The following is a 1,153,433-nucleotide window of genomic DNA, read 5'->3' on the forward strand; positions in this document are numbered from 1 at the left end:
TAATTCATCAACACCACCTGCCCCTCCACTTATCTTTGTATTATCTGTAAACTTGGCCACAAATTCCATCATCCAAATCATTGACCTATAACTTGAAAAGAAGTAATCCAACATGGAGACTTGCTGACAACTCTAGTCACTGGCAGCCAACCAGAAACGATCCCCTTTATTCCTACTCTTTGCCTTCTGCTAGTCAGCCAATCTATCCATGTTAGTATCTTTCCTGTTACACCATGGGCTCTTTTTTCATTAAACAGCCTGTAATCTTGGTTAGCACCTTGTCAGAGTCCTTCTGAAAACACGTAAACAACAGCCACTGATTCTGCTTTGCCTACATGCCTGTTATTTCCTCGAAGAATTCCAACAGATTGTCAGATGAGATTTCCCATTAAGGAAACCGTGCTGATTTTGGCTGAATTTATCACGTGCCTCCAAGTACTCCAAAACCTCATCCTTAATAATAGACTCCAACATCTTGCCTCCCTCCCTTCTTAAAGAATGGAACGATGTTTAGAAATTTCCAGTCCTCTGGAACCATTCCAAGATCTGGTGATTCTTAAAAGATGACTACAAACGCCTTCACAATCTCTTCATCTACTTCTTTTAGAACTTTGAGGTGTAGTCCATCTGGTCCAGGTGACTTACCTAACTTGACACCTTCAGCTACCCAAGCACTTCCTCTTTCATAATAGCAACTACACTCACATCTGCCCCCTGACACTCACAAATTTTTGGTTATTTGTGGATCACCTGGTTGTTACTTGAGAATAATTTTCCTGCTCACCCCTATGTTATGGCAAGAAACAGGAGAGCGGGGCAAATGCGAAAAATCGATTTTGTCCCGCAGGGGTTAGCAATGATGCTTCATGGCTCTGGAGATATAAATACCCCCCACAAGCTCCAATTTCTTCCCATGTGCCTAAAATGAACTTGGGTGGGTTAATTGGTGGCAGTAAAATAGCCATGGATGTTGATAGGTGGCAGGGAGATGATGAAGATGTGAGACAAAATATGGGAATTGTGTAGATGTGTTCACAGTGCAGGTATAAATGCAAAGGGCCGAAGGGCTTGTGTCGGTAGAGTGGTAATCCATAACAGTGGGTCCTTTAGTTCCTGTGTAGTCAAAATGCCTCTTACTGGGACTGACCGGATACAGGATGAAGGACCAGTTGTACTGGTTTACCTGCTTTTACACCATAAAACACAGGAGCAGAATTAGGCCATTTGGCCCATTGAGTCTACCTTGCCATTCAAGCATGGCTGATTTATTTTCCCTCTCAACACCACTCTCATGCTTTCTCCCCATAACCTTTGACGCCATTACTAACACGGAATAAATATGCTTACGTCGCTCTCTGCACCAAGTGAGCAGTCTGTATACATTTCACCACTAATCTCATGAACACAGCCTCAATCCCTTATCTTTTCAGATTCCTCTGAAGTGCAAGTTATCGGGAGATTAAATACAGCATATTTACAAAATCTATGTGTCATTGTTGATTAATTCATTGTATATTGGGAATATTGGCTGGTGGGGTGAGGTTATGTCTCTACCAAAGGAGGTGTAAACTGCTCCTTACTAGCCTGTAAGGCTTCACACCTGCTTAGCACCCCTGTCCCCCGATCAGGGCTATATGAACCCATGGGAGCAGGTCATGTGAGCAGCTGGTGCTGGTTATGTGACCACTGGTGCCAGGCAGACGACCCCTGAAGAGAATTAATAATGGCTGGGGTTACCCGTCTTGTAAAGGCACTGCCCAGGAGAAGGCAATGGCAAACCACTTCTGTAGAAAAGTTTGCCAAGAACAATTATGGCCATAGACCAAAATCGCCCGAGTCAGACGACACTGCGCATAATGATGGTGATGATTTGGAACAATTTTTGGAGTGAATATTCACAAGATAAATCCCTCCTGTGCCCCTCATTTATTGAAAGTTCTTCAGTTATCAATGATGTCCTGTTGCAGTGGTCCTGGGCGTACAGACTAATGCCTTACACGTTGCACTCAGTAATTTTTGAGCTTAAAGCTGAGTATGGTATTCGACAAGGTCCCTCAGGGCAGGCTAATCCAGAAGAGTAAGATGCACAGGATCCACCTTAGCAAGACAATTTTTATAATTAGACAACTTAAGCAACATAGCTCCATGTAAATATTTGGATGTCCTACCTTCAATTGTTCTTTCTAGAAAGATTTTATCTGTTTTCTTAAGCCAACTACACCCAACAAGTTGCATGGAGAACAAATAAAACACACTGCTTTTGATTGTCTTGATGCTGCTTTGGAACATCTCAGTACTACGTAAACATTTGAAAAAATGATGGTTGGCACAGGTGTCATTTGCTTATTTTTTCATATGTTTTATTAATGAAGTTTCCACAGTAACTCAAAATGTCTCGCCTTTTTTAACTTTGGAAAGTGTACTCTTTCTGCCATGAATTACAAGAAACGCTTAAGTATAAAGAAATTCAATTTCTTTCTATTTAAGCATACTAGTGAATTGAGGTTAAAACATTCCTTAAAGCCCAAATCTATCACAATTAATATTAAAAATGTTGTAAAGTTTATGAAAAGCAAAATGAAAACCAGCATTCAAGTTTCATAAATCTTAGTTTGGAAATATTCTATCTATATCATAAAAGAACTGGAGCAGAGTACATAAGGTAGAGCGTTAGAAAGTTTTTGACAAGACTGGACATTCGGCCCGACCGAGCTTGTCAAATTCCTATTCACATAGTGTGTTGAAATAACTATCGAATTCCGATTTGAAAGTCTAAGAGGCCCTACGCTCACTAAACAACTAGGTAGTTTGTTCCAAGTGTCCACACCTCACTGTGTAAATGTTAGTCTGAAATCCCCACTTAACCGGTCTCCACCTATGGTCCCATGTCCTTGATGATGGATTAATTTTGAAGTAGCAGCTAGCATCTACTTTATTCTTAATGTTCTTCAACAGTTCTATCATGTCTCCTCTCATTCAACGTCTACTTAGGCTAAAAAGATTAATTCTTTCAATCTTTTTTTATGGCTTATACCCTGCCAACCTGGAATGAATACAGTAGTCCTTCTCTGGACTCTTTCCAGTGCCTTCACATCCCTCACACAATATGCAGACCAAAATTGTTCACAGTGCTCACGGTGTGGCTCATAAGCGCATGATACAGCTTAAGGAGAATGTCTCTTGACTTGAACTCCATTGAATGCATTATAGAGCCCAATATCACTTCCTCATCACTTCTGTGCATTGGCTAGATGTTGATAGTAATGAGCCGACCAGGTCACCCAAATCTTTCTCATACAGTGCACTTTCTAACTCCAGACCCTTCCCCCATTGTATATTAACATCTAATATCTCTAATTACTGTATGTAATACTTTACCTTCACTTACATTAAATTTCATCTGCCATTTATCTGCCCACATCTAAATTTTGTTCAGATTTAGCTGCATTGATTCTGCTGCCTGCATGTTATCAGCCCGTCCCTCTAATTTTGTGTCAATGGCAAACTTTACTGGTTTATCTATTACGTGCTTATCTAAATTATTAATGTAAATCAAAAACAGCAGAGGCTCCAAAACTGATCCTTGCAGAACCCCACTCCTAACATGTTCTGGGTGTGAAAATAATCCTCTCACCATAATTCATTGTTTTTTTGTTTTTCAGCCAACTCTGCACCCATTCACACATCTTACCCTGAATCCCTACCTCCTGTGATTTGATTATTAACCTCTTGTGGGGTACCCTGTCAAAAGTCCTCTAAAAGTCCAAGTAAATTATATCAACTGATCTATTGTTATCATAATTTTATTTGCCTCTTCATAGAACAGCATATTAGTAAAACATGATTTCCCCTTTCTGAACCCATGCTGGCTTTCTGCTAACATGCCTATTCTTATCAGCTGCTTTTCCAGCTCGTTCTTTATTATTCTTTCCATTTTCTCGTGCGCGATACATGTTAAGCTTATTGGTCTATAGTTACCAGGGTCAGTGCAATCACCCTTCTTATATTTTGGGACAATGTTAGTCCATTACCAGTCCTTAGGGATTTCACTAGTCTTCAATATCTTTTGAAAAATACATGTTAGGGGTTTGTATATATAATCACAGACCTCTTTAAGTCCCACTGGATTTATATTGTTTGGCCCTGGAGATGAATAAACTTTCAGCCTTTTCAGCTGAAATAGGACCTCGCTTTCTAAGACCTCCAAGTCACTTAAAACAACCTTATTTTTCTCCACACTTATTAGTATATTGCTAACACCTTTGCAGGTGAATACTTCATCAAAATATGAGTTAAGAGTATCCGCTACGTCCTTCTCTGCATAATTTAATGCACCACTATTATTCCTAACACACTTAACTTCCTCCTTGACTTTTCTTTTAGTACTGAAGTTTTGAAGAAATCTCTTAGGGTCAATCTTAGCATTATCAGCAATGTTTTTCTCAACCTGCTATTTGGCAATCTGAATTTCCCTTATTTCTCTTATTTTCATATGTCTTACAGTTAACATCATTGCTATTTTTTCTGAATTCCTTATATATCTGTCTTTTCTTCAATAATTGTGTGTCTATCTTTATTCATCCATGTAGTTGATCTATTGTTTTTATTGCTTCTCTTGACCTTGGGTATGAACATTTCCTGCACTGCATGTATTACCTCTTTAAATCAACCCCATGTTTCCCAGCTGACTCTACGTCAAGCTGTTCTTTTCTGTTTACCTTCCGAAGTCTTTGCCATATTTGCACAAACTTTGACTTTCTGAAATTCAATTTAACAGCTTTGGCTTTTACTGATTTACTCTTCCAAAAGAAACCTTCAAGAAAAACAATGTTACGATCACTTGTTCCTAAAGGCTCAACAGCTCCCGTAATGAAAGTTCTACCCTGATTGTTGCAGAACATCAAATCTAGACAGGCCACCCCTCTTGTTGATGCATTAACAAACTGGGTCAAAAAACAATCATTCACTAACTCAATGAATTCACTTTCCTGTAATATGTTCTCCCACTTAATATTTGGGAAATTAAAATCACCCATAACTATAACATCAGCCTCTGAACTTGCTTTTTAAATATTTGGATAGAGTTGTTCATTAAAATCACTATCATCACTAGGGGGTTTATAACATACACCCAATGTTATTCTTTTATCCTGATTGCTTTCAATTCTCATCCAGATATCTTCACTAAGTCTTGATTCATCTTCTATCATAAGCCACACATTTAAATTCTCTCTTATGTATATGGCTACTCCTCCACCTTTACAATCTTGCCTATCTTTCTCAAGTAAAGTACATTGTTTAATATAATATTCATAACCATCCTTTGAGGTCTTGCCAGACTTTAGTTATTGCTATTATATCATATTTATATGAACTTGTGTATTTTATTCTTGTTTATTTGATTCTTAATATTTCTTGCATTTATACAGGCCATCCATAGTCTATTACTGCTGTTTTTCATCCTTTTCCAACCCACCTTTATATTTTTGAAGCCTGTAATCAGTTTATACCTGAATATGTTCTTCTCCACTGAGGTGTTTAAACAGTTGAACCTGGCCTGTTCTAAGTTTCCTACCCCCCATCCCCAAGTTTAAACAGTCCTCAAGTCACTGAAGCATATGCCTGCCCAGTACATTAGGGTCCCTCCAGTTCAAATGCAACCTGTCCTGGCAGTACAGTCTCCATTAGCCCCATAAGGTGTCCCAATGTCCCATGAACCTATGTCCCTCTAAACTACACCATGATGTGAGCCACACATTAAATCTTCTGATCTCCTCCATCTTACCTGGACTGGCACGTGGCACATGGCAGAACTGAGAAGAGCACCTGGGCAGTTCTGTCCCTAAGCTTCCCACCTTTAGATCTGTCTCGCAGAGCTGACAACCTAACTTGCTGATGTCATTTGTTCCTGTATGGACAATGACTACTGGATCTACCCCAGATCTGGCCAGGAGCTTATCTACTCATCCATGGGGGTCTCCTATTTGTCCTCCTAGTAGGCTACACACCAAAAAAAAAAGGAATAGATAATTTCACATCTTTGAATGAGCGTAACTCAATTTGGAGAATGCCTCGCCAAAAAGTTGGCATAACTTTGTGTCATAGCTAATATTATTTGATACCACATTATGAACTGTAGCATGTGCGATGATGGGCACAATACAATGAAATGCCACTTTGGACTATGTAAGTTCTTTCATGAGAAAATTAACTCTGTTAATTCAAATAACTGGTTATCCCCTGGTATCTTAGTAAATGAAACAAGAAGAAACTGCCATACAACATTCAATACTTCCTAAAGAGCTGCTGCTCGCACTTTAAATGCAGCTGCCATTGGTGATGTGAGATGTTTGGAAAAGGAAAGGACAGGAGCAGATTGTTCCTTCTTAAGAGGTGCATCTCTAAGACATATTGCAAAGACATTGACTTTGACTCTGTGATATTCTCCTGATCTGCAACAGACTGAATCCTGCCTACAGGGTGCATTTTAAAGCACATAGGTCAAGTAAGTTTCCCACGTTCTTACATCACGTTATATGAAAGAACAAACGGAAGTGGCATTTTACGACAACAATAAAATGAACAAGACCGGGCAATAGAGAAGGACGTAGAGCATAGAATATAGAAGTCTACAGCCCATTACAGGCCCTTTGGCCAAAATGTTGTGCCGACCATGTAACCTACTCTAGAAACTGCCCAGAATTTCCCTAGCGCATAGCCTTCTATTTTTCTAAACACCATGTACTGTACCTAAATAATAGGCTCTTAAAAGAGCCTATTTTGTCTGCCTCCACCACTGCTGCCAGCAGTACATTCCATGTACCCACCACTCTCTGTGTGAAAAGCTTATCCCTGACATGCCCTTGGTACCTATTTCCAAGCACCTTAGAACTATGCCCCCTTGTGTTAGCCATTTCAGCCCTGGGAAAAAGCCTCTGACTATCTACATGATCAATACCCCTCATCATCTTATACACCTCTATCAGGTCACCTCTCATCCTCTGTCGCTCCAGGAGAAAAGGCCAAGTTCACTCAACCTATTCTCATAAGATATGTCCTCCAATCCAGGCAACATCCTTGTAAATCTCTCAGAAGAATGGCTGAGTTTTCTCAGAAACTTCTTTGGACCTGCCACGTAAATGCAATGATCATGTGAGGGAATATTCTCCATTTGACTGCAGGATTACACCCACAATATTACTTAAACTACTCATCACCATTCAATTCAAAGTACTCTCTGTGACTAGATCTTCATGCATCAGCCCTCAATGACAATTTTCTTATCACTAGTACATCCTGGTACAGACTGCAATACTGGAAAGGTGCATGGCGGAAACTTGTCAAAGCTGTTTTAGTAGCACTTCCCAAACCAGAGATCCCCATCACCAGTTGCTGAGAGTCAGAAGATCCAATAGAATGGGATGTTTCCTCAAGCATTCCTTCAAATCACAGAGTTTCCTCACTTTGATACGTGCTGCTCTTCCTCTACCGTGGCAGTTCAAAACACTAGGGGCTTGCGACATGATAAAACAATCGGACTACCTTCACCAGAGCTACTGCAGCAGTCCATAACTTCCACGGGGGAAGACAACCCACTGTGTTTTAGATACTTTCACTTCTTTGGATGAGCGTAACCTAATTTGGAGAACAAATTACAAAGGCCTCCCCAAAATTTTGCATACATCATAGAGGTCTTGCTCTGTGTGGATACAATGTCTATGGCGGTTGTTAAGATGTAAAGGTTTAGAGGGAACCTGTGGTGAAAAGTTTTAGCCAGTGGGTGGCTGGAATCTGGAATCTGAATGGGCGTGGATGCAGATACGATATTTAAAAAGTAGCTAGATGTTGAATCGAATTGTCGTGGCACACAGGGCCATGGACTACGTGCTAATAAAGGAGAATTATACAGCTGGGGCTTCAAAGTTGGCCCGGGTATGATGAGAAAAAGTGCTTGTTTCTGTGCTGTATGACTCTTCAATAGATTTGAATATGTATCACCTTCATCCCATCAGATTTGCCCTAGTATATTTTAACTAAGAAGTTTCATTATAATTTAGTTAAACTTTCTAATATACACCCAAAGTTAGTTTAAAAGTTATATGTACAGATATAGATTTTTGTTCTGAATTAAGACATATAACTTAAATGAGAGCTTACCCGAGCCATTCAGTATATGTTTTCTATTTTCATTGTTTGACTTGGATTGCAAAGAATATCCTTTCTGTAAAAAAAGTAAAAAAAAATGATGGAATTTAAATTTTTTCCTCTGACTGCTGATTTTAGGAAATAAATTAATTTATTGTTTCACAAGAAATGTTTTGCACCTGAACCACTATTTCATCTGTGCTGTCAACTGACAAATCTGTGGCACCGTCAGCACTTTCTGTTTTGTAAAAAGAATCTGTCAACATGCGTGAAAACCACCCCAAAGTTTAGTAGTGATGAAATTTGCTTGTGATTTTCCAATGCACAATGGCTGTGGGCCAGATCACTTGCTGGAAATGTGAACTTGGGAGATGACTCCATGCATGGTATGACTGTAACAAGGAACATCTTTGGGGCTGTTTTCATCACAGTTAACATTGTAATGGAGTTGGTAATGTTTCCACTTTATTGGTGCTTTGCGATCGTCAGTAATAGAAGATGTAGGAGTGAACAGCTGCAGCGTTTCCTCATGATCTGTCCTAATTATTAGAGTAGGTTTTGATGTGATGAAGAGCACTTATGTAAATCAGCACTAATGGTTTGCCTTGAAAGAAGTATTTCAGCCAAATATGCTGTGTTAAAAAAGAAAGCAAAAAATGCTATTTGGCAGATGTAAAGAATTCAAAGTTCAAAGCAAACTTAATATATGTACTTTGATAATAAATTTACTTGAAACTTTGAACTTTAAGTGAAGATCGAGGTCCTCTGCCACTGATTAATGGTCTTAAATAAGATTTGCAAAGAAGGCACCTGGGAATTACCAAAGAAAAATTCAGCTTTCATTCAGGAGCTTCAGTTAAGATCAAAACTCACACTGTGAATTATCAAATGAAAAGAAAAAGCTATAATAAAAATCAAAAAAACATCATTAGTAATTAATTTGCTTAGAGTTAATCACAACTTGAATGCATGAAAAGCAATTTCACATGCTCTGAAGAAAAAAGGTTCAGTATCATTACTTCCTTAGTCCTGTCATCAGATACACTCTGAGAATATGGGCTCAGTTCAGAAAATATAATGGCCTTCACGGTTTCTCTCTCTAGTCCTATTCTTTTTCAGCCTTCTATACAGGATTTCACATTTCAAGACTGGCACAGAAATGGCATTAGGTGCTTTGAAGACCTTTTCAGAGAAAATCGCTTCACAACTTTTGAATAACTGTCTGTAAAGTTCAACCTACCCAACACTTACTTCTTCAGATTAGACATCTTATCAACCCTTTAATACCAAACTTTCCTGAGGCACCTGATAAAAATGTTGTGGACTTGTTTCTTCGTATGAACCCATTGGGTAAAGGTTTAATAACTACTATTCAAGATATGTTAGCGATTTTGAGTTGAGCCCCCTTTGACAAAATTAAAACTCCCTGGGAGCATGATTTGGATTTTCCTCTGTTCGTCGAGGTTTGGGGTTCAATTCTCAAGTCAGTTAATTCAACTTCTCTATGTGCTATCCACTGCCTTTTACAGTTCAATGTTGTACACAGGGCTCATATGCCTAAAACTAAATTATCGCGGTTCTATCCTGATATTAGTCCCTGTTGCGACAATTGTAAAGGGGGTAAGGCTTCCCTTATTCATATGTATTGGGCTTGTCCTAGCTTGGAGAAATTCTGGACAGATGTCTTTTTAAGTTCATCCAATATACTTAATTACCACTTGGAACCTAACCCTCTGTTTACTCTATTCGGCACCTCGGGAGAAGTTGACACGCATCTGAGTCTGACTAAACGTCGTACATTGTCTTTTGTCTCTCTTTTGGCCAGATGAGCAGTCCTTCTTAGGTGGAGAGATGCTGCCCCACCCACTCGTGCTCAGGTAGTTGGCAATATACTTCCTTTTTACAAATACAGCTCTGTGGTGATAAAAGTTCTGATTAACTTTTCTATATATCATAAGGGTTGCTTGGAGTTGGGTAGTGGGAGGGTAACTAACTTTATACAATTCTAGTATGGCTGCTTTTCCTTAACTGTAATGAACTGTATATTTGATACGTTTATTTTGCACTGTATAAACCTCTTACTATTTTTTGTTGTTGTTGCATTGTAGAAACTTATTAAAAATTTTTTTAAAAAGTCAGTACTTCCATATTATAAGGACTCCCCTGATGTGAAGTCTCTCTCTGCCCTGGTAGGCCTGGGAACCTTATTCATGTTCAGATTACTACGTTAAAAGACAAAAGTCAGTTTCAGAAACTGAACCACAGGGAGGAACTAACAACCAGGACCAATGACGGCTGGGTGCCAATGACCGCAGGAGAGAAGAGCCATTTGAAGAAGACTGTAAGACTATAAGACATAGGACTGTTTCTGTGGGAGCTTCAGGCAAACCAAACCCAGGAGTGGCATAATCTTAAGACTTGAAGGTAGAAAGTAAGGATGAGGATTTATTTGAAGAACATAACTGAGGAATAACAAATGACTCACAGCGTACTTACTCGAGCGTTAGTTCGGTCAGAACCCAAATTCAGAACTCAGCAAGGAATGCTAGTCATGTCAAACTTTAAATAGCATGTAGCATGGGAACCCCGTGCATATCAAAATCAAAACTCAACAAACTAAAAGCAGGATGCATGAGGAACCTGTATTCAAACAAACAAGTGGCACAAAAGAGACTAGGAAAACTTACTGACTTAACCAGTCACTTAACAAATTCTAGTTAAATCAGATCAATGACGTTCCGGTGCTTCGGAGCACTGAGGCCTCATGCTCTCTGGCGCCTCATGCTGGTTCGAAGAGTTCATGACAGGACCCCTCCCCACCAACTCCCGGCTTCCTATGATCGGCACCTGTCAGCCCAGGGTGGTCTGGGTACTTGCTATGATAGCCCGTAATTAACTGAAGATTCAAAATGTTATGGGAGGGTACCCAGTATCTCTCCTAAATGAGAGTCTAGCAGTCTCCAGACGGTGCATACTGTGTGATCATTAGCAAAACAAAAAAGAATAGGAAACTTAGAAATATGGCCCAGGGGAAGAGAAACATGAAAGGCAGGATGAATACGCAGAGTTTGCGGTAATTGTAGATGGTATGACATCAAAATGATTCTCTGCAGAAGTTTAAAAGGACCGATGTATTTAGGAGCCAGTTTCTGAGATTCCACCCACATAGGAAGCTGTTGAGTGGAAAGCCAAACCTGCTGGCTCGGACAGAACAAAGGACCTGGTCACTTTCAGTGATTAGCCTGATGCTGCTGTTGGGAGTTGGCCATTAATATTGATCTGGCCATTGGCCATGTCTGCCTGCACCTCTTAACCAACTTATCGGCTGCAGGTTTACCCATCTTGAACTCTTGCTCCGGGAATAGAGGAAGCCTGTAGCTGAACTGACAATCAAAGGATAACATCACAAAAGAAGAATGTAAAACATTATGTGTGAACACTGCCTAAATAAAATGGTCGCTCCATGCAGTTGGGTTTCCTGAAATAAAAGAAAAACAACTTAGGGATCTTTCCCAATCCTGGATTACTTCGCTCTGTTATCCCATTGATCTGCAGATGGAACCCAGAGGATAAACTAACAGTAGCCCCAATGAGTTGGCAAAAGGCCTTCCAATTTAGATGTGATTGTGATTGTGGACCACGGTTCAAGATGATATCCTGGGGAAAGCCACTCTTCCGGAAGATAATTCGCGGCATAAGATTGGCCACCTCATAAGATTGGGAAGCGGGACTAAGTGGCAGGCCTTCAAGAATCAGTCCACCACACAATAGAAATAATCTCCCATCTAACGGGAGCCACCAGCCTTCAACCGGGGACAACGGTCTCTGGTACTTCTTGGTGTATCAGCCTGTCTAGAGAGAGCATCTGGTTTCTGATTCTGAGAACCTGGTCTGTAAGTTCCAATAAAATTATATTGAAAACCACGGAATTCAGTCTCTTTGCATCCTGGATACAAGCCCAAGTTTTTATAATCAGTCCAAAACTCAAAGGATGTTTCATTCCCTCCAATGGCATCTGGACAACAAGCCAATGTCATGCTAATGTGGCTGATGTCATAGTTCAGCTCGGCAGGAGATGAAGGCACATTGCTGTAACTTATGGTCCGAGATGGTTCATTGATGTCTAAGAGATCAGCCTCCACTACAAAAGGTAAGTTTGGATCGGGGGATCAAGTGCAGGTGCTGTGTTAAATCTGATCTTAAGGTTGCAGAAATTGGCTTCTGCCTCTGAGTCCAATGGAAAGGCTCTGCAGACCTTTTAGTGAGGTTGGTCACTGGAGCTGCAATAGAACTGAAGTTGCAAATACAGTGATGATAGGAATTGGCAAACACTAAAATGCATTGGAGCTGACGGCAGAATTCACAGCAAGTCTCTTGGAAACTCGGGCTGGCCTCTTGGAAATATAGGCTGGCCTGTTGGAAGTATGGGCTGACAACTCAGAAACACAGGCTCGGGCTGGCCTCTTGAGACCTCCGGCCAACCACTCAGAACCTTTGTCTGGTTTCTTGAAACTTTTAGAAAGATAATTATTCTGCCAAAAGTTTGACTAACCTAAACAGTGCTCGAAGACCAAATAATACACATATTATGGAAAAGTAAATGCATGTAATCAAGGATTAGTGGGAATATCTGGTGAATGAATAAGGTGCATTGAATTGTCTCCCCATGCATACCAATCAGTAACTTGAGAGGAATAGAAGGATAAGAAATTTGTCCAGGTCCCAACAGTCTCTCACCCAGGGCTGGAGCAGTAAGTCCTGGTCAAGACATAACTTAGGAATTTGAATCTTTTTGGCCAATTCAAGAACTAATAAGTTCCCCGCTGAACTAGAGTCTATCAATGCCCCAAGGGATTGTTGATGTTCCCCCTCCCCAAGACAATAGGGAAGGTAACACCACCCTGGAATTCTTCAAACCAGAAGGCAGACTAGGGATCGTCACAGTTCTCCTCTCTCTGGATGGTCCTGGGAGCTTCCCGACAACTTGGGACAAATGACTGGAAAATGGCCAGCTTCACCTCAACATAAGCAGCTCCTCTTCTTGACAATTCTCTCTTGCTCAGCTGGTGAAAGCCAGGTTCTTCCCAGTTGCACGGGCTCTTCCAGGAAGACTGTGAGGAGTCTCTGACTGTGGAACTGGAGAAGCCATGGGGCAATTTCGAGAGCTAACTCTCTGGGAGAACTTACCACACCTCTTCCTCTTTCTCTTGGACATGTGATTATCAATTCTAATTGCCATATCCATAAGCTGCACCAAAACCTCTACCAGGTCATTGGTCACTAGAACATCCTTGAGTTGGTCACTTAATTCCCATTTAAACAGGGCAACCAAAACCTCCATGTTCCACCTGCTCTCTGCCACCAAGTTCCAGAACTCAGTTCATCAGCAACAGATTGAGCCCCCGACGCAAATGGAGGAGTCTACTGGCTGCCTCTGGACCCCTAGCGGGGTGGAAGAATACCTTCCTCATAGCTCTTAAAATTATACTGATATCAAAGTACACGGCAGAGTTCTTCTCCAATAGGACTATAGCCCATGAAAGGGCTATGCCCGAAAGGAGGGAAATTACCTAAGCCACCTTACCCCTGCCCAAGGGGAGCTTAGCGGGTTGTAACGCCAACGCCAGAAAACACTCAATTTAAGAAACCAGGGCAAGACTTGGGGTCTCCATTGTACTGCTCCAGGGCTGGCAGGTTGATTGACCCCTTGTGGTCGTTCTGGGCAAACGCAGCAGGATGCACAGGCACAGGCACACACTCAGAGCCAGAGTCCATCCCTGAAGAATGCCGTCCAACTGCCCCTCCTTGGCAGGTCAACACCCTACATAATTGATCAAACTCCACTGGGACAATAATGGCTGAGTCCTGCAGTAAAGAGATCTTCAGGCAAACGGGCCCAGGCTCAAAGGGAGAAAGCATCAACGAGGATTTATTTGAAGAACCTAACAGGAATAACAAATAACTCAGAGCATACTTACTTGAGAAGGCTAGAATACACAGCAGGTTAGTTCACTTGGAACCCAACTTGAGGACTCAGTGATGAACGCTAGTCGTGACGAACTTACATAGTGCTTATAGACGGGAGCCTGTGCATATCAAAATCAAAACTCAATAAACTGATAACAGAATGCAAGAGGAACCAGCATTCAAATAACAGGTGGCATGGAGAACACAAGGAAAACTTAACGACTAAACCAGTCACTTAACAAGTTCTAGTTAAAGCAAATCAATGGTGCTTGGGCCCGTCAGAGCGCTGAGGCCTAACATTCCCCAGCGCCCCATGCTGGCCTGAAGAGTTCATGACAGATTCTGAAGGCAGCAGAACAGTGCTTGATCAGTGGTCTGTGCCTTTGCCAGTGGTATTAAATTTACAACTGTTGGGTCATGGGCTCTTTATGTGGTAGGATGCTGCAGTCATCAATCATCAATGCTCAATCATCAGTGGACATAAGATGAGTCCTGATGAAGGGTCTCGGCCTGAAACACTGACTGTTTATTCCCGTCCATAGATGCCGTTTGACCTGCTGAGCTCCTCCGGCACATTGTGTGTATTGTTCTAGATTTCCAGCATCTGCAGTACCTCATGTCTATGAGTCATTTGTGTCTTTCAATGCCAACATAATATCTGCAGTGTGAGATTTATTGCTTAAGCAAGGATGAAATTACATTCAAAAACTAATGCTTAACTGATGAAAAACTTATGCACTTCACATCAATGAAATGTTCCACTGAATTTTTACCTACATTTCACAAAATAACAAAGAACAAAATCATATTCCCTTAAACTCTCAGCACCATCTGCTCCTGAGAGAAGGTGTTTGTGTGTGATGGTCTTTTGCTTGCTGCTCCCAGGGAAAGGCCCTTGCGTCTGAATGGTCTCTCTCTCTCTCCATCAATGCTGTTGGAGGATGATCTGTGATTTATGGATTAGACTGTCGACTCTTTTAGTTTTGTTTTATATTCGCTGTTTTTGCTGTTCTTTCTTGTTGCTAATTGTGTTTTTCTGTGTGAGGGGGAGTTTGGGGTTTTGGGTTTGATACTCTTGTTGCTGTTTGAGCGATTTTTTTTGCGGGTGAGGGGGTTGATGTTCTTGTTGCCATTTGCCCGATTGTTTTCATGAAGGGAGGGGTTGATGTTCTTGTTGCTGTTTGTGTGATTTGTTTTTTTTTTGGCATGGGGAGGTTGATGTCTTTTTTTGAATGGCTTCCCTGGTTTTCTTTGTTTCGTGGCTGCCTGGTGAAGATGGATCTCAGAGGTGCAGACTGCATACACACTTTGATAATAAATATACTTTGGAGCCTTGAACCAATATTCCCTTTAATAATACGTATACAGCTTTGGAGACTGTTGCGGAGACAACCCAGCAGAGGAAAGCCACAGCAGTCAGTTCTCTCACTCTGTGTCTGGTCCTGTGGATCATCTTCCATTGATGACTCAGACTTGCACATTAAAGCAATGGCAATTTTTCGTTCAAAGTTCACTTATCATCGAAGTATGCATATATTATTCAGCCTTGATGTTCATCTTCTCACAGGGACCAACAAAACAACGAAACCCACTGTGGTGAACTACATATACCTGTCTGGACACGCCCCCCCCCCCCCCCCCCGCTGACTGCTCCTGTGGCCCCTCCCACTGACCGTGGCTCCTCCCACGGACCCTGGTATAAAGGCAATTGGAGACACAGCCCAGGCCTCAGTCTCCAGGAAGTAGTGTGGTGGTCAATTGCTGCGTGTTCTTTCTTCCACCCAATAAAAGCCTACATCTTGCCTCACGTCTCTGAGAGTTATTGATGGTGCATCAATTTTATTGGCTGGAAGTTTTAAAACATGGAAAGTATTTTACATCCAGAAAAATTAGACTTGGAACCCCAAGCTCCAGAAGCAGCTCTTGCCTTTGAACTCTGGCTTGCATGCTTCCAATCATACTTGGAAGCGATTCCAGTGACTGAGCCTGCCACAATGTACCAAATCCTCCTATCCAGAGTAAGCCCGAAAGTATTCTCCCTGATCAGAGACCTGCCGACCTACCAAGGGGCACTGGACACCCTCAAAAGACAGTACCTGCAGCTGGTGAACACCGTCTACGCAAGATATCACTTAGTGACGCAGCGACAGCAACCCGGCAAGTCGAGCAGGGAGTTCCTCCGAGCCCTACAGACACTTGTGCGGGCTTGCAACTGCAAAGGACTGATGGCAGAACAACATGCGGAGCTGCTAGTACGAGACGCCTTCGTTACTGGGATTAGGTCAGTGTACGTGTGCCAGCGGCTGCTGGAAAATGCCGATCTTACCTAACGCTCAGCGATCGAGACGGCCGAGACGCTGGAGGCTGCTCTGCACAACGCTGACGCTGTCCAGCCGTGCGATCCCCTGCTGGTTCTATGGACACTGCAGACCCTGCCACCCGCGAGCGAATTCACCACCGCCGCTGCCAGTCGCGAGTTCACGAACTCCCTGAAACTGACCACAGCTGCTGCCTGTCGCAAGTCCGCGCAGTGTTATTTCTGCAGACTCGAAAAATACCCCCGAAAATGCTGCCCGGCTTGAGAAGCGACCTGCTCCAGCTGCGGGAAGAAGGGCCATTTCGCCAAGGTCTGTAAGTCGGAACCACGAGTGGGGTCAGCCAGTGCTGCGTGTGAGGCATGGGGGCCACCATCTTGCCTGCCCGCCTCGTGTGAGACATGGGGGTGGTCATCTTTGTCGGCGCCACCTCGCCCCGCCCCTGACCCACTGGTGCTTACCGGGCACCAAGACGGCGATTCAACTCTGGCCTCCGTAACCCTCGACCAAAGCGCCCCACACCAGCTTGCAAGGTCAATGATGGACATCCTGGTGGAGGGGCACAGGACTAGCTGCCTGTTTGACACGGACAGCACTGAGAGTTTTATTGACCCGGACACGGTGCAACGCTGTGGACTCATGACATAGCTGGTAAGCCAGAGGGTCACCATGGCTTCTGGGTCGCATTCCACAGACATCCGGAGGGGTTGTGTAGTGACATTGGTGGTGCAGGGCACAGAACATCGGGACTTTGCGCTACTGGTCATGCCTCAACTGTGCGCGCCTGTGCTATTGGGGCTGGACTTCCAGAGCCACCTCAAAAGTGTGACTATGGCATATGACAGGCCCCTCCCACCAATCACTGTCAGGAATCCTCAGTTTTGTGGGACTTCATCATATACCCCGCTACTGACCACAGACACACACCGACCCACACATCCCACCCAGCACCATGCCGACAGCTGCGCTACTGACTCCACTTGCAGCCTCTCCACCCTCAAGATCCCTCCCCCACTGCTGTTCACCAACCTGACCCCCGACTGTAAACCTGTGGCAACTAAAAGCAGGAGGTACAGCGCGGGGGATAGGGCCTTCATTCAGTCGGAGGTGCAGCAGCTGCTCGGGGAGGGGATCATTGAGCCAAGCACAAGCCCTTGGAGGTCCCAGGTGGTTGTTGTTCGGACCGGGCAGAAAAATAGGATGGTCGTGGACTATAGCCAGACCATCAATCGGTTCACACAGCTTGACGCGTACCCCCTACATCACAGATATGGTCAACCAGATAGCTCAGTACAAGGTGTACTTGACAATAGATCTGAAATCCACTTATCACCAGCTCCCCATCCGCCCAGAGGACCGCCCCTACACCGCCTTCGAGGCGGGCGGAAGGCTCTATCACTTCCTGCGTGTCCCCTTTGGTGTCACAAATGGTGTCTCTGTCTTCCAGAGGGAAATGGACCGGATGGTAGACCAGTGCCAACTGAAGGCCACTTTTCCCTATCTGGATAACATCACCATCTGTGGTCACGACAACCAACAATTTTTCCAAGTGGCCAAAGCCCTAAACCTTACTTATAACAGGGACAAGTGTGTGTTTGGAACCACCCGATTCGCTATCCTTGGGTATGTCGTGGAGAACGGGGTCATTGGCCCTGATCCCGACCGTATGCGCCCCCTGTTAGAACTTCCTCTTCCCACCACTCTCAAAGCCCTCAGACGGTGCCTGGGCTTCTTTTCCTATTACGCCCAATGGGTCCCCCATTACGCAGACAAGGCCCGCCCCCTGGTCAAGTCTACCACTTTTCCCCTCTCCGTCGAGGCCCGCGCAGCCTTCAGCTGCATTAAAGGGGACATTGCCAAAGCAACGATGCATGCGGTGGACGAGACCGTTCCCTTCCAAGTAGAGAGTGACACCTCCGATTTTGCTCTGGCTGCTACCCTCAATCAGGCAGGCAGGCCAGTAGCATTCTTCTCTCGTACCCTCCAAGGCTCTGAAATTTGGCACTCCGCGGTGGAGAAAGAAGCCCAGGCCATAGTGGAAGCTATTAGGCACTGGAGGCACTATCTTGCTGGCAAAAGGTTCACCTTGCTGACCGACCAGCACTCAGTTGCGTTCATGTTCGGCAACCAACAGTGGGGCAAAATCAAAAATGATAAAATTTTGCGGTGGAGAATAGAACTCTCCACCTACAACTATGATATCCTGTACCGGCCTGGAAGGCTCAATGAGCCCCCTGATGCCCTATCCCGGGGGAGCGTGTGCCAGCGCACAGCTCGACCAGCTATACGCCCTCCATGCACATCTTTGCCATCCGGGGGTCACCATTTTGTGAAAGCCCGGAACCTACCTTACTCCCTTGAGAACATCAGGATGATGACCAGGGACTGCCAAGTCTGCGCTGAGTGCAAACCGCACTTCTACCGTCCTGAAAAGGCGCAACTTTTCAAGGCCACCCGCCCCTTTGAGCGACTGAGTGTTGACTTTAAGGGCTCCCTTCCCTTCACCGACCACAATGTCTACTTTCTCAACATTATCGACGAGTATTCGCGGTTCCCCTTTGCCATTCCCTGCCCCGACACCACTGCCATGTCCGTCATAAAAGCCCTGCGCCAGTTCTTCACTCTGTTCGGATATCCCTGCTATATCCACAGTGATAGAGGGTCCTCCTTTATGAGTGACGAGCTGCGCCAGTACCTGCTGGCTAGGGGCATTGCTACTAGTAGGACCACGAGTTATAATCCCCGGGGAAATGGACAGGTGGAGAGGGAGAATGCCACAGTGTGGAAGGCCACACTTTTAGCCCTTATATCAAAGGGGTTGCCGGTCTCTCGATGGCAGGAGGTCCTCCCTGAGGCACTCCACTCTATCCGCTCCCTGTTATGTACATCCACCAATGAGTGCCTCTTTTCTTTTCCCAGGAAGTCTTCCACTGGGACCACCCTACCAGCTTGACTGATGTCCCCAGGGCCAGTGCTGCTCTGGAAACATGCGAGGAGCAATAAATACTCCCCGCTGGTCGAGAGGGTTCACCTACTACATGCAAACCCCCAGTATGCCTACGTGGTCTTACCTGATGGGCAGGAGGACATGGTCTCCATCTGCGACCTGGCGCCCGCAGGAGCAGCAGACCACTACCCCGAACACTCCACGGTAACTATGAACCCTGTACCTGAGGTGTCACTGTGCACACCAAGCCCTACACAGACTCCTCACAACACTCCTGTACCGGGCGTCTCGCACGCGCGTGAGGGATCACTGACACCTAGCGGGCTGACACCTCCAGTCAGGCCGGAACCAGCACAACCACCATCTCCGGTGCAATCACCAACGGCACCTGTGCAATCACCACCGGCACCTGTGCAATCACCACCGCCAGCACCTGTGCAATCACAGCCGGTGCTACGTAGATCGCAGTGACAGATTCGACCACCTGATAGACTTAACCTGTAAATATACTTGTAAGAAACTTCGCCCCATGGGGACTCTCTTTTAAAACAAAGGGGGGGTGAATGTGGTGAACTACATATACCTGTCTGGACACCCCCCCCCCCCCCCACCGCTGACTGCTCATGTGGCTCCTCCCATGGACCCCGGTATAAAGGTGATTGGAGACCTAGCCCCAGCCTTAGTCTCCAGGATGCAGTGTGGTGGTCAATTGCTGCTTGTTCTTTCTTCCAGCCAATAAAACCCTATATCTTGCCTGACGTCTCTGAGAGTTATTGATGGTGCATCACCCACAAGAACCCACCAAAAGAAGAAGACCGACAAACACCCAATGTGCAGAGAGAAAACAAACCGTGCAGATGATAAGAGTAAACAAATGGCATATAGAATGAAAGTGAGTTCTCAGACACGAAGCCCGGAGCAGCTGAAGCAGGCCACAGCCTCAGGCTCAGTTCAGCGCATAGTGGAGCCCGGAGGCACAAGGCCTGGTGCAGCCAGAGCAGACTATAACCTCAGCCTCAGAGCATAACAGAGCAGGGTAAACGTTACGGAGAAGCAAGCAGAACTGGCCCAACCCTCGCCTCTGGTCCTGACACCCTGCCCTTTTAAATCATCCATTCTTAACTGGAAACGCATTCGTCACTATCTTTGAGATAGCACTGTTACTGCAATGGAACTGGATGAGTATAGCGGAAATATAAAATTACAGAGACATGGGACTAGTAGAGGTGAGTCCTGTTTGAAGTCCTGAAGAACATTAGTAACTGAATATTATCTTACTATTTGTATTTGTAATTTTTATAATTTGTCCACTTTTCATATAGTTTGCACCACTTTGAGCTTGTCATATGCCTTTAATTAATATGTATTTCTAGATTTCAAACTAAGGAGCATAAAAGAGGCAAGAGTTTTAGGGCAGCGGTCACGCTGCAGAGTTCGTCAAAAAGTTGGCTGTCTACTCGGGTTGTCATTTTAGGATTATCATAAGACCATAAGATATAGGAGCAGAATTAGGCCATTTGGCCCATCATATCTGCTCTGCTATTTCAACATGGCTGATCCAATTTTCCTGTCAGCCCCAATCTCCTTACCTTTCCCCCGTATCCCTTCATGCTCTGGCCAATCAAGAAGCTATCAATCTCTGCCTTAAATATATGTAAAGGCTTGGCCTCCACAGCTGCCTGTGGCAAAGAATTCCACAGATTCACTGTCCTCTGGCTAACACACTCCCTGTGCCACATGCTCATGATGGCAGGAATGGAAGGGTAGGGCAAATGGATGTATGGCTGAACAAATTGGTGAACGCTGGATGATTTCAGCTATTTGGATCACTGTTGGGACCTCTTCTTTGAAACAGGTTAGCTCAAGCTACTTAGAAAGGTTTAGACTATTCTGGCGATTGTTGTGGTGGAGGGGTAGGTGGGGCTGTTGAGACCCAAACTGGTAATGTATTACATTCAAATATGAAGCAACTACAGAGGTTAAAACAAGTGGAACAGCCTGGGTAAGGACAGGAACCTGGAAGATCTGTTAAGCTAGATGGCATTTACTCTAATGTAAGAAGACTCACAGGTAAGGCAGATAAACAGAGCATGGATCAGCACATGTTTGAAGGATGGGGAAGACTGGCAGCTCAGTGTCTTGAGTTACCATTGCTACTGGCTCGACAGAGGTAGAAGTAAGGATTTGCGCTATTGATTAGGGAGATTATCATTCTAATATTTAGAGAAGATACCCTTGAGGGAGCATCCAGCAAGGTCACATGTGTAATAAAATAGTGAGATTATAGCCTCCCTCATAGTCAGTGGGAATCAGTGAGGAATATCTACATAGAGATCACATGTACGTGTAGGAATAATAGGGCTGTATTAGTAAACACGAGGAAATGTGCAGATGCTGGAAATTCAAGCAGCACACACAAAATGCTGGTGGAACGCAGCAGGCCAAGCAGCATTGAAGGGTCTCGGCCCGAGACGTCAACTGTACTTCTTCCTGTAGATGTTGCCTGGACTGCTGCATTTCACCAGCATTTTGTGTGTGTTGCCTGAATTAGTAAGCCATTTTAGTTTTTATAATCTGCTATATATTAATGATTTAGATGGGGACTGTCACATACTAATGGATGGATGTGTGCTTAGAAAAGTTTTCTGAAGCAATATATAGATGGCCCTACCAGAGAAGGGGCTACACTTGAACTCCTCTTAGGAAATGAGGCTGTGACATCGGGGGGGGGGGGGGCGGAGGGGTGGACGTTGAGGGCATTGACCATAATTCTAATGGTTTCAAGATAGCTATGGAAAAAGACAGGATAATGTGATAAATGTGATAAATTGGGAGAAGGCTGATTTTAATGGCATCAACCAGAAATCTCAGAAGTTTTGGAGAGGCTGTTTGCAGGTAAGGAAATGCTGGTAACCTCAAGCATTGAGGAGCGTTGTTCTTTCACATTGAAGGCCTGAGACTTGTAGTGTGCTATAGGATCAGAGCTGGGTCTACTATTGTTTGTCTATTATATTAATGATTTGAATGAGAATGTAAGTGGCATGAGGAATGTTTGCAGTTGGCACTAAAATTTCTAGTGTTGGATTAAAGTGTAAAATTGTTGGTTTTCTCGTAGTTTAACTCGAGGTTGTTTATATTTTCATATAATCACCCATGTGTATGTAATTGTGGTATACTTTTCAGTGAAATTTTAGTAAATGCAGAGTCAACATTTTTCTATTAGTTTCTCAGCAGTCTGTGTCATGTCACTGAACTTTATTTTATAGGTTATAATTTTTATGGAATTCTTGTTACCCGGCAGGTTTGCAGAAAACAACCATGACTTCTTTGGAACCATGGAACAAAGGAACCATGACTTCCTTTGTTTTTTGTTTGTTCATCGTCTCCCTTCCTTACAGTAAGTTGGTTACTGTTATTTTCTTTATTATGAACACCTGATAAAAAGGCCACAACCACTAAGTTTTATGCCTAATTCTTGACATCCAAAGAACCTCTGTATCAAGACACCTTCAGATCCACCAGTGGTGGCGTGAAACACACACAAAATGCTGGAGGACAACAGTAGGTCTGGTGAACGTTGAAGACGGCTGACCAAAGATGTTGGTCAACTGTGAAAATGGGCAAGATATTTAATGGGTGGAATTTAACTCAGAAACATGTGGTGTGATGCATTTTTGGAAGTTTAAACAAGGCAGAATGTTCACAGTTTGTGAAAGGGAACTGGGGAATATTGTCAACAGAAAGAGCAGAAGAATCAAATACATAGCTCCTTAAAAATATCAAACCATCTACAATCTCTTCAGCCAGCACTTTAAGAAACCTGGGATATAGTCCATCAGGTCCAGGTGACTATCTACCTTCAGAACTTTCAGTTTCCCAAGCAACGTATCCCCAGTAATAGTAACAGCACTCACTTCTGCCTCTTGACATTCTTGAACTTCCAGCATACCACTAGTGTCTTCCGCAGTGAAGACTGATGTAAAATACTTATTTCTGTTTGTCCGTCATTTCCTTGTTCCCTAATTGCTACCTCTCCAGTGTCATTTTCCAGCAATCCGATATCTATTCTCACCTTTCTTTTCCTCTTTATATCTCTGAATAAACTGTTGATATAATTTTTGATATTATTGCCTAGCTTACCATCATATTTCATCTTTTCCTCCCTTATGGTGTTCTAAGTGACTTCTGTTAGTTTTTAAAAGTTTTCCAATCCTCTAACTTCCTACTAACTTTTAATCTATTATGTGTCCTCTCTTTTGCTTTTATTTCACTTGTGTCATCCTGCCTTTACAGTAGAATACGACTTTTTTTTGTGATGCACCTTCCCAATTCAGTCTTCCCAATTCCCAATTCTGTCCTGCACCTTCCCAATTGCTCCCAGAAACATTGCTGCTCTGTCGTCATCCCTGTTAGTGTTCCCTTCCAATCAACTTTGGCCAGCTTCACTCTGATGCCTCTGTAATTCCTTTTACTCTGCTGTAAAAGACTGGCACATTTGACTTCAGCTTCTCCCTCTCAAATTGAGGGTTAATTCTATCATGTTATGATCTCTGCCTCCTAAAGGTTCCCTTACCTTAAGTTCCCTAATCAAATCCAATTCATTACATAACACCCAATCCCGAATAATTGAACCTCTAGTGGGCTCAACCATAAGCTGTCCTAAAAAGTCATCCCATAGGCATTCTACAAATTTCCTCTCTTGGAATCCAAAATCAGCATCAAGTTGATTTTCCCAACCTGCCTACATATTGAAATCACCTGTGACTATCATAGCATTGCCCTTTTGACAAGCATTTTCGATCTCCTATTGTAATTTGCAGCCCACCTCTTGGCTACTGTTTGGAGGCCAGTATATAACTCTCATCAGGGTCTTGCAGTTCTTTAACCCTATCCTTAACGGTTTTAGATCTTCCAATCCTATGTCTAAGGATTTGATTTCATTTTTTTACCAGCAGAGCCATGGCACCCCTTCTGCCTACATGCCTGTCCTTTTGATACAATATGCATCCTTGGATGTTAAGCTCCCAGCTATAGTCGCCTTTCTGTCACAACTCAGTGATGCCTACAAAGTCATACTTGCCGATCTGTAACTGTGCTACAAGATCATCTACCTTATTCAGTTTACTGCATGCATTCAAATGTAACACCTTTGGTACTGTAAATGTCACCCTTTTTTGGTTTTGTCGCTCTGTTACACTGCAACTCATCCCACTGTCTGCAATTTTGTCTGTCCTTCCTGATAGTCTCAATACACATTACCTCTGCTTGTAAACCCACTGCTCCATTCTCTGCTCTATTACTCAGTTTTCCACCCCCTTGCCAGATTAGTTTAAACCCTCCCCAACAGTTCCAGCAAATCTGCCCACAAGGATATTGGTTCCCCTTGGGTTCAAGTCTAACCCATCTCTTTTGTACAGGTCATACCTTCGCAAAAGAGATCCCAATGATCCAGAAATCTGAAAGCCTTCCCCATGCTCAGGTTCCTCAGTCACGCATCCTGTTTCTGCCCTCACTGGTGCACGTCACAGGCAGCAGACTGGAGATTACTACCCGGGAGGTCCTGCTTTTCAGCTCTCAACCCAGCTTTCTAAATTCTCTCTTCAGGACCCCCTCACTTTCCCTATTTATGTCATTGGAGCCAATATGTACCAAGACTGCTTGCTGCTCACCCTTCCCCTATTAATTTGGATATCAGTTAAAGTACAACCTTTCACACACCGATGCAATCATGACAATTATCTTTCGTACAATTAACAATGTTTCTTGATACATTTTTGTGGTAACCATCTGCACTTCTATTACGACAGCTAAAAATGGATGCAATTAACTATAAGACCATAAGACATAGGAGCAGAATTAGGCCATTTGGCCCATCACGTCTGCTCCACCGTTCTATCATGGCTGATCCTTTTTAACCACCTGCAAGCAACCTGATTATGAATTACAAATAATAAATGCTGGAAATGTTCACCAGGGCAAGCAGCATCCATGAGAGAGACACAGAGAAAGCACTTCAGGTTGATAATACTTGAGATATTCACTAATTAATTTGGCTTTAAAAGTACTATATGGGAAAGATTGATGTAGTCAGTAATAGGTATTTACTTATTAATCTTATGAGAAGATTTTCTTTCTGCTAAATAAAAAGAAAGTAATTTTACCAGGCTCCATTAAGGGCTGAGAACAGAAGAAGTTAGCAGAAGCAAACCTTGCTGATCTGGGATGTAGTCAGTTTTATGAGTAAAGCAGCTTTCCAACCAAAAAAATCACTACATACAGCTTTTATTAGAAGCAATCTGTACTTGGTATCTCAATCAAATGCATAGTTTGGCTGACGTTAAGTGAATTATGCTGGAAAATCCAGAAGAAGCTTTATTTTCTGGCTCAGATTCAGAAGCTGGTGTGCTTTTAGTAAACACACTGTAAAAGAAAATACAGAGGTAATGACTGCAGAGAGGGGGATATGACAGTGAATTATTGTGATCCCTGTGTTTTGCAACTGATGAAACAAAATACTTATCTGTAATCTAAAGTGCTGAATTTACTGAATAAAATTATTTAATTAAGTTGTCCCACGAGTCCACATTCACCACTTCGAACTGTCACAAATATTTTTGTGCCACTTAAGTTAGTCTCAGGAAAACTTATCTATTCCTGGAAACATGAAAACAATAAGTTAGCCAGTACAAATGCAGAGTTGAGAAAGACGTTCCCTTAGCTTTAAAGAATTGCTATGTAATTCATAGTGACTGTACAAAACAAAGTAAATGAACAAAAGGGTTCTTGATTCGTTTAATTTTTGCTATGGGAGGTTATTGTGTCAACTCCAAGGTTGCTAGGCAATACTTACTCAGACATGGTTTCCTTTCAGATGGCATTTCCCTGTCTCCTGCTCTCTTAAAATTATTGGCTGCAATGCCTGTTTTTCATCTAACAGATACTATGATAAGTCTGAAATTACTCTTCCAACATATTCAACAATCGAATTAGACTTTCAAGCTGTACCACAGTGGAAAATGCCATAATAAAGGGCAGACAGAAACCGGCAAATAAGGAATATTTTTCAGGATCATGCTGCTGATTCTCCATTGGTAGAGTGTACTAGGAATCTGAACCAAACGAACAAAATGCACCAGCTTATTTATGAAGCTTCAAAGTGAAAGGACAGGTTAGCACTTCAAGTGTAATCTTCAAAACGGAGTGATCTCTTACACGAGATTAATATAGTAATGGGCCTATTTGTGGTAAACTATGTGTATACCTGTCTGTACACGCCCCTCTGCTGACTGCTCCTGTGGCTCCTCCCACAGACCCCTGTATAAAGGTGATTGGAGGCACTGCTCCTCCCTCAGTCTCCAAGATGTCGTGGTCATGTTTGCAGCTAATAAAAGCCTATCTTTTGCCTCCCATCTCCGAGAGTTATTGATGGTGCATCACTATTATTGCTTGCATTTAACTGAGCAAGTGTACATTTATGTTTTTCTTCCAAGTAAAAGCAAGTCTGTGAGCTCACAGGATGGTAACTCTGTACTGTAATTTCCCTCTCTTTCGTGGCACAGGATCCATTGATCAAACATGTCACGAGCATCAGTGAAGTTTGTCTCAGAAGTCAAAGTTCTATCAAAGTTCATACCAATGACTGTGGTAGATTTTGGACTTTCAAATTAATCCAGTTCTTCCTGTAAACAGACCTATAGTGATGAGCTTCCCAGCAATATTTATTAAATACAATGAACTATGCAAAAATGTCATTCTTCCAGGTACATAATCAACACAGCACAAGGTTGCCAACCTAGAAATTTCCGAAGAACAAGAAAGAAACACCATCTTTTGAGAAGCAAAATCCAAGATCTAAGAATCAACAATGTGTGAGGTGTGTGCTGGATCATTACATGGATCATTCTGTGATATAAATAAATCACTCAAAATCCTGTGGAGAAATGCTCCACAGTCTTATCTTGTCCTTAGATCAATGCTGCTGTGATTGAACATTACTGTAATTTCTTCCTTCTTGCACTGTATGTTCTGCTTGGAGGGAGTTCAGAAGAGGTGAGGGTAAGGGGTAAGAGGATTTCCTTATGTAGTTCACCATCTGAGGCAAGGTATCCAAAATGGCGTAGATGGAGCTAGGTGCCCAACTTGCAGGCCTTGCAGTCTATCTCCTTAAAAATCATTCACTCTTTGCTGCAACCCATGCACATCTGCTCTTCTAAGAGGTGCCTACGGACTGTAAGCTGTGATATTCTGCTGATTTCAGTGTCCCTAAACGGGCCTGCAGCCAAGGACTTCGTTTAATGGGCCCCAACACAAGTTAAATGGTACCTGAGAACATGTAAAGAGATGAGTGTTGCAAGTGGCCCGCCTCTTGTCTGCCCATTTTGGGCTGATTGAATTACCAGTCCATTAATGTCCCTCAATAGATTCTCAGATGATCTGCATGTACTAATTATATTAAGCCCAGGATAAGTGTATCAAAATACAAATTTCACTTCTGGCATAAATCACCAGATTGAAACCTTCAAAAGAATGATCACAGAAGACAGTATAGCTACTGTAGATTAGCTGCTAAGGTTATGTTTTCATCCAAATAATGTCATGTTAGAATTTTAAAGGCTATAATTGCTCTGAATTGATCTCAGATAATGGAGGAAATACAAAAGGATATCTAATACTACAGATTTAATATCCTAGCTACAAATACATTTACTTATTATAGGAAAAAAAAGTGATTAATTATTAACACACATGAAATGAAACAGTGCACAGAAATACCTGCCTGTTTTGACCCATTGTACACATGACACAGGCAAAATTAAACTCATTCATATTAGGAGCAGGGCATGGTTTACAATGAGCTATCAAATGCAATTTACAATCATGGGAAGTCCAATAATGGTTCACTTGCTCACGTATGTGACAATTCGAAACATAAATTAATTTCTATTGAATCCCTTCGACATAAAGTGCTCATTTACTTTTATGCATCTTCCTCCCCAGTGTATGTGTGACCAGCCGCTGGTGCTGCTTGTTGATGACTTGATTCAGCTTATGCCAGTAAGTTTGTCCACGTGAGTTGTTAATTCTAACAAGTTCATCCCAAACTATGTATTTTCCTGTAATTCTTTTCTTACACCTCTGTCCTCAAGTTACTGACCCTCTTGCAAGTGAAACCAAGTTTCCTGTTAAAAGCTTTCCATCACCTGAGATGTATCTGATAAAATGTAGGAAAGCTACATTCTTAAAAGCTACATCCTGCATCATAAATAAGCTGTTGTATTATGTCACAGCAGGATTCTGAGTGTCACTTTTTTTGGAGTAATTGGAATTGAAATGTATGACTGTAGGGTTTATGTGATTCTTTATCCACACCCTCAATAATTTCTGTTTATTGTTCTTTCTACATGAGTAATCCCACCTGTTGGATATAACCTTCACTTAATTTATCTTTGCAATGAACTCTTTTCATCTTCTTTCCACGCTTTTGAACACCAGACTCTCGGGCACCTTGCCCATTTAGGTGCATTCCTTTCCCATTTCTTCACATTATTGAGTTTGGGCTGTTACCTTAGGTCAATGGAATCACACTGACTAAGCCTAACACTATCAATGGCCATGTGAACACATAGCTGTGGGGCTATAATTCTATGGTCATTTCAGGATTAGTGTAATGTGCACATATGCTTCAGGGCTTTGAGTCAATAACACTGACTCCTAGTAATGCCAAAAGGAGACTCGGGGCTCTACTAAAGATTTGGTTAATGCTTCCAGTTTGAGGAGCCCATTTGCAGCATTAATCATGGCAACTAGTAACTTGTTTAGAGTACTGGGGCTTGAGCTGTTGCTGAAGACTGCGAATGCATAAAGAAATTGATTGGTTACTTAAATCCTCATTAATTTCTTAATAGTCATCAAAGGGGTCATGTACGTAAACCTGCCACAATGTTAAGCATGCAAATAAAACTCGCTGTGTGATGGCAGGAAGGTTACAAAGTCAATTGCAGCAATCTAAAACAACCCTGAGGCTACAAAGTTGAGAAACTGTGCCCTTCCAGTTTCCTAAAGATACATGCCTAAGATTCCTGCAAAAAAGAGTCCTTTGGAGACGCCGAAGAGTGATGAAATGGATGCTTATTGTTCTAATTATAATTTTTATTACAAAAATTGCTATAGTTTATGTTAAGTTTATTTTTTGTTGTGAATGCTACTTTTTGAATTGAATTGAATTGACTTTATTACTTACATCCTTCACATAAGGAGTAAAAACCTTTACGTTATGTTTCCATCTAAATGTACAACGTGCAATTTGTAGTAATTTGTAATAAATAGTATGTACAATAGGGCAATTGATGCAAAGTGCCTGTGATGCAGCTGTAAGTAAGCTATTAATTGTACCAATGCATACATGTACATATGACAATAAACTCAACTTTGACCTTGAGTAGAAGGTTTCAAGGTTTCAAAATTTTCAATTTTTGTAATGACTGAAGTATTTCTTAAATTACACTAGAAATTGTGTTTTATCTTTTGATTGTTGTGAGTCATTTTAACACTGCTTGTGAAAGTTAAATAAAGAGGAAAAATGTCATTTGTGCGATTTACAGATAGGGCTGTTGGGTTTCACAGCAGTGAATTCTGAAGGTACAATCTTTATCACTATCTCTTACAAGCAACACCCTTCTAGCTGCATGGGACTACCACTACCAAATAAATGGATGCTCCATTGAGGGTAGGAACCTAGAGCAATGGTGAAGCATAGGATCTGCAGGAGAAAGGTTCTTTATCGTGGGTTACAGAGATCTCTGAGGGCTAAAGTTAGGTAGTCCGAGAGGGAGGTAGCCAAGGATGTGAGTGAAATCAGAGAATGATTGCATTTTTGTGGGGCCAAATCCCCGTGTCTGCTCTGCTTATTCCCTTATTCCCATGGACTGAAGGAAAAGTAGACAGTCTTCTCCCCCCCCCCCCAAATGGGATGGAGCTTGGGCGACTTCCCTAAAGTCATTGTGGCCACAACCCACTGCTAAAATGAGCAGCGACATTCCCAGACAGTCAGATATGTTGGAACATTCTGGTTGTAACTTGAAGCAGTTTTACACCATAAAAATGTGTTGGAGTGAACAGAAGTACAGGGGCCAGTTGCAAGCAAACCTGTATTTCTAGTGTTTCTAAGTTTCAATTTTATGGTTTTAATTGCATGTGTAACTTTTTTTTAGTTTTGAATATTCGAGGATGACAGAAGATGTGGTTTAACCTTTCATCAAAACTGTGAAATTGTTGATGGGAAAGTTCTGTTCCATCTTCCAATCAGGTCAGAGCTTGCTCCAGAGCCACATTGCTGCTGGAAGATGCTCACAGGTAATGGTTGTATGAATTAGGATATGGATAACAGGTCTCGCACAAGATCAGTTAACAGTTGACGTCAGAGTATTTTTAGCTGTATTGTGGCTTATTCTTAATGTTTCAGTGTGGTTTCAATTGATTTAAGAGATTATTTTAGGTGTCAGTTACAACTCATACTCTCCTTCATGTTACTTCTCAGCTTTAGTGCAACTCACACCTCGACAGTACGACTTGCCATTCCAACATCTGAAACCCAATCAGACATGCAGAATTATTGGGACTGAATGTGCTTGGAACAAACAATGCAAGCCTTATATTATGGATAACTTCACCGGATATTGTTCAAGCCACCTCATACTCCCTTTGATAAGAAGTCAAACACTCCATCTCAGACACTGAACACATATAAGGTTTAATAAGGAAAGTCACCTGTCAGTCCAGCATGCACAACAGAATATTTGTCATGCATTAAGCATGAGTTACTGGACAAGTACATTGATGCAAAGCAAAAAGCTGCGGAAGTTTTGGCCCTCATAGCTTTGCAAAATGTGTCTGGAGTTGCTTTACATTAGGAGATAGAACTATACAGCAGAGAAACAAGCCCTTTGGGACTTGATGTTGCGCTGAACTAATTTAAACTGGAAATTAAGTGCATAATTAATTGCTTCTACCTACACACTGTCCACATCCCTCCGTTCCCTGCATGTTCTTGTTGCACATTAGTGCCACTCAAACAAGAAGATGGCATTGAGGAGATTGGCTGGTTGAGTGGTGTCACAGTACCAAGCTCACCCTCAAGGTCAGCAAGACCAAAGAATTGATTGTGGTGTGTTACGAAACCACGTAACTGGGTCACTTAACAGCAAAGATAGAGAGGTCCGTTGAAGTCTGATGGTACTATTTTTAACAGTATTTATTGATAAAGGGGCACAAAATAAGATAAATGCAAACATACAGATAATATACATCGTCAATATTAAATCTAAAAGCGTGGGTATAATAATAATCAATAAGAAATAGCTCTATCGTTGTCTAGGGGATAATGTATTGTCCAATGGAAATATAAAAGTCACTGTTAATTCGTTCCGGCTGCAGCGTTTTGGGTTTGAGAGAGAGAGAGACAGGTTAAACTTGCCCAGTTCTTTTATGATGCCAATCCTTCGAGTCGTGGGGAGTTGGTTTCCCCGTTATTAGCTAAAAGCCATTTTTCCATGGTAAAAGCCACCGGTTCCGGGCAAATGGAACCGAACGCACGTGGCCTCCTCCCAATGGCTTCCGCTATTACGGGATCGCTAGCATTTCTTCTGGTGCGTCTGAGGGGCTGTTCCCACAGACCCTCTTTTATCCTGACTCACAGGGTCTCAGATGTCAATCAGGTTGGGGGTGATGCAATCCCTCCCTCAACCAGCCCACTTTGCCTGAGGGCTTCCACGTAGCACAGTATTGCAATACACGAGTTCGTCTTCAAGAGACAATGGCCGTTTCCCGTTGCTTTATATCGCTGGGGAACGAGACATTCCGCACGTCTCTCTCTCATTTCCTGGGTCTCCTGACTTAATCAATAGTGATCTTGCGATTCTCACAAAGGAGGGGGCTACAGGTGTAACACCCCCTTTCTTCAACGCGTTTTCACCAGTGGTTAAAACGAAGTAGTACAGAGTCTTACAGGATTGTAGAATCTAACACAATACAAAAGCTTTTCCTTTTCATTACAGAGTAATACAGTTATATATTCAATTCAGCATCTAAACAGTTTACGATCAGAGTGTCACTTCCTTTAATATCTTAACATCTTGTACCTTATTAAAGTCTTGTAGCATCAGACTTCAATTTAATAACCACCTATTTTTATTTCTTTCCTTCCACAAACAAAAACTAAGGAGTTGTGATCTTAGCTTACGTGTATCTAAAAAAGTTCATGCAAATACAAATCTTTCTGTTGCTTTCAAACTTAACAGGCAGGCTTCCATGGGGTTGTCTTTATTATTCACATGCTTTGTCAAAATCCCGTAAAACCTGCTTTTGCTATTTAACAAATGGCGTCCCCATTAACTGTCCCCTCTTTTCCGGTTAGTTCCCACGTGGGGAGCTTGGGGACCCTGGCGAAATAAGCTCTCGCCGGCTTCTTTCATAGGAGTTATTTTATCAACACCGTGTCCCATACTTAGACCATCTTCTGAATTTCCACCCAACTCTTTAATTTTACACAGGTTGCTAGCCCTCTCGTCAGGACCCTTCAGGCTATTTGTTTTCAGTTTGAACTCTTTGTTCAAGCAGCAATTCAAATTCTGCCTTTTCACACCACACTCTGGAATAACAATAGCACAGCCCGCCCCCCCCCCCCCGTCATTTTCCAACTCAATCTGTAAGCGATCCGCAAGTTTTAAATTTTCTTCATTCGATTTGGGAATGACATATTTCCTGTTTCCTTCAATAATAATATTTATCTCCCCACTTTTGGTCTCCGCATTAACTTTTACCCCACCATCGAGCACAAACACCTGGGAACTCTCACTTCCCACTATTACCAAGGTTAACCCTTTCTTCACTGAACCACGTCTATCTGATCCACGAGGACGGCCTTCCCTGTCAATGGAATCAAATACCTCAGACTTTTTCTGAGCTCCATTACTAGGTTCAGTACCACGTGCATCCATATCTTGGACACACTCAAACTGGACATTTGCCTTTTCCACGCTTTCAATACCCGTACCCTTTTCAAATTCTAAGTTCCCCTGATCCTCCCAGGTACTCTCTGGGCAACTCCCTTCCGGAGTAAACTCAACCCCGCGGGCTGAAACAACCTCATCTGCCAACCCAGCAGACTTCTTCAAGGCAAGGGCACCCTTTTCATCTAGGACTGCCCTCATCTCATTATCGGGAACACCTTCAGAATTTTCAACTTCTTCAAACAGTTCCGCCAAACCAGACAGATCATCCAGGTCCAACCCTGGACCTTTTAACAGCTATAGCTGTTTCTCATCTCTATCTTCTGCTTCTAAAACTTTTCTCCTCGCTAAGGGCAGGTCTACCTCCTCTCCCTTACCCTCTTTTACTTTAGTACTCTTCGTTTTACCACCCTGTAAACCCTCGTGGTACAGGGTTGGTAAAAACGTCTCGGCCAAATCAAAACTGGCTGGATTTAAACTGCTCCCTTTCTCAGCTGCCTCTCTCGACATGCAGCAAGTGATCGCGCATGCGGGATAGATCTTGGAATCTAGGGGCGGGGCCGCAACACTCACCAGCCGGCTTGTCAGCGTCATTGCTGACCAAACCTTCCCACCGGCTAAATCGTTACTGAGAAGGACGTCCGCGTCAGTTCTCGGGAAGTCTGATCGCACCCCTATTTCAGCTGCTCCAGACACCAGCTCACAATCCATAATGACCTTATGTAAGGGAACCATTTCTGTCCCTTTACTTATTCCTTTCACAGCTACCATTCTCGTCTTGTGACCAAACTCTAGTACCTTACTGCTGATCAACGACAGCTCAGCCCCCGTATCTCTCCAGATCCGTACGAGAACTGCTGTGTCTCCCTCCCTCACAGACACGGTTCCATGTGACAGACAAGTCTCAGATCCTTCTCGTACTCTGTCTACCTGGGGCTCTCTTGTCGATTTACTGATTACCACGGCACATCCAATAGGGACTGCTGCTTTCCCTTTTCCTGTCTCTTTCCTTGGAGCAAAGCACCTAGATGCAATATGCCCCTCCTTTCCACAATTAAAACAGGTCAAGCCCGGAAATCTCTGGCCGTCTGGCCTTTCCCCCTCAACCTTACCACTAGCTCCCGACGGGACCTCTGCCTCAGCCGGCGGGCTTTCTTGATCGTTCCCACGGTCTCTCTGGGAACTCTTATTCGAGGAAATCTTTGTCTTGTGGGTTAGGGCATATTCATCTGCGAACCTAGCAAATTCTGAGATGGACTTATTCGGCTTCTCATTCAAATACATCTGGATATCCTCCGAAACACAACCTTTAAATTCCTCAATCAGAATTAACTCCCTGAGATGCCAATAATCCTCCTCCACTATCTCTGCTGTGCACCAACGGTCCAAGAGCACATCCTTCTCATAGGCAAACTCGGTATATGTCTGATTCCACCCTTTCTTTAAAGTTCTGAACTTTTGTCTATACGCTTCAGGTACTAGCTCATAACTCTGGAGAATGGCCGCCTTTACTTTGTCATAACTCTCCGCCTCTTCCTCCTCCATGGACATCGCCGTATATGCCCGCTGTGCCTTCCCTTTTAACACACTTTGTAACAGCGCCACCCACTGATCTCTGGGCTACTTCTGATTCACTGCCACCTTTTCAAAAAGCAAGAAATAACTATCAACATCCATCTCCTCGAACGGAGGTACTAACCTCAACTCTCGACTAACATTGAACCGCTCCTCTCAGTCTGACCCCAGAACTCGAGGCTCCGGCTGTAACTTCTCCATCTCCAAGTCATGTTTCCTCTGTTTCTCTGCCTCCCTCTCCTTCTCAGCTCTTTCTTTCTCTTTCTCAGCTGCTTCCAGCTGTTTTAACTGAATTTCATGCTCTCTTTGTTTCTCAGCTCTTTCCTGCTCCCATTTCACCTCTAACTCCTTTAGCTGGAGCGCATACTCCCTCTCTCTCTCGGCCCTTTCCCTCTCTTTCTCTCTCTCGGCCCTTTCCCTCTCTTTCTCTTTCTCGGCTCTTTCATTCTCTTTCTCAGCTGCCTCCAGCTGCTTTAACTTAATTGCATGTTCCAACCTTAATTTCTCCAACTCGAACTGAGCCGTCCCACTAGCTGGTACCTTTCCAGAGATATTTTCCAATACCTCAGCTGCAAACACATTCTTCCCAATATAATACTGAGTTATTGCCCTTCGCACTTCCCGCTTTTTCATGGACAACCTCACCTCTGCGAGGTTTAACCCCTTCGCCAAATTTATCAAGTCTGATTTGGTGGCCGCCTCTAGCACCTCCAGAGACGGGTTTTCTATAAATTCATCCACGTCCATCTTTGCTGGTTCCCCATCTGGCTCCCTGCGTAACCAGATCCAAGTTTGGACTTACAATCCCGATTCACTGGCCTCCCAATTTGGTGTCAAATCTCGAGACGAGAACCCCAATTGTTACGTACCCCATAACTGGGTCACTTACCAGCAAAGATAGAGAGGTCTGTTGAAGTCTGATGGTACTATTTTTAACAGTATTTATTGATAAAGGGGCACAAAATAAGATCAATGCAAACATACAGATAATATACGTTGTCAATATTAAATCTAAAAGCGCAGGTATAATAATAATCAATAAGAAATAGCTCTATCGTTGTCTAGGGGATAACGTATTGTCCAATGGAAATATAAAAGTCACTGTTAGTTCGTTCCGGCTGCAGCGTTTTGGGGTTGAGAGAGAGAGACGGGTTAAACTTGCCCAGTTCTTTTATGATGCCAATCCTTTGAGTCGTGGGGAGTTGGTTTCCCCATTGTTAGCTAAAAGCCATTTTTCCGTGGTAAAAGCCACCGGTTCCGGGCAATTGGAACCGAACGCACGTGGCCTCCTCCCAATGGCTTCCGCTATTACGGGATCGCTAGCGTTTCTTCTGGTGCGTCTGAGGGGCTGTTCCCACAGACCCTCTTTTATCCTGACTCACAGGGTCTCAGATGTCAATCAGGTTGGGGGTGATGCAATCCCTCCCTCAACCAGCCCACTTTGCCTGAGGGCTTCCACATAGCACAGTATTGCAATACACGAGTTCGTCTTCAAGAGACAATGGCCGTATCCCGTAGCTTTATATCGCTGGGGAACGAGACATTCCGCACGTCTCTCTCTCATTTCCTGGGTCTCCTGACCCAAATCAATAGTGATCTTGCGATTCTCACAAAGGAGGGGGCTACAGGCGTAACAGGTGGAATTCAGGAAAGCAAAGTTGGGAGAACACACACCAGTCCTGATTGAGGGATCAGTGGTGGAAATGTTAAACAACTTCCGGTTCTTAAGTGTCAACATCTCAGAGGATCTACCCCGAGCCCGACATATTTATGCAATTACAAAGAAGGGATTGTAACTGAAATTTGAATTGTTGCTTTATTGGGTGTTTGATCATCATTTGTTAGTGCATCACTGTTTTGTCAAAGCCTTTTTATTAATTTTCATTGTAATTTCAACATCAGTGATAAGGTCAACATTTACTGGGCACCCATTATTACCCTTGGCAAGGTATATTCTTTAAACGCTTCAGTCCCCCTGCTGTAGATACACTGGTCATACCACTGGGGAGAGAGCTACAAAATTTATACACAATATATTTCCAAGTCAGGATTCTGTGTGACTGGGAGTGAAAAACTGCATGTCATGATGTTCCAGTTTACCTGTGGCCTTTGTTCTGCCTGGTGATTAAGTCTGAGGGTTTGGGTATGAGCATTTAGGGTATCTGATAAAGTATCAGTCAAACAGTTTGCTGCCTTGGATTGTGTGGAGTTTTGTTAGTATTATTGAGGCTGCCCTCATCGAGGTGAAGAAGAAGAAGAAAGCCTTTAACTCTGAGTGGAGTCATCGGGACACCGTCGTGACAGGGTTTTTTTTTAGCAGGCTTTCTTGTTTTTACGAGACCGAGTTGCAAGCTGGACGCTCAACCCAGCACGGGTGGGAAGCATGAAGGGAGCCGGCTGGATTCGAACTCAGGAGCCTTCACTCCGATGTCAGGTGCTGACGCCACTACTCCACCAGCCAGCCCTAATCAATGTGAGTCCACAACATTCTAAAGGGGAGGGTGAGGAGCCAGACACCTTGGTACATGGACATAGGAAGGAAAAGAAAGGAGGCTCTAAAGAGAGAATTTAGAGAGCTAGGTAGAAAGATGAAAAGCCGGACCTCCAGGGGAGTATTCTCAGGATTGCTGCCTGTGTTTCGTGCCAGTGAGGGTAAGAAGAGGATGATATGGCAGATGAATACGTGGCTGAGGAAGTGGTGCAGGGGGCAGGGTTTCAGATTTCAGGATCATTGGGATCTCATTTGGGGGAGAAATGACCTGTACAAAAGGGATGGGTTATACCTGAACCCAAGGGGGACCAACATCCTTGTGGTGAGGTTTGCTACAGCTGCTGGGGAGGATTTAAACTAATTTGGCAGGGGGTTGGGAACTGGAGTAATGATGATGCTGAGGCCTCTGTTGCTCAGAGTTGATCATGGATATGGTGTCCTAGCTGTCTAGATATGCAGGCCAGGGCTGTACAACATGGAGAGCAAGCTCCCCCTCTCCTTCCATCTGATGAACCCAAAGGAATGGCAGAGATCTGTATCGAAGTTTGGCACCAGCAGGGCTGCAGGAGTTACCAGTCGGCACTGAACTCAACAAGGGACTGGCTTGGGGCTTCAGCTTGGAGTTTACTTGCAAAGCCTTCCCCATAAGCGGAGGCAGTGGGAGTTTGAGATCAGAGTTTTCCTTCCCCTAGATGAGCTGCCAACTACAGCTGATGAGCTCTGTGTATCAAACGGAAAGGCAGGTAGGCAGAAAAAGGAGGAGTGGCTCTGCTGGTAAAAAATGACATCAAATCTTTAGAAAGAGGTGACATAGGATTGGAGGATGTAGAATCCTTGTGGGTAGAGTTAAGAAACTGCTAGGGTAGGAAGCCCTGAAGGGATTTACTTACAGGCCTTCAAAAAGTAGCCAGAATGTGGTCTACAAATTACAGCAGGAGATAGAAAAAAACATTTCAAAAAGGCAATGGTATGTTAGTCATGGGTGATTTCAATATGCAGATAGGTTGGGAAAATCAAGTCAATGCTGGATCCCAAGAGAGAGAATTTGGGGAATTCCTCCGAGATTACTTTTTGGAACAGCTTGTGTTTGAGCTCACTTGGGAATCGTATTTGATTAGGGAGCTTAAAGTAAAGGAACCCTTAGGTAACGGTGATCATAATATGATAAAATTCACCCTGCAATTTGAAAGGGAATAGATATCAGACTGCTGGAAAATAACATTGGATAGGTAGGTAGTGATGGCAGACAAGGAAATGACAGTAAGTATTTTACATCAGTTTTCAGTGTGGAAGACTAAAGCAGTATGCCGGATGTTCAAGAGAGTCAAGGGGCAACGATCCGATATCCATTCTCACCTTTCTTTTCCTCTTTATATATCTGAATAAATTTTTGATATAATTTTTGATATTATTGCCTAGTTTACCATCATATTTCATCTACTTCCCCTCTTATGGTTTTTTTAGTTGCCTTCTGTTGGTATTTAAAAGCTTTCCAATCCTCTAACTTCCTACTGATTTTTAAATCTATTATATGCCCTTTTTTCCACTTTTATGTTGGCTTTGACTTCCTTGTCAGCCATGTTTGTATCATCCTGCACTTTTTAATTGCTCCCAGAAACTCCATTGACTATCTGGGCAGTGTCTTTACAAGACGGATGATCCTAGTCTTTGCCAATACTCTTCAGAGTTTGTCTGCCTGGCATCACTGGTCGCATAACCAGGACATGTGAGATGTACCAGCTGCTCACACAACCATCCACCACTAGATCTTGCTGTATGGCAGGCTTGGACATTTTCCCTTTGCTGAATGGTTAAATAGTGAGCAATCTTTAACAAATACTTCTGACTGCATGATAAAAGGTGCTGTAGTCCTTCTCAGACTACCATATTAACCTGCTCTCACCCTGTCACAGATATTCCTTTCATCATAACCATTCCTCCTGCTGCTTCCTCTGCATCCGAACTGTCTAACATAGACCTGAAAGGCAAAATCTTTCCATGGATGTTGTCTGACCAGCAGAGCATTTCCAGCATTTTCTGCCTTTCTGATTTCCAAACCATCCAAAGGTGTTAAAGGTTAGCTTTATTTGTCACATGTACTCAAAACCTGAAGTGAAATGCACTGTTTGCATCAAATCAAACCAGACAGGATTGCATAGGGCAGCCCTCAATTGTTGCCATGCATCCAGTGCCAACGTAGCATGTCCACAACTCACTAAACATACGTCTTTGGACAGAGGGAGGAGACAGCAGCACCTAGCAGAAACCCATGTGGACATTGGGAGAATGTACAAATTCCTTACAGACATGGGTGGGAATCGAACCCTGACCATACAGCGGGGGCTGTAAAGCTGGGCGGAACTGGTTACACTAATGTGCTGCCCCTCAGGCACTGCTTGGCAGCCTCAATAGTGTAAATTACTAAACAAATTTGAGACCTTTTACCAGAGAAGCGTTCAGCTTTTAGCCTGGTGTATCATTCCCCCTGCTGGTAAAGCAGGAGATCGAGACTGGCTTGGTCAGGTGATGCTAAAGAACAATTGCAGAGAGGAGAGTTCAATTGAAATCAATTACAATAGGCAATACCTTATCTATAACCAGATTAGTAAAGAAAGTAACTAAATGAACAATAACTGATTACGCATGGACATTTATTTTTATTTGGTAATTCAGATATTGGAAGTCAAGTTTGTCTCGTGTGGCCAAGTTGTCTTAATGCCTCAGAGTTGAAAGAATACCCGAATGCAAGCTCATCTGTTTACGTCGGATTTGGACAAAGTGTAATACTCTTAACATTCCTTCATGGTATTTTTTTTATTGTATTTCACATGGACTTTGAGGACAGAAAAATCATATTCACCATTTTTTAAAGCTGTTCTTCTATGTTAGGTGCTTGGCACCTTTTCCAGACGGCAGGGTGAAGATACATCTCTACCAACAGAGGGTTAAGGCACCCCTTCCCCCTGCTCGCCTGCAAGGTGTAGCTCTTGCTTAGCTCCCCAGTCAGGGTCACATGAAGCCATGGAAGCAGATGGCGGATGGTTGTGGGTGCACCTGGTACATATCACATGTCCTGGTTATGCAGCCAGTGATGCCAGGCAGACAATCTCTGAAGAGTACTGGCATTGATTAGGGTCATCCATCTTGTAAAGACACTGCCCAGAAGAAGTCTGAGTATAGGAGTTGGGATGTAATGTTAAAATTGTACAAGGCATTGGTAAGGCCGAATTTGGAGTATTATGTACAGTTCTGGTCACCGAATTATAGGAAAGATGTCAACAAATTAGAGAGAGTACAGAGGAGATTTACTAGAATGTTACCTGGGTTTCAGCACCTAAGTTACAGAGTAAGGTTGAACAAGTTAGTTCTTTATTCTTTGGAGCGTAGAAGGTTGAGGGGGGACTTGATAGAGGTATTTAAAATTATGAGGGGGATAGATAGAGTTGACGTGGATAGGCTTTTTCCATTGAGAGTAGGGGAGATTCAAACAAGAGGACATGAGTTGAGAGTTAAGGGACAAAAGTTCAGGGGTAACACGAGGGGGAACTTCTTTACTCAGAGAGTTGTAGCTGTGTGGAATGAGCTTCCAGTAGAAGTGGTAGAGGCAGGTTCGATTTTGTCATTAAAAAAAATTTGGATAGGTATGGAAAGGAATGGAGGGTTATGGGCTGAGTGCAGGTAGGTGGGACTAGGTAAGAGTAAGCATTCAGCATGGACTAGAAGGGCCGAGATGGCCTGTTTCTGTGCTGTAATTGTTATATGGTTGTAAGTCAATGGCAAACTACTTTGGTAGAAAATTTTTACCAAGAACTATCATTGTCATTGGACCATAATCACCCAGATCATATGTCATGGCACATAATGATGATGATGGCATTTTTTCCTAAAACTGAAATATGGTTTATCCTCAATCCTTGTGCGCAGATAACTTCAAATCTAGTTCTGTGTGGAAGCCAAGTGATAATGGACATGCTTAACAAGTTAGAGGAGATCAGACATCATTCCTCAGTCAAAAATCAAACTAGAAATTCTACGCATGTAGCAACATGGACAGTTAATTATATCCTTTACTATTTCATACATTTTGAAGATCCTTAAATTTTAAATCAAGAAAATTTCACACCTAGTACATTTTGCCAGAGAAGCTTTGCTTTAATTTGAACTGACAATTGTCGATGAACAGGTTTTAATTGTTCAAAGCTGTTCACATTCTCTCTTAACATAAGGCAGCCTGTGGATATAAATGGATGTTCTTTATATTGTTTCCAATGTTTACAGCTACAGATAAAATAAACAAATATAAAACTTTTTATCAAATTGCATAATTTTGGGGGAGTTTTATCCAGCAAAATAGTTGAATTTGTGGAGGGTGGGATGTAAAAAACTTTCAACTTGAATGCAACCCACCTCAAATTCATTAATTTCTATTTTTATCAGTAAATCTGAAATGATATAGCTTCCGCATTTCTGAGAAAAGGCACCAACCTGAAACATTAAGTTTGTATTTACATAGAAACATAGAAAATAGGTGCAGGAGTAGGCCATTTGGCCCTTTGAGCCTGCACCGCCATTCAGTATGATCATGGCTGATCATCCAACTCAGAACCCTGTATCTGCTTTCTCTCCATACCCCCAATCCCTTTAGCCACAAGGGCCATATCTAATTTCCTCTTAAATATAGCCAATGAACCGGCCTCAACTGTTTCCTGTGGCAGAGAATTCCACAGATTGACCACTCTCTGTGTGAAGAAGTTTTTCCTCATCTCGGTCCTAAAAGGCTTCCCCTTTATCCTTAAACTGTGAACCCTCGTTCTGGACTTCCCCAACATCGGAAACAACCTTCCTGCATCTAGCCTGTCCATTCCCTTTAGAATTTTATATGTTTCAATAGGATCCCCCTTCAATCTTCTAAATTCCAGTGAGCATAAGCCTAGTCGATCCAGTCTTCTCCAGCGATTCTGCCTGACACTTTCTAGCATTTTTGTCTTTTGAATTCCAAATGCTGTCAGTGTGCGGTAACCATTCTCCTCGCAGGAGGTGAGTTACTGATTTGTAACAAGCCTACATTTTGTTGTTTCCAGTTTTTCAATCTGAATGCTAACTAACTGGTTTTTTGCACCTTGGACAAGCTGGCAGCTACAGGAAGGTAAGGATGGATGCCTGGAAAAGGGAAGAGGTTTTCTAGCACCACTTCTGAGCCACAACAAACATGGATGTTTCTACCTCAAGGACTCACAGAAGCTACTTTACTACATGATCAGAACCCCTCTCCAGTTCCTTCTGCTCCACAAATAGCCCCCTCCCACAGATATTGGTTCACACTCCCTTGTGATTGGTCTGGATTGTGATGTGATTGGACATTCCCATTTCTTATCATATCATTTTCTCCTCCAATAATTTCCAAGCCTCCATCCCCAACTGTACTTTTCCCTCCTCCCACCTGGCTCCATCTCCCCATCAGCTCTGTCTTTGCTTCTGAGCTCCTGCCTCGCCCCTCCCTCTCACCTCTGTCTACTGACTCTCTCCCCTGTATACACTCAGTCCTAATGCAGGATCTCGATCCAAGAGACCGGCCATCCCTTTTCCTCCACAGATGCTATCCGAATGAGTAACTTTTTTTTTCACTTCCTTATGTGCTGTTGTCATTCTATGACTTGCTAATTATACTGATAATCAGCTCAGTGGTCAGGTCTTTTATCTATTTTAAAAGCTCTCTCTGACAGTAAGATCACAATTAACAAATGTTAACTTCTATTTTTCTGAAAACAATGCATCCAGATGTCCTGCTGATGATTTTGCATTGTTGGGTGTAGGAGTCATGCATCTGTATCCTGGGTTGTCTGTTTGTTATGTTTACCATGACAACTGGTCACATGAGTGGGGGTGTGGTAAAGGCGAAGGGAATAAGTTAAGTATTCTTGCTTATCTTGTGAAAGTTTGCACCTTGGGACCGGTGGAGGTCATATCTTTGCTGACTACTTAACAGTGCTGAGATAAAACTTAGTATCGTTTCAAGATTGTATGTTTGCCGATTGCTAATAAAGGATTCGACTCTTTGGAGCAATCATTTCCTCGGAGCTAAGGGCGCGTCACACAGACCTAACAACATCATGGTGGCTGCAGGCTTGCGACAATTGTTTTGTTTTGATTTTGGGTTAGTTTTGCTGCTGCAGTCAGCGATTCAGTGGAAAAACGGGGTTATGTAGACAACCATAACACTCTGCAGAATGATGTTTAGTTTAAAAGATCCAACTCATGTAAAGAGACTTGTATATTAAATTGCAGAACTGAAACGTCCTTTTGTGAAGATGAAATTTTGAATTTGGCTTAATATCTTTGTAGGTATGGACTATTATTGCAGAGTGTTGTGCTTTAATCTTAATTTACATAATACATATTTCCAGTATATGTCTCTTGGGTATTGTGCTGTCATTACAAATATTGCTTTCAGGGAAATTGGGAAGTACTTATTCTGTAGATTCAGCCTATTCAAAATCAATGAGAAAGCAGACATTAACTACGTGGTCTGGATCGAGGCCAAGTCCAGGGCCCAGAAATAAGATGCTTGTGAGATAATCCACTGCACTGACTACCTACATCTTCTAAAATTCCAAATCTTCTGACAAATCAAAAATAAACGATTAAAATCCTAAATTAAGACATGTAAAATATTCATAGATGGACAATTATTTAAAATGGAGAAAAATTTGCAGATGGTAGATGATCAATCACTGATTTTTCAAAACTTAATGTGGACTGACTCAGCTTCCATCTTCCGTGGCTCCTCTTGCCCATTCCTTTCTGAATGATTGATCAGGTATGCATTTTTGTTTGGGAATTCTGGAAATCAGGGGTTTTCTCAGACTGTTTGTCAAGAAAATAATTAGAAAGTGGATATTCATTATTTTGAGACAAGAGTCCAAGAAAGCAGTATTCATTCACAGTCCAACAGGATCCTACTGTTCGATCTTGCTAGCAATGTTCCACATTTCAGAGAAAACTGATCGATTTAAATGTACTTTTAATTAGTTTCATTGTTTAAGAACATTCATTAAGATGAAAATAGTACAGCCTGTTCTGTTTTCCTGGCAATTTAAATCGTGCAGCATTTGTGACTTCCTGTATGCAAAACATGCAACTGGAAAAATGCATCTGACCACCAAGATGCTGGTTTAAAAAAACCCAAGTCACCTAACTATTTCCTCAGGCTCTTGGGGCAAATGAACAGCAGGATATGCACTCTTAAAAAACTCTTTCATGTTTGATTTAGGGAGCTATTTTAATCTGATTAGTAAAAATTTGTTGAGGTTTTGGTGGATTTCAATTTCTATTTTTGTATCTCCTGTTACCATTTCATTCTAGGATAAATTAAAATCGTTGACTGCAGGTGAAACGTTTACACTTACCAAATTTTAACTTGTTCCCAAACTTTGAATGCACAGTGCAATCATAATACTTGAAATCTGGGAATACATGGCTCCGTCTGTAGACAGAGTGAAGTGCACTAAGTTCCTGGGAGCTCACATCATGGATGACCTCACCTGGTCCCTTAATACTACTTCCCAGAACAAGAAGGCCGTACCTCCAATTCCAAAGAAGATAGAAGCAAGTAAGGCACCACCCCATCCCCCATCTTAACTGCATTTTACAGGAGCACCATTGAGAGTGTCCTGACAAGTTGTATCTCCATCTGGTATGGGAGCAGTTGAACATTGGACCAGAAGTCCCTACAAAGGACTGTGAGAACACCTTTGAGGATCATAGAAGATACCATCCATCGGGGACATTTATCAGGAGTGTCGCATACACAGGGCCCTCAGTATTATTAAGGATCGCACCCATTCACCCAGCATCCTCTTTGACTTTCTACCATCAGGCAGGAGACTACGATGCAACAATTGTCAGAATGAGAAACAGTTTCTTCCTCCAGGCCGTTAGGCTTCTGAACTCCCAGCTGCATTGTATTTGAAGTGTCACTGGTTAATCTGTCCCGTACTTTTCAATATTTAATATTAAAGCACTTTAGTTTGATATTTATGTGTGATTCATCTGTACTTTACATCCTGGTTCAAAGAAACATTGTCTCATTTCTATATACATTATATATGGTTATATATGTTATATACATGTATATAGTTAAATGACTATAAACTTGACTTGAACACCCATAAATCTTTAAATGCACTAATCTTATTAAATTATCAAACTCTTATCAAGTAGATAAGTTCACAACCAGAACTCTTTTATTTCTGAACTTATACCTTATACCTTGCATTGCCCAGGAGTTCCACACCTTTATCAAGAAGAGCAAAAGTATGCATCTCATTCAGCCTGATAGTGACATGTCAGTCAATAAACTACAAATGTTGGAAATCTAAAATAAAAACAGAAGATGTTGTAAGCACTCAGCAAGTCAGGTAGTATCTGAGAAATGAGGAACAGCCAACATTTCGTGTCTGGGATCTTTGGTCTATTTATAATTTCCTTGATAACCTGCACCTGGTTTTGTTCAGTATAATCTGTGCTGTTGTTATTTCATTGATGTATTTTAAATAATCCTGGGGTTAGATTTTGCATTGAGTCAAGACTGGAATACGTACACAGATTCCAGCAGTAGTGTACCAGACTCTTGCAATTCCTCAGCACGTGGAATGTGGAATCTGCCCTTTGAACTTATACTAAATTAGCCTTGGAACAGAATTGTGCCTCTGTTCATTTCATTGAAGATGGATAGCTGCAAGGGAGAAAGACAATATTTTTAAGCTAATTGACTTTACTTTAAAGTTTTGTATTATTTTATGTATTTGTTAGCATTTTAAACTCACTTCAATTTTTAGTTTTTTATAGCTTTAATATTTTTTATTCATTAAGCTGAAGTTTTTAATTGGTGTGAATATCAGAAAAAATTCATATTCACAGAGTTGTTGGCAGCTTTAGCAGCTGCCTAAACTGGGACAAGGGATTTGCCTGTGGCCGAAGTTCTCTTTCTTTTCCAGCATTCCTATTGACAGGGCATGTTCTGGTCATGCCATGTGAAGCCACTTATATAGTCCCAAGCTGGATTCTTAAAGGACTTTATTACCTGATGATCTGCCAAAGGCAATTACTGATTTAGTAACTGAATGAACATTGTGTGGAGGGTGTAAGTAGAATAGGATTGGGGGAGTGGGGGAAATGTAGCCTTTGTTAATATCAAGAGGTTCGGACTGACTACATCTGTGAAAATCTCCATTTTGAAGCTTATGCACAGGTTAGTACTGTTAAATTGAACCTATTCTTGAAACTTTATTTATGTCCACAGAGATGTTATGTTTTCATTATTATATATTTTTCAGCATCTCTTTAGCAATTGCACCAACTGAAGCCATTGCATATTACTTTGAAATTTGATAAGCCTTTTTCCATTATTACATTAAACCAATCTTATAACCTTTTCTATTTTTCTTGCATGTGGCATTCAAGAGTTTTGAGCAAACTAGAAGAAATAGAGTTAAATTGCTTTGTATCCTTTGAGTTCTTTGATTGTGGAAGAACTTAAAGCCTCAAGATTTCAGAAGACAAAGACGTTGACACTTGTTTGTACAGTTTATGATTTGTAACTACTGACAACTTTCACTGCTCTATTCTGCTGCCTAGACAATTACTATTTGAAAACATTTATCTTGTTTTCTTTAGGTTCCAACATAGATTTTTCTGGAAAATTACTACTGAAAATTCAACACTGGGGAGTGTTGACATACTTTCTAACTTCTGAATATTACAGAAAATTAAAGGTAAAAAAAAAGCAATCCATGGAATCTATTATTCAAGATATTTAAAAGAGCACAGTGCTTGTGAAATGCAAAGCTGCTAAGATTGCTTATCATAAATAATTTAGCACAGCTTTGTTCACTGTATAGATACCGTGACTTCAAAGGAAATGGAAATTTAGCGAGGAATATCTGTATATGACCAAAATGTGTTCGCTATAATTGAACCAGCTGATATTTTGCATGTAACTTGGTTTCGGGGCATCAATCCCAAGTTGGCCAGCTTCAAGTCATTTAGTTTGCTATGCAGTCTGTTGACATCAGTGGATCGACTACTAGGTAGGGCTAGTTACCTAGTTACTGGGTTACCAGTTAATACCTAATTACTCAGGATGAATTGCTACAACATCGGCTGCTGGTGTGCATGAAACAAAATGTTGCTTTCTTAATAGTTAGGAACTAGGAAATATTTTGGAATTGAGTAATGTCTTGTTACATAGATATTACATGGTGGACCCATGAGCATGTTTTCTCAAGGCTCTAAAACTCTCTTTCTTACAATAGTCAAGGCCTTGTATGCAACAGAACTTGCTTATCGAAGACCTTGTCTTGAATTATGTCATTTGGGCGTATACAGGCAGGTGGTATGCCTAGTTTGTGGAATGAAGAATGGATTTTGGTTAGTGTTGGGTGAGGAAAGCTCCACAGGTCAGCTGCTACATCAAATAGGGATGTGAAACAGGTTAAAAACAGGCTGAGGGAGGTCGTTGAAATGGTGAGTGGGAATTGGGATTGAATGGGGTTGGACTGCAACCAATCACTAAACGGGAGCACAAGAAGAGTGCTACTGTTTCCCTTAAGTTCACACTCAAGATTAAAAAGGCTGCGCTTCGTGACAGCTTTTTGGAGTTGGACTGTGACCAATCACTGAGCAGGATTCATTAGAAAGGGTGAATAAAAATAAGTGCAGCGGCCATTGCTGTGAGTGGTCATGTTGGAGTGTCTTTGGTTCATTGGGTTTAGGCAAGATCAGGCATGGGCGAGGTAAGTATCTGGTAATTTTCATTTTATTCTTCTTTATTCTTCATTCCTCATCTGCTGGGGTGCAGTGTGAATGGCTTCAGTGTTTTGCTATGGGTGTGAGATGTGAGAATTCTGGGAGACCTCTAGCCTTCCAGTTAACCACATTTGCACTGGGTGCATCGAGCTGCAGCTCCTCAGAGAACGAGTTGAAGAACCAGAGCTGCAGCTCATCGACCTTTGGCTCCTATGGGAGAATGAGGAGGTGATAGATAGGAGCTACAGGGAGGTAGCAGGAGGCATATACCTGGGTGACTGTCAGGGGAAGGAATAGGAAATGAGCAGCAAGAGCAAAGTACCCCTGTGGCCGATCCCCTCAGTAACAAATACACCAATTTGGATACTATTGAGGGGATGGCCTGCTGGGGAAGCCACAGCGACTGGGTCTGTGGCACCGAGTCTGGTGCTGTGGCTCAGAAGAGCAGAGAGGTGAAGAGGACAGTAGCGTTGATAGGAGATTCCATAGTCAGAGGAACAGAGGTGAGATTCTGTGGGCACAAAAGAAACACCCAGTTGGTATGTTGCCTCTCAGGTGCCAGGGTCAGCGATGTTTTGGATCAGATCCTTGGAATTCTAAAGGGGGAGGGGGAGCAGACAGAAGTCTTGGCACACATTTGCACCAATGACATAGGAAAGATGAGGAGATCTTGAAGAGAGATTTTAGGAAATTAGATAGTAAGCTGAAAAACGGGATCTCCAAGGTAGTAATCATTGGATTGCAGTCTATGCCATGTGCCAATGAGGGCAAGAATAGGATGATTTGGTGGATGAATGCATGGCTGAGGAATTGGTGCAGGGACAGAGGTTCAGATTTATGGATCATTGGGATCTCTTCAGGGGAGGAATCGACCTGTATAAAAGGGATAGGTTACAAGGGAACCTGAGGGGAAACCAATATCCTTGTGGGCAGATTTGCTAGAACTGATGGGAACTGGAGTGATAGTGCTAAGGATGAGCACAAAGGGAGGCAGTGTGTAGTGAGTCTGCTAGCAAGGAGACTGCTAGCAGTCAACAGAATGAGTTGCATTGTAAAAGGTAGACAAAAGGTAGACATTTACAATCTGGCATGTATGGCATTGTGGGCATCACTGAATCATGGCTGAAAGAAGATTATAGCAAGGCACTTAATATCGAAAGGGCAACATGTAGACAGAGGGGTGGTGTGGCTCTTAGTAAAAAATGAAATCAAATCATTAGAATGAGGTGACATAAAATTGGAAGGTGTTGAGTTATTGTGGGTAGAACTAAGAAACTGTAAGGATAAAAAGACCCAAATGAGAGTTGTATGCAGACCCCAAACAGTAGTAAAGATGTGGTCTACAAATCACAACAGAAGATAGAACATGCATGTCAGAAGGGCATGTTAGGATAGTCCTGGGAGATTTCAGTATGCAGGTAGATTGGTAAATCAGGTTGGTGTTAAATCCCAAGAGGAGGAATTTCTAGAATGCCTACAAGATGGCTTTTGAGAGCAGCTCATGATCAAACCTACTAGGGGTCAGATATTCTGGATTGGGTATTGTGCAATGAACCGGGATTGATTAGAGAGCTTAAGGCAAAGGAACCCTTGGGGGCACAGTGATCACGATATGACTGAGTTCACTTTGAAATTGAGAAGGAGAAACTAAATTCCGATGTGTTGGTATTTCAGTGGAATGAAGGAAATTACAATGGCATGAGAGAGGAACTGGCCAAAGTTGACTAGAAAGGGATATTTTCGGGAAGGACAGCAGCGCGGAAATGGCTGGAGTTTCTGCAAAAAATGAGGGGAGTGCAAGACAGATATATTCCAAATAAAAAGACATATTGAAATGGAAGAAGGACACTACTGTGGCTGACAAATGAAGTCAGAGCCAAAGCTGGTGGGAAGATAAAGGATTGGGGAGCTTTTAAAAACTTGCAGCAGGAAACTAAGAGGGTCATTAGGAAGGAAAAGATGAATTATGAAAGGAAGCTGGTGATTAATATCAAAGAAATACTGAAAGCTTTTTAATGTATATAAAGGGTTAAAGAGAATTGAGGGTAGGCATAGGACGAATAGAAAATGACGCTGGAAATATTGTAATGAGAGACGCAGAGATGGCAAGGGAATTGAATGCATATTTTGCATCATTCTTCACAGTGGAAGACATTTGCAGTATACCAGACATTGAAGAGTATCAGGGAAGTGAAAGATGTGCAGTGAAAATTACGACTGAGAAGGTGGTCAGGAAGCTTAATGGTCTGAGGGTGGATAAATCTCCTGGACCTGATGGAATGCACCCTTGGGTTCTGAAGGAAGCAGCTGGAGAGATTGTGGAGGCATTAGCAATGATCTTTCAAGAGTCAATAGATTCTGCCATTGAACCGGATGCTTAGAAAGTTGCAAATGTTACTCCGCTATTTAAGAAGGGCGGGAGGCAGCAGAAAGGAAACCATAGACCTGTTAGCCTGACATCAGTGGTTGGGAAGTTGTTAGAATCGATTGTTAGGGATGAGATTACGGAGTAGCTGGAGGCACATGGCAAGATAGGCCAGAGTCAACATGGCTTCCTGAAAGGAAAATCCAGCCTAACTAACCTACTGCAATTTTTTTGAGGAAATTACAAGCAGGGTAGACAAAGGAGATGCAGTAGATGTGGTGTACTTGGATTTTCAGAAGGCCTTTGACAATGTGCCACACATGAGGCTGCTTAGCAAGATAGGAACCCATGGAATTACAGGGGAGTTACTAGTGTGGTTGGAGCATTGGCTAATCGACAGAAAACAGAGAGTGGGAATAAAGCAATCCTATTCTGCCTGGCTGCTGGTTGCCAGTGGAGTTCCACAGGGGTTGCTGTTGGGACTGATGCTTTTTGTCCATGATTTGGACTATGGGATTAATGGATTTGTGGCTAAATTTGCCAATGACACAAAGATAGGTGGAGGAGCAGGTAGTGTTGAGAAAACAGAAAGCCTGCAGAGAGACTTAGATAGTTTAGGTGAATGGGCAAAGAAGAGGCAAATTAAATACTATGTTCAAAAGTGTATGGTCATGCACTTTGGTGGAAGAAATAAATGGACAGATTATTATTTAGATGGGGAGAGAATTCTAAATGCAAAGATTCAAAGGGACTTGGGAGTCCTTGCGCAGTATACCCTAAAGGTTAACCTCCAGGTTGAGTTGGTGGTGAAGAAGGCAAATGCAATCTTGACATTAATTTCTAGAGGTATAGAATATAAGAGCAGGGATATGATGTTAAGGCTCTATAAGGCACTCGTGAGACTACACGAAGTACCGTGTGCAGTTTTGGGCTCCTTATTTTAAAAAAGGATGTGCTGACATTGGAGAGGGATCAGAGAAGATTCACGAGAATGATTCCAGGAATGAAAGGGTTACTGTATGAGGAACATCTGGCAGCTCTTGGGCTGTATTCCCTGGGGTTCAGGAAATGAGAGGGTATCTCATAGAAACATTCTGAATATTAAAAAGTCTGGACAGATTAGATATGGCAAAGTTATTTCCCATGGTAGGGGAGTCTAGGACAAGAGGGCACGACTTCAGGATTGAAGGACTCCATTTAGAACTGAGATGCGGAAAAATTACTTTAGTCAGAGGGTGGTAAATCTATGGAACATATTGCCAAGAGCAGCTGTGGAGGCCAAGTCATTGGGTGCATTAAAGGCAGAGATGGATAGGTTCTTGATTAGCCAGGCATTAAAGCGAATGTAGAGAAGGCAGGGGAGTCGGGCTGACTGGAAGAATCGAATGATGGAGCAGACTTGATGGGCCAAATGGCCTACTTCTGCTCCTATATCTTCTGGTCTTAAGGTAGATAAGTCACCTGGACCAGATGGTGTACACCCCAGAGTTCTGAAGGAGGTAGCTGAAGAGTTTGTGGAGGTATTAGTAATGATCTTTCAAGAATCAATTGATTTTGGAGGACTGGAAAATTGCAAATATCATTCCACTCTTAAAGAACGGTGAGGGGCAGATGATTGGAAACTATAGGCTGGTTAGTCTGACCTCAGTGATTGGGAAGATGTTGGAGTTGATTGTTAAGGATGTTGTTTTGGGGTACTTGGAGGCATGTCATAAAACAGGATGTAGTCAGAATGGCTTTCTTAAGGGAAAATCTTGCTTGACAAATCTATTGGAATTCTCAGAAGAAATAACAAGCAGGACAGACAAAGGAGAATCAGTGGATGGTGTATAATTAAATTTTCAGAAGGCATTGACAACATACAACATATGAGGCTGCTTAACAAGTTAAGAGTCCATGGTATTCCAGGAAAGATGATAGCATGGATATATTATTGGCCAATTGGCAGAAGGCTAAGCGTGGGAATAAAGGGAGCCTTTTGTGGTTGGCTGCCGGTGACTAGTGGTGTTCCACAGCAGTCTGTGTTGGGAACAATTCATTTTATGTTATATGTCAATGATTTGGTGATGGAATTGATAACTTTGTGGCCAGATTTGTGGATGATACGAAGATAGGAGGAGGGGCAGGTAGTTTTGAGGAAGAAGAGATGCTACAGAAGGGCTTAGACAGAATAGGAGCAGGGAAGTGCAGACGGAGTATGGTGTTGGGAAGCATATGGTCATGCACGTTGGTAGAAAAAATAAAAGAGTAGACTATTTTCTAAATGGAAGGAAATTAAAAAATCTGCGAAGCAGAGGGATTTGGGAGTCATCGTGCAAGATTCCCTAAAGATTAAGCAGCTTGGGTCAGTGGTGAGGAAGGGTGTTATCATTCATTTTGAGGGGACTAGAATACAAACGTAAGGATGTAATGTTCAGGCTCTATGAACATTCACTCTATCTCAGTGAAACCTATTGAATGTTGAAAGGCCTCGATAGTGTGGATGTGGAGAGGATGTTTCCTATAGTGGGGGAGTCTAATACCAGAGGATACAGCCTCAGAATAAAGGAGCATCCTTTTAGAATGGAGATGAGGAGGAATTTCTTTAGCCAGAGCATGGTGAATCTGTGGAATTCATTGCCTCTGGTGGCTGTGGAGGCCAAGTCATTGGGTATATTTAAGGCAGAGGTTTATAGATTCTTGATTTGCCAGGTCGTGAAGGGATATAGGGAGAAGGCAGGAGATTGGGGCTGAGAGGGAAAACGCATCAACCATAATGAAATGGCAGAGCAGTCTCAATGGGCCAAAATGGCCCAATTCTGCTGCTATATTTTATGGTCTTATAAGTTTGTTATTTGTGGGGGGTGTTTGGCCTGAAGGAGAGTTTCTGTTCTATACACACTTTTTCCAAAACCTCCTTATGGGAAATTATTGAAAAATTGTTGAAATTTGACAGATATTGGTCAGTGGCCCAGAGACAGACTTAGTGAACAACATGTTTGCTTCAAAGAACAAGAATTGAATAATTTAATTGCATTTGGACTGGCCTGAGGTACTACGTGATATTGTTGGAAACAATCAGCCTTTCCCTCTGCTGACAATTATTCATCTAATTCTATTTATACTACTTTGATTCAATTCTTACAGTTCACCAAGAATACTAATGCCAAGTACTAACATCTTTTTCTACCATTTTTGTTTTTCATCTATTCTGTTTGAGAGCTCTCTAGCCAAGCTTTGACCTCAGTACATGGGCTCTGCAGATTATTGAGGATCACAAAGCAAGGTAACGCAATCATCTTGATCTCTCTATACAATGCTAAAAGAAAGACCAGTCAGTAAAATGAGAAACCATTCCAGGAAGATTTCTCTCAGCTGCACCACTTTTGGTAACCACCTCCTCTTTTTCGCCCGCTTCCCCCATTTTCCCGGATCACTATGGCACCATAACCACTTTTCTTTTCCCTTCTCTGCCCTCATGACCTGATCAGTACCTCCGCATTCCTCGTTCTTGTTCTCCACTTCTTCTCTGTATTCCATAGGCTACTGTCCCTTCCTATCAGATTCCTCCTTCTTCAGCTGCTTGCCTTCCCCATCTATCACCTTCCAGTTTCTCCTATTATTCCCTCCTCTCACTTGGATTCACCCATCACCTGCCAGTTCCTGCTCCTCCCACTCCCCCTTATTCTTTTATTCCAGCTTTTGCCTCTTCTTTTCAAGTTCCAATGAAGAGATTCGGTCCAAATGTTGACTCTTCTTTTTCCTCCAATAGATACTGCCTGACCCATTGACTTCCTCCGGCATTTTAAGACTGTGCTGTTTCCAATTCCCAGCATCATCAGTCTCTGTTATTCCTCCATTATTTCAATAGCATAGTCTTACAAGCCTGCTGGTTTGTTGCACATTACTGAACTTTGTTGCATCACCACTTGTAATGACTACTAGAAAATTAAACAGACTAAAAGTCACTGAGATCCATCAACTGTTTCTTAGATGCTGTCTGACCTCCCGAGTTCCTCCAACAGTTTGTGTGAGGTGCTTTGAATTTCCAGCGTCTGCAGACTTACTCATGTTTCTTCTTGTAGTTACCTTTTCTCAAGATTCTTTGCATCCCTCTCAAGAACTCCTCCATTTATTTTTCCTCCTTAAAGACACCCTTTAAGGCAACTTTTTGATCAAAAGATCACAGTTGCAGAACAAGAGGTGTCCATTAAAGGTCTGAGTTAGGATGATTTTTTTTTCCCTCAGAGGCCTGTGATTCTTTAAAATTCTCCACCCTAGGGTGTTCTGCCTTTTGTTTCATGGAATATATTCAGATTTGAGGTAAATGGAATTTTACTCTTCAGTAAAACTCTCCAGAGGAGGAAAGTGTTAAGGCCGAGGTCAGATCAGCCATGACCTTACTGAATGACAGCAAAAAATCAAGGAGCCACACAGTCAATTCCTGCTAATTTTTGTTCTTTGGCAATGTTAACTCAGACTGCTGCCAACATGACTCCACGGTTCAGTTTCAACTCCTTACTGTTTACATTCTCCTGACTCATGCCATTTGTAAATTAGTTATCTCTTAAATGAGGTGATTGTACAGAGGACTATTGCTCTTTTAAGTAAATGAAACAGAGCTTCCAAATCCACATGACAATTACTTATCTACTGAAATAGTTATCATCGTCTAATCGTTTATGTTATTTGAACTAGTACTTGGAGATCGGCCACACTCATTTCGTTCAAAGAAAATTGAGTGAAAGAGGCAAAATCATAAAAAATGAGATATTAAGATTTTAAAAGATAACTTTCTAAATACCTTGGCTCCATGCAAAACAAAATGAGGATATATTCATGGAAAATTACACTGGACAACAAAGAGTTTGCTTCCTGAATACTTTTGGATGTATCTCATGGATTTTTGGGCTGATGATCATGAAAATCACTATGAACCTTCCTCAACATGCACCTTTTTAATTGAAATAACAAATATATATGATTTTTTTTTAAATGTTGCCCACGATGTAAGCTAAAAAGTTTCTGTCTTCTCCAGGCATGCTAAGGCAGGACAGATGCTGTATGGCAGGACAGGTTTTATTAAGGCTATAAAAGCATCACATACACACGCACAGTTCTTTGCATTGCATTATAAATGTATATTGGTTTGTGATCAAGTAGAGTGCATAGCATATTGTGTGTACTTATTAGAATAAGTCATCATATTTTTTGAAAAATTTGTGATAGGAAAGTATTTTACCAATGCTTCAACAGCTGTGATACTTTCTGTTACATTTGTGGCAAGTATGTGCTTAAATCTCATAGACACAGCATGACTTCTCTTATTAAGAAAGCCTATGTGCTCTACTCTGGGTTTAAAATTGGCGACCAAGACAAAGCCTGGGCTCCTCAGATTTGTTGTGCAACATGCGCCGTCGATCTTAAAGCTTGGCTCAGAGGTGCTTGGAAGTCTATGCTGTTTGTTGTCCTAATGATATGGCGAGAACAGAAGGATCATGTGATAGACTGATACTTCTGACTGACCAGTGTTTTTGGTTTCTCTGCTAAAAACAAGAAATTCATTGAATACCCCAATCTCCTGTCAGCCTTGAGACCTGTGCCACATGACGATCATCTTCCAGTACCAAAGTCACCAGAGACATGGAGTCTCGAGGAGGCAGGCGAAAATGCCACGATACACGAGCCAGGAGTGGAAAACAACACTGATACTGACACAGATTTAGAACCCGAGATGTCAATTGAGCCTCATCTGATAACTCAGTCTGAGTGAAATGATCTGGTCAGGGACTGGTTTGTCAGAGGCATAAGCAGAATTACTGGGTTCAAGACTGCAGGATGGAATTTGCCGTCACCAGGCACAAAGGTTTCCACAAAGGATTTTGATATTTGAGACAGATGGTTTCCAGAATAACCTGCCAAAATTAAGGAAAGCTTTTTTGTTGGTCCAAAAATCAAACAGGTCATGAATGGCAGGAGACGGGTGAAAATCATATGGAAGGCATTCAAGGATCTTGTTGAAAATATGCTTGGGAACTATAGAGCAGCAAACTATTGACAACATGCTTCAAGCATACAAAGCCATGAAGTGCAACATGTCACTAAATATTCATTTTCTGCATTCTCATTTAGACTTTGTCACTGCAAATCTTGGTGTTGTCTGTGATAAGCATGGTGATGTTTAGCCAGACGACTGGAGTCTATCAGTGCTGGCTGATTATTGTTGGACAGGTAGCTGAGAAACTTCAGAAACTGAATACAAATGAAAATCATCAACAACACATTTGCAGTTTGGTTGAACTATTACAAAGCATCAGCACTGTCATACAATTAAATGGATTGTATTCAATAAAGGTTAATTTCTTGTTTCTCCAAACTGAAAGTAGTCTGAAATTATATGTGTTTAGCTTCAAGCAGTCAATCATAACCAAAAATAAATTACTGAGGAAGCAACACTAATGAAAAAAATTGCTGTCCAGTGTAACTTTAACATTACAAATGTAATTATACATTACTCAAGACAGCAGAAATTGGGATCACACAACTCTACAGCAAGATTGGTAAAAGATCCCTTGACTTTCAGTTAGTGTCTGATATTTGCACTCCTACATTGTGTCTGTCCTATTCATTTCAGTGCCAAGCCTCTTAAAAAGTTCTTCTGTCCAGTTGCCTAGATCTTTCTTCAGATTTCAGTTCATTGAAGAATGCAAATAGAGCAATAGAACATTAATTGGAAACAACACAAAACTTCGGGAATTGTTATTCTGTTTCTCTAAGCAGCCTGAAAACTCGCCTTTCATTTGAAGGCTGTAGACTATTGTGCTATATGTTGTATCATTTCAGTCAGTAAAGAAGGCAGCTTTCTTTAGTAAATGTTACCTTTTTAAGCCTTAGAGCAAAGTGATCTAGATGGTGGGAATTTGAAATAAAAGAAAACATGCTGGAATTTCTCTGTAGGTTTAGCCAGAATCTATGGACAGACAGACTGGCTTTTAAATGTATTTCACATCAAATCACAGTCTTCTGAAGTAATTCATCGCCAATTAAATGGCTTTGAAATAGGATTTTATACAATATGAAATCCAGCAGCCAATTTGCAGCCATATAATCTGCTATTAGCAATGTTAAGTAAAGGATCGATATAGGCCAGGACATGGACAGAGGATAACTCCTTGCCCTGGTCAGTACTAATCCTTTAGTTCTTCAAAATGAAATCTTGGGAAATGTTGCAATCATGAGATAACGAACTCAGCTACTCTGCTGAAGGATGAAACCTATGGAAAACATGAGATTTGTTACAGGGGAGGGATTCCTAAAAAGGAAATGAGAAATGATCACAAAGAAACCAAGTAGTGATTTTCCTTGACCTGCAGAATGTTTCCAGAATTTTCTGTTCGTAGTGTTTTGCTTCCCTTTAATTGTGGAGCCCACATTCTCCCATACTCAGTGTGGTGAACTACATATACCTGTCTGGACACGCCCCCTGCTGATTGCTCCTGTGGCTCCTCCCACAGACCCCGGTATAAAGGCGATTGAGGCCTGAGCCCGGCCCTCAGTCTCCAGGATGTAGTATGGTGATCAACCACTGCTTGTTCCTTCTTCCAGTCAATAAAAGCCGATATCTCGCCTTTACGTCTCAGAGAGAGTTATTGATGGTGCATCACTCAGATGAAAAAGAATCAGATTTTGCAGTAGTGAGTCGCACTGTGGAGAGACATTGGCTAACTTCTGCTGAGAGCACATGGAACATCTCTCTTTAATTTATTTTCTCAGACAGATTTTGTCTTTGGATGTGAATCCATCAAACAGCATTATTCTTTTAATTTCCTGTGCAAAGCATTACCAGTATCCTAGATAAGTTATCCATACCTCTGCTGTTTCCTTAGGGCTCTGTGATGTTTATCTGCTTCAAGTAATTATCTAATTTCCTTTCTGAAGTTGTGTATGAAAAGGTTTAGAAAGCTAAAATGTCAGGTTTTAGAGAAGAGGCCACAGATTATCTTCTTTATTCCCTTTCATGATATTTTCTTTATCATTTGCTGGTTATCATTCACAATATTGATATTTGAAAATTTCTGTATCTGTCATGATCATTTTCCATAGATATTATTAGTACCTCACGAATATCTATAAAGTAGATGATTATTATTTTTCATAAAGTATATTTTTATATTAAAATTTATATTTTATCATTATAAACATCATCTTTATATTTCATTACTTAAATTTTTCAGTGGATGAATTTTCAACATCAGCATACACATTCAGTATCTTAACACAACTAAAGGCTTTATTTTTAATTTTACATACATTTATAAAATTATAGAGTAAATATTGAGGCGGTTACCTGAAAGATTTTTTTGGGCAGGTTACCAGGAGAGTTGATGAAGGCAAGGCAGTGAATGCTGTCCAGATGGACTTCAGCAAGGACTTTGACCAAGTCCCACATGGGAGAATGGTCTAGAAGGTTCCGTTGCTTGGCATTCAAGATAAAAGAGTAAATTGGATTCAACATTGGTTTAGTAGGAGAAGACAGAGTGTTAGTATATGATTGCATCTCTGAGTGGAGCACTGTGACTAGTGGTGTGCTGCACGGTTCGGTGCTGGGTCCATTGTTGTTTGTCGTCTATATTTAATGATTTTGGTAAGAATGTGGGAAACTGGATCAGCAAACTTGAGGCTGACAACAAGACTGGGGGCGTAGTGGACGGCAAGGAAGACTATCAAAGTTTGCAGTGGGATCTGGACCAACTGGAAAACTGGGCTGAAAATGGCAGATGGAATTTAATGCAGACAACTTGAGGTGTTGCACTTTGGGAGGACAAACCAGGGTAGGACCTAAACAGTAAATGTTCAGGCACTGAAGAACATGGTAGAACAATGGGATCTTGGAATACAGATCCAAAATTCCTTCAAAGTAGTGTCACAGGTAGATAGGGTGGTAAAAGAGCTTTTGGCACATTGGCCTTCATAAACCAAAGTATTGAGTACAGCAGCTGGATGCTATGTTGAAGTTGTATAAGCTGTTAATGCAGCCAATATTGAGTATTGTGCACAGTTCTGGTCACCTCCCTACAGGATAGATATGAATGAAATTGAAAGAGTACAGAAAAAAATTATATGGTATTGCCAGGACTTGAAGACCTGAGTTGCATGGAAAGGCTAAGCAGGTTAGGACTTGATACCCTGGAGCGTTGGAGAATGAGGGGAGATTTGACAGAGATGTACAAAGCTAAGAGGGTCAATGCAAGCCACTGAGGTTTTTCCACTGAGGTTGGGTGAGACTGGAGGGTCATAGGTTAAGGGTGAAAGATAAAATAATTAAAGGGGGGAACTTCGTCGCTCAGGGGCAGAGTGGAATGAGCTCCCAGTGGAAATTGTGGATGTGGGCATGATTGCAACAGTTAAAAGAAGTCTGGTTAAGTACATGGATGGGAGAAGTATGGAAGGCAATGGTTCAGGTGTAGATTGATGGGACTAGGCAGAACAACAGTGTGACACAGAATAGATGGGCCAAAGGGCTCGTTTCTGTTCTGTAGTGCTCTATGACTCTTATCTCAGAAAATTCAATTCACTTACATATGTTGAACAAGCCTTTCCTGGAGTGTGCTATTTTTAGATCTGCATCTGTAGTTGTTAAAAAGGGATAACTGCAGCATGTTATGACACCAGGATTTGGTTGATGTTTAATTGTCCCTGTGGGGAATGATACACACTAAATATACAGACATAATTAGCTTCTAATATTACCAAATCAAATGAACAAAATGGCAATTTTTTTCTGTTATTTCTTTCCACTTGCTGAATTCATTGTAAGCCTGTCTGGATCTGAAATGATTATTTATCCTTCAAAAGTTTCAGGTACAAAGTTTTGGGTAGAGGAGGAGAGGAGCATGAAGAGAAAAGATATTGGTCTTCTTTTTCTGTATCAGTGCCTACTTTCAATGTTTAGCAGAAGCATCTTAATGGGATGAATGGCCTATCGTACACCATCTTCCTAAACCAAATTTACTCAACAGAATTGTTGGCAGTGGAAGGCAGCAGAGAACCGCCAAACGTGGTGAGTTCTTTCTACTTGCATGGGTTCTTTTTTTCTTATCTTTTAATCCATAAAAGGGAGATAGGATCTCGTGGAGTGGCCATCGTCGGAGTGAGGGCTAGAGTCAGAGTCGGAACTTAGAGTCTTTGCTGAGAAGATGCTGAGGCCAAAGAAACAGATTAGAAGGGCAATTTTTCCTTTTGTTATTGCTGATTTGGTCTTGGTTGCCCATTGTAAGGTGCAGGCAGTATGGCAGATATGACAGTGGAATGCTCCTCTTGTACGATGTGGGAATTCATGGAACCTGGTGGTCTCCCTGATGACTACACCTGTGGGAAGTGCAGCCAACTCCAGCTCACAGAAGACCGCATTAAGGAGCTGGAGCTGGATGAACTAAGGTTCGGCCGGGAGGCAGAGCAATTGACAGATAAGATGCTTGAGCAGGTGATTACACCCAGTGCAGAATTCAGGGAGTAGATGGGTGAACACCAAGAGAGGTAAAGGGAGAAAGAAGTCAGTGTAGGGTCCCCCTGTGGCCATTCCCCTCCACAACAGGTATACCCCTTTGGAAACTGGTGAGGGGGGTGACCTGTCTGGGCAAGGGAGCAGCAGCCAGCCCATAGCACTTTGGCTGGCTCTGAGCCTCGGAAGGGTAGAGTGAAGTCAGGCGGAGCAGTAGTCGGTGGAGACAGACAGGAGATTCTGTGGCATCAAAAAAGATGCCAGGTTAGTGTGTTGTGTCCCAGCTGCTAGGGTCTAGGTTGTCTCTGAGCTGTTGCAGAATATCCTTGAAGGGGAGGGTGAGCAGTCGGAGGTCGTAGTACATATTGGTATCAATGACATAGGCAGGAGAGGGGTAGAGGTCCTGCACAGTAAGTTTAGGGAGTTAGGAAGGAAACTATAGAGTAGGACCTCCAAGGTCGTAATCGCCAGATTACTCCTGGTGCCACGAGCTAGGGAGGGTAAGACAGGAAGATAGCACAGATGAATAAGTGGCTGAGGTGGTGCAGGGGGCAGGGTTTCAAGTTCTTGGATCATTGGAACCTCTTCTGGGGAAGGGGTGATTTGTACAAGTGGAACGGGTTGCACCTGAACTGGAGGGGAGTCAATATCCTGGGAGGGAGGATTGCTAATGCTGTTGGAGAGGGTTTAAACTAGATTTTCAGGGGAGTGAGAACCAAAGTGAAGAGGCAGAGGATGGGGAGGTTGGTGCACAAGTGGAGACAGATTGTAGGGAGTTTGTGAGGAAGGATAGGCAAAGGTGCACTCAGCCTGGTGGTTTGAGATGTGTCTATTTTAATACGAGCAGCGTCATAAACAAAGCAAGTGAGCTCAGAGCATAGATCAATATATGGAACTATGACATTGTGGCCATTCCAGAGACTTGGATGTCCCAGGGGCAGGAATGGCTGCTGAGTTTGCTGGGCTTTAGATGTTTCAAAAAGGACAGGAGGGGAGGTAAAAGAAGTGGGGGTGAGGCAATGCTAATCGTGGACGGTGTCACAACTGCAGGAAAGGAGGAAGTCTTGGAGGAATTGTCTACTGAGTCAGTGTGGGTGGAAGTCAGAAACAGAAAGGGGACAATTAATCTACTGGCAGTTTTTAAAAAATAAACCTCCCCAATAGTAACAGACATCGAGGAGCAGATAGGGAGGCAGATTCTGGAAATGTGCAATGATAATAAATTTATTGTGAAGGCGATTTTAACTTTCCTAATATTGACTGGCATCTCCTTAGTGCAAGGTGTTTAGATGGATGGAGTTTGTTAGGTGTGTTCAGGAAGGTTTCCTGACACAATATGTAGATAAGCCAACTGGAGGAGAGGCTGTACTTGATCTGGTATTTGGAAATGAACCTGGTCCGTTGTCAGATCTCTGGGTGGGAGAGCATTTTGGAGGTAGTGATCACAACTCTATCTCCTTCACCATAGTGCTGGAGAAGGTTAGGAGCAGACAATTTGAGAAAACATTTAATTGGGGTAGGGGAGAAATATGATGCTAGGTAGAAACTTGGGAACAGATATTCTCAGGGAAATGCATGGCAGAAATGCAGCAAATATTCAGGGAACATTTGCATGGCATTCTGCATAGGTATGTTCCATTGAGATGGGAAGGATAGTAGGGTAAAAGAACCCTGGTGTATAAAGAATGTAGAAAATCTAGTTAAGAAGAAAAGAAAAGCTTATGGAAGGTTCAAGAAACTCAATACTGTTAGAGCTCTAGAAAATTACAAGGTTGCCAAGAAGGAGCTTAAGAATAAAATTAGGACAGCTAGAATGGGCCATGAGAAGGCCTTGGTGAGCAGGATTAAGGAAAACCCCAAGGCATTCTACAAGTATGTGAAGAGCAAGAGGTTGAGCCATGGGAGAATAGGACCAATCAGCTGTGATAGTGGAAACATGTGCATGGAGTTGGAGGAGGTAATAGAGGAACTTAATCAATACTTTGCTTGAGTATTCACCAAGAAAAAGGACCTTGGCAATTGTGGGGATGACTTACAGCAGAGTGAAACACTTGAGCGTGTAGACATTAAGAAAGAGGATGTGCTGGAGCTTTTGAATAGCATGAAGTTAGATAAGTCACCGAGTCTGGATGAGATATATCCCAGGCTACTGTGGGAAGCGAGGGAGGAGATTACTGATCCTCTGGCAATGAATTTTGCATAATCAATGGGGACGGGAGAAGTACCCGAGGATTGGAGAGTTGCAAATGTTGTTCCCCTGTTCAAGAAAGGGAGTAGAGATAACCCAAGAAATTATAGACCAGTGAGTCTGAATTCAGTGGTGGGCATGTTGTTTGAGAAGATCCTGAGAGGCAGGATTTATGAGCATTTGGAGAGACATAATCTGTTTAGGGATAGTCAGCATGGCTTTGTCAAGGGCAGGCCGTGCCTTACGAGCCTGTTTGAATTCTTTGAGGATGTAACAAAACACATTGATGAAGGTAGAGAAGTGGAGGTAGTGCACATGGATTTCAGTAAGGTATTTGATAAGGTTCCCCATGCAAGACTCCTTCAGAAAGTAAGTAGGCATGGGATGTAAAGAGACTTTGCTTTGTTGGTCCAGAATTAGCTTGCCCACAGAAGTTAAAGGCTGGTTGTAGGTGGTTCGTATTCTGCATGGAGGTTGGTAACCAGTGCTGTTCTGTAGTGATCTGTTCTGGGACCCCTCCTCTTTGTAATTTTTATATATGACCTGGATGAGGAGGTAGAAGGGTAGGTTAGTAAGTTTGCTGATGACACAAAAGTTGGGGGTGTTGTGGATAGTCTGGAGGGTTGTCAGAGATTACAGCGGGACATTGATAGTATGCAGAACTGGGCTGAGAAGTGGCAGATGGAGTTCAACCCAGATAAGTGTGAGGTGGTTCATTTTGGTAGGTCAAATTTGAAGACAGAATATAATATTAATGGTAAGACTCTTGGTGGTGTGGAGGATCAGAGGTATCTTGGGGTGAGAGTCCATAGGGCACTCAAAGCTTCTGCACAGGTTGACAGTATTGTTCAGAAGGCGTATGGTGTCTTGGTCATCATCAGCTGTGGGATTGAGTTCAAGAGCCATGAGGTGATATTGCAGCTATATAATACTTTACTTAGACCCCACTTGGAGTACTGTGTTCAGTTCTGGTCACCCCCCCCCCCCCCACAGAAAGGACATGGAAACCATAGAGAGGGTGCAGAGGAGATTTACAAGGACGCTGCCTGGATTGGGGAGCATGCCTTATGAGAATAGATTGAGTAAACTTGGCCTTTTCTTCTTGGAGCGACAAAGAATGAGAGGTGACTTGACAGGGGTGCATAAGATGATTAGAGGCATTGATCGTGTGGATAGCCAGAGGGTTTTTCCCAGTGCTGAAATGGCTAACATGAGGAGACATAGTTTTGAGGTGCTTGGAAGTAGGTATGGGGGGCTGTCAGAAGTAATGGTGGGTTCATGGACTGTACTGCCAGTGACGGTGGTAAAAGTGGATACAATAGTGTAATTCAAGAGACTCTTAGATAGGTAGATGGAGCTTAGAAAAATAGAGGGCTATGTGGTAGGGTAATTCTAGTTATTTTCCAGAGTAGGTTACGCGGTCAGCACAACATTGTGGGCTAAAGGGCCTGTAATGTGCTGTAGATTTCAATGTTTTATGTTTTGTGTTCTACAGCGCCTAATTGATATTCCTTCCTCTAGTGAACATATGGCGTTTTATTTAACAGGCACAGCAGCAGAGAGAAGGTAACTCAAAACAGACTTCCACCCACTGGTCTCCGAGGTACCACTTATAGCAATATAAAATTGATCATAGGGGAAGGCCTTGATCTATGATTGCAATAGGAGAAGGATAATTTCTTGCATGAAAAAATTAAAAATAATGCCTTTGAGCAATATAAACTCAAAAGGCAAAAACTGTTAAACTTTTCATCTTATGTTCTTTATTTATTGTATATCTATTTATTATTATTTCTTTTTTTTCTCTTTCTTTTTGTATTTGCACAGTTTGTTCTTGTTTCCCCCACATTGGTTGTAATCTGTCCTATTGGGTGCAATTTTTCATTGATTCTATTGTGTTTCTTGAATTTGCCCACAAGAAAATGTAGCTTAGATTTGTGTATAGTGACATATATGTACTTTGATGATAAATTTACTTTCTAACTTTATTTCTTTATTACTGTACAACTTTGAAAGGGTGTTGTTATCACAAGCTCAAGGCTAGGTAGTCACTGACAAGGCAGAGCACCAGGACTCTCAAAGCAGCAGAACATTACAGATAGGAAAGAATGGGTCACACTAATTGCTGAGCCTGGGCACGTAAGTGATGCAAAACAGGCATTTTACCTGTTACATCATTGTAACAAAGATATATTGGATTAGTTTCAAATATATATTGTGTCATAGGGAGAGGAAGAGGAGGAAAAAGGAAACGCGAAGAAGCCAGTGAAGGTGTAACAGGTGCCAACAGCTGTTTGACACAAGGACCATGGTTCATCCTCTGACCTCATGATGGTGGTGGTGGTGATAACGATGATGACAATGATATTGGGTGGTGACACATTTCCATCTTGGCTTTGGATGTGCACCAGCTCCTTCAAAGTTGTTCTGAATTCGTACAGACTGACCAACAACTCAATGTGCCAAGCAGCATAAAGCTGAGGAACAGAGGCCAAGCACGCACCGTGTTTGCCTGTGCCCCAGGCTCTGGTGTTGGAGTGGCCAGATTCCACTCTAAACACTGGCATTAGAGTTGCAGCGTGTGCAGATTCGTTTCCAGGGCTTTACACAATGGTTTCTTCAATAAATCAAGTGTCTACGAATCAGACAGAATTGCGGCAACACCGATGGTGCTTGGTCTTAGTAACCTGCCACCAGGCATTGGCTGGACTTGTACATGAATGGTGACTTTAGAAGAGATGACAGTAGATCTACTAGGTTATTGATGATAGCACGAAAAGAAGGGAGAAAACTAAAATTGAAAAGTAATACTCATCCAGTTCTACAAGGCTGAAAAAGGCAGCAGTGGTTGTGCTAATATTGAGGGTGCACTTTTTATGCCCATTTGAAGAAAACTGCCCAATGACAGTTAAAGCCATGATGGTGCTTGTTTGCCAGCACTTAAAATGAAATATCATCCAAATGCATACTGGAATCTTCTTTGACATAATCCACACTAATGTTATGTGGCTGAATAGAACTGTTTACTCTGAGCACGTTATTAATCAATTAAAGCATTCAGTAAACAGTGGGAAATTCAGATGCTGTATTAAAAATGCTGGCAGGAAACTTATGCTGGCTGTTTTTGGCAGCCACCAAAGGATTTTTTGGAGCTCACATTGTGCACAAATAATAAACAAGTTTTCTTTTAAAATTGTTTATCTCAATTGTGGCAAAACCTTCAATTAAGACAAAATCATACAGCAGAGTTTGCATTTGAAAAGGCCATTAGAACTGTAAACACATCATCACAGAACTGCCAATAAATTCATTGTGAAGTTAGCATTGTAATAACTAGGAGTTGACACAATCATGACTGCTCTAAATAAGATGGAATTAAAAAATCAGATTCCAAAAAGGAAAATGAAGCTCCAGATTTTGACTACTAATCTCTTAATTAGAATATTGCAAACAGTAATGCCATTATAATATTTAAAGAAGATTATAAATAATAAATTAAGCCAATGTATCTTAAGTTTTAATAAATCCTGTTCAGTACCAAAGCTTTTGCTGAAGAAATATTAGTTGTGTTGGACCATACCACCTCTTTCTCTAAAGATGGTTGGGCTGTGTTATGCTTAGAAATTAAATCAGAGCATGCAGATTTTAAAATCAATGCAATGCAATCAGAATTAAATTAACATCTGTATATTGCTTTTGTGACTAGTTTTAAGTCAATCAAACAGCCATGTGGTTTGACCAGACATTTCCTGTTGTGAATCACCATTGTGAACCTGACGTGATTCAAATTTATAAAAAACTGAATTACGAAATTGTCATAAAACTTTATGGATTACAGGCTCAAACAATCTTAAAATGGAATAGGGACACCAAGATTAACGGAGGACGCTGCATTGTGATACAGTAACTACACATGCCTGAAGCATGTTCACTATGGCCTGCTAACCAGCAAGGAGTGCATCCAGCTGCAGCTTCTAACACTGCACATTAAGGAGCTGGAGCTGGAACTGGATGAACTCTGGATCATTCAGGAGGCTGGGGAGTGACAAATAGGACATATAGAGATGTAGTTACACCCAAGGTGCAGGACACAGGAAACTGGGTGACAGTCAGGAAAGAGGAAGGGGTTAAACAGCCAGTGCAGAGTACCCCTGTGGCCATCCCCCTCAACAACAGGATTACCACTTTGGATACCTTTGGGTTTGACTTGGCCAAGGAAAGTCACAGCAGTCTGGTCTCTGACACCGAGTCTGGCTCTGTGACTTAGAAGGGAAGGGGGAAAGGGGTGAATTGTGGTGTATGGGGATTTTTAAGCTAGGGGAATGTGCGGGAGGTTCTCTGGGTGAGAACAATATTCCTGGATGATACGTTACCTCCTGGGTACCAGGGTCCAGGATATCCTGGATCGAGTCCTCAGAATTCTTAAGTTGGAGGGTGAACAGCCAGAGGTCATGATCTATGTAGGTTCCAATGACATGGGTAGGAAGAATGATGAGGTTTTGGAAAGTTAGGTGTTAAGTTAAAGGACGGGACCTCCAGGGTTGTGATCTCAGGATTGTTACCCATGGCACATACTGGTGAGGCCAAAAAATAGGAAGATTATACAGTTTAACATGTGGATAAGGAGTTGGTGTAGGAGGGAGGCCATAAGATTTTTGGATCATTGGGCTCTCTTCCAGGGAAGGTAGGACCTGTGCAAAAGAGACAGCTTGCAAATGAACTGGAAGGAGACTAATATCCTAGAGGGAAGGTTTGCTAATGCTGCATGGGGGAGGGAGAGGGTTTAAACTAGAGTTGCAGGGGACTAGGAACCAGAGTTCCAGAACAGAAAGTGGAGAGGTTGTGGAGACAGATGTTGCTAAGACTTCAGACAAAGTCAGGAATAAGAAGGTTGAGTGTGGTGCTACCAGTGTCCTGAGCTGTGTATATTCCAATTCAAGAATTATGATAATATAGCAATCAGCGAAAATATCATGGCAGTATTCTAGTCAGAACAGACTGCAGAACTCGTTTAGTGAGAACTGAGGAATAAGAACAGTATGACCACGTTAATAGGGCTACATTACAGACCACCCAACAGTCTGAGGAATTTGGAGGAACAAATTTGTAGAAAGATTGCAGATTGTTGCAAGAAACATGAAGTTGTTTAAGTAGGTGATCTTAACTATCCACATATTGGCTGGGACTCTCAAACTGTAAAAGGAGTAGATGAGATAGAGCTTGTGAAACATGTTCAGGAGAGTTTCTTTAATCAGTAGATATAAGTCCCAATGAGAGAGTGTGTGATACTTGATCTGCTTTTAGGGAATGAGGGCAAGTGACAGAAGTTTGTGTAGGGGAACACTTTGCATCTAGTGATCACAATGCCATTAGTTTCAAAGTGATTATGTAAAAAGATAGGTCTAGTCTGTGGGTTGAGATTCTAAATTGGGGAAAGGCCTATTTTGATGGAAAGAAAGGATCTGGCAAGTGTGGATTGGGACAGGATGTTTTATAGACAATAGGTGCAGAAGTAGACCATTCGGCCCTTCGAACCTGCACCGCCATTTTGAGATCATGGCTGATCATCTACTATCAATACCCAGTTCCTGCCTTGTCCCCATATCCCTTGATTCCCCTATCCATAAGATACCTATCTAGCTCCTTCTTGAAAACATCCAGAGAATTGGCCTCCACTGCCTTCCGAGGCAGTGCATTCCAGACCCCCACAACTCTCTGGGAGAAGAAGTTTTTCCTTAACTCTGTCCTAAATGACCTACCCCTTATTCTCAAACCATGCCCTCTGGTACTGGACTCTCCTAGCATCTGGAACATATTTCCTGCCTCTATCTTGTCCAATCCCTTAATAATCTTATATGTTGCAATCGGATCCCCTCTCAATCTCCTTAATTCCAGTGTGTACAAGCCCAGTCTCTCTAACCTCTCTGCGTAAGACAGTCCGGACATCCCAGGAATTAACCTTGTGAATCTACGCTGCACTTCCTCTATAGCCAGGATGTCCTTCCTTAACCCTGGAGACCAAAACTGTACACAATTTTCTGGCAAAAGTGTACTCGGTAAGTGGGAGGCCTTCAAAAATGATATTCTGAAAGTACATAGCTTATATATGCCTGTTAGAATAAAAGGTAAAGATAACAGGTGTAGGGAACCTTGGTTTCTAACACATATTGAGGCAGGTAGGAACAAATGAGGTACTTATGGAGTACAAGAAATCAGGAGGATTAAAGGAAGGCAAGAGGTTGCCTTAGCATACAAGGTAAAGGAGAATCCTAAGGGATTCTATGGATATGTTAAGAGCAAGAGGATTACGAGGGACAAAATTGGTCCTCTGGAAGATTAGTATGCGTGGATCCAAAAGAGATGGGGGAGATCTTAGCTGATTTTTTTTTTTGCATCTGTATTTACTCAGGAGATGGACACAGAGTCTACAGAAGTGAGAGAAAATGAAACAAACTTCATGGACCTTATACAGATTACAAAGGAGGAGGTGTTTGCTGTCTTGAGGCAAATTAGGGTGGTTAAATCCCCAGGGCTTGATTAGGTGTTCCCTTGGATGCTGCAGGAGGCAAGTGCAGAAACTGTTGGGGCCCGAGCAGAGCTATTTAAGTCATCCTTAGAGACAAGTGAGCTACCAGAGGATTGGAGGATAGCCAATGTTGTTCTGCTGTTTAAAAAAAAAGCTCTAAAAATAAACCAGGAATTTATAGGCTAGTAGTGGGAAAGTATTTGGACAGACATGGACTGATTAAGGATAGTCAGCATGGATTTTTGTGTGGTAGGTTGTGTCTAACCAATCTTATAGAGTTTTTTTTTTGAGGTAGTTACCAGGAAAGTTGATGAATTCAAGGCAGTCAATGTTGTCTAGATGGACTTTAGCAAGGCCATTGACAAGGTCCCTCGAAGGAGGTTGGCCAAGAAACGTCAGTCACTTGGCAATCAAGATGAGGTAGTAAGTTACATTAGACATTGGCTTTTAGTGTGAGAAGCCAGAGAGTGGTAGTAGATGGTTGCCTCTCTGACTAGAGGCCTGTGACTAGTAGAGTCCCACAAGGATTGGTGCTGGGTCCGTTGTTGCTTGTCACCTACAGCAACAATCTGGATGATAATGTGGTTAACCGGCTCAGCAAATTTGTAGATGACAACAAGATTGGGGGTGTAAGTAGATAGCAAGAAAGATTATCATGGTGGCAGTGGGACCTGGACCATATGGAAAAATGGGCTGAAAAATGGCAGATGGAATTTAATGCAGACAAATTTGAGATGTTGCACTTCAGTAGGACCAACCAGGCTGGTCTTACACAGCAAGTGGTATGTCACTGAGGAGTACAATAGAGCAAAGGGATCTGGGAAGGTCCATAATTCATTGAAGGTGGCATCACAGCGAGATAGGGACATAAAGAAAACTTTTAGCAAATGTGCCTTCACAAATGAAAGTACGAGGGGTGATCAACTTATCAATCACCCCTCATATTGAGTCCAGGAGATGGGATGTTATGTCATAGTTGTATAAGATGTTGGTAAGGCCTAATTTGGAGTGTTGTGTGCAATTTTTGTCACCAACCTACAGGAGAGATATAAACAAGGTTGTACAAGTACAGAGAAAGTTTACAGGGATGTTGCTGGGTCTGGAGAACCTGAGATACATGGAAAGATGGAATAGGTTAGAAATTCATTCCTCGGATTGTAGGAAATTGAGAGGAGATTTGATAGAGGTATACAAAATTATGTGGGATATAGATAGGATAAAAGCAAGCAGACTTTTTGCAGTGAGGTTGAGTGGGACTACAATTCACGGTCATGGGTTAAGGGTGAAAAGTGAAAAGTTTAAGGGGAACATGAGGGAAGCTTCTTCACTCAGAGAGTTGTGAGAGCGTGGAATGAGCTGCCAGCACAAGTGGTGCATGCAAGCTCGAGTTCGATGTTTAAGAGAAGTTTGGATAGGTACATGGATGGTAGGAGTATGGAGGGCTATGGCCCTGGTGCAGGTCAGTGGGAGTAGGAAGTGTAAATGACTTGGCATGGACTAGATGGGCCAAAGGGCCAGTTTCTGTGCTGTACTTCTCTGTGATTCCTTGACTCTAAATGATGAACATTATGATACTGAAACCGTATACATTTCCTATTGCTTCAGCAATACTACAATAAAAATCATCGAGAAAAATCAATGTACCATGAAGAGTTACTGGTTTAGAGATTCAAACTATCCTAACACATAAACAGTTTATATTTATTCACAAATTGTGATGATAGCAGAATAATTTTTGCATTAGAAATCAGATGACTATCTTTAGATGACGCCTATAATTGTACATTTCATCCTTGCAAGTTGATTACTATTTTTCTCATTACACAGCGTTGACAACATATTTCAAAAAATAACTGACTTGTTGCAAAGTTCTGTAATACACAGCAGTACCCTGAAAGATACAAGGTAAATGCAAGTTCTTTGTTCACTCTCTGTATGGGTTCTACTCAAACTGTTAAATACTTTATTCAAAATTTTTTGAAATTCAAACTGAGATTTTTTAGTCCATAAACTGTAAAGTACAGGAGCAGAATTAGACCATTTGGCCCATGGAGTCTGCTCCATCATTTCATCATTGCTGATCCATTTTCCCTCTCAAGCCCAATCTCCTGCCATTTCCCTGTATCCCTTCATGCTTTGACTAATCAAGAATCTATCAAACTCTGCTTAAATATACCAAATGACTTGACCTCCACAGATTCTCCACTCGCTGGATAAAGAAATTCCTCCTTAAGAACCTCGTTCTATTCTGAGCCTGTGCCTTCTGGTCTAAGGCTCCCCACCACAGGAAACGATCTCTTCACATCCACTCTATCAAGGCCATTCAACATTTGATAGGTTTCAATGAGGTCACTCCTCATTCGTCTAAATTCCAGTGAGCAGAGCTCCTCATGTGACAAGGCGTTCAATCCTAGAATCACTTCTGTAGATTCATTTGAATCCTCTCCAAAATCAGCACATACTTTCTTAGATCAGGAGCGGCTTGACAAAAACCAGTTAGACATGTGACGAGGTAATCTCCTGCTGAATGAAACAACAATACATCCATGACTCTTGCTTCTGTGTGACTCCAAGGGGACTTTGCTGAAGAATATCCAGGCTGGCAAGTATCTGGGAACTCAGTACAGGTAGATTGCCTTTAAGTAAATAATTACCTGCATTTCATTTAGGCCCATCCCTTCCACAGCATCAACTCCCAACACCCATGGCTATTTGACCCCCTTCTGATATTCCCCTTGAGCTAATTTACTGATTTCAAATTCTGGACCCTATCTCACCTGGGATCTTAAGCAATGATACACTCCCTCCCTCGAGCTACTGCCTCCTCTAAACCACTGACCCCACTCCTGACTGATGAATGTGGTTCCCTGCACAACCTTCTACCAGTACCTGACAGTTGACTCCCAACCTGATTTGTCACCCATACAAACAATGTTGACCCAAATGTATACTTGCTTGTTTCCCTCAGGTGATCTGTATTGGCAAAGTGCTTAAAGGAAAGGCCCTAGCACATTTAAGGCTTGTTCAGTACAATTAAATTTCACAGCAGCCTGCCCATGAATACAATGTTGGTTTTAACTGTGAATATCCAATATACATTTGCAGACACAGACAGAACCAGATTGGTAATGCAATACTATATCTTCCAAAAACTGCCACCAGTTTTATAAGTGTTTGGAATTGAATCAACCATACTTCCCTCTAAATAAAATTGATGGTATGGAGATCATGACAGGGTGCTAAATAAAAACATTTGGCTCGCCTTTCCTTCATTGAAATACCAACTTTAGGAAAGGCAATCCAGATTTCAAGCAAATTTCTTATCATTCTCAAACAACTTAGTCCTCTAAATATAGCACATCATCGAACTTCAACGCCAACATAAAATTCTGAGTAAACCTTGTTGAAAATTATAACCTGGATTCTAACTTAGTCAATTGATCCAAGATCAAAGCCAAAGTAATTTTCCCTTTTCAAAATGTGCACAGAAGGCTTCCGAATTGAAATTAGGTTAATTATCACTGACATATTTCATGGAGCATGCAGTTTGATGCAAGACATAAAAAATTACTACGTTACAATAAAAAATAAATAAATCATGGAAAAGAGGAATAATGAGGCAGTATTCAAGGACTCATGGACCATTTGCAAATTCAATGGCAGAGCTTTTCCTCAAACATTGGATGTGTCGTCAGGTTCCTGACGGGAGTAATGAGAAGACACCATGTCCTGAGTAGTGAGGGTCCTTAATGATGGATGCTGACTTCTTGAGGTGCTGCCTTTTGAAGATGTCCTTGACTGTGGAGAGGCTTGTGCCCATTGTTTTGGTAGCAATAGTGAATTGAAGGCTCTATAATAAACTGGAAGATGGCTATGTTCAATTTTATGTTGTATATTAGCGGGTGATCCTCAATTTCCTATCCGTGGTAAGCTATTATAAGGCAAATTATAAAGCTGAATTCTAATGGTGAGGTTATTGGTCATTAGTTAAATCCTATGGTTATACCTCTACTGAACTTAAATAACATTTTTAAATGTTCTATATATTCCTCCTTTTCTGGCTTTCTTCATCTTTTGTTTTCTCCAATAATCTGGCATCACACTTGGGCAAGAGTTAAATGATGGGTACTATGGTTTTGTTCCTTCTAATTCTTCTGTCTTGGTGGCATCTGTTATGCGAATAGTGTCAGCAGTGTTGCGGAATGCTTAAAGCAGATATTAAGGAGATACTGTTCTAGAAATAAACAGGAAACATATCATCATCAAAACATCCCTGCATTACATGAGATTCTGATCAGCAATGTGTTACTGCGTGAGGTCACTTGGTATCATGTGGAACAGAAGCATAGAAATCTGTTGCTCACTACTGAGCATCTCCCTCTGCTGATCAGCAACACCTTGAAAAAGATGCAAGGACACAGAATGTGAATGACTTCAGTAGCAAGCACCACCTTTGGGGAATTGTCTTAATGTGTTTACATTGACCGCAGTCAGCAGAAGTGCCCCTAGGTCCAGATCTATATTGCAGTCACGGCCTTCCAGTCCTCTATGGATGCACACAACAACACACACAAAATGCTGGTAGAACACAGCAGGCCAGGCAGCATCTATAGGGAGAAGCGCTGTCGACGTTTCGGGCCGAGACCCTTCGTCAGGACTATGGATACATACTGTTCACACCCCTCCCTCACCTGCCTGTTGATGTGTCTGTCTAATTGCATCTCAGATGTTTCTATATCTGTTTCAAACACCTCCCCTGCTATTGTGTTCTAGCCACTTATTATTCTGTGTAAAAATACTTGCCTCACAAATCTCCTTTAAACTCTTTTCCCTGTCACACTAAATCTATGCCACACAAACATTTGACATTCCACCTAGGGATAAAAAACTCCGTTTACCCTATGCCTTTCATGATTTTATAAGCTTCCATCAGCTTATAATGCTCAATGCTCCGGAGAAAATAATTCAGGTTTGCCCATCTTCTCCTTTTACCGAATACTCTTATCCTGGCAACACTGGTGAACACCTCACGCACCCTCTCCAAGGTCTCCACATCCTTGTAATGTGGCAATCAAAAGCACATAATACTGCAAATGTGGCCCAACCAAATTTTGATACAACTGCAAGATGACTTCCCAACTTAAGATAAGTATAGATTATGCCTTCTTTACTATCCTATCTACTGGTGTTGCCACTTTTGGTGAGCTATGGACTTGGACCTGAAGGTCCTTCTGTACATCAATGCTCCTAATGGTTCTGCCATTTACTGTATACTTGTCTCTCACATTTGGCCTTCCAAACTGCAACACCTCACACTTGTCTGGATTAAACTCCACCTGTCTTTTCTCTGCCATTTTTACAACTGATGTATATCCTGTTGAATCCTGTGAAATCTTCCTCACCATCTTCTTCTCCACCAAATTTCATGTTGTTTCTCCACCAAGTTAATTAATCAGCTCATCTGTATTTACATCCAAATCATATCACAAACAACAGGAGTCACAGCACTGATCCCTGTGGAATACTACGGATCGTAGACCTCCACTCAGACCGATACCCTTCACCACTACACTCTGTCTTTTATGGCTAATCTACCAAGTCTCCATGGATCCAATGTGCCCTAACCTTCTGGATCAGCCTGCCATGAGGGACTTAGTTGAAAGCTTTAATGAAATCCATGTGGTCAACATCCACTGCTGTATCCACATCAATCATCTTCAAAAAACTCAATTTCCTCCTCAAAACATTCAATCCAGTTTGTAGGACATGGCCTCCCTGGCATAAGGCCACACTGACGATCCCTAATAAGTCCAAACTATTCCACATGTGAAAAGATCCTATCCTGGAGGATCTTCTCGAGTAATTTCCCTAATGTACGGCTCACTGACCCTTTTTAAACAAAGAAGCAACTCTATTTACAGAGATTTTTAGTTCAGAGTCCTGCTGGATCAGTATTTTCCCAGCTCAGGATGTCTTCCATCTGATTCGTAGTGAGGCTTACGGTCAGAAACAAAATCTCAATGCAATTATCAATTGAACAGGTTTTGCATCCTGTAGTCAACAGGTGGTGGGGTGGAGCTACGTCTCTACCAAAGTAGGTGCAAGGTGCTCCTTCCCTCCGCTAGCCTGCGGGTCACCCTTGGGCAAGATGTAGCACCTGCTAAGCCCTCCAATCAAGGTCACACAAAGCCATGGGAGCAGGTAGTGAATGGTCGTATGAGCAGCTGGTGCACATGACAAGTTCTGGTTATGTGACCACTAACGCCAGGCAATCTCTGAAGAGTCCTGACAATGGCTGGGGTCATCTGTCTTGTAAAGGCACTTCCCAGAGGAGGCAATAGTAAACCACTTCTGGAGAAAAATTGACCATGAACAGTCATGGTCAAAAGACCATGATCGCCCACGTCAGACACAGCACATAACAATGATAATGGTCAACAATCACAACTGGTTGCTCATTATATTTATCCACAGACTTGATCTGGATATTTCCAAACAATTCAGGTGTGAAACTATATGAAATCTTGTCATTATCTAGTTACTAAGCTGTCTGAGCATAGAGGCATGTCAGTTATCATATTGTTAAAATTTAAGAATCACATCCTTCCATCATGTTCATCTCTATTCTGTCCTTTATGCATGACATGAATTGAAATGTTCTGAACCTTCCATGTAAAATCTTTTTTTAATATATCCATGTCCCTTCAAACTAATTAGTCAGATGGGATAATGATCTCAATTCCATTGCAGTACTTGAAACAGAAGGAAAACAACATTGAAGCCAATGTGAAATTGACTGCAAATTCTCTTTGGGAAACTGTTCAATGCCTTCAGGGAAGGCTGAGCATGTAAGTCACTCTCTGTTCAGCATGTTATATTTAATAATTCCTTCAAGTAATGAAGTAATATTCTCTAGCAATACACTTAGTAATGGTCTAGCTACTCTCTCTATTTTCTTTCAAATTTATCTATTAGTCATGCCAAGACAAATGCCTATATGCTGTTGATTATAGAACAAGTACTATATCCACATGAAGGGAAATTTACAGATAATATATAGTTAGTTCTTGTATAAGCATACTGACAATTGGGCCTTGACAATTTTAAATTCAAGTGCATTTGATAAAGGATCTAGTACTTTCCTGGTGTATATGATGAATAAACTCTTCTTGGGCTTCCAGCCGGGTACAGGTATTGATTTTAAATGACATGTCAATGACAGACTCTGTCATCTTCACCAGGGATGATGCCTAGGCATATCTAGTCCGGTGGTATTTATACCCCTGTCACCCGTCCCTCCCAATTGGTTAGTCCTCATCCAATCAGCTTTCCGCTGCCTCACCTTGTTTACAATCAAATTCCAATTCTTACTTAGAGCGAGATCTTCACCTTTGTTAAAATTCTTTTCCTCTAGCAGCAAAGAAGTTTTGTGCAATGGCCGTAGGATTGACTTTGATATCACAGAACTACTGTGCCGTGCCAGTGGCTTTTGAGTCAACCTGGTGAAGGAAGCCAAGATTGTCATTGAAGCGTTGGTTAAAATCGATGCCTGTACCCGGCTGGAAGCTCGGGGAGAGTTCATTTGTAATATACACTGGGAAAACCACTAGATCCAATTTAAAATTGTTAAGGCCCAATTGGAAGCCAGAGAATAGTTTATTCATCAAGTACATTTCTTAAACTCTTGACTAAATTGCTTTCAAATTATTTTATTTTGTACTATAACATTGTTAATCCCTATGAAATAATAAATGTGAAAGAGGCTGTGTGTCCCTAAAGGGGAAATGGAAATGGACAAAAACAATGTTTTCTTCCTATTCATTTATAAGACCTTATTTTCTATTCAGCATTGAGTAATATCTGATTTACTTCAGGATATGAAAGTGGGTGTTGCTTCGTTAGTTATTAATGTTGATGTTTTTGGCTTAATTACAAATTCAGATTTAGAATAAAAAGAGGTGATAAATTGGCACATGATACATCCTAAAATTAGCTTACTATTACAGCAACCAGTAAACACCATCTGCAACATATGATCAAGATACTGAAAATAAATTTGTCAGCAAAGCTTGTGAAGCTTAAAATGTTCTGAAAGATCTATGCACTGTATAGAACTGAGAGAGAGGGATGCTGAAGTGGGAGGGAAGGACAAAGGCAATCTGCAGGTGAGTTGAAGAGACAGGGTCAATCTGCTAGATCTGTTGATGAGGCAGAGAGAATAGGAGTGAGAGATGTAGATGTTGCAAGTGGGCGGTGTGGAAGTGGGAGAGATGACCTGCGGATGAAGCGGGGAGAGTAAGGCGGAAGGGCTGGTGAGGTGGAGATGGTAGGTTTGATCAGGGGGAAATTTGGAAGAGGTTACAGGTGGCCTAGTGGTGGGGTAGAGGGGCAAGGGTGATTGGATGGGCAGATGGTGGGTGTTGAAGTGACTTTGTGCTCTAGTGGCGTCAAGTGCCTGCGTAACAATCAAAGGTTAATGATGTTCCCTCATTTTCACCCCATTATGCTGAAGAAGTGCACGAATGCCCACACCAAAAGTTGGAAAATGTAAATTACTTCACAAAACAGTGGAGTAAGCGTGGGTGATCTGGTGGGATAGGCAACAGGGGTAACACGTTATGAAGATGGAAGGGCTAAGATGATGTGTGGGTGGAAGGTAATCAGGTGAAGCTGAGGGATCGTGGATGAGCTGCTGATGCACAGGAAGGGGTGGGGGAGGTTGAGTCTGCAGGTGTAAACAGTGCATTGAAAGGAACAGCCATCATCTGGTGAGACAGTGGTAAAGGAAATGATCTAGGTGAAGAGAGCATGATAATCTATGGGGGGGGGGTGGAGGAGAGGAGTGAACTGGTGAAGGGAATATGGTAGCTACACTGTGGTAAAGACAGGGGCTGAGGTGAATTGGTGAGGAGAGGTGCTGGGTTATTTGGTGGGGGGTTCCCTGTTGAGCTTCTATGCTTGTGATCCTCTACCATGTTAGACGGAAACTGCTTCCTCTTTTTCTTCATAAAGGGAACTGAAGTTGTGTCATTAATTAAAACATTTGTAAGATTAATCTGCGGCACTGATTTAGTTAGGAAGAAGTGAGTCAGTAGTATTACTGTACTGGTGGCTGGGGGATAAGTGGGCCCACGTACTTCCCCAAATGATTCATTCTGCATGAGAGAAAATAAAACAAAATGAACTAGAGAGAAAAAAATATGTTCGAAAGGCAAGCTAACTTCTGGAACACGGACCAGAAATGTAAGCAAATGTGTAATATTTCTTGAAGTTCCTTGAAGTCTTATTTCAAGTTGCAATGCTTTCATCTCTGTTTAATTTACATTTTGCCCTTCTGTATCATGCAGCTCACAGCCTTGCTGGGTTTGTACCTTTCAATAAAATCATGGTTAAGTGGTGGGTAGCTAAAACCTGGTGCCTGGATTACCTCAAATCATGGAACAAAGCTTGAGTAATGTACTGGCATCACCTGACCTTTGAATCCAGTTCTTCCTTTAAATTCTTTCTGAGCTATCCAATTAATTTTAATTCCACTAAAAGAAACAAATCCCATTATACTCCCGAGTTTAAAGGTTCTGATGGTTGTTCCAACATTTTTTCATGCCTGTGTGTCCCACTTTTTTTCCTCTATCTAGGCAGGAGTCCAAGTGATGTCAATACCAAGAACCACCAGTCTGTGACCTGTCAACTTCACTAAGGCAACCAAGGAAAAATCTGGCATTGCTTGACCATGGGTGATATGTGACTCAGCAAACATAATGCAGTAGTGGAGGAAACATCTCGAATTTTATGAGTGATGTATTTTACAAATAATTGTGCATTGAATACAGATCACCTTTCGAACACAAATGATGCAATAAAACATGCAGTCATACAAAGCACCCATTTTGGCTAAATCAGTTTTTGATTGAGTACGCTCCCCTGCTCTTTGTCCATGGTCCTACAATTTTCCTCCTTATATTTATACATAACACAATAAAGATTCTAAAAATGATTACCTTGCAGCAGATAACTACTATTTGAATCTTGGGTCCCAATTTTCACTTCTTCCCAAAATCCTCATCGCATTACCACCTATTTTTTGAAGCAACTCAACTTGCTCCAGGTAACATCAAGAAATAACTGAGTACTCGATACATCAAAGAGTTGGGGTTTAGGTCATATCCTAATTGTAATACTGAGTTCTTCAGCTCCAGAATTAGCTGTGTCTCTAACTGAGCTTACAGTATAGTTTACAACATTGGTGATTACTCATAAATGTGGAGATTCATCCTGTTATTCCCTGTTCACAAAAACACAGGGCAAATTCAATTCAGCTGATTACCGCCCAGTCATTCTGTTCTTGATCATCATAGATTGATGGAAATCATTGTCAGCAAGACTTCAAGTATCATTTATTTACCGATAACCTGATTGCTGATGGTCAGATTGGGTTTCCTAGGACCAGTCATTTCCAGGCTCCAAGCCATCTATTGAGCCGCTCCAGTATTGACAATACACTGGCACCCATCCAACAACTGGAAAGTTAACAATGATTTCCTGGCCAGATAAAAGCTGGGCAAATCCAGCCCAGCTAATTACAACCCAGTCAATTCTTGATAATGATGGAAACTGGGGTTGAGAATGCTATCAAATGGCACCAGCTCAGCTAAACTCCATGTCCAGCATGGGGTATTGCACACTGTTCTGATGCCGCACTGCAGGAAGGATATGGCAGAAGTGAGGACTGATTGAATAAGGAGAGAATAGTTGGCTGGGATTATTCCCACTGGAACATAGAAGGCTGAAGGGTGACCTTTTGGATGTTTATAAAATGATGAGGGTCAGAAGTTGAGTAGATAGTCAGAGTCCTTTTCCCAGGATAGGGGAGTCCAGAACAAATTTGGACCATAGAGTTGAATTTCAGAGAGAGTTGAGACAGTGTTTAACTGGATGTGTCATCAAACCAACCTGACAAAAGCAAAGTCAATGAATAGCTGAGTCACACCTCACACAGAGGATCATGATTGTAATTGTTGGAGGTTAATAATCCTAGTCCCACAATACCTCTCTGGGAGCTTTTCTGGGCAGAGTCTTAAAACCACTCACTTTCAGCTGCTTCAGCAACGTTCTTTCTTCCATTCTATGGTCTGAACGGGGATTCTTGCTGATGACAGCAGCATGTTCAATTCTATTTGCAATTTCTCCGCAAACGGAGCAGTCCAGCCAGCCTGTGGAAAACTTAGGCAATATCACTGCACCCTTCTGTCAGCCCTGCACAGAGGGGCACCTCCCAGTCTCTACCCAGCTAACAGGAGTCACCTGCCACTTGTTTCCAACTCATCACCTGCAGCCTGTTTTAACCGACTCCCATCCATAGTCCCTTGTTCACTCATCGATCTACCAGCCTCAACCAGATGCTCCAGCCTTCAGTTACCTTGTTTTGTTGTGTTAAGTATATTTTCTCTCTTGTTTGGTGACCCCTCCTGGTTTGTTATTTTGCAGTTTATCATTGAATTGATTGCTCTCTGCTAAATTGGTTTCTGTGTAGCTCTGCATTTGGATCAAGCCTCCTCTACATTACCTGACTGGAGCTGCTCTGAATACACTAAATGTGATCTGACTAGTGATTATAAAGCTTTTCTTGTTTTTATATTCTAGACTTCTGGAAATAAATGTTAACATTACATTTGCCTTCCTTACTACTGGCTCTGGTGGTGGGGTGAAGATATGTCTCTACCAAAGGAGGTGCAAGGCACTCATTCCCTCTGCTAGCCTGCAGGTCACCTTGGGCGAGGTGTAGCACCTGCATAGCCCCCCAATCAGGGTCATGTAAAGCGATGGGAGAAGGTGGTGGATGATAATACGAGCAGCTGGTGTCTATCACAAGTCCTGGTTATGTGACCACTGATGCCAGGCAGACAATCTCTGAAGAGAATTGACAATGGCTGTGGTCATCCATCTTGTAAAGGCACTGCCCAGAAGAAGGCAATGGCAAACGACTTCTGTAGAAAATTTTGCCACAAACAATGATGGTCATGGAAAGATGACGATCACCCACATCATACGACAAGGAACAGAATGATGATGAATATTGATGACTGATTCAACCTGCAAGTTAACCTTACACTGTTCAAAAGTACATGTATTTTGACAGAGCTTCTCAAACAATACCACCTGTTCGAGAAATGATGACTTTTTCATAAATTATATTTCCAAAAGCACACGAAGTTCGTGATGGAAAGTAAATATGGGTTTTTTGAGGGTCTGTTCTGAGGTGAAATCTGGGTTAACCTTATAAAACTACCAGGTAAAACATTCCAAACCAAATGCAGGTGATGCCAAGGACATTATGGAAACTAGTTAAAATATTAAACAATTTATTTGCAAATAATTGTGCCATAAGGTCTTCACGATTGTGTTATAGAGTTTTCAGAGATTTTCATACACCAAGCCTGTTCCTAAATTTTCTACAGTCAAAAAAGGGAAAAGGGTTACTGAGCCAGTGCAGAGTACCCTTGTGGTCATCTCCCTCAACAACACTTTGGATACTGTTGGGGTGGTTGACATAACAGCGGGAAGTCACAGTGGTCGGGTTTCTGGCACTGAACCTGTCTCTGTGAATCGGAAGGGAAGGGGGAGAAAAGGCATGTTGTTATGATAGGGGATTTGTGAGTTAGAGGAACAGACAGGAGGTTCTGTGGGTGAGAATGAGATTCCCGGATGGAATGTTGCCTCCCGGGTGCCAGGACCTGGGACATCAAGGATCAAGTCCTTAGCATTCTTAAGTGGGAGAGTGAACAGCCAGAGGTCGTTGTCCATGTAGGTACCAATGACACGGGTAGGATAAGTGACAAGGTTCTGCATAAGGAGTTAAGTGTTAAGTTAAAAGGCAGGACCCCCAGGGTTGTGATCTCAGGATTGCTATCTGTGCCATCTGCTAGTGAGTCCAGAACTAGGAAGGTTATACAGTTTAATACGTGGCTAAGGAGTTGGTGTAAGAGAAAGGGCATAAGATTTTTGGATCAATGGGCTCCTTTCCAGGGAAGGTGGGACCTGTATAGAGGGGATGATTTGAACGTGAACTGGAGGAGGACTAATATCCAGTGGGAAGGTTTGTTAATGCTTGCAAGTTGTATGGGGATGGGAACCAGAGTGCCAGAACAGTTAGTGGAAATGTTATGGAGGCAGATGTTGTTAAGACCTCAGACAAAGTTAGGATCGAAAGGTTGAGCATGGTGTGACTAGTGTCCTGAGCTGCCGAAATTTCAATGCAAGAAGTATCGTAGGGAAGGCAGATAAGCATACTGAAGATGAGGTTGCTGTTTAAATGCAGAGGCAATGTGCAGTGAGGAGAGACTGTTGCTAGGGCAAAATTTCAGTCAACAGGATGAGTGCAATGTAAAAAGTGGACAAAATCGAAAAGGGTGAATACAGGACTAAAGGCGTTGTATTTGAATGTGCGCAGTATATGGAATAATGTAGATGAATTTGTAGCACAGATGCAGATTGGCCTGTAGCATGTTGTAGTCATCACTGAATCATGGCTGAAAAAGGATTATAGCTGGAGTTTAATGTCCAAGGAAAGGACAGACAGGAAGGCAAAGGAGGTGGTGTTGCTGTTGGTAAAAATTGAAATCAAATCAATAGAAAGAGATGACATAGGATTGGAAGGTGCCAAATCATTGTGGATAGAGCTAAGGAACTGTAAGGGTAAAAAGGCCCTGATGGGAGTTGAATACAGACCCACAAACATTAGAGAAGATGTGGCCTACAAATTACAACAGGAGATTGAAATGCATGCCAAAAGGGCAATGTTACAATAGTCATAGGGATTTCAATATGCAGGTAGTTTGATAAAATCTGGTTGGTGCTGGAATCCATGAGTGGGAATTTCTAGAATACCCACGAGACGGCTTTTTAGAGCAGCTTGTGGTTGAGCCCACTGGGCTTTGGATTGGGTGTTGTGCAATGGAGCAGAATTGAGTTGAGATCTTAAGATAAAAGAATACTTAGGGGCACCTGAAATTTGAGAAGGAGAAGCTGAAGTCAGATTTATCATTCTTACAGTGGACTAAAGGGAAGTAGAGGCATGAGAGAGGGATTGGCCAGAATTGATTGGAGAAGAACACTGGCAGGGGTGATGGCAGTGCAGCCATTATCGGAATTTCTGTAAGCAACTGCAAGGTACAGGATATATATATTCCAAAGAGGAAGAAGCATTCTGAAAGAAAGATGGCACAACTGTGGTTAACAAGAGAAGTCAAAGCCAACATTAAAGCCAAAGAGAGGGCATACAATAGAGCAAATATTAGTGGGAAGTTAGAGGATTGGGAAGCTTTTAAAAACCAACAGAAGGCAACTAATAAGGTTATTAAGATAGCAAAGATGGAATACAAAAGTAAGCTAGCCAATAATATTAGAGTATACCAAAAGTTTCTTCAGATACATAAAGTGTAAAAGAGAGGCAAGAATGGATATCAGACCACTAGAAAATGATGCTGTACAGGTAGTAATGGGGGACAAGGAAATAGCAGATGAACTGAGTAAGTATTTTGCAGCAGTCTTTACTGTGAAATACACTAGCAGTATGGTTGAAATTCCAGGTGTCAGGGGTCATGAAGTGTGTGAAACTACCATTGCCAGAAGGTTCTTGAGAAACTGAAAGGCCTGAAGGTCACCTGGATAAGATGGTGAACACCCCAGGGTCCTGAAAGAGGTGGCTGAAGTGATTGTGGAGGCATTAGCAATGATCTTTCAAGAATCGCTAGATTCTGGAATGGTTCTGGAAGACTGAAAAATTGCAAATGTCACACCACTCCAAGAAGGGAGGAAGGCAGAAGAAAGAAAATTGTAGGCCACTTAGTCTGACCTCAGGATACTGGGAGGCACATGATAAAAGGCTGTAGTCAGCATGGTTTCCTCAAGGAAAAATCTTGCCTGACAAATCTGTTGGAATTCTTTGGAGAAATAACAAGCAGGATAGACAAAGGAGAATTGGTTAATGTTGTGTACTTGGAATTTCAGAAGGCCTTTGACAAGGTATCATACATGAGGCTGCTTAACAAGCTACGAGCCCATGGTATTACAGGGAAGATTCTAGCATTGATAAAATAGTGCGTAATTGGCAGGAGGATGACAGGAGGAATAAAGCGAACCTTTTCTGGTTGGCTGCCAGTGACTAGTGATGCTTCATAGGGGTATGTGTTGGATCCAATTCTTTCTACATTATATGTTAATGATTTTGATAATGGATAATGGATAATGGCTTTGCTGTCAAATTTGCAGATGATATGAAGATAGGTGGAGGGGCAGATAGTTTTGAGGAAGTAGAGATGCTATAGAAGGACAGACAGATTATGAGAATAGACAAAGAAGTGGCAGATGGAATACAGTGTTGGGACGTGTACGGTCATGCACTTTGGTAGAAAAAATGAAAGGGTTGGCTATTTTCACAATGGAGACAAAGTACAAAAAACGGAGGCACAAAGAGACTTGGGAGTGCTTGTGCAGGATTCCCTAAAGGATAATTTACAGGTTGAGGCTGCAGTGAGGAAGGCAAATGTGATGTTAGCATTCATTTCAGGAGGACTAGAATAGCAAGGATGTAATGTAGAGACTTGTAATGCATTGGTAAGGCCCCACTTGGAGAATTGCGGGCAATGTTAGACTGCTTATCATTAAAAAGGATGTGCTGAGACCGGATAGGGGTTAAAGGAGGCTCATGAAAATGATTCCAGGATTGAACAGTTTATCATATGAAGAGTTTTTTTTGGCTCTGGGCATGTATTCACTAGAATTCAGAAGAATGAGAGGTGACTTCATTGAAACCTATCGAATGGTGAGAGGCCCTGATGTTTCCTGTGGTGGGAGAGTCTAAGACCAGAGGACACAACCTCAGAATAGAGGGGCATCTTTTAAGAACAGAGATGAGGAGGAATTTCTTTAGCCAGAGAGTGGTGAACCAATGTAAATTTTTGTCACAAACAGCAATGGAGACAAATCTTTATGTATACTTAAGGCAGAGGTTGATAAATTCTTGATTGGTCAATGTATGAAAGGATATGGGGAGAAGTCAGGACATTGGGGTGAGAGGAAAATTGGATCAGCCATGATGAAATGGCGGAGCAGACTCGATGGGCCAAATAGCCTAATTCTGCTCCTATATCTTATAGTCTTATGATATCATGCCATCAATTAAACCTAATCTAAATCTGGAAGATTTTAAAATGTACTTCCTGAGGAATGACAAGTGCCATGATACTGCTTTAAATCAGAAACTGCTGTGAGGTCACAGAGTTAAGGTCTGTCTGGTTTAATCATACAAAGTGGTGCAGGATCTTTTCATTTCATTACAAGATTACAGCTAATTAGAAGACAACCTCTTAAAGTAGTGGAATTTATGTAATGAGATATAACATATCTGGATTATTTGGACAGATTACAAGTTAACCAAGAAGGCAATGTCCAATCACGAGTTTTTGATTCAGCTGAAACAGAGATCGGCTCTCAGCTCATCATTCCTTCCTCACAGATCCTTTACCTGGAATCTTGAAAACTGGATCCCCTACAGGATGAGCCTACTCTGGCTAACACACCTGACAACCACATGCACATGCTGGGGGCCGTGTGCTCTGAAGCACTCCTGTGGGCCCACTCCTCACCCATTTCTGGCCATCCAGGCACACAACAGACTCCACATTTTCTGTGATGCTGTTTCTGGCGGCCCACCATGATCACAGATGTACGTCAGTTCGTTGCTGCTTGCTCTCAATGGGTCCAATCCCGTTCCTCCAACCTGTGGCCCTCTGGGATCCTATGGCCCCTACCGGTCCCCCGACGCCCGTGGTCCCACATTGCCATGGATTTCATTACGGGTCTGCCACCTTCTGATGGGACTAAGGTGATCATAACGGGGCTGTGGTATTGCTATTGGCCAGATGATCCAAGGCCGAGTGGAGAGCCAGTGAGACTGTATCCACTGTAGTCCTATTGTGGCGATAGACAGATTGCAGTGGGTCCAGGCCTTTACTTAGGCAGGAGTTGATTCTAGCTCTAACCAACCTGTCAAAGCACTTCATCACAGTAGATGTGAGTGCCTCTGGGCAATAATTGCCAAGGCAGCTCATCCTGCACTTCTTGGGCACTGGGATGACTGACGCCCTTTTGAAGCAGGTGGGAAAGTGAGGCTGCAACAGTGAGAGATTGAAGATATCCTTGAGCATTCCTGCCAGTTGGTTGGCCCAGGTTTTCGGTGCACTACCAGGTACACCATCAGGGTCTGACGCCTCGCAAGGGTTCTGAAAGATACTCTGACGTTGGTCTCGGAGATAGAGATCATAGGGTCACCAGATGCCACAGAGATTCTTACAGCTGTAGTTCTATTCTCCTTTTCAGAGCATGCATAAAATACATTGAGCTCGAAAGGGAATGAAGCATCATAGCCATTAAAGATGTTAGGTTTCACTTTGTAGGTAGTAATAACCTCCAAACCTTGCCAGAGCTGACGTGCATCCAATTCCATCTCTAACCTCAGTTGGAATTGTTCTTTCTCTCTTAAAATAGCTTTCTGTAGGTCATCCTTGGACTTCTTGTACAGTTCTGGATCACCAGTCTCGAATGGCACAGATCTAGCCATTGCCTCCATGCCTGTGTTGAACTGGCAGCTGACGTTTGGGCAGATTGTGGATCCTGAATTGTGTTGGCAGTGGGAGGTAGCCGGAGTGGGACTCTGAATTGCAGGTGAGATAGACCTAAAGAGAAGGCCAAACCTTCATTGAGGAGAGATCAGGATTTCAAGAATCAATTCAGGCAATTCAGGGAGAGGGGTGATTGAGATCATGATCCAGATGGGGTCTGGGACTGGGTGGCTTGAAAGAAAGGTTGTGGTGCAGAGGGATTGGTAGATAGTAGCTGAAAGTGAGGATGAGTGGAACTCTCCAATAGGATGTTCAGTAGAGAGGACCACACACTTGGTCCCCTGGCCACATACTGGTTCATGTCCAATAAGCTGATCAGAAGCAGACTGACCTTGTGAAAGGCCTGATTGGCCGGCACGGACAACGGACCTCTGAAACACAAACGAGTTTTGTGCAGTTAATGCCAAAACAGCTGTTGCAAGTGATTTGATGCCCCTCTGCACAAATGGATGTTCCATGCAATGATGCCATGAATGTCACGTACCTGACCAGGTCTGACACTCCACAGGAGCCCTGCAATAAAAATAATTCTGTATTTTATTAAATCCCATGCAGCGGTTTGCAGAAAGGTTCCACAATAGAGATGATTTTCTGGATCCTTGATCGTTGGGAAGGAAATAACAGTGCACAATCTAGTTTATTTTCAGTGCTTGCAGGCATTAAAATGAGATATTGGAACACTAGTGACAATATCAAGCATTTGTTTATCAGGCATGGAAGGTACAAGTGCGAAGCTAACCTTCTATACAACAGTTTTTTTGAATTTCTAGCCTCAGATAATGATGCCTGAATTAATCACATCCACCATCCTGGAGGCCTCTCTGAATTAGATTACCAATTTGGCAAACATTATCGGTTGTACTTTGTGAATTTATGTCCACTAGAGGATGGAGTAATTTGACCCAAACTGATGTTATTTAGGATGTGCTGCAGCTGGCTGAGGAAGGAAAGTTTCACATCTAGCTTCAGGCTTGATGCAGACCGGAATCCCAAATAGATTCTGCTCTAACTATTGTGACATCAACTTGCTTTGGCCTCTTCCAGAAAGTCATATCTATATTCTAGATATAAGGCGATGCAGGAAATCAGCACAAAATTAACTACAGCTGGTCACTTCTGGTCACAGTATAAACTGAATTCATAACTTCAGGAGTGTTTAATCCTGCATATAGAAATTGTTACCAACAAGACTGACTTTGCTGTTGTGATTCTTTGACTCAGCGGTGGGAAGAAATGTAACAGAAGGCGGGCAATGTTTACAGGAAATGTATGCTTTTTGTCAGTCTTTGAAGACAAATGGAGTTACTGAATCTGATGTGGAATATTCAGCAGCTGATGTTCATTGGGTGCACAATTACTGCAACCTGCGATTTCCAAATGTTGAGTCTGAGGGTCTCCAAAGGCAAACACCACCAAAAAGTAATTACAATTGTTAGGTTAATCTCAGAATTTTCATCTGCAACAAACATACTTTTGGTTTGCACAACAAGCATGAAATAAATATGTCTAAACCAATGCATAACAGAAAGTCAGGACAATGCAGATTCATCTTTAATTCTTTCCTCAAGGCACTTCATGATCACTGATAGCTAGATCAGTGAAGATCATCTGCAATGCAGAACTGAACCATTCCAATGTTTTTATATTTAAAGTTCATTAAATAACTACAATATCACAACAAAACCCATGTACAGTCTTCACAACTACACAAAACACTATTTACTGTTTCAGATTAATATTACTACCTACTACACACTTGAGCCCTGAAGGGCAAACCAGTGCCCCATGTGAGGCTTCATCTCGTGACCTTCAGATTATGAGACTGAGACACTGCCTCCTGCAGTAATAACAAACAAATAAACATCGATTATAATTCCTTCCACAAAGCTAAATAATGTAAATTTTGGCCAGGCATTGAAAGGAGATCTTAGTATAGACAAACAGAAGCTTGATGATAGAACTAGATTTTAGGGAACATCTTTGAACAATGAGAGGTTGAGATGCTTTTAGGATCTTATTGTCAAGGAGTGTGAAACCCGGCTGTCAATGATGGGTAATTACGATGACAGGTGTACAAGAGTTTAGGATGAGCAGAAGTTTACGTGGTGTGGAAGTCAGCCAGTAAAGCTTCAGCAAAGTCTTGGAGACACTAAACTATTGCATGACAGATTCAACAGCAGATGAGTTGAAGTCAATGTCCAAATTCAAAGACAATGAAATGCATTGTTTAGAAGCAGGACATTCAATTTACTCTGACAAGCTTCCTGACGTTCCCCTTCAAAGTTCAAAGGTCAAAGTAAAATTTATTATCAGAGTATATACATGTTACCACATACAACCTGGAGATTCTTTTTCTGCGGGCATATTTAGCAAATCTATAGAACAGTGACTGTAAATTGTAAACATCAGGAACTGTAAACTCTAAACAAACTGTGCAAACAGATATAAATAAATAGCAATGACTAACAATATAACATTCATCAATGTAATCTATTACAGAGCCCTTATATGAGTGTAGCTATTCCCTTTTGTTCCAAGAGCCTGATGGTTGAGGGGTAGTAACTGTTCTTGGACCTAGTGGTGTGAGTCCTGGGGCACCTGTACCTTCCATCTGATGGCAGCAGTGGGAAAAGAGCATGGCCTGGGTGGTGAGGATCTTTGATGATGGATGCTGCTTTTCTATGACAATGTTTCATTTTGATGTGCTCAATAATTGTGAGAGTTTTACCCATGATGTAATGGGCCGAATCCACTACCTTTTGTAGGAGTTTCCTTTCAAAGGCATTGGTGTTCCCATACCAGGCCGTAATGCAGCCAGTCAGCACACCTTCCACCACAAATCTATTGAAGTTTGCTGAGGTTTTCAGACTCCTGAGGAAGCAGAGGCACTGCCGTGCTTTCTTTGCAATAATATTTATATGATGGGTCTGGGACAGGCACTCTGAGATAGTGACTCCCAGGAATTTAAAGTTACTGATCCTCTCCACCTCTGATCCTCCGAAGATTAGTGACTTATGGACCTCTGGTTTCCCTCTCCTGTTGTCTACAATCAGTCCCTTGGTCTTACTGATACTGACCTATGGACACCCATTCCTGTCAGATTAATGTTATGATCCTTACCTTTTCATGAGTTCTTGACTGGTCAGGGCATGAATGGGTTCAGGGGTGGGGGGTGGGGGGTGGTGGGAGAAGGCAAAAGCATGGGGCTGAGAGGAAAATTATATGGCAGAGCAGACTTGATGGGCCAAATGGCTTAAGTCTGCTCCTATATCTTATGGTCCAACTGATTAAATTTCCTTTAAATGCATGAATGTCTTCATGGTAGTATCTTCCACACTCTCTACAGTAGCTGGGCAATCAGTGTTACCTGAGTTTTCAACTAGAATAATGAGTGACCCCTCTATAGTTACAGCCTGAAGGTTGTGTTTCTGATACAAATAGAAACAACATCTTTGACTATCTAAAAGATGTTTCTTAAGATTAAAATCTTCAGACACTTTTCTAGAAGAAGGCACCCAAACCAGTTCAATTTTCCTAATAGAGTCAAAGAGTCGTAGAAAAATACAGTACAGAACTAGGCCCTTCGACCCATCTAGTCCATGCAAAAACCATTTAAACTGCCTACTCCCATCAACCTGCACTGGGACCACAGCTCTTTATATCCCTACTGTCCATGTACCTATCTAAACTTTGCTTAAACGTCAAAATTGATCTTGCATGCACCACTAGCGCTGGCAGCTCATTCCACACTCTCATGACCATCCGAGTAAAGAAGTTTCCCCTCATGTTTCCCTTAAACTTTTCACCTTTGACCCATGACCTCTGGTTGTAGATCCTCAGTGGGAAAAACCTATTTGATTTACCCTGGCTATACCACTCATAATTTTGTATACCTCTATCAAATCACTCAATCTTCTATATTCCAAGGAATAAAGTTCTAACCTAGTCAATCTTTCCTTATAACTCTGGACCTTCATACCTGGCAACATCCTTGTAAACTTTCTCTGTACTCTTTCCACCTGATTTACCTCTTTCCAGTAGGTAGGTGACCAAAACTGCACACAATACTCCAAACTAGATCTCACCAATATCATATACAACTTCGACAGAACGTCCCACCTCCTGTGCTCAGTACTTTGACTTATGAAGGCCAAAGTGCCAAAAGCTTTCTTTATGACCTGTTTACCTGTGTCACCACTTTCAATGGATTATGGACTTGTATTTACAGATCCCTTTGTTCTACTGCACTTCTCCTACCTTTCAACCTACCCTGGTTGGTCCTACCAAATTGCACCAGCTAACACTTGTCTGCATTAAGTTCCATCTGCTATTTTTCAGCCCATTCTTCCAGCTGCTCCAGATCCCGCTGCAACCTATGATAGCTTTCCTCACTGTCTACTACACCCCAAATCTTGGTGTCATCTGCAAATTTGCTGATTCAATTCACCATATTATCATCCAGATCATTGATACAGATGACAAATAACAATAGACCAAGCACCCCACTAGTCACAGGCCTCCAGTCAGAAAGGCAACCATCTACTACCACTCTCTGGCTCCTCCAACAAAGCCATTGTCTAATCCAATTTACTAGCTTATCTTGAGTGCAAAGTGACTGAACCTTCTTGACCAGCCTCCCATGTGGGACATGTTACAGGGTTATCTTCTCCCCACATTCTCAAATATCTTATTAAGAGAGTCTGCTTATCTCTGCTGGGATGTTGATTGTGTAATTGGCATAGGCCTCAGGGCCTTGAGCAAGGTGAAGTGAAGACAGGACAGCTTCAAATGTTGCTGCATATTCCAAGTACTTGAAAGGCTCACTGTCCACAATTACACACAAACAACAGTTTAGGAAAAAAACTCATCCCAAATCCTTTACCTTAAATGAAAACAGAAGAGATTCTTCAGATGCTGGAAATCTTGAGCAACACCAACAAAATGTTGGAGGAACTCAGTAAGTCAGTCAGTATCTATGGGACGAAATGAACAGCCGACGTTTTGGGCTGAGAACCTTCATCAGAGCAGTAAAGGAAGAGGAAAGAAGCCAGAATGAAAAGGTAGAGGAGGGGGAGGAGAACCAGTTGACAGATAATAGGTGAGTCTAGGTGAGGGGGGGGGGATGAAATGGAATGATGTGAGAAATAAGGGGGAAATGATGGGCAGGCCATGAGGGTGTGAGGAATTAAATGCCTTGTATGGCAATACTGTAAAGAGAGAAACAAGATAAAAGAAGATATTTTTTAAAGGATTTTCACTCCTTTCCCAATGAAAGCATTAACTCTGGAGCAGAGTTTCTTAGCCTCAAGCTATTCTCTAGTAACCTGTCACACCTATTACACTGGAGCTGAATTGCAATCATAAGCAGAAGTTTCAGTCAGGTTTTTGTACTCCATTGTGAATGATGACAGAGGGTCTTTATCACTGACCCACTGGGCCGGAGGAGAACATATCCCTTGCAAAGACCTTCCTGACCTATTGCTCCATTTTTCCCTGCCTTAAACAGCCACACTGTTGAGGGAGCTCTACCGTAATAAGACCAGTGAGATTAGACTTGCACGTATGGACCTGATGTTACAATATTAATATTCTAGCCAAAACGTTCCTTTATTCCTGGCCTTGACCACTTCACATAACCACACAGTGCATTATGCCAAGCCTGACTCATTGGACAAATCTAGACTGCCATTAGGGCAATGAAAGTACAAAAAATAGGTCAGGAAGAAAGAAAGAACAGTCGGAATTGTAAACATAATAACGTCTGTACTTCATGATCCCATTTAGCATTTAGCAACATTCACTTGAAATACTCTTTGAAGCAACTTAGAGACATCAATGCTGTATGTGCTAGTTCTTCTTTGCAGGTAACATTTAAACTTTAGAAGAGGTAATTATTCCCACACAGCATATAAAACATGCAATTAAGTTATTAATGTTTTCTAAGCTGCCAGTAGTTCTGGCCCCTTCTTCTTATAATGCACAGTATATCATTACATTCAGAACAAAGCACTACCTTTTTGCCATGTGTTGCTCCCATGCTGTTGGTTTGCCTCACTCCTCTTCAGGATCTGCTGCAGTTCCTGCTGAACAATACCCCTTTCAGCTTGGGCACTCTGTGCTGTTCTCTTTCTGCAAGAGGAGCTGCCTGCACAGTCTGCAAAGAAGCAGACTGCAGCAGGCAGGCAGGGGATGTGAAAGCACGCAGCTCTGGCACCTTGACAACTCTGGTTTCTTCCACACAATCGTGACTTCACTGAATCAGTAAAATGGCAAGACCTGGGAAGGGTAATCCAAAAAGAAAGTATTTTACAAGGTCAAAATAAAAAGGACGAAAAATAGAATCACTGCAACTGATCAACAGAAGTATCTCTGTCCGAAGTGAACAGCTTGTAAGCAAGCTGTAAGTGTGTGCCCTGTGAAGCTTTAGTACAGAATGGAGATTATGTTAATTGCTCATGACATAGTGCGATGATGCACTCAGCAAATGGTTAGCTTTACATAGAATATGTCAGCTTTGAACTGTCTGCCTTTTACCCCCATGAGGGGAATTCTGGCTGCATTTGAGGGCAGGGGGCTGCCCACCTGACCTGGTAAGGTTAGCCAGTTTGCTCCTTCATAGGGATTCATGTACCCTGGTAGATTCCATTGAACAATTGCTCGTGTGGCCGTGCCCGGTCATGGTGTCAGAGCCGGACCGCCCTTGAACTTTAGCATAGCATCCTCTCAGTCTCCTTTGACGCTGCTCAACAATTGTCACTTGACTAAGCAGCTAAGTTCTCAGTGCCTTCAAGCAGGAGTTTTGATAAGTATCGGAGGTGGCAAAATTTAAGGTAGTTAGCTGTCAGGTGACATAACCACATATAGTTGCTGTATATGCAACTGTATGTATCAACCCATTGACTTAGATAATCAAGCTCCCTATAATATTTTAGAATAATCTCAACCTTGAATTTCTTCAAGCTGAGAACTCATATCTTACCTCAGATTGTCTCTCTTTCTTCTTTTTTGATGATTGATGGAATTAACTCAACTGATTTTTCCATCTGCATTTGTAATTGCTGCCTTGTAAGGAAACGGCTTTGTAATTGAACTAATTTAAATTTGCTGTGATTGCGATTTCTTCCCACATGCTTGTTTTAGTTTTTAGGCCAGAAGATGATCATTTCTGGCTGTTCAGAATCTTCGGAAGATGGGTATAATTTTGAGAAGCAGATACATGTCTTACATTAAATCTCCTTGGTTAGTCTGATAATCTCAGCAACCACTGAAGCAGCCTACAATCATTTTGAAAAATATTACTCCCTCTGTCATTCATTTGGCAATGGTTTCAATGTCATGCTACATATTTAGTTGTTGCTGCAACATGAAAATAATTGATTTTTGTATCAACATCCTGAACTCCATGATTTTGCTAAGATTGCCACATATGTGGCTCATCTAACTGAGCCTGTTGGTGATGCATGGTTACTAAATTGGAGGCTGTTTGCGATTCATTGGAATCTACTTGTTGAAATTATTAGGATGGAATTCTTTGGGTTTTTACAGATTTCTCCAGCAGAGCTGTTCACCTACCTATAGGTTGTAGCTGGGTCCTGAGGATCTGACTTGCAGGGAAAGATTGAATAGGTTAGGATTTTATTCACTGGAGTGCAGGGAATGAGGGGAAATCTTATAAAGATTTACCAGATTATGAGGAGTATGTAGATAAGGTGAATGTATGCAGGTTTTCCCCCTCATGTTGGGTGAGTCCAGAACTAGAGGTCATAGGTTAAGGGTGAAAGGTGAAATAATTAAAGGGAACCTGAGAGGGGATTACTTCTCAGTGCGAATGTGGAGTAAGATGCCGGTGGAAGTGGCAGATGCAGGTTCAATTGTAACATTTGAGTTTGGATAGGTACACAAATGGGAGAGTTATGGAGGGCTATGGTTTCAGTGCATGTAGATGGAACCAGGCTGGTACAGACGAAATGTGTCAAAGGGCCTCCTTCTGTGCTGTAGTGTTCTATGATGTTATGGTTCCTTAACAGCAGAATTAAAACTATAACAAAGTAAGCCACTGGTCCTAGAGTCTTCAGGTACTTTAAGAGGAGCCGTGCTTGACTATAGCTGGTCTGTGGCTTGAATTGGACCGACCCCGCTTGACGTTCTGCTCCAATCACTGTTTACTTCAATTACCACTCCAACAGGAACACAGGACCACTTAATATACCAATTATTCTACAGAATAAAAAGACTTTTAATTTAAAAAATCAGTATTCTTTCCTGCATAGAGAGTATGATGTCACAAGACTTTTCTCGTCATGGATTTGAACATGACGATAACTATATACACCTGATAAAACCTGTCAAAGTTAACTAGTCAAAGCGTTGATGTGCTCAGATTCATCTTCAGTTCTAGCAAGTTTAAGGTCTTCTCACTCAAACAGCCGGCAAGATGTACTTCATGAAGTCCTTCAGTCAGTCACGAGAGTTGCAAATCAGGGAGGCCAGGTTAAATTTCCATGGGTTCCAGCTCATATAGGGGTGAAGGGCAATGAAAGGGTGGATGAGTTGGCAAAGAGGGCAATAAAGAAAGAAAATATAGAAATGCACATTAGTATCGGTAAAGCAGAGGTTAAGTGTGTAATCTGGGAAAAAATTAACCAAATGTGGCAAGAAAGATGGGACAGGGAGGGGAAAGGGAGGCATTTATATCAAGTACAAAAAAGTGTTGCAGGTACTAGAGTAGGAAGTAGATACAGAAGAGAGGAAATTGTGTGGACTCGGTCAAGACTGGGGCACTGTGCACTAAACCAAACATTGAAATTGATAGGGAAACACCAGACAGGATTGTGTGAGGAATGTCAGGAAGAGGAGTCAGTAGAGCATGTAGTTCTCAGTTGAAGGAAGTATGGGATACAGAGAGAGATGATGAGAGTTAATCTAAGGGAATTGGGGGTACAGGAATTCACATTAAAAGGGTTGCCGGGCATGGGTGAGAGAGCACAGGTCAGGGTATTTTTAGCTTTCTTAAGGGGTACAGGGGTTTTTTATAGGATATGATGGATAAATAGAAATAGGGTACTAAGACGGGGAGGATAAAGTGTAGGTTAGGGTATGTGTGTGTGTGCGATTGGGTGAAGGGATTTAGAATGTGAGTCCATCGCATACTCCGGAGCAGAAGGTGGCGGTAATGCACCATTAAGCTGGGTGCCAACCACTGTAAAACAAGATGGAGAGAGAGAGAGAGAGAGAGAGAGAGAGAGAGAGGTAATGCAAGTGAAAATCCAAAATGGTTTCCTTTCTGGAAGCTAGCGCAGATTAGCAGAAGTACTAAAAGAAAAGCCTTTGGATGGTTTCTGTTCAATCCTTTGCTCAATGGCGGTCTAATCATGGACTTGGATGCATGCCAAGAACAATAATTACAATTAAGCCAGCTTTCGGAATTCTGTTTAATTTATTAGCAAGATCAGTTACTTACGGATACCATGGTATAGGGAGAAAATAAAGGTAACAATAACATTCACAAAGAATTTGCACATGTACATCTATTGACTATGGCAATAACAGATGTCTGAAAAATAATGGAATCATGGAAGTTCATGTCACCTGAGAACAAAGAACTTGCATATTCTGACCGTGCTTTGGAGTAGCAATGATACAAATTAATGTTGCTGTGTAGCCCAGATGTTTGTCAGAGCAACAGCTAATTGTGGTGTCTTTGGTCTGGCTGCCCTTTTACTGGTGAGTGGGCAGTAAGAGTCACCTGTGTTTCTACTCCACACAGTTTTTGAATGATGCTTTCTACAGTTGAATAGCCACTGTGTAAATTGTGAAAATGCTTGTTCTAACAAAACTGCAAATGACAGTAGTGGCACACATTTTTTTGGAAGCATTTTAAGGCAATAAGTAAATTTGAATTTCACGTTAATGGGCACCCTCAAATTGGTGCAAATCACAGTTCTTTAAAAAATTTATGATGAACCTAATCATTAATAGATTCCCCACGCATTTTGGTGCATCAATATTTTCTATTATATGCATTACTGGCTACCAGGTAAACAAGTCTAAATAAAGAAATGAATTGCTCTTACACATCCAGAGTACTCTTACACAACCATCCTTCAAAATGTGTTAGAAGCGTCATCAGAACACAAGTTTCTTGTACTTTAACCTGAAGAGGAGGATTCCAATTTATTATTCTGTACTAACAGTGTAGTGCTAGGTAACAAAGGTGTGGGAGTTAAAGGCACTGATGACTCAACAGAATGAGTCTGAACTGTAGAGTGATTGAACAGGACTGCACAGAATATTTATGGATGTAATATTATTCCCAGACAAAAGGAAATAAAACAATGATAGAAATAGAAGCCAAAAGCAAAAGGCAAATAGTGTTGTCCAATTTATTAATAAAGCATGGTTGAGATTTAAGATGCAGTGGCCAGTAACTTTCATGATACAGGGATTCAGCTAGGATCAGCTGTGAGAATTATAACTTTAAAAACTCTTTTCAGAAGGAGTAAAAGAGATTGCAGGAAGAATTCATCAATATTTCAGGAGAAAGCAAATACACTATCTTCCAAGGAGAAGTTGAGAATGTGATATTGGACAACTAAGACAAATTCAGAGAACTCAGGTAAAATAAATATGGGCCAAATCAACACAGAGGGATCTGTTAAGTGAAATAACTATAACAAATCCTGAGGAAAAACAGAAATTCCCTGTACTGGATAGCATCCTAACTTGGAAATCCATTGCCATCCCTCACCACTGCTGATTCTAAATCCCAGTAGCACTATGGCAGCTCCTTCGACTCAAGAAGATGACTCACCTCCACCTTTCAATGTCACGTAGAGGTGGGCAATATCATTGGCTTGGACAGTGACAGCTACATCCCACAAAATGAAGTACTGGCTGTTGCAGAAATACAACAAAGGATTGAAGAATGGTCCTTTAGGCACAAAATGATAGCAAAGCAAAATATTTGTTTTCATTCTTACAGTAGAGAGATGAGACAGAAGAGTCAGAACATGCACATGCACCGCACTTGTATCACCGACTTTGCTCCTTCTCGATTAGGTAGCTTTTTAGATTATTGCAGGCAAGTTTACTTTCACTAAGAAGCCACCATCAGTGTCACACAGCTGGCTGATCATAACAAATCTGGAGACTTGAGATGGAACCATCAGAAAAAGAACAGGGCTTTTAAAAAAAAATCTGCAATCATGGAAAAACAACAGAACAAGGCACTCTAGGACAGAAACGCAATAGTAAGTGACAAATATTCATCTCCTGACCTTGCTGCAGACACTTTAAAAACTCTTTTCAGTCTGAACTGAAAAATTTTGAAAGGTTTTGCTGCCTGATTGATGTCCAGCTCCAGGTCTTCCCTTCCTCAACTTCTCCAACTCCACAATAACTTACATTTAATACCTTCCTTTCACCTCATTTCTCAGTTCCTCCGTTGCATTGGTTCTGATTCCTAGCTTCCAAATTACTGCTGCCATCTCTTCCCTTTCCCTCCTCAGTATAAGAGCTTGTGGTTGGGTGAATCCATTCCCCAGAGTTGTGCTCTCCCTCTTTCCCTTGGGAATCCTGACAAAATTTCCCAAACTCTCTCCCTGGGCACTCCAGTATTCCATGGATTCCTTTCTCATTTTTAACATCTGCTGTATAATATGTCCTCAAAAGACATTATTCCTCCCTGTTATGATCCCAGCCCCCTCCTTTGTGAGAATCGCAAGAGCACCCGTCGAGGGGGGGGGGGGGGTCAGTAGGCCCAGTAGGAGAGAGAGAGAGAGAAACGTGCCGAATTGCACGTCCCACCCGGGATGCAGAATAAGACGACTGCGACTATTGTCTCATGGAGACCACGTGAAAAGCCCTCGGGCAAGGTGGGCTGGTTGAGACAGAGATTGCATCATCTCAACCTGATTGACACCTGCGACCCCGTGAGGAAGTATAAAGCAGAGTCTCAGGGGGACAGCCCCTTCAGACGCACCAAGAAGACACGAGAGAGTGTTCCCGCAGCAGCGGGAAGCCATTCTGAAGGAAGCCACATGCGTTAGATTCCGGGATCGGAATTTGTGGCTGGAATCATGGAAAACTGCTTTTAACTAACATCGGGGAGAGGGAACCAACGCTCCCCCGATTTCACAAAAGCTTCATCAAGACTCGGCAAGTTCTTTCTCTTCTCCCCAATCTCTCTCTCTCTCTCTCGGTCGCCCCACGTGAAACCCAGTGATTCTCAAAAGGCTGAGGCCTGCAGACTTCTGAGTGACTTTTATATTTCCAACGGACAATATATTATCCCCTAGACAACAGTAGAGCTCACTTCTTAGTGATGATTATTACTATACCCGCACTTTAGATTGAGTATTGACGATGTGCATTATCTGAATGTTTGTATTAACCTTACTTTTGTATCCCTTTATAAATAAAAACATTTGAAAATAGTGACATCAGACTTCAACGGACTTCTCCATCTTTGCTGGTAAGTTATCCAGTTACGGGATACGTAACATCCCCAACACCAGAAAATTTGCAGATGTTGGAAATCCAAAGCAATACACTCACAATGTTGGAGGAAATTCAGCAGATCAGGTAGGATCTATGGAAAAGAGTAAACGGTTGACGTTTCAGGCCGAGACCTTTCATCCTCCTCTCTTAGGTCAACATTTCGTGCCTCAACACCGCAGTTGACTCACAGTCATTATGAACATCCCTCTCCTTCCAAGGCAACTTTATGTGCAAATACAGCAGATTTAACACATGATCCTATACCTTCTCACCATTCAGGAATGTGTAGCTGTGGTTTGCTCGTACTTCTGTGTTCATTACTCATGATATATTCTCTTCCCACAGGGGAGATCTGAAGAGATTGGGTAACTACTTAGTGAAATATCTCTTGCTTAAACCACAATTACTACTGGACTCACTGTCACATGTGCTTTTAATTCTGATCTCCTCTGATTCTCTCTCTTTAATCTCCTGCACTCGACTGCATGAAACTCAATATTAACTTGAGGAACAATATCTGGCCCTGTGGTTCAGAAGGGTAGGGAAAGGAAGAAGGCAGCAGTGATAGGGGACTCTGTGGTTAGGGGGTTACACAGGTGATTCTGTGGACGCAGGAAAGAAACGCGAATAGTTGTTTGATTCCCAGGTGCCAGGGTCCGGGATGATTCTGATCACATCCATGATATCTTGAAGTGGGAAGGAGAACAACCAGAGGTCATGGTACATATTGGTACCAATGACATAGGTAGGAAAAGAGAGGAGGTCCTGAAAACAGACTACCGGGAGTTAGGAAGGAAGTTGAAAAGCAGGACCTCAAAGATAGTAATCTCAGGATTACCTCCTGTGCCATGTGATAGTGAGAATAGGAATAGAATGAAGTGGAGGATAAATGCGTGGTTGAGGGATTGGTGCAGGGGCAGGGATTCAGATTTCTGGATCATTGGGACCTCTTCTAGGGCAGGTGTCACCTATACAAAAAGGACGGGTTGCACTTGAATCTGAGGGGGACCAATAACCTGGCAGGGAGGTTTGCCAAGGCTATTGAGGAGAGTTTAAACCAGAATCGCTGTGGGATGGGAACCGAACTGAAGAGATGGAGGAAGGGGTGGTTGGCTCACAAATAGAGAAAGTTTGGAGACAGTGTGAGAGGGAGGATAGGCAGGTGATAGAGAAGGGATACACTCAGACCAATGGTTTGAGATGTGTCTATTTTAACGCAAGAAGCATCATGAACAAAGCGGATGAGCTTAGAGCGTACGTCAGTACTTAGAGCTATGATGTTGTGATCATTACAGAGACTTGGATGGCTCAGGGGCAGGAATGGTTACTTAGAGTGCCAGGCTTTAGATGTTTCAGAAAGGACAGGGAGGGGGGCAAAAGAGGTGGGGGCATGGCACTGCTGATCAGAGATCAGCAGCCATGACACTAAGGAGGAAGTTATGGAGGGATTGTCTACTGACCCTCTGTGGGTAGAAGTTAGAAACAGGAAAGGATCAATAACTTTACTGGGTGTTTTTTTTATAGACCACCCAATAGTAACAGGGACATCGAGGAGCAGATAGGGAGACAGATTCTGGAAAGTTGTAATAATAACAGGGTTGTCTTGGTGGGAGATTTTAATTTCCCAAATATTGATTGGCATCTCCCTAGAGCAAGGAGTTTAGATGGGTGGAGTTATTTTTAGGTGTGTTCAGAAGGTTTTCTGACAGAATGTGTAGATAAGCCTACAAGAGGAGAGGCTGTACTTGATCTGGTATTGGGAATTGAACCTGGTCAGGTGTCAGGTCTCTCAGTGGGAGAGCATTTTGAAGATAGTGATCACAATTCTATCTCCTTCACCACAGGTTTGGAGGGGGATAGGAACAGACAAGTTAGGAAGGTGTTTAATTAGAGTAAGGAGGAATATGAAGCTATCAGGCAGGAAATTGGAAGCATAAATTGGGAACAGATGTTCTCAGGGAAATGTACAGCAGAAATGTGGCAAATGTTCAGGGGATATTTGCATAGCGTTCTGCATAGGTATGTTCCAATGAGATAGGGAAAGGATGTTAGGGTACAGGAACTATGGTGTATGAAGGCTGTTGAAAATCTAGTCAAGGAGAAAAGAAAAGCTTATGAAAGGTTCAAATAACTAGGTAATGGTAGAGATCTGGAAGATTATAAGGCTAGCAGGAAGGAGTTTAAGAATGAAATTAGGAGAGCCGGAATGGGCCGTGAGAAGGCCTTGGCAAGCAGGATTAAGGAAACCCCCAAGGCATTTTACAAGTATGTGAAGAGCAAGAGGATAAGATGTGAGAGAATAGGACCAATCAAGTGTGACAGTGGAAAAGTGTGTATGGAACGAGATGAGATAGCAGAGGTACTTAATGAATGCTTTGCTTCAGTATTCACTATGGAAAAGGATCTTGGCACTTGTAGGGATGATTTACAGTAGATTGAAAAGCTTGAACATATAGGCATTAAGAAAGAGGATGTGCTGGAGCTTTTGGAAAGCATCAAGTTGGATAAATCTCCGGGTCCGGATGAGATGTACCCCAGGCTACTGTGGGAGGCAAGGGAGGAGATGGCTGAGCCTCTGGCAATGATCTTTGCATTATCAATGGAGATGGGAGAGGTTCTGGAGGATTGGAAGGTTGCAGATATTGTTCCCTTGTTCAAGAAAGGGAGTAAAGATAGCGCAGGAAATGATAGACCAGTGAGTCTTACTTCAGTGGTTGGTAAGTTGATGGAGAAGATCCTGAGAGGCAGGATTTATGACATTTGGAGAATCATAATATGATTAGGAATAGTCAGCATGGCTTTGTGAAAGGCAGGTCGTGCCTTACGAGCCTGATTGAATTTTTGAGGATGTGACTAAAAATGTTGATGAAGGTAGAGCAGTTGATGTAGTGTATATGGATTTCAGCAAGGCATTTGACAAGGCACCCCATGCTAGGCTTATTGAGGAAGTAAGGAGGCAAGGGATCCAAGGGGACATTGCTTTGTGGATCCAAAATTGGCTTGCCCATAGAAGGCAAAGAGTGGTTGTAGACGGGTCATATTCTGCATGGAGGTCAGTGACCAGTGGTGTGCCTCAGGGATCTGTTCTGCGTCCCCTACTCTTCATGATTTTTATAAATGCTGTGGATGAGGAAGTGGAGGGATGGGTTAGTAAATTTGCTGATGACACAAATATTGGGGGTGTTGTGGATAGTGCGAGGGCTGTCAGAGGTTGCAGTGGGACATCGATAGGATGCAAAACTGGACTGATAAGTGGTGGATTGAGTTCAACCCAGATAAGTGTGAGATGGTTCATTTTGGTAGGTCAAATATGATGGCAGAATATAGTATTAATGGTAAGACTGTTGGCAGTGTGGAGGACCAGAGGGATCTTGGGGTCCGAGTTCATAGGACACTCAAGACTGCTGCATAGGTTGACTCTGTGGTTAAGGAGGCAAAATATGGAATGTAATCCAACATTTTTATTTTCTTAGGAGGTTAAGGAGGTTCAGCTTGATGTCAAACACTCTAACAAGCTTATAGATGAACTGCTGAATGTATCCCTGACTGGTTGCATCACAGTAATTTGAATGTACAGGAATGCAAGAAGCTGCAGAGAGCAGTGGACTCTGCCCAATACATTATGAGCCCATCCGTACCCCCCCCCCCCCATTGGTCGATCTATCTTCAGGAGGTGCTGCCTCAAGGAGGCAATATTTATCTTCAAGGACCCCCACCACCTCGTCCGTGCCATCTTCTCACAGCTATCAATGGGCATGAGATAGACAAGTCCGAAGTTCCACATCACCAGGTTCAAGACCAGTTACTTTCCTTCCGCTCCTGCGCCAACTGGCACAACCCTGCTCAGTATAATCTAGCAACACTCTGACCATCTTGCACTGCAATGGACTTTGTTTTTTTGTGGTAATTGTGCATTTTGTAAAAAATGTGCCTAAGTGTTTTTCTGGAGAATGTTGCCTATGTGATGCCATGAGTCTGTGATGCTACTGCAAGTTTTTCATTTCACCTGGGCATACCTGCACGTGGGCATATGACAGTACATTTGACTTTATTATGACTTCTATTGGGGAAGCTTGTGTGTAGTAAGGTCCTTTGTCAATCCATTTATCCTTGTGGGGTCACATTGATGACATTTCCTCTCCTTAAAGATGGAATTTGGGTGACTTCTTCAATGCAGTGGTGATGTCAAAGTGTGTCAGAGACCAGCAGGTGCCTGGAATGAATGCGATTAGAAAGATGAGACCATAGGTGAACAGCACAGCCAAGCACACCAAATTGTCTTTGAGGTCAAGTGAGAATAAAGTGTCATTTAAAAAAAAATACTTATTATCATTTCAGGAAAGATGAGGTAAGGGACACTTAGCTCTTTAGTCAGTAAATAAGAAATGACATGTTTCAGACCAGTGAGACTAAGTTTCAGCATTGACAAATCCTATAGTACTGCTAATGACACCTGACAAAGTTTTACGCCAGAAAAAAGGTTGCTGGGTGACCACAATTCTAATAGTTTCAAAATAGTTATGTAAAATTTATAGAACAGATTCACAGGTTAAAGTCTTGAAATGAAACAGGACCAACTTTGAGGACATCAGGGAGAATCCAGCCGGCATTGTCTGTGCAACTCTATTTAAAGGCAAAAATACATTCGACCAATTGAGTTTTTAGAAAGGGTCACATCAAAAGTCCAGAGGCAGCATGTTCCAGCTAGGGTGAAGGATAGACATCCCGGGTTCACAGAACCATGAATCTGAGAGCTAACAAAGTTCAAAGTAAGTTTACTATCAAAATACATTAATGTCAGCCTATACAACCCTGAGATTCATTTTCCTGTGGGCATATGCAGCAGATCTGTAGAATAATAACTGTAACAGGATCACAGAAAGATCAACCAGAGTGCAGAAGACAGCAAACTGTGCAAATGCAAATATAAATAAGCGCCAATTAGTAACGAGAACATGAGATAATGAGATAAAGAGTCCTTAAAGTGAGATCACTGGGTGTGGCGGATATCTCAACAAATGGCAAGTGTAGTTATCCTCTTTTGATGGTTGCCCTGATGATTGAAGGGTAGTAACTGTTCCCGAGCTTGGTGGTGCGAGTCCTGAGGCTCTCGTGTCTTTTAGCGGATGGCAGCAGTGGGAAGAGAACGTGGCCTGGGAGGTGGTGTTGATACTTACTTTGTTTTTAGAAATTGATGAAGCTCCAGGAGACCAGATGTTGGTCCTTTGTTCAAGAAAGGTAGCAATGATAGGCCACTTAACTACAAGCTGATGAGCCTGACTTCACTTGTAAGGAGGCTACTGGGGGGAACTTTGAGGGACAGAATCTACCATTGCTTGGATAGTCAATGCCTAATCAGGAATAGTCAGCAAGGTTCAGTGCATGGGAGGTCATGTCTGACAAGTATTTTGGAGTTTTTGAAAGAGATAACCAAGGGATTAAAGAAGGCAGTTGTTTATATGCATCTTCAAGAAGGTCCCACAAGGCAGACTATCTAGGAAGACTGGCTGTCCCCGATACCCATGTGACCTAGAGAGATGTATTCAGAATTGGCTCAGTGATAGGAAGCAGAGGGTGATTATTGAAGATTGATTCTATGACTGGAGGCCTGTGACCAGGTGGGGACCCCCAAGGTTCAGCATTGGAATCTTTATTATTCATTATTTATATAAATGATTTGCACATGAATATACACAACATTGAGCAGACTAGCTGATGATGCTAAATTAGGGGGTCTTGATGATAGTGAAGCAGGTTGCAATAGATTACAAACAGAGTTTGATCAGTTAATGAGGTGGGCTGAGGAACGGATATCTACTTAAATAAGCGTGTGTCATAAGGTGGGCGTTGAGAGCGGACCCCAAAGCAAGACACAGACACTGAAGTACTAGGAACAGGACTAGGTGTGTCAAGAAAGCAAGAGATGAGGGGAAGAAATGATGCTGGACAAGACACAGGCCCTGGACAAGACTAGGATACAGAGCCTGGGCTAGGACTAGACTAGGAAAGCGGGACCCGGACGAGGAACTTGGAACTAGGAACTTGGAATCTGGACAAGGACTCCGAGCCAGAGACTGGACAGGAATTTGGAAGCTGGGTCTTGACTCGGGCTCGGTCTCTGGATCCAGGCGAGGTTAAGACGTGGCAGGGCAACAGGACTGGACGTTGGGGCAGGACGCGGGACTCCTGGGCTGGATGAGGACATGAAGCTTAAACTCGGACTGGGAGACTGGAACACAGAGCTTTGATCTTGAGAGACAGGAACACAGAACGCAGAGCCAGGACCCCTCCTTGGGAACAGGATGTAGGGCCGGGACTCATACACAGAAAGCTGAACACAACGAGACAGTTCCAACTCAAGGTAGCGGCAAGCACCAGACCTGCCTGGCTAAGCCGAGGACACAAAGAGACACTTCCCAACAATGAAAGACGGTTCCTTATCTGGACACAGCAAGGCTCCAGTCTTGCTCCAACAGTAGAACTTGACAGTGAGAATAGGCAAGGACGCAGGCAAGGCTTGAACCAAGAGCTACAGAAAGAAGGGGAAGGGAAGGGAACAGTCCAGCCTCAGGGTAACGGCAAAGATGGCCTGGCTGACCCCAAAGAGGCAAGGACAGGAAGGGCCAGATCCAACTGCAGGATAACAGCAAAGTCAGCCTGACTTACCCCACGGAGGCGAGGACAAGATACTGACGAGACAAACCAGCACCTGCACTCGATCCCAGGGCCACTTACATTCCCAGTCCCAAGACGAGCATCAGGTGCCTGTGATTAAGCCCAGCTGAAACAAGGGACAGCCAGACAACCTGGAGTCCGGAGTCCACGGACCTGACCATGAACCGGAAGCCGGACTTCACGGACTGGACCACGACAGCATGAGCAGATGCATTTTGGACATTCAAACCAGGGCAGGACCTAGGCAGTGAGTGACAGGGCATTGATGAGTGTTGTGCATCCGATGGACCTGAGGTACAAGTGCACAGTTTGCTGACAGCAGCTGATAAGATGGTGAAGAAGATGTTTAGCATGATGGTCTTCATCAGTCAGGACACTGAGTTTACGAGTAGGGACATTACACTGAGTGGCCACTTTATTAGGCCACCTAACAATGTGACCACTGGGTGTGCTTGTGGTCTTCTACTGCTGTAGTCCATCCACTTCAAGATTCAACATGTAGTGCATTCAGAGATGCTCATCTGCATACCACCATTGTAAGGTCTGGTTATTCCAGCTATAGTATCTTCCTATTAGCTTGAACCAGCCTGGCCATTTACCTCTAACCTCCCTCATTAATAAGGCGTTAATGATGGAGGTGGAGGCTAAAGCATTAGGGGTATTTAAGAGCCTCTTGGACAGGCACATGGATGAAAGAAAAATAGAGGGTTATGAGGTAGTGTGGGTTTAGTGCTTTTTTTAAGGATTATATGGGTCAGCACAACATGGAGGGATGAAGGGCCTGTACTATGCTGTAATGTTCTATGGTTCTATGACGTTTTCACCCACAGTGCTGACATTTACTGTATTTTTTTTTTGTTTTTCACACTATTCTCTGTAAACTCTAGAGACCATTATGCATGAAAATTCCAGGAAACACTCAAACCATCCTGTCTGCCATGAATAATCATGCTACGATCAAAGTCACTGAAGGTACATCCACACTAGACCGGATAATTTTGAAAATGCCTGTTTCGGATAAAAACGATAGGCGTCCACACCAAGCTCTTTTGAAAATACCTCCGTCCACATTAAAACGGGTACTTGGGCGATCTCCTCCTATTGGGCATGTGCAGGACACATCTACAGAAAACAAGCAACATGTTTGGTGTCGAATCTCGCTGTGAAGGTGCATGCTTGTGCAGTTACAGACTAGAAAATCTTAAAAGGAAATTGCAAACAATGGACAGCTGTTGGCTCTTGCGCAGGAGGACTTAAAATAAAAAAAAACAAATACTGGAGTGTATAGAGGCAACCGACAGGGAGTTCACAGACAGTATGACCCAGCTGACAACGAACATTGAAAAACTGTCTAACTCTGTTGTATTAATAAAGCACCTTGTTAAATGTATAAAACATGTCTGCATCAGTGTTATCTTGTATTTCCATACAATGTTACATTAGGCTGTAACACATCTATTGTCAGAGAAGTACTTGCATAAATAGGTAAACCACCTTCATACAAGCAAGGACAGAAAACAGGGCAAACTGAGTATACTTACTTATTCAGTAAGTTATGGGTCAAAGTATTTGGTGAGTACATTTCCAACTCTTCTGGCTTCAGTCTCGTTGCCGTCTGTTCTGAAATTGTTAGGTTGTGTGGGGGGTTGCGTTCAGGAAAAAAATGAAATGCTGCCATCTGTTCCAGCACGTTATGACAGCGTTTCTAGAAATCTCTGTTTACCCTGTCCATACTACTCCTGCCCAAGCGGCGTTTTCAAATTTACACACTCTGGAGGGTGTTTTAGAAATGCCCCGTTCTCGGGGGAGGAAAATGCTGTTTCAGTGTGGATGGAGGGTCAAAACGAAGAGAAAGAGTTTCAGTTACGGATTTATCCGGTCTAGTGTGGACGGAGCCTTAGATCACATTTCTTCCTCATTCCAATGTTTGGCCCGAACAACAACTGAACCTCTTCACCATATCTGTATGCATTGAGTTGCTGCCACATAAGTGGCTGATTATCTATTTGTATTAATGAGCAAGTGTACCTAATAAAGAGGCTTCTGAATGCATGATGCAATTATGTCAGTCACTGGTGAGAAAGCACTTGGTGCATTGTGTGTAGTTTTGGTCAACCAGTACAGGAAAGACATTGCCAAGATGGGGAAGGTACAGGAGAAATTTGCAAGGATGCTGCCTTAACTAGAGGTCTGGAATGGTTTGCTATGCTGGATCTTTATTCCTTGAAGCATTGGAGAAGATAGGTCAGTATACAGACCTTATAGAAGTTTATAAAATATCATGGGGTATGGATCAGTTGGGCCATCATGGTCCTTTCACTAGGCTTGGAGAGTCCAAAATTAGATGGCACTGATACAAGATAAAAGGAGAGATTTAGAAGAGCAGTAAATTCTTTCCACAGAGTACCTGGGATGAGCTGCAAGAGAAAGTGATCAAGCTGGGTCCAATTGCAACTTTTAAGAGGCATTTGGATAGATACATGGAGGAAAGTCTTGGATGGTTATAAGCCGAACGTAGTAAATGGGACTGTCTGAGAGGATGCTGTGGTCAGCATGGACTGGTTCAGCCAATGGCCTGTTCCCCTTCTCAATGACTTTATGACTCCGATGAGGAATGAGACTCCATGAGATGTGAGAATTTCTTTCCTCTGGATTGATGCTATTTTCAAGAGCAAAGCATCATTATTTGGGAGGGTTTTGAAGGACTTTCTTGTTCCTCATTTGATGAGGTACGGTAGTCTTCTGGACTCAACATCAAGTTCAACATTTTCTGACAACATCTTAGAAATTAATAGTGACCGATCTGGTCTAAAAAAAAGTATCAACCACTTTTTGAATCTTTTCTATTGATTCCATTCCATGAACATTAGGAAAAGGAGAGCCACTGAAGACCCTTCTGCCATTCAATAAGGCCATATCTAATCTAATTATAAGCTCAGCTCCATGTCCCCACTCACCCACCTTAGCCTTACACCCTTGCTTATCCAGAATTTATTAAGCTCTGTTTTAAACATCTTCTTAGTTAATAGGGAAAATGGTACCCCTCCAGGGCACAGTCAGGCGCACCTAGCAGAACTGCAGTTCAAAGCCAAGGGGGAGAAAAAAGCCTCACCTCTGAGTTAATGGGAAATCATTTCCTCTTATACTGTGGCCATTAGTTCTAGATTGTCCCTCTGAGAAAACATTCTCTCTACATCAGGACCTACCTTCCCCACCAGTGCCAATACATTTCAACCTAGTTTCCTCTCATTCTTCTCAACTCAGGCCAAGTCTGTCTAATCTTTTCTCATAGAACAACCGTGCCCCCAATTTAGGTGTAAATTTTCTGTGAGCACTTCTAAAATTTTAAATCCTTCCTCAAAGGTTGAGGATAGAACTGTAGAGCACAGAAACAGGTCCTTCAGCCCACAGTGTCTGTGCCAGAGACAATTCCAGTCTTAACTAATCCCACCAGCCTCCCTTCTATGGATTCTGTCCATTCTTCTCACGACCCCAGTAAAGCAGCTAGAATCATTTAAGACCCACCCACCTCGGACATTCTCCATTCTTCCCTCTCCCAGAAAGATACAACAGCCAGAAGGTATGTACCACCAGGCTCAAGCACATCTTCTAACAGACTCTTGAAAAGACCCCTTGTATGATAGGATAGATGCTTGACCTCACAATCTACCTTGTTATGAACTTGCACTTTATTGTTTATCTGCATTTCACTTTTTGGGTATCTTTTACACTTTGTTCTGTACTGTCATTGTTTTACCTTGTTCTAACTCACTATACTGCGTAATGATTTATCTCTGTGAACAGTATCAAGCCAAACATTTCACTGCATTGTGGTACATGCATGTGACAATAGTTAACCAAAACCAGAAGCTCCACATCTCTCTATTGCCTGTCTGTTCAGGGTCTGTCTAAATGCTTCTTAAGTATTGCTGTTTTAGCTGCCACCATCCCCTCGCCTGGCAGTCTGACATACCTTCTTTATCGCCATATCAGGGAGTTCTTCCACTATCAGCAAGAACAATATTGTACTCAGTACTTCAGATGTGGCCTCACAATGTCAGGTGCAACTGAAGCATTAAGTCTTCATTCTCATTTACCTTGCAATAAATGATAATGCTCTGTTAGCTTTCCGAATTATTTGCTGTCTTTGCAGATTACGCCCCTGAAGTTAAACCAGAAGGTATACCCCTCTGCATTTTATCAGTGAGATCATGAGTTAATGGGAGCACTTTGAAAGTGAGAACATGCTCAGAAGCATGTAGACGAAAGGAATGTGGGGTTGCAAAATGAAGAGCAGGAGGACATGCCCTGTCCTGCTCTTTGCAGCTCCCACTTTCTTTGTGGGATTCTTTGATCAGGCTGGGCACATTGTTTACTTTCAGAGGGAAACAGGGCAAATAAACAAATTGAGCTAACATTAGAGATGGGTGAACAATACAGAATCCAGGTGTGACTTCCTGTTCTGCACTCTGCAATTTTCACATTCCTTATGTTGATTCTCTCTCTTTGTCACTGTTCCCACTCACCCATGGAACAATACATCACAGGAACAGGCGCTCCAGCCTGAACCAGCTGAATTAGTAATTAAATGCTGAACTAAACTAATCCCTTCAGTATGTACAACATCCACATCTGTCCATTCACTGCACACTCGTGAGCTTCTTGAATATCATATTTGCCTCCACCAACCCACCAGGCAGTGCGTTCTGGGCACTGCCAATCTGTGTAAACCAGATACCTGCATAAACAAAACTCATTCATCAACCAGATATCTCGTTTACAGCTAATCCCCATCGTCATCGTTCCACTCCATGCCATCAAGGACTCCCTGGAGCCCTGACTTTCCCTGTAGTGTGATGAACTTCTTTTACCTCTTTCTCAGTCCTGAAGTGTCTCCAATCTGGAACATTGCCTCTACTTGATGCAGCCTGACCTGCCGAGTATTTCCAGCATCTTCCCTTTTTGTTTTAGATATCCAGAATCTGCAGTTTAAAAACAAAATTATTAGTTAAGTCCCTTTGCCCCCTTCCTAAGTCGCCTTTGAAATTTACCTCTCTGTCTAGCTATGTGGCATCGCCAAATTTGGCATAGCAACACCAGAAAGTAGTTGCAGGAGCATGGAGCCTGCACTTCAAGCCTGCATATGATTGTGGCTGATTTGTGCTGTCCTTACCTGCTCTACTCTGCTGCTTTCCCAAAGCCCTCAAATCCTCAGTCTTACAAAGATTTACCTGCTTTAACTTGCACAGGAAAGGTAGGCAAAGGAGAGTCAGTAGATGTTGCTTACTTGGATTTTCAGAAGGCCTCTGACAAGATGCTACACATGAGGCTGCTAAACAAAAGGGGAACCTATGGTGTACAGGAAAGTTGCTAGCATTGAAAGAGGATTGGTTAGGGATACCAGGGCATCTGATCTTAGCTTCTCCCTCTCAAACTGCAGAGCGAATTCAATCATAAGGTGATCACTGCCTCTTAAGGGTTCCTTTACCATAAGCTCCCTAATCAAATATGGTTCATACACAGCACATACCAGAATTGTCTTTTCCATAGTGGGCTTAACGGCAAACTGCTGTAAATGGCCATCTTGTAGCATTCCATGCATTCCTTCTCTTGGGATCCAGCACCAACCTTATTTTCCCAATCTATCTGCATATGGAAATCCCCCATGATCATTGTATCATTGCCCATTTTACATGCTGTTTCTACCTCCCACTGTAATTTGTACCCATCTACCTGGCTATTGCTCAGATATATATAACTCCTATAGTTTTTTTCACCTTTGCAGTTTCTCAATTTTACCCACAAGGATTTTGCATCTTCTGTCCGATGTCACTTCTTCCTAAGGACTTGATTTTTTTTAACCACAAATCTAACTTACCACCCCCTGCCCATCTGCCTGTCTTCTCAACACAATATTGAGCTCCCAGAAGTGATCTTCTTTAAACCAGAACTCAAAGATGCTTATGTCATACCTGCCAATTTCTAGCTGTGCTATGAACTCATCTACCTTATTTCATATTCTGCATGCATTCAATTATAATGCCTTCAGTCTTGTATTCATCACCCTTCTTTTCAGTTTTGACTTCATGTTGCCTAAAGTTAAATTTTTACCTCTATTTAAACTTTCTGTATTATTCCTTAGTCTGGAGACTCATCAACCTCTCTTACACACTCTTTCCCTTTTATTTAATCCATACCTTTCCATGCTGTTGAACACAACCTCCTCCCCCACATTATTTAGATTTAATACTATCCACAGTTCTTCTTGATTAAGTATCTATCAAAACATTTTCTATCTGTTTTCACATTTGAAACTGGCTGGTTTTCCTACTCTAATTTTCTGTTCCTTTTAACCTTTTGTTAATCATTCTTTCCTATTCACATACAGTATTCTGTCCAATTTTGCCCTGTTATATGCTTTTTCTTAAAGTGTGATTTCTTTCAGTTAACAATGATGAGTGAGCTCTCCCCCTTCTCTCCTGTTAGAGATTATACCAAATCAATTGAGCGTGTCTTATGAGAATAGGTTGAGTGAACTCGGCCTTTTCTTCCTGGAGCGAAGGAGGATGAGAGGTGACCCGTTTGGCAAGTTTGGCACAACTTTGTGGGCCGAAAAGCCTGTATTGTGCTGTAGGTTTTCTATGTTTATTATTTCTCATCTCCATCCTGTTTTACATGAGGAATTTATTTAGTCAGGGGGTGGTGCATCTGTGGAGTTCATTGTTACAGATGGCTGTGGAGTCCAAGTCATTGGGTATACTTATAGTGGAGGCTAATAGTTTCTTGATTTATAAGGGCATCTAAAGGTTATGGAGAGAAGTCAAGAAAATGGGGCTGAAAGGGATAACAAATCTGCCTTGATTGGCGATGTATATTCAATAGTCCGGATAGCCTAATTTTGCTCCTATGTCCAATGGTTTTCCAGAGCACTTGTCTATTGTAGTATGTATTAAAAGAGACACTCATACGTCTTTTCCTAACTTCTTGTCCTTCTAACATATCCTGTACCCCTTACTGCTCAGGCCCCAGTCAACATCATCTTACTGGTATGGCCCTGTAATGACTGTCAGATTATATTTATTTATATAATCACCTACATTTGGATACAAAACATTTAGTTATGTTCTAATATTTTTGAAAGCTCCACTCTTACCTGCTGATTTAGTCTAATATTTGAAATCAGATCAGGTTTTATAATAGATTTCCAGCATCTGGATTATTTTGGCATTAAGTGATTCTGACGTCCTACCATGCATCTTGTCCAGACCCCCCTGCTCTTCCAGTGCCATTGTCATTTTCCTTAGAACAACATCCCTGTTGTCATTTATAACTTCTCCTGTCTTCACTGGACAACCGATTTCATTTGTCCTTTTTTAACCTCTTATCTTTTCACAGTATTACAGCTGAACAAAGGGAACTATGGAGCTATGAGGGAGGAGCTGGCCAAAGTTCAATGGAACAATACCCTAGCAGGGAAGACAGTGGAACAACAATGGCAGGTATTTCTGGGAATAATGCAGACAGTCAGGATTGGTTCATTCCAAAGAGGAAGAAAGATCCTAAGGGGAGTAAGGGGCGGCCGTGGCTGATGAGGGAAGTAAAGGGCAGTATAAAAATAAAACAGAAGTATAACATAGCAAAGATGAGCGGGAAACCGGAGGACTGGGAAGCTTTTAAAGAGCAACAGAAGATAACAAAAAAGGCAATACACCAAGAAAAAATGAGGTACGAAGGTAAACTAGCCGAGAATATAAAGGAGGATAGTAAAAGCTTCTTTAGGTATGTGAATAGCAAAAAAAAGTTAAGACCAAAATTGGTCCATTGAAGACAGAAACGGGTGAACTTATTATGGAGAACAAGGAAATGGCAGATGAATTGAACAGGTACTTTGGATCTGTCTTCACTAGGGAAGACACAAACAATCTCCCAGATGTAATAGTGGCCAAAGGAACTAGGGTAAAGGATGAACTGTAGGAAATTTATATTAGGCAAGAAACAGTGTTGGATAGATTGTTGAGTCTGAAGGCTGATAGGTCCCCGGGACCTGATGGTCTGCATCCCAGGGTACTTAAAGAGGTGGCTCTAGAAATCGTGGGCGCATTGGTAATCATTTTCCAATGTTCTATAGATTCAGGAACAGTTCCTGCTGATTGGAGGGTGGCTAATGTTGTCCCGCTTTTCAAGAAAGGAGGGAGAGAGAAAACAGAGAATTATAGACTGGTTAGCCTGACGTCAGTGGTGGGAAAGATGCTGGATTCAATTATAAAAGAGGAAATTACGACACATTTGGATAGCAGTGGAAGGATTAGTCTGAGTCAGCATGGATTTATGAAGGGAAAATCAGGCTTGACTAATCTTCTGGAGTTTTTTGAGGATGTAACTATGAAAATGGACAAGGGAGAGCCAGTGGATGTAGTGTACCTGGACTTTCTGAAAGCTTTTGATAAAGTCCCACATAGGAGATTAGTGGGCAAAATTAGGGCACATTGTATTGGGGGCAGACTACTGACATGGATTGAAAATTGGCTGGCTGACAGGAAACAAAGAGTAGTGATTAACGGGTCCCTTTCGGAATGGCAGGCTGTGACCAGTGGGGTACTGCAAGGTTCAGTGCTGGGACCGCAGCTGTTTACAATATACATTAATGATTTAGATGAAGGGATTAAAAGTAACATTAGCAAATTTGCTGATGACGCAAAGCTGGGTGGCAGTGTGAAATGTCAGGAGCATGTTATGAGAATGCAGGGTGACTTGGACAGGTTGGGTGAGTGGGCAAATGTATGGCAGATGCAGTTTAATGTGGATAAATGTAAGGTTATCCACTTTGGTGGCAAGAACAGGAAGGCAGATTACTATCTAAATGTTGTCAAGTTAGGAAAAGGGGAAGTACAACAAGATCTAGGTGTTCTTGTACATCAATCAATGAAAGCAAGCATGCAGGTATAGCAGGCACTGAAGAAAGCTAACGGCATGCTGGCTTTTATAACAAGAGGAATTGAGTATAGGAGTAAAGAGGTCCTTCTGCAGCTGTACAGGGCCCTGGTGAGACCCCACCTGGAGGACTGTGTACAGTTTTGGTCTCCAAATTTGAGGAAGGACATTCTTGCTATTGAGGGAGTGCAGCATAGGTTCACAAGGTTAATTCCTGGAATGGCAGGACTGTCATATGTTGAAAGATTGGAGCGACTGGGCTTGTATACACTGGAATTTAGAAGGATGAGAGGGGATCTGATTGAAACATATAAGATTATTAAGGGATTGGACACACTGGAGGCAGGAAGCATGTTCCCGCTGATGGGTGAGTCCAGAACTAAAGGCCACAGTTTAAGAATAAGGGGTAGGCCATTTAGAACAGAGATGCGGAAAAACTTTTTCACCCAGAGAGTGGTGGATATGTGGAATGCTCTGCCCAAGAAGGCAGTGGAGGCCAAGTCTCTGGATGCATTCAAGAGAGAGTTAGATAGAGCTCTTATAGATAGCGGGGTCAAGGGATATGGGGAGAGGGCAGGAACGGGGTACTGATTGTGTATGATCAGCCATGATCACAGTGAATGGCGGTGCTAGCTAGAAGGGACGAATGGCCTACTCCTGCACCTACTGTCTATTGTCTATTCACAGTTTCTTAAAAGCCCATTTTGCCCCTAATCTGTTCCAGTTCTGATGAAGTTACTATCCTGAAAGGCTAAGTCTGATTTCTTTCTACAGGTGTGGCCTGACTGCTCAGTACTGTTGAAATGGTTTTTTGTAGATAAGCTTGGAACTGCTCAGTGTCATGATGTACGTTCCATCAGCTCCCCGTGCAGATTTGCCAAAAACTCACACGTTGCGTACTCTTTAAAAGTACTCTGTGAAAACTTGTACTTAATACAGTATATTGCCTTAGTCATACGAACTTTGCATTTCATATTGCCAATGACTTGTTTGAAAATTTTATCTATCTTCGGGTATTAATGCTATACAAACAAATGCAAGTCTTTTTGTGCCACACTTAATCATCATACTATAATAGGGTAGAAGGAAGCCATTCAGCCCATCAGGTCAACACAAGCCTGGAGTTGAACAATCCTGTTCTCTCATTCCTTATTTCCTTGTATCCCTATAACATGTTCTCTCTTGCACTGCCCACTAATTGCCCCTTGACTCTTTTTGTTATCTGTTTAAGCTAACTGATAATTTACAGCAGCAACCAGCACTCTTTGGGATGTTGGAGGGATCTAGAACATTGAGAAGAAACTGACGAATAGAGAATATGCAAGCTCCATACTGAAACATCAGTGACCCTGGAGTTGTGAAGCATTACCATCCAAACCTTAATCCATTTGCTGGCCAATATATGTCCATTCTGTTCTTCAACACACAAAAGAGAATTTTTTTGTTTGTTTGTTATTTTAGTAGCCAACATTGAACTTCTCTTAAGATCATAATGACAAGCAATAACTCCCCTCCAAATACCTCAGAATTCGTTGCTCCCTCAACTAACTCTGTGATACGGTAATGGCTCTGAAATGTTGTTGTCCATCTGATAACGCAGAGAGTACAACTATGACTTTGGGGTAAAATAATTCACTCTACAAGCAAAACTGAAGACTATTCACAGTAGCAAGAATAGTTAAAAAATTACATTGTGATATTAAAGATTGGTGGAATTTAGAAATTAAGTGTTTCTTTCACAGAATGCATTGGCAAATCCTTCACATTTTAAACTCTTGTAAGTGGAAAGTCTAGCCATGCAATTTACAGTGTGTATTTGATTTTTAAAGAAAGCAAACATCATCACGTTATCAGTCTACTGGAAGCAAATTTTTCACTTTTAAAGAAATGCTGTCTTGAAGCCAAAAGCAAACAACTAGCCCTTTACAAATCTGATTTGTTGAATACACGCCTACAGTCTGTAGCCCATCCTGCATTTTTTCCCTTTTAATCTACAGCTTATGACATGCCTGAAGATTGGACAATTGGAACCTTTCCAGCAATCTCTCTTACTGTGTTTCCTCCTGTAGTACATTCTTTAATCAAACGCTAGCCAAGCATTCATTGTCTTTATAGTTCCTATGTGGAAGGGAGTCAATTTCACTTTGATAAAATTATGCGAAGCACATTATGATGTTTGACTATGTTGTAGGATGCTGCTGTTGTTGGGGTTTATCTCACTTTTCCAGCAACTGGATCTTTGGCTTCCTGACCAACAGACCACAATCAGTAAGGATAGGCAGCAAGACCTCCACCATGATCGTTCTGAACACAGGTGCTCCAAAAATTAGCATCCTCAGCCCCCTACTCTACTCCCTGTACACTCATGACTGCGTGACTAGATTCTACCCTAGCTCCATCTACAAGTTTGTAGATTATATAACTGTAGCTGACCGTATCTCTAATGATGAGTCAGAGTACAGGAAGCTTAGTGACGTGGTGTCATGACAATAAACTCTCCCTCAATGCCAACAAAATCAATAAGCTGGTCATTAACTTCAGAGTGGGGAGCACCTGCACATGCATAGGTTCCAGTCTACATCTACAGTGTTGTTGAGAGAGTTGAGAGCTTCAAGTTCCTAGGTGTTAACTTCACTATTAGCCTGCCCTGGTCCAACAACATTGATCTCTTCAATAAGGAAGTTCATCAGTGCCTCTTCTTTCTCAGGGGTCTAAAGGTATTTGCGATGTCCTGTTGACCTTTACCAATTTTTATCGATGCTTTCTATCTGGATGGATAACTATTCTGCGTGCAACCGCAAGAAACTGCAGAGAGTTGTGGACACAGCGCAGCACGTCATGGGAAACAGACCCCCGCCCTCCCCATACCCACTGCCTATACTTCAGTAAAGTGGTCAGCATAATCAAATGTCCCACCCACCTCAGGCATTCTCTCTCCTCTCTCCTATTGAACAGAAGATCAAAAGTCTGAAAACTTCTACCCTGCTGTTATCTGACTCATGAATGGACCTCTGCATGAGAAGCTGGGCTCTTGACCTCAAGGTCTTCCTCTTGCACTTTTTTGCCCCTTCTCTTCTGCTTTCATACTTTATTTTACACTGTTATTATTTTCCCTTGTTCTACCATAACGATTTGATCTGTATGAACAGTAGGCAAGATGAGTTTTTCACCGTATCTTGGCACAGGAGAGAATAATAAACCAGCCTGGTACATGCTTCACTATGTTAGCTGATGAATCAAAAAATTGATAGTCATATTTACTTACACATAAGTGTCACGGTAGTGCAGGGGCAGCAATGGTAACGTAGTGGTTAGCGCAACATACAGGCGACTTGAGTTCAATTCCCGCCTCTGCCTGTAAGGAGTTTCTGCATTCTCCCTGTGACCACACGGGTGCTCTGGTTTCCTCCCACATTTCAAAGACATACCGGTCGTTAGGTAAGTTGTCCTGTGATTAGGCTTGGATTAAATCGGGCGACTGCTGGGCAGTGTATCTCAAAGGTCCGGAAAGGACTTTTCCGCACTGTATGCCAATAAGTAAATAAATTTTAATGCATCCCTACACAAGCGTGGCATTTTTGACATATATATTTCCCTTTCTTCCACAGAACTCTTTTGTGTTAGATCTATTGCTAGGTGATAGAGTATACAAAAGATAATAGGCTAGAGATTTCTCCTCGCAACACTGGGAAACAATGCTGTGCATTTTAAAACAACCTAATCCAGAATAAAACAACATTTTTCCCGCTTCCAGGACTGGTAATGCATGAAATTGTGGTCATAATCTTTCTGGTGTTATTTATGTTTAGCTCTGGATATAATTCCCAGGTTCCAGGGACAACAATCATGGTGCATCAGCTAGTATTCATCTCCAATGTGACCTGCAGCCTTTGAATAATCAAATCAAAAATGAAATGTAATCAAGTTTAATTGTTGCTCAAGCCATACATGGATACAGTCGAACGAGACAGTGTTTCTCTAAGGCCAAGGTGCAAAAGCATACTCATGCGTTCAAAATAGTGAGAAAGGTTAAAAAAAATGAGCATAAGGAAACACATTTGTAGTCCAAGATCCTAAGAGACCAGTCCTACAAACTGATTGTTCCTGACAGTCCAGCCTGTAATTCCACTGACCCAACACCGGAGGGCAGCACCAACAGGAGAGGTGACCCACCGCACTTCCCCCAACCCCAGCTGAGCATGGACCATCCTACTTCACAAGCCCACAGCTTGCTGCAACTGAGGGAACACTGCTACCTCTCCACCAAACAAGGGAAGCAGGCCTGCAGCAATCAATGTCCAACAGAGTTTTGCGATTGCAAAAGTTTACATTGCCTTCACACCAACTTGAAGGCACCAACTGGTGCAGGCAGCTGCATGGTCCGCACCCTGGTCAACCCTTCCAAATCCAATCCTGCTCCTCCCTCGTCCCGACGGACCAACTCGCCTCACCCGGCCTGACGGTCGAACTCACCTCCTTCGGCCCGATCGTTCAACTCACCTCCCTCGGCCTGTTTGTCCAACTCACCTCCCTCGTCCCGACGGACCAACTCGCCTCACCCGGCCTGACGGTCGAACTCACCTCCTTCGACCCGACGGACCAACTCGCCTCACCCGGCCTGATGGTCGAACTCACCTCACCCGGCCTGATGGTCGAACTCACCTCCCTCGGCCTGTTTGTCCAACTCACCTCCCTCGACCCGACGGACCAACTTGCCTCACCCGGCCTGACGGTCGAACTCGCCTCACCCGGCCTGACGGTCGAACTCACCTCCCTCGGCCTGTTTGTCCAACTCACCTCCCTCGGCCTGTTTGTCCAACTCACCTCCCTCAGCCTGACGGTCCAACTTGCCTCCCTCAGCCCAACTTGCCTCCCTCGGCCCAACTCGCCTCCCTCGGTCTGACGGTACAACTCACCTCCCTCGGCCCGACGGACCAACTCGCCTCACCCGGCCTGACGGTCGAACTCACCTCCTTCGGCCCGATCGTTCAACTCACCTCCCTCAGCCTGTTTGTCCAACTCACCTCCCTTGGCCTGACGGTCCAACTTGCCTCCCTCAGCCCAACTTGCCTCCCTCGGCCCAACTCGCCTCCCTCGGTCTGACGGCCCAACTCGCCTCCCTCGGTCTGACGGTACAACTCACCTCCCTCAGCCAGATGGACCTTCTCTGAACTGCTGGCCGGCTCTCGCCACCCATATGGAGTAGGTCTTCTGTACATGTAGTTACTGGAGGCAAGATTAACCTTACTATGTATAAAAACACATTTAGCAAAGGAAGAAGCCCTGAGAGGCCACTATATGTATACACGCCGCCATCTGTTTATTTAGAGAACATTTGCCTTTCAGTAGCCCTGGTTTTCTGAAACTGCAGAGATAAGATTCAGCCGATGCTGGAATCTGCAGTAACAAATAATCTGCTGGAGGAACTCAGCCGTTCGACAATCGATTGTCAGTATTTTGGGTTAAACCATGCAGTGATTTGACCTGAAGCATCATAATCATTCCCCTTTCTTTCCCTCAAGGACACTGCTCAACCTGCTGAATTCCTCCAGCAGGAGAAATATTGGTTGTTCCCTGAAACTGTTAGTTAAAGGGTCAACATTCAGAACATTTTTTTTTGTCAAGCTATTCCATATCACTCTGCAGCCTCCCAATCAAACTTGACTTTCAATTATGAATCGCCTCTTCTTGACACCTCGCTTAGTGGTTTGGAGCTGAGCCATGGAAGCCTTGTGAAAGAGGCTTAGTGATCATCATATCCAGCCAGAATCTTCACCCCTCTATGCTCAGAGATGGATTTCACAGAGGAACAAAGCCTATATGGGCTTGGCTCTACTTTCTGAGATCTTCTTTGGCCACACATTACACATGTGCCTGGACAGGGTCACAATTAGCCTTCGCTCCCTAGTCTCCGAGTCCTTCAAGGCTGCCACTGCTGATTTCTACAGCTTCTCACGATCTTCTACTCACTGTCACATTAAGAAAGTCACCCCAAGCTCCATAAGTAAGGAAGGGAAGCTTTGCCTATATCTCCACCAACCAGCAGGGGTGGGCAGACCCATTGAAGTGTAGGCCTTTACAGATGGCGCTCATGCAATGAACTTTGAACTCTGAACACTCCTCCATTGGGATGTTACCCTTTGACCTTCAGTTCAGCTACAGTCTTCCTGCATTCCCAGAGCAAGAGTTCGAGGTGGGTGAACCTACAGCCGATAATTTGATAAAGAGGTGCAGGCAGACATGGTCAATGGCCAGATCAATATTAATGGCCAACTCCCAACAGCAGCAGAAATTGAACAATCGTTGAAAGCGACCAGGTCCTTTGATCTGTTTGAGCCTGCGGGTTTGGCTTTCCACTCAACACCTTCCTATGTGGGTGAAATCTTGGAAATTGGCTCCTAAATACATCAATCCTTTTAAACTTCTACAGAGAATCAACATGGTGTTATACAGTCTACAATTACAATGAACTCTGTGCACTTATCCTACCTTTCATAATTCCTGCCTTTAATCTGTATTTTCCAGTCCCTTGGGCCTTGTTTACAAGCTTCCTCCACCTCCTTGTTTAGTTGCTGGTCAACAAGTCAAGTACAGGCCAAATTGTGGTAACGGGCTCCAGGCCCCAGGGCCTATCAGAAAGACCAAAGCCGATTCGTGGACAAAGATTTAGGCAGCGGGCCAAATTGCACAGGTCAGGGTATCGGAGCCTGAGGTGAGGGATGAGTTGGTTCAGCACACAGCTCTGTGATGTTTAGTCAGTTCTGCGCTGGACTGAGGGTCTGGGGACTTCAGTACAGAACACTATTTGCTTGCATGATTTGTTTTTTTTCTACGCATAGGGTATCCAATGGTCTTAATGGGTTCTTTTGTGTTTCTTCGTTTTGTGGCTGCCTGTTAGGAGACAAATCTCAAAGTTGTATAACTTATACATATTTTGATAATAAATGTACTTTAAATTTTGAAGTGATATACAAGAACTGAAATTACCTGGGAGCACCAGCCTTGGACCAGTTCTGTGGACCCCATGATCCAGTTGATACTGCTTTCCATTTACCTGAGCTTTTTGGAGTACTCTCCCTTTTTTCCTCTCCTACTTGTGAGTTAGCAGTCCTCACCAGTTGTTGGAAGATCACTGCATATTCCTCTGAGCCTGACATAAAAACATTGAATTGAATTGAATTTCGATTTATTGTCATTTATAAAACACAAATGCAATGCAGTTAAAAAATGAAACAACGTTCCTCCAGAATGATACCACGAAAGCACACGACAAAACAGACTACACCAGAAAAATCCACATAACTTTTGGCAATCCCCAAATCCAGAGTCCGGAGACGTTGCTGCGTATTAATATAATAGAATGTAAAAAATAGGAGCAGGAGTAGGCCTTCTGGCCCATTGAGCCTGCCCCGCCATTCTATAAGATCATGGCTGATCTGTCTGTAAACTCATCTCCATCTACCTGCAAGACACCAAAACCATCATAATGCAGCCTTAGACAGGGAAACCTGACAGCACAATTCAAAGCCTGCTCCAGAAGATTTGATCTTCACAAGACTTACAAAAATAGCTTTTGGCTGTCACACAGCATAATTTTAAAGCCATTAAAACGTAGGAGAATGCCTTAGTTGATACGCTGCAGTTGAATGTGCATAACTATTCATGTTACTTATCTTGTAAACTCCCACTTATTGCTCTTTGTTTAGATCAAGTTGTCACAATCCATTTCCCCAAGATGCGTCATTTTCTCGTCTGCCAGAGACCCTGTTTCCTGTTATCTGAACTGTAATGTCCAATTATAACATGTCCAAGCCATTTAGAGGTGGCTTGCTATGTTTAATGGATTAGTAAGCTCCAGCAGATGTCTGATAATAATAATAAAGGATAGGTTGCTGTTTGAAGGCTGTGAATTTAAAACTTCAACTTCAATTAATATTTGAATATTGATCTAATCGTTTCTTGTTGGTAATACAATCTTCATTTTTAATCCAATGTCACAGCTTTAGTAACTCTTTTGGAACACGCAAGCCAAATTGTTGAAATCCCAAGACAAGGTACAAGGCTGGCAATCTGCGGTATGTCAAAATAATAAGAGTTCCTGTTACTTTGTTCTAATCAATTAATGAAGCTGGTTTATCATTATGAATGAGAGGCTTAAATTTAAGTGGGTTGGGTTCCTTAAAACATGAACTGCAGCTTTATTAGAGTAACTTCAATAGCTATAATGAGCAGAACAAATCACCATGACAACCACCTACAGCAGTTCTAGATACTGACATCACCACAAACCTCTACCCACCAATGGAACACGAGGTATCAGATTCTCTCTCACACACAGACACAAACATTGATGTGACATAAATTCTTGCAATATCTCTTTTAGCAAGGGGTCTTCTGTTTTAAATAACCTAATACTAGTTTATACTTGGACGGTACAAGGTTTGGTTCCTTTATTCCTCATTAATCCCAATAATGAACCTGTTTTGATATTAACCCATGGTTGCTTGTCTGTTTCTGGCATTTGGACAATTTTGGTAAATAAATAGGAACCTTAGTTACCATTTTGAGTCTGAAGCAGTCAGAACAGGCACAATGTTGGTATCTCAGAAAACCATCCCTGTACCTCACTTCTGAAGTTTAGTCAGTCTGGTGTAATGCATCAGGAGAACTGATTGGCGCTCCACAGCCTACCTAGACTATATTTCTAAAGTTTCAGCACGAAGCCATTCTCATTCCATTGCTCCAAACGTGGCAACCGGCCAATGTTCAAAATCAACGCCATTACTTCAGTGTCCAGGTTTGGTCTGGAGTCTCAGCAACTTACAATAGTTACCGAGTCTCTGGGGGTGATTTTCAGGCAAACTTCACGTTGTAGAAAATAAACCAGGTTGCAAGATACTAAGTTCTGAACCATGCTGAGGACAGTCTGTTCCTATGGATGCTGATCAACTGGGAGTGTGGTGATTGTGAACAGGGTGGGGGAGAGGGTGAGGAAATACTTTATGAAAGCTTGTACCTTAGTTTTTATTCATTTTATTCAGTAGTTTTCTTAATTTATGCTTTCTTGTTTACAGCATGGGAATATTGTTGCCAAAGACATCAGATAGTGTTCTATTCTCAAAGACTCCTAGTTTGAAGAGGCAGTTGAGGGTCACCTGTATTGGTCTTCTTGGGGTCAAACCAGGTCAGGATTACACATTTCCTTCCTCGGTGGATGCTGGATTTTACAACAACTCGATTTTTATTCTGGGTCTATGATTTTAAATTGAATTCTTCAGCTGCTGTGCTTGGATTCCTTATCGTGTCAGTGACATATAACAGTGACTTAAACGTTAGTTTGGCAAAAACACTAAAATATAATTTTAAAAAACTGCAGATCTGAAACTGGGAAGAAAATTCTGGAAGTCTGTGGGAACAGGACGGAAGTAACTTTGCATGCCGAAGAACTCTTGTCAAATGGGTAGCCGTCTAGTATTTGAGAATGTGAGACAGATGTTTCATTTTAAACCATATCTCAAACTAGATGATCAACGTTTTGGGTGTGCCTTGTTCTATGAAAGAACAGGCTGAAAAAACTCAGCACATCGGTTTTACATTTCACAGATGCTGCCTCACCTGCTGACTGTTTCCAGTATTTTCTATTTTTGTTTCAGATTTCCAGCATACACAATTTTTCTAAAAGATATATTCTTCAGAAGTACTTCTTCCATGGTGGGTTACAATTTTGGAAAATTTACTTGTATTCCTCTCCCCCTTACTTACTCACAACCCTTTTTCACAAACAGTGCCCACGTGGTAGGCCTTACAAGCTGACTGCGTACATATCTAGAGCACTTGGAAAGGAGGAGGATGGATTTATGAATGGATGAACGGAGGCAACATGAAAATGTATCAAAATAGACATGTATTCCTTCACACATTATTGGCTCTGCAAGGCAGAGAGGATTAGTATTTTTCCTGGCTTTGGGACACAGCTTGTGCGTTTTCAGCTCTTGGTTTACCGAACAGCCAAAATGTAAGGCTAGGCAAAAGGAAATAAACTGCTGGCCAAACTCAGATAGACGAAAACGGACAGTCAACATTTTGTGTCGAGACCAGTCATCTGGTGTGAAAGACAGAGGGGAGATAAGGGGGTGAGGGGAATGGGTGGAGCAAGAGCCGGCGAGCAACAAGTGGATGGAGGTGGGAAGAGGTGACAGGCCGATGGAAAAAAGTGGAGTGAAAATGGGATGAAAGGTGATAGTAGGAGGTAACAACAGTTATTAGATTGAACCCGATATGAAAGGAAGGTGGGGCATGAAACCTATCAAGGGTGGTGTGAGGTGGGCGGGAACACCAGAGGAAGGAGGAGTGTGGGGTGATGGGCAGATAGAGTGGGTGGAGGAGGGGAAGAAGCAGGGGCTCTGAGGGTGGGGAATGGGGTGGGTGTAGGAGCAATGGGGCAGATTGGGGGATAGGAGGGGAGATGCTGGAGAAAGTGTCCGTGGAAGGGAAGGGAGCCATATAGAGAGGGGTCCCAGCTGAAAGCATGAAGTGGCAAAATGTGGCTGCTGCTGAAATGTCATTTTAGCTGACAGAACTGTCTGAGAAAAGCTAGATGTTGTGTATTTAATACATCAATAATATCTGAGTAATATTGTGAATATATTGTTTGATTAAGCATTCTTTGCTGTTTAAATAATTCAATATGGTTGTATGTATGAAGTACGTGAATGTCATATGTTATCATGCCACTGTGTCAGGCATGTGTGCCTAGCTAAAAGTAAAATTAAGAACGTACATCAGTTATCTCCTGACTCCGTGTTTTCCTTTCTTTGAGTTTTTATGTGTTGGTGTTACAAAACATAACACTAGAGGATGAACAGTATTCATTCCCTGCTAATGGAGAGAGAGTACAAAAAACCAGGTTGCAAGCTATGGCCCCTAGCATCTTGGCTGGATGTGGAAAGCTAAATGCTCATTTGTACTGTTTTCTGAAAGTGGAAGTAACATTTTGAACTTCTTGATTAGAGAAGCTCAGAGACTTCATTTACTAGAACCTTTACATCTGTTAGATACTCTTTTCATTAAACACCAACAAGGCTGTATTGACTTTGGCACTCCAAAGGAATGTTTGGAATTATGTTAGGGGTTTTTCTCCTTCTCTTAGACAGTCACTAGGGATTGAAGAGTTTTGGCTTTTTACTTCAGTGTCATGGATTATGAAGTGGCTGATAGGACCTGCAGACTTTACTGGAAGTGGGCCAAGAAATGTTTAACGGGGCGGTTGGGTGGGTGGTCTGGAAGGAAGTGTATTTGCTGCGCCTCTGTGTGCTCACTGTGAATGGATATATCTGTTCATTCGCAAATGAGGAACTGGCTTGAAGTACCTAATTCTCACTCATGGCTCCCTTGTTAGGGTGAAGGAAGTGCTTCATGACGACTGATTGAGCAATTGTCTCTGGCGCAGTGACCTCCTCCTTCCTTTCCGTGAGTCTCTGGTTTTGGTACATGTCAGAAACAGACATCTGTTCATTTTGTGCCTTCCATGTCATCAGGGCAAGTATTCATCATCATAAAGCAGGAAGCAATGCAGTGAACTTGTGGACAACAAATGCCAATGCGATAATGTGACCTGATATTTTAATGATATCCACCTTTCAGACAGATTCTACTTCTTTGAATAATACCACTGGATTTTATTTTCTTCTGCATCAGTTTTGAAATCACTCCCAAAGATCAACTGCATTCCCTTGGCATGGCATTGAAGTATTAGCATGGGTTTATGCTCAATTCTCTGGAACCCCCAAACTCCTCAGAACTTTGCCAAATTAGTGGTGGCTGATTAAAATCCTGTCAGCTGAGTTTGAAAGTCTGAAATTTAGTGCGCGTTTACTGTTACCACCAACTTATACCCACATACCACACTGTTATACTGTCTCACCTACACAGTATACTTCACTAGTTAAGCACCTACTGTTAGAAACTTCAGAGTGGAGGTTGTGTGGACTCTAGCCATTGACAAAAGGCAAGCTACAGCAAAATCCTTCGTTTTATTTGCTTTTTCTTCCCTCTTGCATATGGCTTTTACATTTGGTTTTGATTCATTAAAGCTAGAAATGAGGGTTGTCCATGTAACCTTTGAAAGCTGCTCAGCCACTCGAAAAGATCAAGTCTCATCCTCAGAACACTACTCCGAGACTCTACATCCACAGATTTTCACTGATCTTCACAAATAAATCAGCCTCTGAGGATATTCAGTCATATTCAAGACTATTATGTCTTCTGTGGATGTGAATTCTAAATATACTGTATATACTGAAGTACTCTCATTTGGATTTTTCACAACCTCAGTACTAAATGGCTGATATCTTGAAACTTTGTTGTCCGGTTTTGGCCCCTTCAGCCTGAGCACCTCAGCTTTTCTCATGTAGGACTCCTCAAAATCTTATATGCTTCAATGAGATCAACTTCATTCTTCAAAACTACTGCGAACTTGCATTCTTCAAACTCTCTCTATTATCAATCTGATCATCCTCTAAGAATCTAGTGAATGTACAGTACACCAGGCTAAGCCCAATTAAATACATCCTTCTTTGAGTATGGAGATTTAAAACTGCAAGTGGTGTGACAAGTGCGCCCTCAACAAAAGCCCTACACAAACTCAACAACTTATGTTTCTTGTTTGGTACTTGCCTTTCAGTAGAATTTCTTTCCTAATTGCTTGTACCATCGAGCTTTCCTTCTGCATTTCATGAACCGGCACACAGATTTCTCTGTACATCAACAGTGAATTGCTTCTCCCCTTTAAAATGTACTCCTTGTTCCCATTATTGTAATGCATTGAATGTATTGACAGATGTGAGAGCCAGCTGTACAAACTTTCTTCAACTCTGTCACGGAAGGCATTTGTCCTTCCCCAAATTGCGGCATCACTTTACATAAGGTCCCACAGCAGCACTTGTCTTCACCACTGAGGATGTCTACCTCTTAGCAAACAAATTGACAATGATGAATACAAAAGATTATAGCCTACATACCATTTTTGTCAGCAGATAGTAAGTAGAACTGCAAGATTTGGCCCTAAAAGATTACTGATTATTCCTGTCTTCACAACTCAAGACCTAAGATAAATTGACTGTTTTCCAACAACTGTCATGAATGTTTTTGAAGAATATATCCTCAAATAGCTTTGCCAAATTGATTTGCCCAGCTCCTCAAGATTAAAATGCTCTGTGGTTATTATTATTTAACAATAATTTCTAATTTTATTAATTCTTTTCAGTTTACCACTTTAACGAGATCATAAGCAGTTGCAGACAATTTTTTCCACTGTAATTAGCTCGAATTTAAATGATTCTTCTTTCTGGGACAAGATGACTTTGTCATTCTTCATTTTCCTTTTCCCATCTGCACAATCACTCCTTTAACATTTTGATTGTTTTTTACTATATTGAATATGTATACTGCTTAAGTCCTAACATGGAAACATGTGCCTGCTTTTGGAGATGGTATGGAGGTTCTTAATGCATACTTTGCTTCAGTATTCACCAGTGAGAGGGAGTTTGACAAATGTGAGAACAGCATAAAACAAGCTGATATGCTGGAATAGGCTGATGTTAAAAAAAGGGATGTGCTGGAATTTTTGAAAAACATTAAGATTGATAAGTCCCCAGGGCCGGATGAGATGCACCCCATGTTACTACAGGAAGTAAGAGGAGCAATTGCTGATCCTTTGGCAATGATTTTGCATTGTTAATGCCCATAGGAGTAGTACCAGATGATTGGAGGGTAGCAAATGTTATTCCTTCATTCAAAAAAAGCATCGGGGATAATCCTACTGGAGAGGATTCTTAAAGACAGGATTTAAGAGCATTTGGAGAAGTGTAGTCAAACTAGGGACAGTGAGCATGGGTTTCTAAAGGCAGATCACACCTTGTGAGCCTGTTTGAATTCTTTGAGGAAATGGCGAAACAAATGGATGAAGGTAGGGCAGTGGATGTGGTGTATATGGACTTTAGTAAGGCTTTTGACAAGATAGACTTATACATCTCACCCTTTCACTTTAAATCTACAACCTTCTTTATTGCCTCTTTTTTGTTACTTTCTTAGTGGCAATGAGTTACCCAATGTGCCAGGAGGCCGATCCAATCTAATTTAAATTGGCTCCAGCCCTGTCTCTTCCCCACTGGTGGTGTCAGGGTTCCCTGAATCAAACCTGATAATAGTGGCCAGGATCATGCATTTAAATCTCTAATCAGTTCAAACGCCTGAATCAGGGAGGTATTTGTAGAGTTTGGGTGGCACGTTTATGCAGAGATTAGCATAACGTTTTATTGCTGCAGCAACATGGGAGAGAGAAAGAGAGAGAGAGAGAGAGGAGAGAGAGAGGAGAGAGAGAGAGAGAGAGGAGAGACCTGTCTATCCAAGTACTTATATATTTGGTCCCTATTACTTTTCCACCACTGATATCAGTGTCACTAGCCCATAATCTCTTGGGTTATTCTTAGAGCTTTTCTTAAACAATGGAGCAACATTAGCTATCCTCCAACCTTTGGGCAGCTCACCCATGGATAAGGATGTTTTAAATATCTCTGCAATTTCTACACTGGCCTCCCATAGGGTCTGAGGAAACACCTTGTCAGGCCCTGGAGCTTTGTCCACCTTAGTTTGCCCCAAGAGAGCAAACATCTCCTCCTCTGTAATCTGTATACAGTCCATGACCTCACTGTGGCTTTGCCTCACTTCTATAGACTTGGTGTCCATCTCTCGAGTGAATACAAATGCAAAAATTCCAGTTAAAGCCTCCCACATCTCCCATGTAGATTACCACTTTGGTCTTCCAGAAGACCAATTTTGTCCCTTGCTATCCTTTTGCTCTTAACGTATCTGTGGAAGCCCTTAGGATCTCCTTCACTTTGTCTGGTAGAGAAACCTCATTCCTCTGTTGTCTCTCCTTAAGTATTGTCTTGCATTTCTTATACTCCTCAAGTACCACATTTGTTCCTACCTGCTTATACCTGCTGTGTGCCTCTTTCTTTTTCTTAACCAGGGCCTCCATATCTCTCGAAAATGAAAATTTCCTCAACATGCTATCCTCGCCTTTTATGACAGGAACAAGATCTTTACTCTGAAAATTGAATGGCAGTACTCAGGACTCAGAGGAGAACTCATCCAGTGGGGCTTACCAAGTACACCTTTGCCAGAAAACAACCTGTCCTGATCCACACTTGCAGATTCTTTCTGATACTATCAACATTGGCCTTTCTCCAATTTAAAATCTCAACCTGCAGACCAGATCTACCCTCCTCCATAATTACCTTGAAACTAATGGTATTGTGATCAAAGTGTTCCCCTACTGAAACTTCTGTCACCTACCCTGGCTCATTCCCTAAATGGAAATCTAGTTGGGACTTCTATGCACTAATTGAGGAAACTTTCTTGAACACATTTGACAAACTCATTCCCATCCAGCCTTTTTGAAGTTTGGGAGTCCCAGTCAATATGAGAGAAGTTAAAATTATCTACTCTCACAACCTTACAGTCTGCGACCTGTACAAATTTCTCCTCTAAATCCTGCAGACTATTGAGTGGTCTATAATATAATCCCATTAATCTGGTTTTATCTATCTTATTCTTCTGTTCTACCCTTAAAGCCCCACTAGATGTGTGTCCTGTCTGAGTGCTGCCATGATATTTTCCCTAACTTGTGATGCCACCCCTCTCTCTTTAATCCCTTCCGCCTCATCACGTCTAAAACGACACTGAGCTGCCAGTCCTGCCCCTCCTGCAACCAAGTCTCACTAATGACATAATTCCACTTGCTGACCCATGCCCAAACCTCACCCACCTTTCCTACAATAATCCTTGCACTGAAATATATATACTGTATTTTAGAACATTAGTCCTACCATGCTGAACCTTTTGATTCCTGACTTTGTATGTAGGCTGAACAACACCTTTCTCAAGTCAAGTCACTTTTTATTGTCATTTCGACCATAACTGCTGGTACAGTACATAGTAAAAACGAGACTTTTTTCGGGACCATGGTGTTACATGAAACAGTACAAAAACTAGACTGAGCTATGTAAACAACAACACAGAAAAAAAAACTACACTAGACTGCAGACCTACCTAGGACTGCATAAAGTGCACAAAACAATGCAGGCAGTACAACAAATAATAAACAAGACAATAGGGCAGTAAGGTGTCAGTCCAGGCTCTGGGTATTGAGGAGTCTGATAGCTTGGGGGAAGAAACTGTTACATAGTCTGGTCGTGAGAACCCGAATTCTTCAGTGCCTTTTTCCTGAGGAGGGAGAAGAGTTTGTACGAGGGGTGTGTGGGGTCCTTCATAATGCTATTTGCTTTGTAGATGCAGCGTGTGGTGTAAATGTCTGTAATGGCTCCACAACCACTCCACTATTTGTTCTGGAACTCTGGGTTTCATCCTCCTGCAATTCCAGTTGAAATTCACCCCTCCCCCCACTCCCCCCACCCCATGCAGCACTAGCAAACCTTCCCACTAGGATGTTAATCCCCCTCCATTTCCTGTTGCTTCTGGAGTTGCTAACGCGTGTCAGAGGTAGCAGCCCTGAGACTGCAACCCAAGAGCTTCTGTCTTTTAACTCAGCACGCTAACTCCCTGAACTCACTTTGCAGGACATCATCAGCACTTCTACATGTGTTCGGTACCAGTGCGCACCACAACCCCTAGTTGCTCACCCTCCCACTAATGAAAGCTGTCTCACAGAGTTATAGAGAAGTACAGCTCAGAAACAGGCCCTTCAGCCCATCTGGTCCATGTTGAAAACATTTAAGCTGGCCACTTCCTTCGATCTGCACTGGGACCACAGCACTACATATCTCTACTATTTATGTACCCTATCCAAACTGCTCTTAAACATTGAAAGAGAGCTCACATGTATCACTTGTGCTGGCAGCTCCTTCCACACTCTCACAACCCTCTGAGTGAAGAAGTTTCCCCTCATGTCCCCCTTCGACCTCTCATCTTTCACCCTTAAACCATGCCTTCTGGTTGTATTATCACCCAACCTCAATGGAAAAAGCCTGCTTGCATTTACCCTATCTACACCCCTCATAATTTGTATACCTCTACCAAATCTCCTCTCAATCTTCTACATTCTAAAGAACATAGTTCTAATCTATTCATTCTTTCCTTATAACTCAGGTCCTCCAGAGCCAGTAACAGCCTTGTAAATTTTCTCTGCACTCTTTCAGCCTTTTTTACATCTTTCCTGTAGGTACATGACCAAAACTGCAACTCCTGAGGAGGGATATTAGTCCCCCTCCAGTTCAGGTGCAAACCATCCCTACTGTACAGATCTCTCCTTCTTTGGAAGAGGGCCCAATGACCCAAAAACCTTATGCCCTCTCTCCTACACCAACTCTGTAGCCACGTATTAAACAGTATAACCTCCCTAATTCCTGCCTCACTATCACGTGGCATGGGTGGCAGCCCTGAGATCACAACCCTGGGGATCCTGCCCTTTAACTTAGCATCTGACTCCCTGAACTCCCTATGCAGGACCTCATCACTCCTCCTACCCATGTCATTGGTATCTACCTGAACCATGACCTCTGGCTGCTCACCCTCCCACTTAAGAATGCTGAGGACTCGATCCAAGATGTCCTGGATCCTGGCACCCGGGAGGTAACCTACCATGTGGGAATCTCGTTCTTGCCCCAGAACCTTCTGTCCGTTCCCCTTACTATCTGCCTTTAACTTGCTCTTGCTAATCAATCCCAAACGCTGGCTGGTGGCCGGTCAAATATTCATTATGTTGCCACTCACTCAGAGGACCTGAGGGAAATCCCCTCCTCTCAAACTTTTGAGGTCCGGATTAGTCGCTGGTCAGAACCTCCCAATGCCGATCGGTCACTGGTCAGAGCTCAACATAAACTGCCACATCCCTCTGATGCCTTTTCCTACTCGGTCAGTGGACCTGAGCGGAGTCGCCTCTGCTCAACCTTCTGATGACTGGATTGGTCGTTGGCCTGAAGCCGTGGGTTCGATCTGAGCTGTTGTTGACCCCAGCACTCAGGAGGCAACGTACAATCCAGCATCCACAGAACCTCCTTCTGTTCCCCTGTCAAAGGAATCCCCTATCTCAACAGCTCACCTCTTACCCCCCCCTTCTGAGCCACAGAGACAGACTCAGTACCGGAGACCTGAATACTGTGGCTTTCCTCTGCCAGGCCAATCCCCCCATCAGCATCCAAAGCAGTATCCCTGTTGTTGAGGGGAATGGCCAAGGGGGTACTTTGCACTGGCTGCCTGTCTCTCTTCCCCCTCCTGACAGACACCCAGTTACCTGTGTCCTACACTGTGGGTGTAACTACCTCCCTGTATCTCTTATCTATCAACCCCTCATCCTCCCAAATGATCCGGAGTTCATCCAGTTCCAGCTCCAGCTCCTTAATACGGTTTATTAGAAGCTGCAGCTGGAGCACTTCTTGCAGGTGTAGTTGTCAGGGACACTCTGCCTTCCCACATCCCACTATCCTGTCTGGCATCCCCACTGCTCTAAATGTGCAATAAGAAAGAAATAAAGAATAAATTAGTAAAAAACAAACTACCCACAGCCTGAAAAATGTGTCGACTGCCCCTGTTTGCTTCTTTTAAACTCACTCTCCCTCTACCCAATCAAAATGTTTGTTTTAAGTTTCAGGAAAGGGGGAGGTGTGGAGACACAGTAGATATGCTGTGTGGTGGAGACCCGGAGAAAATGAATCAAACAAATCAATGCTGATAGAGAGAAGCTTGTTAGTGGGTGATCTGGGGGCCAGGATTTGGAATTAAAGATTCCAAAGCACTTGCCTTTTATAAAGGGCAACCAAAATAGTAAAGGAGAGATTGAGGGGGTTTGCGAAGGAGGTAATTTAGGAACTTTGTAAAAATGTTTTTTTAGGATTGTTATAGCTGGGGATGATAGTGGTAATAACTCCCACTATCTTTTAGATACTCTCAATGGCCTGCGCCTCAAATAGCCTCTGACACCCAAGTCCAGCTCCTGGAAATGTGTGGCCTAACTGCTAAGCCCAGCAGAACCATTTCCACTGACAGAAGGGGCAAAGGTGGATTACTGGTTCAAACCAGTTGTTTCAGGCAGATGGGGCTCACCAACCATGGTTGGCTGTTCATGTAGGTGAAAAAATTCTCTGATCTCAAACCTCTGCTACCTTGGGGCTATCCTCACTCATGGGGGGGGGAGCTTCAGGAGTAAACCCTGAGGAAAATTCTGGAGCTGGAGTCCCTAAGGCTGTCCAGCTGCTGAGACACTGCTTGTGCCAAAGTGTATCGGTCTCTGCCGATCCCTTGGACTCGTCAAATGCATGGAGAGTGAGAGCTTGCTACCTGGGCTTTCTCTTCATATCGTACTGCCCAGGCTTCCATATCATGTAGGAAGCTGGGCCACAACATCCATGCCCAACCCCAACCAACAGAGAGCTTCGATTTAGAAAATAGAGGATGACATCAAGTGTGAAGACCTTGGGTCAGAAGAACAAGTAGCAGATTCAGTCAGAGTTCAGTTGAGAGATAATTCATACATGCTACAAAAAGAACTTGATTTATGCAATGGAATGAAGAATACATTGAACAAATTAATAACATATTTAAAAAGATTTAATTATGAAAAAAACATGTAATTACTTACTGAGGAATAGAAGAAACCAAGCCAACTAGAAATTAAACGGAATCACCTGTGCCCAGTTTCTGTGCTTTGATTACAAGTAGGGCCTGAGATTTATAAACATTCTTCCATTGGGAAGTAGGCCCATTGTCTTCCTGGTAAAGTGGTGGTAGACCAGTGGAGCATTGAGACAACAATGCAGATCGGTGTACTTACTCTCATCCTGCTTTGCTGTGTTTGATGAGGCACACTGTACAGATGATGGTGAAACCGCATGTAGATCCAGTTGCCTAGCTATAGGAAGGATGTTATTAAGCTAGAAAAGCTGCATAAAACAAAAAATAAGAGTCACAAAGGTGTTACCAGAACTTGAAGACTGAGTTATTAGGAGTGTCTGTACAGACTGGTGATTTTTTTTGTAACCCCTTGTAAGCATGAGTTTGAGGGGTGAAATTATGAGGAGCATAGATAAGGTGAATGATCAGGGTCTTTTACACAGGGTGAGAGGAGATTAAAACTAGAGAGACTCCCTCTAATGCAGGGGTTCCCAACCTGGGGACTATGGACCCCTTGGTTAATGGTAGGGGTCCATGGCATAAAAAAGGCTGGGAACCCCTGCTCTGATGTGAGAGGGATGAGATTTAAAAGGGGATCTAGGGGGTAAGTTTTCACACAGTAATGGGCATGTGGAACAAAATTCACAAGAAGTGCAAAGGTGGATACAAAGTTTGAAAGACTTCAGACGGGTAAATGGATAGGAAAGATTACAAGGGATATGGGCCAAATGCAGGGAAATGGGAGTGGCTCGGGTGGGCAATTTGATTGCACAGAGGAGCTGGGCTTATTTCTGTACTGTTTGACTTCATTTCTCCAAAATCACCTCCTATTCAAAGAACTGTTTTTTAAAAGAATCACGAAATATTATCCGCTGGATTTTTTTGGGCTGTCTCCTATGCTTAATTGAAGTTTAAATACTTTTGGCAGAAAGTCATCTGACAAGTGTTGATATTTTGGTCATGTCATAGCTTGCATTAGAATGGATTACTCCAGAGATGGACAGACTGATAGTGATTCCTCGGTGAGTCAAAGATGACGGGGTGAGCAAGGGGGAGGGGCTAAATTGGGAAGAAGGGATCCCAACAGAATGGCATGTTCCTGAAAGATTTTTTTGAGAACACTTCTGTCCACAAAAACGATGAATCCCCAGCACTTTATGTCTTTGGTTGATAAGAGTTATTTTTGAAATCTACCAACTCCTGCAACCTCAAAACAAAGCAAGGATGATGTCATCTGCAGCTATCGAGATTCTTGACGTTTCTGAGTGTAGCTCCTTCTGGACCACTATTGGAAATTTAACAAGTCTGGAACATGACTGAGCAACTCTGTACAAAGAGTGAAACCAGATTGTACCTCCTTTTAGGCAAGATGTTGGTGGGCTGATCGTAAGTTTTTGTAGGGACTATAACCTTCCCCATGGTGCAGGCCAGGATGAGGGAGGTGGGGAGGGAAACCAGTAGGAGAGGTGAATGGGTGATGTCCAGTCAAGAGGGTGGGGAAAGCGGAAAGAAATAAGTTGATGCAAGTTGATCAGGAGGAGTGAGAAAAGAGAACAGGGACGAAGGGGGAGCATTTACCATAAATCTGAAATTCTGCGTTCATGATGTCACGTTGGAGGCAAACACAAGGGGCAGTCTCCATCTTTCCACTACCCACACACTCCTCCTACGGGTCCATTCCTGACCTTTTAGTCTATGCTCCATATTTCTCTCCGATCAGATTCCATCATCTTCAGCCCTTTGGAACTTCCACCTACTACCTCCCAGCTTCTATTTTGATAACTCTTTTATAAAGTAAAGGGCCTTTAATAGTGGTTTCCTAAAATTAAAATTATCCATTCACAAGATACACTGACTGTCTCTCACCCATCTAGAGCACCTACAGCACCTCAGTCAGCCTTTTTATTGGTAGTTGGCTCCTGACACAGTTTCAGACAAAAGGGATTTGCTGATACTGGAATCCAGATCAACAAAGAAAAGACAGGAAGAGGTCAACAGGTCAGGAGATGTAACTCAATGAGACCCTGCGTCAGGACTACAGTTTCGTGTTGGCTAGTCCCCATGTGATTGATGTGGTGAACTGTGTGCCTGTCGGGACATGCCCCTGCTGACTGCTCCTGTGGCTCCTCCCACAGGCACCTGTATAAAGGAGACCTGCGGCCTGAAGCTCGGCCTCAGTCTCCAAGACCTTGTATGATAGACACTCACTCCTGGTTCCTTCTTCCAGTCAATAAAAGCCGATATCTCGCCTACGTCTCAGTGTGAGTTATTGATGGTGCATCAATTGAATTATTATTCCTTCGGTTAGGCTGCTACTTTTCTGGACCGAAAATAGGCCCCAATGAATTTCCATGTGAACACTTCATTGAAGGAAGTATAAGCAATTAGTGACCTGCTAGAAATATCACAATGAAGTTCACATCACCTGATCTAGGCATTGTGATTTTCATTCTTCACACTTGAATATTTTTTTGTTATACCATGTTCAAAATCTCAAACTTTTAAAATAATATACACTTTTCTAACAAAGTGCAATGAAAGTTACTCTAAAAATGTTAGCATTGAATTGTACAGAACAGCACAGAACAGATCCTTCAGCCCATGATGTTGTGCCGATCTTTTAAACTCCTCCTTCATCAGGCAGTCCCAAAAGCCATTGGTGTGGCACAATAGTTTTGAGCCGCTGAAGTCAATCCTATGGCCGTTACATATGCAATGTGCTACCACCGGTTTCTCAGGGTAACCCAAACAGATATACCTCCTAAGCTCCTTGACGTAGGTTTCCACTGTGCGTCCTGTCTGGCCGATATACAGTACTGTCCTCCATAGCATTCAGGACATTTTCAGGGAGTGATGCCTCCAAAAGGCAGCATCTATCATTAAGGACCCCCACCACCCAGGGCATGCCATGTTGTCATTGTTACCATCAGGAAGGAGGTACAGAAGCCTGAAGGCACACACTCAGCAATTCAGGAACAGCTTCTCCCCCTCTCATTCGATTTCTGAGTGGACATTGAACCCATGAACACTACCTCATGACTTTTTTATTTCTATTTTTCTACTACTTATTTAATTTAGCTATTTTTCATATATAAGATTTACAGGATTCTCTGTGAATGCAAAGAAGTGTACATTGGCCAGATGGGATGCATGATGGATTAATAAATTCTAATCATTATTCTGTAGATTTATTGAGTATTCCCACGAGAAAATGAATTGTCAGGTTTTATATGGTAATATATATGCTCTTTGATAATAAAATTTACTTTGAAACTTTAATGGAAAGCATATATTGATGGTCAATTAAATACTATTTCTCTGCATTCTCTTACTGTGAATTACAGTAAATGTACATACACTGTAATTCACAGTTTTTTCTGTTATTATGCATTGCCTTGTATGGCTGCTGCAAAGACAACAAATTTCACGACATATGCCGGTGATATTAAACCTGATCCCGATTTGTTCATAGTGGCGATGTTTGATCCACTTTGAATTACACTGGCCAACTTTTTGAATGACACACACAAAATGTTGGATGCTACCTAAACTGATGTTTCCTCCAGCATTTTGTGTGTGTTACTCTGGACTTCCAGCATGTGCAGAAACTTTTGTGTTTATGACGGGACAATTTTTGTCTATTTTATGGGCGCACAGTGCCATCTAGTGGTCAAAAAGGAAGCTGCCTTTACATACAGGATACGCCACCATGTTCATCTTACATTGCACATACAAACCTATGCAGAAAACTCTATAATTTGCTGACTGTTCATTGTAAACCTTTTCCCAACTGTGATGTGTTATAGTACTCCTCATGGAATCCAGTGGCTAGGCATGAACTTCTGGCAGCTTTGCCATGGAATCGCTCTGACAATTCCACATCTTTGTCCTTGTAAAGGAGAGGAATCAACATTAAGCTCAATGTCATCTACATTTTTTGACTTTAAATAAATATCCTTAATTATTCTAATCCTTTATTTATTTATTTAGAGATACAGTGTGGAACCCTTCCGGCTCAATGAGCTGTATTGCCCAGCAACCCACCTGTATCATTGGCCAATCAATCAGAATCAGGTTTATTATCACCAGCACGTGATGTGAAATTTGTTAACTTAGCAGCAGCAGTTCAATGCAGTACATAATCTAGCAGACAGAGAAAAAAACATAATTCTTAATAAACAAGTAAATCAATTATATATATTTTGAATAGATTATTAAAAATGTGCAAAAACAGAAATACTGTATATTAAAAAAAATGAGGTAGTATCCAAAGCTTCAAAGTCCATTCAGGAATCAGATGGCAGAGGGGAAGAAGCTGTTTCTGAATCGCTGAGTGTGTGTCTTCAGGCTTCTGTACCTCCTCCCTGATGGTAACAGTGAGAAAAGGGCATGTCCTGGGTGCTGGAGGTCCTTAATAATGGACACTGCCTTTCTGAGACACCGCTCCCTAAAGATGTCCTGGGTACTTTGTAGGCTAGTGCCCAAGATGGACCTGACTAGGTTTACAACCTTCTGCAGCTTCTTCAAACTACTAATCAGCATTGGAGCGTAGAAGGTTGCGGGGGGACTTGATCGAGGTATTTAAAATTTTGAGAGGGATAGATAGAGTTGACGTGAATAGGCTGTTTCCATTGAGAGTAGGGGAGATTCAAACTAGAGGACATGATTTGAGAGTTAGGGGGCAAACGTTTAAGGGAAACACGAGGGGGTATTTCAGAGAGTGATAGCTGTGTGGAATGAGCTTCCTGTAGAAGTAGTAGAGGCCAGTTCAGTTGTGTCATTTAAGGTAAAATTGGATAGGTATATGGACAGGAAAGGGGTGGAGGGTTATGGGCTGAGTGTGGGTAGGTGGGACTAGGTGAGATTAAGAGTTCGGCACGGTCTAGGAGGGCTCAGATGGCCTGTTTCCGTGCTGTGATTGTTATATGGTTATATGGTATGCCTTTGGATTGCGGGAGGAAATTGGAGCACCTGGAGGAAACCCACTCCAAATTAGGTAATCATTTAGATTTTTTAAAAAGTTTGACTTTTAATTACTTTTAGATGTCTGAATATCAGAGGCATCAAGAAACATTCTCTATTAAGCTTTACCAATCAGCTAAGCAGAGGAAAAGACTTGGTTGGCTGTCAAAGTTTTTCAATAATTTTTAAGACCGTAAGACATAGGAGCAGATTTCTTCCATTCTGCCCATTGAGTTTGCTCTGCCATTCCATCAGGACTGATTTACTATCCCTCTTAATCCCATTCTCCTGCTTTCTCCCCATAACTTTTGCCGCCCTTACTAATCAAGAACTTATCAACCTCTGCTTTAAAAACCCAATGACTTGGTCTCCCCAGGCATCCATGGCAATGAATTCCACCAATTCACTACCATCTGGCTAAAGAAGCTCCTTTTTAACTCTGTCCCTCTGTTCTAAAGGACACCCTTCTATCCTGATGCTGTGCCATATGTTCTTAGGTGCCCCCCCCCACTATTAGGAAACACATCCACTCTATCTAGGCCTTGCAGTATTTGATAGGTTTCAGTGAGATCCCCCCCCATTCTTCCAAACTCAAGTGATTACAGGCGCAGAGCCATCAAATGTTCCTTATAATCCTGGGATCATTTTCGTGAACTTCCTCTCAACTCTCTACAATGCCAGCAATCCCAACACCGACTCCTGCTCAAAGTTCAGTAGCTCTGCAGTGCCTTGCACGTTCCAGGGAATTACAATGAGCAGACCTGCAAGAGGCAAGTTCAGAATTAATGCAAAGGTTGTAGCAGATCACCATAGCAAGAAGTTCTGAACCATAATTTTAAATATCACAATAGACGAGCCTAGTGTACCTACCTAATCGAAGCATAAATATTTTTAAATGTGTATTGAAATTATTACCCAATATTACTAGTTATTATGAAATGCCTATTTCATGATATAAATATCCAAAATGGCACTGGAGTTTTATAACTAATTTCCCAAGGTAGTCCGCATTATAATTTGACCAAGCTCTTTCACAACCACAATCCAAGTGACTTTTTCAATAAATTCAGACGGTTGGATACCTTGTCATTGATCTGAATAAAAAAAGTCATTACTCAATATTTGAGCAATAAATGAAGCCCTCAGGGCTACTGCAGTTTCTAGAAAGAAACGTGAAAGCAAAACAAAGTTCTCAATCTCATTATGTCAGAGCCAATTAAGTACTTTTGAAATCTATTTTGTCTGTGTGCGAGTGGGGGAGGGGATGAAGGGGGGTTGTTTTGTTGTTGCGTTCTGTGGGTGGATTAGTGCTGGAATGTGTGGTGACATCCATGTGCCGACCCAGTACGCCCTTAGATTATGCTGTTTGTTAATGCAAATGATGAACTTCAGTGTACACGTGATATATAGATGACTCTGAATCTGATTGTTTACATTTATATTATGGAGCAAATTTATATGTCCCTGACAACTCTTTCCCACCCATACAGAAGAAATTACTACTTTCTTGATTGATGTGACATCTTGTCAACTTCTTGTGTTAAACTAATAGTAAAATCCACCCCAGGTTCAGATCATCAGAACTTCCCATTGAACAAATTGTGCCGTACGTTGTGCGTTTGTTTAGGGCAGCTCTGTACCATGACGGTTAGTGAAAACACTGTTAACACGGCAGTGACCCCAGAGCCATAGGGTTGTGTTTTCAAGCTGATCTCCACAAATGTAACCATGTTGTGTCAGCTAGCATTCGAAACAGTGGATGTGAGATTGTCACGCCAGTGTGAAGAATAGGGACGTTCCCTAAACTGACATTTATTGATAATCAAATCCCCAAACATAAATTACCAGCTCTTTTGTAGTTTTGCTGAATAAAAGATACACATGAATTGAACATTTGTAATTGTTTGGTAGCTTTGCTTGCTCCTTGCATTTATTGTATTAAAAAGGAAGAATTGACCAGGAAAATGGAAATTAGTCTATCAAAATTCTGCCTGACCTGTTGAGGGTTTCCAGCATTTTCTGTGTCAGTTTTAAATGTCAGATTTACAGCATCTGCAATATTTGCCTTCTTTTTACTGTCACTTGGAACTTTCTCTACCACTGGGGAGGCACGGTAACATCGTGGTTTGCATAACACTTTTACAGTGCCAAGGACCCAGATTCAATCCCCACTGCTGTCTGTAAGGAGTTTGCACGTTCCCTCTGGGACCATGTGGCTGCCCTCCAGTTTCCTCCCAAAGTGTCAGTAGGTGTAATGGGTAACACAGGTTCCCGGGGCCAAAGGGGCCTGTTACTGAGCTGTATCTCCAAGAAAGAAAAACATTCAACAAATAAAAATTGCAAGGGAAGTAACCCCATTTCCATTCCATATTTCTGTACCTCTGTTGGTGAACACACTGCTCCTTCCACTAGTCACTAGTGTGGCATCCTGCACAAAGAACAGTCCCAAAAGAGGTTGGATTACTGCTTTGCTTATTTTGTTGGTTTTCGCTGCCAATAGCGCCCCACCCTCTTAGTTTACCATTCTAACCTATGACTCATTATCTAAATGACTGTGGCCTTATGAATCCTTAAAGGGAACCTTGCATTTTACTTGGTCGTTCTTTGGTTCGATGACATTAACACTGATTTCAGTGTCTTTGATACCTGAAACCAGGTTAGAGATTAACCTTACCACGGGTGAAGTGCAGCACCTCGGTAGTCAAAGGCACAGAGACAGTACACGGTTAAAGGCAAGATCCTTAACAGTGTTGATGAGCAGAGGGATTTTAGGCCCCAAGTTCACAGCTCCCTGAAAGTGGTGACACAGGTTGATAGGATGGTTAAGGCGGCATATGGCATGCTTGCCTTTAATAGTTGAAGCACTGAGTTCAAAAGTCAGGAAGCTACGTAGCAGCTTTATATATCTCTAGTTAGGCTGCTTCCGGAATATCACATATAGTTCTTGTTGCCCCATTATAGCAAGGATGTTGAGGGTGCAGGAGAGGTTTACCAAGATGTTGCCTGGGTTAGAGGGCACGTGCTAGAATGAGAGGCTGGAAAAACTTGAGTTGTTTTTTCTGGAGGTTGAGGGGAGATCTAATAGATTATGAGAGTCATAGATCTAGACAGACAGCACCTTTTTCCAAAGGTTGAGATGTCTACTACCAGAGGAATGCATTTAAGGTGAGAGGGAGTAATTTCAAAGGAGATGTGAAGGGCACGTTTTCTTACCCGAAGAATGGTGGGTGCCTGGGGGTTTCCTCTATGGGCACTGGGGGTTGGTCGTATTTCGCTTAATTGGGTTCTTTCAGGTTCCTTGCTTTGAGACTGCCAGTAAGCAAACAAATCTCAAGCTTGTATAATTTACACATTCATTGATAATACATCCACTTTGAATATTTGGGCATCTGGGATGTGAGCATGGAAGCTGACCTTTGGTGCAGTAGGCTTCAAGAAACCAAAAGTGGAGCAAGGTGGTTGAGTACAATGCTCTCTTCATTAGGCAGATTTGGATTTTCATTTAATGTGGAATACTCTCCCAGCTTTATGGCATAGTTTGCTTGTGAAATTCAACTTTGTTTTCACTGCCACATTTACAGGCTTACTTCCAGTTTTCAAGTAGCTTGAAATGCACTTTTTTAGTGCACCTTGGACTGCTGGGCAAATTGGAGAGCGAAGTGGTGGCAAAGAGCACACACCACACTCTCAGAGCCGGTTTCATTCCTGTACTGCCAAGTGTTAAGTATCAAGCGTGCTCCATCCCCTGACGGAGGGGTTCAGGTGTGTGACAAGAACTGGCTGGAGTGAATTATGAAGGTCAAAGGATTTGTCAAGGTCAAAGGTTCCAAGTGCAATTGCGGCTGCTGCTTTTGGCACAGGTGTGACTCCTCTGCCTTGGTAGTCACCTGGGATATTTTCCAGTTTACTGGGGCAGTGGGTGGGGGGGGGGGAACGAAGATGGAGAAAGTCCGATTGTTCACGAAGCGAATTGTGCCCGCTGTTGCCCACGTCCTCATGCCCACCCTCATGCGTGACAGCATCAGCTGGTGTGTGAACCCAACTAATCATAGAGTCACTGAGCACTACAGCACCAACACAGGCCCTTCAGCCCATCAAATCCAGCTGAACTGTTATTCTGCCTAGTATCATCGATCCACACCTGGACCAGAGCCCTCCATATTCCTCCCATCCATCACCGGCTAGAAGCTTGTTCCACACTCGTACCACCCACTGAGGAAAGAAGACCACCCCCCCCTCAGGTTCTGCTTCAGTATTTCATCTTTCATTCTTAACCTCTGATCTCCAGTTCTAGACATGATCTGCTCCTGCCGTGAGGAACGTAGCACGACAGGAGTCTGAGGTCCCAGGACAAATTCGATTCACTAACAGAAAGATGGAAGTAAAAGTGTGTGCTAAAATACCTTTGCAAAAGTTAAAATGGTAGACACCTTGAGTAAAATGTTGCAAAACACTTTTAAATAGTCTTCCAATCTTAATGTTCACAAAGGGACAAATAAAATTATCTTCAAAGTACATGCCCTACTATCCAGTACAATTAATGATTGAGAAAATCAATTTTTTTCCCCTTTGAAAATATGAATCATTATACAGTAAATTACATTAATAGAAAAATACACATTCTCATATTGATTGTTTAAACTTTTCAGAAAGCGTTTTAAGGTACAGTTTGACAAGCTGAACTCTGTAAAGAATGGTGATTAAATGCAGGATGTTGGTGCTGGGTAAGTTGAATATATTCTTTTTTAAAAATCTATTATCAATATCCAGCATTCCCAGCTGTAGGGGAATCTGCCAAGTCAAGTTGGTTCCAGTTGGTATCAGCAATTTGACTCAGACCTGAATGCAGAAAAGCAGCCTTTACAGCTCTTTTATCTCCCAGAAGCAGCTGTTCCTGTCCCCTCTTTCAATGAGAATGACAATTAAAATCAATCTTTGGACAGCTTATTGAAGCTGGTCTGTCCCCATTGAGAATTAGAATCAAATTGCACTAACTCTTTGCACATATGTTGCTTAACAGCCACCAAAGGGACAGGACTTTGCTTCCATCATTCTGGACTAATAGGCGAACAAGTTAATGGCAGATAACAGGTGCAGACTTATGAAAGCTATGGACCAGAAACTCAAAATAAACTTGTTATTCTCCAGATGACAAGTTCTTTTTGCAAGTAATTTTGATGCTTCCACTTCTGATTTAATTCTGTGAAATCCATACAGTTTGCAGAAAATATAATTACTAAATAAAATCATTTGGGTTTGAAGTATCCAGTGGCATTTGTAGTGTATTTAATATTTCAGTAATATTTGAGTAATATTGTAGTTGTTGTTTGATTAAGCATTCTTTCTTTGTTCATATGATTCATTATGGATTGCATGCAAGAAGTACGTAAATGGCATACGTCATTATGCCACCATGTCATATGTGAGTGTCTCACTAAAGAAAAACTAAGTGCACAAGTATTTTTGGCTCCCGCATTTTACTTTTGCTTAGGTTATGGACTTACTAAACATAACAGTGATGACGAGGAAGTTTTATACTTAACTCCAGACAACTACCTACCTGTTGAAGTGCAGCAAGGTTTTCCTTCATAAGTGGAGGGGAGGGAAATGCATTAGTTAAATAAAAAGTCAGAAAACAAATGAAATTTATGGATTCATAAGCAGTGAGTACTGGGTGATACTAACAATAAATTTTAAAAAGCAGAATTGGCAGGCTTCATCGGAAAGATAGATGCACAACATATTACTGGCTGATGTACACCAAATAATTGAGTAGTATTTTGAAGCAAATGAAATAGGCAATGAAAAGTGAGTGATAGTGTTACTGAGTGCAACAGGTGGAAGAGCATACAGTTTGCTTAGAAGTTTAATCTGCTCCAACTAAACCAGCAGAAATGAGCTTTGCTAATATCATGAACATAATGCAGGAATATTTAGAACTGAAACCATTGTTCATTGTAGAAGACTTTAGCTTTCATAAGCCGAATCAAAATGAAGAGGTGTCCATAATAGCTCACCTGGCAGAATTGAAGAAATTGTCTGAGCATTGTCAGTCAACGGGTTGGAAAAACCACACCCAGGGTGCATGAAAAATGCACTTTTTAATCAGGGCAGCGATCAAGATTTCAAAAGCAATGTTTTGCGGCAGTTTTTCTGATTCAAGGGGCAACCAATCAGCAAGACAGATTCATTAGAAAGGACCAATAAGAATAGTTCGAGTTCAAGCCGAGCGGTCATTCTTTGAGTGGCCGTTCATTTGGAGTATACACCAATCTTTAGAGTGGATTTGACAAGATCAGGTTTCGGTGAGGTACATTGTCTTCTCATTGTTGCCATCAGGAAGGAGATACAGGAGCTTGAAGGCACACACTCAGTAATTCAGGAACAGCTTCTTCCCCTCCACCATACAATCCCTAAATGGACATTGGGCCAATGATCACTACCTCACTTTTTTAAAATATATGTTATTTCTATTTATGCACTATTTTAATCTATTATATGTATTAGATAACAAATTTCATGACACATGGGGGTGATAATAAACCTGATTCTGATTCCGTAAGTTACTCTCTCTGTGTTCTTATTTGTTCATTCCTCATCATAGTATAGTGAATGGCTGTAGGGATAGTATTTTGTACTGCACGTGGGAAGTCTAGGAGATCTCCAGTCTCCCAGATGAACACATCTGCACCAGGTGTACTGAGCTACAGGTCCAGAGAGAATGTATTAAGTAACTGGAGAAGCAGTTTGATGACCTTCGATCCATGCAGAATGATGAGGAGGTGATAGACAGGAGCTACAGGGAGGTTGCAGGAGACGGGTAACTGGAGATGGAGGGGAACTGCAAAGTGCACCTATAGCCATTCCCCTTAATAATAACTTCAGATACTACTGAGGGGGATGACCTATCACGGGGAGCCACAGTGACGGGGTCTTTGGCACTGAGTCTAGTGTTGTGGCTCAGAAGAGCTGAGAGATGAAGAATACTGCAGTATTGATAGGAGATTCTTTAGTCAGAGCAAAGAGGGATGCGTTTTTGTGGACACAAAAGAGATACCCGGATGGTATGTTGCCTCCCTGGTGCCAGAATGAGGGATGCTTTGGATCATGTTCATGGCATTCTCAAGGGGGAGGGTGAGCAGCCACAAGTCTTGGGACATATTGCCACCAACAGCACAGGTAGACAAGATGAGGAGGCCCTGAGGAGAGATTTTAGTGAGCTGGATAGAAAGCTGAGAAACAAAATCTCCAGGGTGATAATCTCTGGACTATTGCCTGTGCCACATGCCAGTGAGGGTAAGAATATGATGATTTGGCAGGTGGAATGCGTGGCAGAGGAATTGGTCCAAGGGGCAGGGTTTCAGATTTATGGATCATTGGAATCTCTTCTGTGGAAGGTATGACCTGTACAAAAAGGGTTACACCCAAATCCGAGAGAGTCCAATATCCTTGCAGACAGGTTGACTAGAGTTGTTTATGTAGGTTTAAACTAGTTTGGTGGAGGGATGGGATCTGGAGTTGTAGGGCTGAGGATGAGGTAGTTGGGCTACAAACAGAAGCAATATTCAGTGAGACTCCTAGTAAGGTGAGACTGATGTTAAAGCAAAATTACATTCAACAGGATGAGTTGCAATGTAAAAGGTGGACAAAATCAAAAAGGGTGAATACAGGACTAGAAGTGTTATATTTGAATTCACACAGTGTACAGAATAAGGTCAATGAGCTTGAAGCACAGTTACAGATTGGCAAGTATGATGCTGTAGATATCACTGAATCATGGCTGAAAGGAGATTATAGCTGGACCTAAACGTTCAAGGATACACATTGTATTGAAAGGATAGGTAGGAAGACAGAGAAGGTGGTGTGACTCTGGATAAAAAATGAATTTAATTCATTAGAAAGAGGTGACATAGGGTCAGAAGGTGGTGAATCATTGTGGATAGAACTAAAGAACTGCAAGGGGGTAAGAAGACCCTGATGGGAGTGGTATACAGACCCCCAAACAGTAGTAAGGATGTGGTCTACAATGGGAGATAGAAAGTTACAATGGGAGATAGAAAATGCATGGCAAAGGGGCAATATCACAATTTTCATGGGGGACTTCAATATGCAGGTAGATTGGAAGATTCAGGTTGGTGCAGAATTCCAAAAAAGGAGATTTCTAGAGTGCCTATGAGATGGCTTATTAGAGCATCTCATGGTTGAACCCACTAGATGATCAGCTATTCTGGATTGGGTGATGGGAAATGAACCAGAATTGATTAGAGAGCTTAAGGTAAAAGAACCCATAGGGACAAGTGATTATAATATGATCAAATTCACTGTGAAATTTGAGAAGGAGGAGCTAAGGTCAGATGTATCAGTACTGCAGTGGAGTAAAGGGAATTACAGAGGTATGAGAGAGGAGTAGGTCAGAGTTAATCAGAAAAGAACACTGGCAGGGATGACAGCAGAGCTGCAATGGTTGGAATTTCTGGGAGCAATTTGGAAGTCAAAGGATATATACATCCCAAAGAGGAAGACGTATTCTAAAGGCAAGATGACACAAGGCTAACAAGGAAACATGGCTAACAAGGAAAGTCAAAGCCAACATAAAAGCCAAAAATAGATCAAAAATTAGTAGAAAGTTAGAGGATTAAGAAGCTTTTAAAAACCAACCGAAGGCAACAAAAAAGTTGTTAAGAAGGTAAAGATAGAATATGAATGTAAGTTGTCTAATAATATTAAAGAGGATACCAGATATTTCTTCAGATACATAATGTGTAGAAGAGAGGTAGGAGTGGATATCATACAGTTGTAAAAAGATGTTGGAAAGGTAGTAATGGTGAACAAGGAAATGGTGGATGAACTGAGTAAGTATTTTGCATCAGGTGACCTAATTGAAAGCTATCAAATGGTGAAAGGCCTTGATAGAGTGATGTTTCCTATGGTGGGAGAGTCCGAGACCAGAGGCCACAGCCTCAAAATGGAGGGCCGTCCTTTTAGATTGTAGATGAGGAGGAATTTCTTTAGCCAGAGAGTAGTGGGTCTGTGGATTTGTTGCTACAGGCAGCTGTAGAGGCCAAGTCTTTGTGTATATTTAAGGCAGAGATGATAGTTTCTTGATTGGTCAGAGCATGAAGGGATACAGGGGAAAGGCAGGAGATTGGGGCTAAGAGGAAAATGGCTCAGCCATAAGGAAATTACAGAGCAGATTCAATGGGCCAATTGGCCTAATTCTGCTCCTATTTCTTATATATTGGACAGTGGGAGGAAACTGGAGTACCCAGAGGAAACCCACACGGGCACAGGGAGAACATACAATCTCCTAACAGGCAGTGGTGGGAATTGATTCCAGGTTGCCTGCACTGTACCACCCAGTTACAAATGGCTTGATGGAAAGAGTCTAAAGAATGCATTGCAAGGGAAGTCAGTAGAACACACCACACTAACATTGAATCAGGAGCTCACCCATTTTCTCTTCCATAATGCAATCCAACACACTCCTCACCAGCTATGCTGTTCCTGGGCCGTCCTTTGCACTGCCATTTGGATCTCCTCAAACCCAATCTCAGGAAGAGTATGCAGGACTAAGAGCTGAGACAATTCGAAGGTTTCTCAAATGAGGAGATTTGCTGTATTTCTCCTGGATAAACAGTCCTAGTGAGGGACTACCAAGGTGATCAAAAGTGGGTACTTGGAAAGATTAAGGACAGACTTGGATCACTCTGCTACCCTGAAGGGATTGCGTCTGATTTCACCTGGAGATGACACATCGGTCATTTGAGGAGAGCAGAGTGAATTGTTGGAGAAGAAAGGAGTCCAGAGCTGTCAGAACCACCTCCTGCAGTCTCAGAGTGAACTCCTACAACCACCACGCATTAGGCTGCAGAATCTGAGATTATTTCACAGCCACAAGTCTCACCTGCTAAGCAGAGTGACCACACCCCCATCTCCCACCATTCCCTCTCCCCCGTGCCTTGTCAGGAAAGAAAACCCTCCACAGCAATTGAACTCCTAGGCCTGAATGGGACACTTTAAAATTTACTAAGCTATAGCTGAATTATATAGTATTTATATAAGCTAACTAGAGAGAACTACGTTACATATTTGAGTTGAGATGCTTTCCATATTGAGTTTGAGTTTTTACAGTAGCTAAGCAGGGAGGAGTTTAGTGTATTTAATATTTCAGTAATACTTGAGTAATATTGGAAATATATTGTTTGCTTAAGCATTCTTTGTTCACTTAATTCATTATAGATTATATGTAAGTAATTAGCATGTGTTATTACGGCACCACATCATATGTCAGCACCTCACAAAAGAAAAAAATAAGTACACAACTATTCTGGGCTCCCATGTTTTTCTTTTTCTTTTGAATAGTTTCTGGAGTTACAAAGGGTAACAGTTTTACCAGTACAATTGACCAGTCCAGCATAAAGGTCTAGGGAAATACAGGTGGCACCAATCGTAAATTGAATTTCTATTATACATAATACATATTTAAATATAGTTTTGCTCAACCCAGACCTGCTCAAAAAACTTGGCAAAGCCCTTCAGTTAAGAAAAATAAGAATAACTTGTTTCTCTGACTGTAATCCATTAGTTATATTTCTAACTTCTTACATCAGTTTTGAATCCTGATATCCAGCCTATAAAAGTTATTCCTCTAAATTAAATATTATTTAATTAAGATCCAACAAACGAAGAAGACAATAATATTCTGTGTGTTAAGACTAATTTGTATAAAAGATGGTAAAAACTTGTCAAGAGAGCTTCTGGGAATGGTGTAGCAATACTGAAACCCCCAAACAGATAAAGAATGGAGAAAGCCATCAGAAAATAACTAATCTTTCTTCCTTGGTACACAACCATTAATTTCCAATGCTTCAGGCCAGTTGTCATATTTGTTCTTTTTCTTGTCATTCTCAAGGATCTGTAACAAAGACAAACCCTTAAAATTAATGCATTAATACTATGAAATATTTTTGTTCTTTAAGGAATGCAACATTGATTCTGAAACTTTCATGTTGTATAATTTTCTTTGCCTAGAATTGAACAATCTTCTACTTTCTTTTATTTATGGGATATTTGCTTTTACAAGCAAGTAAAGAAATTGAAAATGTTCCCAATTATCAATACCATCAAATTGATTCTACCAATAGACACATCCTTGCTTCCTCTCACCTTTTGAGTTTCACTTTTCCACCCTCCCTAGCACTTTTCCAGGCAATTCTAAGATGACCCCTTTACCTCTTCCTTTCCATTCATTTAGGGAAGCAAAATGTCTTCTGGGTGAAGTTGTGATTCACTTGCACTGTTTCTGATAGAGTGTATGCGTTTTGGTGCTCATGTGATCTTTCTTCTACACTGGAGAGGACAAACACTGATGGGGTGACTGCTCTGTTGAACGTTTCTCTGCAGTTCACTTTTCTGACCTTGAGCTTCAGTTGCACGTCTTTTTAATCCTATGTTGCACTGACTCCCACATACATATACATAAAGAACAAAACCAAATTGAGAAAACTCCCTTAGTTTATTTGGCACAGTACGCTCGTTAATTGGGACAGAAGACCGTTGCTGAAGTTTCTAAGTAGTGCCATTCACTTGCATGTCATGTGGCCACTAGACACTGCACCGCCAGAGTGAACAATTTTTAAATAGCATCTCTTGTGTGTGTTTGTGTTCAAAAAGCAGTGACTTTTTTTTAATCACTGACAGTTGGCAAATAACAAGCAGTAAGACAATTCAGGACTGATTTGCTCACTGCAGTTTCAAGCAGTCTGACTTGGAAATGCCAGAAACGGGCTGGAGTGAAAAAGAAATGATTTTACTACTTCAGCAAGTTAGCAACTATGAAGAATTTGAAGGTACCAACAATTGTCTTGATTGTTACAATGAAAATGAAGGCATGGAGGATGTAATCATCGAAAATATTGTATGAAGGCAGTTCATTATCTGCATTAGTCGCCTGTGCTAATTTTGTTCATTTACAGTCAATCAAAAGAACATGGCAGTATTACACTGCAGTGATAACTATTAGGAACAAATACACAGTTTTATACTTTGTAGTAGCCTTGGCAGTGTTCTAATTTGTTACTCAGTTGAACAGCAGTTGGTCTTTTTATACCTTTATAACTCTTTCCATATTCCCAGCATCCACAGATATGGATGCAACTTCCTGTTTTAATTTGTTTATAGCTTTTCTGTTTTGGTTCTATGCTTTAGTTTTTTATCTGATTTCTGGTTTCTATTCTATAACAGATATTCCTTTTATTCTCGCTAGCCCTTCCTCTTTGTGACTTAAAATGTATTTATTTTCTCAGTCTTCTAGTTCTGATAGGTCCTTTCCCTGAAACCCTATCTCTGTCTCCCCCTCACAAAATGCTGTTTGGTATGCTAAGGCATCTTCTACTTTTGTTAGGATGACGGGTCCCGGCTTGAAACGTTGACTGTTTACACTTTTCCATGGATGCTGCCTGGCCTGCTGAGTTCCTCCAGCATTTTGCTTTCGATTTGCAGCATCTCCAGATTTTCTGGTGTTCTGCTTTTGTTTTTGTTTATGTAGGCAACAACTGCCCCTCGAATAGGAAGTTTGGAGTAGAGAATTTGTAAAATGCCTCATTTTCAAATTGTAGCTGTGGTTATGTAAGTCAGAGAGGCCCAAGCTACACACTATTGTGCACACCAGGGAGCTTCCCTTCTGTTCTCTGAAGAGAAGCCAGACAATCCTTTTCCTGTTTCAAGTGCAACCAGACTTAGCAGTTTTTATGCTCTTTGACCCAGCCAATAAGGGCAAGTATGCTGCATGCCTTCTTTGCTGCCTTATCAACTTGTGCTGACACTTTTAACGAGCTATGGACTTGCACCGTGGGATTCTTCTACAGATCAATTCTCCGAACGGTTCATCCAATTACTGCACACTTAGATTTCACCTCCCAAATTGTCAGATAGCACACTCATCCAGATAAAACTCCATTTGCCATCTCTCTGCCCATGTAGCTAGATGAATCCTTTGACTCAGTCCTCACTATCCACAGCTCCTGCATGTTCAGCCAAAACACTTAAGTCATTATCAGAAACAACAGAGGTTGCAGTACTGATCCCTGCAGAACACCACTTCTCACAGACTGCAGACCAGACTAACACCCCTCCACCAAGATCTTCTGACTGCTTTGGGGAAGCTAACTCTCAAACTCCCTGGTAACATGTACTTTACTTCTCCAGATTGGCCTACTGTGATGGACCTTGTCAAATTCTTTACTAAAGACCATATAGACAACAACCACTGCACTGCCTTATCACCTTCTGAGAAAACTCAATCAAAGCTGAATTTCCCTGCAAAAGCGATGCTATTTCTCTTTAATAATTCCATGTTTTCCAGATATGAGTGAATACTATCATCAAGAATCTTTTCCATAAATTTCTTTACCACTGATGTAAATTTGAAATGTACTGTAAATATGAATAGTTTACATATACGTAAAGCTTTTCTAAGTAACTTAGATGTTCCTCATCATTATGTGATGCGGGTGAAAACGGTCTTGGCAAATTCTACACAGGTGGTTTGCTATTCCCTTCTTTTGGGCAGTGATTTTACAAGACAGGTGACCCCAGCCATTATCAGCACTCCTCAGAGATTGTCTGCCTGGCGTCATTGGTTGCCTAAGCAGGACTAGTGAAATGCACCAGCTGCTCATACCACCACCCACCATCTGCCCCCTCTGCCTACACATGACCCTGATCAGTGGCCTAGGCAGGCACTCCACCTTGCCCAAGGGTGACCTGCAGGCTAGTGGAGGGGAGGAGCATCTTACACCTCCTTTGGATGAGATGTATCGCTACCCCACCATCCATAGATATTGTAAAACTTTTAAAGTCATTTAAATAAATTAAAATTACTTTAAAATACTTCCCAAATGTTAAAGATGTTCAAGGATATCTTTGGTTAGGTTTGGTTTTACCAGCTGTCAGCACCCTCTGGAATACTAAAAGAACCTGGTACTGATCAGCACTTTGCTGGATTATACCAATAAAACTGGGGATAGGCTTGCTAGTGCTCGGCTCTATCTGGTGTCAAAGGGCGGCAATTGTGGGATTGATTTAAAGTTTTCTTTTTGTAAATTTACTTAAGCTGGACTTCACTTAACCAAGTCTAACTTCCAATCTTTGAAGCAAAACTTTCTTCAAATGCAAAATAAATGTATTAGTAGAATGTGTTCCAGTGGGTGCCACATAGTTGGGGGTGTAGGCACAATTTCTGTACAATAACAGTAGGCACAGAAGGCAGACTATGGCATTAATCAGCATACAATGCTGATTTGCAGCCAACACTAATTCTTCAAATTTCAGTTGAGGAGCACAGAGGAAAGCCCCCACATGCATCCTCAAAAAAGGGTAATCAAATAGCTTCAAATAGCTCTGAAGGCTACAACTTCAAATATGTAATGACTATAATTTGTAGAGTTCTTTTAAGTTGGAAAAGTTTGATAGTTTGTGAATATCTTAGTTCTGATATTAAATCATCTGCACAATCATACCTGGGTATGATATACCAAGACACTCTCCTACCTAATACCTGTGACTGGAACAGTTAGCAGATGTAAAATAGAACAGGACAAACCGCTGAAACAGGAAGGAGAAATGTAGGAAGAGTTCAGCCACCACAGGCTCGAGGAATTGCTCCTGTATCCCCTTGTCTAAATGAAAGTGATGCTGAATTTCCAGCCTACAAAGCAGATGCATCTCAATGGCTCTTCACTCTACCCTGGACATTTGGACAGTGAAGATGCATACATCTGGATGCCCTTCATTAACTAAAACTTGGAATTCAGTATTATCCTAATCTCAGAATTAATCAATAAGGTTCAAAACTTTGACCTCAATATCTCCTTGTGCAATTGGGTCCTTGATTTGCTCTCTTGCAGGCTCCATCAGCTCGGATTGACAACACCATCTGTTCCACAATTTCCATCAGCATAATTCACTACAGAGATGTGTGCTTAGCCCCCTCCTCGACTTGCTTTACACTTATGACTGGGTGGCTATGCACAGCTCCAGTACCATATTTAAGGTTGCTGATGACACTGCAGTTGTAGGCCAAATGAAACGTGGAGATGAATTAACATATAGGAAGGAGGCTGAAAATATGGACGAGTGGTCTAACAACAACAACCTCTTTCTGAAAGTCAGCAAGGCCAAGGAGCTGATTATTGAACAGGAGGAGGGAACCAAAGGTTCACAGCATAATAATAAAGGTCCAGCACATAATTCTCTGAATTCCTCCACCATCAACACTGCCCTCAACTGCATCTCTTGCATTTCACACACATCTGCCCTCACCCCATCCTCCCACAACCCTACCAGGGATAGGGTTCCTCTTGTCCTCACCTATTACCCCACCAGTCTCCACGTCCAGCACGTTATGATCCGTAACTTCTGCCATCTCACCATCAAGCACATCTTTCCCTCCCACTCACTTTCTGCTTTCCACAGGGATCACTCCCCACACGACTCCCTTGTCCATTCGTCCCTCCTGACTGATCTCCCTCCTGGCACTCAGCCTTGCAAGCAGAACAAATGCTACACAAGCCCCCACACCTCCACCCTGCAACTCAGGGCTCCAAACAGTCCTTCCAGGTGAGACGACACTTCACCTGTCAGTCTGCTGGGGTCATTTATTGTTTCCGGTGCTCCTGGCGTGGCCTCTTGTATATCGGTGAGACCCCACATAGATAAGGAGACCGCTTCACTGAGCACCTACTCCTCCATCCGCCAGAAAAAGTGGGCTCTCCCAGTGAGCACCCACTTTAATTCCACTTCCCACTCCCATTCCAACATGTCAGTCCATGGCCTCTTCTACTGTCCTGATGAGGCCACACTCAGGTTGGAGGAGCAACATCTTATATTCCATCTAGATAGCCTCCAACCGAATGGCATGAATACCGATTTCCTGAGCTTTCATTAATGCCCCCCCCCCACTTTCTCTACTCCCCAACCCCCTTTCCCTCTCTCACCTTATCTCCTCGCCTGCCCATCGCCTCCCTCTGGTGTTCCTCTCCACTTACTGCCTTCATGGCATTCTGTCCTGTCCTATTAGATCTCCCCCTTCTCCAGCCCTGTATCTCTTTCAGCAATTAACTTCATCTCTCCTGCCCCTCCTACTTTCATCTATCACCTTGTGTTTCTTCCTCCCCTCCCTTCTAACTATGACTCCTCATCTTTCTTTCTCCTAGTCCTCCTGAAGGGTCTCGGCCCGAAACATTGACTATACCTCTTTTCCATAGATGCTGCCTGGCCTGCTGAGTTCCTCCAGCATCTTGTGTGTGTTGCAAAAGTCCATGATTCAGTCCTCATCAGGGGAATCAGAGGTGGAGGGAGTTAGCAACTTTAAATTCCTTGGTGTTATCATTTCAGAGGACCTGTTTTGGGCCCAGCACACAAGTACAATTACAAAGAAAGGATGAGAGCTTCTCTACTTCCTTAGGAGTTTGCAGAGATTTGGCATGATATCTAAAACTTTGACAAACTTCTATAGATGTGTGATGCAGAGTATATTGGCAGCATGGAATGGAAACATCAATGCCCTTGAATGGAAAATCCTACAAAAAAGTAATGGATACAGCTCAGTAGATCACAGGTAAAGCTCTCCCCACCAATGAGCTCATCTAAATGGAGCATTGTCGCAGGAAAGCAGCACCCATCATCAGGGATGGCCATCACCCAGGTCATGCTCTCTCCTCACTGCTGCCATCAGGAAGAAGGTGCAGGAGCCTCAGGACTCACACCACCAGGTTCAGGAACAGTTATTACCCCTCAACCATCAGGCTCTTGATCCAGTGGGGATAACTTCACTTGCCCCATCACTGAACAGTTCCGATAACCTATGGACTCACTTTCAAGAACTCTTCATCTCATTATCATTATCTGTCTATCTATTTATTCATTTATTTATTTTTTCTCTTTCTTCTTTCATTTTATATTTGCACAGTTTGTTGTCTTTTGCACACTCTTTGTCCATCTTCTGGGGTACGGTCCTCCATTGATTCTATTATGGCTATTGGATTTATTGAGTATGCCCACAAGAAAATGAATCTCAGGATTGCATACGGTGACATATATATACTTACTTACGAATTATCAAACTTTTTTTGAACTTTTTTGAATGCAAGCATCACCACTTGTACTGTGAACACATCACCTGTTTGTACACAGCACAACAATTCAAAATCTCAGAATATAACTCAGCTGAATATACCCTGCCAATGCTCAAACATTTAACCAGTTTGATACGTTTAAAACTGAATATTTTTTACATCATATAAACAGAAAATGCTGGAAATACTCCACAGTCAGACAGAATCTATGGAATGAGAAAAGGAGTTAACATTTCAAGTTGAAAACTCTTCAACAGAATGCAAGAAGTTATTTTAAGTTGTAGACAGGGCGGAGTATAGATGGATTTGACAAAGAAAGTATCTCTTATATAGTGATTTCATGGATGCTGTTGGAATAAGCTGTGACATCATTTGGTTGATGGGCTTGACAAAGATAACAAGAACAAAGGAATATAAAAGATACAAAATAAAGATGGTTAGAGAGGGTGGAGAAAGGGGAGAGAGGGGATAGGAGAAGGGTATGGGGAGGGGGCAAGGGGAGAGGAAGGGAGGGGGTTGGGGGAGACGAATGGGGAAGGAGAAGGGAGGGTAAAGAGGGAGGGGAAGAGGGCAGTAGGCAAAGAAAATGGGCAATGTCTGTGGCATTGAATTCCACAGATTCATCACTCTCTGGCTAAAGAAACTCCTTCTCTCCCTTGTTCTAAAGGGACATCCTTCTATCCCTAGAAAATCACTGCAAAAGTGAATGTAACTACTTCAGAAGTTAATGAAGCAATCTGCAATCGATTTCTCCACTGCAAGGAAGACCATATTGTGACTGAATGCAATATATTAGACTGAGAGAAATGCAAGATATTTGCTGCTTCATATGGTAGCATCTTCCCACAGATCCTGGCTGACCTGTGAGGTATTTCCAGCAGCTTCTCTTCTCTTCCAGCATCCACAGCTTTTTGATTTCTAATATTTATCCATACCTGTTCGAATGGACTTTTTTCCTTAATTGGTTTTGCTCCAAGAAAAACCCAATTGTCTCGAAAATGCAGTTTAAAGATTAAAGAGCTTCCCAGTTGAGAAAATAATCCTCTGGCTTCGTCATTCATCCTATTAAATGAAATGGAAATTGCTTCAAGAGATCATTCAGATTTCTAAAAGTGTCCTGAATTATAAAAAGTATTAGAAGAACCTTGAGATATCAAAGGAGCTTTGACGTTGCTTTGAATTGGCACATTGAGTTCTAGAAACTCTGTTTTCAATTCAACGTAACTAAAGGGGGAGAAACAACTCCCTGCTTTGGCTCCGAGATATTTATCTTTTATGGAAGATATTAAGTGTGGTAAGCATGAAGTATAAAGTTTTTGTTTTGCAACAATATCAACTTGTGTCTATATTTCACAATTAGAGTAAAAAAAAACCTAATCACACTCTAGAGGTATAAAGAAAATGGGCTCCAAAACAAAGACTACATTGATCATGGGGATAAGACAATTAATAGATGTTACAGAGTTAGGGAAATTGAGGATTTAAATTAATTTAAATGTGTCTGAAAACAACGTAGGTGAGGGAGTTCAAAGCAAATTATAACCGGGAGACAACTGGATAAGCAGTTTTGGATAAGATGAACGACAGAAGGGAGAGAATGGATTGTCTGCCAGGAAAGGATTGTAATTATTCAATCTTAAGCATGAATGAAGGCTTTAGCACCAAAATGGATTGAAGTAATGTTGAAAGTGAACAAAGCACTACAGATGAAAAAGTACTGTTTTTGTGCCAGAATAGTTCTAAGATTGAAACTCCAGCTTAAATTTAAACAAGCCACTGTAGACCAGCATCTATTGGATTCAGATAACATGACCAGGTCAGATGGAGTCAGTGATCTGGGGCAAGTTTGTAAAGAAGTGTGAAGATATGGATTTAACTTTTATGTTTTACTTTTGCTTTTTTCCTTATTAGGGAGAGAGAGAGTCAGTGGTATGTCAAATTACCGGGTGAACAAGTAGTCTTTGGGGTATTGCAAGTGTGTGTCTTTATTGTGTTACAAAGGTGAAGCAACTCTGAGGGGCCGAAGGGTACAAAGTCGTCCCCTCCTTTTTGAGAATCGCAAGATCGCTATTAATTCGGGTCTGGGACCCAGGAAATGAGAGAGAGAGACACTCAGAATACACAACCAGGTGGAATGTCTCCTGACATAAGCGGAACGGAACCACTGATTACTGCCATTGTCTCTTGGAGAAGGAATTGTGTACTGTACTACACAATACTGTACTGTAGTATTCATTGGAGTACTGAATAGTGAATATATGGAGTACTGTACTATTCATTGAAACCCCTCAGGGGACAACCAGAGTGGTCTGGTTGAGGGATTGCATCATCTCAACCTGATTGACATCTGAGACCCCGTGAGTGAGGATAAAAGACGGGTTTCGGGAACACCCCTTTAGACGCACCAGGAGAAACGCTAGAGATCCAGGGACAGCGTTTTATAGCAAAAGCCGGTGAGAGCTCGTGTGCGTCCTCCCTTGCCTGGGTGGTGGGCTCATCATAGAAGAATGGTTTAGCTAAAGGAGAGGTCACACTTGAATGGCCACGACAACGAGACACCTGACAGATCGAAATCATAAAGGAAGGTTGGAAAAACCCGTAGCGGTAGCTGTTCCCATTCTCCTATTTCTCTCTCTCTCCAACAATTGCAACACAGTGACAAACAAATGGCGGCAGCCTGTGTGAACTGCAGCGAACTTCATATTTCCATCGGACAATTCATTATCCCCTAGACAACGATAGAGCTTATTTCTTATTGATTATTATGATACCCGCACTTTTAGGTTTAGTATTGACGATGTATATTATCTGTATATTTGCATTGATATTATTTTTGTGTATTTTTACTAATAAATACTGTTAAAAATAGTATCACCAGACTCCAACGGACGTCTCTATCTTTGCTGGTAAGTGACCCAGTTACGGGGTACGTAACAATTGATGCTTTGCTGCACACTTGAGTGCTCGGTGAGCTGTGGGGGGGGGGTGAGGTGATGCTTTCTCTTGCTGGCGGGGGGCAGTCGTTGCTTTGCTGCTGCTTATGCATGGGTGGGGGGAGCTGGGGGAGCTTTGGGGTTCTAACATTTAACTGTCATTCATTCCTTGGGTACTCCTCTGTCTTCGTGGATGTTTGCTAAGAAGAAGAATTTTAGGATGGATATTGTATATATTTCTCTGGCATTAAATGTACCTTTGAAACTTTTGTCTATGGAGAAGAGGTGTCATCTCACCCAGAAATATAACACTGGCCCCATACTAAGTGGGAACTTCATTAGGTACACTTGTAAACCTGCTTGTTAATACAATTTTATTGAACCTCGAAGTGGATGGGCCACAGCAGCAGAAGATCATGAACGTACACTCAGTGGGCATTTTATTAGATACAGGAGGTACCTATTAAGGTGGCCACTGTGTATGTACATAATCTATATGATCATTATTTCCTTTAATACCAAAATGTTCAGGATATTCAGAAGTTATTTATCTTAAAGTGGTCTTCCAAATTCAATTAAAATGGTCTTCAACCTTTACTGTAAGATGTATGAGGTTATAACATGCTGTTTCCAAATTATTAGAAGGCACCAGAGTTAAAACAGTGATAATTCCAATTGTTCTTTTATTATTGTGGATGTTTGGCTTTAATAAAGGGTTCTGGAAACCAAGTCTGCAAAGTTTCATTTTCCTACAGACAATGCTGTTCTAGTTGACATTGTGGGTACATATTTTGGCAATTAGTGCAGAGCTTCATCTGCACTTAAAACATTTGCAATCTACCCACTGTATATTACTGACAAAGAAATCATTCCCCCCTTCTTGTTTAGCACTGATAGTAAAATGGTAGAACATGAATTAAGCTCCAAATAAAAAATAATTTTACCCAAAGTCATTAGTGGTTCTCATCAAATGAGGTTTTTATTAGTTTGATGGTTAACTGCTGTGTGTATCTCTCTCTCTCATCTGAAGATGCTTATTCTTTCTATCTCTTCTCTTTATGTGCCAGTGTTCTGGTTTCTATTACCAGCTGGTATAATAATCAGCTGATGAACATTATGCATAGATGCTGATCAACTGCACTCTAAATACAGAATCGCATGTGTTCAGTTCAGAGTGGCTGCTTCCTGTCCCAGCTTATACCTGCTGGTAAAGATTCCAGGAAAATTGAGGTAGATGGTGAGGCAGGAGCCTTGGATAGCTGGGTTAGACTATGAAATCCATTTAGAATGGAATTAGCATCTAGCAAATCCACACATCGTGAAAAGTTTTCTTTCATGATTGAAAGAAAAGAAGATTGAAGGTGCCAAAATAACTTCTATATAATAAATAGTTAAACTGTATATCTCAAAACCATCATTCTTAACATCCAAAGAGTTGTTTTACTCACTTTGTTGCTGCGTCATCAAAAGAAGCAAGTAGCACAACAGTGCCAGGCTGTATCGATTTTAAAAATTTCACAAGCAGTTCAACTTCTGAAGAAAAACAGAAGAGTATTCTTTAGCTTTCTATTTCTTAGTAGGGTTTTCATTTTGATGTATAGAAGTTAATTGCTATTCAAACCATGATACACCCAGAGCATCGTGCACTGCAGGGCTGGCCTTCCAACATGTGGCTCACCGAGAAATCTTCATAATGAGAGGAGGCAGAAGAGAAAAAGGATAAGCTGTGGGTTTGGGGGAGGGAATGGCACAGTTTGGTAAGAGCGTTAATGGGGAATAAAGGTCTGGAGAGGTGCAGAGTGAATTGGAAGCTACTGGGTTTGGGGGTGGTGGGCGTGGGGAAGAGTAGGGACTGTTTGTACTAATGGCAGTGGTTAGGGCCGCAATAATTATGGGGCATCATGGTAAATGAAGAGGGAATCTTGGTGAGCTGTAGGCACGGCAAGGCTTGGCTCAGAGAATGGGAACTGATGGACAACAGATGGGCCTACCAGTTGGAGGATGAGCAAAAGGTTGAATGTGTATTTGATAAAGGTCATCTTAGGAACTAGTAACAATTTGGAGTGCATTACTCTCTATTAGGATGGAGACAAACGGCAAGGGGCCACAGTCTCTATTGTAGCTGTGGGGAGGAGGCGGGTGGTCATCACCCACATGGGAAGATGTAAAATGGCCCAGAACAGAAGCACCAAATGAGGTAAGCATTTCATTTAAAAAGGACCTTCCTGAGGCTGATTCCTGGCACTTAACTACAAGGCCTGGCATTTTCACAGGTAGGTCCCTTATAAACGACAACAAGACAGGCCTCACATGTGCTTTGTGAATGAAGCCCATGTCTGTAGGCATCACATTATGGAGCAAAATGGCAGAAATGGTGTCTGAGCCATTGGATTCCACTGCATATGTGTCAGATACATGGAAGAACCAAAAGGAGGAGGTAAAGAATCAATAGATCTTAATTTTCAAGGGAATATTCAGTCTCCTTTTATTTCTTAAAATTTGAATTTGAATTATGCACAAACAATACAATTCCTGAGCTGTCAGCCAAGCAAAATCAAAACAAACTTAGATGTCTTTTTAAATGTCTTACTTCCAGACCACATATCAAAAAAGTCAGTCTTTAATAGTTGACCAGTTGTAGCTGTAAAACAAAGAACCAAACACATTACATATCAAAAAATATAACTTGGCAATATAAAGTTTACATATTTTTCATTCTATGATCTTGTATTATTCACTCACCATTTACTAAAGCAATGTTTATACCTTTTCCAATATTATTTTTTACAGAGCTCATGAGTCTGTGGGAGGGAGAAAGAGAAAGATATCTCAAATAATAGTTTGAATTTGAACGAGGTTTAGAGTAAACAGTTTGAGTTTCTGACGTGCAATGTTTTAATAAATAATGAAATTTTGAAGCACTGCTCAGGCTGCAGATCTGCCCTCACAGTCACGTTCAACGGTGGTTCAGCCTTCTACTGTAATCATACTCAGGAAGAAACAAGATGACTTTATCTCCAATTTGACTTACTAGCTTGTTGCAGTTGCTTGTTGACTTCTCACAGTGGCCATCCACTGAAGCATGAAAGTTAGCACTTAGAGAAGCTGCTCTTCATAATGCTGGTAGATTATCAATACACCTGCTTCTGAATTCACTTTGAAGTAAGCAAGTACTAGTTTTAAAAAATCTGCTACCAACAAGTTCTGAATCTTTTCCCAATTAATAGCTTTTTAAAAACTTGTCAGAAAGAGCAGGGTTTAATTGAAAAGATTGTATTCTAGATATCATATAGCAGGGAGGGAGATAAAAAGAAAATTAAAAAACTAAATATATAGTGGATTTTGGTTAACTGGGACACACTGGGACCAGTACATTTTGCTCCAATTAGGCAGCTGCCCAAATTAGCCAAAGATTCATGGAAATAGTTAAAAAGCTATAAAAAAACAATTATGATTTAACTAAGTATCAAATGATGTATTTAAATGAAATACAGAACAAATTAGAACACTAAAAGTACTACAGCAGTACTTAAAAACTGTGTATTAGTTCCTAATAGATATCAATGGAGGAATTCATCCAGCGTATGCTGACATGCTCTTTTGATTGACTGTAAATGATTAAAATTACTGCAGACTCCTAGTGCAGGTAATGGACTTATTTATACAATACTTCCATATCTTCATTATGATTGTAGCATTCAAGTGGTTGCTGATATCTTCAAATTCATCGTAGTTCCTCACTTTTGAAGTAGTGAAATCATTTTCATTTTCACTCAGGGCTGTTTCTGGCATCTCCATGCCTCAATGCTTGAAATCACAGTGAGAAAAACAATTTTGAATTGTTTTACTACTTATTTGCTGTCAACTCTGTGCCAAAAAAAAAAAATCACTGCTTTTTGAACACAAACACATGCAAATTGCACTGTTCAAAAACTGTTCACTGTAAGCAAGGTGTAGGATCCAACGGTCACATAAGTGCACATGACTGACGCTAGTTAGAAACTGTCAGCAGCAGTGTCCTGTCCCAAATAAGAGGCATAGTCCTAAATAAATGAAGGGAATCCAGGCTATTTTCTCAATTAGTTTTTGTTTGTTAAGAGTTGTCCCAAATTAGCAGTTGCTGCAATTAACCAATGGCCCAATTAACTGGAATCCATTGTATATTTAATGCCATCTGTCTCTTAGAAGTAAATGAAGAACCTACTCCATGATCTTAGGAACTTAATTGGATCTCTGTAGGCACAGAAATAAATAACAGAAATATTTATAATAGTCATAGAGCAATACAGCATAGATATAGGCCCTTCAGCCCAGCGAGTTAATGTCAACCATGGTGCCCAGTTTCCTGCATTCAACCCATCTCCCTCTAAACCCCGCCCCTCCATGCACTTATAGAAGTGCTTCTGAAATGATACTATTGTACTTGCCTCAGTCACTTCATCTGGCCTTTCATATCCTTTTAAAGCTTTCCCCTTTCAAAAACCTATGCCCTGTAGTTTTTGATTCTCCTTCCTGAGGAAAAGAAAACTGTGTGTTTCACCTTATGTATGCCTCTCATTATTTTAAACATTTGCATAACGTCACCGCTCATTCTCCTCTGTTCCAAGGAATAAAGACCCAGCCTGGACAAACCCTCCTTACAATTCAGGCCCTTTAGTCCTCGTAACATTTTTGTAAATCTTTCCTACACTCATTCCAATTTCACCATGTATTTCCTATAAAAGGGTGACTAAAACTGTACAGAATACTCCAGCCGCAGCCTCCCCAAGGATTTATATACCTGCAACATAATGGCCAACTCCTGTACTTAATGCCCAGAATGATGAAAACCAGCTTGCTAAATGTTTTTACCACCATCCTGTCTACAGGCCTCCAATGAAACTTGCCCGACTGCTCCTCGCTCCCTCTGTTCTATGACCTGCTAAACCTAATGTATGCTTCATTTTTTTTCTTTACTAGAGACTAAAGCCCCAATATCTCTCATCAAATTGACCTTTCACCCTGACAGGAACATGTTGCCGCCGGACACTTGGTATCACTCTCTTAAAAGCCTCCCACATGCCAATTGTTCCTTTCCCTTCAAACAGGCTCTTCCAAATGATAGTTGCTAGATCCTACTTAATTTCCCCAAAATTAACCCTGCTCCAATTTAGCACCCTAACCAGTGTCCTTTTGGTCTTTACAATAAACTGTATCTTATGGAAGGGTCATGTTTATAATTGGTTAGCAGCACAATTCAAAAGTTGTATGATCCAAGGCTTACATTTTACCATTGAAACAAATATTGGGTCCAACAACACTTGCTGCTCCGCTTGTAATACTAAATGGAAAATGGTCTTCAGGACAACTTGTTTCCATATTGCAGCTAAACTTCTTAGTTTTTGGCTCTGTAACAGTTAAAATAAAATATTTATAAAATGTTTCTTATAACTGAAAGGTGTAACTTAAAACTTACTTGTTTACTAACTAAATAAGACCAATGAAAGATCACGAACCTGTTGTGTTCACTCTTAACACGGTTTCCACGGATGTTGCCTAATTACTATTTCCAGCATCTGTTTTTTTTTTAATTTCAGATTTACAGGATCATGCTTTCTTTTCTCTTTCTTCTTACATCCTGGAAACAGTTTTGTTTTGCAGATGCACAAAAGATACCAGAACAAATGTATTGCAGCCTCTAAGCTTGACAAATTTAACATATGGAAGTGTTTGCTTGGCAATATCAGGGAAAATAAACATTCCACTCTTTTGCCAGAATTGGGCAATTGACCCTTTCAACAAACCAATGACCAGTTTAACCACTGTTTGTTTTAATGAAAGATCATCAACCTGAACCAGCATCTCTGGTACACATACAAAATGCTGGAGGAACTCAGCAGGTCAGGCAGCATCTATTGAATACAGTAAGCAGTCAATGTTTCAGGCCAAGACCCTTCATTAGGACTGGAAAGGAAAGGGAAAAGTCAGGGTAAGAAGGTGGAGGAGGGGAGGAGGAAGTACAAAGTGATAGGTGATCGGGGAAACGGAGAGGAGCAGGGATTGATGTAAAGAGCTGGGAAGTTAATAGGTGAAAGAGGCAAAGGGCTGGATAAGGGAGAATCCATTAGGAGAAGACCATGGAAGAAAGGGAAGTGGTAGGGGGCATCTGAGGGAGGAGATGGTCACGTTAGGAGATAACGTGAGAGAGGGAAATGGGAATGGGGAAAGGTGAAGGGGAGAGAATGCAATTACCAGAACTTTGAGAAATCTATGTTCGTGCCATCAGGTTGGAGGCTACCCAGATGGAATATAAAGTGTTGCTCTTCCAACCTGAGTGTGGCCCCATCATGGCAGTAGAGGAGGTCATGGACTGACATGTCAGTATGGATTATCTCTGTTCCTTTTTGACAGATGCTGCTGAATTTTCCAGCATGATCTATTTCTGACTTTGTATTTCTGGCATCTGTGATATTTGGCTTTAGAACACACTTAATGCCTGCTTCTAAAATTGTATATCTTGAATCCAGAGGCAATTTTTCAGGAAACCTTTACCACACGGTGAAGGTATGGTAATGAAAGCTTGGAGGTCCCCCAGTGGGAAGCTGGGAATGGTGAGAGAGTTAGACATAGTGAGATAACATATGGTTCAGTGATTTTAGGTTTGAAAATTTGTTCCTGTAACTACAAAGATGTAGGTGCTTTTCTTTGAAAAATTTGTTAACATACAGGAAAGCGTTTTTGTGAACATTTCTGATGTCTGTCACCTGTCATGACATGTTCCCTTCACTGTTTTGATACATTTTCATTCTTACTGCACCGTTTCCATGTGTTGAACTCCCCCAACTGAAGTGTAACACATAAAATTCATTTGCAGTGAGAGATTTTCAATTTCAATTTCACTGGTCAAGAAAATGACAGATCTTATTTACTGACAGAGCGATCAGATTTTTGTAACTTCTTTTCCACAGAAGCTTTTCTACTTAAAAGGCCAATATTTAAACTGCATTCTTTGTCCTCACTGGAGATCTTTGAGCCCCTTTTAATCACCTCAAATGTTAGCCATTCACGACGCTTGACAATTTTGCCAACAGGAAGCAGAGACGTGGTCACTCTCAGCTTCCTGGTTTCATGACCATCATGGCTGCTGCTGCTGCTAGATTCTGCTTCATTTTACACTTTCTTACTGCTGAATCTGTAGCAGCTTTATTGTGTTCATCCCCTTGAGCCTGCTCACCATTCAATGAGGCCATAGCTGATCTGATTGTGACCTCAGCTCTTTCAAATCAACTCTGCATTTTTGATAGCCATTATAAACTTGATAACCTCTTACCCATCAGATATCTATCTGACTCTGCCTTAAAAATATTCAAAGACCCTGTATCCATAGTAGTTTTGATGAAAGTTGATCTGATAGCCCTAGAGAAAACTATGCATTTTACCTGAGACTTAAATGGTTGATTTTAAATTTGTTTTAAATGGTCATTTTAAACAATGACCTTTAGTACTGGATTGTCTCCAAGAGGCAACATCTTCTTTCAGCAAACCGAGACTGACTTATGCTTCTTTGTGGAAACAACCTGTCCTTCTCATGTATTAGTCTAGTATGGACATTATTTACTTGGATTTCCAGAAGGTGCTTGTTAAGGTGCCACATAAAAGATTTATCCATAAGGATGCATAGAGTTGGGGGTGATACATTTACGATGTACATTAACGATCTGGAAGGGGGAACCGAGTGATACTAAGCTGAGTAGAAAAGCAAATTGTGCAGTAGATACAGAGAGTCTGCAGAGAGATATAGATAGGTTAAGTAAGTGGGCAAGCATCTGGCAGATGGAGTACAGTGTTGGTAAATGTGAGGTCATCCACTTTGGAAAGAAAAATGAAAGAGCATATTATTATTTAAATGGTAAAAAATAGCAGCATTCTGCCGTGCAGGTGGGAATTGGGAGTGCTTGTGCATGAATCACAAAAGGTTGGTTTGCAGGTGCAGCAGGCTATCAAGAAGGCAAATGGAATGTTGGCCTTCATTGCTAGAGAGACTGAATTTAAGAGCAGGGAGGCTATGCTGCAACTGTACAGTGTACTGGTGAGGCTGCGCTTGGTATATTGTGTACAGTTCTGGTCTCTTTGCTTGAGGAGGGGTATACTGGCTTTGGAGGGGGTTCAGAGGAGGTTCACCAGGTTGATAAAGTATGTCTGTCTGTCTGTCTTGATTCCAGAGATGAGAGGGTTAGACTATGAGGACAGATTGTGTCGCCTGGGACTGTACTCATTGGAATTCAGAAGAATGAGAGGAGATCTTATAGAAACATATAAAATTATGAAAGGGATAGATAGATAGAGGCTAGAAAGTTTATCCACTGGTAGATGAGACTAGAACTCGGGGACATAGACTCAAGATTCGGGGGAGTAGATTTAGGATGGAGATGAGGAGGAACTGCTTTTCCCAGAGAGTGGTGAATCTGTGGGATTTTCTGCCCAATGAAGCAGTGGAGGACACCTCAGTAAATAAATTTAAGACAAAGTTGGATAGATTTTTGGATAGTATGGGGAATTAAGAGTTATGGGGAAAAAGGCAGGTAGGTGGAGATGAGTCAATGGTCAGATCAGCCATGATCTTATTGAATGGCGGAGCAGGCTCGACAGGTCAGATGGCCCACTCCTGCTCCTGTTTCTTATCTTCTTATGTTTTTAAATCTTCTTCGTACTGCTTCTAATCCAATTATGTCTTTGCTTAAATAAGGAAGTCAACACTGTACCCGTTCTTCCTTATATGATCTCACTGAAACCCTTTGCATTAATTTTAGTCCAGCATTTGCAGAGAAACTCAAAAACACTGTTCTGAGATGCCCAGCTTCCTTTCTCTTTGTAGCCCACATACTTCAAACATACTTAGGATGACTTACTATGCTGCTTTAATACCAGAAAATGGTGTGGCATACTTCTTAGGATGTGGTGTGTAAAAAATATTTCTAGAAAAGCTCCCATTTGTTTGAATAATTGAAGTGACTAAGGGGTTCATTCAATACCATGTTAACTGCACATGTTAACGGTGATTAGTTGATTTATCCTTTAATTTCTCTCAAGCTCAACAGATATGCTGGATTATGCCGGTGGTTACCAGTAGAGTTGTTGCTATATGTGAGAGTGTTTATATGCAAGTATACCCCAGACCTCCATGTCTGCACACTGCAACAAAGTGGAGGACAGGTAGCAATGGTTCAGATTGTAATGTGAACTGAACGGACCATATCTGGCTCTTTAGCATTATGCCACTGACAATTGGGCATCTCACACAGTTTCAATCACCTGGATGCCTTGTTTAACTCTTTTTTGAAGTTTTTCCAAAATCCTCAAATTATCAGGACTAAGTTCTTTGAGGTTCGTGACTGTTCCTTCATCCAATCTTCAATTTTATTTCTTTCCACATGATTAGCATGAAACGACTCCAGAGAGTATTTCCCCCCCACTTCTGATGACAGCTGTTGATTTGAAAGGGGTGAAGGAAGCTTTAAGGGAGATGTTAGCCCTCAGAGGCTGCCCTCTTGTTCAAATGGCTGACTATGCTTGAATTCAGTTTACATGCAGGCTTCCTTAACTTGACATCGTTGGAGTCAAATTTTGCTGGTGATTCAAAGAAACTAATTAAACATCAACAAAGCTGGATCCGTCCTTGGCTACAACCCGGGCTCTTTTGAGTTAGTGGTGGAAAGGAGATCACTAAACAAACTGTTATCATTGTGGACAATCTGGTACATCCTCTCCATGACCAACTGAATAAGCAGAAGCGTACCCTTTCAAACAAGCTCATTCAGCTCCTCTGTCACAAGGAACGTTATAGAAAATCTTTCCAACAAAAAGCAATGAGTATATACAACAGTTCATCTCTGTGTAACAGGAGAACACACAGTCTCTGTTTTATTATTTCATTCATTATTATTGCACATTATTGCAAATTATTGCACACTTGTAAATTATTATTGTGTATATTATTATTCTGTACTTTATTATTAGTTAAGCCTACACTTTGCTGTGTGTTTTTAAATATCGCTGCTGTAACAAAAGCATTTCCCACGTGAGATCAATATTTATTATTATTACTATTAACTAAAAGGCAGTCTGATAAAGTTGTGAAATATAAGCACATCTTTCACCTTCAGCAACTGACAGAGCCCAGAGCCCAAGTGTAGCTGTGAAGCATGTTTTAGATTCAGCAATAGATTTTCTTCAAAAGTCATTGCTGCCATTTATGCCTCAATATTCAGCTACTGTCAAGAGTCTGAGAGAATACAGCTAACATTGATACTACCGACTGCTTATGTTTACAAACTGACCTTTATTTCTAACATTATTTAATGGGAAATTTAAAATACCTTGGAGAGATATCCTTTTGTTGACTTTCACTTCATCGGTCATGAGTTTAGACACAATGTAATATGTTACGAAGCTCACAAGCAGCAACACTACACCACGTAGTACAACTGGAAGAAAGTATTGAAAAAAAAATCATTCTTCAAAACATTACAATATAACATTAAATGATGTTCATAAGTACCCAGATCCCAACAGAAGTTAGCTTTCAATATGTATTGATTAATAGGTGCTGCAGTTCATGTTGTTTCATTCCTTGACTCTATATTAATAAACATCATTCATAATAAAAATATTAAACCCATCAGTGCCTTTCATTCTTTACATTCATAGTCCATGCTTTCTGAACTGCTCTACAACATTCATACACATCAATAACTCTGCTGTCACTCATGGGGCACTGTGTTCTGATATACTAATGAATACAATGACGGAGGGGCTTATTCACTCAACCTGGCTCCTTCCTCTTCAGTAGAACCCCCCTACACTGTGGTCTTTCCCCACGGAACCCTGATAAGAACAGATTATTTTTATATCAAAATAAAATTTATTCTTGATTTAAAAAAATGACAATAAACAGTCCCTGCAATGTTCTCAGGGAAACGTACGGAAGAAAGGTGGCAAATTTTGAGGGATATTTGCATGGGGTTCTGAGTAGGTACATTCCAATGAGACATAGAAAGGATGGTAGAGTACAAGATCCATGATGTACAAAGGCTGTTGTAAATCTAGTCAAGAAGAAGAGAAGAGCTTACAAGAGGTTCAAAAAACTAGTTAATAATATGAATCTAGAAGATTATAAGGCTAGCAGGAAGGAGCTTAAGAATGAAATTAGGAGAGCCAGAAGGGGTCATGAGAAGGTATTGGCGGACAGATTAAGGAAAACCCCAAAGCATTCTACAAGTATGTGAAGAGCAAGAGGATAAAGCGTGAGAGAATAGGACCAATCAAGTGTGACAGTGGTAAAGTGTGTATGGAACTGGAGGAAATAGCGGAGGTACTTAATGAATATTCTGCTTCAGTATTCACTATGGAAAAGGACCTTGACTATTGTAGGGATGACTTGCAGTGGACCGAAAAGCTTGAGAATGTAGATATTAAGGAAGAGGATGAGCTGGAGCTTTTGGAAAGCATCAATTCGGATAAGTCACCAGGACTGGTTGGGATGTACCCCAGGCTATTGTGGGAGGCAAGGAAGGAGATTGCTGAGCCTCTGGTGATGATCTTTGCATCATCAATGGGGACGGGAGAAGTTCCGGAGGATTGGAGGGTTGCAGATGTTGTTCCCTTATTCAAGAAAGGGTGTAGGGATAGCCCAGGAAATTATAGGCCAATGAGTCTTACTTCAGTGGTTGGTAAGCTGATGGAGAAGATCCTGAGAGGCAGGATTTATGAACATTTGGAGAGTCATGATATGATTAGGAATAGTCAGCCTGGCTTTGTCAAAGGCAGGTTGTGCCTTATGAGCCTGACTGAATTTTTTAAGGATGTGACTAAACACATTGATGAAGGTAGAGCCGTAGATGTAGTGTAAATGGATTTTAGCAAGGCAATTGATAAGGTACCCCATGCAAGGCTTATTGAGAAAGTAAGGAGGCATGGGACCCAAGGGGACCTTGCTTCGTGGATCCAGAACTGGCTTGCCCACAAAAGGCAAAGAGTGGTTGTAGACAGGTCATATTTTGCACGGAGGCTGGTGACCAGTGGTGTGCCTCAGGGATCTGTTCTAGGACCCTTAATCGATGATTTTTATAAAATGACCACCTGGATAAGGAAGTGGAGGGATGGGTTAGTAAATTTGCTGATGACACAAAGGTTGGAGGTGTTGTGGATAGTGTGGAGGGCTGTCAGAGATTACAGTGGGACATTGATAGGATGCAAAACAGGGCTGAGAAGTGGCAGATGGAGTTCAACCCAGATAAGTGTGAAGTGGTTCATTTTGGTAGGTCAGATATGATGGCAGAAAATAGCATTAAAGGTAGGACTCATGGCAGTGTGGAGGATCAGAGGGATCTTGGGGTCCAAGTCCATAGGACACTCAAAGCTGCTACGCAGGTTGACTCTGTGGTTAAGAAGGCATACGGCACATTGGCCTTCATCAATCGTGTGACTGAGTTTAAGATCCAAGAGGTAGTGTTGCAGCTATATAGGACCCTGGTCAGACCCCACTTGGAGTACTGTGCTCAGTTCTGGTCGCCTCACTACAGGAAGAACGTGGAAACCATGGAAAGGGTGCAGAGGAGATTTACAAGGATTGTTGCCTGGATTGGGGAGCATGCCTTATGAGAATAGGTTGAGTGAACTCGGCCTTTTCTCCTTGGAGTGACGGAGGATGAGAGGTGACCTGATAGAGGTGTACAAGATAATGAGAGGATTTGATTGTGTGGATAGTCAGAGGCTTTTTCCCAGGGCAGAAATGGTTAGCATGAAAGGGTAAAGTTTTAAGGTGTTTAGAAGTAGGTACAGAGGAGGTGTCGGGGGTAAGCTTTTTAAGTAGAGAGTGGGAGTGCGTGGAATGGGCTGCTGGCGGCGATGGTGGAGGCAGATACGATAGGGTCTTTTAAGAGACCCCTGGATGGCTATATGGAGCTTAGGAAAATTGAGGGCTATGGGTAAATTCTAGGTAGTTCTAAGGTAGGGACTACCTAGAACTTTGTTTGGCACAGCTTTGTGGGCCAAAGGGCTTGTATTGTGCAATATGTTTTCTATGTTTCTACGTTTTCCTTTCTTACATTCAAAGTCAATGCTTTCAGTGCTGTTCTATTGCATTCCTACATATCAATCAGTAGCAGTGCTGCCATTCAAGTGGTCCACGAGATACAGACAGACATAATTTATTGATCCCGAGGGAAACTGGGTTTCCTTACAGTCGCACCAACCAAGAATAGTGTAGAAATACAGCAATATAAAACCATAAATAATTAAATAATAATAGATAAGTTATGCCAAGTGGAAATAAGTCCAGGACCAGCCTATTGGCTCAGGGTGTCTGACCCTCCGAGGGAGTTGTAAAGTTTGATGGCCACAGGTAGGAATGACTTCCTATGACGCTCAGTGTTACATCTCAATGGAATGAGTCTCTGGCTGAATGTACTCCTGTGCCTAACCAGTACATTATGGACTGGATGGGAGACATTGTCAAAGATGGCATGCAACTTGGACAGCATCCTCTTTTCAGACACCACCATCAGAGAGTTCAGTTCCACCCCCACAACATCACTGGCCTTATGATTGAGTTTGTTGATTCTGTTGGTGTCTGCTACCCTCAGCCTGCTGCCCCAGCACACTACAGCAAACATGATAGCACTGGCCACCACAGACTCGTAGAACATCCTCAACATCGTCCGGCAGATGTTAAAGGACCTCAGCCTCCTCAGGAAATAGAGAAAGCTCTGACTCTTCTTGTAGACAGCCTCAGTGTTCTTTGACCAGTCCAGTTTATTATCAATTCGTATCCCCAGGTGCTTGTAATCCTCCACCATGTCCACACTGACCCGTTGGATGGAAACAGGGGTCACCGGTGCCTTAGCCCTCCTCAGGTCCACCACCAGCTCCTTAGTCTTTTTCACATTAAGTTGCAGATGATTCTGCTCACAGCATGTGACGAAGTTTCCCACCGTAGCCCTGTACTCAGCCTCATCTCCCTTGCTGATGCATCCAACTATGATGGTATCCTATTACAATGAATGAAGGGCTTCCTCCCCAACATGGCCCTCCATTCCAGGAGCATAAGAGCCTTCCATCATGGTCCTTCCCCACCAAGCTGTTGTGGTGGCTGCACCAAGCTTCAGTGCCTCCCTCAGCAATCGAACTCGAGCACATACTCCTGCGGTCTTGGAAGAGTCAGTCGGCAGCATTCTCCCACAGACCTCTCGACATGCTGACAGCCCAAAGGGCGTCTTTCACCGAGGTAATGTTCTGCCAGCAGCGTTTGATGCTCGTCTCCGTGTGCGACACTGGGAACAGCCCGTACAGCAGACAGTCATCTGTCCCACAGCTGCTCAGGATGAACTGCGACACAGGCCCTTGCATCCTTCTCCACTCGCTCATTGCAAGCCCCCAGTCCGCAAAGAGATGAGCTACCCCACTACAATCGTCCCACTGGTAGTACTCAGTAGCAGTGATGCTTTGGGCATGCAGGAAGGATCTGACAGTGAGGGCCCCTCTCACCACTAGCCAGGCAAGGTCTTGGTGCCTGTCAGTGAGGTCTGGCGATGAGGCATTTTGCCTGATGGTCTGGAGAGTCTGCTCAGGGAATCACCCAATTGTGTCTATGGAGTCTTGTCCTGCAATGTCTGCAGGACGTTCTGTATTCTGATAGACTTGTGGTCAAAGGTGTTGGTCCAGAAGAACTTTTCTATGAAGGACAGGCACTGTGGCATTGTCCAGCTGACTGGAACATTGCAAGACAGTGGCACCAGACTCTTCCTTCGCAACATCGCGGGCAAAAGGATTCTTGGCACGTATTGGAATTTGGTGCCCAGGTATTTAGGTTCCACACACAGCCTGACGCAGCCACACATGAAGGTGGTGACATTGCCTCCGTTGTCCAGGGACTGGTGCCTTGCGGCCCATCTGACCCACTCCGTCTTGAAACCCCAGATGAACCTAAAGTCAGCTTGGGTGATTCCAGGGAAGAAAGTTCTGTGTTATCTGTGGCCTATCTGTCATACAGACTGGCAGATCCTTAATATGTCCAGCTGACTTCCTTAAAGCTATGGAACACAGAGCCTCCCCCATGGACCTTTTGGAAGAAGAGATCTGGTCACACCCCGATCTCAATATACAATAATGAAAAGCTTTGTGAAGGTAGATACTCAAAAGAGTGTTTTCCCAACAGTCGATGTACTAAGTATGTTAGTACACACCTTTAATGTGACCGGAGGTGGGGTGGGAGGGGGGAATTTAAAGAAGACTTGCAAGGCAGGTTTTGCTTCTTATACAAAGTTAAGATTGGTGCCTTGAGCATGTTGTGCAGGGTGGTGATGGAAGAACATTGAAATTAACATCTGAGAGGCGTTTCGACAGGCACACAAACAGGCAAGGAATTGTTTGTTAAGAACCTGGCCAGGTGGATGGGATTATTAAAACTGGCATAGTCAGCACAGACATTGTGGGCTGAAGGGCCTGTTCCTTTGCCATACTGTTGTATGTTCTAGGAGTTCAATAATTTAGGAAAATGAGCATTTTCAGCATATACTGTTTTCAATCCAGACTTTCTTCATCAGCAGTATTTTCTTTGTATAAACATATCGCTCACCCACACCAATCTCCAGTTTCATTTCACAACATATGCAAAATGCTGGAGGAACTCAGCAGTCAGGCAGCATTTTGGGCAAGACCATTCATCAGCACTCCTGTCTCCAATCTCCTGCTGCAGGTTTCCTTCCCTCTCACGGATATTGCTCAACTTGCTAGTTCTGGCTCCATCTGCCATTCAGCTGTACCCTAATTTTTCTCATTATCACCTCCTTTACTTATCAGATCCCACCACTGGTAGACCTTTGCATTCCTGCTCATCTCCAGCAGTTTTTTCTCCCCTACCCTCACCTCACTCCATCTACCTCTCATTCTTCCCCCCACTTTGCCTTTAATCATCATCCATCCCCTCCACTCCCCTATCAGGAGCAACTTGCCTGTCATCTTTCAACACTCCCCTCTCATCCACAATGACCTCAGCCATCCCCTCTCCATTTTATAACGTTGGCTATCCCCTGTCTCCCATCTCCTGCTGCAGAGATTGGACCTGAGATGTCCTTCCCTCTCACTCATACTGCTTGCTGAGTCTCTCCAGCAGATCGTCCTTGCCCTTTTCATTCCCTTTAGTCATTTAAACTTTTTCACCCACCATACTATCCCTTTTTATCTTCCTCCTCCCTCAATGTTTTCTGCATCATAAAAATAACTTTTTTTCAAATATGGTGACATATTTCAGTTGCACAGTCTGGTTTAAGTTGGTGAATCTCAGCAACTTCTGGCTGGTGGTCAATGAAACAAAGAAAACAACTAAATACTTTGTTAATCGCGTTTTCCAATGGGGATTGGCAGGATGGATGCTGAGAGAATGTTTCCACTAATGGATTGGTTTTGGAATAATGGATTGTGTATTTGAGATGGAGAAACCTATTCTCTCAAACGGATGTAAACTTTTGAAATTCACTGTCCTGTGAAGTTAGGCAGATTCAAATATGCATTTGAACAGTGATTAAGTTAAGAAATACATGATGGAGCTAAGAAAGTGGTGCTGAGGCCACATTTTAATCTGTCATGATCTTCTGGGATGGAAGAGATGACTGGAGGGGACCACTGTGGAGAGGTGTAAAATTAGCCAGCACCATCATGGGCATTAGCCTCCATAGTATCCAGGACTTCAAGGACTGGTGCCTCAGAAAGATGGTGGCCATCATTGTGTACCTCCATGGTCCAGGACACGCCCTCTTCTCATTGCTACCATCAAGAAGAAGGTACAGAACCCTAAAGGCACACACTCAACGATTCAGGAACAGCTTCTTCCCCTATACCATCCAATTTCTTAATGGACATTGAACCCATGAACAATACCTCACTATATTTTTGCACTTCTTATTTAAGTTAACTATATATATATATATATATATATATATACACTTATCATAATTCACAGTTTTCCCCCTATTATTATGTATTGTATTGTACTGCTGCCGCAAAGTCAATAGATTTCATGACATATTGTAGTGATATTAAATCTGATTCTGGCAAACTCCTCCCACTGCTGTTCATGTTTTTATTTTGTGTTTTGTATGTTATAACAGTGAAGGCACTTGAAAGAGATTGCAAAGTGCTTCATAAATGCAACCTCTTAATTTAATGCAACATTACTTCAAATTCAAGCTTAGTGTTTGCTTTGAAGCTCAATATTTGGAGAACAACCAGGTGTTCTAATGCACTAGAAATTCCCACTGCTTAGAATTTTTCCCTGTCTTTTCTAATCCATGCTAAATGAAACTTATTACAATTTTTTGATTTAAGTGTTTAGTAGTAAAATCAACAAAATCTGGAAATAATCAGCAATATTTGGGACTAACCTCTGCTGATACACACCTAATTCAACACAAATCAGCCCAAAATGTCAACTGTGCTTTTTTTTCCCATAGAAGCTGCCTGATTTGCAAAGTTCCTCCAGCATTTTGTGTTTTGCTCAGATTTCCAGAACCTGCAGATTTTCTCTTGTTTGCGACACACCTAGTACATTTATGGCTTCTGCAATCTATGGCTTTTGTATCTATGGCTTTTGCAATCAGTGTTGTGAGTGTCAGCAGTGGCTTTCCTAGAAAAGAATTAATTCCTGAATCACTGAAATCCATGTGAAAATCACAATATTAAGACCAACTCATTGAAAGCTATAAAAAGTAAAATTCCCACCTACTGGCCTCATTTCTGGGTCATAAGATTTATCTGTATTTTTAAAGCAGTTGCACTTCTTCCTTCGATATGATCTCCCCTGCAGCACTCCCTGAAATGGCAAGTCATCAGTCACTGAAGTAATTAAGCCGTTCAATTATTTTTAATTCACTGAGCACTCAATTAACCTATCATATCTTTAATTCACCAAACATTAAGCCCAATTTCAGAAGCTGATGGTAAAAGTGCATGGTTAAAAGGCACTGAATTTTTTAACAGAGGAATCTTTCTATAACATTATTATGTTCTCATAAAATTTATTTTCTAATTAGCACAGCTTTAGATCTGCAAATAGATCTTGAGGACCTCAAAAAACGACAATTTTTAATAGGAGTGACTCAACTTCTTTTAAAGTAGCAAAAAATAGGCTCTTCAGAAAAATAGCTGAATTTGCATATTTCGAGGTATATTGCACATTAGCTAACCTGGGTATAATCCAAGCATGCTTTTTTTTGAAAAAAGAAAACTTCGTCATAGAAGTTTCTAAACTACACCACTGAAAGCACCTTACTTGCAGATGTATATCAGAAAAAAATGACATTAATGCATTGACAAGAGGAAGATAGAAGATTGAAATATCTAGTGTAGGTAAGGTTACACATCCACAGGACTTCTGAAAATACTGTCTTTAATAAATTGGATAAGCAAAGGGACCTCTGTTCAACTAAAACAATAGTTTTATCATTGGCTTAATAATGTATTTTGAACAGCTAGTGCTGTGGCTTAATTGGTTCAAGCACCGACCTTGTAAACAGGAGATCCTGAGTTCAAATCTCAGCAGTGCCTACTACAGGCAGACAACTAGCTGGCACAGTAGCAGAGCAGTTAGAATAATGCTCATTACCGTGCCAGCAATCAGGTTTTGAAGTATTTTGCACCAATATTTTTGTTCAGTCCTTCTGTTTGGTAGATCTTGTTAAATATTTCTCTGAGTGAAGATTTTCCTAATTTGTGCTTTAGCTTTACACTCTTCAGTCAGGAGGTAAGGAAATCTAAGGCATTCATTCAAAAATAATGAAGCAACAGTAATATTTTGTCTAAATCTCAAAACTGTCTGATGTAAAGGGCAACCTAAATAGTTAAAAAAAACAGAAACATTCAGCAACAATACTGTACTTACCTTTAGAAGCAGAGATTCAATTTGTCTTCCAAGTGGTGTTAGTGCCTGGAATCCTGTTGAAATTAATTGAGGAATTGTTCAAAGAAAACTGACCACAAATGTCTCACTGTCACAGTGAGTACAAGCCAATTCTGGTTCAGAATCCCAATCACATTATTGCCAGTACATAAAACATCCCAGAATTGATTCTGGTTCAGTGCCAAGCATAAAACAATACCATAACAGGCAACACAACTGCAACCAACTACTTACAAGACAATAGTACACTTACAAGACAATCGACACTTAGTAGAATGGCCACATGCACAGAGGTCAATAAATGGAAATAAATGTGAACATATGAACGGACTCAATAATTATCAACAATTCAGAAGAAAATTTGTCAAACCATGTGGTGTTGATCCTAAACCGAGATTTTACATTTACAGGTACTTGAAGGATTGAGTAGCTAAGTAACATTACTTTATTCTCTAGTCATCTTGCTGAGAACACGATTTTCGTATTTACGAAGTCATCACAAGAGAATGCTTGTACTTATGTGTGGAATCTCTCACTGTGGACAGGAGTGATTGATTATACATACACTTCCCACATCTCTGTAAGAAGTTTGCTATGTTGCTGCAAATAGTGTTGTAAATCAATGAACCCAACTCAAAGTAAACGCTGCAGTGCACAACAACAACAAATTGCAGAAGCCCATGCCAAGTAATTAATGTTAGAAGCTGGGGGAGGATATACATACTGTCTGTTAGCAGGTAAAGATCAAAGAATTATAGATGCTAGAAATCTGAAATAAAAACAGAAAAATCAGAATCTGTGGGAAAAAAAATCGATTTTTTTTAGATCAGAGACCCCTCATCTGCATTTTTGGCTTTTGTTTCAGCTTCACATCTGTAAATATTAATATTTCACTTACTTGTTGAATTCACTGCCACCTCTCTTCCAGGAATGCTTAATTCGAAGATGTTCTACATTGATCCATGAGTGTCTCTCTTGCCTTGTTCATTTTCTCAGGCACCTCATTCCCATGTTGTCTGCGATAACCTGTTCACCAAAACCCACTTCTACAGTACATCTCTCTCCTAGGCACATTTATCCTGCTCCAACTTATCACTTGACAATTCCAACTGATATTTCATTTTTCACAATTTGGACTCACCCATGATCAAAGGTTTGTTGAAACTTTAAAAAGTTGCTTGAAGATCTGGTGTTGTAATATTTCTGTTGCATAACACACAAGCTAATAACTAATCTTAATGTGTTAGAATTGTTTAATATAGTATTCACATTGATTGTTAAAACTCTAGTTACTGAGGGAACTGCACTATATTGAAAGTCAAACCAGGGTAGGACATACACAGGAATGGCAGTGGTCTGGGTAGTTTCGTAGAACAGAGGGACCTGGGCGTACAAGCATATATTTCCTCAAAAATAGTAACACAACTACACATGGTGATGAAGGTAATCGGCATGCTGGCCTTCAGCATAGGGTCATAGAACACCACAGCACAGAAACAGACCCTTCGGCCCAACTAAGTGCATGAACCATTAATTTTCCTAGTCCTATCAACCTTCTTCTGGACCATAGCCATCCATATCTCTCACATCCATACCTATCTATATCCCTCATAATTGCGTATACCTCTATCAAATCTCGCCTCAGTCTTCTAGAGAGTAAAGTCCTAGCCTATTGAAGCTTTCTCTTTAATTCAGGACCTCAAGTCCTGGCAACATCCTTGGAAATGTTCTCTGTATTCTTTCAATCTCATTGACACCATTCCTGTAGGTAAGTGACCAAAATTTCACACAATGCTCCACATTAGGCCTCAGCAATGTCTTATAAAATGTCCACTAAACATGCCAGCTCCTGTACTCAGGATTTATGAAGGCCAATGTGCCAAAAGCTTTCTTTACAACCCTACGTACCCATGCACCACTTTCAAGGAATTATGGATCTGTACTCCCAGATCCCTCTGTTCCGTTCTACTGCAATCCTCAGTCCCCTACCGCATGCTATGTAAGACCTACTCTGGTTGGTCCTCCTAAAGTGTAGCACCTCACAGTTGTCTAAATTAAATTCCATCTGCCATTTTCCAGTCCATTTTTACAGATCCAGATCCGCTGCAAGCTTTAAGAGTTTTCCTCACTATCCAGTACACTCCCAATCTTGGTGTCATTCGCAAATTTACCGACATAGCTTACCATATTATCATTCAGATTGTTGATATAGATGACGAACAACAACGGACCCAGCACTGATCCCTGCAGCACACCACTAGTCACAAGCCTCCAGTTGGAGGGGGGTAACGATCTATAACCACACCCAACTTCTTCTGCGAAGTCAATGTTTAATGTAATTTACTATCTTATCTTGAATGCCAGGCATCTGAACCCTCCTGATGAACCTCCCATACGAGACCTTGTCAAATGCCTTGCTAAAGCTCACGTAGACATCCACTGCCTTGCCTTCATCAGCTTTCCTGGTAGCTTCCTTGAAAATCTCTGTAAGATTGGTTCGACACAACCTACCACACACAGTCATGAAGACAATCTTTCTGAGGAGACAGATCTCAAAGTTGAATACTGTATTTGTACTTTGATAATAAATGTAATTTCAACTTTGAACTTAATCAGTCCCTGTCTATACAAACACTTATATGTCTGTTCCCTTAGACTGCCTTCCAACAACTTTCCCCTTATTGACTGCAGGCACACCGGCCTATAATTTCCTGGATTATTCTCAGAGGCTTTCTTAAACTATGGAACAACATTAGCTATCTCCAATTCTCCGGCACCTCACCCGTGACTAAGGATGTTTTAACTATCTTGTCTAGGGCCCCTGCAATTTCTGCACTAGCTGCACACAGGTTCTGAGGGAACACATTGTCTGGCACTGGGTACTTATCCATCCCAATATACCTAAAGATAGCAAACACCTCCTCTTCAAGCATCTCATTTATCCTTGTTTGCCTACGCTTACCATGCGCCTCCTTTGTCTTAACCAGGCCCTCAATATCTCTCAAAAACCAAGGTTCTCTAAACCTGTTATCTTCACCTTTTATTCTTACAGGAACATACAAGCTCTTTACCTCAAAATTTCACTTTTGAGGGCTTTATACTTACCAAGTACACCTTTGCCAGGAAACAGCCTGCCCCAATCCACACTTGCCAGATCCTTTCTGATACCACCAAAATTGGCCTTTCTCCAATTTATAATCTCTACCTGAGGACCAGAACTAATCTTTTCTATAATTACCTTGAAACTAATGGCATTATGATCACTAGGTGCAAATTGTCCTCCTTCACGAAGTTCTATCACCTGCCCTGTCTCATTCCATAATAGAAGATCTAATAACACCCACAGAATGGTGGAGGAACTCAGCAGGCCAGGCAGCATCAATGGAAAAAATCTGTTGACATTTTGGGCTGAGACCCTTCAGCTGGATTGGAGAAAAAGAGTTGAGTTAAAAGGTGGTAGGGGAGGGAGAAACACAATGTGATAGGTGAAATTGGGAGGGAGAAGGGTAATGTAAAGAGCTGGAAAGTTGACTGGGGAAAGACATACAGGGCTGGAGAAGGGGGAGTCTGATAGGAGAGGATAGAAGGCCTTAGAAGAAAGCAAAGGAGGGGAGGAGCACCAGAAAGAGGCAATGAGCAGGCAAGGAGAAAAAGTGAGAGAGGGAAAAGTGGATGGGGAAAGGTGAAGGAAAGGGGGGAGGTCCATAACTGGAAGTTCGAGAAATCGATGATCATGCCATCAGGTTGGAGGCTACCCAGATGGAATATAAGGCGTTGTTCCTCCAACCTGAGTGTGGCCTCATCATGACAGTGGATAGACATATCGGAATGGGAATGGGTGGCCATTTGGAGATCCCACTTATTCTGACAGGTCTGATAGGTCGCTCAGTGAAGTGGTCTCCCAATCTATATCAAGTTTCACCAATAAACTAGAGGTCACACTAGGAGCACTGGACACAGTGCTTGATCCCGACAGACTCAGAGGTGAAGTGTTGCCTCATCTGGAAGGACAGTTTGGGGCCCTGAATGGTAGTGAGGGAGGAGGTGTAGCAACTGTTCCGCTTGCAAGGATAAGTGCCAGGAGGGAAAACCAGCTGAGCTCCCGAGGTATTTTGTGTACGCTGCTTGGGTCTCCAGCATCTGCAGATCTTTTCTTGTTTGTGATTAGTCCCAAACATATTCGACCTTTTGATTCCTGACTTGTACGTAAGCTTAACAACATCTTTCTCCAAAACCTATTCTAGAGTTCTGGTTCTATCTGGTCTAGAGTTCTGGTTTCTATCCTGCTGTAACACCCCCCACCCCTGTATAGCAGTAGCAAACCTTTCTGCTACAATGTTAATCCCCCTCCAGTTCAGGTGCAAACCATCCCTCTCAAATACTTGCACTAATGACACTTTGTGCATTACTGTGACATTCTGGTACTGCTGTGTTAAACCCTATGATCTTCCTACTTCAGTCCTCACCAGGATCTCTTTCACAGAATTTCCTGCCTGTTCCCATAACTATTGAATCCCTTTTCACCACCTCTCTCCACTTCTCCTTTCTTCTCTTCTGAGCCACAGAGCCAGACTCATTGCCGAAGATCTTCAGCTTTCCCTCGGTAAGTCATCCCTCCCAAGTACCAGCATCCATGATACTTGTCATTGAGGGGAATGGCTACAGGGGTACTCTGCACTGTCTGCCTATTCCCTATCCCTCTCCTGACCGTTACACAGTCACCTGCCTTCTTTAACTTAGGTGTGACTCCCTGAAGCTCCAAAATATCAACATTCTCAAAAATGGACAACAAGCTTCAGCTCCGGTTACTTCTCATAGGCGTAGCCATCAGAGACACTGGAATAATCAGGGGTATAGCATTCCAAATTCTATACCAGTACCTGACTTTTGCACACCATGGTCCTGAGAAACAAAGGTAAATGGGTGACCATCAGGAAGGAGAAAAGGGATAGACCACTAGCACATCAGAACAACAGGTATACTGCTTTGGATACTGTTGGGGGGGTGGGGGTGGAGAATGACATAGCAGAGGAAAGCCACAGCGGTCAGGCCTCTGGTAAGGTTGGTTATACACAACCTACCATGCACGAAGCCATGTTGACTATTCCTAATCAGTCCATGTCTATCCAATACTTACACACAGTCCCTTAGAATACCCTTCAATAACCTTCCCACTCCTGATGTGAGGTTGACCAGCCTATAATTTCCTGGTTTATTCTTACAGCCTTTCTTTAACAGTGGAACAACATTGGCTATCCTCCAGTCCTCCGGTACCTCTCCTGTCACTAAGGATGACTTACATATCTCTGCTAGAGCCCCTGTGATTTCTGCCCTTGCCTCCCACAGGGCCTGAGGGTACACCTTGTCAGGCCCTGGGCATTTATCCACCCGGATTTGCCTCGAAACAGCAAACACCTCCTCCTTTATAATCTGTACAGGGCCCATGAAGTTGATGCTGCTTTGCCTCACTTCTATAGAATCAGTGTCGGTCTCCTGGGTGAATACAGATGCAAGAAATCTAATCAAGATCTCCTCTGTTTTTTGGCTCCAAGCATGGATTACCATTCTGATCTTCCAGAGGACTAATTTATCCCTTGCAAACCTTTGGCACTATATTTGTGCATGTCGGAAAGAAATCTCCAGGATGTAGGAAAATATGTTGGATGATGTCCAACCCAAGTAATATCACATTGGAAGCAGTGACACAAGTCAGAATTATACCATCCTTTTCTGATAACTTGCATAGAATACAAATGTAATCTTGCAGCATTGTCAACATTCCAACTATGAATGGAAATCTAACATATCATCACAGATTTTCTGAGAATTCTTTTACACTAACATAAACAGGAACAGAAGTAACTGTTGTTTTGTATTGAATTGCTCTTTTCATCCCATAAAATTCAATTTAGACAACTCATCTTTTTCTGATCTAGTTATCAGTTTAGGCGAGAAGCAAAAATTTTATTATGGGGTTTAACTCATTTCATCGGTTGTAGAAATATTCTGCAAAATTATCTAGATCTAAAGCCAAAGTAATAAAACAGCATGGACTATTTATCTAACCTCAATATGAATATGTCAACCAGCGTCCATAGAAACAAATATAAACTGGAGAACATTAAATCATTCTTCCCTTTACTCCATAATAAAGCTGAATTCTATTTTTGACAGCATCTTGAAGAGGTTGCTATATAATTATGAATTTAAATGGCATATTCCACATATTTGTGGCTCCTGGATATACAGTATCATCTTAACTTGTCTGTCTCTTGCTACTCAGATCTTGCAATATCATTTTCTTTTACTCAGCTTTGTCACAGAAAAAATGTCCTGAATTACATCATTATGATACAGATTTTAAAAAATAGACACTGAACAAAAAATACTGAAGGGTAGTACTGTCCAAAAGATTCACCAAAATGGTGGGTTTTACAGTAAGCTGTTAAAGGGAGAATGAGCTTAAAGAAAGAAAAACAATGTGTGGGGTAGAGGCAGCTGAAAACTAGTCGCTTAGGAGGAGAGGGGAGCAAAATGTTCTCGGGCAGTGAGTTCCAGCCCCCTAATATCCTGAGTTAAAAGCTGTTTTCTTCATGACCCCTCTAATCCTTCTACTAATAAACCTCCTGCTGGTTGCTACATATCTAATAAAGGTTCCCACGAGTAAATAAATTTTTCAGTCAGTCAGACTGGAAAAGAAGGAAGTGATTCTTCTGAAACTTTGTTGGCAGCATGTGTCACCTAACTGGAAAAACTGGTGTAATAAGTTTCTTTTATTACAGCCAAACCCAATGAAAATCACATAAAACATTTTTCACCTGCATTATTCTTTATCCTCACTAAATGCTCCCACTACAGGACTTGTAATTTTAACTTCTGAACACTTTTTTCATGTAAAACAATCTAGATTCCAAGAACAGTCGATTATCCGAACAAAGGCAGAACTGTACTCCAAGCCACGCCTTTCCTCACTGTAGCTCCATGTTATTGTTAACCACTGTGCAGGAGAATGTGCACAGACCATGTTACTGGTATGCAGGCTGAAATCTGCAGGTGCGGGTTGGGTACAAATCAAGGGGAATAAAGTAGGAGCAATTCTATAATACAAAAGTGGTTTGAAACAATTCAATCAGGGACTTAGTTTTGAACATACTTGATTTTGGAACAAACAGTGTTTAATCAGGAAATACAGACATTTATTAATTATGTGTTATATATGAAATAGCATTTTAAATACATTGGTAATCTATTATAAAAATCAGGCACTGCGTTACCAATTTTTTTTTTGTTCATACAGGCCCATGTTGTAATTCTACAGTTGCACCTCAGAGTCTAACCAACTGGGGCTCTATTCAATGAAGACTGAAGCAAAGAGAAATTTGTTTGCATCTAGCCACAAACAATGAGCATACAGCCTTTTGGTCAAAGTATTACTGAGGGAGGCTTGCATCAGTTAGAACTCTACAAGTAGCCTGGGCCTGTTCATCTCATTTTTGTGAGGTACTTGGTTGGCGTTCATTTGTGCATTCATTTTCCCCTACCTGTGCGTTAAACGCATATAATTTAATGAGTGTCGGGACTTAAGAAGTTCAGTATTAACAGATGCCCTGACTTCACTCCCAAAAGGGACTTGCTCTTTATTACAAGCACAGATGGAAATCAATGCACAGGTTCTCAGTCACTGTCTGGAGAACCCTTTGAACCAATGTGTAGAAAATCCTACTGGTAAAATATGTTGTTTTTATTATAGGCAGCAATGATGAAAATCATGTGAAAGATTTTCAAACATTTTCCCACAGCAAAACTCAACTCTTTGGGCCAAAAACGAAATATCTGCAATCCAAAACTTCAGGTTTAATCAGTAAAATGATTTGAGGCACTAAATAAAATAACAGTACAACAGCTTGTCTTTGCAAATAAAAGGTATTCATTTGAATTACTGATGAGAAACTTAATTGCTGCAATAGGGGCTGAGTTCCTGTAGAACTGCGTTTCTCAATCCCAAAAGCTCTTCTGCTTTTTAAGGCCCAAGTCAAAAGTGTTACAGAATATTCTCCACTTGCCTGCACATTCCCCCCTTTACAGTGGCATACCAAAACTGCAGAGCATATTAGCTGGAAGATGCTTTGCAAGGGAAGGCTTCGCTGATGACATAACATGACGGACAAAGGTGGCTTATGCCGAGTAAAACTGGAGCCCAGGAACATCCCTCAACCATCATCCTCACTGTAGCTTTTAAAAGAACTGGAGCCCAAAGGTGCAGAGAGCTGTAAACAGAAGCTGGCTTTGCAGTCCACATCCAGAGAATTTAAAATAGTTGCCTATCTTCAACCCATAGGACTTAGTCAACATCTGTAAGTGGCTTTTACTTTAAAATACTTTTTGATTTATTGATGATGGGAAGTTCATTTTCATTTTTATGTTCTAAATACTGTGAAAGGAAATAGTGAAGATGAAAAATGCTCAGGAGCTAAAAAATGGATGAAAAATGTGTTTTCTTGTGCGACCATGTTCTCTTTCTCTTTCTCGCTATTTTGAATGTGTGTGTGTGTGTGTGTTTCTGTGCCTTGACCCCAAAAGAACACTGTCTTGTTCGGCTGTATCCAAGCATGGTTGAAGGATAATTAAACTTGATTTGATTTGACTTTGCACATAATGGACTATCAAAGACTCACATAATCTAGAAAACTTCTAGGTCACTCCCAGCCTTCTTTGTGTCATGGGAAAGAAATTTAGCCAATCCATTTTCCCCATAACTAAAATCCTCTAATCCACACACCATTCTTTATAAAACTCCGGTTAGGCCACATCTAGAGTATTGCACACAGTTCTGGTCGCCCCAACATTGGAAGGACGTCAGGTCTTTGGAGAGGGTGCGGAAGAGGCTTATCTGGGTGTTGTCTGGTTTAAAGGGCACGTGCTATCATGAGAGACTGAATAAGCAAAGGTTGTTTTCTCTGGAGTGGCAGAGGGTGAGGGAGATCTGATAGAGATTCATAAGATTATGATAGAGTAGACAGGGAGTATCTGTTTCCCAGGGTTGAAATATCTGGCACCAGAGGGCATGCATTGAAGGCGAGGGGTTTAGATTCAAGGGGGATGTGAGGGGTAAATTTTTTACTCAGAGTTGCAGATGTCTGGAATGCACTGCCTGGTATGGTGGAGGAGGCTTTTGAGACACATTTGGTTAGGCACATGGATGTAAATAAGACGGAGGGCTATAGATATTGGGTAGGTCGGAAGGATTAGTGCTTGCATGCTTGAATTGTTCTGCACTGAGTGTCCTGTTCCTGTGCTGTACTGTTCTATGTTCTATGAATCTCCTCTACACCTTTGCCAGCACAAAATGCTGCCACTTCCTTCTGACAATGCGGTGACCAAAATTCCACACAGGACCCCAGTGTTTTGTGAAGTTACAACACAATGCCACAAACTTTTATATATTCTCTGTCCTGATTCACTCTCTGCATGCAATCTTCAAGCAGAGAGAACTCAAGGTCTGAATGGAACTGAGGTTGCAGGAGCTGATGGCAGGAGTTCCAAGTGCTCCATGCAGGCTGCACTGCGGCCATTGATTACAGTGATTCTTTTTCTTTTATCTTCCACGTACTTTGTACAAATATAGTCCAACAATCGTAAGAAGCTGCAGAGAGTCATGGGCTCTGTCCGGTTCATCACAGCTCCATCCCTCTTCAGCATCAATTGTATGTACTTGAGATGCTGCTGCAAGAAAGCAACATCTATCATCAAAGATCCTCACCATCCAGGCCATGATATCTTCTGGGCTGGAGGTACAGAATCTTGAAGTCCAACAACACCATGTTCAAGACAGCTACTTCCCTTCAACCATTCGGCCCTTGAAACAACTTGTCCAACTCTGATCCTCAACTTAGCAACAAATGCTGGGAAAACTTCGGTCACTTTGCGTTACAATGGACTTAATTTTTTCATTCTAATTGTGTTTTTTTTTCATGTAAAAATTGTGTATAATTTATGTTTAAATCATGTTTTTCCTATAAATAGTGCTTACAAACCTTTGGCGCTTCATTGCATCTGTGCATATACGTACTTGTACATGTGACAATAAACTCAATGTTGACATTGAAGATCAGTAACACTCAAATGGAGTTGCTGATCTGTATGTAGTACAAGGAAACTTTTCAATTCAGTCTACTTCCTTCCAAATGAAACTAATTTATAAAATTGACTGGAGTAAATGTGAAAAAAAATTCCCATAAAATGCTACTTAGCTGAACTCCATACTATGAAAATTTATTTCAATGGTGTAATAATTTGTTCTTCCAATCTAAGTTTTCCACATGCTCGATTACCTTAATGATTATCTTTCAATTACATCCCGTTTATAATGTAATCTGCAGATAAATTCCAGAAAATATTCTCATGTAATATAATGCTTTCATTTTCAAAAATGAATTAACTATTTCAGAAGGATACAAAATAATGTTTCAATTCAAGTGGGTTATGACATTTCCTTTCGAGAAACAAGGAAGTAGAAGTAAATATGAAAGATTCTTCAACAATGCCAAACAACTGCCAGATTGAACCATATATTGACTGTAGTAAAATATCCGAACTCACCTGTGGTTCAGCAATCAAATCGTCAGTCTCACAGTATGAACAAGGTTTTTGTTTCTTCTGTCTTTCTGCTGTTTTTGAAGCTACGAAATTGAACTTTAGGTTCTGCTAAAGGGGGAGGAGACAGAGGTAACAAGGTACTTGCAAACAAAAAGCCACACCTTTTTAACATGTTGTGTATGCATGAAAGAAACTTCCGCAGCTCGTATCCCCATTGCAACAGTTGTAAACGGGAGTTGCCAAAACATCACTGGCCAAAACTGTGGCAAACTGATAGAGGCAAAGTTGTTGAATGTAGTTTTAACATTAAGAAATGGACAACTATAAAGTTAATTAACTGTCAAATTAAGGGTATGGAATTTGATTTGCATCTACGAAGCATAGTTCAGTGGAACTGGAGCAAACAGCCAGTGAGCAATAAATGGTATAGTTTGTGAGTTTTAAATGTATTGCTTATTTATTTTATTTATATGGAATAAGAATTAGCAGAAATTGAAGTTACATTGTTTTGCCCTTCTACTGAAAATGATTTTTTAAAATAGTTTTCTAAGTCATTGAGAAAGCGTGTTTGCACATTTAAATTTGTCTTGTCTCTAGAATGATTAATTTTTAAAAAATTTTAATTTTTGCACTTTGTAAAATGATGTTTGTAAGTAAATCATATCATTTCATAAAAATAATTTCACAATTGAAGTTTCTGCGTAAAGTTCTAACACTTTTACTTTTGATGCTAACCTTATGATGACTAATTTTTTGACCGTTCCATTTAACTTATTATTTCCCAATGCAGCTCTTGGGAACAGATTTTGCAGATTATTGAGGCGTTAAGCATGCTTGGTAAATTAGTTATTTCCTTCAAGCAGTTATATATTAAAAAATTGGAATGCCAATTTTACCAGCATAAATACAGGAAAATGGCTTCAGCTTGATAAAGTTACATCGGAATTAATTAAACCTTATTTTAAGGTTTAAGGTAGTGTAGCCGATTAGGCACTTAGCTTTAGAGATGGAAATGAAATCCCAATCTGTTTGACGAGATTAAGGTCACCATTTTTCTGTATTCTCCAAATGTAGTGACACATTTAGAGTCATAGAGCACTACAGCTCAGAAACAGGCCTTCGACCCATCTATTCAGTGTCATAACTCGACACAGTTCCACCTGCACCATGGCCCTTGGAATCAGAATCAGGCTTAATATCATCAGCATATTTTGTGACATTCATTAACTTTACAGCAACAACACATTGAAAAAAATGATAAATAGATATAGAGAAATAAAACTGAATTATAGTAAGTATACTGTATATTTGTCTAAATTAAATAGCTATAAAATACATTGTGTTCAGGTTAAGTCCTCAGAGATCTCGACACCCAGGAACTTGAAATTGCTCACTCTCTCCATTCCTGATCCCTCTATGAGGATTGGTTCGTGTTCCCTCGTCTTACCCTTTCTGAAGTTCATAATCATCTCTTTGGTCTTACTGACGTTGAGTGCAAGGTTGTTGCTGCGGCACCACTCCACTAGTTGGTATATCTCACTCCTGTATGCCCATTCACCACTATTTGAAATTCTGCCCACAGTGGTTGTTTCATCAGCAAATTTATGGATGGCATTTGAGCTGTGCCCAGCCACACAGTCATGGGTGTAGGGAGAGTAGAGCAGTGGGCTAAGCACACATTCCTGTGGAGTGCCTGTGTTGATTGTAAGTGAGGTGGAGATGTTATTTCCAATCTGCAGAGACTGTGGTCTTCCGGTTAGGAAGTCAACAATCCAGTTGTAGAAGGAGGAACAGGGGATTAGGTTCTGTACCTTTTTGATCAGGACTGTTGGAATGATGGAGTTAAATGCTGACAGCACCCTGACATAGGTATTTGCATTATCCAGGGCAGGAGTCACCAACCTTTTTTGCATTGCAGACTAGTTTAATATTGACAAGATTCTTGCAGACTGGCCAATGGGGGTGGGGGGAGCGGGATCAATCATGACCGGAATATAGGTGGTAAGTCCACTATAGGACACTTATAAGTGGTTAATATACTCAATTTTGTTTCTAAAAGGGTTTATCTAACAAATTTAATATTAAACACATAGTGCATATTTTCACATGAATGTAGTGATAAGTCAATTATAAGTTACTTATAAGTCAATAGCATTATAACATTTTAAGTAACATTTGGATATTAAACACACAGCTCATATTTTCCTCATATGAACACATAAAATCAATGCAACGCACCAATATTGCTGAATCAGTGGGAGCCCTGGGCTTGTTTCCCTGCAACAAGACGGTCCCATCGAGGGGTGATGGGAGATAGCGATACTCGAAGTGGGTTCCTTATGTCCAGTTTATTCTGCAATTTAGTTTTCATTGCATTCATATCTTTGCTTTGCAAAGATGTGATGTTGGAAATGGAAGTTGGAGATTCAGCCTTGACTTTGATCCAGAATGCCGGCAGAGATGTTATGTCAAACATATTTTTCAGCCCACCGTCATTTGCAAGCTCGAGGAGTTGATCTTCTTCCCGCGCTGACATGGATGTTTCACCGGGGACATTCACAAGTGGGTCACGGATCGACTCCTTTGCACGTCTTGTGTCATCTGCAGTTGGGAAGTAAATTCTGTCGACAGCAAAGATAGGTGATCGCACACCAGCTGTGAGAAGGACGGTGCAGCCTCAGTCTCTCCCAAAGTCCCAGCTAAAGGTGGGAACATGTCAAATATGCCCTGTCCACTCACTGTCCCCACAGTTCCAGCTTGGCTTTGAAAGCAGACATTTTGTCTGCCAACTTGAAGACGGTTGTCATTCTCCCCTGAAGTGACAAATTGAGTTAATTGAGCAGGTTGAAGATGTCACACAGATAAGCGAGTTTTGCTATCCACTCCTCGTCACTGAAGTGTGCTGCCAGTGGTGACTTTTTTCCTGAAAGAAATCTCTGTAGCAGCTCTCTTAACTCAAAAACCCTGGCCAGGGCTCTCCCCCTTGATAGCCACCTGACTTGAGTGTGAAAGAGAAGGCGTTTGTGCTCTGCATCCATTTCCTCACAAAGCTGCTCAAACAGACGTGAGGGCTTTTTCTTTGATGTGATTGATAACATCACTCAATATGCTGTTAAGACCAGGTGACATTTTTTGGCTAGCCAGCATTTCCCTGTGTATGACACAGTGTGTAGACTGGCATTCAGGAGCAACCTCTTTGACTCGGGTAGTGAAACCAGACAGCCGTCCAGTCATAGCTGCACCCCCGTCTATACAGATTCCAACACAGAATGACCAGTCCAGTTTGCCTGACATGTAGATTCAAAGACTTGAATTGGTCTGCCCCAGTTGCGTTAGTTGGCAGCGGCAGTGCACACAATATATCCTCGTGCACATCGTCTTGAAATATATATTGCACATAAACCAGCAGTATTGTCTTGTCGACGTCAGTAGACTCATCAACCTGGATAGCATACCACGGTGACTCGTTAAGCCGTTCTAACAGCTGTGCTTCAATGTCCTTCGCTATGTCATCGATTCTCCTTGAAACTGTGTTAGCCGAAAGAGAAACCTGTGCCATCTTTTTAGCTGCAGCTTCTCCCAACAGTTCACGGCACATGTCCCTGGCAGCAGGCAGAATCAATTCTTCACCACGGTGAAAGGCTTCTTCGCCTTAGCAATGCGGCTAGCAACTAAGTACGACACTCTCAGAGCAGCAACATTTGTGGAGGTGGTGGCTCTTAGCACTTGCTTCTGTCCTGCTTGCTCATGTTTTCTCCGCTCAAAAAACTCAATGGGTTTGTCTTTAAGTGCAGGGTGCTTGGACTCAAGGTGCCGAAACAGTTTTGAGGGCTTCATTGCCTCATTAGACAGCTTGTCTCCACATATCACACACAGGGGGCTTGGAGCATGTGAGTCACCGGACGCATTAAAGCCATATTTTATGTACGACTCATTGTATTGTTGAAGGAAGCTTTCTTTTTTTTTGCAGTCTTGGTCTCAGCTGAATCTGTGTTATCATCATCGTTAGGCCTTTTATGTCCCTTATCACCTCTTCCAAAGAAACTCTCAAGCAACATTTGTTTTTTACTCATCGAGTTGTTGTAGGTTAATGACCGACTGATGACCTTGTGTGGGTAATGACCTTGCGTGCGTTCAAGTTCAACAGTGAGCGTGACAGGGAATGAGAAAAGGTACAGCTGACTCATATCATTTCATATTGACAAATCATATCGTTTCCTCTCGGCTCAGTAGCACATGCGTTGCGTCCCAGTGGTTGGGGACCACTGATCCAGGGGATCCAAGGTCACATGGAGAGCCATTGAGCTTGTATCTGCTGTAGACTCATTGTGAGAAGGGCAAATTGCAGTGGGTCCAGGTCCTTCCTATGGCAGGTGTTGATTCGAACCATGACCAACCTCTCAAAGCATTTCTTCATCGCAGATAAACGTGCCACTGGATGATAGTCATAAAGGCAGCTCACACTGCTCTTCTTGGGCACGTATAATTGTTGGCCTTTTGAAGAAGGTGGGAGCTTCCTTACAGAGCAATGAGAGATTGAAAATGTCTTTGAATACTCCTGACAGTTAGTTGGTACTGATTTTCAGAGCATTACCAGATGCTCCATTGAGCCCCACTGCTTTGCAAGCGTACACTGCTTGACAGACAGCTTGACATCATCCTCCGAGACAGAGATGACAGGGTCATCGGATGCTGCAGGGATCCTGTGGTTTTACTCTCCCTTTAAAGTGAGCATAAAAAGGTGCTGAGCTTGTCTGGTAGTGAAGAATCGCTGCCATTCATGGTGTTGGGTTTCACTTTATAGGAAGTAATGTCCTGCAAGCCCTGCCAGAGTCGACATGTTTCCAATGTCACCTCCAACCTCACTCAGAGTTATTTCTTGGATCTTGAAATAGCTTCCGCAAGTCACACCTAGTTTTCCTGTACACACCTGGGTCACCTGACTTGAATGCCACAGGTCTAGCTCTCAGCAAGCAACAAACCTCCTGGTGCATCCATGGTTTGGAAACGTACAGTAAGTTTTCATGGGCACACACTCCTCCACACCAGATTTAATGAAGTTGGTAACAACTGTGGCATAATCATCCAGACTCGAAGATGACTCCCTGAACACAGTCCAGGCCACTAATTCAAAGCAGTCCTGTAAGCATTTCTGAGCTTCTCTACTGGTCCTCACTGCTGGTGCTGCAGTCTTCAGTCTCTGCCTATTCTCAGGGAGTAGAAGTACAGCCAGGTGATCAGACTTACCAAAGTGTGGGCGTGGGATAGCACGGTAGGCACTCTTAAACTTAGTGTGACAATGATCCAGTGTGTTTTTTCCCCTGGTACCATAGGTGATTTGTTGTGTTACGTCCATAGCCCCCTACTGTGTGAGAATCGCCAGATCACTGTTGGGTTGAGTCAAACGGGGGGCCCAAGACATGAGGGGGAGACGTGCAGGATGTCACGTTTCTCCCCCCCCCATAGTGATGTAAAGCTACGGGACATGGCCATCGTCTCTTGGAGACAGACTTGTGGATTGCGATGCTCTGCTACGTGAATGCCCTTGGGCAAAGTGGGCTGGTTGAGGAAGAGATTGCATCACCCCCAACCTGATTGACATCTATGACCCTGCGAGTCAGAATAAAAGAGGGGCTGTAGGAACAACCCCTCAGACGCACCAGAAGAAACGTTAAGCGACCACGTAACAGCAGACGGTCATCGGAAACCAAGCCGCGTGCGTTCAATTCCATGGCTGGAATTGGTGGCTAAAACCACGGAAAACAGCTTTTTAGCTAACAACGGGGAAACCTGCTCCCCTGACTCAACGGATTGACATCATAAAAGACTTGGGCAAGTTTAAACCGCATCACTTTTAAACCCAACAACGCTGCAGCTTGAACGAACTGATAGTGACTTATCTTTCCATCGGACAATACAGTAACCCCTAGACAACGATTATTATGATACCCGTGCTTAGATTTAGTATTGACGACGTATATTATCTGTATGTTTGCATTAATCTTCTTTTTGTGCCCTTTATCAATAAATACTTTTAAAAATAGTACCATCAGACTTCAACGGACCTCTCTATCTTTGCTGGTAAGTGATCCAGTTAACGGGAATTTCGTAACAGTTGATAATAATTATTTAGTGACTTTATCAAGCTGGCCTGGTTAAAATCCCCCATAGTGAAGGGGTAGCCATCAGGATGTGCTGTTTCATGCCTGTTGACTACGTCACTCAGTTCATCTAGAGCCTGTTTGACATTAGCCTGAGGTGGAATGTACAAAGTGCCCAAAATACCTGCTGAATTCTCCCGTGGCAGCTAAAATGGCCGGTACTTAATTGCGAGGTATTCTAGGCCAGGTGAGTAATATTGGGACATCAGCGACACATTAGTACACCTTGAGGAGATGATCAGAGCTCTCCCATCTAAGTACCTAACCAAACTTTTCTGAAATGTTGCAATCAAACACACATCCACCACTTCTGCCGGCAGCATGGTTCTCTGAGTGAAGATGTTTTCCTTCAGCTTCCGCTGAACATTTCCCCTTTCATCCTTATCCCAAGACCTCTAGTTCTAGTCTCGTCCAACATCAATGGGGAAAAATACACTTACCCTTCTATAGACCTCATAATGTTGTATATCTCTATTAAATCTCCTCTTAGATTCCTAACCTATTCAACCTTTCCCTATAACTCAGGTACGTGTTGCTGCATGGCCAAGTGTTTAAGGCATTCATCTAGTGATCTGAAAGTTGCTAGTTCGAGCCTTGGCTGAGGCTGCGTGTGTGTCCTTGAGCAAGGCACTTAACCACACATTGCTTTGCGATGACACTAGGGCCAAGCTGTATGGGTCAATGCCCTTCCCTTGGACAACATCGGTGGCGTGGAGAGGGGAGACTTGCAGCTTGGGCAACTACTGGTCTTTCATAAAAAATACCTTGCCCAGGCTTACGCCCTGGAAACTTTCCAAGGTGCAAATCCATGGTCTATCGAGACTAACAGAGGCCTACTCTGGTCCTCCAGTCCCAACAACACCCTTGTCAATTTTCTCTGTACTCTTTAAATCTTATTGATATCTTTCCTGTAGATAGGTGACCAGAACTGCACACAGTACTCCCAATTTAGTCTCATCAACAACTTACAAAACTTCAAGATACCATCTCAGCTCCTTACTCAACATCCAATGTGTCAAAAGCTCTCTTTACAACTGTCTACCTGTGAACCATTTTCAAGGAATTATGGATCCCTCTGTTCTACCACACTCCTCACTGCCCTCCTGCTCACCGTTTAAGTCCTGTCCTGGTCTGTCCTCCCACTTTTGGCTCCATCTGTCATTTTTCAGCCCATTTTATCAACTGGGCAAAGCTTCAGGCTTTGATTACATTCCTCACTGTCCACCATGCCCCTAAACTTGGTGTAATCTGCAAAATGACTGATCGAATTTACTGCATTGTCATCCGAATCATTAATATAGATGATAAATATCAACAGACCCAGTACTGATTCCTGCAGCACAACGCGAGTTTCAGGCCCTTAGTCAGAAGGGCAACAATCTACCACCACTCTCTGTCTCCTCATGCTAATCTGACATTGAATCCAAATGCCAAGTAACAGGACCGCTGGACTATCCTCCCATGCAGGGCTTTGACTCTGCAATGGACCACATATCACTGTGGTTGCTCATCTTCTTTATTTCCATCTCATCAACATCTAAACTCATATCTGTTGTGGAATCCCAAATACAGGCCTCTTGAATTGATTATTCCCAAGTCACATTCTTCATGATCCCTCCTCAAACCTGCAGTCATCCAAAATTCTGCAGTCCATTTCCTAACTTTCACCAAGTCCCATTCACCCATCGTCCCTATACTTCCTAACCTACAGCCATTCCCATGTTAAGGACTTTTAGATTCACACACTTGTTTTCAAATTCCTGCATTTTACTGCTCCTTATTTCTGTGTTTTCCTCCAGCACTGTATCCCTTTAAGATACTTCAGTGTCTCAAAAATTGGTCTTCCTATATTACCCACGAATTTCTCATATGCAGTGTTTTGTGTGTTTTATGTGTTAAGTGATATGTAATTGAATGGTGTTGATGTTCTTTGTAAGAGATGAGATGGAAAAGTCTGGACCCTAGTGGCTAACTTTTTATGTTCAGGCTTCAGCTAACAGGAAGTGGAAAATTGACACATTGGTTTTAGAGGTTAAGTTATATTATTGACAGCTTAAGGGTCAGTTTCATATCTGATGTGGGAAAATTGTGTAAATTCTCCTAAAATGATTTTGCTCTGAAAGCAATTTTAATCCCCAAACTTTGACTTGAATAATTATATTCACGTTGCAGGTCTCAAGTACAATGAAAACTCATGAAAACAAAGTTTCCATGAAATAACTGTGAACGGTTTTAATTAGAAGCAGTGATACTCAAGTTGAAACTGGTGGACTTCCGGTGAGGCACGAGGCAAGATGGCAGCACGGCACTGAGCGCTGACATATAACCCTCCTTTTACAAGTTCTTTAGGGCTTATAGATGGTCTTAATACAAGGTTGAGTTGGAGAAAGATCTAACTAAAGACATGGCCACAAAAAAAGATTCAGACTCAACCAGGAAACAAGATACCAGCAGACAACACCAAGCTAGCAATTCATCCGAGGAAATATCTATGCTAATTAAGCAAACAATGGCAATGGAGATGGAATTGCTGCAAGAAACGGTAGCCCACATGTTAAAGGAGTCGCTGGAAAAGGGTCTCAACCCCATATAGAAGCATATGGCAGAGAATGGTAACATACTCTGGTCGTTAAAGGAGCAGGCGGACATTCATGCTAAAAAATTTAGCATGGTCTTCAACAAAATAGACAACATTCAGGTTTGCTTACACAAGAATGAGCAAGTTACTAATTCCTGTCTTGCGGAGGTGACTAAGATATGGAAGAAGTTAAACAACTTGGAGGACAGATTCAGGAGAAACAATGTACAGCTGATCAACCTACCAACAGGCGCTGAGGGCGACGATCCGAGAGGCTACCTCCAGAAGATGCTGCCTAATTGGATTCCAGCACTCAAGAATTCCCACAAGATGAAACTGGTAAACAGGTTCTGCAATTCTAACCCAAAAGAAAGGAGATTTCATCAACAAACACAAGCAAATCTGCAGGTACTAGAAATCCAAAGCAATATACAAGACATTTCTGATTCACAGAGTTTTTTTTAAACATAGAAGGACGTGACAGAGAGGTTCACAGACTGGTAGTTTAAATGAAGCAGCATACAAATCATTAACGCATTGATCAATGACCCAAAGCCTTCACATAAACCCTGGCGTTCAGATTGTCTACGAAGTATTACTAGCTGTTAAAAAGTTTGTAACTTGTTAAGTATTACATCCATATTTATAGCAAACCTATCTATTATCCTCTCTTCTGTTAGGAGCACTTTTATCTCTCAGTCAAAGTTTCTAAGTGCATTTATTATCAAAGAATATATGAGTTATACAACCTTGTAATTTGTTCGCTTACTGGCAGTCGTAAAGCAAGAAACCCAAAATAACCAAATGAACAGAACAAGACCAACCCCCCAGTGCCCACAGAGAAAGAGAAAAATACACAGAACAAATCATACACCTTTGCTTTCGAACTACCAGTAAGCTGTCACATGTCATTGGTAGCACCATCTTAAACCAGAAGTCATAAATTTCTGGATTAATGCTCCACCAAAAAGGCCATTAATGTGGAGGTTGCACATTCTCGTTCTGGCCATTCTGGTCTGGAGCCAATGATCTAACTTGGTGTTTAATTGCTACAGGAGATGGTCCTATAGATGGTGATGCTGTCACATCTCCATTTGAATTTCGTAGGAAGTGACGTATCCCAAGTCTGGCTGAACAAAGTTTTGTTTGCATCATGCGAAAACACATCTGCACTTCCCAACTTACATGTTGTTGTAGAAGTATAAATGCCAACAAAGTCAAAAGATTATACTGGTTGTAGAAATGCAGGCAGTGCATATCTCATTATCACACTGTTCACCAACAACGAAGGCCCATAATGAAAATCTTTCTCTTCCTTTTCACAGGAGCTACCTTTAGGAAAAGTCAGACATTGATGACAAACTTCCCCACCTCAGATGTATTTTCAGGCTGCTGCAATCACCGTGAGCAGTTGCTCATTGCTGAGGCAGAGCTCGGTCCTTTCAGAACCTCTCAGTGTGCTGCAATCTCTTAGACACATGGCAGGAGCCAATAAAAAGAAATGAGGTGTAAGTGGAGCAGCCACTGTTAGAGTGGCTCAGATTTAGCTCAACAGGCGTAGGCCAGAATAGGTGCAGGCTAGAACTTAAGCTGGAGCATTTAGAAGTATAACATGTGCCAACAGATGGTATCTAAGGCAGTGGAATGCTCTTCCTGTGAGAGTGGGACCTCAGGATACCTAATGGTTTCTCAATAACTACTGCCGCAGTAAGTGCACTTGACTTCATTTCCTGACTGAAAAGATCAAAGAACTGGAGCTGGTACTGATTGTACTCAGGATCATCCAGGACACTGAAAACCTCACTAATGAGATTTCTGCTGAGGTGGTCACAGCCAGAATGCAGGCGTCAGACAGTAGACGTGTGACTACCAGGAGAAGTAAGGGGAGTAAGCAGTCAGTGCAGGGTTCCCATGGCCATTCCCCTTAGTTACTAGTATACCCCTTTGGATACCGCCGAACGGGATGACCTATCAGGGTACAGCAGTAGCAGCCAGGCCAGTGGCAACATGGCCACCTCTTAGGCTCAGCAGGGAAGAGCAGAGGCAGGCAGAGTGATAGTGATAGGAGACGCAATAGTTAGGCAGATGGTCAGGAAATCCTGTGGCCGTGAACGAGATGCCAGGGTGGCGTATTGCCACCCAGGTGCTAGGGTCCAGGATGCCTCAGAGTGGCTCCAGAAGATTCTCAAGAGTGAGGATGAGGCTGGAGGTCATGGTGCACATTGGCACCAATGACACACACACGTAGAAAGGGAGAAGAAGATCTGCATAATGAGTATAGGGAGTTAGGGAAGATGCTAAAGAGCAGAACTTCCAAGGTAGTAATCTCTGGATTACTCCCAGTATCATGTACAAGTTAGGGTAGGAATAGAATGAGTTGGCAGATGAATGCATGGTTGAGTGCTTGGACCAGGAGGCAGGGTTCAGATTTCTGGATCATTGGGACCTCTTCTGGGGAAGGAGTGACCTGTACACCTGAACCAGAGGGGGACTAATATTCTTTTGGGCATGTTTGCTAGAGCTGTTAGAGAGGGTTAAAACTAATTTATCAGAGGGATAGGGCTGAGGATGGGGGCAATTGATATACAAGTTACTGCATTGTGTAGTGAGACTGTCAGGAAGGACAGGCAGACAACAGGGCAAAATTGCAGTCTGCAGGACGAGTTGAAGTGTAACATGGGAGCAAAATCAAAAAGAGTGATGAAAACAGGACATATTTGTTATACCTGAATGCATCCAGTATATGGAATAAGGTAGATGACCTTGCAGCACTGTTAGAACTGGAAGGTATGGCATTGTGGGCATCACTGTGTTTCAGCTGAAAGTAGATTATAGTTGGAAGCTTAGCATGCAAAAATACACCTCACATTGGAAGGACAGGCAGGTAGGCAGAGGGGCTAGGAAAGCTCTTCTGGTAAAAAAAATCAAATCCTAATAAAGAGGTGACATAACGTGTTCTGAATGTGTAGAATCCTTGTGGGTAGAGTTAAGAAACTGCAAGGGTAAAAAGATACTGATAGGGGTTATATACAGGGCTTCCGAACAGTATCCAAGATGTGGGCTGCAAATTCCAACATCAACCTATTTTTTCCAATCTACCAGCACATTGAAATCCCCCAAGACTATTATAACATTGCCCTTTTGACATGTATTTTCTACAACTGTCATGCGGGATTTCAATATGCAGGTAGATTGGGAAAATTAGGTTGCTGCTGGATCCCAAGAGAGAGAGAGAATTTGTAGATTGCCTACAAGATTCCTTTTTAGAGCAGTGGCTGGTTGAGCCCACTAGATTCTAGATTGGGTGTTGTGTAAAGAACTGAATTTGATTAGGAACTTAAGGTAAAGTAATCCTTCAGTGACAGTGATCATGATATGATAGAATTCAGCCTGAAATTTGAGGAGAAGAAGCTAAAGCCAGATGCATGAGTATTACAGTGGAGAAAAGGGAACTACAGATGCATGAGAGAGAGGAGTTGGTCAAAGTTGATTGGAATGGGACCCCTAGCAGGGATGATGGTAGATCAACAATGCCCAGAATTTCTGGGAGCAATTTGGAAGGCACAGGCTAGGTACATCCTAAAGAAGAAGAAGTACTCTAAAGGGAGGATGATGCAACTGTGGCTGACAAGCCAGGGTTGAAGCCAACAATAAAGCAAAAGAGAGGGCATATGATGGGGCCAAAATTAATGAGCAGGTAAAGGATAGGGGAAACTTTAAAAACTAACAGAAGGCAACTAAAAAAAGCCATGGGGGGAGGGGCTGGAGATGAAATATGAAGGTAAGCGTGTCAATAATATCAAAGAAAGTACCAAATGTTTTTGTTTCAGATATATAAAGAGTAAAAGAGAAGAAGAGCGGATATTGGATTGCTGAAAAATTATGCTTAAGAGGTAGCAATGGGGGAAAAGGAAATGATGGATGAACTGAATAAATATTTTGCATCAGTCTTCATTGTTGAAAACACTAGTAGTATGCCGGATGCTTGAGAATGTCAGGAGGCAGAAGGGAGTGCAGTTGCTGTTACTAGGGAGAAGGTGCTTGGGAAACTGAAAGGTCTGAAGGTAGGTGAGTCACCTGGATCGGATGGACTACACTGCAGGGATCTGAAAGAGGTAACTGAGGTGATTGTTGAGGCATTAGTAATGGTCTTTCAAAAGATTCTGGCATGGTTCTGGAGGACTGGAAAATTGCAAATGTCACTTTAGTCTTCAAGAATGGAGGAAGGCAGAAGAAAGGAAATTATAGGCTAGTTAATTTGAGCTCAGTGGTTGAGAAGATGTCGATGATTAAGTATGTGGTTATGGGTACTTGGAATCTCATGATAAAAAAGAGCAAAAGTCATCATTAGGGAAAATCTTGCTTGTCAAATCTGTTGGTAGTCTTTGTGAAAATAACAAAGAAAGATTGGTGGATGTTATATTCTTGAATTTTCAGGTGGCCTTTGACAAAATGCTGCACATGATACTGCTGAATAAAAGTCTGTGGTATTACAGGAGAGATGTTAGCTTGGACAGGAGATCGACTGACTAGCAGGAGGCAAAGTGTGGGAATGTAAGGGGCTCATTCTGGTTGGCTGCCTATGATTAGTGTTCTGCAGTGATCAGCAATGGCACCACTTTTTTCACATTATAAATTAATGATTTGGACTGATGGGTTTGTGGTTAAGTTTGTAGACAATACAAACTGCTTCTAGAGGATTGGAAAATGAAAGAAATATGTAAGAAAGAAAGGAGACAGAACAGGAAAATGAGGGTAGTTAGGTTAATCGCTGCCATTGGAAAAATTTTGAAATCCATTGGAAGATAAAATACAGCACAGTATAGGCCCTTTGGCCCACAATGTTGAGGCAAACATTTAACTTAGTTTAATATCATTCTAACCTTTCCCACATAGCTCTCCATTTTTCTTCCATCTATTTGCCTAAGAGTTTTTTTAAATACCCCTAATGTATTTGCCTCTGCTACCATCCGCAGCAATGTGTTTCAGACTCCCATCACTCTCTGTAAAAATAGCTACCTTTGACATCCCCCCCCCCCCCAATCTTTGTTCCAGCCACCTTAAAATTATGCTCCCTCGTATTAGCAATTTCCACTCTGGGAAAAAAAAGGTCTCTGGCTATCCATTCCATCTATGCCAAGGACCTGGTCGCTGTGCAGAGACCTGTTAGGTCATCCATCTACAGCTTCAGTTCCCTCCAGCTTGGTGAGTAAGGAGCTTCACCCAAATGCACTTCTCACATATGAGGCAATCAGGGATGCTTTCATATCTTGCATGAGGAGCACACCACTGATCTAAGATCCAACCTGGAGAAGGCCTCCCTTCCCATGATCCTTTCCCTGCTCTGTATCCCTTTTGCCAATCACCTTTCCAGCTCTTGGCTCCACACCACCCCCTCCTGTCTTCTCCTATCATTTTGGATTTCCCCCTCTCCCTCCTACTTTCAAATCTCTTACTATCTTTTCTTTTCTTTCAGTTAGTCCTGATGAAGGGTCTCAGCCCGAAATGTCGTCTGGTCCTTTAACATCTGCTGGATGATGCTGAGGATGTTCTACAGTGCTATCATGTTTGCTGTTGTGTGCTGGGGCAGCAGGCTGAGGGTAGCAGACACCAACAGAATCAACAAACTCATTCGTAAGGCCAGTGATGTTGTGGGGATGGAATTGAACTCTCTGATGGTGGTGTCTGAAAAGAGGATGCTGTCCAAGTTCCAAGCCATCTTGGACAATGTCTCCCATCCACCCCATAATGTATTGGTTAGGCACAGGAGTTCATTCAGCCACAGACTCATTCCACCGAGATGCAACACTGAGCGTCATAGGAAGTAATTCTTGCCTGTGGCCATCAAACTTTACAACTCCTCCCTCGGAGTATCAGACACCCTGAGCCAATAGGCTGGTCCTGGACTTATTTCCACTTGGCATAATTTACTTATTATTATTTATTTATGGTTTTATATTGCTATATTTCTGTACTATTCTTGGTTGGTGCAACTGTAATGAAACCCAATTTCCCTTGGGATCAATAAAGTATGTCTGTCTGTCTGTACTTCTTCCTATAGATGCTGCCTGGCCTGCTGCATTCCACCAGCATTTTACCTGTGAGATGAGATCAGGAAAGTGGTGTTAAGGCCAAAACTGGGTGAACCAGTATCTTACTGAATGGCAAGAAACCTTGAGGGTGCTCTTGGCTTCTTGCTTCTTCTGTTTCATACACTCTTAGCTGGTCTTACTCACTCTTGAGTCTACAAACATGAAGCCATTTTAAGATTGTTGGTTGTGTTCTAATTCATTCATGGCTGACTTACAATGTCTCCCAATGAAGCAATGTTTATTTAAGATTCTCATTCCTTCTTCAAGCCTTCACACAGATTTATTCCTGTTTTGTTTTAAATCTACCAAAAATTCTCTGAAATTTTCTTCCAACATTGATCTATCATACATTGTCTATTTAAACATTTCACTATCAGCAGCCATACCTTGAGCAACTGTACAATTCCATTTGTGAATCTCTCCATCTCTTCTTCTCTTTGTTCCATCCTTTTAGAGCAAGCTCTTGGTTGTCTGTCCTAATAACTGCTCACAGAATTTATGGACATTTCTTCATTGACATTTCTGCAACACCACCTGGCAATAACTTTTGGCATACTAAATGAAATTGAAAAAGTTGTAGTTACTCTGAACAACACCATGTCCAGCATAATAATTAAAATCTGCAATGTAACAAATGAGCTTAATTCTTATAGAGATGTGACAACAATTTCAATTGTCCATTAATTATTTTGATAGTTTTATCAAATATTCATTAAGTCGCAAATAAGTGGTGCATCTTCTGATTAAATACAAATACAAATTCAATATCTGGCATAGGCTGCATTTTCACCCTGAATTAACCATAGTTCTCTCAGACTATGATATAGCAGACAGCAGACTTAATAAAACTGCAAATTGCATTTATGTATTATTAATAAAAATGTGAATGTAAATAGTATTCTTCTCTTCTTTCACCTTCCTCTATGTTGCACTGTTGCAAAACTGTGAGAAAAGGTGAGGATAATCTTCAAGAACTAATGTATGGCCTCAAATCTATGGAGAAAGCGGGGTGGGTGAAGAGAATGATATACGGATGACAGTACCAGTGTCTTCCAGACAACATGGTGAAATTAACTTGAGAGCTCCTTTTACATTTTTGTCTGCTGGTTTCCTGTCAGTGTTCTGACAGTGAAATTCAGTGGCAGTGAGAAACTTCCTGCTGTAGAAACAGCGAGCTCATTTACTTCAATGGAGAACGTTAGCGAGAAATCTGGGTAAATTTAGTATAGATGTATTATTTGAATTTACTTTCATATTTTAAGAGCTTTATCTTTTAGTATTTCAATTGGCTGATCTGTACTTAACAGATTTTAACATTTACAAGCAACCAAAAGTTCTGGAAGTTCTGACAATTAGCTAAGTCGAAGGCATAGTTTTGTCAGCTATTAAGCTGTTTCAGTAAATCTGGGGCTTTTTCTGACCCAGAAAAGTAATGTACATATGTTCCAATATGAATCAGGTCATTTCTTCAAAACAGAAAGAAGCAATCCTGATTGTATTTCCATGTAGTTAGGCCTAGAAGAATGCGGAGTGATCTTAATAAAATAAAGATTCTCTGGATGTATGGATGGGCAGATGTTGAGATGTTTCTTTGGGGGATCATAGTTACATAGGGATGAATATTTAATACTGAGACATGTAGGATTTTCTTTTCAGTCTTTGGTGAACTTCTGGATTTCGCTACCACAATAGGGTGTGGGGCTTAAGATTACTGATGGCATTTAAAAGAGGCAGATAACTTTTGAAAGATTAAAGTTTTGTGAGCACACTGGAACTGGCAAAAAAAGAAGAGTTGAGACCGAGTCAGATCAGTCATGATCAGATTGCCTGGTGGGCCAGCCTGAGGTACCAGATAACCTCCTTGTGCTCATATTTTCTTGCACTCTTAGCATGTAGATGAATGGTGAAACTGCTACCAGGAAATTCTAGGATATTGGGTCCTCATGATAGCAAAATGTTAAGCATATTGACTTTCCATCATGCAAATTCAAAACACATACTAGTCCCTCTGTTTTTTATTGACATAATGGAAGAACTTTGATATTTTAATGAATACAATTTAAGCCTGTATTGACACGATGTAATATGGCTGTGTTTGGTGAAAATTTCTGTTCATCTCACATTTAATTATTTCACCACAGCTAGCTAACATATTGCTGTCAAAGGTTTTACCTCAGTAAGTTTCTTCCTGCATTTTTTCCCTTTGTTGCTATCCTTTTTTTCAAGGCTTTGGAAGGTGTTATCAAAGAACCATGAGCATGTATGCATTAGCATACCATTAGACCAGTGTTTCCCAACCCTTTCCAGTCCAATGCCCCCTTAAAGCACTTTCACACTTGCCAACACCCCCTAAAGCACCTTCATATCTGCCAATGCCCCTCTTACGCACAATATAGCTTCCAGTGCCCACATAGTGTACAAACATGTCTGGCATATGCTAACGTGAGAAAAATGATACTGCTTTACAGACAGACATACTTTATTGATCCCAAGGGAAATTTGGTTTCATTAAATTTTTATTTGTCTTTAAACTTAGCCTACACAGTACCTGTGCACTGTACAGCAGCTTCAATATCAAAGTGTTTTTTTTTAGCAAGAGTTCAAATATCCGGTTCAAGCTGCGGCAACAAAAGCATAAAGTTCCCACGCCTAACAGTGTCCAAGCAGCTTCTGCTTTTTGAGAATATGTGGTTCACTCCACTGAAGCCTCTTTCAACAAGGTAGGAGGATGGAAATGCAACAAAGAGCAGTTTGGCTCTTCTCCAAAGACCAGGAAAACTTGTATGATAGTGCAGCTACATATCGCAAAAGCCAACAAAAGCATGTTTGCTTCTTCATCATTCTGTATTTCAATATTTTTTTCTTGCAAGCTCTCTTCCTGTTCTTCTACCCTACAAAGAAATGGGTTAATTACCAGGTCCAGAATTTTCAGATCATTCAAATCCTTGAAATGATTCTGAAATCCTTCTTCAGAGACTGCAGGTGTAAACAGTACTTTTGCAAGTCACCAGCTATAAAAGAGAGTGCCATACTTTCCATGCATGAAAATTGTGAGAACATTCTTCTCCAAATGTTTTTCTTATATATTTCCAATTTACCAATAAAAGTGGACACTGCACTTTTTGCCTGAATTAAACTGAAATTCTCACCCAGCAGCTTCATACTTAGAATGTTCATTTTGATGAACAGATTGGCTAGCTATGCTACATCTCCACATTGAAGTTAAATTTTGCTTCCCAAGCTCTTGTTGACTTTGAGCAAAGATTCAACCCAAATGTCAAAAAGGTCAAAGAAACATTTTAAGCAGCAGCTTTTTCACAGCCAACACTCTTCAGTGTGAAGAAGCAAATGTTCAAACTCCATTATTATTTTGGCATAACTGGTGAAATATTCTGCTAGTTAATGGATGAGTTTTAATTTTATTGATAGCAGATATTACAAGAGTCACACTTGAAAAATGGCATTGGCTGAGGTTTCTGGCTGTGAGATGTTGACGATGAATTAGGAGACTTAGAATTTCTTTTTTCATAAATGCCACTAAACTAGCATGGTGACCTCTCATATATGGTGCTCTATATGTTGCACACAAAATTATGTTCCTAATTGAAATGCTTTTATCCTGAATATACATTTTGAGCTCATCATAAATTGCTTCTACGTTGATAATTGTTTTAAATTTTTTACAAAAGAGAATCTCTTCATAAGCTTTTCCATCTCTGATGAACTGTATACATACCATCAGCAATGCCTCATGGTCTCGCACAGTTGACTCATCCAGAGGTATCCCAAATTCTGTTTCTTTGTAGCTCTGTGCATAGTTGATACTCAATGCCTTCACTCATTTTGTCAATATGATGACAATATTATAAGAAGCAACGAGATCTGACGGGAGCAGAATTAAACCACACTCCAGTATGTAGTATTGTATTGACACACTCCCTGTAGTTTCTGTTTCTTAGTATGATGAGAATTCAAGGCTTCACCACCTTCAGGTGCATAGAGATCACGCTGCATGTATTTATCTATCATTAACGGGGCTAAATTAAAATAAAGCAATTAACACAAACTGGGAATGCTTATCAGATATCGACGATGGCAGTGAGTTGACACAAATGGAATGATGGTCGCAGCAAACAAAGGAACAGCAAGGTGAAGATGAAGATGACAACAGTGAAAATTATGCTGACAAGGATTCAGATTGGAATCTGAATGTTATTCAGAAAAGAGCTGGTGTTTGGCAAGCTGTCTTTACACTATTCCAGCTGGCATGACTGACCAATCACTTAAGGTCTCATAATCCACAAAGTTAGTTCTTAACCACACATTTGAAACTGAGGTCACTTTGAACACCTCAAAAGGAATCCTCAGGATGTGCAGGTTCACTGATTAGCTCTACTTCACTGCTTGGTTCCAGCTAGCACGGTATTGTTTTGCGATCTGTTTTCTGTAGATCAGTAGAGGAAGTTGAAAGGATGTACTTTACCTACCAACTGTTAAATTTCATAAGCTTGTTCCGTGTTGCGAGCCAAGGGGAACTGTTGTGCACCCTGGATGCTAATTTATGCCTCCCCACTAATATCTGTTTGGTTGGTAAGGTTGGATGAGATTGCCGAGTTTCAGACATGTTGTGACGATGAGTGCTCACCACCTACAGAGCCGTGGTTCTTCCTGTGTTCCAGAGCCTCATCCTACTTTTTGGAAGTGCCTACTCTACTAACAGTCGGTCAGCTCCTGTGCCTTAAGTTAGGGTGCAGCTTACTGCCCCTCTCCAAGAATCTTTAATTCCCTCCCCCCATGACTTCTATTTCCCCTAATGCCCCCTTAGGACACATAACCACCCACAATGGGAATCACTGGGTTAGACTATCTTCTGATGAGGACGAACAATGCAAAGTAATTTTATGGAATGAATGTAATTTCCTTTTATCAGATCATGCCTGAATTTTGACTGCTTCCTTTTCAGAGAACTTATGAATAAAATTGAACATAGGGCTATCTCCAAACCACCACTTCGAGCTTTATGCTGGAAAGAATGTCATTGACAAAGTAGTTAGATGATGATGGTTGGGCCGAAGGTATGATCTTAAAGAACTCCACCTATGATTCTTGACAGCTGAAATCAACGTTCCCTTTTATTTGTGCAAATCAACCATCACTCAGAGTGGGAAGATTTTACACACCCTGAAAACTACGCAGCACTTACAATGATTTTTTTTTGTTTGAAATAGGCATACTATATCTCTCCAACATACAGGAGGCCACACAGGAAGCATCAGATACAGTAGATGACCCTGACAGACAAGTGGAACAAATGCTACTCCTGCCCCTACACTTCCTCCCGCACTACCATTCAGTACCGTAAACACTCCTTGCCAGTGAGGCAACATTTCACCTGCGAGTCTGTTGGGGTCATCTACTGTATCCAGTACTCCTGATAACATCTACCACCCTGTCCTCCTCTTCTTCACCTCTTCAAAAGCTCATTTAAGTTTGTGAGATCAGATGCACAAATTCACACTAATCATACCACACCTTGCCAAATGCTGTGTAAATCCCCTCCTTCAGAATTCTCTCCAGTAATTTTGCTTACCAGAAATTTTAGGTTCACTGGCCTGTAATTCCCTGTTAGTGCTTGTTCTTGAAGCCTTTTATAAATAAAGACACAACATTAGCCACCTCCAGTCTTCTGGTATCTTATCCATGGCAAAAAATGAAGCAACTATCTCTGCCAGGGCTCTTGCAATTTCCTCCATAGCTTCCTGGTGTCCAAGGATACACTCGATCAGGCTCCATGGATTTATCTACCTGAATATGCCTTCACACCATCAACACTAGTTATTTCTGTAATGAGAACATGTTCCAATATGTACATTGCTATTCACTTCTTTTAATTCATTAGCTTCTATGACCTTCTCTGTGGTAAGATTTATTCCGGGTAAAATTCATTTAAGATTTTGCCTACCATCCTGGCTCCACACATGGACAACCTTATGGTCAGTGTCCCTCATCAATCATGGTTCCCAGAACTTGCCAGCTTTGTCTTTCACTCAAGGAGGAACTTACTGTCTTTGAACACTCCTTACCTCAATTTGAAAAGCCTCCTACTTGCCAGGCATCTCTTTACCTGCAAAAAGCTCCTCCCAATCCTCCTGTAGATGGCATCTACTCTCTTCAAAATCTGCCTTGCCTCCAAATTCAGGCCTTTAAAAATGTGTGGTGCAGTCCCATCTTCTTCCATAACTATTTAAAACTAATAGAATTAAGGTCACTGGTTCTAAAGTACACAGCAGAAACAAAGTGATTACTTTGCGAAGGGCCTGCATTTAGTTTGCAGGGGTGACCCAGAGTTTTCCTTTGCCTCCATTTTACTTCTCTATGCCACTGCCATTGTGACTGATGTATGGCCTCCAGCCTGTTGTAACAAAGCTTAAGGAACAACACCTCAATCTACGTCTGGGCACGCTGCAGCTATCAGGATTCAGACTCAAATTCTACAACAAATAGTTCGGTGTTTGACTCTGCAACACATTTCAAATGCAACTCTCCATCTGTGATATTCACTCGATTTTACACTCTCCATTAATCAGATTTGTTGGACATATCCCACAGCTCTGTAGTTTGCAATAGTTAAGTTGCAATTTGTAGTCTTACTCTCCTCACTACATTGTTTATGCAAATTTTTTTTCTCTTTCTAACTAGCTCTATTAAACATTAACTGGATGACCTTTACAACTTATCCCCATTGCAGGCCTGACCTCACCTCAGACTTCTTATCCTATTTATCTCCTTACTTTCTCTAAAAACTCCAAACCAGCTTTTGTTAGCAACAGAAATGTGATACCTGCCCATTCACCTCCTCCTTTACCTCCAGGTGAGGCAATATTTCACTCATGAGTCTGCTGGGGCTGTCTATTGTATCTGGTGGCTTCCTCTACATTACTGAGACCTGTTGTAAACTGGGGGAACCGCTCTGTTGAGCACCCCTGATCCATCTGCCAAAAGTGGAATTTCTCAGTGGCCAACCATTTTAGTTCCTACCACCATTCCTATTCCGATGTGTTGGTCCATGGCCTCTTTTGTCACATGAGGCCACGGTCGGGATGGAAAAGCAACTCCTCGTATTCTGTCTAGTTAGCTTCCAACCTGATGGCTTGAACATTGATTTCTCTTTCTGGTATTTTGCCCTACTCTTTCTCTCTCCTTCTTCCCCTTTCTCCCATGGTCCAGTCTCCTCTCCTATCAGATTCTTCCTTCTCCAGCCTTTTACCTTTCCCACCCACCTGGCTTCATCTGTCACCTTCTAGCTAGTCCCCCATCCTCTCTCCCCATCTTTTTATTCTGGCATCTTTCCCCTTCGATTCCAGCATTGAAGAAGGGTTTTGGTACAAAATGTCAACTGTTTATTCATTTCTATAGAACCAGCTTGACCTGCTGAATTCCCGTCCAGCATTTTGTGTGCGTAGCTCACTCAATTCCCCATGTTCAACACGAAATACGGCACAGATGCTGTTTGACTTGCTAAGTGCTTTCCAAAAAAGTGTAAAATTTCAATCTAAAGTTCAAGTGAAATTAGTTTGGTAGAAATTTGTTAGAGTATTAGTAGTGCAAGTAACTGCAAACAAACAAGCCACTTTAATTTCAATATAACACCGGCTTCACAAAATAAAACTGCTGTGCTTACTTTATGCAATTCCCTCTTATTCTTCTAAAATATGAAAACACCTATTTACAGCTTCATTGCAAGGTGCACTGTCATCAAGCACCAATTTTTCTACCTAATCATCTTATAACAACACAATACAGTTATTACTTGGAATACATCTTTTTGATGACATAAATATCTATTTGTTAAGATTAATTTGGTAAGGGCAATGTAATTATTGCTAGAATTTAACTTCAATTATATGTTGAAAATTATTGGTCTCATCAATGAATCACAATGCTGAATTACTGCTGAAGTTCACCAAGATTGAACACTGAAATCCACCAGTACCAATTTCTAATAAGTGAACAGACCACATTAATAACCAGTGGAATTTTTCCAAATATGATTGAGGGTATGTTTGGTATACCAATGAATGCTACATTTCTTGTTCAGGCATTTCCCATTTATGTGCAAATGAGACCAAGGTAGATTTGGCTCACATCAGTGTACATAACTTGTAGGGAATAAGATACTGTTCTGTTCAATTTCAACCAGTGTACACAGAATCCACAAAAGCACACACAAAATAGTAATACTAAATTCAAAATTCATTTAGTTGAATGCCAAGACTGTGGTTCACTGAGAGAGTGAGGATCAACACATCCTTCTTTTTTTTTTCATTCCCGGAGATCCTATAAAGAGAAAAAAAAAATCAGAAGAATATAATAATGCACTTACCTGATTTAATAAAAATTAATCTAAATGCAAGGCTGCACACATTAACCCAGAGAAGGCAAGAAGTGTTGAATACTTGCTGGCAGTTAGTAGGGTTTCTTCCATTTATGTAAGATCAGAGCTTCCACAAAGAGATAGGCACTGAAAAATTTTAATTTTTTTTTAAAAGAGGACCTGGGCTGTTCACTACAAAAATAGATCTTCTTGGTAATGCATGTCTCCAACATTTCAGTACTTTCTCATCTGCTAGTGCTAAATGTTGAAGCATTTACCCAGTCTCTGTAGTTAATAAGTGAATGCCCTGATATTAACCCTGAGGATCCCTGAAATATGAACCTTCAATGCTATTATTTAATTGTAAAGAGAACCCTGACAACCATTTCTAAAAATTTAATGTTGCAACCCTTTTGTTGAGCCAATACCAAATCTAATGCCAATTTTGAGGGACCTAACTACCAACAATGGCTGATGAGTATTTAAGAGAAAATACTACATCACCTGGGTTACTCGCTGCCAGTAAATGATAGTGTCAAAATACTTTAAAAATCAGAAAATTTGGCAGTAATTTGGGAAGGTAGTTAACAGAACACAGGGACTTTTCTGTTCAACATGGTATAAGTAGTCTGCTGTATGTAAACAGCAGTGCCACCCAGAGCTTCTGCCGATAGCTCACACTCCTACCAGGGCAGCTCAGGGAACTGCCATATTGGCTCTGACAAAGTGTTGACAAAAGCTTTCAAGCATCACATTGCTGCCAACCCTGCAGAACTGTAAAGGTGTTCTGGCACAGTCTAGGAGTTGGCTTGGCTCCATCATGCCCACTTCCCCACCACCTACTTAGTTCCCTTGGAAGTTCAGCCAGTTGGCCCCAATACATCCTGACCATGGCCAACTATTCCAGTCAGGCCCTGGGCTCTCAGGGCTCAGACCAGCTGGAAATCACTAACTCCAACACTGCAAAGGGCTGTCACTGGGAACTCGAGAATGTTCCCAAGCTCTAGCTCCTGCGAATACACTTTACAGGTGCAATGGACTGATAAACAAGCACAGAAAACTGGCTTAAAGGAACAAAAAAAAAACCCCACTTCTTAATTAATCATTACAAGACTTGTAACGATGAACTAAATGATAAAATTGGATACTACTACAGAGAAGGAAGTTGAAGGATGGGGGGTGGGAGTAGGTGCAGAGCCATGCTGGTTGGTTGGGATGCACTCCAGATGGGAGACTGGGATCACTTGTGGTGCTTTTGGATGGAGGTTTGCCAGCAAATAGAGGTTTTTTCCATTTCTCTTTTTCTCTCCCCTCCTCCTGAACAAAGACGTACAGCATGCCACAGATGACCATAATCCTGGACAATGAATAATGGTTTTACAGTTGTGGTCCTGCTGAACAACCCTGAGAGTGTCAGTCCTGCTTCAACTTGCCACACATTTCTCCGTATCATTCCCACCAACCAGAGGGCTGGGACTGGCCTGATTGGAATAAGGGTGGCATATACAAACAATAGGCAATAGGTGCAGAAGTAGACCATTCAGCCCTTCGAGCCTGAAATCATGATTGCTGCCAGGAAAGTTAATTATGAGGTGCAATACTCATAATTATTCAGGAAGATCCACGAAACAGTAGTTAATTACTTATTACTTACAAAACCAGGCTAAATCACAAAAATATGTCAAACCTTAACCAAAAAGCACTGAAACCAAAATATTTTCCTATCCGGAAAGAAAAAGTCCTAAACCTACTGAAGAAAGAGAATCGAATTGGATTTATAAAAGAAAGATGTTTATAGAGGGAGATAAATGGTGCTGGCTTTCACAAAATGTGAATGGTTTGAACATAGATAATTATCTTGTTCGAACCTTAATTTGGAAACAATTGTTTTATTAATTTAGACAATTGTTGTAAGGAGATGCTGTCATAGAAAGGGAATGACACATTAACTTTGCAATGTAGTACAAACCCTGGAATAATATTCTGCAACTGACTAGGACTGAGGATGCAATCAGCATCTGTCACTTCCAAGAAACCTGGCAGAGGTAACCCCATTTTTTTGATACATTTCCAAGAAATACATCACAGTTTTTGATCTCATTGTGCAACCTGTTAAAATACAGTGACAAAATTAATAGGAGATCGGGTAAGGCAGAAAAGTTGTGCTTTCCACTCCTGCTCCCCCTTAGCTTCTAGTACTGATGCTCTCTACTAGTCTCCTCATTTTTTGGCAATTTCAGTCATATTACCTTTCTTACATAATTAGAAATAAATAGACAATTAGAAAGGAAAAAAAGAACAAAAAAAAGTAGCTACCAGAAATCCAGAATAAAAACAGAAAAAAACTAGGTAATCAACAGTTCTGGCAGCATCTGGAGCAGTTACCCCAAACATTTTCATGCCATGGACCAATGCCATTAAGCAAAGGGTCCATTGGGAACACCAACTGAGAGAGAGAAGCAATGCTGATGTTTCAGATTAATGAACTTTCTTCAGAACTAGAAACAGTGAGAAAAACAAGGTTATTTGTAAAAAGTCATGGAGTTGGGGGAAGAGCTCTGAGAGAATCTTCTGTAAAGGCTATACAAGGCATTTTAGCCTTCCATAGCTTTTACAGCAAGTTTTAGCCATTCATTTTAGCCTTAAATATCTTAGACATGAAAAGCAATTACATTTGATAGAAATAACTGTCTCAAGGTCCTCATTTGTTCGGGTTGACCATGGATGTTGCATTCCAGCTGTTTTACATGACATGCAAGCCAGGGGAGTGCAACATGGAGAGCAAGCTGTTACCCATGTAGCAGGCTCCCTCTTTCTACACAGCTGAAAAATCCAGAAACCAATCAGAGACCAATGCAGCTCGGCACTGGTGACATCGCGGGAGTTGCGCATCAGCATTGAACTCAATGGAGTACTTAGGGACTTGAGCTCCGGAATTTTCCTTGGAGTTTACTCCAGAAAGCTTCCCTATGAGTGAATATAACTGCAAAGCAGTGGTGGTTTGAGATCAGATTTCCTTCTCCGAGGTGAGCTGCTAAACACAGCCAGAGCCCCATTTGCCCAAAGCCAGTAACCTATCTTTGTCCCTTCTCCTGTCAGTAGAGATGGTTCTGCCAGGCTTAGTAGCTAAGCCACATGTGAAGGCCCGGAGCTGGAGACTATTTGAGAAGCATTCCATTGGGAACATTTAATTGCTAGTGGGAGCTTAACCCCACTACCAACCCCTGGCTATAACAACCTTAAGGAATAACTAATATTTGATTTAAATAATTACAGACCATTTAATACTTGATTAGATAAAGTATACTTAAAAGCATTAAAATAAGAAAAGCTTTTTCTTGTGTTTCTCCATAGAGTTGACAAGGCCCTTAAAGTGCTTTTTGTTCACCAGTCCTTGTTGTAGAGCTGAGGGCTGGATGGGAAATGCACCCAGATCTTCTCTTTCGCTCATTGTTCCTGGACTGCATGGTGGATAGCACTGAAGCAGGCAGTTAGATCAATTCCTTCACCTTCACATCTGGTCTTACTTCAACTTCTATCTGAGACTTCTTGAGGCGCAAAGGCTGAATAGCCAGTGACTCCATTCAGAACTGGCTTTTAGAGATATATTAGGTCCCAGTATTCCTACACGATGCTTCTAAATTATTGATAACAAAGTAATTTTTCAAGTTCTAATAGGAATTTCTTTCTTGATTAGCAATAATAGTGTTTCATTAGTTCACCTGATCTGACACACTGCTGTCTAGCTGTTGCCTGCTTTGGGTATTCTCATCAGGAAGGTTCAGCTCTTCATACCTCCTCAATGTTGAATATACATATGTTTGGTTTCTACAAATGGTGAAAACATTAATTATGAACATTCAAATAAAAAATAGTAACTCAACAAGTTTAACATAGCATGCAGAAATATTATAAGATGCTCAATGATGCACGGGTTTAATTTTGCACTAAAATTCATTTGAGGCAGGCCATCAGAAATATAGAAAATTAATTTTCCATAAATTAGAGGAGATATAACCTGGTACAGTTTTAATAGTCAAAAACTTTATTAATTAAATTGGGAATTTTTAACAAGGTTTCTGACATCCTATAAATAACTCAATATAAAATTTTTGAATATTACTTAAAAACTACTGAACAGTTTGCTATTGCATTTTGATTCACTAGTATATGCAACAAGTTTTCTGTTATACTAACCAATATACTCTAATTAAAACAAGATTGATTGGTGTGGCAGCAGGAGGATGGGGTGAGGGAAGGCGTGCATGAAATGGAAGGGATGTGGCTAAGGGCAGTGTTGGTGGAGAAAGGGAAGCCCTTTTCTTTGGAGAAAAAGAACATCTCATTAGTTCTAGAATGAAAAGTCTCATTCTGAGAGCAGGGATAGGGTTCCTCGTCCTCACCTACCACCCCACCAGCCTCCACGTCCAGTACATAATTTTTTGTAACTTCTGCTATCTCCAACAGGATCCTACTACCAAGCACATACTTCTCTCCCCCCCCCACATTCTGCAGGGATCACTCCCTACGCAATCTCCCTCCTGGCACTTACCCTTGCAAGTGGAACAAGTACTACACCTGCCCTTACACCTCCTCCCTCACTACCAATCAGGGCCCCAAACAATACTTCCAGGTGACATTTCACCTCTGAGTCTATTGGGCCCATGTACTTTATCTAGTGCTTCCAGTATGGCCTCCTGTATAATGGTGAGACCTAATATAGACTGGGAGACCATTTCTCCGAGCTCCTACTCTCTGTCCACCAGAAAAAGTGGGATCTTCCAGAGGCCACACATTTTAACTCTACTGCCCATTTAGACATATTTTTCCATGGTCTCCTCTACTGCCGTGATGAGGCCACACTCAGGTTGGAGGAGCAACACCTTATATTCCATCTGGGTAACCTGCAACCTGATGGCATGAACACTGATTTTTCAAACTTCTGGTGATATCCCCCCACCCTCCTTCAGCATTCCCCATTCCCATTTCCCTCCCTCACCTGCCCATCACCTCCCTCTGGTGCAACTCCCCCTTCCCTTTCTTGCATGGCCTTCTGTTCTCTCCTATCAGATTCCCCTTTCTCTAGCCCTTTAATTCTTTCACCAATCTCCTCCCCTGCTCTCTACTTCACCCCTCCCCCCTCCCAGTTCTACCTATCATCTACTTGGTCTCCAGGGTTAAGGAAGGACATCCTGGCTGTAGAGGAAGTGCAGCGTAGATTCACAAGGTTAATTCCTGGGATGTCCGGACTGTCTTACGCAGAGAGGTTAGAGAGACTGGGCTTGTACACGCTGGAATTAAGGAGATTGAGAGGGGATCTGATTGCAACATATAAGATTATTAAGGGATTGGAAAAGATAGAGGCAGGAAATATGTTCCAGATGCTGGGAGAGTCCAGTACCAGAGGGCATCTCAGAATGGCAGTGCAGGCTCGAGGGGCTGAATGGTCTATTTCTGCACCTATTGTCCATTGTCTATTACCTTGCACTTTTTCCTCCCCCTCCCCCCACCTTCTTACAATGACTTCTCATCTTTTCTCTCCAGTGCTGATGAAGGGCCTCGGCCCGAAATGTCAACTGTTTACTCTTTTCCATAGATGCTACCTGGCCTGCTGAGTTCCTCCAGCACTTTGTGTGCCTTGCTGGGATTTCCAGCATCTGCAGATTTTCTCTTGTTTTTACTTGAATAAAACTAGCCCAACCAGATGAAATCTTCTGAAATAACACAACGGTGGAGATGTGCAGTGTTGTTCTGGTTTGCAGCAAGGTTGATGGCTTGAATCCGATTTAAAAATCTACCTTGAACCAGCGTAAAAGCCTGCGGAAAGCAACACTATGAAGGGTTTTATCTTACCTATCACTTAAAGTGTATCTTTTCATCGTGCTGATATAATCAATTTGAAATAGCATGCTGCCATTCCATTGATTCTGTGCTATAGATGAGGGCTTTTTCTAATGATCTCAATAACAATAAGATTCATGAAATAAACATCTTTAAGCAATGGCCACTGGTTCCAGCAGTCTCATTGTGGTCTAAGTGAAATTGTATAACACTTGAACATCTGTAAGCTTCTCGTAGGGCTTGGGAAAATATCTTTCGATGCACTGCCAAGAAGTTATTTTTATATCGTGTCACTGTTTTGCTATCCTCTGTACCACTCACAGTATAAAGGATGAAAAATGGGGTGGCTGGACGTCCTGTTTATGGCATTCTAAAGTTATTTGCCATGAGTTTAATCACCCAGAAAACCAGTGCCCTGCGGGTCTGCATTCTCAGCCCCTTACTATACTCATTATACTCATGACTGTGTGGCTAAATTCCACTCTAACTCCACTTACAAGTTTGTAGATAGTGGGTTGGATCATAAAACATCAACGGGATGGAATACAGAAAGGAGATAGAGAGTCTCCTGGAACGTTGTCAAGGTAACACCCTCTCCTTCAATGTTAACAAAAGAAAAAGAGCTGGTCATCAACTTCAGGAAGTAGAATGGAGTATACTTTCCTGTCTGAATCAATGCTACTGAGGTAGAGATGGTTTTAAAAACTCCAAATTCCTAACTGCAATTATCAGCAACAATTTACCCTGGATGGTGCAGCCAAGAAAGCCCAGCACCTGCTTCCTCAGAAGGCGAGGGGAATTTACCATCTCTCTTACCAAATTTTACAGAAAGTACCCTATTCAGTTGTGATAACATTTGGTTCGATAATTACTCCGACCGAGATGGGAAGAAATTAGAGATGTGTGGAAGCAGCCCATCGCACAAGCCAACTTTCCCTTCATTGGCTCAGCCAACACCTCCTGCTGCCTCAGGACAGCAGCTAACATAATCAGACCCTCCTACCTTGGTCATTCTCTCTTCACCCCTCTCCAGATGAGCAAAGATACAAAGGCTGAAGAGCATGAGCCATCAGACTCAAGAGCAGCTTCTATCCCTCTGTTAGCGGGCTCTTAAATGAACCCCTCATGCACTAGTAGATGAACTCTTGAATTCCTGATGTCCAGTCCCCCTCGGCAAGGTCCACATGCACTGTCTACCTGTACTGCTCTTACTCTATATTTTTTTATTTTGTTTTTTTTTAATACTTCAGTGTAATTATACATACATCTCATGATCTGTCTGGATAGCACTCAGAACAAAAGTCTTTCACTGTATCGAGATACGTGTAGCAAAAAGGGATCAATATCAACTTTACTGAGTTTTTTTCATGAGATGACAAGGGTGATTGATTAAGGTAGAACTGTGGATGTTGGCTGCATGGATCTTGGTAAAGTATTTGACAAGGTCCCTCATAGGAGGCTCATGCAGAAGATGAAGATGCATGGGATCCACGGTGAATTGGATGCTTGCCCACAGAAGACAGTGGGTAGTGGGCGAAGGGACTCATTCCAGGTGAAGGTCTATTATTAGTGGTGTTCCACAGGGATCTATAATGGAACCTTTGCTGGTGGTGATGTATATGAATGTCTGGATGAAAACGTAGATGAGTGGGTAAGTCTGCAGATGATACAAACATTGCTGGTATTGTGGATAGTGCAGAAAGCTGGATAGGTCAATTGCGGAAATGGGTGGAGAAAGAGTAGATCGAACTAATCAAAGTATTGAATTCAAAAGTCAGGATGTTATGTTGCAGATTGAAAGGCCTCGGCTGGAGTACTGCATACAGTTCAGGTTGTCTCATTATAGGAAGGATGTTGCAGCTTTGGAGAGAGTTCTGAAGAGGTTTGCCAAGATGCTGCCTGGATTAGAGGGCATGTACTATAGTGAGAGGTTGGACAAACTTGAGTTACAGAGTCTTAGAACACTACAGCACAGAAACAGGCCCTTTGGCCCATCTAATCTGTACCAAATCATTAATCTGCCTAGTCCCATCAACCTGCTTCCAGACCACAAACCTCTATACTACTCCCATCTGTGTACTTTTCCAAATTTCTAAGTGTCAAAATCAACCCCACATCCACCACTTGTGCTAGAAGCTTGTTCCAACCGCTCATCACCCTCTGATCCTTAAACATTTCACCTTTCATCCTTAACCCATGACCTCTAGTTGTAGTCTCACCCAATTTCAGTGAGTAAAAATCTGCTTGTATTTACCTTAGGGGCTTTTAAGAGATGTTTTGACAGGCACATGAACGTGAGGAAAATGGAAGGTATGGTCACTGTGTAAGCAGAAGAGATTAGTTTAGTTGGCTGTTTGATTGCTAATTTAATTGGTTCACCATAACATTGTGAGCTGAAGGGCCTGTACCTGTGCTGTACTGATCAATGTTCTTTAAACTTCTGTCAAATCCACATACAATAGATAATACACTAATTCTGGAGCATTCCCAATATCAAGATTTCAACCCTGCCACATCATTCTTCAAAATATTTAATATTCTTAAGTATCATGGTACAATCCCTAAGCAGTTAGTTATGAATTGTGTATATATATATATATATATATCAGAAAACTTTAGATGGTGTCACAATTCAATTCAGATAGTTTGTGATTTTTTTTAAGAAATGAAAGAAAATTTAAGGAAGAAGTAAATTTCGAAATGGCTGCCAATCAAATACATATATTAGAGTCCATTCCACAGGATGTCGGCACTAGAACAATTTGGTCTTTTCCGGTTAAGTCTGGCTCAAATAAACTTGCAAGGGGACTGTTGCTTCACAAGCATGCCTAGTAAACAAATTAAACGCCATTGCACCTTGTAATATCGGAATGATTTCTAGTCATATTCAAATACTTCACTAAATGTGCCCAGTGAGTTCCAATCAATTTGAAGAAGAAACCAGCAAAGCAGTACTGGGAAAGGAATGGATTCAGTAGAGCTCATTTAAATGGAGAAATCTGAATGACCATGTGACACCTTCTGCCCTGAAGCAAAATCCAGTCACATACCAGTAGAGTTCATAAACTAAACCTCAGCTGGGACAATTCCCTTGTCTGCAAATAGGAATAGTAGTTATTTTCATGTGTATAATGAAGACGTTTACAATTTCAGTTGACTGCACCGATTCTGCACTGCCACACAGGGGCATGATATGATCACAGTAAACAATTTTCAATGCACTCTTCCCTTTCCTTTTGTGTTTTGCAAGAAATATTACACTTTGTGAAAATATATTCTGAGATACATTTCAGCATCTGTCTGCTTCTCCTGCAGTGTGTTTTGATGTAGCCACTCTACAATGAAATCTGTACCATCACCCACCAGAGTTTGTCCAGGAAAGAACATTGCATCACACTACACACAAATACTTTTCTCACCACAAAAATCTGGACGAAAATTAAAGTACAATAAATTTGCAAGCTTTTCATTAATACGTTTTCAAATGCAAGGGACAAGAAACGGTATAAGAAATATTTAGCTAGATCATGCAGATTTCTAGCTGACAGTTCAGCAGCTTCAGCGTGAACATCAGTGCTCTTTAAACTTGTGCTCAGAATTACAGAGCACTCTTGAGATCAGACATCACTGAGGCTGATCTTCAGCTACACCCACCTTACATCTGGTCCCTCAGCTTTATGCCAACCACGGTCAATACATCTAACACAGTCACACACATCCCAACTGCTTGACTTGATTTTTCATTCTTTCATTAGTAATCACACTTTTAATTTATTTATACTTGATAGGCATGTGTTTTACCGTTTAGACTTTTTAAAAAGTAGCTTGCATTTTGACAAGAGCTGCCAAAGGACATTGGGGTATTTTGAATGGGATCTCAAATTCAGCTGCTGAGCCTCGTTATAATTTATGGTCCATTCTGTGTTGAGGTAGTTGGGGACTGCAGAGGCAAGTGTAATAATAGAAATAGCATGGGAGTGCACAAGCAATGTGTGTTACATCACAACAGTTGTCTTTGAGACTCCAATGAACGTTAAGTATTATGCAAAGAAGAATGGGAGTTGCTAGTGGTGTTTAACCTCCAATTGATATTACTGAAACAGGTCGTGAGGCATCTGGCTCATAGCCATTTGTATTAGCTTGTTAGTTGTTATTCAGAAGCAAATTGAGACACTTGAATGCTGTAAGTTCATGAGAGGTAACTTCAAAAAAAATGCCACTTCTGCTTCTACCCCTCTACAACAATGGGAATGGAAGCAGCGGGGGTCATTTGGCCCCTTGAACCAATGTATTCACTGATTTTTCCCCCACCTCTTTTAGATCACTAAGATGAGATTCACCAGTCCATTAGATGGCCCTGTATCTTTTTTTCAGTTGGGTTTTCTAAATAATCCCCGAGTCAAACAAAGAGGGAAAAGGAGTCAATATTCTGATCAAAGAAATGTACAGTATCTTAGAGTTTAGGAAAGAATGGAGAAAGAAGCAAGTTTGCTTTGGGGAAAGAACTTCAGACTGGAAGGTTTAGATAGCTGTTTTCAGAGCAAACAGGGATGGAAAATTGCAAATGTAAGGACATTATTAATTTATTTGTGTATTTTGATGGTGTGGCAGTGCAGTAGATGGTGCTGAAATCTCACAGCTTTAGTGACCCAAATTTGGATGCTGTTGTATGGAGTTTGCATATTCTCCCTGAGACCTTGTGGGTTTCTGGGATCTCCCGCATTACAAAAAAAAAACCCTTTTTTGATCTGAAGAATACATCTCAGAATGGTCTGAACATCTCATCAGTGATGTAACCCGGGGTCATCGGGTTGTTCCAGCATCAGACGCCCTCACCCAGATCAAGCCACGACCTGTGTTCAGTGAAGCCCTGGTGGCCCACTTCAGCAGGCCTCACTTTGCCTTCCATCCCTGGCTCCGACAGTCATTGATCAGCTCCTCGTATCTGGCAAGCTGCCTCTTACGGGCCTCCTCCAGGCGCTGTCAGCTCCAGCAGGGTGATGTATTTTGCTGCCTCTGAGACCAGGAGGATGTCTGGTCTCACGGTGGTCTTGACGACGTGCTGTGGAAACTTCAGTTGTTTCTCCATGTCAGTCATAAGCTGCCAGTCGTAAGCGGGTGCCAGAATCCCTGTAGGTGGCTTTACTCTTGCTTCTGGTTGCTCTCCAGCTCTCACAAAGGCGATGTGACGATTGCAGCGTTGATGAGCTTACTTGCTGTTATAAATTCTTAAGAAGATTGCTTCCGTGACAGTCTTCGATACCTGATCAGTGTACATACTGTAGGTAGCTAAACAATCAAACACAAGTGGATGGGCATACTAGAGAAAGAATAGTTTGCAGTGTACAAGGAAATACAGAGAGTAGGAATGGAACTGGGAGCTGACATTAATACCAAAATGCAAAAGGCCTCCTTCTATATTGTAATAAATAAATTAAAAAGGCTCTTACCCTTGGGGAAAACAATATCTTTTGGCAATACAGATGGCAGATAAGAATGCAAGCAGGGCAAAAACCAACACAGTTAAAATGATCCCTGGGTGTGTCTGGCCCTGCAAATTCAATAACAGGAAAAAGTATATTAACAATCAAAGTGTGTCAAAGGTTGCCCATTCCTAAGTAGGATAGATTACTTATTCTCTTGTCTACCACTCACAATTAAAGCAATCTTTATTACTCCTTTAGATCAGCAAATTCATCCACAAGTGCTAAATTTTAACAATACTTTGGAATAAAGTTTCATACAGTGGAAACCCAATTCTAAAGTACCCAGTAGCGCAAGGGTGGTGCTTATTAACCTGTTCTTGAGAAGACAGTATATTGTTTACATATCTTAGCTGGACAAATATTGCACACCAGCAAGCAATAACTTCACACAGCCCTAGTCACGGGATGGTAGCACAGTAGTCAGTGTAATGCCTTCCAGCACCAGTGATCCAGGTTCGATTCCTGCCACAGGCTGTAAAGAGTTTGCATGTTCTCCTGTGGGCTTCACCCAGGTGCTTTGCTTTCCTAAGACATACAAAGGATGTGCAGGCTAGGGTTATTAAGCTGCTAGCATGCTGGAGCACCAGATACAGTAAGTGACCCTGACAGGATTGTAGAAGGGTCACCTCCTCTGGAAGGACTGTTTGGGGCCTGGATTGGAAGTGTACCACTTGTCACATTTGCAGGGATGAGCACCAGGATGGAGATCCAATGGTAAGGGACTGTTGCCAGGACGAGGATGAGGACAAACCCGACTGCAGGACACAGGTGCGGAGGCAGAGTTGTGGGGCGTTAGCACCACCACAAATGGGGAGGCGATATCCAGGAGAGTCTTTACACGGTTTATGTAGAGTATCCAGGAAATGATGCGGAGCTGAGAACTGACAGTGCTAAGGAAGCAGGAAATGAGGTTTACTCACACTAGAGTCAACCAACGAACTGGCAAAGCTGGGCTGTGACACCAGAGTTTTATCCCATGATCACTAATGGGAACCAGGTGTGCTGTGATTAGCTGAACTGAGAATGATTGAAAATCAGGCAAGAGGATTAAGGCCCAATTAAAGAGCTAATAGCAAGATGGAGAATTGCCAGAAGGGACCATGACAGTATTTCCACCCCCCCCCCCCCCCACCAAACAGGAGCCTCCATGCGATTCCCCAGGATTGTCTGGATGGTCCCGATGGAAGTCCTGGATGAGGGAGGGGTCTAGGATGACGGAATGGGGAACCCAGGAACACTCCTCTGGGCTGTACCCTTCCTAGTCAACCAGGTATTGGAGGCCCCTGCCCTGACAGTGCACATCCAGTAGCTGCCAGACGGTGTACACCGGATGGTCATCGATGATCCAGGCAGGCGGAGGGGTTTCGGTCAGAGGACACAAGGGGCTCATGGAAACTGGTTTTACTAGAGAGACGTGCAATGAAGGGTGGATGTTCATAGACTTCGGGAGTTTAAACCGGATCGCTGTGGGGTTAATGATACTTTCGACCTCGAAAGGTCTCAGGAAGTGAGGGGCAAGTTTCTTACGCTTGTTTTTGAGGGGAATGTCTTTGGACGAGAGCCACACCTTCTGCCCAGGTTGATAATCAGGCACAGGAGTCTGATAGCGATCGGCAATCCTCCTTTTGCGATTGGCTGATCGGAGCAGGGCTATGCGCGTCTCCTCCCAAGTCTTGCAGCACTGATCGATATGGGCCTGAGCAGACAGCACCGCAATCTCCTCTTCTTGCACGGGGAATAGCGGGGGTTTGTACCCAAGGGAGCACTCAAAGGGAGACCTTCTGATGGCAGTACTAACCAGAGAGTTGTGGGCATACTCAGCTCACGAGAAGTGGTCACTCCAGGTAGACAGGTTGTTGGCTGTTATACAACATATCATTGCCTCCAAATCCTGGTTGACCTGTTCCGTTTGCCTGTTCATCCGTGGGTGGAAGCTGGATGACAGGCTGACCGAGGCACCTAAGGCTTGACGGAAGGCCTTCCACACCTGCGAGATGAATTGGGGACCTTGATCGGAGACGATGTCCGTGGGGATTCTGTGGAGGCAGAAGATGTGGCAGACAAGAAGATCTGCGGTTTCCTGAGCAGAAGGGAGTTTAGGGAGGGCTACAAAGTTTACTGTCTTGGAGAACCGGTCTACCAAGGTGAGTACAGTGGTGTTTCCATGTGAAGGGGAAAGACCAGTGACAAAATTTAGGGCGATATGCGACCAAGGACGACCAGGGATAGGTAGGGACGAAGTCATCCCGTAGGTGGCCGGTGGGAGGCTTTTCCACGGCACAGATGGAGCAGGCAGAGACATAGGAACGGATATCTGCCTCCACAGAAGGCCACCAGAAGTGTCTTTTCAGGAGAGCCAGTGTCCGCTCACTCCCGGGGTGGCAAGCGAACCGAGATGTGCCCCCACAGGAGAACCTGAGATCTGACGGAATCAGGCACAAAAAGGCGACATTGCCGGGGTCAGGGTCATCCCGTTGGGCCTCCTTTACTTTGGACTCGATCTCCCAAGTGAGGATGCTGGGAGGATAGTCTCTGGGCTGGAAGCGTCCTCCTTGGAGTTGTATTGGCGGGACAGTGTGTCCAGCTTCCCATTCTTGGATCCTGGACAGTATGTGAGGGAGAACTTGAACCGTCCAAAAAAATGCCCAGCGCACCTGGCGGGTCTTCAAACGTTTGGCAGTCTAAATACATCCCAGGTTCTTATGATCAGTCCAAACAATAAACAGGTGTTCTGCCCCCTCCAGCCAGTGCCTCCACTCCTCCAATGTTAGCTTGACCGCCAGTAGTTCCTGATTCCCCATGTCGTAACTCCGCTTGGCGGGGGACAGTCTGCGCGAAAAGAAGGCACAGGGCTGAAGCTTGTCGTCCGGACTTATCGTTGGGACAGGACTGCTCCTACCCCGGAGTTGGAGGCGTCTACCTCAACAATAAACTGATAGGAGGGGTTCGGTTGGACTAGGATGGGAGCGGTGTTGAAACGCTTCTTCAGGTCAATGAATACCAGGAGTCCCAACAAAAAGGTGTTGTAGGCGAGGCAAGTCGGGTAAGGGGAGCCGCCACCCGACTGTAATCCCCGATAAATCAGCGATAAAAGTTTGCAAACCCCAAAAATCGCTGAAGTTGCTTGTGGGTTGTGGGTCTGGGCCACTCTTCCACCGCCCAGATCTTCTCAGGAACTGCCCTCACCTGCCCGAAGGGACGTGGAACTCACATTTCTCCGCCTTCACAAATAACTTGTTCTCTCACAGTCTCTGGAGGACTGGACGGACATGGAGAATGTGTTCCTGGGGGCTGCTAGAAAATATTAAGGTATCATTTAGGTAGACAAACAAAGCGATTAATGAAGTCCCTCAGCACATCATTGATTAGGCCTTGAAAAACGGCAGGGGCATTGGTGAGGTAATCAATACAGGGATGAAGTGACCCATCCTTCTTCTCTACAAAGAAGAAACCGGCGCCCACCGAGGAGGATAAAGGTCGAATAATGCCTGCTGTGAGGGACTCACTAATGTATTTCTCCATGGCCTCTCTCTCCGGTCGGGATAAGTTATAAAGAAGACTGGTGGGTAACGAGGCCCCGGGGAGAAGGTTGATAGCGCAATCATATGAGTGATGCAGAGGCAGGGAAAGGGCCCGTTGGTTGCTGAAAGCCTGTCCCAGGTCATGATATTCTGCGGGAACTCCCAAGTCGAGGGGTTCCAAGACAGGAGGGGTCGCAGTAGCCTCCCTAGGGGACAGAGCCGACAGCAGACAGGTGGCGTGGCAAAACAGGCTCCAACTGGCTATCCTCCCAGTAGACCAGTCGTTGGAGGGGTTGTGGTGGAGCAGCCAGGGATATCCTAGAACTACAGGGGCTTGAAGACAATGGATGAGATTAAATCGTACCTCCTCTCGATGGTTTCTGGACAGAATCAAGGTCAGGGGCGGCGTACAGTGGGTAACCCAAGCCAGCAGTTTTTCGTCTGGCGCCTGGGCCTCCGGAGGGGTATTTAATGGCTCCCGAGGTATTCCAGCCCAGGAGGCTATGTCCTCGTCCAGCAGATTTCCCTTGGCACTGGAATCCACCATGGCAGATAGGGACAGGGACCGTTGTCAATAGTTCACGGTATCCAGGATCTGCACCTGGGTCTGGGGGACTGAAGGGAGTGTCATCCAGCTCACCAGGGTACCCTTTCTACTGGTGAGCCCTCCCTTTTGGCCGCAGAGGACAGGTATCCTGGAAATGTCCTGGCTGGCCGCAGCAGTAACAGTCCCCAGCTCTCCGCCTCCAAAGTCGTTTGGCAGGGGAGAGACAGTTCTGTTCCAGCTGCATCAGTTCCTCCCCCAGGGTACTGGGGTCAGTCACAGCAGGAGCTATACTTGGAGCAGCTGCGGAAGGGAGCTGGCTGAAGATGGTAAGGTGGCCCATGGGATGACCCGAGGTCTTTTCTCTCAGATGCTCTTGGAGTCAATTAACTAGCCTGGAGGCTAGAGAGATCAGAGAGTCCAAGCTGTCCACGCCATCCCTCGCTGACAATTCATCTTTTATCTTATCTGAGAGGCCCTATCGGAACACTTCCCATAGTGCCTCTTCATTCCACCCAGAGTCGGCCGCTGATGTTCAGAACTCCTTGGAGTATTTTGCTACGCTTTGCGAACCCTGACAGAGAGTTAGCCAGCACTTAGCGGCATCCTTACTGCGAATAGGCTGTTCGAAGACCTTCCTCATTTCAGAGACGAACGAGGGGAAAGAGGAACAGACCTCTGGTCGGTTGTGCCAGATCGTGGTTGCCCATGCCAAGGCTGTCCTCGTAACAGTCCCACGATGTACGCAATCTTCGGTCTGTCCGAGGTGTACGTACGTGGCTGTTGCTCAAAGACCAAAGAGCACTATAATCAGAAGGCCCGGTACTTCCCTAGGTCCCCAGCGTAGGGTCCCAGTTCGGGTACATACAGCTCTCGAGGGGATTGTGTTGCCAATCCAAGGGGCATAGCCATCCCAGGCTGTGCAGTTTAGTCAGTCAGGGTTCTTGGAAGGGACGGAGTAAGGGAAGCGGATACCCGGTCAACCTGCTCACTGACCTTCCTCACATTCGTGGACAGCACACGAAGGTTTTCTGTGACCTCTCTGAGCAGCTGGTCATGGGCACCCAGTAGGTAACCCTGGCTGGCGAGGGCTTGTTGCATGGGGTGTGCCCGCTGGGTTCATTCTTGGCCAGTTCATTCTGTTGCAAGGACGAGGCTGAGGACGAACACAGGCACAGAGGCAGAGTCGTGAGGCGTTAGCATCGTCATGACCAGGGAACCGATATCCACGAGAGTCTTTACATGGAGACAAGGTTTACATAGAGTATCCAGGAAATGATGCAGAGCTTAGAACTGACAGTCCAAAGGAATCAGGAAACAAGGTTTACTCACACTAGAGTCAACCAACGAACTGGCAAGGCAGGGTTGTGACACCAGAGTTTTATCCCATGTTTGCTAATGGGAACCAGGTGTGCTGTAATTAGCTGAACTGGGAACAATTGGAAATCAGGCAAGGGGATTAAGGCCCAATTACAGAGCTAATAGCAAGATGGAGAATTGCCAGACAGGCCCATGACTGGAACAAGTGGACAAGGAAGCATCAGTGGGAGGGGACACAGGATGTTATCTTTCTACCAGCTGGAAAAGTGGTAGCAGCATAGCGACATGCATGCAGAGTATGCGGTATCAGGTCAAACATGAGTAACGTTTTGTCCTCCCTAACGAATCAGTACTCATTCAGTGACAGCAGACCCCAACATATACCAAACTGATGATTCAGCATGCATTGTTCCCAAGGTCTTTACCATTAAAGAAACCATTTTGATTAATCCTTCCCATCAGGAGATTAAAAACGAGAGCATAAAGTTAAACAACCAAACAACATCCTGCACTGAAGACCCATACTCCAGAATTCTATGTGCCCTGTGCAAGCTGGTCCAGTAAAATCACAACACTGGCATCCATCCAACAATATGAAAAATTGCCCAGGCATGCTCTGTTCTCTAAAGGAAGGGCAGTTTCAATCATAGCAATTATTGTCCAGTCAACTCCAAGGTGATAGAAGATATTACTAGCAGTGTTATAAAGTTTCCCAGCCTGGTCCAAATGGAATTAAAAGCAGAATTCTGGTCTAAGATGAGTGTGACTTCAAATCAGCACAGGATCCAGTATTACTTAACCCTGGTTAAACTGAAGTCAATCGACATCAATGTGTCACCTTTGTTGTATATCTATCATTCAGGACATCCTGGAGGAATTTCTCAAGATAGTTTACTGGACCCATCTATCCGCGGATGTGCTATTAACTATATTTCTTCCCAACATGTGTACATAAGTGGGAAAGTTTCATTTACAATTCCTTAGTAAATAAAGCAGTCCATGCTTGCAGGGGCCAGAACATAGACAATATTCAGGGATGAAAAGTGACAAGTAGCATTTGTACCACAAAAGTGCCAGGCAATTATCATTTCAAAACATTTAACCAATATTATTCCTTATTATGAACATTCCAAGCGTCACTATTAACCTGAAACTTAATTGGACCAACCATATAAATACTGTGGCCACAGCAGTAGGTCAGAGACTGGCTATGCTATGACAATTTTCTCAATATCTAAACATCCACAGTTTTTCCAGCATACACTGGGCGCAACTAGATGTGATGATATATTCTTGGTTTGTCTGGATCAATGCAGTCCAGACAATTCACAAGAAGTTAAGCGCTATCCAGCTATCCCATCAATTGCCTATGATGTGTATTCCTTCCATTAATTAATACTGTGTAGAAATCACTGTCCATGCAAGCTAACAGAGTAGTTATTTGCCTTGACTACACTGACACAGTCTTCAAAATGCATGATAGTCACCTACTAGGATGATGACGGAAGGAGCACAGAGACACCACACACCTTTCAGGTTCTCATCCAAGACCCATTCCATGTCACATTCGATTCTTCCATCATTCCTAAATTCCTAGAGCTACTAGAAAATCTCCATCAAAGTAACTGGTAGTTCAAGAAGGCAGCTGACCAACACTTTATAAAAGACCATTTAGCACAGACAATAAATTACACACATAATGCATTTGAAGAAATTACTCAAAGGACATCCATCCTAGCTCTTGAGCAATACATAGCAAAACTGGATTTTAGATGTACGAGAATTAAATCGCAAATTAAAATTATGTACTCCTGAATTTGTCCTTTTTATTCCTAATCAATTTATTGTGGTTAATATTTACCATGTTCTAGACAAGATAGGCTAAGGTGTGATTTTGTTTGTGGGCAGTTTATACATTGACTATGTGCTTCCTCTTTCATGGTTATCACCTTAAGTAGTGTATACAATATAAATCTCAATCTGGGAGCTTCACAAAGTATTTTCCCTATATTGATTTTGATGAGAATACATGGAACAAACAGCAATGACTAAAAGCTCTGGCAATCACAAACTACCAATTTATGGATGATACTTCATGGATACAAGGGATCACCATCTCCTGAATGAACAGGAAAACTTGATTTACTGAGGTTCAATGAAAACAAACCCAAAAGTGTGACTATTAAGAAGTTAAGGCTATTATTAAGTTACATAATTTAATAGTCATAACTTTTGCTGTTTTAGGAAACTGAAGGTAATTTCAATGTCTTGAAAATAATAAAGATCAGTATAATTAAAGTCATTTCTGCCAACCAAATATTTAGAAAACAACTCTTCAAAATTAATGGGTTGTGGTAACTAAAATTAAAACACTTGAATTCTACTTTGCTTTGCCAATATTTATTGCATCTTGATAAGCTTTTTCACCTAGCTTAAGGGTGCACTTACAAAGCAAGTCTCCAACATTACTGAGTTCTCTGAAAAAATTATACACTAAATTAATTCATTAAACAGCAGCTAGCTTGGTGTCGAATCCATTTAAAACCACCATCATATAGCCTAAAAGGCTTGAAAATACTGTTGAGCATGGACACTGTCATCATTCACATGCATAAAGCTAAAAATATCACAAGGATTTAATCATCTACTGGTCAATTAGAAGCCTCCCAATGTATTTGCATCATATAACTGGCAGCTTCAGATGTTGATTCATTGCAGGTTATTTGATAATACAGTGATATTTTCATTATCAGTAAACTATTTTGCTGCAAATAAATTACATTCTATTTGGGTTTTTTTCTTGAGATACTTTAATGAATGGATTTGCATAGAAGCTTCCAGTAATGCACTTGTGAGAGAATTAAGCTTGGGGATATTTAAAGTAAAAACACAAACTGTTCAAATATTCAATAGATCAGGTTGCGTCTGTGGGAAGAGGAACAGTTGATATTTTCAGTCATAGATCCTTTGTCAGACAAAGAGAGATGATTGGAGAAACAGCTACGAACACAAAATATGTAATCAAGTTCAAAACCATGTTCTTACTAATCTAGTCCCTCATGCTATTTAATGAAGGGCTAGGCCAGGGGTCAGCAACCTTTACCACTGAAAGAGCCACTTGGACCCGTTTCCCACAGAAAAGAAAACACTGGGAGCCGCAAAACCCGCTTGACATTTAAAATGAAATAACACTGCATACAACGTTTTGTTTTGCCTTTATGCTATGTATAAACAAACTATAATGTGTTGCATTTATGAAATTGATGAACTCCTGCAGAGAAAATTAAATTACATTTCTGCATGCAACAAAAACATTTTGAACTCTGAAAAAAAGACGTTGGGTTGAAGGTTACTTTTAAGTAAAATACTCAATGTCTATTTGAGTCCTTCTTGTATTTATGAAAAACGCCAAACTTAAATTTGCCACCAGCAGCAAACCAAAAATAACGTCAGCCAGCTGTCAACCTGAAAAATAAAAGGACTATTTCACTGAACAATGAAAACATATGAATATACGTAAAATAATAGGCAATTAAAATATTTATCATACTTGTTCAGGTTGACTCACACCTGACAATGCAGTCGTATTTAGTAGGGATGGATCGATGCTTAGGGGAGTGACCGGGAAGGATAATGTGTTTTTTTCCTCTCTGAACTCACAGAAGCGTTTCCCAAACGATGTTTGCATTGCGATGATTGCAGAATGTAAATACTCCGAATTTATCATGTCGTGACCTTGTTTGAACTCTCTCAAATTGGGGAAGTGAGACAATGTGCCTTTCTGTAAATCTCTGGCAAGCAACGTCAACTTGCGCTCGAATGCCAAAACATCCTCCAACATGTGCAGGGCTGTACGTCCTTACCCCGTTGAAGAGCTGTGTTCAGCGTGTTCAGGTGTGCTGTCATGTCTACCATGAAGTGTAGCTTTTCCAGCCACTCTGGCTGTTCCAGCTCAGGAAAGTTGAGCCCTTTGCTGCCCAGGAAAGTTTTCACTTCTTCCAGACACGCGACAAAGCGTTTCAGCACCTCCCCTTTGGACAGCCACTGGACTTTGTTGTGCAGCAGGTGCCCCATCAGTAGCTACTGACACCAGATGGGTGGTCTTTATTCCTTTGGCTCTTAAACAATTCAAGACAGCCTCACAGATGTCCTCCCCCCGTGTTTGGTCTTTTAGAGGTATCAACTCAATCAGTTCTTCCTGTGGCCAGGCAGAGTTTACATACCGGCAGAACAACGCTATTTGTTCAATATCACCTTTGTCTTTAGACTTGTCACAGGCAATCGAGTAGGCCACAGCTGAATTGATGTCTTTAATTTGCTGTCTTGTGATGTCTTCTGCCATTTTTATGGTTCTGTCTTTGACAGTCTTTGCAGAGAGGGGCATATCCCTGATTTTCTGCACAATTTCACTCTTGTTTTTAAAGTCCGTGAATAGATGTTCTGAAATCTTAATGAAAGATTCTTTTATATATTCACCATCTGTAAACTGCTTCCCGTGCCTGACTATTTCCTGAGCGTCAATATAACTGGCGTATGTCGTTGATTTTCCAGACTTCATCCATTTCTGGAAATGATTTTTGCTCAGATCAACCTTCCGCATCAGTTCCGAAACGGCTTTTTTTCTCTCATCTCCATCCGGATATTTTTGAGCAAAGGCTGCGTGTTTATTCTGGAAATGCCTTGCGACATTTGACTTTTTGTTGTTTGCTAGTTTCTCATTGCATATTAAGCATACCGGTAAACCAGTCTCGTCAACAGTGAAAGCAAATGAATCTGTCCACGTATCATTAAACGTTCTGTTTTCTTCAGTCACTTTTCTTTTTTTAGAATTCTCCATAGTTGGCTTACCTTGGATCGAAAAATTAAAGAAATCGCGCACTGGCGGGTGTCAGGTATTGGCAGTGGTGACGTATATTAATAGCGATAAAAACACGTTGTAGCGGTGTGCTCACGCAGTCAGTAAACTGCAGTCGAATAACTTTATTCGAACTAAACAGCCTTGCTTTTAAGCCTCCCTCAACCCAGCCCCCATGGACGCAGATGCTGCAAAAGACGCGTACTCACAAACCCCCGTAGGCTATCTCCCTTAGCCGGAATGCTGGCTAATTGTGAGCCGTTTCGGATGTGCCAGGAAATGTGTCGCCACACTTAGATTGTACAAGATCACCATAATCTTCAAATTTAGAATTACATTTCAAAAGCTAACAAACTAACATAAAATACATTTTAATTAAATACTGACCAATTATTTCCCAAAGCCACAGGGAGCCGCAGCACAGAGGTGAAAGAGCCACAAATGGCTCGGGAGCCGCAGGTTGCCGACCCCCGGGCTAGGCTATCAAAGGTCAATAGTCACCAACTTGTGGACATCCACTTCCTCTTTAAACCACAGCCTTCATCGTGATTTCTGATACACATTCAACCTTTATAATTCTAAAATGTGTGTTGTGCATAACTTTTAAAAAGAAATTACCAAAAAATACACCATCCAAAGTCAATATAATCAGTCAAATGAATTGATGTTTCCTTGAATTACTTAAATAGGACTCAGAATCAGGTTTAATTAGGATCTAAATCATGTTTAATATCACCAACATATGTCGTGAAATTTGTTGACTTTGTGGCAGCAATACAAAATAATTTTTAAAAACTGAATTATGGTAAGTATATTTGTATATTAAATAGTTAAACTAAATAAGTAGTGCCAAAATAGAAATAAAAAAGTAATGAGGTAGTGTGTATGGGTTCAATGTCCATTCAGTAATTGGACAGCAGAGGAGAAGAAGCTGTTCCTGAATGTGTGCCTTCAGGCTTCTGTACCTCCTTCCTGATGGTAGCAATGAGAACAAGGCAGGACTTGGGTGAAGAGGGTCCTTAATGATGGATGCTACCCTGTCACTCCTTGACGGTATCCTGGATAGGGAAGCTAGTGCCCATGATGGAGCAGACCAAGTTTGCAACTCTCTGCAGCTTGCTTCGATTCTGTACAGTAGCCTTCCATATACCAGACTTTGATGCAGCCTGTTAGAATGCTCTCCAGAGTACACCTGTAGAAATTCGTGGGTGTCTTTGGTGACATACCAAATCACCTCAGACTCCTAATGAAATACAGCCGCTGTCATACCTTCTTTGGGGCTGCATCGCTGTGTTGAGTCCAGGTCAAATCCTCAGAGACATTGATGCCCAGGAACTTGAAATTGCTCACTCTCTCCACTTCTGATCCTTTAATGAGGATCATGACCCTTGGTGCTTCTTGGTCCAGATTTTCTGGTGTACAATGGATGAATGGCTGCTGTTTTGACCTTTAAGAACTTTGTTTGCAAAGATTGGCATGCATTTCCCCTTTTCCGAGGTGACATATTGTCTGGCACATTCTGTATCGGATCTGTGGCATTCATCCCAGTGATGAATGCAAGCAAGCAGTTTTACACAGCTTAGAATCAAGTACTTTTCCTTGACAACTTTTATATCAGTTCACAGATGGAGAAATAAAAACTGAGTACACATCAGGAAAGGTGCTAATAAACCATAACTTAGAATATCATTATTTCAGAATTATGGAATCTTACATGTAATATTGATGGAATAACAATTGCCATTAAAGAGAATTATAATTTCAAGTTCAAGATGTCATTATTAGTTACATTATATAGTACATCACTACAGAATTGGTTTCATGGTATATAAAGCAGAGCATTTTCAATGGTTTTTACAGTGAAAATAGTGTAAAATTTATTTACATTCGTTACAAGTCACTCACTAAATAACAAACAAATTACATCCATCAGACCCACTGCAGTATTCAATGAAATCATGGCTATGCCTGTACCACAGGTCTATTCTGCCACTCCATACCCTGATCTTTTGGCTTTGAGGAAAGTAAATAACTATACATCTGCATCTTTCTGGAATGGTGAATTCCAAAGGTTTCCTAGATGTTTGATGCTTTCTGAGGCTCTGTGCCCAGTTCTCAGATGCTGAAATATCCCTGTGGCTCTCAATCCCTCTGGATCAACAAAATATTCACAACAGTGCAGCTTATGGAGGAGCAGGGTGATAACTTTGGAAAATACAAACTCTAAGACTGACAGCAGATACACAGAGGTGGCGGCATGCGCTGACACTTGGACAGTATTACAAGTGCAGTATCGCCACAGCAAATTTCCCAGAGAAAATAGTGAGAATTTGTAAATTTTAGCTCTACCCCAATTGGAACTTGGAACTGTGACACCTTTCATGTGCCTGGACTGAAAAATGCTTAACAAGTAGCTTGGCATGTGAGCAATTTGTTTTTCCATATTTAGACTCAAATTTGCCTCCGTTAAAAATGCTGCAAAGATTAAACAACCAGAAAATGTCATAAGTACAAGAGATGCTGCAGATGCTGGAAATCCAGAACACCATGCACAAAATGATGGAGGAACTCAGCAGGGCAGGGGCATCTATGAGAAGGAATAAACAGTCCATGTTTTGGCCAAAACCCTTTATCAGGACTGGAAAGGCTTCTTACCCCTTCCTTTCCAATACTGATGAAGAGTCTTGGCCTGAAACACTAGATGTTTATTCCTTCCCATAGGTGCAGTCTGACCTATTGAGTTCTTCCAGAAAATGACATTACTCTATCAGCATCACAGATTTAACTCTGAAATTCCAATTTATTAATCCATCTATCAAATTCAAAACATTCCTTTCTTAAGGAGTCATAGAGAAGTACAGCACAGAAACAGGCCCTTCAGCCCATCTAGTTCATGCTGAAACCATTTGAACTGCCTACTCCTATTGACCTGAACCAGGACCATAGTGCACCATACCCTACCATCCACATACCTATTCAAACTTTGCTTAAACATTGAAATCAAATTCACACGCACCACTTATGCAGGCAGCTCATTCCACACTCTCATGATCCTCTGAGTGAAGAAGCTTCCCCTCATGTTCCCTTTAAACCTCCCATAATTTTGTATACCTCTATCAAATCTCCTCTCAACTTAACTCAGATCCTCCAGACCCAACAAAATCCTTGTGAATCTTGTCTGTACTCTCTCAACCTTGTTTACATCTTTCCTGTAGGCAGGTGACCAAAACTACACACAATACTCCAAGTTAGGCCTCACCAATGTCTTATACAACTTCAACATAACATCCCATCTCCTAAACTCAATATTTTGCTTTATGAAGGCCAACGTGTCAAAAACCTTCTTTACGACCCTATCTACCTGTGATGCCACTATCATGACTTTTATCTTACAGCATTTTACTTATTAATCATTGTTATTTCTGTTAAGAATGAACACAAAGATCATAAGACCATAAGATATAGGAACAGAAGTAGGCCATTCGGCCCATTGAGACTGCTCCACCATTCAATCATGGCTGATCCAATTTTTCTAGTCATCCCCACTCCCCTGCTTTCTTCCCATACCCTTTAATGCCCTGGCTAATCAACAACCTAACTACCTCTGCCTTAAATGCAGCTATGACTTGGCCTCCACATCCGTTCATGGCAACAAATTCCACAGATCTACCACCCTCTGACTAAAGTAGTTTCTCCGCATCTCTGTCCTAAATGGACATCCTTCAATCCTGAAATTGTGACCCTTTGTCCTAGACTTCACTACAATGGGAAATAACTTTGCCATATCCTTGCAGGTCCATCTGCATGGGAAGTCTTGAAATTATCAGACTTATTCAAACCAAGAACTTAACAAATGTCCAAAATTCAGGGTTAATTTATTGTTTTCCTTCATTTATTTCCACATGCTCTATGAAAATACAAGTAAAAAATTCATTCCTAAATTATGAATAGCATAATTTTGAATCTTAATTGTTGATATGATCAATAAATGGGACATAGGCAAAGGCTTCAGAAAGGAATGGCATACTTAATGAGAAGTTAATGTTGATTGAATTGCATTTATAATTTAAAACTATATCACCAAACTAACTCTTTTGTTTTACTAAGTGAGTCTGGTGATCCATGAGCTGATTTTATTAAACTTTTATCTGGAACCTTCAGAGATCCAGAGCCACAGTTCAGCAAATGGAAGGATTGAAGGAAGGCACAGGTTTGGGCAAACAAGGCTGAAAGGAAGAGCGGGCAATGCCAGGTTAATGAACACGGTGGGGTTGATGGGTTGAACTGAACATGTTTCAAAGCAAGCAGGGAAGAAACATTAACTTATAGCCAGGATTACCACATGGAGTTAAGATACAAGTAACATTACAGCAGGCACTTGGTTGAGAGAAGGGCAGGACTAGCAGCTGTGTGATATAGCATTCAGGTGCTACGGATGCGACAGAGGGGGATGTAAAAGAGGTGATGCTGTTACACTATTGATAGGAGAAATGTAATGCATTGGTGGTGACTGGACATGACACCTGGAGGGGTTATCCAGAGCAGTAACTGGGTAGAGCCCAGGAACAACAAAGGTGTAATCACTATGAAGAGGTTATCACAATATGGGAGGGAGAAGAACACACTTTATATACCATCATATTATGGAAAGATGTAAAAGCAATTGGATAGTTTGAAGAGTGATTTTTAAAATGCAGTAAAGACTGACACTCTCTAACTGTCAAAGGCTTAGAGGAGGCAGAATTTGTTAGGTACATCAGTAAGGTTTCTTGATACAGCAGTATTTTGTTCAACCAGGGAATGGTCCATAGTAAACTTTATATTAGGAATTGAGTCTAGCTGGGTCTCACTGAAACCAGTCTGCTCTTGGTTTCAGTGGGAAAGCATTTTGGGAACAATAATCACAACCAGCTTTCAGTTAGTTATGGATATGATTTACCAAAGAAAAGTGCTAAATTGGGGAAAGGCTAATTACAAAATATTAGGCAGGAGTTTGAGACCATAACACCATAAGATATAGGAGCAGAATTAGGCCATTTGGCCCTTTGAGTTTCCTCCACCATGTCATCATCAAAATTGTTGATCTAATTTTCCACAGCTCCAGTCTCCTGCTTTCTCCCCTTACCCATTCATGTCCTAACCAATCAAGAATGCTGACTGGGAACAGTTGTTACTGGACAAAGGCACATTTGTCATGTACAGAGATATTTAAAGTACGACTGATCAAAATTCAGGACCAACATGTTTCCATGAGGAGGAACAAAGATGGCAAGGCTCAGGAATCTTGTAGGTCAAGAGATGTTGCAAATTTAGGCAGAACAAGAAAGGAAGCAAGATAGATGAAACTGGACAGAGCTTTAGGAATATAAAGGAAACAAAAGAGAACTTAAATAGTGAATATGTAGGGCTAAAATGAGCTATGAAATGTCCTTGGTAAGTATGATTAAGGAGAATCCCAAGACATTTGATACATAAATTAAACACAAGAGGGTAAATAGAGTATAGGGCTACTCAAGGTCAAAAGAAGGAATTTATGCCTGGTACCTGTGGAATTGGGCAAGATGCTAAAGGAGAACCTTGAATCAGTATTCACGAAGGAGAAGGACATGGAGAATATCACACTTTTGTAGGGATTTGTTGAGTCCAGTGGAAGTGTTGGGCTTTTGAAGAACATAAAAGTGGATTTCCCCAGGACCTGATGGAATCTATCCCAGGTCATTAATAATATGAGGGAGGAGATTGCTGGGATCTTGATGGACCTCTTTATATCCTCTCTAGTCACAATCAGTGTTCCAGAGGACTGAAACCAACGTTGTCACTTTGTTTAAGAATGGCAATAGAGAGAAACCAGGAAATCATAGGTCAGTGAGTGTTACATTCCCGGTAGAGTAATTATTTGAGAAGATTCTTAGTGATGGGACTCACATTTTGAAAAGGACAGATATTAGGGATCGTCAGCATGGCTTTGTGAAGGGGAGGTCATGTCTTAAAACCTTGACTGAGCTTTTTGAGAGAGTGGCAAGGATGATTCCTGAGGAACACACTCAAAATCCTGGAGGAACTCAGCAGGCCAGGCAGCATCTATGGAAAAGAGCAAACAGTCAATGTTTCAGGCCAAGAGCCTTCACCAGGACTGGAGAAAAAAAGATGAGGTCAGAGTAGGAAGGATCCATGGAGACTTGATACATTGGATTCAAATTTGGCTTGGCCACAAAAGATAGAGGGGTAGTGAAAGAAGTGTGTTATCTTGACTGGAGTATGTGACCTGTGGCATTCCATAAGTATTTTTAGGGAGGCTGATAAGTTTACATCATTTACCAGTTTGTGACACGAAATAAAATGTCCAAGTGGTAAATAATGAGGAAGATTGTCAAAGGGTAGGGACTTGTTAGAAATGTGAGCAGGGAAATATCAGATGGAGTTTAAACCAGACAAGCGTGAGGTGTTACCTTGGGAAATCAATGTATGAGGAAAGTACAGAGTAAATGACAGGACCTTCAGGAGTATTGATGTAAGAGTGTAAGTCCATACCTTCCTGAAAGTGACAACACGAGCGGATAGGGTGTAAAGAAGGCAGATGGTAAACTGATAGACCCAGCCAGGTGGTGGGTATGGAAGTCAGGAAAGTTATTTTGGAGCTGAATTAAACTTTGGTCAGGCCACATTTGGAGTTTGCATGCAGTGCTCATTTCCTCATTACAGGAGGGGAGCTGAGGCTTTGGAGAGGCTGTAGAGAAGCTCCACCAGAACGCTGCCTCAAATGAGAGTTTTAGCTCTAAGCGATTGGACAAGCCTGGATGGTTTTCTCTGGAGCATCGGAGGCTGAGAAATGACTTCATTATGAGAGACAAAGACAGTCAGATTTTTTTTTACCAAGGGTCGAAATGTCAAATACTAGACACAAAACCTTTAAGGTGGGGTGTGGGGAAGTTTAAAAATTGATGGGGCAATTTTTTCTAAAATCAGGTAAATTTGTTTATTGCTGTGACATGTCACAGTGACAGGGTCCTGAAGGCAGACTGCACTGGGAAGTAAGGCAGTACTGCTTCTCCTCCATCCAGGAACCACTGCAGCTGATTAGACTGAAGTCTGCAATTCTTGCCATGTGCTTCAGAAGCACAGTTCTGAGCCCAAAGTTACAGCCCTTGAAGCAGCGTCTGCTGCCCAACCCAATGCCCATCCCAAAGAGACCTTGCAGCCAGATGGAAGCCTGCTTCTGTTTAGTTGACAGGCGGTGAGTACATCAAGCATCAACAAAGAGATGCAGTGGAGCAGAGCGGCCAACCCCATGACCTGTTGATCGACTCACACAATTTACCACAGTGGGTCTGTCTTCTGGTTGCAGAAATATTGGAAAGGATTCATGAAAATGATTTGGTTTTGCTTCATTCCGGCCCATAGGTTCAAAGAGGGTCAGTATGTAAATAGGCCATATATAAATACTCTTTTTGACTATGAGGACAATTTAAGTTATTGGAACAGGACAGAGATATCAAGGAGCCAGCACAAAACTTTAACTGTATGGAGGAGGAGGCAAAAGCCGTTCCAGAATGAGGAGATTTGTCATGAAGGAAATAGAACTTAATGTTAAGGTAGCCTCAAGTGAGTACAGTAAAGATACAGGAGTGTGTAACATCATGTTAAGCATTTGGGAAAAACTTCTAATGGGGCAAACAGAAATCCTTTATGCCATCAAAAGAGAGCTCATAACTTAATATAACTTTTAAGGAAACTGGAAAACTAAACTCTATCAGCAGTTTGGACAAGGAAAGTTACCGTGCCTTATCTGTATGAATCACTGAACCAATGAAAGCATTGACCTTCCTTTCCAGTGTAAAGGTAAACTTAGTATTTGTAGTCCCTCAGAGATACAGATTCAAGGAGGTGAGAACATAATTGTTGAAAAGACCAGGCTACCAGTAAACATTGCATTTTCATCAGTTTCACCAGGAAGCCCCTACAATCAACACCCCAATCAGAAAGATCATTGTTTTAAGTTTGCTAATATTTAAATGGAAATTGCAATTGTGTGCTGCGTACTTCAGAACAACAAAATGATTTCAAAGCACTTTCTACTTCATTTAATTTTGCCAAAATTCACCTTGTCCGAAGGTTTCCTTAAGGGAGTAATGCGGTAGAGGAGTACAGTTCAGTATCCATTCAGCATTCGTCAAGAACAGGTTGACATTGAAGAATATTCACGAGCGGTTCAGGACACGAAGATTGATTAGAGTGGAGATTAAAAAGGTCTATGAAACGACTACGTCAACTCTTCATTAGCATGACTAAGGATGTCGCTTAGTCAATCTTGCTAAGAACTGATGCAGTCATTCCATCGACCTTGAATATGTGTTTAAGGAAACAATTTCACAGAAATAGTTAAGTTAATTTGCAGGTTGCAGAGATCCTAGCAATGAGTGACTGTTTTTCCTGAAACCCTGCTATCACAAGATTCTGGAGAAAATAACAGTGACTACCTGCTGCCTGAAGTGAAAACCGAATCTGGAATCCAGTCGAGCTCCGAACTTCCTTCTGAAAAGTTCTAATCAGAACAGGGATCAGGGAAACAATGTGGGCAAGATTCTTCTATCCACTCCAAAAGCCCAGTTTCTTCAGCCCCTTCTTCTCCACGTACTTTATCTACATCGGATTTAGCAAGGCCCTTGACAAGGTCCCTTTTGCCAGATGGAAAATTAGATTTCATGGGATACAGTGGGATATTGCAGTTTGGCTCAGTATGGTTGGCAGGGTGGAGATAAGTCCCTACCAAAGAAGGTGTAAGGCACTCCTTCCCTCTGCTAGCCTGCAGGTCACCTTGGGCAAGGTGCTAACCTTGCTTAGCACCTCCAATCTAGGGCCACGTGAAGCCATGGGAACAGGTTGTGGATGGTTATATGAGCAGCTGGTGCATATCATGTCCTGATCATTCCACCACTGATGTGAGACAATCCATGAAAACTATTGATGATGCTGGGGTCACCTGTCTTGTAAAGACACTGCCCAGAAGGTGGCCATGGCAAACCACGTCTCTAGAAAAATTTGCCAAACAATCATGGTCATGGACAAAATGAAGACCATGATCGGCCATGTCATAAGACAAGGCATATAATGATGATGAGGATGATGAAGAGCATTAGGAAGCAGAGGATGATGATTCGAAGTTGTTTCTCAGACTAAAGGCCTGCCCCTAGTGGCTTGCCACAGGGTTGGTGCTGGGACCTTTGCTGTTCTTATTTTATATGAGAATTTGGGTGTTAAGGTACAAGGTTAAGTTTGAACATGATACTAAGGTACAAAGTTTGCACATGATATTAAGTTGTGTTGTGGATAGTATCGAAGACAATGAAAAAGCGGGGGGTTATCATGTGAACATGTAGACTGAGGACTGGTAAATGAGTTTCAATCCAGATAAATGTGAAACATTGCATTTTGGAAGTTCTAGCCAGGGTAGGATTGGTACAGTGAATGGTAGGACCCTGAGGAGTGCTATGGAACAGAATGGGCTAGGAGGGCAAATATAGTTCGCTGAAAGCAGTGTTGCAGGATGAAAGAGCGATGAAGGTGTTTGACATGCTAGCCTCCATCAGTCAGAGCTCTTGAGTGTAGGGGTTGGGAAGTAATGTTGCTGTTATACATTGGTGAGGACACACTTGTACCGTGTACAGTTTTTGTCACTCTGTTACAGGAAAATGCTATTAACCTAGAAAGAGTGCAGCAAAGATTTATCAGGTTGTTGCGTGGACTTGGGGGCCTGAGCTACAAGGAGAGGTTGTGTATACTGTACTAGAACTTTATTTCCTGGAACGTAGGAGATTGTAGAGTAACCTGACAGAGGTATATAGTAAGATCATGAGAGGCATTGAAAGGGTGAACATACATTTTTTTCCCTAGGTAGGGATTGCAAAGATAACATAGAAACAAAGGGTCTTGGCCCAAAACGTCAACAGTACTTCTCCTTATAGATGCTGCCTGGCCTGCTGTGTTCCACCAGCATTTTGTGTGTGTTGCTTGAATTTCCAGCATCTGCAGATTTCCTCGTGTTTGCTGTTTTCATAAGGCATGCTCCCCAATCCAGGCAACGTCCTTGTAAATCTCCTCTGGACCCTTTTTTATGGCTTCCACATCCTTCCTGTAGTGAGGCGACCAGTACTGAGCACAGTACTCCAAGTGGGGTTTGACCAGGGTCCTATATAGCTGCAATATTACCTCTCGGCTCTTCCCACGATTGATGAAGGCTAATACACCATAAGCCTTCTTAACCACAGAGTCAACCTGCGCAGCTGCTTTGAGCGTCCTATGGACTCGGACCCTGAGATCCCTCTGATCCTCCACACTGCCAAGAGTCTTACCATTGATACCATATTCTGCCATCATATTTGACCTAACAAAATGAACCACTTCATATTTATCTGGGTTCAACTTCATCTGTCACTTCTCAGTCCAGTTTTGTATCCTATCAATGCCCCACTGTAACCTCTGACAGCCCTCCACACTATCCACAACACCTCCAACCTTTGTGTCATCAGCAAACTTACTAACCCATCCCTCCACTTCCTCATCCAGGTCATTTATAAAAATCACGAAGAGTAGGGGTCCCAGAACAGATCCCTGACGCACTCCACTGGTGACTGACCTCCATGCAGAGTATGACCGGTCTACAACCACTCTTTGCCTTCTGTGGGGAAGCCAGTTCTGGATCCACAAAGCAATGTTCCCTTGGATACTATGCCTCCTTACTTTCTCAAAAAGTGAATAGGTTTAAGATTAGAGGCATGAGATTTAAAAGGTACAACAGGGAAAACTTCTTCATCCAAAGGGTGGTGAACATTGGGAGTTAGCTATCAGAAACTGAGCTTGAGGATTGCATATTAAGAATTAAAAAATTTTTTAATCACTTAGATAAACCTTGGATAGGAGAGGTATAGAGGGCTATTGACCAAATCTGGGCAGATGGGATGAGCTCTGAGTAGAACAATTGGCAAGGTCAAGTCGGCTGAAGGGCTTGATTCTATGCTGTATAACACAGAGGTATAGTGGAAGAACATTGCTTTGCATGCCAACTATCCAGTTTATTTCATCACATCAGGTAGTATAAGGGAAAAATAATAACAATGCAGAGTGAAGTGTTACAGTTATGGCAGACAGACTGATGCACTATCAATAACTCTAGGAAACTGGAAGTGAACGATAGGCTTTTATTAACAGCGAAAACGGAGCACGACCACGTTGAAGACTGTGGGATGAGCAGTGCCCCAATCACCTTTATACAGGGGTCTGTGGGAGGAGCCACAGGAGCAGTCAGCAGAGGGGTGTGTCCAGACAGGTATACATGGTTATACAGATGATAAGGTGCAAGGCCATAAAGAGATACATTGTGAGGTCAAGAGTCTGTGTGAGGGATACCAACCTTGCACAGGCAGATGTGATTAATTAGACTGGCATGATTGGCACAGGCATTGCGGATGAAAGGGCCTGTTCATAGTCTATGTTAAATTCCCTTACCCTGTAATGTGACAGAATGGCATGTTGATGAAAAAAGGCGTGGCAAGGTCAACGATGCATCTGGGATCTAGGTTAAAGTTAACAGTGGATCCCTGTAAGTAATAAGGTTTAAGGTTTGAAGGAAAACAGAGTAATCAAAAAGACAAATTGCAGTTTACAATTAGAACTAAAGAGAGACAGAAAGACATGAAGAATGGAAAACAAAAAGGCATTAGAAAATAGTCACTTATGATATGCTTCTTTAAAACCTCAAAGGATAATTTATCCCATCTGAAGGAATGACATGCCATTATCTAACAGTACAATATTTCAGCCAAAGACGTTGACTGGCATGACATTAATTATTACATTGCTAAATACTCATGTTTTAATTAGCAGGTTCAACTTTCTGTGGCCTGTTTAATAGCAATTCATGTCCAGATCTAACAAATTTTTAAAAAGCAAGGCGAAAGGTGAAATGATGCCTAAGCTGCATAAATCAGCAAGTTTCTTTTTTTGGAGATTTGCAACTCATCATATCTCCCTGAAGCTCTTGATCTTGCTGATCGATCTGTACTTTAATAAAGACGTATATCGTTGTGATCCAATTATTTATACAGCAAGTTCCAGGCTTTTATATCAGTTCTTAAATAGCCGTCGTGTATCCAATTCGCTACTTTGCTTGCCACAGCATATTCTTATTAGTAAACCAGCAAAGTTTGGAGCAAGTTAATGCAGCAGGTTTAGTGCCTAGTATTTACTACAGCAGAGAAATATATACTTAAGTCAAATGTTCAGAGGTAACCTATTTTATGACTGTAATAACTGCAAATTTTTATTTTAATATTTTATATGCCTCCCTAAGTTATAAAAATATTCAAACTGCAATGATAGTTGAAATGTTCACAGCCAAGACAGATAAATTGGAAACTACCAAAGGGATTTCTTGAATTATTCATTCAACGTGTGAGATTATTAAATTCTCCAAATACATGCTTTAGATGGTTAGGAGTCAAATAGATCAGGAAAGATATGAGCAGCTGGGCAAAGCATTTCCTGGCAAGGTTAGATGAAAAGAATTCCCAAGGATTGCAAGTGAAATAATGCCTGAAATGTCACATTTATTTAGCCAGGAAAAAGCTTAGAATTTGACATATCAGCAAAGCGTCATTTATTCTTCTGTGTGGAAGATTGGCCACTTTTCAGACACTGGTTGTAAGTTACAATACTGTTGCTCTGCTATTTATTTCCTTTAGTCTGTCTTCAATGCCTTGGTGTTCAGAATAATATCTCTGGCAGTAAATCAATAGAGACATTGTGAATGTACAATATTTCTTTGTAACGCAATACATTCTCTTTGTTGTAGTTCAGCATTAAAATGCAAGCGAATGCAAGAATCACAGCAAATCACAGCCCAGAGACTGAAATTGGAGTGACCTTGGTTGTAGTGTGGAAGTGACATGGGTTGAACAGTTTTCTCATTTGTCTTGTAGATTATCACCAAACTAGCAGGAGGCTTGCTGGAGGCAAAGTGCAGAAGGCAGTGAGAAATAATAAGTGTCTGTTATACATAAACTCTGTTGAAGTTTAGAATGCATTGTCTGTGAGTGTGGTGAAGGTAGCAATTCAGGACCTTTTAATAAGTACCTGGACAGACACTTGGATTGCAGACACAGAAGGCTATGGACCAAGTGCAGGGAAATGGCACAGTGTTGTGCATTTAATACTTCAGAAATATTTGAGTAGTATTGTGAATGTACTATATCTTTGATTCAGCATTCTTCGTTGATATAATGCATTGCAAGCTATACATAAAAGTACATAAATGGCACACATCATCAAGCCACCACGTTATACGTGCATGCCTCAATTAAAGTAAAGCACAAACTAAGGTTTGCATCTTTTGTCTCTAGTCTTCCTTTCAGTTAGTTTTTATGCTTTGGAGTTACAAAACATAATAGTGGTGATGAAGTATATTTAGAATATTTTAGTATAATTTAGTATATTCACAGGACCGAATAGCCCTGAGATTTACAATGTGGAAACTGACAAATGCCAAGTAATATGGCTTACACCAGAAGTGAACGGCAAAATAATTAAAAATGTAATTAGACACTGGTTCAGCTGTTTCAGACATTCCACAAAATGAGTTTGAACCACATTTCAAAAAATACCCAATGAAGAACTTACAACTTATAACTATCTTGTTATTGAATGCTCTCTTTATTTATTGGTACTTGTTTGCATTTGCACAGTTTGGTGCTCATTGATATTGTTTACAATTATTGTTCTATAGATTTGCTGAGTACGCCCACAGGAAAAAGAATCTCAGTGTTGTATTTGGTGACATGTATGTACTCTGCTAGTAAATTCTATTAAGTTTGAGAATTTTTGTGGGGGTGACATTCCTAACAGTGAAATACAACAAAAGACAAGCCCCATTGAGCTTGTATGTGGTAAAAACAGAAAGGGCAGCATTGAGGGGGCATAATTGGCTGAGAACATTACGATCTGATTTGCATGCCACATCCCCTGCAATAGAGTCAACTGCAAGTAAATTAAGAAAGTTACTGGATGATGCCACAGCAGAGTTCAAGGATGGGATTCGAAAACTCAAACACATCAAGGGTAAAATAGTGTTAAGTGAATTTTGTCAGCACACTTGTATAATTCTTGTGCGTCAATGGCACAAGAGTAAGTGGTCACAAAGTTTTGCAAATACCATCCGTGATAAAGTGAGCTACTTTGCATAGGGCTGAAGGAATTTGTTCCAAGGTTGAGTGGAGCCCATGGGCAATGGCAGTGGTCCCAGCAGCCAAGAAAAATGAGTCTGTCAGAATCTGTGGTGATTTTAAGGTCACTATCTACCCTATCCTGATCACTACTCTGTCTAGAATAGAGAATATCTTTGAAAACTTCTCTTATGGAAAACACCTCAGCAAAGCAGAGTTAGCTGAGGCCTACCTACAGATGGAGATGACAGGAGAGTCTAAAGTATTTCTCACCATGAACACTTATAAGGAGCCTTATCACTATAACAGACTTCGTTTTGGAGTAGCATCTGCTCCTGCACTCTGGCACAGAGTCATGACCAGCTGCTGCAAGGCAAGTCTGCCCAGGCACTCAGTGTTACCTGGATGATATCATTGTTACCAGTGAGAAGGACAAGGGACATCTTTAAAGTCTCAAGACAGTTTTAAAACGATTAGAAGAGCATGACACAAGTGTGAATTTTTAAAACCAAGTAGTACCTATGGTGGTCACACCACTGACACACAAGAATTACACGAGCGTGCTGAGAAAATTCAAGCTGCGGTGGAGCCCCAAGGCCAAATGATGTATCACAGTTGCAATCCTTTTTAAGATTTGCCAATTACTACAACAGGCTCCTGCCAAACCTGGCTACTGTGGTCCACCCCTTGAACTCATTGCTACAGATTGAGAAGAAATGGCAATGGGCAAAGCAGTGTGAGGTGGCTTTCAAGCTTTCAAAAAGGGGAAGGACATGGTGACATCAGACACTGTACTCGCACACCAACACGTCCAGAGGAAAGGTGTCTACAGCCAAGTCCAGAGCTGTCAGAACCACTTCCTGCAGTCGCAGAGTCAACTCCTACAACCTCCAGAGGAGGCCCCAGAACCTGAGATTGTTTCTCAGCCACCAGTTTCCCGTCAAGCAAAGTAAACCCCACCCCCCCCCCACCTGTCGGAGAGGAACGACATTATCCTGCAAGAGTAAGAAATCCTCCACAGCAAATATAGCATTGACGTAGGAGGCCAAACAGTCATGGTATTAATGAACGGACACCAAGGGCCTACACCTGCTCACATTTCTTAAGTAATTACCTATTAGATTTCCTGATTGTCCTCATCAAACCACTCTTGGTGCTTTCTAACAAAGAAACTTGTGTCTCTACAAGTGCCAATTATGATGACTTCATACTCTTCCAAACACTGTTGTATTTACTTTTGGTTGCGAATCGTCAGATTAGACATTGCATGAGAAGATAGAAACATAGAAAACCTACAGCATAATACAGGCCCTTAAGCCCACAAAGCTGTGCTGAACATGTCCTTACTTTAGAACTATGTAGGATTACCCATAGCCCTCTATTTTTTGAAGCTCCATGTAACTGTCCAGGAGTCTCTTAAAAGACCCTATCGTTTCCACCTTCACTGCTGCTGCTGGCAGCCCATTCCAGGCACTCATCACTCTCTGCTTAAAAATCTTACCCCTGACATCTCCTCTGTACCTACTTCTAAGCACCTTAAAACTATGCCGTCTCATGCTAGCCATCTCAGCCCTGGGAAAAAGCCTTTGACTATCCACACGATCAATACTTCTCATTATCTTGTACACCTCTATCAGGTCACTTCTCACCCTCAGTTTGCTCCAAGGAGAAAAGGCCGAGTTCCCTCAACCTATTCTCATAAGGCATGCTCCCCAATCCAGGCAACATCCTTGTAAATCTCCTCTGCACCCTTTCTATGGCTTCCATGTCCTTCCTGCAGTGAGGCAACCAGAACTGAGCACAGTACTCCAAGTGGGGTCTGACCAGGGTCCTATATAACTGCAACATAGCCTCTTGGCTCTTAAACTCAATCACACGACTGATGAAGGTCAGTGCACTGTATGCCTTCTTAACCACAGAGTCAGCCTGCGTAAGCAGCTTTGAGAGTCCTCAAGATCCCTCTGACCCTCCACACTGCCAAGAGTCTTACCATTAATGCTATACTCTGGCATTATATTTGACCTACCAAAATGAACCACCTCACATTTATCTGGGCTGAACTCCATCTGCCACTTCTCAGTCCAGTTTTGCATCCTATCAATGCCCCGTTGTAACCTCTGACAGCCCTCCACACTATCCACAACACCCCCAACCTTTGTGTCATCATCAAATTTACTAACCCATCCCTCCACTTCCTTATCCAGGTTATTTATAAAAATCATGAAGAGTAGGGTCCCTGAGAACAGATCCCTGAGGCACACCACCGGTCACCAGCCTCCATGTAGAATATGACCCGTCTATAACCACTCTTTGCCTTCTGTCAGCAAGCCAGTTCTGGATCCACAAAGCAAGGTCCCCTTGGATCCCATGCCTCCTTACTTTCTCAATAAGCCTTGCATGGGTACCTTATCAAATGCCTTGTTAAAATCCATAAACACTATATCTACGGTTCTACCTTCATCAATGTGTTTAGTCACATCCTCAAAAAATTCAATCAGGCTCGTAAGGCACGACCCACCCTTGACAAAGCCATGCTGACTATTCCTAATCATATTATGCCTCTCAAAATATTCATAAATCCTGCCTCTCAGAATCTTCTCCATCAACTTACCAACCACTGAAGTAAGACTCACTGGTCTATAATTTCCTGGGCTATCTCTACTCCTTTTCTTGAATAAGAGAACAACATCTGCAACCCTCCAATCCTCTGGAACCTCTCCCGTCCCCATTGATGATGCAAAGATCATCACCGGAGGCCCAGCAATCGCCTTCCTTGCTTCCCACAGTAACCTGGGGTACATCCCGTCTGGTCCCGGTGACTTATCCAACTTGATGCTTTCCAAAAGCTCCTACACATCATCTACATGCTCAAGCTTTTCAGTCCGCTGCAAGTCATCCCTACAATCGCCAAGATCCTTTTCCATAGTGAATACTGAAGGAAAGTATTCATTAAGTATCTCTGCTATCTCCTCCGGTTCCACACTTTTCCACTGTCACACTTGATTGGTCCCATTCTCTAATGTCTTATCCTCTTGCTCTTCACATACTTGTAGAATGCCTTGGGGTTTTCCTTAATGCTGTCTGCCAAGGCCTTCTAAGATCTATATGTTTGTGGCCTTTGTAAATTTCAAATGATTTTTTTAATCTTTCTGCTGAATTTTGAGACCAAGCTGATAGAGACTAGGCAGATTAGGCAGTGGGCGGTTGAATTGCCATTGGTACCAGTCATGGCATAGGTGATGCAACATATGTGCATACTCACTTTGCTAACAGTACAAGTTAATTGGCTATGTGCTCTTGCCATGAAGTCTTATATTTCTGCCAAGACAGGGCATTACTTGATGGACTGTGCGCTGATCATTTTATGAGATTCCGATCCAACAGAAGTTAACTATCCTAATTCCATCATTGGTAGTTGTGCCTTTTAGGAAGTTGGGCTGTTTTTCAGTTCCTATTACTGATGTTCTGCACTGTCCTTCCTCTGCCAGACAATGAAGGAGATGGTGATGAAACTCACCATCTCCTTCAATGCATCTAGTGCAGACACTTACTGTCAAGGCAAGTAGTTATTTGAAGATTAGGTCCTCAAACCTCGGACTATGCTCATTGTCCAGTAGTTAACAGTGCTCCTGTTGTTCAAGACACTCTGTCACAAGCAATGTGAAGCATTTAACTGGAGAGATACCACCTTTGTAAAATTCCCAAAATCCAACTGCAGTCAGCTCCTACAGCAAGCTAAATCATTCACATGCTCAGAACACATACTCTGCACCAAAATCTTTACCTGCAAGAGATTAAAAGATGACAGAGAAAATAATTTAAGGATGCTCTTAAAGTCTAGGTGTTGGTGCTGTGAAAGATCAGGTGTATTTTCCACATGACTGGATACATGCAGCACAGACACACTCATGAAGTGAAACAACATTCATAATAAAGCGTGATTGGCAACTCATCCACTAACCCAAGTGTGTATTCATCCCACCACTGTTGCACAACAGTTGCACTGTGCACCATACAAAACGTAGTGTTACTCACCTAGCACCTCCTAGACCTGCTGGCTTTACCAGCAACAAGGCAAAGGTCAGCAAGCCTGTGTGTACACTACCACATATAGCCTCCCATCCAAGCTACAAACTAGGCCGCCACAGAAATGTCCTACCATGTGTGGGATCTACAGTGGCATGCAAAAGTTTGGGCCAGCCTGGTCAAAATTTCTGTAACTGTGAATAGTTCAGTCAGTAGAAGATGAATTGATCTCCAAAAGTCATGAAGTTAAAGATGAAACATTCTTTTCAACATTTTAAGCAAGATTAGTGTATTTTTTTGGTACAATTTTAGAGTGGAAAAAAAGAAAGGAGCACCATGAAAGAGTGTGGTCACCCCAAGAGATTTGAGCTCTCAGATGACTTTTACCAAGGTCTCAGACCTTAATTAGCTTGTTAGGGCTATGGCTTGTTCACAGTCATCATTATGAAAGGCCAGGTGATGCAAATTTCAAAGCTTTATAAATACCCTGACTCCTCAAACCTTGTCTCAACAAACAGCAGCTGCCTATTACTCTAAAAATTAAAATAAATGATACCCACAAAGCAGGAGAAGGCTATAAGAAGATAGCAAAGTGTTTTCAGGTAGCCATTTCCTCAGTTCATAATGTAATTAAGAAATGGCAGTTAACAGGAACGGTGGAGGTCTAGTTGAGGTCTGGAAGGCCAAGAAAACTTTCTGTGAGAACTGCTTGTAGGATTGCTAGAAAGGCAAATCAAAACCCCCGTTTGACTGTAAAAGACCTTCAGGAAGATTTAGCAGACTCTGGAGTGGTGGTGCACTGTTCCACTGTGCAGTGACACCTACACAAATATGACCTTCATGGAAGAGTCATCAGAAGAAAACTTTTCCTGTGTCCTCACCACAAAATTCAGCGTCAGAAGTTTGCAAAGGAACATCTAAACAAGCCTGATACATTTTGGAAACAAGTCCTGTGGACTGATCAAGTTAAAATAGAACTTTTTGGCTGCAATGAGCAAAGGTATGTTTGGAGAAAAAGGGTGCAGAATTTCATGAAAAAACAACCTCTCCAACTGTTAAACATGGGGGTGGATCAATCATGCTTTGAGCCAGTGGTACTGCCGAACATTTCACTGGTAGAGGGAAGAATGAATTCAATTAATTTCAATTAAGTACCAGCAAATTCTGTAAAATCTGTTCTTATAAAAAAAAAGCTGAAGATGAAAACAGGATGGCTTCTACAACAGGATAATGATCCAAAACACACCTCAAACTCCACAATGGACTACATCAAGAGGCACAAGCTGAAGGTTTTGCCATGGCCCTCACAGTTCCCTGACCTAAACATCATCAAAAATCTGTGGATATACCTCAAAATAGCAGTGCATGCAAGACTGCCGAAGAATCTCACAGAACTAGATACTTTTTGCAAGGAAGAATGAGTGAAAATTCCCCAAACAAGAATTTAAAGACTCCTAGCTAGCTACAGAAAGCACTTACAAGCTGTGATACTTGCCAAAGGGGTGTTACTAAGTACTGACCATGCAGGGTGCCCAAACTTTTGCTTTGGGCCCTTTTCCTTTTTTTGTTATTTTGAATGTAAAAGATGGAAATAAAAAAAGTAATCATGCTTAAAATATATAAAAAATGTGTCATCTTTAACTTTATGCCTTTTGGAAATCAGGTTATCTTTTACTCACTTAGCTATTCACAATAACAAAAATTTTGACCAGGGTGCCCAAACTTTTGCATGCCACTGTAGTAACTGGACCTTCCTCTCTGACAATTTTGAGCTGGATAACTTTGTAAGGGTATTACCATCACTTGTTCTCTTAGGGATTTCACCCAAAACTGTGGAATAATATTTTAAAAAAAAGGGGCAGGTAATAGAATTTGTAATATAGCCTATGATGCAGCTGTAGACAGCAAAATGAAAACTGCTTTCAAAACATAATTTTGGTGATGACAAATACATAAATGAGAATTTCAGCAGCAACAAGAATGAGCTATAGATGAGAGGGGGAAACAACACATTTCAAATATGAAAGAAGAGCTTTTAGGTTGATGTTTTGGTATGAATGTCAAACACCATGGAGTTGAGTACTCATTCAGAGAGACCTATGGTTCACCAGGGACGAAAAGGTGATTACTTTTGTTAGACCAATACAGAATTGCTTTAGTTCTTGCAGAACAGTTGAAATGTATTTTGGTCCAATGAGTTGCACAGTTGGCTCAAAAGTTCTGAGTGGAGTAGAGAGAAGTTTCAGCAGGGCCGAGAAGTTTGAGCAGGGCCAATTTTTAAAAATCAAGACACTTTCATACATACATTTAACTACTGAAGTTCAGCTTCGATTTTGCAAAGTCTACACTGCAGCCCACAAAGAATAGGATGCAAGTTAAACAGTGCTTCCATACTTTTACAAAAATATTTCTACTAACTTGGGGCAGCATATCACAGTGTAGCAAGTAATACTAGTACAGATTATCGCTGCACTCATCTTTATGACACCGACATAACTTCAAACTGGAATAAGTATCGGCATAACCAAGTAGTTTTGCATAACGCTCCCACTAGTGCTTCACCCATCAACATATCTGTTCGGCAGTCGAGCCCTTGCCATTGGTGCTTTCCTCATCCTCTTGCACAATCCTAATTCGCTCCAATTCTGGTCAGGATTGGTAACCCGCAGCTGTAATACAGATAGTGCAGTGACGGCGCCGACACGACCCTGGCCCGCTCGAGCACGCACCCACCGCTGCCTAAACCATTCACCTGAGGCGCTGATCCAGCGCCGTTCCTGGAACCTTCCCCTGCCCTGCGGCCAACTCTTCCTCCCACCTCGGGAACTCTGTCTGAAGAAGCATCTGCCTCCATCACAGTGGTGCCTGTTATGAAGAACCAGGCTGCCGAGCAGACCAAATGGAGCGCCGCCGCTCCACAAGCTCCCAGAGACACCATCTCCCTACTTCTTCCTCCAGATCTGCAGCAACTCAACAACAGCTTTCCTTCTGATTGGCCGATGTCTCCGGACTCTATGACGTCCCACCATAACCGATGACACTTGTGTTCATCAACTAAGCAGTGAGCGACCCGACAGGTTACGTTGTTAGCACAGGCTCACTCTTTGCCGTTTGCAATGTTTCTGCTTAAATCCGAAACCGCTAGTTACAACCCCTCCAGTTTTCCGTACCCAGTTCTGATAGTGGTCACAAATCTGAAGTCTTAACTCTACAGAAACTGACTGATTTGCTGGACCTCAAATTTAATAGTATTTTACTTTTAGAAGATTTGTTTCTGTCCGTTCATGTCAGTCCGGGTAACCAATTTATATTTGTGGATTATGCTTTGTGGATACAGAACTGGCTTGCAGAAGGCAAAGAGTGGTTGTAGACGGGTCGTATTCTGCCTGGAGGTCGGTGACCAGTGGTGTGCTTCAGGGATTTGTGCTGGGAGCCTTACTATTCATGATTTTTATAAATGACCTGGATGAGGAAGTGGAGGGACAGGTTAGTAAATTTGCTGATGACACAAAGGTTGGGGGTGTCGTGGATAGTGTGGAGGACTGTCAGAGGTTACAACGGGACATTGATAGGATGCAAAACTGAGCAGAGAAGTGACAGACGGAGTTTAATCCCGATAAGTGTGAGGTGGTTCATTTTGGTAGGTCAAATATGATGGCAGAATATAGCATTAATAGTAAAACTCTTGGCAGTGTGGAGGATCAGAGGGTTCTTGGGGTCCGAGTCCATAGGACTCTCAAAGCTGCTGCGTGGGTTGACTCTGTGATTAAGAAGGCATATGGTGCATTGGTCTTCATCAATCGTGGGACTGAGTTTAAGAGCCAAGAGGTAATGTTGCAGCTATACAGGACCCTGGTCAGACCGCACTTGGAGTACTGTGCTCAATTCTGGTCATCTCACTATAGGAAAGACATGTAAACCATAGAAAGGGTGCAGAGGAAATTTACAAGGATGTTGCCTGGATTGGGGAGCATGCCTTATGAGAATAGGTTGAGTGATCTCGGCCTTTTCTCCTTGGAGCAACAGAGGATGAGAGGTGACCTGATAGAGGTGTACAAGATAATGAGAAGCATTGATCGTGTGGATAGTCAGAGACTTTTCCCCAGGGCTGAAATGGCTAGCACGAGAGGGCATAGTTTTAAGGTGCTTGGAAGCAGGTACAGAGGAGTTGTCAGGGGTAAGTTTTTACGCAGAGAGTGGTGAGTGCGTGGAATGGGCTGCCGGTGGTGGTGGAGGCAAAAACGATAGGGTCTTTTACGAGACTCCTGGATGGCTGCATGGGGCTTAGAAAAATAGAGGGCTATGGGCAACCCCAGGTAATTTCTAAAGTAAGGACATGTTCGGCACAGCTTTGTGGGCCGAAGGACCTGTATTGTGCTGTAGGTTTTTGATGTTTTTTCTAAATGTCAGAGAAGGTGGAGACATTGCAAAAGAAGACAAGGTAGACAAAGGGTGTTCAGTGTAAAAAAGGCAAACATTTAATCAACTCTACTGTAACAGCTCCATCTATGCATGACAAATGCAACACAAAATAAAAGCAAATAATCTTCATCAGGCCACAGTGAATCTGCAGAAAATTGATGGTGAGTTCCCTGATCTTTCAACATTACAGGTCATTGTGGGAAAAATATATATTAGGTCAGCCGCACTAAAGCAAAATCCTATCATGAGAATCATTTTGTTTTTATCAACCTGTATCTTTCATGAATAGTGCCTGATGAGATTTTGCTTTTGCGAAAAATAAAATCCAAGCCAGATCTTCAGCACAATAATTCATGCAGAGACTACCCTCAAAATCATGGGGTTGTGGTACCTTAAACTACAGAGCTCAATAAAGGAAGACCACAGAATTACCTTGAGTTTGAGCAGAGCCACAAAGCTAATACATTATCTCACCTGCCTGAGACATCACAACATTTTCTGTTGGCAGGTCAGCTATGTCCTACAAGAATTCAAGTTGCATGGCTAATTTAGATATGGCAATATGATGGGTTTCACTTGTAGATTTGGTATTGCCATGTCATTTAAGTCCCTATTCAATCAATCAATTTGCACCCTTCAAGCAGAATCTAAACATAAGGAATAAAGAGTTATCCAAACACATGGTGTTGCACATTTTATTTTACCACACAAAATTCTCCAGTCCTGCTGAAGGGTCTTTGCCCAAAATGTCAACTGTACTCTTTTCCTGGCCTGCTGAGTTCCTCCAGCATTTTGTGTGTGTTGTTTGGATTTCCAGCATCTGCAGAATCTCTCCTGTTCGTGATATTCGTGATATTTTTGTACTATATCACATTTAATACAAATTTCTACAAATCCCAGTGCATCTCAATATTTTTTGGATCTAAAACCAAATCTCAGATGGTGACAAGAAGGCATACAGGAGTGAGATATGCCAACTAGTTGACTAGTGTCACAGCAACAACTTTGTCAGTAATACTAAAGAGCTGATTGTGGACTTCAGAAAGATTAAGATGAGAGAACACATACCAATCCTCTTAGAGGGATCAGAGGTAGAGAGTGAACAATTTCAAGCTCCTGAGTGTTGATATCTCTGCTCCCAATATATTGATGCAGCTATAAAATGGACAAGAGAGTGGCTATATCTCCTTAGGAGTCTGAGGAAATTCAGTTTGTCACCTAAAACACTCAAAAACTTCTGCAGATTTACCACGAAGACGACATTCTTGGTGTTCACATGGCGGAGAATCTCACCTGGTCCCTCAACATCAGCTCCATAACAAAGAAAGCCCAGCAGCGTCTCTACTTTCTGCGAAGGCTGAGGAAAGTCCATCTCCTACCCCTCATCCTCATCACATTCTACAGGGGTTGTATTGAGAGTAATCTGAGCAGCTGTATCACTGCCTGGTTTGGAAATTGCACCATCTTGGATCGCAAGACCCTACAGCGGATAGTGAGGGCAGCTGAGAAGATCATTGGGATCTCTTTTCCTGCCATTACTGACATTTACACTACACGCTGCATCCACAAAGCAAACAGCAGTATGAAGAACCCCACACACCCCTCATACAAACTCTTCTCCCTCCTGCTGTCTGGGAAAAGGCACTGAAGCATTCGGGCTCTCATGACCAGACTATGTAAAAGTTTCTTCCCTCAAGCTATCAGACTCCTCAATACCCAGAGCCTGGACTGACACCTTATTGCCCTATTGTCTTGTTTATTATTTATTGTAATGCCTGCACTGTTTTGTGCACTTTATGCTGTCCTGGGTAGGTCTGTAGTCTAGTGTAGTATTTTTTTTCTGTGCTGTTTTTTACGTAGTTCAGTCTAGTTTTTGTACTGTGTCATGTAACACCATTGTCCCGAAAAACATTGTCTCATTTTTACTATGTATTATACTAGCAGTTATGGTTGAAATGACAATTAAAAAGTGACTTGACTTGACTGGCTGCATCACTGACTGGTATGGGGGGAGCTACTGCACAGGGTTGAAGTAAGAAGCAGAGAGTTATAAAATTAGTCAGCTCCATTGTGGGTACTAGCCTCCATAATATCCCAGACATCTTCAAGGAGTGGTGCCTCAGAAAGGCAGCGCCCATCAACAAGGACTCCCACCACCCATGAAATGCCCTCTTCTCATTTTTAGTCGGGAAGGAGGTTCAGAGGCCTGAAGGCACACACTCAGTGATTCAGAAACAGCTTCGTCACCTCTGCCATCTGATTTCTGAATGGACATTGAACCCATGAACACTGCTTTACTATTTTTGTTTAAATTTCTGCTTTTGCACTTCTTGTCTGAATTTAACTATTTAATATAAATATATACTTAGAGTAATAGAGTAATTCTGTATTTTTTCTATATTTATCATATATTCCATTGTATTGCTGCCATTTCACAATACATGCCAGTGATATTAAACACGATTCTGATATAGTTCAACTCAAGTACTCACAGCCTCTGTCAATTCTAAGTGAACAAAAAGCAAAAGTGTATCTTAATCTTAATGCAGTTTATATATGAAGGTACATATGATGCATATAGGGGTCACTTTCTCCGGCTATCAGACATGAAACACAGGTTACATATCAGGTCTGCTTTATTTCCTTGCTCATAGTCACTGAAACTGAAGCCCTTTGGGGAAAAATATTGTGATATTTAAAATATTGGGAACTCCATTGTAAAGTTAGCTTAAGATGAAATAAATCAATAAATACATATTGAGATTCTGCCCAAAATGGATCATTGAGAAGCTTGGGAAACACGTGTTAAATGATCTGCAAAGTTCTCTGGAATGCCGATATTCTTGAAAATTAATTATGCTGAGCATGTATTTGCATAACAATTCTCTGCAATGATATTCCAGTAGGTTTAATTCTTGCTGGAAACTATCTGAACTGTGCAGCTGATCCAGTAGGCAATAGTATTAAAGATGGTTTTTCAACTTGAGGTTAACAGTCCACACATCAAGGACCTCGTATGAAAGCGCTTTCTCCACCTAGCCTGTCTTTGCCGAGATAGTAGAGGAAGGCAGGCTGGCTACAGAATCTGTGTGGTGGGGTGGATGTGGCCAGGACAAAAACAAGAGGAGAAGAAGAAAAGGGATCAAATAAGTTCTTCTGCAATATGTAGTTTCATCCCATGTCAAGCATTGTAAGGCTATTCCTCAAGTGGGACTAACACATAACAGGATTTATCTAAAGGGGAAAGACTTGAAGTTTTCTCATCCCACTTACAAGTGTTGAAGCCATTTAGGTGCAGAATGAACAAGTGTGCTATCACCTAGTACAAGTACTACCACTGAGTCATAGAAAACATGAATAGTATTTGTACCAAGTGCCCTAAATTATAGAGAAATTAATTCAATTAAAAGTGTGAATTTTAAACTGAGCACCATGTGAGATTAAAATATTTTAATCATTGTCACATTCTAACAAAGGATTTCAAAACTGCCCATTCCATTATTAGATACAATGAATATTCCAATGTGTTTTATGCTTGAAAATGAACTCTTGAGGTGAGTAAAGCATTTAGCTACAACTTGCTTTTAATCATTTCCCTATGTCTTTTTCCTGCATAAAATATGCTTCAACATTCATTATAAAATGATTCCCACTTAGCAATCCATTTTTACTCTGCACTTCACCATAATTTGCATCTAAATCTTCAAAATCAATTAATTTTCACAGGCATTATGCTTTTGAAGGTACGTAACCTACTTACATAAATCACCATTTTGCATTCCAGTTTCCATAAGTATAAATTCTCCAAGTCATAGAGAATGATTACAATTCATTTGCTTCTGAGATACATGGCAAACACCATTGGAAAACAACAGAGGGCATTTCAAATTGTTCCGAATTCTTGTCAATTCATGAAACCTTGATCTGGTTAATCAAAACCCAGGGCTAATTACATTAATCTTTCATTTTCCATACTGCAGTATTATGTTGGCCTTTTGAATACATAATTATGTAACAAATCTCATTTAATTAACTATCTGATAAATGAATATGAACGTAAATGAATGAAAGCATAGTTTTGAAATCTATATGCCTAGTTTTCCCAGAGACAGAAGTTAACTTTGGTGCAGTTGAAAACTGAGTGGAAGGTGGTTGCTTGTCTGTTATCCAATCTGACTGCACTTGTGCTAGGCCAAGAGTGATCAAATATGGATTCACGGACATGTGCTATAACAAGAGACTGGACCAACTTGGGTGGTTTTCTCTGGAGCGCAGAGGCTGAGGGGAGACTTGGTAGAAGTTTATAAAATTATGAGAGTCATAGATAGAGCAGATAGACAGTATCTTTTCCCATGGTTTGAAATGTCAAATACCAATGGCCATGCATTTAAAGCTGAGAGGGGGTAATTTCAAAGGAGATGTGAGGGTCAAGTTTTATTACTTGGGTAGTGGTGGAGGCAGATACATTAGGTACTTTTAAGAGACTTTTAGCTAGGTACATGAATGTGTGGGAAATGGACAGATTTTGGCATTTTATAGGCAGAAGGATTAGTTTGTTTGGCTATTTGATTAGTAACTTGATTGGTTTGGCCCAACATTAGGGGCCAAAGGGCCTGTTCCTTTGTGGTGCTGTTCTATGTTCTAAATAAGTCATCAGGGGAAGGCAAGAATGAGGTACTTCTCTGAAGCTGTTGAGGAATGCTTTGACAGAGAACAAAGCCCCTCAGCTTTGCTGCATCAAAGATGTGTCAAACTTTCCAAATGCTTCTGAATGCTCCAGACATTCAAAAACGATTAGAAATGTAAATAATTGGATTTTAAAAATGTTTTAACACCTATAAGTAATGAAATCAATTAAAGCACATGTAACTCTCATAAGTAATCAAGAGACATTTCTAGCCCAATTGAAAAGAAAATATAACCTGCTGTTTTCTTGCATTTCTTCCTTTCATTTGTACAAGGAAAGGGGAGGAGAAAGTGTAGAGAAGAGAAGGGGTGAGAGGGTAACCAGAATAATTTCTTCCATAAGCCATTGTCCTCTTATAGAATTTTTTGAAGATGTAACTAGTAGGGTGGATAGGAGAGAGCCAGTGGATGTGGTATATTTAGATTTTCAAAAGGCTTTTGACAAGGTCGCACACAGGAGATTAGTGTGCAAACTTAAAGCACATGGTATTGGGGGTATGGTATTGATGTGGATAGAGAATTGGCTGGCAGATAGGAAGCAAAGAGTGGGAGTAAACGGGACCTTTTCAGAATGGCAGGCAGTGAATAGTGGGGTACCGCAAGGCTCAGTGCTGGGACCCCAGTTGTTTACAATATATATTAATGATTTAGACGAGGGAATTAAATGCAGCGTCTCCAAGTTTGCGGATGACACAAAGCTGGGCGGCGGTGTTAGCTGTGTGGAAGATGCTAAGAGGATGCAGGGTGACTTGGATAGGTTAGGTGAGTGGGCAAATTCGTGGCAGATGCAATTTGATGTGGATAAATGTGAGGTTATCCACTTTGCTTGCAAGAACAGGAAAACAGATTATTATCTGAACGGTGGCCAATTAGGAAAAGGGGAGATGCAATGAAACCTTGGTGTCATTGTACACCAGTCATTGAAGGTGGGCGTGCAGGTACAGCAGGCGGTGAAAAAGGCAAACGGTATGTTGGCATTCATAGCAAAAGGATTTGAGTACAGGAGTAGGGAGGTTCTACTGCAGTTGTCCAAGGCCTTGGTGAGACCGCACCTAGAATATTGTGTGCAGTTTTGGTCCCCTAATCAGAGGAAAGACATTCTTGCCATAGAGGGAGTACAGAGAAGGTTCACCAGATTGATTCCTGGGATGGCAGGACTTTCATATGAAGAAAGACTGGATCGACTAGGCTTATACTCACTGGAATTTAGAAGATTGAGGGGGGATCTTATTGAAACGTATAAAATTCTAAAGGGATTGGACAGGCTAGATGCAGGAAGATTGTTTCCGATGTTGGGGAAGTCCAGAACGAGGGGTCACAGTTTAAGGATAAAGGGGAAGCCTTTTAGGACCAAGATGAGGAAAAACTTCTTCACACAGAGAGTGGTGAATCTGTGGAATTCTCTGCCACAGGAAACAGTTGAGGCCAGTTCATTGGCTATATTTAAGAGGAAGTCAGATATGGCCCTTGTGGCTAAAGGGATCGGGGGTATGGAGAGAAAGCACGTACAGGGTTCTGAGTTGGATGATCAGCCATGATCATACTGAATGGCGGTGCAGGCTCAAAGGGCCGAATGACCTACTCCTGCACCTCTTTTCTATGTTTCTATAACATTCTTTCCTCTTCAGCCCTTTACCTTTCCCACCTCCCAGTTTCTTACTCTATTCCCATTCCTCCACCATGCCACTTTTCCTCTCACTTGGTCTCACCTATAAACTTCTGGCTAGCCCTCTTTCCCCTCTTCCCACCTTTTTATTCTGGCGCCTTCCCATTTGCTTTCCAGTCTGGATGAAGGGCCTTGGCCCAAAACATTGACTCTTCTGTCCACTGCATAAAGGCACGGTAACTTGTTGAATTCCTCAAGCAGTTTGTGTGCTTACTTAAAACAGCAACTTGATGTGTTAGGCCCAAAGAAATTTGTAAAAAGGTCTTCAGTGCAATTAACTAAAAAATGGGGAATTTTGACAAAGCATCCTCAAGAAACTTGACACCATTCTATGCTACTTAATGCAAGGAGCAGTGATAACCGAGAGAAGGACCAATGTGGAGTGGTGTGTCTTTTCCATGAAGACATATTGAATGTATGTTCCGGTTCCAAAAGCAGATTGTAGTATTTAGAAATGGTGAGTTTATTTAATATGATACTGTGAAACATCTTAAAATGTATTAAACGTATGTTGGTGTCTTCATGGGAGCAACATCTGATAATACTCATTACAGTAAAATGCTGATAATCAAGCACATTCAGGAATTTGGTGGAGCTGGGTTATCAGCATTTCACTGTAATGAGACAGTTCAGACCATGTCCCAGGCTAGAATCTGGATACACTGGCACTGATTTTCCACAAGGACGATTTCTGGCTATTCAAAATTGAAATAAATGTAAAGGGGATTTCTTCTTTTTCTTTGTTACTGTGTATGTAATCAAAATGGTTTCTCTGTTAAAAGTAGGAATGCTTCTTTGTTGCAAGAGAGTGCTGGAAGCTTGTTTGGGTTAAAATTTACTGATAACGTGAATTGTATTCCTTTGTCGACCAATTGGGATTAATGTTGTTCTTTCTTCTGAGTCTGTAAGCTATTGTTGGCGGGCTTTTGGGGAGATTGGCGCGAGGGGGTGAGAGAGAGAGGACGCGGTGCTGTAAACGGGGCGAGGAACGGACCCCAAGGGGGGGTCTGAGGCCAGGAGGTACCCTGAGGAGAGGAGACAAAGATAGATGTGTTTGGTTGACCACTTCGGGTGGTCCTGAGCTGCAAGTTGAGAAGTTCGGAGGCGATCAAATGGTGGCCAGAAGACTCCAGGAATTGAGCTCCAATGGTTGTGCACGAAGTGGTTTGGACTTTGATAAGTTTGGCGCCTTTTCTTTATTTTCTTTTCCTCCATATATACTGTATCGTTATTAATCACTTAGTTATAGTAATCTTTATAAATTGTACTCATTTAATTGCATACGGTGTACTGTCTGTTTTTGTGCGAGTTGAGGACATCACACAGCATCCACACCAGCTGATTACCCAGTTTGGCGGGGCCGAAGGCTGCTCCCCCTAGACGAGAACGAGCTGAGCGAGCCTGAGGCGACCCAGTGGGTTACATTGTGGGGTGCTCGTCCAGGATTGATTTCTGTGGAAGCTGTGTGATCACCCTCTTTAAATTATGTCTGCGGCGAAGAACTGCTGTGCCTTTGTTGGGTGGGGTGGCTGCTGTTGGTAGCCCAGAGGTCATCGTTCGAGTTCCGACTGACGCTGACAAAATGGTGGTGGGGTCATGGGTTGTCCGTACTGTTAGGAGAGTGAGGAGTGACAGGTTGGGATGTTTCAGCAGTGGTGGGTTCCGCCCAGTTGTTGGCATAATGTCCAGCCCTAAAGGGGCGGAGGTGTGGGCGGAGCGGACCTCTCAGTTGTTGGGTGAGTGGCAGTGCTTGGCTGAGGGAGAGCGACAGGAATTGGTTGGAAGTTTGAGTAGGCGGGCTGATGGCGTTGTTAGAATTGTTGGGTACAATTACCTCAGGGTGACAGCTGTCAGTTATGTGAAAGTGTGGGAAAATGCGTGTGGTTCGACTGGAAGTCAAATGCCGCAGCTGGGGGGCTTATCATATCCGTGGCAAGAGATTGTGGAAAGTTTTTAGGGTATCCCTTTTGGTTAGGAGGGCAGATAAATTGCTTGCGGTGCCAGGGGGATTTGTCAAGGAGATCAGCTCCTCCCTCAGTTGTTCAGCCGATCCGAGAGGTGTCAGGAAACTTAGAGGAGGCCCAGTGGGGGAACGGCTTAGGGTCTCTGGGGCTGCACATTCCCAGCAATGGACCAAGGAACTCCCGAAAGGAACAGACCCTATTCCTGAAGGCTTAGAGGGACCAAGCGCACAGGTGTTGTTACGGATGGATGGAAGTCAAGTTAAAGCCGTCCTCAGCACCGGGGCACCGGTTAAGTTGCTGTACAGTTTGTTTGATAACCGTTATTGGAAGCATTTACCCTTGACGACATTGAGGACACTGGCGATTTGGGGTACCAGTGCCGGTGATTATCCAGACGACGGTTGTTGGTCAGTGAAAATGGAGTTCTTAGAGGCACATGTGGAGGTGACTGAGGTTCGTGAATCGTTAATGCTGATGTGTCCGGACACTGTTGAGACGGGCAGCATTTCGGTTCTGGAGAGAACCAATATCCAGCTGGTGCGCTTGGGGGCCTACCCGGAGGAGGCGGGTGAGTGCTGTTTGGAGGCATTGTCGATGCACTCAGAGTTTCGAGCTGCTTGTGCGGACATGTGTAGCAGCATTGGGCCGATACCGAATTCAAACAAGAGCTGGAGGTGATACGGTCTGGGGGAAGTATCTGAGGGTGAGACCCTCTTAGTGGACGCTGCGAAATACCATGAGGGAGGGGAGTTGACCGCTGAAGACACCTCGGCTAGAGAGAGGTTGCGGTGACTGGCCCCTGAAGCCGTGGAAGATGTAGGCAGCGTGCGTGTGGATTATGTTGCGCTGAAGAGGCGCACTGTCAGTGACCAGAATATGGCCCTGAGGGCCGAAGAGGCGATGGCCTGTCTGAGTGGTGCGAAATGGTTTAAGGTGCTGGATCTGAGGAGTGGATGTTGCCAGATCCCGATGAGTGAGGCCGACAAGGAGAAGACGGCCGTTCTCAGTTCCCTAGGAGCCTTCCGGTCCGAAAAGATGCCACAGGGCATATCCGGAGCCCTTGCAACCTTCCCGCGGGGCATGTGGAAGACCATGGGGGAGGTGGAGGCATTTGGAGTTTTGGCGTATGTGGATGATCTCTTGGTATTTGGATTTGCCTCAGGAGAATATGAAGTGAGGTCATTGCAGGAGCGGCTGAGAACTGCAGAGTTAAAGTGTTTTCTGGACACGTGCTAGGGCTGGCGAAGGTTGCAGCTCGTGAGTGACTGTCTCTACAGAATCAAGTTTGAAATGAAGATGGAGAGACTGGAGAAAGTTGATCTGGAAGAAGTCATGAGGAAGAAAAAGCTGGAGAGAAGTGCAGTGAATACTGAACAGGAGGCTGAAGAGACTGCAGGAGCAGTGCATGTCACATGTTTCCTTTTGGAGAAGATCAAACAGCAGCTATCGATCGCAGAAATGAGAAAGAATACAGATTCGATGGATAATGTGCTGGATGTGTGGTACATGCTGCCTTTTGTTGACTTTCCCTCTATTGAGGAAGAGACCTTTGGCCCTTCTCCCACTGAGTCAGGTGTAGTGGGGAGGGTTAGCTGTGTGTAGTGGGGGGCATGAGTGAGAGTTTGAGAGAGGAGTTGGTAGCGGGCCCGAGGTATCCCCAGTTGTGCACGAGTCTGAAGGGTTTAGGTGAGGGGGTATGGAGGTCTCAGAAGGGTTAGGGAACTCCCAGATAGTTGGCCTAAGTAGCTCCTGAGGAACAGGGTGTGAGGTTTACTGTGGAGAGGGAGGTACCCTGAGGAGAGGAGACGAAGATAGATGTGTTTGGTTGACCACTTCGGGCGGTCCTGAGCTGCGAGTCGAGGAGTTCGGAGGTGATCGAATGGTGGCCAGAAGACTCCAGGAATTGAGCTCAAACGGTTATGCACAAAGTGGTTTGGACTTTGATAAGTTTGGCGCCTTTTCTTTATTTTCTTTTCCTCCATATATACTGTATCGTTATTAATCACTTAGTTATAGTAATCTTTATAAATTGTACTCATTTAATCGCATATGCTGTCTGTTTTTGGGCGAGGCGGAGACATCACACAGCATCCGCACCAGCTGATTACCCAGTTTGGCGGGGCTGAAGGCTGCTCCCCCTAGACGAGAACGAGCTGAGCGAGCCTGAGGCGACCCAGGGGGTTACATAAATATTTGCTATACCACTGGCATCCAACACTTACCTGAAGCAATATTCAGAGAGGCTTGTAAATAGGCAAGCAACATCTCACTTGTTTCTGAAAGGAGCCTGCAAAATCAGTGGCCAAATTGTTTGCAGGAAATGACTGCAGTTTTTAGATACTTACCACAACCGCATCATGCACATCATCCATTTGCACTATGTTGTGAGTGGCCCGTAATGAAACTTGGGTGGCAGGGTGGGGATATGACTCTACCAAAGGAGATTCTTCCCCCCGCTAGCCTACAGGTCACTTTTAGGCAAGGTGTAGCACCTGATTAGTCTCCCAATCAGGGTCTCATGAAGCCATGGGAAAAGATAGCATGAGCAGCTGGTGCACATCAAAGTCCCGCTTTTGCAACTAATGACACCAGGCAGACAATCTCTGAAGAGTACTGATAACGGCTGGGGTCAACCGTCTTGGAAAGACACTGCCCAGAAGGCAGCAATGGCAAACAATTGCTGTAGAAAAATTTGCCGAGAACAATCATGATCATGGAAAGACCATGTCATACCCATGTCACCCATGTCATACAATATGGCACATAACAAATGAATGAATGATGACGAAATTAGAGAAAACGCTCAGAAACCTAGTTTGTATTTCTAGATGGTATAGTCAGTCCCTTAGAAAATCCCTGCAATTCAGTGACCACAGCTGAAGCTTTGTGTATTGACAATCCACCAAGGCCTAATCTGCTGGATGAGTTAAGCATTGGAGTCACCCAATTATTCCACCTTTCCCAGATTCCTGGCTGCAGTGGTCCTCGCAGTTACTATCTAAGGCTCACTTTGCTTTTATTTACTTCATCACCATTTGGGGCATAGGCTGCCGACAGCAGCTGCTAGAGTTCTTTTATCCTGGCGAGGATCCTTCTTCTTCCAAGGATGTGGCCTTTGGTGCTTCTGTAGTGCTGTGTTTTTACAGGATGGGGTTGCTAGCCCCATGCCCAACCCTCCCTTCACAGCCAGGCTTGGGGTCATGCACGGTGGAATTCACTTTGCTCTTGGTTAGTATTAAATAATTCAGATGGGCAGAAAACACCAAGCCAAATAATAAGTGTGCTTATCAAATAAATTCTAAAAAAATAGGTTTCACTTTCTTCTTGAACAGTGGAAATTAGAGCTATAAGCCCGGAATCTATTTATTCGACAAACACTTCAGCCAAGGTCATCTCTCTGCTGGAAAGCTGAATTTACTATTATTTCAGAGAAGATTATATTCTTTCAATTCTTATTTCATTTATCTTGCTGTGATTTAGTCATACTGAATAAAAAGGAAAGGAATGGTATAATTTTGGGTTTGTTAATTATGCATTAAATAGGATCATGATCAGCATCTTACTTGTCTTATTTTATTGCAATGCCGAGTAAAAAGATAGAGATCATGTCTCCTGATATTTCCTGGAAGTTTATTCTAGTCCTTTTCAACTATTTCAACATGGTCATATTGTCCAATATGTCTGATGACTTAAACTTCATTTGAGTATGACAGTTTTTACATCTAATCTGATACATAAATAGTTCAGAACCAATGCTTGATTTTTAGACACACTAGCTGACCTTGACCACTTCACCAAGTTTTTTAATAAACTGGATTGAGAGTAAGTGGCCTATTAGCTCTGCAGGAAGCAATCAAAGTGTTGCTGGAGGTTAGAACAGTAAAGGTCTGTAAGAGGAGCCCCACACTGGAATATGTCAACTTAACCTTCAGCTCATACCTAATTTACATTTTAGTGGTTTCCTATAACAGGCAATCAAAATGAAATATCATCTTTAAGTTACTATATAAAACATACACTATTTTTCAGCTTCTCCCCTATGCAATGTGAAATGTACAACATTTATATCTGATCCATTGCTACTGATTGCATTGACATTCTGAAAATTCAAAGCATGAGAATAATTTAATTGTATGTCAATCTGAAACAATAAATCTGGTTTTTGCTTTAACAGATTCATGTGAGATAACCAAAATGCAGAACAAATGAATGTATGTAAATTATCTGATCCTTCAAAAACTTAATTTCAAATAACAACTCAGCTATAAATTGATTAAGCAAGAATGTAATTAGATGGATTTGCTTCAATATAGTTTGCTTCATATTGAATTTGAAAATACTGTACTCTCCAAATTAATATCAACTAATTTTCTTCGACAGTCAAAGGAATAATGAGTAATGGGATCAAAGCAGACTGAGTTGTAAATAAAAACAGAAAATGCTGCAAATGCTTAGCAGGTCAGACAATCTGTAGAAAGAAAATCAGAAACGACCAGTTGTGCTGAAAAGAATAACTCATTTTACTTCCATCAATGGATGCAGTTTAATCAATAGAATATTCTCAACATTTTCAAATTTCTATTATTTTCCTGCATTTGCCCCTTTATATTTTGTGTTCTCAGCCTGGAGATGTTCTATTAAATTGCTTCTTGTTGCCTCAGATAATATCTGAAAAGGGAGGTGGCTGAAATCATTCAACCACACTCAAAGACTGTCATCTACCTGTGATTTTTCTAGGGTTCCTTCCAAAAACTGGGATTGGCAAGAATTTCAACAGTGTTTCCATTTATCTGAGGAAATGCATCATCTCAGTGGGAGAGTGGGGTTCATTATCACGTGGTGTCCCCCATATTATTGGTGGTATGTTAGCTATTCAACAACTGAAGAAACTTGAGTTCTTTAATGGTGTCAATTAAATTATTCAACCATCACTGAAAGTTATTACTTAACTAGCATTTAGTAGAGGATTTTCAATTTTGCTGCCAGTGTTATTGCAAGTGGAGTAATTTCCTCATGGAAGTATTTTCAAATACTTCTGGAAACACTAAAAATTAATTTTTAAAATCCTGAAGAATTACAAATCCAAATTGCTGGACACTGAGCTACAGGTACAACTAAAAATCGACCTTGGGATTCATTGCCATTGAACTGGAAAACAGGCATCAGTAGGCAGCTCTACATCTGATAGGGCAACAGATTGGTATAATTGGTATTGAAATCTGTTTATTGGGCACAAAAAATGGGAACGATGCTACTGTATTTCTAAACTAGAGTTTTTATAGTTAGCAGTTAATTACAGAGGAATGTAGACAAAACAAAAAAAAATCTGGTGATAAACATTTTCAAAGCACAGCAAGTAAGGCAAAGGAGAAACTAGACCATCATTTTAATAAAGATCTGTTGGTTTAAGCCGAATGATCTTCCAGCAACATTATGCTGACCATTGTTCCTGTTACACAGCGCAGGTGTGAGACCGCACAGTAATGGAACTGCTCCTCTGCACATAGCCTTTGTTGCCATGCAGCTGGGATTTTCCTTTCTATACTGTTTTATTAAAGTGCTGTGCAGTTTTCAGGCGTGTAAAAATTTTCTGCTCAAAGTAACGGTTGGTGCACCACAGGTGTAAAAAAATGTTGATGCTGACACTGCTGTGCTTTACATATATATATATATATATCTGTAGAGTGAATATTTTATGCTAATTATCAAACTCTTTAATATTCTAGATTAAAAACAAAAGAAAATTTAGCCAACTCCACAAGGCTAGAACTGAAAGAAATTCTGTGAGAAATTTAAAAACTCAAAAACATTGCCTTAATGAAAAACATATATAGAATATTTGTATCCCCTGATAGTATTGCTTTAATTTGCTCAAAAATACTGTGTCAAAAATGTCAAGTACTAAGTTGCCAGTTCTCTTCTTGGGTAGTCACCAGGCAATGAAGATGATTGACTTCCATTCTAGATCTGTGGGATACAATGCTTGATAGGGTATATGTAGGATGGATGTTCCCCTGGCTGGTGCCCGGAACCAGAGATACAGCCTCAGAATAAGGGGAGAGGTCTTTCAGAACAGAGATGAAAAAAAATCTCTTCACCCAAAACATTTGAGTCATAACCTCAGAGTACCACTGCATAGAAACAGGCTCCTTAGCTGCACTAGGCTTCTGCCTAGTCCCACTTACCTGCACCCAGATCACAGCACTCCATACTCCTCTTTCCCATGTACCTATCCAAAACTGTATCTACATCTGCTATTTCCACTGGCAGCTCACTTCATATTTGCACCACCTTCTGTGTGAAGATAGTTCTCCCTCAGGCCCCCCTTAAATATTTCAGCTTTCATCCTAAACCTACGACTTCTAGTTCTTGTCTCAGCCAGTCTGAGGGGAGAAAGCCTATGTACATTCACCCTATCTAAACTCCTCATAATTTTGTATCCCCCTTTATTCTTCTCAGGAAATAAAGTCCAAACCTATCCAAACTTTGCCTTTAACTCATGTTGTCAACTCCCAGCGACATTCTCGTACATGTTTTCGACTCTCTTTTAGATTTGTTGATATCTTTCCTAAAGGAGGTGACCAGAACTGCACACAATATTCTAAATTTGGTTTCAACAATGTCTTGTACGACTTCAATATCCCAACTCTTGCACTCTATGTCCCGATTTATGAATTCCAATATGATCTTTGATGCCTTTTTCAAAGAATAATGGATCTGTAATCCCAGGTCTCTTTGTTCTACAGCATACCTCATGCCCTGCCATTCAAAGAGTAAATCTTACCATGGTTTATCTTCCCAAAGGGCAACACCTCACTCTCATCCACATTAAATTCCATTTGCCATGTTTTAGCCCATTTCTGAGTTGTGAAGCTTCAGGATGCTTTACCAGAGGATTCCAGATTTTTGGCTGTCAAAGGAATATGGGGTTAGAGCCAGAAAGTGCCACTGTGGGATAAAAATCTGCGAGGGATTTAGTGGAGCAGGCACAAGGAGATGAATGCTGAATGGCCTCCTCCTGTTTCTATTTCTTATGTTTTGAGGTGGCTGACCATGTCTCCGCCACAGGTGGGGCAGCTGGTATGGATAGGTGGGAAGTTGGTTAATTTGTGTTTTGGTAGAGTCCCTCCAATATTTATGCAGGGCCCCTGAGGGCTCCTGATGAAGGGGCTTTATGTGCTCAGAGTCATCCTGAATGCTTCTCCATTTAGAACTGCCATGGACCAAGAATTCCCACAAGGCACTGGGGTTCTTTCAAGGACGATTTGGGAACATTCCTGAGTAGTTTCTTCTACCCGCATGGTGATCTCCTGTCGTGACAAAGCTCAGAGTAAAGTGACTTGGTAATCTAGGGTCAGGCATGTGAACAAAGTGCCTGCCATTAGGAATTGACTGAGCATAATTAGGGCCTCAGTTGGAGATTTTGGCTTGAGAGAGGATACTGACATAAGCTTAATAAAAACACAAAATGCTGGCAGAACTCAGCAGGCCAGACAGTATCTATAGGAGGAGGTAGTGACGACGTTTCGGGCCGAAACACTATTTATTTCCAGCATCTGCAGATTCACTCGTGTGCCACTGACATAAGCTTGTTTACTTTGCTAGCAGATTTGAGGATTTTACAGAGGTGGCATTGGGTATATCTCTCGGGTGCTTTGAGGTGGCTGCTGAATGACGTTCTGTGCCCGGAGAGATTCACCATGGCGGAGCCAAGGTCCTAATGCGAGGTATGATCCACTGTTCGGACAATTTAAATACTGGCCCAGATAGACTGGGGTCTCCTCTCTCTGCGACGCTGAGGCTGTGAGTCTACCTCTGGGGCTGCTGTGCTTCGTGTCTGCAACTTTGCGGCGATTTGCCCCGCTAATGTGATGAACTGAATACTGAGGCTTTGGGTCTGCTCCAGGGACTTTGTTCTGAGGGCTCAGCTTGGTTCAGAGTTGTTGTTGCTGCTTGTTTCTATTGTTGCATGATTTGTGTTTCTTTCTCTTTCTCTGGGCATTGGGGGTTGGTCTTGTTTTTATCAGGGTTCTTTTTGCAGTTGCCTGTAAGCAAACAAAACTCAAGGTTGTATGATTTATGCTTTCCTTGATAATAACTGTACTTTGAATCTTTGAAGTGTACAAATTGGTTATGGATCAGCACTAGCTAAACAAAGAACTTTCTGATGTGTTTAAGATACTAAGTTTAATACTGTACTCTTTTCCTCAGACAGTGAAGGGCTGTGTTGGTTGACACAAAGCAAAAGATGAATTTCATCTTCAGTGACGGTCTTTGAGAGGCGGCTTGTGATTTTTCAGTGTCCTGTTGGTCAGGGATGGTGGTGAGACTGGTAAGCTATAGAAGATCTTGCCATTGGTGGAGAATATGTGCATGTCTTGGTAATTAGTGGGCCTGGTCAAAATGATGCTGGGCTGAGATTTCCTTCAAGGTTGCAGCACATTTTTTTATTTATAGGGATGTTCTTGGGATAGAGGTGGGAGTTAGGGGTCAGGTTAGGATTTAGGGACTAGGATATGGGGGAATTAGAGGACAGGATGGAGCCCAAGCCTCTGCTCCACTTTCGAAGACTAGCAAAGTGGACACAGTCGGATGTCATTCTGACAGACCAGCAAGGACAAGGGTTGGTAATGAGTCTGGGGGTTGAGGTTCCATCCTTAGCAGGTCCAGAGTTCGAGGTCTAGAGTTCAGGTCGTCATCCAGGGTGCTCATTTGTCATTATCATGAGTCCTGGGTTGATGCCAAAGATTGAAGCCTGGACATCATTCGTAATGCCAGATTGAGGCCTAAAGGTCTACCAGAGGTTCAGAGTGAAGCCTAAAAGTCAATTGGAAGCCCAGAAGTTGAGGCCAGATGGTTGCTCCCCCACCCCCCGCCCCCGTCTGTGAATCTCTGTGAGTCCACTGGGGAAGTCGAAGGCACACAATGTCTGCAAATCTGCGAGTCTGCTGGAGGTTGGAGCTCAGTGATGGCCTGCCTGGGGATGAGAGGACTCTGTACTGTATATGTGTTGGGAGGGAGGAACGGGGATGGTTTTCTGTTGTTACTTAGTCGGTTGGCATGTTCTATTTGTTGTGTTCTGTGTTGATCTGTCGAGCATTGTGGGCATGCTATGTTGGTGGCGGAGTGTGAGGCAATATCTGCGAGCTGCCCCCAGCACATCTTTGGGTGTGTTGGTTGTTAAGCAAATGAAGCATTTCACTATGTGTTTTGATGTACGGCTGATCAATAAATCTGAATCTGTATCTATTACTGGAGCTGCTCTTCTTTTTTCATTCCTCGTCTGTCACTTCTGCATTAAAGTGCAGCAACTGAACCACAATAACAGGGAACTAATGTAAGATCTGCAGTTTCTGTCTAGTTTGTGTCTGAATGGTGAGCTTTAGGCAGACTGAAAGTAAGTGTGCTACTGCACAAAATTGTGTCACTTTAGCTTATTGTTAAGGTGCAGATATAGCTGGGTAACATAAAAGGAAGACACTAGATTTTTAGTAAGAAGAGTTGAGTTCAGAAAATTAAACATTAAAAGGAAACTAAAAGAAAGGGGGAGATAAGTTAATAATGACTCTGAGCAATCTTAGCAGTTCAAAAGAGAGTGTTTCTCATTAGACCAGAAGAGAGAGGAGCAGAATTAGGCCATTTGGCCCATTATATCTAATCTGCCATTTGATCATGGCTGATTTACTTTCCCTCTCAATCCCATTCTCCTGCTTTCTCCCCACAAGCTTTGATGCCCTTACTAATCAAGCATCTATCAACCTCTACTTTAAATATATCCAGTGACTTGGCCTCCACAGCCCAATGTGGCAATGAAGTCCACAATTTCACCATACCCTGGCTAAAGAAAACCCTTCTCATCTCTGTTCTAAAGGGATGTCATTCTTTGCTGCAACCGTGTCCTCTAGTCCTAAACTCTCTCACTGTTTGAAACATCCTCTCCATGTCTACTTTATCTAGGTTTCAATGAGAATCCCCCTCATTCTTCTAAATTCCATTGAGTACTGGTCCAGAGCTATCAAATCCTCTCATATATTAAACTTTGCATTCCCAAGATCGTTCTCATAAAACTCCTCTGGATCCTTTCTAATGCCAGCAAATTCATTCTTTGCTATGCAGCCTAAAGCTGCTCACAGTACTCCAATGTGGTCTGACCAATTCCTTATAAAGTCTCAGTATTACAACCTTGCTACTAACTTAACCTGCAAATTAACCTCAGGAAATCCTGCACTGGGAATTCCAAGTCTTTTTGCACCTCAAATTGATGTATTTTCTTCCACTTCAAAAATAGTCTAAGCTTTAATTCACCCTACTCTGTATTCTATCAGCCACTTCGCATGTTCTCCTAATTTGTCCAAGTCCTTCTGCAGACTCCTTGCTTTCTCAACACTTTCCGCTCCTCCACTTATCTTTGTATCATCTGCAAACTTTGCCACAAAGCCAACAATTCTGTTATCCAAATCATTGTCATATGATGTAAAAAGAAACATTCCCAATACCCACGCCTGTAGAACACCACTAATCACCAGCAGCCAACCAGAAAAGGAAACCTTTATTCCAACTCTTAATTTCTGCCAGTCAACCAATCTTTTGGCCATGCTGATATCTTTCCTGTAATACTATGGATTCTTGTTTAGCAGCCTCATGTGAGGCAACATATCAAAGGTCTTCTGAAAATCCAAGCAGTGAGTCTCCTTTATCTATCTTGCCTGCTATTTCCTCGAAGAATTCTAATTGTCAGGCAAAATTTCTCCCTCAGAAAATGATGATAACTTTTGCCTATTTTTATGTGCTTCCAAGTGCGCTGAAACCACATCCTTAGTAATGGACTCTAACATCTTGGTAACCACTGCAGTCAGGCTAACTGCCCTATAATTTCCTGGCTTGTGCATCCCTCTCTTTTTTAAGAGTGGAATGGCATTTGTGATTTTCTAGAATTCTTGAAAGATTTCTACTAATGCCTGCACAATCTCTTCAACTACCTCTTTCAGAAGGCTGGTGTGTAGTCCTTCTGATTCAGATGATTCATCTACTTTCAGACCTTTCCGCTTCCCAAGCAACTTTTCCTTACACTCACTTCTGCCCTGTGATACTCTCGAATTTCTGGCATCCTGCTGGTGTTTGCTTCTTTGTTCCACATTACTACCTTTCCAGGGGTCCAATGTGACTCTTGCCTCGCTTTTACTCTTTATAAATCTTTTGATTATTCTCTATTATATTATTGGCTAGCTTACCTTCATATTTCATTCTTTTTCTCTCCTTATTGCTTTTTTAGTTGCCCTCTGTTGGTTTTTAAGTTTCCCAATTTTCCAGCTTCCATTATAACACCAAAGGGATAGAGGACCATGAAATCACAAACCAGCATAGATAAGTACTTGCCAGCATGTGAAACACAACACCAAATATGATGGCCACATGATGTCATGATGGCTGTTGTGTAGTGTCTTCATGACAGAATAACATTATGGATAAATTTCAGAAAATATTCGGCTATTACCAACATAAAATATTGTGCTGTAAGTGCACAGTTTTGGAAGATGGACAACGCTAACCTGGGCAGATATGAAAAAGACAAAGAAATGTCAAAAAGTCACACTGAAACTATCAGTAAGACTAATCAAAAATAATGAGGTGGAATAGATAATTGGTTGAAAAACACTTACAGCTTTTTTTCCCCACTTCCACGAGCTTGCAGATTTCTAGATAATTATCTTTAAGCTTTGATGCCTATTCTCCATGACCTTAATTCTCACCCCACAATCAATTTGCTTGTATGAATTGAAATAATGCACAGAATGGATATGGGCCAGAATTAATTTTTGACAGAAGCTACCTGTTTAACGTGTTCACGTGCAGCGCCACTGGTCTCTTGCAGAAACTATATCGAAGATAGAAAATTGCAAATGGCAAGAGGGCCCTTGTGGGATGGGACCTCTAGTCATTCATGTCACTTGCAACCCAATTTAGACTGCACAAGTGTGCTATTAGTAAGACTGGTGAATATGAACTATGAGAACTGAGAATTGACCTGAACAGTTAAACCTCTTGTGGTAAAATTTATCTTTGTTCATTAGTGGAAGGCAGCAGCTGTCAGCTGAGGTCCCCTCCCTATATTCAACTTCAGTGAGTTCTCTGGGATGTAATGATCAGAGCAGTCACTGTTGTCATACTTACTTACTCTCTGTGACCAAAGATTAATTTCTGCTTAGGATCTTCAAGATAGCATGCGAATATTAGATTATAAATCATTCAAAATGCAGCATGCAACCTGAACCTCAACAATGACTAAACATTAATTACTATAATTTTAAAAATTAAAAATAATTCACAAGGATGAGGAAGGGGATTGGGCAGAGGCCAGTCCATTGACTGGACAAGGTGGCAGACTGAATATACTGTGAGGAAATGTGGAATTATTCACTTTGCCAAGAAGAATAGAAAAACATTTTTTTGTTGTTTAAACAGTGGGAGACAGATAAATGTTAGCATTCAGAAAATGTGGGTACTTTGTGTACATATTACAGGACATTAAGATAAAAGGATAGCAGGCAATTCTAAAGGTAAATAATTTGATTTTTGTTACTTGACAATTGGTGAATCACAAATTTCCTTGTTGACAGGAGGCAGTATGTGAGACATCTCCACATCCTGCTCACTCAGCACTCATGCACCACAGGAGCGTGGTATCTCCCCTCTTGTATTTTCTCCACACCAATGATTGCATCCCCGGTTGTCCATCAGTTAAAATGCAAAGGTTTGAAGATGACATCACTGTCACTGGTCTAATCACAAGAAAAAACAAACTAGTGTTCTGGTGCAATCGTAACAATTTGGATCTGACTGCCCTCTAAACCGTAGAGATTCCATATCCATCCTTTAATCTCTAACTGTATTAGCTTTTTTTGACTTATTGTTTTATTTTCATATTTATTTGTGATTCTTTATTTTTTATAAAATTCCTTATTCTTTATAATTGTTGGATGTTATTTTTATTGCACGTTGCATCCTCACTAACGCACCACAGCAAATTCCTGATATATGCAAATGTATGATCCTTGATTCATTAAGGGTAAAGAGACTTGCTGCAATTACAGTGGTTAATTGGGACATATCAGGACACAAATTGGCCCAATTAAGTAGTTGTCCCAATTAGCCAAAGTTTCATGGAAATAGTTAAAAAGGTATAAAAAACAAACTATTGTTCAACTGAGTAATGTGTATTTACGTAAAGTACAGAACAAATGAGAACACTATCAATACTGCTAAAATACTGTAAGACGGTTTATTAGTTCCAAATAGTTCTCAAAGGAGAAGCTCATCCAATGCACATGCTCTTTTGATTGAAAATGAACAAAATCAATGCAGACACCTAGTATGAATAATGGACTGTCATCATGCAATGTTATTGATGATTATATCCTCCAAATCTTCATTTTCATTGCAACATTTAAAGTGATTGTTGATATCTTCAAATTCTTCATAGTTCCTAACTTATTAAGTTGTGAAATTATTTAATTTTTGTTACGTTTTTTCAGCTTTGTCACTTTTTCTCTTCCTTGTGTTACAAAAATCACTGTTTTTTGAACAGAAGTGCACACAACTGATGCTATTAAAAATTATTCGCTAGAAGCACAAAATGCTGGAGGAACTCAGCAGGGTAAGACCCAAAATGCTGTTTGCTTATTCTTTTCCATAGATGCTGTCTGACCTGCTGAGTTCCTTCAGCATTTTGTGTGCGACTTTTTGGATTTTTAGCATCTCTAGACTTTCTCGTGTTTGTCATTTGTCACTCTAAGCACAGGGTAGTGTCTAACAGCCAAACAAGTGCATGCATCTGACACTAGTTAGAAACTATTCATCATCAGTTTTCTGCCCCAAATAAGAGTCATATTGTCCAAAATAAATGAAGGGAATCCTGGCAATTTCTTTATTAGTTTCTGCTTTTTAAGAGTTGTCCAAGATAAGCAGCTTCTCTGATTAACTGGAATCCACTGGAGCTCATAGTCGAGAAAGTGAGCAGCTTCAAGTTCCTTGGTGTCAAGATCTCTAAGGATCTAACCTTATCTCAACATATTGATGTAGTCATAAAGGAGGCAAGACAGTGGCTGTACTTTATTGGGAGTTTGAAGAGATTTGGCGTGTCAACAAATACACTCAAAAGCTTCTATGGTTGTACTGTGGAGAGCATTCTGACAGGCTGCATCACTGTCTGGTATGGAGGGGCTACTGCACAGGACCGAAAAAAAGCTTCAGAGGGTTGTAAATCTAGTCAGCTCCATCTTTGGCTAGTGCCTATGAAGTACCCAGGACATCTTTAGGGAGCAGTGACTCAGAAAGGCAGCGTTCATTATTAAGGACCTCCAGCACCCAGGGCATGCCCTTTTCTCACTGTTACCATCAGGTAGGAGACACAGAAGTCTGAAGGCACACACTCAGTGATTAAGGAACAGTTTCTTCTCCACACCATCTGATTCTTAAATGGACATTGAAGCTTTGGACACTACCTCACTTTTTTAATATACAGCATTTCTGTTTTTGCACATTAAAAAAATCTATTCAATATACTGTAATTAATTTACTTCTTTATTATATTTATTATTTTTTTTTCTCTCTCTGCTAGGTTATGTATTGCATTGAACTGCTGCTGCTAAGTTAACAAATTTCATGTCACATGCCAGTGATAATAAACCTAATTCTGATTATGTCTGACCACTGTATGCATCAGTTCTGTGGAGTTGATATTTGCATTTCCTTAAAGAATCTTCCATGTTTAGTCGTCATAAACCAGGAATTCTCAAGAGTCAGGAGGGATGTTGCATTATTTTCAGGGACATTGAGCACACCCTCAAATCTTTTCTTCTTTCCATAGTTAATTCCTTGCATGACATAGCGTGAAATAGAATGTCCAATTCAGACTGTTGACATTGGGCACATGACATGACTGAGTGTAACTAGCATGGAAGAGGGCACTACACTTGTTCACTTACCCATTGAGTAATTAGGAGGATTTAATTGAGTGAGTATTGAAGGTTCTGCTCCAGTGATTTGAGGTGGTTATTTAAGGTAATCCAGGTATGACAGATATATAAATCTTAGAAACCATAATGTTAAGCCCTTCATGGACAATTACAACTGTGACAACTCCTTGAAAATGTCCTGGGTACTTTGTAGCCTAGAACCCAAGATGAAGCCAACTAAATTTAAAACCCTCTGCAGCTTCTTTTGGTCCTGTGCAGTAGCCCCCCCCCCCCACCCCATACCAGAGAGTGATGCAGACTGTCAGAATGCTCTCCATGGTATATCTAAAGAAGTTTTTGAGTGTATTTGTTGACATACCAAATCTTTTCAAACTTATAATGAAGTATAGTCACTATTTTGCCTTCTTTATATCTTTATTGATATGTTGAGACCAGGTTAGGTCCTAAAGATCTCGACACCCAGGAACTTGAAACTGCTCACGTTCTCGACTTCTGATCCCTCTATGAGGATTGGTATGTGTTCCTTTATCTTACCCTTCCTGAAGTCCACAATCAGCTCTTTCATCTTACTGACGTTGAGTGCAAGGTTGTTGCTGTGACACTACTCCACTAATTGGCATACCTCGCTTCTGTATGCCTTCTTGTCTGACCCAAGTGCTACTCTGTTGCCTTAACTCAGGAACACAGATTTTTGATATTGCTGGCACTTCCTTGAGTGTAACCTGATGTGCAAGTCCGACCACTTTGAAGCCCAGGATGGTGCATCCATCTTCTTCTAGAGAGCAAACCAAAAGAGGAACATCATCTTCACAGAGAGGGTTTCACCATCTGGAATGAACTTGTCTCATAGGATTTGTTAACTCATCATGACCTGTCCATGACCCAGCAGCTTTTTGTAACAATGAACCAACATGCCGAAGATGAGGCTAAGGAGAACTTTCATTCCAAATTTGAAAAAAATCCTTCGTCCACATGGGAGTTGAACTGCTCATTGCCAGGATGAAAAGCATCAGAACTATTTGGAGGGAAGGCATGTCAGCAAGGGAGAAGTAGAGAAGACTAACTCCAGTGGTGTCCCTCTCCTGAAAAAATACTTTGAATGTACTCTTGTTATAGACAACACCATTTCATCAGAGGGGCAAGCACAAGATGAAATGGTAAAACCCTTGGCTAAGCATTGATATCTGTAAGGCTGGGGGACCACAAAGATGTCAGCATCACTTGAGCCATGATGGGTACTGACTGCAGCTGGACTGACCTCTGCTTAATCTGCTCAACCTGTCACCCAAAAAAAATCAGCATCGACAGAAGCAAGAAAATAAATATTGAAGCTTCTAATGACCCCACAAAGATAGCACTTCTCAGATAGTACCACATGGACAACCTGTTGTTTCCTAGCCAACCAAAACTGTAGTGGCCACAATTATGGGCTGCCTTGAAGGCTTCCCTAATTGACAGCTGTGAAGAGACTTCTGGCTTCTATGTCATGAAGAACTTGGACTGATTTGATGAGAATGAACAGATGTTTGAGGAAATAACTGATCACAAATGTAATGAATTTATGGATCGCAATGCATAGGGCTTTATTTTAAGACCAGACCTTGAATATTTATACAGTTTTGTGTTCTAGATCTAGAAAATATTTATGTAGAGTTCAGGGTGGGCTCTCCTAAGTGGAGAGAGTGGATAGAGTGTGCATGTCTATTGAAATGTATAAAATACTTAGGGGGGTTTAGAGACTCTTTCCCATCATTAAGTCTAGAAGAAGGAGTAATGCTCTCATAATAAGTGGCTTTCACTCCGAACTCAGATACACAGAACTTACTTTGCTCAGAGTTTGTAAACCTTTTAAAGTCAATTTTAAAAGTTGAGATAGAAGTCCTGAAAACAACAAGATGAAGATGATAGTGCACAGGAGGATGCTGGCCTATTATTGGAAATGCTAGAGCAGATCCAAGACAGTTTGTACAATGAGTTTAATCTCCAAAATATTGGAACATGAAGCTCCAATAACATTATGCTACAGTTTTGCTAAATATATGAGTTTGTATATGCTCAAGGCACCCAATATATACAGACCGACATAAAAGTGAGATTAACTCATCAATGATACTTAAAATTAAATTAAATTTTAGTTGTCTGAGTCATGCTACTGATGATGAACAAGGTTCACTTTTTAGTATTTGATAACAGCAATTTGTTAAATTTGTTAAACAGCAATTTGAGGAGTTGAGAAAGATTGAGAAAGGAGCACATGGGAACATAGTTCAAATGACCATAAGTCTATTAAGCATAGGTGGATAATTAGTGCATTTGGCCCATTGAGTCTGCTGATACATCTTCCCTCTCATACCCATTCTTCTGCCTTCTCCCCGTAAACTTTGATGCCCTGATTAATTAATAAACTATCAAGCTCCACCAATATACCCAATGACTTCATGTCCACAACCGAATGTTGCAATAAATTCCAAAGGTTCACCACCCTTTGGCTAAACACATTCTTCCTCATTTCTGTTCCAAAAGGATGCCCTTATATTCTGAGGCTGTGCCCTCTGGTCTCCCACAATGGAAATATCCTTTCTAGCTAGGCCTTTTGGTCTTCAGTAGGCTTCAATGAGATCCCTCTTCAACCAGGCTTAAAGCCATCAAATGATTTTCATATCTTTTCATTCCTGGGATCATTCTTGTAAACCTCGCTGAGACCCCAGCCAATGCCAATACTTATTCGTCTTCATGTGGCTTGCATGTTACACGCTTGGGCAATCATGGCTCTCCACATTGAACAATCCCTTGCAGCATCAATGATATCTCGCACATTTAGATTTGTTAGTTCTTTCAGTGTCCATATATTTTCCTCTTTGCCTTCCTCTTCTGCGTTTCCCAGGTATTCCCTTGTAATGTAAGGCATTCTATTTCTCCCTTTCTGATTATATGGTCCAGGAAATTAAATTTCCTCTCATTTAATGTTCTCATTGAAGATCTTTTTGTATGGGCACGTTGGAGTACAGTCTCATTGGTTACCCTATCTCCCTATATGATATTTTCAGCATTCTGCCGAGCGCATCGTTGGAGCCTCCCTGCCCTCTATTGTGGACCTGTACTCTTCCAGGTTGAAGAAGAGGGCGGGGAACATCATAAAGGACTCCTTCCATCCTGCGTACGGACTGTTTGAACCGCTTCCGTCTGGTAGGCGCTTCAGATCCCTCCAGACTAAGACTAATAGGCACTGGAGAAGTTTTTTCCCTACTGCGGTCACTTTGCTGAACAGTTAACTGCCGGTTAACTGTCGGCTAACTATTACTTGGATTGCACTACCTGTATGTATAATCTATATTTTCATTTATATTTATCATTATTTTTGTTATGAGCAGAGAGACAACATCTGCCGGAAGTAAATTCCTTGTATGTGTACAGGTACTTGGCGATTAAAGTCTGATTCTGATTCTTCTAAGAAACCACATTTCTGTTGCTTCTAAGTTTCTTTGGAGTTCTGGTGTTATAGTTCATGTTTCAGAAGCATACAGCAAGATTGACCAGATGTAACATTTTAGTAGCCTAAGCCTTGTTGTCATAGAAATGTGTCTGTTGGTAAACATGGGTTTCATTTTTGGAAGTTGGTTTTGGCAATGGCAATTCTTTTTATTTCTACTTTACTTCTAGCATCTTGTGATATAAAACTACCAAGGTAATTAAAGCTGGTCTTTTGTTCAATCTCTTGGTTACCGATATACAATTGGCAGTTTGGAGTATCCTGCTGTTTTGATATTACCATACATTTGGTTTTTTTACAGTTGATGGTTAGACCAAAATCTGCACTTGTTTGTACTACTTTGTCTAGGAGGATTTGTAGGTCTTCTGCAGCACTTGCTATTAGGGTGGTATCGTCTGCATATCTTATATTGTTGATGTTAACACCTCCAATTTTTATCTCATCTAGATCTTCTATTTCTCTCTCCAATACATCCTTTCTTATTAGATATGGAGCCTAAAACTGCTCACAATGCTGCAAATTGTCCTATCAAGTCTCAGCATTAATGATCTGATCATACATCATTTGGAGGACAAAGATGGACTTCAGGTAACTCATGTGTGAGAGGTCATATAGGAAAGTTAATGGGGGAAACAAAAGTCTTGTATAAGGACCATATCTTTGTGTTTCTATCACAATAAATAGTTCTCTTTAATACAAGATAGAATATTCCAACAATAAAAAAAGCATTTTTCTGCTTTTCACTTAATTTTGTTCAAGAATAGATTATATTTTGTGGTGAGCAAACACGAGGAAATCTGCAGATGCTGGAAATTCAAACAACACACACAAAATGCTGGTGGAACACAGCATTTTGTGTGTGTTGTTTGATATATTGTGGTGAGTCTAGCGGCATTTTCCATGTATTTGTACGTTCCTGCGTCACTCCACAAATCTGTCAGAGACTGGGTAATCTACAAAGAGTGGCTTAGCTCTTGATTCCCAAAGCTTTTCCATCTTTCACAGTTTATGCTTTCAGTATAATTAAATGCCTTTGATTAACCTGGATATGTGCAGCTTGAATAACATTTGAAAAGTTCTACATTATTCAGGACTCTGAAATCCACTTAATTGGTACTACTTACATCACACTGAATATTCTCTTTCTTCATCATGGAATGTAGTCTGGACAATGTACAGGGTGTAAATCAATGACTCACTTAAGTTCCTACACTAGTGAAAAGGACAGGGGCTGCAGGCACATGCACTGAATTTTCCAATCTCACTCCCTTCATCATTTCTATCCAGGCAACCACATATAAGTTCACTTTCAAGTCATATAGTACATAATCCTGTTTTGCAGAAATGTCATCAATGCTGGGTCAAAATCCTGTAACTCATTACCACTGGCAAGGACTGCTGTGGCTCAAAGTAGTACTGCAGCAGTAACGTCTCAAGGATAATTAGCTAACTTTACTAACAATGCATAGATCTCATAAATAATAATAAAAACTGCAGTTGCTGACTGACAGCAGATACTGTTATGTCACTATGCATTATGCTTCATTGTATAAATCTGCCGCAAGTTCTAGTTCAAAGCAACCACTGAAAGGGAACAATAAATGTGATTTACTAATTTCTGGTTTAGAGTCTTTGGAAGATTTGAGTGGAACCTACGAGATGATAATAGATTTTCTGTAGTTTGTGGTTAAAATTGTTTGGCGAGCTTCTTTGCTGGTTCCTGCTCCTGATTCAGCTGCTACCATTTTCAGTAGATTGCAGTAATGTAAATCTGAAAATAATATGTGCTCCAGTCTCACTCCCAGCCACAGTCTCTCAACAGCACACCACTGATGAATAGCTCACCTCCTTCCCAGGCTGCAGTTGGCTGGAATGGGCAGTCCACGACATTATGGCCCAGTGGCCTGGCTTTCAAAATGCACTCAAATTTCTGTCAGCTGGACTCCAAGAAATAAATAGCTGCTCCAACTTTCAGCCAAATACCAAAATCTGACATAAACCATAAACTGCTGCATATTAAATATCAGAGGATATCGGATTTATATTATAATACATCCTCGGGTCATAATTCTTATTCAGCTCAGAATAAGATGAGAAGAATTTTCTGAGCAGAGAAACTGAAACAGAATGGCTTTACTTTGTGGATCTGGATACCCTTCTTGGATATTCCTAGTGTATGCTCAGTTGATTAAATTGCAGTCAGTTTATATTTGGAACATTTTTAGACATGTTGCATTCTTTTGTAAAAATGCATTTGTTTTGTGAGAATTCTTCTTTGAATTTAAATTTTGATGCCAACATATATCGAGATAGTGTTGCTCAAGAAGAAAGGAATTAGCATTTTACCAGAAATAGAGAAAATAACAAACCTTCAATTCTGCTTGCGATGAGGATATATACATTAATCAAAATCAGAATCATCCGCAAGAGGACATTGCATAACAAAACAATTGACTTTCAGACTAAAAGGAATTACACTCTAATATTGGATCAAAAATTTCACATTGCCCAAAGCAGTCAGAGCTGCAGGGTGGAAATGGTTTCATTTCTTTTCTTCAGAATAATAACCAGAACATAGCTTACAGCATCAAACTCCATGGCTTCATATAAGAAAGACAGTGCAAAATTGGAAGACAAAAGCCACTGAGAGAATTATACTGATCTTATACACTATATACACACTTCCAATATATTAGAACTATGGGAATTAGCATGAGAATTTATTGCATTTCCTTGACTTATAGTTGGAAATTTATGCCTTGATGTTGCCAGCAGCACATAGATCATAATCCATATCAATGAAGAGCACTCTAAAACCTTGTCACAGATGGTATAATGTCAGTCTACATGTGGGTATCAAAATGTTGTTGGATTTGTCCTTGACCAGGTTATAAGGCAATCTAATATTTTCTGCCAGCTGAAACATAAAAGCATTTCTTTTCAGAGCCATTTTGTCATTTTCTCCTTCCTATAAAGTTTAAGTCAGTCATTTAACTGAATATATACTGTATATAATTTTAGCTATAGATACATAGAGACTCTTCTTAAAGCATTTTACTAAATTATAATACACAGAGCAAGTGCAATTAAATCATATTGAGATTAGTAGCAATGGATCTCTGCATTCTCAAATGAATACATATGATTTCTGCTCTCTGGGCGGTTAAGAGAATAGGCAACAAGCACGCTTGCTTCGTATTATATTTCAAATGTATAATGTTCTCTGAGGGCACAATGACATTTTTTAAATAGATTTAACTATCCTGGAGTCATACTAGATTCTGCACAAGTACTTTATAAAAAGAAACTACTTAATTGCAGCAACTTCATATTTTTCCTTCTGTACAGTATGCTGAGGAATCTTTATAGTCACTAACACTACAGATACGCTGTGCATCCAAATCCATTTCACATCAGCGCTAAAACTATAGGATAACTGGTTTCTTATATTGGGCCAGATCATGCTGACAACTAGTGAACAGTTTGATGGAGAAACACATATTCTGTTATGATGCACATGTGTATGTTCCATACATAACAGCTTCACATAGTAACATGGAAGTATCAAACAGGAATTGAGATCACCTGTAGGTGCATTTAGCCTCCAGCTGAATGGAGTTACTATCCTTCATTGGAAAGTGAAAAGTTTATTTCCTAATTGTATTTTAATTAATACTTTTATTTAATTTTCTTCTATTTGATTTAATTTTATGCAAATTAAATGCAAATAAGTGAATATATTATTTTAAGCCTTCAGTTATTTATTAATATTTATTTTATGAATTACTTAAACATTTATTTGTAATTTTTCAATATCTCTGACCAAAATGGAGATTTTGAAACTATGGTAAAGATCTTCTGAGATCTGTAGGCCATCAGGATCTTTGGTGGCATATGGCCTTTGTTTTTGCTGCCTGGTCACTGCTCACAAACCATCCCACTTCACAGAGTGGCTTAAGTAGCCAGGCTCAGAGTACATTGGGAGCTTAATGGTCACAAAAGATCAGTGTGACTGTGGACAGCTACACACTATTTGGGTCCAGCATAATATGATACTATTAACAAATAATCACTGTTCACTTGAATAACATTTCATACAGCAAAGCTAACTGTAATGTGCTTATGTTAGGATACTTTGCATCTTATTTCCTTCAAAAACAATTTCATCAATTTTAATAAGGTGCAAATTGGACATTTGCCAGGTGAAGTGTGATTATCACCTCAGTCTGGGACCTGAGCTCAGTTGAATGGATCCGATAAGCTTTACATAATAAAACACGAGGGATGAATATTTGACTGGCAGCTCCTATGCAAATATCCCTGACAGCTCAAATGAGTGCAAATGTGTTGAAATCTTCTTTCTGCTCTTCCTATCCATACAAAAAAAAGAACATAAAGTCTCTGGTGAATGGTTTGACCATTTGTATCTAAAAACTGCAATTGGAGGACAATAAGTTGCATTTAAAAGAGACTGCCTGTCAGAAACACTCATTTCATGGAAGATCCACTGAATTCCAGAGAAACAGTTAAAAAGGCCTTTTGTGTAGCTTCTAACAACCTCTACTTGGTGATCTCCCTCAGAAATTTCAAGTACACTTTGGCAGCAAGACAATGAGCCTTAACCGTGTATGAACTGTTTTTGGAGAAGAAAAAGACTGACTGCATAAAATATCTGCAGAGATAAGCAACGATAAACCTGAAACAACATATCCGTACTCTGGGTGTATTCTTGAAGCTGTGGCATTTATACTAAGTAATGAAGAATTAGCTTCCTCAATAGGGGTCATTGGAATAAACATTAGACTACTTAGAGATAACATCATAGTATCTCTGTCCTCACTTCCAGCAACTATCCTGCATCCAGTTGTGCCTTCTTGTTCAAGTCAAGTCAAGTCACTTTTTACTGTCATTTCGACCATAACTGCTGGTACAGTACATAGTACAAATGAGACGTTTTTCAGGACCATGGTGTTACGTCACAGTACAAAAACTAGACTGAACTACGTAAAAAACAGCACAGAAAAAAAACCAACTACACTAGACTACAGACCTACCCAGGACTGCAGAAGGTGCACAAAACAGTGCAGGCATTACAATAAATAATAAACAGGACAATAGGGCAGTAAGGTGTCTGGGTGTTGAGGAGTCTGATAGCTTGGGGGAAGAAACTGTTACATAGTCTGGTCGTGAGAGTCCGAATGCTTCGATGCTTCGATGAGGGAGAAGAGATTGTATGAGGGGTGCGTGGGGTCCTTCATAATGCTGTTTGCTTTGCGGATGCAGCATGTAGTGTAAATGTCCATAATGGTGGGAAGAGAGACCCCGATGATCTTCTCAGCTGACCTCATTATCCGCTGCAGGGTCTTGTGATCCGAGATGGTGCAATTTCTGAACCAGGCAGTGATGCAGCTGCTCAGGATACTCTCAATACAATCCCCGTAGAATATGATGAGGATGGGGGTGGGGGGTGGGAGATGGACTTTCCTCAGCCTTCACAGAAAGTAGAGATGCTGCTGGGCTTTCTTTGCTATGGAGTTGGTGTTGGGGGACCAGGTGAGATTCTCCGCCAGGTGAACACCAAGAAATTTGGAGCTCTTTACGATCTCTACCGAGGAGCCATCGATGTTCAGCAGGAAGTGGTTGCTCTGTGCCCTCCTGAAGTCAACAACCATCTCTTTTGTTTTGTTCACGTTCAGAGACAGGTTTTTGGCTCTGCACCTGTCCATTAGCCGCTGCACCTCCTCTCTGTATGCTGACTTGCTGATGAGACCTACCACGGTTGTGTCATTGGCGAACTTGATGATGTGGTTCGAGCTGTGCGTTACAGCACAGTTGTTGGTCAGCAGAGTGAACAGCAATGGACTGAGCACAGCCCCCGTGCTCAGTGTGATGGTGTTGGAGATGCTGCTTCCGATCCAGACTGACTGAGGTCTCCCAGTCAGGAAGTCTAGGATCCAGTTGCAGAGGGAGGTGTTCAGACCCAGTAGGCTCAGCTTTCCAATCAGTTTCTGAGGAATGATTGTGTTGAATGCTGAACTGAAGTCTATGAACAGCATTGAAACGTACATGTCTTTTTTGTCTAGGTGGGTTAGGGCCAGGTGGAGGGTGATGGCAATGGCATCATCTGTTGTGTGGTTGGGACGGTACACAAACTGCAGGGGTCCAGTGAGGGGGGCAGCAGGGTCTTGATATGCCTCATGACGAGCCTCTCGAAACACTTCATGATGATGAATGTGAGTGCAACGGGACAGTAGTCATTGAGGCAGGACACTGAAGACTTCTTCGGCTCGGGGACGATGGTAGTGGCCTTGAAGCACGTTGGAATGATGGTGCTGCTCAGGGAGATGTTGAAGATGTCAGTGAGAACATCTGCTAGCTGGTCTGCACATCCTCTGAGCACTCTACCAGGGATGTTCAAAATGCATTTCCATTTATTCCCAGTGACAGACCAAAAAAGGCAACAAATATGATCTTATTATTTACATAAATCAGTGCTGAAGATTTTGTGATCATTTATCAATAGCTAGGTGCTGCATCATTGAAGTACACCCATGTATTTATACACAGTCATAATTGAATCCAACAATGTCATGAAACCTACCCATCAAATCAATTGTTTAATCAGAATTTGACCTCACTTTTTTAAAGAATTAAAGCTTTTATTGGAAGTTTCTATTTGTCATCTGAGATAACTTAATTAATTTCTAACTTGCTAAATTTACGCCAAAAAAAATCAAATTTTGACATTTAGTTTGGTTGGAAACATGTTTATATTGCAATGACTGCTATATTCCAACCAAGTTCACATTGCAATAGAAATTATTATCAGACAATTCAGCACTTTCAATTACATGTAACAAAAAGATGATTAGCTTCTCAGCAATACAGGACACAATTACCACTGTGATTGGAAATTGAAGTTTTATTGCTGTTCCCAGGTTGATCATCACCAAGTTTTAGAAATAGTTTGTAACATATTGAAGAAAAACACTGGGTTGGCTGAACTACTCTACAGATGAAGTGTCAACATAACTGCTGTGACTGAATTGCTGCTGAAATTGGACACATATTGGCAAATTTATTGTGCACTGTTATTTACAGAGTTAGTTTGCTAAGAGTTTTGTTTTTATTTAGAATGAAAAAAGGGCTATGTCATCAAATTAGCAGAAAGAATAGATAAGTTAGCCAATCGGCTGTCATTTAACACTTATCAAATTCTAAGCAATATTAGCTACTGTATCCTAACCTGAGGGTAAACCTTAAGAAATTTACCAAAGAAAACAAACCTTACTGAATATTATTATTACATTTTGCCTTTCCTAGGTTACTCTAGTTAAAAGTGTTGGCGCGTGGCCAAGTGGTTAAGGTGTTGGTCTAGTGATCTGAAGGTCGCTAGTTTGAGCCTCAGCCGAGGCAGTGTGTTGTGTCCTTGAGCAAGGCACTTAACCACACATTGCTCTGCGATGACACCAAACTCTACCAACCCTAGTGCCCTTCCCTTGGACAACACTGGTGGTGTGGAGAGGGGAGACTAACAGCATGGGCAACTGCCAGCCTTCCATACAACCCTGCCCAGGCCTGCACCCTGGAAACCTTCCAAGGCACAAATCCATGGTCTCATGAGACTAACGGATGCCTACTTTTTTTTTAGGTTACTCTAAAAATACACTGCAATGGTAAAACTTTCATTTCATATCTTATGTATCTGACCATATAGGGGTCTTTAATAGCACTTGTTATTAATTTAAAATCTTCTTCTGTAAATGACAAAACATTTCAACCCAGCTGTCTTTATTTCCTGTATTAACCTGCTGCTGGAAGCAACTTCAGAAATACTTTAATTTTGGCACATCTGCACGATACATGTAGAGCACTACAAGGAATAAGTTTAAATGGTAAGGAAAATGAAGACTTCCAGATGGCTCTACATTTTTTGCTTAATTCAGTGTTAAGAGACATCCCTTTATAACATGATTGCTTTCCCTTCTACAGGTTAATTTTATATTAAAAGAATAAAGGTGAACCTATGCACAGAAACAAATTAAGATGAGGCACAATGTGAAAAGCACATTGAGGAAGACATTGGTTTACAACAACAACAAAAGGATATTATATTTATTGGGACATGGAGGACGCAAGATCAAGATATGACATAACGTTCTAGGACGTTGATATCAAGGTGGTATTGTATTTCTTGAAGAACATTAAGGTTGGTAAGTCCTTGGGGCATGATAGGATCTATCCCAGAGGGAGAGACAAGAGAGGGCACTGCTGGGTACCAGAGAGAGGCAAGAGGAGGCATTACTGGGTACTAGAGAGAGAGATGCAACAGAGGGCATTGCTGTGGCCTGGACAGGGATGTTTGTATCATCTCTATCCACAAATGGGGCCCAGATGACGGGGTTAGCCAATGGTTATTCTTTAAGAAAGGCAATAGGGATAATCCAGGAAATTATAGGCTAGTGAGCCTTACATCAGTGACAGGAAAGCTATTGAAGAGGATTCTTGGGGAAAGGATATGCATTTAAAAAGTGAGGGCCAATACGGGGTAGTCAGCCTGGCTTTGTGCAGGGCTTGCCTTGTGAACTTGATGTGTGTTTTTTGAGGAGGTAATGAAGATGATGATAAAGGTAGGGCAATTAATGTTGTCTACATCGACTTTAGTATGATACTTGAGTAGATCCCTCATAATAGCTTAATATAGAAGAGTAAGCCATGTGCAATCCACTGACTTGGAAGACTGGATTCAAAATTGGCTTGCCCATAGATGACAGAGAGTAATGGTGGAGTGATTTATCTTATTGGAGGTCTGTGACCGCTAGTCTTACACAGGGATCACTGCTGGGACCTCTATTTGTGATATTATATGAAGGATTTGGACAAATATGTACAGGGGATTAGTAGGTTTGCAGATGATACAGGCTGGGGTTATGGACAGTGAGGAACATTCTCAAAGGATACAGAATATTATAGATTAGCTGAAGATATGGCCAGAAAATAGCAGATGTAAGGGGAAACGTTACAGTAAATTGCAGGACCCTCAGGAGTATTTTAATGCTGAGAAATTTTGGGGCAAAAATCTATAACTCAGGGAAAGTGGCAACACAAGCGAATAGAGAGGAAAAGGTGTACAGCTTGCTTGCGTTCATCATCCGGATGCAGTGTAAAAGTCATGTTGGAGCTGGATAAAACTCTGGTTTGTCCACAATTGAAGCATTATGTGCAGTTCTGCTGATTCTTTTAGAGTGGAAACTTGGAGAAGGTGCAGAAGAGGTTCATCAGGAAGTTTCTTCGATTTGAGAATTTCATCTATGAGGAGAGGTTGGAAAAACTTGAATTCTTTTCTCTAGAGTAGCAGAGGCTGAGGGGAGTCCTCACAGAAGTTCATAAAATTATGAGAGGCATAGATAGACAGTCATTGCCTACTTTCCAGGGTGGAAATGTCACATATTAGAGGTGATAGGTTTAAGATAAGAGGGGGAAGGTTTTAATGAGATGTGGGAGGCAAGTTTTATCACATAGTGTTAGGTGCCTGGAACGTGCTGCCAGAGTTATTGTGGAAACTGATTTGAGAGAGCCATTTACTCAGGCATATGACACAAAGGAATGGAGGGATATGGATTATGCACAGGCAGATGGTATTCGATTAACTTAGCATCCAGACTGGCAAAGGCATTGCAGGCGAAAGGACCCATTTCTGTGATATGCTGTTCTATGTTTTCTGTGTACTTTGACTGAGGCTAAGGAAGTTGAGTGAGCTCAAATATATGAAGCCAAAAAGTAATAACAGCAAAAAAGACTTCTAAAGAAATGCTCATGAACTCTTTTATGAAAGAAGTGTGACACTCTATTGTGAAGAGCAAGTCATTCCATGGAATCAAAAAGTTAAAAACCTCCAGGTGCAGATGCTCACAATCTGGTGGAAGATCTGTTCTGAGGAAAGGCCATCACCTTGAAGCGTGTACATTGTTTGTCTCTCCTGGCCTGCTTTATCCAGCATTTTCTGTTTTCTTTCCATTGAAATCCTGATTACCTGCTAATGGCCGGTAAGTGAAGGGCACAGTCTACAGCAGACCAGCATTATAGTCAAACCTTGATCATGCTGTGAATTAGATTTTCTGACATGCGGACAAAAAGCCCTAATTTTTCGTATTATTGTGTGGTTTCTTCAAGCTACGTTATTTGGAGATCAGTCTTTGGGCAAATAATTTACGACCAGGCCTCTGTCTGAGATGTGAGAAACTTCTGTTTGTTACCATAAATTAGTCTAAGCCCAAGTAAACTTAGATTGACAAAAAGCATCTGTTGTCTGCCCTTTAAAGTTGTCAAGTTACCTGTTGATATTAGGTATTAGTGACAATTAGAATTATGCATTAAATTATAACTATAATGAAGCACTATTCCTTCACACAATATTTGGTGTAGTCTTGGGAATGTATCAGAAACATTTTGCTGCATAATCTGACTTACATGACATTCAGTATTCAGTGTTCTAGAAATTGTACCTGATGATCTTTGTGTCTCTTACAGGATCTTCTCTGCACCTTCATATTAAACTATGTCCTCAATAGCTTAGACAGGAATCTATAAAAGCAACTTGAGAGATTATTTCCACAGGGAAGTGAACATTTTACAGTTCCTCTCTTGTGGAACTAGGGAAAAGTCACTTCAGGTTTACACAGTCTGGTTCTCTTCTCTCTCCAAGATGTGTTTGCAGATTTGGTTTTGCATCACTGACTGCCAAATTTCTAAATGGGCTGACCTGGTAGCTGTACTTAGGCACTTAATTGGTTTCTGCAGCTCACTGGTTTTATGCAGATGAAGTTGAAGTGATTGGGCTTGGAAAATATCCTTCCAGCACTGCCAGTTTCTTATAGACCTTACCCTCACACCTAACAAATCAAGGATGAAACATCAGCAGAATTTATTTTTCAAATGTACTCACTCATCAGGTATGGAGAGGAGAACTAGTGCTACTTTGCATTTTAAACATACTATCATATCCTTCTTGGCTACTTCTAATAAAGGAATTATGAACATCGAGTAATTTTACATTTTGTGATTTAGAAGATAATCCTCTTTATTCAGTTGGAGGGTCTGCATCTGAATGATTCCTTTTAAGATGATGTCATATACACACCAAAGAGTTACATGCTTAAATTAAAAAATATTTTTTTTCTGAAATATTTATGATCAGATGTCTATCAGCTTACTAATATTAACAGTAACCAACATTATATATGTACTGTATCAATGTAGGTAATAAAAAATGCAAACCAAAATTACCAAGAAATTCAACCCTGCTTAGTACTTCTTAATACATTATAATCAAATCAACACATTCTGCTCTGCCTCTGAAATATATTCCTTGGATTCTTAGGCCAAATACACCAGGCTGAGATGATTTATGTGTCAACTACTAACGAATTTCAAGGCAAATATTAATTTATTTCCATTAATAATGTCTGCAAAGTTCATTTCTTCGATTTGACAATTTAACAATGGCCGTAAAGCATTATCTGTTTAATAGTAATTTTTTTTTTGTAAAATTCAATATAAGGCATGGGTCACGCCAATCACACGCACGAGAAAATACAAATGTGTACATGACATCACAGAGAGAAACATGAAAATATAGAACTGTGGAATATGTGCAGACACCTGACTAAAGGAGGGCAAAGTGCTTTCTTTCATGTCGAAGAACTGCTGCAATTCTCGGATGGCTACCTCTATGTCTGTATCACTCAGCCTTCTACTGATTGGAGTATTCTCATTTTACAACGGTTGCCAGGATTCACTTTGAAACAAAAGTCCTCTTGCAGCTTAAGTGGTTGCTATGCAACAGTGATACTTCAAAGTCCTCAAGTTTTAAATCATGCCAGTTCGTAGTATTTTCCTGTTTTTGGATCGAAGTAACAATTCAAACAGGGATCATATAACAAATCCAGTACTTCATCCTGATCTTCTGTAACACTGGCTGTGTCATCTGTCAGATATAACAGAATTCTATGATGAAGCATGTGAAAACATTATACTCTCTTGATAAAATGTCTGCCTTGATACTATATGGAGTTGTTCTTTTACTCTTTTTGGCAAAGCACATAAAAATCTTTAGGAGTCAAAACAAATGAACACTCCTTCATATGAAAAACATCAAATAGTTTGCACCACACGCAAAATGCTGGTGGAAAGCAGCAGGACTTTCCATTCTTCCTGACGAAGGATCTCGGCCCAAAACATCGACTGTACTTCTCCCTATAGATGCTGCCTGGCCTGCTGTGTTCCACCAGCATTTTGTGTGTGTTGCTTGAATTTCCAGCAGCTGCAGAATTCCTTGTGTTTGCGTTTTTAAATAGTTTGCACATTGTGTTGAATACCACTCATATTGATAATTTAGCAAAAGCAAATATTGCTTCTTTTAGAGACACAGAACAAGGTCCTTCAGTCCATACGTGTTCATACCGAACATATGTACATTCAGGCTAATCCCATTTCCTGACATTTGGCTAATTTTTTAAAGTTATGATTTGGAAGATAATTCTCTTTGTTCAGTTATAGTTTTGCTATCTAAATGCTTCATTTTAAAAGTGTTGTCACATACACACCCAAGAGTTATGTGTTTGAATAAAAATATTATTGTTTTTCTGAAATATTTATGATCAAGTGTCAAACACTCAATGTTTGACAACATTCCCTCTTTTGTCATCCATATACCTGTTCACATACATCTTAAATATATCAAATGTACCTGCCTCAACCACTTTCTCGGGCAACTGGTTCCATATATCTATATATCTATGTAAAAATGTTGTCTCTCAGGTTCTTATTAAATCTTTTACCTCCCAACCTTAAAACTATGTTGTCTAGTTTTTGGTTCCCCAACCCTGGAAAAAAGACCATTCACCCTGTCTTCCCATTGCTACCATCAAGGAGGTGGTACAGGAGCTTGAAGACACACACTCAAAATGTTTCACTCAACGCCTCCACCATTAGATTTCAGAATGGACCAAGAATTCAGGTTGACTACCTCTTTACTTTTTTTTTACTTCCTGTTTTGCACAAATTTAATTTAATTATATATGTATTTTTGAGATCTGAGATTCAGACCTCAGAAGCAGTTTTCTTTTTACTCAGAGTGGTAGGTATATGGAATGCACTGCCGGGGTGATGGTAGAGGCAGATTTATTAGGCCCATTTAAAAGACTCTTTAATAGGCACATGAATGAAAGAAACGTGGGAGGGAAGGGTTAGATTGATCTTGGAGAGGTTAAAGGATTGGCACAACATGGTGGGGTGAAGGGCCTGTACTGTGCTGTATAGTACCCTATGTTCTATTTACCTCTCCACTGTAATACTGCTTCTAAACCACCTACGTTAATGTTACCAGTTTCAAAATCTTCACTTATTTCTTTATATTAAAAACAGGAGAAATAGCCATTGACAACTTTGCCCATCACCACACATTGTGGTCCGTGAGGGGTCTTGTTCTTCCCTAAATCATTCTTCCTCCCTTTAAGGTACTTTAAAAAATCTCAGGATTGTCCTTAATTTTTTCATGGCTCCATTACTTTCCTTCTTGAATGTAGCAGCTTTCTCTTTTACTTTGACTGGAATATGTAGTCCTTGAACTCTTACTATCTCTTTGTTAAAGACCTCCCACTTGCCTGAGGTCTCTTTGCCTGCAAACAACCTAGCCCAGTCAGCATTTGCAAGCACCCGTCTAATATCATCAAATTCCATCTTCCTAATTCAGAAGTAGAGCCTGTGGATCCATTCTGTCCATTTCCATAAATATTTTAAAGCTAATGGAATATGGTCAATGGTCCCAAAGTGCTTCTTTACCATGTCCTCACTCATTTCCTTATTTCCCAGGAATAGATGAAGCTTTGCCCCTAATAATTATCCAAATATTTTTGAGATCCAATATTTAACATTCATGTGTGCAATATTTTCAGGTACAGGACATCCTGCAAGCTCGGCTCAGAATGTCAATTCAAGTAGGGCTGGTAAAATTATTGTAAGAGAACATGCAGTTCAAATTATATAACAGATTATAAACCATACTACAAGACAGTACACAGAGAAATGGGCAGTTTAAGTAAACTGAACTAATTAAAAATAGTTCAGGCAACTGAGGTACATTACATTTTTGAAACATTCGTAATTGTCATTTGTGTAAGAATTCTACACTTACTATAAAACTGATGATACTTCTTTGAGAAATATTTATTGTTCACTGAATAATTCCTACACTTCCAATTTAAATAAATTGATGCAGGATGTCATATCATTGAGATGATATTATGAGGCAGTTGAAAGTAAAATTTTGCAATGAAAAGGAAAAGGGAGTAGGTCCTGAAAACAGACTACAGGGAGTTAGGAAGGAAGTTAAGAAGCAGGACCGCAAAGGTAGTAATCTCCGGATTACTGCCTGTGCCACACAACAGTGAGGATAGGAATAGAATGAGGTGGAGGATAAATGCCTGGCTGAGGGATTGGAGCAGGGGGCAGGGATTCAGATTTCTGGATCACTGGGACCTCTTTTGGGGCAGGTGTGACCTGTACAAAAAGGATGAGTTGCACTTGAATCCCAGAGGGACCAATATCCTGGCGGGGAGGTTTGCTAAGGCTAATGGGGAGAGTTTAAACTAGAATTGTTGGGGGGTGGGAACCGAACTGAAGAGACTGGGGAAGAGGAGATTGGCTCACAAATAGAGAAATCTTGTAGACAGTGTGAGAGGGAGGATAGGCAGGTGGCAGAGAAAGGATGCACTCAGACTGAAGGTTTGAGATGTGTCTATTTGAATGCAAGGAGTATTGTGAACAAAGCGGATGAGCTTAGAGCGTGGATCAGTACTTGGAGATATGATGTGGTGGCCATTAAAGAGACTTCGATGGCTCAGGGACAGGAATGGCTTCTTCAAGTGCCGGATTTTAGATGTTTCAGAAAGGACAGGGAGGGAGGCAAAAGAGGTGGGGGCGTGGCACTGTTGATCAGAGATAGTGTCACGGTTGCAGAAAAGCAGGAAGTCATGGAGGGATTGTCTACGGAGCCTCTCTGGGTGGAGATTAGGAACGGGAAGGGGGTCAATAACTTTACTGGGTGTTTTTCATAGGCCGCCCAATAGTAACAGGGATATCGAGGAGCAGATAGGAAAACAGATCCTGGAAAGGTGTAATAATAAAGAGTTGTCGTAATGGGAGATTTTAATTTCCCAAATATCGATTGGCATCTCCCTAGAGCAAAGGGTTTAGATGGGGGGGAGTTTGTTTGGTGTGTGCAGGAAGGTTTCTTGACACAATATGTAAATAAGCTTACAAGAGGGGAGGCTGTACTTGATTTGGTATTGGGAAATGAACCTGGTCAGGTGACAGATCTCTCAGTGGGAGAGCATTTTGGAGATAGTGATCATAATTCTATCTCCTTTACAACAGCATTGGAGAGAGATAGGAACAGACAAGTTAGAAAAGTGTTTAATTGCAGTAAGGGGAATTATGAGGCTATCAGGCAGGAAATTGGAAGCTTAAATTGGAAACAGATGTTCTCAGGGAAAAGTATGGAAGAAATATGGCAAATGTTCCAGGGATATTTGTGTGGAGTTCTATATAGGTACATTCCAATGAGACAGGGAAGTTATGGTAGGGTACAGGAACCGTGGAGTACAAAGGCTGTAATAAATCTAGTCAAGAAGAAAAGAAAAGCTTACAAAATGTTCAGAGAGCTAGGTAATGTTAGAGATCTAGAAGATTATAATGCTAATAGGAAGGAGTTTAAGAAACAAATTAGGAGAGCCAAAAGGGGCCATGAGAAGGCCTTGGCGGGCAGGATTAAGGAAAACCCCAAGGCATTCTACAAGTATGTGGAGAACAAGAGGATAAGATGTGAAAGAATGGGACCTATCAAGTGTTAGAGTGGGAAAGTGTGTATGGAACCAGAGGAAATAGCAGAGGTACTTATTGAATACTTTACTTCAGTATTCACTATGGAAAAGGATTTTGGTGATTGTAGTGATTGCAGCAGACTGAAAAGCTTGCACATGTAGATCTTAAGAAAGAGGATGTGATGGAGTTTTGGAAAGCATCAAGTTGAATAAGTTACTGGGACCACCCCAGGCTACTGTGGGAGGTGAGGGAGAAGATTGCTGTGCCTCTGGCAATGATTTTTGCATCATCAATGTGGACGGGAGATGTTCCAGAGGATTAGAGGGTTGTGGATGTTGTTCCGTTATTCAAGAAAGGAAGCAGAGATAGCCCAGGAAATTATAGACCAGTGAGTTTTACTTCAGTGGTTGGTAAGTTGATGGAGAAGATCCTGAGAGGCAGGATTTATGAACATTTGGCGAGTCATGATATGATTAGGAATAGTCAGCCTGGCTTTGTCAAAGGCAGGTTGTGCCTTACGAGCCTAATTGAATTTTTTGAGTATGTGACTAAACACATTGATGAAGGAAGAGCTGAAGATGTAGTGTATATGGATTTCAGCAAGGTATTTGATAAGGTACCTCATGCAAGGCTTATTGAGAAAGTAAGGAGGCAGAGATCCAAGGGGACATTGCTTTGTGGATCCAGAACTGGCTTGTCCATAGAAGGCAAAGAGTGGTTGCAGACAGGTCATATTCTGCATTGAAGTGGGTCACCAGTGGCGTGCCTCAGGGATCTGTTCTGGGACTCTTACTCTTTGTGATTTTAATAAATGACCTGGATGAGGAAGTGGAGAGGTGGGTTAGTAAGTTTGTTGATGACACAAAGGTTGGAGGTGTTGTGGATAGTGTGGAGGGCTATCAGAGGTTACAATGGTACACTGCAAAACAGGGCTGAGAAGTGGCAGATGGAGTTCAACCCAGATCAGTGTGAAGTGGTCAAATATGATGGCAGAATTAAGTATTAATGGTAAGACTCTTGGCAGTGTGGAGGATCAGAGGGATCTTGGGGTCCGTGTCTATAGGACACTCAAAGCAGCTGCGCAGGTTGTCTCAGTGGTTAAGAAGGCATATGGTGTATTGGCCTTCATTAATCATGGAATTGAATTTAGGAGCTGAGAGGTAATGTTGCAGCTATATAGAACCCTGGTCAGACCCCACTTGGAGTACTGTGCTCAGTTCTGGTCGCCTCACTATAGGAAGGATGTGGAAGCCATAGAAAGGGTGCAGAGGAGATTTACAAGGATGTTGCCTGGATTGGGAAGCATGCCTTATGAAAACAGGTTGAGTGAACTCAGCCTTTTCTCCTTGGATTGATGGAGGATGAGAGGTGACCTGATAGAGGTGTATAAGATGATGAGAGGCATTGATCGTGTGGATAGTCAGAGGCTTTTTCCCAGGGCTAAAATGGTTGCCACAAGAGGACACAGGTTTGGGGAGTAGGTACAGAGGAAATGTCAGGGGTAAATCTTTTACTCAGAGAGTGGTGAGTGCTTGGAATGGGCTGCCAGCAACAGTGGTGGAGGCGGATGCGAAAGGGTCTTTTAAGAGACTTTTGGATAGGTGTATGGAGTTTAGAAAAATAGACGGCTATGGGTAAGCCTAGTAATTTCTAAGGTAGGGACATGTTCGTCACAGCTTTGTGGGCTGAAGGGCCTGTATTGTGCTGTTGGTTTTCTATGTTTCTATGACATATATCTCATCAGCACTGAGATTGAAATCATTTGATTTATACTGCAAGTTTTGAAGTCTTTGTACAAACTGGAGCACTTCAATGATTAAAATGAAGGAGGCATTTACATTGCACCTACTGATCTGAAGCTAATCACTGCAGCTCAATTTTAAGCCAGCTAGAACCTTGCTTTAGTTATCACACTCACCCTGTCTGGTTAGAATTTTGATTATCCTGTTTAGCTCTATGAGTACCCAGACTTATGCATGGATAGGATTAATTCCCAAAATCTAAATAAATTAATGTGCAGCATGCAGGGAGGATAAAAACTCTCAATTCTGAAACAGATAAACTGAAATCAGGTGGTTTATGGATTGGGCAGGGTTTCAATTGGGTTTTTGAATTCAGTGCATATACAGTACATGCAAAACCAAACTGCAGGTTCTTTTAAGAAACCATCATTCACAAGGCCTAATGTTAATTTGAATTTATTTTGCTTGTTTAACTTGCTTTTTAAATGAAAATTCAGCCAAAGCCAAACATGCTATGTGGTGAAATCTTAAGAAAATCTCTTCTATTTTAAGATGACTATTTAGTTGTTATATATCTCAGTACAAGTCAAAGGCACTCCAGTTAACCATTTCTAATCTGCAGAATTTTGGTAGTATTTTGAGCTTAAATACTGAGCATTAAAATAAATGGTAAACAATTAATATAAAAGGCGAAGAATTAAAAAAGATGCTTCTTTAAAGAAAAAAAATTATAATAATTCTGAATATATTTCATCCTATTCACAAATTTCCAGACTTTACATTCTGAATGCGGAGCCCAGTTTCAAGATATGCCTGGATTTACAGTGGTTTACAATAGGTAGAAGCTAAACTGTGAAGATTAAGATTGTTGATTTGGATTCTCTCCCAGTATCTGACATTTTAAATAAAATCTGCTGCCAATAGCTTGGAAAAGCTCAGGTAAACATCCTTCAATTACTTCATCTCAGAATTTCTAAAATAAAGTTAGGGTCAGCCAATTACAGAAAGCCCAGACTTCACCAGGAATGAGTACAATAGTTATTAAGGATTGTGTATAATTACACTTAAAGTTATAATATAATTTGAATAGGGATTGAAAAAGGATCTAGTGCATTTCTGGTGTATATAACGAATAAACTCTTCTCAGGCATCCAGCTGAGTACAGATAACAGAATTTCAAATGTATATCACAAAGTTTTATGTTATTTAAAGTTAATAATAGTTCCCATATTTTCCTGAATAAAACTCTCAGAGTATATAGATATCATGTTTTATGTAGAAAGTGTTTAATAACTATAACCAATGCTTATATCTATGTGGTCAGGTAAAGGTTTACATAATTGCATCATCTGTTGGAACTTATATACATCCTGGTGTTCTCTGTTTCTCTGATATAAATTTGGTAAACTTTTGCTCTATTAAATCACTGAGCACAACAAATAAGAAATCATCTTACTGTTTAGGTCTTGAAGAGTAGATAGTTGCCTGGGTGAAATATTTTTCTGGTCCTTCATCTGTTCACTGGGCAGAATGATGGGAGGACTGAAAATGTTACCCCAGTCACTGAAATCAAGCAGAAGTAATAATTAAATTTCAATTATGATTAGTACATTGCAAAAGATAAACTGCTAGAAGAACTCATCAGGTCATGCAGTATCTGTGGAGGCAAAAAAATTCAAGTTGAGACCTTGCTTCAGGACTGAGCGTTTGGGGATAAGACAAGTGTAGGATATCTAGGCAGCATCTATATGAAGAAGTACAGCAAATACAGTAAATAGTGAGAGATCTTACAGTAATCTCTTACTATCTCTTCTTTCAGTTAGTCCTGACGAAGGGTCTCGGCCCAAAATGTTGACTGTACTTCTTCCTATAGATGCTGCCTGGCCTGCTGCGTTCCACTTGTGTTTTGTGTGTGTTGCTTGAATTCCCAGCATCTGCAGATTTCCTCGTGTTTGCATAGGATCTCTAGGTTCTTTTAGGGGTCCAAGAATGAGTGAAAACTTGTTGCTTCAATGATTGTTTATTTTAAAGTTTAAACAAAGGAACAGATAGAGAACAAGGAGCAAAGTAAACAAAAAAAGTAAGATTAACCATATTCCTAAAATAGAAGAATCCAATCAAAAGTAACAGTCAGAGCACGTGTTAAATGCTAACACTTAGCCAATGAAAAATGGAAAGGTGGTAAACCATTATGTAATTGCTATACCATGTTTTCCACCAGTAGGAGGAGACAAAACACCACATATTGTGAAAATACACCTGTTTGTTAAAAATACAAATCATGTATCAGTAAAAACTACAATTTTAGTCTTCAATTAATTCAACTAATATCCTATCCAAAACATAAAAAAACAGTTGATTCTAATAATAAGTATGTAGAAGAGAAAAGGGAAGGGTGAAGCAGAGACTGATAAGCGATAGGTTGATTGGAGAAAGGATGATGGGTAAATAGGGAAAAATTATGGAGGGGTTAAGAAAGATGAACCAAGGGAGAATAAGCCCATGTAGAAAGATATGTGGGTGATGGGCAGCTGAAACCACATGGGGGAGAGTGATGAGTCTTAGTATGCTGGGGATGAGGGAGAAGGATCGAAATAGTGATCAAAGGGACAGAGACCATGGGTGAATGTGAAGGAATGGGAAAAGAACACAGAGGAATGGGTTAGCTAAAACTGGAAAATTCAATGTTTATACATTCAGGCAGTAGGGTAGCCAAGGGAAATATGAGGTGCTATTCTTCTAGTTTGTGTTTGACCTCATGGTGTCACAATGTGGGGGCAAGGGTGCTGGACCCATATGCAGGACACAAAACACTGTTTTGTGGGGTTAACTAAATAGAGTTTATTACTAGTTACAAGCAGAACCATGACGCAAGGATAGAACAGAGAGAAATCAAGGACAGCAAAGTGGAAACGGGAATAGGCGTAATGGGCAAGTACTCAGGCCCTGGACTAGGCCGGGACTCAGGGTCTGGGCTGGGACTTGGAGCTTGGGGATCAGAGCCAGGATTCGGAGCTCGGGGATCAGAGCCAGGATTCGGAGCTCGAGGATCGGAGCCAGGACTCAGAACATGGACCTCGAAACCTGGACTTAATACTTGAACACAAGAGCTTGGACTTGATACTGGAACCTCAGAGCTTGGACTTGATACTTGAAACATGGAGCCAGGACTTGATACTTGAACCTCGGAGCTTGAACTTGATACTCAAACACAGGACATAGAACACTGAGCCAAGACTCCTCCTTAGACACAGGGCATGGAGCCGGCACTCTTCTTATTTATGCGATAGACACAGGACATAAAACACTGAGCTGGGAATCCTCCTTAGACACAGGACGGAGTTGGGACTCTTGTTGACACAGGGTCAGGACCCTTCTAGGGAACAGGGCTGGGACCCCTTTTAAACACAGGACACGGATATGGAGACCACACAACGATAGACTGGGCACAAGTTTGCTCTAAGCAGCGGTGAGTTCCTGACTCACCCTGTGGGTTAACCTTGATGGACCTGCTCTGGCAAGGGAAGCCGGCTTGCTGGCACTTGCTTCGGGAGGAGACTTGGTTTGCTCCAGCAAGAAACTTAGTTGGCTCCAGCTAGAATACTTTGGCTTGCACCAGCTTCGGTGACTTCGTTAACGCTCCATAATGCTCTCGCCCCGAACGGCTGAAGCTGGAGACTTATAAACTGCCGGTTCGGTTGAGAGTAAATTGCCTTTAATCACCAAGCCCGAGGGACATGGGAGAACAGGGAATTAAAGGGAAACAAGGAGTCAGTGGTCCGGATCGTAACACAAACAAGGTAAATTTAAAGGGAATCCAATCTGGACCATGACACATGGCGGCTATGGAGAGGGCTGAGAGCAGAGAGGTCAGTGTGGATATGCGAAGGAGCATTGAATTGACAAGCAACCAGAAATTCAAGACAGCCACAGCACATGTACTTTACAAAATGGTTGCCAAAGTCATATCACAGGCATAAGTACCATAGACCAGATTGGAGAAGGTGTATGTGAATCTCCACTTCACTCAGAATTGTTTCTTTTAGGATGATGGTGAGATAGAAGGTGTCAGAACAAATGTTTCATCTCCTATGGTTGAAGGGGGAAGTGCCAAAGACAGGGAGGGGTGGGTGTGGAGGGATGACTAGAGCTGGGAGTCATAGAGGGAATGTAAATCAGAAAGGGTGAGGAGAGGGAAAAATGGGACTGGTGGTGGGATCTTGTTGAGGCTGGCAGAAGTGAAAATAGAATAATATGCTGCATGCAGGGACTAGTGTGGTGAAAGGTGTGGATCAGGAGAACTCTGTCTTTGTTTTGTCTGGAGGCAAGGAGGGTCTGAGAGCAGAAAAGTAGGAAATGGAGGAAGTGACGCCATGCTTTCTGAAGAAGGTCATTTGAGAAGTACAAATAAGTTGGCTGGGACCAGGTAATTGGAAGTTGTCAAAATGGTGGACAGTATGCAACATGTCTTGGATGAAGGTGGGAAGATTCTTGATCAGGGGAGTTTGGATAATGTCAGGGCACAATGAGATAAATTTGGTGGAACAATAGCAGGCAGAAGCAATAGGTCTACCAGAGCAGTCCTGTTTCTGGATATCAGTGTCTTCATGATTAGTAAACTTGTGTAGTGGAACTGTGTTTCTGGAACGTGATAATTCTTGTATTTTTCAAGGAAGAGAAATTACACTTTAAATAGGAAGTAATCTTTCTGCCAATGATCCTTGAGTTTCTATATCAGAAATCTCCTATTAGCACTCTCATTGGATGAACTTAATTATTTATTTGTTAGGCTGTTCACAGCATGGACTGCCCCTAGAATCCTGACAATAGAAATGGAACCCAACAACCTATAATGACATTAAAATATACTCTACCACAATATTATACTGTACCAATAAAGTAATTCATTGAAAATGTGTAAGTTGTCAGAAAATAAATACATGGATTTACAGTTTTGTGATGACTTAAACCCAATGCAACCACTTTAATGCCTCTTTTCTTAACTTAAGGACAAGCTGGTAACTTCAAAAGTTATAAAAGAACAATAACACCCTGTGGCAGATGGGGTAAAAAAAACAGGTATGTTACTGTAGCGGTGTGCTACATGCAGCGCTAAAATTACGGCACAGAGTCGGTAACTGCAGTCGAAGGAAAAACTTTATTCGAAATACCCAGCCTTGCTTTTAAGCCTCCCTCAACCTGCCCCCCGTTACGCAGAGGCTCCAAAGCTCTGTGCTCGCAAACCCCCGTAGGCTATCTCCCTTAGCCGGAACGCTGGCTAATTGTGAGCCGGTTCGGATGTGCCAGGAAATGGGTCGCCACATAACACCCCCCACCCCCAGAACCGGCGATACACCCCCCCCAATGTCCACAGTCTGGGCCGGAACCTGTTTGGGAGGTCGGCCTCTGCGCCAAGGTGTTGGAAACTCGACCGGTTGCGCCAGGTCCACATGGGCCGGTTTGAGTGGGTCCACCGTGAAAACCTCCTCTCTCCCCCAACGTCCAGCACGAACGTGGACCCGTTGTTCCGGAGCACCATAAATGGCCCCTTGTAGGGCCGCTGTAGCTGTGGCTGATGCCCGTCCCTTCGTACAAACACAAACTCACGGTTCTGCAGGTCTTTGGGTACGCAGGTCGGGTTCTGCCCATGCTGCGAAGTGGGTATGGGGGCCAGGTTACCGAGCTTCTCACGTAGTCTGCCCAGGACTGCTGCTGGTTCTTCCTCTTGCCCCCTTGGGGCTGGTATGAACTCCCCGGGGACGACCAAGGGCGCGCCGTACACCAACTCGGCCGACGAGGCGTGCAGATCGTCTTTGGGCGCTGTGTGGATGCCGAGTAGGACCCAGGGAAGCTCGTCCACCCAGTTAGCTCCTCGCAGGCGGGCCGTGAGAGCCGACTTCAGGTGACGGTGGAAATGCTCCACTAGCCCGTTCGACTGTGGGTGGGAGGCAGTGGTGTGGTGCAGCTGAGTCCCCAAAAGCCTGGCCATAGCTGACCACAGGCTGGAGGTGAACTGGGCGCCTCTGTCGGAGGTAATGTGGGCCAGCACACCAAAGTGAGATATCCAGGTGGCGATCAGTGCCCGGGCGCAAGATTCGGAGGTGGTGTCGGTGAGCGGGATCGCCTCCGGCCATGTTGTGAACCGGTCCACGATAGTCAGGAGGTGCCGTGCTCCTTGCGACACTGGCAGGGGGCCCACGATATCCACATGAATGTGGACGAAACGCCGGTGGGCGAGGTGGAACTGCTGCGGTGGGGCTTTAGTGTGCCGCTGCACCTTGGCCATCTGGCAGTGCATGCACGTTCTGGCCCATTCACTGACCTGCTTGCGGAGTCTGTGCCAAACGAACCTGCTGGAAACCATCCAGACAGTTGTCCGGATGGAGGGATGCGCCAAGTTATGAATGGAGTCGAAAACGTGTTGCCGCCAAGGTGCCGGGACGACGGGACGGGGCTGGCTGGTGGCGACGTCACAGAGTAGGGTCCTCTCACCAGGGCCTATGGGGAGGTCCTGGAGCTGCAAACCGGAGACTGCGATTCTGTAACTCGGAATCTCCTCATCCGCCTGCTGCGCCTCTGCCAGTGCCTCAAAGTCTACCCCTTGGGAAAGGGCATGAACGGTAGGGCGAGAGAGCGCATCCGCCACGACATTGTCCTTACCCGAGACGTGCCGGACATCCGTCGTGTATTCAGAGATGTAGGACAGGTGGTGTTGCTGGCGGGACGACCAGGGGTCGGATGCTTTCGTAAACGCAAAGGTAAACGGTTTGTGGTCCGTGAATGCGGTGAAGGGCCGACCTTCTAGGAATACCTGAAATGCCGGATTGCCAGGTAGAGCGCCAACAGTTCCCGGTCGAAAGCACTGTACTTGAGCTCGGGTGGCCACAGGTGTTTGCTGAAAAACGCCAGGGGTTGCCAGCAACCTGCGATGAATTGCTCCAGTACCCCACCAACTGCCATGTTAGATGCGTCCACTGTGAGGGCGGTAGGGGCGTCCATTCTGGGATGTACTAGCATCACGGTGTTCGCCAAAGCTTCCTTCGTTTGAACGAAAGCGGCGGCGGACTCCTCGTCCCAGGTAATGTCCTTGCCCGGACCGGACAGCAGGGCGAACAGGGGGCAGCTGAAGGGAGGAAACGGTGGTAGAAATTGACCATACCTACGAATTCCTGAAGGCCTTTAATCGTGGTGGGTCAGGGGAAGTGGTGGACCGCATCTACTTTAGTGGGCAGAGGGGTTGCCCTGTCTTTAGTAATCCTGTGGCCCAGGAAGTCAATGGTATCGAGTCCGAACTGGCATTTGGCAGGGTTGATTGTTAGACCGTACTCACTCAGTCGGGCGCAGAGTTGACGGAGGTCGGACAGATGCTCCTGACGACTGCTGCTGGCTACGAGGATGTCGTCCAAACAGATGAACGCGAAGTCCAGGTCCCGTCCCACCGCGTCCATTAACTGCTGGAACGTCTGTGCGGCATTCTTCAGGCCGAACGGCATGCGGAGGAACTCGAAAAGGCCAAACGGGGTGATGAGAGCCGTTTTGGGGATGTCGTCAGGATGCATCAGGATTTGATGGTACCCTCGGACGAGGTCTACCTTGGAGAAGATCCGTGCGCCGTGCAGGTTTGCTGCAAAGTCTTGAATGTGCGGCACAGGGTAACGGTCCGGTGTGGTAGCCTCGTTCAGCCTGCGGTAGTCGCCGCACGGTCTCCAGCCTCCTGTCGCTTTGGGCACCATGTGCAGGGGGGAGGCCCATGGGCTGTTGGACTGCCGGATGATCCCCAATTCCTCCATCCTCTTGAACTCCTCCTTCGCCAGTCGGAGCTTGTCTGGGGGAAGCCGCCGAGCGCGGGCGTGGAGGGGTGGTCCCTGGGTCGGGATGTGGTGCTGTACACCGTGTCGGGGCATGGCCGCTGTGAACTGCGGTGCCAGAACCGATGGGAAATCCGCCAGGACCCTGGTGAAGTCGTTGTCGGACAGCATGATGGAGCCGAGGTGAGGGGCTGGCAACTGGGCTGCACCCAGGGAGAACGTCTGAAAGGTCTCGGCGTGGACCAGTCTCTTCCTGGGCAGGTCGACCAGTGGGCTGTGAGCCCGCAAAAAACCCACACCCAGAAGCGGTTGGGCTACGGCGGCCAGTGTGAAGTCCCACGTGAACTGGCTGGAGCCGAACTGTAGCTGCTCCTGACGGGTGCCATAGGTCCTTACTGTGCTGCCGTTCACGGCCCTCGGGGGGGGGGGGGGACCCGGTGCCCTGCTGCGGGTATCGTAACTCGTCGGAGGTAAAACGCTGATCTCAGCACCGGTGTCGACCAAAAACCGGTGTCCTGACCTTCTGTCCCACACATACAGGAGGCTATCCCGAAGGGCCAGTCGCCGTAGCCATCAGCGGCGGCTGGCCCCGGCGTTTCCCGGGAACTTGCAGGGCGGGCGACAACGGCGGGCTTCTGCGCCCCACCGCTGGTGGTGGAAGCACCAGTGTTTGTTGGGCCCCCCACCCCTGCCCCTGGGTTTGGTGGGCTCTACGGCCAGGCCTGGACTGGTTTGCTGCTGGGAGCGTGGCTGGGTGATCTGTGCGATGGACGCCCTACTCACCTTTTTGGCGTTCCACAGCAAGTCTGCCCGGGCTGCCACCTTCCAGGGGTCATTGAAATCCGCATCGGACAGCAGCAGGCGTATGTCCTCGGGCAGCTGCTCCAGGAATGCCTGCTCAAACATGAGGCAGGGTGTGTCCCCGTCGGTCAGAGACAACATCTCATTCATTAAAGCCGATGGAGGTCTGTCGCCCAAGCCATCCAGGTGCAGTAAACGGGCAGCCCGCTTGCGCCATGAGAGTCCGAAGGTCCTGAGGAGCAGGGCTTTGAATTCTGTGTACTTGCCGTCTACCGGGGGCGACTGTACGAACTCCGTGACCCGGGCCGCTGTGTCCTGGTCGAGGGAGCTCACCACGTAGTAGTAGCGGGTGTCTTCTGAGGTGATCTGGCGAACGTGGAATTGGACTTCAGCTTGCTGGAACCACAGGTTCGGTCGCTGTGTCCAGAAACCCGGCAGTTGCAGCGAAACCGCATGAACAGAGGCGGCGTCGGTCATTTCTGGTCCAAAAATCGTTTGGACCGTCGGGGTCACCAATTGTAGCGGTGTGCTACATGCAGCGCTAAAATTACGACACGGAGTCGGTAACTGCAGTCGAAGGAAAAACTTTATTCGAAATACCCAGCCTTGCTTTTAAGCCTCCCTCAACCTGCCCCCCGTGGCACAGAGGCTCCAAAGCTCAGTGCTCGCAAACCCCCGTAGGCTATCTCCCTTAGCCGGAACGCTGGCTAATTGTGAGCCGGTTCGGATGTGCCAGGAAATGGGTCGCCACATTACTACATTTTAAAGTAATGCAAAGTTAGTATAAGTAACTTAGACTAAATAATAAACCACAGAATTTTTAATAACAATTCTAATAGAAGTAGTGATATAAAAATATGCTGAAGTATTCAGAAACAGAAGAGATTCTGCAATGCTGGAAATCTTGAGCAACACACAGAAAATGCTGGAGGAACTCAGTAAGTCAGGCATCTATGAAGGGGTATAAACAGTGAACACTGAGACCCTTCATCAGAACTGTTGTGTCTTTGCAACTGCATATCAATTAAATAAAAATACGCATGCATTAACTGGTGTATTTACATTGCAGCGGGAGAGAGAAGGGTGAGAGAAAGCAACGTGCATGGCACGTGTGGACAACGGATCAATATGCAGTGCTAAGGGAGGGGAGTGTCATTCTCCAAAAGAAATAGATCCATACATTATACTTCCTCCTCCTTTAGATTAATGCAACATAAAACTGTATATGTACTAAACATTCAATTTCCCTTTCATAAACCCATATTCCAAATAAGCATACTTTCACAATAACTAACTTCACCATACTAAAGATTCAGTCTTTTGGGCAGTGCTCTGTTTCCTTCTGGATTGTGCCTCTGGACCTGCGGAGTGCCATCAGGTTTGGTAGGTGTCTTGTCTAAGACAGCGTTCTCAGTTGCTGCTGTCACATTGCTATGAGTGACATGACCATCAGTGAGAGGTAAGTTCAATTGCTGCAATGTGTCTGTCTTCTTGGATGCAGTCGACTCAGGTTTGTTCTTTGGTTGAGCATCCAGTATCTGGTCCACATGACATCTCCTTGTCTGATCTTCACCATCCACTGTGTACGTCAGCGGTCCATTTCTTGTAGCTATCCTACCAGGTGTCCACTAGTCTTCTCAGTTATCATGCGCTAGGACTTCCTGTCTAACCTCGAAGCTCCTTGCTGCTTCACTTGGCAACTGGCTGAGCTGTTTATTCTTTACTTCCCACCAAAGGTCTGGTTTCAAAAGGTCTATGTGAGATCTTAGATTCCTGCTCAGGAAGTGCATTGCAGGTGTTTGATTTGTTGTTACATGAACAGAGTTCTGATACACAAAAAGAAAATTGTCCACCTTGTGCTATAAAGAAATGTCCTCCTTGTCCATCGCATTAAAACACTTCTTGAATGTTTGGATAAACCTTTCAGCTAACCCATTTGTTGCTGGGTGGTGAGGAGCTGACTTGAAATGTTTGAAGCTATTTTTCTTCATGAAGAGTTTGAACTCCTCTGATGTGTATTGTAGTCCAATGTCGCTCACAATTTGTTAAGGTAAGCTGTTGCTGGTGAAGAAAGTCCTCAGAGACTTTTTGGGCACAGTGCTCAGAAAAAGCAACGCAACAGACTTTCAACATTGTAAATCAGCAAGTTGTTTGTTACATCTCCCCTCTCACTGTGAAATGGGGACACCTCTTTTTCCCTTTGAAGGGAGAGAGACAGCCTATTATATGTTGACTATTCAGGTGAACAAATAGTTTTTGGGGTACCGCAAGTCTGTGATGCTTGCTGGAGGGCGCTGACGCTTTTTTGCTGGTGGGGGTGGGGAGTCATTCCCTTGCCCCTGCTTATGCATGGGAGGGGAGAACTGGGGGTGGTCTTTGGGGTTCTAATGTTTAACTGTCATTCATTCTCTGTTTTTGTGGATGTTCGTGAAGAAAAAGAATTTCAGGATGTATATTGTATACATTTCTTTGACATTAAATGTACCTATTGAAGTGATTTTGTAGAACTGTAACAATTTTGTTGAATGTCTTGCTTGTGGCTTTGCAGGAGTTACTAGATTGTGTAAGAGGCTCTACGTTCTAGTACCCATTAAGCTAATAAGTGTATAGGCTTTCCTTTCCTGCCCACATTGTTCACAATACAATAGAGTTCAATCCTCTTGCTGCATGTCTCCCAGCCTTCATTAGCACTATTGAATTTGTCAACTTTCCTGACTGAAGCCATAAAGTTATTTTCATTTTAACTTTAGTAGTTGTGTCTTTTACTCAGTATTGTGAACTATTACTCATGCATCCCTTTGTTAGTGTCTGAGATGACTTTCCCGTACTGTTTAATTCTTTCCTCTCACTGTCTGTCCCGTAACTGTCAGTGTAGTTGGTGATATTCTCTGACATTCAGGTTCATACTCGTCGATTTGTTGTATCTTTGCTACGACATATCAATTAAATAAAAGCACACAGGCAGGAGCTGGCTTTAACTGGTGTATTCACATTGCAGTGTGAGAGAGAGAGATCAATATGCATGTGAAGACAACAGATCAATTTGCATGTGTAGATAACAGATTGATATGCAGTGCTAAGGGGAGTCATTGCTCTAAAAGAAATGAATCCATACATTACAAAGATGGAAGAATTGTCTTGGCCCACCTCCAACACTTTGTGTGTGCTTCCCAAGTATCCAGTTGGAAATTGCATCATTATTCATTAAAACTGGAGAGTGTATTTTAAAGTAGAAAACCTGAACTAATTTCTTATACATTCATATCCATCAAACATTACAATTAAAGCAGACATGCTTACTCACATACAAAATGTGTTATTCCTCAAAGACTGCAAAATCCTGCTCAACTTTTACAGATCAAAATGGGTCACGAGATACCAAATGGATTATGTCATTTGAGAGGCTTCACATCTAACCACTTCGCATTTTTGTGTTGATTTCACTTATTTTCTTTTCATTCTTGAGGTGATTGTTTTAAACTGCTAGCCTGTTTTTCAATGGGTGTACATTTGCTACTCCATCACATCTGTTTGAAAAAGTGTATAAACCAATGCCCTTACTTGCCAGAAATAGAAATGAAGTAGAGTGGAGTGTTAAAATTACTATGGATCTCTTTTTCAATAGATATGAAACATTTCACAAGCTATTCTATAATGGAGCCTGCTCTGCCACATTGGAAAAATAAAGTTTACAGCTGAAAATGGACTGTAATTTATACATTGTGCTTATATTTCATCAGCTAGCTGAAGATTTTTTTGAAAGTTCAGTTGTCAAATTGGATAGGTTTCTTTTAGCAAATAGCATTCTTAGATATAATGTGTTAAAGCTATTGTTGAGTAGCTGGACATGTGGCATGTATTAAGTTTAGCATGTTGTGGAGAAACAGAAACATTAAACTATTGCTCCCAATACAGTGACTATTGATAATTGTCTTGTGTGAGTTGTGTACTAATTATAGACCAAATTATAATCCACCAAATCTATTCCCTATATCTATACTTATTGCAGCATATGACTATTCAGAAGATAAATGGTAAGTGAATAGAAATCAGTAGCAGTTCCTATGGTGGGGAAATGCCCATATGAAAAAAATAATCTTTCAATTCCTTACACTAACAAGCAGAATTAAAGCACAAAGTATCCACACTACAGACTGTATGAGAAATCAGGTTTTCCCTACAATGTAATTGCAGAGAAATCCAATATCATGGGGACAGATGTAGAGTGTATCATATGAAGTGGTGACATACCTGCAAGTTCAGGTCTAATTACAGTACTGTGCAAAAGTCTTGTGCACATGTAAAGAAAACTGTAAAGCAAAGATGTTTTCAAAAATACTGAAATGAAAAGTTTCTGAATATCAAAAAATTACTATAAAGAGCAGTAAACAGTAAAAATCTAAATCAACAATATTTGGTGTGACCAAAAACTGTATTAATTCTCTTAGCTACAACTGTTGTACAGTGTAATCCCCTGGTTCATATTTTTACTGTTATGCTGTACGTATTTCATTTTGGCAGTTCTGTGAGAGCTGCTTGTTTTCAGCATATGTTTGGGTTATTGTTGAAGGTAAGAAATGAGGAGAAATATCTGCCATCCAATTAGGATGGTTGAATTGAAGGGGATGTTTCTCTGGTAAGGGACACTAAGGTTGGGCTTGGGGTTTTTATGTTCGAGAGGAGATGAAGAGGGAAGACGCTGGAGAAAAGAGGTCATAGGATTCAACCCGGTTTGGGAGACTGTGATTCGATGAAGCCCGGGGTGAGATCGATTGAAGATCGGTGACTTGGGGAAACTGTGAGCTCCAACTTGTGAATGTTAGAATGGGCCCTTTTGTTTACTAACCCTTTAGTCATATAAAGAATTATAAAGATAAGTCTTTTAATTGTTTGCGGTGTACTGTCTGTTATTTCGTGGCACTAATTTGTAACAGGGTAGCGAATTACACAGCATCAACACAAACAGGGGTTGGGATGGGAATATGCCTCAACCTTTTTGTGTTGTGTTTTTGGGGTCATTGTCCTGTTGCAGAATAAAGGTAGAACCAATTAGACGCCTCCCTGATGGTATTGTGTGATAGATGCAAATCTGCTTGTACTTCTGAGCATTGAAGATTCCATTAAATCTGACCAGATTACCAACTCCATTTGCAGAAATGCATCCCCAAACCTGTAGGGAACCTTGGCCATGCTTCACTGTTGGCTGCAGACAGTCATCCATGTAGTGCTCTCCAGCAATTTTATAGACAAACTGTGTCCTGTCTGAGGCAAAAATTTCAAATTTTGACTTGTCATTCCAAAGCTCTTGCTGCCATTATTCAGCACCCAGTCCTTGTGTTTTTGTGTGTAGGTGAGTCTCTTTGGCTTTGGCTTCACTTTGGAGGAATAAATTTTTGGCAGCATCTGTTCCATGAAGACTACCTCTGACAAGGCTTCTCCGGACTGTAGAGGGGTGTACTTGGGTTCCAGTGGTTTCTCTGAGTTCAGAGCTGATAGCAATGTCGTACTTCTTCCAATTTAAAAGGAACATCAGTTTGATGTGTCTTTTGTGCTGTCTCAGTTTCCGTGGAAACCACTGTGTTTCTGGTCCTTAACCTTGTCTGTTTCTTTGTGCTTCTTCTGAAGAGCTTGGACAGCACATTTTGAAACTCTTGTCTGCCGCTTGGGAGAGATCTTGCTGTGCAGGATGACCACCTTGTGTCTTGTTGCTGAGATCACTCTTGTCATGATGTAAGAATTGATGGTTTGAAGGTTAAACTGCCACATCTACCACAACCTCAGCTTTTAGTTTGGTTGTCCTTCACCAGGTTTGACTCCTACAACCATTTCTGTTTCAGTTCATTAGTTTCATTCATTCAACTCATTATGTCATCGATGGTCATTAATGTATCTTTGTTTAATTATGCACTAGGATACATACCTACAATGTAATCAACTTTTTTATTTGAAAAGTGTCACAGAATGTATTATTATCAAAGAATGTATAAATACACCTTGAGATTTGTCTGCTTAAAGGCAGCCACAAAGCAAGAGACCTGAATAATCCACTGTGCAGAGAAAGAATGAAAAAAAAACAATAGAACGAGCCAACAGCCTTCCAAACCAGAAGAGTCCCCATATCCACTCCCAGAGTAGCTGGAGTAGGCTCAAGCCTTGGTCCCAGTTCATCACACCAGCAGGGCAAAAGTGCACAGCAGCTGGATCAGTTCACAGCCTTGGTGCCACGGAGAAGGATTCAACATTCGCAGGAGAGCAAGTAAAATCAGCCCGACCCTCTCCTCTCTTCCCAACACTCGGGCTTCCAGTCTATCTGTGCCAGTGTTTCAGTTGTCCAAGCATGGGTAGTCCCTCACTCTGGGGCCTGGGCCCCAGTGTCACAAAATGCTTGCACCGCCCAGCCCGAAGCCATTCTCAATCTCACCAAACCAGCTCAGTGCTTGGAGCGACCCAACCTCGCACCTGGGTTAGGTGGACGGCATTGAAATTGTTCCGCATTGCCTCCTCTCCAAATCGCTGACTCCATCACTGGCAGTGATACCATCGCCATCTATGACCCTAGATCAAACATGTTGCTCCTTGCAATGCCCCAGCATGGCTTATCTCCTGAACCAGCCTCACCTCTGCTTGTCTCCTCACTGTCTCTGATGATAGTTCATCACAATTTGCTTCAGAAAAGACGTTGTAAGTAATGTTTTAAGTCAGATTCCTTGCCTTTCAAATCACTAGTAAGCTGCTGCACATATTCGGTAGCACCACCTTAAACTGGAATATGTTACTTTTTAAATGAAATAGAAACATTTCTCTGTAACATTTAATTTTTAGGAAAATTGAATGTTTAAAAATCCAAAATTTGCTCTTTTCTACTGACACACTAATGCAGAAAACAAAGCATAAACATCTAAAACAAAATTTATATAAAAACTCTAAGGTGCCTAAGATTTTTGCACAGTACTGTACCATGCAACCATACATGATCAGCCATGATGAAATGGCAGAGCAGACTTTATGGGACAAATAGCGTAATATTGCTCCTATATCTTATGAATATGGCCAAATGAAACAGTGTTCCTCTGGGGCCAAGGTGCAACACATATTACGAACAACATCTATGGTTATGATTTCAGAAAAAAACATGCAGTCACAAAGAAAAAAATAATACAGCCCAAGTCCCTGAATGGCATGAATGTAGACCTAGTCCTGCTATTCTTCTACTGAGCAAAGACTGGACAGCAGCAATAAGGAAACAGCAGAAGGCACCACCGAATGAATATTGGAGAGCAATACCAAGCGAAACACTGGAGGGCAGTACTGAAGAGAGGGGCCAGTGCCAACCCAGTACAGACTCCAGCACTACCAGCAGAGACTCCCCTACATTCTCTCCTGGGGAAGCGCAACAGGTGAGTCTGCAGCTTGGGCCTAGTCCTTGCCACAACCGAGGCGACACATTTCTCCCACTGTCGGTCTCGCCAATGAACCGGTGAACCAGACTTGCAGTATACTACTTTACCATATCCAAAATGGTCCTGCGATTACAATAAAAATGGCAAGACAATCACTCACACTGCATTGTCATGGCACAATGGTATGCAACAAGTCCAGGTGACAACATATCAACAGTATGCAGTAAGTCCAGCTCCATCGTTATCAAGCAACTTGCTGATGGATACTTAATGTTCCTAATATCCAGATGTGACCTATGAATGTAACAAAGATGTACAGGACAAACAAATACACCTTTGATTAGACCCAACTGAGGGTGCCGCCATCTCACTCTCCTTCCAACTTACAAGGGTGGCTTGAGAAATACATGGTACCTGTTAGATCTAGAGGGCATACATTCTGCCTGTGGCTGTTAAAGTAACACCAGTTTTCAACTTCCAAGCTTCCAGACCTATTTAGTTGGAAACCACAGAATAAAAAAAAAATCAGGCAGGTAACAAGGTACATCATCTCATCATGGAGTTTCCAGCCAGAAGAAGAGGCTGCTTGGGTTTGCTACTCTTCCTGGATTCATTTAAGTATAGGAGGTGTTAACTTATATTCAGGTAGTAAATATACCCCCTCAAACAGCCTGTAGTTTTTAATTATAGGGTGAAATCCTCTAGTCAGTCAACTTGGGACCAGATTGAAGCCAGACCATAGAAAATACAAACCACAGAAAATCCAGACCATGCAAATTTTCCACTTATTACCTTCCTACTCTTTTCAAGTATAGACTCTCTGCAGGCCGCACAGAAGATTTTCTAAATTGGAGGTGCTGTCAACTAAGCTTACAGAAGTTGTATTGGTAGGTTAATTAGCTACAGATTAGCACAGATTGTGGTTAGTTTTAGATATGAGTTAGAATTAGTTAATTAGTAACAATCTAACTACAGGTTCAAAATATGCTGGACCGTGGGAGCTGCCTGACCATAGAACTCTGAATAGAGAATTTCAACTCATGATATGAAATATGAAATATTAATCTGCTATTTGTTTGCAATTACAGGAGATTGTTTATCCTCTGAAGATCTGCGCTCACATGTCCATTCAAATTCCCCTGAGCAGACTTGGTAAAAGGAGGATAAAGCTTCCTTCTGATAACACTGACACAAATGGTTAAACCAACCAATGAAGCACAGCAATTGAATGCTTAAAGCCATTCCAAAATGTCATTGATCCAAGTGCACCATGGCTTCCAACTATGCACAACTTAGAATAGCCAGTTGTGCAGCACCGACTTTTCATTGCATTTCTTCCAATCAGTACTTGATCTTCCTAACTTTTGATGATTCAAACATCATATGCATAGGCATAATCTTAACGGCCTCATTAAAGTCTTGCTTAAAAACTCAACAACTGCTCTGTTGTGTTTCTTGTTCCTCTGGAAATCTGATCATCCATCTTCGAGCATGAGCATTGACGCAATTTGTAGATCAGTGGTGTACAGAGTAATAACATCACTGCATGGAACATAGATTGACTTTCTCAGGACCAACATTTGTTGGCCACTCCCAGGGAAAGCAGTTCTTCCTGATGCATAGCAGGACAGGGACCTGTGTAACCTCAGTTCCACATAATAATCATTTTGCTTTTCTACTCAACACAGTACAAGGCTCACCCTTCCCAAACTCTCAACATTCCATTTTCTTGAGAACCCAAAATGAAGTCTAGATATCTAATCATCACTGGCAACATCAACCACTCCCACTGCCTCTGGCCAGTGTCCCAATACTCTATTGAAAATCTAAGCCATTATCTTGGGATTTGTTTTCTCCTGCTCCCAATCCAAGACATATCCTTCAATTGGCCCTGAAACCCTCAAGGTATAGATTGTGATCCTTCACCAGTCTTTTCTAGACTCGGTACAGGCTCTGAACCCTCCCCTCTATCTCAACAACACAATCACTGCACAGGCCCAGTTTGGTCTTTGATCTGAGTTGCAAACCCAGCATGGACATATGCAATCAAACGCTGTGGTATCAAATGAAATTCAAGTTTAATTATCACTCAACCATACATGAATACAACCCGAATGAAACAGCATTCCTCTGGGGGCCAAGGTGCAAAATATACACAGCACATTCAAAATAATGAGCAAAAAACATGGTTACACAAAAAAAAACCACATATATAGTCTAACGTATTGAGCAACATGGGACCCAGAGCAATAGAACAGTGAAAGAAGTGCATGGAGTAAAGTCAGATCTAACATATAGAGGAAAGAGAAGCAGAATAAAGGGTGTAAAGGTAGTAAGGTAGAAGGGCTAAGGTGTGTGTACTTCAATGCAAGAAGCATCAGGAACAAAGGTGATGAACTGAGAGCTTGGATCCATACATGGAATTATGATGTAGTGGTCTTTACAGAGACTTGACTGGCACCAGGGCAGGAATGGATTCTCAATATTCCTGGATTTCAGTGCTTTAAAAGGAATAGAGAGGGGGGAAAAAGGGAGGAGGGGTGGCATTACTGGTTAGGGATAATATTACAGCTGCAGAAAGGGTGGGTAATGTAGCAGGATCCTCTTTTGAGTCAGTATGGGTGGAAGTCAGGAACAAGAAGAGAGCAGTTACTTTACTGGGGGTATTCTATAGGCCTCCTGGTAGCAGCAGAGATAACGAGGAGCAGATTGGGAGGCAGATTTTGGAAAGGTCCAAAAAATAACAGGGTAGTTATCATGGGTGATTTTAACTTCCCTAATATTGATTGGCACCTGATTAGTTCCAAGGGATTAGATGGGGCAGAGTTTGTTAAGTGTGTCCAGGATGGATTCCTGTCACAGTATGTTGACAGGCCGACTAGGGGGAATGCCGTACTAGATCTAGTATTAGGTAATGAACCGGGTCAGGTCACAGATCTCTCAGTGGGTGAGCATCTGGGGGACTGTGATCACTGCTCCCTGAACTTTAGCATTATCATGGAAAAGGATAGAATCAGAGAGGACAGGAAAATTTTTAATTGGGGAAGGGCAAATTATGAGGCTATAAGGCTAGACCTTGCGGGTGTGAATTGGGATGATGTTTTTGCAGGGAAATGTACTATGGATATATGGTCGATGTTTAAGGATCTCTTGCAGAATGTTAGTGATAAATTTGTCCCAGTGAGGAAGACAAAGAATGGTAGGGTGAAGCAACCATGAGTGGCAAGTGAGGTGAAAAATTTAGTCAGGTGGAAGAAGGCAGCACACATGAGGTTTAGGAAGCAAGGATCAGATGGGTCTATTGCGGAATATAGGGTAGCAAGAAAGGAGCTTAAGAAGGGGCTGAGAAGAGCAAAAGGGGGCATGAGAAGGCCTTGGCGAATAGGGTAAGGGAAAACCCCAAGGCATTCTTCAATTATGTAAAGAACAAAAAGGTGACAGGAGTGAAGGTACGACCGATTAGAGATAAAGGTAGGAAGATGTGCCTGGAGGCTGTGGAAGTGAGCAAGGTCCTCAATGAATACCTCTCTTCGGTAGTCACCAATGAGAGGGAACTTGATGATGGTGAGGACAATATGAGTGAGGTTGATGTTCTGGAGCATGTTGATATTAAGGGAGAGGAGGTGTTGGAGTTGTTAAAATATATTAGGACAGATAAGTCCCCGGGGCCTGATGGAATATTCCCCAGGCTGCTCCACGAGGCAAGGGAAGAGATTGTTGAACCTCTGGCTAGGATCTTTATGTCCTCGTTGTCCACGGGAATGGTACCGGAGGATTGGAGGGAGGCGAATGTTGTCCCCTTGTTCAAAAAAGGTAGTAGGGATAGTCTGGGTAATTATAGACCAGTGAGCCTTATGTCTGTGGTGGGAAAGCTGTTAGAAAAGATTCTTAGAGGTAGTACCTATAGGCATTTAGAGAATCATGGTCTGATCAGGGACAGTCAGCATGGCTTTGTGAAGGACAGATCGTGCCTAACAAGCCTGATAGAGTTCTTTGAGGAGGTGACCAGGCATATAGATGAGGGTAGTGCAGTGGATGTGATCTACATTGATTTTAGTAAGGCATTTGACAAGGTTCCACACGGTAGGCTTATTCAGAAAGTCAGAAGGCATGGGATCCAGGGAAGTTTGGCCAGGTGGATTCAGAATTGGCTTGTCTGCAGAAGGCAGAGGGTCATGGTGGAGGGAGTACATTCAGATTGGAGGGTTGTGACTAGTGGTGTCCCACAAGGATCTGTTCTGGGACCTCTACTTTTCGTGATTTTTATTAACGACCTGGATGTGGTGGTAGAAGGGTGGGTTGGCAAGTTTGCAAACGACCCAAAGGTTGAAGGTGTGGATAGTGTAGAGGATTGACAAAGATTGCAGAGAGACATTGATAGGATGCAGAAGTGGGCTGAGAAGTAGCAAATGGAGTTCAACCCGGAGAAGTGTGAGGTGGTACACTTTGGAAGGACAAACTCCAAGGCAGAGTACAAAGTAAATGGCAGGATACTTGGTAGTGTGGAGGAACAGAGGGATCTGGGGGTACATGTCCATAGATCCCTGAAAGTTGCCTCACAGGTAGACAGGGTAGTTAAGAAAGCTTATGGGGTGTTAGCTTTCATAAGTTGAGGGATAGAGTTTAAGAGTTACGATGTAATGATGCAGCTCTATAAAACTCTGGTTAGACCACACTTGGAGTATTGTGTCCAGTTCTGGTTGCCTCACTATAGGAAGGACGTGGAAGCATTGGGAAGGGTACAGAGATTTACCAGGATGCTGCCTGGTTTAGAGAATATGGATTATGATCAGAGATTAAGGGAGCTAGGGCTTTACTCTTTGGAGAGAAGGAGGATGAGAGGAGACATGATAGAGGTGTACAAGATATGAAGAGGAATAGATGGAGTGGATAGCCAGCGCCTCTTCCCCAGGGCACCACTGCTCAGTACAAGAGGACATGGGTTTAAGGTAAGGGGAGAGAAGTTCAAGGGGGGTATTAGAGGAAGGTTTTTTACTCAGAGAGTGGTTGCCTGAGTCAGTGTTGGAGGCAGATATACTAGTGAAGTTTAAGAGACTACTAGACAGGTATATGGAGGAATTTAAGGTGGAGGGTTTATATGGGAGGCAGGGTTTGAGGGTCGGCACAATATTGTAGGCTGAAGGGCCTGTAATGTGCTGTACTATTCTATGTTCTAACATGTCCCGCAGAATTTTTGTACAGATTCTCGGCAGCGATTGGCTACTGCAATCCAGTCTGTTATCCCACCAACTGAACACTGAAGCAGCACCATTGGGAGAGGCCACCCCCCCCCCCCCCCAGCCAAGCATAGTCACCACGCTACACTGTTTCTGGCGTCTCTCTTCTGGACAGCAGCAGTAGGCAAGCCTGCAGCTTGGGGCCCAGTCCTCACTACAACTGATGCCATGGAGCTCCCACTCCACCTGTTGTTCCATCAAACAAAGGAAACAGACCTGTGATCTTATATTAACAATGTTCAACAGAGTCTTACCATCGCAAGAGAAGCATCCAAGACAATCACCCATGGTTGCACTATTTATTGCCCTCGCACACCAATTCAAATGCCTTCGAGTAGCAGGTAGCAACACTGTCTACACCCCGGTACACTCCTCCAAACCTAATCCAGCTCCTGTGACATGCTGGCTGACTCCTCTGACACGCCAGAGGAGCAGGCTCCGACACCTGAAGCTTAGAGCCCAGCACCATCTTGTGATCTTAAAAAAATACATTTAACAAAAGCTGCATTTTGGTTGACTACTGCATCTAAATGCGCCACCATCTTACTGGAAGTCCCATAGGATCAATACCCAAAATGGTGCCTTGCTGCAGTACCCACCACTTGAGTTGACTAATATTTCAGGCCCTTGAACATCTATTTTAGTGTATAGAAGGCATGAATAGCATGCCTGTTGTCCCACAGAGTGAAACGCTATCTCTTTTATCAATGATATTCTGAAACACTTCTTCCTGGAATTTGTGAAATTCCTGTAGGAGATGAAAGATACATTTTAGAAGTTTGAAGGTAAGCATGATTAAAGTTTTAATTATACACGTGAACAATTTTCACTCACTGCATTGGTTTTGCAAAATGTCTTTTTGAGATAGAATTCTATCATCACACCCCTGTAAGGCAGACATCTCTCTGTCTCTAGTGGCCATGCTTTCTGAAGCACTCTTAGCTTCAAAGTCCTTGCTCAGCCACCATTACCTTAGTGGTAGTCCCAGCCCGAATCTTGCAATCTTCATGTCCCTGGTGTTCAATATTCTCTTCAGCAAGGACAGAAATCACCAGGAGTACTGCACAGGCTGCATGGATGAATGCAAGTGTAGCACATTGATAATGGTAATGATGAGGGAAAACTATCACCCTGCATGTAAATGAGGTTCATCGTGGTTGAATAGAATAGAGTGAGACAAGTTAAACTGACGTAAGGAATGGTGCATTGAAATAGAGCGAAGAAGAATAACTGAAGGTACTGGTAGATTTTGCACATTTAGAAATATATATACTTAGTGGCCACTTTGTTAGGTAGCTTGTTAATGCAATTATCTAATGTAATCTGCCAATCAATGCGTAAAAGCTTGCAGTCATGGTCAGGAGGTTTAGTTGTTCAGAACAAGCATCAGAATGGGGAAGAAATATGATGTACTGGAGGTGAATTTGATTGTGGAATGATTGTTGGTGCTAGGCAGGGTGGTTTGAGTACCTCAGAAACTGCTGATCCCCTGGAATTTTCACACACAACAGTCTCTAGAACTTCCAGACAATGGAGTAAAAAAACAAAAAAAAAGCTTCAAGTGAGTAGCAGTTCTGTGGGGGAAACATGCTTTGTTAACGAGAGACATCAGAGGTGAATGGCCAGACTGGTTCAAGCTGATAGGAAGGCGACAATAACTTAAATATCCACATGTTACAACAGTGGTATTCAAAGGAGCATCTCTGCATGCACAACACTTCAAACTTTCAAGTGGATGAGCTGCAACATCAGACCATGGACTAACACCCACCAAATAAAGTGGTCACTGAGTGAATTTTCAGATTATGTGCATCACTGTTAAGGGCAGGATTTATGACCTAATCCAAGATGGTGGTGGTGATCGGCCTTCTTGATTTAAGGATGAGTTGTGACTTGGAAGGGAACTGCATTTTTCTGAAGCGCTTGTTCTTCTTGGCGGCAGAGGTGTGCATTTGGAGAGATGCTGTCACTGTAGCCTGGATAAATAATTAGTGTGCTTTGTAGATGATACACACTGTAGTCACTGTGTGCCAGTGGTGGAGGGGATGAAAGTATGGTGGTTGGGACAAATTGCCTTCTCCTGGATTATGTCAAGCTTCTTGATATTATTATTGAAGTTGGACTCATGCAAACAAGAGATTCAATGACGCTTCTGGCTTTATCATAATAGATGGTGAAAAGACTTTGTGGTATCAGGAGGTGAGTTACTTGCCACAGAATACACAACTTCTAACTTGCTCTTGCAACCACCTTATTTATTTTGCCATTTCAGTTGAACTTCTGATCAACGGTTAATGATATGAGGGAACTTGGTGATGGTAATATAATTGAATATCAAGAATAGATGGCTTGACTCTTACTGGAATTGGCCAATGCCTGGCACTTCTGTGGCACAGGCACTACTTGCCTTTATGAGCCCAGTACAAGACAGTTACTCACTCAGGATACTCCAACCAAAGTGTTGAAGTCCACCACATAAAAGACAAGGGTAGCAGGTACACAGAACCACTGTCAAGAGATTCCATCCTGATTTGGAAATTTACCCCTCAGATTTGTTTCATCACTGGCTCTATGTTCACCAAAATGACTGCAGTGATTCAAGAAAGAGGCTCTCCACCATCTTTTCAAAGACATTTAGGGATGGGCAATAAAGCCAGGCCTTGGTAGTAATGCCTGGATCCTCAGAAGATTACAAAACAAAGCTCTATCTGGAAGGTAATTCCATATTTCACATTCTTTGGCGAGTGACTTAGTTCTGAATTTGCTTTTGGATTTCTTGGTGTGCCCATTGAATATCTTCTCCATCCGATTTCTGTCTTGTTGCAACATGTTACCCTGTTTAAGGATTGTTTCAGTATAATGACTGCCAGAGTGTCTGTCTCTGTAGAAGCTTCCTGAAGGGAGCAGGACAGGTACACACAATTTGAAGATTGTTTATGGATAAAACGCTACTCCATTACCCTAAGGAGAGGTACCTTGAGGCAGGATGTATAATCGCTGGTCCATGCACTACTGTCTATATTGTGTTACTGCTCAAGACAAATTCCTGCTCCAAGTTTCCCTGTTTTAAGCTTTCATCAACTACTCCTCAACTACATGCTTGCAAACAGAAAGGTTCATTACTTGGAATTATGCTCTAAATTTATCCAATCAACAATGGTAAGTGCCCAAAGTGAAACAGTAATCAATCACACAAATATTAATTTTGCTTTCTTAACTATCAGCTTATTTGATGACTTAATAGCTTAATTTCCAGAGTTTGAAAGTGGAAAAATGCCATTTTCAGTAATATTTTAAGACACATCTGGGACATGTCAATCATTCCACACATTACATTAACCAGAGATGAAATCCATTAAATATAGTGATTCTAAAAGGTCTGTGTGTGCCATAATATTATTAAGAAAATAACCATATTTGCTTGACATAGAGAAAATGACAGCCCAGTCAGTCAAGTTGTTAGACTGTGGCAGGTATTTCTCAGTGTTTTTTTTTCCTCCAATTTATTTACTTGTACTCGATTCAATTTAATAATACACCATTTCAAATATTGTACTGGAGAAACCAGTCATCTCCTGTCTCACACTCTTTTGAGGTGAAATTAGTTATATCAATACAAAAAGTTCAAAAGCCAAAATATTCTGCCAGTAACTAGTAAGTTTTACCTGATTATTATCATATGACAGTAGTTCATTAGTAAGGAATGCTGTATTTTTAAATTATCCTCTAACCAATCACTATCAACCAAAGATTGCATCTTGACTTCTCCCAATGGGTTCATGTCACAAGAATTCTGTATTTTTGGCCCAAAATATTGAGTTAGCATATTCTCAAACTGATAACCTTTTTACAATTTTTCAAGCAGTTAACCAGCTGCTTAGTCGCTGGTAGTAAAAGACGATAAACAGTGTAATGAAGAAATTAAAATTAATCCAGTAGAGGCACAACACCAGGATAGGTCTTATACAGTGAATAGCAAGGCATTGACGAATGCTGTGGGACAGCTGGGCCTGGGAGGACAAGTGCACAGTTTGCTGAAGAGTAGACAAAGTGGAAAAGAAGGTATTTATCACACTGACCTTCATGTATCAGGAGTAGGTATGTTATATTTCAGTTCTATAAGTCATCGGTGAGGTTGAACTTAAGAGTATCGTGTGCAGTTTTAGTCGTCCTTTTATAGGATAGATATTGTCAAGCTGGAGAGAGTGCAAAAGATTTACGAGGACTAGAGGGCCCAAGTTATAAGGAGAGGTTAGCTCTGCTTGTGAATCTTTGTAGTTTTTATGTTTCCAGTATTACTGTAATTAATATATTATGAATGTGCTTAGTGGCTATAAAATGCATTGGACCCTCTGGAGCTTATAACAAGCCTGAAATGTCAATTTTAAGTTTCAGACCCTCAACTTGTTAGTAACAATAAAATACCAAACAGAAAAATTGAAAAAATACTGTCTTAAACAATAAAGAGAAAATGTATTTTGTTCAGCTATTTGCGAAAACAGTATTATTTTTAAGTTCACACATTTCACATTCTAATTGTTTTTTAAAATTTTGCATAGAAATATGAAGCTTTATTCAGAATTGTCAGTATAAAATGGATGATTTTGTGCTATATCTAGGCAGGGAGAAATGCTTCAGTTTTGGTACTGCACAGCCAATTGATAATTAATTTATTGTTGTCTTTATCTTAAGTGTTTTAGCTTTGTTTTTCTTTTCCAAATACATCTTTTCCTTTCTTCTTCATGTTAACTTGATCTTACAGGTAAAGGACTAGGGGTTAAGGTAGCTGTTGATTGAAATTCAGAATCTACATGCTATAGAAAATTGAAATATTTGATTCCGTGATTCATTTTTGTAGCACTATGTTTTTTTCTGGTTTAAATGACTTTGCCTTTGATCTTTTCTATATTTCACAGAGTAATTATTTGTGCTATTATTTTTTTTCTTTCTCCCTGCCTATATTTGTTTTTAATATCTATCAGATCTAACTTTGAGTCTGTGGATATTGGTTTAACTTGTAGTAGTCCTGAAGAATTTGGATTCTATACACTGCTGTAGAAGGAGTGTGGAGCCATAAAAAATGTGCAGCACATAAATAGGCCCTTCAGCCCATCTCCCTCCATACTCCAACAATCCATGTACCTATCCAAACTTCTTTTAAAATGTTGAAATCAAGCTTGCATGCACCACTTGTTCTGGCAGCTCGTCCAAACTCCCACGATCCTTTGAGTGAATAAGTTTCCCTTCATATTCCCCTTAAAATGTTCATTTTTCACACTTATCCTATGACCCAACATAATTGGAAAAAGCCTGCTTGCATTTACCCTAATTATACTCCTCATAATTTTGCATACCTCTATCAAATCTCCCCTCAATCTCCTGCATTAAAAGGACTGAAGTCCTAACTTATTTAATCATTCCTTATAACTCAGGTCCTCCTGACTCAGCAACTTACTCGTAAATTTTCTTTGTACTCTTTCAACCTTATGTAACCCACTGGGTCACCTCAGGCTCGCTCAGCTCGTTCTTGTCTAGGGGGAGCAGCCTTCGGCCCCGCCAAACTGGGTAATCAGCTGGTGTGGATGCTGTGTGATGTCCCCGCCTCGCCCAAAAAAACAGACAGTACACCATAAGCAATTAAATGATTACAATTTATAAAGGTTACTGTAACTAAGTGATTAATAACGATACAGTATATATGAAGAGAAAATTAAAGAAAAGGCGCCAAACTTATCAAAGTCCAAACCACTTCGTGCACAACCGTTGGAGCTCAATTACTGAAGTCTTCTGGCCACCATTCGATCCCCTCCGAACTCCTCGACTCGCAGCTCAGGACCCTCCGAGTGGTCAACCAAGCACATCTAGCTTCATCCCCCCTCCTCGGAGTAGCTCCCGGCCTCGGACCCCCCTTTGGGGTCCGATCCTCGCCCAGCTTAGAGAATTGCGTCCTCTCTCTTGACCCCCTCGTGCCGATCTGCCCAAAAGCCCGTCAACCAAAGCTTACAGACTCAGAAGAAAGAACATTAATCCCCATTTGGTTTACAAAGGAATACCATTCTCGTTATCAGTAAATTGTAACAAACAAGCTTCCAACACTCTTTAGCAACAAAGAAACATTCCTGCTCTTAACAAAGAAACCCTTTCCCAACAGTACCAAAGAAGAGAAAAAGAAACCCCCTTTACACTTATTTACATTTTCCTTGTAGGTAGGTGACCAAAACTGCACACAATACTCGAAATTAGGCCTCACCAATGTATAAACAACTGTAACATAATATCCCATCTCCTGTACTCAGTACATTGATTTGTGAAGACAAATGTGCCAAAAACTTTCTTTAGGTCTCTATCCACCTGAGACTCCACTTACAATGAATCATAGACCTGTATTCCCACATCGCTTTGTTCTGCCACACTCATCAGTGATCTACCATTAACTGTGTAAGACCTATCTTGGTTGGTCCTAACGAAGTGCAACATCTCACACTCGTCTGCATTTAACTCCATCTGTCATTTTTCAGCCCATTCTTCCAGTTGGTCCAGATCACTCTGCGAGCCATAATAACATTCCTTGCTGTTCACAACACCCCAAATCTTGGTGGCATCCACAAATTTGCTGATCCAGCTAACCACATTATCATCTAGATAGTTGATACAGATAACAAACAACAACAGAGCCAGCACTAAGCCCTACAGCACTCCTCTAGCCACAGGCCTCCAGTCAGAGAGGCAACCATCTACTCCCACTCTCTGGCTTCTTCCACAAAGCCAATGTCTCATCCAGTTTACCACCTCATCTTGAATGCCAAACGATTGAACTGTCTTGACTAAACTCCTTTGTGGGACCTTGTCAAATGCCTTGCTCGTCTACTTAGATAATATGTACTACCTTGCTTTCATCAGCTTTCCTGGTAACTTCCAAAACTCCATAAAATTGGTTAGATATGACCTACCATGCACAAAGCGAAGATGACTATTCATTGTCAGTCCATGTCTATCCAGATACTTACATATTCGACCCATCAGAATACTTTCTAATAACTTTCCCACTACCGATGTCAAACTCACCAGCCTATTATTTCTTGGTTTCTGTTTAGAGCCTTTCTTGAACAGCAGAACAACATTAGCTATCCACCAATCCTTTTGTACCACACATCGTTAAGGGTGATTTAAATATTTCTGCTAGGGCCACAGCAATTTCTGCACTTGCCTTCTGCAGGGTCCGAGGGAACACCCTATCAGGTTCTAGAGATTTATCCACCCTAATTTGCCTCAGGACAACAAATACCTTCTCCTCTGTAATCTGTATAGGATCCATAAAGCTGATTCTGCTTTGCCTCACTTTCATAGACTTTGTGTCCATTACCTGAGTAAATACATTTATAAGACATTTATTTATGATCTTTATCTCTTTTGGAATTCCAAAATTCCAAAGGAGCAAATTTGCCCCTTGCAATCTTTTTGCTTTTAAAATACCTGTAGAATCCTTTTGGATTCTCCTTCACTTTGTCTGCTAGGGCAACCTCGCCTTCTTTTAGCCCTCCTGATATTTTTCTCTGGCATTTCTTATACACCGTAAGCTTCATTTGTTCCTACCTGTCTATACCTGCTATCCATCTCCTTTCTTTTTTCTTAACTAGGGCCTCAATATCTCTTGAAAACCAAAGTCTCCTTACATCTGTTATGTTTACCTTTGATTCTGACAGGCACATACAAGCTATCTACTCTCAAAATTTCTCCTTTGAAGGCCTCCCATCAAAATTGGGCTTTCTCCAATTTAGAATCTCAACCTGTGGACCACACCTATTTTTTGCATATTTACTTTGAAACTAATGGCCTAGTGATCACTAGATGCAAATTGTTCCTCTACACAAACCTGTCACCTGCCCTGGCTCACTCCCTAATAGCAAACCAAGTATCACACACTCTCTCATTGGGACTTTTACGTACTGATTAAGGAGTTTTCCTGAACACGTTTGACAACTCAGTTCTAGTCCTTTTACAGTATGGAAGTCCCAGTCAACATGTGGAAAGTTAAAACCACCTTCTATAATAACCTACACACACAAATGCTGGAGGAACTCAGCAGGCCAGGCAGCATCCACGGAAAAGAGTGCATTCAAAGTTTTGGGCCTGATGAAGGGTCTCGGCCTGAAATGTCGACTGTACTCTTTTCCATGGATGCCTGTATGTTGCTTGGATTTCCAGCAGCTGCAGATTTTCTCTTGCTTATATTTACTATAACAGCCTTATGCTTCTTCCACTGTGTGCAATCTTTCTGCAAATTTGTTCCTCTAAATCCCTCGGACTATTTGGTGGTCTGTAATATAGCCCCATTAATGTGGTCATACCTTATTTATTTCTCAGCTCCACCTATAATGCCTCACTATATGACTTCTCCAGTCTGATCTGACTGAGCACTGCCATCACATTTTCGCTGACTAGTAACACCACCCCTCCTCCTTTAATCCCTCCTACAATGTCACCTCTAAAACAACAGAACCCTAGAATACTGAACACTGAACACCCTAGAACACTTCTCATGCTTTGAATTTTTTCAATGATTTTAAGTTCCTTGGCCCCCACCATCTTATTTTCACCATGGACATCCAGTCCCTATATACCTCCATCCCCCATCGAGATGGTCTCGAAGCTCTTCGCTTTTTTTGGATTCCAGACCTAACCAATTCCCCTCTACCACCACTCTCCTCCGTCTAGCGGAATTAGTTCTTACTCTCAACAATTTCTCCTTTGGCTCCTCCCACTTCCTCCAAACCAAGGGTGTAGCCATGGGCACCATGGAGCCATGCATGCATGCTGAGCTCGTCGACTTCATTAACTTTGCCTCCAACTTTCACCCTGCCCTCAAATTTACCTGGTCTATTTCCAACACCTCCCTCCCCTTTCTTAATCTTTCTGTCTCCATCTCCGTAGACGGCCTATCTAATGATATCTACTATAAGCCTACATACTCTCACAGCTACCTGGACTATTCCTCTTTCCACCCTGTCTCTTGCAAAAAGGCTAACTGCTTCTCACAATTCCTCCGTCTCTGCTGCATCTGCTCTCAAGATGAGGCTTTTCATTCCAGAACAAAGGAGATGTCTTGCTTTTTTAAACAAAGGGGCTTCCCTTCATCCACCATCAACTCTGCTCTCAAATGCATCTCTCCCATTTCCCGCACATCTGCCCTCACCCCATCCACCCACCACCCCACTCGGGATAGGGTTCCCCTTGTCCTTACCTACCACCCCACCAGCCTCCAGGTCCAACGTATAATTCTCCGTAACTTGCGCCACCTCCAACGGGATCCTACTACCAAACACATTTCCCCTCCCCCCCCTTTCTGCTTTTCACAGGGATCGCTCTCTACGCGACTCCCTTGTCCACTCGTCCCCCCCCCATCCCTTCCCCCCGATCTCCCTCCTGGCACTTATCCTTGTAAGCGGAACAAGTGCTACACCTGCCCTTACACTTCCTCCCTCACCACCATTCAGGGCCCCAGACAGTCCTTCCAGGTGAGGCGACACTTCACCTGTGAGTCGGCTGGTGTGGTATACTGTGTCTGGTGCTCCCGGTGTGGCCTTTTATATATTGGTGAGACCCGACACAGACTGGGAGACCGTTTTGCTGGGCACCTATGCTCGGTCCGCCAGAAAAAGCAGGATCTCCCAGTGGCCACACATTTTAATTCCACGTCCCATTCCCATTCTGATATGTCTATCCATTGCCTCCTCTACTGTCAAAATGAATCCAAACTCAGGTTGGTGGAACAACACCTTATATACCAGCTGGGTAGCCTCCAACCTGATGGTATGAACATTGATTTCTCTAACTTCCGTTAATGCTCCTCCTCCCCTTCTTACCCTATCCCTGACATATTTAGTTGTTTGTTTTTTTTCTCTCTCTCTGTCCATCACTCTGCCTGTTCTCCATCTCCCTCCGGTGCTTCCCCCCCCCCCACCTTTCTCCTGAGGCCTCCCATCCCATGATCCTTTCCTTTCTCCAGCTCTGTATCACTTTCGCCAATCACCTTTCCAGCTCTTAGCTTCATCCCACCCCCTCCGGTCTTCTCCTATCATTTCGCATTTCCCCCTCCCCCCACTACTTTCAAATCTCTTACTATCTTTCCTTTCGGTTAGTCCTGACGAAGGGTCTCGGCCCGAAACGTCAACAGTGCTTCTCCCTATAGATGCTGCCTGGCCTGCTGTGTTCCACCAGCATTTTGTGTGTGTTGTTCCTAGAATACTGAGTGCCAGTCCCCCCCCCCCCCCCCCCACAACCATGTCTCACTAATGGCTACAATATTATAATTCCATTGTTGATCCATGTCCTATGATACTTCTTGCATTGGAATATACGCAGCTCAGGACATTAGTCGTGCCATGCTCAACCTTTTGGTTCCTAACTTTGTCTGTCTTAACAACATCTGTCTCCAAAACCTTTCCACTAACTGTTCTAGCATTCTGGTTCTCATCCCTCTGCAAATCAAGTTTAAACGCCACTGTGCAGCAGTAACAAACCTTTTTCCTAGGGTATTAATCCCCTTCCACTTCTGGTGCAAGCTGTCTCTCCTGTACAGGTCCCACCTTCCCTGGAAGAGAGCCCAATGATCCAAAAATTCTATGCTCTCCCTCTCACACTAATTCCATAGCCATGTGTTAAACTGCATAATCTTCCTATTTCTGGCCCAGGTATATGTGGCACAGGTAACAATCCCGACATCATGATCCTGGAGGTCCTGCCCTTTAACTTAGCACCTAACTCCCTGAACTCTCTTTGCAGAACCTTGTCACTCTTCCTACCTAAGGCATTGGTACCTACATGGACCATGACCTCTGACTGTTCATCCTCCCATGTTGAGGACTCAATCTCAGATGTCCCAGACTCTGGCACCCAGTGGCCAAGATGTATACACAATGCCTGTTTCTGTGCTGTAGTGCTCCAACAGCAGTAACCTTTGAATCTGCTGGAATACTTTTTACTAATTCACATAATTTGGGCATAACTAGTGAGGTTAGTAATTTGTATCAATACCAGCCTGCAATTGAACTAAAATACTTGTTATTCAGGATTTAATTGCATTGCTGTGCATTAAAAAGTTACTTATGGACTAGAATATCTATCTGCTTCCCTTAAGAATGTTACTGAAACATTAAGTTTTTATAGCAATCTCATAGTTTCTTGGTAATTATTTAATTGACTCTATAAGTAGAATTAATCTGCAATTTCCAAGGGAGAACTGCGAATAAGAGAGGCATTTTGTAATGTTTCAAATGCCCGCTGAATATAGTAAATTAAACAGTCAGGAAGCTGATCACATTTTTAGAACGCTCACAGTAATTTTGCAAGAGGTAGATCATGTAAAATATAATGTCCAAACTATTAAAGGTCTACTCCCTAAACTTAAATCTGTTCATTGTTGTAGCGTAGTACCGTAGTCCTCCATGTAGTAGCTGCTCACACTTCAGGTAACACAGGCGCGATTCTGACCTCTAGTGCTGTCTGTGCAGTTTACAGGTCATGAGAACACCTCCAAGTAATTTTTAAGGCTGGGAAGGGTTTCTGTCACTACGATTCTTTAAGGCATTAAGCTTCATATTCTTCTCATGCTCCAGATGAAAATGTATTTCTTTATCACCCCTCTATTTCTTCTCCTAAGTAATATAAATCTATGTCAACGTAGGTGCTGGAGGAATCAGCAGGTCAGGCAGCATCAATGGAGATGAATAAGCTGTCAACATTTTGGGGCAAGACCCTTCATCAGCACCCCAATGAATCTCAGTGAAGGATCTTGGCTTGAAATGGTGACTTCTGTGTTTGCTACTCTGGATTTCCAGTATCTTCACAATCCCTTTGTTTAAATCTGTTCCCCATGGATAAAGTCCTCTTTGCTTAAAGAACTGGGTTCTTCTTATATACTATATCATGGAACCACATAATTTCAAGCATATTTCCCCTCAGTCTTCCCTGTTTCCAAGAAAACAACCCTAGATTTCTAATCTTCTTTCATATCTATGATTTTCCCAGCAAATTCTTTATAAATCTTGCAGTGCAATGCTGACTCCCATAATGTGGTATCCTGATCTCCACATGGTACCCAGGCTATTGCCTAACTGCTGTTGTGTTGCATCATTGCAGATAGAGCTAAGGAACTGCAAGAGTAAAAAGAGCCTAATGGAAGTTGTTTACAGACCTCCAAACAGTAGTAAGGATGTGGTCTACAAATTACAATGGGAGATAGAAAATGCATGCCAAAAAGGCAATGTTACAATAGTCATGGGGGATTTCAATAAGCAGGTAGATTGGGAAAATCAGGTTGGTGCTGGATTCCAAAAAGGGGGAGTTCTAGAATTCCTACGAGATGGCTTTTAGTGCAGCTTGTGGTTGAGCCCACTAGGGGATCAGCAATTCTGGATTGGGTGCAGTGCAGTGAACTGGAATTGATTAGTGAACTTAAGGTAAAAGAGCCCTTAGGGGTAAGTGATCATAATATGATCGAATTCACCCTGAATTCTGAGAAGGGGAAGCTAAAGTCAGATGTTTCAGTATTATAATGGAATAAAGGGAATTACAGAGGCGTGAGAGAGGAACTGGCCAGAATTGATTGGAAAAGAACACTGGCAGGGATGACGGCAGAGCAGCAATGGCAAGAATATCTGGAAGCAATTCAGAAGGCACAGGATATATACATACCAAAGAGGAATAAGTATTCTAAAGGCAAGATGACACAACTATGGCTAACAGGAGATGTCAAAGCCAACCCAAAAGCCAAAGAGAGGGCAGATAACAGAGCAAAAATTAGTGGGAAGCTAGAGAATAGAGAAGCTTTCAAATCCCAACAGAAGGCAACTTAAAAAGTTATTTAGAAGGTAAAGATGGAATACAAAAGTAAGTTAACCAATAATATTAAAGAGGCTACCAAAAGTTTCTTCAGAGTATAAAAGAGAAGCGAGACTGTTGGAAAATGATGTTGGAAAGGTAGTATCTATAAGGAGAAGCACTGCCGACATTTCGGGCCAAGACCCTTCATCAGGAACACCTGCTGTGTTCCACCAGCATTTTGTGTGTGTTGTTTGAATTTCCAGCATCTGCAGATTTCCTTGTGTTTGCTCTTAGAAAGGTAGTAATGGGGGACAAAGAAATGTCGGACAAACTGAATAAGTATTTTGCAGCAATCTTCCCTGTGGAAGACACTAGCAGTATGGTGGAAGTTCCAGGTGTCACGGTCATGAAGTATGTGAAGTTACCATAACTAGGGAGGAGGTTCTTGAGAAACTGAAAGATCTGAAGGTAGATAAGTCACTTGAACCAGATGGTGTACACCCCAGGATTATGAAAGGCTGAAGAGATTGTGGAGGCTTTAGTAATGATCTTTTAAGATTCACTAGATCCTGGAATAGTTTCGGAAAACTGGAAAATTGCAAATGTCACATCCACTCTTCAAGAAGGGATAAAGGCAGAAGAAAGGTCTGTTGGTCTGACCTCAGTGGGTGGGAAGATATTAGATTCAATTTTTAAGGATGTGGTTTCAGGGTACTTGGAGGCACATGATAAAATAGGTCGCAATTACCATGGTTTCCTCAAGGGAAAATCTTGCCAGACAAAACTGTTGGAAATCTTTGAAGCAATATCATGCAGGATAGAAAAAAGATAATTGATTAATGTTGTGTCTTTGGATTTTCATAAGGACTCTGACAAGGGCCACACACGAGGCTGCTTAACAAGCTATGAGCCCATGGTATTACATGGAAGATTCTAGCATGGATAAAGCAGAGGCTGACTGACAGGCAGCAAAGAGTGGGAATAAAGGGAGCCTTTTCTGGTTGGCTACTGGTGACTAGTGACTCGTGGTGTTTCACAGGGGTCTATGTTGGGACCAATTATTTTTACGTTATATATTAATGATTTGGATGATGGAATTGATGACTTTGTTGCAAAGTTTGCAGACAATATGAAGACAAGTGGAAGGGCAGGTAGTTTTGAGGAAGTAGAGGGGCTACAGAAGGACATAGATTAGGAGAATAGGCAAAGAAATGGCAGATGGAATACAGTATCAGAAAGTTATGTAGTCATGCACTTTGGTAGAAGAAATGAAAAGGTTGACTCTTTTCTAAATAGGTAGAAAGTACAAAAAACTAAGGCACAGATAGACTTGGAATTGCTTGTGCAGGGTTCCCTAAAGGTTAATTTCCAGGTTGAGTCTGTGGTGAGGAAGGCAAATGCAATCTATTTCAAGAGAACTAGAATATAAAAGCAAAGATGTAATGTTGAAACTTTATAAAGCACTGGTGAGGCCCCTCTTGGAGTATTGTGAGCAGTTTTGGGCCCATTATCTTAGAAAGGATATGCTGAAACTGGAGAGGATTCAAAGGAGGTTCATGAAAATTATTTTGAACTGCTTGGCATATGAAGAGCGTTTGATGGCTCTGGGCCTGTATTCACTGGAATTCTGAAGAATGAGGGGTGACTTCATTGGAACCTATCAAATGGTGAAAGGCTTTGATAGAATGGATGCGGAGAGGATGATTCCTATGGTGGGAGTCTAAGCAGAATAGAGCAGCGTCCTTTTAGAATGGCGATGAGGAGGAATTTCTTTAGCCAGAGAATGGTGAATCTGTGTAATTCATTGCCACAGGCAGCTGTGGAGGCCAAGTCTGTATGTATATTTAAAGCAGAGGTTGATAGATTCTTGATAGGTCTGTGTATGAAGGGATATGGGCGAAGGCAGGAGACTGAGGCTGAGGCCATTATTTTGGCATAATGATGCCCAAATATTTGAAAGACTCCATGTGCCATGCCCAGGGGTATGGATCAGCCATGATGAAATGGATCAGCCATGATGAAATGGTGGAGAAGACTTAATGGGCCAAATGGCCTAATTCTGCTCCTATGTCTAAACGTAAGCAGTTTTAGCATTATCTGATTTTCAAATACACTGCCTTAACGTTGTTGGCTTGCTTAAAGAGGACTCTATATATTCCTCCAACGTCAGGTGGAAATGTCACTGATGCATCTTGTGTCAAGATGTTGGCATAAATATATCTAACATGTGATCCTTCCACAGAAGTGGCTTCATTCAACATCAGGCACATTGTATTCAACTGAAACTCTGAATCTGACTCCGCTTCTGTTTCAACCTTTTCCAATCCATGGAGTTTTGATGACTTTTTTCAGCTTAAAATGTTGGAATGATTTTCTGATCTACACTGCACATATTTTTTTCTACGTGCAATACATTTTTTGCTTGGCTTCTCATGCTGCCATGTGGAATGCATGCTACACCTAAATGACAGGACTGTTTCTGACTTTTATCCTAGGTTTTATGGAAGTACTTCCTACTGTTGGCCATTCAATATTTTTAGTCTGGATTTGGACAGCTCTGCAGATTTGCATATCTGTATGCAGTTTTCTCAAATTAACTCTACTTCACATAATTGTTTAATTCCATAGAGATTTCTATTCTAAGTATTTGAGGAAGATCAATGCTCATCACAGACAATCTACATTTTCAAGATGCAAATGCTTCACTTTCAAAATAAGCTAAAGAACCTTCAGAGTGGTTCTGTCTTTCTCACCTATCAAGCTTTAATGGGCATTAAAAACTCAGGTGCAAATTTAAGCACCTAAGGTTTACATAGTTAATTACCTTCAGCTGCATGCAATATTTCTTAGAGATTTGCTGGGATGGCTTGTTCTGATTGTGTTGTTCTCCATTAACACCAATATATTCAAGATGATTAGATTACCTATTCCTCTGCATGAACTACAACTAGACCCTTGGTAGATTTACCTCAGCAGCTAAATCTTGATTAAAGATCCACATGTATCCGAAGAAATATAGGTTAGAGCAGGGATTCCCTACTTTTTTTTAATGCCACGGACCCCCTTACCATTAACCAAGTGGTCAGTGGACCCTGGGCTAGAGTCTTAGAAGTTCGCCCTTCAGCCCAAGCTGCCCATCATGCCTATCCATACCAATCCTATTTACACAGATTAACTTCATATTCCTTTATGTCTTGGTCATATAAGTACCTGTCCAGATGTCATGAATGTTGTTATTGTTCTTCCTCCACAATCTCTTCTGGGAGCTCATTCCAGATACCAGCTACTTTTTCTGTGAAACACTTACCCCTCAGATCCCCGCTAAATCTCCTCCCTCTCACCCTACACCTATGCCTTCTAATTTTAGACACCACTACCATGGGAAACAAACTCAGGCAATCAACCCTATTTACACTTCTCATAATTTTACAAACTTCTATCATCTTACCTCTGCCGCCTTTGCTCAAGGAAAACAGACCTAATCAATCCATTTTATAACTCAAACATTTCAATTAGACAATACCCCGGTAAATACTTTTTCACCTCCTGTTGCTTAATCACATCTCTTTTGAAGTGCAGTGACCAGAACTGCACACAATACCACATGTGCAGGCCAACTGCTGATTTGTATTGTACATAACATAGTCATACAGAAGTACTGAACTTTTGGCCTATCTAGTCCATGCTATTGGACCATGCTATTGAAACCATTTAACCTGCCTACTCCCATTGTCCTGCACCAGGACCATAGCCCTCCATACCCTGACCAACCATGCACCTATCCAAACTTCTCTTAAATATTGAAATCGAGCTCACACAGACCACTTGGCAGCTCATTCCACACTCACAACCATCTGAGTGAAGAAGTTTCCCCTCATGTTCCCCTTAAACTTCTCACCTTTTGCCATTAAGCCATGACCTCTGGTTGTAGTCCCACCCAACCTCTGTGGAAAAAAGCCCACTTGCATTTACTGTATCTCTATCCCTCATAATTTTGTATACCTCTATCAAATCTCCTCTCAGGCCTGTAGGTTTTAAAGAACAGAATCCTAACCTATTCATTCTTTCATTATAACTCAGGTCCTCCAGACCACAACAACCTTGTAAATTTTCTCTGCACACTTTCAACCTTGACATCACGATTCTTGTACTCAATGCCTCAGCCAAAGAAGGCGAATATGCCATGTCTCCTATACCACCTTTTCCACCTGTGTCCCCCTTTCACTGAACTAGTACTTGTACACCTAAGATTTTGTGCTCAACCACATTCTCAGAGCCTTGATTCACTATACATGCCTTGTCTTGTTTTAACTTCCTAAAATGCATCACTTTGCACTTGCCACTCCTTGCCCACTTCCCAGTTGATCTGTATCCAAAGGATTCAAAAGGATCCTTACATTTATTATCAAAGTATGCATACAGTATATAACCCTGAGATTCGTCCTCTACAGACAGCCATGAAACAAAGAAAACCATAGAATCTGTTCAAAGAGAAACATCAAACCCCAAAGGACAAATAAAAACAAATTGCACAAACAGCACCAAGAACATCAACACCACCTCCCCCCCCCCCCCCCCCAGTGCATATCTTGGAATCTTGGACAACCTCCTTCACTGTCCACTCTAGCACCAATATTGGTGTAATCTATAAACATACTAATCATGCCACCTACATTCTCATCAAAATGTGAAAGTATGTTTTACACTAGTCAAACATTTGACTATTTTTTTGCTTAATTCTAAATTGTTTCTGATCCTCAGTCCACTACATTTTATGTGCTAAGCATGGGAGGGTGAAGTGGGAGAGTGAGCCTGTGAGACTAAGATAGAAGAAATTGTTGGCAAGTGAGTGAAGTGAGGGCTTGTGGAGGAAAATCTTGCAGATTATGCTTTCCCGTGTTTTACCATTATTCAATGTTTCCCAGATCATTGATGCCTGGATGTCAGGCTCAATACTTTCCCCTTAGTTGTGCAGGCTGGCTTTAGGCCGTACAAACTAGCTCTAAACGTTCAGCTACTCACAACGGTGATCATCGTCTGAGGTATGCAGAGTACTGAGCAGCTGGCACCACGGAGCAAACTTTTAAAATTTAACAGCAGAATCAAGTTGGCTTGGCGCCTGCATGAAGAGAATAGCTGTGGATTATTTTTGTAGCGTAAGCCCCACATCTATTTTGGGAGCTACTCAATTTAATCCCTTTCTTCATCTGGCGTTGCTCACCTCCGAAGAGGGATCAGAATTGCATAATGTTTAGAAACAGTGCCCTCAAATGGAACAATCAACAAAAAAGGGGAAACTTGAAAATATTTGAATAAATATAACTCTTAAAAATTCTTGAAACTGTTAACAATCAGACACTATGAACAAACATCTGAGAATAGTCACACTATCTTCAATGCCTACATCTTAGTGAAAGCGATAAAAGTTAAAGTGCCCATGAGAAATCTTCTTCTGAAATAATTTCAACTAAAATGATAACATATTTTGTATGCATCTGCAAGTCATTACTTTGGTTATTTTTAATCTATCTTTGACAGACTGATTCTATGAACATCTCAAAACGAAGGATCTAAGCTGTTTGAGATTTCATATTTGAATTCCTGATGAAAGATATTACTGCATCTCTGAAATCCCAGCTTTACACATTAAGAACCAAAGGACTTTTTTTCGTATTTTGTTTGAAACTCCTTCTTTTGACAAAAATTTGAAAGTAATGTCTAAATCATTTGCTTAGATTGATGCTTTGCAAATGTTCGATTATTATGGAAAAATACTTCGTGTAAAACTGTAAAATTTTTATAAATAGGTTCACATTTTTAACTATAATAAATGCCACTTTATATTTTATATAAGAGTACCTAAGGAAAAGATTAATCACAGCATTTTTCATTTGTTTAAGCTGAATCTAAATCTGATGCAGTAGGCAAACCTACCATGTCTTTTCATAAATATTGTGTAACAAGTAGGTCTTGCACTTAGAATTACTGCTGCCTGTCCTTCTTTTAATGTATAACCAGCTATCAACTACCAGAAGTACTGATGAAGCAGTAGTTTACATTTATATTTCCCTTTATCTACATTAGTGGTCACCAACCCGTCGACTGCGATCGACTGGTCGATCTTTGAGACTTTCCCAGTAGATCCCGAGAATAAAAAGAAAAATAAATACACAAATACTGTTGAGAGATTGTTTCTGGGTTGCGGGGTTTTAGTTCCGTTCTTTCTGCCCAGTTGGCATGCGTGTAGCTCCCCCAACACGCACTTGACTACACAGTGTACTTCAGTGGTCCCCAACGCTACGAGTCAGCTGCACTCATTCTCTGTCATGCCCACTGTTGAACTTGAATACATGTGAGGTCATTACCCAAGCGCATCAGCGATCACTGGTTGGCCTCAGGTAACTGGCTGCTTCATGTGGCCAGTGAGAAGTGCCTTTGCTACTGGCCTGGAACGTGGACAGATGGGCACCGCCTCTGAACCTGTTCACCACACCGAATGTCCGTGGGGAACCCAGTGCTAAAATATTCGCAGACGACCTAATTCGGGCTCAGAGATTTGTAAGTAGCAGAGCAGCTACAATGCTGCGGTCTACTGAAAGTTATCCCTCGAGCCAAACTTTTGTCGGCCAATAGATCCTACGGGGGGGGGGGGGGCGGGCATGCACCCTGTCACACCCCTTGCTCGGTCGGTTGCTCTCTCCGGACTGCGACCGCCGTGGTCCCGGCACGGGAACAGCCGCACCTGGGGCAAGGTGTCTGGTGGCAGGCGGGCAGGCGGGAGGCTGGAGTTCGGGCCCGGAATCTGTCTAATGAGGCAATGAAGCCCTCAAAACTGCTTCGGCACCCTGAGTCCAAGCACCCTGCACTTAAAGACAAACCCAATGAGTTTTTTTCCACCAGAAAAAAACGTGCGCAAGCGGGACAGCAGCTAAATGCTGAGAACCACGTAAACTAAATTGTGGAATAGACTGGACATAAGGAACCTGCTTCGAGTATCGCTGTACTCTGGCCGTGTTTAACATCCCTACCCCCCCCCCCCACCCCGTCAGCTGGTCCACAAGAATATTGTCAATATTAAACCGGTAACCGGTCTGTGGTGCAAAAAAGGTCGGTGACTCCTGGTGTTCATACATTATTTCTACTTCTGGGTTGCGGGATTTTACTTCCGGTCTTTTCTGCCCTGGTGCACATGCGTGTAACTAATCAATTTGTAGTTGATCTTGCCTTTCACTAAGGCTGAGGTAGGGGATCTTGGGCTTAAAAAGATTGGTCTACATTTTTATTGACTTGATTTTTTAAAATATTTGTTCAACACAAATGTAAACTTCTATAAGAAAAGTAGCGAGAAGAAGGCCATTCAGCCCCTTGTGCGGCTGATCTTTATCTCACTGCTACTTTACTGTGCCGACACTGTGGGCCTTGCTTTCCTCATTATTCCAAGAAACTATTTTTGTCTGCCTTGAATATACTTCATGACTGATGATCTACAGTTTTCTCGGATAGAATTCTGAATTTTTTTCTCATTTCAACCTCCACTGTTTCATTCCTTGCTTTAAAACTGTAGCCCCCTTGTTATAGAAATCTAACCGTGAATAGGCTAGGATTAAATTGGGGGTTGCTGGGTGACGTTGCTCAAAGGGCCATAAGTGCCCATTCTGCGCTGTATCTCAATAAAATAAAATTTAAAAGTCATTATTGCACCCAATGGTGCTGCAAAACATAGGTTTGGGCTAGTTATGCAACAATCTATTCCACCAAGAAACTGTGTCAACTCCTGGACAATGGGAGAATCAGGCCACTCCAATCCTGCTTGAGAAACTAATCGGATATCCAGACTGACACCATGGAGGTCTGGAAAACGCTACTCTTTTTGTCTGGGATGAAATTTGGGATGGATTACCATACAGCTTGAGGTCACCACTGACACTACCATAAATATAAATACCAACAGATAAATCACTTTTTAGACAAAGAAAGAAACAATTTGGAAAATGTGTGCTTTTAGGGCTTTTCTGAATTATCAGAAAGTTCTTGCTATGGAAATGTTTGGATCAGGGTGTGTTTCAGAAGGAATCAAAACTAATAATACCATTTCACTGAAATATTGATGTTCCACATACCTTGAATATCTTACAATTCAGGAACAGTAAAACCAATGAGATTCACAAGAATTCTAATCCACATTTCTTCCTGCTTTCATCAAACTCTTTCCTAAAGGGTAGGGAAACTCTATTTCCATTATTGATGCTAGACTATTCAATCACTGATAGCTCCAGGATATTTGATTCAGACAACATCCCATACAGACGAAACCCACTAAATTTATTTGCTTTGTATCTGCAACATTATGGGCTCATTACTACACTTCTATTTTGCTGAATCTGTCATTATATTTTAACATTAGCCTGAGAAGCATAATTTTCTTACATAATTTTATGAATTGGAAATACTTCCTGTACACAATGTAGCGGACCAGGCCCGCAAAGTTCTCATAAGTTGTCTAAACAATAAGGGATTTTTTTCTGAATGCAGGACTTCAGATAGCAAGCAATTTTAATGCCATTTACACCACTGTAACACACCCAAAAGACGATTCACAATAGGTATCTTATCACACAAAAAAGATTTCCATTCCTTCTTTTAGGTTTGCAGTTATAAGAATAAAAATGAACAAATATACATTAATTTGAAGAAAACCTGATGGATTCGGATTTAACCAGGCAATCCCGGTTAACTTTGTTAACCACAGGAAATTTGAAGGACATAACTTGAGCAGTTATCAGATGAAGGAAAGCATAAAAACTTTGAAAATACACAAAAAAATGAAGTGATCCACTGCAGATATGAAATTAAATACGTTGTTTAGCTAAAGTTTAAGAAAAAAATAGAAATACTGTGGCACTTTTGAACAATTCCCAGTTAACAAAAAATCTGTTTCTTTCATATCTGTAATGTTTTCAGGGCCTTGAGCAATAATCAATAACCTTTGTGTACAAACTCAGTGCTGATAATGCACTCCATGACCACACGAGCAAACACCTGGTACCTTCAATTTTGTTTGAATTGCAGGAAAATTTCAACAAACAATTGGAGATTGAACATTGTTTCGCATGTTCAGTACCCATTTCAAAAGGGCAGCTCAAAGAAGCCTCTGCAGTAATATTTTGTGTTCAAATAGGTAAAAGTGAAGCCATGTCCTGTTGATTATTTCATAGTAGAATCTAGTTCATGATACTGTATTAGTTATCAGCAAAAAGATATAAGCTGTTCATTCTACAAGTTCAATTTGTGTATCAGGATCATAACAAAATAAAAACATTTAGCAGGTCACAGAAAGAGGAACAATTAATCAATCAATTAATTAATTAATTAATCATAAGGCGCAAGACCCTTCTTTAAAGCAATATTGCTTATTACTTTACACAAATTCAATTTGTCTGGTTTAGCTAGGTCTTTATAGTATCAGCTTAACTGGCATTTTATTTAGGATATGTTGCTTCTCAGTCTATACATGGTAGATAGTCATTTCTGAAGATGTATGAAATTACTTCAATAGCAGTCTATGATTTCTTTGTGAATATTCTTAAGAGAATTTCTTGATGGCCACCAATTTTAATTCCTATCCCACTCCTGTTCTGATATGTTGAGTCCATGGCCTCCTCATTTGCCATGAACAGTCCACTCTCAGGGTGGAGGAGCAACACCTCATATTTTGTTCAGGTAGCCTCCAACCTGATGGCATGAACACTGATTTCTTCTTCCAGTAGTTTAGTTTTCTGTCTGTCTTCTCTCTTCTTCTATTCCCCAATTTGGCCTCTTACCTCTTGTCCTCACCTCCCCTGGTGCCCCTACTTCTTCCCTTTCTCCCAGAGCCCACCCATTTCTCCTATTAGATTGTTTCCTCTCCAACCCTTTACCTTTCCCATCCACCTGGCTTCACATCATCTTCCAGCTTGTCCTCCTTCTTATCACCCCACCTTTTGCCAGATGGTGTGCTCAACAAGGTGGTCCCCCAATTTACATTGGGTCTCATCATGTAGAGGAGGCTAGATTGGGAGAGCTGGGTATAATATTCCACCCTAGCAGATTCACGGGTGAAGAGTTGCTTCAGCTGGAATACATGGAAGGACTGTTGGGGCCTTGAATGGAGATAAGGGAGGAGGTGAGTGAGCAGGTGTAGCAGTTTTGTTGCTAGCAGGGTTACGTGCCAGGAGGGAGATTAGAGGGGATGGACAAATGGACAAGGAAATCATGGAGGGAGAAATCCCTGCAGAAAGCAAAGTGTGTGTTGGTAGGATCCCATTGAAGGTGGTGGAAGTTGCTGAGAATGATGTGTTAGATGTGGGGTCTTGTATGGTGGTAGGTGAGCACAAGAGGAACTCTATTCCTGTTAAGCTGGTGGGAAGATGGGGTGAGCGTGAATATTTGGAACATGGAGGAGATGCAGGTGAGGGCCGAATCAATGGTGGAGGAAGGGAAACCCTGTTCTTTGAGGAAGAAGGACACCTCTGATCTTCTGGAAAGGGAAGTTTCATCCTGGTGCTGCTGCATGAATGAAGTCACCAGGGAAAAGTACGGGTGGATATGAAGCAGCCCCTTTATTCAACAAAATAAGATACAGCAGGCATCATATGGAGACATTTTCGGAGGAAAGGTCTTCCCATGCCCAGCACTGTAGATATTTCATATGCTAAAGATCAAAGAAAATTCAGGACAATTTAAACAAATCCCTATTAACAATCTTCCCACCATCACACCCAAAGCAAATGTTAATCGCCGTCGCATCCATGCAATGGGATATTGATTGGACTCGTGCACATGCAGATAACCAGCTTAGTGCCTGTTTCCTGGTCTGCTCGGTCTGTGAACCTATTGTTCAGAGTTGTATTAAAATCAAATCCACAATCCATATTCAGATGTGGTGCCCAAAGTTTTCTGCTAAGTGTGTCTAATGCCCTGGTTAAGATTTTGACTGCTAATCTGTGAGATGGTTTATATTAGCAATTTTCTGTAAAAGCAGTATGCCATGCTGGAAAGTGTGTTTTGGCTTTGGCTAAGATAAGGACCCAAGTTGTCCAACTTAGGAATGTGAGTCAGACAATCATGATTGTGGGATGTGAGAGAAGGTTCTAGAGAGCTGTGGGGAAGAGTTTTCTGAAGGACAGTAGTCTGGTTCATGGTCTTTTGGTGGGAGACGTGGTAAAGAGAAGATCAGGAAAGACACCCCTGGAATTCGACCTGACAGAAAGATGCAATTGCAAGAAGTGCTTCACAAGATGAAAGAGTCCAAGATGGGAATCTCTACAGGTGATTGGTGATGAGAATTCAGTGCCGTGGGTAATGGTTACATTCAGCTTTTGGACGAGATGAGCTCCAACTGTCATGTGCACAGTTAGACTGGTTTAATTGTAATGGGCCCTCTTATCTTTTTCCTTTTCTTTCTTTTCTTAGTAATTGTTTGATAAAGCTGTAATTAGTAAATATACTTTCTTTATAATTGTATGCGGTGTACGTTCTGTTTTTTTCTTGCCAACTGATAATTGTGTATGGCAGTATTTACACAGAATTCACTCAATCGAGGTTCCATTAATCAGAATATCTCAACTTTCCTGTTTGGTTGAACCCCAAATCATACCAACCCTAGACATATATTGTTTATGAAAGTTGGCCTTCTCAGTGTTCAGTCTCGAGGTTGTTGGCAGAGTTAGCTATCAAGCCATATTTGCATAAGAATCCAGTGAAAAGGTTACATGGGCTAAACCCAAAAATCACTCTAACACTGGGAACAGATATGGTGGAGACGAAGGAACTGAGAAAATGGAATAGCGTTTTTACAGGAGTCAGGGTTAAGATGATACAGTTAAGATAGTTGTGGAATTCAGCAGGGTATAAAAGATGTCAATAAACAGTTTGTCTCCAGTGATGGAGACAGAAAGATCGAGAAAGGGGGACAAGTGTCAGAAATGATCCAAGTGAATTTAAGGGCAGGATGGAAGCTGGAGGGACCAGTAGTTCTTTAATTGTGTATATACTTCCATATCCATTCATTGCTACAAAATTAAACTATCCATGCTCAGATAGTATTAGATTCTTGAACCAGGACAGTTTTAAGTGTACCATTTTTAAGAAACTTGTATTCTTGTCACTGATATGCTTTGTCCATGGCATACAGTATATTCTAGTAAATTGTATTATGTAATATTTGAACCTTGCAATATTTTGTACATGTACTATCAAAAGTATTTCTAAGGAGTGAACAAAAACAATGAAATTAGTTTTATAAAGCTTAGGCTAATAAAGAAACAGCCTCAGACTTGCAACAAAGAAAGGATCATAATTTGGGAAAAAAAGATACAATAGCTAACTTTAACATCTAGGAAATAACCTTATTCTGCAAAATGACATTTACAGATCATCCTAAAATACTGATTCTCAGATTTTAACTGTGGTTTAATTGCTCCATTAAAGTTTATGTAAAATTTGCAAGAGCACAGGATTAACTGAAATTTGGTTCACCAATATTTATAAGTGGTTTTGGCTATTGTTTAAACAGGCTGTCAGGTGGAATTTCACTACTGCAAACTGTCTCCCCTTATATGTAGACTGAGCTTTAGTAAATTATTTCCAGTGATAAATCTCATGAATATTTCATCCTTTCAGAATGCCAACACTACCATCTTCATAAGTCAATTTGGTAGTACCTTAAATTCATTTAGTGGCTTATGAACCTGTCCTTCCTGACATATCATTCCATCAATTAATCATCCTCTTTAGAAATAATTTCATCCCTTATGGCATCCCTTTGAGACAATTCTTTTTGAGATTCAAGAACCCTCGCTCATTAAGCAATCTTAATCATGCTCCTCCCTCATAGAGAGGTATAGGGTTGTGCTCTCTGCTCTGCTGCCTCTGAGGCCTGGGTGTTCCCCATGACTTGGTGATCAGCAGCTTAATCAAGTTGCTGGACAGCTGCAGCATATCTTCTGGGAATACAAATTCAGCAGATATGAATTCCAAATTCATACACAGTTTAAATGATATTTATGCATTCCTGTTGACAGCAGCACTTTAATCTGACCTCTCTCACACCAACTATAATAGTTCACAGTCACTGTATCCCAGCACTGCAATTATAAAATTTACTACAAATACATTCATCCTGTTATCTGACGTGCCATAATTCACATAATAGCCTGCTCAGCTCAAGACTGAACTCATCATTACATCTGGAAAAGAGTGTATCAAAGAACATGTAATATTCTTCCACAATGGTAACTTCCCTCATAACCTGAATGTCCCAATTTTATGAGCCATCTTAGATGAATTACTAAATTGATTAAGTGTGGGCTATAAATAACATGTCCAGTCCTGCCATTTAGTATTCTTTGTTATTCATTGCTCTCACTCCTTACACACTAAATTTAATTAAGATATTTTTCCTTTGGCTACTGCAGACTAGATAAATAATACTAATTTTAGATAATATTACACAAATCTTAAATGGCAACATTCAAGTTAGATGGAATATGTTTACAAATATAATTTCCAGTTTGACTGTTTCTGACAATAATTTCATTAATTTTGTGAAATAAACTATTTTAAACATTCAGTGGTTATGTATAATTGAAAAGTCTAGCAAGGGCAAATACAGATCCAGGTCCCTTATTGTCAATGACGGGAGAATTTATGATGGGGAAATAGCAGTAGAATTGAACTAAAACTTTGCATCTGTCTTCATGGAGGAAGACGCACACCATTATTAATCCAGGGATCTAGCCTACGGGAGGAACTAAAGGAATATATTAGTCAAAATAGTAGAGTATAATTCTGAAAATCTGACATACTTGGGACTATCAGGATGCTAAACTAGCAGGTTTTCAAGATGTTGTTCCAGTAAATCTAAGTACATAATTGGAAAAGAGACCTTGGAGATCGAGAAAGGAGCACAAGACCCAGGGCCTTGGTAAATGGAAGACAGCACAAAAATTGGAGATCCTGTGCATCAGAAGAGTGTGTGGGAAATGGGCCCCAGTAAGATGATTTGGAGCTTGAGAATCAGGACCCATTTGAGTAAGAAGGCAGCATGGGAAGTGGAACATGGGTATTGGGGCACCATTAAGTGGGAAGGGAAGGGAAGGCAGAAACCAGTGGCCTGGTGAGTGAGAGGGAAACACAGAAATTGGGATCCCACCAAGTGGGAAGGGACTGCAGCAACAACGTGCACCAAAGACTGGAAATAATTGTGGGTACTGGTGCTCTGGTAAGTGGAAAGGATTGTGGAATTGGGGATCTGTGAGTGTGAGTAGATCAGATGAATCAGAGCCCAGCTGATTCAGAAGGGAGAGTTAACTGGGACTCTGGTGAATGACAAGGAAATACAGTAAGTGTTACCAGGTGAGCCAGATGCAAGCCATCAGGGTTTTCCAATAACTACCGAAGTTTTACTGCACTAGATAAGTTGATGAATTTGGGAGCTGATACATCTTAAAGACCCATGGCTCAGAGTTTTGAAATAGGTGGCTCTAGAGACTTTCTTTTTGATTATTACTTACCAGAATAGTTTGGATTCTGCAATTATTTTTGTATATTTTAGGTGGTAAATGTGACCTCAAGGTTTAAGAAAGAATAAACAGAGAAAATGGGAAATTATTGACCTGTCTGCCTAATATGAGCAGATAAGAAAATTTAGGAATCAATGAAGGATGAAGTGAAAGATCACATTGAGAAGAATAAGAGAATTGAAGAGGGTCAGCATAGACTTAGGAAAGGAAAACCATGTTTTACAAGTCTAAAGGAGTTCTTTGAAAATGTAACTGCTTAAATAACAAGGGGAAACTAGTGGATATGTTGCTATTTAATTTTTCAGAAAATTTTCAATAAAGGCTTATAAAGATTGGTAAGCTGGGTGTCAAGGGAGATGAGAAAGTTTAGGAAAATGATACTGTGGTAGATCCATTTGCTGAATGGAAGGGAAGGCTCGAAGGACTGTATGGCCTACTCCCGGTTCTATTTCCTTTGACCTTATCTGAACCCAGCTATACTGTCACACTTGCCATTTGTTACACAGTGGGTTAATAATTCAACAATTGTAGTTACATTGATAAATAATTTATTAAATATATGCATACCTCAATGGAATCCAACATATAAATAATTAAATAATCATAATTTATAAAATATTATCATAAATGCTAAACCAACATATCTAGTATCCCAAGTACATTTTTTCAATGAAGATTTTATTTAGATAATAAGCAATTAGGTAAACCACTCCAAATTTTGCAATCTATTACAAAGGAACATATGTTCCATAAATAATACAGATTCCTTGGTTTAAAATGTAAATAGCATTTCCTTTTAAGTGGTGCCAAAACATTATTCTTTAATTTTTCTCCTGAAATTTAGTTAAATATCCTGAAATATAGCCATATTTCTTACACACAAATTACTTTTGAATAATAGATATTAATATTCTATGCTGAATCAAATTACTTACTTTAAATTGTATATTTTAAACTTATTTGTCAATTTAGTATTGTAATGCTATGGATTTCAAGTCAAGTCAAGTCACTTCTTTTGTCATTTCGACCATAACTGCTGGTACAATACATAGTAAAAATGAGATGTTTTTTAGGACCATGGTGTTACATGACACAGTACAAAAACTAGACTGAACTACGTAAAAAAAACAACACAGAGAAAGCTACACTAGACTACAGACCTACACTGGACTGCATAAAGTGCACAAAAACAGTGCAGGCATTACAATAAATAATAAACAGGACAATAGGGCAAGGTGTCAGTCCAGGCTCTAGGTATTGAGGAGTCTGATAGCTTGGGGGAAGAAACTGTTACATAGTCTGGTCGTGAGAGCCCGAATGCTTCGGAGCCTTTTCCCAGATTTCATTTCCAAATGCAAATAATAACTTTGTGGCTTTAGAATGCAGTTCATGTGACTATGCTTCATTCAAAAATTTGATCAGTTTTGATTAAATCATTGGATTAAATCACTTAATAAATTGTTGGATGAAATAGCACCTTAGCAAGCAAAAATTGTTAATGTTATTAGTTGCTAATAATAAATCCAAGTATGCAGACTGCTTAATATGATTGGAAAAGAAAAAAAAATAGTGGAATGACAATGATGGGAAGATGAAACCGTGTTTTAAAATATCAAATACTGTATGGATATTTCTCTTAGTTACGCTATAATTTTCAATTCATCTCAAAATGCTGAAACTGGTACCAAGGATCGTGTAACTTAAATCATAACTTAAGTTCAGCCAAACTGAACGACCACAATCTTTTCAGCCATATAAAAAATAAATAATGCTTAAAGCTGGCTCTGCCTGCAAAATTGACAATCAACCTAGATAAATTAATAACCATACAAAATTCCTATTAATTGGCATTTTCTTAGGATTACTTAAATTATTATGATTAATAACCGTACAATATTTCATTTTCAAGGAAGGAGGTGTAAGTAAACAAGTTTCCTTGGGCTTAGAATCAGTAGACTCTGGCATGGTTCCGGAGGACTGGAAAGTCGCAAATGTAGTTCCGCTGTTTAAGAAAGGAGGGAGGCAGCAAAAAGAAAATTAGTCTGACATCGGTAGTTGGAAGATTATTGGACTCGATCCTCAAGGATGAGGTTATGAAATACCTCGAGGTGGATGACAAGATAGACCCAAGCCAGCATGGTTTCATGAAGGGATGATCCTGCCTCACCAACCTATTGGAATTTTTTGAGGTAATCTCAAATAATATTGACAAGGGAGAAGCTGTGGATGTTGTGTATTTGGATTTTCAAAAGGCCTTCGATAATAATAGAGGCTGCTTAATAAGATGAGAGCCCATGGAATTACAGGAAAGGTATTGGAATAGGTGGAGCATTGGCTGATAGGCAGAAAGCAAAGGGTGGGAATAAAGGGATCTTATTCTGGTTGGTTGCCAGTTACTACTGGTGTTCTTCAGGGGTCGGTGTTGGGGCCTCTTCTTTTTACACTGTATATCGATGATTTAGATTATGGATTAAATAGTTCTGTGGCTAAGTTTGCGGATGACACCAAGATAGGTGGAGGAGCAGGAAATGTTGAAGAAATGGAAAGATTACAGAGAAACTTGGTCAGTTTAGGAGAGTGGGCAAAGAAATGGCCGATGAGATATAATGTTGAGAAATGTACAGTTGGACATTTTGGACGAAGAAATAATCGGGCAGATTATTATTTAGATTGGGAGAAAATTCAAAAAGCGGAAGTGCAAAGGGACTTGGGGGTCCTCGAGGAGGATACCCTAAAGGTTAGCCACCAGGTTGGATCGGCAGTAAGGAAAGTGAATGCTATGTTGGCATTCATTTCAAGGGGACTAGTGTATAAGAGTAAGGAGGTGTTGGTAAGGCTTTATGGGGAACTGGTGAGACCTCATTTGGAATACTGTGTGCAGTTTTGGGCCCCCTATCTTAGAAGGGATGCACTGATGTTGGAAAGAGTTCAGAGAAGATTTACAAGAATGATTCCTGGAATGCATGGGCTAACATATGAGGAGTGTTTGTTGGCTCTTGGACTATATTCATTAGAGTATAGAAGAATGAGGGGGATTTAATAGAAATATTTTGAATGTTGAAAGGGTTGGACAGAGTAGATGAGGAAAGGCTGTTTCCCTTGGTGGGTGAGTCCAGGATAAGAGGGCACAGTCTTAGAATTAGAGAGTATCCATTTAAAACAGAGATGAGGAGAAATTTTTTTAGCCAGAGGGTCATGAAGTTATGGCTCTGGAGGCCCGATCATTGAGGGTGTTTAAGGAAGAGATTGATAGGTATCTAATTAGTCAGGGTATCATGGGATATGGGGAAAAAGCTAGAAACTGGAACTAGATGGGAGAATAGTTTAGCTCCTGGTGGAGTGGTGGAACAGACTTGGTGGGCCGAATGACCTACTTCTGCTCCTTTGTCTTGTGATCTTGTGAGGTTAGAAACAGACATTTATGTTAATGCTTTTGAGTTAATATTGAGTTACTATCTGTGTATTATCCATGAACAATATACAAATAAGCTCTTCTCAGGCTTTAAGCTGGGTAGATCTTCTTAAGATGGCAGAGTTTGGAATCGAAACGTCAGTTATAATCGATACCTGTACCCAGCTTGAAGCCTGAGAAGTGGTTATTCACCATATATGCCAGGAAAGCACTAGATTCTTTTTTTTAATAAACAGTCTAATCAACAAATGTCAAATAAAATCTGTGAATGCTGGAAATACTCAGCTCATCAGGTAACATCTGTGAAGAAAGAAATGGAGCTGTACTTCCAGCTTAATGATCTTTCAAAAGAACCAAGTTCAGGCATAAAGCAGACATGTTTAATGTAACAGGGAGGGTCACTTGTCTGAGTGCTTCTGAGTACTGCCTGTCGCATGGTCGGGTGGTCAGCGATTAAACCGGCTCCCCCACTAGGCTTGCCTGGTGAGGAAGATGGCTAGACACCCTGCAGGACGAGAAACAAGACCTGTCAAAGGGCGGATGAACCCTCTCGTAGGGTCAATGGCCATCTAGCAAACACGTGCTGTGAAGTGCAGAAAGGGCATCCCTTGCATCGAAGCTTGGTCTGGCCATTCACTGAAACAGAACTTCGTCCAGCTGTCTTGGATCCCACCATGCCACTGGATCCGGGAAGGGATGTCGAGAGGGCGGGTCTGGACCTGTGCAACCCCATACTCACCTAAAATCCATTCACGCACATGCTGTTCCTACCATCCTATGGGATGGATAGCCACAGAACAGGGAAGGGGAAGAGTTGGAGAGAAGAGGGAAAATCTGTTATCGGGTAGTGACTAAGGGAGACTGAAGGGCACCTGTACCTAGTGACGACAACTTACAAAATTTCCAGCATCTTCATTTTTTCCCCAGATATTGATTGACTGGCACAGTATTTTGAATATTCGTAAAATCAGAAATTCAGCATCCCTAACCTTCTTAAAAACTTTACTTCCTGTGATGAACTTCATTTCATCAGATTAACACTCTCAAATGTATCAAGACTTATTTTTTATTATTTGAAGAAAATAAATGTTTCAAATTGCTGCCTGATTTTGTTAGTTCATAGTAGATAGACACTTAAATACTAAGAAAATTCAACCACTCTCATTACAAAATTAGCACAGTTAACATTCAACAAGTTGATCGTTTCCAAAGCCCAAAATTCTGTTGGGTATTTTAGGCCAAAGGTTTAGTACAGGTATGGGTATGATGCTAACAATAGTGACCTTTTTGAAAGTTCAGATTTAACATAAGACTTTGATCCTAATTGAAATTATGATTCCCTGCAGACTCTAAACATACATAAAGCATAGAAAATCATTTTTGATTGTTTTGGTTTCAGCTGCTTGTTGGCTGCATTGAAGTCAACTGAAGCCATGCTATGGCCATTATACAACCATGTAGTGATATTTAATAATAAGTACTTTAATGATCCGAAGTGGGAAATTATTTCATTACAGCAGCAACATTTAAAGACACTTAGCAATAATAAATAATAATAATATAATAATATTAATTAATAATAAAGTACAAAATATACACAATAAAAATTTACACATGTGCAATATAACATAAAACATAGAATAGTACAGCACATTACAAGCCCTTCGGCCCACAATGTTGTGCCAACCCTCAAACCCTGCCTCCCATATAACCCCCCCCACCTTAAATTCCTCCATATACCTGTCTAGTAGTCTCTTAAACTTCACTAGTGTATCTGCCTCCACCACTGACTCAGGCAGTGCATTCCATGCACCAACCACTCTGAGTGAAAAACCTTCCTCTAATATCCCCCTTGAACTTCCCTCCCCTTACCTTAAAGTCATGTCCTCTTGTACTGAGCAGTGGTGCCCTGTGAAAGAGGCGCTGGTTGTCCACTCTGTCTATTCCTCTTAATATCTTGTACACCTCTATCATGTCTCCTCTCATCCTCCTTCTCTCCAAAGAGTAAAGCCCTAGCTCCCTTAATCTCTGATCATAATCCGTACTCTGTAAACCAGGCAGCATCCTGGTAAATCTCCTCAGTATCCTTTTTAATGCTTCCACATCTTTCCTACACTGAGGCGCCCAGAACTGAACACAGTACTCCAAGTGTGGCCGAACTAGAGTTTTATAGAGCTGCATCATTACATCGCATCTCTTAAACTCTATCCCTCAACTTATGAAAGCTAATACCCCATAAGCTTTCTTAACTACCCTATCTACCTGTGAGGCAACTTTCAGGGATCTGTGGACATGTACCCCCAGATCCCTCTGCTCCTCCACATTACCAAGTATCCTGCCATTTACTTTATACTCTGCCTTGGTGTTTGTCCTTCCAAAGTGTACCACCTCACACTTCTCTGGGTTGAAATCCATCTGCCACTTCCCAGCCCACTTCTGTATCCTATCAATATCTCTCTGCAATCTTTGACAATACTCTACACTATCTACAACACCACCAACCTTTGTGTCATCTGCAAACTTGCCAACCCACCCTTCTACCCCCACATCCAGGTCATTAATAAAAATCACAAAAAGTAGAGGTCCCAGAACAGATCCTTGTGGGACACCACTAGTCACAACCCTCCAATCTGAATGTACTCCCTCCACCACGACCCTCTGCCTTCTGCAGGCAAGCCAATTCTGAATCCACCTGGACAAACTTCCCTGGATCCCATGCCTTCTGACTTTCTGAATAAGCCTACTGTGTGGAACCTTGTCAAATGCCTTACTAAAATCCATGTATATCACATCCACTGCACTACCCTCATCTATATGCCTGGTCACCTCCTCAAAGAACTCTATCAGGCTTGTTAGGCATGATCTGTCCTTCACAAAGCCATGCTTACTGTCCCTGATCAGACCATGATTCCCTAAATGCCTATAGATTCTATCCCTAAGAATCTTTTCTAACAGCTTTCCCACCACAGACGTAAGGCTCACTGGTCTATAATTAGCTGGACTATCCCTACTACCTTAGTTGAACAAGGGGACAACATTCGCCTCCCTCCAGTCCTCCGGTACCATTCCCGTGGACAGTGAGGACATAAATATCCTAGCCAGAGGCTCAGCAATCTCTTCTCTTGCCTCGTGGAGCAGCCTGGGGAATATTCCATCAGGCCCCGGGGACTTATCCGTCCTAATGTATTTTAACAACTCCAACACCTCCTCTCCCTTAATATCAACATGCTCCAGAACATCAACCTCACTCACATTGTCCTCACCATCATCAAGTTCCCTCTCAGTGGTGAATACTGAAGAGAAGTATTCATTGAGGACCTCAGTCACTTCCACAGCCTCCAGGCACATCTTCCCACTTTTATCTCTAATCAGTCCTACCTTTACTCCTGTCATCCTTTTGTTCTTCACATAATTGAAGAATGCCTTGGGGTTTTCCTTTACCCTACTCGCCAAGGCCTTCTCATGCCCCCTTTTGTTCTTCTCAGCCCCTTCGTAAGCTCCTTTCTTGCTACCCTATATTCCTCAATAGAACCATCTGATCCTTGTTTCCTAAACCTCACGTATGCTTTCTTCTTCTACCTGACTAGATTTTCCACTTCACTTGTCACCCATGGTTCCTTCACCCTACCATTCTTTATCTTCCTCACCAGGGCAAATTTACCCCTAACATCCTGCAAGAGACCCTTAAATATCGACCACATGTCCATAGTACATTTCCCTGCAAAAACATCATCCCAGTTCACATCCGCAATTTCTAGCCTTATAGCCTCATAATTTGCCCTTCTCCATTAAAAATTTTCCTATCCTCTCTGATTCTATCCTTTTCCATGATAATGCTAAAGGTCAGGGAGCAGAGATCGCTGTCCCCCAGATGCTCACCCACTGACAGATCTGTGACCTGACCCAGTTTGTTACCTAATACTAGATCTAGTATGGCATTCCCCCTAGTCGGCCTGTCAACATACTGTGACAGGAATCCATCCTGAACACACTTAACAAACTCTGCCCCATCTAAACCCTTGGAACTAATCAAGTGCCAATCAATATTAGGGAAGTTAAAGTCACCCATGATAACAACCCTGTTATTTTTGCACCTTTCCAAAATCTGCCTCCCAATCTGCTCCTGAGTAATAATAATGTATGAAATAATAAAACAGAGACTATTGTACTATGATGTGTGTTCTCCTGTTACACAAAGATGAACTGCTGTACATGCTTATTGCACTTGGTAGGAAAGATTTTCTGAAATGATCCTTGTGACAGCAGAACCGAATGAGCCTGTTTGAAAGGAATGTACTTGATTGTCCACAATGGAAAACTGATTGTTTATTGACTTCTTTTTCACCACTAATTCAAAAGAGTCCAGGAAGTAGCCAAGGATGGATTCAGCCGTTTTGATGAGTTTATTTAGTCTCTTTGCATCACCAGCACCGATGCTCTTCCCCCAACATAAAGTCGTAAAGAAGTCTGCTCTCACTATAACAGACTGGCAAAAGATCTCCAACATCCTGCTGTGTACATTTGAAGGATCTCAGCTTCCTTAGAAAATAGTTTGCTCACTCCCTTCTTGTGAATAGCCTTGGTGTTGGTTTTCTAGTCACGTCTGTTGTCAAGGTGACTCAAGTATTTGTACTCCTCCACCACTGCAACTTCTTCTCCCAGAATGTATACAGGACTCGTCACAGTCCTCTTCCTACTAAAATCAATCACCATCTCCCTGGTTTTGGCCACATTCAGTAGAAAGTGATTCCTCCCACACCACTCAACAAACTTGTCCACTCCACAAAATTTTCCTCTATACTCTGACTCCTGCTCATCTTTGATACACCCAACCACCACAGAGTCATCAAAGAACCTCTGCAAGTGACAAGACTCAGATTTGTACTGAAAGTCTGAGGTGTACAGTGCGAACAGAAGTGAAGACAGGACTGTTCCTTGTGGCGCTCCAGTGCCACTCACCACCATGTTAGACAGGGAAATACCCGGCCGTACAAACTGGAGTCTATCTGTCAAGTAGTCAGTAATCCTAAGAGATAGTGGATTTGTCTACACCCATCCTTAGCAGCTTCTCACTCAGAAGAAGAGGCTGAATTGTACTGAAAGCACTAGAGAAATTTTAAAAAATTTGATTCTCACTGTGTCACCAACATCATTCAGGTGGGAGTGAGCTCTCTGCAACTGGTAGATGATGGCATCAACCACTCTCATATGAGGTTGGTAAGCAAACTGTAGAGGGTCCAATGAAGATCTCACCTGCGGTCCAAGGCAAGTCAGGACCAGCCTTTCCAGCACCTTCATTATATGAGGTGTAAGGGCAATTCGTTTGTAGTCATTAAGTTCAGATGGAGTCACCTTCTTGGGTACAGGAACCAAGCAGGGAGTCTTCCATAGCCCGGTATATTTTCCTGACTTGGACTCAGATTGTGAAGGTGCTGCAAAATACCAGACAGCTGGCTCACACAGGTCTTCAGTACCCTGAAGCAGATATGTCCAGTCTAACAGCCTTGCATAATGTAGTCTCTCCAGCTGTCTCTCACCCTGACCTGCAGTCACAGTCAGGTAGGGGAGGGTGGTCATCCCCATGGAGACAGGATACTCCAAAGTTGGGGGTGGGTTTGGAAAACAAGCACTCACTAGAGGGGAGGGAGAGTTGGAGGGAGAATTGATGCACCATCAATAACTCTCGGAGATGTGAGGCGAGATATAGGCTTTAATTCGCTGGAAGACAGCATTCAGCAGCAAGGGATCCCCACGTGACATCCTGGAGACTGAGGGAGGAGCCGTGCCTCCAATCGCCTTTATACAGGGGTCTGTGGGAGGAGCCACAGGAGCAGTCAGCAGGGGGGCATGTCCGGAAAGATTGGATTTGGACCCCCAAGACCTGAAGCAGCTCTTGCCTTTGAACTCTGGCTTGCATGCTTCCAATCATACTTGGAGGAGGTTCGTGCAACTGAACCCGCTGTTATGCACAGAATTCTCCTCTCAAGGGTCATCCCAAAAGTTTATTCATTTATCAGGGACCTGTCGACCTACGAAGGGGCACAGGACGCCCTCAAAAGACAGTACCTGTGGCGGGTGAACACCGTCTACTCAAGACATCGTTTAACTATGAGACGACAGCAGCCTGGAGAATCGGGCGCCAAATTTCTCCGAGCCCTACGGACACTCGTCCGAACTTGTGACTACAAAACGCTCACGGCGGAACAGCATGCGGAGCTGCTAGTACGAGAAGCCTTTGTTACAGGAATGAGGTCAGTGTACATGCATCAGCGGCTGCTGGAAAATGCCGATCTTACCTTATGCTCGGCGATCGAGACGGCTGACATGCTGGAGGCTGCTCTGCACAACACTGACACTGTCCAGTTGCGCAATCCCCTGCTGGTTCCGTGGACACCTCAGACCCCGCGGTCGCCAGTTCCCGCAAGCGAATTCGCCAAATGCCGCTGCAAGTCGCGATTCCACGAACTCCCCGAACCTGACCACGGCTGCGGCCAGGCGAAAGCCTGAGCTGTGTTATTTCTGCGGACTCGAAAAGCACCCCTGAAAATGCTGCCCGGCCCGAGAAGCGACCTGCTCCAGCTGCGGGAAGAAGGGCCATTTCACCAAGGTCTTTAAGTCTAAACTATGAGCGGGGTCGGGCAGCGCTGCATGTGAGACATGGGGGCCGCCATCTTGCATGCCCGGATGTGGGCGGCCATCTTTGTCGGCATCAGCATGCCCTGCTCCCGACCCGCCAGTGTTTACCAGGCACCAAGACAGCTCAACTCTGGCCACCGTAACCCTCGACCAAAGCGCCCCACACCAGCTTGCAAGGTCAATGATGGACATCCTGGTGGAGGGCACAGGACTAGCTGCCTGTTTGACATGGGCAGCACTGAGAGTTTTATTCACCCAGACACGGTGCAACGCTGCAGACTTTTGTGACATGGCCGGTAAATCAGAGGATCACCTTGGCTTCTGGGTCGCATTCCACGGACATCCGGGTGGGTTGTGTAGCAACATTGGTGGTGCAGGGCACAGAATATCGGAACTTTGCGCTACTGGTCATGCCTAAACTGTGCGCACCTGTGCTATTGGGGCTGGACTTCCAGAGTCAAAAGTGTGACTATGGCATATGACGGGCCCCTCCCACCACTCACTGTAAGGAATCCTCAGTTTGGTGGGACTTCGTCACATACCCTGCTACTGACCACACACACACACCAACCCACTCATCCCACCCTGCACCATGCCGACAGCTGCGCTTACTGACACCACTTGCAGCCTCTCCACCCTCAAGGTCCCTCCCCCACCACTGTTCGCCAACCTGACCCCCGACTGTAAACCTGTGGCAACTAAAAGCAGGAGGTACAGCGCGGGGGATAGGGCCTTCATTCAGTTGGAGGTGCAGCGGCTGCTCGGGGAGGGGATCATTGAGCCAAGCACAAGTCCTTGGAGGTCCCAGGTGGTTGTTGTTCGGACCGGGCAGAAAAATAGGATGGTCGTGGACTATAGTCAAACCATCAATAGATTCATGCAACTTGACGCGTACCCCCCTACCCAGCATCACGGATATGGTCAACCAGATAGCTCAGTACAAGGTGTACTCGACAATAGATCTGAAATCCGCTGATCACCGGCTCCCTATCCGCCCAGAGGACCGCCCCTACACCGCCTCCGAGGCGGGCGGCAGGCTCTATCACTTCCTGCGCGTCCCATTTGGGGTCACAAATGGTGTCTCGGTTTTCCAGAGGGAAATGGACCGGTTGGTGGACCAGTGCCAACTGAAGGCCACATTTCCCTATCTGGATAACATCACCATCTGTGGTCGCGACTGGTCGGATCACAATGTCAACCTCCAACGACTTTTCCAAGTGGCTGAAGCTCTGAACCTTACTTATAACAGGGGCAACTGTGTGTTCGTAACCACCCGACTCGCTATCCTTGGATATGTCGTGGAAAAAGGAGTCATTGGCCCTGATACTGACCGTATGCGCCCTCTGTTAGAACTCCCTCTTCCCACCACTCTCAAAGCCCTCAGACAGTGCCTGGGTTTTTTTTCCTATTACACCCAATGGGTCCCCCATTACGCAGACAAGGCCCGCCCCCTGGTCAAGTTTACCACTTTTCCCCTCTCTGCTGAGGCCTGCGTGGCCTTCAGCTGCATTAAAGGGGACATTGCCAAAGCAACGATGCATGCGGTGGACGAGACCATTCCCTTCCAAGTAGAGAGTGACGCCTCTACCTGCGCTTGCTGCTACCCTCAATCAGGCAGGCAGGCCAGTAGCATTCTTCTCTCGTACCCTTCAAGGCTCTGAAATTCGGCACTCCACGGTGGAGAAAGAAGCCCAGGCCATAGTGGAAGCTATTAGGCACTGGAGGCACTATCTCGCCGGCAAAAGGTTCACCTTGCTGACCGACCAGCGCTCGGTTGCGTTCATGTCCAGCAACCAACAGTGGGGCAAAATCAAAAATGATAAAATTTTGTGGTGGAGGACAGAACTCTCCACCTACAACTTTGACATCCTGTACCGGCCTGGCAGACTCAATGAGCCCCCTGATGCCCTATCCTGGGGAGCGTGTGCTAGCGCACAGCTCGACCAGCTATACGCCCTCCATGCAGATCTTTGCCACCCGGGGGTCACCCGACTTTACCATTTCGTGAAAGCCCGGAACCTGCCGTACTCCCTGGAGGACATCAGGATGATGACCAGGGACTGCCAAATCTGCGCTGAGTGCAAACCGCACTTCTACCGTCCTGAAACGGCGCAACTTGTCAAGGCCACCCACCCTTTTGAGCAACTGAGTGTTGACTTTAAGGGCCCCCTTCCCTCCACCGACCGCAATGTCTATTTTCTCAACATTATCGACGAATACTCGCGGTTCCCCTTTGCCCTTTCCTCCCTGACACCACTGCCATGTCCGTCATAAAAGCCCTGCGCCAGCTCTTTACTCTGTTCGGATATCCCTGCTATATCCACAGTGATAGAGGGTCCTCCTTTATGAGTGACGAGCTGCGCTGGTACCTGCTAGCTAGGGGCATTGCTACTAGTCGGACCGCGAGTTATAATCCCCGGGGAAATGGACAGGTGGAGAGGGAGAATGCCACAGTGTGGAAGGCCACACTTTTAGCCCTTAAGTCAAAAGGGTTGCCGGTCTCTCGATGGCAGGAGGTCCTCCCTGAGGCACTCCACTCTATCCGCTCCCTGTTATGTACGTCCACCAATGCCACCCCTCACAAACGCCTGTTCTCTTTTCCCAGGAAGTCTGTCACTGGGACCACCCTACCAGTTTGGTTGACGTCCCCAGGGCCAGTGCTGCTCCGGAGACTTGAGGAGTAATAAATACTCCCCGCTGGTTGAGAGGGTTCACCTTCTACATGTGAACCCCGTTTGCCTACGTGGTCTTACCTGATTGGCGGGAGGACACGGTCTCCGTCCGCGACCTGGCACCCGCAGGAGCAGCAGAACACTACCCCGAACACTCCCCGGTAACTATGAACCCTGTACCCGAGGTGACACCGCGCACATCAGGCCCTATACAGACTCCTCATGACAAGCATATACCGGGCGTTTCGTACGCGTATATACCAGGTGCCTCGCACATGTGTGAGGGAGCACTGACACCTAGTGGGCTGACACCTCCAGTTAGGCCGGAACCAGCACAACCTCCGTCTCCAGTGCAAGCACCACCGGCTCCTGTGCAATCACCACCGCCGGCATCTGTACAATCACCACCGCCGGCACCTGTACAATCACCACCACTGGCACCTGTGCAATCACCACCACCGGCACCTGTGCAATCACAGCCAGTGCTACGTAGATCGCAGCAACAGATTCGACCACCTGATAGACTTAACCTGTAAGAAACTTCGCCACATGGGGACTCTTTTTAAAACAAAGTGGGGGAGGTGAATGTGGTGAACTACATATACCTGTCTGGACACGCCCCCTGCTGACTGCTTCTGTGGCTCCTCCCACAGACCCCGGTATAAAGGCGATTGAGGCCTGAGCCCGGCCTCTCAGTCTCCAGGATGTAGTATGGTGGTCACTCACTGCTTGTTCCTTCTTCCAGTCAATGAAAGCCGATATCTCGCCTTTACGTCTCAGAGTGAGTTATTGAAGGTGCATCAAGTTCACCACGAGAATGCTTTGGGGGCAGGGAGGGTGTGTGGTTTGGGCAAGTAAGGGTAAGGACAGCAGGGGACCCATGCTGAACCTGTTGAAAAACCTAAGTTCAATTCATTGGCAGCCCTCGATCTTCCTTTCCTTAAAACTGAAGCCAGTGATCTGCTTCATGTCCATCCACATGTCCATTATGCTATTCTGCTGGAACTTGTACTCTAGCTTCTTCTTGTAGGATTCTTTGTACTCCCTCAGCTTTACCCTCAGTTCACTCTGTACTTGCCTCAGTACTTGTCTGTTTCCAGACATGAAGGCTTTCTTCTTTATATTCAAAAGTTCTTTCAGGTCTCTAGTGATTCAAGGCTTGTTGTTGAGGAAGCAGCGTCCAATCCTATTTATTCAGGTGAGGTAGGGGGTGGTGTACATGATGTGAGTGTTACTTGGGTCAGTGTGATCTAGGAGGCAGTCACTCTAAGTTACCAAGACGATGACAGCGTGTCAGATGAGATTGGTGTAGATAAAGGAAAATAAGGAAAAGCAAAAGATTAAAATGAAAAGGTCAAGGTCAAAGAATAAAGAACAAAGAACTGATAATATGCTGTAGATACAGGAGGAAAAAGAAAAAAGTGCAAAATGTGTTAATTGCATCTGTATGAGCCTTGCAAAGCAACTAAAATAATGCCTCAAATAGAAGCAAATAAGTTTAATCTAATAGACAATACAGGGAGTTGTTTCCTGGTGACCAGATTTGGGGAATAAACTTTTCAGTCTATTTGACACATAGAAAATTAGGACAAGTTGGGAAAGGAGGAAGTTGAATTTGGGTTGGGTCCAAGTGATAGTGGATGATATAATCAATGAGGTATGTCCTTAACCCAGAAGAATTATACAAATTAATAAGTGATAACAAGGAATACAAATCACTGGATGGGATAATTAAGTGTTTGCTCCATCCCATCCTCTTACTCTGATATCCAACCACAAAAATGAAGAGTTGTTGAGTATATTCAAAACCAAAACTGAAAGACTTTTGGAACTGTGGGAGCAATTGATACATGTATCATACAATGGTACCAGGATCACTAACGATCACAATAAATGGCAGAGCAATGTTGTGGGGTTCTATGGCTTACTTCTGCTTATCTTATATTCTAATAGTATAGAAAGGACTGACTCCATTAATTGCTTCATTGTTACATTAAACATTGGACCAGAAGACCATAAGATATAGGAGTAGAATTAGGCAATTTGGCTCATCGAGTCTGCTCCACTAGTTCATCATGGCTGATCTAATTTTCCTCTCACCCCAATGTCCTGCCTTCTCCCCGCACCCTGTCCAAACAAGAATCTATCAACCTCTACCTGAAATATACATGGACTTGACCTCTACAGGTGCCTGTGGCAAAGAATTCCATATTAATTAAGGATTCCGAAACAATTATTAGTTAAATCTATTCTGACAACACATTTTAATTTCAAAAAATGGAGCTGCTCAGATGTACATAGAGAGGATAAATAAACAAGAACATCATCATCATCACCATTATGTGCTGTGTCATATGACCAAGGCGATTTTTCTACAGATATGGTTTGCCATTGTCTTCTTCTGGGCAGTGTTTTTACAAGATGGGTAACTCCAGCTTTATCAATACTCTTCAGAGACTGTCTGCCTAGTGTCAGTGGTTGCATAACCATGACTTGTGATATGCACCAGATGCTCTTAACTTCTCCACTACCTGCTCCCATGGCTTCATGTGACTCTTATCAAGGGGGCTAAGCAGGTGCTACACCTTGCCCAAGGGTGACCTGCAGGCTAGTGAAGGGAAGGAGTGCCTTACACCTCCTGTGGTAGAGATAAATCTCCACCCCACCACTCATAAACAAGAACAATTATTTGAAAGTAAACCTAACATTCCTCCCATTTAGTTGTGGTTGTGTTAAAAATGTCATTTGTCTTCTGTAATGTGAGTAGCTACAAGCCATAACTCTGTTTTATTTTCCTTTGAGTTACATGGGTAACATGTTTATAACAGATAACTAACAGCTTTAGATGCATCTTGTCCAATATTTCCATAGTGGGATCATTTAAAATGTTAGTACAATGTATATAATAGCAACAGTAGTAGATCCAAATCAATATTTAATTTACATATATTTTCTTCTAATTATATTCAGAGCGAAAAAGATCTATATTAGGCACATGGGTGAGATGAATGCCAAACTAAATAATTTACAGAGTTCGTACAATTGCAGCCATATTCACTTCTAATATTTCTCCTGCATTTCTCACTCGTGTAAGTCAGTGTGAAAAGCAGTAACATACATCACGTGTAAATTCCAGAGCTTCAAATTCGCCACAGCAAATGCATTAGAAATGGAATTGAAACTGGTGGATGGAATGTGACAGTGATCTTACGTGGCAAGTAGAGTGCGATGGAGAAGAGCAGAGAACAGCTTGACAGGAGGCTAGTCAGAGACCTTCTATTCAAAGGCCACTTATTGTTCATATAGAAATCCATCTTATCCCTGGGATTGAAAAAAGTATTTCTTTGCACAATTTAAGGTTTTAACATTACGAATTATATATGCCTCATGCCTGGTTTCCCTTAAGCTTCTATTATAGCTTAAGGAAGAGTACATTCCTCTTTAAACTATCTTTCTTCAGTCTTAAAGGACAAGGCCGTGGTTACATGTGAACTAAAATGAAAATGAATCAACAAGTGAAACGGATGCTTCATGCAAGATCTAATGAATACTATTTAAAGTTTATTCAGTGAATGTTGTTGCATCAGGGGTTTATCTATCATATCCCATGTTTGAACTCTTCATTTAAGACAGAGGTTGAATGTTAAGTTGTCTAGTTGATTCAAAGTTCAAAGTACATTTATTATCAAAGTATATATACCATATCCAGACTTGAGATTTGTTTCCTTACATTCAGCCACAAAACAAAGAAACCCAACACAACCCATTAAAAAACTGTCAAACACCCAATCTGTAGAAAAAAACAAATCAAAATAGTGAATAACATTCAGAACTGAAGTTCACAGAAGTGAGTCCACAGCCATGAAGCCAGTCATCGCTGCAGCTGGTCCAGAGTCCAATAGTTGCAGGCCACAACCTCAGTTCAGCACAGAGACGAGTAAACCTCACAGAGCAGTGAGAAGAACACTGGCTTGTCCCTCAACGCTAGTCCTGAAACCTGACCTTTTCAATCTGGCCCGTTGCTTAAATTGGCCAAACCCTGGGTCATTCCTCACTCTTGGACCTGGGCCACAAGCAGCTCAGAAAAGCAACAACACTTCCAGTTGAAGGATTTGAGTACAAAATTCATGTTGTCAGTACAACATTGTGCTGAGGAAATGCTGCATTATCAAACATGTATTTTTCAGACAAAATGTTAAACTAAGGCCCTATTTGCTCCTCACTTGTTTCCAAGATACTCTAGTTAGTGTTCTTCCTAACAATGCCACCATTAATATCTTTCCATCCCCATCACTAAAAGAAACAATCTACCCATTGTCACACAACTTTTTGATGAACATCACAAAATGGAAGTTATTGGCATATTACAATTATATTTTCCCTTCAGAAGTACTTTAATCTGTATAAAAATATTTTTGATATCCTGCAGTCTTTAAAGATTTGACTTTATATAATAATCTTACACTTTTGAAGACATTGAGCAATATATTTAATCACAGATTGCAAATTATGGATCAGAATTGCCAAGTGAAATGCATTGTAATATGCAAATCACAAGATTGCAGAAATACTTAATCATACTGCTTGCTGAGCTGCCTACATGTTTTATACGCTAGAGAGAGTGAATTGAGCATCATTTGACATGCAACATACACCTGCCACTTTATTTTGTCGCAACAGTCTTGGCCTATGCACAGAGGTCTTTGTTGCAAGAAAAATGTAGTATAAGAATTGAATCAAAACTTGTGTTGTACAGCAATAGTACAAAGATAAACACAAGAGATTCTGCAGATGCTGGAAGTCGAGTGAAACACATACAAGATGCTGGAGGAACTCAGCAGGTCAGGCAGCATCTGTGGTAATGAATAACAAAGGAAGTACAGAATACAGTGAAACAGAGCAACTGAAGAAAGGGAACTGCATTTTTATATGAACAGGGTGGAAAGAAGTACAGTCATGATAGTCCAGGGAAATGGTAGGTTTATAAAAGATGTTGGTTGACAGCTTGTCTCCAAAGATGGAGACAGAAATCGAGAAAAAGGAGAGGTATCAAAAATGGACCAAGTGAATTTAAGAGCAGAGTGGAAGTTGGAGGCAAAGTTGATGAAATTGACAAGCTCAGTATGGGTACATGAAGCAGTACCAATGCAGCTGTTATTGTAGTGCTGAAAGAATTTGGGAGCATTGCCAGAGAAGGCTAGGAATATTGACTGTTGAAGGCTTGAGTATGGTGAAAAAGGGTGGAGCCAAAAGAAAAATTGCTAAGGTTGAGGACCAGTTCCACCAGATTGAGAAGGGTGGTTGTGGAGGTAAACTTGTTGAATCTCTTGTCAAGAAAGGAGTGCAGAGCTATAAGGCCTTCTTGATGTAAGATAGAAGTATGTAGGGACTGGACATCCATGATGAAAATGAAGTGATAAGGTCCATGAAGCTGGAAGTTGTTGAGGAGTTTGAGAGCCACAGATGTTGATGGGAAGGGACTACACCAAGGAGGATAAAATGGAGTCGAGGTATGTAGGCATGAGCTCAGTGGGGCAGGAGCAGGCAGAAACAATAGGCCTATCTGGTTAGTCAGTTTTGTGGATCTTGGGTAGGAGGTGGAAGCAAGAAGTGTGGAGTAAGGGAGTTATGAGTTTGGTGGCTGTGGATGGGAGATCTCCAGAGTTGATGAGGTTTGTGATGATGCCAGTGTCAATGTTCTGATGGTCCTGAGTGGAGCTCATTTGGTCTATGTCTCTCCCCTTTCTTAATTTCTCTATCTCCATCTCTGGAGATAAATTGTCTACTGAAATATTTTATACCCTACCGATTCCCACAGCTATCTTGACTATACCTGTTTCACCCTGTCTCCTGTGAAAATGTCATTCACTTGTCTTAGTTCCCTTCTCTCCTTTGCATCTGTTTCAAAGATTAGGCTTTTCTTTTCTGGACATCAGATATGTCCTCTTTTTTTTCCAGGAATGAAGTTCCCCTTTCTCTATCACTGATTTGCCCTTACTTGCATCTCCCCCATTTCCTGGACATCAGCACTCATCCAATTTTCCTGCTGCCTTTATTAGGGATAGAGTTCCTCTTGCCCTCACCTATCAACCCATGAGCTTCTGCATCCAACAATTCAATCTCTGCAACTGTCACCATCTTCAATAGGCCGTTACCAACAAACAAATCTTTACTTTCCCCCACCCCCAGCTCTCTGTTTTCCGCAGGGATCTCTCCCTCCCTGCTCCCCTCGTCCATTCATCCATACCTACTAATCTCCCTCGTGACATTTATCCCTGCAAGCAGAAGCACTACAATTGCTCATTCACCACCCCCATCTCCTCCATTCAGAGCTCCAAGCAGTCCTTCCAGGTGAGGTAACATTTTACTTGTGAATCTGTTGGGTTGTCTGCTGTTGTCTGGTGCTCCTGAAGTGTCCATCTCTACATTTTTAAGACCTGCCGTAGAGTGGAAGACTGCTTTGTTGAGCATCTTGCTCTATTGATAAAAACAGCATTTCCCAGTGGCCAAACATTTTAACTCCAAGCCCTATTCCCACTCTGAAATATTGAGGCCACTCTCAGACTGGAGGTGCAAGATCTCATATTCTATCTATATAGCCACCAAACTGATAGCATGAATATCAGTTTCTCCAATTTCTGATCATTTTCCCCTCTTCCCTTGCTCTTCTTCAATTCCCCATTCCCTGCTCCCCTTACCTCTTTTCTTCACCTGCCTATCACCTCCCTCTGGTGCTCCTCCTACTTCTCTTTTCCCATGGTCCACTCTCTTCTCCTATCAGATTCCTTCTTTTGCAGTCCAATACTTTTTCCACCTATCACCTTCAAACTTCTTACTTCATCCCTTTTCCCCAATCCACCTGATTTCATCTATTATTTTCTAGTTTGTACTCCTTCCCCTCCCCACCTCCTCTTTCTGGTATCTTCCCCCTTCCTTTCCAGCCCTGATGTACAAAAATAGCTGTGCCAACCTTGTAAATAGCTCAGCAGAAGCCTGGTACTTTCTCATATAGTAGCTATATTTCATTAAGAGTTTGAGGAGTATTTCTATGTCTCCAAATACATTTGCAAACTGCTAATGTGACTTAGATGTACCATGGAGAACAATCCAACTGGGTGTATCACTTTCTGGTATGGGGAGGCTATGGCACAGGACCGTAAACAGCTGCAGAAAGTTGTAAACTCAGCCAACTCCATCATAGGCACTAGCCTTCCCAGCATCCAAGACACCTTCAAAAGATGACACCTCGAAAAGGTGGCATCCATTGTGAAGGACCCCCATCACCCAGGACATGCCCTTTGATTATTACTACCATCAAGGAAGAGGTACAGGAGCCTGAAGAAACACACATACAAAGTTTCATGAACAGCTTCTTCTCCTCTGCCATCAGATGTCTGTATGGACAACAAATCCATCAATACTACCTCAGTATATGCTTTGCCTCTCTTTTGCAATGCTAAATTTCATTTTCTATTTTTATATATTTATTGTAATTTATAGTTCTTATTATCATTTATTACAATGTACTGCTGCAGCAAAACAACAAATTGCATGACAAATACCAATGATATTAAACCTGATTTTAATTCTGATTAGCACACACAAAATGCTGGAGGAACTCAGCAGGCCAGGCAGCATCTATGGAAAAGAGTAGAGTTGACGCTTTGAGCCAAAACCCTTCAGCAGGACTTCTGATTTTGATATATTTAGGATTCAAAGTTTACTTGGGCAAGACCATTAATGACTATAACCTCTGCCTGTATCACACAATTATGTGTGCTGCTGTGTAATTAGAAAAAGGACAAATTGACTACTAGAGTTTCTGAATTAATATTGAGATCATTGGATTAGGCCTTTGTGATTTGGACCATAAGACCTAGGAACAGGATAAGGCCATTTGGACTATCACATCTGCTTTGCCATTAGATCATAGCTGATTTATGTTCCCTCTCAAGTCCATTCTCTGCCGTCATCCCATAACCTCTGATATCATATTAATGAAATATCTATCAACATCTGCTTTAAATACATCCAATGACTTGGCCTCCACAACCACTTGTAGCAATGAATTCCACAGATTCACCACAATCTGGCTTAAGAAATTCCCTCTTATCTCTGTTTTAGAGGGATGTCATTCTATTCTGAGTCTGTGCTCTCTGGTCCTAGACTCTCCCATTATTGGAAACATCCTCTCCATGTCCACTTTCAATGTCCACTACCCTTTCAATGTTCGGTAGATTTCAATGACACTTCTCTCCTTATTCTTCTAAAATCCAGCAAGTTTAGGCCCAGAGCCATCAAACACCCTTTCATTCTTGGGATTAGTCTCGTAAACCTCCCCTGGACCCTCTCCAATGCCATACTCCCCCTTTCTAGATATGGAGCCCAAAACTGCTCATGATACCCCAAGTGTGGTTTGACCAGTGCCTTGTAAAGCCTCAGGATTACATCTTGGCTTTTATATTCTATTCCTCTTGAAATGAATTCTAACACTGCATTTGCCTTCCTTATTACTGATTTCTATGTATACACTTAATGCAAATTTAGGGTAAATTGTTGCTGAACATTGCAGCAATTATGTTTTTGAGCTCTCTGTGGTGAATTTTAATTGAAGTTTAATGTGGCTCCTGTTTGTTTGTTCTAGCCACACTGGGATTTCAGCTTTTGGAACTACCACGAGATGTTACACAGTGCATCTAGATGCTGAGATTTTTCAAAGTGATCACTGAGACCAGAGTACTTTTGCAACAGAAATTCAGCACATTCCCATGTGTATTCATTCCATGAATACATTTTAATTAAATACAAATTTAATTACCCTAAATTTGCATTCAATGAATAGAGACACATTGTGTAGCTAATGCCAGTATATTGTCCGAGTCAAGTAGATGCACCTAGAAATCTCATGTGATCCTTTCATCCAAAGGTCTTAAAATAATAAAGACTTCCCTTCAAATTACTTGTCACATTCTAGCTAGATATTACAAATCTTATGAGATATATCAAAAGGCCATGACCAGGAATAGATATATAAGTAACATTTTGAAGGTAATATTTTAGATTTCAATACAATAATGATTTGTTTTAATTACTATACAATAGAGGCTACCAATGTAATAAATTCATGATTTAAAACTTTAAAGAACAACACGTTTCTTTGTATGCCCTCAAATTAATCCCTTTTCAGCACTTGGCAATTATTAAGCCATGCGATTTGGTTCTCACAACACAATTTTTTTCAATTACTCATTTATTTTAGAAGTTTGAGATTCTGTTAAAGAGTTGATCATTATAACAGAAAGACGGAAATAGATCAGTCATTTTTTAACTGAGACTTACCAACGATTCAGCACTTCTCTCTATTATAGCGAGAGAATTATTTGACTATCAAACCATTCCAAATGATGAATTGTAAACTGCAAGCATAATCTAAGACCAAAATGTATTCATCATGCCAGATAGGACAGGCAGCTGGCTGGTGCATTGATCATCCTCTTGGCTCTTCATAAGACCAACCAGAGTGTTAAACTGGAACTGGCACTGTTCCATTCAGAACGTCTTTCCTTTCACCATCTGTGCTCTTTAGGTTTCCCCTGTTATTTTAGGCCACACAGAACACCTGCACTTTTTAATTTTGTCTCATTGATCACAGCACTGAATAACTTTCTGGATTCAATATTAATTTGAGTAATTTCAGGTAATTTACTTTTTTTCCCTCATATACACCTCCCCCAGACTGATTTTAATTCCCTTCTTTCTCTCATTTTCACTGTTCCTTAACAATATCAGTCCAATCTCCATCAGAGGACATTCTGGTTATAAGTCTCATTAATTTGTTACAAGGTTTGCCCAAAGAAGTGCTGGAAAATCTTAGACAGCTAGCTAAGGGATGACAAAAAATACTGGATTTCTTTTCAGATACTCAAACACTTAATAATTACATCTACCTAGTAACATAAAATAAATTTAGATATTTCAAATTACTTTAAGAAGTTAATGTTACCAAAAACTTACCTTCAGCCCTCCCAGTTCTTTGTCTTTATTGAAGTAAATAGTGCTATTGTTCTTGTACAAGTCCAGGGCTGGCTTGGGTTCATTAACCAAAACACTGAGAGTAACTACTGGGAAATTACAAGAAGTTGTCACCCAGCCATGGTGGCAGGCCATAGTAAAAAAAATGGGTAATCAGGTTTAGAAGTGTAGAAATCCCGAACTTGTTTTCATTTTCTCATTGGGAAATACAAAACAGAACTACTGTAACTTTTCAGGAAAAGTTAAACTGATATGTTGCTGCAAAATGTTTTGAACCTTGGACAACCCTTTGAAAATAAAAAATGCACATTTTAATTTGCTTCCTTCAACATCACAGCAAATCTGAACGGCTCCTAAAATGCGCCATGACTGCTTATGGAACAGCTCTAAATTAAAAGTAAAACAAATCCTTTATTCTTACATGATGTTTAGTTTTTATTTAAAATTTATCCTTTAGTCACAAAAAATTCTCAAAGTTTATATCTTCTTTTAAATCCAATGTCACCTGGAGAATTATTTATGTATATGTTAATCTCTCGTAATTTCATCTCATGCCATCATGGATTAAGTTAATATTTAAAGTAGATAAGATACAATATAAACATTTGAAGATGCCCATGTTTCCACCTTTATCAGAACTGATAATGGTAACTGGGAGTTAACAGTTTTTAATGTGGAGCTGCCACATTACTCATGGGTGTTTCTGCATGAATTAATACAAAATATATTATGAATGCTGTTTCATTTGTAATACTTAGAGACTTGTGGTCGTTTGAATACTCTGGCTCTATCATACAAAGTAGAGATCTTCATTTGTAGTAGCAGTTGAAAGACTCAAAGGTTCAAAGTATATTTATTATTTAAGTTTGTATACAGGATACAACTCTGAGATTCATCCTCCCACAGGCAGCCACGAGACAAAGGAACACCATGGAACCCGTTGAAGAAAGCATTAAACACCCAACGCACAAAGAAAGAACAAATTGTGCAAACAGTAAAAAGCGAGCGAACAATGCTTAGAATATGAAACATCAAACCAGGAAACCAGGAGTATTCAGTTTAGTTCAGTTCAGCGCCACATTGCTAGCCCACTGCGGGCTGGAGAGCCATTCTTCACCGAAATACCCCAGTCTGCATCTATCACCCCGATGAAACCACTCAAAAACACAGCAAAAAATGAGTAACCATAATCCAGGAACACATGCAACAAAGTCCTCCAAAGCAAGTCTACAGACTTAGTAATCAACCTATGCAATGTGGATCCCAAGACTCCTACACCTTCCTTTGACAGCAGCTAGCGAAAGGGAGAGGAAGACCGGTTAAACACAGGCAGATAATAGACAATAGACAGTAGGTGCAGGAGCAGGCCATTCGGCCCTTCTAGCCAGCACCGCCATTCACTGTGATCATGGCTGATCATACACAATCAGTACCCGGTTCTGGTGCCTATCCTCTGCTCTCATCTTCATCAACTTTAACCTTGCTCAATGCATTAATCAGAGAGAGAAGCAATGGAGTCAATTATGGACTTGCGCTCCGTCTCCAAGCTTCCAGGCAGCACACTCCTCTCCAAATCTCCAAAAGTCCCTCGGACACAGCAAAGTGATAGATCGTTCCTTAGGTCCATAAACATAACATCACAATGTAAATCACAGGGTCCAATTGCACACAGCTTAGTAGTAGAATCATATTTGAAAGCGGAAGTAAAAGAAGTCGTTTCATGAACGGTCTGCAGGACGTCACCATTAGTTGTGTTGGATGCTGGTGCCATCTTGAAATCAGCTTTAATATAGAACTTACCATATTCCCTTTAAAAAAAATCTCCAACAAAACTAACCTTCACTTGGAATGAATGGCAATTATTTATGCAATGAGACAAGAAAAATGAATAGGGTGAAAATCAAGCCAATGCAATGAATCAAGCTACAATAGGTGCAGACGCAATCTCAATGAATCTCCACACAGCTTTAGACCACCTGGAAAATACAAACACCTACGTCAGGATGCTGTTCATTGACTATAGCTCAGCATTTAACACCTTCATTCCCACAATCCTGATTGAGCAGTTACAGAACCTGGGCCTCTGTACCTCCCTCTGCAACTGGATCCTCGAGTTCCTAACCAGAGCAGTACAATTTGTGTGGATTGGTGATAATATCTCCTCCTTGTTGGTGATCAACACAGTTGCACCTCAGGGGTGTGTGCTTAGCCCACTGCTCTACTCTGTCTATACCCATGACTGTGTAGCTAGGCATAGCTCAAATACCACCTATAAATTTGCTGATGATAAAACCATTGTTGGCAGAATCTCAGATAGAGATGAGAGGGCGCCCAGGAGTGAGATATGCCAACTAGTGGAGGGGTGTCGCAGCAGCAACGTTTCACTCAACGTCAGTAAGACGAAAGAGCTGATTGTTGTCTTCAGGAAGGGTAAGACGAAGGAACACATACCAATCCTCATGGAGGGTTCAGAAGTGGAGAGAGTGAGCAGTTTCAAGTTCCTGGGTGTCAAGATCTCTGAGGACCTAACCTGGTCCCAACATATCGATGCAGTTATTAGGAGTTTGAAGAGCTTTCGTGTGAACAAATACACTCAAAAACTTCTATATATATACCATGAAAAGCATTTTGACAGGCTGCATCATTGTCTGGTATGGACAGAAGCTGCAGAGGGATGTAAATTTAGTCAGCTTCATCTTGTGGACTAGCCTACAAAGTACCCAGGACATCTTCAAGGAGTGGAGTCTCAGAAAGGCAGTGTCCATTATTAAGGACCTCCAGCACCCAGGGCATGTCCTTTTCTCACTGTTACTATCAGGTTGGAGGTACATAAGCCTGAAGGCACACACTCAGCGATTCAGGAACAGCTTCTTCCCTTCTGTCATCCGATTCCTAAATGGACATTGAACCTGTGAACACTACCTCACATTGTTAATGTATGTTATTTCTGTTTCTTTGCTGATTTTTAATCTATTCAAATACGTACACTGTAATTAATTAATCAAGCAATCAATCTATTTATTTATTTATTTTCCTTCTTCTTCTACATTACTGTATATATTGCATTGAACTGCTGCTGCTAAGTTAACAAATTTCATGACACATGCTGGTGATAATAAACCCAATTCTGATTCTGAATTCAAGAAATTATAGCATGTAAAAGTGGTCTCTACTTTGTCAGCAGTCCTTGGGGTTGGGGTCAGTTGTCATTTATTACTGATCAAACTCAGTGCTTTGTGAATAATAACTGAAAAATAAACTATGACTTGGACAAAACAGGGATTGACTAATATTTCAGTGACATAATATACACAACTGAATCTGCAACAGATACCTTGAATAAGAGATCTCCAAAGACAATGGTCTGAGATATGAGGGTTCCAAGAATGAGTCAGTGATCCCTGAGCTGGTTGAGTGCTAGGATTGGAGGCCTGAGGTTGGCAGACCAGAGCTCGAAGGCCCAAAGTCAGAAAATCTGGAGCTTGAAGTCCAAAGGCTGAAGCCCCTTGGTCAGCGAGTCTAGAGGTCAAAGGCCTGGAAGCAGCCTGTCTTGGGGTTGGAGACTCATCTATGCGCGTGCTTTGGGGTAGGGAGGGGTTTATTTTGCTGTTGCTGCTTGTGTATGCTGTCTATTGTTTTGCTGAACATTGTGGGCATGCTGTGTTTGCATTGAATATGTATTGAAATTTGTGGGCTGCCCCCAGAACATCCTCAGATTATGTTGGTTGCTAGCATAAGCAATGTACTTTACCAAATGTTTTGATGTACACCCTATCCTCATTATATGCGTCTTCAGTCAATGCAGATTCACGGTTATGTGAGAAACCTATTTCTACCAACTTCTCCTTATATGCGTCCAAAACTCACAGTTATGTGAGGAGCACCACTTTCCCGCCGATACAAGTCACGTGTGCATGCCTCACAGTCTTCCTCCTGCCAGTCTCGCATTGGCTTTGGCAACGTGTGGGTGTGCGATCTTGCGCTCTTAAACTTTTGTTGTTTTTACCTATGGTGCAGTTTTGTGCTTGAAATATTTAACTATGCCTCCTAAGCGTCCAATGTCAACTCCTGGGCCATCAGCCAAGCGGCAGAGAACCGCTTTAACACTTGAAAAAAAGTTGGAAATTATAAACAGGGTGAGGGTAACACAGCTCTGGGTCGCTACTTCGGCCTGGGTGAGTCCACAATCAGAAACATAAAGAAAAATGCTGAGAAAATAAAAAGTGCAATGATTGATTCTTCACAGGCGTCTTCAAACATTGTTACTAAAGTGCATAACCGATTATGACAAAAATGGAGAAAATGTTGAGTTTGTACATTAAGCATGAAACAAAGCAAAAAAAAACAGATAGTTCCGATAATCTTCGTGTGAGAGCTTTGGAAATTTATGGTCGCCGTTGTTCAGAGGCTAGTGAGGAAGTGTCAGGTGATATTGTTAGCTTTAATGCAAGTAGGGGGTGGTTTTCTAAGTTTGTTAATCGTCACGAGCTTCACAACTTAGCAGTGCGTGGTGAGCAGGCTAATGATGACCACGAAGCTGTTGGACGCTACCCTGAGCATTTGCGGGCTATGATAGCTGAGTTAGGCATCACAACAAAGCAGGTGTTTAATGCAGATCAGACTGGGCTTTTTTGGAAGCGTATGCCGAAACGCACTTACATAAGTAAGAATGAAATGACTGTGTCAGGTTTCAAGGCAGCACAGGATAGATTGACTCTGCTTATGTGTTCCAATGCCGAAGGAGACTGTAAGATGAAGCCTCTTGTAGTTTACCATTCACTGAATCCCCCTGCTCTTCAGGGATTGAGTAAGAATATGCTTCCTGTCCACTGGGCAGCTAACAAGAAAGCATGGGTCACTGGTCAAATCTTTGAAGATTGGTTTGCTAATCATTTTGCTGTTGAGGCTGAACGCTACTGCTGGGAACAGAATCTTGCCTTTAAAGTTCTTTTGTTGCTTGACAATGCACCAGCCCATCCTAAACATTTGGACAGCATTCATCCTAACATAACAGTGCGTTTCTTCCCGCTTAACACAACATCGCTGATACAACTACTCGACCAAGATACCCACATCCAAGGCATATTTTTTACGGCAAATTATCTCTCAGATGCTGCAAGCAACAGATGATTTTGAAAATCCCGGGAGTTTACCAATGGTGAGGGAATGGTGGAAATCCTTCAACATCAGACATGCCATCAACACCATTGATGAAACCTGGAAAGGGGTCAAGCCTTCCACTCTCAGTGGAGCGTGGAAATCAGTTTGGGCGGAGGGTGTGCTCACCCTCAAGGGGTTTCCTGCCTTCACTGCAGCTGTCCAGGATTGTGTGGCCCTAAGCTGTGAACTTGATGAGGATTCTCAGATCTCAAGACTGCTGACGTGTTAGAACTCCTGGATTCTCATGATGAAGAATTAAGTGTGGATGACCTGAGTTTAACTCAGACTGAAGGTGATAATGATGAAGAGGAAAGTCTCGAGTTGCAGGTGAAGTTTTTTACGGTGAAGCAACTGGCAAAATTTTTTAAGGCTGCAGAACACTTGGCACAAACGGCGGAGGGCATGGACCCAAGTTTAGAACGGAGTCAGCATTTCAGTCATTCCCTGCAGTCAACCCTTCTTCCCTACAAACAAACTTATGCTGAGAAACGAAATGCTGCCAAGCAAACAACCCTCACCACTTTTTTCAAACCGGTGTCATCTCCTGCTGCTGGCAGTACTGAGAGTTATGTGAATCTTCCTTCACCCCTTGCTGTCCTTGATGATCTTGACGCCCCACAACCATCCACCTCATCCATGTAAAGCTGCCCGACACCACAACAACCACTCATCTCCCAAAACCAACACACTGCCACTGTTGGTGAGTACTGTACACCCTAGTATGTTAACTTTCTATGATTTATTACATTGAATATTACCTTAAATTGATTAAATATAATAAGAATATTGCCTTGTGGTACTGCTTTTGTGTCATATTGGTATGAAAATGTGGATAGATTACAGATAAAACATATTTAGGAGTCCCCCAGAATGCATCCCTATTTTCTCACATTATGCGTTTTCACATTATGCATCGACTACGGGGAATGTATCCCCTGCATATAACGAGGACAGGATGTATATGTGATTAATAAAGGAATCTAATCTAATATACAATGTCACTGACAGGCTTGTAACGTTGCATAGTGTTGCAAGTTTGCTTTGGAAGTATCTTGGGCTGGATCTTCTGCTAATCTGCAAGCTGCATAAACCCACCAATTGCCTGCAATTGCACATTGCTGTTTCTTTCAGGGTGCTTTTTCCATTGGAAGGCTGGCTGCCAGCTGACAGGCAAGACCCAACATAACAGATTCTAAAAAACACACAGCTGCCTCCACCTTTAGAATGGCTTTTCCTGTTGGTGAGGCCCATCCCCAGTCTCTAACAGTTATAACTATTCAATCAGCACAATTAAAATTAAAAAATAAAAACAAAATAACTTAGACATTTCATTTACCTAATAACTCGATCACTTAAAACAAATAAACGCATTGAAATTAGCAGGATTAATTAAAATTAAAACAACCTGCTTGCAGTTCCATAGGCAGCTATTTCTATTTTAGCCTGACACAGGTCAGCACACAGCTGGGAAAAAAAAGGACAGACCTCATAAGAAGTCCACATGCACAACGCAGATGGCCCAGAGCTGAAAATTCAACATGATGGAAGACTGCACTGCAGCAAGCAACAGAGAATTTCAAGCTTTGGCCAGTTCAAAGCTTAAAGTGCTCATAAGCAGAAATTGCTCCCCAGTATATTGTACGTCCATCAATATTACATTATAAGTCAAATCCTCAAAGATTTCTATGTATTCAAAAATGGATTATGAGAATAATTCATCCTAGCTTGAGGAACAGAAATCATTTTTATGCTCTGTACCAATGTGCAAAGTGCACATTTACCTTATGGAGTTGGAGATCATGAGTTACACACCCAAGGCTACCAATTCTCCTGAGAATTGTGTGGTGAAAGGCCCTGGATAGCATAAAATTGGGGAGGAGGTGGTGGGCTGTGCTGTTTAATAATCTCCAGTGCACAAAACAACACAATAAAAATTAGGCAGCTGGTTCATCTGGGCACCCAGGTTACTTGGCCATCAGATATAATAATAAATGATTAAGTTTTTAAATGTGTTTGACATTCAAAAACATAGTAAAGCCTTCTGAGGAGATACAAATTAGGTGCATTCAGGGCTTTAGCATATCTCCAAATTATCCAGATTACAAATGAAACTCACGTCAAATGCCAGTATAAAAATGGACTGCTACTGAACAAGAAACACTGGAGTTGATTTTCAGCCAGTTCTTTTTTGTCAACATGCAAGAATTGTGAACGCTTTGTTGTGAAAACAGAAGAGGTCAGTATCAAGGGGAAACTGGAGTACATAGATCGATGCAATCATAGGTGTAATGCCTCCTCCTTTGAAAGTGTTCTTAACAAATGATGAGGGATCATGAAACAACTGTAGATAACAGAATTAACAGAAAATGGGGAGCAGCTTTAGGGTCAGTTGATAAAGTTAATTGAAAAAGAGTGAGTTGCTGTTTAGAAAAATAAGTTTCTTACCAGCTATTACTTCTGTATGATTCAGTTATGATTTTAAATTATTATATGCGATATGCCTAAACTAAGCTACTTCAATTACTGTATTTGATTAATTGGATTTTCAAAGTTTTGAGATAATACAGGGTAATATCACTGCAATGCAGATATTTGTTTGTTAAAATATAAAATGTAAAGTAAAAACTATTTTTTTACCACTGACTAATCATCAACTTGAAATGCATCTGATGTATCAATAACCAATTTCAGCAAGTAACGCTTTAAATATGGTCCTGTAATGTTAAGTATACAATCATTGAAAATAGAAAAAAGTCAGAAAATAGTAAGAAAGTCAGACAAAGACAAAAAGGAAGAATATTATTCAGTCATCCACTGCAGTGCATTTTAGGTTTTCAATGAAGTGCGTATAGAGCATTTCCTTCACTTTTAAATGTTTCACTATGCTGGTGAACAATGTGATCCACTCTTGAGTAACTTTATGGATAAAGGAATTAGCATTCAAAGTGAGATTAATTTGCTGCTTCCATGCCTGTAAACCCGCTAAATATTTGCATACTATACTTCTCTATATGTCTACACATCATGAATACTTTTATTTTTTGTAATTTATTTTTTATTGAAGTTCATCATCAAACAAACATTTCCATAAGATGTATTTCAGACATTGTACGTATATATCACAGATCTCCACAAAGTATTTATCTGAGGTATATACTTAGAGAAAAGTGCAGAAAGAAAAAACAAGCAAAAGGAAAAAACTGTGTACAAGTAGGGAGTGATCTTTTTTTCAACAACATATTAATTGATTTGTGAGAACAAAATCAGACCTATGAGGCATTATGTAGTTAAACCATTTTTCCCAGTATGAATCAAATTTTTCCAATTTATGATTACAAGATGCTGTTATCTTCTCCATTTTGTAAATGTCCATTGTAATTTCCATCCATGTATTTAAAGTTGGGCTCTCCTGCGATAAACATTTCCTAGTAAGAGTCTTTTTACCAGCCACCAGCAGTATATTCATTAAATATTTATCTCTTTTCAACCATTCTTGAGGTATATATCCAAAATACCCTTACTCTCTAAGGGTATTTCACATTTAAAGATGTCTTGTAGGGCATTGTGTATCCCCCTCCAATAATTTTTGATAACAGGGCAGTCCCAAAAAATATGCTAATGATTTGCATTTTGATTTCCACAATTTCTCCAGCAAACAGGGAGGTTACTATCATAATGGGATTTCTGAGGGGGTGTTATAAAATATCTTATCAACTTTTTCCATCCAAACTCCCTCCATTTCTGTGAATTGGTACACTTCCATTGATACCTCCATATTATTGTCCATTCTTCCTCAGATATAATTATCCCTCCTTCCTTCTCCCATTTTGTTTTAATGTATGAAATCGATTAAGATTTGACAACCCCCTATACATGCTTGAAATAATTCTACTGCCGTTATCTGAATTATATGCTTTTCTAAATAGCTCTATCAAGCATGTACTTGCCTTGGTTACATTTTTAAGCGTCTTATTAACATATTGTCGCATCTGTAAATACCGATAAAAATTTTGTTTTTCTAATAAGTGTTTCTCTTTAAGCATTTCAAAACTGAACAGTGTTCCTTCTTTCATTATGTTGCAAAGAACCGTTATTCCTTTAGCTGTCCAGTCCTTACATCTAGCTTCCAATTTATTTGGTGTAAAATCCGAGTCATATGCACACCATTTAAGAATTGCAATATTTCCCTCTAGATTATATTCTTTTATAGTAGTTTTCCATATTTTAAGAGTCAATTTCACCCATGGGTTATCAATAGTATTTATGTACCTTTGCAGGTTGTTATCAGCCAAAATTGTTTGTATGGGGATGGGAAGTACCCGCTCCTCAATGTTTTTCCATTGTAGGTCATATGATGGGTTGCACCAACGTACCACAGCTCTCAACCGTGCTGCAAAATAATAATCTCTAAGAGAAGGTAGGCCCCATCCCCCCTTTTCCTTTGCTAATTGCAAAGTTTTGAGACAAACTCTAGGCCTTTTACCCTGCCAAATATACCCTGATAACATCTTGTTCCATTCATTGAATTGATTTAGGGTCTGAAAGAGATAAAACAGTCTGGGCAGTATATTCATTTTAATAGACTCAATCCTTGAACTGAGACTGAAAAAAGGAATTAGGTTCCATCTTGCCATATCTTCCTTAATTTTTTATATAAAGGCTGATAATTACATTCTGATAATTTTGTCAAATCTTTTGGCATAATGATTCCCAAATATTTGAAAGACTCTGTGTGCCATGCCCAGGGATATCTACTTTTAAGTTCTCTTGGTGGGCTATAGTAATATGAAAGTAATTGGGTTTTATCTATGTTGATCTTGTATCCTGATAATTGACCATATTGTTCAAGGGTTGCATCAATTTAGGTAAAGAGTTTGTTGGTTGCCCTAGCTAGATCAAAATGTCATCTGCGTAACAAGCCAATTTATGGTCTGTCCCTTTAATAGTAATTCCCCTGATATCTTCATATTGTCTGATGTATTGAGCTAATAGTTCCAGATATAATGTGAAGAGTAGCGGGACCATGCACAACTCTGTCTCGTGCCCCTTTCCAGGGTAAGACTATTTGATAAATATCCATTGATTTTAGTCCTAGCAGTAGGGTTGTCATATAGTGTCTGTATAGTTTAAATAATTGTATCATGGAAACCAAATCTATGTAAAACTCTGTAAAGAAAATTCCTATTAACCGAATCAAATGCCTTTTCAGTGTCCACGCTTACCACTATTGCTTTGATTTTATTTTTTTGTATATGATCCATAATGAAGTGTCCTTTGTATATTGTCTTGTGTTTGGCATTGTCATATAAAACCTGTCTGATTGTTACGCATCAGTATGGGTAGAAACTCCTCTAATCGTTTGGCCATGATGGAGGTAAATAACGTATAATCTACATTAAGAACGGATATTGGTCTAAATGACCTGCATTCCATTTTATCCTTGCCTTCTTTCAGTATAGTTGAGATTATTGCTTCCTTCCAACTGGGTGGCATTTGTGCCTTTTTTAGAGCCCAGTTCAGTGTGGGGAGTAAAACAGGAATTAACTTATTTTTAAATTCTTTGTACCACTCTGCCATACACCCATCTGATCCTGGTGACTTGCTTAATTTAAGCCTACTAATTGCAGCTTTTAGTTCAACTTCAGTTATGTCAGCAGTCATTGTTCTATTTTGTTCTTCGCTTAAAGTGGGTAACTCTAGTAAATTCAAGAAGGTGTCAATTTGGGTATGCTTCCCCCTGGAACCTTGGAATATAGAGTTTTGTAAAACACTTCAAAAGCTTCTTGAATTTCACTTAGCTTATTTTTTATCATTTTCGTTCTTTGGTCCGTAATTCTATGAATTGTATTTTCTGTTATCTTTTTTTTTTCCGTTTCCACACCAGTATTTTCATAGATTTTTATCCACTTTCATAATGTCTCTGTTTCAGAAACATTAAATTTTTCCTGATTTCTTGCATAGCCAAACTATTAATTTCATTCCTAATTCTTTTAATTTCCCCTAATGTGTCCTGTGCCAAATTCAATTTGTGTTTTTTCTCTAGTTCGTTCAGCCTATTTTGTAATTCCTCTAATGCTTTATTCCTTATTTTTTCTTATATGAAGATATTGCTATAATTTTCCCTCTTAAGACAGCCTTCAGTATCCCATAAAATGGGAGGTGAAACCTCTCCATTATTATTACATTCTAAGTAGAGACCAATTTCTTTTTTAATTTGTCCTTAAAGTACGGATCATTGAGTAGACTTGAATTTAGTTTCCAAATACTATTCTTTGGTTGTAGGTCAAAATCAATAGATAAATATATAGGTGCATGGTCACTTACATCTATTGTCCCAATTCCACAAGTGTTTATTTTGTCTTTGTCTTTTCCAAATGTTATGATATAGTCTATTCTTGTATATACAGAATGGGGAGCAGAATAATGAGTGTAATCCCTTCTGTCGGGGAAAAGGTCCCTCCATATATCAATTAAACCAACATCCTCAAAAAGTGTATTGACTTCCTTATGTAAGGATTTTGTTTCATAGGTTTTTCTGTTGGAAGAGTCTAAGTTTGGTTGTAATTGTAAAGTTAAGTCTCCCTCACATATCAGGAGACCTTCTGTTTCTGCTACCATAATATCAGTAATTTTCTGAAAGAAACCAATATCACTTCCCAGGGGTGCATATATATTCCATAGAGTAACTGAATTTCCATCTATATTCCCCTTTACCAGAATATACCTGCCCTCTTTTTCTCCCATTTCAGATACTTTTTCAAAATTTAGCTTACTTGAGATAAGAATAGTAACTCCTCTCCTATGTCCTGATTTATATGAGGAGAAAAACAAATTAGTGAAGCCCATTCTCTTTAATTTTCTATGCTCATTATCACTTAAAATAAGTTTCCTGTAAATATACTACATGTGCTTGTTCTTTTTTCATTTTGGATAAAATTCTATTACATTTGATTGGATTTAATAGCCCATTAACATTAAAAGAAATTAATTTTACTTTGTCCTTAGCCATCTGTATTTATCTGTCAATGTATCATTGAAATTAGCAGAATAAAACTTAATCGATCTACTCCCTGAACAAATAAGAACCAAGAAACGCAAATAATAACAAAAATGGCAATGAACGTGTGATTCCAAGGCTGAGGTCTCTAGTAGATGACCCTGCGTTGAGCTAGAGGAAATGTCTAGCTGTGGGAGATAACCCCCCCCCCACTTGTGAGTTGAGGGCCCCCATTGCAGTATTCATAAAAGTCAGTGAAAAAATCCATTACACAGAAAAGATTTCCATGTGTACTCCTCCTATATATTGTTATGAATGTGAAGCAACTCTGAGGGGCCAAAGGGTACAAAGTCGCCCCCTCCTTTTTGAGAATCGTAAGATCGCTATTAATTCGGGTCTGGGACCCAGCAAATGAGAGAGAGACATGCAGAATACACAGGGTTTGGAAAGTGTCCTGGCCTCAGCGGAACGGAACCACTGATAACGGCCATTGTCTCTTGGAGATGGAATTGTGTATTGAGTACTGTACTATTCATTGAAACCCCTCAGGGGACAACCAGAGTGGTCTGGTTGAAGGATTGCATCATCCCAACCTGATTGACATCTGAGACCCCGTGAGTAAGGATAAAAGAGGGGTCTGGGGAACAACCCCTTTAGACGCACCAGGAGAAACGCTAGAAATCTTGTGACAGCGTTTGATAGCAAAAGCCGGTGAGAGCTCGTGTGCATCCTCCCTTGCCAGGCTGGCGGGCTCATCATGGAAGAATGGCTTAGCTAAAGCAGAGGCCACAAGTGAATGGCCACGACATTGAGACTCCTGACAAATCGAAATCATAAAAGGAAAGCCGGCAAGTTTTTCTCCAAATCTCTCTCTCTCTCCAACCATTGCTACACAGTGGTCCCCAAAGGCTGCAGCCTGCATGAACTGAGTGAACTTTATATTTCCATCGGACAATACATTATACCCTAGACAATGATAGAGCTTATTTCTTATTGATTATTATTATACCCGCACTTTTAGATTTAGTGTTGATGACGTATATTATCTGTATATTTGCATTGATATTATTTTTGTGTATTTTTACTAATAAATACCGTTAAAAATCATCAGACTTCAACGAACGTCTCCATCTTTGCTGGTAAGTGACCCAGTTACGGGGTTTGTAACAATATATATACATATATTCTCATTTTGGTGAGGAAAAAGGAGTAAGCGAGCGAATAAAGAATAACAACTAAGTAATATAAAATCCATATTATAATAAGTATGTCTTGAGATAGGTATATCACCAACTACTTTTGCTTCCATTCAGCTTCTCAACATTTTTAAAGTTAGCCAAACCTTATGGCTCTTCTGGAGGGGGCGAGGACTGTCTTTGGAAAACTCCCAGTCTCTTCCTGATATACTTCTCTCGGCCTCCTCCTGTCTCTTGCCTTCTCAATTCTCGCACTAATTCCTCTGCCAGGCTTTCCCTTGGCTTGATCACGCTGACAGGCAACCCTCTGGCCTTCATGTCTGTAGTCACCTCTTCCACTGTTTGGTAAAACCGCGTCTCGTCTTCATAAAACACTTGAAGTTGAGCAGGGTACGGAGTTTGAAATCTAATCCTCTCTTGCTTTAGTACTCAGAGTATTACTTTACTTCAGAGTATTCTTTACATTTCTGCAGGACAGTGGGGGAGTAATCTTGGTCGAAACATATTAATTTATCATCTAAAAACACCCTCTTCTTACCCCAGGACCTCTGTAGAATCTCCACCTTGGTACTGTACCGAAAGAATTTAATTATTATTGAGCATGGCTTATCTGCTCTATCTCGGGTAGGCTCTGGGATGATCATAGAAACATAGAAAATAGGTGCAGGAGTAGGCCAATCGGCCCTTCGAGTCTGCACCGCCATTCAGTATGATCATGGCTGATCATCCAACTCAGAACCCTGTACCTGCTTTCTCTCCATACCCCCAATCCCTTTAGCCACAAGGGCCATATCTAACTTCCTCTTAAATATAGCCAATGAACCAGCCTCAACTGTTTCCTGTGGCAGAGAATTCCACAGATTCACCACTCTCTGTGTGAAGACGTTTTTCCTCATCTCGGTCCTAAAAGGCTTCCCCTTTATCCTTAAACTGTGACCCTTCGTTCTGGACTTCCCCAACATTGGAAACAACCTTCCTGCATCTAGCCTGTCCAATCCCTTTAGAATTTTATACGTTTCAATAAGATACCCCCTCAATCTTCTAAATTCCAGTGAGTATAAGCCTAGTCGATCCAGTCTTTCTTCATATGAAAGTCCTGCCATCCCAGGAATCAATCTGGTGAACCTTCTCTGTACTCCCTCTATGGCAAGAATATCTTTCCTCAGATTAGGGGACCAAAACTGCACACAATATTCTAGGTGTGATCTCACCAAGGCCTTGTGCAACTGCAGTAGAACCTCCCTGCTCCTGTACTCAAATCCTTTTGCTATGAATGCCAACATGCCATTTGCCTTTTTCACCACCTGCTGTACCTGCATGCCCACCTTCAATGACTGGTGTACAATGACACCCAGGTCTCGTTGCATCTCCCCTTTTCTTAATCGGCCACCATTCAGATAATAATCTGCTTTCCTGCTCTTGCAACCAAAGTGGATAACCTCACATTTATCCACATTAAATTGCATCTGCCATGAATTTGCCCAGTCACCTAACCTATCCAAGTCACCCTGCATCCTCTTAGCATCCTCCTCACAGCTAACACCACTGCCCAGCTTCGTGTCATCCGCAAACTTGGAGATGCTGCATTTAATTCCCTCGTCTAAATCATTAATATATATTGTAAACAACTGGGGTCCCAGCACTGAGCCTTGCGGTACCCCACTAGTCACTGCCTGCCATTCTGAAAAGGTCCCGTTCACTCCCACTCTTTGCTTCCTGTCTGCCAACCAATTCTCTATCCACATCAATACCATACCCCCAATACCATGTGCGTTAAGTTTGCACACTAATCTCCTGTGTGGGACCTTGTCAAAAGCCTTTTGAAAATCTAAATATACCACATCCACTGGCTCTCCTCTATCTACTCTACTAGTTACATCTTCAAAAAATTCTATAAGATTCGTCAGATATGATTTTCCTTTCACAAATCCATGCTGACTTTGTCCGATGATTTCACCTCTTTCCAAATGTGCTGTTATCACATCTTTGATAACCGACTCTAGCATCACCAATGTCAGACTAACCGGTCTATAATTCCCCGGTTTCTCTCTCCCTCCTTTTTTAAAAAGTGGGGTTACATTAGCCACCCTCCAATCCTCAGGAACTAATCCAGAATCTAAGGAGTTTTGAAAAATTATCTCTAATGCATCCACTATTTCTTGGGCTACTTCCTTAAGCACTCTGGGATGCAGAACATCTGGCCCTGGAGATTTATATGTTTTTCATCCCTTCAATTTACCTAACACCACTTCCCTACTAACATGTATTTCCCTCAGTTCCTCCATCTCACTAGACCCTCGGTCCCTTACTATTTCCAGTAGATTATTTACGTCCTCCTTAGTGAAGACAGAACCAAAGTAGTTATTCAATTGGTCTGCCATGTCTTTGTTCCCTATGATCAATTCACCTGTTTCTGACTGTAAAGGACCTGCATTTGTCTTGACCAATCTTTTTCTTTTCACTTATCTATAAAAGCTTTTACAGTCAGTTTTTATGCCAGCTTTCTCTCATAATCTTTTTACCCTTTCCTAATTAAGCCCTTTGTCCTCCTCTGCTGGTCTCTGAATTTCTCCCAGTCCTCAGGTGTGCCGCTTTTTTTTGCTAATTTATATGTTTCTTCTTTGGACTTGATACTATCCCTAATTTCCCTTGTCAGCCACGGGTGCACTACCTTGCCTGGTTTATTCTTTTGCCAAACTGGGATGAACAATTGTAGTTCATTCATACAATCTTTAAATGCTTGCCATTGCATATCCACCATCAACCCTTTAAGTATCATTTGCCAGTCTATCTTAGCTAATTCATGTCTCATACCTTCAAAGTTACCCTTCTTTAAGTTCAGAACCTTTGTTTCTGAATTAACTATGTCACTCTCCATCTTAATGAAGGATTCCACCATATTATGGTCACTCTTACAATGGCCTGCTCTCTAGTTGGTTCCTCGACATGTTGGTTCAGAAAACCAACCCGCATACATTCCAAGAAATCCTCTTCCTCAGCACCCTTACCAATTTGGTTCACCCAATCTATATGTAGATTGAAGTCACCCATTATAACTACTGTTCCTTTATTGCATGCATTTGTAATTTCCTGTTTAATGCCATCCCCAGCCTCACTACTACTGTTAGGTGGCCTGTACACAACTTCTAACAGCGTTTTCTGCCCCTTAGTGTTATGCAGCTCTACCCATATCGATTCCACATCCTCCAGGCTAATGTCCTTCCTTTCTATTGCGTTAATCTCCTCTCTAACCAGCAATGCTACCCCACCTCCTTTTCTTTCCTGTCTATCCCTCCTGAATATTGAATATCCCTGGATGTTGAGCTCCCATCCTTGGTCACCCTGGAACCATGTCTCTGTGATCCCAACTATATCCTATTCATTAATAACTATCTGCACATTCAATTCATCCACCTTGTTACGAGTGCTCCTCGCATTGACACACAAAGCCTTCAGGCTTGTTTTTACAACACATTCTTAGCCCTTATACAATTTTGTTGAAAAGTGGCTCTTTTTGATTTTTGCCCTGGATTTGCCTGCCTGCCACTTTTACTTTTCACCTTACTACTTTTTGCTTCTACCCTCACTTTACACCCCTCTGTCTCTCAGCACTTGTTCCCATCCCCCTGCCACATCCTCTGTGATGCGCTCTCTCGATTTCCAGCTCCATAGTCGAGGGAAGCTCCAGCGCATCCTGCAGCAACTTTCCGACAAACTCCGTCATAGACAAGCCGTCCGCTCCTTCGGGAACGCTGTATATTCTGATATTTTTCCGCCGTGATCTTCCCTCCAGGTCAAGTAGTTTACCTTCTTGGTGATTTAATATTTTTATCGTCTTACTCAGTATCCATTCCACGTTTTCAACACGATTTTCCACCTTCTCAATTCGAGTCTCTGCCACTGCTATTTTTTGATTGATGTTGGTGAGCTCTGACTTAATATCATGTAGCTGCTGCTTTATATCTTTCAGGATTTTGAACATATTTGCCGCTTTGCCTGAATGAGGCCCAGCGTCTGCCCTGCTAGCACGCAGTCGAGTAGGAGAGCCGCCCGCTGCACTCCTTTCGGCTGCAGGCTCCGCAGTGTTGCTTTTTAAATTTCCATTCTTTTTCCCCATTCTTGCTCCTCTTTTCAGTTCAAAAATTTTTCGAAAAATACTATATTTGATGGGTTAACGGGGCTTAATGCGCGTTTTTCCGGAGGAGCTAGCGACTTAAGCAGCTATTCTCGACAATGACGTCACTGGAAAAAAAAACCTCATGAATACTTTTCATGCTTTTAGGTGCATACACCCTGTTAGACAACAAGTTGTTCTGGTCAACAATATGTAGTGATATAACGTTGTTCAGAAGTTTGCCACTATTTACACTTACACAACCTCAAGTGGCAAATGACCAGTTTCAGACAAACACTGGGGCAGAATATTGAGAAAAATCATGTTTGCCCAACCACCTGCTCCTAAAAATACAATAATAATGGCAGAAAGCTCAGAAGAACATTCTAAGTAATTTATATTTAATTTATTATATATTCCAGTTTTTTAGAAAGTTTTTGATTCAGGTGGCTAAAGATATCAGTAGGGAGAACAAATGTTCTTATTAATAGTTTGAAATGTTGAATGACCTCAGAATCAGAATCAGGCTTAATATCACAGGCATAAGATATGAGATTTGTCGTTCTGCAGCAGTATTACAGTGCAATAAATAAAACTATCAAACGATCAAAAATTAAATAGAATAAGTTGTGCAAAAAGAGAGCCAAAAATAGTGAGGTGGTGTTATCAGTTGGTTCATTGTCCATTCAGAAATTTAATAATGGAGGGGAAGCAGCTGTTCCTAAAATGTTGAGTGTGTGCCTTTAGGTTCCTGTACTTCTGCTATAATGGTAGCAGGGCAGAAGAGCGCATGTCCTGGGTGATGGGAATCCTTAATCATGGATGCTGCCTTTTTGAGGCTTCACCTTTTGAAGATATCCTCGATGCTGGTGAGGTTGGTGCCCATGATTGAACTGGCTGAGCTTGCAAGACTCTGCTGTGGCCCCTCCATCCTAGATGGTGATGCAACCAGTTAGAATGCTCTCCATAGTACACCTGTAGAAATTTGCGTGTCTTTGGTGACATTCCAAATCTCCTCAAACTCCTAATGAAATATAGCCACTATTAATAAGAAAATACATAGAACATAGAATAGTACAGCACATTACAGGCCCTTTGGCCCACAATGTTGTGCCGACCCTCAAACCCTGCCTCCCATATAACCCCCCACCTTAAATTCCTCCATATATCTATCTAGTAGTCTCTTAAACTTCACTAGTGCATCTGCCTCCACCACTGACTCAGGCAGTGCATTTCACGAACCAACCACTCTCTGAGTGAAAAACCTTCCTCTAACATCCCCCTTGAACTTTCCACCCCTTACCTTAAAGCCACGTCCTCTTGTACTGAGCAGTGGTCCCCGGGGGAAGAGACGCTGGCTATCCACTCTATCTATTCCTCTTAATATCTTGTACACCTCTACCATGTCTCCTCTCATCCTCCTTCTCTCCAAAGAGTAAAGCCCTAGCTCCCTAAATCTCTGATCATAATGCATACTCTCTAAGCAAGGCAGCATCCTGGTAAATCTCCTCTGTACCCTTTCCAATGCTTCCACATCCTTCCTATAGTGAGGCAACCAGAACTGGACACAGTACTCCAAGTGTGGCCTAACCAGAGTTTTATATAGGAGCATCATTACATCGCGACTCTTAAACTCTATCTCTCGACTTATGAAAGCTAACACCCCATAAGCTACCTGTGAGGCAACTCAGATCCCTCTGCTCCTCCACACTACCAAGTATCCTGCCAAGTATGTATTCATGTATACATAGGACAATAATCTCTGCTTTATTATTTTGTACATCATTATTGTACATTGTTGCACATTGGTATGCTATTTTATATTATTACTATTTTTACACTATTATTATTCTGTTTTATTATTAGTTAAGCCCTTTGGTGAGTATGTTTTTAAATGTTGCTGCTGTAATGAAACTCGGGATGTACTCGGGATCAATAAAGTATTATTATTATACCTTTGTAATTGCATCAATAGGTTGTGCCCAGATTGGTTCATCAGAGATGGTGACACCCAGGAACTGAAACTAGTAACTCTTTCCACTACTGTTTCCTCGATGAGCACTGGTATAGGACTGATGAGTTCCCTTGACTTCCTCTTTCAGAAGACACTGAATTCCTTGATTTTGCTAGTGAGTGCAAGGTAGCTGTGTGACACCAGGTGATCAGTCTTACTCCTGTAAACCCTCTCGCCTGAGCCTTGACCAACGTTTGTGTTATCGGCAAATTTATGGATGGTGTTTATGGATGCATAGCCACACAGTCACGGGTGTAGAGACAGTAGTACGGGGTTAAGTAAGCATCCTTGAATTGTGGTGGCATTGATTGTCAGCCAGGAGATGTTATTTCCAATCCACACTAACTGTGGTTTCCTGATGAGGATGTCAAGTATCCAGTTGCAGAGCCTGTTCAAACATCACCTTTTTTGCCTTGGTCACAATGTAGCCCTGCCTACAAAGAAAGGTCAGACCAAAAGACATAACAAATAGGAACAGAATTAGGCCACATGGTCCATCAAGTATGTTCTGCTATTCCATCATGGCTGATTTATTATCCCTCTTAACTCTGTTCTCCAGCCTTCTCCTTATAATCTTAGATGCTTGTACTAGCCAAGAATCAATCAACCTCTACTTTAAATATACTTAATGACTTGGCCTCCACATTCATCTGAGACAATGAATTCCACAGTTTCAGCATCCCCTGGCTAAAGAAATTCCTTTTTATATTTGTTCTAAATGGATGTCCCTTCATTCCTTCTATGAAAGTGCAGAACCATACACTTACCTACACTATATTCCATCTGACACTTCTTTGCCCATTCTCCTCATCTTCCAAGTTCTTTTGCAGCCTCCTTGCTGCCTCAACACTACCTACCCCTCCACCTATTTTTGTATCATCCACAAACTGGCCACAAAGCCATCAATTCTGTTCTTCAGATCTTTGACATATAACATGAAAAGGAACAGACCCAATACCGAGCCCTGCAGAACACCACTTGTCATGAGCATCAAACCATAATAGGCCCCTTTTATTCCGACTCTTTGCCTCCTGCCAGTCAGTCAATCTTTTATCTGTGCTAGTATCTTTCCTGTTATACCATGGGCTCTTATCTTGTTAAGCTGCCTCATGTGTGGCATCTATTCAAAGGCCTTCTGAAAATCCAAGTAAACAACGTCCACTGACTCTCCTTTGCACACATGCCTGTTATTTCCTCAAAGAATTGCAACAGATTTGTCAGAGAGTATTTCCCCTTAAGGAAAGCATGCTGATTTTGCACCTCCAAGTAACCCAAAACCTTGTCCTTAATAATGGACTCTTTCCAACCACTGCAGTCAGGTTAACTGGCCCATTATTTCCTTTCTTCTGCCTCTCTCCCTTCTTAAAGATTGGAATGACATTTTCAATTTTCCAGTCCTCCAGAACCATTCCAGAATCTAGTGATTATTAAAATTATTAATGCCTCCACAACCTTTTCAGCCACTTTTTTCAGTACCTTGTGGTGTAGCCCATCTGGTCCAGGTGACTTATCTACCTTCTGACCTTTCAGCTTCCCAAGCACTTTTTCCTTAGTAATAGCAACTACACTTTCTTTCCCCTGACACTCTTGAAAATTTCTGACATACTGTTAGTGTTTTCACAGTGAAGACTGATGCAAATAACTTGCTAAGTTAGTCTGCCATTTCTTTGTCCCCCATTACTACCACTTTCCAGTGGTCCAATATTCACTTTCACTCTTACAATATCTGAAAAAGCTTTTTTGGTATCATCTTTGATATTATTGTTGAATTTAACTTCACATTTTATCTTTAATTTCCTTATAGTTTTTTTGAGTTGCCTTCTGTTGATTTTTAAAAGCTTCCCAATCTTCTAACTTCCCACTAATTTTTGCTATATAATATGCCCCCTCTTTTGCTTTAATACTGTCTTTGATTTTCTTTGTCAGCCATGGTTGCCTTATCTTCCATTTAAAATATTTTTTCATCTTTGGGATGTATTTATCCTGTGCCTTTTGAATTGTCCCCAGTAACTCCAGCCATTGCTGTTCTGCCATCATCTATAAACTCTAGAGTCTGTTGTGCGTGAAAATCCCTGGAGACCAGCAGTTTCTGAGATAGTCAAACCACCCTGTCTAGCACCAACAATCATTCCACAGTCAAATTCACCTCCAGTACATCATATTTCTTCCCTATTCTGATGCTTGGTCTGTACAACAACTGAAGCTCTTGACCATGTCTGCATGTTTTTAATGTACTGTGTTGCTGCCATATGATTGGCTGATTAGATATGTGCATTAATGAGCAAGTGTAGAGGTGTACCTAATGAAGTGGTCACTGCATATTTTGTCTGTTATCTGAATTGATGTGTCTGTGTTGAAGCTGTAATCAAATATGTCATTGTACTAGTACCTCACAGTGCCAATGACAATAAACTTGACTTGACTTGAGATAAACACATTCTTAGGTTGCACATATTTACATCGACTATATCTGAGTTAATGCCAGGTTCACTGAAATCATCCACTTTTATGCCCTAATTGTTTTACACATGTTAGGAACCTGATTACAAATTTATTTTTCTATCTCCCTTAGACTTTTTGGAGTCTAGACTACACTCCCAATAGTATTGCTGCTCTTTTCTTCTTTAGTTCAATCCATGTGAACTTCTTTGATGATCCTTCTAACATACCCTTTTGCAAAGGTGTGATTGTTTCTTTAACCAATATTGCCACCAAACCCTTTTATTTTATCCCTCTCTCTACCTTGTCTAAAGTTTTGTAAGCTTGTTAAGAATGTTAAGCTTTTGGTCTTGTTCCTCTAAGTCACATTTCCATGTACATCTACAAATGTTTGTATGTCCCTAAATCACTTTTATTATTCGCAAACACGAGGAGATCTGCAGATGCTGGAAATTCAAGCAACACGCACAAAATGCTGGTGGAACACAGCAGGCCAGGCAGCATCTATAAGGAGAAGCACTGTCAACGTTTCAGGTCAAGACACAGTGTCCTGACGAAGGGTCTCAGCCCGAAGCATCGACAGTGCTTCTCCCTATAGATGCTGCCTGGCCTGCTGTGTTCCACCAGCATTTTGTGTGTGTCACTTTTACTATCCACTGCATTTAGGAATATACCACTCAGCAAGGTCAAACTTCTATTTTGTCTGGTTATAACTTTTAATTTGTCAGCCATCATGTTCCCTCATGCCTCTGCTCTTACTTCTGTCAGCCTGTAATCATTAATTTTTTTTCATTCAGCGCACTCTTGAGAGATGTGGGGTGGTCATCTCATGAAATGCACTTTGCCTTGCAGATTGACAGCAATGACATCATCCATTGCCAGAGCTTCAACTTCTGGAGCTCAGTGGCCTCTGGCTGCTGACAATTCTTGCCCTATGGTTGTCCAGAACTTGGTAAGTGCTGAGAATCTCACATGGCAGAAGATCCGATAGGCGTGAAGTGCTCTGCCATGCCTCTTCCTACTTCAGCTCACTTACTGGTAATCGGAAAACAGGATGGTGCCTCTTTAAACTTAGTTTTTTTTAAAAATGCAGCTTCACTGTTGTCCATAATTTATTAGAGGCCTTTGTTCATCAAAGTTTACTTTTTATAGAGACTACACTGAGTGGTACTGCATGCTGTGGTATAATAGAAGACATGTTAGCATGATCTAAAATGGATAGTAGTTAAATCCCTCTAGCTAAAATTCAATCAAATCTTGTAAATGAAACAGTTCAACAACTTGAAAAGCCTCATATACTCTTCGTTAATGAGTGTGATTTGCTGCACAGTAGTAACACTGCCAGTTAAATTACATACTCATACATGGGGACTCAATGATTTATTTGCTGAAAAAAAAGCCAAGGGAAGTTGGTTGAATTAAATGATAGTCTTAACAAAAATATTCAATAAAGTTGGCAGTGCAGCTCTCTGACCAACTGTTGGAGATGTGCTTTTTCTAAGGCATAGAAATATCCCCTAACTCACCACTAATTGAGAACCTTCCTTGGAGACATCATCATTGTTGGGAAAGAAAGTAACAGGAATTATCCTAAGGAGGATAAGTTTGTAACTGCTTATTGCAACAGTGCAAAATATGGCTAATTTTATATTTACTGTGATGAAACTAATCTGGAGGTGGTTGATGCTGACACTGACAAACTCTTCATCACTCACCATATCCATACATCAAACACCATGTTAAATTTTAAATCAAAAAATATAAATAGCAATTTGTTATGTTTGAAAGGAGGGGTGAGCTTGAAATACCACAGAATATAAAATATGAGAAGAAAAGCACTTTGTTGGAGCATGAACACTTTTGCATAAGGATCCCTGGCAGTAAAATTCTGTTCTGTCTGAGGGCTGAGACATTTACTGAGACATTACAGGTATGATTCAGAGTTACACGAGGCAGGTGATTTTGAAAAAATGTAAAACTGAAATGGAATTTTTAACTTTATTGGGCTGGAACTTGCTATAAACAGCAAGCTGCCAATGCACTTAGCGGCAAGCTGACATATATAGATTGACGTTGGCATACATAGGTTCACATACTTGCTGTTGACCAATGAGAACCTGCCAATGTCATCTTGCTCATATGTGCTATTACATTCTCAAATGGAGTGGTCTGTGCTGTCTCAGGATCTTGTGTATAATGCTGTAGCAATGGGGTGGGGTGATCAAAACAAGTTCCACTCTCAAAACAGCCGAAAGAAACTCTGACAACTGACTAAACCATGACCTTAAGCTTAGGAGTTAAGAAATAAAAGCAGATATAAGCTATTTATCCTCTTGCATCTACTCTGCCATTCAAATAATATCATAGCTGATCTTGAATAAACTCTACCTGGGCTTCCAGCCAAGTACAGATATCGATCATAACCGATGTTCTGATGACAAACTCAGCCACCTTCATCAGGGAAATCATGCAAGTCCCTCCCCACCATTGAGTACATTGACGTGGAGTGCTGGCACAAGAAAGCAGAATCCATCATCAAGGACCTTCACCATGCAGGCCATGCTCTCTTCTCGCTGCTGTCATTGGCATGAGATACAGAAGCCTTCGGTCTCATACCACCAGATTCATGAACAGTTATTAGACTGATGAAGAGTGCGGAATTTGTCATTGAAATGTCAGCTATAATCGATAACTGTACCTGGCTGGAAGCCTGAGAGAGTTTATTTGTCATACGCAGCGGGAAAGCACTAGATTCTTTATAGCTGATCTTGTTTTAGTAGAATGTCACTTTCCTATAGAGGGTCTATAATTCTTGATTCCATTTACATCCAAAAACCAAGAACTATCTTCCTTTGAAACTCATCACTAAGGTCTAGGACCTGGGCCTTAAAAACCCCTGTACAACTGGAGCCTTGATTTCCTTACTGGCATACTCACCATCAGCACAGGAGCACCACAAGGCTGTGTGCTTAGCCCTGCTCTACTCACTTTATACCTACGATCGTGTGGCTGAGTACTACTCCATTGCTGTGTTTGGGTTTGCTGATGACACTACTGGCAATCAAAGGTGGTAAAAATTCAGCATATAGGAGGGAGATAGAAAATCTTGTTGAGTGGTGCCTCAATAACAAACACTCACTCAATGTCAGCAAGATCAGGGAACTGATTATCGATTACAAGAGGAAGATGCCAGAGATCCATAAGCCAATCCTCATCAGGGGAACAGAAGTGAAGAGGGTCAGCAGGTTTAATTTCCTTCATGTTAACATATCAGAGGTTCTCTCCTGAGACCAACATGTAAGTGTCATCACAAATAAGGTACAACAATGCTCCACTTTCTTATTAGTTTGAGTAGATTCAGCAGATCACCAAAACATTTGAAAAATGTCTATAAATTTACAATAGGAAGTATTCTAACTGCTTGCATCACAGCCTGGTATGGAAACATCAATGTCCAGGAACGGAAATGTCTACAGAAAGTGGTGGATATAGCACAGTCCATCACACACAAATCCCTCCCCACCATTGAGTACATTGACGTGGAGTGCTGGCACAAGAAAGTAGCATCCATTATCATGCAGGCCATGCTCTCTTCTTGCTGCAGGAAGTACAGAAGCCTTCGGTCTCATACACCAGTTATTAAACTACAATCACCAGCCTTTTGAACCTATATAGGTAACTTCACTTACAATGATTCTGAAATGATTCTGCAACCTACTCACTTTCAATGACTCTCTACAACCATGTTCTCAGTATTATTGTTATTTGCACGTTGGTTGTTTGCACGTCTTTGTATGGTTTTTCATAAAATTCTACTGTATTTCTTTTTATTTGCTGTAATGCCTGCAAGAAAATTAATCTCAAGGTTATATGGTAACATATGCACAGTTGGATAATAAATTTACTTAGACCTTTGAAAAAGCTATCAGCCCCTGCCTTGAATATACCCAGCAACCGAGCCTGCACCATCTTCTTGGTTAGAAAATTCATTAAACTCCAGGCAAAAAAAAATTCCCATCTGTCTTTTGTGACCTCAGCTCTAGCCAAATTAGCCAAGGGAGGTATCATCCCTCCAACTACTCCATCACAACCTCTAAGAGTTCTGAATTTTTCAATGAAATAACCTCTCATTCTTTGAAACTGCAGACCCAGTCTTCTTCTTGGACAAAAGCCCCCTTTCAGCAATCAATCTGATAAAACTTCTGTGTACACCCTCTTTTATAATACATCTTTCTCCAAACAGAGAGACCCTCTTTAAACATAATCTTTCAGGTGTTACTTCAACAGGCTCCTCCATAATTTCAGCTAGACTTTTTTGTCATGGTCCCAACCGTTAATTCCCCATATTCTCATGATTCCCTTTTCCCCATGTTCTCCCAGGCTCCTTGATTGCGGCACACCTGATCCTCATCTAAATCTGCAGCATAAGTACCTCGGCTTTGCATCCACTCATTGCCAGATAGTTGTTTTAGACAGTGTTGTAATTCATGTTCCCAGCTGCTTATGACTGTGTATTCTAAGTTTTACTTCAGTACCCAAGTTTGCCTGTGTAATTCTGTCTCTCCATGTCAAGATAAGTATTGCCTGCTGCCTGCCAGTCTGTTTGCTGTTCAGCTCCAGCAACGCTCCGTGTCAGGATAAGTATTGCCGGTCGCCTGCCTTTCCATTTGCCGTTCAGCTCCAGCAACACTCCATGTCAAGATAAAGGATTGCCGGCCGCCTGCCTTTCTGTTCATTTTCCTGTTTGCCGTTCAACTCCAGCAACGCTCAAGCCCTCGTCTGCATCCCAGCTCTACCTCCGTGCCAGTGTCCTGCATTTGGGTTCATCCATTCTATGTAACACTTTTAACCTGAGACTTGCAATGAAGGACATGATATTATTTGCATCCCAAATCGCTTGTTATGTCTGCATAGTAATGTGAATGATTTGTACACAAGAGTATCTGAACACCAACACTTAAATTTCCTATCATTTAAAAAGTAATCTGTTTTTTGATTATTTCCACATTATATACTATTGTCTTCCTCCCTTTAATTAGCTCATTTATAGGATGGACCCTGAATCTGCTCCACATTGACTTCCTAATTCACTCTTTCACTCAGCTTTGTGTTGCCATCAAATTGATATATTTTACTGGATTCTATTAAGCAGAGCATTGATATAGTTTGTGAATATCCAGGCTTCCAACTCTGACCTTAGCTGCACATTGTTGAAATCATATTCTCCAGATTCAAAGATGACCTTTTACTCCTACTCTCTGATTTCTATCAGTAAATCAGTTTGTAATACTTGTTAAAATATTACCCAATATTCCATATACTCTGTTTCTTTTAACAACTTTGTGTGGCAGATTATTAAAGATCTTCTAGATGTTCAAAGCTATCGCATCCTCTGGTTTCTTCTTATCACTTCTGATAGTTACATCCTCAAAAGTAACAGATTTCTCAAATCTAATATTTCTTTTATGAATCTATTTTGACTCTGTTTAGTCTATTATTTTCCAAGTGGTTCATCACCACTTCTTTAATAAAATATAACAGCATCTTTTACATCAGTAAGATCAGTCAAACTGTTTCTCTTTCCCTCATTTACTTCTTCCTTTCCTAAAATGTTGTGATTACATTTGCTCATGTACCACTGGAGGAGCTGCTGGGTCAACAGACTCATTTATAATGGTAAAGTCAAACCATGAAGACACCATTCCTATTTGGATATCTTCTTAGAAGATGAATCCATTATCTTATTCCTTGAACTGACCATCTCTTGCCTGTTCTATAACCTTCATGGTGTGATGTCCAAGTCAACATATTTGAGTTCCTGAGTTAATAAAACATACTGAAGTTCCAATGTGTTGCTGTCAAGGCTGATCATGAGGATTTAATGATCCAGATCCTGAGCTTGATACTGAGTAGAAGGGTGCATGCATGCATGCACATGTGTATGTGCAAATTACTTTAACACGAAGCAGTTGTTGCAAATCATCTAATGCATTGATTTGATCTAGCGACAAGAAATATCAAAATTTTCTCACCTAAAAATTGATATTCACAAATAGATGGGTGCTTGTGTAGGAGCTTCTAAACATATACAAGTACATGTAAATAGATACTTAAAGTGGGCTTAGGCACAAACATCTTGGTGCAATGCCTTCTGCCCATTTCTTCCCCAATCCATCCACTCTTCCTCTTAATTTTTTTGACCCTGATTTTTTTTCCTCTTTATCATCCATCCTCATTCTGCTTTCTGATCTCCTTCCACCTTCTCTCAGTGCCCCATCCATAAACCATTATACCCTGCTTTTTCCCTATGTAGATTTGAGTCTGGCTCCAGTTGCATGCCCTGACCAAACTGTTTACTGCATACACGTCAACACTTGCAGGCACATACCCAACAGCACAACTATCCACACTCACAGCCATCCTCTCTCAGTCCTGGTGCTACAGGAGTAATATCCCCAGTAATTTACATAGATAATGCAGAAACACTCTGTTGCTGTTAATTGCAACCACCTCCTATATAATCAAATCAATTAAGTAGTGTAATTGACTAACCATGATATTTTCCAAATCACTTGGTTTGCAAAAGAGCATTGTGTTTGGCACTTTTAAATCAATATAGATCTCCTATATACTTGTTATACAACACTATAAATATATGAAAGTATAAAACGATTACACTTACTGTTTCATCTTGTACTATTAAATAGTCCCAAATGCACAAAAATACATGTTATTTTAATCAACATCTACTCTAATATTTAACTTAATTGGCATTTTAGCCATAGTGGCCTAATTCATTGCAGCTGGATGTAACAGCAGGTGGAATACTTGGACCTGCAGTAATTATCATAAACTTTACATAAGCATCACCACAAGCATGTAATGAGGTTAGTGAACACAGGATGATTTCAGTAACAGAGATCAAAGTTCCAAACATTTTATACCTTACCAGTTATATTATAGACTTACATTTGCTATTTATGTGCTGAACGCGCAGCTTTAACGGTTACAGAGATCACTCATAATGGTGTTGGGAAGAAAAAGTATTAAATATTAAACAAACATTTGCAAAAAGACCGAGGCATTTTTCCCCAGGCAAGCTAATATTATGATTGTTGCCAACTAGATCTATAAAGAACAGCTCCTCTTCATGCCAAATATTTGAACATTTTTCATTCCTCAGTATTAAGTTAAGAATGAGCAAATTCTTTGTGATATTAACAGATAATGCTAATGTCAATTGCAGATTTAGAATCACTTCGCAGAAAATCCCTGCAACTAATAATAATCTTGATTTGGTAAAGCCTGCTTCACCTGATGTTGTGGACATAGGATATGTGAATTAGGTGCAGGAGTATAAAGCTCAGCACCTTAAGCCTGCTCCCACACTTAATGAGGTCACAGCTGTTCTAACTGAAACCTTAACTCTGCATTCCTACAACTCCACCATAACATCTCATCCTATTGCTGATCAAAAATCTATTTCCAACTTTGAAATATTCAAAGATCTTCTTCCTCTACTCTTGGTGGTGTTCTGAAGACTTGCAACCTAAGACGAAAATGTTGCTCTTTCTCTGCCTCTTAATTTTAGAGTGTGATCTTCAACTCAGGATTTCTCCCTGTAATGTCCCTATCTTATCTATGTATGTATTTATTTAGCGATACAGCAGAGCGTAGGCCCTTCCAGCCCTTTGAGCTGTGCTGCCCCCAGCAACCCCTGACAACCTTGATTTAACCTTAACCTATTCTTGGGACAATATACAATGGCAATTAACCTACCCAGTACATCTTGTACTGTGGGAGAAAACTGGAGCATCTGGGAGAAATCCACACGTTCCACAGGGAGTACATACAGACTCCATACAGATGATGTAGGAATTAAACTCCTAACTCTGATCTGTAATAGTATTGCACTAACCGCTGGGCTACCACGGTGCTCTTTACATTTCACCATCTTTAGATCCTTCAGGGGTAACTTCTGGCTCTGTTCCTCACCTCTGGTGGTTGTTGCAATCACAAACTATTTAAGCTTCTCAGTAACATCAACAAATCAAAATTGCTGGACTGGGAATGGGGTAATGCAGAGGGGGGAGGGGTAGAGAAGGAAGGAATTTCTTTATACTTTAGGAAATCACAAATTTCACCATGACTCCTAACTTAAATAACATTTTAACAACAATTTCCAGCACGTGGAGATATTTAATGAAGTGCTTATGTATTTTTTCTCTGAGAGTGTCCTAAACTTACAGAACTCCAATATAAATGTTAGCTTCAGTAAAGATGCAGTGGATAAATGCAAACAAAAGATCAAACTACATATTTTTGTACATTTGCTATGTGATTAAAAATGTGATGGTGACAAGATGTTGGAAAAAAAATTGATAAATATAAAATTTGTAGTCAATCCTAAAGTTAAAAGCACAATGAAAATAACTGTAAATAGTAAGCTCCTCACAAAGGACAGAAAAGGAATTACACAATTTTCAATTCCGATAAAAGGTCATCATTCCGAGACATTAACTCATATTCTCTCTCTCTACAGATGCAGTAGAATCTACGGAATATCTTCAGCATTATCTGTTTTGACTTCAGATTTAAAGTATCTGCAGCAATTTGCTTTTCAATATGAGCAAATAATTAGCAAAAGCAAAGAGGAATTTCAAGGGAGCAATTTAACAAAGTGAAAAAGAAATGTTACATGGCTGAAACTGCAACGTCATGACATCAGAAACGCACTTAACGAACCTGATGTTTTGTAGATTTCCTCAGGGATAAATTGCACATTCATGAAGTGGATTTAGAATACTAACTGAAGGATACCAATGTACATTGTGGTAGCAGTGTAGGAATAATTGACACATCAGCATGAATGCAGCAACACATTAAGATGAAGCTTTGATAGTACTAATGAAAATTTGAAATGTACAGACATTATCTGAACTTACCGTGGATTTGAAAGAAGAAGAGGATTCATTTTTTTCTGAGACAGAGTCAAAAGCATTTCATTCTGGTAGTGATGGCCTTGATTGACAGGCTGTAAAAGACAGGAACATTTGTGAGGTAATGACATGTAAAGATTCTTTTAAACTGATACTTTTTTTAATCAAGCAACGAAAGTCTGGAGACAGATACTCCTAAAGGACTTATGAAATATAAAAGAATGAATATAAAATTCTATCCTTTGTCCTGGGCTGAGTTATAGCGAGATGAGTTTATTCAATTTCTAATTGCACAATCTCTCTGGTGGCTGGAAGTGGGAAGCTCATTATCTTTCAAATGAAATTAGTTACTGCAGTTGCTTCACAGGCATTTAGAGCAACAAAATTCTGCAAAAGTTTATTAAAAGGGAATAAAAACATTGTTATCAATTACAATAGAAAAATAAGGGAATGAGAAGACAAAAACTTACCACAACTACATATTGCAAAATTGAGCTTTTCACAAAGACTTTTAGCTAAAGACATGATGATCAAATGAAAAAGGCAAATCCTTCTGTCCAGAAAACTTGAAACAAGATATTTGTCTAGAGTTCAGCTAAATGAATATTAATCATCACATAAGAAATGTGTTATATTAGATTTTGTAAAACACTGGATGAATGTCTGTAAGGTCAGAATGACAATTTAGCTCTTTCTGAACTCTTAGAATGTGCGTTCTGTATGTCTATCAAGTGTTTTGATAGTTGACAATATGATTTTGTAAGTCCAAAGGATTGTTGTGTCCTAAGCATTGGTAGACTAATGGATGAGGAGTGACCTTTACAATGTCTAAATGATTTATGAGGGTATGCTGAAAACTATGTTAATGGACACAGGATATGTTCAAAAGAAAGACAGGCCGTGATGAGACAAAAGAGCAAGGAGTTTATTTGTCTCTGCCTTGTTAAGCCTGTGAATATATTGGGGTGTCTTTTCTGATTTTGTTGGGCCAGAAATCATGATCTAGGACTTAGAAGTAGTTTCAAAAGTGAGTCAGAATTTGGAGTGCTCCTGACAACAGCAATGATGAAGTGGTGAATAAGAATCACAAGCCCTGAAATTTTTGTCTGTTGCAGAAGTCTTTCTTGAAATATTTGTGACTTGCTATGTAATATTTGGTGCACTTCACTTGTTGTGCTTGTACGCTTATTACCACTCTCCTGGACACTCAAATAGTTTCAGTCTGATTAACTCAGCCTATTACAGGAAGGTATTTGTTCACTGTATTTATTGGCAAACCAATAATCCAATATAAATGTTGTGATTGCTAGATCATGTCAGACATAATATTCTTTGATGACTGGCTCACCTTAGCTCATCAAAAATTTCCCAATATCAATGTGACACAAGTCAGTAGAGCAAGGGGATATATTGATGCACATTTCTGGTGAAGTATTGAAATAACATTTGCTACCTATACATTGTAGAGTAGCAAATCACAACTGTATCTATCACAATGCTTTCCTACACTTACAATTTCCACCACATAGGACAAATGCAAAAAGGATATTGCAAAGCAATAACCTCAAAGCTACTCTGAGTCATACAATAAACTCACTTGAACGTTTTTCGCTGTTTCTTCAATGTCAATGGGTCAGAAGACTGGAATTATATGTCTGACACAATTGTGAGAGTACTGTCATCACATGGACAGCAGTGATTTAAGAAGAAACTAAATGGAAATGCACCGTAAATGGTAACATTGCCAATGAAGCCCACAGTGCAAGGGAGAAATGTATGTCTGTATCCTAAAATGAAAAGGGCAGCTTATATTATATTTCCATGTATAGAACATATATGAACATTTCTTCACACAAATGAAAATATTAATTAACATCTCAGACTTAGTAAATCCTTCAACAACTATATTATTTGTAACAAAATATCCATGTTCTCTTCCCTATCAATGTTTAATATTTCATATCAATTACAGTTCCAATTCACCCTTTTAATCAATTCTTTTGAAATAACAATCAGAAATGTAAAATTCTTCACTAAAATTCAGCACAAAATAGAATCATATGGATAGTCCATTGTTAAATCACAGATTTAAAAAGAAATGCTGCAGTTACTTTATAATTGACGTGCAGTTCATTTGCACATATGAAAGGTCTCTACTAGACTCTAGGAGGAGCTGTAACCTTATTTTTACATTCAGAGTGCTGCCATAGTTATATTATTGAATCTTTCTGAAATCTTAAATTTCTGATCATGCATGAAATGACTGCGGTCAGATAAGCCACAAATTACATGACTGGCCATTACAAAAGCTCTATTCCTCATACATAAGTTAATAAGTGACATTTATCCTGTAATTCACTACTACAAAAATATCTGAAAGGAACAAAAGTGAGGTCACCTTGTTAAATTTCAAAACATTTGCTTTGTCATTGATAATATAGCATTTCAATATAATATCAGATGCTTACATTTAAACAAAATAATATTGCTTTGTTCTACTGTCCCAGGTAATGCCCACTTATTTTTGGTATGAAACTGAACCAAAAAAAAATATTAGCAACATGCAGAAATAACCAAGAGAGGGTTAATCTGCAGTATACCTGTTGTAGAGCACCTTCCACCTCCTTTGAAGGAGAGGTATAATAGTAAAATTTAAGAGGCATGATAAACAGACAGAGAATGGAGAGATTTAAACCATTAGCAATGGCCGATGCCGTTGTTGCAAATCGGTTTCGTAGTCGGCAGAGACATCTTGGGCAGAAGTGCCTGTTCCTACGCTGTACTCTTCTATGCTCTAACATCACAAAAAGGGGTTACAATCCGAGTCAATTATGCACTGACTGAGTTTGCTAGGCACAGTACACAGTGTATTTGAGTTACTAACTTGGTGACGTTAAAATGCAGGACTTCACCTTGCTAGGAATAAGAGAAAGGTGGAATATAATTTTCATGGTGACAAATTGGGAAATTCATTTGTCAAAAGAACTGCTTGTCCTGGGACACCCGTCATTGACAGTAAACATGCAGGTGCACTGAGTGATAAGAAGGAAAATAGTTTGTTGCCCTTTAGTGTAAGATGTTTTGAGAACAGGTGCAAAAAATTTAAAAGCCCATGATGATACTATACCAAGGTACAGTGGGTCATTTTTGGAGTTCTTTTCCTAGGAAAGGATATGATTGGCATGGGAGCATGCAGCAAAGCTTCACCAGACTAAATGCTGAGATGATGGGATGATGGAACTGTGGTAGAAGAAGAGACTGAGTCAACTAATCTGCATTAGGTTAAGTTTAGAAGAATGAGGAAGATACCATATATAATTCTGACAAGGGTAGACAGACTAGGTTCAGGCAGGCTGTTTTCCCTGACTGAAGTATCGAGAACCAGCCTCAGGAAATTGAGTATTAACAATCAAATTTTCTGATCAGATTGACATTTATTAAGCCAACTGATGAACTCTTTGTGAAATAAAACACTTACAGTAAACACTGGACTGAATCATGTTATAGCTTGCCACAGTTCTAAGGAGAATCACTGGTCACTATAGTGAATACATCCAGATGTCCATGCTTGCATACTGTTGTGTTGCTATCACATTAATATTGAGCAGAGTCTAGACCTGTATTTCCTTTGGAATTTTGAGATGTTCTCAAATGATGCTTCAAGGTCACCCAACATCTCAGACAAATGGATGGAGCAGAGAGAAGAAATATCAATAAACATGTCCCTGAAAACTGCCACTTGTAGGAAAATAACTCGCACATTAAAACTGTCTCCTTCCATTCAAGTCAACATTGACAAGTTTAACATTCTCACCAGGCCTGTCTTACACGTCTGTGGGATGGCAAGGCAAACTACACAGCCTTTTAAATTTTCTGCTGACAGCTACATATTTTTTAGTTGCAGTGAAGAGTAATTACTCAATCCTACTCAATAAAATCACCAAACTAAAACAAAATAGTATCCTGCTTTCAAAGGAATAATTTGAAAAAGAATATTTAGTTTTAAAATCATATTTATCAAATCAGACTAAAGATTCTGTTATACAGAAAATTTAACAGGTATAACGGCAAGGTAGCCATAACTTGAACTTAACTCTGTAATTTTTTTCTTCACGTGACTTATTATAATCATTATCACTAAAGAAAAATTGTGCAGTAAATCCAGTTCATCCAAAATATATTTGTTCCTTGTGTGCTTCAAATGTGCACTATAATCTAATTCTTTATCCTACATTTTCCTTTAAAATTTCTAAAGATTCTGTCAATAGCATTCATATGAATGTAAAAAATGTCAATGGGACAAACTTGAATGTGCTTTATTGAGTTCTATTCAAACCACTGTTTGTAAGGAGTTTGTACGTTCTTCCATCGACCATGTGAGTTCCTCTGGGTGCTCTGGTTTCCTCTCTAAAGACATACTGGTTAATAGATTAATTGGTCAATGTAAATTGGCCCAAGTTTATTCGGGGATGATAGGTGGCGTGACACAAAGGGCTGGAAGGGCCTGTCTTACGCTGAATTTCAATAAATAAATTTATTTATTTTTGTGGCCATGTCACTTTTACATTGGAAAAACAAATGGCAACAAGGAGACCTACAGAATTGAGAATGGTGGGCTGATGAGTGGTCTGCAACAATAACCTTGCACTCAATGTCAGCAAGACCAAAGAATTAACTGTGGAATTCAGGAAGGGGTACTCAGGAGACATGCACCAGTCCTCATTTGGGAGTCAGCAGTGGAAAAGGTGACACTATCTCAGAGGATTATCTGGGCCCAATACACCGATGCAACTATGATGAAAGCCTACCAGCGACTTTACTTCATTAGGAGTTTGAGAAATTTGGTCTGTCACCAAAGACTCTTGCAAATTTCTATAGTTATATGGTGGACAGCATTCTAACTGGCTGCATCACAACCTGGTACAGCATTGCAAGAGGCTGTAGAGAGTTTTAGACTCAGCCATCTACATCATGGGCACAACCTTCCTCACCATCAAGGTCATCTTCAAGAGGTGGTGCCTCATCACTAAGGATCAGCATCAGCATCCAGAGCATGTCCTCTTTTCATTACTACCATCAGGGAGGAGGTTCAGGAGACTGAAGGCCCACACTCAATAATTCAGGAACAGCTTCTTCCCCTTCACTATCAGATTTCTGAATAGTTCATAAATCCATGAACATTACCTCATTATTCCTTTTATACTGTGGCCACAAAACAACAAATTTCATGTCATTTAAGACGGTGATAATAAACCTGATTCTGAAAAGCTATCACCCTGCATCAGCATCTTGACAAATTTTAGTTTGGAATTTTTTGGAATTAATGTGCATCTGTCAATTTACAAATTGCAAATAACTGACTGATGTATCTGATTCTGAATATGTTCATTAGAGAACTGCACAACAATGTTCCCATATCTGTGCTGATCTTTTTGTCAATAATTAGGAATGAATTCTTTTGCATCTTTCCTACTTAAGTGTTTGAGGAAGATGTTTCCCCTGGAGATTTGCAGTACATTGTAGGATTATATTAAAACAGGAATATGATTTTTTTGCCACTACCTGAACAAGCAGAAAGAGGTTTGATTAAACATCTCATTTTGATATATGGCACTCTAACCAAGCAATCTTTCCACAGTATTACAGTTAAATATCACACTCTGTTATGCGTTTGAGTCCTGTGATGTAGTGGGGGAAATGGCCAATGAATAAGCAAGCTGCCATTTTGTGATCCTGCAATGGGTAACATTTTCCACTTACTTCAGAGGATTAATTCATTTTCTCAAACTAAACTGATTTGTCCATCCAAGTTAAGACTAGCAAAAAAAAACAAAAACAGGGAAATAAAACTACAGGCCTTCAGCTATTATAGTGAATTGACCAAGTGTCAGAAAAAAAAGCTTGTCTAATACTGCCAGCCAGCACTGACAAGTTTTAATGTAGTATCTTCCTTTCAAGTTACATGTCATTCTCTCCTGCAGTACTTTTTTTTGAAATGAGATGTTTCAATTTATGGATGTCTCCATAAATAGTACAGTGATTTTAGTCAAAGATGTGACTGTCTGGCTTGTTTTTGACTTGAATTGAATTGAATTGATTTTATTTCTTACATCCTTCACATACTTGAGGAGTAAAAATTGTCTCCATCTAAATGTGCAATCTGCAACCATAGTAATTTATAATAAATAGAACAGTCAATGTAATATAGAGTACACTCAAATCAGCGTGAGTTCATCAGTCTGATGGCCTGCTGGAAGAAGCTGTCCCGGAGCCTGTTGGTCCTGGCTTTTATGCTGCTTCCTGGATGGTAGCAGCTGGAATAGATTGTGGTTTGGGTCCCCAGTGATCCTTTGGGTCCTTTTTACACACCTGTCTTTGTAAATGTCCTGAATCATGGAAAGTTCACAACTGCTGATGCACTGGGCTGTCCGCACCACTCTCTGCAGAATCCTATGATTAAGTACAGTTTCCATACCAGGCAGTGATGCAGCCAGTCAGGATGCTCTCAACTGTGCCCCTTGTAGAAAGTTCTTAGGATTTGGGGGCCCATACCAAGCTTCCTCAACCATCTGAGGTTGTTGTGCCTTTTTCACTACACAGCTGGTGTGTACAGACCACTTGAGGTCCTTGGAGATGCGGATGCCAAGGAATTTGAAGCTGCTTTGAAGCATATATTTGAAACATAGGCTGCTTACACAATCAAGAATAGGACTAGGTCTTTCAGTCCTAAATAGTCTACACCTTACTTTGAATCTATGGCATATAGTTTCAGCCTGGGAAATCATCCATCCTCTCAATCTTTCTGAAGAATTTTGTATGTTTCAGTGAGGTTACCTCTGATTCGTCTGAGCTTGGGGAAAAGAGGATTTACTGTTTCAGCTCCCATCATATGATAGATATAAAATCCCAGAAGACAAACTGGTGAAACACTGCTATTTTCCTTCTACAGTAAGTGTATCCTTTTTTTTAAGATAAGAAGACCAAAATTCTACATAATACTGCAGAGACTGTATCACCACATTTAGTGTTTGTGTGTCAGGTGAGTAGCATGCGTTCAAGTTCATAGATTCTTCATAGGATGACATTAATAATTTGACATACTGTAGTATTTGTATTATCTTCTGAAATATTATAAACAGTGTTAATCCACCACATGTTAGATGTTTATCAAGTGCCCTGCTCACACTAAACTCCCAGCACTTGCTTCATCTGTTAATGTTTTCAAGCCAGATGAAAAGAATCTATGGTAGTTGCTGCATGTGGCAAACCACAAATGTTGGAGGATTTTAAAGGATAAGACTCAGAAAATCCAAACACTATTTTCTGTTCAAGGAGGCTTATTACTATGTTGTTTCCTACTGCAATGAGCTGCCATAAGAAGTGGTAGATATTGTGCCTGTGCAACTACAGTATGTATCAATTAAATAAAAGCATGCACACAGGAGATGGCTTAAAGCAGTGTATTCACATTGTAGTGACAGCGAGAGACAATAGGTCAATGTACATAGGTAAGTTATCAAGGTGCTAAGCGGAGTCATTGCTCTAAAAGAAATAGATCCATATATTACACTTCCTACCCCTTTAGATTAATGCAACATAAAACTATATATATACATAACATTCTATTTCCCTTTCATAAAACATTTACTAAATAAATACGCTTTGACAATAACAATCCATAACTAACTTCACTGAGTGGCATTCTGTTTCTTTCAGGATAGCACCTCTGGACTGGTAGAGTGACATCAGGTTTAGCAGGTGTCTTGTCAAAGACAATGTTTTCGGTTGCCGGTGTCATGTTGCTGTCAGTGACACAATCATCACTGAGAGGTAAGTCCGGTGGCTGTATTGCGTCCATCTTGTTGGATGCAATTGATTCAGGTGTGTTCTTCAGTTGAGCATGCAGTATCTGGTCCACATGATGCCTCCATGTATGATCTCCAACATCCACTGTGCACATCAGTGGTCCAGTATTTGTAGCTATACTACTGGGTGTCCACTTGTTTTCTTGGTAATCACATGCTAGGACTTCCTGTCCAGCCTTGAAGCTCTTTGCTGATTCACTTAGCAAATGGCTGAACTGTTTATTCTACACTCCCCTCCACAGATCAGGCTTCAGGAGGTCTATGCAAGATCTCAGACTTCTACTCATGAACAGTATTGTAGGTGTTTGATTTGTCATCACATGAACAGAGCTCCAATACACAAAAAGGAAGTTGTGCTGCAGAGAAACGTCCTCCTAGTCCATAGCTTTATAGACAATACACAATAGACAATAGGTGCAGCTGTAGACCATTCGGCCCCTCGAGTCTGCACCGCCAATCTGAGATCATGGCTGATCATTCACTATCAATACCCAGTCCCTGCCTTGTCCCCATATCCCTTGATTCCCCTATCCATCAGTTAGCTATCTAGCTCCTTCTTGAAAGCATCCAGAGAACTGGCCTCCACCGTCTTCCGAGGCAGTGCATTCCACACCTCCACAACTCTCTGGGTGAAGAAGTTTTTCCTCAACTCTGTTTTAAATAACTGACCTCTTATTCTCAATCTATGCCCTCTGGTAATGGACTTTTTGAATGTTTGGATGAACCTTTCAGCTACCCCATTCATTAATGGGTGGTGAGGAGCTGACTTGAAGTGTCTGATGACATTTTTCTTCATGAATGAATTCTTCTGAGGCGTATTGTGGTCCAGTGTCACTCACTATTTGTTCAGGTAAGCTGTTTCTGGTGAAGATAGCCCTCAGAGTGGAAAAAGTCTTTTCTGAAGTGGTCGACATCATTGGTATGACCTCTGGCCACTTTGAATGAGCATCCACAGCATTCAGAAACATGGGAGTCCATGAGTGGCCCAGAAAAGTCAATATATACTCTTTGCCATGGTGATGATGGCCACTTCCATGCTGCTCGTGGGAGTGTATTTTGAACTTTATGGCATTCTGAATAGCTTTTGATCAAGTCTTCAATTTGTCTATTTCCAGCCAATACAATATAGTTCAACCCTCTTGATATATGATTCCCAGCTTTTGTCAGCATTGTCAAATTTGTCAATTTTCCTCACTAAAGCCACTGTGGTGTCCTTTTCACTTTACCTTTGTTAGTTGTGTGCTTTTCACTGTGTACTGTGCATTGTTACTCCCACATCCCTTTGTTAGCGCCCATGATGGCTTTCTCCATGCTGTTTGGCTCTCTCCTCTCACCGTCTTGACCTGCAATTGTCCCATGACTGTCGATGCTGTTGGTGATATTTGCTAACTTTGGGGTTCATACTCATCGCCAATTTGTTGTGTCTGTGCAACTACATAGCAATTAAATAAAAACATGCACACAGCAGATGGCTTAAAGTGGTGTATTTGCATTGCAGCGAGAGCGAGAGATGACAGAGCAATAGGCATGCGTAGACAACAGATCAATGTTCATAGGTAAGTTATCAGTCCTTACATAGTGCTAAGGGGAGTCATTGCCCTAATAGATCCATACATTACAGTAGAGGTGGGGTCAATTGCAATATTTAAAAGATTTTTATATTGCTACAGGAATAGGAAAGGTTTATAAGGATGTGGGTCAAACAGTTGCACTTGGAGTCACTCAGGTAGGCAACTTGATCAACATGGACAAGTTGGACAGAAGGTCCTATTTTTGTGCCATATAATTCTGTAACTCTCTAATTCAATGCAGATCTGAGAGAGAAATATTCATAGTTTGCCCTGTATTGAGCAAAAAAGCAATGCCATCTTGTCTTTCTCCTTCATTTGACAGTCCTGCCACCCCAGGTACCAAATGGATTAAATTTTGCTGCATTTATTCTAGAGCATCTTATCCTTTCTTAGGAAAACTGTACATAATATTCATGCAGTGGTCTCATCAAAACCATTTAGTTTTTGATAACAATATTTTAAAAAAGTGTTTTTAATCACTAATGATAATTATCATTATATTTTGCAAGGATTATAGCGCAAGTGGAATCACATGATGCCACATAAGGAACTCTCATGCTCACAAGCTCTTCTCTCTGAGCTAATGCTTTTATTATTGAAATTACCATTTAGCTTGAAATTGATTTCCCTTAAGATGATCTTTTTGTATGATTAAAAAAAGCTAGTTTTTGTTATCTCCTATATCAGTGGGAAATTTCAAATTATTAAAAATGAACAGCTTCTCCTGAGCAAACTACTTTGGGTCATCTATTATTAACAAGACAGAAAAGGAAACAAATACTGCACAGGTTGAGCTTCAAATTGCTTCATGCAGATAAAGCTTCTGTTGAATAGGCAGAATTCTTCAATGGGTACAAATTGCACCAATCTCAAGATTAAGGTTTTAAGGTTTATGTCATCTATACTTTAGAGTATAAGCTTGTGAAATTCTTCCCAAGTTTTCCAATTTTGTTTACTTTATGCTGCAAATATTTATAAATTGTGCTCATCTTCCAAGAGATGGAAAATGACTTCAACAACATAAGATAAAATGGCCATGACAGAAACCTTACATTATTTACAACACTAAAAATAGGTACTTCAAACCAAGTGCTAGAAGATGAGATTTGGACACATGGGTGCTCATTGCTCAGTGGGCACATGACTCAACAATCTACCCACAATTCCCAAACTTAGCTTCCCCCTATTGTTAACTATCAATTAGCTATGATAGAAAAATAAAAGTGAAAGTAAAATAAATACTTCAAAGAATCGAGATTCAAAGTGCTTTTATTATCAAAGGATGTACAAATTATACAACCTTGTGAGTTGTTTGCTAACAGGAACACAAATAACACAATATAAATAAAGAGCAACCCTCAGTGCCCACAGAAAAACAGCAAAAAAAAACAAATCATGCAAACAATAGAAGCAAGCAACTTCAGCATTTGAACCAAATTGAGTCCTCAGATCCAAATCCATGGAGCAGCCTGGAGTAGTCCCAAAGCCTTGGTATTCAGTTCATCATATTGGCAGGACAAATAAAGCACAGCAGTTTGGGGGAGTCTCACAGCCTTAGCGTTGTGCAGAGAGGAGCCCCCAGACTATCTGGGCCTGTGTTTAAATGATCCAAATCTCACACTGGGACCTGGCCCCACTGTGGTGAATCGCTGCAGGACTGGAACGTGCAACCCAGTGACTTGCTTCTGACCTAGATTTTGCTGCCGGAGAAGCCATTCATGATCTCTCCAATTCGGCTCGGCTCCCAGAGTGATCAAATACTTTGAACAACATTTAATGGTTCCAGCATTTGATATTGAATGGAAACAACAACTGTATACCCTTGTGATCCCTTTGTGCCTTCAGGTGGTTGCCTGTCCTAATGATCCTCCATGGGATAACCCATACGATGGCAGTGCAGCTAGTGGAGGGCTGCTGACACTCGGTGAGGGTGACAGCATTCCATCACAGAGGACAACCTCAAGTAATTCTGTCCTGGAACACTAGACTTTGTACTATTTCACCTTGGTATAGGCTGCCACAACCTAGACCAGAGATTGACAGGTAATTGCAAGGCTATTGCTGGAGTGACAATGATAGGTTGATTAGATCTGCCATGTTCAGAGAGGCAGGAGATATGTGTTCATTGCAACTATACCTTCTCCTTGAAGGAATGCTTCAGCAGTTATAGTTATATGTGAGAGGACAAACTGCTGTGTTGCTGTGACCCCCCCCCCCCCACTTCAAGCTCCTTTAACAAAACAATGTGCAACTGCTTTGAAAGCAACTTGAAACTGCAAGTGGCTGTCTGAATTTCTGCTAAATTATCCAGCTATTGGGTAGTTTTAACCAATATTGCAATGGAAGTTGATGCAAATGTTATGATGAAGTTGCCCATTTTCTTCATGCTGAATAGCAGAGTATCCAAATTCTTTAAAACCTTACCAGAGTTGCAACCTGACTCCCTCACTTTCCCTTGGTGCTGCATGGAAGCTTTCTGGCAGACCTTTCACTGTCATTAGTTACTTGAGATTTCAATTGCTTTAGGGTTAGGGTTAGGATTAGCTTAGCTAACCTGTCTTAACTGTCTTAGCTGCATGTCACTTGGTTCCATTGAGACTTCCTGAAGATCAGAATTTCTGCATTTGATGTATTCTCCACTACCTTCCCAGTTGAAGAGATGTTATATACTTTTTACCTGGTGCTCAGTTTTACACCAGAGAAGCTCCACTCAATACAAGAGGTTCAATGGTCCTATGAGTAAAGCTAGATGCAGGAAAATGAATCACGGAGCCATAGGACATTCCAGCACACTGACAGGCCCTTCAGCCCATCTAGTCCATGTTAAACTATTGACCAACTTAGCCCATCAACCAGCACCTGGACCATAGCCCTCCATACCTGTCCCATCCATGTACCTATCCAAATATAAAGCATTTAATTGCATAATGGTGTTAATGCTTTGCAATAGTTCAACTGAGCTAAAAATGTTTTGTTGATAATTTTCATTTATGCTCAGTGTCCGAAGATTCTTACTTAAGTGTCCAACGATAATCAGCCAGCATTGATGGAGTCCAGTTGCCCTGATACCGTTTCTCCATGAGTGTAATGTCCTGGTGAAACCTTTCACTGTGCTTGTCACTGACAGTGCCGAGACTTGCAGGGACCAAGTCTAAATGTGAATGCAGAAAATGAATCCTTAGTGACATGTTGCACTTCATGGTTTTGTATGTTTGAACAATGTTGTCAACCAGCTGCATGTAGTTTGGTGCTCTGTAGTTGCCAAGAAAATATTCAACAACATCCTTGAATGCCTTCCATGTGATTTTCTTCGGTCCTACTGGAAGTTCTTCGAATTGCCTGTCATTGATGAGCTGTTTGATTTGTAGATCAACAAAAATGCCTTCCTTAACCTTGGCATCTGTTACTCTGACTTAAATTATGAATAACAAGTATTGGTGACTTAAAAAAAGTGGTGTGTGATAGGGAAATTTCATGGTGACTTCCATGATCAGCAGCCCAAAATCTATAAGATACACCCAAAGGTATTCAGGAAACAATATCTTTGTTGCACAGAGTAATCAGCCCCTGTCTATCAAATACTTATATATCTGGTCCTTTAGAATACCTTCGAATGGCTTATCCTTTACTGATGCCAGGCTCACCTGCCTATGGTTTCCTGGCTTATTCTTAGAGCCTTTCTTAAGCAATGGAATGACATGAGCTATCCTCCAGTCCTCCGCCACCTCACCCGTGGATAAGCATATTTTAAATATCTCTGCTACAGCTTGGCAATTTCAGCACTAATGCTTTACTTATTTTATTTTAAATCATTTGCTCATATTTTATTAATTAAACTCATATCTTCTCCTTCTTACTCTTAGCTTATAAACATTTTCATCACAATTTTATATCCTTTGACTATAGCAAGCACTGTAAAAAGCCTTTTACAGTCAATGAGTTGCCAAAGACTGTTAGGACATTTTGGTGATAAGGCTGCAAGATGTGCTGCCTGAGCCTGAAGCCAACTCTGATCTTCAACACTGCCCCATCTCACCAGATGACTGTCAGAAAGTAAACAGTCAGGGAGACAGTCCCTCCACAGCCAGAAAAAAGTGAAACACCCAGGGACTGTGGACAGCAAATCCAGATAGCAACCTGAAATATCAAGAACTAGACCAACTTCATTATATTAGAATCAAAATCAGGTTTAAGATCACAAGTAGTGCAAAAAGATCCAAATAAAGTAGTGAGGTAGTGTTCATGGGTTCGATGTCTTTTCAGAAATCAGATGGCAGAGGGGAAGAAGCTATTTCTGAACCATTGAGTGTGTGCCTTCAAGCTTCTGTACCTCTGTCCAGATGGTAGCAATGAGAAGAGGACATGTCCTGGGTGATGGAGTCCTTATTGATGGACACCACCTTTTTTGAGACATTACTCCTTGAAGATGTCCTGGATACCACAAGGTGCCCATGATGGAGCTAACTAATTTTATAACTCTCTGCAGCTTACTTCAATCCTATGCACAATTCCCACATCCCTCCCCATACCAGACAGTGATGTAGCCGGTTGAAATGCTCTCCATGGTACATCTGTAGAAATCTGTGAGTGTTTCTGGTGACATACCAAATCTCCTCAAACTCCTAATGAAATATAGCTGCTGTATTGCCTTCTTTATGGCTGCATTGATATATTGGGTCCAGGATAGGTCTTCAGAGATATTGACACCCAGGAATCTGAAATTGCTCACTCTCTCCACTGCTGATCCTTCTATGAGGGCTGGTGTGTGTTCCCTCGTTTTACCCTTTCTGAAGTCCACAATCAGTCTTTGGTCTTACTGAAACTGAATGCAAGGTTGTTGCTGTGACACCACTCAACTAGCTGGTATATCTCACTCCTGTATGCCCTCCAGTCACCATCTGAGTTTTGTGAACAATTTATAGATGGCATTTGAGCTGTGCCTAGTCACACCGTCATAGGTGTAAAGAGAATAGGGCAGTGGGCTAAGCACAAATCCCTGAGGTGCACCAGTATTGATTGTCAGTGAGGTGGAAATGTTATTTCCAATCTGCACAAGTTGTGGTCTTGGAAGTCAAGGATCAAGTTGCAGAAGAAGGTACAGAGGCCCAGGTTCTGGAACTTTCCCTTTTCAATCAGACCTGAGGGAATGATGGTGTTAAACGCCAAGCTGTAGTCAATACGCAGTGTTATGAATGTACCACAGCTCTGAGGGGCTGAAGGGGCGGGAGCAGCCCCCTCCTTCTGGAGAACCGCAAGATCACTATTAATTCGGGTCTCGGACCCAGGAAATGAGAGACAATGCAATGGTTTTGACCATTGTTCTTAGAGACATGATGTGATAGTTACGAAACATGAAACATGATGTGATAGCTACCTCAACCCAACCCATAAAACAGGCACCTTATCGTATGAATTCTGAAAAGAGCCAGCTAGTAGGAAAGGAGATTGAACATATGCTAGCTGCTGGGATAATCCGCGAATCCTCTTCCGCGTGGGCTTCTCCTTGAGTGGTTGTCCCAAAACCGGACGGTACCATAAGATTCTGTACCGATTACCAGACAGATGCTTGCATTGGGTGGATGATTGCATTGACCGAGTGGGGAAGGCGAGGTACATCACAAAAGTTGACTTGTTAAAGGGGTACTGGTGTGTTCCTTTAACGGACAGAGCTCGAGAGATTTCCGCCTTTGTCACCCCATCCGGGTTGTACGAGTACAACGTTATGCCATTTGGGATGAAAAATGCACCAGGAACATTTCAGTGGATTATAGACGCTGTGATAAAGGGGTTAACCCACACCAAGGCTTATCTTGGCGACGTGGTGGTTTGGAGTAACACCTGGGGGGAGGCTGTAGAAAATCTGTTTACCCAAATGTCGGCAGCCCACCTTACAGTAAACCTCGCCGAGAGTGAATTTGGTCATGCCACAATCACCTATTTGGGGTATGTGGTGGGAGAGGGACAGTTGGCTCCTGTGCAGGCGAAGGTACAGGCTATTTCTGAGGTTCCTGTACCCTACAATAAAAGGGCCCTGAGGAGGTTATTGGGCATGGTGGGATACCATCGGAAATTCTGTAAAAATTTCGCGGACATTGCGCTCCCCCTTACAAAACTCCTACGGAAGGAGGAAAAATTTGAGTGGGGTCACTCTTGTCAGAATGCTTTTGAAAAGTTAAAAGCCATATTGTGCCATCACCCGGTGTTAAAAGCACCCGATTTGTTAGCACCCTTCTCCTTGGCAACGGACGCCAGTGATGAAGCTGCAGGAGCGGTCCTCTTACAGCAAGCAGGGGATGGAGTGGAGCACCCGGTAGCATATTTCTCTCGGAAGTTCAATATACACCAGAGGAATTACTCTACCGTAGAAAATGAATTGTTGGCACTTGTGTTGGCGATACAACATTTCGAAGTGTACATTTGTCCAGCGCAAAAACCCCTAGTGGTCTATACCAATCACAACCCGTTGAAAAATAAAAACAGGAAGTTATTGAGCTGGAGTCTGATGCTGCAGGAATTCGATATTAAGATACAGCACATTAAGGGGAGTGATAATGTGCTAGCGGATTGTTTATCTAGATGCTGAACTAAATGTATAACTGTATGGCTCTGTAGTTAAAAGAAAAAGCTTGGGTATTGTGTTAGATTAAAAATCCTGTAAGACTCTGTACAACTCTGTTTTTAACCGCTGGTAAAAAACGTTTTTTTAAGAGGGGAGGTGTTATGAATGTACCACAGCTCTGAGGGGCCGAAGGGGCAGGAGCAGCCCCCTCCTTCCGGAGAATCGCAAGTTCACTATTAATTCGGGTCTCGGACCCAGGAAATGAGAGACAATGCAACGGTTTTGACCATTGTTCTTAGACACACCTGTGTGAATTGCAACAACCTGCTACTTGCCAGCTACCAGGGACATGGACACCCTCGGGCAATGTGGAGGTGGGGATTGCATCACCCTACTTTGATGGACATCTACAACTCTGCAAGTCAAGATAAAAGGGGACTGCAGGAGGCGGTACCCCAGCGACGCACCAGAAGGACACCATTACTCATCGCTCCCGTGCTAGCGGGAAGCCATTCAAAGCCACGTGCGTTCCGTTCTCCTTTGCCTGAGGAGCGGGTGGCTGATAACATCGAAAAGGACTTCGAACTGACAACGGGGAACCCACGTTCCCGATTCAACGGTTTGCGGCAAAAAGGAAGGGCAAGTTTCTTTTCTCACCACCAATCTCTTTCTCTCTCCGACATGTGAAACTCAGCGCCCCCCCACCCCCACAAAGGAAGAAAGCCTGCATGAACTCGAGAGACTTTTATATTTCCATCGGACAAATTATTACCCCTAGACAACGATAGAGCTTATTTCTTATTGATTATTACTATACCTGCGCTTTAGATTGAGTATTGACGACGTATACTATCTGAATGTTTGCATTAACCTTATTTTTGTGCCCCTTTATAAATAAAAAACTTTTGAAAATAGTGCCATCAGACTTCAACGGACCTCTCTATCTTTGCTGGTAAGTGACCCAGTTACGTGATACGTAACAGCAGCATCCTGACATTGGTACAATATAGTCCAAACTAAAGAATAGTGTAAGTTCCCTTCCCTATGACTAGCAAAGAAAGCCCTTACTTGCAAAATTATATGCAGATGGCCAGAGATTACATCCTATTAATAGATTAACGATCTATTACTTCACTTGTTTGAATAGCTAGATCAACCTGCTTTTGTTGGTTTCTATGGAACGAGTAAGTTGGGCAGAAATATACTCCCAAAATCTGTTTTTCATTGTATTTTCCATGTGTTCTTTCTTTGTCCCCTTTTCCTCTGTGACACAAGAGAAAAAAATCCTTGTGAAGCAGCTAAGCCCAAATTGTAGGTGGTGGGGTCAATAATTGTGAAAAGTGAGATTAAAGTAAAAGGGAAGAAGAGTACAGAAGTGGTTACAAATGCCTCCAGACAAAAAATTTCAAAAAGGTTAAGAATTTAACTTTCAGTAACATGGAGGCAAAATTGAAAAGGGTGGTGAATACAGGACTGAAAGTGTTATGTTTGAATGAACACAGAATGCAAAATAAGGTAGATAGTATAGTAGTGTAGTTAGAAATCGACAGGTATGACGATGAGGGCATCACTGAGTTGTGGCTGAAAGAATATCACAGTTGGGAGCTTAACATCTAACAATATGTGGTAGAGCCCATGTAGGAAAAGGCTATATTGAATTGGATGTTATGTAATGAACCAGATTTGATTAGGGAGCTTAAGGTAAAGGACCAATTAGGAGTCAGTGATCATAATATGATAGAATCCAACCTGCAGTTTGAGAAGAAGTAACAAAAATCAGATGTATCATTATTACAGTGGAATAAAGGGAGCTACAGAGATAGGAACGAGGAGCTCACCAAAGTTGATTGAAAGGGGACACTAGCAGATATCGTACAACAGTAATGGGTGGAGTTTCTGGGAACAATTCGGAAGCCACAGGATAAATTCATCCCAAAGTAGATGTAATCTAAAGGGAGGATGAGGCAACTGTGGCTTACAAGGGAAGTCAAAGAAAGCATAAAATCAAAAGAGAGGGCATGTAATATAGCACATATTTCAATTTTTATTGTTTCAGTTTTTATTGAGTTTCAATTTTTATCCTCTATTACATTTGTTCAACATGATATTATTTTGGATCCGAATGGTAGATTTTTGTTAATTACTGGGTTACTTTTTTAATAAGAAGTTTGCTATGGTTAATGTTTATACTCCAAACATGGATTATCCTGATTTCTTTAAGTCTTTATTTACTTCTGTACCTAATCTAAATGAATATATGTTAATAATGGGTGGTGACTTCAATTGTTGTTTAAATCCTTTGCTGGATAGATCTATATCCATTCAGACTTTACCAAATAAGTCAGGCACTTATATCAATTCTTTTTTGACTGATACTGGAATTTTCAATATTTGGAGATTTCGACATCCTAAGGACAAAGAGTTTTCATTTTTCTCACATGTCTATCATTCTTACACGAGAATTGCCTACTTTTTCATTGAATCTCATTTTATTCCATCTGTAATTGGTTGTAATTATGACGTAATAGCCATCTCTGATCATGCTCCAATGAAACTTTCTACTAATTTAATGGACACAGCTTCTAGTACTAAGCAATGGGGATTTGATTCTACCTTACTACAAGATCTGGATTTTATTAAATTTATGAAGGAACAGATTGATTTCTTCTTTTCAACTAATTCCATGGATGAAATTTCCTGCGGAACACTTTGGGACACTTTTAAAGCATATATACGTGGACAGATAATCTCCTTTTTTTTTGGTTTGAGAAAACGTATTAAGAAGGAAACTCTTTTATTGGTTGATAAGATTAAAGAAATTGACAAGAAATATTCAATTGCTCCTAGTAAGGAGCTTTACAAACAAAGGGTTGAGCTTCAAATGGAACACAGTTTATTACTTACATCTTGGATTGAAAATCAATTAATGAAAACCAGAAGTGATTTTTATGTACATAGTGATAAATCGGGTAAACTGTTAGCTAACCAATTGACGAATGCTTCGGTTAAACGTTAAATTATTAAGATTCGTCAACAGAATGGTGAACTGACAGTTAATCATGATGAGATAAACAAATCTTTTCAAGATTTTTATACCTCCCTGTATCATTCTGAATTTCCTCATGATCATAATATCATGCATGATTTTTTAGGGAAATTGAATTTTCCAAAATTATCATCAGAAGAACTTTTAATATTAGAAACTCCTATTACGGATGCAGAAATTAATGCAGAAAAAGATCTATGAATTCCGGGAAAGCACCAGGTCCAGATGGGTATACAGTGGAGTTTTATAAGTTTATTTCCTCTACTCTTTCTCCTCGGTTATGCAGGGTTTTTGAAGAAGCAATTAGACTAGGTAAACTACCACTATCTTTTTATAGAGCTTCCATTTCTTTAATATTGAAAAAAGATAAAGACCCTACTGACTGTGCATCCTATAGACCAATATCCCTATTGAATGTAGATTCCAAGATCTTTTCCAAGTTATTGGCGACCAGGCTGGAGAAGGTAGTACCTCAAATTATCTTGGAGGATCAAACTGGTTTTATTAAAAATCGCTATTCTTTTTTCAATATTAGGAGATTATTGAATATTGTTTATACTTCTTCACGCAGCACCACAGAATGTGTCATTTCATTAGATGCGGAGAAAGTAATTGATAGAGTTGAATGGCCATATTTATTTAATGTGCTTGAGAAGTTTAATTTTAGTCCGACATTTATATCCTGGATTAAATTGATATATCATACTCCAGTAGCCTCGGTTTTTACTAACAATCAAAGATCTCCCTTTTATTGTTTATTTCGGGGTACCAGGCAAGGCTGTCTTCTTAGTCCATTATTATTTGATATTGCTCTGGAACCTTTGGCAATTGCTATTAGAGAATCACTGAACATTTTTGGCATTACTCGCGGGATGGAAATACATAAGCTATTATTATACGCAGATGATTTGTTATTATACATTTCTGATCCTGAGAAATCCATTCCTGCAATTATATCATTATTGGTTCAGTTTAGTAATTTTTCCGGGTATAAATTGAATCTTAATAAGAGTGAATTGTTCCCCTTAAATAGACAGGTTCCAATTTATGGAAATTTACCTTTTAAATTAGTTAATGACTTTTTTTATATACTTAGGGATTAAAATTACAAAAAATCATAAGGAGTTATTCAAGGTTAATTTTTTACCCTTAATTGATCAGATTAAATGTTTGTTTACTAAATGGTCACCATTGTCTTTATCTCTGATAGGTCGGATTAATGCTATTAAGATGATTATTTTACCCAAGTTCTTATATATATTTCAAGCGGTACCAATTTTTATTCCAAAATCCTTTTTTGACAATGTTGATTCAAAAATTTCCTCATATATATGGCCGAATAAAAATCCTAGATTAGGTAAAAGATATTTACAGAAGTCAAAGAAGAAAGGTGGATTGGCATTGCCTAATTTTAGATTTTATTATTGGGCAATTAATATTCGATATTTGAATTGTTGGTTAAGGGATTTGGATTTATCTCCTAGCCCTCATTGGGTAAATCTGGAAACTAAATCTGTACAAGGATTTTCATTGGGTTCTATTTATAGGGACTTCTCTTCCCTTTGTTCTTTCTAAATTGCATAAACGAATTGACAATCCGATAGTTAAACATACTTTACGTATATGGTTTCAATTTCGGAAATTTTTTTGTTGAATCAATTTGTTTTAGCAATTCTTATTGTATCCAATTTCTTTTTTCATCCCTCTATTATGGACCAAGCTTATTCAGCTTGGAAGACTGAAGGTATACTACGATTTTCTGATTTATTTTTGGAGAATTGTTTTATGTCTTTTGAACAATTATCTAATAAATATAATTTGCCTAGGTCTCATTTTTTTTATATATTTACAGATTAGAAATTTTTTAAACACTGTACTTCCTACCTTTCCAAATCTTGTTTCTTTGGGTATTTTAGAGAAATTGTTAGAACTAAATGCTTTTCAGAAAGGTGTAATATCAAATATTTACAATATAATTATGAAAATATGTTCAGAGGCCTTTTATAAGATTAAAAATGATTGGGAAAGAGAACTTAACTTTACTATCCCTATTGAGAATTAGGATAAAATTCTTCAATTAGTTAATTTATCCTTTATATGTGCTAAACATTCATTGATACAGTTTAAAGTTGTGCACAGGGCTCATACGTCCAAGGATAAATTGGCTTGTTTTTATTCCCATATAATTCCTATATGTGACAGATGTCATTCTGAGATAGCTTCTTTAACTCATATGTTTTGGTCATGTCCACTTTTGAAAAAATATTGGAAAGGCATTTTCAATATTATTTCCATGGTATTGAACATTGATTTACAACCTCAGCCTATTACTGCAATCTTTGGTTTACCAATGATAGAGTCAATTCATTTATCTTCATCTGCTTGTCAGAAGATTGTGTTCCTTACATTAATGGCTAGAAGATCTATTTTGTTGAATTGGAAAGAAATTAAATCCCCTACCATATTTCATTGGTTTTCTCAAACTATGTTATGTCTAAATTTGGAAAAAATTGTAAGTGTCATATATGACCCTTCTATTAAATTTGAAAAGACTTGGAGGCCATTTATTCAATATTTTCACATGATGTAATTTGACCCTGTTCCAATCCTATTTATTTTTCCGGTTTTGATTATATATATGTTGAGAGGATCGGAGTTGGGGACACTGGTGATTCTTTGTCCTTTTATAGATACTATAAACAGCCCATTTTTTTTCTTTCCCTTTTTCCCTTTTTTTTCTTTATTAGTTTGTGGTTAGTTTGTTAGATTTGTTTTTCTTAGGGTAATAATATTTTTTTTCTCTTTTCTGTTTTTTTTTCAACATGATATACCTAGCTTTTTTTTTGTTTCGTTTATATGATAGTTGTATCATTCATGATTTGGGAAGATTTAACTATATTGTACTTATTGCTTGTGTATCCTTTTATGTTCATTTTAATTTTGTAATTTTGTAATCCCAATAACTATGTATTAATCTTATTAATAAAAAGATTGAAAAAGAAAAGAATATAACACATATTAATGGGAAGCTAGAACATTGGGAAGCCTTTAAAAACCAAAAGAAAAAAATCAACTAAAAAGCAGTGAGGAGTAAAGATGAAATATGAAGGTAAACTAGACAATAATATAAAAGAGGATACCAAAAGCTTTTTTTCAGATATATAAAGAGAAAAAGAGAGGCAAGAGTGGATATCTAATGACTGGAAAAAGATGCTGGATGGGGGACAAAAAATGGCAGACAAACATCGGAATCAGAATTAATATCACTGGCGTATGTCGTGAAATTTGTTAACTTTACGCAGCAGTACGATGGGTGATAGAAAACATATGATAAATAAATACAGAGAGAAAAAACTTAGTTACATTAAGTATATATATGAATAGTTAAGTTAAAATAAGTAGTGGAAAAAGAAGTAGTGAGGTAATGTTCATGGGTTCAATGTCCATTTAGAAATCAGACAGCGTGGAGAAGAAGCTGTTCCTGAGTTGCTAATATGTGCTTTCAGGCTTCCAGATCTTCTTCCTGAAGTGTGAAGACAGCTTGTCCAAGGTGGTGGGGACCCTTCACGATGGATGCTGCCTTCCTAAGGCACTGTTGCTTGTAGATGTCTTGGACACTACATGATGGAGCAGACTAATTTTACAAGTTTCTGCAACATATTTTGATCAGGTGCAGAAGCCCTCCTCCCCCCCCCCCATATTAGATGATGATGATTCGTCACCATCTGAAATTCTGCCAAGAATGGTTGTATTATAATAAGTATTTTGTGATAGTCTTCATCGTGGAAGACACCAGCAGTGTGCCAGAAATTGGAGAGTGTTTGGGGACAGGTGTGAGTGTAGTCACTGTTACTAAGGAGAAGGTGCTTGGGAAACAGAAAGGTCTGAATGTAGTTAGATAAGTCACATGCAACAGATGGACTCCACCTCAGGGTACTAATAGAGCAGAAGAGATCGCGGGGGCATTAGTAATGATCTTTTAAGAATCACTAGATTTTGGAATGGGTCTGAAGACTGGAAAACTGCAAATGTCACTCCACTCTTTTAGAAGGGAGAAAGGCAAAAGACAGAAAATTATAGGCTAGTTAGCCTGACTTCATGGCTAGGAAGATCTTGGAGTCCATTACTAAGTATGAGGTTTCATGGTAATTGGAGACACAAGACAAAATAGGCCAAAATCACGGGAAATTTTACCTTGGGGGATATTTGGTCCTTACGAAACAGAGCCTGTCTCAGTTTTCCTGATAAATCTCAAGTAGATTCTGAATCTTAACTTAATTAAAAATTCAAGCAAAACAGTTCTGGGCAAAGAAGTGACAGATGGAGTACAGTGTCAAGAAGCGTATGGTCATGCACTTTTGTAGAAGAAATAAAAGGGTAGACTATTTTCTAAATGCAGAGAAAATTCAAAAATCTGAGGTGCAAAGGGATTTGGGAATCCTTGTGTAGGATTCTCTAAAGGTTAATTTGCAGTTTGAGTCGGTGGTGAGGAAGGTATAAGCGATGTTAGTATTCATTTCAAGGGGAGTAAAATATAAAAGCAAGGATGTAATGCTGAGACTTTACGATGAAAGGTGAGGCCTCACTTGGAGTATTGGGAGCAGTTTAGGGCCACTTACCTAAGGAAGAATATGCTGACATTGGAGAGGCTTCAAAGGAGGTTCACGAAAATGATTCCAGGATTGAAAGACTTGTAATATGAAGAGTGTTGTTGGCTCTGGGCCTGTACTTACTGGAATTCAGAGAAATGAAGGGTGACCTCATTGAAATGTATTGAATATTGAAAGGCCTGGATAGAGTGGATGTTTCTTATGGTGGGGGAGTCTAAGACTCAGAATAGAGGGGTGTCCTTTTGGAATGGAGATGAGGAAGTATTTCTTTAACCAGAGAATGTGGAATTCATTGCCACTGGTAGTTGTAGAGGCCAAGTCATTGGGTACATTTTAGGCAGAGGTTGACAGATTCTTAATTAATCAGGGTTTGGAGGTATGATGAAAAGGCAGGAGATTAGGGCTGAGAGGGAAATGGCCATGTATTTCTCTGCTTTTTGTTTTGTTTGTTTTTTTGTTCTAACAAAATGGCAGTAAGCATCAAGTTTTATGTATCATGCTTGACTTCCAAACTTTTGGATTGCAAAAACACCAGGATTCAGCACACCGTCTGATAAAGCATATTTTCTTCAAATATTTTGGTTTCTAAATCAACTATTAACTTTTCCAGATTTTACATTTTTACTTTTTAAGCCATGTATTTGCAGAGAAAACCCAACTTTAGAGACATGCTTCTTCATGAAGAGTGTGGCAAGATCTGAAGGATTATTCTAAAGTGGACTGTTCCTTTAAGAGAGAGAGAGGGAGCGAACAGCTTGTGTGCTAATTCAGCAGCAGGGAGAGAGAGAAAGTCTGTGATTTGCCTTTAAAAATGAAAGGCAGAGCTATATGATGGACAGCTTGTGCTCAGCGCTTGGAGACATATGCAAGGTCAGTTGACTTTTTTAATCAGACACACAAGAGACACACGACGCCAGAGGCAAGGAGGACACTGGTGAGCTTTGTGCACCCACAACCAGGGTGGGGTTTTTGCTCACAGTGTGGACAAAGGAGTGACCGGTGGGGAGCTATCGGTGTGTTTAACCCTAGCCTGGGTTGATAGCTCACTGTGGAAGACCAGCACTGTACTTCCTGTGGTTACAAGTGGTAACTTTAGATAAGTTTCGGGAGCAGGAGGACGATGTGGAGGATTGGCATCGGTATCGGCATTTGAAAGACAAACCAGCTCTCTATCTCTCTTTTTCCAACTCTACTCAAATCAAATTCCAGAACTGAACTGATTACTTACTATACCACCGTAAGACTGTATCACCTAACCACCTGAGCTGGGAAAAGCTTGGGGACCTTATTTACTCAGGTATATATATGCATATACTTTGCTAACTTTATCTCATTTTATATTACTTTATTCACGTAGTTACTAATAAAATAGAGTTTATAACGGAAGTCTCAGACTCCAGTTGTGTCCATTTCTGCTGGTTCTTTTTAACCTGTTACAGGGTAATCATAACTTTTATAAATGTTTTAACTTTTAACCAAATGCCTTAAAAAGGCAATATTATCTGTAAAAAAATGAATCCCAATTCCATATCAGATATCCCAACAAAAGTGTATCTACACTCGTTCCTTACTTCAGAAATATTTTACTTTGTAGATTTAGTGTTGCAGTAAATATATCTGCAAAGCAATTTAGCTCTGATGAATGCTGCAGCTGTAGATTTTGGTAACTCTATTTGTTACATTGTCCTTTAAAAATTATTGTGAGCTTTTATTGGAATAATTCAGTATTTTGAAAGCCTAAATACTGCCTTTTAGTTCATTCTAATTGTAATATATATTTTTTTACAGAACAGCCCCTTCTGGCTCAATGAATCGCACTGCCCAGCAACTCACCTATTTTACCCCAGCCTAATCACAGGATAATTTACAATGACCGATTAATTAACAAACCAGTATGTCTTTGGACTGTGGAAGGAAACTGGAACACAAGGAGGAATCCCATGCGCTCAGGGGAAGGACATACAAACTTCTAAGAGAATGCTGGGAATGAATGCTGAACTCCCCGAGCTGTAATAGTGTTGTGCTAACCTTAATGCTACCTTGGCATCCATATATTCTCCATATTCCAGAATATAAAGTATTAAATATTTCACATATAACTCAATTAATGAGATATTAATAGAGCTTGAGCACAATATAATGCTCAAAAAGTTGAGAAAACCTTGGTGTATGTAAATGATGTTAATAAGCATGGTGTGCAACATATATGGGCTGTAAATTGAATAGACTGTTAATGGTGTGTCAGGAATTTAGTTAGTGTGGGAATGGTGCAGAGGTGCTTTTCTCCAAATTAAATCAGGAGGGCAAAATAACAAAGAAGTAGGAGTGTGTTTCCAACAGAACCTATTGAATATTGAATGTATCTAAAAAGATAGTAGAGAAGAGATGTAGCATTTATTAAACACTGACTGTACTCTTTTCCATAGATGCTGCCTGGCCTGTTGAGTTCCTCCAGCATTTTGCGTGTGGTAGATCTTTTCAACCATTCAGTTCTTGAACCAACTGGCAAAGCCCTAATCACTGATGCTTAGCAACACCATGACCACTTTATAATAACATGGATTTTTCCTAGCTTCTCGTGAAAATTGTGAATAATTTATGTGTAATGTATGTTTTTCTTGTGAAAGCTGTTTGTATAATGCTATGTGCCTTTGATACTGCTGCAAGTAAGTTTCTCATAGCACCTGTGCATATGTGTACTTATGCCTATGACAATAAACTCAACTTTTACTTTGAGATTACAGTGGGCAGGGTGGTTTTGTTCAGAGAAATGATGGCTCAGAGGAGGTTTGGCAGATGTATATGAAATGATTTGGGGTCTTGGCAGATGCATAGTGGGAAGCTGGTAGAAGGATAATAAAAATTCGCATTCATAGAACTCGAGTCAAGATGGCACCAAGCTGTGGTTTCCATCAAGATTGTGGTTCAGACTTAAATTGTTGTTATTTTAAGTCCATAAAGATAGTTTATGGCTCTAAGGGTAGTCATAGCCGAAGGGTGGTAGTGGGGACGAGCTCCCACTGCTGAACAAATGCTCTTCATGGCGTGTGTCTCAAACAGCCTCTGACAACCAAGTCCAACTCCTGGCCTTCGCGTGTGGCTTAGTTCTTATGCCTGGCAGAGCTGTTCTCACTGACGGGAGATGCAGCAAAGGCGGACCACTGGTGCCTTAAAACCAGTTGCTCTGGGCGAATGGGGCTCGTTAACCATGGATGGTAGCTCATCTAGGAGAGGGAAAACTCCAATTTCAAACCTCCACTCCCTTGTGGCTATACCTGCTGAATGGAAAGGCCTTGGGAGTAAACCCCGAGGAAAAATCCGGAGTCGGAGTCCCGAAGGCGGCTGACTGCCGTACCCAGCACCGGCACGGCAACTCCTGCGATGCTGCTGGCACCAAACAATACCGACTTTCGTCATTCCTTTGGACCTGTCATCAGCATGGAGAGGGGGGACCCACTGCATGGACAACAGACGGATCTCCATATCAACTCTGCCCTGGCTTGCGCCCCGCAGAAGCCACTCCCAGTGAATACAGGAGGCGCAGCACCTATGGTTGACCACGACTGACAGAGGCCGCAAAGATAGTTTGGAGGACAGAGAGGGAAGGCAGAGGCCAGGTTAGGATTTAAGGAAAGGGACGCGGAGGAGTTAGAGGTCTGCTCCGCAATTTGTGTTCAAAATCTAGTGACATGAACGGATGACAAAGGAAATCCAGAGTCTCTGCTCTGTGCTCACAGTTTGGTGATATGGAGGGGTAATGGAGGATATGTGGAGTTCAGACCTCCACTCCATAGTCAAAGTTTGGTGATATAGACATTGGGACGAAGAACGTCCAGAATCTAGATCTCCATTCCCCGCTCAAAGGCCAGCAACATGGGCAGGTGATGAAGGACTCCTGTGGATGTCCAGCTGTCCCAGGTCAGTAGGTCCCAGGATTGGATGTCCATGCAAGTAGGAGGCAAGAGGGCCAGTCAATCAGTGAATCTGAAATTTCTTTCATTGGCTAATCTGGGAGTTGAGGCAAGATCAAAAGCAAAAGGTTAATTGAGGCCCATTGGTCAAAGCCTGGAGATTAAAGCCTGGAGATTGAAGCCTGGAAACTGGATAGTTAAGGCCTGTCCTGGAGTTGGAGGTTTGTCTGTGTTTGGGGCTGGCTGGAAGGGAGTGTGAGAGGGGGGAATGGGTTTGGTTTGCTTTTGTTGTTTTGTAGCTTGCTGTGTTTTATTTTGTTGTCATTTGTGTCATTCTGCCAAAAATTGTGGGCATGCTATATTGGCACCAGAATATGTGGCGACACTTGCAGGCTGCCTGCAGCACATCCTCAGGTGTGTTACTTGTTAGCACAAAAGGCACATTTCACTGTATGTTTCTACAGACATGTGATACATCTGAATCTGAAACTGAGTATCTATGATGGTGAAAAGAATTAAGAGTGACACAGTGTGGTTGGAATCTGGAATGCATTGCCTGAAGTGGTGAAGACAGGTTCCATTGTGACCTTCAAAGGAGAAATGGATAAATATATAGTTAAGAAAAACATGCAAAGCAACAAAGTAAGTGTCAGCCACATAATTAAAATGGAAAAGCTGGAGTTATTCTCCTTGGAGCGAGAATATTGAGAGCAGACTTCATAGAGATGTTCAAGATCAGAGTAGTTTAAAGAGAATAAACAGATGTTCCACTTAAAAGTCACTTCAAGCACCAGAGGACATACAAGTTAAAGAACAAAAGATAAAAGCAGGAAATGAACAAAAAAAACTTTTTGATTTACACAAGGGAAGCAGTTCTAATCTGAAACTCAACGGTTGCATAGGGATTGGAAACAGAATCAGTTCGTTCTCTTAAAGGAAATTGGATACAAACTTATGGGAAAATAATTTTCAGGATTATTTGAAAAAGAAGGAAAGGAATAACAGGATTGCTCTGCAAAGAGCTGGCACAGGCTGAAATATTTCTTTCTATGTCATCACAACAATATTTTCAAATTAAACCTTGGGTTACTTTGTTTTGTGTTCTACCAGTTCTCCTAACCTATATTAAAAACTCCGATGGTTAAAATCCCATCTTTTCCCCATGCAAAGTAGCAAAATGTCTGCAGTAACAGCATCTTTCTGCTGAATAGATTTCAAGTTGAGTACTTCAGAAAGCATTTGACAATTATTATTTTTCCATATTGTGACCTGCATTGATGTTTAAAATTTCAAAATTGTGAAGTAAAAATAAAAGTAGATATTTAAGATGACAAATGTTTTAATTCATCTTTGTTAAATTTCTGTTATTTGTCTATCTGTTTATATAGCATGGAGTACAACCCCCCCCCCCCCCAGCCCTTTGACCTGCGCCACCCCAGCAAACCCCAACAAACCCGATTAACCTCAACCTAATCACGGAATGACCAGCTAACCATCCAGTATGTCTTTGGATTGTGGGAGGAAACAGGAGGACCTGGAGAAAACCCATGCATTCCATGGGGAGGACGTACAGAGACTCCTTGTAAAGGATGCCAGGATTGAATTCTGAACTCTGTGATAGCATCACACTAACTGCTAATAGCATGGCACCCTCTGTTGTTTATATTGACTTCTGCTTGTCTATATCTGTTTCCAGGTTCTGACAAATACTAATATGATTGGCAGAAAATTGTGGCATTGATAAGCTAATGATGAATATAGCATAAATATTTTGATTTGCAACTATACAGGAACTTCCAGACTATAAGCATTCCTTTGTAGCCATACACCATTCACTAGATAAAATAAATTATGTATTACTTTTCCAATTTCTACAAAGTGACTTCGGTGATGCAATTTCTATGGCTTTGTTTTTATTATAACTTAACAATCAAAGGAACATTAAGAATTTTCTTTCATTATATTACATCTTGTATTAAATAGAAATTGAAAATGTGACTTTTCATTCTTAATAATACAGCACAGGAGGAGATCATTTACTCCCATTCTGCTTGCAGAAGCTCTTAGAGAGAGCTATAATTAGTTCAATTCCACGTTCCATATTATCCTGCATTATACTTTAAGCGCAAGTCCAATCTGAGAGGCATTATTCTTCCACCAACCTTTCACATAAAGGATGCCATTCACAAAGTGCTAAGCTGCTTTTCAAAATCCTGATTTTTTTCATCAAATATTCTAAACGTGTATCCTCTGGTTTCTGACATTTCCACCAGCTCCTATTTTATCAGAATCCCTCATAATTCTAAATACCTCAATTAAATATGCCATTAAATTTCTTAGCTGTAAGGAAGATGCTTCCAGCCCTTCAAACAACTGACTCACTAGGATGATATAATTTCTGGGATCATTCTAGTTAATATCCTGCACAATTTTTTTTTGAGCAGCTTGACCTCAACCCTTGTTCGAGAGTATGGCAACTGGAAGTGAATGTAACCTCAAAGCCATACACTAATTTATAAAGATTCGATGTAACTACATTGCTTTTGGATTCCATTATTCCATTTTTAAAGCCTTGAATTTGATGTTCTCCTTTAGAAGCTTTGTACAACTAATTTAGGTGATATTCTAAGCATCTTTTAATATTGAAGAATTTTGTCTTAATTGCACCCAGGAAAGAGCAATCTCAGTTTGACGGGACACAGAGTTTCATAGATTCACTATCCTTTCAGTAAAACAGATATCTTCATATTTCAGTCTCCAATCATTTATTTTGAAACTGTGACACAAATTTTAAGTCTTCACAGTCAAGGACCTGCAATGAAGTAGTGCTGCTTTTCCACAGACATTGATAAAGATTTCCAATAAAGATCCAGCAATCTTTGCTCTAATCCTTTATAAATAATTATTAAAGTATTAGTGTGTTTAATCAGTTATCATCTTTGAATAGTTATAAATGCCAAAGATTCCCATTCAGTCTTTGACAGCCAGCTAAGTTTGAAACTGGGGCTTAATTGACTCTCTGATCTATGCTGGCGTGGAGCACACACAATATGCTGAAAGAACTCAGTGGGGCAGGCAGTATCTACAGAGGGAAATGGGCAGTTGAAGTTTTGGGTCACGTCCCTTCAATTGAGCTGGATAGAAAGTGCACTCAATGCCTCTGTCCACCATGATAAAAGAAAAGTCACAGTTCAGGAATGCGGCTTTCCAAGTAATGCAGTGATTCACTTGCATAATTTCTAGTATACTGCATTTGAAGTTCCCAAGATGGTCTCCACAATGAAGAAACCAACTGCAGATTGGTTATCACTTTGCAGAATTTCTGTGTTGGGTTTGTGGAATAAACCCCAAACTCCCACTTTATTTCTCCATCCTATCCCTATTCTTGACCTTTATGCCTGTGGCCCCTCTAATGTTAGACAAGATTGAAGAGTAGCACATAATCTTTCATTCAGTCACATTGCAGCTGTCTGAAGTCATCAACTTCTCCAACCTTAGGAAAATATTCTTCTTACTCTCTGTATCAGAATTGGCCATGTCTACTATTCATCTATCCATGATCTTTGGTTCAGGTTTTCTCTTTCTATCTTAAAGTCTGGGCTGCAGGCTATGTCCCAAAGCCCTGTCTTAGAAACACTACTCACAGAAGAGCATAATGTGCCTTTAACTGCCACCATAACTCATTTGGTTTCAAACTTTCAAATACATTCTCCTTGTTCCACTCATCCCTATCCCACCTTCTCTGCTACTTAAAACTAACTTGTTTTTAACTCTTCCCTAATTCTGACAAAGATTCTCAGACTTGAAATTTTAACTCTGCTTGTCTGCCTGACCTGCTGAATGTTTGCAAAATTTTTTTGACATTTCCTGTGCTACTTCTATTGAGGTGTTAATTTGTTCATTTGTAATGGATTAATATCTTATAGGAATCACAAAGAAAATCATATAATAAATCCCAGCAAGTTCTAGCTTCCATGAATGTTATTTTGATACTCCAGTGATTACCCCTTACCTTCTTTTTAGTTGCTTTGTATTTGAACATGATGCACACAACTGCAAAATTCATATGTACATTTGAATAAGTTGTAAGTTGTGCTATCAGACTCACTGGTCCTGTGGATTGGGTGCTCCAAATACTTGCATCATCACTGCTTGTGCTAATGCTATCATCACCATAGGCACAATCACCAAGCTGAACTGCATTCAGGTGGGTTGCCTTCCCATCATCTTCCATTTCTTCAAGTTGCTGTCTCCGTAAACTAGCCAGCATCCTTGCTTCATCAGATTCACTCATTTCCTTGGGCTGATACTGCAGCCAGTCATATTCCTAATAAATAAAAAAGCCACAATGATAATGACTACAGCATTACTTTTTCTCACAAGAATGCAAACAGGATAGTCCACTAAATGACACTCATCTATTCAAAAATCTAAATAATATTGCTGGTATCTTTCATAACATTACTGATATCTTTTATGTGAGTTGCTTAGTGTTGCTGATGTGATAATTCTTTTTATGGTGTACTTTCCTAATCATTTCCAGATAAAATGCTTTGTATTAATCACATATTAAAAACTAGTTTCTAGATTACAAGGCATCATATAAAATTTTACATTTGCATTTTCTCATCACTAAAGTCACCAATGATAAGCAATGCCATTGAAAAGCAGTATAAACAAATGACATACCATTTTTACACCACCTACATAGCTCTAATAGCTATCTCTCAGGCAACAGACCCAGACAGTTGAAAGCTTTCTTAGAAATGGTCAGTATCAGCAGAAATTACATGAGGAAAATGTTGGAAACTGTAGATCACACACTTAAATTAATCTTCACAAAAATATGATTGGGGTAAAAGTATTTTTAAATGTGAAGTATATAAATTTCTCTCCCTCTGGCAATCAGAAACATTTCATTCTTTAGAAGTTTCCTTGCCAAAAACAAGTATTAATTCAATCATGTGCTCAGGTTTGTCTGATTTTGCAGATACAGTCGTAAAACATCTTTTATATTGAACCTCTTTGTGTTGGATGAAGAAAATTTTGTCTTATCATTGGCAGCAAAATCTCAAAAGTATTTTGAATTCAATTTGCCTCCTCTCTTAACGTAATATTCCTGCATTGAATGACTGATAAATTATTCTCAGGATCTGGGCATTACTGGGATCTGGCCAGTATTTAGTGCCCATCATTGTGTCCTTCTCTGAGTAGTGTCAAGCTATCTCCTTGAACTGCTGCAATCCTGGTGAAGGTATTCCTTCAATGCAAAAGTGCTTTTGAGTGGGGAGTTCTAAGACTTACTGTAGATGTATTAATAATGAGGATAGGCAGCATATCTCTGAATCAGTATGGCATACGATTTGAAGGGGCACTGAATGATGTATAATAAATGCTGTCCTTACCAACAATACCCAGAAATCTGATGCCGTTGCATATGAAATGCAAAATTAGTTCAGAGATGATTAGTAATTAGGAAAGCTAATGGGATATTGTTCTTTACTGCAAAAGGAATGAAGGAAAATAGCAGGGTGTCCTTTTAACTTCTGTACAGGGTATTGGTGAAACTGGACATAGATAGGATAAATGTTTTGGACCTTGTACTTAGTCATAGACATAGAAAAATACAGCACAAAAACAGGCCCTTCAGTCCATCTAGTCTGCACCAAACCATTAAAACTACCTATTTCCCATTGAACGACTCCTGAACGATAACCCTCCATACCCCTAACATCCATGTACCTATCCAAATTTCTCTTCAACTTTGAAATTGAGCTTGCAAACGTCACAGTTCCACTCTCATGACCCTCTGAGTGAAGAAGTTTCCCCTCATGTTCCTCTTAAACTTTTCACCTTTGATCCTTAAAGCATGACCTTTAGTTGTAGTCCCACCCAACCTCAGTGGAAAAAGCTGACAGGGATTTACCCTATCTACACTCATCATAATTCTCTATACCTCTATGAAATCTCCCCTCAATCTTCTATGTTCCAATGAATAAAGTCCTAAACTTCCCTTATAACTCAGGTCCTCCAGTCCCAACAACATCCTTCTAAATTTTCTGTGTACTCTTTCAATCTGATTTACATATCTCTCTTATAGGAAGGTGACCAAAGCTGCACACAATACTCCAAATTAGGCCTCATCAATGTCTCATACAAGTTAACATAACATCCCATCTCCTGTATTCAATACTTTGATTTATGAACACCAGTGTACCATAAGCTTTCTATCTACCTGTGCCACCACTTTCAATGAATTATGGAATTGTATTCTCAGATCCCTTTGTCCTACTAAGCTCCTCAGTGCCCCACTGTTTACTGTGTAAGACTTACTTTGGTTGGTCCTATGGAAGTGCAACACCCCACACTTGTCTGCATTAAATTCCATCTGCCATTTTTCATCCCACTTTTCTATTTGGCCCAGATACCACTGCAAGCTCTGACAGTCTTCTTCGCTGTCCACTAGTCCATCAGTTTTTCTCATTAGCAGATTTGCTGATCTAGTCAACCACATTATCATCCAGATCATTGATACAGAGGACAAACAGCAATGGACTCAGCACTGATCCCTGCGGCACTCCACTAGCCAAAGGCCTCCAGTCAGACAGGTACCATTTGCTACCACTCTCTGGCTTCCCCCACAAATCCAACATCTAATCCAATTTACTACCACATCTTGAATGCTAAGCAACTGAACTTCTTGACCATCTCTCAAGTGGGACCTTGTCAAGTGCCTTAATAAAGTCCATGTAGACAACATCCACTGACTTGCCTTGATCAACTTTCCTGGTAACTTCCTCAAAAACACAATAAGCTTGGTTAGACATGACCTACCACACATAAAGCCCTGCCAATGATCCCTAAATACTCCATGTCTGTCCAAATACTCATTAATCCGGTCCATTAGAATACTTCCAATAACTTTCCCATCACTTATGTCAGGCTCACTGGCTTATGATTTTCTGGTTTATTTTTAGAGCCTTGCTTAAACAGTGGAAAACATTAGCTATCCTCCAATCCTCTGGTACCTCACCTGTCAGAAAGGATGATATAAATATCTCTTAAACCAGCAATTTCTGCACTTGCCTCCACAGGATCTGGTGATTTATGCACCCTAATTTGACTCAAGGTAGCAAACACTTCCTCCTTTGTAATCTGTACAGGGTCTAGAAACACACTGCTGCTTTGCCTCACTTCAATAAACTCTGCATCCATTTTCTGAGTAAAAATAGATGCAAAAAATTCATTTAAGATCTCCCCGATCTCTTGGTTCTATGTATAGTTAACCATTCTGATCTTCCAGAGGACCAACTTTGTCCCTTGCAATCCTCTTGCCCTTAACATATCTATAGAATCCCATCAGATTTTTCTTTACCTTGTCTGCTAAGGCAACCTCATGCCTTCTTTTGCCCTTCCTGATTTCATCCTTAAGTGTTCTCTGGCATTTCTTATACTCCATAAGCACCTCATTTGTTCCTACATGCTTATACCCGTTATGTACCTCTGTTACTTTCTTAACCAGGGCTTCAATATCTCTGGAAAACCAAGGATCCCTAAATGGGCACATACAAGCTTTGTATTCTCAAAATTTCACTTTTGAAGGCCTCCCATTTATCGTTCAGCTCTGCCAGAAAACAACCTGTCCAAATCCACACCTGTCAGCTCTTTTCCGATTCCACCAAAATTAGCCTTTCTCCAATTTAGATTCTCAACCCCCGGACCAGACCCATATTTACCTTGAAACTAATGGTATTATGATCCCCAGATGTAGTGTTTACCTACACAAACTTATGTCACCTGCTCTGTCTCAATCCCTAATAGCAGATCAAGTATCACACAGTCTCTCACTGGGACCTCTATGCACTGATTAAGGAAACTTTCCTGAACATATTTGACAATCTCTATCCCATGGGAGTTGCAATGAATATCTGGAAAGTGAAAATCACCTACTATAGCAACCTTATGTCTCTTGCAAGTCTGTGATATCTCTACAAATTTGTCCCTCTAAATTCTGCACAATGTTGGGTGGTCTCTAATATAGCCTCATGAGCATGGTCATACCTTTCTTATTCCACAATTCCACCCAGAATGCCTCCAGTCTGTCTTGACGGAGCAATGCCGTAATATTTTCCGTGACTAGTAACACCACCACTCCTCCTTTAACCCTTCACGCTCTGTTGTATCTAAATCAGCGGAACCCTGGAATATTGAGCTGCTAGTCCCATCCCTCCTGCTACCAAATCTCACTAATGGCTGTAATATAATGCCTGGTGTTGATCCATGCCCTGAAGCTCAATGATCCAAAAATCTGATGCCCTCCCTCCTACACCAATTCCTTAGCCATATGATAAACTGTATGATCTTCCTATTTCTATCCTCATTAGCATGTGGGTAGCAACCTTAAGGAAAGAAGTACTGGCAAATTAGAGAATACTTCCTTCATAGAATCCTAGATTTAACATGTTATCTTTTGAGTAAAAGTTGAGCAGTTGGGTATGCTTGAGTTTCAATTTTGTGAGGATATTTCTCTGCCATCTCAATACTCCCCACCCTCACCCCTCCACTCCATGGGGCATTCTGAAATGAATGACACTGTTTCAGAATAATAAGTCACACTGGAGAAATTTCTCTTTTCAGATTATTGTAAATGTCTAGATTTCTGTACCGAAGATAGCTGTGGAGAGTGAATCAATAAATGCTTCTTTGATGCATCTAAATGCAGACTTGTGTGAATGATTATTTTTCTCCGTAGCGGTTGGCTTCTGATTCTTACCCATGGTTCATTGAAAGAGGTCTCTAGGATTGCTAGCTCTGGGGCTGGTGTCAGCATGTTGCCTGAAAGGCCTTGGAGGAAGGTAAATCAGTGCCCTCATGTGGAAGGAAATCAATGTCTTAAACCTGCACACCAGATAACTTCTCTGGTGACTGAGCAAGTCAATTCTGCAATACTGTCTACTCAAGAGGCCTTGGATCCATTTATGAAGGAAGAATCTATCCACTTGTGACATAAAAATATTCAAACGCCCTAGTTTTGCAATGATTTGGTCATGATTCTTAAACCTTTTGAGAGAAAAATAATTACCTAATTTCTTCATAAATAGTGGTCCCTATTTTTAAACAGTAATCACATTTCTGGATTCTCCCATTGGAAACATTCTCTGTATATAGTAAGATATATCTATTTGAAATTTGTTTTAATTTCAAGATTTAATTTCTTTAACTTCAGAAACTTTTTTGCGACTACCATAAATCACTATGGGCACATCTGTATTGGTAAGAAGCAGAAAAGTACTAATTAAATAACTCTTCTTACTACTCAACAAAGATGATAGTCACAGTCCATTCCTTGGGAGCCTTAGAAATTTGTTCTCCAGATGTCATGTGTGCAGGTCCCTTTGCCCCTGCTGATAGCAATTTGTGCTTCTCCTGAATTCCACTTCCACTCATTCTCTCCACCCCCATATTTGGTATATTTTTCCCCTTAAATTCTAACCATCAATTTTTTAATCTTTCATATTCCTTATCCCTGAATATACTGTATATTTTAGGGTTTATTCATTTCTAGCTCGATTTTATTTTACAGCTTGAATTTTTTTCTTCTTGTCTTGTTTATTTTCTTGCAAACTAAACGCTCTTTGAACTGAACCCTAGAATTCTATTACGAATGTTGCTTTCTTCAGTATCAAGGCCATTTGGATAATTCAACTCCTCTGTTGTTCTCTCCATCTCCTAAACATTTTTCTGGCATACTTGTCTCAAATTTCTTAACTGGTTTATTCCTGGTAGACTTCATCTACTTTTATGTCCTAGCCCATCTAATTGCTTCAAGTATAACATAACATACAGTACTGTACAGTGTTTAGACGGTCTAAATTAAACTGTAGTTCAGTACTGTGTCATATTCCATAAGATTTAAACATAGATCATTCTTTGCTTAAGCAATGTTTTGATAACTGAGCATCATACTTAACTCATTGGCCCTTGCACCTCTCACTGCATCAGCAATGCTGCGATAGCAGTGAATATATTAAAAGTAAGACATATTAGAAAGACTCATACATTTAAACTATTTCACTGTTTGTTTACTCAACAAGCACTACATGTTTCGGTCAAGATGGCACTAGTGAACAACGATTCCTCAGTTGACATCTTCCAGATAGAAAACCTATCTATTTCTTTCACTTTTTCTATGCCTTCTGTTTGGTCTTTTCATCTTGTTTGTGTTATGGAAACTGTAGGAGCCTGTGACGTACAGATTGGAACTTGATCGAAGGACCCAGCGCTATGCTATGTTCAGAGAGCTGCCTCGTGGAGGTTAGAGACGGTGGGCCGGAAAGGTCTGAAAACATAAGCTAACTTGTGGAAACGACCAGAGATGATGCGTGGTGTCATGAATGACTCCATCTCGAAGCGGTGTGGAAGACTGAAGCCTCGGGGTGAATGCGGACAGAGTCAGCGATGGCTACCAACAAAGATGGTCAGCAGCCTGATTGGTGCATTTGCCCCAGATCGGTGGTGTTAGGACGGTGGTCACTCTTTATGGAAGATCTGAGTTCATGCGGCTGCTCTCCTCTTATGTAGGTGATAAAACGTTTCCCATATTTTGAGATTCATGTAATTATTGGACTATATATTGGCTTCCTTCAATTTTTCGGTGTTTTCTTTCTTGTGGATGATTGGTGGGTGGGAGGTCTGTTAATTTTTGTGTTATGGGAGGATTGGGGATTTGGTGCTACTGTTACTGTTCTTTTCTGCGGGGGGGGGGCTGGGGATTGTTATTATGGCTGTTTTTGTGTGGAGGAAGGGGAATTTTTGGGTCTGTGAGTTTTGTTTCTTTTCTTTTTCGTGCCGATGGCGGAGAGAGTTGATGTCCTATCTTTCATCAATACCCAATGTCTTTCTGTATTTAATGGCTATCTGGAGCAGACAAATACCAGGGTTGGATTGCACATGCATACTTTGACAAGAAAATGAACCTTAGAACCTTTATACTGACAAGATCTTTCAGGATCTTACATGATTAAATCAAGTCCCCTTTTATTCTTCTAACTCAGGTAAATAAATGTATTGTCAATTCAAGTTTTCTTTGATAAAACAATGTTGCAACAATATGCTGGCACTCAATTTGCCACTGTCATTGTTTCAACTTTCAGATTCAAAGCTGACTAGCTGACAGGCCTTTTGGAATCAGTTTGTAGCACTAACTGAATAGGATTCCATGGACAACAAAGAACTTTGTGCATGAGTGCACATATACAGTAAGTGTTGGGAGCTGGTAAAGTTCCCCAGATGTATAACTCTATTCCTGAAGGTCTGTGATCTTCTCATAAGTAGCATCACTTTCTTTTGAATAACTGTGCATTTGTACCTGTGTGCATGTGATTATCTGAGCACATGTGTGTGAGAGAGAGAGGAAGGGAGATTAGAAGACAATGACATTCTTCTGACATTGCTTCATACTTTGGGAATTCTCACTCCTGTCTGGCACAGTTCTAGCTACTTTCTGCTGGCTCTTCTAATGTGGACTCCCAAAGATTTTTTACATCCTGCACAAAAGGTATCACTTTAGAAATCTATCAGCTCCATCTGAACTTCAGTCTAAAGTTATGTAAAATTCTAGGAGCTGTCTATCTCTCTTCTGCAGTCTTCCACTCTTCCAAGGCTTCCAATATCTTTATTGTTAGCTTGCTAGCTTATGGCTGCCTTGGGTAGTATGCCTTTAAGGGGCGATGTCATTCTATCACCAGTGTGTAGCAAAGTGATAACAGCTTTGGTTCCATTCTGAACTGTGTAGATCCCATCCTGATATTTAAAAATTTTTTTGGCCAATTTCATTATTTTCTGCAGAGCAGTTTATTTAGTATCAGAAAGGAATAAAAGACAGCTTTGTGCACTAAAAAGGATGAAATGCAATTTCTAGGCAATACTAATTACAATTATTGTAATGATTTTCAAGAAGCCTCATGCAAGTGCTTTATTTATAACATCTGAATTTAATCACTGCTGTTTTCTGGTGCTTGAGGTAATGTCCCATAGCATAATACTAGCTGTTTATTTATACACAGACACAAGCTGCTTGTAAACTTTTTAAGCGCAATTTACATTTAATTTTTATCCTGACCCTCCAGAGCTAACTGTCTAGCCAGTTAACAGTATGTTTCTTAGACACTGCATTTGTAATACCGAACCATTAAACACGGATTATGCATATCCAGTTGGAGAATTTTCAATTGGCTGACTACTTGAAAAATCATCCTCAGATTTTATATTTGCATAGTATTTTTCAACAATGGGAGTGACAAAGGGAAGGACAAATTGCAGATCAATAATCTCCCAGATAGGTAAGGAAATAGAGATATGCAAGCATGCGTAGTTTTACGTTTGAAAATACCCAGTTGCCTGCTAATAAATTTATAGATTTTCCAAAGCAGTATGATACTGAAGTATAATATACAATCAGTGTCCACTTTATTAGGTACAAGAGTGGAACCCAGTGTGGTCTTATACTGCTGTAGCCCATCCACTTCAGGTTTGACATTCAGAGGTGCTCTTCTGCACACCACTGCTGTAACATGTGGCTATTTGTGTTACTGTCACCTTCCTGTCAGCTTGAATCAGTCTGGCCATTCTCCACTGATCTCTCTCATTAAAAAGATGTTTTTGGTCACAGAATTACCACTCAATAGATGATTTTTTTGTTTTTCACATCATTCTCTGTAAACTCAAGAGAATGTTACTGTGAAAATCCCAGGAATTCAGTTTCTGAGATACCCAAAACCACCCCATTTGGTGCCAACAATAATTCCTCAGTCAAAGTCACTTGGATCAGATTTCTTCCCCCTTCTGTTGTTTGGTCTGAACAACAAATAAACCTCTTGACCATGTCTACATGTTTTTATGCAGATTGGCTGATTGGATATTTACATGAAAAAGCAGGTGTACACGTAATACAGTGGTCACTGAGCGTAGAAACACAAAAAAGTAATCCATTTAATTTATTCTCTGTCAATTAAGAGTCCAATGAATGAATGCAATCTGTTTACTTTAAATAGACTGTTTTATTTACTACATGATGTTAGTGGAATGAGGAAGCAGGAAGCCTTTTCAAATAATAATCTCTGATTGGCTTAGTTCTTCCACAATGTTCTCTGTTCTTCCTACTCTTCACTTCTGAACCATAAGAAACCGAACACCATTTTAAACTGCAGGAATGCTCCAGTAATTTTGTTCCCATGGGAACAGACAATTTCCTTTTCCTCCTTTTAAAATTCAATTACACAAAATACATTTTTCATACATAAACCACATATTTCAGATGTTTTACTCAATTTTCAACTATTCATTTTATTGATGTACTTTTGAATAACATTTATCTTACATTTTCTTTGCTATTACCTTTCATAAGAAAACAATGGCATTGGAATTTCACTAATTTTAATAACAAGTAGCACCAGTTTACTTGTTACATCATCGCCTCATAACTGTGTACAATTTAAAAAGACAGCACATGGGAAGGTTAGCAATATGCATTTAATTGAATCAATAAAAGACTGAAATTGCATAATATTTTTGAATGCAATATGCATACTGCAAATGAATGATAAACAAAGTGACAAATGATTTTGCCCTATAATACTTGGCATTTGCTATTATTCTTTCTGAATTTAAATTTATTTTTACATAAAACAAACAAGATGAGAACAAGCTGCTATTGAAAACTGACATTTGATTCCTACAGATGGAATTCAAATTCAGGAAAATAATGATCAACTACTTCTTGTTGACGCACCATATATATATGTAGAGCAATCTTTATTTGCAACTGTAAAGAACTTGCCAAGCAAACCCATGAAAGAAAAGCATGTAAGAGCACTTATTAATAAAGGAACAAAACATTATATCAATTCACACATCTTAATGTAATCAAATGAAACTTACATATGTCTGTGTAGTTAGTCTTGGGTCTTCCTTTGGTATTTCTTTTAGGGATCTTTTTATTATTGTTCTGGATTGACTAAATTGGTCATCTTTCACCTTTGCGGACATCAATTCAGAATCTGGAACTTCTAATCTTGTGGGAGATCGACTCTGGACTGGGTTAAAAGTGCCATGAAAGTGTTCTGTGTCCCTTTTGACCAGTGCAGGAGTTCTTTTCAAGGATTGATCCGTTGAAGCAGATCTTTTTGTTACTTCCAAGGGTATAACCATTGAAGTCTGAGATAGACAGCTGGCTGGTGAGGCTGAAGGTTGTTGTTTGGTAATCTTATTCAGTGAATCCTCCTTTAAAAAAGTTGTTTTCAGCAAACATTAATCAAAACAGTAAGTAACTTATAAGTATAATGAATTTAATTAAGAAATGAAAGGGTCATTAAGGTAATAAACAGTTGCATTTTTTCCTTGCCTGTGATTTCATAAATGTTACCTCTCCTTGGATAGTAACCCTTCCCTTACAAATCTGTAAACAATCCCATTCATAGTAAACTCAGCAATTTCTTTGCTTCATTTTGATTTCCATTTTTACTTCAAAATTCTTGAATGATATTATGTTTTATGTTTATTTTTCATTCAGATCTAATTAGGGTTTCCATTTTCTAGGAATCCCTCTCACTCTCTTTGTAGCCTTTGGTATACTCAGCCACCTAGTTTTCTCAAGCAATATCCATCTTAGCTGGAGTTGTTTTATTAGGTTTCAATCTTACCAAACAAGTTGTAGTAAGAGTATCTTTAGCTATAGCTTCTCCTTCTGTTTTGTCCTCTTTGCACCAACCTATGGATCTAGATTGGCTGCCTTCAGTTTCTCATCAATGATATCACACAAGATGTAGATTTTCTACATATAAAATGTCAACACTCAGTTGTACTATTTTTAACATCTGACTCACTCCTATAATTAGCTTTGTGCTTCAGACTACAAATCTCAAATAACTTACGATTTCTTCTAAATAAATATTGAGTTACAACAACCTTGTAACTAATGGCATTGTCCTTCCAAGCCATTGCCTCATGATGAACTAAATGGTTCATTGCCTTGGCATTTTTTTTTGACAACAAACTGAGCAGATGGCTACCACATCTTTTCCATCACACCTGTCAACCTTACTCCTCCCCTTTCACCAGCCCATCCCCATTCCTTCTTACAATCTACTGTTGAAATTTTCATCATTGTTTGTACCATCTTTAGATATAATTATTCAAGTACCCCAGTACTTCAGCTTCAGTACTACAACTTCCAGTTGCCCATTGTCTTTTGTCATCTCCTGCTCGTCTATAATTACCATCACCACAGGTTATGTCACTCATGGATACACTCCACACTTTACTTTCCGATCTATGTTGGTGTGTGATCCCCACAGCTACCACTGTTAACTGCAAACAACGGTAACACTGAGATTAAATAGGGAATTTAACATTAAGTCTTGCAGGATTTTTGGAAGATGTTGTTTCAAGCAGCCTATGCCAATAAGTGCACATGTAGACATTGTGCAATAATCATGGCAAGAATGGATGCTTTTTCTGGTTGATGTGTTGCCAATCAAGCAAGCTGCTTTGTCAGGTGATGTCCAGCTTTTTGATTTTTAGTGGAGTGGCATTCAATCAGGCAAGTGGGAAAAATTCTATCACAATTCTGACTAGTGCCTTGATAAAGGTGAAAAGACTTTGGAGTTGTAGCTATAGATCAAAGTTTAATGTAAATTTATTATCAAAGTACATATATGTCAACATATACAACACTGATATTTATTTTCTTGTGGGCATACTGAGTAAATCAGGGAACATAATAGAATCAATAAAACACCACACCAAACAGGATGCACAAACAACCAAGGTGCGAAAGACAACAACTGCGCAAATACAAAGAAAAAGAAACAAAAATAATAATAAATGTATATGAAATAAATATCGAGAACATGAAATGAAGAATCCTTGAAAGTGAGTCCTTAGGCTGTGGGTACAGATCAGTGATGGAGCAAGTGAAGTTGAATGAAGATATCCCTACTGGACCAATAGCCTGATGGATGAGGGGTGATAATTATTGCTGAACATGATGTGGGTCCAGAGGCTTCTGTACCACCTTCTAGATGGCAGCAGCAAGAAGAAAGCATGGGCAGGGTTGTGGGGATCCTTGATGATGGATGTTGCTTTCTATTACAGTGCATAATGGTGGGAGGTCTTTACCCATGATGGAATGGCCCATATCCACAACCTTGTGGAAGCTTTTCTGTTAAAGGGCACTGGCATTTCCATACCAGGCTGTGATGCAACCAGTCAATATATTCTCCACCACACATCTATAGAAGTTTGTCAGAGATTTGTATAGTCAATCCATTTGAGATTCTGTACATAATAAACCTGGGATGTTTATATGAGGCTTGTTGATGAAAAGGCCACAGATTATTAAGGAAGGTGGTTAAGCTCTCTCTTATTGGACTTTAAATGTGGAAAACTTGCTATAACTATACAGGAATATTTTCCTATAATATTAATTCTCGTGATATTAAAGAAGACAACTGAATCTATTAACTCTCACCCATCAGTACTATTCTCTCACTTATTTCCTGAAACTCATTTTCTTTCACGTACCCATTAACTCTCTCAAATTCTAATGCCACCAATGTTTACAAAGACTAGTTTACAGCACCCAGTTAATCTCCCATAGCAAGAGTACCTAGGGGAACATGCAAATTCCACTGAGACACTATCTAGAATCAGGTTGAAATCCGGGTTCCTGGAGCTTTTCAGCAGTGGCTCCACCTGCTGCACTGTTGTGCTGCCCAGCCCCAGTAACCAGGTCTCCTTTGAGATACTGACAGAAGGATGTGCTTGAAAGTTCAGAGGAGGTGTAGTAGGTTGATTACAGTAGAGAAGTAGTTGTTTTATGCTGAGCAAAGTGGGCATGTACCAATTTGAGTTGGAAGAATGAGAAGTCACTCAATAGAGAATTAAGATTTAGAGAAATCTTGACAGATTATGTGTTGAGAAGCTGTTTCCCCTTCTGATATAAAGAAATTGTCATTTAAGACAGAAAAAAGGATAAAATTCTTTTCACAAATGGTTCACAGTGAAATTAAAGTTCAAAGTAAAATTTATTATCAGAGTACATACATGTCACCACATACAACCCTGAGATTCTTTTCTTTTTCTGTGGGTATACTTAGCATATCTATAGTAGAATAATTGTACACACATGCTATTACAGCTCGAGGTCTCAGAGTTCAGAGTTCAATTCTAGCATCGTCTGTAAGAAGTTTGCATGTCCACATATCAGTAGGTTAATTGTTCATTGTACGTTAGCCTGTGATTCGGCTAGGATTAAATAGCAGGGTTGCTGGGAGCCGCAGCTTGTTGGGCCGAAAGGGCCTGTTCTGCGCCTTATCTCTATGTGAATAAAAATAAACTGTAAACATCAGGAACTGTTAACTGCAAACAAACTGTGCAAATGCAGATATAAATAAATAGCTGTGGTGACCCACTTTCTGCGCAGGTGAACTGGCTCACAAATAGCCAGTGCGTGGGGGGAGATTTTGGTAATGCACCTCTGACGTAATTTCCACCTGGAAAGAGCAGGAGCTAGGGATTAAATGCCAGCACCGCGAAGTTTGAATAAACTAGTCTTGAAACGACTTAACAACTGTGTGTCATTATTTCAGCGCTGTGTGTAGCACATCGCTACATTGGTGACCCTGATGGTCCAAACGGGATTTGGACCAAAGATGACCGACTCTTCATCTGTTCACGCAGTTTCGCTAAAACTGCCGACTTTCTGGACGCTGCGACCACGCGTGTGGTTTAGCCAAGAAGAAGCCCAGTTCCAGATTCGGCAGATATCCTCTGATTCCACATGTTACTACCACATGGTGAGCGCCCTTGACCAGGAGACGGCTGCCCAGGTTGCGGATTTCATACAGTCACCCCTGGAAGAAGGCAAATATGAAGCATTCAAAGTGCTGCACATTGGGACCTTTGGCTTCTCGCAGCGTGAGCGAGGTGCCTGCTTCACCTGGACGGTTTGGGAGACAGACTGCCGTCAGCATTGATGAACGAGATGCTGTCCCTGGCTGCCAGACACAAGCCCTGTCTTATGTTCGAGCAAGCGTTCCTAGAGCAACTGCCCAAAGACATACATCTGCTGCTGGCCGACGCAGGTTTCAGTGACCCCCAGAAGGTGGCGGCCCGGGCAGACGTGCTGTGGAAAGCCAAGAGGGAGAGCGTGGCGTCCGTCTGTCAGGTTACCAGGCCACACGCCCAACAGTGGACCAGACCAGGCCTGGCAGGGGGGCGCACACAACACAGAGGCAGGAGTGAGGAGGCCAGCGAACAGTGGTGTTTCTACCACCAGCGGTGGGGCACAAAAGCCCGCTGTTGTCGCCTGCCCTGCAAGGGCCAGCTGCCGCTAATGACTATGGCGGCTGGCCACCAGGACAGCCTCTTGTACATCTGGGACAAACAGTCGGGACGCCGCTTCTTAGTGGACACCGGAGCGGAGATCAGCGTCTTGCCCCCGACGGGGTACGACACCCACAACAGGAAGTCAGGACCCACCCTGAGGGCCACAAACAGTAGCACGATACTGACCTACAGCACCCGCAAAGTGCAGCTGCATTTCGGCGCCAACCGGTTCATGTGGGACTTCACACTGGCCGCCGTGGCCCAACCACTCCTGGGGGCAGACTTCTTGCGAGCTCACAGCCTGCTGGTCGACTTGCAAGGGAAAAGACTTGCCGAGACTTTCCAGACGTTCTCCCTGGGTGAAGCCAAGTTGCCGGCCCCACACCTGGACTCCATCATGCTGTCGGACAACGAATTCACCAGAACCCTGGCGGACTTTCCATCAATTCTGGCACCGCAGTTCACGGCAGCCATGCCCAGACACAGGGTACAGCACCACATTCCGACCCAGGGACCACCACTCCACGCCCTTGCACGAAGGCTCCCCCCGGAAAAGCTCCGCCTGGAGAAGGAGGAGTTCAAGAGGATGGAGGAATTGGGGATCGTATGAAGGTCCGACAGCCCATGGGCCTTCCGCCTGCACATGGTGCCCAAAGCAGCTGGGGGTTGGAGACCATGCGGCGACTACTGCAGACTGAACGAGGCTACCACTCCAGACTGCTACCCCATGCTGCACATATAGGACTTTGCAGCAAACCTGCATGGGGCAAGAATCTTTTCCAAAGCAGACCTCTTCCGGGGATACCATCAAATCCCGGTGCACCCTGAAGACATCCCCAAAACAGCACTCATCACTCCGTTCGGACTGTTCGACTTCCTCCGAATGCCATTTGGCCTGAAGAATGTTGCACAGACGTTCCAGCGGCTAATGGATGTGGTGGGACGCGACCTGGACTTTGCGTTCATCTATTTGGACAACATCCTTATAGCCAGCAGTAGTCGTCAGGAGCATCTGTCCCACCTCCGCCAGCTCTGCTCCCGCCTGCGTGATTTCGGCCTCACGATTAACCCGGCCAAATGCCAGTTCGGTCTCGATACCATCGACTTCCTGGGCCACAGGATTACCAAAGACAGGGCAACACCTCTGCCCGCCAAGGTAGACGCGATCTGCCACTTTGCCTGGCCCAACACGGTCAAAGGCCTGCAGGAGTTCATTGATATGGTGAACTTCTACCACCGTTTCCTCCCCTCAGCAGCCCATATCATGCGCCCTTTGTACACCCTGAGGTCCGGTAAAGGCAAAGACATTACTTGGGACGAGGAGGCCTCAGCCACTTTCGTTGAAGCCAAGGAAGCCTTGGCAGATGTCGCGATGCTGGTGCACACCAGAATGGATGTACCGACTGCACTCACGGTGGACGCATCTGACACAGCCATCGGTGGGGTGCTGGAGCAGCTCATCGAGGGGCGCTGGCAACCCCTGGCTTTCTTCAGCAAGTACCTACGGCCACCCGAACTCAGGTACAGTGCTTTCAACCGGTTGCTGTTGGCACTGTATCTGGCGATCTGGCATTTCAGGTACTTCTTAGAAGGCAGGCCGTTCACAACGTTCATGGACCACACAAACCGTTGACCTTCGTGTTCACGAAGGTGTCTGATCCCTGGTCGGCTCGCCAGCAGCGACATCTATCCTACATCTCCGAGTACACAATGGACATCCAGCATGTCTCGGGGAAGGACAACGTCGTGGCGGACGCAATCTCCAGACCAGCTGTCCAGACCCTGTCCCTGGGGGTGGACTATGCAGCACTGGCGGAGGCGCAGCAGGCAGACGACGAGATGCCCAGCTACAGGACTGCAGTCTCAGGTTTGCAGCTGCAGGACTTTCTCGTAGGCCCAGGTGAGAGGACCCTCCTGTGCGACGTGGCTACCGGCCAACCTTGCCCCATCGTCCCGGCAGCCTGGAGGTGGCGAGTTTTTGACTCCATACAAGGTTTGGCACACCCATCTATCAGGACAACCTGACAGATTGTCCTGATAACTTGCTGGTCTCCAGCAACTTCACGTGGCATGGACTTCGCAAGCAGGTCAGTGAATGGTCCAGAACGTGCGCGCAGTGCCAAACAGCCAAAGTTCAGTGGCACACTAAAGCCCCGCCGCAGCAGTTCGAACCCACCCACCGGAGGTTCGACCACATTCATGTGGATATCGTGGGCCCCCTATCAGTGTCCCAAGGAGCGCGGTACCTCCTAACTATGGTAGACCGGTTCACGAGGTGGCCAGAGGCGGTCCCGCTCACCAACACATCTGCCGATTCCTGCGCCCGAGCACTGATTGCAACCTGGGTAGCACGCTTCGGGGTACCAGCCCACATTACCTCCGACAGAGGCGCCCAGTTCACTTCCAGCCTGTGGTCGGCTGTGGCCAGCCTGTTGGGAACGCAACTACACCACACTACTGCCTACCACCCACAGTCGAAAGGACTAGTGGAACGCTTCCACCATCACTTGAAGTCGGCTCTCATGGCCCGCCTGAGAGGACCTAATTGGGTGGACGAACTTCCCTGGGTCCTGCTTAGAATTCGCACAGCGCCCAAAGAGGATCTGTACGCCTCGTCGGCCGAGTTGGTGTACGGTGCGCCCCTGACCGTCCAAGGAGAGTTCATACCAGCCCCAAGGGGGCAAGAGGAAGAACCCACAGCAGTCCTGACAGGCTACGTGAAAGGCTCGGCAACCTGACCCCCGTACCAACTTCACAGCATGGACGGACCCCGACCCATGTACCCAAAGACCTGCAGAACTGTAAGTTTGTGTTTGTACGAAGGGGCGGACACTGGGCACCGCTACAGCAGCCGTACGAGGGGCCGTTCAAGGTGATCAACAACAACGGGACCACATATGTTCTGGACATTGGGGGGAGAGAGGAGGTTTTCACGGTGGACCGACTCAAACCAGCCCATGTGGACTTGGCGCAGACGGTCGAGGTTCAGGCACCGTGGCGCAGAGACAGACCTCCCAAACAGAGGCTGATCCAGACTGAGGACATTGGGGGGTGTATCACCAGTTCTTGGGGGGGGGGGAGTTATATGGTGACCCACTTTCTGCGCAGACGAACCGGCTCACAAATAGCCAGCGCACGGGGAGAGACTTTGGTAATGCACCTCTAATGTCATTTCCACCTGGAGAGGGCGGGCGCTAGGGATTAAATGCCAGTACCGCGAAGTTTGAATAAGCTAGTCTTGAAACGACTTACCGACTGCGTGTCGTTATTTCAGCGCTGTGTGTAGCACATCGCTACATAGCAATAAATAATAAACAAGAAATAACAATATAACATTCATCAATATAACAGAGTCCTTAAATGAGTGTAGCTATTCCTTTTTGTTCACGAGCCTGATGGTTGAGGGGTAGTAACTGTTCTTGAACCTGGTGATGTGTGCCCTGAGGCATGTGTACCTTCTACCTGATGGTAGCAACAAGGAAAGAGCATGGCCTGGGTTGTGAGGATCTTTGATGATGGATGCTGCTTTTTTACAGCAATATTTCATGTAGATGTGCTCATTAGTTCGTAGGCTTTTACCCATGATGTACTGGACCAAATCCACTACTTTTTGTAGGATTTTCCGCTTAAAGCATCGGTGTTCCCTACCAGGCTGTAATGCAGCCAGTCAGTAAACTTTCCACTACATATCTATAGAAGATTGCCAAGGTTTTCAAATGACATGCTGAATCTCTGCAGACTTCTGAGGAAGTAGAGGTGCTGTTGCGCTTCCTTCGCAATAATATTTATATGACAGGTCCAGAATCGTTTGAATTTTTATCTTAGAGAGTTGTGGATGCTGAGTTCATCAAGATGAATGGAACATATTTTTTTCTCTGCTGGGGAATTAACAATTAGGAGGAATAGACAGGAGAGTGTAGCTGAGCCAAGATCAGATTAGATATGTTGCAACTGAAAGGTAAAACAAGCTCAATGGGTTAGATAACTACTGCTTCATTGAATTCTTGTGTGTTTAAGAAATCATTGGCATACATCCACATCCCTGATCTCTTGAAGAGAAGGACGTGAAGCAGCAGGGAAAGGTTGTGTCGAGGACACTTTTCTGAGGAACTCCTACAGGATTTCCAAGAGCTAGGATGATTGACTCCTTACAACCACAATCACTTTTTTGATGAGCCATTCAAATAATTTGCTCTTGATGCCCATTGACTTCAGTATATCAGGGTTGTTTGATGTCATACTTGATCACAAACTGCTTTAATGTCATGGATAATCACTTTCATATTATTTCCATAATTAGCATTTTGGTTCATGAATTTTCAAAGACTGTAATGAGCTATAGAGCAGAGTGCTCATAGCAAAACTCATATAGAGCATCAATGAATAGGTTATTTGTGAATGAGTGCCACTTGATAGCTCCATTTGTGACATATTTTGTCATTTTGTTCATGACTGAGAATAGGCTGACTAGGCAGCAACTAGCCAGATTCAATTGGATATGTTTTCTTTTTTCAGACTGTTGGATAAGTGACAATGATATAACTGTACTGGACAGATTAAGTAGAAGCACAGCTAGTTCTGGAGTGCAAGCCGTCATATTACAGACAGGATGTTAACTAATCCCAAAGCCTTTGCTATATCTTCGGCTTTCAGCTTCTCCTTATTATCATGGGAATGAATTGGATTGATGAAGATTGACTTCTGGTATATAAAGTGGAAGCTGAAATGCAATATCCGCTTGGCCCTTTTTATGATTATAGAGATTAACCGCATCGCTGCCCCTGGCACTGCCTACGATATTGACACAATGAAAGATGAAGAAGGTAGGCTCCAGGGGTATATGGAACAGAATAACATCTGCTGTTTGCGGCCTAAAGTCAGTGCCCTGCCAATCAAATGTGGCATTTTGCCAGATGACTGTCCACACATAAATCCTCCAGAAAACTTGTGATGAGGGCTACAATACCAAGACGTTCAAGAGAAAGCAGAGCTGATTCATGCTGAAGTACTTGGCATTTTGCCTTGCTAGAACATTTGGGGGGGTGGGGGTGGGGTTGGAAGAGTAGGCAGTTTGGAGCAGAGTTGCATGAATCTGGAGGTTGCATCACAGGCACTGCCTCACAGCGCCAAGCTTTCCAAGCACCCTGGGAAGACATTCACTATGGGAGAACATGGAGGTGAATTAAATTACATACCTTGGACATATCATATTTCAATCTTCAGAAAAAGAATCAGGTTTGTTATCACTGATGTATATCATGAAATTTGTTGTTTTGTGGCATACATAAAAGATACCATATTTAATAACAATAAATCTATACAAAATAAATTAGTAGTGCAAAAAGGGAGCAAAAATAGTCAGGTAGCATTCAAGGGATTTTATGTCCAGTCAGAAATCTGATGGTGGAGGGAAAAAGCAGTTCTTACATGTTGAATATGTGGCTTCAGGCTTCTGAACTTCCTCACTGAGGGTAGTAAACAGAAGGGGGCATGTCCTGGATGGTGAGGGTTCTTCATTATGGATGCTGTCTTTATGAGGCATTTCCTTTCGGGGTGGCTGGTGTCATGGCTGACTTTACAACATTGCAGCTTTTGCTGATCCTGTGCAGTGATCCTCCCATACCAGATGGTGATGCAACCAGTTACAATGTTTTTCCTAGTACATCAACTGACTAGAAAGGCTGGCTCTGTTATTAGAGTCAAACTGGACATACGGGAAGCTGTGGTGGAATATAGGTCCTTCCAGAAAATCCAGGCTATTCTGGACAATGTTTCTCACCCTCTGCATGCCATCTTGGCTGAACAGAGCAGCACTTTCAGGAATAGACTAAAACAATTGTGCTAAAGAGGTCATTTTTACCCACGATCATTAGGCTCTATAATGAGTCGACCTATATCCGGGAAGGGACAAACACCCCCACCCCCCGCTGTTAGACTGTTATTAACCTCTGTTTAGCTCTGTTTACCACACTTTGCTATCGCAGGCACCCTGTACAATATTGTGCAATACTACCATCACTTCTTATCTGGGCAGTGTGAATACGCACCCATTACTGTATAATATTACAGTAATTCTGCATTACCATCTTATCAGTGTGAACATAGAATCTTGTATACCTTATTTTGAGTGCAATTTTGTTGTTGCAAAACCATTCAACCAGCTGATCTATCTCACTCCTGTACACCTTCGCGTTATTATCTGAGACTGTCTCAGTTGTGTCATCAGCAAATTTATGAATGGCATTTGCACTGTGCCTAGGGTGTAGAAAATATTGTAACGGCCTAAGCATGTATCCTTGAGGCATGTTGATATTGATTGTCAGCGAGGAGGAGATGTTAATTCTGATCCACAGTGATTGTGATCTCCTGACAAGGAAGTCAAGGATATAGTTGTAGAGAGAGGTACAGAGGTCCAGGTTTGAAGCTTATTGATTAGTATTGAGGGGATCATAGTGTCGAAATCTTTTTGTTATGGTGAGCTATATCTTTTTGTTCTAGTTCTATATTAGGCAGACTGGAATGGCTGTGCTATAGATAATGCAAAGGTAAATTCAGGCTTGGGTTTTTGCTCCACAGAAGAACATAATCTATGGCCATTTGAATAATTTCATCAAAAAGGAATTAGTAATAGTTTCTGCACATAACACTGGTTGATTCTGAATTATTCTCGGGTAGATATTTTTGGTTCTCTACAGGAACAGTATTGGACTGGTACAGTGATCTGTGATAGTAATGTGCAAAAGCTGACCTTGTGAGCACTGCCTCAGGGACTCCCTACAGCTTGTCAGCAGCTCTGATGAACTCAGTGAAGCAAGAGTTCTCTATTTCCATTCAAACTGCAGTGTGTATGTCACTGAAAACTTGTCAGGTGCACAAGTACAGACCCTGATTGGAAATACTGTACCCAGCCAAATTATCCAAGCAGTGCTGCGGCAGCAGCTGTGATCCAGTCAAGTTAAAACATAGATTTTCCATTACACAAAAGTGTACGCACTATGGTATGCAATTCATATTTTAAACTTAAGTTTTGGTTATTGTTAAGCATTCATCAGCTTATCTGAAGAACAGCTTTTCAAAAAAAGTTAGAGAAATGCCTATTTCTTTCTACAACTTCTGGATTCAATTCATGACTGTATTTGAAAAAATCTTGAAATAGTAGAAATCAGTCAATGCAGGTACAAAATACTTAATTTGAAATTTACTTAAATTTTGCTAACACCTGGTTCGATGATACTTTTCAAATGTCATTTATGTTTTGCAAAAGTATAGATCTATAAAATCATCATTAATAAAATAAACAATTTTCATGTAATCATAAATAACATAATGATATCTTCATCTGTAATTATGTAGATATGTTCAAACAGATAGCCAGATTGCACAATCCCACTGCTTCTTCCATTGCACATGGTGGTTGCACAACATCCTAATCTTAATCCTATCCTAGGTAGTTTTAAGGATATATAGACAGCTAAAATAAAACTTCAGGACATCATCTCCAAGAATTTTGTAATGCATCAAAATTGTTTCCATTATTTCCGTGACAAAATACATTTATTTTCATTGTATTAAAACAGTACAGCAGAGGAAGAGGCCTTTTCGATCATGATGTCTATGTCACTGTTGATACTAATCTAAAATAATAGTACCTGATTGCACATGAATCTATGCTTCTACTTTTTGCCTGCTCATGTGTATGGGTCTAACTGCTTCTTAAAGAGTTGCTGCTGGATCTGTTTCCACCACTTTCCTTGGATGGACATTCCAGGCACCTACCTTGGAGCATTTAAGGACATTGTCAATCAACGTCTCGCAGTGGTGAGGTGCCCACCTGCAATCATTCCAGTGCCCAGGAAGGCAGGGCGAGCTACTCAGTGACTTCCACCCAGTAAGGGTAAAGATAAAAGATAAAGATGAGATTGAAACATTCAGTGAAATGTGTCCTTTGCTCTTGTGCTAAAATGACCAGCACAGTACGAGGACTTTTGTTGGGTGGAGCCCGCAAATGATGCCACATTTCTAGTGAAAAATGCAGCATACCCACAAATCATTAGCCCTAACCATATATTTCTGAAACGTGTAAGGAAACTAGAGCACCAGGAGGAAACTCACAAATTCGCAGGGAGAATACACAAACTCCTTACAGACAGTGGAGGGAATAGAACTCTGATCAGCGATCACTTACATTGTTAAGCGCTATACTAGCATACCACCTTCACATGTCCAAAGAAGTGATCCAAGCATTTGGTTATTGAACATTGAATAGTTCAGCACAGTACAAACCCTTCAGCTCATGATGTTGTGCTGGCCACTTAACCTAGGCTACGATCAATCTAACGTTTCTCTCCCACACAACCCTCCATTCTATGGCTAGAATTAACTCCAGCCTGAGCAAGGGCTTGAACCCATTGTAATTGGCCTGTTGCTGCATCAGATCTACAGCGTACGCAGTTTCACTAGCTCTCCACCTAGATTTGAATGACCACAGCATCAGCAAGACATACATCAGGCTGTCATTTATGGACGACAGCTAAGTGTTCAAAACTTCATTCCCTCAGTACTAGTAACTGAGCTTCAAAACCTGTACCTCCCTCTGCAAATGGATCTTCACCTTCCTTATTGGGAGACCACAGTCAGTGTGAGCCCTCCTTGCTGAAAATCAGCACAGGTGGCCCGATGTTCTACTTCCTTTACAATTATCACTATATGGCTAAGCACAACTCAAACCCCATTTATAAATTTGCTGATGAAGTGACTGTTGTTGAAGAATTTCAGATGGCAATGAGGAAGCTTCTAGGAATGAAATAGATTGTCTGGTTGAGTGATATCGAACAAAAGCTGATTGTAAGGGAACACACACAAGTTCTCTTTGATGGAAGGGCGGAAGGTCAGCAGTGAAATGGATGAGCATTTAAGTTCCTGGGCATCTACATATAGGAACATCTACCCTGGGCCCAACACATTCATGCAATCATAAGTGGCTCTACTTCATTAGGAGTTTGAGAAGGTTTGGTCTGTCATCATAGACACTGCAAATTTCTAGCAGCCTCCAATCCATAGGACTGCAGAAGGTTATAGACTCAGCCAGCTCCATTATGCCACAGTCCTCTCCACCATCAAAGACACGAGGTCATCTTTAGGGGACGGTGCCTCAAGAAGTCAGGATCCTTCATTAAAAACCCTCACCATCTGGACATGCCCTCCTTTCATTACCACCATAAGGGAGTAAGTACGAGCCTAAAGACTCACATGCAATGACTTAAGAACAGCTTTTTCCCTTCCATCATCAGATTTTTGAATGGTCCATGAACCCATGATCACTATCTTGTTATTCTTTTCTCCCCCACTATTTATTTATTTCTGCAATTTATATATATTACGTCTTTATATTGTACTACAGTTGCAAAACATAAAGATCATGTCATATGTTAGTGATAATAAATCAGATTCTGATTCAAAATAATCTAATTATGTCCAAGCTTTCCTTTAAAGTAATATCCTCCAATCTAAGCAGTATATTGGTGCGTCTCTTCTGTACCCTCTCCAAAGCCTCCATAAGCTTCTTATGTTTCCTGTAATTCTGCAACCATAACACTCAAATATGGCCCTACCTAATTTTTATAGAGTTGCACAATGACATCCCAGCTTAATGCCCTGACCCATGCCTGTTATCAACTTGTGTTGTCACTCTCAGGGTGCTATGGATTTGTACTCCAAAATGATTCTGTACATCAGTGTTTCTCAGAGAGCCATCATCTACTATATGTTCTCCGCTTACATTTGACCTCACAAAATGCAATTACTTACTTCCTGCTATCCTGCTGGCATTTAGGGTAGCAATGAAGGTCCTCTATCCCTGGCAGCGTTCATGGCTTCCTTTATTGCGCCAGTATTTTCCTCTTGGTTTTCAGTACTGTCAGCCTTGCAAGTCCTGGACAGAGATTCAGGAATGCTGTCGCACTCAGATGTAGAAGGACTTTTCATAACTGTTTCCATAATGGTTTCGTTTTAGCTGTCAGGGTCGTTAGCTCTGAGCTGGACTCCTGAACCTGGAGGACCAGTGGACCACTCTTAGTCTCGCCACTACACTTTGACTTGGTTGGCATGGGTGACCCTACCAAGTGCCAAAACATAAAGCCCTGACTCCAGCAAACTTAGCTCTCTGGGTCATTGAGGCATGCAAGCCTCCAAGCCACAATAGGGTGATGGTCCTCTTGGAGGCAAAAATGCAATGCTTCATAATTTTTCTGGATCTTATCACACTTATCTACATCTGCACTTTCTTAGCTCATATTTCCAAATGATTTATACCTTGCTGTATCCTTCGAAACCTTTCTCACTATCCACTCTACACTAATTTTCATGTTGTCTACTGTTACATACTCGTGACACATGACAGTGGTGCCCTTGTCATGTGACTGGGGTTGAAGCTGTACTGGACTTGAGGTGATGGTCTTGTGATGGTGGAATGACGTCATTTTCCCGCCAGTAGAGATCATGTGATGGGTTTTTTACAGGTTATAAAAGGTAGACCCCACCCTGTGAGGAGGGGCAGTTCGTGGCTGGATTTGCCAAGTTGACTTCATGCCACTGCGTGTTTGAAGTGATGACGCAGTTTAGTTGAAGGATGAAGTTTTTATTTAATGCCTAAAGTTTAAAAGGTTAATGCCAACAGGTTCTTTATGATTCTGTTAGTTTGAGAATTAAAGGAGAGTGAAGATTCAAGGTTGGAAGTTAAAGATCGAGGAGAATCGCTTTCTACGGTGAAACGGGGGCGACCTTTGTTTGATCCTTATTTGGAAGGATTTCGTTGACTATCTTCGTGTTAATCCCTAGGTTTACCTAGAAAGGATTGAAGGTAGTGGAGAAGGAAAGGTCAGTGCCTTTAAGCCGTTCTGTTTTGTAAATTCTTCGTGGGAATTTCGACGTCGGGAATCGAAGCAAGCGACGTGAAAGAGAACTTAAATCGTCCTGTAAAGTCTCTCCTTTTAAATGGACTGTGAGCATATCGAACTTTTGGCAATATCACTTTAAGAACTGTTTTGGAATATCACTTCAAAGAACTGTTTTGGAATATCACTTTACGAACTGTTTGAACAGCCGCTCAGCAGCTGTTTCCGGTTACGGTAGTGTTTGTTTACTTTTGGGGGGTTTGTTTTCTGTGTTTAATAAACGTGTTGTTTTATTATAAGAAACCCTTGCCGAACTCATATATTTATTGTTGCCTGAATACGTAACACTACAAACATACTGATCAGATCACGGGCATTTTCATCAAAATCATTTATACATATTGCAAAGAGAGGTCCTAGCACTGATCATTCTTGTATACCACTGGTCACAACCTTTCAACAATGCCCATCATCTTCAAAGTTACAGCTAATTTTGAATTCAACTTACCATCTCACTGTGGATACCTTGACAACTACACTTGTGGACCAGTCTGCCATGAGGAACATGTTAAATGTTTTAATAAAGTCAAATCTAAGTATGAGACCAGAGCTCACTGTCTGTCAGTCATGTACCTGTATGTGCTCATCAATGATTTCTAAAATAATCACAAATTTTTTTTGGACATTGCAGGCATCGGGGAAACTGCCTCAATGGCCATGCAGTGCAAAGTGGCCTTGCACAAAATATCACTTTCCAGGCCACAACAGAACTCTTCAGTGAAGCTGTCCATAAAAAAAAAGAAATGATTTTGACAGATTAACTTCACTGACTGATTGAAGCGGAATTGTCAAAGCCTGAATGTTTCAGACAGTCAAAAACTGTTAAAGGCTTCAACAAAAATAGAATTTAAAAAGAATGGAAATCACACATAACAATTTTTGCAATTGAACTAATACTAAGCTCTATCCCTTGCATCCTTTCCCCTCCATTGAACTAATTGGGAAGCGCTCCCTGCAGCAGATCTAACCTTGATCAGGGTTTTTCATGGAGTCAACATGATAAAAAAATAGTTAAATGATGGACTAGATCACTAGAATGATATTAGCAAAATAGTAGCAAATTACTATAAGCAACTTTAGATATTTTCTTTTTATTTGCACAAATATGAAGCCACTGAGATGCGCAGGAAAATGTTGGCGTTTCTTAGAGAAATTCAGGGCTTTTCTTATAGTCTAGTGGCTGCAAATTTTGTTTGAAAGTCCAAAGTGTGCAAATATCTGATTGTATAAGTGAACCTTTAAGTACTTTTCATAGTAAGTTTAACATTAAAGACTTTTCAGACTTGATATTTTTCCGCAAAACTCATTACCATTTTTACCAACATTCCCACTAATCTTTTTTACAGCTCCGCGGACCAACCACTGCTCTGAGCAGAAAAGGACTACACCGCCTGAAAGCTGTGTGGTACTACGAATGTTTTTATTTGTAATATGCATACTATAATATTTAGAACGAAAACTGAAAAATCACATTCTTCTGATTTTATCTGTTAATTGATTAATTAATTAAATAGTACAAAGAAAATCTTTCACACTTTGTAAACTTTCTCGCGTCTATCTTTATTACAAATCCATTGTCTATAAACACTGTTCAGATTAATTTTGCACCCAGAGGAAACATTCATCTTAACTTTCATCAGATCATTCTACTGTTCTATCTCTACTCTGTTTCTGGAATTACATTTGATTGAATTCATAAGAATCCACATTCAGAGCTACAAGCTTGACATTTTTCAATGATGTCAAGAAGTCAGACTATAGAATTTTTCACATCAAACAAACACAAATCATAACTCACAACACAAGTAAACAATGTCAGGTAGTGAAAACAACTGACAGGCACAATGACAAAAGTAAAACTAGCCGGCATTGGTATTCAGCAGGCTGGTATTATATTAACAGTGAGCTACCGACTTACATTCTGCGTTTATTGTTACAATTTGTAACAGTGTAGTTACTTGAAATACTGACAATGTCAATACGTTGAAGCTTTAAAATGTTTCAAAGTAAAGGTTGTGGTACATTTATTATTTAGAAAACTTATAGATTATACTCATTAACATAATTAATTACAGGATATTTTACAATTATATTAAATATATTTCAAAATTATATGAACATTATATAATAAAATATTTTAGCTGTGTGGCAACAAGGGCTATGTACATGACCATTTCAGGTACTGTGTGGCCTTGCATCTGTGCAGCTTAGAGTGCATAGTAGTTCTTACTGACAAAAGTGGCTGTCAGAGTATTTCTATGATAACAACATCTATTGCATAACATTCACAACGTAAGATAACATACAGGACAGAGAAGAACCACTAGATTTGTATACGTGATAGTGGACTCCATATTGAACTCTTTTGCCAATAACAGCAGAAAGAACTGCAACAACTTACTGAACTTCCTTTCCCCATTGTCTGTGGCCTCCACAAATAATAAGGATAAGGACAACGACGTCAACTGACTAATCAAACTCATGTTACAAACCACCTTAAAATTGATGTAAACTTTCCAAAATTTTTATCATGACCAGGTCAAAAATCTTGAATATATGGCCAACAAAAGGGATTTGATGCTGCATTAAATAGAAAACAAAATTATAATATCATGCAGCAGTGAAGATTAGCAGAAAATTTTAGACCATTTAAAATAACACAGAATGCTTGAGGAAGGAAACAGAGCATGAATATAAACCAATAAAAAAACATGAAAACAGAAGCTAAGAGCATCTACTAGAAATGAAATGGAACAGAGCAGTAAAATTAAATGCCATCCTTTTGTAGGGAAATAAGGAAAGAATAGAGACCTTGCAAAGGGAGGCCACAAATAATCAGGATAACAAGAAATCATGAAGTTATCACAAGAATATAATTTAAAACAATAATAATGTGCGAAAAAGCAATAGGGAAAGGAATATGATGAAGGTAACAACTCCTCCGGACCTTACTATCATCTGCAGTTGCCTTTCAGCAATAAAAGTCTGATTAAGCAGTTGTTATCAACTAATTCCCATCTGATCTGCTAATAGAAAGAATGGTACCTCTTTTTACAAATCACAAGAGTGAATCAAGTAACCTATTTGGGTCAATTGCATTAAACATTTTAATCTGAGCAGTTATGAAAGGAAAAGGTAGGATCTAATTTCTAGGGACAGGTATTTTTGCTAAAACAGTATCGCTGAACATTAAAACTTCTTTTACACCGTGTTGATTAATACCACGATCCAGATTTACTGTTTTTATCTTATACTTTTAATCTATGTTCTTTTTTTTAAATCAAAGATTTTGGACTAGCAATAGCAAATTCATATTAACTTTCTTGCAATACTATGAGTGCCAAAAAATCTATATCAGCCTTGGACAAATTAGGAAGTTGATTTCTGCCAAAAATATTGATTAATTTTGCAAGAATAATTGTTCTGCCATATACTTACCTTGACAAAGAGAACAATTTCCCTTTAAAGCCTACTCTGCTAAGACTGAAATAAACTTCACAACGGATGATGCAAATAAAATCTAGGAAGATAACTGGAAAAGTGATTGCTCTCTTTGAACAATTATTCAAAGGTAGTAAGCTATTGAATATGGAGCACCATTTAGCAATTGCAGGAGTAGAATTATTGATAGCCTTTTTTAATATCAAATAACAGCCTTGATTGTGCTGATCACAGCTCTGACTTTACGGTTCCCACCCTTACTAATCCCACTGAGTCATTTTAACTGGGGAGTTGTCAACATTCCTATGGGTCCAGTGGCAACTCAGCTGCAGACAGTGAACACAGAACGGTCCAGTAGAGGAACAGACCCTTTGAACTACCATAGTTTTGCCAACTATGATGCCAATTTAAACTAATCCCATCTGCTGAATATATTTTATATCCCTTCATTTCCTTTCTCTTCATGTGCGTTCTCTAAATGCTTCTAAATCATGCCTACTTGCACCACCTTCCACAGGCAGCTACTACACTGCGAGTGAAAAAAAACTGTCTCATATCTCCTTTAAACTTCCCACCTCTCACCTTTAAGCTATGGGCTCTAGTATTTGACAGTTCCATCCTGGGAAAAAAAAGAGCTTGACTACCTTATCTAAGCCACTCATATTTTTATAGACTCTTTTCAGGTTGCCCCACAGCTGTCAACTTTCCAGAGAAAGTAGTCCAAGTTTGTCCAACCTCTTCCTTATAGCTAATGGCTTCTAATCCAAATAACACCCTGGTGAACCTTTCCTGCACCCTCTCTAAAGCTTCCATATCCTCCCTGTACTGCGAGGCCAGAACTGCATGCCATGTTCCAAACAAGGCCCAGCTAAAGTTTTATACAGCTGCAAAATTAACAAATCATTCAAGAATTAAAAGGTAGTCAATTTATTTTAAAAAATAAAACTGATATACAATACACTAATTAAAATATGAATATGTATTGGAAAAACAAAACTAAATAAGATTTTTAAATCTCTCAATAGCTGATGGCTGTTGGTTATAATCTGCTCCATTAGTAATAAATACGTTTCATCACAAGTAGAATGATGGTTTCTATGTTTTAAACTCCACTAATTTGCACAGGTATGAGAAGAATCTTAAATTTGCTTCCAAGTGATATGGAAACTATTCAAATGTATGCAGTTGTTGGAATAAATGTTTATCGTAAATTCAGAGATCATATTTCACCTCTCCATGTTCCTCTTACATGATAAATGAAATAATGATTGTGCAGGAGTGCTCATATGAGCATGTTACTAAATCCAGATTTATTAAAAAATGTCAACAAGGAATCCATATTCACCAATTTTCAAAACTATTATTCAGTAGAGCATGCTGATTCCCTGGAACAACGGGAAAAAAGAGTTAGAAATTGCAACATGAGATCAAGATAATTACAACAGAATACACCCACACGTATGTACAGGGAGGTTAACCTGCTCAATCCTCTGTTGTCAGTGCTGTTACACCTGCACAAAGGAATAACCGTGATTGATAACAAGAAAGTAACCGTCATAGCTGCTGAATACTGACATTCAAACAGCTGAGCTATGCATATAAAAGCATAGCTGCTTCACTATAAATCTGGTGAAATATTGAGAGGAGCAAATTGATGCTGCCATTGTCTCATTTTGTGTTCAATAATTTGTGAAAAAAATGGATCAGAAGCACAACTCTGCACACGCTGTAAATTTGAAATTAGATCTGAACATGCTACGGAATAGGTCAAGTAATAATTTATGATTTCCCTCTGGTATTTTTTCTAGTTTCTTTATATTTATGACAATTGGTTATCATGCCATTTCCCAAAAGGATTTAGTTTCTCTCTGTTTTACAGCATAGAATACTACAACAAAGAACAAGTCATTTGTCCCATGATGACTGTGCTAAACCTGATGCCAAATTAAGCTAATCCCATCTGCCTGCACAAGGTCTATATTCCTTTGATTCTTGCTTGTCAATGTACCCATCTAAATGCCTCTGAAACTGTGCAATCACATCTGCTTCCACTACTTCCTCTGGCAGCGGGTTCCAGGCAGCTATTCCATGTAAAAAATGCTTGCCTAGCAAGTGTCCTTTAAACTTACCCCTCATATCTTGAAGCTACGCCCTTTAGAAGTTGACATTTATTCCTTGGAAAAAATATTCTCCACTATATTGATGCCTCCCATAATCTTAGGCTGCCTTTCATACTCCAGGGAAAAAAGCTATCCAAGATTGTCCTACTTCCCCTTGCAGTTAATTCTCTCTAATCAGGCAACATCATGACGCACCTTGACCAGAAGTGCACACATTGCAAGTCCCCCCTCTCCCAATTTATGAGCATCTGATTTATGCAGACCCTGTATATTTAGCAAATCAGCAGTAAGGATTTACCTGTCGCTGTGGGACTGCAGGCATTTCCTGTTACTTGGAATCTCAGTTCACAAACACTTCACAGGGACCCTGCAGTAACCTAGCAAGTACCTGTATGCCAAATACGATGATAAGGCATAGCAGCAGAATTAGGCCATTTGGCCCATTGAATCTACTCTATCATTCGACCATAGCTGATCTATTCTCCACCTCAACTCCATTTTCCTGCCTTTTCATCATCACCTTTTCTGATGCTCTGACTAATCAAGAAGCTATCAATCGCTGTTTTAAATACACCCTCAGGCTTGGACTCCACAGTAGGGCACTGTGGCAATGAATTCCACAGTGCCCTACCCTGTGGCTAAAAAAATCCCTCCTCATCTCTGTTCTAAATAGAAGTCCCTCTATTCTAAGGCTGTGCCCTCCAGTCCTAGACTCCTCCACTATCAGAAACATCCTCTCCACATCCATTCTATCTGCACCTTTCAATATTCAATAGGTTTCAATGATATACCCCCCTCATTCTTCTGAACTCCAGCAAGTACAGGCTCAGAGCCATCATATATTCATCTTTCATTCCCAGAATAATTTAATTATACTCCTCTGGACCCTCTCCAATGCCAGAACATTTTTTTCTTAGATAAAGGGCCCAAAACTGCTCACAATAATCAATACAAAGTGTGGTCTGACCAATGCCTTATAAAACCTCAGCATTATAACTTTACTTTTATATTCTTGTCCTTTCAAAATGAATGTTAACATTGCATTTGCTTTGCTTACTACCGACTCAACCTATAATTAACCATAATGGAATCCTACATGAGGACTCTTGTCTCTTGGCACCTCTGATTTTTGAATTTTCTTCCTGTTTAGATAATAGTCTAGGCCTTTATTCTTTCCACCAAAGTGCATAATCATATACCTCCCTACACTATATTCCGTCTGCCATTTCTTTGCCCATTCTCCCAATCTGTCTAAGTCCTTCTGCAGACTCCCGCTTCCTCAACACTACCATCTCCTCCACTTATCTTCATATCATCCACAAATTTGGCCACAAAGCCAGTAATTCCATCATTGAAATATAACATGAAAGGAGCAGTTCCAGTACTGAACCCTGTAGAACTAGTCTCCAGCACCTACTGAGAAAAGGCCGCTTTATTCACACACTTTGCCTCTTTCCAGTCAGCCAATCTTCTATTCATGCTTGCTTCTTTCCAATACTATGGGCCAATACTATTTTCTTTTTACAGCTATGTGAACCAACCATTGGACTGGGCAGGAAATTTTTAGATGATCTGAAAACTGCATGGTGTTTTTAATGTTTTGTTTTTGTAATATGCATATTATCAATATTTAGAATGAAAACTGAGAAATCACATACTTTTGATTATTATTTATTAATTGAAGGGTATAATGAAATACAGTACAACAAAGAAAACCTTTCACATTTTATAAGCTTTATCGTGTTTGTCTTTATTACAAATCCATCCGTTTCTGGATTTACATTTGATTGAATTCATAAGACTGAATCCACATTTGCAATCAGCCCTAGAAACTTGAAATATTCGAACAAAGTCAACAAGAATTGACAGTTCTTTATCTCTAAACATGCAGTTCAACACAGCAGTGAACATCTCAATTGAACTAGTCTCAACTTTCTCAGAAACAACAAATTCGAAGTCACAACATTGCTGTGAAATTTTTGAAGCAACACTTTTGTCATAGTCTGTAATAGCAGTTTGTAATAATAAAAAAATTCTTATTAGATTATGATTTTTTTGAAAGACTATTTACCAAAAAAGTCAGAATATAGAATTTTTCACATCAAACAAATGCAAACCACAACTCACAACACAAGTCAGGTAGTCAAAAAAAAAACTGATAGGCACAATGGAAAAGACAAGTACGTTCTGACTAGACAGCATTGGCAATCAGTGGGCCAGCAGATTATAAACAACGAACTACTATCTTCTATTCTGTGCTTAAGTTCACCTACCATTTCTTTGTCCCCCATTACTATCAATTTCCAGTGGTCCGAAATTCACTCTCTCATCTCTTTTACTCTTAATGTATCTCGAAAGAACTTTTGGTATCCACTTCTATATTATTGTCTAGCTTACCTTTATATTTAATCTTTTCTCTCCTTATGGCATTTTTAGTTGCCTTTTGTTGTTTTATTTTAAATCTTCTCAATCCTCTAACTTCCCACTAATTTTTTCTATACTACTACACCCTCTCTTTTGCTTTTATGCTGACTTCCCTTGTCAGCCATGGTTGTTTTATCCTTCCTCAAAAATACTTCTTCATCTTTGGGATGCATCTATATCGCACCTTCCAAATTACTCCCAGAAACTCCAGCCATTGCTGTACTGCCATCATCCCTGCTAGTGTCCCCTTCCAATCAACTTTGGCCAGCTCCTCTACCATTCCCCAGTAATTCCCTTTACTCCACTGTAATATTGATGCATCTGATTTTAGCTTCTCCCTCTCAAACTGCAGGGTGAATTCTATCATATTATAATCAGTGTCTCTTAAGGATTCCTTTACCTTAAACTCTCTAATCAAATCCCTTTCATTACACAAAACCAATCCAGTACTGCCTTTCCCCTAGAGGGCTCAAACATAAGCTGCTCAAAAAAGCCATCTCGTGGGCGTTCTACAATTCCCCTCTTTTGGGATCCAATCTGATTTTCCCAAAATACCTGCATAGTGAAATCTACCATAACTATGGTAACATTGCCCCTTTTACATGCCTTTTCTATCTCCCGTTATAATTTGTATTCCACATCGTTAACCTTGCCTTGAAAAGTCCTTCCCATAAGCATCATTGGACTGTCTGCCACGTTGTCACTAAATTTTTCTCCCTTCCTGTTTTTGAAGTGGTATTGACAATTCCCATTACTCCCAACAGTTCTTATAATTACAGGTTAGAATAAGATTGATTGATTTGAGTTTCTCTATTTCCATTTTTACTAAAAACCTAGGGTGCATCTTATGTGAATCTGGTGATTTCTTAATCAGTGATGTTGACTAGTTGAATTCAACAAAGTTGCAAGACATAGTAAGCAAAAAGAAAAGAACTTAAGATTAGACTACTAGATAACATAAAAATATTGTATATTGGTACAGCTTACAGTGATATGCTGGAAGGAACATATTATTAAAAGTTAATGTCAGGATGTCAAGGGGACTCGAGATTGTAAATGTTACACTTCTCTTACTACTTGTATTCAAAGAAATCATAGAGTGAAGAAATTTCTTTTCTAGTCTTTAACCATATCCGAATAGATTCAAGCCTTGAAAATTCATCTATTACCCTCTGTTGAATGCTCATATTATTCCTGATTAATACTTCCAGAACGGGTTTATTTTTATTCACATAGAGATAAGGCGCAGAACAGGCCCTTTCGGCCCAACAAGCTGCGGCTCCCAGCAACCCTGCTATTTAATCCTAGCCGAATCACAGGCTAACGTACAATGAACAATTAACCTACTGATATGTGGACATGCAAACTTCTTACAGACAGTGCTGGAATTGAACTCTGAACTCTGAGACCTTTAACATCTAATAGCATGTGCTATTCACTATGCTACCGTGGTACCCTATTATTCCTTTTTTATCCTCTTGCAATCAATAACCTTACTTCCCTTTGCTGTCCAGAGAACTTTGCTGAGTTCTCTGCTGGAGCTGACCATTCTAGAGCTCATAAAAGTTTTACAACATTGTACAGACTATTTTTTTCCTGAGTTCTCGTTGACTTACTGTATCTGCAAAATGTATTCTGTTAGTTTCTAAGACTGTTTCGCCTAACGAAATTTGTTTACTCTTTTCACTGATACAATCTTGCTGTACTTTCTAATAAATTGACTTTAGTAAGATAAAAATACATACATGTTGTGATTCTTCCTTTGACTCATGTAATATAATACCCAATTCTTCTGTGTGTTTCAATGAGATGACAAAGACCCAAATTTATGAGTCAAATATGCAAGCAACTTGATTAAGGAGCTATGTTAATTTAATTTCCATTTTTCCTGTTTGATGAACAAGGATTTTAAGTTCTACCATTTATCAATTAACAGCAAGGAAAGCAAAAAAACAAGCATACATCATCTGTGTTATTGAAGAATTATATTACAAACACCACTCTTCCTGGAAGCATTTTTTTCTGATCTTTAACATTAACTCTGGAACCTGATCATAGCTACCAACACTTATGAAAGACTTAAAAATAATGCAATTCTAGAATAATTAATTTTTAACAATAAAAAAATGCTCTTAAGTTAGGAACAGCAGTGGCATCCAATTAAGTACATTTTCATTATAACGTTCAATTATGCTATCTAAATGAAGGCCTGATTTCTCTGACTATTCACCTTATCCATGCCCCTCATGATTTTGAAAATCTTATTAAGGTCATTCCCCAGACTTGTTCACTCCAGGAAAAACAGTCCCAATCTATCAAATCTCCCCTTTAAACTTACACCCTTTATTTCTGGTCAAATCCCATGAACCTTTTCGATACTCTCTCTGGGTTAATCACATTCTTCCTTTAGTATGATGACCAAAACTGCTCAAAATATTCCAGGTGGAGATTAACCAACATCTTGTACATCTGCAACATGATGTCTCAATGCTTGTATCCAATGACCTGTCTGATGAAGGTACATGTGCCACATGCCTTCCTCACCATTTTGTCTACCTATGTTGGCACTTTAAGAAAACCATATTCTTGTATCGCTAAATCTGTCTATTCTACAAACGTACAATACACCCCAGAATCCTGCCAATCACTGTGTATACCGTGCTGTAGTTTAACCTCCCAAACTGCATCACTTAGTAATTATGAGAGTTAACTTACGTCTTCCATTTCTTGGCTCACCCTCTCAGTTGACCTTGAATCTGCTGTAGCTTTAGGCAACCTTTTCCACTGTCCATCACAGCATAAATTTTGGTGTCAGCTGTAAACTTACTAATCATACCACCTTCGTTTTCATCCAAGTTGTAATTGTAATGCACCAGCACTGATCCCTGCAGCACACAGGCCTCCAAACTGAGTGACAACATTTCACTACCACCCCCTTTTCCCTTCTGTCAAGCTAGTGTTGTATCCAATTGATTCACTCACCCATGTGATCTAACCTTCCAGACTAGCCTACCATGTGGAACATTGTATGACGTCCATTTAGACAGCATCTCCACCGTGCCCCCATCAATTTTCACCTCTTCAATAATCTCAGCCAAATCCCTGAGACAAAATTTCCCACACACAACGCTCTGCTGATTATCCCTAATAAGTTTTTTTTTAAGCTCTTCAAATACAGATTGATCCTGTCTTTCAGAATCTACTCTAGACACTTTTCCACCACAGATGTTAGGCTTACTAGCACGTAGTCTCCTGGCTTGTCTTTGTAGTCCTTTTTAAATAAAGCCACAGTATTAGTACCTTCAGTCTTCCCATACCTTACTCATTCTCAGGATGATACAGGGCCTCTGCAATTACATCCCTTACTTCCCACAATATCCTCGCAAGCCTGGGATTTATCCTCCAAGTGGACAGATCCTCTTTACATATTGCTCAATTTTTTATTGACAGTCTTCATTTTATGTGCAGATAGATACCAGAAATGTGTAAAATATAAGGCTCTGCACATAGTATTAGTCGAGAAATTTTCTAGTTGTGTTATGCAATGCTGAGTAGAGATAGCCCAAATCAATTGATGCTATGATTTATTTATTTATTAATTTTTCATTAAAAACTGAGTTACAATATTTCAAAATGCATTCTTGGTCATAACCAAATTTCTAATGCATATAAACTCCCAATAATAAGGTTTAGTTGATTTTAACCATTCTGTTTTGATATGAGAGAATTACTCTATAGTTAATTTTGCTATTATGAAGATAGAAGATGTAATGAATAAGAGACTGAAGATCAACTGCATTTAATGGTAGAAAACTGAAATAAATATGCAGAAATGCAAGAAAACTATTAGGCTTTCAGATTTAATGACATGTCAAAAACAAACATAACTGTTGACCATCTGTTGCAGGTTTTAGCCTTGCACAGATGCTTTAGCACAAACTCAAGCAATTTACTTCAATGCTGGTGAACAAAAGTTTATCAAATCAAATTGAGTTATAAGAAGAATAGCATTTAACTGTTGTCTAAAATCTCAGTCTAATTTATAGTCCAATATTGACATGTACTTTTAGCAGCTTCACCACCAGAAAAATTCCATTCCAGCTATTCTATAGTATTTCCTACATTTTAACAACAACAGCTCACCTGATTATTCCTATGGATATTTAACCGCTGGCCTGTTTCCCTCTTCTTAAATTGCCACTGGTTCAATACTTGTAAAATGTTTTATAACAGGGATAGCTCATGGAAAGTGCACAGTGTCTTCATCAAACACTGAAGCACTTATCTTGCCTACTACTTGATCCATTATTGCCATCCCATGATAGGAAAGAGAAAAAAGACCAGTGACAGACTTTGAACAGACAACACAAAATCAGTCCCATCCTCAAATTTGAATCTTTTATTAAATGTCTGCATATCTGGTGATGCGCTGTTTTGATTTTGTCTTCTGAATCATTGGGCTTCTTAACAAAGAAACATTGCATCCTCTGAACTTGCACAACTGGGATTGATTATGGGATAATGTTTTTAATCAGTTTATGCACATAATATCAAAGTTCAAAGAAAATTTTATTATCAAAGTACACACAGTTGCAAGAAAAATTTGTGAAACCTTTGCAATTATCTGGCTTCTGCATTAATTACTCATAAAATGTTGTCTGATCTTCATCTAAGTCACAATAATAGCCAACTGCAATCTGCCTAAGCTAAGAATGTGAACCCCTGTATTTAATAATGGGTAGAATCTCCTTTAGCGTCAATAACCTACATCAAACATTTTCTGTAACTGCTGACGACGAGACTTGTTCAATGGTGAGGAGGAATTTTAGACCTTTCCTCCATACAAAATTGTTTCAGTTCATCAATATTTCAGTGATACTTTGCATGAACAGCCTTCTTCAGGTCATGCCACAGCATTTGAATTGCGTGAAGGTCTGAACTCTGACTTGGCCATTCCAAAACTTGAATTTTCTTCTTTTCAAAACATTTTGATGTTGATTTACTCTTGCATTTGGATCACTGTCTTGTTGAATCATCTAACTTCTATTAAATGTCAAGTGACGGACTGCTACGCTGACACTCTCCTGTAAAATGTCTTGATACAATTTTGTTCCCTCAACGATTGCAAGCTGCCCAGGCCCTGAGGTAGCAAAGCAGCCCCAAACCATGATGCTCCTTCCACCATGAATCACAGTTAGGATGAGGTTTTGTTGTTGGTGTGCAGTTTCCCTTTTCCTCCAAACATAGTGGTGTGCATTTCTGCCAAAAAGTTAAACTTTTGTCTCATCTGTCCACAGAACATTGTCTCAGAAGTGGGGAACATTCAGGTGGTCTCACAAACTTGGGGCATGCAGCAATTTTTTTTTGAAAGCAGTGGTTTACTCCGTGGTGTCCTTCCATGAACATCGTTCTTGTTCAGTGGTTTTCTTATACTGGACAAATGAACAGAGACTTAACAATATTCCAGTGTAATATTTAATATTAATATACTGTAGATTTTATCCTTATTTTCATAAGTTATCATGTGTGTACTACTGTGCTTTACAGCCAGGTTTGGAGAAACAGTGTCTCCTTCCTACATATGTTATATGGTTTTATATATGTTAAATACATGTATATAGTCAAATGACAATAAACTTGACTTGACTTCTAGGGATTTCTGCAGGTCTTTACCTTTGCTTTCTTTCTCACCTCGTTCAGCATTGCATGTTCTGCTCTTGGTGTTATCTTTGTAGGACGCCTACTCCTAGAGAGAGTAGCACCAATATTGAATTTCCTCCATTTGCAGACAATTTCTCGTACTGTGGACTCAGGTCTTTAGAAATGCTTTTGTAGCCTTTTCTAGCTTCATGCATCTCTATAATTTGGCTTCTAAGGTCCTCTGAAGGTTGTTTTGATCAAGGCATGGTGTATACAAATAGATCTTTCTTGAGAAAAGCGGGCTCTGTCAGTAACATGACTTTGTGTGTCTTTTTGATAGGGCAGGGCACCTTGACAACCTACACCTCCAAATAACTTCTGTAGAACGCATTACACCAGTGGTGCACCTACTTCTTTGAATGTAAACTGTGATTGAGTAAATGGCGTACTCAGTATTGGCGAGAAGTAGTACAATTGTTTGTGGGTTATTAGTCTAGGCAGATTGTGTTTGTTGCTTTAGCGACTTTGATGAAGATCAGACCACATTTTATGAGTAATTAATGCAGGAAACCAGGTAACTGCTAAGACCATAAGATATATGAGCAGAATTAAGCCATTTGGCCCATCAAGTCACTTCATCACGTGTGATCCAATTTTCCACTCAGCCCCAATCTTCTGCCTTGAGAACATGACATGAAGAGTCCTTGTAAGTGAGTCTGTTGTTTGTGGAAACATTTCAACGATGGGACAAGTGACGTTATCCCCTTTGCTTCAAGAGCCTGATGGCTGAGGGGTAACAACTGTTCCTGAACCTCGTGGTGTGAGTCCTGAGTTTCTTGTACCTACTTCCTGATGGCAGCAGAGAGAGGAGAACATGACCTGGATGGTGGGCGTCCCTAATGATGGATGCTGCTTTCCTGCGACAGTTTTTCTGTGTAGATGTGCTCAATGGTTAGGAGGGCTTTACCCTTGATGGACTGGGCAATATGCACTACTTTTTGTAGGATTTTCCATTTAAGGGCATTGGTGTTTCCATACCACAATACATCTATAGAAGTTTGTCAAGGTTTTAGATGTCATGCCAAATCTCTGCAAACTCCAAAGGAAGTCAATGCACTACTGTGCTTTCTTCACAATTGCACTTACATGCTGAGCCCAGGACAGGTTTTCTGAAATAATAACATCTAGTAATTTAAAGTTGCTAATCTTCTCCACATTTGATCCGATGACGATTGGCCAATGGGCCTCTGGTTTTCTTCTACTGAAGACTATTATCAGTATTTTGGTCTTGCAGACATTGAGTAAGAGGTTGTTGTTATGACACCACTCAGCCAGATTTTCAGTCTCCCTCCAATATGCTGATTCACCATCACCTTTGATTCAGCCTCCAACAGTGGTGTCATCAGCAAACTTGAATATGGCATTGGAGCTGTGCTTAGCCACACAGTTATAAGTGTAAAGTGAGTAGAGCATGGTATTAAGCACACAGCCTTGTGGTGCACCAGTGCTGATGGAGATCATGGAGCACAATCCAGTAAAAATCAACAAAATCAGTAAAAACTAATTGGGGAACATTTAACTTGAGAATTTGCCCCAAAGCTGTTACATTTATATTTTTTTTCAACTTTTATGTTGGCTTAAGATTCAGTTTCTTTGATCAGACTCTGCCCATGTTCACATCCCAAAATGCCTTGGATCAGGGCCACTCGAAATGTGACCAGTTTCTTTTCAAGGAAAGAATCAAAGTTCAAGATTCAAAGTACATTTATATTCAAGTATGCATTAATTATAAACTTTGAGAGAGCAGTGCTGGTTACAGCCAGCCACAAAACAAGAGATCTGAAAGAACCCAATTAAAAAAAAAGAAAGACCAACAGCAAATGTGCAGCCAGTGAGAAAAAAAAACACAACTCATGCAAAAATTACAAGCAAGCAACAGCATTCTGAACCAAATTGACTCCATAGACCTGAACCACTGGAGCAACCAGAGTGGGCCCAAAACCTAGGTCTCAAGATCATCATATACTGGGGCAAAGTGCCACCAAGCTCACAGATATGAAGTGCTGAGCAGCTGGAGCAGACTCACAGCCTCATCACTGCAGAGAGAGGAACATATATTGCAAGAGAGTGAGCAAAATCGGCCCGACCCTTACCTCCGGTTCCAGCACCTTTCCCTTCCAATCTGTCTGGGCCAGTGTTTAAATCATCCAAACACCAGGCTGTGCTCCTACAGGCCCCAGTGCAGGGCCTAGACTTCTCTGCCACCCTGAAGACCTCTCTAAATCGGCTCGGCACCTTGAGCGATCCAATCTCGCACCTGGTTTAGGATGATGGGCCCAAAAACCTCTCCACCTCTACTCCTCTTCATATCGCTCCAACTCCATCTTCATCTCAGAAACTGCCTCAAAAACATTCCATCATTATTTTGCAATACACCAGCACTGCTCTCACATTCATTGTCTGTGGTGATAGTATACAGCAATTTACCTCATGAAATGGGTTATTAATCATGTTTTAGTCATACGTCTTGCTTTCTGAATTACCAGTAAGCTGTTGCACAACTTTAGCAGTGCCATCTTAAACCGGAATAAGCAGGCAGAAACAGAAACAAGAGAAAATCTGCAGATGCTGAAAATCCAAGCAACACACACAAAATGCTGGAAGATCTCAGCAGGCCAAGCAGCATCTATGGAAGAAAGTATAGTTGACGTTTCAGGAGGAGATTCTTCAGCAGAAGCAGTAATTTTCTTGGTGCCCAATTGTACACCAATGAACTAAAAACAGTGAAAATTATTTTAGTCAGTTCAAGTTACACACAGCTAGAGAACAGGAATATTCTTAATAAAATGTTAAGTTTTGGTGACAAACTCTTTTGCTGCTGCATTAATAATGTTGTACATTACCACATTGAAAGATATTGGGGAGCTCTTTTTAATAGAATGAAAATATATGATTGCGACCTATTACTCTGCCTTTGTGTTGGTTAATTGAAGATCTGATGATACTGATTATGCAAATTAATTTTGGTGGAAATTAAAACAGTAGCCCAACTGAGTGCGATTTTGAAAATATTATAGTTAGAGTTTACGGAAAGTACCCAAGTTCTACTTTATTTTTAATTGCCCTAGATCAAAATGGTTGGTAGCTCTGTTTTAATAGTTAACAATAGTGAAGTAATTTTTATTTACAGAATATTGGAATTTGATTTTATTTAACTTCAATTGTTCTTGAATTTAAATACTCTTCTGGTTCCTTTTCTATTTTTTCAGACCATATCTCCTCTCCAAATCTTGCCCTCTGGCATGCTTTCACTCCCTCTTCTGATCTTCTTTTTTCAGATCCTGAATGAGCAATCCTACTGGATGCCTCATCCTTATCCCCTTTTGCTGCCATCTCAATACATATCAAGCTCAACAATATTGCCATCTTCATGCCTTCGAGCCAACTCCTTTGGCCAGGATTCTTAGCTGAGTAAAATGAACTTGTTATTTTTCTGTCTTTGAAATTTGGACTCCTCCCTCTGCTGTATTTTTTTTAGTTCTTTTCATTTAAGAGAAATTTGGATAGGTACATGGATGGGCTATAGTTTGGGTGCAAGTCGATGGGACTAAGCAGATTAACAGTTCGGCATGGACTAGGTGGGCCAAGAGCCAGTTTCTATGCTGTTGTTTTCTATGATTCTATTACCACTATAACACTGACTATCTTAATTTTTCTATTTCGTTCTCACCCTCTAAATTACTCTTGTTTACAAAGGACCAACTTCAACACTGTCGTTAAAACTTACTGCCAAAGGCAGTGTTAATACTGTTTGGGACACTGGTGTACCACTTCCCTGATAACTCACTATATCTCTCGCTGGATCACAACTACCTTTCAGAACTTCAGACCATTGTCCACTGACCTTTGACACTCCAGAAATCCAAAACATCCAGCTTTCTGGTCCCCAACCACACAAAATGTTTTCTCTCTCCTCCCATAGATCCACAAGGAGAATTGTTCCAGAATACCCATCATTTCAGTCTGTTAATGACCTTTAGAACTCATTACTTTCCATCTTCTCACATCCATTCTCATCCACCTACATTGGTCACATTTCCAACACCCTTCATTTCTTTAATATTTCTTAGCCTTAATTAGGCTGGGCCCAGAAATAACACAATTTGTTCAATCTAGATTTCTGATGATATGCCAAATACAGAACTGTCACATTGCTCTTCAACACTTATAACACACTTTGAGCAAAGTCCAAGAGAACAGTGGGTTAGCAAGAGATGAGGTGATCATGTAAACACTGTAATCAATTTTGAGACACTGAGGATCAAATGCTTATAATAAGTAATTCATTCTTTATTAAGCCTATAATCCCACAGCTGCCCCCTTTCTACCAAACTCGTCCCCCATGCCCCCTTTATCTTTATCACCTCTTTAGAAACTCCCTCAATGGTTATGGAATGTTATGTCATGCTTAAATTTAGAAAAGATCTGATGTTCAGTTATTGAATCTAGCCAAGACTGTGTGGACCATTTTTGAGTTGCTTTCAAAACCTTTGATTTGTTGTAAAAGTACAGATGGTGGCTAATAATATATTTTATTATATGATAAGGGTTTTCTTCCCTTTTTCTTGCTTTTCCAAACAGCTCTGACTTTGGTAGTGGGTTTAGATTTTTTTCTGTATAACAAAATTATTTTATTTCAATATTACAGTTTAATTTTTTATGAATACAGGGTTTTGTGATTGTAACTGTATTTTTAATATGATATATTTGGTACTATTTTATTTTTTTTCTTTTGACATATATATCTTCTTGTACTCTGTATTCCTTTATGCAGAAACTAATAAAAATATTGAAAGAGAAACTCCCACACTTTGGAAACTTCTGCCTCAAATTCACCATCAACTTTTTCAAAGTTTTGCTTATCATGAAGAGTTTGGATCACGTTTTTTGGGCGCAACCATGTTCTTTTTGAGGCTGCTTGAGTTAGCATCTCCTTTCAAATATTTTTCTCACTGATCACAATCTATTATGGTAATATCAATTATGATTAAAAAGGAGCCTCTTTGTGTTTGAATTTTTCCAGATGATTCTGACTAAATGAATTGACCTTCAATGGCAGCTTTCCTGCAGGAGAGTCTGAGTGCACAGAACAGTTAAGGCGAATATTGAGTCCAATAATTTTGTGAATTTGAGTTATCTTAATGCAGATTACAGAAGTGAACCCAAAGGATCCACTTTCAAAAGCAATGGGGCAAAATTTTAATTAAAATGATGTGAAAAGAAAATGATGGATTCTGTAGAGAAAATGTGAAAGAGCTATCTCTGGCATCTCTCAAGTGACTCCTTACATTCCAAAGGGGAATCAATAAGCCTTAAAGAGGAGGATAAAACCACCTTGTGTTTGACAAGACTTTGCTAATGGCTGATTGAGGTAAACTCATGTGGAATTCTGAACAATTAGAAGCTCTCTAAAAAGTGATGTTATTATTAGCAGCTTAATAAATGGAAACAAAGTGAACTATTAGCATAGCCGTCAATCAATATATAATATTATGGAACAATGTACCTTACAGCTAGTTTCTCTCCGAAGAGGAGGACATGGCAGAGCCTTACAGTTCTTTGAAAAGGTGATAATGTTAAAAGTATTGACTTCTCTCTCAAACCTCCTGAAGGGAAAGCTGACAATCTTGCTACCAGAAAAGCTAATAAGTTAACCTGATGTCAATTCCAGGCAATAAAGAGGATGAACCACAGCTGTAACAGTTCATTTATTGTCCATGAATAATGCTGATGTCAGTGAACGAGAGTTCAACTGAGTCTTCTTTTCTCAGCTGTGTTTGTAATGGGAAAAATATGGAAATTTAGAGGTGTGGACTCATCATTGCTGAGTAATTCCAGACCCATGAGAAACATTTTTTTCCCAGGTATATCAATGCCCGACAGAAATAGGTAAAGTAATTGAGTATTCGAATGAACAATGTCACAATTGATTTTGCCTCAGATTTGATATAAAATAAACCAAATACCATGCTATATAACATCTAATCAAAGAACAAGATCATTTATTCCAATAGAATAATGCTAATTCTTTAAAAGTTCATATGGATGCCCTTATCAAGACCCTGAATCCTTCAAATCACTTATCCTTAAGATATGTTTTAATTTTCCTTCTCAAAGGCATAGTTCTATTCTCTTCAAACATTCCTTTTGATAGTAGATTTGACATCAGTACCATCCTATGTGTTAACAAGTTCCTCCTAAACAATTTCTACTTCTCAGATTGGCCCTCGGGATTGAGAAAGAATTGCTTGCACTCTGATTTTGTGGGTTGTAAGGTGAATGAAGAGGAAAATGTGGCAATGGAAAAAGTCTCACATTGGTGCTTGGCTGTGGAGGTGTGTAGATAGCCTGAGATATCATCCATCTCTTCTGCTACTATTTCAGCATTTCTGAGTGCTTCTAATGCATCCGTTCAATGTCTTCAATGCCATCTGGAATGTTACTTCTCTGCTTTGAATTTTAAATTCCTGGGCATCAACATTTGAGCATCTATCCTGAACTTAACACATTGACACAATCATGAAGAAGGCATGAAAGCAGCTGTATTTTATTAGGAAGTTGAGAAGATTTGGTATGTCACCAAAGACTTGCAGATCTCTATAGATGTACAGTGGAGAGCATCCTGAATGCTTGCATCACTATCTAGTATGAAGGCGCCAATGTGCAGGATCGAAAGAGGCTGCAGAGGGTTGCAGATTTAACTAGCTCCAAATGAACACAACCCTCCTCATCATCGAGAACACCTTCAAAAGGTGGGACCACAAGAAGGAAGCTCACCATCCCGACATGCCCTGTTCTCAATACTATTATTGGGGAAGAGGTACAGGAGTCTGAAGACTTCTGGAAGAAAATGGCACCAGCTAACAACGTGACTAAGGGTGACATTCTCCAGATGTTCACGAAACTACTTCTTTCACATCGTCTTTTTCTGTCAAATTTGGTTCTACTACTGTTGGAGCCTATGGTCTACATTTTGGTGGTGTGTCTTCAGGCTGATTGAGAGATCTGGCACTTCGCTGTCTCCAAGTGTGTTCTGTAAGGCATTTGGCCTCGAGGTCAAGAAGTCTGGAGGTGAGGTGTGAGCCCATGATCAGTAATGTTTCTTAGCAATCTCGCTGATTAGTGCATCGAGGAAGGTTGAAATCATCATGGCTACAGGTGTGCGGTGCCATCTACAATCCTCTCCCTTGCAGCGAGAGGCTGGTAGATGGAGGAAGGTGTCTATGTGACTGTCTCGCTCTCTCCCTCTAGCTCAATGCTCCCAGGGGAAGGTCCCTGCATTTGAATGGTCTCTCTCTCTCCCTCGATACTGTCAGAGAATGGTGCTGGAGCCCTGGGTCTGCAGATATTGAATGACACAGCACTACATGGAACGAAAACTAAGGTGAACTGAGTATGCAAGGACTCTTTCAATTTTGTGTTTTATAACCTGTGTTTCTCACTCTTTTTTCCATTTGCATGGTGGGCGGGGGGGGGGTTGGGGATTGATTTTTTTCTTTCAATGGATTCCATGGTTTTCTTTGTTTTGTGACTATTATTGGGAAGTCAAATCTCAGGGTTGTATACTGCGCACATACTTTGATAATGAATGTACTATGATTCTTTGAAGACTGAAATTCAACATTTTAGGAACACCTTCTTTCCACCTACCATCAGATTTCTGAAAGGCTTAGGAACTCATAAAATCTACCTTGCTATTTTTTCTTGCATTATTTATTTATTTATTGATAGTAACATATAATAATTTTATGTATTTGTACTGCCGCCACAAAACAGAGAAATTTCACAACTTATATCAATGATAGTAAACTAGATTGATAGACCAAAGATCCCAATAAGCCAATTGGGCACATGCATTGAAGACAATTTTTGTCATCTTGCACTTTGGTTTCTACATTATTAACCATGTCCTTAGATTAGTATCATTGGCAATTTATGACTCTATACTTCCAACTATATCTAGGATGTGACAATAACCAAATAGATAGGGAGAATAGATAAGTCTACCTAGCAGTTTTATCTGTCCAGAATTATGCTGGAAGCAAAAACTACTAAAGCAATTGGCTTGGAATTGTCTTATATATAAAAAAAAACACAAGAAGGTTTGTAGAAAGCAAGGAAACAAAAATACACTTGGAAAAAGTGATGGCTCCTTTTAGAAAGTCTTTAAAATCAACCACAATCAATTTTAAGGTGTATTTTGTTTCCTCTTGTGTTTTTTTCATTGTATCTTTGTAGGGTTCAAATGGAAGTCCCATTGCTTAGGTCTGAATCAACGAGTCAGGCCTAGAGAATTATACATTGAGTATAAAATTAATAATTATTTATAATTTTAATTTTAACACAATTTCTCATTAAACTGAACATTAAATCTGATGTTACGAGGTTTATTGTTGTTTCTGGTGTTCAGTCACTGAAAACGACATACTTTCTCACATGTTTTTGACAATTATCTTTTTTAATAAACAGTGGGAAGTCTTCCACCATTTTCCAGATTACGTATTTCTACCTCTTTAAAATTCTTTCTTGGTCATTAAATCATCTTTACATCTAGGAAACCTTAAAAACACTATTTCAGAATGTACAGCTGACAGTTTTTGAAAGAACATCTAAAGATCCTGTCACACGAGGAAATAGTCCTAATTACTTTCTCTGTTGAATACTTTAAAGAGGGCCAAATTAATGACAAAAAGAACTTTGATACTTCAGACCATTTTCCTTTAATCTTCCCGGCAGCTTGCTTGACTGGGAAATGACACACATAACATACTTACCTTTGAATTAAATGACAGCTTTATTCTGAAAGGTGAATAGAATTGCACTCTGTGCAATTTTAGTACTGAACTAAAAAGCATTCATATTAATCACCGTTAAAATATTGGAAAAAATTATGCAGGGGAGAAAGTGAATATAAAGTTGTAATATTGTCCATATTCAAAAAATATTCATAACTATTCAAGCCTCTTTCATAACTTAAAATATCATCAAAAATTGTTGGCTTAATTTAATCTAACATAATATTATAACTTATGTGTACAAAATTATAAAAGAAGCATTACTATAGGTTCCTGTGAATCACATGACAACATTATTTGAAAGTAATGTCGATACTGCCCCACATTCTCTTCAATCATTGGCATTTCTGCATTACTTCTAACCCTCATTAATACAATTTCCACTCCATTGAGAGCTCTGGACACATTACAAAAATAGTAGATGATAAATTCTGAATAAAATGCTGCAATTTAATTTCAAGACTCAGTCGACATTCATAAAATATGAGAAGGAATATGAACTCAAGATTAAATTACAGCCTCATTATTTGGACAACCATCCATAAATTCACTGGCTTCTTATTTGCACTGTTCTTTATGTTGCTATTTTGTTTTGGTCTCTCATTAATTTACTGTATTTTTTATCTTTTCACTTTTCATTACTAGTTTTATTTATGTCTACCTTGAGCTTAATTTTCTTGTCTTTGGGTAATTCATCTCTATATTTTCTATCTGTTGCACTGTTATATTGGGTATTTTCTTGCTGTGTATGATTATCTTCATTATCTTCTGATATATGTTATTTGTTTTCATACATGCTTCACACTTTCCAATACATCCTAATGCTATTGCACCAAACCAGAATGCTGAAAGCAAGGAGTGAATCAAGGGATATGTTGCCCAAGAGCCAAAATGTTTTAATGGTATCTGAATTAAGGAGAATGGCAGCACATTCAGTTGGGTTTTTTTTACAAGCTTACAAAAACCAAATACACTAAAAAACTGTAACTTCTTGAAGTAGTTACTGTTTGTTTGAGAACTGAAATTATCCTCACAATCAGACCTTCTTTGAAACTATGGCATTAGATATTCACTGTTTCCCACTGAATGCAACTAATCTTTGGAAGTAAAAATAATTCTTGTGTAAAATGCATGCCTGTAATAATACTAGTTTTTCCACACAACTGAGAGTAATTTGGTCCACAATTATCATTATAGCATGCTACAGCCTTATTAAACATTACCTAGGAAGTTATTCACCAATGTAATTATTTTCAAAATTTAAGGATTAAGTAGATTCTTTCAATCTAGGCTCAATGGCTCTTGGTGTATATAAATTATAATATACAGATGAACTCAGCTGGTTTGAACTGCCTTTGCTCTTTACAATCATTATTATCGCTAAGAAACTGAGAATATCTTCAGGATTACATTTGAAGATTCCATATTGTTCAGATGACATGGAAATGACATTTGAGATTTGCCAACATAAATCACTGCACATTTTGATATCTATCAGAAATCCTTTAGCTAGGGCTTACTAGTTCAAATAGAGCTTACCTCCTCACTGCTACAATCTCTATGGAAATCATACTCCAGTTCAGCTTCGCTCTCATCTGCAATTTCCTGTTCTCCATCACCCTTCATATTCACTGTCCACATAATGCCTTGTGATGAGATATTCTGTAACTTTCCACGAGGAGCTGACCTTGGCTGTGATGAATATGTAAATATGTCCTTCAATTTCAATTCATCCTCTTTTTCATCATCTTCACTTAAAGATGCCAAATTATCTTCATTTCTCGTCTCGCTGAATTTTGGCTCTGAATGTGAATTGTCTCTGGAATGGTCTGGTTTGGGTGTGGAATGATGAGAGAAATTGAAATGGAAACTGTCTTCTGAATGGTCAGTAAGATGCCATTTGTCTGAAAAATTTAATCAAGCTGTTTTAGAACTTCTACTATGATATCTACTGTAGCAATGTTCTAAACTACTGATGAAAACTACATAAATTGTTAGTAATATTTCATATTTTACAATATTACAATAAATGCACTAAATTCAGACCAATGTTAGACTGGAGATGCTCTTTAAAGTCTAATCCCATCATCCATAATGATTTACTTCACAGATGTCAAAATTACATAATTAGCATTAATGCAGCTGATGGATTTCAATCAATGAAAGCCAACCACAGAGACAAAGCTATGTACTTCATGTTAAAGAGTACACCGGATGTCTAATGCTGCACTGCAGGAAAAAAATGTATTGATTAGTAATGGGAAAAGTGTTATTCTAAGTGTTATGGACAAGATAAAATTAAAACCAATTTTAGTTATTAATTGAACATAAAACATCTCTCAAGACTAAAATTTAAGACAGGCTTAAAATTTAATGCATATCAAGAGTATTATCATGGCCTTCTTTACTTAAGTTAAACCTTATACTATTTAGTAAAAATGAGCAATGGTCTAAAAATCACAATGTCCTATCCAAACGGACTGTATAACTGTCGCCACTTTGTCTGGATCTTGTTCACGAGCAATTGATTATGAATGCCAAATCTACTAGTTACTTGAAAATGACTCATTTGGCATTAATGGAATGAATACTGATTCAGGAAAGTAAAGGACTAACTTTGTCAAAGGATAGTCTAAATTGGAATTGGCAGTTGAGGGGACCATTTAATTAGGTGGTCACCTGTCCAGATGCAAGTGTCTGGCTATAGATACCACTGTGAAAACATTAGTCTCATGTTACATTGATCGATGGAGATCTGGAAATAAGATTATGGTTCCATAAACTTTCCTTGTGATGTTCAAGGAACATTTTCCTCTGTCCCCAGGATTCCCATGCATTTTTGACCTGCTTCCGATACCTATTCTACAGCTTTAGTACAACACAGGCAGAGCATCACAATAGACACATCCATTGCAAAGAGGTGATAAAGGAAAAATGGCAGTGTACCTCACCCAAAAGCACTGTGATTAACAGCAACACATTTTTATGTTAGTAGGATCCTTGGGGTGCAGAAGTGAAGGTTAAGTATTACTTTGACCCTTAAAATTCACTGCTTTATTTAATAGACTGCCATAAAAATATGAAAAAAAACTGACAAAGACTTCTGAATAAAAAATACAAAGATAAATTTAAAGAATATTATATTGGAAATGTCACCATTTCATGTGAATTTTGTGCATCAAATACCTCACATGTGCTTGAGCAGATTATATAAGAAAAATTTACAAATTGTGGAAATATAGGAATGCCAGAGCTTTTCTCTGAATTAGTCTCCAAAAATATTGATTTCCAAGAACGAGCACTGAGAAATTATTTTCAATTCAATTCAACATACAGATATGTACCACCGGCTGGAGCTTTTTCAATCTGAATATCTTGAAGAGATGGATGCCTGAGAAATTTATTGCCAGTTGTTAGCATCAGTGCAATATGGTGGTAGAACACTATTTACACTGCTGCCAAACTTTAAACTATGCAGCGTGTTCAGCTGCATATGACATTGTTTCTTTTACACTAGAGATCCCCTATAGAATGTGCTTCACTTAATTGGACAGTGAGTTGTACATGTCTACATTTAGAAGACTATGCTTGAGAGACTGCCTAATCACTGTCAGTAACTGCCAGCATAGCATTGCTTCACAGTTAACATCAAAGTCCAAGCCAACATTTTAATTCAAACTGTTTTGGGAATTAATGCTAGCATAAGTGAGAAAACTGTGTTTAAACCTTTAACAATTCTATATTTCTTAACATTTTTTTATTTACAATGTTGAATGAGGCATTCAGTCCATTGATCCACACTGGTTCATACTTCATTTTATTATTCATTCACTTACTTCCTATAATCTATTGTTTGTCACTTGCTCATTGACTTCCTACCACCTATCTACACTGGGTATAATGGTGGGCAGTTAATCTACAACCACCATTTTTTTTGCTGTGTGGGAGGAAATCTGAGTATCAGTGAAAATCTGCAATATCTCAAGGAGAATATGCAAGCTTTAACCAGATCAAAATCTGGTCACTGGATATGTGAGGCAAAAGCATTAAGTGCTTCTGTGTCACCCACAGGATAATATTCTGGGGAAAAAATGGGATATAACACATATCACAAGATACTCAAAGACATCTGATGTAACTTTTTTTTTGTATATGAGTAAATTTGCATTAGGCCATGTGGATCAGGAAGGCTCAGGAACATTAAATTAACTCATTATAGCAGGAAGATTTCTGTAACAGGTTTTGAATCAGGTGTGGGCCAGAATCACACAGGTTGCTTAATCCTGGATGCACACCTTCATACTACTGTACACAGTATTGAATGTAAAGATGAGGTTTCAGGTGTTGCCTTCCTACTGGAAAGGATGGTTAGTTAAGCAAAATACTAAACAGTTATGAAATATATGTAAATATGATAGAAAAGAATAGCAACAGATTTTTTAGTTGGATTCCACTTAAATTTAAATCTATGTAAGTTCACTGAAATATATTTTAATATCAGGAAAAAGAAGTCACTTTTTAGTATTCTAATTTAAAATTACTTAAGTGTTGTGTAGGATAAATCTTAATCAAACCTTTAACCTCATCCTCCGGTTTGCTCCTACTCTGATGAAATTTGGAACTGTTGTTTATTTCACATGTTGTCTTCATCTGATCAGATGAAATATCAGGCATTTCACTGGCTCTTGTCTCACTGCCTACATGATGTGGTGAGAAGGTACCTGGATTCAAAGAGAAGATACAAACATCAACAGAAGAGTACTTTCATCAACAGGATTATTACCATTTAACTCAATGAATATATTACAAGAGAACACAAGAGCAAAGTATATGAGACACTGGAATGGGTTGTCTAAGCAATGTCTTTGGGCATTAAAGCAAAATGTAATATAGATTCCATAATAATAACCTACAAATTTGGAAAAAAAAATCTGCCTGAATTGATAACCTCTGATTCAAAGTTACTGAGAATTAGTAATGTAAGTTACCGAGAATTAGTTAGTAGTAATTAGTAATATGATGCTGCACCATAAAGTATGATTTCATGAATATACTGTCTACCAGTGTTTCCCAACCTTTTTTAGCCCATCACTCCCCCGAAGCACCTTCATACTTGCCAACACCCCTCTTGGGAACAATATTCTTTCCAGTACCCCCATAGTGTAAAAACATGTCTACCACATGCTCTCATGTGAAAAATTATTCTGTTTTAAATTTGTATTTGTCTTCAAACCTAGCCGTATCTGTGCACTGTACAGCAGCTTTGATATCAATGTGATCCTTGAGCTTGATGGGTTTTTAGCAAGAGTTGAAATATCTGGTTCAAGTTACAACAGCAAAAACCTTAAGACCCATGCGTAACAATGCCCAAGCAGTTTCTGTTTTTTGTGAGTGTGCGGTTCACTGTACTGAAGCCCCTTTCAACAATGTAGGAGGATGGAAATACAACTAAGAGCAGTATGGCTCTTCTCCAAACACCAGGAAAACTCGGAAACAGTGTAGCTACATATTACAAAAGCTACATATTGAAAAGCATTTTTGCATCTTCATCAATCTGAGTTTCAATTATTTCTTAGAAACATACAAAACCTACAGCACAATACAGGCCCTTCAGCCCACAAAGCTGTGCCGAACATGTCCTTACATTAGAAATTACCTAGGGTTACCCATAGCCTTCCATTTTTTTGAGCTCCATGTATCTGTCCAGGAGTCTCTAAAAAGACCCTATTGTATCTGCCTCTACCACCATTGCCGGCAGCCCATTCCACGCACTCACTACTCTCTGAGTAAAAAACCTACTCCTGACATCTCCTCTGTACCTACTTCTAAGCACCTTAAAATTGTCCCCTCTTGTGATAGCCATTTCAGCCCTGGAAAAAGCCTCTGACTATCCACATGATCAATGCCTCTCATCATCTTATACACTTCTATCAGGTCAACTCTCATCCTCCAAGATCCAAGGAAAAAAGGGTGAGTTCACTCAACCTATTCTCATAAGGCATGCTCTCCAATCCAGGCAACATCCTTGTAAATTTCCTCTACACCCTTTCTATGGTTTCCACATCCTTCCTATAATGAGGCAACCAGAACTGAGCACAGTACTCCAAGTGGGGTCAGACCAGGGTCCTATATAGCTGCAACACTACATCTCAGCTCCTAAATTCAATCTCACGATTAATGAAGGCCAATCTAACATTTGCTTTTTTAAGCATAGAGTCAACCTGCGCAGCAGCTTTGAGTCTCATAGAAACACAGAAACATAGAAAACCTACAGCACAATACAGGTCTTCAGCCCACAAAGTTGTGCTGAACATGTCCCTACCTTAGAAATTACTAGGCTTACCCACAGCCCTCTATCTTACTAAGCTCCATATATCTTTCTAAAAGCCTCTTAAAAGACCCTATCGTATCTGCCTCCACCTTCATTGCTGGCAGCCCATTCCACGCACTCACCACTCTCTGAGTAAAAAACTTACCCCTGACATCTCCTCTGTACCTACTCCCCAGCACCTTAAACCTATGACCTCTTGTAGCAACCATTTCAGCCCTGGGAAAAGGCCTCTGACTATCCACACAATCAATGCTCTCATCATCCTAAACACCTCTATCAGGTTACCTCTCATCCTCCGTCACTCCCAGGAGGAAAGGCCGAGCTCACTCAACCTATTCTCATAAGACATGCTCCCCAATCCAGGCAACATCATTGTAAATCTCCTCTGCACCCTTTCTATGGTTTCCACATCCTTCCTGTAGTGAGGCAACCAGAACTGAGCACAGTACTCCGAGTGGGGTCTGACCAGGGTCCTATATAGTTGCAACATTACCTCTCAGCTCCTAAATTCAATTCCACAGTTGAAGGCCAATACACAGTACACCTTCTTAACCACAGAGTCAACATGCGCAGCTGCTTTGAGTGACTGCCAAGAGACTTACCATTAGTACTATATTCTGCCCTCATATTTGACCTACCAAAATGAATCACTTCACACTTATCTGGGTTGTCCTCCATCTGTCACTTCTCAGCCCAGTTTTGCATCCTATCAATGTCCCGCTGTAACCTCTGAAAGACTTCCACACTATCCACAACACCTCCAACCTTTGTGTCATCAGAAAATAGACAATAGACAATAGGTGCAGAAGTAGACCATTTGGCCCCTCGAGTCTGCACCGCCATTCTGAGATCATGGCTGATCATTCACTATCAATACCCAGTCCCTGCCTTGTCCCCATATCCCTTGATTCCACTATCCATCAGATATCTATCTAGCTCCTACTTGAAAGCATCCAGAGAATTGGCCTCCACCATCTTCCAAGGTAGTGCATTCCACACCTGCACAACTCTCTGGGAGAAGAAGCTCTTCCTCAACTCTGTTTTAAATAACTGACCTCTTATTCTCAATCCATGCCCTCTGGTACTGGACTCTCCCAACATCTGGAACATATTTCCTGCCTCAATCCTATCAAATCCTTTAATTATCTTAAACGTTTCAATCAGATCCCCTCTCAATCTCCTCAATTCCAGCGTGTACAAGCCCAATCTCTCCAATCTCTCTGCGTAAGACAGCCCTGCCATCCCAGGAATCAACCTAGTGAATCTACGCTGCACTTCCTCAACTGCCAGAATGTCCTTCCTTAAACCTGGAGACCAGAACTGCACACAATATTCCAGATGTGGTCTCACCAGGGCCCTGTACAAATGCAAAAGGACATCCTTGCTCTTGTATTCAAATCCCCTTGTAACAAAGGCCAACATTCCATTTGCCCTCTTCACTGCCTGTTGCACTTGCTCATTCACCTTCATTGACTGGTGAACTAGGACTCCTAGGTCTCTTTGCATTTCTCCCTTACCTAACTCTACTCCGTTCAGACAATACTCTGCCCTCTTGCTCCTGTTTCCAAAGTGGATAACTTCACATTTATTCACATTGAATGACATCTGCCAAGTATCTGCCCACTCACCCAGCCTATCCAAGTCTCCCTGTATTCTCCTAACGTCCTCTTCACATGTCACACTGCCACCCAGTTTAGTATCGTCAGCAAACTTGCTGATATAGTTTTCAATGCCCTCATCTAAATCATTGACATAAATCGTAAAGAGCTGTGGTCCCAATACAGAGCCCTGTGGTACCCCACTAGTCACCTCCAGCCAGTCCGAGAAACACCCATTCACTGCTACCCTTTGCTTTCTATCTGCCAACCAGTTTTCTATCCATGTTGAAACCCTGCCCCCAATGCCATGAGCTCTGATTTTACTCACCAATCTCCTATGTGGCACCTTATCGAATGCCTTCTGAAAATCTAGGTATACAACATCCACTGGCTTACCCTCGTCTAACATCCTTGTTACACCCTCAAAAAACTCCAACAGATTAGTCAAGCATGATTTGCCCTTGGTAAATCCATGCTGGCTCGGCCTAATCCTATTTCTGCCATTTAGATGTGCCACTATTTCGTCCTTAATAATGGACTCAAGCATCTTCCCCACGACTGACGTTAGGCTAACAGGGCGATAGTTCTCCGTTTTCTCCTTCCCTCCCTTCTTGAAAAGTGGGATAACATTAGCCACTCTCCAACCTTCAGGAACTGATCCTGAATCTAAGGAACATTGGAAAATGATTACCAATGCATCCGCAATTTCCTGATCCACCTCTTTTAGAACTCTCGGATGCAGACCATCTGGACCCGGGGATTTATTAGCCTTCAGTCCTACCAGTCTACTCATCACAGTTTCTTTCCTAATGTCAATCTGTCTCAATTCCTCTGATATCTTATGACCCTGGCCCATCCATACATCTGGGAGATTGCTTGTGTCCTCCCTGGTGAAGACAGATCTAAAGTACGCATTAAATTCTGTTGCCATTTCCCTGCTTCCCATAACAATTTCTCCCAATTCATTCTTCAAGGGACCAACATTGTTCTTAACTATCTTCTTTCTCTTCACATAGCTAAAAAAGCTTTTGCTATCCCCTTTTATATTTCTGGCTAGACTGAGCTCATACCTGATTTTTTCTCTCCGTATTGCTTTTTTAGTTAAGATCTGCTGCTCCTTAAAACTTTCCCAATCATCTGTATTCCCACTCATCTTAGCCCTGTCATACTTCTTTTTCTTTAATGCTATACAATCTCTGACTTCCTTTGTCAACCACTGTGGCCCCTTCCCCCTCTTTGAATCTTTCCTTCTCATTGGAATGAACTGCTTTTGCATCTTTTGTATTATGCCCAAGAATATCTGCCACTGCTGATCCACTGTCTTTCCTGCCAGGGCATCCGCCCATTTAACTTTGGCCAGCTCTTCCCTCATGGCTCCGTAGTCTCCTTTATTTAATTGCAACACTGACACCTCTGATCTGCCCTTATCCCTCTCAAATTGTAGATAAAAACTTATCATGTTATGATCACTACTTCCTAATGGCTCCTTTACTTCAAGATCACTTATCAATTCCTGTTCATTACACATCACCAAGTCCAAAATAGCCTCGTTCCTGGTTGGCTCAAGCACAAGCTGTTCCAAAAATACATCCCTTAGACCAGGGGTCAGCAACCTTTACCACTGAAAGAGCCACTTGGACCCGTTTCCCACAGAAAAGAAAACACTGGGAGCCGCAAAACCCGTTTGACATTTAAAATGAAATAACACTGCATACAACTTTTTGTTTTGCCTTTATGCTATGTATAAACAAACTATAATGTGTTGCATTTATGAAATTGATGAACTCCTGCAGGGAAAACGAAATTACATTTCTGCATGCAACAAAAACATTTTGAACTCCGAAAAAAAGACGTTGGGTTGAAGATTACTTTTAGGTAAAATACTCAACGTCTATTTGAGTCCTTCTTGTATTTATGAAAAACGCCAAACTTAAATTTGCCGCCAGCAGCAAACCAAAAATAACGTCAGCCAGCTGTCAACCTGAAAAATAAAAGGACTATTTCACTGAACAATGAAAACATATGAATATACGTAAAATAATAGGCAATTAAAATATTTATCATACTTGGTCAGGTTGACTCACACCTGACAATGCAGTCGTATTCAGTAGGGATGTATCGATGCTTAGGGGAGTGACCGGGAAGGATGATGTGTTTTTTTCCTCTCTGAACTCACAGAAGCGTTTCCCAAACGATGTTTGCATTGCGATGATTGCAGAATGTAAATACTCCGAATTTATCATGTCGTGACATTGTTTGAACTCTCTCAAATTGGGGAAGTGAGACAATGTGCCTTTCTGTAAATCTCTGGCAAGCAACGTCAACTTGCGCTCGAATGCCAAAACATCCTCCAACATGTGCAGGGCTGTACCCCGTTGAAGAGCTGTGTTCAGCGTGTTCAGGTGCGCTGTCATGTCTACCATGAAGTGTAGCTTTTCCAGCCACTCTGGCTGTTCCAGCTCAGGAAAGTTGAGCCCTTTGCTGCCCAGGAAAGTTTTCACTTCTTCCAGACACGCGACAAAGCGTTTCAGCACCTCCCCTCTGGACAGCCAGCGATAAAAACACGTTGTAGTAGTTGCTACAAGCAGTCAGTAAACTGCAATCAAAGATAGCTTTATTCGAACTAAACAGCCTTTTAAGCCTCCCTCAACCCGCCCCCCATGGGCGCGGATGCTGCAAAAGACACGTACTCACAAACCCCCGTAGGCTATCTCCCTTAGCCTGAACGCTGGCTAATTGTGAGCCGGTTCCAATGTGCCAGGAAATGGGTCGCCACAACGTCTTATTTAGATTGTACAAGATCACCATAATCTTCAAATTTAGATTTACATTTCAAAAACTAACAAACTAACATAAAATACATTTTAATTAAATACTGACCATGTAGCGGTGTGCTACACGCAGCGCTAAAATTACGACACGGAGTCGGTAACTGCAGTCGAAGGAAAAAACTTTATTCGAAATCTTCAGCCTCACTTTTAAGCCTCCCTCAACCTGCCCCCCATGGCGCAGAGGCTCCAAAGCTCTGTGCTCGCAAACCCCCGTAGGCTATCTAATTGTGAATCGGTTCGGATGTGCCAGGAAAAGGGTCGCCACAACCAATTATTTCCCAAAGCAACAGGGAGCCGCAGCACAGACGTAGAAGAGCCACATGTGGCTCCGGAGCCGCGGGTTGCCAACCCCCGCCTTAGACACTCCACAAACTCCCTATCCTGGGGTCCAGCACCTACCTGATTCTCCCAGTTCACCTGCATGTTGAAATCTCCCATAACGACTACATTACCTTTAGCACATGCCAATGTTAACTCCCTAATCAACTTGTACCCAATATCCACGCTACTGTTTGGGGGCCTGTACACAACACCCATTAGGGTCTTTTTACCCTTGCTGTTCCTCAGCTCAATTCACACAGACTACTTCCTCTGTTCCCAAGTCACCTCTTGCTAAGGACTGAATCTCATTCCTTACCAACAGGGCCACCCCACCCCCTCTTCCCATATTTCTGTCTCTACGATAGCACGTATACCCTGATACACTCAATTCCCAGGCCTGATCCCCTTGCAGCCATGTCTCCGTTATCCCAACAATATCGTAGTTCCCCATTTTCATCTGAGCTTCAAGCTCACCTGCCTTATTTCTGACACTACGTGCATTCAAGTATAGAATTCTTAGCCCATTCCTCCTCTCTTTGCTTAAAAGACTGTCTACTGTACCTAACCCAGCTCCTTGAACTTCCATCGGGCTAACTGCACCCTGAATTTTGATGACCTTCTCAAGATTACCCAAACCTTCTACACATTTAATCCCATGCTCCTTCTGACCAACCCTCTGGATCTGGATCCCTGCCCCCTGCACATCTAGTTTAAACCCGAGCAGCACTGGCAAACACTCCTGCAAGAATGCTAGTACCCCTCCGGTTCAGATGTAGACCGTCCCTTCGAAACAGATCCCAATGTCCCTGGAACAAAGACCAATTATCCAAAAACCTGAACCCTTCCTTCCTGCACCATGCTCTCAGCCTCGTATTAATGTGCATAATCATTCTATTCTTCGCCTCACTCGCACGTGGCACAGGTAGCAATCCCGAGATTGTCACCCTGGAGGTCCTGCCTTTCAGCTTCACTCCTAACTCCCTGAACTCTCTAAGCAGGACCCCCTCACTCACCTTACCTACATCGTTGGTCCCTACATGGACCACTACATCTGGGTTCATGCCCTCGTTCTCAAGAATAGCCTGCACCCGATCTGAGATGTCCCGGACCCTGGCACCAGGGAGGCAACATACCATCCGAGACTCCCGATCTGCCCCACAAAATCTCCTATCTGCCCCCCTAACTATAGAATCCCCTAAAACTATCGCTCTCTTCACTTCCCTCCTCCCCTTTCTAGTTGAGGGTTCAACCTCTGTGCCAGAGGCAGGACCACTGCAACTCATTCCTGGTAGGTCATCCCCATCAACAGTATCCAGTACGGTATACTTATTGTTAATGGGAATGGCCGCAGGGGTGCTCTGCTCTCTCTGCCTGCTCCCCCGCCTCTCTGGACCGTCACCCATCTGCCTAAATCTTGGTTCTTTGGTGTGACTACCTCCTGATAACTCCTATCTATCTCTGCCTCTGCCTCCCGAATGATCCGTAGTTCATCCAGCTCCAGCTCCAACTCCCTAACTCGGGCTGATAGGAGCTGCAGCTGGACGCACCTCTTGCAGGTGTGGTCATCAGGGACAACTGTGTTGACCCTGACTTCCCACATACTGCATATGGAGCACACCACTGCTCTGACTGTCTCCCCCATACCTGAACTGAATTAATAGAATGTCTAAAAAGCACCTAGCGACCTTACCTTCTTCCCCTTAGCGAGCAATCACACAGGCTTACCGAAGTTGCCTTACGCCGAAGCCCACTTAGCTAAAGCCCAGGACTCTGCTTCCACGGACTCCGCTGCCCGCTCGACGGCAAAACTTACTAACCCATCCCTCCACTTCCTCATCCATGTCATTTATAAAAATCATGAAGAGTAGGGGTCCCAGAACAGATCTCTGAGGCACTCCACTGGCAACTGACGTCCATGCAGAATATGACCCGTCTACAACCACTCTTTGACTTCTGTGGGCAAACCAGTTCTGGATCCACAAAGCAATGTCCCCTTGGATCCAATGCCTCTTTACTTTCTCAATAAGCCTTGCATGGGTACCTTGTCAAATGCCTTGCTGAAATCCAGATACACTACATCTACTGCTCCACCTTCATCAATGCACTTAGTCACATCCTCAAAAAACTCAATTAGGCTCATAAGGCACGATGTACCTTTGACAAAGTCATGCTGACTATTCATAATCATATTATACCTCTCCAAATGTTCATAAATCCTGCCTCTCAGGATCTTCTCCATCAACTTACCAACCGCTGAGGTAAGACTCTCTGGTCTATAACTTCCCGGGCTATCTCTACACCCTTTCTTGAATAAAGGAACAATATCCGCAACCCTCCAGTCCTCCTGAACCTCTCCTGTTCCCATTGTTGATGCAAAGATCATCGCCAGAGGCTCAGCAATCTCCTCCCTCGCCTCCCATAGTAGCCTGGGGTACATCTCACCCGGTCCCGGCGACTTATCCAACATGTTGCTTTCCAAAAGCTCCAGCACATCTTCTTTCTTAATATCTACATGCTCAAGATTTTCAGTCCGCTGTAGGTCATCCCTACAATTGCCAAGATCCTTTTCCGTAGTGAATACTGAAACAAAGTACACATTAAGTACCTCTGCTATTTCCTCTGGTTCCATATACAATTCTCAATTGTCACAATTGATTGGTCCTATTTTCTCACGTCTTATCCTCTTGCTCTTCATCTACTTGTAGAATGCCTTGGGGTTTTCTTTAATCCTGTCTGCCAAGGCCTTCTCATGGCCCCTTCTGACTCTCCTAATTTCTTCCTTAAGTTCCTTCCTGCTAGCCTTATAATCTTCTAGTTTTTTACTATCATTACCTAGTTTTTTGAACCTTTCGTAAGCTCTTCTTTTCTTCTTGAATAGACTTACAATAGCCTTTGTACACCATGGTTTCTGTACCCTACCATCCTTTCCTTGTCTGATTGGAATGTACCTATCCAGAACTCCACGCAAATACCCGCTGAACATTTGCCACATTTCTTCCATACATTTTCCTGAGAATATCTGTTCCCAATTTATGCTTCCATGTTCCTGCCTGATAGCCTCATATTTCCCCTTACTCCAATTAAATTCTTTCATAACTTGTCTGTTCCTATCCCTCTCCAATGCTATGGTAAAGGAGATAGAATTGTGATCACTATCTCCAAATTGCTCTCCCACTGAGAGATCTGACACCTGACCAGGTTCATTTCCCAATGTCAGATCATGTATAGCCTCTCCTCTTGTAGGCCTATCTACATACTGTGTCAAGAAACCTTCTTGAATACAACTAACAAACTCCACCCCACCTAAACCCCTTGCTCTAGGGAGATGCCAATCAATATTTGGCAAATTAAATTCTCCCACCATAACAACCTTGTTATTATTACACCTTTGCAGAATTTGTCTCCCTATCTGCTCCTCGATGTCCTTGTTACTATTGGGTGGTCTATAAAAACACCCAGTAGAGCTATTGACCCCTTCTTGTTTCTAATTTTTATGCACGGACACTCAGTAGACAATTCCTCCCATGATTTCCAGCTTTTCTGCAGTCATGACACTCTGGTTAACAGTGCCACGCCCCCATTTCTTTTGCCTTCCTCCCTGTCCTTTCTGAAACGCGTAAAGCCTGGCACTCGAAGTAACCATTCTTGCTCCTGAGCCATCCAAGTCTCTGTCATAGTCACCACATCATATCTCCAAGTACTGATCCATGCTCTAAACTCATCTGCTTTGTCATAATACTCCTTGCATTAAAATAGACACATCTCAAACCACTGGTCTGAGCGCATCCCTTCCCTATTACCTGCCTATCCTCCCTCTCGCATTGTCTCCAAGCTTTCTCTATTTGTGAGCCAACTGCCTCTTCCACTGTCTCTTCAGTTTGGTTCCCACCCCCCAGTAATCCTAATTTAAACTCTTCCCAATAGCTTTGGCAAACCTGCCTGCCAGGATATTGGTTCCCCTGGGTTTCAAGTACAACCTGTCCTTTTTGTATAGGTCACACCTGCCCCAAAAGAGGTCCCAATGATCCAGAAATCTGAATCTCTGCCCCTTGCATTAATCCCTTAGACTCGCATTTATCCTCCACCTCAGTCTATTCCTGTGTCACGTGGCACAGGCAGTAATCCCAAGATGACTACCTTTGTGGTCCTGCTTCTCAATTTCCTTCCTAACTCCCTGTAGTCTGCGTTCAGGACCTCCTCCCTTTTCCTGCCCATGTTATTGGTACCAATATGTACCACAACCTCTGGTTGTTCACCTTCCAACTTCAGGATATCGTGGATGTGGTCAGAAACATCCCAGACCCTGGCACCTGTGAGGCAAACTACCATTCGTACTTCTTTCCTGCATCAACAGAATCTGACCCTTCTGTCTGACCCTTCTTGCAAGTTCTCTTCCTGTTCTTCAGTCTTGCAAAACAAAGTGCTAATGACCAATCCAGAATTCCCAGATCATTCAAATCTTTGAATCAATTCTGAAAATCCTTCTTCAGTGACTGCAGGTGCAAACTCTTGCAAAATGGACACTGCACTTTTTGCCTGGATTAAATTGAAATTCTTACCCTGCAGTTTCATATTTAGAATGTTCATTTTGTCATACAGATCAGCTGGGTATGCCACATCTCCACATAGAAGTTCAGTCGTTTCCCAAGCTCTTGTCGACTTTAAACAAATATTCAACCGCAGTGTCAAGAATATCAACTAAACATTTTAAGCAACAGTCTTTTGACAGCCAACTCACTTCAGTGCAAAGAAGCCAGCATTCAAACTCCTCATTGTTATCTTGGCATAACTGGTGAAATATTCTGCTTTTTAATGGATGATCTTTAATTTTGTTGATAGCAGATATTGCAAGAGCAATGCTTGAAAAAAGTCACTGGCTGAGTCTTTTGGCTGTGAGATGCTGATCATGAATTAAACAATAGATTGCAAACAGACTTAGAATTTTTTTCATAAATGTCACTAAACCAGCATGGTGACTTCTCATATATAGTGCTCCATTTGCTGCATAAGATATCATGTTCCTAATCGAAATACTTTTATCCTCAATATACATCTTGAGCTTGTCATTGATTGATTCTCCATTGATGATTGTTTTTAACTTTTAGAAAAGAGAATCTCTTCTTAAACCTTTCCATTTTTTGAAAAACCATGCATATGTCATTAGCTCATTGTCACGCACAGTTGACTCATGCAGTCGTACCTCAAATTCTGTTTATTGTAGTTCTATGCAAAGTTGATACTCAATGTCTTCACTCATTTCATTAATACGATGAGCTACAGAGTTATTGATCAGAGGAATTGATTTTAAAATGCTGGTATCCATTTTGAAAAAAGTGGTGAGCACTGCTAATACAGCAGGCATTATTAATCTTTCACCAATTGTAAGAGAGTTTCCGCATTCTGTTTTAATTTTTGAAATGTTATATGAAGCAAAGAGACTACTATGAAGTAATTTTTAGCATCCCTGGCAAATGACTCGTGTGTACACTTTGTAAATATTTATTTCATCTTCTGGAACTGAGTGTATACCATAAGTGGCCTTTTCAGGGTGTCTTTTACAGATGTGTTCCCGCAGTCTTGATGGTTTCATGGCTTCATTAGACAATATAGTATTACAAATAAGACACATGGGGTGTCGCTGATCTGACGGGAATGGAACAAAACCATACTCCAGGTATGTAACACTGTACTGACGCACTTTTGTAGTTTCTATTTTCTTAGCAGGATTAGAATTCAAGGCTCATAGGGATCATACTGTATGTATTTATCCATCACTAACAGGGCTAAATTAAAATAAAAAATTAACACCAACTAGAAATGCCTATCGGATGTTAATGATGGCAGCAAGATGACATGGTTGGTCAGGTCTTGTGCCTCAAGTTAGGATGCTGCTTACCACCCCTCCAAGAATCTTGAACACCCCGACAATTTCTATTTCCCTTAATGCTCTCTTAGGACACATAAATGCCCCCCCGAGGGGGGCAGTACTGCCCTCATTGGGAATCACTGCTGTATATCAAACTGTGTGTATAAATGCCCTTACATTGAAGGGTTAAAAATAATCAACTGCTGTTCAACTTACCCAGCAACACTGTCTGTTTTATGTTTTAGCTGTAAGCGTATTATTTTATCATCAGCTCCAAACTTTTCTCTGACTGATAAAACAACAACATTAGTGCCATTAAAAATTATCCATTAGCTTCCCATTGTATTGCTAGAAGTTTAATTTCTTTTACTGTTTCTCTTTCACCTTTCCCTACGTGATAATATTTTTAAGTGTTATTGCTCATTTGGAATTTAAGCCTTTCTAAATGCTATTTGATAATATTGCTAGTAATTAGTTTCTGGTTACAAGTATTCACAACTTCCTGAAGGAAGCCGCAAACAAAACATACAATTACACTTTAATGCTTAAGTAAAAAATAATTATGTGAATTGTTTAAACTAATAACAATGGGACTTTAGTTTTTGCACTTATCAGTTTTTCCTGCAAAAAGAGCATGCAGCCAAGTCTCTCTGAGGGCAATACATATTCTACTTGTAAGGCTGCCTTATTATCTGAGGAAATTATTAACAACTCATAACCAGTAATGTGATCAGGTAATTAAATTTCATTTTTATGCTATTCCTTATTATGCCAACATAACATTTTCATTTTTTACGTTTGCAATTTTGGATCAGAAGCAAAATCTCAAGAGGCTGCAGCCATTCTTTAAGCAATGAACAACACATTTCATACTGTTACGATGGTAGCAACTAGTGCAATATATATCTATAACCAAGAATATAGCTAACTGGTGACATTTTTTCTTAAAGCTTAAGACCCAATTTATTAATGTGAGGTGGAATGTATGCAAAAACTACAATTATATGTGTACAACAATATGCTTCATTTTTCAAGTATGCTGAGATGCCTCACGCATGTTAGTTCAAGTTCAAGTTTAATTGTCATTCAACCATATATGTCCACCCATGAATACAGCCAAACAAAGCAACATTACTCTGGAGCCAAGTTGCAAAACACAGTATCAAACGTTTACGCACAGCACAGGGCACACATCGCACATATAAGACAACAGTAAAATATAGTAACACAAAAAAATATATAGTCCAAGTCCCTGAATCCATGATTGTTGTAGCAGTCTCCAATCAAACACAGTACATTTTGTCTTCTGCCAAACAAACATTCAAGAGCAACACCAATTCCAGCATGTCACTCCACACTGCCCCCCCCCCCCATCTTTGACGCCGCTCACCTGGGAGCAGACAGGTAACGTAGTGTCTTTATACCTAGCCCCTGCTACGACTGAGGCCATGCAGCTCTCCTGCCATCCGCCCCTCTGTTCGCCAATAAACCAGTATATCAGACCTGCAGCCTTCCACATTAATAGGGTTTTGCAATCATAATAAAAGCAACTGAGATGATCTCCTTATTACATTCATTCTGACTCCTTGTTGGCGCAGGCAGTAGCACAATGCACACCAGGTCCAACTCCTTCAGTTTTTCCACAAATAAGCAACTCACTGATGAGGTACACCTGCATGACTTTACATTCATAATGTCCAGTAGAGTGTGCTATCATAAAAAATACATTTAAGAAAGTCACTAACTCCTTTGGTTGGTACCGTAGAAAGGGCTGCATCCAGGTGCACTGCCATCTTACTGGAACACCCCAGTAAGTCAATTGTTAATTTAATTTTCTAATGCTTTTAATGTCCATGTCATGTTTTGGAATTTTCTGTTTTTTATCAATTTAATGATTTAAATAGGATTTACTTTAAAATCTTCTTTTCAAATTAAAACAAATTTGACAAATCATTGTAGCATCTAATAGTCCTATGCTGGAGCTGCTTGGTCAAAAAGAACTTCAGAATGAAATCTCATTAATATAATATTCAGACAGTTTTGAAAGCATTTATTTTTAAGGGTCAATTATAAACAGTAATGTGTCATGACCCTCTAATTAAAGGAAATAGCTTTTCTTTTTCATATCACAGTCCATCATTTTAACTTCCTCTGCTCTAAATCTCAAACCTTTTAGAAGCAATGAAATGGAAATTCAAGTCTGTGGCCACTTTAACTCATTCTTACCCACAAAGGAACTTGCAACCTTGGTACTTAATAACTCTTCAAGGCGATGAGAGACTGCAAAATCACTGCAAAAAATCCTTGGTAAAAATATCATGCTGACTACTAAAATAATTAACTACATTTTAGCTTTAGTGTCATAAACCCAATACTCCCAGAGCAATCAAATTACAGATGACAAACAAGATAAAGGGCTCTCTACTCAGTAGCAATATATTATTGAAAATTAGAAAAAACATCTTTCTTAAGGCTTGCAGGTCCAGAAAATGAAAGCTCATGAACATGAATGTAATATAGGGACTCTGATCACGTGCAGATAGAGGGGACTAATTTAATTTGGCATCGTGGTCAGCACAGATGTCATAGGCCAAAGGGCCTTTTCCCATGCAGGACAGTCCTATGTTTTATAGGTGCCAGGCAAATAACCTCTTTCTCAGGGTCAACAAGACAAATAAGATGGTGATCAACTTCAGAACTCACAGCTCTCACACCCCTCTTTACATTGGCAGCACAGCAGTGGAAACTGCAAGCACATCTCACACAACCTCTCATGATCCTAGAACACATCCTACACAATCAAGAAAACTCACCAATGCCTCTACTTTATGAAGAGGCTAAAGAGAGCTGGACTATGTACTTCAATACTCGTGACCTTCTACAGATACAGTAGACGATATGAAAACTGCACTGCGGGGGCAAGCAGGCTTTACAACTCGCAGTCAAAACTGCCCAATGTGTCACCAGCACCAGCCTACCCACCATCAAACACATACAGTATATACAGAAAAATGACAGAAGAAGTCCAGTAATATCCTGCAGGCCCTACCCACCTTGATCATGGACTGTCTGCCATACTTCCATCAGGGAGGAGGCTATGTAGCATCCACACCAGGTCCAGCAGAGTCAAAAGGGGTTATTTTCCTCAAAGCAGTAAGGCTGATCAACACCTCCTGCCACTAACTCAACCACCACACTCCCCATCACCACTACTTTATTATTTCTTGTCAATCACTTTACGTACAGGCACTGCTGTACCTAGCATCACTTTATGGACATATAATCAATCTAAGTATACAAACTATTTTACATGTTTATATTTATTGTGTTTTTTATTATTGTTATTGTGTTCTTTATATATTTATGTGATTTTTTTTCACATGCGGCATTAGATGTGGATTAACAATGATCTTGTTCTCCTTTACACTTGTGTACTGGAAATGACATTAAACAATCTTGAATCTTGAATAACATTAATATCAAACATCTAGATTCAAACCTGTTAAGGTATGTAAGTAATTTTTAACTTCACAGGCCTCTTAAGTTGACCCTCGCCCTCAACATTCTCCAGCTGTACCCTGATTTAAATTAATCCAAAACTCACTGTTCTGTTCAGTGCTTTACAATAGTGTTACGAAGGATGAACACCTCTGATAGGCATAAGGGTGCAAGGTTGCACATGTCCCCCTCCCCTGAGAGAATTATAAATCGTTACTATTGCCAGGCTGTTAATGAGAGAGAAAGACATGGAACAAAACATATTGGGACTGGAACATTTGCTTCAGACAAGGGCGAGATAACACCAGGGGAGAGAGACCATATTACGACTCCTGTAAGGCTCATTGCTCCGGAGAGGGGTGTTTACTTGGTACTATACTGTTCATTAAAATTCCTCAGTGGACAGCCGGAGTGGGCTGGTTTGATGGGCTAAGCCATTCAAAACTGATTGACACCTGAGACCCCGTGAGTAGGGATAAAAGTGAGGTCTGGGGAGACACCCCTCAGACGCACCAAGAGACACACTAGTGAGCACTGTTTAAGTGTTGGAACCCACGAGAAAAGTGGGGGGCATCGGAGACTGAACGAAAGATTGGTCAATTTTAACTCACAGTGTTTATAGCGAGGCCGGTGGGGGCTTGTGTGTGTCCACCCTTGCCTGGGTGACGGGTCCACCATAGAAGAACGGTCTAGCTAAAGGACAGAAGGGTCATACCTGAATGGCCACAACAACACGTCGACGGATCAAGATTGTAAAGGAAGGTTTGCAAGACAATAGCTGTCACTGTTTGCTCACTCTCTCTCTCTCTCCAACAATTACAGCACATCGACCAACAACTACCTCAGCCTGTATGAACTGAACTGAACTTTATACTCACATATGACAATTCATTATAACCTAGACAACGATAGAGCTTGTTTATTATTGATTATTATTATTATACCCACACTTTTAGGTTTAGTATTGCTAACGTGTATTATCTGTATATTTGCATTGTTGATATTGATTTCTATATTTTACTAATAAACACTGTTTGGAAAATAGTACCAGACTCCAACGGAAACTTCTATTTTTGCTGGTAAGACATCCAGTTACGGGGTACATAACAATAGCTTCTTTCATCTATATATGAAATTTAAAATTCATCCAACTGTCCAAAAGCTGAAATACACAAAAAGTTGGAGGGATTCAGCAGGCCAGGTAGCATCTATGGAAGTGAGTATACAGTTGACATTTCAGGCCAAGACCCTTCATCAGGATGAAGAGTCTTGGTGCAAAATGTTGGAAATGTCGACTGTTTACTCTTTTCCATAGATGCTGCCTGGTGGTCTGCTGAGTTCCTCCAGCATTTTGTGCGTGTTGCTTTGGATTTCCAGCATCTGTAGACTTTCTCTTGTTTGTGTCCAAAAGCTAAGTTTGCAGAGTTATTATGCTCTAACAAAATTACTGATTTTTCATTCTAATAATATTTAAGTCATTGTGAATCATGGAACAAATCTAATAGCATGAATATCTGAAGATTTAATGAAGCTGTATTCATAAAAAGCACACACAACTTATGCTATTTAAAAACTGTACACGCTAAGCACAGTATAAAGCCTAACATTCACAGAAGTGCACATGACTAACATTATAATAACTGTTCGGCACGCTCTCCTGTCCCAATTAGGTGTCAAAGTGTCCCAAATAAATTAAGGGAATCCTAGCTATTTTCTCAATTATTTTGTTTGTTAAAGAGTTGTCCCAAATAAGCAGCTGCCCTGATTAACAAAAGCCCAATTAACTAGAATCCATTGTATTTGCTAAGTGAGTGCCATCAATGCCACAATGGAATAAAAACAGACAAGAGTCATGAAGTGAACTGATACAATGTAAAAATAATCTCTTCAGAGGTTAATGTTTGTTGCAGTCACTAGATCAAAAACATATTTTGACCATATTTGTGGACATTGAATGAATAATGATTTATTTCCTATAGCTTAACACATTAAATTGTTTTTCATCACATTTCAATTACCCTGAATAAATCATGCTTATGATTTTCAATGTTAATAAAGAACTGTATTACAAGGAATACAATTTCAGACAGTGCAGAATTCTTCCCAATTCAGAACCAAAACACCAATCCAATTTTTAAGTGAACAGTTCTTTTTAAAGAAGTTAGTACATTGGTGTGCTAGATTTTGCAAATTTGAAAGGTATAGACAAATAAAACTTACAAACTTTTGAATGGTATTGAAATGATCGGGTCTGCGTAAATATTGGTGTATGTCATTGTTATAACATATACTCGGGTAGCTAATCTTAGATTCAGAGATATAAAATTTTAAAAAGCTGCAATAAAGCTAGAAGAATGAAAAGCATTACCACTTTTTGTGCCATACCTCTCCTTACTTGCAATGTGAACAAAAATATTCTACAATTATTGTAATCAAAAGATAGTTTACAAGGAGGAAGAGGCTGTTCAATTTGAGTTTCTTCCAATTACAAAAATAGTAAGATAATGTATATCGTTAATTCTTCTATTTCTGCCTTTCGCTGCTTTACATAATGCAATGAATTATTAAAGATTGTAATTTCACTACAGAGAAGCAATTGCTGAAAATAAAATAATTAATTTTATCATTCAATTATTCATCATTTTTCCAAGATTTTTATATTATCTTTATTCTTTTGTCAATATATAGAATGCTTAAAATTTCTGTGTTGGCATGTCAATTTCTCATGTCAAAGTAAAAATTTATAATAAATTATTATCTCACTTATTAAAAAATCACCCTCTAACAAACAGTTAAATGAAAAATATTTCAGAAGAAAAAAAACTTCAAAAAGTAGTCGAAAACTCATAAAGCAGAAATGGAAATTCTATCTCTTCAAGCCACTTTTCAATTTGAAACCCTCAAGGCATAATGTAAACAATGTATTTAAATTTAACAGACATAAAATTGATAACACTATTACAAAATTGCTGGAAGGAGATTGGGCAGAAGCAATGAGTAACCAGATTTTCTTCTCAAAATAAGAAGAAGCAATTATCTACTCATTCCATGTTTTATTCAAATTAAATCCTGTCCAACATTGGATCAGATAATGGCAACAATAAACTTGTAAGATAAATGTTGAAGTTCTTAGTCTAGCTGTATATAGTACTTGGATAATAATGAATTATGAAGCAATATGGAGAATCCAAAAATATGTAACTATGTTTACCCCACTATCATAATGTTATACATATGGGCATGGTTCGTATATTTTTGGTGCATATTTATACCCACTGCAGATAGCAGTGATCTTTCAAGAATCACTTGATTTTGGAATGTTTCAGAGGACTGGAAAATTGTATGTCACTCCACTCTTTAAGAAAGGAGGGAGGTAAAAAGCAGGAAATTATAGGCCAGTTAGCCTGACTTCAGTGGTTGGCAAGATGTTAAGAGTCCATTATTAAGGATGAGGTTTCAAAGTATTTTGAGGCACATAATAAAATAGTTCAAAGTGAATTTATTATCAAAGTACATATATGTAAATATATACAACTCTGAGATTCATTTTCTTGTGGGCATATTCAGCAAATCAAAGGAACATGCCAGAGTCAATGAATGGACAGACAACAACCAATGTGCAAAAGATAAAATAATTATTATTATAAAATAAATAAATAAGAAATAAATATTAAGAACATGAAATGAAGAATCCTTGGAAGTCAGTCCATAGCTTGTGGGAATGATTCAATGATGGACAAGTGAAGTTGAGTGAAGTTAATCGCTTTGGTTCAAGAACCTGATGGCTGAGGAATAATAACTATTCCTGAACCTGGTGGTGTGAATCCTGTGGCTCCTATACCTTCTTCCTAATGGCAACAGTGAGAAGAGTGTGTGGCCAGGTATTTGTCCCTGATGTTGGATGCTGCTTTCCTATGACAGCATTCTATGTCGATGTGCACAATGGTGGTGAGAGCTTTACCCATGATGGACTGGGTCGTAACCACTACTTTTTGTAGGATTTTCCATTCAAGGGTGTTGATGTTTCCATAGCAGGTCTGTGATGCAACTAGTCAAAATCCTCTCCACCATACATCTATAGAAATTTGTACAATTTTTAGATGTCATGCCGAATCTTTGCCAACTTCTAAGAAGATGTGTTGCATGCTTTCTTTGTAATAGCACTCATGCGCTGGACCCAGGATAAATCCTCTGAAATGGTAACACCGAGAACCTTAAAGCTGCTGACTCTCTTCATCTCTGACTCCCCAGTGAGGACTGGCTCATGGACCTCCAGACTTCTCCTCCTGAAGTCACGAATCAGCTCCTTGGTCTTGCGGATATTGAGTGAGAGGTTGTTGTGGCACCACTCAGTTAGATTAACAATTTCCCTCCTATATTACCACCATTACCACCTTTGATTCAGTCAATGACAGTGGTGTTGTCAGCAAAGTTAAATATGGTTTCGGAGCCGTGCTTAGCCTCACAGCCATCAGAATAAAACAAATAGAGTATACAGCTAAGCATGCGGCCTCATGGTGTATCTGCGCTGATGGAAGTTGGGGAGGACATGCTGTTGCCAATCTGAACTGACTGGGGTCTGCAAGTGTGGAAATCGAAGATCCATTGAGGCCAAGGTCTTGAAGTATGTTGATTAGTTTTGAGGGGATGATAGTACTGAATGCTGAGCTATAGTCAATAAAGAGAATGCTGACATATGCATTTCACTGTCCAGATGTTCTAGGGTTAGTGTAAAGAAATGGCATCTGCTGTGGACCTATTTTGAGGGTAGGCAAATTGGAGCAAATCCAAATTGCTTCTTAGGCAGGTGTTGAGTTGTTTCATCAACAACCTCACTTCATCATATTGGATGTAGGTGTCACTGGATGATAGTCATTGAGGCAGGTTACCACATTTTTCTTAGGCACTGGCATAATTGAAGCCTGCTTGAAGCATGTAGGTACTTCAGACTGCTGAAATGTGAGGTTAAAGAATCAGTGAATACTCCAGCCAGTTGTCCAGCACACATTTTCAATACTTGGCCATGTGTCCCATCTGGGTTGGATGCTTTCCGTGGGTTCACTTTCCTGAAGGATGCTCTCACATTGGCTCCAACGATGGAAATCACATGATCATCGGGGCTGTTTGAGTATGTGAAAGTTCTTCTCTCAGCCAAAGTCAGCATGTTTCCTTGAGGGTAATCTACTGGAGTTCTTTGAAGAAATAACAGGTAAGACAGATAAAGGAGAGTCAGTGGATGTTAGTTTGGATTTTCAAAAGGCCTTTGACAAGGTGTTATGCATGAGATTCCTAAACAAGACACAATCTTCAATGCTGCTAAGAGAAAATCTGCAGATGCTGGAAATCCAAGCAACACACAAAAAGCTGGAGGAACTCGGCAGGCCAGGCAGCATCTATGGAAATGAGTACAGTTGACATTTCGGGCTGTGACCCTTCAGCAGGACTAAAACATTGACTGTACTCTTTTCCACAGATGCTGCCTGGCCTGTTGAATTCCTCCAGCATTTTGTACGTGTTGCTTCTATGCAGCAATCTTGGCTGACTGGCAGAAGGCAAAAGAATGGGAACAAAGGGGCCTTTTCTGGTTGGCTGCCAGTGACTAATAGTGTTCTGCAGGGCAGGGGCATATCTACGGAAAATAGCACCTATGGCAAGCACTGAAATCGCGCCCCTGTCCAAACATCAGACACCCATTAGTTAACTTTACCATAATATGAGCTCAAAAATACAAGTCAAACTCATTAATCTTTTAATTATCAAATTATGGCACTACATGAAAATTATAACTGCATCTTCCCTGCTTTCACTGATGCAAATTGGTCTATGATATGATCAAAGTCAGTATTTTTCAGTTTCTTCTCTTTCTACACTCAGCAGAGCAAGATCACAGAGTCTGCCTTGACCCATGGAGGCTCTCAAAAATGAATGTATTAGTTTTAACTTGCTGAATGATCTCTCACAGCTGGCAATGGAAACTGCGATGGTTAGCATTATCTGAAAAGCAATACGAAGATTGGGGAGAACACTTTCATCTCCATACTGAACAATAAATTCAAGAACATCTTCAGGTCCTGATATTTTCACATTGACCCGCCTTGATAGCAACTTTCTGCAATCCAAAATTTCTTCATATAGCTGCTGTCCATCAACATCAGAGCTGTCCAATTTGCCCAAATTTTCGCACTTCTTCTTTAGGTTGTTACTGTCGGCGCCATAACACAGTCCCTCGACATCGAGAAGGAACCCAAACTTGGTGTCAGTGTCGTGCAAACGAGCAAAACTTTCGTCCATTTCTCTGTGAAGACGGTCCCTCCCTGACTCTTTCCATTTCCTCCTTAGCTGTTAACCCAGTGTCTCTCGAGTTCTCATCAGCCATTCGTTTCTTTCGTCTCTGACGCCTTTCAAGTTCAATATTCCATTCTTGACAGAGACTGACTCCTTCTTCGAGTGACTCACTGACCAACACTTCTCCTTCATCATAAAAATGATCGCGGAGGGCTTTCAAATTCAGGGAAGCATCGTGGAAGTTCATGCTAGGATCCTGCAGCCTCTTTTGAATACAGTCAATGCAAATAAGTACTTTGTTCCAAAATCCTAGCAAAATCAAAAAATCAGAAAATCGTAACTCAACATACAGTTGTACAGCATCACTTCTTGTTTCACTGGTCTCGACTGTCTATCACGTCCTGGAGAAATTGAAGAATCTCTTCAAGGTACCTGCTGACGGGCTTCACTGCTTCTGTCCTTGCACTCCACCTGGTTTCAGATTCTGACTTAACAACCACAGGCACGACGTTTTTGAGTTTTTCCCAGCACTGTGTTGAACAAGAGAAAAACACGTAGAGAGCTTTGATGGTTCTAAAAAATGTGACCATCATTGTATCCTGTTTGGCTACATGTACACCCACCAAGTTGAGTGAGTGGTTGTTGCAACTCACAAACACTGCCAGGTTGTTTTTCTCACTTATTCTTTGATGAACACTACTTCTGCATCCAGCCATCACAGCAGTGTTGTGATAGCACTGTGACCGACAGTCCTGTAGCTCCATTTCACCCTTCTCTAGCTATTTCCAGATGTCTTCAACCAAACTCTCAGCATCCTTCTGGCTTATCTGGATAAAACCAAGGAAGGACTCTCTAACATGGATTGTCTTCCTCTCAAAATTAACTTCCACATACCTCACTACTTCTGACATCTGCTCATGGATCAGGAGTCGAGTCAAACAAGAGACCAAAGTACTTGGCTTTATGAATGCTTCTCAGTAAACTCTGGCGAACAGTAGATGCCGTCATGTGGATGAATTCGTTCTGGACACCCGGTGAAAGATAAGACATGGATCCAGGATGACTTTCCAAATGAGTGAGGTATTTTTTAATGACAGGGTGAAAGATGGCCAGTAGTTTCAGTAAGCCAAGGAAATTTCCCACTTTGGAGTCATTGTCTAGGTGAAGTGACTCCTTGTGTCCTCGCAAAATCAGATTCTGAGTCACAAGGAATTTTATGCAGTGAAGGATTCTTGTCAAGTTATCACGCCGCTTCAGCTTTCCCTTCTCAATCTGTGACTGAAATACCGCATCAGTAACTCCTCTGCTTCCCGCTAAATTTCTTTCCATCCCTTTCCACTGTGTGAAGCATTCCCGATGATTCTGGGCATTTTCATGAACACTAATCCTTTCAGGTGCTTTCCACTGGTTGAATCCACTTTCCTGCTCCAATGAGGATTGATGGTCTGACTGGGAATAGAAAAGAAAACAGATACAAAATGCAGACTTTTTAGAAGGGGAATAGACCAGCCATGAGTGAGTCACTTCCTCACCACGACCATTTCCCAATTTCCTCTTGAACCAAGTTTTGTTCATTAAGCGGTTATTTGTTGGTAGGAAAGGACCCCCAATGCTCTGGAAATACTTCGAGCCCAGCTTTATTATTTCTGTTCTCAACACATCAGGCAGAATTGCTTTTGCAGTATCTTTGTCGAACTTCAGAAGTTCAATGTCATGCCGTTCTATCACTTCTGGTATGACAATTCGAGGCTCTTTGAAACCATCCAGTTCACTAGGTTCAGTGTCATCAAGTTCAATCTCATCAGGTAAAATCTTGTCAGTAAACTCAACATCACCACCACCACCACTGTTTTCCCCTCCTGTCATGTCCACGTTCTCTGTGGCAGCCTCACTCTTAATCTTGTCATACTCGGATTTATCTGACTTGACTTTCTCCTCCGCTTGTGACGCATTTGAACTTGATCCAGCTTCGGATTCTAACAAACTTGTAGCAGGTGCAGGCGACTCCATGGAATGTGGCAAGCTACTTGTTCTGGGCTTTTCAAAGAAGGGCATGAAGAACTTGCTTGACTTCTTGGCTTCCCCCGCCTCCAACTTTAGTCTCTTCTGTCCTTCAGCTCCACTTTCCTTCTTCTTCGTGAAGAAATGTTTCATGATCTTTTTACACAATACTATGAAATAAGGCCATCCTAGTGCTTCTCACCAATGATAATCAAAGACAGATCATACATCTGACGAAAATTCTTTTTTTGCTATCAGAGGCTGGCTTATCTGACTTTAATAGAAACTGCTCAGTGGCATTCCCTTCAAGTGGCGCCCAGGGCACGGGCCACACCTGCCATATCTTAGATATGCCACTGCTGCAGGAGTTGCTGTCAGATCCGCTACTTTACACATAATATGTTAATAACGTGGATGACAGAATTGTGACTTTGTGGCAAAGTTTACGGGTGATACAAAGATAGGTGGAGGGGTAAGTAGTGTTGAGGAAGCAGGGAGTTTGCGAAGGGCGTACAGATTAGGGCAAAAAATTGGTGGATGGAATACAGTCAAGGGAAGTGTATGGTCATTCACTTTGGTGGAAAGAATAAAAGGAGAGCATTGAGAAACTGGAAGTGCAAAGCAATTTGGGAGTCTGAATGCAGGATTCCTTAAAGGTTAAGTTGCTGGTAAGAAAGGCAAAGGCAATGAGAGAACTAGAATACAAAAGCAAGGATGTAATGCTGACGCTTTATAAAGCATCTGTCAGACTGCACTTGAAGTATTGTGAGCGATTTTAGATCCCATACAAGAAAGAACATACTGGCATTGGAGAGGGTTCAGAAGAGAATCAAGAGAAATATTCCAAGAATGAAAGAAATAACGCTAGAAGAGTATTTGATGGACCTGAGCAGATATTCACTGGGGTTCAGAAGAATGAGGGGATATTTCTTTGAAATCTACCAAACATTGAAAGGGCTAGATAGAATGGATGTGGAGAGGATGTTTCCATCAGTTGGAGAGTCTATGACCAGAGGGCACAGCATCAGAATAGAAGGACATCCCTTTAGAACAGAGATGAGGAGAAATTCCTTTAGCCAGAGGGTAAATATTTGAGGTACCTATGAAGTAAAAAAAATGAGGTACCTATATTTAAGATGGAAGTTGATAGTTTCCTGATCAGTCAGAGCATTAAAGGATATGCTGAGAAGGCAGGTGAATGGGGTTGAATGGGATCCGGGATCAGCCATGATGGAATGGTGGAAGAGACTCAATGGGCTGAATGGCATAATTCTGCTTCTTTTTCTAATGGTCTTTTAGTGCTGAATCTGTGGAATTTATTGCCACAAATCACTGTGGAGGCCAAGTCATTGGCAGGTATATCTGTACCCCTGCTAATTACACTTGTACACCTGGTTATGTGAATATCTAATCAGCCAATCACGTAACAGCAACTCAATGCATAAAAACATGCAGACATGGTCAAGAGGTTCAGTTATTCTTCAGACCACACATTAGAATGGGGAAGCAATGTGATCTAAGTGACTTTGACCGTGAAATGATTGTTGGTGCCAGACAGGGTGGTTTCACTATCTCAGAAATTATTCATTTCATGGAATTTTCATGCACAACAATCTCTAGAGGTTGCACAGAATGGTGTGAAAATACATCCACTAAAATGGTAGTTCTATAGGAGAAAACACCTTGTAATGAGAGAGGTCACAGAAAAATGGCCTGACTAGTTTAAGCTCTTAGGAAGGTGAAAGTAATTCAAATAACCATGCACTACAACAGTGCCATTCAGAAGAGCATCTCCGAAAGCACAACACGTTGAACCTTCAGATGGATGGACTGAAGCAGCAGAAGACCACAAACATACATTTAGCATACCTTCTGTACCTAATAGAGTGGCCATCAAATATACTTAAAGCAGAAATTGGTAGGTATTTCATTAGTAAGATGATTAAGGTTACAGGGAGAAGGCAGGTGAATGGGATTAATCAGCCATGATAGAATGGCAGAGCAAACACAATGGGACAAATGGCCTAATTCTGCTTCTATGTCTTGTGGTCTCATAGTCTTATGCACTGTGTTTTCACTTTTTAAATGTCATTCACAATACTGACAGATAGAACATCTTTATATGTTTTCTTAATTTCTATTACCTTGCCTGAAGCTTTTTGGTTAGTGTTATATCACTTATTGACTTGAGCAAGCTCTTGACTCAGCTCAGCAGAACCCAGTAGAAATATGTACTGTCTTAGCAGCTGGACAAACTCCAAGGCAGAGTACAAAGTAAATGGCAGGATACTTGGTAGTGTGGAGGAGCAGAGGGATCTGGGGGTACATGTCCACAGATCCCTGAAAGTTGCCTCACAGGTAGATAGGGTGGTGAAGAAAGCTTATGGGGTATTAGCTTTCATAAGTTGAGGGATAGAGTTTAAGAGACGCGATGCAATGATGCAGCTCTATAAAACTCTAGTTAGGCCACACTTGGAGAACTGTGTCCAGTTCTGGTCGCCTCAGTATAGGAAGGGTGTGGAAGCATTGGATAGGGTACAGAGGAGATTTACCAGGATGCTGCCTGGTTTAGAGAGTATGGATTATGATCAGAGATTAAGGGAGCTAGGGCTTTACTCTTTGGAGAGAAGGAGGATGAGAGGAGACATGTTAGAGGTGTACAAGATATTAAGAGGAATAGATAGAGCAGATAGCCAGTGCCTCTTCCCCAGGGCACCACTGTTCAGTACAAGAGGATATGGCTTTAAGGTAAGGGGAGGGAAGTTCAAGGGGGATGTTAGAGGAAGGTTTTTCACTCAGAGAGTGGTTGGTGCGTGGAATGCACTGCCTGAGTCAGTGGTGGAGGCAGATACACTAGTGAAGTTTAAGAGTCTATTAGACAGGTATATGGAGGAATTTCAGGTGGGGGGTTATATGGGAGGCAGGGTTTGAGGGTCAGCACAAAACTGTGGGCCAAAGGGCCTGTAATGTGCTGTACTATTCTATGTTCTATATCCATGATCCTGCTGGATATTTACAAGATAATATTGATTTACAATGTACACTTTTGATTATGACCCTTTTCTCATAAGATATTTCTCTGTGTTCCTGAGCTCAACTAACACCTCATATCTATTTCAGCAAGTCAGATTTGTGAACATTTGCTTTTTCAAAATGTTTCTCTCCATTACATTTGTAAATTGTAGCTATAACTATAAAATATCTATAATAGTTACAACTTACAAAAGCAAATTATATTAAGTAATTATAAAGTTAATTAAGTTAGGCACAAAAGAGCAAGGGATTTGAAAATCTAGATGGTAAGACTCTTGGCAGTGTGGAGGATCAACGGGATCTTGGTGTCCGAGTCCATAGGACACTCAAAGCTGCTGTGCTAGTTGACACTGTGGTTAAGAAGTCATACAGTGTATTGGCCTTCATTAATCATGGAATTGAATTTAGGAGCCAAGAGGTAATGTTGCAGCTATATAGAACCCTGGTCAGACCCCACTTGGAGTACTGTGCTCAGTTCTGGTCGCCTCATTACAGGAAGGATGTGGAAGCCATAGAAAGGGTGCAGAGGAGATTTACAAGGATGTTGCCTGGATTGGGAAGCATGCCTTATGAAAACAGGTTGAGTGAACTCAGCCTTTTCTCCTTGGAGTGATGGAGAATGAGAGGTAACCTGATAGAGGTATATAAGATGATGAGAGGCATTGATCATGTGGATAGTCAGAGGCTTTTTCCCAGGGCTAAAATGGTTGCCACAACAGGACACAGGTTTATGGTACTGGGGAATAGGTACAGAGGAGTTGTCAGGGGTAAGTTTTTTACTCAGAGAGTGGTGAGTGCGTGGAATGGGCTGTACGCAACGGTCACGCAGGCGGATGTGATAGGGTCTTTTAAGAGACTCCTGGACCGGTACATGGAGCTTAGAAAAATAGAGGGCCATGGGTAAGCCTAGTATTTTCTAAGGTAGGGACATGTTCGGCACAATTTTGTGGGCCGAAGGGCCTGTATTGTGCTGTAGGTTTTCAATGTTTCTATGATAAACATTTTTAAGTGCAGTTTCCTTACAGCCACAAGGTAGTAAATTGCAAGCACCGACCTGCATTTACTTGGCACCATTAATGTAGTAAAACATCCTAAATGGTTTTACAAGAACTTTATCAAACAAATTTGAACAATAAGCCATTTAAAGATATGTTAGAGCTTACTTTAAGTATGGTTACAAAGCACCTCAGAGGAGATGTAGCTTGATACATTATGAACTTCAGAAAGGGAACTCCAAAGCTTAGCGCCTAACCAGCTAAGGCATAGCCACCAGTTGATGAAGAGTGACACAAAATTGGAGAAATTGGGTAACAAGTGTAAGGGATCATTGTCAATATTAGGTATAAGCCACAGAGCTCAAAACAAGTCAACATTACAGAGAAGGCACTATGGCTTTCAAAAACAGAATACTAAAAAGTAAATAAGGAAGAACTCATTGAAAAACTTCTCATCAAAGTTTCTGAAATGAACACTTTTTCTTTAGTGTAAATTCCATTACAGAAGAGGTTGGGATTGTAAGCAGAAAAATCTCTGTCATAAAGAGTGCAAAGGAGGAAGGAATTCAAAGACAGGCAGTACATTACAAATAAGATCATTAGGCAAAAGCATATATGAGTACACCCACTTATTTCATGTTCAGTTAAAGTATTTGATTAAGGTATTTTGTTGCTTCTTACCTGAAGTAACAGTCTCTGGACTTTGATTTGTAAAGCAAATAGCTTCTTGGCTTATTTGTTTAGTTGATTCTGGTTGATTTGAAACTGGTCTTTCTGACCTACTAGTCAGTTTGTCTGCGATTCCTTCTTTATTACAGCATGATTGGTAGGAAGGTTTGCTTGTTTTGTTATCCAATAAGATCGATAACTGAAAAATTAAAGACATTAAATAAATTCTCAGTTGCTTCAGCTTTAAATGTTAAAAGGATATAAATACAAATTGCAATTAATATTACTAATGTTGAGTAATGCACAGAGGAAAATAAATTGGATCATAAATAAACAAGCAGAGAGGTAATGCGGCAAGCAGTGTCATGGGGAGAAATCTCCAGCCTCAACAACAGTAAAATATCTTTACTTATTCTGCAGCTGCTGAAAATCCAGAGCAACACACACAAAATGCTGGAGGAACTCAGCAGGTCAGACAGCATCTATGGAAATGAATAAACAGTCGATGTTTCAGGCCAAGACCCTTATCAGTACTGGAATGGAATTGGTAAGATCCCAGAATAAAAAGATTGGGGAGGGGAAGTAGGACAAGTCAGAATGTGTTCGGTGAAGCCAGGTGGCTTCACCTTGGTAGCAAGGGAGGCCATGGACACGTCAGAATGGGAATGGGGATTGGGAATAAAAGGGTTGGCCTCTAGGAATCGCATTTTTTTGCAGATAGAGTGAAGGTGCACAAAAAAGTGGTCGCCCAATCTATGTCAGGTCTCACCAATGTAGAGGTGGCCACATCAGGAGCACTGGATACAACAGATGACCCCCAAAAGTTTCGCAAGGTGAAATGTTGACCCGTCTGGAAGGACATTCTGGAGGTGAATGGGCAGGTATACCATTTCTGTCACTTGTAGGGCTATGTGCCAGGAGGGATATTAGTGGGGAGGGACAAATGGACAAGGGAATCTCTGGCTAGGAGGGAGTTTATTAATTTCCATAGAATTAATAAAATGAATTTATATATTTCCATAAAAGTAATAAACTCTCTGAGCTGCTGAATTCCTCCGGCATTTTATGTGTGTTGCTTAATTCAATCATTTTTTTTTCTCCAGTATCTCCTACATTGCTTCCCTTTGCTTAATTTTGGATTCTGTTCTAGTCTTCTCTCAGTGAGTATTTTCCCTGTCCTTTTAATATTTTTGAAGTTAAGAGTTAACATTTTATCAATTCCTTTTTTTTATAGGATACAGTATTTAACATATTTAAAATATTCCAAGTTGTTTCTCAAGCATTATCTCTTGGAATTTGATATTGATTCACTATCCTGAAGTGATGTAATCCTTTGGTTGAAGGCATTTGCACAGAGTTGTTGGATATGGGGTTCTATGATTTAGGCCCAGTGATTTTTGAGGAATAGTGGAATCACTGCAAGTGACAATTAGGTTTTAAGGATTTCTTTGAAGGATAGATGAAGCATAGAGAAGGATGAGTACAATTGATAGAATGTTAAAGCAGGGGAGCAACAAGAACTGGTAATGCACAATTTGCCAAAACCAGAATGCAGATATCTTGGAGGATTATAGAGCTTCCAGAGAATGGGCCAAGAGAATACTGGTAAATAAATAGAATTTAAAATTAGATATTGCTTAAACTGGTAGACAAAGCAGGTCAGTAAGCACAAGATGGTAGTAGTGTATGGTTTAAGGAGGCTGTGCGAATGAGGTTTGGTGTGAGCTAAGATACAAGCAGCTGAGTTTGAAATAACTCAAATTTATGGCGTGCAGGGAAAAAGATTGGATTAAAATGCAATATAAAAGTAATCTAAAGATACTCTATGCTGTATTCAAATACAAATGAACTAACATGCAGAGTGGGGTAAAATTACAGAGATTGTAATTGGTAGTCTTAGAGATAGCACAGATGTGGACACACAACTGTGCACAGATTTGGATAGCTCATCCAAATATGACATACAATGTTGATGTTCAGAACTGGCATTTCAGTATTTTGCTATTGCCAGGAAGAGGCATAGAATTTGCGGCAGGGAATTCTTGTTACCTTTTTTCTTGTTCATTTCTGTGATGCAGCCATTGCTGCCAAAGCCAGCATTTATTGTTCTAATAAAGATTGAGATTAAGGGTTATGGGGAAAAGGCAGGTAGTTGGGGATGAGTCCATGGCCAGATCAGCCATGATCTTATTGAATGGTGGATCAGGCTTGACAGGCCAGATGGCCTACTCCTGCTCCTATTTCTTATGTTCTTATCAGCATCATTATGTGCCGTATCTTATGACATAGGTGATCATGGTCTCCATAACAATGATTGTTCTTGACAAATTTTTCTTCCCAAGTGGTTCATAAGTGCATTCTTCTGGGCAGTGTCTTTACAAAATGGTTGACCCCAGTCATTATCAATGCTCTTCAAGGAGGTGACCTGATAGAGGTGTATAAGACGATGAGAGGCATTGATTGTGTGGATAGTCAGAGGCTTTTTCCCAGGGCTGAAATGGCTAACATGAGAGGGCACAGTTTTAAGGTGCTGGGGAGTAGGTACAGATGAGATGTCAGGGGTAAGTTTTTTACGCAGAGAGTGGTGAGTATATGGAATGGGTTGCCGGCAACGGTGGTGGAGACAGATACAATAGGGTCTTTTAAGAGACTCCTGGATAGTTACATGGAGCATAGAAAAATAGGGGGCTATGAGTAACCCTAAGTAACTTCTAAGGTGATGACATGTTCAACACAGCTTTGTAGGCCGAAGAGCCTGTATTGTGCTGTAGGTTTTCTATGCTTCTATGACTGTCTGCCCGGTGTCAGTGGTTGCAAAACTAGAACTTGTGAAATGCAGCAGACCATCCACCACCTGCTCCCATGACTTCACTTGGCCCTGACTGGGAGGCTAAGAAGGTGCTACACCTTGCCCAAGGGTGACCTACAGGTTAGAGGAGGGAAGGAGCACCTTACACCTCCTTTGGTAGAGACATAACTCCAGCCCGCCACCCATTGATAGGGTGGTGTAAGTCATCATTTGAACTGTTGCAAGAATATTGTTGCACAAATTCCAGAAGTTTGGCCCAGCAATGAAGTCAATGAAGTACAAAAGATACATTTTCAAGTCTAGATGATGTTCATCTGGAATGGAGAACTCATGGATGATTGAGTTTCTGTCTACAGTAGTTGAGCATTTATCCTACTTGGGGGGGGGGAGGGGTGACCTCAGGGTTGAGAAATATCAGAATAGTCTGTAAGTAACACCAGTGCATATTGCAGAAATGGTAGTTGTAGTATACTGTATGTGAAGGTATATTATGGGCCGGATAGAATATTAATCAAATGTGTGTTTTTGCCTGGATGACAAAAAGCATTTTATGTCTTGTTGGACATTTGCTGTATCTGGTGAAGAAGAATAGAAAAGGGGTGAGTCATTACTTCAGGATACCTAACCCTCCTGTGATAGCAGTCTCAGCATTTCTATGGTGGGTGTAGATAAGTTTCAGTCCAGGTAACCCCAGTATGATAATGAAGAGTAATGCCACAGCATAGTAAGAGCAGGGAGTTAAACACTTGCTGAATATTGTCTTTGCTTGGTACATGCCCACGTGAATGTTATTTGCCTCTTATCTTCCCACACCTGTATGTTGTCTGATCTTGAGAGTACTGGTTTTGATTTTCACACTCCTTATATGGAGGACATCTCTGCTCGTGCAGTTATGGGTGTGGGGCATCAGTTCAACTATTTAAAGACTGTGTAACAATCCTGCTGTCAGCATTGAAGTGAAATGTTCCAGATAATGTCATCAAAGGACAATCTGCAATTGAGTAATGGGAGAGGTGAGAAGGTAATAAGGTGGAAAGTGCAGACGAAGTACATGACGTTCAGACTATAATGAAAGTAAAAGTGACAGGAATAAGCATTTGCAGTATCACCCAGCTGGAAATCTTTTGGGGATAGCTGAGACCAAAGAAACTGTGGAAAAGCCCAGGAGCTAGAAAATTGGTATAACACAAAGAGAGATCAAGCTGTGCTGAAATATATAAACTGTACCAGTTGCAGTGGAAATGTAAAAATCATACTTGGATCTTGAAGAATAGCTGTTAGACCTAGGGAATTCTGTTATTTGTGGGAAGGTATGGAATCAGTTATTTTGCTTGGATATGTGGACCATTCCTGCTTAAATTTGCCAAGTATTCATTTTTCCCATCTTGGCTGATTTATCAGTATATGATGTCAGAATGAAAATAATAATAATACTTAACATAAAACCAGCAGTACAAGCTTGCATGTAGGTTTCATGTGTTGTCAAAAAAGGGTATGGTCAAAGATAAGGGTACCAATGATATTTTATTCAAGATTTGAGAACCTTTTCAAGGTTCTTCCTCAATAAAAAGACCTCATTCAATAAGGATAGGCAGCAACCCCTCTGCCACAATTATCCTCAATACTGTGCCCCACAAGGCTGCACCCTCAGCCAACTCCAGTGACATTATCTGGAAATCATCTCCATCCATGATCTCCATCAGCACAGGTGAACCACAAGGTTGTGTGCTTAGCCCCTGATCTACTCATTTTACACTGACTGTGTGGCTAAGCGCAGCTCCAATGCCATATTTCAGTTTGCTGTAGATACCTGTGTCATAGGCCAAATCAAAGATGGTGATGAATCAACATTTAGGAGGAAGATTGAAAATCTGGCTGAGTAGTGTCATAACAACAACTTTTCTCAATGTCAGCAAGATCAAGGAGCTGAACCAATATTGACTTTAGGAGAAGGAACTAGAGATATGTGAGCCAGTTCTCATCGGAGGGTCAGAAACTTTAAATTCCTTGGTGTTAGTATTTCAGAATACCTGGGTCCAGTACGCAAATGCAATTATTAAGAAAGCCTCTACTTCCTTAAGAGTCTACAGAGACACAGCATGGCATCTAAAACTTCTGTAGATGTGTAGTGGAGAGTATATTGACTAGCTGCAACACAGCCTGGTATGGAGTCACCAATATCCTTGAATGGAAAATCAAAGAAGAAGTAGTGGATACTACCCAATCCATCATGGGTAAATCTACCCAAACATTGAACACATCAACATGAAACGCTATTGCAGGAAAGCAGCATCCGTCATGGACACTCACAATCCATACCATGCTCTCTTCTTGCTGCAAGGACCAAATTTCAAGGACTCCTCATCTCATGCTCTTGATATTTATAGCTTATTTATTTATTTATTGTATTTGCATAGTTGTCTTTTGTATGCTGGTTGAACACCCAAGTTGCCGTTGTCTTTCATTGATTATAATATGATTATTATTCTATTATGGAGTTATTGAGTATGCCCACAAAAATGAAACTCAGGGTTGTTTATGGTGACATGTATGCACTTTGAACTTTAAATTCAAGAAACATAGTTTCTCAATAGATTACTGCTGTATATGCGTTCCAAATGCACCTCTAAATTCAAAATATCAAAGACTAAGAGAACTTTGTTAAAAATAAATTGCAAAGTCTAGGTTGTATACTGAAGTTTTAAAAGTTAGGAAAGCATTCACTAAAAGTTGATTAAAAGTATCCTTGCTGAACTGCTCATGATAAGGCAAATGGAATGAGAAATGCCACAAAACTAGAGAACAAAAGCTTTCCAGAGTATTCATTATTCAAAAGCAAATTTAAAGAGAATGTCCACTGAGCTGAGTTAAATTTAGATATAACTGTCGCTCAGTGTTCTAAGATGGATTATAATGATATGAAACATAACAGCTGGAGTTGTTGTTCCTTGAAATGTTAAAGTGGTGTATGCTAGCATTAAAGTGTCACCAAATGGTAATGCCATTATGGTAATACCTCTGTAAGACAAGGTATAACTGGCACAGAGAGAAATGTAAATTTTGCTCATGCATTTTTTGTAACCTTTCTCTGAGCTGCAACATAGTGTTCTCTCCCATAGAGGCAGATACCTTGCAACAATGGCAAAAGCCCTTAATTTCTAATCACTAGGCAGACTCCACACAGGTTTAGCAGGCTAGAAAAAAATGCCCTCACACAAAACTGACTGTTTTATTAAAATTACCCAGATAATCAACTGGTAGCATTAGTTCTGTTTTTCTCTCCACAGCTGCTACATAACTTGCTGGGTATTTTTGCCACTTTTCATAGAAACATAGAAAACCTACAGCACAATACAGGCCCTTCGGCACACAAAGTTGTGCTGAACATGTCCCTACCTTAGAAATTGCCAGGCTTACCCATAGCCCCCTATTTTTCTAAGCTCCATGTACCTATCCAAAAGTCTCTTAAAAGATCCTATTGTATCTGTCTCCACCACTGTTGCCGGCAACCCATTCCATGCACTCACCATTCTCTGCATAAAAAACTTTCCCCTGACATCTCATCTGTACCTACTCCCCAGCACCTTAAACCTATGTCCTCTTGTGGCAACCATTTCAGCCCTGGGAAAAAGCCTCTGGCTATCCGCATGATCAATGCCTCTCATCATCTTATACACCTCTGTTAGGTCACCTCTCATCCTCTGTCGCTCCAAGGAGAAAAGACCGAGTTCACTCAACCTATTCTCATAAGACATGCTCCCCAATCCAGGCAACATCCTTGTAAATCTCCTCTGCACACTTTCTATGTCTTCCACATCCTTCCTGTAGTGAAGCGACCAGAACTGAGCACAATTTTCCAAGTGTGGTCTGACCAGGGTCCTATATAGCTGCAACATTACCTCTCGGCTCCTAAATTCAATTCTACGATTGACGAAGGACAATACACCATATGCCTTCTTAAGCACAGAGTCAACCTGTGCAGCTGCTTTGAGTGTCCTATGGACTCAGACCCCAAGATCCCTCTGATCCTCTACACTGCCAAGAGTCTTACAATTAATACAATATTCTGCCATCATATTTCACCTAGCAAAATGAACCACTTCACACTTAACTGGGTTGAACTCCATCTGCCACTTCACACTTATTTCCAGAATCTACAGATTTCCTCATGTTTGCACTTCACACTTATCTGGATTATCCTCCATCTTCTCAGTCCAGTTTTGCATCCTATCAATGTCCCGTTGTAATCTCTGACAGCCCTCCACACTATCCACAACACTTCCAACCTTTGTGTCATCAGCAAACTTACTAACACATCCCTCCACTTCCTCATCCATGTCATTTATAAAAATCACGAAGAGTGAGGGTCCCAGAACAGATCCCTGAGGCACACCACTGGTCACCGAGCTCCATGCAGAATATGACCCATCTACAACCGCTCTTTGCCTTCTGTGGAAAAGCCAGTTCTGGATCCACAAAGCAATGTCCCCTTGGATCCCATGCCTCCTTACTTTCTCAATAAGCCTTGCATGGGGTACCTTATCAAATGCCTTGCTGAAATCCATATGCATTACATCTACTGCTCTTCCTTCATCAATGTGTTTAGTCACATCCTCAAAAAATTCAATCAGGCTGTAAGGCACAACCTGCCTTTGACAAAGTCATGCTGACTATTCCTAATCATATTATACCTCTTCAAATGTTCATAAATCCTGCCTCTCAGGATCTTCTCCATCAACTTACTAACCACTGAGGTAAGACTCTCTGGTCTATAACTTCCCGGGCTATCTCTACACCCTTTCTTGAATAAAGGAACAATATTCGCAACCCTCCAGTCCTCCTGAACCTCTCCCATTCCCATTGATGATGCAAAGATCATCACCAGAGGCTCAGCAATCTCCTCTCTCACCTCCTACTGTAGCCTGGAGTACATCTTATCTGATCCTGGTGACTTATCCAACTTGATGCTTTCCAAAAGCTCCAGTATATCCTCTTTCTTTTTTTCGTAATTTATTTTTTTATTGGTTCATCATCAGACAAACATTTCCATAAGATGTATTTCAGACATTGCACGTATATATCATATAATCATATATATCACAAATCTCCACAAAGTATCTATCTGAGGTATACACTCATAGAAAAGAGTGGAAAGAAAAAACAAGCAAAAGGAAAGAACTATGTACAAGTAGGGAGTGATCTTTTTTTTTACAACAGATTCATTGTGAGAATAAAATCAGGCCTATGAGGCATTATGTAGTTAAGCCACTTTTCCCAGTATGAATCAAATTGTTCTAAATTGGATAAAATTCTCTTACACTTGATTGGATTTAATAGCCCATTAACATTAAAAGATATTAATTTTACCGTGTCCTTAGCCATCTGTATTTATCTGTCAACGTACCATTGAAATTAGAATAAAACTTAATTGATCTACTCCCTAAACAAATAAGAACCAAGAAACGTAAGTAACACCAAAAATGGCAACGAATGTGTGATTCCAAGGCTGAGGTCTCTAGTAGATGACCCTGTGTTGAGCTAGAGGAAACGTCTAGCTGTGGGGGATAACCCCTCCTACTTGTGAGTTGAGGGCCCCCAATGCAATATTCATAAAAGTCAGTGAACAAATCTATTACACAGAAAAGATTTCCCTGCGTACTCCTCCTATATACATACATATATACATACATACATTACATACACACACACACACACATATATATATATATTCTCATTTTGGTGGGGAAAAAGGAGTAAGTGAGAGAATAAAGAATAACAACTAAGTAATATAAAATGCACATTATAATAAGTATTTCTCGAGATAGGTATATCACTGTCTACTTTTGCTTCCGTTTAGCTTCTCAACATTTTTAAAGTTAGCCAAACCTTATGGCTCTTCTGAAGGGGGTGAGGACTGTCTTTGGGAAACTCCCGGTCTCTTCCTGATATATTTCTCTCGGCCTCCTCCCATCTCCTGCCTTCTTGATTCTCGCACTATTTCCCAAGCGGAGCGGGATAATTCCCCAGTCAGGCTTTTCCTCATTTTGGTGATGCTAACGGGCAACACTCTGACCTTCATGTCTGTAGTCGCCTCTTCCACCGTCTGGTACAACCGCGTCCCGTTGTCATAAAACACTCAAAGTTTAGCAGGGTACGGAGTTTGAAATCTAATCTTGTTTTGCTTTAGTACTGGCTTTACTACAGAGTATTCTTTGCGTTTCTGCAGGACCGTGGGGGGGGGTTGTAATCTTGGTCGAAATATATTAATTTATCAACGTAAAACACTCTCTTCTTACCCCAGGCCCTTTGTAGAATCTGCGCCTTGGTGCTGTACTGCAGGAATTTTATTTTTATTGAGCGTGGCTTTCTATCCTGGGTAGGTTTCAGAACAAACGCGCGGTGGACTCTCTCGACTTCCAGCTCCGTAACCGAGGGAAGATCCAGTGCGTCCCGCAGTAACTTTTCGACAAACTCTGTCATAGATGAGCCCACTGCTCCTTCGGGAACGTTGTAGATTCTGATATTTTTCCGCAGTGATCTTCCCTCCAGGTCAAGCAGTTTACCTTCTTATTGATGTAATATTTTTATTGTCTTGCTCAGTATCCGCTCCATGTTTTGAACGTGATCTTCCACTTTCTCATTTCGAGTCTCTGCCACCGCTATTTTTTGATTGACGCTGGTGAGCTCTGACTTAATATCATGGCGCTGCAGCTTTATATCTTTCTGGACCTCCATTATTTCTTTCAGGATTTCGAAGATATTCGCCACTTCGCCTGAACGAGGCCCAGCAGCCGCCTCGCTAGCACGCGGTCGGGTCGGAGAGCTGCTCACTGCACTCCTCTCGGACACAGGCTCCGCAGTGTCGCTTTTTTTATTTCCATTTCTTGCCCCATTTTCAGTTCAAATATTTTTCAAAAAATATTATATTTGATGGGATAACAGGGCTTAATACGCGTTTTTCCGGAGGAGCTTGTGACTTAAGCTGCCATTCTCGACGATGACGTCACCGGAACCCATATCCTCTTTCTTAATATCTACATGCTCAAGCTTTTGAATCTGCTGCAAGTCGTCACTACAAACACCAAGATCCATTTCCTTAGTATTCATTAAGTACCTCTGCTATTTCCTCCGGTTCCATACACACTTTCCCACTGTCACACTTGATAGGTCCTATTCTTTCACATCTTATCCTCTTGCTCTTCACATACTTGTAGAATGCCTTGGGGTTTTTCTTAATCCTGCCCGCCAAGGCCTTCTCATGGCCCCTTCTGGCTCTCCTAATTTCCTTCTTATGCTTCTTCCTATTAGCCTTATAATCTTCTAGATCTCCAACATTACCTAGCTCTCTGAACCTTTTGAAAGCTTTTATTTTCTTCTTGACTAGATTTATTACAGCCTTTGTACAAAATGGTTCCTGTACCCTACCATAACTTCCCTGTCTCATTGGAACATACCAATGCAGAACTCCACACAAATATCCCCTGAATATTTGCCACATTTCTTCTGTACTTTTCCCTGAGATCATCTGTTTCCAATTTCCTGCCTGATAGCCTCATAATTCCCCTTATTCCAATTAAATGCTTTTCTAACTCAACTGTTCCTATGTCTCTCCTACGCTATTGTAAAGGAGATAGAATTATGATCACTATCTCCAAAATGCTCTCCCACTGAGAGATCTGACACCTGACCAGGTTCATTTCTCAATACCAAATCAAGTACAGCCTCTCCTGTTGTAAGCTTATCTACATATTGTGTCAAGAAACCTTCCTGCACACACCAAACATACTCCACCCCATCTAAACCTCTTGTTCTAGGGAGATGCCAATCAGTATTTGGGAAACTAAAATCTCCCATCACGACAACTTTGTTATTACTACACCTTTCCAGGATCTGTTTCCCTATCTGCTCCTCGATATCCCTGTTACTATTGGGCTGCCTTTCAAAAACACCCAGTAAAGTTATTGACCCATTCCTGTTCCTAACCTCCACCCACAAAGACTCTGTAGACAATCCCTCCATGGTGTTCACCTTTTCTGCAATCATGACACTACCTTGATCAACAGTACCACGCCCCCACCTCTTTTGCCTTCCTCCCTGTCCTTTCTGAAACATCTGAAACCCGGAACTTGAAGTAACCATTCCTGTCCTTGAGCCAACCACGTCTCGGTAATGGCCACCACATCATAGCTCCAAGTACTGATCCACGATCTAAGCTCATCTGCTTTGTTGACAACACTCCTTGCGTTAAAACAGAGACATTTCAAACCTTCAGTCTGAGCGCATCCCTTCCCTATCACCTGCCTATCCTCCCTCTCACACTGTCTCCAAGCTTTCTCTATTTGTGATCCAACCTCCTCTTCCCCAGTCTCTTCAGTTCGGTTCCCATCCCTGAACAATTCTAGTTTAAACTCTTCCCAGTAGCCCTAACAAACCTCCCCACCAGGATATTGGTCCGCCTGGGATTCAAGTGCAACCCATCCTTTTTGTATGTCACACCTGCCCCAAAAGGCGTCCCAATGTTCCAGAAATCTGAATCCCTGCCCCCTGCTCCAATCCCTCAGCCACGCATTTATTCTCCACCTCATTCTATTCCTATACTGACTGTCGTGCGGCACAAACAGTAATCCCGAGATTACTAGCTTTGCAGTCCTGCTTCTCAACTTCCTCCCTAACTCCCTGTGGTCTTTTTTCAGGACCTCTTTCCTTTTTCTACCAATGTCATTAGTACCAATATGTACCACGACCTCTGGTTGTTCTCCCTCCCACCACAGGATATCTTGGATGTGATCTAAAACATTCCAGAACCTGGAACCGGGGAGGCAAACTACTATCTGAGATTCTTTCCTGCGTCCACAGAATGGCCTGTCTAACCCCCTAACTATAGAGTCCATTATCGTTACTGCCTTCCTCTTCCCTTCCCTACCCTTCTGGGCCTCCTGTTGCTTCCCCCAGGTAGGCTGTCCCCCCCAACAGAACTCAAACAGGAATACTTATTGTCAAGGCATACAGCCACAGGGGTACTCTCTAGTACCTGATTCTTCCCCTTCCCCCTCCTGACTGTGACCCACTTGTCTGTCTCCCGTAACCCCTGTGTGACCACCTGCCTATAACTTATTTCTATCAGCTCCTCGCTCTCCCTGACCAGGCAAAGGTCATGAGCTGCATCTCCAGTTCTTTAACGCGATCCCTCAGGAGCTGCAGCTTGACGCATCTTTTCATTTTTATTTAAAATCCAATATAAGTTTCAGAAGATGTGAAGTCACTGAGTAGGCTAAATTGTTGCTGTCTTAGCTCAATGGGTGTACTCTGCAGAAACATAAATGTCTGCTGCATTTATATCCTTTTGTACAGTTGAGTCGATGGCTGTAAGAACAATGACACTCTAAGTATTACCACATTAATTGGTAAAATACAGCAAAACTATAATTATGTAACATAAAGGTGTGTGGTTCTCTGAAAGTGGAGTCACTGGTAAATTGGCTGGTGAAAAAGGCATTTAGCAAGCTGACCTTCATAATTCAGGACACGGTATAAAAGTTGGAAGGTCATGGGTGGTTCTGTAGGAATTGGTTAGGCCATACTCAATTGGTTAGGTATTGTACTCAATTTTGGTCACCATGCTATAGAAAATGTGATATTAAACTAAGAAAGTGCAGAAAAGACTTATAAGAATGCTGCCAGGACTGGAGGGACTGAGTTATTGGGAGAGGTTGGACTAGATAGGGTGTTATTCCTTAGAGCATAAGAGGTTATTTCATAGAGGTATATAAAATCACAAAGGGCATAGACAGGATGAATGTTGTCAGTCTTTTTCCCTAGAGCTGAGCATAGGTGAGAGGGGCAACATTAAAGAGGAACTTGAGGGACTTTTTTTTTTGCACAAAGGGTGGTATCTCCTCTTCTAATGTCTCTATTTTCCTTTTCAAGGTGGCTGGGGTCCATTAGGAGTCTGTGATCTACAGCGGCATTCAAACTGTGGTTCTGCACAGCATCATGTTCCTGTTCTTGGAGCTCCCCAATCGGCCACATTTTTGATATGTCCAGTTGTCCAGTCAGGAGCCTTTGGGGAGTGGCCTTGCTCAGCCTTGTGGAGCTCACCAGCATCATGAACTGAATCGCCGTGGGAAGCTGGAACATCAAGACAGCAGGAATGGATGTCAGAGGCCTCTGCACTTGGGGTATCACCATTTCTTTCCTCTTGATGGTGAGTGAAAGTTTGCTGCCAATTCTTGGTTGGGGAACTCGAAATAAAAAACAACTCAGACTGTGATTGTAACATCAAAACAGTAACTACTGTCTCCCTTCTCACTGTGGAAGAAATTATATCTGCCTCTCCCTGGTTAGTGAGAGAGCGAGCCTGAGGGATGTTGAATTGTTGGAATTAACAGTTAGTTGTAAATATACTGTAGACCATGGTCCTTCTTTGGGGGCTTTGCTGTTGCTTGTGTGGTGGGTGGTGGGAATGCTGATGCTTTCTGCTAGAATAAGTGGGGGAGAGGGGGAAGGTTGATGTCGCTTGCTACTGCTTGTGCATGGGAGGGGGCAAGGGGTTTTAGAGTCCTTACGATTTTTTCTGTCGTTCATTCTTTGGGGTTTTTCCTCTGTTTCAACATTGTGGAGAGTAAGAATTTCAGGTTATATATTGTATACATTCTCTGATATTAAATGGAACCAATGAACCATCGATATGGAATGAGCTATCAAGAGAAGTGGTTGAAGCAGGTACAACAACAACTTTAAGAGTCAGATGAACAGATACATGGATTGGAAAGGTTTAGAAAATTATGAGGCAAACATTAGCATTTTGGACTAGCTTGTATGGGTTACTTTTATTTACATGGACTAGTTGAGCCAAAGGACCTGTTTCCATGCTGCATAACTCTGACTCTATCTATGACTCTAATAGACCTGGACATTTACAAGGGGTAGTACGTTTTTCTATTGGTGTATCAACGGCCATAAAAAAATCGGCTTGTGCTTAGCAGAAATTCTTCACAATACCCTACAGCAAAAGAAGTTTGGCTTTGACAGTCTGACCTCACACATTATGAAGACCCTAGAGAGGCTGGTCCTGGCTCATCTCCGACCCTTAGTCAGATCGGTCCTCAATCGCCTGTAGTTTGTCTACCATGAACATGTTGGAGTCAACGATGCTGTCATCTACCTGCTGAACAGAGCCTACTCCCATTTGGATACGCAGTGCTGCACTATGAGGATCAAGTTGTTTGATTTCTCAAGTTCCTTCAATACCATAGAGCCCTTATTGCTGGGGGAAAAACTCCGTTCAACTCAGGATGCCACTTCCATTGTATTGTAGACAATGGACTACCTGACTGGCAGACCACAGTTTGTGCAGCTTCAGAGCTGTGTGTCAGACATGGCTATAAGCAGCACTGGGGCCCCACAGGGAACTGTATTGGTTCCCTTCCTGTTTACCCTGTATACCTCAGACTTTAGATATAACACTGAGTCATGTCATCTGCAGAAATTCTCTGATGGCTCTGCAATAGTTGGGTATATAAAGGGAGGACAGGAGGATGAATACAGGGCCCTAGTGGAGGACTTTGTCAAATTGTGCAAGGTGAATCATCTGCAGCTCAACATCAGTAAGACAAAAGAAATGGTGATGTACTTTAGGAAGACAAAGCTTGCACTACTTCCTGTTACTATTGAAGGTAAGGACATGGATGTGGTGAGGACCTACAAGTACCTGTAGGTGCACCTGAATGATAGACTGAGTGGAGCATTAACACAGAGGCTGTGTACAAGAATGGCCAGAGTCACCTCTACTTCCTGAGGAGACTGAGGTCCTCTGCAGTATGTAGGCCTCTCTTTCACTTGTTCTACCAGTCTGTTGTCGCCAGTACAATCTTCTATGTCATGGTGTGGTGGGGCAATGGCATTAACTGGCTAAGTAAACTGATTAGAAAGGCTGGTTCTCTTATAGGAGTCAAACTGGACACACTGAGGCTGTGGTAGAACAAAGGACCTGGAAATTCTGGACAAAGTTTCTCACCCTCTGCACGCCATCTTGGTTGAACAGAGGAGCACTTTTAGTAATAGGCTAAGAGAACTGTGCGGCTCCAAAGAGTGCTGTATGAGGTCATTATTTCCCTTGGCCATTAGGCTCTACAATGAGACAACCTATAGCCGGAAAAATTATGACACCTTCCTGTTAGACAGTTAGAGATAACTTATTTTTTATTCTTTCTTACTTCTTTTCTAATATTTGTATATTTGTATATCTGTGCACTTGTAATGTTACTAAGACACTGTAATTTCCTTTGGAAATAATATCTATGTAGTTATCTTTTAAACTAATGAATCTTGCTTTAACTGTTCTATGATGGATGCTGCTTTTTTCTGAGGCAACACATTTTGAAGATGTCCGTGATGTTGGAGAGGATAGAGCTCATGATGGAGCTGACTGAGTTTGCAAATTTCTGCAGCTTTTACTGGATCCTGTACAGTGGCCTCTCCATACCAGATGGTAATACAACCGTCAAAATGCTCTTCATGTAGAAATTTGTAAGAATCTTTGGTGACATACCATTTCCTCAAACTGCTAATGAAACAGCCGCTGGCATACCATCTTCATAATTGCATTAAATGTTGAGCCCCAGGTAGACGTTCAGAGATTTTGACACCAAGGAAATTGAAACAGCTCCCCCTTTCCATTGCTGATCTCTCGATGAGGACTGGTGTGTGTTCCCTCATCTTACCCTTCCTGAAGTCCTCAGTCAATTCCTTGTTCTTACTAACACTGGGTACAAGGTTGTTGTTGCGACACCACTCAACCAGCAGATCTATCTCACTCCTGTATGCCTCCTTGTTACCATCCAAAATTCTGCTTGCAATATTTGTTTCATTGACAAGTTTATAGATGGTATTTGAGCTATGTCTAGCCACACAGACGTGGATGTAGAGAGAGGAGAGCAGTGGGCTATGCATGCATCCTTGAGATGCACCAGTGTTGATTTTCAGTGAGTATGAGATGTTATTTCTGATCCATGCTGACTGTGAGGAAGTCAAGGATCCACTACAGAGGGAGGTACAAAGGCCCAGGTTTTGGAACTTGTTGATTAGTACAGAGGGCATGATGGTGTTGAATGCTGCATTGCAATCAATAAACAGCAGTCTGATGTGGGTATTGATAGAAACAGAGTCCTGAGATAGCTTACATTCACTAAGGCAACATACAATTTTGCATCTCCTCTAAAAGCTGACATATTAGAAAGAGCATTCCTTAGTTCAGTACTAGCCAAGACTAGGAGTGGTGAATCTCTTTGAAGTGTCCCCAAATTGGCAATACTGTTCTAAAAATTCACTCACATGTCATGATAATTTTGAGCAGATTATCACTGATTACTTTAAACTTACATCTTTAGACACTGTTGTGCCAATTCTTTTGCCGATAGCTGGAGGTGGTCCAAGTACTTTTGATCCAAATGCAATGTGTGATATATCTTGGTTCCTAATACTACGTGCGCTGACTGCTCCACGACTGGAATGCTGGTCTGAATTAAAATAGAAGAATGTTCCTTAGAAGTTACGAATTTTCTGCCTCCTCTTACAAGCTACCATTTAAATGTTCAGTACATTAATTAAAAATGGAAAGCAAAAGCAACAAGACAACTTTAATTTATGCCATTGTTACAAATGGCAGAATTAAATATAAATAGTTTCCAAAATCAGGAAGAATAAGAGATCAAATCAAAGACTGTGCAAAGGCAATGTCTGAAAAATTACTTCTGTCATGTAAACATAAGTGAAGACATGAGCAATATGAGACACAGACAGTAAGTCAAATTAATTATTTTGATATAATCAAAGTAGAAATAGTAAGCAGACTAATAAAGCTCAGAACAAATAAATCTCAAGGGTTTTGTAAATTTAACCCAAAGAGTCAGAGCTTATTCAGAAGTTTTGCGAGGCAAGTTTTAGTTCTGGGAAATATTTCAGGAATAGTGGTAGTTCAAAGCTTAAACAATGAAATAGCTTAATGCAACAAGCACTTTAAAAATAGCGATTAAAGAAAGACACAACTTCAAACCCATGAACCTTACTTTATTTCTTCAAAATAATGGAACTGCTTGAAGAGCATGATAATGTACCTAAAAGTGGTAACATATACAAGCTGACCAGCACAATCTTGGCTGATTTGATTTGACACAAACACATTTCATTGCATGTTTCGATGCACATGCAACAAATAAAGGTAATTTTTTATCCAAACAATCCAATAAACAGTGAAGCTTTGAAATAGTCTATCTTGCCCTACCAATACCTTTATATATTTTTTTAAAAAAGCCATCCCAAATGAACACTGAAAAATATTTCTAGCACAGCATAAACCCTGTGTGTAGTAACAGAGTGGCAGACTTTGGTGACTAAAGAGAGTTTTAATTTAATATTCAAAAACTCTTTGCTTAACATACATAAAACATTACTTTCCCAGCTAATTGGGTACCAACTAGAACTCATTAAATTAAGTAGGTGACTCAGTACTGCTGCCTTTGTGCACAAATCATGGCCTAAGACTATAAATTGCAGAGGTGTACAACCTATGCAGAGTGAGATTTGGATGAGTAAAATATTTTGAGACTGGTATGATATGCTGTAGGAGCATATGGGAGTTGAAATTGTGTCTACATGTCCACCAAGCATAGTGACTCGAGGATCTTCAGCTCAGAGTTGATGACCTGACGTCTGATACTTATACATAGATTTATTAAATTGTCTGGTTACCTGGATAGATCTGTAAAAGTAGACAATTAAGAGGGAAAACCGGGAGACAATCTACAGCTCTCGATGCCTATGGTGTGTTCATAACATCGTTAAAGACCCATCCCATACCTGCCATCTGGTAGGAGATACAGAAACATCTTAGCCAAGACAGCAAAACTGAAAAAGTTTCTTCCTGAGTCAAGTTAAGAAGCCAAGTTAATTGTCTTTGAACAATGTACATGTATATAATGTATATAACCATATAATGTACATAGAAACAAGATATAATTTCTTCAAACCAGGGTGTAAAGCACAGTAGTACATATAACACACGTAACACGTGAAGGTATGGATAAAATCTACAGATGAATCACACATAGATAACCAACTAAAGTGCATTAATATTAAATTTTGTAAAGTACAGAACAGATAAACCAATGACACTTCGAATATAATGCAGCAGGGAGTTCATAAGCCTAATGGCCTGGGGGAAGAAATGGTTTCTCAGCCTGAAAATCAAAGAGGATGCTGGATGGATTGGTGGCATTCTTGACAGCCCTGTGTATGCAATGGTCCTGACAAATGTCCTCGATGGATGGTAGAGACTCTCCTATGATCCTCTCAGTTGTTCTCACAGACCTTTGTAGGACTTCCGGCCCAATGCTTTGCTGCTCTAAAACCAGATGGAGAGGCAAATGGTCAGGATGATAATGGTTCTCCTGTAAAATTCAGTTAAGACGAGGGAGGGGGGTGGGGGAAATCAGAGCCTTGCTTGCCTCAATCTTCTTAGGAAATGGAGGCGCTACTGTGCCTTCTTGTTCAGGGAGTTGATATTAAGGGACCAAGTGAAGTCATCTGTGATGTGAACTCTCAGAAACTTGGTGTACTTAACTCTCTCTATGGAGGAGCCATGTATTTGCAGAGCGGGATGTTTCATTTGGACCTTCTTGAAGTCCACAAAGATTTCCTTTGTCTTCTCCAGGTTCAGGCTCAGGCTGTTCTTCCCACACCAAACCACCAGCTGTTCCACTTTCTCTCTATACTCCAACTCAACATCATTCTTGTTAAGCGCAACCGCTGTTGTGGCATCCGCACACTTGATGACACAGTTTGAACTGGATCCTACGATACAGTTCTGTGTCAGCAGTGTGAACTGCAGCGGGCTAAGCACACAGCCTTGGGGTGGGGGGGGGGGGCACCAGTGCTCAGTGTATTGGGACTAGAGACATTGCTGCCCACACCTAATGACAGTGGGCTTACTGTTAAGAAGTCTAGTATCCAATTACAGAGTAAGGTGTTGAGACCCAGTGAGGACAGTTTCCCCACCAGTTTTTGGGTTATGAAGGTGTTGAATGCTGAACTTAAGTCTATAAACAACAGTCTTGCTTATGAGACCCCAGTTTCTAGGTGGGACAGAACAGGGTGGAGGGTTGAGGCTATTGCATTGTCAATGGATCGATTTGAGTGATAAGCAAACTGGAAAGGATACAATGTAGCCCAGAGAAAGGGTTTAACGTGCTCTATGACTAGCGCTCGAAGCATTTTATATAGTTGTTGTTAATGTCACCAGATGCTAGTCATTTAGGCAGGTTACATATATGTCCCCATATTCGGCGGGAGTCATTTTCTTGCTGGCATAATCAATAAATCCTTAATAGAATTAATGGAAGACTGTGCCAATTTGAGCCACCAAATGAAGCTAGACAGTTTGGTATGACACACAAAATGCTGGAGGAACTCAACAGGCCAGGCAGCATCTATGGTAAAAAAGCACAATCGACATTTCGGACCTAAACCCTTCAGCAGGACTGGAGAATAAAAGCTAAGGAGTAGATTTAAAATGTGGGGGGAGGGGGAGAGAGAACCACCAGGTGGTAGGTGAAACCTGGAGGAGAAGGATGAAGTAAAGAAGTGGGAAATTTATTGGTGAGATGAGGTGAGAGAGTTAAAAGGGGATGGGAAATAGAGAAGGAGAGGGCCTTACCGGAAGTTTGAGAAATTGATGTTCATGCCATCAGGTTGGAAATGATCCAAACAGAATATAAGGTGTTGTTCCTCCAACCTAAGTGTGGCTTCATCACGACAGTGGAGGAGGCCATGGATGGATATATCGGAACAGGAATGGGAAGTGGAACTAAAATGTGTGGCTGCTGGGAGATCCTGCTTGTTCTGGTGGGCAGATGGAGTGTGGCTGCTCGCCAAAGCAGTCTCCCAATCTATGCTGGGTCTCACCGATGTACAGGTGACCACACTGGGAGCACCAAATAACCCCAACAGTCGCATAGGTGAAGTGTCACCTCATCTGGAAGGACTGCTTAGTGCCCTGCATAGTAGTGAGGGAGGAAGTGTAGGGGCAGGTGTAGCACTTGTTCTGTTTGTAAGGGTAAGTGCCAGGAGGGAGATCAGTGGGGAGGGACGAATGGACTGGAGTCGCGTAGCAAGTGACCCCTGCTGAAAGCAGAAAGTGTGGGAGAGGGAAGGATGTGTTTGGTGGTGGGATTCTGTTGGAGGTGGTGGAAGTTTCGGAGAATTATGTACCGGACATGGAGGCTGTGGAGTGGTAGGTGTTATAAAAATGTTCAGACTGGCTCTCCTGTCCATTCTCCCCAATACTAGCAAGGTGAAGAGGACATGTCCAGGATGGTGAGAATCTTCATTGATGAATGCTATATTCTTAAGGCATCACCTTTAGAAGATGTCCTCAGTGGTGGGGAAGGTGTCCCTGTGATAGCTCTGGATGGGTCCAAAACCCTTTGCAGCTTCTTACAATCCCATGCATTGGAGCCTTGAGACTGCTCTGTCATTCCAGCATGGCTGATATCCCTCTCAACCCCATTCTTCTTCCTTCCTTCCATTATCTTTGACACCCTTACTAATCATGAAACTATTAAACTCCAATTTAAGTATACTTTAAATTTAACAGATGTTTGTGGCAATGAATTCCATCAACTCACCTCTCTCACTACAGAAATATCTCCTTATCTCTGGGACATCTATTCTGAGGCAATGCTCTCTGGTCCTAGATTCTCCAGCTATTGGAAACATCCTCTCCACATCCACTTTATCTAGGCCTTTCAATGTTTGACGGGTTTCAGTGAGATCCCTCTCATTCTTCAGTCAAAATAGGCCCAGAGCCATCAAAAGCTGCTCATAGGTTAACACTTTCATGGGATCATTCCCATGAACCTCTTCTGGGACCTTTCTAACACCAGCACATCCTTTCTTAGATAAGATGCCCAAAACTGCTCACAATGCTCCAAGTGTGGTCTGACCAATGCCTTACAAAGCATTACATCCTTGTTCTAAGATTCTAGCCCTCTCGAACTGAATGCTAACATTGCATTTGCCTTCCTTACTACCTACTCAACCTACAAGAAACACTTTAGGGAATCCTGCAAGTAAACTCCAAGTCCCTTTGCACCTCTCATTTCCAAATTTGCTCCCCATTTTGAAAATAGTCCTAGTCTTCATTCCTTTGGCCAAAATGCTTGACTATACATATCCCTACACTGTACTTTATCTGCCACTTCTTTTCCTATTCTCCTAATCTGTACAAGTATTTCAGTAGACTCTCTGCTTCTTCAACACTATTCTGCCCCTCCTCCTATCATTGTATTGTCTACAAATTTGGCCATCAATTCCATCATCCAAATTATTGGCTAATGTGTAAAGAAGAAGACTAAACACAAACTCTTGTGGAACGCCACTAGTCACCAACTACCAAACAGAAAAGGGCAGTTTTATTCCCACTTTTTGCTTCCTGCCAGTCAATCTTCTAACCATAATATCTTTACTGTGATACCATGGGTTCCTATCTTGTTTAGAAGCCGTACATGCGGCACCTTCTCAGAGGCCTTTTGAAAATCCAAACAAACAACATCCACTAACTCACCTTTGTCTATCCCGATTGTTATTTCCTCAAACAATTTCCACTTAAGGAAATCATGCTGACTTCATCCTATTTTATCATGCGCCTCTAAGTACCCTGAAACTTCAACCTTAATTATGGACTCCAACATCTTCTCAGTCACTAAAGTCAGGCTAACTGGCCTATAATTATCTGTCTTTAACATCCCTCTCTCCTTAAAGAGTGGCGTTACATTTGCAACTTTCCAGTCCTCTGGAACCATTCCAGAATCTAGTAATTCTTGAAAGATTACTACTATTGCCACCACTCACCATTTATGCCACATCAGGTAGTGATGCAACCAGTTCAAATGCTCTCCATTGGACATTATATTTGTAGAAATTTGATATAGTCTTTAGTGACATACTAATCTCCTCAAACGTCTGATGGAAAAGAGCCACAGATACGACTCAGATGATCCTCTGTACTTGAAGCTACTCACCCTTCCAACACTAACTCTGCAACAAGGACTGGAATGTGTTCTCCTGACTTCCTCTTTCCTGAAGTCCACAATCAATTGCTTGGGCTTGCTGACACCAGTGCAAAATTTTTGTTGCAGCATTACTCAATCAGTTGATCTATTTCACTCCTGTATGGCTCTTCATTGTCATTTGATATTCTGCCAACAATAGTCATATCATTGGCGAATCCATTCTGATCTGAAGAGGGCTTGGCAGGGTAGGTGTTAAGATGTTTTCATCTAGTGGAATAGCCACAAGCAAGGGAACACAGTTACAAATTAAATGGTCATTGAAAACTGAAGTGGAGAGAAACTTCCTCTCAGAGGGTAGTGAATCTCTGGAATTCTGTGCTCCTGAAAGTTGTGGAACCAGATCATTAGATATATTTAAGGTGAAGACAGACACATATTTGAAAGACTGAAGAATTGATGGAGCTGAACAAAACAGGATCTGAGGCCATATACATCAGCCATGATGACAATGAAGGTGGGGAACACTTTGTGGGTTTGGTGGCTTATTTCTGATCCCATTTACTACTGTGATGAGAGAAAAGCAGTACTTTTTTAAGGTACTAACACCCTAAGGTAAAATTAAGGGGATATTGGGTGATGCTGTCAAAAAAAGAATGGTGCCTTGGAAATGGGAATAATTCTGAATTTAGTAAAGAAGGACCAGATAAAATAAGGAAAGGGGTGTCAGAATATTAGGGTAGTCTAGTGAGAAAAAAAAAGTCTGTGAAATTTCTACACAAGTTAAAGCTAATATGGATTAAAAGTTGAGTCAGGAAAAGCTGATATTGAGAAATACAGGAAATGTTATAGAAATATATTAAACTTTTACCTGTCTTCATTGACAGATGTGTGGTATGCAGCTAAGGATCAATGAATGTATCAGTTGTCATTTTCCAATGAAACTATAGATTCAAATTTAGAAATTGTAACTCCACCATTTAAAGAAGTGAGAAACAGTTAAAATCAAGAACTATAGATTAATTATCCTAACTTCAATTGTGGGGAAATTAGATGAATTTATAATTGAATTGTAATAGGATATTTGAAACATATAATAGGAAATGGCAGAATCAAATTGGATTTTCAGATATAATGCAAACTGTGTTTGGGTTGGCTTTTCTAATCTCTTTCATTCTTTTCTAATATCTTTCATTAATAGTGTGAACAGAGTAGATCTAAAGAGGACTTCTGAGTCATAGTTACAGCTGCTAAATCATATTTCTGCCTTATCCAACAATGTAGCTGCCTTTTCCTTGGCAGGACATGATTAGAAGCATTTAGACATCAAACCAGCCCTGTCAGTGTTATCTGACTGATAACTGGCTTTAGTGTGCTGACAAATAGGAAAATGAAATGATAAATATGCAAGCTTGAATGTGGGGAGGCTATTGCAAACCAGCTTCAACACAACAAGCTTCCAAATTTAATCAAGAAGCTTCAAAGTAGAATAATGAAGGTAAAGGTCTTCACATTAAAATTGTAAGGATGGGAGGGAGGCCATCTTGCTATAGTTCACTGCCTCTTTATTCTATGTGTGAGAGAGTAAAGGCTGATTTATACTTGTGCATTGCAACTACACTGTAGGTACTGTGTACCCTATGCTGTAGGGTGACGTGCACCTCTCCAGAAAAGTTACTCACACATCGCCGCGATGCAGACCGCAACAATGGTAATTGGTATGCTTGGTAACATCGCATTTCCTCCTAAGCATTTCTGGTTGTTTCTTCTCCGCCATGTCTGTAGGCTGTGCATACACCGATGTGAAACAGATGAACCAAATCATCAAATATACTTGCCAACATGCAAAAATGTTTGAAATGTATTTCCTTGTCCATGTCTCTCACGAAGAAACCCCACTGCCAACTAGCATTTTGCCACACACCAACGCATGCTCGCTACGGCGTAGAGCGACGCAGAAGTGAAGATCAGGGTTATGGCATAGGCTGTGATGTAGGCTGTATGCACAAGTATAAATCGGCCTTAAGAGCATGACTGAGAGCAAAAGTGTGATCATGAGTGCTGGAGTAAGTGTATGTTCAGATAAGATATGGGTAAATACACAATGAGAATGGTTAGAATTCGAAGCAGAATTGAAATTGGAATCAAAATCAGGTTTAATATTACCAGCATATGTTGTTAAAATTGTTAACTTTATGGCAGCAGTACAATGCAATACATGATCATGTAGAAAAAAACTGAATTATAGTAAATATAACTGTATATATTAAATCAGGTCCACAATCCCCTTTCCAAAATTCTGAAATCCAAAAGGCTCCGAAAACTGAAGTTTTTTCGCCAACAACTGATGTCACTCAGGTGTGACGGGGCAGCACTAGTAGATGCCGCCAAACGTCAGCTGTGGCTCAGCACCTGTACTGGTTACACGTGCATTTGCTGTTCACTGATATCTTCTGTTCACTGTTAACTTTGTGTTTAATTTCTCTGTGAAAATGTCAAAAAGATCTGCAGATACCCCCATGGGTAACAATGAGAAAAAAAGAAGGAAGCATCTATCATTATCAATAACGCAGAAAGTGGAGTTATTGCAGAAGCGTGATCGTGGTATGTCTGTGCAGTGTCTTACTGAAGAATATGGTGTCGGAACTACCACTGTATATGATTTAAAGAAACAGAAAGGCAAGTTACTGAAGTTTTATAGTGACAGTGATGTTCTACATTTATTCCAGTAAGTCATTTACCATGTGTTTTATTCGGTTCATTTGAAGCTGTATATTTTTATGTTTTATTGAATGTTTTTGTTGGAAATAATTTTTTTTCTTGTCATTATTCCCTAAAAGTACAGTACATATAAAAACTATTTACACAGCATTTACATTGCATTAGGTATTATAAGTAAAATAGAGATGATTTAAAGTATATAGGAGGATGTACTTAGGTCTGGAGCTCTGCCGGGTCCTAAAGTCCATCGCACTGAGCCAGATTAAATAAGGGACTTGAGCATATGTGTTTTTTGGTATCCGCAGGGGGTCCTGGAACTAATAAGGAGGGATTCTGAAATCTGAAAAATTCTGAATTTCAAAATGCAACTGGCCCCAATGATTTTGGATAAGGGATTGTGGACCTGTTTATATAGTAATATATATTACTTACTGTATATATTAATGTATACAGCAATAAATTACTATATATTAATATATACAGCATCAATATACATATTAAATGGTTAAGATAAGTAGTGCAAAAAAAATAGAAATTTAAAAAAAAGTAGTGAGCTAGTGTTCATGGGTTCAATGTCCATTTTGAAATTGGATGGCAAAGGGGAAGAAGCTCTTCCTGAATCATTGAGTTTGCATCTTCAAACTTCTGTACCTCCTGATGGTAACAACGAGAAGGGGCATGCTCTAGGTGGTGGGGTCCCTTGATGTTTGAAGCTGCTTTTCTGAGGCACCGCTCCCTGAAGAGTCTTGCATACTATGGAGGCTAGTACCCATGATGAAGCTGACTAATTTAAGGCTATCAGTTCTGAATGCAGATAGTGGCAAGTAAAATCAAGTCCACATCCACACTCTCAAAGGTGATTGTGTAGAGCCAACACACAGTCCATACACAAGTGCCTACTTGAGTTATTTGCAAAGGTTAGGTTACAATCCTTCTGCTGTACCTATTGGTTCAAAGGGCAGCACCTGCAGAGGTACGAATGGAAACCTCACCTCTTCTCTCTGCTTCAAATCAATTTTAACTTATTCTGGCTAGTGATTTGTTGTACAAAAACAAGTAGAAGCACTTCGGTAACAGCAATACAGCAAGAGGAATGACTTGACATCATCACAGAATACCTGTCACTTTTGAGCAGTGTGACTCTCAATGGATACAGGGATGGAACCCAGAAACATACTTCAACAAAAAAACAGGAAACATTGCCGATCAGATGCTAGCTGTTTTCCCTAATCAGATGCTACATGTGAGCAGACTGGCCTCCCAGAAAAGCAAAGGTATAGCAAATGTGAAATTGTTTCTGTGAAAAGATATAATCCCTTCTCTCAACCAATGCCATCTCTCCGGAATCACACAGATCTTCAATAAGATCTGTTTCCTGTTCAGTTTGTGCACGGCAGAAGGGCAGCAATGATGACCCTGGTAGAGCAATTGCCTCACAATGCTAGTGACTTGAATTCAACTCTGGTGTTGGCTGCTGTGTGTTTGTGTGCTCCCCGTGGAGTTTCCTGCAGGTGCTCCATCTTCCTTCTAAATTCCAAATAGTTAGTTAGTTGATAGTTAGTTGGCCACTGTCAATTGCCCTGAATGCATAAGTGAGCAGTAGAATCGGGGTTGTCAATGAGAATGTGGGGTTAATGTAGGATTAGTGTAAATGGACATTGATGCAGTTACAGACTGAGTAAGGCAAAGGATTTGTTTTCTTGGCTTAGCACTTTATGACATGGTGAAAAGTGAAAACAGCAAACAGCAGGGACTATATTACTTAGTGCCCTGAGAGATTGCCTCAGTGATTGCTAAGGTTCACAACCTTGTTGTTCTCCACACTCCACAAGACTACTAATTAGTCTCCCATCACAGTCTCTCAGGCAGTTTTCACTTTCACAAACCACGGCCAAATGCATTACAGCTGCATTAACTGATATGGACAGCTGTTAGAAGCCAAGCTACCCAGAGCAAGAGAAAGTCTTCTGGATCACCAAGGTTATCCGGGCAACTAAAAGAGAAAAGAAACAACCTTGCAATGACAGAAAGGGCATCACATTGTATGTTTTACAAATGTTCAATTACAATTTTTTACCATCACTCCACTGACTTTCTAGGGTACATACATGAAATATTTCTGAAATGTTCTTTTTGTAATAAACAAAAAGCAAGCCACTCCCCGCATAGCCTAGAAAAGATGTTAATATCATGCTTTTCTTTTCATCAAACTCAAGAACAAACCCTGATTGTTGTTAGACAGTGAGGGATGGTTTTCCATTAAAAAATAATTGCCTTACTGCAGCAGTACACACGACTGCAAATTAATTTGATTAGTGCCAGAGTTGCCATGCTGTTCTAGCAATGATTAAATATGAACTCCAATGTGAAGCCAATTTTTATCTAAGAATTTTTTCCCCTGGTGAGGCTGGTTTTTTTACATTTTTAGCAGCCCCTCCCTCAGATAAAGCAACGCTGAGAGGTGAGGAAGTTTTCACGGTGAAATAAAATGGCCACCCTGGTTTCTAAGAGCTGTGAAAAGGAAACATGATGCATTTGCAGCTGAGATTTAATCAGTTCATCCCCATTGTTACTTAATAGTCAGTTGATTTACTGGCTGAAAATGATGGACTTCCAAGAAAGATTTCTCATCGATGAATGAGGTCTTAATGAATGTCACTCAATGTATTTCTTTGGTCACTACCACTATCAATAAATTGTAGCATTATTTTCAGCTGCACTGGCTGCAATGGTAAATAACCATCATCAGCAATGAACAATAGCCCCAAGCAGTTAAGATCACAACCACTGTTTAAATTTCTAAGGGAAGTGTACTTTGAGTAAATGGTAGCTATTGTACCAAGCTATTTAATGAGATTAGTGATTCATTCATTGTGCTCTGACTGGTGTAGGTGAACCTGTCTAGATATTGCGTCATCTTGGCTCTCATGTTTGATTTGCTCTGGGACCTTTCCTGTTATTACTGAAAAAAAATCACTGGAGATATTCAGCAGGTTAGCCAGCATTTGTGGAGGGATGGTTAATGAATGAGGCCATGCAATGCAGATCTCAAGATAATGCAGTAGTACAGCTATTGGAACACAACTTTTTTTCTCATGGTCCACAAACAGCTGAGCACTTAGGCTGGAAAGTTTTTACTGGCGAAATTCTCAGTGTTTAGGGACAATAAATGGCAGCCTACAATAGAGGAAATACTGTCAATCCAAGTGGCCAAAATGCTGTTCCCTCACTAAAAGCAAACGTATAATATTTTCTTTTAAGCAATATTCCTTGATCTCCAGTGCTAGGATGAACAGCAAATTTTAAAACATGGTATAAATTTGCAAAATACAATCTAGTAGTTAGGAAATTGATCACACTTGCCCTGACCTACATAGAGAGAGAACCAGTCTCCAGAAGGTGATTTAAATGCCTTTTGAAAGTTTCACCCACCTATGATTGCTCTGAAAATTGCACAAAGAATACGGCATTTCTGAAGATACTGTGAATAGCCTCTTCAGAGCTGGGCATGAGTTTGTCTCCTGCCAGAAAGACCACCCAACCCATCTTTCTGTGGTCTGGAATATCTGTCCCAAATTCTACCCAAAATGGAGTGCTGACAGTAGTTTCACTACCAGGGCAACCATTAAAGAAGAAGTTCAGTGTCTGAAAAGCAAAGACATAGATATCTCAGATTGCTTCACACCAGTCATTGTACAGAGCATGAATTTGTTACTACCGGGGAAATGAGCTTTGTGTAATAGTAAGCTGTAAGCCTGAGATCAGGATATCACGCAAAGTGCTGGAGAAACTCAGCAGGTCAGGCAGCATCTATGGAGGGGAGTAAATAGTCAACATTTTGGGCCAAGACCCTTCATCAGGACATTAGTGAGGATCACAGTAGGAAGTCTCTGATTAATCTTGCAATTAATATGTTTGTTACTTACAAGTGATTGCTAATTTGATTCCTCGATCTAGTTTGTAAAGAAGACAATTTTTTTTGGACTGCATAGAGCTTAAATAAAGTTCTGTATAATCAAATTCCTAACCTTTGGTATCTGAAGTATTCCTGGTTTGATATTATGTGGTTCATAGACTTTAAAATATGAAATCACATGGAATTTTCTGCTTGACTTTCAAGTTATTTGAACTAAATCTAATTAGCAAATTAACAAAACTTTGCTTTGATGTTACATGAGCAAGTGAAAATCACACCAATTCCATTATACACTTTTTTGAAACTGTTGTCATTAAATATTAATTTCTCAAAGATATTAGTGTCAGTAATATGGGTAGAAAAGGTGCTACATTGACTACACTAACAGCTTTTCTCAGACCCATAACCTTTTACCCACAATGACATAGTTAACAGGCACATGTGAACATCATCATCTGCAGGTTTCCCTTTTGACTTTACTATTCCTTCATCATTGTTGGATACAAGGTTCGGAACGCCTCACATTACAACATTGCACACGTTAATTTATAGAATGGCTACCGTGATTGAAGGTTTTTACCACCATCTTCTCAAAAGCAATTAAAGGCAACAATTGCTCATTTGTTAGCAATGCTGACAGTCAAAAAATTGAATATTTTTACCTTAAAAAGCAGGTGAATCTAGTCATTTGACAACAGTAATTATTAGTTTTAAATCAGAAAATTACTTAATTCAATGGAACTGAGTAATGGTAAGAAATCCAATGGGTGCCAAAAGCACAGCACCCATTAAGCATCAGGAACAAAGTATAAATTTCCACTCCTAAATCTTCTCTGGCATTTTCTATTTCAGCAAAAATAATTCAGTATTTCAATGTGTCCCAGTTTTACCTCCATTTTGAATCTTCTGTTTAAATGCCAAAAAGAGTAGCAAACCAATGTGGTAAGAGAAATCAGAACTAAACCTAATGCGTCCAAAATCATATCTGTTTGCTTAGAGATAAATTGTACAGGTCTGGAGCAAACATTATGATTTACTTCAATGTCAGTACAATTGGCAGATTATTGAATAAACAGAAACATTCACCTCTCCAGCAAATGTCTGCACTTTCATTGTCCCCTCACTCCATCTTCCCTTATTTCTTTTCTTTTGCCTTCTTCCATTATCTAACTAACTCTTTCTCTCAACTCCACCCTTTGACTCCCTTACTGACTTTGACCCGCCCATCATCCATTACCCTTCCTTAATCCACCGATTACTGCTGGCCCCTATGTCACCGCTCCCACTCTCAGCCTTGATGCAGGGCTTCGACACAAACGTCAACAATTGCTTCCTCTCTCCCCACCAGCACATAAGCTGCACAACCTGCTGGGTTCTTCAGCACATAATTTGTTGCTCCAGATTCCAGAATCTGCAGTTTCTTTTGTCTCCCTACAGTTACATTTATGTTGGCTGTTTGTAAAATCTATGAGTCAAGCTGCTCCTGATAGACAAAATACTTTTAATAGTTTCTGTGAATTACTCAATCTGAAATATTCACTGGTAGTTACACATATAGTTCATTCTTTTCACAGCTACAAAATAATAATTAGACTATTTTCTAAATGGAGAGAAAATTCAAAAATCTGAGGTGCAAAGGGATTTGGAAGTTTTTGTGGAGGATTCCCTAAAAGTTAAACACAAAGTACACTGCAGATGCTGTGGTCAAATCTACACGTACAAACAAGCTGGATGAACTCAGCAGGTCAGGCAGCATCTGTTTAAATGAGCAGTCAAAGGGTCTCAGCCCGAAACGTTGACTGCTCATTTCAACAGATGCTTCCCTAAAGGGTAATCTACAGGTTGATTCCGTGGTGAGGAAGGCGAATGCAATGTTAGCATTAATTTCAAAATGACTAGAATATAAAAGCAAGGATGTAAAATTGAGACTATAAGACACTCTTGAGGTCTCACTTGCTGTACTGTCAGCGGTTTTGGGCCGCTTAGCCAAGGAAGAATGTGCTGACATTGGAGAGGGTTCAAAGGAGGTTCATGAAAATGATTCCGGGATTGAAAGGTTTGTCAAATGAGTAGCATTTGAAGGTTCTGGGTTTCTACTCACTAGAATACAGAAGAATGAAGGGTAATCTTATCAAAACCTATCAAATGTCAAAAGGCCTGAAAAGAGTGGATGTAGAGAGAGGATCTTTCCTGTGGTGGGGGAGTCTAAGAACAGGGGATGCAGTCTCAGAATTGAAGAGCATCCTTTTAGAATGTAGATGAGGAGAAATTTCTTTATAGTCTGAGAGTGGTGAATATGGGGACTTTGTTGCCACAGGCAGCTGTGGAGGCCAAGACATTGGGTATACTTAAGGCAGAGGGTGATAGATTCTTGATTAGTCAGGGCATGAAGGGAATTGGGGAGAAAGCAGGAGAATGGAGCCGAGAAGAAAATGGATCAGCCATGATGAAATGGCAAAGCAGACTTGATGGGCCAGATGGCCTAATTCTGATCCTATAACTTATGGTCTAATAACAATGTAATTATACAATCATCAATGTTATGTACTACTACTACATTGAGTCAGGCCTAGGGGGCCAGTGTCAGGCAAGATGACGGACTCTCCACTCCTCCCTCTCCCTCATCAGTGTGTTCAGTTCATCTACATTAGCCGTGCTGCTATCTTCTAGGAGCGTGTTGACCATAGTCTTGAGAGGGTGCCCAGGGTTCATCCTTCCATGCTTGGGCTCCCACGTGATGACTAGGCAGGCAGGTAGCTCAGGGTGGTGTAGCTGCAGTCTTCTGGCCTTGATTTTAGTAGTGAGCATCGGTAGGTCGTCATAGAGCTCGACATTCGTCATATGCTGTTGCCAACTCACGTCAAGAGCCATCCGGAGTATTTGTGTATAGCAACCATCTAGTGACTTTCACATTGTCTTGGTGAGTGTCCACATCTCACATCCGTATGTGAGAATGAACTCTATAACTGCTAAGAAGATCCTCTTTTTGAGCCCTCTGGTCAAGTTCAACCTCCAGATTTCCTTCATGTTGTTCACAGCCCTCCACGCCAGTGCCTTCCGTATCTTTATGTCCTTCTCCAAATGCATCATTCTTGACCCGAGGTACTTGAAGTCTAAGACTTTCATAATATTATGTAAGTTGAAGCTAATAACCAAAAGCAGAACATGAGAAAATAATGCCGGAAGTACAGCATTGTTTTAAGATATATAGAACAAGTTGGAGCAAAATAAGCAATATTATGAAACAGATAACTGGGATGGAGTACTGGCCGAGAATTTACTGGGATGAAATATACACTCAGTGGCCACTTTATTAGGTTTCACCTACTTGTTAATACAAATATTTAATCAGGCAATCATATAACAATACCTCAATGCATAAAAACATGGAGACATCATCACGAGGCTCAGTTGTTGTTCAGACCTAACATCAGAATGGGAAAAATCGTGATCTAGGTGTGTTTGACCGTGGAATGATTGTGGGTACTAGACAAGGTGGTTTGAGTACCTCACAAACTGCTAATCTTTAGGGATTTTCATGTAGAGCAATCTCTAGAGTTTATAGAGAATGGTGTGAAAATCAAAAAAACATCCATTGAGTGGCAGTTCTGTGGAAGAAAATGCATTGTTAATGAGATCAGAGAATGGCCAGACTGGTTCAAGCTGACAGTAACTCAAATAACCAGTTCTTACAACAGATTATCACTCTCTCGCTAAAGAAATTCCTTATCTCTGTTCAAAAAGCTGTTCCTCTACTCTGTGGTTGTGTCCTATGGTCTTAGACTCCCCCACCATAGGAAACACCCATTCCACATCCACTCTATCAAGGCCTTTCAACATTTAATAAGTGTCAATGAGGTAACTCTCTCATTCTTCTGAATTCCAGTGAGTAGAGGCCCAGAGCCAGTAACATCATGAAAGATCCCACACATCCTGCTCATGGATTGTTTGTCCCATTCCTATCAGGAGGAGGCTATGTAATGTCCACGTCAGTATCATCAGATGCAAATACAGTTACTTTCTCGAGCAGTAAGGCTGATCAACACCTCCACTCCAACCACCACTACTTTATCATTTCCTGTCAGTCACCTTAGGTACAGATGCTCCCGTGCCTGGTGTCACATTATGGACATACAATCTATCTATATATTTATATTTATTGTGCTTTTATATTACTGCTGTGTTCTATATCTTATTGTGTTTTCTTTCTGTGCTGCACTGGAACTGGAGAAACAATCATTTAATTCTCTATTGAATTGTGTACAGGAAATGATATTAAGGCATCTTGATTCTTGAATTGAATCTTAAAGGCCAATGTATTAATCGCCTCTTCACCACCCTGTCTACATGTGATGCTGTTATCAATGAACAATAAACTTGCATTTCTAGGTTCTCTGTTCCATTACACTCGCTAGTGCCCTACCATTCATAGCACAAGTACTACTCTGGTTTGACTTTGCAAAATGTGTCACCTCACACTATCTGTATTGAAATCTATTTGCACTCTTCAGCTTATTTTCTTAATTGATCAAGATCCTCCTGTAATTTACAATTACCTTCTTCATGATCAATAACACCTGCTCATTTCTTGTCATCCGCAAACTTACCGATTAAGTCTTGAACATCCACATCAATATCATTTCAATAAATAACGAACAAAACAACACTGACTTCTGAGGCACACCAGTAGTCTCCATTTCAAGAAACAACCTTCAACCACCACCCTCTGCTTCCTACCTCTGAGCAATTTTGATTCTCCCTGATAAGGAAGATTATATGGAACCTGGCCTTCCAGATCAACTTAACATGAAGGGCCTTGTCAAAGGTCTTCCTAAAGTCGATAGACAAGCTATTCATCTATCTTTTAGGTAACTTCTTCAAAACCTCCAAGGTTCTTTAAGCACAGCTTTTCGTTCACAAAGCCATCCTGACTCCACCTAATTTGACTTGGACGATCCAAGTGCTGGTAGATCCTGTCCCACAGAGATCCTTCTCGTTCTTCCCCACTACTGATGTTAGGCTAACTGGCCTGTAGCCCTAGCAAAGGTATCCTGGCAATTCATGCATTAATGAGATAATGACCTTCAACACACTAAAAACAGTTGAACTTTACTATAATGAATCAATAGATCAATAGAAAAGATTACATGGGAGCCCTTTTTACAGTGTTTTGTGGGTTGGAACAACTTGTTCATGACTTTCTGAATAATAGTGTGTTAACTAATTCAAAAATACTGTACCTTCATTTTCAGATAATGACATTTAACCTTGATACACAATACATTACCCATAACTAGAAAATTACTGTCTCTGGCATCTTTAAAGCAGCAATGGACACTTTTCATTGAAAACTTCATGGAGTATACAGTTTATTCTTTTCCCCTAGAACAGACTTTCATATTACAAATAGACTGCATGATTGTAAAATCAAGTATTCTGCTGATTGTAGCTTGCGATTCTTTCTTATGGTCCACATTATTAATGACATGAACTGCATTTTTAGAACTGAAGAAACTCTTCCATGTCATGTTCATATGTCAGTGCAGGTGCCTAATATGAAATTCACAATGTTACAGATGCCTTACAGATTGTGTGCAAACAGTGGGCTGCCTCATCAAGCAGCAACAGTAAAGATCAGGAAGCACTGGCAGTGCAATTGACAAAGGTTTAACGAGCCTCAGCTGGAATTCCAACATTATATCTACAGTACTGTGCAAAAGTCTTTGGGACATATTATATAAATATAGAGTGCCTACGACTTTTGCACAGTACTGTTGTAATTTTATGTTTTGCACTGTACTGCTGTCACAAACAAAATTGATTTCATATCATATGTGAGTGATGACAAACCTGATTCTGATACGGGTCTCTATTGTGGACCGACAGTGGGAAGAGAGCGGGGAGAGAGCAATCATGGTTGGGAAAAGAGGAAGGGAGGGAAGAGAGCAAGAAGCACTCGGAAGACATTTGGCAGTGATCAATAAATCAATTGTTTGGAATTACCTTGCCTGGTGTCTCAGGGCTGGGTGTGTCTGAACTTGCACCACCTACCTCCCACCTTTGGCACTTCTTCTCTGCCACCTGTCCCACATCCCTCCCACGGCATTCCGCCCTCACCATCACCAACACCCTTTGCTCCTGCCAGATTTACAAACTCACTCTGCTCCACATTCACAAATACAGTACTGCACCAGAGTCTTAGGCACATATATATAGCTAGGCTGCCTAAGACTTTTGCATAGTACTGTATATCATCAGAGTAACTTCTGCTTAAGTATTTATTATAGAAAAATCCATTTCCACTGTGGAACTCATTTACTCAGACTCTTTCCTTCATTTAACAGCTCTGTTCTAAGCTTCTGTTCTCACTGTTTTCTTTCCTGTTGTCTTTCCTCACTTTCCTCTTCCTATTCTGCTTAATGGCCCTTTTCGCCTTCTGTACATCTTGCTACTTCCTCAAACGACATGTTCCCCACTTCCCTTATTCTCATCTTTCTTCTCATTTGTTCCTTACTTACCACTCCTCTAACCTACTATCACTATCGCCACTTTTCCTTGTCCTTTCCATTCCTCTCTTCGCTTTCCTTTCTATAATTATCATTGTTTTCCTTTTGTCATTCTTCTCTCTGTTTCACACCCTCATCAAACCAATTATATTGTTCCTCATCTCTCATTCTCCATCTTTCATTCCTTCCTACTGATCTTTTCATTCCATCTCCCATTTTCAGTTCCCTGCTTCCACCTTGCTACCAACTTTCTCCTCAGGTACAACACACCCTCAGTCCCTGTCTTTTTAGTGTATTATTTCCCTAACTTATTCTCAATTTCCTGAAAACATTCTTCCTCACTAGCCTCTCTATTTTCCTCACCTTGTTTTAATTATCTCCATGGCCTCTGAAATGACTTTGTAAATTTGTTTAGTTTTAATTTCTAGTGTACATTGCCCTGAAAATAAAATATTACACAAACATCAGAAGGTACTGTGAAGAAGTTAGTTACATAGAAACATAAAAAATCTACAGCACAATACAGGCCTTTCAGCCCACAATGCTGTGTTGAACATGTACTTACTTTAGAAATTACCTAGGGTTACCCATAGCTCTCTGTTTTTCTAAGCTCCATGTAACTATCCAGGAGTCTCTTAAAAGACCCTATTGTATCCGCCTCCACCACAGTCGCCGGCAGCCCAATTCCACACACTCACCACTCTCTGCGTAAAAAATTTACCCCTGACACCTCCTCTGTACCTACTCTCCAGCACCTTAAACCTGTGTCCTCTTAAGGCAACCATTTCAGCCCTGGGAAAAAAACCTCTGACTATCCACATGATCAATGCCTCTCATCATCTTAAATACTTCTATCAGGTCAGCTCTCATCCTCCATCGCTCCAAGGTATAAGGTCTTAGATCTAGTATAGGACTAAACATTTTCTTATGCTGTTGAACCAATGTAATAAAGGCTTGGTGGGTAACACATTAACCAAACATTTTCCACATAACAAAGGTTTGTTCACATATAAAGGGAAATAGAGATTTTTTTTCTTGTAATATGTTATATTTTTTCAGTTATCTAGGAAAATATGAATGAAGAATCAAATCAAGCCATTTTTTCAATTAAATCTTGGATCACTAAACTTCAAATACGCCCTAAATACTAACTACCAGATCAAGATGTGTGTATTGGAAACAGTGAGATTATGTCTACACCCATTTTGTGAAATTGTAATGTAAGATTTACAAATGCATAAACATTTTAATGATAATCACCTCAAAATTAACCTCCAATTGCTGGCAGCAATTGAAATGCCCTTATTTTAAAATATTTAGTAAAGATGATGAACACCTACACAACAAAATTCTAAGGATACCAACTGAATGAACAGCATTAGTTTTTCAGAGATCAGACAAAATGATCAGAAAAGTTTGGAAAGTCTTCAGTAATTTTGTATCAATCATTTTGTCAGGACAACTGTGACAATCCACTACAAATAATGTGTACCATTTACACTATGTAATTAGAAGATGGTGCTGTATAAGCTAAATTGCTTGTATCATTTCAAACCGACATAAAAAGAGAATAAGTGACAGCAAAACTATGAATTAAATTTATTAGAACAAGTGTTCCAATCATACTTAAGTCTGATGAAATGCATTGTTGGCTTCCAATTCTTAGTTCTCCTTGTCTGAGTTTTACCACATTCAGAAGCTGTGTAACTTGATCAACATCAATGCCCAGCTGACAGCATTTTGGAATCATGTCTGTGGGTCCTTCAGAGAAACACTGTAAAGAGTACATATCTGGGAAAAGGAAGACATACAGGACAAAATTTTGAAAATACCTTGAGCAATGTGTTAAAATTTAGTCAAGCATAAAGTTGAAATAATCAGTGGTAAATTAACAACTCCAATAGTTTTCACAGTTATCATGGTAGCTTAATATAAATTTGAAACCGTATGATTTTATTCATTTTTAATCCAGTGTCGTGAAAGTTGGTGAGACATTATTGGTAAATTATATGTGTGACTTGTTTCTGCATAAATAAACTTGCTTGTTTAATATCAATATTTTTAGATATTATCTTTATTTAGCATTATACAAGTCTACGCTTTCCCAAATACATACCATCCTCAAAAGTAGTATCCTGTGGCTGGAGCTTCATTGTGAAGATCTTCCTTAATTTACAATTGGCTGAGACAACAATCCGATCTAGAGACTGAAAACCTGCTCCTTTGAATGCTGCATTAGTAAATGACACCATATCAATGCAAATGTTGCTCCACTGCAAGGAAAAGAAAATTTGATTTAACTTGAATTGCTTTGCCTGTAATTCATCCTAGCACAATAATATACATAATAAAGTACAGAACTGCCAAGATGTCATGCCAGAAGGTGGTGAGTTACAGTTTCTTACTCTGAATCTTTAAGTGATGAACAGTCAGTCTGATTCACATTGTTGCGGGAAAGCAGCAAGCAAAGGGAAAATGCCCATCTGCATGGATGAGCAGAGAATTCAGTAAGTGCGTAATGGGAAAGCTCTTGCATAATAAGTAGCACGCAGTTTCAGATTAGTGTTGTCAAATGGCATCAGAGCTTTGAACAGTCTATGAACACTACATTGTTATTTTTTTCTTTGGCACTATTTATTTGTAATTCAAAGTAATCATGTCATTGCACTGCATTGCTGCTACAAAACAAGCTTCACATTTTAAGAGACAGATAATAAACCTGATTCTAATGATCTCAAAGAAATTATCTAAGCTTTGGAAATATATAAAAGCAGGGATTCAAGGATGGAGAAATATGAATTACTGTATTATAAACTAATTATTACATATAACTCTTTACTTAGAGACCATAAAACCACAAGACGCATGTAGGAGCAGAATTAGGCCAAAAAGCCCATCAAGTCTGCTCTGCCATTCCATCGTGGCTGATTTATTGTTCCTGCCAAACCCATTCTCCTATCTTCTCCCTGTAACCTTGATGACCTGAGTTATCAAAATCAACCTCTGATTTAAATGTACTCAATGACTAGGTCTCCACAACCATCTGTGGCAATGAAATCTACAGATTCACTACCCTCTGGCTGAAGAAAAACCTCCTCATCACTGTTCTAAATGGAAATCCCTTACTCTGGGGCTGTATCCTCTGGTCTTAGACTCACTCGCTATAAAAAACATCATTTCCACATCCATTCTATCTAGGTCTTTCAACATACAATGAGATTTCAATTAGATTCTTTTAAACTCCAGTCAGTACAGGGTCAGGGCCATCAAATGCTCTTTAAAAGTGAACACTTCCATTCCCGGAATCATTCTTGTGAACCTGCTCTGGACCCTCTCCAATGCCAACATATCTTTTCTTAGAAAAGGGGCCAAAAACTGCTCAAAATACTCCAGATGCAGACTAGCATTTGTTGTTGAAAAATTACTTGAATCTATAAAAAAGACTGAGTGACTAAGACCTTGGAAACTTTTAGCCCTCAGAGGAAGAGCTAGTGTGAGTTTGCAAAGTGCAGTTCATTCCTGTCAAACTTGATTGAATTCTTTGAAGCATTACTGAAAAGAATCAACTTTTAAATAATTATTTTATAATTATAAATGCAGAAACAAAATTAATAGATATGAGCCCCTTGAAAGGTGAAACTCAATAGGTTCAATAGGTAAGTTTAATGTCAGAGAGATGTATATAATATACATCCTGAAATTCTTTTTCTTCGCAATCGTCCATGAAAACAGAAGAGTACCCCAAAAAATGAATGGCAGTTAAATGTTAGAACATCCAGAGCCCACCCTCCAGCTCCCCCCCCCATGCACGAACAGCAGCAAGGCAACAACAACCCCCAACCCCACCAGCTAAAAAAGCATCAGTGTCCTTAACTTCCAAAAGCAATACAGGCACGTGGTATCACATAAACAGTAATCACATGAAAACTATTAGCATAAATTATAGCAACACGCACAAATTGCTGGTGGAACACAGCAGGCCAGGCAGCATCTATAGAAAGAAGTACAGTCGACATTTCAGGTCGAGACCCTTCATCAGGACTAACGGAAAGAAGCGATAGTAAGAGATTTAAAAGTGGGAGGGGGAGGGGGAGACCCGAAATGATAGGAGAAGACAGGAGGGGGAGGGATGAAGCTAAGAGCTGGGAAGTTGTTTGGCAAAAGGGATACAAGGCTGGAGAAGAGGGAGTACTATAGAACGGAAGGCCTTGGAAGAAAGAAAGGGGGAGGGGAGCACCAGAGGAAGATGGAGAACAGGCAAGGAGTTATTGCGAGAGAGAAAAAGAGAGAAAAAAAAATTAAAAATCAGGGATGGGGTAAGAAGGGGAAAGGGGGCATTAACTAAAGTTATAGAAATCAATGTTCATGTCATCAGGTTGGAGGCTACCCAGACGGAATATAAGGTGTTGTTCCTCCACACTAAGTGTAGCTTCATCTCGACAGTAGAGGAGGCCATGGATTGACATATTGGAATGGGAATGGGACCTGGAATTAAAATGTGTGGCCACTGGGAGATCTTGCTTTCTCTGGCAGACAGAGCACAGGTGTTCAGTGAAACGGTCTCCCAGTCTGCATCGGGTCTCACCAATATATAGAAGGCCACACCGGGAGCACCGGACGCAGTATACCACACCAGCCGACTCACAGGTGAAGTGTCGCCTCACTTGGAAGGACTGCCTGGGGCCCTGAATGGTGATGAGGGAGGAAGTGTAAGGGCAGGTGTAGCACTTGTTCTGCTTACAAGGATAAGTGCCGGGAGGGAGATTGGTAGGAAGGGATGGAGGGGGGAGATGAATGGACAAAGGAGTTGTGCAGGGACCAATCCCTGCAGAAAGCAGAAGGGGGGGGAGGGAAAGATGTGCTTAGTGGTGGGATCCCATTGGAGGTGGCAGAAGTTGCGGAGAATTATATGTTGGATCCCGAAGCTGGTGGGGTGGTAGGTGAGGGCAAGGGGAACCCTATCCCTAGTGAGGAGACGGGAGGATGGGGTGAGAGCAGATGTGCGTGAAATGGGAGAGAAATTTGAGGGCAGGGTGAAAGTTGGAGGCAAATTTGATGAAGTCAACAAGCTCAGTATGCATGCAGGAAGCAGCACCAATGCAGCCGTCGATATAGCGAAGGAAAAATGGGGGACGGATACCAGTGTAGGCTTGGAACATGGACTGTTCCACATAGCCAAAAAAAAGGCAGGCATAGCTGGGACCTATACGGGTACCCATGGCTACACCTTTAGTTTGAAGGAAGTGCGAGGAGCCAAAGGAGAAATTATTAAGAGTAAGGACCAATTCCACTAGATGGAGGAGAGTGGTGGTAGAGGGAAATTGGTTGAGTCTAGAATCCAAATAGAAATGGAGAGCTTTGAGACCTTCCTGGTGGGGGATGGAGGTATATACGGACTGGACATCCATGGTGAAAATAAGGTGATGGCGGTCAGGGAACTTGAAATCATTGAAAAAATTCAAAGCATGAGAAATGTCACGAACATAGGTGGGAAGGGATTGAACAAGGGGGGGCTTGAACAGTGTCAAGGTATGCAGAAATGAGTTTGGTGGGGCAGGAGCAAGCTGAGACAATGGGTCTACCTGGACAGGCATGCCTGTGGATGTTGGTAGGAGGTAGAAACGGGAAGTGCAGGGTGTGGGAACTATGAGGTTGGGTGGCAATGGAAGGGAGATACCCAGAGCTGATAAGGTTAGTGATGCTTGGGAGACAATGGCCTGGTGCTCCTTAGTGGGGTCATGTTCAAGAGGTAAATAAGAGGGGGTATCAGCTAGTTGTCTCTGTGCCTTGGCAAGGTAGAGGTCAGGTGCCTGGCCTGTTGCATTCCACCAGCATTTTGTGTGTGTTACTTGAATTTCCAGCGACTGCAGATTTTCTCATGTTTGTGTATTATCAAAGTATCAGTTTCTTGCTGATGCCATCAAGTTCAAGAACAGTTCATTCCTTTCTTGAACCACAAAACTCTAGCACACTATGAACACGTTAACCACTTTACACTAAAATGGACCTTGCTCTGAGTTTTATTCTAAAAAATGTATAATTTATGTTAATGATTTTCATTGCATCTGTGCATACACCTAATTGTGTATATGACAACAACTTTGCCTTTGAGAATACATTTTGATGCAGAGATTGATAAGAAAAAGAAATTCAGAGGATTGTGGGGAGATCATTAAAAGGTCATGCACAGCTAAGGGAAACACAAAATAAAAAGCTATTCAAATGCAGACTTTGGCACATAGAATATGGATTAAGAAATATAAAAGTTGAACTGCTATATATGAAATGCAGAATAAATAATTATATGATGATGATGATGACGATAATAACATTTCTAAGCTTTGGAGAAACATGACAGCAAATTTATCAAAATAATACCTGGATTTCAAAGATAGAATTACAAAGAGCCATTGTACATAGGAGGTTTGTATATCCTGGGACTTCAAATAGTTAAGTGAGGATTTGAGTGATCTTTCAAAACAATGAAAAGAACTGATGTAACTACTTCTGCAAACTGAGGTGTCCAGACTAGGGAGGGAATAATGTAGCTGGGAAACATGTCTACCTGCAAAGGATGGTGGATGCTTGGATTTTTAAAAAAATACAACAGCATTTCTTTCTTGGCAAGTTATTGATATTAATTATGAGGTTGATTTGTTTTCGGTTAACCATGAGAAATGACCAATGTGCAGATTAAAGTTACAAAAAAGTCATGAAATTATTAAAAAATTAAATGGCATCTGCTACTTACTTAAAAAGAAATCAGATTAATTACAATCTTGATCACATAATTAAATAATAGAACTGCAGTACTTTTGAATGAATCTGTAAAAAGAAAACTTGCCTTTATAAAATACCCAGTGTGATTAATCCAGTTTAGGCCTGATTTTTCTTTTCCTTCTCTCTCTCTCCCTCTCCCACCTTTCTCTCTAATTTTGTCGAGTCCTTTAAATCGCATATTATCATATGCCATATCAATATTGCACTGCATAAAATGATACAAAAAGTGCTATCTGAAATAATAATTTTATTGTGCCAACCTCTCAGCAATATTCAATAATGGTGGTCAACATCTGCTTAGATAGTTTATATAATTTTGGGAGCCTAATTACAACTAAGTTGCTTATTTATACATTGTTTATTCAGTTATTTAACAATTGGGTTTTACAATTTAAAAAACTGTACACTTATTTCAGTGAATTAATGAAACTTCAGCAGAGAATATAGTTATCCAGGGCTAAGTACTGGATGCTTAATCAATAGTCTTTATTGTACCGAGCAATGAATGGAGAAATAAAGCACAAGAATGGGAAAAATGAGAAAATAAATATGTTTCAAGTTGCAGAGAAGGGGAGAACGTGAAGAGAACAGAAGAAAAATCTGTGGTAGGAAACACACCCAAGCTGTCAAGGGGAAAAGCTGCTTTAAAAAATGGCAGATAGGGCAAAAGAAATTAAAAGATACAGCAATTAGTAGCATAGTGGTCAGCACAACGCTTTACAGTACAGGAATTCCGGTTCAATTCCCATCACTGCCTGTAATGAGTTTGTACATTCTCCCCTGTGGGTTTCCTCCAGATGCTCCAGTTTCCTCCCGTAGTCCAGCCCAATTCAATGTTTGGTAGGTTAATTGGTCAATGTAAATTGTCCCATGATTAGGTGAGGATTAAATCGGGGGATTGCTGGGCAGTGAGGCTCAAAGTGCCAGAAGGGCTCTGTATCTAAATAAATAAAATTAATTTTCTGATTTTGTTTTGGATTGTTAGTGTCACACTGCTGGTTTTTGTTAAGGGTTGCATGCCCTTAAGAAGGTGTGGACTTTAAAAATCAGACAGCAGACAGCAATAGTACATTCAGTGCAAAGGTGTTTACATTAGGGCTTAGGACTACAGCTCCAAAACATCAGTATGAAGCATTACACACTCTCTCCCTCTTCACTTACACAAAAATGAGCCTTTAAGTAAGAATCTCATAACTCTAGGAGAAAATGATAGTCCATCTTTGGAATGCAGTGGGAGTTGTTACCATGAGTCTCAATAATTACATAAGAACAAAAACACAAGGTTTCACATCCTTTTTTGCAATCACAAAGGTCAACAAATACATTCATCACAATAAGATCACAATGACATTGTGCAACAAAATCAATCAACAACTAACCATTTTCCAGGAGCCAGCACTCTTTCCCATCCCCCAAAATGAACTCTTTCACTGAGCCACCTCAAACAGGCACCTTTTTAAAGACACCCCACCCAGCAGTCAGGTTCCCTCCCTGAAACAGGAAGCCACAAACAGGACACGTCAAAGAATGCCACTGCCCTGGAATGTGCAAATACAAACAAAATTGTCCATACTGCACATTCGCTTAGCGTGTGCACCGGTTAAGTATAACGCCAGCACTGCTAAACAGGGATAATGAGTGTTATGAGGCTACTGGGGGGGTGGGGGAGGTGAGGAAGAAATTGTTTGTGGCAGACCGGTTCTGTCACAGTTAGCATCCACTGACTTTTGTTCCAAACCTTTATTGCAGTGCTCATTTTCTCTATCTTTTAATATATGTCCTTTAATATTTTATCTAACGCACAACTAACAGCTTTATATACAATATTAATTTTCTTCCACCAGCAAAAGTTCTGTCTGAAAATAAAACACAACAATGCTAACAAGGGAGCTATTTCTTCTACGATACTATTGCTTCAAATTACATACATAATCTACAAAGGTTTGAATTATCTATGAAACAATTCATCTACTCCACATGATTAGTTTAAATGCCAAAGTTTCAGAAATGTTTTATCAACATAAGTTATGTGATAACCAATGTTCGCTTGATAACTGGTTAATGTAATTTATTTTTTAAAAACTCTCTTCCTAACCAATACATAAATTACAAACTTGATTTAATATTATTAATTGTCCATTTATCTCCAGCTTGAATACACAATGGTTCAGATTATTGAATGCCTGGAAGATCATAATTTCAGCCACACAGTTAAGAGGACCATTTATTCAAAATAGACAAAATTAAAATCGTTGTTATTAATTCACAACTATAATGCTTATCTAAATGTATGATCACGTGTATCATAAATCCATCTTAGAGTACTGTAATTATACTGGACAACAAGAATTTTGCTTCCTGAATACTTTTGGGCATATCTCATGGATTTTGGGCTGCTGATCATGAAATTCATCATGAAATTTCCCTATGATGTACCATATTTTTGAAATTGCCTATATTTCTTATTTCAATTCATAATTGAAGTTAATTAAAATGTTGCCCACAATGTAAGCTGAAAAGTTTTCTGTCTTGTCCAGGGATGCCTTAGGCAGGGTGAATGCTGCATGGCAGGACAGATTTTAGCAAGGCTATAAAAGCATCACGCACGCATTGCTTAATGTATTGAGTTTACATGTCTATTGGTTTGCGATTACATTGATGTGCATGCGCATGCTCAACAGGCAGAGCATTTTTCACGTACTCATTATAATAAAGTAATTGTATTTTCAGGAGTATTTGTGAAAGCGAAATGTCTTGCTATTGTTACAACAGCCGTAATACTTTCCATCATATTTGTGGCAAGCATGCACTTAAATCTCAAAGACAAAGCATGACTCCTCTTATAAGAAAGCCTATGAGCTCTACTTTGGATGTAAAATTAGTGACCAAGACAAAGCCTGGACTCCTCCAATTTGATGCGTAACATGCGCCATCGATCTTAAAGTTTGGCTCAGAGGTGCTTGGAAGTCTATGCTGTTTGTTGTCCTAATGATATGGCGCGAGCAGAAGGATCATGTGATAGACTGCTACTTCTGTCTGACCGAGTGTCTGGTTTCTCTGCTAAAGCCAAGAGATCCATTGAATACCTCAATCTCCCATTAGCCATGAGACCTGTGCTGCACGATGACAGCCTTCCAGTACCAAAGCCACCAGAGACATGAAATATCTAGAGGAGGCAGATGCCATGATACACGAGCCAGGAATGGAAAACAATACTGATTTTGAATGCTCTATGTTGAGTGATCCCCATCTGATAACTCCATCTGAGTTGAATGACCTGGTCAGAGACTTGGGTTTGTCAAAGACCGCAAGGATGGAATCTGCTATCGCTAGGCACAAAAATTTCCACAATTATTTCGATATTTGAGACAGATATTCCACAGAATAACTGATGCCAAGATTAAGGAAGGCAGTTTTGTCAGTCCACAAATCAAACAGGTAATCAATGACAGGCAGTTTGAAGAATTGGCACCTGAGAAAATCACATGGAAAGCATTCAAGGAAATTGTTAAAAATTTTCTTGGCAACTATATAGTACCAAATTACATGCAGCTAATTGATAGCAACCATGAAGTGCAACAATCACAAAAGATTCATTTTCTGCATTCCCATTAAGACTTCTTTCCTACAAACCTTGCTGCTCTCAGTGATGAGCTCACAGTGAAAGGTTTCACCAGGACAGTGTGGTCATAGAGAAACCATAAGACCATAAGATCCAGTAAGATTTAAGAGCAGAATTAGGCCTTTGGCCCATCAAGTTTGCTCTATCATTTCATCATGGCTGATCCAATTTTACTCTCAGCCCCAATCTCCTGCCATCTCTCTATACCTCTTCATGTCCTGAATGATCAAAAATCTATCAACCTCTGCTTAATATACATAAAGACTTGGCCTAAACAGCTGCCTGTGACACAGAATTCTAGCTAAAGGAATTTCTCCTCTTCTCCATTCTAAAAGGACACCCCTCTATTCTGAGGCTGTGTCCTTTGGTCCTAGACACACCCACCAAAGGAAACATCCTGACCACATTCACTCTATCAAGGCCTTGCTTTTATATTCTAGTCCTCTTGAAATGAATGCTAACATTGCATTTGCCTTCTTCACCATAGACTCGACATACAAATTAACCTTTAGGGAATCCTGCATGAAGACTCTCAAGTCCCTTTGCACCTCAGTTCTTTTTAGTACTTTCTCTCCATTTAGAAAATAGTCAACCCTTTCATTTCTTCTACCAAAGTGCATGACCATATACTTGATGCACCATCACTAACTCACTCTGAGACGTAAAGGCGAGATATCGGCTTTTGTTGATTGGAAGAAGGAACAAGCAGTGAGTGATCACCATACTACATCCTGGAGACTGAGAGGCCGGGTCAGGCCTTGATCGCCTTTATACAGGGGTCTGTGGGAGGAGCCACAGGAGCAGTCACCAGGGGGTGTGTCCAGACAGGTGTATGTAGTTCACCACATTCACCCCCCCTTTGTTTTAAAAAGAACCCCCATGTGGCGAAGTTTCTTACAGGTTAAGTCTATCAGGTGGTCGAATCTGTCGCAGCGATCTATGTAGCACCGGCTGTGATTGCACCGGAGAGAGAGGTTGTGCTGGTTCTGGCCTAACTGGAGGTGTCAGCCCACTAGGCGTCAGTGATCCCTCACGCACGTGCAAGGCACCTGGTATGTACGCGTACGAAACGCCCGGTATATGAGTGTCATGAGGAGTCTGTGTAGGGCCTGGTGTGCGCCGTGTCACTTCGGGTACAGGGTTCATAGTTACCGGGGAGTGTTCGGGGTAGTGGTCTGCTGCTCCTGCGGGCGCCAGGTCGCGTACGGAGACCGTGTCCTCCTGCCCATCAGGTAAGACCACGTAGGCATACTGGGGGTTCGCATGTAGAAGGTGAACCCTCTCGACCAGCGGGGAGTATTTATTACTCCTCATGTCTCTGGAGCAACACTGGCCCTGGGGACATCAACCAAACTGGTAGGGTGGTCCCAGTGACAGACTTCCTGGGAAAAGAGAATAGGCGTTCGTGAGGGGTGGCATTGGTGGGCGTACATAACAGGGAGCTGATAGAGTGGAGTGCCTCAGGGAGGACCTCCTGCCATCGAGAGACCGGCAACCCTTTTGACTTAAGGGCTAAAAGTGTGGCCTTCCACACTGTGGCATTCTCCCTCTCCACCTGTCCATTTCCCCGGGGATTATAACTCGTGGTCCAACTAGCAGCAATGCCCCTAGCTAGCAGGTACCGGCGCAGCTCATTGCTCATAAAGGAGGACCCTCTATCACTGTGGATATAGCAGGGATATCCGAACAGAGTGAAGAGCTGGCGCAGGGCTTTTATGACGGACATGGCAGTGGTGTCGGGGCAGGGAATGGCAAAGGGGAACCGTGAGTACTCGTCAATAACATTGAGAAAAGAGACATTGCGGTCGGTGGAAGGAAGGGGGCCTTAAAGTCAACACTCAGTCGCTCAAAAGGGCGGGTGGCCTTGACAAGTTGCGCCTTTTCAGGACGGTAGAAGTGTGGTTTGCACTCAGCGCAGATTTGGCAGTCCCTGGTCATCGTCCTGATGTCCTCCAGGGAGTACGGCAGGTTCCGGGCTTTCACGAAATGGTAAAATCGGGTGACCCCCGGATGGCAAAGATGTGCATGAAGGGCGTCGAGCTGTGCGCTAGCACACGTTCCCCGGGATAGGGCATCAGGGGGCTCAATGACCCTTCCAGGCCGGTACAGGATGTCATAGTTGTAGGTGGAGAGTTCTATTCTCCACCGCAAAATCTCATCATTTTTGATTTTGCCCTGCTGTTGGTTGCTGAACATGAACGCAACCGAGCGCTGGTTGGTCAGCAAGGTGAACCGTTTGCCGATGAGATAGTGCCTCCAATGCCTAATAGCTTCCACTATGGCCTGGGCTTCTTTCTCCACCGCGGAGTGCCGAAGTTCAGAGCCTTGAAGGGTACGAGAAAAGAATGCTACTGGCCTGCCTTCCTGATTGAGGGTTGCAGCCAGTGCGAAATCGGAGGCATCACTCTCTACTTGGAAGGGAATGGTCTCGTCCACCGTATGCATTGTTGCTTTGGCAATGTCCCCTTTAATGCAGCTGAAGGCCGCGCAGGCCTCAGCAAAGAGGGGAAAAGTGGTAGACTTGATCAGGGGGTAGGCCTTGTCTGTGTAATGGGGGACCCATTGGGTGTAATAGGAAAAAAAAACAGGCACCGTCTGAGGGCTTTGAGAGTGGTGGGAAGAGGGAGTTCTAACAGGGGACGCATATGGTCGGGATCAGGGCCAATGACCCCGTTTTCCACGACATACCCAAGGATAGTGAGTCGGGTGGTTCTGAACACACACTTGTCCCTGTTATAAGTAAGGTTCAGAGCTTCGGCCACTTGGAAAAATCGTTGGAGGTTGGTGTCTTGATCCGACCAGTCACAACCACAGATGGTGATCTCGCCTTTACGTTTCAGAGTGAGTTATTGATGGTGCATCAATTTTATTGACTGGAAGAAGGAACAAGCAGTGAGTGACCACCATACTACATCCTGGAGACTGAGAGCCGGGCTCAGGCCTTGATCGCCTTTATACAGGGGTCTGTGGGAGGAGCCACATAGGAGCATTCATCAGGGGGTGTGTCCAGACAGGTATATGTAGTTCACCACAATACTTTCCGACACTGTATTCCATCTGCCATTCCTAAGTCTGTCTAAGTCCTTTTGTAGTCTCACTACTTCCTCAAAACTACCTGCTCCTCTACTTATCTTCATATCATCTGCAAACCTTGCAACAAGGCAACTGTTACATTATTCAAGTTATTGATAAATATAATGTAAAAAGAATTGGTTGCAACACAGACCCCCATGGAATACTTCCAGTCACCCTCAGCCAACCAGAATAGGCTACCTTTATTCCCATTCTTTGCCTCCTGCCAATCAGCCATTGCTTTATCCATTCTACAATCTTTCCTGTAATATCATGTACTCATAACTTGTTAAGCAGCCTCTTTGTGGCACTTTGTCAAAGACCTTCTAAAAATCCAAATACTCAACATCAACCAATTATTTTTTTGTCTCCTTTATCCAGTTGCCCTGATACTTTTGGAACAGTATCAGGGCAACTGGAATCCAGCAATGCTGGCTGATTATTGGTGGATACTGAAGTGAGAAACCTCAGACACTAAGTACAAAAAAAAATCACCAACAAAACATTTTAGCTTAGTTGAACTATTGCAAAGTATCTGTACTGTTATGCAATTAAATGCATTACATTCAATAAAAAGTTAATTTCTTGTTTCTCCAAACTCCTACATGATACAAGTAGTCTGAAATTATATCTATGCACAGCTTCAAGAAGTCTATCATAACCAGAAAAAATTTTTGAGGAAACAAGATATTTGAAAAAAAAAGGTTGTACAGTGTTATTTTGGGAGTCAGTAATTCCATTAATTTATTTTCCTTCATCATACACTGAAGATTATTACCAAACTGTAGTTGTTTACACAAGAGATTCTTTTCTGGGCCTAATGAAGGGCCTTAACCTGAAACATCAACAGCTTATTCCCCTCAATGGCTTATTTTGATGTTCGTTTACATCTTTCTACTTTTACCGAAGACTAAATTATGTGCAGTACTGTGTAAAAGTCTTAGGCACCCTATATTTTAATATATTTTTATATGGTATGACCTCCACACAGCCCTGATCTCAACATCATCGAGGCTCTCTGGGATTACTGAAGAGACAGAAGTGAGAACCATGGCAAGTTCTCCAAGATCCAAGATTGAACAACCTTACTAAACAATTTTCTTATAAAACTGCATAACTGATGCACTTTTAAAGGCAAAGGGTGGTCACACAAAATATTGATTTGATTTATTCTTTTACAGTTTGCTGCTCTTAACTCTTTTGATATTTAGAAACTTTTCATTACTTTGCTTTACAGAATAATTTTACATATGCCTAAAACTTTTGCACAGTACTGTATAAACATGCTGATTATGTTTACTTTTTTTAACTTTACTGGGATATAGCGCAGAATAGGCCCTTCCAGCTCTTCAAGCTGTGCTACCGAGCAATCTCCTGATTTATTTCTAGCCTAATCACAGGACAATTTACAGTGACCAATTAACCTACAAACCAACATATCTTTGGACTGGGGGAGGAAACTGGTTTACCCAAAAGAAATCCATGTGGTCTTGAGGAAAACATACAAATTCCATGCAGGCAGCAGCGGGAATGAACCTGTATTGCTAATACAGTAAAGCATTGTGCTGACCAGTATGCTACCATGTCACTAAGTGGATCATAATTTCATTGAAAACTGAGAGTAATATGCAATCTGCTGACCAGAATCTCTGTAGATAATGTAGAAATAACAATAAAACAGGAAAACTTGCTTTGTTCGCAAAAGACATAGAAGAGTTGCACAGTACCAAATTACCAAAAGATACTATACTGAAATACCTTGCCATCACTTAGATTATCACAATAACCCCCCATTCATTAAGAATTATCAAAAATTAATGTATTAAATATTTATAGAATTCTGTATAATTTTTGAGTATCATGCAATAAAACTCTAAGAAAGTTTTAAAAGATGTAAGTATATATAGATTCACAGTTAGCAATTTGAAGGAAAATATAATTACATTTCCAACTTTAGTAAGTGTAATACGCCAAACTGATTTTTCTCAAAGCATAGTACACAGTTCAAAGAATATTCAGAAAGGATATCTACCACTCAATGCAAAACTTGAAATGTATGGAACTATTGAGAGATAACCTACATAACAGTGAAAGATTGTATGATTATGTAGCAAGTCACAATTATTTCAACAATCACTTACAATTTTTCGTTTGATGATACTGAGTGGTATTTTTGCATGTAGTGGAGTTGCAGAAAATTCCTTATGGATAGTTGATAAATATAGTCGCCGTTTGATATTTCCCAAATCAGTAATCCTGAAGAGAATGAAATAAGAAAAACCTTGTCAATCCGATGATTTTTTTTTCTGAGGAGAGCTGCATATATTCACATCATTTATATTCAGGTCATAAAGAACATAGATGAGAAAATGGAATTTTAAAATAACCCTTTTTACAAGATAAGTAATGAGTTTTCATTCCCCTATTCAAAACTTGGTGGCCATGGGCCCAAGTATAATGGAACCACTTTACATGCTAATTTATATCTGTGTTTGATGCAGAATATTACTGGTTTGCAACTTAGGAAGAAATTCAATTTGTATACAGAATGAACAAAGCTTTGATAAACCTGCTTGTTCTTGCACTTCAATTTTATGTCATCTCAGAGAAATGTACAACCAAATAAAGAAAAATGTTATTCAGTATCATTCTCAAAAGTACAAATGACATTATATATAGGATCAAAGTTTGAAAGAAAACATTTTCTGTCAGTTTTAGTTCTCAGAGATGCATTTCTAAATCTGATTTACCACGCTCATCAGAGACCCCAATAAGCTCTTGAATTGTGCATCTATGTACACATACCTTCAGAGATAAACTAAGACTCATTCACTTGGAACTGAATTACATCTATTGGACAATTAAACTTCAGTATCCATATATTCCTATGTCCTGGTATTATACATCTGGAACTAAAAATAATCATTTCGGATTATTATACCCTGTATACCTCTTTCAAAAGACATACTCATGGACTGGGATTTCTTGGATAGGCAGGCGGACACTTACATAGATTTTTAAAATAATTAAAAGGTTATAAAAATCTATAATTTAATTTTGAGGCACAAACAAAAAAAATCTGCAGATTCTGGAAATCCAAGCAACACACACAAAATGCTGGGTGTCGGCCCAAAACGTTGATTGTACTCTTTTTCGTAGTTGCTGCCTGGCTTGCTGAGTTTCTCCAGCATTTTGTGTGTGTTGATTTAATTTTGAGGGGTCAGTTTACATAATTTTTGATACATATATTTAACCGGAAAAATGTTGATACAGAATACTGAAGGTATCCAGGTGGTCTTTTCACTTTTGAGGTTCTACTCACAAGGAATCTACATCTTCTGATCTCATATTACTTCGTTCTAATAATTTAATTTCATTTTCATACCAACAGGGGCACCCTCCTCCCCACCTGTCTTTTCAATAGGATGCCTAGCTCTGATGCTCTTTTAGCTATGTCTCTGTAAAGCCCACAATATCATATCCACCAACTTCATTCTGGGCTATGAACTCATTTGTCATGTCTGGTCCACTGTAAGCATTCAAATTTCAACACTGTCAGACCTGTACTCACTACAACCTGTGAGTCTACCAGTGAGGAAGTCAAGCATCCAGTAGCGGAGGCAGAGCCACGTTTTGGAGCTTGTTATTTAAAACTGGGGGTGTGATTATGTTGAATGCTGAGCTGTAATCAATAAACAGCCTAATATAGGTATTAGGTGATCCAAGGCTGAGTGGAAAGCCAGTGAGTTTGCACCCACCGTAGACCTGTTGTGGCAATAGAAGAATTGCAACAGGTCCAGGTCCTTGCTTCATGAGCAACCTCTTAAAGTACTTTATTGTAGCAGATGTGAGTGTAAGTGGATGATAAGTCACTGAGTCAGCTCGCCTTACTCTCCTTGAGGACTAATACGATTGTTGCCTTTTTGAAGCAGTGAGAGATTACAGATGTCCCTGAATACTCTCACCAGTTGGTTGGCACAGGTTATCAGTGCCCTCCCAGGTACAGCTCAGAGCCTGATGCTTTGCGAGGGTTCATTCTCATGAAAGATGTGCTGAGAAAGAGAAAGAGATTACAGGGACAGCAGATGCTGGAGGGAGCTGCACAGGTGTAGTTTTATTCTCCTGTTCAAAGCATGATAAAGCTTTGAGCTCATCTAGAAGTGAAGCATCACAGCCATTCATGATGTTAGGTTTCACATTTTGTATGAAGCAATGACCTGCAAACCCTGCTAGAGTTGTCATCTCTAACTTCAATCAGAATTAATTTTACATTCTTAAAATGGCCTTTCTTAAGTTGTACCTGGGCTTCATGTATAGTTCTAGTTCATTGGTCTTGAATGCCACAGATCTAACCCTCAGCAGACTAGGAATCTCCTGGTTCATCCACAGCTTTTGGTTTGTGTATGTCTTTCAGATTCAAAGAAAAAGCCCTGAATATTGTCCACTCCACTGATTCAAGGCTGTCTAGTAAGCACTCGTCCTGCTCTGTTGATCATAACGGCTTGATCCTTACCACTGGTGCTGCTGTCTTTAGTTTCTGCCTATATGCTGGGAGTGGAAGTACATACAGCCAGTTGATTGGACTTTCCAAAGTGTGGGCATGGGATGGCACGGTAAATGTTTTTGATGGTGGTATAACAGTGGTCAAGTGTGTTGGCTCCTCTGGCTCCACAGGTGATATGTTGACGGCGGTTGTTCAAAGACTTCTTCAAGTTGGCCTGTTGAAATTCCCCACAATAATAGGGAATGCATCCGGATGTGCTGTTTTGTGATTGATCATGGAGCTCAGCTCATCCAGCGCCAGCCTCTTTGGCCTGTGGTGGAATGTAAACCACTAACAGGATGATGGTGAAAAATGGATGACATTAATTTGCTAGATATTCCAGGTTGACTGAGTATGACTGAGACAGAACCACCACATCTGTACACCACGATGAATTAAAGATAAAGCATACTCTACCTACACTACTTTTAAAAGAGTGAGCTATTGTGTCTTTGCAGAGAATGGTGAAGCCATAGGGCTACAGCACTGCATCTGAAATGGCGTTTCCATGAAATTTCCATGAAGCAAAGTACACAGTAGTCTCTAGTGCCCCTCTGGTCTTGCAGTCTTGCTCTGAATTCTGCTTTATTTTCCAGAGAGTGCACATTCACCAGTAGGATGATTGGGAGTGGGAGTCTAAAACTTCTATGATTCAATTATATCTGTAGACTAGCATGTCTTCCATGCTTACATTTTCTTAAAATGGAACTATACTCGCAACCTGAGTCTGACATCCAGGATCCAACGATTTTCAGTATTAATAGATTCTGTTTGAATAGCTGAATAGAACGCTGTTTCCTCAGAGCTGCATGCAAAGAATTGTATATTATCGGTGCCATTTTGTCACAAAGAGAGTATGAAAATAGCCAAAAAATATACCGGAAGCAGCCCTAGGGTAGTTTACATCCAAAAACCTACATCGAAATAGGCTTCATCAACTTTGCCTTCAACTTACACCCAGCTTCAAATTTTCCTGGTCTATTTCCAACACCTCCCTCCCCTTTCTTGAGCTCTCTCTCCATCTCTGGAGAGAGCTTATCTACTGATGTCTAATATAAACCTACTGATTCTCACAGTTGCCTGGACTATACCTCTTCCCACCTTGTTACATGTAAAAATGCCACCCCCTTCTCTCAATTTCTCTGTCTCTTCTGTAATTCAGCAACCCTTGGGCATTCTTCCCATTATTGAAGTTGGAAGCTACAGATTTTAAGATATGATCAATACTTCTGTGATTTCCAACTTTGTTTCCCTCACAATCTAGGTTGCACCTCACATGAGTCAGTAGATATTAACATTTTAAGTATAGCTAGCCTTTCTAGTCCCTCCTTTTCCTCATTTGTGATTTTTTACTATGTCCATGACAAATTCCTTTGTTATGATTCCAATGGCTTGTTCTTTCTTGATAAGGAACAATGCAAAGTACTCATTTATTATCTTACCTGTGATCCCTGCCAGCACAGGAAGATGCCCTTTCAGTCCATTTAAAAAAAACTCTTCTCTTGTAAAATGGGTTACAAGTCTAAACGCAAATCGAAGATGTTTAGAAGATATTTATTTTTGTCATCAGTCTTTTTCCATATTTTTAATTTCCTCTTTTACTTCCCCTCTGATCTTTCACTAATCAATCTCATTCTCACTTGTGTTATCAACCCAGCATCCAACAAAATGCTTTTTTAGTTTTGTTCTCCTCTTTGCTCAATAGAGTTTTAATAGCTTCAATTGCAGCATGTACCTCTCTTATAGCATGTTACATTTGCTGTATCATTGACATCTTCCTTAATAGCCTCTCCTTTTCAATAGTTTTGCCTGCCAATTATTGATTCCAATTTCTCCTCAAGTGTATTCTTATCCCAATGAAATCGACCCTTCTCCAACTGATCAGCTTTCCCAAGCCAACAAGATATTGACTTGCTAAAAAAATGCTTTTTTTTAGTGGATTAGACATCCTAAGTACAGAAAATGTCAAATGAATACAAAGAAACAAAGAAATGTCTAGTTCAGCAGATATAACATCAAGAACACACTTAACGGCATGAATGTTTATTTACAGTTCACTGTGTATTTAAAACAGCATTGGAATAACACAAGTTGCTTTCATTCATATCTGTTTCCATGGCTATTCTAAACCTTAAATGTCTTCCATTTGGATGGTTGATTCTCTGGAATCAAACCTGGTCATAGTTCTTTATTTGTGGGGCTAGCAATAAACTGGAAATTCCCTTAAACACTTCAAAAATGTTTCCCTCTAGTTTCCATCCAGTTTAACATATTTCAAAAGCGAGGCACTTTGCAAGTGCCTTCTGCCTGAATATTATCTCTGCATCATCAAGGTTACCCTAATTCCTCCCTGTAGTGCTAACAGTAACCAGGAATGACACATGATCCTGAAGAAAATTTAGCCTGAAACTTTGCATGCCCCCTGGTGTGTCCACATGCCTTGATGCCCATTAACCAGAATACAGCAATGAATTAAACACCAATATAGTTGTGAGCTTGGCTCAGGAATGTCAAAAGGCATTGAAGCAAACCCTACCTAATTGATGGTAATTTCTTTGTATAGTGCCTTCCAGCAATTCATGCAACTGAGCAGGCTCCAATAAACAGGAGAAACTGACCTTCCTAAGGATTTGGACAATAAGGTTAAAGTATTGGAAGTGATAATTAAATCCTTTTTACTAACCCTTGCAGAATCTATGTGGTAAACAAAAATAAGGACATTGATAAACACAGGAGTTGGGGGATGGCTTTGTCAAGCACCTTTGTTTTGCTTCAAAAGGCTGGATCTCCTGGGGGCCACCCATTTCAATTCAATTTCCTATTCTGATATGTCTATACATGCCCTCAGCTACTGCCATGATGAGGCCAAACTCAAGTTGAAGGAGCAAGTCCTCATATGCCATCTGAGTAGCCTTCAATCTGATGACATGAGCATTGATTTCTCCAACTTCTTGTATTATTAACCCCTTCCTCCTTTTCTCTTTTTCTGTTCCCCATTCTGGTTACCCTCTCCCCCTTCTTTTCTCCTCACTTGCCCATCGTACCTCTGTGGTTCCCTCCACATCTGTAGATGTGAACATCCCACTATTCAGGCCATTTACAAAAGGGGCCAAAGGATCATTGGGGACCCAAGTCACCCCAAACACAAACTGTACCATCCGGGAAACGGTACCGCAGCATAAAAGCCAGGACCAACAGGCTCCGGGATAGCTTCTTCCACCAGGCCATCAGACTGCTTAATTTGTGCTGACACAACTGTAGTTCTATGTTATATTGACTGTCCTGTTCTACATACTATTTATTATAAATTATTATAAATTTCACATTGCACATTTAGATGGAGACATAACGTAAAGATTTTTACTCCTCTTATAAGTAATAAAGTCAATTCAATTCACCTGACCTTTCTTCCATAATCCACTGTCCTCTCCTATCAAATACCTCTTCAGTCCTTTATCTGCTCCACCTATCCCCTCCCAACCTCTTACTGCAGCCTTCTGACCCGTGCACTTTCCCCCTTAACTGGGCACACCTATTACCTGCCAGCTTGTACACTTTCCCCTCTCTAAGTGTGGGAAAATGATTCGGATCTCTGCCTGCAATTAGACTCAACAGTATTTACCTGGGAATAGTTAGGAATTTTGTTAACTTAGATCCATTGTGACAGACACCATGTTCTCAATGTGAAAATGCAATAGCAAGGCAGGCAACAGTTCTATACAATTCACAAAATGGCTCTGGAAAATTAACAACCTCACACTTATGATTAAGATATTGACCTGCAAGGTCTGTATTTGCCAGTTTGCCATTTGACTGTGAAATTATGGACCACGCAGTTGACTACAAAGCAGGTTCAGCAAGATGCACCTTTGGTGCTCAGTGCTAGCTGCTGTTGAAGCTCAGAATTTCTTCGTTTGAACTATTAGTTGGAGGTATTTCTGCACATACAATCTACACAATATGAAATATTCTAAAGTTCCCATATAACATTTTAATTCAAAACAACAGGACCCAGTGCTAATTCTGAAATCAATAACTTAAGAAAATGTTGTATTCCTGCTCTATTAACTTTTAGATACTTATTATTTGGTGAAACGTAATTGTTTCAATCCTCATTGTTACCTCAGTTTCACTGTTAAAGTTTATATTAAGTGATTATACATTTAGCAAGTTATTGACTTGCTAAAAGCAACAGTTCCTATTCTTTCTATCCATGCTCACCAAACTTCTTTTTTTATACTTTGTGGAAACGTGCATGCTATAGATTAGGATAATCTAGACAGATTTATAACACTGAGATTCTTAATTAGGAATCAAATGACAGCAACTTCAGAAAAGCAGTTCAAGCTGGCAGCCTAGTTAACTGTGAGTTAAAAGTCCTAACTGCCAGATTCACATGGACTAACACTACAAGTGAAGCAATCAGTTAAAGTTAAGAAATTCTAAAAGGAACACCTGTGACGTAAAATTTTGATTGCACAATGCCAAAATTAAAATTATTTTTCTAATTCTCATTTAAAATTGCCTGATATCTCTGTAGGATATAATGCCCATTTATTTTCATTATTCACCAAAGGAAATCACTTAGAATGTCAAGTGGATATCTTTTTCTTTTCAGCTGATCATAATATCCAATGTTGTATTAGCTGGCAAAATTGATCCCAAAACAATAAATAATAATAACGACTTAATGTTTTGAAAATTGCCTTCTTGTATTTACATAGTGAATTTAGATAAGCCAGCAAAATTTACTTAAGAAATTAAAATTATTATAATTCAGATCCCTCTAGAATAAGACTAATAGGCACTGGAGAAGTCTTTTCCCTACTGCGGTCACTTTGCTGAACAGTTAACTGCTGGTTAATTGTCGGCTAACTATTACTTGGATTGTACTACCTGTATGTATAATCTATATTTTCATTTATATTTATCATTATTATTGTTATGAGCAAAGAGACAATATCTGCCGGAAGTAAATTCCTTGTATGTGCACAGGTACTTGGCGATTAAAGTCTGATTCTGATTCTGATCTTAAATACTGTCCATGTCATAGAGTCACAGGAAAGTACAGCACAGAAACAGGCACTTTGCCCCATCTTATCCATGCCAAACCATTTAAACTGCCTATTCCCATCGACCTGCACCAGGACCACAGACCTCCATATCTTAAATGTTGAAATTGAGCTTGCACGCACTACTTGTGCTGGCAGCTCAATCCGCACTCTCATGACCCTCCAAGTGAAGAGTTTCCTCTCTAAACTTTTAACCTTTCACCCTTAACCCATGGCCTCTGGTTGTTACCCAACCCAATCAAAAGCCTGCTTGGATTTACCTTATCAAAATCCCTCATTATTTTGTATACCTCTATCAAATCTCCTCTCAGTCTTCTACATTCCAAGGAATAAAGTCCAACTCTATTCAATCTTTACTTATAACTTAGGTACTCTAGACTAAGTCAGGTCCTCCAGACCCAGCATCATCCTTGTAACTTTATTCACATCTTTCCTGTAGGTAGGTGATCAAAACTGCATGCAATACTCTAAATTAGGACTCACCAACATCTTACACAACTTGAATTTCCAGATATCTTTTCTCTATAGCACTCAACAATTCCCTACCGTTCACTGTGCAATATCCAAACTGATTGCTCCTACCAAAGTGCAACACCTTGCACTTGTCTGCATTAAATTCCATCTGCCATTTTGTAGCCCACTTTTCCAGCTGGTCCAGATAATCCATGATAGCATTCCTCGCTGTCCAATATAGCCCCAATCTTGGTGTCATCTGTAAAGTTGCTGATCCAGATAGCCACGTTATCATTCAGATCATTGATATAGATAACAAGTTACAACGAACCCAGCACCGATCACTGTGGCATTCCACTAGTCACAGGCCTCCAGTCAGATTGGCACCCATCTAGTACCACTCTTTGGCTTTTCTCACAAAGCCAATGCCTCATCCAAGTTACTACCTCATCTTGAGTGCTGAGTGACTGAACCTTGTTGACCAACCTCCCATGCTGGACCTTGCCAAATGTCTTGCTAAAGTCCATGTAGACAACATTCACTGTCTTGACTTCATCAACTTTCCTAGTAACTTCCCCCCAAAAAAACTTTATAAGATTAGTTAGACGTGACCTACTACACACCAAGCCATGCTGACTATCCTTAACCATGCCGTCCAAATACTCATATATCCGATCCCTTAGAATACTTCCAATATCTTTCACACTACTGATATCAGACCAATGGCCCCATAATTTCCTGGTTTATTTTTAGAGCCTTTCTTAAACAGTGTAATAACACTGGCTACCCTCCAATTCTTTAGAACCTCTCCTGTCACTAAGGATGATTTAAATATCTCTGTTAGGGCCCTGGCACTTTTTGCACTTGACTCCTGCAGGGACTGGGGGTACACCTTGTCAGGTTTTGGGGATTTATCCACCTTAATTTGCCTGAGGACTACAGACACCTCCTCTTCTGTAATCTGTATAGGATCCATGAAGTTTGCCTCACTTTGCCTCACTTCTATAGACCATGTGTCCATCTCCTGAGTGAATGCAAATGCAAAAAATTCATTCAAAATCTACCCCATCTCTTTCAGCTCCACGGAAAGATTACCATGATCTTTCAGAGGATCAATTTTGTCCCTTGCAATCCTTTTCCTCTTAACATATCTGTAGAATTCCTTAGGATTCTCTTCACCACATCAGCTACAGCAACTGCATGTCTTTGGCCACCTTGATTTCTTTAAGTGTTTCCTTGCATTTCTTATGCTTCAAAAACACCTCAATTTGCTCGTACGTGCCTACAACTGCTAGGCACCTCCTTTTTATCCTTAACCAGGGCTTCAATATCACTTGAAAACCAAGGTTTCCTAAACCTGTTATCTTTATCTTTAATTCTTTTTCAAAATATTTATTTATTTATTAAATTTTAGAAAATTACAAAGAATAAATGTGATGATAAAATAGTGAGAAAAATAATATTAACCCTCCCCCCCCCTTAACCCTTATCTAAAGAAAGAAAAAAAAAGAGAGAAAGATTGCCTGGATGTCGGAGGATCCCCACATGCTCCATGGAGGTCAAAATAATTTTTAATATTTATTTTTACTTTCCCCAATTACTTTATAATTTTATCTTCAAAGGACCCTTTATCTTTAATCCTAACAGGTACATACAAGCTTTTTACTCTCAAAAATTCACTTTTGAATGCCTCCACCTTACCAAGTATACCTCTGCCAGAAAACAGCCTGTCCCATTCCACACTCCATGGACTAGACCTATCTTTTTACATATTTACTTTGAAACTAATGGAATTGTGACCACAAGCTGCAAGTGTTCCCGGACACAAACATCTGCCACCTGCCCTGTTTCATTCCCAAATAGCAGATCAAGTATCACACACTTTCTCATTGGGACTTCTACGTACTGACTAAGGAAATTTTCCTGAACCTATTTGACAAACTCTATTCCATTTAGTCTTTTAACAGTACGGGATTCCCAGTCAATATGTGGATAGGTAAAATCACCAACTATAACAACCTACACACACAAAATGCTGGTGGAACACAGCAGGCCAGGCAGCATCTATAAGGAGAAGCACTGTCAACGTTTCGGGCCGAGACCCTTCGTCAGGACAACATGTGATCTCTTTACAAATTTGTTCTTCTAAATCCCGTGAACTGTTGGGTGGTCTGTAATATAGCCCTTTTAACATGGTCATACCTTTCTTATATCTCATTTCCACCCATAAGGCCTCAATAGGCGAGTTCTCCTGTCTGTCCTGACCGAGCACTGCCGTGATATTTTTCCTGACTAGTAATGCCACCCCTCCTCCTTTAATCCCTCCTACTCTGTCACGTCGAAAACAACGGAACCTTGGAACATTGAACTGCTAGTCCTCCCCCTCCTCTCACTAATGGGCACAATATCATAATTAATTTGCCATTTCTACAATACTTCTTGCATTGAAATATATGCAGATCAGGATATTAGTCGTACTTTATATTCCTGACTTTATCTGAAGTCTTACCAACCTCGCCACTAATTGTTTTGGCACTATAGTTCCCACCCCCCCACAACTCTAGACTAAAGTCCATCATGCAGCACTAGCAAACCTTCCTGCTAGGATATTAGTCCATTTCTAGTTCAGGTTCAAATTGTCTCTTCTGTATCTCTTCTGAATAATCCAGAGTTCATCCAGTTCCAGCTTCAACTCCTTGGTGAAGATTGTTAGAAGCTGTAGCTGGCTGTACTTCTTGCAGGCGTAGTCTTAAAGGACGCTAGAGATCTCCCTACCCTCCCACAGGCTGCAAGAGGAGCATTCCACTATCCTGCCTGGCATTTCTACTGTCATAACTGAACAAATATAAAGGAGGAAGAACAATAAAGTGTAGTGGGGGGGGGGAGGGGAGAAACTATTTTTACCTTTTCCTTATTGAAGCCTCACCTCACTGATGCATCGAAGAGCTAAAGCCTCAAAATCTCCACTTTAACTCTAACTGCTCCGCTCGCCCCTGTCTTACTTTAATTTGTTCTTGCCAATAAATCCTGACCTCGGATTGGGTGCTGCTCAGAGCTGCAAACTGACGCGAGTCCCGCCTTTTCTACTCAATCGGTGAACCTGAGTGAGCTACGTCTTCCTCAGGCTATTGACCTCTGACTTGGCGCTACTCAAAGCTGCAAACTGCTGTGGGTCACTTGATTTGACCACAGCATCTGCAGTGTACTTTGTGTTTACTGTGGGTCACTGTCTTTTCTACTCAATCAACGAACCCGAGTGAACTACATCTTCTCTTCCAACCTCCAGCCTCAGATTGGGTGCTGTTCAGAAGCTACTCTACTGCATGTCTACTCTATGTCAAAAGCTGTCTACTCTACTAATTACCAATTCAAGTAATGCTTATTATAATACACAATGATTACTTAAAATCTATTAAACTTTTGTTGTATTATATTCTATCTGAAATATGGGTGCATATGCCTATGTATTTAAGTATATTTGGGAAAGTGATTGTGGGTGTGGAGAGCTGGAGGCTTATTAGGAATTTGATAAAAATAGGGTGAAACAAAAAAAATACTAATTTCTCCCAAATGTCAATGCATTAACCATCTCCTGAGAAACCAGGATTAGTGAACCACACAGCACAATCGTGTTGGTCTATGGTCACCAACTCGTCAATCACGATCGACTGGTTGATCTTTGAGACTTTCCCAGTAGATCTCGAAAAAAAAAGAAAAAGTACACAAATACTGTTGAGAGATTGTTTCCGGGTTTCTGTTCTTTCTGCCCAGTGTGCATGTGCGTAGCTCCCCCGCACTACACAGTGTAATTCAGTGGTCCCCAACCACCGGGCCGCGAGGAAACAATGAGTCAGCTGCACCTTTCCTCATTTCCTGTTGAACTTGAACCCACGCGAGGTCATCAGTCGCCTAAATGCACTGACACCCTTGTGCCAGGGATCACTGGTTGGCCTCGCCAACCACTGTTGTTTTAATTGATTGTAAATGAATAAAATTAGCAGAGATACTTACTGTCATTGCCTTTCTGCATAAAGTCAAAATAAAAAACTAAATTAACAAAAATCACTGCTTTTAGAATTGGTGCCCGTTGGCCCAAATGGATAATGTAACACAAGCACATGCAGCTAAAGCTATTTATAAACAATTCTCTCTGTAAGGTCTAATGGCCATTTCTGGCATCTCTAAATCTGAATGCTTGAAACTGCAGAATGCAAGACAGTTCTGAATTGCTTTATGGCTTATGTCTTGCCAAATATCAGTGACAAAAATTACTACTGTTTGAATACAAACACACGCAACCAACACTATTTAAAAGTAGTTTGCTCTAAGCACAGTGTACGGTCTAACGGACACAGAAGTGAACGCCATTGGTGCTAGTTTTAAACTGCTCAGCTACAATCTCCTGTTCCAATTAAGTGGCAGAATGTTTCAAACAAACATAGCAAATCCAGGTTTTTTTCTTGATTAGTTTTTGTTCTTTAAGAATTTGCCCAGATTGAAAACCTGACAGAGTGGTGCCACAACAACAACTTCTCATTCACTATCAGCAAGAACAAGGAGGTGATTATTGACTTGAGGAGGAGGAATATGGAGGTTCATGAGTTAGTCCTCATCAGAGGTGGAGAGGGTTAGCACTTCCAAATTCCTCAGTGTTATCATTTCAGAGAACCTGTCCCGAGCCTAGCATATAATTACAATTGCGAAGAAAGTGTGGCAGTGCCTCAATTTCCTTAGGATTTTGAATAGATTTGGCATGACATTCAAAACTTTTAGAAATGTCCATAGATTTGTAGTGGAAAGTATATTGACTGGCTGCATCACAGCTTGGTAAGGACACACCAATGCTCTTGAATGGAAAATCCTACAAAAAGCAGTGGGTATGGTCCATCATGGTTAAAGCCCTCCCAACCACTGAGCACATCTATACATGGCATTGTCACAGGAAAGCACCATCTGCCCTCATAGACCCCCACCACCCAGGTCATGCTCTCTTCTCGCTGCTGCCTTCAGGAAGAAGGTGCAGGAGCCTCAGGACTCATACTACCAGCTTCAGGAACAGTTATTACCCCTTAACCATCAGGCTCTTGAATTAGAGGGGATAACTTCACTTGCTGCATCACTGAACTGTTCCACAGCCTACGGACTCACTTTTCAGGACTCTTTATCTTGCGTTCTCCATAATATGCCTTATGTATTATTGTTATTTTGTTGATTTTTTTCTTTTTGTATTTACATAGTTTGCAGTCTTTTTAACATTGGCTGTTCATCTTGTGTGTGGTTTTTCATTGATTCCTTAATGATTTTTGTATTTACTGTGAATGCATAAGAATCTCAGAGTAGTACATGGTGACATATATGCATTTTGATAATAAATTTACTTTGAACTTGTAACAATCATTAAACTTTAACAGGCAGGTTGCACAATGATGTAATCCAAATGGAAAATGTGTCAAAGATGCTGTGGGAAATGCATATTGTTCTTCATATCACACATTTGAACCCTTTATAAAATTATAACTTTTTAATCATAGTTTTCTTCTTATATCCTAACATAAATTTAGAGATAATTATATTTATTTTAAGATTATCCTTAGACATCGTTAATAAAGACAGAGTAATTAGGGTTCCAGTTGATGTCCATGAAACCATATGATTGACATAAAATTGCAACCAATGTTAAATAACAAGCTTCATGCTGCTCATCATCTTAGGCTCAAAAGTCTGCAGCTGACATCTTCAGTGGATTTCTGATTTGCTTGAAAGATAAACTATCTTGTCTGTACCATTTATCTTCTCAAACAGACAATCCATTTTCCATAACATAATGAGCATTTGAAGATACCAAGTGCTTAATTCTACATTATACTGCTGGTAAGAAATTCCAATTAAAGTTTATTTCCCTGCCTCTCATTCATCACATTGTGTTGACCTTGTCTGCTTCAGTTGCAAACTATATTTTACAAATAAATACATGTTGGGTTTTTTTAAGAGACTCCTTTCACAACCAGTTTCAGTAGTTCACAAATAAATAAAATACAGTATGACATAAGACTACATGATACGAGGCCTCAGGATTAATGACATTGTATTTTTCACTACACCTTCAAGGTTAGTTTATGTATTCTGTTGTGTTAATATGATTAAATTTAACAGCCAACAGTTTGAAAATGCATTATTTTTACTGTCTTTCCAATATTTTCAGAAAACATTTAACTCTATTAATTTCAGAAGCGTTGGTATTAATGCATAATTGCAATGTATTCAATTTTATCACAATTTTTCATGTCTGTATGCAGCAAGCTAAAAACAAAATTTGAGATCTAATTTATAGTTGTTCACGGCACTCGAGTGTTCAACCAATAAGAGCACTCGAGTGAGTTCAACCAATAAGAGCGATTCTAACCATCTTCCCTTGACATTAAACAAAGGTGACCCCCAGGACATTGATAGCGGGGTTTTGGCAGCAGGGGACACTTAAATAAATTAGATACATAAATACAGAGGTTACAACAGCAAGTCATTGGCTAGGCCTCTAGTGGCAAGTGGTTCACCTCCTGCATCTAAAATGTTAAGAAGGTCATTTTAATAATGTTTAATTTTTAATATCCCAAAAGTTACTACATGTTTTGAATGTGAAAATTATTCGAAATATTATTATCCTAATTAGCAACTATGATAAGAATTCACCGTAATCAAAGTGGTTCTGAGAATCCAGATAGATGTCTGTGCTGAGACAGACAGTTCTCAGAAAATCTACCCAAATACTTCATTATGCAAACTAGATTAAGGAAAAAAAATCTTTAATGGTGTTCATTATTGAAAGTTCACTACAAATGAATGAAGTCATTTTTAAGCATACTTTGAAAACAAATGAAATAGAAACACTTTCTTTGAATAGTTCAGCTTACATTAGAAGTCATTTTAAAAAAAAGTTCAATTACATCCAAGATAATAGAGCTCTAGTGTAACACCACAATTTAATAGCCTTTGCTGAATGGTACTAGAACATAAAATGTGCAATTAATATTGAGTTCCATGATAGTAGTGGAAGATTACACGAGTATCATACATCAAAAGCTTCCAATTGACCGAGATCTTGATTTTAAATAGCAATAGACTGCCAGTGAGACTTGGCACTGAAGATGCAGTGATTTCTCAGGAATCAATAATTTTCTATTACAACAACTGCATAAAGTGCAGATAGTAATTCATCATGCATAAATTAACTGTTCAACAAGAGCATTAAATTAATCGAAACAGGATAAAGTTAGAAATTGCATTGAAGACATTTATAGCTTTTCTTAAATAAGAGAACAATGCAGCAGATTTGTAATGCAATCACTGGAGTTGAACAAACTGGCAAGAATAAGTAATACTAAGAAAATTAGGTAGTCCAAAAGTAACTATCAGTATGTATCAATTTTTCCTGCTATAACAATTGCTCCCAAACACAGTTAATTTTTAAGTTTAAAAAACAATTCAAGTTACGGATTTTGAAAGAAAATTCTCACTTTACTGTTCTATTAAATGTAAAAATACTGTGATTTGTGGTATCAGATTTAATTACAGAGTTGCAACAATTTTTTTCTTAGCTCAGCTGTGAACAGATCTCTTACCTACGATGGACTCTTGACCTCACGATATATATCATTATGATCTTGCAGTTATCATTTACCTGCACTGCGTTGTCTCTTAGCTTTTAAACTTTATTCTGCATGATATTGTTTTACCTTGTTCTAGCTCAATGCACTGTGTAATGAATTGATTAAAGCAAGGCAAGCTTTTCATTACATCTCAGTACAATAATAAACTAACATCAACAATACCAGATGCCCACTTAAAATAAAATGTTTAATCAATTAAAATTGTATCAAAGACTCTCGCCTTTTTCAGGTTATTTCAAAGAGAGCTACATCAGTGCCTATCTTGTTAATTCTTCAGCTCACCCTGCAAACTAAAGCAAAACTAGAAGAATGCAGGCAGCAGAAGTATTATTTATAGAGGTGCACAGGTCCACTGAGAAAAATAATTTCTGGCTGTACGTGGACCATTTTGGAACTTGTGATTATAACAGTAGTGCTTCAAAGCTCATTAGTAGTTTATGGAAGGTGCAGGAGTTCTGGTTTGTATTCTGTGTGAATAGTTTTATGGCTAGAATTCTATTAGATCTACAATTGCATCCACAGAAAAAACAGCAACATTAGCAAAAAGTGCACATTCAGATGTTGATAAAAACAGTAACAAAAATGGACAAAGGAAGAGATGCCAAAAGATAACCTACAACCATCACTTTGCAGAAATTGCTTTCTTAAATCTAAGAAGCAATGGCAAACTGGAGATGCTATATAAAAATGTGGATTAGAAGCAAAGGTCTTGTCGGCATAATATCGACTTCTTGCCAGACTGCAGAATGGAAGTATTGGATGCACCAGAGTAAACTTAGCTAAAGGATTGGATAAACTTCAACTTAATACCATTTGAATGAGTCACCAACTTCCACTAAAAAAATATTAAAGCAAATGTTTAATTTTTAAACGATTTATTTCAATTAATATTGTTAGTCAATTTACATAAGTTGAATGTGATTTAGATAATTTTTTTTTAAATTGTGAAAATATTTAAATGGGTATCAACTGGTTCCAAATCTCTGTTTATCAAAGGTACATAGGAATAGAGGAAAGGCCTTCAGAGAGCACAGTCTAATTTCTAAATCACATGCTAATTTAAATTAAATAAATATGCAATTTATAATCCATTGGCATCATAGATATGATAGAAATACAGTACATTAAGAGGGAAAAAAAATCACATTTATTTCATTTAGAGATACTGAGCAGAACAGACCCTTCTGATACAACGAGCCCCACCACCCAGCAAACCACCTACCTCAATCACAGGGCATTTTACATTAGCCAATTAACCTACTATCTTGTATGTCTTTGGAATATGAGCAGAAACCAGAACACCCAGTGGAAACCCATGCATTCACTGAGAGGAGTGTACAATCTTCTTAAGACAGCTCTGGAACTGAACTCCGAACTCTGATACCCCCAGCTGTAAGAGCATCATACTAATGCCTCTATTCCTTTTGGAGCCAAATTTTGAGGGGGAAAATGACCTGCCTACATTATTAGATGTTAAAAATTCTAGTAATGAATGGTGCCAGATTTGCACTGGAATTGCACAGGCTATTACTGTTAGACCAGACATCCTTTAGTCCACGTAAGGATGCCTGATCTAAAACTCACAGTCAATGTAATGCTTCTCAATGATATATTCAATCAAATGGAGTTCAACTCTTACTCCATACTTGAAGCAAGGTTGTAATGAGGTCATGAGCTGAGTGACTTTATTGGAACTAAAGTGAGTTTCTGTGCTCAGAGCGAGTGCCACTTATAGCTCCACTGAGTTTTCCTTCCATCATTTTGCTGATAATTAACAATAGACTAATGAGGCATTAAATGGCCAGGTGGGAATTGCCCTGCTTCTTCTGGACCAGACATATCTGCACTTGGGTGTGGCAAGTGCTTGAGCATCTCTTCAGTGCTACTGCACTACAGAAGTCTGAAGACCTACACCAGTACATTAAGAAAACATCTACCAGCTCTTGAACCAGCCATTTGGTTTTTGAACCAACTAGCAAAAATGTTATTCACCACTACAGTTTAGTAACACTAAAACCACTCTGATCATTGTACACTAAAATGGAATTTCTTTGTTTAATTGTAATTTTTATTGAAAATCGGTGTAACTGTCATTAATCCTGGCTATATGATGCTATGTGCCTGTGATGCTGCTGCAACTAAGTTTTTCGTAGAACCTATTCTGCATATGGCAATAAACTCAACTTTGGAACTTACAAACATTTGTAGATGGAATGTTGTCATACCCCAAAGCCTTGGGTGTATTCAATAGGTCTGTAGGACTGTTTGTGGCTCTGATATGGAGGTAAGGGAAGAGGAGGATGGCCAGGTATAGCTTTTCTGTCGCTTGCAGGGATATGTGCCAGGAGGGAGATTAGTGGGGAGGGATGAATGGACAAAAGAATCACAGAGGGAGCAATATCTGTGGAAAGCAGAGAGTGGGGAAGGTAAAGATGTGTCTGGTGGTAGGATCCTGTTGAAGATGGCAGAAGTTGTGGAGCATGAAATGTTGGCTGTGGAGTCTCAAGGGATGGTAAGTGAGAACAAGAAGAACTCTATCCCTGTTAAACAGGTGGAAAATGGGGTGAGGACAGATGTCTGAGAAACTGAGAAGATGTGGGTAAGGGCAGCATCAATGGTGGAGGAAAGGAAGCCTTGTTCTTTGAAGGAAGACATCTTTGATGTCCTGGAAAGAAAAGCATCATACTGGGAACAGATACAGTGGAGATAAAGGAATTAAGGCAATAGCATTTTTACAAGAGACAGGGTGGGAAGAGGTAGGACAGGGTGGACATTGGAGGCAATGGAAATGAAATTTACAAGCTCAGCATGAATGCATGAAGCAGCACTAATTTAGTCATCAATGTAGTGCAAGAACAGTTGGGGAGAATTACCAAGGAAACTTGGAACACAGACAGTTCTACATAGCCAACAAAAAGCTGGGCCCATGTGGGTTGTCCATGGCTATCTGTTGAGTTTGGAGAAAGTGAGAAGAGCCAAAGGACAAATTGTTGAGAGTGAGAACCAGTTCTGCCAGATGGAGAACAGTGGTGGCAGAAGGGAACTGGTTGGTTCTTTTATTGAGAAAAAAGTGCAGAGCTTTAAGGTCTTCTTGATGGGGGATAGAAGTGTATAGGAACAGCACAACCATGTGAAAATGAGATGGTCAGGGCCAGCAAATTGAAAATTGTTGAGGATATTACCCTTAAATTCACTTGATCCTTTTCGGATACCTCTCTCCTCTTTCTTGATCTCTTGGTTTCCATCTCCAAAGCCAAATTATCTACCAACATCTTCCATAAACCAGCAATTCCCACAGCTATCTTTATCATACCTCTTTCCATCCTGTCTCCTGAAACAATGCCATTCCCTTTGCTCAGTTCCTTCACCTTCACCATATCTGTTCTCAGGATGAGGCTTTCCTTTCCAGGACATCAGAGTTGCTCTCCTTCAAAAAACAGGGTTTCCCTTCCTCCACCATTGATACTGCCTTCATCGACATTTTCTTCATTTCCGTGATCACCCCATCTTCCCACTACCTTAACGAGGATAAGAGTTCTGCTTGTCCTCACCTACCACCCATGAGTCTCATCATTCTCCACAACTTCTGCCATCTTCAAAAGAATCCCACCACCCAAATATATCTTAACCTTCACTCAACTCTCCACTTTCTGTAGGGATCACTACCTCTGTGATTTCCTTGTCCATTTGTCCCACCCCTCTAATCTCCCTCCTGGCATATATCACTATATGTGACAGAAATGCTACATCTACACTTTCATCCCCTCTCGTACATCTATTCAGGACCTTAAACAGTGCTTTCAGGTGAGGTAACATTTCACCTGCAAGTATGTTGGGGTTGTCTATTCTATCTGGTGCTCCCAATGCGACATCCTCAACGTTGGTGAGACTCAACATAAATTAGGAGACCGTTTTATTGAGAACCTCTGCTCCATCCACCAAAGGTGGAATTTCCTGGTGGGCAACTATTTTAATTCCTATCCCCGTTCCAATTCCAACATTTTGATCTATGGTCTCCTCTTTTGCCATGATGAGGCGAATCTCAGGACAGAGGAGCAACACCACGCATTCTGTCTAGATAGCCTCCAACCTGGTGGTATGAACATCAAAATCTCATTCTGATAATTTCTTTTCCTTCCCCTGCCTTCTTCTTCTTTTCCTCACTCTGGCTTCTTACGTCTTCTCCTCACTATCCTATCACCTCCCCTTGGTGTCTCTCCTTCTTCCCTTTCTTCATGGATCCACTCTTCTCTCCTATTAAATTCCTTCTTCTCCAGCCCTTTGTCTTTCCCATCCACCTAGCTTCACCTATCACATTCTAGCTAGTCCTCCTTCCACTTCCCCCACTTTTGTTTTATCCTGGTGTCTTCCTCCTTCCTTTCCAGTCCCAAAGAAGGGTCTTGCCCAAAACATTAACTGTTTCTATGGACGCTGCCTGACCTGTTGAGTTCCTCCAGCATTTTGTATGTGTTGCTCTGGATTTCCAGCATCTGCAAAATTTCTTATGTTTATTATTACCTATTGGCCTCTGTTTCTAACCTTCCCTGTTCTCCTCCAATCACCCAGCTCTATATATCTGATTTCAGTCCCCCACCCAATATTTCCAATCTCAACTCTAGGATATGTCAAAACTCCACCATCCTCCTCCCCTATGTCTCACCCCCCACCATGCACCCTTCTGGTTTCACCTATCACTTACCAACCCCCACCCTTCAATTCCCTCTCACCAACACTTTACATTCAAAGTCTTGATGCAGTATCCCAACCTGATACTTCACCATCCCTTTGTCATAGATGCTGTTTGACTGCTGACTCTAGCAGTTTGGTTTCTTGCATTTTGTGGTAGCTTGTAATGCGGGCTTTTCTGCCTGTCCCTATAGGCTGAAGGGAAACAAAATGAAGACATCTAGATGTTGATACAGAGTTGGAACAACTTTCCTAATGCTGGAGTGAGCAATGAACTGTTTAATGCTGTTGAGATCAACAGCATCAGGAACAATCTGGAGACTGTGGACACTAACCTTTAGGGACAAAGTAGTTAAAGGACAGGTGAGGCTGTATAGGAAGTCACAGATTTCTGAGACAAGAAATGCAACTTTGTGCTTGAACTACTTACCATGATTGCACATTTAGATGGAGACGTAGTGTAAATACTTTTACTCCTTATGCATGCGAAGGATGTAAGAAATAAAGTCAATTCAATTCAATTTAAATGTCACAGTTTCAGAGGAAACAACATTTGAAAAATTGTGTTCTGCAAGTAATTAAGATTGCTATCAAATTTCTTTAACTTCTGTTTACTAATATATAAACAGATTGTTGTAATGATTTCTTGAACAGATTGTAGCTCTTCCAGTCCCAAAGTTGATGCGTATTTTTTTTAATTATCACAACTTTTTTGATCTAAAATTAGTTTTGAATGCATGCAAAATCTCATGATACAATTGTTAAATTGATTTTGTCATTCAGGCTTGATGATCAAGTTAAGAAATATGAAAGCATTGTGGACATATTCCATTGCTTCAGTTTTTAAATGTAATGGAGATAGTTAAAAGTGCCCACCATACTTCTGCTGACTTCCATTATTATATTTTATTCAGGTCAAAATAAACTTTCTAAAAAAAAGGAACTGCACGCTATTTTATGCAACACTGGTGCAAAGGTCAGCAATATAATTATATTCTGTGGTTCAATTTGAATTCATACTTTCTGTGAATTGTATGTGAGATATCAAAATTGGAATAATTAGATATTAACACATTGCTGTAAGATAATCTACCAGTGTAATGGCAACAATACTTAAGTGCCGAGCACAACAGCAATAAAGTTACAGTAATGATTATGATACAAATGATGTATCTCAATTAGAGTACTTTGATTGATGCTTTATTGACTGCCCTGTGTTCCTGCAGATAGAAGTGACAGCTCTAAATCCATCTATGATAATGGATTTTCAGATACTCCACATTGTTCTCACATGCACCATATGGATAATGAGACAGGAAAAGTAGAAAGGACACTCTGCACCAACCATTTTGAATAAGCATATGAATCATGACACTTCCAAATCTCCAGTCCTATCATTTTTCAGTCTAAATGGCAGCTACAGGGTTTAAATATAGCAAATCTGCAATTGCCATTAATTTTAATCACGCAAAGATATGATAAAATACCTCCTAGCTTTTTCAGTGAAACATAGCAACGCAATGGCACAAAGAAACTTGGAACTTTAGAAAATGCTTGAATAGCAGCACAGATTACTGAAAGTATCATTTCCTCAAACCTCCAAGGTTGCATATACAATGGATTCTAGTTAACTGGATCATCGGTTAATCAGGGTAGCCACTTATTTGGGACAACTCTTGATGAACAAAAACTGGAAGAAAATTAAATTTTGTTGTCAAGCTTGATTAGCTAAGTATTGCCCAAGACTTGGGTCATGGGGGTGACAGGATAAGACGCAGACTCTCTCCTGCTTGCGCTAGCTAACATAGGTCATGCCAATAATTAGGTATTGCTGACCTTTGTCAAAGAAACAAAGTGACTTACAGCCTGTCTATCTCATGCCAATAATGAGGTATTGTTAACCTTTGTCTGAGTCTGTCTGGCTAATAGGGGAACAGACTGTGGACATGCAATTCTAATTTTATGTACTGTATAAATTTAAGATGTATGCTACATTGGCAGAATCCTGAAATGGCTATCTGTGATCACACATTAAAGGGTTAACGGTATACCGAGATCTCTGTCTTTATTTCGGTTTGATAATGGGATAAAATCTCTTACAGTACAATGGTGATGAAATTTTCATGCAAAACTAATCGAGAAAATAGCCATTTGGGACACTATGCTGCTTAATTGGGACAGGGGACTGTTGCCAAACAGCTTCTAATTAACATCAGCTGCATGCACCTGCGTGACCATTAGATACACTGTTTCAAGCACACAGTTTTTAAATTGCGTCATTTGTGTGCATTTATCTTCAAAAGGCAGCGATTTTCTGTCACTGATAATTAGTGAGAAATAAGCAGAAGACAATTTAGAACTGTTTTGCTCACTGTGGCTTTAAACATCTAGGTTTGGAGATGCCAGAAATGGCTGAGAGTGAAAATGAAATTATTTCACAAGTTAGAAACTACGAAGACTTTGAAGGTATTGACAATCATCTTGAATATTACAATGAAAATGAAGATTTGGAGGATGTAAGTGTTGACAGTATTGTATGAAGGCAGTCCATTAACTGCACTAGGTGCCTGCTGATTCTGTCCACATACTGTAAAAAGAACGCAACATGGATGAATTCCTCAGTTGATAATTATTAGGAACTAATATGCAGTATTATAGTACTGTAGGTAGTATTGGGAGTGTTTCAATATGTTCTGTATTTTATTTAAATACATAATTTGTCTTTTTTATAGCTTTTTAACCATTTCCATGAAACTCAGCTAATTGGGGCAGCTGGTTAATTGGGCAAAATATACTGGTCGTGTTGTGTCCCAATTAACTGGAATCCACTGTACACCAGTTATGCCTTCATTATGGCATGTATTTTCAGCAATTTTTATATCATAATTTCATCATTTATGTGATATGGTTGTCATGACACAGTCCATTTCTAACTACCTTTGAGGAAGTGAAAGCAGCAACCTGCTTGAACCACAAAATTCTTCATGGTGAAATTATTCTCATGGCTAAGTAGAGACTTCCAGTATTTTAACACAGTGACAATGAAAGAATAGCAGTTATAACGGCAGGTGATTTTGAAGAAGACTTCTAGAAGGTAGCATTGCCATGCATCAGTTGTCTGTGGGTTCTCACCCTATGCAAATTACCTGCCAAGTTTCCCTAATGCATTGACTAATATGTAAAACTTACCGTTACAAAAACAAACTGCTGGCCAATGCATATTCCCATGTGCATTATATCAGATGACTCGCACATACTGGCACTATTATCATATATTTATGTACTCAGCTGAATGGATGACAAATCAGATCAAAAACAGTAAGCCAATTAGCAGATGAGGAAGTTTAAATATATACCCCTCTTTTTTCTCAATGCAACACTAAGAGACCATACCTTTTCAATTATGCATTATTCCTACATCTTGTATGGTATGAAATACATTCCAGTTAGGAATTAGACCAGTGCTCACAATGGTAACTCAACAAAACACACAAGCCAAAATTATTCTGTGTGTATGATTCTCCATAAAAGCACTGACTGACATTTGGCCCATAACTTCTTTGAAGAATACATCAGTTATCCAACTAATCATTATTTTATAGAATTCAATCAATCAAACACCGGCCCAGTGTAAGAAAATCTAAAAAATATACATACTATGCAAGCTTGAAATAGCAAAAAAGAAAATGTGGAAATGCTTAGCACATCAGCCAGAATCTGTTGCTAGAGAAGCTGTGTTAATATCCTAAGATGAAGACCCTTTGTGAGAACTATAAAAGAGAGAATATGATTAGATTTAATTTGCAGATAGATTTGAGAAGGAATGGTTAATACCAAGTGAATCTCTGACAAGATGAGACAGGATTGCTGGGATATATTTTTCCAAGATGGCGGCGTGACACAGCTTGCAGCGGCCACTCTGGAGCTGATTATCTGTTATTTGTGAAGTGGGGTGCCATGCACAATCATAATCGATTGAAAATGGACGTGGGAGTACGGAGGAACATCGGGAGATCTCCAGGAAGACCTTCTTCGTTGCTGCTGCTGCTGTGAGGTCCGGGACTCTGCTGGGAAGAACAGGCCCCCTAGTCCTCGGGGTCACGTTGCTGATGGTGGGGCTGTCTTAATACGCTCAGCAGAGGATGGTGCCCAGAGAAGCTGTGCCAGAGGGGATGGTTGTCGGACAGAGTCGGCTGCTGTCAGGTCGCTTTCAGTGTGTGCTGCGTCTGCGAGGCTGAGTCGGGGGGGGCGCTGTGGAAGTCCATAGTAGGGGTATTCCCTTCTGCCGCCGGCGTGGGATGGTGAGTCTGTCGGGACCCTGGGGGACTTGTGGAAACTGTGTGGTGATTTCTTTTGAACTTATAATCCTTTAACATCTTTGGACTATTTTTACAGTGCCCATAGTCTGTTTTTTTAAATCAATTATGCTATTGTTTGCACTGTTGTAACTATATGTGGTAACTATGTGGTTTTGTACAGGTCTTGTAGCTTTAGTTTTTGGTCTTGTTTATCTGGTGGATTTGGAGCTCCTTTCCGGGGAACGTGCTAAGACAGAGCATGATATTAATACGCAGCAGCCTCTCTGGACTCTGGATTGGGGATTGCCAAACGTTATGTGGATTTTCTGGTGTAGTCTGTTTTGTCATATGCTTTTGTGATACCATTCTGGAGGAACGTTGTCTCATTTTTTAACTGCATTGTATTTATGGTTTCTAGATGACAATAAACGGAATCTGAATCTGAATATAAGCTGTTTAAGTACTAATCTGCTTGATGGGTTAATGCAAACATTTAGTGAGAAATGGCACAAATAGTGTAACTTAAAATAGGTTAGAGAGAACAAATGTCAGCATAGAAAGGTAAAATCTGCAAAATTCAGAGATAATAGAGATGGAAAGTAGATCTGGTCATGCTAATAGTGGAAAACAGAGCCAACATTGCACAAAACTGGCCAGTTAGTTTACTAATAAATAGCATGAGCTACCTGAAGGTGCTGAGTTCAAATACCAAATTGGAAAGCTGTAATGTGCCCAGGAAGAAGATGAAGTACTTTCCACAAGCTGCCTGACCTGCTGAGTTCCTCCAGTATGTTGTGTATGTTGCGCTAAGTGGAGTACACTAGATCGGAAGAAATGCAAGTGATTCACTGCACCTACTGGGAAGGACTGTTTGGTTCCCTGGATGCTGGACAGGAATGAACAGGTGTTGCATATCATAAAGCATAAAGTGAAATGCCAAGATAAGGAGAGTAGTCAGTGGAGGCAGAAGAACTGAAAAGAAAGGCTTGTTGTGTACTTGATGATCCATGAATGCAGTGTTGATGGAAAGGAAATTGAGGACCATGAAAAATCTGTCTTTGCTCTGTGCCATTTGATGATGTGGTGAAAGCATAGGTGCAGATTATAGGTGAGATGTAATCCACTGGTGTATTGGCAGTGGGGGATGGGAGGAGGTATAGTCAAGACATCTGTAGGAATTTGTTAAATGTGTGTTAATACTGTTATGAACCCCGTAACTGGGTCACTTACCAGCAAAGATAGAGAGGTCTATTGAAGTCTGATGATACTATTTTAACAGTATTTATTAGTAAAAATACACAAAAATAATATCAATGCAAATATACAGATAATATATGTTGTCGTTACTAAATCTAAAAGTGCTGGTATAATAATAATCAATAAGAAATAAGCTCTATCGTTGTCTAGGGGATAATGTATTGTCCCATGGAAATATAAAAGTCACTCAGTTCATGCAGGCTGCAGCCCTTGGGGACCGCTGGGTTTGCAATGGTTGGAGAGAGAGAGAGATTTTTGGGAGAAAAACTTGCCGGCTTTTCCTTTTATGATTTTGATCCGTCGGAGTCTCGTTGGTGTGGCCGTTCACTTGTGGCCTCTCCTTTAGCTAAAGCCGTTCTTCCATTGTGAGCCCGCCAATCCCAGGCAAGGGAAGGACGCACATGAGCCCCCACCGGCTATTAAATGCTGTCACGGGATTTCTAGCGTTTCTCCTGGTGCGTCTAAAGGGGTTGTTCCCCAGACCCTCTTTTATCCTTACTCACGGGGTCTCAGATGTCAATCAGATTGGGATGATGCAATCCCTCAACCAGCCTACTCTGGTCGTCCCCTGAGGGACTTCAATGAATAGTAGAGTACTCAATATACAATTCCGTCTCCAAGAGACAATAGCCATTATCAATAGTTTTGTTTCGCTGAGGCCAGGACACAATCCAAACCTTGTGGATTCTCTCTCATTTCCTGGGTCCCAGACCCGAATTAATAGCGATCTTGCGATTCTCAAAAAGGAGGGGGCAACTTTGTACCCAGAGTTGCGGCACATTCGTAACACCCCCTTCCTTCTAAGATTTTTACCACCGGTAAAAATGAATTAATACAGAGTCTTACAGGATTTCAGAATCTAACACAATACAAAAGAGTTTTTTTGTTTCACTACAGAGTAATACAGTTATACATTCAATTCAGCATCTAAACAGTTAGTGATTACATTGTCACTTCCTTTAATATCGTAACAGCTTGTACCTTAATAAAATTCTTGTAGCATCAGACTCCAATTTAATAACCACCTATTTTTATTCCTTTTCTTCAGCAAACAAAAACTAAAGAGTTGTGATCTTAGCTTACGTGTATACTACAAAAGTTCATGCAAATACTAATCTTTCAAACTTAACAGTTAATCTTCCATGGGGTTGTCTTTATTACTCACATGCTTTGTCGAAATCCCTTAAAACCGGATCCTGTTATTTAAAATGGCATCCCGTCAACCCTCGCCCCTTTTCCAGTTAACTCACACATGGTTAACTTGTATACTAGTGTGGAATAAGCTTTTGCATGCTCCTTTCATAGGAGTTATTTTATCAACAATGTGTTCCAAACTTAGACCATTTTCCGAATTTCCACACAATTCTTTAATTTTAAGCAAGTTGTTAGTTTTATCTTCAGGACCCTTCATGCTATTAGTTTTCAGTTTAAAATCTGCATGCCATCCCTCTTTGTCCAAACAGCATTTCAGATAATGCCTTTCCACAGCACTCTCTTGAATAACAATAGCGTGTGGGGCATCTTTACATTCCAAATCAACCTGTAATTGATTTGCAGGCACCATGTTACCAAACCATTGTCTCTGTAGCCTGGTTACTGCTTCTGACACCAATCTGGACTTTAAATTTTCTTCATTCAACTTAGGAACTACACTTTTCCCTTTTCCTTTAATAGTAATATTCACCTCACCACCTTTTATCTCCTCACTAACTTTTAACACACCCTCGAACACAAACAACTGGGAATTCTCACTTCCCACTATTACCAAGGTTAACCCTTTCTTCACTGAACCAAGTCCACCTGACCTACAAGGACTGCATTCCTTTTTAACTGAATCAAATACCTCAGACTTTTCCTGAGTTTCATTACTAGGTTCAGTACCACGTGCATCCACATCTTTAACACACTCAGAAGGGACATCTGCCTCTTCCAGGCTTTCAATACCCATACCTTTTCAAATTCTATGTTCCCCTGATCCTCCCAGTTACTCTCTGGGTAACTCCATTCCAGAGTAAACTCAACCCCGCGGGCTGAAACAACCTCATCTGCCAACCCAGCAGACTTCTTCAAGGTACCAAGGGACAAGAGTATTCTGGATTTAGTGTTATATAATGAACAGGATTTGATAAGCGATCTTGCAGTAAAGGAGCCATTAGGAGGTAGTGATCACCAAATGTTAAGCTTTTATCTGCAATTTGAGAAGGATAAGGGCAGCTTGGGGGTGTCAGTGTTGCAGTTGAACAGGGGAAACTATGGAGCCATGAGGGAGGAGCTGGCCAAAGTTGACTGGACGGATAGCCTAGCAGAAAAGACAGCGGAACAGCAATGGCAAGTACCCTTGGGAATAATGCACAAGGTGCAAAATCAGTTCATCCCCCAGAGTAGGAAGGATTCAAAGGGGGGAAAGGGGCCACAGTGGTTGACAAAGGAAGTCAGAGATTGCATAGCATTAAAAAAAAGGAAGTATGACAGAGCTAAGGTGAGTGGGAGGACAGATGATTAAGAAGTTTTTAAGGAACAACAGAACTTAACTAAAAAGACAATACAGGGAGAAAAAATGAGGTACGAACACAAGCTAGTCAGGAATATAAAGGAAGATAGCAAAAGCTTTTTTAGGTATGTGAAGAGAAAGAAGATAGTTAAGAACAATGTTGGGCCCTTGAAGAATAAACTGGGTGAAATTGTTATGGGAAACAGAGAAATGGCAGAAGAATTTAATGAGTACTTTAGATCTGTTTTCACTAAGGAAGACACAAGCAATCTCCCAGATGTATGGATGAGCTAAGGACATAGGGTAACAGAGGAAATGAAACAGATTGACATTCGGAAGGAAACGGTGATGAGTAGACTGATGGGACTGAAGGCTGACAAATCCCCAGGTCCAGATGGTCTGCATCCTAGGGTACTAAAGGAGGTGGCTCTGGAAATTGCAGATGCATTGGTAATCATTTTCCAATGTTCCTTAGATTCAGGATCAGTTCCTGAGGATTGGAGAATGGCTAATGTTACCCCACTTTTTAAGAAAGGAGGGAGGGAGAAAACAGAGAACTATCGACCTGTCAGCCTGACATCGGTGGTGGGGAAGATGCTAGAGTCCATTATTAAGGATGAAATAGTGGCATATCTAGATAGCAGTGATAGGATTGGGCCGAGCCAGCATGGATTTACCAAGAGTAAATCATGCTTGACTAATCTGTTGGGAGTTTTTCGAGGATGTAACCAGGAAGTTCGACGGGGGAGATCCAGTGGATGTACTGTACCTCGATTTTCAGAAGGCATTTGATAAGGTCCCACATAGGAGATTGGTGGGTAAAATCAAAGCTCAGGGCACCGGGGGGAAGACATTGACATGGATAGAAAACTGGTTGGCAGATAGAAAGCAAAGGGTAGCGGTGAATGGGTGTTTCTCGGAATGGCAAGTGGTGACTAGTGGGGTGCCACAGGGCTCGGTATTGGGATCACAGCTGTTTACAATTTACGTCAACGATTTGGATGAAGGCATTGAAAATAACATCAGCAAATTTGCTGATGATACTAAGCTGGGTGGCAGTGTGACATGTGATGAGGATGTTAGGAGAATTCAGGGTGACTTGGATAGGCTGGGTGAGTGGGCAGATACTTGGCAGATGATGCTTACTGTGAATAAGTGTGAGGTTATCCACTTTGGGAGTAAGAACAGGAAGGCAGATTATTATCTGAACGGTGTAGAGTTAGGTAAGGGAGAAATACAAAGAGATCTAGGAGTCCTTGTTCATCAGTCACTGAAGGTGAATGAGCAAGTGCAGCAGGCAGTGAAGAAGGCTAATGGAATGTTGGCCTTTATTACAAAGGGAATTGAGTACAAGAGCAAGGAAATCCTTTTGCATTTGTACAGAGCCCTGGTGAGACCACACCTGGAGTATTGTGTACAGTTTTGGTCTCCAGGGTTAAGGAAGGACATCCTGGCTGTAGAGGAAGTGCAGTGTAGATTCACGAGGTTAATTCCTGGGATGTCTGAACTGTCTTATGCAGAGAGGTTAGAGAGACTGGGCTTGTACACACTGGAATTAAGGAGATTGAGAGGGGATCTGATTGAAACATATAAGATTATTAAGGGATTGGACAAGATAGAGGCAGGAAATATGTTCCAGATGCTGGGAGAGTCCAGTACCAGAGGGCATGGTTTGAGAATAAGGGGTAGGTCATTTAGGACAGAGTTAAGGAAAAACTTCTTCTCCCAGAGAGTTGTGGGGGTCTGGAAAGCACGGCCTCAGAAGGCAGTGGAGGCCAGTTCTCTGGATGCTTTCAAGAAGGAGCTAGATAGGTATCTTATGGATAGGGGAATCAAAGGATATGGGGACAAGGCAGGAACCGGGTATTGATAGTAGTTGATCAGTCATGATCTCAAAATGGCGGTGCAGGCTCGAAGGGCCGAATGGTCTACTTCTGCACCTATTGTCTATTGTAATGGCATCCTTTTCATCTAGGACTGCCCTCATTTCATTATCGGGAACTCATTTAAAATTTTCAACTTCTTCAAACAGTTCTGCCAAACCAGACGGATCATCCATGTCCAACCTGGACCTTTTAACAGCCTTATCTGTTTCTCATCTTTACTCAGTGCCTCTATAAAATTCCTCCTGGTAGGTCTATCTCCTCTCCCTTACTCTCTTTCACTTTCTTAATCTCTGTTTTACCACCCTCTAACTCCTCTTGGTACAGGGTTGGTAAAAACGTCTCGGCCAAATCGATACTGGCCGGATCTAAACTGGTCTCATTCTCAGCTGCCTTTCTCGACAGGCTGCAAGTGATCGCGCATGCGGGATAGATCTTGGAATCTAGGGGCGGGACCTCAACACTTACAGGCTGGCTCATCAGCTCCATGGCCGACCAGACTTCACCACCAGCTAAATTGTTACCCAGAAGGATGTCTATGTCAGTTCTCCGAAATTCTGATCGCACCCCTATTTCAACTGGTCCAGATACCAGCTCACAATTTATAATGATCCTATGCAAGGGCACCGCTTCTGTCCCCTTTCCCATGCCTCTCAAAGCTACCTCTCCAGTCTTGCAACCAAAACCTAGTACCTTACTGCGAATCAATGACAGCTCAGCTCCCATGTCTCTCCAGATCCGCACTGGAACTCGTGTGTCTTCCTCTTTCACAGACACAGTTCCTTCTGAAATACATTTCTCAGACCCCTCTCGTATTCTGTCTACCTGGGGCTTTCTCGTCGATTTACTGATCACCACAATACATCCTGTAGGGACTGCTGCTCTCCATTTTCCTGTCTCCTTCCTCGGAGCAAGGCACTTAGATGCAATATGACCCACCTTTCCACAATTGAAACAGGTCAAGCCAGGACCTCTCCTGCCGTCTTGCCTTTCCTCCTCCTTAATTTTGCTGCTAGCTCCCGGCTGGCTCTCTGCCTCAGCCGGTGGGCTTTCTCTCCCGTTCCCACGATCTCTCTGGTAACTTTTATTCGAGGAAAACTTTGTCTTGTGGGTTAAGGCATATTCATCTGCGAACCCAGCAAATTCGGATATGGACTTATTCGGCTTCTCATTCAAATACATCCGGATATCATCCGAAACACCACCTTTAAATTCCTCAATCAGAATTAACTCCCTGAGACGACAAAAATCCTCTTTCACCATTTCTGCTGCACACCAACGATCCAAGAGCACACCCTGCTCATAGGCAAACTCTGCATATGTCTGATTCCACCCTTTCTTTAAATTTCTGAACTTTTGTCTATACGCTTCAGGTACCAATTCATAGGTCCGAAGAATGGCCGCTTTTACTTTCTCATAATTCTCAGACTCCTCCTCCTCCATGGACAATGCCGCATATGCCCGTTGTGCCTTCCCTTTTAACACACTCTGTACGCCAGCCACTGATCTTTGGGCCACTTCTGACCCACTGCCACATTTTCAAGATGCAAGAAATAACTATCAACATCCATCTCCTCGAACGGAGGTACTAACCCAAACTCCCGACTAACATTAAACCGCTCCTCTCGGTCTGACGCTTGATCTCTTCGCTCTTGCCTTAACTTCTCCATGTCCAAGTCATGTTGCCTCTGTTTCTCTTTCTCCTCATACTCCCTCTCCTTCTCGGCTCTCTCCTTCTCTTTTTCGGCCCTTTCCTTCTCCTTTTCAGCTGCTTCCAGCTGTTTTAACTGAATTTCATGCTCCCTCTGCTTCTCAGCTCTTTCCTGCTCCCTCTTTACCTCTAACTCCTTTAGCTGGAGCGCATGCTCCCTTTGCTTTTTGGCTCTTTCTTTTTCCTTTTCAGCTGCTTCCAGCTGCTTTAACTTAATTTCATGTTCCAACCTTAATTTCTCCAACTCTAACTGAGCCGTCCCACTAGCTGGTACCTTTTCAGGGATATTTTCCAATACCTCAGCTGAAAACACATTCTTCACAATATAATACTGAGTTATGGCCCTCTGCACCTCCCGCTTTTTCATCGACAACCTTACCTCTGCGAGGTTTAGTCCTTTCACAATATTTATCAAGTCCAACTTTGTGGCAGCCTCTAGCGCCTCCAGAGTCGGGTTTTCTATAAATTCATCAACGTCCATCTTTGCTGGTTTCCCGTCTGGTTACCTGCGCAACCAGACCCACGTTTGGACTTAAAAGCCCGATTCACTGGCCCTCCAATTTGGTATCAAATCTCGAGACGAGGCCCCCATTTTGTTACCAACCCCATAACTGGGTCACTTACCAGCAAAGATAGAGACATCCGTTGAAGTCTGATGATACTATTTTAACAGTATTTATTAGTAAAATTACACAAAAATAATATCAATGCAAATATACAGATAATATACGTCGTCATTACTAAATCTAAAAGTGCGGGTATAATAATAATCAATAAGAAATAAGCTTTATTGTTGTCTAGGGGATAATGTATTGTCCGTTGGAAACATAAAAGTCACTCAGTTCATGCGGGCTGCAGCTTTTTCCTTTTATGATTTCGATCGTCGGAGTCTCGTTGGTGTGGCCGTTCACTTGTGGCCTCTCCTTTAGCTAAAGCCGTTCTTCCATGGTTAGCCCGCCAATCCCAGGCAAGGGAAGGATGCACACGAGACCCCACCGGCTGTCGCTATTAAACGCTGTCACGGGATTTCTAGCGTTTCTCCTGGTGCGTCTGAAGGGGTTGTTCCCCAGACCCTCTTTTATCCTTACTCACGGGGTCTCAGATGTCAATCAGGTCGGGTTGAAGCAATCCCTCAACCAGCCCGCTCTGGTCGTCCCCTGAGGGGCTTCAATGAATAGTACAGTACTCAATACACAATTCTGTCTCCAAGAGACAATAGCCGTTATCAATGGTTTTGTTTCGCTGAGGCCAGGACACAATCCAAACCTTGTGGATTCTCTCTCATTTCCTGGGTCCCAGACCCGAATTAATAGCGATCTTGCGATTCTCAAAAAGGAGGGGGCAGCTTTGTACCCAGAGTTGCGGCACATTCGTAACAATACCCTGGGAAAGGTTTCACTGCTAACGTAATGGTCTTTCTCGTAGAAGCAATGTTTGGGTTATGCTTAGAGATAACGAGTGCTTTGGCATGTGAGCCGCCCAATGAAAGGAGTGTGTCTTTCATGTGGGTGATGAAGGGAGAAGATGCCAGAAAGAAGAGGTTGTAGGACTCGATCTGGAGCAGGGCCAGGATTTGACGAAGCCCGGGCTGATCGAAGGAGGATCGACAAAGGTGAAACCGTGAGCTCCAACTTGTGCACGTGAGACTGTTTCATTAAAATGGGCCCTTTTCTTTTTTTTGCTTTTTCTTTACTTATCCTTTAGTCAAATTAAGAATTATAAAGCTAAGTTATTCAATTGTATGTGGTGTACTATCTGTTATTTTGTGGTACTTATTTGAAACAGAGTAATGAATCACGCAGTATCCACACAAACAAGGGGATTTAGTGGGCTTGTGCTTCAATCTCCTATGTTTGGCGGGGTCAGAGATTGTCTCCCCGAGACTTACACAGCTGACGGAACCCGAGTGTTTCAATTGTGGGGGTATCGTCCGGGATCAATTTCGTTGGATGCTGTGTGATTGCCCTGAGCATTGATCCAGTCGGTTGTGTGTTTAAGTCTGAGCTAAACTATTGTCCGGTAAAGTCATTACGGTACATGGTTATGGAATCTACCGGTGGTGCAAATCCATGGGTTACTGGTAACAAATGCATGCATGTTGAGTGGGGTAGACATTCATATCCTTGATGAATTGTTAATTCGAATTTTGAGTACTGTTAAAGCTGTAGGAAAGTTGCGATTGTGGGGAGGAGCTTTCATAAAATGGTGGGCAAAGACTTTGTTTTAGTCCAGACTAGTGCTGATGTAATGGCTGTGGAACTGCCTGGTACTACTGGGGCCTCGGGAGAGGGGAGGCTGTGGGCTATAGATACTTTCTGGGAGGAGAAGAGTTTAGGGGATGTGGGCCAAATCGCGAGTCGAGTCCTCCGTAGCTGAGAGAGGAGACTACAAAGACTGGGAGCTCTTGTTTCCACGGAGCAAGGGGAAGGAGTGGTCCAATATAGAATGTCTAATTAGCCCCCCAGCGAGGAGTGAGAATTCTGAGTTGGTAACGGCACTTACCTCCCTGGTGAATAAATGGAAAAATGCCTAGGTTCAAAGTCCCAGCTGTGGTAGGCTCCATCTGTTCTCAGGAATGAAGCCCACCCCTAAAGAGGAAGAGGAGTATGAGACTTGGGCAGAGCAGACCTCCCAGTTGTTAGTGCTGTCATGATGTAAGAAGACAGCGATTGGTTGAGAGTTTGAGGGCAGGGCTGCTGACATTGTGAGAGCCATAAAGTCTCAGTACCCCCTTACCATTGCTGCAAGCATTGGAAAAGGCGTTGTGCAAGACGGTAAGCCCAATGGAGCTCATGACAGAGTTTCAGAACATGCATCAGGAGAAGGGGAAAAGCTTTCTGCCTACATCTTTCAACTAGAGAGACAGCTAAATTGCTTGCAGCATAGTGGGGCCATTCAGACAGCTGACGTGGATCAGTTAAGAATGGACCAAATAGCTAAAAGTGCCCAGTCCCAGGACCTGATCTCTTGGGATCTCCGACTGTCTTGTAAGATGTGCCCCTTTTCCCTTGTTTGTTGAACTGATCAGAGAAGTACGAGATGAGGAGAATGCATCGGAGGTGTGGGAGGGCTCCGTCAGCAGGGTACGGTCTTCGGTAGTAGCCCCCTGTGTTGAAGTAACCATGGATAGCCCAACCCGGGGAGTGGTAAAGGAGACCGTGGCAAAGTTGAGAACTGAGATGTTCTCCGGGGGGGACACATTCCCAGCAATATATCAAGGAACACCCGAGAGCAAAAAACCCTTTTCTTGACTCAGTGGGGCCAAGCTCCAATGTACCGCTACGGATAGAGGATACTTATGCTAGAGCCATACTTCACACAGGGTCAATATGCTGTACCATTCATTTTACGACCAATATTTGACCCAGTTACCATTGACACCAGTTTACCAGAGATCTGGGGTCTTAGTACTGGTGATAATCCGTATGATGGTTACTTGTCAGTGAAGTTGGAGTTTTGGAGGCAGATGTGCGAGTAGCTGAGGTTTGCCCGGACCCCATTGAGAGCAGTGGAGTTTCAATTTTTGTGGGAACAAATATCCCTATTGTGAGGAGCTAATGGGAGCCTGCAAGGAGAGAGCTGCTTTCTGAAGATACTGTCCATTCACCCAGTGTTCTCCCTTCAAGCTGCTTTTGAGGAGCTCTCCCTTGCCCACATCTTGGTGCTCACTACAGCTGCTGCAGCATTCAGTCTCTGCCTACACACAGGGAGTAGAAGTACAGCCAGATGATCAGACTTCCCAAAGTGTGTGCGTGGGACCATTCATTTATACAAATTGAACTTGTTTTTCAACAGGTTCAGCACAGGACCTCCTGCTGTCCCCTCCCCCATTTGTCCCCAAGGGCTTAATTTACTGCAAAGGAACGTTTAATCTACTGTAAAGGAATGTTTATGCAGCATTGGGATATTGAGTTTGTATTCTAGAGACAATCAAATGAATAGCATCCCATGCTACATTCGTGTCAGCCAATGGTTGAATGTAAACAACAACAACTACGACAGCAATTGGGAATTCACGAGGCAAATAATATGGTTACATCCCAACAGCTAAGAGCTCAATTGTCCAGGCTACATAAATATTCCTTTACAGTAGTGATCACCAACCTTTTTAAGCCCAAGATCCACTACCTCAGCCTTAGTGAGGTACTAAATCGTTTAGAGAAAAAACAGCTCAGATTGTACTTCCAACTTGAGGCCCTTTATTTGGGCTAATTGTATTTGAATTACATAAAATGCTTTTGTCAAACTTTCAAATGAATTCAACCAAGGAAACACTGTAACTAGAATATAAAACAGGCCATAGCGGCATCAAGCTCATCCAATAACGCCTTGAATAAGTGGTGCTGAAGTACTTTTGCTCAAATCAAGTTTATCAGTTTGATCACCAGTGTCATTACATGAGTAAAGTCCATGACCTTTCCAGCCAAGGCCTGCTGATGAATCACACAGTGATAATAAAGGAAACCGGAAAAATCAGGGTCATTACGGCACAGTGCTATAAAACCAACCTGCACAGCGCGCATTGTTGTGGCTCCATCAGTAGGAATTGCCACCAGTTTACGAATGGGGATGTCATTATCATGGACTTTTTTTTAAAAACATTGTAAATATCCTCACCTCTCGTTCTCTCCTTTAAGTGCTAAAGATTGAGAAAGTCCTCCTTTGTTGTAAAATCCTGGAAAGCCTTTCTGACAAATTCAACAAGCTGAGCTGTTTGCATTACATCCAGGGATTCATCGAACTGTCATGAAAAATATTCACTTTAACACTTGTTGCTCCACATCCTCTGAGCAGCATGTTTGCTGGGCATTCAACCCCGATTTCAGCTCCTCAACTTTCCTGGTACTGTATTGGTAAACTGTTACTGTAGCGGTGTGCTACATGCAGCGCTAAAATTACGACACGGAGTCGGTAACTGCAGTCAAAGGAAAAACTTTATTCGAAATCTTCAGCCTCACTTTTAAGCCTCCCTCAACCTGCCCCCCCCGTGGCGCAGAGGCTCCAAAGCTCTGTGCTCGCAAACCCCCGTAGGCTATCTAATTGTGAGCCGGTTTGGATGTGCCAGGAAATGGGTCGCCACAACACTAGTATAAGTTTCAAGGGTACACAAGCTAATGACACCACTGTTTTTTGTTTCCCATTTCTTTTACATTTGGGGAATGTTGGAATTTAAAGGGGGAGAAGTGTTGCAATGTGAGCATTATAAAGTTAATACCAATTAGGATCATGATAATATAGCAATACTCCCGCTACGGAAAGCTGTTTGTAAAGAGATTGTTTCCGGGGTTGCAGGGTTTTCCTTCTGGTCTTTTCTATCTGGTGCGTATTAGTGAAAGCCTCTGTATGCGAATATCGTTTTACCATCCTAGATAAAGTTGTTCCTTTTGGGCATGAAGTTGTGGAGTGGTCCTTTTTCAAAGTAGAAGTTAATACATATTTGCATCAAAAGGTTTATCAAGCATAATGTATTTGTGTATTTACTTTTCTTTTTTTTTGGGATCTACTGGGAAAGTCTCAAAGATTGACTGGTTGTCGATCACTACTTTACGGTAAAGTGAAGTGCTTTGAGAGGTTGATTATGACTAGATCAACTCTGCCAAAGCAAGGACATGGACTTATTGTAAGTTGCATGTCGCCACAATAGGTCTATGGGTGGATGGAATCTCACTGGCTTTTATCGCAGCCGAGGATCACCTGGACAATACAAATACCCTTGTCAAGATGCTGTTTATTGATCATAGCTCAGTGTTTAGCACAATCATTTCTACAGTTCTGATCGAAAAGTTCCAAAACCTGGACCTCTGTACCTCCCTCTACAACTGGATCCTCGACTTCCTAATCAGAAGAGCACAATCTATGCAGATCCGAAGTAACATCTCCACCTCGCTGCCAATCAACACTGGCAGAGATGTGTGCTGAGACTACTGCTCTGCTCTCTCTACATCCATGACTGCAAATATCATCCATAGGTTTGCAGACGATTCAACTACTGTTGGTAGAGCCTCAGATGGAGATGAGTGGGCATACAGGAGTGAGATTGAGTGGTGTTGCAGCAACAACCTTGCGCTCAATGTCAGTTAAGACCAAAGCACTGATTGTTGGCTTCAGAAAAGGTAAGATGAGGAAACACACTTCAGTCCTCACAGTGTGAACAGAAGTGGAAAGAGTGAGCAATTTCAAGTTCTTGGGTGTCAGTATCTCTGAGAATCTATCCTGAGCCCAAAATATGAATGCAGCTACAAAGAAGTTATGTCAAAGCAGTTATATTTCATTAGGAGTTTGAGGAGATTTGTTATGTCACCAAAGACACAATTTCTGCCTAAGTCCCATGGAGAGCATTCTAACTGGTTGCATCACCGTCTGGTATGGTGGGAATGGGGGGGTGGGGGCTACTGCACAGGATTGAAAAAAGCTGCAGAGATGTGTAAACTTTGTCAGCTCCATCATGGGCATTAGCCTCTGTAATATGCAGGACATTTTCAAGGAGTGAACATAAGAACATAAAAATATAAGAAATAGGAGCAGGAGTAGGTCATCTTGCCCATCGAGCCTATTCTGCCATTCAATAAGATCATGGTTGATCTGGCCATGAACTCATCTCCACCTACCTGCCTTTTCCCCATAACCCTAAATTCCCCTACTATGCAACAATCGATCTAATCTTGTTTTAAATATACAATATTTATTGAGGTAGCATTCACTGCTTTATTGGGCAGAGAATTCACAGATTCACCACTCTCTGGGAAAAGCAGTTCCTCCTCGTCTCCATCCTAAATTTACCCCCCCCCCCCAACCTTAAGGCTATGTCCCCTAATTCTAGTCTCACTTACCAATGGAAACAACTTTCCTGCCTCTATCTTATCTATCTCTTTCATAATTTTGAATGTTTCTATAAGGTCTCCTGTCATTCTTCTGAATTCCAGCAAGTACAGTCCAAGGCGACTCAATCTCTCCTCATCTCTGGAATCAACCTGGTGAACTTCCTCCGCATCGCCCCCAAAGCAGACCTCAAGTAAGCAGACCAGAACTACACACAGTACTCCAGATGTGGACTCACCAGTACCCTGTACAGTTGCAGCATAACCTCCCTGCTCTTAAATTCAATCACTCTAGCAATGAAGGCCAACATTCCATTTGCCTTCTTGATAGCCTGCTGCACCTGCAAATCAACCTTTTGTGATTCATGCAAGTACCTCTGCACATCAGCATGCTGCAATTTTTTTTTACCATTTAAATAATAATCTGCTCTAATTTTTCCTTCCAAAGTGGATGACCTCGCATTTACCAACATTGTACTCATAAAGGCAGTATCCATCATTAAGGACCCCTAACCCAAGACATGCCTGATTCTCATTGCTACCATCAGGGAGGAGGTACTGAAGCCTGAAGGAACACATTTAATGATTCAGGAACAACATCTTCACTTCTGCCAGCCAATGTCTGAATGGACATTGAACCCATAAACTCCACCTCACTACTTCTTTATTTTTATTTTTGCACTACTTATTTAATTTTAACTACACACACACACACACACACACACACACACACACACACACACACACACACACACACACACACACACACACACACACACACACACACACACACACACACACACTCACACACACTCACTCTGTAATTCCCCAATGAAAACTCCAATATTAAAGATACAGTAGTTTGCTGTTAATTGTAGTCTGTTTGTCTTTTTAAAAACTTTGAAACTATTGACACAGGGCAATGCTCATTGTGAAAATTGAATCCGTATTTGTAACCAAGAAATCAAGTTTCCTGAACTCCATCTTGACATTGTAATGCTGCCGCAAAGACAAAAAATAATTCATGACATATGCCAGTGATATTAAACCAGATTCTAATTCTGAATCAAAAAGAACCAATGATGTACAGTAGAATGAAAATACAAGCTGCCATACTGTCTAAGATAAATTACAACACTGTAATAAGAATACATTTTGCAAACATGTGTGTTCATACAACAATTATTGCTTCTGCATTATTTGAAAAGTAATGGGTAATTTAAAAACTTAGTTTTGAGAAATACATACTAAGTACTGATATCATTGTCACCCTTTCACTTCTCTACAGAAGCTGCAACCCATTATATGTGCAGAAAGCCATCTGTTCACACCTTCATTAAGCTTTCTTGATGAGATTCACACCTTCTGGATTCTTACAGTTAAAAGTCATATGGCGCATTTATAACACTAACTGTAATACAAACACATCCAATGTGTAACTGTTAAAGATACAGTAATTTGCTGTTAATTGTATTCTGTTTGTCTTTTTAAAAACTTTGAAACTATTGCCACAGGGCAATGCTCATTGTGAAAATTGAACCCGTATTTGTAACTAAGAAATCAAGTTTCCTGAACTCCATCCTGACAGCTGTGCCTCGCTGGGGTAGTTGGGAGACACAAAATTACATTTCCACCTTGCACTATGTGAAGGGACTTGAACTTTGTTTACTGAAATGTGAGCTTATATTAATAAAAATGTGGATCAAAAATGACAGAGAAATGTGGGAAGGTGAGAAGGATAATTATCATTATCATTAGGCGGTGTTGGTGTCTGTTGTTGCTCCTCCTCCTGCTCTCAGAGTCAGGTTTATTACCACCAGCAAATATCGTGAAACTTAGTACCAACAGTACAATGCAATACATGATAATACAGAAAGAGAAAAAAATAAAATAACGTAAATCAATAACAGTAAGTAGAAATATGTATATTAAATGGATTAAAATAGTGCAAAAACAGAAATAATATATATTTTAAAAAGTGGGTTTAATGTCCATTTAATATCATATGGCAGAGGGAAAGAAGCCGCTCCTGAATTGCTAAGTGTGTGCCTTCAGGCTTCTGTACCTCCTTCCTGATGGTAACAATGAGAAAAGTGCATGTCTTGGGTGATGCGGGTTCTTAATAATGGATGTCGCCTTTCTGAGGCACCACTTCCTGAAGATGTCTTGGATACTAGGGAGGCTAGTACCCAAGATAGAGCTGACTAATTATTTTACAATAGCAACAACACTCCCCCTCCCCCAACCCCGGTGTGGTCTGTCAGAATGCTATCCATGGTACATATAGAAACATAGAAAACTTACAGCACAATATAAGCCCTTCGGCTCACAAAGTTGTGCCGAAAATGTCCCTACCTTAGAAATTACTAGGCTTACCCATAGCCCTCTATTTTTTTAAGCTCCATGTAGCTATCCAAAAGTCTCCACCACCGTTGCCGGTAGCCCATTCCACGTACTCACCACTCTCTGCGTAAAATATTTACCCCTGACACCTCCTCTGTACCTACTACTCTCCAGCACCTTAAACCTGTGTCCTCTTAAGGCAAACATTTCAGCCCTGGGAAAAAAACCTCTGACTATCCACACGATTAATGCCCCTCATCATCTTAAACACTTCTATCAGGTCACCTCTCATCCTCCATCGCTCCAAGGAGAAAAGGCCAAGTTCACTCAACTTATTTTCATAAGGCATGCTCCCCAATCAGGCAGCATCCTTGTAAATCTCCTCAGCACCCTTTCTATGGCTTCCATATCCTTTCTGTAATGAGGCGATCAGAACTGAGTACAGTACTCCAAGTGGGGTCTGACCAGGGTCCTATATAGCTGCAACATTGCCTCTTGGCTCCTAAGCTCAATTCCACGATTGATGAAGGCTTTACAAAAGTTTGCTTTATGCCACTTCGCTTTAGACTTGTGTTTACCCCGAGAAAGACTACCATGACCATGAAGCCTTGTGCGGGCAGGTGTTTGCGCATGTGTGTACGTGCCAATTTTTTTCTACAAATCAGTTTTGACTAAATCTTCCCGATTCTGGAGAAAATACACTGTACATACATTGTTTCCACTTTATATAGGCTGTGTATTTATCATATCATTCCTGCTTTTACTATATATTAGTGTTATTTTAGGTTTTATGTGCTATTTGGTATGATTTGGTAGGTTATTTTTTGAGTTTCGGGACACAAAAATTTTTCCCGTATAAATTAATGGTAATTGCTTCTTCACTTTGTGCCATTTTGGCTTACGAAAGGTTTCATACGAATGCTCTACTTTTGGATAGCCGGAGAAACCTGTACACTGTGTACCTTCTTAACCACAGAGTCAACCTGTGCAGCTGCTTTGAGCATCCTATGGACTCACACCCAAAGATCCCTCTGACCCTCCACTCTGCCAAGAGTCTTACCATTAATACTATATTCTCCCATCATATTTGACCTACCAAAATGAACCACTTCACACTTACCTGGGTTGAACTCCATCTGCTACTTCTCAACCCAGTTTTGCATCCTATCAATGTCCTGCTGTAACTTCTGACAGCCCTCCACACTATCCACAACACCTCCAACCTTTGTGTCATCAGCAAACTTACTAACCCATCCCTCCATTTCCTCATCCAGGTCACATATAAAAATCACCAAGAGTAAGGGTCCAAGAACAGATCCCTGAGGCACACCACTGGTCACCGACCTTCATGCAGAATACGACCCATCTACAACCCCTCTTTGCCTTCTGTGGGCAAGCCAATTCTGGATCCACAAAGCAATGTCCCCTTGGATCCCATACCTCCTTACTTTCTCAATAAGCCTTGCATGGGGTACCTTATCAAATGCCTTGCTGAAATCCATATACACTATATCTACTGCTCTTCCTTCATCAATGTGTTCAGTCACATCCTCAAAAAAATTCAATCAGACTCGTAAGGCACAACCTGCCCATGACAAAGTCATGCTGACTATTCCTAATCATATTATACCTCTCCAAACGTTCATAAATCCTGCCTCTCAGGATCTTCTCCATCACATATAGAAGTTTTCGAGAGTTTAAGGTGACAACCAAATTTCTTCTAACTCCTAATGAAATATAGCTGCTGTCTTGCCTTCTTTACCGTTGCATCGATATGTTGGGACCAGGTTAGATCTTCAGAGATCTTAACACCCAGGAACTTGAAAATGCTCACTCTCTCCACTTCTGATCCTTCAATGAGGATTGGTTTGTGTTTCCTTGTCTTACCCTTCCAGAAGATCACAATCAGCTCTTTCGTTTTACTGACATTGATGCAAGGTTAATTACATGCAAGATTGCTGCTGCAACACCACATTGAATACAAGCTTGTTACTGCAACACCAACAACCATTTCCTACTTCACTGTTTCCCCTTTATTCTATCTCCTCCTGACACCTGCAGAGTTAAAAAGTAATACTTGACAGCTAAGACACATGTTTTCATTGGGATCTTCTTACTTTTAACATTCATCTTAAGGTTTAGGGTTATGAATATGCTAAAGATTAGTGGGGGTAGTGGGGTTTTGGTTGGTGTTTGGGAGGGGACTGGGTTGTACAGAATGAGTGTGCAGATTTGGAGGGATGTGGCTGAGGGTTTCTGGGGGTTTGTGGGCCAGAGTTTGTGGGGACATCGAGGTAAAACTTAGGGATGGGGTGGCGGTAGGGAAGGAGAGAGGGGTGTGGATGTTAGGGTTAGGAGCAGGGATGTAAGATAGCAGCCAGGATACAGTACAGTATACAATGGAAGAGTCCTCCATCACCTTCATTCCTGCTGACCTACTTTCAATTGTCACCAACCTGAGGCTGCTTTTACAATCATTCCCACCAAAGCAAATGATGAGTATCAAAACCTTTGGCTGAGTTGCATAAGGAAAATGCAAACTGGAGAAGAGGTACATGACTGCATTAGTGATTGTAGATTCTACCCGTAGTCACACATTCAACTTGCACAAACTACGATAGTAAGGAGATGCCGAGCTCATGATCTCCCTTCTCCACATCTGTTGCAGCTTCACATTCCTACCCTCTTTTATTTTGTGCCAGATCATCAGCGTGCAGTAGATTTCTGTAGGTTATTTCAGCAAAGAATATACACCCTATTCTCTCGACATATCATCAACAAAAAGCTGGGAACAACAATTCATGGGAAGAACTGAGTAATAGTTTGCTCCAGTCATTAATATCAAGGTACAGGTATTGCCTCTGGAATAATAAATAAGACATTGCACATCAATAAGCCAAAAATAGGTACAAATTTCCTTTTATGTACACATTTCTGGATTTAGAATGGACATTGTACAATGAGTTCCAAATGGAAGAATATTTAAAGTTGTCATAAATTAATTATGTAAATATTAACTGCTTTTATGATTGATAAAAAATCATTCTAATTAATTTTGGTCTAACAATGAATTCTAAATTTCCCTTTGTAGTAAGCCCTTATTCACTGAGTTCCACATTAAACAAACACTTAAGTCTTTCAAGTCAAATGAGTTCTTTATTGATAAAATGCAATGCCAGCAAGACTTCCCTAATTCACTTCCTCAATATTCTCAACAAAAATTTAAAAAAATACCAGCTTTACATGTCAGCTAAAGATAAGGTAACAAGTCTATGCATGTATTCAATATCTTTCGATGGCTACATGCACAACTAGTTCAACACATGCTCCATGAACTAAAAAGGCCCAATTCTTCACACTTGTTTGGTCACCACATGTAAAATGCAACAAATGGATGAAAAATAAACTTTAAGAAGCAAAGATTAAAAATCTGACTATTTACTCATTTAAATGGAAGCAGTATTCAAACTTCTTGACCAAACTAAATAAAACATAAACAATGAATAGAGATTTGAGATAGCCAAAATTATTGCAAGGTGGTGATACAAATACAAGCTTAAAAGGCAGAAGATGGAGAGGGAACAGTATCCTTTGGCCCATGATGTACTGAGCTAATTAACAACACATAAAAGCAGAAATAGGCTATTTGGCCCATCGAGTATGCTCCGCCACTTCATCATGGCTGATTCAATTTCACTCTCAGTCCCAGTCTCCTGCTTTCTCCCATATCCGTTCATGCCCTGATAAATCAAGAATCTATCAACCACTGCCTGAAATATACTTAAAGACCTGGTGGTGACAAAGAATTCCAGTGATTCATCACTCTCTGGCAAAAAAAATTCCTCCTCGTCTCAGTTCTAAAAGTTAATTAGCTTTATCTATCAAATTGTCCTATTCTTATCCTCACTGGTGCAAGACAGAGACAGCAATGCAGAGATTACTACCCTGGAGGTCCTGCTTTTCAGCTTTCTACCTTAACCCCTACATTTTCTCTTCAGGATCTTTTCCAACCTACGTCGTTGGCACCAACACATACTGTGACTTCCAGCTGCTCTTCTTCCCCTTTTAGAATGGTGTGAACCCTGCCTAAGACATCCCTGACCCTGGCATCTAGGAGGCAACATACCAACTGGGAATCACTTTCACGTCCACAGAATCTTCTGTTTGCTCTTCTAATTATGGTATCCCCTATCACTACTGATAAATGTGACCTAACCAAAGTTTTGTAGTGCTGCAGCATAATTTGCCAACTTTTATAATCAAACCTCAATTACCATGTATCTTCTTTATCACCCAATGTACTTGTGTTGCTACTTTCAGGGAGCTGTGGACTTGCGTCCCTTGATTCTTCTACATATTAATGCTCCTAAGAACCTTGCCATATCTTTTTCTGAGGCTGTGTCCTCTGGTCTTAGACTCTCCCAAGAAAGGAAATACCCTCTCCACATTCACTCTATCGAGTCATTTTATGTTCAATAGGTTTCAATAAAGTCATCCCTCATTCTTCTGAATACCAGCAAATACAGGCCCAGAGCCATCAAATGCACTCATATGATAAGCCATTCAATCTGGGAATCACTTTCATGAACCTCCTTTGAACCATCTCCAGTGTCAGCAGATCCTTTCTAAACTAAGAGGCCCAAAACAGCTCACGATACTCCAAGTAAGGCCTAAGCAGTGCTTTATAAAGACTGAGGCTTTACCGACATCTGCCTCCACAACCTCTCCACTAACTGTTCTAATTAAACTAGCATTGGGAAGCTTACTAAATTTGTCCTCTGCTCCTACAAAACGTCCATATCCCTCCATTCTCAGTATATTTACATTCAGTGTCTATTTAAGAGCTGCATAAATACCTCATTCATACTTGCCTCCATAAACATCATTCCACAGTCATTCCAGGAAACCACCACTTTCTGTGTAAAAAATCTTGCTTGCACACCTTATATTCAAATACCTTACACAGAGGAATGGAGTGGATAAATTTAAGATGCACAAAGAAATTTGAAATTGTGAACAAATGGGTAGAATGCATTTCTGGAATTAGTCAAATTTGTTACATTTCAGATCTACACTTTCCAATGTCTATACTGCAAAGAGGATGTGCCATTTGTGAAGATTGTAGGAAACATTTAATTCAGCTGATTAAAGGAATGGCACTGAAAAAAATAAACCCTAAAATTCTATGTCATACACATTTTCTATATATACAGTAATCAGCTTCATGCAACTGAAAGTCAATTTTATCTGGAGTGAAGAAGGTAACAACTATTTCTGATTCATTTCATGTCACTTTAAAAATGTATCCAGATACTTCCAACAGCATGATGCAAGGATAATATCATTCCCATACAACATTCCCTCCGAAGCATTGTGGATAAATCGGAATAAAATATTTAAGAAGCAATCATCTTTGGATAATCCCAGGGCAATTATGTCTATCCAATAGAACACTAAAACGGGACCCTGAATAGGCATGTCCCTGCATCTATCTGCTGTCCCTCCCTGTATGCACTATCACCACCCAAAGTCCACGTCATGATCTTTACTCCTTTAAATGTCAACTAGGGACAACAGCAAATCATATGCCAGGCTGTTGTTTATCGATTACAGCTCAGTGTTCGACACCAATATCACCTCAGTGTTAATTAACAAACTTCAAAACTATACAGTGTTGAAGGTTTTGACTCTAGCAAATTTCTACAAATGTGTAGTGGAGAGCATTCTGACTGGATGGATCACTGCCTGGTATGAAGGCTCCAATGTGCAGCAGCGAAAGAGGCTGTAGAGTAGGGGTTCCCAACCTGGGGTCCACAGACTCTCAACTAATAGTGGGGGGGGGGGGTCCACAGCATAAAACAGGTTGGAAACCCCGGATATAGGGGATTGTGGACTCAGCCACTTGCATCATGAGTACAACCCTATCTGCCATGAAGGGCACTTTCCAAAGGTGGTGCCTCAAGAAGACAGTATCCATTATTAAGGACATTCACCATTCAGGACATGCCTTCTTCTTATTACTATCATTGGAGAGAAGGTATGGGAACCTGAAGACCCACCTTCAATGTTTTAGGAACAGCTTCTTCCTCTCAGCCATTAGATTTCTGAATGGTCCATGAATTCTTGAATTCTACCCTGCTATTCCTCTTTTGCACTATTTAGTAATTTGTGTTTCTAACTTATAATGATTTTTGTGCCTTGCACTATACTGCTGCTACAAAACAACATATTGTATGTCAGGGATAATAAACCTGATTCTGATTAGGAAAAAAGCTTTTCTTAACAATATAACTTCTTTGTTAGATATGAAGTCAAATGAATTGCTGGCTTTAAGTTGACTGTAACAATGACAAGCATTATAAATTCCACTAGGTACTGGCAATAACAACTACTAAATTTGCTGGATCAAGAATTCAGAACTTGTAATAGACCAATTAGAAACACTCAATTACATTTCATTAGCTTTATCATATGGTCTCATAAAATTATTCACACTGTTGATTATTGTTCAATGTTCTGCAGGTACCTAGAATCTCAAATATGTGTATGTATGTACCTAGAGAAAAAAATATATATACAGTATACATACAAACATAGAGAGAGAGTAAGATGGTTAAAGTATTATCACAAAACATTATAGTGCTCTTTCTCTGCCTATTAGTATATAGTGGCAGTGCTCCTTTGAAAGAATTTCTTTTAATTAAGACCCATAATAAAACTATTATGACGTTAAGGAGGACCTTGCTTGCTAGGTCATAACTGTAAATTCATAGCTTTGAAGTTAATGCTTCTTATTACAGACCTTAATCCACAGGGTTGTTGTACAGTGCAACAGATCTGTTGAAATAAGAACATTCTAGTAATCAATTTAATTAATCTGAGTAATGCCTGGATACGCACTGCATAATTTTGATGTTGCAGACTTCAAACATGCTGAGTTTCAAAATCAAATATGAATAATTTATCCAAACAACAACTATCATTTGGTAATGTGCAAAACCAGGGTGATGCAGTTTGATGGAGCATCAACCCTCACTACGAATTATGTAATAGAGCATGAATTCAATAAGCAGCACTCAACAACATTTTATGTGGATTTGACACTGGATTAGGCGTGGTTTTAAAACTTTTGACCAAAAAAAGTTTAAATTCATACTATCTGACCCTGATAACTAGATTTGAGAGAAATTCTGATGTTTACTTACATCACTTTATTATTTTATCTGACTTTGTTGCTTCCATACATCTAATCAACTGAGATGTGATTGTAAGATTTTTTTTGCCCTCAAACTCCATTGGAGCATTGTAAGAGAATAGTAAAAATTACAAAAACTAAATTGTTGTGCCATTATAATTTTACAAAAAAAACTGTTTATAGAAAATATCTGATATGAAGCCTCTAGACACAGCTGGAAATCCATTATTGTATTACTTTTTTGGCCATTAGCAGTTGTGAAGCAAGGGCATGTTTCAGGGACTGAAACAAGGCAATCGAATCAGGGCAGTGAAGTGGTGGTGATAAAGACAGCAAGACACATTTTGGGTAATGTGGTGGAGAGTTCATCTGAAGCACACTACGATGAGCTGGCTGTGTCTATATCCACAGCAACTTGCAGTTAGATCTTAGAGACAAACTACATTTATTATCCAAGTATGTATAAGTTATAATCTTGAGATTTGTCTGCTTACAGGCAGCTACAAAGCAAGAAACCCCAAAGAACCCAATTTAAAAAAAAGAAACACCAACACCCAATGCGCAGTGAAAGAGAAAACAACACAGATCATACAAACAATAGAAGCAAACAACAGCATTCCGAACCGAATTGAGTCCATAGACCCCGAGTTCCCGGAGCATCCAGAGGCAGCCCAAAGCCTCAGTCTCAAGTTCACCATTTATTGGGGCAAGCTGCCGCAATGCTCGCAGATACAATGAGCATAGCAGCAGGAGCTGACTCACAGCTTCAGTGCCATGAACAGAGGATTGAACATCACCCGACCCTTGCCTCCGGTCCTGCAACTTGCATTTCCAGCCTATCAGGGCTGGCGTTTAAATTGTCCAAACACTGGATTGTGCCCCGCCAAGCCCTGGAGACTTCGCAGCCCAGCTTGTAGACATTCTTGACTTCTCCAAATCGGCTCGGCACTCAAAGCGATCAAACCTCGCACCTGGTTTAGGTGGACAAGTACCAAAACTTCTCCCTCTCAACTCCTCTTCGAATTGCTCACTCCAACTCTACCTCTGTCTCCAAAACCTCCCTGAACACATTGCACCCTGACTTTGCAACACACCAGCATGGCCGATCCCTTGAGTCAGCTTCACCTTTGCCTGCCTCTTCATTGTTTGTAGTGATAGTACTATATACCACAATTTACCTCATAAAAAGTGTTATTAATTATGCTTGTCATATTGTTACCTTCTGAACAACCAGGAAGCTGTCATACAACTTCAATAGCATCATCTTAAACCAGAAAATCTCCATCTATAAAATGTTGAAATAGAACAAAAGTTGACATAAAAAAATAACAAGACAAATGTATAAAGGCTCAGTAAAGAGATAAGTTAAAAAAAATCTCAGAATACAAAAAAAATATAAAGGTGCAAGAGGAAATTACTGTGATCAGGATTCAAGCAGCTCAAAAGCATAAACATCAACACTAAAGTAATTAAAAGTCCAGAACATAAAAGAGTGTCCCAAGGAAGAAATGCAGAGATCAGGAAAGCACAAAAGCAGTTATGGAAGTTTTTGTGAATGGTGTGTGTGGTGAGACAAACACAAGAACATGGATTTCAAACTCGGCATTTTTGACATAATTGCTGATTTAAGTCAACAAGCATAAGTATGGGCAAACTAGACTTGAGTTTCAGCAAAGAAGGAGGACAGGTGAACTTATAGAGGACCACAGATAAGGTAGATAGTTATAGCCTTTCTCCCAGAGTAGGGGAGTCCTAAACTAGTAGGCATAGGTGATGGAGGAAAACATTAAAAGGAATCTGAGGAGCAGGTTTCTCACATGGGCTTGAGTATATAGAATGAGCTGCCAGAAGAGGTGGTAGAAGCAGGTAAAATTAGTGCTTAAAAGATACTTGGACAGCACATATATAGGAAATGTTCAGAGGGATATAAACAAATATAGACAGACGCAATTAGCAAAGATAGGCATCTTGGTCAGCATGGGCAAGTTGGGCCAAAGAGCCTTTTCCGTACTGTATAATTCCATGATTCTATGTGTATGTTACGACATATTCAGCAAGGTTTGGGAAGATCATCTGTATATAAGGTAGAAGATGTGAGGCAAGCCAAGAAATTGGGATGCTGCTTTCAGATTGGGGGATAAGACAGCTCTCAGGTCAACAAGAATTGCACTTTCTTGCACCATCAGGAAGGTAAAACAGGATTATTCACAGAGAATATGCAGCCTCTTTGGTGACATCAGAGACATAAGGTACATGTACATGGCAGGGCATTATGACCATAAGGGACTATGTCAATGACAGCGATGCTTTTCTTCCTGATAGGCTGAGTGTCTTTTACACTTGGTTTAATGCATGGAACAATGTGCCCACAAAAAAGTGCCTCCCTCTTCACCCTGAGAAGCAGGCAATCTATCTGGCTGCAGCTGATGTGAGGGAGATCCTAGCCAGGACCAACCCACATTATGCTGTGAGGCCTGATAACTTATCTGGCTGGGTGCTGAAGGAATGTGCAGCCCAGTTAACAGAGGTTCTAACAGACAACTTCAACAACGAACCCTTTCCAGTTCGCTTATAGTTCAAATCAGCCCACTGATGATACTATAGCCTCTGCAATTCACTCCGTCCTGTTCCACCTGGAAAGTGGTGCCTCAAGTGCCAGGATGCTCTTTATTGACTTCAGCTTAGTGTTTAATACAATCATCGCTCAGAAGCTGGTGGATAAACTGTTCTTGTTGAGTCTGAACACCTCGCTCTGTAACTGGATCATGGACTTCTTGATAGAAAAGCCGTCAGTCTGTGTTAGAATCTTATCTAGCTCCATCACACTGATTACCAGTGCTCCTCAGGGCTGCCTGCTCAGCCTGCTGCTGTTCATGTTGTTGACATATGACCGCTCTGCTAGATCCAGTTTGAAATGAATCATCAAGTTCATGAATGACACAAAAGTGGTTTACTTCATCAACAATGAAGATGAGACGGCACACAGAAAGGAGGTAGAGCAGCTGGTAGAGTGGTGCAAGAACAACAACTTGGACAAGACTAAAGAGGTGATTGTGGACTTAAGGAAGGTGCAGACTGATCACCCCTCACTACACATAAACAGCTCCTCCGTGTAGAGAGTTAAGAGCACCAAGTTTTTGGGAGTGAACTTAATAGACAATCTCACCTGGTCCCTTGTCATCACCGGTCAAGAAAGACCATAAGACCGTAAGGTGAAGGAGTAGAATGAGGCCATTTAGCCCATCTGGTCTGCTCTGCCATTTCATCATGGCTGATCCATTTTCCCTCTCAGCCCCAAGCTCTTGCCTTTACCCCGTATTCCTCGTGCCTTGACCAGTCAAGAACCTATCAACCTCTGCCTTAAATATAAAGACTTGGCCTCCTCAGGTGCCTGTGACAACGAATTCCATAGATTCACCACTCTCTAGCTAAAGAAATTCTTCCTCATCTCTGTTCTAAAAGGACACCCCCTGTTCTGAGGCTGTGTCTTCTGGTCTTAGAAACTCCAAGCACAGGAAACATCCTTTCCACATTCACTCTTTCGAAGATTTTCAACATTCAATAAGTTTCAATTAGGTCACCCCTCATTCTTCTGAATTCTATGAGCACAGGCCCTGAGCCATCAAACGCTCTTCATATGGCAATCTATTCAATCCTGGAATCATTTTCAAGAACTTCCTTTGAACGTTCTCCAGTTTCAGAATATCTTTTCTAAGATAAGGGGCCCAAAACTGTTCACAATACTCCAAATGAGGCCTCACCAGTGCTTTTTGAATTCTTAACATTGCATCCTCGCTTATATATTCTAGTCCTCTAAAAATAAATGTTAACATTGCATTTGTCTTCCTCACCACAGATTCAACCTGCAAATTAACTCTTAGGGAATCCTGCATGAGGATTCTCAATTCCCTTTACACCTCAGTTTTTTGTACTTTCTCTCCATTTAGGAAATAGTCTACCCTTTCATTTCTTCTACCAAAGTGCATGACCATACACTGCCCGACACTGTATTCCATCTGCAATTTCTTTACCCATTCTCTAATCTGTCCTGCTGTAGCCTCTCTACTTCTTGAAAACTACCTGCCCCTTCACCTAAATTTGTATCATCTGCAAACTTTGCAACAAAGCCATCAGTTGTGTCATTCAAATCATTGATACCAACGTAAAAAGAACTAGTCCCAACACAGATCCCTGTGGAACATCATTAGTCACTTGTAGCCAACCGGAGAAGTCTACCTTAATACCCATTCTTTGCCTTCTGCTAATCAGCCAATGCTCCATCCTTGCTAGTATCTTTCCTGTAATCCCATGGGTTCTTAATTTGTTAAGCTGCCTTATGTGTGGCACCTTGTCAAAAGTCTTCTGAAAATCCAAGTACACAACATCAGCCACCTCTCTTTTGTCTACCCTACTTGTTATTTCTTTAAAGAATTCCAACAGATATGTCGGACAAGATTTTCCATTGAGGAAACCATGCTGACCATGGCCTATTTTATTATATGTCTCCAAGTACTGCAAAAGCAAAGCAGCACCTTCACTTCCTGAGGAGATTGAGGTGAGAGAGGCAACACCCCCTAAATCTAACCAATTTTTAAAGGAGCGCCATCAAGAGTGTCCTGACCAGCTTAATCACCATCTGGTACTGGAATTGCAAGGCATCTGACTGCAAGTCCCTACAAAGGGTTAGAAGGACTGCTGATAGGATAATCGGGGTCTCTCCTCCACCATCAGAGATATTTATTCAATGATCCCTCCCATCTGCCCAACAATCTCTTTGACCCACAACCATCAAGCAAGAGGAACGTAGCATTACGATAAGAACTGTTCGGATGCATAACAGCTACTTCCCCCAAGATGCAGGACTACTGAATGCCCGGCATCACACATGAAGTGCTAGTAGCATTGCACTGTTTCATTTCTAACTTGTGTCCTAAATGCAACTTAATATTTGTTAACTTACTTATTATATTATCACTGTATTTGTTATGTGTGTGAGTTACATGTATTGTGTTATGCATCTTGGTCAGAAGGAATGTTATTTCGTTTGGCAGTATACATATATACGCTGAATGACAATAAACTGAGTTACGCTTTGAACTGACAAAGTCACAGGTGAGTGGTAAGGAATAAGTTTACCATGGACAAGGTTGCAATCATTTGCAATTTTAGTACTGTAACAAGGTGGGAAACCAGATTCAAATACATGGAATTACTTGAAAGATAGAGTTAGATCTGAGAGGCAGCAACACACTGACTAAAGTTTTATATGGCTGCAGCATGACTTTCTTACTCTTTTATTCAACACCCCTACCAATGAAGGCAAACATCTCATATGCTTTCTTCACCATCTTATCCACTTCAGTGGTCACTTTCACTGAACTATGGACCTGGATCGCAAGGGTCCTCTGTACCTCAGTACCATGAAGGAGTCTAACTAACACTGACTGTATAATTTTTACTTTCATTTGACCTCCCAAAGTGTAACATCTCAAACTTGCCCATATTTCCACATTAAGTGCAATTATGATGAAAGCATTGGCAATGCCTCTACTTCCTTAGGTGCTTGTGAAGATTCAGCATGACATCTAACATTTAGATGAACTTCTATAGGTGTGTGGTGGCATGTATATTGACTGACTGCATCACAGCCTAGCATGGAAACACCAATGCCCCTGAACAGATAATCCTACAAAAACTAGTGGATATGGCCCAGTCCATCACAGGTAAAGCCCTCTCCACCATTGAGCACATCTACATGAAGCGTTGTCATAGAAAAGCAGCATCCATCATCAGGGACCCCCACCACTCATGACCATTATTAAGGACGTCCAGCACCCAGGACATGCCCTTTTCTAACTGTTACCATCAGGTAGGAGATACAGAAGCCTGAAGGCACACACTCAGCAATTCAGGGACAGCTTCTTCCCCTCTGCCATCCGATTCCTAAATGGACATTGAAGCTTTGGACAACACCTCATTTTTTTAATATATAGTATTTCTGTTTTTGCACATTTTTAATATCTATTCAATATATGTAATTGATTTACTTGTTTACTTATTATTATGTTTTTTAATCTTTTTCTCTCTTATGTATTGCTACTTAGCTGCTGCTAAGTTAACAAATTTCATGTCACATGTTGATGGTAGTAAACCTGATTCTGATTCTGACTTGCTCTCTTCTCACTGTTGCCATCAAGAGAAGGTACAGGAGTTCAGAATTCGCACTACCAGGTTCGGGAACAGTTGCTACCCCTCAATCGTCAGGCTCTTGAACTAAAAATATAACTTTACTCAACTTCACCTGCTCCATCATTAAAACATTCCCACAACTTATGAACTCACTTTCAAGTACTCTTCATCTTACGTTCCCGATTTTGATTGCATATTTATTTATTAATATTTCTTTTTATGGTATTTGCACAGTTTGTTGTCTTTTGTTGAATGTTTGTTGAATGCCCAAGTTGACGTGGTCTTTCATTGATTCTATTATGGTTATTATTCTTGTATGCCTGCAAGAAAATAAATCTCAAGGTTGTATATGGTGACATACGAGGGGTGATTGATAAGTTTGTGGCCTCAGGTTGAAGGAGTCAATTTTAGAAAACCTAGCACATTTATTTTTCCTACATTTACACACTTAGTCCAGTGGCCGTGCAGCATACGGATCCCTTCTTTGTTGAAGTCGGCATCTTGGACCTCCAGAAATGGTCCAGAACATGGGGTGATTGATAAGTTTGTGGCCTAAGGCAGAAGGAGATGAGTTATTAACTTCAAACTCTGCATTTTCACTCAAAGAGTTGAACTGCACATGCATGTACAGGCAGTCCCCAGGTTATGTACGAGTTCTGTTCCTGAGTCTGTCTTTAAGTCAGAATTGTACGTAAGTCAAAACAAGTACATCTGGTATTATTTAGCGTTAGTCAAATGTTTGTCTTCGTATATAGTATATATTTTACCTTTCTATGCATATAAAACACTTAAGAAACGTATGTATTCCAATAATTAAACCACTGCATTGCTTAGTAATAATTGTAGCTTTCATCAGGGCAGGGCCTTTCATATACTCCATTATTTTCACTTTATCCTTTATCCTTTAAAATTGTTCCGATCGTTGACCAACTGTAGCCTAATGCTTTTCCAGTGACCGATGGGCGTTTCACCTCTTTCCAAACGCTTTATTATTTCCACTTTATTTTCAATCGCGATCGCTTCCCGTCAATGGAACAGAAACACTGTGGGCGGTGGGTCCCGAGCTCAGCCGGCTCCCGAATACCGCTGGGTCTTAAGGACCACTGCACTGAATTCCTCAGCTCCTAAGGACCACCGCACTGAGACAGGCTAAATGGGACAAGTGGGGGCAGTGCTGGGTTTGGGTATTTAATCCTCCACAATATTCCACGAATTAAACTGGAGGTGGCAGTGTTTTTTTTACAAGGTCAAGTTGCGAGCTCAACATCAACCCAGCACGGATGGTATGGGAGTCACTGGATCGACATCAACTCGGCACGGGAACGGTCTATCACCGGGGGGGGGGGGGGGGGGTGGGGTGGTGGGGTCAGGGTGAATCTTACTAAGAAAAATTTAAGCCAAATACAAAGTTGAACACTCAACACAGTGTCAACGGCAATGACTTAAAATGGTGGATGGCATCGCGATCCGACTTAAAATGGCGGACGGCATCGCTATCTGACAAAATGGTGGACGGCGTTCTCCTTCCTTAGTTCATAAGTACGAGTTGTCCGTAAATCGGACATTTGTAACTCGGGGACTACCTGTAATGAGAGCTGTATAATTTATCTCCTTTTACTTTAGGCCCCAAACTTATCAATCACCCCTGCTGTGGACCACTTCTGCAAAGAACAAATCTGTATGCTCCATGACCGCTGGACTAAGTGTGTAAATGTAGGAGGGGACTATGTTGAAAAATAAATGTGCTATGTTTTCTAAAATTGACTCCTCTACCCTAGGCCACGAACTTATCAATCACCCTTCGTATATGTACTTCTATAATAAATACACTTTGAACTTTGTCACTTTATTGTCAATATCTACATTATATTTCACTGTATTCTTTGACAGTCCTTTACACTGTCCACAACTTCACCAATCTTGGTGTCAAACACAAAGTTACTAATCGACCCATCCATGTTTTCATCCAAATCATTTAATATATATCACAGACAACAGTGGATAAAAGTGAATAAGAATAAGGAACTTTGGTTCTCTTGTGATACTGGAACTCTGATAAAGAAGCAGAGAGAGATGTATGACATGTATAGGAAAAAGGGAACAAATAAGGTACTGGTGGAGTATAAAAAGCACAAAAAAATACTTAAGAAAGAAATCAGGAGGGCTAAAAGAAGACATGAGGTAGCTTTGGCAGTCAAGGTGAAGGATAATCCAAAGAGTTTCTACAGGTATATTAAGAGCAAAAAAAATAGTAAGGGATAAAATTGGACCTCTTGAAGATCAGAGTGGTCGGCTATGTATGGAACCAAAAGAAATGGGGGAGATCTTAAATGGTTTTTTTGCATCTGTATTTACTAAGGAAACTGGCATGGAGTCAATGGAAATAAGGCAAACAAGTAGTGAGGTCATGGAACCTATACAGATTGAAGAGGAGGAGGTGCTTACTATCTTGAGTCAAATCAGAGTAGATAAATCCCCAGGACCTGACAGGGTATTCCCTCAGACCTTGAAGGAGACTAGTGTTGAAATTGCAGGGGTCCTGGCAAATATATTTAAAATGTCGGTATCTACAGGTGAGGTGCTGGAAGATTGGAGGATAGCTCATGTTGTTCCGTTGTTTAAAAAAGGCTCTAAAAGTAATCAGGGAAATTATAGGCCAGGAAGTTTGACGTCAGTAGTAGGTAAATTATTGAAAGGAGTACTAAGAGATAGGATCTACAAGTATTTAGATAGACAGGGACTTATTAGGGAGAGTCAACACAGCTTTGTGCGTGGTAGGTAATGCTTAACAAATCTATTAGAGTTTTTCGAGGAGGTTACAAGGAAAGTGGATGAAGGGAAAGCAGCAGATGTTGTCCACATGGACTTCGGTAAGGCCTTTGACAAGGTCCCGCATGGGAAGTTAGTTAGGAAGATTCAGTCACTAGGTATACATGGTGAGGTAGTAAATTGGATTAGACATTAGCTCAATGGGGGAAGTCAGAGAATGGTAGTGAAGGTTTGCTTCTCTGGGTGGAGGCCTGTGACTAGTGATGTGCCACAGGGGTCAGTGCTGGGTCCATTGTTATTTGTCATCTATATCAATGATCTCAATAATAATATGGTAAATTGGATCAGCAAATTTGTAGATGATACAAAGATTGAAGGTGTAGTGGACAGTGAGGAAGGTTTTCAAAACTTGCAGAGGGATCTGGACCAGTGGGAAAAATGGGCTGAAAAATGGCAGATGGAGTTTAATACAGACAAGTATGAGGTATTGCATTTTGGAAGGAAAAACCAAGGTGGAACATACAAGATAAATGTTAGGGCACTGAGGAGTGCAGTAGAATAGAGGGATCTAGGAATACAGATACAAAATTCCTTAAAAGTGGCATCACAGGTAGAGAGAGCTTTTGGTACGTTGGCCTTTATAAATCAAAGTATTGAGTATAAGAGTTGGAATGTTATGGTGAGGTTGTATAAGGCATTGGTGAGGCCAGATTTGAAGTATTGTGTGCAGTTTTGGTCACCGAATTACAGGAAGGATATTAATAAGGTTGAAAGGGTGCAGAGAAGGTTTACAAGGATGTTGCCGGGACTTGAGAAAATGAGTTACAGAGAAAGGTTGAATAGGTTAGGACTGTAGTCCCTGGAGTGTAGAAGAATGAGGGGAGACTTAATAGAAGTATATAAAATTATGATGGGTATAGATAGAGTGAATGCAAGCAGGCTTTTTCCACTGAGGCTACGGGAGAAAAAAACCAGAGGACATGGGTTAAGGGTGAAGGGGGAAAAGTTTAAAGGGAACATGGGGGGGGGGGGGGCTTCTTCACACAGAGAGTGGTGGGAGTGTGGAATGAGCTGCCAGATGAAGTGGTAAATGTGAGCTCACTTTTAACATTTAAGAAAAACTTGGACAGGTACGTGGGTGAGAGGTGTATGGAAGGATACGGTCCAGGTGCAGGTCAGTGGGACTTGGCAGTAAAATGGTTTGGCACAGCCAAGAAGGGCCAAAAGGCCTATTTCTGTGCTGTAATGTTCTATGGTTCTCTGTCAACAGAGGAAGTTGCGATCTTGGCCTAATCTTTGACAGATTAAAAGAATGGGCTAAGAAGTGGCAGATGGAATACAGCATCGGGAAGTCTATGGTCATGCACTTTGGTAGAAGAATTAAAAGGGTAAACTATTTTCTAAATGGAGAGAAAATTCAAAAATCTGAGATGCAAAGCGAATTGTCAGTCCTTGTGCAGGATTCCCTAGAGATTAAATTGCAGGTTGAGTCAAAGGTGAAGAAGGTAGAGGAGTAGAATATAAAATAAGGACGTAATGCTGAGGCCTTATAAAGCACTGGTTAACCCTCACTTAGAGTATTATGAAAAGTTTTGGGCCCTTTATCTAAGAAAGGATGTGCTGATATTGGAGAGGGTTCAAAGCAGGATCACAAAAATGATTCTGGGATTGAAAGGCTTGTCAAATGAGGAACAATTGACGGCTCTGGGCCTCTACTAACTGGATTTCATAAGAATTCGGAGTAATCTCATTGAAATCTATCGAATATTGAAAGACCTTGATAGAGTGGATGTGGAGCAGATGTTTCCTATGGTGGGGAAGCCTAAGACCAGAGGACACAGCATTAAAATAGGCATCATTTTAGAATATAGATAAGGAGGAAGCTCCTCAGCCAGCCCCTGGTGAATCTGTGGAATTCATTATGGAGGTCAAGTCACTGGGTATATTTAAGGCAGAGGTTGACAGATTCTGATTAGTCTAAGGGCAAGAAAGGATATGGGGAGAAGGAAGGAGATTGGTTTGAGAAGGAAAATGAATTAGTCATGATGAAATGGCAGAGCAGACTCGACAGGCTGAAGGGCCTAAATCTGCTCCTATATCTTATGGTTTTATCTGCATGTGGTATCTGCGCTGATTTTGTTCATTTCTAGTCAATCAAACAAGCACAGTCAATAAGTTACAGAACTAACACACAGTTTTATAATATTGAAGTAGTATTGGTAGTGTTCTATATGTGTTCAATGCATAATTTGTTACTCAGTTAAATGGTAGTTTGTCTTTGTTATGCTTTTAGGTTTTTCCGTGAAACTTTAACTAATGGCAGCAGCCTCTTAATTAGGCCTGGATGTGTCTCAATTAACTGGAATCCACTATATATCTTGTCAGTGCTGTCTCAACTTTGTTGAGATGGTCATCAATCTTGTCTGCTTCTACTGCACCACTTAACTGCTGAATACCAAGTTATGTCCTTGATATTGGTGTCACTGTGGAAGTCTACCTTTTAAAGAACAAATGACACGGGGGATAATGCTTTATCACACTCCTGATCATTCCAAGAAAGTAACTGCACTTCACACAAGGCAGAAGACGAGAAAATGGACTGGGTTGCCAGTTTCCAACTCCTCCTCATTATTTAAATGAGTCAGCCATTGACCTTTCTTATTGGACCTGGAAGGCTATGTTAACTTTGGTACATAGATGTATAATAGGCTGCAACACACTTTTATCTCAGAAAGAATATAGTACTTGTTGTCATCAGTTGTTCTTGAAAAATGAACTTAGAATGAATTATGAACATTCAATTTATGTAATCCAGCTATAACACCACTGGCTCTTTCAAGTACACATACTCAATTTACAATGTTTTCCTCAGTATAATGAAATAGAAGAATCCCCACTCAATGCATTTTATTCAGTACTTTCTCCTCCGCAAAACTGACTTAGTTGTCTACTTTATCAGAATTTATTGTGTGCATCCTTTAAAATGATTCAAAATGCCCCAGCAGCAGTTCTGAGGACAAAGAAGTAACACACCAAGCCATAAATTTTAATACCAATCTGAATGTAATTAAATAGAAGTGGTAAAAGGTGAATATGTGATGGACATCTGTTTGTTAAACATTACAGTATAGATAATGCACACAATCCTCAACAAGGTTAACAGAAAAATTGTTAGTACCCAAAATGTTACCTCTGGTAATGCATGGCATATCAAGAGGGTTATAATGGATTATGCACTCTATGTGCTTAGATCATTAAATCAATAGCTTGTGTCCATGTTTGATGATCATTGTCTCCCTTGCAAGCAATGTCAAAGATAGTCACAAGCTTAAGCCTCTCAGTTTACCATACAGGGAATCTGAGGGCTCCAAAGATACATTCAAAGACCATTCCTCTAGTGATGTGGTAAGATCTAACCAAAATATCTGGATGGTAGCTCTGCTTTCTCAAGATTATGTTACAGTTTCTTATCTCCTCCAGCAAATAATATTATGTAAACAATAACCTGGACAACAACATTTTCTTACTCATTGTTGAGCCCCTGATCTACCAAATAACATTGAGTACAATATCAGAGAACCAGTTATACTCCCAATTCTACCTTGGTGCTTATGTGAGAATATTGTTCTTGGACTACAGTTTAGCATTCGACACCATAATTCCCTCCAGGCTCGACAAGAAGCTCAGAGACCTTGGCCTTTACCATGCCTGTGTAGTTGGATTCTGGACTTCCTGTCAGATTGCCAGCAGGTGGCAAGATTGGGCTCCCTCACCTCTGCCACTCTGACCCTCAACACAGATGACCCTCAGGGCTGTGTCCTAAGCCCCCTCCTTTACTTTCTGTGTACCCATGGCAGTGTCGTCACCCACAGCACTAATCTGCTAATTAAATTTGCTGATGACATTACACTGATTGGCCTAATTTTAAATGATACTGAGGTAGCCTACAGAGAAGAAGTCATCATCCTGACACTGTGGTGTCAAGAAAACAACCTCTCCCTCAATGTCGCAAAAACAAAGGAGCTGGTTGAGAACTACAGGAGGAAGTGAGACAGGCTAACCCCTGTTGACATCAATGGATCTGGGGTTGAGAGGGTGAACAGCTTTAAGTTCCTCGACATACACAAAACCGAGGATCTCACGTGGTCTGTACATACTATGTGGTGAAAAAGGCACAATAGCATCTTTTTCACCTCAGATGGTTGAAGAAGTTTGGTATGGGCCCCCAAATCCTCAAAACTTTCTACAGGGGAACAATTGAGAGCATCCTGACTGCCTGACCGGCTGCATCACTGTCTCATATGAAAACTGTACTTCCCTCAACTGCAAGACTGCAGAGAGTGTTGCGAACAGCCCAGCGCATCTGTAGATATGAACTTCCCATTATTCAGGACATTTACAAAGACAGGTGTGTAAAAAGAGCCCAAAGGATCATTGGGGACCTGAGTCACCCCAACCACAAACTGTTCCAGCTGCTACCATCCAGGAAATGGTACCACAGTATAAAAGCCAGGACCAACAGGCTCCAGGACAGCTTCTTCCACCAGGTCATCAGACTGACTCATTCACACTGATGCAATTGTATTTCTATGTTATATTGACTGTCCTGTTGTACATACTACAGGTCCACAATCCCTTATCTGAAACCCTTGGGGCCAGTTGCATTTCGGAATTTTTTGGATATCAAAATCCCTCCTTATTGGTCCCAGGACCCCCAGCAGATACCAAAAAACATGTATGCTCAAGTCCCTTATTTAACCTGCCTCAGTACGGTGGACTTTAGGACCCTGTGGAGCACCAGACCTATGCACATCCTCCTGTATACTTTAAATCATCTCTAGATTACTTATAATACCTAATGCAATGTAAATAGTTGTTAGACTGTATTGTTTAGGGAATAATGACAAGAAAAAAATATTTCCAACAAAACATTCAATAAAACATAAAAATATACAGCTTCAAATGAACCGAATGAAACACATGGTAAATGACTTATTGGAATAAAGGTAGAACATTACTGTCACTATAAAACTTCAGTAACTTGTCTTTCTGTTTCTTTAAATCATATACAGTGGTAGTTCCGACACCATATTCTTCAGTAAGACGCTGTACTGACACACCACGATCAAGCTTCTGTAATAACTCCACTTTCTGCATTATTGATAATGATAGGTGCTTCCTTCTCTTTATCTCATTGTTACCCACAGGGGTATCTGTAGCTCTTTTTGACATTTTCACAGTGAAATTAAACATAAAGTCAACAGTGAAAACAAAATATCAGCGAACAGCAAATGCATGTGCAACCAGTACGAGCGCTGAGCCACAACTGACGTCTGGCGGCCTCTGCTAGTGCTGCCACGTCACACCTGAGTGACATCAGCTATTGGCAAAAAAAAAACGGTTTTTGGAGCTTCTTGGAATTCAGAATTTCAGATAAGAGATTGTGGACCTGTATTTTTCATAAATTACTTTAAATTGCACATTGAACATTTAGATGGAGACGTAACATAAAGAATTTTACTCATGTATATAAAGGGTGTAAGAAATAAAGTCAATTCAATTCATTTCAGCTCAAGAACTAATGCTTTGTTGCTGTCTTCAAGGCTTACTGTCTACAGTACAAATGACACATTTCAATATGAATCTGAACAGCAATGACACACCTACCAATAAGGGAATTTAGTTGTCTAAATTCCAAGATGGCGGCATGACGCAGCTTGCAGCGGCCACTCTGGAGCTGATTATCTGTTATTTGTGAAGTGGGATGCCGTGCGCAATCATAGTCAATTGAAAACAGACGTGGGAGCACGGAGGAACAACAGAAAATCTCCAGTAAGATCTTCTGCATTGCTGCTGCTGCTGTGATGTCTGGGACTCTGCTGGGAAGAACAGGCCCCCAGTCCTCGGGGTCGCATTGCTGATGGCCGTTGGCGGGGCTGTCTTAATACGCTCAGCAAAGGATGGTGTTCGGAGAAGCTGTGCTGGAGGGGATGGTCATCGGCTCGGAGGTTCGACGGACTCGGAGTCGGCTGCGGTCAGGTCGCTGTCAGTGTGTGCTGCGTCTGCGAGGCTGAGTCGGGCGGTGCCATGGAAGTCCATAGTCGGGGTATTCCCTTCTGCCGCCGGGCTGGGATGGCGAGTCTGTCGGGACCCTGAGGACTTGTGGAAACTGTGTGGTGATTTCTTTTGAACTTATAGTCCTTTAACATCTTTGGACTATTTTTAATGTGCCCATAGTCTGTTTTTTTTTAATCAATTATGCTATTGTTTGCACTGTTGTAACTATGTGGTTTTGTACAGGTCTTGTAGCTTTAGTTTTTGGTCTTGTTTGTCTGGGGAATGTGCTAAGACAGAGCGCGATATTAATACGCAGCAGCCTCTCTGGACTCTGGATTGGGGATTGCCAAATGTTATGTGGATTTTCTGGTGTAGTCTGTTTTGTCATATGCTTTTGTGATATCATTCTGGAGGAACGTTGTCTCATTTTTTAGCTGCATTGCATTTGTGGTTTCTAAATGACAATAAACTGAATCTAAATCTAACTAAACTACAACCTTCAAAGATCTTTGTAAGTGTAAACTGATCTCTATCTGTTCCTCGATACTTCCTAGGACTCTATCATTTATGGTGAATTCCCTAATCTCATCAATACTCCCAGGAGCCTTAACTTTATCTGGATTAACTCCATCTGCCATCTCTCAGCCTATTCTCCAGGAACTCAACCCTTTTGTAACCAGAGATCTATGTGGCTTTCTGGTGTCTCTCAGGATAAGGACTGGATTTATTTGCTGATGTAGGGCAGACTTTTTCCCAGTGTAGTTTTCCCCCTTTCACAACATGAATGGCAGCTAATCAAGCAAGCAGCCAAAGTGTTCACGATACAGTCAGAGTAATTGCAAGGCAATAATGGATGAAGGCAAAGGACTGACTCAATGATCTGTATCAGAATATCTGTATCTGTATTCACTTGAGTGCTGTGATTGGCCAAATCCAGAGACATTATCTTTCTGCAATATTCCTTATAGCATCAGATACTGTTATGTGTCAGATGCTATATACGTGTGACACTGCTGTGACCTTCTCATTGCACTTGTGTACACATGTACTTGCACATATGCTAATAAACACAACTTAACTTTGATTTTGACTTCCATATTAATCATCAACACTAATGTATGTTAATCCCATATTTTTTACTCCTTTCAAATTCTTAAGGGCTATCATCAGATTCTATGACCCACCTGCAAACTAAGGTCAATTGACAATGGTCAATAGACTGTGCCTTTGGTGGAAACTGAGCAACAGAGGAAACCTGTGCAGTCCCAGGAGAAGACGCAAACTCCACTTGGGCACAACTCAAAAATCAGAACTGAAGCCACCAGGTGCCTGGTGCTCTGAAATAATAGCTTTACTTTCTGCACCAGTGTATCAATATATCTCCAGTACATTGGCACAAAATTGCAAAAGTTTGATTTGGATAACAAAAGACACTCCTCATTAAAGGATACAAGGACATAATCACCATGGAAAATGATACAGACATAAACCTCTGGGTTGTAAATTAGACCTTAAATTTGCAGAACACAATTTCATAGACTGCATGCATTAACAAGTGTTGCGACTATGGGATACCTTGCCAAGGTCTAGGGCCGGAGTTCCCAACCTTTTTTTATGTCATGGATCCCTACCATTTACTGAGGGGTCATTGGACCCCAGATTGGGAAGCCCTGGTCTAGGGTGAGCTCTTGTTTGCAGGGTGCAGCTTACTGAGTGTAATGGTGGTCCAAAGAGTGATTGATTCAGTCAGAAGACAACATTTGTGGATTCAGTAATTTTGTTCTGTAACTCTGCTTTGTGGAAGAAACATCAGAGGTAGTTGGAAGCTGTCTCTGAGCAGCAGACAAAACATCCGTAAATATTTCACGCTGCATTATCAGCATGCAACTACTCTGAAAAGTGAAAAGCTAGACATCAGCAATGTCCATCACTGCAGATAATGTCTCAGTGAATCAATCAGTCTGAGCAGCTACTTCAAAGAAATCATTGATGTGTTCAACCCTGCTAAATCTTTCAGCTGCAAACTAGAAATAATCTCTCCTGTGTTGGTTGAAACAGTAAAAGAAGTTAGGCAGTGCAAATTTTTCAGCACTGCAGTAATAAACCTGATCAATGCCAGATGAATAGGTCTGGCTCCAGATAGAATTCCTCTGATCCCAAATATTCATGAACAGATCAAATGATGTCACGCTGTTGTTCTCTGATCATTGCTCCCTGTTGGTTTTTACCCAAAAGAACACCAGAAAGCTAGCAGGGGGATATGGAAGATGAATGTCAAATTGCTGAACCTTGAAAACATCAAAGAAATAAAAATTTTAAATATTGCAAATTCTGGAAAACTTACATCAAACCACATCTGTGCAAAAGAAAAAGAGACAGAGTCATATTGCACTTCAGCACAGAAACAGTCTGTTTGGCCCACCATGTCCTTGGCAAACTGTTGTTCTGCCAAGTCCCATCAACTTGCATCTGGACTAAAGTCTGCATAGATCCCTCCTGACCACATACTTACCCAAACTTCTTTTAAATACTGCAATTGAATCTGCATCCACCACTTCCGCTTGTAGCTCATTCCATTTTCACATCACCCTGAGTGAAGATGTTTCCTCTTAAGTTCCCCTTAAATACTTCACCTTTCACCTGAACTCTTTGACCTCTAGTTCTAGTCTCACACAAGTTCAGTAGAAAACATCTGGTTGCATTTACTCTATCTATACACCTCAATTTTGTGTACTTCTATCAAATGTCCTCTCATTTTCCTACACTCCAGGGAATAAATTCCTAACCTATTCAACCTTTCACTATTCCTCAGATTCTCAAGTCCCAGAAACATCCTTGTAAAGATTTCTCTGTACGTTTTCAGTCTTATTGATATCTTTCCTGTAGATGCCATACTGAGCAAAAGACCGGTACATATATACAGGTGGCTCCCGTTTTTTCAAACGTTTGCTTTACGACAGCTCGCTGTTACGAAAGACGTATGCTAGTACCTGATTTTGCTAACCAAAGAAGATTTTTGCTTTTAAAAAAAAAGACGCCCGCTTTATACGTGTGTTTACCCCGAGAAAGACTACCATGACCGTGAAGCCTTGTGTGGCAGTTGTGTGTGTAGAGTATGTGCGTATGCGTGCACATGCTGATTTTTTTCTCCAAATTGACTTTAGCTCACTGTTTCCTGACTTTAATGAGTGAAACTACACCGTACATAAAATATTCCTACTTTATATAGGCTATATATTTATCATATCATTCCTGCTTTTACTATATGTTCGTGTTATTTTAGGTTTTATGTGTTATTTGGTAGGTTATTTTTTGGGTCTGGGAACGCTCAAAAATTTTTCCTATATAAATTAATGGTAATTGCTTCTTCACTTTACAACATTTGGGTTTACAAACGGTTTCATAGGAACGCTCTACCTTTAGATAGTGGGGGAAACCTGTATAGCCTTTTGCACAGTACTGTATTTGTCAATGTGGAGCAGAGAGCAAGTCTGTCAACCCGTTGACAGCAAAAGATGTTGGGAATGGCGAGGATGGAGCATCTTGGGAGGGGCTGTGGGACAAGTGGCAGAGAAGGAGTGCCAGCAGCAAGGGGTGGTGCAGATGCAGACACAACTAGCCCTGAGATACCAAGTAAGGCCATTTGAGTCCAAACAATTGTTCATTATAGTATGTCTCTCTGGTGCTTCCTGCTCCCTCCATTCTTTCTTCCCCTTTTCTCAACCATGATTCCACTCTCCCTGCTCCCTTCCCATTCTCAGCCCACAACAGAGACCCATTCAGAATCAGGTTTATCATTACTCACGCAGGCCATAGCCACTTTCAAAGAATTAGGGATCTGTACTCTCAGATCTTTTTTCTACTGCACTCCTCAGTGCCCTACGATTCACTTATCTTCAATTCTGGTTTGTACTCCCAAAGTGCAACACCTCACACTTATCTGCATTAAACTCCATCTGCCATTTTTCAGTCCATTTTTCCGTCTGGTCCATATTCCATTGCAAACTTTGATTGCCTTTTGCGCAGTGCAGTTCACCCCTTTCCATTCTCTCCACACCCCCCCCCCCCGCAATATTGGTGTCATCAACAAATTTGCTGATCCACTTTTCCACATTATCATCCAAGTAATTAACATAGATGACAAACAACAATGGACCCACCAACAATCTCTGCAGGCCACACTAGTCACAGGCCTCCAGTCAAGAGGCAACCATCTAGTAATACTCTCTGGCTTGTCTCGGTAAGGAAATGTTCAATCCAATTTACTACCTCACACTGAATGCCAAGCAACTCAACCTCCTAGACCAGCCTTCTACATGGGACTTTGACAAAGATCTTGCTAAAGTCCATGCAGACAACATCCACTGCCTTTTGTTCATGAACCTTCCTTGTAACCAGCTTGAAAAACTCTATAAGATTGGTTAGACACAACCTACCACATACACAAAGTCATGTTTACCATCCCTAATCAGGCCCTCTCTACCCTAATAAGTATATATCCTCTCCCCGAGAATACTGTCCAATAATTTTCACACAACTGACATCAGGCTCACTAGCTTGTAATTTCACAGTTTATCCTAAGAGCCTTTTTTGAACAATGGAACTACATTAGCTATCCTCCAGTCCACTGGCAACTCACCTCTGGCTATGGACGTTTCAATATCTCTGTTAGGCCGCCAGCGATTTCTGCATTAGCCTCCCAAAAGGTCTGAAGGGACACCCTGTCATGCCCTAGTGACTTATCCATCCTAATTTGCCTCAAGACAACAAACATCTTCTCCTCTGTAATCATAAACTTGTTATCCTTGCCTTTATTCTAACAGAAGGTACAAACTCTGTACTTTCAATCTTTCATTTCTGAAGGCTTCACACTTTCCAAGCATCCTTCTGCCAGAAAACAACTTACCCACGCCTGCCACATTCTTTCTGATGCCATCAAAATTGGCCTTTCTCCAATTTAGAATCTCAACCCAAGGACCAGTCCTATCGTTCTCCATAATCATCTTAAAATTAATGGAACTATGATCACTGGATCTGAAGTGTTCACCTACACACATTTCTGTCACCTGCACTGTCACATTCCCTAATAGGAGATCCATTATCATTCTCTCTCTAGTTGGGACCTCCATCAAGTAAACTTTACTGAACACATTTGACAAACTCTATCACCTACAGTTCTTTTACAGTATGGGAATCTCAGTCAATATGTAATTTAAATCACCTATTTTTCTCTTCTCCATTAGGTGGTCTATAACATAATCCCATCAACATGGTGCTCCCTTTTTTATTCTTCAGTTCCACCCATATAGCCCCAGTAGACATGCCCTCCAGTCTGTCCTGTCTGAGCACTGTGTGACATTTTTCCTGATGATAATGCTATCCCTCCCCCTTTAATACCTCTTCCTCTATCATGTCTAAAACTTTGGAACTCCAGAACACCTAGCTGTCAGTCCTGTCCCTCCTGCAACCAAGTCTCACTATAGGCTATAATATCACAATTCAATGTGCTGATCCATATTCTAAGCTCATCTGTCTTACCTATAATACTCCTTGCACTGAAATAGATGCAACTCAGGATATTTGTTCCACTATGATCAATCTTTTGGCTCCCATCTTCGTATGTAGGCTTGACATCTTCTTCCCCCCCCCCCCCCAACACCCCACTAGATACCCTGGCACTCTGGTTCCAAGCTCCATAACTCTAATTTAAACCACCAACTCCCATCCCACCTCCACCCCCACAGAACAGCATTAGCAAATCTCTGGAAGAGAGCCCAATGATCCAAAACTCCAAAGCCCTCCCCCCTGCATCATTTCCTTAGCCACGTGTTAAATTGTATTCTCTTTCTATTTCTAGCCTCAGGAGCATGTGGCATGGGTATCAATCCCCAGATTACCATGAATGATGTCTTATTCTTTAACTTAACACTCCCTGAACTCACTTTGCAGGCTCTCATCACCCTTCCTGTTTTTGTCAATGGTACTAACGGGGATCACAGCCTCTGGCTACTCACTCTTACTCTTAAAAATACTATAGACATGATCAGAGATGTCTCTGATCCTGACAGCAATATACCATTTAGGAATCTCATTTGTTCCTCTAACAAATGAGTTCACTATCACCGCTGCTCCCCTCTTCTCCCCCTGAGCCTCTGTTCTCCACTCCAGCCCTAGCCCACTCACACAATGGCCTTTCCACTTAAACGTTCATCTTTTTATTGGCTCTTGCCAAGTGCCTAATAACCTAAGCAATATCAAGCTCCACAGAAAGTCCCAACAGGCTCTGCTCACTCTTTAAATCTGGTGTAAAACTATCGCTGACATCTCAAGTTCTGCAGAATATCTTGAGAGGCCCTGCTCAGCTTTCAAAATCTGACAGAAAACGAAATTGTTTTTTAAGATCTAGCACTAAATTATATACCATAAATTATATTATGAACCAAGAATCTCCTCTGTAAATTTTCAATCCAAAACAAGAAATGCTAACTAAACCGAATTAAATACAGGTTAATATTAAGACAGAAAATACTTACCTTACTTTCTGCTTTCCAAACAAGTTGGAAACTATTGAAATGAATGGGACTGCCAGACATAAGCCATGTCTGACCTGGCATGGGCTAGGAAAGCCAATTCCTTAGCATGAAGTGCAGAATCCTAACAAGACTACTCAGCACTGGCATTTAAAATTAATGTAATGCTGCAATGCAACTTATCAGTCAGTTATCCTTAGGCTTATAGTCGATCCACATTTGTCCAATGTTTCTATTAGAATGGCTGAATGCCTGCAGTCCTCTTTCTGAACGTTTACATCTGGGGAAGGTTTGCACCAGTGACTTGATGCTGTGGTATCAAAGTCCACATACTAAATAACTTAATGCACATTCAAAAGAAAACCTTTTCCATGAGTATTTTTTATTCCTAGCTTCAGATAATACTTTTATTAACAATATCTGAAGCCTAGCATATTTGAAGCCACATGTTAAGTACTGATAAAACCTTCCCTAATGACCGATTAATCATTTTAAAAATATATAAATTGCTTTGCATTTTAAATTACTTGTGAATGACACCAATACATCTTGGTAGATTGCTTTGACATTGCTCACTGGCATCACTTCTCTGAAGCACAGTCCTCCATTTGAATACTAATACCACCTATCACTGTGCTATTCCCTTTTCTCAGTTCCTTCACCTCTGCTGCATCTGTTCCCAGGATGTGGCTTTCTATTTAAGGATATTAGAGGTGTCTTTCTTCTTCAAAGAACAGGGTTCCCCTTCTTCCACTATTGATGCTGCCCTCACGTCATCTCCTTCATTTCCCAAGCATCTGCACACACCCCATCTTCTTGCCACCTTAACAGTAATAGAGGTCCTTGTCCTTACCTACCACCCCATCAGCCTCTGCATCCAACACATCATCCTCCACAACTTCCGCCATTTCCAAAGAGATCCCACGACTAAACATATCTTTACCTACCCCCTTTCCGTTTTCTGCAGGGTTTGCTCCCTCCATGATTCCCTTGTTCATTTGTCTCTCCCCACTGATCTCCCTTCTGGCACATATCCCTGTAGGCGACAGAAATGCTACACCTGCCCATTCACCTCCTCCCTTACTCCATTAAGGGCCTCAAAGACTCCTTAAAAGTGAGGCAATAATTCACCTGCGAATCGGCTGGTCTATTGTGTCTAGTGCTCCCAATGTGGCCTCCCCTACATTGGTGACACCCATCATAAATTGGGGGACCACTTCGTCAAGCACCTCTGCTCTTTCCGCCAACAAAGGAACTTCTTGGCAGCAAAATATTTTAATTTTAATTCCCATTCTCATTCGGATATGTCAGTCCATGGCCTCTCTTGTTCCCAATGAGGCCATCTTCAGGATGGATGAGAAAATCCTTACATTCCACCTGCGTAGCTTCCAAGCTAATGGCATGAATTACTTACAGTAATAAAAAAATTCCCTCCCCCTTCCCGCTTCTTTTATTCCCCACTCTGGCCTTTTATCTCTTCTCACCCATTTATTACTCTCCCCAGGTTCCCTCCTCCTTCCCTTTCTCCTTTGGTCCACTCTCCTCTTCTATGAGATTCTCCAGCCTTTTACCTTTCTCCCCCACCTGGCTTCACCTTTCACCTTCCAGCTAGCCTCCTTCCGCTGTCACAATCTTTTTAATCTGGCATCTTGCCCTTGCCTTCTTAGTCATGAAGAAGGGTCTTGGTCCAAACCAACGACTGTTTTTCATTGACATAGATGCTGCCTGATCTGCTGAGTTCCTCCAGCATTTTGTGTGTGTTGCTTTGGATTTCCAGCATCTGCTGACTTCCATGTGCTGTCATTCTGTTCAGATTCTTCCACTTTTTTGTTTTCCTTTAACTTTCTTAAGGCATTTTGTAAAATATATATCTTTTCATAAAATTATCAATACTGAGGGGTCTGCAGTGATACATGATTAGCAGCTTCTAAACCAATTTTGCAAGTGTTTCCAAGACAGATTCCATTGTGCACATCACACACAACCTTCACAATCCTAGAAAACATTCCACACAGTCAAGAAAGCTTGCCAACACCTCTGCTTTCTGAGGAGGCTGAAGCAGGTTGGGTCTTTGCTCATCTATGCTCACATCAATCTACTAATGCGCAGTAGAGGACATCCTGGCAAGCTGCATCACTGCTCTGCAGTAGACTGTAAGGCTCTACAACTGGTAGTCAAAACTGCCAAATGCATCACTTGTAGTAAACTACCTACTATCAAGGATACATATACAAAAAGGTGCCAGAAAAGGGCCAGTAACTAAAACTATAAGACCATAAGACATAGCAGCAGAATTAGGCCATCGAGTCTGCTCAGCCATTCCATCAGTGGCTGATCCCAGATCCCACTCAACCCCATACACCTGCCTTCGCATGATATCCCTCGATACCCTGACCAATCAGGAAACTATCAACTTCCACTTCAAATATATTCACAGTCTCCACCGCAGTCTGTGCAGAAAATATCACGGATTCACTACTCTCTGGCTAAAAACATTCCTCCTTACCTCCGTTGAGGGTAGACCCTCAATTTTGAAGCTGTGCCCTCTGGTTCTGGATACCCCCACCATAGGAAACATCCTCTCCGCATCCACCTAATATAGTCCTTTCAACATTCAGTCGGTTTCAATGAGACCCCCACGCTTTCTTCTAAATTCCAGTGAGTACAGGCCCAAAGCTGCCAAACAGTCCTCATATTTTAACCCCTTCATTCCCAGAATCATCCTTGTGAACCTTCTCTGGACTCTCTTCAATAATACATCCTTTCTGAGATATGGGGCCCAAAGCTGTTGACAATACCCCAATTGCGACTTGACTAGTGCCTTATAAAGCCTCAGCATTATCTCCTTGGTTTTATATTCTATTCCCCTTGAAATAATTGCTAACATTGCATTTACCTTCTTTACCATCGACTCAACTTGTAAATTAACCTTGTGGGAGTCTTGCACGAGGATTCCTAAATCCCTCTGCATCTCTGATGTTTGAATTTTCTCCCCATTTAGATAATAGTCTGCACTATTGTTCCTTTTACCAAAATGCATTATCATGCATTTCCCAACAGTGTTCCACCTTTTTGCTCCTCCACCTATCTTCATATCATCCACAAACTCTGCAACAAAGCCATCAATTCCATTATCTAATTCATTGACAAACAATGAGAAAAGTATCTGTCCCAAAACTGACCCCTGAGTAACACCACTAGTCACTGGCAGCCAACCAAAAAAGGCCCCATTTATGCCTATTCACTGTCTCCTGCCTGCCTGTCATTCCATCATCCATGTTAAAACCTTTCCGGTAACGCCATAGGATTTTATCTTGTTAAGCAGCCTCATGTGTGGCACTTTATCAAATGCCTTCTGAAAATCCAAGTAAATGACATCCTCTGTCTCTGCCTGTCTGCCCTGCTTATTATTTCATCTAAGAACCCTAACAGATTTGGCAGGCAAGATTTCCCTTTACAGAATCCATGCTGACTTTGACTTACTTTATCATTAGTCTCCAAGTACCTTGAAACTTCATCCTTAATAATAGACTCCAACACTTTCCCAACCATTGAGGTTAGGCTAACTGGCCTGTAAATTTCCTTTCTTTTGCTTTCCCCCCTTCTTGAAGAGTGGAGTAACCTTTGCAATCTGCCAGTCCTCTGGGACAATGCCAAAATTAATTGATTGTTGTAAGATCATGACCAATGCATCTGTTATCTGTTCAGCAACCTCTCTCAGAATTCTGGGATATAGTCCATCTGGTCTAGGTGACTTATCTACCTTAAGACCTTTGAGTTTTCTTTGTAATAGCTCCCTGACACTCACGGACCTCTGGCAGACTGCTAGTGTCTTCTACAGTGAAGACTGATGCAAAGCACTCATTAAGCTCATTTGTTATTTCTTTGCCCCCATTACTACCTCACCTGCATTATTTTCCAGGGTCCATTATTAACTCTCACCTCCTTTTTACTCCTTATATAACTGAAAAAAAAAACTTTTGATATCCTGCTTTATATTATTGGCTAGTTTATCCTCATATTTTATAGAACATAGAATAGTACAGCTTAGTACAGGCCCTTCAGCCCACAATGTTGTGCTGACCCTTAAACCCTGCTTCCCATATATTCCCCCCACCTTAAATTCCTCCATATACCTGTCTAGTAGTCTCTTAAATTTCACTAGTGTATCTCCCTCCACCACTGACTTGGCAGTGCATTCCACGCACCAACCACTCTCTGAGTAGAAAACCTTCCTCTAATATCCCCCTTGAACTTCCCTCCCCTTACCTTAAAACCATGTACTCTTGTATTGAGCAGTGGTGCCCTGGAGAAGAGGCGTTGGCTGTCCACTCTATCTATTCCTCTTAATATCTTGATACCTCTATTATGTCTCCTCTCATCCTCCTTCCCTCCAAAGAGTAAAGCCCTAGCTCCCTTAATCTCTGATCATAATCCATACTCTCTAAACCAGGCAGCATCCTGGTAAATCTCCTCTGTACCCTTTCCAATGCTTCCATATCCTTATTATAGTGAGGCGACCAGAACTGGACACAGTACTCCAAGCCTAACCAGAGTTTTATCGAGCTGCATCATTACCTCGCGACTCTTAAAATCTATCCCTCGACTTATGAGAGCTAATACCCCATAAGCTTTCTTAACTACCCTATCTATCTGTGAGACAACTTTCAGGGATCTGTGGACATGTACCCCTAGATCTCTCTGCTCCTCCACACTACCAAGTATCCTGCCATTTACTTCGTACTCTGCCTTGGAGTTTGTCCTTCCAAAGTGTACAACCTCACACTTCTCTGGGTTGAACTCCATCTGCCACTTCTCAGCCCACTTCTGCATCCTATCAATGTCTCTCTGCAATCTTTGACAATCCTCTACAATATCTACAACGCCACCAACCTTTGTGTTGTCTGCAAACTTTCCAATTGTATTAATCTAGAGATGATATAAAAGTATATGGGAGGATGTGTGTGGGTTATCGTGGATCGGGGTTGAAAAAAATCATAAGTTCTCTTACTAAGTAAGTCGGAGCAGGTACATCCGGTATTATTTAGCGTCAGTTAGTCAAACGTTTGTCTTAGAATATAGTATATACTTTACTTTTCTTTGCACATAAAATGCTTAAGAACGTATGTTTCAGCGCCGGGCTCTGGAATGGAGGTTTCCGAGTTCGATCCAGTGACAGACCACTCCCGAGTGTGCTCTCCATTCATGCCAGGTTGATGTGGAGGATCAAAAAACTCAAAACCCCAAAACTCAATAATTAAACCACTGCGTTGCTTAGTAATAATTGTAGCTTTCATCGGGGCAGAGCCTTTCTCCCTTTATCCTTTAAAATTGTTCCACTCGTTGACCGATGTAGCCTAATGCTTTTCCAATGACTGATGGTGTTTCACCTCTTTCCGATCATTTTATTATTTCCACTTTATTTTCAATCGTAATCGTGATTATTTTCGTGAAAAGGAACATTGCAGATTCAGAGCTCCACCGCCAGGTCCTAATGTCCACCACACTGAGACAGGTTAAATAAGGTCTGGGGTTCCGCTGGGTCCTAATGTCCACCGCATTGGAACAGGCTGAATAAGGGACTTGAGCATTTGTGTTTTTTGGTATCCGCGAGGGGTCCCGGAACCAATCCCTCGCAAATAAGGAGGGCCAACTGTACAACACTTAAAAGGCATTTGGAAAGGAATTACATAGGAAAGGCATAGAGAGATATGGGCCTAATTCAGGCCGAAGAGATTAACACAACTAGGGATCATACTCAACATGGACAAGGTGGGCTGAAAGGGCCTGATTCTACAATTCATAGAGAGCATGTGTCTTTTATGCAGTGTTCCCAGGAAATAATTCCCAGAAATCATTTTGGTGAGTATTATAAAACAGCCATAACTTACAATTTCACATGGAGATATAATGTTTCTGTCACCACGGTTCGGATATGGCCCAAGCGTGGAGTGAGAGACAATGAAGAAGGTCAATAGTTCACAGACTGTAGTTTGAAAAAGGGAAAATAAAACAATAAACGCTAGGCCAAACAGGGCCGTTAACTAAAACTTTCAAAAGGGAAACAAAGCCTACACTGCGGCTGAAAAGAAAATCTAAACATTAAATGAATACCGCTGGTCTTCAGAGTCAGTTGATTTTGAAAGTCCAATGGCTCAAGGAAGGCCGAATCCAAAACAGCAGTGAAGCTTTGCTATACTCTGTCCAAGTCTCAACAAGCACTACGATGACAAGAATGTAGTTAAATACTATCACGATTAAATAATAATTATCTGACACGTGCAAATTCACAAGTGCAATTGCCGTATCTACTGCGCTGCCAAATCCGTGGTTATGACAGTTTCAACGTAATGGGCAGTGCTCCTGATGGATTCTTTTGTTGGTATTGCTAAACAGAACAATGTAATCATTGCCTTGTTGCAAGACTTCCAAGACAGAATGGAATGTAAGCAGTCATTTATTTAGTCTTCAATGATCAACACAATGATTCTTTTGAAGTCCACATATGCTCAAAGCTACTGTCTCTTATTAAGCCATAAAATTAGTACCAACAGAAGAGATTGACTGCTTTATGCAGAGAATCTCAGCTAAGAAAATGGGGCTTTCCCCAATGCAATTTCACTGTATTATAGCCATCGCAGAAATGCTTAATCCTTGCTGTAAACAATTCACTATTATGAGCAATATTTCCTGAACCACAGGAGTAAGATGCGCAAAGAGAATTTCATTGCCTGATAAACTCATCCAGTAAAAGTTTCCTATGAGGCCAGCTATTGTTATCATCTTCATCTGCCCTATTCTGCACTTCTCCACCAGGAAGGTGAAAGGTAATGGCTTAGTTTTCCCAATAATGACATTCTGGACTGCATCGGAAACAGTAGATGAGGTAATTAAGGGAGTAGATAAAAGACAGGAAAATGGATGTTTGTCTATATGGATTTTAGTAAGGCCTTTGGCAGGTTCCAACTGGCAGTGTGATCTGGAAGGTTAGGTTGCATGAGGTTCTAGGGGAGTTAATGAGGTGGATTCAGAAATGGCTCAATGACAAAAGCAGAAAGTGATGGTTGACAGTCAATTCCTCAAATGGAGGCCTGTGATTAGTGGGCTTTCCCAGGGGTCAGTGTAGTAACCTCTGTAATTCATTATGTATGTAAGTGATTTGGATGTGAGTGTACCTGGCATGATTAGCAAGTTTGCTTACATTACAACAGTTAGGGTGAATTCTTGGTAATGAAGCAAATTACAACGAATTGTAAAAAGATCTTGATCAGTAAGGGAGATGAGCTGAAAAATGGCAAATAGATTTCAACATAGTTAAGTGTGAAATAATGCATTCTCGACATTCATATCAGTGTAGGACTTATAGCAAGACACTGATTTGTGTAGTGGAACAGAGATATCTAGGAGTTTAAGAGCAGTTTGCTGAGAGTGGCTGTGCAAGTGTGCAGGGTGTGAAGAAGACGTTTAACATGCTAGCATTAACCATTCAGATTATTGACCTTTGAAGTATGTTGCAGCTTCTTAAGTCATTGGTCAGGCTGCACTTGCAATATTGTGTGCAATTTTGGTCATCCTTTTACAAGAAAAACATTGTCAGGATGGGAAAGGTGCAGCAGAGGTTCACAAGAATACTACCTGGACTAAAGAGTCTGATTTATAGCAAGAGACTGGTAACACTGGATTTTTATTCCTTGGAGTACAGGAGAATGAGGGGTAACCTCCTAGAAGTATAAAACATCATGTATAAGGTATACAAGCATGGTCTTTTCCCCAAAGTTATGGAGTTCAAAATAGAAGGCACAGATACAAGAGGGGAGAGAATTAACAAAGACCTGAGAGGTAACTTCTTTACACAGGGGGTTGTGACTACCTGGAATGAGCTTTCAGATGAAGTGGTCAAGGCAGGTACAATAACAATAATTAAAAGGCACATGGATAGATACCTGGAGGAATAGTATTGAAGGACACCTCTGGAGCAATTCAGATATTCGTATCTCTTCTTGATTTTCCCCAAATGTTCCTCACCCTATAATGACACTATAGTAATGTTCAAGTAGCCAGAACATGGAGAGGAGTCTGAAATTAAGGACAGTAGAAATAGTTCTTTGTCCTTCAAGGTCTGGCCTCTTATACAATGCAACAGTTGAAATATGGCGGACTATGTAGCCTGTCGAAGGAAATAGGAATCGCGTAAGTTCTCTATGATATGGCTCAGATCATAAGAAATTTCTTTTCAGGTTTGCAAAACTATTGAATAGTCAGGAAGTGATAGACCTTATATGAGGGGTGATTGATAAGTTTGTGGCCTAAGGTAGAAGGACTCAATTTTAGAAAACCTAGTACATTTATTTTTCAACATAGTCCCCTCCTACACTTACACACAGTCCAGCAGTCGTGTAGCATAAGGATCTTGGACCTCCAGAAAGTGTCCACAAATGGGTGATTGGTAAGTTGGTGGCCTAAGGTAGAAGGAGGTGAGTTATACAGCTCTTGTGACATGCACATGCAGGTCAACTTTTTGAGTGATTATGCAGAAAGTTTGAAGTTAATAACTCATCTCCTTCTACCTTAGGCCACAAACTTATCAATCATCTCTGATGAGTTATTAGCCATATCTAACTTGTTTCGGATCGCATCTAAGAGATCCTGCGGTGGGAGGGAGAACAGCTAGAGGTTGTGGTACATATTGGTACCAATGACATAGGTAGGAAAAGGGAAGAGGTCCTGAAAAAAGACTACAGGGAGTTAGGAAGGAAGTTAAGAAGCAGGATTACAAAGGTAGTAATCTCGGGATTAATGCTTGTGCCACGTTACAGTGGGTATAGGAATAGAATGAGGTGGAGAATAAATGCATGGCTGAGGGATTGGAGCAGGGGGCAGGGATTCAGATTTCTGGACCATTGAGACCTCTTTTGGGGCAGATGTGACCTGTACAAAAAGGACGGGTTGCACATAAATCCCAGAGAGACTGGTATCCTGGCGGGGAGGTTTGCTAAGGCTACTGGGGAAGGTTTAAACTAGAATTGTTGGGGGGTGGGAACCAAACTGAAGAGACTGGGGAAGAGGAGGTTGGCTCACAAATAGAGAAATCTTGTAGACAGTGCGAGAGGGAGGATAGGCAGGTGATAGAGAAGGGATGAGTTCAGACCGAAGGTTTGAGATGTCTCTGTTTTAACGCAAGGAGTGTTGTGAACAAAGCGGATGAGCTTAGAGCGTGAATCAGTACTTGGAGATATGATGTGGTGGCCATTACAGAGACTTGGATGGCTAACCGGAATGGTTACTTCAAGTGCCGGGTTTTAGATGTTTCAGAAAGGACAGGGAGAGTGGCAAAAGGGGTGGGGGCATGGCACTGTTGATCAGAGATAGTGTCGTGGCTGCAGAAAAGGTGGACGCCATGGAGGGATTGTCTACAGAGTCTTTGTGGGTGGAGGTTTGGGAACAGGAAGGGATCAATAACTTTACTGGGTGTTTTTTTTATAGGCCGCCCAATAGTAACAGGGATATCAAGGAGCAGGTAGGGAAACAGATTCTGGAAAGGTGTAATAATAACAGTTGTCAGGATGAGAGATTTTAATTCCCCAAATATGTAGATAAGCCTACAAGAGGAGAGGCTGTACTTGATTTGATATTGGGAAATAAACCTGGTCAGGTGTCAGATCTCTCAGTGGGACAGCATTTTGGAGATGGTGATCATAATTCTATCTCTTTTACAATAGCATTAGAGAGAGATAGGAGCAGACAAGTTAGAAAAGCGTTTAATTGGAGTAAGGGGTATTATGAGGGTATCAGGCAGGAAATTGGAGGCTTAAATTGGAAACAGATGTTCTCAGGGAAAAGTATGGAAGAAATGTGGCAAATATTCAGGGGATATTTGTGTGGAGTTCTATATAGGTACGTTCAAATGAGACAGGGAAGTTATGTTAGGGTACAGGAACTGTGGTGTACAAAGGCTGTAATAAATCTAGTCAAGAAGAAAAGAAAAGCTTACAAAACATTCAGAGTTAGGTAATGTTAGAGATCAAGAAGATTATAAGGCTAATAGGAAGGAGATTAAGAAGAAAATTAGGAGAGCCAGGAGGGGCCATGAGAAGGCCTTGGCGGACAGGATTAAGGAAAACCCCAAGGCCTTCTACAAGTATGTGAAAAGCAAGAGGATAAGACGTGAAAGAATCGGACCTATCAAGTGTGACAGTGGGAAAGTGTGTATGGAACCGAAGGAAATAGTAGAGGTACTTAATGAATATTTAACTTCAGTATTCACTGTGGAAAAGGACCTTGGTGACTGTGGTGATAAGTTTCAGCAGACTGAAAAGCTTGTGTATGTAGATATTAAGAAAGAGGATGTGCTGAAGCTTTTGGAAAGCATCGAGTTGGATAATTCGCCAGGACCGGATGAGATGTACCCCAGGCTACTGTAGGAAGCGAAAGATGAGATTGCTGAGTATCTGGCGATGATCTTTGCATCATCAATGGGGACAGCAGAGGTTCCGGAGGATTGGAAGGTTGCAAATGTTGTTCCTTTATTCAAGAAAGGGAGTAGAGATAGCCCAAGAAATTATAGACCAGAGAGTCTTACCTCAGTGGTTGGTAAGTTGATGGAGAAGATCCTGAAAGGCAGGATTGATGAACATTTGGAGAGGTATAATATGATTAGGAATAGTCAGCATGGCTTTGTCAAGGGCAGGTCATGCCTTATGAGCCTGATTGAATTTTTTGAGGATGTGACTAAACACAACGATGAAGGAAGGGCAGTAGATGTAGTGTATATGGATTTCAGTAAGGCATTTGATAAGGTACCCCATGCAAGGCTCATTGAGAAAGAAAAGAGGTATGGGATCCAAGGGAGCATTGCTTTGTGGAACCAGAACTGGCTTGCCCAGAGAAGGCAAAGAGTCGTTGTAGAAAGGTCATATTCTGCATGGAGGTCGGTCACCAGTGGTGTGCTTCAGGGATCTGTTCTGGAACCCTTACTCTTCATGATTTCGTGACCTGGATGAGGATGTGTAGAGATGGGTTAGTAAGTTTGTTGATGACACAAAGGGTGGAGGTGTTGTGGATAGTGTGGAGGGCTGTCAGAGGTTACAGTGGGACATTGATAGGATGCAAAACTGGGCTGAGAAGTGGCAGATGGATTCAACCCCAATAACAGTGAAGTGGTTCATTTTGATAGGTCAAATATGATGGCAGAATATAGTATTAATGGTAAGACACTTGGCAGTGTGGAGGATCAGGGGGATTTTGGGGTCCGAGTCCATTGGACGCTCAAAGCAGCTGCACAGTTTGAACCTGTGGTTAAGAAGGCATATGGTGTATTGGCCTTCATCAATAGTGGAATTGAATTTAGGAGCTGAGAGGTAATGTTGCAGCTATATAGGACCCTGGTCAGACCCCACTTGGAGTACTGTGCTCAGTTCTGGTCACCTCACTACAGGAAGGATGTGGAAGCCATAGAAAGAGTGCACAGGAGATTTACAAGGATGCTGCCTGAATTGGGGAGCATGTCTTATGAGAATAGGTTGAGTGAAATTGGTCTTTTCTCCTCGGAGCGATGGAGGATGAGAAGTGACCTGATAGAGGTGTATAAGATGATGAGAGGCATTGATCATGTGGATAGTCAGAGGCTTTTTCCCAGGGCTAAAATGGTTGCCACAAGAGGACACGGGTTTAAGGTCCTGGGGAGTAGGTACAGAGGAGATGTCAGGAGTAAGTTTTTTTACTCAGAGAGTGGTGAGTGCATGGAATGGGCTGCCGGCAACAGTGGTGGAGACGGATACGATAGGGTCTTTTAAGAACTTTTAGATTAGTACATGGAGTTTAATAAGATAAGAGGGCTATAGGGAAGCCTAGTAATTTCTAAGGTAGGGACATGTTCGGCACAACTTTGTGAGCTGAAGGGCTTATATTGAGCTGTAGGTTTTCTATGTTAAGAATGAAAAGATCTGATTATTAGTTTTTACCCCCTCTGTTGTCATTATTACTTCCTCTTCTATTGATTTTTTTTGCTGCATTGTCTTCCTTGGTAAAGATAGACTGAGTTTCTAATAGATAGTGATATTCCTCAAGGGTCAACGTGAGACCATTCCTTTTCATGAACTTCTTAGCCTCCTGGTCTTAACAAGCAGGTAGCTTTGTGTAAATTAGGTCACATTTTATGCTTTGTATTCGACAGCAGCACTAGAAATGTCACTGATGTGAAGATCGTTATTTGAAAACAGATATGCTAACTTGGGAGTATTGTGGGCTTCATGAAGTGATTGATTAAATTCTTTTTTCAGGCTTCTCTGAGACCCATCCAGCTCAATGTGTTGATCAACTTCTTTGTTACTAATTGGCCACACTCCACCTTTTACACTCCATTTACTATTTAGATGCTCAAAGACCTTTGGCTTCATATTTCCATTTAGTTCCCATATTTTCTTTGCCATTCTTTTTCATTTCATTCTCCCCAGTTATTTTTTTATGTTCAGGTGAGTAAAATAATCTACATGACTTGTGTTTATCTAATGGTGGAACTGTCAGATAATTTACATTTGTAGAACCTGAAAATTATTAACATTACATTCCTCATGCCTAATCCAAAAAGCTCAATTCAAGTACTTTATGAAGACTGAATATTGCCCAAAATAAATCAGCCACAGTTGTACCACCTACCATACAATCCACAAAAAGAACAAGAACCATGCATATTTGCTCAATGCTTCTGAAATAAATGCTATCTATTTTCCATATTTCCTGTAAGCCATTAACAACATTCAGAGGAAACCTAAGCAAATTATCAAGAACAAAATCTTTCCATCTATTTACGGAGCTTTCCGCAATTTATCATTTTTACTACAATGAGAATCAACCAACTCCATGAGCTACTTTTCCTTAATTTATGCATGAGCAACAGTTCTTTATTCACATAAACATTGTGAACTATTGTAATTAAGAAAGTAACTGCAATAACAGATGTTTTGTGCTTTCAGTTCCCATGACAGTGTACAATGTACCAGTTGTTGAAAACTAACAATTAAATTAGCTTAATCACTTGAAGCCAGCCTAAGTCATTCTTGCAGGGGATGCCACTTACAATTAATGAACACTATTTGTAGTAAAATTTATTAACTATCTAACACATAAAACATTTAGCAATGTTTATCCTTACAGCAATTCCGTAGAGAAGTCTTGTCCCACAGGCACACAGAGCTGCAATACAAGGAATCGCTGGATCAGGCCAACTAAAATGGAAGGCAAAAATAAATACAAAATTACTTATTTTCACCAGGCATAACAGTCAATGAAATATAAATGCACAAAGACAATGATTTTAACAATTACAAGATTGTCAACAAAAGGGAGGATGAAGTGATGATATGTCATAAAGGAAGATTGGTACAGTCTTGCCTATCACAAATAATCTACGATAGGGATTCTAATAATATTCTGCCATAGGAGATGAGTTAAAAAAGAAAAAGCGGGAAAATAGGAAAACAATAGAGTGCTCAGATGCACACACAAAATAAAACAACATACTGCTGTAAAACTGAACCAAACACTGAAAATGCTGTAAACAGCCAGTAAACCAGGCAGCAAAAATAGATTGGGTTTCAGGTAGATGACCTATCACCAGAGCTGGCCAATTCACAAACACCAGAAAAGCATTTTTATCAGAACCAGTTGAGTTTAATACTGAAGGCTGTTATATATTAAGATGGAATAACTTACTCTGGGCTTTATTGCATCAACAGGAAAAGCTGAAGACTTGATCGGAGTGGAAGTGGAATGGTAAATTAAAGGAACATCCTTTGTATTGATCCGATCATGATATCCTCATTGTTCTCCTATTTTCTTTCAACATAAACACCTTTAATCTGTTTTCTCTGTTCATTGACCCAATACATTAACTGTTTCTTTCTCTACAGATATTGCCCAACTTTCTGAGTACGTCCTTGTTTGCAGTATTTCTATTTCAAATTTTCAGCATTTGCAAACTTTTGTTCTTGATTACTTGAGTTGACACATTTGGCTGTTATTTATTTAGCTCAATTAGGGCTGAACAGCCACAACAGAAATTTCAAATGCAGAAAAGAAATTGGCAACAACATTTTTCAGTTTATAACTACAGCATCATGTAGACATTTAACATTACAAACCTTTATAAAAAGACTAAACCCTTGGGTATAGATTCTTTTTTTATAATAAAATTTTAACAATTCAAATTACAAATAATGTACGTGTTTGATTATGAATATAGGTCCTCTCAAAATACATAAGCTAAAAGCTAGGAAATCAAATGTACTTGGCACAGGGTCATATTACATCATATGAAAATGTTGAATAAATGGTCTCCATAACTTTTCAAATTTAATAGAAGTCTCAAAAGTACCACTTCTAATTTTTTCTAAATTTAAACATAACATAGTTTGAGAGAACCAATTAAATACAGTGGGAGGATCAATTTCTTTCCAATTCAACAATATAGATCTTCTAGCCATCAGAGTTAGAAATGCAATCATTCGACGGGCTGAAGAAGATAAATGCTGTGAATCTAACATTGGTAAACCAAAAATTGCGGTAATAGGATGAGGTTGTAAATCAATATTCAAAACCGCAGAAAAAATATCAAAAATATCTTTCCAATATTTCTCCAAAAATGAACACGACCAAAACATGTGAGTTAAAGACGCAATTTCAGAATGACATCTATCACAAATAGGACTTATATGAGAGTAAAAATGAGCTAATTTATCCTTGGACATATGGGCCCTATGTACAACCGACGGCATTGATGAATACTTATTTTTGTGAGATATTATAAACAGCCCACTTTTTTTTTCTCCTTCTCTTTTGTTTGTTTTTCTTTCTTTTATATTACTTATTAGTTATAGTTATTAGATTAGATTAGTTAGTTTTGCATTATATAAATTTTTTTTTGTTTTTTTTTCTTTCTTTTTTCTGTTTTTTTTATATTATACATTATGAAATATTTAGATTTACTATGTCCATACATATATCTTATGGCTTATGTCTTGGTAAACTCATTTATATTGTAACTATTATGTATGTTTTTTTTTCATATGTAATGGAATGTGTATGTTGGTAATTTCTTTATCAATATATCATCTGTATTCTGTCCATATTACTAATATTAATAAAAAGATTTAGAAAGAAAAAGAAAGATTATGAATATAGGGTACTGCAATTGCAAGTGTGATTTAAATATAATATATTCGGTACTATTCTTTTTTTGATTCATAATATATATCCTCATGTACTCTGTATTCTTCTATGTGAAAATTAATAAAGGTATTGAAAAAGAAAAAGACTAAACCCTATGGAGATTTAAACAGTATTTCCTGGAGTTACCTAAAGGAGGTCTCTTAGCCAAAGTCACTGTCAAAGAAATAATTCTCTCTGTTTTGACCATCTCCAAGACTTTGTTTCAAAAATTGGTTTAGTGATGTTCATTATACCAAAGGAATTAATTTTACCAAATCCAATTATCCACATAACAAAATGCTTTCAATTGGAAACAAGTATGGCACAATGGAACTCATCTTAACTTACAAGGTTTATACTTCATGAGGTAGTTTATCAGGTGGCAGAGTGAGATATGTCTCTACCAAAGGAGGTGTAAGGTGCTCCTTCGCTCCACTAGCCTGCAGGTCACCCCCAGGGCAAGGTGTAGCACCTGTTTAGTCCCCCAGTCAAGGTCACATGAAGCCATTGGAGCAGGTGGTGGATGATCATATGAGCAGCTGGTGAATATCACAAATCCTGGTTATGTGACCACTGATGCCAGGCAGATAATCTCTGAAGAGTATTGACAATGGCTGGGGCCACCTGTCTTGTAAAGACACTGCCCAGAAGGAGGAAATGCAAACCACTTCTGTAGAAAAAAATGCCAAGAAGAACAATCATGGAAATAGGATGAGAAAGAATTCAAAGTGTTTCAGATTAAAGACAAATGGAAGACCATGATCACCCATGTCATATGACATGACACTTCATGATGATGGGGTAATTTATACCTATTTTAACGTGATTTGTTTGTAACTCAGGAAGTGTATATTTTTGCTGACATCTATTTCTACAAAAGTTCCATTGTAGATCTTGCTCAAGAAACTAATTTTCAATTAAGTAAATTATACTTTTCCAGCTTCAAACTTAAAGCACCACATGTGCTGAGTGAAATGTCTCCTTTTAGTTCCAATCTACATTCCTCTTAATAAAGACAATGCACCAATTAATTTAAGAAATGCTAAGAGATATCTTACTCCTTTGAAAATACCTTATAAATCACCAGATCATAGAAAAAAAGGGAAAGAAGTCAAGAAAGAGTTAAGTAAATTAGAATGGTTTTCATTAGTAACATAACAATTAGAGATTTGAATTCTGTTGTGACTGAGTAGTAAATCAAAGTAAAACTTATTATCAATGTTCATATATGTTACCAGATATTACCTTGTGATTCATTTTCCTACAGGCATTTACTGGAAAATATTTTAAAATTATGAAAAAAACCTGTACTTAAAGACTGACAACAGGCTTTTGTACCTCCTGCCCAATGGTACAGTAATAGCAAGGAGAGCACAGCCTGGATGCTGGAGGTCCTTGAAGATGGATATGGCTTTCTTGTGGCAGTGCTCAATGTAAATGTGCCCAGTGGTGGGGAGGGCTCTTCTTGTGATGGACTGGACTGTATCTACCACTTTCTGTAGACTTATCTATTCCTGGGCATTGATGTTTCAATACCAGGCCATGATGCAACCAGTTAGGGCACTCTCCAATGTGCATCTATCGAGGTCTGTCAGTCTTTTTGGTGACATGCTGAATCTACACAAATTAAGTAAAGGCAATGTCATGCTGCCTATGTGATGGCACTTACATGCTAGCCCCAGGATAGATCCTCTGATTAAATAGCGCCAAGGAATTTAAGGTTACCCATTTTCTTCACTTTTGATCCTTTAATGAGGACTGGCTCATGGACCTTTGGATTCTTCCTGTTGTTGATAATGACCTCTTTGGTTTTGCTGATAATGAGTGAGCCGTTGTTGTGGTACCAATCAACCAGCTTTTCAATCTCCCTCCTGTATGCTGATTCATCACTACCTTTGATTTGGCTAACAACAGTCAGCAAAATTAAGTACAACACTGGAGCTGTACTTAGCCATACAATCATAGGTATAAAGTAAGTGAAACAGGGGGCTAAGCACACAGCCTTGTGGAGCACCTGTGGAGGCGATATTGCCAATCTCTACTTACTGGAGACTGCAACTGAAGAAATCAAGGATCCAGTTACACAAGGAGATATTGAGGCCCAGGTCCTGGAGCTTAGTGATGGGTTTCAAGGGGATGACAGTGTTCAATGATAAGCTGTAGTCAATGAAGAGTATCCTGATACATGCATCTTCATTGTCCAACTGTTCTGGAACTGAGTGAATGGTCAATGAAATGGCATCAGCTGTTGAGCTATGGAAGTAGTTGACATTTCCCAATGTCTCACCATGAAACTTCATTTCAGAGGCCCTTGGTCTTCTGGATATTGAGAGTAAGGCATATACTCTATATATACCTCTCATACTTCCACGAACAAATCAATAATCGACTTGGAGCACTGTCTCTGGACCTGTGCAAATGTAAATGTTATTTGCATACTGCAGTTGACCATCAAGGTTATGGTGACCTCGGTTCTGGAGTGCAGACACTTCTGGTTTAACAGTTTCCTCTGCATCCTGCAGTTTAGTTCCATTCCAGTTGCAAGCTCATAAAATTCAAGTGCAGCATTGTTTGGTATCAGAGTTAATGAGATTTGCTCCTTTGTGAACCCTTTGATTAAGATCATGGCTTCATGCCATCATGATGCAAATATAAAATGTAGATTAACTTTTATGGTCAGCAAGGCAATAGCGAAGTTCCTCACCAGCAGGTATAGCTTTTCTCTGACTGAGAAAATGAATGTTTTAATGGGCACTAGTGATCCTTGCTCTCCTATGTGTTTCTGAAACTTGGACGATCTACAGCAAGCAGCTCAAAACACTGGAAAAATGCCACAAACACTATCTCTAAAAACTTTCCAATTCTATTAAAAGGATAAACACACCAATGCAGCAACCTCACCCAGTCCAACAACGTGAAGAACCAGGCAAGGAAGAGAATTGTAACAACTCCTTGATAGGCAGTTCACATAAGTTCTACTGCTAGCTATATATAAATCATACTTTTATGTTGATAGTTTCCCAAGTCTTAGTTTTTTTATATGGATATAATAACCACATAATGACCACATGGCAAGCAGTAAGTAAAGGCAATATCTGTAAGTGGCCCTGATAGAGTTTGAGTGATGTATTTTGCATGGCATTCTGACTGCAAGTTATGGGCTGGAGGCACAGGATAAAGCTAAGTGTACGAAGGCGAGGTGACCAATGTGATTTAACAGGATAAGCACAAGCTGATGAAATGCTGTAGATTCAGCAGTGACTAAACTAGTAATGCAATTTGTCAACAATGATACCCAAAGATGAAAGCCACTCATCTGGATAACTGACACCAATGAATAAGTTTGATCTTACTGGGCCAATCCCTTCACTCAGAATTGCTCCTTCAGACTCCCTACACCTGTAAATAACTAGTCAGATCCATCAAAATGGCAAACAGCATTTTGGACTTCAACAGCAAATAACCATATACAGCTTTGCAGCTGCAACCTAAGTGTTTTTAAATGTTTTGATACTCAGAGAAATTCTGTTTTTTTTTAAATAAATTTACTTTAATGATAAAAATAGAGATAAAACACAATAAAGTAGCTGTAGTGGCTGATTTTAATTTCCCTAATACTGACCAGCATTCACATAATGCTGGAGACTTAGATGGGACAAAACTAGTTAGATGTATCCAGGAGGGTTTCTTGGCACAGTATTTAGATAATCCAAGCAGGGAAGATACCATACTAGACCTTGTATAAGAAAATAAACCTGACTAGGTGATTCAAGTTTCAATATTGGAGTATTTTGGGACCAGTGTATAACATGATGAAGGGCATTGATTGAGTGGATAGCCAGAGGCTTTTTCCCAGGGCTGAAATGGTTGCCACAAGAGGGCACAGTTTTAAGGTGCTTGGAAGCAGGTACCAAGGGAATGTCAGAGGTAAGTATTTCACACAGAGAGCAGTGGGTGCATGTAATGCACTGCCAGTGGCAGTGATGGAAATGGATACAATAGGGTCTTTTAAGAGCTTAGAAAAATAAAGGGCTATGTGCTAGGGAAGTTCTAGGCAGACTCTAGAGTAGGTTACATGGCTGGCACAACAAGGGGCCGTAATGCACTGAATCTGCCATCAGTTTGTAAGTGCTTGCGTTCAATCTTCAGCATGCTATTGATTACTCAGTCCTGACGAAGGGTCTCGGCCCAAAACATTGACTGCTCGTTTCAACGGATGCTGCCCGACCTCCTGAGTTCATCCAGCCTTTTTGTACTATTGATTGCTTATGCCCGCTAGAATGCCTGGGGAGGGGGCAATACACACTGTATTCATTCCATAAAGTGACTGATGCATAAATATAGCATATCTATGTTTCATTTCCCATATCCCTTTTTCAGGGGTACTACAAAATTTTGGAGGCACTGCTGAGATTGGGTGCGTAGGTGCAGACCTTGCCAGATTGAGTTAATCCAAGTCGCACCCAGCCTTTTCTTAATAGTCTAGAGCAGGCATGGGCAAACTACGGCCCGCGGGCCATATGCGGCCCGTTAAGCTTTTTAATCCGGCCCGCAGAACTTGATGAAATTATATTAATAAACCTTGTTAACGTTTTCTCCCCGCAATTCTGGCGTTTTCCCAATAGATGACGCACTCTATATACATTGACCTTTGTTGAGGTGCAGCGTTTTACTCCACATTTACGCTTTACTTTGTGACCTTGTGGCGACCCATTTCCTGGCACATCCGAACCGGCTCACAATTAGCCAGTGTTCCGGCTAAGAGAGATAGCCTGCGGGGATTTGCGAGCACACCGGCGTGCTCTCCCTGCTTTGTCATTGTGCGGGTCGTTGTTGAGTTTTGGCACAGGGGACAATTGAATAAGAAGGAGCAGGACAAGTAGACCTGCATCTCCTACCGTTTTTGAAATAAAGACAGTCAGGAGGAGAGTGATGATGATAATATCTTGAAGGATAACAGAATTTTCAGTGCTTTAAAATAATAACTGTTACTATTAAAAAAAGCTGTATTTTATTCATTTAATTTTCAGTGTTTTAAAAGTCATTTCAATAAATAGCTAAATACCATGGGACTTCAAAGACAGATATTTTGTTGTAATGCATTTGTTCATTTTCAATTGAAATTAAAGCACATGTTTTCTACATATCCCATGATATTTTATTTTCTCTTATGAGGTGTATTACCAAAACACTCCGTCCATCTGCTCCTGGTCCGGCCCCCCTGTCAAATTTTAGAACCCTTTGTGGCCCTCAAGTCAAAAAGTTTGCCCACCCCTGGTCTAGAGCAGCAGCAGAGTGAGGTGGTTGACTGAGGTGAGGGTGAAGCTGAGAGCTGATGGAGCAGTGCATGCATTTGAGGCACAGTGAATACTAGAGGCTGCAGAATCCAGCAAGCAGCAGGGAATACAGTCACCACAATAACTCACACCACTGCCAAGGAGAAAAGAAAATGGATGTGCTTAGGAACATCCAAGAAAAAATTAGTGAGGAAGTGTGTGAATTTCCTAAAGACAATCTAGTAGAGCTCAGTAGCTTCCTTCAGCTCCCAGAAGAGGACACAGCTAAAAAAACACACTTGTCTCTCATATCCTTAAATAAGTCCCTATATGGAAAAGGAGGAGCTAGGAAATCTGGAGGACGGTGGCACATCTTAACTTCTGCAGGTTAGAGACAAGTTAAGTGAGCTAATAGTTGTTACAACTGCTTTGGCTGATGAAATGGACAAAGAAAACCAGGAAATTACAGTAACTCACAGTTCAAAACAGAGGTCAGCTCCTAACAGGGTGAACTCAAGTGATCCGTAGTGGCTAGTTCGAGGAAAATTGTCCCACCAGCATGGCGCAAAGTCTTTAAAATCTATGGTCAGCTTGGTGAGCCTGGTCAGAAAGACAAGTTGCCTTTTTCTAGCCTTGTTCATCACAGAAGGAGATAATTGATCCAGTGATCAATCAGCATCAGCAGTTCAATGCAATACATAATCTAGCAGAGACAGAAAAAAAGTAATAATAAATAAAATAAAACATAATAATAAATAAATTACATATCTTGAATAGATTATTAAAAGTGTGCAAAAACAGAAATACTGTATATTAAAAAAGTGAGGTAGTGTCCAAAGCTTCAAAGTCCATTCAGGAATCGGATGGCAGAGGGAAAGAAGCTGTTCCTGAATCGCTGAGTGTGTGCCTTCAGGTTTCTGTGCCTCCTACCTGATAGTAACAGTGAGAAAAGGGCATGCCCCAGGTGCTGGAGCTCTTTAATAATGGACGCTGCCTTTCTGAGACACCAATTCCTAAAGATATCCTGGGTACTTTGTAGGCTAGTGCCCAAGATGGAGCTGACTAGATTTTCAACCTTATGCAGTTTCTTTTGGCCCTGTGCAGTAGCCCCTCCATACCAGACAGTGATGCAGCCTGTCAGAATGCTCTCCATGGTACAACTATAGAAGTTTTTGAGTGTATTTGTTGACAGGCCAAATCGCTTTTGCCTGGGCTCCAGTTGCGCAGTTATCCTGAGGGTAAATCAGACTTGAACTTATCTACCCTTAAATGGACCCTTCACTCAAATTATCAGGGAAAAGGGGCAACTGAACTGTACTAGCTGCTGATAGCATAAGCCCAACGCGGTACGGAAATGCCACAAAATTTCTTAATACGTGTTCTTGACCTGAAGCAGAAGTACTGTCTGCCTCAGAGGAAGGGGAGCCTGGTCTGAAATATGATCCAGTCTTATTGCAGAGTACATTTTTACATACTGTACTCACCGGTTTACAAAGTGGTTGTATTCAAAAGGACCTTCAGCTATGCATTTTAGATCCCAAAATTTCAGATGAGGTACTATTAGAGAAGCTAAACATTGCATGTGCAAATGAAGTGGAGTAAAAGAATAAACAGAAGCCAGCTGGGTCAGCTCTCACTGCCACTGTTAACTCTTGCACAGTCAGAGGAACATCCTGTGAGCATAAATGTCAGTTAGAAAGGGCTCATATAGACCGAGTGTCACAGTTGAAAACACTTAGTGAAGCCATTGCACAGGTCTAGGAGCAACTTCAACAGCCCATACCTATATGTCAACAATGAGTTTCAAATACAAATAAAAGGGGAATGACAGCAACTCCTTCTCAGCCACAGGATCTAGCACAGAGTTACCAGCAACCACCAGGGTGAGGTACAAAGAGGCCCGAGCAATTCATGGGGCAAAACATTCTCAGTTCTGAACTTCAGAGAGGGCCAAGCATTGAACAAAAACAGTGATGGAAAAACCAAAACCAGTTATTTGAACCGGCTCTGCCTCAATCATACCTAGCCCCACAACAAAAATCTCCCCAATTTCAGCAGTATGCAACAGAATCATATACATTGCCATCAGAAGCTCAACAACCATGTCATAGCTCCACAGAATTATTCATTTTTACCACAGCAGCATGGAGTTGCACCACAGTACCCAGTACGTCTGTATCCTGGCCTGCCTCAGCAGCTACATTCAACACGAATTAGGAAGAGTTTCCACTGTCAGCAGAGAGGGTGTGAGGAACTGTGGTAGCAGTGAACACTACTTAGTAGGATATAAAGCATGAGGAATAATACTACCCAGAGAGGATTCATTAAACTAAGATGGGTTGCTTCTGTGGGACAGGAAGTAATTGGTATTACAGAAGTGTCCCACCAATGTGCCAGATGTGGTAGAGAGGATGTAAATACAAGGTACTCCACATGTAAAGGCTCATATTACTGCTCAAAAAATGTCAGACGGACCATTGGAATCAGTGTAAGATCAAGACAAATAACGAAAGACAGCCCTCCACCAGTGTTTTAGTTGTGCATTGCCAAGTCAATCAACTGTAAATTCACTGGTGGGCAGACAGCACCTCGTAGAATGCTGGTTACAGAGACGTCGAAGTGAAGCAATATGGACACAGGTTCACAGGTGTGCACCACAGCTGAGCAGTGGAGAATTAGGCACTTACCTGGAGTTAAACTCAGGGATGATTCAGAGGCAGTGGAGACACCCGAGGCATTACAGCTGGTGGCAGCCTATGGTGAAGCATGCCTTATGTAGGATGGGTTGAGATCACTTTCAAATTAGCTTTGCCCAGTGCAAAAGAATCGATCATACCAGTTCTGGTTCTGAAAGGCGGACCTCTATCCCATTCCATCATTGGATTCAATGTGATTGAATAGATTATAAAGGAGAGTGACGGAAGACTTAACAACAGGAAGGGAGGACTTTTATGTAAAATAGTAAGAGCTGCATTCCCTAACCTTAAAAGAAGCAAAATCAAGGCATTTATCAGTCTGATTAGCATTGAGAATCCCTGTGGTATCAAGTAAAGGCAACAAAGGAGAGAATTAACATACCAGAACATACATGCGATTTCAGATAATGCTGCCAGTGCTTTAAAAAACCCAAATCATTGGTATATACACTTGAAATTTTGTCATAGAGCATATCTAACAACGAGAATTAGACATCAAATGGGACTGGTTCCTGACCCATTTTGCTCATTTTGCCCCCACGAAATCGTTGGGTCTTTTATACACGTTGTATGGAAATGTCCAGGGGTTTTTGGTTTGTTGGGGAACGTTATCAGTACTCTTACAGAACTAATGGGGGTACAATTACCAATGGACCCCACTATACATCTTCTAAATGATGACTTCCATCTTTCCCTTACAGAAAAAACACTCAAAATCTAGCTGGCAAGCCTGACTGCAGGTAAGAAGATTGTAGTCCAGCGTTGGAAACCGCCTCATGATATTTCAAGTACTCACTGGCTTCGGAGCTTTTTGGACATTTCTTACCTGGAATTATCATCAGCAAGAGTGAATGATGCATGACCAAACACAATCTTAATGTGGGCAAATTTGATATCTAACTTAAAAGATCTTCTGTTAAAATAGGAATGCTCTTTGTATGCACTACTATTCAGTTGGTTGGTGGAGGGGAGAAGGGTGGAGGGGGGAAGAGGGGGTGGGGATGAGGGTTGGGGGGTGGCTGGGTTAAACAGTCAAAATTTAATCGGCAACTGGTTGTATTGAATGTAATTTGTTGGTGTTACAATAAAAATTAGTAATAAAACATACCAGAACATACAATAATGTTCATCAAGTTCAACACTATGTACAGTTTCCATTTGTGAGGGAAGACAAAATGATGCTCTTGGAACCAGAAGTCAACCCTCTGTGGGCCTTGAACTGTATGAAACACTGGTAACACTTCAGAGGGGTGCATGTCCATAGATTGTTATCGACGTGCACAACAGAACAGATGATGACACCGTTCTTGCTCAGAAGACAGTGCCTGGGATGTTGAAACTGGTTAAATCTGCGTTCCCTGTCACTGCACAAAAAGGTGCCATATTTGACCCAGTCACTCAACATCAAACACAGGATGACATGGATGAACTCAACTCTGATTTATGGGATCCTCCAGTTGATGTGAGCCAACTAAGTATACAACAGCTAGAGAAGAATGTCACCCCTTTCAAAATCAGACAATGACATTGGATGTATCAAAGGTTTGTAGCTGAGCATCTCTCTCTCAAAGATGCTGAACCAGTTGCTCGCTCTTATATTTCAGTTCCAAAACCCCTCTATAATACAATGAAGGATTACTTGCAAGACTTAATTATCATTTCATTAAGGATGTACATTAAGGATTTTTCTAGAATCGTGACCCTCCCCTCTATGACCTGTTAAAAAGCAGAGAAGTCAGTGATCAAAATCTGCTCAGTAGGGGTAGTGGTAGCATCCAAAAGACAAATAAGTAGAGGAACTGTGTTCCCTCTGGCAAATCCATCACTTGGACAGAGACACATTAAGAAACTTTGGAGAAGCTGATTGACTGCCTAGTACAGCCACCTGAGCTCGGGTTCCCAGACTTTGCACAACCACTCATTCTCCACATTGATGCCTCCAATCAGGGGTTCAGAGCAGTCAGTCCTGTATCAAAAGCAAGGTGGCAAATTGAGAGTCATAGCCTATGGCTCATGAACATTGACGAATGCAGAAAAAAAAATTACTACCTGCACAGCAGGAAATTGGAATTCCTTGTCTTGAGGTGGGCAATTACCGAAAAATTTAGAGATTACCTGTACTATGCCCTGACGTTCACAGTTTACAGTGACAACGACCCCCTCACCTATGATCTGTCTACAGCAAAGTTGAATGCAACCGGATTTATATGGGTTGCTAAACTGGCCGATTTCTACTTCACTATCCATTATTGCCTGGGGAAAGAAACTATCAATGCTGACATGTCGACTCTGTCCCAAAAGCCAGTGGCCATGGAAACGACTATGAGTGAGTGCATGGAATAAATCTCGTCCCATTCAGTGGGAGCCACGGTCCAGGCCATTAAAGTGAAGCAAAGTGCAGACATACCCTGGTCCATGGTAGTACCTGCAGAGTTAGATGCAGTAAACATCAAGTTGGTGAACACATCTGTTCCACCACTGTCCAGGAGAGAGATCCGGCAAGACAGGAAGAGGATGGTGACATTAAAATGATAATCAACTTTGTATACTCAGGTTCAAAGCCTGCTTTTCAACAAATACAGACATTAAGCAAACAAGCCAGGTGCTTTCTATGAGAGCGGGATAAATTAGCATGAGATGAGCATGGCATTCTTTATTGGGAAACTACCCAATGAACACAACTAGTGCTACCTAAGAAGTTCAAGTGTGCAGCCCAGAAAGAGCTACAAGATAAAATGGGGCACCAAGGTGTTGATCACCTTGGCTCTGGTAAGAGAGAGATTTTTCTGGCCTCACATGCAGAGGGACATTGAGCACCACGTGCTAAGAGTCTGTACCTGTCTCAAGCAAAAGAAACCGTGTCGGGAAACAAGGGTACCACTCATGAGCATTGTGACAATGCAGCCATTTGAACTTGTGTCAGTTGACTTTCTTCACCTGGACATGCAAGGGTGGATGCGAGTACATTCTAGTGATTACTGACCATTTTACATGACCTGCTCAGGCATATGCCACAACCTCGAAGTCAGGGAAAACTGTCGCTGTCACTGACCAACTGTGACTTTGCCCTGAAGTTTGGATTCCCATCATGAATACACCATGACCAAAGGCTGAATTTGAGAACCAACTTTTCACACAACTGAGAAAACATAACAATGTGGCAGGATCAAGAACTGCACTTTACCACCCCCAGGGAAATGGAAAAGTTGAGAAGTTCAACCGGACCCTTCTGCAAATGTTGAAAACACGAACAGAAAGACAAAAAGAAAATTGGAAAGAGGCATTGAATAAGATAGTCTATGCTTACAATGGTTCAAGGTCAGAAGTAACAGGATTCTCTCCACTCTACCATCTCTTTGGAAGGTCGTTGAAGATGTCCATAGGGACATTCTTTGGCCTAAACACTGACCAAAGTCTTTCAACCCACAGTGAATACTTGGAAAGATGGAAAAGGGGGATGCAAAAGGCCCATCAGATCACCAAGGAGTATATACAAAAGGTCTCAGGGAGAAATAAGAGAAATTATGACAGCAGAGTGAGATTTACAGAGTTACAACCTGGGAATCAGGCCCCAGGAAAGAATCTGAAACCCTGTGGAGGCCCGGGAAAAATTTGAAGCTACTGGGAGGACTGCGTATTGTTGGGGAGGATGTGCCAATCTATGAAGTAAAACCTGAACAAGGAAAGAGAACAAGGAACCAGGAAAGATCCAGAGTACTACATCGCAATCTTCTCATGCCATGTGAACACCTGCCTTTGGATGCTGAACTACAAATGGATACCGCAACAAAGCAAGGCTGTCTGCCAAAATGAAGCACCAGGGCTTGTCTTCCTAAAGAAAGGGAAGAGAGTGAACCAGCCAGCCACAGTGAGGATGAGTACCAGCCAAATGAGAATGAACAGTTGTTGAGCTTTCCTGTGTGCGAAATACTAACAGTTCCTGTATTTACTTTAGTGAATGATGAGCCAGACAACCAGCCTGAGCGAAGACAAGGGAGTTCAAAATTTCCTCGGAGAGGATGATGGCCATTAAAATGCTTTACTTATGTTGGGACCCCACATATCACAACATACAGACTGTAGACTACATCAGTATCAGGCCTTGCCTTATAATTGTGTAACATCAATGATTTCATGGCTACCTGTGCCTCAGTTCCTACATCAACTACCATTTATCTACGAGAAACTAACAGAATGTTTCATACAAGGAGAGTAGTGATTGTAAGTCTAACACTGGGAAGAGATGTCAGGATGACATCTACTTCTGAGGGGGAATGTGTGATAAGGTTGAAATCTGTTCAATTTAGTTATAAATAATTGTTCAAATAATTTTTACGAAGTTAAAATAATTTATTTCACATGAATATCATTTCATGTTGAGAAAAGAAAAGGGATATTACTAGAAAAACATGCAAATGTGTTTTGTTGAAAATTCTGAGACTATATGCAAGGTATTCTTTTATAGTTTTGAGCAATGAATCTGCCATCAACTTGTAAGGGCTCGCATTCGAACTTCATCACACAACTGATTGCTCATGCCAGCCAGAATGCCTGGGGAGGGGCAGTACACACCATGCTGGTTCCACAAAATGACTGATGCATGAACATAGCCTCCTGTCAATCAGCCACTGCTTTATTAATGCTAGAATTTTTCCTGTAAAACCACAGACTCGTAGCTTGTTAAGTAGCTTCATGTGTGGCACCTTGTCAAAGGCTTTCTGAAAATCCAAGTGCACAGCATTAACCAACTCTCCTTTGTCTATCCTGCTTGATATTTCTTCAAAGAATTCCAACAGATTTGTCAGGCAAGATTTTTCCTTGAGGAAACCATGCTGACTATGACCTATTTTACCATGTGCCTCCAAATACCCTGAGACCTCATCCTTAATAATTGACACCAACATCTTCCCAACCACTGAGGTCAGACTAATTGACCTACAGTTTTCTTTCTTCTAACTCTCTCCCTTCTTGAAGATTGGAGGGATATTTGCAATTTTCCAGTCTTCCAGAACTATTCAAGAATCTAGTGATTTTTGAAAAATCATTACTAATGCCTCCACAATCTCTTCAGCCATGTCTCACAGAATCCCAGGGCTGCAGTCCATCTGGTCCAGGTGACTGTATTCCAAGATGTCGTAGCATTCAGACATTCAGACAGTGACCACTTCATCTCTGGGTGTAATAGTTCATCCATCTCCTATACGTCTTTGTTATGATTGGACAACGATGATGACTATTAAATATACTGTGCACAGCAATTCCACTATGCTAGTGAACTGTTGGACTGCAGAGGAGATCCACAGTTTGGGCTTAGTGTGAGCAATATATTAGGAAGAGATGCGTAAAGAAACAAAAAAGCAGAAAATGCACGGGTATCCGGCAACAACTTAGGTCAAAGACTTTCAGGCTGCTGTCACCTCATTCTTACAGACAAATGTTCATTCATTTGAAAATAAACTGGACTGTCTGCGCCTGAGACTGAACCAGTGAGAAAAAAACTTCCGCGCACTTGTCGTTAAGTAATTATGGCTTAATGAATCCATTCCAGACATGGCCATCCAGCTGGTTGGTTTCAGCACATTTCGGGCTGACAAGAATCCAGCGCTCCAGTGATCTCAGGCAAGCCCTGCGGTGGTGTTATCTGTATTTACATGAATAAGCTGGTGTACAGACACTTTTGCAGTGGCATTACATTGTTCACCGATGATTGAGTTCATTTTTGTGAAGTGCAGACCGTTTTATATACCAAAGGAATTCACTACAATTGTATTGGTAGCTGTATATACCACCGCCCCCCCCACCCAGTGCTAATACTGATGAAGCACTGCGTTAGTTCTACAGCACCATCAGTGACTTTCAAATCAAACACCCAGATGTCATGGTGATTTTAACCATGCGAACCTAAAGACAGTCCTACCTAAATTCCACCAGCATGTTGATTTTGCTACCAGAGATGAAAATACACTAGTCTTGGTTTATACTAATATAGCAGGCACCTATAAAGTAGTCTCTCAACCCCACATTCGATTTTCAACTCGCTTACCTGTAATACTAATTCCAGCAAACAAACCAGTGATCAAATGGGTCAAACAGTTCTAAAGGTGGTGAAAACCTGGCCCCCAAGAGTGCAATCTCTGCATTACAAAACTGCTTTGATAACACAAACTGGAGAATGTTCAGGAAGGCTGCTACCTATGGCAACCATATTAATATTGAGGAATCTGCAGATTCTGTGACCAGTCACATGGAGAAGTGTACTGAGGATGTTACCATCACAAAACAAATCCTGGTGAAGACAAATCAGAAGTCATTGCTTACTGCAAAGGTCTGTGCATGGCTAAAGGATCATGTTGCTGCCTTTAGATCAGGGGATGCAACAACTCTCAGGGAAGCAAGAACTGTACTTTCCTGCTTCATCAAGAAGGTGAAATGGGAACATTCTCAGAGAATTTACAGGCACTTCTATGATACTAGAGATATGAGGTGCATGTGGCATGTGGTAGTGTTATAGACTGCAAGTTTACACTGCACATCAGTGACCAGGAAGCCTCACTCCTACAGAACTGAATGTCTTCTACACCCAGTCTGGTGTGCAGAAGTGCTAGTGAAGAAGGCATCCCTCCCCACTAGGGGAGCAGACACACAGGGCAGGGCCTTCCTCACCTCAGCTTCGGCTAAACAGGGTCAACCCAGGCAAAGCTGCATGCTTGATAACACACCAGATAAGGTTCTGAAAGACTGCACAGCCCAGCTGACAGAGATGCTGACAGATATATTCAACATCTCTCTGTTGTTGTTCCCTCAGTTTTCAAGGCAGAAACCATCATTCCAGAGCCAAAGAAGGCAACAGTAACCTCCTTAAGTGACTATCATCCAGTAGCATTTTTTGAGCAGGTGTCACAAAGCACATTAAAGCCTTTCCTGTTGCTACATTGGACCCTTTCCAGTTTGCTTATCGCTCAAATTGATCCGCTGATGATGAAATTGGGTTTCTTATGCCAGACTGCTGTTTATAGACATCAGTTCGGCATACATCATACCTCAGAAACTGATGAAGAAACTGTCCTCACTGGGTCTCAACACCTCACTCTGCACTGGACTTCTTAACAGTAAGCCCACAGTCTGTTCATGTGGGCAGCAACATCTCTCATTCCATTATGTTGAGCACTGACACTCCCCAAGGGCTGTCACCTAGCCAGGCTCATTTCCCAAAAACAGATCTGGTTTTCTTCTCTAGTTGGACTCTCCAGATACTTTTTCAAGAACCTTTCATGAATACACTGAAGGAATCACACTCTATCTGAGCCACATGCATTAAAGTTGTTCCAATCAATACAGGAAATCACCCTGACTGTGACCCTGTTGTTCCTACGCCTTCCCATAATCTGCTTACTCATCTGTTCCTCCACCTCACGGTAGCTATTGGGTAGAAGCCTCTACTTTAATCCCATCAGTGCAATTGCACCTTTTTTACTTTGGAGTCCCACCCAAATTGCCTCTGTAAATGAGCCCTCCAGTGTGTTCTTTCTGTATACTGCTGTGGCATTCTCCCTTATCAGTAGTGCAAGACCTCTACCTCTCTTACCCTGCCCCTACCCCCATCACAAATAAAACAGTGAAACCCAGGAACATTAAGATGCCAGTCCTGTGCATCATGCAACAGGGTCTCTGTAATGTCAAAAACATTTAATTCTATGTATAGAGAATAGTTTCAGTGAGCTAGTGCATTTCTCTATGGAGCAAAGGAGAATGAGGGGTGACTTGTTACAGGTGTACAAAATATTAAGAGGCATAGATCGAATGGATAGCCAGAAACTTTTTCCTGTGGAAGTGGCTAATACCAGGGGGCATAATTTTAAGGTGACTGGAGGAAAGTATAGGGGCAAGTTTCATTCTCCCCCACAGAGAGTGGTGTGGAACTGCCAGGGATGGTGATAAAAACAGATACATTAGGGACATTTAAGAAACTCCTAGATAGGTACATGGATGATGGAAAAATAGATGGGATGTATCTTAGAGTAGGTCAAAAGGTCAGCACAGCATCGTGAACTGAAAGGCCTGTACTATGTTATAGTGTTCTATGGACCAGCCTCTTATTACCATTGACAGTCTTTACCCTTGCAGTCTTCCTTTTCCTTCTTGTCATACCATCTTTCTTGCCCTCAATCCTACCATCTATTTACCTGCTACTGTTGTTCCTATCCCCCACTAATATGTTTGTAGCTTGAAACATATTAGCAAACGTCTTAGTGATTATATTATATCCCTTCGAGCTCAGCTGCCCTAAAAGAGATTCCAATAATCTATAAATCTGAAGCCCTTCCTCCTTGTATCAGTTCCTGAGCCTTGTATTAAACTGCTGTATGTGTCTATTTTTCGTCTCACTAGAAAAACTAGATGTGTCTTATTACATGAGTAATAATCCTGAGATTACAACCCTGAAAGAGCTGCTTTTTAAACTTTCTACCTAACTCCCTAAATTTCCTTTGAAGGACCTCATCCTTGCTCTTGCCTATTTGTCATTGCTATCAGTTTGGACCACAGCCTCAAATTGTTCACACTCACCTCTCAGTATGTCCTTTACCTGCTGTGCAACAGCCTTGACCCTGGCACCAGAGAGGATACATACCATCCCAGAGTCTCAACTGCAGCCACAGAAACTCCTGTCTGCACCTGTACCCCTTACTATTGAGCCCCCTATCACTGTCGCTCTGTCTAACTTTATCCTTCCCTTCTTTGCCTTAGAGCTGGGCACATTACCACTAACCCAGCTCTTGTTGCTGATCTCTGTAACGTCACAACCACCCCCCTCAACATTTTCCGAAGGGGTATACATGTGTAACACCCTGGGAAAGGTTTCACTGCTCATGTCTTTATGTAGAAGCAGTGTTTGGATTATGGTTAGAGGTAATGGGTGTTGAACATGAGCTGTCCAATGATAGCAGTGTGTTTTTGTGTTGTGTGCCTGATATCAGTGTGAGCTGGGTCCTTTGTTCAGTGAGAGATGAATAAAGAAGATGCTGGACAGAAGCGGTCGTAGGATTTGACCCAGTGGGGACTGTGGTTCAATGGAGTAAGGTGCCAGGGTCGACTGAGCATCAGTGAAAATGTATGACTTTTGGAAGAGTTCAGCTCTAACTTGTGCACATTTGTCTGGTTACTTATAATGGGCCCTTCTTGTTTTACTTTCTTTCTTTATGTTAAGATTCATAAATATAATTCCTTAAACCATATGCTGTCTGCTATTTTTTGGCACTGAGTTGTAACAGGATAGCAAATAACACAGCATCCTCACAAACCGGGGCTGTCTCAATCTCATAAGTTTGGTGTGACCGGGGTGTGTATTCCCTGAACATACACAGCCAAGGAAACTGAGTAGTTTCACATGTTACTGAGGGGAATGGCTGAAGTGGAATCTTACTTACTTCCTTTGCTCCTGCTGGTGGTGACCCATCCATTTGTTGCCTGCACCTGAGTTGCAACCCCCTCAATAAATTCTCATGGACGATATTCTCAAACACCTGGATGATCCTATGTACATCTACCAGTTCCTTGACCGGATCTGTCCGGGTGTGCAGATGGTTGTACTTCCCACATAATATAGAAGGAGCATTTCAAAGCCCTGACTGCCATCATCAAAATTTCTTCAGCCAAATTTTCTGTTTCTCACTCTCACACTGGGCCACAAGGATCAAGACTGGGATCTCCATTGCTTGTGATATATGAAAGTGTAGGTGGGCTGAATAGTAAGCTCATGCTGAACAAAAAAAATGTTGTTGTGGATAGTGAGGAAGGTTGTCAAAGGTTTCAGCAGCATTTAGACCAGTTAGAAATATAGGCAGAACAATGGCAAATGGAATTGAATGCAGAATAAATATAAAGTGCAGTACTTTCAGAGGTCAAATGCAAAAGGAATGCATACAGTAAATGGCAGGACCCTTAGAAGTATTGATTTACAGAGGAATTGTAGAACATCAACACCAAGTAAAAAGGGTGTTAAAGAAGAGATATGGAATGTTGCCTTCATCAGTTAGGCAATTCAGTTGTAAATTCAGGAAGTCATTTTGTAGATGCATAAATCTTTGGTTAGACCACATTTAGTGTCTTGTGTGCATTTCTGATTGTTGTATTACAGAAAGGGTATGGAAGATTTGGAGATGATGCAGAGACATTCACCTGGATGTTTTCTAGATTAAAAAGACTATAAAAAGATATTGAACAAATTGGTTATTTTCTCTGGTATGTCAGAGGCTGGGGTTTGGCCTGACAAAATTATATAAAATTATGAGGGACACAGAAGGGGCAGAGAGAGTCTTTTACCAGAGTGGAAATGTCAAATGCAAGAACACATAGCTTTAAGGCAAGTGGCAAAATGTTTAAATGATACTTAAGGAGTACTTTTATTTTTTTAATACAGGAGGGATATAGACCATGAACAAAGGGCCATAATGTTCTATGTCCTATGTACATTTACTGTTCTATGTTCCTAGCTCTTAACTCTCTTAATGGTTAACAACATAGCTTTTCAAGGATTCAGAGTTTATAGTTTTCTTGAGCAAAGTATTCCAAAGGCTCACAACTTAAAATCTTCCTCATCTCAGTCTTAAATGGGTTTCAACTTATTCTGAATCTCTGCACTCTGGTCCTAGACTTCCCCATGAAAGGAAATCCCCTCTCAGCATTTAGTTCATTAGCTTCCCCTAAGAATTTTATTGGTTTTGATAATATCAGCTTTTACATATTGAATATTTATTTCTTAATTTAGCAAAGGGATGCAAATTACAAGCCAAAACTAATTTAACCATATTTAATGAGCTCAATATGTATTGATTCAAGATTAGAACCACAATGGTAAAATGTACACTGAAAAAATCAATGCATACTATTTTCACATCCTTGTATATGAATACAATCCATGTATAATTAATTAGCATAATTAACAAAAGCTCTAAATGTTGTCTAAGCTCTAACACACATTCTCAAGAAACCACTATGTACTAATGTTCCATTTTCTTTTCATAAACTGACATCTTTTCTGAACTGCAAAACAGTCTATAATAGCATAAATCATTACAGTCTGTTTTATTTCAGTTTAGCTAATCGAATTTCAGAAATCCATTGGTAAATTTATCAGTATTTCAGCAGTTTTGATTGAAGAAGGCACATTAAGATCCCTTTGATATTTTTACATTTATCGTTGTGCAGTGCTGCCCTTTGCATTAAAAACATCAGCCACAAAATAATAATTAGGTTGTACACATCGATAATAATTGCAATTATTATCAGAAAATGACTACAAGAACACATGCATAAAATAGTATTTATGGCAGGTACTCAGGTATACGTTGAATCTAATATATTCTATTTCAAGGATTATGAAAAGAATAAACTCCATTATTCACTGAGGTTTAAGCAAAATGAATAATTAATATTACATTAAAAATCCCATATCCTACACATTAAGAATCTTCTTAGTTGGATAATATAATCAATTCAATCAACAGCACCTTGCATTTTGAGGGCTCTGTAAACTGAAGGACATAGCTCTTGTGCAAGATGTCATTAACTGAGACTTGGTAGATACATACAGGAAATTATAACACCTCACAATATCTAATGACTAATAATAAGTTTTGATATTTTTGTAATGTACCTCACTTCCTATGGGTAATGCAAATTTCAAATAAAGTTCTAAAGCATCACACTGGAGAAAAACAGAACAAGTTACCACACATTTTCAAATAGCAAGGAGCCCTACAACACAAATCTTTTACTTTGGTTGAAAAGGAGCATTAAATAGAGCACCAAAATGCTCCCAGGTCAATAGCAGGAAATATTAACTCAGTTTCTCTTTCCATAAATGCTACCAGTGTTTTTTTTTGTTCTTACTTCAAGCTTGCACAATGATCCTGCCAACTCATGGTATCAATATAATCAATAAACCGAATGGCTTCCCTTCCTATCCACTCTATCCATAATATCCAATTTTATTACGCTTTCTGTAACTACCATTTGAAAGTTACAGTACATCAATTTACACATTAAGTATATACAGTTTCAAAACTTTAAAAGGCATTTTCCCTTGGGTACTCCTATTTCTTCCTTCATGCTCATGAAATGTTGGTAGTTGGTTATTGTAAATTACCTTTAGTGTAGATGGGTAGTGAGAAAATTGGAAGAAGCAGTGTTTATAATGAGCATGTGAGAACAAATATAATACAGGGGAATGAGTGGTACAATGCAAATACACCCAAGAACATAGAATGTTACAGAACATTACTGGCCTATTGGCCCACAATGTTGTGTTGACCTTTTAACTTACTCTAACACATAGCTCCCAATTTTTCTATCATCCATGCGCCTGAGAGTTTCCTAAATGCCACTCATATATCTGCTTCTACCACCACCCCTAGGACAGTGTTCAACACACTCAGCACTCTATAATAAAAACTAACCTCTGACATCCCCCACCCCACCATACTTTCCTCCAATCATTGTAAAAATTATGCCCCTCATTTTAGCCTTTTTGTCCTGGGAAAAAAAAAATCTCTATTTATGCCTCTTATCATTTTGCACACCCCTATCAAGTCACCCCTCATCCGCCTCTGCTCCAGAGAGTTAAGTCCCAACTTGCTCAACTTATCCTCATAAAACACGCTCTTTAAACCAGACAGCATTCTGATAAATCTCTATGCTCTCCCTAAAGCTTCTACATCCTTACTTTAATGAGATGACCAGAACAGAACACAATATTCCAAGAGTGGTCTATCCAGGGTTTTATAGAGTTGCAACTTTACCAAGCAGCTCTTGACTTGGTGAACCAAATGTCATAAAGGAATATGGGGAGGAAAAAAAAGGTCAAAATCATGACCTGGATTATATTAATATAAAAGTCTATCATAAGTGTCCCTGTGAATTTTCTTTATCTGCAACTGCAACAAATATGTCTATTTTTAAATATAACAGCAAAATGAATTATAAAAGATTCAAAGTGAAAGAAGTAGTTTCGTGAACCAGCTGAAGGAGGCCACCATCCTGTTGTTCGCTCACACCATCTTCATTGTTTATTCATTGATAAGATCATAAGATTGTAAGACCATAAAATGTAGGAGCAGAAACAGGTCATTCAGCCTATCTAGTCTGCTCCACCAGTGATCCCTGTGGAACACAACTGGTCATTTGCAGCCAATCAGAAAAGACCCTTCCTTATTCTCACGCTTTCCTATCTACCAGTCAGCCAATCTTCTATCCATGCTAGTATCTTTCATGTCAAACACTTGTCTTCTGATCCTATGTCACTTCTTTCTAAGGTTTTGATAAAAGTAGGGAAACCAATTTCAATACATTGATACAACACCTTGAGATTTTTTGTTAAGACTTCTATGCGATAGCCCTTGCATGAAATCTATCTCGGGGAGATACCCAGTCTATGAACCTATCAATTCAAATCTTATTTAAAATGGTAACATAGATAGACTTGAAATGGACTCAGGACTTCATTAGTATTTAATGGTATAGCTCAAGGTTCCTTAAACAAAGGACAATACTCTATAATAGACTATTGATGAAACAAATTAATAGAAAATTTAAGATTTTTCACACAATAATGCAAACAGACTCATTTGATGGATGCTGAATTTCATCCAGTGAAGATGACATATTTTGATTCACATTTGCATCATGTAATACAATATCCAATTTTCTAGATTCATGATCTTTGTATATTCTGGTCCTTTATATACTGGTTATATCTTGTCCTTGTCCTTGAAAATACAATAAATCAAAAATAAATGTTCTGTACTTTGGTCATATCAAGGATTCTATTCTAGCCAGCCCTATTGATACAAGGAGCAAAAATCTTAATATGTTTGACAAGTTGACAGAAACATTGCTAGGACACTAAAAAATAATAAGAATATAAGTGGTAGGAGCAGGAGTACGCCTTCTGGCCCATTAAACCTACTCCACCATTCAATAAGATCATAACTGACTAGCCACAGACTCAACTCCACCTACCTGTTTTTTCAGCATAACCCTTATTATGCAAAAATCTGATTGCATTTTAAATAAATTAAACAGGTAGCCTCTGTGCAGGGGCTCCCAACATTTTTTTTAATCTCCTGGACCAATATCATTAAGCAAGAGATCCATGGACCCCAGGTTGGGAACCCCTGCACTACTGCTACTTTGGACAGAGAATTCCACAGGTTAACTACCTGCTGGTGAAAACAAAGATATCTGTTCCCCTGAATCCTGAGGCTTGTCCCCTGGTTCTAGTTTCACCTACCATGGGAAACAATCTTTCTGCCCTGTACTTATCTAAATCTTTTCATAATTTATATATTATGAATTACATCATAATAGTCAGGAATATATTGTAATTTTGTGATATGCACACAATTGTATCTGCTGTGACTAAATCAGATTCTGAGGCAGGCCAAAGTGACAAGCATCCCTTGTATTTCAAGACACTTGTTTTGTAACATTTGGTGCTGGCAAACAGTTTGGAAGACAGCAAGTTCTAAACTTGCGGCTGCAGTAATACTATCAAACACTTTTGCAATCCAGCATAGTGGTGACAGACCTCTACTGCAACTGATTTTGCAGTTAGTGGTCAAATGCAGTACTCATTATTATTTTGGAGGTAAAAATACAACTTCCCCAATGTTGCAATTCTCCTGAAAAGTTATTTGCCCCAATGGAATGAGAACAGAATAAACTGACAATCAGCTGTCTTACACTTTGCTGGAGCAGTTAAATAATTTTAAAAATTAAAAACATCTGAATGCTTTAAAGACAATGAAACACATCAAAAAAGTCAAAATTTTAAAAAAGTCCCAAACATTGAGACGAATCGCAAATAGTGGGAAGATATAACAAAAATATTTTAAAACTGAAAATGCATTTGAAATGCTTTTATAATAACCAAAACAATTTTCTCATAGCAAGGGGAAAACCCATCAGCTCTGATACACAATTTACAGGCATGATCATTTCCTCAGGTTTGTGTTAGTGAGCCAAGAGCATGATTACTCGCACAATTCAATGCGAGAGTCTGAGTGCAGAACACTGAGACCACCGTCTGGATTTCCTCTTTTTCATTGAAAGACAGCAGGGTCAGAATGTACCTCCATTTACTTGCAGATTACATGTCAACTGAGGGGGGTGATGATCTGTAGACCGACAATGAGGTTAGAAAGCAGGGCATTGAGTTTAGGGTCAGGTCCAGATCTTGTTGTAATGGGAAGTGTTGAGGATCAGAATTCCATTACCAGGGTTCAAAATGTCCAGGTACAGTGTATTATAGACAATAGGTGCAGGAGTAGGCCATTCAGCCCTTCAAGCCAGCACCACCATTCAATGTGACCGTGGCTGATCATCCACAATCAGTACCCCGTTCCTGCCTTCTCCCCATATCCCTTGACTCCGCTATCTTTAAGAGCTCTATCTAACTCTTTCTTGAAAGCATCCAGAGAATTGGCCTCCACTAACTTCTGAGGCAGAGCATTCCATTGATCCACAGCTCGCTGGGTGAAAAAGATTTTCCTCAACTCTGTTCTAAATGGCCTACCCCTTATTCTTAAACAGTGGCCTCTGGTTCTGGACTCCCCCAACATCGGAGACATTTTTCCTGCCTCTAGTGTGTCCAATCCCTTAATAAACTTATGTTTCAATTGGATCCCCTCTCATCCTTCTAAATTCCAGTGCATACAAGCCCAGTCACTCCAATCTTTCAACATATGACGGTCCCGCCATCCCGGGAATTAACCTCGTAAACCTACGCTGCACTCCCTCAATAGCAAGAATGTCCTTCCTCAAATTTGGAGACCAAAACTCAACACAATACTCCAGCTGTGGTCTCACCAAGGCCCTGTACAACTGCAGAAGGACCTCTTTGCTCCTATATGCAACTCCCCTTGTTATGAAGGCCAACATGCCATTAGCTTTCTTTACTGCCTGCTGTACCTGCATGCTTACTTTCAGTGACCGACGAACAAGGACACCTAGATCTCGTTGTACTTCCCCTTTTCTTAACTTGACACCATTCAGGTGGTAATCTGCCTTCTTGTTCTTGCCACCAAAGTGAATAACCTCACATTTATCCACATTAAACTGCACCTGCCATGCATCTGCCCACTTACCCAACTTGTCCAAGTCACCCTGCATTCTCCTAACATCCTTCTCATATTTCACACTACTACCCAGCTTTGTGTCATCTGCAAATTTGCTAATGTTACTTTTAATCCCTTCATCTAAATCATTAATATATATTGTAAATAGCTGCAGTCCCAGCACTGAGCCTTGCGGTACCCTAGTCACTGCCTACCATTCTGAAAAGGACCTGTTAATCCCTACTCTGTTTCCTGTCTGCCAACCAATTTTCTATCCATGTCAGTACCCTACCCCCAATACCATGTGCTTAATTTTCCCACTAATCTCGTATGTGGGACCTTATCAAAGGCTTTCTGAAAGTCCATACCCCCAATACCGTTTGCTTCAAGTTTGCACACTAATCTCCTGTGTGGGACCTTGTCAAAAGCCTTTTGAAAATCTAAATATACCACATCCACTGGTTCTTCCCTATCCACTCTACTAGTTACATCTTCAAAAAATTCTATAAGATTCGTCAGATATGATTTTCCTTTCACAAATCCATGCTGACTTTGTCCGATGATTTCACCTCTTTCCAAATGTGCTGTTATCACATCTTTGACAACCGACTCTAGCATTTTCTCCACCACCGATGTCAGACTAACCAGTCTATAATTCCACGGTTTCTCTCCCCCTCCTTTTTTAAAAAGTGGGGTTACATTAGCCACCTTCCAATCCTCAGGAACTAATCCAGAATCTAAGGAGTTTTGAAAAATTATCACTAATGCATCCACTATTTCTTGGGCTACTTCCTTAAGCACTCTGGGATGCAGACCATCTGGCCCTGGGGATTTATCTGCCTTTAATCCCTTCAATTTATCTAACACCACTTCCCTACTAACATGTACTTCCCTCAGTTCCTCCATCTCACTAGACCCTCGGTCCCTTACTATTTCCGGAAGATTATTTATGTCCTCCTTAGTGAAGACAGAACCAAAGTAGTTATTCAATTGGTCTGCCATGTCCTTGTTCCCCATGATCAATTCACCTGTTTCTGACTGTAAGGGACCTACATTTGTCTTAACCAATCTTTTTCTTTTCACATATCTATAAAAGCTTTTACAGTCAGTTTTTATGTTCCCTGCCAGCTTTCTCCCATAATCTTTTTTCCCTTTCCTAATTAAGCCCTTTGCCCTCCTCTGCTGGTCTCTGAATTTCTCCCAGTCCTCAGGTGTGCTGCTTTTTCTGGCTAATTTGTATGTTTCTTCTTTGGACTTGATACTATCCCTAATTTCCCTTGTCAGCCATGGGTGCACTACCTTCCCTGGTTTATTCTTTTGCCAAACTGGTATGAACAATTGCTGTAGTTCATCCATGTGATCTTTAAATGCTTGCCATTGCATATCCACCGTCAACCCTTTAAGTATCATTTGCCAGTCTATCTTAGCTAATTCATACCTCATACCTTCAAAGTTACCCTTCTTTAAGTTCAGAACCTTTGTTTATGAATTAACTATGTCACTCTGCATCTTAATGAAGAATCCCACCATATTATGGTCACTCTTACCCAAGGGGCCTTGCACGACAAGATTGCTAACTAACCCTTCCTCATTGCTCAATACCCAATCTAGAATGGCCTGCTCTCTAGTTGGTTCCTTGACATGTTGGTTCAGAAAACCATCCCACATACATTCCAAGAAATCCTCTTCCTCAGCACCCTTACCAATTTGGTTCACCCAATCTATATATGTAGATTGAAGTCACCAACTGCTGTTCCTTTATTTGTTATGAAGGTACCACAGCTCTGAGGGGCCGAAGGAGTGGGAGCAGCCCCCTCCTTCCGGAGAATCACAAGATCGCTATTAATTCGGGACTCAGAAGTGAGAGACAATGCAACGGTTTTGACCATTTGTTCTTAGAGGCACCTGTGTCACATGCATGTCCCGGCTACGTGACAACTACCATGGACATGAACACCCTCGGGCCATGTGGGGGTGGAGATTGCCTCCCCCTACTTTGATGGACAGCTACAACTCTGCAAGTAAAGATAAAAGCGGACTGCAGGAGGCAGTACCCTAGCGATGCACCAGAAGAACTTGCTCGCTCAATGCTCCCGTGAGAGCTGGAAGCCACTCAACCCCACGTGTGCTTCTAACTCCTTTGCCTGGGGAGCGGGTGGCTGATAATACCGAGAAGGACTTCGAACTAACAACGGGGAAACCAACACTCCCCTGATTTTCACGGAGTGGACATAAAGACATGGGCAAGTTTTCTTTTCGTTTTCACTGATCCCTCTAAAACCCAACGATTCCTCGAAAGGCTAAAGTCTGCAGACGTCTGAATTACTTTTTTATATTTCCAATGGACAAAAATATTATCCCCTAGACAAAAGCCGAGATTTCTTCTTAATGATGATTATGACTATACCCGCGCTTTAGATTGAGTATTGGTGATGTGTATTATCTGAATGTTTGCATTAACCTTACTTTTGTGCCCCTTTATAAATAAAAACGTTTGAAAATAGTGACATCAGACTTCAATGGACCTCTCTATCTTTGCTGTTAAGTTCTCCAGTTACGGGATATGTAACATATTGCACACATTTCTAATTTCCTGTTTAATGCCATCCCCAACCTCATTACCACTGTTAGGTGGCCTGTACACAACTCCCAACAGCGTTTTCTGCCCCTTAGTGTTATGCAGCTTTACCCACATCGATTCCACATCTTCCAGGCTAATGTCCTTCCTTTCTATTGTGTTAATCTCCTCTCTAACTAGCAACGCTACCCCACCTCCTTTTCTTTCCTGTCTATCCCTCCTGAATATTGAATATCCCTGGATGTTGAGCTCCCATCCTTGGTCACCCTGGAGCCATGACTTTGTGATCCCAACTATATCATATTCATTAATAACTATCTGCACATTCAACTCATCCACCTTGTTACGAATGCTCCTCGCATTGACACACAAAGCCTTCAGGCTTGTTTTTACAACACTCTTAGCCCTTATACAATTATGTTGAAAAGTGGCCCTTTTTGATTTTTGCCCTGGATTTGCCTGCCTGCCACTTTTACTTTTCACCTTACTACTTTTTGCTTCTACACTCATATTACACCCCTCTGTCTTCCTGCACTTGTTCTCATCCCCCTGCCACATTAGCTTAAACCCTCCCTAACAGCTATATTAAACAATCCCACCAGGATATTAGTACCCTTTGAGTTCAGGTGTAACCCATCGTTTCTGTATAAGTCATGCCTTCCCCAAAATAGATCCCAGTGATCTAAGAACTTGAAGCCCTGCCCTCTGCACCAGTTACTTAGCCACACATTCATCTGCTTAATTCTGCTATTCTTACCACCATTAGCGCGTGGTTCAGGCAGTAATCCTGAGATTATTACTCGGGAGGTCCGGCTTTTCAATTTTCTTCCTAGCTCCCAGTAATCTTCCTTCAGGACCTCCTCTTTTTTTTCTGTCTATGTCATTGGTACCAACATGTACCAAGACTTCTGGCTGCTCTCCCTCTCTCCTGAGAATACTCCGGACCTGATCCAAGGTATCTCGTACCCTCACACCAGGGAGGCAACAACCATTCAGGTATCCTTATCCGGCTCGCAGAATCTCTTGTCTGTTCCCCTCACGATGGAATCCCCTATAACGACTGCATTTCTCCTTGCTCTCTTGATCACGGCACTGGGCAGAGTGCCAGATTCCTGTTCGTTGTGGTCTTCCCCTCTCCACAGTATCTAAAACTATATATCGATTCCTGAGGGGGACTGTCAAAGAGGTGCTGTCAACTATTTCTCTATAGGTACTATTGATCACCTCCTCACTTCCTCTAATAAGCTGAAGGTCATCAAGTTGTTGCTCCAGATCCCTCACACGAACCCTAAGGAGCTTCATCTCATTGCATCTGGAGCAGATGTATTCCTGGGGGAGGCTGGGAGTCTCCCAAGGTCCCCACATCTGGCACTCCAGGCACAACACTAATCCTAAATGCATACCTCTAATGCTACTATTAGCTCTAAATAAATAAACCTGTATCCTACCACTTGACTCTAAGACTCAACGGTCGTAGGAAGCCTGTGATTAGGCCAGTATTAAATAGGTGGTTGCTGAGTGGCACAGCTTGTTGGGCCGGAAGGGCCTGTTTGACACTTCATCTCTAAATAAAACTAAGAATGCTGCATAGATAGATTGAATCAGAAGGGACCAAGATCATGCTTGTCAAATCCTTTCTGCCTATCTGGAACATTACTCCCACTGTGCACTGCTTCTGAGAGATCTGTAGTAGGCATTAAATGGTAATTCACCTCTTGGCAAACCGTGGGTTTGCTAAAAAGATGAGGAAAAAGATGTAAGGGCCTATGTCATGGTTCACCACAATTAGCTGCCTGATTATAGGACTGTTCCCAGTAACATACTGAGAAACAGTCATCAAGCGCTGCTGGAAGATCATCAACTCAATGAAAGATGCTTTCCGGTCTGCTCGAAACTTGTTGGCCTGACAGCACAGCTAGATGTCCATAGAGGAATACTGCTGGCCTACAATCTGGAACGTACAAGAGTACAAGCTAAAGGATACCCTGTAGTTTGGTGCAGCCACTGCAAGGCCTTGGTGGGGAAGGACCACAGTATAGGGTTCTTTCACTACTGAAGAGGGAGGGGCCACATTGAGTGAGGAAGCAGAGGCATTCAACGGTTTATTCTAGTAAATATCTTTTCTACTATGAATAAAATTTATTTTGGTAAAAATAGCTATAAGATTGAGGTTCAGTTCCTGTGGCTGTCTGTAAGGAATGTGTATGTTCTCCCTGTGACTGTATTGATTTCCTCAGGATGTACTGCTTTCCTCCCACATTCCAAATATGTACGAGTTAGGGTTAGCAAGCCGTGGACATGCTATGTTGGCACTAGAAGCCTGGTGATACTTGCAGGCTGCCCCCAACACGTCAGATTATGTTGGTCATTGACATGAGACAATGCATTTCACTGTATATTTTAATATTTCAATGAACATGACATAAAGCTTTTTATGTTTTATCATTTCACAATACAAAGTTCAAAGTAGATTTATTATCAAAGTACATACAGTACTGTGCAAAAGTCTTGGGCACCCTATCAAGTTATATACAGTATACGTACTTAAGATGATACAACCAATGGTGGCAGAATGTCAGATGGTGACAAGAGGGTGTACAGGAGTTAGATATGCCAACTAGTGGAATAGTGTCAGAGCAACAACCTGGCACTCAATGTCAGTAAGACGAAAGAGATGAGTGTGAACTTCTGGAAGGGCAAGATGAAGGAACACATACCAATCCTCATAGAGTGAAGAGAGTGAGCAGTTTCAAGTTCCTGGGTGTCAAGATCTCTGAGGATCTAACCTGGTCCCAATATATTGGTGCAGTTATAAAGAAAACAAGACAGCAGCTATACTTCATTAGGAGTTTGAAGAGATTTTGTATGTCAACAAATACGCTCAAAAATTTCTATAGAGGTACCATAGAGAGCATTCTGACAGGCTACATCACTGTCTGGTATGGGGGTGGTGGGGGGGGGGGGGTTCTACTGCACAGGACCAAAAGAAGCTGCAGAGCGTTGTAAATTTAGTCGGCTCCATCTTGGATACTAACCTACAAAGTACTCAGGACACCTTCAAGGAGTGGTGTCTCAGAAAGGCAGCATCCATTATTAAGGACCTCCAGCACCCAGGCCATGCCCTTTTCTCATGGTTACCATCAGGAAGGGGGTACAGAAGCATGAAGGCACACACTCAACGATTCAGCAACAGCTTCTTCCCCGCTGCCATCAGATTCCTAAATGGACATTGAACCCTTGGACACTACCTCACTTTTTAAAAGATATATTATTTCTGTTTTTGCATGATTTTCAATCTATTCAATATAAAAATACTGTAATTGATTTATTATTAGATTATTTTTGGGTTTTTTCTTCTTTTATATGTACTGCATTGAAATGCTACTGCTAAATTAACAAATTTCATGACACCCGCCAGTGATAATAAACCTGATTCTGATTTTTGCACACAGCTGTATTTGTCAACGTGGAGCAAAAAGTCAGTTTGTAAACCTGTCGGGAGCAAACAATGTTGGGAATGATAGAAACATAGAAACCCTACAGCACAACACAAGCACCTCGGCCCGCAAAGATGTACCAAACATGTCTCAACTTCAGAAAACACTCGGCTTATCTATAGCCCTCTATTTTACTATGCTCCATGTACCTATCATGTACACTCTTAATAGACCCTATCATATCCGCCTCCACCACTGGTGCCGGCAGCCAATTCCACGCACTCACCACTCTCTGAGTAAAAAACTTACCCCTGACATCTCCTCTGTACCTACTCCCCAGCACCTTAAAACTGTGTCCTCTCGTGCTAGCCATTTCAGCCCTGCAAAAAAGCCTCTGACTATCCACATAGTCAATGTCTCTCATCATCTTGTATACCTCTATCAGGTCACCTCTCATCCTTCTTCACTCCAAGGAGAAAAGGCTGAGTCCATTCAACCTATTCTCATAAGGCATGCTCCCCAATCCAGGCAACATCCTTGTAAATCTCCTCTGCATCCTTTCTATGGATTCCACATCCTTCCTGTAGCGAGGCAACCAGAACTGAGCACAGTACTCCAAGAGGGGTCTGACCAGGGTCCTATATAGCTGAAGCATTACCCCTCGGCTCCTAAATTCAATTCCACAATTGATGGAGGCCAATACACTGTACGCCTTATTAACCACAAAGTCAACCTGCGCAGCTGCTTTAAGTGTCCTATGGACTCGGACCCCAAGATCCCTCTGATCCTCCACACTGCCAAGAGTCTTACCATTCTGTAATATTCTATATTCTGTCATCATATTTGACCTACCAAAATGAACCACTTCACACTTATCTGGCTTGAACTCCATTTACCACTTCTCAGCAGTTTTGCATCCTATCAATGTCCCACTGTATCCTCTGACAGCCCTCCACACTATCCACAACACCTTCAACCTTTGTGTCATCAGCAAACTTACGAACCCATCCCTCCACTTCCTCATCCCGGTCATTTATAAAAATCACAAAGGGCAAGGGTCCCAGAACAGATTCCTGATGTATTCCACTGCTGACCGACCTCCATGCAGAATATGACCCATCTACAACCACTCTTTGTCTTCTGTGGGCAACCCCAGTTCTGGATCTACAAAGCAATGTCCCCTTTGATCCCATGCCTCATTACTTTCTCAATAAGCCTTGTATGGGGTACCTTATCAAATGCCTTGCTGAAATCCATACACACTACATCTACTGCCCTTCCTTCATCAATGTCTTTAGTCACATCCTCAAAAGATTCAATCAGGCTAGTAAGGCATGAACTGCCCTTGACAAAGCCATACTGACTACCCCTAATCATATTATACCTTTCCAAATGTTCATAAATCCTGCTTCTCAGGATCTTCTCCATCAACTTACCAACCGCTGAGGTAAGACTCACTGGTCTATAATTTCCTGGGCTATCTCTACTCCCTTTCTTGAATAAAGGAACAACATCTGCAACCCTCCAATCCTCAGGAGCCTCTTCCGTCCCCATTGATGATGCAAAGATCATTGCCAGAGGCTCAGCAATGTCCTCCTTTGCCTTCCACAGTAGCCTGGGGTACATTTCATCAGGTCCCGGCAACTTATCCAACTTGATGCTTTCCAAAAGCTCCAGCACATCTTCTTTCTTAATATCTACATGCTTAAGCTTTTCAGTCTGCTGCAAGTCATCACTACAATCACTAAGATCCTTTTCCATAGTGAATACTGATGTAAAGTATTCATTGAGTACCTCCGCTACTTCCTCTGGTTCCATACACACTTTCCCACTGTCACATTTGATAGGTCCTATTCTTTCACGTTCTATCCTCTTGCTCTTCACATTCTTGTAGAATGCCGGGATCTTCCTTAATTCTGCCTGCCAAGGCCTTCTCATGGCCCCCTCTGGCTCTCCTAATTTCCTTCTTAAGCTCCTTCTTATTAGCCTTATAATCATCTAGATCTCTAACATTACCTAGCTCTCTGAACATTTTGAAAGCTTTTTTTCTTCTTCTTGACTAGATTTATTACAGCCTTTGTACGCCATGGTTTCTGTACCCTACCATAACTTCCCTGTCCCATTTATCCTCTACCGCATTCTATTCCTATTCTCACTGTCGCATGGCACAGGCAGTAATCCCAAGATTACTACGTTTGAGGTCCTGCTTCTCAACTTCCTTCCTAACTCCCTGCACTTTTTTCAGGACCTCCTCCCTTTTCCTACCTATATAATTGGTACCAGTATGTCCCACGACCTCTGGCTGTTCTCCCTCCCACTGCAGGCTATCTTGGACACGATCTGAAACATCCCTAACCTGGTGCCTGGGAGGCAAAGCACCATCCGAGTTTCTTTCCTACATCCACAGAATCGCATGTCTGACCCTCTAACTGTAGAGACACCTATTACTACTGCCTTCCTCTTCCCTTCCCTACCCTTCTGAGCCACAGGGCCAGACTCTGTGCCAGAGTCACAGTCACTGCCGCTTCCCCCAGTTAGGCTGTCCCCCCCCCCCCCCCAGCAGTACTCAAACAGGAGTACTTATTGTCAAGGGGTACTGTCTAGTACCCGAATCTTCCTCTTCCCCCTCTTGACTGTGAACCACTTATCTGTCTCCCACGGACTTGGTGTGACTACCTGCCTATAACTCTTCTTTATCACCTCCTCACTCTCCCTGACTAGGGGAACGTCATCAAGTTCCATCTCCAGTTCCCTAACTCAGTCCTTCAGGAGCTGCAGCTCAACACACCTGGTGCAGATATGGCCGTTCGGGAGGCTGGGAGACTCCAAGACCCACCCCCCCCACCCCCATGACTGACACTGAGCACAGAAAACCGGCCTCACACACATAGTTCATACCTCGCTTCATCCCGTTACCACCTAATCACATTGAACCAAAGCCCTACCACTCTGCTGCCTCTCACTCCACTGCCTGCTGGATAAGGTGGTCTTCCTTTTAAACCTTTCGTGCTCAACTGGCTGATGTCATGTGCCTGCGCAGTCTTGTCTCTCTTTAATACAAGTAGTAAAAAATCAACAGTTCACTCGCAGCCTTCTTGCTCCAAATTGTGACGAGGAGCAGCACAGGAGGGTTGTTGGACGGGTGGCAGAGGAGGAGTGCCAGGGCAGGGGATGGTGTGAGTGCAGACACACACAGCCCTGAGACACCAGGCAAGGTCATTAGATTCCAAGCAATTGATTTATTAATCATTACAGGATGTCTCTCTGGTGCTTTTTACTCCCTCTCCCTCTCTCTACCTCTTTTCCCAACCATGATTCCCCTTCCAACAACAGAGGTCCATATCGGAATCAGGCTTATCATCACTCAGATGTCATTAAATTTTTTCTTTGTTTTTGCAGCAGAAGTATAATGCAATACATAAAATTACTACATTACTGTGTTGGGCACCTTAGCTCTATATACCAATAATAAATAAAAAAATAAATAATACTTAGAACATGCGATGAAGAGTCCTTGAAAATGAGTCCATAGGTTATGGGAATAGTTTAGTGATGGGGCAAGTGAAGTTATCTCCTCTGGTTGAAGAGCCTTTTGATTGAGGGGTAATAACTGTTCCTGAACCTGGTGGTGGAGGTCCTTGATGATGGATGCTACCTTCCGACAATAGCACTCTGTGTAGATGTGCTCAGTGGTGGGGACAACTTTACCCGTGATAGACAGGGCTGCATCCACTATTTCTTTGTGCAAGATTGTCATGGTTCACTGGCACCATCTTGGCCAGCATCAATGGTGCAGTCATTAACCATTCAAATAAGTGAACACAAAAACACTTCTGCAAACTTCAGTGTATAGCACTGAAAGTATCCTAACCAGTTACATCAGTCTGGTATGGCAATTCAAATGCAGGAATATATGAAGCTGCAAAGAGTATTAGAGTCAGCCAAATACATCAGGGGCATATATAGTACTTCACTGCCATCAGTAATTTCTACACAAGGTCCTGCCTTGATAAAACAATACCTATCATCAAAGTTGCCCACCATCCAAACAATTCCCTCTTCTCACTGCTACCATCATGCAAGTAGTGCACAAGTCTGAGGGACTCATGAGATTCAAGAGGAGCCTCCCTTCAACCATTCAGTTCTTAAATCAAACTCTGCAACCCAATCACTACCTCAGTATAGCAACATTATGACCATTTTGTGCTACCATGGCCAAATTTTTATTCTAATTGTATTTTGCTTGTATAATTTTATATGATTTATGTTTTTCTTGTGAGTGCAAAGTGCATGAGATGCAGTTGGAAGCAAATTTTTCATTGTGCCCATGCATACATAAGCTTGTGTGCTTGAGAATTAACTCGACTGACTATATAGGGAGCCACGTTACTTTCAAGGAGTGGAAAATAATGAGACCAATACTTTAAACACTTGAGGTGCGCCATTAGTTGGAGCTGATCATGGATGTTATGTCCCAGCCATCTAAGTGATACAAGAGCCAGGGAATTATGATACAGGCAGTCCCCGGGTTACGTACGAGTTCCGTTACTGAGACTGTCTTTAAGTCAGATTTGTACGAAAGTTGGAACAAGTACATCAGATATTATTTAGCATCAGATAGTCAAATGTTTGTCTTAGTATATAGTATATATTTTACTTTTCTATGCATATAAAACACTTAAGAAACATATGCATTCCAATAATTAAACCACTGCGTTGCTGAGTAATAATTGTAGCTTTCATCGGGGCAGGACTTTTCACATGCTCCATTATTCTCACTTTATTTGTTATCATTTAAAATTGTTTTGATTGTTGACCGACTGTAGCCTAACGACTTTCCAATGACCGATAGCGTTTCACCTCTTTACAAACGCTTTATTATTTCCATTTTATTTTCAATCTCGATCGCTTCCCGTCAATGGAACAAAAACACTGCGGGCAGCAGGTCCCAACCTCTGCTGGCTCCTGAGGTCGGCTGGGTCCTAAGGACCAGCGTACTGAGACAGGTTAAATGGGACAAGTGGGGGCTGTGCTGAGTTTGGGTATTTGATCCTCCACAATATTCCGCGTGGGAATTTAAACTGGAGGTGGCAATGTTTTTTTTAATGTGTTTGAGTTGCGAGCTCAACATTAACCCAGCATGGATGGTACGGGAGTCACTGGATCGACATCAACCCGCCATGGGAGCGGTCTGTCACTGGATCGAACTTGGAAACCTCCGTTCTCCAGCCCAGTGCTGATCTCACTGCGCCACCAGCCACCCGGAATGGGTCGGCAGGGTCAGGGTGAATCGTGCTAAGAAAAATTTAAGCCAAATACAAAGTTAAACACTCATAGCGTCAACGGTAATGACTTAAAGTGGCGGACGGTGTCGCGATCCGACTTAAAATGGCGGACGGTGGTCTCCTTCCTCGGTTCGTAAGTACGAGTTGTCCGTAAGTCGGACGTTCATAACTCAGGGACTACCTGTAGTTAGAGCAAGCTGTTGCCCATGTTGCAGGCTCCCCCTCTCCAGGCAGCTGATGAATCCAAGGAGATGGTAATATTTTCAAGATTTTAAAATGTAATAAGAAACTGAAGAAACCTGTGCTTTAAGATAAACTCATTAGGTTTTGTAGAAATAAAATTCTGCAATTTAGAAACATAAGAGCAGCTTAATATACAACTTTCTTTGAGACTAAATATTTTTTGTAGATTAAGTACATTGACATGATAGTTTTCAGTGGATTAATGGTCTAACTTGTATCACACTTTATATTCAGTGACACATATTTCAGTTCATTTTGATGAAATTTTAACAGCACGAAGTATAGATTTAATTCATATTATTAATTAACTAAATATTTTTACATCCTACAAAGGAAATTGGATTTGAAAATCATCGAATAGTGTTAAAGCATTCAGTGCTACCTCTGAACAAATGCAATTTAACTGATAGTACATAAGCCAGAATTTCATGGGCCTGGCCAGCTTCCCAGACTCAGTAACCACAATCCCCACATGCCTGCACTCCTCTGAACCAGAGGTAAAGCATCATCTCATTGGTTATTTCAATCCCAAATTAACAAAAAGTAATGATGAGTGCAAGAGCCCAACCTCCATTTCTCCAACAGGTTTTGACAGAAGGCAAACTTACAAGGGGCATAACTTGTCTTCTGTCAAAAGAGTAATTGATTTTTAATAGATTTCTTAAGTGTTATTCATCAGTATTTTAGGAGGTACTCAAAACAGTTAAAATTTAATACTAAAACATACATTTTTAATCAAAATGTTCTTTGACAATATCAATTAAAGGAACATAATTAAAACAGATCTTTTCATTTAACTCAAATCAATCCTCACTGAATTTATATATTGACAGTATCAAATTAAAGGAACATAATTAAAACAGATCCTTTTCATTTATCTCTTAAATCAATCCTCACTGAATTTATATACAATTTCAGGCTCTCAGAACTAGCCTAGTGGAGAATCAGAGAGACGATTCCACACGTATTTGTGGGAAACAATAGACAATAGACAGTAGGTGCAGGAGTAGGCCATTCAGCCCTTCCAGCCAGCACCGCCATTCACTGTGATCATGGCTAATCATACACAATCAGTACCCCGTTCCTGCCCTCTCCCCATATCCCTTGACCCCGCTATCTATAAGAACTCTATCTAACTCTCTCTTAAATGCATCCAGAGACTTGGCCTCCACTGCCTTCTGGAGCAGAGCATTCCACATATCCACCACTCTCTGGGTGAAAAAGTTTTTCCACATCTCTGTTCCAAATGGCCTACCCCTTATTCTTAAACTGTGGCCTCTAGTTCTGGACTCATCCAACAGCGGGAACATGCTTCCTGCCTCCAGTGTGTCCAATCTCTTAATAATCTTATATGTTTCAAACAGATCCCCTCTCATCCTTCTAAATTCCAGTGTATACAAGCCCAGTCACTCCAATCTTTCAACATACGACAGTTCCGCCATTCCAGCAATTAACCTTGTGAACCTACGCTGCACTCCCTCAATAGCAAGAATGTCCTTCCTCAAATTTGGAGACCAAAACTGGACACAATACTCCAGGTGTGGTCTCACCAGGGCCCTGTATAGCTGCAGAAGGACCTCTTTACTCCTATACTCAATTCCTCATTATAAAAGCCAGCATGCCATTAGCTTTCTTCACTGCCTGCTGTACCTGCATGCTTGCTTTCATTGACTGATGTACAAGAACACCTAGATCTTGTTGTACTTCCCCTTTTCCTAACTTGACAACATTTAGATAGTAATCTGCCTTCCTGTTCTTGCCACCAAAGTGGATAACCTCACATTTATCCACATTAAACTGCATCTGTCATACATTTGCCCAGTCACCCAACCTGTCCAAGTCACCCTGCATTCTCATAACATCCTCCTGACATTTCACACTGCCACCCATCTTTGTGTCATCAGCAAATTTGCTGATGTTACTTTTAATCCCTTCATCTAAATCATTAATCTATATTGTAAACAGCTGCGGTCCCAGCACCGAACCTTGCGGTACCCCACTGGTCACAGCCTGCCATTCCGAAAGGGACCCGTTAATCGCTACTCTTTGTTTCCTGTCAGCCAGTCAATTTTCAATCCATGTCAGTACTCTGCCCCCAATACCATGTGCCCTAATTTTGCCCACTAATCTCCTATGTGGGACTTTATCAAAAGCTTTCTGGAAGTCCAGGTACACTACATCCACTGGCTCTCCCTTGTCCATTTTCATAGTTACATCCTCAAAAAACTCCAGAAGATTAGTCAAGCATGATTTTCCCTTCATAAATCCATGCTGACTCAGACTGATCCTTCTACTGCTATCCAAATGTGTCGTAATTTCCTCTTTTATAATGGACTCCAGCATCTTTCCCACCACTGACATCAGGCTAACCAGTCTATAATTCTCTGTTTTCTCTCTCCCTCCTTTCTTGAAAAGTGGGACAACATTAGCCACCCTCCAATCAGCAGGAACTGTTCCTGAATCTATAGAACATTGGAAAATGATTACCAATGCGTCCACGATTTCTAGAGCCACCTTTTTAAGTACCCTGGGATGCAGACCATCAGGTCCCGGGGACTTATCAGCCTTCAGACTCAACAGTCTATCCAACACCGTTTCTTGCCTAATATAAATTTCCTTCAGTTCATCCTTTACCCTAGTTCCTTTGGCCACTATTACATCTGGGAGATTGTCTGTGTCTTCCCTAGTGAAGACAGATCCAAAGTACCTGTTCAACTCATCTGCCATTTCCCTGTTCCCCATAATAAATTCACCCGTTTCTGTCTTCAATGGCCCAATTTTGGTCTTAACTATTTTTTTGCTATTCACATACCTAAAGAAGCTTTTACTATCCTCCTTTATATTCTCGGCTAGTTTACCTTCGTACCTCATTTTTTCTTGGTGTATTGCCTTTTTTGTTATCTTCTGTTGCTCTTTAAAAGCTTCCCAGTCCTCCGGTTTCCTGCTCATCTTTGCTATGCTATACTTCTTCTCTTTTAATTTTATACTGCCCTTTACTTCCCTCGTCAGCCATGGCTGCCCCTTACTCTCCTTAGGATCTTTCTTCCTCTTTGGAATGAACCGATCCTGCACCTTCTGCATTATTCCCAGAAATACCTGCCATTTTTGTTCCACTGTCTTCCCTGCTAGGGTATTGTTCCATTGAACTTTGGCCAGCTCCTCCCTCATAGCTCCATAGTTCCCTTTGTTCAACTGTAATACTAACACATCCAATTTTCCCTTCTCCTTCTCAAATTGTAGGTTAAAACATATCATATTATGATCACTACCTCCTAATGGTTCCTTTACCTCAAAGTCCCTGATCAAATCCAGTTCATTGCACAACACTAAATCTAGAATTGTCTTCTCCCTGGTAGGCTCCAGTACAAGCTGTTCTGAGAATCCATCTCGGAGGCACTCCACAAACTCCCTTTCTTGGGGTCCAGTACCATTCTGATTCTCCCAGTCTACCTGCATGTTGAAATCCCCTCATGACAACTGTATCATTACCTTTGCGAGATGCCAATTTTAACTTTTCATTCAACTTGCACCCTACATCCAGACTGCTGTTTTGGGGCCTGTAGGTAAGTCCCATTAGGGTCTTTCTACCCTTAGAATTTCTCAGTTCTATCCATACTGACTCTGCATCCCCAGATTCTATGTCCCCTCTCGCAAGGGACTGAATACCATTCCTCACCAACAGAGCCACCCAACCCCCTCTGCCAGTTAGTCTGTCCTTTCGATAAGATGTATATCCTTGAATATTCATTTCTCAGGCCCTGTCTGCTTGAAGCCATGTCTCAGTTATTCCCACAACATCGTACTTGCCAATTTCCAACCAAGCCTCAAGCTCATCTACTTTACTCCTTATACTTCGTGCATTCATATATAATACTTTTAATTCGGTACTCCCCTCTCCTTTCATATCAATTCCTATTTCACTTGGCCATACTGTATGATCTCTTCTTGAGCTCTCTACTCATTTATTCTGTTGTCCTTTTTAACTTTTCTTATTTTCACTTTCCCTTTAACTCCATCCTTACATTTCCAGTTCTTCCCCTCACCGCCACTACTTAGTTTAAACACATCCGTGTTGCAGTGGCAAACCTGTCTGCCAGAATGCTGGTCCCCTGCCTATTAAGGTGCAACCCATCCCTTTTGTACAATTCATCCCTACCCCAAAACAGATCCCAGTGGTCCAAGAATGTAAATCCTTGCTTCCAGCACCAGTTCCACAGCCACAGATTCAGATCCATTATCTCTCTGTTCCTGCCCTCTCCAGCACGAGGAACTGGAAGCAAACCAGAGATAAACACCCTGGAAGTCCTGCTTTTCAGCCTTCTTCCAAGTTCTCTGAAGTCCTGCTGCAGAATGTCCTTCCTCTTTTCCTAGCAAGACTAGGGCCTGCTAAAACAGAGTAACAGATGCAGCACCATCTGTCATACTGCAAGCTTTGGACTTTCAGTGCACCTTGAAAGTTAGACCATTCTCATAGTCGACAGGTCCCTATAAAAACAATTAGCCACAGCCAGCATCATATAGTCCAATGTGAAACTTGAGTTCTACCATTCAAAAAGTAGTAGATATTCAGCTCGACATAGAAAATAGAATAAAGTTGTTGGATGGCAGATAGAGGCAGAGGGACAGATAGAACACAAAAACACAGCTAATCCCACTTGTATTTATTACTGCATTTGCCACTTAAAAGACCGTAAACAACATTATGATGATTACACACTACAAACTGTATCACTGCTGAGTACCCAAAGGAAAACAAAGCCATAAATGGAATGAGGGATTTGTGAAAGAGAAAGGTCTAACATTTAAAGATTATGTCATGGATTAGAATCCGTTGGGGTAGACATAAGTTTGAATCACAGCCTCAATAGGTCAAAAGGCTTGAGACTTGTCAGGGCTAAGTAGATCAACCCTTAAGGATTCAAAATTGATTGAATACGTCAAAGTAAAGAACAAACGTGAATCAGGATTTAAATTAAATTAGGAAACCACTTTATTTGGGCCACAAGTGCAAGACTACTTATTACTCAGGGAACCCCTCTTAAAAACTACCTGGGGGGTGGAGTTTCAAGATGGCGACGTAAGCATCTGCCTTTTAGGCGCTCTTTATTTTTTCAACTATAATCACCCTTTAATCAAATCTTTCTGAACTTAATCATATGAGTTGCTACTTCTGATTAACTCTTTTTTCCTAAAATAATATTTGATCTAATCTTGTCAAACTTAAAATGGCTACAAGTAAGAAATCGTCTAAGGATCCTTTATCTATCGATACAGTTGCTAACCTTCTGGATTCTAAACTTGCGGGTTTGGAAGGCAGACTAGAAGGTAAATTGGATAGTAAACTGTCAAGTTTGGAAAAAAGGCTTACCACGAAAATATCTGATCTTGAAGGAGTTGTTAGATCGCTTGAAATTAAGTTTCAATCGCAGGCATCAGATGTTCAGCGGCATGAAGTTAAGATTACAACTCTTGAACAATCAATTTGTGAAAAAGCACGTACAATTGAAGCGTTGGAGAAGAAGATAGAGTCGACTGCTAAAACTATGGATCAGTATAAGTTTAAAATTACTGATCTTGAAAACCGATCTCGCAGACAGAATTTGCACATCATCGGATTTCCCGAAAAAGTTGAGTCCGGTGATTTAACTGAATTTTTCTCTAAATTACTGTGGGAAATTTTCGGTGATGAAGGTTTGCAAACTAAACCTGTTATCGATCGCGCTCACAGAGTTGCGAGGTTTTCGTCTATGACTGGTAAACCACGAGCGGTGATTGTTCGCCTTCATTATCCTCGTGAGAAAGAGCTTCTAATTCGATTAGCTCGTAAAAAAGGTATGATCTCTTATAATACCAATTCATTTTGAATTGTTGAGGATTATTCCTACAATGTAATGAGAGCCAGAATCGCTTTTAAACCAGTGATGGCAGAGATTCACTCGATTGGACTTAAACAAGCTTTAATGTATCCAGCGAAGCTTAGAATTGTGCTGAACGACAACAGTCAACGATTTTTCAACACTCCGGAAGAAGCGAAGAAATTTGTTGAAGAATATCGATCTTCTAGTGCAACTTGAACTATGAGTTACATTGAAGATTTTTTGGGGAGAGGATGCCATTTCATTTTAAGTTTTAAACCATGAAGTTGGGTTATAACTTCTTATCCTGATCTACGGGTCTGGTTTTTTTTTTACTACTATTATCATTGCTTATAGATGCTGTTTTAATTTTTATAATATCCTTTTTTATACACGTTTGTATTTTGTAATAATGAATTATTTTTTTAAAATGTCGTTTCTTCTTCCCATAAGACTTTGCTTTTTATAAGCGTTTATTTGTTTGCCTGTATTTAGAAATGGAACAAATGTTTTGAATTTTTTTTTAGTCTTTTTTTATATATGCTGTAGTGTCTATTAAATCTTTTTTTTTAATTCTATTTTGATAACTCTTTTTTACTAAATTTTCTTATTAGATTGCTGAACTTATATTCATATTTTGTAATATGGCTTTTTCAAAATGTCGTTTCTTCTTCCCATAAGTCTTTGCTTTTGAAACGTCATCTTTCTTGTATTTGAATATGGAATTTTTCTTTTAAAGGTATATTACACTTTTAAATTTTAACATTCATTTTTTTTATTAATGATTTTTTGTTTTACTATTTTAGTTTTTTTTTAACCTGACTGATATATATATATATTTTTTTTTTTTGCAACCCTATATCTTAACCTGGGTGTTATATAGTTTTTTTAAAAATCTTCTTATGGAGCTGGCATCTTGAAATGGGGGTAATATTAGTATTAGTTTATGCGCCTGCCGCTTGGCTTTCTTTCAAAGGGTGGGGGGAGGGGGTAGGGATCTTTTTTCACGCTTTTGCTTTTTATTTTTTTGCTTTTAGTTTATGGGCCGACTTTAAATTATTAATATTGTTGAGGTGTCATGATCTCCGGTTGCTCCTGAATCAATTTTCCTTCTTCCTAAATTGTGGGTTATATGTCTTTTTAACCTTTTATGATACACACAATTAATATTGGTATGATAGATAAATCTATTAACTTTATCTTGTGGAATACTAATGGTTTAAATCATCTGATTAAACGTAAAAAAATATTTAAAGTATTCCATAGATTGAACGCTAATATTATTTTTGCACAGGAGACCCATATTAGGAGGGAGGATAATCAACGTTTTTTTAGGTTCTGGAAGGGTCAACAATTTCACTCGAATTGTACCGCTAAAATTAGGGGTGTGTCTATTTTTATAGACCCCTCAATTTCGTTTACACATTATGAAGTTATTTCTGATCCACAGGGCAGATTTTTGTTGATAACTGGTTCACTTTTTAATCGAAAAGTCGTTCTAGTTAATATTTATGCTCCAAACTTTGACTGCCCTGAATTTTTTAAACGTTTATTTACTTCCCTTACTAACTTGAATGAATATATGTTGATAATGGGTGGAGACTTTAATTGTTGTTTGAATCCTTCGATGGATAGATCTAAACCTATTCGAACTCTTCCGAATAGATCAGCTTTACTTATTAATTCTTTTATGGTCGATTCTGGAATTACTGAAATATGGCGGTTTCTGAACCCTAAAGATAAAGAATTTTCATTTTTTTTCACATGTATATCATAGTTATTCTAGAATTGATTATTTCCTTATTGATCATCGTTTATTAACAGATGTTACTGATTGTAAATATGACTCTATTGCTATTTCGGATCATGCACCTTTGAAGTTATCTATCAAGATCTCGGACTCTTCTATTAATACTAGATCTTGGAGACTTAATGCTACTTTGCTTCAAGATCCAGAATTTATTACCTTCATAAAACAACAAATTGACTTATTTTTTTCAACAAACTATACCGAAGAGATTGACAGAGGAATACTTTGGGACTCTTTCAAGGCTTTTATCCGTGGACAAATTATCTCATATTCCGTTGGTAAAAGAAAACAAAGATATTTAGATATAGCTTTATTGGTGGATAAAATTAAAGAAATTGATAAGATTTATTCCGTTACTCCTACCAAAGAACTTTATAAGAAGAGAGTTGAGCTTCAAATGGAACATAGTTTATTATTATCTTCTTCAATTGAGAATCAATTAATTAAGACCAGGGCTCAATTTTATATTCATAGTGATCGAACTGGTAAATTGTTAGCTAATCAATTAAAAGCTATTTCGACTAAGCGACAAATTATTAAAATTCGTAAACAAGACGGTAATTTAACTACTGATCATAAAGAAATCAATAACACTTTTCAAGATTTTTATAAATCTTTATATCAATCAGAATTTGATGGTGACCTGTCCATGATGGATAATTTTTTTAACAACTTGAATATTCCTAAACTGATAGATGAAGATTGTAGCTTGCTTGATGCTCCTATCTCTATGGCCGAAATAAGAGAGGCTATCTCATCAATGAATTCAGGGAAAGCTCCTGGTCCTGATGGTTTTATTGTAGAATTTTTTAAAACTTTTTCTTTATTGCTTTCTCCTTGGCTATGTGAAATTTTTAATGATGCATTTGTTAAGAAGAGATTACCTCAATCTTTTTATGAAGCTACTATTTCTCTAATTCTTAAAAAAGATAAAGATCCTACTTTATGTGCATCTTATCGCCCTATATCATTATTAAATGTAGACTCTAAGATTCTTACAAAAATTTTATCCATTAGATTAGAAAAGTACTATCACAGATTATTTCAGAAGATCAAACTGGTTTTATTAGGAATCGGTATTCCTTTTTTAATATTAGAAAATTGATTAACATAATTTATACTTCATCACCTACAACCCCAGAATGTGTTATCTCATTAGATGCTGAAAAAGCTTTTGATAGAGTTGAATGGACATACTTATTTAATGCATTGAGAAACTTTAATTTTAGTCTTAATTTTATATCATGGATTAAATTAATATATTATAAACCTGTTGCTTCTGTTCTTACAAATAATTATAGATCCTCTTTTTTTCAATTATCTCGTGGTACGAGACAAGGTTGTCCTTTAAGTCCTTTATTATTTAATATTGCATTAGAACCTTTAGCCATTGCTATTCGTGAATCTCCTAATATTTTTGGTATCATCCGTAATGAGAAGTTATACAAATTATCACTTTATGCTGATGATTTGCTGTTATATATTTCTGATCCTAATAGGTCTATTCCCGCTATTTTATCCTTGTTGGCTCAATTTGGTAGTTTTTCTGGTTATAAATTAAACTTAGATAAGAGTGAATTATTCCCCTTAAATGCACAAACCTTATTGAATGACAGGATGCCATTTAAAGTTGTTACTGATAACTTTATCTATTTAGGTATAAAAATCACCAAGAAATATAAAGATTTATTTGGACTGAATTTTTTACCTATGCTTCATCAAATTCAACAACTTACTACAAGATGGTCTCCCTTATTTTTATCATTAGTTGATCGGATTAATGCTATTAAAATGATGATTTTACCGAAATTTTTATATTTATTTCAAGCCTTACCAATTTTTATTCCTAAATCTTTTTTTGACAACATTGATTCAAAAATTTCCTCATTTGTGTGGCAAAATAAAAACCCCAGGTTAAGCAAAAGGCAATTACAAAAATCTAAAAAAGATGGTGGTCTAGCTTTACCTAACTTTAGATTTTATTATTGGGCGAATAATATTCGTAACCTAACGTATTGGAAACTAGATTTGGACTCACCATTGTGTCCACAGTGGGTAAATTTGGAATGTAGTGAGGTAAAGGGATAGTCTATATTCTCCATTCTTGGTTCTTTTCTTCCTGTTGATTTAGTTAAATTTAATAAACAGATATCTAACCCTGTTGACAAACATACAATATGAATTTGGTTTCAATTTCGTAAATTTTTTAATCTGAAAAACTTTGTTCTTGACAGCCCTATTTTATTTAATTTTTTTTTCAAACCTTCATTGACAGATCAAGCTTTTAGCATATGGAAAAGGAAAGGTATAAAATGTTTTCGTGATCTTTTTTTTGAAGGTACTTTGATGTCTTTTGATCAACTTTCTAACAAATTTAAATTACCTAAATCTAATTTTTTTAGATACTTACAAATTAGAAATTTCTTACACAAAATTCTTCCATCTTTTCCCAACTCAACTCCATTGGATTTTTCAGATTTGATTTTTACCTTTAATCCCTGCCAGAAGGGATTAGTAGCTTTTATTTATAACATGATTATGAAGATACAACCAGAAATATCAGATAGAATTAAACAAGAATGGGAAAAAGAACTTCGATATAATATATCAACAGATAAATGGGAAAAAATTTTGCAAATGATTAATTCCTCTTCTATTTGTGCTAAACATACTTTAATACAATTTAAAATTGTACATAGAGCTTATATGTCTAAAGATAAGCTTGCTCGATTCTACTCGCATATCAATCCTCAATGTGACAGATGTCACTTAGAAGTGGCTTCACTGACCCACATGTTTTGGTCATGTCCCACTTTACATAACTATTGGAAGGACATTTTTGATGTCATTTCCTCAGTATGGAATATCAATTTACAACCTCATTTTATTACTGCAATTTTCGGTATCCCAAATGAAGATGGTAATCAGTTTTCCCCTTCAATCAGACGAATGATTGCTTTTGTAACATTAATTGCCAGAAGGTCTATATTACAAAACTGGAAAGAAGTAAATCCTCCTACCACATTTCAGTGGTTCTCTCAAACTATTTCCTATCTGAGTTTGGAAAAAATTAGAAGCACTATTTTTGATTCATCAATTAAATTTGAAGAAACCTGGGGACCGTTCATTCGACATTTTCATATGAATTAATTTGGCCTTTTTCAGATCCTTTTCTCTACTTATTCTTGTTCAGGTATGGAGTTCCGGAGTTTTTTCTTGACACTATCACATACTTATAAACTGTTATTATTGCCCATGTTAGTTTAGTTTAGTATTTTTTTCAATATATTTTTTTATATATATTTTCAATTTTTTTTTCTTTTTTGATGATTATTTTTGTTTTTTTCTCATATATATTTATATAGACTTGATTGATTAATGTACCTTTTGTTGATTGATGTTTAATAGGATATTATTATCCTATTACTAATGTAATTTCAAGTTTATTGAATTTGTAATCTATTCATTATCATGCTATGTTTTTTTAATATATATATGAAATTTAATAAAAAGATTGAAAAAGAAAGAAAGAAAGAAAAAACTATCTGATGGACCAAGCAGTGGCATGAAAAGAATTTTTTGAGTACTAGTTGATAAGCACACCTCAGAATAACCCGAATAATTTAAGAGCATTGTATGGTAAATGACTTCTTAAGGCAAAAAAAGCATGCGATCAGCACAAGTTCTCTCAGGCTCCAAGTGTCAAAATATTTCTAGAACAGCGCAATTCAATCTGGAAATACCCGAGGAGAAAAAGTAACTTCCATATATAAATCTCCAATTCAGACTGCTGTGCATCCAAACTTCTAAATGTGAATCTATTTCAATCTCTATAAGTAAACTGATTACAGCTTCCAAATGAGCATCACACTTTCATTCCTACATTGAAGTGCTAACTTGAATTTTTCACTTACATTCTGCAGTGAAGTTCTAAACCTCTAAATGCTCAGGATTAAAAGTATTTATCATTGGAGTAAATTAATACAAATGCAACAAATAAGAAAGTAAAATATTAGTTTACATGACCTACTTCACGAATCTTGGAGTACAAAAATTAGGCTGAACTTCCAATACAAATTACAAATAGCAATAGAGTTTATTCTGTTTTTTCATTAAAATACTCTCAAACTGAAAATGGAAAGTTATTTTGATAAACACTTAGCTCTCTGCAACTAACAATATGGGAAATCAACATAGCTGTAAATAAGAGACTGAAGTTCCCAGACTTTTCACTGTGTATTCTGCCTTAGATTCTCTATTTCGGTGCGAACTACATCCATTATTTTAGCTATTCGCTGATCAAACATTAGTTGTAATTCCTGTAGATTATAGTTTGTTTGCTTCCAAATTTATGTGCATGACCTTTTGCATTGTGGTTTCAGAAATCATTTGTCTTGCATCCAATGTTTGACAAGTTCTTTTGCTGTTCAGTGCATGTCATCCATCAGAATTTAGTAAATGGACTTTTTGAAATAGTTACCACAAACTCTGCCCGAGGCTTTTAAATATAATTTAAAAAGTCAGATCTGAGCTATTAGCCATTAGCCTTTTGATACACAAATCAGAAAGGTAGTAGATGGCCTTCAAGAATTTTGCTGCATTTTACAGAAGCACCTATGGGAATTTCAGACAATGATAAGCTGGTATCTATACTCAGTACAGGGAATAAATAAAAATGTCTAGCAATGATTTTACAAAGAAATTGGCAACTAACCACCTTTTAACAAATTACCTCTTCTTCTTCTCAATTCCATAAGGGATTATTTATAAACTACATAAGTACCAGCTGCATCATCAATTCTGCTCCAAACTGTAGGTGTAATTAGCATTAAAACCACATTTCCTTTGACCAGTCAAGTCACGTCCAACTAAAGCCCAAAAATATTTTTTTTAAGCTCAGGTCATGTTAAGTGAATATTTCAATACTTCTAATCATTCTTTAAAGGCCAAAAAGTGTTCCAAAAAAAATACACGTTCCAAAGTCGCAGCACTTTTTAAGTTCGCAGCAAAAATACCCTAGTGGATTTGCAGCCACCATATCTATACAGGGTGTTCCATTCAAACGATATTTTACTAACCATATTATTGTGATAATTTGTTTCAGACCTTCATCCTCTGCTTAAAGAATAGCCGGTGAAAAGCTGATCTAATTCAAATATACTGTTTAGACTGACATAGGCTATCTCCCTCACATTAGCTAACATAACTAAATTTTGCTTCTGCTTTTTCCCTAAATTTTCAAGACACAAATCTCTTAAAACAAAAAAAGCTGCAATGTTGTACACGGGAATCCAAGAGAAAATTATGTAGTACATATGTAGACTGGAAACAGAGAAAACAATGTAGGAGTTGTAAAATTCAGAGCAATAATTCACTGCCTGGTTCGGAAATTGCACCATCTCGGATCGAAAGACCCTGCAGCTGATAGTGAGGTCAGCTGAGAAGATCATCGGGGTCTCTCTTCCTGCCATCACGGACATTTACACTACACACTGCATCCGCAAAGGAAAAAGCATTATGAAGGACCCCATGCACCCCTCATACAATCTCTTCTTCCTCCTGCCATCTGAGAAAAGACTCCGAAGCATTCGGGCTCTCACAACCAGACTATGTAACAGTTTCTTCCCCCAAGCTATCAGACTCCTCAATACCTGAAGCCTGGACTGACACGTTGCCCTACTGTCCTGTTCATTATTTATTGTAATGCCTGCAATGTTTTTGTGCACTTTATGCAGTCCAGTGTAGGTCTGTAGTCTAGTATAGCTTTCTCTGTGTTTTTTTTTATTACGTAGTTCAGTCTAGTTTTTTGTACTGTGTCATGTAACACCATGGTCCTGAAAAACGTTGTCTCATTTTTACTATGTACTGTACCAGCAGTTATGGTCGAAATGACAATAAAAGTTGACTTGAATAAGACATTCAGCAGGTCAGGCTGGCATGTTCTACACTAGGGGAAAAAACAGGAAAAAGCACAAACATATGATCCAATATCACAGATGTCTGATATAAGACCAGAAGATATTAGGAACAGAAGTAGGCCATTCAGTCCAGCGAGTCTGCTCCACCATTCAATCATGGACTGATCCAATTCTTCCAATCATCCCCACTTCCCTGCCTTCTCCCCATATCCTTTGATGCCCTGACTAATCAACAACCTATCTACCTCTGTCTGGAATGTGCCAATGACTTGGACTCCACAGCCGCTCATGGCAACAAATTCCACAGACTTACCACCCTCTGACTGAAGTAATTTCTATGCATCACTGTTCTAAATGGTCGTCTTTCAATCCTGAAGTTGTGCCCTCTTCTCCTACACTCTCCTGCCATGGAAAATAACTTTGCCACATCTAATCTGTTCAGGCCTTTTAACATTCAGAATGTTTCTATAAGATCCTCCCTCATTCTCCTGAACTCCAGGGAATACGTCCCAAGAGCTGCTAGACATTCCTCATACAGTAACCCTTTCATTCCTGGAATCATTCTCATGAATCTTCCCTGAACCCTCTCCAATGTCATTACAATATATCCTTTCTAAAATAAGGAGCCCAAAACTGCACACAATACTCCAAGTGTGGTCATGAGTGACTTATAGAGCCTCAACATCACATCCCTGCTCCTATATTCTATACCTTAGAAATGAATGCCAACATTGCATTTGCCTTCTTCACCACCGACTCAACCTGGAGGTTAACCTTTAGGGTATCATGTACAAGTCTCTTTGTACCTCTGCATTTTGAATTCTCTCCCCAGCTAAATAATGGTCTGTCCATTTATTTCTTCCAAAATGCATGACCGTACATTTTACAATATACAAGACCATAAAATATAGGAGCAGTAACACACACAAAATGTTGGTGGAACACAGCAGACCAGGCAGCATCTATGAGGAGAAGCACTGTCGATGTTTCGGGCTGAGACCCTTCGTCAGGACTAACTGAAAGGAAAGATAGTAAGAGATTTGAAAGTAGGAGGGGGACAGTGAAATGCGAAATGATAGAAGGAGACCGGAGGGGGTGGGATAAAGCTAAGAGCTGGAAAGATGATTAGCAAAAGGGATAAAGAGTTGGAGAAGGGAAAGGAACATGGGACGGGAGGACTAGGGAGAAAGAAAGGGGGAGGGGAGCACCAAAGGGAGATGGAGAACAGGCAGAGTGATGGGCAGAAACAGAGAAAAAAAGGAGGGGGAAAAAGATGGGGTAAGAAGGGGAGCAGGGGCATTAACGGAAGTTAGAGAAGCCAATGTTCACGCCAACAGTTTTGGAGGCTACCCATCTCCCTCTGGTGCTCCCCTCCCCCCTTCTTTCCTTCTTTCTCCCTCCCCTTTTGCTAATCACCTTTCCAGCTCTTAGCTTCATCCCACCCCCTCCGGTCTTCTTCTATCATTTCGCATTTCACCGTCCCCCTCCTACTTTCAAATCTCTTACTACCTTTCCTTTCAGTTAGTCCTGACGAAGGGTCATGACCCGAAACGTCAACAGTGCTTCTCCCTATAGATGCTGCCTGGCCTGCTGTGTTCCACCAGCATTTTGTGTGTGTTGCTTGAATTTCCAGCATCTGCAGATTTCCTTGTGTTTGCTTTTTAGATATAAGAGCAGAATTAGGTCACCAGCCCCTCGTGTCTGCTCTGTCATTCCATCATGTCTGATCCCAGATCCCACTCAACCGTATACACCCGCCTTCTCGCTGTATCCTTTGATGCCCTGACCGATCAGGAAACTATCAAATTCCACCTTATATATACTGTACCTACAGGCTTGGCCTCCATCACAGTCTATGGCAAAGCATTACACAAGGTACTACTCTCTGACTAAAAAAAAATCCCCCTTACCTCTGTTCTAAAGGTCACTCTTCAATTTTGAGGCTGTACCCTCACGTTCTGGGTAACCCCACCATTGGAAACATCCTCTTCACATCCACCCATCTAGTCCTTTCAACGTTTGGTAGGTTTCAATGAGATCCCCCTGCACACTCCTAAATTCCAGTGAATACAGGCCCAGACCTGCCAAATACTTCTCATATGTTAACCCCTTCTTCCCAGGATTATCCTCCTGAACTTTCTGACGAGTTTCTTATAAAGGCTTAGCATTATCTCCTTGCTTTTCGATTCTATTCCCTTGAAATAAGTGCCAACATTGCTTTTGCCTTCTTTACCATAAACTCAGCCTGTAAATTAACCTTCTGGGAGTCTTGCAGGACAACAAGTCCTTCTGTACCTCTGATGTTTGAACATTTTCCCCATTTAGATAATAGTTCGTACTAGTGTTCCTTCTACCAAAATGTATTATTATACATTTCCCAACACTGTATTCCATCTGCCATTTTTTGCCCATTCTTCTAATTTGTCCAAGTCCTGCTGCAATCGCATTGTTTCCTCAGAATTATCTACCGCTCCACCTATCTTCGTATAATCTGCAAATTTTGCCACAATGCCATCAATTGCATTGACAAACAATGTGAAAAGTAGCAGTCCCAATACTGACCCCTGAGGAACACTAGTTACCAGCAGCCAACCAGAAGAGGCCCCTTTTATACCCACTCACTGCCTTCTGTCTGTCAGCCATTCTGCTATCCACGCCAATATCTTTCCTGTAACGTCAAAGGATTTTATCTTGTTAAGCAGCCTCATGTGTGGCACCTTATCAAACACCTTCTGAAACTTCAAGTAAATGACATCCACTGCCTCTCCTTTGTCCATCCTGCTTGTTACTTCCTCAAAGAATTCTAACAGATTTATCAAGCAAGTTTTCCCTTTACAGAAACCATGCTGACTTTGACTTACTTTATCATTAGTCACCAAGTACCTTAAAAACTCACCCTTAATAATAGACTAACACTTTCCCAACCACTGAGGTTAGGTTAACTGGACTATAATTTCCTTTCTTTTGCCTTCCTCCCTTTTTAAAGAGTGGACTGACATTTGCAATCTTCAAGTCCACTAGGACCATGCCAGAATCAAGTAATTCTTGAAAGATCATGACCAATATATCAGTTTTCTCTTCGGTAACTTCTCAGAACACTTGGATGTCTTCCATCTGGCCCAGGTGACTTCTCCACTTTAAGACTTTGAGTTTGCCAGCACTTTTCCCTTTGTAATAGCAATGGCACTCACTCCTGCTCTTAAGGACCTCTGGCACACTGCTAGTGTCTTCAATAGTGAAGACAGATGCAAAGTGCACATTAGGTTCATCTGCCATTTCCTTGTCCCCCATTACTACATTGCCAACATCATTTTCCAATGGTCCAATGTCAAGTTACACTTATCTTTTACTCTTTATATAACTGAAAAAAACTACTGGTATTCTGCTTTATATTACTGGCTAATCTGCCCTCATATTTCATCTTCTCCCTTCTTACAGCTTTTTTTTAGTAGCCTTTTGTTGGATCTCAACTTCCCAAACATCAACTTCCATTCACTTTCACTCTCTTATTTGCCCTTTCCTTGGTTTTTATACAGTCTTCAATTTCCTTTGTACTAGATTGCCAACTCCTGCCATTTGAGAACTTCTTCCTCTGTGTGATACATCTATCCTGCATCCTGTGAACTATTCCCAGAAACTTTAGCCATTTCTGCTCTGCCGTCATCCCTACCGGTATCCTCCATTAATCTAACTGGGCAAGCTCCTTCCTCATACCTCTGTAATTTCCCCTTATTCCATTGTCATACTGTTGCACGTGAGTTACGCTTCTCCCTCTTAAATTGCAGTATGAATTCAATCACAGTATGATCACTGCCTCCTAAGGGTTTCTTTACATTAAGCTCCCTAATAAGATCTGGATTATTACACAACACCCAATCCAAGATAGCCTTTCCTGAGTAGGCTTAAGCACAAGCTTCTCTAAAACCCATCTCATAGGAATTTAGCAAATTCCCTCTTGCAATCTGACACCCTGATTTTCCCAATCCCTTTGTATATGAAGTTCCCCATTACAATTGTGTCATTACCCTTATTAGATGCCTTTTCCAGCTCTCTTAGCAATCTCAACCCCACATCTTGGCTACTATTTGGAGGTCTATACCTGTGTTTCCCTTAAGGCATTCATTTAGTTCATTATATTTTCGCTTTAGTAATTCATTTGTAATCGTTTTCTAGTTAAAGTTAAGGTTGTTGAAAGTAAATTCATTGTCTGTGATATACTGCGGCATGCGATGACGTCACACCCGGTTTCGCTGTGTCTTGTGGGAAAATACCTGTTTGGAGAAATGGGAAGGAGGGGGCTTGCGTGTTCAGGATCAGTGTGAGAAAAGTTTTCTTTCTATGCACTAGAAACATCATAGAAGCAATGCCGTAAGTTCATAAGATAATCAATATGTTGAAGTAAAAATGTTAACGCTGATTCTGTTTAAAGTAATGACGGTTGATAAAGTTTATGTTCGTTGTTATTTAAAGAGTTGCGGATAGTTTGTGTTGAAGTATTTAAAGCAGTTGATGGCGTAGGTAGATTCTGACTGTATGTTGTACTTTATTGTAATATAGTTTGTTGTAGTTTTATTTTTCCAAGTATTTATGATGTAAATGTGATGCCAAGAAGGAAACAAATACTGTATATATTTTGTATTGTTTTATCAACAGTTTTCACCATACGTTAATGTGGAAGAGTGAACAGTAAAAAGTTAATCTTACTGGGATCGCGCCTCATTGACTCTGGTTTATACTTGGTGTTTGGTTCAGAGTTTTTACACCTGTGCGAGAACACTACAATACCTATAATGGGTTTTTTACTCTTGCAATTTCTACTCCACCACAAAGATTCAACATTCTCTCACCCTACGTCACCTCTTTCAAAAGATGTAATTCCATCTCTTACCAACAGAGCTACACCACTGCCTATGCCTTCTTGTCTATCCTTTCAATATAAAATCTATCCTTTGATTTTAAGCCCCCAACAATGGCCTTCTTTCAGCCACGACTCAGTGATGCCCATGTCATGCCGAGCAATCTCTAATTGCACCACAAGTGTGTCCATCTTATTCTGAATGCTATGTGCATTTAAATACAGCACCTTCAGTCGTAAATTCTTTGACCTTTTTGAATTTTGCCTTTGTGGTACAATTCAGCTCTTTGCTTTGTATGCATTTATACACAATCATTGGCTTGTCCTTCCTTATATTCATGTTACACCCATCAACTACTTGTAAACCTGACAGCTCAGCTTCAGCTCTATCATACTGGCTCCCATCCCCCTGCCATATTAGTTTATAAGTGGATAAAATAAATTACATGAAGTTGTGGAATTCAATATCAAGTATAGGACTGAAACTTGACGAGTCAAAAGAGAAGGTGCTATTCTGTAAGCTTGTATTCAGCTTCAATGTAACAATATAGGAAATCACATACTGTTAGATCAAAACAATTGTGGGGTGGAAAATTAAAATGGCAGGCAATGGGAAGCTCAAAGTCACTACTGAGGATTAAATTCAGATGTTCCACAAATCAGTCAGGCTCTGCAGCTTAACCTGGTAAATATTTCCAACATTTTTGTTTCCATTTTAGACTTCCAGCATGCACAGTTTTTTGGTTATTTTTCAGTCAAGAGGACCCAACTAATTGGTACACCCCCTTTTAGGATTTTTACAATAGAATAATATTTCAAAAACCTACTTTTCATTTGTGTTACCAGTTTCTGTAACAGACAATGCTTCTTCGATCTGTTTACTTTAAATTCATCCTCAGCAGTATCAAAATTTGAAAGGAGCACCAAAATGGCAATAGCCTTGAATTGACCAATTAGATTAAATCTAAGTGTGGCGACCCATTTCCTGGCACATTCGAACCGGCTCACAATTAGCCAGTGTTCCGGCTAAGGGAGATAGCCTACGGGGGTTTGCGAGCACAGAGCCTTTGGAGCCTCTGCACCTACGAGGGGCCGTTTACGGTGCTCCGGAACAACGGGTCCACGTTCGTGCTGGACGTTGGGGGGAGAGAGGAGGTTTTCACGGAGGACCGACTCAAACCGGCCCATGTGGACCTGGCGCAACCGGTCGAGTTTCCAGCACGACGGCGCAGAGGCCGACCTCCCAAACAGGTTCCGGCCCAGACTGTGGACAATGGGGGGTGTATCACCGGTTCTGGGAGGGGGTTATGTGGCGACCCATTTCCTGGCACATCCGAACCGGCTCACAATTAGCCAGCATTCCGGCTAAGGGAGATAGCCTACGGGGGTTTGCGAGCACAGAGCCTTTGGAGCCTCTGCGTAACGGGGGGCAGGTTGAGGGAGGTTTAAAAGCAAGGCTGGGTATTTCGAATAAAGTTTTTTCATCGACTGCAGTTACCGACTCCGTGTCATAATTTTAGCACTGCATGTAGCACACCGCTACATAAGTATATTATTGTCTGCTGCAGATGTTCCATCGAAATAAGTGGAACTGAACTGTATAAACACATATTATTGTCATATATTACCACATGGTGTGCCTAGCATAAAGCACAGATGACAAATTTCCACCCCATTTATTCTTCCATCTACATTACAAGTAATACACTAATCCAGCACAACTTCTGCAATATTGCAGTGCAAGGATCTAAAGTTACTTAAAATAAAAAGCTTAAGCATTTTGAGGCTGTAACAATAAAAGTTAACATATTTAATGAAAAATGCACTCCATCTTATAACCATATAACAATCACAGCACGGAAACCGGCCATCTTGGCCCTCCTAGTCCGTGCCGAACCCTTAATCTCACCTACTCGCACTCAGCCCATAACCCTCCACTCCTTTCCTGTCCATATACCTATCCAATTTTACCTTAAATGACACAACTGAACTGGCCTCTACTACTTCTACAGGAAGCTCATTCCACACAGCTATCACTCTTTGAGTAAAGAAATACCCCCTCGTGTTTCCCTTAAACTTCTGCCCCCTAACTCTCAAATCATGTCCTCTAGTTTGAATCTCCCCTACTCTCAATGGAAACAGCCTGTTCACGTCAACTCTATCTATCCCTCTCAAAATTTTAAACACCTCGATCAAATCCCCCCTCAACCTTCTACGCTCCAATAAATAGAGACCTAACTTGTTCAACCTTTCTCTGTAACTTAATTGCTGAAACCCAGGTAACATCCTAGTAAATCGTCTCTGCACTCTCTCTAATTTATTGATATCTTTCCTATAATTCGGTGACCAGAACTGCACACAATATTCCAAATTTGGCCTTACAATGCCTTGTACAACTTTAGCATTACATCCCAACTTCTGTACTCAATGCTTTGATTTATAAAGGCCAGCGTTCCAAAAGCCCTCTTCACCACCCTATCTTGTGTAGTTCCTCCATCTTATCACAAGTTTGTTGCCTACCACAACTAATCATAAGTGATCGTATTACTACAACTTTGATCATTGATGATCCTACCAAAAGAATTCTTCATCTAATTTGGTTTGCTTGAAATTTGAACTGTGAATATAGAGAAAAAAAATATATAAATTTGCTTTGCCTCATTTTCTATACTCTCACTCAAAAACTATGGAATTTGAATCTGTCATTGTTAAGCATTCAAATTTCTCTTCTAAAGTTAAATCACAGAGAAATTGTGATTAAACATTTTCAGTTGAAATATTGCATTGTCAAAATTGTCAAGTAATGCAATTTCATACACCACTGTTTATATAAAAATGCAAAGTACATTATCACAATATCTTTTCAAGTAGATAATTTTTGCAGCACTGTCCATGGCATCAATGAGGTGTGAATGAACACATGCAAGACAAAAGAAACCTTCCTATTCTGAGGACTGAGAATTGGGTAGCTCAGTAGGCTTGCAGAATTGCAATGTTTCTTCATATTTCTTCTTCGATTGTGTGATAGATTTTAGGTGGGCAGCAGCAGCTGGTCATGAGTTGAAAATTGGTGGACTCACCCAGAAATCGAAAGAAAAGAGAAAAATTACATCTGTCTGCAGAAAAGATCCATCTTAATAAACTCACCATCACCACCAGACTACTAGACAGGTATATGAGGAATTTAAGGTGGAGGGTTATATGGGAAGCAGGGTTTAAGGGTCGACACAACTTTGTGGGCCGAAGGGCATGTACTGTGCTGTATTGTTCTATGTTCTACATCTCTTCTACAATGCAGTAAACGGAACTGCACACAATATTCAAAAGGTTGGCAAACAAGTCTTATATGACTGAAAAATGATTTCCCAATGTTTATACTTAACACCCTGACTCATGAAGACAAGTATGCCCTATGCCTGCTTTACCATAGGTCTATTTGCATTGCCTAGATCCCTCTGTACATCAGTGCTTCTAAGGGTCCTGATATTCCTTCCTTCCTTCCCCTTACATTTGGCCTCCAAAGTGCAATATTCCATGCTGGTCAGAAATAAACTCCATCTGCCAACATTTCCAACTGATCTATACCTGTTGAATCCTTTGAAAGACAACCTCACTCTCCACAGCTTCATAAGAGATCACATCACTGATCCTTGTGGAACAACCACTGATATTCTCTCCTTAGTTACCCTCTTGGTTTTAATGTATACAACAAAAAAAAGCACCTTGGGATTCACTTTAAAACACAGGACATCCTGTCCAAAGATACTTTAGCCTTCCTCCACCCTCACTGTTGTTTTTTCGTCTTTCCATAATCTACTTAAATATCAGCACTCTTACCTCCTTGTTGGCTACTGGAAGGATGATGGCATAACACCATCAGAATGATTGCATATTTCGTATTTTTGAGCTTCACCAAACTGCTGCAGTGGAGAAGTCCTTCAGGATGGGCTAGATGTTACTATGACAATAGCCCTGATCAGAAGTGTAGCTTCCCTATCTCTTTTATACCCCTTATTTTGTTAAAAAATCATAAGACATAGGAGCAGAATTGGGCAATTGGCCCCTTGAGTCTGCTCCACCATTCCATTGTGGCTGATTTATTTTCCCGCTGAACCCCATTCTCCTGCCTTCTTCCTGTACCGTTTGATGCCCAGATTAATCAAGAACCGATCAACCTCTGCTAAAAATGTACTTAATGACTTGGCCTCCACTGCCATTCATGGCAATGAATTCCACAGATTCACTATCCTCTGGCTAAAGAAATTCCTCCTCATCTCTGTTCTAAATGGACATCCCTCTAGTTTGAGGCTGTCCCCTCCAGTCCCAGACCTTCCCACAATAGGAAATAACCTCTTCATATCCACCATCTGATCCTTTCTATATTCAAGAGGTTTCAATGAGATCTCCCCTCATTCTTCTAAACTCCAAGGTGGACAGGCCCAGAGTGATTAAATGCTCCGCATACGCTAACCCTTTCATTCCTGGAATCATTTTTGTGAACCTTCTCTGGACCCTCTCCATTGCCAACACATTTTTTTCTTAGATTAGTGACCCAAAATTGCTCAAGTACTCTAGTCCAGTTTAACAAATGTTGTATAAAACCTCAGTATTGCATCCTTGCTTTTATATCCTAGCCCTCTTGAAATGAATGCGAACATTGTATTTGCTTTTGTTACCACTGACTCAACCTGCAAGTTAACCTTTACAAAATCCTGCATGAGGACTCTTAATTCCCTTTGCACTTCAGATTTTAGAATTTTATCCCCATTTATAAATGTGTATGACTTTATTCCCTCCATCAAAGTATAACAATACAAGTCCCTAAACTATATTCCATCAGCCACTTCTTTGCCCAATTCCTCCCAATCCATGCAAGTTCTTCTGCAGACTCCCTGCTATCTCCACACCACTTGCCCCTCCATCTATCTTTAGAACATCTGCAAACTTGACCAAAGAGCAATCAGTTGCATCATCTATATCATTGACAAACAATGTAAAAACCAGTCCCAACACAGAATCCTGCGCAACACCACTAGTCACAGACAGCCAACCAGAAAAGGCCCCCTTTATTCCTATGCTTTGCCTCCTGCCAGTCAGCCAATCTTCTGTTCTATTCCTGTAATACCCATGGGCTCTTATCTTATTATGCAGCCTGTGTGCAGCTGACACCTTTGTCTATCCTGGCTGTTATTTCCTCAAAGAGTTACAATAGATTTGACAGGCAAGGTATTTCCTTAAGGAAACCTTGCTGACTTTAGCCTATTTTATCATGCATTTCCAAGTACCCTGAACCCTTATCCTTAATAATGGACTCCAAAACCTTCCCAACCACTGAAGTCAGGCTAATTGGCCTATAATTTCCTTTCTTATGCTTCTCTCCCTTCTTGAAGAGTGGAGTGACATTTGCAATTTTCTACTCATCCAGAGCCATTACAGAACACTATGATTCTTGGAAGATCACATTAATGCCACCACAATCTCTCCAGCTACCCCCTTCAGAACTCTCAGGTGTAATCCATGTGGTCCAGGTGACTTATCTACCTTCAGACCTTTCAGCATCCCAAGCATTTTCCCCTTTGTAACAGAACTACATTCACTTCTGCACCCGATACACTTGAATTTCTGGCATATTGCTAGTGTTCCTCACAGTGGACTGATACAAAAATAAATAAATTCATCCGCCATTTTTGTCACCCATTACTACCTCTCCTTTATTATTTTTTTAGCCGTCTGATAACTCCTTACCTCTCTTTTACTCCTTACATACAGTCTCAAAAAAAACGCTTTTGGTATCCACTTTTATATTACTGGCTAGCTTAATCCTTTCTCTCCTTATGGCTTTTTAGTTGCCATCTTTTGGTTTTTAAAAGCTTCCCAGTCCACTAAATGACCACTAATTTTTCAAGATTGTATGCCCCTTCTTCTGCTATTATACTGCCTTTGGCTTCCTCTGTCAGCCAAGTTGCCTCATCCTCTCTTTAAAATACTTCTTTACCTTTACAATGTATTTCTCCTGTGCTTTACAAAATGCCCCAGAAACTTCAGCATTGCTACTCTGTCATTATCCTTGTTAGTGTCCCCTTCTAATCAACTTAAGCTAGTTCCTCTCTCGTGCCTCCTATTCCCTTTATCCCATTGCAATATTGATATATTTGACTTTATCATCTCCCTCTCCATCTGCAGGGCGAACTCTATCATATTATGATCACTGTCTCTTTAAGGTTCCTTTACCTTAAGTTCCCTAATCATCCAGGAGATGAAGGGAGAAGACACTGGAGAGAAGAGGTTGTAGGACTCGACCCAGAGCAGGGCCATGATCCAATGAAGCCCAGGGAGATCGAAGGAGAATCAGCCAAGTGGAAACCGTGAGCTCCAACTTGTGCACATAAGACCAATGTCTCTCACCATCTTATACACCTTTATCAGGTCACCTCTCATCCTCCGTCACTCCAAGGAAAAGACCAAATTCACTCAACCTATTCTTGTAAGGCATGCTCCTCAATCCAGGCTACATCCTTGTAAATAGCCTCTGCACCCTTTCTATAGTTTCCACATCCTTCCTGTAGTGAGGTGACCAGAACTGAGCACAGTTCTCCAAGTGGGGTCTGACCAGGGTCCTATATAGCTGTAACATTACCTCTCAGCTCTTAAACTCAATCTCACAGTTGCTGAAGGCCAATGCACCATATGTCTTCTTAACCAGAGTCAACCTGTGCAGCAGCTTTGAGCGTCTATGGACTTGGACTCCAAGAACCTTCTGTTCCTCCACACTGCCAAGGGTCTTAACATTAAAATTATGTTCTGACATTATATTTTACCTACCAAAATGAACCACTTTACACTTACCTGGATTGAACTCCATCTGCCACTTCTCAGCCCAGTTTTGCATCCTATCGATGTCCTGCTGTAACTTTTGACAGCCCTCGACACTATCCACAATACCTCCAACTTTTGTGTCATCAGCAAATTTACTAACCCATTCCTCCACTTCTTCATCCAAGTCATTAAAAAAAAATCACAAAGACAAGGATCCCAGAACAGATCTCTGAGGCACACCACTGGTCATCAACCTCCATGCAGAATATGCCTATCTACAACCACTCTTTGCCTTCTGCAGGCAAGCCAATTCTGGATCCACAAAGCAATGTCCCCTTCAATCCCATGCCTCCTTACTTTCTCAATAAGCCTTATCAAATGCCTTGCTAAAATCCATATACACTACATCCACTGCTCTACCTTCATCAATGTGTTTAGTTACATTCTCAAAAAATTCAATCAGGCTCATAAGGCACGACCCACCCTTGACAAAGCCATGCTGACTATTCCTAATCATATTATGTCTCTCCAAATATTCATAATTCCTGCCTCTCAGGATCTTCTCCATCAACTTACCAACCACTGAAATAAGACTCACTGGTTTATAATATCCTGGGCTATCTCTACTCCCTTTCTCGAACAATGGAACAACATCGGCAACCCTCCAATCCTCCAGACCCTCTCCTGTCCCCATTGATGATGCAAAGATCATTGCCAGAGTTTCAGCAATCTCCTCCTTTGCCTCCCACAGTAGCCTGGGGTACATCGCATCCAGTCTCGGAGACTTATCCAAATTGATGCTTTCCAAAAGCCCCAGCACATCCTCTTTCTTAATGTCTATGTGTCTATTTTCAATTTGAACAATCAGAATCAGGTTTATTATCACCGGCATATGACATGAAATTTGTCAACTTAGCAGCAGCAGTTCAATGTAATACATAATCTAATAGAGAGAGAAAAAATAATAAATAAAATTAAACATAACAAATAAACAAGTAAATCAATTACGTGTATTGAATAGATTTTTTTAAAGTGCAAAAAACAGAAATACTGTATATTTTTTAAAAAATGAGTTAATGTCCAAAGCTTTAATGTCCATTTGGGAATGGGATAGCAGAGGGGAAAAAGCTGTTCCTGAATCACTGAGTGTGCGCCTTCAGGCTTCTGTATCTCCCACCTGATGGTAATAGTGAGAAAAGGGCATGCCCTGGGTGCTGGAGGTCCTTAATAATGGATGCTGCCTTTCTGAGACACCACTCCCTAAAGATGCCCTGGGTACTTTGCAGGCTAGTGCCCAAGATGGAGCTGACTAAATTTACAATCTTCTGCAGCTTCTTTTGGTCTTGTGCAGTAGCCCGTCCATATCAGACAGCAATCCAACTTGTCAGAATGCTCTCCACAGTACAACTATAGAAGTTTTTGAGTGTATTTGTTGACGTCCAAATCCCTTCAAACTCATAATAAAGTACAGCTGATGTCTCGCCTTTTTTAAGATTGCATCGATAAATCACCAAGATCCTTTTCCATAGTGAAAACTGAAGCAAAGTATTCATTAAGTACCTCTGCTGTGTCCTCCGGTTCCATACACTTTTCCATTGTCACACTTGATTGGTTCTATTCTCTCATGTCTTATCCTCTTGCTCTTCACATACTTGTGGAATGTCTTGGGGTTTCCTTTAATCCTGCTCGTCAAGGCCTTCTCATGGCCCCTTCTGGCTCTCCTAATTTCTTTTTTAAGCTGCTTCCTGCTAGCCTTATAAACTTCTAGATCGCTATCATAGCCTAGTTTTTTTTTGAACCTTTTGTAAGCTTTTCTTTTCTTCTTGACTGGATTTTCATCAGCCTTTGTACACCACGGTTCCTGTATTCTACCACCCTCTCTGTCTCATTGGAACATACCAATGCAGAACACCACGCAAATATCCACTGAACATTTGCCACATTTCTGCTTTACATTTCCCTGAGAACATCTGTTCCCAATTTATGCTTCTAAGTTCCTGTCTGATAGCTTCATTTTTCCCCTTACTCCAATTAAACACTTTCCTAACTTGCCTGTTCGTATCCCTCTCTAATGCTATGGTAAAGGGGATAGAATTGTGATCACTATCTCCAAAATGCTCTCCCACTGAGAGACCTGACACCTGACCAGGTTCATTTCCCAATACCAGATCAAGTACAGCCTCTCCTCTTGTTGTCTTATCTACATATTGTGTCAAGAAACCTTCCTGAACACACCTAACAAACTCCACCCCATCTAAACCCCTTGCTCCAGGGAGATGTCAATCAATATTTTTGGATATTAAAATCTCCCACCATGACAACCCTGTTATTATTACACCTTTCCAGAACCTGTCTCCCAACCTGCTCCTCGATTTACCTTGGGTGGTCTATAAAAAAGACCCAGTAGAATTATTGACACCTTCCTGTTTCTAACTTCCACCCACAAAGACTCAACAGACAATCCCTCAATGACTTCCTCCTTTTCTGCAGCCATGACACTATCCCTGATTAGCAGTCCCACACCCCCACCTCTTTTGCCTCCCTCCCTGTCCTTTCTGAAACATCCAAAGCCTGGCACTTTAGCTAAGCATTCCTGCCCCTGAGCCATCCAAGTCCCAGTAATGGCCACAACATCATAGCTCCAAATACTGATCCACGCTCTAAGCTCATCCGCTTTGTTCATGATATCTCAAACCACTGGTCTGAACATATCTCTCCTCTGTCACCTGCCTATCCTCCCTCTCACACTGACTCCAAGCATTTACTACTTGTGAGCTACTGCCTCTTCCTCCGTCTTTTCAATTCGGTTCCCACCCCCAGCAATTCAAGTTTAAACTCTCCCCAATAGCCTTAGCAAACCTCCCTGCCAGGATATTGATCCACCTCGGATTCAAGTGCAACCCGTCCTTTTAGTACAGGTCACTAAATTTGAATCCCTGCCCTCTGCTCCAATCCCTCAGCCATGCATTTATCCTCCATCTCATTCTATTCCTATACTCGTTGAAGCGTGGCACAGGCAGTAATCCCGAGATTACTACCTTTGTGGTCCTGCTTCTCAACTTCCTTCCTAACTCCCTGTAGTCTGTTTTCAGGACCTCCTCCCTTTTTCTACCTCTGTCATTGGTACCAATATGTACTATGACCTCTAGCTGTTCACCTTCCCACTTCAGAATATCGTGGACGCAATCAAACACATCCCAGACCCTTGCACCTGGGAAGCAAACTACCATCCATGTTTCTTTCCTACGTCAACAGAATCGCCTGTCTGAGCTCCTAGCTACAGAGTTCCCCATTACTGCTGCCTTCTTCCTTTCCCTATCCTTCTGAGCTACAGGGCCAGACTCTGGCCAGAGGGATGGCCACTGGTTCTTCCCCAGGTAGGCCATCCCCCCACTAACAGTACTCAAACAGGAGCACTTATTGTTAAAGGGGACAGCCATGGGGATACTCTCTAGTATCTGACTCCTGCCCTTCCCTCTCCTAACTGTTACCCACTTATCTGTCTCCCCAGGCCCTGGTGTGACTACTTGCCTATAGTTCCTCTCTAACACATTCTCACTTTCCCTGACCAGATGAAGGTCATTGAGCTGCATCTCCAGTTCCCTAACCCAGTCCCTAAGGAACTGCGGCTTGATGCACCTGGTGCAGATGTGGCCATCCGGGAGTCTGGGAAGTCTCCCGGACTTCCCACATCTGACATCCAGTTCAAAACATCTGCCTCACAGACATACTTCAAGTTCCAATCCTCACAGGTATCTTACCTTGCCTCGACCCATTATCGCCAAAGCCCTACCACTCTGCCTCAGATCACTCCGTCGATGACCAGTCTGCTAGGCAATGCCTCCCTTTTATGCCTGAACCTTCCCTGCTATTTAACTCGCAATTGCTGCTCCGGTTATAGCCACTGATAGGCCACATACAAAGGACTAACGCTCTCGAAACTCCCTTTTTAAATAACTGCCACCAACCTGCGAGAAATCCCTCTTAGTAAGGCTCTTTTGACACTGCTGATAGGCCATGTACAAAGTTTTGGTGCAATCCACAGTGGTTTCTCCTTCTTGCTTCTCAGCAAGGAATAAGATATCTGCACATCTGCAGTAAAATTTGCTCACTCATAATAAAGCTTACTAATAAACAGAGCTCAGACTGGCTGTTGATATAATTATCTTGGAAATGAACACACAATACAATTTTCATACAATAGAATTCAATGGGGATTTCTATTTAAAGATAGGTAGTTAATTCTACCTCTCCAATGGCATATGGATTTCCTGGAATTTCAGGTATTTCATCAGCTACCTGTCAGTGAACGTACACATTTCACTTCATAGGAAGTAGGTATCAGCACATCATCCACCAGAACTACAAGGCATTAAATTCCCTCAACATTTAGCCACATATGACCGAAAACAGTCAATCACAAATCTCAGCTTCCAGTGTTCTCACAGAAGTCAGGTTACATTTGCTTTCCAGTACTCCACTATACCACTTTGTCAAATCAAAGATAGGCTATTGGGCAACAAGAGTAATCCAATGCCGCAACCATGGTTTGAAAACTATAATGATACAAATAGGCAACTTGAAGCTTTCTGGAGGAGGTCCTTATCTGACCTCACCCACTCCATCTACCCTGGCTGAAGGTGACTTATCACAGTTGACTCACTGTGGTGAAAAACTACACAAAGACTGAAAAGTAGCACAAAAACTAAAAGAAGCAAATACTAATAGAAAGCAAATGAGTAAACAAATAAAACTGAGAACTTGAGTGTGAGCCCAAAGGCTGTGTTCAAAGATCAGTTCAGTGTTGTGGTGAGTGAAGATGACCACACTGGTTTAGCAGCCTGATGGTTTAAGGGTAATAACTATTCTTGAGCTTGGTGGTAGGCTCCTGTACCTGCTTCCTGATGGTAGCAGCAAGAATAGAGCATGGCCTGGATGATGGGGATTCTTGATGATGGATGATGCTTTTTTGTGGCAGTGCTCTTTGTAATTGTGCTCAACTTTGCTGCTTTTGCAGTGATGATCAATGCTGTATCCGTCATTTTTTGTAGGCTTCTCCATCATTCATACCAGCCTTTATACTCTCTACTGTTCATTTATAGAAGTTTATCAGAGTTCTCGATGAGGGTCTCCAGGGTTAAGGAAGGACATCCTGGCTGTAGAGGAAGTGCAGCGTAGATTCACGAGGTTAATTCCTGGGATGTCTGGACTGTCTTACGCAGAGAGGTTAGAGAGACTGGGCTTGTACCCGCTGGAATTAAGGAGATTGAGAGGGGATCTGATTGAAACATATAAGATTATTAAGGGATTGGACAAGATAGAGGCAGGAAATATGTTCCAGATGCTGGGAGAGTCCAGTACCAGAGGGCATGGTTTGAGAATAAGGGATAGGTCATTAGGACAGAGTTAAGGAAGAACTTCTTCTCCCAGAGAGTTGTGGGGGTCTGGAATGCACTGCCTCGGAAGGTAGTGGAGGCCAATTCTCTGGATGCTTTCAAGAAGGAGCTAAATAGGTATCTTATGGATAGGGGAATCAAGGGAGATGGGGACAAGGCAGGAACCGGGTATTGATAGTAGTTGATCAGCCATGATCTCAAAAAGGCTCGAGGGGCCGAATGGTCTACTTCTGCACCTATTGTCTATGGTCTATTGACATGCCGAATCTGTGCTAACTTCCAAGAAAGTAGAGGCGTTGCCATGCTTTCTTTGAAATGGCATTTACATGCTAGTCCCAGGACAGATCCTGTGATATAATGTCCAGGAATATAAAGTGACTGACCCTCTCCACCTCCAATCCCCTAATGAGGATTGGTTCATGGACCATCTTTGATTTGTCACCACCTTTGACTCAGTCAGCAATAGTAGTGTTATCACAAAGTGATTAGAGCTGGGGTGGCAGTAAGCACACAGCCTTGTGGTATGCCTGTGCTAATGGTGATTGTGAAGGTGGTGTTGTTGCTAATCCATGATGACTAGGGTTGCATTTGAAAAGGATCCAGTTGCATAGGGAGGTATTGAGACCCAGGTCTTGGAACTTGGTAATGAGTTTCAAGGGGATGATAATGTTGAATGTTAATCAATGTAGAACATCCTAATGTATGTACCTTCACTGTCTAGATGTTCCAGAGCTGACAGGAGAGGATATTGAAATGGTTGGTATCTGCTGTTGACCTTTTGTGATGATAGGCAAACTGAAGCAGAGCCAATTCACTCCTCAAGAAGGAGTTGATACATTTCATGACCAACCTCTCAAAGCAATTCATCACAGTGGATTTAAGTACTACTGGACAATAATCAATGAGGCAGGTTACCATGATCTTCTTAGGTACCGTGTGATTAAAGCCTGCTTGAAGCAGGTGGGTACCTTAGACTGAGGTTACCTTACCCTTTAACAAGAGGTTAAAGATGTCAGTAAATGCTCTTGCCCGCAGATTAGCACAGGCCTTTAAAACTTAGCCTGGTACATAGTTTGGGCCAGATACTTTTTGTGGGTTCATCCTCCTGAAGGATGCTTTCACGTCAGCCTTAGAGGGTCATTAAGAGCTGAGGAGATTGCAAAAGTACCTCCATGTTTTGTTGGTCAAAGAAAGCATAAAAGGCATTGAGTTTATCTGCAAGAAAAACCTTATTGTCATTTAAGTCACTTAGTTCTGCTTTGTAGGAGGTGATGTCATTCAAGCTCTGCCTCAGTTGTCAAAAATCCTCTGTGTTTCAAGGTTAGTCTAGAATTAACATCTCGCACATGAGTTGGCTTTCCGGAGATCATACCTGGATCTCTTGTTCTTTCCTGGGTTGCCATACTTGTATGCCACCTTTCTAGTGCTCAGCAGATTAAATTGGCATTGACTTCCATTACCATCTTCTGCTGCCCTTTGTTATCACAAGAGTCTCTGAGAAGTTACTAGACATCCTTCCTCTTTTCCCCCTGAACCTCTGGGGCAGAAGCTTATCAACTAGGAGAATATACACTTCCTGTCATACCATTTTTAAATCCTTTTGAGGTTAGATTCATTATCTGCATTTCCATATTGTACCACAGCGTACCCATCCATCAAAGCTAACTTGAAATGATGCTAGAGATATATAGTTTTGACCAATTTTCACAACCATACAACCAATAAACATCACAATGATTGCACATAATTAAGCTGGCTGCTTGATAACTTTACATCCATTTTATCAATATACCAAGGCCAGCTATCCCATCAAGTATTATGGATTTTATCCAATTTATTCCCATTTTAATCATTTGTCTGCAGAAAGGAACCAAAGAAAACATGTACTGATAGAGTATGTGAACTGCAAAACAATGCGTTGTCAGACTAAATAATTTAATTGGAAGTCATTTTTGAACAAGTGTCATCAACTAATAACCTCCAGTAAATGGGCTTGTAGATTGAGCCTTTGCTAAGAACAGACCTTCCATACTAACTATAATCAATGGAATAGTAAAGAGACACAACTGAATAACAAAATTTGTATTTACTTAGTACCTCGAGCAATAATATGAATTTTGAACAAGGGTAGGTTGCTCAGCCACTCAAAGTTACATTTTAAAGACTGCACAAGAATGCTGTTTGGATAGTTATTTAGATGCCTGGGAAAAGAGAGATACTCAGAATCAGGTTTATTATCACTGGCATGTGACATGATATTTGTTAACTTAGCAGCAGCAGTTCAATGCAATACATAATCTGGGAGAGGGAGAGGTAAAATGAAAAAAAAAGTAAATCAATTATGTATATTGAATAGATTTTAAAAAGTGCAAAAACAGGAATACTGTATATAAAAACGTGAGGTAGTGTTCAAAACTTCAAAATCCATTTAGGAATCAGATGGCAGAGGGGAAGAAGCTGTTCCTGAATCACTGAGCGTGTGCCTTCAGGCTTCTGCATCTCTTATCTGATGGTGACAGTGAGAAAAGGGCATGCCCTGGATGCTGGAGGACTTTAATAATGGACGCTGCTTTTCTGAGACACTGCTCCCTAAAGATGTCCTGGGTACTTTGTAGGCTTGTGCCCAAGATGGAGCTGACTAGATTTACAACCTTCTGCAGCTTCCTTTGGTCCTGTGCAGTAGCCCCTCTATACCAGACAGTGATGCAGCTTGTCAGAATGCTCTCTGCAGAGCAACTATAGATGGTTTTGTGTGTATTTGTTAACATGCCAAATTGCTTCTAATAAAGTATAGCCGCTGTCTTGCCTTCTTTATGACTACATCAATATGCTGGGACCAGGTTAGATCCTCAGAGATCTTGACACCCAGGAACTTGAAGCTGCTCACTCTCTCTACTTCTGATTTCTCTATGAGGACTGGTACGTGTTCCTTCGTCTTACCCTTCCTGAAGTTCACAATTTGTCATATTTTTGTCATACTGACATTGAGTGCCAGGTTGTTGTTGTGGCACCACTCCACTAGATGGCATATCTCACTCCTGTATGCCCTCTCAACACCACCTGAGATTCTACCAACAACGGTTGTATCATCAGCAAATTTGTAGATGGTGTTTGAGCAATGTCTAGCCACACAGTCATGTGTGTACATAAAGTAGAGCAGTGGGCTAAGCACACACCCGAGGTGTACCAGTGTTGATCACTGTAGGTGTTCATCAAAGGAGAAAACAAAGTGAGAAAGAAAGATATAAGGGAACTTCAAGGCTTTGAGCTTCAGCAGTTGAAAGCTTAGTAGAGTGTTTAAGTTTGGAAATAATCAAAAGGCCCAATAAAAAAAAGAGCACAGAAATCTTAACCACTAGAAAGTCTGCAGACGCTGGAAATCCAAAGCCACACACACAAAATGATGGAGGAACTCAGCAGCTCATGTAGAATCTATGGAAAAGAATAAGCAGTCAATGTTTTAGCCTGCGACCCTTCTTCAGGACTGAGAGGGAAGGGAGAAAGTGCCAGAATAAAAACTTGATAGAATAAAGAGGCTAGCTGGAAGGTTACAGATGAAGCCAGGTGGGTGTGAAACATCAAGGGTTGGAGAAAAAAAAAGTTCTGATAGGAGAAAAGAGTAGACCATGGGAGAAAAAGGAGGGGACCCAGAGGGAAGTAATAGGCAGGAGAAAAGATGTAAAAAGTCAGAATGGGGAATGGGGTGGGGGATGTGTTTACCTGAAGGAAAAAATAATTGATATCCATGCCATCAGGTTGGAGGGTACCCAGACAGAATACAAAATATCACTTCTTGTATTGGAGCAACACTTCGTATTCCAGGGCAGTAGGTAAGAACAAGAGGGACTCTACCACGATTAAGGCAATGGCAAGCTAGGGTGCACACGGATGTAGGGGAAATGGAGGAAATGCAGGTGAGGACAGCATCAATAGAAGAGAGAGGAAATCCCTATTCTTTAGAGAAGGACATCTCTGATGTCCTGGAACAGGCAGAGGCGAAGAAACTCAGAAAGGGAATAGCATTTTTACAGGAGATAGGGTGGGAAGAGATATAATCAAGATAACTGTGGGATCCAGTAAGTTTGTAAAAAAAAAGGGGGGAGAGATAGATTGAGAAAGGGGAGGGAGGTGTCAGAGAAGGACCAAGTGAATTTAAGGGCAGGATAGAAGTTAGAGGCAAAATTAATAAAATTGATGAACTCAGCATGAGCACATGAAGCAGCACCAATGCAGTCATCAATGTAGTGGGGGAAGATTTGGGGAGTATAAGCAGGGAAGGCTTTGAACATAGTCTGTTCTACATAGCCAACAAAGATGCAGGCATAGCTAGGGCCTATGCAAGTGCCCATGGCTACCCCTCAAGTTTGGAGACAGGAGGAGGAGCCGAAAGAAAAACTGTTCAGGATGAGGACCAAAGGAAAAATTGTTAGATGGTTCTAGGCTGGCAGCAATGATAGAGAAAAGTAGGCATAAACAAGAATAGGAATTTTAAAACCAAGGCATTATCTAATTGCAAAACTAGTAGACAGGTACTGTTTGATCTGGGCTTGGTTATAGTTAAGGCACCTATAGCAGAATTGCCCAAGTTTAGCTAGTGCTGTACTAAAGTGTCTAGTGTTATGTATCCCGTAACTGGATAACTCACCAGCAAAGATAGAGAGGTCCGTTGGAGTCTGATGGCACTATTTTCAAACTTTTTATTCAAAAGGGGAGCACAAAAAGCAAGGTTAACACAAACATTCAGATCGTATATGTCAGTAAAAACTCAATCTAAAACGCGGGTATAGCAATAATTATCATTATGAAATAATCTCGACTGTTGTCTAGGGGATAATATATTGTCCATTGGAAATATAAAAGTCACTCAGAAATCTGCAGACTTTTGCCTTCCGGCTGGGTTTCCCGTGTTTTAGAGGGATCGGTGAAAACAAAAAGAAAACTTGCCCGGGTCTTTACGCAGCCACTCCGTTAAATCAGGGGAGTGTTGTTTTCCTCTTTGTTAGTGCGAGGTCTTTCTCGGTATCATCAGCCACTCACTCCCTAGGCCGGGGGTCGGCAACCCGCGGCTCCGGAGCCACATGTGGCTCTTTTACGTCTGTGCTGCAGCTCCCTGTTGCTTTGGGAAATAATTGGTTGTGGTGACCCTTTTCCTGGCACATCCGAACCGACTCACAATTAGATAGCCTACGGGGGTTTGCGAGCACAGAGCTTTGGAGCCTCTGCGCCATGGGGGGCAGGTTGAGGGAGGCTTAAAAGTGAGGCTGAAGATTTCAAATAAAGTTTTTTCCTTCGACTGCAGTTACCGACTCCGTGTCATAATTTTAGCGCTGCGTGTAGCACACCGCTACATGGTCAGTATTTAATTAAAATGTATTTTATGTTGGTTTGTTAGTTTTTGAAATGTAAATCTAAATTTGAAGATTATGGTGATCTTGTACAATCTAAATAAGATGTTGTGGCGACCCATTTCCTGACACATCCGAACTGGCTCACAATTAGCCAGCGTTCAGGCTAAGGGAGATAGCCTATGGGAGTTTGTGAGTACGTGTCTTTTGCAGCATCCGCGCCCATGGGGGGCGGGTTGAGGGAGGCTTAAAAGCAAGGCTGTTTAGTTCGAATAAAGCTATCTTTGACTGCAGTTTACTGACTGCATGTAGCACACCGCTACAACATGTTTTTATCGCTGGCTGTCCAGAGGGGAGGTGCTGAAACGCTTTGTCGCGTGTCTGGAAGAAGTGAAAACTTTCCTGGGCAGCAAAGGGCTCACCTTTCCTGAGCTGGAACAGCCAGAGTGGCTGGAAAAGCTACACTTCATGGTAGACATGACAGCGCACCTGAACACGCTGAACACAGCTCTTCAACGGGGTAAGGACGTACAGCCCTGCACATGTTGGAGGATGTTTTGGCATTCGAGCGCAAGTTGACGTTGCTTGCCAGAGATTTACAGAAAGGCACATTGTCTCACTTCCCCAATTTGAGAGAGTTCAAACAAGGTCACGACATGATAAATTCGGAGTATTTACATTCTGCAATCATCGCAATGCAAACATCGTTTGGGAAACGCTTCTGTGAGTTCAGAGAGGAAAAAAAACACATTATCCTTCCCGGTCACTCCCCTAAGCATCGATCCATCCCTACTGAATACGACTGCATTGTCAGGTGAGAGTCAACCTGACCAAGTATGATAAATATTTTAATTGCCTATTATTTTACGTATATTCATATGTTTTCATTGTTCAGTGAAATAGTCCTTTTATTTTTCAGGTTGACAGCTGGCTGACGTTATTTTTGGTTTGCTGCTGGCGGCAAATTTAAGTTTGGCGTTTTTCATAAATACAAGAAGGACTCAAATAGACGTTGAATATTTTACTTAAAAATAACCTTCAACCCAACGTCTTTTTTTCGGAGTTCAAAATGTTTTTGTTGCATGCAGAAATGTAATTTCGTTTTCTCTGCAGGAGTTCATCAATTTCATAAATGCAACACATTATAGTTTGTTTATACATAGCATAAAGGCAAAACAAAACGTTGTATGCAGTGTTATTTCATTTTAAATGTCAAACGGGTTTTGCGGCTCCCAGTGTTTTCTTTTCTGTGGGAAACTGGTCCAAGTGGCTCTTTCAGTGGTAAAGGTTGCTGACCCCTGCCCTAGGCCAAAGGAGTTAGGAGCGCACGTGGCGTTGCTTCCAGCTGTCACGGGAGCGTTGAGCGATCGAGTTCTTCGGGAGCGTCTCTCTCTGGGGGTACCGCCTCCTGCAGTCCCCTTTTATCTTTACTTGCAGAGTTGTGGCTGTCCATCAAAGTAGGGTGATGGATGCAATCTCCACCCCCACATTGCTCGAGGGTATTCATGTCCATGGTAGTTGTCACGTAGCTGGGACATGCACGTGACACAGGTGCCCCTACGTACAATGGTCAAAACCGTTGCATTGTCTCTCACTTCCGAGTCCCGAATTAATAGCGATCTTGCGACTCTCCGGAAGGAGGGGGCTGCTCCCGCTCCTTCGGCTCCTCAGAGCTGTGGTACCTTCATAACACTAGTCATGCAGGCATGGAATATTCAAGACTAAAATACAGATTAAGAACTTCCACAGCAGGTGGGATAGTAGAAATTATTACATTACTGGGCTGCACATACATTGTGTCTTAGTAATTGCAAGGATGAGGACTAAAACATATTTCAAAATCCAAACAATAAAGTAGCTTTGAATTTAGCATCTCATTGAAGACAGCACCGTCTCTCAATGAGGAGCTACTTATTAATGCAAAACTTGAATACACAACACATTGCATTTTTAAAGCTGATTTTATTCAGTGATCAATCTACCTCTCTGAAAAGGTTTGAAGAGTTATTGGTTCTGATGATTAATCAATTCTGGTTCCCTTAATTTAGTTGATGTAATTTTATAGATATCAATTTCTAAACAGCAAAGTAAATTGCACAAAATGATATTCCTTAAAAATGAATAACGCAAATTTACATCATAAAGATTAAGTAATTTAAAATTGGCTACTGGAGGAACTTTTAAGCCCAGTGGTTTATTTGAAGACTATGAATTTTCAGAGTGAGATCACAGATGCTCCACAGCATTTAACATGGCAACTTGCAATTTTAACACCTGTAACAAAGGACATTGACTTAAAGTGGGTCACAACAGCAAAACTGTTAAAAATTGATTCTTTCACAAAGGAGTACAGGAGGTACAACAGTAAGGGAAGTACAAATTACTCAGTATCAATAAGAGTCTTCAATGTACAAAAGTTAATTAGTGAGACAGCTGTACTTAAGGGAGGAATTTCAATATCTAAAGTCCTAGAATGAGTGAACACATGAATTTCATTGGTGGGAAAATGGAACAGAGATAGATGCAGGAGGCCAAAACCCATATGAATTTTAAGGAGGTTTGGGAGAGGTGAAGTAACAATAAAATTGCAAATAAGAGAATGGGAATTTTATATTGGGTATTTTGAAATCCGGACACAATATTGATCAGATAATGGGAAAATTGATTTGTCATGGGTTAGAGTAAAGTAGGAAAATTTTTGGATAAACTCTGCTTCAATAGAGGATGTGAAGACAACAAAGGAAAGTACATCAAAATGGCAAGTTTAGAGATTACAAAAATGTGAATATGATTTCAGCAACAGATGAAGCAGTAGTCAAGATGAGAAATCTAGTTGTTTTTAATGGCAAAAAGGAAATTGAGATAAAAGCTCATCGCCAATGTAAAAATCAGAAAACATTCTGTAAGGGGATACAATCAAGCAAAAAATCTTACCAATTGCATGCTCTGTTTCAAGAGATGTAAAGATGAATAGCTTAGAAAATCTTTTGTATATATTGTGAAAACAGTACTACATATCTACCCCAAGGAAATCTGCAGATGCTGGGAATTCAAGCAACACACACAAAATGCTGGTGGAACACAGCAGGCCAGACAGCATCTATAGGGAGAAGCGAAGGGTCTCAGCCCGAAACATTGACAGCGCTTCTCCCTATAGATGCTGCCTGGCCTGCTGCGTTCCACCAGCATTTTGCGTGTGCTACATATCTACCCAATGTTTTTTTAAAATACTGCAGTTGTAGAAGTCAGAAATTTTTTTAAAATTCCAGAAATAGTCAGATCAGGTAAAATCTATGGAACACGAAACAGAAGCAGTGTTCCCGGTCAATGATTTCATGAGAACAAATGCCAAGAATGGAGAGGTTAGAATGCAAATGAAATAGAGAATCAAAAGGCTGCTAATTGGCAAATTAAGGAAGCTCTTAAATAAATGCAGACATTCTTCCAAATAGCCATCTTAGGCTACATCCACACTACACCGGATAAACCCGTAACTGAAGCTTTTTCTCTTCGTTTTTACCCTCCATCCACACTAAAACGGCGTTTTCGTCCCCCGAAACCAAAGCTTTTCAGAAATGCTCTCCAAAATGTGTATTTTGGAAAACGTCAGATTGGCCGGAGCAGTGTGGACGGGGTAACCGGAGAAATCTGAAAACGCTATCACACTGCAGCACACTATTTCATTGTTTTCTTGAATGCAACCTAACAATTTCAGAACAGAAGGCAATGAGACTGACGCCAGAAGAGTTAGAAATGTACTCACCAAATACTTTGACCCATAACTTACTGAATAACTAAGTATACTGTACTCACTTTGCCCTGTTTTCTGTCCTTGCTTGTATGAAGGTGGTTTACCTACTTATGCAAGTACTTCTCTGACAATGGATGTGTAACAGCCTAATGTAACATTGTATGGAAATACAAGATAACACTGATGCAGACATGTTTTATACATTTAACAAGGGGCTGTATTAATGCAACAGAGTTAGTCAGTTTTTCCAATGTTCGTTGTCAGCCAGGTCAATCTGTCCGTGACCTCCCTGTCGGTTGACTCCGTATGCTCCAGTATTTGTTTTTTTTTAAGTTCTCCTGCGCGAGAGCCAACAGCTGTCCATTGTTTTAAGTTTTTCTAGACTGTAACTACACAAACGCGCACTTTCAGACCGAGATTCGACACCAAACACGTCATTTGTTTTCGGTAGATGTGTCCTGCGCATGCGCAGTAGGAGGAGATTCACCAAAATCTGTTTCAATGTAAACAGAGGTACTTTAAAAAACACATAGTGTGGACACCTATCATTTTTATGCGACACCGGCGTTTTCAAAATTATCCGGTCTAGTGTGGATGTAACCTTGGAGATTATATTAAGAGTTAAGAATGCATTATACTAAACTGGCAAAGTCTAGGTAAATTACAAAGTGATTTTTGAACAGAATGAACCAACCCATGAAAACTCCCTCGCTATATTTGCTCTCTTTTTGCACCATTTACATAGAGTACAATGTATAGTATCTGTATATTTTGCACTGTATTGTTGCCACAAAACAGATTTCACAACGTGTCACTGATATTAAATTAGATGCTAAGTGTCTTAGTTTCCAATACAAAACAGAAAAAGGTTAAAAGAAGCAAGTATAGCATTTCCTGCAGGTAAAGGTACATGATAAGGGGAATAACTATTGGTGGAGATGGAATTGTGAACCAGAGCATTTGAGAGGAATGGCTTTTAGAGAGTGTTAAAATACAAATGGAAAAATTAAATATATTGAGTGGTGATGCCATTAAAGATAGTGGAAATCCAATGAATATTATATCTAGTGAAAGGCGAGATCAAAAGGACCCTTGTTCTTATTTTGAGTATGAATGAATGAGAATAGGGGAAAGAAATGTTGGTTGGGATACCAGAGCAGAGGAAAATTTAAGACTTCACATCAGAAGAATTGGGTGCAGGGCTTCATCTTAAAAATACACATGATGGAGCCCATGTGAGCAAACAGAAGGAAAATAGGATTTTCTTAACAATATGGGCTTTCCCCAAAGTGCAAACATTTATACATGACACACATTATTGTATTACTCCTTTATTCCTTACACAGACCATGCCCCAAAATTTTTATTAAAGATCTCAAAGATTACAGTTATCAACAGTCATGCTCTCAGAGTGGCAATACTAAGTTTCCCTGTATCATGTCATGTTGTAACAGTCTCTGCACCCACTAATCTACTGAAAGATTGCAAAATCTCAGCTGCAATATCAATAAACAACCCTTTAAAAGGGATGTGCTTATACAACAAGGAACACTCCTCTAGCTATATTGCTTCAAGAATGGAGGCTACAATTGAGGAATTTTAATTAAGCTTTTGTTTACAGAAAATGTATTGAAGATACAAAGAAAGATCTACCTTAAGTGAGCTGCACGTACAGGAAACAGTAAAGATGTAGAGTATAATGGAGCAGCCTGGCAAAGAATGCAGTTTAAGTATTAGTCTTTAATCAGGTTTCAGAGGAAATCTATTTAGTAGAAGCTGATTATTCTGTCATTAGTGAGGAGGAAAGTCACATTAGAGACAATTTTTATACATCACACTGCTGTTCACACCATTTGAAGGTATCTCACATTACAAGTTGTCAGGGTTCAAATTTCCCAAGAGGTGCCAATGAAATGGGCACAATATTGGCTTACACTGGGAAAATCTTATTTTCAACTGCAGAGCAGTAAATTGGCATCTTCCAATGCTGAAATACTCCTTGCGAAAATAAATATAAAATAATCTCATTGGAACAGTCAGCTGGCACACAAGCAGTTAGGTTTGTCAAAAAGTATGATATAATTGTTTACTAAAAAGGATCTAGTGCTTTCCCAGAACATATGACGAAAAACTTTTCTCAGCCTTCCAGTTGGGTACAGGTATCGACTTTAACTGATGTTTTGATGACAAACTCTGCCACCTTCATCTGAGATGATGCCTGGGCAGGTCTAGTTCAGTGGTATTTATAATCATCCATCCCTCCTGATTGCAAACCAGGTGGGAGAATGGAAATTTGATTGGATGAGGACTAATCAATCATATTCTAGGTCTTACTTCGAGCGAGGTCTTCATCTTTGCTAGAACCTTTTCTCTTTAGTTTTATTTCAATGGCTTCCTTCACCAGGCGGTCCCAAAATCCATTGGTGCTGCACAGTAGTTTAGTGCCAAAGTCACTCCTATGATCATTGTGAATGCAATGTTCTGCTACAGCCAATTTCTCTGGGTAACCCAAAAGGGTACACCTTCTGTGCTCCTTCATGCGGGTTTCCACCGTATGTTCCATCTGGCCAATATACACTGCTCCACATTCACATGGAATCCTGTAAACACCAGCCACACTGAGTGCCAGGTCACCTTTGACCCACTTAAGTTGTGATTAGAGCTTCTTTGCGGATTTGTGGATGGCATAAATACAGTATTTTTTCAGGATCCTGGCAATCTTTCCAGAAACTGTGGAAATACAGGGAAGACAGGCAGTAGCAACAGATTCCTCCTAAGTTTTAGGTTTTCTGTTTTTTTTGTCAGCCCTTTTAAGGGCCCAATTGATTTCCCTCACCTTTTGGCCATTCTCTAGGAGCAGTGTGTGTAATAGTCTTATTTCCTTGTGGAGACTCTTGGGTAGAAAATAGTTTTCGCATGGTTAATCAGAGTAGAAATAACTGCTCTATGCTGCGAGGAATGATGGCAGCTGTTATCGTTGAGGTTCAAGTCTGTGCAGGTGGGTTTCTGATAGACGCCATGTCTGAGGCTACCACCCAGTTTCCATTGCATTCATTGCATTTGCAATGGCCATAGGATTGACTTCAATGACACAAAACTCTTGTGCTGTGCCAATGGCTTTTGGGACCACCTGGTGATGGAAGCCATTCAACTAAAACTAGAGGAAAAGAATTTTCCATTGAATAAAGAAAAAGGTCTCACTCTAAGTAAGAACTGGAAAAGAAGGTGGGACAGTGGAAACCTGACTGGACAAAGACTAATCAGGAGGGACAGGTGACATGGGTAGAAACACCACTGGATTAGACATGCCCAGGCACCATTCCGGATGAAGATGGCAGAATTTCTCATTGAAATAATGGTTAAAGCTGACACCTTTACCTGACTGGAAGCCCGAGGAGAGTTTATTCATTCATAATTGTTTGCACTCCAAACAAATCAACATTATTGTCATTCCTTTGAATTCAAATTTTGGACAAACTAATCAAAATTATTATAAAATCAGGTGTCTATTTTATATGCATGCCCCCTTATAAGTGGGAATATCAGCACAATATACGTATATTTATCTATGTTGAGGTTCTGTTCCTGACCATAGCTCACATCTTTCCAGATTTGAGAAACACAATAAAAACATCATTCGTATGCAGAGGGTAGCACTTTATTCTCTATTTTCCAACTAGGTCAGCAATTGAATGTTAATCTTCTGTGGCATTAATTATCAGTGAAAATAAGTAACAAGATCTGTATGCTGCTGTGCCATTGGCCATATCAAATCAGTGCACCAACATCGTCCTAATCTTCAAAGGCAATGATTGTTCTTTTTTGCAGGTTCTTTGTGACATTTTCACGGTTCTCCTAAAGCTATTTATTTTTGTTAAATTGTCTTTTGAAGTTATTCTTTCAGATAACTTTTTTAAATTCAAAAATCAATTTGATTTAGACACCGTTTCTTTATTCCCTGGATCTGAAAATTCATGCCTTCATTCCTCCTGGAGTGACTTTTTATTACAGACGATTCTCAAAACATGGGAATATGAGAATAATCAGAAAAACTATAAATGAATCAACCAGCCCCAACACACAGCACATCATTCTGGAAACATCCAAGATTAAATTAGCATTAGAATAAAATGCCAAGTTCCCATGAAATTACTGATTATTTTAAATAGTTGTCAAAAAGTGTTTATCCAAATGCTTTTAGTTAGGAAAAGATAAGTGAAAATCAATTCTTTTGCCCAAGTCATTCTCTATGCACACATCAGATGCTGCCCTGTTTTGAGTTCCAAAAGATGAACTAAGGATGACTAAAAGGGTTAGTTACTAATTTTTTTTTAAATTGCAAGGTTATTTAAGTAGCTGTTGATCGTGTTTGTTATAGCAAATAAAAAGCTACAAATTCAGTTAAAATATTGAGTACAGTGGAACTTCTACAATTTGTCATCCTGTTTTATTGCTAAACTTTTAAAGACTTGTACTAAACAGCCAAATAACAATTGTCACCCGTACTCTTGTCAAAATTAACTTCAATGTATAAGAAGAATAAACACAACTTATGTTATTTGTACTGTGCTCATCCTCTTTCTCAGGCCCATTTATGCAAAACCAAACACTGAAGATTGCTAGTTTCTATATTACATTCAGAAGGGCAAATTTTCTATGACAGAACTTTCTTTGAGGTTGTCCAACCTCAAGTTTAAAGAACAACTGTATTTTTGACAAGGATTGAGCATCTGTTTTTTGCTTTTGCGAAGTTCAAATTATTTAGCCAGTTTGGTATATTAATTCTAATTTGACTCCAAAGAAGCTCGCTTCTTGTGATACAATTAATTCAAATTTTCTGCTTTTTTGCCTATTGTTTTCATCTGTGTTCCTGAAATAATATATATAGACAAATGATCCAGTCATCCCATATTGAGATTATGATGAATGGTACTGCGTGGCATATGCCATGTAACGGAATGTTATTGTGGAGAAAACTTTCACCCTGTCAGCCCAAAAGGGTTTTGAACCTATAAGAGCAATGTGTTGATCATTGCTTCTTTTTGTATTCTTCTTAGCAAATGTAATGAAGCATTACACTTTTAATTTTAAAACCACTAGTTTTAAAATCTTTAACTTTTGTTCTATTTAAGTAAAAGTTAATGATCAACACATTGCCCTTTTAGCATTCAAACCTCTTTTGGGCTGACAGGATGAAAATTTTCTCCACAACAACATTCTATTACATGGCATATGCCATACAACACTGTTGATCATAATCTCAATACTGGATGACTGGATCATGTGTCTGCATATATTATTTCAGAAACACAGAAGAAAACTATTGACAAAGCTGTTACATCTAGCCTGCTTTCGTTTCCATCTTACTCCTGAGTCGAATTTAGAGTTTTTGTACAGTAGGGGAATTAAGTGCTATGGGAAAAGATAGGTAGAGATGAGTACCTGGTCAGATCAGCTGTGATCTTATTGAATGGTGGAGCAGGCTTGACAGGTCAGATGGCCTACTCCTGATCTTAGTTCTTATTTTTCTTATGTATCATTAAAAGTTTGCATGGCATAAGTATAATGACAAAATAAATGAAGCTGCACAAACTTAACATTTGGGGTGCACGTGGAACTTTTTTTGTTAGTGACTTAGAAGATAGGATTTGATTTTGCCCATGATTTAAAAACTCTCCCAAGCAGTTCATGCAGAAGAGATTAAATGATTACACAAACGTGTACTGAGTTAGAGTAGAAATAATTGCTGTTACTGACTTTCAGACAATTATTGAAGCGTAAGTCCAGATTCTGCAGCTTTTCAAACAAAAACAGAAAGTGGTGTAAGTACTCCACAGTGAAGCAATACCAAGTGCTAAGAGAAAAATAATTAACATTTTATATCACTAACTTTTCATCATAATTACTGTAACACCCTGGGGAATGGTTTCACTGCTAATGTAATGATCTTTCTGTAGAAGCACTGCTAATGTAATGGTTTTCCATAACAGTAGTGTTTGGGTTATGGCTAGAGATAACGGGGGCTTTGGAATGTGCGCCATCCAATGAAAGTGTTGCTGAGACCGAGGTGATCTGGGTCTTTTGTTTGGCAGAAGATAGGGAGGGAAGATGCCAGAAAGGAGAGGTTGTAGACACCAGAAAGGACTGAACTTACAGTGGGGCTGGGAGTCGACAAAGCTCAGGGAAATCGATGGATGAGCAGCAGAAGGGAAACTATGAGCTCCAAATTGTGCACATTAGACTGTTTTATTAAAATGGGCCCTTTCCTTTTTGTTTTATTTTATTAACCACTTAGTCAAATTAAGAACTATAAAGCTAAATTGTTTAATTTCATATGGTGTATGGTCTGTTATTTTGTGGTATTGATTTGTAACAGGGTGATACCTCACACAGCATCCACACAAACAGGAGGCTATGCACTTCAATCTCATACATTTGGTGGGGCCAGAAATTGTCTTACTAGACTCACACAGCTGACAAAACCTGAGGGTTACAATTGTGGGGGCTCACCCATGATTAATTTTGTTGGATGCTGTGTGATCCACCTGAGCAATGAACCAGTGGGTTGTGTGTTTCAGTCTGTGTTAAACTATTGTCTGGTAAAGTGATTATGATACATGGGTATGGATGCTGCCAGGGTTAAGTGGTGGTATGTATCCACAGGGTTACTGGTAATGGATGTGTGTGTGTTGAATGGAGTAGATATTCATACTCCTGATGAATTGTTAATTTGACTTTTAAGTACTGTAAAGCTGTAGGCAAAGTTATGATTGTGGGGTGGAGATTTGATAAAATGGCAGGCACAGACTTTGTTTTAGTTCAGACTAGCACTGACGTAACGGCAGTGGAACTGCCTGGTACTACTGGGGCCCCAGGAGAGGAGGGGGACCTGGACTGTCCATACTTTCTGGGAGGAGGAGAGTTTAGACGACCAGGCCGAATCACAAGTTGAGTCTCCTGTAGCTGGGGATGGAGACTTCAAAGACAGGGTTCTCTTATTTCTGCTTAGCGAGGGAAGGAGTGGTCTGATTTGGAATGTCTAATGAGTCCCCGTGCTCCAGTGAAGAGTGAGAATTCTGAGTTAGTATCCACCTTTACCTCCCTGGTGAATAAATGGAAAAATGCCAGGTTCAAAGTCCCAGCTATTGTAGGCTCCTCCTATTCTCAAGAACGAAACCCACCCCTAAAGGGAAAGAGGAGTATGAGACTCGGGCGGAGCAGACCTCTCAGTTGTTTGATGAGTGGCAGTGCTCTGATGATGTAAGGTGACAGCAATTGGTTGAAAGTTTGAGTGGACGGGCTGCTGATGTAGTGAGAGCCTTAAAGGCACAGAACCCCTTTTCACTTCTGCGGCTTACACGCAAGCACTAGAGAAGGTGTTTGATGCGACAGGAAGCCCAACAGAGTTCATGACAGGCTTTCAGTATGTGCCAGAAGGGGGAGAAGCTTTCTGCCTACATGTTTTGGTTAGAGAGGCAGCTAAATTACCTGCGGCGCAGAGGGGCCATACAGATGAAGAGTGAAAGGCGCTCAGTCCCAGAACCCGATCACTTGGGGAGTCTGATTGTCTTGTAAGATGCGCCTCGTGATACCCCTCCCTCATTCTCCCTAGAGAAGTACACGAGGCGAAGAATGCATTTGAGGCACGGAAGGCCTCCATCAGCAGGGCATAGCCCTCAGTAGTGTTCCCCTGTGATGAAGTAACCACCAGTAGCCTGCCCTGGGGAGTGCTGTAGGAGATTGTGGCAGAGTTGAGAACTGAGATGTCCCATTTGTTATCTGCGAGTATGCCCCCCCCCCATATGATGGGGCTGATAGGGAGGCAGATCCTCTAAGGGGATGGACTATGCGGAGGACTGGCTAGTAGTTGGTGTCATGAGAGAAGGGAAGTGGCCAGTAATAACTGCGGTGAAGAAGGACACTTCAGGCAGGAGTGTGAACAATGGAAAACCCCTGGAGAGTGAGCCCCCAGGTACCCAAGTAGAGCAAATCAAGAAAAGCTGGGAGGAACATGTTCCCAGCAATATATCAAGGAACACCCTAAAGCAAAAAAAAACGTATTCCTGAAGGCTTACTAGGACTAAGCCCCAGTGTATTGCTATGGATAGACGGTATTTACGCTAGAGTCATACTTGACACAGGGCCGCAGGTCACTTTAATGTACCATTCATTTTACAACCAGTATTTGATACATTTACCATTAACACCATTCAGTACACTAGAGATGCACTAGTGCGGGCGATTACCCATATGATGGTTATTTGTCAGTGAAGTTGGAGTTTTTGGAGGCGGCAGGGGCCGTTGATACATTAGCGCTAGTTTGTCCAGACCCCGTTGAGAAGGGCAGCGTTTCAATTCTTGTAGAGACCAACACTCCTACTGTGAGGAGACTCAAGGGGGCCTGCAAGGAGAAAGCTGGAGACAGCTTCCTGAGAACATTGTTCATTCACCTGGTGTTTCAAGTTGCCTTTGAGGAAGTGTGTGGCTGCATTGGGCTGGTAATAAGTTTAGACAAGGAACTGTGTGGTTCACCCAGTCCAAGCCAATCATGTTACGGCCCAGGGAAGTAGTGAGAGTAATGGGAAACCCAAAATTTTCTGGAATGTCTGAGGGTAAGGCCTCTTGGTGGATGCTCCGGAAGACCACGAAAAGCAGTTGGGCGTGCTTGTTTGGGTACTAGTGAGGCCCGAACTGCAGAAGCCCTTGGTTGTACAGGCGAACAGGATGTCAGTGATTGTCAGGAACACTACGAAGAGGGAGGTCACCTTCAAGTGGGGGATGCCCTGACATACCTTTTCCCAGTCTAATGCCCTTGTGAGACAAGCCGGGGAAAAACTATTTGAAAAAGGGGGAAAGTTGACCACTGAGTCAATTTTGGGGACTCCCTGGTACCTGCAAGTTGGAAATGGAGGATAGTAGGGAAGATGTTGAAACTGGAAGGCGCCTTTTCCACTGACAAGTTTGATGTGGGTTGATCCAAGAGCACTCGTCACACTATCCAGATGCCGAGGACACCCAGTTCTGATAGAGGTCAAGGTGACTGGCCGCGGCAGAGATAGAAGACGTTTGGCAGCACTTGTGTAAGTTGAAGGAAACAGGGATCATCACTGAGTCCAGAAGCTTCTATGCCTCCCCAATGGTCGTGGCCAGGAAGAAGAATGGGAAGGTGCTGATGTGTGTGGACTATAGTATACAGTCCCAAGGATTGAAGGCTCGCTGGCCTGTCCGAGTGGTGTGAAGTGGTTCAGTGTGCTGGACTTGAAGAGTGGATATTACAAGAACCCATGAATAAGGCTGACAAAGAGAAGACAGCATTTATATGTCCACTGTGATTCTTCCAGTTCAAGAGGATGCTCCAGGGCATATTGGAAGACCCTGCAAACTTCCAGTGTGTCATGGGGGAAATGGTGAGGGATATGAAATTGCTTGAGGTATTAGTGTATCTGGATGATCTCAGTGTTTGGGTCCACCTTGGAGGAACATGAAGCGAGGCTACTGAAAGTGCTGGGCTGCTTGAAAGCTGAAGGATTAAAACCTCCCCTGGACAAGAGCCAGTTCTGCAAGATGTCTGCTAGTTATGTTGGGTACTTTGTCTCACAGGATGGAGTAGTTACAGATCTGTCTAAGATACAAGCGGTGACCACATGACCAAGGCCCCAGACTGTGAGCTCTTTGCGCACGTTCCTTTGGTTCTGTGATTACTATCGGAGGTTTGTGAAGAGCTACACGAAAGGGAGTCACCCTTTAAATCAACTTCTGTGTGGTTACCCTTCCTTGGGAAAGAAAGGGAGGAGGGTAAAGAGTATCTTAGCCCTTTGGAGCCTTTCGGACCGAGGTGGGGATGTGAAATGTGAAGAGGCTTTTCAGTCGCTGAAGGAGACGCTGACCCAGGCACCTATGCTGCCTTTTGCTAACTCCCCACTGACTGAGGAAGAGATTCCCAACCCTTCTCAAGCTGAGTCAGATGAAATCAGTGGGGGAGGGGTAATGGACAGACTGGGTTTCAGTGGGACCTTGCAAGGGATGAAGCGGGGCTCAGCTAAGGGACAGAGGAGTCCAAGTTGCAGGAGGGCATGAGTGACAGACTGGAGAGACCTCACCAGGTAGACCAGAAGTATGCTCAGTCGTGAAGGAACATGAAGAAGTAGTTGAGGGGATACAGAGGTCACAATGAATCAGGAGACCACCTATGTAGCACCAGGGGAATAGAGTGTGGCCCCTACCGTTTTGGGGAACTCTAACACTGCCTTCTACACCTGGGTTGGACTTTGTGCTTTGCATGAAGGGTTGGAAAATTATCTCAATGTCATGAGGACGTGTCTAAATTTGGTGGGGGTGGGGAAGAGTGTAACAACTCCCTGGGAAAGATTTCACTGCTAATGTAATGGTCTTTCTGTATAAGCACTGCTAATGTAATGGTTTTTCTGTAGCAGCAGTGTTTGGGTTATGGCTAGAGATAACAGGGGCTTTGGAATGTGCACAGTCCAATGAAGGGAGTGTTTTCTCTTGTTGTGTGCCTGAGAACAAGGTAATCTGGGTTTTTGGTTCAGCAGATGGGGAGAAAAGATGCCAGAGAGGAGAAGTAGTAGACACCAGAAAAGAGTGGACTTGGAGCAGGGCCGGAAGTGATGAAGCCCAGGGGCGGGGGGAAGAGGGAAAAAAAAATCAATGGAGGACCAGAGGAAGGGAAAACATGAGCTCCAACATTCGACTGTTTCATTAAGATGGGCACTTTTCTTTTACTTTACTAACCATTTAGTCAAATTAATTATAAAGCTAAATCGTTCAATTGCTTTTGGTGTACTGTCTGTTATTTCATGGTATTGATTTGTAATAGGGTGACACATCACGCAGCATCCACACAAACAGGAGGTTTTGCACCTCAATCTCATACGTTTGGTGGGGCCAGAGATTGTCTTCCCTGGACTTGCGCAGCCGACAGAACCTGAGGGTTACACTAGAAAAATGTAAAGTATACTAAGTTGCAGGAAAAGCAAAAAAAAGGCAGCTGCCTAAAATATAAAATAAAACAGAAAATGCTTGAGGAACTCAGAGTTAATGGTTCCAGTTGACAGCTTTCTTTAAGTTCTGATTTCTAGCTTCTGCATTATATTGCATTTCATGCTATAACCACAGTTTCTTTAATTTAAAAAAAATGATTCCATTAATTCTGATGAAAAGTCATCAACCCAAAACTGTTTCATTCTCCTCCCTACAGATGCCTGCTAACCTCTTGAGGATTGTTGTTACTTTCTGTTTTAATGTAAAATACAACATATTAGCCTCACATCATAATGCATTTTAGACTAAAATACAAGCAATCATTGGCACATACGGTATTTTCAGAAACAAGTCACATCCAGACTTAGATCTGCAAATCATTCTACTTCACTACAAATACAGTTGAAATGGCTTATCATAAAGCACTGGTCTTGGAGGAAAACCTAGGAAAACAAAATTATTTTGATTTGGGGGGCACTACACACTCAAATGGATAGAGATCTGAAAAATGAAGAATGATATTCCTATACAGAGATGGAAAAACACTTCCCTTAGGTGAAAAGCATTGCGAAGCTCAATATAGGTAGGTTGAGTACCCCATCCGAAATGCTTAGGGCTGAAAGTATTTCGGATTTCTTTTTGCCAGATTTTGGAGTATATAATGGGATCACCATTATTTCTGACTCTGAAATTATGTGTTACCAGTGAGCAATCTTGGTTTTACACTTGCTCCTCACGCATGTGTAAAGGGGGTTTCTTTTTTCTCTTTGTTACTGTTGGGAAAGGGTTTCCTTTTGTTAACTAGCAGGAATGCTAATTTACTGATAACGAGAATGGTATTCCTTTGTAAACCAAATGGGGATTAATGTTCTTTCTTCTGAGTCTGTAAGCTTTTGTTGACGGGCTTTTGGGCAGATCGGCGCGAGGGGGGTCGAGAGAGAGGACGCAATGCTCTAAGCTGGGCGAGGATCGGACCCCAAAGGGGGGTCCGAGGCTGGGAGATTCTCCGAGGAGGGGGGGGATGAAGCTAGATGTACTTGGTTGACCACTCGGAGGGTCCTGAGCTGTTTGGAGAGTCGAGGAGTTCGGAGGGTCCTGAGCTGCGAGTCGAGGAGTTCGGAGGGGATCGAATGGTGGCCAGAAGACTTCAGTAATTGAGCTCCAACGGCTGTGCACGAAGTGGTTTGGACTTTGATAAGTTTGGCGCCTTTTCTTTAATTTTCTCTTCATATATACTGTATCGTTATTAATCACTTATAGTAACCTTTATAAATTGTACTCATTTAATCGCATATGGTGTACTGTCTGTTTTTGGGCGAGGCGGGGACATCACACAGCATCCACACCAGCTGATTACCCAGTTTGGCGGGGCCGAAGGCTGCTCCCCCTAGTCGAGAACGAGCTGAGCGAGCCTGAGGCGATCCAGGGGGTTACACATGTATTTACTATGAAAATTATTACATACTGTAGCAGTTACTTGAAAACAAACCAAAACCACTTAGAGACTAAGCACAGAGGGTTGATACTGTACTGTGTGACGTGCTATCCATTCAATAACAAAGTTCAGAAGTTGAAGAATACATTTGATCCTTTATTAAGAAATCAGTAAAACAATCTTGAAACTATAAAAAGTAATGAAACTAAAACTAGCGATTTAACAAAATAACCAGTCTTTGTGTATGTAAACATACTTAAGAACACTTGGCTTAAATGTATTCAAGAATATTTGTGTATACTTAATTGTACTTAGGCAGTCCAACATAAAAGGTATCACCACTGGCCCACTCTCTAGCTCTACCCAAACTAGACTGAACCAAAGACAAAATATGAATACATAGCTAAACTCTTTGTTACTACCATGTCCCAACCCACATGACCAATTACCTATAATAAACACGCAACACAATATAGATAGAAAATAGATACTTAGCTCCTACACCCCAGCACCTACTGCTTGCCATCGTAGCAGCAACAAGCTCCATACAAGGGATGGAAACTGGCTTCAACAGATAAAAGATTAATAAAAGATAAACTGAGAGCATGTTGTTTACAACAATAGGTCAGTCATTGCTCTGCAGCTATCTCCAATTGCATCTGTGAAATGGTGTATCTGTGCACTTCTCTGAAATCCCAGGTGTTCAAACATCTAGCAATCTTGAAGTCTTCTAACTGACAGAGTTCTTCCAGCCAGCTTGTCCACTCATGAGCAACGAATGTTGATGTAGCATCATTCCAGCCAAGCCCTTTCTTACATACATCATATAGGATCTACTTAGCAGTTAACACCACTGAAGTCAAGAGTCCTAAGATATCATAGATGGAACTAACTGTGGAGAGGAACCCTCTCCTGGTGAGTGGTCCACCATGGATCACCATCTTAAACTTGTAAGTATGAGACTGAACACATGATTGCACACCTACTACTCTCTCCACCGAAGGAATATCCTGATCCAAATCCACATTTTTCATGTACTTCACTCTTTGCTCTTCTGGTATCACAGCTCGCACACCACATCTATTTCTTATACACTTTTATAAGTTGAAAACTGGCTTTAGCACAAATAGATACGAGGTCATGATAGAGACACAGTACTCCTTCCTCTGAAGTCACTAGCACAAGGCAGTCTTTAACATTGAAGCACTGCAAAACCTTATTCAGTGGCTGAACTGTTCTTCATTGTTTTCTGCATTTTTCCTAAGAGCGACATTGGCACAACTCAGTGATGATGTTGTTCCAAACAGATGTACCACCATTCTCAGCTCCACCATATTTTGGCTGAGATAATCAGGCCACCAAAGAAACCTCAATAGATCTGCATCTTCCACTGGTACTTTAACCTGATGAAACATTGATTCAGATCTGCCATAATTAACACTGATTCTTTTCTATATCTGGTTGTGACTCCAATCAATGAACTAATAAGTTATGGTAAAAGCTGAGTACCAAATGATATTTTGTGAAAAGTCATTCCACAGTCAAACAACACAAAGTTTCCCTTTTCTGGGTGATTAATACAATGACTTGGAATATACCAGACTTTCCCTTCACTGTGTTTCAGATCCTTTATTAGCACTCTTTTGGCAAAATTTTTTGAGATGACATCCTTCTTTGTAAACTAATCTGGTAGTGACCATCCACTAGTTTTGCAGAATTTGCCACCAGCTTCATGAACGTGATTTTCTCTTGACAAACCGGTTGTTCATTGTGACTGCATTCAGGAAGTCTATTTTGAATTGCTGCTGCCAAAACTATCCAAGTTCAAAACTGAAATCCTGTAAACTGTCAGCTCTGGCTCAGCATAGTCTCTTCCATGATCTCCTTTCAGTGATCCATTCACAGTCTAACCCCACATTGTTCTGATTGCATAGGGTCCATCATTAACACTGCAAATCACTTGCAACAGCTCTAATGCTTCAAGCACATTTGTCCCTATCAGCTGCTCAATTTCTGAATCAATCTCTGGCAAATGAACATGTTTAAGGTGAGACCATCCCTGGAGATCCCTCTGACAAGGAATACTTCCTTTGTGGACATGCATACTTTCCTATGTATAGATGATAAGCAGTTCACAGTAATTTTCCCCATCTAAGCCACCACTTCCAATCCTAAAATGAGGTATGTAGCTACTCATACCTTCTCTTGCCCCACGGTCTTGGGTTAAGCTTGTTCATGAAACTACTCTACAGAGCACTTCTGTACTTTCTTGATCTACGAAAGCCCAAACACATCTTATTACCCTTCTTAGACCTCAGCTGTACTGCAATTATAGGAAGTTTATAATCATGATCACCAGCCCCGGTAAGGCCATTAGATACCAGGGTATTAACTCACTATTCTTAAGAACCCTCAATTATACATGATATTGCAATGGATTCCCATCAAATATTTGAATCTCTTTCTTAGGCAGAGATACAATGGGTTGTTATTTCATTTTGCTTCTGTATGGCCTCCATAGCATCATTCAGACCTCTCATCTAAAACATGAGTATTTCCATAATGTAAGTTAATGTCCCCATGAGCACCTTGAGCTGGTGAATATGACATGGGTCCAGAGTGCCTCCTTAGTGCAGGTTGACAGTGAACATCTAGAACTACCCTTTCAGGTCCCAACCTTGTTTCATAGATATTTGAGAAACAAATGAATCCACATTGAGTGGATTGGGTTTTCTCCATGCCATATCAATATAGAAACTCACATCATAGAATTGACCTGCTGCAGTACATTTAGGACTCACCAGACTTGAAGTTCTTAGTGTCTTGGTTTTGGCCACCTGTGGTGCAACTTCTTCCTGCAACTTAAGCTGTTCCTTCCTTTTCCAAAGCTGCTCCTCTTGTTCTTTAAATTCACTTTTATCTTTCAATAATTTATTGCCATGTGAATAATATAGCTAAATTAGTTTCCATTTTAATATGTGCAGAGGAGTTATTAGATGTACAAGACACACTGCTTGCAACAGAATTTGCAGCAGGCACATTTGAAACACTGCTGTCTGGGTGTACATCTTCCTGCAGATCCTCAGCTTTATGCAAAGTCAAAACATGGCTTGAAATTTGAGAAACATATTCACCTGTTTCGACAACATGACCTCCAACATAGAACCACAGAACATTACAGCAGAGAAACAGGCCTTTTGGCCCTTTTTGGCTGTGCCGAACCAATTTTCTGCCAAGTCCCACTGACCTGCACCATATCCCTCCATACACCTCTCACCCATGTACCTGTCCAAGTTTTTCTTAAATGTTAAAAGTAAGCCTGCATTTACCACTTAATCTGACAGCTCATTCCACACTCCCACCACTGTCTGAAGAAGCCTCCCCTAATGTTCCCTTTGCATTTTTCTCCCTTCACTCTTAACCCACGTCCTCTGGTTTTTTTCTCCCCTAGCCTCGGTGGAAAAAGCCTGCTTGCATTCACTCTATCTATACCCATCATAATTTTATATACCGCTATCAAATCTCCCCTCATTCTTCTATGCTCCAGGGAATAAAGTCCTAATCTATTCAACCTTTCTCTGCAACTCAGTTTCTCAAGTCCTGGCAACATCTTTGTAAACCTTTTCTGCACTCTTTCAACCTTCCTGTAATTTGGTGATCAAAACTGCACACAATACTCCAAATTTGGTCTCACCAATGCTTTATACAACCTCACCATAACATTCCAACTCTTATACTTCATACTTTGATTCAGAAAGGCCAATGTACCAAAAGCTCTCTTTACTACCCTATCTACCTGTGATGCCACTTTTAAGGAATTTTGTATCTGTATTCTTAGATCCCTCTGTTCTACTGCACTCCTCAGTGCCCTAACATTTACCTTATATGTTTTACCTTGGTTTTTCCTTCCAAAGTGCAATACCTCACACTTGTCTGTATTAAACTTCATCTGCCATTTTTCAGCTGGTCCAAATCCCTCTGCAAGCTTTGAAAACCTTCCTCACTGTCCACTACATCTCCAATCTTTGTATTGTATCAGCAAATTTGCTGATCCAATTTACCACATTATCATCCAGATCATTGATATAGATGACAAATAACAAAGGATCCAGCACTGATCCCTGTGGCACACCACTAGTCACAGGCCTCCACTCAGAGAAGCAATCCTCCACTACTACTCTCTGACTTCTCCCATTGAGCCAATGTCCAATCCATTTTACTACCTCACCATGTATACCTAGCAACTGAATCTTTCTAACTAACCTCCCATGTGGGACCTTGTCAAAAGCCTTACTGAAGTCCATGTAGACAACATCCACTGCCTTCCCTTCATCCACTCCCCTTGTAACCTCCTCGAAAAGCTCTAAAAGATTTGTTAAACATGACCTACCACTCACAAAGCCGTGTTGACTCTCCCTAATAAGTCCCTGTCTATCTAAATACCTGTAGATCCTATCTCTTAGTACTCCTTCCAATAATTTACCTCCTGCCGACGTCAGCCTATAATTTCCCAGATTACTTTCAGAGCCTTTTTCAAACAATGAAACAACATGAGCTATCCTCCAAACCTCCAGCACTTCACCCGTAGATACTGACATTTAAAATATATCTGCCAGGGCCCCTGCAATTTCAACACTAGTCTCCTTCAAGGTCCAAGGGAATACCCTGTCAGGTCCTGGGGATTTATCTACTCTGATTTGCCTCAAGATAGCAAGCACCTACTCCTCTTCGATCTGTATAGGTTCCATGACCTCACTACTTGTTTGCCTTATTTCCATTGACTCTATGCCAGTTGCCTTGGTAAATGCAGACTCAAAAAAAAACCATTTAAGATCTCCCCCATTTCTTTTGGTTCTATACATAGCCGACCACTCTGATCTTCAAGAGGACCAATTTTATAAATTACTATCCTTTTGCTCTCAATATACCTGTGGAAGCTCTTTGGATTATCCTTTACCTTGACAGCCAAAGCTACCTCATGTCTTCTTTTAGCCCTCCTGATTTCTTCCTTAGGTATTCTTTTGCATTTTTTATACTCCTTTGGTACCTAATTTGCTTCATTTCCAATACATGTCATACATCTCTCTCTTCTTCTTTATCAAAGATTCAATATCCCTAGAGAACAAAGGTTCCTTATTGCCTTTTATATATTGGTGGTCTGGTACTCGCAGTGTGGCCTTTTATATATTGGTGAGACCCGACGCAGACTGGGAGACCGTTTCGCTGAACACCTACGCTCTGTCCGCCAGAGAAAGCAGGATCTCCCAGTGCCTACACATTCCAATTCCACGTCCCATTCCCATTCTGATATGTCTATCCATGGCCTCCTCTACTGTCAAGATGAAGCCACATTCAGGTTGGAGGAACAACACCTTATATACCAGCTGAGTAGCCTCCAACCTGATGGCATGATCATTGACTTCTCTAACTTCTGTTAATGCTCTTGCTCCCCTTCTTACCCCATCCCTGATATATTTTGTTCTTTTCTCCCCCTCCTTTTTTTCTCTCTTGCAGCCCATCACTCTGCCTGTTCTCCATCTCCTTCTGATGCTCCCTTCTCCCTTTCTTTCTCCCCAGGCCTCCCGTCCAATGATTCCTTCCCTTCTCCAGCTCTTTTGTCAATCAGCTTTCCGGCTCTCAGCTTCACCCCACCCCCTCCGGTCTTCTCCTATCATTTTGCATTTTCCCCTCCCTCTCCTACTTTCAAATCTCTTACTATCTTTCCTTTCAGTTAGTCCTGATGAAGGGTCACGGCCCGAAACATCGACAGTGCTTCTCCTTATAGAAGCTGCCTGGCCTGCTGCATTCCACCAGCATTTTGTATGTGTTCCTTATTCTTATTTACTTTGCCTTTAATCCTGACAGGAACATACAAACTCTGCACCCTCGCATCGCATGAAACAAACATCACATGTTTGTTTCAGCTATTATTCAGCATCTGCTTAGAGTGCATTAATAAGAATTTAAAATTTTGCAATATTTGCAAAATTTTCAATTTGCTTATCTTGTTCTGGGTTACAAGTTAAAGGCAACAACATAAAATGTTGCTTAGCAACAAAGGTGCGGAGACTATTCAAGTCTTAAGATGAGACTGCATTTAAGAGAATTTTCTGATTCTCACATAAGACTTTTAATTGATGGTATTCAATCTTTAACTTAGCACACATTTCTCTTATAGCAGGAGCTCTGATGGAGATCTTTAAGATGTCATTAGAAACGGGGATTGTGCCGGAGGATTGGCATATTGCTCATGTGGTTCCATTGTTTAAAAAGGGTTCTAGAAGTAAGCCTAGCAATTATAGACCTGTCAGTTTGACATCAGTGGTGGGTAAATTAATGGAAAGTATTCTTAGAGGTAGTATTAATAATTATCTGGATAGACAGGATCTGATTAGGAGTAGCCAGCATGGATTTGTGCGTGGAAGGTCATGTTTGACAAACCTTATTGAATTTTTTGAAGAAGGTACGAGGAATGTTGACGAGGGTAAGGCAGTGGATGTAGTCTATATGGACTCCAGCAAAGCCTTTGACAAAGTTCCACATGGAAGGTTAGTTAAGAAGGGTCAGTCGTTAGGTATTAATGCTGGAGTAATAAAATGGATTCAACAGTGGCTAGATGGGAGATGCCAGAGAGTAGTGGTGGATCATTGTTTATCGGGATGGCCGGTGACTAGCAGGGTGCCTCAGGGATCTGTTTTTATAAATGATCTGGATGATGGGGTGGTAAATTGGATTAGTAAGCATGCCGATGATACTAAGGTAGGAGGTGTTGTGGATAATGAGGTGGGTTTTCAAAGCTTGCAGGGAGATTTATGATTTATGCCGGTTAGAAGAATGGGCTGAACGTTGGCAGATGGAGTTTAATGCTGAGAAGTGTGAGGTTCTACATTTTGGCAGGAATAATCCAAATAGAACATACAGGGTAAATGGTAGGGCATTGAGGAATGCAGAGGAACAGAGAAATCTAGGAATAACAGTGCATAGTTCCCCGAACGTGGAGTCTCATGTAGATAGGGTGGTGAAGAAGGCTTTTGGAACGCTGGCCTTTATAAATCAAAGCATTGAGTACAGAAGTTGGAATGTAATGTTAAAGTTGTATAAGGCATTGGTAAGGCCAAATTTAGAATATTGTGTGCAGTTCTGGTCACCGAATTATAGAAAAGATATCAATAAATTAGAAAGAGTGCAGAGACGATTTACTAGGATGTTACCTGGGTTTCAGCACTTAAGTTACAGAGAAAAGTTGAACAAGTTAGGTCTCTATTCATTGGAGCGTAGAAGGTTGAGGGGGGATTTGATCGAGGTATTTAAAATTTTGAGAGGGATAGATAGAGTTGACGTGAATAGGCTGTTTCCATTGAGAGTAGGGGAGATTCAAACGAGAGGACATGATTTGAGAGTTGGGGGCAGAAGTTTAAGGGAAACACGAGGGGGTATTTCTTTACTCAGAGAGTGATAGCTGTGTGGAATGAGCTTCCTGTAGAAGTAGTAGAGGCCAGTTCAGTTGTGTCATTTAAGGTAAAATTGGATAGGTATATGGACAGGAAAGGAGTGGAGGGTTATGGGCTGAGTGCAGGTAGGTGGGACTAGGTGAGATTAAGAGTTCAGCACGGACTAGGAGGGCCGAGATGGCCTGTTTCTGTGCTGTGATTGTTATATGGTTATATTCCTTTTGAGAACTTTCGATTCTAGTTGCTAAAAATTTTCCAGTAAGCTTGATTTCTCTTTTAGTGCCAACTTCAAGGACACTGACTTCAGCTCCACTCATGCTGCTTTTCATATCCATGATTACATCAGACCAAACAAACAGCATCCATTTCAAATGTCAGCAACTGGAATATTTCAGCACTTCAATAGAACAAAGCGATGGACCCTTAAGCAAACACTGCACCAATCTAGCATACAGGCAGCACTGACTATTCCAAACTGTGTTCATACTACAAACACACAGCATGAGTTAACAAAAGGTAGTTATTTGCCACAAACTGCTACTGGCTTCTCAGTGTTGCAATTCCAATTTCACCAACAGGTCCAATGCAATCCCTGGCCATAGACTGGTGATCTTTTGGTACAACCATCAATTCTTTTTTGTTGACAAAATGTAGTGGTTATTTGAAAATGAACTATAGCTGCTAGAAAAACAATCTTGAAATGATTAAAAACTAATAAAACTAAAATTAGTGATATAGTGAAATGAATAGAATAACATAGCATATTTAAACATACTACACCAAGTGTACTTAGAGGCATTGCAATGATTAACAAAAAAATGATACCACCCCTTAGCCCACTCTCTACCTCTACCCAATCTAAACTGGTTTAAAGACAAAGCATGAACAAGTAACTAAATTTTGACTTGTACCATGCCCCAACACACATGACTAACTACTCATTAAAGCACAACACAAAATGGATAGAAAATAGATACATGGTTCCTACATATACCATTAATATAATGAAAATATAATATGTACAAGGTAACAAAATCAGCAAGACAGCATGGGGAGAATATTGTCTGATGAACAACAACAAATATTAATAGGCTTTCAGTCTCTACCTATGATGCCTATTGATTAAAAGGGCAGACAGTACAATCATAAGATCATAAGATACAGTCGCAGAATTAGGCCATTTTGCCCATCGCATTTGCTCCATTATTTCATCAAGACTGATCCAATTTCCTCTCAGCCTCAATTTCCTGGCCTTATCCACATATCCTTTCATGCACTGACCAATCAAGAATCTATCAACCTCTGTTTTAAATATAAAGACTTGGCCTCCACAGCTGCATGTGGCAAAGAATTCCATAGATTCACGACTTAATAAAATTCCTCATCTCTGTTTTAAAAGGGAGCCTCCATTCTGAGGCTGTGTCCTCTGGTCCTAAATACTCACATCATAGGAAACGTCCTCTCCACATCCACTCAATCAAGAACTTTCACCATTCGATAGGTTTCAATGAGGTCACCCCTCATTCTTCTGAATTCCAGCGAATACAGGCCCAGAGCCAGCAAACTCTTCATATGATAAGCCATTCAATCCTGGAATCATTTTCATGAACCTCCTTGAACCTTCTCCAGTTTCAGCCCATCCTCTCTGAGGTAAGAGGCCCAAACCTGCTCACAATATTCCAAGTGAGGCCTCACCAGTGCTTTATAAAGTCTTAAAAGCAAGGATATAATGTTATGTTCTAGTCTCCTTGAAATTAATGCTAACATTGCACTTGCTTCCTCACCAGACTCAAACTGCAAATTAGTCTTTAAGGAGTCCTGCACAATGACTTCCAAGTCTCTTTGCACGTCAGACTTCTCTTTATTTAGAAAATAGTCATCTCTTTAATTTCTTCTACTGAAGTGCATGACCACACACTTCCCAATACGGTATTCCATCTGCCACTTATTTGCCCATTCTCCTAATCTGTCTAAGTCTGTCAGTAGCCTCAGTTCTTCCTGAAAATGACCTGCTCCTCCACCTATCTTCACATCATCTGCAAACTTTGCAACAAAGCCACCAATTCTATCACCCAAATCATTGACATAGAATGTAGAAAGAATCTGTCCTAACACAGGCTCCTCTGGAACACAAGTAACTAGCAGCCAAAAAAGGCTCTCTTTATTCTCACTCTTTGCCTCCTGCCAATCATGCTAGAATTTTTCCTGTAATACCATGGGCTTGTACCTTGTTAAGCAGTCTCATGTGTGGGTCCTTGTCAAAAGTCTTTTAAAAATCCAAGTACACAACATCAACTGACTCTCCTTTGTCTACCCTGCTTGATATTTCTTCAAGGAATTCCAACAGATATGTCAGACAAGATTTTCCCTTGAGGAAACCATGCTGACTATGGCCTATTTTATCAAGTGCCTCCAAACTACCCCAAGACCTCATCCATCCATAATAATCGACTCCAATATCTTCCCGATCACAGAGGTCAGACTAATTGGACTATAGTTTCCTTCCTTATGCCTCTCCCCCTTCTTGAAGAGTGGAGTGACATTTGCAATTTTCCAGTTTTCCAGAACCATTCCAGAATCTAGTGATTCTTGAAAGACAATTACTAATGCCTTCATAATCTCTTTAGCCACCTCTTTCAGAGCTCTGGGGTGGACATCATCTGGTAGGTGACTTTTCTACCATCAGACCTTTCAGTTTCCCCAAGAAACTTCTGCCCAGTTATGGTAACTTCACAGACTTCATGCCCTTTGACACCTGGAGCTTCCACCATATAGCTATTGTCTTCCACAGTGAAAGACTGATGCAAAATACTTATTCAGTTCATCTGCCATTTCCTTGTCCCCTAATACTACTTCTCCAGTATCATTTTCCAGTGGACCAATATCCACACTCACCTTTCTTTTGCACTTTACGTCTCTGAAGAAACCTTTGGTATCTTCTTTAACATTATTGACTAGCTTACCATCCTATTCCATCTTTACCTTGATAATGACTTTTTAGTTGCTTTCTGTTGGTTTTTAAAAGCTTCCCAATCCTCAAACTTTTCACTAATTTTTGCTCTATTATATGCCCTCTCTTTGGCTTTTATGTTGGTTTTAACTTTTATTGTTAGCCATGGTTGTGTCATCTTTCCTTTAGAATACTTCTTCCTCTTTGGATGTATATATCCTGTGCCTCCTGAATTGCTTCCAGAAATTCCAGCAATTGCTACTCTGCGTCATCCCTGCCAGTGTTCTTTTCCAATCAATTCTGGCCAACTCCTCTCTCATGCTCTTGTAATTCCCTTTACTCCACTGCAATACTGACACATCCGACTTTAGCTACTCCTTCTCAAATTTCAGGATGAATTTGATTATATTATGATCACATGCCCCCAAGGGTTCTTTTACCTTCAGCTTTCTAATCAATTCTGGTTCAATGCACAACACCCAATCCAGAATACATGTAGTTGATCCTCTAGTGGGCTCAACCACAAGCTACTCTAAAAAAAATACCTCGTAGGCTTTCCAGAAATTTCCCCTCCTGGAATCCAGCACCAAAATGATTTTTTCAATCTACTTGCATAATGAAGTCCCCCCATGACTATTGTAACACTACCCTTTGGCATGCATTTTCTATCTCCTGTTGTAATTTGTAGGCCATATCCTTACTGCTTTACTGCTGTTTTGGTGGGGGGGGGGGGTAGTCTGTATACAACTCCCATCAGGATCTTTTCACTGTTGCAGTTCTTTAGCTCTATCCACAATGATTCAACACCTTCTGGCCCTATCGCACCTCTTTCTAATGAGCTGACTTCACAGTGTGCCTCTTCTTCCTCCTTCTCTTCTGTGTCAGAGGCAGACACCCAGCCATTGTGACCTTTCTCTGTTAGGACTCACCCTCCAACCCCCTCTGACAATATCCAAAGCGATAATACCTGTTGTCAAGGGGGATAGCCACAAGGGTACTCTGCATTGTTTCCTTAACCCGCTTCCCCTTCCTATCACACTGTGTCCGACACGCTGATATATCTACCTCTCTATATGTCCCACCTATCACCCCTTCAGCTTCCTGAATGATCCGGAGTTCATCCAGTTCCAGCTCTAACTCCTTAATACGGTTTGTTAGAAGCTGCAGCTGGATGCACTTCTTGCAGATGTAGCCGTCAGAGACACTGGAGGTCTCCCTGCCTTCCCACATCCCACAAGAATAGCATTTCACTGTCCTGCCTGTCACTCCCACTGTCTTAGCCGAGCAGATATATTGACCTTTTCTTTGCTTTCTCTGACTGAAACCACGGAAGCCTCGAAGAGCTAAAACCTTAAGATCACCAATCTGACAACGTGCACTGCAACAATGGCTGCTGCACTTGTCCTTCTTTTCCTTTAATTTGCTTTTACTAATCAATCCCAAACACCTACTGGCCACCTGTCAAAGCTCTTTTACACTCCATGTCCCACTCCTGCCTTTTATCCTTGGGTGGTGGACCTGATTGAAGTCCCCTCCTCTCCAAACTTCCAATGTCCAGATTAGCTTCTATCTGTATTTGTACCTTACTTTTTTTAAGGTTTTATGTAAAGTATGAAAACAATCAGCATTATACACTTGTTCTGGTGCTAGATTTTCCTGATCAGCAGATGCTTTAAAAGTTTAATGTCGTGCATTTTCTTAAATTTCTGCCATCATCCTTTTATTTTATAAAAGTTTGTACGTATGTTTGGGGTGATGAAGAATTGGCATTGTTCTATTGCAGGGGTCAGCAACCCGCGGCTCCGGAGCCGCATGCGCCTCTTTCATCTCTGTGCTGCGGCTCCCTGTGGCTTTGGAAAATAAATGATGAGTATTTAATTAAAATGTATTTTATGTTAGTTTGTTAGTTTTAAATGTAATTCTAAATTTGCAGATTATGGTGATCTTGTACAATCTAAATAAAACGTGTTTTTTTGTCGCTATTAATATACGTCACCACGGCTAATGCCTGACACCTGCCAGTGCGCGATTTCTTTAATTTTTCGATCCAAGATAGGCTAACTATGGAGAATTCTTAAAAAAAGAAAAGTGACTGAAGAAAACAGAACGTTTAATGATACGTGGGCAGATTCATTTGCTTTCACTGCTGACGAGACTGGTTTACCGGTATGCTTAATATGCAATGAGAAACTAGCAAACAACAAAAAGTCAAAAGTCGCAAGACATTTCCAGAATAAACACGCAGCCTTTGCTCAAAAATATCCGGATGGAGATGAGAGAAAAAAAGCCGTTTTAGAACTGATGCGGAAGGTTGATCTGAGCAAAAATCATTTCAAAAAGTGGATGATGACTGGAAAATCAACTACATATGCTAGTTTTGTTGCCGCTCAGGAAATAGGCAGGCACAGGAAGCAGTTTACAGATGGTGAATATATAAAAGAATCGTTCATTAAGATTTCAGAACATCTATTCATGGACTTTAAAAACAAGAGTGAAATTGTGCAGAAAATCAGGGATATGCCCCTCTCTGCAAAGACTGTCAAAGACAGAACCATAAAAATGGCAGAAGACATCAGAAGACAGTAAATTAAAGACATCAATTCAGCTGTGGCCTACTCGATTGCCTGTAACGAGTCTAACGACAAAGGTGATATTGAACTAATAGCTCTGTTCTGCCGGTATGTAAACTCTGCCGGGCCACAGGAAGAAATGATTTGAGTTCATACCTCTAAAAGGCCAAACACGGGTGGAGGACATCTGTGAGGCTGTCTTGAATTGTTTAAGAGCCAAAGTAATAAAGACCACCCACCTGGTGTAAGTAGCTACTGATGAGGCACCAAGTATGACAAGAGCGCACAAGGGATTTGTGGCTTTACTGCAGAAGTCGCTGGACAGAAAGCTGCTGACTTTTCACTGCATCTTTCACCAAGAGGCACTGTGCGCTCAAACATTTCCTCTGGAATGCACAGAAGTAATGGATGTTGTCATTCAGATTGTCAATAAAATAATGGCAAAAAGTTTAGATCACCGTCAATTCCCTTTGTTACTGGACGAGCTGGAAAGCGCATATTCTGATCTCCTGCTGCACAACAAAGTTCGGTGGCTGTCCAGAGGGGAGGTGCTGAAACGCTTTGTCGCGTGTCTGGAAGAAGTGAAAACTTTCCTGGGCAGCAAAGGGCTCACCTTTCCTGAGCTGGAACAGCCAGAGTGGCTGGAAAAGCTACACTTCATGGTAGACATGACAGCGACATGAACATGCTGAACACAGCTCTTCAGGGGAAAGGACGCACAGCCCTGCACATGTTGGAGGATGTTTTGGCATTCCAGCGCAAGTTGACAGTGCTTGCTAGAGATTTACAGAAAGGCACATTGTTTCACTTCCCCAATTTGAGAGAGCTCAAACAAGGTCACAACATGATAAATTTGGAGTATTTACATTCTGCAATCATTGCAATGCAAACATCGTTTGGGAAACGCTTCTGTGAGTTCAGAGAGGTAAAAAACACATTATCCTTCCCGGTCACTCCCCTAAGCACCGATCCATCCCTACTGAATACAACTGCATTGGCAGGTGTGAGTCAACCTGATCTTGAGATGGAACTGGCCGACATAGCCGACAAAGTCATATGGGTGTCCAAGTTTAGACACTTGACAGCAGACCTTGAAGATGTTGTCCGTCAGAAGGCCGTTCTTGCTCAGAATCACAAGTGGAGTGATATTGAAAACCTCCCAAAACCGGACAAATGTGTTCGAAACATGGAATGCTATCCCCGACATTTATGTAAACATTAAAAAGTATACGCTTGGAGTCCTGTCGCTCTTTGGATCCACATATGTATGTGAGCAGGTGTTCTCCAACATGAACTTTATTAAAAACAAACATCGCACACGCCTCACAGATGACAGCTTGCGATCCTGTGTAAAGATGAAGGTGACGTCATACAGCCCTGATGTGCAGACGCTGTACGCTGAGGTCCAGGAGCTGAAATCCCATTAACCAAGTATGATAAATATTTTAATTGCCTATTATTTTACGTATATTCATATTTTTTCATTGTTCAGTGAAATAGTCCTTTTATTTTTCAGGTTGACAGCTGGCTGACGTTATTTTTGGTTTGCTGATGGCGGAAAATTTAAGTTCGGCGTTTTTCATAAATACAAGAAGGACTCAAATAGACATTGATTATTTTACTTAAAAGTAACCTTCAACCCAATGTCTTTTTTTCGAAGTTCAAAATGTTTGTGGTGCATGCAGAAATGTAATTTCGTTTTCTCTGCAGTTCATCGATTTCATAAATGCAACACATTATAGTTTGTTTATCCATAGCATAAAGGCAAAAAAAACGTTGTATGCAGTGTTATTTCATTTTAAATGTCAAACGGGTTTTGTGGCTCCCAATGTTTTCTTTTCTGTGGGAGACGGGTCCAAGTGGCTCTTTCAGTGGTAAAGGTTGCCGACCCCTGTTCTATTGTGTATAACAGTGGTACAATACAGCAGCGTACATGTTCCCTTTACTTTTTAAAGTGCCTGGAAAGACAAAATAGCAGATTTATGTAGTAGATTGTAGGTGACAGTTCTGATAGTGATGTTAAGAAATTGGTGACTTTCTGGATGCTACACTTCTTCACTATATGTTTTATGGTCAGTGCAACTGAGCAGAACTCACAAGAGCATGTCAAAACCTGACTGGGACAATACAGTGTGCTATAATATCAAATCAAGCACTGAGCCCATGGTCTAAGGCGGGGGTCGGCAACCTGCGGCTCCCGAGCCATTTGTGGCTCTTTCACCTCTGTGCTGCGGCTCCCTGTGGCTTTGGGAAATAATTGGTCAGTATTTAATTAAAATGTATTTTATGTTAGTTTGTTAGCTTTTGAAATGTAATTATGGTGATCTTGTACAACCTAAGTGTAGCGACACATTTCCTGCCACATCATAAAACGGCTCACAATTAGCCAGCATTCCGGCTCAGGGAGATAGCCTACGGGGGTTTGTGAGTACGCGTCTTTTGCAGCATCTGCGTCCATGGGGGCTGGGTTGAGGGAAGCTGAAAAGCAAGGCTGTTTAGTTCGAATAAAGCTATCTTTGACTGCAGTTTACTGACACCGCTACAACGTGTTTTTATCGCTGGCTGTCCAGACGGAAGGTGCTGAAACGCTTTGTCGTGTGTCTGGAAGAAGTGAAAACTTTCCTGGGCAGCAAAGGGCTCACCTTTCCTGAGCTGGAACAGCCAGAGTGGCTGGAAAAGCTACACTTCATGGTAGACATGACAGCGCACCTGAACACAGCTCTTCAGGGGAAAGGACGTACAGCCCTGCACATGTTGGAGGATGTTTTGGCATTCGAGCGCAAGTTGACAGTGCTTGCCAGAGATTTACAGAAAGGCACTTTGTCTCACTTCCCCAATTTGAGAGAGTTCAAACAAGGTCACGACATGATAATTTCGGAGTATTTACATTCTGCAATCATCGCAATGCAAACATCGTTTGGGAAACACTTCTGTGAGTTCAGAGAGGAAAAAAACACATTATCCTTCCCGGTCACTCCCTTAACCATCGATCCTTCCCTACTGAATACGACTGCATTGGCAGGTGTGAGTCAACCTGATCTTGAGATGGAACTGGCCGACATAGCCGACAAAGACATATGGGTGTCCAAGTTTAGACGCTTGACAGCAGACCTTGAAGATGTTGCCCGTCAGAAGGCCGTTCTTGCTCAGAAACACAAATGGAGTGATATTGAAAACCTCACAGATGACAGCTTGCGATCCTGTGTAAAGATGAAGGTGACATCATACAGCCCTGATGTGCAGACGCTGTGCGCTGAGGTCCAGGAGCAGAAATCCCATTAACCAAGTATGATAAATATTTTAATTGCCTATTATTTTACTTATATTCATATTTTTTCATAGTTCAGTGAAATAGTCCTTTCATTTTTCAGGATGACAGCTGGCTGACGTTATTTTTGGTTTGCTGCTGGCGGAAAATTTAAGTTCGGCGTTTTTCATAAATACAAGAAGGACTCAAATAGACATTGAATATTTTACTTAAAAGTAACTTTCAACCCAACGTCTTTTTTTCGGAGTTCAAAATGTTTTTGTTGCATGCAGAAATGTAATTTCGTTTTCTCTGCAGGAGTTCATCAATTTCATAAATGCAACACATTATAGTTTGTTTATACATAGCATAAAGGCAAAAAATACGTTGTATGCAGTGTTATTTCATTTTAAATGTCAAACGGGTTTTGCGGCTCCCAGTGTTTTCTTTTCTGTGGGAAACGGGTCCAAGTGGCTCTTTCAGTGGTAAAGGTTGCTGACCCCTGGTCTAAGGAATGTATTGCTGGCTTGCTACAGAATACCAAAGAGCCTCTCAGTAAGAGTCAGTAAGACCCTCTCCCACAGGAATTTCTAACAGTCCATTAAACAAAAGGCTAATGCAGGTTCATTTTAATACAGATACATACTTCACTTGAACAACTGCCACTTCAGACTTAGTTTCCAGAGAAACAAGTCACTCTTTTATTTCTTTTTTAGTTTAAGAATATGATGGAAGTGAGTTCCAGACCATCACCAGTCTTTGTTTAAGAACAAAAACCTCAATTTCCCATTTCTCCTTCTACCATTTAATTTACATATGAGTTTAAGATGGCACTGGTGAAGCACAATAATAACTTGTTGGCAGCAAATCAATTATTAATTACTCACACTTTATCAAAAAATTAATACAACTATCAATAAATAGCCTGTAATTTCCCTTTCAGAGCTTAGTTTTTTTAAACCGCCTGCTTAACCTGGCACTTCTGTTGTGTGAAATGAAGTCATGAAGGTGCAGTATGGTTGTGGCATGCCGTGTACAAGCTGAACAGAGGTGGCGGCACTCTGGCCCAAGAACAGAGAACCAGCTAATGTTTTGCCATGGCTGGAGCAAACTTGGAGGCAATTGGAAGCAGCAGAGCTGAGGCAAGGCAGAGTCAAGGCAGTGGAGCCTGGGCCTGAGAGTGAAGAATAACTCGCAGTTTGGCTGATTTAAGCACTGGGCCATATTAGGAAAGTCGAGTACAGACCAAATCGAGCGGGAGGTGCCCAGGACCATGAGCGTAACAAAGAGGCAGTGCCTGGATTCGGGAGCTTGGAATGACCAAAGGTTTGGCCAATTTACACACCGGGACAGACTGGAAAGGTTGGCTATAGGCCAGATTGAGGCAGTAGGGCCTGAGCCTGAGAGCGTATCGAAGCAATAGGGCCTTGTCCGTGACTGAGGAACAACCTGAGGCTTGGTGAAGTTAAACACAGGACTAGATTGAAAAGGCCAGAGTGTCGGGGCTGGAGGTGAAAGATGGGCCAGCATTCAGCTCGCTGCTCTATGAGGTTTACCCATCTTTACTAAACTGAGGCTGAGGCCTGAAACTAACTGGCTCCTGAATCAGCTGTGACATGCTTCATGGCTGTGGACTCACTTTTGTGATCTTCAGTTCTGAATGTTATTTGCTTGCTTTTATTGTTTGCAGAATTTGTTCCCCTCCCCCTGAGTATTGGGTGTTTGATGATTTTTTTTTAAAGAATGGGTCCTACTGTGTTTCTTTGTTTTGCTGCTACCTAAAAGGAGATAAATGTCAAGGCTTTATATTGTATACATACTTTCATAATAAATGTACTTGAACTTTGAGTTTCCTAGCTTTGACCTCTCTGCTAAAATAGATCATTCTTATTGATCCCACCAAGGACTCTCATACTGTCAAAAGCTAAATTAAATCTTCCCCCAATCTTATGACCAAAATAAAGCAAACCAAGGCTAGACAGTTTTTCCTCACAACTAAAATTCTCCAGGCTTGACAACACACACACACGAATCTCCTATTGGTTATGTCCTTCCTATAACTGCATACAAGTATCACTCATCAAAATAGAAATAAGCTCATAAATATTAAAAAGAGCTGACACTATTACAAGAGATAGATGAATGCCTGGAAGAAAAAAAATCCAAAGTATCAAAAAGCTGGCAATAATACCAAGGCACATTTTTTTGTCCAGAATCACATACCTCAAGATTTTTTTTAGAAGTAGACATTATGAGAAACCACTTTATAATTGTATTGATCTCAGAAGTAAAGAGTGGTATTAAGTAGTAATGGCTGCCAATAGCATTTCTCCGACAGAGGTATTTAGCAACTTCAGTATATTGGTAATTACTGATTAATGAAACATAAGCCAGAAGAATGGTGTTACAATATTTAATTGGAAATGAACATCTTGGTCAGTATGGACCAATTGGGCCAACAAACCTGTTTTTGAATTGTATTACTCTACATCACTAGGAGGCAACTAAAATAACATCAAGACAGAATACAAGGAGTACAAAGAATCTCAGAAATCAGAGAGTAACACTGAGGGGTATGAAACAATGCGGAAAATAAAGCTGCAAGGTATGAATACCAGCAATTAAAACTCCTAAGTGTCACCAGGGCTGTAGCCCCGAGATACTTTGTGACATTCCAGAAAGAAAATCATAGATCCTCACATCCATGCAGTTATAAACTCAAATATGCAGCCAGTAATTTAGGAATGGCATTGGAAAATTCCAAAGAACTGCTTCTTCAGCCTCTCTCATGGAAATCTCATGAGCAACAATTAAGAGATGGGTGGGCATCTTCTGAAACTCATTGATTCATAAGACCAAAGAGCTACTAGTATAACTTGTAAGTAATGGATCATACCAGGCCCAAGTTAAGGCCAAACAATGGAGGCCATGGATCATTGTGATAGCTACGTCTCTTTCATTGTCTCCATTAGTTCATTCAGTTTACAACATCTTATCAATTTATATTAGTCTGCATGAATGTTAGTACATTTCCCCCAAAAAAACATCAAGGATGCAGCTTAGTTATGCCCTTCAATTCTTATAATCTCTGGCAAGTCAGATCAATCTTCTTTAAAATCTCCCACCTAATAAACAACACAAGAAAAAAAAAACGAGGGTGAGCAGCAGGAACAGCAAGGTGGATCACAGCTGATGGGAGACCACAGGTTGTTTTTTAAAACACTGTTAAGATGCATTGCCTAAGCTACCTTTACTAAACAAGAAACTTCTGGTCAAGAAGAGAGAAAATACAGATCTCAGTCCAAAACAAGCATGGATTAAAATTTCTGCTCATTCTGTATTAATTCTAATTATGTTGTACTACATGGAAGCTCTTTACAACTCAACTCACTTTCTCTTAGGAAGTTTGGAATAAACTGGTCTATTTTGGGGGGTTATTTCATGTAAGTACAAGAAGTCAACTCTGAGTGTTATGTGCAGCAATTGCAATCAGTAAGGTCATGCCACTGGGGTGGGGGGGGGAGGATGTTTGGGGAAAAGGTTCAGAAAGTAAATGCTTATGAGATTCTATAAAACATAGATATAACACTGTATTTCTCTTAATATTATTGCTGTAAACATTACATTTATATACAGTCTAAATGTTATATTTTTAACTACATCAAATTCCAGTAATTTTGTTTTGTCAACTGTGAGGAAAGAGTTAAATTAACTGATTCCTCCTTAGTAAATGCAGTAGTGTATGACACAAAATTTTGGATGCAAGACAAAATGGTGTCTACCTGGAATTTGGTGATAGCCTGCACATTTGAGATTAGATTGTAGTGAAGAATGTTTTCTTCCTTGCAGACTAGCTGTCTGTTTCTAAGTTATATGCCCAGGCCATAGGTCTCAAGAGATAAGAAAGTACAGGCTGGTACCACTAGGGGATGGAAAAGTACATGAGTAAAAGTTATGTTAGATATTTGTAAGGAGTAAAAAGAGACAGAAAGAAAACTATGTGAAAGGTAGTTGAACATCTTCAAGATTATGTAGATTGGTTCACTGATTGGCTGTTGAGTATTACTTTGTTTCCTTCTGTATTTTATTTTTTATATAACTCTAATAAAGTAGTCCCTATAACCTTCCAAACGTGTACATCACCTCCTTTATTTGCAGAAACCTCTTGTTGCTGAATCAGGGAAGAACAAGGGATGAATTTTTAAATGTTTTTATTGCACAAACTGATTTACAAGCACTTTTCTTTTCCATACAAAAATCTTTCTTCTGTGTAGTCTGACCAAGCTAAAACACTAGCTAGATGTACAAAACGGATGAGTTACAGAATTATTGGATTTATCTATTAGTCCTGAACTTGTCCAGTGATTGATATTCTATAAAATCATTTGCAATAATAACAAATAAGTTAATTTAAATAAATCTTCCATTACTTACGTGAGTGCTTGTTATCCTTGGGTAATTGCATTTTGTTTCTCTGACAGCTTCCTTCCAGTATATAAACGTAGCTCTTCACTTCTTTGTCAAAAACCTGAAACAACAAGGTACAAAACATCCTAAGTATGTTCATTTAACTTCTACAGATAAAATGTCCTGAAATACAATAAGAAAAAGCAATGGCAAACTTTATGGATTAGCAAAAACAAGTCAATATGCTGCTACCATCTGTAAAAACCTCTAACATTTTAAACAAGAAATAAATCTGCTTCTCAGAAACAGATGGTATACACAGAAAAATAGATTATGTTTTTCTTCAGTCTAAAATTGATATCAAAGGAGCAACTAGACTACTTGGCGAGCTTCCCCCATGTCCCGCCCCAACCCACTCTAACTTGCGAGAATATTAACATCAGAAGTTACAAATGAAAAGCAGTAAAATGAATGATTTAAAAAGCTTTATACTTTTATGCATTATCACCTACCATAAAGTTTAATCCTAAACGTTCTGCAACTTATGGTCAACTGCTTTTATGCATTCAGCAGCAATAATATTAAAAGCTCACTGAGCATCCAATCACATCAAAATACCCTCACATTCATTGAACTAGGTAGACAAAGATACAATTACAAATTGAATTTAGAAGTTGCAGACTATATATTTGAGATAGCAACTGAAATGTCAAACTTCGAAACACTAAAAACTTTTATGATGTGCATTGTTTTGAAATACTTTAAAAATATTTTTATGAAACGTACAAAATTATTTTAAGGCTAGGAAAATTATTAAACAGTTGTCTGTTAGTATATAATATCATTCAAAAAAACAATCCAACATTTCAGATACAGTTGATTCCAGTTAATTAGGATACATCGCGACCAGTACATTTTGGCCTAATTAAGCAGCTGCCCCAATTAGCTGAAGTTTCATGAAAATAATTTAAATCTAAACTGTCATTTAACTGAGTTAAAAAGTATGTATTTCAACAAAATATGGAACAAATTAGAACACACCAATACAGTACTATAAAACTGTATTAATTTCTAATAGTTATCGATAGAGGAATTCATCCAGTGTGCGCTGCCATGTTCTTTTGATTGACTGTAAATGAACAAAATTAGTGCAGATACCATGCAGGTAATATACATCTTTCATACAATGCCTTTGACATCTGCATCCTCCAAATCTTCATTTTCATTGTAGTAGTCAAGATGATGGCAGGACTTTCACATGAAGAAAGACTGGATCGACTAGGCTTATACTCACTGGAATTTAGAAGGTCGAGGGGGGATCTCATTGAAACGTATAAAATTCTAAAGGGATTGGACAGGCTAGATGCAAGAAGATTGTTTCCGATGATGTGGAAGTCCAGAACGAGGGGTCACAGTTTAAGGATAAAGGGGAAGCCTTTTAGGACCGAGATGAGGAAAAATTTCTTCACACAGAGAATGGTGAATCTGTGGAATTCTCTGCCACAGGAAACAGTTGAGACCAGTTCATTGGCTATATTTAAGAGGAAGTTAGATATGGCCCTTGTGGCTAAAGGGATCGGGGGTATGGAGAGAAAGCAGGTACAGGGTTCTGAGTTGGATGATCAGCCATGATCATACTGAATGGCGGTGCAGGCTTGAAGGGCCGAATGGACTACTCCTGCACCTATTTTCTATGTTTCTATGATTATTGATACCTTCAAGTTCCTAACTTGTTGACAAAGTTAAATTGCTTCATTTTCACTCCTCGCTGTTTCTGGCATTTTCAAGAGTGAAGACTTGAAACAACAGTGAGCAAAATAGTTCTGAATTGTCTTACTGCTTATTTTTCACAAGCTATCAGTGACAAAAATCAATGCTTTTTGAACAGAAATACACAATTGATTCTATTTTAAAACTTTTAGCCCTCAGCACAGTCTAGTGTCTAATGGTTACACAAGTGCACACAACTGATTCTAGTTGGAAACTGTTTGGCAACAATCTCCTTTCCCAACTAAGCAGCATGGTGTCCCAAATAAACAATGGAAATCCTGCTTATTTTCTTGATTTGTTTTTGCTCTTTAAGAGTTGTCCCAAATAAGTTGCTGCCCCAGTCAACTAATGGTCAATTAACCAGGCTCCACTGTATTTCAAAATCCAGTTCATAAAAACTTTAGTTCATGCATTTTCCAATAATTCTGTTGGAAAAGACTAAAATCAGAAGTGAAAGTCTGCACGGAAGGTTGCTTTGTTACATTGAGAAGAAAAACAGATGAGTGATCAGATTACAGAGCATCAGCATTCAGTCCAGAGGAGCAGCCTTGTGCTTCCTGTTGCCTGCCACTTTTACTCCATCACGCTCCCAACCCTGACCTGTGGCCTCCTGTATTTTATAATGAGCCCCAATGGAAGCCTGAGGCCTTCCAGACCCAACAATGAACTCCCAACTTCCAATTGCTTACTTTCTCTGCTATCTACCTGTGATATTGGCCTGTTTCTTTTCATGTCTCATCATCAGTACATCCTGACCTGTTATTACCTTAAAATCACAAACAGGGTTACACTATTGCCCTTCAACTCAACCTATTAGTAGCTCATCCCCACAGAATGCACGGCTTCAACCAACCACACAATCTTATCCATCCCTCAGCCCATCTTCTCTCTAACTTTAAAATTAACTCCCCCACCCAACCAACCCAACCCAGTTCTAACTAAGAATCCTTCACTTGAAACATTACTTCGGCTTTTGATCTTTTAATCTTTCAAGCATCTGGGACTAGCTCAGAAAGACATTTTGATCAGTATAGATGGATTGGCCAAGAGACCTGTTTCAGATCTCTGGCACCTGCATTTTTTCCCCCTGAAGTTTCAGTGCATTTCAGAATGCTGAAAATTTCACAACCAACATTACTATCAAATTCAAGGTTAATGGGTGAATCATAGTTTTAGTATTCGAAAAGCCTTTGTTGCTCTTCTAGCCCCAATTTCACTATTAGCCTGACATTGCAGATCACAAGTCTTTCTTTTGAGTATGGACCTGGGTCAAGTCTATCTCCCATGAGTGTCAGCACACCCAACATATTGCAGGAAACACCCAATGGCTCAGGCAACATCTATAGAAAGAGAAACAGTTAACACTTCGGATATAATGAAAACAAGTTAAAATGAATTAATGTCCATAGTCAATTTATACTTTATGTAATGAATTACTAATAGCAAGTCAATGGAACATGCATGACCCATAATCAATTCTATATTTACAGCTACATGATTGATATTTTACTTCCTAAGGCACAGAGCTGAATCAAACCAGAGTGAGCTACAGACCCTCCTTTCTTTAGATAATGTTGTTAATAGGGTGTTCTTTGAGGAACTAATGCCCATTCCTGCTGATGCCCAACTTTTTAACCACACTGCTTATGGAGTGTGTGCACATCTCAGTTAGGCAGCATATCTATTTCTCCATTACGCTCCATTAAGCCCCATTGGCAATTGATGTAATTCATCCCATGCCAAATGACATCAGGGTTCCAGTTCTTAAAAAGGAACCTGACCACTGAAGCATACAATTGACTGAACTCCTCATGAAGTAGAGACTAGGCATGGGCCCAGCCTTCAGATTCAGTCACACTGAACTCATTTTAGTAAAAGTGGTAAAGAGGCTCAAAACAAGACATTAAAACAAGTTGGGAAAAGGGAGCATATGGTCAGAGAAATTATGACTACAACTGAATACCCTGAACTGGAACAGTACCAAAACACATCCTGTGACCTCATTTGGTTACATTGAGCACTGCAGTGTTCACTGTGTTTATTGTTAGTACTTACTGTGCAGTAAGCAGTATATATGAATTTTATTGCACCTGGTGCATATGATAATGCCCTCAAATTCCATCTGACATTAAGAAATGTATCACAAACCATCTCAATAACTACTATTGCTCCTCTTCTTGCTAATGGAGAGCTTTATGCAAGTGATAAATCCCATATTGTCTAAATTCTGGACCATATAGCCAATAAAATGGAGAAGCATAGCACTCTAAGACACAAATCACATGTGGACAATCCCAAGCACAGAAATAATCACAGCAAGGAAATTGATGGTACTCCCCACCAGACTTTGGTAGGAAATTGACTCCATTTGTAACACAGCTGACTTCAGAATTAAAGAGAATTCATAGATGGAAGGATTACCGCCTGTTACCCAAGAGGCTTTGGTTTTATACAGTAGCAAAAATATCATTGGCCAATGAGTGTTGCCCAAGACTTCAAGCCAGGGAAACTTCCTGTAATCATCACACTGATAAGAAATTTCATCTTGTAGGTCACAGACAATTAGGATAGATGTTACAATCCACATGGGAACCCTGAAGCTCAAAACACCATGCAAACTCTCTAAACTATAAGGAAGCCAAGAACCTTTCTAAAGTCTGCATGCCTGGCATGACAAATTTTTATTTTTGCGAGGAACAGCAGATAACAACATTATCTGGAGTACATTCCCAATGTAGTGCATTGAGATATAATAATGCACATCATTACCGGTTTCAGGGGAGGGAAAGAGATCCCCCTATTCTAACCATACCTTAAGTTATTTCTTAACTCCTTTAACAAGTTTTAATACACTTCAAATTTAGTTTGGTCCATTTACAAATTCTGCATCATGCTTGCATGGAACTGCTTGTAATTCTGCAAAATTTTTACATTTTAGTAAGGCAGTAAAAAGTTACTTGGATGGAGCGAGGTATTCAAAACAAATTAAAACTATACTTCAAAATCCATTGCACTAAATATCTAAACATGCTGGCATACACATGGGCTGGACTTGTTACTTTATGCATAGTCAAAGGAACATAATCCAGTCTCTAAAACTAAATTACACACCAATGCCAATGAATAGACGATAAGTACACTTATTTACACAAAACTGACTTAATACCTTTGTAAGACTTTTCTTTTTGGTTCCATTTAGCAGTTTTTCACTGCCCAAGCCTGTAGGGAGCTTTGAACAGCTGATTAATGAGCTGCAGTCTGTCTTCTCTTATTTAATCCAACTAATTTACTGTATTGATTTGGTCTTTAACTGTCACTAAAACAGAATGTTGCTCAGCACTACATCAAGAATGTAAATAGTACTATTTAGTACTGGGCATTTTTGGCTCAGAGAGGAAGTTAGAGATTAAATTTAAAGAAAATTAAAGCTCCAAATAAAACAAGGAGGGAGGTGGCAAATAAGCATATTAATTGATTATTTAAACCAGCTAGCAGCAATAATAAAACAGGTAACTCATGGGAATCTGTCACATTCATGAGATGTGGTCCTTAGCAAAAACTACCAAAAAACAATTATCAACACACTCAAAGTACTGCAGGAACTCAACAGGTCAGGCAGCATCTACGGATGAAAAAGAACAGTTGACATTTCATAGAACATGGATCGTACTGCACAGTACAATGATTTCAACCACAATGTTGTGCTGAACTTTTTACTCACTCAAATATCAAACAAACCCTTCCCTCCCAAATAGCCCTTAATTTTTCTTTTATGCATGTGCCTATCTAAGAGGCTTAAATCTCCCTAATATATCTGACTCCAACACCACATTTGGCAGCATGTTTCATCCATCTACCACTCTGTGTAAGACTCCCTATACTTTCCTCCAATCACCTTAAAAATTATCCCCTTATATTTTCCACTTCCACCCTGGGAAAAAGTGATGGCTGCCCACTCTATTAATACCTCATATCATCTTATACACCTCTGCCATCACCTCTCATCCTCTTTCAGTCCATTGAGAAAAGCTCTAGCTCACTCAACCTAGCCTCAGTACATGGAATTATAAATAAGAGAAGATCTGCAGATGCTGGAAATCCAAGACACAGACAGACACACACACACACACACACACACACACACACACACACACACAATGCTGGAGGAAATCAGCAGACCAGGCAGCATCTAGGGAGAAGAATACAGTTGATGTTTTGAGCCGAGATCCTTTATCAGGACTAGAGAAAAAAGACAATGAGTCAGAGCAAGAAGGTGAGGGGAGGGAGAAACATTAAGTGATAAGTGAAATCAGGAGGGGGAGGAGTGAAGTAAAGAACTGGGAAGTTGATTGGTAAAACAGATACAGGGCTAGAGAAGAGGAACCTGATAAAAGATCGAAACCTAAAAAAGAACGCAAAGGGGGAGGAACACCAGAGGGAGGTGATGGGTAGGTAAGGAGATAAGGTGAGGGGGGAAATGAGAATGGGAAATGGTGAAGGATGGGGTGTGCATCCTCCCACCACCCCACCAGGGATAGGTTTCCTCTTGTCTTCACTTACCACCCCACTAGCCTCCACATCCACCACATAACTCTCCATAACTTCTGCCATCTTCAACAGGATCCCACCACCAAGCACATCTTCACCCCACCCCAACTTTCTGCATGGATCACTCCCTACACGACTCCCTTGTCCATTGGACTCCTCCCACTAACCTCCTCCTGCACATCTTTGCAAGTGGAACAAGTGCTACACCCCCTCCTTGACTGGCATTCAGGGCCCCAAACAGTCCTTCCAGGTGAGGTGACACTTCACCTATGAGCTCGTCGGGGTCACCTACAGTATAGGGTGCTCCCGGTGTGGCCTCCTTTACATCAGTGAGATCCGGCATAGGTTGTAAGACAGCTTCGCCGAGCACCTACACTCCGTCCACCAGAAGTGGGATCTCCCAGTGGCCTCCTATTTTAATAATGGGAATGTCTTCCTATTCCCATTCAGACATGCCAGTCTATGACCCCTTCTACTGTCACGATGAGTCCACACTCAGGTTGGAGGAGCAACCCCTTATATTCTATCTGGGTAGCCTCCAATCTGAAGGCGTGAACATCAATTTCTTGGACTTTGGGTAATCCTTGCCTCTCTGCCTTCACCATTTCCCTTTCTCACCTTATCTCCTTACCTGCCCATCACTTCCCTCTGGTGCCCCTCCCCCTCTTCTTCAGCTATCTCTTTCACCAATCAACTTCCCAGCTCTTTACTTCACCCCTCCCATCTCATCTCCCCTGTTTTCACCTATCACCTTGTGCTTCTTCCTCCCCTCCCCCCACCTTCTTAATCTGACTTCTCGTCTTTTTTTCTCCTGTCCTGATGAAGGGTCTTGGCACCTAAATGTCAATTGAACTCTTTTCCATAGATGCTATCTGGCCTGCTGAGTTCCTCCAGTATTTTGTGTATGTTACATGGAATTATGATGTTTTTTGACATTACAGAGATGTGGTTACATGAAGCACAGGCTGAGATATTAATGTTGCTGGGTTTCATTGTTTTAGTTGTGAAAGGGGGGTGGGGTAAATGAACAGGCATTGCACTACTCATAAGACATGTTCTCTAAACCAGGCAGCATCCTCTCCACCCTTACTAAAGCTTCCACATATTCTGATAATGAGACAACCAGAGCCGAACATAATACTCCAAGCGTTGTATAACCAGAGTTTTATAGAGCTTCAACATTACCTCGCTGCTCTTTAACTTAATCCTCTGTCTAATGAAGCCTAGCACACCATACACCCTCTCAACCACCCTATCAACTTGAGCAGCAACTTTGAAGGATCTATAGATCCCTCTGTTCTTCCAAACTGCTAAGAATCTTTCCATTTACCCTGTATTCTGTCTTCAAGTTCAACCTTCTGAAGTTTATCACTTCAAACTTTTCCAGACTGAACTCCATCTGTCACTTCTCAGCTGAGCTGTGTCTATTAATGTCTCACTAAAACGTAAAACAACTTTCTACATAATACCACAATGTCATCTTCCCACCCAGCCCACCATTTCGCTTATTAATCCAAGTCATTTACAACAATCAAAAAGAGCAGGGGTCACAGAGCAAATCCCTGTGGAACACCACTGATCACCAGCCTCAGGCAGAATAGACTCTGTCTAGAACCACCCTGTCTTCTGTGGGCAAGCCATTTCCTAATCCATGCAGCTAAGTTTCCCTGGATCCCATGCCTCCTCATACCCTGAATACCTTACTCAGTACCTGGAATACCTTACTAAAATCCCTATACACTACATCCACTGCTCTACCTTCATCAATTTGTTTTGTCACTTCCTCGAAGTATTCTATCAGGTTCAAGAAGCACAATCTGCCCCTCACAATGCCATGCTAACTCTGTCTAATCAGATGTTGCCTTTCTAAATACTCATACAGTAAGTTTCCAGGAAGTTTTTTTTTCCTTTCTTTATCGATTTGTACATAGCTAGTGCAGTGAGAGTGGATCCAGGTTTAGTGATATGTTCTTTGTGAGAAAGATGGGAATTCTGGGACACCTCCAGTTCCTGACAACTACATCTGCACAACGTGCATTGAGCTGCAGCTCTATAGTGACCACTTTAAAGAAAAGGAGCTGCAGTACAATGACCTTCTGCTCTTATGAGAGAATGAGGTGATAGATAGGAGCTACAGAGATGTAGTTACCACCAAGTTGCAGGAGGCAGGTAGATGGATGACTGTCAGGAGGGGGAAGGGAATAGTCAGTCAGTGCAGAGTACCCCTGTGGCCATCCCCCTCAAAAAAATAAGTATAACACTTTGGATATTGTTTGGTGGGGGAAGATAGGCAGAGAAGGAAGATGACCTAACAGGGGAAGCCATAGCAACCAGCTCTCTGGTACTGAGTCTGGCTCTGTGGCTCAGAAGAGAAGGGGAGAGAAAAGGAGTGCAGTATTGACAGGGGATTCCATAATTAGAGGAGCAGACAAGAGATTCCATGGAACTGAAAGAGACACTCAGATAGTATGTTGCCTGCCAGGTGCCAGGGATGCCTCAGCTCAGGGGTCCACAGCAGTTGAAAGAAGGGGGCGAGTTGTGCAAAGTTGTGGTACAAATTGACCCAACAACATAGGAAGGAAAAAGGAGGCAGGATCCTGAAAAGAGAATATAGGAAGTTAGATAGAAAGCTGAAAAGTAGGACCTTCAAGATTGATGCCCATGCCTTGCACCAGTAAGGGTTCGAATAGGATGATTTGACAGATAAAGGTGTGACTGAGAAACTGATGTGGGGGGCAGAGTTTCAGATTTCTGGACCATTAGGATCTCTTCTGGGGAAAGAATGACCTATATAAAAAGGACAGATTACAACTGAATCCAAGTGGGAGCAATAGTCTTCTGGGCAGGTTTGCTAAAGCTGTTGGGGAGCATTTAAACTAATTTGGCAAAGGGATGGGAATCAGAGAGAAATTAAGGAAGGCAACAATCATAAAATGATAAAATTCACCCTATAGTTTGAGAGGGAGACGCTAAGATCAGACTTATCAGTATTACAGTGGAGTAAAGGGAATTACTGAGGCATGGTAGAGGAGCTGGTCAAAGGTGATTGAAAGGGGGCCCTAGCAGTGATGACAGCAGAATAGCAATGGCTGAAGTTTCTGAGGGTATTTTGAAAGGCACAGGAATTGAATTGAATGGAATTGACTTTATTACTTATATCCTTCACATACATGAGTAAAAAACTTTGTTACGTCTCTGTCTAAATATGCAAATTATAGTAATTTATAACAAATAGTATGTACAACTGGACAGTCAATATAACAGAAATACAATTGTGTCAGCATGAATTTAGCAGTCTTAACAACCATGGCTGACAAGACAGCATAAAAGCAAGAGAGAGCATACAAAATAGCAAAAATTAGCGGCAAATTAAAGGATTGGAAAGCTTTTAAAAACCAACAGAAGGAAACTAAAAAAACCATAGAGAAAAGAGGAAATATGAGGTTGAGCTGTCTAATAATATAAAAGAGGATACTGTAGTGGTGTGCTACACGCAGCGCTAAAATTACGACACAGAGTCGGTAACTGCAGTCGAAGGAAAAAACTTTATTCGAAATCCTCAGCCTCACTTTTAAGCCTCCCTCAACCTGCCCCCCATGGCGCAGAGGCTCCAAAGCTCTGTGCTCGCAAACCCCCGTAGGCTATCTAATTGTGAGCCGGTTCGGATGTGCCAGGAAATGGGTCGCCACAATACCGATTTTTTTTCATATACGTAAGGAGTAAAAGAAAGCGAGACTGGAGAGGTAAGTAATGGGGGACAAAGAAATAATGCAGTGCCTTAATAAATATTTTGCATTGGTCTTTACTGTGGAAGACACTAGCAGTATGCCAGGAAGTCGGACGTCAGGGAGCAGAAGTGAGTGTAGTTGCTATTACTAAGGAGAAGATGCTTGGAAAGCCGAAAGGTCTGAAGGTAGATAACTCATCTGAAGTAGACAGACTACACCCCAGGGTTCTGAAAGAGGTAACTGAAGAGATTGTGGTTGTATTAGTAGCGATTTTTGAAGAATCACTAGATTCTGGAGGAGAGGAAATTTGCAAATGTCACTCTAATTTTGAAGGGAGGGAGTTAGAAAAAAAAGGGAATTATAGACCATGCTAGCCTGACCTCGGTGGTTGTGAAGATGTTGCCCATTATTATGGATGATGTTTCAAGGTACTTATAGGCACATGATAAAATAGGCCAAAGTCACCATGGTATCCTTAATGGGAAATCTTGCCTGACAAATCTGTTGGAATTCTATGATGAAATAACAGGCAGGATAGACAAAGGAGAGTCAGTGGATGTCTTTTACTTGGATTTTCAGAAGGCTTTTGACAAGGTGCTACACATGAGGCTGCTTAACAAGTTAAGAGCCTATGATATTACAAGAAAGATACTAGCGTGGATAGAAGATTGGCTGACTGGCAGGAGGCAAAGAGTGAGAATAAAGGGGGTCTTTTCTGGTTGGCTGCCAGTAACTAGTGTTGTTCCACAGGGAACTGTGTTGGGAGCTCTTTGCATATTATAGGTCAATGATTTGGATGATAGAATTGATGGCTTTGTGGCCATGTTTCAAGATGATACAAAGATAGGTGGAGGAGCAGGTAGTTTTGAGGAAGCAGTGAGTCTGCAGAAGAACTTACACAGATTGGGAGAATGGGCAAATACGCGGCAGATAGAATACAGTGCAGGGAAGTGTCTGGCCATGCACTTTGATGGAAGGAATAAAACAGTGGACTATTTTCTAAACGAGGAGAAAATTCAAAAATCAAAGGTGCAAAGGGATTTGGGAGTCTTCGAGCAGAATTCCCTATAGGTTAATTTACAGGTCAAGTCAGTGGTAAGGAAGGCAAATGCCATGTTAGCATTCATTTCAAGAAGATGAGAATATAAGAGCAAGAATGTAATGCTCAGACTTTATAAGTCATTGGTCAGACCATGTTTGGAGTATCATGAGCAATTTTGGGTCCTTTATGTATGAAAAAGTGTGCTGGTATTAGAGAGGGTCCAGAAAAGGTTCACGAGAATGATTCCAGGAATGAAAGGGTTGAGAAGATAACATCCCTAAACCCTCAGAAATTAATAATTTATTCAAAAGAGACTATAATCTAGGCCAGGGATACCCAACCTTTTTTACGTTATAGAACAATACATTAAGCAAAGGGTCATGGACCCCAAGTTAGGAACCCTGAAATAGCCATAAGACAAAATTTAAAAGAAATTGCCTCACATACAGTTAAATGTTAAGATATAGGATACTAACTTCGCTAACTTTATATTCTCAAATGATTTTAAATGCAAATTTTCACCAAATGCTTAACTGTTGGAAAGTTAAACTAATGGCTACATACTATTCAAGCATTGCAAATGCATCAATCAGCTAAATCAGGTTGTGTTTAAACTTCTGAAATTAGCAACATACAAAATTACATTACCATGGTGTTAATAAAGAAGCATTAGTTTATAAGCATTGTTTCTGATTTAATAAGAAATCAACTCAGTCAATGAACTATATAAAATGTCAGTTTTTATTTAAGTACAGATTAGCTAATGTAAAGAGATTTAAAGTAATGAGAACAGAAACAGGCCAAAGAAAACTGTAAACGTAGAAATCTAAAATGAAAGCAAAATGTTGGATATTCTTAGCAGATCAGGCAGCATCTATGCAAAGAGAATTATTGTTTAAGGTTAAAGATTCTTTCTCAGGATGTTCGAAACTGACCATTTACTGTATGTAAAGAATAGTACAAACATCAACATTTATTTACTTAGTAATACTGCAAGGTAACAGGCCCTTCCGGCCCATGATCCTGCTCCACTCAATTATACCAATGAGCTAACTAACCTGGTATATCTTTGGAAAGTGAGAGGAAACCAGAGGACCCAAAGGAAACCCACACAGTCATGGAGAGATTGTAAAAACTTGCAGACAGTAGTGGAAATTGAACCAAGGATGCTGGCGCTGTAATAGTGCTACGCTCCCGTGCTACCCCAAATATAAAAATCTCTGATAAACCTTCAGTAATTTTATCCCCTGCTTCCCAGGGTACATATGGTCAGGCCCTGGGGATTAACTGCCTTTGGGCACCACAAGACCACCAACACCTCCTCCTCTTTTGTAATTAGCATTCTCTTCTCCAAATTCCCTTGCTTACGTGAGATTTTTTACCAATCTGTTCATTTTCAGGTTCAAAGTCCAAGGCATTATTGTAAATTATGTAAGTGCTAGTCCTATTTATAACACCCATTTTGAATTAATCTGGCAAATCTCTCTGATGGTTCACAGACTCCAAGCTTTGTAAAGAAACCAGCTATAGTGTCACATAAAAGACTTAAGTCCTATGGAATTAAAACTCTTGACTACTTAAGCACACTCTCCAACATTTTTTTTTAAAGACAGATTTCAGAATCTTTTCCATTATTGATATTACATTGACTGGTCTGCAAGTATTAAGTATTGTTATATCATCAGCTTTTGAATACAGCAACCAGCTGCTCGCCATTTCTCTAGCATCATCTCCTCTTCCATGTAGTTTTATTTATATACTCACTAATTCCTTGGGTATGACAAAACAATATCTATATTTGGTGCTCTATCCTCAAATAATGTTGCATTTGTCATTTTTTTCCAATTATAAGTGCTCTATTAATCTGATACTCATCAGCTGATTTAACAAAAATGACAACCACTTTCTACAGCAAGAACAGGGACATTGTCAATATCCTGCTATTTCTCGCACTACTATAGGAGTAGCTTGCTACATTAATGTTCACTTGTCTAATTTTGGGCCTATAAGATACAAATTCTATGTACATTAATAGCCCGCTCTTAATTTATATTTGCTATTTTACTGTTTTTATATACCTGTTCAACATCTTCTTGTAAGTAGCTTTCTTTTACTGTTCTTGAAATTTACTTCCAGTTTCTTAAAACTCCTTTAAAAAAATCCCACAATTAGCTTGTTTAGGGGATTTGGAGACTTAACATTCCTCTTCAACTGCATTGATTACTATTTTCTTCCTCTTCGTTTTTTTTTAAAAAAAAAGATTTGTTTCACCAAACTTACCTTCTCTACCACCTCATTGCTTGACAATTCCATCATTTCACATTATTCTTAGTCTTTTGCTTCTACTCTTAAACCCAAGTTTGTTGAATTTTGTTGATCTGAACAACACTTCTTATTTGTCTTATCTACTCTGTTTTCTTATAAAATTCAGCAATGCTTTTTGTATGTGCTGGAGACGCTTGTGGGCCGAGGCCAGCATATATTTAGACTGTGATGGTCATTGACACAAATGATGCATTTCACTATGTTTTGATGTAAATGTGACAAATAAAGCTAAACTTTAAATCTTCGACCATTATTATTGGATTCTGTTTTCTAAAAAACTTAACTAAATAATTGTACTTAGTAAAATCTATTCCTTCTTTCAAGATTGTTCTCTTTGAACATGGAAGAAAAAGATTTTACTTCAAAAAGCCTAAACTCTGAAGAAAAAGAAATGCAAAAAAAAAGACTGGCTTACCAAGCCTTCAGTCACTGCAAAGAAAGACACATTTTTACTGTAACTGAAAAAATAATCAGATGTGATATGCAGCCATGGCCTCGCTCACTACACTGCCGCCTTTCTCGACATGCTGCGAGTGATTGTGCATGCCGGATAAATCTTGCAATCTATGGGCGGGTCCTCAGCACTCACAGGCTTGCTTGTTAATTTCACTGCTGAACACACGTCACCACCTGCTAAATCATTACCAAGAAGGACGTCCACACCGTCCCTCGGTAGTTCCAACCGCACTCCTATTTCAATTGATCCAGATACCAGGTCACATTTTTAAAAGATCCTGTGCAAAGGTACAGCTTCTGTCCCTTTTCCTATGCCTCTTAACACAGCTGTTTCCTTCTCCCTTCTCGCCTCCAACTCCTTTAGCTGGATCTCATACTCCATTTTCTTCTTTTCCAAATTCATCCGCTAAGGGGAGTGTTTAATAGACTGGGTGGAGGTAACAACAACATCATGCTCTGTTCCTTTACACCTCCTCAGAACATCTGGGCATAAATCTACATGCTGTGTAATGAGCTGTGTCAGCTGCTGTACATTGCTCATGACTTGTTCTACTTTAGCTTGGCCTGGGTGCATGGCAACCTCAGCCTGCTCCGGCCCATTGTTTGTGGCGCCGGGGGCTTCTCTGCAGCACCCTTGTTTTCTGTGCAGGACTTGTACACAGTAGGGGGAGCACTGTATTCCATCCGTGGTCCTTGGGAGGTGCTTGGCAGCTGGTCTGGGATTCGGGTTGGTAACTACAGGGAATAGGAGCAAAACCTTATCGCCCACGTGAAATTCTTGCTCTCGGGTTTGTTTATCATACCATTGTTTCATTTTAGTCTGGGAGTCTTTAAGATGTTGCTTTGCCAGGTCGCATACCTTATGGAGTCTTTCCTGAAATTTCAAAATGTAGTCAATCACATTGATTTGAACGTTCAGACTAGACCATTTCTCTTTAAGTAAGGTTAAAGGTCCTCTGGGCCTGTGACCAAAAACGAGCTCAAATGGACTGAACCCCAGAGATTCCTGAACCGTATCCCTCACTGCAAATAATGTAAGTGGTAATGCATCATCTCAGTCTCGCGTGTTTTCCTGACAGTAAGTTTTAATCATGGTCTTTAAAGTCACGTGGATTCTGGATTCCAAAACAAATCACTAAATAACAAGAGTAAAATAGTACCAATGCATGCTTTCCTAAATATGAACCCATAATGTTGATTGACATTCCAGTACAATGAGACCACTGCATTATCATAATATTTCTTCTTATTGAAATACTCAATCAAGCCTTACTTGTACTCTAAGAAAGCAAAACAAAAACACAAAATTCCATGGTTCTACTGTAAACACATTCAGGAGACATCATAAATGTCATGCCTAATACTCAACAATACAGACAAGAGAAAATCTGAGCATGTACATCACTGCACATAGGACTTGCTGTGTGTAAATTTACTGCATTTTCAACATTACCACAAGTAGTAAATTTCAAAGATCCTTCATTGACTGCAAAGTGTTTTGGTTAAAAGGACCCAACGTCATGAGAAGCATTGAACAAATATGTATTTTGTTTAAAATAGCACCAGCTCAATTAAGGATTTGCATACAATTTCAAGTCAACTATTTAATAATGACAACTTGCTTGACTGCAACCAGCTAATAAACTTCTTTATACCACAATTTTCCATAAACATAGGATTGATTACCATTGATTTTCTGCTCATCCGTCTTCTCTGTTCCACTATGAATGCCTTGCAAGGTGTTATTTATGGAGAATATGTCTTAGAAATTCAAGTATTAGAATAATTTAGCTAATATAAACGATTTTGTAGTTGTAAAAAACAATTACTTTGTAAATGTAGTTTATGTTATTCTTTAAATTATATCAGATTGTCTTAATGTATCAATGCAACAGAATAATCCTAATACACCTATTGTTTCTGTAACTGACCTATTAGACTCATTGTTTTTGTACTTCCTACTAAAGATCCACAAACTTAAATGAAGTGGTAGACCTACTGGCTCTGCTCAACATTTCCAGCATCTGCAGAAACTCGTGTTTATGTCATGTTCTATACTTCACTCTCAGCAATTATAAAACTTCATTCTGCACAGTCCCTTAACATTGGCAGCCATATACTGACAAATCAGAACATACTCCTGTAAAGCGGTTTGTCAATTTTCAAATTTTACCGACGATTTGATGGTAGTAAGTCACTAATCTAATGAGAATAGACTTTCAAGTTACAGGAAAATTGATTAATGGATACAAGTGCACACATACAGAAGTAGTTTTCACTGTGATTATTGCATATATCTGACAAGATTAAGTTTCTTGTCAGGTTCAGTGAAATGTTTAGACATTACTAAATAGCAATTAAAGAAGAATGAACTAAATACTTACAAATGTTGAAGCCCCAGTATGCACAGCTTTGAAAGGAATTTACAAGTAACAGCAAAATTCTCATAGTACATGTAGTTACAATCAACTACGGACAAAACAAAATTAAGCATAATTACAGAAAACAAAGCAATTTCCAAATCTGCTCAGCACTTCCAATATTTTCCTCATTTTCTGCATCTTATCAATAAATCTACCAACTAGTTGAAAACAAAACTTGGTTTGACTCATCAGATTGAGAATTTTCAAGGTACAGATGTCCCATGTTTTTCGAACGTTCGCTTTATGACAGCTCGTTGTTATGAAAGACCTACATTAGTACCTGTTTTTGCTAACCAAAGAAGATTTTCGCATTTACGATATTGATAAGTGAAACTACACCGTACCTACAATATTTTTACTTTATATAGGGTGTATATTTATTATATCATTCCTGCTTTTACTATATGTTCGTGTTATTTTAGGTTTTATGTGTTATTTGGTAGGTTATTTTTTTGGGTCTGGGAACACTCAAAAATTTTTCCCATATAAATTAATGGTAATTACTTCTTAGCTTTATAACATTTGTGTTTATAAACGGTTTCATAGGAACGCTCTACCTTCGGATTGCAGGGGAAACCTGTATCATTGACATATCACAGAACAGATACTACTAAAGGAGCACAATTTGACCCCATGCTTGTGCTAGCTCCCCAAAATAGTATCCAATAAGTCATGTTCCTTGCAAGAGAATGCAGATGCTGGAATCTGGAACAAAAAATGAACTGCTGGAAGAACGCAGCAGAGGCAAAAAGATGGTCAGTGCTCTGGGTCTCTTTCCAAAACCCTGCAATTTTTGCCATTCAAAAGGTTATCTAATTCCATTTAAAGATTATTCAATATTCTTCCACCTTCCTTGCAGGCAGAGCATGGCAGATACTTAAAAGTGTAGATAAAATGCTGTGCTGCAAGAACTGTTTCTAATTCAGAAAAAGATATTATAAATGTCGACAAAAATGTGTCCCATATGAATCAATCTTCAGTATATAATATTCTGATTCATACCCCTAATACAATGAAACAATACAGTTCAGGCAGTAAATATACAAACCTTTTGACTGTAGCCCATGTACTGTATTTTGTAAAACCACAAAGATACTACTAGCTAAGTTCTGGGTACCACACAAAATTTCGAGACATCATTAAACTGAATTTAAAGCACAATTTGATGTTAAGGGTTACAGATTGTTACTATTTCCATTGATATATGCATAAAGTTAGAGTTATCCGACACAATTTATTTGCAAGATTTCATCTTTGATTTTTTGTCAGCTTTATGTATTGATTTATTCATAGTGTTATAAAATTAAGTTATGCAGACAGTCATAGGTATATCTCAGTGAGCTGACAACAATATAAATCAGGCTAGCAAAAATAATTTGAAGCTGATGATGATGAAAACACCAACCCAATGTAGATTAAGGAAGAGATGAGAAGGAAAAGAATATTTATGTTAGTTTTGATACAATGGCTGGCTTCTAACTAAATCTGCTGAAGTGCCTTATCTTGGATTTATTTGGGATATTGTTATAGTCAAAACAAAAACAGAAATGAAAGTGATAAATTTAGGCAAAATAACCACAGAGCTTTGATGTTATACATTCAAGAGAATCCATCTACATTCTAAAGGAATAGACTTTGGGTCAGAACATGTAGCAAATCAAACTGCAACAATTGGCGCATCACAAAGAAAAATCAAAAGGGATATGGAAATGGTCAGAAAATTTTAGTTGGATACAAAAGGGATGATCAGGAAAATTCCACTAATCTATGTATTTATTTTTATTAAAGCATATGACCTACTACCATCAAACTGACAGTGCAAATATGTCCCCCTTCCCACCTCTCCCCATTAAATGCACTCAGGTTATAATGATGTTACTCACATAATAATCCTCAAAAAATGTTCTGCAACATATTCCTAATTTCCAGTTCAGGCTACACAATTCACTGGAATTTCAAACTATATTTTTTTTTCTCTGGCTGGCCATCATTTCGTATCTTTAAGGCACCTAAGAATCTTCATTACCAGCAACCGTCCATACATTGTAGTTCTAGTTTTGATCTCAGATATGGTTACAAAAGTAATTTTATCATCTTGAGCAGTAGTGCCAAATGCTGTTTGAAACAAAGGTAAAAACGAAAATATTGCCAAGAGTTAAGTGTCTAGGAAAATGTCTCAAGAGATACACTAAGGATTGTAACATACACTGAACAGTATCAATTTAGATGAAACAGTAGAAACACAGAGACTTGGAGAGTTATATGCATAAATATTTAAAAATGACAGGATGCTGATAAAGCTGTTAAAAGAAAGTGGGATCTTTTCCTTATAAATCGGAAATGCTAAAGAAAAACTGTGGAATGCAGTTATAAATCAAAGGTCTGATGTCAACTGGAACCAAAATGTTGGATGCTGTATCTGAGCAAAGGCATCCTTGGAGTGGGATACCAAGAATCATTTTCAATAGTTCTTCCATCCTCTGAGCGGGCATGATAAAAGTAATATGTTAAATGTTGACAAACTTTTCTGCATATGAAAGATTGGGGACTTAAGCAGTATTAGTTACTCTTCTATTGGGAATTTAATGCAACCATCTTCTTGCACCATGAAATCTTTAAAAGGAGATTTCACAGTATTTGTTCCAAACATCCAACTCCCATACCCTTTCTTTATACTCTTTCAGGTAGTCACCCCCCAGTGATGTTGTTGCCTTCTCCCACTCCATAAGCTCTTCCCATCACCCTGACTGCCTTTCTGACCAACATGGACATGACATCTTTAAACTACCACGGTCAGCCCAATTCTCTTCATAGACAATGTCTTGGGTCTTTTGTAAGGTAGAACTTCCAATCAGCAACTCTTTCACTCTCCTAATTAGGGTTCATCAAGCAGTAATACTTTACCTTTTGCTCAAAGAAGCCATACCATACCTAGTTCATCTTCAGAAACAACTTTTCTGAGACATTTCTGGACAGAACTTCTTCAACAAATAACACCAAAGGATACCCATCGGCATTTTCAGGAGTAATGATTAAAGAGCTCACAGTTTAAATGAAAGCATGAGAGTCTGCAGTGCTGAAAATCTAAAGCAACACACACAGGTGAGGCAGCATCCATGGAGGGAAATGAAGAGTCAATATTTTGGGCTGAGACATTTCATCAGAACTGAAAAGAAAGAGGGCATAAGCCAGAATAAAAGGATGGGGGTGGGTGGGAAGGGGGAGGAGCACAAATTGATGGGTGATAGGTGAATCCAGATGAGGGGGGAAGACAGGTACTTAGCGGAGGGGAGAAGTGGAAATGATTTGAGAAGCTGAGAGATGATAGGTGGAAGAGAAAAAAGGCTAAACAGGATGGAATCCAATAGAATAGTAGATCATGAGATAAAGTCAAGGAGTGGGGAATAAGAGGGATGCCATCCATTTAGAGTTACACTTCCCATTCCCACACAGACATGTGCATCATGGCCTCCTTTACTAGTTGAGGCTAGACTCAGATCAGAGAAACAACACCTCATATTCTCATATTCGCCCTGACGAAGGGTCTCGGCCCGAAACGTCAACAGCATTTCTCCTTATAGATGCTGCCTGGCCTGCTGTGTTCTACCAGCATTTTGTATGTGTTTTGTTACCTCATATTCTGTATTGATAGTATTTGACATGATACTATCAACATTGATTTCTTTAACTTCCAGAAGCTACTCCTGTCTGTCTCTTCCCCACCTCCACCCCTCTGGATTTCCTTTATTCTTCTGCTCCCTCACTCCTTCCTTTTCCCTTCCCTTACCCTCACAATCTGCCCATAATCCACACCTTCCACCCTCTTAGTCCTCACCTTTATTCTAGCTTCTGCCCTCTTACTTTCAAGTTCTGATGAGTAAGTAGCTCAAATTCAAACTGTTAACTTTATCTTAATACAGGCTAGATTAGAAAGAACAAAAAAGGCACAATAGTACAGTATTGAAATATCTTTGACAGCCATGTCCAATTTTGTTTAATTGTGGAAAACAAGCCATCACCCAAGGCTTCCTCCCAAATCACACACATCCTGACTTAATTATGTTACTGTTCTATCATTGCTGGGTTAGACAAACTGAAATAACTAATGAAAATATAAAAATACTAACATTATCTAGTTTGTCCCAAAATCCAGTCCAGTACTAGTGTTAATATACCAACATTAGCATACCACTAATATACTAGTCTAGTTCAAAAATACCAACACAGAAACTGAAGCTAACATTTCAGTGCAGCTGAGAGGGAGTGTACACAGTGATTGTGCCAATATAAACTGAGTCCTGCTTTCCTCTCCTTGTGAATGTAAAGGAGAACTAGCTCTGGTGGTATCTTCGTCAATGTCTCTCTCACAACCAACTGCGAAAACATCAATTATATTAACATAATTGCTACTATTTTAGACAAGCGAAAATCTGCAGATACTGGATATCTAAACAACACGCACAAAATGCTGGACGAACTCTGCAGGCCTGACAGCATCTATGGAAAAAGAATACAGCTGACATTTCGGCAGATCTACCGAAGGGTCTTGGCCTGAAACGTTGACTGTATTCATTTCCATAGATGCTGCCCGGCCTGCTGAATTCCTCCAGCATTTTGTGTGTGTTGCTTGCTACTATTTTATTCTGATTTCTGGATTTTTGTAAATCTACAGCATTTCTTAATGTAAAACAGTGACTGCACTTCTATTGCTATGTAAAACACACTTCCTGTTGTGGTTGAAGTGATGAGTTCCAAGTCTTCTGCCATCAAATGTGTTATTAAAATGTCAACACAAACTATCTTGTGGAAAAAGGTAAGTTAAACTAATGCATGCCATTATTTAAAATAGGTGTTTCAAAACAACTTCACATCAAAAACAAATAATCACAAATGTACTTCTCTTGTAAATAACTTACTTTCTGGACTGCAGGACTTCCACAAAGCTTCCATCTTGCCACAGGATCTTTGCCTTGTGAGCTGAAGATTTCTACAAAGGCTCCTCCCTTTATATAAAGAAAATAGTGTGTGTTTTCCAACGTAGTAAAGCATTTGCTCTTAAACTGGGACGCAGGACATTACAGGTCAGTAAGGATATCAGAGATTCGGCTATTGACTGAACATTAACCTATCCAACAATTGCTATGGTTTAAAAAAAGTTGCGTGACTAAGAATTTAATATTTTAGAAAGGCAAAATTGTCAATCACAAAACATTATTATTTCCACAAAATATAATGTTTATATATTTTTTTATTATTTGCTGTGTTGTTTATTCACGCATTTACCAAAGCTGCAATACCTGATACTCGTTCTTGAACATAATGCACAACGGCAGGAAACCCCGTGTTTCAGGATAACGAACCCAACTTTTACCGGATTTCGATCAACCTGTCTGCCACCAGCGAACAATTTACAACTTCAGCCACCATCTTGCACCTGTTGACCATTCATCCAATCAGAGAGCGGAATAAAGCTGGTCACTCGGGTCGCGCGAACGAAACCTCGCGCGTCGTCATGGTGACGCGACGCTGAAACTCGAGCGCCGACCGTTTGTCGGCTGTGCGCATGCTCTAAACTTGCTGCCCTGAAGCGCGTGTGTGCCCGGCTCGTGCTCGGTGTTACCCGCAGCACCATGTTATTTTAAAGTTACAGCTTAGTAGAATCAAATGTTGTTATTGAAACCTATCAAATGGTGAAAGGCCTTGACAGACTGGATGTGGAGAGGTTACTTCCTATGGCGGGAGAGTCTTAGACCAGAGGGCACAGCCTCAGAAGAGAGGGGCATCCTTTTAGAAGGGAGATGGGGAGGAATCCTTTAGCCAGAGAGTGGTGAGTGTGCCATTGTTTGCCACAGGTAGCTGTCTACATTTAAGGTAGAAGTTGATAGATTCTTGATTGGTCAGGGCATGAAGGGATATGGGGAGAAAGTCAGGAGATTGGAGCTGAGAGGAAAATTGGATCAGCCATGATGAAATGGCAGAGCAGACTTGATGGACCAAATGGCCTAATTCTGCTCCTATATTGTAAGGTTTTACAATCAAAACGGTGGGCATAAAGCTGCATTCCAGCAAATTATTAATGGTTATTCTGCAAGACTGAGGGACTGCTGTTTTATAAGTAGTCTTTCCAAAGAGATGGAGCCATAGCTTTATAAAGCTATGTCCTTGGGCCCAGCTTATCAAGTTCAAGTTTAATTATTCAATCATACATGAACACAGCCAAACAGAACTGTGTTCCTCCAGGGCCAGCACAAGGCACATATAGCAATGATAACAAATAAGCATACAGACACCCAAACATAGCCCAAGTCCCTGAGTGACATGTCCTGTAAATTGATGGAGCATGGGTGTTATCAGCAAGAACAAGCAGTTTTCAGCAGTCCACAGACAACAATAATCACACACACAATCCAGCTTGTCATTCCACCAACTGAGCACTGCCTCCAATGACTCCCCTCCTAGTTTGCTGCAACAGGCAAGCCCATGGCTAGAGGCTTAGTTCTCGCTACAACCGAAGCCACACAGCTCCCCTGCCCACTGACTCGCCAATAAACAAGATAACTCGCAGCATTTTATATTACCAATGTTAAACAGGGTCCTGCAATCACAAGAGAAACAGTCAAGACAATTACCTGCTGTTAGACTGAACACTGCCTTCACACACTGACTTTGATGTCTTCCTGTTGCAGACAGTATCGCAGTATGCTCTTCCACCAGCAAGTAGTTTGCTGACTGGTTAGGCTTGCAAACACCTGAAGTTCTTAATGTCCAGCATTACCTTGCGATTGTAAAAGCAAATGTTAAAAAAGGCAAAAAACATATTTGATTGGCTCCCGAGAGGCCACTGCATCCAAACACACCATCATCTGACTGGAATGCCATCTATAATAATCTCGTTTTCCAGCACTTCTATATTGTAGCTTTTTATTGCGTATCTAATTCTTAAATTTTATGGCATTATCTTCCTGTCCCCCCACACACTCAGTGCACTGCAGATTTCAATCACCAGCTGGGTGAAACAAATTCTTCTTTAAATACCCTCTAAATTTTAAGACTCAAGCAAGTACTGAGGGGCAGAGAGGTCTTTTGTGAAACATATCCAAGGATGCAACACTGTAGGAAGATAAAGTGGATATAAAGTCATCCAGTAGTCCTGATGAAAGGTCTTGAACTGAAACTTGAACTGTCCATTTCTCTCTATGGATGCTGCCTGACTTGGCTATGTTTCTCCAGCAGCTCATTCATTTTGCTTCAGATTTCAGCATCTGCAGTTTCTTGTCCTTATTAACCAGAACAGAATATAAATGTGGGAAGATAGTAAAACATTAGTTTGGCCACAGCTGGAATCCTGTGTGCAGTTCTGGTTACCATACTGTAGAAATTCTGGGGCGGAGCAAAGTCATGATGACACTAAACAGTGGCTCCTTTGCTTGCATATTCGGAAACAGCTATATTTCTATCTTTGATATCTCATTTTTCTCCCCCTTTCAAGGCTCTTTTGAAGACCCTGACCTGGAGTTACGCTCTGACTTTGGTTCTTTGCGGGAATGGGACCCGCTCTCGGTCTCACGACCGGCAGCTTTTTTATATCCCAAGGACACGATCTGGAAGACGAGCAGGCCTTCAGGGTTCTGGATTTTTGTAGCTCTGAATACATGCTGATTTTAAGCCAGTGCCTCTGAATGAGACGTCACAGAAGAACACAGAACATCGGGAGCAACAGGTTAGCTGCCGTGGTTTGTGTGTCTGAAGAGCTGGCCTTTCTGGGGCCGACTCTCTGGGCGCAGAGCTCGGAAAAAATGATGCAACAGATTTTTAACATTGTAAATCAGTGAGCTGTTTGAACTGTTTCCCCTCTCACTGTGAAATGGGGACATCTCTTTTTCCCTTATTAAGGAGAGAGAGAGAGCCTGTGGTATGTCAGATTACTGGATGAACGAATGGTCTTTGAGGTACTGCAAGTCTGTCTCTTTATTGATGCTTGCTGCACAGTTGAAAGTTCGGTGGAGGGCACTGATGCTTTTTGTTGGTGAGGGTGGGGAGGGGTCGTTGCCTTGCTGCTGCTTGTGCATGGGAGGGAGGCTTTGGGGTTTTAATGTGTAACTGTCATTAATTCTTTGGGGCAGTCCTCTGTTTCCATGGATGTATGTGAAGAAAAAGAATTTCATGATGTATATTGTATACATTTCTCTGACATTAAAGGTACCTATTGAAAGAATGTTATTGCACTAAAAAGGGTGCAGAGGAGATTCACCAGGATGTTGCTGGGACAGGAGCATTTCAGATATGAAAAGACATTGGATAAGCTGAGTTTGTTTTCTTTGGAGTGGAGAAAGCTGATGGGAGGTGGAGGTGCTTAATCAAGGTATACTAAACTATGAGATTCTTAAAGCATGCAACATAGAATGCATAAACATAAGTCCTGATGAAGGGTCTTGCCCCAAAACGTCGACTGTTTTAATTTCCATAGATACTGCCTTACCTGCTGAGTTTCTCCAGCATTTTGTATGTGTTATGTATAATATATGATACATAGGTGGTTGGTGAGAAACATTTTCCCCCTTAGCAGATGGAGGTTACAGATTTAAGGTAAGAGATAGTCATATAGCATGAAAATATCCCACTGATCCCATACTGACCTATGTAGATTTATCCCATTTCCAAGCACACAGTCCACAGCCTTCTTTGACAGATGTCTCAATTCTACTTCAATGTTTCTACACAACATTTGGCAGTATATTCCAAATTTCAAAGACCCACTGAATATAAAAAAAATTTCCTTTAATCCCCTCTCCAACGGAAATAAAAGTGTTACTATCTTAGGTTAATGACTTCAGCAGTGCAGCTTGTACTCTTATAAAAATTGCATCATTAACAATTTAATTCTAGATCTCAAAATCCAGATATCAGTGGAAGCAAAATCATTAAATAAGATTAGGACAGAGGTAGATATTTTTTGACTATAGAAAGAAAATGGTGCCTAGCCATGATCTTATTGAATAGTGGAGTAGGCTAAAAAAGCAATATCTGTTTCATATCGTACTGGGTGCCTGGAAGTAGCTGATAGACCAAAATGATTATCCATTTAGCTGCCAGAACCAGAACTTCAACTACCATTACAAATGTCTGGATTTTTGACACACTATGAATGCTGTGCTTCATTTCTTAAAACTTTATCATTTTCTAATCCTATAATGTCACTTCAGGATATGAGCCAGCCATTTGTGAAATAAAAAAAGCTGTGCAGATTCCTTTTCAAAGTTTTCCATATTGCAAAGTTATTGGTGCCTTGTTCATCACTGAGAATTGCAAAGCATTATTCAACCTTTCAAGGAGCTACTCCAATGAAGGAACTACTACACTTAAACTTCTAGTGTGCCACATGAAATAACAGACATCACAGCAATGCCCCATATTAAACATGAAAAATGTCTTATGACTACCAGTTTCCTTTTTTTATGAAATGTTCTATTAATTGTGTAGAATTATATTAAACTATGTCTTCAACAAAATATTCAATAGCTGATAACCTTCATTTCAATAAATTATGAAATTCATGATCAATTTACTGTGCTGTAACATGATTCTACCTCATTCTAATTCCGTTTCATGTATTTTGTGTCACGGTCTCGACCGTTAATTCCCCATTTTCTCCTAATTCCCTTTGATGACAACACACCTTGCTTTCATCAAGACCTGCAGCATAAGAACTCCGGCTTTGCACCCATTAGTTGCCAGATCGTTGGTTTTGCCAGTGTGATAATTAACGCTGCCCGGCCACTTAGGATTGTGTGTCCTAAGTTTTGCTTCAGTAACGTGAATTATCTGTGAAACTCAGTCTCTTCATGTCAAGATAAACTCTGCCTGTCTCCTGCATTCCTGCTCTCCCTCCAGTTTTCCACTCAACGCTCACACCCACATCTGCATCCTAACTAAATCTCCGTGCCTGTGTCCTGTGCATGTGTTCGCCTCATTCGTTGCAACAATTTTGTATTTGGACCTATAATCTAACTCAGTCTTGCCATTCTATTACACAGGTTGATTTAATTTCCATTTAGGAATTTTTACATGCTCAGACTTAACTAAGGTGCAAATTACATTTTAATCAAACAGAAATTAGAGGGGAAATAATGATAAGCTCACAATGCACAAAATTTTAGGTGTGTTAAAAATCCAGAAATTTGTAACAGTAGTTAAAGATGAGGTTCTTGGCAAAGTGGATATTCTTGCATGATAATCATCTTGGTCAATAGGTTACCACCACACACTCAGTGCAATGTGAAACAGAATGGTCTTTTTATGAAAGGGTTGCTTGGTATAAGGGTATGTAATACTTTGACCATAAAAAGAATTGAACCTGATTAGTTGTAGGGAGATGGGAACCAGAATAGATAGTAAAGTTTGTGGAGATAGATCTTAAGATTTCAGATAAAGTTAGGAATCAGAAGATTGGGCATAGTGCAACTAATGTTCTGAGCTACGTATATTTCAATGTAAGAAGTATTGTGGGAAAGGTAGATGAGCTCAGGGCATAGATCCACACATAGAATAACAAAATTCTAGCCATTAGTGAGACTTAGTTGCAGAAATGGCAGGACTGGCAGCTCAATATTCAGGGGTTCCACTGTTTTAGTTGTGACAGAGTGGGATGGATTAAAGGGGTAGGGGTATCATTACTAGTCAGAGAAAATGCTCAGTCAGGACTGTTATGAAGGTACCACAGCTCTGAGGGGCCGAAGGAGCGGGAGCAGCCCCCTCCTTGCGGAGAATCGCAAGATCGCTATTAATTCGGGACTCGGAAGTGAGAGACAATGCAACGGTTTTGACCATTTGTTCTTAGAGGCACCTGTGTCACATGCATGTTCCGGCTATGTGACAACGACCATGGACATGAACACCCTCGGGCCATGTGGGGGTGGAGATTGCATCCCCCTACTTTGATGGACAGCTACAACTCTGCAAGTAAAGATAAAAGCGGACTGCAGGAGGCAGTACCCTAGCGATGCACCAGAAGAACTTGCTCACTCAACGCTCCCGTGAGAGCTGGAAGCCACTCAAAGCCACATGTGCTCCTAACTCCTTTGCCTGGGGAGCGGGTGGCTGATAATACCGAGAAGGACTTCGAACTAACAACGGGGAAACCAAGGCTCCCCTGATTTTCACGGAGTGGTCATAAAGACACGGGCAAGTTTTCTTTTTGTTTTCACCGATCCCTCTCAAACACGTGAAACCCAACGATTCCTCAAAAGGCTAAAGTCTGCAGATGTCTGAATGACTTTTTATATTTCCAATGGACAAAAATATTATCCCCTAGACAACAGCCGAGATTTCTTCTTAATGATGATTATAACTATACCCGCACTTTAGATTGAGTATTGGTGATGTGTATTATCTGAATGTTTGCATTTGCCGGACTTGGTGGCATTGAGATTCATCATCACCGAGGAAGATGTTAGAAGAAGCTTCCTGAAGATAAATCCAAGGAGGCAACGGGCCCAGACGGTGTCCCGGGACGGGTTCTCCGGGCCTGTGCAAATGAGCTAGCTGGAGTGTTTGCTGATATCTTCAACTGCTCCCTGCTTCAGTCTAAGATCCCCTTCTGTTTTAAGAAGGCAACAATAATCCCAGTGCCGAAGAAAAGCAAGGTGGCATGCCTGAATGACTATTCACCTGTGGCTCTGACATCAATTGCTATGAAGTGCTTTAAGTGATTGGTTATGGCACACATCAACCATAGCCTATCGGTCAATATCGACGCTTTGCAATTAGCCTACTGAAGCAACAGGTCAATGGCAGATGCCATCTCTCTGGCACTACATTCCTCCTAAGAACACCTGGAGAATAAAGGCGCATATGTAAGGCTCCTTTTCATTGACTACAGCTCTGCCTTTAATACCATCATTCCAAATAAACTGATTCCTAAGCTCTAGAAGCTGGGTCTTAGCACTCAGATCTGCAGCTGGATCTTCAACTTCCTCACAGACAGGACCCAGGCTGTAAAAATAGGGGACAGGCTCTCCTCTACAATCACTCTGAGCACCTGTGCCCCACAAGGCTGTGTACTCAGCCCCCTGCTGTACTCACTGTACACCCATGATTGTGTAGCCAAGTTTCCATCGAACTCAATATATGAGTTTGCTGATGACACCACAATTGTAGGCCATATCTTGGGTAATGATGAGTCTGAGTACAGAGAGGAAATTAAGATCCTGTTGGCATGGTGCAAAGACAATAACTTATCCCTCAATGTCAGCAAGATGAAGGAATTGGTTGTTGACTTCAAAAGGAGTAGCAAACCGCACAACCCCATCTGCATTGGTGGTGCGCAGGTGGAATAGGTCAAAAGATCTAAGTTCCTCAGGGTGAATATCAGAAATGACCTGACTTGGTCTAACCAAACAGAGTCCACTGCCAAGAAAGCCCACCAGCGCCTTTACTTCCGGAGAAAGCTGAAGAAATTTGGCCTGTCCCCTAAAACCCTCACTAATTTTTATAGATGCACCGTAGAAAGCATTCGTCTAGGGTGCATCACAACCTGGTATGGAAGTTGTCTTGTCCAAGACCGTAAGAAGTTGCAGAAGATCGTGAACATAGCCCAGCACATCACACAAACCAACCATTCATCCTTGGACTCATTTTACACTGCACGCTGTCAGAGCAGTACTGCCAGGATAATCAAGGACACAACCCACCCAGCCAACACACTTTTTGTCCCTCTTCTCTCTGGGAGAAGGTTCAGTAGCTTGAAGATTTGTACAGCCAGATTTGGGAACAGCTTCTTTCCAACTGTGATAAGACTGCCGAACAGATCCTGACCCAGATCTGGGCTGTACCTTCCAAATATCCAGACCTGACTTGCACTACCTTACTTTCCCTTTTCTATTTTCTAATTATGATTTATAATTTAAATTTTTATTGTATTTACTTTGATTTGTACTTCAGGGAGCGTGAAGTGCAGAATCAAATATTGCTGTGATGATTGTACGCTCTAGTATCAAATGTTTGGTGACAATAACGTAAAGTAAAGTAATTCATTGAAAGTGGCGTCACAGGTAGAAAGGGTCATAAAGAAAGCTTTTGGCACATTGGCCTTCGTAAATCACAGTATTGAGCACCAGGAGATGGGATATTATGTTGAAGTTGTATATGATGTTGGTCCGGCCCAGTGTGGAGTATTGTGTGAAGTTTTGGTCACCTACCTACAGGAAAGATGTAAGTAAAATTGAAAGAGTACAGAGAAAATTTATAAGACTGTTGCCAGGACTGGAGAACCCAAGTTATGAGGAAAGATTGAATGGGTTAGCATTTTATTCCTTGGAACATAGAAAACTAAGGGGGGATTTGATAGATGTGTATACAATTATAACAGTTATGGATGGGGTAATTGCAAACAGGCTTTTTCCTCTGAGGTTGGGTAGGACTACAACTAGCAGTCATGGGTTAAGAGTTAAAGGTGCAATGTTTAAAGGGAACATGAGGGGAAATATTTTCACTCAGAGAGTCATGAGAGTGTGGAAGAAGCTAGCACTGTAAGTGGTGTGGTGAACTACATATACCTGTCCGGACATGCCCCCTGCTGACTGCTCCTGTGGCTCCTCCCACAGACCCCGGTATAAAGGTGATCAAGGCCTGAGCCCGGCCTCTCAGTCTTTAGGATGTAGTATGGTGGTCACTCACTGCTTGTTCCTTCTTGCAGTCAATAAAAGCCGATATCTCGCCTTATGTCTCAGAGTGAGTTATTGATGGTGCATCAAGTGGTACATGTGAAATCGATTTCGACATTTAACAGAAGTTTGGATAGGTATGTGGATGGCAGGGGTATGGAGGGCTACTGTCTGGGTGCTGATCAATAGGAGTAGGCAGTTTAAATGATTCAGCATAGACTGGATGGGCCGAATGGCATGTTTTTGTGCGGTACTTTTCTGTGACTCAATGATGGAATGACGACACCCCTACTAACATTCCATCACACTCTTGAATAACAAGAGATTCTTATGAGTTGTTTAAAATCACTCCGTCAAGAACTTAATAGGTTTTACAAACAATCTGCAGCACATCCTCTTCATGTGAATTTACAGTTGCTGCTTTGCAATTTAATTTTGTTGGTGGTTAATGTACGCAATTTTCTCTTAGAAGTGAAAGAACACGTATTATGGGACCATGAGTGATAGAAGCATATTCATCATGTCAGTTCATGTTTTTGATAATAACAAGATGTTTTCCTTCAGGTCATGTCCTTCAAGACCTTAATAGTAATCTTTGAGCAGATTACTTGTTTGATTGTCAGATGTGAGGTAGACTAAGCTTTGCAGATGTACAGTACATTATTACATAGTACTCAGTACACCATCATAATTCTGAAGGCTCATTGATTAGATTGATATTAGAGTTGGTTAAAATGTTGGCACAACATTGTGGGCTAAAGGGCCTGTATTATGCTGTTCTGTGCTCTACGGCACAGTGGTCATGTGGTCCCATTCAGCCAAAGGACTTAAATCGTTTTGTATTGCTCTATGACTCAATAACTATGACAGATTTGTCCCTGCATGTATTTTTTGAACAGGCTTGTAATATTTGTTTTCAGCATACAGCTGTATTGAGGGAAGACTGAAAGATTATGCCAGCCATTCTGCAATATCCGGATCCTCTTTTCATAGGCCACCTAAGGTGTATCCCATCTAACCATGAATTTTTTCTATCTTAAACTTAGCTTCACTTTCTGATCATCAAAATTCAACCATCCTCTCCCTCGTAGCTATTATACAGATAGGTTGGTTACGTCCCATTTGACATATTCAGTTTTAATGGATTGTTGGGGCTATACTAGCAGAGTTGGTAGATGTTTTGTGTGGATAATTAGGGAATATATGTGGGAGTATAGTCTTGGGGATTTGCAGATTAGCCCAACTGTGGCCTGGCTAAGAGTTCCGCCATGGAAATTTCCAGTCGTGACAGTAGACAGTAGATTACTTGGGGAATAGGCAGGATCTTGTGGATGGTGAGAGGGTGTCTCGTCACTTACAGCAGCAGTATTGTTCCTTTTCAGTTATCTTTATGGATGGTTCTAAAGACCAAGTAACCTGGTGGACTCTGGGATATTTATCCCCTGATTTAATGTTGAGGAGGGGTAAAGGCTGATGGATGTGTTGTCCATTTACACAGCAGAATTTATGTCCATTATCAGTAGTCTGCAATGTGCCAAACAAGGTAAATCAAATAGAGTCATGAACTGCTCAGATTCTGCCTCGATACTGCAGGGTTTGGAATCAAAGCTTTCAAGGAGACCTGATCTGTTGATGGAAGGTACTATAATTTGTATGTTCTACAGAGTATGGGAATAGTAGTACATTTTTGCTGAGTAACTGCACATGTTGGTGTATTGGGTAATGACTTACTATGTTGGAGGTAGATATATAGTCAATATAGGAAAGTTTGAAGCCAAACCTTGAATTCGGTATGAAGCCAAATCTTGGGATTGGAAAATGGCAGAAATTGTGGGATAGTAGTGGGACAGGTAGATGGTACTACAATTTGCTTTTATCAGTTCCGCCCATTCGGAAGGAATAGAGGGATGCTGAATGGTTGTTGAGATTATGGTTGGGACAAACAGGTTTGCATTTACTAACAGGCACTTGTTATTAAGCATGGAACTGGGTGATGTGATTTTTGTAAGGTCCCAGCGACTATGGAACACATGATCATGGAGTGCCACAGATACTTGTTGGGACATAGGAAGCTGGTTAGCCTATTATTGGTTAGATCTGGGGTGCTTAGTTTGCTGAATGTTCTGGCACCTGAGGCAAGGGCAGTTAAGTCATTGTAGGGTCCTGGTGAACTTTTAAATTAAAACTAGTTTGGGAGGCAACCTCTGACCCCCGTCATGGCTCCTGTCATTCTATGTTACAGCAGGTGGTGGTAATGCAATGTCCTGATAGGTGAGAGCTGCCATTCGCACAGAAGAAGAAGAAGAAGAAGATAGACAGATGTAAGCAGGTGAGATAGGGGAATGAAATTGTGTGATAGAGGGCTTGGGAGTGAGTTGGCAGAAAAATGGGGTGAGAGAACAGCATTGTGGGCCAAAGGGCCTGTATTGTGCTATAGGTTTTCTATGTTTCTATTATGTCCATTGCCTGCCCTTTACTGTCTTATCGTCCCTCTTTGTACATTGGGTGATGGATCTGGTCTCCAATGAGCTGAAACTTACTAATTTTTCCTGTTTCCTGTGGAAATACATTCTGCTCCTTCTGCATTTGTTTCAGCTGGTCCAGATGCTAATCCTGTTGGTGCTGCTCCTGTAATTGATGGCCCTTGTCCTCCTTGGAATTCCACTGAAAGAAGTGCAAATTTATCCCATGCTTATCTAATATTTCAGAATTCCATCTTGAGGCACTCATCCCCAAAGTTTTCAAATTGTGCTCTGAAGTTTAAAAGTTCTTTTTCACAACATGTTCATTGAATAAACCTTTAACTGAAGCTGTCAAGGAAACAGCTGTGAGGGTATATTACTTACTAATAGATTTCCCTGCCAATACATCAGTCTACTAATCTCGTTGCAATCTCACTTTGATATCTGATGAATTTCAAGAAGCGCCAGAATCCAAATGAGTAACTTCTTTGGATCCTGGGGCTTCTTGAAAAAAATCACAGATGTCAAAGAATGCATGATAGTGCTGTTCTAATTGATCCACTAACAGATTGAAATTGACAAACCTCTGTTACCGATAGGGCTGCCCGTCCACAGACTAATTCACAGGAATTAAATGTGTGAGTTAGTACACTACAGTCAGTTTCTCATTACATGGATATTTACAATTCATTTAACCCAATACCTGCTCCAAAACTGAAGACCAAATCTAAGGTCTTGCAGCTGCTAGATGCTGAAGTGCTCAATCCTGAGTAACAGCCTCTCAAACATTTCACAGGTGCACTGTTTAAAGAGGAAACATGAATGGCTTGGCTGCTCTGTTGATATGTCCATTGTTTTGATGGCACTGTCAATGTTTTGGCTTGATCCTTGATCTTTGATTTAATAGTACAACATGTACTGATTTTATGTAAGTAAACAGCCTGCTGGAAGAACTCAAGCAACTTCTCAAGGAGGAAAGAATTCGCAATTTACAAATTATAATGAGGGATAGAAAACGTGTGTCAAAAGGGCAATGTTAAGTTGTCATGGGGTACAGGTAGTCCTCGAGTTACGAACATCCGACTCACGGACAACGCGTACTAACGAACCCAGAAAGGAGAATGCCATCCATCGTTTTAAGTTGGATCACGACGCCGTCTGCCATTTTAAGTCATTGCCATTGACACTGTGTTGAGCGTGTAACTTTGTATTTGGCTTAAATTTTTCTTAGCAAGATTCACCCTGACCCTGCCGTTCTGGTCGGCTGGTGGCTCAGTGAGATCAGCGCTGGGCTTGAGAATGGATGTTCCTGAGTTCGATCCAGTGACAGACCGCTCCCGTGATGGGTTGATGTCGATCCAATGACTCCCATACCATCTGTGCAGGGTTGATGTTGAGCTCGCAACTCAACCTCGTAAAAAAAACACTGCCACCTCCAGTTTAAATTCCCATACGGAATATTGTGGAGGATCAAAAACAGTACCCAAACCCAGCACAGCCCTCACTTGTCCCATTTACCCTGTCTCAGTACAGTGGACTTTCAAACCCGGGGAATTCAGTGCGGTGTTCCTTAGGACCCAGCAGACCTCGGGAGCCGGTGGAGGTCAGGACCCGCTGCCCGCAGTGTTTCTGTTCCGTTGTTGGGAAGCAATCATGATTGAAAATAAAGTGGAAATAATAAAGTGTTTGGAAAGAGGTGAAACACCACTGGTCATTGGAAAAACATTAGGCTACAGTCGGTCAACGATTGGAACAATTTTAAAGGATAAAATGAGAATAATGGAGCATGTGAAAGGCCCTACCCTGATGAAAGCTACAGTTATTACTAAACAACGCAGTGGTTTAATTATTGGAATACATATGTTTTTTAAGTGTATATGCATAGAAAAGTAAAATATATACTATATACTAAGACAAACGTTTGACTAACTGACGCTAAATAATACCGGATGTATTTGTTCCGACTTACATACAATTCCAACTTAAAGATGGACTCAGGAACAGAACTCATATGTAACCCGGGAACTGCCTGGACTTCAAATGCAGATAGACTGGGAAAATCAGAATGGTGTTGGATTATAAAAGAGAGAGTGTGTAGAATGCAAATGAGATGGCTTTTTAGAGCAGCTTGTGGTTGAGCCAACTAGGGGATCAGCTATTCTGGACTGGGCATTGTGCAATGAACCAGAACTGATTAGGGAGCTTAAAGTAAAGGAATCATTAGGGAACCAATGATCATAATATGATAGAAATCACTCTATAAATTGAGAAGGACAATATAAAGTCAGATGTATCAGTATTACAGTGGAGTAAAGGGAATTACAGAGGCATGAGAGAGGAGCTGGACAAAATTGATTGGAAAGGAACAGTAGCAGGGATGATGGCAAAGGAGTTTCTGGGAGAAATTCTGAAGGCACAGGATAGATACATCCCAAAGGAAAAGTAATACTCTAAAGGCAGGATGATGCCACTGTGGGTGTCCAGAGAAATCAAAGCAAAACATAAAATCCAAAGAGGTATAAAGCAAAAGTTAGTAGAAAGTTAGAGGATTGGGAAGCTTTTGAAAACCAACAGAAAGGAACTAAAAATATCATAAAGAAGGAAAAGATGGAATACGAAGCTAAGTTAGCCAATAATATTGAAGAGAATACCAAAAGTTTTTTCAGATATATGAAGTGTAAAAGAGAGGCAAGAATAGGTATCACGCTGCTGGAAAATGATGCTAGAGAGATAGTAATGGGGACAAGGAAATGGCGAATGAACTGAATAAGTATTTTGCATGAATCTTCACTGTGGAAGACAGTAACAATATGCTGGAAGTTTAAGAGTGTCAGAGGGAAGAAGTGAGAGAAGCTGCCATAATTACGGAGAAAGGGCTTAGGAAACTGAAAGGTCCGAAGGTAGATAAGTCACCTGGACCAGATGGTGTACACCCCAGGGTTATGAATGAGGTTGCTTGAAGAGATTGTGGAGGCATATTAATAATGATCTTTCAAGAATCAATAGATTCTGGCATGGTTCCAGAGGACTGGAAAATTGCAAATGTCACACCACTCTTCAAGAATGGAGAGAGCAGGAGAAAGGAAATTATAGGGCAGTTAGTCTCACTTCAGTGATTCAGAAAATGTTAAAGTTTATTGTCAAGGATGCAGTTTCGAGGTACTTGGCAGCACAAGGTAGAATAGGCCACTGTTAGTATGGTTTCCTCAAGGGGATAACTTGCCTGACAAATCTGTTGGAATTTTTTTAAAGAAATAACAAGCAGGATGGATTTGAATTTTTAGAAGGCCTTTGGCAATGTACCACACCTGACCTGCTTAACAAGCTAAGAGCCCATGGTACTACAAGAAATATACCAGCATGGATAGAACATAACTAATTGGCGAAGAATGGGAGTAAAGGGAACCTTGTCTGGTTGGCTGCCGAGGACTAGTGGTGTTCCTCAAGGGTCTTTGGGGTGTTTCTTTTTACCCTATATGCCAACAATCTAGATGATGGAATTGATGACTTTTTAGCCAAGTTTGTGGACAATATGAAGATAGGTGAGAGGCAGGTAATGTTGAGGAAGTAGAGAGATTCAGAAGGACTTAGATAGACTAGGACAAGGGGCAAAGAAGTAGCAGATGGAATATGGTGTCAGGAAATTTATGGTCATGTACATTGGCAGAATAAATGAAAAGGTAGACTCTTCTCTAAATGGAGAGAAAATTGTAAAAATCTGAAGTGCAAAGGGACCTGGGAGTGCTTGTGCAGGATTCCCCGAAGGTTAATTTACAGGTTGAGTTGGTGGTGTGGAAGGCAAATGTGATGTAAACATTAATTTCAGCAGGACTAGAATATGAAAACAAGGATATAATTTTGGGGCTATATAAAGCACAGGGGATGTCTCACTTGGAAAACTGTGAATATTTTTAGGCTCCTTATTTAAGAAAGTAAGTGCTGACATTGGAGAGAAGATTCACAAAAATGATTCTGGGATTGAAAGGCTTACCATGTGAGGAGTGTTTTATGGCTCTGGGCCTGTACTTGCTGGAGTTCCGAAGAATGAGAGAGGATCTTATTGAAACCTGTTGAAAGGCATTGATAGAGTGGATGTAGAGAATGTGTTTCCTATGGTGGGGGAGTCTAAGACCAGAGGACAGTCTCAGAATAGAGGGATGTATATTTAGAAAGGAGATGAGGAGGGATTTCTTTAGCCAGAGAGCAGTAAATCTGTGGAATTTTTTGCCTTAGGTGGCTGTGGAGGGCAAGCCGTTGTGTAAATTTAAGGCAGAGGTTGATAGATTAAGATATGTGGACACCCCAGCACTTAAACTGTTCACCCTTTTCACTGCTGATCCCTTGATGAGTACTGGTGGGTGTGTTCCCTCATCCAGAGGTCCACAATCAATTCCTTGGTCTTACTGACGTTGAATGCAGGGTTGCTGCAACACCAGCTAATTTATCTTACTCCCGTATGCCTCCTCATCACCTTCTGAAATTCAGCCAGCGTATAATTGTGTCATCAGCTAATTTATAGATGGCATTTGAGATATGCCTAGCCACACAGTCTTAGGTGTAGGAAGAAGAGAGCAATGGGCTAAGCACGCAACCTGCCAGTGTTGGTTTTCAGTGAGAAGAAAATACTTCTTCTGATCCACACTGACTGAGGTCTCCCAGCGAGAACATCAGGTGTCCAGTAGCAGAGGCAGGTACAGTGACACAGGTTTTGGAGCTTGCTCGTTAGAACTGAGGGTGTGATTGTGTTGGATGCTGAGTTGTAATCAATAAACTGCAGCCTTACATCGGTATTGCTATAGTCCAGGTGATCCAAGGCTGAATGAAGAGTCAGTGAGATTGCATCTGCTGTAGACCTATTCTGGTGATAGGCAAAACTGCAGCAGGTTCAGGTGCTTGCTTAGGCAGGAGTTGATTATGCCCATGACCAATTTCTCAAAGCATTTAATCACAGGAGATGTGAGTGCAACTGAGAGATAGCCCTTGAGGCAGCTTACCCTGCTCTTTTTGAGCACTGGTATATTTATTACTCTTTTGAAGTAGGTGGGAATCTCTGATTGCAGCAGTGAGAGATTGAAAATGTCTTTGAACACTCCCACCAGTTGGTTGGCACAGGTTTTCAGTGCCCTACTGGGTACACAACCAGGGCCTGACACCTTGTGAAATTCACCCTCTTGAAAGATGTTCTGACATCAGCCTCTGAGACAGAGATCACAGGGTCGCCAGATGCTGCAGGGATTCGGACAGGTGTTGGTTTTATTTTCCCTTTCAAAGTGTGCATAAAAGGTGTTGAGCTCATCTGGGAGTGATGCATCACAGCAATTCATGAGGAGGAAGTAATGGCCTGCAAATCCTGCCAGAGCTGACATGCATCCGATAATTTCTGTAACTTCAATTGGAGTTGTATTTTCACTCTTAAAGTAGCCTTCTGTAGGTTGTACCTTTACTTCTTGTATTTCCCCAGCTCTCAGTTTCCCCCATTCTGATGACTTTGTGTGCACATGGTTGCTTTCATCTAGACCACAGCTTGTCCTCTACTTACTTCACTGGCTGTCTATCTTCCAGACTTCTTCCCACAGTCATTCTCCTCTGACCCAGAGCATATTGTCCCTTCTATCTTGAACTTTCATCCCACCAGCTGCCATATTCATCGTAAGATTATATTTAGCACCTCCCTTATTATCTATCCCTGTCTTCCTGTAACATTATTCCCCTGTACATATGATGGTCAACTCTTCTTTTGATAACTCTTTGTCTTTGCAGTGTGTGTGGAATACACATCACCCTGAAGAAAGCCACATTGCCATAAAACTCTGCATAGACAGCACCGGAGGTCAGGATTACACTTAGGTTCCTGGAACATTAAGTACAGTTTTCTTCTGAGTTTTGAGAGCCCATGTTAAATCTAGTAAGAGTTAACTTTTTTAAAGTACAAAAATCCCTCCAAACAGGCAGCACTGAGGAATACTATATGTGCAAGTAGCATTAGTTTATTATTGTCACGTGTACCAAGATACAGCAAAAAATCTTGCATACTGTTCATGCAGATTATATCATTACACATTACATTGAGGCAGAACAAGGTAAAACAATATCAATGCAGAATGAAGTCTAAAAGCTACAGGGATATTGCAATACATTAAAGTGCAAGATCATAATGAGGTAGACTGTGAGGTTAGGAGTCTAATTTATCATTCAAGAAGACTGCTCAAGTCTGATTACTGTGAGCTGGAAGCTGTCCTTAAGCTTGGCGGTACATATTTTCAGGCTTTTATATCTTTTGCCCAATAGAAAAGGGGAAGAGAGAATACTGGGGTGGGTGGGGTCTTTGATTTATACTTAGTGAGAAGTATAGACAGTGTCTATAGAGGAGGCTGGTTTCCGTAATGTGCTGAGCTTCGTCCACAACTCACTGCAGTTTCCTGTGGTCATGTGTAGGGCAGTAGCCATACCAAGCCGTTATGCATCCAGATAAGACGCTTCCTATGGTACACCACTAAAAATTGGTAGGGGTCAATGAGGGCATGTTAAATATCTTCAGCCTGCTGCGGAATTTGAGGATTTGGTGAGCTTTCTTGACCAACATCATTGACCAGGACAGGCTATTGGTGATATTCACATCTGGACACCAGTGTTTATGCAGCTGAGATCAATAAAGCGCAAATGAATTGTGGGCTAAATTTTTCTGGAAAGGGGAAACAATTTCTAATTAGACCAATTTCTGTGTTGTTTAATTGGCATTTAATGTGGAAATGCAACAACCTATGAAACTCACAGGGTAGTTAAATGCCAGTAGTGGTTTTTCCAAGGCTAATGGCAAACCAGCACAATTTGGTCTGTAACTTTTACAATTTACAGAATATAATTTTGCTTGCCTTATGTTGCTTATTAATTTTCACATAAATAATTTCACATGTCATTCTGATGCTATTCATTTTTCACCAAAATTTGAGTCCAGTGACAAATTCACATTAACCCACATGATTAGTTTATTCAGTTTGGGAACTGGATAGTAAGTCTGAATATCAACTAGTTTGGTACCTCAAGTACTAACCCTGCGGGATTAACATATGTGCCATGACTCTTTGGCTTTATCTAAAAGCAGAATCAATATGTTATAATCACTGGCACACATATCTCAGCACTAAAAGCAAAAGATGAGATCAAAGACAAATTTGCTCTGAGCCTGAGCAATCACTGGACAATGAGAACTAAATTCATCCCCCTTGCCTGTCTGCAGAAATTCAGTGCAAGTTCGAAGGATATGATTCTCTGGCAAATCATGACTGGCAAGGAAGAAGTTGGAGAAACTAACTTCAATGGAGTTCTCCCGCTGAAAAAAATGCTTGGAAGATGAACTTGCTAAAACCAGAAAAGCAAATTTAGAGCCTGTGCAGAATTCCAACAACTGGCAGAATATTTGTACCATCGACATCACTGATGTCTGCTGGATTTGCTACCACCTAATGACTTCCACCAACCTGGCTCCTAAATAGTAGAGGCAAATGTTGGGGTACACATGACCTCCACAGGGAAAGCATACCTCACAAGCAATTGTTGATTGACCTAGAGCAGGGGTCAGCAACCTTTACCACTGAAAGAGCCATTTGGACCCGTTTCCCACAGAAAAGAAAACACTGGGAGCCACAAAACCCGTTTGACATTTAAAATGAAATAACACTGCATACAACCTTTTTTTTTGCCTTTTTGCTATGTATAAACAAACTATAATGTGTTGCATTTATGAAATCGATAAACTCCTGCAGAGAAAACGAAATTACATTTCTGCATGCAACAAAAACATTTTGAACTCCGAAAAAAAGACGTTGGGTTGAAGGTTACTTTTAAGTAAAATACTCAATGTCTATTTGAGTCCTTCTTGTATTTATGAAAAACGACGAACTTAAATTTTCCGCCAGCAGCAGACCAAAAATAACGTCAGCCAGCTGTCAACCTGAAAAATAAAAGGACTATTTCACTGAACAATAAAAAAATATGAATATACGTAAAATAATAGGCAATTAAAATATTTATCATACTTGGTTAATGGGATTTCTGCTCCTGGACCTCAGCGCACAGCGTCTGCACATCAGGGCTGTATGACGTCACCTTCATGTTTACACAGGATCGCAAGCTGTCAACTGTGAGGCGTGCGCGATGTTTGTTTTTAATGAAGTTCATGTTGGAGATCACCTGCTCACATAAATATGTGGATCCAAAGAGCGACAGGACTCCAAGCGCATACTTTTTAATGGTTACATAAATGTCGGGGATAGCATTCCATGTTTTGAACACAAGTTTGTCCGGTTAGGAGAGGTTTTCAATATCACTCCATTTGTGATTCTGAGCAAGAACGGCCTTCTGACGGGCAACATCTTCAAGGTCTGCTGTCAAGCGTCTAAACTTGGACACCCATATGTCTTTGTCGGCTATGTCGGCCAGTTCCATCTCAAGATCAGGTTGACTCACACCTGCCAATGCAGTTGTATTCAGTAGGGATGGATCGATGCTTAGGGGAGTGACCGGGAAGGATAATGTGTTTTTTACCTCTCTGAACTCACAGAAGCGTTTCCCAAACGATGTTTGCATTGCGATGATTGCAGAATGTAAATACTCCGAATTTGTCATGTCGTGACCTTGTTTGAACTCTCTCAAATTGGGGAAGTGAGACAATGTGCCTTTCTGTAAATCTCTGGCAAGCGCTGTCAACTTGCGCTCGAATGCCAAAACATCCTCCGACATGTGTAGGGCTGTACGTCCTTTCCCCTGAAGAGCTGTGTTCAGCGTGTTCAGGTGCGCTGTCATGTTTACCATGAAGTGTAGCTTTTCCAGCCACTCTGGCTGTTCCAGCTCAGGAAAGGTGAGCCCTTTGCTGCCCAGGAAAGTTTTCACTTCTTCCAGACACGCGACAAAGCGTTTCAGCACCTCCCCTCTGGACAGCCACCGGACTTTGTTGTGCAGCAGGAGATCAGAATATGCGCTTTCCAGCTCATCCAGTAACAAAGGGAATTGACGGTAATTTAAACTTTTTGCCATTATTTTATTGACAATCTGAATGACAACATCCATTACTTCTGTGCATTCCAGAGGAATTGTTTGAGTGCACAGTGCCTCTTGGTGCAAGATGCAGTGAAAAGTCAGCAGCTTTCTGTCCAGTGACTTCTGCAGTAAAGCCACAAATCCCTTGTGCGCTCCTGTCATGCTTGGTGCCCCATCAGTAGCTACTGACACCAGGTGGGTGGTCTTTATTCCTTTTGCTCTTAAACAATTCAAGACAGCCTCACAGATGTCCTCCCCCCGTGTTTGGTCTTTTCGAGGTATCAACTCAATCAGTTCTTCCTGTGGCCCGGCAGAGTTTACATACCGGCAGAACAGCGCTATTAGTTCAATATCACCTTTGTCTTTAGACTCGTCACAGGCAATCGAGCAGGCCACAGCTGAATTGATGTCTTTAATTTGCTGTCTTGTGATGTCTTCTGCCATTTTTATGGTTCTGTCTTTGACAGTCTTTGCAGAGAGGGGCATAATCCCTGATTTTCTGCACAATTTCACTCTTGTTTTTAAAGTCCATGAATAGATGTTCTGAAATCTTAATGAAAGATTCTCTTATATATTCACCATTTGTAAACTGCTTCCCGTGCCTGACTATTTCCTGAGCGGCAACATAACTAGCGTATGTAGTTGATTTTCCAGACTTCATCCACTTCTTGAAATGATTTTTGCTCAGATCAACCTTCCGCATCAGTTCCGAAACGGCTTTTTTTCTCTCATCTCCATCCGGATATTTTTGAGCAAAGGCTGCGTATTTATTCTGGAAATGTCTTGTGACATTTGACTTTTTATTGTTTGCTAGTTTCTCATTGCATACTAAGCATACCGGTAAACCAATCTCGTCAACAGTGAAAGCAAATGAATCTGTCCACGTTTCATTAAATGTTCTGTTTTCTTCAGTCACTTTTCTTTTTTTAGAATTCTCCATAGTTAGCCTACCTTGGATTGAAAAATTAAAGAAATCGTGCACTGGCGGGTGTCAGGCATTGGCAGTGGTGACGTATATTAATAGCGATAAAAACACGTTGTAGCAGTGTGCTACACGCAGTGCTAAAATAACGACACGGAGTCAGAGTAAACTGCAACCAAAGATAACTTTATTCGAACTAAACAGCCTTGCTTTTAATCCTCCCTCAACCCACCCCCCATGGGCGCGGATGCTCCAAAAGACACGTACTCACAAACCCCCGTAGGCTATCTCCCTTAGCCTGAAATGTGCCAGGAAATGGGTCGCCACAACGTTTTATTTAGATTGTACAAGATCACCATAATCTTCAAATTTAGAATTACATTTCAAAAACTAACGCACTAACATAAAATACATTTTAATTAAATACTCACCATTTATTTTCCAAAGCCACAGGGAGCCGCAGCACAGAGATGAAGAAGTCGCATGCGGCTCCGGAGCCGCGGGTTGCCAACCCCCGACCTAGAGTATCAATGGTGCTTGACAACTTAACAACTGTGATGATACTCTTGGCTTCTCTACTAGAAAAAAAGCAAAATAGACTAGCTTGATGAGAGTAACCAGCAAATCTAAGAACAGATTACTTGTGAGCACAAGACACTTGACACTCTTGGATAGAAAGTGCAATTAACCCTCAATAAGATCTGAAGGATGGGTAGTGGGTGGAAAGGGCATGGGACATCCAGCAGCCAGTTGAAAACTATGATCAAGGATCTCATTTGCCTATGAGCTAAGAACAATGGTAAGCTTATCAAGGATAGATAAACAGTCAACACTTGCAAAAAGGAATACCAATAATTTATAATATTGAAAATCTGTCTTGGATGTCAATATTCTTGTCTCAGTCCCATAATACCATTTTTATTTTCAGTGGAACACTAAATTGGCAAAGAGGTTGAAAATGTCAGACAAGAAATAGCAAGGTTCCTTGAGAAGATGAAATCCTTTAACATGACAGGGAATAATTTCTGGCATAAATTCATAGCCTTATCTCTTTCATTTATGGAGGCGACAGCAGGGTAGCAGACCACCAAGATGCTGCACCACGAGCACCTTTAATAAAGGAGGTAGGTCCACTTGCAATGATTATGCATGGATCTCTCCCCTATCTGGCACAGGAAAAAGTCATTGCATCTGTCTCCTCAACTACCTCCTGGCAGTGGCTAAAGAGGTCATCCCAGAGTTACAGAGTATAATGATTCTGATCTTCACCATGTGATGTTCAAAAAAGAAAAACTTGGTTCAGAACATACATCTTTTTCTCTAAAGCCTTCATCTTTTTCATCTGTAAGGGATTATAGTGAATTCTCAAATGCACTGGCATTACATCCCGATGGCAGTCAACCATGATACTAACCAACAGATCCACCACAGTTCTGATCCAAGTGCAGACAGGGGTTATGCTCCTAAACAAGAAGAGCAGCAGAAACACAATTTCATCCTGCCAAATATCTCTGTAATTGTCATTATGACCATACTCCATCTCACCTCAATGAATAGGATGAACTACCTAATGTTCATTCCAGAACCAAGATCTCCTCAATTTAGTAATTGATATACAGTACATGGATGATACCTGTAAGTGTGCTGACTCTGCTGAGCTCTAATCCATCACTCATTCCCTCTTTGAAGTAAATGAGAGGGCAGGCTGTTATTAACCATTCTGATGACAAAATTTCTCTGTAAACCTGTTCCCATCACACTGCACCATTCATCATCAATAAGATCAAAAATGGATCCTTTTCTAGATCTCAAAAGTAGACATTCATGGTGAGAGCCAACACTGCTTCCAAGGTCCTGGTACATCCCTCAGAAATGACTGCTCCAAGACAATTACCTCAATCCCAACATCAGGGTCATTGCCTTCCAAATAGCAGCAAGCTTTGTTTTTCTGTATGCTTTGGAGATATGAACAACCTGTGATTAGCACCTCAAGGTGCTAGGAAATAGACATTGTCTCTATAAAATCATCCAGATCCATTGCTAATTATCACCATTAACCAGCTATGCTGGACAGATCATATTGATCACCTACCTGACATGGCAGTTCCAAAATCAGCCTTATACTCTTGAGCCTCATAATCCTCAAAATTATAAAGAAATTTTTTTCAAGATTTCTCAAATCTTTATTGCAAAAATGTAACATCTTCTTTGACTCATTGGAATCCCTGGCTTGTGAGAATTCAAAGTGTAAAAAGGGGCATCCAGAAAGAACCATGTAAATCCCTGTAGAATAATAAAGAACAAAAATCTAACCAATCTCCCCTATAATGCCCAATTCCAACATGGGTGAAACCTGCAAGATGTGACATGTTGGGCTTGGACTCATTCTGGATTTGGGATCATTTCACCAGTTTTATTCAGATGATGACCAAGATTTTAGACTGATAGTTTTGTGTTCATATTCTAAATACACTGCTCTCTTTTGTGCCTTTGCTTAGCACTGAGCAAACTTCTGGTGTATCAGTTTTATCTTTTCACCACTGCTGTTAGGAGTGGTGATTGATAAGTTCGTGGCCTAAGGTAGAAGGAGTCAATTTTAGAAAACATAGCACATTTATTTTTCAACACAGTCCCCTCCTACATTTACACACTTAGACCAGCGGTCATGGAGCATATGGATCTTGGACCTCCAGAAAGTGTCCACAGATGGGTGATTGACAAGTCTGAGGCTTAAGGTAGAAGGAGATGAATTATACAGCTCTCGATACATACACATGGAGTTCAACTCTTTGAGTGATTATGCAGAAAGTTTGAAGTTAATAACTCATCTCCATCTACCATAGGCCACAGACTTATCAATCACCCCAAAAGAGTTATTAACTTCAAACTTTCTGCATAATCATTCAAATAGTTGAACTGCATGTGCATGTAATGTGAGCTGTGTAACTCATCTCCTTCTACCTTAGGCCATGAACTTATCAATCACCCTGGCTGTGGACACTTTCTGGAGGTCCAAGATCCATATGCTCCACGACCATTGGACTAAGTCTGTAAATGTAGGAGGGAACTATGTTGAAAAATAAATGTGCTAGGTTTTCTACAATTGACTCCTCTTACCTTAGGCTACAAACTTATCAATTAACCCTCGTATTTTCATCTTGTTTCATGGAGGATCTTTTTTATTTTGTTTACTATAGTTTGCCAAGTTAGGATCAGTTTCCTTTTCCTCCCCATTCCTGTAATACAAAGTTCTTCATGATAAAATTACCTTTTTCTAAAATGCTCTGAATCACGACTGGAACCTGTCATTGTTTGTGTCATAAGCTCAGATTCACAGTATATTCTATCCATCTACTGCTCCAAATGCATCATTTCATTCATCATACACTGATTATTGAGGCATTAACTTGCTAGTGAAACTGACAGACCTATACATTCATTGAATTTGGTAATAAAATGTGAAGCAAGCTCTGTGAAACCACCTTGTGTGGAGCTCAAGTGTACATCATTCATATATTCATATCAATCCATCTTGGGGAACTAGGTTTATTTCTAACAAAAAAAAATGCAATTTACAAATGTACAGCAAGGGTCAGACTTAATTTCTTAGGAGGAAATATAGCAATATAGATATGTTATTTTAATAAATCATGATTATCTTTCACTCTCTTGCACCTTCATTAATTCTTTCACAGGGAGCTGTGAAGAATTAGTTTGTGCCTTTCTATGCTTTCTATCCTCATATTGATTGATAGAGGCAAATATTTTTTAACCGGTTCAGCAGTATAGCCTCTGACAATTGGTTGGCTTGATAGTGAACTTTACACGCTGTCCAGGGTCCACACCTCAACAATCTAGCTAAATTATTGGAGTTTTAAACCAATGAAGGCTTCCGTCTGAGATGTGGGTGCTCCATGAGGGAACCTACTGTTATTTGGCTAATAGGTCATGCTGTGACCAGTTTGTTAACGAAGGCAGCAGGTCCTTCATTCTAATTAGCAATGATCAGGAATAATTTAAACAGTCTGTTGTCATTTGTTAGCTAGAAAGGTCAATGTGGATGCTGGTGGTACTGGAAAGACCTGGCAGTTTTAGAAATTGTTACTTGCACTTAATGAATACATTTCTCGTACTATGTAGTGTTCTTCAAGAATGCCTACCAAAATCACATTGTGTCAGTAAGGAACAGTAGATTTCAATTGAATTTGAACCTTTTAATACTATTTGTCATTTGAGTCCTGAGTATCTTCACAATTCATATCCTATTACATTAACCCTCATTTTTATTAAATTCTGTACAGATATTTGCTTGCTGCATAATATTTTTTATCTGACTTTGAGTGGTATGATTTCAATCAAAAATAACAACTGCATGGTTAAGCTTATGGGAGAAGTTGCTTTCATATGCAAAAAAGCAGCTCTTTCTCATTTAACTTACTTCAACACTGTTTAATTCATTTGATGAAATAAGATGATACATTCAGATGATGTACACACTTAAAGAGATAATGAAATATTTGGTAGAATCTGCCCTGAAAATTTTACAGTATTACAGCATGTTCGTGGTTTGAAATTTTATGGATAGAAGTAATCAAGATCAACATTCAGAAATGTATTCATTTTAATTTGGACTTTTTCTGTATTTAACAAATTAGATTGCATTAGGTGCTTATTTGGAAATATTTAGGAAACCAATATGTGTGAAATTATTCATTTTTACCAAAATACAAAATATTACATTACAGCATATGGATATGGATTTGTTCCCTTGTTTATAATGCACCTCCTCTTCTTTGCATCAAAATGAAACACTTCACAGGGAGGAGGAGGATGAAGACAAATGATATAGGGTTTTCTCTTGTCATTACCAAGAAATGGATAGTTTGTTAGCAAGATGCTGAATGTACCTATGGAGGAGAGTAAAGATAAAGTACTTCACAACATATCAGTTTATCAATATTGCAGAAAAGCTAAGTATCACACAGAAATAAACAGCAGATTCCAGAAATCTGAAATAGAAACACAAAATTTTGGAGATACTCAGCAGAAGCAGCATCCATGGAAAGAGAAACAACTTTTGAAGCTATGACTTTTCATTAGAACTGATAAAATTACAAAATAGACATGTTTATGACATAAACGGGCAAAGGGGATATCTAAGGCACGATGGACTGACACACAGGAATAACAAAATCATAGAGAATCATACTTTATATGGACTCATTTGTCACTGTGATGACTATCAAGCACCTTTTTTATTAATCCTACTTTGCAGCAGTTAACCTGAAGTCTTCTGTGCAATGGCACATGCTTATCTAAATACTTCTTCAATATTGTGAAAGAACTTGCTACTTCCACCTCCTCCTCAGGGAGGATGTTTCAGATTTTAACAACCTTCTGTGTGAAAGGAAACATATATTTATTTATTATTGTGATACAGCGTGGTCTAGGCCCTTCCGGCCCTTTGTGCCACACCACCCAGCAACCTCCGATTTAACCCTAGCCTAACCACAGGACAATTTACAATGACCAATTAACTTACCAACTGGTACATCCTTGGACTGTGGGAGGAAACTAGAGCACCCCGAGAAAACCTACGTAGTTACAGGGAGAGTGTACGAACTCCTTACAGACAGTAGCTGGAAATGACCCAGGTCAGTGGTAATGTAAAGTGTTGGGCTAACCACTACGCTACTGTGCCACCAATTTTGTGAAACCCCCTTAAATCTGCACACCCCCACTAAGGGCAAAAGTTTCCCACTATCTACCGTATCTATGATCATGATGATTTTCTGCATCTCAATCAACTCACCCCTTAGCCTTCTCTGCTCCAAGGAAAATAAATACAAGCTACATAGCCTCTCCTACATAGCCATTAGATTCCATTCCTGAAAACATTTAGTCTGACACCAACCTACACACTCATACACAAACTCAACTGAACCACTCCACTCCCTTTGCAATTTTTGCTCATTTCTTTCTCAATGCCTGCTAAAACATTGTTTACATTTACATTTACACCATTTATTATTATATTGTAATTTGCCATTTACTGTGCCTATTGTCTTGTTTATTACTTATTGTGCTGTCCTGCACTGTTTTGTGCACTTTATGTAGTCACATGTAGGTCTGAAGTCTAATGTAGTTTTGTGTTGTTTCATGTAGCACCAGGGTCCTGGAGAAACGTCGTTTCATTTTCACTGTGTACTGTACCAGCAGTTATGGTTGAAATGACAATAAAAGCGACTCAACTTGACTCGATTCTGCTAAATCTCCTTTGTTCCTTCTCCAATGCAATCACATCTTTCCAATAGTGTTGTGACCAAAAATGCTCAGAGAGCACTAGTTTCACCTAAGTAATGTTAAATTGTTGACTCATAACATACCTTCATTTATTCTATGTTCGGCTATTGAAGGCAAGTTTTCAGTCTGCCTTCTGAATCTCTTCAGCTGTATAGGCTGCTGCCTTCAGGGATTATGACTATGTCCACCAAGGTGTCTTGATTTCTTGGTACTTCCTCAGACCTGACCATTCATTGTGTGTATCCCAGATTTATTCATCGTATTTCAAGATTAAACTTTGTCACCCAATTCATTTATATGGCTCTGTGGCCAAAAGCTACCCATTATGAACTCCACCAATTCTCAAGCATCTGTGAACTAACTAATCACAAATCCTGCATTTATATCCAGGCTTCCAGTAGCAAATACAAACCTCAACCATCATCCCCTGCTTCATGTTGCCAAGCCAATTTTGGAACCATTATTCCAAATTGACCTGGTCCCCATAGGCTTTTAGCATTTGAACTAATTTTGATATGGGACTGCTTAAATGTTTTATCAAACCCATATACTGTATGTTACATCGACAGTATTACTTTTATGTACAATTTATGAAAGATTCATCAAATTAGTTGAACAGCACTTTTCCCTCACAAAGCCTCACTAATACCTTTAATCAGACCAAGTGCAGATTGATCTTGTCTCTCTGACGCTTTCCAATCATTCCCCTACTTTTGGTGTAAGACACATTAGCCTGTAGTCACCCGGTTTCTCGTGATTGTCTTTGTTGAATAAAAGCACCATATTTGATGTCCTCCAGTCATCTGGCACATCTTCCATGGCGAATGAATATTTAAAATTTGCTACCAGAGCACCAGCATCTATTAGTCAATCCTTCATTTGTACATTTGTTACCTTTGAAATTGATAGTTTACTTCATCCTAGCTCCATAAATCTGAGGTCACAAGTTAAAAGTTGTATAACGCACACTTCATCTTCTTCTTCAAAGGTCCCTTGGGATTAAAATTGATTTATTGTAATGTAAAGCGTATCAGAGAATATCATTCATCACAATACTGAAAACTTGTGGAATAAAACTAAACTATGTAGGTCGACCAAGTTAATTTTAATACTAGCAACTGTAATTATTTGGATTTACATGCCGAATATGATTCCTAGCTATTATACAAACAGCTGCTATGGGAATATTCTGTCTGGGTCACTATCAAATCAAAATAATATTTTAAATTGGTCATTGTGTTAAAGGTTTAGTTTGACAGCTGATATCATAAGATCATAAGACATAAGAGCAGAGTTAGGCCATTTGGCCCATTGAGTCTGATCTGCAGTTTGATCATGGCTGATTTATTTTTCCTCTCAGCCTCATTGTTCTACCTTCTCCCCATAACCTTTGATGCCCTTAGTAATCAAAAACCTACCCACCTCAAAACTGCTCACAATATTCCAAATGTGGACTGACCAATGCCTTATATAGCATCAGCATTACATCCTTGTTTTTATATTTTAACCTCTCAAAATGAATGCTACCATTGCATTTGCCTTCTTTACTACTGACTCAACCTGCAGGTTAACCTTTAGGGAATCCTGCAATTGGACTCCCAAGTCCCTTTGCACCTATGATTTCTGAAATCTCTCCCCATTTAGAAGATAGTCTATGCACTGCTTATTTATTCATTCTCCAATCTTTTTAAGTCCTTCTGCAGTCTCCCAGCTTCCTCAACACCGCCTGCACCTCCACCTACCTTTGAATCATCATTGTCATCCCTGTTAGTGTCCCCTTCCAATCAATGTTGGCCAGTTCTTCTCTCATGACCCTGTAGTTCCCTTTCCAAAGCCTGTCTGGTTCCATATACCATCAGTGAGTAAAGTAGTGGTCACCAACCTATTTAAGCTCAAAATCCCCTACCTCGGTCTTAGTGAAAGGCAAGATTGACCCCAGATCAATTAGAAAAGACCAGAAGTAAAACCTCGCAACCCAGAAGTAGAAACAATGTATAAACACCAGGGGTACCCACCCTTTTTTGCATCGCGGACTGGTTTAATATTGACAATATTCTAGTTGACAGGCCAATGGGGGGTGGGTGTTAAACACGATGGGAATACAGTGATAGTCGAAGCAGGTTCCTTATGTCCAGTCTATTCCGCAATTTAGTTTTCACGGAGCTTCTGTCCTGCGCTGCTCACGTTTTTTCTGCTGAAAAATCTCTACGGGTTTGTCTTTAAGTGCAGGATGCTTGGACTCAGGGTACCGAAGCAGTTTTGAGGGCTCCATTGCCTCATTAGACAGCCTCCCAGCCCGAACTGCAACCTCCTGCCGCCCACCACCAGACACCCTGGCCAGGTGCAGCTGGTCGAGGGTAGGGTGAGAAGACAAGGTAAGGGTCAGAGGTCCCTGTGCTGGGGCCGCGGTGGTTGCAGTCCAGAGAAAGCGACCATCCAAGCAAGGAGTGCGACAGGTCACGCCCGCCCCCCTTGTAGGATCTATCGGCCGACAAAAGTTTGTTTCAGTAAATCGCAGCAAGGTAGCTGCTCTGCTACTTACGGAATCCTGAGCCTGGATTAGGTCATCTGCAAATATTTTAGCACTGGGTTCCCCACGAACATTCGGTGTGCTAAACAGGTTTAGAGGCGGCGCCCATCTGTCCGCGCTCCAAGCCAGTAGCAATGGAACTTCCCACTGGCCGCGCAAAGCCAACTAGTGATCCCTGGTGCGAGGATATCATGGCACTTAGGCAACCAATGACCTTGCGTGGGTTCAAGTTCAACAGTGGGTGTGACAGAGAATGAGGAAAGGTGCACCGGACTCATACTGTTTCCTCGCAGCCCGGTGGTTGGGGACCACTGAAGTACACTGTGTAGTGTGGGGGAGCTATACGCATGTGCACTGGGCAGAAAGAACTGAACTAAAACCCCACAACCCGGAAACAACCTCTCAACAGTATTTGTGTATTTTTTTTCAGGATCTACTGGGAAAGTCTCAAAGATCGACCAGTCGATCGTGATCGACGGGTTGGTGACCACTAGAGTAAAGTAAAGCTAATAGAACTTGATGTTTCTATCTCTATGATAGTCGGCACTCTCAATGTTGGCAGTGGGCTTGGAGTGGTGACAAGGAGGGTAGGCACCTCATCGGGGTCATCAGATGGGCACCCTCCTTCTTTGACATTTTGTTGATAAGCCCACGACATCTCCAGAGGGCTCAACGTGGCGTCCCAGATACAACCCCCTCAGTTCCATGCACTCCTGTCTTCATCTTGTTGTCTTTCCTTTTAATCCAAATCCAATTACTGCTTTCTTCTGCTGCACTTGATTGCTTGTTGGAGTGAATAACCCCTCACTCCCATCTTCTTCAATAGACTTGTCGTAGATATAGCCATGAATCCCCTGCATCCCACTTCTACAGGGAAAATTTTGGTCTTCCAGCTGTTCTGGGCAGCTTCAGTTGCCAGTTCAGAGTACTTGGTCTTTTTCCTCTTCAACACCACCTTCCCATGGTACTATCAATTCCACAACATATGCCAGCTTGGCTGTTGTGGACTACAGGACCATGTCTGGTCGGAGTGTTGTAGCCGCAATGTCTGGGGGAAACACAAGCTTTTTTTCCAAGTCCACATCCATTTTCCAATCCCAAGCAACCTGCAGAATGCTTACTTCTTTTGATGTTATATGTGCTCTGGAGGTTGGCCTGCTGGTACAAACCGTGTGATGTGAACATTTCTTGCCAATATTTGTGGGAGAACATTCGTGATGATTCGTCTCTGGTCGAAGATTGATGGCAGCTGTCTGAGAACTTGGTTATGCTGCCAAGTATACTGCCCCTGTCTGAGGCTCGTGGTGCATCCTGTTAAATTGTGCCTTAGTGATCCAGGTGCTTGACAGAGAGAGCAAACAGGATCTCCCCACCACTGGTTCAGGTTCTGAGGTGTGGGTAGGAGGTCATAAGTGGCTCTGATGACAGAACTTAGCCGAGATCCCTCCATCTCCTAGATGTCATGCCAGCTGAATTTCCTCTTTTCCAGGCTCTCCCAATTATTCCATTGGCCCTGCTCGGCCTTTGAGACGGCCCTGGCGTGTCGCTCTGCCTTCTCCTGTCTTCTCACCTCCTCCACCTTGAGCTATCTCTTCTTCACTGATGTTACCTTGTGCCATTGAGGAGCCTTTGGGATGAGCCCGAGCCCGGCTCTCCCAAGTTGGACTTGGCCAATCACTGAAGCAAAGAGCAGGCTTAGCATTCTGAATGGCTTCAGATAGGGTCCACTTCCTCCCCGTTGCCACACAGAGGGCTGCTGTTTGAATAACAGTATCTTCAGATTCAGTGAGGGTCATGATCAACCTTGCTTTGGTGTATCTGAATTCTTCCGCAAAACTTGGAATTGGTAATTCTAATTTGCCCTTCCCATACAGTCCAACAGGACTTAAACATCATGGAAGTCCAAGCCACTGTTTCACATGTGTGCTGATCACTCTTTCGAGCTTTTCCACCTTGTTGATGGGGATTTCATACACTGTTAAATGGCACATGAGTCTTGGAAGTATGCCGAACTGGAAGCACCACAGCTTGAATTTTCCTGGCAGCCAGGTCTTGTTGATGCAAGCTACGTACATGATGGTATCCTTTTTGAGATGTTTAAACTGCTCGGTGTCCTTGAGCTTAGCATCATACCATCGGACCAAGCTCTTCACTGGCATTTCTGACACAGTTGGGACAGGCGTTCTGCTAATATGAAATCTTTGATCCGTGACTTGACCTTTGACAATGAAGATGCTTCTGCACTGGCTGGGCTTGATCTTCATCCAAGCCTATGTGATGTTTTGATGAAGCTTTTGCAGAAGTCTCTTGGTGCAGTGGACAGTTGTTGTCAGTATTGTTATATCGTCCATATAGGCTCAAATCAGTGGTAACCTTTGACCAAACTGTAGTCGCTTTCCTCCCGCAACGCATTTTGAGGCTCTGATAATGAGCTCCATTGCCATAGTGAAGGCCAATGGGGAGATGGTGCACCCCGCCATGATGCCTGCTTCCAGTGGTTGCCGAGCTGTGGGGAAGTCTGATGTTGTGAGACAAACTTGCAGATCCTGGAAGTAGTGTTTTGCCAGATTTGTTATTGTTGCAGGCACCTGAAAGAATTCAAAAGCAGTCCACAGTAGGGAATGAGGAACTGATCCATAGGTGTTGGCCAGGTCGAGGAACAAGACATGCAGATCCTTTCCTTCTTTCTTAGCCATCTGGATTTGATGCCATATGACGCTGGTATGTTCAAGGCATCCCGAGAAGCCTGCTGTGCCAGCCTTTTGGATTGACATATCAATTAAATGGTTTTGTTTCAGATACTCTATAAGTCTTTGTGCCCACACACTGAAAAAGATCTTGCCTTCTATGTTCAGAAGATTTATTTGACAAAACTGTTTGATGGTGGACAAATTCTTTTCTTTTGGGATCAGAACTCCCCCGCTCGTCTCCAGGATTTGGGGATAACTTGTTTTTCCCATGCAACCCTCATGTTTCTCCAGAGAAATTTCAGAACATCAGGGGCATTCTTGTAGACACAATATGGAACACTGTTAGGGCCTGGCCTGTTAGGGTCTTGCCTTCTTCACTGCCTCATTCACCTCACTCAGCTTGCGAGGGCTGATGTTAAAGTAGCCAATGAGCTAGATCCTGTGGAGGACTAAGGAATTCTTTCTAAAGTTGAGTAGAGTTCATGGACAACCTTTGTGATCCCAATAGTCGAGGAGATTGAGTCTGCCAGGATTTATGGTGATTTTAAGGTCACTACTAATCCTAGTACTGAAAGTAGATCAAAACTGCCTGTCCAGGATAGAGGATACCTTTGGAAACCTTCCTGGAGGAAAACAGTTCCTGTAGCAAATGTGTTTCCAAAGTGTTTCTCACCATAAACACTCTCCAATGGAATTATCGCTGTATTAGGCTAATTAGTGGAGTAACATCTGCACCTGCACTCCGGCAGAAAGCAGTGAACCAGGTGCTGCGAGGCAGTCCCAGCACACAGTGTTACCTGGATGACATCATTGTTACCGGTAAAGATGACAAGGAACATCTCCAAAATTTCAAGATTGTGTTAAAAACTAAGCATCACTTCCTGTGGTTACACCATTGATGCACAAGATTTACACAGGTGTGCGGAGAAAATTCAAACAGTAGTGGATTCCTCAAGGCCAAAAGACATGTGTTACGTACCTGTGACACGTGACTGGGGTTGAAGCTGTACTGGACTTGAGGTAATGGTCTTGTGATGGTGGAGTGACGTCATTTTCCTGCCAGTAGAGGTCATGTGACAGGTTTTTTTTTACAGGGTATAAAAGGAGGATCCCACCCTGTGAGGAGGGGCAGTTCGTGGCTGGATTTGCCATGTTGACTTCATGCCACTGCGTGATTTAATGTTATGACGCAGTTTAGTTGAAAGATGAAGTTTTATTTAATGCCTAAAGTTTAAAAGGTCATTGCCAGCAGTTTCTTTATAATACTGCTAGTTGAGAATCAGTGGAGAGTGAAGATCGGAGTTCAGGAGTTAAAAGATCAAGGAGAATCGATTTCGATGGTGGAACAGGTTCGACCTTGTTTGATCCTCATTCGGAAGGAATTCATTGACTGTGCTCGTGTTAATCCCTGTGCATAGCAGAAAGGATTGAGTACAGTGTTGTAAAGGAAAGGTCAGTGCCTTTAAGACGTTTCATTCTTCATCTTCCTAAATTCTTCGTGGGAAAAGTGTGGTTCGACGGGGAACTGCAACACCACGATGTGAAAGGGAATTTAAATCGTCTTAAAAAGTCTCTCCCTTAAATGGACTGTGAGCATTTTGAACTTTTGCAATTCTACTTTGAAGAACTGTTTTTGCAACATCGCTTTAAGAACTGTTTAAACTTCATTGCTTTAAGAACTGTTTAAGCTGCCGCACAGCAAGCTGATTTCCTGTTACGTTAGTGATTTGTTTGCTTTTGGGGGTTTGTTTTCACTGTTTAATAAACGTGTTATTTGTTATAAAAACCCCTGCCTAACTCATATATTTATTGTTGCTTGAATCTTTAACACATGTCAATGCTGCAGTCCTTTTTTGGATTTGTTAATTACTGTAACATGTTCCTGTCAAACCTGGCTTCCTTGAACTCATCACTACAGATCAGGAAGAAATGTCAACTGACAAAACAGTGTGAGGTAGCTTTTTAAAAAGAAAAGGAAATGGTGAAACTGATACTGTAATCACACATTATGATCCGCATTGTCTAGTGAAGCTTGCTTGTGATGCCCTGCTTGTAATGTCCTATTTTATGAGCGATGGAAGTGAATGCCCCATAGCCTTTGCATCATATTCCCTTACTGCTGCAGGGAAAAATTACACACAGATTGACAGAGAGGCCTTGAGTCTGGTTTGGGGTGTAAAACATTTCAACCAGTACTTGAGAGTTTACGCTTATTGTTGATAACAACCAGAAGTGTCCATTTTCTATTCAAAGAAGGTCTGTTCCACTAACAGCAGCAAGATGAATGTGGTGATAGGCTCTGTTTCTTGGAGGACACCATTACAAAATTGGATTCAAGAGGATGACTAATCATGGAAATGCTGATGGATTGTTTCCTTTAGCCTTGGAAAAGAAAATAACTGAATAATCTGCAGAAGAGAATACTCCTTTTGACATGTTCTCCCTAATGCAAATTGTAAATCTCCCTCTTACAACAGAGATGATCCAAAAGGAAACCAGAAAAGACCCCAAACTGTCTCAGGTCCACATGGCAACCCAAAAAGGCTGTAATGTGCAGTAGAAATCCCTTTAACCCCTTTTACTAGTACCAAGTGAACGCCCTTAATGAGGGTTGCTTTATGTGGAGACTGAGAGTTAGTGTACCAGCTAAGTTGAGAGCTAAAGTGTTGGAGAACTTATTTGCCTGTCATCTAGGCGTGTCAAAATGAAAGCATTGGCTTGAAGCTTTGTCTGTTGCTCTGGGGTAGATCAAAAGATCAAGCCACTTGCCATTCATTGTTCGGAAAGCCAACACGTCTAGAGGATGCCAAGGGCAGTGCCGCTCTGTTCCTGTGAAAGGCCAGCATTGCCCTGGAAGAGGCTTCATGTGGATTTTGCTGGACCAGTCATGGGCACAAATCATTTGGTAGTAGTGAATGCAGCCACAAAGTGGCCTGAAGTGTTCCCAAAAGTCTGCACTGCAGCCTCACACACTGTTGATGTGTTGAGAAGCCTCTTCTCAAGGACTGGTGTTCCAGAACACTTGGTCAGTGACAATGTACCACGGTTTGTTGTGAAACAGTTTCAGTCATTTCTGAAAATGAATGGAATAAGACATATTACATCTGCACCAAATCACCCAGCTACAAATGGCTTGGCAGAAAGGTTTGACCAGAGTCTAAAGAATGTACTGTGAACAATGTCAGCAGAACGCACGACACTGACACTGAATCAGAAGCTCATTAATTTCCTCTTTGCATATTGTGATGCAGCACACTCCACAATCAATAACTCACTAATGATGTTATTCTTGGGTTGTCCCTTGTACTCATGCTTGGATCTCCTCAAATCCAATCTCAGTATGAGTATGCAGGCCAAACAGCTGAGACAATTTGAGGGCTACTCAAACAAGGAGGTTCGATGATTCACTCCTGGACAAGTAGTCCTGGTGAGGGACTACAGAGGGGATCAAAAGTGGGTACTTGGAAAAATTAAGGACTGAACTGGACCACTCTCCTACACAGTAGAAATTGTGTCTGTATCATCTGGAGATGACACATTGATCAGTTCAGGAGAACAGAGTCAACTGTTAGAGAAGAAACTGTAAGAACCATTTCCTACAGTCCCTGAATCAACTCCTACAACCACCAAGGAGGAGGCCCCAGAACCCAAGATTGTTTCATCGAGCAAACATGAGGAAATCTGCAGATGCTGGAAATTCAAACAACACACACAAAATGCTGGTGGAACACAGCAAGCCAGGTGGCATCTATAGGGAGAAGTACTGTTGACATTTCAGGTCGAGACCCTTCGTCAGGACTAACTGAAAGGAAAGATACTAAGAGATTTGAAAGTAGTGGGGGGAGGGGGAAATGCGAAATGATAGGAGAAGAACAGAAGGGGTGGGATGAAGCTAAGAGCTGGAAAGGTGATTGGCGAAAGTGATACAGAGCTGGAGAAAGGAAAGGATCATGGGACAGGAGGCCTCGGGAAAAAGAAAGGGGGAGGGGGGAAGCACCAGAGGGAGATGGAGAACGGGCAGAGTGATCGACAGAGAGAGAGAGAAAACTAAACAAGCAACTAAATATGTCAGGAATGGGGTAAGAAGGGGAGGAGGGGCATTAACGGAAGTTAGAAAAGTCAATGTTCATGCCATCAGGTTGGAGGCTACCCAGCCGGTATATAAGGTGTTGTTCCTCCAACCTGAGTTTGAATTCATCTTGACAGTACAGGAGGCAATGGATAGACATATCAGAATGGAAATGGGACGTGGAATTAAAATGTGTGGCTACTGGGAGATCCTGCTTTCTCTGGCGGACCGAGCGTAGGTGTTCAGCGAAACGGTCTCCCAGTCTGCATCGGGTCTCACCAATATATAAAAGGCCACACCGGGAGCATTGGACACAGTATACCACACCAGCCAACTCACAGGTGAAGTGTCGCCTCACCTGGAAGGACTGTCTGGGGCCCTGAATGTTGGTGAGGGAGGAAGTGTAAGGGCAGGTGTAGCACTTGTTCCGCTTACAAGGATAAGTGCCAGGAAGGAGATCGGTGGGAAGGGAAGGGGGAGATGAGTGGACAAGGGAGTCGCGTAGGGAGCAATCCCTGTGGAAAGCAGAATAGGGGGGGGAGGGAATGATCTGCTTGTTAGTGGGATCCCGTTGGAGGTGGCAGAAGTTACACAGAATTATACGTTGTACCTGGAGGCTGGTGGGGTGGTAGGTGAGGACAAGGGGAACCCTATCCCGAGTGGGGTGGCGGGCGGATGGGGTGAGGGCAGATGTGCGGAAAATGGGAGACATGCGTTTGAGAGCAGAGTTGATAGTGGAAGAAGGGAAGCCCCTTTGTTTAAAAAAGGAAGACATCTCCTTCATCCTGCAATGAAAAGCCTCATCCTGAGAGCAGATGCAGCAGAGACGGAGGAATTGTGAGAAACGGATACCATTTTTGCAAGATACAGGGTGGGAAGAGGAATAGCCCAGGTAGCTGTGAGAGTCTGTAGGCTTATAGTAGATATCAGTAGATAAGCCGTCTCCAGAGATGGAGACAGAAAGATCAAGAAAGGGGAGGGAGGTGTTGGAAATGGACCAGGTAAATTTGAGGGCAGGGTGAAAGTTGGAGGCAAAGTTAATGAAGTCAACGAGCTCAGCATGCGTGCAGGAGGCAGCACCAATGCTGTCGTCAATGTAGCAAAGGAAAAGAGGGGGACAGATACCGGTATAGACTTGGAACATGGACTGTTCCACAAAGCCAACAAAAAGGCAGGCATAACTGGGACCCATGCGGGTGCCCATGGCTACACCCTTGGTTTGGAGGAAATGGGAGGAGCCAAAGGAGAAATTATTGAGAGTAAGAACTAATTCCGCTAGATGGAGGAGAGTGGTGGTAGAGGGGAATTGGTTAGGTCTGGAATCCAAAAAGAAGCGAAGAGCTTTGAGACCGTCTGGGTGGGGGATGGAGGTATATAGGGACTGGACGTCCATGGTGAAAATAAGGTGGTGGGGGCCAGGGAACTTAAAATCAATGAAAAAATTCAAAGTGTGAGAAGTGTCACAAACATAGGTGGGAAGAGATTGAACAAGGGGAGGATAAGACAGTGTCAAAGTATGCAGAAATGAGTTCAGTGGGGCAGGAGCAAGCTGAGACAATAGGTCTACCTGGCCAGGCAGGTTTCTGGATCTTGGGTAGGAGGTAGAAATGGGAAGTCCAGGGTGTAAACACTATGAGGTTGGTGGCAGTGGATGGGAGATCCCCAGAGCTAATTTCTGCATACCTTGACACTGTCTTATCCCCTCTTGTTCAATCTCTTCCTACCTATGTTTGTGTCACTTCTTATGCTCTGAATTTTTTCAATGATTTTAACATCCCTGGCCCCCACCGCCTTATTTTCACCATGGATGTCCAGTCCTATATATCTCCATCCCCCACCCGGACGGTCTCAAAGCTCTTTGCTTGCTTTTGGATTCCAGACCTAACCTTTTATATATTGGTGAGACCCGACGCAGACTGAGAGACCGTTTCACTAAACACCTACTCTCAGTCCACCAGAGAAAGCAGGATCTCCCAGTGGCCACACATTTTAATTCCATGTCCCATTCCCATTCTGATATTTCGATCCATGGCCTCCTCTACTGTCAAGATGAATCCAAACTCAGGTTGGAGGAACAACACCTTATATACCAGCTGGGTAGCCTCCAACCTGATGGCATGAACGTTGACTTCTCTAACTTCTGTTAATGCCCCTTCTCCCCTCTTACCCCATCCCTGACATATTTAGTTGTTTGTTTTTTTTTCTCTCTCTGTCCATCACTCTGCCTGTTCTCCATCTCCCTCTGGTGCTTCCCCCCCCCCCCCCCGCTTTCTTTCTCCCGAGGCCTCCCGTCCCATGATCCTTTCCCTTCTCCAGCTCTGTATCACTTTTGCCAATCACCTTTCCAGCTCTTAGCTTCTTCCCACCCCTTCTGGTCTTCTCCTATCATTTCGCATTTCCTATAGATGCTGCCTGGCCTGCTGTGTTCCACCAGTGTTTTGTGTGTATTGTTTCATAGACCTCAGAATCTGAGAATCTGGGTGAGTAGTATTATAAGTTTATTATTTGATTAAGCACTTGTTGTTGCTTACATAATTCATTACAGGTTACATGTAAAAGTACACAAACAACATATGTTATCGCACCACCACATCACACATGCACATCTCGTTAAAAGTCAAAACAAAGAATGTGAGTTATCCCTGGCTATCCTGTGTTTTTCTTTCAATTAGTTTTAGAGTTACAAAACATACCCCTCCACCTCTTCTACCTTTAAAAGACTCAGTTGCCCTGTTTTTGCAGAGAAGAGTGAACCATTGACTACAGTGCTGCATCTGAAATGCTGAAGGTGAGCCATATTTCCATGAAGCAAAGTACACAACAGTCTCTGATGTCCCTCAGGTGCTGCAATCTTGTTCTGAGGTCTTCAGTTTGATTTTTCAGAGACTGTACCTTCACCAGCAGGATAGTGGTGTGTGAGAACCCAAGGCCTCTGCATTTCAATCATACCTGTGGACTGGTTCATCTTCCATGCTTCAATCATACCTACAGAATGGCTTGTCCTACATGCTTGTTACCCACTGTCCACTCCCGCAATGGTCACTTTGCTTAAACTCAATTTCTTTTTATTGGCTCTTGCCTAATAAACCAATCTATCTCAAATTCAGCTAAGTCCCAAATGCCTTCTAAATCTGGCACTATTCACAACAAGTTTCAGCTCTCGCTAAGTTCAATTTAGCAGAATACTCGTGATGTTAATTACTGCAATAAAGCTGAGGAAGAAGTATTAAGCTGGAAGAATCCTGACAAGCATGTTGTCAACATCACACTGTCAAAAACGCATCTTAAAGAAATGGCAGGGGATTAATGCAAAAGTCTCAATTTTCATTTGTGATAAGTACATATTTTTAAGGGTCTAGCTTAAAAGGTATGCTATTTTCATAATGTTCTCAGTGGCTGAACTCTTACTCTTATTATTACTAATATTTATTGCATATTTTTTGGAAAACTTTACAGAAAAGTTTTGGGTGTAAGTACTGTACAATAAACTAAATAACACCCAAAGCAGAAAGTGGGGTTTGAGCAGTGCAGCAGACCCATGCTAGAACAATAAGTGCAGGCAGCATGACAACCCGATACTGCCTGCCAATTATACAGCTGTTTCACGGGGTGGCCAGTATCATGAGTGGCCTACACCAGTTAAACCTAGCCTTTTCTTCTTAAAGCAAGACAGCTTTCTTATATGTGGATTAAATATATGTGGATTAGATGTCTAATAAGTGAAGCTGAACTGAGAAATAATGAAGGTAACACACCTTCTGGAGAGAGCAAACCCCAACAGAAAACTGGAAGGATTAGTTAAGGAAATTGGAAAGGGGAAATTTCTGCATCTGGAGGGTGGTGGGAGAGGCTAGTAAATCTACCAGACATTTGTTCAGTAGGCAGCTAGATCAGCTGAGTCTCGAGGTCAGTTATGGACATGCAGTCTGGAGAAACTAAATGCAGCACTGTAACAAGTTTAATAATCTCACATCGTTAGTGAGGGTCAATGGAAGCTATTCTACACACAATATCATAAATCTTGCACACTGATCTAATCACCACACCTCTATCTTTCACTGATTAAAGATCATATTTTAAAACAAATATTTACAATCTCTGTTGAACGTTCCTACATTGTTACAAGTTTAACATACAGATTGTGCAGATATCCAATATTGGTAGTTTGTGCATTTATGTAAAACTTGTATGACACTTATCACTCTTTCCTGAAGGAGAAAATGATTACAATCAGACATAGCAGAAAATTAACTGCAGGGACAAAAAGAGGTTAGCTTGTCTTAATTTAGATGGAGGGGAGAGTGTTGAATACAATTGTCAATAAGGCAATAAGTAACAGTAGGTGAGTTCAGTAAATATTCATCTCCATGCCCATGGAGTTTGATGATGACTCCTACCTGAGAATCTACACTGCAACAGATGCTTACCACTATCATCAATCCAGCCGTACACCACCACCATCAGAACAGTGCCGAACAACGTTGGCACTCTTCTCCTCAACCTCTTGCCATTTCGGAAGTCAAAAAAACTGCAGATGCTGTAAATCGGAAATAAAAACAGATAATGCTGAACCAATAAGTAGGCTGCATCCATGGAATAAGAAACAATGTTAATGCATCTGACAAAGGGTGTTTGACCTGAAACAATTCTCTCTCCAAAAACGTCTATTGACCTGCCAAGTGTTCCTCACTTTTTCTGTTTTTATTCTGACTTCACATTCAGAGGAGGGTGATGCTGCAGGGCCACAGAAGTATCAGTTTTTGATGGGCTTGCAATAAATTAGGTTTTCAAAGCAATAACAGATCACAGCGTAAGCAACCTGGGCTGGATCCTGATTTCTGATCCTGTCCTATGTTCTTCCTGAGGCTGAGTGGACTTGCCCTAGGTGTCTGGCTTTCTCCCACATCCCAAAAATGTGCCAATTCGAAGGTTAGTTGGCCATTGTAAAATGCCACGTGTTATTGGATAAGGCGTTGATGAGCAAGTAAAAGAAAATAGGTTGCAGGGAAATAAGTGAGGGAATGGGATTGATGGAATTGTTCCAAGAGCTGGCATCAACTCAATGGACTGAACTTCTTACTCAATGACAAGAGGAAAGAGGAACTATGAAAGAAATTAATATGCAGCAAACTTAATTTGAATTACACCACTCTCTGTTTACCAGAGAGCTCAGTTTGCCAATTAAATTTCTGTTTTCTCAATGATTTGATTATTCTGGTAACTTTATTGGAAGCTGTTGCTGACTGCTTATTTCTAATCATGGTTTTCATTTCTGCTTCTAGTCAGGTACTCATCTTGAAAGTTAAAGGTTGTAAATTCTTCAGAATTAATTAAATCTTCTCATACCTTAATCAATTCACCTTCAAGCTTTTGGAGACTATATTTTGTACTCCAGACTGTCAAACTACAAGATAACATATGCAATGACAACCAAGCCAATCTGACAACCACAGTGAAACTACTGAATATGCATGGTTAGATTTCACTTCCCATGTTGCCTGAAGTGACAGTCTCACAGTCTCTGCTTTATATTTGTTGAATCTATGCTTTTAGGCTGAAAAGCTGATGAGAACAGTCCTGATAAACTCATTGTTATTAGCCTCATTGTTTGTGGCTGTACCCTATGTTGTCAGTAGGAATTAATAAAAAGGTACAAGTAATCATTTTGTTAAATTAATAAAATATTAATACTTGAAGTAGCGTTTTTGTCCACTAGAATACTGTCAAAAATTCAATATTACCACCTAACTTCCCAATTCAATAATATTAATTCTACTTTTTCCTCAGAGCACAATAACAAAATTACCCCAAAAATGTTTTTCTGCAACATGGGAAGTAAGAAGCAAGCCCATCACTAAACTCTGAGATCTGGGGATCAAAATCTCCCTCTACAAATGGATCCTTAACATCCTGATCACAAGACCATAATGATAGGTAACAACACCTCCTGCTACAATTATTCACTGCAGTCAGTGAGGGGGCAGTCAGTGACGAGGCTGGTTCTGGGGATGAGCCATTCTTCAGCATTGCAAGGTGCAACATGTTTGAGCTGGCAGGTTCACAGACGAAATTCTTATTGCTGCCGGAGGTGGAGTGAGGAATTTGGAGAGAGTCAATGCAGAAGAATTTTGATGCCCGTACACCTAACCCAGGTGTGAGGTTGGATCATTCCAAGTGCCGAGCCAATTTGGTGAGATGGAGAATGGCTTCGGGCTAGGCAGTCCAGGCGTATTGGGCTCTGGGATCTAGGTCTTAGACGGGCACTCCTCGGTGCTTGGGCAATTTAATCACTGACCCAGATAGATTGGAAGCCTGATTGTCGGGTACGGAGGTGAGGGTTGTGCTGATTTCACTCTCTGCCTTGCAAAATGTTTATTCCATTCTCCGCAACCCTGAGGCTGTGAACTGATCTGGTTGCAGTGTGTTTCTGCCGCTGGTGCAATGAAGCAGGAACTGAAGTTTGGCTTGGGCCTGCTCCGGCTGCTCCAGGAGCAGTCTGGTCTGGGATTCAGTCTGCTTCAGGATGCTGTTAGCTTGGGGGGGGGGAGTGTGTGTGTTTCTCTTTCTCTGGTTTTGGTCTTTTTTTTTATTGGGTTATTTGGGTCTCTTGCATTGTGGCTGCCTGTAAGCAGAACAAATTTCAAGATGCATCATTTATACGTTCTAATAATAAATGTACCTTGAATAGAACTCTGGTACCCACACGATCATGTCCTCAGCCCTCTCCCCTATTCCCTGTATACTCATCACTATGTTGTCAGATTCTGCTCCAACTCTATCTACAAGTTTGCTACAGAAACACAGCATGCCCCTGTTGACCCTTACCCTTGATGCACCATAGAAAACATCTAACCTGGATGCATAGATGCTTGGCATAGGGACAGCTCTACCCAGTACTGCAAGAAACTGCAGAGAATTGTGGACACAATTTATCACATCACGAAAACCAGCCTCCTCTTCATGGAACCTTCCTATACTTCTTGCTGCCTCATTAAAGCATAACCAAAGGCACCTCCCACAGTGGATATTCTTTCCTATTGGGATAAAGGCCCAAAAGCACATACCACCAGGCTCAAGGGCAACATTAACCCCACTGTTTGTATCTATTGAATGTTTGCCTAGTACGGTAGGCTGGACTCTTGACCTTATGGACTACCTCATTATGATCTTACATCTTGTTGCTTAGCTGTTACACTTCATTCTGTGTTCTGTTATTGTTTTATCCTGTCCTACCTCAATGCACTATATGTATCTGTATGTACAATATGAATGACAAAGTTTTCATAATACTTTGGTACATATAACAATATAAGCCAATTCCAATTCCAGTTCAATCAGCAAACTTACTGAGATAACATATTTGATACAATATGCACCAGCAATGAATCTTAGGTTTGTCTTTGCTGTAGCTTCATTGTTACAACCAAGGAGACTTTTGGGGGAATTAGGGTCCATTAGAATTCAGTGAGGAAGGGCAGAAACCCCATATCCTACCTGGAGAATTGTAGATAATTTGAAAATAAGCCTTTAAATTCAAGCCTATGGCTACACTACAGGTTAAATGTTTGCTGAAGAAAACAAACATTATTTTTCAATCAAGATATATGATATTTGAACAACCTTTGAGACAACTGAGGTGAACCTTAATTTCAGTGGCTGTGGTATTGGGTGAAGCGGTCACCTATTTGGCCGCAAATCTTTGACTTCATCACACAAAGAACCGAATCCTTTGCTACCATCACAAAGTTAACTTTATGGATCAAACTGAGCTCCGGCAACCAAAATCTTAGCAGCAATTGTCTTGAATCAGAACCAGAAAGAGCCCAATGAACTTCAAAATGTAAAATTATAGATACATAATTGGTTTTCCTAGCTTTGGGTCTTTGAAGGAAAGCATGTTTCACTTTGGTAGATTACCTAGCAGAAAAATGACAAGAGCAATCACATTCCTTTGCAGCTGGCCGATCAGCTGTGTCTTTTCATCAGACCACACACAGTGTCTGCTTCCCAGATGGACAGCTGGGACAAGTTCCAAAAAACCCATACATAATACCTATACACAGTATGCAACTTATAATTCTTTTGCCTTTATTCTTGCACAGTTCTAACTGCAAGAAGATCATTTTCAAACCAGCATTTACAGTGCAGCTCTCCAGCATGGTGTCAGCTTTTTTCCCCCAGTTAACTGTGGATTCAAAGCTTTCAGTTAGTTTGATTGAGACCAGAAGCAGTGGTGATTGCTGAGGAGAAAATCAAAGAGCTGAAAGTACAAAATGTGACAGTAGAAAAAAAAGTAATGGATGACCGTTATACCTAAATGCTAAAGTGTAATTACAGAAGAGAATATCATTCAGCTTCTCCCAACAGAGAAAATGAATCTGCCACTATTAATATAGGTCCAATATATTTCCTATTTTAATGTGGCTGATATTAGTTACTATCACTTTTCTGAGGGGCCAAACGCTTAGATCTTACCCAGCCCCTTGTGTGTAATGCTGATCTGCAAGAGGCATTAAGAAGTTATCCTAAATTCATCTATAAAAACTAAAACATGTTTAAATATGTCAACCTTTTTCCTAATAGTTCATAGCAATCACTATTTAATTGCCTATAACTGAACTCCTTCAGGTCATAGCCTGATTTAGATTTATTGCCAAGTTTGCATGAGGTGCTGTTAGAATTCCATAAAGTGGAGATTATTTATTAAAGGAAAATAGCAAATTTGTGGTTATTTGAGCAAACCTTGTGATATCCCTCAGTTTAGCAAAACAGATTACGCTTGACAAAACACACAACTAAGCTTGCTCTATCAGGTTCTATTTTGTCACACAAGGTCTAAGTGCAATGAATCAAATCAAATCAAATCCAATCAAACAGAGAAACATATTCATCTATTAGCAGGCAAGCATACAATTACATGTCACTGTATAACTGACTTATCTATCTGAAGTAGCTGGAAAGAGCTGAAATCTTGAATACTAGTTGAGTGAGCTTTGCAAATTGATTTTGTACATATGCATTAGACTTTCCTGTTGCCTGTCAATAAAACTCTCACAGGACAGCTTTTAAATTCTTTCTATCCACCAGAGTCTATGGGAGCTAAATTGGACATCTCTCAAAAGTGAAAGTGGAGATTGTGACAGACAGTTATGTTTTAGATTCAGGCCACATACAAATTTCATACCATCAGCTCAGTTCTATGAATACTGCATTCATCCAGCAGTAGCCATACCATCTACTGGTATACTGACTCAGCGGGTCAGCTATTTTTACAAGTGGCTTACTAGTTAAAGAGCTAGAGTTGTTTTGGAGGGTTTAAACTCAAGAGGGATGGGAACCAGAGTGATAGTTGCTGAGGATGCGGCAGCTGGTTTACAGAGGCAGTGTTTATTGAGACTGCTAGCAAGGAGAGGTTGATGACAGGGCAAAATTTCAGTCAACAGTATGAGCTGTGATGTAAAAGGTGACAAAATCAAGAAGGGTGAATACAGGAATGAAGGTGTCATCTTTGAATGCGTGCAGTATACGGAATAAGGCAGATGAACTTGCAGATTGGCATGTATGATGTTGTGGACATCACTGAGTCGTGTCTGAAAGAAGATTATGGCTGGGAGCTTAACATGCAAGGATACACATTGTATCAAAAGGACTGATAAGTAGGCACAGGGGTTGTCATGACTCTGTTGGCAAAAAATGAAATCAAATTATTAGAAGGAGGTGACCTAGGGTCAGATGGATTTGAATCATTGTGGGTAGAACTAAAGAACTGCAAGGGTAAAGAGACCATAATGGGAGCTATATACAGGCCCCCAAACAGTAGTAAGGACGTGGTCTACAAAGTACAACAGGAGATAGAATATGCATGCAGAAAGGGAAACGTGACAATAGTCCTGGAGGATTTCAATATGCTGCTAGATTGGGAAAATGAGATTGTTGCTGGATTCCAAGAAGGGGAACTTGTTGAATGCCGGCGAGATGGCTTTTTAGAGCAGCTTGTGGTTGATCAGCTTTTTTGGATTGGATGTTGTGCAATGAACCAGAATTGATTAGAGAGCTTAAGGTAAAGGAACCCTTATAGAAGAGTGATCATAATATGCTGGAATTCACCCTGAGTTTTGAGAAGGAAAAAATAAGTGGGAGATAGTATACAGTGTTGGGAAGTCATGAACATGCACTTTGGTAGAAGTAATAAAAGGGTTGAAAGAAATTCAAAAATCTAAGATGCAAAGTGGGATGCAAAGGTGCAAAGTGACTTGGGAGTTCCTGTGCAGGTTTACCTAAAGGCTAACTAGCAGATTGAGTCGGTGGTGAGGAAGACAATGTGATGTTAGTATTCATTTCGAGAGGACTATAATATAAAAACAAGGATGTAATGTTGAGGCTTTATAAGGCACTGGTGAGGCCTCACTTAGAGAATTGTGTTTAGAATTTATAACTGCTTTCAAGTCCTTATTCATGGTTTTAACTACAGCATGTTTCACAGTTTATATCTAGACAACTCCCTTATTTGGGGGTTAAATTTCTTTCCTTGTTCAGAGCAGTTTAAGAAAACACAGAACCTATTGTTTTTCATTTTGGATGTCTTCTTATGTTATATGTCAATGATTTGGATGATGGAATTGATGGCTCTGTGGCCAAGTTTGCAGATGATATGAAGATAAGGAGGTGCAGGTAGTTTTGAGAAAGTAAAGAGACTGCAGAAGGACTTAGATTAGGAGATGGGCAATTTTAAGCCCCTTATCTAAGAAAAGATGTGCTGATATTAGAGAGGGTTCAAAGGAGGTTCATGAAAATTATTATGGGATCGATTGGCTTATCATGTGAGGCTCCTCTGTTGAGATCGTTAAGAGCAACAGATTTCTTGGTGTTCACCTGGCGGAGAATCTCACCTGGTCCCTCAACACTAGCTCCATAGCCAAGAAAGCCCAGCAGCATCTCTACTTTCTGCGAAGGCTGAGAAAAGTCCATCTCCCACCCCCCATCCTCACCATATTCTACAGAGGTTGTATTGAGAGCATCCTGAGCAGCTGCATCACTGCCTGGTTTGGGAATTGCAACGTCTCGGATCACAGCACCCTGCAGTGGATAGTGAGGTCAGCTGAGAAGATCATCGGGGTCTCTCTTCCCACTATTACAGACATTTACACCACATGCTGCACCCACAAATCTAACAGCATTGTGAAGGACCCCACACACCCCTCTCACAAACTCTTCTCCCTCCTGCCATCTGGCAAAAGCTATCAAAGCATTCTGGCTCTCACGACCGGACTGTACAACAGTTTCTTCCCCCAAGCCATCAGACTCCTCAATACCCAGAGTCTAGACTGACATCTACATCATTTATTATTATATCGTAATTTGTCCTCTACTGTGCCTGTTGTCTTGTTTATTAACTAATGTACTGCCCTGCACTGTTTTGTGCACTTTATGTAGTCCTGTGCAGGGCTGTAGTCTAGTGCAGTTTTTATATTGTTTTACATAGTCTAGTGTAGCTTTGTGCTGTTTCACATAGTGTAGAGTAGGTTTTTGTGTTGTTTCATGTAGTACCATGGTCCTGGAGGAACATTGTTTCATTTTTACTGTGTACTGTACCAGCAGTTTATGGTCGAAATGACAATAAACTTGACTTGACTTGATTGTTTGATGTCTTTGGGTCCTTACTAGCTGGAATCCAGAAGAAAAGAGGGGTGACCTCATTGAAACCTATCAGACGTTGAAAGTCCTCGATAAAGGATAAATCCAGGAATCTGAGATGCTGAGGCACTTGGGAGTCCTTGTGCAGAACATCCTCAACACACTGAAGCTTAACTTCCAGGTTGAGTTAGTGGAGAGGAAGACAAGTGCATTCATTTCAAGAGTTCTAGAATACAAGAGCAAGGATGTGATGCTGAGGTTTTATAAGGCACTGGTGAGGCCTCACCTTGATTATTGTGTACAGTTTTCAGCCCTTTATCTTAGAAAAGATGTGCTGGCATTGGAGATGGTCCAGAGGAGGTTCACAAGGCTGATTCCAGGAATGAAAGGTTATCATATGAGTAACATTTGATGGCTCTGGGTCTGAACACACTGGAATTCAAAAGGGTGAAGGGGGATATTATTGAAACATTTCACATGTTGAAAGGCTTAGACAGAGTAGATGTGGAATGGATGTTTCCTATGGTGCGAGAGTCTAGGACAAGAGGGCACAGGCTCAGGACAGAGGGGAGCCAATTCAAAACAGAGATGCAGAGAAATTTCTTCAGCCAAAAAGTGAAAAATTTGTGGAATTTGTTGCTACATGCAGCTGTGGAGGTCAGGTTGTTGGGTGTATTTAAGACAGAGGTTGATAGGTTTTTGATTGGACATGGCATCAAAGGTTATGGGGAGAAGGCCGAGAGCTGGGGTTGGGGAGGAGAAAAAAAAAGATCAGCCATGATTGAATGGCAGAGCAGACTCGATGGGCCAGATGGCCTAATTCTGCTCCTATGTCTTATGGTCTAAGTGGACATGGAGAGGATGTTTCTTATTGTTGGGGAAGTCTAAAACCAGAGGAAACAGCCTCAGAATAGAGGGGTATCCTTTTAGAACAAAGATGAGGAGGAATTTCTTTAGCCGGAGCCAGAGAGTGGTAAATAGGTAGAATTTGTTGCAGCAGGTGGCTGCGGAGGCCAAATCATTGGGTATATTTAAGGCAGAGGTTGATTGTTTCTTGATTAGTCAGGCATGAAAGGATATAGGGAAAGGTCAGGAGATTGGAGCTGAGAGGGAAAATGGATCAGCCATGATGAAGTGGCGGAATAGAATCAATTAGCCAAATCAATTGCTTATGGTCTAATGCATAGGTGTCAAACTCATAGGTGCCATATCCGGCCCGGTGTACAATTATATCCGGCTCGCCAGATCATTTTAAATAGATCTATTATTTTAATTATCAATGGCCCGGCGATATGAAGCCTATGATTGTAAGTTAATACCAATCATAAAAATAATGCTTGCTCAGCAGTCTTCTTCATAAGAAACGGAATTTGTGAAGTGAAACACTTAGTAGTTATAGCAAAGACTGAGACACATGAGAACAGGCTGAAAAAACGGAGGCAATGAAAGCTGCGTTCGCACGCGCCCGACTGATCCGGCCCGCATGAATTTGCATTTTGCCCAATCCGGCCCGTGACCTAAAATGAGTTTGACATCCCTGATCTAATGCTAGAATGCACTACCTAAAGCCAGTCTGTACCTCTTAAAGGGGAGATGTACTGAGGCTATTTTAGATTGTAACATCAATCCTGGAAATCATTCTGACTGGAGAGACATCCAACATGAAAAACAGCATTTTCTGTATTTTCTTAAACTGCTCTGAACAAGGACAGATGAACAAGGGAAGAAATTTAACCCCCAAATAAGGGAGTTGTCTAGATACAAACTGTGAAGCATGCTGTAGTCAAAACCATGAATAAGGACTGAAAAGCAGTTATAAATTCGAAACACAAGAAATTCTGCAGATGCTGGAATAAATTCAATCACTTGATAACCATGGTCAAGGTAAATAAATGCATGTTCAAGTGCCATATTTCAATTACTGGTATTCATTGAAGAATGCCTGTATTACTAAACTATCGACAATCTTTATCAATCATTAATTATACCTGTTGTTGACAAAGTCTTCTACATCTCAAACATTTTGCTCTGTTGCAGGCCTCACTTAAACATTTCTCAGTTTGGATAATACATCTAAATCATCTGAAGCAATGTACTTCCTAGTCCTCTACTTAAAAAGGCACTGAATATTTGTCAGTGAATGGGGAGAAAGGGTGGTTCAAGATTATTTCAGTTAAAGATATCTAGGCCACCACAGATGTTTTGACTGTTTTGAGTCATCCCATTTTGGGCAATGGTCAAGTTCATTCCTATCTGGATAAATGAGTTTCATCTAATTGATTTCCCCATTTTATCTAGAAGGCTTTTCATTTTTGTCATGCCTAGAAGCAAAAATATTTCCTTTTTATCTATCCTAGCAAAACCCATCATTACTTTAAAGACCTGCATTGGACATCTTGGTTCAACCTTTACAGCTAGGTAGAACCCAATAACACCAGTAGTAATGTAATAAATTGTATGTGCATCCTCCTTAGTGACTATAAAATCTTTTTGATTCTTATCTTGCAATGACTTGAATTATACTCAGTGTAAACTTTGTTTAACCAAGATTTGGTTCAAGCTTAGTATAACCCTTGTGGACGATATTTCAGAGTGCTTGGAGGTACATGATAAAATAGGCCTAAGTCAGCATGACCTTGATAAGGAAAAATGATGCCTGACAAACTAATTGGAATTCTTTGAGGAAATAATAGGCAAGATGGATAAAGGAGAATCAGTGGATGTTGTTTACTTGGATCTTTATACAGCCTTTTACAGGGTGCCATACATGAGGCTGTTAAACAAGATAAGAGCTCATGGTTTTACAGGAAAGATAAAAGATGGATGAAGATTGGCTGACTGGAGGATGAGACTAGATTGGCTTAGTGGCCTAATTCTGCTCCAATATGTTACAGTTTTACAATCTTTTAAATTTAACCCTCTGAAACTGAATTGTAGTTCATTGTATACCTTTTATATAGCCTTGGTTTGTTCCTCTTCTCCAATCAGATTCATATTTTCCTAATACAATGTAACCTTGCTATTTCTTATCACTAATGCTATATTGAGATCAAACTGCCATTTATTTAGGCATTTTTCAAATTTCTGATGCTTTATTGCACTTTGTTGTATTTCTTTTCAGTGTTGATGACCCTCTCAATTATGATTGTGAGTTGTCCTCTGATGTTTTGCAAACCAATTTCATATTGCAACACTCAAAATGCACATTACACATGGATGACATCAGATGATGCCTCACTTTACATTGCAGATATATATTAAGATGAAAAGTGTATGGCTGAATTTAGCAAACTATGCAACTCCAGCAGAGTAACTGTATTTTCATGATTTACTTACCAGAAGTTTCTATTACAATTCTTTAAGAAATATGATGTTACACATTACAAATTTCTGGCAAGGGACTTACATATCAAGGGAGGTTAGAATGAATGATATTTTTATGAACATGGGAGTACAATGTTATAAACAGAAATGATTAGGCTAAGTAAAGGGACAAAGCAATGTCAGATGCAAATCAGTTTGCAGTTCCTATTGTGCATCTGATCTGTAAAAGACAATCACTTTTCTCATATAATGGAAGATAAAATCTGCAGAGAACTTCAGGGATTTGGGTATCTATGTACATAAATAATGAAAAGCTGAGGGCACTTTGGCTTTTATATCAAAACTGGGGAAATTGTCAAAAGCCAGCTCTGGATAACTATCATTAATTATTTTTACAGAAAGCTTCCAAAAAATTTATAATGTTAAAGAGAACATGCATAGCAGTTATTTAAAAACAGCAAATCCACTGAGAGACTGAGCGAGGGACTTCACACTGTATGACATGCTTCCAAATAATTGAGTTCCAAGTTGAAAAAAGTATGTTCAATCAGCAAAGCAGCAAAGGTAAACTATTTTATATAGTGATAAACTAATGAAACTAGCGCAGCAGCAGTGAAATAAGCGAAACAAGTGTAATAAGCAAAATTAACGTAACCAAATTAGAGATATAGTGGAATGCACTACCTGAGTCAGTGGTGGAGGCAGATACACTAGTGGAATTTAAGAGACTACTGGACAGGTATATGGAGGAATTTAAGGTAGAGGGTTATATGAGAAGCGGGGTTTAAGGGTCGGCACAATATTGTGGGTCGAAGGGCCTGTACCGTGCTGTATTTTTCTATGTTCTATATAGTATAACCAGATTAATGGTCGACAAAAAATATCCTGGTCCCTGTCTGTCTCCAACTAACAACTAACTGCACAATACATGACCATACTTGTTTGATTCAACCATGCTCCAACCCATAATAAACAGACAACACAAAATACAAATCAGACAGACAGAAAATACATACATGGCTCCTAAGTATTACACTTTAATAATTACAATTATATATTGCAAAAATAGAAGGCATGAATCTTCAAGAATAACATCTTAACAATTATGCAAATGTTCTCTTTCTTCTTTCTTCTTCAAGTCTAGTTACTTAACAGTCATCTAGGCCAGAGGTTACCAGCACTTAGCCCAGTATAAAGTGATCATTACCACCACTGCCTGTCAAGTCAGCAAGTCAAGTCAAAGTCCTGATGCATCTGGAGCAGTGGCTCCTCAAACCTCTGTCTCCTGTAGCAGACAGATCTTGATGATAGGCTGATCCAGACAGCTGGTCTTGGTCTTGATGTGCACCTGCCTCACAAATCCTCTTCTGCCTGGAAAGACTTGAATGACTCTGACCATGACCCATGAGTTTCGAGGCGCTGAGATCCACTGGCTTCACTGGCAATGATTTGGAAGCAGTAACACCCAATCATCTATTACTTGGGATCAGTGGATGCCTTAGTAATTGGACAACTAATGATTATAGCCTCTCCTTTGCAAAGGACTGTGTGGAAGCCCTCTTTGTCAAGATCCTCTATCTTCATTGTGGAATTAAGGACCTTTTGGACAGACTTGATCAATCTCTCCTTGATCCTCCATGATATGAACCAGCTAGGGGTAGGGGAGGGAGGGTTTAAAAATCCACTCAACTTCTTTCTAAAGTAGGACATCACTGATATCTGAATGGTTCCACTTCTCAGTGGCTTCTGTTAACACACACTCAGCTCCAACAAAGTTTGTTGCATTAAAAAAGCGCAGTTCACAAACTTGGGCTCATCTTGCTATAAAGTGTTCAGGTGTATTAACAAAGGAATCTGTGTCTAAAGAAGATGCTACTTCAGTTGGACAGCTCCAGCTAGACTGGTAGGTATGACCCCATACTTCCTCACTGTACTTATTCTGCTCTTCACCTCAAAAGGAGAATGCCTCAATGCCTGCTTTTGTGCACTTTACACAGTCCTGTGTAGGTCTGTAGTCCAGTGTAGCTTTCTCTGTGTTGTTTTTTTTAAGTAGTTCAGTCTAGTTTTTGTACTGTGTCATGTAGCACCATGGTCCTGAAAAACGTCTCATTTTTACTATGTACTGTATCAGCAGTTATGGTCGAAATGACAATAAAAGTGACTTGATTTGAAGTCCAAAGTAGTCCATTCCTACATGTGTAAGCCAAGGTTCATGTGGAGATATCATGTCTAGAGGTAGATTGGTCAAGTGCTGCCATCGTGAAGCTGCATGCAGCCATCAATAAACAACACACTGAGACATGGTTCTTCATACAGCTGTACTAGTGCTGGGAATCCAGAATTATTGGCACAATCTGGACAATATTGAGAAAGTAAGGAGGCACAAGATCCAAGGGGACATTGCTTTGTGGATCCAGAACTGGCTTGCCCACAGAAGGCAAAGAGTGGTTGTAGACTGGGCATATTCTGCATGGAGGTCAGTGACCAGTGATGTGCCTCAGGGATCAGTTCTGGGACCCTTACTCGACATGATTTTTATAAGTGACCTGGATGAGGAAGTGGAGGGATGGATTATTAAGTTTGCTGATGAAACAAAGGTTGGGGGGTGTTGTGGATAGTGTGGAGGGCTGTCAGAGGTTGCAGTGACATATTGATAGGATGGAAAACCGGTCTGAGAAGTGGCAGATGGAGCTTGACCCAGATAAGTATGAAGTGGTTCATTTTGGTAGGTCAAATATGATGACAGAGTATAGTATTAATGGTAAGACTCTTGGCAGTGTGGAGGATCAGAGGGATCTTGGGGTCCGAGTCCATAGGACGCTCAAAGCAGCTGCACAGGTTGACTCTCTGGTTAAGAAGGCATATAGTGTATTGGCCTTCATTAATCATGGAATTGAATTTAGGAGCCAAGAGGTAATGTTGCAGCTATATAGGATCCTGGTCAGACCCCACTTGGAGTACTGTGCTCAGTTCTGGTCACCTCACTACAGGAAGGATGTGGAAGCCATAGAAAGGGTGCAGAGGAGATTTACAAGGATGTTGGCTGGACTGGGGAGCATGCCTTATGAAAACAGGTTGAGTGAACTCAGCCTTTTCTCCTTGGAGCGACGGAGGGTGAGAGGTGACCTAACAGAGGTGTATAAGATGATGAGTGGCATTGATCATGTGGATAGTCAAAGGCTTTTTCCCAGGGCTGAAATGGTTGCCACAAGAGGGCACAGGTTTAAGGTGCTTGGGAGTAGGTACTGAGGAGATGTCAGGGTTAAGTTTTTTATGCAGACAGTGGTAAGTGCGTGGAATGGGCTGTCGGCAACAGTGGTGGAGGAGGATATGATAGGGTCTTTTAAGAGACTTTTGGATAGGTACCTGGAGCTTAGAAAAATAGAGGGCTATGAGTAACCCTAGTAATTTCTGAGGTAGGGACATGTTCAGCACAACTTTGTGGGCCGAAGGGCCTATATTGTGCTGTAGGTTTTCTATGTTTCTAACATGTGGTAATGGCCATCATATCCCACTTCCTGATGTCTGAGGTATGGAGATCCTTTGCCAGTATAACAGAAGTACCATCAGGTTAATTAGGCTCTTCATTCATGGGTTCCCTACTAAGCCATCCACCAACTCTCAAGACGCCATCTTCAAGTACTGGACTGAGCTTGAAAATATGGCTGTTCCTTTTCACACTTTTTCCACTTTGCAAACTTGAGAATTCATCTGGAAATCACTTTTTTCGTAAAACACAATGATCTCCATTTCAGCCTTCCTGAGCTGTTCCACCGAGAGACAAATTTAGCCAACCTGACCTTTGGTTTTCTCAATTTCTCTCACCAAAGAATATCCTTGCTGTTCTTCATCAAAGTCAGATTGAGTAAAAACAATGCTCAATTGCTTTCTCTTCTGACTACAAAATAATAGTAGGTTCTTAAGTTTAAGAATCTTGGCCACCATCCTCTTCAAATGGTTCCGAGATGAAAATGATAGATTTATACGTGCTACTGTGTCCACCTCTTCATTCTGCACATCATTCATTGTAACGCTCCTCCTGACTTCTAGATCACCTAGCAGGAGTTCTCCAAACCAACTAGGATTCACAGGCCACTCTCCTTCAGTCTGAAGAAGAAATTGAAGCCCTGACACCCATGTTTAATTCTTCAGGAATGCTTTCACCTTCAGTCCTCTGGAGGCCACATCTGCTGGGTTGCTTGAGGTGTTTACATTCCTCTATTGAGATGCCAGCAAGATCTTAAGAATTTCTGAAACTCTGTTTGCAATGAAGGTTTACAAGCTGGAAGTTTTTTCCTTGAAATTGGCACAGAAGTACCATCAGTCCAAAACTCTGAGTCATGGAGCTGCAAGTATAACTCATACCCCCACCAAGTGTCTGTTAGAGCCAATTTTAGGTATACCAAATAACCTCAGCCGCCAATCTTCAAATCTGAATAGAGATTGTAAATTAATTTAAAATGCAGCTCTGAGCAATAGGTTCCTAAAATCACAGGCAAGACAATGCTGATTAAAATTCATTTAGATGTCTATGGAATGGTGTGGGTGCAAATCTGGAGGTGTGAAGTCTGCGTGTAGTTTCAAAGAAAGGATTGTAAATATGGAATTGTCCTTTGATGCTTAACACATAAAATGTTGGGTAGCACTGGGCCGAACACTGTATTGTGTTTTGTTGAATAAAGAGGCTGCTCGTAGCTAACGATACTTTTCTCCGGTGACTTCATTCATACAACAACACTGTTTATATGGCTTGCCATAGCAGCAACAAGGAGCTATATATGAGGGATAGAAGCTGACTTCAACGGAGCTCCCCTAGATTTTCCCATGATAAAAGCACTGTGTACCTGAGAGCGTGTGTGGTACAACAATAGGTAGGTCACTGCTTCATAGCCATTTTCGCTTACCTCTATAAGGTGATGTAACTGTGCAACATCAGCTACTCCAAAATCCAATGGCTTCAAACATCTAACAACCTTGAGGTTTTCCAGATGGCACGGTTCTTCCAGCCAGCTTGTCTGCTCAAGAGCAAGTACCATTGATACAATGTCATCCCAGCCAAGCTCTTTCTTACATAGATCTTGTAGGATCTTCTTAGCAGAGAGCACCACTGGACTCAAGATTCCTAAAGGATCCTAGATGGAACTAACTGTGGAGAGAATTCCTCTTTTGGTAAGTGGTCTGTCTTGGATCATGATCTTAAACTTTAAAGTATAAGACTGAATGCACCAATTCACACCCAGTACTCTCTCCAACAAAGAAATATCTTGATCCAAATCCAAATCCTTCATGTTTTTGCTCTTTGCACTTCTGGTGTCACAGCTAGCACACTATGCCTGTTACTTGTCCACTTTGAGAGTTGAAAGCCACCTTTAGCGCAAGTAGATGCAAGATCCCGATAGAGAGATACCGCTTCTTCTTCACAAGGCACTGACACAAGGCAGTCATCAACATCGAAGGAATGCAAAACCTTATCCACTGAATTGTTCTTTATTGTCTTGCACATTTCCTAAGGGCAAAGTTGGCATGGCTGAGTGAATAAGTTGCTCCAAAGAGATGTACCACTATCTAAATTCCATCATATCTTGACTGAGGTCACCATCAGACCATCAGAGAAACCTCAGCAGATCTATATTTTTTGCTGGTACTTTAACATGGTGAAACATTGATTCAGTATCTGCCATGTTCACCATTGGTTCTTTTCTGAATTTGGTTGTGACTCCAATCAGTGAGATAGTTAAGATCCTGTTCCTGTAAAAGCTGAGGATTGTGATATTCCCCGAAAAGCCGTTCCATAGTTGAACTCAATGGGAAGCTTCCATTTTCTTGGGTGGTAAACATCATGATATGAAATATACCAGACTTCTCCATCACTGTGGTCCAGATCCTCTGTTGACCCTCTTTTGGCATAACATTTTGAGGTTTCATCCTACACTAAAGCTGTGCAGTCAGTGTGAAACGATAAATCCTTCTTAAACCTCTTCATTAGACTTGGGACACACTGTTCTGCAACCTTCCTGTTATTTGGCCTGTTAACCTCCTTCTTTCTCAAAGGTGAACTAATCTGGTAGTGATCAATGAACAGTTTTGCAGATTTCATAACCAAGTCTGTGAACCTGTGATCTTCTTTTGACAAACTAGGTTGTCCACCTTGACTGCATTCAGGAAAGTCTGCTTTGAACTGCCACTGTTAAAGCTCATCCTAGTTCAAAACTGATATCCTGTTAATTGTCAGCTCAGGCTGTGCACAGTCTCTCCCATCAGCATTGTCTCCTTTCAATGGTCCATTCATGATCCAAGCAAGCATCATCTAAGTAGTCACTTCTAATCCTGAAACAATGAAGCTACTCATGACCTTCTCTTGACCCATGGTATGTAGGAGAATGCATGTCCTTTTCCCTGCGATGTTAAGCTTGTTCATTAGACATTGCCATACTTCCTTGATCTGGGAAAGCTGGGATACTTGCCACTGTGTACCTTGCATGAAAGACACTTTCTTACTGATGTGTCCTGTACACAAACAGCCAAACCAGACACTATTTTCCTTCAGAAAGGCAATCTTCTCATTATGAGCCCCTTTATTTTTGCAGCAGAGCTTCAAGCACTGACGTTTGATGCACTGTTCTTCAGATTTTCATCATCTTGTGGGTCATCTGCTATATGCATAGTCGAGTTCCTCCTACTTAAGAATCAGCAAACTTGCTTTCATTCTCAACAGAGACAGTCCGATCACTCAAGTACAGAGGCCGCTGACAGCTGTGACCAATGTCTTGAGGTTTCAATCTCCCATGATGCTTCAGTTGGCGACGTTGGCAAGGAATCAGGTTGTCCACGGGGCCACACAAGGCCACACTCTGAAGGTCCACGTCTTTCAAGCCGCTCCTGGAGACCTCAAATCAAGCTGCTTAGCGGGTTCTGAAGAACAAGAACCCACCGTCCATGAAGAACTCAGTCATGGACTCCGAAAGGACCTTAGCCACCTTGAAAAGACATGCGAACAGAAGATTTAAACTGTTTCATGGATGAAAACAAAGAAATCACCCAGGTCCGCAAAAACCTCCAGCTCTATCTTTGAAGACTTTGAATTCTGCCCGCCAAAGCTTTGACAGTAAGTTTAATTTCTCTTTTGCCAATCCTGTCTTCAAGGTCACTGACAACAGTTCCATGTTTCGATCCACTTGTTACTTTCTCTTTAATGCGTAACTCACAATGAACTCTGTCCGCAGCACATTCGCAAAATGCAGCAGCAATATTCCATTCGATAAACATAAGTAACAAACTGTCCATGTATCCACAGCACTTAAATCACAGGCAGCATTCAATTCAAATCTCAGCAACTGGAAGAATATTTCAATACATCTATAAAACAAAATAGCGAACCCTCAGGCAAACACCACATGATCGAGCAACAGTTCCTAATTGGCAGGCAGTGCTGTCCATTCAAAGCTATGTTTAAACCACAAATACACAGCATGAATCAATAAAAGGTCACAAGCAAATCTTGCTGCAAACTGCTCCAGTTTTACCAACAAGTTTGGGGCAATCCTTTGCCATGGACTGGCATTCATCTGGTATAACTACTTTTTGTTGACAAAATGTAGCGGTTATTTGAAAACAAAGCAAAACCACTGAGAGACTGAACAAGGATTTCATGATGTATGGTGCACTTCCAAATAACTGAGTTCCAGGTCAGAAAAAGTATGTTCAGTCCTTTATTATGAAACCAACAAAAATGAACAATCTTATATAGCAATAAACTAATGAAATTAGCGTAGTGATAATGAAGTAAGTGAAACAAAGGAAATAAGCTAAGTCAATGTAACCAAATGAGTGATATAGGGTAATCAAATTAGCAATCAACAGAAAAATATCCAGGTTCCTGGCTGCCTCTAACTAATAACTAACTGCACAAGGGGTGAATGCGTAATTAAATTCATTTGCTTCTATCACGCCCCAACCAGCCTGACAAATTAACGCAATCTGTAATAAACATGCAACACACAATACAATACAGACAGACAGGAAATAAATACATGGCCCTTACACCATGGTACAAATGGACATAACATAATGATACTGTACCTTAGTACTTTTATTTTTACCTCTGAATTAGATAACTGTCATTCCAATTCCACACAGTTTTCATCTCAAAAGTAAATTAAATACAGCTCTGTTTTTGTTGTTTTCCTTACTAAGTAGAAACACAGAGGACCTACAAACACTACAATAGTGCATTTACTAGGTTAGATACTGATATGTTATTCCTTTTTTGGTTGGGGTTTGAATAAGACCATAAGATTATTCGACCACTCAGCCCATCCGGTCTGCTCTGCCATTCCATCATGGCTAATTTATTATTCCTGTCAACCCCTTTCTTCTGCCTTCTCCCTGTAATTTTTGATAGCCTGACCAACCAAGAACCTATCAACCTCTACTTTAAATATATTCAATGACTTAGTCTCCACAACCATCCATGGCAATGAACTCCACAGATTCAGCGCCCTCTGGCTAAAGAATTCACCAGTGCTTTATAAAGCCTCAACATTATTTCCTTACTTTTACGTTCTAGTCCTCAAAATGAATGCTAACAATGCATTTGCCTTCTTTACCACCAACTCATCCTGCAAGTTAACATTTAGGGAATACTTTTGTACCTCTGATTTTCTCCGTTTAGAAAATAGTCTACATCTTTATTCCTTCTAACAAAGTACATGATCATACACTTCCCTACACTATATTTTATCTGCCATTTTTATTTTGCCCATTCTCCCAATCTATAAGGTCTGCCTGGAGACTTCCTCCTTCCTCAACACTACATTCTCCTCCACCTATCCTTGTATCATCTGCAAACTTGGCCACAAAGCTAGCAATTCCACCATTCAAATATTTGACATATAGCGTGAAAAGAACCAGCCCCAATGCTAACACCTGTGGAACAACACCAGTCACCAGCAACCAACCAGAAAAGCCCCATTCATTCTTACTCTTTGCCTCCTGCCAGTCAGCCAACTATCTATCCATGCTAGTACCTTTCCTATACTACCATAGGCTTTTATTTTGTTAATCTCTTTCAAATCTCTGGGCTGTAATCCATCTGGTCCTGGTGACTTACCTACCTTAAGTCCTTTCAACTTCCTAAGCTCCTCCTCCTTAGTAATAGTAATGACACTGATTTCTGCCCCCTGACACTTTCAACTTCCTGGCATACTGCTGGTGTCTTCCACTGTGAAGATTGATGCAAAATATTTACTATTTTTAACTGCCATATCCTTGTCCCCCATTATTACCTCTGCAGCATGATTTTCCAGCAGTTCAACATTCACTTTTACCCACCTCTCTTTTGTTTTTTATATATCTGTAAAAAACTTTTGGTATTTTCTTGATATTATTGGCTAACTTAACTTAATATTTTATCTTTTCTTTCCTTGTTTTTCTAGTTGCCTTCTGTTGTTTTTGAAAAGTTTTCCAATCCTCCAACTACCTATTAATTCTGCTATCTTACAGTGGTATATGGCCTCTCTTATCTTTTTATGCTGTCTTTGAGTTCCGTTGTCAGCCACAGTTGCTTCTTCAGATTTGGGATATATGTATCCTGTGCCTTACAAATTGCCCTCAGAAACCCCAGCAGTTGCTTTTCTGCCAGCATCACTGCTAGTGTCCCCTTTCAATCAACTTTGACCAGTTCTTCTCTCATGCCTCTGTAATTCCCTTCACTCCAGTAGGTTTTCAGTATGGCACCACCTAGCAACGGCGATGTTTTGCTGATGGCTCAGAAAGCTACTAGATACTGTAGTAGATATGCCTCTTCTGAACTGTGATCACTGCAGTCTCAAACCTGTAATTTCTCTTTTAATGATGTTGATTTGAACGAAGTAAATGATCTGGCATTTTGCGATCCCCTCGTGGATCCCAGGTACGGCCAGGGTGGCAATCGCTGGGGTGGATGCCGAGTTAAGTCCTGATGACAGAAGATGAATCATTGGCCGGCTCCATTAATCCACTCCGATTAAAGTGTTGAGCAAGATTAAAATAGTTGTGGACAAGAGCACCATCCATCCACTTGTGTTTGACCGTCTCCCTCTCTTCTCACTACTACCATCGGTGGGAGGTGCAGTAGACTTGGGTCCCATGCTGCTAGGTCCCTGAGCAGCTGTTGTCCTGCAGCCATCAGTCTTCTGGATAGATGTCAAACGCCTCAGTGCTGAGTGGGCTCTGCAGCTGTGGACTCAGTTTTGAAGATCCGCAGTTCATGTTCCATATGTTTTCATTTACTTTTTTTTTACTATTTGCATGATTTGATCAAGGCATTGAGGCTGAGGGCAAAGGACAAACCACTGTTCAGCTCACTAGTCTGCAAGGTTTACTCACTTCAGCGCTGAAATGACTCTGCAACTGTGGCCTGTAACCATTGGCACGTACCTCAGCACTGAAGTGGCTTCGTGGCTGTAGTTAATGTACTGTGGTAATCTGTTTTTTTTTTGCACACTGAGTGTTAGATGGTGTGTGTGTGTGTTTTAATGGGTTTTATTGTGTTTCTTTGCTTTGTGGCTGGCTGCAGGAAGACGAATCTCAAGATTGTATACAGTATACAACTTTGATTAAAAAAAAAGGATATTGAAACTTTGGATTGTAATATTGATACCGCTGACTTTATCAACTCCCTCTCAAACTCCTAGGTGAATTCTAACATTTTATGATCGTTGCCTCCGAAGGGTTCCTTTACTTTAAGCTCTTTAATCAAAACTGTTTCAATATATAACACCTAATCCAGAACTACATTTCTCCTAGTGAGTTCAACCACAAGCTGACTGCGATTTGCCCTACCAGCTGCTTGACTTTCCTTACAGTCTCACGACATTGACTTTTATACCAACTGCCCCATCCCCAGCCCTGTCATTGCTGATCTCATCTGCCTCCAACTTAAAACAACTCCAAACAACTCTAGCAAACCAGCCTGCAAGAATAAAAGGGGCTTAGTCTTAAAGTTCTAATGGATTAAATTATTCAGAGTAAAATCAGGAAGCTGGATGCAGTACCATGCATGCTCAGAATGCTTGTGAATGCTGGTTGAATAAACATTGTTATGTCATTTATTGGTAAAGATTTTTCAAAAAGATAAAAATAAATAGTGATTCTTGAAAATCTGAAATAAAATCAGTGAGTGCTAGAAATAGTCACCTGATCTGATTTTACTGTTATATTTTTAAGAGGTGAGGAAAATAGAAGAAAATTGTTTAAATGGAGTTAATGTGCAGAACTGTCATTCAGTTGAATAATGGAACAAACTCAAAGAATTGAATGGATCTCTTCCATTCCTAATTTTTCAATGATCCATTTCTCTTAATTCCTTAACGTATTTACCAGTATAACCTTTTTTTAACGTAGAAATTGCTTATTATATATTTATCTAAAATTGGCAGAGATATGTAAACATTTACATGGTATAGAAGCAACTTTATCTGCTTTGGGCCAATACTAAGGTTTTGCATTTAAAGCTTATTCATTGATATTCTGACATGCTTCACTTGACAACATCTTCTGGACTTCACTATTGATCACTTTTAGACTTACTTCTTTTGCATTTAATTTTACTTACCATAGTACTTTACAAAATTGTGTTTGCTATACACTCTGTATTTTGTATTTCATCAGCTTAAGAGCATCACTACTTTAACAAGGTAATCATTTTAAATATGTTTTGGATGTAACAAATGGACCAATAAAAATGACAACAAAAAATTCAATTTTCAATATTGAATAAGATTTTAAAAAATGATTGTGAAAAACATTTATTTTTCAGTGCTGACAAGGAGCAAGATGTTGCAGTACAAAGTAAAAACAAAACAAACTGCAAACAATGAAAATATTTTTTTGTATTTCTGGTCTTTGTGTGACTCACCATGTTAACTTTGGCCTTCACCTTTTAATCTTTGGTCTTTTACATTTACTAACTGCATTGAACATGTGTTTCAGGAACAGCGAGCATCTTTCTTCTAGCCCTCTGCAGCCTTCTGGTCCAAATAATGATTTTCATGAGTTCAAAGTACAGCTGAAGTCTTCACTTTGTTTGCAATTCAAGCTTTTGGTGTCCATGATGTTTTCAAATGGAGAACTGGCAGGCAAGCAAGAAGTATGTTATACTTGCTGTATTTATTTAGGGCATCCTGGGCATGTGAGCTTTCTTTTTTTCTGAAATCCTGCAACTTTGTTCATAACTTTTCTGATGCTGTTTTACTATTTTCACTACTTACAAATTCATATTCTTTTCAAGTCTTTTCATTACATTTTCATACTAATTGGGTTGTTACTTTTCTATGACGAAGTTTGCTGATTTTTTGAACGTATTTTTTTTCTAAGCATAAGATGCAGGAAGTTGGTTTTGAAAAGATGGTGCAGCGAACATCGCTGCCGAGGGTGCCATCCTCAAGGCAGTTCACAAAGCAATTCCTTTCCCTGCTTTTAAATCCTTTTATATGGATCTGCTATTGTTAAAGCCTGTTAACTATACTTTGGTGGTGTGATTTTGGGCCGATCGGGCAATCTGGCATTTTGCTGTCATTGAGAGTGTTCAACAAAGCTGGGCCCAAAGTGTGTGTCATGGAGGCCAGCAAGCCCATGATCAAATCCACCTCTTGCCAATTAAAGCACTGAGGAAGATTGAGACATCATGGATGGTGTGGAGGGTGAGCGAGTGTTGCGTGCTGTTTCTCAGCCTCTCGCTGCTGCTGGAGAAGGTGTCTGTGTGTGGTGGTCTCTTGCTCTCTCTGACTCGCTGCTCTCAAAGGAGCATCTGTGCATTGGAGTGATCTCTCTCTCTCTCCCCCCACCCTCCTTGGTGCTGTTAGCAGATGGTGCTGGAGCAGGGTTGAATCAACACTGATTGTAGATTTGGACTCTAATTCAGGTTTACGATGTGCTCTAATTTCTAATTCTAGTTCTGGTCACTCTTCTTTGCTACTACTTTCAAGTGTGTTTTGAATTGGGGCAGCTGCAGATAATGAACACTGGGCTGAACTGTAATGAAATATATCTTTTGATTTTGTGTTTTATGTTCTGTGTTGTCACTCATTTTTTGTTTGCTGTTTGCATGATTTTTTTTTGCCCTTGAGGGGGAGAGAGGGGTTTGATGTTTGATGCTTTTCTTTGAATGGGTTCTGTGGTTCTTCTTTACTTTGTGACAGTGGGGAAGACAGATTTTAGGGTTGTATGTTGCATACACACCTTGATAACAAATATACTTTGAATCTTTGAATATTTGAATCTTTCCAGTGCATTTGAGGTAACAAGTAGGGCCCTCATTAAGGTATCTACTTCTTTCTAATTTCTATGCATACTAAAGGTAAATAGGAGATTCTAGGATTTTAACCCAATTTCAGCGGTACTAAATGTGCTATACTGTATAGTAACTTTAGCGCAATACATTCTGTCTTTGAATTTCACTTCATTAGCATCAAAGGAAGTACTAAATCTACGAACCAGTTTATAAAATCACTTAACATATAATATTCAAAAAATACTACCAATCTCTAAGCACTAAATACAACATAACAAAATTGTATTCTATCCTGACATTTTTATTATGTTAAATTTTTGAATCTCGAGTTGCTTAAGGCTGGGTAAAGAATTATGATAGCCTTATGGCAGATTTAAATTGCCAAGGATATATCATTGCATGAACTGAATTATCCCAGCAGATTGAATATTGATGGAAGTAAGAAAATATAAATAAAGAAATTAATCTAGCTTGCACTTTGTTAAAAACAAATCTGAACTGAATATCAGCCAGAACTGTAGTGTATTTAATATTTCAGTAATATTTGAGCAATATTGTAAATATATTGTTTGATTCAGCATTTTTCTTACATAATTCATTACGGGCTATATATATGAAGTACGTGAATGGCATACATCATTATAAATCAGGTCACGTGTGAACACCTCTCTAAAAAAAAAATAAGCAGGCACATTATCCCAGGCTTTTTTGCTTTTCTTTTGATTTTTTTTTTTGGAGTTACAAAACATAATAGTGGTGATGAGAAAGTTTTAAAATGAATCCATGAAGACTACCTACCTGTTGAAGTGTGGAACATGAGTTAAAGAATAGGCAGAAAATGGACAAAATTCACAGGTGCATAATCAGTGAGTATCAGGTGATAATAATAATATATTCAAAAAAATAAAAGTAGAAATGGATGGCTACACTATAAAGATAGATGCATTCAATTGCACAATGGATAACTGGCTGATGAATACTGAGTAAATTGAACAGTATTTTAAAGCAAATGAAATAGCCGATGAGAAACGAGTGCTAGTTTTACTGAGTGTATTAGGTGGAAAAGCATACAGTTTGCTTAGAAGTTTGATTGATCTGACTAAACCAGTCGGAATGTGCTTTGCTGATACTGTAAACATAATGAATGAATACTTAGAACCAAAACTATTGTTGGTTGCAGAACAATTTAAGTTTCATAAGCAAAATCCTAAGTTCATTTCAGCTTTGGTCTGTCTGTTGGTTCAGACCCTCAGCTGCCTATGGGTCGTAGGCTTATGTGATGGAATTGGAGAGGTTGTCTGAGGTCAGTTCAGTGATGGGCAGGGTTTGCAGGACATTAATTCCTATAAAGCGAATTCCAACATCAGGAATGGCAGTGACGCTTCGCTACCAGAAGAGCTCAACAGCTTTTATTCCCACTTTGAAAGGAAGAAAGTAATTACAGTGGTGAGGATATTGCTGCAGCCAGTGACCTTGTGATCTCTGTCTCGGTGGCTGGCATTAGGCTGTCTTTCAGGAGGGTGAATCTTGTGAATAATCTTGTTAATGTGAATAAATGTGAAGTTATCCACTTTGGAAGCTGGAACATGAGGGCAGAGTATTGTCTGAACGGTGTCGAGTTAGTTAAGGGAGAAATGCAAAGAGACCTAGGAGTCCTAGTTCACCAGTCAATGAAGGTGAATGAGCAAGTGCAACAGGCAGTGAAGAGGGCAAATGGAATGTTGGCCTTTGTTACAAGGGGAATTGAATACAAGAGCAAGGATGTTCTTTTGCATTTGTACAGGGCCCTGGTGAGACCACACCTGGAATATTGTGTACGGTTTTGGTCTCCAGGTTTAAGGAAGGACATTCTGGCAATTGAGGAAGTGCAGCGTAGATTCACTAGGTTGATTCCTGGGATGGCAGGGCTGTCTTACGCAGAGAGATTGGAGAGATTGGGCTTGTACACGCTGGAATTGAGGAGATTGAGAGGGGATCTGATTGAAACGTTTAAGATAATTAAAGGATTTGATAGGATTGAGGCAGGAAATATGTTCCAGATGTTGGGAGAGTCCAGTACCAGAGGGCATGGATTGAGAATAAGAGGACAGTTATTTAAAACAGAGTTGAGGAAGAGCTTCTTCTCCCAGAGAGTTGTGGAGGTGTGGAATGCACTGCCTCGGAAGACGGTGGAGGCCAATTCTCTGGATGCTTTCAAGAAGGAGCTGGATAGATATCTGATGGATAGGGGAATCAAGGGATATGGGGACAAGGCAGGGACTGGGTATTGATAGTGAATGATCAGCCATGATCTCAGAATGGCGGAGCAGACTCGAGGGGCCGAATGGTCTACTTCTGCACCTATTGTCTATTGTCTATTCACAATGCAGCATGATTTTCCCAGATTTGATGAGGAAAAGTGAATAATATTTAATAATATCCATGTAAATTCATTTATGCTTGTTAATCTGGAATATTAGTAATTTGATGTGTTTTACATGTGGATGCTTTAGATTTTCGTGAGCAAATCAATCAGTACTGGATAGCGTGTTTGCAAAGTTCCTTAATTAGTCTACTAGGTTAGTCATTTTAGTAATTCAACTACAAGGCAATATATTGTAAAAGTTTATTTGTCTTTCTTGATTGTTTCATGAATGTGCATGAAACAGAGTAATGTGAATGTGTTGATCTCTGTTCATGTAGTGTGAGTGAGGAGAATTCATTTCAAGGTCTAGCCTATATGTGTTTGGAAGTTACACAAGTCAAGTCAAATCATGTCAAGTCACTTTGATTGTCATTTTGACCATACCTGCGGGTACAGTACATAGTAAAAACGAGACATTTTGCAGGACCATGGTGTTACATGACACAGTACAAAAACTAGACTGAACTACATAAAAAACAACACAGTAAAAAACTACACTAGACTACAGACCTACCCAGGACTGCATAAAGTGCACAAAGCAGTGCAGGCATTACAATAAATAATAAGTAATAAACAAGACAATAGGGCAGTAAGGTGTCAGTCCAGTCTCTAGGTATTGAGAAGTCTGATAGCTTGGGGGAAGAAACTGTTACACAGTCTGGTTGTGAGAGCCTGAATGCTTCAGTGCCTTTTCCCAGATGGCAGGAGGGAGAAGAGTTTGTATGAGGGGTGCATGGGGTCCTTCATAATGCCATTTGCTTTGCGGGTAGTGTGTGGTGTAAATGTCCATAATGGCGGGAAGAAAGAACATGATGATCTTCTCAGCTGACCTCACTATCCACTTCAGGGTCTTGCGATCCGAGATGGTGCAATTTCCGAACCAAGCAGTGATGCAGCTGCTCAGGATGCTCTCAATACAACCTCTAGAATGTGATGAGGATGGGGGGTGGGAGATGAACTTTCCTCAGCCTTCGCAGAAAGTAAAGACGCTGCTGGGCTTTCTTTGCTGTGGAGCTGGTGTTGAGGGACCAGGTGAGATTCTCCGCCAGGTGAACACCAAGAAATTTAGTGCTCTTAACAATCTCTACCGAGGAGCCATCGATGTTTAGTGGGGAGTGTATGCCAAATGTGAGTATATCTCTTAGTTGAGATGTGATGTATTTATTCATATTTTCGATACTGTGTATAAGGTACAAGGGTTGGTGCGATTGTTTGTATTTTTTTTTAGAATTGTATATTTTATTTAGTTATTTTCATATTGCATATATAACAAGGGTGTGGTCTGAAGTTAAACTGAGATTGTAATGCTGGGAACTGTTTTATAAAATTTATTTTGTTGTTTTTATTTTGATATCCTCTTTCTGCAATAAAACATCTAAAACAGATAAAGGAATTTAAGACCCAAAAAAAGATATTTGTTGTCCTGCTTGTATATTTTTCCCCAGGCTACAAAATGAGTTTGAACACATTTCAAAGATACTGAAGTGAAGTCTGCAGATATCCAGCTAAGAACTTGTCCTGGAGAAAAGATCATTTGTGTGGGAATGACATTCGTAACAGTGAAATACAGCAACTAACAGGCACATTGGGCTTGTATGCGGTAAAAACAGAAAGGCCAGCAATGTGGTGATGTGATTGGCTGAGCTAACTATAATTTGATTGGAGATCCATTCACTATTTGTATGTTATATCCCCTGCAACAGAGTCAACTGAAAGAAAGGTACTGGATGATGCCACAGCAGTGTTCAAGGATGGTATTGGAAAACTCAAATATACGTATCAAGGGAAAAACAGTGTTAAATGAAAATGCTACATACAAGTTATACAAAGCTCATCTGGTTCCTTATACCATCTGTGTTAAAGTAGCCAGTGAACTAGATCACACAGAGGCTAAGGTGTTTTTCAGAAGTCCAGTGAAGCCCATGGGCAACGCCATTGACCCTTGTTGCCAAGAAGAATGGGTCTGTCAAGATCTATGGTAATTTTAAGATCACCATCAATCCAGCACTGAAAGTCGATCAATACTGCCTGCTCAGGAGAGGGGATATCTTTGCAAACTTTTCTGGAAGGAAACAATTCAGCAAAGTGGTCTGAGCTGTGGCCTACCTACAGATGGAAATGGAAGAAGTGTCCAAAGTGCTTCTCTTCATAAACACTTACAAAGGGCTTTTTCGCTATAGTAGGCTGCAATTTGGAATATAGACAATAGACAATAGGTGCAGAAGTAGACCATTCGGCCCCTCGAGTCTGCACCGCCATTCTGAGATCATGGCTGATCATTCACTATCAATACCCAGTCCCTGCCTTGTCCCCATATCCCTTGATTCCCCTATCCATCAGATATCCATCTAGCTCCTTCTTGAAAGCATCCAGAGAATTGGCCTCCACCGTCTTCCGAGGCAGTGCATTCCACACCTCCACAACTCTCTGGGAGAAGAAGCTCTTCCTCAACTCTGTTTTAAATAACTGACCTCTTATTCTCAATCCATGCCCTCTGGTACTGGACTCTCCCAACATCTGGAACATATTTCCTGCCTCAATCCTATCAAATCCTTTAATTATCTTAAACGTTTCAATCAGATCCCCTCTCAATCTCCTCAATTCCAGCGTGTACAAGCCCAATCTCTCCAATCTCTCTGCGTAAGACAGCCCTGCCATCCCAGGAATCAACCTAGTGAATCTATGCTGCACTTCCTCAATTGCCAGAATGTCCTTCCTTAAACCTGGAGACCAAAACCGTACACAATATTCCAGGTGTGGTCTCACCAGGGCCCTGTACAAATGCAAAAGGACATCCTTGCTCTTGTACTCAATTCCCCTTGTAACAAAGGCTAACATTCCATTTGCCCTCTTCACTGCCTGTTGCACTTGCTCATTCACCTTCATTGACTGGTGAACTAGGACTCCTAGGTCTCTTTGCATTTCTCCCTTACCTAACTCTACACCGTTCAGACAATACTCTGCCCTCTTGTTCCTGCTTCCAAAGTGGATAACTTCACATTTATTCACATTAAATGACATCTGCCAAGTATCTGCCCACTCACCCAGCCTATCCAAGTCTCCCTTTATTCTCCTAACGTCCTCTTCGTATGTCACACTGCCACCCAGTTTAGTATCGTCAGCAAACTTGCTGATATAGTTTTCAATGCCCTCATCTAAATCGTTGACATAAATCGTAAAGAGCTGTGGTCCCAATACAGAGCCCTGTGGTACCCCACTAGTCACCTCCAGCCAGTCCTAGAAACACCCATTCACTGCTACCCTTTGCTTTCTATCTGCCAACCAGTTTTCTATCCATGTTGAAACCCTGCCCCCAATGCCATGAGCTCTGATTTTACTCACCAATCTCCTATGTGGCACCTTATCGAATGCATTCTGAAAATCTAGGTATACAACATCCACTGGCTTACCCTCGTCTAACATCCTTGTTACACCCTCAAAAAACTCCAACAGATTAGTCAAGCATGATTTGCCCTTGGTAAATCCATGCTGGCTCGGCCTAATCCTATTTCTGCCATCAAGATGTGCCACTATTTCATCCTTTATAATGGACTCAAGCATCTTCCCCACAACTGATGTTAGGCTCAGTTTTCTCCTTCCCTCCCTTCTTGAAAAGTGGGATAACATTAGCCACTCTCCAATCTTCAGGAACTGATCCTGAATCTAAGGAACATTGGAAAATGATTACCAATGCATCCGCAATTTCCTGAGCCACCTCTTTTAGAACCCTCGGATGCAGACCATCTAGATCCGGGGATTTATTAGCCTTCAGTCCTACCAGTCTACTCATCACAGTTTCTTTCCTAATGTCAATCTGTCTCAATTCCTCTGATATCTTATGACCCTGGCCCATCCATACATCTGGGAGATTGCTTGTGTCCTCCCTGGTGAAGACAGATCTAAAGTACGCATTAAATTCTGTTGCCATTTCCCTGTTTCCCATAACAATTCTTCAAGGGGCCAACATTGTTCTTAACTATCTTCTTTCTCTTCACATAGCTAAAAAAGCTTTTGCTATCCCCTTTTATATTCCTGGCTAGACTGAGCTCATACCTGCTTTTTTCTCTCCGTATTGCTTTTTTAGTTAAGATCTGCTGTTCCTTAAAACTTTCCCAATCATCTGTATTCCCACTCATCTTAGCCCTGTCATACTTCTTTTTCTTTAATGTTATACAATCTCTGACTTCCTTTGTCAACCACTGTGGCCCCTTCCCCCTCTTTGAATCCTTCCTTCTCATTGGAATGAACTGCTTTTGCATCTTTTGTATTATGCCCAAGAATACCTGCCACTGCTGATCCACTGTCTTTCCTACTATCTGTATCTGCACTCTGGCAAAAAGCTATGGACTAGGCACTACAAGGCTGCATAGCCACTCAGTGTTACCTGGATGATATCATTGCTACTGGTGAGGATGAGAAGGGACATCTCCAAAATCTTAAGACAGTATTCAAAAGATTAGAAGATTATGGGCTCAGAGTGCAATGCAACAAGCATCACTTACTGTAATCATACCATTGACACACAAGGATTACACAAGTGTGCTGAGAAAATTCAACCAGTGGTGAATACCCAAAGGCCAAAGGATGTGTCACAGTTGTGGCCCTTTTTAAATTTGTTGATTACTACCACAGGTTCCTGCCAAACCTGGCTACTGTGCTCAGCTCCACCCCTTGAACTCATTACTACAAAAAAAAGGAAGAAATGGCAATGGACAAATCAGTGTGTGGTGACTTCCAAAAAAACAAAGGAAATGGTGATGTCAGACACTGTACTCACACATTATGGTTCACATTGTCTAGCTAAGCTTGCCTGTGACACCTCACCTTATGATTTAGGTGCAGTCATGTCATATGTTATGAGTGATGGAAGTGAATCTCCCATAGCCCTTGCATCATGTTCCTTTACCACTGCAGAGAAAAATTACACACTGATTGACAGAAAGACCTTGAATCTGGTTTGGAGAGTAAAGCGTTTCAGCCAATCCTTGTATGGGAGAGAGTTTACTGATCAACAACCACTAGCCCACTAACTGCAGCAGCAAGAAAGCGGAGATGGGCTCTGTTTCTTGGAAGACACAATTACAAGATTGAATTCAAGAGGACAGATAATTATGGAAATGCTGATCAATTGTGCCATTTACCCTTGAAAAATGAAATACCTGAAAAATTTGCAAAAAGAGGACATATTCTCTCTGTTGCAAATTGAAAATCTCCCCCATTACAGCTGAGATGATCTGAAGGAAAACCGGAAAAGACCCCATACTGTCTCAGATCTGCATGGCCACGCAAAATGGGTAGGAAGTCCAGTTCTCCCATTTTTTCAGTGTCCAGATGAACTTGCCTTTATCTGACTTAATTATATTTTACACAGAAGGTTTGATTCTAAATTTTGATGGGAAGTTTCTTGACACCAGGAGAAAGTCAGAGGAAAAAGATTGCATTTATTCAACCACATGCAATATATTTCTAGCATCCTTTTCCTTTCTTGTTGCAAAAAATCAGCACAAGCATTGATCTGGTCATAAACTTTGGCATTATCAGTAAACCAGATCGATACATTAATCAATACAGAACAGAAAAGCCATAAGATAAATTTATTCCATCTGTGGGTTTCAAATATAGCAAAAGTTCTTCTAGTTGTCTTGGAAGGAAAGATTTTTATAGCTCAGGACAGTGATAGCACTTCATAGAGAGAATAATGCTGTGGAGGCTTATATTCATTCAGGATGTGAGCCAAGGAGCAGCACACACTTTTATAGCTTTCATTTTAGAGCTGGAAAGGTCAAAATGTAAGTATGAAAAAGTATTCCAAAAATATGATGATTACTTTGTTCCAAAAGACAACTTAATTTATAAAAGAACACTCTTCCAGCTGTGAGCTCAGAGAGTGGAAGAACCTCATGAATCATTTGTCTAAAGTCTCCATGAAGTTCCCACTGTGCTTTTGACATGCAGAAAAATGACACAAATAGGACAGAATTATGATTGGCATGGCTAACAAAGATCTGTCACAAAGACTGCAAATGAAATCAGAGCTGATATAGGCATCCAAATCACACATCATTCAAAGCTGATAAATATACTAGGGTCAGAGAGCAAAAGAGGAAATCACACAGTGAAGACGGGGGGGGGTGGGAGGAAAGAAAATGAATAAACCAGCCAAAAATAGAGCTTTTTCTTAGGTAGAAAGAACTAATCTTGTACAAAATATAATCACAAACACAATCAGTCCAATATACAGGAAATGTAACAATCCTGTATGCTTTACAAAAATATATTGCATCAAGGTTTCCAACTGAAAGCCCAAGTGTTATGAGTTCTTCTTAGATCAATTATGTGACACAGAAAAATAATTGTAAATATTAACTTCAAGAATGACAGCATTACTGTGGTGAAAGCTATTATTGGCATATCACAGTTATTAGACCACAGCATCCCTTGAGTGGGTTACAACCACTTATAACTTCTTTCTTGAAAATATCTCTTCACTGCAGTTGGGTTACTAAAAGGATAGTACTATAATGCTACTTAAAGAGGTCGGAGCCACCACTATCATGGAATTTTGTTATATGGATGAGAACGCCTTCACAGCCCTCTCTGAAGAAGACCTCCAATTTATTGCCAAGGCATATATAGCCTTGATTCTAATTTTGAATATAAAAAGGACACATTGTCCAACATGCTATCTATTCAATCCTCCTTAAAAATTGACGATATCGTCTTTGAAAATGTAGATCATTTTCTCTACCTTGGCAGCTTCTCTCCTCAAAAGCAGGCATTGGCTCAGCGATCTACCACCACTTGAATAATGCAAATGGAGCATGTAGAAGATTTAGGAAAAATGTTTTTTGGAGACCATGATGTACATGTCCGATCAAAACTTTTGGCCTATAGAGCAGTCTGTCACGACCCCGACTGTTAATTCCCTATATTCTCCTAATTCGCTTTGATTGTGGCACACCTAATTCTCATCTAAACCTGCAGTATAAATTTCCCGGCTTTGCATCCACTCATCGCCAGATCGTTGTTTTAGCCAGTGTGGTAATTCACGTCCCTGGCTGCTTAGGATTGTGTATTCTAAGTTTTACTTCAGTACTGAGGTTTACCTGTGTGACTCTGTCTCTCCGTGTCATGATATGTATTGCCTGCCGTTTGCCTTTCCATTTGCCGTTCAGCTCCAGCAACGTTCCATGTCAAGATAAGTATTGCCTGTTGCTTGCCTTTCCTGTTTGTCGGTTAGCTCCAGCAGCACTCTGCGTCAAAGTAAATGTTGCCTGCCACCTGCTTTTCCATTTGCTGTTCAACTCCAGCAACACTCCTTGTCAAGATAAGAATTGCCTGCCGCCTGTCTCTGGTTTGCCGTTCAGCTTCAGCAACACTCTGTTTCAAGTTAAGTTTTGCCTGCCTCCTGCTTTTCCATTCACCCTCCTCTTTGCCGTTCAGCTCCAGCCCTTGTCTGCATCCTAACTCTATCTCCATGCCAGTATCCTGCGTCTGAGTTCGCCCGTTCCCTGCAACAGAATGATCTGGCCACCATGGACCCAGCGGACACAAACACCCTTCAACAAGCCCTCACCAGCTAGGGTACCCTTCTGGGACAGCACGACCAGCTCCTCTGGGAGGTCATGGAGAACCTCCGTTCCCTGTCTGCTCATGTCACGCAGATCAGTAACCAGGTGGATCGAGTCTCCACTCAACTCGCTCCTGGAACCCAGACAGCCTGTAGCGGCAACCCCCCACGTGTCACCAACACCCCGGTCCAGAGAGCCTCACGTACCTGAGCCGGGGATGTGCATTAGCATGGGCCACAGCAGTTTGGGACAACCAACCAGATATCTGCTCTTCTTTCACCATTTTTATCGCGGAAATGAGAAAGATCTTTGACCACCCCATCTGTGGTAAAGACGCCGCCAAGCGTCTACTCATTCTCTGACTGGGCTCCCGCAGTGTTGCCGAACATTCAGTGGAGTTCTGGACATTAGTGCTGACTCGGGGTGGAACGGTGAGTCGCTCCAGGGGGTTTTTCAGAATGGACTCAACGACCTGGTGAAGGATGAGCCGACGGCAACAGACAACACCAACAGCCTAGATTCCCTGACCTCCCTAGCCACCAGGTTGGACAATCACCTCCGAGAATGCCATAGAGAAAGAGCTGGTTGTCCACCACCTTTGGCCACTTCATGGCACTCATTTCCGTCTCCCACCAGCACAAGCCTCTCTTCTCCTCCTGCTCCTAGAATAGCTCCTAGCTCAGCCATTTCCACTGCCCCAGGAGAGGGACCCATGCAGCTGGAATGGAACCACCTTTCTCCCACGGAGCGACTCCAGAGACTGAGAGTGACTCCAGAGATTGCAGCCAGTCTGGTCAGCTCCTTGCCACCTGTCCCCTTCAGCCAAAAAGAGGGGGCTCACCAGTAGCTGTGGCGACCCTGGAGAGCCAGACAACATTCCCTCTCGTTCTCCGACCCCGGATGCAGCTCCAAGCCACTCTGTGTTACAACCAACAGTCCTTGCCTCTGCTAGCACTTGTGGACTCCAGCACAGAGGGAATTTTCTTGGATGAAAACTCAGCCTTCCAAGCCGGAATTCCTCATGAGCTTCTGTGTACCCTCTGGGATGCGCGGGCACTGGACGGTCGACTCCCGGCCCGTATCGTGAACTGCACGGAACCCCCGCTTCTCCTTCTCTCTGGAAACCATCAGGAACAGGTACAATTCAATTTAATTTCCTCTCCTCAAGCCCCTATAATTCTCAACCACCCCTGGTTAAGCTGTCATAATCTCCACATCGACTGGCTCACCGGGAAGATAATCAGTTGGAGCTCGTACTGCTATTCCTCTTGCCTGCAATCAGCCCTTCCCCCAGTGGTCACTGCGACCTTGTCCACCTCTGAGCCCCCTGAATTGCCTTTGGTTCCCACAGAATATCATGGTCTGGGAGTAGTGTTTAGCAAGCAACGGGCCCTTTCTCTGCCTCCACATCGCCCTTATGATTGCGCAATTGACCTTCTCCCTAGAGCTTCATTACCCACCAGTCGGCTGAATAAACTGTCCCACCCAGGAAGAGAAGCTATGGAGATGTACATAAATGTCTCCCTCGTGGCTGGCATTATCCCCTGTATCTCATCTTCCCCTGTAGGCGCTGGTTTCTTCTTTGTGGGGAAGACGGCTCACTATGCCCATGCATCGACAACCGTGGCCTGAACAACATTACCATAAAGAATATGTATCCCCTGCCCCGATCAACTCAGCATTCGATCCCCTTCACAGAGCCACTGTCTTCTCTAACCTGGTCAGGATAAGGGAGGGAGATGAATGGAAGGCAACACAAGTGAATCTGCAGATGCTGGAAATAAATAAAAACACAAAATGCTGGCAGAACTCAGCAGGCCGGACAGCATCTATGGTAGGAGGTAGTGACGACATTTCGGGCCGAAACCCTTCATCAGGAGTCAATGGTGAAAGGAAGACTGCTTTTAACACCCCCTTGGTCATTTTGAATACCTGGTGATGCCTTTCGGCCTGACCAATGCTCCCATGGTGTTCCAGGCTCTAGTCGATGACATCCTTAGGGACTTTATTAACCATTTTGTTTTTGTTTATCTGGACAATATCCTAATCTTCTCCAGTAATCTCCAGGAGCATACTCACGATGTCCACCAGGTTCTTCAGAGGCTTTTGGAGAACAAGCTATTTGTTTAAGGCAGAGAAGTGCGAGTTCCATGCCCTTTCTGTCAGTTTCCTGGGGTACCTCATTGAGAGCGGGCAGGTGAGGGCGGATCCCAAAAAGATCCAGGTGGTGGCAGAGTGGCCCAAACCCACGACGCTTAAACAACTCCAGTGATTTCTGGGATTCACCAATTTCTACCATCGCTTCATTAGCAACTACAGCCAGGTGGCAGCACCCCTTACTTAGCTCACCTCTCCTGAGATCCCCTTCCACCGGACCCCCCAAAGCGGACTTGTGAACAATGTGAACAGAGGCCAATGTGAACAGCCATTTCCAACACAGTAAAGCAAGATAGAAAAATGGGAAGAAAATGGTATTTTAAACTGATAGATCAGGAATATTGAAAATAGAAATGGTGTCAGTGTATACTCCTGGCAAAATTTCAGCAAGTCATTTTTGGTCTCAGTTTAAACTTATCCACTGAGGTACAAAAGTCCTTTAACTCTCAGATATCCTGAGTGCTGAAGATATTGCTGCTGTATCTTTCCTTTCAATTGTTCTTCTAGTTAGAATAAAGATTTGATTAGAAGAATTCTAACAGGAGATTATCTTCAAACTCTGGAATATGTTGGCAATCCAACAATCATAAAAGCTTCAAAATCTTAATTATCTGTATGCTAGCAAATGAATGGCTTTTCAAATAGTTCTTCCATTAATCCAATATACAGTAAATGATATACGGGCACATAAAAATTTAACTAATTTTAGCTAGATTCCACTTTGTAGATGCCTAATATGTCATCTGATTACTTGATTGGATTAGAGCAAGAACTAGATTAACATGAAATAATTACTATATCACAATTAAACTGCTTAATTAGAAATAATTATAGAGAAATAAGTGCAATAACCTCTTTTGCAGTGATTTATTTAACAGCGTAGCAGTAGTTATATTTGTATTCATCATTGTTATTGTTACACTATCAGCAAGTCGCAAATGTTTCCGACTGAGTAAGCTTGCACGGGAAAGCAAAAGTGAATGTCATTGAAGGTCAAACAGTGAGAGGGAATATATGATGAAGGAAGCATGATTTGTTTAAATATGTAGTGAGAGTGTGCAATAATCAATGTACTGTATAATAAAGTGGCACTGTGGCTGTGGAGTTCTCCGTGCTCTGGTTTGATTCACTTGGTGCTTCCTTACTAAGATGTTGAGGTCTTTGTGATGTTTTCTCCACCTGTGAATGCATTATTGTCTCTCCATAGTTCATCCACAATTTACACTGCAGCTGCATCAGAAACTCACTTCCAGTCTCTATTAATGCTCATCAAATACACATTTTTCATTCACTTGATCTTTTATTTTACACAAAACTTTGGAAAATCATTCCCATTGCTTTACTAATACAGGATATGCCACAGCAATGCTGTGAATGGATATCCTATGTAAATATTTACTAACCTTCAAAGTGCATACGGCAGACGTTAGAATTTTCATGCAAGTCTACATTGCCTATACCTATAACTCATATCTTTTATTGATGTTATCTCAGCTTAGCAACACAAGAACCAATCTCCATCATGGCTTAGAACAGGATAGTTTGTAGCTGTTGCATACCTAGATGGAAATTCTATTTCCCACACCAAGTTCAGAAAATGGATGGTGGTTTGCAATGTACAGCATGATGTTTTACATTGATAAATTTCCCCTACTACAAACCAAGAACACATTTAATGTTGCAGCAATTAATCAAGTAACAATTTGTTCAGGATTAACAGAAATGCACTGTATTGCCAGAGTCGCTAGAGCTGTCCTGCTGACCCAGGCCGCGTAACCCAGAGCTCTGACACAATCATCCGTTCTATCTAATCCAATCTACTTCAAGCACCTTGCCTTAGGTTTCCTTATGGTCAATAAGTGCAGGAGATGGAGATTGATAAGGAATGTCGACTCGATCTTAGCACCATTTGCAGGGTTTGAATCTGAATAGGGGGAACTGAAGATTAGACATTTGGACCCAAGTACCAGAATGAGAACCAGGTTTAATATCACTGGTATATGAATTGAAATGTGTTGTTAAGCAGCTGCAGTACAATGCAATAAATAATAATAGAAGCTGAGCTACAGTAAGAAGTATATCTATTTTAAAAGTTGAATTAAATAAGTAAGCCAAAAAGAGAGAAAAACATGTAGTGAGGTAGTGCCCAAGGGTTCAATGTCCATGCAGGAATCTGGTGGCAGAGGGGAAGTTAACAACTTGCTGCATCTTTTTTAATGCTGTGCAGTGCAATCACCCCCCCTCCCCCCCCACCAATACTAGACTGAGATACATCCAGTTAGAATCCTCTCCACAAAACATCTGTAGAAATTTTTGAGTGTTTTTGGAAACATGGCAAATGTCCTCAAACTCCTAATAAAATAAAGCCACTGTCATGCCTCCTTTGTAAGCTCCTTTGGAACTTAGAAAAATAGAGGGCTATGGGTAACCCTAGGTAATTTCTAAAGTAAATACATGTTCAGCACAGCGTTGAGGGCTGAAGGGCCTGTATTGTGCTATAGGTTTTCTATGTTTCTATGTTTCTCTGTAACTGCATCAATATCTTGGGCCCAGGATAGATCTTCAGAGAAGTTAACTTCTAGGAACTTGAAATAGCTCAACATTTACTCTTCTGATCCCTTGATGTAGACTGGTGTGTGTTCCGTCATCTTATCAATGGCAGAATTGGCAATAGATTCCTTCCCTTTTAACTGCATCTTGGCACAAACCTGATTCATTAATCCACACCTGTGACCACATTATATCTGCATGGATGAACTGTTCTTTTTGGCCTTAGAGATGCATGCCAATCCTTGCACAAGACTCATTTGAAGAGAAAAAAATGTTGGATTTGTTCCAAAACATGCCTGCTGTTGGGTACACTCGACTCTACCGGGATAGCTTGCACTGCCTTAACCATGAAATCCGCTCCAATACCTACTGATCCACAGCTCTCCTTGTCATATCAGACTTGCAGTCCCTACAACCATTAAATGGCCACAAATGCTCAGTTACCATCATGTATTCTACACTGGCATAACACACAAAGGAAGGGCCTTTAATTTCAGAAAATATTGATTTATGATAGGGCCCCAACAGAAGTAAACTTTGGTGCAACACCAAGCACTTGTGAAAGCATAATCACAACTAGAAGAAATCAGTCAGGAACTAGCTCATAAATAGTTGATTGTTTCTTCAAATTGTATTGTTGAGAGGTCCTTGCTGCTGCTGAATGCATATTTAGCCGAGTGTGTTATGCATAAATTGTAGTCTTGAGCATCAAAATAATACCATTGGTATCAAATCAGAATTTGATGATTATTTATATTTTGATTTGTCTGCTCCCCAACAGTCAATGTGCATTCTAACATTCTTATCAAAATATGCAGCATATATTGTACAGGAGCTCTGAGGACACTTGTAGCATCCAGAAAGCGAAAATTGCATGATAGCAATTTCTCACAGAAGGCTTCTTTCCCTCCTTCTGTGCAAATGAAATGATACATAGTTCACTCTGAGTTTTCTATTTTGTGATCTCTGGTTATCTACACATGCATGAGATCATTCTGACATTTTTAGGAGAAATAAATGATGTGATGTCTCCCGTTTCAACAGCTGCAATCCTCTTAGCAGGAATACACAGATCTATAATGACACCCAGCACAAGAAAAAAAACACAGTGAACACCAAAAGCAACAGGGAAATTAAGATGGAGAGTGAGACTTTGCTGTCTTCTTTTCTCCTTGTCAATCCTACTGCATATAAAACTCATCCTGTATGGACTTCCATTAAATCAGAGGAGGAAAACAGGTTGTTAATCACTTCTTTATTATCTACCAATGCTATAAATTTTTTCTTATGATTTTTATCAGTGTTGTGAAGCCCCCAGGCTTTAAAAGTCACACTCTAATAACTCTATTTGAAAATTCAGGAAGAACTCAGCAAGCCAAGAACAGCACTGTGGGGAGAAGCCACACATCAACATTTCATGCTTCACCCTCCATCAGGTTCTGATGAAGACCAGAGCTTTTTTTGTCCCTCTCCACAGAGGTTGTACCTAGCTTGCTGAGTAATTGCAGCATTTCCATTTTTATTTTGTATTCCAGCATCTATTGTGCTTTGGTTTCTCTCTTCTTTCATGCCGGAATTTTTCACCCACTGAGCTCAGTCCTCATACAGTGTAAGTTCAATAGGAGGTTAGTTGATAACATTTGAAATTGCAATGTAAAAAGCAGAAATGAAACCTTCAGCCTTTCGATGTCAAAGTGGTCTAAAGTGATCTTGCAAGAAAGGGCAGAAAATAATAAATATGGCACAAGACCAGCACTGGGTACATTTGTAGAGGCAGGCCTGTTTGTCTTCGTGAATCAATATATCAAGTAAGTGATGTATTTTTAGAACCGCTACATACAGTGAGAGAGCTGTGGAATGATTTCATTAATTGGAACTAAAAGATGTCATGATAGTTTGGAAGAGATGTAAGAATGCAGAGAAAATATAAAATCGGCAATTTAATAAATCAGCATAGTTATATAAACACTCGTCAGTGAAAAACTGCAGCAACAACCTCCTTTATCCATGCACATCTCTGAAAACAGACTCTACCACGGAACAAGAGAAAAGAATTAGGAACCATCATGTGCCCATGTTCTAAAAGTAAATATTCTTCAGTAGATGCATAGATCAAGGAAGAAAGGAACAATAAAAATGAGATTTTTTAATAGAAATAAAAATAGACCATTGAAGAGTACAGCACAAGAACAGGCCCTTTGGTCCATGATAACTGTGGGAAAATAATAAAAATCTAATTGACATTTTGTATTGAAATGTTATTAGTTTGCTTGTAAAAATTAATATCTCACACAAAGCATGTTTTCTGGACTGACAATATCAAGTAAAGCAGGGTTCCTATAAACCCTTTAACTGCTTCATTGTAAATATTTTAAATGTATCCATTGGCACAATAACAAATAAGCTATACATTATGGTGAAAACTTAACTCAAGAAGACTAGTAAAATAATGAATTATATTTGTAAAATTTTATGTAACAGGCAAATAAAACTATTACTTAAAGCAGTAAGGATTCTATTCAAGTCTCATCTCTATGGCAACCAGAGCAGTACAAACTACTTTCAGGGTCCTGTTATCCAAAGTAACCTTTGTCATCAATTAATTATACATTATTCCATTAAACTGTTACCAGTCTTTTATAAAATTTTACAGACATTAAGAACTTACACAAAATGGCATTTCTGTTCTTGTTTTACGTGTCAAATTTAAGTTGATAGCTTAATGTTATTTACTCAATAGTGATGGAAATAATACTTTCCCTATCAAAATACCTGATAATTTTTTAATGGACTTTTGAACATAGAACGTAGAACATTACAGCACAGAAACAGGCCTTTTGGCCCTTTGCTGTGCTAAACCATTTTTCTGCCTAGTCCCACAGACCTGCACCTGGGCCATTTCCCTCCAAACCCCTCTCATCCATGTACCTGTCCAAGTTTTTCTTAAATGTCAAAAGTGAGCCCACATTTACCACTTTATCTGGCAGCTCATTCCACACTCCCATCACTCTCTGTGTGAAGAAGCCCCCCCTAATGTTCCCTTTAAACTTTTCCCCCTTCACACTTAACCCATGACCTCTGGTTTTTTTCTCCCCAAGCCTCAGTGGAAAAAGCTTGCTTGCATTCACTCTATCTATATCCATCATAATTTTATTCATCTCTTTCAAATCACCCCTCATTCTTCTGCGCTCCAGGGAATAAAGTCCTAACCTATTAAACCTTTCTCTGTAACTCAGTTTCTCAAGTCCTGGCAACATCCTTGTAAACCTTCTCCGCACTCTTTCAACCTTATTAATATCCTTCCTTTAATTAGGTGACCAAAACTGCACAGAATACTCCAAATTCGGTCTCACCAATGTCTTATACAAGCTCACCATTACATTCTAACTTTTATACTGAATACTTTGATTTATAAAGGCCAATGTACCAAAAGCTCTCTTTACGACCTGATCTACTTGTGACACCACTTTTAGGGAACTATGTATCTGTACTCCCAGATCATTATGTATCTGCTCTCCTCAGTGTCCTACCATTTACCTTGTATGTTCTACCTTGGTTTGACCTTCCGAAGTGCAATACCTCACACTTGTCCGCATTAAATTCCATCTGCCATTTTTCAGCCCATTCCTCCAATGGGTCCAAATACCTCTGCAAGCTTTGAAAACCTTCCTCACTGTCCACTACACCTCCAATCTTTGTATCATCAGCAAATTTGCTTTTCCAATTTGCCACATTATCATCCAGAGCATTGATATAGATGACAAATCACAATGGACCCAGCACTGATCCCTGTGGCACACCACTAGTCACAGGCCTCCACCCAGAGTAGCGATCCTCCACTACCACTCTCTGGCTTCTTCCATTGAGCCAATGTCTAATCCAATTTACTACCTCTCCATGTATACCTAGCGAGTGAATCTTCCTAACCAACCTCCCATGCGGGACCTTGTCAAAGGCCTTACTGAAGTCCATGTATACAACATCCACTGCCTTCCCTTCATCCACTTTCCTGGTAACTTCCTCGAAAAACTCTAATAGATTGGTTAAACGTGACCTACCATGCACAAAGCCATGCTGACTTTTTCTAATAAGTCCCTGTCTATCCAAATACTTGTAGATCTTATCTCTTAGTATTCCTTCCAATAATTTACCTACTACCGATGTCGAACTTACCGGCCTATAATTTCCCAGTTTACTTTTTGTGCCTTTTTTAAACAACAGAACTACACGAGCTATCCTCCAATCCTCTGGCACCTGACCTGTGGATATCAACATTTTAAATAATTCTGCCAGGGCCCCTGCAATTTCAACACTAGTCTCCTTCAAGGTCCGAGGGAATACCCTGTCAGGTCCTGGGGATTTATCCACTCTAATTTGCCTCAAGACAGCAAACACCTCCTCCTCTTTAATCTGTATAAGTTCCATGATCTTCCTACCTGTTTGCCTTGTTTCCATAGACTCCATTCCAGTTTCCTTCGTAAATACAGATGAAAAAAAAAACCCATTTAATATCTCTTCCATTTCTTTTAGTTCCATACATAGCCAACCACTCTGATCTTCAAGAGGATCAATTTTATCCCTTACTATCCTTTTGCATTAACGTATCTGTAGAAGCTCTTAGGATTATCCTTCACCCTGACTGCCAAAGCAAACTCTTGTCTTCTTTTAGTCCTCCTGATTTCTTTCTTAAGTATTTTCTTACTCTTTTTATACTCCTCAAGCATCTTATTTCCTCCCTGTTGCCTATACATGTTATACATCTCTCTCTTCTTCTTTATCAGAGTTCCAATATCCCTCAAGAACCAAGGTTCCTTATTCTTATTCATTTTGCCTTTAACCCTGACAGGAACATACAAACTCTGCACTCTCAAAATTTCTCCTTTGAAGGCCTCTCACTTACCAATCACATCTTTGTCAGTGAACAACCTGTCCTAATCTACGCTTTTTAGATCCTTTCTCATTTCTTCAAATTTGGCTTTTTTCCAGTTTGGAACTTCAACCCGAGGACCGGATCTATCTTTATCCATGATCAAGTTGAAACTAATGGTGTTATGATCACTGGAACCAAAGTGTTCCCCTACACATACTTCCATCACCTGCCCTAACTCATTTCCTAATAGGAGATCTAATATTGCATCCTCCCTAGTTGGTACATCTAAATATTGATTTAGAAAACTTTCCTGAACATATTTTACAAACTCTAGCCCATCTAGACCTTTAACAGTATGGGAGTCCCAATCAATGTGTGGAAAATTAATATCCCCTACAATCACAACTTTCTGTCTCCTGCAGTTGTCTGTTATCTCTCTGCAGATTTGCTCTTCCAATTCTCGCTGACTATTGGGTGTTCTATAATACAACCCTATTAATGTGGTCATACCTTTCCTGTTTCTCAGCTCCACCCAAATGGCCTCAGTAGACAAGCACTCTAATCTGTCCTGCTGAAGCACTGCTGTAATATTTTCCCTGACTAGCAAAGCTACCCACCCCCCCCCCCCCCACCCTTCATCCCTCTACCTCTACCACGTCTGAAGCATTGGAACCCTGGAACATGGAGCTGCCAGTCCTGCCCCTCCTGTAGCCAAGTTTCAGTAATGGCTATGATGTCATAATTCCATGTGTCAATCCAGGCCCTCAGCTCATCTGCCTTTCCCACAATACTCCTCGCATTGAAATATATACACTTCAGATTATTACCCCCACATACAACCTTACTATCTGTGACTTTGCAAGAACTACTAACATCATTTATTTTTACCCCCATTCCACTATTTACTCTGGCAGTCTGGTTCCCATCCCCCTGCAAATCTAGTTTAAACCCTCCCCAATAACACTAGCAAACCTCCCCTCAAGTTTATTGGTTTCCTTGTAGTTCAGGTGTAACCCATCTCTTTTGTACAGGTCCCACCTGCCCCAGAAGAGGTCCCAATGATCTAGAAATCTGAAACCCTGCCCCCTACACCAGTTTCTCAGCCACGTGTTCATCTGCCAGAGCATCCTACTCTTACCCTCACTGGCACATGGTACAGGCAGAAATCCACAGATTACCACCCTCAAGGTCCTGTTTTTCAACTTCCTACCAAGCTCTCTGTACTCACTCTTCAGGGCCTCCTGACTCTTTCTACCTATGTCATTGGGACCGATGTGTACCACGACATCTGGCTGATCACCCTCCCACCTCAGAATGCTGTGCACACAATCAGAGACATCCCTGACCCTGGCACCCAGGAGGCAACAAACCATCCGGGAGTCTCTGTCACGACCACAGAATCTCCTGTCCGTACCCCTGACTATGGAGTCCCCTATCACTACTGCTCTTCTCTTCTTCCTCCCTCCCTTTTGCACTGCAGAACCCGACTCAGTGCCAGAGATCCGGCTTCCGTAGCTTGTCCCAAGTAAGCCACCCCCCCCCCCCCCCCACAACAGTATCCAAATCGGTATACCTGTTTTGGAGGGGAATGGCCACAGGGGATCCCTGCACTACCTGCCCTTTCCCCTTCCCTCACCTGACGATAACCCAATTACCTGTGCCCTGTTCCTTAGGTGTAACTACCTCCCGGAAGCTACTATCTATAAACTGCTCAGTCTCCCGAATGATCCGGAGGTCATCCAGCTCCTGCTCCAGTTCCCTAACGTGGTCTGTTAGGAGCTGCAGCTGGATGCACTTCTTCCAGGTATCGTTGTCAGGAAACCCAGAGGTCTCCCTGACTTCCCACATCCTGCAAGAAGAGCATTCCAACATCCTGCCTGGCATATTCTCTAGTCTGAACAAAAAAAAAGAAGAAAAAACAGGAACTTACCGGAACCTACCCTCGCCTCTGCCTGTTTCTCGCCGAAGCCTGATTTGCCAAAGCTGTCCCACTCCAACAATGGCCGCTGTATAAGGCGGTCTTTCTTTTAAACCTTGGCGTGCTATGTCAAGCACTTGCACAGTCTAGCCTCTTTTCCCCAAGCTGTTAAAGAAGAGAAAAATGACCTTCTCTTCGCTTATTTTGATGAATAGAAGTCCACTTATTTTGATGAATAAACTTTTCTCGGGCTTCCAGCCAGGTACAGATATCAATTTTAACTGATGTTTCGATGAAAAAGTCTGCCATCAGTCCAGTGGTATTAACACCCCTGTCATCCATCCCTCCTGAGTGATTTGATTAACTGTGCAAAAACTATTTTGGACCTGGAGAGTCTTCATAAGGAACTAAGACAATGACACACGACACTCCTACAGAATGGCTACAAGGTGAAGGAAATGGATTGGGCCCTTAAAAGGGCCAACAGAAGAACCAGGAAATCTAACAATGAGGAGGAACCCATCGCTACCGTCTGCCGGAACTATATTTCCATGGTATCTGAAGAAAGGCCAGGATCCTGAAGAAATATTGGATTCATGCTATCCACAAACCCTGTTGAAAGCTCAAATCATAGCTTATGGGACTCAGGATGGCTGGTGTTTACAGGATTTCCTGTGAAAATGGAGCAGCAAATATCAGCCAGATGGGACGCACAGTGGAAACATGCATCGAGGAGTACAGGAGGTGTACCCATTTGGGTTACCTGGAGGAGTCAGCAGCAGCAGAACATTGAATTCGGAATGACCATAGTATTGACTTTGACAGCACATGACTATTGTGCCATGCCAACGGCTTTTGGGACCACCTGGTGAAAGAAACCATTGAACTAAAACAAGAAGGAAAGAATCTTAACAAAGATGGAAGTCTCACTCTAAGTAAGAACTGGAGCTTGATTGTTAACAAGGTGGAACAGTGGAAACCTGGTTGGATGATAACTAACCAATCAGGAGCGATGGACAGCAAGAGTATAATTCCCACCAGGCTAGACATGCCCAGGTATCATCCTTGATGAAGATGGCAGAATTTGTCTTAAAATGTTGTACCCTGCTGGAAGTCTGAGAAGAGTTTATTCAACATACAAGCCTGGAAAGCACCAGTTTCTTTTTCATCCACTTATTCTCTTCTCAGCAACGGGGTAAATAATATCAATCCAAACAATGAAAGCCTTCCGAACAAATAGAGTCATAGAGTTGTATAGCACAGAAACAAGCCCTTAGGCCCAATTTGTCCATAGCAACCAGGTTGCCTCTCTCAGCTAATCTCTAAAAAATTTTTATCCATGTACCTAAATATCTTTTAAACATTGTGATTGCCTCCTCTTTATACAAAAGTATGGTGGACATACTTAGACTAAACTACTTGTGTTATTTTTTGTAACTCCTAAACATAAAAAAATAATCAAAATAATGTATCGTGTATCGTGTGTTATCTTTAAGAAAGGCATGCTCAAATGATGCATGCAATTCACTTATTTTTACACATAAGCTGTAATGAATTATTTAAATAAATAATAATGCTTGATCATACAATATAGTTACAATATTACTCAAACACTTCTGAAATATTAAATACACAACACTCCTCCCTGCTTAGCTATAAACTCTAATACAATTAAATGCATCTCAACTACATACTACATAATGCAAATACTATACAGACATCAATAGCAAAGTCAATTTTTTTTAAATTTTTCCGGACTAAAGATTTAATCACTATGGAGGCTTTCTTCTCCTTGTGGGATAAAGTCTTTCCTGGCAAGGGGGGCTCATTCTGCCTGGCAGGTGAGACTTGTGACTCTGAAACAATCTCAGGATCTGGGTTCTCCTCCTTGGTGGTTGTAGGAGTTGACTCTGAGACTGCAGAAAGTGGTTCTGACACCTCTGGATACCTTCCCTCTCTTTTTCTCAGCTTTTCTCTCTGGATCTACTTTGATCCTTGCATCTCTTCCGCCTCCATTTTGTTTCTCTCTCCTTTTCTTTCTCATGTTCCTTCCATGTCGTCTGCTCTAGTTATCTAGTTCTTCTCCATAACCCTGATTGCAGTTTACACAACACCAAAGGCCAACTATAATCAAGTGCTGAAGATACTGCATGATGCCAGCTCCAAACAAGAAACCATTCAGCCCGGCACATTTCAAATCATAATCGAAAACTTCAGCCATGCTTTCTTGAAGAAACCTGTGCCCAATTACCATGAGCATATAACCTGTAGCACCAGAGATCCCCAAATGCTAGACCACTGTTATACTAAGATAAGGAATGCTTACCATCCAATGTCCAGATCGCATTTCAATAAATTGTCTCACTTGTCTGTCCTACCTGCATACAGGCAGAGACTAAGAGTAAAGTTTCAGAGATGAGGACAACAAAGAGGTGGTCTGGGAGGCAGAGAAGTGGCCACGGGATTGCTTTGAATTAGTGGTCTGGGCCATGTTGAAGGACTCATCTGTGGATCTGAATGGCTGTGACGGACTTTATTAAAACAGCTGCAGATGGGTTTGTGTCCCCACAAAATCATTCCGAGTCTTCCTCAACCCAAAGTGCTGGATGAAACATGAGATCTGCAAACTGCTGAGGGCTAGATCAGAGGTATTCAAGTATGGTAACCAAGAAAGAGGTCCAGGTACGATGTCCAGAAAGTTATCTCACAGGGGAAATGCCAATACTAGACTCAACTTGAATCAACAAAGGATGTTCGACTGCTGTGGCAGGGCTTGAATACTATCACCCCTTATAAAGTTAAATGGTGTCATAGGCAACAACAAAGCTTTGCTTCCAGGTGAGCTCAATGCCTTCTATGACCATCAAACATGGAGGAACCATCATGAATTTCCACAGTTTCTAATGATCCTGTGACTTCAGTCTCCGAGGCCAACGTGCGAGCAGCCTTCAGAAGATGAATCCATGAAAAGTATCCGGCCCAGACTGGCTACCTAGGCAGGTACTAAAAACCTATGCTGATCAACTGGCCGTAATGTTCATTGAGATCTTTAACATCGCACTTTGTTATTGAGTTACCCACCTGCTTCATGCAGGCTTCAATTATACTGAAGCCTAAGAAGAATGTAGTAACCTGCCTCAATGCCTATCATCCAATAGCAATTACATCCACAGTGAAGTGTTTTGAGAGGTTGGCGACGAAATATATTGACTCTTGCCTAAGAAGTGACTTGGATCTGCTCCAATTTGCCTACCATCACAACAGGTCAACAGCAGATGCCTTTTCACTGGCAGTTTACTCACCGCTGGAATATCTAAACAAAGATGCATACACTAGGATATACTTCATCGACTACAGCTCTGCATTCCATACCGTCATCCCCTCAAGGTGAAGGAAATCAACCAGGCCCTCAAAAGGGCCGAAGGAAAAACCAGGACATCTAACAACGAGGAGGAACCTGTCGCTACCGGCTGTCTTCCTTGTATTTCCATGGTTGGTGGGAGGATCCTGAAGAAATACCAGATTAATACCATCCACAAACCTATAAGAAAGCCCAAATCACAGTCAAAGAAAACCTGAGACTCAGGACAGCTGACATTCACAAGATTCCCTGTGAATGTGGAGCAGCGTATATCGGCCAGACAGGACACACAGTGGAAACCCACATCAAGGAGCACAGGAGGTGTATCCGTCTGGGTTACCCAGAGAAATAAGCTGTAGCAGGACATTGCATTCGCAATGACTATAGGATTGACTTAGAGAACACAAAACTATGGTGCCTTGCCAATGGCTTTTGGGAATGCCTGGTGAAAGAAGCCATTGAAATAAAACTAGAGAAAAAGAATTTAACAAAGTTGAAGGTCTCGCTCTATGTAATACTGGAAGTCAATTGTAAACAAGTTAGGAGAACAGGAAACTGTTTGGATGAGAGCTAACCAATAAGGATGAATGGGCAATGGGGATATATATACCACCAACTAGACATTGCTTGGCAGCATACCTGAAGAAGATGACAGAGTTTATCATCAAAACATCATTAAGATCGATACCTGTTCCCTGTTGGAGGCCTGAGAAGAGTTTATTCATCATATACAATGGCCTCACTTCACCTTTTTGTTGCAGCCTTCTCCATTACCAGTCCAATCCCATGTTCTCAGAACACTTGCTTACTGGGCAACACATTCTTCCTCTGTCAAATAATTGAAAACAAAACCATCACCAAAGGTGATGGTCTGACTTTATGGAAGTAATGACTTAAACTTTTCTCTCCTTCCAATTTTCACAAGTTGTTTTCTAATATTGTGATTACGCTTTCATCTCATCTACCATCAGAACTCAGTGCAGACTTTTTAAAGGATTGTCCTTCTTTTGAACTCTTGCAGGCTTTTCATTTTCCATTAGAGGTGCGACATAAATGCAAATTTTTGTAGCAAATGCCTGAAATCATGACTAAAGTGACATTATGATAATCTTCCATTCTGAATTGTCATCTCACATTTCATACCAGACCGCTCATAGACTAAGGAGCAAATACTTCTGTGCAACAAGGTCATAAACTCGTTGAAGATAAATGGCTATTCCACTTTTGCAATAGTAAATGCACTAAAACGATTTTACCCCATGGTGATTTTTTTCCTTTAATTTTACAGTCATCAGAACCAAGGGTAATGCTATAATTTATACTGAAGTTTGAATATAATTTAGTTAGGTTTTAAATTTTAATATTGTTTGTGTTGTTACAGTTTAAGAAAATGAAAGTCAGAGTTGTAGATTTATACTGTTTCAATACGCATGTTTGTCATTCTACTAACTTGCTTTATCATAGGGAATCAATTCTGCCAGTGTATTGTAGAATTGTTTACATTTGCTGGATCATAATGCATCAAATAATTTTGTATTGAGTTCAGTATGCATTTAAGGTGAAGGGGGAAAGTTCAAAGCAGATGTGTAGGGCAAATGCTTTTTATGTAGATTGGTGGGTGCCTGGAATGCCACGCCAAGGGTGGCGCTGGAGGCAGATCAGATAGAGGTGTTTAAGAGGCTGTTTGATAAGCACATTAATCTGAAAAATGGTGGGATATGGACATTGTGTAGGCAGAATGGATTTGGAGTAACTGAAATCAGCACGTCATGAGATGGAAGACCTGTTTATATGCTGTATAGCTCAATGTCTCATGTCTAATGTTATTCTACAAATCAGATGATCTCAAATAGTGACAATATCATGGATTGAATACCTACTTAAGTATTACATTTCTGAGCTAATGCCACCATTAGCATGAGCTAATCTCATGCCACCAATGTCTATAGAACTAAATTAATACAGTATAAACAAAGTACTGAGAATTAAAAAGAAGCTTAATCAGCTATAATGGTTAATTAACAGTTACTAAAGAGCCCTCTCAATCACAAATTGGAATAATTTTATTGCTTGCAACTGACCCCAAAATATAAAATTTATACTGAAAGATTTAATAAATGTTAAATGATTAACCAGAGTTTGTAGTTCATGACAGCAATATGATATGGGTAATAATGAAATTTAAAACCTACTCATAGAGTCATACATTATGGGAATAGGTCCCTTGACTCAACTTGCCTATGCCAACCAAAATGGCAGTCCCATGTGCCCACATTTGACCCATATCCCTTCAACATTTTCTATGCATGTACCTGTCAAATAGCTTTTAAGTGTTATTGTATCTGTCTCAATCATATATATATATAACTCAATGAATATAAGCATGCAGACATGAGGTTCATTTGCTGTTCAAACCACACATCATTAACGAGGAAGAGAAGTGACTTTGACTGTGTTGGTCAAATGATTGTCATTATAAAGTTTTTTAAAGACTACTTTTGGCCTTAATGATACTTACCTAGTTTAGAAGACTGAAAAGATTTGAAAAATAGGAAGTTTAATATATTTCTTTATAACTAAAAGGGAGGAAAGTGCAGCAAATATCTCGAGCCATCATGAATCAAAGATTAGAAGCACTTGAGCATTTCGTGTATGCTTTCTGATTCATCCATTTTATTTTGTCCGCTGTTATTTGGGAGTATTCCCTAATGCAGTATTTTTGTTAACTTCTATGATAGTTTCTCTTCATTTTTGTGACTATAACCAAATATATTAATTAAGTATCTTACCGGTTTTACAATGCATTAATTGGGTGCATTGTTGTAATGAATAAGCAAAACTGTTACCTCCCTTTTTTAACCTGGCTTGAATTCAGTTTCTTGTCTACACTGGCAATTATTTTTGACACTAATTTGCTCCTGCATTTGATCAATGCAAATAAATTCCTATTATTTAAAATATTCAAGTGTTCAAATATTCCAACACTCTTCTACTTCAAATCTGTTTCATCACCTTTTTTCACAGAACTGAGCTGTGAAACCATATTTTGATAAGTTTATAACAATCACGGTAAATTGCCTTTTTAATTCAGATTTCTTCTTGGAGCCACACTTGTGGCATTCTGATGTTGTTCGATTTGAATATAGTTTCTTTGTGAAAACATCTATTGAATTCTTAACATCACATTAATTTATGACTTTTTAGTTTTCATGACCTTCAGTATCCCAAGCTTGTGTTGACTGAATTTCTATTTTGGGGATGAGCCTAAGTTATTTTCAGTTCTTCAGGTAAAACAGCTAATGTAGTATGCACTTATTGTATAGGTTAGGAAGTGGGCCAATGTGTGGAAAATAGATTTCAGTACAGATACAGTGAGGTGAAGCAGTTTGCAATGTCATAGCAGTGTAGCAGTGTAGCATTGTAGCACAGTGTAGCACATACAAAATACTGAAGAAACTCAGCAGGCTGGGCAAAGAAAAGAGTAAACAGTCAATATTTAGGACTCACACACAAAATGCTGGTGGAACACAGCAGGCCAGGCAGCATCTATAGCGAGAAGCTCTGTCGACGTTTCAGGCCAAGACCCTTCGTCAGGACTAACTGAAAGGAAAGATAGTAAGAGATTTGAAAGTAGGAGGGGGGAAATGCGAAATGATAGGAGACCAGAGGGGGTGGGATGAAGCTGAGAGCTGGAAAGGTGATTGGCAAAAGTGATACAGAGCTGGAGAAGGGAAAGGATCATGGGACGGGAGGCCTAGGAAGAAAGAAAGAGGGAGGGGAGCACCAGAGGGAGATGGAGAACAGGCAGAGTGATGGGCAGAGAGAGAGAGAAAAAAAAGGAGGGGGGAAAGAAACTAAATATATCAGGGATGGGTTTCGCTCTGTCCGCCAGAGAAAGCAGGATCTTCCAGTGGCCACACATTTTAATTCTGCGTCCCATTCCCATTCTGATACATCTATTCATGGCCTCCTCTACTGTCAAGATGAAGCCACACTCAGGTTGGAGGAACAACACCTTATATACCAGCTGGGTAGCCTCCAACCTGATGGCATGAACATTGACTTCTCTAACTTCCGCTAATGCCCCTCCTCCCCTTCTTACCCCATCCCTGATATATATTGTGATATATATGGCTTGAATTTCCAGCATCTGCAGATTTCCTTGTGTTTGATATTTAGGACTGAGACCTTTCATCAGGACTAGAAAAGAGAAATCATAAATCAGAGTAAGAAGATGGAGGGAGGGAAGGAAGAAGTACAAGGGAGTAGGTGGGGGGGAGGGAGGGGCGAGGGGTAAAGTAAAGAGCTGGGAAGTCAATTGGTGGAAGAGCTAAAGGGCTGGAGAAAAGGGAATCTGATAGGAGAGAACAGAAGGCAATGGAAAAAAGGGAAAGGCGGGGAGCACCAGAGGGAGATGATGGGCAGGTCAAAAGATAAGGGAAGAGAGGGAAGTGGGAATGTGGAATGGTAAAATATGGAGGGGGTGGAATTATTGGAAGATCAAGAAATTGATCATCATGCCATCAGGTTGGAGGCTACCCAGATGGAATATAAGGTGTTTATCCTCTAGCCTGAGAATGGCCTCATCACAGCAGTAGAAGAGGCCGTGGACTGACATTCAATCAGTGACAGGATTGTTTGTGATAGGACTTATATAATATGAATGATAAGGTACTAGTGAGTTAAATGGAACAAAGAGACCTAGAGCAGAAATGCATAAATGGTGTCGCAGGTGGGTAGGGTGGTGAAAAGGCTCTTAGCAGGCTGGCTTTCATCATTCAGAGTAGTGAGTATAGAAACTTGGAATTGTGTCAGTTGTATAGATCACTGGTGAAGTTGCGCATCGAGTATGGTGGACAGTTTTTGTCACCCTGTAATGTGAAAAACATGGTTAACCTGGAAAGAGTGCAGGAATGATTTAAAAGGATGTTGCCTGGACTAAAGAGCCGGAGTTATAGGCAGAGATTGGCCAGGCTAGGCATTATTCCTTAAAATGTTGGAAAATGCGAGGGCAATCTGTTGGAAGTGTTAAAATCATGAGAGGCATTGATAAAGTGGATGGTAACAATCTTTACCCCAGCATAAGGGAGTCCACAATTAGGGGCATGGGTGGTGTGCATATGGAAGGAACAGCCAGAAGAGGCAGTTGAGTCAGGTACAATGGCATCATTTAAGAAGCACTTGGTTAGGTCCATGGAGAAGTGGAGTTTGGAGGGACATGAGCCCAAACACTGGAAATCTGGACTGGGTACACAAGGGGAAGGTGTGAGGGATGGATAATGCATTGAATCATACAGTCCTGATCTGACAGAAGAACCACTGGCTAGCTCTACTGTCAGCATTAAGGATTTTTGTACCAATTCCATCCAACATTCAGATGGCAGCTGGAAGAACATAGAAAAGAGAAGAGAACAGTGGATTAAACGTAATATATTTAAGTGAAGAACAACAGGAGGAGATTTGAGTGGATCATAAACTCTGACATGGACACATTAGCTGAAAAATCTGTTTCTCTATTACTTAGTGCTATCTCCTCATTGGAACCCTCATGGAAACCTTGGCAATGAGGTAGTATTTCTTATGATCCACCTCACTTATCAAAATATTGAGATCACAGTCAATAGATCCCCCTCTCCTGCAGGGCCTCCTTCACAGCGATACCACTTGCTAGGGATATTTTTTTTTTAAGCAGTGCTCTATCTTAGTGGAGGATGCATGGGATGAGTTGAAGCCCTGATGTCAAATAATGCAGCAATCAGTCAGCAGCTATACACTTTTGAGCCAGTAATGACAAGATCTTGCATGTTGAGAGCTGGGAAGCAGCAGTGTACCTTTAGACATTCTCACCAAAATGAAGATGATTTGATGAAGATGAAGATAGCATGATGAGTTGAAGATCCTGCATGAGCACAAGAGAGCATGAGTTAATTAATTTCAGGGCCATTTACAGTTTTTAAGGAAAACTTTTTTCTTTTGATCTTGCTGACAGCAAATTGCATTGAGAATTAGGTTTTTCAATTATATAATTAGACATGCAGATATAGTAATTCAAAAATGGTTTTGCTGCATAAGTTTTATTTCTATTGGCAGCATTATTCATAACACACTTGCTTTTTATTGTATTTTACTTACTGAGATAAAAATCAATTTAACTTACTATTGTTCTGACGTCAATGAAGTGCATTTCCTTATGTTAAAAGTACATATGCCAAATTCTTTGAGGATTGTCACCTTGTCATGGAGAAGCTTATGAGTTCCTGGCATCCCAAGAGTGATGCTCTCTGGAGCTTTGCTCCTGGTAGGATGACCCATGGTGGCAAGGTTAGGAGGGTGGTTCCAGACAGAGAGCGGTCCTGCCAAAACCTCGATGGTGGAGCTGGCAGAAGATGATGCCACATCACAGCAACAGTGAAGGCGGAGGAAGGCTGCAGGAGTGAAGGGTCTGCAGTCATCTTGCATTCCACGCCACTGGACCCTGTCCCGGATCTGTCAAAGCTGGTGTGGCGGCTGCCCCTGAATTGGCCTCCCCATGTTAAACAAAGTCATGCACAGGCATTCTCCATTAAGGGAATGTTGGAGAACATCAGAGAGTGCATTACCATTACTACTACTACTACTACAGTGATCACCAAAATCTGGAAAAAACATTACAATTCTTCCTCTTCCCATCTACTGTTGGAAGAGATTGTATTAAAAGCACTTCAATTATGTATTGTGGTGTTATAATTTGAAAGGTAAAAATATAATTATCATTATGATGTTTTGCACAGATGTCCCTTTACCGTCCTCAGTTTTTATAAACCATTGACACTATGTATTCGCAGAGTGCAAGTCTCCTCCTCAAGTTGATAATATCAACTGGAGCAAGGTTAATCTTGTTGTATTCATTTTCTGCAACCAGTTCATACCACTCTCAATGGAAATATGAGTGTCTATGTTATGCTCTTGGTGGATAGCTTTCTAACAGGAGTAAATGTTTCTGTGTGAAAGTGATCCTGTCCCTTTTTATTATCGACTGATGAAGAAATGCAGTCCTCAAGCAAAATTGATACTGATGTAAATTTACTTTCCTCTTATTAATAGGAGAAAAGTAATAAGTAGTTTCATGCCTTTCTTGAGGGGTTAACATTTGTAAAATGACATGTTTATCAAAATAAGTGCAGAAATGTGGAGCAACAATGTATTCTATTCAATGTATGTTGTGTGGAAATATATGCAGTTGTACACTCCAGTTTTAGTGTCCATTTGAACAATTGACCGCCATGCCATGAACCTGTCACATGAATTCACCAACAAGTGAAAATCTGCAGATGCTGGAAATCTGAGCAATGCACACAAAATGCTGGAGGAACTCAGCAGGCCAGGCAACGTCTAGGAAAAGAGCACAATCGGTGTTTTGGGCTGAAACCCTCCAGCAGCCCTGCTGAATGGTTTCAGCCTGAAAAGTCCACTGCTTATTCTTTTCCTAGATGCTGCCTGGCCTGCTGAGTTCCTCCAGCATTTTTTGTGTATTGACATGAATTCACCCCTGGTTTTGTTTCGGGTCAGCAAAACAACAATATCATGAAGAAGAGATGAATGTTAAAGGACATGATGGTTCTCTACAAATGAAAGAAGCATCATCTACTTACGTGTAATCAAATTCAAAAGGAAGGATTTCATTAAGAACATGAGTGATTTATAATAACAGTTTAAAACAACCTAATCTGTTGCCAATGGTAACATTGCCATGTAACTTGGCAGTTGGTGTCATAAAGATGTTAATAGTTCCAGCTTTTAAATATAAAATAGCAGCTTCAAATAAGATATGATGTTTGAAGATCTGCTGATCCTTTTCAAGGCTATTGAAAAGTTTGCCATGAATTCAGTCCATTGGCAAATACCTGGAAACCAACTGTTACCTACAGTTAAAAATGAAATGTATAGAGAATGATTCATGGTGCTTCTGTTATTTTAACTCTTATTGTTATCATGAATTAATGACTGTCATACAATACAAAGAAATGATTTTTGGCAGGTTGATCAAGCATTGAAAATCTCTGAAATGTCTTGAGTTCAGTCCACATTTAGCTCCAATTATAGATTGGTGGATACTGGCATTCACAATCAAGGTACTGTGCCTTATCTAATTTTTTTAGATATAGTTCCAAATGAATAAAACATGCATTTGAAGGAGTCATGCTAGGAAGAGTAAGAAGTAGCCACTTTAAAGCTTGTTAAACAACAGAATGCTTTTTAAAGTGCCTAATGGGACACATTAAAGAAGCTGTGCAGGATTATAGTGGCTGCATTCAACTAATGTCAATTGTTTAGGAGTAAATGTGGCAAACGTGTCAATTTCAAGGACAATTTAAGATAATACTCACAATGCTGGATCTATGAAGACACAGGGAAAGTACCTCGAGACATTCTGTGAACATTCTGCAAGACTTCCCTTACACTCAGGCAACAGTTATTTTTCTGAGTAGATCCTGTGCAGATACACCTTATTGAGTCATTAAGATAAAGCTTTAGGCATACGCTTCTTGCCTGGAGAGTAGTTTGAAAGAATGTGAAGACGCTAGGCAGGGAAACATTGATGGGTGCAGGAACATGGAGCAGGTGGGCAAGGTGGCATTCTTCTCTCCTTGGGCATGAGGCATCCTAATTCCATCAAGAGCTCCAGAGCCAGATGTGCCTCTCTCTTTGTTACTGCGTAATCCCGTAAGTGACTCTGGAAGCCAGATTCCTTTATATCTTTTTGGAGAAAATCCTAATGAAAATTACAACTAACCACCACTTGATTTTTCCAGCACTGGGAGAGTCTGGCACCAGAAGGCACAGCAGCGGAATTGAAGGATGTTCCTTTAGAATAGAGACGAGTGGTGAATCTGTGGAATATATTGCCACAGACAGCTGTGGAGGCCGAGTTATTGCATTTAAAGTAAAAGTTGATAGGTTCTTGATTGGTAATATTGTCAAATGTCACGGGGCAAAACAGGAGAGCTGGGCTGAGAGGGACAAATGTATCAGCCATAATCAAACGGTGGATCAAATGGAGCGGATGGCCCAATTCTGCTCCTGTCTCTTATGTTCTTACAGTCTTAAGAGCTGAAACTCCAGGGAAGTTCATTTTATTGTAATCACCGATCATGACCTTAATTAAAGGCCTAATTCAGAACTTGCGGGCATGCCAATTGTATTAGTAATGCCTTAACCTTACACCCGATTTCACTTTGTTCAAAAAAACATGGGAAAATAGAACACAGAACAGTACAACACAGGCTCAGACCCTTCGATCCACGATATCTGTGGTCAACCAGAATTGCATACAATACTCCTAGTGTGACCTAACCGAAGTTTTGTATAGCTGCAAAATGACATCCTGACTCTTAAATGCAACGCCCCAACCCCTGAGGACAAGCATTATTGTCAACCCTATCTACTTATGTGGCTACTTTCAGGAAGCAATGGACTTGGAGTATTTCTGAAATCAACAAATATTTTTACCAAAGCAGAACACTGTGGTTTCTGGATATGTGAAATAAAAACTGAAAGTGTTGGAAATTCTTATTGGATCAGGAAGTGTCTGTGAGTTCAGATCAGTGACATTTCTCCATTCCAATGGCAGGTATTGACTGAAATGTTAGCCTCTCTATATAGATGCCCCCTAACCTGCTGTCTGCTCTCAATATTTTATTGATTTGTTTGGTGCTAGTAAACCACTTTATTGGTTTACTTGTTCCTCATGTTTTATACATTTGAAAACATATCCAAAATTTTCATGTAAAACACAACATCTTGATTGTAAATCCCAGTATTCACCAAATGGTATGGACTGTGGCAATTGTGCGGCATATAATTTCTGCTCCTGACAGCATTCTAATCTAATATTTCTTTGCAATAGTAAATATTGAGTTCTTTTTCCATTAACACCATCTTTGAGGGATGAGATTTTCCATTAGAATTCATTACATTATTTTAGTGCTATCGAATACAATGGCTGCTAGAGTATAAGAATTGAAATACATAGCATCCAGTAATGATGTCCATATAATGTAGAGTGATTGGCAGTCTGAATCAATTACAATGCATAGATGAACCACAATTTAATTCAATTCAGTAGGAATTCCATGTAATATCACAAAGCAGTGAAGTTTATTGTTGTGTTTCTTTTACAATTAGCTTTAATAGAAAGTACACTTTGGAAAATGACACATTTTAATAACAATGTTGTATGGGATGCAGCAACTTGAACACCATTGCTTGAATTAGAAATAGTTCCAGCTTTGCCGTTCCACACAGAGATGTCAGAACGTGACATGTAAAATAACTTACAAACCTATTAAATTCACAACATAACATGGTTGTTGTGAATCATAAAACATGTTCTGTCAAATTTTTTCTAGAAAAACTAGTATTTCATGTTTGAAAAATATAGCCTGCTAAAGTAACCCTGAGGCAAAGAAATATATACTTGTAAGTTGCTTCTTGTAAACAGCACCAATTTTCTAACAGTCTTCAAATGAATCATGTTCTATTTTATGGACACGGCAGTTCCTTACTATCTATCAAGAATAATACGTGCTTCAGTAACTGATGGCAGTAGTTTCATTAAAGGACTCACATTTACCTTTTTCTGTGTTAGGATGACTATTTTGAATGACAAAAATTTCAACAATAAGACAGTCAATCTCATAATTGTTTTCATAATTTTCTGCGCAATAACCCGTTTTCTTTATCAGAATTTTTCAGATTATACTTCCAATGCAAGCTAAAATACAATTTACAAAATTACAGCTATGAATATTGTTAATGCAATAGCAAACAAATATATTTTAAAATGACTCTGTTGATGAGTATAGGATCCCCTCAGTGCTCTATAATAATAGAGTGTCTCTATGATGGTGTATTAGCACCATCTCTGTGCCTCAGACAACATGCTACAAACAAAGGAATCATCGCAAATTGGCATTTCACTTATGGGCTCGTTCTGATTGTATGGCGCCAATACCACTTTAGTAACAATGTTTATCTTTTAAAGTAAAAATACAATTTAAAACTGCAAAAGAAAAATACAGCAGATGTTGGAAATGCTCAGCAGTTCAAGCAGAATCTCTGTAGAGAGAAAAACAGATAATGTTTAGAACTGATGGACGTAAAAACTGGAGATAAATAGGTTTTAAAATGCAAGAAGGAGGGAACAAAGAACAAAAAGGAAAGACTGCAGTGGATGATAAACAGGGGAGATTAAATGACAAGTAGCAGTGGTAGTATGAAGTGAAAAGAGTCTGCTAATAAAGAAATGAAAGTTCAACATGGAAGAAGTGCATTTTGGAGAAAATGGAATACCTATCTTAAATTACCAAATAATATTGCAAATGAAAACCTGAAATATGGAAAATGCTGTAACTACTCAACAGATCAAGCAAGTCCCTGGTACAGGTAATATTTCAGGTTAATGACATCTCAGAATAAAAGGTTTTTGATCTGATTTCAGATGTTGTCTGACCAACAGAATATTTCAGTATTTTCTACAGCTGAACCCAATGCTGAGTCCAAGTACCTGTTAATATGCTCAGTTGGAAGATGAGATTGTTATTCTTTGAGCTTTCTTTGACCCTCATTTCAAAAGTTTTGGAGGCAAAGAACAGTGAAGGCAGAGGGCAAGTGGTACAGAGAATTAAAGAGATAAGGAAATGGAAAAGCAAGATCTCATTTGTACATTGGGGAGGTGGGGAGTTCAATGTTTTTCCTTGTATGGGATCCATGATTTTCTTTGTTCTGTGACTGTTTGTGGGAAGATGAATCTCAGGGTTGTATACTGCATACATACTTCATTAATAAATGTACTTCGAATTGCTCTTTGGACAGGTGGAAGGATTTTTGTCAATTGACCTGAAATTATGAAGGATATATTATCCCTGAACTCCACAGTTAGGAGTTGTGATAACCATTCCTCACTCCCTTTACTCCACATGCTCACAGCTGGTTCTTCTACAATGAAAATGATTCTGAAAACACAAAAGCTTAAAAAATAGTAGCAGAAGTAGGTCATGCAGTCTCTTGCATATGCTCTACCATTTCACAAGATCATGGAAGGTCTTTTAACTGAGTGTCACTTTCCCACATAATTCCATCTCCCTTAATTTCCTTAATCTCCAAAATAGGTAAATCACCATATGAATGTATGCAGCAACACCACCTCCTTTGTCTTCCTGAACCGAGCAATTGTCCTGTCACAAAAGCAGGAACCTATGGCAATATTTATCCAATTTGATTCACTTTCTCTAATCCTCCCACATCTAGCCAATCATTTTACAAAATGTATATCTTCAGATAGAAAAGTGCTTTGATTCCTCTTACTTCACTGTCTTCAATTACATCACAAACTTCTACTGTCTCTGAATTATTGGGTACCGCTGCAGATTAGGAAACTTGAAAGGCTTGCAGACAGCATTCAAGTCTTAAAACGTTTCCCTTTTTAGTAATTGAATGCATATACCTTTGGCAGATTAAAGAAATTAAATATCTGCAAAAATATCTGAGGTTATTAAGGGGAGTGTAAATTAGACAAAGGCACAATTAGAATACATCTTAGTACAGAAAAGCCTATTGTAGCACCAAGACAAACCTGTTTTTTCAAGTATGGCTGCTGCATTTAATTCTTACTGAGTAATCTTTCTGACTATTTTCTTAACCCATTATTTCTCTAACTGCAAGAAATCTAAAGAGATATTTGTAGTACTTAACCAATTTGACCATTTGAGTGCGGAGTTTGTGTGCCAGCACTGTGGAGCATCCACAAAGCTGAGATTTTAGAGGGGGCCACGTGCAGCTTAAGGAAATTCAGTCAAATGGAGAAGGGGCATTAACAGGCAGGAGATGTGAGGCAGGCTAACATGACAGAAGTTTTAAAATGTATCTCATTCTAGAAATGTTTTTTTCCTGTGTTGGAGAGTTACTCTGGAGAGTACAACAGAGATAAGTTTATAGCACTGTTCACAAAGCAGAATAGTGAATTCAACTTGTAGGAGACTTGAAAATAATGAGAGACTGATTGACCTGCTCCCTTGTGCTAAGGTAAAGGATATCATGAATCATTGTAAGGTATTCTAAAGAGCAAGAATGAACGGTCAAAGTTTGTGGTCCAAGTAACTTTAGTAAAATGAGGCATTGGGTCCTGCAATTTCACTAGATTCATAGATTCAAAGTTATACAGTGGAAAATGAGTGTTCAGCCTAATTTTCCCATGCTAACAAAGTTGCCTAAGCCAGCCTGTGGTGTAGTGGTACCCACTCCAGACTTCAAGGCAACTGGTCCCAAGTTCGAATCTGGTCAGCTCCATACACGCTTTCCATTCCTGCTGGGTTGAACTTCAAGCTCGCAAATAGGCATAATGAAAAACAGACAAAAATGCTTTTTTTAAAAATGGCATGGTTGCCACTCCTCCCTCCCCCTCCCCAATGTGCCACAAGGTGTAGAAAGGAACATCTACAACAAAGATGCCTGTCTAAACTAGGTCCACCCTGCCTGCATTTGGCCCATTTCCCATCCACATATGTACATACAAGGAACTAGGTAGTGGATGAACAAATGAGAACCTATAATTTTAATTTCTAGATTATTTCTTATGCTACATGTTAGCTAGCATAGGAACAGAAGGGTAGGTCAGATGGTTGAATGCAGGACTGGAGAAATAGTTCAGGAGAGGTGGCTTTGGACTTCTGAATCACTGGGAGAAAGGTGGCACCTGTACGTGGTGCACAGTTTACCCCTGAACCAGAACATGACAAACATTCTTGGAGTTGGGTTTGATGTTGCTTGGAGACTGGGTTGGGGTGGGGAGATTGTTTAGATTAATTAGATAGGGGAATGGGACATAAAGTCAGAGTTCAATCAGGCATGGGGAATAGACAAGTATGGAAGGAAAGACAAGTCACTCCAGTAGGCAGAGCATGCAATAGACTCAGCAAGTCACAGAGAAGGAATACAAAGTTCAATTGCATCTAACTTTAATGCACAGACTGTTTGAATTTACACATGGGAATAAAACACTGCCGTTGTTCAGAGACGTGGTAGAAAGGTGGATAGCAATGGTAACTCGGAAACGCAACATTCCTGGAAAGAGTGCAGGAATCATTAGGCTTAACCAGCAGAGATCATGGAGATGTGAAAGAGAAGATGGCATTGCAGTATTAATCAAAGAGCCCATTACTGTAGTAATGAGGGGGGAGATCCCAGAAAGTTTGCTAATAAGGACATAATGCCATATCCCTTGATAAATAAAATCTCCCTCTCCATCTTGAATGTACTCAACCATTAATTTACCGCAGCTTTCTTTATGAAGAATGTCCAAGAGTCACTACCATCCTATAAAGCCCATTACCCCTTTATTTCTCTTACCTCCACCTGCCTTTCTAAGTGAATATTCTGTGTTCCAATTGAACCAGCTTCTACCATCACCCTCGGCAGTGTGTTCTAGGCACATATCTCTCTCTACCTATCTCTGACATCTCCCCTAAACTTTCCTCCACTCATCTTAGAGAGACGTCTTCTGGTATTGGCCATTGCTGCCTTGAGAGGGAGGTGTTGGTTGGCCTGCTGAGTATTTCCTGAATTCTGTGTTTTTATCTCCATTGACCCTGGTGTCGTGGTATCAGGCAGGAATGGTGCTAGCAGCTCACTAGAGGTGGGTCGCAGTAGGTTTATCGTGGGCAGGTTCTGTAGGTCAGCACAACACTATGAGGAGAAGAGCCCACTTTGAACTGTGTGTTATATGATCTATGTCACTGCTCCAACTGGCTGACTCCTTGGCAGGTCCCCCCTCCCATTCCAGATGCCCCAACTGAGGTAAACATCACTCTCAAATAAATTACGTTTTTTTCATGTGTTTCAATGAGATCAACTCTCATTCTTTTGAAATCATACAGTAAACCCACCATCCCAAGAATCAAGCTGGTGAACATTTGCTCATCTCTATCTATTACAAACATACTGTATCATTCCATATCAAATACAGGTAGTTAATAATCCAGCGGCCTTATCACCACGTCTCCATAGAACTGGAGAAATATGTCTCTACTTGTAACTGAATCCTCATGTGGTAAAAGCCAACATTTCAAGTGCTTCCTAATAGCCTGCTGCATCTATGTGTTAGCCGTCAGTGTGTTGTGCACAAAGACAGTAACATCTAACTCTTTTCAATCTCTTGCTATTTGAAAAAATACTTTTCTATTTTATTTCCATCAAAGACTTTGGGTATTTGTACATCATATTCCATTTGCCATGTTCTTGCTGTTCACTAAATCTGAAGCCTCACTGCTTCCTCTTCACAGCTAAGCAATCCCTAAGCTTTGTATTATTCATCAGCAGACTTTGATATCTTTCACTTGATCTCCTCATCTAAGTCACTGTGAAACGCTGTGAACTAATGGGAATACCAACGTCTCCCTACTCTCCCTGCAACTGAAAACTAACTTTTTCCCACTCTTTCCCAAATATGGCTCTTGAACCTAAAACATATGACATTTAACTTTATTTTTCTTACCACAGATGCCACCTGACCAACTGAGTCTTTTCAGCAATTTTATTATTAAACATAATTTTCCTTTCATCATTGCAACAGTCCCACTATTGTTTTCCAAGTGTTCAGTTATCATTTCCTTAACAGTTTCTAGCATTTTCTTTACTCACTGATGCCAGGCTAACTCTCTTCTTTATTTTCCTCTCTGTACCTTTTCTTAAGCAGAGATTTGAATCACTGAAAACTTTATGCATTAAATGCAATTAGCACTTCATCAAATGTGGTCTCTAACAATGTGCAAACATCCCAGGCTGCAACCAAGAGTATTGTGCAAACGTCTTAAGCACATGCACAGTATATAGCTAGAGTGCCAAAGACTTTTGCACAATACTGCAGTAACTTCATGCATTGCACTATGCTACTGCCATGGGAAAAAACACAAATTTCATGATGTAGGTGAGTGATGATAAACCTGATTCTGATATGGGTCTCTATTGTGGACTGAGAGTGGGAAGGGGACAGGGAGAGGGGAGGGAAGCACCAGAGAGACCTTCTGTAATGATCAATGAGCAAATTGTTTTGAATCAAATGACCCTGCCTGGTGTCTCAGGGCTGGGCGTATCTGCACTCACGCCATTCCTTGCCCTGCCCCTGGCAGTCCTTCTCTGCCACCTGTCCCACACCCCTCGCACAGTGCTTGGCACTCCACCCTCTCCAGTCCTGATATCCTTCGCTCCAGCCAAATTTACAAAATCATTCTCCACTCTATGTTGGCATATACAGTTCAGTGCAGAAGTCTTAAGCATATTAGCTTTGTGTGTGTGCCTAAGACTTTCACACAGTGCTGTAAAGAAATTCCAATTTGTTCGAGACATCAATGTTCATGCCTTGTTCCTCAGAAAAGCTGGCAGTCCATCACCCTGCTTCAATCAACCACCCTGGGATCCTATCCAGGATCATCCTAATTGTTTGTGTCCTTATCACCCAGTGCTGCAAATCCTTGATTCATTCCAGCAGGCTTGTCTGTTTTACCGGCGTTATCTCCTATTCTTCTCACGGCTTACTCTTTTAGTGCTTTGACTTTCATCCACCTACTGTCCTTTAAAACCATTTCCTTAAACCTCTTTGCCAAGCTACTCCCCCTCTGCTTTTAAATATTACCTTCAAAACAGAAGAGTCATGACCCCTTTAGGCCTCTGCAGTTTGTCGCAGGGTTTTGGGTTTCAGGGTTTCCTGAGCACCTATATTTACTAATTGTTAGGGCCATTAAGCCCAGGTGCTTTCTGTTTGGTCTTGTTGGGTTGATTGTGTTTTTCGTGTTCTGTGATTATTTAAAAGGACTCTCGTTATGCTTGTGGTGTCACTCAGTCGTGCCTCTAACACTCTATTGGTATCCTATGGCTAACCTCTTGTACCCATCTCTTCAAGGGGAGTCTGCCATTTCTCCACTTATGGGCTGAGTCATCACCAAAGCTCACTGCGACAGAGTCTGTTGTCCTCCGCTCCTGGGTTGTGCCTGTGCCAGCGACCTCCAAGACAGAGAGGGTCTGCCATCCCTCCGCACCTGGGTCCAGTCCTGTGAGCATGCACCGTGACAGAAAGGTTCTACCGAGCATTCATCTAACTTCCCTGCTCTATCATCAATGAAACTCCTATGCCCCTATACCTACTGTACAGGTGGATGCTAGCCAGCTGGTGGTGTAGTGGCATCCACACCGGACTTCGAGGCCAGTGGCCCCTTGTTCAAACCCAGCATGCTCCTTGCAAGCTTTCCATCCATAATGGGTTAAGTGTCGAGCTAGCAACTTGGCCTTGAAAAAACAGACAAATGCTAAAACAACAGCAAGGTTGCCACCCAAAACACCACAAGGCACAGAGAGGATCAACGACAGATGGATACACTACTTTGGGCGTTATTTTTTTCAGACATTCAGATCAGTATGTGCAGTTATTCTTTCCCAGCACCACATTTCCTAGCACCAGCGCAGTACAATTAGATTGACAATGATAATTATTTGTTTACCTGTCCTGGAATAAACATGCTTTCAAATTACTTATCCCTGATTTATGCTCTGTTGTTATTCAGGAAGATAATTCTCAGATGAGACCCAATTGTGATATTTTCACATCAGAGTGTTAAATAAACAGAAACATTTCTTCGCAAGCTGTTACTTCACCTCAAAATGGATCAGCTGTCAAGAGAGTGTTATGGAATGCTTCTAATTTACTCCTGGAGTGTTTTAGACACAATTAATACATTGGCCAATATTATTACTAAGGATGCATTCAAGGTAACATTGATATTATAAAAGTCTGCTGGCATTTCTTGCAGATATTATTGAATATGCAATGCAATTAATAGTTTGCACAAAAGATATTCCTTCCATATCCATCATTTTATGTGTGCTGTGCTTTGCTGAACAAATTAGTGTAAATGTTCTTGAATTTTTCATTACGCCTGAGGTTTGAAGACTCATAACAATGATACAGCCCATTTCTAAAATGATCCAGAAATACACTTTCATTAAAACAAAGAAACAAAATGTAATTAAGCTCTGCTGATGGGCCTCTGAAATTCATTCATCAAAATGTTATCAAAAAATGAATTGTTGGAAATTATGAAGCAAGTTAAAAATTCAACAGACATCTCCTGTAATTAGTACAAAGCAATATTAGAACAAAACAATTGCTGAGTAAGACAATTTTAGCCATAAAGTTGTAAGAAAAGCAATACAAGAAAAAAAGATAAATGATATAGTTAGTAATGTATTTGTTTGCTGCTTAATGTCATCTGATCATGTCAGGGTGCATAGCAGCTTTTGTCTTTTATTCTTGCAGGTAAAGTTCAAACAGGTGGAGGCTTCTGATCTCTTCATTTATCATAATCATTATCAATACAGAGATTATGACTAACAGTTGGTGAAAGGTAGAAACTATTTGTTTCTGTTGGAATATTAAAGGTGAAAAATGAAAGCCTCACAATATGACAGAATCACATTTAAAGGAAGGGAAATTAAGTGGTAAAGAATAATAAATCATAGGTGCAATCTTAATCAGGAACATTTAAGCCAAGTGGAAATGAGTGCAGCATGAAGATTCACTGAAATTAAGTAACTGATTAAATAAGTAACACTCTGTTTAATGCAAAGTGGATTAATGATTAAAAAAAAGAGTAATGCTGTATTAATACTCAACAGTATATATTAAAAGACAGGGTGTTTCACAAAAAAAATTGCATGGAAGCAGAGCTTATCGTTTCTGTGTGTGATAGATATTCACTTCCATCTCATGTTTGCTAAGCTTGCTTTCTAAATAGCAATTGCCATTGGAAAGGTCACAGGTGGTTGTGAGTAAACTTTTAACTATATTACTTTGTTTGACTTCCAGTCGTAAATGGAAGTCAGTCTTCAGTTCTTAAAATGTAAATGGAAAGCAGCTTGAGGTTAAAAAAGACACTCTTTACAGAACAGCTTTGCAAATAGGCTCTGTATTTTGAAGATGCTCTGTCTGTAAAGAGTCACTGCACCTGCTTTCATTTGTGATCAAGAGTACAGTATAAGAAAATTTGATTTGGGTTGTTTCAGACAGACAAGCTGACTGTTAAGTTAATTAGTTCAAGGTAACTTGTAGAACCAGATGGATAATATCATTTAGCACATCAATAACTGATGTGTTTATACTGAAAATCGGACAGGGCTTAAAGTCTTCATTTGAGTTTAGAACTTAGTGATGAACAAACGCAATCCCATCATGCATGAGATTGAGAATGAGTCATAGCTTATCATCAGGACCCAAAAACTGTCCCAAGGAAAATATTGCAAGACATATGATTGAATACAGTGACTACTTTCCACAAATGATCTAGTAGCAAATTGTGTTTTTAAATTAATCACTTTATTCTTGTTTCTATTTACATTCTAAGTAGGATGACAAACATCTAATCATGAAATTTCCTCTTTAAGAAACCTCTATGGTGGCAATTATATGAATCATGACCCAATGCTTTCATGCTAATGTTACTGGGTTAGAAAACTAAACTTACCTCAGTTTTCTATCTTGACTATGATGTCAAATATTATTTCACTATCACATCCTCATCCTTTGATATTGTCTTTTGGAACATCAGAATATGTTAATCTGGGTTTAGGACCATAGCTGGTAAAATGCTAAAATAAAATGGACTAGAAATTACACAGAAATTTCTGCGTCTGAGCTAAATTGGAATTTATTGTGTTAGATTGTTCAATGAAACCAGCTCCAAAGCAACAGATTAAAAATGTGTGTAGTGCAGGGTCTTCTAGTCATAAGTAATGATAATGCGGTGGGCTCTGAAGAAATACCTCAACAACTAGTTAAGCCACATTACCAATTTAAGTGGATGTTCACTGTCATCTCTGATGCTCCAAAATATTAAAATCTAATCACATTAACATTTTAAAAATTATGTTTATAAAAAGCAATTAGACCACAAAATCATTAGAAAACACATAATTAACTAATTATGTTTAAATGGATTAAATTAGATAAACATTTATAAGTTACAGTATTACCTACAGCAATCCCTTTCCAAAACTCAAGAAATTTTGCAGATCCTGGAAATCCAAAGCAACAAACACAAGATTCAAGAGGAACTCTGCAGATCAGGCAGCATCCATAGAGGGGAATTAACATTTCGGGCTGAGACCCTTCTTCAAGACTGGAAGCGAAGGGAGCTGATGCCAGAGTGAAAAGTTGGGAAGGATGACTAACTAAAAGGTGATAGGTAAAGCCAGTTGGGTGTGAAAGGTAAAGGGCTGGAGAAGAAGGAATCTGATGGAGAGAAAAGTGGACCATGGGAGAAATGGAAGAAGGAGGGGCACCAGGGAGAAGTGATAGGCATATGAGAAGAAAAGGTAAGAGGCCAGAGTGTTGAATAGAAGGAAAGGGGAGGGAAAAAAATTACCAGAAGGAGAAATCAATGTTCATGCCATCAGATTGGAGGTTACCTAAGCGGTGTATGAGTTGCTGTCCCTCCAACCTGAGAGTGACCTCATCATGGCAGAAGAGGAGTCTATGGATTGACATGTCAGAGTGGGAATGGGAATTGGAATCAAATTGGTTGGCCATCAAGAGATCTTGCTTTTTGCGGATGGAGTGAAGGTGCTCCACAAAATGGTCCCCCGATCTATATCAAGTATCATAGAGGACGCTGTGTCAGGAGTACCGGATACTGTAGCTGTCCCCAACAGATTTTCAGGTGAGGTGTTGTCTCTGTTGGAAGGACCTGTTTTTTGCCCTGAATGGAGTGAGGGAGGAGGTAAAAGGGAAGGGCTAACATTTCTGTCACTTGCAGGGAAATGTGCCAGAAGGGAGATTAGTGGGGACAGATCAATGGACAAGGGAATTGGATCCCTGTGGAAAGCGGAAAGGTGTGTTTGGTGGTAGGATTCCATTGTTCACTGCAGAGGCTCATGGGGTGGTTTGTGAGGACAAGAGGAACTTTATACCCTTTAAGGTGGCGGGAAGATGGGATGAATGTGGATGTCTGGGAAATGGAGGAGATGCAGATGAGGGCAGCATCAATGGTGAAAGAAAGGAAATTCCTTTCTAATGTCCTGAAAAGGAAAGTCTCATCCTGGACACAAATATGGTGGAGACAAAGGGCTCTTCTCTCATGCTCACCCCACCTTCCTCCTGACACTTATTCCTGCGTACTTCATCCGCCTGTTCACCTCCTTTCTCATCGCCATTCTGAGCCCCAAAACTTTATTTCCTGCTTATTTGTTGGGGCCATCTATCGTATCAGGTGCTCCCAATGCAGCTCCTCTACACTGTGAGACCCAGCGAGGATTAGGGGACCACTTTGTTGAGCACCCTCACTCTAATTGCAAAAATCAGGATATCCTGATGGCCAACCATTTTAATCCTAATTCCCACTCCCACTCTGACATGGTGGCCCATGGCCTCCTCTTCTGCTGTGATGAGACCTCTCTCAGGTTGGAGGAGCAACGCCTCATATCCCATCTAAGTAAATTCCAACATGGTGGCATGAACATCGATTTCTCCTTCTGGTATTTTTTTTACCTCCCTCTTCCCTCTTCTTCTATTCCCCACTCTAGTCTCTTACCTCTTCTCCTCACCTGTCCCTCTTCCCTTTCTTCCATGGTCCATTCTCCTCTCCTATAAGATTTCTTCTCCTCCAGCCCTTTACCTTGCCCACCCACTTGGCTGCACTTATCACCTTCTAGCTAGTCCTCCTTCCCCTTCCACACATCTTTTATTCGAGTGTCTTCCTTCTTTCTTCCAGTCGTGAAGATGCTGCCTGACACGCTGAGTCCCTCCAGCATTCTGTGTGCTTTCCTCTCCAATGAAAGGGAGACCTTCCCTGCTGGTCTGATGTCGTACATGTTTGGTGGGTAACATCTAGCTAAGTGCTGGGGCAGGAATTGGTACTCCTTCATCAAGGAGTTCAGACAGAGTGCAGTTATTGAAATTGCTATTCAATCTCTCTCAGGAAGTCGAGGATACTGATACTTGCAAATGTCTGCAAGGGATTTTCAAGATTTCTGACGATCATAGAGGGAAGTGCAGATAGTGCTATATGAAAATGTGTGCAATTCCCTTAGTGTGTGTCAATTTAAATTCTTTCTATAGTACTCCCAAATGATGGCTTATAGCATTAGAGCAAGTTCAACAATATTCATCACAGGTATAATTAACCTTCACGAAATAGTAAAGTGGCAGGTACTTCATAGTTAATATTATGCTAAATAAATTATTCAATACACTTTATGCTGCAAAAAGAATACATATCTTCATATTTTATCATGCTTAAAATATTTTAAGAAAACTAATTTGCCTATGCATCAAATCAAGGTAGTATCAAAAATCAAATTGTATTCCAACTGAATTTTGCCATTAACTGAAATGAAAGCTTCAGAGTCAACCTTCCCTGTCAGTACCCTTTGGTTTGATCTTTGAATAGCCTCCAACAAGTTACTCTTTACCTTAGTCAAACTCTCTCACTCTCTGACACTCAAATAACATGAACAAGTGGTCCTTGGGGACTCCTGGATAGCAAATTGTGCAAGTCTGGAATGTTAACTCTGGTGCCCTCAGTAGAGTTAAAAGCTGCTGTGTTACAGTCCGTAACTGAGGTGCCAGTGCTTCCTCAGTAGAGTTAAAAGCTGCTGTGTTACAGTCCGTTAGCTGAGGTGCCAGTGCTTCCTCAGTAGAGTTAAAAGCTGCTGTGTTACAGTCAGTAACTGAGGTGCCAGTGCTTCCTCAGTCACTTTACAGATTGTGGCTCAAAAATTTTGACTTCATAAAGTTAACATGTGTGAAATTTCACATGCGTAAACTTTGTTGATCAGTTTTCAAAAGGTGAAAAATATTGCTGCCTAGCAATTTTAATGAGGTATAACTGCATAAAATATTACCACACTACATTAAATTTAACAACATGAATGTTACACAGTGCCTGCAAATATATATGACAGACACATTTGTCTGATTTATGGGCCTGGCTGTGGAAGCTTCATAAACATATCAGAATGCATGTTTTTATTTATGAGTTTCTATCCACAACACAGACGCTGCAGTTGGTATAGTTAATTATTTAAGCACCCCTTTGATGGACTATAGCTCTCAGGATTGTTATACTTACTGTTAAAAGTTCAATTTAGTTTCTCTTCTACATCGTAAACATCCAAAGGAACAGAAAATTATTTTAAATTCTGAAGATATGCAATATATGTGTATATTGGCTGAAACATGTTCACCATAAAATTATATTAAATGATTTCTGAATGTAATTATCTTTGATACCTTTCCTTTCCAAACCCAATTTTTCATTCCCATTGTTGGTACAATTATTATGACGAGAGTAATAATTTTTTTCCTAACTCTCTGTGCTGTGAAAGTTATGGTACAAATGAATCTGAATGGCATTGGTTTTGTATTAGGGCAAGCCCATGAAACATTCACTGCATAATAATAATAATAATAATAATAATAATAATTATTATTATTATTATTATTATTATTATTATTATTATTATTATTATTATTATTATTATTATTATTATTATTATTATTTATTTACAAAATTCAAGTTCAGGAAGTAAAACATTGCCAAGAGTTCGTGACTCCCACGATTTTGTAATGCTTTCAGGTCTCAATGAAAATCATAGATCTTTTCAAAGACTGGATTTTACAAACTGTTCTTTAGAGATGCAACTAATCTCAAACCTCAGAAGTGAAACACCAAACAGCTACACAGTATTTTACAGTGGTTAAAATAACTAAACCATACCTGTTTTCTCAGGGAAGGGCACAGGCAGGAATTTGGACATTGAACATACTATGTACTCTCATCTGGGGAATGTATCTGTACATGAATACATTGAATTTTAGAATAATTGGAAGTATCAATAATTTGTATCTACACAGAGAACCTTTACAAAGTGAGAAGTACCAAGATGTCACACCAGTTCTTGATTCCACACGTGTTTTCAGTCTCTCTGTTGTTGGGATAGGGTTTAGCATGACTACAAGCTGAACATTGTAGAGACCCAGAGGAGCCAGCATGTGGTTCCTATTTGCAATCATGAATAAAAATGGTGAAATTTTGACTATGTGTCCAACAATGGATTTTAAATCTATGCACTTTTAAAAGGCATCACACATTTCTTATATATACAGAGAATGATAGGTGCCTGCAATGAACTTCTGGGGATAGAGATGGAAGCAAGTATGACAGTGGAGTTTAAAAGGCCTTTAGATGGGCTCATAAATATACAGGGAATGGAGAGATTTGGATCATGATCGGATAAGAGAGATTTAGTTTAGTCTGGCATCATGTCCAGCTCAGACATTGTGGACTGATGGACTGGTTGCTGCACTGTGTTGTTCTATGTTTTTCCGACAAACTTGCATCTTGAGCCAATAAAAGGGCTATCTTCACCGCTATGAAAGAATGATATTCATCTTCATTTCCCTCAAGCCAGTGTTACCATTCCTCCAATGCCAACTTAACTGCTGATAGTTCCCGTTTCCCGATGTTGTAGTTTCTGCCTGCGGGGGATAGCCACCTGGGGGAGAATGCACACGGCTGCAGTTTACTGTCCAAAGGTGGTCCACCAAGTGCTGGAGTATCTGGGGCTGCAGTCAAGACACGGTATGAAGCTGGAACAAAATCATCATGCCAGATGATATCTCTAGTTAGGCTTACGATTGAGCAGTGAAGTTCAGCTCAGGTGCTCTGTAAGTACTCCAGTCTTGGTGCCCAAAACATGACTGTCAATTAGCAGAGCCACCCTGAACCCGAGGAGTTAGAGCGTCGAAACCTCAAAAGCTGGCACGGTTGGGTGCGTCTCGTAACATTACCGGTTATTATTGTCACATGTATCAAGGTACAGTGAAAACCTTGTCTTGCATACTGTTTATACAGATCTAATCATTACATAGCACATTAAGCTGGAATAAGGTAGAACCATAACAACACAGAATAAAGTGTAAAACCTACCAAACAATTAAGTGCAAGATCATAATTGTGAGGCCAAGAGTCCACCTTATTGTACAGAGGTCTGATGACAGTGGAATGGAAGCTGTGAGCCTGCTGAAACATGCTTTCAGGCTTTTATATAAGGCTTTTGTCTGCAAAGATTTGTCGTTTTCTTTCTCTTTCTCCAAGACAATGCAATGAAGTTTCAATACAGCAACTCCAGGCAAACCTCATTTTAAGTACGGTTGGCGCAGGAAAGAGCACACAAGCTTTTGAGTGTTCCTCAGTCTGAGTTTGTATCAAAAGTAAAATCCATCATGGAGCCACCAAATAAAAATGATAGGTATTGCTCAGTGGTGACCTTGATGCTCAACTTGCTATCCCAGTGCTGGTCACGTGACCCACCCACTGTATAATCTACCACTGTTTACACCATGAGACTATAAGACATAAGAGCAGAATTAGGTCATTTGCCCCATTGAGTCTGCTCCACCTTCCTCAAGTCTGCTTTCATCCCCATTCTCCTGCCTTCTCCCCTTAACCTTTAACACTCTTCCTAATCAAGAAACTATCCACCTCTGCTTAAAATATACCCAATGATTTGGCAAAACCTTATGCAATGTGGTATAAGATCAGCTCCTATCTGTACGTTGTTACAGTATCTCATTGCAGAAGCTTCCAGAGTCTGCATGGATTTGCAGGGAAAATCACTGTTAAAAAAAATTACTTTTTCCTGCAGTGCAAGTGATTGATATAAATTAAGTACTTGATTGTTTAATTTCCTGCACTGCTCCAGTATCACTTGCAAGATACTTTGGCATACCTTGCTGCTAAACTTATCATAGGCATTAGCTTATTTACAGATAAAAACAATTATGAAACATTATATAAAAGATAATATTTCTTTTGCTGGTGAACTTTCCTGTAGTTCTGCAGGAGAACAGGGCAATGGTTATTAGCTATGGAGAATGAGATTCTGCATTGAGTGGCAGGAGGCAGCACCCCCATCACCTGTAGGTCATGGCACTGAAAGGCTCCAGTTATTTAATTGCTTTCAACTCTCCTTTAGTTTCTAGAAAACTTATCCCTACCTTACCTTTGCAGCATGAGGCTAATTCCACAAAGTTGCTTATCTAATAAACCTGTAGAAACTCGACAAACACTACCAGCACTAATCTACAAACTGCAAAGTTTTATTATCCCTACTTTGCTGGTGTAATTAGAACTCAGGGCCTTGAGATGGAGGAAAGAAGTATAATAGTATTCTCAACATGTTCCTTTCAACCCCATGGCAAGAGATTTTACACTCTGAAATTCTGCATATATTATCCTGGATCAAACCTGTTGCAACCATTACTTGGAATATAGTTGTTCAATTTACCCAGAGCAAAACAAGAGAAATATAGGGAAGGTAATGAAGGAATCATTCTGCCTCAAGTGAACATTGGCAGAAAAAAAAAGCAGTGATTTATACTCCACTAACTTGCATCTGGAAAGCCTCTCCAGATGCAAGTTATGCATCATAATGAAACGTTTCAAAGCAATCCGAATTATCTGGATTTTCTGATCGTCATCACAGTGTTGATAGTGAGAGCTTGCTGTGTGTTTATTTAGCCCATATTATTGAAAGTCCTTTAACATGAACACAAGATTGGTTACCACATGGTAGACAGAAGTAGAATAAATATGAATCAACAAAGAATTTGCTGAGGGGACTTCGTGCGCTGACCAGCATCACCATTGTCAAGCCAGCTAGTTTATATTTCCATTCTTCATTCCTCAAATTGTGATGTTAAATTTTCTCTCTGTCATTCTTATCCATCCAAAATCAAGGCAGTTTTTCATCTCTTATTTCTGCAGCATACAGTTTGATGCAGGCAATCAGGTTCAGGGGAATTTCTGCAGTAGTATGTTTGGTGATATTAGTGGAGCGGATCGCACCAGCAAATAAGGTCAATCCCAAGTGGAACTGTTAGCATTCAGCCTATTAAATAGTTGCAAGCTCAGCTTTAAAGTCCATGTGGAAAGTGAATAAAACTGTAGATGCTGGAAACTGAAGCGAAAACGGAACTTCCACCCCACACTTCCCCCACTACTGAAGGAGAGGCAATAGCCCATTAACTGGCTTCTCTTTCCACAGATGTTACTTGACTGGCTGAGTTCTTTTCAGCATTCCTGTTTTCATTTGAAATGCATGCGTGTCAAACATTGGAAGTCAAGAAATTATCGAAGTGTCTAAATGCTCCATCACAAGGTTGCACTGGGAAATCACCTGCCAGATCTGAGATCGGATTGATTTCAATTGGAATAATGGGAAAATTAGAAGGTAAAGGGATTATTATGTGCTTAACAATTTTATTACTTTACTTCAATGTTTTTAATTTATTTCTTGTTGGGTATTTTTGATTTGTTACTTAAATCAGAAGGTGGGGACAAGGGTGCTGGGAGAGGACCCACACGCAGGACACAAACACGTCTTTCTTAGGTACAATAAAATAGTGTTTATTACTCGCTACACAGAAGATCGGGAAATCAAGGACAAAGAGGAACATGAACCTTGGACTAGGGGCTTGGATCGCTGCGGACATTGGACTTGGACGGGGGGGGGAGCATGGGCAGCCGCGGACCTTGGACAGGGGGAGCATGGACAGCCGCGGACCTTGGACAGGGGGAGCATGGACAGCCGCGGACCTTGGACTGGGACGGGGGGAACATGGACAGCCACGGACCTTGGACTGGGACAGGGGGAACATGGACAGCCACAGACCTTGGACTCGGACGGGGGGAGCATGGACAGCCGTGGACCTTGGACTCGGACAGGGGGAACATGGACAGCCACAGATCTTGGACTCGGACGGGGGGAGCATGGACAGCCGCGGACCTTGGACTCGGACGGGGGGAACATGGACAGCCACGGCCCTTGGACTCGGACGGGGGGAACATGGACAGCCGCGGACCTTGGACTCGGACGGGGGGAACATGGACAGCCGCGGACCTTGGACTCGGACAGGGGGAACATGGACAGCCACAGACCTTGGACTCGGACGGGGGGAGCATGGACAGCCGCGGACCTTGGACTCGGACAGGGGGAACATGGACAGCCACAGACCTTGGACTCGGACAGGGGGGAGCATGGACAGCCGCGGACCTTGGACTCGGACAGGGGGAACATGGACAGCCACAGACCTTGGACTCGGACGGGGGGAGCATGGACAGCCGCGGACCTTGGACTTGGACGGGGGGAACATGGACAGCCGCGGACCTTGGACTCGGACGGGGGGAACATGGACAGCCACGGCCCTTGGACTTGGACGGGGGGAACGGACAGCCGCGGACCTTGGACTCGGACGGGGGGAACATGGACAGCCGCGGACCTTGGACTCGGACAGGGGGAACATGGACAGCCACAGACCTTGGACTCGGACGGGGGGAGCATGGACAGCCGCGGACCTTGGACTCGGACAGGGGGAACATGGACAGCCACAGACCTTGGACTCGGACAGGGGGGAGCATGGACAGCCGCGGACCTTGGACTGGGACGGGGGGAACATGGACAGCCACAGACCTTGGACTCGGACAGTGGGAACATGGACAGCCGCGGACCTTGGACTGGGACGGGGGGAACATGGACAGCCGTGGACCTTGGACTCGGACAGGGGGAACATGGACAGCCGTGGACCTTGGACTGGGACGGGGGGAACATGGACAGCCGCGGACCTTGGACTCGGACGGGGGGAGCATGGACAGCCGCGGACCTTGGACTGGGACAGGGGGAGCATGGACAGCCGCGGACCTTGGACTGGGACGGGGGGAACATGGACGGCCGCGGACCTTGGACTGGGACAGGGGGAACATGGACAGCCGTGGACCTTGGACTGGGACAGGGGGAGCATGGACAGCCGTGGACCTTGGACGGGGGGAGCATGGACAGCCGCAGACCTTGGACTGGGACGGGGGGAACATGGACAGCCACGGACCTTGGACGGGGGGGAACATGGACAGCCGCGGACCTTGGACTCGGACGGGGGGAACATGGACAGCCGCGGACCTTGGACTGGGACGGGGGGAACATGGACAGCCGCGGACCTTGGACTGGGACGGGGGGAACATGGACAGCCACGGACCTTGGACGGGGGGGGAGCATGGACAGCCGCGGACCTTGGACTCGGACGGGGGAGCATGGACAGCCGTGGACCTTGGACTGGGACGGGGGGAACATGGACAGCCGCGGACCTTGGACTCGGACAGGGGGAGCATGGACAGCCGTGGACCTTGGACGGGGGGAACATGGACAGCCACGGACCTTGGACGGGGGGGAACATGGACAGCCGCGGACCTTGGACTCGGACAGGGGGAACGTGGACAGCCGCGGACCTTGGACGGGGGGGAACATGGACAGCCGCGGACCTTGGACTTGGACAGGGGGAACATGGACAGCCGCGGACCTTGGACGGGGGGAACATGGACAGCCGCGGACCTTGGACTGGGACGGGGGGAGCATGGACAGCCACGGACCTTGGACGGGGGGGGAGCATGGACAGCCGTGGACCTTGGACTCGGACGGGGGGAACATGGACAGCCGTGGACCTTGGACTCGGACGGGGGGAACATGGACAGCCGTGGACCTTGGACTCGGACGGGGGGAACATGGACAGCCGTGGACCTTGGACTCGGACGGGGGGAACATGGACAGCCGTGGACCTTGGACTCGGACGGGGGGAACATGGACAGCCGCGGACCTTGGACTGGGACGGGGGGAACATGGACAGCCGTGGACCTTGGACTCGGACGGGGGAACATGGACAGCCGCGGACCTTGGACTCGGACGGGGGAACATGGACAGCCGTGGACCTTGGACTTGGACGGGGGGAGCATGGACAGCCGCGGACCTTGGACTCGGACGGGGGGAGCATGGACAGCCACGGACCTTGGACTGGGACAGGGGGAACGTGGACAGCCGCGGACCTTGGACTCGGACGGGGGGAACATGGACAGCCGTGGACCTTGGACTGGGACAGGGGGAACGTGGACAGCCGCGGACCTTGGACTCGGACGGGGGGAACGTGGACAGCCGCGGACCTTGGACTCGGACGGGGGGAACATGGACAGCCGTGGACCTTGGACTTGGACAGTGGGAACACGGACAGCCGCGGACCTTGGACTTGGACAGTGGGAACATGGACAGCCGCGGACCTTGGACTGGGACAGGGGGAACATGGACAGCCGCGGACCTTGGACTGGGACAGGGGGAACATGGACAGCCGTGGACCTTGGACTCGGACGGGGGGAACATGGACAGCCGCGGACCTTGGACTGGGACAGGGGGAACGTGGACAGCCGCGGACCTTGGACTCGGACAGGGGGAACATGGACAGCCGCAGACCTTGGACTTGGACGGGGGGAGCATGGACAGCCGCAGACCTTGGACTCGGACAGGGGGAACATGGACAGCCGCGGACCTTGGACTTGGACGGGGGGAGCATGGACAGCCGCGGACCTTGGACTGGGACAGGGGGAACGTGGACAGCCACGGACCTTGGACTGGGACGGGGGGAACATGGACAGCTGTGGACCTTGGACTCGGACAGGGGGAACATGGACAGCCGTGGACCTTGGACTCGGACGGGGGGAACATGGACAGCCGTGGACCTTGGACTCGGACGGGGGGAACATGGACAGCCGCGGACCTTGGACTTGGACAGGGGGAACACGGACAGCCACGGACCTTGGACTCGGACGGGGGGAACATGGACAGCCACGGACCTTGGACTGGGACCCTGGGGACTGTGACCACCATGGCCCTTGGGGAGCAATGGGTAGAAAGGGGGGAACCCCCTCTGGGCAGCGGCAGTCTTTCTGGACCTGCCCGACGGAGGCAATGGGTAGGAAGGGGCAGAACCCCACTGGGCAGCGGGAGTCTGACCAGACCTGCCCGATGGAGGCAACAGGTAGGAACATCGAGTAAGGACTTCCACTCAGGCACCGAGCCAGGACTATTCTTCAGGGGGTAGACACAGACAAGGGGCGTAAACGTCAAGTCAGGACTCCGCTTTCAACTCACCCCTGGTAGATTGACCTTGCCCGGACCCACTCTGGAGACAGAAGGTGAATTGCTGGTACTCCGATGCGGGCTGGATCATTCTGGCGATGGAAGGTGAATTGCTGGTACTCCGATGCGGGCTGGATCACACTGGCGATGGAAGGTGAATTGCTGATACTCCGATGCGGGCTGGGTCACACTGGCGATGGAAGGTGAATTGCTGGTACTCCGATGCGGGCTGGATCATTCTGGCGATGGAAGGTGAATTGCTGGTACTCCGATGCGGGCTGGGTCACACTGGCGATGGAAGGTGAATTGCTGGTACTCCGATGCGGGCTGGGTCACACTGGCGATGGAAGGTGAATTGCTGGTACTCCGATGCGGGCTGGGTCACACTGGTGATGGAAGGTGAATTGCTGATACTCCAATGCGGGCTGGGTCACACTGGCGATGGAAGGTGAATTGCTGGTACTCCGATGCGGGCTGGATCATTCTGGCGATGAAAGGTGAATTGCTGGTACTCCAATGCGGGCTGGGTCACACTGGCGATGGAAGGTGAATTGCTGATACTCCGATGCGGGCTGGGTCACACTGGCGATGGAAGGTGAATTGCTGATACTCCGATGCGGGCTGGATCATTCTGGCGATGGAAGGTGAATTGCTGATACTCCGATGCGGGCTGGGTCACACTGGCGATGGAAGGTGAATTGCTGGTACTCCGATGCGGGCTGGATCATTCTGGCGATGGAAGGTGAATTGCTGATACTCCGATGCGGGCTGGATCATTCTGGCGATGGAAGGTGAATTGCTGATACTCCGATGCGGGCTGGGTCACACTGGCGATGGAAGGTGAATTGCTGGTACTCCGATGCGGGCTGGATCATTCTGGCGATGGAAGGTGAATTGCTGGTACTCCGATGCGGGCTGGATCATTCTGGCGATGGAAGGTGAATTGCTGGTACTCCGATGCGGGCTGGGACATTCTGGCGATGGAAGGTGAATTGCTGGTACTCCGATGCGGGCTGGGACATTCTGGCGATGGAAGGTGAATTGCTGGTACTCCGATGCGGGCTGGATCATTCTGGCGATGGAAGGTGAATTGCTGGTACTCCAATGCGGGCTGGGTCACACTGGCGATGGAAGGTGAATTGCTGATACTCCGATGCGGGCTGGGTCACACTGGCGATGGAAGGTGAATTGCTGATACTCCGATGCGGGCTGGATCATTCTGGCAATGGAAGGTGAATTGCTGATACTCCGATGCGGGCTGGGTCACACTGGCGATGGAAGGTGAATTGCTGGTACTCCGATGCGGGCTGGATCATTCTGGCGATGGAAGGTGAATTGCTGATACTCCGATGCGGGCTGGATCATTCTGGCGATGGAAGGTGAATTGCTGATACTCCGATGCGGGCTGGGTCACACTGGCGATGGAAGGTGAATTGCTGGTACTCCGATGCGGGCTGGATCATTCTGGCGATGGAAGGTGAATTGCTGGTACTCCGATGCGGGCTGGATCATTCTGGCGATGGAAGGTGAATTGCTGGTACTCCGATGCGGGCTGGGACATTCTGGCAATGGAAGGTGAATTGCTGGTACTCCGATGCGGGCTGGGACATTCTGGCGATGGAAGGTGAATTGCTGGTACTCCGATGCGGGCTGGATCATTCTGGCGATGGAAGGTGAATTGCTGGTACTCCGATGCGGGCTGGATCATTCTGGCGATGGAAGGTGAATTGCTGGTACTCCGATGCGGGCTGGGACATTCTGGCGATGGAAGGTGAATTGCTGGTACTCCGATGCGGGCTGGATCATTCTGGCGATGGAAGGTGAATTGCTGGTACTCCGATGCGGGCTGGGACATTCTGGCGATGGAAGGTGAATTGCTGATACTCCGATGCGGGCTGGGTCACACTGGCGATGGAAGGTGAATTGCTGATACTCCGATGCGGGCTGGGTCACACTGGCGATGGAAGGTGAATTGCTGGTACTCCGATGCGGGCTGGATCATTCTGGCGATGGAAGGTGAATTGCTGGTACTCCGATGCGGGCTGGATCATTCTGGCGATGGAAGGTGAATTGCTGGTACTCCGATGCGGGCTGGGTCACACTGGCGATGGAAGGTGAATTGCTGGTACTCCGATGCGGGCTGGATCATTCTGGCGATGGAAGGTGAATTGCTGGTACTCCGATGCGGGCTGGATCATTCTGGCGATGGAAGGTGAATTGCTGGTACTCCGATGCGGGCTGGGACATTCTGGCGATGGAAGGTGAATTGCTGGTACTCCGATGCGGGCTGGGACATTCTGGCGATGGAAGGTGAATTGCTGGTACTCCGATGCGGGCTGGGTCACACTGGCGATGGAAGGTGAATTGCTGGTACTCCGATGCGGGCTGGATCATTCTGGCGATGGAAGGTGAATTGCTGGTACTCCGATGCGGGCTGGATCATTCTGGCGATGGAAGGTGAATTGCTGGTACTCCGATGCGGGCTGGGTCACTCTGGCTTGTCGTAGCTGCGGCGGCGACTTGCGAAGGCTTTTTTAACACTCTCACCCCGAACGGCTAAAGCCAGGGGCTTATAAGCTGCCGGCTCGGGTCGAGGGTAGATTGCCAAGCTCAAGGGACACATGAAATGAAATAAAGAGGGGACAAGGCGTCAATGGTCCAGATCGCAACCTAACTAAATTTAAAGGGGAACTGATCTGGACCATGACAACTTAAAAAAGAGATTCCTAATGTTTCATGATTTTAAGTATTTACACTTAAAGACTTGTCATGTGAACAAAGTCACTGGAGAGACGTAATTTGGAGGTGACATCGGATGCACAGCAACTCTGGCAGGGTCTGCAAGACATTCCTTCCTAAAAGTGAAACCCAATAGCATGAATGGCAGCAATGTTTCACTACTAGATGAACTCAACACCTTCTATGCCCGCTTTAAAGGGAGAACACAACTACAGCTGTGAAGATCCCTGCTGCACCTGATGACCCTGTGATCTCCATCTCAGAGGCTGATGTTAGGCCTTCTTTAAAGAGAGTGAACCCTCAAAAGGCAGAAGGTCTCGATGGAGTACCTGGTAAGGCTCTGAAAACCTATACCAACCAACTAGTGTGAGTATTCAAGGACATTTTCAACCTCTTACAGCTATGGGTGTAAGTTTCCACTTGCTTCAAAAAGGCAACAATTATACCAGAGCCAAAGAAGAATAATGTGGCTACCTTAATGACTATCACCAGTAGCACTCACATCGACAGTGATGAAATGCTTTGAGAGGTTGGTCATGACTAGACTGAACTCCTGCCTCAGCAAGGACCTGGACCCATTGTAATTTGCCTATTAGCACAATAGGTCAACGGCAGATGCGATCTCTATGGCTGTCTACATGGCTTTAGACCACTTGGACAACACAAACACCTATGTCAGGAAGCTGCTCATCAACTATAGCTCAGCATTTAATACCATCATTCCCACAATCCTGATTGAGAAGTTGCAGAAACTGGGCCTCTGTACCTCCTTCTGCAATTGGATTCTCAATTACCTAACTGGAAGACCACAGTCTGTGTGGATTGGTGCTAACATGTCCTCCTCGCTGACGATCAACACTGGCACACCTCAGGGGTGTGTGCTTAGCTCACTGCTTTACTCTCTATATACACATGACTGTGTGGCTAGACATAGCTCAAATACCATCTATAAATCTGCTGATGATACAACCATTGTTGGTAGAATCTCAGGTGGTGACAAGAGGGCGTAAAGGAGTGAGATATGCAAACTAATGGAGTGGCAACAACCTGGCACTCAACATCAGTAAGGCAAAAGAACTGATTGTGGACATCAGGAAGGGTAAGACGAAGGAACACATACCAATCCTCACAGAGGGATCAGAAGTGGAGAGAGTGAGCAGCTTCAAGTTCCTGAGTGTCAAGATCTCTGAGGATCTAACCTGATCCCAACATATCAATGTAGTTATAAAGAAAGCAAGACAGCAGCTATACTTTATTAGGAGTTTGAAGAGATTTGGCATGTCAACAAATACACTCAAAAACCTCTGTAGTTGTACCGTGGAGAACATTCTGACAGGCTGCATCACTGTCTGGTACGGAGCGGCTACTGCACAGGACCGAAAGAAGCTGCAGAAGGTTGTAAACCTAATCAGCTCCATCTTGGGTACTACAAAGTACCCAGGATATCTTTAGGGAGTGGTGTCTCAGAAAGGCAGCATCCATTATTAAGGACCCCGAGCACCCAGGACATGCCCTTTTCTCACTGTTACCATCAGGTAGGAGGTACAACAGCCTGAAGGCACACACTCAGTGATTCAGGGACAGCTTCTTCCCCTCTGCCATCCAATTCCTAAATGGACATTGAAGCTTTGGACACTCCCTCAATTTTTTTTAATATACAGTTTTATAGAGTTTAATATACTTTTATTTTTAGCACATTTTTTGTAATCTATTCAATATACATAATTGGTTTACTTGTTTATTTATTATTATTTTTCTCTGCTAGATTATGTTTGCATTGAAATGTTGCTGCTAAGTTAACAAATTTCACATCACATATCAGCATTAAAAACCTGTTCTGATTCTGGTAGAAATGAAGTAGTCTCTTTATTTGACAAAATGAGACACAGCAGGCATCATATTGAGTCTGTTTTGGAGGAAGAGGCCTAGTTGACCCAACGCTACATGTCATGTGCTAAAAATCAAATTCAATATTTACAATGGATCCAAAGTGCTTCCTTTGAACTAGACACAATCTCCACATTTCCCTCTTTGAACCCATACTACAGACACCCAAATGAATTTAAATCAGCATTGTCTAGTCTTCCAATTAACCATGGTTCACAGTTCTTAGAAACCCATTGTTCAGAGCTGCATTTTAAATTTAATCTACAATCTATATTCAAATCTGAATCTTAAGTTGGTTGTTGAAGTTATTTGTTATGTATGCTAACCCCAAAAATTCCCCAACAGAGATCATTTAAAAAAATCGCTTTGGGTTTTTACCTTGGCAAGCCTGTGAGTGGAACTTTGTGTGCTACTGGGTGTATTTTGGGGGCAGCTGTCCTCACTGCATATCCAGAGATCCTGATGCTATTTAGATCCGTTGTTGCAGTTTGAGACGTAAGGGCCAGCCATCCTGGTCCTCTGTATTGTGACAAGCTGATAAAAAACACAGCATTCATCAGTGGTGAATTATGAAAGGGTGGCACAATAAAATCAGGCACTTTGATTCACTGTCTCTGCACTTATTTCTGCTACTTCCTTCCTCCTTACATAATTCTGCAAGTTCCAAGTTCTTTTTTGAATTAATTACTTGCTGATTTGCTCCTTTACTATATTTTCTCCTTTTATCATTTTTGTTTTGATAATTCTTTACTGTTTCTTAATTACTCCGAGTCTTCAGGTCTAAGTTTTCTTCTTGTTGTTTCAAGGAGGAAAGGTCCTGGCATCAGAACTCCAAACTATGAACTGTCCAGGTGGATGCCCCTTAGGTAATGCTGAAGCAGAGCTCATATGCTGTGAAGCTGCACATTGATGAGTTGTCACAGGTCATACATGCTGCATGTCATGCGGGTGGTAATCAGTAGCTTACATGCAGCACCGCATGACAACCCCGGAAAGAATATTGTGCACTTTTGTGCTCCACGCAATTCGTCCTCAGTTCCTATTTCATTTTTTTTGTAATTTATTTTTTATTGAAGTTCATCATCAAACAAATATTTCCATAAGCTGTATTTCAGACACTGTACCTATATGTCATATATAGAAATGTAATGATACAATGAATACAGATGTTAGATTCTCCGATATAGTTTCTTCTCGTTGCATGAGGCATAAGTTTTTTATTCATTCTTGTTTTGCATTTTGAGAATATGTTCAATATTGCAATAAAATCAATGTCTGTGATAATGCTTAGCTTGACTCCATAAAGCATTTGGATAACTGAAGTTGAATATGGTTTGTGCTTCATTAGCTTTGTGCTATTATGATGAATATTTCCACTTAAGCAGACTTCATATTCATTCCTTGAAGGCATTCTCATCACATTCTGCCAGCATTAAATAAATTCAATATCACACAACAAATATTAATCCCAGACCTCTCAGTAGAATGAGGGATATTAGATTTGTGGAACTCGTTTAGAACAGGTGGTGGAACAAGAAATCAGAACCCAAAAGAATCGGGAAGAAGCTAACAATATTCTTTTTAAAAACGGGATTCGAGATTGTTAGAAATGCCCCTAAAAAAGGAATATTTTCAAGTGTGTGATAATCAATGTAACCTCATGGTGCTCCAAGGCATTTTGCAGGCATAATGAAATCTTCCATTGCCAGAGTTGTGATGAGGGAAATGTAGCAGCCTAGGTTCACACAGTTAAGTTGCCAGAAGTAGTAATGAAATAAAGACTGGATATGAAAGTCCAAAGTAAATTAATTCTCAAATTGCATACATGTCACTATATGCAACCCTGAGATTTGCTTTCTTCTGGGCTTGCTAAGTAAATCCAAGAACCATAACAGGATCAATGAAAGGACCAACAGGGAGACTAACAACCAATATGCAAAAACAAACTGTGCAAGCACAAAATAAATAAACAAACAAAGCAAGCAAGCAAGCAATAAGTATTGAGACATGAGATGAAGCGTCTTTGAAAGTGAGCCCATAGGTTGTGGAAACAATTCAGTGATGTTATCCCCTCTGGCTCATGAGCCTGATGGTTGAGGGTAATAATTGTTCCTGAACCTGGTGGTGACAGTAACTTCTCCCCGATGGCAGCAGGGAGAAGAAAGCATGGCCCTGGATGATGGGTGCTGCTTTCTTGCAACCATGCTCCATGTAGATATGCTCAAAGGTGGATTGGGACTGTGATGGACTGGGCTGTATCCACTAATTTATGTAGGATTTTCCATTCATGGGCATTTATGTTCCCATACCAGGCTGTGAAGCAACCAATGAGCATACTCTCCACCACACACCTATAGAAGTTTGTCAAAGTTTAAGATGTCATGCTGAATCTTCACAAGGAAGTAGAGGCACTGTTGTGCCTTCTCCATCATTGCGCTTATGTTCTGAGCCCATGGCAGGTCCCCTGAAATGATAAATCTTAAAATCGTTGACCTTCTCCACCTCTGATGAGGACTGGCTCGTGCACCTCTGGCTTCCTCCCCTAAAGTCAATAACCTGCTCCTTGGTCTTGTTGACATTGAGTACCAGGTTGTTGTTGTGCCACCCCTCAGCCAGATTTTCAATCTCCCTCCCATCAGCTGATTTGTCACCACCTTTGATTTTTTAAAATCTGGCAATGTTTATTTTGGTGAGATCTCCCCACTGCTGTTCAAAGCGTGGCCTTGGATTATTTACTATCACCTTGGTGAAAAGAAACAGCCACAGCTCCAAAAAGCAGTGCGTTATGATGTTCAACGTCTTTCAGTTTTACTTTGGAGGATCACGCCAGATCATTGTACTCAAGTCCCTGCAGTGCTTGAATCTATATTCTTCTGACTCCGATGGAAAACAGCTATGCATTGAGTCATAGCTTACCTGAAAATAAATGAGTAACCTTGAGGGATAATTACAGTATCTGGACAAATCAACAAAGATTATCAGGCTGCATAAGGTTACCCAGACTTGGGCAAGCTTCCTACAATCATTGTTTTTCCAAGCTCACCTAATCTTGCTGAAGGCATATTTTCCATCTCATTATCCTCGAATGGCAGCAGATAAAACCCAGTATATCCTTTTCATATGTCCCAGAATAAGTACCAAAGCAATTCACATTATCTTTGAGCAATCCCTTTACAATATAAATATATTCATTAATTTTTTGAAATGGGAACTTATTTCAACTTATATTCAATTTTATGTGTATCAACAAGCAATAATTAATAGTCAGAAATGACCTTACTTCAGTACAGTGTTCCCAGTGGAAGAAAATAAATAGAATGAATGATTTGTTGACTTTGTGTGTGCTTGGAAATAAATTGTTTAATGATCATTCCATAACAGCTTCAATAACTCAAAACTCACTTGGGGTAACTTTTTTTTTCCTCAATCAGTGAAATATGTTTAGTTATTTATAGCCTGAATCAATGTAACATGGATAGCAAAACTCATGGACTAATTAGTATATGACCATTATTTAAATAACAAGCCACTCTATGAAGTATTGGAGACTGGAGCCAGTTCTGTCCAGTCCTTTGAAATAGAATTACAAAATGTAACTCGAGGCAGCTTTCTCTAAACAGAGTGTGCAGTAGATGGCAAACATCCAATGTTAGCTTCAGATATGAAACCATACTTCTGCTGCATTCGATAATTCCCAATACTAAAAGCTTTCCAAAAGAAACCTTGTGGCCTTTTGGGATTGTTTTGATAAAGAACTACCGCTGTTTTTTCTAAAATAAATTACAATGCCATTCAGCCTTTTGGGTTATAAGTAGGTCAGTTTCAAGGGCTTAAATGTTTTGTGCATTGTTTAAACCTTTTTAGTGCAAGCATATATACCTCAGTTCTTTGACATACAGTAGATACTGACATACGATATATACTGTTTATTTATTTCCATAGATGCTGCCTGACCTGCTAAGTTCCTCCAGCAATTTGTGTGTGTTACTTTGGATTTTCAACATCTGCCGATTTCCTCATCAGTATATATTGATTTCAGCATTAAGGTATTCCAGTGATGAGAACCACATTATCATTTGAAAACCAGGACATTCCCAAATAGATCCCTACGTACTATAGATCTACTATTTTTCTCCTTAAGAAGCCTGTTTTTTCATTCCAATGAAAATCTGTTATTTGACCTAAAGTAGTAAATATTTCTCTTTCCCCAGAATCTGCCTGACCAACTGAATATTTCCAGCATACTGATTTTAATTTCTGCTATATAAAAAATGTTAAAATAGAATAACTACTTTTCTTCTAATGTTTCTATCTGTGCACTTGTAATGCTACTGTGACACAGCCATTTCCTTTGGGATTAATAAACCCCTATCTATCTATCTATCTAAAAAGGGGTTTCACTGATTTAAGTGGTTTGGCACAGCAAAAGGGCCCTTTCCTGTGCGGTACTGTTCTGTTTTCCTTCTAAAGTTTCTCCTGTGCACAACTTCAGGCAACAGTAAATATGATGATGTTCATTCAATGATTCCCTGAATTGTCTAAATGCATCCCAAAGTCTCACCCTCATTGGCATTTCCATGGCCAGCCACATCCAGATGATTCACTAATTCTAAAATAATACAGATTGTATGAACAAGCTGGTCTTTTGTCAGTTTTAGGCGCTGGCTTCCTCTTAACCGACATTAACTTTTAGTTGGTCTCTTCTGCAAGGGAGCTGTGTTCTCTAGGAACCGTACAGGTAGCAACGAGTCTGATCCCTGGCTGTATTGCCTACTGTATGTGCAAGCTATCAAATACTGAACCACTAAAAACACACACACACACACACACCAATGGAATCTTTGGAACACTTATATCAGAGAATGGAGATCTGAGGGTTAAGTTTTTATCAAAGATTGTGGTAATTATTTGGAACAAGCGACTTGGGAAGGTGGAAGAGTCACATAAAATGACAATGATTTGTAAGGAACTTGCACTGGTACTTGGATAGGGAAGGTTTAGAGGGCCAAATGTAGACTGATGGGAGTAGCATAGATAGGCATCATGGTTGTCATGGAGAAGATAGGCTGAAAGGGCCTGTCTATATGAATCAATGTTCCTATAACAAAGCCATTTGGCCTATTGTGTTTGTGCCATTTGATAATAATCTTTCTAATCAAATCTGACCTTTCAGAATTGGCCAGTTGTCCTGCACTGCACAGTTCTTTAAATCCATCTCCAGACACTTTTGAAAAGCTGTGGGGATTTCTGCCTCCATCAACCTTTCAAAAAGTGATCACAGACTTCTGCTACCTTCTGAGTGAAAGAAATTCCTCATCTCCATTCCACTGTTTCCATCACTCACCTTAAATGCATGTTTCTTCTTCCTAAATAAATTTCTGTTCTTCATTGTCCTTCTCCATGCAATCAGCACTATAGATCAAAATTGAAGATCTAATATTCCAAGGCCAGATCTTCTAAGATAAAAAAAGCCTACCTTTGTACCTATTTTCTGCACACTTTTGACTGGTCATATTAAATGATACTCTAGAAAAGATCAAGGACATAAAGACTATTGTGATTGAATTGGGTTTGCTGATCACGAAATTCTAAACACAAACAAAGACTTTAAGCCCTATTGGATATAATTAGCCATGAGCACTCTCACTAAAGGAAGATTATACTGTAACTACCCAATCTTTAAAGACTAGTTCACTTTCCTGTTTATTCTCCACAGCAAGTTTATCTGCCAATGCTCACTACTTGAGTGATGGGTCCTCTCTCCCCACCAAGGGGAAGATACTTCCAGCTAACAAAGTAGTTTGAAACACAGTTCATTTACTTTCAGTGATTCACGTTTAAATCAATGTAACAATCCTAAAACACATTTAAAACTCACGGTGGATTTCTATCTTAAACATTTCCAAATCACAAACCATTTCTAAAGTACAAACCATTTCCAAATTATCAAACACAAAGCATTTCTGAAACGTAAAGGATTAAGAATTTCCAAAACACAGGTACAATTCCCAAAAGAATATACCTAGCTATGCAGACAACAAATCATCTGTTGCAGAAATCAAAGCTGAAAGAATGGATTCTAGTTCTTCCATGTTTTCTGATGTTGCTTCCTAATAAGCCTGAGCTGCACTCTACATTTCCTTCCACTTGAGTGACTTTGCAAGCATGTAATATTTCAGCAGATATCCTTTTAATACAAATAGTCTAAAAGCATTTTTTGGAGACATGGATCTTGGTTTCCTCCCATTAATACTCCAAAGCTTAACTTCAGAGTACATAAAACCTCCAACTATTAACACATCGTTTATTGATAAGCTAAATCATATTATCCATCTGTTCCACAAGCTACCTTGAACTAGCAACTGAACAGCCAGCTTGTCTGTTTGAAACAACTAAATTAAACAACCCATTGTTTTATTCTCTACTTTTAAGCAATAATAAAGCAGGTGTGCTGACTCTTTACAGACAGAGCATCTTCAAAAAACAGAGCCTATTTGAAAAGCTGTTTTATAAGGAGTGTTTTTATTAGGCTGCTTTCCATTTACATTTTAAGAATTGGAGAATGACTTCCATTTACGATCAGAAGTTAAACAAAGCAATATAGCTGAAAGTTTACTTTGTGCCCTTTCAAGTGGCAGCAGCTATTTAGAAAGCAAGCTTAGCAAACATGAGATAGAAGCTAATACTTATCACACTATCTACATATTCTCAGTCACACATTTTCATTCTGATTTCACTTGTTTCAAAATAGTTCAATAGAGAATTGTTGCATACCACCTGGTTCCAATTTTTGCCATAGAGAGTTAAAGACTTGAACTTGTTTTTAAGAATATCTGGTTTCCAGTTGCTCTTTTTTATGTTGTTACTTTGGGTGATGTTCACTGGTGCGGCCTGCAGATTACAAATGACACAGTGCCAGATTGAACTGAACTAGATATGCCAGGACTGTTTTGATTTTGCATTTTATATTCTGTGTTTCTCATTCGTTTTTTTGCCGTTTACACAATTTGTATTTTTTTGCACGTGGGGGTTTGATGTTTTCCTTTGAACAGGTTCCATGGTTTTCTTTGCTTCATGGCTGCCTGTGAGAAAATTAATCTCAGGGCTATACTCTGCATAAATGTACTTTGAATCTTAACACGTACAAAATGCCGGCAGAACACATCAGGTCAGGCAGCATCAATGGAAAGGAATAAAGAGTTGACGTTTTAGGCCGAGACCTGGAGTTCCTTCAGCATTTTGTTTGCGTTACTCTGGATTTACAGCATCTGCACAATATCCTGGGTTTAAGGATATCAGAATGTTTTGGTAATAGAAAGTGTAGATGTACTTACTGTTTAGAGCTTGGCTGAAATATGTGAAAGTTCAGAAGGGCATGAAAAGCAAAATAGTGACACACCAAGAAGATGAGAATTGATTGGCAGCTAACATAAAAGAGAACTCAAAAGTCATCTGTAGGCATGTGTAAATGATTAGGAGGAATGAAGCTGATTAGTGTACTTAATAATGAGCTATACATGAAGAAGAAGAACATGGCTGAAATGCTTAGTGGGCCCAAATTATCTAAAAACAACAAGCTACGGATGATTGGTGAAGTGACACATCTGGCAGCAAAAGTGAAGAGACACAAAATAGACTAAATGGGACAAATATAAAGGGAGCCAAGGACAGATATTTCTGAGCATATGCACACATCAGTGTATTGCTGAGTAGATTAAGAAAGCAATTAATAAAGCACTTGGCATCCGGAATTTCATAAATGTACCTAGAAAGTACCAAAGCAAAGTGCTTACACTGAACTTTTATAAAGAATTGTTTAGGTCACAGCTAGGATAACACGGTCAGAAGAACACAGAATTAAGAGAGGGTATGGAACTAATTTTCAATAATGGCTCAAGAGGTAAAGAGTTTTAGTTATGAAGACCGGGAGCAAATGTTTCCTGGGGTGACGATGTTGAAGACGTCTCCATAATAGGAGGATATGGGCTTACATTGATTAGCAAAAGATTCAGAGGTACTGTGAGAGAGAGAAAAATAACAGTGATTCGTTATGACCCAGCATTCACTGCCCGAAATGGTGCTGAAATCAGATTCAATTGTGGCTTTCAAAAGGGAATCAGGTGAGTATTTGATCCTCTTTAGGGTGGAAGAGCAGCAGAGACCCCAGAGCAGCCGTTTCACAGCTCCTGCACCCTGAGTAGAATGCTAGTCTCTGGTGCTGTCTGCGTGGAGCAGGAGTCTCTCTTCCCCTGGGAGCACTGGCTTTGCTCCCACAGCAGAAAAAATGTTCAGGTTAGTAGTTTAACACCACTGGGTCTTTCCCCTCTTCTGTACTGAGCTGTAGAATCTGGGGGGAGCTGATAGATATTAGGGAGAATAGACTACAGGGGAAGTTGGGGAATAGGAAAGCTCTGTGAGTCAGCAAGACTCAATGGGATGAAATAACCATTTCTTCTTTGTAATAGAGTCATTTAATTACTCATAATTCTACTGTGAAAATCTTCTATAATGTAAAAATAATTGCACAGCAATTAAGGGAGACGATTGGAGTGGGACTGACCGGAATGATCTATTGAAACCTGGCACAGACCCTGTGGGCCAAATGTGCTGTGCTGTAGCAATTCTATTACTGTATCTGTTTGGTCCAGAGGTAAAACCTATTTCACACACAGTTAATCAGATGTAGAAGTACTTCCCACTCTGAGCTACATATAATTTTAACTCCTGTGTATATGATCATATATGTAAACCAGCCCAAGAACACAAAATAACTTGACAATAGCTTATCTCCTGTGTGTTTATCGAATCCATTTAGTGATGGCTGCAAGGAGGAGTTGTCTGTGAGTGGAGGATGCAGGTATATTTCTGCTATTGTCTATAAGGAGTTTATACATTGTCCTTGTGACCACGTGGTTTTCCTCCCACAGTCCAAAGACCTACCAGTTGGTAGGTTAATTGGTCATTGTAAATTTTCCCCGATTAGTCTAGGGTTAAAATTGGGGGTCGCTGGGCAGCGTTGTTTTGAAGTTAAGGGCCTATTCCGCATTGTACCTCAATAAATAAAAAAAAAGGAAATGCTGTAAATAAGTAAATCTTATCTGGCCTTCAAAGAAGTTAATTAGAACCACCTTGACACAAATTGCTCAGTCAACAATAATGGCGAAGGCACGGTTTGATTACAAACAAAAACAGACATGCAGAGTATACCTGGTGATTCTGATGCATGCAACACATACACTTTATGAATTACCACCTGCACCTAATAAAGTAGCTACTGAAGGCATGTTGTTGGTCCTCTGTAGCCCATCCACTTCAAGGTTCGACGTGTTGTGCATTCAGAGATGCTCTTCTGCACATCACTGTTGAACCCATGGTTATCTGAATTACTTTCACCTTCCTGCCATCTTGAACCAGTCTGGCCATTCTCCTCTGATCGCTCATTAACAAGGTGTTTTCACCCACGGAACTGCCACTCCCTCGATCTTTTTTCTATGTCACACTATTCTCTGTAAATTCTAGGGACTGTTATGGGTGATAATCCCAGGAGATCAGCAGTTTCTGAGATAATCAAACCACCCGTCATGGTGCAATCACGAAGGACTGGACTCGGTTACAAGGGAATGGCAGGATCCCCTGGAAGCGATGGAAACAAAAGGTTAGACATCAGAGGAGCAACTGAGTGACACCATGAGACAATTCATTCTCTCTGACACAGTGATCCCCCACCTCCCCACCCCCGGCACTGAATCATCGTCCTCTTTAATCATGGGATGCGGGAAACACAATTAACTCAACAAGATTAGATTGTAAACACAAGGACTTAACAACTCCAGTTAAGATATTGATTAGTAAATTCAGGTGCTCGAGAATCCAAGAAGCTCAACGCTCTATGGCAAGCCGCAGGGCTCATGACAACCCCATCTGGCACCAACAATCATTCCATGGTCAAAGTCACTCAAATCACATTCCTTCCCCATTCCGGTGTTTGATCTAAACCACAAATGAACCTCTTGACCACGTTTGCATGCTTTTATGCATTGAATTGCTGCCACATGAAGGTCTGATTATATATTTGCATTAATAAGCAGGTGTGCTGACTGGCTTCACTACACAATTCATAATTAATTGAAGCTTGGACTTTATTGTCTCTGCACAAACAACAATGTATCTATGTTGATCTCGGGCCAGCAACTAAGAACATGGATTCTATTGTCCCCTCTGTACCAGTACTCACTCAGACCACTTTTCCAATTTATAACACCAAACTAGGGGATCTCTGTTGACCAGATGATCAGCTCTTTCTTTGCCCAGCCAATGGCATGAGGGTTCTTCCTTCTGATGGTGGATGTCTTGAGAGAGTTATCAATGATAGCAGACTTGAAGTGTCCACTTTTATATTCGTTCATTATCAATTCAAACACTGCATTCCAGTGTCATTGACTGTACGTCATCTGATTGACATTTAACACTTTATTATTGGCTCTGCTCTATTGCCCTCTCCCCAGCAAGTGACAATTGGTTCTCTTCAGTAACCAGCTCTTCTTTGTGCTCTTCAGTAACCAGCTCGAATCACTCCAGGCAGGCACCAACCCCAACATTCACAAACCTACATGTTATATTGTATCATAATCAAGTTTATAACACTGGCATGTCACGTGAAATTTGTTAACTTAGCATCAGCAGTTCAATGCAATACATAATCTAGCAGAGAAAATAATAATAATAATAAATAAAATAAAAAATAATGAATAAACAAGTAAATCAATTACATATATTGAATAGATTTTTTTTTAAACATGCAGACCCAAAAATACTGAATATTTTAAAAAAGTGAGGTAGTGTTCAAAGCTTCAATGTCCATTTGGGAATCAGAAGCTGTTCCTGAATCGCTGTGTGTGCCTTTAGGTTTCTGTACCTCCTATTTGATGGTAGCAGTAAGAAAAGAGTGCTAGAGGTCCTTTAAAATGGATGCTGCCTTTTTGAGACACCACTCCCTAAAGATGTCCCGGGTACTTTGTAGGCTAGTGCCCAAGATGGAGCTGACTAGATTTACAATCTTCTTCAGTTTTTTTTCAGTCCTGTGCAGTAGCCTCTCCATACTATTCAGTATTCTGATGCAGTCTGTCAGAACGCTCTCCATGGTATAACTATAGAAGTTTTTGAGTGTATTTGTTGACATGCCAAATCTCTTCAAACTCCTAATAAAGTATAGCTGCTGTCTTGTCTTCTTTATAACTACATCGATATGTTGGAACCAGGTTAGATCCTTAGAGATCTTGACACCCAGAAACTTGAAGCTGCTCACTCTCTCCACTTCTGATCCCTCTATGTGTTCCTTCATCTTACCCTTCCTGAAGTTCACAATCAGTTCTTTTGTCTTACTGACGTTGAGTGCCAGGTTGTTGCTGTGGCACCATTCCTCTAGTTGGCATATCTCACTACTGTACACCCTCTCATCACCACCTGAGATTCTACCAACAATGGTTGTATCGTCAGCAAATTTATAGATGGTATTTGAGCTATGCCTAGCCTAACAGTCATAGGTATAGAGAGAGTAGAGCAGTGGGCTAAGCACACACCCCTGAGGTGTGCCAGTGTTGATCATCAGTGAGGAGGATATGTTATAACCAATCCACGCAAACTGTGCTTTTCCGGTTAGGAAATCGAGGATCCAATTGCAGAAGGAGGTACAGAGGCCCAGATTCTGCAACTTCTCAATCAGAATTGTGAGAATGATGGTATTAAATGCTGAGCTATAGTTGATGAACCGCATCCTGACGTAGGTGTTTGTGTTGTCCAGGTGGTCTAAAGCCTTGTGGAGAGGTATCAACGAATACCTCACAAATAATTTCTTTGGAAATTATCTCTAGCTCAGCAGATTAGCTGAAGCATCGCTGTCTCCACTTTAAAACACAGAAAGCGAAGCAACTTCATCTCACAAAATGGAGGATGTAAAACAGTTCCACAAAATGGCAGCCTCCTTCTCCATGCACATGGCAGGAACAAAGACAATTGATCTGTTTGTTTCCACTGTCCTTGACCCATTTGAGTTTGACATTTTCTTCCATATTTTAAATGCACCATGGCCAGCAGGTGTACCTAACACTCTGGCCAAAGCTGTGCCACTTTGTGATATGAATGCTTGTTGCATGCACTCCGTGGATACAAAGAATCAATGTACCATTTAAAACCAGCAAGTGTCTTCTGCTACTGAGTTGTACGGTGGCCACAAGTTGGAGGTGTTGCCTGAAGACCATCAGAGCTGTGATACTGTGTAAAAAAGGTTGGGTTCCAACATTTTCCAAAACTGGTCCAAACTTTGGAATGGAAAGTGGAGAGTCTTCACACTTAATATTCATAGGCTCACTGCATCCTCACACACTTAGTGCTGCTGCAAGACACACCTACGTATCACAGCTTGCACACACTGCCAGCTACTTAACCATGAAAGAACGCCCACTGGCACTCCTCCTTTCCTTTTATAAGAGAAGCTATTGCATAACCAAGGGCAGGAAATGGACGTAGCTGAAAAGATGCAGTCCCACATGAGTGGCTCAGAGGAGGATCTTGGTGTGACAAGAAGACTGGGCATGCTCAGAGAAGTACTTGGTGCACATGCAATTTGGCTCACTGGGCTGCAGAAATGATGTGATTAATCTAGAGAAGGTGCAGAAATTACTCACACGAGTATTGCCAAGTCTGGGAGGGCTTGAGTTATTAGAGGCTGGATAGGCTGGGCCTCCTTTCCCTGGAGAGAAGGAGACTGAGGGGAGACCATAGAGGTTTATAAAATCATGAAGGTCATTGACAGGGCAAGCAGTCAGAACCTTTTGCCCAGGGTAGAAATGTTAAGTATGAGAAGTAATGTATTTAAGGTGGGGGTGGGGGAGTTTAAAGGATATTTATCTGGCAATTTTCTTTACACAGAGAAGGGGGTCAGCAGATTTGAAAGCAATGCTTTAGAATTAAGAAAGGTTGGAAATTGAGGAATGCAGGCTCTGTGCAGGATGACATACACTTCAAATTGACTTTGAGATCAACACAGAATTTATGGGCCAAATGACCCATTCTTGTACGGCCCTGTTGCATATTCTGCGACTGAGGGGCAACAGAAGGTGGTGTGCATGTGGGATGAACTGCCAGAGGAAGTAGACGAGTCCGGTTGAATTACAGCGTTTAAAAGAAACTAGGACAGGTTCATGGGCGTAAAAGGTTTAGAGAGGGTTTTAGGTCTGCTCCATTTCCAAGAGCAGGCAAATGGAACTGACTTGGGAAGACATCTTGTTAGCATGGATGAGGGCCTGTTTTTGTCATAGTTCTGGTTGGCCCTTCCCCTTTAACACTACTTTCTCCCTGATTATGCCCCAATTTCAGTCAATTGCTACTAATTACCCAATTACTGTACATCTGGCTCTCATCAGAGACTGGGAAATAAATATGAGGACGACTCTATCACACATTGCCAGTTCGTTGGTCAATTCTTGTGTGATACTTTGTTCCCTGTTCTGATTAGAACCGGTGGTTCTAAGTTCCGCTCTAGTTTCTAGAGAGTCCCTGTGAATCCTGTCTCCTTGTCAAGATTCCTCTGGTTTCCTGTTCTACATTCAGGTCTACATCAGCCTCCCCAACTGAGTCAACGTGCCAGTGTCCTGCACTTGGGTTCTCCTCTGTCGCCCCCATGTAACAGTTTTTGTAACATACAACTCTAGGACTGTATGCCTGTCAGAAAATGATGGGCAGGGGCTGTTGTTAGAAGCTAATGAAACAGCGTAGCAGATACTGTGAAGTTTAATACTCATCATCCTACCTACCGCAGAGACATGTATGATGAATAGAAGCAGTGGAATCATTAGTCTGAGAATTCTGAATAAAACCTTGTATTTCTGCTTGGAGCCACTGGTTTTCTTCCTTCCATAACTGTGTGGAAGCTTGGGACACTTGAGCAAAGCCAGAAGCTCGGATCAGCAGATTGCAGGTCTTGGGATGACTGTGTCCTGTTGTTGGAACTGAGCCTGTAGCAGACGAAGCTGGCTCTAGTCCAGCAGGCCTACTGATTTCAATTGGAAAACATGCAGTGCAGAGAAGGGCAAGTACAAGTTAATTTCCTTTTTTTTACTTTAATTGAGTTGATATAAATGTACTTAATTATTCTAAATGGTTTTAAAAACATTTTAATCATTTGCATTGCACTTATATTATGATTGGAATGTTGGTAGATGTCAGACATATTCAATCACCGTGACAGTTTGGACAGCTGACGAGTGTCCCAGAGAGAGCTGAATCAGACAGTAAGGCTCCACGCTGCTCTGTATTTCACTGATCCACCAGCAACTGTCTTTTCAGGAGAGCACGTACGGAGACTTAGTCCAGGTAAAAAGCAGACTTCAGGGCCTGTTGACAGTCAGCACAAGCATGTCGGTGCTCTGCTCAAAGATGGGGGGTTTTTTTCGGTGGCAGCAAGGGATTTGTATGCGTGGTGCCCACCTGCAGAATGGATGTGCAGTTGAGTTGGTTATTGTCAGTCGCCGCACTTTAGTTTCCTGTGGCAGATACATCACAGAAAGGAGCCATCACGACAACTGCCATAATACAGGGCATCAACCTGCATGAGGTACTGACTATGGTCACATTTCAAATGGATGTATGAGAATGAAATCCCTTCTGGCTATAGCACTCTTCAGAATTAACTACCAATTCCCTTAAAGCAGTGTGCATGTAATCAATGGCACACTGTCTATGGGGAAGATTAAATCCTCTAAAAGCTGCAGACTCTCTCTGTCTTTTGCTCTCAGTCTAGAAGAATGAATTACAGTCGATTTTTTTTGTTGAATAGGGAGTGCGAGTCTTAATCAGTGTCTTAATCTAACACTGGGCAGCAAACAATGGGGTGTTGGAAATCTCCAGCTCCTGCCTGGCTGCTGCCTCCATGAAGATTAATGAACACAGCGAGAATGACAGCAATTCTTTTTAAAATTTCAAAAATAGACCATTCATAATAATCAAAAAATGAGAAAATCTGTAGATGCTGGAAATCCGAAGCAACACCTTCATAACGCTGGAGGAACCCAGAGGCCAGGCAGCGTCCATGGAAAAGAGTAAACAGTCAACATTTTGGGCCGAGACCCTTCAGCAGGACAGGAGAAAAAATATATGCACTGAAGAAACAGTGTAAAAACATTTTACATTCATAGTTGTTGCATTCAGTACTGTAAAACCTTAAAGAAAAAAAACACAAACGGATATAGCACTATTGCCAATCACGTGCCCTCTGAGGTGATGTCCTCTGAGACTTCTTCCTTCTCTCTACTTGCCATACCCCTTCTTGTCTCCCCACCACTCCCTCTCCCATTGAGCAGAGGCCTGGGGGCTTGTGGCTGGTGGATGGGAGTTGGAAGTGGCTGACCTTTCTTCAGACTTTGTCTCAGTTCAGTCTCTGTCAGTGCTGGGGCCTCTGCACTGGTAGAGTGGTGTGCCAGCATTCCTCCAGGGTCATTGGAGTCAGCTCACCCTCCTACAGCCTTGACGCAGATGCCAACACACTTTGGCCTTCCTCTCCACACAGGTTGCAACTTCTGCTTTCTTTGACCTGGTGGCCTTCCTGCTGACAGTTAATGCAGATTGCTGCAGTGCACTCACCATGTGTCCAGGTTTGTTGCAGTTATGATACAGTCTGAGCGGTCTGGCATACACCACCTACTCACAGTTCCCTCCAATAGCAAAATCTGAGGGAAGGGGGCATAATGGCTTCATCTACATCCACCCTTAACTTGACTTTCACCTGGCACTTGCTGGTCCAGATCCCAAGCAAGTGCTTAATGCCCACACAGCTTCCTGCTCTCTTGTCGACAGGCCAGGAAGGTATGGAAGTTATGAACACCCACCATGGGCATGTGTGGATTAAATATCTGCACTGTTATCTCACACTCCATCCAGGAGGGCAGGATGAAGAGTGATGGCACTTCAACAGTGACAGTTCCCTTTTCCTGTTAAATTGGTTTCGTGATCAGCATTAGGATCCACCCAGATGTCAGCAGGTTAGCCTCTTGTCAGGCTGCCACCTGATCACAAACAATTGCCATGGTCTTCCTCCTTCACCACAAATCTGCTTCATGGATCAGCCTCCATGGCTACAGTCCAGGGCCCCTGACCCTGGTGATCACCAATTATCCCAGCAGTGCAGGTTTTTAACTTGCTCGGAAGTCACGGGTCAGCAAGTTTCAGTGAATGTGTGCTCACTGATTGCAGACACACCTCCATTGCTGTCCCTCCCTGAGACTGACGTAGGGTATCTACTCCCCACACAGCTGTCCATTTAAGGTGTTCTGCTGTCAGTCCTTCCCCTCTTACTCCTTCATCTCCCTGGTGGCTTCTCTTGCAATCCATACCTTCAGTCCCTCAGTGATTCTCGGGATGCCATGGAAACCACCAAGATCTGGGAATAACTATCAAGCCACATCTCGTAAAACGTTGAAACTTGTCTAGAAAGTTGTACTAATATAGTAACAACCATCAGAAATCACTCAGTAATTACCCTATCAATAGTTGATAATGACTTTAGAAAGCATAGGAGGCACCATTCTGCTGTTGGAAATCTATTCGGCCATGCATGTTCGAGGAAGTTCATTCACAGCGACTTTGAGCTTCAAGTCGCCAGTCGCAATTCATAGTGATTGACTTTGCGATCTACTGGCCTGCACATTGTTTGCATTAATTAAACATTCACTAACACAAGTATCCAACAGCCATCTCACATCTCGAGTTAGAACTGTGGTTTTGTAAACTACGTAGTGCTCATAGACTTCAAAAAGGGCACTAATGAGCAGCAATTTGTGGCCCTAGACTTTGAAATACAATGCTTTAAAGGGATCCTTAGTGCAACATAGACATCACTTTGTTGTGACATGATTAAAACAACCTGTACAATGCAGTTCATTTGTATGAACAGAAAATAGAGAGCAAATGAAATTTCATCCTCTGTCATTGAGAGGGCATATTTCCTTAGCTTTTGAAAGAACCATTGTCTATGAAACAAATGACATCCCTGGAGCGTGGCATAAAGCTTCCAGCCTGAGATGTCAGAAAATTAATAAAGGAAGTGACTTTGGACTAGATCTCCAGGTGTGTTCAGTTTGTTGGCTGCTAACAATGTTCTGGGAATTGACACATTGCTGCTTCATCAGCTACTGAGAAAATGTGGCACTCAACATATTTCAAGCACTGAAGCTATGCAACTGCATGAAGCAAGAGGTGACAGTGGGATTGAACCAGGCCATCCATACAGAACTAGCATTCCGTCCTTAAAATTGTGAGATATTTTGTTTCCCTGCAATTATCCCTTTTAGCACATCAGTTAAGATCTCCTTTGAAAAAATTATGTAATGGAATATTCTTATATTTACCTGAATTATGTATGTATGAAGAGCACAAAACTCGACAGGGATCATTTAGGAGTTGCTGTCGCCAGCAACAGGGTTAATAAGCCATTACAAACAGCCTGAAGATCTCTGCCACCGACGTGCTGCTCTCGTCAGGTAGGCTTTCATTCCGAGCAGTTGAGAGAGCACTCACAATTGGGGTCCTTTTCTGAAACTGTGGTGGCATATTCTCAAGCCTACTTTTATGTGTAGGAACTTGAGTGTGAGGGGAACTCTGGCACGCCTCCATAGGTCACCTCCTTGGGAAGGAGATGCAATCGAAACGAGCCAAAGAAATCAGTTTGGAACTTTCATTTGAACTTTCTTCCATGAGCCTCCCATGGACTGTTCACTCCAGCTCTGCCTCAGACATTATGAATGCAATGTTTCAGGGAAATTCAAGGCTAGAGGCTCTTATTAGGACCAAATGCAGGCTCAGTATATGCCTTTGAGGTGGAACCTGACCTTTCCACCTACACTGGCCAGGAGTGCTATGTTGGTGTTGTTTTATTCATAGAGTGATTTCTATATTTTTACCTCTGCCTGGAAGAGACTGGAGACCTGGGGCGTGATTTTCTAAAGTTACTGGAGACTCCCAGTTCAGCCCATAAAGTTGTCACGTGTAATCACCTTCCTTGGTGTTTAGTTGCAGTGCATCACCCTCTATCTTTTTGCTCTGTGACATTGGGCTTCGGATTAATGGCCCACAGCCACTTCCTTCCAGTACTGAAAAATAACAGTGAGGCCAGGGAGCTAGGAACCTTCTCCAATTGGAGAGATATGCAAGTTACTGCCACTTGCTGGTTCACATTTCAAGTTAGTATTTGGTCATGTTTTCAGCCCTACCATCTATACCAAGAGTGAACTTCACTTTTGATTTGAGTACTCTCACCAAGTTGAGCATGACTGAGATACTGAGACTGACCAAAATTTATTGCAACACATTGTATTCTGTTGTGTCATCAACAAAGTTACTGGCCTGTAATTCCCTACAGTAGGTGGAACTGGAAACCATGATTTGGATTAACAGCATCTCTTTTATGAAAAGTCATCAATAAGCTCTGCTCTGGAGTTGTTGAAACTAATATGAAACGTTAGAGCATTGAAGAATGGTCAGCCTTGTTTTTATACTTCTACAAAAAGTGAACCAGTGTTTTAGACTTAAGTAAAATTGTATAAGTAAAGCAGTATTACGTTAGCAGTATGAACAATGATGTATATTGCTAAAATAAAATGGATCTCTATCCTTTGTAGTTTAGATGAATAATGGATGATCTTATAGAAACAGAAAAGTTCCTGAGGAAGCTTTATAGAGGGCTTCCAAAGATGCTTCCACCAGAGGGAGAATGGTGAATGAGAGAACAATGTTATAGAATTAGAATTGTTATTCATGTGGCACATCAGGCAGCAACTTCGCTGTTTCTAGTTTTTTTTTTAGGAGGCCGAGTTGCTAGTTGCAACTGGATGGAAAGCATGCAAGGAGCTGGCCAGATTCGAACCCACGACCACTTACCTCAAGTCCAGTGCTGATGCCACTACACCACTGGATCAAGCATTGGATTAGAATGCAGTCAATTAAAATAGTTATGTATGAATCCAGTCCTGTGGAGTGTGTGAATCTCTGGAATCCCAAAGGGTTGTAGAGGCAAGATCACTGAAGGTATTTAAAGAGGAAGTAGGTATATTTTTGAAAGGCCTGGGAGTTAAGAGCTATGTGGAACTGGCAGAGAAGAGGAGATAGGGCAGATAAACCTGGTCATGATGAATGGCAGGGTAGGCTTGAGGAACCTAGTGGTCTGCTCCTGTTCTCATGTTTTGATGTTCTTATGTGACTACAACATAGAGCCAAGCGCAGGTTAAAACCGCTGTGTGGGGGTCTATGGAAGGGGACAGCAACTCGTGCAGATTCTACTACTACAACTACTTGCCACGTCCAATGCAAAACCTGCACGTTTACTGATGTAACAACTTTACAAAACACTCCAGGCAGCTCATTATTCCTTCCGTCAACGCTAGGAGAGAATCCCTCCTGACTGGCTGCTCTGCTGAAGCACTGTCCCGGATTCAGTAAGTGGGACTGAAGACACCGATTGTGAGTAAGCACGTTAGCTATTTATTTACAAACAGTGAAAAGCTCAACCAAGCATCTGTCAAGCAAGTATTCCCCGCGCCCAAGTTACAGAACAACAACACTAAGACTTCAATAACAATTCTAACTTAAACAGGTACTTCGTTAATTCCTTCCAAGTATTACAAATACAATACTAAACACTTAGCAAATGGATCCTGATCTAAGTGGATCACAGACCCTCCTTTCTGCAGCATACTTTCCCAATGGTCCCTAAGAGCTGGGCATGACCCAGTCTGAAGGGGAGCTGCTGGTGAAGAGACAGAGAGGCTCATACGCACTACTCATATACCCCTGGGTGTCCAAAACCGAGAACCAGTGATGTGGCATGAAAGCCAGCCAATGAGAGAGAGCTGACACATCTTTCAAATGGCCCAATCAGTGACTGGCATGGAAGAAGCAGCTTTTGACTGGCAGGTAAGTTAACCCTTCAGGTTACATTCCATCTCTCGAAAGTAGTGACATCACGGCAATTTGGCCCTTAGGATACTCTAATCCCAGTTAAGAACCCACTAAACTATGCATAAAATGCAAAACTACAATAGCCTGTAATATAAGCCTACTAATCACTACCCTGTGTACTATGGTGGAACACCAACTTCCTAGCACTCAACCAGCCTCCTCCTGGAGCATAAAAGCTATGGAAATATTCCTCCAATTTCTTAATCTTATTCACTATCAGAAGTGGTCAGTCAGGGGAGTGATCTTTATCATCAGAGGTCGTACATATCAGTTCTTGGAACAGTCTGGTCTTGCCATACTGGGGAAAGGCTATTATCAAAAACCTTTCGGCCTCTGGGAAAGCCCTCCTACTATGCTGACCATCACAGAGCACTGAGGCGGTGTCGCAGCACCAAACCACCCCATGTGACCCAGGAGCCGTATATACGTTAAATGCCGTTCAGCGTCCAGAGACGCACCCTTCGGCATAGACACAGTTGTCCCAGGACACCGCTCTCGCTCACACTTGCTGTGTCCCACTGACTGGCTGGACTATCATACTATCTACAGCAACATCCCTTTCCGTTCTTTGTCAACTAGGGAATCACTTTCAGAGTCGGGATTTCTGGATCAAACACATCATTAGTACAGAAATACCAGCCCTTGAAGCGCTCACTCCACCATGGGTCACGAAGGCTCAAGTTCTCTAGGGCTGTTACCATACGACTGGGTTAGGAAGGCTGAAGTGGACTACCCCTTCCCTATATCCCCCAGAACAGAATACCGAAATCAGTGGAGCTTGACAAGTTCCCCCAACAGTCTTTTCCCTTGTCATTGAAGGGGATTGGCATTAATGGCATTGCTTCTGTGGTGTGGTTTGGAGTCCTCGTACAAATGCAACAATCTGACAGGTTGGCCCTGTTTGATATCATGTTGCATCATCCACATGAGAGTGTTACTGGGCTTCCCACTGCAGGAGAGCATCATCATTGCGTCAGCACCTACCAGAATTGGAATCAGAATCAGGTTTATTATCACCGGCATGTGTCGTGGAATTTGTTAACTTAGCAGTAGCAGTTCAGTGCAAGACTTAGCTATTCTAATGTAGGGAGACTCATACTTACACTCTGCTATTTAATTGGTGGATGTTTAGACATGTTATTCCTGGCTCCCCCAGTAATGCTACCCATCGCATATTCCCTGGTCCGAGCACCACAGTCTCCCCCACCCCCACCGTCCTGGTGGCCCCTGTAGCTGCTGCACCCATGGTGTTGGTCTAGTGATGTGAAGGTCGCTAGTTCGAGCCTCAGCTGAGGCAGCGCGTTGTGTCCTTGAGCAAGGCACTTAACCACACATTGCCCTGCGACGACACCGGTGCCAAGCTGAATGGGTCCTAATGCCCTTCCCTTGGACAACATTGGTGGTGTGGAGAGGGGAGACTTGCCGTTTGGGCAACTGCCGGTTTTCCATACAACCTTGCCCAGGCCTCAGTCATCATCAAAAATCAATGGACAGCGGAAGAAGAAGAAATGTTGGGACATTAGGGATCTGGATTCACCGGACAGGAGTTCAGATGGTCCACCACTTGCTAGCCAACCCACCCCCGGGGGGTGCAGGTAGGAGTCAATAGCTTAGTCTGTTGTTTCAACAAGCCATTCATGTGTTCAGTCAGCCTCGCTGTCCGCGGGTAATAAGGGATGTGAGACACTCATAAAATACTGGACTTTGCAATCCAGTCCCGAAGCTTAGCACCCGCAAAATGTGAAGCTTTGCCTGATTGAATCTCCCAGGGGATCCCACACAAGGACGACAAGCACTGTAACCCCATTATTGTGTTTTTCTGGTCAGCATGGTCACAAGACACCACCACCAGGAGTCCGGAATACGTGCCAGCCCTGGGTAGCACATGCTGCCTTTTATTTTGTCACAGCAGAGGCCCGACACAATGTAGCTGCCAGATCTGATCTGCTCCTGTACCCCTTCGGATGTGTCCCGAGGGACCATCCCCGGGTTTAACAGTGCGGCGGGTCGAACAGCCTACAGCTGCTGTTTTGGCTTCATCATAATGCCACCTCTCGAGCCTCCACCTATTTCCTTACCCCACCCACCCCAAAATACCCACTCTTCTGGCATGCTCAGAGCACCAGGCAACCGTGGTCGTCCTCCTCAGAACACGCCATGGCCATCCTGATCTGCACTACTCTATCTACAGCAGCAATATGTACACCATCCTCAGCATCCCGAGAGCTGTGGACATCGACATGACGGACCGTAATCTGCCATATTATATCCCTTTTGTATTCTAGTCCTCTCGAAATGAATGCTCACTTTCCATTTGCCTTCCTCAGCACAGACTCAACCTGCTAATTAACCTTTAGAGAATCCTGCACTAGGACCCCAAGTCTCTTTCAACACCAGGTTTTTTTTTGTATTTTCTCTCCATTTAGAAAATAGTTGACACTTTCATTTCTTCTGCCAAGGTACAGAACCATACACTTCCCAATACTGTACTCCAGCTGCCATTTCTTTGACCATTCTCCTAATCTGTAGCCTCTCTATTTCCTCAAAACCACCTGCCCCTCCACCTATCTTCATATCGTCTGTAAACTTTGCAATAAAGTGATTTATTCCACCATCCAAACCATTGATATACTGTATAACATTAAAATAATCAGTCCCGACACAGACCCCTTTGGAACACCACTAGTCACTGGCAGCCAATCAGAAAAGGCCTCCCTTTATTCCCGTTCTTTGCCTCTTGCCAATTAGCCACTTCTTTATCCATGCTAGAATCTTTCCTGGAATACCATGGGCTCTTAACTTGTTAAGCAGCTTCATGTGTGGTACCTTGTCAAAGACCTTCTAAAAATCCAAGTACACAATATCTACTGATTCTTCTTGGTCTATACTGCTTATTATTTCATCAATTAATTCCAACAGAATTGTTAGGCATGATCTTCCCTTGAGTAAACTGCTGATAATCACCTTTTTTATCATGTGCCTCCAAGTATCCTGAGATCTCATCCTTAATATTCAACTCCAGCATCTTCTCACCCACCAAGTTCAGACTAATTGGCCTATTGTTTTCTTTCTTCTGCCTCTCTCCCTTCTTGAAGAGTGGAGTGACTTTTGCAATTTTCCAGTTCTCCGGAACCATTCCAGAATCAAGTGAATCTTGAAAAATCATTACTAATGCCTCCACAATCTCTTCAGCCACCTCCTTCAGAACTCTGGGGTGTACACCATCTGGTCCAGCTGACTTATCTACCTTCAGACCTTTCAGTTTCCCAAGAACGTTCTCTCTTTAGTAATGGTAATTTCACACATTTCATGCCCCCTGACACCTGGAATGTTCACCATACAACTAGTGTCTTCCACAGTGAAGTCTGACAAAAAATACTTATTCATTTCATCCCCCATTTCCTTGTCCCCCATTATTACCTCTTAACATCGTTTTGCAGTGGTCCAATATCCTCTCCCACCTCTCTTTTACATTTTATGTATCTGAAAAACTTTTGGTATCCTCTTTTATATTATTGGCTAACTTACATTTATATTCCATTCTTTACCTTCTTAATAATATTTTTAGTTGCCTTCTGCTATTTTTTTTAAAGCTTCCCAATTCTCTAACTCCCACTATTTTTTCCTCTATTATCTGCCCTCTCTTTAGCTTTTATGTTGGATTTGACTTCCCTTGTTAGCCATGATTGTGTCATCTTGTCTTTAGAATACTTCTTCCTCTGTGGGGTGTATATATCCTGTGCCTTCCAAATTGCTTCCAGAAATTCCAGCCATTGCTCCTTCGCCATCAACCCTGCCAGTGTTCTTTTCCAATCAACACTGGCCAACTCCTCTCTCATGCCTCTGTAATTCCCATTACTCCACTATAAAACTTTAGCTTCTCTTTCTCAAATTTCAGGGTGAATATGATCATATTATGATCACTTCCCCTAAGGGTTCTTTTACCTTAAGCTCCCTAATCAATTCCAGTTCATTGCACAACACTTAACCCAGAATAGTTGATATTCTAAGAGGCTCAACCATGAGCTGCTCTAAAAAGCCATCTAGTAGGCACTCTAGAAATTCCCCATTCTGGAATCCACCACCAACCTGATTTTCCCAATCTACCTGCATATTGAAATCTCCGATGACTATTGTAACATTGCCTTTTTGGCATGCATTTTCTATTTTCCGTTGTAATTTGTAGACAATATCCTTACTACTGTTTGGTTCCTCTGCTCTTTCCACAATGATTCAACATCTTCTGACCCTCTGTCACCACTTTCTAATGATTTAATTTTATTTTTTTTTTTAAGTTGTGCAACACCATCCCCTCTGCCTTCCTACCTGTTCTTTTGAGTTAATGTGTATCCTTGCACATTAAGCAACCAGCTATATTCATCTTCCAGCCATGCTTCAGTGATGCCTACAATGCCATGAACGTCAATCTGCAACTGTGCTACAAGTTCACCTACCTAATTCTGTATAATGTGCACATTCAAATATAACCCCTTCAGTCCTGTATTCACCCTTTCGAATTTTGTCTGCCTTATAGGTCGCAACTCATCCTGTTGACTGCAATTTTGCCCTATCAACAGCCTGTCCTCACTACACATTGCCTCTGTTTGTAAACCATCTGCCCCTTCTTCAGTACTCTCTTCAGCCTTTCCTACGATACTTCTTGTATTGAAATACATGCTGCTCAGGACACTAGTCACACCATGCTCAACCTTTAGATTATTGACTTTGTCTGAGATCTTACCAACATCTGCCTCCACAAGCTGTCCACTCACTGTTCTGGCACTCTGGCTCCAATTCCCCTGCAACTCTAGTTTAAACCCCACCGTGCAACATTACCAAGCCTTCCCACTAGGGTATCTACCCTCCACCAGTTCAGGTGCAAACTGTCCCATCTGTACAGGTCTCACCTTTCCAGGAAGAGGACCCAATGATCCAAAAATCTTCTGCCCTCACTCCTGCACCAACTCCTTAGTAACATATTAAACTGTATAAACTTACAGGGGAAGGTGGCAGGGCAAATGACTCCCTCCCGCAACAGGCATCTGAATTTTTCCCAAACCCTTTGGTGCCTCACTGGATTCAATCCTGTTTAGTGCTCACCACCCTCAAAATATGGTGTCTGATCTTCTCCCCATGGGAGTCCAACTTGCCTGACCGATCCACTGGAGCGTCATGGCCGGCCAGTAGATAGACAAGACCGTCGAAACAATCAGTGTTGTCAGTGCACCTTGGGATTCAGCACTTCTCACACGAAGGTTCCTATCTCTTGCTCTTTCCCTGAACATTTTAAACTCCTGTAATACTCACGCTAAATGTTATGTGGAAGCAGATTCACAGATTCAGTAAGTGGGACAGAAGAAACTGATTGCAAGTAGGGACATTAACTATTTGTTTACAAATAAACAGTGAAACTTTCAACCAAACATCTTAGTCAAACAAGTACTTACAGTATCTAAACCTGCTTCCCAAGTTAAAAATCTATGACACTAAACATTCAATAACACTTCTAACTTTAACAGGTACTTCGTTAAGTAACAGGTACTTATCTAAGTGTGCGCATGGACCCTTGTTTCAGCAGCACACTTACCGATAATCTTTCAACACTCTGAAGGGGAGTCCCTACTGAAAAGAGACAGTGGGTCGTGCACACACTATCTTTATACCCCTGGGGTACCTGAAACTGAAAGCTGGTGCCTTGGCACAAAAGCCAGTCAATTGGAGAGAGTTGTCACGTCCTTCATGTGGCGGAAGCGATTCAGAAGCAGCTTCTGATGGGTAAGTAAATTAACCCTTCACATTACACTGGATCACAAGCAGGAACAGGAACCAATATTGCTGAGACAGGCCAGAGGACAGAACTAGAACTTTAATTAAGTCACTTGACTCCTGTCAGTGAGTTTCCTGCTTATTTCTGATGGAAGCTCTTGCTGCTAGAATACAAGATAGCTTGAAAATTGAAATGAAGGTTGGAAGCGACAAAGGAAAAGGAAATAAAATGATACGAGAGCAGAACCACCATTTGCTTAATTTTGATTTTGTTTTAAGTCCCGCTCCTAAACTCTAAAGAAAGCAAATTATTGTCAATAGAGCAGAATGGTGCTGGAGACAGAGAAATGGGGCAGCAAGAGATATTATATATGTACTTGTAAGGGAAATCTTCTCATGGATCTTCAACAATAGGTGCAAAAACAACTAATAAAGACACATAAAATCATAAACCTTAATAAATGTCTGTACTTCTTATGAATTGGCCCTGAATTTCTTTTGCACCAGCCTTAGCCTTAATAACTAAGGTTGTGATGAACTGAAACTTTTTCTATTTTTGATGAAAGGCCATTGTCCTGGATCATTAACTATTCCTCTCTTCACAGATACTGGCTAACTGAGCGTTTCCAGCAATTTCCCTTTTTTTTTGCATTGGACAATTGGCAGGACTTGGAATTGCTGGCTTTTTGACTGGGCAAGATAAACTGCGTTTCTCCACCTGCTCCATAGATAGTTTAGCATTAAGAAGTAACAGGCATGAGGGTCTCTTCAGCAGATGGGCTGTTGTGGAGGCGGCGATCGGCAATATAACGAGAGTGGAAATTGGCAGCGTTTCTGATGGAAAGCTAAGCAGGTTCAAAATTCATCTCAGAGCATCTAGTGACATTTTTTCCCTGTAAAGCAGCTGGAGATTTCAATTGATACCAATTTCTAAACATCTCATTAATAGAATTTATTGCTTGATTGAATAAATTTTCTCACATAATCTGTACCCAAGGCTGGGTTTCATGAGCCAACCTCATTCCATTTGATTTCCTGCCTGCTGCTGCTGAATTTGTTAAATAGTGTGGTTGTGGTGAGGTCTTTCAACGATTCTACTATGGATATTATTCTATTATGGACTGTTGCGTGTGCCCACAAGAAAGTAACTCTCAGGGTTGCATATGGTAACATATATGTACTTGGATAATAACTTGTACTTTGTTGTAAATTCAGGTAGCTGATTTCAGGCCCTTCCCAGGATCTATCATGGGGAGTGGTAGAGATCTGCATGATATAATCAGTAGATGATAATATTAGCTGCTACAACACTTTATAGATGGAGAAGGACATGGGAGAGCCCACAGCTTCCCTTGATGGTCCTAGGAGTGCAACGTTCCTTCATCTGTTTCCACACGCAGAGTGAAAGTTTGCCATTTGTGTGCCTACCAGCCCCAATCTTCCCTGCCGACTTTAGCTGACGAGGAAGGCATGCCCATTTCCTGCTCAAGCCATCCAACCAGGCCCCAGTGATGTCTCTGATACCAGAAATGGGCCTCTCCCATGGTACACTGTTGTTCTTGCGATCTTTGAGCATAGTTACTGGTCAGCTGGCAGCAGCCACAGGGGCAGGGAGGTGAGGAAGGTAGAGGGGACGGGAGGGCGTTGTTAGGAAAGCTAGAGGAAGGCATGGGGTGAATGAACTGAACATTTTCCCAGATGAAGCCAGAATGGTATTTTTAAAAACTTACATTCTAATTTTTAAAAAACTGAAAGCAAATGCAATCACATAGAATGAATAACAAACTGTACTTTGTATCCCACTACACAAATCACAAGATGTTTGGATGTAAGTGTTCAGAAAATGTCAGAATAGTGTTCCTATTTTCCCCCAACAATGCAAAATAAATTACCAAACACTGCAACCTTTTTAAAGGTCCATTCACTTTGGAGACTGATAACCTACTTAGCAATTCATAAGTCACACCAAGCTGATATACAATCAATCAGACTGAAGGGACTGTGACTTCTCAGGTAATTTCAAAGCAGTTTTAAAATCACTGACCTTGCAGATTTTGTTTTACATTTTGCTTTATGGCTAACAGTCCTGTGAAGTACAACAACCTGGGAGGCTGGCAATAGAACAATAATATGTTAACTTAAAAGGACTGATACATTTAACAGAATCAGCAGAGTATGTAATTTGGTGTAGAGTATTCTTCTAAATTGGTCTTAATTAAAACTCAGTAACCGTTAGACTAGATAGTCGCTTGTAGTAAAGATATCAACTATTCCCTATTTAACTGATTCACTGCAACATTCTCTTAAATGTATTGATGCAGTTTAAAGTAATTTAGATTGAGGATGTTTATGTCACTCTCAGGCCCTGGATGTCCATGATGTAATTAGATGATTAATGGCTCCTCGGCCACTGGGAGGACCCTGGAAATGACTTCTCCATAGCAGACTGCAGATCCACCCCTCTGACATTACCACTGTGGGGCCTGCCTTCTTTTTGTTTGAAGTTGGTAACTGTCACCGTATCTCTGAACTCCCCTTTGCTTATTCCTTCTCTAACAAGTTTTGGGACTTTAGTGGAGACATTGTCTGCTGGATTTTAAGTGGATATATGGCCTTCTTAGCCTTTTGTCAGTAGGGGTGACAGCAATAGTTACTGTGGAATGGAGTCAGCAACCCACAGTAATCATGGCAATCTGTCAAGGCCTCCTACGGTCCAAGCGACCAAGGCTGCCCTCCTGAGAGGCAACAGTGCAGCTGAATATATCAAAGGGAGCAGGTCAGTCAGGACATGCTGGAAGGAAAACGCTCGCCCGTGTCTGCCTTTCACATAAAGCTCCCAGCCTACCAAGCAGCAACAATCGCTGCCCTCCTGTATACTTCTAAAATGCAGAAAGCTCACAGCAGCCACCTGAAAGCATCGCTGTATCACAAAATCCTCCAGATCCATGGGAAGGTTAAGCAAACATCCCAGGCGAGCATTCCCAGGACCCCAGTCAGTTCTCCTGGTTAGGCCACGTCTGATCCAAGATTCCCAAGACATTTACTATAATCCCAGTTCCATCATTGTCAGATATTATCAGATGGACAGAGGAAATGACTCAAGGATATATTTCATGGCCTCTTGAAAATGTCTAACATCTCCACTGACTTTATTGCTCAATACGGAGGAGAATTAAGTAGTTTTCTCTGGAGTGGTGGTGGCTGAGGGGAGAACTGATAGAGGTTTATAAGATTATGAGAGGCATAGATAGAGTAGGCAAGGAGTATCTTTTTCCCAGGGTAGGAACATCTAATACCAGAGGGCATGGATTGAAGGTGAGAGGGGGTAGGTTCAGAAGGGATGCGAGGGCTAAGCTTTTTACTCAGAGCTGCGGATGCCTGGAATGTGCTGCCTGGTACGGTGCGCGAGGTGAATGCATTAAAGGCTTTGAAGAGACATTTAGATAGTCGTGCGAATATGAGGAAGGTGAAGGGATGCAGACATTTTGTAGATAGGAGGGATTCGTTTCTGGGAGGTTTTTGATTAATTTTTTATTTGGTTCAGCACAACTTTGTGGGCCAAAGGGCCTGTTCTTGTGCTGTTCAATGCCCAGCCCAAAGGGTGGAAGGAGAGCACCATGTCACATTCCAAGCCAGAGAGTATCCCCTACCTGGGCATCCTGACGAAGGACCGCAGCCCAAAACATCGACTGCTTACTCCTTTCCATAAGTGCCGCAAGGCCTGCCAAGTCCCTCCAGCAGTTTGTGTGTGTGGCTTGGATTTCCAGCATCTGCAGATTTTCTTGTGTCAATGTTTCATTCTGTGCATCACACGTCAGGCCTCTTGGAAACCTACCATGGAGGGGAGAAGAAGAATGGAATTCCTTTCCATAAACTCTGGCTGACCTGAATCAGAACCAGAATCAGGTTTAATATCACTGGCATATTTCGAGAGATTTGCTGTGCTGTGGTAGCAGTACACTGTAGTATATAATAAACTATAAATTACAATAAAAAATATATATTAAAAATTTAATCAAAGCTCTAAGTAAGATGGCATGGTAGTGTGGTGGTTAGCATAACGGTTTACAGTATAGACGACCTGGGTTCAATTCCCATCACTGCCTGTGAGGAGTTTGCATGTTCTCACCGTGACTCTGTCTGTCTCCTTTGGGTGCTCTGGTTTCCTTCCACAGGCTAAAATTCCAGTTGGAAGGTTAAATTGGCCCCTGATAAGGCTAGGGTCAAATCAGGGATTTGCTGGGCAGTATGGACCAGGAAGGCCTAATCCGTACCTCAATAAATAAATTTTTAAAATACATTTATTATCAAAGTACTGATACAACCTTGAGATTTGTCTTCTTGCAGGCAGCCACAAAACAAAGAAACACCACTGAACCTGTTAAAACACTCTACAAAGCCAAGACCATCAAATATCCAATGTGTGTTGGGAAAAAAAGATCAAATTGTGCAAATGATAAAGAAGTACACAAATAACACACACAGCATGAACCGTAGAGTGCCTAAAAATGAGTCCACAGCCACTGTTCAGCGCTGAGGCAAGTGAAACCAGTCCAGGAGCCCTGTGGCTGCAGGCCATAGCCACGGAGATAGTTCAATGCTGAGGTGAGTGCCGATGGCTGCAGGCCATAGCCACGGAGATAGTTCAATGCTGAGGTGAGTGCCGATGGTTGCAGGCCATAGCCACGGAGGTAGTTCAATGCTGAGGTGAGTGCCGATGGTTGCCCGCCATAGCCACGGAGGTAGTTCAATGCTGAGGTGAGTGCCGATGGCTGCAGGCCATAGCCACGGAGGTAGTTCAATGCTGAGGTGAGTGCCGATGGTTGCAGGCCATAGCCACGGAGGTAGTTCAATGCTGAGGTGAGTGCCGATGGTTGCAGGCCATAGCCACGGAGGTAGTTCAATGCTGAGGTGAGTGCCGATGGTTGCCCGCCATAGCCACGGAGGTAGTTCAATGCTGAGGTGAGTGCCGATGGTTGCCCGCCATAGCCACGGAGGTAGTTCAATGCTGAGGTGAGTGCCGATGGTTGCAGGCCATAGCCACGGAGGTAGTTCAATGCTGAGGTGAGTGCCGATGGTTGCCCGCCATAGCCACGGAGATAGTTCAATGCTGAGGTGAGTGCCGATGGCTGCAGGCCATAGCCACGGAGGTAGTTCAATGCTGAGGTGAGTGCCGATGGCTGCAGGCCATAGCCACGGAGGTAGTTCAATGCTGAGGTGAGTGCCGATGGTTGCCCGCCATAGCCACGGAGATAGTTCAATGCTGAGGTGAGTGCCGATGGCTGCAGGCCATAGCCACGGAGGTAGTTCAATGCTGAGGTGAGTGCCGATGGCTGCAGGCCATAGCCACGGAGGTAGTTCAATGCTGAGGTGAGTGCCGATGGCTGCAGGCCATAGCCACGGAGGTAGTTCAATGCTGAGGTGAGTGCCGATGGCTGCAGGCCATAGCCACGGAGGTAGTTCAATGCTGAGGTGAGTGCCGATGGTTGCCCGCCATAGCCACGGAGGTAGTTCAATGCTGAGGTGAGTGCCGATGGTTGCCCGCCATAGCCACGGAGGTAGTTCAATGCTGAGGTGAGTGCCGATGGTTGCAGGCCATAGCCACGGAGGTAGTTCAATGCTGAGGTGAGTGCCGATGGTTGCAGGCCATAGCCACGGAGGTAGTTCAATGCTGAGGTGAGTGCCGATGGCTGCAGGCCACAGCCACGGAGATAGTTCAATGCTGAGGTGAGTGCCGATGGTTGCCCGCCATAGCCACGGAGGTAGTTCAATGCTGAGGTGAGTGCCGATGGCTACAGGCCATAGCCACAGAGGTAGTTCAATGCTGAGGTGAGTGCCTATGGTTGCCCGCCATAGCCACGGAGATAGTTCAATGCTGAGGTGAGTGCCGATGGTTGCCCGCCATAGCCACGGAGATAGTTCAATGCTGAGGTGAGTGCCGATGGCTGCAGGCCACAGCTGCAGAGTCAGTTCAGCGAGGAAATGAAGAAGTGAGGAAACTACACGGATTAGAGAACTAAACATCGGTTGCCCTTTGACCTTGGCTTTGACGCCTTGATCAAATCATGCAAATGTTTAAAAAATTGCAAAGAAAAACACATGGAGCATGAGCTGCAAAGTACCTGAAAGTGAGACCACAACGTCCAGGAACCCAGTAGCTGCAGGGCAACAACTGCTCACAAACCTGGTGGTGTGGGACCCTCACCTCTCGCCTGATGGTGGTAGTGAGATGAGAGGGAAACTGGTCAAATGCAGGCAGACAGCGTTGAACACCTGTTTGTTTTCTGCTCTCATCCTCAAAGATTTTAATCTTGCTCGACAGTTTAATTGGCACTGAGGAAAGGATCCAGCCATGTTCTTCCGACATTATGTTCTGACACAGCGACTACCACCACCGATGACTGCTCTGGCTGTACCTGCACTCTCAGGAGTCTAGTTCCTCAAATACCCCAGGAAATCCAAATAGTGATAGTGTAGCGGTGTGCTACACGCAGCGCTAAAATTACGACACGGAGTCGGTAACTGCAGTCGAAGGAAAGAACTTTATTCGAAATCTTCAGCCTCACTTTTAAGCCTCCCTCAACCTGCCCCCCATGACGCAGAGGCTCCAAAGCTCTGTGCTCGCAAACCCCCGTAGGCTATCTAATTGTGAGTCGGTTCGGATGTGCCAGGAAATGGGTCGCCACATAACCCCCCCCCCAGAACTGGCGATACACCCCCCAATGTCCACAGTCTGGGCCAGAACCTGCTTGGGAGGTCGGCCTCTGCGCTGAGGTGCCGGAAACTCGGCCGGTTGCGCCAGGTCCACATGGGCCGGTTTGAGGCGGTCCACCGTGAAAACCTCCTCTTTCCCCCCAACGTCCAGCACGAATGTGGACCCGTTGTTTTGGAGCACCATAAACGGCCCCTCGTATGGCCGCTGCAGCGGTGGCCGATGCCCGCCCCTTCGTACAATGCCGCCCGTGCTGTGAAGTGGGTATGGGGGCCAGGTTACCAAGCTTCTCGCGTAGTCTGCCCAGGACTGCTGCGGGATCTTCCTCTTGCCCCCTTGGGGCTGGTAGGAACTCCCCGGGGACAACCAGGGGCGCGCCGTATACCAACTCGGCCGACGAGGCATGCAGATCGTCCTTGGGCGCCGTGCGGATGCTGAGTAGGACCCAGGGAGCTCGTCAGCCCAGTTGGCTCCTCGCAGGCGGGCCATGAGGGCCGACTTCAGGTGACGGTGGAAACGCTCCACTAGCCCGTTCGACTGTGGGTGGTAGGCAGTGGTGTGGTGCAGCTGAGTCCCCAAAAGGCTGGCCATAGCTGACCACAGGCTGGAGGTGAACTGGGCGCCTCTGTTGGAGGTAATGTGGGCCGGTACACCAAAGCGAGATATCCAGGTGGCGATCAGGGCTCGGGCACAAGATTCGGAGGTGGTGTCGGTGAGCGGGACCGCCTCTGGCCATCTTGTGAACTGGTCCACGATAGTCAGGAGGTGCCGCGCTCCTCACGACACTGGCAGGGGGCCCACAATATCCACATGAATGTGGTCGAAACGCTGGTGGGCGGGATGGAACTGCTGCGGTGGGGCTTTGGTGTGCCGCTGCACCTTGGCCGTCTGGCAGTGCATGCACATTTTGGCCCATTCACTGACCTGTTTGCGGAGTCTGTGCCAAACGAACCTGCAGGAAACCATCCGGACAGTTGTCCGGATGGAGGGATGCGCCAAGTTATGAATGGAGTTGAAAACGCGGCGCCGCCAGGCTGTCGGGATGACGGGACGGGGCTGGCCAGTGGCGACCTCACAGAGTAGGGTCCTCTCACCCGGGCCCACAGGGAGGGCCTGGAGCTGCAAACTGGAGACTGCGGTTCTGTAACTCGGAATCTCCTCATCCGCCTGCTGCGCCTCTACCAGTGCCTCAAAGTCTACCCCTTGGGAAAGGGCATGAACGGTAGGGCGAGAGAGCGCATCCGCCACGACATTGTCCTTACCCGAGATGTGCCGGACATCCGTCGTGTATTCAGAGATGTAGGACAGATGTCGCTGCTGGCGGGACGACCAGGGGTCGGACGCTTTCGTAAACGCAAAGGTAAGCGGTTTGTGGTCCGTGAACGCGGTGAAGGGCCAACCTTCTAGGAAGTACCTGAAATGCCGGATTGCCAGGTAGAGCGCCAACAGTTCCCGGTTGAAAGCACTGTATTTGAGCTCGGGTGGTCGCAGGTGTTTGCTGAAAAACGCCAGGGGTTGCCAGCGACCTGCGATGAGCTGCTCCAGCACCCCACCGACTGCCGTGTTTGATGCGTCCACTGTGAGGGCGGTAGGGGCGTCCATTCTGGGATGTACTAGCATTGCGGCGTTCGCCAAAGCTTCCTTCGTTTGAACGAAAGCGGCGGCGGACTCCTCGTCCCAGGTAATGTCCTTGCTCGGACCCGACATCAGGGCGAACAGGGGGCGCATGATCCGGGCAGCTGAAGGGAGGAAGCGGCGGTAGAAATTGACCATACCTACGAATTCCTGAAGGCCTTTGATCGTGGTGGGTCGGGGAAAGAGGCGGACCTCATCTACCTTAGCGGGCAGAGGGGTTGCCCCGTCTTTAGTAATCCTGTGGCCCAGGAAGTCAATGGTATCGAGTCCGAACTGGCATTCGGCAGGGTTGATTGTAAGACCGTACTCACTCAGTCGGGCGCAGAGTTGACGGAGGTGGGACAGATGCTCCTGACGACTGCTGCTGGCTATGAGGATGTCATCCAAATAGATGAACGCGAAGTCCAGGTCCCGTCCCACCGCGTCCATTAACCGCTGGAACGTCTGTGCGGCATTCTTCAGGCCGAACGGCATGCGGAGGAACTCGAAAAGGCCAAACGGGGTGATGAGAGCCGTTTTGGGGACGTCGTCAGGATGCATCGGGATTTGATGGTACCCTCGGACGAGGTCTACCTTGGAGAAGATCCGTGCGGCGTGCAGGTTTGCTGCAAAGTCCTGAATGTGCGGCACAGGGTAGCGGTCCGGTGTGGTAGCCTCATTCAGCCTGCGGTAGTCGCCGCACGGTCTCCAGCCCCCCGTCGCTTTGGGCACCATGTGCAGGGGGGAGGCCCATGGGCTGTCAGACCGCCGGATGATCCCCAATTCCTCCATCCTCTGGAACTCCACCTTCGCCAGTCGGAGCTTGTCCGGGGGAAGCCGCCGAGCGCGGGCGTGGAGGGGTGGTCCCTGGGTCGGGATGTGGTGCTGTACGCCGTGCCTGGGCATGGCCGCTGTGAACTGCGTTGCCAGAACCGATGGGAAATCCGCCAGGACCCTGGTGAAGTCGTTGTCGGACAGCATGATGGAGCCGAGGTGAGGGGCTGGCAACTGGGCTGCACCCAGGGAGAACGTCTGAAAGGTCTCGGCGTGTGCCAGTCTCTTCCTGGGCAGGTCGACCAGTAGGCTGTGAGCCCGCAAAAAATCCGCACCCAGAAGCGGTTGGGCTACGGCGGCCAGTGTGAAGTCCCACGTGAACTGGCTGGAGCCGAACTGTAGCTGCACCTGATGGGTGCCATAGGTCCTTACTGTGCTGCCATTCACGGCCCTCAGGGGGGGACCCGGTGCCCTGCTGCGGGTGTCATAACTCGTCGGAGGTAAAACGCTGATCTCAGCGCCAGTATCGACCAAAAACCGGCGTCCCGACCTTCTATCCCACACATACAGGAGGCTATCCCGATGGCCAGCTGCCGTAGCCATCAGCGGCGGCTGGCCCTGGCGTTTCCCGGGAACTTGCAGGGCGGGTGACAATGGCGGGCTTCTGCGCCCCACCGCTGGTGGTAGAAGCACCAGTGTTCATTGGGCCGGGGGTTGGCGGGCTCTGCGGCCGGGCCTGGATTGGTTTGCTGCCGGGAGCGTGGCTGGGAGATCTGTGCAATGGACGCCCCGCTCACCTTTTTGGCGTTCCACAGCAAGTCCGCCCGGGCTGCCACCTTCCGGGGGTCACTGAAATCCGCGTCGGACAGCAGCAGGCGTATGTCCTCGGGCAGCTGCTCCAGGAATGCCTGCTCAAACATGAGGCAGAGTGTGTGTCCGTCGGCAAGAGACAACATCTCATTCATTAAAGCCGATGGAGGTCTGTCGCCCAAGCCATCCAGGTGCAGTAAACGGGCAGCCCGCTCGCGCCGTGAGAATCCGAAAGTCCTGAGGAGCAGGGCTTTGAATTCCGTGTACTTGCCGTCTGCCGGGGGCGACTGTACGAACTCTGCGACCTGGGCCGCTGTGTCCTGGTCAAGGGAGCTTACCACGTAGTAGTAGCGGGTGTCTTCTGAGGTGATCCGGCGAACTGGGCTTTGGCTTGCTGGAACCATAGGTTCAGGCACTGTGTCCAGAAACCCGGCAGTTTCAACGAAACCGCATGAACAGAGGCGGCGTCGGTCATTTCTGGTCCAAAAATCGTTTGGACCGTCGGGGTCACCAATTGTAGCGGTGTGCTACACGCAGCGCTAAAATTACGACACGGAGTCGGTAACTGCAGTCGAAGGAAAAAACTTTATTCGAAATCTTCAGCCTCACTTTTAAGCCTCCCTCAACCTGCCCCCCCCATGGCGCAGAGGCTCCAAAGCTCTGTGCTCGCAAACCCCCGTAGGCTATCTAATTGTGAGTCGGTTCGGATGTGCCAGGAAATGGGTCGCCACAACAGATCATTTAGTCGGTTCAAAATAACGTCCTTAAACAGGAAATTATAGATTGCAGACAGCAGCGATCGCAGTTCTGAAGTATATCTCCTAGAGTATCTTGTAGATTTCTAAGCTATCTGTAAAGTGCCATCTTAAACGACTAGTGCTAAAAGAGAGCAAAATATAGTGAGGTAGTGTTCGTAGCTTCATTGTCCATTCAGAAATCTGATGGCGAAGGGGAAGAAGCTGTTCCTAAAAAATTGAATGTGAGTCTTCAGGCTCCTGTATCTCTTCCTTGATGGTAGAAATGCGGAGGACACGTCCTGGGTGATGGGGGTACTTAATGATGGATGCTGCCTTTTTGAGGCATTGCCTTTTGAACATGTTCTCAATGCTGGGGAGGCTAGTGCCCAAGGCGGAGCTCGCTAAGTTTGCAACTTCCTGCAGCTCTTCCTGATCCCGGGCTGTGGTCCCTCCATACCAGACGGTGATGCAACCAGTTAGAATGCTCTCTACAGTCTATCTGTGGAAATTTTGAGAGTTTTTGGTGATATGCCAGGTCTCCTCAAACCCCTAAAGAAATACAACTGCTGTTGTGCCTTCTTTGTAACTGTATCAATATATTGGTCCCAGGATAGATCTTCAGAGATGTTGACATCCAGGAACTTGAAACTGCTTATCCTTTCCATTTCTGATCCCTCAATGAGGATTGGTGGGTGTTCCCTCGACTTCTCCTTCCTGAAATCCACATTCAATCCTTGGTTTTACTAACGGCGAATGCAAGATTGTTGCTGTGACTCCACTCAGCCAGCTGATCTATCTCACTCCTGTGCACCTCCTCATCACCATCTGAAATTCTACCAATAACTGTGTCATCGGCAAATCTGATGAGGCTCACCAGTGTTTTTATCAGTGAGGAGGAGATGTTATTTCCGACCCACATTGACTGTGGTCACCCTATGAGGAAGTTAAGGATTCAGTTGCAAAGGGAGGAACAGAGCCCCGGGTTTGTTGAATAATACTGAAGGTATGATGGTGTTGAACTCTGAGCTGTAGTCAATAAACAGCAGCCGGATGTAGGTATTGCCATTGTCCAGCTGATCCAAGGTTGAGTGGAGAGTCAGTGAGATTGCATCTGCTTTAGACCTTTTGACACAACAGGTAAATTGCAGGAGGTCCAGGTCCTTACGTAGGCAGGAGTTGATCCTGGTCATGACCAGCCTCTGAAGGACTTCATCACAGTAGTTGTGAATACACAGTAGATAGTCGTTGTAGCAGCTCACCCTGATCATCTTAAGCACTGGTATGATCATTACTGTTTGAAGCAGGTGGGACCTCCAACTGCAGCAGTGAGAGATTGAAGACGTCCTTGAATACTCTTGCCAGTTGGTTAGCGCAGGTTTTCAGTGCCCTACTAGCTACATGTGATGCCTTCACCCAGAGATCCAGATGCTACAGGGATTTGCACAGGTGTAGTCTTATGCTCCCTTTCAAAGCTTGCATAAAAGGTGTTGAACTCATCAGGGCGTGAAGCATCACAGCCTTTCATGATGTTAGGTTTTGACTTGTAGGAAGTGATGGCTTGTAAACCCTTCCAGAGCTGATGTGCATCAGATTTTGTCTCTAACTTCAATCAGAATTGCTTTATCGCTCTTAAAACAGTCTTCAATAGGTCATACTTGGACTTTGTGTATAGTTCTGTACTGATCCTTCAGCAGATTACAATGCTCCTGGTTCATTCATGGCTTTTGGTTTAGGTCCATCTGGTATGTTCTCAAAGGCACACACTTGTCCTCAGAGGACATGAGAAGTCGGTGACAACTGTGGTGTATTCATTCAGAGTCAAAGATGAATCCCTGAAAATTGTCCAGTCCACCAAACCAAAGAAGTCCAGTAAGCACTCCTCCATCATCCTTGACCACATCTTCTTGGCTCTCACCACTAGTGTTGCAATCTTTTGTCTGCATGTCTAGAGTAGAAGTACAGCCAGCTGAGCGGACTTCCCAAAGTGCGGGTGTGGGATAGCACAGTAAGTGTTCTTGATGGTATTATAATAGTAGTTAAGCGTGTTGACTCCACTCAAAGACTTCTTCAAGCTGGCCAAGTTGAAATATCCCATAGTGCACTATTTCATCACTGCTGATCACAGTGTTCCGTTCCTCTAGTGCCTGCCTGACATTGGCCTGGGGTGAACTGTACACCACTACCAAGATGATGGTAGAAAACTCTTTTGACAGATAAAATAGACACCCGGCCACTAGATGTTCCAAGATGGATGAGCAGAACTGGAACATCTGTGCACCGTGATGAGTCAATCATGAAGCATACTCCACCTCCTTTATCTTTGGAAGACTCACCTGACCTGTATTTATGGTGAATGGTGAAGCCCTCGAGCTCCAAAGTAGCGGGTGTGAGCCATGTTTCCATGAAGCAAAGTACACAGCAGTCCCTGATGTCCCTCTGGTACTGCAGTCTTGCTCTGAGGTCTTCAGTTTTATTTTCCACAGAATATATGTTCATTAGCAGGATAATTGGGAGTGTGGGGGGGGGGGGGTCTAAGGCCTTTGCGTTTCCATTTCAAATATACCTGCAAGCCGACCCATATTCCTTGCTTCCTTTTTCTTAAAGGGGAATCTGCTAATCAGGTCCACTGATTTTAAGGATTGATAGATTTTTTAAAATGTCTTAAAACTATGTTGTTTACTGAACTACCCACAGCTGTGACTGTGGATTTCAGCTGTAGTAGTCCTAAACAAGGATTTTTGATGATTTCCATCAAGTTGCATGCAAAACGTTGCCACTTATTGGCACTATTTTGTCTGAGTTACTCTGGATTTCCAGCATCTGCAGAAGCTCTTGTCTTCACAATAATTGACTTTTCTTTTTCCAATTTGTTGATGGATTGTTCGGTAAAGTAGTTACACCAGTATATGTACTGTTTGTAGATGTACATTCAAAAATCAAATTCTTACTCCAGTAATGGAATAAAACACAGAACCATTTCTCTGTTAAGTTTGATATCCACAACAGGAACATCAAGCTGAAATTTTTATTGCAGTTTTAGTGCAGAGTGTTCATTAGCTGAAAATGCATTTAAAGGTTATTTCAGCTCTTGCAGGAATATCATAGACTGAGATTATTCCCTGTAATTGTTCTGTATGTGGCATGACAATTAAAACTAAATAACCCGGTTAGCTGGGGAGTTCCACATCTCAGCAAAGAGTACAAGCTGCCAGCAAGGATTTAGTAACCATGAGCTGCAATCAGAAAGACCAATCAGTTCAACGTATAGACACAGTTTTCATGCTCCAGAGATTATTCTTATAACAAAAGTTATATTAGAAAACCTGAAAATCATTAAAAACAAACAGGAAGGAAAATGACCCTGTCCACTCCATCCTCTTGGCCAATATACTAATGGTATTCTCAGAAGTACATATAAAATAATGTTGGCACATGATAAAAAGGATTTAGGGCCTGGTAGTTGTCAGAAGCTATGTAACATGTCTTGAAGAACAATGAAAGAGTTCGGCGGTTAAAATGAACACCGGCTATAATATGAATATTATACGCCTGGAGAGCTGTTGCAAAAATGACTTGTGTGATTATTCAGCTTTATCATAGTTTTATCCGCTTATAGTACTGAACATTCAGGAATTCTCAAATGAAAATGTCAGAATCAATAACAATCAGTTTTGCACCCTAATCACAGTACGATTATGCCACTGTACATAATACAACCATGTCCCAAAATAGATTTTGTTATTCATTGTAATCAGGACAAACAGGAGTGTTATTCACAGTCAGTGTCCTGGGTGCAAAATCAGTAGAGCAATGCTATCTATCCCGAAGGGAAGAGCAGGGGTTCTCAACCTGGAGTCCACAGACCCCTCGGTTAATGGTAGAGGTGCATGGCATTAAAAGGTTGTGAATCGCTGGTCTAGAGGACCACCTTGTCATTCCATCTTCCCATCCACCCTCCACTCCACCCCAACATAAAATTGCTTCAGGTCATGCATAATGTAAGTGTGAAGCAAAAGTGGCCTTCCTTAACATAAACCTGCTTATACACCTACATCTTTGCACACCAGGGCTCACTCTATGGCAGAACCTGGATTTTATATTGTTGCCTTTTGGAGCTAAACCATCAACTTGTCATCAGCTGCTGTCAATTTTATATCAGCTCCATTTTATTAGCTCTGAGACTTGGAATTCTATCCCACAGGTGAAAATATAATTTCTATTTACTATGTCATACAGGCACTTGACAAAAAAACAGATTCAATTCATAATTTGCTTCCAGGTATGTAATCCAATAAATAGTTCTGCTTTTAAAATATCTTCAGCCTCTGGACTAGATAATAAATATTTCTCAGTATTAGTTATAAATTTTAATCATTGGCCACATTTCTCAATGTGTGGTACCTGGCTTATATGTCAAGTATTATAGAACAAAAAATGAGAATTTACTGACACAGAATTTCTTTGTAGCAGTGAATCACTTGCATGTACCACCCACATACCTGGCAGGTCTACAAACTTCTAGTAGAAGTAGATCTAATCTGCAGAACTATTGTGGAACCATTCAAACTATGACAATTATGCTCCATAACCAAGATAGCCTAATTTCAATAATCCATGAGCAACACACACGAAATACTGTAGGAGCTCAGCGATCAGGCAGTCAATGTTTTGGGTCTTAGCCTGAAGCATCAACTGTTTACTCCCCTCCATAGATGCTGTCTGACTTGCAGAGTTCCCTCCGGTATTTTGTGCGTGTTGCTCAAGATTTCCAACATCTGCAGAATCTCTTGTGTCTGGTCTGTGTACTGGAAGAATACTGAAGACCAGCATAAATGGTGCATACAGACACACTATCTTGAACTACCCAACCACTTACTTGTCCAGTCAGTCTCTTCCTGTAGATTCCACATCAGCCACCTCAGAATTCACAGAACTGGAGGTGGAATGAACCTTAATCAATTCCAAGGGACTGCCAAAGTAGTAAGGAATTGATATGGCCATTTAAGATGATATAAAACAGTTCAGAGAGCAATCGAGGATGACATTACTGTGGCAGAGAATGGCAAATATTTCTGTCAGATGTGTCAATATGTTCTAGTTTTCCACTGAGCTTTACAATGGAACAAGTCGTGCAGCAAAATGACAATTCATGTAAAAACCAGGATCTACTACCCTTAAATCAATCCCTTCCTCAAAATTCAAATAGCAAATGTCTCATAGGATGATCACTCACTATCCCAAATATATTCATCCCAGTCATTAGAAATCAGGTTACATTGAAATAATTACATTTTAGCAGCAGAGCAGAATATATTCCCACACATTTCAGCTATCGATCAGGATATTATACAAGACATTAAGCATATTGAAGTGGTTGAGGACAGGGAAGATCATGAGTAAAAATGTATTCAAAAACCATTTTTCCTTCATTAGATTATCTCAGATTTATTTCTGGAGTTCAGAGAAACAACCAAGCTACTTTATAACAATAGTACAAGCAGGTGGTAAAGTATCATCAGCAATCTCAGTTAAGTCCTTTTAAGGCTCTGGTAGATTATTTCAACTTCAAATTGTTAAACAAAACACGACTCCATTTATTATTTTCCCTGAAAAAAAGTGGTATGTCTATTGGCTAATTCAGGAAATAGAAAGGCAGGACAAAGTACAGTAGTCGTGTGTGAGAAGGTTAATATATCTTCTTAAAGCAGCTCTGGAATTCGAATGGTTAAAATAGAATTTTTCCTATTTTCAAACTTCCTTCCTATTGTTCCCAGTTATTATGTGAGAAGCTTTACTATCAGACTAGCCTTCAATTTCAGATTTTAAAGTCTGTTGCTTCTTAGCCAAATGTCTATTTGTGTGTTGCATTTCAGCAGGGTGTTGGATCTGACATTGAAAGAATAGTTGTTAATACCTACCAAATTGATTTTCTCTCTCTTTCTCCTTCTCTCAGCATGGAGAGAGAAATGAAGACAAGAGAAGGCAAATTTATAAAAGAACTAATCAGATTTAAATTGTAACATGACCTCTAGGCTCATGTTGAATGTACTCTTTCTGTTAAATATGATCAAACTCAGGCTATCTCAGTCTCTAAGTATAACCTCCACAGTTCATCCTCCCCTGATTAAACAATTTGGCAATCTTATCTGAAGCAACTATAAATTCAATGAGTTTCTATCAATAAAATCTGCCAACATCTATTATTTAATTATTTATAGAATGTTTTGTCTTCAAGAGTCATTAATCTTTGTAGATTGATACTCCTTTCCCTGCAGTGACATGGCAAGTCGATATTTGCTGCCATTATTCTTGTCAAGCCTATCATTGTTTATAATCTAACATTTATTAAATATTTGTTTGCTTTGTAAATACTGGCAATTATATTCAAATAACTATGCCAGCAGAGAATTGGTCTGATGAATTAGCTGGCACAGAGGAGATATGTTTCATTATCGAACAACTCTTGCAGGGAGTACACATGTGCTGGATGGTTCTGGGCTATGCTCTAACATTGTCTATAGTTTTACAGGCTGTGTAAACTCCGTGTTCACTTCTATATATGAAAAAAATAGATACTTATTGTCACTGCAATGCGGCACAATGCAGGCCCTTCAGTCCAACAATTCCATGCCAACCACATTGTCCACTAGCTACCCCCATATATCTATCAAGTGCTTCTTAAATACTATTGTATCTGTCTTAACCACGTTCTCTGGCAGCTTGTTCCTTCTACTCACTGGTCTTTGAGTGAAAAAGATGCCATTCAAATCCCTTTTAAATCCTTCTCCTCTCACCCTAAACATATGCCCCTGAGTTCTGGACTGCTCTACTTAAGAGAAAAGACTGTTACCACCCATCTTACCCATGCCTCTCATAACTTTAAACAGTTCTATCAGGCTGCCTTTCATTCTCCTATGTTCCGAAGAATAAAAACATAGACAGACCAACCTCTCCCTATAACTGAGCCCCCAAGTCCTGGCAACATATTTGTAAATCTTTCCAGTTTAACCATTTCTTTTCTATAAGAGGGTGACCAAGACTATACACAGTACTACAATTGTGACCTCACCAACAGCTCGTACAGATGAAGACCAGCGTGCTAAATGCTGTTTTCACCACCCTGATTACTTATGAAGTTTTCAATAAATTATGCACTTGTACTCTGAGATACCTCTGTTCTATTACACTCCCTTGTGCTTTACCATTCAGAGTGTAAGTTTTACGGTGGTGTGACTTTACAAAGTGCATTACCTCACACTTGTCCATATTGAAATCCATTTGCCACTCCTTGGTCCAGGCCCCTAACTGATCAAAATTTCCCTGTCACCTCCAATAGCCTTCTTCAACAACACCTTGTGTTTTTGTGTCATTTGCAAACATACTGATCAAGCTTAAAGCATTCACATCCAAATCATTTATATAAGTATTGAATAAAAAGGGCACAAAACTGAACCTTGTGCACACCACTACTTTACCAGTTTCCATTCTGAAAAACAACCTTTAATGACCATCTCTGAACCAATTTTGAATCCATCTGACGAGCTCTCCCTAATTTCCATGGGGCCCATTTGTCCAGACCAACCTGCCATATGAGATCCAAACAGACAACATCAACTGTCCTACCTTCATCTACCTTTTAATTATCTGTTCAATATGAGCTTACTTCCAAAACACCAGGCAATTCTGTCATTTGAATTGGAGTAAGATAGCACCAGGTGATTATACTTAAATATAAATTGGACAAATAGATAGAGAGATAATCATGATCTCCTTTAAGTAGCAGAAATGAAGAACTCACATTATCTGTCAGTCCAGATGAAGGAGCTTGACACAAAGTATTGACAAATTCCCTCCATAGATGCAGCTCATCTTGCTGAGTTTCTCTAGTGCAGGGATTCCCAACCTGGGGTCCACTGACCCTTTGGTTAATGCAAAGGCTCCCTAGCATAAAAAAGATTGGGAACCCCTGCTCTAGTGTTCTGTGTGTTGCTCCATCTTGTAGCATCTGCAGAGTCTTGTATCCCTTTCACTATGCTCTTCATCTGTGTAAGTGTCCCCACTATTACACAAGTCTAATGGTCTTTGTCTATTCATATCTTCAGCTCTTTGTCACCTTCAACTATCACTTCCCAGCTTCTGTCACAATTTCCACTCTCTACTCCTCAGTTTGCCCATCAACCTTCCTACCAGGATCTACGCATCGCTTATTAGCTCTTTCTCCACCCCGTCCCTCCACCTTTTTTTATAATTTTTCCCGTCATCTTTCAGTCCAGATGAAGGGACTCTACCCAAAATATAAACTGTCCACTTCCTGCCGCAGATGCCTCCTGACCTGCTGAGTTCTCCCAGCATCTCGTTTATTGCTTCAGATTCCAGCAGCTTTAGTCTCTTGTCTTGCCTCTGTGTGCTTGCATGTCATAAGCACTGAAGATCCAGATTAACTTTAGCGAAGGACTCAATGCTTTAGAATAAATTCCTTTATGTAATATATCTGTGATTCTCCCTTATTGCAGGGTTAAAGTCATTCAACTTATCATTTATTGGCATTGTGGGAGGAGGTGACCATAGTGCTATAAATGGCGAAGGGCCAATACTGTTTCACAAGCATTTCTGCATAGCAATTTTGCAATCCCATTAACCTCTTGGAGGATGAATCATTGGAATAACAAGACACTTCTGAAAATCTCTTTGGCTACTGCTATCCCCTGCTATGAAAGCAGCATCCTGATTGTGGATTCCATTTGTCAGAGCTCCCACTCCAGAACCTAAATATTCAGTAGCTTTTGTCTGTGCTTCAGAAGAAACTGAAATCCATTTTTGTGGAAGGCAGAGGTGAAATCTGAGCAAGGGGAGTCTCTGCTGAGCCATAAATTCTCTGGCAGCCGCACCAGCAGTGGGCAACTCTCTCTTTCTCATCTAGGCCATTGAACTGGTGGATCAAATGTTTTCCACTGGCATTGAATGTGTGCCACTTACTCCTGAAGAGAGAGGAAAATGTGTAACAGAGTACAGGCTAGGTTTGAATGTTCTCTGACAATAGACTGCATAATACTTGGACTATCGAAAACTGTGTGAGGGTCTGGTGAGGTAAATAGATGATTGAGAAAAGTCACCATTGATAGAGTATTCTTCAATGCGGACAGAAAACAGATGGAGAAAAATGTAAAGCTACCTGTGCCATTTTGAGGAATTAACTTAGGGATTTTCATTGACCTTCACCTCTTGTATGAGGCAATTAAACTTTTTACAACTGGATTAATGTTTCACACCATAGTTTCACATTAAATGTGAACTTATCCCACTTCAATTTATCAGTCCCTGCACATGATTTTGATCTCTTATGTGTAGATATCTCACATTTTCATCTTGTCTGTCAAGGCATATAGAATCAAAACTGGGATGCCATTTAGAATTCCAGCAAACCTTTGTAATGCCTTCAGCAGAATGCATAGCTCCCCTCTGAGAGTTGGGGGCATTGATTTAGTCTCATCTAACCAGCTCTCGTCACTGAGAGCCATTCATGAAATTGGATGCTATGGCTGTGCACTAAGGCAATAAACAGCACAGTTCTCTGTGGTTGAGCAACTCAACCTGTTACTGAGACAAAAGAATGAATTTTATGTAGTGCTGTGCTCAGTGATTCTAGGACACATTTTCCAGCACTATTCAAGTTGGCCCTCATACTGTTTCCTTTCACTTTATCTTGATTTGAACTTAAACTAATATTGCAAGGAATGGAAAAATCCACAGTCCCATCTCCTAAATTTTTCAATTCCTTGGGCTGGCTTTAATTTAAACGAGCAGTAATTGTACCTGATAATTGTAAAATACATTTACAGCTTAACTGCTATTTCCACTTTTAAATGATCAATTCAGTTGGCAATCAGCAGTTGATGTAGATGATCACAGTTATATATTAAATAAATATCCCAGGAAGGATTGCATATTGACTTTCCACTATGAATCTATCTGGTTCTAATGGGAATTTGAATTGCATTTTGTGCATTTGTTATCTTTCCTTCCACCACAGCCTTTTTTTTTGTTCAATTAGCATGGGAACCAGCTGAGTGCAGCTAAAACATGTTTTATTCACCGACAAAGTGACTTAATTAAATCAGCCACATTAGTGACTATTAGATGATTAAAAAGTATGTTCTCAGCAATCCAAAAGTTCCGGCTATTAAATAATCTGCTCTGTAGCTTATTCATTGATTCCCACCATTTAGAAGTAGACAAAACAATGTTCTGAACTAAATATATTCAATTATGATATTTTTCAGACAAGATTAAATCACACAACTTTGGAATAATCATGTTCCATTAGGCTGGAGATGGCTAAAAAATGAAAACGCAGAACTGAAGAAAGCACATATATTGAAGTGAAATCGCAATTGATTGAAAATGAAGCAAATTCAAAAACACCTGAGATAAAAGTTGCCACTAAAACTGAAGCAGTTGTTTCATGAGGAGATGAGTCATATTTATTATAAAACATTTACAGCCTTAGATATTAAGATTAAATCAATATGTGCTCCATAGTTTTCAAGCCACTGAAAATTATGGAAACATTTCTTAATGCACCTACCAGGAACAGGCAGAGTGCAGATTTATCGAGGCAGAAGCTTGTGCCAAAACCCTTTGACCCCCACCTCTTCACCATTATTAAGCAGGAAGTCTGCGTTCTCCAGTTTATGAAAGTCGATAATATGGTCAGATGTTTGAGCACAATAACTGTGATGCTGCAACCTAACCCTGTTGAAACACCAACAATCCAAAATCTAGTGCTTTCTCGATGTCAAGTCAAGTCACTTTTATTGTCATTTCGACCATAACTGCTGGTACAATACACAGTAAAAATGAGACAATGTTTTTCGGGACAATGGTGTTACATGACACAGTACAAAAACTAGACTGAACTACATAAAAAAAACAACACAGAGAAAGCTACACTAGAGTACAGACCTACACTGGACTGCATAAAGTGCACAAAAAAAGTGCAGGCATTTACAATAAATAATAAACAGGACAGTAGGGCAAGGTGTCAGTCTAGGCTTTGGGTATTGAGGAGTCTGAGAGCTTGGGGGAATCTGTTACATAGTCTGGTTGTGAGAGCCCGAATGCTTCAGAGCCTTTTCCCAGACAGCAGGAGGGAGAAGAGATTGTATGAGGGGTGCATGGGGTCCTTCATAATGCTGTTTCCTTTGCGGGTGCAGCGTGTAGTGTAAATGTCCGTGATGGCAGGAAGAGAGACCCTAATGATCTTCTCAGCTGATCTCACTCTCCGCTGTGGGGTCTTGCGATCTGAGATGGTGCAATTTCCGAACCAGGCAGTGATACAGCTGCTCATATGACATGATGACGTATATGACATATAAACCCTCCTTGGACTTCAAGCCGGGTACTGGTATTGATTATAGCCATTTTCAGGGATGATGCCTGGCATGTCTAGTCCAGTGGTATTTATACCCCTGTATTCCGTCCCTCCTCATTGGATGAGGACAAACCAATTAGGTTTCTGCGTACCCTCCTTGTTTACAATTGAATTCCAGTTCTACCATGGAGCAAGAATTTCGTCTTTGTTAAAATTCTTTTCCTCTAGTTTTATTTCAATGGCTTTCTTCACCAGTCAGCCCCAAAAGCCATTGGCACAGCACGGTAGTTTTGTGCCATTGAAGTCTATCCTATGGCCATTTTGAATGTAATGCTCTCTGCTACCGTCAATTTCTCCAGGTAACTCAAATGGATTGATGCACTGTCAATAACTCTCGGAGACGTGAGTCGAGATAGGCTTTTATTAGCTGGAAGAAAGCACAGTCAGCAGCAAGAGACCACCACACAACATCCTGGAGACTGAGGGAGGAGCAGTGCCTCAATCGCCTTTATACGGGGGTCTGTGGGAGGAGCCACATGAGCAGTCAGCGGGGGGGGGGGGGGGGGGGTGTCCAGACAGGTATACGTAGTTCACCACATTCACCTCCCACCTTTGTTTTAAAAGAGAGACCCCATGGGGCGAAGTTTCTTACAAGTATATTTACAGGTTAAGTCTATCAGGTGGTTGAATCTGTCGCTGCGATCTATGTAGCACCGGCTGTGATTGCACAGGAGCCGGTGGTGCTTGCACCGGAGACAGTGGTTGTGCTGGTTCCGGCCTGACTTGAGGTGTCAGCCCACTAGGCGTCAGTGATCCCTCATGCATGTGCGAGGCGCCCGGTATGGGAGTGTCGTGAAGAGTCTGTGTAGGGCTGGGTGTGCACGGTGTCAGGTGGGTATACACCTCGGTGGGTACAGGGTTCATAGTTACTGTGTTGTGCTCAGGGTAGTGGCCTGCTGCTCCTGCGGGTGCCAGGTCGCAGACAGAGACCGTGTCCTCCCCCCCATCATGTAAGACCACGTAGGCGTACTGGGGGTTTGCATGTAGTAGGTGAACCCTCTCGACCAGCTGGGAGTATTTATTGCTCCTTGCATGTTTCCGGTGCAGCACTGGCCCTGGGGACGTCAGCCAAACCGGTAGGGTGGTCCCAGTGGCAGACGGCCTGGGAAAAGAAAAGAGGCGCTCATGAGGGGTGGCATTGGTGTACGTACATAACAGGGAGCGGATAGAGTGGAGTGCCTCGGGGAGGACCTCCTGCCATCGAGAGACCGGCAACCCCTTTGATATAAGGGCTAAAAGTGTGGCCTTCCACACTGTGGCATTCTCCCTCTCCACCTGTCCATTTCCCCGGGGATTATAGCTCATGGTCCTACTAGTAGCAATGCCCCTAGCCAGCAGGTACTGGTGCAGCTCGTCACTCATAAAGGAGGACCCTCTATCACTGTGGATATAGCAGGGATATCCAAACAGAGTGAAGAGCTGGCGCAGGGCTTTTATGACGGACGTGGCAGTGGTGTCGGGGCAGGGGATGGCAAAGGGGAACCGCGAGTACTCGTCGATAATGTTGAGAAAGTAGACATTGCGGTCGGTGGAGGGAAGGGGGCCCTTAAAGTCAACACTCAGTCTCTCAAAGGGGCGGGTGGCCTTGATAAGTTGTGCCTTTTCAGGACGGTAAAAGTGTGGTTTGCACTCAGCGCAGACTTGGCAGTCCCTGGTCATCGTCCTGATGTCCTCAAGGGAGTAAGGCAGGATCCGGGCTTTCACGTAATGGTAAAATCGGGTGACCCCCAGGTGGCAAAGATCTGCATGGAGGGCGTATAACTGGTCGAGCTGCGCACTGGCACACGCTCCCCGGGATAGGGCATCAGGGGGCTCATTGAGTCTGCCAGGCCGGTACAGGATATCATAGGTGTAGGTGGAGAGTTCTATTCTCCACCGCAAAATTTTATCATTTTTGATTTTGCCCCGCTGTTGGTTGCTGAACATGAACGCAACTGAGCGCTGGTCGGTCAGCAAGGTGAACCTTTTGCCGGCGAGATAGTGCCTCCAGTGCCTAATAGCCTCCACTATGGCCTGGGCTTCTTTCTCCACCATGGAGTGCCAAATTTCAGGGCCTTGAAGGGTACGAGAAAAGAATGCTACCGGCCTTCCTGCCTGATTGAGGGTAGCAGCCAACACGAAGTCGGAGGCATCACTCTCTACTTGGAAGGGAATGGTCTTGTCCACTGCATGCATCGTTGCTTTGGCAATGTCCCCTTTAATGTGGCTGAAGGCCGCGGGGGCCTCGGCAGAGAGGGGAAATGTGGTGGACTTGACCAGGGGGCAGGCCTTGTCTGCGTAATGAGGGACCCATTGGGCGTAATAGGAAAAGAAGCCCAGGCACCGTCTGAGGGCTCTGAGGGTGGTGGGAAGAGGAAGTTCTAACAGGGGGCGCATACGTTCGGGATCAGGGCCAATGACCCGGTTCTCTACGACATACCCAAGGATAGCGAGTCGGGTGGTTCCAAACAGACACTTGCCCCTGTTATAAGAAAGGTTCAGAGCTTTGGCCACTTGGAAAAATCATTGGAGGTTGGTGTTGTGATCCTGTCAGTCATGACCGCAGATGGTGATGTTATCCAGATATGGAAATGTGGCCTTCGGTTGGCACTAGTCCACCATCCGGTCCGTTTCCCTCTGGAAGACAGAGACACCATTTGTGACACCGAAGGGGACATGCAGGAAGTTATAGAGCCTGCCGCCCGCCTCGAAGGCGGTGTAGGGGCAGTCCTCCAGGCAGATGGGGAGCTGGTGATAAGCGGATTTCAGATCTATTGCCGAGTACACCTTGTACTGAGCTATCTGGTTGACCATATCTGTGATGTGGGATAGGGGGTACGCGTCAAGCTGCGTGAACCTATTGATGGTCTGGCTATAGTCCACGACCATCCTATTTTTCTGCCCGGTCCGAACAACAACCACCTGTGCCCTCCAAGGACTTGTGCTGGGCTCAACGATCCCCTCCCTGAGCAGCCGCTGCACCTCCAACAGAATGAAGCCCCTGTCCCCTGCACTGTACCTCCTGCTTTTAGTTGCCACAGATTTACAGTCGGGGGCCAGGTTGGCGAACAGCAGTGGGGGAGGGATCTTGAGGGTGGAGAGGCTGCAAGTGGAGTCAGTAGCGCAGCTGTCGGCATGGTGCTGGGTGGGATGTATGGGTCGGTGTGTGAGTGTGGTCAGTAGCAGGGTATATGATGAAGTCCCACAAAACTGAGGATTCCTGACAGTGAGTGGTGGGAGGGGCCCGTCAAATGCCATAGTCACACTTTTGAGATGGCTCTGGAAGTCCAACCCCAATAGCACAGGCGCACACAGTTGAGGCATGACCAGTAGCGCAAAGTCCCGATATTCTGTGCCCTGCACCACCAATGTCGCTACACAACCCCCCCAGGATGTCTGTGGAATGCGACCCAGAAGGCATGGTGACCCTCTGACTTAGCGGCTGTGTCACGAGTCCGCAGCGTTGCACCGTGTCCGGGTGAATAAAACAGGCAGGTAGTCCTGTGCCCCTCCACCAGGATGTCCATCATTGACCTTGCAAGCTGATGTGGGGCGCTTTGGTCGAGGGTTACGGAGGCCAGAGTTGAATCGCCGTCTTGGTGCCCGGTACGCACCGGTGGGTTTGGGGCGGGGCGAGGTGGCATTGACAAAGATGGCCCCGATGCCTCGCACACGGCACTGCTCGACCCCACTCATGGTTTAGACTTACAGACCTTGGCGAAATGGCCCTTCTTTCTGCAGCTGGAGCAGGTAGCTTCTCGGGCCGGGCAGTGTTTTCGGGGGTGCTTTTCGAGTCCGCAGAAGTAACACTGCGCGGACTTGCGACTGGCAGCAGCTGTGGTCGATTGCGGGGAGTTCACGGACTCGCGACTGGCAGCAGCCGAGGTCGATTCGCTGGCGGGTGGCGGGGTCTGCAGTGTCCATGAGGCGGGCGGGAGATCGCGTGGCTGGACAGTGTCAGCATTGTGCACAGCAGCCTCCAGCATGTCGGCCAGCTCAATCGCCGAGTGTAAGGTAAGATCGGCGTTTTCCAGCAGCCGCTGGCACACGTACACTGACCTGATCCCCGTAACGAAGACGTCTCGTACCAGGAGCTCCGCATGATGTTCTGACATCTGTCGCTTGCAGTCGCAGGCCCGCACGAGTGTCTGTAGGGCCCAGACAAACTCAGCACTCGACTCTCCGGCCCGCTGCCGCCACGTCGCTAAGTGATGTCTTGTGTAGACGGTGTTCACCGGTCGCAGGTACTGTCTTTTGAGTGCGTCCAGTGCCCCTTGGTAGGTCGGTAGGTTCCTGATAAGGGAGTATACCTTCGGACTGACTTTGGAGAGGAGGATTGTGTGCATGAAAGCAGGCTCAGTCATGGAAATCTCTTCCAAGTATGATTGGAAGCATGCAAGCCAGAGTTCAAAGGCAATAGCTGCTTCTGGGGCTTGAGGATCAATGTCCAATTTTTCCGGACGTAAAATACTTTCTATGTTTTAAAATTCCAGCTAATAAAATTGATGCACCATCAATAACTCTCAGAGATGTGAGTCGAGATAGGCTTTTATTAGCTGGAAGAAAGCACAGTCAGCAACAAGAGACCATCACACAACATCCTGGAGACTGAGAGAGGAGCAGTGCCTCAATCGCCTTTATACAGGGGTCAGTGGGAGGTGCCACAGGAGCAGTCAGCGGGAGGGGGCGTGTCCAGACAGGTATATGTAGTTCACCACATGGATTCACCTCCTGTGCTCCTTGATGCGGGTTTCCGCTGTGCGTCCCATCTGGCTGATATACGCTGCTCCGTACTCACAGGGAATCCTATAAGTGTCAGCCGACCCGAGTCCCAGGGCATCTTCAACCCGCATAAGCTGTGACTTGAGCTTCCTTGCGGGTTTGTGGATGGTATTGATTTGGTATTTCTTCAGGATCCTGACAATCCTTCCAGGAACTGTGAAAATATAGAGAAGACAGGTCGTAGCAATGTGTTCCTCCTTGTTGATAGGTTTCTTGGCTTTTCTGTCAGCCCTCTTAAGGGTCCGATTGATTCCCTTCACCTTGTAGCCACTCTGTAGGAATGCTGTCTATAATCGTCTTATTTCCTCAGGCCGAATAGTTTTCACATGGTTAATAAAAGTAGAAAAAACACCTCTGTGCTGGGAGGCATGATGGTGGCTGTTATTGTCCATATGAGTGGGTCCCAAATAGACGCCATGTCCAAGGTTATCCCATCTGGTTTCCATCGTATTAGAACATCCAGGAACAGGACGCAACCATTTTTCTCCATCTCCATCGTAAATTGAATGTATGTTACTCAAATGGTCGTGGAACTGTTGAAGGTGTCATCGATGTATCTGAAGAAGCATTTGGTGTGGAAGAGTGATGAACTCAGAGCCCTCTCCTCAAAGTTCTCCATGTAGAAATTAACACTAGCTGGCAACAAGGGTGATCCCATGGCCACTCTTACCATTTGTTGATAGTAGTTCCCCTTATAGAGGGAGTACATTGATGTAAGGGTGTGTTCAAGAAGGTCAATGGTACCCTTATCAAACCTTGACCATAGGAGGGCCAAGCTGTCCTTAAAGGGAACTCTCGTGAACAGCGACACCACCTCTGGGTTCAGCTGAATATTGGTTATTGTTTTAACAAGGAGGAACCAGTGGCTACTACCTGTCTTCCCTATATTTCCACAGTTTCCAGAAGGACAACCAGGATCCTGAAGAAATACCAAATTAATACCATCCACAAACCCGTAAGGAAACTCAAGTCACAGCTTGTGCAGGTCAAAGGTGACCTGGGACTCAGGCTGGTGTTTACAGGATTCCCTGTGAATGCAGAGCAGAGTATATCAGCCACACAGGATGCATGGTGGAAACCCACATCGAAGAGCACAGGAGCTATATCCATTTGGGTTACCTGGAGGAATCGGTGGTAGTGGAACATCGCATTCACAATGGCCATCGTATTGACTTCAACAGCACAGAACTACAGTGCCATGCCAATGGCTTTTGGGACCACCTGGTGAAGGAAGCCACTGAAATAAAACTAAAGCAAAAGAAATTTAACAAAGACGAATGTCTCGCTCTAAGTAAGAACTGGAATTCGACCGTAACTAAGGTGGCAGATCAGAAACCTGATTGGATGAGGACTAACCAATCAGGAGGGACAGGTTATGGGGATATAAATACAACCTAGACATGCCCAGGCATCATCCCTGAAGAAGATGGCAGAATGTTTCATCAAAATGTTGTTTATAATCGATCTCTGTACCTGGCTTGAAGCCTAAGAGGAGTTTATTCATCAACAATCTATTTCTCTCTAAGGATGCTGCCTGACCCGCAGAGATCCTCCAATTTTTCTTGTGTTGCTCCAGATCCCAATATTTGCAATATCTTCTATCTCCATCAATCTTTAAGGAGATTTTCTGGACTCTTGCGTAGCTTACTGTGCTGCTCATCTTCATCTTTTCCCTCTTTCAGAAGCTTGTCCTGCTCTTTTTAGTCTCTATTCATGTTTCCAGATAAGCCTAACACACAGCAAAGTCTGCTGAGAAACTTTAAAATCACTAAAAAGCCTTCAGCATCTGCCATTCCACTCCCTGCAGACTTACAGAATTGAATTGGAAAGCACCTACGCAATCACACAATATCCAGAAGAAATCAAATAATAGCTTAACAGCAGGAAACTAATGATTCCTGCAAATTACATCGGATGGATTTGCTCCCACTCCCAAACAGGGAGAATTGTGCAGGTTTTCAAAGAGATTCTCAGGTATAGGATTTAGCTCAAAGTTGCAGCATTTTTAAATCAGCATTAAACACAGATATCACATGATTGGTTGGTTCCTAATGTACTTAATAGTGCCAATATGTTTATGGGGTTTCTCTCAAATCTGTGCATACACATTTTGAGGTCCCCAGGACATTTGCTGCAGTTCTCTAAATCCAAGCTTCACACCGTAAGAATCCCATTTCCTTTTATTTTAATACTTTTGTAGCAGCTTACCCTTCGCTCTCCAAGAGGGGTGATTGTATAATTAGCCCTTCAAGTGGTTATCCATCTGTCTCCCTGGATACAGTTCTAAGTTCCCTCCATCACATTTTAACAGGGTAATTGCAAATAGCCCACAGTTTGCTACCAGGATTTTTCATCCCACCCAATCCTATAATCAATTAACTCATTACTTTTATGGAACAAATCAGTAACCAATAAAAAGGAAAGGCTAGAACTTTGCAAACATAACACAACATGTCCCACAAGAATTTGGTCATAGATCTGATGAGATGAAAATCTGTTCTTGCCATTAGCCACAGCAGGATAACTATTTCCTGACCAACATTTCTCAATTGGACTTGGCTACTATTTTGAATTGATCCAATTTGTCACCACAATCATATATATATATATATTGCTGCTCACTGGCTTAATTGTGTGATGATACTGGGTACTGTGGAGCTAAGCCACAGTAAGCATGCGAGGCAGTTGGCTTTAAGAAACCTTTTGAGCATTGTAATTATGTGAATTTTCTAGTGAATACTAAATGTTTTTATACATAATTTATACAGTATGTGGAATTGAATTTTTAACAATGTGCTCATAAGCATTTCATTGATGAGATGGGAAATCGGAGAACTTAGATCAGCACCTAAGGGAGTTAAGAGTTTTACTGTTTTAAAATGAGATGTAGAGTATTAGAAAGAGGGATAGTAGTGCATAAATAACAGCATGATCTGATGGGCTGAAAGGTCCATTCTGAGCTATTTATTCTCTGCAGTTTAATTCATGAATTTACTTCTATCCTTCTCAAGAATCCTACATTGTCAATACTTTTGATAATTTAATTCCATCAAGCTAAGATAGGAACCCTAGGTTCCAAAGCTCCTTAAAATGGAGCATTAATATGACATTTTCCCACATTCTGAACACTATTGCCTCCAGAAAAGAGAAAAAAGCATAGAGTTATTCTACAAGAAATGATATATTTGCTAATCAATTCAATTATTTTTTCAGTTTGTTTACTCAAGCTTGGAAAAAGCTGAAATATTATTACATCACCATGAACCAAATCCTCTTTTATAGGCATAACATAAAGACAAGGAAAGCATATGCAATTGATTTTTTTTCTCTTTTTGGATGTTGTTTGTTCTAAGGACCACCTTGTTTTTTGCATTTTCACATTTTTTTTTCACCTGTAGTTGAAGCAAACATCCATCGCTCAGGATTTAATATGAAGTAGAAATCATTTAGAAAGGAAGTAGTTGTAGAACACACCTTCTGGTGCTACTTGGACATGTCTTTAGTGAACCCGGGGTCGTAGGATGTTTTGGACCTTTAATCATCAGACGCCCTCGCCCAGGCGACCCAGCCGGGGGTGATAACCCCACCGACTTGTGTCCAAGTGGCGCACTAATCCACGGATCCCCCTCTGGATCCACGGCCACTGCGAGGCCTTTTCAGCAGCTTCCAGAATGTTCTTCAGGCCCTTCTTCAGACCCTTCCTGATGAAGGGTCTCGGCCCGAAAAGTTGGCTACTCTTTTCTCACGGATGCTGCCTGACCTGCCGACTTCTTCCAGCGTTGTGTACGTATTCTTTGATCCACAGCATCTGCCGTTGTATATTTGTGATTTGTATCCAGAATGTTCTTGGTGGCTCTTCTGCACTGCAGTCCTTTTACTCCAAGGAGTTTAAGAGTCCGCTGTAATGAATGGCCAGCAAAGCCCCGGCACCCAGCTTCGACTGGCTCACAGCGAGCTCTCCAGCCACTGCTCCAGCATTCAGCAACAAGATCTGTGTATTTAGCCCTCTTGCACTCGTTGGCCTCTTCAATTCGGTCTTCCCAGGGGACAGTAAGTTCCAGCAGGACCGCTTGCTTTGTAGGCTCCGATATTAACTCCAATATATTGTGGAAGAATGCAGATACGAATAAAACAATTGAGAAGCATTTCTTCAGATCCAGTGAGTGCATTTGCTGTTAATTCAGTACAGGTTTCCTACTTTGCCATCCCAATGAAAAGTCTCAGCTCAAAATGTTGACTCCATAGACACTCCTTGACCTGCTGAGTTGCTCCAGCAGTTTGTGTTTGTTACTCCAGATTTCCAGCATCTGCAGGATCTCTTGTGTTTCCCACTTTCCAATTAAATAAAAACTTGAGTTGATATACACACTCAATAATTCCAGATTACTAAATAGAGAAAAATTCATAACTTTATGGAATTAGTAATAAATTTTAAAAATCGTAAAAGATGCAGTAATAATTTTGCTGAAAATACTAAGAGACATGTGCAATACTCACCACAGTCTTGCTAGCAATCTATGTCTCTTTGTCTTCCAGAGCCTCAAGGTCTCAAACTTAAGTTCTTATTATTGAGTTTTAAGTTATTTCCATCAATTTTCCCTTTCTGTCCCTGCAAACTAAAAACTCCCAAACCCCAAGTTCTTGGTTGCCCTCATTTTTTCCTTTTAGCTCCTTATAGCGTACCTTTTTAAAACAAAGTTGTTGGATTTCCCTCCGAATCTTGCTGCTTAACTTTGAGTAAACAAGAAAAATGAAAGACAAGGTCTGTGCATCCCTTGCAGACTTGGGAGTTGGCACAGCTAAGTGGTAGTTCCCAGAAGTGCTCAGAGCTAGATTGCAAAGTTACTTTTTCTTGTAATGCCTTGTGTTATTGCTTAATGTTGAAGCTTTCACAAGTTTTACTTCTTCAGGCTTTTCTCAAGCACTTAAAATCTCTTCCTAATACATGCTTGGCTTGTGTTTGCTTTAAATATTCTCACTAAGTAAAGGAGTACTTGCTACAATGTGTGTGTGTCACCACTATTAATTTGTGAATTGCCCAAAGGCTCCGTTGTGTTGATATACACACAGACAAATAACAAGGATAGAGTTACCAAAGAAACATCCATTACTAAAGGTAGTCAATACTCAATTAGTAGTTACTGAATAGTTAATTAATTAATAAACTGTTACTGTTAGTTAATTAATAACAGTTACTGAATGCACTTATGAATACTACACATGAAATCATTACATTATAATTACAGTTTGACAATTATACACTATATTAAATCTTTACATATAAGTGCAGTTACCATGGCTACTAGTGAAATGAATAGGCTGGACAATTTTTATACAAATAGATGCAGTACTTACTAAGCCATCCCATGCCCTCATCTTGGCCTCTCTGATCACATCTCCAAGTGTTTATCCCAGTGTACCAACTACTGCTGGAAGTAGAGAAACCAGTCAAGAGGATCATCACTGTATAGTCTAATGAGGTCATCTTTATCCTTCAGGACTGTTTTGAATGGTCTAATTCACAGATATTCATTCACACATTTTGAAGGCACAAATCTCGAGAAATATGCCTCATTTGTCACTGGCTGTATCTGAAAAAATGTGTTGCTGCCTCAAGAATGGTCACTTCCCAGCCCAAACAGAAGCTTTGGCTGAACACAGAGGTATGATTTTTACTAAAAGCCACGGGCACTGCCTTGAGGTCTGGAGACAAAACAGCTCTCAGAGCATCCAGGAGGAACCTGAATTCTGGCACAAGAGGGCAAAGAACCCCTATGCACAAAATATTCAAGAACACCTGTCTGATAATGACCCCCAGTGCACGTGGCCGGGCATCAAGGGCATTACTCACCATACAAGGAAAATCAGCTTCGACTCTTCCGGCGATGCCTCCCTCCTCAATGCTCAAACAACTTTCATGTACACTTGGAGGCACACCACACGATTCCAGTCACTAAAATCAAACCTCTCCCAGGAGAGCAGCTGCTGTCTGTAACAGCAGCAGATGTGAGAAGGGCTCTGCAGAGAGGTCCACACTCCATCCCCCTCCCCCTGTAAGGTGGCCAGGCCAGACAGGCACTCAAGAGTACGTACACCAGTTCACTGGCATCTTCATAGACATCTTCAACACTCCACTCATCCAGACTGCTGTCCCCATATGCTTCAAATCGGCCACTATCATTCCTGTAATAACGAACTCCACTCCTTCAGAACTAAATGACTACCACCCAGGTGCACGGACAACAATCGTCATGACGAGGCTTGGATGGCTGGTGATAACACACAGCATTCCTACCTCATTGGACACTCAACAATGGTGCTTATTGACAGATGTCATAATATCTGTCATGCACTTAGCCCTGGCACACCTAGAAAATAGGGCACTTATGTCGGAATGCTATTTCTAGATTTCAGTTTGGCATTCGACGTTATTGTCCCACAGATCCCAGTGAACAAGCTCCTGCTCCTCAGACTAAGTACACTACTGTGCAACTGGATGTTGAACTTGCTTACCAATGGACATTAGGTAGTCAGGATGTACAACCACTCCTCCCTCCCCATCTTCCTCTACATGGGTGCCCTCAGAGCTGTGTGCTGGCCCCTTGCACACAGCTGAATGTGTGTCTTCAGGCTCCCATCCCTCCTCCTTGATGGTAGTAATGACAAAAGGGCATATGTGCCGGGAGAAGATTGAGGATCCTTAAAGAAGGATGCCGCCTTTCTGAGGCATCACCTTTTGAAGAAGTGCTCAGTACAGGGGAGGATAAAACTGTGATGGATTTGGCTCAGTTTGCAGCTTTCCGCAGCTTTATTTCTGATCCTATGCAGTGGTCCCTTCACACCAGACAGTAATGCAACCAGTTAGAATGCTCTCCATGGTACCTCCGTGGAAACTTGCGAGGGTATTCATTGACAGACCAAGTCTCCTCAAGCTCCTAATGAACACATCTTATCCAATCAGGAAAGCTCACCATCATGTCCACTTTCTGAGGAGGCTGAAGAGAGCTGGACTATGCACATCTATACTCATGTCCTTTTACAGATGCGCAGTAGAGAGTGTCCAAACATGCTGCACTCCGGCAGAGAGGAAGGCCCGGCATCACCAGCACCAGCCTACCTGCTATCAAGGGCATACATGCAGAAAGGTGCTGGAAAAGGGTCAGTAACATCATGAAGGATCCCACCAACCTGCTCATGGACGACTTGGAGGAGGCTAGTTAGCATCCATGCTAGGACTACCAGATTCAATAAGTTATTTTCCCCAAGTGGTAAGGCTAATCAACACCTGCATCCACTAATGCACCGCTCCACACCCCCGTACACCACTACTTTGTCATTTCCTCTCTGAGCCATCTTGAGTACAGACACTCCTGTGCCTAGTTACACTTTATGGACATATAATCAGTCTATGTATATAAGCTATCTTAGGTATTTATATTTATTGAGCTTTTTCATTATGGTGTTTTTTTTGTGCTGCATCAGATCTGGAGTAACAATTTCCAGTACTGGAAATGACATTAAACAATCTTGAATCTTGAATCTTAGCAACCATACATTCAAACATTCAAACAATCTATATGTTTTCCTGACCTCTGAGATCTTCTCAACTTGAAATAAGTTTTCGCCAACCCTGAAGTGTCTGCTTGAGTTTACTCCCTCCAGTGAGCTGCGCCCTGTGTCATTCACTTGTTTGTTGTGCCTCTGGAGTATCCTGACCCGTAGTGTTCAACACTGACTGTATCATAGAACTTATACTGTAATTCAGCCTCATCCTTCCCTCAATAGTTCCTTTCTGCCAGCTAATTGAGTTCCTCCAGCAGATGGTTTGTTGCTCCGGATTCCAGTGTCTGTAGAGTCATAGAACACTACAACACAGAATCAGTCCCTTTGACCCATATACGAGGGGTGATTGATAAGTTCGTAACTTAAGGGAGAAGGAGTCAATTTTAGAAAACCTAGCATATTTATTTTTCAACATAGTCCCCTCCTACTTTAACACTTAGTCCAGCAGTCATGGAGCATATGGATCCCTTCTTTGTAGAAGTCGGCCTCCAGAAATGGGCCACAGCAAGGGTAATAGGTAAGTTTGTGGCCTAAGGTAGAAGGAGATGAGTTGTACAGCTCTCGTTACATGCTCGTGCAGTTCAACTCTTTGCATGGTTATGCAGAAAGTTTGAAGTTAATACCTCATCTTTCATCCTTAATCCATGACCTCTAGTTGTAGTTTTACCCAACCTCAGTGAGGTCTGCTTGTACTTATCCTATCTGTACCCCTCATAATTTTGTATACCTCTATCAAATCTCCCCTCATTTTTCTATGCTCTAGGGAATAAAGTTATAACTGATTTTACCTTTCCTACTACTCAGCTGCTCACGATCTGGGAACATCCTTGTAAACTTTCCCTGCCCTCTTTCAACCTTATTGACATCTTTCCTATAGGTAGGTGACCAAAACTGCACACAATGCTCCAAATTAGGCCTCAGCAATGTCTTATACAACTTCAACATAACATCCCATCTCCTGTTGACTTATGAAGGTCAATGTGCCAAAAGCTTTCTTTATGAACCTTACCCTCGATGGCACTTTCAAGGAATTATGAAGCTGTATTGCCAGGTTCCTCTGTGCTATCACACTCCTCAGTGCCCTCTCACTTATCGTGTCAGCCCTCCTCTGGTTTGTCCTCCCAAAGTTCAACACTTCACACCTGTCTGCATTAAATTACATCTGCCATTTTTCAGTCCATTTTCCAGCTGGTCCAGATCCCACTGCAAACGTTTGATAGAATTTCTTGCTATCCACCACACCCCCAATCTTGGTGTCATCGCAAATTTGCTGATCCAGTTTAGCACATTATCATCCAGATCATTGACATAGATGACAAAGAGCAATGGATGAGTAGGTGCCTTCATGTTTTTGATCACCATTGCTTTGGGTATTACCTCATGTACTGACTGATGACCATGAACCTGGTGACATCTGTTGCTCATCTTTACTATTTGGTTTCCCATTCCCAGCACCTCTACAATCTCTCTACAGTTCCATAATGCCACTGCCTGGTGGCTAGAGTACTTAACTGTCAATATCTCTGAGTCCAACAATGCAGAAGCATGGAACATATCTAGCTCATTAAAACATTGAGAACCCGCACCACTTACCAAGTCTGCCTGAGGAGCAACTTGGATCGACTCTAATTTGCCTGCTGGTGCAACTGGTCCATAACAGATGCCATCTCTTTGGCTCTTCACTCAACCCTGCAATATCTGGCCAGCAAAAGTGCATATATCAGGATGCTCTTTATCGACTACAGCTCAGCATCCAATACCATCATCCCCTTAAAACTAATCTATAAGCTTCAAGACCTTGGGCCAATACCACCTTGTACAATTGGATCCTTGATTTCCTCACTTGCAGAACCCAGTCAGTTCAGATTGGCAACAATATCGCCTCCACAGTCTCCATCAACACAGGTGAACCACAGCATTGTGTGCTTAGCTCCCTGCTCTACTTGCTTTACACTTATGACCTGGTGGCTAAGCATAGCTCTAATGCCTTATTCAAGTTTGCTATCAAAGGTGGTGAGGAAGCATACAGGAGGAAGAATGGAAATCTGGCTGAGTGGTGCCACAGCAACAACCTTTCACTCAATATCAGCAAGAGGCTGATTATTGACTTCAGGCAGAGGAGCTCAGAGGTCCATGAGGCAGTTTTCATCGAACCATCAAAGGTGGAGACGGTCAGCAACTTTAAATCCCTCAGTGTTGTTATTTTGGAGGATCTTTTCTGGGCCCAGCATGTAAGTGCAATTATGAAGAAAGCACAGCAACGCTTCAACTTCATTGTGAGGATTCAGCATGCCATCTACAACTTTGACAGATTTCTATAGATGTGTAATGGAGAGTATTTTGACTGGCTGTATCACAGCTTGGTACGGAAACACCAAAGCCTTTGAATGGAAAATCTTACAAAATGTAATGGATACGGTCCAGTCCATCACAGATAAAGCTCTCCCTCCATTGAGCACATCTACATGAAGAGTTGTTGCAGAAAAGCAGCAGCCATCATCAGGGACGCCCACCTCTCAGGCTACGCTCTCTTTTCACTGCTGCCATCAGGACTCATGCCACCAGGTTCAGGAACAGTTATCACCCCTCAACCATCAGGTACTTCAATCTGAGGTGATAATTTCACTCAATTTCACTTGCCCCATCACTGAACTGTTCCCACAACCTATGGACTCATTTTCAGGGACTCTTCATCTCATATTCTCGATACTTACTGCTTATTTATGTATTTATTTTTTTATTTTTTCTTTACACAGTTTGTTGTCTTTTGCACATTGGTTGGTTGTCCACCCTTTGGGATGTTTCCTTTCATTGATTCTACTATAGTCTTAGGAATGACTGAGTATGTCCGCAGAACAATGAATCTCAGGGTTGTATATGGTGAAATGTATGTACTTTGATAATAAATTTACTTTAAACTTTGGACTTGTCTACTATAGAGACCACTACCAATGGAGTTGCTCAGTCATTGTACTGAATCTTCACCTATGCCCCATTCTTTTTCCAATTTGCTTGATTCCTCTTCCAGTCATGACTTAAGGCTCCAGGAAAGTATTGAGTGCAGGTGATGGGGATACTCACCACAGTAGTCTAGTGAGTATTGTGTGCAGTTTTGGTCATCTACCTACAGGAAATAAGGTTGAAAAAGTACAGAGAGAATTTAGAAGGATATTGCTGGGACTGGAGGACCCAAATTATAAGGAAAGGTTGAGTAGGTTAGGACTTTATTCCTTGGAACATGGAGGATTGAGGAGAGTATTGATAGAAATATACAAAATTATGAAGCCTATAGCTAGGGTAAATGCAAGCAGGCTTTTTCCACTAAGATTGGGTGGGAGTACAACTAGAGGTCATGGGTTAAATCAAATCAAATCAAATCAGGTTTAATTATCATTCAAACCATACATAGGTACAGTTGAATGAGACAGCATTCCTCTGGGGCAAAGGTACAAAACATACAAAATAGAAAGCAAACATTCAAAAATGGCAAATAACATAATTCAAAATATCAAGCAAAGAAGTATATTCACTCAAAAAAAATATATAGTCCACGACCTTGAGAGACGATGTCCAGCGGTCAATGGTACAGTCTCCTGGCAGTATACAGACGCACGTAATCCAGCCTGTTATTCCATCACTCAAACACGGGAGGGCAGCACCAACAAGACCAGGCCCCAGCCAAGCTCACCCAGCTGTAGTGCTTCTGTGTCACTCACCTGGTCAGCAGCAGCAGGCATGCCAAGGCTTGAGGCCTAGTTCTCGCTACAATTGAGGCTACACAGCTTCCAGCCAAGGGTAACAGGCCCTTATGGCAACTTGCGTTATCACTGTCCAACAGAGTCTTGCAATTGCAATTGAATGTCTGAGGCAATCTCCCACGGTTATACTGCACCTACTCCAATTTCAAACCGGCTTCTCCGTCACATTGGTGGACTCCTCTGATATCCTGACAGGCTCCTTCAACACCTTGACCGGCTCTGCCATAAACACCAGTCCAGCTACTCTGATGAACGAACAGTTTGCTGATGGAGTAGCCCTGCAGTACCCAGGGTTCCTGGAATAGAATTGTCTTTGGATTGTAAGAAACAAATTTTACAAAGAGAAAAGCACCTTTGCTTGGCCCCCCGAGATGGTGAAAGGTGAAAAGTTCAAAGGGAACTTGAGGGGAAACTTCTTCACTCAGACGGTTGTGAGAGTGTGGAACGAGATGCCAGCTTGTGGTGTAATTTCAAAACTTAAGGTAAGTTTGGATAGGTACATAGGTGGTAGGCATATGAAAGGCTACGGTCCGGGTGCAGGTCAATGGAGTAGGCAGTTTAAATGGTTTGGCATGGACTAGATGTTGTACTTTTCTATGGTTCTATGACCCTGCGAAAGCAATACTGGTAAAAATAGTTGGGATTTTCTCTTGAATATATGTAAATGTCGATCATGTACCCAAGAATGCTATGGTAAAGTCAGTAACAAGGAGTTTCTCATCCGTTATGGCCAATTACTGCCCACTCAGCCGTGAGGAAAGCAATGGATTTGTCCTTTAGTTGTGAATCATCTGCAGTATTACCAAGCAGCACTCACTGATGCCCAGTTTGACTACCATGACTAGTAGCTTCCAGACCTCATCATAGCCTTGGTCCAGAAGTAACTTCCTGTGATACTTAGATGGTGTTTAGCCAAATGTGGCATCAAGATGCCCTAGGAAAACTGAATGAAAAAACAGATATTGGAAGAAAGTGAAATACTTAGAAATTGACATTCTTCCACTTGGCATATAGGAATAGTCTGAGCTTCTCTGCTAGAAAGAAATATACCTTCAGATAGCACTTTTCACTGCATCTAGATCTCTTAAGTATTTTCAGTCATTGAAGTGTGGTATTTTTGAAGTGTATCATTTTTGTAATGAAGGGACCAAAGCAACCTCTCAAAAAGCTGATGGTTTATTACCCAATAATGTGATTTTTCACCATGTTGATTGAGGGATAGATACTGAATACAACTCTAAGATAACACATCTTTCTCATCCAAAATACTGCCATGGGATCACTTATGTCGAGCAGGAACGTAGTTTTAGCAATTCATCTGGAAAGGAACACCTCTGACGGTGAAGTGTTCCCTGCTGGGCACTCAGCCCAAAATCTTGTTCTCATTTCTCAATGGGATTTGAAGCAAAATTATTATGGCTTAGCCACTCAGCTTTTTTCACAGCATCATGAATTTTGTATCAGGTGTGTTCTTGGTACCAAAAGGGGCAGTTCAAGGTGTAGTCCATTCCCAAATTGAACTGATACCCATCCCAATTTTTCTTCAATCTTTATTCATTGAATAAATCTTGAGAGTCTTATGTTAACTTAAGACATTAAATATGATTTCCACTTAGCAGAGCCTAGCTGTTTAAAATTATTATTTAATTACATAGTTAATATAGATGCAGAACAGTAATATTTCACATACACAAGTTGATTTAAGTAAGGACATCAGGAGCAGTGGGGAGTATTATGAAAGCACCTTCACAAGTGCAGATTGGGCATTGAGCTATAATGTTCCGTGGTCATTCTGAATTAGTATAGCCATGTCCTGAAGCTTCTCTGATCTGTATGGGACTGATATTTCAAAATACCCACAAATGCTATTTGGTTTTACAAGATTCATTAGTGCAGTGTTGAAATTATGCTTGTTGGTCTAGTAGTACTTCAGGGACTTTAAGCAATGGTGATGGGGAATGCTGAGGTTCTGAGGGATCTTTGTTTTTCTTAATTTTCTGGAGTTCTTGTAACATTGCAGTAATATAGCAAAAGGCTGGGAAAGTTATATGATGCTAATCTTGGAGGCATCATACTCTGAGTGATCCTAAACCTTAGCTCTATCTTTTTAAGAATATTCACCTAGGTTAGGTCTTCCAGACAAGGTAGACACAATTACTAAGATACACTTGAATAACAGTCAAGTATTTATTTTCAGTTAAATAATTTTGCCTTAATACTTTAAGGACTTTTGCTATTGAATATGAAATGCTGGAAGATGCTGCCAGTTGTAAGACAATGGGTGTGTTAATGTGAAATCTCTCCTCACCATTGAAAGTATCTACGTGCAGTGCTGCCTCAAGAAGAGGACACCTAACATCAAAGGTCACCATCAGCCAGGCCAAGGCATCTTTTATTGGGCAGGACAGGTACAGACGCCTGAAGTCCCACACTACCAGATTGAAAAATTGCCTCTTTGGTTTTTGAACCAACCTGCGGAACCCCAAACGTTTCCTCAGTATGGAAACACAATGACCTCTTTGACAACTTTGCATTACAAAGGATTTTGATGTTTTTTTTGTTCTAGTTGTGTTACTTCTTGCATGAATTTTGTAAATTTTATGTTTAATTTATGTTTTTCATCCGAATGTCGTGTTACCAATGCCATTTGCCTGCGATGCTGCTGCAAGTAAGCTTTTCATTGAACTGATATATATACTTGTATATGGCAGAGTTGTGAACACAGCTCACAGAGACACAGAAAGCAGCCTCTCCTCCATGCACTCTGTCTATAATTCTTGCTTCCTCAGTAAAGCAGCCAGCATAATCAAAGCTCCCACCCCTCCTGGACATTCTCTCTCCTCTGTCATCGAGCTGAACATATAAAAGCATTCATACATGTACCACCAGGCTCAAGTACAGCTTCCACCCTGCTGTTATAAAATTATTGAATGGTTCCTTAGTACAATAAAATAAACTCTTGAGCTCATGATCTACCTTGTTATGGTCTTTCAGCTTATTACCTACTGACACTACACTTTTACTGTAGTTGTTGCATTTTATTCAGCTGTAGCGATGTGCTACACACAGCGCTGAAATAACGACACGCAGTCGGTAAGTCGTTTCGAGACTAGTTTATTCAAACTTCGCGGTGCTGGCATTTAAATCCCTAGCGCCCGCCCTATCCGGGCGGAAATGACGTCAGAGGTGCATTACCAAAGTCTCCCCCCGCGTGCTGGTTATTTGTGAGCCGGTTCGCCTGAGCAGAAAGTGGGTCGCCACATAACCCACCCCCCCCCCCACCCCAGAACCGACGATACACCCCCCAATGTCCGCAAACTGGATCAGCCTCTGGGAGGTCTCTCTCTGCGCCACGGTGCCTGAACCTCGACTGTCTGCACCAAGCCCACATGGGCTGGTTTGAGTCAGTCTACCGTGAAAACTTCCTCTCTCCCCCCAATGTCCAGAACGTATGTGGACCTGTTGTTGTTGATCACTTTGAATGGCCCCTCGTACGGCCGCTGTAGCGGTGCCCGGTGTCTGCCCCTTCATACAAACACAAACTTACATTTCTGCAGGTCTTTGGGTACATGGGTTGGGGTCCGTCCGTGCTGTGAAGTTGGTACGGGGGCCAGGTTGCCGAGCCTTTCGCGTAGCCTGTCCAGGACTGTCTGTGGGTTCTTCCCCTAGCCCCCTTGGGGCTGGTATGAACTCTCTCGGGACAGCCAGGGGTGCGCCGTACACCAACTCGGCCGACAAGGCATGCAGATCCTCTTTGGGCGCTGTACGAATTCCAAGCAGGACCCAGGGAAGTTCATCCACCCAGTTAGGTCCTCTCAGGCGGGCCATGAGAGCCGACTTCAAGTGATGGTGGAAACGTTCCACCAGTCTGTTCGACTGTGGGTGGTAGGCAATTGTGTGGTGCAGCTGCGTTCCCAACAGGCTGGCCACAGCCGACCACAGGCTGGAGGTGAACTGGGTGCCTCTGTCAGAGGTAATGTGGGCCGGTACCACGAAGTGTGCTACCCAGGTTGCGATCAGTGCTCGGGCGCAGGAATCGGCAGATGTGTCGGTGAGCGGGACCGCCTCTGGCCACCTCGTGAACTGATCTACCATAGTGAGGAGGTACCGCGCTCCTCGGGACACTGGTAAGGAGCCAATGTGGTCGAACCTCCGGTGGGTGGGTTCGAACTGCTGCAGCGGGGCTTTAGTGTGCCGCTGCACCTTGGCTGTTTGGCACTGCGCGCACGTTCTGACCCATTCACTGACCTGCTTGCGAATTCTGTGCCACGCGAATTTGCTGGAGACCAGCCGGACGGTTGTCCTGATAGATGGGTGCGCCAAACCGTGTATGAAGTTGAAAACTCGCCGCCTCCAGGCTGCCTGGACGATGGGGCAAGTTTGGCCAGTAGCCACGTCACACAGGAGGGTCCTCTCACCTGGGCCTACCAGGGACAGGGCCTGGACAACTGGTCTGGAGAATGCGTCCGCCACAACGTCGTCCTTTCCCGAGACATGCTAGATGTCCGTCATGTACTCCGAGATGTAGGACAGGTGTTGCTGCTGGTGAGCTGACCAGGGATCGGACACCTTCGTGAATGTGAAGGTCAACGGTTTGTGGTCCGTGAACGTGGCCAGCGGCCTGCCTTCTAAGAAGTACCTGAAATGCCGGATTGCCAGATACAGTGCCAACAGCTCCCGGTCGAAAGCACTGTACTTGAGTTCGGGTGGTCGTAGGTGCTTGCTGAAGAACGGCAAGGGTTGTCAGCACCCCTCGATGAGCTGCTCCAGTACCCCACCGACCGCTGTGTCCAATGTGTCCACCGTGAGGGCGGTCGGAACGTCCGTTTGGGGTGCACCAGCATCGCGGCATCTGCCAAGGCTTCCTTGGCTTTAACGAAAGTGGCCGCGGCCTCCTTGTCCCAAGTAACGTCCTCACCTCTACCCGACATCAGGGTGTACAAAGGGCACATGATACGGGCTGCTGAGGGGAGGAAATGCTGGTAGAAGTTCACCATACCAACGAACTCCTGCAGGCCTTTGACCGTGTTGGGCCGGCAAAGTGGCGGATCTCATCTACCTTGGCGGGCAGAGGTGTTGCCCCGTTTTTGGTAATCCTGTGGCTCAGGAAGTCGATGGTATCGAGACTGAACGCATTTGGCTGGATTGATCGTGAGGCCAAAATCACTCAGGCGGGAGTAAAGCTGGCGGAGGTGGGACAGATGCTCCTGACGACAACTACTGGCTATAAGGATGCCGTCCAAATAGATGAACGCAAAGTCCAGGTCACGTCCCACTGCATCCATTAGCCGCTGGAACGTCTGTGCGGCATTCTTCAGGCCGAACGGCATTCGGAGGAACTCGAACAGTCCGAACAGGGTGATGAGTGCTGTTTTGGGGATGTCTTCAGGGTGCACCGGGATTTGATGGTACCTCCGGACAAGGTCGACTTTGGAAAAGATTCTTGCCCCGTGCAGGTTTGCTGCAAAGTCCTATATGTGCAGCTTGGGGTAGCGGTCTGGAGTGGTAGCCTCATTCAGTCTGCGGTAGTCGCTGCATGGTCTCCAACCCCCGGCTGCTTTGGGCACCATGTGCAGGGGGGAGGTCCATGGGCTGTCGGACCTCCGTACAATCCCCAATTCCTCCATCCTCTTGAACTCCTCCTTCGCCAGGTGGAGCTTTTCCGGGTTGAGCCTTCATGCGCAGGCATGGAGGGGTGGTCTCTGGGTTGGGATGTGGTGCTGTACCCCGTGTCTGGGCATGGCTGCCATGAACTGCAGTGTCAGAATCGATGGAAAGTCCACCAGGATTCTGGTGAATTTGTTGTCCGACAGCGTGATGGAGTCCAGGTATGAGGCCGGCAACTTGGCTTCACCCAGGGAAAATGTCTGGAAAGTCTTGGCATGTACCAGTCTTTTCCCTTGCAAGTCGACCAGCAGGCTGTGAGCTCGCAACAAATCCGCTCCCAGGAGTGGTTAGGCCATGGCGGCCAGTGTGAAGTCCCATGTGAACCGGCGGCTGCCGAACTGCAGCTGCACTGTGCAGGTGCCGTAGGTCCGTATCGTGCTGCCGTTTGCGGCCCTCAGGGAGGGTCCTGGCTTCCTGTTGCGGGTGTCGTACCCCGTCAGGGGCAAGACGCTGATCTCGGCACTGGTGTCGACTAAAAAGCGGCGTCCCAACTGTTTGTCCCAGACGTACAAGAGGCTGTCCTGGTGGCCAGCCGCCATAGTCATTAGCGGCAGCTGGCCGTGGCCCTGGCCCTTGCAGGGCCAGCGACAACGGTGGGCTTCTGTGCCCCACCGCTGGTGGTAGAAGCACCATTGTTCACTGGCCTCCTCTCTCCTGCCTCTGTGTTGTGTGCGCCCCCCCCCCCCCCCCGCTGGGCCTGATCTCGTCTGCTGTTGGGTGCGTGGCCTGGTAATCTGACCGACGGACGCCACACTCTCCCTCTTGGCTTTCCACAGCACATCTGCCCAGGCCGCCACCTTCCGGGGGTCGCGGAAATCAGTGTCGGCCAGCCGCAGATGTATGTCCTCAGGCAGTTGCTCCAGGAACGCTTGCTCGAACATGAGGCAGGGCTTGTGTCCGTCAGCCAGGGACAGCATCTCGTTCATCAATGCTGATGGCAGCCTGTCTCCCAAACTGTCCAGGTGAAGCAGGCGGGCACCTCGCTCATGCCGCGAGAGGCCAAAGGTCCCAATGAGCAGCGCTTTGAATGCTTCATATTTGCCTTCTTCCAGGGGTGACTGTATGAAATCCGCAACCTGGGCGGCCGTCTCCTGGTCAAGGGCGCTCACCACGGGGTAGTAACGTGTGGAATCAGAGGATATCTGCCGAATCTGGAACTGGGCTTCTTCTTGGCTAAACCACACGCGTGGTCGCAGCGTCCAGAAAGTCGGCAGTTGTAGCGAAACTGCGTGAACAGATGAAGAGTTGGTCATCTTTGGTCCAAATCCCGTTTGGACCGTTGGGGTCACCAATGTAGCAATGTGCTACACACAGCACTGAAATAATGACACGCAGTTGGTAAGTCGTTTCGAGACTAGTTTATTCAAACTTTGCGGCGCTGGCATTCAAATCCCTAGCGCCCACCCTCTCCGGGCGGAAATGATGTCGGATGTGCATTACCAAAGTCTCTCCCCGCGCACTGGCTATTTGTGAGCCGGTTCGCCTGCGCAGAAAGTGGGTCGCCACATTGCAATCAGTTATTGAGGTATTTTGTATTACCTTGATGCACTGCCTAGTGAATTGATCAGTATGAACACTATGCAAGATAAGCCTGTCGTTTTACCTCTGTACCAATGACATGAATAAACCAACTGCAATTCCAATAAACTCAGCTTGAGTTTAAACTATTTTCAATGACAAAGCAATCTAACTTAGGAACTCCACAATCATACAGTTTGTCGAGTTGCTGCCTCTTAGCATCAGTACCCCTGGTTCAATCCTGACCATACAGAGAGTGCAATTCTCCCAATTGCTTGGGCTCTGGCTTCCTGCCATATCTCAAGGGCATATGGATTGTCAGATAAATTGCCCTAGTTTGTAAGTAGAACCTGGTGGTAGAATATATGGTAAAGGTTACAAGGATTCATCTGCTGTTCTTTATTAATTATTTCTTAGAAATATATTGGCTCCAGTGAGACGGGAGCTGTGTAGATGATTTGCACCATGGAATACTTTGCTCTGAAGGGAGTGGGAGCCTGTAGAAAGAAACAAATATACCTCACAGCAATGGTATAATCAACCATTAGAATTATTTCTGGCCTGGCAGTTAGGAATATAGTTTCAGTTATTTGTGATTTCATCCATCTTTACTGTAAGAAACACTTCCCTGAATTCCTTTCACTTTTAGCACCAGTTTTCTCAAAAATGGCTAACGCGTGGGAGTGCAGTTTTAAGCTGTTTGGAGGTACAGAGGAGATGTCAGAGCTAAGTTTCTTAAACAAAGAGTGGTGTGTGTGCGCAATGCACTGTCAGCGACAGTAGTAGAGGTAGATACAATAGGGTCTTTTAAGAGACTCTTAGATAGGTACATGGAGATTAGAAAAATAGAGGGCGATGCGGTAGGGTAATTCTAGGCAGTTTCTCGAGTAGGTTACATGGTCGGCACAACATTGTGGGCTGAAGGGCCTGTAATGTGCTTTAGATTTCGATGATTCTATAAAAAAATTATCACAAAAGCAAAGCTGAGAATCTGAAATTTAAAAAAATCAAAAATACTGAAAGTACATTTATGGAGAGAGGAAGAATTATGCATGATAGATCATCAAACTTTCTGTTCTGTCCTACCAGGAATTTCTGATGTGCTGAACTTCCTAGCACTTTATGCTTTTATTCACCAAGCAGGGGTTTGCCACATGCATTCATGCCTGTCCAGAGACCAGACCTCTCCTGTAATCTCTGACTGACTGCATACCTGTATAACACTTAGTGATCCCTATGCCCTTTGACCATCCTTGTGAAACTGAACATGGGTACATGGTAGTCACCCAGCAGATGCCATGACAGATCCCAAAATTGTTCATGATTACTATTAATGTTTCCACAGACTTACAGAGTACAGTTACTCTTGCTCACTCTTCTGACTGGGCACGCGGTCAGCTTGTATTCATTAACACTTTCTGGCAAAGAAAGTGTTAAAGATTAGCTTCATTTGTCACATGTACACCGAACTATTGATACAGTGAAGTGGAATGTTTGAGTCAACAGCCAACACCGTATGAACAGCCCACAAGAATCACCATGCTTCTGGCACCAACATAACATGCCGACAACTTACTTACCCATACATCTTTGGATTAGTAATTTGTCACATACAGTAATATTTGGTGATAAGCTGATTTAGCAAACATTCTTTGTTTCCCCATGGAATGAACCTAGTCTTCTGCCCTCACAGTGCATATGAACAAAGCTATGCAGCGAATTAAACACCGTCTCAAAAATCACTCAAGATGTAAGCTTTCTTCAGGGTTTTTAATGAGATCTTATTTGTGAAAAGATGTTTTTTCAAGGGCAAATAAAGAGAGGATGGAAGCGGATGTCTTTCTGCCAAGCACTTTAATCGAATCCACATTAATCCGCGCAGGAAAAGACATAAAAAACAGCTTACATACAGGAAGTGATGTTCATACAAAATGAACTGCACCTCTGGAGCCCAGAACACTCCCTGCCTGGCACCCTTAGGTTGTCAAACTTAGCTACTGAAACTAAAAGTCAAATAATTGTTTTATTAAGTCTTTAGCAAAAGAAGGATAGTCTCAGAGGCTGGTGTTGAAAACAGTCTTACTACACCATCTTTAAGCATTCACACTTTAAAAAAGCCAACCTTGATGAGATTCCTGGGAATCAGCAAGAACTGCTGGGCCAGTTGATCATGAGGAGAGGGTGAGCTGATCAGCTTGGGGTTGTCTTGTGACATGACTAACTGGGTTGAGATAAGTAGGAAAAGAGCTTCATTGGCTCTTCTAAGTTGATCACCTGATGCGTTGGATCCTATTATGTACATAAACATAGAATCTCCTTAATTCATTAAATATATAATTAACACAGCCTTGTTGTCAGCAAAGAACTTGATGTCATCTAGTTTTGTGGCCAGCTGTTTGGTTATCATCTCAGCCATCTCAACTGCTGGAGCAGCAGAACCAAGTTTAAGCCTTGGTATGGTGAGATCTGGTATGGGAGCAAGCTTTGCCTTGGCCAGGATGAATCTAACTTCATTGTATCCAGCAGCACCCGTGACCTGCAGGAATGGCTTTAGTTTGTAAATCACAGAAGATGCTGCCCTCTTTCCTTTGAGCTGTAGATAGCAGAATTGCTGTGTAGGTTCTTGGAATCTTCAAAACTTTAAGATCCTAAAGGGAAGAACACCACTACAGCCACTGCTCATGTTTCTCTTTTGGAAATGGGACATCCTATCCACCACAGCCTGAAACAACTCTCTTAACACGAAGCGTTCCTAGATAGTGACTGGAGCAACAAAGCCAAGAGGGTCAATAGCTGAGGCTGGTTATAGATGATAGCATGCCATGATGGATAAAGGATCTTTCCGTGACTGCGACTGGAAAGTAAGGTAACAACGTCCTATCCAAAGCCCAGACTAGCTGCATAGGAGGGAGGTCCTGTCAATGATCAAGATTCTCTATATCTTAGATTCGCTGGATTTTCAGATGGGAAATGTTACATGACCCTAGCGCTGTTGGATGTGATCATATTCAGTTTGAGATTAGACTGTACCAACAAGTTTTGTGTTGCTTTCAGCATGTTGACTGCTTCTTCTGAATGAGAGATGATTTAAGACCATCATCCATATAGAAAAGATTTCTATGTACCTCTGTGCTTCAGTCCCAAATTCCTTCTCTCCCTCAACAGCTGTCCTCTTAAGGCCATAGATTGCCACAGCTGGTGAGGGACAGTTGCCAAATTCATGAACTCTCATGTGGCACTCCAGTATCTCATTGTCCATTTGGTGGTCATGAAACCACAGATCTGAGGTAGTCTCACTGATCCTCTCTCATGAGGAAGTTGTGGAACATTTATCAAATGCCTGCTGTCACTACGACAGATGCGCAAGAGGATCCTGAGCAGATTGTTATTGAGGTCTGGATCTGATGGAGGCGTTAACTCAGTATGATTGTCCCTGAAGAGTTTCTCCATGAACTCCACATAATAATCTTTCACTTCTGGTTTCCTTCTCAATGTGCAACTGAAGGACATGAGTTAACTTAGGACCTGCTCTCTGTTGTTTGGTAGGAGTTGTTGTGGAGAGCAGAACAGAAAGGGTGCTACCCAGCTGTATGCTAAACTCTTTCTTCATGAAAGATCTGATCTTCAGTGGAAGGTGCCAACTCATAATCATCTTCAAAGTGACAGAAGACCAGCTTGCCTAGATCTAGTTGAGTAAGTATGTCAGGGCACTTGGTTTGCTTACCTACAATCATACAGATTCTACTCATTTTGGTAGGTCCAATTTAAAGACAGAATATAATATAAATGGTAAGACTCTTGGCAGTGTGGAGGATCTGAGAAATCTTGGGGTCCGTGTCAATAGGACACTCAAAGCTACTGCGCAGGTTGACAGTGTTGTTAAGAAGGCATATGGTGTGTTGGCATTCATTAACTACGGGATTGAGTTCAAGAGCCGTGAAGTAATGTTACAGCTGTATAAGACCTTGGTCAGACCCCACTAGGAGTATTGTGTTCAGGTCTGGTCACCTCACTACAGGAAGGATGTGGAGACCATAGAGAGAGTGCAGAGGAGATCTACAAGGATGTTGCCTGACTGGAGGGCATACCTTATGAGAATAAGTTGAGGGTACTTGGCCTTTTCTTCTTGGGCTGACGAAGGATGAGAGGTATAGCACCATGTGTCGCACATGTGCTTTGTAAACATTTCATGAATTTCTATCAGGTCAATGAACACATAATGAACAGAAAGGCAGCGTCCATTATTAAGGGACCACCAGCACCCAGCACATGCCCTTTTCTCACTGTTACCACCAGGTAGGAGGTACAGAAGCCTGAAGGCACACACTCAGCAATTCAGGAACAGCTTCTTCCCCTCTTGCCATCCGATTCCTAAATGGACATTGAACCCATGAATACTACCTCACTTTTTAAATATATAGTATTTCTATTTTTACATGATATTTAATCTATTCAATATACATATACTGTAATCAATTTATTTATTTATTTATTATTATTTTATTTTGCATTTTTTCTTTCTTGTCTTCTGTATAATGTATCGCATTGATCTTTTGCTGCTAAGTTAACAAATTTCACATCACATGCCGGTGATAATAAACCTGATTCTAATTCTTTCTGATCTTGTAACATGTGAGGTCTGTCACTGACTAAGAATCTGTTAGTGAGTAAACTTTGAGAAAGTCTGCCAAGAGGTTTGATGCTTGGATTGATGGATTATTTTTGGATAAGGGCTTATTGTTTATATGCGTAAATTTTAATGTATTTTGTAAGCCCAAGGAATGTGCTGTGCCCAGACATTAGGAGACAAATGAACAAAGATTGACCACGAAAATATATAATTAATTTATGAGGGTATGTTGAACATTGTATTGCTTGAATGAAAGAAACTAGGCTGAGTTAACGTAAGAACAAAAGGTTTACCCACCTCATGGTTGTTCCGTGTTTGTGAAGCTTATGGATATATTAGGCTGTTGTTTGAATTTTCTTTGGACTTCATTTGGGACTGGGATCGTGATTGGTGCCTAAAGACCCAGAGGTGGTCTCACGAGTCAGAAATCGGAGATCCCCCAACAGCAACAATCAAGCGGTGACTAAGGATCATGAGCCCAGAGATCTTTGTGACTCATTACATGGTATTTTGTGTGGTTTATTTGTGCTATCTATTTAATAATAATGAATTAGGCTAAAGTTACTTTGTTGTGCTTGTTCACTTATTACCGTGCAACTCCCTGGTTAATGCAGCAGGGTATTTCATTTCATAGTTTTCTGTCGAAGCAGGGTGTCCTGTTGATAGTGTTTCGGTTTCAGTTAAAGATAAGGAGCTGTGATGCACAACTTAGGTTTGCTGTGTCAGCCAATCAGGATGGTGGAATGGGAGAAGGTGCTAGAGAAAGCTGAGTGGAGTGAGATTTGTAACTGACACAGGGGGAAGGGGGTATGCAGTCTCTTAGCAGGAGATGGAGAGACAGAAGAATGGGAGGGATGGCCATAGGATTTGATCAATTCGAAGGAGTTCAAGATGGGAAGTCCTACTAGTGATCGGTATGAGAAATTGCTGCCATGATTAAAGATACATGCCCAGCTTTTGGAAGATATGAGCTCCAACATATGCACATTTAGACTGGTTTAATTATAATAGACCCTTTCGTTTTTTTTTTCTTTTCTTTTTTCCTCTTAATAACAGTTTGATTAAGCTGAAATTAGTAAATACCCTTTCTTTATAATTGTACATGGTGTGCGACTTGTTATTTCTTGCTGACAGATAATTGCATATGGGCAGTATATACACAGCTTTCACTCAAATTGGTGCGTTAGTCATAACGTCCTAGCTTTCTGGTTTGGTGGGACCTAAACCACACCTATCTTAGATGTACATTGTTTGTGAAAGGTGGCTTTTTCACCACTGAGTTCAGTGGCTGCTAGCAAAGTCGGCTAAAGAGCCAAATTTCTAGACAAACCTGGTGAGGGGGCTTCAGCTATCCCCTGGTCACTGCCTACCAAACCACACGCAGAGAAAGTCTTCTCTCCACTAGGTTTGGAACTTAATCCTTTCACGGCATTGCAAAAATTTGACTTCCAAATCAGATAACTGGCAGACTGGTTGTTGAATGCTTTTAGTCCTGCTGTGATCAGGTCTCAATGAGCCAAATCTAATGCCTCTGCAGCTCCTGAATGAGGTCATTGTGGAGACTGGTTTGCCAAGTGTGTGTCCTGAGATAGATGGAAGCTCAGTCTGTCCATGCCTGTGCAGATGGGTTTGGCATCAATAGAGTTGACTGAGGTGGAACTGCAGAAGGGAGTGTTGTGGGTCTTTGCTGCTGTAGACCTTGGCTGTCAATATCTGGGCTATATGAAAGGCATGTTGGCTGATTGATTTGGACAGCTTCTTCTTTTAGAGCTGGAGCACTGTCTTTTTATAGACAAAATGTGTTTAGATATTTTCTTTAGTAAGCTGCATTGGCTGTTGTGATGGTTCTGGTTATGGACTCACCGCCGCCTAAGTCAGCTGCTGCTTCATACACCTTTGCCTCTGCTGAGGCAGCATCGGTTCACACTCTCCCTTGAGCCAACTTCATGCAGCCTCTCCACCTCTATACATGTGTTCTCTATGTCTTAGCGAGCTTTCTCCATTTACATCTCAACTTCATGTGTAGCATAAGCTGCTCTCATTCTTGCCGCTTCTGCTCTGGTGCGGGCTGGTGCTGCAGCTACACTAATCAGGCATTTTGTTTGAGCATCGCAAGAAACTTGATTCGTGCACCACATTCTGACCTCACTTCTAGGTCTTAGCGATCAACGTTGCCTGGGTTGGAAGCCAATATTGTCATGTACGGAGTTCAGACGTGACTCCAGTCTGTAGCGATGTCTTTGAAGACGAGATTTATTTTCACTCTACAGTGCATATGCAGCGAGTTAAACACTTCCTCAAAAACCAAGATCGGTGCTCTCTTCAGGGTTCATGATGAGATCTTACTTGGGAAAAGATATTACTGTTTCAAGGGCAAATAAAGAGAAGATGGAGGTGGATGTCTTTCCACGTGTGTTTCAAATCGAATCCAAATTAACCTGGGCAGGGAAAGATGTAGAAAGCAGCTTACACACAGAAAGTGATGTTCATACAAACAAACTTCACCTCTAGTGGCCAATACCAAGTTTTCAAAATTCAGTGTTGTGGTTCCCTTTCTGTGCCAGAGTAATTGTTGTCTGTGTTATTTGATCTAGCTAAAGGATTAATACAGATTAATAAGAAATGGAACAGAGATTGCTGGGGCAGAGTTGGTGGAAAAGACCTCACAAATTCCTAGATGCATCCTGTTGGATCAAACCCTGTTTGAGCTGCTCTGGTTTTCGTCTGGTGCTGCCTGATTAATCCAGCACCCTGCTGATCCTTCACCGCCCACTCCTCTTCAGTATAAGCCTCGCTATTGTCATTGGAGAAAATAAGTGAAACAGAGTTAAATTAATTTTGCAAGGTTACCTACTGACTTTCCCATGAATTGGATTAGCAAGTTCCACTCCAACAGCTTTACTTTAAACAGTCCCTCACTCATCATCAAGCAGCCATACCTGAGCTGTACAATTAGAAAGGAACAGTCATTGAATACATGATGGTTCAAGTAGCTCTGTGATTTACTTCAATTTGCCACATGCTCCATAACTTATCCTGAAACCTGCCCAAATAGAGGAAAGAAAATTAGTGGAGCAGACCCTTGCCCAACCTCCTGTGCCCAAATCCATTCTCTCCTTTGTTATTCCAGTAAACAAAAATATTTTAAATTCGTTTCTTCCATCATCAAGATTCAATTTCCTTTATTGCCCTTGTGTACTGTTAGGTTATTATTGTCCATTAACTTGCTCTGTTCAAAAATTAATCCATCATTCAAGACCTGGAACAGAACCTTTACTTCCATGGGGTTTTAAAAAATTTATTTTATGTATAAACCATAGAGATTATTTAAATCACAGAATCTTTCTGAGAACTCTAATGAGGTTTGAGTGACAGGTGGTCAGTAACCATATGTTCAAGTGCATTTGAGTAGGACATTTACAGAATGGCAATTTTGTCTCCTGATGTATTAATCTGACTGTTTTACAGCAAATGATATTTATAAAAAATCTATTGGTTCCAGTTATTATGAAATGTTATTCCATAAGATTAAGTACTCCATTAAGTACTTCATTAATCCAGAGCATTGGTGTTACTCCTTAATATTGGATTCCGATGGCATATGTTCGTTTTCCACACAGAGTATTTCCTATTTACAAGTATTTATTGATAGATCTTTGAACAGGCTAAACAAATAAAAAGTTTACATATTAAACAGATTTCTTTGCCTGCTAATTTTTGCAGTAATATGCAGTATTAGGAAAGTATTTTCCTTGAATTCAGTTAGACTAAACTGTATCCTGACTGAAAGCTTATTATTTACTGCAGCTTCCTGATTTTTTAATTGGCACAAAATGAAGATATACAGAGCACTAATGTGTGGAATCACTGACTGGTGGGGCCACAGTTTTCTCCCTAATCCCCCATATCACTGAAGGCCTGTTATCTTCTGTGCTGCTATTGTACAATTGCTGTGAAAAAGCCAAGCCCATTCTCATTATAAGGAAAGAAAAACTGGCAGAGGGCCACACTCCAAGCAGCTGGGCCATCGGGAAAGACACAAGGGCTGGTTGCCCTCCCTCTTCTTGGCTACTATTGGTGCAAGTCCCAGGGAGATGAGAAGAAAGAAAATATATTCATGAATAAATGTAAATTTAGGTAATTTGAATTTGGATACAGATATTAGGCTCATTTCCAGCTGGCATTGGATTGCTACATACTGAAAGCTCAAAAGAAATTTTGGATTTTTAGATTGTTAGCTGTAATTGCTACCTTTCTGAAAAACCCAGAATATTCATTATTTGCAAATTTTATAGGATTTTCCAAAACTGCATGAGGCGATTCACCCATCCTAATCATACTGGATTTTTCTGAATGCTGTTCTATTCTTTACGCCAGACCTATACAATCTATTTCTCATCATATATGCATTCAACTTTGGAAGTGACTAATGAATGTGTTTCCAGCATCATTTAGGCAGTACATCCTAATGATAGCAACTTATTCCCTAAAATATATTGTCCTTATCCCCACCTGCATTCTTTAATCAATCACCTTATATTTACTTTCTCAGCCTCGGAATCCTTCTACTACTGGAAATTGTCCATCAGGCTATAAGAGATAGGAACAGAATAAGGCCATTTGGCTCATCGAATAATCTTTGCCATTTCATCATGGCTGATCCATTTTTCCTCTCTACCCCATTCTCCTGCCTTCTCCCCATAACTTTTCACGCCTGGACTAATTAAGAACCTACCAACCTCTGCCTTAAATACATCCAATGACCTGCCCTCTACAGCAAATGAATTCCATAGATTCAGCTACCTCTGCTGAGGAAATTCATCCTCATCCCCGTTCTAAATGAATGTCCCTCTATTCTGAGGCTGTGTCCTAGACTCCTCTACAAGAGGAAACATCATCTTCACATCTACTAGACCTTTCAACATTCAATATGTTTCAATGAGATCCCCTCATTCTTTTACATTCCATTGAGTACTAATAAAATGTACTCTGGAATAAAAGTTCCAGAGAGCTAATAAAAATGCTCCTCATGTGATAGACCTTTCATTCCTAGAATCCTTCTTGTGAACCTCTTCTGAATCCTCTCCAATGTCAGCACATCCTTTCTTAAACAAGGGGCCCAAAACTGCTCACAGTACTCCAGCTAACGCCTCACCAGTGCCTTATAAAGTCTCAGCATTACCTCCTTGCTTTTCTATTCTAGTCCTCTTGAAATGAATGCAAACATTGCATTTACCTTCCTCACCATCAACTCAACCTGTGAGTTAATCTTTAGGGAACCCTGCACAAGGACTCCCACAACCCTTTTCACACAGGACTTTAAAATTTTCTGCCTGTTTAGAAAATAGTCTACTGTCACAGGTAACCCTAGTTTGTAATGGGGTCCAGAGTAGACCCTATGAACTGTGCTGCTATTAAGAGAGCGAGAGGGAGGTGTCCAGCGCAGTGAGAGAGAGAGACAGAATCTGCTCGAAAGATTGATGTTATGGTTTCTCTACCTTGTTTACCTTGCCCCGAGGTCACTTACCTGTTTGTCAAAGTTCCTGCAGAAAGAGGAGGATGGAACAGGTTGATGGACTACTGGTGTCCAAAATGTGGAGATAAAAACCAGGTCCGTTGTTACACAGACAGACACACCAGAAGACACATAGGTTCGGACACTGAATGAGCTTTGTTGCGGCCACAGGAAGATAGGGTTTTGGAGGATCGATTCGGGGAAAACTATCAGTGGCTCTTTCTCTCTCTCTCTCTCTCTCTCTCTCTCTCTCTCTCTCTCTCTCTCTCTCTCTCTCTCTCTCTCTCTCTCTCTCCCTCCCTCCCTCCCTCCCTCCCTCCCTCTCCCTCCCTCTCCCTCCCTCTCTCTCCCTCTCTCTCCTCTCTCTCCCTCTCTCTCTCTCTCTCTCTCTCTCTCTCTCCAGACTGAACTCTCTTCATCATTGTAAGACTCTATCCATTTACCCCTAGGTTTCAAAGAGCCTCGTTTTGTTCCTATTTCCACACACACACAGGTTAGCATTGCTAACCTGTTCAATATGTTTGCATTTATATTACTGTATTGCTTAGTTACTAATAAACACTATTAGTTTTATAGCAATACCACACTCCAATGTGTTTTCCATTTCTGCTGGTTCTTTAACCCGGTCATGGGGTACATGACACTATTCTTTTGTTCCTTTTAGCAAAGTGCATGACCATCCATTTTAATAAAACTGTATTCTGTCTGCCACTTCTTTGCCCTTTCTCTTATGCAGCTTCCCTGCTTCCACAAAACTACCTGCCCCTCCACCTATCTTAGTCTCATCTGTAAACTTGCCACAAAGCCATCAATCCCATCATCCAAATCATTAACATAGAAACATAGAAAACCTACAGCACAATACCGGCCCTTTGGCCCACAAAGCTGTGCCGAACATGTCCTTACCTGAGAAATTACCTAGGGTTACCCATAGCCCCCTATTTTTCTGAGCTCCATATATCTGTCCAGGAGTCTCTTAAAAGACCTATCGTATCTGCCTCCACTGCTGTCGCTGACAGCCTATTCCACACACTCACTACTCTCTGCGTAAAAACTTACCCCTGATATCTCCTCTATACCTATTTCCAAGCACCTTAAAACTGTGCCCTCTCATGCTAGCCATTTCAGCCCTGGGAAAAAGCCTCTGACTATCCACACGATCAATGCCTCTCATCATCTTATACACCTCTATTGGGTCACCTCTCATCCTTTGACGCTCCAAGGAAAAAAGGCCGAGTTCACTCAATCTATTCTCATAAGGCACACTCCCCAATATGGGCAACATCCTTGTAAATCTTCTCTGCACCCTTTCTATAGTTTCCACATCCTTCCTATAGTGAGGTGACCAGAACTGAACACAGTACTCCAAGTGGGGTCTGACCAGGGCTGATATAGCTGCAACACTACCTCTTGGATCCTAAACACAATCTCACAACTGATGGAGGCCAATGCACCGTATGCTTTTTTAATCACACAGTCAACCTGAGCAGCAGCCTTGAGCGTCCTATGGTCTCAGACTCCAAGATCACTCTGATCCTCCACACTGCCAAGAGTCTTATCATTAATACTATATTCTGTCATCATAGTTGACCTACTAAAATGAACCACATCACACCTATCTGGGTTGAACTCCATCTGCCATTTCTCAGCCCAGTTTTGCAGCCTATCAATGTCCCGTTGTAACCTCTGACAGTCCTCCACACTATCCACAACACCCCCAACCTTTGTGTCATCAGTAAATTTACTAACCCATCCCTCCACTTCTTCATCCAAGTCATTTATAAAAATATAAATTTTTTTCTTCATCACCAAGAGGGATGGTGACATAGACTACAGTGGGCTAATTAAGATCACTGTTAAAAACAGGAGCCCGCTCCCTCTCATGAACACAGCCTTTGAGGTTCTCCAGGGATCTACAATATTTACTGTTGGACCTCCGTAGCACCTAAAACCTATTCCACATTCTTGAGGGAGGTGAAAGTAAAATGATATTTAACACAGCTATGGTCCACTATGAAAATCGGGTCATGCCTTTCAAGTTGGCAGATGTTTCAATGGTATTTCCAGCCCTCATCAATGACATGCTCTGGGAGATGCTACACCACTTCGTCTTTGTCTACCCAAACAATATATTCATTTTTTCCCGGTGCACTCAACAACACATCCGGCGTATCTGACAGGTTCCACAATGGCTTCTTGAGAATCAGCTATTCACCAAGCTCGAGAAGAGCGAGTTCCATGTATCCGCAGACTCCTTCCTTAGCTTTGTGTGGCAACCTACAAATGGACTCCAATAAGACCCAGCCTGTGTGGAATTGGCTGCGATCCATGTCTGTGAAACAACTGCAGAGTTTGCCTACTTTAACAGGTGGCTCTCTGCAATTTTAGTTCAATGGTGGTGCTGCTCCACCAACCTCACCAAGAAATCTACTGGGCACTTCCACTGGACCCTGGAGGCCAAGGAGGCTTTTGTGGAGTTAAAGCAAAAGTTCGTGTTTGCATCTATCCTCGTTCCACTAGATGCAGACTTACCTTTTGTTGTCGAGAGCAACGCATCGGACATGGGAGTAGCGACCAACAGTCTGCCTTGGACCACAAACTGTATCCCTGTGCCTTCTACGCAAAACATCTTTCTCACGCACAGGCAAACTATGACATTGGGAATTATTGGCCGTTAAACTAGCACTGAAGGAGTGCAGGCACTTGTTGGAGGGGCCCAAACATCCCTTTGTGGAATGGAGCAACAACAAAAACCTAATCACATATCCAGGTTGCAAACAGGCTGAATTACAGAAAGGCACGTTGGTCTCTGTTCTTTTACAGGTTCAACTTCCTTATTACTTACTGACCAGAATCAAAAAAATCAAAAATCAGACCATTCTCTCTCAACAGTTCGAAACAGCTTCCGGAGAAGAGAACCCTTCAATCATAATTCCCAGCTCCAGAGTGGTGGTGTCCATCCACTGGAACATAGACTTGAGAGTGTGCTGAGCTCAAGAGCAACAAAGGGCAGACCTGGCTAGTGGTCCACCTGAATGTATCTTTGTTCCTGAGCCTGTTAGTTTGGAAGTGCTCAACTGGGGTCACGTTTCAAACAATGCAGGGCAGCCAGGGGTGGCCCGCATCCAAAAGTTTGTCAAGAGATGTTACTGGAGGCCAAGCATGACTTAAGATGTCCAGGAATATGTCTTAGCATGTGATGTCTACACATGGAATAAAGAGCCCCGAGCACTCATCATTTGGTCCCACATTTCTATGGACTTTGTCGCTGGTCTCTGGCATCTCAGGGTAATACTGTAATCATGATGGTAGTAGATCCATTCTCCTGGGCCTGCTGATCCCAAATTACCATTGGCTTCAGAAACCACTAAGCTCATGTTATAGCATGTCTTCAGGATACACAGTTTTCCCAAGGACATCATCTCCAATTGCAGCGCCCAGTTTGCCTCTACGTTTTTGAAGGCTTTTTGTGAGCTCACTGGGGCCTCTGTCAGCCTATCTTCTTGGTTCTATCTGCAGACCGAAGAGCAAATGGAGAGGGTCAACCAGGACCTAGAGAACACTCAGATGTTTAGCCTCAGAGAACCATACCACCTGGAAGACAACCTGATCTGGTCTGACCTAGCACACAACATTTGTTTATTGGGAAGCGCCCTTTCAAATGCCAATTTGGGTATCATCCTCCACTGTTCCTAGAATAAGAAGCGGAGATGGAAGTTCCATTAGCAGATTAACTGGTCCACAGGCATCACCAGAAATGGGTTAAGGTGAGAGAGAGAGATTACTGACCAATTCATGGCAACTCAATTCACACCAATTCAAGACCAGGGCATCTGTAGGAGAGGACTAGGACCAGCACTTCTTCCTGGTCAGCGGCTCTGGCTCTCAGCTGGAGATCTCCCCATGCCGGTTGAATCCAGAAAATTGGCCCCTTATTACACTGGTTCAGTCAAAATCCCTTGACCCGTCAACCCAGTTACCTATTCTCTCTAATTCCAAACCTCCTTCTGGACTCACCCTACATTCCACGTATCCCGGCTCAAGTCCTTGAGTGCCATCCCTTTGGATCCAGTTCCCAAATCTTGCAAAATTGTTGAGGGACAACCCACCCACACAGTCCAGTGACTTTTGGACACCTATGTTGTTTGAGATAAAATGTAGTACCTCATTTATTGGGAAGTATATGACCCAGAAGAAAGAAGCTGGAATCCTTCACAGGACACTCTGGACCCTACGTTGATAGAGGAGTTTCACCAGCACCATTCTTATCACATAAAACCTGTGTCAATGTGAGGAGCATTCGTAACAAGGTGGATGAATTGAATTTGCAGATAGTTATTAATGAATAGGATATAGTTGGGATCACAAAGACATGGCTCCAGTGTGACCAAGGATGGGAGCTCAGCATCCAGGGATATTCAATATTCAGGAGGGATAGACAGGAAAGAAAAGGAGGTGGGGTAGCATTGCTGGTTAGAGAGGAGATTAACGCAATAGAGGATTAGCCTGGAGGATGTGGAATCGATGTGGGTAGAGCTGCATAACACTAAGGGGCAGAAAACGCTGGTGGGAGTTGTGTACAGGCCACGAACAGTAGTAGTGAGGTTGGAGATGGCATTAAACAGGAAATTAGAAATGCATGCAATAAAGAAATAGTAGTTATAATGGGTGACTTTAATCTACATATAGATTGGGTGAACCAAATTGGTAAAAGTGGTGAGGAAGAAGATTTCTTGGAATGTATGCGGGATGGTTTTCTGAACCAACACATCGAGGAACCAACCAGAGAGCAGGCCATTCTAGATTGAGCAATGAGGAAGGGTTAGTTAGCAATCTTGTCGTGCGAGGCTCCTTGGGTAAGAGTGACCATAATATGGTGGAATTCTTCATTAAGATGGAGAGTGACATAGTTAATTCATAAACAAAGATTCTGAACTTAAAGAAGGGTAACTTTGAAGGTATGAGATGTGAATTAGCTAAGATAGACTGGCAAATGATACTTGCAGGGTTGATGGTGGATATACAATAGCAACCATTTAAAGATCGCATGGATGAACTACAACAATTGTTCATCCCAGTTTGGCAAGAGAATAAACCAGGGAAGGTAGTGCACCCATGGCTGACAAGGGAAATTAGGGACAGTATCAAGTCCAAAGAAGAAACATATAAATTTGCAAAAAAAAGCGGCACACCTGAGGACTGGGAGAAATTCAGAGACCAGCAGAGGAGAACAAAGGGCTTAATTAGGAAAGGGGAAAAAGATTATGAGAGAAAGCTGGCAGGAAACATAAAAACTGACTGTAAAAGCTTTTATAGATACGTGAAAAGAAAAAGATTAGTCAAGACAAATGTAGGTCCTTTACAGTCAGAAACAGGTGAATTGATCATGGGGAACAAAGACATGGCAGACCAATTGAATAACTACTTTGGTTCTGTCTTCACTAAGGAGGACATAAATAATCTTCCGGAAATAGTAAGGGACCGAGGGTCTAGTGAGATGGAGGAACTGAGGGAAATACATGTTAGTAGGGAAGTAGTGTTAGGTAAATTGAAGGGATTAAAGGCAGATAAATCAACAGGGCCAGATGGTCTGCATCCCAGAGTGCTTAAGGAAGTAGCCCAAGAAATAGTGGATGCATTAGTGATAATTTTTCAAAACTCCTTAGATTCTAGATTAGTTCCTGAGGATTGGAGGGTGGCTAATGTAACCTCACTTTTTAAAAAAGGAGGGAGTGAGAAACTGGGGAATTATAGACCGGTTAGGCTGACATCGGTGGTGGGGAAAATGCCAGAGTCGGTTATCAAAGATGTGATAACAGCACATTTGGAAAGAGGTGAAATCATCGGACAAAGTCAGTATGGATTTGTGAAAGGAAAATCATGTCTGACGAATCTTATAGAATTTTTTGAAGATGTAACTAGTAGAGTGGATAGGGGAGAGCCAGTGGATGTGGTATATTTAGATTTTCAAAAGGCTTTTGACAAGGTCCCACACAGGAGATTAGTGTGCAAACTTAAAGCACATGGTATTGGGGGTACGGTATTGATATGGATAGAGAATTGGTTGACAGACAGGAAGCAAAGAGTGGGAGTAAATGTGTCCTTTTCAGAATGGCAGGCAGTGAATAGTGGGGTACCGCAAGGCTCGGTGCTGGGACCCCAGTTGTTTACAATATATATTAATGATTTAGATGAGGGAATTAAATGCAGCATCTCCAAGTTTGCGGATAACACGAAGCTGAGCGGTGGTGTTAGCTGTGAGGAGGATGCTAAGAGGATGCAGGGTGACTTGGATAGGTTAGGTGAGTGGGCAAATTCATGGCAGATGCAATTTAATGTAGATAGATGTGAGGTTATCCACTTTGGTTGCAAGAACAGGAGAACAGATTATTATCTGAAAGGTGGCCGATTAGGAAAAGGGGAGATGCAACAAGACCTGGGTGTCATTGTACACCAGTCATTGAAGGTGGGCATGCAGGTACAGCAGGCGGTGAAAAAGGCAAATGGTATGTTGGCATTCATAGCAAAAGGATTTGAGTACAGCAGCAGGGAGGTTCTACTGCAGTTGTACAAGGCCTTGGTGAGACCGCACCTAGAATATTGTGTGCAGTTTTGGTCCCCTAATCTGAGGAAAGACATTCTTGCCATAGAGGGAGTACAGAGAAGGTTCACCAGGTTGATTCCTGGGATGGCAGGACTTTCATATGAAGAAAGACTGGATCGACTAGGCTTATACTCACTGGAATTTAGAAGATTGAGGGGGGATCTTATTGAAACGTATAAAATTCTAAAGGCAGGCTAGATTCAGGAAGATTGTTTCCGATGTTGGGAAGTCCAGAACGAGGGGTCACAGTTTAAGGATAAAGGGGAAGCCTTTTAGGACCGAGATGAGGAAAAACTTCTTCACACAGAGAGTGGTGAATCTGTGGAATTCTCTGCCACAGGAAACAGTTGAGGCCGGTTCATTGGCTATATTTAAGAGGAAGTCAGATATGGCCCTTGTGGCTAAAGGGATCAGGGGGTATGGAGAGAAAGCAGGTACAGGGTTCTGAGTTGGATGATCAGCCATGATCATACTGAATGGCGGTGCAGGCTCAAAGGGCCGAATGGACTACTCCTGCACCTATTTTCTATGTTTTTCTATGTTTCTATGTATCACCCTGGACCATCAAGAGCTAGCCACAGGAGTGGGGAGGAGGATTCTGTCATGGCTCCAGCTGAAGAGTGGCAGGCATCCAAGTTTCAGTGGTCCAATTCCCCAAAGTATTGTTAGCTGCCACTGTCCCTCTAAGACTCAAACTGCTCATTATTGCCTATCACTTTCCTGCATGGTAAATCTTTACTTAAAGGCCTTGTGCTGAGCATTCAGTGCTCAATTATAGGAGTTCCATCTCTAGTAGTACTATTTGTGATTTCATCTTTGGATTTTGTTTGCGTCATCTTGTTTATTTCAAGTTTGACTCTGTTAATTCTAGACATTACTCTTCACTTGGGTTCACTATGATCTGTAGCTCTCTCATTACAAAGGGTTCCTTTACCTTAAACTCCCTAGTAACATCCAGTTTCTTACACAACACCCAATCCAGAACAGCCTTTCCCATAGTGTGCTCAGCCACAAGGTACTCTAAAAAATAATCTCATAGGCATTCTACAAGTTCTGTCTCTCAGGAATCCAGCAGTAAACTGATTATCCCAACCTACCTGCATATTAAATCCCCCATGACTGTAGTAACATTGCCCTTTTGACATGCCATTTCTATCTCCAGTTGTAACTTGTAGCCCACATTCTGGTTATTCTTCAAAAGCCTGTATATAGCTTCATCAGGGTCATTTTACCCTGGCAGTTTCTAAACCCTACCCACAAGTATTCTACACCTTCAGATCCTATGACACCTTTTTCTAAGGATTTGATTCAATTTTAACTAACAGAGCCACCCAACCCTCTGTTCACCTGTCTGTCCTTTCGATACAATGTGTATCCTTGGCTATTAAATTCCCAAATGTGATCTTTCAGCCACATCTCTGTAATGTCCACAACATCATACCTACCAATCTCTAACTGAGCTACAAGATCAGTATACCTTCTATTGTATTTTGCGTGCATTCAAATATAGCTCCTTCAGTCCAGTATCGATCACCCTTTTAGATTTTGTCCCTATGTTACTGTAATGTTGCCCTACCATCTGCCTGTGCTTTCTAACAGTCTCACTGCACGCTGCATCTAATTGTATACTAACTGCTCCATCCTCAGCTCTTTCACTTTGGTTCCATCCCTTTGCCAGTTTAGCTGAAACCCTCTTCAACAGTTCTAGCAAACCTGCCAGCAAGGATATTGCTAGGACATTGATTTTGGACACCTTATCAAATCTTCTCTGAACCTCTTCTGTTTTAGTTAATCATTTCACTGCAATTGCAGCAAACCTCTCTTTCAAGGCCTGAAAAGCTTTTGCAAAGTAGCATACCATTTTTGTAACTTGCTTTCTTTCTCATTAAAGTAGAATCCTAAGTGATGGCTCTAATCTCTTGTATATCATTGGAATCAAACTTAGGAGGAGATAAGTATAGGCCACCAATTCCTTGGTATTTTCAGTTTCATAGAACAAAAATCCTTCTCTGCATAAGAATATGACAACTTTGTCCTCTTCTTAACTGTGGGGGTGTTGGAGTAAGAGGAGAGAGTGGGATGTGATGTTAAATTGATCAGATTTGTTCAGAGCACAATTGATATTCATGGCCAGGATTTTTCTTGAAGTGATTAAAGTAAACTTTGCATTTGTTTCTGGCTTCTAAAAGGGAAAACCTTTTAACTTCTTGTGTCTGCATATTTGCATCAACATTAGTGCAAAAAGTTATTTTAACAGTATAAAATATGAAAAAAAGTATTTAAAAACCAATGAAGCCCCATATAGCTCCAGAAACAATGTTTATCTAATGCTCTTTAGGGGCAATCCACTGAAAAGATAACAAACAGCAACATAGACTGGCTGTTTTACTTCGCTAATAAACTCAGTGTATACCTTATTTCCATTCTGTTTGGATAGAACTGTGAGCACTCAGCTAGCTCTATCTGTGTGGAAAATTAAAATGGACAACTTCATTCATTCAGCTCTTCAAGCTTTCTGAAGGTAATGGAAAGCAGGCTGTCCAGACTCCTGAATGTGAGGACATCACCCAGAATTTGAATAAACTTTTATAATCACCCTGAATATCACTCAGTCGTTCTGGAGGGGGTGACACAACAACTGATTTCCAACTTCTTCACTGCCAAACTCCAGGACAATGTCACAGTTCCACAGGCAGAGAATATAAGACATCCCCCTTCTCTTCCCTGTATTCCTAGCATTAATTAGCTGCCAATAAATCTTACTATCTTAAAACAACACTGACATTCAGCATGTAGGCTGGTTTGGAGAATGGGTGGAAGGGTTTAGGACTGAAGCGAAATAGGCTGGACAGTTTCTAATTTGATGTCTTACACTACAGGTACTCACAGGAATTACTTACTTTCACACAAAACCCATTTTTTAAAAATCTCATACCAAACTAATGTTATGTTAACAGTGTTATGTTATTTTGCAGTCCCACAGGTTAAGTTTTTTTGCAATCCCAGCCAAAGGAAGCTTGCTGGAAAGAATTACAGCAATTTTAAGTAATTTGTGCATTTTGAAAAATATGGTCTTGTCTCTCATGGTATCAGAAGAAGACAAAGGAGATACTAAGTCCGATAAGTCCGAGAGGGCTGACTGGAAACAGCTTGGAGTGACCTCAACCACAACTTGCTGGTGACAGTGGCCTATAGCAACACCATGCTTGGATACCAAATAGTATCCATCCAATAACTTTGAGGTGTGTCCCAATCACACTACTGCAGGTAAATGTGGGGCATTTAGCATAGATTGCCTAGAGGTATGGTGCAGAAGTCAAGGTCCCACTTTAGTTCAACAAGTCTTTCAAAGAACTTGGGCAGTCAGTTGTTTTCTGGTGACTGTCTGCTGCAACAGGAGTGATTTAAAAAGAAATGAAGGAAGACAGTGGTTTATAAAGCAATATCTTGACATTGACCACAAGAGTAGTGTTCAGGAAGAGAGCATTGATTGTGTGCACTTTTAAGATTTATTTTTAAGTGAAGTGAATTGAAATGATAGATCTCTTTGTACTGATAAAGGTTAGAGTTACACAGGGAAAGGGTTCATTCAGGATGCTGCTCTCACCTGGATCTTGAACATTTCTTGCCCATTTCCCAAATATCCGTGCTCACCCCATCTTCCCACTGCCTTAAGAGTAATAGAATTCCTCTTGTCCTTACCTACCAACCCATGAGCCTCCTCATTCAACACACCATTCTCCACAACTTCTACCGTCTCCAAAGGGATCCCACCACCGAGCATATCTTTATCTCGTGCCCCCCACCTGGCTTTACGCAGCAATCTGTGATTCCATTGTCTAGTTGTCCCTCCCCACTAATCTTTCTTTCTCGGAACATATCCTTGCAAGCAGCTCGAACTACTACACCTGCCCATTCACCTCCATTCAGGGCCCCAAACAGACCTGACAGGTGAAGCAACACTTGACCTCCGAATCTGCTATTGTAACAGGTGCTCTCGATGCATCCTCCTCTACACTGGCGAAACCTGTCGTAAATTGGGGGATCACTTTGTCAAGCACCTCGGCTCCAGCTGCCAAAAGCGGAACTTTCCATCGGCCAACATTTTCTTTTCGATTCCCATTCCCATTCCAACATGACAGTCCATAGCCTTCCTCTTGCGCGACAATGAGATCAGGGTGGAGGAGCTACATCTTATATTCTGTCTGGGTAGCCTCCAACCTGATCGCACGAATATTGATTTCTCCCTCTGGTCTGGTTAAAAAAAAAATTCCCTCCGCTCCCCTTTTCTTCTATTCCCCATTTTGTCCTCTAACCTGCTGTCACCTGCTTATGACATCCCCAGTCATGGGTCCCCTTCTCCTTTCTTTTTTCCTATGATCCACTCTCCTCCCCTATTAGATTCCTTCCTCTCCTGCCCTTTACCTTTCCTACACCCTGGCTTCACCTATCCCCTTCTAGCTATCCACCTTCCCTCCCCCTCACCTCCCCCTCACCTTTTTATTCTGGCATCTTCCCCGTTCCTTTCCAGTCTTGAAGAAGGATCTCGACCTGAAGAGTAGACGGTTTATTTATTTCCACATGTAACCCACAGGCTCGGCCAGCACATGTTCATTTGGGTCTTCCCCTCTGGCCCAGCCAAACTGAGAAATCTCGTTTGTGTGGATGCTGCGTGACATGTTGCCCGGTTACAAATCCAAACCTCAAACTATCAGACAGTACACCGTGTGCAATTAAATGATTGAACTTTATAAGTATTAATCTGAATATAGGGTCAGTAAAGAAAATAAAAAGAAAAAGGGCCCATTTTAAGGAAAAAGTCAGAAGTTATTATGGGAGCTCACTGATACGGCCATTCATCAACCATCGACCTCCTCCGAGCATCGCTGACCTTTGGATCCTCACTCCCCGTCCACTCTGTCCGGTGGCCTACCAGCCCCCTCTACATGCGTCTACCTTCTTCATCTCTCACCAACAGAAGACCGCTAAAATCCCTCTTCCAGACCCACAAGAAAGAACAACTCCCCTCTCATTGGCTAACATACATTCCAAAGTCCTCGTTATCTCTAGTCATAACCCAAGCATTGCTGCTACAGAGAAACCATGACCTCAGCCTTAGCAGTGAAACATTACAGAGAGGCCATTACATTAGCCGTGAAACCTTACAGCGGGCTACACACAGACGCTACCTGACTTGCTGAGTTTCTCCAGCATTTTGTGTGTGTTCCTTCAGTGATGTGGTGATAACTGGAAAGTTCACTTTGAAACAATAACTTATTTATTTACTTATTGAGATGGAGCACGGAATAGGCCCTTCCAGCCCTTCACGCTGGGGCTTCCCAGCAACCCCCAATTTAACAACCTAATCACGCGACAATTTACAAGGACCAATTAACCTATCAACTGGTACATCTTTGGACTGTGGGAAGAAAGCAGAGCACCCAGAGGAAACCCACGTATTTCATGGGGAGAACATACAAACAGTGGTGGGAATTGAACCTGGGTTACTGGTACTGTAATGCATTTGCTAGCCACTAAGCTACCATGTTGCCCCAATATGATAGAATAGATAATGATTTGAGAGCATCACCCATGATCCACCTAGAAGCTGTGACATCAAAAAGTAGCCATGCTGTTTGTATCTTCAGAACACCTCCTCTCCATCCCCACCCGCCCACCCACCCTTTCATGTGATACTATTGGTGACCCACTATAATAACTGCCAATTGACCCTACACGCTTGGACCAGTGGCTGTGAGCAAAGTATGGGCTTCAAGAATCCGGGAAAGGACTGATCCTGTTAGAAGCTGTCAGAAGTGACTGCAGATATTTTGAGACAATTCAAAAACTAACAAAAACTCAATTTAGACATAAAAAGTGAAAACGAAAGCATTCAGGAGGTCAGGCAACAGCTGTGAAATGGGAAACAAAGTTAATGCCTCAGTATTTTAAGGCCTACAAAGGCACTAAAATCTGCTTCCATGAGATATAACAGCAGACTGGCAGGGTTTGCAAGACATTACTTCCTACAAAGCGGAACCGAATAGCATGAAAGGCAGCGATGCTTCACTACCAGATGAGCTCAACACCTTCAATGCCTGCTTTGAAAGGGAGAATATAGCTACTGTTGTGAAGATCCCTGCTGCACCTGGTGACCCTGTGATCTCTGTCTCGGAGGCTGTCTTTGAATAAGATGAACCCTCGCAAGGCAGAAGGCCCTGACGGAGTAGCTGGTAAGGCTCTGAAAGCTTGTGTCAGCTAGCTGGCAGGAATATTCAAGACCATTTTCAACCTCTCACTGCTACGGGCAGAAATTCCCACTTGCTTCAAAAAGCAACAATTATACTAGTGCCTAAGAAGAATAACATGGGCTGCCTTAATGACTATCACCAGCAGCACACACATTGACAGTGATGAAATGCTTTGAGAGGATGGTCATGACTAGACTGAACTCCTGCCTCAGAAAGGACCTAGACCCATTGCAATTTGCCTATTGTCAATGGCAGACAAAATCTCAATGGCTTTTCACATGGCCTTAGACCACAATACAAACACCTATGCCGTGTTCGTCGATTATAGCTCAGCATTTAATACCATCATTCCCACAATCTGGATTGATAAGTTCCAGTACCTCCCTTTGCAAGTGGATACTCAACTTCTTACTCAGATCTGTGTGGATTGGTAATAATATCTCCTCCTCGCTGACGACCAACACTGGCGCACCTCAAGGATGTGCTTACCCTACTACTCTACTCTCTCTGTACCCATGACTGTGTGGCTAGGCATAGCTCAAATACCATTTGCTGATGATACAACCATTGTTGGTGGTATCTCAGGTGGTGACGTGAGGGCGTACAGGAGCAAGATATACCAACTAGCGGAGTGGTGTCACAGCTGCAACCTGGCACTCAACATCAGTAAGACAAAAGAGCTGATTGTGGACTTCAGGAAGGGTAAGACGAAGGAACACATACCAATCCTCATAGAGGGATCAGAAGTGGAGAGAGTGAGCAGTTTCAAGTTCCTGGGTGTCAAGCTCTCTTAAGACCTAACGTGGTCCCATCGTATTAATGCAACTATAAAGAAGGCAAGACAGCAACTGTACTTCATTAGGAGCTTGAGGAGATTTGATATGTCAACAAAAACACTCGAAAACTTCTATAGATGTACCGTGGAGAGCATTCTGGCAGGCTGCATCACTGTCTGGTATGGGGGTGGGGGAGGGCCACTGCACAGGACCGAGAAAAGCTAAAGAAGCTCATAAATTTAGTCAGCTCCATCTTGGGTACCAGCCTACAAATTACCCAGGACATCTTCAGTGAGCGGTGTCTCAGAAAGGCAGCGTCCATTATTAAGGACCCCCAGCACCCAGGGCATGCCCTTTTCTCACTGTTACCATCAGGTAGGAGGTACAGAAGCCTGAAGGAACACACTCAGCGATTCAGGAACAGCTTCTTCCCCCATGTCATCTGCTTCCTAAATGGACATTGAACTTGTGAAGGCCACCTCACTTTTTCAATATATATTATTTCTGTTTTTGCACAATTTTTAATCTCCAGTACACATATACTGTAACTGTTTTATTCTTTTCTTCTATATTATGTACTGCATTGAACTGCCGCTGTTAAATTACAAATTTCACAACACATGCTGGTGATAATAAACCTGATTCTGAATCAGGCCATTCACCCCATCGAGTCTGCACCACCATTCCATCATGGCTGATTTATTAACCCCTCTCAACCCCATTCTCCCTGTAACCTTTGACGTTCTGACTAACCAAAGAACCTGTCAACTTCTGCTTTAAATATACCCAATGCCTTGGCCTCCACAACCATTCGTGGCAATGAATTCCACAGATTCACCACACTTTGCCTAAAGAAATCCCTTCTCATTTCTGTTCTAAATGGATATCCCTCTATTCTGAGGCAGTGCCCTCTGGTCCTAAACTCACCAACTATAGGAAGCATCCTCTCCACATCCACTTTGCCTAGGCCTTTTATTATTTGATAGGTTTCAATGCGATACCCCCTCATTCTTCAGAACTCCTGTGAGTACAGGCCCAGAGCCATCAATCACCTACCATACCTTTTCATTCTAGAATCATTCTCAGGAACCTCCTCTGAACCCTCTCTACTTAACTTATATTAACTAATAACTTAACTTATTATTATTTAATTATTTGTGGTTTTATATTGCTATATTTCTACACTATTCTTGGTTGGTGCGGCTGTAACGAAACCCAATTTCCCTCGGGATCAATAAAGTATGTCTGTCTGTCTCTAATGCCAGCACATCTTTTCTTAGATGAAAACTTGCAAAGCTGCTCACAAAACTCCAAGTGCAGCCTGACCAACACCTTATTAAACATCAGTATTATATCCATCCTTTTATATTCTAGTCCTCTTGAAAAGAATGCTCCCATTGCATTTGCCTTCCTTACTAAAGTCTCAACCTGCAAGTTAGCCTTTAGGGAAGGACTGTCCTTTTGCACCTCTGATTTTTGAATTTTCTCCTTGTTTAGAAAATAGTCTACACCTTTATTCCATCTACCAAAGTGCATGACCATACATTTCCCTACACTATATTCCATGTGCCAATTCTTTGCCCGTTCTCCCAATCTGTCTAAGTCCTTCTGCAGACTCGCTGTTTCCTCAACACTACCTTCTCCTCCACCTATCTTTGTATTATCTGCAAACTTGGCCACAAAGTCATCAATCCCATCATCCAAATTGTTGACATATAACGTGAAAGAAGGGGTCCCAATACAGACACTTCTGGAATGCCACTTGTCAACAGTGGCCAAGAATAAACCCCTTTATTCCCATTCTTTGCGTCCTACCAATTAGCCTATCTTTTATCAATGCTAGCATCTTTCTGGTGATACTATGGGCTCTTATCTTGTTAAGCAGCACCTTGTCAAATACCTTCTGAAAATGGAAGTGAACACAACTCCACTGGCAGTCTATCCTGCCTGTTATTTCCTCAAAGAATTCCAGGAGATTTATCAGGTAAAATTTACTCTTAAGTAAATTATGCTGACTTTGGCCATTTCCCTCCAAATACCCCAAACTTCATCCTTAATAATGGACTCTAACTGCTTCCCAACCACTGAGGTCAGCCTAACTGGCCTATAATTTCATTTCTTCTGCCTCCCTCCTTTCTTGATGAGTGGAGTGAAATTTGCTATTTTCCAGTCCTCTGGAACCATTCCAGAATCTAGTGATTTTATTGAAAGAACATTGCTAATTCTAATGTCACAATCTCTTTAGCTGCTGTATGTCTTTCCGAAGGCTGGGGTGTAGTCCATGATCCAGGTGACTAACTTCCCTTCCCAATCAGCTTCTCATAGCAACTATACTCACTACTGCCCCCCAACACTCAAATTTCTGGCAGCCTGCTGGAGTCTTCCACGATGAAGAGAAATGTAAGATTTTGCCAACTTCCCCTGTGACTTTATTCACAATGTGTTTCCAGGTTATTAATGTCACTGGACAACAAATTTTTTCAGAAGTATTGCTTCCTCAGAATTTCTTTTTGTTTATGATAGACCACTTGAAGCCAAACACAAATATAATTCCAGACTAGTTGTATCACGTACGAACTTGGAGAAACAAGAAATTAACTTTTATTGAAGATAATGCATTTAATTGCATACCAGATGTGACGCTTTGCAATAGTTCAATTAAACTAAAAATGCTTTGTCGATGATTTTCATTTGTACTCAGTGACTGAGTCTTCTTGCTTAAGTGTCCAACAAAATCAACCGGCATTGATGGATTCCAGTTGCCCTGATACCATTTCTCCATGACTGCATTGTCCTGGTGAAACCTTTCACCATGTTCATCACTGACAGCACCAAGATTTGTAGGGAAGAGTCTAAATGGAACGCTGAAAATGGATCTTTAGTGACATGTTGCACTTCATGGTTTCAGTTTACATTGTGGGCAACATTTTAATTGACATGAATCACGAAATGAAATCTTTGAGCCTTAAGCGTACACTCGCCACAGATGTAACAGAACGTATCACAGCTGTTGCAACATTGATGAAACATTTCTGCTGTATTAAATCATCCTGAAGATAATGAATCCTGCTGTAAGGTATACTCACTATGCTACTGCCTGAAGAACTTGTGCATCAACATGCGTCCAAAAAGCATCTGTAAGTGCGAGCATCTAAATAGCCTGTCTGCCAGCATCTAACCTGACTAAGCACGCCCAGGCATGCCTGAGACAACATTTGCATGGCACCTACACTGAGTGCAATGCCCAGGCATGCTTGGACTGACCAAAAGAGCTTGCTCTGTGGGCAATATACTAGTAGACTTAAAATATGATGGGAAATCACAAAAACAGGTTATATCTACAAAATGGTATGTGATAGGAAAATTTTAAGGTGATTTTCGTGATCAGCAGCTCAAACTCCATAAAATACATCCAAAAGTTTTCGGAAGCAAAATCTTCTTTGTCCAGTGTGTGAGGAAATCACGACAAAATTCATATTCCCCCAATGCTGTATGTATTGGTTATTGGTCAATACATAAGTTTGACTGGTGCCAGACTTGGTGTTACTACAGCATTAAATTATTTACTTATCCGAGTCTCACAGACTGTCCAGATATCATGATTTGCGGCTGAAGTTAAAAGCACTGGCAATATAAAACTGATTTGACAATCTTATTAAAACAAGGCCATCAATGGTAGCATGATAATTGTGTAGAATTCAATTGCATGTGTAATTGCTTGATATTGTATCATTTTATTAGTGAGGATGAGTTATTTAACCAAAAAAAAGCTATTGTAATGTTTTCAACCAAAGCTTATGAAGCAGAATATTTATATTCACCAAGGTTATTAATAATGTGAAGAAAATTACACAATACTATTCAGATTAGGCCAGATGTAAAGGGTATTCGATGGAATGAGCTTGTAATTGAAGGAAGTAAAAGACACAGTGAGGACAATGACATTTGGAATTGGAATTTGGTGACAGCAGGAATTCAGTGATGAGGAAAAGTAAAATGTCGGCAGGTGGAAATTAACTGCTTTACAGTAAAATTATATCTAAATTGAAGTTTTAACTTGCACGTCATCATGCCAATTTGTAATTGTCAGTCAATTATAAGGTGATGTGCAGTTACAAACTATATGGTTGCTGTTTAAAGCAAGCAATATTTGGAAAAATTGCTCTATAATTGGGGGGCAGGGCTCATAGAATGAAAACTAGTTACTAACTTCCTACTTGACATTAAAATTATTTGATTTCTAAATTTCTTCATTGTGAAAGGAGCTGATCTATAAACTGCAGTCATTTTTCTAGGCGTTTACATCCTGACGTTATCTATAAATGTTTGGCATCCGTCTGTCTTGAAGGACAATGAGTGATGATGGTCATCTTCATCACAAGCCTGGCCGGAATCTCAGAGGTCCTGAGATTCCCAGTCGTCAAGATCCCCCTCTCGGCCTCACCAGTGTAGTGCAAAGGAAAGCTTATGAAGCAATAAGCTAGGCTACAGGAGCTGCCAGAAGGATTTTCAATGATGTCCAGCTGCCTGAGGGGTTCCACTCCAGATTTGCTGTCTGGGTTCCCTCCCATAGCCTTCGTCTCTCTCGAGGCAGCCCATGAGGCAGTGGGGCTATTTACCCATGGTCGGGTATACCCTAGCCCTGACCCTAATGGCAGCAAAACCATTAGTGTTCCCCTTCAATATACCATGAAACCAGCAGCAAACATAGGATTTCTGCAGAAGCAGAAGCTCAAAGTTCCTTTGATGATTTAACTTTCTTCCAAAGTTGCTTTGAATTGCAGCATTCTCCACCACAGCTGAGGAAAACGTTTAATTGATGAAAAGTTCATATGTTTCTTAATTAGTCACCTTGGCAAATACCCTGAAAATTTTACTTTTCATATCATGAGGTCAGAGTCAGTTGTTAAAGATGCACTAGGTCATAATTGCTGCTTTGCAAATTGGTTTTCCGAGACAGCAGTGGAAAAGGTTGCACAAGCTCAAAGGCTGATGACCACCCCTGAGCTTGTTACCATAGAGAAATCTGTGGACCATAGAGAGGTGTGCAGCCAAACAAAGAGAGGAAGACCATCATTATCCTTTACATTCTGCGGGATCCAAAAGGTCTGTCAACACATGAATCAGATGCTGCCAGGCCCCAGGCGATTCATAGCTGGATCCGCATCAGTTCCCAACGCCCAGGTTATCAGCACAGCAGCAAGCAAGGCAAAGATGTACCAAGTTCTTAGAATCCACGTTTCTGGTCTGGCAGCACACAGCAGTGGGGAGGTCAGACGGTTATGTTAGGCTGTTGGGAATGAACAGTACCTCTTTATAAATAACCCTTTCAGTGCCAGTTACATCAGAACTCCCTTTCCTAGGAAAGCATTGCCAATGGAACAGAATTTCAGAGACCATGTACAAAGTGCAGGTATTGTATTTTCCTTGACTCTTTGCACTATTGACCTAATTTACATTTCCAGACATAGAGTTAAGACATTTAATCTGATACATTTCATGGAGGTCCTGAATTTTCCCCTATTAGCCTATTAATTACATAAAATACATTACATGGAAACAGGACATCTGGTCCGTCAGCAAACTCTAGCTTTTACGCTCCGCTCAAGCCTTCACCCATCCCTTCTCATTTAATACAAGAAATTCTGCAAATGCTGGAAGTCTGGAGCAACACACAGCAAATGCTGGAGGAACTAAGCAGATCATGCAGTATCTAGAATAAACAGTCGAAGTTTTAGACTGTGTTACGTACCCTGTAACAAGTTAAGAGGACCAACAGAAATGGAACCCACCTGGAGTCTGAGTCTTCTGTTAACCAACACTATTTTACTAGAATCTACGTAATAAAATAATATAAAACAAGATAAAGTAAACAGGTTAGCAGAGTTTATGCATATATAAGCAAATAATTAAAGTTCCCAAACTGCTCCAAGCTCAGGTGGTAAATGATACAGTTTTACGATGGTATAGGTATGAAGTCAGTTCAGTTTGTGATATTGAGTTGAGTAGATTGAGGAGAGGGAGAGAGAGAGGTGATATGTTTTCCCAGTAGGCCAATGCCGTCGAATCCTCCCGTTGTCCTCCGACTTCCCTGTTAAAGTCACCATCTGTGACCCCATAAAAGAGAATGCCATTTTCATGGGGTGAAGCTATCAACCCAGCTTTTATTTTATTTGTTTAATATAAATATTTTATTTGTTTAAACACACCGATAGCTTTTCACCAGTCACCCCTTTTCCACATTGTGAGCAAAACCCACCCTTGCCATGGGCACACAAAGCTCATCCAGTGTCCGTGTCTCGGTATTTCTGCGTGTCTTCTGTGTGTCTGGTGTGTTTAACCCTTGCCTGAGTTGATAGCACAGCCAAGAAGGGCCAAAAGGCCTGTTTCTGCGCTGTAATGTTCTATGGTTCTATGGTGACATAAGAATAATAATTTTAAAAATTCAATAAATATAAATGCACAAGATAACTTCTATAACAAATAAGAGAAAATCTTGTATAGCTTCTATACATAGATTGATCATATGTCTGTAATGGCTTCTTTGTAATGTTTCACTGCTGATGTAATGGTTTCTCTGTAGCAGCAATGTTTATGTTATGGCTAGGAGATAATGGGGCTTGGTATGCAGGGGTAACCAATGAGGAAATGCTGTTCTTTCTTATGTGTCTGGGGGCCGGGTCAGTGGTTGAGGTCTTTTGTTGAGAAGAGATGAAGAGGGAAGACACGTGTGGAGAAAGCTGGTAGACCACTGGACAGAGTGGACTGGGATCTGAGGGTCCGAAGGTCAGCGACGTTCAGAGGAGATCGATGGTGGAAGAATGACGACTGAGTGACCTCGAACAGGGACTTTGACTTTGACTTGGGCCCTTTCTTTGTTTTGTTTATTTTCATTACTAACCCTATATTCAGATTAAGATTAATAACGTCTATCATTTAATTGCATATGGTGTACTGGCTGATATTTGTGTTGCGGGTTTGTAGCTGGGGGTATGTTACACAGCATCCACACAAACGTGATTTCCCAGTTTGGCAGGGCTGAAGGCTGATTCCCCTAGATGAATACGAGCTGGGAGATCCTGAGGGCTACATGCCATAAAGTGATGCTAGGCTGTGTGTAAGGAGACTGACGGGAAATAATAAAGACACCCAGGAAATTGAAATTGTTCACTCTCTCCACTTCTGCTCCCTCTTTGAGGATTGGTTTGTGTTCCTTCATCTTATCCTTCCTTAAGTCTACAATCAGCTCTTTGGTCTTACTGACATTGAGTGCAAGGTTATTGCAGTGACACCACTCATTGAGCTGGTATATCTCGCTCTTGTACGCCCTTTCATCACCATCTGAAATTCTGCCAACAATGGCTGTATCATCAGCAAGTTTATAGATGCTGTTTGAGCTATGCCTAGCCACACAGTCATGGGTGTGGAGGGAGCAGAGCAGTGGGCTAAGCACACATCATGATGCAAAAGAAATAATCTGCAGACTGACACAATGCAGCAATTATTAATGAGAGGATAACTTTTTATCCATTAGCCAGTGATCCCTGCTCAATAAATAAATATGATATCTAACATTTGACAATGTTGGATACCACAACTGACAATCTTCTTTGTTAACTTTGACTCTGAGTATCATGTCTAAGTAGGGCAGCGTTTATTGATGGTTTACTTGACAGTTCTATTCGATTTAGCAGTATGCAACCACAGGTTCTGAATTCTTAAACATGTCAGGTATTACAGTGGAAATAAAATATGTAAAGTGTGAGTCTCCACTAGGAATTAATACCCACTAGCCAAGTGATCGTATTGCTGACTTCTAATAACACATCTTCTCAGTTAAGCAGATGACCCTTTATTCAAGCATATGTGAGATGTCAGCTTAAGGTTTAACAATTCAGTCTTGCCAGGCTCTATATATTTTCATTACTAAATCAACAAACTAAATTTTCTCCTAAAAATATAAACTATTACTGTGCATCTTTTTAATTTAAAAAATCTTAATTAGTTGTTTTTTTTAAATGTCTTCCGGTCTGTTAAATGAGCCATTCAGAAAACATATATTACAGTCTTCATCAAATGAAGTAATTATAGAGAAAAATGAACAAATGGTAAAGTAGAAATCCCTACAGAGGCTGATAAGTCAGTGCGCAAGGATGCAATGCTGCCTACTAATGTGTTGTCATGGTGACAAGAGAATCAATATCATTCAGCTGGTCAGATATTTGACAGTAATTCTTGCTAGGTCACAGGATCCAGGAGCTGCACAGAATTCATCCTGGAACAAAAGAATTTTCAGATCTTCTCATGTATTCCTTCTTAACGATCGTAAAACTATAGATTGCACACATGCAAACCTATTCAGCTTCCACCACTTTAAGACACCTTCAAATTAAAACAAAAACTTAACCTATGTGCTACGATTCATTCAACACATGAACTCATCCTGGACATACTGTTTTCTTCTACATTTAAATTGGGGAAAGAATGAAGCACAATCTAATGAAAAGAAACTGCATTCTTTGAACATGCTCTTTCCTCAGAATAAACAGCTCAAGTTTGAAATAAACTGGCAATTTTAAGAGGATTTGAGGAACTGTAGTCATCTGTAGCTGAGAATGTATCTTCTGATCTGCAAAGTCCTAACATGATTGGTCTATTTTCAGAGAAGTAGAAGAGATTCTTTTTAACAATATGCAGATTAATAAACTCAGATTTTGAACAACCTGCTTAAAGCAAATGAAGCTTTAGGACAAATTAATAAGAAATGAATGGAGAGGTATCAGCTCAATATACCAAGTTGATTTGCTACTGTGTAAATCCAAGTGTTGAAGGATGCAAGTCTCATCTCTCTCAACAACGATACAGACTTGATACCAAAATCTTTTTTTAAAAAAACATAAAGAATAGGAGAATAAAAACACAAAATGCTGGCAGAACTCAGCAGGCCAGACAGCATCTATGGGAGGAGGTAGTGATGACATTTCGGGCCGAAACCCTTCATAAAGAATAGGAGGTTGAGGGGGTTGCGTAGGTAGGGGGGATGTGGGGTGTAGAATATAGGTAAGGAAAAGGGAAAGGGGAGAATGCAAACTGAAGAAGTATCAAAGGAAGCTTTCATTTATTTTGTACTAAATTAATTACTAGATTGTAAACATTTACTCCATAGACCCTTCAATTAAAAAGTGTACTATGGTCAGTGTTTTCATTATCAAAGATATAATTAAATAGTAAAGAGAAAAATCCAATTTACAGAAACATGTAACTCGCCTAACATTTTACTATATTATCTGCAGAAGTTTTGGGATATGCTATTTAAGCTTTCATCATATTTTGAGACCATCAACTTCAAACTACATAAAACATCAGAGCAGAATGCAATTTTCCATTACCACACATTACAGCAAATTCTTTTTCCTTTATAGGATTAAACTGATAAAGAGTTTGATAGAGAGCAACTAGAAATTGAGTAGAACTAGGTTGCTGTGTGCTGTTGGATCTTGTATAATAATTTGCTGGATTTTTAAAAAATTGATAGCAGTTTGAAATATTGCAGTTTTAACTACAGTAATAAATCTGGTTTTCTTCATGAATCGCACAATGATTATTGTTGGTGGAATATGGTTACCATGTGACAGGAGTGCGATAGGATGACTTGAATGTTCTGCAGCTTACAAGATTCTATTGATTTCAGTGGGAATCGTTTGACTAATTGTTTCCTTCCAAGGTTTTATTTCTCATTAACAGTCAAAAACAAGGCTCCAGTCTTCCATATAGAGCTTCTTTGTCACTTGGTGCTGTCTGCTTATTGACATCCCATTTCCAAAGGTTTCTCACATAGAACAGCTACCTGTATGTTTTGAAGAACTGTACAAAATGCGGAAGTGGTTAAATGATTTCATTGGCACAATGAAGGATTCAAGGCTGTAGGCTATACAGATTCAGTGGATGTCAATGCAACAAGAATAGAATGATTTGCACACTTACTGCAGAAGCTGTAGACAGTGTGATACAATATTTCGAAATTGAGTGCTTAAACATTTCTTCGACAGTACTTAAATGAGAAAATAAGGTGGCCTGGTTTTCAAATGGAGAGACAGAGCATTTAGAACTCAAAGTTTTTGTTTGATTTATGAAAGCCAGGCTGTGCATTTGTTTACTAACATGAACAGAAAAGAACAAACTTATTAAAGTGGTTGAAATCACTTGATAAGGCAGTGGCTGACACTGAGAGATGAGGTTCCCCATGCTCTCCTCTACCTAAACTGATGACTGGCAACATCCATAATTCATGAGATTCAGGCAGACAACAATGCCAAAGGTTTACAAATTTTAGAAAACATTCTTCCAGGTGCCTTATCAAGTGCCATGCACTGTTAAGCAACGAGCTAAGGCCTTTACGCAATCTATTGAGACAATGGATTAAAAGGAACTGTATGTATTTCAGGAAATAGCAATGAATCTGACTTCAAATATGATTTTAGACAAAACCAGAACAAATTTAATGACTACACCAGCATTCTCCAGCCAGTCCCTCCTCTAAGTCTAAAAGAACTCTGTACCAGATGGAGGGCTGGCCAAATGTCAAACTTCCAACAAAAAGGGATGGAACCTTGATTGGTCTAATCAGGCAAAAGTACGGGTCAAAATTTGTGCATTTCCATCACAAGACTTTCAAAGTCCATTATTAATTTAGAGTCAGTTTGTGAGTAAAGTATTTGTATGACTTGCTGCCAGGTCCAATAAGGTATTTACTCCCTTAGTCATTTATCATTGTGCTCCATTGTTGGTATCACTCAATCCAAGATTTAGTTTTCAGTCAGCTATTAATAACACCACTTGCGGGGGGTGGTGGTGGGTTACATATTCATCTGATAAATTTCATTTACATTGGATATCCTTGGGGCCTATTCAGTAGAACATTATAAAAACTAATTCTGATGTGTGCATGTGTGTGTGTTACTGGGATCACTGGAATTTGTAGCTTGACTGGTGAATTGATTTGCACAATGCTATTAGGCTTTGACGGATAATAATTTAATCAAGTGATGTTTGAGAAAGAAATGTTGTATGACATTAATGAGAATTGGGAGGTAAGAGCCTTCCACGTACCGAACTTCATTGTCCTTTTACAAAGTAGAGACTGCAGGTTCGGGAAGTTATTCCAAAGACAAAAGCCTTAGAAAGATGCTGCAGTTCCTGCTGAGAGGACTCAAGTAACCATAGTGCACAACTGGAAGGAAACATGAATGCTAAATTTAATGGACTGGCTGTCAATCACGTTGATTGCTCTTGAACACTGCTTCGCTTGAACACCTACACTCTGTCCACCAGAAAAGCAGGATCTCCCAGTGGCCACACATTTTAATTCCACATCCCATTCCCATTCTGATATGTCTATCCATGGCCTCCTTTACTATCAAGATGAAGCCACACTCAGGTTGGAGGAACAAAACCTTATTACCATCTGGGTAGTCTCCAACCTGTTGGCATGAACATTGACTTCTCTGTTTTGTTAATGCCCCTCCTCCCCTTTTTACCCCATCCCTGAATTATTTAGTTTTCTCCCCCTCCCTTTTTTTTCTCTCTCTCTCTGTCCATCATTTTGCTTGTTCTCCATCTCCCTCTGGTGCTCCCTCCCCCTTTCTTTCTCCCTAGGCCTCCTGTCCTATGATCCTTTCCCTTCTCCAACCCTGTATCCCTTTTGCCAATCACCTTTCCAGCTCTTAGCTTCACCGCTCTCTCCAGTCTTCTCCTATCATTTCAGATTTCCCCCTCCCCCTCCTACTTTCAAATCTCTTCCGATCGGCCTGAAATGTCAACAGTGCTTCTTTCTATAGATGCCGCCTGGCCTGCTGCGTTCCACCACCATTTTGTGTGTGGCTTCCTGAATGTTGTTTTTTGTAACAATACTAAACAGGCCATTGGAGATGATTCTATAATACTTGTAAATTATGCTTTATATGTTTAAGGAATCTTTAGGAAGTCAGGGATAGCACACTCACTCCAAAGGACTTATCTTCGGTATTTATCAGCTAGTTCATGTGTGTCCAGAATGTTACTGACCACTTAGAAACTTGGTTCTGGACGTTATATGGAAATCAAAAGTTAGTAGAGATTGGAAATCTGAAATGAAAGAAGAAAATACTGGAAACACTCAATAGATCAGGCAGTGAAAAGCACGGTTCATGCTTCATGTTGATGACCCTTATGAAAGAGAAAAGAAACCAGTAAGGTTGGGGAAAGGAGGGATAGGAGAAGGGGAATATTGCTGAGACCGTGGATGCCAAGGGGTTAAGATTTGGAACTCAGTCAGTTGGAGGAGCCAAAGAAAAAAAGTGAATGGAAGCCGTGAAAAGAGAACACAAACAGATGTTCAAAATTCAAAGTAACTTTATTATCTGAGTACACATATGTCACCATTAACACCCCTGAGATTTATTTTCTTGTGGGCATACTCAATAAATCCATAATTGAACAATAACCATAATAGAATCAATGAAAGACCGTACCATTCAACCAGATAACGAACTGTGCAAACAAAAAAATAATAAATAAATGGATGGACGAATGAATGAATGAATAAATAAATCAGCAAGTAAACAAGCAATAAGTATCTAGAACATAAGATGAAGAGCCTTTGAAAGTGAGTCCATAGGTTGTGGGAATATGTCAATGATGAGGCAAGTGAAGTTGAGTGAAGTTATCCCCTTTGGTTCAAGAGCCTGATGGATGAGAGGTAATAACCTGCTGGTGTGAGTCCCAAGGCTCCTGTACCTTCTTCCTGATGGCAGCAGCAAGAAGACAGCATGTCTTGGTGGTGGGGGTCCCTGATGATGGATGCTACTTTCCTGCAGCAACGCTTTGAATAGATGTGTTCAATGGTGGAGAGGTCTTTATCCGTGAAGGACTGAGCAGTATCCATGACTTCTTGTAGGGTTTTCTATTCAAGGCCATTGGTGTTTCCATACCAGGCTATGATGCAACCGGTCAATATACTCTTCACTACATACCTATAGAACTTTGTCAAAGTTTTAGATGTCATGCTGAAGTTCTGCAAACTCCTAAGGAAGTAGAGGTACTGCAGTGCTTTCTTCATATTTGCACTTGCATGCTAGACCCAGAACAGTTCCTCTGAAATGAAAACACTGATAATTTGAAGTTGCTGGCTCACTCTGCCGCTGACCCAATGATGAGGACTGTCGCATGGACTTCCAGTTTCCTCCTCCTGAAGTCAATGATCAGCTCCTTGGCCTTCTGACATTGAGTGACAGGCTGTTGTTGTGGAACCACTCAACCACATTTTTAAATCTCTTTCCTATATGCTGTTTCATCACCACATTTGATTCAGCCCACAACAGAGGTATCATCTGCAAACTTGAATATGGCATTGGAGCTGTGCCTAGCCACACATATAAAGCTGGTAGAGCAAGGTCTCTGCACACAGCCCTGTGGTGCACCTGTGCCGATAGATAGTATTGCTAATCTGAACTGACGAGGGTGTGCAAGTGAGGAAATCAAAGATCAAATTTCACAAGGAGATATTGAGGCCAAAGCCTTGAAGCTTATTGATTAGTTTTGAGGGGATGATGGTATTGGATGCCAAGCTATAGCTGATAAAGAGCATCCTGATGTATGCATTATTGCTGTCCAAATGTTTCAGGGTTGAGTGAAGAGCCAATAAGACGGCATCTGCTGTGGACCTGTTCTTCTGGTAGGCAAATTGGAGCAGATACAAGTCATTTCTCATATGGGAGACCACATAGGAGGCACGTCCAGAACTTAGCGGAACCCTAACAGAGTTATTTAAATCATCCTTAGCAAAAGGGAAGTACCAGAGGATTGGAGGTTAGCCAATGTTATTTCACTGTTTAAAAATAGACTCCAAACATAAACCAGGAAATTATAGGCCGATGAGTCTGACATCACTTGTGGAAAATTTATTGGAAGTTATTCTAAGGGATCGGTTAAGTGTTTAAATAGACATGGACATTAAGGATAGTCAGCATGGCTTCATGCATGGTAGATATAACCAATCTTATAGAGTTTTTCAAGGAAATTACCAGGAAAGTTGATGAAGGCAAGGCAGTGGGAGTTGTCTACATGGACAAGGCAGTTGACAAGGTCCTACATGAGAGGCTGGTCAAGAAGGTTCAGTTCTTGCCACTCAGGATGAGGTAGTAAATTGGATTATTCATTGGCATCATGGGAGAAGCCAGAGAGAGGCAGCAGAGAGTGGGCTGTCTGATTGGAGGCCTGTGACTAGTGATGAGCCACACAGATCAGTGCTGGCTTTATTGTTGTTTCTATCAATGATCTGGATGATAATGTGATTAACTGGATTGGCAGATTTGTAGAAGACACCAAGATGGGGGGGGGGGGCAAGGGTGTGTAGTGTACACCAAGGAAGGCTATCATAGCTTACAGAGTGATCAGCTGGGCGGTTGGAATTTTATGCAGACAAGTGCAAGATTTTGCCAACCAGAGTAGGTCTCACACAGTGAATGGTGGGGAACTGAGGAGTGAGGTAGAACAAAGGGATCTAGGAATACATAATTTATTGGAAGTGGCATCACAGGTAGATAGGGTCGTAAAGAAAGCTTTTGGCACATTGGCCTTCATAAATCAAAGTATTGAGTACACGAGATGGGATGTTATGTTGAAATTGTATAAGACATTGGTGAGGCTTAATTTGGAGGATTGTGTGCAGTTTTGGTCACCTACTTACAGGAAAGATGTAAACAAAGTTGAAAAAGTACAGAGAAAATTTGCAAAGATGTTGCTGGGACTGGAGGACCCGAGTTATAAGGAAAGATTGAATAGTTTAGGACAGTATTCTTTAGAACGTAGAAGACTGAGAGGAGATTTGATAGAGGTATACAGAACTATGAGGGATATAGATAAGGTAAATGCAAGCAGGCTTTTTCCTCTGAGATCGTGAGGGACTACAACCAGAGGTCATGGGTTAAGGGTGAAAGATGAGACGTTTAGGAGAACATGAGAGGAAACTTCTTCGCTCAGAGGGTCATTAGAGTGTGGAATGAGCTAACAGGTATGTGGATAGTGGAGGCATGGAGGGCTATGATCCTGGTGCATGTTGATGGGAGTAGGCAACTTAATTGATTTCAACATGGATTAGATGGGCCAAAGAGCCCGATTCTGTGCTGTACTTCTCTATGACTTTAAGACTCTATGATTCCATCGAGCGAGAGAGAGAGAGAGAGAGAGAGAGAGCAATCGCTCCAGTACAGTGGCCATCTTCCGACAGCTGTTCCGATGCTTCAGTCTCCTGCGACGTCTCAGTCCGGGACATTGGTGAGAAACTGGGTCATCCATGGGGCTGCACGCCAAAGGCGCACTTCTTCCAGGCCACGCCTGGATTTATCAAGCACCAGGCTACATGGTGAATCCAAGGATGAGAACGCTTTGCTGGTGGAGAATTGTAGTTTGAACCGCAGCTGTAGATCTTGGCATCCGATAGGACCCCAGCCATCTTGAAAAGAAAAGAGAGACTTGAGAGAAGAAGAATAAGCTGTTTTGCAGATGAACTGGAAGAAGTCACCTGGTTGTGCAAAAACTGCTGATGCCATCTTTTATGCCATGTTAATTGGCCATTGGATTACTTTCCGGAGATCTACCTGGACCTCCTGTAACTTTCTTGATCAGAGGGCATGAATGCCTCTGACCTGGCTGTCAGTAGATTGTGGTTCATCCAAGGCTTTCATTGGGGAAGACTCTGAATGAGTTTGTGGGGACTCTCTCATCTTTAACTGTTCTAATAAAGTCAGTGACAACCATGGTGCATTCATTCAGATCACAGATGAGTCTTTGAACACGGCCCAGCGGCCAGCTTTCTTAAGATTGTTATAGCCAGGGGAAATACAGGGGACAAGCTCCCACCAACTATTAAATGTTCCCAATGGCATGTGCCTCAAATAGCCTCTGACAACCAAGTCCAGCTCTTGGTCTTCATGTGTGGTTTAGCTACTAAGCCCACTGGAACTATTTCTACTGATGAGAAAAGGGGCAAAGTTGGACCACTGGCACCTTAAAACCACTCACTTCAGGCAGATAGGGTCATCAGCTGTGGTTGGCTGTTCATCGAGGTGAAGGAAAACTCTGATCTCAAACCTTCACTACTTTGCGGTTATACCCACTCATGGGGAAGGCCTCGGGAGTAAACCTCGAGGGATAAACCTGGAGCTGGAGTCCCAAACGCAGTCCTACGTTGAGCTCAGTGCTGACTGACAACTGCTTTGGGTTCATCAGCTGCAAGGAGAGGGGGAGCTTGCTACATGAGCAACAGCTTGCTCTCCATATTGTACTGCCCTGGCTTGCATAACTAGACAGCTCGGATGCAACATCCATGGTCGGCCATAACCAACAGAGGCTTCATCCAGTCCACTGACTTGAAGCAATCCCATAGCTGCTTTCCTACTTCCCATGACCACCTCACTGCTGTCATAATCTTTGGAGCTTTGCTCTTTAGCTTCTACCTATATGTAGCTAGGAGAAGGACAGCCAAGTGATCAGATTTAATGAAATGTGGTCTGGGAATGGAATGGTAGGCATTCCTTATCTTAGTATGACAGTGGTCTAGTGTATTGGGTCCTCTGGTGCTGAAGGTTATACACTGCTGGTAATTGAGCAGGGCTTTCCTCAAACACGCTTGTTTGAGGTGTCCAACTATGATTTGAAATGCATCAGGATGGACTGGTTCGTGGTTGGAAACTGCATTATGCAATATCTCCTGATTATAGTTGGTCACTGGTGATATGTAAATTGTGGTCAGGATTATGCAAGAGAACTCCCTTGGTAAATAGAACAGACAGCATTTGACCATTAGGTGTTCAAGGTCACGAGAACACGAGTTCGACAAAACTGCCACATCAGAGCGCCACCAAGAGTTTATCATGAAACACACACCTCCATCTTTTGCCTTTTCCAAGTCAGCAGTTCAGTACCTCCTGTGAATTGAGAAGCCTGCAGGTCTGATCACTGTATCTGGCGTGCTGGGAGAAAGCCAGGTCTCATTCAAACATAGAAATAACAATCTCTCATTTCCCTCCAATACAGCAATTTTGCCTTTAGGTCCACAATTTTGTTCTCCAGACACTGCATGTTTGCTAACAAGATGCTGGGTAGAGGGGGTCTTATTCCTTTGTGTTTCAGCCTGACTGGCAACCCTCACTTCTGGCTATGGCAATGAACCTGCGTCCACTTAAAGGTGCCCTACCTGCTTGCTGAGAGTTAAGTCCACCAAGTCCTTCAGAAGATCATGGACTCTGAGCTTCATTAAGTCAAGTTAAAAGTACATTGCTTATGGAGAAATTACATCCTCAGACCACAGTGAGAGTAATTCAAAAGAGATATATTTCGAAGTATTGTACTTAGTACGCAGTATGTCACCATGGTTCACTGGTGCTATCCTGCCAGATGCAAAATTCAAGGTTATAGGACATGCCTGGGAGGTCGGTCTGTATTAAAGGAGAGAGAAAAATTGAGTAAATTTCACAGATGGATGACGTACAGCAGAAAGGTCCAATTCTGTTAAAGGCAGGGTAGGGGAACTTACCAGAAATTATAGAAGTTGATATTGAGTGTAGAAAACTGCAGCGTGTCTGGATGGAGGATGAGGTGAAGTTCATTCAGCTTATTTCAAACTTGTTTATAATTGCATTACAGGAGGCAACAGGCAGATCAGAGTGAGGGTAGGATGGAGAATTAAGGTGGCCGGCAACATGGGAGCTTTGAGGCAACCTTACTATTGAATGAAAATGCTCTTCAAAGCCAAAACCCAATCTGTGTTTGGTTTATTTAGTGTAAGGAAACCACATTGTGAATATGGAATCCAGTGCATCAGATTGGAAGAAGTGCAAGTGAATTATGTTTCATTGGCAGAACTGTTTTGGTCTCAGGATGGTGGGAAGGGTAAAGGTAAGATGACAAGTAACGTATTACTGACAGGTGCATAAGATTGCTCCAGACAATGGAAGAATGCATCATGGGATTCTGAAGGGAGTGGTTCTTTTGAAAAGCTGAAAGATACAGATTATGTGAAGTGTGTCTGCTGGTGCTGACAGAAATTGTAAATATGAAAGCTGTATTAACGAAGGAGCTGTGAACCTCAGTAGCCCACACAGGGTATAAAATTGCTCTTCCATTCATCAAGTTCATAGCTGATCTTACTTTTCAACGTCATTTTCTTGCACTGTCCTCTTATCCTTTCAATCAGGAATCCATAAGCCTGTTGAGGGACTGATCTCCACCCCCCCCCCCCACCTCCGCTGTCCTCCAGGGCAGAACTTCCCAAAAATTCACCACACTCATGGGTGCAGACATCAGTATTGAATGCAAGGTGACTCTGCAGGCTTTCGGTCAGTGTTTATTTATTCAAATGTCGCCTGTACCGTGATGTATCAGTGCCCTTTGCTGTTTTGTGATATCACCTGGGGTGAATCAAATTGGCTGAATGCTGACTTCTGTAATGGTAGGGACCTCGGGAGGAGGTTGAGCTGCATTATTCACACCGCATTTCTAGATGACGGGGACGGAGACCAGGCGAGTAACACAGTAGGAGTACCGAAAACAAGAGGCATGGGCTTACGGCGCAAGGAAGGAGCAAAAAAAGGATGGTTGATATCTGGAGCCTACTCAGAGGAGGTATTAGGCTCAGATTACAGCAGTACTTTAAAGTGGCTTTTAACCAGGCACTTGAACAGACAGGGCAAAGGCATGATGCTGACAAATGAGATTAGTGTACATTGGCAAAAAGATTGGCATGGATGTGATGGGCTGGGGGGTGGTGGTGGAGGCTGTTTCTGTGCAGAGCAACTCTCTGCCTTTATGTCATCCACATCCTTGAGTGAATTCAGAAACAAAGCACACTTCCACCGTACTGTGCAGGAACATCATTTACCTATTGTAGGTATTGTTCCTTCGAGATAAATATCCCAGATAGAGAAATAGCACTGTAAAGCATTAGTGGTGGTTCTGGACCTCCACACAATAGGCTGGATTCTTTTATGCCATCTTGTAAAGCAGCTTGATTGTAGGTTTGTAATTAAGAGTTACATCTTCAGAGCTAAGACTGGTGGAGAGCGCAAATCAACATCGAGCACTGGGAAGCCAGATCTGGCAGTAACCACGGTGAGAGCTTTAGCAACAGATTGCCTGAGATGTGACATGGCGAGCAATGTTCTTGTTAGGAAAGATAATTATATCATGAACCATGATATAATTGAAGAGCAGAATACGTCTGAAGATTGGATGCCCATTCTCATTCCTGTGTTGCTGAGGTGGAAGCAGGCAATCTGTTTTATAAAATGCCTGAAGCTCTTTTCGGAGTTGAGTAATATGCCAGGCTCTTATGGCTGCTTGAGTCTGTGGTCATGTAAGAGAGTAGAATTTCTGGCAAAGTTAGCAAGCTTGTGCCTGCAGCTGAGAACAAATTCATCTCCTGCAGAAATGGATAGATCTCAAGCTGTGTTGTCTCTTCAGTGGCAGGGTTAGATTTTGAAAATCTGTGCAGTAACTAGGCCATTAAACTCTGGCATGTGTCTTTGAATGCAAAATTAAAGATTCCAGTCTCCAGATAACTATGACGAAAGTAAATAAAATATGTCTGACTCTTGGAAATTACTTGGTTTTCATTCTGTCCTTCCTCTAAAGTAATTGTGCCCCAGTAAGGCACAGGCCATAATCAGATAGTCACATCTAACATCAGTATATAATTACCATACAAGCAGGGTAGAACAATGGCTGAAGCAATTCTGCAGCTGAACAAATTCAGCTGATACAGTTACTGGGATTGCAGCCTTAGAAAGCATATCAAATGGCTGATGACAGAACCAAATCCAATTTGAGAGATTCTCCATGAAACTACAAAGGGAACAAACCAATTTCCTAGCTGAGTGAGGAATCTGAATTATTACCATAGATGCAAATCACCAGGCAGGATGTACATCCCTCTTCACAAATTGTAGTTCATCTCTACGCATTATTAATGAAGTACTGTTCACAATTTGCATTGATACGTTAGAGTTTAGAGCTTAATGCAATTTAACAATTTCTAATAGCCAGTATTGAGGAGATTTGCAACAAATTACAAGACATTAATAATTCTTGTGGAGTGGACATTTAATTAACACATATCAATTTAGATCGGTGTTTTTTTTTGGTTATTTTGGTTAGAAAAATAAGGAGGTGATATATTACTTAGCAAATAAAAATCTAAATGTGGTCTAGGATAAGAAGATAAATGCACAATTCAACTTAAGCCACCAATGCAGGTTAATAAAACTATAAAAAGGTAGGTAAAAAGCAGGAGATAATTTCTAAGAGAGATGCAGCTTAAAAATATAGGAGCTCTACTAAAACTTGTATCAGATCTTAGTTACACCATTCTGGGAATGTTGCATACAGTGTATTTCTAGTCAGTGGATTACAATGACAGAAGTGGCACCAGGGAGGATGTAAAAAGATTTACAGAGGTGATAACCGATTATCATAAACTGGATAAACAGAATGGATGTTCTTTTTCACTGAAATGAGAAGATTGAATGGTGGCTCAATAGAGATCTGTAAGATATCAGAAATGTTTGAAAGAAAGGAACATGGAAACACTTTCACATGTGGGACAAAGCAAAACAAGATACCTTCAATGAAAGATAATTATCAAAAAAATCAACAGGGAATTCAGGAGACACTCTATGACTTAGAGAGTGGCCACTGCCTGGCTAGATTCTGTTCAAACTTCATCTACAAGTTCGCAGATGCCACCACTGTGGTGAGTTGTATTTCAAATAATGAAAAGTCAGAATACCGGAAGAAGTTGGGGAGTTTTATGACATTGTCTCATGACAAAAATCTTTCTTTCAAGGTCAAAAAAACAAAAGAAGAGGGGTGGTGCACATATTCCTGTCTATATCACTTGGGCTGAGATCAAGAGGGTTGAGAGCTTCAAATTCTTACAAGTGAACATCACCAGTAATCTGCCCTGGTCCAACCACATAGACACTACCGCCAAGAAAACTCACCAATGCCTGCACTTCCTCAGGAGGTTAAAGCAATTTAGCATGTTCATAGAACATAGAACATAGAACATAGAATAGTACAGCACATTATGGGCCCTTCGGCTCACAATGTTGTGCCGACCCTCAAACCCTGCCTCCCATATAACCCCCCACCTTAAATTCCTCCATATACCTGTCTAGTAGTCTCTTAAACTTCACTAGTGTATCCGCCTCCACCACTGACTCAGGCAGTGCATTCCACGCACCAACCACTCTCTGAGTGAAAAACCTTCCTCTAGTATCCCCCTTGAACTTCCCTTCCCTTACCTTAAAGTCATGTCCTCTTGTACTGAGCAGTGGTGCCCTGGGGAAGAGACGCTGGCTGTCCACTCTGTCTATTCCTCTTAATATCTTGTACACCTCTATCATGTCTCCTCTCATCCTCCTTCTCTCCAAAGAGTAGAGCCCTAGCTCTCTTAATCTCTGATCATAATCCATACTCTCTAAACCAGGCAGCATCCTGGTAAATCTCCTCTGTACCCTTTCCAATGCTTCCACATCCTTCCTATACTGAGGCGACCAGAACTGGACACAGTACTCCAAGTGTGGCCTAACTAGAGTTTTATAGAGCTGCATCATTGCATCACATCTCTTAAACTCTATCCCTCGACTTATGAAAGCTAACACCCCATAAGCTTTCTTAACTACCCCGTCTACCTGTGAGGCAAATTTCAGGGATCTGTGGATATGTACCCCCAGATCCCTCTGCTCCTCCACATTACCAAGTATCCTGCTATTTACTTTGTACTCTCTCTTGGAGTTTGTCCTTTCGAAGTGTACCACCTCACACTTCTCCGGGTTGAACTCCATCTGTCACTTCTCAGCCCACTTCTGCATCCTATCAATGTCTCTCTGCAATCTTTGACAATCCTCTACACTATCTACAACACCACCAACCTTTGTGCCATCTGCAAACTTGCCAACCCACCCTTCTACCCCCACATCCAGGTCGTTAATAAAAAATCACAAAAAGTAGAGGTCCCAGAACAGATCCTTGTGGGACACCACTAGTCACAACCCTCCAATCTGAATGTGCTCCCTCCACCACGACCCTCTGCCTTCTGCAGACAAGCCAATTCTGAATCCACCTGGCCAAACTTCCCTGGATCCCATGCCTTCTGACTTGCTGAATAAGCCTACCGTGTGGAACCTTGTCAAATGCCTTACTAAAATCCATGTAGATCACATCCACTGCACTACCCTCATCTGTATGCCTGGTCACCTCCCCAAAGAACTCTATCAGGCTTGTTAGGCATGATCTGTCCTTCACAAAGCCATGCTTACTGTCCCTGATCAGACCATGATTCTCTAAATGCTCATAGATCCTATCTCTAAGAATCTTTTCCAACAGCTTTCCCACCACAGACATAAGGCTCACTAGTCTATAATTACCTGGACTATCCCTACTAACTTTTTTGAACAAGGGGACAACATTCACCTCCCTCCAATCCTCCAGCACCATTCCCGTGGACAACGAGGACATAAAGATCCTAGCCAGAGGTTCAGCAATCTCTTCCCTTGCCTTGTGGAGCAGCCTGTGGAATATTCCATCAGGCCCCAGGGACTTATCCGTCCTAATGTATTTTAACAACTCCAATACCTCTTCTCCCTTAATATCAACATGCTCCAGAACATCAACCTCACTCATATTGTCCTCACCATCATCATTCCCTTTCAGTGGTGAATACCGAAGAGAAGTATTCATTGAGGACCTCACTCACTTCCACAGCCTCCAGGCACAACTTCCCACTTTTATCTCTAATCGGTCCTACCTTCACTCCCATCATCCTTTTGTTCTTCACGTAATTGAAGAATGCCTTGGGGTTTTCCTTTGCCATACTCGCCAAGGCCTTCTCATGCCCCCTTCTTGCTCTTCTCAGCCCCTTCTTAAGCTCCTTTCTTGCTATCCTATGTTCCTCAATAGACCCATCTGATTCTTGCTTCCTAAACCTCACGAATGCTGCCTTCTTCCACCTGATTAGATTTTCCACTTCACTTGTCACCCATGGTTCCTTCACCCTACCATTCTTTATCTTCCTCACCAGGACAAATTTATCCCTAACATCCTGCAAGAGATCCTTAAACATCGACTACATGCCCATAGTACATTTCCCTGCAAAAACATCATCCCAATTCACACCTGCAAGTTCTAGTCTTATAGCTTCATAATTTGCCCTTCCCCAGTTAAAAATTTTCCTGTCCTCTCTGATTCTATCCTTTTCCATGATAATGCTAAAGGCCAGGGAGCAGAGATCACTGTCCCCCAGATGCTCACCCACTGACAGATCTGTGACCTGACCCAGTTCGTTACCTAATACTAGATTTAATATGGCATTCCCCCTAGTCGGCCTGTCAACATACTGTGACAGGAATCCATCCTGAACACACTTAACAAACTCTGCCCCATCTAAACCCTTGGAACTAATCAAGTGCCAATCAATATTAGGGAAATTAAAGTCACCCATGATAACAACCCTGTTATTTTTTTCACCTTTCCAAAATCTGCCTCCCAATCTGCTCCTCGGTATCTCTGCTGCCACCAGGGGATCTATAGAATACCCCCAGTAGAGTAACTGCTCCCTTCCTGTTCCTGACTTCCACCCATACTGACTCAAAAGAGGATCCTGCTACATTACCCACCCTTTCTGCAGTTGTAATAGTATCCCTGACCGGTAATGCCACCCCTCCTCCACTTTATCCCCACTCTTTATCCCTTTTAAAGCACTGAAATCCAGGAATATTGAGAATCCATTCATGCCCTGGTGCCAGCCAAGTCTCAATGGCCACAACATCATAATTCCATGTATGTATCCAACACCTTTGTTCCTGATGCTTCTTGCATTGAAGTACACACACTTTAGCCCTTCTACCTTACTACCTTTACACCCTTTATTCTGCTTCTCTTTCCTCAAAGCCTCTCTATATGTTAGATCTGGCTTTACTCCATGCACTTCTTTCACTGCTCTATCGCTCCGGGTCCCATCCCCCTTGAAAATTAGTTTAAAGTTTAAATTAGTTCCTGCTAAAACTCATCAATTTTTATCGTTGCACTATAAAATGCATTCTATCTGGATACACTGTGTCTTGGTTTGGCAACTGCTCTGTTAATAACAAGGCAAATGAGAAATTGTAGGCAGTGGAATGAGATGGAGTGTAACATGGGAGCAAAATCAAAAAGAGCGATGAATACCAGACTGAAGGTGTTCTATTTGAATGTACCCAGTATATGGAGTAAGGCAGATGATTTTGGAGTGCAGCTAGAGACTAAAAAGTACAACATTGTGGGCGTCACTGAGTCATGGCTAAAAGAAGATCATAGTTGGGAGCTTAACATCCAAGGATACATATTTTATCAAAAAGACAGGCAGATAGGCATAGAGGGTGAGTTGGCTCTGTTGGTAAAAAAAAAAGAAATCAAATCCTTAAGATAGGGTTGGAAGGTATAGAAACCTTGTGGTAGAGTTAAGAAACTGCAAGGGTAAAAAGACCCTGATGGAAGTTATCTACAGGTCTGCGAGTAGTAGCCAGGATGTGGGATACTAATTTCAATAGGAGATAGAAAAGGTATGTAAAAAGGACGATGTTACAATAGTCAGGGGGGATTTCAATATGCAGGTAGATTGGAAAAATCAGATTGGTGCTGAATCCCAAGAGATGGGGATTGTAGAATGCTGACTGGATGGATTTTTAGAGCAGTTGGTCCCCACTAGATAAAAACTACAGTGGATTAGGTGTCATGTAATGAACTAGATTTGAATGTGGAGCTTAAGGTAAAGAAACCCTGAGGAAACAGTGATCATAATTTGATAGAATCCACCCTGCAGTTTGAGAGGGAGAAGATAAAGTCAGATGTGGCAGTGTTAAAAGGGAATCAAGGGAATTAGAGAGGCATGAAAGAGGAATTGGCCAAAGTTGCTTGGAAGGAGCTGCTAGAAGGATTGATGGCAGAACAGAAAATGGCTGGACTTTCTGGGGCAATTTGGAAGGTATAAGATAGATATATTTCAAAGATGAAGTATTCAAAAGAGAACATGAGGCAACCATATCTGACTAGAAAAGTCAAAGACAGCATAAAAGGAAAAGAGGGGGAATATAATATTGCAAAAATTATTTGGAAGTTAGAGGATTGGGAAGCTTTTAAAATCCAAGAGAGGGCAACTAAAAAAGCTATAAGGAGAGAAAAGATAAACTGTGATGCTAGCAAACAATATAAAATAACATACCAAACATTTTTCAGATATATAAAAAGTAAAAGAGAGGAAAAAATGGATTTTGGACTGTTTGAAAATGATGCTGGAGAGTTTGTAATGGGAGACAAAGAAATGGCAAACAAAATGAATAAGTATTTGCACAAAACACTGGTGGAACACAGCAGGCCAGGCAGCATCTATAGGGAGAAGCACTGTCGACGTTTTGGGCCGAGACCCTTCGTCAGGACTAATCAAAAGGAAAAATAGTAAGAGATTTGAAAGTAGTGGGGGGGAGGGGAAATGCGAAATGATAGGAGAAGACCGGAGGGGGTGGAATGAAGCTGAGAGCTGGAAAGGTGATTGGCAAAAGTGATACAGAGCTGGAGAAGGGAAAGGATCATGTGACGGGAGGCCTCAGGAGAAAGAAAGGAGGGGGGAGCACCAGAGGGAGATGGAGAACAGGCAAACAACTAAATATGTCAGGGATGGGGTAAGAAGGGGAGAAGGGGCATTAACGGAAGTTAGAGAAGTCAATGTTCATGCCATCAGGTTGGAGGCTACCCAGCCGGTATATAAGGTGTTGTTCCTCCAACCTGAGTTTGGATTCATTTTGACAATAGAGGAGGCCATGGATAGACATATCAGAATGGGACATGGGACGTGGAATTAAAATGTGTGGCCACTGGGAGATCCTGCTTTTTTGGATGATAGAATTGATGGCTTTGTGGCCAAGTTTGTAGATGATACAAAGATAGGTGGAGGGGGCGGTAGTGTTGAAAAAGCAAGAAGTCTGCAGAAGGACTTAGACAGATAGAGAGAGTGGGCAAATGGAATATAGTGTATGGTCATGCCCTTGAGAGAGGAAATAAAGGTGTAAACTAAGCTCTAAACAGGGATAAATTTTAAAAATGAGAGGTCCTCATGCAGGATTCCATAAAGGTTAATTTGCAGGTTGAGTCGGTGGTAAGGAAGGCAAATGCAATGTTTGCATTCATTTCAAGAGGAATAAAATATCAGACTAAGGATGCAATGCTGAAACATAGAACACAAGAGGTACTGCAGATACTGAAAATCTAGAACAACACCCACAATGTGCTGGAGGCGCTCAGCCAGTCAGGCAGCAGCCTTGGATGGAAATAAACAGTTGACATTTCAGGCCAAGACCCTTCATTAGGACGTTGGTGTAATGCTGAGGCTTTGTATGTCATTGGTCAGATCGCACTTTGAGTATTCTGGGCAGATTTAGACCCTTTATCTAAGAAAGGATGTGCTGTCATTGAAGAGGGTCCAGAAGGTCCAGAGGACATTCATGAGAATGAATCTGGAAAGGAAAGGATTAACATATTAACCCTGCCCAATTACCACCAGCGTATAACCTGTAGCACCAGAGGTCCCAATATACTAGACCACTGTTGTACTAAGATAAGGAATGCCTACCATTCCATGCTAAGACCACATTATGGTAAATCGGATCACTTGGCTGTCCGTCTCCTACCTACATACAGGCAGGGGCTGAAAAGCAGACTCCAGGCCAACAGAGGGGTGATCGAGGAAGGCAGAAAAGCGGTTATGGGATTGCTTTGAGCCAGTGAGTTCAAGCACTCATCTAAGGATCTGAATGAATACACCATGGGTGTAATAGACTTTACTGAAACAGCTGTAGATGAGTGTGTTCCCACAACATCTTTCAGAGTCTTCCCCAATCAGAAGCTCCGGGTGAAGCATGAGGTCCGAAATCTGCTGAGGGACCAGGTCAGAGGCATTCAGGCAAGTTACAAAAGGTCCAGATACAATCTCGAGAAAGCCACCACACAGCTGAAGTGGAAATTCCAGACCAGACTTGAACCGACAAGAGAGACTCAACAGCTGTGTCAGGGCTTGAATGCTGTCGCCTACTATTGAGGTCAGTCAAGGGACATGGGAGACAGCAGGGCTCTGCTTCCTGGTGAGCCCAATGCCTTCTATACTCTACACTTAAGACTGTGTGGCTAAACACAGCTCCAATGCCTTATTCAACACCATCGTCGTAGGCCGAATCAAAGGTGGTGATGAATCGGCATTTAGGAGGGAGAATGAAAATCATAACAACAGTACGCACAAGTTTTTCCACTGAACCTCTGTACTTGTTACAATTATAATCCAAATCCAGTTCCAAAAATGTGCCGTCTTTTAGTCTGTAGTTGAAATAAATAAAAATACATTTTGAGCTGAGTTGGAAAAGCAAGGTCAAAGGAAGTTTTGAATAAATATAAGCACTGGAACAAATTGGTTGGTATAAATATACTGTTTATGTGCCTCTTTACTTTCTAGGTAATTCTAAATATGTGTGTCAAACATAGAAGAATGCCAATGCTAATAAACATTATTTAAGAACTGAATGTCTCTGAATGCCCACAATAGATACTTAGCCTTGGCCATACTACATCTTTAAATTGGAATTATTGGTAATTATGTAATTCAAATATCCTCTATATGTCTAGAACAGGCAGAGCCCTAGCTAATCTGTGTGTATACAAATAGGCCTCAATATAATTCAATGAAGTATTACCTTAGCACACACTGAGATGAAATTTTGACCTACACTGCTGTTCATAATATGCAATGTGATTTGTTTGCCGTAAAACCCACAGCTCAAAATACATTGTACAGGATGTGATCGGGGTAAAAAAGTCTGCCAGCTAGACATACATTATCTGTTCAGAGCTAAACAAAAGCAGCTTACAAGAAAGAGGCTTCCACGGAAAAATATGAACATACATCATGGAAGCGCACTGCACACTGGACTACAACAGAGATCACAGTGGATGCAGTAAAGTCCTCATTTCAATAATGAAAATGGGATCATTTACTTCTCTCAATTGCAGTTCAGTCTTGTCATGCTGTGATATCTCATTTAAGTTTCTTTTCTTCATATATAATCCTTGGCAGTGGTAGTGAACTAACCAGCGTTCTAATTGACTCCTGGTTTAGTAACACCTCAACTCTAAAACTGTCATTCTGGGGTTCCAATCCCACTATGTTTGTGCTCCTCTCTATACCTATAACCATCTCTATCACTACGATTTTCCAAGGTATATAAATCTTCTTGCCGAAGTAATACGTTTCATTGAATTGTGCACCCTTATGATTAAATTCAATATATAATATACTGAAATTTAATATTTTTAAGACTCTTATGACAGGATTCACCAGCTTCCCTGAAAAGTGCAAAGCAGAACACAGGTTATTTCACTGGGCCAGATAAAGCTGAATGTGATGAACCTTCCGCAGTAGACCCACAACTCAGTGAGTCCCACCTACCCTGGGTCCTTAGTTCTGTGGCCAGGCTGCCCACAGGTTGGCCTTTAGACATTGCCCTGCTGACCTTTGACAGCTAGTGAGGTCATAGACTCACTCACTCCACTGTCTGAAATGATAGAAGCAAAAGTAAAGCATTTAAAAACAGTAAATTTTACTAAATTGTCAGTAAGACATAAATATAAAAAGACATTAAGAAAATTAAATAAACAACGTATCTAAATGGCATTTAATGAAATTGGCAACTGCACTCATAGTTGTCTTTTGCACCATTTATTTATTTTGTAACTTACAGCAACTGGCTGGTGGTGTAGTGGCATCAGCACTGGACTTCTAGTCGATGGTCCTGTGTTCAAATCCAACCTGTGCAGGAGAAAGGCCTGGCAATCTACTTCTGTATCTTAAAATGTCCACGAAAGTCCGATGGACAACTACACTATCCATAGGGTCACCATGAGTCGACGGCAACTCTACAGCACTCGACAACAGCAAGAATCGCTGCAAAACAACAAATTTCATGATATTTCATGACCCTGATTCTGATTCTGCAGTCAAATAAATGAGGCCGTGCTGGAAATGCCAACTGTGTTGGTGTAAGGTTGAGAGGCCTGGTGTGAAGTATAGCTGGTATCTTGGCTTCATATGTTGCAGAGAGATCTGGCTGGACTCCGGTGAGTTCAGTGGCATAGCAAGATGCCAGACACACTGGCACCTGACCCTGACCTTCAGGGTGCTCCACACTGCCGTGCTGAATTGGACAGCCAACTCAGCCATGGAAGTCCCACTGCACATAGCTAGCTGGCTACCATCAGCCCAAACTGTCAGCTTGGAGTGACGATCCCGATTTGCGACTGTCTCAGAGAATATTCTACATGAAGCAAGACATTGTATTACCATATACCTGTAGAGTAGTATTAAAAGTATCATCAATCAACTCTATTTCAACCTTTATTGTAACTGTCGTAGACCAAGAAAATAAACTGATCACTTCAATACTCTGTTCAAATGTTAATCAGACTGACTGGCACTTGATGCTCAGTACCTTCTCCTGATCCTAAAACATACCCTTGGATGTTGGGTATAAAGATGGCTGCATGATAAACATATCCTGAAATATATTTATTCCGTTTTCTACTCCTCTAGCAAAAACTATCCATATCTGCGACAGGCGATGTGGTAGAAATGTGTTCGTGTTTCGTAGGTGATTCTTGTGCCTAAATGTGTTAGGCTTGGGAATCACCTGACACTGGATTATTTAAAATGCACTAGCAAGTTGCTGGCACGTCCCCAGTGGGAATATGCAGGCAGCTTGTCAGCAGAGCCCCGACATACAGAATTCAATTGCTGCAGCGCCAGCAGCAGCCTTTAGAGAAAGCTTTGAAGAGGAATGGAAGACAAGCCGGAGCTAGGTACTGTCATCATAAAGAGTTCAATGGTTACAACATTAGGCAGGTGGTATTGGCAATGGCCGGTGATGAGATGTAAGAAGTCGCGGAGGAAGGATAGTGATGCGAGGGTTGGACAGGGAAAGCATAAGGAGGTGACAGCAAGATGGTAAGGGTAGGCTGGCAAATGGCACTGACTTTAATAAAACAAGACCGCTCTACTCTTGGTTCAGACAAGTATGCATTTTGAAATATAAAAAACATAAATTATGCACAAAAAGCATAAAATATACAGAATAAAGACAGTAAGAGTGAAGATGAGAGACGAGAAAACAGAAGAGGCAGAGTGAAACAGCAACACACAGCCATCAGGATAAAGGAGTGAAGATATTCTCATGACATACCATGTGCAACATCATAGCCAAATGACTGTGCTACACTTGGCAGCCGGCATGCTTTCAAAGTTCACCACACAAAAAAAGCAATGAGAAACATCAACTGCTGTAATCAAATAGGCTTGCATGGTCTGTTTAAGGGCATCCGTGGAAATTGTTGATAAAATAATAAAATTCTCTTTTCAACTTTTGTCGAAATAAGTATGAAATTTTATGCTGGAGAAAATGATTTGCCAGCTTTTCCCTTACATTTTCCAGTTCTCTCATTATCACAGTTACAAAACACACTGGAGATACTGTAGGTAATAGAGAGGGTTAGCTTCAGCCCGTACCATTGCTGACCTTTCAATCTCAGACAGCCCACCATTAAAATATCTTGTCCACACACTTATCTAGCCAGTCAATGTGGAAGCTAACAACGTAAAGTGGCAAACAAAAGTTCGGGCACCCTGGTCAAGATTTCTGTTACTGTGAATAGTTAAATGAGTAGAAGATGAACTGATCTCCAAAAATCATAACGTTAACGATGAAACATTCTTTTCAACATGTTAAGCAAGATTAGTGTATTATTTTTGTTTTGTACAATTTTAGAGTGAAAAAATGAATGCAGCACCATGCAAAAGTTTGGTCACCCCAAGAGATTTCAGCTCTCAGATAACTTTTACCAAGGCCTCAGACCTTAATTAGCTTGTTAGGGCTATGGCTTGTTCACAGTCATTGTTAGAAAAGGCCAGGTGTTGCAAATTTCAAAGCTTTATAAATACCCTGACTCCCCAATCCTTGTCCCAACAATCAGCAGCCATGGGCTCCTCTAAGCAGCTGCCTAGCACTCTGAAAATTAAAATAAATGATGCCCACAAAGCAGGAGAAGGCTATAAGAAGGTAGCAAAGCATTTTCAGGTAGCCGTTTCCTTAGTTCATAATGTGATTAAGAAATGGCAGTTAACAGGAATGGTGGAGGTCAAGTTGAGGTCTGGAAGACCAAGAAAACTTTCCAAGAGAACCGCTTGTAGGATTGCTAGAAAGGCAAATCAAACCCCTGTTTGACTGCAAAAGAACTTCAGGAAGATCTAGCAGACTCTGGAGTGGTGGTGCACTGTTCTACTGTGCAGCGACAGCTGCACAAATTTGACCTTCATGGAAGAGTCATCAGAAGAAAACCTTTCCTGTGTCCACACCACAAAATTCAGTGTCAGAGGTTTGCAAAGGAACATCTAAACAAGCCTGATGCATTTTGGAAACAAGTCCTGTGGACTGATGAAGTTAAAACTGAACTTTTTGGCCGCAATGAGCAAAGGTATGTTTGGATAAAAAAGGATGCAGAATTTCATGAAAAGACCACCCCTCCAACTGTTAAGCACAGGGGTGGATCGATCATGCTTTGGGCTTGTGTTGCAGTCAGTGGCACAGGGAAAATTTCACTGATAGAGGGAAGAATTAATTCAATTAAATACCAGCAAATTCTGGAAGCAAACATCACACCATCTGTAAAAAAGCTGAAGATGAAAAGAGGATGGCTTCTACAACAGGATAATGATCCTAAACCCACCTCAAAATCCACAATGGGTTATCTCAAGAGGTGCAAGCTGAAGGTTTTGCCATGGCCCTCACAATCCCCTGACCTAAACATCATCGAAAATTTGTGGATACATCTCAAAGAGCAGTGCATGCAAGACGGCCCAAGAATCTCACAGAACTAGATGCCTTTTGCAAGGAAGAATGGGTGAAAATCCCCCAAACAAGAATTGAAAGACTCTTAGCCGGCTACAGAAAACGTTTACAAGCTGTGATACTTGCCAAAGGGGGTGTTACTAAGTACTGACCATGCAGGGTGCCCAAACTTTTGCTTCGGGCCCTTTTCCTTTTATGTCATTTTGAAACTGCAAAAGATGGAAATAAAAAAGTAATCTTATTTAAAATATTAAAGAAATGTGTCATCTTTAACTTTATGCCTTTTGGAAATCAGATCATCTTTTACTCGCTTAGCTATTCACAGTAACAGAAATTTTGACCAGGGATGCCCAAAATTTTGCATGCCACTGTAGTTTTAAAATGCCAAAGGCAATAAAACCTATTTCCTCCACCTTTTGTAATCATTTTTGTGTGTTTATATGACATCCTTGTGGCAGCACAGGTTTAGCTTCCTAGTGAAGGACAAAACTTAACATTCAAAAGGATAACCTGTTAATAAATTCCAATATTTACTGCTAAAGATGCTCACCATCTGTGCAGGTGGCTGGCTGGCAAGCTCCAGAACCTATCATTCCCCATGCAAATAGAGCATGTACTGAATGATAAAGTGTTGAACCACACTGGGCTGAATACAGTTCAGTATCATTAGTCCTCGCTTTGCTACTTCTGGGTCAACTCCTCACATGTTCAGCTTTCCAAAATAAAACTCTGAATTTTTCTCTCAAATTGTAATAAAAATAAAAGGGTCATCATTTTAAATGAGGATCAGGAAGAAAAGCAGGGAACTATGAGGCTTCCCCACCCTGGCTTTCTGCCATTGTCGGGCAGATGTTCTGTCACCATTTCCTCAGGATCCTCAGACATCACAGAGAAGGTCTCCAGAAGCTGTGCCCCTGCTAATGTTGTTGAAGGAAAAGTTCTTCACTTGAGGAATGGACAGCATTCATACTTCAGTCAGCAAAAGCAGCTGAACTTGTAATTTGCAGGAAGCTACTCACCAAGGATTATGCATCAAATTGCCAAGCCAAGTGATGGTACTGCTTCATGTTTGCACCTGCTGTGCCAAAAGTACTTGATTACCTGCTACTTGGATCATCTTTGGCACAAGCTAATCTGAAAAATATTCGACAAGCTAGAGAGCAAAATTATATTTTTTTAAATCTCCAACAATTAGAAACTAGAGTAAGCTGGAAGATTAGATGATTTCATCTAACTATGTGAATGAGCCTTAACCACCATTAAGCCCACCCTCACTGCCACCTTTCATTCCATTGTAAAATATTAGTTGCAACAGTTCTCATTCTGCTTGTTCTCCTTCTTTTGGTGTGCACAATCACAATGTGCATTCTTAGATGCACACAAATGTCCAGGTCAACTATATTGATGCCTGCTAATGTTTATGAATTAGAGGTAATGAGTTTTAATGCCTGGTTTCTTTGCATTAGATGCTTTTCTAGTCCCAGTCTCAGATACTGATAAAACAATGTCTTGCATTTTAGTCTGCTAACACTGCCAGTTTCCCCGTTCTGACTTGAAAATAGAAACTCATTTTAAAGATATGATTGATCATCCAAAAGGTAAAAGAAAACTCATTATATAGCAGAATGGGAGACAGGTCTGTGTGACATATGATTTATCTGATGCTGTCCTAGATGACCTACATAACTCATTGTTGCAACAGTGATGACAATAATTTAACGTCATTATGAAGAATAATGTAACTATCTACAACAGTGATATAAATCAGAATTCACTCAGCATTTTAACATTCTCTATTTATATATCCTTGATGGACTTTTGCAAATAAATAGTTGCTTTTTGCTGTCATGGGAATGGGATGCTGCCATGTTGCTGATTGCCAATAGGTGGAGCAGTTTATCCTTTTTAAGGTTTTTCAATCAGCACAAGGGAGTGTTTCATCAAAAAGATTGTTCTGATAACTAAAGCAAAGTAAGGTAGAGATTAGAAATTAGAAATATAAACAAAATGCTGCAAAAGCTCAGGAAGTATCTATGGAGAGAGTCTGTTGATATTTTAGATTAAATACCTTATGTGTGAGTTTCGGTCTCTCCATAGGTACCACTTGACATGTGAGCAGTCCCACCATTTTTCTATGTTGGCTTCAGAAAATAATAAAGTGTAAAAAAAAAGAAGCAAATGGCTGCTCTTTTCACAGAAACATAACCAGAAACACTCCATTCTCCTTTACACGTCATCATTAGTTTTGAAATAATATTTACATTCAAAGCCACAGATGTGACATCTGGAGCTCAAAGGGGTCATGGTATACAATGCTAAGCTCTGTGGCAACAATTGCTTATCCTTTGAAATTTGGAAATCAAACTTGGGAACAAGAAAAATACTGAGGAACTGGAAGATATTTAATAAACAGAAAGATTCATGTCCCAAGTCTTGACAACCATTTTGCCAAAAAGATCGCAATTACAATTAGTGACACAAACTAGTACAAAAGGTTAAGGATCAGTGAGCACACTCATTAGGTTAATATGTTGCCCAATAATTTTTAATTTGCAAAACAAGCTCCCATGACACAGAGTCAAAGAGAAATTTGCTTTATGGATGAGTGGTAGGAATCAGAAATAATTAGCTTCTTTGAATGTATGTTGCTTCATCTGTTCATTCTACTCTTTGACAAACTCTTCACATTTACTGAAATTAGTCAAGTCAGCTGAAGTTCATTACTGTTCTAAATACAAGTCCAGTAGTTTTTATTAACCTCTCTCAAACAGCACAAAATGCAGCTTCTCTGAACCCAAGTGCTTCTTTGATGGTTTATAGTTAAACAGAATGTAGAATAAAAATTACAGTGGTGTTGTTACGGCATCTAACTCATATTGAAACTCAGTACAACTTGTCTTATTACCATCGTTTGCCGTTTTCTGTATGTGCTCAATATTTCACTTGTTATAGATATCAATCCAGAGATGAAGCTCACTCACCCACCAACTGACTGATAGCCCTGGTGGCTCATTCAGCTTTCGCCAAGACTGATGGTGGAAAGAAAGATAGGGCCTGTGGGCAGAGTCCGAGAGAGTCTGGAGATACCTATGTTAGATCTGGTTAAGCCTGTCATATCACTGCTGCTCCACTCTGCCCTACAGCGTACAGAAAAAAGACATGACTGTAAGGTTTCTGCTTGTTCGGGCTTCCACCGGCAACAGTGTGAGCAAATGCATGTTACACATAAACCATGCCTAATATTCCTAGCAAAACACTCAAAATGCTGGAGGCCTGCTGAGTTCCTCCAGCATTTTGTGTGTGTTGCTTGGATTTGCAGCTTCTACAGATTTTCTCTTGTTTGCCCAGTATTCCTAAATTTGCAAAGACCTGCATACATCACAGGAGTCTGAATTACATACTAGAAGGCTTGACTCAGGCAGAGGCAATGGCCACACTGTTACAGGCTGTGGATATATCGTGGTACTGGCAAAAAAAAGAGAGCAGTATATTATTTAAGGGAGATACTGTTCCATTTCTACCTCAGCGTCTTCTCTGTAATGTGTGGACCTGTTTATTTATTGTCTACATACAAAGAAATGATTGTAAAATGGATTAATAAATGTAATGCCTGGGTGAGAACAGCACATTAATTTTATCTCCAGCTAGTGAGGAGAATGGCAGGCAGAATGATGGAATGTATTCTGTGCCCAGCTGACTGGGATAACACCACTAAAATACACTTTCCTCTTTAGCCTTCTCCAGAGACCAAGTTGCCAGTCACAAGGAGAGTTATTGGGTCAAATTCTGAGTGGTGTCAAGCCAAGAGTATAGAAAACGCTGACATTATTACACCTGGGGTATTTTTATTTTAGTCTATGTTCCACTAAAATGTTCCAATGTGCTCATGCAGACAGACAGTGAGGGATATGACAGCAGCAAGTCTGGTGCCACTAATCACATCCCCAGCCTAGATTTTAACTTTTGGGAGCTTGTGGCTTTTGGATCGGGTCAGAGGATAAATGCAGTTAAAATAACAACGTGTCAGGTAGCAACCTCCAACCTGCCATTAAAGATGAGCGCATCAGGCTGGGTAGAACTACTTCATAGGGAGAAGCAGGTGATCAATTTCATTAACAGCTCTGGAAGAGAAATGTCAACAGGAGTCTTATTGTATGTTTAAACCAAGAGCAGATGGGTTTGCTTAGCTCCCTGGGGCTCGCTGGTGCAAGAACATAATCACGGTGTACAGGGAATGCAAATACTGTATCACCGTTTTCGGCGGTGACTCTGTGAGAATGCTTACTGCCCTTGCAATATGTTGTGTGCAAAGCGAGGCAGGGAGCTAAGCACCTTCTCAAAATTCACCTGAGCTGGAAACTTGCTTCAGGGTTTTTGAGGAGAAAACTTTGTGAAACTGCAGAAAGTTGAATAAGACACATAATAGATTCAATACAGAATCGTCGTGCCTGAATAAAGTAATATGATCAATTATTCTCACAATCAGCATTAAACAAGGGAATACACTCGTGCAACATTCTATAGCTATGCCATGGACGAGAGTGAACTTGTGGTGCAATGACAGCTTCATAGCAATGAATGAGAAACATAACACTTCCGTCTGCTATATCTACTAAATGTTATATTTAGTATATCTGCTAAATGTTTACCGATAATAAGAAAGTTTAAGACTACAACTATTGTCGTTTCAAGGGCAAATAAAGAGTGGATGGAGATGAATATTTTTCTACTGTGTTTGCTCCAAGTTGAAATCCAAACTTACCCACACAGGAAAAGACGTAAAACACAGCTTACGAACGGGAAGTGATGTTTGTACAAAGCGAATTGCGTACAAGATGAACGGCACCGCTAGAAGAAGAACACTCCCTGCCTGACATCCATGATGTCGGAGTTAACTACTGAAACTGGAAGTCAAATGATGAGTTCATTAAGTCTTTGGCAAAAGAAGGACGGGCTCAGAGACTGGTCTTGAAGACAGTCTTACTGCACGGTTTTAACTGTGTTCGCTTTGAAAGTGTTGTCTTTGATGACATTCTTGCTCATGGTAGTATCTGATGAGCAGGTCAATGAGACGGGGCTCACACAGAATGATGATTGTGTGAGGCTCCTTGGAAGTGAGTTGTGCCTTCTTAACACATCCTCCAAATCGCTGAGACCCCTCAGAGTGAAGAAAGAGATTGAGTTCACTAAGGTAGCTTTAGATTGGAAGAGGTTACTGATTTATAATGCATTGCAGTTCCTCAGCGTTCACCTGTCTTTGAACAACAAGAAAGATTCTAACCTTTGCTCAATTCAGTTGCTCTGTGCTGAGAGTTTGCTTACAAATGTGCCAACCATTGCTAAGGCTGTCTTTGACTATTCCTACAATCCTCTCTTTTATATAGATCAGGGGTTCCCACCCTGGGATCCACAGACGCTCTCGCTTAATGGTATTGGTCCATGGCATAAAAAGGGGTTGAGAAACCCTGAAATAGATACTACTCTCTCAGGGTCTGAAATGACTTGGGTGCCCATTCTTCAGGACATTGGTTTTAAGTGCGCTAACATTTGGCTGATGAGCACCTTCAAGGTAGACTTCATCCACTATGGTCCAACCCCGGTCCAGTCGTTGGGCATAAGGTGCATCGTTGTTCTGTTCATGTACCTTATGTGCACGGGTGCCAAACAACAGGAGAATCTCAGCTGAATAGTCAAATGCCGGGGTTCTTGTCAGCTATGTCCTTAAGATGTGAACAACTTCAGCTTCAGCAGTTGGCACTCCATCCCTGTTTGTTAGGAATATGTTCACAGTGATTGAGAGTTGGCAGGGGTGAGCATACCTTGGTGTCTCTAGTTTGTGGGCGATGCCTTTGAAGGTGAGTGAAAAGAAGATCTTTTCACTCTACTGCCCTCACAATGCGTTATGTCAAAGCTAGGCAGGGAGTTAAACGTCTTCTCAAAGATCACTAGAGCCAAGAATCCTTTTTCAGGGTTTTTAAAGAGAAAACTATGTGAAACTGCAGGAAGTTAATTCAATACAGATTCGATACAGAACTGTCACACCTGAATACACTAATATGATCAATCATTTTCACAATCAGTGTTAAACAAGATACATATGCTAAACACACATACAACGTTCTATAGCTATGCCGTAGACTAGAGTGAACTCATGGTGCAAAGACAGCTTGATAGAAATGAATGGTAAACATAATACTTTCTTCAAAGTACATCTGCTAAATGTTTACCAATAGCAATAGGAAGCTTAAGACTACAGATATTTCTGTATCAAGAGCAAATAAAGGGTGGATGGAGATGGATGTCTATCTACCACGTCTATTCCAAGTCAAAATCCAGTTTAACCTGCGCAGGAAATTATGCTAAAAACAGTTTATGAACAGAAAATGATGTTTGTATAAAACAAGCTGCATACAAATCGGACAGCGTCCCCAGAGGCAGAAAATGCATAATAATCATCTGTTCAGAAAATTGGAGCTGCCATTGTAAACTTTGAAGTCCATCTCAGTTTCCAAACCCTATTGATCACATGAACTACTGCAGCATTGGTCTTGGATCTGAGAGGAGAAATCATGAATCACTTCAGCAGTTCCATAGGAAAAGCGCAGTTCACAGTTAGTTATACCTGGTGAAAAAAGTATTGGGCACAGAAAAATTTTCTCAACATGTGTAAATTCCAGAGTCTCAGGAAACTCAAAACATCATATCAGGTATGGGTTGTCAACGGCAGCCTGCTGTTGCCAATGTCTTGTCAGTGGCCTAACCTTGCAAAATGCCTGCTAGAAAATGAATCTCAAGGTATATAAGGTAACATACACAAACTTACTTTAAAATTTGAACCGTAACCTCAATGGCTTTGCTCCAGGGTTATTCCAGGAATCTGCAACTTGCTATCAGCAAATGTATAAGGCAACTGACTAATGGATATTTGCTACAGAAGACAAGGATATAAGACTATAAAACCATAAGATATTGGAGCAGAATTAGGCCATTTGGCCCATCCAGTCTGCTCCACTATTTCATCATGGCTGATTGATTTCTCCTCTCAGCCCCAATCTTCAAAGGTTTCAATAGGTACATTTAATGTCAGAGAAATGTATACAATATACATTTACAAAGAAGGAAATTCTTTTCCTTCGCAAACATCTATGAAAACAGAATGTCCCAAAGAATGAATAACAGTTAAATGTTAGAACCCCAAAGCCCTCCCCCAGCTCCCCCCACCCATTCACAAGCAGCAGCAAAGCAACGACCCCCTACCAGCAAAAAAAGCATCGGCGCCCCCCACCAAGCACTCGTGCATGCAGCAAAGCGTCAGTAAGACACAGAATTGTAGTACTCGAAAGATTACTCTTTCACCCGGTAATTCGACGTTCCACAGACTCTCTTTCCCTAATACGGGAAAAAGAGGTGTCCCCGTTTCACAACAAGAGGGGAGACATAACAAAACAACTCACTGGTTTATGATGTTAAAAGTCTATTGCATCGCTTCTTCTGATGTCTGTGCCCAAAGAACTCGGGTCTCTGGGCACGCAGCCAGCTCGCTGCTTTCGATCTTCCTTCTCCCACAACACACCAGGCTCCAACAGCGGCACCGACCTCGAGTCTGCCTACCTCCAGAGCCGTGAAATCCCAGAACCTTGAAGGCGTGCTAGTCTTCTGGGCCGCGTCCTTGGCATATCGAACAGCGGCCAGTCGTGAGACCCCCGAGAGTGGGTCCCATCCTGCAAAGAACCGAAGTCAGCGTGTAACTCCAGGTCAGAGTCTTCAAAAGAACCCTGAAAGGGGAAAACAGATACTAAATATAGAAATAGAGCTGTTTCTGAAGATGCGAGCTAAGGCACCATTGTTCTCCTAAGCTACTGATCTCCTGCCTTCTCACCATATGCCTTCATGCCCTGAGCAATCAAGAGTCTAGTAGCCTCTGCCTTAAATATACAGAAAGACTTGGCCTCCACAGCCGCCTGTGGCAACAAATCGTGCAGATTCACCACTCTCTGCCTAAACAAATTCCTCCCCACCTCTATTCCAAAAGGATGCCATTCTATTATGAGGCTGTGTCCACTGGTCTTAGACTCTCCCACCATCCTCTCCACATTCATTCAATCAAGGCCTTTCAACATTCAATAGGGTTCAAATAAGGTCACTCCTCATTCTTCTGAAATCTGATGAGTAACAGCCCAAAGTCATCAAATGCTCTTCATAAATATTATTTGCAGAAGGCAGGATTAGCTGTCTAATGGTTTGGGTGGAGGCCCTACACTTAGACAAAGGTGAAACTCAGATCATCGGTCTTGACCCGAAACTTCAAGCGTTCATTTGCCTCTCCAGATTCTACCTAACCTCCTGAATTCATCCAACACCTTTTTTGCTATAAGATCAAACGTTGGGGAGATTGATGGGGCTGGGGGGAGGCTGACTTGATATTTGCGATCATGATTTTCTAGCTTCTGCCTTTCCAGATCACATATGATCATTAAAATGCTCCAGTACTTCATCCAGCATCGGGGTGCTACACCAGACTGCTCACATCCATAGTAACCTCCAGCTATGTTTTGTCACTGATAGGCTTCTTTTCTTCAGAGGAGAAAACTGAGTCTCTATAAGCCCTAGCAGTCTTAAGATGGAGCCAAGTAAGAAGTCATTAAATCAGCAAGCAGCCTTGGCTCATTTATAGCCCATTTTCAGCATTTCAGTTGGTATGCAGAAACTTGCATGAACTTGAGGTGTAGGTCTTACAAATGGGATCAATGGGGTCATTGCAGATGGAATATAATGTAGAAAAATGCAAGTTCACGCACTTTTGTATGAAAAATAGGAGAGCAAATTATTTTTTAAATACTGAGTTGGTGAAGGACCTGAGTAAGCTTGTACATGAATCTCTGAAGGTTTATACGCAGGTACAACAAGCAGTTAGTAAGTCAAATAGTGCATTGTCCTTTTTTTAACAGTGTATTTGAATGCACAAGAAAACACATCTTACTCATTACGTAGGAACCTAATGAGAAGTGCAGCTGGGATATTGTATAAAACTGGTCTCCCTGCCTTGTGAAGGATAATCTGATGATAGAAATAATGCAAAGCAGTTCAGTCGGGGGAGGGGTTGGGTGGGATTTTCCTGTGAAGAGAGATCAAGCAGACATGACCTACACTGTCTGGACTTTAGAAGAGTGAGGGGTGATCTCAGTGAAACATCCTGAACTCTTAAAGAACTGTGCAAGGCTAGACTTTATATCTTCAGGAAGTTGAAGCAGATTGTATAAAAGGTCTGAGCGTGTTATAGTGTCATACAGCACAGAAAAGGGCCCTTCTGTTGTTGTGCAAATAAAACCACCAGAGAGAATACAAAGAGAGAATACAGGTTGATACAAAGCAGCTTCTCTATTTGACAAAACAAGGTACAGCAGGCATCATATGGAGATGCTTTCAGTGGAAAGACCTGCTGGCCCATCGTGGTGCTCGATAGTTACGTGCTAAGCACAAAGGACAATTCCATATTTACAAAGTATAGACAAATGAGAGCAATGCTTCCTTTTGAAGCCACATACAAACTTCACACCTTCTGATTTGCATCCATCCCACAAACGGCAGCAGCGTCTGGACTGGGATTCACAGCTTTTAGGAATGCATTGTCCCAAAATGAATCCACAATACATTATCAAGCAACAGAAGACTGGTAGCCAAAGCCATTTGCTAAACATAAATGACCTAAACCCAAAAGTCACTCGAACACTTCTACCCAACTTGTCCCTCACAACCAAGATGACCATGTCCTTGTTCTACTACACAAGCCAGACTTAGTTTCCCTAATTGGACTGGCAGGGTCCAAAATATAAGCAATAACATACTAATAACACTGGAATGTTCCCAAAGATAAAAGAAGCCGCTTAGACAATTAGCCTCTCTAAGAATGCAGGGAGCTGTGATAGATCCATAAACACAGGTGATCAGTTGACTAATAATAACAGGTTTGTTGGGTGCACGTGACCATTGGAGGTGTGTGGCATTGATTGAGTGATTGAATCAATGGGGTAGAACATAAAGAACAGTACAGCATAGGAACAGGGCTTTCGGCCTTCAATGTTGTGCGGAACCTGCTAAAATGCCTAATACCAGAGGGCAAGCATTGAAAGCTTTGTTGTTTTTTAGATTCTGACCAGATTCATTAGGCTTGGTTAAAAAAAATGCTCATTGAGGATGTGAAACCTTTGAAACTGACAATACAATTCACATATAATTAAGCTCAGGTCATAAAACCAACTGTACGAGTCGAGGTATTAGGCTATCCCAGAGCTCAGCAGCTGGCTGACTTTCTTGCATATGCTTGAACAAAACTGTGATAAAGGAACCTATTATTCCAGAGACTACAGGGTGACTGAACTCCCACAGAAGGCGGATGTAGAAATGATGTCTCCACTGTAACAGGAATCATAAGATCAAGCCAAGAAGCTGGTCGTTCAGAACAGAGATGGAAAGAAATTAGTTCACCAAGAAGATTTCCTGTCCCTCTTTGAAATTGAGAGGAATAATAAAAAAGCCCTGATCAAATGGCAGAGCAGACTCTGGCTAAATGGCTTAACTCTTCTCCTATGTCTTACAGTCATAAGTATTGAGGGATCAATAAACTATCAAAGGATATGGTTTATACTACTAATTGACCTTAAGGTAAAAAGACAGCCATCTTCTTACTGCCTACAAAAATTGTGTGAGGGAGATAAATGGTTCAGTCCTGCTTCTATTCTTTATGTATTTTTGTTCTACCCCATCCTGGATGATCACAGTTTATGATTCCCTATCTCTAGACCCCTTTCCTGACCAATTCCCAAATACCTCAATTTCCTCATTTTCCTGAAAGCTATATCTCCACTTTGACCATGTTCAATGACCGAACATCTATGGTCCCCTGGCGTAAAATATTTCTCCTAATCTCGATCAGAAGTGATTGGCGTTTTACCTTGAAATGATGTCCCTCTCCCCATTCCCAACCCTTGATACGATGGCCTTTATAAATGTAAACGTGCAGCGATGGCTAGGGCATTCATCAACTGTCTCTTGCCTGAAACAGAACAGCTGTAATATGTGCATCTTTGCTCAGATTTTGACTTTTAACCCTCATCAGCTTAAATATTCAGATCAGCCTTTAAATGAGGACGCCATACAAATGTGCAGGTTTGTGTGTGGATACCGATGTCGGACTCCAGTAGTTATTTTTCTGACCAAGTAGGTACTGCGTACTGAAGTCTGCAATTCACCAGTCAAATTGAGGCCAAAATGGAATGGTTTGCGCTGCCTGATAGTGTCTTTGAGTAAACACTGCAGTTTACAAGTCAGTTTTGAATTGAAGTTAAAAATGAACATACTCTCAAACACTGAATAGATGTATTAAAACCTATTTTGATAGTTGGAGAAAAGTCCCTCTGAGTATTGTTTGATCTTTGTTGGAGAGCTGTCTCTTTTCCAAAGCTTGGTGCTGTGGGTATCAGTATAATAGAAGCCATTATTAATACTATAAATCTAGGGCATAACCTTTCGCACAAAGTCTTGCATCCTGTCATTCAGCATGCAATATAGGAACTTAAGTACCTGAAACTCTGATTATGCTTTGTAAATTCAATTAATTGAATGTGTAAAAATGAAAGGATTTTTTTGGAAAAACATTACCCGTGCAATTTTTTTTGTTCTTTGTTTTGCACATGTCCATTCCAGGCAAGCATAGTGTACTCTCGAGCTTGTAGTGTTTGGAGTTATTACATTTGATTAGAGTCAATTAGATTAGGCTTGGTGCTAGAGGCTGCGTGAGAGTGTGAGTAATTTACATTAGATTTAAAATTTATAGAAAATGATTGGTGGGATTCTTGCATTCACTGCCATAAGTAAAGCTCCCTATTACTTCTCCCCTTTACTCTTACTTTGTCTTTCTCAAATCAATTCCCATCTGCATTAAGACATTAGGCACAACAACAGCTCACGGTGACTTCTTCTAAAAGGGTTGTTTAATCTCTTGATCTTTCTTTGTCACCATCTAGGAGTCAGTGAAATTCAAGTATGTACTTCCCACTAACATCCTCTGGGGCTCACAAAAGCACTGTTAGCTCAAACAGCTTGCCACAAGGGGTTTTGTTAAAAGTGCTGAGAAAATCTGTAATTAGAACAGCATGCTTAGACTTTGGAAATCAAGAGAAGCAAGTATCACCGGGGAGGGGTGGGGGAACCTAGTCTGTAGACACACACATACATCCTCTGAACCTAACCTCCTCTTGAAAGGTTCAAAATTCAAGATTCAAGCAGATTTATTATCAAAGAATGTATAAATTATACAATCTTCAGATTTGCTTACTCACAGGTAGCCAAGAAACCCAAAAGACCCCAATCAAGAAAAAAAGAATAAAATAAAAATAAAAGACCAACACTCGATGCACAAGAGAAAGGAAAAAAAAATACAGATCATGCAAACAATTGAAGCGAACAAAAGTATTCTGAACCAAAATTGAGTCCCCAGATCTAAACCCCGAAGCAGCCTGGAATAGGCCGAAAGCTTGACTTATCAGTTCGTCATGTTCGCGGGCAGGGAGCTCAGCAGTCTTCATAGCCTCAGTGCCATGGAGAGAGCCGTGACCATCGCAGAGAACTAGCAAAATCAGCTGTTACCCTGGATCCCAACATCCTGTCTTTTCAGTCTATCTGGACTGGGGTTTAAATTGACCAAACAACAGACAGTGAAAAGTTACGGCACCCTGGAGAAAGGAGTGAACGTCATGGAGAGAGGAGCAAAATTGTCTCTTCCCTCTAATCTGGGCTGCCGTTTAAATTTTCTAAATAGCGAATCGTAAGGACACAGGCACTGCTGCAGCGAAAGGCTCCGGGCCTAGGCCACACCACCCAGTGATTCACTCTGGGCCTAGGTTTCACCACTCAGCCTGAAACCACTCTCAAGTTCTTCAAATCAACACAGAACCCAGAGCAATCCAACCTCATATGCTGGGCCAGTTGTACAGGCATCAAAATCAAATCTCCTCTGCACAGTCCCTAACTTCTCTTTTTGATGCCCAGAGTCATCCAGCCTAACACTCTGGCCATTCGTATGAGCATCGGAACGCCACCTGTAAAGATCCTGCAACGTACCATCTTGGCTCAACCCCTGAACTCACCGCACCATCGTTTGCCCCTTCACTGTTTGCGGCAAAAATCTAACACAAATTACCTCAGAAAAGATATTTTCAGTAATGTTTTTAGTTAGATTTCTTACGTTTTTAACTACCAGAGAGCTGTCACACAGTATGAACACCAGTGAATTGGAACTGACTGGTGGATGCTCTGAGACTGGGCTTCCCAGACCTGGTTAGAACATTACAATAGATAAGACACCAGCTGGCACCTTTTGGTGATATTTCGCTAAGCAAGTCTGACTTGACTACATAAGTATTGGGGTCTGAGTATTGCAGAAGGAATCAGAATCAGAATAAGGTTCATTATCACTGATATATATCATGAAATTTGTTGTTTGTGTCATTAGAACCAGTGTGAGACATAAAAATTATTAGTTTCAATAAACTAATAGTTAGATAGATAGATAGATAGATAGATAGATAGACAGATAGATAGATAAATTAGATGGATCGATTAAAAGATAGATAAATTAGAAAGATAGATAGAGATAGACAGTCAGATAGATAGATAGATAGAGCAGAAGAGGAATAGCAAGGAATGACTTCATGATAGTGAGGAAGAAGCTGTTCCCAAACACTGAGGGTCCTTAAAGATCGATGCCATTTCTTGAGGCACTGGCCTTTGAAGACGTCCTCAGTGACAGGGAGGGTGGTCCCCGTGATGGAGATGACTGAGTCTACAGCCCTCTGCAGTCTCTCTTGATCCTGCACATTGGAGCCTCCACACCAGGAGGTGACGCAGCCATTTAGTCCTGTCTCAGTAAAGGAACAGAGGAAAGCCGTAGAGAGTGAGGAACTCCGAGAGTACCTAGGGAAGCTTCGGCTGGTTTGGTGATGCGGTTCATTGTGTCCTTTATTTATTGCTTTGCAGATGTAGTCCTGCTCACTCTCCTCCACCTCCCCCCAGCAAGCCTTTTCTACTTACCCCGCACCACCTCAGCTTCAGGGAACAGGAAAGCTCCCACAATATACTGGCATGAACTCATATCATTAGGCGGAGCACACATGGGTGAGCTGGAATAGGAAACTGTGTCCAGATTTAGTTACAAAGCTCTGTGATCCCAAAGTCAAATAACCCTGAAACAGGAAGCTCCCTAATCACTGATATTCTCTACAATTGTTCCTGTTGTTCTGTGCACAATCTGTCAAGGACTGGCTTCAATTAGAGGCCCGTGGGTTGTATCCACTATATTAGTCTGCTTCCTTGAGCCAGTCTACTCTGCAAGACGTGGCATCCTCGAGGGTTATGTAAATACTTGAATGGTTTGAAATTCAGTCTGCAAGAATTTGAGCTCCAAAAATGCTTAAATGGATACAGCCAAAGTGCAGGAATTCTGTGCTTCATTGATATTCAGGAGGCAATCTGCACGCTGATTCCTGGACGAGTTTCAAGTGCCCAGCAGAAAAGGCACCACAGCGGGTAGGGTCACTTGCTCCAGCCACCCGGTTAAAATGAATGGTTTGTCAGAAGATACAGTCCCTGCTGTTCTGCATGTGGAGGAAGCAGTCACAGGGTCACTGCAATTACAAGAGGTCACCTCTGGGTCATAGCAGTAAGTAGGAGGACGAGAAGGACCCATAAATTAGATTGTAAAACATGAAAATCATAGCTTGTTGCAAGGAGAGCTGACAAGGTAAAGGTACACTAACAAAGATTAAATTTGGCTGCAATTTATTCTCACCCACTCAGTATCTTTCAAATGTACAGATACTTAAGGGGATGGTGTGAGGAGACTTATTTATGAATGTGTTCTGTTGGAACTGATTTGTACAGGGGCCAACGTCAGGGAACTTGTTTGGCTTCCAGCCCTTGTGAGTTCCAGCAATTCAAAAAAAAAATGCTCTCAGCAGGAAAAGCTTCTCATCTTCCCCTTCCTCGCTGTAAGAGAAGACTTCCCCTGCCACTGTATTTTGGCTGTCCCTCTTTATTTGACAGCAGTGCAAATCAAGGATGCTAGAGACCGGACAGCTTTAAAATGCAAGTACATCCATCTGAGGCATTTACTGTCTTTCAGGCTAAATGGATCGTGTTTGTTTGCTTTCCGGTGTTTATGCCTGACGTGTCATAGCCATGTCTCAAGTTTCATTCTAGTACTTCTTTATGACTCAGACCCATTTGGAGTAAATGAGTCATGCCTGGTGTCTGGGATATGTAATTAATTGCACTCTGCATGTGGCTAAAAAGGGGTTAGGTTAGGATTGCAATAACCTCTCATTCTGCGGCGTGTTGCTCAGGGAAAGAGTGCCGTTTATTTGTCCTGGTCTGTCAGGTCCTTGGAACATCAATAAAGACAGATTGACTGAAGTTACTCATGTCCCTGCAGCACAATGACATGAGTTGGAAGCACGAAGGCATAAAGCCATGATGCCCTTGACAACTTCTGCTGGAAGAACGTTTGAGGTTCCCAAGAAGAGACCTGCGACACCTCAACTATCTGTCACTGAGACGAAGCCTGCCGTGCAGCTTTCTGGAAACACGACCTTTATCGTCTCTTTTTGCCTGTCTACGCAGGCTCGCAATGGCGGAGAGAGTCGATGTCAGGGATGCACTGACCTGAAACATCAGCTTTTACTTTCTCCGACAATGCTGTTACAGCAGCCGAGCATTTCAACATTTCCTTTTCTAACTCCTGGTGTGACCTGATCTGTTTTCCTTCCTTTCCTGCTCTTTTACCTTCTCCCAAATATCCAAAAGCAATGGGAATCCTGAAGTGTAACAATAAAAGTTAGTTCAGATAAACCTTTAAGCCTAAGCTTTCAAAGAGAACCTGAAAATGGGAATTTAGTAGCAACCTGCACTATAATGGCTACCTCAATTACACCTTCAGGAAATAATTTAAAATGATGGCTCCAACCAAAGCCAACTAGTTTATTTTAAGAGCAGTTTTCAAGTGAAAAATAAATGGAAAATGGTGCCTGTGATCATGTTGTTCAACAATGAAAAGAGAAGATTGCCAGTTTTTGAAGAGGACATCCTTCAGCTGCCTCGCATGTGGCAACAGAGGGTCTGATACCTGGCTAGTGGAGTTTCTATGCAATTTCCTAAGGCCCACTGCTTATCTCAGATCACCACAAAAACCATCAGACAATCCACCTCCAGTTTCAGTCTTCCACTCACTGGTTTAGTGTGTGTTTGACACATCCTCACTTGAAAGGTCACTCATAACATCAGGGATGCTGGCAGATAGAGCTTTGAATCTGTGACAGCAGGGATATAGTCAAGTAAGACTTCAGCTGGAGGGATAAAATGCAACTTCAATGTGTAATGCAGAACTGTCAAATAGGATCTGAAGTACTGCTTTCTATTTGTAATTGGTCAACAGCTTGGACACTTTACATAAGAACAGAAGATAAAAATTGGATAGAGAACATGTTATCTGTCACTGGTGTTTGCTCCACCATCCCTGAAGATATTGACTAATCTACCTCATAATTATTTTGCTGTCCTATCCCTATATGATTTGATTTCTTTCATTTGCAGTCTCCTTGTGGAATATTCTCTTCTTTAGTCTTCTAGGACAGAGCAATTGGGATTCAGCACTGTCCAAAGAGGCCAATACTCCTGTCCTGAAACTGTGACCCCTTGCTGTAGACTCTTCCTTAGGGGGTAAAAGCTAATTGCTACATCAAGTTGTTCAATAATTTAAAGTCAAAGTCAAAATAAATTTATTATCCAAGTAAATATATGTTACAATATACTACCCTGAGATTCATTTTCTTGCAGGTATTCATAGGAAAATAAAGAAATAACATAGAATTTATGAAAAACTACACATAAACAAAGACTGACAAACATATTAAATACATTTCAATGAGATCATGTCTCAGACATTTAACATCAGAGTACATAGTCTTATTTTACTCGATCTCTTCTTCTACTGTTCATCTCAGGTATTAACCTAGTAAATCATAAACACAAGAGATGCTGCTGATGCTGGAAATCCAGAGTAACCTAGTAAACCTCCATTACAATCGATCTAAGGCAAGCACACCTTGTTCCTTAGGTAAAGAGACCAAAACTGTACGCAGCGTTCCATTTGCAATCCCACCAAAATGATGCATAATTGTAACAAAACTTATTATATTGTTGCCACCAAACAACAAATTTCATGACATTGACATGATGACATGACATTGTCAGTGATAACAAACATGATTCTAATTCTTCTCTTTTATCCCCAATCCCCTTAGAGTAATTTATCATTTATCATTGATTTTCCAAGTTTGTTGCAATATCTTTTTGTGCTGATAATTTGTATATAAGGACGTGTAAATCATTCTGAATACCAATAATTACTAGGTCTGCTAGGTTTTTGCTCAGAATTGTACATGGGAAGACAAGGGAGACTAAGATTGCTTCCATAAGACAAAATGAATTTTAGTAGAACTCTCAATTCATCTGTAGTTTTTTTTTATGTAACACAATCCATAAACAAAAACCAGGGTTTATGAGGAAAGGTGAATATGTACTTTAATTTAATTGCTTCATATAAACTGCCCAGGGATATGACGGAGGAGGATGTGTTTGGAAATTTAAGAGCAAACTTAACATTGTTTGTAGAAATAAATAATTCAGAGATATGAGTCATAATGGTATTGGAGTAGAGTAAGTCTTGTTTGAACACTGGGACGGCAAGATTTACTGTAATCTTTTAATGTCCCATATATTTATACTTCTAATGATTTCATGACATTCGATAGCCAACAGATAAAACCTCTGCAGGCTGCTCAAGTTCATTTCCGTGTAGTTGCTTAATTGTTTCTGGAAGTTCCTCAGCTGGTTCTACATTTCCATTAAATTCAACATTTTATACTCTTATGCAGAGATCTTACTGCTCCAATTATGACTTACGTTTGAGCTGTCACCACTATGGAATCTGCAGATGGCTGCAATTCCAGTCATATACAGCCTGTAAACACGTACAAACAAGCTGGATGAACTCAGCAGGTCGGGCAGCATCCTTTATATATAGCCCGTAGTTTCTTCACCTCGGTAAGGGTATGTAGTGGCTACATTACTGGGCTAGTATCTTGAAGCCGAGATTAGTACCACAGATACCATGAGTTCAAATCCATAAGGTATTCAGACACTTTGTTCAGTGTAAAATAGATTGCAAATTGTTATGAACACTCAGTGGTTCTTTAGGGAAACAGACTCTTCAGCTGTTGCCTTCCCTGGCTCCAGTCACATGCTAAATTTGTTGACATCTGCCCTTTGAAGTGGCCTAGCAAGTAATGTATTTGTATCAAACACTTTCCCAGGGCAGCTAAAGGTGGACAATCGATGCTGCCCTTACCATTGATCTTAACATTTGAAGATAAATAAAAACACCCCACCTTTCAGTTAAGAGCACTGTTACAATCCTTTCAGACAGTTTGTAAATCTGTGATGGGCGAAGATGCCCATTTCTAATTAAAGGTAGCAAAATGTCAATAGAAGAGATTTTAAAATTCTGTCTGAGACTGGAAGGATTTTTCTTAACCTTGACTTTTTTGGAACACATTTTATACGCATATTAAAGGATCTTGCAAACATAAAGTTAATTTAGAGATGGATTGAAAGCAAAAAAGTAGTTTGTGAATTAATAATAAATGATTTTTGCAGCTTAAACTAACAAAAGAATGGACACAATTACTGCACATTGAGTGAACTCATGCTGTTGTAAAATGATTGAGAAGCTCTCAGTAATTTCATACAAATATGTATAGAGCACCTGCAGTATAGTTGACAATATATTTATGAGAAGCCTGGAGAATGTTAAAATTATAATTTAAATTTGAACTAAAGTGTGTGGTGTTGTAAATAAAAAATATGTGTTGTAGAAATATAACATTTTTAATAAACAACTGCTGTTCTGTAAGTAAATGAATCTGACTGCATGTTGACTTCAATACCATTTCACGTTAAAATCATTAATCTTCCTTTGCATAAGAGCTTTCTTTGCAGCCAGAACAATACCCTGCGCTGAAGTGCAGCTGAATTATAAATCCTTATTTCCCTACCCAGGAAGTGGGGTAATGACCATTTCCACTTACTGATGATGATTACTGTACTTATGGTATCGCCTTGGATGAGCTCAACAGCTTATTGTCAGTTTCAGTCCACAAAAATATGACCTAAAATACTGCAAGTTAGAAATATATTCTATAACAGTTTGACTAGGACGGCGCAGTAGCCTAGTTGTTAGCACAGCACTTTGCAGTGCAGACATCCAGGGTTAAATTCCCTCCACTGCCTGTAAGTAGTCTGTACGTCCTCCCCATGATTTTGTGTGTTTCCTCTAGCTGCTCCGGTTTCCTCCCACAGTCCAAAGAGGTACCAGTTGGCATGTTAATTAGTTGTTGTAAACTGTCCTGTGACTTGGCTGAAATTAAATCAGAGGATTGCTGGGCGGTTTGGCTAGAAAGGCCGGAAGGGCCTATTCCGCAAAATATGTCAATAAGTAAATTCACAGTATGAACATCAGGGAAGGGTTAGCATTTATGGTCCCTCCAGACAAAAGTAGAGGAAAATCAGAAGCCAACCACATTGTAGTTACAGAGAGAAAAGACTTGGTACAAAGCAAATTCCTTTTGATCAACAACATTCATCGACCAAGCGGTGTAGTTTCAAGAACATCATTACTGATAATAGGTATTTTATGAGAAATGTGTTCAAATGCTTGCATTGAGATTACCCAACTGCCTTGGTGGAATTCAATCTCCAGTCTTTTCATCAATTCTATCTGCTTTGGATATTCATGGCCGAGTGGAGCATATTTGAATTTGGTTTTTAACTTTGAAAAGGTAGTTTGATTTGCTAACTCCAAACAAATTGTGAAAAGCCAACTGCCAGGTTACGTTGGTGCACTAACTTACAAGCTTCGAACACTTTGGTGCAGTAACCGGCTCTATCCTAATCCTCGGATGATGCTGAATCTTAAGACAGCAAGCTAGTTTTCAGATGCGGAGGACCACAAAATAAAACAGGCAGAATCAGAATCAGGTTTATTATCACTGGTATGCATCATGATATTTGTTAACTTAGCAGCAGCAGTTCAATGTAATACTTAATACAGTGTATGTATACTGAATAGATTAAAAATCATGCAAAACAGAAATAAAATGTATTAAAAAAGTGAGTTAGTGTTCACGGGTTTAATGTCCATTTCAGAATCGGATGGCAGAGGGGAAGAAGCTGTTCCTGAATCGCTGAGTGTATGCCTTCAGGCTTCTGTACCTCCTACCTGATGGTAACAGTGAGAAAAAGGAATGCCAGAATGCTAGGGGTCCCTGATAATGGATGCTGTCTTTTTGAGACACCGCTCCTTGAGAGTGTCCTGGGTACTTTGTAGGCTAGTACCCAAGATGGAGCTGACTAAATTTATCATCCTCTACAACTTCTTTGGGTCCTGTGCAATAGTACCCCTCTCCCCATACCAGACAGTGATTCAGTCTGTCAGAATGCTCTCCAAGGTATAGAAGTTTTTGAGTGTTTTTGTTGACATACCTAATCTCTTCAAACTCCTAATGAAGTATAGTCACTGTCATGCCTTCTTTATAGCTGCGTCAATATGTTGGGACCAGGTTATAGGCTATTTATACCATCAAAAGGCCCTTCTTATTTCAAATGATGTACTCCTAGTTATTGTCTGTGAAATCTTGCTAAGATATATTGTAAATTTGTTTCATAGTTACCTACAGCCTCCATATATGTGTAGTTCTGCCATATTGTCAATAACCTCTGATCCTGGGCACTTACAATTGTACTACAATAAGCTACCACCAGATGGCAGACATCTCCTACATAGACCGTTTATTAGCCTATTGATCTTCTGGTTTATTCTCCTCATGGGAGACTCTCGCTCTAATTGCAATGTGAACTATGGCTCAGTTAGTACCACTCAAGTCTCTAAATCTGAAAAAATGTGGATTCAAGCCTCAATCTAAAGAGTCAAGTACAAAAATCTAAGTTTGTGTTTCAGAGCAGTACTCCCACTGTAAGAGACTTCACCTATTCTGGCAAGATTACGGTCCCATCTGCTCTTTCAATTACATGTGAACGATATCGTGGCCCAATTTGAAAATAAGCCAGAAAAATTCCACTCTGTATCCTGCCCAAAGTTTTATACTCAATAACATCAGAAGAACAAATTACCATATCAATACTGCATTACTATTTCTGAGAACTTATTGAAGGCAAATTGACTGTCAAGTTTCCTTCGTTATAACTGTAATATACTTTATAAGTGCTTTAGTGGCAGTGAGGTGCTTCCACATAACCTGAGGCAGTGAAAGAAACTGAATAAATTACTTCTCTTTATTATTACCCATTTCCAATGTCTTCCAATTCTCTTTCCTGTGTATATGCATCATTCTTTTCATTTCTTCTTCAGCCACTCACTGTGTTCCATTTTCATACATCATGTGTGCAATTTTATTCCCCTTGGTTCAATTGTATTCTGCCTACTTTTCCTATGGTGCACAAGAGCAATTATTTCTCTGATGACTGCTCTGGCAAGTTTCGTTGTGATTTTAAAACAAGCAGAATAAGGTGTGCTAATATAAGCAGGATAAGGTGTGCTAATACAAGCAGAAGCTCATGACTTGAAGCTTCAGAGTTAGTGTAGGATGCAGATGAAAACAGAAAGTTACCAACATAACCAGTGGCCAAAACTATTGCAGGCGGAAAAACACCGATCAATCTACAAGAGCCTAGGAATGATAAATCATTTTTTTTTTAAATGGTGACACTAGGAGCAGTGGGTGCTCAAAGAGATCAGAGGTACCCTGTTACACAGATCCTTTGAAACTAGTGAACAGATATAATAATGGATCAGGAAGGGGACTGGAATGCCAGGCTTTACCTCAAAGATGCTGGATTACAAAGGGAGGAAGCAAAGCTTCAATTGCTCAAATCCTGCACGAAACCTCAAGCAGGATAAAGACAGAACGCTGCACACACTCAGCATCTGAGGTAAGAAAATCAAAGTTAGCTTTTCGGGCCAGACACCCTTCATAAGAACAAGGGAAAAAGGAGGTCTGGAATATCATACTTGGATTTGGATGGAGAGCACATTGACGACTCGATTATAAGGGAGTCTGAAAGGGCCAGTTTCAAATAACTTATACTTCTTCGAGCAAAGGTGATTGAATCATGAGTTTGAATGCTTAAAGTACCAAAGCAATTTTATAGGTTAGATTCAACAAATCTTGTCGCAGGAATCAAAAATGTAGAGATACAGACATAAATCAAGAACTACGACATTTGGGCTAACTTTCTTGAGAGTATCATGGGATATAGAATTGAGTATATGGAAGTATAGATCAACCATGATTTAACTGTCTTATGGAGCAGACACAAAAGTTTGAATTCTGGTTCCATTTTTACGATCACTCCAACAAGAAAACATTTGGAGGCAGGGATGAGGATATTCTGTAGAACACACTTTATTGTTCAGGATTGATAGGCTAGCTAATTTGTACACATTGAAATTAAGCCTTCTTTTTCTCAAGATGAGTCTTCCTTATTTAACAATTGTACTTCTGATGCAATTAATGTGAAGTCGGTTATTTCAGACTGAAGGTAATGAAGTGGCTCAGTGGTATGTAAATTGTGGGAAAACTGTTCCTTTTAAAACAGGAAGTTGAATATTCTATTCATGTTAAAAAAAACTTAGACAAAATAATCTGATCATGGGATGCTATAAGATTGTAAATCGGTTCCATATGTGAAGTCTGAGTGCGTAAGAACAAAACTTAGTGACATATCAAGATTTTAACAAGTAGTCTAAAATGTAAATGTAATGGCATCAGAATGTCCACATGGAAATTCAATGATCTACTGTAACTCCAACAGTAGATCTAAAGAAACACCAGAGAGACAGTTTTGCTTCAACTTAAAAGTAAATCAGACAACAGGAAGATACCCTAACTAAACTTAATCTGTTGAATAAAGTAAAGAGGAAATCACTGTCCTTGAAAGGTCAGTCTAATTAAGAGGAGGAGCACTAATGCGCAATCTTTATTTTAAAATTTTATTTCGAAATACAGCATAGAACTGGTCCTCCCAATGAGCCTCGCCTTCCAGCAATCCATCTATATAAGTTATCCTAATCACAGGATAACTTACAATGCCTATTACCTAATAACTGATACGCCTTTGGGGGGGAAACCGGAGAACCCAAAGGTAACCCACGCTGACACAGGGAGAACATACAAGCCCTTTACAGATGGCGCCAGGATTGAACTCTGAACTCTAGGGTGCTCCAAGCTGTATTAGTGTCGTACTAACTGCTATCTGGCATGGCGCCCATCCTTGTGAGGCCGCAGCAATGAATTACAACTATTCCAAGCTCATGTGAGTTCTAAATCAGAAATCTCCCTTCTACCTGCTTAACCACCTCTTGCATTGTAGTAATGCACCTTTAGTTGTTCAGACTGAATATAAATGGAAACAGCCCATCCAAATAGAGTTAATGATCATGGGATCAAATGAATATTATCTTGTGGTAACTTAATATCATCCTAATTATAGTGTTGATTCAGTAATGCCAGTGATGTCCATTTTGCAGACAAGATGCCTGCAACAAAGCCCTTTCAGCTGAGAATGGGGAGTAAAATCTTTACCTTCATTGCAAATTTTAAACAGCCATTTAGATGGAATTTGTTAGAATGAAAACCTTTCATTCTCACTGCAGGTATATACAAATTAATAATTCAGTATCATTCAATATTTTAAAAACAAAAGCAGAAGTCTACTCATCGCATCAAAGCCATTTCTTCTATGTACCACGTGTTTTCCACGTTCTTGTAGTCTATGCTAAATTGATTCCTTTCACTGAAAGACGTTTTGTCTTTCTCCCCGAAGGATAAGTTAAAGCAATCCTCCAGAATACCAGCCAAGCCACATCCACGCTTTATCTGTCACTGCATACAGCACTTCCACAATTTCAGAACCAGGCCCAACAGTATTTATTTTGCAAGACATCCACTTCAACTTGTTCTTAAACCTTTAGCTTTCCTTTCCATCTGCTGCTTTTCTTTTTTTAATTATCTTTTACATTGTGCTATTTAGAAGGCAAGTGGAATATCCCTACAATATGTATTCCTGATTCTTGTTACAGATTAGGGTCTTCTGTGAAAGATCTGCCATGTGCTGACCTTTATTGCAAATGTATCTGTTTATTTATTGAGATACAGTGTGGAATCGGCCGTTCAGGCCCTCCGAGCCCCACCGCCCAGCCACTCCTGATTTAACTCTAGCCTAATCATGGGACAATTTACAATGACCGATTAACCTTTGGGTCTTTGGACTGTGAGAGGAAACCAGGGCACCCAGAGGAAATCCACACCATGACGGGGAGCATGTACAGGACGGCAGTGGGAATTGAACCCGGGTCGCTGGCACCAGTAAAGCTCTGTGCTAACCACTATGCTATTATGCTGCCTCTGTGATCTGGGCCACACAGAAAGCATCACACCGATCAGCAAGCATCATTCAAAGAGAGGAATTATTCCACTTAGTTCTTCAAAAAAAAATGAAATGTACACCAAACTGAGTTACATTGAAAGCAAGCGTGTTGGAATAAATATTATGTAATCAATGTACTGTAAAATAGACCACTTGCGATGTCGGGAGGCCATGTCCATCTGCTTTGTTTGTTCGTTATGTCATCTGCCATTGCTCAATTTATTCTGTAGGAACCATCAGTCTCCATTGAGCATTGACTATCATATTCACTTTAGATCAACATCATCCAAATTGAATCTGATTGGTAGTGTATTTGTGCATGAGCTCGACAACATTCAACTAAATCTGTACTATTACTCCGATTTACTGAGCAAGATCAGTCCCTGGGGAGGCAGGCACAGATTTGTAAAATCCTGCAGCAATCTGTAACCAGTTATTGTAAACAAGTCATGTCAGCTCAGTACACTTGAGCTGTCATATCTCTCAATCTCAGAAATTAGGTGGTGTTATCCAGAAGGACTGCCCCATCTCAAAGTGATGAAACAAACGGTTAAATATCGGTAAAACAGGCCAGCAACGTGTCTGCGGCACAATTCTCTGATTTTATAAAGGCACTTATAAATCTGAGACATCACACATGGTCCCTGGAATTTTTCCTTCATGAAAAACGTTATCGTAAAATAAAATCCACCCCGGGGAAGACACTTCCTTTATGACTCGAGCTGGTAAACCAAACTGAGATTTAGTTCGAACACAAACATAGAACAGCACGGCACAATACAAGTGCTTTGCCTCGCGATATTGTGCTGACCTCTAACCTACTCTAACATCAATTTAACCCTTCTTCCTACATAGCCCTCCATTTTTCTGTCATCCATGTGTCTATCTAAGACTTAAATGCCCCCAATGCATCTGCTTCTACCTCCAACCCTGGAAGGACATTCCATACACCCACCACTCTGTGTAAAGAATTACTTCTGATATCCCCTCCTTAATTTCCTCCATCACCTTATAATTATGCCCTGTCCACCATTTCCATTTCCAAGTATTACCCGCTTCCACTCCGGAAGAAGGTCTCTGTCTATTCAGTCTGTCTATCCCTCTTACCATCTTGTGTACCTCCATCAAGTCACTCCTCATCCTCCTTTGTTCCAAAGAGAAAAGGCCGAGCTTGTCCAGTCTACCTTCATAAGACATGCTCTCAAACCTAGGCAGCATTCTGGTTCTGGCACATTGGATGACATTTACAATGTAAATCTAATGTGTTTGAGCTCAAAATCAAAGAATATTCTCTCTTCTTGGAATAAATATTATTAGCAACAATAAGTGTAAATGAAAGGGAGAGGAATATAAAAAATAGTTTCTCAAAGCGAGTTATGCTTTGGTACCACTTCCTTCTCTCCATCTTGTTAACCCTGAAACATCTTTGGAATAGAGCTTTGGTACATGCACTTAAAAAAGTGCAGTACAGTATAGTTTCAATGCCACCACAATCTGACATGGAATTGAGAGAAGTCATTGTAAATTGAATTTCCCTTGTAGCTTTTGAAATATTTGGTTACATTTAATATGTAGCCAATCCTTCAAAATTTCTAGTGGCAGAGCATTGTATCAAATGAAATATGAATTATGTTTTAGAAACATAGAAAACCTACAGCACAATCAAGGCCCACAAAGTTGTGCCGAACATGTCCCTACCTTAGAAATTACTAGGCTTACCTTTAGCCCTCTATTTTTCTAAGCTCCATGTACCTATCTAAAAGTCTTTTAAAAGACCCTATCATATCTGCCTCCACCACTGTTGCCGGCAGCCCATTCCATGCGCTTACCACTCTCTGAGTAAAAAACTTACCCCTGACATCCCCTGTGTACCTACTCCCCAGCACATTAAACCTGTGACTCTTGTGGCAACCATTTTAGCCCTGGGAAAAAGCCTCTGACTATCCACATGATCAATGCCTCTCATCATTTTATACACCTCTATCAGGTCACCTCTTATCCTCCTTCACTCCAAGAAGAGAAGGCTGAGTTCACTCAACCTGTTCTCATAAAGCATGCTCCCCAATCCAGGCAACAACCTTGTAAATCTTCTCAGCACCCTTTCTATGGCTTCCACATCCTTTCTGTAATGAGGCGACCAGAACTGAGTACAGTACTCCAAGTGGGGTCTGACCAGGGTCCTATATAGCTGCAACATAACCTCTTGGCTCCTAAATTCAATTTCACGATTGATGAAAGCCAATACACCGTACGTCTTCTTAACCACAGAGTCAACCTGCACAGCTGCTTTGAGTGTCCTATGAACTCGGACCCCAAGACCCCTCTGATCCTCCACACTGCCAAGAGCCTTACCATTAATACTATACTCTGCCATCATATTTGACCTACCAAAATGAACCACTTCACACTTATCTGAGTTGAACTCCTTCTGAAACTTCTCAGCCCAGTTTTGCACCCCATCAATGTCCCACTGTAACCTCTGACAGCCCTCCACACTACCCACAACACCTCCAACCTTTGTGTCATCAGAAAACTTACTAACCCATCCCTCCACTTCCTCATCCAGGTCATTTATAAAAATCACGAAGAGTAAGGGACCCAGAACAGATCCCTGAGGTACTCCACTGATGACCAACCTCCATGCAGAATATGACCTGTCTACAACCACTCTTTGCCTTCTGTGGGCAAGCCAGTTCTGGATCCACAAAGCAATGTCCCCTTGGATCCCATACCTCCTTACTTTCTCAATAAGCCTTGCATGGGGTACCTTATCAAATGCCTTGCTGAAATCCATATACACTACATCCACTGCTCCTCCTTCATCAATGTGTTTAGTCACATCCTCAATAAATTCAATCAGGCTGTCCTTGACAAAGCCATGCTGACTATTCCTAATCATATTATACCTCTCCAAATGTTCATAAATCCTGCCTCTCAGGATCTTCTCCATCAACTTACCAACCACTGAGGTAAGACTCACTGGTCTATAATTTCCTGAGCTATCTCTACTCCCTTTCTTGAATAAAGGAACAACATTCTCAACTCTCCAAACCTCTGGAACATCTCCAGTCCTCATTGATGATGTAAAGATCATCGCCAGAGGCTTAGCAATCTCCTCCCTCACCTCCCACAGAAGCCTGGGGTACATTTTGTCTGGTCCCAACCACTTATTCAACTTCATGCTTTCCAAAAGCACATTCTCTTTCTTAATATCTACATGAACAAGCTTTTCAGTCTGCTGCAAGTCATCACTACGATCACTAAGATCCTCTTCCATAGTGAATACTGAAGTAAAGTATTCATTAAGTACCTCTGCTATTTCCTCCAGTTCCATACACACTTTCCTACTGTCACATTTGATAGGTCCTATTACCCTCTTGCTCTTCACATTCTTGTAGAATGCCTTGGGGTTTTCCTTAATTCTGCCCACCAAGGCCTTTTCATGGCGCCTTCTGGTTCTCCTAATTTTCTTCTTAAGCTCCTTCCTAGTTGCCTTATAATCTTCTAGATCTCTAACATTACCTAGCTCTCTGAACCTTTTGTAAGCTTCTCTTTTCTTCTTGACTAGATTTATCACAGCCTTTATACACCACCGTTCCTGTACCCTACCATAACTTCCCTGTCTCATTGGAATGTACCTGTACAGAACTCTACACAAATATCCCCTGAATATCTGCCACATTTCTTCCGTACTTTTCCCTGAGAACATCTGTTTCCAATTTAAGCCTCTAATTTCCTGCCTGATTGCCTCATAATTCCTCTTACTCCAATTAAACGCTTTTCTAACTTGTCTATTCCTATCTCTCTCTGATGCTATTGTAAAGGAGATAGAATTATGATCACTATCTCCAAAATGCTCTCCCACTGAGAGACCTGACACCTGACCAGGTTCATTTCCCAAAACCAAATCAAGTACAGCCTCTCCTCTTGCTGGCTTATCTACGTACTGCGTCAAGAAATCTTCCTGAACACACCTAACAAACTCCACGCCATCTAAACCTCTTGCTCTAGGGAGATGCCAATCAATATTTGGGAAACTAAAATCTCCCATCACGACAACTCTATTATTATTACACTTTTCCAGGATCTGTTTCCTTATCTGCTCCTCGATATACCTGATACTTCTGGGCAGCCAATAAAAAACACCCAGTAAAGTTATTGACCCCTTCCTGTTCCTAACCTCCACCCAGAGAGGCTCCGTAGACAATCCCTCCATGACTTCCTGCTTTTCTGCAACCGTGACACTATCTCTGATCAACAGTGCCACACCCCCACCTCTTATGCCTCCCTCCCTGTCCTTTCTGAAACATCTAAAACTCATCTAATGTTTATTGGCTTTTAACATTGGAAATAATGATAAAACTAAATGTTTAATCCCAAACAAAATTTAACTTAATAGTAAAGTAAAATACATTGTTCTTACTTAGTTTCAAAAGGTGCCCTGGTGCAGTGCAGATAAATATAGCACACACTAATTTCTAAATCCAACTGAAAGAACTAATTTTTTATTTGAAAATCCTTCTGAAGCTGGCCTATATTGATGTTATAAAACCCGCGTTTGTATTATCTCTACTCCAGCCAATGACAGCGTGAAAGGCAAAGTACATAACTGGTCTCCAAATCAATTCAAAGTGTAGAGCAAAAAGCAGCATTCGATGGCACAAAACAAGCCTGAGCTTTGGTTCTGGTGTGATTCTGTCTGACAAAAGTAGACATGATGAAAGGTTCTGCAGGTTCTGAGCCAGGATATTTTTTTGCCCTTTGTATTCAATCATGTGCAGACAGTAAAAATAAACACAGATGACAGATGTCATAAGGAAAGATTGCCAATAATAGAGAATGTTTTCAATATCGTTGGTAGTGCTATCTTCTGCATATATCTTGTATTGGACTGATTATTTAGCTACTACCGTTTGTCCATTATGGTATTTCTAGTTCTGTCACAGGCTAGATGCAGACATAAGACATAAGCATAGAGTTTTATCATCACAAATCAACATCGATCTTTTTTTGCAGGTTGATGGTAAGAAAACATAATTAATTCCATTCAAGACAGAAAGAACGCAAATAACTACTTATTTCATTTTATTGAGTCTGAAAGTCACTGTAAAGGATGGAATTAATGTATTTCTCCAATTATCCTTCAGAAGGTGTGGGCGAGGCACTTCCTTGAAAATCTGTCATAGTATTTCCAGTGCTGTTGAGCAGGGATCTTTGGAGTTTGAATTCAAAAACAATGAAGGACTAGTAATTCTATTTTCAGGTTAGGCTTGGAAGGGAATCAGCTTGTGGTGAAGTTCCATAAGCCTATTGTCCTTGTTCTTGGTAGAGGTTGTGAGTTATGGACTAGCCTGGGCAAGTACATGCAGAACCTATTGTAGATGTCACACATTGCAACCATTATACTTCATGGATGGAACGGGTGAATGTTTAGGGTGGATGATGAGCTGCCAAGTAGATGGGATACTTTCTTCTTTCTGGGGCTGAGCTTTACGGATATTGTCAACAATGCACTTATTTGGGCAACTAGAGAATGATTCTCTTGACTTCTGTCCTGAATGTGTAGAAAGATCTTGGAATGTGAGGAGTTAAGTCATTTACTGAAGGATGCCCAGTCTCTGATCCAATTTTTATGTGGCTTGTACAGTTGACTTTCTGGTCAGTGTGATCTTCATGACCTTGGTGGGAATTCAGTGTAACAAAACTCATGAGAATGTTGCTTTAAAATAATCAACAGTTCAATGTCATACCAAGCTAATTTACTTTATTGTTACCACCCACCAGTTACTTGAGGCTATAGACATCACCTGACCTCAGATTGGTGGCAAGTCCACTGAGGTTTTCTAGTGAGTGCACATATTGATGTTGATTGAGGCTCCCGTCCTCTAACTTCAAGAGATTTTGGCCCTTTCATGTACAATAAACCACAGGCTTGTGTGAACACGCAAGGAGGCCCAAGATAGATAGTTCTCTCTCTCTCTCTCTCTCTCTCTCTCTCTCACACACACACACACTTCATATTAATCAATTTCATAGTCTGTCTTTCTACACATGACCAAATCAATCATGACAAACATATGGTCAATGAACATGTCATCCTTATCTTCTCTTAGTACTCTTCTTCGTCTCAGGTCCACTGATCCATTGTCTGTTTCTCTCATGGTCATTACAGTGATTAGACAATACTCTGCACTTTCCTGTGATCAGGGCTTTAACAATCAGTGTGAATATCATTTTTAACAATTGTTGGTCCTTTCCACGCCTCGTGGCGCATCAGGTGGCAACCTTGCCTTTTCTTTTGCCTTTTTGTGTTTTTTTCACGATCTCGAGTTGCTAGCTGAATGATCAATCCAGCAAGGATGGAAAGGGTGCAAGGAACCGGCCGGATTTAAACCCAGGACCACTCGCCTCAAAGTCCAGTGCAGATACCACTACACCACAGGCCAGCTGAATTACTAAACAATAACACATTAAATCATAGACATACTGTATATACAATGGGTGTGCTAATATTATCTCATTTGTGAAAATACCACTGAAGTAGGTGGTTAGACTCTTTCTTATTGGAGACGGCCAATTCCTGCCACTTTTCAGCCCGTACATGAAACTTGTCCATGTTTTGCAGTCAGCAGGCATACGGTAGGCTACTTGATTTGCTGAGAAGTTGCAACAGGAAGTGAATATTGTACAATCATCAGCAAGTTCACTTTTACTTTCTAAAGAGAAGGAAGATCTCGCTTAAGTAGTTGATGGTGCATCTAGGAAATCATCCTGGAAACATTTGTAGTGATGTCCTGAAGACTGGGATGATCAACCTCCACCATCCGCAACCACCTTCCTCTAATGAAGATCTGGCTCCAGCAATTGGAGTGTTATCCCCTTAACCCCCACCCCCTCATTGACTGCTGTTAATGGGACACTTTGATGCCATATTTGATCAAATGTTCCCTTGACTGCAAGGCAGTCACTCTCACCTCACCTCTAGAATTTATCCCTGTGATTCACTTCAGGATCAAAGCTGAGATGAGGTCTAGGGCCGAGTGGTCCTAATGAAACCCAAACTGGTCATCAGTGAGTAGGTTTCTGGTGAGTAAGGGCTGCTGTTGTTAATTTTGTTGTTAATTTGTTGATTGAGAGTACATTAATTAGTGGTAATTAGCTATATAGGATTTGCCCTGATTTTTATGTATGAAAGATGCCTGGGCAATTTTCTATATCCTCAGGTTGAAAAGCTCAGTGCTGTATCTCAGATGGAACCAGTTAGCTTGAGGAGCAGATTGTTCTAAGGTGCCTTGACCTAGACAGGATATTGCAGGTACAGCCAAACTGCTGTCTGGTCCCTTTTCATTTACACTATCCAGTGCCCTCAGCTGTTCCTTGCTATCATGTGGAGTGCACCGAATTGACCTGAGACTGGCTTCTGAGATAGGAGTCTCAGGAGGAAGCACTCGATACGTCTGTTTGAATGAGGTTGTGAACATTTCGGCCTTTTCTTCAGCACTCGCATACACGGTTCTTCCATTGTTAAAGATGGCAACTTGTCTTATAAAGTAAACAAAAAATTGCAGATGCTCTAAATCTGAAAGAGAGAAGGAGGGAAACACTCAACAGAGCAATGAATATCTGTGGGAAGAGAAGGAAAAGTAATACTTCTGACTGAAGATCCTTCACCAGAATAGAGAATTGCCTTTGATTACTGAAGAACATTCTCAAGTAAGAAGCAGCAATGAGTGACAATCAAACAAAAGAACTGCAGATGCTTGAAATCTAAAACAAAAATACCTGAAGTCCTCAGCAGGTCAGGCCATCTCTATGGGGAGGAGTTTACAGAATCAAATTTCAAGTCAGAGACATTACGTTGAACATTGTGAAATCATCAACAAGACCATTTTTGTCCCTTTGACGGAAATACTTGAAGACGGTCGGGCTGAGGAAGGGTCTCTGAGCTGAAATGTTTGCTCTGTTTCCCTTCTCAACGGTGCACCCTGACATGCCGCGTAATTTCAGCATCTTGTTCCTTCTCTTTCAGACCTGCTCCATTGCCTCCACCTGAATTATAGTTTGTGCAATGAACAGCTTCCTACTGGGCGAGCTTGAACATAGGCAGTCACATGAAACCTAAGTGTTTGTAGCCAGCAAAACAAATCATTTATCAAATTGCAGTGATCTTCACGTTGTAGAGGTGGATGGGTAGTATACAGATTTACAACAACGCTCGCTTCACCTCTTCTAACTCTCAAAGTAGATTGCAGCAATAATGTAATACAGCAGCTATGAATAGAAGTAAAATTCACTCATTGGCATTTCCAGCTCAGTTCATGGATGATAGCTGCACAACGATCAATCCCATGAGCTGATTAAGCTAGTTTTGTCTCGTAAAAAGTATGACAATGGAGCCATCCATATTCCACTTTTTTTTCAAGCAGGACCATTACAAGGTACAAAGACAGCTTGTTGTCTATTCCACATAAATTTGATTGGCAGAGATAGTCTTCCCAGAATTTGGTGACAATGAATAGAAGAAATTCCTTAATGCTAGATCCTTCTTGGGTTTGCTATTTTCAGGCAGCCAATGCATTACAGAAAGTATTCATTCAATTGCCCACAAAGAGTTAGGCATATATTTAATTCTTTACAACGACAAATCCATTCTTAAACAATTACATTGTTCTCTTTTTAGCTTTACATGTTGTGTGGTAATAAATTATATTTATGTGTGTAGCTATGGGACTTATTCTGTAAATAAAATGTATATGAAGCTTTCAAACAGAATAATGCCAGAAGCAGAAAAGCATGGGCACATTGTGAATTCAAAGACGGACACATAGATTGCAATTAGCCTCTGGCTGTAAAGTTTTTGCCAATTTGCCGAAATAAACATTGCCTCTAATTTTACTTTCATGGAAATTTTGTGCAGCAATCAGTTTTGCCTGCAGAAAATAAAAGTCATAAAATGCATTAGCACACATCAGCAAAAGCTTTCAAAATGTAAGTCATCTTGACCATTTCTTAGTGCATTTGTGGAAATGATTTCATCCACAGTAGAAACAGCATAATACATTTGCAGCAGGAGGCATGCTGAACCATTTCACAGTGGGGGAATTAGGCCCAAAGAGCAGATGTAAGGGAATAGCTGATTTCATAATAAAAGAGACAGAGTTGACAGTGTGTTATGGTCAGCAGGGAAAGGCAACTCTTGCAATGGAAACAAAATAGACAAGGTTGGTCAGGGTTGAATAGGATGTTTCCAATAGAACTCATGGCTTGAGATGGAGGTAGGAGTACAACAACATTTGCCTAACTTACACAAAAAAATAAAGCATTTAATATTGAAAGCTTGAGTAAATGCAGCATTGGTTAAGCCACAAGGAGCTGAATGCAACAGAGGAAAAGGAATTAATGTATCACTTCACATACCCTTTATGCAAACCGGCAAAGGTATAACATTTAATGAACTATGAGGAAACCTGTGGTAGGGAAAAGACTAGAGGAGAAGAAAGAACAAAAGAGTCTCTGAAAAGGTGAATGGAGCCGAAGACTAGATGGGATGAAGGTGCATGAAGAGGTAGGGGTAATTGAACACAAAAAAAATCAAGGACTGGGACCAGAGATCTACTGTGATCTCTGTGATACTAGCTGTGATACTAACCAACAGATCTACTGCAGGGTCAATTTCAATGCCGGCTACTGTCAAGCAAAACTGTGTCCACAACTTCTTCAATCTTTCTTGCTACAAGCCAGTCTACAGAATTAGTAGGAAACTCTTTAACATAAGTAATTCCCACTCCAAACTAATGTCACCACCACCTCAATAGCTAAGCAGGAATATGCAGGCAAAATCTGAGTTTGTGTACACCAGGAGGCTGAGCTCCAAGTCATTATTGGCTTGCTCACTCCTGCATACTAGAAGAATGGGCCTCCCTCTAAATACAGCAGAGGTCACCTACCAACCTGCTGCAGCTGGGAAAACCAGTTCTAGGAGATGTAAACCACATCCCATTTCTTTGGACCTAGCTCTCAGTGAAGGTAGACTTCGGGGATAAGTTGTATACCTCAGATAAATACTTTGTGGAGATTTGTGATATATATGATTATATGATGTATATGTACAATGTCTGAAATACATCTTATAGAAATGTTTGTTTGATGAACTTCAATAAAAAAATAAATTACAAAAAAAAATTCATCATCACTATAAGTGCACTAGTCCTGTGTTTGACTCTAAGAAAAAGAGTGTTTGAAAATCAAGACTTCAACCCAACATCAAATGTATGCTCTGTTGAGCAGCACTAATCTCTGTGCTCTTATGTAGTTCAGATATGAACTACCAAAAGATTAGAAGAGGCATCACCAACACTGCCTCTGCAAGATCTCAAATCCACCTAGAAGATTAGCAAACTAATACTGGTGACACAAGAGATTCTATCAATGCTGGAAATCTTGAGCAACAGACACAGAATGAGTCCTGGTGAAGGATCTGATCCCGAAACGTTGACTATTTCTTTCCGTCAATGCTGAGTTCCTCCAGCATTTCGTGTCTGTCAACCAATGTCTGTGTTCTCACCCAGACACCATCCTCAGCAGCAATGCCTTATTTACACTCATTTGGCTCTTAAGGGATAGCCTAACATTGGAGTTATGAAGCAGAAATTCTATTCCAGCTCTATTCTATCACCACAATAACATTTTCTTCCCCCAAGCTATCAGACTCCTCAATGCCCAGAGCCTGGACTGACACCTTACTGCCCTATTGTTCTGTTTATTATTTATTGTAATGCCTGCACTGTTTTGTACGCTTTATGCAGTCCTGGGTAGGTCTGTAGTCTAGTGAAGTTGCTTTTTTTTCCTCTGTGTTGTTTTTTACGTAGTTCAGTCTAGTTTTTGTACTGTGTCATGTAACACCATGGTTCTGAAAAACGTTGTCTCATTTTTACTATGTACTGTACATAGCAGTTATGGTTGAAATGACAATAAGAGTGATTTGACTTGACTTGACAATCTTTGTGTCATGCTATTGTTTAACACACATCACAGTATTCAAAGTCATCTTTTCCCCATAGATCAGCTAAGAATAAGGTGAATTGGTAATAGCAGATCTAACAACTTTCTGCAGTCTGAACAAGTGAGGGCAATGCTTTTTATTAGCTTAATTGTTGAATATGAACATCTCTGGGAAGTGCCAAGTTTATTGCTCTTAAGAAAGGGATGGTAGACTGCTTTTTTGAATTGCTGCATTCTGAGATGGGAAAGTACCCCATAATGCTGTAAAGGAAGGATTATTTTAGGTAGTTTTGGTACAACTAATTCACCTGCCAGGTCATTTTAGTGTGCAGCTGAGAATCAATTGCTTGGCTGTAGCCCTAGAGTCAGGTGTAGGTCAAATCAGAAAAGGTTTCCTTCTGAGTTCATGAACAAGGCAAATCGTCACATCTTTCATGTTCAACAATACTAATGTCAGCTGCTTCTTTCAGGTTTATTTGAATAATCGATTGAATTTAGACTGTCCTGCTGAGATGGTAAGACAGGAATGTATATCTCCAGATCTTTCATTATAAGCTGAGCTTGTTCAAGTTTCATTTGGGTCTGGAAAGCTGTGAAACTGAAGGTCACAGTCACAGCAACAATGGCTCAGAATTTAGGACTGAGATGCTGGAAACGGTCTTGACTCAACCTATCACAAATTTTTACATTTGTGTTTATGAACCAGAATGTGAGGAAGTGCCTTTGTTTGATACGTTCATGATAAAAAATTGCTAGATTTTTGAGTATGAAGGGGAACAAAAGTAGAAATGAAGAAAAAAGAGTTGTCATGATCCCACTGAAAATCAGAGCAGACTCAAAACGTTGAGCGGGCTTATCCTGGTCATGGACCTTATGCTCCCGGTCCAAAGGGTCCAAAGGGTCTGTCCAACTCTTTAATCACCCCCAATACCCCTTCCCAGTGTCATCAGTGTGTATACAAGTGATACAACATCAATCCTTTTAACACTGCTTTCCCACCAAACATTCCTTCTGGGCGAAATATCAATCTATGGGTATAGTATATTCACTGCTCCCAGTGTTGGCTCCTCTACATAAAGGAGAGCAATTGCAGATCGGATGACTTATTTGAGGAACTCCTCTTTAATCTGAAAACATGAGCTTGAATCTCCAATCAATTACAATTTTAATTCTTCTCCGACTCCTGTTCTCACCTCTCTATCCTTGTGCTCGTATCTTATTCAAATGAAGCTCATTGTCACCTTGAGGAATAGCACCTGTGTCCCTCAATCAAACAGCTCGCAATCTTCAAGTCATAATACTGAACTCAACGATTTCAGCTCATAATCTCCTTTACAATATCATTCATTTCATTTATAATGCAAGGTAATGTAAATGGGTGACAGGTGATACATATTGTTCATAATGGAAACTGTTCTACACAATTCACAAACACCATCTTTGAGTTATTGTGTTCACTTTATGGGACAATGTCTAATGTAATGATGTCCATGTAAGGTGAAGGCTTTTGGTTTGTTCAAAATGGAAGTAAAGGGATGCAGCTATTGCTCATAAAATGACTCTTGCATCTTTTATTTACAAAATCCTAAACTGGTACCCCCAAAGCTTTCGGATGATCCCAGAGTTATTCAATGTTATGTTAACGAATGCAGTTGCTTTGAATTCACTGGAGTCTGAGGAACAGCACACTGCAGACAGAGGCCCAGTTCACAGTTAGAGAAATGACAGTGGGCAATGCCAAATTTTACTCTCTCCTAGTATCACTAAGTAGTTCCGCTGTAGCCAGAGTGATAATTCTGCCAGAAGACCCACCTACACGTGATAAATATGCCACTCCTAAAATTCACCATTTACAGACTTTTGGATTGTCTAAATCTGAGTGTACCAGTTGCCCTCCTTGCCCAGCCTGGGTGACACTAGGCCTTCAGAACTAATGGACCACGTGCAATCACTATCCTTGTTTTATTTTTAAAGAAATCTTTATGCAACAAATGCCTGATCAAGTTCGCACAGCCCTCACTAATATTCCTGTGAAGGAATATAGGGAGCCTTGTAGCTGAACTCACGACTGCGACTCCAAACTAGACAATACTGGATCTATGTTTTCAGCACACATGCCGAGGAGTGTCAACTGCCACACAGCTTCAACTGTGCCAGCGCATTGGGGCATCGGAGGTCTTGGTTCCAGCTGCCAGGGTTGTCGATTGTTCATTATGGATACCCTTTCTGGGCGGCGCTTCTTGGGTGACACGGGCGCTCAGGCGAGTGTGCTGCTAGAGTCACTCATTGTTTATAAAGCAGAGAACAACAGATCCTTTCTGGAGGCCACCAACGGCAGCAGGATCTGATGTATGGGACATGACGTGTGTCGCCCTGCTTCAGTGGATTACACCACATATGGGACTTTGTCTTGGCTAAAATGCTAGACCTCTGCTCGGTGCAGATTTCCTGTGTACCAAAGGACTGTTAGATGATCTTAAGAACTGCCAACTTGTGGACACAAAGTACTTTGGGTCATTACCCTGTAGGTTGCCCACAGTTACTCCGTCTAGTGCATGCACCAACACATATGAATTCACTTGTCTGCTAGGTGAACTCACGAACCTCACCATGCTCACATTTCCCAGTACAGTCACAAAGCATAGGGTTGAGCACCACATGTCCACGACTGGCCCACCAGTCCACACCCAGACTGGACTCAGAAAAGCTGGCCAGCACGAAGGTTGGGTTCGCTGACATGGAAATGTTTGACATTGTATGCAGGTTGAATGGCCATATTGGGCTTTACCCCTCCACATGGTCCCTAAGCCCAATGATGGTTGCCTTAGGGTTGACAGATGACTCATATTGTTCATAATAGAAACTGTTCTACACAACTCACAAACAGCGTTATTGAGTTGTTGTGTTCACTTTAACAGACAGTGTCTGACGCAGTAACATAGGTGACTGCTTTTGCTTTGTTCGTAATGAAAGTAAGGGGCTGTGGCTGAAACATAAAATGGCTCTCATGTGTTTTATTCACAAAATCCTACGATATATCTGCTGGACCCAACTTTTGTTTTCTTTATTCTAAATTTGTTTCGAACGATTGATTTTTTTGTCATTAAATTATTCCCTTCTCTCAATCTACAAAACATTCCTTGTCTTTTATCACATCTTTCTCCTACCTCTGCATTTATCTCTAGCTCCTTCCAGTTCTGAAAAAAAGGTCGTTGATTTAAAACTGTTTCTCTCCCCACAGATACTACTTGACCTGCAGAGTATACAGATCATTTCAATTTTTATTTTATATTTCCAATATCGGTTGTGTTTTGATTTTGCTGACATGCCTGATAAATAGGGCACGGATTGTAATTTCTCTAGAACAGTAATTAACCTCTTATCTTAGCCACCATAGTAATTATAATGATGTTAACCTTTAAATATATTTACATATGCTGTGGAAATAAATTACATTTTCATTTATTCAAGGCTGTGATTGGAGAATCTGTGTAAAGTAGTCATGCGAGAAAATATATTCTGTGATATTGTGGGCTACTATTACCTCAATTCACATTTATATTCAGACATTAACTAATATTGACTTTCAGTAGCTCATAATAATTGCTGCTCCCAGCTCTAGCAGTAACTGTAACTCGAAACTCAGCTGAAAATGTAATGACTTCTACACAGAATGTGACTAATTAAGCAGCGTTGCAAATATTCTTTGATGGTTATGGGGTAACATTTTCATGGCTAGGAGCAAACCCAAGCTGGTTGTAGTTGGACAAGTACAGGAGACACAGGAATGTGCGCCCAAAACAAAGCTACATGTCAAACTAAATTCAGCGGCACAAGGAAATTCCATTACTGTAGATAAGATGATTTGTAAAAACGGGAAGTGATTGAGTTCAGTCATCGTGCTGAACCTCTGTTACCTTGATCAAATCAATTTGCCCCAAAATGTCACAAATAGCTGCTGCTCGCAAGAAGTAAAAACAGGCATATATAGTACACGCCAAATAGCCTGACTCTGATGTGACATTTCATAACTTTTCCATGTCAATATTCCACAGAGGAGACAATTGCTCCAATTCCTAGATGCTTCCAAATCTTAGAATTCTGTTATTAACCCAGGAGGAAGATTTGAAACAAGCATAATTCTGTATTATCGTATGCTCGCATGTTCCTTCAATAAAGATTCTACAAAGCTGACTGTATTTAACCTATTGCAGCATCACCTTCCAGCTGCACACATAAGAGATAAAAAACAAAATTCCATCAGATTTCTATATGAATTAAAATCAGGTTTTTTCTTATAACCCAATCTTCTGGAAAATAATTTGATTGTGTGTCAGCTAGTTTTTATTGCATTGATTCCTAAGGGAAGTGAATAGAATTTCAGCATCATTTGCAGGTACTTTCTTTCTGCCAGGACTTTAATGCACTCTCGTATGATTGGCCTCAAACATTGTAAATCACGGGGCACAAAAACACATTGAAGCTGAAGGCTGCCTATCTGTCATCTTTAATATAACCACACAGCATCACTCTGTCACACAAGCCTTTTGGTATGTGTTTATTGTCCTTTTTCATTTTAGCAGGGCCCAATTCTTCCTGAACAACAATGATGTATTAATCTCTGAGGCGAAAAGCTAGAACTTCAGTGAAATACACAGAACAAAGAACAAAGTGAGTACTTACATGAAAGAGAGGGGAAAGAAACTCACACTAATCCTAATTCCATAGGGTAACAATGCACAGTTATGCCTTAGGTCTTATTACTCCCTACACTACAGTTACAGAAATTGTTTGATGCTTTTAGTAGAATTCGATCTGTTCTGCAGCAAAGATCATTTAATGCTTTATAAAACATCGTTGGTATAAAGGCTGCTGAGTGATGTTCAATGTGGCATGCTTTAGAATTAATTTATACCAGTCCGTTCTCTGAACTCTTCCCCATTCTCTGTGGTTTCCCCTTTCAAAAAGGGGCAATAAATGTTCATTTCATAACTTTAAGTTCTAAACTACTTTTTGAAAACCTTAATACATCATAACATCTGATAGAGGTTCAAAAGACATTGTATAATATTGAACAGGAGAGAAAAACAAGATGCTGGAAATCCAAACAATTCACACGATATTGAGGCACCTATTTCTGCTCTCAAGCCACAGTTTGACCATTTCTACTATCATCATTTTTAATTCAAGCACATGAATTACATCTTAGTTTCCATTTCTTATTTATTCATACTCATGACATGGGTTCTATTGGCAAAGTTACATTTAATGCTTTTCCTAATTGTCCTCAATAAAGTGATTAGACCCTAGAGATGCTGCTGCCTTTGTAGTGTCATGGTGCTGCTGGGCAGAAATTCCCAGGGAATTCGCCCAAAGAGAATGAAATAATGACAATGTGTTTCCAGATCAGGGTGCTTGGCGGCCCAGGAGGTGATATTCCTACGTGGTTGATGCCCTGTCCTTTCAAGGTGATAGATACAGTGTTGCTTTCAAGGAAGATATGTGAAAATGCAATGGTAAAGCTTGGGGGGTGATACATTCAATGTGATGATCCTTCAGTGAAAGAGGAAGTAGCTCTTTAGGGCAGGTTATGAGATAATATGGGGGTTATGAGATCCATCACATGAACTAAGAAGAATCTTATAATCCTTATTTTATGAGAACAATTAAGAGGGATTCCTTTTCTTGGATAATGTTAGTTTCTTAAGATATTATTTTTTTTTGAGCTACACTCATTCAGACCACTCTTCCTGATTTGTAGCTCTTCAGGATTGAACAATATCCCAGTTCCTGCTAGGAACTGTAAATAGGCTTTATTAATGGCACGTTGCTTATGCAATGTGTATTCCTCTGTTAATAATCACACTCAGCGTACCAAATTGAAGTGCACTGCCAGATTCAAATTGAACAAATTAATATTCAAAGTATATCTTAATAATTAATTAGGAAGTGGAATACTTTCCTTGAGAAGAAGAGGTTAATACTTGAAAGAGCTGAAGAAAGCTTTTGCATCTTTACAAAGCCACAGATTAATATCAAACTGGCTTGGCCTAACTTGCCTTCATCATGAAGTTGGAAGAAGAGAGTAAAGGGTGAACTTTTGTTCAAAGGAATCACAATTGTCCTCAAAAAAAGTATTTTTAAAAAATCCCAAACAAGGCTTACTTGTTCCATTTCTGTTTCCCTTTTGCTCAGGTCAGAATTGGAATCTATAGGCTTTGGAAATAATGGAAGCGGTTACAGCGCCTTTTCAAAGTTGGAGCTGGCTACAGTGATAATTTTTTATGCTAATTGTGCTGCTTTATGCTGGAATTAACTCATACCATGTGAAAATTGCACTTCCTAAAATAGAAGCTGCTCTAAACATATGGCCAAAGGCACAATATTTTAAAGGTGATATCTGTTTCTATTTACATAATTCTTTAACACTTCAAATTTGAATGACTTTCAGAGTCGTTAATCTTTTTTCAAAATTTCTTTATACTATTTCAACTTCAAGATTCAAGATATACTATTCAAGATTCAAAATACATTTATTATCAAATTATGCATGCAGTACACAACTCTGAGATGAGTCTTCCCACAGACAGCCACTTAACAAAGAAAACCATGGATATTGTTCAGAGAAAAACATCAAAACCCAAGAACAAATTGTGCAAACAGCAAAATTTGAGTAAAAACACAGAATATAAAACATCAAACTACAAAGTTATTGAAACAGTCCAGGAGTGTTTAGTTCAGTTCAATTTAGCGCTGTGTCATTTATTGGCGGAAGGCTGCAGAGACACTCCAGCCTGATTAAACTCACACGAAATAGCAATAAAAAATGAGTAGCCAGAGCAACCAGAAACAGAACATAACATGAACAATTCACAAACGGCATCAATTAAACTTTGCCGCAATCCCAAGACTCCGGCACCATCCTCTGGTAGGTAGTGTTGAGGGTGGGAGAGGGTGAGAGAAGAAGAGGGGGAGGGGGATCAAATGCAGGACGACTGTGTCTTCCGCTCTCGTCCCCGTTGACTTCAATCTTCCTCAATGCTTTAATCACGAGATCGGCAAGAAATCACACACTTCACTCAAAACCTCAACAAACTCTCCCTCGGAGACAGCAAAGTGCCAGATCACTTAATCGGCTCAAACACTCACCATTAAAATGTAAATTGCGGCTCCCAGCAGCAGCAGAATCATTTTTGTAAGAAGTAATAGAAGTAGTTTTGTGAATTGTCTGAAGAACGTTGCCTTTGGTCATGTTGCTTGCTGGTGCCATCTTTTTAAAATTTGTTTCTCAACCTGCACTGTGTGTTTGGTACAGTATTAAAATGTAATTTATATTCTCTTTTTTCCATTTGCTATTTTGTTATCTTTGGGAATTCTTCAAACTATTTGACGAATCAGTATGCCTGCTGCCCTTGATGTCAATGGATGACTCTGAATGCCCCGAATTCAAAAGCAGCCATTGCGGTGGAAATCAATCAGCAGGAGCTTCTAAGTGGTCATAAACAGATTTTTCTTGAGTGCCATTCTTTCATCGCTGGCTCAGCCAATGTTTATGTAACCAAATTTCACCCCGTTTTCAGTTCTAATCCTACCTAACGTACAAGAGCTTTGAATCCGATGAACCTTAGTACCAATCAAAATAAAAGAGGAATTTTAGTTTGAAGCTTCAAATTATTGTTTAAAAATGGAAGTTCATCTTGTCCCTGATAACTGTTCTGGCGCTTGTCACTGAAGGTCATTCATGTCTTTTTCTGATACTGTATCATTTCTGTTTCCTGCTTTTAACCCAAGCCAGAAAATTTCCTCAGGTCCCTTCCAAGTTCTGTCCTTTTATCAACTTCACATTATCTGCTTTGTCTTTCTTGGCTTCTCTGTCTCCTTTTCTATGAGCAGCACAGAAGATACACAGTGGGTCAGGCTGGATAAATTGTCAGTTGCCCCTTTCCCTCTATAGATACTGCCAGATCCACTGTATTTCCCCAGCACCTTTTTCCAGTATCCACAGTCTACTGTGTCTCCACACTGTGAGTAATATTCACCATTAGCACACAGACTATCAGAACTGCTTTGAATGCACTCCTACATAGTCCATTTCTTATATGGATTCCATCTCATTCTGCCAGTGGTTTCATCTTTACATAGTTGTTCTGCTGCAACAGTTTATCCAAATGTCCTTGGAGCCACTTGCTTTCTTAGTGAGCATTTTACAAGCTTTCAAACTCAATACTGTGTTCAATAATTTCAGCTGTAGCAATTACAGAATCTGTTGGCAATAATTCTGCTATTGGGTTTCTTCTATTTTGTAAGCAGTCAGTCAGGATCAAGGAAGGCTTGCTTTGATTTTGGGATAGTGGGAAAGTAGGAACTGCAGATTATCACAGATGCGGCAGATGTCTGACTTGATGGGCGATTGGCTAGTTTGTGAGGAGGTACACTCCGACAACAACTAACACAGTGCCTTCAGTATGCATCCAATGCATGGACTCAAAGTTCACAATGTCATTCAGAGTCAGATTTATTATCACTAACATGTGTTTTTTAATGCTGTAGCTGTATAGTGCAATACCTAAAACATGCTATAAATTACAGTAAGTATTTCATATAAAAATTGAAAACATTCTTGAAACTTTTCCTTTAGCTGCCTGTGTTGACCGATCATCAATGAATCTAGGTTAGACAATTCACTATGCAACTCTTAATTAATCAAAGCTCACACTTAATTGTCTCTGCACAAACAACAACATAACTGTGTTGATGCTGGGCCAACAACTTAAAACATGCATTCTACTGTTCCCTCTGTAGGCTACTTCTCCAATTTATAACACCGAAATAGAATCTCCCATCGACCAGGCCATCGATCCTTTCTTCTCCCAGCCCAAGGTTCTTCCTTGCAATGGTTAGTCTCCAGAGTTCTCATCACTCTGCATTTGGAGCTCCTTACTTTTAAACACTTATTATCAGTGTGGTGAACTACATATACCTGTCTGGACACTCCCCCTGCTGACTGCTCCTGTGGCTCCTCCCACAGACCCCTGTATAAAGGTGATCAAGGCCTGAGCCCGGCCTCTCAGTCTCCAGGATGTAGTATGGTGGTCACTCACTGCTTGTTCCTTCTTCCAGTCAATAAAAGCCGATATCTCGCCTTTACGTCTCAGAGTGAGTTATTGATGGTGCATCAATTTTGTTGACTGGATGTTTTAAAACATGGAAACCGTTTTACATCCGGAAAGATTGGATTTGGACCCCCAAGACCCTGAAGCAGCTCTTGCTTTTGAATTCTGGCTTGCATGCTTCCAATCATACTTGGAGGAGGTTCGTGCAACTGAACCCGCTGTTATGCACAGAATTCTCCTCTCAAGGGTCATCCCAAAAGTTTATTCATTCATCAGAGACCTGCCAACCTATGAAGGGGCACTGGACGTCCTCAAAAGACAGTACCTGCGGCCGGTGAACACCGTCTACACAAGACATCGTTTAGCTACCCGGCGACAGTGGCCTGGAGAATCGAGCGCTGAGTTTCTCCGAGCACTACAGACACTCGTCCGAACTTGTGACTGCAAGACGCTCACGGCAGAACAGCATGCGGAGCTGCTAGTACGAGATGCCTTTGTTACAGGACTGAGGTCAGTGTACGTGTGTCAGAGGTTGCTGGAAAATGCCGATCATACCTTACGCTCGGCGATCGAGACGGCCGACATGCTGGAAGCTGCTCTGCACAGCGCTGATGCTGTCCAGCCGCAGGATTCCCCGCCAGTTCTGTGGACGCCTCAGACCCCGCCGCCGCCGGTTCCCGTAAGCGAATTCGCCAACACCGCTGCCAGTCGCGATTCCACGAGCTCCCCGAACTTGACCGTGGCTGCGGCCCGTCAAAAGTCCGTGCTGTGTTATTTCTGTGGAGTCGGAAAACATCCTCGAAAACGCTGCCCGGCGGGAGAAGCGATCTGCTCCAGCTGCGGAAAGCGGGGCCATTTCGCCAAGGTCTGTAAGTCTAAACTACGATCGGAGTGCAGCGCTACAGGTGAGACATGGGGGCCGCCATCTTGCATGCCCGGATGTGGGCGGCCATCTTTGACGGCGTCAGCATGCCCCGCCCCCGACCTGTGTGAGACGTGGAGGCCGCCATCTTGCATGCCCGGATGTGCATGGCCATCTTTGTCGGCATCAACATGCCCCGCCCCCGACCCACCGGTGTTTACCGGGCACCAAGACGGCTCAACTCTGGCCACCATAACCCTCGACCAAAGCGCCCCCACACCAGCTCGCAAAGTCAATGATGGACATCCTGGTGGAGGGGCACAGGACTAGATGCCTGTTTGATACGGGCAGCACTGAGAGTTTTATTGACCCGGACACAGTGCAACGCTGTGGACTCATAACACAGCCGGTAAGTCAGAGGATCAATTTGGCTTCTGGGTCGCATTCCACAGACATCCGGGTGGGTTGTGTAGCAACATTGGTGGTGCAGGGCACAGAATATCGGAACTTTGCGCTACTGGTCATGCCTAAACTGTGCGCACCTGTGCTATTGGGGCTGGACTTCCAGAGCCATCTCAAAAGTGTGACTATGGCATATGATGGGCCCCTCCCACCACTCACTGTCAGGAATCCTCAGTTTTGTGGGACTTCGTCATATACCCCGCTACTGACCACACACACACACCGACCCATACATCCCACCCAGCACCATGCCAACAGCTACTGACACCACTTGCAGCCTCTCCACCCTCAAGATCCCTCCCCCACCGCTGTTCGCCAACCTGACCCCCGACTGTAAACCTGTGGCAACTAAAAGCAGGAGGTACAGTGGGGGGGACAGGGCCTTCATTCTGTCGGAGGTGCAGCGGCTGCTCAGGGAGGGGATCATTGAGCCAAGCACGAGTCCTTGGAGGGCCCAGGTGGTTGTTGTTCGGACCGGGCAGAAAAATAGGATGGTGGTGGACTATAGTCAAACCATCAATAGGTTCACGCAGTTTGACGAGTACTCCCTACCCCGCATCGCGGATATGGTCAACCAGATGGCTCAGTACAAGGTGTACTCGACAATAGATCTGAAATCCGCTTATCACCAGCTCCCCATCTGCCTGGAGGACTGCCCCTACACCGCCTTCGAGGTGGGCGGCAGGCTCTATCACTTCCTGCACGTCCCCTTTGGTGTCACAAATGGTGCCTCTGTCTTCCAGAGGGAAATGGACCGGATGGTGGACCAGTACCAACTGAAGGCCACATTTCCCTATCTGGATAACATCACCATCTGTGGTTGCGACTGGCTGGATCACAACGCCAACCTCCAACGATTTCTCCAAGTGGCCGAAGCTCTGAACCTTACTTATAACAGGGACAAGTGTGTGTTCGGAACCACCCGACTCGCTATCCTTGGGTATGTCGTGGAAAACGGGGTCATTGGCCCTGATCCCGACCGTATGCGCCCCCTGTTAGAACTCCCTCTTCCCACCACCCTCAAAGCCCTCAGACGGTGCCTGGTTTTTTTTTCCTATTACGCCCAATGGGTCCCCCATTACGCAGACAAGGCCCACCCCCTGGTCAAGTCTACCACTTTTCCCCTCTCTGCTGAGGCCTGCGCGGCCTTTAGCTGCATTAAAGGGGACATTGCCAAAGCTACGATGCATGCGGTGGACTAGATCATTCCCTTCCAAGTAGAGTGTGACGCCTCCAATTTCGCACTGGCTTCTACCATCAATCAGGCAGGCAGGCCCGTAGCATTCTTTTCTCGTACCCTTCAAGGCTCTGAAATTCGGCACTCCACGGTGGAGAAAGAAGCCCAGGCCATAGTGGAGGCTATTAGGCACTGGAGGCACTATCTCGCCGACAAAAGGTTCACCTTGCTGACCGACCAGCGCTCAGTTGCGTTCATGTTCAGCAACCAACAGCGGGGCAAAATCAAAAATGATAAGATTTTGCGGTGGAGAATAGAACTCTCCACCTACAACTATGATATCCTGTACCGGCCTGGCAGACTCAATGAGCCCCCTGATGCCCTATCCCGGGGAGCGTGTGCTAGCACACAGCTCGACCAGCTATACGCCCTCCATGTACATCTTTGCCATCCGGGGGTCACCCGATTTTACCATTTCGTGAAAGCCCGGAACCTGCCGTACTCCCTGGAGGACATCAGGACGATGACCAGGGACTGCCAAATCTGCGCTGAGTGCAAACCGCACTTCTACCGTCCTGACACGGCGCAACTTGTCAAGGCCACCCGCCCCTTTGAGCGACTGAGTGTGACTTTAAGGGCCCCCTTCCCTCCACCGACCGCAATGTCTACTTTCTCAACATTATCTACGAGTACTCGCGGTTCCCCTTTGCCATTCCCTGCCCCGACACCACTACCACGTCCGTCATAAAAGCCCTGCACCAGCTCTTCACTCTGTTCGGATATCCCTGCTATATCCACAGTGATAGAGGGTCCTCCTTTATGAGTGATGAGCTGCGCCTGTACCTGCTAGCTAGGGGCATTGCTACTAGTCGGACCACGAGTTATAATCCCCGGGGAAATGGACAGGTGGAGAGGGAGAATGCCTCAGTGTGGAAGGCCACACTTTTAGCCCTTAAGTCAAAAGGGTTGCCGGTCTCTCGATGGCAGGAGGTCCTCCCTGAGGCAATCCACTCTATCCGCTCCCTGTTATGTACGTCCACCAATGCCACCCCTCACGAGCGCCTGTTCTCTTTTCCCAGGAAGTCTGTCACTAGGACCACCCTACCAGTTTGGTTGACAACCCCAGGGCCAGTGCTGCTCCGGAGACATGTGAGGAGTACTAAATACTCCCCGCTGGTCGAGAGGGTTCACCTTCTACATGCGAACCCCCAGTATGCCTATGTGGTCTTACCTGATGGGCAGGAGGACACGGTCTCCGTCCGCGACCTGGCGCCCGCAGGTGTTCACTACCCTGAACTCCAGTAACTATGAACCCTGTACCCGAGGTGACACCACGCACACCAGGCCCTACACAGACTCCTCACGACAATCATATACCGGGCTTTTCGTATGCATATATACCAGGCGCCTCGCACATGCGTGAGGGATCACTGACTCCTAGTGGGCTGGAACCAGCACAACCTCCGTCTCCTGTGCAATCACCACTACCGGCACCAGCATCTGTGCAATCACAGCCGGTGCTACGTAGATCGCAGCGACAGATTCAACCACCTGATAGACTTAACCTGTAAGAAACTTCGCCACATGGGGACTCTTTTAAAACAAAGGGGGGGGGGGTGAATGTGGTGAACTACATATACCAGTCTGGACACTCCCCCTGCTGACTGCTCCTGTGGCTCCTCCCACAGACCCCGTAATAAAGGTGATCAAGGCCTGAGCCCGGCCTCTCAGTCTCCAGGATGTAGTATGGTGGTCAACCACTGCTGGTTCCTTCTTCCAGTCAATAAAAGCCGATATCTCACCTTTATGTCTCAGAGTGAGTTATTGATGGTGCATCAATCAGTTCAAATGTTGCGCTTCAAATTGTTAGCTCGAAGTCATCTGACTGAACTATGTCAGAACTATTCATTGGATCTAGTCCAGGGGCTACACAACTCTGTGCTTTAGTTGACTTCTTTTGTTCTATTCAACTCTGGTTCAAACCTGGCTAAATGGATCACACAGAAACTAAGCTGAGATAAAGAGATTACTTCAGCAAACCTGCTATTGTACACAGTGCAAAGCTTATCTGAGAATGGTCTCAGGTGTAGTGGGTCAATAGAGAAACTCCTTGTGTCCACATTCAATTTCTCTGATTAGGTTATCCCAGAGTAAGAATCAAGTTCACAAAATGGAGTTTAAAGAGCAGATTCACAAAACGGCAGCTTCCATGCCTTCTTGACAAGACATCTGATTTGTCTACTTCCGTTATCCTTGACCCATTCAAGTTTGATGTTTCCATCCATATTTTAATTTCTCCATGGCCAACATCTAGTGATCTCCTCTAGCAGCGAAGCTTGAAACACTGTTTGCGTTTCAGGAGTCTGGTGTAAGGCACATGAATTACATGCCTTGTCCAAGCCGCCTGGGTGTAATTAAGCCTCTGTACTGGGGATGATGATGTTGGTTTGTTTATCTTTCCAGTGGATTTGGAGGATTTTAAGTTCCTTAATGACAGAGGCAGAATCAAACCCAGGTTGCCAGCACTTTTATAGTATTATACTAACTGCAGTGCTATTGTGTTCCACCCCCCACCCCAGAGGCTTTGTTGGTTGCATGTATCTTCCTCAAAGTAAGTAACATGAAACCAACAAAACCTCTGCGGTGGGGGTGGGGGGGAACAGACACAATAGCACAGCATTTCTCACAAGCATTTGATACAGTGGACAGAGAAATACTCTGGGAAGTGCTCAAAACTTATGGCTTTCCAGATAGGCTGGTTATGATGATCAAGTTGTTTCATGAGAACATGTCTGGCAAAGTATCTATCAGAGGAGACATCAGCGAAGCCTTCATCAACAACCACAGAGTAAAATAGGGATGCGTTCTTGCTCCAACTTTGTTCACGCTGTATCTTGCTACAGTTTTGGAAATAATGGACCATAATCTTGACAAACGTGTATACATCAGGACTCGCTCAGATGGAAAATTGTTCAACCTGTCAAGACTCAAAGCCTCAACACAAATCAAGGGAGATATATGTCAGAGAGCTTCTGTATGCAGACGACTCAGCCCTGGTTGCTACTGATGTTAATGTGATTCAAGAACTTGCAGACTGCTTCGCGTTTGCTGCCACTCTTTTTGGCCTAAGAATCAATGTCTCCAAAACCGAACTTCTGTACCAGCCTCCTCCTCTGTGAAGTCCCAGTGAGACCCAACCACCAGTCATATCAGTCAATGGGGTAGCGCTGAAATGTTCTGACTCTTCCACATACTTAGGAAGCGCTGTGACCAACACCAACTCAACAGATCTGGAAGTTGGGAGGAGAATTCAATCAGCTACAAAACTCTTCGGTGCTTTGCAGAAGCGACTTTGGTCTCGCCACGACATTAAAATGGCAACAAAGGTCAAAGTGAAAAACACAGCTGTTTTACCATCTCTGCTTTATTCAACTGACATGATGACATTGTATCGGAAGCATATCAAGAAATTGACCATGACACAACTCAGGCATTTACACCAAATATTACACATCAAGTGGCAAGAGAGGGCACCAGATGTGGAAGTGCTCAAACATGCTGGGGCAGTCAGTGCAGAATCGCTCATCACAGCTTCTCAGCTGCGTTGAACTGGTCACGTCACAAGAATGGGTGATGATCGTTTACCCAAAGCTGTTTTCTATGGCGAGCTACATGAAGGAAAGAGGAAGCATGGTGGTCAGAAGCTGCGCTACAAAGATGAGCTCAAGCGCCATATGAAGAACACGGACATGAATGTCAACACCTGGGAGAAAGATGCTTTGGACAGAAGAAGTTGGCGCTGCATTGTCAAGAGGTCAATCCCAGCTATCGAGGAGAAAAGGCAGAAGAAATATGAATTATGTCATGAGCGCAGACATTCGGAGCTAGACCAGTCAAATCACAAATGCGACCGATGTGGGAGACAGTGTCAATCCAATGCTGGTCTTGTGGCCCATAAACGTGCCTGCAGAGACTAAACTCTCAGCACAGTCAACATTGAAGTTGATGGACAGCCAAAGAAGACGAAGAAGAAGTATCTTCCAACTTCTGTTTGCATTCATATTACTGCCAAACCTATCTTCACACGTCCCCTGGTCATCTCCTGTTACCAAGTAGACTCGTCTCGCTCGCTTTTAACCATGGCAACTTTCCCTTTCACAGACCTCTCTTTAGTTCTTTCATTGATTCCTTCTTGCCCTCATTTTTCTGCTCACTTTAAACCAGGGCTCTCAATTAAATGCTGCTTAAAGATGCACCAGTGTCTTCAAAAACATAATCCCTCAGACATCTTCTCTGCATCAGGTGGGTAAGCCCTCCTGCATTAGATCACCCAATTCCCACAGCCCGAGAAGAATCCAGTTATGGAATACCCCAGCCCTTCCCACTGTTACACCTTTCCAATCCCAAATCTTCTGCACGCCTCACCTCAACTCCCTCTGTTGTGATCACCAGCAGTGATTTCGGGCTGAGCAAAGGAAAGAAAAACCTATCTGACCCTAGCCTGCCGACACCCAAGGTTACAGATAACAGGCCAGCTCTAGTATCTGCCATCATAGTGTTGCAGTTAGCACAACGTTATTGTAGCTCAAGGCTTCCCAGAGTTCAATACTGACGGCACCTGTGAAGAATTTGTACGTTCTCCCTGTGACGGCATTGGTTTCCTCCCACAGTCCAAGGTTAGAGTGTTAATTGGTCATTGTGAATGTTCCTGTGATTAAGCTGGTCTGAAATAGGTTTGTTGCTGGGCGGTGCAGCTTGTTGTGATAAAAGTGCCTGTTTGGTGCTATATCTCTATACAAATAATTAATTCATTTTAAATAATGAATTTAATAATGAAATAATAATGCAACGATTAGCTGGGCAGAAGGGTCATTTAGGATGGGTAACAAGGAAGAAGAAAACTAGAGATGATAATGGAAGGAGGATGGAGAAAGGGGAAAGTTGTGAAGGAGAGAGAGGGAAGGACGGATGGGAATGATACGGAGGAGAAAGAAGGAGGATGGAAAGATGGGAATGGTGTGGAGGAGAGAAAAGGAGGGAAAGAGAGGGAGAGAATGAGAGATGGTAAGAGAGGAAAGTGAGATTGTGAAGAGTGATCAATGGGACAAGGAAAGAGAGAAAGGAGGGAGAAAGATTCAAGGGATAAGGAGAATGGGATGAAGGGGGAGGTACTCAGAAAGAGGAGAGGGTGGTAAAGAGTGAATGAGGGAAAGATTAAAGGAGAAGTTAGAGGTGAGATATACAGAAGGAGGGGGAACTGCAGTGAAAGCACAACCTTTTGAGCATCAGATACCCAGACCTGATTCATCAAAGTGAAGGTGAGATGACTTGCTAACTACTTTTCTAGCTTTGGACCAAGGCAGCACTCTCCTGTCAGCATTTTCCCTTCTCTCACCCCACCACTTTCAAAAACAAATGTGTTTTGTTTCGGACCATTCAAATATATTGCTATTCTATTGTTATTTAGCGACACAGTTAAAACTACCATTTACCTCATTAACACAAAATTAATTGCTCAATAGCCCTAATTGAAATTTCACATTTCTAATTTCGTCTGCTCTGATGAGAGCCCATTGACCTGAAACATTAACTGTTTTTCTCTTTACAAACACTGGCTAAGCTGCATTTCCAGCATTTTGTTTGCTGAATTCTGCAGATTTGTGTGTTTTGTATCATAGATTACCCATGACTGATTCAAGTTAATGTCCATCTGAGTGAATTTTGTGCTGATCTCTGAAGGAGATTTTTTTTTAAATCTAGGACATCTGGTGTTAATTCCATTTGTTAGACTTAGCGCTTTCAATTACAACACCTTTACCAGACGTGTCTGAATGTATTGGAGTGCTGTAAAAATGATTGAGGTAATTATCCCCCCCATCGAGGAGGAAGTCTAGTCAGACAATCAGTGCGTAAATCTTCACCATTTTGAGGCAACAGCCCTGCCCTCATTGTACTAAGCAGGCTTTGAAGCTGAAATGAAATCTCAATGTGAAGCATTTGCGAATATAGATTCTCCCTGTGTGCTCTATATTCCCAAACACAAGGGCCAAAATGGTCACCTTTACTGTGTCAACACATGAGAAAACAATAAACGATTACCTTTTATTTTCTGTAACATCCTGTGAATAGGTATCTGCAGACAGAACTACAAATAGAGTTTAACACAAGTTAGCAACGTCCATTGTACAAACAGCAAAGTACTGTTGTGGTAGTCTACATTATTTGCTTAGGTACCATTGAGGCTTTAGCTCAAAATCTTTTGACTTAGAGATAAAATTACAAGTAACAAATCATCCCTGAAGAAGATGGCAGAGTTTGTCATCGAAACGTCAGCTATAATCAATACTGGTACCCAGCTTGAAGCCCAAGAAGAGTTTATTCATCATAAACACTGGAAAAGCACTAGATCCTTTTTAAAATCACTTGCTTGATTATATTTTTGTCACAAATACATGAAATAAGAGAATTTTATTTTACTTATTCTTCTTAGAGATAGCCAGGATCTGGACCGGCTGGGAAGATGGGCTGAAAAAAAATGGCTGATGGAACTTAATGCAGACAAATGTGAGGTGTTGCACTTTGGGAGGACAACCAGGTTAGGACTTACACAGTGAACTGTGTAAGGGCACTGAGGAGAATGCTAGAACAGAGGGATCTGAGAGAACAGATCCATAATTGCTTGAAAGCGGTATCCCAGATAAATAGCTAGGGTTGTAAAGAGAGCTTTTGACCTATTAGCCTTCATATATCAAAATATTGTACAGGAGTTTGGATGTTATGTTGATGTTGCATAAGACATTGCTCAGACAAATATGGAATATTGTGTGCAGTTTTAGTCATGTGCAGTACCTATAGGCAAGATATCAATAAAATTGAAAGAGTACAGAGAAAATTTAATAAGATTTTAGCAGAACTTGAGGACCTCAGATATATGGAGAGGAGGACTAGATTAGGATTTCATTCCCTGCAGGATGGGAGAATGAGGAGAGATTTAATAGAGGTATACGGAATTATGAGGGGTGCAGATAGGGTTAATGCAAGCAGGACTTTTCCACTGAGTTTGGGTGAGACTATAATTAGAGGTCATAGGCTAAGGGTGAAAGGTAAATACTTAAGGGGAACCTGAGGGGGGATCCTCTTCACTCAGCGGGTAGTGAGAGCGTGGAACAAGCCTGCAGAGGAAGTGGTGGATGCGGGTTCAATTTCAACATTTAAGAGAAGCTTGGATAAGAACATCGACCGGAGGGGCTCGGTGATCTACGGTTCAGGTGCGGGTCTGGACTAAATGGGCTGAAAGGCCTATATCTGGTTTGCAGCGCTCTATGACTTTGTGACGCTATAACCGAAGACCAGGTCCAAACCCTTCAGCACCCAGCATTACACTGTGGCAGATTATAAGTGGAAGAACTATTCCCTTGTAAAGCAGTAACCACCAGAAGTAGAAATCAAGCAGTAACTAAGCTACTGGTAGTGGATGATGTCCTTAAAGAACATTGGTAGTAGTGGGCCATTGGGCGGTGCTACCGTGCTACTGTTAAATCAGAATGCATGATCAATTGTTTGAGTTTGGAGGGGGGCGGGGGTTATTAATTGTAGACTTAAAACAAAAACTGTAGCCTGGTGTCAAATCAGCATTTCATACTAATCTGCGTCGAGTGAGAAGGTTCAAACTCCTGAGCGTGCTTTTCACGCACAACTTCTCATGGTCTCAGAACGCATTCCACGCATTCAGGAAGTTCTCCAGCACCTCTGCTTTCTGAGAAGGCCGAAGACAGCCGGACTCTGCACATCTGTACCCACGTCCTTCTACAGGCTCACAGTGTTGCATCCCTGCATGGTACGGAAACCGCACTGAGGTGGAGGGGAAGGCTCTATAACAGGCAGCCCAAACTGCCCAACACATTACCAGCGCCATCCCAGAACTATGTACAGAAAGCTGCCAGGAAAGGGCCAGTAACGTCACGAGGAACCTCACCCAGCTTACTCATGGGCTGTTTACCACACTCCCATCAGGAAGGAGGCTACCTAGCATCCATGTCGGGGCCAAACTCAAAAGCAGTTACTGTCTCCAAGCAGAAAGGCTGATCAACATCTCCACACACTAACCCACCCCTTCACACCCCCAACCACCACTGCTTTATCACTTACTGTCAGAGTCACCTTATGTGCTTAGAGTTACTTTATGGACATGTCATCAATCTATGTATATAAGCTACCTTATGTACTTATATTCATTTCTTTTTTATTATTGTATTCTTTATCTTTCTGTGTTTCTTTCTGTGCTGCATGGGGTCTGGAGTAACAATTATTCTGTTCTCCTTTACACTTGTAAATGACATTAAACAATCTTGAATCCTGAATCTGCCCACTCTGGACGATGCTCGTGTTGCTTTCATTCACGGCCTTACAAATAGCTCAACTAGTGCAATCAGCACTACAATCAGCAATCAGCATTGCATAGTGAGTGCACTGAATAGGTTCCTAGCCTCAGAATCACTTTATTGCCAGTGTGTGAAACATACCAGAATTGATTGTGGTTTGGTGCCAAGCATAAAACACTGGACAGTACCATAACAAACAACACAATAGCAACCAACAATTTACAAGACAATAGTCCAAACAGCCATGAGCAGTCAACAGAATGAGCAATCATTAGCTGAATGATCACATGCACAAATGTTAATAATCAAACTTAAATACATGCATCAACACATCAAGGAGAGCATGAAAGACCATCTAATGGGTGTTATTCAGGGACAGTTGCACCTGAGTGAGCAAGTTTTGTTGAGAAGCTGGATAGCTATGGGAAAGAACCTTCTGAGATGACATGTAGTCCTGGTGATGCTGGACTTGTAGTGTCTCACTGACGGCAATTTGGTGAATAGGTGACCCCTAGGATGGGTGGAATCAGCAGTTAATTGTCCCAACTCTTTCCTTTCCTCTGGAGATGAACAGCTGAGTTGATAGCTGAGTGCCAATGATCTTCCCTGCAGAGTGTGCCGCTCGCTGTAACCTGGGCTAGGAGAGGGAGGAGGTGGTGGGAAACCAAATGGTGATAAGAGTGGTCACAGCACTCTCAATGATGGCTGAGTGAAAATTCTTCAGGATGTTTTTTCTAATAAGGTCTACAGGCTGGAAGATGTAAAGCACAAGAATCCCAAAAAGGTATAGCTTTTCAAGAATTCTTAACTGACTGCCCCTGCAATAATACAAGAAGCAGTTACTCACACAATTACTCAGCTCCTGCAGTAAAAATATTGTTCATAATACATATTGCACATACTGCAGCCACATTTGAATTAAATGTCAGACCCAGGCATTAATTATTGACCCTGCAGAGCTGAGTTTTGCAGTCATTGGGTCTGTAATAGACCGGCTCAGAAAAGGGTTAACCATGGCAAAGGCACAAATACTGTGAATGAAATGAATTATGAGGGAATCTGCTCGTTTAACATTGTTTTCCAGCAGCGTAAATTTCAACTTCTATTTGTCATACTGGATAATGCATTTCTTAAGCCTAATTACTGGCTTGTGGTTGTTTGTAAGGAAATGGTTGAATGGTTAGAACAGATGGTTTTTGTCTGAGCATAAGGAAGTGAAATTTATGGTTACAAAGCAATGAGAATACTGAGGTTGGACAAGTATGCAGGATGTATCTCTGTAATGCAATCTTTCACTTCTTGATGAAATAAGCAGGCTTGCAGAGTGAGGAATCTGGAGAATCAGGCTTGAAGTTAGAAAATGCACATTATCAGAAGAAGGACTTTTGCAAGGGGTGTATTCTGTACAACAAGATAACTTGAACGTAATGAGATAAAGTATGACCCAAATTCAGCAAAAGAGGACTATCATCTCAAATAGCACATGCTTTCTTCCTTTAAATTTACACCATGTCTGGGAGGGAAAATAAATTAATGCTGGGGCAAGTATGCTAAGAAATAGAGTTAAGAGAGATGGATCCTGTGGCCAGCTGGAGAGCTGTGGTGTATCATTTACGCAATAAAGACATTGGCAGGTTGTGTCCCAGGGTAAATGTAATTATGGGATCCTGTAATTTAAAATTGCCACATAGCAGACTGCAGAGCGATGTTGTCTTACAGATCGATGGTTAATGCTTGTGTGCATTTCTGGTAGACTAGAAGTTGGAGATAAATAAAGATTATATTGATCTTTTTAAAGTATGCAGATATACAAATTGTGATTCAATGGTTCTAATCTCAAATATAATTAAGGACACAATGCTTGATTACCCAACATTCAGAGAAGAATCCAGTCACTGCTTGGCATAAATTAGTATACTTAGTCAGGAGATCCTAAAGGAATGCTTGGTATAAGAAGATTAAAGATTTACATTTTATGCAGCAACTGAGACTCTATGTGGTTACAATTCAATGGACATTGGATTAGGGTTACAAATATTAGGCTTGGCACAAGTACAGCAAAACTAATCTGGAAGTGTTCATGATCATTCTGCATTCCCAGAGTGAAAATGACTTTGCATTTACCATAAAGAGACTTATTATTCATCTGCACATTGTGGGTATCAAGTGATAAAGATTCATCCCCAAACACTCCGCCCTCTCTTGCACACCACTTTGGTGATTGATCCAGCTAACTTTTTTTTGATTACTAGTGACCCTGAGGACCTTATTAGCAGGGTACTCAGTAATGGTAATGCTGATGAGTGCAGAGGCAAGATGTTTAGACCTCCTGTTGGTGAAGATATCCATTGTCTGGCATTCCTCTGCCATGAATATTCCGAATCAGAATCAGTGCCAACTGTAATTGTATCACAGCATAAATCATTCCTTGCTATTTAACAAGTCAAGCCTGGTAGATCAAAGTTCAAAGTAAAATTTACTACCTGAGTACATACATGTCACCACATACAACCCGGAGATTTTTTTCTGTGGGCATACTTAGAAAATCTGTAGAACAGTAACTGCAAACTGTAAACGTCAGGTGCTATTAACTGTCAACAAACAGTGCAAATGCAGGTATAAGTAAATAGCAATAAATAGCAAGCATTAAGTAACAACATAACAGAGTCCTTAAATGAACGTAGGTATTCCCTTTTGTTTCAGAACCTGATGACTGAGTTGTAGTAACTGTTCTTGAACCTGGTGGTGTGAGTCCTGAGACTCTTGTACCTTTTACCTGATGGCCAGAAAAGAGCACGGCCTGGGTGGTGAGAATCAATGATGATGGATGCTGCTTTTCTACAGCAATGTTTCATGCAGATGTGCTCAATGGCTGGGAGGGTTTTACCCATGATGTACTGTGTGAAATCCTCTAGCTTTTGTAGGATTTTCCACTTGAAAGCATTGGTGTTCCCAGACCAGGCCATATTGCAGCCAGTCAGCGCACTTTCCACCACAGATCTATAAAGGTTTGCCAAGGTTTTCGATGACATGCCGAACCTCTGCAAATTCCTGAGGAAGTAGAGTCACTGTCATGCTTTCTTCCCAATAATATTTACATGATGGGTCCAGGACAGGTCCTCTGAAATGGTGACACACAGGAATTCAAAGTTACTGGCCCTCTCCACCTCTGATCCTCCAATGATTACTGGCTCATGGACCTCTGGTTTCCCTCTCCTGAAGTCTACAATCAGTTCCTTGGTCTTATTGACATTGAATGAGAGGTTGTTGTTATTACACCACGCAGTCAAGTTTTCAGTCTCCCTCCTGTATGTTGATTCATAACCCTTTTGGTGTAGCCCACAACGGTGGTGTCATCTGCAAATGTATATGGTGTTGGAGCTGTACTTAGCTACATAGGCATAGGTATAAAGCGAGTAGAGCAGGGGTTTGAGTCTAGGAAAATATCCTAGGGGAGATCTATAGAGATGATGGCTTAGAGCTGAAATGAACGGAATTCTTTTTCATTGTGCTACCTGATTAAGCACTACCCCAAATTCAAAATTCTCACCTTTGGGTTTTAATCTCTCCCCAGCCTCAACTCTAGGTAACATAGTAATATTCTCCAGTCCTGACACTAGTACTCCTCGTGATCTCCAGGTCTCTGCTTTTCACTAACCCACCTTTAGTAGACACATATTTAACTATCACTGCTTGCTTAGGAATTTCAGAAGGCAATTACGAATGAAATTCTTCCATGCCTTGAGTCACATATAGATGAGAAGGGCATTGGTGCAATGAATGAGTTTTTTTCCCATAATTATGGAAGCACATCACTATTAACAATATATTTTTTATTCCAGTCTTATATTGTGAATTGTACTGAATGGATTTGAATTTGCTTCTGTTCAAACTCCAGACTTCACTATTTCAAACTTTTGGAACTCCAGTTACTAGACCTGTAACGTTACCAGATAAACACACAACAAAATGCCGGAGGACTTCATCAGATCAGACAACAACTATGGAAGTGAATAAACGTCGATGTTTCAGGCTGAGACCCTTCATCAGAACTAATTACCACTCTGTTACTTAGATTATGCTAACAAAAGCAACTGCAGAAAAGCTTTTTTTAAAATTTCTTTACATTTTCTGATTTTACTTGAAGCTAATAGGATACATGAAGCAGGGTAGTGTTTCTGGGACCTGACTTGTAACTCCAAGGTCATGAGTTCACAGCAAGCTTGGAATTTAAATTCAATAAATCTGTTAATATTAATGTCAGCAGGGAAAAGAATGACATTGAAAAGCAGAATCTTATTCATTAAAACCTTATAGGAAAAGGAAGCTACCCACACTTCTAGTTCACCCTATCTGCAGGACCAGACCCAAAGTAAATGACTGGTTCTTAATGATTTCTGAAATGGCATAATAGGTCACAGAAATGTAAAATCTTCTTCACAGAAGGGACAATATTCCCTTGAAGTAACTAAGGAAGGTTAATATATGTGAACTGATAGTATTGCCACCTAATAAGAATAGAGATATCTATGCTACATAATGAAAGATGTGATGATTTTGTAAAATTAGAAGGTAACATTTGAAGCATTTAAAATGAAATATTATAACCCAGTAATTATTTTTCCTTTGATAAGATGAAAACACTTCACTATTGTGGGAAGTAAACAAAATGTTTTGCAAGTTTAAGTGAATTCTTCATCCCAAATACCTAAATACCTTTTCGACTCTTGTCTGAAAATGTTTGCAACATGGAGACAATATAGCAATAGATTTAGGGATTCTGTGTTGTAAATTACAAATGATATGCTAGTAAGCATAAAAGGGACAAGAAAGAATAATAGCAGGTGCAAAGTTAAATCTGTTCATGTTATTGGTATTATTTTATGTTACTCTTATCAAGTAACTTAAAAGTGAGTAAAACTTAAAATTAATTATCTGTTCATTGGCATATAAATACAGCACAAATTTCCATATCTGAAAGTTGGATCCAAATAATATTAGAAGGTAACTAGGACTTACTTTTCTCAAATTGTAAACAATAGATGATAAATGTTATCATTAGTTGCTAACACAAAAAAATCGGTCACTAATTATGCCAACAAAAGTACAGGGGTAGAAATAAGATTTAGGGTGGCCAATAGTCACACATGTGTATTAAGTACCAGTAATCAAAATAAAAGTTTTAGTGAAGTAAGGATAAGGTCTAATTATGTTGTTCTATTTCATAGGTCTCCTTGTGGTAATGATACTATCAGGATACAGACCGTAATTTGTCTTAACGCCTTGAAATTGTTTATCCCCTGAGGAAGCAAAGTTAGCTTTTACGATTATTTTCATTAAGTTCAATTGTATATTGATTTGTAAATCTATTTTGTCAGGGCTAACTGAATTATACAATATATTATTGAAGCCCTAGCATTCGTATTAATCTAAACAGTGTGGGATTTTGTGTTTTTTAATCTAAGACTGGAGCGTGTCAGGTGAAAATTCTTCAAAATTAAAATGTACACTGCATGGTTTCTTAAAACAGAGCTGCTAACAGTATGTGTAATACAGCATAAATAAGCATATGGTGATTGACTATTCATAACTTGATGTAGTGAGAACACATTTATGATTTCACTTTTACATGTCTTAATGAACCCTTTTTGAAATTTCTTCCCTTTTTGTGGTTGTCCCAATAACATTGTGATGTGATTTCTGTTCATGAAGCAATTTTTTTCAGATACTTGAAGAACCACCTTCTACTTAACGGCTACAATCTAAATAATTCGAAGTAAAAATTTAGTTAGTACAAAAGTTAGAATCCTGGCTTTCCCCAATGTTTCTTTTAGGCAAAATGGCAATGTTTAGAAAATAATATTATAAAACGCAAACACAATAAGATGCTTAAACCAAGAAATTAGAACAGGCACAAGTTTATTAGTGAACAACTCAATCGAAATAGCCTCATTAATGTACAATACACCCCAGGTGCTTCACAGGAACATAATCCAGCAAGATCTGGCACCATGCCACATAAGGACATACCAGCCAAGAGGGTCAAAAGTTTGCTCTGCCTTAAAAGGATGTTTCATGAATGTAGAGTGGAGAAATAGAGTTAAGGATGAGTATCGTCCTTGGTAGCATAAGAATCAGATATCAATGATGGAGGGATTAAAATTGAGAATAGTCAGGAGGTTAAAGCCACACACTACAGACGGATATAGAGCTCAGCACTAACACCTCAGCTTTTAGAACAAGGGAATTCAGCCAGGAGGGTACTGAAGTAATTAAGTCCACAGATAATAAAGTCAGGAAGAGGGCTTCAGCAGCAGGTGAGTTCACACAGTGGATTCGAGGTGGAATTGAATGGGATTTGTTGGTCACTGGTCCTGTGGTTTATGTGATTGGGTAATCTCAGCTGGGACTGTGTAGGAGCAGCAATAATGGCTTTGCACTCTTCAGATATCAAAAAAAGTTTCTCCTCCTGCCCCCATCATGGTGAAGTGAACCCTGTGAAAATGGGAACACTGACCCAGGCAAAAGTCAGAAGCATTGCAGGTTAAATAAATAACTGAAAACAGAGTTACAGTCTGTCTTCAATATATGACAGGCAGCTGGAAGTAAAGCAGAACGAGAGAAACAGACTGATCAACAGTGATCAGCTACCCAGAATAATAAAAATGTTGTTCCACAACTTAAGCTGCAAGAGAAAACGGAAAGCAATGCGTAAAACTTTGCACACAAGCTCAGTCTAATGAAATTGCCTCACAGTTATTACAGATTTTCTATAAACATGTACAGTAAACGTGAAGCGATTGCTAGCTCCAGTAGTTGACTATAACATTCCTATGCTATGAAGAAGAGCTCACTACCTTGATTCTCAGTTTGATTTCCGTTCCAACTCCATCCACCCCTCACTTGGGACGAAACAAACATCATCAGGGAATCAGTAACTTGAAGCTCTTGACAGATGATATAAACTACATTGACAGAAAGCGCTAAAAAGTACAGGAGAGGGAAGGGAAGGGGCAGATGCTAGAGAGTACCCCAGTGGCTGTCCCCCTTAACAATAAGTACTCCTGTTTGAGTACTGTTGGGAGGAGATGGCCTCTGGCACAGAGTCTGGCCCTGTGCTCAGAAGGGTAGGAAAAGGAAGAGGATGGCAGCAGTGATAAAGGACTCTGTAGTTAGGGGGTCAGACTGGCGATTCTGTGGACGCAGGAAAGAAACATGGATGATAATTTGCCTCCAAGGTGCCAAGGTCTGGGATGTTACTGATCGCATCCATGATATCTTGAAGTGGGAATGAGAACAGTGGTATATATCGGTACCAGACATAGGTAGGAAAAGGTAGGAGGTCCTGAAAACAGACAACAAGGAAGGAAGTTGAGAAGCAGGACCTCAAAGGTAGTAATCTCAGGATTACTGCCTGTGCCATGTGACAGTGAGTATAGGAATAGAATGAGGTGGAGGATAAATATGTGGCTGAGGGATTGGAGCAAGGGGCAGGGATTCAGATTTCTGGATCATTGGGACCTCTTTTGGGGCAGGTGTGACCCATACAAAAAGGATGGGTTGCACTTGAATCCCAGGGGGACCAATATCCTGGCAGGGAGCTTTGCTAAGGCTATTGGGTAGTTTAAACTAGAATTGCTGGGGGGGTGGGAACCAAACTGATGTGATGGAGGAAAGGGTGTTTGGCTCACAAATAGAGAAAGCTTGGAGACAGTGTGAAAGGGAGGATAGGCAGGTGATGGGGTTGTCTACAGAGTCTCTGTGGGTGGAAGTTAGGAACAGGAAGGGGTCAATAACTCTGCCTGGTGTTTTTTACAGATCACCCAATAGTACCAGGGGCATCGAGGAGCAGATAGGGAGACAGATTCTGGAAAGGTGTAATAATAACAGGGTTGTTGTGGTGAGAGATTTTAATTTCCAAAATATTGATTGGCATCTCTCTAGAGTGAGGGGTTTAGATGGGGTGGAGTTTCCTAGGTAGGTTCAGGAAGGTTTCTTGAGACAATATGTAGATAAGCCTACAAGAGGAGAGATTGTACTTGATCTGGTATTGGGAAATGAACCTGATCAGGTGTCAGGTCTCTCAGTGGGAGAGCATTTTGGAGGTAGTGATCACAATCCTATCTCCTTTACCATAGCATTGGAGAGGGATAGGAACAGACAAGTTAGGGAGATGCTTAATTGGAGTAAGGAGAAATATGAGGCTATCACACAGGAACTTGGAAGCATAAATTGGAAACTGATGTTCTCAGGGAAACATACGGAAGAAATGTGGAAAATGTTCAGGGGATATTTGTGTGGGGTTCTGCATAGGTACGTTCCAAGGAGACAGGGAAAGGATGGTAGGCTACAGGAAATGTGGTGTACAAAGGCTGTTGAAAATCTAGTCAAAAAGAAGAAAAGAATTTACCAAAGGTTCAAAAAAATAGGTAATGATAGAGATCTAGATGACTATAAGGCTAGCAGGAAGGAGCTTAAAATGGAAATTAGGAGAACCAGAAGGGACCATGAGAAGGCCTTGGCGGACAGGATTAAGGAAAACCCCAAGGCATCCTACAAGTATGTGAAGAGCAAGAAGATAAGACGTGAGAGAATTGGACTAATCAAGTGAGACAGTGGAAAATTGTGTATGGAACCGGAGGAGATAGCAGAGGTACTTAATGAATACTTTGCTTCAGTATTCATTATGGAAAAAGATCTTGGCGATTGTAGGGATGAATTGCAGTGGACTGAAAAGCCTGAGCATGTAGATATTAAGGAGGATGATCTGCTGAAGCTTTTGGAAAGCATCAAGTTGGATAAATTACCGGGACCACACCAGGACCCAGGCTACTGTGAGAAGTGAGGGAGAAGATTGCTGAGCCTCTGGCGATGATCTTTGCATCATCAATGAGGATGGGAGATGTTCCAGAGGATTGGAGGGTTGCGGATGTTGTTCCCTTATTCAAGAAAGGGAGTAGAGATAGCCCAAGAAATTATAGGCCATTGAGTCTTACTTCAGTGTTTGGTAAGTTGATGCAGAAGACCTTGAGAGACAGGCTTGATGAACATTTCGAGAGGCATAATATGATTAGGAATAGTCAGAATGGCTTTGTCAAAGGCAGGTTATGCCTTATGAGCCTGATTGAATTTTTTGAGGATGTGACTGAACACAATAATGAAGGTAGAGCTGTAGATGTACTGTATATGGATTTCAGCAAGGCACTTGATAAGATACCCCATGCGAAGTTTATTGAGAAAGTAAGGAGGCATGGGATCCAAGGAGGCATTGCTTTGTGGATCCAGAACTGGCTTGCCCACAGAAGGCAAAGAGTGATTGTAGTCGGGGCATATTCTGCATGGAGGTCGTTGATCAGTGGCGTGCCTCAGGGATCTGTTCTGGGACCCCTACTCTTTGTGATTTTTATAAATGACCTGGATGAGGAAGTGGAGGGATGGATTAGTAAAATTGCTGATGACACAAAGGTTGTGGGTGTTGTGGATAGTGTGGAGGGCTGTCAGAGGTTACAATGGGACAATGAAAGGATGCAAAGCTGGGCTGAGAAGTGGCAGATGGAGTTCAACCCAGATAAGTGTGAGGTGGTTCATTTTGGTAGGTCAAATATAATGGCAGAATACAGCATTACTGGTAAGACTCTTGGCAGTGTGGAAGATCAGAGGGATCTTGGGGTCTGAGTCCATAGGACACTCAAAGCTGCTACGAGGTTGACTCTGTGGTTATGAAGGCATACAGTGCATTGGCCTTCATCAACCGTGGGATTGAGTTTAAGAGCCGAGAGGTAATGTTGCAGCTATATAGGGCCCTGCTCAGACCCCACTTGGAGTACTGTACTCAGTTCTGATCACCTTATTGCAGGAAGGATGTGGAAACCATAGAAAGGGTGCAGAAGAGATTTACAAGGATGTTATCTGGATTGGGGAGCATGCCTTATAACAGGGGTGTCAAACTCATTTTAGGTAACGGGCCAGATTGGGCAAAATGCAGCTTCATGCGGGCCGGATCAGTCGGGCACATGTGAACGCAGCTTTCATTGCCTCCGTTTTTTCAGCCTGTTCTCATGTGTCTCAGTCTCTGCTATAACTACAAAGTGTTTCACTTCACAAATTCCGTTTCTTATGAAGAAGACTGCCAAGCAAGACCGCCGAATAAACGCTAAAAACCCTGAAAACCTGGTACCTGAATAAACTCAGCATTAGCCATATCATACGCCATAGGCGCTTCGATTACTGGGGCCAGCTTTAATAGTGATTAGATATTATCTCGTGGGCCACAGATAATTCCCCCGCGGGCCTTGAGTTTGACATATATGCCTTATAAGAATAGGTTGAGTGAACTCGGCCTTTTTTCCTTAGAACGATGGAGGATGAGAGGTGACCTAATAGAGGTGTACAAGATAACGAGAGGCATTGATCATGTGGATAGTCAGAGGCTTTTTCCCAGGCCTGAAATGGCTAGCACGAAAGAGCATAGTTTTAAGGTGCAGGGGAGTAGGTACAGAGGGATGTTAGGGGTAAGTTTTTAAGCAGAGAGTGGTGAGTGCATGGAATGGGCTGCCGGTAACGGTGGTGGAGGCGGAAATGATAGGGTCTTTTAAGAGGCTTTTAGATAGGTACATGGAGCTTAGAAAAATAGAGGGCTTTGGGTAAGCCTATTAATTTCTAGGGTAGGGACATGTTTGGCACAACCTTGTGGGCCAAAGGGCCTGTATTGTGCTGTAGGTTTTCGTTGTTTCTATAATAGATATAGAGACATCAATACAAAGCTACATACTGCTGCTTAACTTCCCTACAGAACCTGTTTTATTGCACACAGTAAAATAAACAAACTCTACTGGTGTGAGAAGCAGGATCCTCCCATTTACGATGCTATCCACTTCTGTTACCCTAATCTGGTTATTCAAGTAACAGCAGTTTTAGAAAGATAACAAGGAATGCATCTTTAGTGACTGATGCCATGAAGAAGCAATCTACAGATAGTGTAGGATAAAATGAACTACACAGTCCCAAGGCAACTGAAAACAAGAGAGATTAGAGTCTTTATTTTTAAAGAGCTGCTAAATCTTGTTGCACTGGAAGTGGTGTTCTATGTCAGATAACGTATTTATAAAAGTACTGATATGACAAATTTTATGATCAAAGACTGAAGCAGTTTGAAGAGTAATGAACAAAAAGTGCTGGAGGAACTCAGCAGGCCAGGCTGCATCTATGGAAAAGAGTAAACAGTTGATAGTTCAAGCTGGGGCCCTTCATCGGGACATTTTCCAGCATCTGCAGATTTTCCCTTGTTTGTGAAAGTTTATGAACATCGACATTGAAATAACTTATCTCGAACTTGAAATGATTTAAAAGTTGCTCTAAAAGCTTCACAAGTACCTCCATTAAAGGAACTACATACTGTAATTCTGTCCAATTCACACCTTTTCTTCACAGATGAAATTAAAATCAGTTACACTGCATTCATTGAAATATGGAGAAGCACTACACTGTCTCTATAATAAATGCATTTTGTGTACCTTAGCTAAATTCCTTAATAGGGAATGTATTTTCCACATGCATTCACTTCTACCTCTGAAAAATTGCAGTATTCTGACAGCTTTCAAACTATCCAAGCACTTAACCCTCTTTTTCCCTTCTAAGATCTTCAGCCCCTCCTGTCCTTTTAAGACAGTTGTCATACATCTATGACTCCAAGTGCAAAGATAGATGACTTCAGATGAAATCTCCATGACAACTACAAGACATACAAGACTGAAAAAAAATAGAGGTATTTTTACAACATTAAAGGGTTTTAAGTATCCTTGTATATCCATGGGTTGACAAATCTAATTCCCACAAACAATTTCCAGCACTTTTCTCCACTGGATAATTATTTGCCACTGAAGCACATACAACGTTTTCCTTTGCTGAAGAAATATTGTGAACCTCTGAATTAATTAAGTTTTCATATCTTGCTTTGGCAGGACTCCCGAACTGCTATGATAACAAAGCAGGATGCAATCTTAAAGCATGATTGCCTAACTCTCTCTCACTATTTTGGTATTTTTAATTGGGCACTTATAAAATTTGGGAAAGGTAATCTTATCCTAACTATGATAAATTTCAGTAATACATTAGCATGCCAAAAGAGAATGATAATTTGGTAGCACTTGATTCATTTGTAGCACAAGAAAGAGTTTAATGTAAAATTTGAATGATTATTTTAAGTTTTGTTGTTCTTTTCCACACCATTTGGCCTATCAGGCAGCAGCCTTGCCATTTCTTTAGCACTTGTCTGTTTTTCACAAGGCTGAGTTGCTAGCTCAGTGCTCGGATCAGCACAAATAGAAAGCATGCAAGTAGCAGTCCAGATTTGAACCTGGGACCACTCGCCTTATAGTCCAGTGCACATGCCACTACATCACTGGCTGGCATTTTAAGTATTAGTGTAGAAAAAAACACATTATTAAATCTGTGATTTCTGAAGTGGGCTTCCCTGAGTAGGTAATGTTGTGAACAGTTCAAAAAATTCTCTTTAGTTCTATGGAGAACAGGTTCTAAAAAGAGTGTTCTCTTGCAGATAATTGGATCATTAAACTTGCTTTGGTTTACAAGGAGCTCATCTGGTTTATTGGGTGTATGCCATCTGCAAGCCAAGTCATCATCTCAGTTATATTTCCCAATTTTCCCTGTAGTTCTGCAGAGTCCTCTGTTTCAACTGCCTATACATTTCCCTATACAATAAAAATGACCTCAGAATTGAACCATGGGGAACATTACTATCTAGTATGAGAAACAATCATACTAGACTTGCATGCTGACAGCAGAAATATTCAACAGGTTAGGTAGCAACTGTGGAGAGAGAAGCAGAGTTAATGTTTTTGATCAATGATCTTTTGTTTCAATTAGAAAATGAGAAAAAAGTACACTTGAAGTTATAAAGAGGAGAAGAAGAGTGAGGGAAATACTGGGTGTATTCATGATCTGAGGAGACCAAGGACATCTAGCTGGCTCAATGCTTTCAGTGCTGTCTAGTTAATAGATGAGAGAAGTTAGAGAGACAGAGAAGCAGACAGACAGAACATACTGAAACAATGAGGTGCAGCTGCTAGATATCTGAAGCAAATTTTCATTTGTTTCCTAACATTACCAAAATCCTTCCAAATATCCCAATAAAAAGAAAATAAAACTTTAAAAAGAGAAATGTTCATTAGTTCCTGCCAATTTATTTCATAAAAAAGGTACGGCAAATCTTAGCAGGCCAGGCACCATCTACAGCAAAGAGTACAGTCGACATTTTGGGCTGAGACCCTTCATCAGGACTGGAAAAAACAGATGAGGAGTCAGTATAAGAAGATTGGGGGAGGGGAGGAAGAAACACAAGCTGAAACAGGGAGGGGAGGGCTGAGGTAAAGAGCTGGAGAGTTATTTGGTGAAAGAGATACAGGGCTGGAGAAGGGGAAATCTGATAGGAGAGGACAGAAGACCATGGACTAAAGGGAAGGGGGAGGAGTACCAGAGGGAGGTGATGGGCAGGTGAGGAGAGAAGGTGAGAGAGGAAAATGGGAATGAGGAATGGTGAAGGAGATGAGGGGGGCATTACTGGAAGTTTGAGAAATCAATGTTCATGCCATCAGGTTGGAGGCTACCCAAACAGAATATAAGGTGTTGCTCTTCCAACCTGAGTGTAACCTCATCACAACAGTAGAGGAGGCCGTGGACTGACATGTCGGAATAGGAATGGGAGGTTGAATTAAAATGGGTGGCAGATACTATACTGCCTTTTCTGTTGTAGGTGCTCAGCGAAACAGTCTCCCAATCTACATCGATATACATGAGGCCACACCAGGAGCACCAGATACAGAAGATGATCCCAACAGGTGAAGTCTCACCTCACCTAGAAAGGGTGTTTAGGGCCCTGAATGGCAGTGATCCCCTTACAAGGGTAAGTGCCAGGAGGGAGATCAGTGGGGAGGGACAAATGGGCAGGGAGTCACGTAAGGAGAGATCCCTGTGGAAAGCAGAAAGTGAGGGTGGGGGGAAGTAAAGGTGCTTGGTGGTGTGATCCTGTTGGAGATGGCAGAAGTTGCAGCAAATTATGTGCCGGACACAGAGGCGGGTGGGGTGGTATGGGAGGACAAGAAGAAACGTATCTGTAGTGAGGTGGTAGGAGGATGGGGTGAGGGCAGACATGCACAAAATGGAAGAGATGTGGTTGACAGCAGCATTGACAGTGGAGGGAGGGAAGTCCCTTTCTTTCTTCCATGGACCTAATCCTCTCTCCTATCAGAATCCTGCTTCTCTAGCCCTGTATCTCTTTCACCAATCAACTTCCCAGCTCTTCACTTCACCTCTCCCCCTCCAGGTTTCACCAATCACCTTGTGGTTCTTCCTCCCCTCCCCCCATCTTCTTACTCTAACACCTCATCTTTTTTTCTCCAGTCCTGATGGAGGGACTCGGCCTGAAATGTCGACTGTACTCTTTTCGACAGATGCTGCCTCGACTGCCAAGCACTTTATGTGTGTTGCTTGGATTTCCAGCACCTGCAGAGTTCCTCCTTTGTAAAGCAGACCTTATTAGTTTTAAGTAATATACAGAACCACTTGAACAGAAGTTGGAACAATGATTCAAAGCTCTTAGAGATACATGAATTAATGTCAATTATATCTGCATGTCTTCAATTTGTCTATCTTGGTCTCGGCTTACTGTGATTTAGCTTCTAGGAGCCAGAGTTACAAGGAAGCGTGTACAATCATTTCTAGTTAAACGTGGCGATGGAACTTCAAGTTGTCTCATCTCTTCATCAAACGTGCATGCACAACTGTCATTTCATTAGACTTGAACAGAATCATTGGGTAATTTAAAATTCAAACAGCTGCTTCCACACTGCACTGAGTGAAAAACTAAATATTCTGCATTGTGATTCATTCATTAAATTATTTGTTAGATCTATTTCAGATGAATTATGTTCTTTTCTTTAAGTTAGAGCTAGCTTTTATGTTGAAAACTTAATAGGAGTCATTTGTGATGACATGACTGTGAATAAGTCAAGTCCACAGAAAAATGTTTTGTTTTTCGGAAGTGGGGATAGGGCAATAGACTTTAACTCTCCCAATCATGACGCCGGAAAATGTGGAACCGTTAAAATGGAGCATTGCATTTTATTTGTTATCCCCAGCAATCAGCAATTTTAACATCAGAAGCTTCAAAGGCAAACAGGGCTCTTGTTACTGTGGTGGGGATTTTATTTTTGTATGTAAACTGAGATCTCATGGTTTATTTTATTCATGTTTCGGAAGTTAGGAATCATTCATGTACAAATTTATTGCCCATCCCTAATTCCCCTTAGGGAGATGTTAGTCAAGCAAATTTTAACCTGTACCAGTCTTTCTGGTGAAGGAATTTTCACATTACTAGTGAAGAGGGAGTTCCAGAATTTAGACCCAATCTTGAGGGAAAATACTGTGGTTACGTTTCCAAACCAGAATGGTATGTCACTTGTGGGTGCTGATGCAAAATTACACATCTCTTATCACAGTAAGTACATATCTTTTAAACATTAGATGGTTGTCATTATACAAGAAGAATTATAGGGAAATATAAGTGTAAGTCACTTTTGAACTTACGTGCACTGTTTCATTAAATATATCAATTTACCTCAGCGCTATGAATTGCTGGCACGATCAGCATTTATTTCCCTTCCCTAACAGCCCTTGAGAAGGTGGTAGCAATCTTCATTATAGTCACTACATTATACAGCCTTACTGGTCCGTAATGACCAAGAAGCCCCATCTGAGCTATTCCCATTTGTCAGTGTTTGGCCAATAACTTTTAAAACCGTTTTAATTCACATACCTATCCAACCAACTTTTATGAGTTGTTTTTGTCCCTTTTTTTTACCACTGGCAGCTCACTCCAGATACATACTAACCTTTGTGCAAAAAGGGTGCCCTCAAGTTCCTATTAAAACTTCCCTTCTCACCTCAAACCAAAGGCCTCTACCCCAACTCTGGGAAAAAGACTGAGTGTATTCAACCTGTCTCAGCCACTCATGAATTTATATACCTATATTAGAAACCTTTCAGTCTCCTCGGCACTAAAGAATGTTTACTCTTATACTGCTGAAGATGAGTCCTAGGATGTTGGTACTGACAGACACAGTGCTGTTAATGCCATTGAATGTCAGTGATAAGTGGTTAGACCATCCCTAGATAATGCACAGATTTGCACAGATAATGCTTGCCACTTTTAGCACTTACCAGAAAGATGATGGGGCCTGGCGGCATCTGCAAGCATCATCAGATCTGTGATGGAAGGAATACCCTTGGTGAACCAACTGAAAACGCTGGGTCTAGGACACCTCCTGAGGCACTCCCGCAATAATATCCTTGGGCTGGTATGCATGAGTTCCAAGAACCATAACCACCTTACTTTGGACAAGATATGGATCCAGACATTAGAGCGCATGATAGAACTCCAGTGGCAAAATATCAAGTGTAAATTCTTGTGATATTAAGACATTATTCATCAAATTTACTTTGACTTAGAGCTGAGATAGGCAGCAGATGGGTATCAGGCACTAAACTCTCCATAGATTGGAGAATATCTTTGCAGGAGAACCTTAGGGTAAAATTCGAGGCATTGCCTTCAGCTTCTTCATCGATAATTCTCCTTCCATTTCAAGCTCAGAAATTAGGAAGGTTTTTGTTCATAAGCCTGTAAGATATAGGAGGAAATCAGCCATTCAGCCCATCAAGTCTTCTCCACTATTCATTCATGGCTACTTTAAAGAGAAGAGTGATATCTGCAATTTTCCAATCCTTTGGAACCATTGCAGAATCTGGTCATTCTTGAAAGATCAAAACTAATGCTTCCCCAAGCCCTTCAAATATCTCTTTCAGAGCCTTGGTAGGCAGTCTATCTGGCTCACAGACTTCAGACTTTTCAGCTTCCCAACCACCTTCTCCTTAGTAATAGCAACTACACTTGTTTCTGCCCCCAACACTCTCCTTGCTAAGTCCTTGCAAAGATATTGCTAGAGCTGGACAATATCCATGCTTTAGATTAAACAGAGCAAGTAGTACTCGCATCACATGACTAGCAATGGCCATCTCTAATAAGAAAGAACGTTCGATCATTATGGCAGAATGAGATGTGTACCAGGCCACAAGTTTACAGACTTCTTGGGAGCTCATTCACTCCAAAATATATAACACACTTGACGGTTTCCCCCGCAAGAATGATAATCTAGGATGCTTGTTTTAAAAGTATAATACTGTGAGAAAATGAAAAGCTGTATCCTGGCTGGAGGATAATTCCTCCATTGTCAGCAAGTGTAGGTGAATAGGACTTTACAAGATTGACTGGGCATGGGTGATTTTGACAAGTTATGTGTTAAGTTCTGCCTGGTTTAATCATTTTACTTTGATGTAGCATGTCTATACATCTGAATGGCATGCTTCAATATTCCAGAGGAGTGGAGCAGTTAAAAGTGAAGGCCTGGAATCTAATTTAGGTCTGAATGGGTAAGGACAGCAGATGTCCAATGAACGTTAGTGAACCTGATTGGGTTTCATGGCCCCCTGTGATTTTACCCTTATCTTTATCAATACTAGCTTTTTATAGATTTATTTCATTAATTACATTTAAATTTGCCTGCAGCTATGGCAGAATTTAAATTTACATTTTTCTATCATTACTCCAGGCTACTAAATTGATTGTCCAGAAGCATTACTACAATACTACTGTGCCCTAGTTGTGTCTTTAGGCTGGATAACTATCAAATACTTTTGCCTTGTTAATGACAAAATCTTTCCAAAGTACCCTTCTCTCTTCTGCCTGACATGAGACCAAGAGAAAGCGTGTTGAGGAAATATTGATTATTCACAGAGAAATCAATAGCGCAATCATTTTTGAAAGTTCCCTTAAAAACATTTTCTCATTGAGTAACCCTTATGTTCAAAGTTCAAGCTTACTAACCTACATGTGAGTTCTCAATTACAACCTGGTCCACTGAGAGAGGCAATGAGCAGAGATGAAGGATTTTTCCCAGTGGGAAGATGGATAATGAGAAGATGGTTAGTGCAAACTATTTCACCAGACTTCCCAGCAGCTAACTCAGAGGTGGCAAAGCAGGAGCACCTTGGTAAATCAGGAGACGTGCCCAGACAACAAAACTTTGCAACATGAGAAATTACAGAACATAAAGACAGAGTTATTCACTCCTGTTCAAAAGATCCATCAAACATGTTGCTATGAAGTCCTAAGTCCTTCTCAATTTGAAGTCAAAAGCCTATAATATATATTATATGTTGAATGATTCAACTTAGTTCTCATTTATTGCACCAGGTGGCAGTCTATTCCATAAATTAACAATACTCAAGCGCAAACCTATTCTCTTTAGTTCAAATAATACTGATAAATAATCTATTAAGTTAAAGATAACTTCAGCAAGGATTTACCAGCTTTTATAGAGCTCTGTAGAGATCATAGAAATTCTTAAAACTTTCATAGAATCAGAGAAAATTTACAACAGAGGGGGCCATTCAGTCTATTGAGTCTGTGTGGGCTACCCAGTCGAATCCCTCCTTTTGCAACGATGTAAGGCACAGTTTCTCGCTTGCATGTCCAACTGCCATTTAAGAGTAATGATGGTGTCTGCTTCTACTATTTTCTAGGTTCTACCTTTTTATTTGGTATCCTCTCTCATCCTACCAATATATTCGTTGCTCCCAGTTTTTGACCTTCTTCTAAGGGAAATAGATTCTTTCTTCAGTCCCTCATTATTTTATACATCTCAATTAAGTTATCCCTCAATCTCCTCTTCTTCAAAGAATACACTGTTTTCGTAGCTACAGTTTTCTATTCCAGGCAGCATCATTGTTTATTTCCATCCTACCATCTCTATTGCAGCCTGTGGCTTAATTGGCATTGTTACAATTCTAAAATATCCGCCTCTTCTCATAACCCTCATCTTTCTAATATTCATCTGTATTTTAAACATATTATTCACCTAATCTTTACCATTACGTAACTGGGTATGTTTATTCATTGACATCCTTCACATCCATTTATTGTGCCCCCTTGCTGTGTGGCATCCCTCAAAACACAATTCTCACTTCTATTGATTAATTTGTACTTGCCATTTCTTTTACTTGTTGATCAGACCACCCACATCTTCTTGAAATCTAAAACATTCCTAATCTCTGTCAACTGGAAGATCAATGTTTCTTTCACCCTCGAGTGTAAGCCTCAATATTTTAGAATTTATGTAAGGATTTATGAAAGGGTCAGAGGTTTGGTTGCTAGGTTTATTGGTGAATCAAAGAAGAAAAGGAAACTAAATAGTGATATGGACATTGGAAGCTATAAAGAGATATAGATAGATAAAGTGAGAAGGCAACTATCTGGAAAAATGGACTATAATATGGGAAAATGTCCATATTTTGGCAGGAAAAATAAAAAAATATCCTATTTGTTCATAATTTTACAAATTTTCTTCAGATTGCCTTTCTGCTGCTGGCTCTCCAATAAAGCAAACCAGCTTTGTCTAACCTCTTTGTATCAAATACTCTCTAATCCGGGCAACAACTTGTAGAGTCTCTTCTGCACCCTCTCCAAAGCCTCAACATCCTTTCTGTAATACAATGACAGAGTGACATTCAATAGTCCAAGTGTAGGCCAACCAGAGTTTTATACAGCTGTCACGCGACTGTCCAACTTCAAACTCAGTGCCCAGACCCATGAAGGTAAGTACGCCATGCTCCTTTTTTTAAACCAACCCCATCTACTTCTGTTGCCACGTTCAGATATATGGATTTGGATTCCATGATCCCTCCGTACATCAGTGCTCCTTGGGGACCTGCCATTTACTTTTCTCCAACATTCCCAAAGTGCAAAGTGCGAAGAGCATAACTTCAGTTGTCTGGAATAAACTCCATCTGCCGTTTCTCTGCCCAAATTTCCATCTGGTCTGTAACTTGTTGAATCTTTTGGCAATCTTACTTGCTATTTCATCTTCTATGCCATCCACAAACTTACTGATGAGCACAACTACATTTTCATCCAATTACTGTATCTGAGGTCCCAGGGACTGATCCCTGATGGATTAGCAGTGGTCACAGATATCCACACAGAATAACTCCCCTACACTACTACCCTGTGACTTCTACAGCCAAGCTAATTTGAATCCAATCCACCAAGTTTCCCTGGATTCTATGCATCTTTATCTTAAGACCTTGTTGAAAACTTTACTAAAACCGAGGTATGAAACATCTACTGTCCTACCTTATCATCTTCATCTTCATCCTCTTCTCTAAAAATTTAATCGTAAGACATGACCTTCCCTGCACAGAGTCATATTGACTATCCTGAATAAGTAGATCTGATCACTATGAATCTTCTCCAATGTTTTTCCTACTACTGGTATATGGCTAAACAGCCTTTAATTTCTGGGTGTCTTTCCACTGTTCTTCTTAAACAGAGGAAAATCATTGGCTATTATTTAGGCTACTGAGACTTTTCCTGGAGTGAAAGAGGATACAAAGACCTCTGTCAAGGAATCTCCACTCTTTCCTTCCTGGAATAGATCCCATCAAACCCTGGAAAAATCCACCTTATTACTGTTCAAGAGCCCCAATACCTTCATGTTATTAACGTGCCCTAGAATATCAATATACACCTCCCTTACCTGACAGGTCAGACTCTGCATCAGGACTGTGTCGACAAACATTTACAATTCCTTTCTCTGCACAGATGTTGCTCAACCTGTTGAATTCCTCCAGCAGATTGTTTGTTGTTTCTTTCTAATAGTGTTGTAATTAGCCTTTCTTCAGTTTTCCCCAGAGGTCCAATGTTATCCTTAGGCATAACTATCTGAAAATTTATGGAGTTATGATCACTGTTCCAAAAATGCTTTCCCACAGAAACTCTGATCATCTGGCCAGGCTCATGCACAAAACAAAGTTTAGTATGAACTTTTCCATCTCTCTCCGGTTGATTATCTACGAAACCCTTCTGGGCACACCTAATAAATCCTGCCCCACCTATGCCTCTGGCACAAGGGAATTCCAGTCAATATTGGGACTGTTCCTTTTACATCTTTCCATAATCTATTGTTCTATCAGTTTCTTTATCTGCAAATGGTCATTGAAGGCCTATAGCATAACCCCATCACAGGAATTGCACTTTTCTTATTCCTAAATTCTACCTGTATAACTACACAGGATGAGTTTTCCAAGCTATCCTCTCTAAGTGCCACTGTAACATTCTTTCTAATCAGTAGAGCAACTCCCAGACTGCTCAATCATTCATAAGACCATAAGACCATTAGACGTAGGGGCAGATTTAGGTCATTCAGCCCATCAAGTCTGCTCCAACATTTCTACATAGTTGATTTATTATCGCTTTAAGGCCGCTCCTTAAAAAGAAACATTTGTCTGGAAAGAATCACAAGGATGAATAGTCAGAATCAGGGCTATTATTGTCATATATGATGTAAAATTTATTGTTTTGCATGAGCAATATAGGGCTATAATGTTATAACAGTACAGTGAAGTAACTTCAAGCAAGTGCTGGAACACTTAAGCTCTAGGTTTATCACGCCTCTGTCTATAACCTTGGCTGTGTGTTAGGAACGTTATTTAAAAAGATGTGCAGGATTCCCATCTTTATAGACAGAGAAAAGGTAAATCAGTTTTGAATATTAATGATTCTTCAGTTGGAGTACTGCATCCAAATAAAAACTTCTGACATTATTACAGTTGTCCAAGCCTCGGAATTAGTGCAGAGTGGTTTGCCCAAATGGATACAAGGTTGTGATACAGCCATTAATTCTCAGAAAGCTGCAGCTGTAAGGGGAGAAAGGGTTCAGGAAAGATATATTAGAGATGGTCAAAGCTGTAATATTTCATTGGAGAAGAAGGGCAGAAATGATTACTGTTGGCAGAAGACTCAACAATCAGAGAACCCTAGTTTGATATGATTGGCAAGGGAGCAAGAGGAAACAATTGTTATACAGTTATCTAGAAGTTGTGCAGAAAACAGATCCAATCAAGACTGTCAAGGTGAATTAGATAAATACAGAAAAAGAAAAAAATCGTATTAAGAGAAAGATCTGGAGTTTGGAATTATTTGAACAGTTCTCCCACAAAAAAAACATGCTTGAAGGATTGACTTCATTCTAATTCTTCTGTAAGATTTGCTTCAGTATGAGTAACTTAAGGTGTCTACAGCCGTCCGGTGTTGTGCATCACACAGTCATTGGACCCAGATCCTAGAACAGACTTTGAAAACTGCAAGACCTACACAGAAATAACCTGATGACATTTAATGAGTAACCGTAGGTTAAATTCCTTTTTGAATGCATGAAAACATTCCTTAAAGTGAAAAAATAACCTTTTTCTGTTACATGTGTTTAGGAGTTTTTTAGACTAGAGATATAAGAGCCAACATATTATTCCTCAATGTTTTGGTGTCCTATTTATAAATTTACCCGTGATTTGTTCAGACTATAAACAGGTTATGACAAGCAGATTAATCCTTTTAGTGAATGAACTGTACGCCAAACTTTCCTACCAAAACCACAAACCCTTTTCTTCCTCTGTTGAATCCAATCTGTTGCTTTAAAATTCTTATTTTTAACTTACTCCTTCACTGCATTAATATTCCCAAAGATATTTTAACATTTAATTTCAGTATATAGTAAAACTTCACTTACATTGCTGTTTTATCTAAAGGAGATTTAAAGGAGACAACAAGTGTGTCATCTTAGAGTGTTAATGTCTTATATCACGATTACTGTTTGTAATTGTACCCTCCTAAGATCAATAATATCACTTTAATGATTAGGCACTATGGTCCTGGTCAACTGTTTATAAAGCAATAAATAAACTTCCTTAGGTTTATCTTCTACGCCGGTTTTGAGGTGGAAAATGACATGGCAGCGAGGAAGTCCACCCCTCCTACAAATGACCAGGTGCTGTGTCTCACCATGGCCGATGTGAGAAGAACCCTGTGCAGGGTCAACCCACGGAAGGCTGCTGGACCAGACAACATCCCTGGTTAGTGCTCAGAGGATGTGTAGACCAGCTAGCAGATGTTCTCATTGACATCTTCAACATCTCCCTGAGCAGCACCATCATTCCAACGTGCTTCAAGGCCATCACCATCATCCCTGTGCCAAAGAAGTCTTCAGTGTCCTGCCTAAATGACTACCATCCTGTTGCACTCACATCCATCATAATGAAATGTTTCGAGAGGCTCATCATGAGGCATATTAAGTCCCTGCTGCCCTCCTCACTGGACACCCTGCAGTTTGCATACCATCCCAACCGCTCAACAGACGACACCATTGCCATCACCCTCCACCTGGCCCTAAACCACCTGGACAAAAAGGACAGATACTTTCGAATGCTGTTCATAGACTTCAGTTCAGCATTCAACACAATCATCCTCAGAAACTGATTGGAAAGCTGAGCCTACTGGGCCTGAACACCTCTCTCTGCAACTGGATCCTAGACTTCCTGACTGGGAGACCTCAGTCAGTCCGGATCAGAGGCAGCATCTCCAACATCATCACACTGAGTATGGGGGCCCCACAAGGCTGTGTGCTCAGTCCATTGCTGTTCACTCTGCTGACCCACAACTGTGCTGCAACACACAGCTCGAACCACATCATCAAGTTCGCCAATGACACGACTGTGGTGGGTCTCATCAGCAAGTCAGCTTACAGAGAGGAGATGCAGCGGCTAACGGACTGGTGCAGAGCCAACAACCTGTCTTTGAATGTGAACAAAGCAAAAGAGATCGTTGTTGACTTCAGGAGGGCACAGAGCGACCACTCCCCGCTGAACATCGGCGGCTCCTCGGTAGAGATCATTAAAAGCACCAAATTTCTTGGTGTTCACCTGGCGGAGAATTTCACCCGGTCCCTCAACACCAGCTTAATAACAAAGAAAGCCCAGCAGCATCTCTACTTTCTGCGAAGGCTGAGGAAAGTCCATCTCCCACCCCCCATCCTCATCACATTCTACAGGGGTTGTATTGAGAGCATCCTGAGCAGCTGCATCACTGCCTGGTTCGGAAATTGCACTATCTCGGATCGCAAGACCTTGCAGCGGATAGTGAAGTCAGCTGAGAAGATCATCGGGGTCTCCCTTCCTGCCATCACGGTCATTTACACTACACACTGCATCCACAAAGCAAACAGCATTATGAAGGGCCCCACGCACCCCTCATACAAACTCTTCTCCCTCCTGCTGTCTGGGAAAAGGCACTGAAGCATTCGGGCTCTCATGACCAGTCTATGTAACAGTTTCTACCCCCAAGCTATCAGACTCCTCAATACCCAGAGCCTGGACTGACACCTTACTGCCCTATTGTCCCGTTTATTATTTATTGTAATGCCTGCACTGTTTTGTGCACTTTATGCAGTCCTGGGTAGGTCTGTAGTCTAGTGTAGTTGCTTTTTTTTTCTCTCTCTGTTGTTTTTTATGTAGTTCAGTCTAGCTTTTGTACTGTGTCATGTAACACCATGGTCCTGAAAAACGTCTCATTTTTACTATGTACTGTACCAGCAGTTATGGTCGAAATGACAATAAAAGTGATTTGACTTGACTTGACTTGACTTCAGTCTTCCTGTAGACATACCTACTTTGTTTTAATGTCTTTATTTTCCCCTTTCAGGGTTCTTTTGAAGACCCTGACCTGGAGTTACACGCTGACTTCGGTTCTTTGCGGGAATGGGACCCGTTCTCGGGGTTCCACGACTGGCCGCTATTCAACATGCCAAGGGTTTGGCCTGAGGATCTTGATTGTGTTTGGAAGCCTAAGATCTCGAGGCTCCGTAGACGGGCGGATCAAGGGTCGATGTCATGGCAGGAGACTCGTGTGTCATTGGGGAGGCCGGAAAATCTTTTGCTGTGGGCCCGAAGATACGAGGTCTTTGTGATCTTCGGACACAGAGCTCGAACTAAGCAATGAAATGGATTTTTAACATCGTAAACCAGTGGGTTGTTGCTATGTCTCCCAGTTGCTGTAAAAATGCCAGAGAGAGAGAGAACTTGTGGGTTGTCGAATTTGGATGAAATGCGAAGCTTTTGGGGTAACTTTGGTCTGTGTCTTTGCTATCACTTAGCACACACTTGGGCTTGGTGATTGTACTGATGCGCGTTTATTTTTGCCGGTGAGGAGGGGGGATTGTTGTCAACTGCTGCCTATGCGTAGGAGGGGGGGGACTTCGGGGTTCTCACATTTAACTGTCGTTCATTCTTTGGGGCACTTCTCTGGTTTTGTGGATGTTTGCGAAGAAAAAGCATTTCTGGATATATAATTGTGTACATTTCTCTGACATTAAATTTGACTTTGAATCTTTGAAATATTCAGATTTTTTTATTGTAAATTGGACATTAGTTGTGTAAGCAACTACATTTTGCTGCAGTTGCATTTCAAAATTTATTTTCACTGGTTTTCCACTCTCTGTGCTAAGATGATAAGATCATAAGATATAGGAGCAGACTTAGTCCATTCGGCCCATCGAGTCCGCTCCATCATTTCATCACAATGGATTCCTCTCAGCCCCAATCTCCTGCCTTCTCCACATATCCCTTCATCACCTGACCAGCCTCTGCTTTAAATATACCCAATGACTTGGCCTCCACAGACATCTGTGTTGAGGAATTCCACAGATTCACCACTCTCTTGCTAAAGAAATTTCTTCTCATCTTCCTCTACAGTACATCCCTCTATTTTGAGACAGTGTCCTCTGGTCTTAGTCTCCCTCACTGTAAGAAACATCTTATCAAGGCTCTACAACATTTGTTAGGTACCATTGAGATCCCCCCTCATTCTTCTGAATTCCAGTGAATAGAGGCCCAGAGCCATCAAATGCTCCTCATATGATAAGCCTTTCAATCCCGGAATAATTTTTGTGAACCTCCTTTGAACCCTCTCCAATGTCAGCACAAGCTTTCTAGGATAAGGGGCCCAAAACTACACTCAATGCTCCATGAGAAGCCTCACCAGTACTTTATAAAGTCTCAACATTACATCCTTGCATTTCTGTTCTAGTTCACTTGAAATGAATCTGTTGCCTCATCCTCCATCAAATCTGTCATCTACCTGCTTGTTTTCATCCACCATTTTTCCAAAGTGTTCTCAAAGAGAGTGCATTCTCACCAGCTTATTTATTACTTAGGCACTTGTGAAGATTCAGCATACCCACATGGATTCTCTTGAACTTCTGCAGATGCACCACAGGAAGTATACTGACTGGTTGCATCTCAGCCTGGTGCGGCAACTGCTCTGCTCTGGATCGTCGAGAGAGCAGCAAACACTGCCCAGCCCACCACAGGCTCATCACTTCATTCCATCCAGTCCATCTACACGGTGCATTGCTTCAGCAGGGCTAATTAAATTGACCATTATGTCCATTCTCCTTTTGTTTTAACCTTCTGGGAGAAGATACAATAACTTAAAAGCTTAACATCCAGACTGAAGAACCACTTCTTCCCCAATACTCTTAGATTTCTGGAATAACCTTCTCTTTCATACCCCGTTCCTGGTGGTGCTGCCACATTCTTGTACTCTGAATTCTACCTCTCGTTATTACATTACTGTCTCTTTAGCATTCCTTTTACACTACTTCAGATTGCACAGCAATTTTTGCACCATCCTGCTATTTTGCATTCATTGCTATACTTACTGTATTTATTATTACTGTATATTCACTTCACTCTCTGACCTTCACGTGAACAAGGCATTTCATTGCACCCTATTATATATTATATATTATATATGAGAGTAAACTAATCTGATCTGATCTCATTCTGCTATGTTCTATGACTTCAAAGCACTAATAGGAAAACTCTATGCTATTTTTGTAAAAACTGGTGAGATTTAGTTGATGTGATTTTTTTAGAACTTAATTGTAAAAAGTATTTGGGAACCAACATTCGGACTCCTCTCACATCATCTCACTCTGGTTACTTGGCCTCTCTAGATTATATTTCAGGTTTAATCTCCTGTATTTTGATCATTTTGCTGATAGTGATTTCTTTAACTGATTTTCAGATATCTAAAAAAAAATGCCTTCCCAAAAGATATATCAACCAGTTTTGCAGAGCCACTTTCATTATGTCGCATGTATTGAAGGTTAGCATCTTTTATTTTCACTGTGTTATAATTTTGTTCCAATAGTAAGTCATCACGGTTAATTTGAGCACTTAGATCAGTTTCTTGGTGACTCTTCTGACTAAGATATTGACCAAATTTATGTTTGAATCCAAACAGAAATTTGCTTTCTATTTGTCCTGATATTGGTAAAACCATGCAGCAACAAGCAGGGGCAGACAGAATGATGGAGTACCACATTTCTGTAGTCAGCAAAGAATCTATTTCTCTGAGATTGGAGGAGATATCGAATACCTAAGTCATCTAGGATGACCATCTAGGAAGTGATCATTTACTTCATTGTATGACGGATCCGCCTTGCAAGTTTAGTAATACATTGTTGTATTTGTATTGTGAAAGGTGAACATTTCATTGTTCTTTTTGCCTATCAAAAAAGTAAAATTTATAAACTGGTTTGAACATTTAAACAGTAGTTTAATATATTATTTATAATGGTTTTGATGAGCACACATGGAATCCTTAGCCCTGCCTATCTTTCAGATGCTCCTGAACCAGAACCTGAGAATAATTTGATATTGATAGCAACTGCAATGGCTTACTGTACAGTGAAACCCAGGACAAAGCTACACAGAACGAGCATACGGGAATAATATTGCCTTAGCTCTACCCACCATCTGAGACTAAATTTTAATCTAAAGAAGTCTCACTATCTTTTGGCATTAAAACATTTGTGTCTTGCACATCAGTAAGTCATGGGATATTCTCAAGTCTTTCCATGTGACCATCAAGAATGAGTCACTCGTACATCCATCTTTGCCGGAGTTGCCTCCAGGTGCAGGTTGCGACTTTGATCAAATAGGAGTGATTCAAATGGATATTACCAAAATGTATATTGGTGAAAGAAGTGGTGATGTTGTTGGGATGCTGGTCACCCTGACCTTTTTTACCTGCGCTGCCACCAAAGCTGAACAGTCCACATTTCAGTTGCTACAGTTATCATTTCCTTAACCTGTGTATCTGATAACTGGAGTATCACAAGAGTTACTTTTAGTGTAACCATCATTCAAGTGAAGGTACATGTGTTAACTAAGTAAAGCAAAGAAACTCTCAACTCAGAGCAATATTAAAATAAAAAGAAAGAGCTAAGTGTTTTCTTTTTTATTCCACATGAACTGTGGTGATTTTCTTCATCGGTGTGTTTGTAGCTTTCTTCGTTGATGAAGAGGCTCTTTAAAATTTAATGCTCTGCTTCTTTCCAGGAGTTTCTGAAACCTCAATTACTTTGCATTTTTCTTTCAGATATTACTGCTTCTTCTGCTAAAGGTGAGTCTGCAGGGTTTTATTCCATAGTTATTATGTCAACAAGCTCAAAACCTGGGCCTCTGTACCTCCCTCTGCAAATGGATCTTTGACTTCCTCACCTGGAGACCACAGTCTGTGTGGATCAGAAATAACATCTCCTCCCTGACACTCAACACTGGCGCACCTCAAGGATGCATCTTTAGCCCACTGTTCTACTCTCTCTGCCCCCATGACTCTGCGGCTAGGCACAGCCTAAATGCCATCTATAGATTGCTGATGACACAACCATTCTTGGCAGAATTTCAGGTGCTGATGACGTGTACAAGGGCAAGATAGATTGTGCCGTAATAACAACACTTGCTGTTAGTAAGACCAATGAATTGTTTGTGGACTTCAGGAAAAGGAAGTCAAGGGAACACACACCAGTCTTCATCAAGGGATCAGCAATGGAAAGGGTGAACAGTTTCCTGTTCCTGGGTGTCAACATCTCTAAAGATCTATCATATTGATGCCATTATAAAGAAGACACAACAGCGACTATATTTCCTGAGGAGTTTGAGGAGATTTGGAATGTTACCAAAAACACTTGCAAATTTCTACAAATGTACCATGCAGAGCATTCCAACTAGTTGCAGCCCAATCTGGTGTGGAGTGGCCACTGAAAAGGATTGAAAGTTGAAAACCCCCCAGCATTGAGAGCTCATTCAAAAGATGATGCCTCAAAAGGCGGCATCTATCATTAAGGACCCCCATCACTAGGGACAGGCCCTCTTTTCATTTTAACCATCAAGGAAGAGGTACAGGAGTCTAAAGACAAGACACGCACTGAATGTTTCAGAAACAGTCTCTTCCCCTCCAGCATCAGATTTCCGAATGGATAATGAATTCATGAACATTACCTCTCTTTTTCCTCCCTTTTTGCACTACTTATTTAATTAAATTTTTAATTGTTTATTGTAGCTCATAGGTTTTTTTTATTATGCAAAACAACTATTTTCACAGCATATGCCAGTGACATTAAACCTGATTTTTATTCCTTTAAATCTACTGCCTACGCGCTGTGTGGTCACCAATGTACAACTAACTTTATCTTTGCAAGTGTTAGTGCATCTCTGATCCCCCTAAAGTGCACTCACAGCAACAATGTATGTTCGAATTAAACTGTCCAAAGAAAACAGACTCGAGTTATGAGTGCCGAATTCCAGCAAAAAGTTTGCTTCAAGAAAAAATAGGGTTATCAATTGTTTAACATTTGCTGATGATTTTTAAAGTGTCGCAATGAAACCTTTAATCCACTCAAATTTTCAGTTGCACTGAAACCAATTCTAAGCATGAAATAAATTATCACAGAAAGAAGCATTCACATACAAACAATTTTATTCTTTCACAGCTGTCTGCATTCAAAATTTATCTCAAATCAATGAAACACCACAGCTGAACCATACTGATGTGAAGGAAGCATGGCTAGGATTCGGAGTTTGATAGGAACATTATTCTCAATTTTTGAGACAAATAAGACTTCAGAGTTTGCTCTCTATAGACTGAACGTTATTTTGCCAGTAATTATTCATTCAATTTTATCCAATTCAAAGAAAGAAAATAGCAGTGCAAGCAATAAATAACAGTTCAGAATCACTGCAAAGCTGTCATTGTCAGGTTCTTTATGTAACCTGTGACAATAGTACAAATTTAGTAACTGATTTATTCCAATTTATGCCAAAATTATTCTTTTCACCAAATGTTTAATCAACTATTTAGCATTTTACTATTGGAGACATAATGTGATTGAAATTCAGTCACATTTAGCAGCAGTTTTGAAATATTTCTATGTGATAACCAGTAAGCAAAACTAAGTAATATATAATTAATATAATCATTAAAAAGTCATAATTTCTTTCTTACCATAAAGTTGATGCATTTGAAAATCAATGACCACTGTTACAATCTAATACACAGCTCAGTCCCAAATTATGGTTGCTTGAGGATAAATTGCTTTCTCTGCAGCCAAAAGAGCACACTCAGTGTTTATTTTATTTATAGTGCTCCAGGCAAAGATAGATTTGGTATTAAATTATGCTGGAATCAATTAATAATAATCAATTACAGATTTAGCTATGACCTATCTATGATTGCAAACAGTTTGTTGGTAAATTTGACATCAATTCCCATAACTGATCACCTCCACTTGATAGCATTGTACTATTTGCATCTTTTAAAATAATATTCACGATAATCAAGGTCATAAAGAAGAACCATAAACAAGAGAAAATCTGCAGATGCTGGAAATCAAAGTAATACACACAAAATGCTGGAGGAACTCAGCAGACCAGACAGCCTCTATGGAAAAGAGTTTATAAGTCAACGTTTCAGGCCGAGACCCTTCATCAGGACTTACCATAAAGAAGAGGTGTTTTTCATCACCATCTGGATAACACAAGTAATTCTATCATTCAACTCTTACTATCGGTTACATGGAGTGTGATATCGAGATGATATAGTTTTGAATTATGTACAAAAAATTGTAATATGGTGATTGCAGGAATTTGATGAAGTGGATGAAAGATTTATTTTAATCACCATCACTTGTAGTGGCATCAGACAAGAAATGTTTCAATGTGCTGCATATAAACCAGGGTATTTTCTTTTTAACTTATGAAAGATTGAAATATAAATATAAGCGATTGGACAGGCTAGATGCAGGAAGATTGTTTCCGATGTTGGGGAAGTCCAGAACGAGGGGTCACAGTTTAAGGATAAAGGGGAAGCCTTTTAGGACCGAGATGAGGAAAAACTTCTTCACACAGAGAGTGGTGAATCTGTGGAATTCTCTGCCACAGGAAACAGTTGAGGCCGGTTCATTGGCTATATTTAAAAGGAAGTTGGATATGGCCCTTGTGGCTAAAGGGATCGGGGGGGGTATGGAGAGAAAGCAGGTACAGGGTTCTGAGTTGGATAATCAGCCATGATCATACTGAATGGTGGTGCAGGCTCAAAGGGCCGAATGGCCTACTCCTGCACCTATTTTCTATGTTTCTATGTTTAAGTAGAATACTTAAATTATTTCATTGAAAATAAACAAACTAGATAACAAGAAAATAGAAACTTAGTTGAATCTAATAGATATATTATGCCTGGACAGGAATGACAGAGCACTGCAGTACATGGGAATTTGTGGAGCCAGGTGAGAATTCCAGCAACACTATTCGAAACACCATGAGGAACTTTGATTCAAAGTTCATAGCTGGAGGCTTAGTTGCAGACACTAGGATGTATCAGGAAGTGGAAAGTTACCCAAACAGTTTGACCCAGGTGGCATGCACATTCCTTTGAGAAAGTAGGCAGCAGCCTACTTTCGTCAGAGTCAGGCCTGGTCGTCAGAGTCAGGCCTGGTCGTCAGAGTCAGGCCTGGTCGTCAGAGTCAGGCCTGGTCGTCAGAGTCAGGCAGATTTGAAGATGCAGGATATTGCCCTGATGGAGCCTCTACCTTTGACCTTGTCCTACGACTAAAAGGCCCTTGTTTCTGGCATGAATGTGGATAAAAGTCTATCAGGAAGACAGGCAGTCAGACCGTGACTTCTTGGTAGAAAGAAGCCATTCTGTGCTAAGGTTGGAGCAAGGGGCTTTTAAAGCAAGGTGATAGTGTTGGGGACAATACTGTGAGAGAGAATAGATGATATTCCCAGCATATAAGTTAGAGTCTCCACAGTTGTACTACGTCCCAGCTCGATGGTTAAACACATATCCTCATGGATGATGTGAGAATAGGAAGGGAAGGATTGAATGTTATGGTCCACATCCAAATACTGAGGAGCCAATGTCCAATTTACCAAACAGAAACTTTTTAACAGTTTGGGAACATAACATTAACATTAAAGAAAGGAGCATGAAAATAAATAGGGAATTATTGGCCAGGTAGCCTAACATATCAGAAACCTAGAATCTCCAATTACGCAAAGTCAAAGTTAAAGTAAAATTTATTATTAATGTATGTATACTACTGGACACTACCTTGAGGTTAGTTTTTTGCAAGCATTTTCAGGAAAATAAAGGAATACAATAGAATTTCTGAAAAACTGTACATAAAGACTGATAAACAAGCAATGGGCAAAGATAAATAGTGCAAATTTTAAAATGCTGAGAACGTGAATTGTAAAGAGTCCTTGAAAGTGGGTTGAAGAATCAGCTCAGAGTTGTGATGAGTGACTAGTCTAGGAACTTTAACGTTGTAGGGTAATAACGGTTCCTGAACCTTTTTGTATTTTGGGGGGTTTTTTTGCATAGTGGGGGAAATAAGGGCTATGGGGAAAAGGCAGGTAGGGGGAGATGAGTCCATGGATGGCCAGATCAGCCATGATTTTATTAAATGGTGGAGCAGGCTTGACTACTCCTGCTCCTATTTCTTATGTTCTTATGGTGGCATGAGACTGAAGGCTTCGGTACCTTTGGTCTAATGGTGGTAACAAGACCTGGATGGTGGGGCATCTGTGATGATGGGTGTGGCTCGTGACAATATGCTCAGTGGTGGAGAGGGCTTTGCCTGTGCCAGACCGGGAGGGAGCCACCACTCTCTGGGCACTGGTGTTCCCATCCCAGGCGGTGATGCAATCAACATCATGGAACTGTTAACTGAGCACAGAGAGTAGGCACTTCATAAAATGTGTTTGAATATTTTGAGGATGTAACTGATAGAAGAAATGAAGTGAAGCCAATAAGCAAAAAGCAGTTGGATATCCAAAAATCATTTGATAAAATGCCTCTTACAAGATAAGGGGCCACGTGTCTGAGGACATTATGTGGCTATGGCTTGGTGAACAAAGCGCAGCCAGTAATTAAGAAAGTAAATAAACTAATGGACTTACTGCAAGTGGGAGGGAACACAAGACTGAAGCTACATCCACACTAGACCGGATAATTTTGAAAACACCGGTTTCGCGTAAAAACGATAGACATCCACACTATGTGTTTTTGAAAATATCTCTATCCACACTGAAACGGAGATTTCAGCGAATCTCCTCTTCCTGCGCATGCGTAGGGCACATCTACCGAAAACAAGCGACAAGTTTGGTATCAAATCTCGCCGTAAAAGTGCATGTTTGTGTAGTTACAGACTAGAAAAACTTAAAACGATGGACAGCTGTTGGCTCTCATGCAGGAGAACTTAAAAACTTAAAAAAAATATATAGGAACGTACGACGGCAACTGACAGGGAGTTCATGGACAGATTGATCCGGCTGACGATGAACATTGAAAAACTGACTAACTCTGTTGTATTAATAAAGCACCTTGTTAAATGTATAAAACATGTCTGCGTCAGTGTTATCTTTTATTTCCATACAATGTTACATTAGGCTGTTACACATCTATTGTCAGAGAAGTACTTGCATAGATAGGTAAACCACCTTCATACAAGCAAGGACAGAAAATAGGGCAAAGTGAGTACAGTATACTTATTTATTCAGTAAGTTATGGGTCAAAGTATTTGGTGAGTACATTTCTAACTCTTCTGGCTTCTGTCTCTTTGCCGTCTGTTCTGAAATTGTTAGGTTGCGTTCAAGAAAACAATGAAATAGTGCGCTGCCTTCTGATAGCATTTTCAAAAGTCTCCAGTTACCCTGTCCACACTGATCTGCCCGAGCAGCATTTTCAAAAATACCCACCCTGAAAAGCATTTCTGAAATGCTCCAATTTCGGGAGACAAAAATACCATTTTATTGAGAACGGAGGGTGAAAACGAAGAGAAAAGGCTTCGGTTATGGATTTATCCGGCATAGTGTGGATGTAGCTTAAGGATGTGTTCTTAAAACTGCAGGGAGCATTGATAAAAACACAGGAGGAAAGCAGCTAGTTAGCTTAAAGGGCTAACTAGTTTTGGCCTCCTTAGTGAGGAAAGATGTATTTAACTTTAAGGCAGATTGGGTTCATCAGAGGCATATCTAGAAAAGGACAGTTGCATTTTAAGAAATATTGAGCAGAATAGGCTTATGATCTTGGAAATTTAGGAAAATAAGAGTAGATATTTTTGGAAAATACCATATAATGATTCTGGGAGAGTTTTGACAGATTAGATATTGAAAAGGTCTTTCCACAAATTAAATAGTCAAGAACAATGAGACACAGCCTTAAGATCAGGGGACAGTGATATGGTTTTGCTGGTAGAGTTGTCCCAGAGCAACCCATTGTCCATCTGTGTTGAGTTCAGAGGTGTTGTGTGTAGTTTCCATACTATCCTCGTGTTTTTACCTCCTACCCAAGATCTCGCATTTCCACTGCCTACCCAAGATCCACAAACCTGCCTGTCCAGGTAGACTCATTGTTTCTGCTTGTTCCTGCCCCACCAAGCTTATACCTGTATACCTTAACTCTGTTTTCTTCTCTCCCCCCCCCCCCGTTCAGTCCCTTCCTATCTACATCCATGACACTCCACACACTCTTGATTTTTTCAATGACTCCAATCATTCTACTTACATGATAGATGTCTAGTACCTATACACCTCCATCCCCACCAGAGTAGTGTTAGAGTTCTCCACTTCTTTTTAGACAACAGACACAGTCTGTTTCCCTTCACTACTGCTCTCCTCCATCTAACAGAACTTGTCCTCACTCTCAATTATTTCTCTTTTGGCTCCTCCCACTTCTTGCAAAGTAAAGGTTTAGCCATAGGTACCTACATGAGTCCCAGCTATGCCTGTCTTTTTGTCGGCTATGTGGAACGGTTTGGTATCATTCCACATCTTGTCCTACGCTACATTGATGACTGTATTGGTGCTGCTTCCTGCAACCATGCTGAGTTCGTCGACTTCAACTTCCACCCTGCCCTCAAATTTACCTGGTCAATTTCTGATACCTCCGTCCCCTTTCTCAATCTCTCCATCTCTATCTCTGGAGACAGTTTACATACTGATATCTTTTATAAACCCACTGATTCTCACAGCTACCTGGACTATACCTCTTCCAATCCTGTTACTTGTAAAAATACCATCCTCGTCTCGCAGTTCCTCCATCTCCACCACATCTGCTCTCAGGACAGGGCTTTTCATTCCAGAACAACCGAGATGTTCCCCTTCAAAGAAAGAAGCATTCTTTCCTCCACCATCAATGCGGCCCTCAGCTGCATCCATTCCATTTTGTGCATATTGGCCCTCACCTCATCGTCCCACCACCCCACCAGGGATAGAGATTCTCTTATCCTCATCTACCACCCCACTATCATCCATATCCAGCACTGTAACTTTAGCCAAGTCCAACAGGATCCCACCACCAAGCAGATCTTTTCCTCCCACACCCCCCCAACTTATTGCTTTCCCCAGGGATTGCTCCCTACACAACTTCTTTGCTCCTCCCCACTGATTTCCCTCCTGGTACTTATTCTTGCCAGTGGAATAAATGCCACACCTGCCCCTAAACCTCCTCCCTCCCTTCCATTCAGGGCCCAAAGCATTCTTTCCAGATGAGGCAACACTTCACCTGTGAGTCTATTGGGGTCATCTACAGTACCCAGTGCTCCTCGTCTGGCCTCCTGTATATTAGTGAGACCCAACGTAGATTGGGAGACTACTTCACCAAGAATTTACTCTCCATCTGCCGGAAAAAGCTGGATCTCTCAGTGGCCAACCTTTACAATTCTACTTCCCTTTTCCATTCCAATATGTCAGTCCATAGCCTCCTCTTCTGCCCTGATAAGGCCATACTCATGTGGGAGGAACAACGCCTTATATTCCATCTAGGTAGCCTCCACCTGATCTCGTTTGAACTCATCCCCTCTCTCTTTCAATGTATGGTCTTGAATATTAGACATTATGAAGCTGGGGAAAGGTACTGGCTGTCTATCCAAGAATCACATTATTATATAAATCTCAATTCGATTTCTCTCCTCAGCCTTCACCAGTTCAGAGAAAGCAACCCAAGTCTGCCCAGCCTCTCATTATAGCACATGCCCTCTTGACCACGTCTGCATTGAGTTGCTGCCACATGATTGGCTGATTAGATATTTGCATTAACAAGCAGGTCCACAGGAGGTACCTAATAAAGTGGCTACTGAATGTATGTTATTGATAATAAATTTGATTCTGATGGTGTCATAAGATGGGTGTTGATGGCGGACCCAAATGCAAGACATAGAAGTCCTAGGAACAGACAAGGTTTATCAAGAAAGCAAGGGGAGTCTAGAAGAAATGACACTCGACATGGACACAGGCCCTGGATGAGACAAAGACACCAGTCCTGGGATAGGACTAAGACTAGGAAAGTGGGACCAGTACAAGGAAATTGGAACTAGGAGCCTGGACTAGGACTCTGAGCCACAGACTGGACAGAGACCTGGAACCTGGGTCTTGACTCAGGCTTGGACCCCGGATCTAGGTGAGGACAAGACGTTGCTACAGGACTGGACGTGGAACTCCTGCACAGGACAAGGCACATGGACAAGATGAGTACACAAAGCCTTGACTTGGACCGGACTAGGTTCTTGGACTAGGCTTGGATGAGGGAACTCTAGCACAGGGCTGGGCGAAGGTCTTGGACTTGGAGCCACCGGGACCCCTTCCGGGATGCAGGGCCTGGAAGACTGCCGAGGATATTTGCTGAAGTAACTGCCAAGGATACTTGACAAGGATTCTGACAAAGGTAGCAGGCAAGGTAACTGTCAGGGATTCAGAAGGGAGGGGAAGGGAACAGTCCAGCAGGGAATCCTTCGTTTGCAGAGGTGCAGAGCCCAAAGTGAGAATTAGGTGCCTCAATTAAGGCACCCAATGGAACAAGGGAAAACAGGAAAACCCGGAATAAGCATCGATGAACCGGACCACGAACCGGAATGTGGATTTCATGGACCGGACCATGACAGATGGTCAGGCTCATATTGAAAAGTTCTGCTGGTTCATCCATATCTTTGTGGGAAGAAATTCTGCTAATTTATGCAGTCTGACTTGAACCACAGCAAAGTTCCTGATTCTCAGTAATTGCCTCCCCTCCTGTTCACTATTCCCCATTCCAATTTTCCTTCCTCAATTTAGCTCCTCACCTACCCATCATCTCCTACTGGTACTCCTCCACCTTCTTTTTATTGCATGGTCTTCTGTCCTCACCTTTCAGATTCCCCCTTCTCCTGCCCTATATCTCTTTCACCAATCAATTTCCCAGCTCTTTACTTCACCACTCCCCCACTCCCTGTTTCACCAATCACCTACCATCTTGTATTCTTCCTCCCTTCGCCCACCTTCATACTCTGACATCTCGCCTTGATTTCCTATCCTGATGAAGGGTCTCAGCCCGAAATGTCGACTGTTTACTCTTTTCCATAGATGCTGCCTGGCCTGCTGAGTTCCTCCAGCATTTTGTGTGTGTTGCTTGGATTTCCAGCATCTGCAGATTTTCTTGTGTTCATGTTAATCTCCGTGACCGCATGAATTTTCATCAGCAGCTCCACTTACAGTAATAGTAAAGTCCAGGAAGTGGATATGGGAGTGGTACATTTGTACCTAATTGTATAAACAAATCATGTAATTAAAGGGAATAACTTTGTCTTTTATTTTATGCTTGCACTTTATCCTATCGTAAAGCACTTTGAACTGCATCGTTTGTTTGAGAAGTGCTCCATAAATAAGTTACTATTATCATGGTGACATCATCTCATGTAGATATACAGGTGTTCCCCCCCACTTTACAAAGATAGAGTGTTCCTATGAAACCTTTCTTAAGCCGAAATGGTGTAAAGCGAAGAACCATTCATTTATATGGGAAAAATTTTCGTAAAAGCAAAAATCCTCTTTGTAACGCAAAAACAGGTTACTGATGTAGGTCTTTTGTAAAAGTGAAGTGGCGTAAAGTGAACATTCATAAAGCAGGGGACACCTGTACATGATGTAAGCAACTTGTACAGTGTATGTTCCTCACTAATACACATTAGAACAAGCACCCTCATATAAAATTTCTGCTTTCTGCGGATGTAGAACCTCATTAGTATCTGTGGTTCATCTTATGAAGCATTACAATGTGAGGTATTTAAAGAAGATTAAAATTGAAAAGAAAAATCAGCATGATGCCCTTGTAACATCTTTCATCATGGACTCTTGTGAAAACTCAATGCCTGCAAGGAGGAGTACCAGAACACAGAACATAGAACAGTACAGCACAGGAACATGCCTTTTGGCCCTCCATGTTATGCTGAGCTAATTAAGCTGGTGTTATCTAATCCCTTCTGCCTGCACACGGTCCACATCCCTCTATTCTCTGTATATTCATGGGCCTGTCTAACAGACTTTTAAATTCCTCAGTCGTACCTGTGTCTAACACCACTCATAGCAACACATACCAGGCACCCACTACTCTATGTAAAAATCTTGCTCCACACATCTGTGAACTATCCCCTCACCTTAAGTGCATGCTTTCTAGTATTGGACATATTGGCCTCAAGAGAAAGATATTTGCTGTTTTGTCTACCTATGCTCTCAGTTTTCTCCCCAGAAGATTGGCGAGAAGCAGGCAATAAGAGTTCAATTTCCAACATGTGACTGTATAAGTCCTTCTTGCCTTAGTGCAGACAGTCAGATCAAAGAGCAATTGAAAACTCCAGGCAGCTGCACTTGCTTGCAACATGGCAAGATTCGCTCGTAAAGCTGCAGAAATATATTTGAATTAAAACAAGGGAACAGTGAAAGTGTACAAAGGGTGGAACAGACTGTGTAAGTGTACAGGAAGTGAATTTACTCTGATTCAGTCTTGGCAGGAACAAGAGAGAATGGTGGCACGGATGTCCAGTATAGTTTGTGTCATAACTAAGGAGGGTGCAGCGTCTGCCACAGTCAGTATGTTCAAAAGTTCAAAGTAAATTTATTGTCAAGGCATATATGTCACCATATACAAACCTGAGTTTCATTTTCTTACAGGCATACTTAATAAATGCAATAACTATAATAGAATCAACGAAAGGCCAGACAGCTAGTGTGCAAAAAACAAACTTTGCAAATACAAAAAGATACAAATACAACACAGAAAAATGAAGACATTATCACTGTGAAGAAAAAAATTAACCAATGGAAGAGCATGACCCTCCATGGAGGACATCCTGACAATCTGAGCAGACTAGATGTCAACAAGGAAATGTCGAATGCCTGGCTCAGAGTTGAAGACCTCTTTCCTGAAGCAAAAGGGTCTTTGTGGCAATACAGGGCCAGGTGGCTATCACACACACACACAAAAAAAATCAAAATACATAAAAAAGACCAACAAATTTGAGACCATAAGTGCAGAAAATGCCAAGAAGAACCAGAAACAATCCAACACATTATAGGATCCTGCAACAGTTTAACTCAATCTTATTACTTACACAGGCACAATCAAGTGGCAATCTTCATCCATCAAACTCTTGCTTTAAAATACATGCTCGTAAAAGAAAACGTACCTTATTATAAATACAAGCCTGAGCCAGTTTTAGATTTGGAATCCTATAAATTATATTATGACCAATCTGTTATCTATAATAACCATCCAGATATATTAATACAAGATAAAAAAGTAAGAACAACTTATTTAATAGATATAGCCATTGGAGTAAGAGGAGTAATTAAAGTAAGGGGAACTATGAGGCTATCAGGCAGGAACTTGCAAGCATAAATTGGAAACAGATGTTCTCAGGGGTTCTGAGTACATACGTTCCAATGAGACAGGGAAAGGATGGTAGGGTACAAGATCCATGGTGCACAAAGGCTGTTATAAATCTAGTCAAGAAGAAAGGAAGAGCTAATGATAAGTTCAAAAAACTAAGTAATGATAGGAATCTAGAAGATTATAAGGCTAGCAGGAAGGAGCTTAAGAGTGAAATTAGGAGAGCCAGAAGGGGCCATGAGAAGGCCTTGGCAGACAGAATTAAAACCCCAAGGCATTATACAAGTATGTGAAGGGCAAAAGGATATGACATGACAAAATAGGACCAATCAAGTGTGACAGTGGAAAAGTGTGTATGGAACCGGAGGAAATTGCGATGGTACTTAATGAGTACTTTGCTTCAGTATTCGCTACGGAAAGGATCTTGTCAATTGTAGTGATGACTTGCAGTGGACTGAAAAGCTTGAAAACGTAGATATTAAGAAAGAAGTTGTGCTGGAGCTTTTGGACAGTATCAAGTTGGTTAAATCATCAGGACCAAACAGGATGCATCCCAGGCTACTGTGGGAAGTGAGGGAGGAGATTGCTGAGCCTCTGGTGATGATCTTTGCATCATCAATGAGGATGGTAGAGGTTCTGGAGGATTGCAGGGTTGTGGATGTCGTTTCCTTATTCAAGAAAGGGTGTAGGGATAGCTCAGGAAATTATAGACCAGTGAGTCTTACATCAGTGGTTCTTAGGTTAATGGAGAAGATCCTGAGACAGGATTTATGAACATTTGGAGAAGCTTAATATGATTAGGAATAGTCAGCATTGCTTTGTCAAAGGCAGGTCGTGCCTTACGAGTCCAATTGAATTTTCTGAGGATGCGACTAAGCACATTGATGAAGGTAGAGCCATATATGTAGTGTATATGGATTTGATAAGGTAAGGCAAGGCATTTGATAAGGTACCCCATGCAAGGCTTATTGAGAAAGTAAGGAGGTATGGGATCCAAGGGGACATCACTTTGTGGATCCAGAACCGGCTTGCCCACAGAAGGCAAAGTGTGGTTGTGGATGGAGGCTGGTGACCAGTGGTGTGCCTCAGGGATCTGTTCTGGGACCCCTACTCTTTGAGATTTTTATAAATGACCTGGACGAGGAAGTGGAGGGATGAGTTAGTCAGTTTGCTGATGACACAAAGGTTGGAGGTGTTATGGATAGTGTGGAAGGCTGTTAGAGGTTACAACGCGACATTGATAGGATGCAGATCTGGGCTGAGAAGTGGCAGATGGAGTTCAACCCAGAATAGTGTGAGGTGGTTCATTTTGGTAGGGCAAATAAGTTGGCAGAATATAGCATTAATGGTAGAACTCTTGACAGTGTGGAGGATCAGAGGTATCTTGATGTCTGAGTCCATAGGACACTCAAAGCTGCTACGCAAGTTGACTCTGGTTCAAAAGGCATATGGTGCATTGGCCTTCATCAATCGTGGGATTAAGTTTAAGTGCCGAGAGGTAGTGTTACAGCTATATAGGACTCTGGTCAAACCCCACTTGGAATACTGGTTGCCTCACTATAGGAAGGACGTGGAAACCATAGAAAGGGTGCAGAGGAGATTTACAAGGATGTTACCTGGATTGGAGAGCAAGCCTTATGAGAATAGGTTAAGTGAACTCGGCCTTTTCTCCTTGGAGCGACAGAGGATGAGAGGTGACTTGATAGAGGCATTCAAGACAATGAGAGGCATTGATCGTGTGGATAGTCAGAGGCTTTTCCCCAGGGCTGAAATGGCTAGCATGAGAGGGCATCATTTTAAGGTGCTTGGAAGTAGGTACAGAGGAGTTGTCAGGGGTAAGTTTTTTACGCAGAGAGCGGTGAGTGCGTGGAATGGGCTGCTGGTGACGGTGGTGGAGGCAGAAACAATAGGGCCTTTTAAGAGACTCCTGGATGGGTTCATGGAGCTTAGAAAAATAGAGGGCTTTGGGTAAAGCCTTGGCAGGTCTAAGGTAGGGACATGTTCGGCACAGCTTTGTGGACCAAAGGGCCTGTATTGTGCTGTACGTTTACTGAGTTTCTGTGTTTCTATTCCAAACACACATAACATACAAAAATCAATCAGTGAAAAACACCAGAAATATGCTGAATTCAAAGAGGAATTTGAAAGACTATGGAACATGAACAGGGTATACATTGTCCCAGTAGTAATATCTACAACTTGTATCATCGCAAAGCCACGACACAATTACGCCTGCACAGCACTAGCTATATAAATATTCAGAAAGTCACAATAGTAAGTACCACGAGACTGGTCCGAAATTTCCTAGCAATTGAGAAGTAAGTGTGCTTTGTTATGACCGTACCTCAGGTTTTTCCAACTTGAGCTGATCTTCTAAAAATGATAATTAAATGAACAAGAAGAAATTTTGAGAAAATGAAATGAAGAGTCCTTGAAAGTGAGTCCATAGGTTGTGGGAATAGTTCAGTGATGGGGCAAGCAAAGTTGAGTGAAATTATCCCCTCTAATTCAAGAGCGTGATGGTTGAGGGGTAATAACTGTTCCTGAAACTGGTGATGTGAGTCCTGAAGCTTCTGCACCTTCTACCTAATGGCAGCAGTAAGGAAGAGAACGTGTCTGGATGGTGAGGGTCACAGATAATGCATACTGCTTTCCTGCGACAATGCCCTGTGTAGATGTGCTTAAAGTCCTAGAAGTGGCTGTGGATTCACTGGGCGTGTGCACGCTTTGCCCCTTTGACGGCCTGGGATAGTTTGGCCCTCTCTGTTGTTAGGGCTGTCTAGTCGCCTGCTCTGAAGGTGGAGTCGCGGGACCTCAGCAGCGCACGCACCTCCGCAGTCATCCATGGCTTCTGGTTGGCACGTATAGTGATGGTCTTGGACAGAGTAACATCATCGATACACTTGCTGATGTAGCTGGTCACTGATGCTGTGTACTCCTCTAAGTTGGTAGAGTCGCCATCGGTTGCAGCCTCCCTGAACATGTGCCAGTCAGTGTGCTCAAAGCAGTCTTGAAGAACAGAGATGGCTCCTGCTGGTCAGGTTTTCACCTGCTTCTGAACTGGTCTGGAGCGCCTGACGAGCGGTCTGTATGCTGGGATTAGCATAACAGAGATGTGGTCTGAGTAACCGAGGTGGGGGCGGGGTTCTGCCTGGTACGCGTCGGGGATGTTTGTGTAAACCAGGTCCAACACATTCTCCCTCCTCATTGCAAAGTCCACGTACTGATGGAATTTGGGGAGCACCGACTTAAGGTTTGCGTGGTTAAAATCACCGGCGACAATAAACAGTCCATCAGGGTATGTGTGCTGCAGTTTGCTAATAGCCCCGTACAGTTCACAGAGTGCCTCATTAGCATTAGCACTGGGGGGAATGTAGACACCAAATATAGGAACAGAGGTGAATTCCCGTGGCCAATAAAATGGTCTGCATCGAACTGCCACAAACTCCACTTGCGATGAGCAGAATCTGGAAACCAGCACAGAGTTCCTACACCATTCCGTATTGATGAAAACACACAAGCCACCACCGCGAGTCTTACCGGAGAGAGCTGCGTCCCTGTCCGCACAAGGCGAGCCCATCTAGCTGAACGCCAGTGTCCGAAATTCCATCAGTGAGCCATGTTTCTATAAAAACATACGCACAACACACTCTGTACTCACGCCAAGTATTTTGTTGGAGTCGGATGTAGTCCAATTTATTGTCCAGGGAGCGGACATTGGACAGCAGAATGGACGGGAGAGCCGGCCGGCTAGGGTTCGCTTTTTGCCTGGCACTGACCCTTGCCCGCTTGCCTCGCTTCCGCTTCCTCGCACTTCGCTTGCAACGTCTCCATCTCCGGCCACCAGCATCAGGCGATTCCAAGGATTGTAGGCCCGTTACCCTCAGCGAGCTGAGGTCACGTAATTTAACCAGCAGATCTTTGTGAAGGTTTGTTTTTGGGCGATCTCTGTATTGTAGTAGTATCTGGCAATGGTAGATAGTCGCTCTGTTATCCATGTGCCCTAATCGAAAATTGTGTATCGAACTTAAATTAAAAAATTAAATTAAAGTAACACTAGGTCTGAAAGGCCGCTGCTGCTGTGCCGTGCCGCCTCATGAGATAGGATGTTTCCTCCATACTTTGATGCTCAAAGTGAGCATGAAAGGTATTGAGCTCATCTGGAAGTGGAGCCCTGTTGTTATCTATGTCGCTTGATTTCACTTGTCAAGTGGTGATAGCATTCAAGCTCTGCCACAATCATCCTTCATTGACTTGAGTTCAGTCCAGAATTGGTACTTCACCTGTGAGAGGGCTTTCCAGAGATCACACCTGAATCTTGTAACTTTGTTGGTCGTCAGACATGAATGCCTCTGATATAGCCCTCAGTAGGTTACGGATCTCATGGTTCATCCAGGGTTTCTGGTTGGGGAAGACTCTGAATGATTTTGCGGGGACGCACTTGCAGTATCTCAAGTGCTTGATTATAGTTGGCTGCTGGTGATAGGCAAAGTGTGGTCAGGATCATAGAGCATGGTAACTAGTATGGTTGGCATTTGATCATTGGATCTTTGAGATAGGAGACAGTGTTAGATATACACAGGTATAATATACTGCAGAGGGAGAAGAATACTTGATTGTGTAGAGCCAAAAATTTGGCAGAAGCAATCAAAAATTGGGAGATACTGTGAGAAACTGTGTCATGCAGTTAATAGTTTCTTGAGGTATTGTAACTCTGGAGAGTTTTAAATTGTACACAGAGCCAGGTTCACATACAGGCTAAGAGCTGAGAGCATCCAATTCAAGTACTTAGATGAATTGGGTCTTATGTTTAATTTGGCACAGATTGTGATTTTCATAGTGACAGCAGCCAAAGGAAAACTGAGGAATTCTGTCCTGCACCAAACACAGATTTAATGGTAGACTACAGTCAAGGGGAAATTTCTAAGTTTTGGTTAATAAGTAAGACCAACATCATGTAACCATGAGAGTTGCAAGCCACAGTTAGGCACTTTTCACTTGATTGTTCTTTTAAAGAGTCTTAATGCTGCTTATGTTAAAAGATAGCTTGTGAACTGAAATACAATATAAGGACAAGGATGTAATCTTGAATGCAGTATCAATACAGAGAGAAAAAAAGGGTTTTCAAATAATGGCAACGCTGTGAAATAAGAAGAAGAGTAGAGCTTGGCTTTTCCAACCTGCTCTTCCATTCAACACAATCCTAACAGTTCCTGCTCAATGTGGCATTCCGGCTCTTTTCTCTTACCCATCAAAATTGCTTTTGTGGAGTAATCTATGTCCTTCCGAAGTATATTCAGTGATGTGACCCGTATCACATTCTGTGACAGTGAATGCCAAGGTTCCCAAGTGTCTTATCCCATATCCTGAGACCATGAACATTGACTCTAAAGCATTCCCAAGTAAGGAAATCATTTTTGCAGCTATCAGTCGATCAAGCTCTGTCAGATTTCTGCACATTTCGGTGACATCTTTTCTCATTCCTTTGAAAGCCATCCAATAAAGTTTCAATATTTCCTCATGGAACAGTTGTGAACTTTGCTGCAATTCTGTATATTCAGGGGCCACTTTGGCTACATCTACACTACGCCAGATAAATCCGTAACCAAAGCTTTTTCTCTTTGTTTTTACCCCCAGTCCACATTAAAACGGCGTTTTCATCCCCTGAAAACAGCTTTTCAGAAATACTTTCCAGGGTGTGTATTTTTGAAAACACCGCTTGGGCAGATCAGTGTGGACGAGGTAACCGGAGACTTCTGAAAACGCTGTCAGGCGGCAGCGCGCTATTTCATTGTTTTCTTGAACACAACCTAACAATTTCAGAACAGACGGCAACGAGACTGAAGCCAGAAGAGTTAGAAATGTACTCACCCAATACTTTGACCCATAACTTACTGAATAAATAACTTACTGAATACTGTACTCACTTTGCCCTGTTTTCTGTCTTTGCTCATATGAAGGTGATTTACCTATTTATGCAAGTATTTCTCTGACAATAGATGTGTAACAGCCTAATGTAACATTGTATGGAAATACAAGATAACACTGACGCAGACATGTTTTATACATTTAACAAGATGCTTTATTAATGCAACAGAGTTAGTCAGTTTTACAATGTTCATCGTCAGCCAGGTCAATCTGTCCGTGAACTCCATCGGTTGCTGCCGTACGCCCCAGTATTTGTTTTTTTTAGTTTTAAGTTCTCCTGCGCGAAAGCCAACAGCTGTCCGTCGTTTTAAGTTTTTCTAGTCTGTAACTACACAAACGCGCACTTTCACGGCGAGATTCAGCACCAAACACGTCGCTTGTTTTCAGTAGATGTGCCCTGCACATGCACAGTAGGAGGAGATTCGCAGAAATCTCCATTTCAGTGTGGATAGAGATATTTTCAAAAATGCATACTGTGGACGCCTATCGTTTTTACTCGAAACCGGCATTTTCAAAATTATCCAATCTAGTGTGGATGTAGCCTTTATTAGGTACACCTCTACATCTGTTCACTAATGCCAATAACTAATCAGCCAATCGTGTGATAACAGCTCAACGCATTATAGTATGCAGACATTGTCAACTTGTAGAGACCAAACATCAGAATGGGGAAGAAATATGATCTGAGTGACTTTAACCGTGGGATGTTTGTTGACGCCAGTCGGGGTGGTCTGAGTATCTCAGAAACTGCTGATCTCTTGGGATTTTCACACGTAATAACCTCTACAGTTTACAGAGAATGGTGCAAAAAACAAAAAAAAATCCAGTGACCAGCAGTTCTATAGGTGAAAATGCCTTATTAATGAGAGCGGTCATAGGAGAATGGTCAGCTGACAGGAACGCAACAGTAACTTAAATAACCACAATGGTGTGCAGAAGAGCACCTCTGAACACTCAGATGTTGAACCTTGAAGTGGATGGGCTACAGCAGCAGAAGACCATGAACATACACTCTGTGGCTCCTTTAATGGGTACAGAAGATACCTAATAAAGTGGCCGTTGTGGGTATGTCCTTTCTTAGGTAAGAAGATCAAAACTGCACAGAAAATTCCAGGTGTGAACACAACAACCTCTAGAAGGAAATTTCAGTGCTGCTGACTGCAGACAACACAGAATTTGCTTTGCAAAGCATTAGTGCTACAAGCAATTGTAATGTGAGACAACAGGGCTTCAAGGTCATTGTCCTGATTGATGGAAAGCCAATAGATTTGCATGTTAACAGAGCTGCAATCTGTTCCATTGAAGGGAAGGAAATATATAACATCACTTCAGTCATCAACTCTTGGGAAGAACTAAGCTTATGTTTAAAAGTTACTCAGGACAAATTTTCAAGTCCTGGGACAGATGCAAAGTAAGGAGAAACATAAATGCCAGCATCTTGAGATTCAGATCCAGATTTATTAAGCACAAAAAACATACAGTGAAATGTGATGTTTGTGGTGACAACCAACACATCCAAGGACATTTTGGTGGCAACCCACAAGCATTGCCACACTTTGCAGCTTTGGCATAGTGCACCCACAATGTTCAGCAGAACACAAGCAACAAGAAGAAGACCAAGACAACATCACCAAAGCAAGCCACTTCCCCACCCTAGCCTCTCACACACTCAGGCAAAGACTGGCCACCTCTGGGTCTTCAGTACTTGGCCCTGGACTCTCAGACTCACAGACATTGGGCGTCCAACTTTGCTTTTCTCCCCAGGACTCGCCAATCACAGGTTTGACCTTCAGTCCTCGACTTTTGGACTCTTATGGATCTCTGACCTCTGTGACCTGGCCCCTTATGATTCCTTCAGGCTTCTAACTTCGGTCTTTCCCATCCTGCCATGTTCTGAGCTTCAACCTTCGGCTTTGCCCTCCACACTTCAATGACAACTGTGTTCACCAATTCACTCTTCAGAACTTCCAGACTAGCACAAATCTAATTTGACCTTCAGGCATTGACCGCAGGACTGGCACGGACCTCCAATCCTTTTGAAGATATCCTCATTAGTGGGATAGGTTGTGTCTGTCTTGGGCTGGCTAAGGCCAGCTTGTTAAAATGTTTTCAGCATTTCAGAACAATCACACATTTGATACAATTATGACTATGGGAATAACCATATCTATGATAGCTTTTGTTAAATGAGTAAAGAACAGTTCCTTTTGCTTATTGATATGCACTCACTAACAACTTTCAGTTGTGGCATTAACAATTTGTAAAAGAAGGTGATAGGCCAATGTGGGCAATTGGGATCAGCTTGGATTGGCATTTTGGCCAGAGGGTCTGTTTCTATGCTTAATATTCTATGAAATCTAACATATCGATTCTTGTGCAACACACACAAAATGTTGGAGGAGCTCAGAGTCAAGCAGTGTCAATAAAGGAAAATAAATAATCAGTGTTTTGAGCCGAGACCCTTCATCAGGACTCGAAAGGAAGGGGCAGCAGCCAGAATAAGAAGGTGGCGGAAGAGCAAGGAATGTAAGCTGGCAGGTGAAAAGTCAGATCAGGTGAAGGGGAAGGTGGAGAAGTGGGGAGAAGGGATGAATTAAGAAGCTGGGAGGGAATAGGTGGAAAAGGTTAAGGGCTGAAGAAGGGATCTACATAACAGGAGAGGTCTGACCATGGAAGAAAAAGAAGTTCCTCCTGCAGCAGTTTGCGTGTGCTGCTCAAGGTATTCAGCATCTGCGGAACCTCAAGTGTTTATGATATTGTTTCTTGTACCTTGGAACATGTCATGGAGGGTGAAATAAATCTTTGATTTGCGTGGTGACTAGAAATAGACTAAAGCTCATTTCACATTTATTTGAGAGTTCTGTACTATATACAGCAATAGCTTGAAACATCTATTGCTTCCTCTCAGGACTGAAAGAATCTATGAGAGGCAAACACTGGAAGCTTACTCCAGCTTCACAATGAACCATTGATTGGCAAACTTCTTGTTTAAACAGTATACAATGCAACAATCCAGTACAATAATATTGTGTGGGAGAGTGCAAATGCACTATTGAGACAACAGGCAAGGAGACTGGAGAGTACATTCATGGTTGAAGATTGGCTCACTGGAGAAAAGAGAAGGAGATTACAGAAGGCTTCATTGGGTTTCAGGTGTCTGCAGATGGCTTGGAGTTTGAATGAATGGTGGGCAAAACAAAGGCCTGCTGCTGAGAGCATGAAAAGTGCCTGAAAAAAAATAAAGAATATTCATCACCATATTTGAGTCCTAGCAGTTTTCTCTAGGAAAGTGTTAGCTGGCTGTCGAGCATAGTTCAGACTCAGCCTCCTGTGGCAAAAGTACAGAATGGGCTGAAGATCAGATGGGAGGGCATCAGATCTCTGGCTTTGCTCTTGAACTCAGCCTGGACTCTTGGGGGGTGGGGTGTTGGGGGGAGGGGGTTCTATCATTTGCTCAGCTGAGGAATTGGATGTAGCTGATACCTGGGTCCTATGCTTTATGCCAGCCAGATATGGTAGCTAGACTTGCTTGAATAGGATCAGTAACCTTAATTAAAAATGTAACTATAAGTGAGTGATCTATTTAATTTTATATTATTTTAACTAATGTTAACATTTGACACAAGTTGATGTGTTTAAAAAGTTTTGAATTTTATTTTCATTTTCATAAACTATTATTTTCATTATTATACATAATTTTATTTTATTTTAAACTTTACATTTTAAATTTACTGATCATATTCAAACAAACCTAGCCACAGGCGATGCACTGAATTTGGCTGGAATAAAGCCTGGGACCCAGATTTGGGCATCACGGTACTTTAGTGGTTAGTGCAATGCTATTACAAGTTGGAGTGTTGGCGTTCGGAGTTCAGTTCTGGTGTCTTCTGTAAGAAAGTTAATACATTCTTCTTGTGAGCCCACATGTTTCCTCTGGGTGCTGTGGTTTCCTCCCACAGTCCAAAGTCGGTTGGTTAATAGGTCATTGTAAGTTGTCCTGTGATTAGGGTGGGATTAAATAGGTGGGTTGCTTGTTGGGCCAGCGGGGCCTGTTCCACATTGTTGGTCTAAATAAATAAAATGCTCTTCAATTATTATTTTATTTATATAAACTATTTCAAGCTTTTCAGCTGTTTTTAAATCCCTCTCATCATCAGACACATTTAGAAACAGTAGAACAAACGCCTGAGAGCTCAGCAGAATAGTCTATAGGCCACCTGCGGCCTGCTCACAGCTGCTCTATTTCGAGAGATGGCTGCAGGAACAATGTGGACAGGAAGGTGGGAGCTATATACGCTCAAAAGATTGTTTTTCGAATGTATATTTTGTCATTGCACTGTATTGAAAATCATCGCCATCAAGTTTGCCAATGTATTTATCATAGCAATTGAGGGTACAATCTCCATTATCTATTACTTGCAGTGAAATCCAAAGGAAAAGAGACAAGATATATATTTTGCTGTAATCCCTGAACAAAGCTCTTGTTGGGGCCGACCTTGGTTGATCAGCAATTCTGTTGAAAATCAGTTTGAGAATGGAGATGGCAAAAGAATATGCTGAAAGCCGGCAATTGAAATTGGATGATGTTGGACATGGTTATCCAGAAGTATAGAACTTTTAAGTAGGAAAGTCTGGCAAATGTAAAGATGAGGATCTCTAGCATACAAAATATATTTTCTTTTTGCAGACTTGAACTGATTAAGAGCAGCGAGCAAATCTAATTCAGCTGAATAAATCGATTATGGGGTGTCTGGAGAGCCTTGAAATTGGAAGAGGTTAGCCCATTATATTAGGAGCTGCTGATTTGACTTCTGAAATGGTGCTTGATGCACAAGCAAAAATCGCATATTGCCATTATTTTCAAATGTCTGTATTTCACGCTTTTTCTTTGTTCTGCAAACATATCCAAGTGATCACACTGCACCTTCACTTACTTTGCTTAATGCACAACAGTATTCTTGTACAATGGTTAAAAAGTGAATATTTCTTTTGTTCTTTTTTCAAAGAACAGAACCACTCTTTGGTTAACTGAATTAAAGGATATTAAATTTTATAATTTGCAAATATAGATGCCCTTCTGATGAAGCACCTTCAACCTGAAACTTTAACATCCATTTCCTGAGCGTTCCAAGCATTTTCTGTTTTGGTTTCAAACTTCCATTGTCTACAGTTTGTTGATTTTCATCTGTGCATTCTTATCTACGGATATATAAAGTGAATATAGTGGACGTGGTGGATGTAGAGTGATGGGGTGAGGGGACTGGCAGTGCTGATTCCCCAATATCAAGTGTTGATGCACTCTTTCTCTTCCATTGTGAGAAATTGTGTTTCTTATGTGATTTACAGAACAAAAGAAGATGAAAACTGTGCTTGTTGCAGTACTGCCACTTTGATTAAAGAGTGTCTAGTTTCAGTACCTGCAATGGGTCTATGTAGAGACATGTTTTGTATCAGTCAACAAAAGACCTTCTACTTGGGATTAGAATTTAGCATTTGATTCAGTGTATGCCTGAACTTTTCCAAAAGACTGAATTTATAAGACTGGAATTTCAGAGTTTATGTTCATGGTTCTTTTCCACATCTCCATCACACCCTTTGGCTTACTCTTTCAACAAGGATATTTTGCAAAGCATTTGGCTCTACAAACCCAATAGCTTTTGTGCAAATACTTCTTAGTATTCCCCAGTAAATACAACTTTTTTTGAATAAATTAATATTCTGTGTGAAGTTTGCACTTCTTGGGCTTCCATGATCATTTTGTTTTGCCAAGAAACAGCAGCTAACATCTCGGGTCTGTTCTGACTGGGGGAAAAAGTGTCTTTTACTGTCTTAACTCATTGGAGTTATCATCTCCCTTTCTAAAAGCTGTAACTCACTCCTGTATGTCACCTGTTCTCTTGCACCTTGTTAATAATTTGCCAAGCTATCCTGTGACTAGAGCTAGTTACTTAACTTCAGACAAAACTATTACCCAGCCATGATTCTGCAGTTAGTCCACATCCATATCCACACATACAACTCTGGGCAGGAACCAGGAGCCAGACACTAACCACCATTTTTCCTTCCCATGGGAACCATATCCTAACTTTGATCAGAGAACCCAGTAAGTAAAAAAGACCGATTGGCTCACGCAACCCTGAGCTCCTCGGTGTTCTTTTGGGATGCCAGGTGGAAAAACCTGCTGAGAAATGTGAGATATAGACAGGAACAGAAACACGATTTCACACCAAAGAAACAACCCAATATCTCAATGTAAAGTCAAGACTATCTCCCTTCCAGTGCGTGCGCCATTAATTTCCATATAAATTGTGGCAAGGAAGTTATATGTTGATGCTATTTCAGTTTAATTAGATACTTCTAGCACCAGCATGTTTTTCTTCTAAGGAGTCAACCCTACAATAATTCATTGGGTTTATTGCTCGTTTGAGAAGAACTTCTCAACTCCACAAGCTATTTGTGTGTATATATAATAAAACCAAGTTGAATTATTGTAATATTTTTGAAATTGTGAACTGATAAATATAGACACCCCTATTTTCAACTGGTATTATAATAACTATAATAAACTGAAGGATTATGATGAAATTACTTTGCAGTTACAGCCATGATGTTTGTTTTAAGTATATGTGGTCTTTGAGAGGAATCACGTCTAGAATTTGTAGTTAGAATGAACCATTTGTGAAAGCATCTGATACTGTTTACTTATGTATACAAGATCATCAGAACCCAGTAATTTGTGCTTCTATTGCAATTTCCAGCTGTTATTTAGCAGTAAATATTTGCCTCAGGGTTATAAAACAGACTGAAACTATGCGATTGTCTAAAGGTGAAAACACAGAGATGCAATTTTCCAAATTACAGTCCCCAAAAATATAGATAATTTTGTTTTGATGCACCCTTTGACTAAATTGAATATCAACAGGCAAAATCATTTGCCTATTCTAATAAAATCATTGAAGTTCACTCTGTTCACCCCGACAGGGGATGGATTTCACAGTGGAAGTAAGTGCAATACCAACAACACTTACCATTATTTCCGTGAAGATTTGAAAATAATTCCCCTCTGCAATTAAAGTCAGAAAGGTGGAAGCTGCATTCTGAAAGATGGCTTTCTTCCAAATGCTTTTGGGAAAGTACACCTCACCATCTGGCTCCCCATTCAAATAAATTGCAAGAAGTTGCTGCATCTACATCAAAGACATGCATCAGCTTAACACAAGCATTTATACCATAGCTTGATTCTAATTTCAGTCTAATTGATCTTTAACAACGGACATAGCATACTGATTCTTTTTCAGAATCAGAATCAGGTTTAATATCACTGGCACATGTCATGAAATTTGTGAACTTTGCAGCAGCAGTACAATGCAATACATGATAAATAAAGAAAAAAACTGAATTACAAGTATATATAAGTATATGAAAGAGTTAAATTAAAATAACCAGTATAAAAAACAGAAATAAATTAAAAAGTATTGAGGTCGGGTTCAATGTCCATTTAGAAATCGAATGGCAGAGGGGAAGAAGCTGTTACTGAATCGCTGAGTGTGTGCCTTCAGGCTTCTGTACCTCCTACCTGGCAGTAACAATGAGAAGAGGACTATTAAACAACCTCTCTAGCACTGAAAACTAATATTTACAATACTTTATCTCCTTTATTTCTCCCTTGGTCAATATTTATTTCTCTTTTTATTCTATTCTCTGTATGGAGTTAACATATAAGATATAAGTCAATAATCCATCTACCATTCCTGGTTTTGAGTACTGCAAATGCTTTTTTGAACATTCTTAGGCTGTTAATGGTTTGCCAGCAGTAATTTCCCATGTAAAGTCCAATTGCTTGTTCAAGTCTAACAAGCTGCTTGCACATGTTATTCACAATGCTAAATAGAATCTGGCTCCATCTGACAGCAACAGTAATACTGCCAGCAAGGTAAAATCATAAAACTCTGTTTTCTCTCATGTTATCTTTACGGCATGGCTTGACTCCTCAGCCATCTTCACTTCAGATTTAAGTAACAATTCTAGCTGAATGTGTAATCTTGGCTGAATAGTCACGATGGGTACCATGATCAGAGTTTCTTTCTGTCTGTCTTACATTCATTTGAATTGCATTAGATACTCATAAACAATAATTCTTTACTTAATTGAATTAATGTAGCTGTCTTAATGCTGTGCAGTTATTGGACATCATTTAATTGTAATAAATGATAATGAGATTTTTTCACGTTATTTAAAGCAAACTGTTAATCACTCAAATTGTAATTGTGTGTTGAAATTATAGGGCCAGTGATCACGCAGAGCACTTCTGACAAATTATAACTTCCTACAAATCCAATATACATGTCAAAATATGCGGAGGTGTATATCCCATATAAGGCAAAGTGTCAAAAATATGCTATGAACAAGCAAAAAAAAATTATTCTCTTAGCAATTGGTTTGCCGAATAGATCAGTCATCTCTCCATTTCATGAATGACTACCTTTACCCCATCCTCCTGCCACCCCACCAGGGATAGGATTCCTCTTGTCCTCACCTACCACCCCACCAGCCTCCACGTCCAGCACATAATTCTCCGTAACTTCCGCCATCTCCAACAGGATCCACTAAGTACATCTCACCCATCCCACCTCCCGCCCAACTTTCTGTTCGACTCCCTACGCGACTCCCTTGCCTATTCATCTCTTCCCACTCATCTCCCTCCTGGCACTTACCCTAGCAAGTGTAACAAGTGCTACACCTGCCCCTATACCTCCTCCCTCACTACAATTCAGTGCCCCAAATAGTCCTTCCAAGTGAAGCAACACTTCACCTAAGAGTCTGTTGGTGTCATCTACTGTATCCGGTGCTCCCGGTGTGGCCTCCTGAATATTGGTGAGATCTGACGTAGATCAGGAGACTGCTTGACCAAGCACCTATAGTCCAATCAGTGGGATCTCCCAGTAGCCGTACATTTTAATTCAACATCCCATTCCCATTCCAACATGTCAGTCCATGTCATCCTCTACTGTCGCGATGAAGCCCCCCTCAGGTTGGAGGAGCAACAGCTTATATTCTGTCTGGGTAGCCTCCAACCTGATGGCATGAGCATCAATTCCCCTTCTCCAGCCTTGTCTCTCTTTCACCAGACAAGCTCTTTACTTCACCCCTCCCCCGCTCCCAGTTTCACCCATCACCTCGTGCTTCTTCCTCCCCTCCTCCCCTTCTTACTCTGACTCCTCATCTTTTTTCCTCCAGTCCTGCTGAAGGGTCTCAGCCCGAAACGCCATCTGTACTCTTTTCCATAGTTGCTGCCTGGCCTGCTGAGTCCTGCAGCATTTTGGGTTTGTTGCTTGGATTGCCAGCATTTGTGGATGTTCTCTTGTTTAAGTTTCTTAGAGAACCCTCACCTTTCTGCAGTGAGTAGGTCATTGTGTTCCAGTTCTTTAAGTTTGAAGATCACAAGCAGAACCCTACACCATGTATGCTTCAGGCACATCTCCTAATGCACTGAACGGGGGTGTGGGGTGTTGGGGTGAAAACATCTCATACCTGTCGCCTCAGTTTTAAACTGCCACAACTGATTGCACCTAACTCACCCTGACTTCCTCTAAAATTGGAAGAGACGTTAAGACATTTTTTCTTTGTTTCAATTAATATTAATGTTTAAACCAATGTGCATGTTTGATATATGGTTTGAAGAAAGTTCATTGTTTTATTTTTAATGAATTATATGTTTTTCAGTTGTTGGTCATCATATCGATGTAGTTATAAAGAAGGCAAGACAGCGACTATACTTCATTAGGAGTTTGAAGAGATTTGGTATGTCAACAAATACGCTCAAAATCTTCTATAGATGTACCATGGACAGCATTCTGACAAGCTTCATCACTGTCTGGTATGAGGGGGTGCTGCTGCAGAGGGTTGTAAATTTAGTCGGCTCCATCTTGGGTACTAGTCCACAAATTACCCAGGATATCTTTAGGGAGTGGTGTCTCAGAAAGGCAGCGTCATTATTAAGGACCTCCAGCACCCAGGGTATGCCCTTTTCTCACTGTTACCATCAGGTAGGAGGTACAGAAGCCTGAAGGCACACACTCAGTGATTCAGGAACAGCTGAATTCCCCTCTGCCATCCGATTCCTAAATGGATATTGAACCCGTGAACTCTACCTCACTTTTTAAATATATTTCTATTTTTGCACTACTTTTAATCTGTTCAATATATATCTATTCAATATTCTATTCAATTGACTTGCTTATTTATTTATTATTTTTTACTTGTTCTTCTATTGCACTGAACTGCTGCTGCTAAGTTAACAAATTTCATGACACATGCCAGTGATAATAAACCTGATTCTGATTCTGATTCTGACATATAAAAGCAGAAATGGCCTTTGACAGGATTCAGGTCTGTCTGTGCGTGGGGCCTAAGTTTGTACTGCCTGGAGCCAAGTTGCTATTCATAGCAAACTTCACTTCACCAAATATTCAAGGTAGTGAAATAAGGAGGAAGTTATGAGTCTTGTTACTGTAGAAGTTAAATGCTAATGCTGAAATAGCATGGATCAGATTCAACATGATCAAGTCCAGCAAATATAAAAAGTCATCTTCATTCAGGCTAAATATCAAATTTGAAAAATTCCCTTATTCAAGACCTTTTGCAAGGATGTACTAGAGTATTTATTCCCTTATCTAACATTACTACTATTAATATCAGAAAAAAAACTCCACATGCACCAGTAAATCGTCTCATTCACCAAGCTGTAAAGTAATCTTGACTCTCCCTGTCCAATTTGTAATCACCAGTGCTTTGAAGGGCAGGAAACATATTACTACAAATATTCAAATAGGTTTTTCCAGCTTGTCGACCACACATCAGGATTTTGCTACTTGGCATTCGGTATACATGCCGGCTCCAAGAATTGGTCAGCTGCAACTTTATTAATACTTGAGGATATTCTATGCCCATCTACTGCTTTGCTTTCACATTCCCAGAGCAATGTAACATTTCTTTACTGTCTCGTGGTTTCCTATCCCCTCGTTTCGAAACATCTTTGTGCACCTGTCCTTCATCTGAAAGAAATGCTCTTCCAAATACCTGACAGATGAATTACAGCATGGCTCTAATATTCTGAGATTATTGACTTTTTTGTGAATATTTCATACATGGTTCGCTCTGAAAATTGTCAATGTTAGCATGCACAATGTATCCATGGATCACCGATCATTTCAAAATATCTAGCTGTGTTACATCTGACTCTCTCAGCCTGCTTTGGCTGTTCCTATGTCAACAAGAAAAAATATGACTTGATAAACATGCTTCTGGAATTGTATTCCTACCACGAAATATTCTCCTCGGCCAATGAGGAAAATGTGTGTTTTTACCTTGTCTAACTGTAAATAGAAACTATAATGAAAAAGCAAACATGACCAATCAGAGATATCTGAATGTTCCAATCTGAAAAGTGCCTTTTATTTCCCAGACTGACACAAACACAAAACAAATCAGTGCTACCACATTAATCATTGAGACATGGCAGTCTTTCAAAGTCACCGAGCACTGAGTCAAGTCCAAGTACACCCTGATAAGAATATACTTTGTAAAAGGACTCGACCATGAAACTTTCTGAACCAAGAAAACTAAAGGAAAAGCAGTTTAAAAAGGAAGACTTTGAAAAGCAAATGCACTAAATTTGGTCTGCATATTAACAGTGGAAGTGAAGGGGAGCAGAAACAATTTTAGATTGATAGATAATCAAATCACATTGTAAAACCAATACAAAATAAGATCTATCCATTATTAAGCCCCTTGTTTTCTGTGGTAGCAGGTTGAATTAAATGCAAAAGATGAAAGTCAATATCCATATTATGACAGAAATTTGAAATCCTATTTGTAAAATCGGATTTGGCTAATGGAAAGCATGTATAGACTATTCTGCCCTCAGTATGTATGTGTTCAATTATGCAGCTATTATAAGATCTCAGTCAAATGCTAAACATCGCCAGCAAATTTTAAAATTATCAAGTGATCTGTTCTCAGCCCAGAAAAGGTCAATTCAAACTGCAAACAAAACCTGCAGCTTAACCAGAGCGAAGAGGACACTCAGTTATGTCAAATGTCCTGAGAAAACAACCAGTTTGATTACTTGTATTCCTAATGTCTCCAAGAAAAATACTAAAACATCTGTAAGTAATACTTGATTTTAGGCACATGGCATCAGTTTTCTCTAAATTTAGCTGATTTCTTGAAACAGGAAAAGGGTTCTGGTTGTGTTCTGAAAATTAGTCACCTTAGCCAACAGCAGTTGGCTAGCTGTAGAAAACACTTTGATGGTACAATAAATAATTTCAATAGCTTTTCTTTAGTTTCCACAGTCAGCATCTCTACTATATTAACTTTGTACAATGCCTTTTAAGTTCCTTATCTTTTCTGCTGTAACACCAATTTCTGACTCTGCACTCATGAACTCCTTTCACTCAGTACAAGGGGTGATTGATAAGTTTGTGGCCTAAGGTAGAAGGAGTCAATTTTAGAAAACATTTACACACTGAGTCCAGCAGTTGTGGAGCATACGGATCCCTTCTTTGTAGAAGTCGGTGTCTTGGAACTCCAGAAGTGGTCCACAGCATGGGATGATTGATAAGTCCGTAGCCTAAGTTAGAAGGAGATGTTATTCAAACTTTCTGCGTTTTCACTTAAAGAGTTGAACTGCACACGCATGTAATGAGAGCTGTATAACTCATCTCGTTCTACCTTAGGCCACAAACTTATCAATCACCCCTGTGGACCACCTGGAGGTCCAAGACGCTCTCGTTACTTGCACATGCAATTCAACTCTTTGAGTGATAATGCAGGAAGTTCGAAGTTAATAACTTATCTCGTTCTACCTTAGGCCACAAACTTATCAATCACCCCTGGTGTGGACCACTTCTACAAAGAAAAGATCTGTATGCTCCACGACTGCTGGACTAAGTGTGTACATGTAGGAGGGGACTATGTTGAAAAATAAATGTGTTAGGTTTTCTAAAATTGACTTCTTCTACTTTAGACCATGAACTTATCAATCACCCCTCGTATTTACTGAAGTTAGAATCTAAAGAAAGCTTGTAAGTTTCTAAATTATACTCAGTAGCCACTTAATTTGGTACTAATAAAGTGACCTCTGAATGTATGTTCATGGTTTTCTGTTGCTGTAGCCCATCCAGTTCCAGGTTTGATGTCCTATGTGTTCAGAGATGCTCTTCTGTGCACCACTGTGTACCACATGATTATGAGAATTACTGCTACCTACCTATCAGCTTGAATCAGTCTGGACATTCTCCTCTGTCCTCTGTTACGTACCCCATAACTGGCTCACTTACCAGCAAAGATAGGGAGGTCCGTTGAAGTCTGATGGTACTATTTTTAACAGTATTTATTGATAAAAATACACAAAAATAATATCAATGCAAACATACAGATAATATACGTCGTCAATACTAAATCTAAAAACGCGGGTATAATAATAATAATCAATAAGAAATAGCTCTATCATTGTCTAGGGGATAATGTATTGCCCGATGGAAATATAGAAGTCACTCAAGTTCATTCAAGCTGCAGCTTTTGGTTGGAGAGAAAGACGAAGGTTTAACTTGCCCATTCCTTTTATGATGTCGATCCTTCGAGAGTCGTTGGGGCTGATTTCTCCTTTGTTGTTAGCTAAAGCCGTTCTCCTGTGGCAAGACCCACCAATTCCAAGGCAAATGGAAAAGGACGCACGTGGCTTTCCACCGGCTTTCACTATTACGCTGTTACAGGATTTCTAGCGTTTCTTCTGGTGCATCTGAGGGGCTGTTCCCACAGACCCTCTTTTATCCCCATTCATGGGGTCTCAGATGTCAATCAGGTTGGGGAGGATGCCATCCCCCAACCAGCCCACATTGCCTGATTCCTTGAGGGCATCGATGAATAGCGCAGCGCTCAATACACAACTCCATCTCCAAGAGACAATAGCCGTTATCAATGGTTCCGCCTCTCAGAGGCCAGGACACATTCCAAACTCCTTGTGGATTCTGCATGTCTTTCTCTCATTTCCTGGGTCATCTGACCTGACTTAATAGCGATCTTGCGATTCTCAAAAAGGAGGGGGGGGGGAGCACAGGCGTAACACCTCTCTTATTAAAAAAAGGCCTTTTTGCCCACAGAACTGCCCCTCACTGGATGTCTTTTATTTGTTTTTCACACCATTTTCTGTGAACTCTAGAGATTGCTGTGTGTGAAAATCCCCGGAGATCAGTTTCTGAAATAATCAAATCACTCCATCTGGCACCAACAATCGTTCCACAGTCAAAATCACTTAGATCACATTTCTTCATCAATCTGATGATTGGTCTGAACAACAATCATCGAACCTCTTGACCATGCACTTTCGTGCATTGACCTGCTTCCTTGTGATTGGCTGATTAGATATTTGCCTCAATAACAAGGGTAGCTGTGTGTCTAATAAAGTGGCCACTGCATGCATGTTCCAACTTTCATTCCACTTTCACCCAATAACACAAGAGTGAGTCAGATCTATCACTTGTCTGCAGGAGTGTCAAAGCTGGGAAAGATTAACTTGAGATTTAGAATGGCAAAGTCTGCAAACATTTAAAATGTCATCTTTTTTAAAATGTTGATGTGAGAAATTAAACTTTTCAAGTCTGAAATAAAATGGAGGAACCTTATTGGTTTAATTGTCTACCAAGAAAAATGTTATTAACAGCACTGAAACACGCATAAATTAATGATACATGAGTGAAGATAAAATCTACCAATCGATAACCAGCTGTAGTGTAAACAAATGTACCTTTAAGAAATGAGTGAACATGTGGGATGATTTATGATGCATTTCTGCAGAACCTGCTGCCACTCGCAGTTAACTCTCCTTAAAAATGTATATTTGATAGGTCTCTCCACCTCGGCCATTTGCCTGAGTAGACAGCAGCAAGTAGGGAGCTGCATATGTTATACTGGCATGTAACTGTTTGTGGGAGTCATTACTCCTCTCCACGCCTTGTTTCACACCAGGCGATAATCTTGCCATATCATTAGCATTTTGTCTGTTTTTTACAAGGCCAAGTCGCTAGCTCGGTGCTCAACCCAGGACGGATAGAAACCATGCTAGGAGCCAGCTGGATTTGAACCCTTGACCATTCACTTCAAAGTCTAGTGCTGAGACCACTACACCACCAGCTGACATATCTATGGGAGTAGCAGGTTATTATTCAAATGAATGGGGCTTTCCTGATGGAGTAGTGACGATCTTAGATGACGCAGTGGGTATGTTGAAAATCTCAGCTATTTGCCCCTTATACATGTGAAAAGGTTGTTAAAGATGAAGAGAGTACAGCAAACAAAGCAATGCAGCTTTGAAAACTGAAAACTGGTTTTTAGACTGGAGTCATACGAGACACTAGTGATTCCATTGTCTCCACAGAGTAAAACCCTTTGAAGTTATATTTTAACCTAGTGTTCCACAATTAAAGGCTTGGCAAATGCAATTGAAGATTCAAGGAAACAACAGGCAAAAACCTGGTCAGATGAAAGATGTGACAAAAGGAGACTATTTCCTGATAATATTAGATCGGGCGTTGTGGGGCTCCTTGATGTGCAGATTTTAAATGAAAGAATTCAACTGAAAGTGTTCAATATGTCGGACTGAACTCTAAAGTTAGAAAGCAGAATAGTCAATAGTAATGAGAAAATGTATAAACTATAAAGCAAAGTCCTACAGGTTAAGATTCTACAGTGCAGCCAAAATTGTCACATGGTTTGGCAGGAAACCATTTGTCAGGTGATTGCCAAATTCCTGAGGACTACGAATCATGTGGGTACAGACACCTTTGCAGGGAGTTAGATGTTCATTCTGTTTCTGCCTGCACAGAATCTGCCCAGCCTGCTAAGTTCCTCTAGTACTTTGTCTTTCCTCCGAGATTTGATGGAAACTAACTGGCTTCAGAAGACCTATTCAAGATTGCCCAGTGTCAAAAGCCAGGGCGTGTTGCCCTGGGGTGCACAAGCCTGAGGAAGCCCGGGGCAAAGACAAGACTTCCTGGATGTCTCAGAGATAGAGAGATATGGAGGTTCCACTGAAGTGTCTGACACGTAGTATAATTGGACATTGAGTAGTGGCACTAGTAACATTTAATGTCTTTGATAAGGAAAATGATAAGGACAATGCAGTTAGACAAACCCTAAATGATTGAGAAAGCAACATTAAGCATGTACCATATATTGATACCATGCCCAGGGTCAGGATATATATTTCACCATCTTTCCCCAAGGCAATGCAAAATGCTGCTGTGCACCTATGCAAAGGGACAATCCAAGTCAAGGGAAAGGTGAACTTTGAGGTGTCATTGGAGACAAACTGTCATAATAATTAAAAAGATAGATCAGTTTTAGTCATGTTTTTGGGGCGCTTCCAATTGCACTTACCCGATCCAAACAGTTCATGGTTGGGGAAGGTAAGGTTTCTTCAGAGATATTTCCAGACCAGAGTCACAGGCTGAAGCTCCGATGAGCTAACAACGGAAATAAGAGATTGATGTCTTCCATCTTGTTGCCTAGGACAGTGACTTGAAATGAGAGTGCAAAATGGCACTCTCTCCACATAGATAGGGATGGGGTATGGTGTATGCACCATTGCAGATTACATTTGAAAGCAGTCCATTGAGGGAAGCGGGAAACTTTGCTAAAAGGTAAATCACAAACAAGAGAAAAGCTGAGGGTGCTGGAAATCGAAGCAATACACGCAAAATGCTGCAGGAAATCAGCAGGCCAAGGCGAATCTATGGAGTCATAGACGCTACCTGGCCTGCTGAGTTCGTACAGCATTTTGTGTGTATTCCTGAAAGGTTATCTAATACTGGATCTTCCTGCAAGGAGATGAGCCAAGACAAGGATTGCTAACTAAGGAAGTATTCCCCCTCTTGTCATCAACTCTCCAACCACCCCCAACAAACTTCGCAAAGAACTCAACAGGTCAAGAAAGGGTCTCAATCTGACTGTTTATTACCCTCCATAGATGATGTCTGGCTCTTTTGCTGAGTTCCTCCAGGTGTGTGTGTGTGTGTGTGTGTGTGTGTGTGTGTGTGTGTGTGTGTGTGTGTGTGTGTGTGTGTGTGTGTGTGTGTGTGTGTGTGTGTATTGCTCAAGATTTCCAGCATCTGCAGCATGCCTTGTATCCTCCAACCTTGTACCCATTCAGCCTCTCTTCCATCTACACTCTCGGTACACTCTCGGTCTTAATGCAGAGTCACACCTGAACTGTCAGGCATTCCTTTGCCTTCACAGTTGCTACCTGACTCACCGGGTTCTTCCATCAGAAGTTTAAAAGGTCTGCACAACATCATAGGCTGAAGGGCCTGTACTGTGCTGAAATGTTCTATGGTCATTATTTTGCTCTGAATTTCAGTTATTTGCTCACGAGTCTCAATGGACTTTAACCTGTCTAGATTGTCTTCAGAGCTTGTAATACTTCAC

At 41.3% G+C, this 1,153,433-nt stretch overlaps 2 protein-coding genes, 1 long non-coding RNA gene and 1 pseudogene across 15 annotated transcripts in view; 2 read left to right on the top strand and 2 right to left on the bottom strand.

The window, feature by feature from the left end:
* Nucleotides 1–150,569: 150,569 nt before the first annotated feature.
* On the bottom strand, nt 150,570–205,434 carry LOC132377828 (protein FAM3C-like). Of its 6 annotated transcripts, none has more exons than XM_059944230.1 (12): nt 205,057–205,434; nt 198,823–198,936; nt 189,843–189,947; nt 179,226–179,278; nt 178,067–178,157; nt 170,668–170,775; nt 165,576–165,699; nt 163,055–163,113; nt 162,903–162,953; nt 161,761–161,845; nt 158,315–158,441; nt 150,570–151,159 (listed from the first exon to the last, which is right to left on the bottom strand). In XM_059944230.1, the coding sequence occupies exons 5-12, from the start codon at nt 178,077–178,079 to the stop codon at nt 151,070–151,072; spliced, it is 657 nt and encodes a 218-aa protein (XP_059800213.1). In that variant the 5' UTR covers nt 178,080–178,157; nt 179,226–179,278; nt 189,843–189,947; nt 198,823–198,936; nt 205,057–205,434; the 3' UTR covers nt 150,570–151,069. The 6 variants fall into 6 exon arrangements, with proteins under 6 accessions (XP_059800213.1, XP_059800214.1, XP_059800215.1 ...); XM_059944231.1 differs by lacking the exon at nt 205,057–205,434 and adding an exon at nt 199,328–199,345; XM_059944232.1 differs by lacking the exon at nt 205,057–205,434 and adding an exon at nt 199,328–199,343 and having other exon boundaries at nt 189,843–189,944.
* A 23,159-nt stretch (nt 205,435–228,593) lies between these two features.
* LOC132378122 (GRB2-associated and regulator of MAPK protein-like) lies at nt 228,594–243,157 on the top strand (annotated as a pseudogene).
* Nucleotides 243,158–294,980: 51,823 nt separating this feature from the next.
* On the bottom strand, nt 294,981–782,540 carry cfap20dc (CFAP20 domain containing). 7 transcript variants are annotated; one of them, XM_059944235.1, is made up of 16 exons: nt 782,403–782,540; nt 782,022–782,108; nt 760,841–760,934; nt 650,326–650,398; nt 567,358–567,472; nt 553,859–554,015; nt 553,369–553,533; nt 532,916–533,052; nt 516,739–516,925; nt 487,873–488,019; nt 484,838–485,202; nt 445,418–445,759; nt 435,588–435,806; nt 403,924–404,012; nt 303,134–303,240; nt 294,983–296,039 (listed from the first exon to the last, which is right to left on the bottom strand). In XM_059944235.1, exons 1-16 carry the CDS (start codon nt 782,421–782,423, stop codon nt 295,927–295,929), a joined length of 2,418 nt encoding a protein of 805 aa, XP_059800218.1. In that variant the 5' UTR covers nt 782,424–782,540; the 3' UTR covers nt 294,983–295,926. The 7 variants fall into 7 exon arrangements, 5 of the variants coding, with proteins under 5 accessions (XP_059800219.1, XP_059800218.1, XP_059800220.1 ...); XM_059944236.1 differs by lacking the exons at nt 567,358–567,472; nt 650,326–650,398; nt 760,841–760,934; nt 782,022–782,108; nt 782,403–782,540 and adding an exon at nt 559,902–559,982 and having other exon boundaries at nt 294,981–296,039; XM_059944237.1 differs by lacking the exons at nt 294,983–296,039; nt 303,134–303,240; nt 403,924–404,012; nt 435,588–435,806; nt 445,418–445,759 and having other exon boundaries at nt 484,910–485,202; nt 487,880–488,019.
* Nucleotides 782,541–1,143,796: 361,256 nt separating this feature from the next.
* LOC132377833 (uncharacterized) overlaps nt 1,143,797–1,153,433 on the top strand; it is a 93,101-nt gene continuing 83,464 nt past the window's right edge. For both annotated transcript variants that reach the window (XR_009506788.1, XR_009506787.1), the window contains exons 1-2: nt 1,143,797–1,143,879; nt 1,145,670–1,145,747. This is a non-coding gene — a long non-coding RNA (uncharacterized LOC132377833). The remainder of the gene's footprint in view (nt 1,143,880–1,145,669; nt 1,145,748–1,153,433) is intronic.

Source organism: Hypanus sabinus, chromosome 19, assembly GCF_030144855.1.
Source record: "Hypanus sabinus isolate sHypSab1 chromosome 19, sHypSab1.hap1, whole genome shotgun sequence".
NCBI lineage: Eukaryota > Metazoa > Chordata > Chondrichthyes > Myliobatiformes > Dasyatidae > Hypanus > Hypanus sabinus.

What these genes read in the sequence shown, in the direction of transcription:
- cfap20dc (XM_059944235.1), bottom strand. Translation starts at nt 782,423, where the DNA reads ATGTTCAAGAACGAGTATCAG. An exon ending in ACCGGAGGATGAGGTTAAAG is followed by an intron (nt 485,203 to 487,872) that starts GTTTGATTAAGA and finishes TAAATTTTTCAG; the next exon opens with ACAAATGGCATCTTACTGAC. An exon ending in GACTAACTACACAGACATAT is followed by an intron (nt 435,807 to 445,417) that starts GTAAGTTTCATT and finishes TTTATTTATTAG; the next exon opens with GAATATGACTGGCTGCAGTA.
- LOC132377828 (XM_059944230.1), bottom strand. An exon ending in AAACATTGCTTTAGTAAATG is followed by an intron (nt 162,954 to 163,054) that starts GTGAGTGAATAA and finishes TTTGTTTTACAG; the next exon opens with CTACAACTGGTCAACTATTA. An exon ending in TTTGATGACGCAGCAACAAA is followed by an intron (nt 158,442 to 161,760) that starts GTGAGTAAAACA and finishes TTCATTTAATAG; the next exon opens with GATGAATGACGAAGCCAGAG.